Source organism: Ambystoma mexicanum, chromosome 4p (genome assembly GCF_040938575.1).
Source record: "Ambystoma mexicanum isolate Mex_15411 chromosome 4p, UKY_AmexF1_1, whole genome shotgun sequence".
Taxonomy (NCBI): domain Eukaryota; kingdom Metazoa; phylum Chordata; class Amphibia; order Caudata; family Ambystomatidae; genus Ambystoma; species Ambystoma mexicanum.
In genome coordinates this window covers 272,345,973-273,253,151 of record NC_090927.1, presented here as the reverse complement: position 1 = coordinate 273,253,151, position 907,179 = coordinate 272,345,973, and the positions used below count along the sequence as shown (strand labels likewise).

Here is a 907,179-nt window from a genome sequence, read left to right as displayed (position 1 = left end):
CGTTACCATATACAGATATAGTACATATATTAAAGTTACCTTTTCCTAGCCAATAGAATTGTATATTAACTTTTAAGTGTAACACGTCAATTCTGACGAGTTTTGAGTATAAATGTCACTGTTTATATGATGATCGGTGGAGTTTCAGCGATAAGGACGATCGCATTACTGCTGATTGCCATGACTCCCCGTTTTTTGTACTTGTCATTAAACGGACTCTCTTTGCCAACCCATTGAGTTGTCCTTAATGATTGGTGTTGGAGTAATAAAACGTGCACCCCCATCCATCTCACAGGTGCTGCTATCTCATCTTAAAGTACTTTGGAGCAAACCTTGGCTCTATGGGCCGGCCGGGGGTCTCCTGAGTACACTATATTGTAACATTAATTTTTGAAGTGAGCTTAAAAACACGTGTTGGGCCGTTCCCCTCTTTTGAAGTCCTACAATTAACAAGGACTGGGAAAGATGTGCGGGGAAGATCTGAAACTGGCTTGATGCTCGTGTTTGTGCAGCTCACATTACCCCCTGTAGTGGCGACCACAGATGAGGCTGCAAACAGGTACTGCGAGTGCTGCAAACGCTCCTCTAGGAAGAAGGTGGCTGCTGGATCTCCCTCGGCCACCTCCCAAGCCCCACACATTGCCTCCCCATCCCGTATCCTCAGTGGTAATCAGATACTTTAGCCAATGCATATCTGCGAGTGCACTACTCAGCTGGCAGCTCTCAAAGGCGCGTACGAATTTGTGAATGAAAGATGGGGCGACAATAAAACACTTTGATTTCAGCAGTCGTTGGAGTCATGGTGATAAGAGAAGAGGGTGTAGTCTAGAAGTGTATGTGTTTTGAAGGTAGGGGCAGTTGACCGGGTTATAGTCACGTCTTCTCCCACTTTTACCGCAGCGTGTGATCTTGGGGAATGTGCCTTATTGTTCCCCTTTGCGCTGTTCGAGGAAGTCTGGAGTTTAGTAAATAGGACTTTCCACATGCAGTCTTTAATCGGACTTGCAAGAAATGCATGTGCTTACGTGTGTCCACATGGAGGGTCGTGTGTGGTCAGCCAGTGCAGTGCTTGTGTGTGAGTCACCCCCGCCAGCACACACGTACTGTGCATTGATTTGCTCTGAGCTCAGAAGCAGCGCAGACACATGTTCAGCGCGCTTCGCTCCACCGCCTGCAGATAAAGCGATTCAGGGGGAAAAAAAGGATTTCTCGTCTTGCCAGTCCCAGCAGCGATGATGATTCCCTGCCAGTGTGCCACTAGAGAGGGGCCTGGGCTGTGACCGAGCGCGGAGCGTGCAGCCTGCGCGGTGGGAGCTGTGTGAGGAGGGAGGCAGTGCTGGCGCAGGGCTCTGCAGCCTCGCAGGGCAGTGGGCAGTGTGTGTGATTGCGCTGCTGCCTCGGCCGAGCCACCCTCTCGCAGGCACCGCTACGGGGATGCCCGCCCGCATCATGGAATTCGACGCCCGCACCCTGGTGGCCTGTGCGGTGGACGCCGAGGTGTTCACCCTGTCAGAAGTTCAGGTAAGGCGGGCACCTGCCCGAGGCTGGCCCGCGGGAGCGCCGCTAAAGAGCCAGAGAGACCTGCGTGTGGACGGGTGTCTCTGGGGGGCCCACTGTCCCGGGCTCCCATGTAGGGGAACCAGTGCCCTCTGGGAATTGTAGGGTTCACTTCGCTGGGAGACATGGGGCTTAAAAGCAGGTGCCACTGGTTTGTAAAAGTTACACGACGTGGGCTCATCTGGGACCCCGAACTGGGGAACACCGTCTGGCCCCATGTTGGAGGCGAATACTAAACCCGAGGGCTTTCACACCTGACAGGGGAGATGTTGGGATCCGGGTTTTTTTTTTTTTTTAAATAATACATTTAAAACGGACACTCCCTGCTCCTATTTTTTCGAGGGGCGTGCACATTGCTACACGGTATACAACAATGACCCCGAAATCGGATGCAAAATAGTGTGACTATTTTGTGTTTCAACCTTAATTAAAACGCACCCTCGGGCGCACTTTAAACCCCGGACCGAGAATGGGTAAGACGTTAGCAGCGCCACTGGACCCCGCGGAGCGCAGCATGAACCCGCCGAGCTGGGGCCCCTGCAGTTCCTGGAAAGCTCCCTTCGGTGTGGGCAGCCTGTGCCCCCTCCCCCTTTCTCTCTCTCTGCAGAGCCGCTCCTGACCTTGCTTCCTAGTAAATCTGTCTTTGAGGAGGAGGCGGCGCGCGCTTTCCAGGCTCCGTGCGCGCGGCTTGTGTGCCAGGGTGCCCGCAGTGCTGCCCAAGAGAGCTGCTGCTTCCAAAAGGGCGCCGCGCCCGCCTGCTCCTCGGAGAGGCGCCCGGCCCTCACTGAGTCGGGGACTCGGACAGTCAACGAGTAAATGCGCCTAATCAGTGGCCAAGAGTCTCTGTAAAATCGTATCCGATATTGGTTTCACTGTTATTTTATCGTTGGACGACAAGTACTGGCACATGAAGTGGCCCCTCTACCCATCATTTTACTTAAAAGCCCTGAATGTTCAGCCTATTCTGCACTGTCATTCAGAAGTTCCCAACAGTGCTGCTCGCAGGGTCGCCTGAAAAAATGTCAGTGCTGACGAGGGCCAATTTCAACATGTTTTTTCGGGGTTCGGGGCTTGGACTATAGCTGGGGAAACCGTAGCGGGGAAAGAAAGCGGCGAGGTCCTGAATAAATATAGAGGATCACAAGGGGCTGCTGAGAAACTATGCATTGCTCTTTGCCAGCAGGGTGCCACTGTGCCACTGCCCGGGAAACATGAATGAAAAGGCAACGAGATGCTAAGAATTGCCCGAAACAGCAAGAGGGGAGGTGGCAGCCTGAAGGCGTCCGCAAAGACAGCACACGTGCCCTGCGCACATTCAATGTTCCGCATTAAAGGAGTGTGTTTCTATGTGATAAGACTGCCAACACGAGGCAGCTGCTTGCCCCCCACCTCGGGGCCCATTTCAACTGAAAATGTTGAAAGGCCCCGATGCCGTTTTTCTGGATGCTCGTTCAGGTGATACGCGTTCTCGTTTTGTTGGCAGAAAAGGGGAGAAGAGGGCAACGTGTGTTGGTCCAGATCACGCAGCACACGTTGTGGTTCAGCGCTGAGGGATACGGGGTGTGGAAAAGGGGGAGGGAATGGCAGGGCAAGCAACCTCTCCTACCTCCCCAACCTCCCCAACAAGAAGGCAATTGCTTAGAAAGCATGTTTATTAATAAAGGAATTAGGGAGACTAGGGAAGCAATGAGCCTATTTATGCATTGTAATGCATTCATTCATTTCCGACATTTGTATAGCGCCTTTCAGCATGGGAATGGTCTTATTGCGCTATAGGTAGACCCTGGGAAATATCAAAGTCCTGAGTATGGGAAAGTAGGACGTGTTGAAGTGCATTTGAGCGTGTAGCCGTTAATGGTTACAAGGGGTTGCCAAGTCTTGGCTAGCCACCCATGTCTATTGGCACGTGGCTGGGCGGAGAGAGGTTGCAGCAGGCTATCCACGCCTGACACAATAGGTCTTCCTGGAGGGTTACTTGGGTGTTTATGTATCTTAGGTAGGGTGTAAAAATTGGGGATCCTCGGATGTTTATTAATGAGAAATGATTTGGTTTTGTCATTGATCCAACCCAGTTCTTCTGCTTTGTCCAATAACGTTTCAAGATTTTGAAGTATTTCTACAGTAGGGTCACCATCCAATTCTGAGTATATGTTCGTATCTCTAAACTGACTCATGCATTCATTGTGATAGTCTATACTATTCATGATCACAAGTGCTCCCCCTTTGTCTGCAGTGTCATCTTCATATAGTTCTTTCAACATCTTGAGTTCATTGGGTTTCAAATTGCGGTGTTTAGTTTGTTTGAATGAGTAATGGGATGTACGGATATATTGTATCAATTACTATATGAATAATTAAGCAACAGATTACTGTGGGAACTGTGGAAAATTGATGTTGAATGATTATCATTTAGTGCCTAAGACCCCTGATGATGGACGGAAGTCCGAAATGCATTGGCAATAATAACATATTGGGCACTGATTTGTCAGGCAAAGAATAAACAAGCTATGACATTGGAGTGACATAACATATATTACTCTTGATCTTTATTATTTTTCTGGATAAATGTAAATAAAAGTTTTGAAGAAATCGAATTATATTGTACATAAATAAAACTCCAGAAGGAGAGTTACGAGTGAGCACACCCAGGAACGGAGGATACTCCGGTCCTATTTCTTTTGATGTTTTGCTCACCCTCAAAGCCATTTAAGTTCAATACCGGCCCATTCTCAGAATTCTTACAAATTAGAGTTACCTGGGGGGGCCCATGCGTGTGTGTGTGTGTGTGTGTTTGTGTATGTGTGTGAGGGTTAGGGGGTGGCAGGGGTTTGAGATTGTGGGAGGGAAACTTCAGGTTTTGAGGGCCTTCCTGAAGGCGAGGTCATCCTCTGTGAGATGGAGGGAGAGGGGGAGGGAGTTGCAGATGGTGGGTGCTAGGACGGAAAAGGAGGAGCCTGCTAGTCTGGAGGACCTGAAGGGGGGGCTACCAGGAGGTGTGCTGCACCTGATCTGAGGGAACTGTTGCAGTGGTACTGTGAAAGTTTGGTTTTAAGGAATTCAGAGTCTTTCATGTGGAGGGCACAGTGGGTAATGCACATTGCTTTGAAAGAGGCACGTCGGCTGGTGGGCAGCCAGTGGAGACCCTGAGTGCAGGGGAGATGTGATCTCTAGGGGAGAGTGCTAGGAGGAGCCTCGCTGCAGAGTTTCGGATCCGTTGGAGTAGTCTAAGTGAGAGATGATGATGGCCATGATTTCGGAGATTCTATGAGGATATGAGCGATGGGGAAAGATCTGCTTGAGAATCTGGAGGTGGAAGTGGCAAGATCTGGAGACAGCATTAATGTGGCAAGAGATGGTCGGGTCCGAGCTAATGGTGCAGCCCAGGTTTTTGACTGAGGGTGATGAAGAGGGTGGGGGTCCTAAGGACGGCTGCCAAGGGGTAGGTTGGGGAAGGAGCAATGTTTTGCAGCAGATGGGACTTTTGGTTTTGCCAGAATTGAGGAAGTGGTGGTTGTTTGTCATTCAGCAGTCTATGTCTGCGAGGCAGGAGGCAAGGTCTGGGAGGGGTGAGGTTATGGATGTCGGAATCTTGAGAATAATCTGTGTTCCACCAACGTAGTTGTAGCAGGTGAGATTGTGGGAGTGGAAGAGAGCGGGGGGGAATAAGTAAAGGTTAAAGAGGAGGGGGGAGAGGGAATCTCCCTGAGGGACTCCATGAGGGACTGGCCTGGGGGGAGGGCAGAGGAGAACGGATGGAGGAAGGTAATTTGGGAGCTGTCGGTGAGGAAGGAGGCGATCCATCCAAGTGCAGAGTCCCTGATGCCCAGAGTTCAGCAATAGACGGTGAAATACAAAGTACCATGGCAATTCCACCAGGCTAAGAAACACATTCCATCTAATTTGGAATTTTAATTATGTGAATTTTGCATCAGATGCTTGTATATTTGTAAAACCGACTTTCTAAAAATACTAGTGGGACCTTTTTTAGATATTTTATTTTACTGGTATTTTAAATGCGGTGGGGTTTTTAAAATTGTTATACTGTCTTTGTGGTTTTATGTTGTAATACTTGCCAATGGCTAATGCCAAATAAATCTGATTTCGTCTTCTTTTCCCGAACAACATGGCTAGGACAGCATGGGCAAGTGAGTACTATTAATCTGCCCAGTGAGGTCTGTGGTGGGCTCCGGTTACTTCTTCCACTGTGGTAGCTCCCCATGTCCCACTACCACCCCCAGTCATCTCGATTTATCCAAGTCTACAGCAGGAAACCACTGTCCATAAGAGACTGAAAGCAAGTCCCCCCTTCTTTCTTCAATGCCATTGCGTGGCTGGCATTCATTCTCTCTCTCTCTCTCCTTCTCCCTCTCCCTATCCCTCTTCCTCTGACTTAATTAAAAAATAACATGAAACAACTTAATGTTACCCATTCTTCTATGGACTTCAGTTCCCATAATGCTAAAGTACTGGGACGAGGAAGAGGAGCTCAGAGGCAATAACGACTCAGAATGGTGAATATTCAAAGGTGCAATCTAGTTGCTATCTCTCAAAGCACCTGAGCGGAATATTTAAAAGCCATGATGTGGCCCAGTTGAGGAACAAAGAGAATGAAGGGGGGAAGCAGAATAAGAACGCAGAGGAACAGTGAATGGCTGTGTGGGAGTTATAGCTGGGGAAGCTGAAGCCATACAAGGTGCAGGTGCAGCCATGGAAAGAAGCTCACCAGCAGGAGTCCCCACAAGGGTGAAATCAAGCAGAACTGCAGAGTATGTGCAGTGGAAAGCGGCATACTAAGAGGAAGCCCAGCTGAGGAGGAGAAGTACTCCAGGAGCAGCGTGTGGCAGACCGGTGAGCACATAGAAGATCAATGGAGCGGTCAGCACTACCGAAGACTGACACGCAACTTACCCGAGGATCGTGGAATAGAAAGAAGACCGAATGCCGAAGGACCGCCACAAAGCCTAACAGCAAGAGGGAGCCACTGCAGAGAACCACTGAGTTGGCAGAGAGTGAATGTTGACACCGGGGCTCTCCGTACACGAAAGCTGTTACCAAGCAATCATTTTGAATATCGAACAATTAACAAATCAAAGCAAAACATATTTACTGAAAGTTGAATAGTTAAAGAAAACAAAGCTAAGTGTCAAAGAAGAACATTCCATTATAACGGACTACAAGAGGGGAACATTTATAACCACTACAACTCACAGCCAGGAGGCTGTCAAAATAATTTGGAAGAACTACCAGAGCGGAAAGCCTCTAACCAATACTACCCACAGCCAAGAGGCTACAGGCATACCATATTAAGACAACCACTGGGAAAAGCTCATAACCAGCACCACCATCAGCAAGGATATCATTTCACCAAAATGCCAGGGGTAGCGGAAATTACATCACATGACCCTTGACCTCTGATGACATCACAAGAACTGATGTCATTTGACCCCACCCCAAAGTGACATCACGGGAAGCGATACAACATGACCTTTCACCCCTTTAATGAGTCTAGCAATTATTGTATAGAAATCCAGAAAGACAAATTATTTGTTATTCCTATTCTGTTATTCCTATTCTTTCGCTGCTCAGAGTGTTACACTTGTGGAACCCTCTGATTTCTTTTAATGGTCCTCAACATAAATTCCAGTCTCTCCAGAAACAAAGAGCCACATGGCACTGGCCACAGTCCAGGAGCAGAGTTGCGACCCCTGGCGACCCCCAAATGACATCCCTGACCATCAGCCAAGAAGTTGTGAGAAATTCTTAATGAAGCAACCAAAGCATACATTCCCTTTTCAGAGATATACATTTGGAAAAGCTTGTATTTCACATTGCCAACAGCCAAGTGACTGTGACACCACCATAAGGTGACAAGGGTGCAACTCTTCCTTTTTGGAATTTCAACTGGAGGAAGCTTGTGACCCAAATTGCTATCAGTCAAAATGCTATCTAGAAGTAATTGAGAGACCCTTTGAGAATAATTATTGTACATTTCGTTCTCAGTTTAGGGAAAACTGGAACACAAGATGTCAAGAGTCAAGAGACTATAAGAAAATGCAGTTATTGGCCAAATCTCCTTCCAAGGGAGATTGGTGTGGAGATTCTTGGAGGCAATATTGCCATCAAGTTTGAAGTTAGTTGTAGGAGTTTTCTTCCTGGCGGGCGAGTATACCAGGAAAGGGTTTATAGTGGTCAGTACTGGCAGTCGAGTGGATCAGGAAAGAAGATTGAAGTGGGAGAATGGAACAAAAGGCTCCCACCAATTCCCTCACACCCCTGGCCTAGAGGATCACGGCCCAGGCACCCGCCACGAGAGGAGTTTGCCCATCTACCAGACGACCAAATACCCTGGTACAGGAACATACGGATGTGCCCACCCGCGTGCCCACCCGCCTGCCCACCAGCCTGCCCTGCCCATGCCGACACCTGCGGCATGGATGGACTCGACTGAACCATCCAACACTAAATCAACACATCGTTAGAGATGCCATGACGACCTAGCCAACGGTCAGCACACCCGTGCAAACATGCACACTGGACACTCCCACACCAATCCACACGAAGAACATACTCAGTGCTATGACGTAGGTGACGGACACACCCACTGACACGCATCTTTATTATTTTCCACATAGGCTTTTCAAAATGCAGAAACGCAAGACGCACAATGAACTCATCTAAAAAGGCTTGCTCACGCTTCTCCTAAACCCATGCATCATAAAGAGAAATATAACGAAGACACGATACTGGGGATAAAGCAATATGATACCATAACCTAAAGCGCCTGTGTATCAAACGGCTCCACCTATGCACTAGGCCCAAGTAGGCCACAAGCAAGAGCTTCCATGAACATTGAATGAGCAAGAGTACAGTTGCTGACCCTGCAGAATGAGCCCGGCGAGAGCAGACAGTCAAGGGCACAATGTTGCAAACTCGCATGCCGCAAGCCGACGCCAAGGTCACACCTGCAAATTAAGCCAGGCACACAGTGGAAAATGCAATATTAATTGTGCAGAATTCTGCCTCAACCACGGTCTCACCTCACGTGACCAAGCCGAACCTGACAGGGTGCCAGGCCCAGGAGGAGGGAGGCGCCTGGATCCCACGTTTCAAGACACAGGCAGATACAATTAAGCGACTCAATGGACATCTGCGGCGGTGGGAGTAGTCGGCCTTCCAGCATATGAATAAATCTTCACATTGTCTGCACATACCCATAGTGAAACATTGTTGCAAATGACAGGTGCACCGCGAGCTGGGAACAGCGATAGTCCCAGACTGGGGGGCTCGTGAGTGTGAGTCTTATCACTGACGCCATTAACATTGACCAATCCTCAGGGGTCTTCATGTAACAATTTTCATGTATCAAATTAAAGGGACAGCCCAAGTATACCACCTGACTAACCCTTGACCACTAATAACGCTCTCTATACGTATGCTATACTAACCCTACCACTCGAGGAACCAATCCCGAGTGGCGATAGGTTTTTTTGCTAAACTTTTCCAGGTGACGCAAGTAGCGCGTCATACTAAGGTAAAAAGGGAGAGAGTGTCAGGACGGACGCGTACGATCCTTGACCCATCCCTGCCGTTTTGTCTAATAAACAGCAGAATCACCTTGCTTCTTGCGTGTGTCTCATACTCAATTTTTTGGGATATACGGGAGGAGTTGGGGCTTCCCTGCCCGGAGGTCCGCGGACGGCCCAGCCGACCCCGGCAGAATTTCCCCCCCGACAAGTTGGAGGCACTGCTGAGATCTGTTTGAGGTCTGCTTTTATTTTATTTTTCCGAGTACTCCCGTTGCGAGGAGGCCCGGCGGCGCGGCCCCCTCTGCCGCTGCCCCCTTTTGAGGACTACAGGACCATCGCGGAACTGCGAGAAGACCGGACAGCGCAATCCGGATATTGGTCTTCGGGAGCCGGTTGAGAAGTATCCCGCCCGCGGTTGGCGAGTGTCCAGACATGGTCCAGACGAGGGGAGGTGGCGAGCCGCTTGGAGTGGTGCACGCAGTCGAGCGGCCCCGCATCAAGAGAACTTGGTGAGTATGCCACGCACAACAAGCAATGTGAAATTGTGGGGTAGGGGGGAGGAATTGAATACGGGAGGCGGGAGGTGTTGCACAGGTGCGCAGCGAAGGGTTTATAAATTAGTGTTGGCGATGAAATGAATGGTAGCCGGACAAGTGCGAGAGCAGTCCGTTACGTTACGGGAGAGAAGGGGGCGGAGCACGAAAACATCACGTGCGGCCGCTCGTAGACACTGATTGGCCTAGGTCGCGACCACGTGTAAGGGTGTGTGTGTGTGCGGTTTCCTACAATTTGGTAATTACTGATCAATGAGTAGATGAGGATCCCTATTGATCGGGGAAGAAACTCGATAGATAGATGATGTTTCCCTGTAGGCGGTAGCTAGCTGGTTGCCCAATACGGAAGATAATTGGCTGGTTAAGCCCTCCTGTCGAGGGGCGTATCACACGCGAGGCGACGCAGCGTGCGCAGTCCGATTATATTGTTGATTACCTTGTTCCAGGCATGACAGGAAGACAGCTGTGGGGTTAATGGGAGTAGATTGCAAGTGTATTTTGAACTTTTAAAAACATATGAAGAACTTACCAGTAGTCTGAAGAGATTGGTGAAGTCACCAGAGGGGCTTTCATAGGATATCTCGAGCACAAGGCATTTTTATTTTTGAGAATGGTGGGGAAGAGAGTTGTGGTAAGGGAGTGGAAACGGAGGTAAACGGTAATGAGTTGATCGGGGGAAGGTGAAAAGGGGGACGTGGCTGCGCACGGAGAACGCCGGCCACGGCAAGTGTAGAAAAGGAGGAGGAGCAGGCGAAAGTGGGACGGCTGTATAAGAACGTCACAAGGGGCAGGCAGCCGCAGGGGGCTACGTGCGTCTCGGCCGCAGGGGGCCGTAAAGGTGTTCGATAAAGGAAGAAAAGAAAGAAAAGAATATACAAATGTAAATGCTATATTTTACTAATTTTCCTTAGCGGACTATCGCAAGTCCCCAAACTTACCGGGCCAGGTAAAGATATAAGGGTGTATAGTGTAAACTGTTAGTAAGATAACCACTACCAAATAGGGGAAGGATAACAAGTGAAGCGCTACTATATCATACGGGGCAGGATCGGGAGGGTGGGGGAACACCCTCACTACCCCGCTACAGCACATATGTAAAACACTGTCACCCCATAGGGAGAAACTGATCAAGTATAGCATAGAATGGACACAGGGGACGGACAACAAAATGACGACACCATGGCCGCCTAATGGTAGCTTCGATCTATATACCCAACATTCACTATTAAACCATCTGCATAACACATACAAGGGGAAGAAGTTGACACACCACGTGGAGGTGTTTAACTTATGGAGGATGTTCCAAGGGTCCCGACCAGGACCAAACGGAATGTTTATTATGGGGGAACAACAGAGGAAGAGAAGATTAAGGAGGAAGGAGAGAATGGGGAGAAAGAGAGTGAAGGCACACAAAACACGGGGAATGGAGAAGAGGGAGGAGAGAAGAGTAACAACATAAGCGAAAAGGAAATAAAAAAGGAACAGAACGGCGATATACCCCTGGCGAAGGTAGTGAAAAAGGAGGAAGGGGGGTTATATCCGTTAACAGAACTACGAGACATGGTTCAATTAAGGGCGGCTGAGGGGTACTCGAACCCGGCATACAGCCCGCCACCATATACAGCCACAGGTAGCCACACAGGAAGGGAGCAGAGTAGCACGACGGGATCAGCTCGCACGAAAATGCCCGCAGGGGAAGGTGGGATTGGCGAGGAACAGATCGCAGGAATAGGACAGGATGAGTGGGTAGCTGCGCAGGTATTATTAAAATTAAGAGGTTCATTAACAGAAGAAGAGGAGGAGGTAGTAAGGAAAATGGACGAGGACAACACCAGGAAGAGTGAAAGGAAAGGGGAAGAGGGAAAAAGAAAGGGGGAAGAGCTGTTACGACAGAAGGAAGAGATTTTGGAAGAACGATTAGCAGAATTAAGGGATGAGCAGAATACACTGATCAAGCAACTCGAGAGAGAGGAAAGAGAGAGAGCACGGAAAAGGAAAGAAAGCAAGGATGAGTTGGACAAAATGAGGGAACGAACTGAGGAGAAAAAGAGAGAAGCAGAAAGGGTGAAGGCAGTAGCAGAGAGGGTATCCAGAGCAGCATTGCGTGACAAGAAAAGGGAAGAAGAAGAGAAAGAAAAGGAAATGGAACTATGGAGAAGGAGATTACTATCAGAAACGACAAGGAAATACGAAGAAGGAAGGATGATAGAGGGTATATTAGAGCGGGAAAGAGCGAAATGGGAAAGGAAGAAAGAAGAAGAAAGGATAATGGAAAAGATGAGTATTGAAGTAATGGAGGAATTGAAAAAGAAAAGAGAGGAAATTGGTAGAGAAATAGCAGCGAAAATTGAAGGGGAAAGAGAAGAAAGGAGAGGGGGAGTGAAGTAAGGAGGTATGTATACAGAGACACAGAAGTAGCAACAACATCAGCACAAAGGGGAGCAATTGGCAAAGAAGACAATGGAGGAACGGATTTAATAGACTTAAAAAACAGTAACGATTAGGGGGAAAAAGACAGATTGGGGGTTGCCATTAATGGAGGACTTTTGCAGTGAGGAAGGAGAAGGGATAGAGAAGGAAGGGAGAGACAGTGAAAGGGAAAGCTTAGATAAATTATACACCACCCGGACAAATGGAGAATCACCATGGATCTGCAGGAGAAAGGAAGAACTGGAGGGAAGTGAGGAGGAAGAGCAAGGAATAGCGGAAAGGCAGACACGTGCAGCCACACCGTCACCATCCCGTCCTACATGCTCCACTACCTCACGCTCATTACGTGCAACATGCCAATCTAAACTCGCGCCCTTCCCACACAAACTGACACCGTATGCAGGTAGGCTTAGAGACCTCCCTGGACGCAGGCAGGGAGAACGAATACACACGCCCACATTAAATAAAGGAAATGATAAAAGAAAGGGAAGAGATGGAGGAGAAAAAGTTACGAGCAATGTGGACTCCATTGACGACATAGAAGACAGGGACGAAGAGGAGGGGTGTACGGATTCGATTGTGTGGGACCCAAAGGGCCAACCAGGACACAACCTAATGCCACTTCTGGAGAGGGGAGGGGTTAGACCACAATACGTCCCCTGGAAGCATGCAGACAAGGAAAATATAAAGTGCAGGCTCCCATCATTAAGTGGAGGTGCGGGTAAATGGATATATGAAATGGAAAAACACACCGCATGACAGAAATTGGCAGTGGGGGATGTAAAAGGCCTTCTAATATCAATATTAGGGGATGCAGCGGATGACATCTGGAAGAGAGCGGGCTTCCCCGGGGTCACAATAACAAACACATCACACGATGGGGCACCATTCGCAAACTGCAGACATGCATTATGGCAGGCACTGAGGGTACAGTATCCAGACACATCAGACATAGGAGCAATTACCTCACGCAAGATGCGTGAGAACGAAGATCCTGTTGATTATATCCAGGAAATTCAAGAGAAGTGGCGCATGGAAACTAGAGAACAATGGGACAAGACACCAGCAATATTCTACCATATACTAGTACAAGGGCTCCCAGAAGCAGTTCAGAAACAACTGAAGAAAGTAGTGGGGATGGAAGCAAAAGCATGGCCAGAAATACAACTGACAATAGTGCATCATTGTAGGACATGGCAAGAAAAAATGAAACAAAAAGAAGAGGATAGAAAAACGGAAGAGGCTAAATTAGTACAGAAAAAACTTACTAAATACACGATGGAAGGCGCACTAATAACTACACCTGCAACAATGACTCAAAGCCCCACACAAGTAGTGGCTGCACAAGATCCCTCCCAAATACAATCATCACAGACTGTAACACAACAGCTGCCGCCACTCCAACCATACACGACTAACATGGGAGGAGGATACTCAACGCCAGGAGCTGGGTATTATAATTACAACAGGGGAAGGGGAGGAATAATGAGAGGGAGAGGATACGGATATAACACACAACAGCAGGTAGGAGGACTTAGAAATTTCTACCCCACCGGGCAACCAGTATACCAGGACAACCCAGGAAGCTTTCCATGGCAGAACAGGGAACCACCGGTGTGTTGGATTTGTGGATTAGTAGGGCACATGTCACGCACATGTAGAGTGAGACCAGGCACACCATCATGGAGCGAACAGGGACAACAAGGGCCCACACAGGAACAGCAGGGCATCCAGCAACAGCAGACATTGCAACAGGGAAATGGGCAGCAACAACTAGTAACACAACAACAGCCACAAACATATTCACTGCCACAACAACAGGTAGCGATAACACAACAACCCCAAGTACAGCAAGCACAGCAACCTGCCCAAATCCAAGACCATAACATAACCTCTACCAATACTCAACTAAAGCAAACACAACTGGGAAGGGTGACGGTCCTGGGACACAACCCTTACACAGGAAGTGGTCAATCATTATACCCTCAATAGGACAGCCCACAGACGGCCTTGGTGTGTCCCATCCTGTCGGTAACACCTAATAGTGCGGAGCAACCACTCATAGAGGTAACGATAGGTGACAAAAAATTATCATTCCTTGTTGACACCGGGGCGACCCGGTCTTGCATAAGGGAAGGTAAATTTAAGATGTCAGGTGAAGCCATGAACACCCAAGGATTCTCTGGGGCTAGGGAGTTGGTTCCCTTTACTGATAACATTCCCTTATCAATAGGGGATTATGACATGTCAGTCCCACTTTTATATTCTAGGGCCTCACCAGTAAATATACTGGGGAGAGACATAATGAGCAGGTTAAATATGACGATCTCCTTTACGGAGGACGGCATAATTTGCTCCACTCCAGGAATTAACATGCTCACTGCACGACAAATTATGCAAGCATACTGTGGACAGACAGTGATTAGGGCTGAGCCAGTAGATGGTGAACTGTTCCAGTACGGGACAGACATGGCATTTGCATGGATGCCAGGGATACAAGGAAAGATCTGGAGGAGGCCAGCAGCCTATTTGTTTAGACCAGAAACACCAGCCAATGAACCAGAAGGAAAGGTGATATCAGTGAACATAGAGAGCATTATAGCAACCGCTGATTACATTGCAGTACATGCCCAAGACGGAGAAGGAAGAGCATGGAGGGCAGTGATAGCACTAGCAGAGGGATGTAGACTCACCCAGGTGTCAGATGAGGGGCTCTTCTCAGAAGAAAAGGAAGAAGGTGAAATGGTGTTCATGATGAGTGTAGAAATATGGCTAAGAGTGACGTACAAACAAGTGGCACAGAAAATTGCAATGGCACTTGAAGCACCCACATCCACCCCAGTTCCCTTCTTTGAGGAGGATATGGCAAAAGTACCCACATCATTATGGACTACTAGTCCCTATGACGTGGGGTGCATAAAAAGCATAGGGGGAGTAAGAATAAAATTGAAAAAGGGTGCAATACTCCCCAGAGTGAAACAGTACCCACTATCAAAAGAGGCAGATGAGGGCATATATGAAACAATAACGGCCCTTATAAATAATGGCATATTGGTACCATTAGAATCACCATGCAATACAGCTGTATACCCAGTGCGCAAGGCTAAAGGGGGGTCTTGGCGCTTCATACAGGACCTCAGGCCTTTGAACACCATAGTGGAAGCAGAATACCCCATAGCAGCAAACCCAGCCACAATATTGTGCGGCATTCCAGCAGAGGCATCACGATTTACAGTGATAGACCTCAGAAATGCCTTTTTCTCAATACCCCTGCACCCAGACTCACAAGATCTGACAAGCTTCACTTACAGAAACACAAAGTGGAAACACACCAGATTGCCACAAGGGTACTGCGAGTCACCCTCAATCTTCAACAGAGTAATACAGATGGACTTGGGTAACATTGAAGTGGAAAGCACAGTGTTGCAGTATGTTGATGACATAATAATTTGCAGCACAAACGAAAGAAGATGCAGAGAGGACTCATTGAAGATGCTGACAATATTGGCTGAAAAGCGTTACAAGGTAGACAAGGAAAAGTTACAGTACTGTCAGGAACAGGTACTTTACATTGGTCAGCTCATATCCCAATACGGAAGAAAGATTGCACCACAAAGAGCACAGGCCATTTCAAAAACGCCGCTGCCCCAAACAGTGAGGGAACTGCAGCAGTTCCTGGGACTGTGCAACTACTGTAGAGCATGGGTTTTTGATTACAGCTCATACATAGGACCCCTACTTGAGGCATTAAGAGAAGCTAACAAAGGGGAGAAAAAATTGGGGTGGACAATGGAAATGAAAGAGGCTTTTGATGAACTGAAAGATGCAATATCAACCGCTCCGGTACTGGCCACCCCAGATTATGAACGACAATTTTTTATATTTTCACATTGCGACTCAGCAGTAATGAAAGCAGTGTTGGCTCAAAAAACAAGCATGGGTTACAAACCAGTAGCGTTTTACAGTGGCCACTTGGATCCTGTGATGTTAGGACACTTCCCTTGCGAACAAGGTCTCGCCGCAGCTGCCTTTGCGGTAGAGAAAGCATCAGCAATAGCTATGGGGTGCCCAACCACACTATTTGTGGAACATGCACTATTTGCAATATTGAACAAGCCTAAGTCCACACTAACCACGCAGAGGGCGTCAGGTTATGAGATCATCTTATCTAGACAAGAACTATCAATTGTTAGATGCAGCACGGTTAACCCTGCAAGGTTTATAGCAGAAGTAATTGAGGAAGGAGACTATGCACACGATTGTACGCAGACTACCGAAATGTACTCATGTACTAGAAAGGTTGAAGAGAATGCACTAGATGGAGGTGAGCTCTTGTTCATTGATGGGTCATCAACAATAGACCAAAGGGATGGGATAAGGCGAACTGGGGCAGCAGTGGTAAAAATGACAGAGGTACCAGTGTGTGTGGCGATGAAATGCGTACAATTACCACAGCATTACTCTGCTCAAGCAGCTGAATTAGTTGCACTGATCTTGGCGTTGAAGGAAAGCTTTGACAAACGAGTGACTATATATTCTGACAGCGCATATGTCACGTCTACTGTCCACTCAGGGTTGTCCAAATGGAGGAGAAGAGGGTTTAGGAGAGCTGACGGCACCCCAGTGCAACATGCTCTCTTGTTGGCTGAACTAATTGAAGTAATAAATGACCCCCAAGAGTTAGCATTGGTCAAATGCACCGCACACATTAATGGAGAAGATCATGTCTCAAAAGGAAATGCAGCAGTAGACGCACATGCAAAGTATGCTGCAAATTTTGGTGAGATATGGAACCCCCCAGAGTCAGAGAGAGGGAGAGGGAGGGGGATAGCTAAAGAGATGTTGATAAGAGAAGGGTACACCCATCTCCCAGCCACACAGATAATGGAACTACAAGCGGCTGCACCAATGGCAGAAAAAGAAACATGGGTAAAAAGAGGATGTACAATGTCACCAACTGACGCACTATGGCGCCAGGGTAACACTGGAAAGATGGTAATGCCATTGGCACTATTGAACACCGCCCTGAGACAACTACACCACCCAGCCCACACAGGCAAGGAAGTTATTGCAGCACGAATTAGGGAAGACTGGTTCTGCCCCGAGTTAAATTCCCATGTGACAAATTTTATCAGCAATTGTCTCACATGTCAACAGTTCACGGCCGGTCACACGCTGAAGGCGATAAAAGGTACTATACCCCGGCCAGAGGGACCCTTCCTACACATCCATATTGACTATGTTGATATGATCAACGTATGTCAAGGAAATAGGTATATGATTGTAGTAGTATGCCCATTCTCCAGGTGGATTGAAGCAGGACCCTGCTCACACCCAGATGCATTCAGAGCAGCTAAATTTCTAGTGAGGGAGGTCTTCCCCAGGTGGGGAGTGTGCGAGGTACTGCGGTCGGATAATGGCCCGCATTTCGCCAATGAAATGTTCCAGCACATCACATCCTTACTGAACATCAAGCATAAATTTGCATGTGCATATCACCCGCAGGCCAACAGTATATGCGAACGCCTGAATGGCCTACTGAAGGAGGCAATTGCAAAAATACAGCAAACAACAAAGAAGAGTTGGTTGTATTGCCTACGCTAGCCCTATTTGAGCTAAGGAATAGACCAGGCTCCGATCACCACCTCACCCCTCACGAGGTGGTGACCGGACGTCAAATGCGCCTTCCTCTAACGCCAACATCAAGAGCATTCACTGATTATGAAAACACTGCAACCGTTCTTGGTGATGAAATGTACCAATATGTGTCTTCTTTGATTACTAGTGTAGTGTTTGTGTCTCAACAGCTCGAGCGCACGCGGGGCGGGTCTAAGAGTGATCAACAAGAAGACGCGGATAAAAAATTGGAAAAAGAAAAACTGTGCAAAATTGCTAAAGGTGACCACGTACTACTCCGCAATTTCAACAGAAAGTGGAACAGCCCACGCTTCACTGGCCCCCACCTGGTAGAGGAAGTATCAACGAGAGCAGTAAAGCTACAGGACAAACGTGCCTGGAATCACCTACACGACGTAAAGATCTGCAAACTCCAGACCCGCCCTAGCGTCACCGACAGGGCCATTGGAAGAACGACAACAGCGTCACCCACGGAGGAAGAGACTTCTACCACAGCCAACGGCCTAAGTGTCCCCCTACCCTACCACCCCCCAGATTCCCCAGAGACAACTACTGAAATAGAGAAGGGTAATTCCCATACCGCCCACCCCATGGTCACACGATCTAAGAGTAAAGAGACTTCCGCCAGTTGAGCCCTAAAAACCCCCTGCCTATCGACGTCCCTCCCACTGCAGCAATAACCCAACTGAAGGACATTATCTTGCACATATACACATGTAAACACTTGAATGTTCCCTTTTTTTTCTCTCGTACATGCAGGTACCGTGTATTATTGTACTGCTAAGAAAACAGATAACTAACAAGGTTCACTGCTCAGGAGTAGATGCTACCCTCAGACGATAACTTCCCTGAAGAACTATCACACCAATTTGTCTATCATATACAAAGTCCAAAGTACCTGAAAAGGAGGAGGGTACGTGTCTACTACACAGCATTTCTCTTGGCCATAGAACAATCTATGCCCCATCTTCACCCATACTTGCCTGTCCTAAAAGATAGATCGCTTAGATTGGCGTGGGAACAGCTCTTCGCCTGGGCCCTGAACGACTACTTGATAGGGAGAGCTTGAAAACAACAACTAACACTAATAACAAGCATATTGAGAATTTTCAGGCGGGCAACTTTAACGTCGCAAGAATTAGCTGCCTGACTGCAGCAAGGTAAGAGCAAAATGCCGGTGAGATTAGCCTCTGTAATAAAGATGATAGGGATTTTAATGATCACCGGGTTCTTGGCTGCCTCTGTATGGCAGAACAGTTATGCTATCAGTATTTTGGCTGTACCCAAACCTAATATACCCCCACCCACGGCTGCAACAGGTGTTACGTCAGGTGGTACTAGCAAAATTCCACACAAGGGAAATAGAGTTAAACGCAGCACATACTCAGATAATAAAGGTATTGACAACTACATACAAGATTCAGCACACGTCTCGAACAGCATGTGGTACCAGCACATGACTCAAATAGGTAAGCAGACAACAGAAGACAGCTGCTACGTCTGCTCATTGATCCCATACGCCATGAGCGCTTCCCGAACTTTCGTTGCCACGGAAATAGATGAAAAGACAGCACGATGCATAATATACCTGGCACTGTTCCAAACGAAAGGGAGATTTCAAGGGAACACGGTGCACCTGGTATGGAAAACGCGAGACACATACCCGTACGAAAACAACTTCCTCAAGGTTTATTTGAGTTACCACAAGACCAGTTTGCATGCTGAAGCATTCAGATACATAACAAGTGGCCCTGAAAAAGGAGAAACAAAGAAAGTAACACTACAATACCTACCATGTGATTGGTACGCCACTGAAGTTCCTGGTAAACAAGGATGTTGGGAAAGACCACTGATAATAATAACAGGGAAGGTGTACCTGGGTAACAAATGGGACATAGGTGTGGTTGGCAGCAACATGGTAACGAGAGAGGATACTACAACTATTGCTGAACACAACAACAGATGTTGGATGACTTGGGTCAAGTACGTACCCAGGCTAACGTGGTTAGAGAAGGATGAAGACCCAATAACAATACTGCCGCTGTCTGCACCTAAGGTATGCTACCAACATAGAGGAGAAGTGGACGTGGGATACAGCACCAACTGTGAAAGCGTGACAGAGTTACCTGAGGGGGGAGCAGGAACAGCAGTGGTAATGGACCATTACTGGGCCTGCGGAGACAAGGCATACCACACACTGCCCCCTCTGTGGAATGGTATATGCACAATGGTACACGTTAATGTACCATCACTAGTGGTGCCCCAGAAACATGTGAATGTAGCGAACTTCCCCAAAATGGATGAAGGAAACAAGAGGAAGAAGAGATCTGTACAACCTCAGAAGGGGCCAGAAAACCAAAACAACGGCAACAACACTGTCCTGAATAGAAAGAAAAGACAAGGAGAACCTCTGACAGGACATTATCTATGGGGAAGGTCGGAAACAGCACTCACTTCAATCCCGCCAGAACACAGACTATTCAGCAGAGCAGCAATGTTCTTCTCCTCAATAATACATCCGGGACTACAGGCTTACGCAAATGCAAAATGGCTCCAGATAACTCGATGGGAACTAATGATGACAATTAATTCTACAGTAAATGGATTCATCGCAATAAAAGAGGAACTGCGAGCAGTGAGGATGGTAGCACTACAGAACAGATATGTACTGGACCTCCTCACAGCAATGGAAGGAGGAGTTTGCGCAAAGATAGGACAATCATGCTGCACATTCATTCCTGCTAACGATGCTGACAATGGTACATTGACAGAAGCAGTATCACAATTGGCCCAGATGCACTCCAAAATGATGGATGAAAGAAAAGGTGTAAAAAAGGATGACAGCTGGTTTTCGATATTATGGTCATGGATGCCATCTTGGCTGTCGGATGGACTGAAGATTATAGTTGGATGCATTATTTTGGCTGGAGCTGCACTGATCATAATAAGATTTTGGAAGGCCCAGAAGGCACGCACCACAGACGAGATGATCGAAATGGTTGGTATGCACCCCTTGATGCCAGCAGATGACGGCCAACACACAGGCACAATAATAAAAGAGAGAGAGAAATTGCGCAACCAGATCATCACCAACCACCTGGACCCACCATCTGTGAAGCTCGAAAACCCAAGAAACCCAAGAAGCTACATAGGGAAGTGGGTATACTGCACACCTGGAGGAACCTGTGTATATATGTATTGGTCATTTGAAGACCATGTTAACCACTATGGACATTTGGGAGGAGTAACTAAAATATGGAGAGTGAGAGGAGATAAGGAAAAGGATATGTTTGTGGTCGACAAATCGACCAGAGGGGGGACTGAAGTGGGAGAATGGAACAAAAGGCTCCCACCAATCCCCTCACACCCCTGGCCTAGAGGATCACGGCCCAGGCACCCGCCACGAGAGGAGTTTGCCCATCTACCAGATGACCAAATACCCTGGTACAGGAACATACGGATGTGCCCACCCGCCTGCCCACCAGCCTGCCCTGCCCATGCCGACACCTGCGGCATGGATGGGATCGACTGAACCATCCAACACTAAATCAACACATCGTTAGAGATGCCATGACGACCCAGCCAACGGTCAGCACACCCGTGCAAACATGCACACTGGACACTCCCACACCAATCCACACGAAGAACATACTCAGTGCTATGACGTAGGTGACGGACACACCCACTGACACGCATCTTTATTATTTTCCACATAGGCTTTTCAAAATGCAGAAACGCAAGACGCACAATGAACTCATCTAAAAAGGCTTGCTCACGCTTCTCCTAAACCCATGCATCATAAAGAGAAATATAACGAAGACACGATACTGGGGATAAAGCAATATGATACCATAACCTAAAGCGCCTGTGTATCAAACGGCTCCACCTATGCACCAGGCCCAAGTAGGCCACAAGCAAGAGCTTCCATGAACATTGAATGAGCAAGAGTACAGTTGCTGACCCTGCAGAATGACCCCGGAGAGAGCAGACAGTCAAGGGCACAATGTTGCAAACTCGCATGCCGCAAGCCGACGCCAAGGTCACACCTGCAAATTAAGCCAGTCACACAGTGGAAAATGCAATATTAATTGTGCAGAATTCTGCCTCAACCACGGTCTCACCTCACGTGACCAAGCCGAACCTGACAGGATGCCAGGCCCAGGAGGAGGGAGGTGCCTGGATCCCACGTTTCAAGACACAGGCAGATACAATTAAGCGACTCAATGGACATCTGCAGCGGTGGGAGTAGTCGGCCTTCCAGCATATGAATAAATCTTCACATTGTCAGCACATACCCATAGTGAAACATTGTTGCAAATGACAGGTGCACCGCGAGCTGGGAACAGCGATAGTCCCAGACTGGGGGGCTCGTGAGTGGACCAATCAGAACATGGGGCTCTTATCACTGACGCCATTAACATTGACCAATCCTCAGGGGTCTTCATGTAACAATTTTCATGTATCAAATTAAAGGGACAACCCAAGTATACCAGCTGACTAACCCTTGACCACTAATAACGCTCTCTATACGTATGCTATACTAACCCTACCGCTCGAGGAGCCAATCCCGAGTGGCGATAAGTTTTTTTGCTAAACTTTTCCAGGTGACGCAAGTAGCGCGTCATACTAAGGTAAAAAGGGCCTGCGAGCCCCACGATTGGGAGAGAGTGTCAGGACGGACGCGTACGATCCTTGACCCATCCCTGCCGTTTTGTCTAATAAACAGCAGAATCACCTTGCTTCTTGCGTGTGTCTCATACTCAATTTTTTGGGATATACAGGAGGAGTTGGGGCCTCCCTGCCCGGAGGTCCGCGGACTGCCCAGCCGACCCCGGCAGAATTTCCCCCCGACAAGATGGTGGTTTGATATCTTTGTGGCAGAAAGATATGTGCAAAGAACCTTTGTTGAATTAAGAGAATTCATGTACTGCATCCTTTGTTTGACAAGCAGTAGTATCACTGAGACAAGTCACTTTTTGCTATCCTGACAAAAGTGTTTTATTTCAAGAAGAAGTATTGAGAAAGATTGAAGTGCTATCTTGATTTGAAGTAATTTCTTTGAAGAAAGTGTTAAATGCTAACGGAACAATTGCATTTGGTTTTGAACCTGTGTTTGGGGAGAAAATCAATCATCCTTTCGAGAAGGATATTTGAGTTATCAACCAACTGCAGTGAAAATGACATTTGTGGTATCTCTGAGAAAGACACAGTGGTTGAAAAAGACTTTTCTTTTTTTTTTTGAATTTTTTTTTTATTGGTTTAAATTCAAACCTTTAAAATATTACACAAAACCAATCAAATCCATCAGCCCAACTGCAAAATACAAAAATACAACAATACACAATACAAAAACCCCAAACAACTCCTCCCTCCCATCCTCCATTGTCATCCTACTCCAGTCTAGTCAGCTTAAGTGACTCCCCGTGACTTGGGGTTAATGTTTGGGGTTAATCAGTCTGATGCTGAGCATCCGTGTTTAACCTCTCTTCAATTGAAGCCAAAAAAGATGTTAATGGCAAGATTAGTTTCATGTCAGTGCCGTTCCACATTCTCATCCAACATTCTTCTGCGCTCACAAACTGATGCCCATCATTCCACCGGCCCAGGTGAATTGATCGGACATCTTTTAGTTCCGGGCAGAACAACACAAGATGTTTAAGTGATTCCACTTCTTTGTCACAGCATCGGCAGGAGGGATTCACTCCTGCGTTGCAGGCCCAATGGCTGTATCGCTCTTTGCTTTTGAAGGCGTTTAGGTGAAACAGCAAAAAGAGTCTGTGGGCTTTCGGACTTGGAAATAAGTGCAGATATTTCTGTAGCACATTGTAGCCTCTTGCTTCTGCAGGTGCGTTTGTAATCGCTCTAGCGCCAAGACGCTCACTACACGTGGCTTCCCAATCTGCCGCCAGATCTTTACTTTTGCTGCCGTGGGATTTTCATGTAGGGTGTCCAGGCTAATGTTATATGCAAGTAAGAGATCTTCACAACGTTTTGACCATAAGGAGACGATATCAGTTCCACTCAAAGGCGCGTTGTGAAATATACGAAATTGCAGAATTCCTTCCTGAGCTCTGGATTTCCGATATAAGGCCAGTTGGTTCCAGGTGATCCTAGCATGCAACGAAATTAATGACAATTCGTATCTTATGCATGCTATCGAAATTCCGATTGGCAGACTTAAGGCTTTAGTCCAGAACATATGCTGGAGCGATGCCCAATGATTTGATGAGCATCCAAAAGCGTTTTCTGCTCCGTAAGTTAAGATCGGCGACACTTTGTGTACGTAGAAGTTTCTCAGAGGTTGCATCGAGAATCTGCCGAATTTTCTATGTAGCAAAAGGCCCTGACATGCTAATTGCCCACATTTCCTCTTTGATGCGCGTGTCCATGGGTCGTCACAAATGCTGGAATTTACTATCATGCCCAAGTACTTCACGCTTTTCGATAGTCGTAATTTGTCTTGCCCAAGTTTCCACACAAACTTTGTCTCCATTGATCTCAGAGTTGCACTTGAGTTATGAAATATCAGTATTCCACTCTTTGTGGCGTTGATTTTCATGTTGTTTAAATTCACGTACCTCTGTACAGCTTCTAGTTTGCATTGTAAGCCAATCGGGGTCAAATCCAAGATAACCAAATCGTCAGCATACAACATCCAATTTATTGCCGATGAATTGAGCTTAGGTGGAGACGCCCTAACTGAAGATATTGCGTCGCCAATATCTGAGATGAAAAGGCTGAAAATTGCCGCTGCCAACGGGCAACCTTGTTTAACACCCTTATGTGTCTTCTTAATCTGAGCTCATAGAGAACCTGAGTGGTCTAAACGAATAGTGATCGATATATCTGTGTGTAGTTCTTTAATAGCCTCTAATAGACCAGCAGGGCAACCCCATAGACCTAGCTTTTGCCAGAGTCGCTCACGGTCAATCATATCAAAGGCGCAGGAAAAGTCCACAAATGCGAGATAGATTTTGCTGTTTGTACGCAATGCTTCCATTTTCAATAAACTCAAGACAAGTAAGTTCAGCGAACACCCAACTTTTTTAACAAAACCTGCTTGTCTTTAATCAACCCTTTTCGCTGCTTGAGCCCAGTTGACCAGTTCTTTTTGTAACAATGTGGCGTAGATCTTACCTAAGACATCAAGCAATGCCACTGGCCGATAATTTTTAGGTGACGTTCTGTTGCCTTTTTTGAAAATTGGGAAAATTATCCCTGTTTTCCAGGAACATGGCGACTGACGGAGCCTGTTTATTCTTGCGAATAAGTCAACACATAAATCAGCCAAGAGGTCAGGAAACTGTTTAATCATAACATTCGACAATCCGTCAGGACCGGGTGCCCTAGAGTTTTTGGCTTTCTTAATAACCTCACTAAAGTCTTCTCTCGGGAATTGTAAGCCCCATGGTGTAGGATCAAGCACTGTTAGAGGCTGTAACAACGAGTTTTTGTTGTCTTATGTTGTAAAGTGCTTCACCCACTCGAGTTCGGTTACCAAACACACTTGCAAAGCTTCCTGTGGTGATTCCATACGATTAATGACACGCCAAAACTCTCCACTATTAATGGTTATTAGGGTTTTCAGCATGGCCTCTGCGTCTTGCTGATGTAATACAAATTTATGGCTTTTTAGCCAGGTTTTATAGGCTTGTTTTGTGACTCTATTTCACACTTTGCCCCTTGGTTGTTTCTCCGAATTTCGGCTCGCACCAATCTTTTGCGCTTCATCACTATTATGTCAAAACGATGTCTGTTTTGAAATGATGGATTTTTTAATCCAGTATTCTTTACTTTGAATTGACCCAGTAACGAGGCATACTCAACCTCCTCCGGACGGCTCTTAAATTGGTTACATAGCCTGGTCACCTCGGGTTCCTCCAGCCTCACTCTTAAACGGTTAGATTCAGCCACCACATTCGTTCTCCACTGTCGAGGTTGATCTACTACCACGATTTGGAATTTCAACTCTAATAATTCGTGGTCACTGTGTTCCATTGCCCGAACTTTCAAAGAATTTATCCTGCCATGCATTGAGTCCGAAATAAAGATATAATCGATGGTTGATGATTGGCCATCACAATGCCACGTAGACTTTGCCGGAGTATCCCCTTGCGTGCAACCGTTTAACATTGTTAATCCTCTTGCATTCAGTTCTTCCGACCAGTCTATCACCAGTTGTGATTTAGCTGGATTCTGAGGCTTAAAAAAGTCGATATTTAAGCCACCACATATTATCATTCCAGCCCCTCTATTTACTTCCAGAAGATTGTCAATGATTGTTGTGACTTGATCGAGGAACGGTAGGAGCCTGTCCAACGATGGTTCCAGTACAGGTTTATTATCTGGATTATATCTAGCTCCTTTCCCGCAGGATTGATTTTGCCTCAGATACTTGAATGTATGAAGTGTGATTCTTAGAGTTTAATAGCCGTTAGCCTGAGGACCGCTTAATCATTGTTAGAAGGCCAGCTATAGGCCTCCCCTTTTCGGCCCTGATGGCAGGGTTCAGTGCACATTCGAACTCTGAGATCACTGGCGTTTCTAACATCCAGGTTTCTTGGAGACACACAAGTTGCAAATTGAGAAGCCAGTCGTTATTTAACAAGTGCATGAAGCCACGCGTGTTCCATGACGCAAAAGAGCAGAACTGTACTTCCTTGTTCTTTGGGCATTAATTTGAGGTTTTGGTATTCAAGGCGGTGGCAAGCCAATTCCAGTCTCGGCTGTCTTCTTTACCCAAAGCGCTGCTTGGTAGGATGGTGGCACTGTTATCACTTAGTCTTACACTATTTAGAGTAATTTGAATGTTCTCCATTGGATTTTTACTAGGCACCACCTCTTGGCCAATGGATGTCACTCTGTGTCCTACTAAATCGGCTGAGCTTGTTTTGGGAGCCGCCTCCCTCCAACACAGTTGTCCTTTCAAAATTTGATTCATTGATGCATTTTTAAGTGACTGCTCGCTGGAGTTAGGTGTGATGTTTTGAGTAACCGAGGCACCGCCTGTTACGGCCATACCCTCCGATGTTTCACGTTGTGAGTGGTCATTTACTTTATAGATGTCAAACCCCAAAGACAAGAGGTCTCCCCCTGCTTCTAAAATTGCATTTGCAATTATGTTGGAGACCACATGTAATATGACCTTGTCATTACTAGTTTCATCACTATTTTTAAGTCTTTAGAAACTAACGCTCTTAGACGGGGTACATGATGGAGCAATCTTATTACATTTGCACGGTTCAGAATCAATTTATCACCTGACTCAATCCTCTCCAACATCAATTTAATCGTCAATGTAACCTCCAAGGGGCGAACTGTTGCCTGCCCATAATTGTTCTTCTGTCTGTTTTCCAGGTCTCCGGAATGTTGGTGCTCAGCTTTCCGTGACGAAGAGACACCAACCTTCTTCGAGTCAACCTTCGGTTCACAGCGATCTCCTTCAGGATTTAAACAGTTTATCGGGGGCTGACTCTTGCACCCATGCTCCGGATATTTTAATTCTAGAATGTCTTAAACGTTCCCTTTTTTCTTGTAAGGTTGCAAACACAGGACTTAATGTTGTCAATTCTTCATTGACGGCCGCTGCTTCAACCTGAATTAAGGAACAGGTCCTGCCCCCTGTCTCTGATGCTGTCATTTTTATTTTATTTAGGGGCTCTTGTAACCCAGTCATGTTAGGATTCAGTTGGCCTGCTTCGACATTCTGGGAAGCGCTGAATTCCACCTGTCTAGAAGGTAAAAAGACGTCCTTTGTTGTGGCTGCGGCCTCAAACGGCTGATTCCGTGAGGCCTCCTCTTCTCCAGCAATGTCCTCATCAACCGATAAATCCAGCAGCTCATCTTGGTTGGCCATTTCCACTTCACCTAGACAACCACTGGCTGTGTTCAATTTAGGTGCCGTCGCTTCTGCTAGAGCCTTTATTGGCTCCTTAGTTGATTCATTCAATTTCCGACATGTGGTTATCGCATTATCTACAAATTGTAACATATTGATGTTACGAAGAAATTTCCGGGCACCTCTTTGTTTGCTCTGCTTACGTCCTGGCATGTTTTTTTGCTTTTTACTTTGCGGAGCGTTTTTCTTTTTGATTTCCACCCTTTTTTGTAACTCAACCTCCTGCCCTCCAAAGATTGGAAACAAGCTTGCTGACTTTGCACTGACACCGTCTACCGCTTCTGGACCAGAGGTTTGACCGACAGCTGGCAATTGAGGCGTTGGGTCAGACGCACTTTGGTTGTCCAGCAATGCCAGATTAGTTGAACTTCTGGCTTGTAAAAATGCCGTATGAAAGGAGGTGTCCACAATCTCGCCATGATCAACTACTTCACCACATGAGACTCCGGTGTTGACATAGTTCTCAACATCAATTACCACTGCGGACGAGGCCTCCTTAATTTCCGTGTTGGCATTAATTTGGACAACATTGTCTATTGGGTCTCCTGTTTGTATTAAAAGTGAACCTATCTCATTGGCCGTGACTCTTTTCACCGGCTGCTGTACAACTCTTGGAAGCTCATTCGTTGGCATTTGTGTCCCGGTGCCAACTTCAATTGACTCTCCGCCTTTTGAATCAGAGTCGAATTTACGAAACAAAGACCGGGTTTCCTTTGCTACCTCAGCAAGCAGTTTTTTATCAAGCATGTCATTTCGTTTGCCATCATTGACTGATGCCAGACCTGCCATTAGCTTCTGGGTTACATCATCTTGTTTTGAACTTTGGCCGCTGTGCAATGTTTCGATATGTAAGAGTTTTGAATTCATTAAGGCCAGTAATGTTGTGACATCTTTCACATTTTCATTTAGTGTCTCGTAAAGTTTAGTGAAGGGTACTAGAGAGATGGCCATCACAGAGGTCACAGCTATTAATAGATCATTTGAGGGCAAGTGTACACAAGGGGTATGTGAGCGGCCTCTACCTTGCCTTGACCCGCCACGTGCAGCATGACTAAATGCTGACCGTTCTCTTCTAACTTTCGGAAAATCTCGCTCTACAAGCGATGAGTCTCTGGACGTAGAATCATCCATAGAATCATCACTGTTTACATTCTGCGGTATTTGAACTGGTCGACACAGAGTAATACCGTGGTTTAACTTGTGGGAATACTGGCGTTTCTGAGAATCAGCCACCTTTCCACATGGGACTGGGACGAATCATCAGAGGATCCATCCTCTAGGGTTCTCATTCTTTTGTAATTTCCAGACCCCCAAATGTCTTGATTGACATTAGTCATATTCATACACTGCCTTTTCTGCAAAATTTTTGGCGTTTCTTTAGAGACAGGAGTACTCCCGGACATCTGTTTGCAAGCACGTTCTTTATTTAGCTCAATTAACTTTTGTAATACTGTTGAAACTACCTCTAAGTAGTTTCTTCTGCCTTTAGTGGGCGTAGAATGCGCTTCTTCCTCTACCACATGTTCATCTTGCAACCTTGCTGCTTCCTTAACTGTTGTATTAGCTAACTGTGAGGCCGTTGTACATACAGCACTGCAAATGCCTTTTAGTGAACTCATAATGTGCTCATTCCCCTGCTGCTGTGAATTAAACAGGCTCATTGTGTTGCTTATGTTGGAAGTCACTTGCGCGGCAGCCTTCCCACTTACCACGCTCTCCTGCTCCCCGGCTCCGAATGTCTCAGCTGAGCCTGCGTCCTCTCCTAGGCTCCTGGCAGCAGCGGGCTGCACAACCCCAGCCGGGCCACTCAGTTGGCTGACGTGGCGCGCCTCTTCCACGTCCAGCCAACGTTGCCAAGCCGCGGTCCCCTCATCGGAGCTCCCCGCTGCCGCCGCGTCGCCGCCCCGCCCATCAATGTCATCGGGCGCGACCGCGGGGAAGCCTACCGGCAACGATGAACGAGCTTCCACAGACGGCAGACCATTGGGCCGCGGATCCTCACTGCCGCCCCAGCCTCTGCCGTGAAAGCCTCGCCAGCCACAATGGTATGGGTAAGTTTGTGTGTATTGTCTGATTTAGAATGCCCGGTCTCTCTGTTTTCCGTCTGCGCTGATGTTGATATGTCAGGTATATCAAATACCTGTAACAATTGCACAGGCGTTTCCTTCATTTGTGGATTTCACTCTGTCAAAAATGAGGTATCGGCTGTCGTGACTTCGAAAACGTCCTCTACTACAGGAGTTTCCGGTTCCTCTACTATATCTGCTGTGGAGCCACAAGAGAAATACTGGCTCATCTGTTGTTGATGATGGAGCTTGGCTGGGTATTCGTCTTGTAACACCAGGTGTTTTGATTGAGATCTAGTCCTTGAAGGTGGCATAACAGGTTCCATCCTTTTTTTGTAGGGCCCCACATCCCACGCCACTCGCCAAACAGCCAAACAAATGCTACTCGCCCTTGCTTCTGAGGGCTTATGCCGCAAGGGCGTGGGAGGCGGCCTTATGTGGGCTAATCCACTGCTGGAGGTAAAGGCACACGCACCTCCAGGCACCTCCAGGTGCCACAAATTAGAGAGTAGAAAACTCAAAAAAACAGGAGTGATTTGGAGGGAGAGAAGTTCAGACCTTGCTCACTCGCCACAGCCAAACAGATGCTCCTCGCCCTTGCTCCTGACGGCTTACGCCACAAGGGCGTGGGAGGCGGCCTTATGTGGGCTAATCCACTGCTGGAGTTAAAGGCACACGCACCTCCAGGCACCTCCGGGTGCCACAAATTGGAGAGTAGAAAACTCAAAAAAACAGGAGTGATTTGGAGGGAGAGAAGTTCAGTCCTTGCTCACTCGCCACAGCCAAACAGATGCTCCTCGCCCTTGCACCTACTTCCTTGAACAGAACGTTATTGAATCAGAACTGTAATCAAAGTACTCCTGAATTGATCCAGGGGAAGGGAATACAACCCTGGTTGCAAGGAGTGCTTTCAAGAACATTTGAGTTTGAATTACAAAACTATTTTGTGGAACCAAAAGTCAGCTATACTTAACTTGTATAATTGTATTGTATTAGTGTGAGGGCCAGAGATATTTTGTACACTAGGTCATTTTTCTTTAGTTTTAGTTTGCTAGGCAGGGACTTCTCTCGTCAGGTGAAAAACCCCTTTTTATTTTGAATAAATGGCAAACCTTGAGAAAACATTACGCTTGTGTCCGTCTCACATTTGTGACCCCTCACATAAGTCACAATCCTTCTGCACACGGCCACAAGCAACCTCAAACCACCCCAAACTGCTAGATCACAGCCCTTTTGAACGGCCCACAAGCGATCTCCAGACACCAAAAGGTAGTTCAATCCACTAGGTGACGTCCCTTCTGCACAGGATCACACGTTTAAGCAGACCTGTTTAAGCCTCATTGGGCCTCATCAGTGAGGTGGCGGGTGCCACTTTAGTCACATGGCATATGGTTTTAACCATCCTGTAATTGCACATCTTCCTGAAAATTATGAGATGGGATTCTGCCCAGAGCAATTTCTAGTTGTTAGGAAAGTAGATCCGAGCGAGAGAGACTTAAAATGTATGTACACTGAATCACGCAGCTAAGGAAAGATAAGGTAAGGTTTAGTGTTTTGACTCTACGTGCCCCACCAGAAAGTCATAAGCAAAGCCACTGGGAAATTCTCCCTTCAATGAGCTTATTCAGGAGGCCTATCATTGTCCATCAATGCTACAAGCATCTGTTATGTTGTGGCCCTGCTAACCTGCTTCTTCAAGCATCCTGTATACTGCTTTATGGGGGAGAAGGGCAGAAGAAAAATTGGCTGTTGTTGGTGGCGAATGGTGGTTCGTTACATCTGTGATCTTCCATGTATCATGTACCCCTGAGGCAGCTAGAAGAGGCAATGGCTGGCCCAGGCCAAACAATTGGCTGGACTTGAGTTTTTAGCCAGTGTTTGCCTAAAACATAAGCTGAGGCTTGGCTTCTTGCAGGAAAAAGGTTGGGATGAAAAAATAAAGTTGCAGAAAAAAGGCCAAAGACATGTGGGGACAAGTTGGCCGGGGGATATACATCCTTGTCTGACCTGCTGTCAGACTTCCTGCCAACCCCTCATGCATGGCTGGGGTGTGACAAGGAGTCTAAAGAGACTGATAGGAGAGACGCTGCCTTTTTTCCAGTAGTTCTTTCAAGCAGATTAGGTGGAAGTCCACTTTTTACCCGAAGAAGTAGCCCTTGTAATGTTTTCTGGTTTTTCTGGGTTTTGGACTTTATTATTCCTCTCTGCCAGTCTTCATCCACACCTGATGGAGAAAGTGGCTTTATTTTTGTGCTCTACCTTAAGAGTAGTTATTACTCTTAGACAGGGGTGCCCCATATTGACCCAGAGAGGGTACCCTCTCTGTTATTCATGTGGCTAGCCTGGTGGTGGCGTTCTATTTGTGCAACGTGGCTTCCACCTCATGAAAACCATTTTACTTGGCTAGGGTCATAAAATGGAGGTTGTCTTTGTTTTCCCCCAAAGTCCTCAGGGGTCCCTCTTTGTGCGTGCAGTGGGAAGTGCCCACATTTGGCCACATGATGCCTGTATCCCAGGGGTGGGTGATGTCATCTGCCTGCAACCAGTTCTGTCTCGCACATGCCTGTCTGGGATAGTGTGGATTTCCTCCTTTGTGTATATGATCTGTTTCTGAGTAGCTGGGTGTGCTTGGAGCAATGATCAACTATTGGCTCACCATCCCTTTGTTTGAATGATGCTTGGTGTGTCACTGGTTGCAGTGTTCATTCACTGATTCCCAAAAGGGATAAAAAGCAGACCCCCTTAGACACTCACCTGTGTTAAGGATTTTAAAGATGCGGCACACTCCAGACCCGGACTCTTTCTACTGGCCAGGGATGCAGCGCACACTTAAAAACACTTTTAAGTTTTTTTCCTTCAGATTCAATTTTTGAGAAGGCAGCCAACCCATCTCACACCCCCATCAACGTACACCCCATGTCGCAATGGACCATGAACCAGGCCGGTGTGTAATAATGAAATATGTACGTATTTTTAATTTTGAATAAAAATCAAACACATTCAATATAGGGGAGCAATCACCAGGGTGGTGATAATTACAGAGCGAAATGATAGAATACACTTAGTTTAACCTTCTAACATAAGATACACAATGAACAATCGAATGAAAGCAAGATTACTTTTCGGCTAGCATTTTCAGATAGCTAGGCATTCCCCTTGAAACACCCCCTCAAACCCCTGTTAACTAAGTTGTGTGTGGGTGGAGAGGAACAGCAAGGAATCAGGTATACTAGGCAAAAATCAGAATAGAAATCCGACCTACCGCCCCTGAATGGGAGGCCAGAATTGGATTGAGCTCCCTTGAAAAATTAGCAAAATGGCACTTTTGGAATTACTGAATGGTAGTTTTACATGTGCAGTTGAACGAATAAGGCAAGAATGTGTATGGCTGTATCAAAGAAGCAAGAAAACTTGCACGCTACAAGGCAATGTACTAAACAACAGGCATACAGTGTAGAAAATCGACTTTGGAAGGAACAACACAGTGCAGCAAGAATCACACGTGGCAAAATTGTAATGGCTTCTTTTCACAGTTTCAAATAGCAAAATGGCTTGGAAAATTAGCTCAACAGACATAATCGGAAATCGGTTTTAAGGCTAAGGTACAAAGGCACATAACAGGTATGATATGAAAGTGAAAGGATGACTCTGGATGGGTGACAGTAGGGATTCTTTGTAGAGAATAAATTGGATTTTCTAATGAAAGCAGTTAGGCGGGAGAAATCGGTTTCAAAAGGAAAATGACAGGTTCTACTGAAACTGTTTTTAGTGGCTAGATTATTATTAAAGAAAGACGCTGCTGCGAAAAGGTTAATTTGCAATGTTAACCCATTCACGCTGTGTGCCTCTTTATATGGGAATTAATTAATTTATTCCAAATAGTACTAAGGACTTATATAGCGGATTAAAATGATTTGCAAAGAATGGTGCTAAAACATGGAGATTAACACAGATTTTCCTCAGGGCAGGAACACAGAGGATTCTAAAAATGTTAAGAAGTTACTAGGATACTTATAAGATTTCTTATCGGGTTTCTTATAGGGTTGGACAAATGGCAAGGTAACAAAGCACTGGATGCAGCTTTTTGGTTACTGGGGAAGGGTAATACTTACAACAAGCACTTAAATGGTATAGTTTGGAAGCCAGCTGGGTCTTGGACAGCGGGACAGGGGTCTGGTCACTGTGCAGTGGCGGCTCTCCTCTAGGGACAAAGCAAGGCAACCGGGATCTGGTCTCAGTGGACAGTGGGGTGCATCAGCTGGGCAAAGCAGGTAGCGGGGCAAAGCAGTTTTGGTCACTTGGATAATCCCAAAAGGATTCAGCAGCCTTTCCCACTTTCTCCCTGAATTATTGGAATTTTTGTAGGTTTTAATTCTGGATAGTGGTTCTGCCTGGATAAGAGGTACTGCATAGATCAGGATCAGCTACTCCTAGCCTGGCACTGGAATCTGGAATCTTGCAGGGTGAATGTGGAATGTCTGGATCTCTGGATGTTGATTTATGAATGCTGGATTTTTTGAAAGGTCCTGACTCTTGAATGTCTCCTCTTTAAATAGGCGCGGATGACATCAGAGGATTTTTACTATGTGGGCAGAACTAAGCTTGACATATCTCTAAGATGGATAGGTCAGTTTGAGGAGGTCGCTGCCTCCCTGTAAGCAGATTGGACTGAAGGAAGTGACTCAGTTTTAGTGTGTGTGTTTTTATGAGGTGCTTTGTTATACCATAGTTACTTTTGCCAAAATCAGTTATGACACAAAATCCTCATATTTATCAGCGTCGCCCTTATAATAATTAGATAGGCAAATACCATATTTCGCATAATATTCCAAATCCTAAGTTTGTACGATGCTGTTTAGTCCTTCTGGCAATCTTTTGCAATTTCTATGGCAAATATTTCCCCTAAAAATCTACAAATGGGTACACTGAAGCTTATCAATATCGGACATATTTCCATTTAAGTTTCATAACAGTACCATGAACGCTTCCCCGGCAATGTAATTTTACTGGCGTTTGCGTCCCCCACATGCTAGGAGGAAACGCATTGTCTTATTTTCATGGCGCGCAAATTACATTCAAGCTCTCAAAATTGTATATTACTGCTTTAGGTTACTAAAATAAATGCTTTAATATCTTAAGCCTCTTAAATCAAATGGTCTGGCTTTGTTCCCAAAAGTGGGCAGTCTTTTCATCCCCCCAGCAGATGTCTTGCTCTGGTCAGCTTTGCACAGAGGTTACCATGGTTTTCTCCTTTGAAGTCCTTCAGTTTGAGTGCAGAGGATTTTCACACTTCTAAGGGAAGCACATGGGTTGGGGTCCCTCTTTGTTCTTGGGAGCATCTCTGACATGCAGTCTGAGGCACCCTGTAATTATGACACTTGGCAGTCCAAAGAACAGGGTTCCTGTCCTGGCAGTAGGAATTCACGGGGAAGTGCGAAATTTGGCTTTTGAGCTAAACTGGTCTAACAGGAATGCCTGCCTCAGTTATGCTGTTGAAGTTCTTTTTGTGAAGAAAAATAAAATGACACAGAGTTAAATCTACCTATATTTTTACAGATTTTCTTCCCAACATATATAATTTTGATTCTGGGCATGTTACAGTATTATTTCCATTTAGCCTCAATTATGTCCTTTCATTTCTCTGCAAGGCAAAGTAACACAGGTTCATTTTACTTTCCCTGGTAATTTACAAATACGATTTTCCTCACATCTTCATTCTGAACATTTCCATAGCCCTGGTCAATTTTTTATACACAGGGATCTGTTCAAGAAAAGGGTTCTTTGAAACTGACATAAGCAAAGGGAGACAAAGAGCTTCTTGTGAGGAATTTTGCCTGTACAGCCTGAAACTAATTTCCCTGCTCTTTCAGTTTTTACTTGACACACAATGCCTTTCAGGGAGGCATGACCCTCCTTTAAAGGTGTTCATCCTGACGATAGCTGGGCATAGCTGTTTTACTGGAGCCAACTATGTAATGTTGAAAAGATTGTCATAGCACCAGTACAAAGTAATTTTAAATACAGAACATTGTCTCTTCAGCTGGAAGTCTTGAGCTGGCAGCATAGCAGTGCTGCGCCAGGCTGCTTTTGAATTCTTCTTTTTGGTGCACATTAAGAAAATAACTGCAGCCCTTCTCGGGATGTTCTATGTTCCATCTCGCCCCATATGTTCTCCGCAGAACCAGCGCAGCCATTATTTTTAGTAACTGCTAAAAGGCAGTTTTGATGCAAGGGAATATGTGCTCAGCAGACCCAGCACAACCATTATTCTTGTAACGGCTGAAAAAACTAAATAAATGTAATCTTCATGAGAACATGGGAGTTTGTTATTCAGTGACCAGGGAAGTCCGGCCACCTGGTAGGGTCGACTTGGGGCCAGGTAATAAACCAGTGAAGAGGGGTGCTTAAAGGCAGAGTTGACAAATGATTTATGAGTTTCAATCAGGTTCTCAGAAATGAACGGGATGTCGCCAGAGGCCATGCATGCTGAAATGCTAGTCATTATAGATTAGTGTGAAATGAGAGATACCGGGGGTGACAGCAAGTCTGGGCGGATAAGATGCTTATCATAGGTTCAAAGGGTTTGTTTGTTTCTCTTCCTCCTCATATTGTTGAAGTGTCCTTGTAAAAGCCATGTGCATCACGACCGGGTTAAAGGTCCCCGACCAGAACAACCTAGGGTACAAATATGTCCCTCTGGCCATCCAACCTATTCCATCCACAAAAAGGAGGAAACCCCTTCTCACCAAACCTCTTATCGTCCTCACACGTAAGGCACAATGTGGGACTAATCTACCTCAAACCAAGCCCTCACCGTCCTAGCATGTAAAGCTAATTGCAGAACAAAACTACATCAAACCTGCTGCCCCCTGTACTACTAAGGAAGAAGGAGGCACACTTAAACCAAAGAAAGAATGCCAGATCAAAACCTCATCTCACATAATCTTCCAGACCCAAACCTCACACCACAAAATCTATTTTCTAAATCCCAAACAGCCCACCTAGTACTCGACATAGCCACAAATACTCTGTTCGCGATGGAACACAACCTTTCACCCCTGAACAAAACAGGAATAGGCATCACATAGCATTGTTCCTCAGTACAGAACACAAAATATGGTTATGATATCACCATAATGTGATATACATTTCAAACAAGAATGGATCACCATATGTATCGTTAACATTAGTGTGTATAGGCCCAGGGACGTCATTTCACCAAAATGCCAGGGGTAGCGGAAGTGAAATCACATGACCCTTGACCTCTGATGTCATCACGGGAAGTGATGTAATTTGACCCCACCCTCTAGTGACATCACGGGAAGCGATGGAACACAATCTTTCACCCCTTGACAAGCCAGGAAGTGGCATCACATAGCATTGTTCCTAAGTACACTACGATGAATATGGTTACGTTAAATTACACTCTGTAGTGGATACCAATGAATTGGTAACTGAGATTTAACATCAGGTCAGTTGATCTTCAGGTATGGTGCAAAGTTGGCCACATGTCAAGCCTGCGTGGATCTACTTTTCAGGCTTCAGAAGTTGGCAAAATACATACCATTCAGAGGGTTCATAACTGTGTATTAAAGAATTTAGAGTAGCACAGGAAAAGCAGCGCACTCAGACGGCATCCCGTACTCTGGGCATTCGTTACCTCATACATGCAAACAAACATCCTGAACAGCATGCCAGGGAGATAGGAACGATAGACACATTACAACAAGCATTCATTGTGGGACAATGAAATCAAGTGCCACTTGATGTGCTATGGTCAAACATTTCTGCACTGTACACAAGCTTTTAGGCACAAGGAGCTTGTCAAGTGACCGATGACACCGAGATGGAATGTCTGGTGATGACCGTAACAGAGACAACGGCAGAAAAAACATGCTATAACTGCAACTTGCGAAAAGCAAAATACATATCGTTTTTGTCTGCATTGTAAATTTGAGGTGTTTAAGAACAGACAAAAATCAGACTTAATCAGTGACTCACCCCAAGAATTGTGCCTAAAATAAACCTTTAATGAGTCTACCAATTATTGTATAGAATTCCAGAAAGACTATTTGTTATTCCTATTCTTTCTTGTTTAGGGTCACTGCTCAAAGGGTTACACTTCGGGAACCCCCTGTGTTTTTTTAAGTGGCCTGATCAAGAATGCCAGCCACTCCAGAAACAAAGAGCCACATAGCGCTGGCTACAGCCCAGGAGCATCCATTTAAAAAATAAAAATAAAAAAGAAACAAAATATTTTCATTTTTTTCTTTCTTTTTTAGGGGTAGCAAGGGAGACCTCTGGGGTCACAGTTGCAACCCCTGGTAACCCCCAAATCACGTCCTGCTGGGAGGATGTTGTCTGTATCCAATGTGGCTTTGAGGGTGGCCAGGGTTTCTACCAGGTTCTCTGTAGCAAGTGTCTTGAAAGTTGTCCATGGTGTGGAGATTTCCCGAGGAGGGACGTGAGGTGGGTCTGTGGATGCAGAGCTGGTGTCAATGTGCTGGCAAATCTTGCTGATTTTGTCGATGAAGAAGGTGTTGATGGTGGTGGATTTTTCGATGGAGTGTGGTATGGCAGAGTTGGAAAGCTTGTTGGCGCAGTGCTTGAAAGCTTTGAAGAGGGCTCTGCTTTTGTTGTCGGCTTCTGCTATGGGGTTCTGATAGTAAGAATCATTGGCTGTGTTGATTAGTTGTCGGCGGGCTGGTCAGAGTTCCTTGTGGAGCGCGAGGTCGGATGCGGTCCTGGAGCAGTGCCAGGTTTTCTCTTGTTTCCTGATGACTCTTTTGCTGAGGTTGAGTTCTTGCATGTACCAGGGTGCTGACGGTTTCGATCTGCAGGTGCGTTGTTTCAGAGGTTCGTGTCGGTCCATGGAGGCTGAGAGGGTGGCTTTGAGTGCTTCCAGTAGAGAGTGGCAGCTCGGTTGGGAGAGTCCGGTCCATGTGAAGTGGAGGTTGCTGAGGCCGTGAAGTTCTTGAAGGACCTGAAGGTTTGTCTGACGGGTTTATGCTAGGAGTGCTGGACTGGGGTGGTGTGCAGGATGTTGAAAGGCACGGCCAGGTTGTCAGACCAGTCAAGTGGGAGAGGAGATTTGTAGTGGAGGGAAGGCAGTGTGGTGATGATTAGGTCGAGGATGTTACCTTTCTCCTGAGTGGGTCTTTTGTGTGCTGTGTGAGGCTAAGGGTGTCAAGAAGGCAGAGGAGAGCTTCCTTCTTCGGGTTGGTGGCCTTGTTGCCTGTGAGGTTGAAGTCGCCTAGGAAAATGTTGTTTGCGTGCATGATAGTTTGATATGTATGATAGTTTGCCAATTCTTCTTATTTTTATGTGGTTGGGTGCACATAGTTGTATGCTGTGTTAGTTTGGCAAGCAAATAAATAAGTCAAATGAGTCTACAAACAATATGAAAAGGAGGAAGGCCTAAAAACACCCCTTACCCCTCCCCTAATCAGCTGGAAACTGCGTGTCCTACCATCCCTGTTACATCCCATCAAACCTTCCTTACCTTGATAGATCATTTGGACAAGTCCATTCCACAAATCACACAACCAGGATACTCTTTCAATGAAGGTCACTGTAGGCCATGGACCATCAACTTTTATTAGGTGAGAACCTTCTATTATCAGACTTGAGCCATGCCAAAGCGTTCAGTTGAGGGTGAGGAATGGTTTGACCTGATTGTCTACATCCTGGAACCATGAGGTGACCCTGTCCACATAGAATCCCCGAGCAACGCCAAGTTGCTGTTGAGCGGGAGGTGAAGGACATTTATTTTTTCTTTACTTATTTTCTGGTCATTTATAGGGCAAACCTAGCTTGAGAGCAGCAGTGAGCTTTACAATGTGGGGAAGCCAGCGTTGGGCATGGCGTTTTTGGGCAGTATCGCAGTACTATTTGCGGATGGGCAGGAAAGACGTTATTTTAGTTTCAAGTGGAGGTATTGCTGGAAGAGCCACGTTTTTAGTGTTCTGCAGAACTGGATGATGTTAGGGGCATTCCGAACTTGCAGAGGGATAAAGTTTCAGAGGATCGGGGCATAGCAGGAGAATGACTGTTTGCAAATCTTCTCTTTGCTGGATAGCTTTGATTCCAACCTTTTCATGGATTTGCTACAGGAGACGTGAGAGCCTCCAGCGTTGTGGAGTTTAGGTGCCACTAAGGATGGCCAGTAAGGGCACCACAAGGTGCCATATCATAAAAACAGAACAAGTACCAAGCTCAAACAAATGCTAGTGCTAGGAGTATGGCAAGTACTCTGTAGGACTTTGCCCTAAGAAAGAACTGCTAACAGAGCATAAATCCTGCTACTTCCACACTAGCGTTAATCAAAATAAGCGAGGAAAAACAGAAGCACAAAACCAACCATTTATACAAAAAATCTTTTTGATTCCTGTTCGTTATTGGGTGCATCCTTTCACTCAACAGGTACAACATCATAGTCTTTAAGATGCTTATTGCAAAAATACATTGGTTTTATTGTATGTGTCCAAAATCATTAACACATCCATTATATGGTTAATGCATAGTACATTGTAGTCCATCACAGCCAGTGTAATATTCACATTTAAACAACACTTAAACACTCCAACACCAGGGCTCTCTCCTCGGCTGGCGCCTCCCTCTGGAACGGCCTCCCTGTCCATCTCAGACTTGACCCGGACTTCCTCAAGTTCAGGAAACTGCTAAAAACTCTGCTCTTCTCTACCTCTTTCCCTCTTTCCCTTCCCTGTTAATCATCCCACTGCCGCTGTGACTGGGGCCCTGATCCTCATGAATCTCACAGGATTTCAGGTCCTTCTTCCCAGTCGATACCAGCACCCCCACCACCAATTGAACTGCCCTTCGGGCACTGCTTGGCGGCTCTACCTCCCACTGGTGGGAGCCGCCTGCATTTGCACTTAGCCTGAAGTTCTTTTCCCTGGCTCCCCTTAGCACTGCCCTCACAGGCCCACCACCAGAACTTGCCCATTCCTCTTGTCCCCCTCCCTTGCTATCTCCTGCACTTCTCACTGCACTTGCACAGCCAAATGCCACAAGGCCTAGTAGGACCACGACTGTATTTTACTTTTCTTGCCATTATTATTTTTCCGACGTCCCCTTCCCATTTAGCCTAGTGGCCCTTTGAAACACTATTCAGTTGTATAAAGCACCTATCAAATGCTCAATAAAATAAACAATAAACAGATCTAAAGTCCCCACAAGTTGCTCTGAAGTACCAATGACTCAGAGTATGTCTCAGGCAGTTCAGGAGTGGAAAAAAGTCCTGCCAGAAATACCTGAATAGAGACTTTCAGCCTCTCCGGAGGGGGGATCTAATCTCCATGGTTACTTCTGTACACCTTTCTCCTAGCATTTGAATATAATGTTAATTGGGTATCTGTTGTATCTCAACGTCTGCAGTTGTTTCGGTCACCTCAATTTCTTGTTCTTCATCAGGACATGTCTGAGAGATCCCACTTTTAATGACCTACGCCAATGTGTCAAAACGATCATTAAGATTCTACATATTTCTTCCCCTCACAGACTGATTCAGTAAAACGGGCAAAATCTGTCCCCAATGTCCTATCACAAGCTTTGAATACTTCACCTACACTTCAAACATACATTGTAAAACTGCATAATCATAATATGAATCTGAGCAACTTGATCGCTAGCACATTCCTATTCTCTTACTTCAGTTCTCTTACTGTATATGTACATTGCAAACTGAACATGCACACCGCCACCCTTGCCCTGAGGCCTATCTAAAACTGTGCAGAAGCCAAGGACCACAAAAGAGTGATATTAGGGGTTATTATTGTTTTTTGGGTGTTAGGTTTGCTGTAAAAGCTTTCAGTTGTTGAATTGGATGTGAAACAAAGTGCGTCACCGAGACGTGATTAAAGCAGAGTCATGTTTACATTGTTCTTTGTTTTCATTGGATAAGCTTTTCCTGTGACTTAACGGTGAAGTTCTTGATTCACTCCTGACGTCAGCAGGAAAGATATCTACACTAGCGTACCTTCCTCTTCTTCATTGCAGTCCCCAATTAGTAATCCTAGGCGAATACCTACATTTCTGTTCCTCGTCCCAGTACTGAATAGTAATCCTACCTGAACTACTACATCCCTCTTCCTCCCCCCAGTACACAGTGGTAAATTGACCTTTTACCCACATCCCTCATCCTCGTCACAGTCCTCCACTACCACCATGTCACTTTTTCCCGTCCCAGTACCCCACTACCACATGTCACTCATCCGCATCACAGTACCCCACTACCACCAATTCCCACTTCCTCTTCACAAACCCTGCTACCACAGCATCACTCTTACTTGTCACAGTACCCCATTACCACCATGTCGCTCTTCCTCATCACAGTCATCCACTATGACCACGTCACTCTTCCTCATCACAGTATCCCACTACCACCAACTCACTCTTCCTCGTCACAGTACCCCACTGCTACCAACTCACTCTTCCTCGTTACAGCCTCCCTCTACCATGTCACACCTCCTCATCACAGAACCGCACTACCAAAAATGCCCAAATCCTCTTCACAGCCCCCCACTACTGCCATGTCGCTCCTCCTCATCACAGTCCCCCCACTGCCACCATCTCACTCATCCTTGTCACAGTACACAATTAGTAATCCATTCTTATCTAGTGGACACAAAAAAGATGAAATACTTGATAAACCTGGTGTTGCATAGCTGAAGAACAGATATTGATAACGGATGATAAAACATCAATCATGTTATCAGAATAAAAGTCAGAATTACATGTGGTGGGAGGTATAGCATAACAAAACCCTTGAAGATCAGTGAAAAATCTTTAGTTGAAGCACAAATAAGGTGAAACAATCTGATGCAACAAAATCCTAGCAATTCAGTGGAAAAAAACTTTACTTGAAGTGACTTGAAGGTGCCAATTTAAAACCACGCAACGCCCGAAAAATCGACAGGAGTTGGAAGCTATGCCACCCTAACTATGAGGCCCCTAATCCGTAGGCCTTAAGCACACTGATGACATTATAAATTGCTGTCCTTCCATCCCCCATTCTATGCAAATATCCTATTTCATCTTTGTCCACAGTCTGTGCTGAACCTACCCCCATCACCAACTGGTCATTTACCAACTATCCAATGCTATTTAATTAGTTTGTAAGGTCCCCAGGACTCCACTGCTTCTGTTTGATACTCAATAAGTGTTTCTATTGAAAATGCATGTGCTCCTCAATAAATATAAGTACAGCTGTTCTCCTCAAGCTACCCGAGTAAATGGTGCTTCATAAAGTGTGAAGGTAACTTTCTTCAGCGGGCCCAACCTTTGCAGCCTTTTCCCTGGGTTCCTCTTTAGCTCTTTCTGGACCATGATCCTGGGCCACACTCTAAAGTTACAATTATGACCCTCGGGCTGATTTAAGAACATCTTTCTAATAACATCAGAGTTATTTAGCCTTTAGAATAATATTTGTATTATAATGTCTCACTTCAAATTCCTAACTGATGCTTATTCATATTCTATTCCCTAGCTGCTCCTATTTTACCTCTTAATATTTAGTAGTGTTCAAGCCAGGGTTCAACATAGCTGATTAGTAGGAGCTAGAAGCAGCTACTTGGTATTAGTTATTACCCCATAAGCGGGAGTCACTAACTCTTGTTCCTGCCCATCCGCCCAACTCTCCTCGTGCCTGCTGTCCCACTCTCGACTCCACCCAGTCTTGAGCCTGCCCATCTGTTCTTGTGCTGACCTACCTACTCTAGTGTCTGCCAGCCCATCCACGCACTATCGCACCTGCACTCTTGTGCCTGTGGACCCTCTAATTTCTCGACACCGACCAACCAACTCTCATGCCTGAACACTCATTCACTCTTATGCCTGGACCCACTCTAGTGTCTGCTCACCCAAGCACTGTTGTGCCTGGTCTCTCACCCACTCTCATGCCTGCACCTACTCTTGTGCCAGCCCACCCATCCATTTGCATGCCTGCTCAACTCTCATTCAAACCCACCCACCAGTGCAATACCCTATGCGAGCCACCCATCCTACCCCATGCATGCCCAGAATCCCATGCCTGCCCACCCAGCTTACCCCCACACCTGCCCAATACCCCATGCCTTACCATCACTCAAAACCATAACAGCTTACCTGACCCATCCACTCTACCCCTCACCTGCCTAATACCTATGACATGCCTCCACACATTACTCCATCCCTGCCTACCTACAGTACTCCATCACAGTCAAACTAAGACCACACTACCAACTCCCTATGTCTGCCCGCACCACCTACCCCTTACCTGCCTATTAAGTCATGCCTGCCTACCCCAGAACTTACTTCCTACTCACACAACCCCACACCTGGCTGTTTACCAGCCTGACCCCATGCCTAACCCCCGAATCCACACCTGCTTATCCAACCTACCCAATGGCTTCATACCTACAACCTCCCCCTACGCCTGTCTGCCTACTTATGCACTCCCTTGACCCCATGCCTATTCAACAACTACATACCCTATGCTCACTCTACACATGCATGCTACTCATTCAACCTACCACACCTACGCCTGTCTACCCCCACTGAAGCCTACTGCAACCCTGCCTGCCCCACCCACCCTACCCCCACCTAAATTTCCCGATGCGCCCTAACCCCACCCATGCCTGCCTACCACACCCGCCGTAACTCTGCCCCAAAGCCTAACAGTGTCCATCCACCCACCCACTTTAGATCACCGCAGCCAAATTCAGCCATCCTTCCTACCTCCCCCTGACACCCTCCTATTCTCACTCCCACCCGCTCTCAGACCCATATCGCAGCTCACACCGAAAATCACCACGATCACTTAAGCTGTAGCCATGCACAGTTATTATTTTAAAAGTTCCAGACATGTCTGCAATTTAGTTTTTGCAGATAAATAACTTTACTGATAGGCATAGTAATAATACTTCTATACACTGCATCGAACGTACGTCCTTCATTACGTGGATTTACCACTAATTTACAGACCTGTTTAAATTACTCGGTCAGTTGTCCCAAGCATTTAGTGCATTCATACCTGTACCGGAAAATGCAATCAACAGCTGCAAACGCCAAAACTATTGGCTTTGCCAATGCTTAATTGTGGGTGGATACTGCAAGAGAAGAGAGCCTTTAGAATTAACAGAGAGATTGCAGTGGAAATGATGTTGTATGGGAAATGGCTAGACTGTTGACGAATGGAGACGTCATTGTAAAGATGGAGATTGGGATGTATACGATCTGCGCGGACGTTCTGGACCCCCATTTTGACCGTTAATTGAAAACGGGGGGCCGAGCAATTTTTGTCCCCCACCTCCATTGTTAAGGATGCAGGGGACACCCCTGCAAACCCCGAGGCCGCAGGTACTTGAATATGAGGTGCGGAGGACATCCCCTGCTCCTCATGTTCAAGTAATAAGGTCAAAAGTAAGACCTATAATTAGGTCAAAATTACCCAATGACCAAATGTAAACGGTCAGATTGGGTAATTCCGGAACTTGCAGGGGCAATGGGAGACAGTACAGAAACCACATTGGGGGTGTAGGGTGGGGAATGGGGGATAACTGATGTCTGAAAACACATGGCATGACCCCGAAGGGGCTGCAGACGCCAAGGCATAAGATGGCGGAGGGACCGAGCCACTCCGCCCTGCCTTCTGCCCTAGTGAGAAGGCACAGGAAGGGGGCCATAAAGCATAGCCCCTATATGTAGTACCTGCGCAGGGGGAGCGCCACTTTACAGGCACCAAGGATGGGCAGCATTGCGAATGGACACTGTTTCAAAGGGGCAGGAAGTTGAGAAAGGAGGAAGAAAGGAGAATGGACAGTGAGGAAGAGATGTCGGACCTACTTAGGAGAATCAGAGCAGCTAAAAGAGAGAAAGGTGTGGACTGGCTTATAACGCAAGCCACAGTGAAGAAGGAGCAGGACGGAGTGTTGGTGCTGGAAGACACGGAGGGGGAAGAGTTCATCCGGCGAAAAGATGAGCAAGGCGATGGGGGAATATTCCGAAGTGCCAGACAGACTGGAGGCTGCCTTGAAAAGGAAAAGCACAGAAGAAGAAAATGACCCTCCAGCAGCCAAGAGGCCTCAAAGAGTGAGGAAGTTGTCTGTTAAGGCAGCAGAAGCAAAAGGTAAAAGGGAAGCACTGAAGCAGAAGCAGCAGGCATGCCCTAGAGCCAAGAAGCCGCTAGGGGCCTTAACTGCTGCATCATAGCAGGACGCTTGGGTGAGAAAATTGCAAAATGGTTGGAAATGCAGGTTGAAAAAGTGCTGAAAGGATTGCATGAAAAGTTGTGTGTCACAAATGTTAATTCCTGCAGGGACAACTATGGGTTGCAAGCAGGGACAAGTTTGGAAGGTAACGCTAATAGAGCGCTGGGGAAGAAAGGAGGGTCCCTAAAGTGGGAAATGATCTAGCAACACTGGGGAAGGGTGTGCAGGGGGAGGACAGAGAGGCATCGAATCGGGTGCCGCAGGAAAGGAGCGTAGCTCCCGTAGTGAGTGGTGTAGACCAAAAGGGAAAGGAAGTAGCCGTTTCTCTGTCAGTAGGTTTCCCTGGGGAAGCGTGGGGGCTCCAGAGGAGGGGCAACCACATGGAAGACGGGTAAGGACACATGCATGCTTTGGCAGTAGGGGTCAGAAGGGATCCAGGGTGCACACCCATGGCCACAAGAGCAGCGGGCTCAGTCTGGCCCGTGCTGTGGAGGTAAAGGAGAAAATATGGTGTATGGTGCAGGGGCAACACATTTGTCTTGGAAGCAAGCAAACACAGTGCAACACAGGCTCGAATCCCGATCCTACGCTTAGAAACCACTTGCTAGTATTAAGCGCATCATAAAAGAACAATTATTATTGATATGTTTACCTTGCTCGAGCTGGAGCAGGTTGGGTTGGACATAGTGAAAGAGGCCAAGAAGGAGGATGACGGAGAGAAGGCAGGAAGAGAGTGAGGAATGAGAAGAACTTTATGAATTGGCTTTGTGCCTTCAGGAGGTACACCTCCATAATGGTTGAGAAGTACCCGGGTGACGCTGCTGCAAATTTATGAGCACTGCATCCACGAGGCCCACAAAGAATACAGGGGTGATGCTTGGCTCAAGTACGATGAGGATTTCAGGCCAAAAGTGCTAATTTATCCCAGCATGAATTGGGATGACGAGGATGTGTCGGGTACATACACAAGATGATAGCCAGTAATGGGCTCAAGACCATCTCAGGGGGTGAGAACCAGCCTTTTAGGAAGCAGTAACCGAGTTGGAGGGGCAGAAGCTATCAAATTAATAAAGGAGGGACACAGCCCTTTGGTAGCGGGGGTGGTGCCTTGTCCAGGGGTTACGGATCAGGGAAAGAGAACACCTGCTAGAAATTTGAAAAGGGGAACTGCACTTGGGCAGCCAACTGCAAGTTCAGGCACGCATTCAGCAAATGCAGCAGAGACCACACAGCGCCCGATGTGGAACCAGGGAATAACACGTCCCGATGGAGCTATCAAAGCAGAAGGTAGGGGAACCTAGGTAGAGGGAAAAAGCCTGAACCCCGATCAAGCTTGAGAATGCTGAACTCATGTCATGACAGAGTAGCAGCTTAGACACTCTTAAAAGGTTTCTCAGAGAAGTTCAAGATACCAAGCCACAATGTTCTCAGCGGGGTGATCCCAAAAAACGAAGTCAGCAGCCATCAAAGCAGAGATAGTAGATGTAAAGATTAAAAAGGAGATAAAGCTAGGCATGATAGAGGGGCTATTCAAAGTGCTACCGTTCAATGTATTTGTAGTTTCTCCCCTAGTGGTGGTTCAAAGAAGGAAGAAGGATAATTCAGATTAATGCACCATCTCTCACACCCTAAGGGAGCGTCTGTAAATAGTGGGCTAGATCCCAACCAGTGTTCAGTGGGGTAAACGTCTTTCGAAGGGGCACTCGACCTGGTGAGGGAAGCGGGCATAGGAGCCCTGTTGGCAGAGGTGGACATTGAGTCCGCATTCCAACTATTTCCAGTCCATCCAGAGAGCTTCAGGTTCCTGTGGCTCCAGTTTCAAGATAGGCTCCATTTTGACAAATGGATGCCTATGGCCTGCACTATCTCATGCCACTATTTCGAGCTATTCAGCACCTTTATTGAGTGGGCAGTGACGGAAAGATATTCAAGGGCAAAAGTGGCACACTACCTGGACAATTTTCTGTTTGTGGGGATGAAAGGTGAAGAAGAATGCGAGGGAGCACTAAGTGCTTTTGAGCAACTGGCGTAACATTTAGGCATCCCGCTTACTAAAGATAAAACGGTTAGGCCAACAACAGACCTGAAATTTCGGGGTATCCAAATTGACACCATTTAGGGTCTGTGCATGCTCCCTGCAGAGAAACAGCAGTTTAGGAAGGCTGTGCACGACATTGCGAAGAAAGAGAAAACAACCTTAACAGAGCTGCAGAAGCTGATGGGGCAGGTTAACTTTGCAGGCAGGGTGATCCCGGCTGGCAGGGTATTTGTGAGAAAGCTTGCCCAAAAAACAGGGGGGTTGGTGCTGGCACATCACCACGTGCGACTGAAGACGGGAGGGAAGAGAGACCTCCAAGTCTGGTAGAGCTTCCTGGAATCTTTCAATTGGGTGTTGGTATGGAGGGGTCCATGGCAGTCTAGCGAGGAGATAGAGCTGTTCACAGATGCTTCAGGAGGTGTGGGATCCGAAGCATTTCTGGCAGGAAGCTGGTGCGCGAGCACATGGCCAAGGGCATGGAAGGAGGAAAGGCTGACTGGGAAAATAACCTTCCTGGAGCTGTTTCCCATTTCAGCCAGCTTCCACATCTGTCAGGGGAGGCTGGCCAATAAGAAAATCACACTGTGGTGCAATAGCCACGCAGTAGTGGAGGTGGTGAATAGCGGTGCAGTCCTGCTGTGGTTTTTGACACTTAACCGTCTGAGATAGAACACAGAGGCGAGGGCAAGACATATTCCAGGTGTGCAGAACAGCATATGTGATGCTTTGTCTCGCTTGCAGTGGCAGAGATTCAGGCAGCTCGCACTGGGGGCAGAATAGGAGATGTTGGAAATGCAGGAGTCTGGGAGATAGCGAGTATGTTCTAATAACAATTGCAGACAAGTCCGTAGCCCCTGGTACGTTACAGCGGTACAAGGGGCCTTTTTTTTATTTTTTATTTTTTATTTTAATTGTAACAATTAGTTTATATATAAACTTCAATTACAATAAAAAGCACTTCCAACTTTCACACAAACAGTTGCAAAAGCGAGAACGCTCTTGACATTAACATGAATATACGTATGGAAACCCAATTCCTGATTAAGACAGTTCCGCTCTCAGATTGGTTTCCAAAAAATCACATACTGCACATGTGAGAGGGACGTTGTTTCCAGACAGGATCCAATACCACCGTTTGTCCATGTCTTCGTCTACCGGAGCAAAGGGTCCGAGGTGGCGATTACGAGACTGTGTTAAATTTTGACATTCTGTGATCAGGTGTTTCAGTGATTCAACTGATTGTGCACAGAACCTACAGAGATTATTATCGATGTTAGGGGCTCTTTGTTTCCATTGAATTTTCTTAGTTGTGTAAGCAGTTAAACACAATCTCATGAATTGGTTGCAATGTTTTCTTGATGGAAATTTTTGAAGGTATCTTGGCAGACGATCTAAACAGTTAGATTGAGGCCCCAAATCAATCGATGAAGACAGAAGGTTTCTTTGTTCTAAGTTTTGTATCCAGTTCCATTTTCTTAGTTTCTGTTTGGCGATTTGGGGCATTGCTATCAGTGTTTCCCACTTTATATCTGCAAATTCTAGGATCATTTTTAGTCTGATGAACTAATTTTGCAGGATGCCGCGATATTGCTTTTGGCTCGCCGTTGAGAAAATGTGGTATTCCGTTGCCAAAACCGATAGTGACATCTTCCGTAGCATAGCCAACGATTTCCAAACAACTGTGTTGTACATGGATTCGATTCCCAGTTCGTATCTTATGGAAATCATTGAGACGCCTTTTGGAAGCTTGAGGATACGTCTCCAAAACAAACCTTCAAGGGTTGACCACAGATGATGGTCTAGATTCCAGCCAGCCTCGGCTCCGAAAGTTATCGACTGGATCACTTTTTGAATATAAAAAGTTAATACAGGTTTTAGAGTGAACTTCCCGTATTCAGCATGAAGCTTAGCCCCTTGCAGTGAAAAGGTCAACATACGTTAAAATCAGACATCCATTCGTGCTCTCTAATTGAGGTATTGAATAGGATGCCTAGATATCGAACAGTTGGTACGTGTTGTATCTGTACTTCTGCAAGTTTCCATCTGAGGTTTTTGGCTAATCTTTTTGAGGTGTTTCCAATTGACATTATCTTCATCTTCTCCACGTTGATTCGCAGAGAGTTATCACTTAAATACTTTTCTAAAGCCAATAGAAGTCTCTGAGGGCCAATTGGTGTTGAGTTCATTAGGACAATATCGTCCGCATATATTGTCCAACTGATACTATGACTGTTGATCTTTGGAGGAAAACATCGCGCCTGAGAAAAAGCTTCAGAAACATCTGATATAAATAATTTGAAAAGAAGGGCAGCCAGGGGGCATCCCTGTTTGACTCCCTTGTTGGTAATTATTTTCTCAGTGAGCTCACCAGCTTAGTTAATTCACACTCTGATCGAAGTATCTTTATGAAGGGCCATTATTGCCTGAAATAATTCAAGCGGACACGACCAGCTCTTCAATTTCACTCGAAACAGATGATAAATGAAGGTTGTCCAATGCTCATTATTTGCTTTGAGTAAGACGTTGGTTAGGCCGTCAGGTCCAGCTGCTCGGAAGTTTTTTAGATGCCTAATTGCTGTTGATATGTCCTCCAGGAATGCCGTCCATTCCAGGAATGGACGGCTACGGACATTTCCTCGATCTTCTGGTTTGCAATAATTCCAAAGACCTTAGCAAAGTGTTGTACCCAACTGGCCTTAGAAATACCATGATGGGTCTTTGCATTCTGGAATATGGCTATGTTGTTTATGATATTCCATAATTCCTTTGTCTGATGACAAATAATTAGCTTTAGAATTCGCTCACCTCGCTCTTGGTCTCTCATAGTTGTAAAACATTTCAACCAGTTGCGGTATTTCACCTTAAGATGTTTCATTCGCGTCGATTTATTTGGGTCTGAATCTTTTTTTAATTTTCTGATGTCACGTTGCAATTTCTTTTTTTTTTTTGGGACACAAGTGCACTAAATTCATATTTTTGTATGTACGTGCTACTGATTGGTTGGTTGAACTTTGTTTGAAAGTCTGTCAACAGAGCAGTGTAATTTAATTTGTTGAGTGGTTCCACATCTTCTGAGGACATCATGTCATTCAATCTCTTCATTTGATTATTGTTTATTTTTAGTCGGTTTCCTCGTTGGTTTACCTCAACTGGCTGAGTGAATCGATCTTCCTTCGTTGACGAAGACGCCTTTAAAGTTAGTTCGAGAAGTATGTGATCGCTAAGTGTTGATTTCAGAATCTTCAGCTGTACAATCTTATTTGACATAGTATTTGATGGCCAAAAGTAGTCGATGATTTTTTCACTGCCATCACGTTGCCATGTATAGTTCGGAGGACAATCACCTTTTGTTTGACCGTTTAACATATGACAGTTCCTGGCATTCATTGCTGACTGAAATTGATGGCCTCTACAGGTGTTAAGTGCTTTATACTTGTGTTTTATCATGGTCCTGTGGTCATCGAACCACGAGAAATTAGATCGCCACACACTATCACTTGTAGCTCAGACAGCAGTTCCATACTGTCATCGATGGATTTTGTTATCGATAGTATAAAGTGACGTGAGGAGATCATCGCTGTGTTCCAGTAAGTATTAATCAGCAGTAAATACTTAAGTGTTGCACTGGGTCCACATTTGTTTTGGAGTGTTTTTCCCTGCACAAACAGAATTGGAGAGAAAGAATGCAAAATCTCCCATCCGGAGGCGTTGTTTATCATGGTCAGTAGCCCAGAGAATGGTCGACCAAACTGATTTTTTCCGGCCGGATTCAAAACAATAGAATACCCATCTTTGGAAGGTACCTCCTGCAGCCATGTCTCCTGGAGACATACTGCAAAATTGTTTTCTAGAGAAACTTCAAAATTCTGGAACAAATGCCTAAAACCTCTAGTGTTCCATGATAGTAGCACAGTCACATCTTCCTTAATGGTTTGCAATAGCTAAGCTCTGTTGGAAACATTTTGCAAAACAGATTTAAGGGAGGCTTTTTGATTTCCAACAGTTCCTTCCTTTATGTTAAGTGGTTTCCTTAGAGCTTCTCGTCTCTGTTCGTGAGTTTGCTCTCGGTCATGTGGCACTGCTTTTGCACTTCCTTCTCTCAGTTGTTTGGCATCTAATGTCAAATCAAAACCGTACGACAGCAGTTTGTCTTTTGCTGCAAGTAAGGCATTTTCGACAGCCTGAAAGTTGATGTGCAAGTAGACCATACCCAGAGAGCCCTCAGTAATCTATTCCACAATTGCTATATCATTGGATGTTATCGTCTTAGAGATGGAAAATTGTGTAGCAACCGCATCACGTTTCTGCGATTTAGATTAACTTCGTTTGCATCAGAGAAAATATTTTCAAGTCTAATTTTCCAAAGCTTTTGTTTCAGTGCCGATTTCGAAGGCATAGTTTCTTTTGAGTTCGTTAGCTCTTGCTTTTTCAATTGAGCCGCCTTCATCTTAGGATTTAACTTTGTTGAGATCAATCTTATTTGATGGGCACCATCTTCAACCATCATCTGTTCCTGACTTTGTGAGGTCTCACAAGAGGGATTAGACTTTGCACTTATTGCTGGCTTGTTAGTATCTCTGGCTTTGGCTTTATGTGTTTGGTGAGTTTTCCACGAGCCTTCAGATATCTTTATGCCGGGACGAGCGCTTTTGTCCACCTGTACTGGCTGCTCCAGTTCCCCAGATCCAACCGAGTATGTGGAAAGATCACATAAGTCAGTAACACTTAAATCTGTCATATTTGAACCGGAGTCAGATTCAATTATTCGCCTTTTATTAGGATTTTGTATTTCCGCCACATTTGGTTTTGGATTTTCTTTCAGCGCTGATTTTCTGGGTGGCACACTTTCTGGCTCATCCTGTTGAGCGTGCAATGTGTTGCGCGAGAAGAGACCAAGCTTTTGAGGCGTCGAAAGATTCCTCACAAACTGTTTGGTTTTCGTTCGAGTTTTGCTCATATTTGTGTTCCTCTTATTCGGTAATTGTTTATTAACAGGGGCTTTTGTAGATTTTACACACGGTTTGGCTGGAACCGTGGTAATAATAGTTTTTGCAGCTCCAGTAAAGATACCAAAGGTGTTGACATTTCCTTTAGAAATAGGTACAGTAGCTTCATTTATGTTTTGATTTTTCTCCCCAACAACCACCGGGGAAATGGTGTTTCATGGTGGCACATCTGATCTGGGTTGTGCTTTACTTGGATGATTACATTCTGACTGATCTTCTATTGTAAGTACAACTTGTGGGTCAGATGTCACAGTGACCGCGTTGTTCGCTTCAGCGGTTTGAGGTGTATCAAGACTCTGATCGGGGCGTGGAATTACGTTTTTCCTTGTATTTGCATTTGTTCTTTCTGCACATTGTATAAGTCTCTCATATTGGGGACCATCACTGACCGCCGTGTTCATTGGCATAGAGTGCCGACACCACTTCATTATTTCCAAAATTGCCTCCATTTGGTCATTTTTGTCCGTATGGTCTTTCATTGCAAGATCTCCTAGCCGATTTTGCCATTGAAAGGAGATCTCAGCTTCACGTTCAACTCTAGTCAATAGATGAGTATTATTTTCTTCCAGTGATGAGACTTTATTTATTAGATTGTGCATCAAGGCGTTCTGGTCTTTTAAAGTCTCATTTAGAGTCTCGTAAAGTTTGATCAATGGGATCAAGGCTAGAGATGTGGCTGCTAGAACATTGTTATGAATCTGTATCCCAGCTGCCACCGATAAGTTCTCTTTGTTGTGAGTGTCTGACTTGGACTCTAGGATAGATGGTTCATCCTGTCTGCTTGAGCACCATGCATTTCTTGGGAATTGATGAGCTGCTTGTGTGTTACGATGAAATCGCAAGTGTTCAGTCTGCTCCTTTGAGGAGCTCAGTATAAATTTCTTGTCGAGGTAATGCCCGTATTTTGTGGGCTCTGTATATCTTTTTGATGCGGTGTGCTCGTCCATGATTTAAGCGTGACGTTTTTTGGATTATGGACGGACTTCATTCCATTCTCACTGTTGCTAGCCAGCTTTTCTTTTACAGTTGATGTACTTTGCGGAGCCATAGAAAAACTGTTGATTAGTTTGTTTTTTACAGCATGATAGTCAGCTGTCAACCGCTCCGTCAGCCGTGCTTCCCGTCCAGCCAGATCCACTCCCAGATGTTTTTTATGGCTATTAGTTGGACGGGAGGGCATGTGAGGCTGGAGTACAAGAGTCTCCAATGGACATACTGCATCTCTACTTTGCACGTCTTTCACAGTTTCAGGTACCATATTCTCGACAGCAACTCCTCTAGCTGAAGAGTCGGGGTTTGTTTCACTATTTATTGGCGGAAAAAAGGAAATGTTTGTCAGATTTCCTGACCCATTTGGTAATTTTAAAGCTAAGAGTTCTGTGTCTGTTACATCAAACGGGGATAGAAAAGACGCAGTGTCAATTTCGACCAACACAGTTGACTCTAGTATCTGAAGTCCATTATTCACATTGGAGACTGTAAGTGAATTTGATTGGGGTAGCACTATATTCAGTTACGCCGCCTTTGAAATGTCATTAGAAGCATTGGACGGCTCATTCGAGTTAGAGATCTGTGTCGAACATTCAGACGTCACAGCTTGTTCGACTACATCAATTTCACCGCAACATACGCCAGCCAACGACTGATTGGCAATATCCAAGACAACAAATGTGTCAGCTCCTTCATTCAACTTTGACGCGTTGATTACGGCCGCGCTTCCCGGCCTTGTGTGCAAATCATCGGTCAGTGTTTGGTGAAGCACTTTCTGAGCCTGCACATCGACCGCAAGCACATCAGCTGGATGTACAGTGATAATTGGTGCTTTGATTCCGCCAGCATCAGGTAGTAAGAGACCAACAGGGGGACTTACGGCCACAGATTGAGCCAGGAGGGGGAGGGAGGGAGAACAGGGACGGGCTGGGACGGGAGAGGGAGGAGGTGTGGGAGCAGGGCAAAAAGGGGACACAGGGAGGGGGAAAAGGGGAGGGGGAGTGTTGAGGGGAACTCTAGCAGCTGACATCGCAGCTTCAGATGAAAAGGAGAGTTTGCCACGATTACGAGCATTCAATGTTGTTTGCCGCATCGGTGGGCGGATATCAGGTACCATGATTGACTCTTTTCGGCTGTCAGGGGTTCATAGATCCTTAACGGCTTCAGTGGCGAAGGCGGACTGGAGGCAGACTGTACTCTGCACCGGACTCTGCGCCGCGCTCCGCGCGCTGGACGGGTATATGAAGGCAGACCCAGTAGTGATAGAAAGAGGACTGAATTCTCAGGACTCGTAGTGCAGCTCCTCAGGACAAACAGCTCACAATAGAAGCTGGAGGCAGACTGGACTCTGCACCGGACTCCGCGCCGCGCTCCGTGCGCTGGAGGGGTATATGAAGGCAGACCCAGTAGTGATAGAACGAGGACTGAATTCTCAGGACTCGTAGTGCAGCTCCTCAGGACAAACAGTTCCCAACAGATGCTGGAGGAAGATTGCACTCTGCACCGGACTCCGCGCCGCACTCCACGCGCTGGAGGGGTATATGAAGGCAGACCCAGTAGTGATAGAAAGAGGACTGAATTCTCAGGACTCGTAGTGCAGCTCCTCTGCACCGGACTCCGCGCCTTTTGATAGCTTGCAGCAACCACCTTAGCAGCGGTGGCATTCTTCTGCAGGACCAGAGGATAAAAAGACCCCACAAAAAACAAGGTTATAAGGGCAGACATTAAGGGCTGTGCGAGGATGGAAAGCAGGGAGCCAGATCAGAGGCACCCCATCACTTTACAGGATCTGCCAGGTATGATGAGCAAGACCACACTTGTATGCAAAGGTGTAAATGAGACCAAACCTTTCAGAGCAGCGTTCAGTTTAGCAGTTTTTGGGGCCTTTAGCGTCAGCAAGTTGGCTGCGGCAAACAAGGCAGGGGATGCCCCAGGGAGTGTGACATATAACTGCTTGAGCACGAGGTGGCGATATTTCTGGGAAGGTCAAAGACGGATCAGGCAGGTAAAGGGCAATGGGCCCGGCTGCACTGCATAAGAGAAAGCAGCTGCTGCTCAGTATGTCTGCTGACCAGTTTCCTGGCCGTTAAACCCAGGGGTGCAAGGAATCTGTTAGTCCACACTAACGTGCTGCCTCTAACAGTGTTTCAGTTCCAGGCAGTGTTGGGTATGGTGTTGAGAAGAGTGGTCAGGGACCCTAAGCAGTACGGCTCCCACTCTTTCAGAATAGGAGCAGCCACAACGGCAGCAGGAGCCGGGGGAAAGTGTCCAGGGGACTAAGGAGGTCAGGTGATGGAAATCTGGTGCCTATAAAAAGTACATTAGGACCGATAAGATGTAGAGCTCTGCAATGATAGTTGTATGTATTTTTCTCCCCCCATGCTAGAGGACGCCAAGTGTGACAGAAATGTAGCATTGGTGATTGGCCACTTGTTCGTAGTGAGAGCAGCAGAATGGGCGAACGTCAGGTAGAATTGAAGAAAGAGGGTCTTGAGTAAGACCGACATTCTTTGGTTTGGTAAGGAAGGAATGAAATGGGATGAACTGGAGAGAACAATGGCAGAATTGATCAAGGAGGAAGTCCCCACGACATAGTAGTAATCCATCTAGTTGGGAACGACTTGGCCCAATTGGGCAGAGGGCAACTGCTGAACGAATTGCGCCGCACATTGTGGGCATTGAGCAAGAACCTGGGGGCGAGTGAGTTGATGTGGTCAGAGATGATTCCTAGGTTTATGTAGAGAGGGGCTAATTCAAAATCAGCAATGGAGAAGTCGAGGAAAAGGCTGAACATGGCAATCGCAACATTTTGCAGGTGGGCTGGTTTCTCAACAATCAGGCATGGGCTGATTAACTTAAGAGTGCCTGGGAAAAGGAACAGGGTTCACCTGTCGGACATGGGTTGCTACCTCTTTTTGTCGAACTTGGAGGATGACCCTAAGTGGATGAGGCTGTGAATAATAAGCACAGTTTGGTGCTAGTGGGGGTGGCAAAGGGTCGAAACCCCCTTTTTCTGTGGCAATATCTCCTGATGGAGGGTAAAGAGAACAAAGAGTAAATTGACCCCTCCTAGCCTAGCAGAGCGGGGGACAGCAAGATCGACAGCTTCCAGTCTAGGCTGGTGAAAAAAGTAAAGCATAACAGCGTTCCCTGTAGCCCATCAGAGGCAACGTGAGGCTCTGGGAGGTTTGGGGAGTGAGACCTAAGTATGCAGGAAAAATAATGGATAAGGAGAACAAAAGAGCTGACTGTAAACAAAGAAAGAAATAAAGGACAAGGGGGGGTGCCAGGGAGAAAGAATAATAAACAGAAAAGGGCTGCTGATCGTCTGGGGTTGTAAAAGCTATTACATATATTAATGTTTGGTTTGAAGTGATCGTGTGAACTGTGTATGAATAAAACTGTGGCATTGTTGTACCACAATAAGAAGAGCTGGTCTGGCCTCAGTTATTTAGCCAAGGTGGGCTACAATGGGATGGTATATATATCTTGCCGTGTGGGGACGAACAGTACCCAACTTCCTATGTTAAGGCAAAGAATAGGCCTGGCAGGATAGCTCAGGGGCAACTTGCTTGTATTAGAAGCAAGACGATGCGGAGCAACACAGATTCGTTCCCCGGGTCCGTATTTAGAAACCTCTGGGTATTAAGCGTGCTATAAATAACCAATTATAATGATATAATACAGGAATAAAGGATTTTGCTTGTTTTTACCAGAAAAATGGAGATGGTGGCTTGAGGTCAGGCAATATTAGTTAGGGTGGTGTGGTCCCTCCTCCCCCCACCCCCTCACACACATTCATTGGTTTCAAAATTAGGAACAACAATGTGAACAGCTAAATTTGATGAAGAGACATAGAACCAGAATACAACGCAGACCAGTAGAGAGGAGATGAATTCAGGGGACACTTAAACCGAGAGGTTGTAGAAAATATTTAGGGAGACCGAATGATTGCAATGTAACAAGACATTGCTGGGAAATGCAGAGGTGGTTGGGAGAACACTACCTTGGCATATAGTCTGCAGGGAGTAACACTTTAGCTGTCGAGGGTCAATGCGCATCAAAGAGTATACAGGGAATGCAGACACACTCTTCCTCAACGTCATGCTCCCTTTGTTTCTGCCCTGGTAATGAACGGCATCGATTACTGTAACAGCGCTATATATGGCTCAACCTTCCCATTTAATTCATCGACTTCAGCTCTTGGAGAATATAGCTGCAAGAACTGTGCTCATCCTCCTTTTGGCACTCACATGACCCCTCTTCTACGCCAGCTACATTGGCTCCCTGTTGGAAAACGTGTGATGTTTAAATCCTTATGCATTGCGCATAGATACTTTTACAAACTGGGAGCTGAGTATCTTCAGGCTAAATTCTGTCCCTAGGTCCCCTCCAGAGCACTTCACTCTTTATCGTCTCCGACGATTCAAGTCCCCCGGATAAAATATTCCCACATAGGCAGACATGCGTTCTCCATTGCTGCAGCGAGAGCTTGGAATTCCCTTCCATTTGGCCTCCGGCTGTGGATCTCTCTTTTCGTGAAGCCCTTGAGACTCTTGTATTCTAAAATTGGGGTTCTGCTTTCTGTTGGTCACCTATGGTTCTCCTAGCGCCAAAATGCCTTCGGGCGGCTTTTATACACATAACATAACACTAGTGGAGAAAAGAGACAACATGGTGGGTTGAGTAAGTGCAAGGAAACCAGAAAATCCTAAGGATGCAGATTTGTGTGCAGATCAACCTGACCATTCTGAAGTCAACCCACTTTTAAAATAATGTGCTTTCTGCCCCAGAATAATTGTTAATTTTTATTTTTGTAATTTTTTTTATTTGTTTATGGTTTATTCAAACCTTTACAAAACAATAAAAGAAGCATATAATAAAATCCAGAGACACTAAAAAAGTGAAAAGAAAATTTCAATTCATCATCACCATTAATAGTAAATTAAAACAGAGAAAAACTATATACAATAATCAATACAACCGCACTTTTCCAATAATCGTTCAAAAAAGAAAAATAAGTCCTACTTAAAATATATAATCAAATAAAAATAAATATCCAAATCTTATGACCTTAGCCATAAACATAACACAATGCAACTTTAAAAATTAAATAAAAAAATAAAATGTTAAACCAATTAGTCAGACGACGCCCTCAGCTGACAAAATGCCACTGATTCCCCCTCCCTTTGATGGAGTTGGCTCCTTCTCGACTTGATGTGCAAGACGAGGCAAAGCACGGATAAAAGCGGACCTGAAGTGTCAATAAGAGTGTGTTATACATGGATTATGCAATGCAGGCCTGCACTTGCTCTGACAAGCTGCTCGGTACAAGTGTTGACAACTTCATATGTGTTGATGAGCATCTTTTGAAGCAGAAAGTTCCATGGGGAGTATACAAGACAGAGCTGGATCCGTCCTGACTCATTTCTCACCTGGAACGTTTTGGCTTTTGAAGTTAGTTGGTCTACAGTGGCCAGGGCTGTCAGAAGATGTGGTGAGGCCCGGGGCAAAACATTTGGTGAGGCCCCCTTACAATTTTTTGCACTCAGCCAGCTGCGGCACATCCGCAAACAGGAGACTCAAAATATCTCCCCTTGAGTTTGTGTGCAGGATCCCAAATATGGTTTATTAATACAACTCCAAATCAACTACAGCAAAGTTAGATTTCTCTACTGAAGAAAGGTTCATGCCAGACTAACTTCTTTATCATATGAATAAATATATATAGGATGGCATGAGCTCTCCACTGCGCCACCTCCAATTCTCTGAGGGTTTGTCACTTTTCCAAGCAAAGAGTTGAGGGCAGATCTCTTTCTTCGGCTGGGGCCTCCCTCTGTAAACAGCCTCCCTGCCTCCCTGAAACTTGAGGAGAACCATCTCTGGTTCCGGAAGCAACTCAAGACCTATCTCTTTGATTAAGCTTTCTCTCTTCCTCTCCCTTGCTGATCACCTGCCTGATCCATGCACTGGTCACCTGGTTAAGCTCTGAATTCGGGCCCAGGTCCCTGCCTGTCCTGTTGCAATCCCGCACTGCCTCTTGGCTCCCCTGCACTTGTGGTCTGTATCTGTAAACCTACAGTCCCCACTCTTGCTCTTATTCTCCACCCGTTGGCTGCACTTATGAGTACCCACACTTGCCACCCGTTGGCTGCACTCTTGTTTCTTCTTTGTTGCTGCACTTCTGCATCCTACCCCACCCTCGGCACTTCTCCCCTCCCCCCTTCCCTGCTCTTGCGAGATCTGAATGACACAAGGCCTAGTAAGATCTGTGTTTTGTCCTACTCTTTTGTTTCTCCCTCCTGCCTTTTCGCGCCTAGAAACACTTGTGTACAGGCACGTTATAAATGCCATATCATATCATTAAGGAGCACCCTGACCCTGTGTGCGCATTAAAACACACATCATACACAGTGACAAATGATGTGCAGTGGAGGCTGGTACATTTCTGAACTTAAGAGGCTTAAATATTTGTGCCAATTAGGCAGGATCAACAGAGCACAGTGAGGGAGCCCAGACCAAACAAGGGTTGCTTGAGGGGGGTTCTCACTCCCAAGAAAATGTTTGAAACATTGGGTTAAAAGTATGCATTTTACAGCACTTTCTTTGCAAAATTGGGTAGAAATCCATACAGTTTGCAATTGGTTTTGTATGGAAGCACATGGAAATGCCCAATAGTTGCAAATCACAAATTGTGCATAGGAACATTTTCCAATACATTTCATGCCGCCTTTCCACGCGAGATATGCTAGTTTAAAAATATAGTCATGCTGGTTGTTCTAATTATGTCGATGCAGGCTGCATCAATATATGCCATTATTACCATGTACAGACTCCCAGCCAGTAAAAATGCCATGCCACAGAAAGTATATCCAGGCTGACTGTGTACCATAAGTGTTATTACTGGCTAGATTGGCCTACATTCAATGTGGGCCAATTTAGCCAAGTAGTATGTTTGCTTTAACCTTGATGCATAGTCCTGTGCATCAAGGGTAAAGCAAAAAGAGCACTGGCAATGCTAACACTTTGGGCATTTGTGTAGGCATGGGAAAGGCACTTCTGTATTGGTATTAGCTGGCCATTGATAGTGCCAGTGCAAAATGGTTTGAGTACCTGAGCAGCTGATAGCAGTGCCTGGTAAATGCCTAATACTTGTACACAAGCCAAAACTGTTGGCTTTGCCAATGCTTATTTTTAAAAGAACTTCAGTGAAAGACACGCAGGGTGTTTTTAAATTGAGTGGCCAAAGGCAGACCTGATTAAGACATTTTTATTACACCAGTTACGTGCTTACAACTCCAATGAAGTTATGAATTCACAGAAGACTCCTTTGAGGAAACACTGTTTAAAGGTAGCTCAAGAGTTCCAGTGAGAAGGTGTTTTGGGTGGGGAAGGCAGGAACTGGGTGAGAATTGCCATAGGGATTAGCATGTCCATGAGAAGTCATTTCACTGTTAGCACCTGCATTCATATCCATACATTTTTAGGTAATTGAAATCGTGATGTGGTGTTAGCACTTGCATGCTAGGGGAGTGATTAGAAGGGAAGTGGTGACATGAGATATCTCATTCTCACAGCAGTCCTTAAGTTTGCCCCTTCCTCACAGCCTCTGACGTTAGCGCCTCTCCCAACATTTGAAGTGTTAGTCCCCTTTCCCCCTTGACATTTTAGCCTAGGTGCACCTCTGATGCCATGACTTAATGGAGTGGCCCCCAGGGCGGCTACATTTAGGGGTGGTGCTGAACACACACTCACAAAAAACACTTTCACCCATGCATTCATCCACCAGTTACACAACTCCATACATTCATGCATACATAAAACCAAACACAACATTGACACAAACAGCAACATGCATGCATGCATTCATACATACACATACTAATTTAATTTAAATACACATATACACTTTTAATTTAAAATAAAAAACACTTACCTTACCTCCATGCACCCTTAAAAAGCATCCACGCAGCCGACACGTAGACATGCTGCCTGACAAGAGAGAACTCCTCTCCCATCAGTCAGCATGATCACGCTGACAACATGAACACACTGGGTGGCAGGAGAGGAGTCCTCTCCTATCAGTCAGCGTGGTCACGCTGAGCAATGTGACCACACTGACTGACAAGAGAGAACTCCTCTCCAATCAGTCAGCGTAATCACGCTGACAACATGAACACACTGACTGACAGGAGAGAAGTCCTCTCCTGTCAGTCAGCGTGGTCATGCTGAGCAACGTGAACACACTGACTGACAAGAGAGAACTCCTCTCCCATCAGTCACTGACTGACAAGAGAGAACTCCTCTCCCTCCTCTCCCATCAGTCAGTGTGGTCACGCTGAGCAACGTGAACACACTGACTGAGAAGAGAGAACTCCTTTCCTGTCAGTCAGCGTGGTCATGCTGAGCAACGTGAACACACTGACAAGAGAGAACTCATCTCCCATCAGTCAGCGTGATCACGCTGACAACATGAACACACTGACTGACAGGAGAGGGTCCCTCTCCTGTCAGTCAGGGTGGTCATGCTGAGCAAGGTGAACACACTGACTGACAAGAGAGAACTCCTCTCCCATCAGTCAGCGTGGTCACGCTGAGCAATGTGAACACACTGACTGACAAGAGAGAACTCCTCTCCTGTCAGTCAGCGTGGTCATGCTGAGCGACGTGAACACACTGACTGACGAGAGAATTCCTCTCCCATCAGTCAGCGTGGTCACGCTGAGCAACATGAACACACTGATTGACAAGAGAGAACTCCTCTCCCATCAGTCACTGACTGACAAGAGAGAACTCCTCTCCCATCAGTCAGTGTGGTCACGCTGAGCAACGTGAACACACTGACTGAGAAGAGAGAACTCCTTTCCTGTCAGTCAGCGTGGTCATGCTGAGCAACGTGAACACACTGACAAGAGAGAACTCCTCTCCCATCAGTCATCGTGATCACGCTGACAACATGAACACACTGACTGACAGGAGAGGGCCCCTCTCCTGTCAGTCAGGGTGGTCATGCTGAGGAAGGTGAACACACTGACTGACAAGAGAGAACTCCTCTCCCATCAGTCAGCGTGGTCACGCTGAGCAATGTGAACACACTGACTGACAAGAGAGAACTCCTCTCCTGTCAGTCAGCGTGGTCATGCTGAGCGACGTGAACACACTGACTGACTAGAGAATTCCTCTCCCATCAGTCAGCGTGGTCACGCTGAGCAACATGAACACACTGATTGACAAGAGAGAACTCCTCTCCCATCAGTCACTGACTGACAAGAGAGAACTCCTCTCCCATCAGTCAGCGTGATCACACTGCCAACATGAACGCACTGACTGACAGGAGAGGAGTCCTTTCCCATCAGTCAGCATGGTCACGCTGAGCAACGTTAACACACTGATTGACAAGAGAGAACTCCTCTCCCATCAGTCACTGACTGACAAGAGAGAACTCCTCTCCCATCAGTCAGCGTGATCACACTGACAACATGAACACACTGACTGACAGGAGAGGAGTCCTTTCCCATCAGTCAGTGTGTTCACGTTGCTCAGCGTAACCACGCTGACTGATTGACGAGAGAACTCCTCTCCTGTCAGTCAGTGTGGTCACGCTGAGCACGTGAACACACTGACTGACAGGAGAGGAGACCTCTCCCATCAGTCAGCGTGGTTACGCTGAGCAACGTGAACACACTGACTGACAAGAGAGAACTCCTCTCCCATCAGTCAGTGTGATCACGCTGACAACATGAACACACTGATTGACAAGAGAGAACTCCTCTCCTGTCAGTCAGTGTGGTCACGCTGAGCAACGTGAACACACTGACTGACAGGAGAGGAGTCCTCTCTTGTCATTCAGCATGTCCAATTTTTAGATGAATGATGGGAGGCAGCAGAGCCCACTTCTGAGCCCTGCTGTCTCCCATTATTTTGCTGTTTGTTGCGGAGCCAAACGGCTTCACAAGAAACAGCAAAATCATTGCAGGGGCAGCACAGTCCCCCGTGTGAATAAAGGACACGGGAGACTGTGCTGCCTTCCACTTAGGAGAGGGGGCCGCGAGGCCCCCAGCAAGCGCGAGGCCCGGGGCAGTTCCCTCCCCCCCCCCACTCCTCTCGTGACGGCCCTGACAGTGGCTAATGGACACAAATACATTTGGTGCAGAGATACTGTGACAATTAACTCCACTGACACAAAAAGAACCTCTTTATGTTAAATGCTTCTGTTGAGTTTGTGTTGTGACATTTACTGCCTTACTATCTATATTAAGCATTGGCAAACCGATTGTTTTGGCGTCATTGCAGCAGTTTAGCAAATGGTGGTGTGGTGACTGCAATCAAGCATTTTGAGCTGGAATTGCGAAGTCGAGGCAGTTATGCATAGCGACTTAGTGGCAGCTGTAGAGACCAGAGGTCAACGTACATTACAACCGCCTGTCCGGCCTGCCAGATTGGTTACCTATTTACCACCTAGCCTCTTTGATTGGCTCTGGCCGAGCAACAAGGAAGAGGGCAGCGGGTGTCACACTGCGGGAGTAAGGAGAGGTGAAAGAATACATGCGAAGAGGTTAACTGGTGATGGTGAGATCGGTGTGGTGTCTTGGTGTGCTGGCGAGGACTTGGAGTGAATTGTGGGGGCAAGGGGTGTGAATGGACAGGTAACGACTATGCTAATCAATGCTAAAGCTCTTTGGAGTTGCCATGTGTTGTGCTCAGCACATAGAGCTTCAATTCGTACAGCCATGTTGTGTGCATTATGAGGTTACAGAGTGTTAGGGAGAATTCTCATTTCTGTGCTAATTCTCTTCAACCTTAGAGACCCCACTCTTTTGCTGGACTTTAGGACTTTTTCATTTTAACCCTGGAGTGAGTGAGACCTTTTTCTCACTGTCTCATGTGTTTTGACCTGATTTGGATTATGTGTTTTCACTGTTTTTGGAGTCTGACAAACTCCGTAGGCATCTACTTTTTGTATGGTGACACACAGCACCTTCAGGGTAGTGTCAGAGAGAAATCCTTTAGATTTCTCATAAGGTTTAAATACCTTTTCTTGTGTGAACTACTGTTCCCAAGAATAGTAAAGTGAAATTGACTTTACTTACTTTTTCTCTTTGTAGGTCCAGCACACACCATGTTATTGGGAGGATAGCTCAGGGGCAACATGCTTGCCTTGGAAGCAAGACGACACGGAGCACCACAGGTTCGATTCCTGGGCCTGCACTTAGAAACCCCTGGGTATTAAGCGTGTTATAAATAACCTATCATATCATATGTGGAGTTCTGGGGGGTTACCTAGTAGACCCTTATCCTACATTCTCATGTAACATTTTTTATGTTACCCTCACTACTTGAAATGGCTGGTGGCAGTGGTTTAATATTCCTACCGTTGTGTTTTTCTACTGCAGACTGAACCCTCAGCTGCAGTACAGCACCCATGGGTGATCATTTTGTCAAAATGGCCTCAGTCTTCTATTTTCACCATTTTCTGTTTGTGAGGTCTTTCTTGGGTTTTACTCTGTGCAAAATCAGAAGCCCTATTCAGAAGTTAAATGAAAACCGTGAATTGTCCAGATTGACCAGGGTAAAATCTGTGATGATAAAGGAAAGGGAACTGTGGGGAATGCACTTTGAGAACAGGAACCCAGGTGCTACTATCTCAGAATATGAAAATGTTAATCTTGCATACTTTAATCGGGAATTTGAGTATGCAAACGAAATAGGGTTTTCCCAATATGAGTGGTTTTCCCTCCCACCTTTGGGACTTGGGAAACCACACCTATGTCACAAGGCAGAGGTGGAGCTAGAAATTATATATGCACATAGGACATAGGACATGCATGCAAATAGAACAGGGCAATCATGGAAGATTGGGTGATGAAGACTAAGAAGCGGAACATACTGGAGATTGGAGAACCGAGCTTGACGGACTGACCCCAGGCAGATTGGAGACCACTCCATTGAGGGTATAACTAGTCTTTCTTGGAATTTGGGTTTCAGGTAAGCCACCTGAAGAGAGGGTTTGCTGAAGGAATGATTTCATTCTATTGTATGCCTGGATGACGCCCCAAAATCAGAAGCCATATTCAGAAGGTAAATGAAAACCGTAAATTGTCCAGATTGACCAGGGTAAAATCTGTGACGATAGAGGAAAGGGAACTGTGGGGAATGCACTTTGAGAACAGTAACCCAGGTGCTAATATCTCAACGCCTTGTGCTCCGCTATCTACATTGAATACAAAGTGAGATGTTGTTATTTAAAGCCTACTCTACTTTGTATTGAGAAACAAAGTTTGAATTTGAATACATTTGGTTACACTTTAATGTGGAACTGCCTTTGTAAAGTTAAGTACATAACTAGTGGCCTAAGCCGGTCCAGAGTAATTCGGGTCATGATATTGTGGCAAAATATTATTGCTTGGGGTGATACAGTGCAGTCATGTAGCCCGGGTGAATCCATAGTGCCAGATCAGATATTGGCACAACAAAAATGAGTATAAAGAATTTATTGGATTTATTAGGAATTGGGCAAAGTGCAACCCCCCTGCATTTCCTTATCTTTAATGCACAGACAAATTCCTGTGTGAGGTGATTAAAAAAGTGGATTTTTAACACTGTACTTGTTACATGGGAACAATGTATCTTCAGCTCGAAAATACATGCAGGCTGAAAACCACGCAAACACTGATGCATTAAAGTTGTGCAGACAGATTGGTTGAAAGTTGCACACAGAAGAAGCTAGAAAACAGCACATACACTCACGTAAATTTAAAGTTTCAAACTTAGCTGTATTCCAAGTCTCTCTATCTCCCTCTCTCTTTCTCTCTCACACACACACCCTCACACATGCAAGCAACACACACGTTTAGTAAATGTCACATACACACACACACGTTTAGTGAGAGTGTCCCATACATATTCAGTGAAAGTCACAAATACATATTTAGCAGAAGTCACGCTTACATGTTCAGAGAAAGCTGCACCCATGTATTTTGAGAACAAGGGAACATGTGGGTTCAGAACAGGGTAACTAAATTACTAAGAGCAATTAAGATTTTAAACCAGCAGGAGCCAAATTAAGCTTCCCATTGTCTACAGGTAAGTGACCAATACATAGCCAATGCATTCACTACCTCATGTCTGCACAGGGGAGTTGCTTGATAGTAAATGTATTCTAAATACATTGCCCAAATCCTTTTCCCCTATAGCATATATGTCTTGATACTGGAGAAAATCAAATATTTTAATCTTTCTATGTAAAATGCCAATGCAAAAGAAAAATGTTTAGAATGTCTATCTTTTAGAATAAAATATATTTATAAGAAGGCTATTTGAAGTAAGAGTGAATGCTTGCATGGACTGACAATAGTGAGTCATATAAGCAGGTAATTTGGTTTTTTAAAAGAGTTTTGGATTTGTTATACATAGACTTGTATTGATCTCCATGTTGTAAAGATGGAGACCAAGTTGTTTGAAGTTACATTATGCTTTTCAATACCTTTTGATAAAAAAAATCTCTTTATGAAGTTTTTCCATCAAAATCATGATCAGATAAAGGTCACATCTCCCAAACCTACACTACAGAAACATCCTTTGTCCTGAACATCCCTCCCAACTCACCCGACCTCCCCCTCCCTCGACCCACTCAAATAACTGCAGGCCACGTGACTTTAATAACAAGAAGAGATGGGGGTTCACTCTTCTATGCATCCTCATTTTCCCAACTATTTTGTTTCATATCAGTTTCACCACAATGTTAGGAGTCAGCAGCGTGAGTTCACAGAAGCCATTCATCAGAAGGATATACTGGACCATCCAATATTACAGCCCATTCTGTTCTACGCATTGTCGCCACTTCAGCATACATATCTTAAATCCTGGTCAGGGCCAACAGTTCAGCGTAGCCCATTTAAGCAAGTGCCGTAACCAGTCCTTTGCTGTAGGACCCGTGGAGCTATACCATATCATAGCAATCCTTTCCTAGTCTAACACCAAAGCCAGGTCGACCTTTTTTTTCAATTGTTTCACCAATTTCCTTCTGGCGAACCGACCCAGTAGACACAGCAGCATTGATCCTATTATCCAGGAGGCTCCCATATCACCAATTTTGGTTAATACGTTCCCACAAAATTTCACAGGACTCGGGCATAGCCAAATGCTATGCAGACAGTGTGCATCTTCCTCCCACATTTAGGCACCTATTCAGTCTTTCATTTTATGTATTCTCCTGGGAGTCCAATACATTCTATGAAAAATGTTATACTGAATAATCCTCAGTTGAGCATTTCTAGACACTACTTTCGTGTACGTACAAATCCTTTGCCACTTCTTCTCCTTGAGCATCAGCCCCGGGACTCTCTCCCACTCCTCCTCCACTGTCTTCTTCTTGGCTCTGTTAAGCAGCAGTAGCTGATAAGTCATGGATATAGGTCGTCCCCTTTCCCCAAGTGCATACAGGCCCCCCAACAGAGGAGAGGCTGAGGGTTCCTTCAGAAGCATATCCCACCACTTGCAAGCACTTCCCGTTATACCAGCATAGAACAGGACATGTTCCCTATTGAAGCCTAGCCCTGCACATAAATTGGGAAGTCGTTTCAAGCGTGAGTCCATTTTGATTTTTTAATACAACACTGTTCCTTGCCCAGGAATGTAGGGTGGGCTTGTATAAATGGGATGTAATGTTGGCATGCCACACCTGCGTGAGCCAATAATAAAATATTCTCCATTGTAATATCACGCTCTAAAGTAAATAGCCAGTTTCATGGTCTACTGCCAACCTTAAAGTAAATCTAGTTTTCACAGTTGGCTATTTCAAAGAAAATATTTTTTGATGATTAATTGAACTAGACAATCTTCTGACTGAAAGGAGCTCTGCTCTCAAGCAGCTATTGCAAACAGTATGCATTAGAAAACCCCATTAAAGAATAAGCTCTGAATCCTCTGAAGCACTTTGAGAGCACATCATCGGTGTGTGGGAGATGTATGGCATGAGGAAGTAGCTGACCTGATAGATGTATGAGAAATTGCAGCCTTAATGGGTTATATCCCCAATTGCCAGAAACCTGTCTTCGCTTTTAAAAGAGTCTCCTCCTTAAGGTAACATTATCCATGGTTTTATGGCTCCCCCAAGTTCAATACTTTATCCAGTAGGAAGTGATTTATGGGAAGAGAGGCACAAGGGACAATATAAACAGTTTAAATAGTTCAAGAGCTAAAGAACCACTAGTTCAGACAGGAAAACCCTCCAAAATTAAAATGAGAACCCCTGGAATACTAGAAAAATCAAGAAAAAAATCATACTTAACTGAGATGGAATGGGGTGTATGATCAATAAATGTTAAGTTACTCTCCGTAGTAACTAACATACTCTTAGTCCTTAGTCCCCTTTCCTCCATACTGCATGGGCGTCCCTTCCAAGGGACGGGAGACGGAACCTTTTTCACCAGAAAAAACCTTCTTCCCCTTTAAATTTAGAGGCGCGCTGGAGTGCGGCCCTGGGAGCAGGCGCTGCCCTGACTCCACCCTCCGGCGCTACACCTCAGTCCCCATAGACGCGTCGACAATAGCTAATATTGCCTAATGACACCAGTTTTATTAAGGGGGAGGATGGTGGGACGTATGGAGGAAAGGGGACTAAGGACTAGTCACTACGGTGAGTAACTTATAATTACTCTTACGTCCTGTCCCCTTTCCTCCATACTGCATGGGCGATTACAACTGAATGTAGCGCCAGGGTGGAGAGGAGACCCTCCTTAAGCAAATAGGTTCCTGAGAACCGCCTGTCCAAAAGCCGCATCAGATCTAGAGCTGGCATCCAAACAGTAATGCTTGCAGAAATCCAAGGGAGTGGCCCAGGTGGCCGCCCTCCTTATGATCTGGCAAGGGACATGGCACTGGAATGCGATGGCCGTTGCCTTGGCTCTGACTGCCTGGGCATGCATGTTGGCTTGTGCTGGTCCTCGTATGCTTCCTTTATGGCAAGGCCATCCAGCGGGATATGGAGGCTTTGGAGGCCTGATCGCCTGGTCTTGCGCCTCCGAAAGTGACAAACAGGGTGTCCGATTTGCAGAAGTCTTTGGTTCTGTCCAGGTAGAATTTCAGGGCACGCCTGACATTCAGGCAGTGCAGCACTCTCTGTGCTTTGTCCTTGGGATCGGCAAAGAACGTAGGAAGGACTATTTCCTCGTTCAAATGGAAAGCAGATGAAACCGTGGGCAGAAATGCTGGGTGTATCCGCAGGAATATTTTGTCCCTGTGAAACTTAGTGTATAGTTCGGAGGTGACCAGCGCCTGGATTTCGCTGACTCTGCGAGCCGAGGTGAAGCCGACTAGTAAGGCCGTCTTAATGGTGACCAGCCTGATGTCCTCGGACGCCATTGGCTCCAACGGTTTGTGTGCCAGCGCGGCCAAGACTATGTTCACATCCCACACAGCGTGCAGCCTCTTGATGGGCGGGTAGAGCCTTGCGAGCCCAGTCAAATGTTTCTTGACAATAGGATTGGAGAAGGAGAAGATCCCCTCCGCTGAGTTCCTGTAAGCCTCAATGACTGCAAGGTAAGTGCGGCAGGCGTCCACCTGCACGCCAGACTGGGCGAGGTGTGCCGAGAAGGAGAGCACATCATCCAAAGTACATGTCAGGGGGTCGATTTCCCTGGAGCTTGCCCAGTGGCAGAACCTGGTCCACTTACTTTTATACTGGGCCCTGGTAGCCTTGCTCCTTGCGCCCTGTATGATTTCCAGATTAGCCTGGGAGAGGCTGAGGGGCCTTAGCGTTACCTGCTCAGGAACCACACTGTGAGGGCTAGTTTCTGTGGCGTGGGGTGCATGACCCTGCCCCCCTGCTGCACCAGAAGATGTGCTGGACCCGTCAGGAGGGAAATCGGTGGCATCTCCGAGAGGCGGAGCAGCTCCGAGAACCATGGCCTGGCCAGCCACCATGGAGCTATAAGAATGATGTTGAGCTGGCGAGACTCCTTGATGTTGCAAATCGCTCTGTGAACCAGCGGAGTGGGTGGGAAGGCGTACGCTATCATGCCGTTCTACTGAATCCAAAATGCATCTCCCAGGGAGCTGGGGCCCTGGCCCTGCCAGGAGGCGATCTGAGGGCACTTCTTGTTGTGCCAGGAGGCAAAGATATGCACCAGGGGATGGCCCCACCTGTTGAAGCTCTCCTGAATAATGAGGTAATTTAGCTGCCACTCGTAATTGTCCGCTCCCAACCTGCTGAGCCTGTCCGCCTCCGGTTTGGATTCCCCCGGGAGGTGGACTGTCGTGAGGTAGATGTCGTTTTCCAGGGCCTACTCCCACATGCCGATTGCCAGTCTGCACAGAGGAGGGGATCTGGTGCCTCCCTGCTTGTTGACATAGTAAATGCTGGTCGAGTTGTCTGTCTGGATGAGGACAACCTTGCCCCTGAGAAGTGGGAGGAATGCTCTGAGCGCTAGCCAGATGGCGTTCAGCTCTAACCAATTGATGTGGTATTCCTGCTCCTGTCGAGTCCAGGTGCTGTGGACCGAAAGCTCTTCCACGGTGGCTCCCCAGCCCTGGAGCGAGGCATCAGTGGTGATGGTGACCTGTGGGGTGGGAGGCCGGAAGGGCTTGCCCGTCCGTAGGTTGTTGTCCCTGGACCAACATGTTAGGTCCCGGTGTAGAGATGGAGGAAAGTTGATCATCTCGGATTGAGAGCCCCGCACCTGGTTCCATGAGGCTGCGATGTGCAGCTGAATCCTTCTCATCCTCAGTCTCGTGTGTGGGACGGCTAATAGGACCACTGCCAAGAGACCCAGGAAATTCTGGTACCACCATCCCGAGGTGACTTCTCTGCTGATGAAGTGGGTGGTGGCCCTCCTGGTGGCTGAGATCTTGTCCTCGGACGGAAATAACTTCTCAGTGCACGTGTCCCAGATGAGGCCCAAGAATGTCAGAGTCTGTGTGGGCTGCAGCTGCGACTTCTTGAGGTTGAGCGAAAAGCCCAGATCGTGCAGTGTGTTCATAAGGGCATGGGAAGAGTGGTGAACCGCTTCCGGAGATGTAGCCATGATGAGCCAGTTGTCGAGGTATGGGTAGACGTGGATGCCCTGCCCTCTGAGGAGGGCAGCCACAGTATTCATTAGTCTGGTAAAGACCCCGGGGGCCTAGTTGAGGCCGAAAGGAAGGACCTTGTATTGGAAATGATAGCCCATGATCCTGAACCGTAGGAAAGAACGATGGGGCTGCCATATTGGGACATGTAGGTACACGTCCTTCAGATCCAGGGAGCACATCCAGTCTCCCTTGCACAATGTCTCCGCTATAAAAGCTGGCATGATCATCTTGAATTTATGTAGAGGTAAGGAGAGGTTGAGGGTGGAAAGGTCCAGCACAACTCTCAGGCCTGCCTGGTTCATTTTCTGGATGACGATAATCCTGAAGTAAAAGCCCAAGCCTTGCTGGGAATCTGGGACTTCCTCCACTGCCTGGCTCTCTACAAGCAACCGGATCTCTGCCAGAAGAGTTGCTGTCCCAACTTGAGGCAGTGGAGGGGAGAAGGGAGGAGAGGCTGGGATGGGTAGGTGGTACCCCGTGGATACTACGAAAAGGATTCAGGGGTCTGCGAAATTCTGGCACCAGAAATGTGTATGGAGAGAAAGCCTGCCCCCCACCCGAGACACGTGGACCCAGAGGGGCATGTCATGCCTTCTTTCCCTCGAAGGCTGTCGCAGAGGAGGGGGACTGGAAAAATTACTTACCCCCCCCCCTTTTTGTTGCTTGCGCCGATTTGGAGTCGGCGAGCGGTCAGGCTGCCTGGATCTCTCCGTTCCTGGAAGCCGAAGAACCCTCCGTACGTATTCCCCTTGTCGGAGCGCTGCTGTGACTGGGTGTACGATTTGGGCGTGGTCCTTGTCTAGATGGATAAAGACTTTGCCGTTTGTAAGCTGTTTTTCGTTTTGTCCAGCTCATCCGTGGTGGAGTGGAAGAGGTCCTCTGCCTCGAATAGCAGGTCTAATATGCGTTCCTGGACGTCCGGGTTGAAATTCATTGCACGGAGCCAGGCTGTCCTTCTCATGTCCGTGGCGATACAGATGGCACGGCCAGAGGTGTCAATATGGGCCACAGTGGATTCCATGAGGCCCTACTCCACCAGCTTGGCCTCAGCCAGTCCCGCCTTGAAACGTGATTGGCTCTGCGTAGGGACGTCCGGGAGGAAGTGTGCGATTTCCTGCCATAACCTTTGGTTAGCGGCAGCCAGCATGGCATTGGCGTTGACCTGACGAAGATGCAAGTGCGTGTTGGAATACAGCTTCTCCTCCTTGACTAGCAGCGTCACTGAGGAAGAGGCTGAGGACGACTGAGGCTTGGAGTATAGAGATGCTGCATCGATCAACGAGGATTGTGGCTGAGGATGGGCCGATAGCTAGAGTGTATCCCCCTCCATCTGCCTGTACTTGGAGTCCAGGCATCGATTGACCGGCTGGATCGAGTGGGGCTTGAGCCAACCCTTCTTGGCCAGGGAGACTACATCGGTCTGCAATGGAATTCCTGTTTTAGCCGAATGGCGTCACTTGAGGACTTCAGCAAGCACCCCCTCCACCGGTTGCTCGACCTCGAGTTGAGGTAGGCCCAGATACTTCGCCAGCCCCGCAAGACGTTCATGGAATGCCCTGGCTGAGGATGGCGTGTCAGAATCTTCCTCTTCATCTGTATCCTGTGGGTCAGGAGGAGACTGTGGGCGCCGGCGGAGGAGCCTGTGGTGCCAGTAGCTGTTAGGGAGAATTCTCATTTATGGCTAATTTCCCTTACCTAGTGAGTCCCTCAGCAGCTTTGCTGGATTTCTGGGGTTTATTTTTTTCCACCTGGTAAGAGTGTGAACCCTTTTCCCACTCTTACATGTGTTTTGCCATGTGTATTTCTACTTTTTGTGTGATCTTGGGCTCTGGAGCCACACCACTCCATGAACCCAATTTATGTGTGTGTTACATAGCACCTTCAGTGCAGTGACACAGGGTTGTCTCTAAGAATTCCCACTGACTCCATTTTCCTGGGGCTGACTACTGTCCCCCAGAAACAGATAAAGTTGCCATTGACTTTATGTAGTCATTTAAACCTACAGACCCAGTACACCCCATCTTACATGGAGTATTGGAAAGGGTTAACTCTGATCCCTTTTTGTCTGTACCTCCTGGAGCCTTGTTTCGCTCTCTTAACACTAACACTTGGCTGGTGGCAGTGGTACTTACCCTAACTTTTCTACCGCGATTATATATATAAACGTGGTACTGTTTTAGGCTATTGTGTTAGCCTCTAACATAAACCCGCTTGACCAAATATCTTTTATTTTGGCTCTGGTCAGGTTTAGTCGCCATTTCTTTGTGTTAACCTCCTTCTTGTGTTTTACTTTGCGCGGCAAACCAGGTTTGCCTTGTTTGTTCGCCGTCCTTTGGTGGGCTTCTGCAAAGAAGCCCTCCTTTGGCGTCTGGGTGTCTAGGTGGGCTGAATGTGAGGGAGGGGTTTAGTTACCCCCTGCACAGGGTCTCCTTGGAGACCCAAGTCGCACTTTGTGTTCATTGGCTGAGGTGGTTGTCCGGGCTGGACAACCCCCTGCTGTGCGATTGACAGCCAGGCTGTGTGAATTGGGGATTTTGGCATAAAAGGCAGGACTATTGGGCTGGAAGTCAGAGTCGTCACTGGAACTACAAGAACCGAAGAGAAACAGAGAAGAAGATGGCTGCTGCAACTCCCGAGTCCCGGTGAAGCCCTGCTGCAGCCCTGAGCTATCTACCCTTCAACGACAGAGAAGATCCAGTCCGGAGTCTTCCCCTGAGCCTGGTGGGATCAACCAGCTCACCTTTCTACAGCCAGAGACTCCTCTTCTGGGTCGAAATCACTGCACAGAGCTGTAGTGGTCCAGACAGCCATCAGAAGAGCCCTCTCCTGTTTTAAAGGAGCGCACCTTTTATTCACCATTGATTTGCTGCTGCTGGCCTCATCCCTGGGTAGTGTAGATCACTCCAGATGTCCTCCTTCTTGTCCCCACGACTGAAGCTTCAGGAACCGTGAGTCTGCAGGAACTACCAGGAACAACTGTCGTGGCACCAGCTTTCTTCATTCGAATAAGGTACTGTGTCCTTTGGTCGTTCTCGCCGTCTGACCTTGAGGAATCGGGGTGAACCCTTTTTCCTTGCCGAAGGCTTGTCCTTTCTTCCTTCCCTCTTATAACATTTGCCTCCTTTTGACTATACCAAGTACTCCTGTCATCGTTAGTCTCGAACTGTTCTAATCGTGTGATCCTCGACAACAAAGCCCTGCTCCATTTGACACTGGCACAGGCCTATTGACTTTATCTGGCTGTCCTCTGACTAGAGTGCCTTCACAAAAGTAGTGCCTATGATTTTTATCCCCAATTCTTTGGTTTTTATTCGATGTGCTAAATGTGTTTTGACTACGGTTACAATTCTTTCCGCGGGTACGCTTTTCTTTCGTAAGACCGAACTGTCATTACTGTCAAAAAGTGATTGTGTATCATCCCCCGGTAACGTCTTTGTTTCACAACACCTAATGTACTTACCTTGAATTGACCTGAACCAAAGGAATTGGTTGTGTGTGGTATATTTAGAGTGTGGTTTTGTTTAATAGAAGTGAAGTGTTTTGTGAACAGATGGTTTAAAAATAAATGTACTTTTTTAACCAGAAACCCTGAATCAGTGTTTGTTTGAGTCACAGTAATTGTTGTCCTTGGTGTAATCCCTATTACTGCTCATTTGCTCTTGAGATAAGTCTGGCTGCTCCGCTACTGCTACCACTATAACTGTGTAGTACAGGTTTGTTCCAAAGGTGAAATTGTACTACCACTTGTGGACTTAATTGTCTGTAGTGTTCCCTAAGGGTACTGCAGAGGATTCTGCCTAACAGTAGCATCGGAGGGAGCACGCCCCTGATCGCATCTCTGAGGATAACCCCCATCCTAGGGGACTTCATGAGCCTGAGGAACCTCTCAAAGAACCTGTCTTCACAGGCCGTCGGAGTGGTAGGGGATACAGACGGGGTAGCGGGAGGCTGCTGGAGCCACTGCATACCCTGCCCATACGGACGCAGTGGAAACTTGCCCTGCGCAAATGAAGGACAGGCTGTAGGTCAGGTTCCCGGTTGAGGCCAGTCCCACCTTGACACTCGCTCTTCTCCGAACTCCTAGAATGGCGTCGGACGGGTGCCGATGTCTGTTGTGGCAGCCATTTTGTCGAGCTGCCTGCCACGTTCCTGCGTCGAGTTGGTTGGCTCGCTGGGCCCAGCCTCCTCCAAGACTCTTGAGTGTGGATTGCGAGGCCACCCTGCTCCTAGGACCTAGACCCAGTAGGTGTGACACCCTCGGCCCGTGGGCCGGGAGAGCTGCATTTAGGCACCCCCTAGGCCGTATTACCGGAACTAGGGCGTGGCCCCCGGACATAATGCTGGTAAAGGGGCAGAGCTCCTCGGTTGGAGACCCGGTCAAAGATCCTTCCGGTCCCTCAACACTGTCACTGGGAGGATCCGAGGATCCCTTGGCCAGTAGGCCGGTAGCTGGAGCAGCCTCAGTGCACGTCCTGGTACAAGGACCTGAGTGGTCCCACCCGCACGGATGAGTCCTTGGGAAGACGTCTCCCTTGAGAGGTGCTATGGAAAATAGTGGCCCTACTTTGGGCATGGCTCGATGTTTCACAAAGTTCTCGAGGTCCTCTGGAGACGACTTCTGGACGAGCTACTTCCACCTGGCTAGTCTGTTCTTCAGTGACCTCGATGACGTGGCATTTTGCCAGCTGTACAAGCTTGCCAGCCGTGGTCTGGGCCAAGGCAACGTAGGCAGAGGGCGTGGGGGTCTGAAGTTGGGAAGAGCCTATTGCAGGATGGACTCCTGCTGAACCCTGTGGAAGTCGACATGCGCTGGGGAGGAGCGTGATGCCTGAGGACCGAGTGCCTGAATGATAAAAAAAGACAAAGAGATGAAGTATCCGTGCATGGAATTACATGACTGACGCCAAACCCAGGAGTGCTGGTGAATTCAGCCCGTTCCCATCGATGCAGAAAAGGTGACTGGGGTGTGTCACCGGAGGGCGGAGTCAGGGCAGCGCATGCTCCCAGGGCCGCAGCCCTGTGCGCCTCTAAATTTAAATGGGAAGAAGGTTTTTTCTGGTGAAAAAGTTTCCGTCTCCCGTCCCTTGGAAGGGATGCCCATGCAGTATGGAGGAAAGGGGACGGCACGTAAGAGTATGTATTTATGGTGCTATAAATATAGAATTATAGAGTGAATGCTATTACATATGGTGACATATTTCACCAAGGGGTTCTGAGTGACATCTGGTAGCCATGGAGAGTGAAGCTTGAGTTGTCAATGTCTCTTAGAATACAACCCATAGATGAAAGGTACCACTCTGTTTTTATGTTATGTGTGGTCCCTCTGTATTTATTTTCTACCCCCTACACTGTCCCCCTGCACAGTATTGCAGAGGTTATAGAGGGGAATGAAGGAACAATCTAAAATATTAAAAGTTACTAGTTTCCCTCGCTGCTGACCCTCACACCTCCCTCTGACGATTTATACAACAAATGCAAGATTGAATTAGGGGTACATGTGCAAATTATAGGTATTCTATGTGAACTAAAGACTGCATCGTCAGAAGCTGAAGAAAATCATGGACATTATATTTATCTGAAATCAGTATATCTCGGTCCACATATTAATGATGATGTCATTTTGGGAATAAAGTGTGCTTAAACAGAAACTTTCTTTATGTAAAAGTGCGAGCAGGGGCCTAAAATAAAGCGTAATGAGAAAGGCCTCTCTGGTAGAGCAAGAAAAATCATATGTACTGACCCCAGCATGTCCTGCAGGTTCCTGCCTCTTGCTTGCTATCACGATTCAAAAGGATGCCTGTCAAACTGATTAGCATGCCCACATTTTGTAGATATTGTGAACATGACTTTTGGACTGCCTTAATTTCAAAGAATTATCATGCTACATTTGAAAGATTGGCCATGAACTGAAATCTTTATTTCTCAGGGAGTGCAGCAAGCCATGGAATTAAAGCCTTCAAGAACTGGATTTTTTTATATGTCTTTATAATGCGGATAACATGTGTAAAGATGATGTACTTACAGCAAAGTTGCACTCTCAATCCAAATGTGATCAATCCATATGTAAGGTGCTCCTTTATTCTGTCATGTTAGTAATTCATTTCAAACTATAGTGTATTAAAATTTAACAATACGACTGATAATGCTTTTCAGGTTAATTTTGCTGTGTCATATATATTGAAAAGGCAGGTCAGCATTACAAAAATGGAGTAATTAAACCCAGAGGTGCTAAAATGAAAGCCCATAATCAAAATTATATTTAAGTTTCAGTTCTCACTTGCAAGGAACGCTGAAGAGCACACAGATCTCCAGTCCAGCTGCAACCTGTTAGAAGATTATTGCATGTAGTGGTCATGCCAGATGGCTTGTAGGCACCCCAGAATGCTCCTCCCTTGTATGCAAGGCAGGGTTTTGAAGGCGATAAGCATATACATTTACTTCAGGCATTCACTAATTGACACAAAGTTTCAGGTTCAAAGGCAGTTGCAACATATTCAATGTCCATTGTCCACCCGTGAACCATAAAATGGGAAGCCTTTCATATTCTGCTTGCCTCTAGTCAACAACTCAGCCAAACTGGATTCTCCCTGAAATGTGGCAAACTGATTTGGGGACTGAGCAGGCTAAAATAATTAAGCCTGAACAATCAACAAAGTTGTGATTTCATTCTTCTCATGTCCTGTTGGATGTGACTTGAATTCAAAACACTTGGGAACTGTGGTATTGCTGGTTAGCTACCACACCTGTACCCCCGCCCCACCACTTATAGATGTTTCACTTGCGGGTAAGGAATTTGCACTCGACTAAGGCTGTGAAGCCTGTAGTATGTGGATTGCAAATATCAGAAAGGAGTCATGGGCATAACTTTCATATAGCTTTATTATTAGATGACTGGTTCAGTTGCAGGTTATGCTGAGGAGACCACCCACTGGACACACCATTACTATCTGGCCCCCAGGTGCCACCAGGCACTCGGGTCATTATCTCAATATTCCCCTCTACACCATTTACCCATGTCTTCTTTTCCATTGTCACCCATTCACAGGATACACATCTACTTCCCTCATGCACAGCCACACACAGGACACAGCACTTTCTTCACAGCATAACAAGGTAGACAACACAACCTCAAACAAAACTCCAACGTATGCCACATCACCTGATTGACAGGCAATACAGACCCTTGTGTGCTGAGGCACTGTGCTGCCTGCCTCTGAACTGGTTGTCATCCCATACCACAGATCAAGAAACTTATAGAACAAGTGCTGCAGGAAGCTTTAGGACAGGACTGGATGACAGAGAATACAAAATATTTTTTAACAAACACACATCCAATTGTTCCTGTATTCAATACTATTCCCAAGGTACATACATCATTGAGGAATCCACTGGGACGACAAACAATTCAGCAATGAATGGCTAATTTGAATTTTTGTCACTATATCTGAACCAGATTCTACAGCCTTGCATTAAACCAACAAACATGTTTGAAATACACTAATGAATTTCTATTGTTATTGTCGGAAGGTCACTTCAATAAAGAGACAGACATCCTTTTTTACAATGTATGTTGTGAGCTTATATACATCAATCCCACACACCGACAGCCTAGAAGCAGTGGAACAATTCCTTCCCCAGAATCTAGTCCTAGGGGTCAATAAAGGGTTTATTCTGACTTTGTTGAAGTAAATTTTGCAGAATAATGTTTTCAGCTTTGTGTGAGAAACCTGAAGGTGTCTCACTGACTAGTCCCCGGGGATCTGTCATCCATGTGGCCAGGATACGGCCTCACCTTTGGATGCAGTTCCTGGGGGTCGACCAGTGCAGGAGGATCACCTGGATGGGGGGTGCTTGAGGAGTGGGAGTGGGACATGTGAGAAACCAGAGGGCATTCTCTCAGTAAGACCTTCAGAATCCCTTATTCAGGGGGCCAGAACACGGCCATTGCTGTTGGGTCCAGTACCTGTGGGTGGACCAGTGGGGGAGGATCATCTGGGTAGTGGAACCCGGGGTTATGCTCGAAGGAATACCCCAGGTGTGACGCGGTACCATCACAGGGAGAATGGTGAGGGGAACAAAGTCTCAGAAGCTTTTATAAGCTATTCCCGCTCATCATCACTTCCACCCATTGAATCCTCCTTACCTAAAGGTAAAGCCAACAACCCATTCACATCTGGTAAACTTGTTAAGAGCCACAACTCCCAAACTCACGCTTTTCCTGGTTCTTATCCGGATACTCCCAGACATTCTTGTCCACATTCATCTAGTTATTTTTCCCAAACACCCAATCTACTATGTCAGAACACTACTATTCCCACAATCCCCTACGTTCTGTTCTCCATCCCGGTTATTCTCGTCCATTTCACAAACCTTCCCTGTCCTGTCCCATAGGGTACTCTGAAACTCCAACCCCTACCCTTTCCAATACAAAGACTATACTTTTCGATAACACCATATCCCCATCCTACCACGTAGAACATTTACAAACTCTACCTCTTCCCTTTTCCAACACTCACACTTTTCCCCGATGTAGAAAACAATGGACTTGTAATAAGACCAGTGAGGGAGGATCACCTGGATGGGGAGTCCTCGGGGAGTGGAAGTAGGACACAGACGGGTGAGACACGGTATCTCCCTTCTTATAACACCTTTTCCACATTCTACCACGTAGGATACTCTACCTCGTCCCTTTTCCGACACAAACACTTGCGCACACCAAGCAAGACGACGGACAAACACCAGAGCTGTTTACCTGACATACCCCAACATTAGAGTCAGGCAAAGTCAGGCAATTGACCAGAATCACACACACCTGGCAGCCCTTTCCCTTCCCCACAGGGATAAAAGGTGGAGCACGAGAACACAATATGAGCAAGGCAGACCGCACGATGAGAGAGCTAACTCAGCACGGCAGTTCAAGAGTAAGAAAAAGACAGCTGGCCTGTGAAACCTCCACGGAGGGAATCGTATGACCGTGAACAATAGCAAGTGTGTGTTGCAGCAGATGGCAACAGTACACAGGGTCCTTGTCCGCGGATAACCAAGCCGGGGAGAGACGCTTGCCACTGTGGTTTCAGCCTTAACTCCAGAGACAAGAAAAACCAAGTGGTTCATCACAGCCGGTGAGTCGCACGAAGAGCCCATATGAAACCGAACTGTGTTGAACAAAAGTAGCAAACGGCTAATTGAAGAAAGTACAAAGAACTGTTAATACAAGAGGGGAAAACCAGCTACATAAGAGTCAGGCACCACGTGGGTGCTCACTCAGGAACCTCTGGCCAATTACCCTATTGTTGAAACTACCGTTATCAGAAGGCCTTGGGTGAGACGTGAGAAAGGGGTCAAAGTGGTCATATAGGGGTCTAGTCAAATCCTGTGTACAGTCTAAAGTCTTTGACAGGCAGATGATTGTAAAACTAAGGCAAGTGAATCCTGCATCGTAAGAACTGATCAAGGAATTGTGTGATTGGTAAAGTTGCCAAGAGTGAACCCATCGGAGGGATGCCGATGAAAAGGGGGCAAAGCCTAGATGGGGTGTAGAGTGAACGCAGTCTATTGTATTCTAGAATGCAAGGAATATCAGCATTTACTTTACTTGCATCAAATTTGATTAGAAATAGCCCATCAAGTGTACGTAAGCATGATAGTGCTACATAGCTCATGCCTTCTTTGAAGACTGTGCTACCAATATCTATCAACACTTTATCTAGGGTAATACCTTGTGATTTGTGAATGGTAACTGCGTATGCTAGAGTTAGTGAAAATTGTTCTCTGCGTACATAACGGTCTTTGAAAAGAAGGAAGCGGGCTGTTGAGCGTCCTATCCTTTTAACTGCTGATAGTTTTTCAAAGAGAATATTGACAAACTGAATGTTGTTGTCACGTGGGTATGTTTGAAAGCCAACAACTGTACCAAGTGCTCCATTAACTAGTCCTTGCTCCACGTCAAGGTTACGTTTAAGCATTACTCTACAGTTTAAAGATAATTTTAATATTTTCTCCAAACCAGCTGTGTTGGAGATAGAGTTTGTTTCTAAGGTATTTAGTCTTGTTGTGGCTTGTTGACACATGGGTAGTGTCATACCACGTACGTCCAGTTTATCTGTGGAGCAAATTTCAATTATTGGTTACATTTCTTTTTTCAACATTGTTTCATTGAATTTTGAACAGCTTGCAAAAGTTGGCATCAAGGACATACAATTGACATTTTTGTGTGCAAATTGTTCCATGACATCAGTAGCACATGAGTTATGGCCATAGAGTGCATGGATGTGCCTGGTTTTTAATATTGATTGTGCTTCTTGAGATAGTACACCAACTCTAATACTTATTAAAATGTTGGCGTATGTGAGGTCTGCAGACTGGCGCATGTTTTCTGTTAATTCTCTGTATTGGAAATGTTGCCAAAGGTTGACATTTCCTATGCTGCCAAGAGTTTTACAGCACAGTTTGTGCCGTAAGGTTTTAAAAATAGGTTCACCTTTCACTTGTGTCAATTGAAGAAGATCTCCGAAAAGAATAATGTGTTTTCCCCTAAAGAGTTCTTCCTAGTCTGTTTTGAGTACTTCTTGTAATCTGAGGTGAATCAAAGCCAACATTAGGTTGGAGACCATGCTCACCTCATCTATTAGCAGCATTTTCATTTGTTTTAACACTCTGCGTAGTTCCATTGCAGCTTCTGTGGAAAGTTTGTAATAGTCTAATTTGTTTTGGGGTTCTACTGGAAGGAGTAGTACTCGGTGTAAAGTGACACTGCCTATGTTGTAGGCAGCTAAACCTTTGGGGGCAGTTACAACAGCTGACAGTTTGTTGTTTGTCAATTGTTAGAGGAACTTGCTGATGATTTTGATTAAGAATGTTTTGCCTGAACCAGCTTGACCACTCACGTATAGCAGCATAGGTTTGTAGTCTTGGCAGGTACAGTTTTTATTTTCATGTTGCACACCATGATCAATTTGGTTTGTTATTTCTTGGAAAATGCTACGTTGCTCATTGTTCAGTTGTGATTTCAGTACAGCAAAGTCTTCTGTAGCTTGTTCATACTGACACATGCAGCCTCTTTATGACTTTTGAGGTAGCCATGGCTGCTTTCAAAATCGGGTCCGGGTTCCCTGAATGGGGAATTACCGGGCCATTCTGAGTTTGGAGGGCCCGGTAATTCCTCCTTCAGGGAACCTGGGCCCGGACCTTCCCCATTCCCATTCAGCCCATATAGGGCTCAATGGGAATAGGTACGGGAGCTAACAACGGGCCGATTACGACTGGCCCATTGTTAGCTCCCTGGTTCCCTCGCGGGACCCGCTCTGGATGTCTGGATAAACCAGACGTCCACATCGGGTCCCGCGAGGGAACCTCGTAATAGTGCGGAATGCGTTTAACGGCGCCGGTACCATTATCGGTGCCGTTAAACACATTCCGCAATTGTCATAATGAGGCCCATGGTGTTTTCTACTTCTGTCATGGCTAATTCTGACTCATTTGCTATTAGTGGTTGTCCAAGTGGTTCTTGGCTTCCTGTTACAGTAGGTTGACTACTGTCGGTCGTGTCCACTTCTAGTTGGGCCTGGAGTTCTTCTTCGTGTTGCTGTTCATTGTGCAACATTGTTTAGTACTGTGTAAAGTTTACGTCTATTATAGTGCTTTCATTTGCTTTGGAAGCGTCTTCATAGGAGTCATATGTATCCAGTAACTCTTCTTCTTTTCTCCATGGTTTAAAAAGTTGTAGCAGGGACATGTAATACAGTTCTTTATTTTGAGGAGTTTTTAATGACAATTTGATATGATTAATTAAGCTGCGTTTGGTAAGTTTCAGTAAACCTTCTTCACAATTTACTACTCTGTATCTACCTTTTAATCTGGTTTAATATTATCTTTGTATGTGAAGTTTTGGGCTACGTGGTAGAGACTCTTGGTTTCCAAAGTGGTACTCCTGTTTAGGTAGTATGGGCCTCATTACGACCCTGGCGCTAAGTGAAAAACAATGGCGGTAAATGGTTACCGCCATCGTTTTCCGCCAGGTCCGATCATGACCCGTGACCATTAACTACAATGCCAGTAGCGGCATCGTAGTTAACGCTGCCGCTAACTGCGCTAAGGGTGCGCGCACGTGACCGGCCACACCGTACTTAGCGCCATGGCGGAAAGGTACGCAAATGCCGACCCAAGCGGACATGCACCTAACGCCATCACCCAGCCCGTTAAGTACCTTACCGCCATGGTGCTAATTACGCGAACCAACAGTAAAGGGCCATGTAAAGTGAATGCAGCTGCCACAGGTGCACAGAAACAGCACAGGTGAAGGCAATACAGACTCAGGAAGTACAAAAAGAGCACACCCCACCCCTTCCCACACCCAGTCACACTCCACAATGATACCAATACGACTAGCAATGTTGGGGCTGGAGGACCTGATAGCAATGCATGTGCTACAACAGCAACAACAACAACAGGCAGCACAGAGGAGACGCAGGAGGAGAAGGAGGGCAAGGCAGGCCCAGCAAGCCCCACCAGCACAGCCAGTGCCACCACACAGGCAGCCCCCAATCCCACGCATCAGAGCCAATCCATTCAACCTCACTGCTGAGCAGATCCACACCCTGTACCGTTTGGACCGGGACACCATCACCGCCATCGTAGACATGATACACAACGACATTGTCAGCATGATAGAAACTCCAACCGCCACCCCCCCCCTACTGAAGGCAGTGTCTGTACTCCACTTCCTGGCCACAGGCACCTACCAGCACACAGTGGGGCACTTGCATGGCATTTCACAACCATTATTCTCACGAACACTCATCCAAGTGCTCGATGCCCTCCTCAAGCACACAGACGACCACATCTCATTACCACGGACTGCCCAGGACATTGCAAACACCAAAGTGGGTTTCCATGCACTAGCCGGCATACCCGGTTGCATTGGTGCCATCGACTGCACCCATGTGGAATTGGTGGTTCCACGTGCCATGGAGGTACCGTACCGCAACCGGAAACAGTTCCACTCAATCAAAGTGCAAATGGTCTGTGACTCCAACAAGATCATCACACATTGTTGTGCCCGATTCCCCGGATCAACCCATGATTCTATGGTCCTGAGGAACTCCACAATACCACGCTACATGGAGCGACATGCAGGCCCAAGATCCTGGCTACTCGGTGAGTCCAATGTCATGGAAGTGGGCAGGTGAATGACGTACCGATGCATACTCCACCTGGCTGAAAGGGGGGGATGATGCATACTCCACCTGGCTGATAGGGGGGGGGGAATGATGCATACTCCACCTGGCTGAAAGGGGGGGAATGATGCATACTCCACCTGGCTGAAAGGGGGGTGAATGATGCATACTCCACCTGGCTGAAAGGGGGGGGGATGATGCATACTCCACCTGGCTGATAGGGGGGGGAATGATGCATACTCCACCTGGCTGAAAGGGGGGGGAATGATGCATACTCCACCTGGCTGTGAGTAACACAGAGAACGGAGACAGAGGATGGGCACTCACAATGCACTCAACCCCTCTGCATACATTGGGTGATGGCATGCAAAACAGGCCATGGGAGCCATGAGCATATACTGGTTGCATTGTGTGAATCAATTAGTGCATGTAGAAGTGAGCCAAAGTAACAGTTGGATGCAAGCCATGGTGGCGCATCATGTTCTTGATCAGACGACATGACTGACACATACATTCTCGCCTACATACAGGTGATGCAGGCTATCCCCTGAAGAGGTGGCTCCTTACACCAGTCCGGAACCCGCAGAACCAGCACGAGGAGGACTTCAACCGTGCACATACACGTACTCGTGTGGTCATAGAGCAGACATTCGGCCTATTGAAGGCACGGTTCCGAAGCCTCAGCAGGTCTGGTGGGGCACTCCTGTACCACCATGAGAAGGTGGCAAAGATCGTCATGGCATGTGTCATGCTACACAATATGTGCGTCAGACGGAATGTGCCCCCGCCCCCTGACGCAGAACTGCAACCACCTGACGATGAGGATGAGGAGGGTGCAGATGGGGCGGCAACCCATGGAGGAGGCGACGCACAGGAGGGGCGTGCAATGCGCCAAAGTATCATCGACCACTGCTTCTAGCACACACGGCTGGTGTGAATCACATGGAGACTGCACTTGGGGCACTGTGTGTCTCTGGGACATGCACACTGTGGACTGTACACCAATAAAGCACACATACGCAATGAAAATGTCCACACATTTCATTTTGGGAAAGAAAAAAGTGTATTTAAACTATGAAACGTCGTGACACATCCCCTCCCCCCTCCCCCCTGCACACCCCAACACACCCCCTCCCCCCTCCCCCCTGCACACCCCAACACACCCCCTCCCCCCTGCACACCCCAACACACCCCCTCCCCCCTCCCCCCTGCACACCCCAACACACCCCCTCCCCCCTGTACACCCCAACACACCCCATGTAGGTGTCAACAGATGCCTGTGACAGTGGCCACAGGCTGTTACAAGCCCCCTCACCCGGCCCCCGGGGCACCCCTGGCTGTGGAGCGCAGGTTACGTCCGGAACGTCGGACGGGGCTGCTCTGTGCAGAACTGGCAGTGGAGGATGTCCCTGCCTGCCCCCGTGCATGCACGTCCTGTAGGGTGTGGGTGAGCTCAGTGAGCGCACGACGCAAGCCGGCAAGTTCAGCACAGATGTCCCTGGACATGGCCTGCATGGCATCCCTCAGGGTGGCAGTGCTCTGCGCTACTTCGGCCCTTAGGGTCTCCGTGGCCTGTTCAATGGTTGCCCTAGCCCCCACACATTCCGCGGCATGCTCAGCCAGCATCGTGGACAGTTGTTGCTGCTGTTCTGTGATGTCCTCGAGGGACTGCTGCCCCTGCTGGTACCATGGCCAGTGCTGGTGGTGTGATGGAGGGGCTGCTCCCCTCCTGTGGACTGAGGACTGGGCATGGGGTAGAAGGCCACTCCTCTACCTCTGTGTGCCCCTGTGTGTGATCCTCATGGGGGCTGGCGTCTGACAAACAAGGGGAATGTAGTAGGTCAGTGGGGCTTCTGACTTCGTGCTCCTCAATGTCTGAGTCTGAACATGCAGCTATTGCAGCTGTCTCACCCATGGTGCTGCTGGCCGCTGACCCGGTGCCTTCTGTGGCAGGCAATGTTGGTAGAGGTGGAGCAGCTGCTGCTGGCCTGCTGACTACAGGGGTGCTTGCCGGTGGGACGTCCGGTATGCTTGCAGTGGGTCCTGCTTGTTGTGGGGTCTGCCTCACTGCAGCTGAGGTTGAGGGTGCGGGGACGGTATTATTGGCCTTCTTGGCTCTCTTCGTCGCAGGGGTGTCCTGGTCCTCGGGGTGTGAATCTGTGCCTGTGGTGGAGCAAAGGAGGGAGGGCGTTATTGATGGGTCTGCGGACTTTGGAATGACAATGATAGACATTATTCTGGTCAGTAGATGAGGCAGATTTCAGGCAGGGCCATGCAGGTTGTCTCCTTTTAGTATGGAATGTGGATGCAGGTATGCGGGTGCCAGCAGTGTATACAGGGTGGTGCTCGCATGTGGCTATGGGCAGTGTGGAAATGTGTTGCATTTACACTCTAGGGCAACCTTGTGCTACACATGAATGGACTGCAGTGACTATGGCATGTCTTGTTTGAGGCACCTACCTTCATCGCCTGATGTCGGAGTTCCCCTTTCCATCCCTCCGACGCCTTCAATGGCTTCCATGCCAATCGTGGTTGCACAAATCTCCTCCCACGGTTGGAGTTTTAGTGGGAATTCCGACCCTCCACCGGTACCCAGGGCAAGGTTGCGGTTCGCAGAGATGACGGCTCTGACCCGTATGCGAAGGTCGTCCCAGCGCTTCCTGCACTGCTGTGGGGTGCGGGGTACGGTCCCCACCGCGCTGACACGCTCGGCCACCAGGGCCCAGATGGCCTTCTTTTTCCCTATCGCTGTCCTGGTCATTTCCGGGGAGAAAACGACAGCTGCGTTGGCTTGCAGGGTCTCCGCAAGCATGCAGAGTTCCTCCCGGCTGAATCTTTCCTGGCGCTGGCGGTCACATGCCTTCTTAACAGCTTAAGGCATTTTTGGGTAGTTGGATGGGTGGGTGATTGGTTGGGACAGGTGTCAGGGTTGGATCTGGTGTTGTTCGGTAGGATGGCAATGGATTGTGTTTTTAAAGATGGCCGACGTGCTGTTTCCCGTTCCGGCGCGATGACGCTATTTCCGGTTCTGCTTTTTACGGCCACCGCAAATTACGGTGGCCGCTAATTACGGTGGCCGCTAATTACGGTGACCGCTACTTACGGTGGTGGAAGTGCACCTTGCTCGCTTTACAATGCCGGTAGGGGCCTTTTCCGCCATGGCGTTAATTGCATTACCGCCATGGCGTAATGCTCGTGCGCGATGGGTCGTAATGTGGCGCTCTTTACGCCATCGGCCCACGGCGTAAACGCTGATTACGCCATGGCGGTAATGACGGAAGATTACCGCCTGGGTCGTAATGAGGCCCAATGTGTCTAGTAAATTGTTTTGCAAAATGTCTTGGCTGTTGGGATCATTTTTGGCTATTGTTTATATGTCCTCATATGATTTGAGAACTCTTTTTCTAGATTTAGCAGGGCCAAGACTTAGCCATACTATATTGTCAGATTTTCCATACAAGGCAGTACCGGTTAAACGGTCTGCAGCTTCATAGTAGCCACATTCTCTATGAGAGAGCATTTTTATGCCTAAGCTGTACAATTTCTTTGATAGTGTTTTGTCAGATGATATGTCATCCTAGAGGTCCTGAAGCTCTGTTTTCTCTGCTTTGGTTAAGTAGGCTGTAACATATCGTGCAACTGCAGTGGAATTGTCTGCATTGTACTTCACTTCTATGTTTGCATTCCATAGGAGGGCAATGATTGCATTGTAATCATTGATGTATTTTGATTCTTCTGTTCTTTTTATGTAATATGTGTTCGTAGGTGATTTACCTTTTACACTATGTCTGACTGAAGACATGAAGTTGATTACTTGACCTGTTGCTGAAACTGGTCTAGAGAAACCAAAGCGGCATTTGGTGTAGTATGTCCCTTTTTGTTTTATATTTCCGACGACAATATTTCCCACATTTGTGTCTTTGAAATTGTAAAATTTGTGCATGAAGGTCACTATGTATTGTTTGTGAAGGAATTTCACAAGTGACATATTTTTGGATGAACTGCAAAACAGTGGCATCACTGTCCTGACCAAATTCAGAAGCATCATTAATCCATAATAGCATGTGGATCTGTGGTGCTCCTCTGGCTTGGTATTCTTTTCTCCAAAAGAAGGGTTGAACTTCTCCGAGGGGAAGAACAGTCTTATTACAAATAAAGTGTAGCATAGCAATGACACGATGAAGGAAATATCTTGATACATTTACAGGATCTAGAGAGCAGAGTTCTCCTGGTGTTTTTGTATGTATGTTTGTTTTGTTTTTGTTTGCTATGCGTAGAAAATCATGTAAATCTTCCCATGCATATTCTGCACAAATTAATGCAACAAACTAAGTGGTGGGCCAAGGTTTCTTATCATACAGCGTACATTTCCGTGACGTCGGAACCAGTATTCTTTAGTACCATGCAAGTTTGCTAAAAGATTTGTAATACTTGACTGTAAAACCTCATCTTTTTCTTGCACTTTTTGTAATAATTGCGTAGCTGACATATTTAGAAAATGGGTACCTGATTTTAATGTGTGTGCAACTCCGTAGCATAGAGTTGCTAGTTCACTTTCAAAGAGAAGGTGGAATATGTATTCCACGTTTTGTCTGAATCTGGGGTTGTCAGAATACAAATGTAAAGAGCAATATTCTGATGCTGTTATCTGTGTGGGTCTATCATCGTACCTTCCTGCTTTTCCAGTAGGAAAGAGTAGAGGAAAGGCACGTGCTTCTATACTTTTTTCCCATATGCTGATTGGAGATCCTTTGGCTTGTCGCATTTGGTACGTTTCCAGTGCATCATCTATAGTGTCTTTAGAGTGTAAAGGATGAATTGTATAATGGTCTAAAATATTGGATTCTGTAGCATGATTTAGAAGTTGAAATTGACCGGTTTCTGGTGAGTCTTGAGTTATTTCAATGGTTTCTGTAAGGTTTTATTCAATATTTATTTCTTTGTAGTATTCATTGTTGTTTTTTAGATAATTCAGGGCTTGTCTAACGTTATGTAAGTCCACAAGTTGTTGCCAAATTGTTTTGTCTTTTGTAGGTACGCCATTTACTAAGACAATTAAAGATTGATCTATTGGCCTTTGCACTCCTAGAGTGTGTAAATTTCTTTGAGATCTAATGGTAAATAAACTACTGTGTCACGAATGCCTTTCACTAATTCAGAGGGAGGTAAATTTGCTGTTGTTGGCTGAAGGCATATTATTGCTTGAAATGGGTGCACTGTTTGAATTATGATGCTCTCGTATAAATTTAGTTGTTGCAGGGGTTTTGGTAGCGGGAATAATTCCAAGTTATTTGTGATAGCACGTGATAGCACGTTTGGTTGTTGTCAAGTTTTGCAGTGCAGTAATTGCAAAGTATTAAGGGGTCAGTAATTTTGTATTTGTTTTCTGCTATAAGGTAGAGAGCTAATTGGAACCAGTTGGAATCTTCATTGTCTTATATTTTGTACGTTATGTCTACAGTTTTTGTGCTACTTTTATAAAAAGTACTGTGGCAACACACACACACATGGTTTGGTACTTCAGCTGAGGTACTTTTAAACTTTAGTATTTCTTTTTTGTATGTGTTTAATAGAAGGTCTCTATTTGTACAGTAGTTGCTAGTTTGTTGTAAAGCTATTGCATTTTGTAAGTGGCTTTCACTTCCAAAATATCTTCTCTGGATATGCTCTATTTCTTCGAGTAGTTGTTTGGCTGTACCATGTAGAAGATTGTTATTTAAATTGGCTAGTGCTAAAGCAGGACTTTTAGCATAGTAGAGTTTATGGACCAGATTTCTTATAGTTGAATGATGTGTTGATATCATTTTGATATGATGGAAGGTGCTTTTGAAAATAGGTCCTGAAACGTAGGCTAATGAATGTCCTTGTAGTCCTGTGTATTTGCGCACTGGACAGGCATCCATATTTTGTAGTAGTTTCATTTTGAATTTGTCTTTGCTTTTTACATAATGATTGAGGAACTGGTGTAAAGATTTGAAAGATTTTTTGGCAATGTTACACATTGATGTGCACAGCCATTTGTAGACTGGATGTTTTGGTTCAGTAGAATGGAGAGGTGATACTGAGGTTTCTGGGGATATTTTTGTGAGCAGAGTTTCTTGTTCCATAATGGTGTTATTAAGTTTTTCATACCCTCGTCCACTGCTATGTATGGCAATTGGGTTTGTTTGCTTTTGTTTATATGCTTCTTCATTAAAATATGGTTCTGAGCTCGTGGTGTGACTCCATTCATCTCCACAGATGTTTAAGAAGCTATTTTTGTTGATATTCCGTTTATTGAGAAGTCTTTTTTTGTAGTTTAGTAGTTAGTTTTGTTAGTGGTTTCATTCTGTTTAAAACTAAAATAAATAACTTCCTTTTGAGAAGGATTGCTCTGTCGATGAGAGCTTCAGGATTACATTTCTACGATAGGTTTTAAGGGTTGTGCATGATTTCTCTCCTGTTTTGTTCTGAAGGACTCTGTGGCGGAACATTTTTTGTAAAATATTTTTTTTTTGGTATGCTTATTTGCCATTACATCAAGATTTATAGGTGCAGCGTTAGCAGTAGTGGTAGCTGAAGTCTTGTTAATCACTTTCTGTTATGTTTTACATTTTGATAGAGAAGGCAAAGTTTCTGTACTGGAAGCTTGTTTTGTTTCGCTTAATGAATGTGTTAGCTGTTTTGTTTGAACTTTTGTACAAAATCCGCTAGAAATGGATGCTTATTTTGGACAATTTTATTTTGATTTGCTCTACTTCTGCATCGCTTTCTACGGAGTTGCTTTTTGGTAGGCATTCTTTGAGGTCTGTTGGATAAAAAAAAGAAAGTGTGGGTGTCGCTGTTGTGCAGTGTATGCGTGCTTTGTGCATGAGTGTCTGAGTATGATGGTAAGGATGATTGTGGAGGACTGTGATTGTGCAATGGACAGCTACTTTAAGGGAAGGCTATTCTTGTATTTGTGTGTTACTATACTGGGTTTCAGATGACAATATAAATTATGCAACTGGTAAGCAGAAGCACTAATACTTCATCTAATGGTAGAGGGTTAATACACTTGTCTGTTCTACAATACTAAAATGTTAGTGTGTTTGAGTAACAGTTAGGATGTTATGTTAGTTATTGTACTTACTTTTTGTATGGAAAGAGTAGGTTTCTTCTAAGTTCTTGTTAATACTTCAGACACTGCTGCTTTTCAGGAGAGTGGTCTTCACTGCAATTGTAAAAGAAAGAAGTTAGTGAATATGTGTGTTTATAGCACTTTTGTTAATGTAGACATTGATTTCTTTTGTTTTTGTAGTGGTAGTGTTTTCTTATAACTGAGCACAGTATGCACATGCACTTTCCTTTGCCTATGTGCATCCTGTATATTTTACGTAGAATCTGTTAGTTGAATATGTTTTACAAATGAGTATAATAGTAAACGTATAGAGCACACTTGTTTTTTTAGGCTATGTTATTGGATGTTAAGAGATACAAGAAATAATCATATGCATTTTTAGCTATTTTTACAGGGTAAATGGCAGAGATTGTACAGAAAAGCATGCAATGCATGCTTTTGTGAAGGGGTGGGAAATAAAGCAGAAGGATTTGATATAGAGTCAGTGGTGTTGTTTCAGCTGGGAGCCTTTCTAATGATATTGTCTGTGTGTGTGCTTGAATGACGATGCATGTACTCATCCTGGCTGCGTGCAATTTTATAACACACTAGACAGCCTTTTTCATAATTATACTGTTATTTCTCACATCTTGTAACATGAAATAACATTTGTTTAGATAGCTGTGTGTGTAAACAAAAATTTGGAGAGCAGACAGGTTTGTAAGTGAGACTTCATCATAGCAGATGGGAGAAATTACAGTAAGTTATTTTTACAGTTTATACAGGGTAAGTGGCAGTTACTCTGTTTATATGTATTCCTAGAAGAGCTGTACATGTACTGTGTAGAAAATATTCATACCCGTAGTCTATGTTCAAGCATGTGGATGTGCATGAATCTGCAAGTAGAAATCTTGGGGAGTTTTATAGTAGTTGTTGCTGTTGGCCCTTTGCAGTCACAGCGCAATTGTACTGAGAGTGATCAATAGTACATCTAAAGTGCTGATCTGTGATGATGGAGTTATATGTAGAGTTCTTGGATGTGATTGGTGGATGATTGTGTGACTGCTTAACAGTAACCAATGAGGAAATGGTGCAGAGAGTAAAGTGGAAAGGGTAGAAGGGCTGCCTCAGTGTTAGGCGCTCCGCGGTCACCGCGGCTGTCTGCAGACAGGGCGTGCCACATCTGGGGTTTCTCAGCAAATGCAGCATGGAAAGGGGACTGTAGGGATCAGATGTTGAGGTTGTGGTTTGTGTTGAAAGAGGCTGTGTGTAGTGAATATGGCAGATGTGGAGAAAGTCGGGGTGTTGGTGGTTGGAGATATGTTTGTGCATGGTTTGGAGCAGTATGCTAAATGCAGGAATGTGGCAAACAATTTTGATGTTAATGGAGTGGAGGTGGTGTGGAGCACTGTGCCTGGTTTCAATGTGCAGGGAATTGTACAAGTTTGTGGAGATATGAGCAGGGTGAACAGTCCACATGTAGTTGTTTTGCACTGTGGTGCTTTGCATTTGGGCTATGTCAGTGCCCCTACTTTGTTGGCAGATTTGGAATACTTCCAAATGCCAGGTTATTTTTTCTGGTTTAGTACCTAGGGCAATATGGGATAATAGGTCTGTTTTTTATCCTCAGCAAAATATTGCTAGGTGTGCAATTAACCGAGGCATGTTTGCTTTCATGCTTAGAGCTGGTATGTTCTTTTGTAATAATGAGAACATTGATTCTGGTAATGTTGTTTATTTTAAAGAAGATGGCATGTCTTTAGCTTTTATGGGAAATGCCATGCTGTTTTGGAACATAAGGGTTGCTTTGGAGAAGCTAATGTGAAGATTTTTGGAGAAAAATAAGAAAAGAAAAACAAAAAAATACAAAATAAAAGTGTTTCTGAAGCATCTGCATAAAACCCAAAAATGGCTCTTTTCAGAGCCAACCTCAAAAGGGAAATGGGGCACACTATTTAAATTTGCATTCCCCACGCTCAGATTCTTCGATTTGTCTGCGGACAACGCGGTTGTCTGCAGACAGCGCATACTACATACAGGAATTTGGGGTTGAGAGGCATGCAAATGAGACTGAGCAGAGCAAGGGATTGGTCAATAAGCAAAACAGGGGGGGGGTCTGGGAAACTCTCTACCAGCATGAACACAGCCCATTGACTTGTTCTTGGGTGGATGGCCCCTGGGAGAGTCTCAACCAAGTCTTTAGCTCACTGTTCTTTTCACAGAGAAGAAATGTCCCCACATATCAGTCTTTGTGCTGCCCAGGGGCAATCCAGCACCAAAATGTTAGGCAATTCTCCTCTGAACAAGAGTACCACAGCAACCCCATACACCTGTTTCAACCTTTTTGGGCATCATCAGTGAGGTGAAGCTGTGTCTCTCTAAGAGCAGTGAGCAAGGGGTCCACGCCTGGAGTTCCCTGGTAACTTAGGGTGCACCCAAAGTTACTTGGTATGCAAAACAGGGGGGGTCTGGGAAACTCTCTACCAGCACGAACATAGCCTATTGACTTGTTCTTGGGTGGATGGCCCCTGGGAGAGTCTCAACCAAGTCTTTAGCTCACTGTTCTTTTCACAGAGAAGAAATGTCCCCACATATCAGTCTTTGTCCTGCCCAGGGCCAGTCCAGCACCGAAATGTGAGGCAATTCTCCTCTGAACAAGAGTACCACAGCAACCCCATACACGTGTTTCAACCTTGTTGGGCATAATCAGTGAGATGAAGCTGTGTCTCTCTAAGAGCAGTGAGCAAGAAGGACTTGCGAAAGACTTTAGTTGCTTCATTGATGTAGTACCATAGCTATACGAACCAGGCTTAGCATGACTCAGCACCATGCGGCACTGAGTGCAAATCACCTTGTTCGCATAAGCTTTTGGCTTTCCATCAAGAGTGGTAAATAACTGCCACACCCAAGACTCACGATGAGTGCTAGTAGTAGGGACTTCCACTACCTCATCATCTTCCTCCTCTTCATCCATCTCCTCTGCATCCTCACGCCTATTCCCCTCTGCAGGCCGTTGGGGATGTGGTGGTGGTGGAGGGGGTGGGAGTGCTGATGCCGAGGCAGTAGCAGCAGAAGCAATTTGGGATGCCATCTGGAAGGTTAAGAACAAACAACCAGGAACCAGGAACCGCAAATCCAAAAGCAGAATGAGGATCAGCTCTGGGGTGTGGCCTTTTATAGGGGTGCAGGTGCGCGCTCCGCAGACACCCACGCTGTCCGTGGACAGATCGAACACCAAAAAGGGCTCAAAAAGTTCCAAAAAGTATGTAGATCGGCAGGGACATTGTTTGGGACATGTGCAATGGTGAACGTTTACTGTAAAATACCCTGGATTGCTCCAAAAAGCACTTTTTAAATGTTCAAGGACCCGGACAGTGTCCGCAAATAAGGATACACGCTCAGCGTGGGTGCGGTCACATGATGACGTCACGGACACGTTCGCGAATGGGACGGCTGTCCGCAGGACATCAAATGCGCAGGAACGGTTGTGCGCATGCACACGGGTGTTCTACAGACAGTGTTCTGATCCCCGAACTAATTAAAAGTGCGACACACGTGCGGCGGACAGTTACGGACAGGCCTGATGTTCGTAGGACCCAAGGGTGTGGTGCGCATGCCCGCGGGTGTTCTACGGGCAGTGTTGAAGTCCCTGAATAAAATAAATGTGTATCACAACTTTGCGGACAGGCGGACGTGCTATGTGTTCTACAGACATATTAATCTGGTTGCGGACAATGTGAACGGGGGGGTGCTCTTAGGACACTCTAATTTGAATAGTTACGGACAGTGCAAACAGATATAGTGTTCTTAGGACACCCCCATTTTGGTTAATTGCGGACAGGCGGACATCTTGTGTGTTCTAAGGACACCTCCATTTTAATTACGAACAGTACGAACAGGTATAGTGTCCTTAGGACACCTCCATTTTGGTTAAATGCAGACAGGCAGACATCTTGTGTGTTCTAAGGACACGTCCATTTTAATTACGAACAGTACGGACAGGTATAGTGTCCTTAGGACACCCCCATTTTGGTTAATTGCAGACATAACGGACACCCATGCTGCCCGCGGACACCCTAACTGCCTTTTAAAAAAAAAAATAAGACACAGCATATACTAAGAACAAACTTAAAATGTTATTATTGTTTAACAGTATAAAAATTACGAAAGAGAGGGGGAAGCAGAAACTGAAACAAATACAGGAGAATTAGGGGTTTGGACATGATGTATGGGAGGGGAGGAAGGGATGGAAGTCTCATTGTAACGTTTTTCTTGCTGGGGAGTGTTTGGGGATAGTTGGCTGGGACATGGAGAGGGGGAACAGGTACATGTGGGACAGTGATATTTAATGTTTTCTTTAATGTGGTCCTCAACAAACTGTTTTATAAGAATTATATTTTTCATTAACATATCCATTTTTAGTTCCATTTGTTTCAGAGGATCTTCTAATGTTTCTCTTGGTATATTATACTTATTGTCTGTATGGTCTGTTAAAAAAAAAAGATGTTAAGTTCACATAAAGTAATGGTTATTAATTGGCTTATATAGAGAAATGTGTCTACCATTAGTATCCCTGTCTTCACTCATTTCAGCTCGTGAGAAATTTTCTTCCAGCCATTCCAAAGTACTGGACATTTCTGTGTAAAAAAAAAATATAGATTAGTTTTAGTGTACCTAATACAGAAAATGTAGAAATATATGAAATAAATGTAGTGTACTTACTAGTTTCTTAGAAACTTTTGGTGTTACTGCTGTGTAGGTATGCTCTTGCTTTTTGCTTTGCAGTTTCTGTGAGGTATTCTGTTGGAGGCATTTTTTTGTATATTCAATTATATATACATTTGTGATGTCCTCTTTGATTTCCTCAGTGTTAGTCATAGCAGTGCATGGGGGTGGCGTGAGTTGTGGTTGCTTAGCTTACCATAACTGGCAAATTACAAGGGTTTTTCGGTTTTACTTGGAACCATAACGTCCCTTTAGCAAAGTTTTTTTAACTGAATATATATATATATGTATAATACAGGGCCTGTGGTAGCTGCCCTGTAGTTATGGTTAAGTTGCTCAACCCATAGGAAGAACACTTTTTGGAAGGCTTATAACTTTGCCCCCCCTGAACAAAACCTCCCAAAACTTTGCAAAACAAGTATATCGCCCCATCAGATTGATTCTGCAAAGTTTGATGAGGTTTTGTTAAGGGGGTGCAAAGGTATAGGGGGGTCCCAAAATGTGTGGTTTTTCCCATAGATGCAATGGAGAAATAAATTGCTCACGCCTACAGCCCAAACCGCTGTACAGATTTTGACCAGATTTGCGGCAGGAGCATCGGTTTGGTCCCGAAAGCGTGCTTTTGTAGATTTGGTGTAAATCCATCCACAAGTTATTTTCTAAATGACCAAAAAGTAGGTAAAATAAAATGTGTGATGTATGTGTTCAGTCCCCGGACTCATTTCCCTGTTAGGTCCGCATACGGGCCTCCGATTGGTTCAGAGGGTGGCGTGATGTCCGCGGACATCAGACGTGCCTGCTGATTAGATGGTGAAAAGCGTGAGGTGCCTCATATTTTTCAGAAATGCCCCCCATATTGGATTCACGGACAGCGTCCGTTGTCCGCGACCATCGTGGTAAAAACAGATTAAAAAACACAACATTGCACTTGTGAAACTAATGAAACTATCTCTCTTCTCTTCTCAAAATCCCACTGCCATACTGTGTTAAATTCCCAGATAAACGCTTAATGAAGATCTTTATAAGAGCTCGTCTGAACCTACTTCCGACTCGTGAAGTTCTATCCATCAGACTACAGTCTAAGATTAAGGAATGTGTGCTATGCCAGAAGAAGTTGAAACTTTAAGGCATTTGCTTATGTACTGCCCGGAACTGAAACGGGAAAGGGCAACTTACCTATCTCCACTTGGCATAGATCTCTCGATCTTAGAAGACGACGTCTGGTGGAACAGGTTGATGTCTGGAGAAAACATTAAATGGACTATCGCCACGGCAAAACTATTCGACATTGCCTTCAAAATGATCAACTCCCTCCTAATCTGGAGAATTGACCACTGTCCAGTTTATGCAACTTTCAGCTCATACAGCAGCACAAAGACCAGTTTCTACCTTGTAAAAATCACAAAAGTGATTACACACAAGTAATAAACAAAATAAAAAAAATAAGAAACTATCTCTGGGGAGCTGAGGGGTGATGTGAATAATATGGGATATGGCCATAAAAAGCCACAAATCAGGTGTTTTTCTTCTCCAATGTCTGCGAACATTACGGGCAGTCCTGTGGTATTCGTCGCATCTGAGATTTTTGGGGCCATCTATGCTTATTTCTGCATTACAGGGTTGGTGCTGTTTTGTCAAGAGGGAACAAAATTAGAGGGGGTCCCAAAATATTGTAAAGGCTTATAAATGTGATGCCATATGACAAATCTGCAACACATTTTGCAAAACGATTTTAGATCCAGATATGAATGTTTTTGCAATGTTTGGTGGGATTTTGTCAAGAGGGGGAAAAATTAGAGGGGGTCCCAACATGTTTAGATGGCTTATAACTTTGTTGCCATTTGACGAATATGGACAGAAGTTGTCAGAAAGATTATTGACCCAACCTTGAATGTTTGTGCAAAGGCTGAATGGATTTTGTCAAGTTGGGGCTAAGTTATATGACTGTTATATGTACGTACATTTTGCCACTTTTTGAACAAATATAACATGGGTGAATTTGCAACAAACGTGTGTAAGGAGCATTGGCAAGGACCTGAAAGCAGGTTTTGCAAATGTATACGTGTTTTATTTTTTGAAAAGTATCATAATGTAGGTACAAAAAATAGTGATATATCTTTGGTGACTGAGGTATAGTCTGTGCCAAGGGCAGTGGCTAATGGCCATGACTATGAGGGACAAGCAATGGGGGTAAAAAAGGGGCCATGGCCACGAGGGACCAGCTATGTGGTACATTATTTTTAAAATTGGGATAGTTTTGAAAGGGAAAAGAAATGTGCTCTTGGGTTCAGGCTGAAGTACTGGATGGGATTGCAGCAAATATGCATGAGGCGTGTCAGCAAGAAATATGTCCTGTGTTGTAAAATGTAAGTACACAACACAGTGTTATAACATTGGTGTCTGGGCAATGGGCCTGGCCGTCAGCAAGGAGAAATGTGTACTGTGATTTGATTATTGGGACATGCAGCATGGCAGAAGTGGTAAGTTTGAATGGGAAAAAAATATTCTGCTTGCGTTTGCAGCCTGAAGTGTTGGACAAGACTACAACAAACTTGTTCGATGACGATTAGCAAGGACTTGAAAGCATATTTTTGGAAACATGCCTTGTGTTTTATTTTTCGAAAGTGTAAGAATGTAATTAGAAAAACTAGTGATATTAATATGGTGTCTGGGTAGTGGGCCTAGTCCTCGGCAAACACAAATGTGTACTTGGATTTTCTCCTTGGGGAATGCGGAATGGCCGAAGCCTATGCCCCATGGATTAGGAGACTGGCCATGGTTGAAAGCCATGAGCACTGGCCATTGGTTACATTATTAGGGTATAGTGGACAGTGAGATAGGATGCAGGGTAGGTGCAGTGAATAATAGGTGTTGTTTGGTTTGGCTGGGGTCATGGTGGAGCCTTTTGCCGTAGGCAATTGGACGATGATTTCCATCGCCAGCATGCGCTGCTGATAACTACAGACATAAGTATGTGTTGCAAAAATATGTTTGTTAAAGGAGGTTTATAGTTCTTTCATATATATGAAAAGAGGAATTATTAATAACTAATATATAGTGTTGTAACACCATGAAACATTTTCATTTATAAAATTATTAAATTGACAGAAAAAATGTTGTTAAAGGGATGTATGGTTAAGATGCATCCCACCCATGGGACTCCTCTGCTCCAATAGTGACCCGGTGACGTCCAATGTTGGCACACCGTGGCATTTTCCTCCTGGGTTCTCATGAGCATATGTGCATTTATAGGAGCATTGGGCCTCATTACGAGGTTGGAGGTAGCCTTGCCGGTTTTGCCGCCAAGGCTACCCCCAAACTCGCATCCGGCTCCAGCACCTGCGAAAGGGGAATCACCGAGCCATTCCGACCTCGGCGGACCCGGTAATTCAGCTTGCACGGGTGCCGCAGCTGGTACATCCCAATTCCCATTTCAGCCCACATAGGGCTCAATGGGAATGGGGAGGATGGTAGCCGCTGTACCGTTCATAACGGTACCATTTCTACCATCATGTTCTGCTCGCGGGGTCCGGGACAGCCACCTGGTAAGACCAGGTGGCTGCTAGGGCACCCGCAAGCAGAACTCCTAGTATGGCAGTACGGTAGCAATGGTGCCGGTAGCGATACCGGCACCGTTGTTGCCTTACCGCCATACTCCTAATGAGGCCCATTGTGTACAATTTATTCATATAAGTAAGGGAAATATAAATGCAAAAGATTTGTAAAAGATTGTTAAGTGGCAGTTGGTGTGTGGAAGCTTAATTTGGTCATAGGGTTATATGTACAGTTTTTGGAAGTCATTGGTGGATGGATGTGTGACTGTTTGAAAGGAGGAATTGAGGGAGTGTTACAAACATAAAATTAAAAAGGGTAGAAGAGGATGCCCTGTTCGATGGTGTGCACGTGCCATCCAGATCTTTTAATGATCCATGGCGTGGAAAGGGGACTGTGGAAACCCTGGATAGTTATAAAGGCCCATTGATTATGGTCCTTATTGTATGCTAGAGAAAAGTATTTGGGACAGAAAATGGTTTCTGTCGTTTTATATTTCTCTCTAATATACAATTGTACATTAGCACTCTGGGCGGGGGAGCCAGCCAATCAAGTGGGTAGGAATGCGAGCCTGAACTGCCGGTACAAGCTCGCATTCCAAGCCGCCTGACAGCAGGCTGTCCCTGCTGCCATCTTCCTCCACAGCCACTGTCCCATTTTTTATTCTTCATCCCCCCTACTTACTTTATTAAGGCAGCGACGGGTACCGCCGCTGCATTCGCTCCTTCTCATTGCCTCCCGCAGGCTGCCATGGAAAGGGAAGAGGGGCTCTGTATGGAGCCCCCCTTCCCTTTCCCTGGTGGCCATCTTGGAAAAGGATTTTCCTTCCTGCAGCAGGATGCCACGTGCGTCCTGCTGTAGGAAGGAACATCCTTTTTATTAGCACCCTGGGTTACCACTTTGCCAACCCGGGGTGCTAATGGCCTTTATTTTATTTATTTATTTTTTTATTTGTTGAGCACAGCAGAGCCCAAGGGCATCTGGGCGCTATTCATACAGCTACAGTAGAGAAGATACAGAGCAGGAGTATAGTAGAAATGAGCATAGATGAAGATACACATATATACAAATATACAAGGTCAACATTACAAATTAGCCAAATTTACATATGTACAGCAGGTAGTGATTGTATCCAATTAGCCTAGCACATTGAGGTCTAGCTCGTGGAGCCTTTTTCTGGAATAAGGGAAGAGATGGTTCCTCTCTTAATGATACTGGGAGTGCATTCCATTTCTTAGCCGCGAGGACTGGGAAGCTGGCTCCGCCTGTGCCTTGTATTCCTGAATAGAGGGATGGAGACGTAGTGTGACTGAGCTGTTCTAGTATGCCGAGAGGTGGTATGACGCGTGAAGGTGTTGGTGAGGTTAGTACCACACACCGTGGGTAATAATAAGCAGCGCTCAGATACCTGAGGGTTCGTAGCGCTATATAAATGCCAAATTATTATTATTATTAGTAGGGGCTTGGTTGGAAAGTCACTTGTGGGTGAGGGAGAGGGTTTTCAGATCAATCCTTTGCTTGATATTAAGCCAGTTTATTGAGTGTCTGGTCGCAGAAATGTGTTGCTTCCTGGGAATGTTGAATGCTGATCTGATAGCGTTATTTTGCATGACTTTCATTTTGTTGAGGTTTTGTTGTGAAGTACACAGGTAGAGGGCATTACAATAATCGAGCTTCGATAGGAATAATGCGCTGGCTATCGAAAATGCAGTTGGTTGTAATCAAATATGGGCATCAGGCCGTAATGAGCTTGCAGGTATGAGCTCTGGAGGATGCCAAGGCGCTAGTTGGTCTCGATAGGGTGAGCACAGAGTCAATGTAAATTCCTAGAGTTTTCACAACGTTGGCTACTTTGATTCCATTGCCATCGATGTTGAATGACGTGAAGAGCACAACCAATTTGTTCAGTTTGGCAGTGGACCCTAAGAGAAGTGTCATCGTTCAGACATAGCCCGTGCTTCGCCATCCGGGCTTGTATAATGCTGTAGATGTTGTTGAGAGTCCTGCTGTCTGCAATGGGATCACCAGTGATAGGGATGAGTATCTGGGTGTCATCAGCATAATTGGTCTCCGTGACCCCCAGATAGTCAAGTATATCAAAAAGTGGCTTAGTGAACACATTGTAGAGAGTGGGGGACACACAAGATCCTTGTGGAACCCCGCAGGTGACTGGGGTAGGTAGGGCCGCAGCTGAGGGTGCAAAGACCTTCATGGATCTGTTGTTAAGGAAGGACTCAATCCAAGCAACTGCTTGGTCAGAGAAGTGCACAGCAGATGAGTGGTGTTGGCATAAGATTTTATGATTCACCAAATCAAATGCAGCTGATAGGTCAAGTAACAGAAGCAGAGCCAATTTTCCCTTGTCTTTCAGAGTCTGGATTTGGGTCTTCAGGTCAATTAGCGCTGTCTCTGTTCCGTGTCTGGGTCTAAATCCTGATTATCTCAGACCTAGCAGATTGTTAGATTCGAGGTAATCCTTATCTGCAGATAGCATGCGCGGTCCAGGATTTTTAATAGAAAAGGCACTGTTGTGATAGGTCTGCAATTTGAAGGGTTGCTGGGGTCTGGTAAAGATTTTTTTAAAAGAGGGAGTAACCAGGCGTCTTTCAGGTTATTGGGTTGAAAGAGACATTGATGAAGGAGGTGGTGAAGGGGGCCATTTCATTGGCCGCATCCTTGATGATCGAAGCTGCACAAGAGTCTCTTGACCGATTACCATTTTAATCAGTTTGGAAATGGCTTTAATCACATACCCAACTGGAATCTTTGACATGAAAGTCACAGAAGCACTTCGTACTTGCCCAGTTTTCTTTTTGGATTTGGTTTGAATGGACTCAATATGTTCCTTTAGAGGTCTGTCATATTTACCTAGGAGCAGAAGGATTTCAAGGAAGTTGCCATGATCCAGCTCTTCGTTATCCAGCTCAAACATGGACTGATTTCCCACGAAAACTGAGCTCCCTTTTCCCAATGGCTTTTACAACATCAATGACGCGCTCCAATAGGTCTCTCCTTTTTCTGATTTGCTCACTTGGAGCTAATTTCTGTCGGTGAAAGAGTAGACTGCCTATGTCGACCCCTGAAAAGGTCAACATATATGAATCCGTGCACCTCTGATTACCTTGGCATGCCTCATGTTCTACAATGCGCTGGTAAACGCCTCCAGTTTTTTATCCTGTTGATGAAAGGACCCCTCTCTCCACGTTTAGTAAACGCTAAACATACTGTGCAAAAAAGGCCCTTTTGTATTTCAGAGTAACTTAACCAATGCCGTTTACTCCCATCTTTCCTCCAAAATGCTGACTCTGCTTTAATTTGTTTATGTTTGGGAGGTTGAATTGGATGGTGCTGAAAGAAATGGGAAAGTTGGTCTGGTTTTGGACGTTGAAACAAATAGTCTACTACCTGTAGATCATCTTTCAGTGGTCTGTGCTGCACACCCCAGTTCCCCGAGTCTTCAGTATGTAGTAAAGCAGATAAAGATTCTTCTGAATGACTAGTACCTGGCACTTCCTCTGGGGGGATGATGATGTCTCCAATTATTTCAGATACACTGGTTTCCGCCACTTCCTCCTTGGGGAATCTTCAATTGTTTGTGACAGACTGGTACCACCACCGGCTGCCACTTCCTTGAAAGGGATATCCTCAATTATTTCTGACAGACTTGTTTCTGCCACTTCCTCTGTGGGTGTATCGTTAGTGGTTTGTAAGAGAAAGGTGCCACTGGCTGCCACTTCCTCTAAAGGCATATACTCAATTCTTTATGGCAGACTTGTTTCTTACACTTCCTCCACAGGGGCACATTCAATGATTGCTGACGTTGTAGTTGCTGCTGCATCTGCCTCTGTTGAGATGTCCCTAACTGCAGAGACTCTGGCTTCTTTCACTGCTCTCGTCTCACATCTTGAGCTCTTGTTGATGGCTCCAGTGAAGAACCGGGTTTAACCCGTGTACCTGAAGAAGATGCCTGGTCACCCTCCTCCACTTTTCTCACAGCATTGCCATGTGACATTTTGATGGTCTGAACTGTAAACAGATCTTCAATTTATTTGTTTTGCTGGACTTCCTCTTCAATCTGCTTTTTCTTCTTTTCTGATAGTTTTTCTGCTCCTCCCTTTCTTTTTTAAAATCCATTTCTCTCCTAAAAAATAAAATTACCTTAAATGGGCATCGAATTCCTGCCTTTATCACAGTAGAAAGCAACCTGCTGCCAACATCCAAACTAGCATTTAATTAAGAAGTAACAAGTGCTTTCCATTAAATCAATGTCAGCATTTTCTGATTTTACTGTTCCCCAGCCTCACCGTAACCTCCCTCCCCAAAAAAGAGTACAATATCCAGCTGGGTCTATAAAATAAATGCTGAGTCTAACAGTAATCTAGCCCCATGGCATGGTAAATTAACTGGATGCATGCATGTTCTTACTGCTGGCCAATGGCCTGGACATTGTATTATGGTCTGACGTCTCTGAAAAAATAGTAGCCAAAAATAAAAGCTGCATTTTAATTAACTTATGAAAAACACAAAGGGCCATGCAGCAATATATACATATGTAGCAAGTGAATTCCTGCTGCATGCACACAAATACACACATGTGTGTAATATTTCTACCCTCCACCTTAGTGTGTGCTCTGCAAGAGGGCCTTTGAGAGAGGTGTAATCCAGGTTTTTTTGTTTGATCTGACACACATTATGCCTGGATGCAAATTCACAATAACAAAACTTGGCCAGATTGAAACAGGAGAGCGACTGATTCTCTAACTCTAATTTGGGTGTGGAGGAATAGGATAGGATTTCTGCCTGGTCACTGCTGCTTATAGACTGGACTGGAGCATAGCGTAGCCAGGCTCCTGGGGGAAGACAGAAGGTGTCCATAATAAAGGCCGGCAAATTGGTTTATGTGTGCTATACAGGACCACCTTACATTACACTGCATTGAAGATATACAATCACTAGTGGTTACTGACCCACAGTGATGGGCTCACCTGGCTGGCTGTTTGTAGCTCTGTTGAAGCCTGGCTGGAGTGGATACTTGAACAACGACCTGCCTGCAAAAACAAACAAAGTAAAGATGACGAAAACCCAATAATCACAGTATACATCAAATAAATAGAGTGCAGGGTTTGTAACAAAGATATGATGAGCACCGAAGCATCCCCCAATAGCTAGGGGCTAAACCATAGATAGTCTGTCACAAAAAAAGGAGTAGAGCATCCAGGACCATAAAAGCTGTATACAAATTGAGCTAAAAAAACAATAGAGGATGATTTGTGATGTGTTGATGTATCCGTGTTTCATTTGGAGGATGCAAATTGCTAAGAATTTCCAGATAGTAACGTGCTATTGCAGGGAACTCTGGAATTGCAGTAAACAGGTAAAGGTCATTTGAATATAAGCTTTCAAATAGACAGCAAGGGGTTGTAAAAAACAATGTGTGTGTTTATGAGAGAGAGAGAGAGAGAGAGAGAGAGAGAGAGAGAGAAACAATTGGGGCACTTTGAAACACAATTTACTTGATGTATAAGCGCCATACAAATTCACAATAAATAAACAAATAAAAGTATGGAGAAAGGAAGTTGTTAATAGCCTGGCAGAAGCAGATATAGCTCTAGATCTGCTAGTCTGCGATCCTTCCCGAGCAAAGCTAAAAATGTATCAAGCGAATTGGGCCAGGAACCTGACCCGCTGTACTCAATATAACGATTTCAATATCTGGTTGTTTGGAATGAAGCGAAATGGCTTAACAGCGCCATATTTGTTAAAGTATCCGTCTCCAAAGGTCTGGTCTGACCTTTTAAGATTCAGATTAAATTTATGGAGTACGCGTGAGGTTCTTTATATGCAGAAACTGTTGACGATTGATCAAAATTATTGCAGATATTGTCTATCGCTACAGCAAAGGGAAACACTTCAACATCTAGTGGTTGAATGTAGCACCTTAAACGAAGTGCAAGCAAGATGTTTTAATAACGTGTTTTCGCTTCACTCAGAGTTGGAGAGCGATCAAATATGGCAAATGCTGTTCGCAAATGTGCGTATGAGGGTCCAGATTGCCTTAGTGCAATTTTTACGAATAATATTACCATGTGTAAAGGAAAGGTAAATTTGATTTTGTCTGGCTTGTTTTACTTGTTCTCTTTTTGGGTTTATGCGTTTTATGATCACCAGGATAAGTAATTAACTACCGGGTGATCGGACCTTAATTTTAACCGGAAAGACTGGATCCTATTTAAGAAGATATACTTTGTGAGTTCTTCTTGTTGGTTCTCCTTTTTCTCCTTTTTCCCTTTTTTTATTTGTGTATTGTATTATATTATATTTATTGTTTGAGTAAATGTTGGAATGTATATGTATTTTGTATATCATATGAATTTTATTGGTATGAATTTTTGTACATTAATTTGAAAAGTTGCGTGCAACTAAATCAAATAAAAAAAATAAACAAATAAAATAGAGGGAATGAGAGCGGATGAAAGAGGTGTAGAGAGGGGGACGGAAAGAGAGACAGAGATAGATAGATATTAGTAGTGGGAAAGAGAAAGACAGAGTGAGAGGGAGACATAGAGGCAGATGGTAGAGAAAGAGAGAGAGAGAGAGAGAGTGGATTCATATCTGGGGGATTGTTCTGCTGATATCTGCATGCTCATTAGGTAAATAAAAAGCTTTTCAAGACCCCATGCACGCCAAGGCACAAGCTCCGATTTCCAGTACAGCAATCATCAGATTGGCTCATTGACTGCAAAGAAAATGCACAACATCTATCGGCCTAAACAATCTGTGCTTGCATTACCACTATAACACATTTTCATGCCGGCTCTTGTCCCAGTTCTGCCCCACCCATGTCACTCTACTTGCCCAAGTATTGCTGAAAGCTGCTATCCCTGCTCGAATTCCACCCCATGGCTGCCATTGTGCTGCCCCATATGAAATTGAATGGAAACGTGTTCCATTGAAACACGTGCATAACAAATACAGGCTATTACTTCTATGTATGAAACTATATGCGGATTCATATGGAGGCACTAGCTAGGGAACAATGAGGTTTTGCACAGTTTCTGGCTTGAATGATGATGCCCTTTCACCCAATCATGTAACAGTAAGCATGCAACAACCTGTCCACACAGCGCAGTAACCACTGCCCCTGTGCAGTATCCTCCATGGCCGAACCAAAAACGCAAAATGCTAGTTTGGGACACTTTTTTTGGTGAAAGTGGGACACTTTTCTGGCCAATATGGGCCAGTAACAGTTTAATGAGTTATTTCACTATGCGGCTAGTAGTTTTGACCATTGTTGCTGAATCATTATTCTTTAAATTGCACAATATGCATTACGTTTTATTAAAAAATCCCCCCTTGGGTACTATTCAAACAGTCTGTCATAAAAGGAATGAATTGCAACTGAGCCACTATTTCGTCGGTGCCCCAGACAATTGTATGCCCAGCCAGGCCAGCCCAGTCTGACCCTAGACCCCCTGTTCCTGTGTAGACGAGTCATAGTGTGTGTGACAACTCCTGAATCACCCCCAGAACCCTCGGGTTGCCGTAAAGAAACAAACACGCAGTTAATCATTTAAGTAACTTTTATATTACATGACACTTTTACGACAGAAACACAATTCTTTTTTAGAGACGTTTCAATTTAATGCATACTACAAATCCCAGAATGCATGCCTTAGTTCAATTAAAGCCCGCGACTGGGCAAATGGTGTCCAGCCAGCAAAATTCACGAGTCCCTTGTGGGGCATGAAAAACTTTCATGGAGGGAAGTTCAGGGAACCCATGGCTCTGTGGGGTCAATTACCGTTTTTATGACAGGCCTATTGGCAAAGCATGGACCTGCATCAGCAACGACTGGAAAACAGGCAAAAGCATGACAATCAGGTGACTGATCAACGCTCGTCTTGCTGTGACATTCAATGCCACATCTTCCGGCTGTTAAGGGTAGTTACAGCAAAGGAATAAACGACCCGACCATCAGTAAGATGTGACCGAAACCTTTCTCTTACTCTTTAATTTAATTACCTTTCTGGTGGGGCCACCAGTTATTAGACAAGGTTCACTGAGGGATGTTGTTGGGCAGCAGTTGCGGGACCGGATCTGGCCATGGGTGGTACCAGAGATATAGAGTGGCACATCACTAGGGCACATAGTTCTTATCGGATGGCACTGCGTAAGGCAATGTTTACAATGGATCCTTTAGGATCGGTCTGCCTGCCTCACAAGTTGTTTGACCAAAGACCACTGGTTACAAATATATGCTGTCAACTCACAAATCCAATTCTGCACAAGCAATGGAAATGACTCACAAGCGAATATCGCATCTTCTTACCCTGTCCAAATGATGAGCCCAAGGCCAAAGTGGTGGCGACTCGAGTCGACGACACAACGGCTCCTCTCCTCCACTGCTGCACTGCCTGCAGCTGAGGGCGGCTGAGCCACGCTGAGGGCAAAGTGAGAAGAACGTAGTGGCAGGCGCTGCTTGCTGCTATACTGCAGTCTGTAGACAGCTGCCTCCGTGTGTGCGCCCAAAATGCCCAGGTACAGCCAATATCCTGACACGAGAGACGTCACGTTAATTGGCCTGACCTCTCTCTCTCTCCTCAGTCTCTGGCTCCAGTCAGGCCGCAGAGTTCTCCTCCCTGAATTTCATTGGCTCGCTGTCGTTCCTCTGCCCCAGGGCACTTAGACAAAGTTGCTTTCAACTTTGCAAGTGCAACAATTTGTTGTTGTTACTTGACACCTGCAAACTTGAAAGCAACTTGCAAATGGAGTGTACTGTACTTGTGTGCAGTGTGCGAGGTCAGGCCCAGCACAGGCATGGTGTTACAATTCACAGAGGAGCATGGCCTTACTGGCGCAAGCCACGCCGTCACAGGTAAATGCCAGGCCTGAGGCCACTGACGCAGGCCAACGAGCATGGCCCCTCTTGTCTTATTATCTACTATGCATGATAAAAATCATCAAAGCAAGGTAACAACGTGTGTGTGCTACCTTGCTTTGATGAATGCTGCAGCCTGCTGCCATCCATCCAATCTGCTGCTGCGAGCTGTCTCCGGCCGCAGGCAGCCAGAAAGTAACTTACGTTATCTAAAGTAACGTAAGTTACAAACACTATATTGCACCTCAAAAAACCGGCCTGGGGTGGCTTGTTCTAAAACCGGCCCCCAGGTCCTCAAGGTTGTTCAGCTTGTGGCCGAATGACCGATAACCCCAGCCCAACCCCGGCTGCCGGGCCGTTATCCCTCCGTTCCAGGCCCTGGAATGGGGGATAAACGCTCCATTATTCCCACTAGCATAACATAACATGCTAATGGAAATGTTGGGAAATCGTATTGAGTTTATCTACTTTACTGAGAAACTTAAAGTAGATGGAGTCTATAAGATTATTTTTTTCCTCTATTTTTTAACTGTGAAAGGTGGTTCCTATAGTTTTTTTCAGTGAATTTTATAGGTTTTTATTATTGCAACTTAACCATAATGTCCCTTTAACTACGTTTTTTCAGTGAATATATATATATATATATATATATATATATATATATATATATATATATATATATATATATATATATATATGTATATATGTAGATACATATTACCTTGGCTGGCATTTCTCCAAAGAAAGAAAATAAGTAGCATGGGCAGAGCATTTTAGAGTAAGTGCATTTCACCTCCCAGTTACATGTTGTATTCCCTATCATGTATTCACATCTGTCAATTAATAATTAATATGATTTGTGGCCTATTACATTTTGTAGCGTAAACGACACTTATTTTTATTTTTTATTTTATTTAGTTGGCTGATAAATCAACCTTTCAAATATCCAATGACATTTAACTTAGGCAAAACACATTTTACAAGTTTTTAGAGATTTTACATCATTTACTCCAAAAAAGATTTTGACAAAATGGTCAACATTTACAGCATTTCAAAGTCCCACATTCACAGATTTACAAAATCACATTTACTAGTTTGGAATATTACATCAAAATATAATCATGAGAGAAAAGAATAGTAACTGTCAAATAGTATAAAATTAAATGTAAGAATTCTTTCTAACAAAGCATACTAGCTTTGCAAGTAAACTACACTTATGATTTATGAATTATTGATTAGACTAGAAGCCGTTTTGTAAATGGAAAGATTTGGTGACATACTCCAGTCATGAACTTTTCTAGTTTTTACTTACCTAATTATTCCCCCCTTCACGAAGGATTGACACTTCTTAATGAGTACTGGAGGTGCTGTGCACGGGCAATGCCTCCCTATTTGATGTTAAATCTGCATTTTTGGGACGGTCCATATCTGATAAAGTCCTGAGTATCAGACATCAATCAGTGAACAAGAGCTCGCTCTATGGAATGAGGTGCTAGCACAAAGCGTGCTGCAAACGATAGCTTTTTGTTCATCAAACATGACCCACTATGGTTTTAGACAGATGTGTCCCAAGGTTCATTTTTAACACACAGAGTCAATGTCATGTAGATATGTTTGTATGGCGCCATTTTACCTAGGGAGTGAATCGTAGCTCCTGGAAGCTGTTAGTGGCAAGCTTACCAGGCTCTTCTGGTTTTACGCAAGATCTAAATAGTTCCCAGCTTCCAGCAAGTTGTAACCATGCACCAGACCGCGGCCTAACTGGCTCCTTAGAGTGTGCGAGGAACCACTTTATAACATAGCCTGGTGATTAAACCTACGATGTGAGGCACCTCTTAATCGAGTAACGTTTTCTTGTTCCTACCTAGGCATTCATGATATTATCTTCTGCATTGCAGTCAGTGCTCCAGATAAGATTTTGAAGTTATAGGGCCTCATTACACGGATGGCGGAGAACCATGGCGCCATTAGCGCCATGGTTCATGCCTGTAAAATACCTGCACCGCCTTGGCGGAAAGGGGAATTACCGCCCCATTCCAAGGTTGGCGGGGCGGTAATTCCCCCTTCCGCCATTGCCCTTCCCCATTCCCATTTTTGCCCCATAGGGCATAATGGGAATGGGGAAGGCGCTAATTACGGTTCCGCAAATTGCGGTACCGTAATTAGCTCCATGGGTCCCTTTGCGGGTTGGTTTTTAACGCTGCAAAAAGCAGGCGTTAAATCCCCCAACCCGCAAAGGGACCTCGTAGTAAGGCGGTAAGGATTTACCGGTACCAGTATTTTACCGGTACCGGTAAATCCTTACCGCCATCCGTGTAAGAGGCCCATAGTATTTCACTCCCTATTTCTAGTTTGGGCTATTAAGTGTCACTTGCGACACCTAAAATCTGAAGCTATTGAATTGGAGTACAGATAGGGAGAATGGCACATGAAGAGGGACACACATCTTGTAGGTGTTGTTTGGTTATTTTTCCACCCATTGACTGCCCATGGCCATGCAAATCCCTATGGTCATTCCCGCCTAGTTCCTACCTCTCCCGCCCAAAACACTTCCTCGTGGGAACTATTGAGCTCGGTTTCATCAAGATCCTCCCTAGGGGCCTGGGCAAGTGGGACCTCACTGGGAGTGACTCCCCTCTTGGGGACAAGGACTCCCATTCCTGCTAGGAACTCCCTGTCCAGAACACATTATCTGCCTACATGGGAATCGGAAAAGACTGTTGTTAGCCTGTTTTGGATTTACTGAATTGTGACATTTCCTCAATCTCTTTGGCTTCAGGTAATTCTGGATTCTGTCTGAATTTTACGTCACGGAAGAACGACACACCCCTTTTGTTTGTGATGACGTACATAAAACCATGAGGAACATTTAATGGGAGAGAATAAATCCTACGCAGAGTCGAACCTCTGACGGGAAGACGTCCTGGAGGGGAAGAGCCACACTAGAATGCAGAGTCAGCGGTAGCATGGAGAGTGAACGAATCGCTCGCAAGACACCTGAAGGCTTGCGTCCTAACCGGCAAAGAAGCCAAGAGCGAAACAGAGACGGTAAAGTGACAAGCATGTCTGATTTTCAAGCTTCGCGGAGTCCTGAGAAATCGGGCGACTCTAACATTCAAGGGCGGGAAAGCCATAACCGTTACGGGAACCAAGAAAACCCAAATGGCAGACACCCCACTGAGACTGAGATAAAGTAAACCTGCTGGAGGGCCAGAGGACTTTGGGAAGTCCAAGAACCACGAAAAAGAACAAACAGAACTGGGAGAGAAAGAGAACCTGGAGGGTGAGGGTTCCAGTCCTTAGTTATGTAACAAGGCCTCCTTTTTTGGGGTTATTTTTTCCTCAGTGGAAGGCCCAGTTAGCTAATAGGATTTGGACTATTTCTTTTGGATTTTGAAAAGCACCCTTAATTTTAGTTGGTAGGCAGCAAACTTCCTTCAGAGCAGAAGGGCTAGATAGGCGTTTTCTTTTTTATTTAATTACCGCCCATCTAACACGGCACAACTTAGTCCGAGTCCTTCTTTGGGTTCGCCACAGCTCGCTTTAATCAAGCCTTATTAAACTTTGCACTCAAGTGCCTGCCAGTGTTTGTTTCAGAGCAGTCTTCTGAGAGTTAATGACTTGATTGCAGTTGTAAACCTGCTACTGGTGTAAGGCTATGGATATCATTCTGGGAACCCAGGGCGACTTCGAACTCTTGGTCCAGTCTCAATTTCTGAAGAAAGTGTGGTGCCTAAGAAGGACCTTTATACAAGAGTATTGCGACTAGCCAAGCTGTTAAGAAATCGTGAGTTTTTAAATTGGGTTTTTAAAATGTGATGCGGCCATACAAACTTGGTATGTTTTAGATTATTGATGTGGCTCTCCCACAGATTTTGTATTATGACACTGTGATGAGTTGTCCTTTTTATGTACTATATCGATGGCTTATGGTTTGAATACCAAATAAATTGGTGTTTACTACTACTACTGATGTGATAACATTTTCCAACCTGCCTTCAGCCACTCAATATATAAGCCCTCTGCATGTCCTTCTCTAAAGTCCTGTTAAAAACAAGCATTGACAAAGCCAACAGTTTTTGCTTGTGTACAGGTATTAGACATTTACAAGGCACTGCTATTAGATGCTATTAGATGACCGGGGACTCACACCATTATGCTCCTGCTACCATCAATGGGCAGTGAATACCACTACGGATGTGCCTGGCAAATGCCTTTGCCATGCCTACCCAAACTGTTGGCATTGCCAGTGCATGTTTAAAGTTGAGAGTAATCAATATTTCTTTGCACCTAGATATTCCTGCACATTAAAAGATACATCCTGACCTCTTCAGATCAGGCAGTTATTACAGTGGAGTTTAAGCCTGTGGCTTTCCATGTAATACTGGTCCAAACATATCCACAGGGCTTTGTGGGTGAAATCAGGGGCACATGCTCCTATGTGTCTATTTCCTCATTTTTTGGCTGGATTATTTGTACTCCCTCCTTTTCATTTTTTGGGAGTATTTTCCTAGTATTAAGGAGTGAAAGTGGGTGATACACCCCTTACCTGTAGAGTTGATTGCATACGCATGTGATTTATGTCCTATGTTAAGTTTTGCCATCGTGAATGATTCATGGTTCGGGGCACATCTTTGATGTTTCTGAAGATTCTCTGGGACCAAAAAAACGGTGACATTATAGAAAGCACCAATAACACTGTAAAGGTGATACAACGACTACATAACATATTCACCTGGCTCCACAAAGCCTACATATGAGTCTAGAGTTAGGGATATGGGTGATTTTAAAGGGACAATGTAGTCTATGATGGGTAATGTTAGTCAGCATAATAGATATCCAACCATATGTTACATTACTGCAATGTTACCTTAAAGGATTCTGAAAAATAAACCTTTAATCCAGAGGTTGTTTCTTTACATCAATAGAATCCTAATTCACTAGTATAATAATCAATATAACTTTCAAAACATATTTCTTATCATCTTTGTACCTGCTTGCACAAAGCTTGAGACCTTTAAACGTTGTGAGCATGTAACACACTAAAGGTTTTGATGTGATTTGCCATCTGCCATTGTCATACATATTTGCCCTTAACTGTGTAATGAACATAGATTAGGCAATTTACATGGAAAGAAAACAGCTGCTTCCCTAGAAACCCACGATATGTAAACCAATTTTGCAAGTCCCAGCATAGCTGCTGTTTGCCTTCTGAAGGCTCGTGTTGACAGTAGACCGTCAAAATGTCCAGGCAACACAGCTACAATAATCTCGAAATCTTCGAAAGAGTTCTTGCAAAATAAATGAAACGTTAGAAAGCGTTAGCTCAGTTGATGTGGTAAGGTGAGTTAGTGTGTGTAGAGTAGCTCCTGAACACAGGAGAAAGAGTGGTGCTTGATGACTCATTGAATGCATGCAGTATATGTATATTCACTAGGAAAGGAAATATTATTATTGTTCTGTGACGAATCTAGTAATATCGTCACTGATTCTCTGGAGTGAAGCTTCCCTTACGTGGCCAGGGATAGGTAGAAGCTACCTGACTCTAAACCTGGGGCTGGCTGTCTGCAGGAGGACTATGTAGGGGAAGAATAACTCCAAAGGGACAGAAGAATACTAAATCAAAATATTCTTGCAGTCACAATTCCCAGTGACACATATATGCCTCTGCAACATACATACATGGCTTATTGTGGTATAGATGAAGAAATCCCACCTTACGGCAGTCAAACACCTTATGCGCCTTCCCCACCCCCTCTTTTCGGTACTGAGATGAGGAAGAGGGATGGAGTAATGAAGATGATCAGAAGTGGCAAGGCAACGCCGCGTTCTAGTCTTTGTAAGGAGTTACCCTATGCCGAGAAGCTTAAAGTTGACACAGCTGACAGAATACGAGAACGAAGAGAGAGACGCCAGTCAGAATGCCAAGGAGAAGCAGACCGTCCGAAGCAGCGCTAAGGCTGACATGAATGGCATGCAGGAGAGGCGAACGAAAGGAAGCTTACCGCTTGAGGGCCCGAAGCAGCGCAAACCGTGCGCAGCAGATGAGGACCAAGCATACTTGCTCAAAGGAAGCGCGCTGAGCTAACGAATCGGAGAAGGCGGAGAAGAGAAGAGAAGACAAGAGGAACATGGAAGCCGCCCGGTAAGCTCAGAGAAAGCACACTGGTTACTGGAGCGCGTGCAGGTGAATGCTGTGTTTTGTTAAGTAACATCATTAAAGAAGTTGCTGCAGATGCAAGCAATATCAGAAAAGGGTTGGTGACCCAACGGTTCCAAACAGTAATTGGTGTGTGTGAGAACAGTGCTGGAAAAGGGTCGAGGACCCCAAATCTGAAGGAAGAAGTGAAAGCAGAAGCAAACTGTAATGAGAAAGGGTCGGTGACCCAATATTTAGAGCAGATTGTTTTGTGGATAACAAAGAAAGTAGTTGGAGAATGGAAAAGTCCTGGCGGGCTAGTGAACCAGGCAAATAGTAAGTCTGTGGCTCAAACCCTCAGGAGAAGTGAACTTTGTGAAACAGCGTGACATCCTGGCAGGAGAATAAACCAGGAGTTAACCTGCAGTTAGGAAAAGTATCAACCAATACATAAAAGGGAAATGAAGATGATCAAAAGTGGTAAGGCAACGCCGCGTTCTAGTCTTTGTAAGGAGTTACCCCGTGCAAGAAGCTTAAAGTTGACACAGCTGACAGAATACAAGAACAAAGAGAGAGACGCTAGTCAGAATGCCAAGGAGAAGCAGACCCTCCGAAGCAGCGCTAAGGCTGACATGAATGGCGTACAGGAGAGGCGAACGAAGGAAGCTTACCACTTGAGGGCCCGAAGCAACGCAAGCCATGCACAGCAGAGGAGGACCAAGCATACTTGCTCACAGGAAGCGTGCTGAGCTAACGAACCGGAGAAGGCGGAGAAGAGAAGACACGAGGAACATGGAAGCCTCCCGGTAAGCTCAGGGAAAGCGCACTGGTTACCGGAGCGCGTGTAGGTGAATGCTGTGTTTTGTTAAGTAACATCATTAAAGAAGTGCTGCAGATGCAAGCAATATTAGAAAAGGGTTGGTGACCCAACGGTTCCAAACAGTAATTGGTGTGTGTGAGAACAGTGCTGGAAAAGGGTTGAGGACCCCAAATCTGAAGGAAGTGAAAGCAGAAGCAAACTGTAATGAGAAAGGGTCAGTGACACAATATTTAGAACAGATTGTTTTGTGGATAACAAAGAAAGTAGTTGGAGAATGGAAAAGTCCTGGTGGGTTAGTGAACCAGGCAAATAGTAAGTCTGTGGCTCAAATCCTCAGGAGAACTGAACTTTGTGAAACAGCGTGACATCCTGGCAGGAGAATAAACCAGGAGTGAACCTGGAGTTAGGAAAAGTATCAACCAATACATAAAAGGGAAGAACTATACCTCTTTGTGGAACCAGTGAAAAAGGAGTAAAATACTCTGACAGGAGAGTATACCAGGCATATAGAGAGGAGCAATAAGTGGAGAAGGGAAAAGCAATAAAGCTAGAAAGCAAGTGGAAAATACTGAGTTTGCCGAACTGTGCTAATTAAAAGCAATTATGTATTTAAAGGGATATGCAAAGGAAGGCCAATCCCCTTGATGTTGTGAAGTAAAGAGCATCATATGCGTAAAGGAAACTCATGGGAAGATTCATATCATTTAAGATTGTGAATACTTAAAGTACTTAAAGTAAAACATTGAAGGTTGAAGGAATACAAGGGAAAAGAGGCATTAAAAAGCATGAGGGCCTAAACAAACATAGAGAAGCTCAAGGGAGAAGTTGTTCTCATTGAACTTATAAAGCGCAGCCTTAAACAGGGAAGAGAAACATGCGGAAGGAGCCCCACTTTTGTTTTAATGCTGCAGCCTGCTGCCATCCATCCAATCTGCTGCTGCGAGCTGTCTCCGGCCGCAGGCAGCCAGAAAGTAACTTACGTTATCTAAAGTAACGTAAGTTACAAACACTATATTGCACCTCAAAAAACCGGCCCGGGGTGGCTTGTTCTAAAACCGGCCCCCAGGTCCTCAAGGTTGTTCAGCTTGTGGCCGAATGACCGATAACCCCAGCCCAACCCCGGCTGCCGGGCCGTTATCCCTCCGTTCCAGGCCCTGGAATGGGGGATAAACGCTCCATTATTCCCACTAGCATAACATAAAATGCTTATGGAAATGTTGGGAAATCTTATTGAGTTTATCTACTTTACTGAGAAACTTAAAGTAGATGGAGTCTATAAGATTATTTTTTTCCTCTATTTTTTAACTGTGAAAGGTGGTTCCTATAGTTTTTTTCAGTGAATTTTATAGGTTTTTATTATTGCAACTTAACCATAATGTCCCTTTAACTAAGTTTTTTCAGTGAATATATATATATATATATATATATATATATATATATATATATATATAGATACATATTACCTTGGCTGGCATTTCTCCAAAGAAAGAAAATAAGTAGCATGGGCAGAGCATTTTAGAGTACGTGCATTTCACCTCCCAGTTACATGTTGTATTCCCTATCATGTATTCACATCTGTCAATTAATATGATTTGTGGCCTATTACATTTTGTAGCGTAAACGACACTTATTTTTATTTTTTATTTTATTTGGTTGGCTGATAAATCAACCTTTCAAATATCCAATGACATTTAACTTAGGCAAAACACAGTTTTCAAGTTTTTAGAGATTCTACATCATTTACTCCAAAAAAGATTTTGACAAAATGGTCAACATTTACAGCATTTCAAAGTCCCACATTCACAGATTTACAAAATCACATTTACTAGTTTGGAATATTACATCAAAATATACTCATGAGAGAAAAGAATAGTAACTGTCAAATAGTATAAAATTAAATGTAAGAATTCTTTCTAACAAAGCATACTAGCTTTGCAAGTAAACTACACTTATGATTTATGAATTATTGATTCGACTAGAAGCCGTTTTGTAAATGGAAAGATTTGGTGACATACTCCAGTCATGAACTTTTCTAGTTTTGACTTACCTAATTATTCCCCCCTTCACGAAGGATTGACACTTCTTAATGAGTACTGGAGGTGCTGTGCACGGGCAATGCCTCCCTATTTGATGTTAAATCTGCATTTTTGGGACGGTCCATATCTGATAAAGTCCTGAGTATCAGACATCAATCAGTGAACAAGAGCTCGCTCTATGGAATGAGGTGCTAGCACAAAGCGTGCTGCAAACGATAGCTTTTTGTTCATCAAACATGACCCACTATGGTTTTAGACAGATGTGTCCCAAGGTTCATTTTTAACACACAGAGTCACTGTCATGTAGATATGTTTGTATGGTGCCATTTTACCTAGGGAGTGAATCGTAGCTCCTGGAAGCTGTTAGTGGCAAGCTTACCAGGCTCTTCTGGTTTTACGCAAGATCTAAATAGTTCCCAGCTTCCAGCAAGTTGTAACCATGCACCAGACCGTGGCCTAACTGGCTCCTTAGAGTGTGCGAGGAACCACTTTATAACATAGCCTGGTGATTAAACCTACGATGTGAGGCACCTCTTAATCTAGTGACGTTTTCTTGTTCCTACCTAGGCATTCATGATATTATCTTCTGCATTGCAGTCAGTGCTCCAGATAACATTTTGAAGTTATAGGGCCTCATTACACGGATGGCGGAGAATACCGGTAAAATACCTGCACCGCCTTGGCGGAAAGGGGAATTACCGCCCCATTCCAAGGTTGGCGGGGCGGTAATTCCCCCTTCCGCCATTGCCCTTCCCCATTCCCATTTTTGCCCCATAGGGCATAATGGGAATGGGGAAGGCGCTAATTACGGTACCGCAAATTGCGGTACCGTAATTAGCTCCATGAGTCCCTTTGCGGGTTGGTTTTTAACGCCTGCAAAAAGCAGGCGTTAAATCCCCCAACCCGCAAAGGGACCTTGTAGTAAGGCGGTAAGGATTTACCGGTACCGGTATTTTACCGGTACCGGTAAATCCTTACCGCCATCCGTGTAATGAGGCCCATAGTATTTTACTCCCTATTTCTAGTTTGGGCTATTAAGTGTCACTTGCGACACCTAAAATCTGAAGCTATTGAATTGGAGTACAGATAGGGAGAATGGCACATGAAGAGGGACACACATCTTGTAGGTGTTGTTTGGTTATTTTTCCACCCATTGACTGCCCATGGCCATGCAAATCCCTATGGTCATTCCCGCCTAGTTCCTACCTCTCCCGCCCAAAACACTTCCTCGTGGGAACTCTTGAGCTCGGTTTCATCAAGATCCTCCCTAGGGGCCTGGGCAAGTGGGACCTCACTGGGAGTGACTCCCCTCTTGGGGACAAGGACTCCCATTCCTGCTAGGAACTCCCTGTCCAGAACGCATTATCTGCCTACATGGGAATCGGAAAAGACTGTTGTTAGCCTGTTTTGGATTTACTGAATTGTGACATTTCCTCAATCTCTTTGGCTTCAGGTAATTCTGGATTCTGTCTGAATTTTACGTCACGGAAGAACGACACACCCCTTTTGTTTGTGATGACGTACATAAAACCATGAGGAACATTTAATGGGGGAGAATAAATCCTACGCAGAGTCGAACCTCTGACGGGAAGACGTCCTGGAGGGGAAGAGCCACACTAGAATGCAGAGTCAGCGGTAGCATGGAGAGTGAACGAATCGCTCGCAAGACACCTGAAGGCTTGCGTCCTAACCGGCAAAGAAGCCAAGAGCGAAACAGAGACGGTAAAGTGACAAGCATGTCTGATTTTCAAGCTTCGCGGAGTCCTGAGAAATCGGGCGACTCTAACATTCAAGGGCGGGAAAGCCATAACCGTTACGGGAACCAAGAAAACCCAAATGGCAGACACCCCACTGAGACTGAGATAAAGTAAACCTGCTGGAGGGCCAGAGGACTTTGGGAAGTCCAAGAACCACGAAAAAGAACAAACAGAACTGGGAGAGAAAGAGAACCTGGAGGGTGAGGGTTCCAGTCCTTAGTTATGTAACAAGGCCTCCTTTTTTGGGGTTATTTTTTCCTCAGTGGAAGGCCCAGTTAGCTAATAGGATTTGGACTATTTCTTTTGGATTTTGAAAAGCACCCTTAATTTTAGTTGGTAGGCAGCAAACTTCCTTCAGAGCAGAAGGGCTAGATAGGCGTTTTCTTTTTTATTTAATTACCGCCCATCTAACACGGCACAACTTAGTCCGAGTCCTGCATTGGGTTCGCCACAGCTCGCTTTAATCAAGCCTTATCAAACTTTGCACTCAAGTGCCTGCCAGTGTTTGTTTCAGAGCAGTCTTCTGAGAGTTAATGACTTGATTGCAGTTGTAAACCTGCTACTGGTGTAAGGCTATGGATATCATTCTGGGAACCCAGGGCGACTTCGAACTCTTGGTCCGGTCTCAATTTCTGAAGAAAGTGTGGTGCCTAAGAAGGACCTTTATACAAGAGTATTGCGACTAGCCAAGCTGTTAAGAAATCGTGAGTTTTTAAATTGGGTTTTTAAAATGTGATGCGGCCATACAAACTTGGTATGTTTTAGATTATTGATGTGGCTCTCCCACAGATTTTGTATTATGACACTGTGATGAGTTGTCCTTTTTATGTACTATATCGATGGCTTATGGTTTGAATACCAAATAAATTGGTGTTTACTACTACTACTGATGTGATAACATTTTCCAACCTGCCTTCAGCCACTCAATATATAAGCCCTCTGCATGTCCTTCTCTAAAGTCCTGTTAAAAACAAGCATTGACAAAGCCAACAGTTTTTGCTTGTGTACAGGTATTAGACATTTACAAGGCACTGCTATTAGATGCTATTAGATGACCGGGGACTCACACCATTATGCTCCTGCTACCATCAATGGGCAGTGAATACCACTACGGATGTGCCTGGCAAATGCCTTTGCCATGCCTACCCAAACTGTTGGCATTGCCAGTGCATGTTTAAAGTTGAGAGTAATCAATATTTCTTTGCACCTAGATATTCCTGCACATTAAAAGATACATCCTGACCTCTTCAGATCAGGCAGTTATTACAGTGGAGTTTAAGCCTGTGGCTTTCCATGTAATACTGGTCCAAACATATACACAGGGCTTTGTGGGTGAAATCAGGGGCACATGCTTGTGTCTATTTCCTCATTTTTGGCTGGATTATTTGTACTCCCTCCTTTTCATTTTTTTGGGAGTATTTTCCTAGTATTAAGGAGTGAAAGTGGGTGATACACCCCTTACCTGTAGAGTTGATTGCATACGCATGTGATTTATGTCCTATGTTAAGTTTTGCCAACGTGAATGATTCATGGTTCGGGGCACATCTTTGATGTTTCTGAAAATTCTCTGGGACCAAAAAAACTGTGACATTATAGAAAGCACCAATAACACTGTAAAGGTGATACAACGACTACATAACATATTCACCTGGCTCCACAAAGCCTACATATGAGTCTAGAGGGACATGGGTGATTTTAAAGGGACAATGTAGTCTATGATGGGTAATGTTAGGCAGCATAATAGATATCCAACCATATGTTACATTACTGCAATGTTACCTTAAAGGATTCTGAAAAGTAAACCTTTAATCCAGAGGTTGTTTCTTTACATCAATAGAATCCTAATTCACTAGTATAATAATCAATATAACTTTCAAAACATATTTCTTATCATCTTTGTACCTGCTTGCACAAAGCTTGAGACCTTTAAACGTTGTTAGCATGTAACACACTAAAGGTTTTGATGTGATTTGCCATCTGCCATTGTCATACATATTTGCCCTTAACTGTGTAATGAACATAGATTAGGCAATTTACATGGAAAGAAAACAGCTGCTTCCCTAGAAACCCACGATATGTAAACCAATTTTGCAAGTCCCAGCATAGCTGCTGTTTGCCTTCTGAAGGCTTGTGTTGACAGTAGACCGTTAAAATGTCCAGGCAACACAGCTACAATAATCTCGAAATCTTCGAAAGAGTTCTTGCAAAACAAATGAAACGTTAGAAAGCGTTAGCTCAGTTGATGTGGTAAGGTGAGTTAGTGTGTGTAGAGTAGCTCCTGAACACAGGAAAAAGAGTGGTGCTTGATGACTCATTGAATGCATGCAGTAGATTCACTAGGAAAGGAAATATTATTATTGTTCTGTGACGAATCTAGTAATATCGTCACTGATTCTCTGGAGTGAAGCTTCCCTTACGTGGCCAGGGATAGGTAGAAGCTACCTGACTCTAAACCTGGGGCTGGCTGTCTGCAGGAGGACTATGTAGGGGAAGAATAACTCCAAAGGGACAGAAGAATACTAAATCAAAATATTCTTGCAGTCACAATTCCCAGTGACACATATATGCCTCTGCAACATACATACATGGCTTATTGTGGTATAGATGAAAAAATCCCACCTTACGGCAGTCAAACACCTTATGCGTCTTCCCCACCACCTCTTTTCGGTACTGAGATGAGGAAGAGGGATGGAGTAATGAAGATGACTAGAAGTGGCAAGGCAACGCCGCGTTCTAGTCTTTGTAAGGAGTTACCCCGTGCCGAGAAGCTTAAAGTTGACACAGCTGACAGAATACGAGAACGAAGAGAGAGACGCCAGTCAGAATGCCAAGGAGAAGCAGACCGTCCGAAGCAACGCTAAGGCTGACATGAATGGCGTGCAGGAGAGGCGAACGAAAGGAAGCTTACCGCTTGAGGGCCCGAAGCAGCGCAAGCCGTGCGCAGCAGAGGAGGACCCAGCATAATTGCTCAAAGGAAGCACGCTGAGCTAAAGAACCAGAGAAGGCGGAGAAGAGAAGACAAGAGGAACATGGAAGCCGCCCGGTAAGCTCAGAGAAAGCACACTGGTTACCGGAGCGCATGCAGGTGAATCCTGTATTTTGTTAAGTAACATCATTAAAGAAGTTGCTGCAGATGCAAGCAATATTAGAAAAGGGTTGGTGACCCAACGGTTCCAAACAGTAATTGGTGTGTGTGAGAACAGTGCTGGAAAAGGGTCGAGGACCCCAAATCTGAAGGAAGAAGTGAAAGCAGAAGCAAACTGTAATGAGAAAGGGTCGGTGACCCAATATTTAGAACAGATTGTTTTGTGGATAACAAAGAAAGTAGTTGGAGAATGGAAAAGTCCTGGCGGGCTAGTGAACCAGGCAAATAGTAAGTCTGTGGCTCAAACCCTCAGGAGAAGTGAACTTTGTGAAACAGCGTGACATCCTGGCAGGAGAATAAACCAGGAGTTAACCTGGAGTTAGGAAAAGTATCAACCAATACATAAAAGGGAAATGAAGATGATCAGAAGTAGTAAGGCAACGCCGCGTTCTAGTCTTTGTAAGGAGTTACCCCGTGCCGAGAAGCTTAAAGTTGACACAGCTAACAGAATACAAGAACAAAGAGAGAGATGCCAGTCAGAATGCCAAGGAGAAGCAGACTGTCCGAAGCAGCGCTAAGGCTGACATGAATGGCGTACAGGAGAGGCGAACGAAGGAAGCTTACCACTTGAGGGCCCGAAGCAGCGCAAGCCGTGCGCAGCAGAAGAGGACCAAGCATACTTGCTCACAGGAAGCGCGCTGAGCTAACAAACCGGAGAAGGCGGAGAAGAGAAGACACGAGGAACATGGAAGCCTCCCGGTAAGCTCAGGGAAAGCGCACTGGTTACCGGAGCGCGTGTAGGTGAATGCTGTGTTTTGTTAAGTAACATCATTAAAGAAGTGCTGCAGATGCAAGCAATATTAGAAAAGGGTTGGTGACCCAACGGTTCCAAACAGTAATTGGTGTGTATCAACCAATACATAAAAGGGAAGAACTATACATCTTTGTGGAACCAGTGAAAAAGGAGTAAAATACTCTGACAGGAGAGTATACCAGGCATATAGAGAGGAGCAATTAGTGGAGAAGGGAAAAGCAATAAAGCTAGAAAGCAAGTGGAAAATACTGAGTTTGCCGAACTGTGCTAATTAAAAGCAATTGTGTATTTAAAGGGATATGCAAAGGAAGGCCAATCCCCTTGATGTTGTGAAGTAAAGAGCATCATATGCGTAAAGGAAACTCATGGGAAGATTCATATCATTTAAGATTGTGAATACTTAAAGTAAAGCATTGAAGGTTGAAGGAATACAAGGGAAAAGAGGCATTAAAAGCATGAGGGCCTAAAGAAAGATAGAGAAGCTCAAGGGAGAAGTCGTTCTCATTGAACTTATAAAGCGGAGCCTTAAACAGGGAAGAGAAACATGCAGAAGGAGCCCCACTTTTGTTTTAATAGTGAAACTTTGTGGAACTTTATCCAGAAGGCACCGGATAGAGACAGAAGGTGTTGAATAATTACTTTCTCTGGAACTTTATTCGGAGGCACCAGATAGAGACAGAAGGAAGGATAAAAAGAAACATAGGGGTAGGGAGGATCCCTTTTTCTGGTAGAACATTTTTTCTTTCTTTGCTAAACTTTATATCTGACAGAAGGCTACAAATGCATAGTCTATAGAAATCCCCTTGTGCACATTATATTAAGTTTAGAGTGTAAGGGTCAGATTAGGGTTTTTGGACACAGGACAGAGGACGCTCTTTTGTTTAACATCCTGACTAAGACGTTCCTTAGTTTTGTTGAGGGATGGAATCCTTTTAGGATTAGGGATGGATGGGATTTTCCCCAACACTCTTGTTATTTTGAAAATAAAAGTTAAAAGTCATCTTGAAACCTATTACTGTCTCAGAGTCTTACTCTTGATCCCTTACAGTCCTTATATTGAGTTTCTTGCCAGACTCCTCCAGCTTCTAAGCACTGTAAAAACAGGTCTTGTTACTGCCCCATGTTGTTGACCTCAGAAGGTGCAATGGCTAAAATGGCTTGCTTCTGCATAGCAGTCCCACTGCCTCCGTAGGAGTCTCTCTTTGCTTTACAATCCGTCCTCTTCCTATACACGTCACAGAAACAATTTGAACGTTGTCCTTCTTTGTTGATCATGGCATTCAGGTTGTGTTCAGCATTGAGTGAGAAACCAGAAGGTGTCTCACCCGCTAGTCCCCGGGGATCTGTCATCCAGGTGGCCAGGACACGGCCATCGCTTTTGGATCCAGGTCCTGGGGGAGGACCAGTGCGGGAGGATCACCTGCTTGAGGGGTTTTCGGGGATTGGAAGTGGGACAACAGAGAGTGAGACGCGGTATCCCCTTCCCTGTAACACATTTCCCCCATCCTACCAAGTAGGATACCTAGGAACTCAACCCACCCCTCTTTCCCGACACAAACACGTTTTCATGGACAGCTCACCGTGAGCGACAATGGACTAACACCAGAATCGTATACCTGACATGTCCCAATACAATGGTCAGGCAAGGTCAGACATTTACTGATCATTGCACACACCTGACTTCCATCACACTTCGCCACACGGATAAAAGGTGGAGCGTGAAAGCACGCTCTGAGCAAGGCAAAACACACGAGGAGACAGCAGTTCCAAGGTGGCAGTTTAACACGAGGAGGAAGACGGGGAGACCAAATAGGGTTGCAAGGAGGGAAGTGCCCTTAACCTTTTCAGACCGTTACTTTTGTGAACCTCGGAAAGTAAGAAACGTAAGACCAGGAACTAAAGATGAACAAACCTACAATGTACATCAGAGGCATCCACTGCTCTCCCACGTTGATACCCGCAGCAGAGAGGAGCGATTGCTGCTGTGGTACTGTCCTTGGATGCTACAGCAAAGCAGCATCAGAAAAGACAGCACAACCGGTGAGTCAGAGAGCCTGATACCAAACCAGCTTGTGTTTGAACCAAGGTTGAAAGCAGCAACATTGTATGAAGAAATCCAGAGAGGACAATGTGTGAGAAGCATGTGATGAGCAACGCGAATATAATTGGAAACCCAAGGAGTGATTGAACTTTGCGAGAACAAGAAAGATACCATAGACAGAGTGGTCCAGTGCCATGTGGGTGCCCATTCAAAGGTCTCTGTTAGGTAGCCAACTGATGCTTTCTGTTGAAAAGGCAATCTTGAAATCGAAGTGGTCCTGCGACGGGTTAAGCTAAACCCTGTGCACATTCGAAAGTCTTCGATAGTTTAATGTGAACTTCAATTGGTCTGAGCCCGGCTGAGTGAGACTAACTGGATACGAGGAAGGATCTGAGCCCAGCTGAGTGGGATCCGGAGTGAACCATGAGTCACTTGAGAAAGGAACATTGTAAAATGGGGATCTGAGCACAGAAGAGGGGGAAACACAGTAACGATTGTTATAGAAAAGGGATCTGAGGCCAGCTGAGGGGGATCCAGGATGAATCACCCAAATTGAATATTTTGAGAAGAAAATAACTTGATATTTTGTTTTTTTTTACTTCAGGCCCTCCGAATCAAGAGACTTTTAAGAAGTAAAGAGACTTGTACGCAGAAGGTCCTGATACTGTTAATGGAACTGTATCCTCATGCTATAGAAGCCAGAGAGTGTGCTTTGCTCGAGTGAACCACCTTGCCCCATGCAGCAAAAGTGGGGAAGGGAGGTCAAAGGCCTCAACATCCTGATATATCATTTTGTGAACATTTCTTTCGTTTTCATGAACACTGCCCTACACTATTTGTAAATTTGCGGTAAGGGTTGGCAATAGGTCTTTTAGTATAGGTCCTTTTATTTTAACAAGACTCCACCAGGGCTGCATTTTTATTATTTGATGGTCGTAGCTTGCTCCCATCTGTAGATTTAGGTTTAGATAGGTGTTTATCTCACCCTTGTGAAAGTTCAATAAACACCCTTGAACTGTGGTCACTGGGTGTCTGTCTTACTGTTGATGCCATGCCTTCCTTACATGTGGTGTCAGAGTGGGATGTGACTCAATTGAAACAAATTAGGGAACCCTACAATTCCAGGAGCTTAGTTCTAAAGCCTCCAACCCCTCTGTTGCCATGAACGAATCAATAGGCTTCGATATCTCTTAGCAGTAAAGAGGCTACTATCCTTCCTTGGAAAAGAGGAATGATTCCCACAGACTTAGTTTTGATACCCCCTCCTGGGTGTTATATAAGATTGGCTCCAAAATCTGGTCTGGCTTGGAAGTTCGGTATAGACGTTCTAGCATGCATCATCGAACCCAACTTCCGGGGAGAAATATAGGTTCTCTTACAGAACCATGGTGAGATCCCATTTGAAATGCATTGTGGGGACAAAATTGCCAAAGGAATTCTTGAAAAGGCTCTATTTCCTCATTTTAAAGAAAGTCAACCAGAAGAAACAGAGAGAGGTACCTTAGGTTTTGGGGAAGCTGATGAATATCTAACTCTGAAGAGAAAAAGGGAGAAAAGCCTACCATCTTTACCCGACCTGGCCTTCGCCCAGCGAAATGACGCAGCTCTCTCTGAGGTCTTTTTACAAGCAATTCCCAAAGGATAGTGTGTAGAGAAGGGAAGTCCTTTTTTCTTCTTAAAGCAAGGATTGCTATGTAGAAAATAAACATCCACAGAAGGCTTAAGTAAAACTCAGTTAGTGATCTCCAAAAGCCATCAAAAGATCGTACAAGAGACTGCGCATTCCCATCTGACCCGGGAACTCTTAGGACAATCCAAAACCCAGGCACACATCAGTGGAAGGTTTTACTGGCCAGGTATCCATGCTGATATAAAAACCTTTATTCAGACGTGTGAGATAGGTGAAAAAAACAGTACTCATATCCCATTGCCTGCCTCTCTGAATCCTTTGCCAATCATAGAGGTCCGGTTTTCAAGAATTGGGGTGGATCTCATTGGACCTTTAGAAACATCTAGACTGGGCAACAAATATGTCCTTGTGATTATCGACTACGCAACCAGATACCCCGAGGCATTCCCTATGAGGAACAACATCACCCAGCAAAATGTAAAGAACCTCTTACCATATTTTTCCCGGGTTGGCTTTCCTGAGGAAATCCTGATGGATGAAGGTTCAAATTTTATGAGTAAGCTCATTGGTGAATTCAAGGAACTACTCCATTTTACCACATTACAAACTTCAGTTTACCATCTCCAAACAGATGGTTTGGTAGAGAGATTCAATAAAATGCTTAAAATGATCCTAAGAAAGTTGGTAGATAAAAATGGGAAGGACTGGGACTGTATGGTCCCATGGACACTATTTGCATTAAGAAAAACCCCACAGGCATCCACTGGATTCTCTCCTTTTGAACTACTCTATGGTAGAGAAGCTAGAGATGTCCTGGACATGCTCCAGGGGACCTGGGAACAACAAGAACAGGGGAATTCCCCTTTCGCAAACTGCTACCAGATTACGAGAGCATATGAGACTTTTTTGAGATCTTGGGCCTCATTCCAAGTAGGGCGGTAAGGGTTAACTGTCACTGGTAACGAGACCGGTGCCATTAAATCCTTACCGCCCTACTACGAGTTCCCTTTGTGGGTCCCGTCCTTAATGCCTGAGGTACCGTTGTTGCCGCCTTCCCCGTTCCCATTGAGCCCTATGGGGGCTCAAAAGAGAATGGGGAATGGCCCTGGTGAATGGGGAATTACCGGTCCCTCCGACCTCGGAATGGACCGGTAATTACTCCATTCACCAGACCGGAGTTTGGACGAGTTCGGAGGCAGCCATGCCGCAAATAGCGGCGTGGTTACCTCCGAACTCAGAATGAGGCCCCTAGTCTATACTCATATGGAAAAGGCCCAAATCCCAAATCCAGCAAGAATTCAGCTATGACAAAAAGGTGAGCTTAAGATCATTTTCCGTAGGACAAAACTCTGCTACCTCAGAAAACAAGCCTGTCTCTAAATGGCATGGACCATATGAAATAATGAAACGAACAGAAACCTGTACTTATAAGGTAGCACAACCTGATAGGAAACAGAAGGTCCATCTATATCATGTACATCTCCTAAAAGAGTGGAAGGAAACCCTGTATTTGTATTTGTATTTATTAGGTTTATATAGTGCTTTACACCAAAGCGCTGTACATTTTAACAACAGTATACATTTAACCAATAACAAAAAATAACAGTAACAGTAGAAGCAAATACAATTTTGAATCAGACCAACAAAGCAGTATGTAGAGCAATTAGACAGAAGGGAAGGGAGTGGGTGAGTAGAACTGGGGGGAAGAGGGAGGAATGAGAAGGAAGGAGGAGGATGAAGGAAGGGGTAACAGGAAGAGGATAGGGGAAGTGGAGGGAGATGATATGGGGTGAAAGAGGGTAAGGGATGCCATGATACTATCCTGTTTGGTGCCAGAAGAGATAGACAACTTTGAATTAATTCCTCAAGGGCTAGCTAGTCAACAACAAGAAGATGTAAAAGATTTAATTATATAGTTTCCCGATGTATTCTCAGAGACACCAGGAAGAGTGAAAGGAGCCTATCACTACATTAGAACATCTAAGGGAAAAGTGGTTCATCTGAAACCATATAGACTCCCAGAAACCCGGAAACAGATAGTGGTTGAGGAAGTAAATAAAATGTTAGGAGCAAATATTATCGAACCCTCTTCAAGGCCATGGTCCTGCCCTATCGTATTGGTCACCAAACCTGTCTATTCCTGGAGGTTTTGCATAGATTTCCACCAAGTTAATGCCATCTCCAACTTTGATGCTTATCCCATGCCACGCATAGATTACCTAATTGATAAACTCGGAAACACCACTTTTCTATCAACCCTAGACTTAACAAAAGGGTACTGGCAGGTCCCAGTGTATGGACCTGATAAGGAAAAGACAGCTTTCTCAATGCCCCTACAACTGTTCCAGTTGAAAGTTCTCCCTTTTGGCTTACATTGGGCCCAAGCCACTTTACAACGGCTTATGGACATATTAATACAGCCCTACTCTGATTTATGTGGAGCTTATATTGATGAAATGGTCATTTATAGTAAAACTTGGGAAGATCACCTTTTCCATCTCTTTACTATCATGAAAGCCCTCGTAGAAGCTGGCCTAACTGCCAATCCATCCAAATGCAGACTGATCCAATCAGCCGTGAAATACTTTTTCTTCTGTTTAGGGAATTGTAGTGTGTAACCTCATCGCAAGAAAGTGAAGGCCGTCCTAGATACCCCTACACCTAAAACTAAAAGAGATCTCAGAGCATTCCTAGGGTTAATCGGCTATTACCGTAGGTTTATCCCAAACTTCTCGGACAGGACAGCTAGGCTGACAGATAAACAAATAAACTAAAGAACGCCAAACCACAGAAAATTCTGATGATATCTGTTACAACAGCCTAAAAGAAACCTTGTGTCAGAACCCGATCCTAAAGGTAGTAGATTTCTCAAAGGAATTTAATACAGATGACATCTCCCTTTCAGGGCTAGAAGCGGTCTTATTACAAGAGAGGCACAGCTTCACCTCACTGATGAGGCCCAATAAGGCTGAACCACGTGTATGGGGTAGCTGTTGGTACTCTTGTTCAGAGAGGAATTGCCATAGTATTACGGTGCTGGACCGCCCATGTGGGTGGGACAAAGACTGATATGCAAATGGATATTTCCCATCTGTGAAAGCCACAGTGAGCAAAAAGCATGTGCTGCAAACTCTCATCTCAGAACAGTTTATCATGCCATGTTCTTTCTGGAGAGGGGCGCCTGATACCTTTTTTGAAATATTTGCAAGGATCTTGGGGTTGGTCACCCTGAGTTACCTGGGGGCAACCAGATGTGGACTCCCTGCTCACTGTGCTCAGAGAGGCACAGCTTCACCTCACTGATGAGGCCCAACAAGGCTGAAACACATGTATGGGGTTGCTGTTGGTACTCTTGTTCAGAGAGGAATTGCCATAGCATTTCAGTGCTGGACTGGCCATGTGGGCGGGACAAAGACTGATATGCAAATGGATATTTCCCATCTGTGAAAGGCACAGTGAGAAAAAAGCATGTGCTGCAAACTCTCATCTCAGAACAGGTTATCATGCCATGTTCTTTCTGGAGAGGAGCGCCTGCTACCTTTTTTTAATTATTACAAATTGTATCGATGGATTGGAACATTCCATATTGTTTATGAGTTGCAAACTTTTACAACGTGAACATTTTTTCTCTTCTGCTGGAATTAAAGGCCTTTGCCATCAAGTGGGCCATTATCTACCTTAGATACTACCTCCTAGTAAGAAAGTTCACACTTGTCACGGACCATTTTCCACATGTTTGGATTAGCTAACGAAAAGACTCCAACTCTCGAGTCATGTGATGGTTCTTAAACCTGCAACCCCACTGTTTCACTGTAGAGCACCGAAAAGGTAAAGACCAAGGGAACATGGATTTCCTCTCTTAATTCCCCTGTGAAACAGTTGCGGCTACATCGCATCGGTGAAGGGTATGTGAGAAAGTGTCTCACACGCTAGTCCCCGGGGATCTGTCATCCAGGTGGTGTGGACACGGATCCAGTTCCTGGGGGTGGACCAGTGCGGGAGTATCACCTGGATGAGAGGTTTTTCGGTGAGTGGAAGTGGGACACTGGACGATGAGACGCAGTATCCCCTTCCCTGTAATACCTTTTCCCTAGCCTACCAGGTAGGATACCTAGGAATATAATGACCCCCCCCCTTTCCCGACACAAACACTTTCTCACATACAGCTCACCGTGGGCAACAACGGACTAACACCAGAGGCGTATACCGGACACATCCCAATACAATGGTCAGGCAGTTACTGATCATTGCACACACCTGACTTTCATCACACTTCCCCACACGGATGAAAGGCGGAGCATGAAAGCACACTCTGAGCAAGGCAAAACACTAGCGGAGACAGCAGTTCCAAGATGGCAGTTTTAACACGAGGAGGAAGACAGCGAGACCAGAGAGGGTTGCAAGGAGGGAAGTGCCATTAACCTTTTCAGACTGTTGCTTTCATGAACCTCGGAAATTAAGAAACATAAGACCGAGAACTAAATCTGAACAAATCTACACTGTACATTGGCGGCATCTAGGACTCTCCCACGTTGATAACCAAGGAAGAGAGGAGCGATTGCCGCAGTGAGTCGGAGATACTGATACCAAACCAGCTTGTTTTTTAAACCAAGGTTGCAAGTGGCAACATTGTATGAAGAAATCCAAAGAGGACAGTCTGTGAGACGCATGTGATTAGCGAAGCAAATATAATTGGAAACCCAAGGAGTGATTGAACTTTGGGAGGACAAGAAAGATACTGTAGACAGAGTGGTCCGGCACCATGTGGGTGCCCATTCGAAGGTCTCTGTTAGGTATCCAACTGATGCTTTGTGCTGAAAAGGCAATCTTGAAATCAAAGTTGTCCTGCGATGGGTCAAGCTAAACCCTGTGCACATTCGAAAGTCTTCGATAGTTTAATGGAAACTGCAATTGATCCAAGCCCAGCTAAGGGAGACTAATTGGATACAAGGAAGGATCTGAGCCCGGCTGAGGGGGACCTGGGATCAACTGTGAGTCACCCGAGAAAGGAGCATTGTAAAAAGGGGATCAGAGCCCAGAAGAGGGGGATCCACAGTAACGATTGTGATAGAAGGGGGGCGTGGCTAGGAAGCCATGTGAAAGGACGTGTCTGTACGGGGGCTCCCGAAGATCCGTACATTATCCGACTGAAAACCGTGCAAGGACCGATGTAATTTGGCTGAGACTGATATGACTGCGTACATGAATCTCAGGTGAACGTGTGGACACGTTTCGATACGAGCCTGCACCGTGAGAGCGCAACGAGAAGCTAAAAGAAGACCAGGAGGCGAGAGCGCGATGAACGAGAAAATGGCCGCCACCGCCTAACGAAGGAACAAAGGGGTGCTTGATCTGGGCGCCTGACGGTCACACTGGAGCGTGGTGGTGGTGTAGGTGCATGACGCGGGTGCATCGAGGTCATTAAGGACACCTAGTCCTGCGAGGCCGACGGCGTGGACCTGGGAAGGGTGCAGGGCCTGGCCGAAGATACTGTGTAACCGGAGCGTGCGGTGTGACCGGGAACTGTGCCCCGGGCCCTTTATGGCCTAAAGTGCGCCTCAAAGGGTGAGACGCGACCTGGCTTGGCTGGATAATAGACAAGATGGCCGGGGGAGCTGGAGGACACAGGAACTTTGTGTCAGAGATGTGGCGATAACGATGGGGCACCCGAAGAGCGCACTGTGACACCCTGCCCTAGATCCGAGCGGGGATAGAAGGACGGGAGATATGTCTAACAAGCCCCTGAGAGCGAAGACCAAACAGCACACGCTCGACGAATACGCTAAAACGCCTCCCGGCCCAGACGGAGCCAAAAGCAAAGACAAAACGCAAGCCAAGGAAATGGCGGCCGGGGGTGCGAACCACGAGGTCCTCGCTGCGATCGCAGACCTGAAAGCGACCTGGGAGACCAAGCTCCAGCTCGCTGTGGCTGAACTGAAGACCGCAATGGAACTCCAGGTTGGGGCAGTGCAGGAGGACGTGAACCTCCTAAGGCAGGACGTGCGTGCTCTGGCAGAGCGCACGGAGACTTTGGAGAAAGAATTGGGCCCTACCGCGACAGACTGCGCTGCGCATAAGCGTGAACTCCATGCCCTGGTGCAACGTGTGGGCAATTTGGAGAGTAGGGCGGAGGAGGCAGAAGGACGCGCCCGGAGGAACAACATCCGTATCGTGGGCCTGCCGGTGGGAACTGAGGGCCACAATCCAACGGAATTCATCGAAAACATGCTACTGCAGGAGATCACGGGAGGCACTCTGTCGCAGGGTTTTGCGGTTGAGAGAGCGCACAGGGCCTTAACTAGGAAGCCGCCACCGGGACACCCGCCCAGGCCAGTGATAGCCAAGATCCTTAATTACCGGGACCGAGAAAGGATCCTTGAACACTTCCGCAAGGGAGGCACAATACAACGAGGAGCGGCGAATATAACGGCCTATCCCGATTACACCTTGCAGGTACAGCGCAGTCGTATGAACTTCGGATCGGTGAAGAGGAGATTGCGGGAAGCGGGGCTTAAATACATGTTGCTCTATCCGGCCAAACTGAAGGTTTTCTTTCAGGGCAAGCTGCTGTTCTTTGTCACCCCGGAGGATGCTATGGAGTGGTTGGATGCACAAAACTGCCCTCAGGAGTCAGATGCTCAGACGGCCGGTGAGAAATAAAGAGCGAGATAAGTAACGCTGTAGGCCCGGTTGGGTCATGAACATTGGGACTAGAATATAGTCATTGAACTCGCTTGAGAACATGCGCGCGTCAGGGGTTATGAAACGTGGTCCGTGCACGGACATGGTTGCGAAGAAGAGGAGCCGCCAGAAGCCGCCCTTTACACCCCTTTTTTGTGTTTAGTTTAGTCACTGTTAGTGGGGTGACACCCTGTCGGGTTCTCTATTTGGGTTTCCAAGGAGGACCGAACACAGGGATGCCTGAGATCCAGGGATGGAGCTGGGCAGTTGTTGGGGGTAGGGGTTTGGGGGGGAGTTTTAGTTTTTGTATGAGCCTGGGGGTGAAACCGGGAGCGGGTGTTCGCAAAGTGGGGAGGGATTGCCTTGGATGGGGGGAGGAAACTACTGATAGGCCATGGGAGACCTCAGGATATTAACGTGGAACGTTAGGGGGCTTAACAATTATCTTAAGCGGAATAAAGTCATGTTGTATCTTAAGAGGCAGAAGATAGACGTAGCTCTGCTACAGGAGACACATCTAAAGCGAGAGAAACTGGAGCTGGTAGGGAGGAAGTGGAAGGGAACAGTGGTAGGATCAACGTACTCCGCCTACGCCAGAGGAGTGCTGGTGTGGGTGGCGCCACACGTCCCATTCAAGCTAATTGAGGAGGTTGTGGAGGAGGATGGGAGGTTGGTTATGGTGAGGGGGCTGGTAGAGAACAAAGTAGTGTGCATTGTAAACACATACGCGCCTAACCAGGAAACGGCGACATATTTTAGGACGCTGTGCACCAAGCTCAGTGTTGGGATGGGGGGAACGGTGATATGGGGTGGCGACTTTAATTGCGTGTTGAATCCCAAAGAGGATAGGTCGGATGACAAGATGGCTAAGCCCAGTCCGGCGGCTAAGGTATTGCAGACGCTGCTGGCGGATTTTGGCCTAGTAGATGTGTGGAGAGCGAAACACCCGGGCGCGAGGCAATACTCGCACTATTCGGCTCCGCATCTACTGCACACGAGACTTGATTACTTTTTCACTACGCCAGACATAGTCGCGGAGTGCGACCATATAGACTACAGGGCGAGGGTCCTCTCTGACCACTCGCCCCTGGTCATGCGATGGCAACTGTATTCCCCACGAGCGCGTATACCAACATGGCGCCTTAGGGCGGAGGCGCTCAAAGACCCTGCCTTCAGAGAGGATATTAGGGAAGAGATAACTGCTTATTTTGAGGTGAATAAAGGGAGTGTTAAGTCGGCTGGCACCTTATGGGAGGCCTTTAAGGTCGTAATGCGGGGGATCGCCATTGCGAAGTCTAAGGGATTGATGGGGGGAGTCCTGGCGGATTTGCATAGAGCCGAGACTGAGCTGGAGGAGGAGTTGGAAGGTGGTGGGACAGATGTGGAGGCGGTCACCAAATTGCAACAGGAGTGTGCGGAACATTGGGACAGGCTCTGTAATTTGAACTATAGAAAGTATATGGAGAGATTGCATGCGGGGGGAGATAAAACGGGCCGACTCTTAGCTTGGCTGTACAAGAGTGAGACCCCACGATCCCCGATCAGATTGGTAACCAATGAAAAGGGGGAGGAGGTAGACACCCAAGAAGGCGTGAACAGGGCATTCGTGGAATACTATAAGGTCTTATACGAAGATCGCGAGGGGGGCAGCCAGGAGGAGATAGACGAAGTGCTGGAAGATGTAGGCTTGCCCAAGGTCAGCGATGAGGAGCGAGAGGAGCTGGATGCTCCGATCACCCTGGAAGAGCTGAAGGAGATTGTGAGACAGTTGCCCACTAGCAAGGCCCCAGGGGCAGATGGGTTCCCCAGTGAATTTTATAAAGTTTATGCGGAGGAAGTGCTCCCGCCCATGTTGGAAATGCTCAACGAAGCGTACGAAATGGGACGGTTGCCGGAGTCACATAGGGAGGCGATTATAATTCCGCTCCCCAAGCCAAATAAACCGGGACATGATTGTGGCTCCTACAGGCCCCTGTCGATGCTGAACCAAGATAGCAAGATCCTGACAGCTGTCCTGGCTACTAGAATGCGTAGAGTGATCGGCAAGTTGATCCACCCTGACCAGACGGGCTATGTCCCTAATAGGAACATTACTCATAACCACAGGCGCCTCCACAGAGTGGTCGAGTGGGGTTGTAGCGATGACGGCGAAATGGCGATAGTGGCATTGGACGCGGTTAAAGCGTTCGACTCCGTTCGGTGGCCTTGGCTGCTGGCGGCTCTGAGGTGGTACGGGATGGGACCAGGTTATGTTAGGTGGGCCGAGATGTTATACAGTGCACCACTAGCCAGGGTCCGCACGGGTGCAGTGGTGTCAGAGAGATGGCAGTTGGGCAGAGGCACTAGGCAGGGGTGTCCCTGGTCCCCAATGTTGTACATCCTGGCCCTAGAACCCTTAGCGATTTACCTCAGGCAGCAATATGACCCGGTCGGCATCGATGTGAGAGGAGAGTGTCACCTTATATCCCTGTATGCAGATGATATGCTGCTATACCTAAGATACCCAGAAGAAAATTTGCAGTATGTCTTAGAGGTGATGGGGAGGTATGCCTGGTTGTCCGGTATAGCTAGGGGGCTATGTGGGGACTCCGGTAGAGAGGTTGCCAGTGTTGCAGATCCCGTGGGCGACGAGATCCCTTAGATACTTGGGAATTGACGTGTATCACACGACTGTGGAAGAGCACAAGCATAACACTGAACTTGCTGTGGGGAAGATCGAGAAATGCATGAGGTTCTGGGAAAGATTGCCACTAGCGATGATGGGCCGGGGAGCTATGCTTAAAATGGTGGTACTGCCCAGGCTTCTGCATTATTTTAACAACATCCCCTACATGATTCCTAAGAAGTTTTTCGTGAGGCTACATAGTATTTGCAGAGAATTCCTGTGGCACGGCACGCGAAACAGAGTCGCACTGTGGAAGCTACAGAACTTCTATGAGAAGGGCGGAGTCAAACTGCCGAACTTTGAGGCATATTATGTGGCAGCGCAGCTACAATATGTGTCCAGGTGGCTCTCTGATGATGAGACCCCTGAACACAGGCTGTTTGGGAGGGATTGCTCCCCTTTTTATCTGCGAGAGGTGATCTGGGTGGCTAATGCATGCATGAGGGAGCGGCCTAGAATGCTAGCTTTGGGACGGAACTTGTGGAAACGGGCCTGCCGGATGATGGGTAACCCCTTGCCGTGTGTGTTGCAGTTCCCATTGGTCGCACTGGCGAAGGGAGATGGGCAGCTCAGAGCAACCATTCGGATATACTGGGAGTCAGTGGGGTTGGTCACCATGGGAGATATTTGGCAAGATGGGACCATCTTGGAGTTCGAAGAATTAGAGGCAGGGTCGGGATTGCACAGGGGTCAATATATGACATATCACAGCATAGTGCAGGAGATCCGGAATAGGTGGCCCGAAACTACCCTGGCCGATGAACCGGACGCCACGGTGGAGATACTATATGACACATCGGAGGGCGGACATGAGGTCTCTAGGTTGTACGAGATGTTGATGACGAAGGTTGGGAGCGACTTAGTTCACTTGAGACTGGAATGGGAAACGGAGATGGGGGCCCCGATGGCAGATGGGTTGTGGGAGCGAGCCCTGGGGTATCATAAAAAAGTATCGAGAAACGCCAGGTTTAAGCAAATACAGCTTTATATAACGCACAGGGCATACATGACCCCCTTGAGAATATCCAAATTTCGGGATGTTGGACGCCAGGCGTGCCCCAAGTGTCACGAGGAGAATGCAGACATGATACACATGTTCTGGGCGTGCCCAGTAATTGCAGGCTATTGGGGTGAAGTGGCGCAGAAGCTGGCAGGAAAGGGTGTCACGCTCAAAGTGGATTCAGCCTGGGCCTGCTTACTGGGGGGATATCCCAGAGCGCGCAAACTTAGACATGTCGAGAAATTGAAAGATTTGGCTTATGTGCTTGCTAAACGTAGGATTGCCATGGGATGGAAGGAGTGTCATAAGCCACGAGTGGAGGTCTGGTGGAGGGATCTCCAAAAATGGGCGGAGGCCGAGACGGCGGTGTGGCGGGATACCAGTATTGCAGGGGAGGAGGAGGAAATGTGCTCCCTCGCGGCATGGAAATTGTTGATAGCTGAACTGTTTGGAACGGGGTCGGCTCCAATTGAATCTGAGAGCGATGACGCCCCCCCGTTCACAGCGGATACCAATGGCGAACACCATACAGGCTCATAGGGGGGAGGGATGGGGATTGCAGTGCTGTTTGTTATCAAATGTGTTTATGTTGTAATGTCGTGTGGTTTATATATTAAATAAAAATATATTTAAAAAAAAAAAAAACGATTGTGATAGAAAAGGGATGTGAGCCCGGCTAAGGGGGATCCAGGGTGAATCACCCAAATTGAAAATTGTAACAAGAAAATAACTTTATATTTTGTTTTTTTAATATCAGGCCCTCTGAATTAAGAGACTTTCAAGAGGCAAAGAGACTTGTACGGAGAACGTCCTGATACTGGCGATGGAACTTTATCCTCATGCCATAGAAGCCAGAGTGTGTGCTTTGCTCTAGTGAACCACCTCGCCCCATGCTGAAAACATGTGGAAGGGAGGTCAAAGGCCTGAACATCCTGACGTATCATTTTGTGAACACTTCTTTCTTTTTGATGAACACTACCCCACACTTTTTGTAAATTAGCGGTAATGATTGGCAATAGGTCTTTTAGTATAGGCCCTTTTGTTTTAACAAGACTCCACCAGGGCTGCATTTTTATTGTTGGATGGTCGTAGCTTGCTCCCATCTGTAGAATTAGGTTTAGGTAGGTGTTTATTTCACCCTTGTGAAAGTTCAATAAACACCCTTCAACTGTGGTCACTTGTGTCTGTCTTATTCTTGATGCCACGCCTTCCTTTCAATTGCAGCCAAGAGATGTAAAGAAGGACCATAGTAAAATACTGAGGTTGCAGGAGATATACAAGTCTTTTCCATATTCATATATGCAGATCAGGTGATTTGGACGGGGAGTTTCATTGTGGAATGGTAGCCCTTGTCGCCAAGAGGGGAGTCACTCCCAGTGAGGTCCCACTTGCACAGAGCCCTAGGGAGGGTCTTTCGTAGCATGCTCGCAGCCTTAGTATCTAAGGGGGTGGCTCCCCTCTGGATAGAAGGGACGAAATTACAGATTCATCACAGGGTTCAAAGTAAACATTAAATAGCCATTGGGATAAGATGAAGCCCTGAGGGCCACTGAACTTTATGGGGAAAATTGTTGAGTTGAAGTGTCCCATTTTAACCCTCAGGGTGCAATAATCTAGGTCATTGTGATCCACTCCAGGGCAGTACCATTTATTTCCATCTGAACTATTAATCTTTGAATTAGTGTCTGGTGATTGACTGTATCGTAAGCAACTGATACATCAATGGATGTTGCCAACTGCTTTCAGAATTTTCTTTCATGAAAAGGAGACTTGTTTCTCTTCTCCTGTTTGAGCAACAATCTACCTGTTTTTCCTGACGCGGTTTCACACTTGTGGACCAGTTGGGTGTTAATTTTCTTTTTCTGAGATTTTAGCAATAAAAGGAATGCGTTTGTTATGGGTCTAGTTTTCGGGTATCTTGGAAACCGCACTCAACATTTTTAGGAGGGGTGTTATGGTGACCACCTTTATTGATATCCAGGCACTGGCTGATGTCAGTGATGTCACAACATTTTTTAAATGGTTCCACCAGGTAACCTCTTTTTGTCTTGATCAGGATGGCTTGGCCAAGGTCATGTTGTTCGGCTGCAGTGTTTAGTTGTTTGGTGATATTAATCAGCTCTTCATACGTAGTGGAGGTGAATTCCATAGATGTAGGAGCATGGCCCTGGTTTATAGTGGCTGTCCCATCTGATTTGTTTCTGGTGCTCAATGTTGACTTTAATTTTAACAGTTAAAATGGGGGGAATCTCCTAGATTTTTTAAACATTTAGGAGCAGCAGAAAATTGATCAAGTTATGGGTGGAAAACACGTGTTTTGCGATTTTGAACGTCCATGCTCCTTATTTGGTTCAGGCAGACTTTTTTCTGAAGATAGTCAGTGTATTGGAAAGCATAAGGGTGACTTTAATACAACTTTAGACAGAGCTGTGCATGCAAAAAAGGGTTTGGAGAAATGTATGTGTAAATCGGACTTGCATGATGTCTGGCGTAACATAGGTTGTAGGAAATATACCTTTCATTCTTCTCCACATGGGGCTTCATCACACATTGATATGTTTTTGGTTAGTAGGGGTTTTTGTGGTATGGTTCATAGTACTTGTGTGGGCCGTGTTGTAATCTCTGACCTATCCTACATTCGAACACATCTTTATTGTTGGACCCTGATTTTGTGAAAAAGATTGAGTCTGAGATCTCATTATTTTTACAGGACAACTTGGATTCCGTTCATAGACTATCTGTGGTTTGGGCTGCTTTGAATGCCTATTTACGTGGTAGAATTATTAGCTTTGCGTTTTATAAGAGGAAATGAGGGCTGGGGGAACTTGATAAATTGGAAAAGGCGTATAAGTTGGCAGAAGAGGTTTATAATCATCCTCCATTTGTTGTTAATATGTCTTCTATGCTTGTGCTAAGCGACCTGTTGATTCTGAGTTACATTCTACAGACCTGTTTTTTACTAGGCAGGTTTTTTGGGAGCGAGGTGAGAAATTGGGCACGTTATTGGCCAACCAGCTTAAATTCAGGGAAAAAGGAAAGCAAGTGCTATTTATTGCAGGCGATGATGGATCGATCTTGAGAAGGAATGAGGACATTTTTGGGGCTTTTCGGACGTTCTATGCTTCTCTATGTAGTGAAGAAGGGCATATTACAGATGCTGGGGTGTCTGGGATCTTGGACCGTGTTGATCTTCCGGGGCTGAAGGAACAGGACAAGCTCAGTCTCGATGCAGATGTTTCTCTTCAAGAGGGCATTGATTCTATGGAGGCGATGTCTTCTGGAAAGTGTCCAGAGCTTGATGGCCTTCCGATCGAGTTCTATAAAACCTTTAGTGGCGCTCTTTCCCCTTTTTAGGTGTGGCTATATGCAGAAATTATACAAGAGGAGGCAGTGACGGATACTATGCAGTGCGCACTGATCACTGTGATTCCTAAATCAGGCAAGAACCATTCTGTTTGTGCTCATTTTCGGCCCATATCATTGCTAAATGAAGATGTTAATCTTTTGACGAAAGTATATACAAAGAGATTTAGTAGCTTGCTGCTGAAGCTAGTCCACAAAATTCAGACAGGGTTTGTTTATGGCAGGAATAGCTATGCTAACCTGAGGGAGTTGGTTGAACGTTATCCATCTTAGGAAGGATTTCGCTGAAGCTTTTGCAGCTGTCAGTATTGATGCTGAGAAATAGTTTGAAAGGGTGAACTGGACTTATCTCCATCAAGTCCTGCTTAAAATAAACTGCGGGCATCGGTTCTTGTGTCGTTTTAATGCCTTGTATAGTGGGGCTAAGGCTGCGGTGTCCATCAATGGTCTTACCTCTGATTTCTTTGCCATTAGAAGAGGTACACGACAGGGCTGTCCTTTGTCACTTACACTTTTTGGCTTGTTCATAAAGCCGTTGGCTGCTGTGCTCAGAGCGCTTTTGATTCTGTATGGTGGTTGTGTTTCTAAGGTGCTTTTATATGCTGATGATCTACTGGTGTTAATCCCAGACCCGGAAAGTTCTTATAAGGAGTTGATGTTATCTTTGCAGATGTTTGGCGAAATCTTTGATTATAGGGTTAGCGTTGATAGGATGTTGATCTTCCCTATCTTGTCTTTGTGTCACAGGGCCCTCTTTGATGCGGGCGAAATGCTTGGGCCCCAGGTGGTTTTAGGTATTTTGGTATCCTGGTCACTAGGGACGCGAATTCACTCCTGGGCTAGAACACTGGGCTTAAGCTTGCAGAGATTGCTGTGCTATGTCTTAAGTGGGGTAGACTGAATGTGTCACTCTGGGTTAAAATCTGTACACTTAAGATGACCCTGCTCCCCAAGCTGCTGTGATATTAACAATTTAGTAATTTTCATTGGGGGGGGAGAGGGAGGGTAGCCAGCCAGGAATTCTGAAAAATATCATTTTAGAGCCGGTGCACTTGGGTGGTTTTGGTTTTCCTATAATCAGGCAATCGCACACAGCCTTCAAACCGTGTACTCTCCGTTACTGGTTACCAGACCAAGATGATTGTCCAAACTGGTCCATTATTGAAAAAGAGTCTGTTTCTCCTATCCCCCTTGACTGTCTGCTTTACATGGACAGCAGACGTCCATGTGACTCGACCACACCCTTTATTAAGCATGTATTGCAGGTCTGGAAGAAGAGTAATGTGACCCGTAGGGACAAGTTCTTGCTTTGTGCAGATTCTTGTTTGTGGAAGAGCCCAGCTGTGCAGATTAATAAAAGAACAATTTTTCTTGGGTTTACTGTCAACGGGCTGGTATTTGGAAAATAGGTCAAGCTCATGATGGTCATGCTCTTCTTGATTTTGAGTTCTGGCGTGTCAAATACAAGTTGAGGTTGTCTAAGTTTAATCGTTATTTGGCCCTACAGAACCTTTTTGGTGTAGACTCAACCCAACGCTAGTCTACATCGTTTGCCTACGATCCTGTCTCTAAGAGTACACCACTTTCAGCTTCTTTGCTCTATAAACTACTTACTCCATGCAAATACAAGTTGGCGTCTTCATGTGGCAGAGACAGCTGGGAACGAGAATTAGGCGTGAACTCTGTGATATTGAATGATTCAAGATTGACCTAGATTTGACCTAAAATTAGTTATATTGGAGGAGTTATGAGGAGGTTTCCTGCCACCCTGCAGTCCCTTCTCTCTGCACTTATGAGCCACCTGCTGGCTGCACTTATTGATTTACCTGCACTTCTCCCTTCCCCTCACCCCCAGGCACTTCTCCCCTTCCCTCTTCGCCACACGTGCGTGATCTGAATGACACAAGCCCTAGTAAGATTGTTGTTTACCCCTCCCTTTGTTGCCCCCTCCTTGTCTTGTTGAGCTTAGAAACACTTGTGTACAGTTGCGTTATAAATGCTATATCATTTCATATCATGTTTGAATTGTAAAAAGGTTGTGGGTACCACCATGAGTATGTTCTGGTATTGTCAGAAGATCCAGGCATACTAATGGGAGGTCCTCCAGCATATGGACCTCGTGCTGGGCCTTCTCTTCTTTGCGCGCCGACGTTGTGCATTTTGGGCCTATTTCCAGCTGATATTGGCTTGTCTGTTGGTAAGCTCTCTTGCATTTTTAGAGCTCTTGTGGTAGCTAAGCAACATATGTTGTTGCATTGGAAGAGTGATGCCAGGCCTACATGATGATTGATGATTGGCTTCACAGCTTATCGCTTCTTTCTGGCAGGAAGTATAAACAGTGACTTGATAATTGTGCAGCCATTTGGGGTGATTTTAATAACGTGTATGTTCAGCTGCCAACCCCCTTCCCCTTTTTTCCTTTTCTTTTCGTTTTCCTTCTTCCCATTTAAGTTTTTCCTTAAGGATTTTTCCTTTTTTGCATTTGATAATGTATGGGCCTGTTGCTGTTATACCTTTAATGTGTTTTGAATGAATTGCCTGTTATGTATAGATTGTTGATGTTTTTCTATCTGAAAATTCAATAAACAATTTTAAAAAAGAAAAGAAACTTTGTTGTGGTGTGAACGTCATAGCTGCTATACATTCTCACTTTTAGACCGTGCTCTTTGTTTTAAAAACTGGTTTGGTGGATTTGTACCCAGACTGTCCTGCCAGCCATTCGGAGTATACATGAACTTACCAACAACCATATATGACACTCCATGTCAACTTGTTGTTGGGCATCAGTAATTGGAATGCCATCACCATGTCACTCGGGATGATAGCTCAGGGGTAACATGCTCACCTTGGAAGAAAGACGACACGGAGCAACACAGGTTCGAACCCCGGGTCCGTGCTTAGAAACCCCAGGGTATTAAGCGTGTTATAAATAATTCTAATTACAATTCTAATGTTAGCAGCAGTGAGGCTAACATTTTAGAAAGTGCCACATCCCAGTTGTTCACTAAAAAGTGTAAACCTGTTTTTGGTTGGAAATCCTGCTACACATTGGAAATTACATTCCTGACTATATTAGAAAAGTAGCCTTCAAATGATGTCTTGCTGGCATGTCTAGAACCAAAGTTATTCAAAATTGCCTTTTTTGGAATAAAACTAGGAATCCCTTTAATGGTAAACAAACTGGTTTCAATATAACTAACTGTACATCCCCGGGACCGGGTGGTAGATTGGCTAAGTATAATAAAGCTATATCTGACTTGACCTAGTGACCTACAGGGAGATACTTATAAAATTTATAAAATACCTCCTATATGAAGATATTTATAATATAATCTAAAAACCATTCTGATGTCATTTTAATGTCATACTGATTTCTTGTGATTTCTGCACCTACCAGAGCTTTTGTGTATCACAGTCTGGGGCAGAGCTTCACCCACAACAAACTATTAGATCCAGCCTGAGAAACTCCCTTTATTCTCTTCTGGGAAAGAATGACACCTTCCCAAGAGGACAGGCTATATGCCAGTGCGTCAAAGGATATGCTGCCCGCTTAATTGGGTAAATTCCACCAGGGAGGTCTTAACTGAAGTCTTTTTGATGTAGTATAAACAGGGAGAAGGGGAGTTTAGAGTAGCCTAGGAAAGAAGTTAGAAAAGGAGAGGAGTTCCACCATCGTGGCGCTCCTCTACTTCCTGCAGAAAAGGCACTCCAGTAGCTAACATCAGAAATGTAACTCGTGTTACGATGGCTGGGATTGCCACCTTATAGAATGCTTGACATGGATGAATCCACAGTGACAAAATGAGTAAATAAAGGTGTGAGACGCCCCATCCCCGCTCTTAATTACCTTTGGCACTCACTGAAATTTCAACCTGCTTCGAGCTCTTGCGAGCCACCCCGACTCGAACATCGCCTGCCATCGCGAGCCAAGTGCCTTTGCCGCTTGTAGAATTGCACTGCATTGCTGAATCCTGTCGCACCCACTCGACCAACTCAAACCCAATTTTAAAGAACTGGAAAACACCCAGAAGCCCAGTTCCATTATGTCAAGACCCAGAAAGAATTTGGCGGGAGCAATTCAGGTACAAAATTACAAACATCACAGAGCAACAAGATAAACATGGTAAAATGCTTAAACCATTATAATCCAGCAATTTGTTAGTCATTCAGGGCTTTTTGGCGTTAGTCATAAATACCAGTGCATTGGAAATTGGATAGTGCAATTGCATGTTTTAACAAAACAAATCGGACAAGTCATCAAATACAAAATTGCAAACATCACAAAACACCAAGGTATGAAATGATAAAATCCTTGAAGCAAGATTATCCAGCAGTTTATTAAATTCAATCGGAATTTAGTGGAATTGGTCGTAAATAATAGTGCATTATTAATGGAAAGTGCAAATGCATATTCTAGCTAGCAGGTCTGGAGTCAACCTATATCCACAGACAATTTACTCCTTTTGTACCATGCCTGACTAATAGACATTGAAATGAAAAATACTACATTAAGATCTGTTGACTTGCAAAATTGCGTGGCTTCTCTGGTTGTTGAAATTCGATATAATTTAAACAGCAGTTTAAGATATATCCTCCTAAACTCACCAGGTCCCTGGCAAATGAGAAAAAAATTAAAAATGGTCTTTGTCTCAGCACCACATATCAGACAACTTTTGCTCTGTGTATCGTCCCAGGTAGCAGTAAGAGACCTTAACGTAAGTGAACCCAATCGAAACCTGGCGTACAGTGCACGGGCGTAAGGAGGTGTTATCACGTCCAAGTAGTCCTCATATCCCCATGTTATCTTACATTTTAAGAATTCTGACCCACTAACCAAGGACAAGCACATTACACTAGCTCTAGTTCTCCTGTACCTTGGGTAGCCATCTTAAGGGTTGGTTTAGCGTTTAGGGGGGGAGCAATCATGGACTATCCCAGTAGGTGCTCAATCCCAGTACAATAAGTCATTTCGCCACATGCAGTAACCATGGATTTGAGAACCTACCCCCTAAAGACATCACATGAAGGAGGGCATTCCGAAATATTGCCAGACTGGGACTGCCCCATACCCTTAGCCAGTAGAATACTGGTCTCATTTCAGCCTCTTCCCCATTGCAGCCTACGTCTTATTCTACCCTTACTGCTGCACTAGAAGTGTTGTGAGGCTAGCAGCAGGACACTCTTGAGGAACTTACTTTCTACTACTGTGAGTAACACCAGACTTCGGACCCAAACAGGGCTGATGCGTTCGCCTGCACTTGATAAACCACCAAAGCCGGTTTGGTTGCTCCTCCTCCATGCTCAAGGTAGTACCTTTTCCAGGCTCCATTCGTTTTTTCCAGAGATGCCTTGGCTCTTTGGAGCTGGGTCATCCAGTTGGCATTAGATGAGAATCGTACACCTAAGCATTCGTAACAATGAACCTGATCCAGGACAACACCTCAAACAGATCACCAACACCTCATCCGGCCTGCAAGTGGGCTTTCAGGCCAGATGGAGAACTGTCGGCCAGAGTTTTAGGTTGCACTTAGCCATTCAGAAGCACCTAGTAATCAACAAAACGAAACAGTACACAGTGTTCATAGACCTGAAGACAGCATTTGACAGTGTTTCCAGAAATTCACTCTTGGATGCACTTTAACTGAATCATCTTTGGACTCAAGAAGAAGTATTTTGCTGGAACTTTTCTCAGGTACAGCACAAAGTCCTTGGCCAGTGGAGTGAAGATAAAGCATTCCAAGGAGGGAGTCAGACCCTCCCTCAATCACTTCAGAGGTGCATTTGAAGTGACCTGCTGTTGGAAAAGGCCTTCCCGTTGCTGGGCACTGATACCCAGGGCTCTGCCTGCTCACATGAAAAACCCTGCAATTATCATTAGCATACTTCCTGGCTGAGAAGAGCACAAGGATTCACCTTTCGTCAGAGACACTGGACAGGGCTTCACAGCACCCTAAGTACAAAAGAAGCTGCCTGTGGAGCTCACTGAAATTTCGACCTGCTTCAAGCTCTTGCGAGGTACCCCAGCTCAACCATCACCTGCCTGTCCCAAGATGCTTTGAGCCAAGTCCATTGCCACTTGGGAATTGCACTGCGTTGTAGAATCCTGTCGCACCCACTCAACCAACTCAAACCCAATTTTGAAGAACTGGAGAGCACTCAGAACCTCAGCTCCATGATACCAAGACCTAGAAAGAAAGATATTAAGGAATCAGCATTGGTTCTGTCCACCTGGCCTTCTTATAGTGGCCCTTTTTTAAAAGCCGTATAGTTAAAGTTGTACATTGCTTACATACCTCTGTCTTCAAACTCAGAGTGCTCCTTTCAACCAAGGGCCTGCTTATTTTTTGTATTTCTTTACAAGGGTGAGTTGTTCGTGTTTGTATTAATTTGTATGTCCTTTTAGTTTGATTAAAGTCTTGTATTGTTATAGCACCTTGATTGGACATTTTTCATTTGTTCCTACTCTTGTTTTGGATGCTTTCTTACTGGATCACACTTCCCTTGAAGAGCCTGCCCTTGGCTCATGCTACCTTAAAGTGGCGAAGGCGGTATACCATTCATGTTTCACCTTTATGATTGAGATCACTGCTTGCTTAGTTGTAGTGTAGTGCTGCGTAACACTTTAGAAACCACTACTCATGTCTGTACTCCTGCAGAGCAGTAGTCATTTCGTCACAATTACCCAATCAGTGTTCAACACATTTGTGTTTGTATTTTATTGCAATTTAAATATGCTTTCACAAAGGCACTGAAAATGTTTGTCAGGCAGTACAATAAGGATCTGAAGGCGTAAAAGAATTTAAAAATCACCAAGCCGGAAGAGAAGGTACAGTTAAGGATAGAATGGAAAATGGAAAAAGTGGACAAGCAAATAGATAGAGGAGGCATGTTGCAGAGCAAGAAGAGACAAAGAACGGAAGCAAGACTGAGCCCAAGGAGGCTTATCGACAGAGGTTGGTGTAGAGATTGAGAAAGGAGAGGATGGGCGTGGGAGAGCAGTAACGTGAGAGTGGGGTGAGACCATGGATACATTTATATACTATGCAAGAAAATGAAACAGAAAACAAGAATCAACAGGTAGGAGAGAAATAGTGAGAAGAGGAATGGTAGAGGATATAGGGTTGTGGTAGGTCAGAATCTGAAAACGGACATCAACTCATGATTGTATGCCTTTTATACTTTCACAAACGTAAAAAAAAGGCCTAACGTTTCCATAAAGGTATGACTCTATGTTCTATTCTAAACGGAAATAAAGTAAAAAGGATGCTCATCAAGATGTCAAAAGGTCCAAACATAAACAAAGTCCTCTGTACAGAATTCTACTTTAACCTAGTTCTCTTCCTATAACTGAAAAGAAAACCGCAAAGACAATCAACACCTAGTCTGGATAATTGCCCAATGAAAGGGATGGCTGATGGCTTCTGACTTAAACCTCTTTGTCTCTTTAGGCCCTTGCATATCGTTACAGTACCAAATCATATAGTTTGTATAGTATTAGCGTGAAGTCCCAGACTCTAGCCAGATCCCCCTATGTCTCTCTTGCAAGTATAAGTCTCATAGTCTTTCTCCCTTCGAGGAGACTGATGTCTGTTTTACTCATACATTGTTGCTTTCCCTCAACCTCTTCCTTCCCCACTCTGGACTTGGCTCTTCTTATTCCCCACTCTGGGGTCTTCCTTTCCCCACTGTGGGGATCTCCTCCTCCTCACTCTCTCCTACTGTGGGCTTCTCAGCATTTTCCCTGCTTCTGACTTGGCCTCTTCTTCTCTGTGGCTTATCCCTTTCACTCTTCCCCACTCTTGTGCTTCTATGCGCTCTTCCCCATTCCAGGGTTAGTCTCTTCCTCTCCCCACACTCTGCAGCTTCTCATTCTCTTCCTTGCTTTGCCGCCTGCCTCCCAGACTCATGGAGCCACTGTGTACGAGCTTCTTATGAGTGGTGCTCCACTGGAGGCGTGTATAGTCTGCCACACCCTCCTCTCGATGTGTCGCTGCTTGCGCGACTCGTCAACTGGACTCCACGTCGGCAGCTGGTGGCTCTCCTCTACACCTCATTCTGTGCGGGGACTCGTTTGCAACTTCTCCTCAGGCCTTCATCTCACGCTCTGAGGCACTTCCTGCTCGCTCGTTTCCTCGAGCAGGACTCCTCCGGTTACTCGCAAACTGAGTTTTGTTGAACTCCTGCAGTGCAAGCCGGGATGCTGCGTCTGGCGTTCTCCTTCCTCTGCCGGCTCCCCTCTCCTGGATGCCTCAGCTAAACTGAGCTCTGTGGGCTTTGTAGATCTGCACTTCTAATTGGCTTCTTTGATGATGCTGCTTCCATGAAGAGTGCAGATAGTATCAGTAAGAAGTGTGGTCAGCCATGTCAAAACGGTTTATAGGGTTAACATACAGCTTACCTCCGATATATCCCATAAAGCTGTTAGTGTCGGGGGGTGTCTTGTGCCCCTCTCTGCGGTTTTACTGTTCCCCAAGGGGTGGGGGGATCACCCCCGGGATGTTAAACATTGTGGCTTCCTGACCTGGCTCTGCCCCCAGCCCCCTTGGGGAGAGGTGACTATTTTATTTATTTTTATTTATTTATTCATTTGTGAAGCACACATAGCCCAGGGGCAACTAGACGCTGATTACTACTTAAGGATTTGGTTACAGCTTTGATATCTTAGAGGCACCGTCACAAGAGGAGGAGCGAAGAGAAGACCAACAACAGAATTTAAGACACAACGAATAGGGGTAAGGTGAGATGTTGGGCGTCAGGCTAAAAGAGAAAAGTATCAGTGAAGGTGGGGGAATATAAGGGAGAAGATGAGAAGTTTAGTTGCATAAAAGGAAAGAAATGGGTGGCCTCTATGAATATTATAAAGTTTAACGCAACCGATCCAAGCCAAATTAGAAATGTAAGAAATAGGAGGGTTGAAAGAGACACCGAGAATCCGAAAATGCAACTGAGGAGCAAGTAAACAAGAGAGCAGAGAGGGGAAAAAGGGGAGTGAAGTAGCAGGGAAAAACAACACTTTGAAATTGGTAGGTAGTGAGTTGAGGATTGAATAGCAGACAATTTTATAGAGTTGTGTAGAGCGTATCGGTGAAGGAAAAGAAAAAGAGCTCTGGGCCCTCCGTATATATGATAGGGAAGGACAATGTAGAGGGGGAAAGAGTGAAAAGGGTTGGGGGATGAATAGATATTTCTGAATTTTAGCGAAACAAATCAATTTGCGGGCAGCTGTCTCTACTCTGTTTCACACCTGGAAGGGTAGCACCCAAGAAATAGAATAATAAGAACATTTTTGATGTGCTAACAAGTGATCTGCTTATAGTTAACAGATCTTAAATTTGCTGCACAACAATATGGTTGTATTCAACTGTATTAAAGACGTTTTATTTATCTGCATCCTAATTACTATTCCTCGAGAGCAATGTTCATTACGCCCTGAACTATTCTGCAGTCAATGCTAGAGTTAGTTTCAATTGTGACTAAATCAATTATAAACGCTGAAGTGGATCGGCAACATCTGTTTCGGGTTTCACCAGCGTATATGCCGACCAGAGCATGTGCTTTTTGTATCCTGTTGTATTTAACAAAATTACATTTAGTTTTTATAAACTATAATTAAACATTCAATTTTTCTTGTCTCCTAAATTATCTTCACATCAAATTAAATACGTTTTAAAGTACAAGAAGTGTTCTTTTTGTTCTTGAATGCTCAATTGTAATGTCTTTTGATATCTTAATTTTGTGGTGTTCGTTTTCTCTCTTTTATAAATAGTAATCTTGCAGCTAGTTTTCTCTTGCTAAGAGGAAAGATATTCAAATGATGTGATAGCTGTTCTGCGTTGCTCTTGTGGTAGGTTTAGTGCATAGCATCTGGGGGGCCATAGATGGAAGACCCCCTCTTGTTAAGAGACTTGTGCACCCTACCTTTTAAATGTTTTTCACAGGGATTGATTTTGGATGACTTACGCCGGTGCCGGCATCTCCACGTCTCAATGAGCCACTAGGGACTGGGTTGGCCCAGCCGCTAGCTGATTTTCATCCTAGAGGGTGTAAGTAGTGGGATCCTACAGGCTTTCCACCCCCACCATGGTACAGTATTACATCCCCAAAGCTATTTATTACCCCTCCTTCAAAGACACCCATAAATATACCGGCCGGGATATGTAAACGCACTATTTTTCTCTTATCAAGGCCAACTGAAAATCCCCAATTGGAAAAGCCTGTAAGAAAACCTTATATGAGGCCCATAACTACCTGACACCCGAGGGGGTGGCAATCCAGCACTTCCCCCAACCCCCAGTGAGAGACCTTTCTGAACAGTCTCTTAACATACTCCTATCAGACATGAACAGTGTTGCTTGATGCTTCCGCAGAGTTCAAAACATGATGAGAAAACTCCTCAAATTTACTGAAGGTAGAGATTGAGCAACTGCAAGCTCTGTGGTTAGGAGGTTATACACCAAGACATCAAGAGCCAACTACATGTAGGTGTGGAATCCAGCAAGAAGACAAACACTTGTAGGAAGAATTCCAAGATGTTGGGAGCAACACAGAATACCCATAAAAGCTCAGCAAGAACCGGCTGCGAATTGGCAACTTTGCGTAACACACTTTTTGATGTTTGTTTGCAGTTCTCCACACCGCTGGATGCACACGAAAAACGCTGATCAATAGTATAAGATTACCTCAAGTTATTTTGAGTGACGCTAAGGAATTTGGTAAAACCTATTACTAGAACTATATGCCATGTATTGCAGGTCGTCCATTATGCATTGGAAGTACCCATTTTTTTCGCCCCTCAGAAAAACTATTTGAACTAACAAAAATCATCCAAGCATTGTTCACAGACACAGCGTGACCGCCAATATTAAGGTTAGTCAATAGAAACTGTTTCTATTGGAGCTCAGGCAATTTACTGAGGTTCACATCTCACTAATGGTGACATTATGTGTTTTGCATGCAGGGTCCACTACTTACCTGTTGTCCCTATGAAGGTGAGGAGAAACACATATCTCGCCAAAACGTCAAAACGTCACTGCATACACCCCTGTAGAGGAGGGTATACTTTATCATCTGTCATTAAGTTGCTTTTCAGAGACATCGACCCCTAGAGTGACCCTTAGCACTTGATCTATAGTGTAGAATGCATATAGAATGCATATAGTGTTGCATGCTTTAAGAGAATCTGTAAATTTGCAATACTAAACTTGTATATATTTGTAATTCTTTAAATACATTTACTGCATTCTCTCCTGCCAAACTGTACACATGTTCCTTCATCGTCACACTGTAATTATGTAATGTAAAGTACAATTATGTAATGTAAAGTATAAGCAACCTGTAACCAAGCTTTGAATCACCTTGCTGCTCATGCGCCCTCATACCCTCGGGTCTGGTGTGCAATACAAATGAATAAACTAAACTAAACTAGAATAGTGAACGCAGCGACAGAAACAGTGTTCTTCACATAATTCAATTCCTGGACTCAGGGGCGTTACTAGGGGGGGGCTAAGGGAGCTATAGCCCCTGAATTTTTGGTTGTAGCCCCGGATAGAATCTCAGGAGCTACAGCCAAAAGACTAGCTAGCCCCCAGTCCCAACAGTTCCGACATCAGCTTAGCCCCGGGTCTTTTCCAGACCTAGCAACTCCCCTCATGAACTAGTGAATGTATTATTTGATGGACCTAGTTGTCCTCCTTTGCTCAGAGAATTAAATGCAAGATTTAAATAGAAGCAAAAACGAATGATTGTAGTTGACTGTGATCTAGCAGATATTGACATATTTCACATCTGCTACCGGCAGTAAATCAAAGAATCTCGAGAAAAACTTTGTGGTTATTGCATTACACTTTTTCGAATGGAAAGTCACTTGGGGGAAGTGAGCTTTATTCCTATTTTCATTCCTTTTCTTATTTCTTTATCCTTTGTTTGAGCACCATTTCATTTCATAATCAAGTACAGCTCATATACAATAAACTGGCACGTTCTATTTAAAAAAAAAATAATTGTAAATTACTTTCATACACAAAGCTTGTGTTTTGGTCTTCAATTATTTTGGAATAGGGATCGCATTTGATGCACCTCTCAGCAAGCTCCTGAGTATCTTTCCCACAGCACTCTACATGACGCTGGAAGTTAATGTGAGCAAGTAGGGAATTCAGTGTTCTGCCGGTGGCGCCTGTATATTGTTTAACAGAAAGACCAGGCGAGCAAGATCACGTTTCCGCTCGGCGACGAGTTTCAGTTAAGGAACCGGCAGGTGGAAACCAATCCAGACCCAGAAGACCAATGTTCCAAGAGCCCTACCAATCAGCAGGGTTCAGAGACTGGAAGAAACCTTATGAATACATCGAAAGCGCACAGAAGTGGCAGCAGGCAAGGCAGAGAGGAAAGCAGCAGACAGCCCATGCGATGTGGCCTGGATACACGGGAAAGCACTACCTGGGAAGAGGTAGTAGTCACATTATAGCTACAGTTAAGTAGTTACTGTGGAAAAGGGTGTGCCAGAAGTTCCACTGTCAAGAGGGTATGATGACCCGGCACAGAAAGAAGTACTATACACTTAACTCTCTAATTTAAAAGGGACCTTTTTGAAAATTGTACAAGATCTTAACTTTTGGTGATAACTGCAATCAGGGCTTTTTTATGCTAAATGTACACACACAAAGCACTAGTTAGCTACCCAAATGTGTACCTTCTTTCAAGACAATTACAATATGTCACGCAATTCGGTTTTAGAAGCCCTTATTTTCAAGGGAGCTTATTTGACACACCAAAAAGCGTTTATTTTTTTGAAGAATGTTACATTTTCCACTCATCATATATGAAGCATGTCTTTTGTTGGCACTGAATTCCAAAGCCAGATGGTGTTTTCCAAACTAATTCGTAAAAATACCAATGGAAAACAATATTTCTATTAACTACAGCTGGGAAAATATGTCTCCAGTCATGGGTTCACCACGTAAGTATAGTGTGTGCTCGCGGGCAAGTCTTTTTATCTCACTGTACCCCAAGTGTCAAAATTAGAAGTCCCCAGAAGGGATTCAGCTCACACTATCCGCTATTCCAAAAAAAGCCTCACCCACGCTATTACTCTATATAACACTACCAGTGAGCATTACATATTGGACAGCACAGAGTTCGTCTCTGAGCCTACTCCTGGCAACTTCTTTCAATTTTACTTCCCATGATCCCCTCGGGTGTTACTCATTCCGAGACATCATTTTCTCTGAGGTCCCACCATATGAAAATTAAGGGGCCCACACATATTTTGCCGACCAGGGTCCTGGTAGGCCTAGGTCCTGTCCACATTGGTGCTGTTTGAATCCCTCCTCTTTCTTATAGGTGGTTTATTTACCGAATGAGTTGAATTGTATAAGTACTGAGCGAGACAGTGATTTATTTACAACGTGCAGAATGGATGTAAATAGAACCACCTAACACCTCACTAAGTCATCCAAAATACATATTTGCAGGTTGTTTGGAGTAAACCTCGCCTAAGCCGCATACCCCCCTCGCGCCCCATACATTATACCCATTACTCTTTAGTTCACGCCCGCACCAAAGCAATGCCCCTTTGTTAGCATGCCCCCTCAATTTCTCCTCCCACTTAAAGCAACGGCAATGCCTATCATATGATGGAAATGCTTTGCAAACAATGCCGGTACCTCGGTACCTGGGGATTTAATGGAAAATGGTGCACTGGTGTTCCCCGGATGCAGCAACAAGAGGGCATCACCAAAATCGGGAATAATCTTGTCCCTCCATGGACAAACTCCAACACACTCAGTGTTTCACACAACTTACCAGGCTCTGGCCGGCAGTGCTGCTTGCCCTGTGATCTTGCACCCCTGGCCAAAGCAGTGGAGTAAAATGCTTAGTGCCTGCCAGCCCATCAGGAGGCTAGGATTTCAGCAATACATTCTGGCATTGCAAATCCTTCCTTCCCAGCCTTCTGAGGACCGTGCTGTTGCTGTCACTATGTGGTGCCCTGCTCCAGAACAACTGATCTTCTTTTGAACCACTGCCCAACACCAGTCACCTCTGCCAGCAGCGCATTTCTCACTGCTTTGCCCCCAACCGTTGCAAGGTTCATGCAGTGCTTGCATCTCCCTCACAAAGGCCATGAAATGGGACTTCTTCCTGTTAGCTGCCTCTAGAAATGCTAAAGCCAAACAATGTGGTGGTGGACAGTTACAAAGTAATCTTAACCACTGAGGCTTCTTGTGGTCTCGTTCAGAAGGGGCTGGACTGCCCCTTTTGGGGAGTAACCAAGTCTGATTTGCAAGTAGTCTTTCCGCCTTCTGTAATGGCTTGGCAGCCTGAAGAACGATGGTCTGGAGGGTTACCTAGAGCAATGTCAGTGGAACATATACTTGCACTTTTGCCGACTCCACCAGAAAAATCAAATCGTGTTCAAAGCCATTTACCCTATGTTGATATATTGATATATTAAGGGGGAGTAGCAAGGGGGTATATTCTTATTTCTACCCTATAACAGTTTGAAATAATGTCCCCAGCAATAATGCAATGACTTTGTGGGCATTGCAAATATCACTCTGCCACAGTAGCCTCTAGTGCTTCTGTTATCATTTCCAAATCTTCATGACCAGGCGAATTGTACACGTTGATAAAAAGTATGAGCCTGATCATGAGACTGGGGCTGGGTGAGAGCCACCACAACCGCCAATACATTTGAGTTCTTAATCACCAGTTCAGATTCTTCCATTTGGATATAGTTCTTGAACCCTATCACCAAGTCCCCTCGAAGGCTGACCCTTGTTAGGATGGGTTGCAAGGCTTTGTGTAATTTGGTACCCATCCAATGAGTACTCTCCCATCATCCAGCTCTCCTGTTAGAGTAATATATCTACTGCCAAAATGTAAGCCTGCACCTCAGGATTTATGGTAAATGACCTAGAACCTCTTGTGTTCCATTTCATGACCTGGATAGGGCACAGACCATCTTCCTTGTAGTTTACTGTCCTATCATTTGTTTTCTGGCTAGCTTTGCTCTCTGGGACATACTGATTTATTGTTGCTGGAATTCCTTGCGCTATATTATTCAAAATCTGTATGTCCTGTTGTTTCGAGGTAGCTTTTGCAATAGATATCTCTGGTTGTATGGGCCTTTCTTTCACAATAAACGCTCGTTCCACCCTGAAATGGGTATTTATTGGTTATGTTTACATGAGTTCATGTACCAAAGCATTTCTTTACTCCAGTAATCCACCGTCTGCCTTTTTTTATTTATCTACTCTGTTCATGTATTTCTCCAAGTTTTTATTTAGCTGCCAACGATGAATCAAGAGCACAGGAAAGACTAGAGGGCTGAGGTCCTGTGTCTTGTGTAATGTCCTACCTTCATTGTTAGCATGCGTTCAGAGGAACAGTCCTCTTTCTATTACAGTTGATAGTGGGCTGCACCCCACGTGATGGGAAAGGCGGGGTTACCGCCTGGCGAGGCAGTCTTCGTTCAATAAAAGACCTGTCAACATCGCAGTGCCTCTGCTCCTGATTTATTGCATGCGTTCAGCCCGTGATGATTATATTGAAGTACTTCATTCAGCGAGGGTCTATACTAGACAGATAACAATGGCGACGGGGTTTTCATAGACCGGTGCCGGAGCCAGACGGTCCTGCCAGCCGTCAGTCACTGACTCCAGCCGCCTGCTTTGCTGCACCGGAGCCGTTCACGACACACGCGGCGCAAGCATCGGCTCAAGTAAGAGGCCCCGACTCGTAAGCAGCATTCAGAGCAGACAATAAGTTGCCAACCCACGTGTTACGCGCGCCGCGTAACACACGTCGAAACCTGCTGCAACATTACGCGTATGCCGCTACACAGCTAAAGAACTACTTTCAGGCCCAGCACGCGCGAACCTTCATCGCGCTTTACAGAAATTCAGTAGCAACACCAGCATCAAGGGCCAACCATGTGTGTGTGCATCACAAAGCACGCGGTTTGCTCGAAACCGACACGGCAAGACATCAAGACCCAACCACGTGTGTCTCAGATAGAAGCACACGATCAATCTCAGTCCCAGTAGACTTCATTGCTGAATTACGTGCCAACAGCAGACAGACAAGGCATCGCTGGCCGTAAATAGAAAACAAATATGTCTGAAGACAACCTGGATAGTGGAATCCTAAGCCCCTCCTCCAGTTCCACACCCCGTCAAGCCACTCACAAAGACAACCGTGGCTCAGAATCGCTACAACTACTGGCTGTGCCACCATTTGACATGTCAGACACAAGCATCCTCGCCCCCAGATGGGCCAGATGGCTCAAAGAGCTGCATGTCTACATAGACGCATCAGGGGTAAGGGAGGAGCGCCGACTTAGAGGAATCCTACTCCACTCTCTAGGACCAGTAGTACGAGACATCGTCTTTGAAATGCCTGAATCTACCACAGACACTTTTCAAGGTATCATTGATGCTCTAAATGCTTATTTCGCACCTTTGCGAAATGTCGACTATGAACGACACATTTTCCACACCTCCACACAGGACAGCAGTGAAAATATGGACAGTTTTGTAATGCGCCTCAGAAAAAGAGCGAAATATTGTGATTTTGACAGATATTCAACGGAAGAAGCATTAAAGTCCCAAACCATTGCCGGCTGCGCATCTCAGGAATTCAGAAAGAAATTATTGCAAAAAAGCAGGACATTAGAAGAGATACTACAACTCGCACGAGCTGACTCTGCCCTCATGCAACAGACTGAATCACTTGATAACATCAAGATCACACAGTCGGCCTCCACGGCATCGATATGCCCCATCAGAACATCCAGAGAAGCACCACGTCCCACTGAACAAAAGAAATACTATAGGTGCGGTTTCAAATTTCCACATGTCGGTCCATGTCCTGCCATAGGCCACAACTGTGACAAGTGCGGAGGTGAAAACCACTTTCAATCTGTATGCAGAAACATAAACTTCTTCCAACCGACTGAAATGCACAGGGACACGAGGAGGTCAGACCGACTTTCAACAAGAGAAAGCCCGAGATCTCGCAGGAGACAGTCACCCACAGTATCCAGACACCAACCTCAAAGCTCATGCCGCGACACGCCACGGGAGGGGAGAAGGAGGGAAGAAAGAAGAGAACACGCGAGCAGGAGACATTCCAGACAGAAGATCAGACATCTAGAAAATTCGCCCCTCAGAAGGCGAGACTCGCGCTCGTCCTCATCCAGTGGGGACAGGAAAAGGGGATACGTGCATGCCATTGGAAACAGCATAGCCGCAGAATACAGTCCCACGTTGCTACTACAAATAAATGGGCAAAACAAAGAATTCCTGATCGACACGGGGGCAACAGTTAATGTCATAAATGACGAGACCTACAAACGACTCAACTACAAGAAGTCACTGAAGGAAGCAGACACACTAAAATATTCATACGGCTCCAGCAAGCCTCTCAACTGCCAAGGGATGTTCATGGCACACTGTCAGTACAAAGACAAGAGTCAAAAGATCAAAATATATGTCATAAAAGGCGATGTACCAGGTGGCAGCATTCTGAGTTTCAAGTCTGCGATTCAAATGGGACTCATTCAAATCATGTATCAAATAATGTCGGCATACACGACCAGCCCCAAGGACATGATAAAACAAATGTTTCCCTCCCTGTTCAAGGGGTTGGGAAAATTAAAGGACAAACAAGTAAAATTACACATCAATCCCCAAATAACCCCGACAGCGCAACACTACAGCGGTATACCACTAAACATACAAAGGCACGTGGAGGACGAGATTCAGTCATTATTGCAGCAGGACATCATAGAGCCAGCATCGGGACCAACCCCCAGGTTGTCTCCCATTGTACCCGTGCCGAAGAAAGACAACAAGGACAGCATTCGCATTTGCGTGGACATGAGGGCACCCAACGTAGCCATAGAGCGGGAACGACACTTGGCTCCAAGAATGACTGATATGATGCATCTACTGCATGGATCCAAAGTGTTTTCCAAGCTAGACCTGAATAAGGGGTACCATCAGCTGGAGTTGCACCCTACTTCAAGATATATTACCACCTTCTCAACGCACTTAGGTCTGTTCAGATACAAAAGACTCAGTTTTGGGTTATCTTCGGCTGCCGAAATCTTCCAAAACGAAATACATCAAGTGATAAAACACATCCCCAACTGTCTAAACTACTCGGACGACATTTTAATTTTCGGTACCACGCAAGAGAGCCATGACGACACACTGAGGAGAGTTTGCATGGCGCTGGAAAATGCCCACCTCACACTGAACCCGGACAAATGCGAAATCAGTAAATCCACTCTCAAATTCTTTGGACACATCTTCTCAAAAGATGGCCTGAAACCAGACCCGGAAAAGGTTCAAGCACTAGTTGAGACTCCCACACCCACGTCAGCTTCAGCAGTACGCTCATTCCTGGGAATGGCGAGCTATTGCACCCGATATATACAAGATTTCACCTCAGTGAGTACGCCCCTTCGACTACTAACCGGGAAGCATCAAGAATTCCAGTGGTCAGATACATGTGAAGAAGCATTTCAAGAAATCAAGAAAAGAATTGCAACAGCCTCATGCATGGCTTATTACGACCCTGACTTTGACACGGAACTCACAGTAGACGCAAGCCCAGTTGGACTAGGAGCAATCCTAGCACAATCCAGGCGTGGTGCATCACCTGACTCGCCAAGAAGAATCGTAGCCTACGCCAGCCGCAGCCTCTCCAAGACAGAATGCGCATACTCCCAACCCGAAAAGGAGAGCTTAGCGGTAGTGTGGGCGTGCGAGCACTATCATCTATTTCTGTATGGATGACCATTCACCATAATCACGGATCACCAGGCTCTCACCACCATCTATGGAAAACCGACAGCAAGAATGCCACCACGAATTGCCAGATGGGGTCTAAGGCTACAAGAGTAGTCATTCAAGATAATACATCGACCGGGCAAAGACAACAATCCCGCCGACTTCCTATCACGTTACCCACTGCCAGCTCAAGATGAGCGCCAATCACACAAAGCAAATCAATATCTAAGATACCTGATCAGCAGTGCGCTACCCAAATATATCACCACGGCACAACTTCTGGAAGCAACCCAAAAGGACGTACTACTCCAGACAGTACAATCTTGCCTAAAATCGAACCAATGGCAGATCAAAACAAAAGGGGCATTTTCGTTGTCCACGGAAGAGGAACAACACTTTCGCATATTCAAACTTGTCCGCCACACTCTATCCACATCACCTGAAGGACTACTATTAAAAGAAAACAGAATAGTCATTCCAGAAACCCTGCAAGATCAGGTACTAGATATCGCCCATGCAGGACACAGAGGAATAGTGTCGACCAAGAGGCAACTGAGAACAAAGGTATGGTTCCCATCCATAGACGAACGGGTAGAACAACTACTACGGAAATGCCTAGCATGTCAGGCGGTGGCACCGCGCACGTTCCCTGAGCCACTCAAAGCATCGGAGATGCCGCTGCAAGTGTGGGATGAAGTAGCAGTGGACATGTTTGGGCCGCTGGCAAACGGTAAATATGTGCTGGTGATCATTGATGAAATTTCGCGATTCCCAGAAGTACATCTGGTTCACTCGACCAGTGCACAGTCCGTGATACCTGCGCTGGACAAAACGTTTGCTGACTATGGCATCCCATCCAGAGTCAAATCGGACAATGTACCTCCCTTCACGAGCCATGACTTTGCCATGTTCGCAGAACATCTAGGTTTCCAACACCACAAAGTCACACCACTGTGGCCACAGGCGAATGGAATGGTAGAACGTTTCATGGGAAACCTCAAACGCACTCTACAAATCTGCTCCATCACAAATGGATCATTCATGCAAGCCATCTGTACCTTACTACGAGAGTATCGGAACACACCGCATAGCTCAACCGGTGAATGCCCATCAATGCTAATGTTCGGGCGTGTCATCAAAACAAGACTTCCCCACCATGTGCGAGCAAAGGATGAGTCCACGCACATAAAGAAAGCTAGAAGCAAAGATCAAGAAAGTAAGGACAAGATGAAGAAATACACAGATGCCAGAAGACGTGCCAGACCTAGCACTCTCTGCATTGGCGACCAAGCACTAGTACGACAAAAGCAGGTCACGAAGGACATGCCTGCTTTCAAACCAGATCCCAGGACAGTGACCCATATCCAAGGGTCGATGATAACTGCCACTAGCCCAAATGGCACAATCACCACAAATTCATCCTTTTTCAAGGCTTTCAACAGCACCGACACCACCGTCAACACCTCAACAACAGCGATAGATGACTCGTCGGACACAGACTCTGAATATCATGAAGAGAAAAGAGACGCGGATGACAGTGGCAGTGAAAGCGACAGCGCACCGGTAAGATCAGCCCTCCCGGTGCGCAGCCCATCCAAGAGGGTCATCCGCAGACCCATTAGATGGATTGAAGAATCCAATTGAATACTGTTGAAGTGTTTGTTTAAGGAAGGGGGAGATGTAATGTCCTACCTTCATTGTTAGCATGCGTTCAGAGGAACAGTCCTCTATCTATTACAGTTGATAGTGGGCTGCGCCCCACGTGATGCGAGAGGCGTGGTTACCGCCTGGCGAGGCAGTCTTCGTTCAATAAAAGACCTGTCAACATCGCAGTGCCTCCGCTCCTGATTTATTGCATGCGTTCAGCCCGTGATGATTATATTGAAGTACTTCATTCAGCGAGGGTCTATACTAGACAGATAACATCTTGTTTTTCATATTTCGGTTTGGTTTTGTAAGGGGATATTTTTGATGCGTTACACTTTAAGAAATGTACCAATCAGACTGTGTTGCGATATGAACTTAGTTATCTAGACCCGATCACCCATGTGCATTTTTACATGTTCTTTAGGCCACACCCATCAAGTCTTAGACCATGTCCATCATCCAAACCATGCCCCCAAATGAGGGCCCCTCTTATGTGTCCTCAGGGCCCCACACCCAATCGCCTCGGCTTCTGCCTACTCACAGCACTTGCCTAGGCACCTACTGGCCTACCCCAATGCAGGCTTGCACTTACCCACCTTATTACACCTCCACGCACTCCCCTAGCACTTACTATACACTTGCCACTTACATCTGATGCTCACCCATGAGCACAGACATTCCAACTCTTACCCCCCACTCCCTCCTCCCCTCTTCGCTCTCTGCACTTTCACTTTCTGAATACACACAAGGCCTAGTAGGTTCTCTTTATCCTCTGTTGTTTTAATCCCATGTCCACTCCCTCTTGCCATGTGGGCGCTTTGTAACGCAATGTACTTGTTGTATAAGAATGTACTTGTTGTATAAGCGCCTAATAAATGCACGATAAATGTTCTTACCCCACTTAAAGCACTGTATACACTATCACATGGCAAGCACAGAAAATATGTTCACTCTACAAAAGTCGAAAATATGACTTTTGCAATATCTTCAAGATGCGTCTTCATAACGAGATCTTGCGCCGGGAGCACTGTTTGAATTGTACTAACCTTTGTCAACATTATAACTCAAAGGCACTAGTATACGATGAAATTCTTCACTGCAATAAGATGCCTTTAGCGCACAAAACTATGACACAACGTATGAGGATAAACTCCCATCTTTCCCCGCAGAAAGGGGGAGCTTGAAATAAAATGGGTCGATCCAATCTGCAATGAATTATCACCGCATGGGACCAACGTATCTGGTTATCACTCGATGGGTTCCTGCTTCTGGTTGCAAGTGCAGGCCTCACTGTATACCGCCCAGGCAATGGCCGATCGATCAATCTTCAAGAACTGTAACTGTACCTGTGCTAATCTTGAAAACAAATGGGCAGTAGGGGGCGAGGGGTTGTGCTATCGTCTGCCTCAGTGATTCACGCTGCGGGTAAGGCAGAAGAGAGCTCGGGCCAGGCGCCGCTTCTTCGCGCCCTCCCCTCCCCCTGCCTGCACGCAGCTCGCATCTCGGTTTACCTCAGGCAGTGACGCACTTGCCTGCCGCAGGCCCAGCACCGCCGCTCATCTGGAAAGCAAAGACTCCTGCAGGACGCAATAGCCTGCTGGCCTGGCAGCGCCGAAGGGATGATTACATATCCTACCGAGGGAGTGGATCTCATTGCTATTTCACACTTATTAATGAGTTTGTGACGATGATTCTTGTTGCTGCATGTTCACATTTTGCAGCATTTTCCTGCGTGGCGGGGAGGGCGGGGGCACGGGAGCTCTATTGTTTTCAAACGTTGCACTGCATGCAGGGGTCAAGTCCTAAACATTTAAGTGGGGGGACTCATCAACAAACGCATTGGGATGTGACGTTGCCAGAAAGTAGCATATCAAGGTGAAATATGCAAATTTCTTTAAATTAGCTTTGCATAGCAACCTAATTTGAACAGGACAAATGGCATTTGCCTTTCATAAAATCAATACACACACAAAACCAAGAGAATATATTGTCTTGTAATAGTGTTTTTGAAAACTTTTAAGTGCATGTTTTAAACTCCAAGAACCAATACAAATGTTTTCCCTGGGACTTGCAGTACCAAAATGGGACATTTCACCTTTAGGTGTTAGTTATTTTTCATCAGGTTATATAGTATAGTGGTGAATTGTCTGGTCTACACATCTGCTGACCGTGGTTTGATCCCTGAGGTCGGCTTTAATTCATATATCAAAAGAGGCCATTCAATCTTTCTCATTTAAGCTGGGGGGGTACTGAGTCCACCCTCTGAATAAAGCGGGTGGACTCCGTCCCCTGGGTGTACCCTCGACTTGAGCCCTGACTACATGCATAACTACGCCGATGCCACCACCTGACCTAAGAGCCTCAGTAGACTGAAAAGATGTGGGGCTGCACATTACACTGCTAAAGTCATCTCCCATGCTTCCCACCTTCTCCCCAAGAGACTACTGGACTAAAAGAGCGAAGTTCCTATGGCGAGCAGCTCTCGGGCAGCGTCACTCATTTTTTCTGTGCTCTTTCAGTGTCTAGTGCATTGTGTTTTTATTTGTCGAGCTCTAATCCTTCGCGTTTGCTAAGGATACATTCTCTGATGTGCTAACATTGTTCATTCAATTCGGTAGCCTCTAGTTTAGTCCTGGTTTCAACTTTACATTTTGGTAGTCTCAGGTTCATAAGGGGGGAAATCCAGGACTACAAGTCTTAGAATGCAAAGTTAAAACCTGGACTGTACTTAAGTGTGTCATGGGGACCTTTGGCTTCTAAGGCAGGACCCCCCCGCCTCTTTTTTATCAGTCAAATATTCTCCATGTGGGAGGTGGCAGGTGCTTTAATTTATTTACCCCTGGGTTGAGCCTCCATGGCACCCTTTCCAAAATCCATCTATCAGTCAGAGAGCTGGACATTATATAATGCGGGAGACACTAATGTGGCGATACGTGGTCATGGCTCGCCTGCTTTGTATTTCCACAGGCAGGATGAGCCAGATCTTACCAGTGTGGCTTCGATGTTTGGAAACTTGATTGAAACCACACCCTGTGGGGTGGCCCCAGAGGCCCTCTGTAAATCGTGAATGTAGCAATCACTGTTGACTGAACGGCCACACAAATATTTGAATGGGCTGCAACCCTGTGATTGAAAACCCCAAGTCCTTCCCAAAATTCCTCATACATATGTAGGGCTTGCTCCAGTTACTTGTTGATGTACAGACACATTTACTGAGATCAGATGCCAGATGGTGAAGCTACCCCTCAGTATGTGGGAGAAGCAAACCTCCTATCTTCTAGGTTGAGAACAGGACCAGTGCTCATTTCCCTGTTTCTGTGGCGCTAAACAGCAAATTCTCAACTGCCTGGAAAAGGCATGACATGACTGCTGGGAGAGATCCGCTATGCAAACCAAGATATCTTGCAGCGGATGAAGCCAGAAACCCGCAGATGATAAGCAAACCATGGTAAAGCCAGCATATATAGCAGTGTATGGTGCTCTCCGATCCCTTACAACCTAAAAGATCCAGGTGTTACCTGGAACTTCCTCTCACTGGTGCCAAACCTCCCTGGGGAACCTACGTAACATTTCTCCAGTGCTGATAGCAGTCCATGTTTTTTCTGGTAGAACCCTCAGCAGATCTGTGCCTTTTCTATATCTGCGGGTCTGCACCATATGCCAGCAGGGTTGAAAACTCTGTCCCCCATCCTCTGCTCCACCTGTAGCATCTTTCTTTAGGCTTAGTGCTGTTACTGATCATGAAGGACACTTCCAGCAATGAAGCGTGGTGCTCCTGGAACGTGCATAATAGTACAAAATAGTCCCTTTCCCAAAACAGGTGTTTGTCAGGGCTGGAATCAGGCGCGTATCTGACATGAGGTGGTCACCCAAGCATGTGACTCCTGAGACCTGACAACTGGTGAAGGGCGATACCCACCAGGTACCATCCACATAATTATTCTGCTTATGACTTGAACTCTTTTGATTTTGCCCTTGCATATCAATTACGAGGGGACTGAAAAAACTGGACTACGAGATATGAGACAAGGTGTCCCAATGCCGTACTAGTGAGATAGCAGAACTGCCCATCCACCTATGACAGCCATATTAACCTAGCCGAGAATCGGTGACATCTCCCCCGCTTATCCAGAAATCCATTGGTGGGATTACACCCGAATTCCTAAATAGATCTGAGACCACATTTGAGATCACTGCTATTCAATGGGCGCGCGGGACAACCAGTTGAGTCTAGCTCTGATGAGTGAATCGTGACACTTTAGATGCTCGCCGTAGAATATTACCTTTCCTTGCAAATCAATCTCCTTTGTAATACATAAATAATTAATGTATTTTAGCCATGCTCCCATCACGATAAATGCCCAGAAAAGGTGTTACTTTATATCTCCTTCATACTTATGGGAGCTTTGCTTTGATTACCAGTAGGTGAGCAAAGGGTATTCTACAGAGTTCTGCGTGCCTGTTTCAGGAGTTTAGGGACTGGAGAATCATACTTTCCCCATTCTTTTTAAAACTCCTTCCCTGTAAGCAGCCTATATATTTATGGGGATTTATAAAGCACAATCCCAGCTGGGGACAATAGCGCGCGGTACAAAGGGAACGCACCGAGCGGGGGCGGCTAATCACTGAAATGGGATTCCTCTATGTTGGTTCCTCCCAACATTTTGGTATAATTCTTTGTGCACCTGTCTAATGTCTTTAGGGCTGCATCACTGGCTTCCTCTCACACATTTATTGCACATTGCCTGTTACTTATGGGTGATGTGAGAAACCTGAACGTGTCTCACTTACTAGTCCCCCGGGATCTGTCATCCAGGTGGCCAGGACATGGCCATCGCTTTTGGATCCAGTTCCTAGGGTGGACCAGTGCGGGAGGATCACCTGGATGAGCGGTCCTCAGGGAGTGGAGGTGACACACCGATGGGTGAGACGCAGTATTCCCCTTCTAATAACACTTTTTCCCATCCTACCACGTAGGATACTCAGATACTCTACCCCCTTTTTTCCGACACAAACACTTTCTTACACCATGAAAGACAACAGACTAACACTAGAGCCATTTACTGACATGTCCCAAAACAAGGGTCAGGCAATTGACCTGAACCACACACTTCTGACAGCCCGTTCCCTTCCCCACAGGGATAAAAGGTGGAGCACAAGAGCACACTACGAGCAAGGCAAACCGAACAACGAGACAGCTATCCCAGGGCAGCAGTTCAAGTGGAGGAGAAAACCATTGAGAACCAAAGGGGTGACTTCGAGAGAAGCGACCTTGCCCTTTTCGACCCAGACCCACGAAGCCTCCGTGAAAGAAATCATAAAACTGCGACAATAGCCAGCGTGTGTTACAGCAGATGTCAATGGTACACAGAGCCCTCCTACGCTGATAATCAGGGCCGAGAGAGATGCTTGCTGCCGTGGTACCGTCCTTGACTGCAGAGGCAAGAAAAGCCAAGCGGTTCATCACAGTCACTGAGTCGAAGGGAGGACCGATAAGAAACCGAACTGTGTTGAATGAAAGTTGCAAATGGCAAATTAAGGGGAACGCCAGCTGCAGAGGGATCTGGCACCACGTGGGTGCTCACTCGGCACACTCTGGTTGATTCCCCTATTAATGAAACTAGGCCCTAGGCCCTAGGAGAGCTGTTAGGAAAGATTTCCATTTATGTGTAATTTTCCCTCCAGTTGTGAACCCCTCAACTTTTTGCTGTTTTGCTGTTTTGCTGTTGTCTGAGCATCCTAGCCTGGCTTTTTCCAGTGGAGCCCAGCCTTCTGCTTTACTCCGCTGGACTTTTGCTCATTTTGTTATGGGGAGACTGACATGCCCTTAAGACAGTGAGTACTGTGAGACTTTGTTTCCCTTAGTCTTTCACTCTGGTGCTATTCTTTAGCAACATTTTATCAGTGTTCAAAGTACCTTACAGTACAGTGCGCTGCGGTCCCCTTTTCATTTTTAAGGCCCTAGGCACCCTCAAAGGATATTTCGGTGAATGTAAAAATGTGCCTTGGACAGAGCTGGTGCCAGCTGTTATTTTTCATTAATTTTTAACCCTTTTGTATGGTCCATACAGCGTTTACCATGTTTGACCCCGAACAGTGGCCAGTACCTAAAATGTCCATTTCATGAGGTCCTTTAATCTGTCCTTTGGCCATCTTGTCCCTTTGCCTTCCCCAGGTCGAGCAGACCTGGGAAATTCCTTATTTGGTTATGCAGACATCTGCGCAAACCGAAGCTTTCACAGGCTTCTGCATGCCGTGTGTGTGTGCCTCCAGGATGTGGGCTGGACTGTCTAGTTCCAATACACATCCTGGGTGCCAGGATGTCTGGTGTGCTGAGAATGACTGGGACCACCGTGGTCCATGATTGGTCCATGTCTGGGATGGCTGTATGTGAGCAGATCTCTCATTTGGTCCTCTTCGTTTTGGCGCAAAGGAGATTCTGGATAAGAGAAGGTATCTTACACCCATACCAGGTCGATCTCTTGAGTTCACACCGAACTTAGAAAAGGAGCCAAGTATCCTGAAACCAAGAAGCAGAGCAGAGGAACCGCTGGTGACCCGCTGGAAGGTTTGGCACCCTGAGCCCACTGCCGTCCCGTTGGACACCCTGTTTCTGATCAAACCTAGAAGGTCTGCAAAGGCGCTTTGACCAATTGGAATAGTGGGACTAACTATTCTTGGCACATCCAACTTAACCTGTAAGCGAGTCTTCTCGGATGTGTTCCTGGACCAACCAGTGAACTGACCAGCTTGCACGGTACCTTTGCCCTGGAACCACTGCTGTCTTGAGTTGACATTTGAGCATTTGGAGACTGTAAACTCTGGGTATAAGGCACTGTCCCGCCGGGTTTCGTACACCTAGCATTCCTAGGTCTGGAATTAGGAGAGTACACCTGAACCTGAACACTGTGTCACCTAGCTGTGGCGACTAACTTCTTGGGTGCCTTGCTGCTGTGCCCCCTTGTGCCTTCAGACTCACTGCAGTGGAATTAGCCTGATCCCTTCATCAGGAGCAGAGAAATCGCCACTGTCCCGCCACCGAATCATCCCTGGATTGCAGCCCCTGAAACCTGCAGAGCAGCACATTTGCAGGATTTGAACCTCCAACCGAAGTGGACTCGACTGCTGAAGTTTGGTCCGGAGTGCTTCGAGGGTCAATGAGTACTTGAAATCCTTACCGGTGGCCTCTGGCGCATTCATCCATTTTTACGCACAAGTGTCCCCTGAGGGCCACTCTTCTTTATCGAGGTAGCCTGTGCTACCGAGCTATTCCCAACTCTTGGATCATGTTCTGCCCTCCTGGGGAGACCCTCCTTGAATAGTAGGAACTTAATCTTCACTGCCTCACTCACCTTCCTGAGTTGCTATAGCCCCTGCAAGAGACCACATTTTGGCCCAACCGCACGTTTGCGTGCACCAGCACCGAAAGTACTTTTGAGCACAAAGCTCCACTCATCTTAGGGCTTGGACTGCCTCTCAGTTAGGGTTTGAAAAGTGAAGGACTGCCTTAGCAATATTTGCACTGTTTGCTCCTTTTCTTTATAGGTTGTGGACCCTTACTGTGTACTATTCCTTTAGGCCATTGGTGACTGTATATATGTTTAATAGTAGTGTTGTGTTGGTTTCATTATTACTCCTAAGATTTGCTTTGTGTATGATTTAAAAGGCCTTTAATAAATGCATATGTATTTTGATATATACACCTGACTGAGAGTAATTTGTAGTGTAATTTACTGTGTGTGCTCATTGTGGGCTTTCGGTTAGCCTCACCCTTCCTGAGAAACTAGTCTTGTCCGCCTCCAATGTTACCTTGATTGTTCTGACTTGTCCAGAAGCTTACCCTGTTCCAAGAAACTAGGCTGGCCTTCTGAACCTCTGCCCACCAGGTCAGAGTTCAGAAATCCATCTTAACAAGAGCCGCAAGAAGGTCAAAGTGGTCATAAAGGGGTCTAGCAAAACCCCCTGTACAGTCCAAAGTCTTTGACCAACACGTAATTGAAAAGCTCAGGGAGACGAATCCTGCATAGTGAGAAAGGAGAAGGAGCTCTGTGTTTGGCAAGAGTAAACCGGACAGAGGGATGCTGACAGAATGGAGCGTTTCATGATGCCCCATTGAACATTGAGTTGATATGAGTGAACCCGATGGAAGGATGTCCACAGTGGATTGTTTAAAAAGACATTAAGACTTGTGAATAAAAGCCGTAGTGCACGCGACAGAGGTAGGCTGCTATTAAAGAGTAAAAGCCAAAGTGAGCCCGATGGAGGGAGGCTAACATTCGCGAACGGTCTGAGCCCGGAAGAGGGAGATCCAAGGGTGAAAAGCCATCACCCAAAGACTTGTGAATACAAGATAGGCCTTGCCGGGTCTGCAGCATGATGTCCATGGCTCTGTGCCATCTCAGTAATGGCCTCCGCCATTTCCCACACCAGCATACAGTCTTTGCTAGGCTGCTCCGACCCTCAGTACTGCATGAGGATGATTGGCTGTCTTTTCCACCTTATCAACAAATCCGGGGGAGCCGGCAGACGAAGCCGGCTTCCCACGAAGGTCCACACCAAGGCCTTTGTCCTGTCTGGCCTGGAGGAGTATTGCGTGAGGTAACAGGCTGTGGGCTCTGTGGGCATCTCACCTCCATTTCCTTGCATGTTGCCCACAGCCTGCATGCATCACCCACTGCGGCTGCTGTGTACAAGGTAGGCCTTGTCTTGCCGGGTTTGGAGCATGATGTCCATGTCTCTGTGCCATCTCAGTAATGGCCGTTGCCATTTCCACCAGCATACAGCCTTTCCTAGGCTGCTCGGACCCTACGGACTGCAGGACGACTATTGGCCCCCCTTTTTCACCTTATCAACCAATTCTGGGGTTGTGGCAGGCGAAGCCGGCTCCCGACTAAACCCCACACCAAGGCCTTTGTCCTTTCTGGCCGGTCAGGCAGTGGCCGCCATGCCATCAAACCCCCTTCATTTCTCCTTCTCCCCTGTCTTCACTGTATCCGTTCCGGATTTGATCCAGCCCTTCTTCAGCTGATTGCTCCATCACCACACTGATGACCACAAGGTAAGTGCTGCAGCCATTCACCGCCTTGGCTGCGTGCCCCGCATCCTGTTGCCCCTCTACCTGTCAGCCACTCCTACGGCACCTCATGAAGCCCCCCTGCCCTCTTATCTCTCCTGCCTGTTCCACGGCTCGTCCTCCCGTGCCTTCAGTCCTCCCCTCCTGGCCCCTGCCTCTTTGTTTTCCAGGCCACTGCTTGACTGTCTTCTTTGTTCCACGTGTCTCCCTCCTTGCTCTTGGCCTTGATCCCCGGTGTCTTGGCCTCTGGATTTGTACACACACACTGTTATCTGCATCAACCTGTCACTGCTGGCGATCAACTGAACGTCATGACTCTGTGACTCTTTCAGCCTTGATGCTACTATTGGACATCTTCACCTATTCAACTGGGACACTGTTGTTCTGTGCTATAGCTTCTTACCTGCTGCTCAATTGTCCTCTATTTCTGCCATTTCTTGCTGTCACTGCCCTTCTACTTTTTGATAATGTTACTGTTTGTTGATACTTGGCACTGCTTACCTTCCTAATGATCCTGTTCATCAGCCTGACCTCTCTGTATTCTGTCCAGGGTTTTGAGTTTGATGTTTTTTGGCTGTGCATTTTCCTTCCCATCCCACTGTCTCCGCTCTTCCTACCTTGTTGTGTTGTTCTTCCCACCTGCACCATTATCCCTACTCCTTCCTGCACTCTAGCATTGTTCCATCCTCCCCTTCCCGCACCTTTCCCTCCCTCTCGCCTGCACTTTTGCACTTGCATGATCCTAGTAGGACCGTTCTTGCTTTGTTGCCCACCTTCCTTTTTCCTCCCTGACCTGCACTCACCCCTCCCCTGCTCTCCCTCCCTTGCTCACATTGCCTACCTGTTGCTGCATATTGCTGTGCCCCCCGCACCATGATGTGGCTTTCCACATCATGCTCCCCTGATGTCGCTGTTCCTCTTCTTCCGGTTAATGTATTCTTGTTAGCCCCTTTCACCTTGTGATGATGCCTTCCCAAACCCTTATGCCCCTTTCTGCTCTCTAACATTCCTGTTCTGTTTATGTGTATCATACCTGTCCACTTCATTAGTGTCCTTTTTCCTCCCGCCATCCTCAGTATTTCTCCTCCCTTCCCTTCCCCCTACTATGTTACAGCACTTGCATCATCCGAATTCTCTCTTGGCCTAGCAGGATCGCTTTGTCATTTGTTTTATTTTACTCTTCAACCCTGATCCATCCTAATCTGCACTTCCCTTCCTCCCCCTGTCCCCCTTTTTCATGCTCAGCACTTGCACGATCTGAATAGTCTCTGGACCTAGTAGAAACGCTTTTCATTGTTTTTCACTCCTTCCTCCCCTTCCTGCACTTCCCCTTCGTCCCCCTCTCTCCTGCTCTCATGCTATAGCACTTGCACGTTGTGAATGTTTTAAGACCTTTTAAGAAAGTTTTGTTTTTGTTTTATACTTTATCCTCATCACAATTCCCCCCCTTGTCTTGATGCGACTTGAAACACAATTTTTCCTGTATAGTGCTCCTCACAAATAACCGATAACTAAAATTAAATAAAATAGAAGCATATGACTCGTGACAAAGGTTACCAGTAAGTAATCTGCTTTCACCACTCATGTAGACCTCTGTGTCCCCCTCTGTCCAAGTTCATAAAGGCTTTGTAACCCCGACTCCTTAAAGTGTTCAGGCCCCCCCACCGATAATTAATTACTCATTGAACCCGACACAGCCTATGGCATGAGATCTGACATGACAAACCATAGACGGTATGCAGTCTTTATAACGAAACTGTTATAAAGAATGAACATATATCGAATATTTTATAATGAAACATTTTATGAACAATGCACTTAGGGGTGGGTTAAAGGGTTACATCTTGTGAGGAAATGGTTAGGGTGGGGTTTTAGGGGTGGGAAACAGGTTTAGAGGCCCCCCAAAAAAGCTTTGTTATAAGTGCATTCTTCATAACATGTTTCGCTATAAAGCCATGTAATCACTGTATACTAGTCCTGTTGCAACAGTGTCCTATTTTCTGATTGGTGTAAGCTGTTGATTTTTTTAAAGTCCTTTTCTTTGCACTTTGGTCTGCTATCAGGGCAGAGTCTCTAAGTCTCCTTTAACTCGTGGCAATCTTGCTGGTGAGTCCGCCACTTCCTAGATGCTAAATCTCAATGAATCCATCATATGCAAGACTTGCCTTAGTGAAAGGTTATACAACCTGTGGTTCTCTCTAGATGTTTTGGACTACAACTCCCATGATCTCTCCCCATTGCCCATGATGACTAGATTTGATGGGAACTGTAGACCAAAGGTTGCAGACCCCTGCTGGCTTAGTGGAAACCTTAGCTGGCCAGCAACAAATGGTTTATTCTAGTTCGTGTTGCCACATGGATTTTTGGATATTGTACTATGTACATACAAAGGGTAATTCTACAGGCTAAATAAAGACTAGTGGAAACTGTTAGCCCCCCTTGGACACCAATGACCAGTTCTATGGTGCAGTGGTGGACTTCTCCCTGTATAACTTGAATGGAGGTCCAAAAACACAAATCCCAGCAACGTGATCCAGTAAAAACAGGTCAATTTGAATTTCAACCTGGGAAACCTCATTAGACGGTTGTTGGCACCAGCCACCCGTGGCTGGATTATGTGTGGAAATCTTCAGAATAGTCTTCCTTGGATCCTTCAGCCTGCATGCACTTGGCCAGTTTCTTGCTATAAAATGACACAATGAAGGAGGAACCGAACACTCAAAGGCAATCATGGAAGATTTGTTGCCAGGTTCATTTTCACAAAATAATGGGGGAAGAGGAGAGGGGTAGTAAGGAAAAAAGGAAACAATATAAATCCACTCAAGCATCCTTCACTCTAGTATAGATGCTTGCACCAAAGGTAGTCCCCCTTTCAATCTGAAGTTAGATTTCCCTTGCCTCGTTTACTGAGATTGGGAATGAGGGGGGGGGTATGTTTTCCACTGATCGTGTATTTTTCCCACTTCTAAATGTAAGGGAGAGGTAGAAGTAATGGCTATGGCATTTGGAATCCACACAAGGTGGGATTTTAAAAAAAAAGGCACAGTGGGAGAGAAGTGGACGATGCTCATCTGGCGAACAACTAACCTGTAAAGACAGACTATGCTGATTCCAGTCCCGAATCTAACAAAAGCCCAGAATACTGTTCCACAGGTCACTAAATCACTTGGTTGTTTGGAGTACACCAGCAAACATCTTGGTCTTTTTATTTTTCTTGTCTATGCCCTGGATCTTGACCTCGGTCCTTGGCAGTTGTTTTGGGATATGGACCAACCCTCCCCTTGCGTCTCTACCTGGAAGGAGTGATGGCCAGCAATGTGCTGCTTCTGAAAGGAACGGCGATACCCCCCCTCTTCTATAAGGGTCTGATCATCTTCCCTTAGTAGGTATTCTACCCCCTGCTAGGGTACTTGCAGGAAGTATGTTATGCCCCAGCTGGAATCCGCACTGGAATCTTCTTTAGCTGGACTGGTGGTCTTGTAGGTTATACCGCAATCTGGCCCCAAGCTGGCGATTCGCTCAACCATCACTCAAGGTCTTGCTCCAACCAGTGTCACTGCACACGTTTTCAGCAGGCCTTTAAGATTTATTCCTGTCTAAAGCCAGCTTGTTTACTCTGTGGTGCAATTGGCTTAGCTAACTCTGGTTATAACTGTCCCAAAATATTTGGCCTATTCAACTCGGGCAAATCATGTTCATCCTTTCTCCTCCCTTTATCACTCCACTCTGTGCAGCGCCAACCTAAGACTCTGATCGCTCAGACATTTATGGCTCCTTTTTAAATAGGTGCCAATTATCAGATTGATTCAATCTCCTCACCATGGGAAGCCTGAATCGGCATTGGTCATTGCTAATTGGGTCCAGCTCCTACCCGGGTGTGCCTCCTTGCTACTTTGAAACAGGTGGAGTGGGTTACCCAATGTAAGAAATTTGTCCGAGCCTTGAAACATGAGCTCATGAAAGGCAGTCTGCCATATTGGGATCAGACATCCATGTGATGGCAGCCCTTTGTTCATTCATTGTTTCCCTGTGTTAGAGTAAGATTTCTTCTGTCTGGTCGAGTGTTCATGAACAAGAGCAAGCTTCGTAGGTGTGTAATTTCTGGAGTTTTGAATTTTGCTCTAGGCTACGGTCCACTTTCTGTTTTCTGAATCAAATACCTATACACAGAGCCAGGAGAGGGGATGCCGCGCAGGAGATCTGCACCACAGCGCATCCTGGTTTCCAGACTTAAATCTAGGACCTTTCCTTTTGCAGCCTTTGCACTGGCCTTATACTGGGACCATCAGTAAATACCTTTCTTCAGTTTTACCCACATATCTACCCTTGGCCTGACAGGGTATTCCATAAGGGTTTGGAGGTGTGGATGCCTCCTGAGGAAGGACTCAGAGATCTCTGGGGATCCTCCATGTACACTGCCTCCAGAGGTTGCTCCCAAGAGCGTGTGGCTCCTCCATTTCCCTCAAAGTTCCCCAGTCCTGCCTGAGCAGTGTTCAATTAGTGACCTTATCATATTCTTACGAGTATTTAATGAATGCAATGCATTTCAGTAATAATGACATGCTGGAGCCACTTTCCTACATGAGAGGACTTTTAAAACTTTTTTTCTTCGACAGAGCTCTGGGAAAACATACGAGCATCTGCCATATCTTTCTTCTGGCACCTCATATAATGAGTGCTCGATGCCACAGAGTAGTTATGTCCCCGGTGGGTTTCTGTGAAGGACAAGTCCAGGTGAGATGCTATATCATCCCTGGTACCAAGTAACTCCCGTCATCCGGCAGACTGACTCCTGCTACTGGGAATGCTGATTCGCCCTCTAAGTTAGGGCTGCCCTTCCTTGTGCATATTGAAAGCACTGTTCTCATGTCTACTGCCAAGTTGAGAGAGAACATTAACAGTGAACTGATGTAGCAGGCCTACTAGTCAGGATTTATTTGCTGCAAAGTTGACATTCAATCTTTGACTCTGACTGAATCCTTCTAATCAATGGAAAAAACGTAGAAGACATTTTCTGTCGACGGGAAGAGCACTGCCAGTAGACACTACCACAACACTGCTGCAACAGGCAGGCATGTATAGAGCTCAAGGGAACTGCGCCACCAATAGGAAATGCACCCCACTAAAGTGCACTTTGGGAAGTTTAACTAGGCCTTTGGTGCTGGAGCAGAGTTCGTAAATGTGATTGCTGGGCGTCAGAATCAGGGGATTTTAAAGGTAAGTATTATCGTTATCTTCTTATAATGTGTCGGAGCCCCGCAGGCACCAGGGCGCAAAAGACTGATGGAAATGAGACAGATCAGATATCAAAGTTATTAATTTCATGGGAGAAATGTGACCCACAAGAGGGTTTTTGGTGTTTGTGGTGTGGTGGAAGATTCTCATCTTGTCTTTTTTCCATCTGCTTGGATAAAGAAAGGATATTTTACGGGGGTTCACTAGCCCCCAGAGAATTCTGGCAATTTACTGATGGGCCTCTGTACCATGTGACTTTTATGTTTGGGTACTTGTAATGGAGGCACTGACACTGCAAGTCAGCTAAGAGCAAACATTTATTTCCTTATAATAAATTCAACTAGATCTCTTGTCCCCACTCTCCATCTCCTTCAACCGCCTCCATCTTCTCACACTCCCTCCACTCTAGAACCCTCAAATGCACTCTGTAATGCCACACATCTCCCTCCTTCACATGGTACAGTGCATGCAGCTCTGATGGTGATACAAGACTCACATTTTCCTATTGATATTAATGAAAGTAAAATGATAACAGTTCTGTGGTGTATGCAGATGTGGGTAAATCGGGGGATTTAGTGTGGGTGAGGATGGGGTGGAGAGAGGAATGAATGAATCTACTGATGTATACATAGTTCAAGACTTTTTAACAAGGGATAACCAAAGTTTACACACGGCAGTGTGTACGAAACTCAAATCCACATAGAATCTGAAATACCTGAGTCCATTACATCTGGGTCTGACTCTTGTTGTGGTTGGTCTTTCCTGGAACCTCTGAAGGGCTGCTTTGTCTGATAGCGCATTTCCTCCCTCTAGCTTTTTCAGTTCTGCCTGGTATAATCTTCCTCTCAGTTCTGTTTCTCTTTGTGTTTAATCTCAGGACCTCTTACGAAAGGCACAGAAACTTTGCATACACTATTGTTGTTTCAGTCCCTACCATCTGTGGTTTTAATGGTGCTACAGAATGTTTCAACTACTTTGCCAGGAATAGATAAACTTTGGCCTTATTTCTGTAACCCTGTGGGCAGTTTTGTACGCACCCAATCCCCCACTTTGTATTCGCAATTACTAACAGACTTAGGTTTATCGTACACACTTTTGTTTGTCTCCTATTTCTCCTCGATCCTATAACGAACATTTTCCAAGTTAACTTTGTCCTTTCTACCCTACCTAGGGACAGACTCTAGTGCTGGGTTTTCTTCCTCTTAGTATTTCAAAACGAGATACCTGAGTGGTCGTATTAGGAGTGCATCTATGTGCTACTGTGTCATTAACTGCCCGCTTCCCGTTTTCTCTCATGGATATGGCTTCTTGTATGCTTCTCTTTATTCCTCTGTTGAACCTTTCAGCTATGTCATTGGTAGTACAGTGTTCAAAACCATATTTCGTGAGGAAGGTTTACATTGCCATGGAAACCAGTTGAACCCCATTATCTGTCACAGGAAGTGTGGAGTAACCTTCTCTATTGAAATTTTCCTTAGGAATTTTGTCACATCACTAGCACAAATGTTTTTTACCCAAATTACTTCCACCCGTATAGATACAAGAGCTATTAGTACCACAAAGTACACTGTGTGCCTGAAATCAAATCTGACCTACAGTATCAAGTTCCCACTCTTTCTCAAGACATGTTCATGGAGATAGACCTACTAGAACAAGTATTCTCACTATGTTTACATATGGAGCAGTCTCTAACAACTTGCTCAACTTGCAAATCCATATTTTGGCAACAATAGTCTTTCCTGATTATATACTTAGTTTTGGACGTGTGACCTTCATGAACCAAATGTATAATCTTGGCCCTGGCACCTTCTGGTAAAATTATCTTACCCTTAAATACAAAACCATGTTCTGTGTGGAATTCCTCTTGGACCATCCATAAGGCTTCACACTTGAGTTTTTGGAAAAGTAATTTGCTGATGTTATTTTCTAAAGCTAATCTCACTTCACTTAAGGTCTTGTCTGACCCTGTTGCTGTGCTGTGTCCCATTCTTCATTTGACACTATGCCCTGATCTGTTTCCAGAACTTGGTCATCTTCTCTATCATCACGTGTTTCCTTGTTGTTTGTTAATCTGGATAGACAATCTGCGGCTCTATTCTTTACCCCAGAAACATATTCAATGTCAAGTTACTAATCCACTTCCATATACGAAATAGACTTTTCCAGACCTTTTGTGGTCAATATCTCCTTCAAACATTTATGGTCATATCGAAGTTTAAACAGATTACACCACAAGAATAGCCTAAATTTTTCTAAAACCCATTTGATGGCCAGGAGGTCCTTTTCAATTGTCAAATAGTTTATTCAAACTTTACACCCTACAGGCAAAAGCAATGGTATACTAATTTATTCCATCTTTTTGTGTTCCCACTACCCAAATCCATCATTGGGTGCATATGTTGTAAGAAGTCTAACAGTTCCTTAGTGAGGGGACTTGGTCCAAAGCTTCTTTGAGTTTTGAAATTCTTCTAGCATGCTTAATTCCATGTCCACAACAGTCCTTTTAGCTAGTTTCTTCATTGTATACGTTGAGCTGGCAACCTAGGTATAAACCTTTAATAAACTAGTATTCTGCCTTGCCCAAAAATGAACGCAGTTCATTATTCTTTGGATGGGGTGTGTTCTTAATAATGTTAATTAGATCCTCCCTGGGCTTATTTCCTTGAGATATCTTGTGTCCCAGTTACTGTAATTTCTCTTTTTGGAGTTTACATTTATCCTTAATCAGTGTCATACAAGCTTCATTTAATATGCCCATTGCACGCCATAAGCGTTTCTCATATTATTCAGCATTATGCCCAAAAATCAGTACAGCATCCTGGAACCACACAATGCCACCTTCTTTATGAAATCATTGATACATAACTCTTTGGAAGACTCCGGCTGCTGATACTAAGCTGAAAAGCATTCTCACACATTGAGGTAAATCCCCTGGGGTTATGAAAGCTGTGAAAATCCTTGACGAGGGGTGTAATCCCACTTGATGGTAGGCTGATTTAAATTCTGTGATGTTTGGCAAAGTATGTGTGCCAGACAAAATGAACACATTTAGTGCCCTTAAATCAATGCACAATCTTAGTTATCTATTTGATTTTTGCACCACAACTAAGAGTGAAACCCATTCTGCAGATATTATTCTTTCCATTACTCCTCTTTTTCCATTGATGGTAGTTATCATTTAACCTTGCTTATTAAGGAAAGTGGTACCATTTCTAACTCTTATGTACTACTGGAATTGACCCACTCTTTATCATTACCTGGTGCTCAAAACCCTTCTGACATCCCGCTGTTCTCTGAAGACATCATGTTGCCCTTCCAAGCCCTGCAGCACCACTGGAGGCTTTTCCAACTTGCTTCCTTCATCACATGCAAATACATATTCTTCCACATTAGGGTCTAGTTTAATTCTCAACATTTTCTGGTGTGACCAACTCAAGTGGTGCACTGCTTTTCTGGGACACCTACATCTTCCCTTTCAATATGCGATCATTGCATTTGATTGCAGTCCAGAACCATCCCATTAATTCAATGTATTTTTTACCATATGCCACTGGTTTAATATCATTATACTTGAGTGTGATCTCATTCTTGAACATCAATTCAAACATCCTGTTTGGCAGGCAGAAAAGTGTATTTCTCACTCCAGTTGTATACCATATTCGTGCTTACACCTTCTACATATGAGGGCCATGGGGATCTCTGTATCTGCATTTTTTTGTCTCCATTGGTGATATGCGATTCTCTGTGGGTAATATTTATGTTCTTGTGTCTTGAATATTGAAAGCTGATTTGTCTAATTCTTTGTACAATTCATTGACCCAGTCTGTTGAATCTGTCATGTTCCTGCAGAATTTAGCGAAATTACCTATTCGGTTGCACTTCCTGTGTATAGCTGTATTGGCAGGGCAATTTTCACTGTTGGAAAAATGAAAGGACTATCACAATGGAAACATAGGGGCTCATATGGAGTTCCCCGGTCTAGGAGTTCAGGCCCTTACCGGTAGTACCGGTGCCAGTAATTCCAGAAATCGTATCCCATGGAGTCCTACTCCATGGCATGGTAGCTTACCGGCATCTCCGCCGCTCGTAATATCCCAGTAGTACCATGATATCGGGCGGTGGAAACGATAAGGCAGGTTTGCCGGTATCCGGCCAGAAATACCAGCGGGATACAGGAAAAACTGTAATGAGGCCCATAATCATCTGTCCTCCATGTCTCCTCTTTCTGCTCAAAAGGCAATTTTTCACAAATATATATATTTTTTGTAATCCTTTCTTGTTTGCATCGATAATATGTTTGAGGGAACTTGGATTTAGTTTTTCTTATTATCAATTGCTGTCTTCTGTTCTAGTTCCTTGAAACAATAGTCTGTTCAATTTCCTTGGTTAACCTTAATACCTCTCTCAGTGATGGCTTATCTTTGGTCGATAGGGCTTCCCTCACTTTCCCATTACCGCATTAATTAGTCTGTCAGCTGTTCTGACAGATTCTGCCTCTTTTTTGCACTCTTTTGCCAAAATGGTATGGTTCCAGGACCACACTCACTTCCTTATCATAATGCCTATCAAGTATTTTTATTTACTTTTCATATTCGCTCAGTCCTTGTGATTCGCTCTAAGTACTGTAAATGATCAAATTGTTCCTGCTCATAATTTCCTAGACAATGGGCCTCATTACGATTTTGGCAGTAGCCATGCCGGTATTGGCGGCATGGCTGTCGCCAAAATTGGGTCTGGGTCCAGGTTCCCAGAATGAGGAATTACCGGGCCATTCCGAGTTCGGAGGGCCCGGTAATTCCTCCCTCTGGGAACCCGGACCCGGGCCTTCCTCATTCCCATTTCAGCCCCCATAGGGCTGAATGGGAATGGGAGAGGGAGCAAACAACGAGCCGATTACGAGCCGCCCGTTGTTTGCTCCCTCTTCCCCTCGCGGGACCCGGTCTGCACGTCTGGTAAAACCAGACGTGCAGACCGGGTCCCGCTAGGAGACCTCGTAATCAGGCGGTACGGGGTTGACGGCACCAGCACCTTTACCGGTGCTGTTAACCCCTCACCGCCTGACTTGTAATGAGGCCCAATGTATGAGAAGCAACTTCTTCTGCTCAACCTCATATTGCCTTCACGTAGTCCTCAAAACCTCTTTTCTACCATATTCAGGGTACACATACCTGTACTGTGCCCACACAAAAGCCAAAACTGTTGGTGTACCAAACATAGGCCTTTGATTGCAGTAAAGACATAATCTGATGACGTCCCAAATTAAATATTGTTTTTTTTAATGCATTTTCTTCCTGCTACAATAATAGTTTCTTCTCATAAAGTCTCTTGTTCTTTCCTTCTCCTTTTATGTCTTCTCTTTGCTGGGCCTGTTTGGGGCTAGCTATAATGTTGCAAACGTTTTCTATTTTTCTCCCTTTCTCTCGTTCTTTAATTCTTTCTTGATGTGTGGCTGCCACAATGTGCATCCTGAACCTATAAAGAGGCTCATCTGCCATCTTGGAATGAACACAAAACTCACACAGGCAGCCGTCACGCAGCACATTTGAAGCCGCAGCTCTGACAGAGATGCTGCCTTCTGGGAGACAAAGACAATTTCAAGTCATCACGGAAACATGAGAGCGAACATTGAATCCTGTACTGTGGTACAGTGAATGTGTTCACTATGAAAAAAGGGATTTAGAGACTGCTTTAGACTGAGGCAACTACGTAAGCCTCAGGAAACCCTGGGAATTACTATACTGTTGTGTAGTGAGAGAAGAATAACTGAAACCGAGGTTAACAAGCAAGTATCATGAAAATAAGAGGGAATATTGATAGGCTACTTTTGAGGAGGCAGCAAGAGTTCAGTACAAGTAAGAAAGTGATTGAAATGTTGCATTATGTCTGAGGGATTGATCAGAATCTGAGAAAAAAGCGAAGTGAGGAAATACAATCTGGAGGGGATCCAAATGGATGTATCAAAGTGCAAGGAAAAACTAAGTAAATTGTTACATTGTTGGTGATGAAGGTAATATCCCAAATCCTGATCAAGGCAGCAACTGGAGAAAGGTACCAGAGTGGGAGGAGAGGACAGACAGTTTTCCAAACCTAGATAAAGACTTTCAAACGAACGCTAACACCAACGTGACTACTTTATTGTCATTGAGAACGGTTTTGAACTTTACTTTGCTTCAGTGTACTGCTTGGGATGGTTCCATGTCTTACAATTGCGGCAAAAATGGCCGCGAATACAAATATCGCTGCAAAAATGCCCTGGTTTTTTGCACCACAATCATTTAAAGGATGCGGGGGACACCCCCTCAACCCCTGGACTCATTATACCATTTAAGGGGAGCAGGGGACATCCCCGCAACCCCCGCTTCCCTCCACAGCGATTTATTTTTACCGGTGACATTTGTGCTGCGATTTTATTACCCGATACCCTTGGGATGCCACATCACAGATTAAAAGAAGTGAAGCTGCGTGTGAATGGAAAGCTTGAAGCAAAAAGCCATGAAAAACACAATGTTCCCAGATCATAATACTTAATGACTGTATTTTTTAACCATAACTAAGGTTCCTGGACATTTCTAAGGTACTTACGGACCATTCATTAATTGGTTTTATTTATTTATGAACAGGTTGTTATTTCAAACAGAAATTACTTACAATGTAGGCAATAACGGAGAGCAGAGGAAGCCCTAAGATGGGTAAGGTGCCTTTACATAAGAGCATTGTTGAATTGAATGACGCAGACCAGTAGGCGTAGGACAAGGGTTGGAGTATAAACATAGACATAAACTGGAGGACATGGCAATATTTTAACATTCAGGGCCAGAGCCTTGTATTTCCATATTTGCAACTTAAATAGAGTAGTATTGAGGGCAGAATGCAGGCAAGGCGGTGGGGTGGTTAGTTTTGATAGGAGCATAGGGAAGTTTTGGGGTTCCTTCCAATATTTGCAGGTAGAATCTGACTCTCATTTCTTGTAGAGTTCTACTGAAAAGATGGCTTTAAAGGGCAGTGGGAGGGCATTCCAGTGGAGTTAATGAAAGGAGCGTAAGTGAGACTGGGAGGGGTGGGGACTGATAGATTGCGAAGAGACTAGGAGTGGATACTTTGAAATGGAGAGTAAAGTGAGATGCATTCACATAGGTAGTGGAGGGAGGGACCACAGATTGGTAAATTGCAGGAATTTAAAAAGAGAGAGTGAATTTGCATGGAGGGCCATCCAGCCTGGTGATTGCAGGTAGAGGTGGGGTAGGATCTTGCTAGTTTGATTTGGGTGCGTGTCGCAAAGCTGAGGACTTTGTTGAGGGGAGCCAAAAAGTACTGGGTAGACCAAAATGTAGTTTTGCACAGCACCCGAGTTTTCCGAGCACAAGAATAGAGATGAGGGTTTTAGTGAAATGGTGCATGGGTGGATATTTCTCTATTTAGGAAGCTGAGTCTGATTGCAGTGAATGTGATGAACTGGTAGAGAGTACTTTTCAAGAGAATCCCAAGGTTGCGAGCCATCAGTGAGGGCAGTGAATGGTTCATGGGGAAGGAGCTGGCAGAGGGAGCGATTGGGGCTGGCATTGTAGGCAGGGAGAAAGAAGACGACTGTCTTTGAAGAGTTTAACATGAGCCTGCAATGGGTTATCCAGTTGTTGATCATTGTTAAAAAGTTGTTTATGCATTCAGAGTTTGCAGGGCTGAAGGAGCGGAAGGGGAAAAATATCAGAGAATTGACAGTGAAGAGGTGATAGGTAAAGCCAAAGGAGGGACTTATCTAGTCTAGGGAGAAGGTGTATCCAGGGAAGTGGAGTGAGCCTATGAAGGTTATTGATGAAAGGTACAGGTGGCTGCCATTTCACGGTACATGTAACTAAACCACCTGTAATAGTTACTCTTACTAAACCCTCTGTAATATTTGCCACCTACCTATATATCGCTGTAAGCGGTGAGTGTGATATTAATGAGCACAAACTATTCACACCTGTCCGCCTAATCAGTGCTGTCCCAAGTTCTCTTTAGTGTATCTATGTTTCTTTCGGACCAGTAAATAAGCAAGAACCAAAATGTATTTTAGTGATATGTGGAAGACTATCACCCTCGCAATTTGCCAACTATTTACGTGGATCTGCATTGACGCACTCTAGTTTGAGATCAAGGAGGATTAGCACAGCCCCCACCTCCCCTTTGGCCAAAATGGCAGCACTGCATCTATAAATTGCCAAATCTTACAGTCCCTCCAGCATGCCAAAGACTTCTCTGGGAGTATCCTTCCTTATTTCCCTGAGATTCAGTGTGTCTGGCAGATCCAACAGTGTAGGAAAAAACATTTTGGCTTTAAAGTTTTCCATGCACACTGGTTACATTCATTTGTAGAGATATAGATTAAAATAAACCAAACTGGCATTGTGGAGGGGGAGGATGAAAACATGAGGAGTGTGCATAGAAAAGTGCAATATAGTAATCAACCAGTCCAGAAAGAAGCATGGCCGAAGACAAGAGATTTGGCATTTGCAGTTGTCTATTTCATTTTACATTTAATATGTAATACTGCTGTATATATATGGACTTTGCTTCCCTAATAATTCCAAACATTTCTGCAAGTTAGTATTTGCAGGCATTGATTAGTAAAAGACACAATAGAAAGACTCAATTGCGGTGTGGAAGCCTTTTTTTATGTGTGCTACTAATGTAACACAAGTGGTCTTGTAGAGTTCCCATCTGCTACTATTGGTGGCTTCACTTAGGCAATGGTGAGCTAAGGTGGGTTGGTTGATAGGAGCAGGCAGTGGGTAGATGTGAGGAATTGCCATTTGGCAAGAGTGTAGGTTCCCTGGCTTTTTTTCTTTTTATTAAATAATAAAATGATGCAGGTAATTCAGTCTCTGAAAGGGAAATCTGCTGACCACATTCCCCTTTCATAAGCTCAATGCCAAAAGCCTAGTGTGTCCTTGTGTTCTGCTGCATAAGTATCCTGAGTTGCGGTGCCTGCTATACCAATGTCACAGACAAAGCCGGCTCAGAGAATATAAAAAAGATGCAAGTTATAGAAAACAACGGCATTAGGTCAGCGTTGAACATCCCTAGATCACAACACATTTCAGAAACTAGACTTAACTTGAACTTTGTCTGTATATAAGCTGTTTGTGCTGGCCCACAAATATACCAGCCTCTAGTGGCTGGTGGTTGGTGAGTTGGTTTTTTGGAGGGTGTAAATATTTCCCACAATTATGCAATTGCGACCAATGGGTTTGGGAGGGTCAGGGGGATTCTTACCTCTCCCCTGAGAAAATGTTTTGAAAATGTTTTGAATAATGGGTAAAAACTGTGTATTACACAGCACACTTTCTGTGAAAATGTGGGTAGGGTGTAGGGTACATCATGTATAAAAGTACAATAAATGCAAGTCACCAAAGGTGCACAGAGCATTTCCCAATGCATTATCATGCCGGTCCCTGGAATATATGCCAGTATAAAATACATGTTCATGCTGGCTGTGCCCATACATTTCCATGCTGGCTCCACCAACATATGCTAGTGTTCCCATATAAGACGATACTCATTTTTGCTTTAAGATGTTTTTTTATAGTATCATTACTGGCATTGGGCACAAAACTGGCTCTGCCAATATATGCCAGTAATCCTATGTAAGAACATACCCGTTGGTTTGGCCATTAAAAGTAACATGTCACAATATGAAAACCTGTCCAAACTGGTTCCAGTGTAAGCCGGTCTAGACCCCTAAGAACACTTATCATGCTTGATTCATCATAGATGCTCAGTTAATAAAAAAGACATGCAACAATATAAAATATACAGGCCACTACACCAAAACATCAGTCTAGCGGGGTAACACTACTTAGCATGCTTGCTTTTTTAAAGATGGCGAGTAATAAATGCAATGCCACAGTAAGCAATGGCTAGACTGACTGCACCAAAATGCCAGTCTAGCCAGGTAATGACACACATGAACTTGGCTTTGCCCAAAATGCAAAGTCAATAAAGTATGTGTCAAAAATTCTCTAGTGATCCTCATTCTCCCAGGGTCTTACACACACATGCACACATGCATCCCCTTTCACCCACCGGTCACTCACCCATAGATCCTTCTCACATTCATTCACACTGCATTCACCACACAGGCACACCCACCCACACTCACTCACCCAGAACATTCAAAAACACACCATCAGTTCATACTAATTCACCCACCAGTCACTCACTCACACCTTCTCTTACATTCACTCATTGCATTATCTACACAGTGTGAGAAACCTGAAGATGTCTCACCCGCTGGTCACCGGGGATCTGTCATCCAAGTGGCCAGGACATGGCCATCGCGTTTGTATCCAGTTCCTGGGGGTGGACCAGTTTGGGAGGATCACCTGGATGAGGGGTCTTCGAGGAGTGGAAGTGGGACACCGGATGATGAGATGTGGTATCCCCTTCCCTGTAACACCTTTACCCCATCCTATTTAGGGATTCAATGCCCACTCCATTTCTGACACAAACACTTTCCCACAGACAACTCACTATGAGCGAAAACTGACTAACACCCGAGCCGTATACCTGACATGTCCCAATGCAATGGTCAGGCAGGGTCAGGCAACTACTGATCATTACACACACCTGAGTTCCATCACACTTCCCCACACGGATAAAAGGCGGAGCACGAAAACACACGAGGAAGCAGCAGTTCCAAAATGGCAGTTTAATACAAGGCGGAAGATGGCAAGATCATAGAGGATTGTGAGGAGGGAAGTGGCCTTGACCTTTTCATCAAAAGACTGCATCTTTCATGAGCCTTCGAGAATAGGAAACGTAAGACCTGGAATTAAAGCTGAAGAAACTGGCATTGTGTGTTGGGGGTACCCCAGGCTCTCCCACGTTGATAGTCAAGGCGTGGAGAAGCGATTGCCGCCATAGTACTGTCCTTGGCTCCTACAAAGCACCAGCAAAGACGGCACAGCAGGTGACTGGGGAGACTAATACCAGACCGGTCAGTGTGGAAACCAAGGTTGCAAGCAGCACCATTGTATACAGAAGATTATTAAAACAGCAGTTGAGTGAATGAACTTTGAAGCTAAGATATGATACCTTTGACAGAGTGGTCTGGCATCACGTGGGTGCTCATTCGAAAGTCGCTGTTAGGTATCCAACCGAAAGGGTGTGAATGTTTAAAGAAATAGAATTGTGAAATCAAAGTGGTCCTGCAATGGGTCAAGCCAAACCCTGTTCACATTCGAAAGACTTCGATACTTGATGTAAAATTGACATTTCTCCCAGCCCGGCTTAGGGAGACTAATTGTGTTGAAGGGATCTGAGCCCAGCTGAGGGGTATCTGGGGTGAACCGTGAGTCACCCGAAAAAGAATAATCTGCAAACATTGTGTGATAAAGTGAAAGGTGAAAGACAGGCTTGTGCCCGGCAGAGGGAAGCCTGTGCAGAACTGTATGCAAAAAGGATCTGATCCCGGCTGAGGGGGATCCAGGGTGTAGAGTGACTCACCCGATATGAATATCCAAAGAGGAAAATAACTTGTTTATTTGGTTGCTTCAGGCCCTTTGGGTGAAGAGACTTTGGGAAGCAAAGAAACTTGCTCTCCAAAGGCCCTGTTACTGATGATGGAATTGTAACCTCGTGCTAAAGAATCCAGAGACTGTGCTATGCTTGAGCGAACCACCTTATCCCGTGCTGAAAACATGGGGAAGGGAGTCCAACGGCCTGAAAGCCTGACATATCATTTTTGAACACTTCTTTCTTTTTCATAACATTATTCCCCACCCTATTTGTATTTATAGGTAAGGATTGGGAATAGTTTTTTTAGTATAGGCCCTTTTATTTTGACAAGACACCACTAGGACTGCGTTATTATTATTTGATGGTTGTAGCTTGATCCCATCTGTAGATTTAGGTTTAGATAGGCGTTTATTATACCCTTTTTGAAGTTCAATAAACACCTTTGAACTGTGGTCACTTGTGTCTGTCTTACTGTTGATGCTATGCCTTCCTTACAACAGGCACAGACACACCCACCCACAATATTCAAAACCACAGCACATTCATACTCATTCACCCACCAGTCACTCGCTCACACCTTCTCTTACATCCACTCATTGGATTCTCTACACAGGCACACATCCATCCACCCAGAACATTCAAAAAAACACATCACATCACATTCCTTCTCATTCACTCACCATTCACATACGTACATCTGACACACACTTCACACATACACAATACATATCTTTTTTTTAAGAGCCTTTTAACCTTTTTCTTGCAGCTTCGGTCCGTCCTTCCATGCCACCCTGGGCTCCGCTGTGATGCTCACAAACAGGAACCAGGAAGCTGCAAGAGCTTCCTGGTTCCTGTATATGAGCTGCGAGGAAGCCAAGGGAGAAGGGGTTGGAGCTGAACATGGCATGTGACATGTGCCACATGTCACAGCCAGCCCCAACGCCAACCCCTACTGAGTGCCTCCCCGGCCCAGCCTTCCCCCTGATGGGTGAGGATGGGCCGGGGACCCTGCAGACCTGTTGTGTCAGGGGCCCACGCTAAACCAGGAGCTTCAATTAAAAAATAAATTATATTAATGTTATTGTTTTAAATAATTGGGGACACACTGGAGTCCCCAGGGGTTGCAACTGCAATCCCTGGTGGCCCCCAAATAACATCTGTACATTGCCCCTCCTCAGCAAAAATCCCAGACAGTATGTGCTCCTGTATCAAGAAATACCATTTAGTTCAGCCAGTTCATGCCACAGCTTTGCCATGTTTCCTACCAACCAGATATTCCGGATCATGTAACCACTTTTCCTCTCATCTCTAGTAATGGAATGGCTGCTCCACCAAAACGCACCAAGACCAAAAAGAGTAAATTCTTGTACATGCTCAATTTCAGTCCATCACAGTAAACTAATATGATTTGCTTAATATTGTATGTCAGCATTGCTTTATTATAGAACGTTTCGCTTACACATTTCATCCTTTTTAGGTTTGACTATTAAGTGGTGCTAAAGTGCCACCTAGAAGTTGAAACTGTTGTGTTGGAGTACAGCTAGAAGGGAGATGCCATATAAGGAGGGGCACAAAGCTTGTGGGTGTTGTTATGTTATTTACCCACAAATCAACTTCCTATGGCCTTGCTAAACCTTATGTCCATTCCCAGTCACTACTACCCCCTCCTCGCCCAAAACGCATCCTCTGGCATCTCTTTGAGCTATCTCTGGCAAGCAGTAACCTCAAATATTGGCCTGTCAGTGTTATTTCTAAAGTAGTCTGCTGAGACTTAATGGCTTAATTGTAGCTGTACATGTGCTACTGACGGAACAAAACATTCTTAACCAAGTGTGCCTTCAGCCACTTAGTTTATATCTCTTCCTTGCACAGACATCCTGTAAAAACAAACATGGCCAAAGTCAACAGCTTTGACTTGCGTATAGTTTTAGATACGCATTTATCAGATACTGCTTTCATACGTCCAGATAATCACACCATTGTCTGGAAGTTGGAGTCTTATAGCCAGCGTGACAGGACCAGTTACATGGTATTGTCAAAAAGGGCTAGTAACTCTCTGCAGGAAGTTGTAGGGCTAAAGAGGAATTCAGAGCTAGACCCAACCCCGAAGGCAGGATCAGTCGAGAAGACTCCAATTCCTGTCTCCTCACCACTTGTGCCAGCATGTTTTGTTGCAGTCTACAATTAACTCAGACCATGCTTCCACTACAGAATACTTGCCAGTCATTCTCTTCTTCTTTTAGCGAAAAGTCATCTGACCCGGCAGACCATAAGAGGCATTATTAAGGGAAACTAAAGCCAGTGGCCTACACCATGAAAACCTGACCAGCATTCGAGCCCATCAATGAGACACAGAGCTGCAAATGAAGCCACTGACCCCACGCATACTTGTGCCACCGGCATGTGCAAGCAGCAGAGAGAGAGCAAGCCGCAGCAAAGAGCTATGCTCTTAAGTGGAAGACTGAGGTACGGCGAGGGGCCACCATGAAGCACCAGCAAGTCTGCGCAAGAACTAAAAGTTCGCCTAGACCACCAGGGAGAACAGCCTAACTCCCCAATGAACTGTAACAGGAAAATCAATACCAGGAACACCAGGAACACAAACTGTGAAGCATTGTAGAAGACGTGCACAGGGTTAGCCCCCCCCTTTTGTAATGTTTGCCGCATTCAAATCATCCTGGGTGGGGAGAGCTGGGCCAGATTAGCCAGGTAAAGAGAGCCCATCCTCAGAAAGGGTGGTATATTAAGTGGGACCACAGGAAGTGTGTTTTCTTTAGGAGAGGTTAGGGGAGGTGGATGATCAAAAGACCAGCAGGTGGGAGGAAGGAGAGTTGGAGTGTGGAGATAACTTTTGAGAAAGGTGAGGTATTGGTTGTTGAGGGGAGGTGGTATTTCTGTGGGAGTGTGGCAATTGTTTTATAGAATAGTTAAGGGCACGTAGTGATTGGGAAGCGTATGGTACTGATTAAAAGGAGTTTGTCTGAGTAGGAGGGAGACGATGGCATATTGGTGTGGAGGAGAGAGTCTTAGAGCAGAGGATGGAGTAGTCGTAGAGCAGAGGAGGGAATAGTAGAGTGGAAAGGGTGGAGTTCAATTCAAGTAAGTTACATCAGAGGGGCAGAAGAGTGGAAGGACAAGAACAAGGTGGAGTGGATGTAGGAGGAGTGTAACAAGAGTATAGAGAAGGAGAGAGTGAGCATGACCGATTACAAACGGGTGTCTGCAAGGCACATTCCCTATCCTTGTAGAGCACTAATGTTTAGAGTAGGGACAATTAGAAAGTTCCTGGGGGAGCCTAGTCAGATGATTTTAGGGAACCATTATGAGTACAAGTCAGTCCTTACACAGAGGGGGTTCAACACTCGATAGCTACTAACCTGGGGGTAAAAGATGCCTGTTTAGGGAGGAGGTTTCTAACAAGACTGGAGAGAGGGACGGCCCAAGAGCCGCTTAAAGATTCAATAAAAACCACGGAACCACCTCTGAGTTGTAGTGATTGTTGTGCCATCAGTGAAACCTGGAAGCACCATTATGACAGTGCCTTACAAACAACCATCGCATTATTACACAGAAGCCACAACTGTTGGATTTTGTAAGCTTTGCAATATGCTGCAGTGTTTTCATAGCCTTGGAGACCGCATGTTAGCAATATTAAAAACACAGAACAGACAAAAAATCTAATAATCGAATGTCCAAATGTTGTCCCTTCTACTGTGCTTGGCTTAGCTTGGCAGCATGTTATTGTGTAAAACAATGCACACTGATCAAAACAACTGACAACTTAAATAGAAGGGAAAACGAAGATATCTGATATTTCTCATTCTAGAACACGTATTTTTGTGTACCGTTCACCAGTTAAGCTTTGACTTCTACTGCTGAGTCATTATTGTATTGTTAAAATGAGCGCTTATAGACTATAATAATAGTAAAAAACACTATATAAATGACAAGTATAATACAAAACAATTTATTCTACTATTGGCTCAGTGTTTGGAGGCTCTAGTGCCAGTATGTACTATAAGGAAGGCATGGTATCAAACAGTGAAGGCAGACACAAGTGATCACAGTTCAAGTGTGTTTATTGAACTTCAATGGGTTGGTTAAACGCCTATCTAATCCTTAATCTAACGATGGGAGCAAGCTACAACCATCAAATAATAACGCAGTCCTAGTGGAGTTTGAGTCAAAATAAAAAGGGCCTATACTAATAAACCTATTGCCAATCTTTCTAATTACTAATGGTGTGGGACAATAGTGTATGCAAAAAGAAAAGTGTTGAAGAAATGATGTGTCAGGATAGTTCAGCAGTTGGCTTCCCTTGTCCACGTTTTCCGCACGGAACAAGGAGGCATGCTCGAGCTTCGCACACACTCTGGCTTCTCTGCCACGAGGATACAGTTCGAAGCATAGGTATCAGGGCCTTCCGCTCAGAGTCTTTCTTCTTCGAACAGTCTCTTATTCCAGAGGGCCTGACGTAACAAACAAGCACCAAAGTTCCTTTCTTCTCAGGAATTTCACATTCACAAGTTTCACAATTGGTCTCCCTCGTTCGGGCTCAGACCATGGATCCCCCTCCTTCGAGTTCAGCCCCCTTTTACACAATGTTACTCTTTTACTTTAGCTTCTGCCACTTCTTGGCTGGATACCTTACAGAGACCTTTCGATTGAGCCCACTCACAGTGCCGGAGCACTATGTCACTGGTATTGCATCTTTTCACTGTTAAAGTCCAAACATCCATAAGCTATTAATCTTTCCTCGCGTCTTTCATCACACGCGCTACCAATCTACGTTCTTGCGCTCTTTAGCAATGTTGCCGCTTACAACCTTGATTTCAACACATACCGGTCTTGCATCGGTTTCCCCAACTCACCAGCTGTGTTGATCTTTCTGGCGCTGCTTTGATCTTGGAGCCAAGGACGATACCACGGCAGTTGCTGCTCCTCCTTGACTCAGTTAGATGTGCAGAAGGGCCCCGGGAATATATGACACACAATGCAGGATTCTTCAGTCTGCTTTCATGGCCTTAGGCTGTTAAATCTGAAGGACTCTCGAAAGTAACTGTTTCTCGCCGGAAAGTTCAAGGGTATTTTCCTCCTTGTACACCCTTCTTGGTTTGCTATCTTTCTTCCCTCATTCAGCTGCCGTGTGAAAAATACTGTTCCTTCATGTGAAACAGAAAGAGGTTGTTTGCTTCCACTCTGCACACTCGGACATCTGAGGCTGCATAACAATTGTACAATAGCAATGCAAGAATACAAGTGGTAATTCATGCCATATAACCAGAGCACAAAACACAGCAGGGCACAATGGTGGTTTTTAGAGACCATTAATCAATCAGAAAAATTATAAATGATAGGCATCCACAACAGTGCAAATAGCATTGCACCAGAGAACCATTTCAACAAAGGATATTAGTTGGCCAATCAGAGTTGTCGAATTTCCAATACGATGTAGGTGCAATGAGTGGAAAAAGGGAAAAAGGAACAAAATAAAGGGAATGCTAGTTTAGCATATGATCCAGGCTTGGCAGGCTACCCACATCTTGCTTTTACCTGCAGCCCATCAACACACCAACTTTTAGTCAGTGCGCTGGTTCTCAATTAGTCTCTCTCTGCCACCTCTTTTCATGTGCTTTGCCTCACTCAGAGTGTGCTCTCGTGCGCTGCCTTTTATCCATGTGGGGAAGTGTACCAGTAATTGCCTGTCTTTGCCTGACCATAGTAGTGGGACATGTCAGGTACACTGCTCGGGTGTGTCTGTTTTCTCCCAGAGCAGGCTGTTTGTATGAATGTGTTCATGAAGGGAAAGGGGGTGGGGGTATATTTCCTAAATATCTTACCAGGTAAGATGGGGTAAAGGTGTTACAGGGAGGAGGAAACCGTGGGGGTCATTCCGAGGTTGGTGCTAAGGGAACAACGATGCTGGTAAAGGAATACCAGCATCGAATACCGCTACGGGCTATTCAGACCAGCCTGACCGCTATTAACGGCATCGTAAAGTACGGTGCCGCTAATAGCGGTCTAGGCGCAGGCACGCGACCCACCATGCCGACAATAGCGGCATGCCGTAAACTGGAGATCACAAGGTAAGCGGACATGCAAATAATGGCTTCATGAAGGCTTTAAAAGTGCCTACCGGCATGCCGTAAATTACGGCATCTCAGACCTACCGTAAAATGCCATGTGCAGTGATTCCAAATGCCACAGGTGCACACAATCAGCACAGGTGGAGGAAATTGAGTTTGCCCCACTACAAAATGAGCACACCCACACACCACACCTCTTACCACACCAAGATCAATACAATAGCAGCATCAACAATTCAGCTGGAGGACATGTATGCATTGCAACACCAGCAACTACACCAACAATAACAGCAGGCACCACAGAGGAGACGCAGCAGGAGAAGGAGGGTGAGACAGGCCCTGCATTCCCCACCAGTGCAGCCAGCTTAACCATGCATGCAGCCCCCAATCCCAAACACCAGAGCCAGCACAACCACACCCTGTACCATCTGGACCGTGACACCATCAACACCATTGTGGACATGATACACGACTGTCAGTCTCATTAAAATATGCACCGCCCTCCCCCCTCTATTGTAGGTAGTGTTGGTGCTCCACCTCCTTTCCACAGGCACCTACCAGCACACAGTGTGGCACATGCATGGCATATCCCCACCCCCATACACTTGCATCCTGAAACAAGTGGTGGACGCCCACCTCAAGCACACAACAGAATACATATCTCTACCACGGACTCCCTAGGAGATACTAGAAACCAACGGTGGCCTCCATGTCATGGAGACGGTTTAACGCAATCACAAACCATACCATCACAAACAGGTGGAGATGGAAGTTGACGCAAGTAAGAACTTCACACATTGTGGTGGCCATTATCCCAGATCAACCACAGGAATGCTGCATGTCACCATGGGAAAAATCACCGCAGAATGCCAAAAATTGCAGAGGCTACTGCCATCGCTCACCATCAGAAAATCCTACACAACACAACAAATCACTAAATTCACACAAACACAGCAATATGCGTACACAATGCATGAGCTACAATACGGCAGAGCCCACCGTGTATCATCTTGAAGATGCAACCTAGACCATTATTCCATGGCACAGGACACATTGAGGGCCAAAAAATAGCTTGCACACAACCAGGGACATGTGCATGTGACCAACGATAATCTGCCGGCATGTGTGACTAGTACAGCTGTCCATCATTATTCGCATGACATTTACCTTTAATTGCCTCTCATGCAGGTGATAGTGGCTATCCCTTGTAGCCATGGCTCCTCACCCCTGTCCGAAACCCACAGAACAGGCACAAGGAGGACTAAAATCGTTCCCATACCCGTACCCGTGTGGACATCGAGCAGACCTTTGGCCTGTTGAAGGCACGATTTCACTGCCTCAGCCGGTTGGGTGGGACACTCCGCTACAGGCTTGAGAAGGTGGCCAAGATAATCATGGCATGTGTCAAGCTGCACGATAAGTGCATCCTCCGGAACGTGGCTCTGCCCCCGACATAGAACTGCTACCACCTGGTGATGATGAAGGGGAGGAAGAAGATGTGGCTGGACATCATCGCGGTGGCGATGCACAGGAGGGACGTACTGTGCGCAAGTCAGTGATTGCACAATATTTGTGGCACACATGGCAGCAGAGGGTGACATTATGGTTGGACAGAGGGCACTGGGTGTGGGGGTACATCTACCCCATGCACTGTAACTGAATAAATGACACATGCGCAATGATGAATGTCCACTCAGGTCTTGTTTTTCACACAACCGGTGTATTAAATGTAACAAAGTAAACATAAGTGACAAAACCCTCAACCACCCTCACAACTCCCCCACACACCCTCACCCCCTCCCCACCCCCCACAACTCCCCCACACACCCTCGCCCCTCTCCCCCCACAACTCCCCCACACAAGTCCCATTGAGTCCCCAAAGCCTACATGAGGCTGCCATGACAATTAGTCGGCACTCCCTGGCCCAGGGGGCGGCATGTCTTGCCGGCGCTGTGTATGGGCCGACCTGCGGAGCGGGCTTGTTTGCGTGGAACTGGAGGACGACGGTGTGTCCGCCTGTTGTGGTTGTGTAGCGGGATGCCCTGCCTCCATGGCATCCGCAATGCGGCCTAACACCTGCCGGAGGGCCGAGACCTCCTCGCTGAGGCGGCTGGTGTTGTCTGAGAAAGATCTCACCATGGAGGCAGTGTTGTCCGTGATGGACCTGCCTAGTCCGTACACCACTCGTCTCTGGCCAGCCTGTTGTCCTGGACGAACTCACGCACAAGGGCAGTTAGCAGGTCAGCCCGCTGTGGCCCTGCGGGTGCACCTGTGGAGGTATTGGGATCCTGGCTGTCATGCCCAGCCTGCTCATCCTCCCTAGTCCTGAGAACTGGACTGAGGTGTCCCTCTGTGTGCTCATGATCAGACTGCTCTGGGGTGGTGGCGTTCTCTGTATCGAACGACGATAATTGGGGGGATGCCGGTGGAGTAGGGGTATGGACCACATCCGTAAGATCGTCCTCCATGGGGACCCAGATGTCCTCCTGTGTGTCATCCACAGTCAGCGGTGCCGTGGCTGCCACCTCCCCAGCCAAACTCGACTCCTCCGAATGTGGTGCCTCGCATGTGTCATCAGGCTGACCACTGGGTGGAGGTGGTGATGATGCTTTGCCCTCCACGGGCCTTGGTGGCACAGGTGCAATGGGTACCTGGGGTGGCTTGGATGCTGGTACACGGCGCCCCCTGGGTTGTCCCGTCGAGGTTGACGGCCGGTTGCTCTCATCCCGGTGTGGCCTGTGCAGGGGTTGCGTCCTGCCCATCGCTGTCATGGTCAGTGCCTGTGGGGGTGGAAGAGAGGGACGGCATCAGTGATGTTTTGATAGGCATCATACATACATTGGGACAATTGCTCATCCACACAATTGGGGGTAATAGGCATTTCTGTTTGGATGAGCACATTCTTTCATACATGGGTGGTTAATGCAGGCATACTTCGGCGTCACTCATGTTGGCCAGGAGTAGTGCTATCTGATATGCATAGTATTTTGGGCATGCATGCTGTGTGTCTCGTGGCATTTCCAAGTTTGTGTGGTATGTGTCATGTACGATATTGCCTTGCACCAGGCATCTGCATGTGTCTGTAATGCATCAGCCTACTTTGGTGGAAGTGTGTGTGTGTGGGCGGCCATAGCTTGACTCTTCGAACTGACATTATAGTTGACTTTCATCAGATTTGGCATAGCAGTGTTTACTTTGGACACTCACCTCAATCACCCAATGTTGTGGCGCCACACTCCATCTCGCCTACACCTTCGATGGCTTCCATCCCTATCATACTTGCGCATATGTCCTCCGATGGGGTGAGCTTTATCAGGGAACTGTGACCTGTTCCCATGGCTTGGCTGCGATTAACAGAGAGGATGTTGCGCACCCTTAGTCGCAGGTCGTCCCAGCGCTTGCGACAGTCTTTTACTGTGCGTGGTGTGTTGCCCACAGCACTGACCTTCTGGGCAACAAGTGCCCAGATCTCTTTCTTCCTTAGCACTGCCTCTCTCTTCATGTTGCTAGAGAAGACTGTGGCAGCATGCTCCTGCAGTGTTTCCACCAGCATCTGCAGCTCATCCTCATTGAAACGTTCTTTTCGCAGGCGGGCAGCTCCCTTCTTCAGGGCCTTAGGCATAGTGGTCTTGGAGGTGGATGTTTTTGAACAATCAGCAGTGTCCAGAGTATGGCAATGGATTGTGTTTTTAAAGATGGCCGCCGTGCTCCTTCCCGTTCCTGTGTGATGACGCTACTTCCGGTTCTGCTTATTAGCGGTGACCGTAAATAGCGGTGACCGCTAATTACGGTCACCGCTATTTACGGTCACCGCTAATGACGCATTGAACAATGTCTGTAGTGTTATCTGCGCTATGCTTGATGCCGGTAAGGGCATTTTGGGAGCCTTTTATGGCATGGCGCTAAATACCTTACCTGCATGGCGTAAAGCTTGTGCCCGCTAAGTCGTAATAGTCCTCTATTAGCAGACTGGTGACAGCACGGACACACTATTTGCGCCAAGGGACGTTACTTACCTCCAAACTCGTAATGACCCCGCGGTGTCTCGCCATCAGGTGTCCCACTCACACTCCCCAAAAGACCCCTCACCCAGGTGCCAGATGATCCTTCCGTATTGGTTCACCCCCAGGGTCTGGATCCAAAGGAGATGGCCGTGCACTGGCCACCTGAGAGAGAGATCCCCGGGGACTGGCGGGTGAGACACATTCTGGTTTCTCACACTGCCCTGAAAATTGCACAAGTTGGTAAATGCGTACTTAACGCTTAGTAATCACATGCCTTTACAAAGGAAATTTGAAAAAAAGGTGCTGACACACTGCAATAGGTCAGCATTGAGATTGATCTTTTTTTCTTTATATTGCTGCGCCTGTAAGAAACTGCATCTGGTCTTTTTACAGAAATTCCAAATTCACGACTTTAACACATTTAAATTTGTGCTGCCGCCTGGAATAAATATATATAATTTTGCAAACACATTATTTCCATCTACAATTGAGTCAACTCTTGGACTCGCTCCAGGGAATAACCAAATTGAATTCAGTCGTCAGTTGCTTTGATCATATTTTATTTTTAAAAAACAGACCAATAAGAGAACGAAACTGGAAGTAGCTTTTTTTTTTCAAGTAAAGTTTGTGTCCCATGTGATATCTCAGATAACAGATTGTCTGTTGTGCCTGTGATGAAAAGGCTAACTGTAAAAATAAAATGTAATTCCGGATTAACGCAAAATTCCCCCTGGCTTTGGTTGAATTGATCAAAGGAAATGTAAATAGTTTACAAAACCTCTGCTAGACAATTTACTTTCAACAAACTGCTTGCATTAAATGTGGTTTATGCAGTGAGCTATGCGATAGTCAACTATCTAGGTGTTGTTAGATATCGTGATAACAGCCTGGTTTGTGTTTTCACTGTGTTTCAAGCTGATAAAGGCAGCTTCAAATCTCTGATGCAATTTACTCCAAATCAGGGCAAGGCGAATGTGCTTCACGTGGCTCCATAAAGCTTTTATTATCACTGCAAGCAGCAGCTGCAGTCCTAAGTCTAGAGGGCAACAACGTATCACTTTACTAAGGTCAGGAACAATCCTTGCACCCTCTCCCTCAGTTATTTATTTGATCCACAAATGGCTAAGTCGGCATCGGCCATGTTCACTTTGTGCTTTACGGATGCAAGAACATACTTCGGAAACTATAGTAGCCCGGCTCCCCCTTACTGACCACACAGGCACCTTGTATTTAGTTATGCCTTCGCTTTCTACACCCACATGTGCAAAATGATGGGATTCTGCTGATGATGGCAGCAGGCCAGGCTCTAGGAATGTTCATCTGGTTGGGCCAGATGTGTGATCATGAAGGGGTGGGGGGTGTTAATTTCCATTGGGTGTGAGTGTAGGAGTACTCTAAACACATTGAGCCAGATTTCCTATATCCGTGATCTAGCAAAAATGTCTTCCTGGATCTGGAAAAATCCATTCACACCCTTCAATTGGTTTAATCTGGTCTGCTTTAAAAGGTGCATAAGCCTGGATTCAAATCCAGGTTGTTAGGGCTAGGGGCAATACAATTACCCATCAGACTACTCGAATGATTAATCAGGATGCTTATAAGGATTGCACCCAGTGGCAGATTTAAGGCAAACGGCTTCGGGCGCAAGATTGACAGAGGGCTCTGGGTAGGCTGGCCTCGGGTGGAGCTTAGGATGGGAGTAGTTAATAGCTGTCATAAGTGCAGCAAACGTTCCATGTTTTTTAAATATCTTTCCTGACAAAGTGATTTGCACAGGATCACTTGTTCAATTGGAAAATCTGCTCCACCCCTCCATCCGTTCACCCCTTCCAAAATCACATGCTCTACAATACCCACTCCAAAGCCTTCTGCTCTCCTCTTCCATCCGCTCCCTTGTTCCCTTCCCTAAACTCCCACAATCCTTTTACCTTCCATTTGCTGATCACTTCAGATTTCATCCACACACCCCATCTCCATGAGGAAAATGATTTTCAAAGCATAAAAAATAAAAACTGTATACTGCAGATCCCTGAACAAGAGCCTGAGAGGTCAATCCCCATTAATCATTCCCTAAGAACACATTTTATGTATCTTTTTTTTTAACATAATGCAATAGAGGAGCTATAAAAATAGTACAGAGAGAAAGAGAAGCAAGCAGAATAGTGTGGCAACATCAATTTACCTATATTCCCTTACCTTCCCATCTTCTCTCCCCTTTCTATTCTATCCACTGCTCCTTCACCTTTCACCCCCATGCACCTTCCATCAGCTCTCTCTGACCAGCATTCCCAACTACCACCACCATGCCCTCTTGGCATGGCTGGAGAGAATCGAGGATGATCCCTCCTCCTCCTCCTCTGTGAGGCAGAGCAATACAGCTCCCAGTACGTTTTCAATCTTAGATTGTGTACGCTCAATAATGTCTCCCTGCACACTGTGTCTACTCCCAGCAGGCCACCCATCGTGTTGTGAAAGACAGACACCCTCCAGAAAACTAAAGCAAGGAATAGTACATTTTATTTCCTACAAAATGACATTTTGAAGCACAAGATTGTATTATTGTTGGATTTTTGCAGCACATTTTAATTGGGTTGACGGTGTGAGGGAGTGCTAACATGCAGGAGACACAGCCAGGGCAAGCGGTGCTGGATCATGAGGAAGATGGTGCAGGTTGGGGGGTTTCTGGCCTCCTGGTATAGCTCCAGGCATAACGTGGTGGAGGCAGGGTCCAATATGTCATTGTCTGGTACATACCGTTTACAATATGCAATTGTCCATGTGTGACGTGTTTGCTTTCATTTGCTGTTGAATGTCGCAAAGATGTTCAATGCATGTAGCCTTATCTTTTGCGAAGAAAGATGTGTGTGTGTCTCATTGGTGGCCCCTAACCCCTGCCCATCTATTAAACCACAATTGAGGCTTTTTTGCAATAGATTTTACTGCAAACTGAATCTTGAATTTTGGTAAGTAAGGCACAGTGAGATTAAATGATTTGCCCAGGATCATACACTTACAGGCCGATTCATGGAATAATTAGCGTGGCGCAAGTGGGCAAAAACGTGCGAATCGCAGTGGAATAGCGAAAATCGCAGTGCAAGTGCGAAAATCTCACGAAAAGCAGCGCACGTCGATTCATGGAAGGCCGTGCGCGAGAAAACCAGCGGATGTGCGATAAAAAAGTGCGCGGCGCACGGCGCACAGGCCATCTAACAGCGTGCGCCAGGTCACAGCGAAAATCGCACAGGCCACAGCGAAATTCGCACATAGCGCGGCGCACGCAACAAAAGTAGGCGGAACACGGGCGTAACACTCGGAATGGGGAACAACTTGCCAAAACGTGGGCGTCACGGGGGAAGTACAGGGCACAAGTGCGCGGAACGCCCACACGCTCGCCTACAACACGTATTCATGGAATAGAATCGGGGAAAAAAGCGCACGCTCAAACCAGCGCACAGGCACAAACACGACCGCCACAAGAAAGCAGGCGGTAGCGTCTCTGCGGCTGTAAGAAATGTGCGCCAAAAGGTGCGCCAACAAATAGCACCTATATACTGCCATGATGAATGTCCCATACTGTGGCCCTCCAGGAAAAATGACGTGCAAAGGGGTACCCACAAACACGGACACCCGCTGACAAAAAATACGCATGCGTGTATACCGGGGTGCGCGGGAAGTCTCACACGCGATTTCAGCAGGGTACGTGCATCACAGGGGTTCGCGTGAAGTTATTCACGCGATCGGGCCTGGGGGAGCGGGCTACGTGTATTTCAGGGGTTCGCGTGAAGTTTCTCACGCGATCGGGCCTGGGGGAGCGTGCTACGTGTATTTCAGGGGTTCGCGTGAAGTTTCACACGCGATCGGGCCTGAGGGAGCGGGCTACGTGTATTACAGGGGTTCGCGTGAAGTTCCTGACGCGATCGGGACTGGGGGAGCGTGCTAAGTGTATTTCAGGGGTTCGCGTGAAGTTTCACACGCGATCGGGCCTGGGGGAGCGGGCTACGTGTATTACAGGGGTTCGCCTGAAGTTCCTCACGCGATCGGGCCTGGGGGAGCGGGCTACGTGTATTCCAGGGGTGCGTGAGAAGTTCCACACGCGAATAGCCTGGGCGCCTGTATTTCAGGGGTGCGCGGGAAGTTCCACACGCGAATAGCCTGGGCGCGTGTATTTCAGGGGTGCGCGGGAAGTTCCACACGCGAATAGCCTGGGCGCGTGTATTTCAGGGGTGCGCGGGAAGTTCCACACGCGAATAGCCTGGGCGCGTGTATTTCAGGGGTGCGCGGGAAGTTCCACACGCGAATAGCCTGGGCGCGTGTATTTCAGGGGTGCGCGGGAAGTTCCACACGCGAATAGCCTGGGCGCCAGTATTTCAGGGGTGCGCGGGAAGTTCCACACGCGAATAGCCTGGGCGCCTGTATTTGAGGGGTGCGCGGGAAGTTCCACACGCGAATAGCCTGGGCGCGTGTATTTCAGGGGTGCGCGGGAAGTTCCACACGCGAATAGCCTGGGCGCGTGTATTTCAGGGGTGCGCGGGAAGTTCCACACGCGAATAGCCTGGGCGCGTGTATTTCAGGTGTGCGCGGGAAGTTCCACACGCGAATAGCCTGGGCGCGTGTATTTCAGGGGTGCGCGGGAAGTTCCACACGCGAATAGCCTGGGCGCGTGTATTTCAGGGGTGCGCGGGAAGTTCCACACGCGAATAGCCTGGGCGCGTGCACTTCAGGGGTGCGCGGGAAGTTTTACATGCGATTTCTGCACGGTACGTGTATTTCAGGGGTGCCGGGGAGTCCCACATGTGATTTGACAGTGTGGGTCCTCCCAGGTGTACCCTGTACACCCTCCACGGCCCCTGCAGGCAGCCCACACCACAGGGGACTACCCTGCATCCCTGGTCATGTCCCGCAGGCAGCCCACCCAACATGGGCATGCCCCCCAGCAAAGGCACATGTCTCCTTGAACTAATGAACACCAACTCATGTCCCCCAGCACCCCCACCCCCCAGCACTGTGGGGCACCTGCCAGCAGGCCCCCACCCATGTCCAACTCATGTCCCCCACCACCCCCACCCCCCAGCACTGTGGGGCACCTGCCAGCAGGCCCCCACCCATGTCCAACTCATGTCCCCCACCACCCCCACCCCCCAGCACTGTGGGGCACCTGCCAGCAGGCCCCCACCCATGTCCAACTCATGTCTCCCACCACCCCCACCCCCCAGCCACCAGGGTCACCCTCCACCAGGCCCCCACTCATGTCACCCACCACCCCCACCCCCCAGCCACCAGGGTCACCCTCCACCAGGCCCCCACCCATGTCTCCCACCACCCCCACCCCCCAGCCACCAGGGTCACCCTCCACCAGGCCCCCACCCATGTCTCCCACCACCCCCACCCCCCAGCCACCAGGGTCACCCTCCACCAGGCCCCCACTCATGTCTCCCACCACCCCCACACCCCAGCCACCAGGGTCACCCTCCACCAGGCCCCCACTCATGTCTCCCACCACCCCCACACCCCAGCAGTGCAGGGGCAGCCTCCACCAGGCCCCCACTCATGTCACCCACCACCCCCCCCCCAGCCACCAGGGGCACCCTCCACCAGGCCCCCACCCATGTCTCCCACCACCCCCACACCCCAGCAGTGCAGGGGCACCCTCACCAGGCCCCCACTCATGTCTACCACCACCCCCACCCCCCCAGCCACCAGGGGCACCCTCCACCAGGCCCCCACCCATGTCTCCCACCACCCCCACCCCCCAGCCACCAGGGTCACCCTCCACCAGGCCCCCACTCATGTCTCCCACCACCCCCACCCCCCAGCCACCAGGGTCACCCTCCACCAGGCCCCCACTCATGTCTCCCACCACCCCCAGCCACCAGGGTCACCCTCCACCAGGCCCCCACTCATGTCTCCCACCACCCCCACACCCCAGCAGTGCAGGGGCACCCTCCACCAGGACCCCACTCATGTCTACCACCACCCCCACACCCCAGCAGTGCAGGGGCACCCTCCACCAGGCCCCCACTCATGTCTACCACCACCCCCCCAGCCACCAGGGGCACCCTCCACCAGGCCCCCACCCATGTCTCCCACCACCCCCAGCCACCAGGGTCACCCTCCACCAGGCCCCCACTCATGTCTCCCACCACCCCCACACCCCAGCCACCAGGGTCACCCTCCACCAGGCCCCCACTCATGTCTCCCACCACCCCCACACCCCAGCAGTGCAGGGGCACCCTCCACCAGGCCCCCACTCATGTCTACCACCACCCCCACACCCCAGCAGTGCAGGGGCACCCTCCACCAGGCCCCCACTCATGTCACCCACCACCCCCACCCCCCAGCCACCAGGGGCAGCCTCCAGCAGGCCCCCACTCATGTCACCCACCACCCCCACCCCCCAGCCACCAGGGGCACCCTCCACCAGGCCCCCACCCATGTCTCCCACCACCCCCACCCCCCAGCCACCAGGGTCACCCTCCACCAGGCCCCCACTCATGTCACCCACCACCCCCACCCCCCAGCCACCAGGGGCACCCTCCACCAGGCCCCCACTCATGTCTCCCACCACCCCCACACCCCAGCAGTGCAGGGGCAGCCTCCACCAGGCCCCCACTCATGTCTACCACCACCCCCACCCCCCAGCCACCAGGGGCACCCTCCACCAGGCCCCCACTCATGTCTCCCACCACCCCCACACCCCAGCAGTGCAGGGGCAGCCTCCACCAGGCCCCCACTCATGTCACCCACCACCCCCACCCCCCAGCCACCAGGGTCACCCTCCACCAGGCCCCCACCCATGTCTCCCACCACCCCCACCCCCCAGCCACCAGGGTCACCCTCCACCAGGCCCCCACTCATGTCTCCCACCACCCCCACACCCCAGCCACCAGGGTCACCCTCCACCAGGCCCCCACTCATGTCTCCCACCACCCCCACACCCCAGCAGTGCAGGGGCAGCCTCCACCAGGCCCCCACTCATGTCACCCACCACCCCCACCCCCCAGCCACCAGGGTCACCCTCCACCAGGCCCCCACCCATGTCTCCCACCACCCCCACACCCCAGCAGTGCAGGGGCACCCTCCACCAGGCCCCCACTCATGTCAACCACCACCCCCACCCCCCCAGCCACCAGGGGCACCCTCTACCAGGCCCCCACCCATGTCTCACACCACCCCCACCCCCCAGCCACCAGGGTCACCCTCCACCAGGCCCCCACTCATGTCTCCCACCACCCCCACCCCCCAGCCACCAGGGTCACCCTCCACCAGGCCCCCACTCATGTCTCCCACCACCCCCACCCCCCAGCCACCAGGGTCACCCTCCACCAGGCCCCCACTCATGTCTCCCACCACCCCCACCCCCCAGCAGTGCAGGGGCACCCTTCACCAGGCCCCCACTCATGTCTACCACCACCCCCACACCCCAGCAGTGCAGGGGCACCCTCCACCAGGCCCCCACTCATGTCTACCACCACCCCCACCCCCCCAGCCACCAGGGGCACCCTCCACCAGGCCCCCACCCATGTCTCCCACCACCCCCACCCCCCAGCCACCAGGGTCACCCTCCACCAGGCCCCCACTCATGTCTCCCACCACCCCCACACCCCAGCCACCAGGGTCATCCTCCACCAGGCCCCCACTCATGTCTCCCACCACCCCCACACCCCAGCAGTGCAGGGGCACCCTCCACCAGGCCCCCACTCATGTCTCCCACCACCCCCACACCCCAGCAGTGCAGGGGCACCCTCCACCAGGCCCCCACTCATGTCTACCACCACCCCCACACCCCAGCAGTGCAGGGGCACCCTCCACCAGGCCCCCACTCATGTCACCCACCACCCCCACCCCCCAGCCACCAGGGGCAGCCTCCACCAGGCCCCCACTCATGTCACCCACCACCCCCAGCCACCAGGGGCACCCTCCACCAGGCCCCCACCCATGTCTCCCACCACCCCCACCCCCCAGCCACCAGGGTCACCCTCCACCCGGCCCCCACTCATGTCACCCACCACCCCCACCCCCCAGCCACCAGGGGCACCCTCCACCAGGCCCCCACTCATGTCTCCCACCACCCCCACACCCCAGCAGTGCAGGGGCAGCCTCCACCAGGCCCCCACTCATGTCTACCACCACCCCCACCCCCCCAGCCACCAGGGGCACCCTCCACCAGGCCCCCACTCATGTCTCCCACCACCCCCACACCCCAGCAGTGCAGGGGCAGCCTCCACCAGGCCCCCACTCATGTCACCCACCACCCCCACCCCCCAGCCACCAGGGTCACCCTCCACCAGGCCCCCACCCATGTCTCCCACCACCCCCACCCCCCAGCCACCAGGGTCACCCTCCACCAGGCCCCCACTCATGTCTCCCACCACCCCCACACCCCAGCCACCAGGGTCACCCTCCACCAGGCCCCCACTCATGTCTCCCACCACCCCCACACCCCAGCAGTGCAGGGGCAGCCTCCACCAGGCCCCCACTCATGTCACCCACCACCCCCACCCCCCAGCCACCAGGGGCACCCTCCACCAGGCCCCCACCCATGTCTCTTACCACCCCCACACCCCAGCAGTGCAGGGGCACCCTCCACCAGGCCCCCAATCATGTCTACCACCACCCCCACCCCCCCAGCCACCAGGGGCACCCTCCACCAGGCCCCCACCCATGTCTCCCACCACCCCCACCCCCCAGCCACCAGGGTCACCCTCCACCAGGCCCCCACTCATGTCACCCACCACCCCCACCCCCCAGCCACCAGGGGCACCCTCCACCAGGCCCCCACCCATGTCTCCCACCACCCCCACACCCCAGCAGTGCAGGGGCACCCTCCACCAGGCCCCCACTCATGTCTACCACCACCCCCACCCCCCCAGCCACCAGGGGCACCCTCCACCAGGCCCCCACTCATGTCTCCCACCACCCCCACACCCCAGCAGTGCAGGGGCAGCCTCCACCAGGCCCCCACTCATGTCACCCACCACCCCCACCCCCCAGCCACCAGGGTCACCCTCCACCAGGCCCCCACCCATGTCTCCCACCACCCCCACCCCCCAGCCACCAGGGTCACCCTCCACCAGGCCCCCACTCATGTCTCCCACCACCCCCACACCCCAGCCACCAGGGTCACCCTCCACCAGGCCCCCACTCATGTCTCCCACCACCCCCACACCCCAGCAGTGCAGGGGCAGCCTCCACCAGGCCCCCACTCATGTCACCCACCACCCCCACCCCCCAGCCACCAGGGGCACCCTCCACCAGGCCCCCACCCATGTCTCCCACCACCCCCACACCCCAGCAGTGCAGGGGCACCCTCCACCAGGCCCCCACTCATGTCTACCACCACCCCCACCCCCCCAGCCACCAGGGGCACCCTCCACCAGGCCCCCACCCATGTCTCCCACCACCCCCACCCCCCAGCCACCAGGGTCACCCTCCACCAGGCCCCCACTCATGTCTCCCACCACCCCCACCCCCCAGCCACCAGGGTCACCCTCCACCAGGCCCCCACTCATGTCTCCCACCACCCCCACCCCCCAGCCACCAGGGTCACCCTCCACCAGGCCCCCACTCATGTCTCCCACCACCCCCACCACCCAGCCACCAGGGTCACCCTCCACCAGGCCCCCACTCATGTCTCCCACCACCCCCACACCCCAGCAGTGCAGGGGCACCCTCCACCAGGCCCCCACTCATGTCTACCACCACCCCCACACCCCAGCAGTGCAGGGGCACCCTCCACCAGGCCCCCACTCATGTCTACCACCACCCCCCCAGCCACCAGGGGCACCCTCCACCAGGCCCCCACCCATGTCTCCCACCACCCCCACCCCCCAGCCACCAGGGGCACCCTCCACCAGGCCCCCACCCATGTCTCCCACCACCCCCACCCCCCAGCCACCAGGGTCACCCTCCACCAGGCCCCCACTCATGTCACCCACCACCCCCACCCCCCAGCCACCAGGGGCACCCTCCACCAGGCCCCCACTCATGTCTCCCACCACCCCCACACCCCAGCAGTGCAGGGGCACCCTCCACCAGGCCCCCACTCATGTCTACCACCACCCCCACACCCCAGCAGTGCAGGGGCACCCTCCACCAGGCCCCCACTCATGTCACCCACCACCCCCACCCCCCAGCGAACAGGGGCAGCCTCCACCAGGCCCCCACTCATGTCACCCACCACCCCCACCCCCCAGCCACCAGGGGCACCCTCCACCAGGCCCCCACCCATGTCTCCCACCACCCCCACCCCCCAGCCACCAGGGTCACCCTCCACCAGGCCCCCACTCATGTCACCCACCACCCCCACCCCCCAGCCACCAGGGGCACCCTCCACCAGGCCCCCACTCATGTCTCCCACCACCCCCACACCCCAGCAGTGCAGGGGCAGCCTCCACCAGGCCCCCACTCATGTCTACCACCACCCCCACCCCCCCAGCCACCAGGGGCACCCTCCACCAGGCCCCCACTCATGTCTCCCACCACCCCCAGACCCCAGCAGTGCAGGGGCAGCCTCCACCAGGCCCCCACTCATGTCACCCACCACCCCCACCCCCCAGCCACCAGGGTCACCCTCCACCAGGCCCCCACCCATGTCTCCCACCACCCCCACCCCCCAGCCACCAGGGTCACCCTCCACCAGGCCCCCACTCATGTCTCCCTCCACCCCCACACCCCAGCCACCAGGGTCACCCTCCACCAGGCCCCCACTCATGTCTCCCACCACCCCCACACCCCAGCAGTGCAGGGGCAGCCTCCACCAGGCCCCCACTCATGTCACCCACCACCCCCACCCCCCAGCCACCAGGGGCACCCTCCACCAGGCCCCCACCCATGTCTCCCACCACCCCCACACCCCAGCAGTGCAGGGGCACCCTCCACCAGGCCCCCACTCATGTCTACCACCACCCCCACCCCCCAGCCACCAGGGGCACCCTCTACCAGGCCCCCACCCATGTCTCCCACCACCCCCACCCCCCAGCCACCAGGGTCACCCTCCACCAGGCCCCCACTCATGTCTCCCACCACCCCCACCCCCCAGCCACCAGGGTCACCCTCCACCAGGCCCCCACTCATGTCTCCCACCACCCCCACCCCCCAGCCACCAGGGTCACCCTCCACCAGGCCCCCACTCATGTCTCCCACCACCCCCACCCCCCAGCCACCAGGGTCACCCTCCACCAGGCCCCCACTCATGTCTCCCACCACCCCCACACCCCAGCAGTGCAGGGGCACCCTCCACCAGGCCCCCACTCATGTCTACCACCACCCCCACACCCCAGCAGTGCAGGGGCACCCTCCACCAGGCCCCCACTCATGTCTACCACCACCCCCACCCCCCCAGCCACCAGGGGCACCCTCCACCAGGCCCCCACCCATGTCTCCCACCACCCCCACCCCCCAGCCACCAGGGTCACCCTCCACCAGGCCCCCACTCATGTCTCCCACCACCCCCACACCCCAGCCACCAGGGTCACCCTCCACCAGGCCCCCACTCATGTCTCCCACCACCCCCACACCCCAGCAGTGCAGGGGCACCCTCCACCAGGCCCCCACTCATGTCTCCCACCACCCCCACACCCCAGCAGTGCAGGGGCACCCTCCACCAGGCCCCCACTCATGTCTACCACCACCCCACACCCCAGCAGTGCAGGGGCACCCTCCACCAGGCCCCCACTCATGTCACCCACCACCCCCACCCCCCAGCCACCAGGGGCAGCCTCCACCAGGCCCCCACTCATGTCACCCACCACCCCCACCCCCAGCCACCAGGGGCACCCTCCACCAGGCCCCCACCCATGTCTCCCACCACCCCCACCCCCAGCCACCAGGGTCACCCTCCACCCGGCCCCCACTCATGTCACCCACCACCCCCACCCCCCAGCCACCAGGGGCACCCTCCACCAGGCCCCCACTCATGTCTCCCACCACCCCCACACCCCAGCAGTGCAGGGGCAGCCTCCACCAGGCCCCCACTCATGTCTACCACCACCCCCCAGCCACCAGGGGCACCCTCCACCAGGCCCCCACTCATGTCTCCCACCACCCCCACACCCCAGCAGTGCAGGGGCAGCCTCCACCAGGCCCCCACTCATGTCACCCACCACCCCCACCCCCCAGCCACCAGGGTCACCCTCCACCAGGCCCCCACCCATGTCTCCCACCACCCCCACCCCCCAGCCACCAGGGTCACCCTCCACCAGGCCCCCACTCATGTCTCCCACCGCCCCCACACCCCAGCCACCAGGGTCACCCTCCACCAGGCCCCCACTCATGTCTCCCACCACCCCCACACCCCAGCAGGGCAGGGGCAGCCTCCACCAGGCCCCCACTCATGTCACCCACCACCCCCACCCCCCAGCCACCAGGGGCACCCTCCACCAGGCCCCTACCCATGTCTCCAACCACCCCCACACCCCAGCAGTGCAGGGGCACCCTCCACCATGCCCCCACTCATGTCTACCACCACCCCCACCCCCCCAGCCACCAGGGGCACGCTCCACCAGGCCCCCACCCATGTCTCCCACCACCCCCACCCCCCAGCCACCAGGGTCACCCTCCACCAGGCCCCCACTCATGTCTCCCACCACCCCCACCCCCCAGCCACCAGGGTCACCCTCCACCAGGCCCCCACTCATGTCTCCCACCACCCCCACCCCCCAGCCACCAGGGTCACCCTCCACCAGGCCCCCACTCATGTCTCCCACCACCCCCACCCCCCAGCCACCAGGGTCACCCTCCACCAGGCCCCCACTCATGTCTCCCACCACCCCCACACCCCAGCAGTGCAGGGGCACCCTCCACCAGGCCCCCACTCATGTCTACCACCACCCCACACCCCAGCAGTGCAGGGGCACCCTCCACCAGGCCCCCACTCATGTCTACCACCACCCCCACCCCCCCAGCCACCAGGGGCACCCTCCACCAGGCCCCCACCCATGTCTCCCACCACCCCCACCCCCCAGCCACCAGGGTCACCCTCCAGCAGGCCCCCACTCATGTCTCCCACCACCCCCACACCCCAGCTACCATGGTCACCCTCCTCCAGGCCCCCACTCATGTCTCCCACCACCCCCACACCCCAGCAGTGCAGGGGCACCCTCCACCAGGCCCCCACTCATGTCTACCACCACCCCCACACCCCAGCAGTGCAGGGGCACCCTCCACCAGGCCCCCACTCATGTCACCCACCACCCCCACCCCCCAGCCACCAGGGGCAGCCTCCACCAGGCCCCCACTCATGTCACCCACCACCCCCACCCCCCAGCCACCAGGGGCACCCTCCACCAGGCCCCCACCCATGTCTCCCACCACCCCCACCCCCCAGCCACCAGGGTCACCCTCCACCAGGCCCCCACTCATGTCACCCACCACCCCCACCCCCCAGCCACCAGGGGCACCCTCCACCAGGCCCCCACTCATGTCTCCCACCACCCCCACACCCCAGCAGTGCAGGGGCAGCCTCCACCAGGCCCCCACTCATGTCTCCCACCACCCCCACACCCCAGCCACCAGGGCCACCCTTCACCAGGCCCCCACTCATGTCTCCCACCACCCCCACACCCCAGCAGTGCAGGGGCAGCCTCCACCAGGCCCCCACTCATGTCACCCACCACCCCCACCCCCCAGCCACCAGGGTCACCCTCCACCAGGCCCCCACTCATGTCACCCACCACCCCCACCCCCCAGCCACCAGGGTCACCCTCCACCAGGCCCCCACTCATGTCACCCACCACCCCCACCCCCCAGCCACCAGGGTCACCCTCCAGCAGGCCCCCACTCATGTCACCCACCACCCCCACCCCCCAGCCACCAGGGTCACCCTCCACCAGGCCCCCACTCATGTCTCCCACCACCCCCACACCCCAGCAGTGCAGGGGCACCCTCCACCAGGCCCCCACTCATGTCTCCCACCACCCCCACACCCCAGCAGTGCAGGGGCACCCTCCACCAGGCCCCCACTCATGTCTACCACCACCCCCACACCCCAGCAGTGCAGGGGCACCCTCCACCAGGCCCCCACTCATGTCTACCACCACCCCCACCCCCCCAGCCACCAGGGGCACCCTCCACCAGGCCCCCACCCATGTCTCCCACCACCCCCACCCCCCAGCCACCAGGGTCACCCTCCACCAGGCCCCCACTCATGTCTCCCACCACCCCCACACCCCAGCCACCAGGGTCACCCTCCACCAGGCCCCCACTCATGTCTCCCACCACCCCCACACCCCAGCAGTGCAGGGGCACCCTCCACCAGGCCCCCACTCATGTCTACCACCACCCCCACACCCCAGCAGTGCAGGGGCACCCTCCACCAGGCCCCCACTCATGTCACCCACCACCCCCACCCCCCAGCCACCAGGGGCAGCCTCCACCAGGCCCCCACTCATGTCACCCACCACCCCCACCCCCGAGCCACCAGGGTCACCCTCCATCAGGCCCCCACTCATGTCTCCCACCACCCCCACACCCCAGCAGTGCAGGGGCACCCTCCACCAGGCCCCCACTCATGTCTCCCACCACCCCCACACCCCAGCAGTGCAGGGGCACCCTCCACCAGGCCCCCACTCATGTCACCCACCACCCCCACCCCCCAGCCACCAGGGGCAGCCTCCACCAGGCCCCCACTCATGTCACCCACCACCCCCACTCCCCAGCCACCAGGGGCACCCTCCACCAGGCCCCCACCCATGTCTCCCACCACCCCCACCCCCCAGCCACCAGGGTCACCCTCCACCAGGCCACCACTCATGTCACCCACCACCCCCACCCCCCAGCCACCAGGGGCACCCTCCACCAGGCCCCCACTCATGTCTCCCACCACCCCCACACCCCAGCAGTGCAGGGGCAGCCTCCACCAGGCCCCCACTCATGTCACCCACCACCCCCACCCCCCAGCCACCAGGGTCACCCTCCACCAGGCCCCCACCCATGTCTCCCACCACCCCCACCCCCCAGCCACCTGGGTCACCCTCCACCAGGCCCCCACTCATGTCTCCCACCACCCCCACACCCCAGCCACCAGGGTCACCCTCCACCAGGCCCCCACTCATGTCTCCCACCACCCCCACACCCCAGCAGTGCAGGGGCAGCCTCCACCAGGCCCCCACTCATGTCACCCACCACCCCCACCCCCCAGCCACCAGGGGCACCCTCCACCAGGCCCCTACCCATGTCTCCCACCACCCCCACACCCCAGCAGTGCAGGGGCACCCTCCACCAGGCCCCCACTCATGTCTACCACCACCCCCACCCCCCCAGCCACCAGGGGCACCCTCCACCAGGCCCCCACCCATGTCTCCCACCACCCCCACCCCCCAGCCACCAGGGTCACCCTCCACCAGGCCCCCACTCATGTCTCCCACCACCCCCACCCTCCAGCCACCAGGGTCACCCTCCACCAGGCCCCCACTCATGTCTCCCACCACCCCCACCCCCCAGCCACCAGGGTCACCCTCCACCAGGCCCCCACTCATGTCTCCCACCACCCCCACACCCCAGCAGTGCAGGGGCACCCTCCACCAGGCCCCCACTCATGTCTACCACCACCCCCACACCCCAGCAGTGCAGGGGCACCCTCCACCAGGCCCCCACTCATGTCTACCACCACCCCCACCCCCCCAGCCACCAGGGGCACCCTCCACCAGGCCCCCACCCATGTCTCCCACCACCCCCACCCCCCAGCCACCAGGGTCACCCTCCAGCAGGCCCCCACTCATGTCTCCCACCACCCCCACACCCCAGCAGTGCAGGGTCACCCTCCTCCAGGCCCCCACTCATGTCTCCCACCACCCCCACACCCCAGCAGTGCAGGGGCACCCTCCACCAGGCCCCCACTCATGTCTACCACCACCCCCACACCCCAGCAGTGCAGGGGCACCCTCCACCAGGCCCCCACTCATGTCACCCACCACCCCCACCCCCCCAGCCACCAGGGGCACCCTCTACCAGGCCCCCACCCATGTCTCCCACCACCCCCACCCCCCAGCCACCAGGGTCACCCTCCACCAGGCCCCCACTCATGTCTCCCACCACCCCCACCCCCCAGCCACCAGGGTCACCCTCCACCAGGCCCCCACTCATGTCTCCCACCACCCCCACCCCCCAGCCACCAGGGTCACCCTCCACCAGGCCCCCACTCATGTCTCCCACCACCCCCACCCCCCAGCCACCAGGGTCACCCTCCACCAGGCCCCCACTCATGTCTCCCACCACCCCCACACCCCAGCAGTGCAGGGGCACCCTCCACCAGGCCCCCACTCATGTCTACCACCACCCCCACACCCCAGCAGTGCAGGGGCACCCTCCACCAGGCCCCCACTCATGTCTACCACCACCCCCACCCCTCCCAGCCACCAGGGGCACCCTCCACCAGGCCCCCACCCATGTCTCCCACCACCCCCACCCCCCAGCCACCAGGGTCACCCTCCACCAGGCCCCCACTCATGTCTCCCACCACCCCCACACCCCAGCCACCAGGGTCACCCTCCACCAGGCCCCCACTCATGTCTCCCACCACCCCCACACCCCAGCAGTGCAGGGGCACCCTCCACCAGGCCCCCACTCATGTCTCCCACCACCCCCACACCCCAGCAGTGCAGGGGCACCCTCCACCAGGCCCCCACACATGTCTACCACCACCCCCACACCCCAGCAGTGCAGGGGCACCCTCCACCAGGCCCCCACTCATGTCACCCACCACCTCCACCCCCCAGCCACCAGGGGCAGCCTCCACCAGGCCCCCACTCATGTCACCCACCACCCCCACCCCCCAGCCACCAGGGGCACCCTCCACCAGGCCCCCACCCATGTCTCCCACCACCCCCACCCCCCAGCCACCAGGGTCACCCTCCACCCGGCCCCCACTCATGTCACCCACCACCCCCACCCCCCAGCCACCAGGGGCACCCTCCACCAGGCCCCCACTCATGTCTCCCACCACCCCCACACCCCAGCAGTGCAGGGGCAGCCTCCACCAGGCCCCCACTCATGTCTACCACCACCCCCCAGCCACCAGGGGCACCCTCCACCAGGCCCCCACTCATGTCTCCCACCACCCCCACACCCCAGCAGTGCAGGGGCAGCCTCCACCAGGCCCCCACTCATGTCACCCACCACCCCCACCCCCCAGCCACCAGGGTCACCCTCCACCAGGCCCCCACCCATGTCTCCCACCACCCCCACCCCCCAGCCACCAGGGTCACCCTCCACCAGGCCCCCACTCATGTCTCCCACCACCCCCACACCCCAGCCACCAGGGTCACCCTCCACCAGGCCCCCACTCATGTCTCCCACCACTCCCACACCCCAGCAGTGCAGGGGCAGCCTCCACCAGGCCCCCACTCATGTCACCCACCACCCCCACCCCCCAGCCACCAGGGGCACCCTCCACCAGGCCCCTACCCATGTCTCCCACCACCCCCACACCCCAGCAGTGCAGGGGCACCCTCCACCAGGCCCCCACTCATGTCTACCACCACCCCCACCCCCCCAGCCACCAGGGGCACCCTCCACCAGGCCCCCACCCATGTCTCCCACCACCCCCACCCCCCAGCCACCAGGGTCACCCTCCACCAGGCCCCCACTCATGTCTCCCACCACCCCCACCCCCCAGCCACCAGGGTCACCCTCCACCAGGCCCCCACTCATGTCTCCCACCACCCCCACACCCCAGCAGTGCAGGGGCACCCTCCACCAGGCCCCCACTCATGTCTACCACCACCCCCACACCCCAGCAGTGCAGGGGCACCCTCCACCAGGCCCCCACTCATATCTACCACCACTCCCACCCCCCCAGCCACCAGGGGCACCCTCCACCAGGCCCCCACCCATGTCTCCCACCACCCCCACCCCCCAGCCACCAGGGTCACCCTCCAGCAGGCCCCCACTCATGTCTCCCACCACCCCCACACCCCAGCTACCAGGGTCACCCTCCTCCAGGCCCCCACTCATGTCTCCCACCACCCCCACACCCCTGCAGTGCAGGGGCACCCTCCACCAGGCCCCCACTCATGTCTACCACCACCCCCACACCCCAGCAGTGCAGGGGCACCCTCCACCAGGCCCCCACTCATGTCACCCACCACCCCCACCCCCCAGCCACCAGGGGCAGCCTCCACCAGGCCCCCACTCATGTCACCCACCACCCCCACCCCCCAGCCACCAGGGGCACCCTCCACCAGGCCCCCACCCATGTCTCCCACCACCCCCACCCCCCAGCCACCAGGGTCACCCTCCACCAGGCCCCCACTCATGTCACCCACCACCCCCACCCCCCAGCCACCAGGGGCACCCTCCACCAGGCCCCCACTCATGTCTCCCACCACCCCCACACCCCAGCGGTGCAGGGGCAGCCTCCACCAGGCCCCCACTCATGTCTCCCACCACCCCCACACCCCAGCCACCAGGGTCACCCTTCACCAGGCCCCCACTCATGTCTCCCACCACCCCCACACCCCAGCAGTGCAGGGGCAGCCTCCACCAGGCCCCCACTCATGTCACCCACCACCCCCACCCCCCAGCCACCAGGGTCACCCTCCACCAGGCCCCCACTCATGTCACCCACCACCCCCACCCCCCAGCCACCAGGGTCACCCTCCACCAGGCCCCCACTCATGTCACCCCCACCCCCCAGCCACCAGGGTCACCCTCCAGCAGGCCCCCACTCATGTCACCCACCACCCCAACCCCCCAGCCACCAGGGTCACCCTCCACCAGGCCCCCACTCATGTCTCCCACCACCCCCACACCCCAGCAGTGCAGGGGCACCCTCCACCAGGCCCCCACTCATGTCTCCCACCACCCCCACACCCCAGCAGTGCAGGGGCACCCTCCACCAGGCCCCCACTCATGTCTACCACCACCCCCACACCCCAGCAGTGCAGGGGCACCCTCCACCAGGCCCCCACTCATGTCTACCACCACCCCCACCCCCCCAGCCACCAGGGGCACCCTCCACCAGGCCCCCACCCATGTCTCCCACCACCCCCACCCCCCAGCCACCAGGGTCACGCTCCACCAGGCCCCCACTCATGTCTCCCACCACCCCCACACCCCAGCCACCAGGGTCACCCTCCACCAGGCCCCCACTCATGTCTCCCACCACCCCCACACCCCAGCAGTGCAGGGGCACCCTCCACCAGGCCCCCACTCATGTCTACCACCACCCCCACACCCCAGCAGTGCAGGGGCACCCTCCACCAGGCCCCCACTCATGTCACCCACCACCCCCACCCCCCAGCCACCAGGGGCAGCCTCCACCATGCCCCCACTCATGTCACCCACCACCCCCACCCCCCCAGCCACCAAGGGCACCCTCCACCAGGCCCCCACCCATGTCTCCCACCACCCCCACCCCCCAGCCACCAGGGTCACCCTCCACCAGGCCCCCACTCATGTCTCCCACCACCCCCACACCCCAGCCACCAGGGTCACCCTCCACCAGGCCCCCACTCATGTCTCCCACCACCCCCACACCCCAGCAGTGCAGGGGCACCCTCCACCAGGCCCCCACTCATGTCTACCACCACCCCCACACCCCAGCAGTGCAGGGGCACCCTCCACCAGGCCCCCACTCATGTCACCCACCACCCCCACCCCCCAGCCACCAGGGGCAGCCTCCACCATGCCCCCACTCATGTCACCCACCACCCCCACCCCCGAGCCACCAGGGTCACCCTCCACCAGGCCCCCACTCATGTCTCCCACCACCCCCACACCCCAGCAGTGCAGGGGCACCCTCCACCAGGCCCCCACTCATGTCACCCACCACCCCCACACCCCAGCCACCAGGGGCAGCCTCCACCAGGCCCCCACTCATGTCACCCACCACCCCCACCCCCCAGCCACCAGGGGCACCCTCCACCAGGCCCCCACCCATGTCTCCCACCACCCCCACCCCCCAGCCACCAGGGTCACCCTCCACCCGGCCCCCACTCATGTCACCCACCACCCCCACCCCCCAGCCACCAGGGGCACCCTCCACCAGGCCCCCACTCATGTCTCCCACCACCCCCACACCCCAGCAGTGCAGGGGCAGCCTCCACCAGGCCCCCACTCATGTCTACCACCACCCCCCAGCCACCAGGGGCACCCTCCACCAGGCCCCCACTCATGTCTCCCACCACCCCCACACCCCAGCAGTGCAGGGGCAGCCTCCACCAGGCCCCCACTCATGTCACCCACCACCCCCAGCCACCAGGGTCACCCTCCACCAGGCCCCCACCCATGTCTCCCACCACCCCCACCCCCCAGCCACCAGGGTCACCCTCCACCAGGCCCCCACTCATGTCTCCCACCACCCCCACACCCCAGCCACCAGGGTCACCCTCCACCAGGCCCCCACTCATGTCTCCCACCACTCCCACACCCCAGCAGTGCAGGGGCAGCCTCCACCAGGCCCCCACTCATGTCACCCACCACCCCCACCCCCCAGCCACCAGGGGCACCCTCCACCAGGCCCCTACCCATGTCTCCCACCACCCCCACACCCCAGCAGTGCAGGGGCACCCTCCACCAGGCCCCCACTCATGTCTACCACCACCCCCACCCCCCAGCCACCAGGGGCACCCTCCACCAGGCCCCCACCCATGTCTCCCACCACCCCCACCCCCCAGCCACCAGGGTCACCCTCCACCAGGCCCCCACTCATGTCTCCCACCACCCCCACCCCCCAGCCACCAGGGTCACCCTCCACCAGGCCCCCACTCATGTCTCCCACCACCCCCACACCCCAGCAGTGCAGGGGCACCCTCCACCAGGCCCCCACTCATGTCTACCACCACCCCCACACCCCAGCAGTGCAGGGGCACCCTCCACCAGGCCCCCACTCATGTCTACCACCACTCCCACCCCCCCAGCCACCAGGGGCACCCTCCACCAGGCCCCCACCCATGTCTCCCACCACCCCCACCCCCCAGCCACCAGGGTCACCCTCCAGCAGGCCCCCACTCATGTCTCCCACCACCCCCACACCCCAGCTACCAGGGTCACCCTCCTCCAGGCCCCCACTCATGTCTCCCACCACCCCCACACCCCAGCAGTGCAGGGGCACCCTCCACCAGGCCCCCACTCATGTCTACCACCACCCCCACACCCCAGCAGTGCAGGGGCACCCTCCACCAGGCCCCCACTCATGTCACCCACCACCCCCACCCCCCAGCCACCAGGGGCAGCCTCCACCAGGCCCCCACTCATGTCACCCACCACCCCCACCCCCCAGCCACCAGGGGCACCCTCCACCAGGCCCCCACCCATGTCTCCCACCACCCCCACCCCCCAGCCACCAGGGTCACCCTCCACCAGGCCCCCACTCATGTCACCCACCACCCCCACCCCCCAGCCACCAGGGGCACCCTCCACCAGGCCCCCACTCATGTCTCCCACCACCCCCACACCCCAGCAGTGCAGGGGCACCCTCCACCAGGCCCCCACTCATGTCTCCCACCACCCCCACACCCCAGCCACCAGGGTCACCCTTCACCAGGCCCCCACTCATGTCTCCCACCACCCCCACACCCCAGCAGTGCAGGGGCAGCCTCCACCAGGCCCCCACTCATGTCACCCACCACCCCCACCCCCCAGCCACCAGGGTCACCCTCCACCAGGCACCCACTCATGTCACCCACCACCCCCACCCCCCAGCCACCAGGGTCACCCTCCACCAGGCCCCCACTCATGTCACCCCCACCCCCCAGCCACCAGGGTCACCCTCCAGCAGGCCCCCACTCATGTCACCCACCACCCCAACCCCCCAGCCACCAGGGTCACCCTCCACCAGGCCCCCACTCATGTCTCCCACCACCCCCACACCCCAGCAGTGCAGGGGCACCCTCCACCAGGCCCCCACTCATGTCTCCCACCACCCCCACACCCCAGCAGTGCAGGGGCACCCTCCACCAGGCCCCCACTCATGTCTACCACCACCCCCACACCCCAGCAGTGCAGGGGCACCCTCCACCAGGCCCCCACTCATGTCTACCACCACCCCCACCCCCCCCCAGCCACCAGGGGCACCCTCCACCAGGCCCCCACCCATGTCTCCCACCACCCCCACCCCCCAGCCACCAGTGTCACCCTCCACCAGGCCCCCACTCATGTCTCCCACCACCCCCACACCCCAGCCACCAGGGTCACCCTCCACCAGGCCCCCACTCATGTCTCCCACCACCCCCACACCCCAGCAGTGCAGGGGCACCCTCCACCAGGCCCCCACTCATGTCTACCACCACCCCCACACCCCAGCAGTGCAGGGGCACCCTCCACCAGGCCCCCACTCATGTCACCCACCACCCCCACCCCCCAGCCACCAGGGGCAGCCTCCACCATGCCCCCACTCATGTCACCCACCACCCCCACCCCCCCAGCCACCAAGGGCACCCTCCACCAGGCCCCCACCCATGTCTCCCACCACCCCCACCCCCCAGCCACCAGGGTCACCCTCCACCAGGCCCCCACTCATGTCTCCCACCACCCCCACACCCCAGCCACCAGGGTCACCCTCCACCAGGCCCCCACTCATGTCTCCCACCACCCCCACACCCCAGCAGTGCAGGGGCACCCTCCACCAGGCCCCCACTCATGTCTACCACCACCCCCACACCCCAGCAGTGCAGGGGCACCCTCCACCAGGCCCCCACTCATGTCACCCACCACCCCCAGCCACCAGGGGCAGCCTCCACCATGCCCCCACTCATGTCACCCACCACCCCCACCCCCGAGCCACCAGGGTCACCCTCCACCAGGCCCCCACTCATGTCTCCCACCACCCCCACACCCCAGCAGTGCAGGGGCACCCTCCACCAGGCCCCCACTCATGTCTCCCACCACCCCCACACACCAGCAGTGCAGGGGCACCCTCCACCAGGCCCCCACTCATGTCTACCACCACCCCCACACCCCAGCAGTGCAGGGGCACCCTCCACCAGGCCCCCACTCATGTCTACCACCACCCCCACCCCCCCAGCCACCAGGGGCACCCTCCACCAGGCCCCCACCCATGTCTCCCACCACCCCCACCCCCCAGCCACCAGGGTCACCCTCCACCAGGCCCCCACTCATGTCTCCCACCACCCCCCACACCCCAGCCACCAGGGTCACCCTCCACCAGGCCCCCACTCATGTCTCCCAACACCCCCACACCCCAGCAGTGCAGGGGCACCCTCCACCAGGCCCCCACTCATGTCTACCACCACCCCCACACCCCAGCAGTGCAGGGGCACCCTCCACCAGGCCCCCACTCATGTCACCCACCACCCCCACCCCCCAGCCACCAGGGGCAGCCTCCACCAGGCCCCCACTCATGTCACCCACCACCCCCACTCCCCAGCCACCAGGGGCACCCTCCACCAGGCCCCCACCCATGTCTCCCACCACCCCCACCCCCCAGCCACCAGGGTCACCCTCCACCAGGCCCCCACTCATGTCACCCACCACCCCCACCCCCAGCCACCAGGGGCACCCTCCACCAGGCCCCCACTCATGTCTCCCACCACCCCCACACCCCAGCAGTGCAGGGGCAGCCTCCACCAGGCCCCCACTCATGTCTCCCACCACCCCTACACCCCAGCCACCAGGGTCACCCTCCACCAGGCCCCCACTCATGTCTCCCACCACCCCCACACCCCAGCAGTGCAGGGGCAGCCTCCACCAGGCCCCCACTCATGTCACCCACCACCCCCACCCCCCAGCCACCAGGGTCACCCTCCACCAGGCCCCCACTCATGTCACCCACCACCCCCACCCCCCAGCCACCAGGGTCACCCTCCACCAGGCCCCCACTCATGTCACCCACCACCCCTACCCCCCAGCCACCAGGGTCACCCTCCAGCAGGCCCCCACTCATGTCACCCACCACCCCCACCCCCCAGCCACCAGGGTCACCCTCCACCAGGCCCCCACTCATGTCTCCCACCACCCCCACACCCCAGCAGTGCAGGGGCACCCTCCACCAGGCCCCCACTCATGTCTACCACCACCCCCACACCCCAGCAGTGCAGGGGCACCCTCCACCAGGCCCCCACTCATGTCTACCACCACCCCCACCCCCCCAGCCACCAGGGGCACCCTCCACCAGGCCCCCACCCATGTCTCCCACCACCCCCACCCCCCAGCAGTGCAGGGGCACCCTCCACCAGGCCCCCACTCATGTCTACCACCACCCCCACCCCCCAGCAGTGCAGGGGCATCCTCCACCAGGCACCCACACATGTCCCCCTGCCCCCAGGTCCTGACGATACTCAATCATGGCAGTAATGGGCAGCATACCCAGCACAAACACCCAGGCAAGGATAGCATCCACCCACATAGTGAATGCAATTACATGATACAACCCCAATGGCAAGTCTGTAAATGAACACATGTCCGTCACACACACATACACAATGGGTGCAAGTGAATGTCAAAACCCATATCATGACATGTATGAAACCAATGAGAAAATACCACAAGTGAAAGTTAAAAAAACATGTATTAAAGATGAAAAATAAGTAAACAAATAAAACATACAACAATGGGGATAACAAAATAAATGGTCCATGTCGGAGAACAAATGTAAAAATAAAAAAAACAAAGTAATCCAAAAACAAATGTTGTCCAAAGCAAAATCATGTGGAAGTAAAATAAAGAAAAACCATTTCCTCATGGTGAACACAATAATTAATAAAAAAAATGTTTCTTCAAAAAGCAAACTATATACACGAAAATTCCAGGGTCCATGAGCCCAACACCATAAATGAAACCTACTACTACCTAATGAAAATAATATATACAAAAAAGTGGCCATTGTCCGAGCGGTCCAAAAAAACAAAAATTAATAAAGGAAACCTAACACTAACTAACTAAATAACTATATACAAAGGCAGCGGGCAAGTCCTGCGGCTCACTCGGTGATGTTGCTGGCCAGGGCATCATCGAACTCCATGTCGATGTCCTGGAGGCGGGACTCTGTCCTGGCCCCGAGGTCTCGCAGGGATAACCCCATGTCCAGCTCAAACTCCCTGCGAGCTTCCTCGAGGCACTCAGCCCGCCTCAACGCCCGACGCATGGAGAACTCCGCCCTGACCATGGTGAGCCGCTCCTCTTCCGCCCGCTGCCGCTCCGCACCTATCCGCTGGACCAACTGCTCCCACACGGAAGACACCACCATCCCAGGGTTGCCCTGCCCTCCGGCCGATGCCTGCCTCTCTGATCTTGAAGGCCCGAGCCATGATGCCTCCCACGTCGAGCCTGCTGCTGCCTCCGACGCCACTGCCTCTGCCAGCACGACGGCATCCAGGCTGATGGAAACCACAGACGCCGTCGTGCACGTGCCCTGCCTGATGATGCTGTCACATCTTCCATCTGCTGGGGTCCAGTTGCTGTGTTGTCCACCCCTGCTGGACCTCCGACTCCCAACTGTGGCAGGGATGGGATCCCCACCGAGCTGGCTGCATTGGTCGGGGCAGGTCCACAGGGGGCCCTGGTGGCATCTGGGCCGGAAGACGGCAAGGAGAACGACTGGTGTATAGCCTGCACAGAGGAGGAGAGGGCCGCCAGATTGGACAACACATGCAGGAAACCCCCGAACATGGCCGATCCCAATTGGGCCACGTCGGCACGGTGCACTTCGTGATGACGTGCGTCCTCCTCCCGGGAAGCACGCACGGCATAACGAATCACAGCCGTGCGCATCGCGACCCCAATCAGGACCTTCTCCACACGGCCAGGGGTTCCCACGTCCGCAGGTGGAGGGGAGTCAGGTGACATGGACATCCCCTCTACCTGCGGACGGGCCTGGGACGGGGCATCCCTGCTGGTGCATGGTGGTGCACTCACAGGGTCAGGGACAGCGACATGCACAGGCCCCTCCACGGTGACCTGTGCTGCCTCCTGCCCCTGGCCCTGGACTGCACCACTTGCACCAGCAGGGATGCCCCCACCAGGCCCCATGTGTGCCCCAGTGGCGGCCTCCTCCTCCTCTGTGCAAACCACCAACCTGGATGGCTCCTCACCGTCTCCCACCGTAGCAGGCCCCTGTGGGGGCTCACCCACCCCTTCCGCTGCAGCCGTGGGGGCATCCCCGCCGCCTTGCTCCACAGCGCCGTCTCCGCCCTCTTCTTCACTAGCCGCTGCGTAGAGGGAGACAAAGAACACAAGCATCAGGGCACTGTACAATGGTCCCCTAGACAGGAAGCAATAGCAGATGAGCACCACTGTCAAAGTACACTTCCATCATGTCCCTCCACAACACATGGGTCAGTCCAGGCAAAACACACACAGTAACAGGCATGGTGCATGCCATGGACATTTCCATGCATGTCCAATGGACTCTTGAAACATTCAATGATATGTAACTCACATGCATCATGGCTCATGCCTATCACATGCACACACTTCACCTCAGTCACATCCATCTGGGCCCAAACACGCCAAACACAGCGGATACAAGGGTAATTTGCCTGCTTCACTGAATCTGTGCATTGTCACACACATGTGTCATGCATCCATGGCATGCACAAGTCACAGACACGCAGGTCAGGCACACAGACATGGCTACCATATATGTACCTGGCATCAGCACCCATCCCTCACCCCCACCCATGTCCAGGTACAGAGACTGGCATGCTCTCATGTTCAAAATCTGCATAGGGCTCCCCAAGCGGCATTTGAACACATGCAACAACCATGTGGGTCACACATCACTGGTCGCACATGCATTACCATGATGTCCCTGCACACATACATGAATACATGGCCTATGGCACACATACAGGAAAGTATCATAGAACCAGCACACCGCAACATGCCCTGTCTCACACAGTAATGCTTGGACACTTACCGCTCAACTCCAGACGGGCCTCCCTCTCAAGGATCTGGGCGTGGAGCGCTGGGCGTACGCGTTCCAGGACCCTCATCTGGATGGAACTCATGCGGCCCCGGCCCCCCTCCACGAGGCGCCGGGCCTTCACAAGGGTCCTGGACCTCAAGTCCTCCCAGCGCTTCTTGATCTTCAGGACGTTGCGGGTTGCCACCCCCTCCGCGTTGATGGCAACCACACAGTCGGCCCAGATCCTCTCCCGTCCTTCCTTGCTGGCGCGGGACGATCCAAAGAGGGCATCATACTGCCCCAGGACATGCTCCACCAGGACACCAACTTCGGTGTCAGTGAAGCTGGTGCCCCTCTGGCCTGGGGTTGCCACTGGTGCCAGATGTGGAAGTGCCCGACATGGCAACCCCAGAGGCAGGTGTGGGTGGGCAACTGGGTCCTGGGGCTGGGCTGTGGAGCGATGTAATCCCAGTCGGGAGTCTTCAGTTCCAGCAGGGGTGGACACAGCAACTGGACCCCTGCAGATGGCTGATGTGCAGGCACCAAATGGCAGGGCATGGTGGCAGCAGGCAGGCAGGCAGGCAGCAGCAGATGGCACGTGGGAGGCTGCTCGGGGCACTGGGGGGCAGTAACTCGGCCTTCTGGGCAGGAGCGTGGTCTTCCGTGTGTTTTCGCGTGGCCAGCTTGATACGGAGTGATTTGGCACGTGAAAATCCTGCACGTCAGCGTGAAATCCGAGGAAAGGCCCTTAGCGCGTAAGCGCGTCAGCACGCATACGCGATTCTATTGGACCAGAGCCCCTCAGCGCGTAAGCGCGTCTGTGACGTGACCCGCACGGGTGTTCCCCACTCAGCACGTGATGACGGAGCACACGTGGAAATACTGCACGTCAGAGTGTCATCGCGTGTAATTGGACAAAAGTGCGCGTACACGCGATTGGCCTATGTACGTGTATTTCAGGGGTGCGCGGGCACTTACACACGCAAGTACGTCAGCGAACCTGTATCCCGTGGTGCGTGTGAATTTCCACACGCTATTGGACTGGGAACTGGATTCCAGGGGTGCGCGGGTCACACGCTCGCCTAGAACACGCGCAAAGCATAAATTTGCGCACTTTAACAATAACAAGCTCAGACGCCAGGATGAACATACCGTTCCTAGCAGCAGTGGCAGTGGGCTACCAAAGGAGGAGGAGGAGGATAGTCAGGGCCAGAATATTCACACCCAGAACCAGCCTTTTCGGGATGCCTGATGACCAGGTGTATGGGAGGTACAGGTTTCCACCACACATTATACTGGACCTGGTGAGTGAGTGGGAGGATGACCTCACATCACCCACCCTGTGCTCCCAAGCACTCAGCCCCCTGGAGAAGGTCCTCAATGTACTGCACTTCTTAGCCACTGGATCATTTCAGCGGACAAGTGCCATAGTGGGTGGGGTGTCACAGGCCACCCAGTCACGCTGCCTACACCAGGTCTTGAACATCATCACTGCACGCCCATCAGTCCGCAGGCACATATACCTGCCCAGAACACCTGCAGAAAGGCATGCTGGCGCCCTGGATTTTTACGGTGTGGCACGATTCCCCAAAGTGCTAGGTGCCATCGACTGCACCCATGTGGCTCTACGTCCCCCCAGGGCATCTGAGCACATCTATAGGAACCACAAGCACTGGCATTCCATCAACGTGCAGGTAGCATGTAATGCCAAGGGAATCATCACCTCAGTATATGCCAACTATCCCGGCTCCACCCACGACAGCTTCATTTACCGAATGTCCACCCTAAGCCGGGACCTAGAAGCTGGGCGGCATGGAGATACATGGCTGCTTGGTGAGTATGTATGCCACTGCACATGCATGCATGTTGGATACTGAGCAAGGTCACAACCCCACCAATGATACCAATCACCACCTCCACAGGGGACAGTGCCTACCCTCTCAGCCCCCACATGATGACGCCAATTCGGAACCCCACCACGCCACCCGAGGTAAGATATAACACAGCCCAAATTACGACCCGGGGCATAGTGGAGCGCACATTCGGAGTGCTAAAGTCATGCTTTCGCTCCCTTGACCGTTCTGGCGGGCAGCTGTTATACGCTCCCCCAGTAGTGTGCAGGATCATAGTGGCAGCATGTGTCCTGCACAACGTTGCAACACGCCGGGGCCTGGCCGTGGACATGGTGGTGGCCCCACATCCCCAACCACATGCACAGCCGCTGCGCATGGGAGGGGAAAGGGCACGGGGGGAGGCAGCCCGTACACAGCTAGTGGCTAATTACTTCACATAGAAATCACACCCCTGTGGAGTGCACACTGCCCTGGCACATTCCATCTGACAATCAATGATGACTCAACCTGACACTGATCCTGAATGTCTGGAGAATGAACCGTGAATACCATATCAGCCTGAGATTGTTCACCTGGAAGTGTCACAATGTGTGCATCCCTACCCACACACACACCACCAATGCAGTTTTGTGAAGTTACACATTCAAGCAGCTGAAATGAATACCCACTTGCAAAATGCAACAAGAGGACAGTGCCATGTCAGCCAACCCAACCCCAGCACCGCCACACGACACACCGTGCCATGTCATGCTAATTGCAGGTAAACAAAGTAATCCCCACAACATGACACTAGTGTCACTATGTACAGTGTCCCTATTAGAAACCTGCAACACCTGAAATGCTCACAGCAATGCCGGACCAACAACATACTTGAGCACGTACTACCATTAATATGACATCACAAATGTTACATATTAGTAGTCTCACCACCTGGAAATGCCTGCACTCCCACCACTACCAACTGTGCAGTGTTGGCGCCATGTAGAGTTGTAGGTGCACTGCTGCCAACATGGACCCCATCTCCAGACTAGAGGTCCTTGTGTAGACATGAGGAAGGGACCTGCAAATTGGGAGGTAGACACAGAAGAAGAGTTACACATCAATGCAACATGCAGTGTACAACACAACAGCAATATGCACTAGGAATGTATACACAGTATTGACTACAGACTGCCCACACAGCTCATGGGAGTCCAACGTCACTGTGTAATTCACTGTCACTTGGGCACACCCTTTGCAAGCCCATGGAAACGGGAAGCAGGAGGGGTGTGTGTGACTCAAACCCAAGCATCTGAACCAAATACATTACAAGCCTGCATGTGCCCAGCCACAATGCAGCGTATGCCCACAGGAACCACGGAAGCCAACAAATCGTCCCAAAAAAATTGGGAATAAAATAAATCAAAATAAAAATAAAAATAAGAAACAATCAAAAATGGCCATTGATGGGCCCGGGGGGGTTGGGGAGGCCACCCAGGAGGTCCGAGGACAGGATGCACACCAGAACCCACCTGCGTGGATCCTGGGAAGATAAAACACCTCCATGGGCTCATGGCCCACACGGCTACCCTATTGTGGGAGTATCACTGCTGTCGCTATTATCACCCTGTGCAGCTGCATCCGGAGGTGGTTGCACTATGGGAGGCAGCCCACGCAAGGCCCTAGTCTGCTCCTCCATGGCTGCAAGCATGCGGGTGTGGTAGGTCTGGTTCTGGAGGATGAGTGTGCGGAGGTCCCCATGCAACAACTCACGGGATGCCCGGACCTCCGCCCTCGTTGCCTGCATCTCAGCTGAGAGCGTACGGGTGAGACGCTCCATCTGCTGTTCTGTCCTTTGGTGTGTTGAAGCCTCAAGCTCAACAAGAGTCGTCCTGAGGTGAAGGAGCTCCTGCCTCAGGGCTTCCCTGTGGCCCTGGGACTCAATGGAGATGGCCTCCTGCAGAGTCGCCAGTGCCGCCCGCCTGTCCCTGTTGGACCCCAACATGTCCTCCCTGTGTGACTGGCAGATGGAGTCGGTTGCCTGCTCTAGTCGCTCCATCAGCCTTTCTGGGGGGACAATGGAAGTGGCCACCCTATCCATGGCCTGAGCCATCATCTCGGATGATGCAGCCTGTTGGGTTGCCATACCGTAAATGGATTGCTCCCATGCGGTATTGCCAGGTGGCGTACGGCCACCACGTCGGCGGGCACCACACCTGTCTGGGGCAAGGCGAACTGCGCCTTGCTGTGCCGGCACTGCCTGAGGCTGCAGGACTGCATTCCCCCTCTGATCTGCTGGCCCAGGAACAGGATCAGATGTCGCGGAGTGTGACCCTGCATCCGTAACCACCGAAGGCGTAGCTGCCAACACTGACATCCCCATGGAGGGTTCTGACCCTGGTGCAGGTGGGTGAGACAGAACAGAATCCCTCCCTGGAACACTCACCTGCGACGGCACGTAGGTCTCATCCGAATCAACACCTGAGTACAGCTCGGGGGAGGTGCAGCCAGAGACACCCCTTGAGAGCACGACCTGCAGCACTTGTGGGTTCTCCCCCAACACCACACCACGTCCCTCACTGGTGGTTGGTCGGCCCTCGGACCCCTCCTGGGTCTGCACCATCTCCACAACCCCAGCAGTATCAGGTGCGTCTTCCCCTGCAAAGACATGAAAACAAAGAAATGGAAACAGGCATTAGCACCATGGCACACAATGAGGGCTGAGAAGCAAGAGAACCAGTACTTGATTGACACATGTCCCACATGACTAAAACACTCCCATGCATGCACCCTCACTGCGTATGAAGTGCAGGCAAATGGCACACACTGATGACACCAAGATGGAAGATGAACACATTTTCTGCATGCTGCCTGGCAGCGGCATCACACATTGGCCTGTGATTGCCAGGTGAAACACACATGCCATCACACAGATGGCATGTACCATTGCTATTGAGTGAAGATGGAGAGGAGGGCAGCACCTATTCATTCAGTCCAGTTCCCGCATGTAATCGCTTTTCTAATTCTAACAGGTCAGATTTTTCACCTGGAGCTGCCAGTCTGAAATGGTCCAATTGCACAGGGACATGTGTGTACAAATGATATCCAGGTAACAAAGTCACTCCACTTTACCATAGCCATGTCAGACATGTGACTAGTGGACAGCGACATGCCTAGTAAAAGTGGTGGAATGCAAACAAACTGACTGAATGAACAGTGAAAAATAAGCAACTATGTTGTGGCAAGGTGACACTTCAAGGGCAACTGGCATGCAGTTGGGCTAGATGTCTACTGTTGGCAGAAGGGATACTGCTATGGCCAAATGCAGCTGCGCAGGAAGTATTGCATGAAGCACATGGCTGACCCATACGACTCAGGCGCACACATTCTCACCTGGCACACAAACAGAAGCCCTCACACACACACCATGCACATGGATGACACACACATGCATGTGCACTCACCGGACAATGCCTCGTAATCAGCCAGATCTCCCACGCCTTGGATCTGTTCCTCCGTGACGTAGGTCCCAGCGACTGACTCATGTGGAGTGAGTTCCATGTCTACTACTGGAGACCCACCTCCAGTCACTAGAGTTGCGGCATGACTTGAGGCCAGCTTACTCTTTGCCCTGCGCTTTAGGTCATTCCAGCGCTTATAGCAATCATTGGCTGTGCGCCTCACGATTCCAAGGGCACTTACGATGTCCGCAACGGTCTGCCAGTGTGCCTGGCGTTGTGCAGGTGTGGTCTTGGATCCTGCAATAATGACCATCTTGTTGTCATGTCCGGACACATACTCGACAAGTGCATTCAGTTCGTCATCCGTGAAGCTGGGCTTCCTGGATGGGCCGGACTGTGTAGCCGTGTCTGGGGCATCAGCCTGTGCCGGACGAGCACTCTTCCTCTTCCGCTTGGAAGGTGGTGGTGATCCTGAGTGTCCTGCGCCGCTCTGGACACTAGGGGCAGGAGCCCTGGTGGACTCTGTATCAGGAGTGTGGGATTGCACACTCAGCATGGGAGTTGGTGCAGGCATTGGCTCTAGTGTGATGTTGTCAGGGGGAATGTCAGCAGCATGGACTAGGACCGACACTGTCCTGGCTGGGTGTGTGAGGGCTGGGGTGGATGGAGCCGCAGCTGCCCCTGCAGCCTCTCCGCCCTGCCTCCTTGGTGCAGCAGATGACCTTGCTGGCCCAGATGCACGTGGCATGGTGACATCAACGTGCACCAGCGCACGTGTCATAGGCCTGCTGACCTGGAAGTCAGCCATGGAGTCAGCCAGATCTGGTGCCACAATGGGCTGGTCCAACAAGGGCTGAGCATGGATGGTGTCAGCCACATCAGCCTCAACGGGAGGGGGGGGGGATTATGGGTGCCCTTGACTGGTCCTCCACACATGGGGGGACAGGCTCACCCTGCAAGTAACGACCACGTCCCCTACCGGATCCACCACGGCCACCACTTGTGGCTCTTCCACCTTTGCCACCCTTACGGAATCCTCGCCTCCCAGCCATGGCACTGATGTAAATGTGCGTATGGGAGTGGCTGGAAACTATTGTCCTGGGCAATTGGGGGTCAAAGGGGTTGGGTACCAGATGGTAATTGTACCCTAGTGCTCTTGCAAGGCTTATTGTAACCCCTGGGGAAAGATGACGGGTCACGCTACGCACAGGAGCCCCAAAAAAGGGAGATGACGTGCACGCAACCCCTCCTAGACCACGTGTGCAGAAAGAAAAACCTGCACTACGCTGTGGCACCCAGTAACACAAGAATGAACGTATGCGTGTCACACGCAGCCTAGAATTACCTCTGAAGGGGTAGGCTACACACGGGGCAAGCACAGATGTTAGATACGTGCGTGACTCACCGTCTGCCTGGTAAACGAGCGTGTAAAAGGAGCACGTTTGGTTGGCAACACCCTCGCCAAAAGGAGATTTGTACGCTGTCTGAGGAGACAGGACAACAGTAGAAGGGAACACTGTTTGAGGGAACAGGCCCAGGTAAACCAGTAAAAGCGAAAAAAGAGAAAAAGCTGTCAGAGGTAACAGGGAATACGAACTTGAAACGCCGTGAAGTAAATCGCGTGTGAAACGACAAGAAGTACAGAATTCACCCACTCGCTCTCCACGAAAAGCACGTACAAGGAAAACGTGTTCTACACATACCTTTTATACAGGGCCACACGTCCAGTGTCACTTACGCGGCGTGTACGCGCTAGGGCCATTTCCACCAATTACACGCTTTGTCACTTCTGCGTGTAGGGCCATTTCCACCAATTACACGCTTTGTCACTTCTGCGTGTAGGGCCATTTCCACCAATCACACGCTTTGTCACTTCTGCGTGTAGGGCCATTTCCACCAATCACACGCGATTACACTCTGACGTGCAGTCTTTCCACGTGTGCTCTGTCATCACGTGCTGTGTGGGAAACACCCGTGCGGGTCACGTCACAGACGCGCTTACGCGCTGAGGGCCTTTCCTCGGTTTTCACGCTGACGTGCAGGATTTTCACGTGCCAAATCACTCCGTACCAAGCTGGCCACGCCTACGCACACGGAATACCACGCTCCTGCCCGGAAGGCCGGACTACTGCCCCCCGAGCCCCGAGCACGCTCCCACCTGCTGCTGCCTGACTGCCTGCTGCCCCTGCACTGCTGGGGGGTGGGGGTGTTGGGAGACATGGGTGGGGGCCTGGTGGAGGGTGCCCCTGGTGGCGGGGGGGTGGGGGTGATAGGGGACATGGGTGGGGGCCTGGTGGAGGGTGCCCCTGGTGGCGGGGGGGTGGGGGTGGTGGGAGACATGGGTGGGGGCCTGGTGGAGGGTGCCCCTGGATGCTGGGGGGTGGGGGTGTTGGGAGACATGGGTGGGGGCCTGGTGGAGGGTGCCCCTGGTGGCGGGGGGGTGGGGGTGATAGGGGACATGGGTGGGGGCCTGGTGGAGGGTGCCCCTGGATGCTGGGGGGTGGGGGTGTTGGGAGACATGGGTGGGGGCCTGGTGGAGGGTGCCCCTGGTGGCTGGGGGGTGGGGGTGGTGGGAGACATGAGTGGGGGCCTGGTGGAGGGTGCCCCTGCACTGCTGGGGGGTGGGGGTGATAGGGGACATGGGTGGGGGCCTGGTGGAGGGTGCCCCTGCACTGCTGGGGGGTGGGGGTGATAGGGGACATGGGTGGGGGCCTGGTGGAGGGTGCCCCTGGATGCTGGGGGGTGGGGGTGTTGGGAGACATGGGTGGGGGCCTGGTGGAGGGTGCCCCTGGTGGCGGGGGGGTGGGGGTGATAGGGGACATGGGTGGGGGCCTGGTGGAGGGTGCCCCTGGTGGCGGGGGGGTGGGGGTGGTGGGAGACATGGGTGGGGGCCTGGTGGAGGGTGGCCCTGGTGGCGGGGGGTGGGGGTGATAGGGGACATGGGTGGGGGCCTGGTGGAGGGTGCCCCTGGTGGCGGGGGGGTGGGGGTGGTGGGAGACATGGGTGGGGGCCTGGTGGAGGGTGCCCCTGGATGCTGGGGGGTGGGGGTGTTGGGAGACATGGGTGGGGGCCTGGTGGAGGGTGCCCCTGCACTGCTGGGGGGTGGGGGTGATAGGGGACATGGGTGGGGGCCTGGTGGAGGCTGCCCCTGCACTGCTGGGGGGTGGGGGTGATAGGGGACATGGGTGGGGGCCTGGTGGAGGGTGCCCCTGGTGGCTGGGGGGTGGGGGTGGTGGGAGACATGGGTGGGGGCCTGGTGGAGGGTGCCCCTGGATGCTGGGGGGTGGGGGTGGTGGGAGACATGAGTGGGGGCCTGGTGGAGGGTGCCCCTGGTGGCGGGGGGGTGGGGGTGATAGGGGACATGGGTGGGGGCCTGGTGGAGGGTGCCCCTGGTGGCGGAGGGGTGGGGGTGGTGGGAGACATGGGTGGGGGCCTGGTGGAGGGTGCCCCTGGATGCTGGGGGGTGGGGGTGTTGGGAGACATGGGTGGGGGCATGGTGGAGGGTGCCCCTGCACTGCTGGGGGGTGGGGGTGATAGGGGACATGGGTGGGGGCCTGGTGGAGGGTGCCCCTGGATGCTGGGGGGTGGGGGTGGTGGGAGACATGAGTGGGGGCCTGGTGGAGGGTGCCCCTGGTGGCGGGGGGGTGGGGGTGATAGGGGACATGGGTGGGGGCCTGGTGGAGGGTGCCCCTGGTGGCGGAGGGGTGGGGGTGGTGGGAGACATGGGTGGGGGCCTGGTGGAGGGTGCCCCTGGATGCTGGGGGGTGGGGGTGTTGGGAGACATGGGTGGGGGCCTGGTGGAGGGTGCCCCTGCACTGCTGGGGGTGGGGGTGATAGGGGACATGGGTGGGGGCCTGGTGGAGGCTGCCCCTGCACTGCTGGGGGGTGGGGGTGATAGGGGACATGGGTGGGGGCCTGGTGGAGGGTGCCCCTGGTGGCTGGGGGGTGGGGGTGGTGGGAGACATGGGTGGGGGCCTGGTGGAGGGTGCCCCTGGTGGCGGGGGGATGGGGGTGGTGGGAGACATGGGTGGGGGCCTGGTGGAGGGTGCCCCTGGATGCTGGGGGGTGGGGGTGTTGGGAGACATGGGTGGGGGCCTGGTGGAGGGTGCCCCTGCACTGCTGGGGGGTGGGGGTGATAGGGGACATGGGTGGGGGCCTGGTGGAGGCTGCCCCTGCACTGCTGGGGGGTGGGGGTGATAGGGGACATGGGTGGGGGCCTGGTGGAGGGTGCCCCTGGTGGCTGGGGGGTGGGGGTGGTGGGAGACATGGGTGGGGGCCTGGTGGAGGGTGCCCCTGGATGCTGGGGGGTGGGGGTGGTGGGAGACATGAGTGGGGGCCTGGTGGAGGGTGCCCCTGGTGGCGGGGGGTGGGGGTGATAGGGGACATGGGTGGGGGCCTGGTGGAGGGTGCCCCTGGTGGCGGGGGGGTGGGGGTGGTGGGAGACATGGGTGGGGGCCTGGTGGAGGGTGCCCCTGGATGCTGGGGGGTGGGGGTGTTGGGAGACATGGGTGGGGGCCTGGTGGAGGGTGCCCTTGCACTGCTGGGGGGTGGGGGTGATAGGGGACATGGGTGGGGGCCTGGTGGAGGCTGCCCCTGCACTGCTGGGGGGTGGGGGTGATAGGGGACATGGGTGGGGGCCTGGTGGAGGGTGCCCCTGGTGGCTGGGGGGTGGGGGTGGTGGGAGACATGGGTGGGGGCCTGGTGGAGGGTGCCCCTGGATGCTGGGGGGTGGGGGTGGTGGGAGACATGAGTGGGGGCCTGGTGGAGGGTGCCCCTGGTGGTGGCGGGGGGGTGGGGGTGATAGGGGACATGGGTGGGGGCCTGGTGGAGGGTGCCCCTGCACTGCTGGGGGGTGGGGGTGATAGGGGACATGGGTGGGGGCCTGGTGGAGGCTGCCCCTGCACTGCTGGGGGGTGGGGGTGCAGGGGGACATGAGCAGGTTTGCAGGGTAGTCCCCTGTTTTGTGGGCTGCCTGCAGGGGCCGTGGAGGGTGTACAGGGAACACATGTGAGGACCCACCCAGCCTAATTGCGTGTGATAATTCCCGCACACCCCTGTAATACACGTACCTGGCCAAATCGCATGTGAGAATTCCCGCGCACCCCTGTAATACACGTACCCTGGCCAATCGCGTGTAGAACTTCCCACGCACCCCTGTAATACACGTACCAGGCCAAATCGCGTGTGATAATTCCTGCGCACCCCTGTAATACACGTACCTGGCCAAATCGCATGTGAGAATTCCCGCGCACCCCTGTAATACACGTACCCAGCCGAATCGCGTGTAGAACTTCCCGCACACCCCTGTAATACACGTAACCTGGCCAATCGCGTGTAGAACTTCCCACGCACCCCTGTAATACACGTACCAAGCCAAATCGCGTGTGATAATTCCCGCGCACCCCTGTAATTCACGTACCCTGGCCAATCGCGTGTAGAACTTCCCACGCACCCCTGTAATACACGTACCAGGCCAAATCGCGTGTGATAATTCCCGCGCACCCCTGTAATACACGTACCTGGCCAAATCGCATGTGAGAATTCCCGCGCACCCCTGTAATACACGTACCCAGCCGAATCGCGTGTAGAACTTCCCGCACACCCCTGTAATACACGTACCTGGCCAAATCGCATGTGAGAATTCCCGCGCACCCCTGTAATACACGTACCCTGGCCAATCGCGTGTAGAACTTCCCACGCACCCCTGTAATACACGTACCAGGCCAAATCGCGTGTGATAATTCCCGCGCACCCCTGTAATACACGTACCTGGCCAAATCGCATGTGAGAATTCCCGCGCACCCCTGTAATACACGTACCCAGCCGAATCGCGTGTAGAACTTCTCGCACACCCCTGTAATACACGTACCCTGGCCAACCGCGTGTAGAACTTCCCGCGTACCCCTGTAATACACGTACCCTGGCTAATCGCGTGTATGACTTCACGCGTACCCCTGATATGCACGTTACCCGCTTTGCGTTCCTTGTTTGGCAGCCCTGTAGACTGGTCCAGGGTTAGCGCAGCCCTTTGCGATGATTTAGCGATTTTGATGGCTTTTCCTTGCGCGAGGGCGTTCTTGGGGCGTTACTGGCGCTGCTGCAGGGTCGCTGCGATACTCTGCGCCACGGCTGGTTTGGGAGCCTGAAATCCATGAATACGCTGTGCGCGGAAATCGGTTTTAGCGCATGTGCCTGGCGCAGACAATCGCACGCGGACACTCTGCGCCAGCCGCTTGCGACACTTTTCTGCGAAATTCTATGAATTACCCTGTTAATTGGTAAAGCCAGAATTTCAGCATAACCTTAAATTTAGGTACTTGTGTTGCAGTTTGGTTTTGCATACATAAAGTAATACTCGATTTTGTGCATTTTACAAAAGAATGAACAAGTGGCATGATAAATCAACAAGACAATGTATACATCACTGTAGAAACATGTTGATGAAAAAAGAGTAAGGGGGTCATTTTGATTTGAATCCTAAATTGCATGAAGGGGACGACTCCTGTTTGCACAAGTTTGCAAAAAGGCCCCTCCATCCATTTGTAATTGTTTCCACCAAGTCCTGGAAAAGCAAATAGTAAAACACAGGCAAAATTGCCTTTGCTCTTCACTTTTCTATTACATGAATGGAAAAGTGTAAATCCCCTCCCACAATTAACGATTATTGGAGCCATCTACAATAGATTACTTTGTAATCTGGCTGCTTTTACCAGGCATAAAAGTCAGGCAGTTTTCGTAGGAATCTATTGGTTTCCACCAGCATAAAAATCCACTCTGCTATCCAACTTCACCTGCCAAACCATACACAATGACGTAGCACATAAAAGGTGGCAGTAAATGCGTTTAGTTCCACTTCTTCCACTTTCTCTGACCTGGGAAATGACCCCCTATGATTATAGCTTTATTTTCCCCATCCTGAATGGAAGCAAACAAGTTCCAGAATGCAAATTAATGAGAACTCGCAAAAAATCTCATGCAGACACAAAATTAAATTAAATGCATGATAAGGTCATTTTGTCTCACAGCTTGTTCTGTACCCCATAATTTCTAATAACCCAACAATCACACTTAAATAGCTTATTAAAACCTTATATAATTTTAGAAAAAGGTACCACAGCAATGTTCACTGCCAGTTGCATTTTCCATCTCTAATCACTTCCTGTTGCAAATAATCTTCTGCTGAGACATATTTAACGATAAGAACTCACTGGGAGGGTCTGTGCATCCTTGGCTGTTTGTTTTTCAGGGTACAGAGGCAGAGCAGGGGGACCATGAGCATTTGACCCTTGTCTGACTTTTAAATCCACCTCCTCTGATTGCACTCTGCAGGTAATATTTAAATACTGCTTTTGAGCTTTAAAAGAAGTGCTCCTTTTATACTTTAGCAGCAACATTATAGGAGACGCGCCTCTCGTGATATTTTCCAGTTATTGATGTTTAATCTTCATAGAGGCAAATGTTTATTGGGGGGTGGGAACAATCCTCTCGTCCGGCTCCTTCTCCCACATGTTACTGGTGTGGTCCCACAGTAAATAATGTCCATTTAAGGCACTGCCTATACAGCCAGCACCCAGCACATACCTTCTATGCACGACCCAGAATAATGCATTCTGATTACAAACTCTCTTAATAGTTACTCAAACAGTATGAGGTTATCAAGTCAGTATTTAGATCGAATCATGAAAAGTTCTGGCAGGGCAGGCTAAGCTTCCACAGAGACAAAGATACGTTCTATTATGGTCAGAACCCCACTGGTAAGTACACATGAGAAGAAGGTCTGAAACTGGGCCATACCTGTCATCCTAACCTTGACATGCTGAGGTAGGGAATTGGTAAGCTAAGAGTTAGGTGCAGTTTTATTCACTAAGCATAACATAGCAAGCAAGGCACCCACATCTCAACATATACACTTTCACTTACTGAAAACAACACGCATTGGCAAAACCAACAGCCTGGGCCTTTGAGTAGGCATGGGATAGGGATTTGCCAGGCACTGCCATAAGGGCACCAGCTGACAATGAGATGGAAACAGATGGAAACTGGTGTGAGTACCTGGGCGTATGATGACACTGCCTGGCAAATGTCTGTCTAATTCCTATACACAATCCAAAACTATTGGCCGTGTGATAGCTTGTTTTGGACAGGACTTCACTGCAAGAAACAGATGCACAACATACATATTACGTATAAATGAAAAGCCAACAGACACACATTGTTGTTAGGATATTTTTTTATTAAACCAGGAGCTCATTTACAGAGGCATTTAAGTCATTAAAACACTGGCAGTTCCCATACAGCACAAAAGATTGTGTTACTTTGCGATAGAGCTTGTTCAAAGAGTTGAGAGGAAGGTATGTTTCGTCAGGGAGGGTACAGGTAATTGGTGGCAATGCCATAGGGATTAACATGCTAATGGGTCGTGAATGCGTTTATAAATGACCAAACACAACCATAGGCTGTGTGCCCCACCCCACATCCCATCTCCATCCTATATGTGTTCCAGTGCACAAGTTCTGGCTTAAACCTAACAGCCAAAACTAAAATGGATGGATGTAAGTCTATGAATAAATCATAACCACTGGCATTGCTTTACTCAGCTATCCAGGCCATTGTTTGCAAATCAGACTTCGCCTTGCCACTAAGGTGAGCAGCCATGCACAAATTGCTAGACAACAAGGCCTAAAGATGCCTATGGTGGCTTGTGTTCCAGTACAGAGTGGACATGGCCTAGCAATTGAGATTGAACTGAAAGTTTGGTGTGGCAGATCCCAAAGCCCGTTTGCTAATGGATTATCCCCTTCTGTAATGGCACAAACATACCAAAGGATTGTGGCATAGAAGGCTGCCCAGAGCAATGACAGTGATAACGTTTAACTCAAAGCCTTGCATCTATCACTTTTTGAACTTACTACATTCTACCCTACAGAATTTCTTATTATCAACCTTATTTTTTCACTTATACTCAGTTAGTAAATGCAGCTTAATTTACACCTTGAATGTAATTTGTAAGGACCTTCAGTCACTTCATGCTCCTGCTACAGAAATCTGTGTGTAAGCAACATCACCTGTCATTTATTATTTAATACAGTTAACCATTTTATTAAGTATGATGGGAATAACTGATATATTCCCACAAAAAATAAACATACTTTCATTTACAGAGAGCAACTTGTGATTTTAAGTTTAAGAAAATAGCTACCTTGTAACTGAGATGTTGGAAATGTGGGTAAAATGAACAGTGCAGTTAGAAACAAAAAGCAAATCAAGATCTTGCTAGATTGTGGTAGGCAGCTTGATTGATCAATGTGCTACTTCCTTAGAGGTGTGAATGGCCCTCCGTCTCCCTGGCCATTTGTGTTTGTATGAATGTGGGGCAGAAATCATAATCCAGGGCAAGAAATAAATGTTTAGAGTGAAATCCCCCCTTGCCCAGGGTCGGACTGGGGCATAAAATCCATCCAGGCCCCAATAAGAAAAGTGGCCCACAATCACACAATACAACTCACTACTATCCAGAACAGACTGTTTGAGTACTATCAAATGGGGTGTTGTTTGTAAAATATGTTGCAAATGATGCATTTGAAAACATATTTGCTTGCATATAACATTGGTTAAAACTAGTGTATCAACTTATAAAACAGGCCTATTCTGTCAAAAAACGGGCCCATTTTAGAATCATGGCTGAAACTGCGGCCATTGCCCTATAGGTCAGTCAAATCCAGCCATTGCCTGACCCGCCTCCACCCCCTCCCAATGTTGTTTAACACCACTGCCAAGAGCTCCTTTCTGGGAGGGCCAGGGGCTGGCCTTGGGGGGGGGGGGGTTGTGGCTGGCCCCTAGCTGGAGCCGGGCCTGGATGGCAGGGTCCTGGGCCTGCACAAATGTGGACCCTCTTAGTAATTTATTCCCTTCAATATAAGGTTATAAAGAAAACGTTGTACAGTAAAATGCATGGAGTATATGGGCATTGGGGATCGGGAAATGTTGAGGTAGACAACAGTTTTAGCTTTTGTTTAGGCACGAGCTAGGCATTTGCCAGACACTGCGATAAGGGTACTATGGCAACAGCTGGAAAATGATGTTTGTGCTTGAACATATAAAGTCAGTGTTTTGAAAATATGCATCTCATATCTACACACAAGCCAACACTGATGACTTTGCCAGTGTTTGTCTCTATGGGCTATTGCCCGCGTTTCTCTTTGCAGAAGGTTTGACACATGCATTAGGTCCTTATTCGTTTGTGCTGTTTCACGTTCTTCACCGCGCGCTTCTCTCTTTTTAGCTTCATCGGGCTTTGCATTTTTTAAACCTTATTTCAACTCCACGTTCGTTTAGATTCCCCGTTGCTCGTTGTGCGTAGCGGAATAGATCATGTTAAAGTGCAGAGATAAGGAGCCGCTACTGGGAGGGTGAATCTCTCTGGAAAGAATGGCAAAGACGCTCGCAGTACTGCGGCACTCATACTGTAATGCATTGCAACGTGTTGAGGAATGAGAAACAGGACAAGAGGAATGTTATGCTAAAGGTTCTTGTCCCGTGCACTGTTGCCCCCCAAAAAGGCCCCCTGCCCCCTCGCACTGTCTGTTGGCGCTCACTGCGAAATGGCACACACTACAAAAGGATGTCAAACCTTCTACAGCAGGAAAGGCTAGCCATACCACAAACCAAAATGGATGGAATGCATGCGTCACTCCTTCTGTAATGCAAAATGCTGAAGCAGAATCCTCAGCATTCGAATTGATTTAGTTTAATGGACTAAAATTGAGCACAAACAGCAGTTATTTCCACCCACGTACGTTGTAGTCTTAATCAACACACCCAGGCAATAGAGTGCTATGAAGACCTTATGCAGCCCGGCTCATGCTAACCACTAGAGCCATAAGGCACATAGGCCACAGTAAGTTGCACATTTCCAACAACACAAACAAGCATTGGCAAAGCCAATCGTTTTGGCGTGTGCATAGGCTCTGTATACGCATTTGTCGGATATCACCATCCGCTGTTCAGCTACTTGCACCTTTTGGCACACATTGACCACATCTGTCTGATCACTCAAATGGACAGGTACACAAGTTGCTGTTATGTGTGGGCAGTGTTGTGTGTATGGGAACTTTGCGCATGTGTGATGCTGGCTAATGTGTATGGGGGGAGGCTGCATAGGGCTGTGTGTGTGTGTATTTGTGTGTGCAGTGTATGTGGTGGGGCAGAGGGTGGCTCTGTATGGGGCAGATGCTGTGTTGTGTGTAGGGAGTGTTTGGGGCAGTAGTGTGGACACTGTGTGGGGGCAGCGTGTAGCCGTTTGTGTGATGGAAAAGAGTGCATATGTGGAGACTGTGGGGATACAGTATGTGTGGGCAGGGTAGTGTGCGTCAGAGGTAAAGTGCATGGGGCAGGGTGAGCATGTGTGGTGGGGCAATGCGGTGGTGCAGTATGTGGGGTCAGTAGGTTTGTGTGAGAGAGAGCAGTCTGTGGCAGCAGTGTTTGTATTAGACAGTGGGTGCATGTTTATTTGGGCAGTGGATGTGAGGGGGCAATATGTGTCGGCGAAGTGGCAGTGTGTGTGTGGGTGGAGGCAGATAGTGTGTGTGTTGGGCAGGCAGTGTGTGAGTTTGTGAGGGGAAGTGTGTGTGTGGTGGCACTGTGTTTGGGGAGTGTGTATGGGGTAGTGTATGTGGGGGCAGTGTGGGCCAGTCAGTGAATGTGGGTGGCTGTGTAAGTGGGGTTAGTGTGTGGGAGAATTGTGTGCGTGTGGCAGCATGGCAGGTCAGTGTGTGGGGGAAGTACATTTATTGGATACGTGTGTAGGGGCAGTGAGTGGTTGAAAGCAGTGTGGGTAGGGCAGTGCATGTGTGGGGGTTGTGTGTGTGTGTGTGGGCAGTGTGTGTGTGTGTGTGTTGTGGGGCTGTGTGCGTAAGGAATGGCAGTGTGCACTGGTGGCAGGTAGTAGGTGTGGTGAGCAGTATGTGTCTTGTTTGTGAAGGCATTGTGTGCCAGTGTGTGAGAGACAGCTGTGTGTGTGGGGAGAGGGGGGGCAATCAGGGTGGATGCGGTCTGTGTGTGTATGCGTGTAGGTGTGTATATTGAAGTAGTGTGTGTATGTATGTGATACAACTTGTCAGCTCCCCATCTGTACTCTTATAGTTTACGCTTATAGGTGGCTCAAACTAAAAATGGGTTTATGATTATGACATAGAAGCTGCTTTGGGACCAATTGTCTAAATGTCCCCAGCCTGAAGTCACACGGAACTTGATAGTCATTCTTAACTATTAGTATTTTAAGTATTGGGGGAGAGTGCTCTCCTCACATTCAACAATAATACAATCTGTCTTTCAAAGATTTGCATTAATCTGCGTTCTATACAACATTTTTAAAGTCAAAAGTCTGACGATCCTAGGGTCAATTGTACTCTCTAACCATCAATTTTAATGCGTCTCATAGTTCACCTTTTAATTGATTTCTATATCAGTTATAGCCAGATTCTGTGCACTATTTGCATTTACTTATTTTATTTTAATTTCCAATGACCCAAATGCACCAAACCTCTGCTTCAACGTGCCAGGGATCACAATATGGTGAAAGGACCTGGGAGGCTGGAGCAAGAGGAGTTTACAAATGTACCTTTCAGAAGTGGTAAAAACCACAGTCCAGTAGGTATTCAAACAGATCATATACATGGACCAAACAAGAGTCTGATGCAGGTGGAGTGCAAGAAATAGTTATGTTTTTTATTGTGATTTTATACCGCGCACCATTGCCATTTTATGGTCTGTAGGTGTTCTGGCGGATCTGAAAAGGAAGGGGGTTGGGACGAGTTAGTGGGGTTTATAGGGAAAAGTGCAAGAGAGCTTTGATGTGCTGTTGGTAGCTTTGGTTTGGCAAAATCGGTCACTGTGTGCTGGTTTGTTTTTAGTTGGTCAACGTTGTGGGGTGCTTCGTGCACAGTTGTATATGGGTGGTTTATGCGCGTTTGGTTTAAAATCTTGTTTGGAGTTGTGGTGTGTCAGTAGAATGTCTGCAGCCACCGTGGTTAAATAGGTACCGAGTGATGGAGCTCAGACATCCCATTGTATGTGTAAAATGCTTGTTTAAGAAGAGGAGCCTTCAATTCCCCTTTGACTGTCTTCTAAACTTCCAATTGTTTAACATCACACGGTAGTTGTCGATCAAAAGCCCCTCTTTGTAGATAAAATGTAATCGCAGTATTTGGTTTTGGGCTACTTTCATTTGAAGACTTTTGGCCTCATTATAAGTTGGCCGGTCCGGTAATAAAGTGCTGGTATTAATGTGTACCGGCACTTTACCAGACCAGCCGACTACAGGTTTGCTGGTGGGGCACCTTTGTTACCTGCAGCTAAGAGCTGGAGGTAAGGCAGGTGCTCTACTGGCAAAAAAAGCCACCATTACTGGCACTGGTGTTGCCAGCGTCGGTAATGATGGCAAATCCGCTCATGGAGGGGGATTAACACTGTCACTCCGGCACTTGTAATCCGGTGGCCAGAAACGGTAATAATGAAGAGAGGGTCCCTGGAATAGCCCTCATGTCCCCTATGCAAATGTCAACCCGCAGAATGAAGAATGAAAGATGTAACTCGCGATTCGGTTCAGCACCAACAGCACCCTATATATGCAAAGAGATATTCTATTAGACAACCTTTCAAACCAGATCCATTTGACGCTTTCGAGGAGACAGGTGTCCCAGCAATGGACCAAGTTGACTGACTGCGATGTCCAACCATGATGACGTCACTAGTGACAACACGACATAGGAGCGTTATTCATGAAGTAAATTCGCACTTCTGCATGAAGATAGGTGGACACACACAAGTATACATGAAGAACATGCTTATACCTTCTGTAGATAGAGGACAGATGCATTTACATACTGCCAAAAGGTTTGCTTTTTCTTTAGCCAAAATACAGAAACGCAAGAAAGCCAAACATACATGGACCAAACCTGCAGCCGTTTTATTGCAACTAATCATAAGGAGCTACAGGAACATATAAGGAGCCTGTAGGACTCTATCACGACTAACCTCTAAGGAGTTATTAGAAAACATAGGGAAACAATAGAATGACTGTAGTGAAGACACATGAGACCACAGGCCTCAAATACACAGAGAGGGAGATAGGCGGTGTTCGCATCCAATGACAAGGGCAGGTGGAAAATTCCTAATTCCCGAGGCAGTGAGCCACCTGCAAGAATTCAGAATAAAATCCTCATTATTGCAGACAGGAGTGCTTTGTCTTGCGGTCTTCGCCCAATTGACCCAGCAGATCCGAACAATGGCTATTTACTCGTGGTGAGAAGAGAAGCAGTTCCCAGTGAAGCACAGAAGACTGATACGTGCATTGCCCACCAAAATCTGCAATCTGAAGGCACTCTCTCGGGCTAGTTGATCACACCAGTGGCAACAATGGTGACTCATAGGCCTTCCCATTATAGTGAAAAGGTACACTGAGCGCTGTGAACAGAACAGGGTCCCAGGCCTGGGAGGACCCGCTTTAGCCAATCCAGACACTCTTATCATGGGGTGGAGTAGAATGTTGCACAGGCCAACGGTCTTCATGTAACCCTGCAACTCTGTAATAGATAGTTTCTGGTGAAGTCTCAGGCAAAGCCACCTGAATCCTAGACCAATGAGGATTCAAATGTTTATTGGCTCTATAGGTAATAGATTTGAGCTAACCAATTGGGATACCCCTTAGGTTTCTTGGGATGGAGTTTGTGATGTCACCGGGGTACAAAATCGGGTAACAACAGCTCAGGGGCTGTGATTGCTGGAGATTTGAGATTTCCTGTATGATCCCTGTCTATTGGAGAATAAAGACTTGTAAACTTTGCCTCATGACTGGGTCTACTGTTATTGCCAGTGGAGGTTTTGATGGGCCTTAGATACTCTGCTGACTTGTGATATCTTTGATGCAAGCCCCCCAGTCCTCTGGCCTATTACAAAGTGGTAGCAGAGGACGGTTAGCTACGGTCATCAATCGCACAAAGCCGTCTCGTCCTGTCGCAACGCCTGGAGGGCTGTGAGGGCTGTGAGGTAACCCACAGATACGGAGAAAGACATGGGAGGTGCACACCGTGAAGAGGTCCTCAGGTAGCGCATTGATGAAATTCCCTCCCACTTTACGTGGGACACCCAGCAGACCGGAATGGCGGAGTGGCAGGTTGGGGGAGAGTCGGTGGCCGAGCAATGTCAGCTGATCATGGAGTGTAAGTATAGGCTCAGCCATACGGCAAACAGGGGAAGGGGCGACTTGGGGCGGATACGAAGTGGAGGTGGATGTCATTTGTTTGTGGTTAGGGAATATTAGATCTTGGGGTGATCAGTTTTGGCAGCTGGCCTAGATGATTGACTCAAGGGTACGGATGACAGTAGTTATGAAAATGGTGGATTTCCTGTGGGCTGGGCTTTTTAGCTCGAGTCATGGATGATGGTATTCCAGTGTATAGAGCCTAGTAGGTGAAGCTAGCTTGTATCACGGAAGGTGTTCTTCTGGTGAAGTCTCATTGAGGCGTTTTATCTACAAGGTAACGCTGTAGGTACAGATTGGACATGTGGAGTATTAGTTTCTCCTGTTAGGAGGCAAGAAGATGGCCATGTATATGTAGTTTGTCTTTGTTGGTGTTAGCGTGGTTAGGAAATGTTTTGGTAAACCCATTGAAGGGGCAGGTATCAGTGATTTCTCTTTTTCTCCTGTGTCGTAGTGGTGACGTCTCCAACCAGGTTATTGTATAGGATTTGCAGAGCATGAGGAATGTAGAACTTTTTGGGTGGTTGTGAACAATGAGGTTTGAGAAAGGTGTTGTGCTTTAGGAGTGGTGTGCAGAAGACGCATGCACAGAACTTTTGGTTGCACCTATGAGGCAGAGAATTGCAGAGGGGCGGTGCGCAGAGCACTCCTGGGGTATTAGGTGTGAGCCGGAGAGGCTGGTCATTTTTGTGGCTTTGAGAGCTATTTTGTGTTAAGGTGAAACAAAGCAAGTGTATTTGGTAAAGGTGGAAGTGTCAAAACCTGGGGGCAAGTGAGATTTGAGATAATGTATTCAAGTAAAGGTATGAGGGACACACCCCTACAACATATGTGTAAATCCCTCCCACACTACAAGGACATGATTTGTAAATAGAGCGCTGAATGCACACGAGGTACAGAGGGCAAACTGCCGAACCCATGGCCAAAAGAGGGGAGCTTCTCCAAATGTGCGCAGCAATCATTACATGCGTGTATAGATGAGGCTTACAGTGGGAAGAAGTTGAGCAAATGAATGGCTATATTTGAGTTATGGAAAATGTTTCAGAACGATGAGGGGGACGTGGCACAGCAACACTAGATGCTGAGCCAACAAGAGGCTGGAGACGAGAAACCCTTGGCCCCTCCTCCCCCTCCTCCCCCTTCTCTTCCTGACTGCAAAAACGAAAGCGCTGCAGCGGGGGCCCAGTGATTATATCCAGCAAGGGATTTAAGAGCAGCAGCAGGTTATACCAATCCCATATTTAGATCTCCAGGCAAAAGGGAGGGCCAAGACGAGACCGAACAAGCGAGAAGGGGAGCGCAAAGCGCAGGTGGTGAGAGCAATGAGGGCAGCGAGATTCAGACACGATTGAAAGAAAATAACATGGGGAAAGGGGGAAGCATGGAGGGACAGGATCCAATAGTTCAGAACGATTGGGTAGGCGGACAGATATTGCTTAAACTAGATGGGAAGGTAGCGGGAGAGACGGGAGCCAATAAAAAAGAAGCTGTGGGCTATAAGGACATAGTTGAGGTGAGAGAATGGAGAGCAGTAATGGAAGAAGGAGAGAGACGGGAGACAGAGGAGAAGGAAGAGAACAAAAGAGTGCATATGGAGAATCAGAAAGCAGAGGCAAGAGAGCAAGAGGAGCTGGAAGCACGGAGACAGTGAGAGCTTGAGGACATGGCCGGGAGAAGGACAGAAGAAAAGAGGGAAGGTATGTGCAAATAAAGAAGGACAAGAAAAAGTTGGAGGTAGAACGGCTTCTTAGGGAGCGACGGCTCAGAGAAGAGAAGAGGCGCGCTGTAAGAGAAGTACAACTAAAGATGGGTTGAGCACGTTTTAGTGACGACGAGAGAGAGAGATGCAAGGGAGAGGAGAGCGGGACTGAGGTGGGAAACGCAGCAGGTCTACCCTCTGGATGGATAGAGACAAGATCTTTTCCTCCATGAAGGGGGAGTGCAGAAGCACGGGCCACTTAGAAGAGAGGCAGCAGGAAGGTGCAGTGTTAAGAAGGCTTAGCTTCCAGGAGAACGTCACCAGCACCGATGGGTACACGGGATACTATAACAACTCATTGGGGAGTGAGGACGAGGGGAAGGGAGGCCCTTCCGCCGTTCCCAAGGGAAGAGCCCAGACAGAGACACCATGTGGGGAGACGATAAAAGCATGAATGGACTAAGGAAGGACAGAGGGAAAGAAGACTGCAGCGCTCTAGGGATATTTTGTGCAGCGCTGACAGCGTTACCCCATACATGCAAAAGTTTAGGGATCTTCCAGGACGGAGGAAGGGAGAAATGACCAGGGTGTTTACGGCCACCAAAGACACAGGAAGACAAAGTGGAGGGGTAGGACTGACACAGTGCCCACTATTATAGAAGGGAGGGAGTGACCGCAATATATACCATGCCAACAGATCGACAAGGATAATTTGAGGTGTAAATTACCATTGTTGACCGCAGGAACTGGCAAGTGGATATATGTGATAGAAAGGTTGACAGCAGGAATGACATTAGCGGTGGGTGACATGAATAGCTTACTTTCAGCCATTCTTGCGGAGGTTGCAGACAGTGGGACTCATTACGAGTATGGCCGTAAGGCAACAACGGTGCCGGCATCGCTACTGGCACCGTTGTTACCGTACCACCATACTAGGAGTTCTGCTTGTGGGTGCCCTTACAGCCACCAGGTTTTACAGAGTGGCCGTACCGGCACCCGCGAGCAGAACTTGATGGTATCAACGGTACCGTTAATAACGGTACCGTTGCTACCACCCCCCCCATTCCCATTGAGCCCAGGAGGGCTCAATGGGAATGGGGATCCATTTTTTCCGGCGCCCAGAAAAGGGCAATTACTGGGTCCGCCAAGGTTGTAATGACCCGTTAATTGCCCTTTTCAGGACGCCGGATAAAAATCAATACCGGCGGCAGCCGTGCCTGTACTACAGGCACGGCTACCGCCATACTCGTAATGAGGCCCAATGTCTGGAAAAGGGCCGGCTACCCAGGTGTAACCGCACAGAACATGGCGCACAATTGTTCGGCATTCAACAATTGCTGAGCAGCCGTGTGGCATGCTCTAAGGGTACAATACCCAGAAACGTCGGACATTAGTGCGATTATGGCATGCAAAACGGGAGAAGATGAAGACCGCCTTCACTATATTCAGGCTATGCAAGAGAAATGGAGATGTGAGACGCGGGAACCATGTGATAAAACAGTGGGAATAGTCTATCATATATTATTTCTGGGGTTACCTGAGCAGGTGCAAAGACAGCTCACGAAGTTAGTGGGGATGGAAGCCAAACCTTGGTCCGAAATCCAACTGACTATAGTACACTATTGTAGACTAATGCAAGAGAACGCGAGAAATAAGCGTGAGGAAAGAAAGCAGGAAGAGGTTAGTACAGAAGAAATTGTAAAAATATACTATGGAGGGGTGATGGTAACAAGCACAGAAGGAATAGGTGTGCCACATGCGCAGTACAGACAGCCACTCATGGGAGGAGGTTTAATGGGGCGGGGCGACATGCACCATGGATTCAGAGGGAGAGAAGAAGCACCTAGAGGAAGATGGTATGACATCAGATGCAGCAGGGCCAAGAGGAATTTTAGGGGGCTATCAGAGACCAATGGGAGGACCACCTCAGTGTTGAGTGTGTGGACAGATAGGGCACATCTCTCGAGCGTGTAGAAGTAGAGGGGGGATGCAACTGAATGGGGGAATGCATTACCAGCCCACATATCAGGGAGAGCAGACTGACTATTATGCCCAAGACCAAACACAGCAGCAGGTACAGACTCAAGATGGGCACACACAACCGTACCAGCCTATGACGCAGACACCCCAGGTGCAAAGGCCCGCACAGTCATACCCACTGGCGCCACCTGCATCGCATATTCAGAGTTACATGCAGTCACCACAAGTGGCGCAGCAGAATGACGGGACACTGACTCACGTTGGGGGTGGGGGGTGACTGTAGTGGGGGCAATCCATTCACAGGGAATAGAATGTCATTATACGCACAGACGTACCTGATGTGTTCTATCCTATCAATTACACCCAATCCGGCAGAAGAACCACGTATAGGGATGACGATAGGTGACAAGACATTTTCCTTTCTCGTGGATACAGGGCCGACTAGATCCTGTATCAGGGAGGGAAGATACAGGCAACACAATAAATGCACAGGGATTCTCTGGGGCAACAGAAATCGTTCCTTTTTACAGATGAACTTACACTTTCTATAGGGGAGCACGACTTAGCTCTACCACTATTATATTCCTGACAGACACCAGTGAACATAATGGAAAGAGACATCATGAGCAAACTTAACATGACCATTTCATTTACAGACCAAGGGATAGTGTGTTCCTCACCTGGGATTTACTTCCTGAACGTAAGGGAGAATATTCAGGCCTATTGCAAGCATATGGTACATAGGTGGGTGCCAGCAGATTTATAGCTATTTCAATATGGAGTGGAAGTAATGATAGCATGGCTCCCTGGGATTTAGGGAGAACTAAACTACCGTTAGATGAGCCAGAGGGAAAGCAATCTCACTAGAACTTGAGGTAATGATAGTGGGAGAAGACCGAATAACATTGCATGGGACAGATGACACAGGACGAGTTTGGAGGACAGTGATTGCAGTGGGGGAGGGTTATAGGTTGACTGACTGGACCAACAAGGAACTGTTCCAGGACACTCGTGCAGATCATGAAATGGTGTTTGACATTAGCATCTGTGAGAAACCCTAGGGTGTTCTCACTTGTAGACCTCATGGATCCTTTTTTCATTCCCTCTTGAATTCCAACCCAGGGGGCAGACGAGTGAGGGAGGATCACCTGGGCAGGGGGTACTTGGTGACTGCGGGAGGAGAGCCCTCGGGCAAGATGTAGTATCCCCTTTTTTCTGACATACCCCTACCCGACATCCCCTCTGTCTTTGTAGAATATTGTCAGCAGCGTCCCGTCACACCCCAACTCTTTACCCTAGAAAAGGGAAAGAGAAAATACCATGGGAAACCAAACCATCTTTTAACCCTTAAAATTGACATAGTCCCACGTCTTCAAAACCCAGAGGACATTTAATACATCCACCTTTTTTTTCCCTAGAGAACTACATAACCCAGAATTCTTATTTTCCAAGATATCCTTCCTTTTCTGACATATTTTCACACCAGTTACCTACAGTCACAAAAGGAAACCACACCACCCAACATTCCCTTTACCCATTATGTTGCCTATGTACTGGGGGGGCGTGTCATAGAGCCATGAGATAGGAGGTGATTCAGCAGTGCTTCTGCTGATCCTTAACAATCCGGATGAAAAGATACGTTGGAAGTTGGCTACGATGCGTATAATGTGGAGCTTCAGATGTATGAAGAAGTGAGGAACAACATGAGCATAATATTGCAGGGAACCGCAGAACGATCAGTGAAGTATGAGCTGGAGAAAGATTGCAGCGCCCCATCTGATGATGGTCAGAGGAGAACAAAGGACTGTGCTGACGAGCCATAGTAAAGCATGAAAAGTGCCAGGGATACAGTTCCAGTTCCAGTTGCTTAGACCCTGGATAGCCAAAACTGAATCGAGACAGAGTGGAAAACAGACCTGCTGATGTTTACTACGTTGACAAGCACAGAAGCCCCTGCAGTGACTGTGCAGTGGACCGGCAGAAAGCGAACTATAGAGGGCATACGCGGACAGCCCGGTGCGGCATGCCCTCGCACCAGTGCTCCTGACACAAGCGAGTGGCGAGAAACAACTTGCAGGATTGAGATCAGAAGCTCAATAATTGCAACAGACTACGAGAGCAGGGCACATGAGGGCTGGACTGGATGCACGTGCACCGGAGAACTGACGTGGCTGGCGAAATGCGACAATAGGAAGCAGCTGGAGTGTTTCGAGGTACCCAGGGTGGAGGATATATAATCTGAGACAGCAGAGGTCTACGCGGCGGAACCGTGCGGGGAACGATTGTGGAGATACATGGGCTACCTTGGTAAGATACAGTAGCCAGCAAGCAAATACGTAGACCGGGGCCTCCCGTATGGTGAAATTCACCAAGAACTGTAGCGACAAGCTCTCAGGTGCGGCGGAAGCGTAAGAAGCGCACACCACTGGGCAAAATTACTGTATGAAGGTGACGGCCACATGAGACGGTGAAGGAGGGCATGAACGCCCAGATAACAAATATTACAGAAAGCCACATGCACAGGGTGTGTGCACAAATCACGCAGGTGGACACTGCAGCTGGGGCCCAGGAGGGTATGACAGCCTGGCCCCGGTACAACGGACCGTGGTTGAACAATAAGGAGAGCGGAGGGACACTCTAGAGCAGGCCTGTGGGGCCTTGTATGAGGAAAGTCCAGATGGACAGCGGAAGGAAGGCGGACTAACAGTGCACAGCAGCAGGCGACTGAGGAGGGTGTGCGGTGATGAAAGGAAGTGACAGGACATCTGGAACATTTAAATGGATGCAGGTGGCTGACTCGAGCTGCAATTTCTATGTAGCAGGCTATGGTAGAACATAGCCCCTGAGGAGCATGGCAACGCGGCACACAGCAGTACCCGGTGCCCACCTAGCCTTGGAAGTGACCAGCAGCAACTGGTGTACCAGGTGAGCAGGGTTACAGGAGAGATGGTGCCTGTGGGGGTGACAGACAACATAGAAGCCCTGAGAAAACGTGGAAGATCCTGTAAGGGGATGTAGCAACCATAGACAGTCTGGGAAAAGCAGGCGCATGCTCAGCAGGATAGCCCAGAGGCGAATGGGATACATGGTCATAACTGCTATAAATGTAACACGAAATACCGTGCATGAATGGTGGCATCCAATGGGGAAGTCAGAAAACAGTAGCAAGTACTAGGACAGGGCGGAAAGGAGACGCAGGTGATGCAGGGAGAAACAGCGAAGATTGGAAGACCGAGCAGACCAGAACAGTACCACAGTCAACGGGACACTCACCTGGAACTCCCGTGCACATATGGGAAGGAGCCAGAAAGGGTAAACACATAATGTGCTGCAAGAACAACAGCTGAAATAACACCCCCAACACAGAACCGCGATAAACAAGTGACTGCACCGTGTGCACCCAAGCAAAAGAGGCACTGCGGAGCAGGGGGTGAAACAATGGCATTCAAACCAAATAAGAGTAAAGGGAAACAGTTGTCAATTGACACATTTACTAAACCTGCACAAATGACAGACGGCGTGAAGACAACGGTGCAAGAGGCACGTGAAGGAGAAGCCCTGGGGCAAAATGATCGTCAAATACTAGAGGCCATAACAGAGCTGAAATCGATGCAAGAATTTAAAATCGACGCAATTAGCATGATGTCAGAGCATTAACGGAGCGTAGAGGGGTGCTAGAGGAGGAGGTGAAGGCCATTACAAGCAGTTGCAATGAAAACTCCCAGGAAGTTTCCATACTGAAGCAACAGGTGCAGAATCTGGAAAATAGAGCAGAAGAGGCGCAAGAAAGTGCACAGAGGAAAAACGTACGGATTGTTGGGCTCCCAGAGGGCGACGACAGTCTGAACCCGACAAAATACATTGAGAACATGGTATTACAGAAAATAGGAGCTGGATCACTAACCCAGGGGTTTACAGTGGAAAGGGCGCATAGGGCCCTGTGAAGAAAACTGCCGCCTGGAGCTCCGCCCCGACCAGTGATTGCCAAACTACTAAATTACAAGGATAGGGATCGAATCCTAGAACACTTTCGGAAAGGAGGGATGATCAGCCGAGCATCAGCGACCATCACAGCATATCCTGATTATACTTTCTTGGTGCAAAAACAGAGGATGAGCTATGGGGCAGTTAAGAGGAGGTTTTCGCACTGCCAATCTTAAATCCATGCTGCTGTATCCGGCGAAGATGAAGGTACTATATAAAGACTGTGCTGTTTTTTCGAGACCCCGGAAGATGTGAGCAAGTGGATGGACACATTGAATATGCCGATGAAGAAACAAGAACAGACGGGAAGTGAAAGTGATAAGTGAACCTGCATTGACTGGACAATGTACTCTTGTGTTGCATAGGGGCCAACATGTATTGATCCAGCACTGACATTTAAACTGAAAAGCAAATGCGTTTCTCACTGTAAACTAAATACAGGTAGCACAGGTGCTGCTTAGTATTAAGCGATACTAAGAATCACACTATCACCCACAATAGTTTAGAGTAGCTAGGATACTAGGGGCCTCATTACGAGAGTTGCGGAATGGGTTAACGGGTGCTGCAAAAGGATGCAGACCTGTTAACACCATTCGGCCACATTACGAGGTCCCCTCGCGGGACCCGCTCTGCACGTCTGGTCTTACCAGACGTGCAGAGCGGGTTCCGCGAGGGGAAGAGGGAGCTAACAACGGGCCGGGCGTAATCGGCCCGTTGTTAGCTCCCTCCCTCATTCCCATTCAGCCCTATGGGGGCTGAAATGGGAATGGGGAAGGTCCGGGCACGGGCTCCTGGAGGGAGGAATTACCGGGCCCTCCGAACTCGGAATGGATCAGTAATTCCGCATTCTGGGAACCCGGACCCGATTTTGACGGCCAAAATCGTAATGAGGCCCTAGTAGTTCAGTATCCTCCTGCTGCACTCCGACTACCGGCATTGGGCCGGGAAAGGAGAGAGATGCAGGGATGACTGAGATCCAGATTTGGAGCTGGACAATTGTTGGGAACGCTTGGGGAGGTGGGGAGGGACAGGAGTTGGGTAGTTAGAGGGGAGTGGGCCTACGGATACGCACACGGGGGAGGAGGAGAAGATGCCAAGGGTGAGATGAAAGCAGAACCAACTAACGATTATGGGTGAACTCAAAATAGCAACATGGAATGTGAGAGGCTTGATCAGCTATATCAAAAGTAATCGGGTTATGTCGTATTTGAGACGCCAGAAAATAGACAGGAAACTCACCTGACTAAAGAGACCATACACTAGCATGGAAATGGAGGGGGGTGACCCTGGGCTCAACATACTTGGCGTATGCTAGAGGGGTTCTAATATGGGTGGCACCAACAGTCCCATTCAAGATTCTACAGATCTTCCTAGACAAAGATGGTAGGATGGTAATAGTTTGGGGATTGGTGGAAAATAAAGAAATATGTGTTATTAATATGTACGCCCCGAATCAGGATACCGCTGTTTACTTTAGACCTTTATACTCTAAGATTAGTCAATATAGAGATGGGGCGATGATATGGGGAGGAGATTTTAATTGTATGTTGGACCCGTTGAGAGATGGATCAGATAATAAATGTGTTCATCCAACCCCCTCAGTAAATGCTTTAAGCACGTTGTTGTGAACATTTAAGTTAGCAGATGTATGGAGAACAATCTACCCGCAAGACCGTGTATACTCACACTTCTCTGCCCCGCAGAATCTATACACAAGATTAGATTATGTGTTTGCAAGGGAGGAAACACTGAGTTTTATTTTATTTATTTATTTATATATTTGAAACGTGCCGAAGCTCGCAAGCATCAGAGCGCGACGAACACACGAGGACGAAGAAGTCACAGGACTACAAAAAAAGAAGAAGGAAGGACTCAAGAGAGTAAATAGGGAAGGTTAGTTTCTGATTACCTGAAAAGGATGGTTTGCAGCTGTTTTTTTTGAATGAGTGGAGGTTGCTTTCTAGCCTGAGATTGCAGGGTAGCTCATTCCAAAGAGAGATAGCTTTGGTAGGAAATGCCCTACCTAGGCCTGTGGCTTTTATTCTGGCATGGCCGGATTCAAGTAGTCCATGTTTAGCCGATCTTAAGCTGCGGCTTGGTTCATACCATTTGAATTCCTTTTTAAGGTATGCTGGAGCAGTGCCATATAAACAGCGATGGACCATTGTCAGAGATTTAAAGCTAACACGATCCTTTAAGGCGAGCCAGTAAAGGTCGATTCTGTCTTTGGTTATGTGTTCTCGTTTGGATTTCCCTGTGATGGATCTGATTGTGTTATTTTGGATTATTTGACATTGCTTGATGCAGCCATTGCTGGATCCTAATAACAGTGCGATACCATAATCCAATTGTGATAGGATGGTGGCTCTACCAATGGTGACACTTTTTTTGGTGTTCAGGAATGGCCTGATGCGGCATAGTAGCCTCTGGTAATACTGGCAGTTTCTTTTCAGGTACGCGACCTGTACCTCTGTTCCTAATGAGGATTGCAGATATATGCCGAGTGTTTTGACCTTATTAGTGACAATGATGTTGGAGTCTTTTATATTGAAAGAAGAGTAGGCTGGTCCTAGATTTTGTAAGGCTTTCTTTGTTCCAAATGTCATGAGTTCGGTTTTAGAGCCATTTAGACACATCCAGTGAATTTTCATCCAATTGTCAATGGCATTGTAAATGGCTGATAATCTGTTGTTGTCTAATGTATGGTCTCCCCATAGTTCCAAGATCAGTTGCGTTTTATCTGGGAAATTCGTAAAGTAAATCCCCAACTGTGAAAGGAGGGTGCAGAGACAGCGGATGTATAAGTTAAAGAGCAGGGGGGAGAAGCTAGCTCCCTGGGGGACGCCGGAGTTTACAGGATTAGAGCTGGTGGAGTGTCCACCCCAGGTGATTTTGGAGTTTCTATCTTCTAGGAAGGAGGATAACCATTCGATGGCTTCCTCTGAGCAATTTCCCGCTGTATTAAGGGCCTCTCTGAGCTTCCTGTGGTCTAATAAATTGAAAGTGGCCGAGAGGACTAGAAGAATCAGCAATCCTGCTTTTCCTTTGTCCAGAATACCGAGAATTTTTGGTTTGAAGGTCAAGTAGTGCAGATTCCGTGCTGTGAGCACTTCTAAAACCTGATTGTTGGGTATGTAATAGGTCGTGCTTGTCTACGTATTCCTGCAGTTGATGCGTAGCTATTTTAGCGAGGATTTTCAGCAAGAAGTTGCAATTAGTGATAGGCCTAAGGTTGGCCGGGTTTTGTTGATCTAGACCAGGCTTTTTTACCAGTGGTGTGTCTGTAACTATTTTTATGCCTGCGGGGACTTTTCGATCTCTGAATGATGAATTTGTCATACGGCATAGAAATGGTGCAAACATTTCTGCATTGTCTAGTATGAGTTTTGGGGGTAGAATGTTTTCGGCGCATGAAGTGCAGTTTATGGATGAAAGAGTTTTCAGCATGTCATCTAATGATATCGGTGAAAATTGAAATTTGGGTACTTTAGATTCCAAATTTACTTTGTTGGTGTGGTGAAAAACTCGGGTATCTGTGACATTACAGTTTATTATAGTGTCTCTGGCTTTTAAAATCTTTTGTGTGAAGGCTGTTTGGACTTTTTCACAGTCCATCACGGATGGCTGAAAAGGAGGAGAGAGAGTAGGTGGTTTTTCAAATATTTTTAAGATTTGGAACAATTTGCTGGTGGAGTTTGGAGCACCGGCGATTGGCTCATTGTAATAGTTTTTCTTTGTTTCTATTACTTTAGTTCTGTATAAGGTGTCACATTTTTTCCAGTTTTCTTTATTTAGCTCTGAGGGAGTTTTAATCCACTGTCTTGAGTGAGTTCACACAGGCTGAATATAAAGTGCGGGTCCTTTCGGACCATGCCCCACTGGTCGTTACTTGGCAGGTTCTTCCCCCCGAGCCAGGATCCCCACCTGGAGACTCAGAGTTGAAGCACTGAAAGATACAGGGTTCCAGGAACATTTGTGAGACAAGGTAAAAGAATATTTTAAGTACAACACAGGAAGCGTAAACTCAGCGGGTACGCTGTGGGAGGTCTTTAAAGTAGAGGTAAGAGGGGCAGCTAAAGCTAAATCGAAAGGGATACAAAATGTTATTTTGCGGGATCTACAAAGGACAGAAAGTCAACTAGAAAGTATAATGCGAGCAGGAAAGAGGTTGCTAGAAGAAGCCCAGGAGGTGTCCCGCCTCCAACAGGAATGTAGTGAACACCGGGAGAGGTTAGGCAAATTAAGTTATAAGAAAAACATTGAAAGACAACACGCAGAGGGAGACAAGCCGGGACGACTGCTATCCTGGTTATACAAAAGTGAGACCACATGGCAGACAATCAGGGCAGTGAAGGGGATGGATGGAAAGCTGCAGGAGACTCAAGAAGGGGTGAATACGTGTTTTTATGACTATTAGACACACCCGTACAAGGAATCCACGGAGGGGGTTGAGTTGGATATACAGGAAGCATTATCTGAGATCAGTTTTCCCAAACTGAATAAGGAGGAGAGTGACAGCCTAGAGATACGCATCATGATAGAAGTAGTAGAGAGTGTAATAAAGGAACTGCCGACTAGCAAAGTCCCAAGGCCAGATGGGCTCCCCAGAGAATTTTATAAAGAATATAAAGCTGAAATCCTTCCCCCACTAATAGCAATGCTAAACGAGGTGCTGCACAAAGGTAAACTGGCCGGGTCCCTGAGAGAGTCGATAATTATCCCCTTCCTCAAACCGAATAAGCCTGATACAGAATGCGTTTCGTATAGGCCCCTCTCGTTGCTGAATCAGGATTGGAAGATCCTTACAGCAGTCATAGCAAAGAGGCTTAGACCGGTCATAGATAAGCTCATACATCCAGACCAGACAGGATATGTCCTGCATAGAAATATCACTAACAATCTGAGGAGATTGCATCATATAATAGATTATACCCAGAAAGAGACAAAGGAAGTAGCAATAGTGTCACTGATGTTAAGACGTTTCACTGAGTCAGATGGACTTGGCTGCTAGCGGTCCTGAAGGAGTTTGGTATAGGGCCCACATACCTAAAATGGGTGCGGTTGCTATACAATGAACCGATAGCAAGGGTCAAAACGGGCTCCAGTATCTCGGAGCAGTAGCAGTTGAGTAAGGGCATGAGGCAGGGATTCCATAGTCCCTGATGCTCTTCATCTTGGCGCTGGAGCCACTGGCGGTCTATTTAACGGAAGAGTACGGTGAGACGGGTATCAGTACCTCTGGGGGGATGCATTTGTTCTCGTTATATGCAGATGACAAGCTCCTGTACCTGAAGTACCCAGAAGATAATTTACAATAAGTGCTGGACGTATTGGAACGGTATGCCACACTATCTGGTATAACCATCAACCCCCAGAAATCGAGTCTGTGCCCTTTGGGAGCGTACGTTGGGAAGCCCATACACAAACAGCCGTTGCTACCAATTAAATTGGAATTAGAGATGTTCAGGTACTTGGGGGTGGACATATACCACAACCCTAAGACAGAACATATACATAATACGGTGAAGGCAGTTAGCAAGATATTAAACTGCATATAATTCTGGAATAGGTTACCATTGACCATGATGGGGCGCTCAGCGTTATTGAAGATGGTGGTGCTGCCAAGACTCCTTCATTACTTTGTAAACATTCCGTACGCGATACCTAAAAAGTTATTTAGGAAAATACATAGCGTATGCAAGAGCTTCATATGGCATAATTCAAGGTGCAAAGTGGCCCTGTGGAAGCTCCAGAACCCATACGAACAAGGTGGAATTCAACTGCTCAATTTTCAGGTATACTTTGTGGCTAGCCAACTGCAATTTGTGGCCAAATGGCTGTCAGATGGACAGACACCTGAATCAAGGTTATTAAGAGCAGAAAGTGCTCCGGTCTTTTTGAACGAAGTTATATAGCTACCAGATTCGCGCACGACTCGTGAGCACCTTCTGTTGCACCTAAGGCGCATAATGTGGCTAGGGCCTCTCTTTTGATGGAGAACACAACACTGTATTCCCTGCAGATCCCGCTAGTGGTGTTAGAAGGAGTAGATGAACAAATAAGACTCAATGTGAGGAAGTGTTGGGAACCCATGGGGGTAGCAACGGTGGGAGATATGGTACAGGAAGGGAGGCCCAAGGAGTTTGAGGATTTGATACGAGACACAGGGGTACACCGGGGGCAACACCTTACGTTTAGTTTAGTTTAGTTTATTATTTGTATGGCGCGCCATGCCCTGGAGCATCAGGGCGCAAACAGACAAGGATATGCTCAACTTGGTTACAGTTACATAAGAATAATACGAGGGTGCAGAAATATGCTGAGCTTGGTTACAGATATGCTCAGCTAGTTGCACGTACATGAAATAAGCAGATAGTATAGGCATCGACAGTGTTACAGTAAGCAATTATGTACAAGGAGCGATCAAGGAACAGGGGAGCGGGGAGCAATCTCCTGCGTAGTCAAGGTCGCGAAATATGAATTATATACAGTTATGTACAGTGTAGCATATAGGGTCACGCGAGTTAACTTATTTGGCTGTCCTTGGCTCTTAACCACCTAGTAAGGATCAGTCTAAAGTTTGCGAAGGGCTGGGTTTCTCTGATGTCATGAGGGAGGGAGTTCCATAACTGCGCAGCCTTAACCGGGAAGCTATTTCCTCCTATGGTGGAAAGTTTGAAGCGCGGAACTTGGAGGCAATTGGCGTTGGCTGATCTAGTAGGTCTGGAAGAGGTTCTTTTGCGTAATCTGTCCATGAGGTAGGGTGGAGCTTTGTTGTTAAGGCATTTGTGAGTGAGGGAGGCGATTTTGAGATGAATTTTGTCTGCGGTGGAGAGCCATTTGTATTCTCTTCTTATAGAGGATATATGCTTGTTTCTATTCATTTTGAGTGCTGCTCTCAAGGCATTATTCTGAAGGACTTGAATTTTGTGGATGGTCTGTTTATTTGCCCCAATGTAGAGTCCATTACAATAGTCTAATTTGGAAAGTATCAAGGCTCTGGCAAGTATAATGCAACTATCTGTGGAGAGGAATTGTTTGCTCGCTCTGATAAGTTTGCATGTGTATGCAGTGGCAGAAGCTAAGGAGTTAACTTGTTTGGTAAAGTTCATGGTGGCGTCTAGGTAGAATCCAAGGGTTTTCACTTCGTTAGCTACTTTTATGTTGTTCCCGTCGATAATGAAGTTGTCATAATCGGGGCTAAGTTTGGATATGTAGGAGGTGGTGCCTAGGATGATAAGCTCAGTTTTATCATCGTTCAGGCATAAGCCGTGTGTGGCCATCCATGCCTGAACGATGCTATATATTCTGTTCACTAGGGCCAGGTCCTTGGCGTAGTCTCCCGAGAGTGGGAGGAGGATCTGGGTATCGTCTGCGTAGTTGGTGTAGGCGATACCCAGATGATTCATTTCATCGAAGAGGGGCTTTGTGAAGAAATTGTAGAGGGTGGGTGACACACAAGACCCTTGTGGTACACCGCAAGTTATGGGAATAGGATCTGCTGAGGCTGATGGAGCGAAGACTCTCATGGTCCGGTTACCTAGGAATGACTTAATCCAGATTATGGCTTCTTTAGAGAAGTGGGCTGCAGAGTCCAGGTGACTACAGAGGACTGTGTGGTCCACTAAGTCGAATGCTGCTGATAGGTCCAGAAGGAGAAGTAGGGCAGCTTGGCCATTATCTCTGCATTTGTTTATTTGGGCCTTAAGGTCTATTAGCGCTGTCTCGGTCCCATGTTGTGGGCGGAATCCTGATTGACGGGTACCAAGTAAGTGGTTAGACTCTAGGAAGTTTTGTATTTGCATGTAAGGCACTTTATCTAGAATTTTTAGAAGAAAGGGCACAGTCGTGATGGGCCTGAAATTGGTCGGAATGGCAGGGTCAAGGGTTTGTTTCTTTAGTAATGGCAGTACCCAAGATTCTTTTAAGTTGTTTGGGACTGAGCCTGAGGTAAAGGATGAGTTGATTAGTTTAGTTATAAATGGTGGTAATTCTCTTGCAGCATCCTTGATGAGTTGCGCTGGGCATTGGTCGCCTTTGCAGTTGGACGGTTTAAGTCCCAGGATGACCTTTTCTACCTCTATGGTCGATACCTTAGAAAAGCAGAATCGGGCTTCAATATTAGGCTGTGGAGGTGGCGCTGCGCTCTGAGGGATGTGGGGCGTTAGCGATGCCTTCTTGATGGCAATTTTGGTTTGTAGATTTGCTACTTTATTTGTTAGAGCATGTTGTATGCTCGAGCACCATTTTTTATCCTTAGTGCAGTTTTCTTGGGGTACAACGGGCATTTCCAGTTCTTTCAGAATGCTGAACAGTTCTTTGACACTGGATTTTGAATTAGATATTCTAGTATTGTAGGTTTCTTGTTTGGCTAATAGTATTTCTTTCTTGTATTGGGAGGAGGCTTTGGAGAGGTTGAGCTTGTTATTGACTGATGGGGAGAGTCTCCATATAGTTTCAAGTTTTCTTTTAGCCAGCCTGAGATTTTTTAAATGGGGAGTGAACCATGAATTGAGGTGTTTTTTAGGTTTGCCATTTCTAAGCTTGAGCGGGGCTATGTGATCAAGGGCTGAGGTCATGACTACATTGTAATGTTCAACTAACAGATTTGGGTCCATACTGTCTGGTAGTGAATTCAATATAGGTGTTATAACAGGCATCAGATTTTCCGCTGTCATTAGTTTTTTGTTTCTCGTGGGCAGGGGTGGGGCAGGTGAGGGCAGGGCAGTAGCCCGGCTAGTTGTCACTGTGAATAATATCAGGTGGTGGTCAGTCCAGATCTGTGGTATAGAGTCCGTAATATTTACTTCGCAATTATGTTCTGCTATCCAATGAAGGATACGACCTTTGTTATGGGTAGGTAATTCCACTTTTTGGGAGAATCCTAGCTCTTTCAAGGTCAGAGCAATCGCTGTAGATTGGGTATCATTGTTGTCATTGTAACCTAGATTAAAGTCATCTAGCACTATTGTTTGGGATGTATTTTTTAGGTTATTGGACAGGGCTGTTGAGATGTCCTCGGCAAATGTTCCGATGGGACCTGGGGGTCTATAGATGAGGATGATGTTTAGGGTTTGGGAATTGGCGATGGCTATTTTGACCGTGAGGCATTCACAGGATGGTATAGTGGTAGTGGTGATGATCCTCATGTCCAGGCTAGTTTTAGCTATGATTGCTAGACCTCCACCTCGGGAGGTGAGTCTGTCCGCTCGCAGAATTGTATAGTTATCTGGGACTGCTAGTGATAGGGCAGGGCCTGCCGCATCATGTAGCCAGGATTCTGAGATGGCCAGGAAGTCTAGGTTGTCTGTAAGAATGATATCTGATATCTCTGTAGCGTGTGCGACTAGCGACCTGGTGTTTATAAGCGCACCTTTGAGATAAGGATTATGGTCGGTGTTGTGGCTACCTTTGGTTGTCCGTTTGGTGTCGTTTATTCTAGGTCTGTTGGGCTTGGACTGTTTCTTGGTGGGTTCTGCAATACCCTTCAAGGGTAACTGTGTTTTGTTTAGAAGTTTAAGTAGTTCGACTTTCTTGGCTGGTGGCTCGTGTAGTTTGGACAGGCGAGCGCGTAGTCTCAGGTTTCTGTCTGCAATATTACATGACCTATGTAAGATGGTGTTCTCTGGATAAAGGGTCATTTTAGGTCCAGTATTGGGTTGTTGTATGTTGAGCATGAAAGGGTGGGTAAGAGGGGTGGAATATGACGTGGCGCAGGGCCTAGGAATGTGAGCTTTGGTGCTCAGAGTAAGTGATTGTACTCCTAGTGTGGTGAAGAAGGTGATATACAAGGGTAGCCAGGGTGGCCAGTAGGCACGACTCAAGGTGTACATGCTAGGTGGCTGAGTAGAGGCCAGTTGGGTTCAGTGGTGGTTAGAGAGTGGCTAAGACTCTGTAGGCTAGATGCAGGTATCAGGCTAGGTACAAATTCAATAGCAGTTTGAAGTGGCCAAAGACAGGCAGGCTAGATGCCAGTATCAGGCTAGGTACAAATTCAATAGCAGTTTGAAGTGGCCAAAGACAGGCAGGCTAGATGCAGGCATCAGGCTAGGTACAAGTTCAATAGCAGTTTGAAGTGGCCAAAGACATGCAGGCTAGATACATGTATCAGGCTAGGTACGAATTCAATAGCAGTTTGAGGTGATCAAAGTCAGGCAGGCTAGATGCAGGTAACAGGCTAGGTACGAATTCAATAGCAGTTTGAGGTGATCAAAGACAGGCAGGCTAGATGCAAGTATCAGGCTAGGTACAAATTCAATAGCAGTTTGAAGTGGCCAAAGACAGGGAGGCTAGATGCAGGTGTCAGGCTAGGTATGAATTCAATAGCAGTTTGAAGTGGCCAAAGACAGGCAGGCTAGATGCAGGTAACAGGCTAGGTACAACAACAATAGCAGTATAACATGGCCCAAAAAAAAACCTCAGTTGGGCGCAGTGTCAGATCGCATGACATAGATGGCTTAGGGCCAATTAATGGGTTCAATATGAGCAGCAATTACCAAAGGCAGGCTCATATTGACAGACATTACATTAATAATCAATGGTATACCGTCTGGTAGTCAGAAGTAAAGTGGCATGTATTGGAAAATATTAACGGATAGTTCGTGCTCATGCGAAGTAGCTGGGAGATATGGTCACTGCGAGTGGCTGTGTGATGATGCAAAGTGTAGGGCGTAGGTAGACTGTACCTTAGTTTTTTGACTTGGCATCAGGTCCGGTTGTGCAGGGGTTCGTGCAAAAGGCAAGATCAGGCAAGAACAGGCAAAGAAAGGAAGTTGCCTTTGTTCCTGCTTGCCTTTGTTCCGGATGCCGGCTCACGCCACCCGGCTCCGGATTGGCTGGATAAAGATGAAATAGGCCAATCAGGGGGTTAGTGGGCAGGCAGGCTGGAGGTGCAGAACAAAGTAAAGGCCATCAGGGAACTAGGTCGCCATCTTGGAATGGCCGTGACGTGCATTACACAGGTGCATGCAATGTGGAATTGCCTTTTAAGGCAACTTCGGTCGCTTCTCGCGGCTGGGTATGGTTTGCACGGTGTCGGCGTGCAGATCCCACGCTCGTGAGGGATGATGTCGCTGGTGCAGGTGCAGTCGGCAAAAATGGGCACAAATAAGCCCGGGGCTTACCTTGATGAAGGGAAGCTCCTGCTTCACCTTCACAAGGCGGTGCACTGCTCCAGAAGTGAGGAGGGGAGCTCCTGCTCCATACGAAGGAGGGGGTGAACGTGAATACGTATTCCCGAATCTTGGGGAGCCTAAGACGCAGATGGCCAGAAACTGAGACGTCCATACAGCCAGATGGGATTATTGAGACATTGTATGATGTGTCGGAAGGAGGACACAAAGTCTCACAGATATATGAGCTATTGATGTCCAAGGTGGGATGGGAAGTAGGACAGACGAGGCAGAAGTGGGAAGCAGACTTACAGGAGCCAGTGTCGGACGAGATGTTGAGTAGGGCTCTAGTGCATCACAAAAAGGTGTCGAGGAATGCACGACTACAACAGATCCAATTATACGTGACCCATTGAGCGTATCTGACCCTGAACAAAATATCCAAATTCAACCAAGCAGATATACAAGCACGCCCGAAGTGTGGGGAGATAAATGCAGATTTGGTGCACATGTTCTGGGCGTGCGTAGAGATTGGCAGATTTTGGGGAGAGGTAGCCCAAACATTGGCGAAAGCAGAGATTACTCTGGATGTGAGATCCTCCATGGCTTGTCTGCTAGGGGGTTTCCCAAGACCCAAACAGGCTAGACATGTAAGCAAGCTCAGAGACTTAGCATATATGCTGCCCAAATGCAGAATAGCGATGGGCTGGAAAGCACAAACGAGACCAGCAGTACAGACGTGGTGGAGAGACTTGTTAAAATAGGCTAACGAGGAGACCGTTGAGTGGCAGGAGGCGTTGGGTAGAAACACAGAACAAGGAGGGGGGGTGGAGGCGTGGAGACAATTAATAGCTGATCTGGCTGTCACAGAATGGGGTACCTAAAAAATTGAGGAAACTCTTGGACAAGAGGATACCTTAGCCAGGAGGGTTGCAGATGAATGAAGAATAGAGATAGAATAGGAGGTGCAACATAATCCTGGGATGGGTGGGGGGATTTAGAGGGAGAGGAGAAGCAATCGTATAATTTGATGTGAAATGTTTGTAATGATTAAAAAGTCTGCAAGTTGTTACGGTTATGTTTACAAAATCTATTCAAATTGTTTTTTAAAAAAGTTACCTATGTACTGAGACGAGGACGAAGCATCCAAGAATACCCATAGGAATCAATGCTCCAGGGATCCGTATGGGCAGTCGCTATTTTGTCCGGATAATGAGGCTAGGAAGAGTCAGGCAGTGCTGGGTAGCTACTCACACCTGACTTCAATTAACACTCCCTGTCAGTATGAAAGGTGGAACACACAGGCACACGCTGAGCAAGCTGGGGATGCTGGATGGAGCACAGAGGCTAGGAGGAGAGTTTGAGCTGAAGAGGCCCTGGAAGGCCTGGAGGACCAAGGACTGCCTAATTGCCAGGCCTGTGAGTATAGGGGAGGCTGCAGTGTTGCAAGGCAGTGCAAGTTTCAGGGAACCAAACCAGGGGCAGCTGGGGTGACCTGGCAGTGCCCACACCAGAGCTCCTCCCCTGGGCATACAGGCGAGCCCAGGCCATTGGGGGCAGGTGGTAAGACCCTGACCTCAACAAACATCCCCTTGTGCTCTTGCTGCTCCCAAAATGCGAGAAGGCCATTTTTGGGGAGCTAGCGGAGTAGGAGTAAAATAAAGAAAAGTGAATTCTGTGACTGGAAGTCCAAATACGTTTATTCTGTGAACTTTGAGTGGGGTCCGGGCCCGTCTGAGGGAGACTCTGAGAAGGGAGCAAAGCTACAAACCAGAAACCCTTTTGGCCAGAAAACATTGTATCCTAAAAGCTGCGAGGGTTACACAAGCCAGCCCAGCTGGGAAGAGAAAATTGCTTCAAGTGCTACCAAGTTAACAGCTGTCCTCCCGGGTGAACGGCCGAGTTGGGGAGGCACCAATACAACAAGAATAACGGCCTTGACTTCAAATCAAAAGACATGAAGGTGCCAAGCCTCCCAACGCAACCGGTGGATCGATTGAAGATATAAAGGTCCGGATTGTGTTTTGGAGTGCTTGTAACAGTTGCCAAGAGAACTGAACTTTACACGTTGTAAGGAAGGCATTGTATCAAAGTAAGACAGACACAAGTGATCATAGTTCAACGGGTGTTTATTAAACTGTAAAATGGGTGAGATAAATGCCTAATCTAAACCTAAATCTAAGATGGGAGTAGGCTACAAGCATCAAATAATAATAATACAGTCCTAGTAGAGTCTAGTCAAATAAAAAGGGTCTATACAAAAAACCTATTTCCAATCATTACTGCTATGCTACAAAAGAGTGTGGGATAATCTTCACAAGAAAAGAAAGAAGTGTTCTCAAAATGATAAGCCTGGATGTTATGGCTGGGGTCTCGCTTCCCCACTTTTGTATTATGGGACAAGGCAGGTCTCTTGAGCACAGCACACTCCTGGGCTTCTCTAGCATGAGTTTATAGTTCCTTTTCTATCTATCAGGGCCTTCCATGCCAAAGTCTCTTCTCATGCAAAGTCTCGCACTTCTGTGTGGGCCTGATATGTCATAAAAAACAAAACAAATGTTCCTTCTGTATCTCCACGTCAGGCGATCACTCTTCACCCTAGGATTCCTCTCAGCCGGGCTCTGATTCTTCTTTCAGCATCAGCCTCCCCAAGCACATGCCAATTCAAACAGAGACTTCCGAAGGGCGATCTGGTCTCTCTGGGTCACTCTTTTAGCCTATGGCAAGTGCGGGTCTCACATAATCACAGTTCGCACAGCGTTCCCCTCAGCGGGCGCAAATGCCTTTTCCAGAATTCCCTCAGTCAGGTTCATAATCGGCAAAAACCTTCTGTAACGTGTCAAGGACTTTCGATTGTACAGGGGGTTTGGCTTGACCCTTGTATGACCACCTTGACACCCCCCGCTGGCCTTTCCTATGCCCTATTGGTACTTGTGGTTTCAATATTCATTTAGTTCAACACATTCTCTTTGTTCAGGAGAGGGGTATCAACCAGAGCACCCACGTGGCACCAGACCACTCTATCTCTGGTACCAAGTTTGTTCACAAAAAATACATCTGTCTATTAATCTTCTTAATGTTGCCACTGCAACCATGAGCCTAAAACAGTTCGGTCCACTATCAGGTTCTTCCGACTCACTGGCTGTGCTGAACTCGTTGGCGTTTCTTTTGCCGCTGGAGTCAAGTACGGTACCACGATGGGAACTGTGTCTCCCCGTCCTGGCTATCATTGCGGGATGGTTCCATGTCCCATTGACACCCATCACACCATTCACCAGCTGCGATTCCTGGTCTTGTGTTTCCTTTTTCAGAGGCTTCGTGGGACTCGGTTGAAAAGGGCACTGGCAACTTCCTCCTTGATGTCCTTTCAGGTTTCACCGCCTTTCTCCTCCGTTTGAACTGCCTTCCTAGAATAGCTGTTTCTTCGTGGTGCGGCCTTGCTTAGAGTTTGCTCTCGTGTTCCGCCTTTTATCCCTATGGGGAAGGGAAAGGGCAGTCAGGTGTGTAGTTGTCAGCAATTGCCTGACTCTGCCTGCTGACCCTTGTGTTGGGACATGTCAGGAAAATGTCTCTGGTATTAGTCTGTTGCCGCTCACGGTGTGCGAAAGTGTTTGTGTTGGAAAAGGGGGGGTAGAGTTTCTAAATATCCTACTAGGCAAGATGGGGAAAAGGTGTCATAAGGAAGGGGAAACTGCGTCTCACCCTTCGGTGTCCCACTTCCACTCCCCAAAGACCCCCCATTCAGGTGATCCTCCCGCACTGATCCACCCCCAGGAACTGGATCCAATGGCATTGGCCATGTCCTGGCCTCCTGGATGACTGATCCCCTGGGATTAGGGGGTGAGACACCTTGAGCTTTCTCACAGCGTCTAGAGCTGAACCGTGAGGCAACATGAACCCATTCTTCCGAACATTTGTGTATGAATACCAAGTAGCAGAGTGGTCCGGCCAGAAGGAAGATGCCCAATCAAAAGTCTCTGCATGATTTGATCCCGGCAGAGGAATTAAAAAGGGAACTTGTGTAACATTGAGAACGCTAAATACCAGGAGGCATTGCTAAGGCAAATAGAAGTCGAAGTGGTCATGCAGAGGAAAACCAAAAGTCCTTGCAGTTTCAAAAGTATTCAACCAGGAGAAAGAGACTCGAACTCGACGGAGGAAAGTCTTAATGGTATGAGGGTAGCTAGGGGAAGGGAACCCCAATAAGTAATGTGGAAAAAAGCTTCAGCCTGAATGAGGGGAGGCTGTGCTGAACTGCGACCAGATTGGGCTACATAGTTTTGTTGAACTCTTCAGAGGACAAGGGGATTAACCTGGACTTGGCAGAAGGCAAACCCGAGAGGTTGAAGCCTCCAATTTGTGACTGGCAATTCGAGAACCCAGGAGGCTCTGGAAGGAAGAGCAGGCTGCCAAAGTATATTCACAAGCCAAGTTTGGCTGAGTGCCAAGTGTCCACCCAAACCCGCGTGCTATACAGGGTAGGAAAGAGAAGCCATAGTGATACATATTTTTGATATTCTGACATTTTTGTTAAACACTGACTTTACTTTTTGAAAACACATTTCCCTGTGCACATTTATTGTTTGTTTGTTTGTTTGTTTGTTTATTTTATTTATATCGCACACCTGACCCAAAGGTAATTGGGCATTAATGTTTACAAAGAACAGTCAAGGTAAGATTACAAGCGGTAGATATATACATGTTATACATATTATACAATCAAAAGCATTAAAGGTCATGGGAGAATTACAGGGCAGCATACATACAAATTGTGCAGTCCATCAAGGTCGGGGTATCTAGGGTAATGCGATTGTGTTTTGCTGAGTAACCAGATGATAACATGGCTTCTGAATGTGTCAAAAGCTTGAATCATTTGGATATTCTGAGGGAGGGTGTTCCATAACTGGGCAGCTAATACCGGGAAGCTGGTGCCGCCGGCTCTTTTCATATTAAATCTGGGCACCACCAGGCATAGTCTGTTGGATGATCTAGTAGTTCTTTTGGATACTTTCCAAGTGAACTTGTCTGAGAGATAGAGGGGGGCTTGGTGGTTGAGCGTTTTGTGAGTGAGGCAGATGGTTTTTAAGTCGATTTTGTCATGTATAGAGAGCCACTTGCGTTGCTTTCTAGTTTCTGGTATGTGCTCTCTTTTGGGGATATTTAACGCTACTCTGAGCGCGTTGTTTTGCATGATCTGCAATTTATTTAGAATGGCTTTATTCACACCTAGGTAGAGACTGTTACAGTAGTCCAATTTGATTGTATGAGTGCTCTCGCCAGTGTTAGGCAGCTAGTGGGGGAGAGAAAAGGTCTGCAAGCTCTAATCAGTTTGCCCGTGTAGGCAGTGGCCGATGATTTCATGTTTATCTGTTTAGTTAGATTGGATTGTGCATCGAGGTAAAAACCTAAGGTTTTCACATGTTTGGCTACGGGTATATTGTTCCCATCAATGAGGATACTTATGTAGCGGGGACTAAGTTTGAGCAGGTTGTTAGGTGAGCCAACTAAGAGTAGCTCTGTCTTATCATCATTCAGGCAGAGGCCATGTGTGGCCATCCATGCCTGAATGGTGGTGTAGACTTCGTTAATCCGTGCAACATCTATATCATAAGTACCTGATAAAGGTAGGAGTATCTGGGTGTCATCAGCATAGCTTGTGTAAGTGACACCCAGACGGTCCAGTTTATCAAATAATGGCTTTGTAAAAATGTTGTACAAAGTGGGCGAGGCGCATGATCCTTGGGGGACTCCACAGATGATGGGGATGGGATCAGCGGCTGCCGAAGGTGAGAACACATGCATTTTTCTGTTTGCGAGGAAGGATTGGATCCAGGAAAGAGCAGAACTGGAGAAGTGGGCTGCTGATGATAGGTGGTCGCAAAGTATAGCATGGTCCACCAAATCAAAAGCTGCTGAAAGGTCTAGAAGGAGTAGGATGGCCATCCTTCCATTGTCTTTCGATTCATCGATCTGGCACTTGAGATCAACAAGGGCAGTTTCTGTGCCATGTTGAGGTCTGAAGCCAGATTGGCGAGTTCCGAGTAATTTGTGAGTTTCAAGATAATCTTGTATTTGCAAGTAGGCAATTCTATCCAAGATTTTCAGTAAAAAGGGGACTGTCGTGATAGGTCTATAGTTAGTGGGTATATCTGGATCAAGGGTATGTTTCTTTAGTAGCGGTAGAACCCAGGACTGTTTAAGGTTACTTGGGACAGAGTTGCTAGCGAAGGAGGACTTTATGAGCTTAGTAATGAATGGTGCTACGTCTCTAGCTGCATCTTTTATGATCTGGGCAGGGCAGCTATCGCCCTTACAGTTAGATGGTTTGAAAGACGCAATGATTTTTTGAACTACGGGTATGGTAACTTTTTTAAATATGAAACCTGAATTAGTGTTTGAGGCGGGGGTGGATGCTGGAGTGTTAACTGTGAATTGGGATCTTTTGTTAGCTATTTTGGTCTGAAGTCCTTTAATTTTGTTGGAAAGGGCATTTTGTATACTGGTGCACCAGGCTTTATCCTTAGTGCATGTATCTTGCGTGGGGTTGGGGTTCTCAAGTTCTCTTACAATATTGAATAGTTCTTTAGTACTGGAGCTGGCTTAGGCTATTCTGTCGTTGTAGGTTTCTTTTTTGGTCTGGATTGTCTTATTTTTGTAGGTGGCGGTGATGGTGGCAAGATTTGTTTTGTTTTCAGGTGTGGGGGAGGATTTCCAGCACGATTCCAATTTTCTTTTTTCTGTACGGAGTATTTTTAACTCTGGAGTGAACCACGAGTTAAGATGGGCTATAGGTTTACTTTTGCGCAGTTTTAGCGGCGCAATTGCATCAATAGCTTTGGACATAGTCTCATTGTAGGCGGAGGTCAGGGTATTAGAATCATTGGTGTCCGGTAGGGCATTGAGTAGGGGAACTACCAAGGGAACTAAGGCTTCTACTGTGATGTTGCGTTTATTTCTTGTGAGGCAGGGGGGAGCAATGGTAGGCTTTTTTTTCCAAGTTGTTGATGTTTATTTCAAAGGTGATAAGGTGGTGGTCTGACCATACTAGAGGATTGGTGTCTAATAGGGAAGTGTTGCAATTGAGAACCGCTATCCAGTCAATTATCCTGTCCTTTTCGTGGGTGGGTTTGGAGCTAATTTGGGTATAGCCATGATCTGATAGTGCAGATGCTAGGGAGGTGACGTGTAGGTCACTGGTGTCATTATAACAAAGGTTAAAGTCACCTAAAATGATATTTTGTGCCATAGGTTTAGTGGTGTCAGCTGCTAAGGCTGTCATGTCTTCTTCGAAGGATCCAGGGAGTCCTGGGGGCCTGTAAATACTATGTAATGTGATGGTGTTGTTGGGTGAAGTTTGGAACTTGACTGAAAGGAGTTCACACGAAGATAGCAACGTAGGGGTGATGAGTCTTATATTGAGAGTGTCTTTAAAGATATGGATATTCCTCCTCCGCGAGCTGTGTGTCTGTCTGCACGGAGAATGGAATAATTGTCCGGGTGGCTAGGGCAATGGAGGGGCCAGCTGCCTCATGCAGCCAAGTTTCTGTCATTACGAGGAAGTCGAGGTTATTGTTTACAATAGTGTCAGTGATCTCTGATGCATGTGCTACAAGGGACCTGACATTCAGTAATGCTCCTTTGATAGGCTGTGCCGGTGAGCCCTTCAGAGGTGAGCTAGGAAGAATGGTGTCTGGGTTATTTAGTGCAACTGTGTGGCTTTTGTTTTTTTGCCTGCGATTATTATGGGTGGGTCCAGAGCGATCTGAGCATGTGAACTTATGGGTGTGTTCTATTACTGGGTGCCTACTAGATGGTAGTCTACTGGCAAGTCTCTCATTACGCTTAGGCGTGTCCGGAGGGGAGGCAGATGAGACTATAGGCATGGGGGTTGACTTATCCTGTGTGGTGCACGTAGTTGAACCTGGATATATATTAGGTGTCGTTGGAAGGGGAAAAGGGGGTACTGAGGGGAGGAATGGTGTAGGGCAAGGGATAGGGTGATGACGTGGACATCTCAGTCTCCCTAACCCTTCATTAATCCTGATGTAGTGCCCTTTGGTGCAGGGGGTGGCATTGGGTATTATACAGAAAGGGAACATAATTAAAGTTAGCAACACCTGCATACTTTGGGGGTGGTAGGCGGTCTAGGGTTAAGCTTGCTAATCCTATTTTGGACTGAGGATTTCCAAAGACTCGCTGGGGGGTGGGCGGCAGATAATGGATGTCAGTCTGGCGTGACACAATACGTCTAAAAAGTCTAGCGAGGTTTGACTGTAATTGCTCAGACTAAACTCTACGCAGACATAGGGTAGTGGATGCTACCTAGCGCAAGGGAGTGAGTGACATAAGATGTTAGGTATCCTAAGAGCAGTGAGTGGACAGCAGTAATACATTCGGGAGAAGTAGCAGGGCAAAGATTTCACCTAGATGTGAATGATTCTAAACGTGCCTAAAGAGCAAAGATACATTCGAAAATAATAACAGTGCAGAGTTCCACCTAAATGCGAATGGTGCTAAACGTGCCTAAAAAGCAATGAGTAGACAATGAAGCATTCGAGAATACTGATAATGCAAAAATACACTTGAAGAGCAAAGAGACATTCGAAAATAACAACAGTGCAGAGTTTCACCCAAATGCGAATGGTGCTAAACGTGCCTAAAAAGCAATGAGTAGACAATGAAGCATTCGAGAATACTAACAATGCAAAAATACATCAGAGGTGCGAAAGATGCTGTAAGGGCTTACGGGGCGGTAGGCAGGTAGAGGAGTCCCTATAAAACTGGTGTGAGATCTACAGAATGGCAGACTTCACAGTATATTTACTACAAATTCAGTTAGGCATGTGCAAGTTACAGCAAGGTAGTGGGGCACAGGGAACTGAGTCATGAGTAAGACCAGTATATTTAAGTACGCTTGCAAGCAGTTACTGATTGAATGATGTTAGTCCGATTCAGCTGGAACTGTGTAGACAGTTGAGGTAGGTGGCTGGTGAGTTTGTTAGAGTGCGGTGCGTTCATCAGGTGGATGGTATGTCTACAGCTCTCTAGTGTCAGCACACGAGATAAGAACAGTGTTTGTGCGAATTATAGATAAGTTAATTCCTTACTGTGGGCTGTGTGGTACCTAATGCGGGCGGTACTCAGACGGGGTCCACGGCTACCGGCGGGGGGGCAGAGGTTCCAGCCAATGGCCGGAAAGGCAAGGACAGGCTTTGACAGGAACTTGCCTTTGTTCCTGGGCCTTCGTGACTGTGGGCCGGCTTACGCCTGCCGGCTTCTGATAGGTGCTTAAGTTGCACACAGAGGCCAACCGGTGTATGGCTAACTGCTTGGCCGGAGTTAGGCAACATCAGAGTGGGGCTGAAGCGGGGAGGCCATCTTGGAGTGACCTGCCTCGTGGTGCTCAATGGTGGGAGCAAGGTGCAGATCCTTTGGCAAATTCAGCAAATGGACGGAATTACGTGATTAGCATGTATCTAAACGCTTTTTTAAATCACGCTCTCTGCATTACCCAATTTAGCAGTATTTCGGCCAAAAATCATTCGTGGCTGTAGGTTGCTGCAGACTGCTGCATTTTCTCACTGTGAGGGTCAGGCAGCTTAGACATCTCTTCTAAGGGGGCGGGGGGTACTGCTCCAGCAGTACTCCAGGCTCTGTTGTCTCCTCTGATGCGATACTGGAGTGTATTGTAATAGAGTGAGGGCAGGCATTAGGTTTTCTAGTTTAAATATTATGATTTTGGACACGACTGACTAGGACTGTTTATCTTTTATTTGATGGTTGAGCACACTCCCATCTTAGCTATAGGGCCAGACAGGTGTTTTTCAACCCCTTTCACTTTGAGTTAAAAAAGAATTCAACTTTGCATCTTTTGTGTTAGTGTCCTCCTTATGATACCATTATAAATAAATAAATAAACAAACAAACAAGCAAACCATGCCTCTCACACATCACATATTGGGTGAGAATACACTGCAGTGAAGTAGCACAGAGAATGGTGATGATGCTGCAAACACTGCCACCATTTCTCGAGGAAGATTTGGCAAAGGTACCCAGTGTCTTATGAACCAATGGTCCCTATGACGTGGGGCTCTTGAAAGGGACAGGGGCAGTGAAGGTAAAGCTCAAACAAGGAGCAATTTTACTGAGAACAAGGCAATATCCCCTGTCGAGAGAAGCAGATCAGGGCATTTTAGAGACAATTGCGGCATTAGTTAAACAGGGCATTCTGGTAAGATCCAAATCGCAGTGCAATACGCTGGTGTACCCTGTGAAAAATGCAACATGGGGATTGTGGCATTTTATACAGGATTTGCACCCTTTGAACCAGATTGTAGATGCTGAATTTGCATTAGTTCAAAATCCCACTGCAATCTTGTGTAGCATTCCTATGGAGGCTACCCATTTCACTATCATAGACTTAAAGCATTATTTTTTTCTCCATACCACTTCACCCAGAGTCACAGGACTTAACTTCATTTCTAAATAGAAACATACTCAGCTCCCACAAGGGTACTTTGAGTCCCCTTCCATATTCAATAGGGCCCTTCAAATGTACATAGGCAATGTACAATTGCAAAGCTCCATTATACACTGCATGGATGACATTTTCATCTGTAGTAAATCAGAAATGCACTGTAGAAATGACTCAGTGAACATGTTAATCGTACTAGCAGAAAAGGGATACAAAGTAGACAAAGACACATTACAATATTGTCAGAAAAAGGTGCTACACATTGAACAGGTGATATCGCAAGAAGGACGAAAAGTGACACCAGAAAGGGCAGAGGCAATCCACAAGACACCAAAGCCCATGAAAGTGAGACAAATGCTGCAGTTTTTAGGTCTCTGAAATTATTGCAGGGCATGGGTATTTGATTACAGAACATACACAAGGCCTTTCTTAAGTGCACTGAAAGAAGCACAAATGGGGAAGCCACACTTCAATGGACAGAAGAAATAACTGGTGCATTTGAGGAGCTGGAGCCAGCGATATGCACAGCTCCAGTGTTAGGGATCCCAGACTATCAAGACAAATGTTATTTGTTTTCGCACTCCAATGGAGTGGTAATTACTGCAGTGCTCTTACAGAAAACAATGATGGGTCATAAACCATTAGCTTACTATAGCGGGATATTAGATCCAGTAATGAGAGGGCACTTCTCTTGCGAACAGAAATTGACTGCTGCTGAATTTGCAGTAGACACGTCAGCAAGTATTATCATGGGATGCAGCACCACTCTCTTTGTGGAGCATGCCCTCTTTGCGATACTCGAACGACCCAAGAGCACATTGACCACACAAAGGGCTTTGATGTATGAAGTAATATTATCTAATCCAGCTATAAAGGTAGTGAATTGCAGGACTGTGAACCCGGCTACATTTGTTGCCAAGCCCATAGAGGAAGGGAACTATGTACACGATTGCACCACAAACATAGAAAATTGTGATGACATTCCGAGAGTGAGAGAGAAGCCACTTGAGGAAGGAGAGGTACTTTACATTGACGGTTCATCAAAGACATACCAAACCACTGGAGAAAGACATACTGGGATGGCGGTAATAAGGCTACATTAGGGTGGAACAACTGAAGTAGTAGTAAGCACACATTTCCCAGCACAGGCTGCAGAGTTCGTGGCTCTCATATTGGCATTGGAGTGGAGTGAAAACAGGGAAGTGACAGTATATTCAGATTCAGTCTATGTAACCTCTACGGTCCACTCTGGGCTGTCACGCTGGCTGAGGAGGGGCTTCCGATGTGCTGATGGCACGCCGGTGCAACACACGCTCTTATTGGGTAGACTCATAGAGGCATTCTGATTTCCAGTAGGAATAGCGGTCATGAAGTGCCTGGCCCATGTGAAGGGGGAGGATCCCATCTTGAGGGGCAACGAAGCAGCAGATGCAGAAGCGAAGCATGCAGCATACTTCAAGGATATCCTGGACATGGATACCCAATCCGAGCACGTAATTGTGCACAGACTATGATACTAAAGGAAGGGTACATTGGTTACCAGTGATACAAATAATGGATTTGCAATGGGGTGCGCCAAAGGAACAAAAAGAGTTATGGATGAAAAGGGGGTGTTCTATATCCCCCCGAGGCCCTGTGGTGACAGAAAAGCGCTGGCAATCTGGTGATGCCATTGTCTTTATTACACGCAGCACTGACACAACTACATCATCCTAGCCACATGAGGAATAATGTACTTGCTGCTCACATTGGAGAAGATTGGTTTTGCCCTAATTTGGTGGGACATGTGGTAGTATGTATGACCAATTGCATTGCCTGTAAGAGTTTCACAGCAGGGCATACATTAAGGGTAGTGAGAGGAACCATACTTTGCCCACTGAGTCCATTCCAACACCTTCACATGGTTTATGTTGACATGCTCCAAGTATGACAGGGCAACCGCTACATGATAGTGGTTGTGTGCCCATTTTCCTGCCGGATCGAAGCTGGTCCTTGTTCCCACCCTAATGCCCTATTAAGGCATTGACTGATGCATAGTCTGGGTCTAATGTATTGGTGAAAGAAATGTACGATTTCACTGCTGCCTTGATGGCTAGTGCGTCTTTTATTTCTTGTCAACTGTAGGCACAATGGGAGAGGTCCAAGAAGAACGAACAAGATAACAGTACAGACATCAGCGAGAATCACCTGAAGACGCCACAGCTCTACCCAGGGTACACAGTCCTACTCTGAAATTTTATTCAGAACTGGTACAAGCCCAGGTTTAAGGGTCCCACACTGTAGAGGAAGTGACTGGCAGAGCTGTAAAGATACGTGGAAAGAAAGCTTGGAATTTCCTCAGGGATGTGAAACCCTGTCGAGCAGAGGACTCTCCTAGAAGTGACGAGGAGGGGCCAGAAGAAGAACAAAATGCTCAGCAAAGACCGTTGCAACCCGGTGAACTTCAAGCAAGGATCATACACTCTAGAGCAAGAAAGATAGGGAAAAGACTTCCCACTCATCCAGAGTAAAGGCACACTGTCCTTTTCTTCACACATAGCTATTAATCGCGAACGTGGCGACTGTTATTCTTTGTGCTCCATGATTCCCCAACATCCCCAGCCCACTATCTATCAGGGGAAATTTGTTAATTTCATTAAAAGGTCAGAGCGAGAAAGAAGACCATCTCCCAGTTTGTTCTTTCGTGCCTTTATGATCCACTTGGCTCAAACATATCCACGCTTTGACAAGGAAGTCCTGCAGTAGTTGAAATCCTTTGTGACCCTAGAGTATGCATTGTGTGGGAACGGTTCCTTTTTATCGAACTCACACAATATAAAACCTGCAGGGCTTGAGCTAAAATGTACTAACCACGTAATTATGCATTTTTGGTGAATTTCAGGCGGGTTCATCATCACACTTGGAACTGCACAAGAGTCCGAAGCGGATTAAATTATGCCTACCATTATTAAAAGTGTAATAGTGATGGTTCCTAGAGAGGGGCCCCTGCTACGGTTTTTGTACTTTTGCAAGGAACTTGGGATTGGTCACCCTAAATTACCTGGGGATCCCCAGCCGTGGACCCCTTGCTCACTGTGCTCAGAGAGGCACAGCTCCACCTCACTGATGAAGCCCGACTAGGCTGAAACACGTCTGCGGTTGCTGTTGGCACTCTTGCTCAAAGAAGGTTTGCCAGGCATTTCAGTGCTGGACTGCCCTTGTGGGCTGGAAAAAGACTGATATGCTAATGGGTATTCCTCCTTTGTGAAAAGTACAGTGAGCAAAATGCGATGGCTGCAGACTCTCAAAGTGGGTAAAAACCACAGAACAGCTAAAAAGGAGGAACAAGGCCTTTGCAATCCAGAAATCCAGAAATAAAGTGAAGGACGGATTACATTCATCAGGAGGAAAGAGACATAATTTCACCATATAAAATGACAGCATGGACAAAGAAAGGCCTATTTCGTTTGGTGTAGATTTGAATACTGCTTCCTTATGTAACTATGGTCTATTTTGTGTGCATCAGAATGTTTCATTGTCCTCTGTTCTAATATTGTATAAAGAAAAGTGTGCATGTCTGGACAACAGGCCCTGGTGCAGCATGAAAAGTTGCAGGCACACAGTGGTTAAATGTAATCTGCTAGCCTTTCAGAATGGTAAACTGCTGCTTGTTTTCCCTCTAAGCTGAGATCCCCATTGAACTGTGAAGCGCCCAGATACCCTTGGGTGGGGTGCGCTATATAAGTAGATAAACTAAACTAAACTGAATAAGTGTGTCTGGATTCTGACCTTGCAGTCCTTTGGTTTGATTAATACTAAGGACGCAGGACCGATTTCAAATATATGTTTAAATACACAAAGGAAGAGATCAAATTTGTGGTGAATTGCTGATAACACAACCAACAGAAACGACCTTTAAGGTCAGGTTCCAAATAAAAAGTGCATTTAGTTCTGAACAAAGACCCTTTGAAATCTGAACTACAGACCTTTTGGGGTTGGGCCTACCAAGAAGAATGTCTGGTTGTCAATTAGTTTCTGATAACATGTCCTGTAGAAGTGACCTTAAGGTCAAGCTTCCCATAAACCATGGATTAAGCCCCAAGCAGGGACCTCTTTGAAGCCAAAGAGAGAAAAGGTTAAGATAAACCAGATGGCTGGTCACATGGCTTCAGAGAAATGAAACTTGCTGACACATGTTATGCCCTGCCATAGATTAAACATTGAATACAGTTTTTCTTAAATAAAAGGAGCATTGTGTATCCTATCAAGCCCACCCGGGTTCAAATTAAGCAGACGAAAAAGCCCATTGGGAACCTGTAAAAATGATATTGGAAAATTATGATTCTGTCATTTTCATACACCTGAGAAATGGGAAACTTGGCACAATTTCTAGCTATTTTGGCACAGCAGAAAACCACAGAAAATGATAGCTCCGCTCAGGAAGGGCGTGCAGAAATAAAATTAGTATGGTCTGACTCGCAGTAAAATATAGAACCCAGATATATGCACCTCATCTGTATGTGTGTTGCAAAACAAAATTCCCCATTCATTTGAAATCAGAATTACAAAGTATTGCATCTCATCTGTATGCGTCTACAAAACATAATTTCCCTTTTGGTTCCCATTTTTCTCTGACCCCAAATTACCAGGTTCTGGCTTTTATTTTCATGTGTGTTGAAAAACAATTTCCATTTGAGTCCCTTTTTCCTAACCTTGCCTTTTAAATAAAAGTTGAAAAATGATTTTCCCCACTGTATTCCTTTCCATAATATCGCATTTCTAGTAACAAGCCCAAAACGATTTTTCCCATTGATTTCCCTTCCCAAACAGCATCTTTTTAAATAAGCAGCCTAAACAATTTTTCCATTGTGCTCTCACTGCCTGCACCTTGCCTTTCAATCAAAGGGGTCATATTTAATTGAGGCCTGGAGGGCGAGGGTTGCTGGGAGAAAAGTATTGTTTCAAATTAAGTCATTCCGGTGGACCCTGTATTGTATTGTGAATGTTTTCCATTGGTTAAATCGAAATTAAATATGTTGCAAGTTGTTATTGCATTTTTCAGAATGTCATCTGTGTTGTTCGAAGAATAGAGGTATTGTTGTGATATTGGGTGTTGCCACAGCATTGGTGGCTGATGGTAGTCTGTTTGTCAAACCTTAAATAAATAAATAAATACATATTCTTACTATACACCGGCCTGGTTTCTAGTCCATTGGCGACACAAGGTATCTGTTGGGGTTTGGTGCGAGGTGGGGTGGAGGCCTCACCAAAGTTAACCTGAATCAAAATTGCTTTATTTTGCGCCACCATGCTTGGGGGGAAAGGAACTACCTGAGTTGAGAGTGACCACATAATAAACCACAACACAACAGTTAAAATCTTGCATTTCAGTTTCTTTCTCTTCCCACTGCTCTTACGGCATCAGACATTTCATAGAGACTTTCAATTGGGCAGTCTTCTTTCGCCGGACTACTCTGTTACTTTGTAACTTTAATTTACAGTCCTTTACAATGCTTTGCTTTCTCTCCCGTCTTATCGGGACATGTGCAACCTTAATTTGTCGGATGCTGTTGCCGTCAAGTTTCATTTTACACTGACCAGACTTTCATTGCTTTCATCAATTCACCGGCTGTGTTAATTAATTTTCTTCTTTCGCGGCTTTGGTCCTGAAGTCAAGGCTACTGGTGTCTTGCTACTGGTGTACAACTACTGCTGCACCTCCACAACTCTATTGTTCACCCGGGAGGGTGGCTGGTATTCTTGAAACAAAAAAGAGGTTTTCTCTTCTCTCTAGCGGGGATTCATTGCACAGCCTTCAAGGCCCTTCTGAGGTAACAATCTCTCGCCGGGGTGTCCAAGGTTTCTCTGTACCTCGGTTCCATCCCTCAACCTGTCGCTCTGCTCTGCCTGGTTTGCCATCGCGCTGGAAGAACTGCTCCTTCTTGTGCCCCACCTTGCTCTGAGTGTGTCTCAGTGTTTCACCTTTTAACCATGTGGTGAGAGCTGTTAGGTACCAGGTGAATGTAATTAAGATCAAGTGCCTGACCCTGCCTGATATTATTAGTGGGACATGTCCATTGTAATGCACTCCTTTCAGCCTCAGACCCCCTCTTCCTCAGCTCAGTGTTTGTTTAGGAAAGGGGGGTCTGGAAAGTTGGAATATCTTATAAAATAGGATGGGACAGGTGTATTTGGAAAGGGGGCATACCACGTCTCGCCATCAGGCATTCCTCCCCCAATCCCTGAGGAGCTTGCACCCAGTTCATCCTCACGCACTTGTCCACCCTCAAGGTCTGGATCCAAAGGTGATGGCTGTGCCCTGGCCACTTGAATAAGGGATCACCAGGGTCTAGGCAGTGAAACACCTTCTGGTTTTTCACAAATGCTATAAAGGAAGAGCTCCAAGCAGTGAGGTTGATTGCACTCTAGAATAAATATGTTTTGGACCTCCTTACAGCCATGGAAGGAAGAGTTTGCGCCAAGATCGGCTGCACCTTCATTCCAGCAAATGATGAAGGCAACGGGACACTCACTGAAACAGTTACCAGATTATCAAAGGTGCATGCCAAAATGGAAGCAGAGACGAATGCTACAGGAAAGCTGGCTATGATCCATTTTCTTATGGATAGCACCATGGATGGCCAATGGACTGAAGGTGTTAGTTGCAGCATTAATACTGGTATTACTGACACTGCGTCATCAGAATATGCATTGCACAATGTCGAAAAACAGCTGAAAAAGACTGGAGGGATGAAAGTACTGGTAGATACGAGTTCTGAAGATGACAAAATAGTAGTTGCTCAAGATGCCCTGAGAGCCCAGATAACAGATTGTCCTCTGTTCCCACTGGGGTAGTATTCGAGGACCCCTACTACACCAGAGACTATTGGGGGAAATGAAACTAGTTGATCGGTTCAGCACCAACTGCACCAATGTATCCTACCTATGCATAGAGATATTGTCTTAGAACACCTTTCAAACCATGATGACTTTGAGGAGACAGATGCCCTATCAATGGACCAAGTTGACTGACTGCGAAGTCCAACCGTGATGACATCACTAGTGACACCACGACATAGCAGCGTTAGACATGAAGCAAATTTGCACTCCTGCATGAAGATACACACAGGTTTACATGAGGCACATGCTTATATCTTCTGTAGATAGAATATAGATACAGTTACATACTGCCAAAAGCATTTCTTTTTCTTTAGCCAAATGCATAAACGCAAGAAAGCCAAACATACGTCGACCAAGCTTGCAGCCGCTTTATTGAAACTAATCATAAGGAGCTACGGAAACATATAAGGAGCCTGTAGGGCTCTATCATGACTAACTTCTACGAAGATATTAGAACACATAGGGGAATCATAGAATGACTGTAGTGAAAACACATGAGGCCACAGGCCTCAATACAGGGGGAAATACAGGCTCTGCTGCACGAAGCACAGAGGCAGTGTTTGCAGCCAAGGACAAGGGTGGGTGGAAAATTCCTGATTCGTGAGGCAGTGAGCCACCTGCAAGAATTCAGAATAGAATCCTCATAATTGCAGGCACGAGAGCTTCATCTTGCGGTCTTCACACGTGACCCAGCAGATCCGAACAATGGCTATTTACTCATGGTGAGAAGAGAACCAGTGCCCAGCGAAGCAGAGAAGACTGATACCTATGTTGCCCACCAAAGCCAGTGACAACAATGGGGACACATAGGCCTTCCCATTACCTTGAAAAGGTACACTGAGTGCTGTGAACAGAACAGGTTCCCAGGCCTAGAAGGACCCGATTTTAGCCAATCCTGACGCTCTGATCATGGGGTGGTGTAGAATGTTGCACAGGCCAATGTCTTTGTGCGACCCCGCAACAATGATATGATATGATATTTTATTTATATTGCGCTGTGTAACCTGATAGTATGGAGAAGCCTGGTTTGTTATCATTATGGCATCATTATGGAAGCATTACTCCATCATTATGTCTGAATAGTACTGATTAGTAGTTACATTCTGAAGTAGTGACATCATTAGACTATCCACATTATTCTGCCACATGTAAGTATGCATTTGCATTTGCTTATAGAATGAGGCCTGTTATATTTGAAGTGCCATGTAGAGACACACGATTACACATGTAGAGATATGTTGTTATGTATTATGTATGCATTGTAGAGACACGCATTGAGTGTGCACATAGAATATGCATGAAGTTGGCATTATAGATAGCGCTTGGGTTGTGAGTGAGAGAGTAAGCACTAGAGAAAGAATGAAGCCATTCCACTGAATGGAGACACAGAGAAGAGCCGCGGAGTGCAGAGAGATTGTTATGAGTTACAATGTACAAGTATTCATAAACATTTGCTTGGCAGGCAGAGATAACATGAACCTTGTCCGAGTGGAGAGGGATGCTGGCTTTATCAGCATGGCTGGCTGTGCTTCGCAGACAGAGAAAAGGTGGGGGCAGCGCCTGGCAGCAGGGAGTGCTTTTGCATGGAGAGGAGAGATGGTCTGCTCTCTGTGGATAGAGGGATTCTGAATGGAGAAATATATGAGATGGTAGGATGGTACCGCAGACAGAAGGCCATGGTATAGATAGTATGGCAAATGTCACGATGACAGAACACGGAGTGATTGAACAATTAAAGTACATGCAACACAGACATTTAGGCACTGCTCAAATATAGAATTGCTGACATTGACAGAGAGGCATATTGGCTTAGAGAGAGACATGTAACCATGGAGAAAGTGTGATGTGAATTGACACTATAACTGGAAGCCTGAAATTGAAGTAGAGAGTTTGATGAGAGAGAGACGCCTGGTTGGCATGAGATTGAGAGGCGCTGGTTCTGGCTAGTTCAAGGTGCTAGTTGTTGGAGATGGAGTTCTAAGATCGAGGGAGCTGACTCTGAGATAGAGAGAGGCGTTTGGTGTGGCAGTGATGCAGCCTTGGCAGACCAGCTTGGGAGAGATCGATGAGCTTGGCAGAGGCTTGAGACAGTTTGAGTGACCAGACTTGTCAAAGGGAGCTGGAGAGGGGTGAGATGGGACACATTTGAGATGAGACCAAGGGAAGCTTGCACATGCAAATGCGAAGTATGGTTTATGGCTTAAACTGATTGGTTAGGACAGACACTCACACAGAGCTTTGGGTTTGGAGAAGGGGAAATCAGACAGGGATTGTCTTAGAGAGAGAGAGTGAGGAATGGTGTGGACTGGAGAGGAATGCTGAATGCTGACACTTGCCATATGTATATTGCATTAGACATGATCGATCCAGCTAATCACAGGCTTGCATTAGATGCCTGTAAGGCTTATAGTTATTGAATTGCATGGTAGATTTGCACCAACAGCATAAAAGGTGCAACTTTGAGATTTGCATTATATTATTGTTTGCATCATGCCTTGCTGTGCATGAATAAAAGTGTTTCTATTGTTGAATCGATTCATGTGTTTTCTTTGTGTCTTATGTTAATGTGTCCATAGGAGTAAGATAGGAGTATGTTGTTAGGAGTAATCTAGAAGTAGCACAGTGCACAAAGGCCCTGAGATACAAGAGGTGGGGGGCATAGTGATCCACACCCCTCTAGGAGTTTGTCTAAGGCTGATGCATGGTCGCCCACGCAGGGCTAGACTAGTGTTAGGATTTGTTTGGGAATAACAGCACTTGTATACAAGTGTTTCAGAGCGCGATAGATAGTAATAGATAGTTTCTGGAGAAGTCTCAGGCAAATCTACCTGACGTGCTAGACCAATGAGGATTCAAATGTATACTGGCTCTATAGGAAATAGACTCGAGCTAACCAATTGGGATACGCCTTAGATTTTTTGGGATGTAGTTGATGTTTGTGATGTCAACGGGGTACAAAACCGGGTGACACCAGCTCAGGGGCAGTGATTGCTGGAGATTTGTGATTTTCTGTATGATTCATGTCTATTGGAGAATAAAGACAGTAAACTTTGCCCCATGGCTGAGTCTTCCATTATTGCCAGGGGAGGTTTTGATGGGCCTTAGATACTCTGCTGACTTGTGATATCACTGATGAGAGCCCCCCAGTCCTCTGGCCTTTTACAATAACATTAACTGGTATCCTGGCAGCTCTACCGCCAGGATACCGGCAGCCTTATATTGAGGCCCTTCGTGCCGTTACAGATCTCCAAAGTCTTTTCGGTTCGTAAATGGGTATTCAATTGGTAAGCTAGTGCAGGCCTGATTTCTAATGTGTGTATTATATAAATTATGTCATTAGTTAGATCCTCAGATCAATTGGGAGCCACGGGAGGGATTTAGAGCTGAGGGAGATATGATCACGGATTTAGAGCCGAGGGAAAATGATCTTTGCTGAGCTATCCATAACCAGATGATGTTGCCCGGTGAGGGATTTGGGGAGGCTAAAATAGAATAAAACAGTACTACAGTTTGCCCCCTATCAAGTGAGCACATTGTCTATTTTGTGCAAAGAAGAACTGTGAATGAAATATTACACCCAGGATGGTGTCCTTGTTTTAGGTATAAGTGGGTACCCCCAAGCGAGATGAGAAAGGTGTGCTTTTTGGTACTGATGGCCTAAGGTTAATCAGCTTGTTCTTGCAAAAATCGAAGTATATTGGTTCTTAACCAGTCAATTACTGGTGATATGCAGTCGGGATCTGCTTTGATGATTGGGGGTCATTGCTGACTCTCTCAATATTAGCTGCTCATTCTATGTATACATTTGTCAGTCAGATTGTCCAATATAGATGCCATGGGTCGCACATTTTAATTGAAAACCTGGGAATAAGGAGAATTGCCCTAGAACCCAACATGTGGGTGGGGTCAAAGTGGAGAATAACTGGCCAGCTCTTCATTTGCTAGCACATTCCATCACAAAAGTCTTGATTCAGTTGAGTGCAACATCCATAATGCCCATCACAGGGTTGTCTGTTCTCCAAAATAATGTGGTCTACAGTGTCATTTGCTGCTGTATGGCGAGTACTATTAGAACATTGGTAAATGTCCCCAGAAACTACTTGGGGTCTCTTTAATGTCAAGAAGGATTGTTTCAGTGCTCCCTCAAGGAAGGAAGACTTTTATGTCCATGGTACTTATACTTGTGTAAATGGTTTTTAATTCACAATTTTAAAGCACAAAATATTAGATGTTACCTTGAATTATGTAGTATAATGATGAGGAGATTTTGTATAACTTATATAATTGTTTCTAGAGCACTCAATAGAAGGGCATCTATTTTAAATATTGTATAAGTTATGTTAAATTGAAATATGAAGATGTATGTATTGAATTGTATTTCAGTTTTGTTGTTAATGGACAAATCCAAATCAAATAAAGAATTGATTGATTGAAGTCTGTCGCGGAACAGGTTATTAGATTCACCGTAGAGGAGAAGGTGTTTTGTTTCAAATCTTTCCAGAATCTTGGTTAGGAAAGGTTACTTGGAGATGGGGCTTAAGTTGGTGAGGCTAGTGGGGATCTGGGTTAGGACTTAAGTGGTGTGATAAGAGCTTGCTTCAGAGGCCTGGAATGGTTCCACTTTGGAAAGGAGAATTGCAAAAGTTAGTGATGTGAGGTACTAGAAAAGGTATTTTGTTTGAGGATGTCTTCTTTTTCTTCTGTAATGTATTGGAAACTTGATAATTTTCTCTAGGGGAGAGGAGGCTTGGATGAGGTGGATGGCCTCTATCTTGAGAGTGTTAAATGGCCTTTACTTTGTCTTGGAAGAAGGTTGAACGCTGAATGAGTGGGATTGACAAAGTGGGGTCAGGTAATTTGTTGGAATTAACAGTTTTTGGGAAATTCTGTGCAACTCCTTGGATATATTTGGGGCTTCAGGGATGGAAATAACAAAGGGCTATTTTTTTCTTTTTTTTTTTAAACTTCTTTTTATTGGTTTTACAACATGTATAACAGTTCCCCCCTCACCTCCCCTCCCTTTTCCCCTGGTGCAGTTGAGGGTTCCTCCAGCTCTGTAGTATATAGGTTCGCAGAGTCACTCCAAGTCCAACAGCTTGAGGCGCTGGGGGCACCACTGAACTCTGAAATCCTCCTTCAGGAAATTCATGACCTCTCCCCAGTCCCTTCCAAAGTGTTGTGCATTATTGTTCATTGCGTAGGTGACCCATTCCAAGGCCACAGTCTCACACACTTTGCGAGCCAGTCCTGAGTAGTGGGGATATTGTTACTCTTCCATCTCTGGGCGATGACGGTCATTGCGGCTAGAGTTAGGACTACTCTTGCCTTCTCTCGGTGCCTGGGTTCGTTCCACCCTCCTTGTTCTCTAACAGCCAGTAGGACGTGTTCTGGGGGCTTGTCCCCCTCCGTCCCGAATGTCTGGTGTAAATCCTGTCGTATTGCTTTCCAGAAGGGCTCTATCTTGAGGCATTTCTACCATATATGCTCCGCCGTACCCCTACCTCCACAGCCCCTCCAGCACTCTGCTGACACTGTGTTTGGGTACATGCTGTGCAGTCGGGCAGGCATATAGTGCCATCCATACAGGATTTTGTACCAAGCTTCCTGTAGTTCTGACGCTCTTATCAACTTCAGTATTTTCCCCCACAGTTTGCCCCATGCTTCCTTCTGATCTCTTGTCCTAGTATTTGCTCCCTTCTATGCATGTATGCCCATGTGGTTCTCGGGGTGGCGTCTTCTATTATTTTGTGGAGGTTGCATATCAGCCCCTTCGTTCCATTGTTCGTCAATATGAATTTCTCGAATTTTGTTGTTTTCCTGGTGGCTGCTTTCTTATTGTCTGGGTTCATCACCCAGTGTCTTAGCTGCGCGTATCTCAGCCGCTCAGCCTCTCCTACCCTAAAGTCTCATTTGCACCCCTCAAAGGTTCGGATTTCCTCCCCTTGGAACAGGTCCAATAGTGCCGTTATAGTGCTCTCGTCGAGATGTGCAGGCCTATGTTGTTTTGGAAGCCAGAGCACTTCTCTGAGATCGTGACGTGCCACTGCCCGGTCCATTCCTACCCAGAGCTTCCCCTCACCTCCCTTGAACCATTCTCTGATTACCCGTAATTTTGCGGCTTCGTAATAGAGGCAGATCTGCATCAGGGCCAGGTCCCCCTCCCTCCTCAGGGCCATGAGTAGACGCCTGTTTACCCTGGGCTTCCTCCCTTCCCAGATGAACTCAGTCACCATCTTTTCCAGCTCCCTAAACAGGCTTGCCGGGAGTGCGATCGGTATTGCTTGCAATAAATATAGGAGTCGGGGGAGAACTACCATTTTCACAGCCGCTATTCTTCCTATCCATGATATCCTCAGGTTCTTTCATCTCTGGAATTCTTTTCTAATTTCCTTCAACATTGGGGGGGTAGATTTCTATTTATTTTTAACATAGTGTAACAGCTCTATTATAGAAATTGGTGGATGAGGAAGCAGTAGAATCTTCGGGAGAATTTAGTTTGGACCGTTTTCTTTTAAGTTTCCTACCTACTCTTAAATTGAGCCAAGTGCAGATTAAACCATACTTTCAGACTCTTGATAGGCAGTCTAGGAATTTAGATGTCAACAGAAGTAAAAGGCATGCACACCATTGGGAACAGCAGTAAACAATTGGAACTTTGTATAGATTTAGAGTATGGTAAGTTAATGTTGAAGATTCCTTGACGATCGCATTATTGCAGCTCGGCCCTAAGAATTGTGGTAGGTGTTGGTTTAGAACAATCTCACTAAGAATCAGTTCATGATTGGACTAAACTTGTTTGACGCAAGTTGAGATTTTGAGAGGTGCTTTTCAGGAAAAGAGGAAATCATTTGTGTGGCCATTTACATGGGTGGGATGGTGTGCACATTCGTCAATAGTCAGCACTGTCATAATATTAATGAGTTCAATGGTGTATCTGTTTTGCCCCCCATTCAGCCAGATATTTACATCTCCCATCCCTAGGATTTTGTTAGATGAGTTCAATAGCAGGGATGTCATTTGGGGGTCGCCAGGGGTTACAGCTGTGACCCTTGAGGTCTCCCATGCTAACCCTGTGTTCTCCCTTGATACCCCTAAAACAAATAAAGACATTTTTATTTTAAAACTTTTTTAAAGTATGCTTCTTGGCTGTGGCCTGTGCTATGTGGCTCTTTGTTTCTGTCTTGTTCAGGACTCCTAAAAAAACAGGGAGTTCCACAATTTTACCACTTTGAGTAGTGACCCTAAATAAGAATGAATAGGAACAACAAATAATCTATCTTTCTGGAATTCTATTCAATAATTGCTAGACTCATTAAAGGTTTATTTCAGGCACACTTCAGGGGGTGAGACACTGATTTACTGCCTGATTCATGGACTTATTTGCGCTGAAAACGCAGATTTGCACGCCTTTCTGCCCGAAAATCCCCATACTTCAAACAGGGATTTTCAGGCAGAAAGGCGCGCAAATCTGTGTTTTCGGCGCAAATAATTCCATGAATCAGGTCGTTAGTCTTTTCTTAAACACCACAACTCAGCCTTTCATCCTTCTTAGGTTGATAAATGCATACCAACACAAGTAGTTTGATATTGTATGTATATTTGTTCTATATAAAGCACTTCAGGGCAAGCGCTATATAATAACATATCATTATCATTTGGCCTTGGACGTCTGCTTGCATTCACAGTAATTTGATAATATGGGCCTTTACACACTGATATTAATGATACATATGGTGATCCATTCTTGTATGAAATGTATATCACATTATGGAGATATCGTAACCATATTTTTCATAGTGTACTTAGGAACAATGCTATGTGCTGCAACTTCCAGTTTTGTCAAGGAATGAAAGGACGCATTCCATCGCTTTCTGTAATGCCACTTCAGGGTGGGGTCAAATGGCATCACTTCCTGTGATGTCATCAGAGGTCAAGGGTTGTGTGATTCCGCTGCCCCTGCATTTTGGTGAAATGGCGTCCCTGTTCAATAGGCTACTGGTAAGCTCCATCCATTTGTCCCTAAAAGCTCCGTAGTTTCCCTGGGACAATATGTGTTATTCTCTCACTGAGATATTTGCATCTTGGGGTACTTGTACTAAATTGCCTGCTAACGGCAAGTATTGCTTGTTTTAGAGGTTTGAGCACTTTAGAGATTCTACGTATAAAGGGCAAATTATTCTCTCATTTTAATACATTTTTTTTGTGACCGATTTTGTTTACCCTTTTGGGAGGAGGATACCCAGGAGGGTAGTGTAGTTACTGTGGAAGTATGTTTCTGTAAATTGCTGTCTGGTGACAATTGTGGTCTTAAGCCATTCTTACAGTGAATGTGGCTTTGATTCAGTAAAGTTTTCGCTAGACTCTGGGCTTATGTGTTCTCACATAAACCATGAGCAGTACGGTTCACTTATTTATGTTCTGATTGGATGGACAGTAGTAGGCATGTCGGAGATCATTCTATTTGAGAGTGGATTTAGGATAGTCGGCATGTACAACACCAATTGTCCTTCTGCCACCAATGGGCTGCATTGGGTGGCTATAGTAGTTAGGTAAGCAGTTTTAGAGTGTTGGAAAGATGCATCCCATCTCTTAAGGTTGTTTTCGGTTGCTTGGAACATTATTTTTCCATTTGTGTAAATGTTGATGGTCAATTTGGAATTGTTGCTAAATTCACTCCACTTGAGTAGTTATAAAAGTATGATGAGAGTGTTATGCTTCTAAGTCTTGGGATGATGTGGAAAGGAAGCGTAAGTCTGTTATGGGAGTGCCTATAGCAGAAGTAGCTATGCGCAAATGGGGTATGTGGCGGTTGGAATGTGGCGGTTATTTTGCACCGAGTGGTTTTGGATAGGGAGAGATGGGAGATTGCAAATTGTAGCAATTTATGGAATTAGGTATAATTTTATCTGTTTGGTATTAAGGCAGATTTAGGGAACAAATGCTTCAATTGGTAGTCAAGCAGGTACAGCTCAACTTGATTATTAAATAGAAGTCCTCAACATTTCTCTGTAAGGGCCCTTTCCTTCTCCAAAAACTGTAGCTACCAACTTCCAGCCTCAATCTCTGGGAGTTAGGTGTTCAGTGAACTGGTGCAAATGAGAATGAGGAAAGTAGCCAGTGCGGAAGTGATTTAAAAAGAGATTAGGAGCTGGCATTCCTTGACATCAACATGGCGGCTCGTAATTAATGCGATCTGGAGAGGGCCTGGCTTTCCCTAGAAGCTCAGTCTGGCATATGCGTTGGAGGGAGTTAAATCAGAGAAATGGGTAACTACCCCACCCTTACATCTGGTTACGAGCTTTCAGATGTGAGGGACTACATGAATGAAAAATGGATTGCTACTAGAGGGATGGAAAAGTAATCCGGAGCACGGCCTATACTCACACTTTGAGGGTTTAAGTATTGAGCAACGCATATGGGTAGAATGCATGTGCAGGTGATCAGAGCAGGAAGAAACCTTTACTCATCTTAGTGGTTTATGGTGGTTGGGTGCAAACACCTACTGCAGTGAGCTGATGATTATGGGTGGGCTTTGGTTCAGTAGCTTCTACCTACTATAAACGTGTAGACACTATCTTGAGGATGGCTTAATCTTTTGCCATTCGTCCTTCACCAGGGCAAGGCCGCCTTGCACTGGAGTAGATATTGGTAAAGCTGTGTCATTTAGCATTGTTCCTATCTGTGGGGCGCCAGATAGTGATGGTGGAAGTTGGGCGGGTTAACCTTGTGCCTTATGACTCCTTGTGCTCATTTATGCTCTGGATACCATCTTTGGTAAGGAGTATAGGTGGGATTTGCAATAAAGGGCATGTGAGTTTTCCAGCCCAGCGCCTTCAATGTCTGCCTTTTTCCTTGCATCCCATGATGGATGCCTGTAGTCTAAGGTGTTTCCACCAGTCTAGGGAGTCTAGTGAAGAGACACTTTATGAGTGTTAAGTTTACATTATTGTCATTTGTGTCTGGTGTATTGTTTTATGTTGTGATTTTTTTAATCTTTTTGATGTGAAGATGTATTGAGCCATGATCCGCTTTGTGATGCTATGGGTGTTTTTAATATACTTTTCTCATTATATATGAATAATAAATTGAATCAATTTGGAAATGTATACATTTTAGGAGTACTATGTCAATTTTTTCAGGACTATTGGTATTGAGAGGGACAGAGGCACATCACCTTCTATGAGAGAGTTGTGAGTATAGAGTATCTATCTCTTTTCGTACACGTAAATTTAGGTCTACCCCAGACCGTAGAGATAGGTTGACCTTTAGGCAGGAGTCAATTGATGGGGTTGTAGATTTACCTGTTTTAGGTATACAGCAGTTCAGCTACTACAAAGTAAAAAAAAAAGGTTTTCTATACGCTCTGTGTATGTTTCAGAATATCCTCTGTATTCCAAGCTGTGTTGGCTTAGTAAATGTGTGCCTAGTACTAACTCTGTACTGCACACAGTGATTGTGTCTTAGTTGCTGGTGAGGCGCATACATACCTTCCGTCACACCTTGAGAAAACTGTTCTATGAGCTTCACTCAGAGGATCCTATGTTTCCTTCTAGGTAAAATTCGAGGGCCTGTTCCGTGCGTATGATGACTGTGTAACGCTGCAGTTGTTCAAGAGCTTCCACTGCGTGCGAATAAACTTCAGCAACCCCAAGGCGGCCGCGCAAGCCAGAATAGAGCTGCACGAAACGCAGTTCAGAGGAAAGAAATTAAAACTCTACTTTGCACAGGTAAGGTCAAAGTAACCGAAGAGAACACTGAGTTGTTTGACTGTAAATGCCTACATTCTTTATATATAGATATTTCAGAATAATGGCATTTTGGCCTTCATTACAAGTTTACATGTCTGGAAAAAAGTGCCGGTAACATCAGTTACCATCACCTTTTCTGGACCGATAAACTACAAGTCTGCTGGTAGAGGCAGTGAACTACTGGCAGGCCTGACCTAGCGGTAGCTCAAGCCACTACTGGCAGATTTTTCACTGCTTCAGTGTTCCCATTCCCGTGGAATCCCATAATGGGAACTTACCATTCCTCTGCCGCCCGTAATATCGGTTGGCGGAAATGGTAAGGTGAGTCTGGCGGTAAAGGATTACTGGCAGACTCATAATGAGGGCCTTTGTCTTTTTACATATTACCAAAGCTGCAGGTAAGAGGTCTCAGGTTCAGGACACTTGGGGCTGTATTATTAATGGTCTGCCATAAGTAATTCTGCGCTTGTTGTAAAGCAGGGTTGCCCAACTCCAGGCCTCGAGGGCCAGAAACCTGACAGGTTTTCAGGATATCCCTCATTAATATTCAGGAGAATACATTTAGAATAATTGTATGCAAATTTAACTCATGAATATTAATGAGCGGTATCTTGAAATTCCAACATGTTTCTGGCCATCGAGGCCTGGAGTTGGAGAACCCTGTTGTAGAGGAAATACCCCTTGGCTTGGTGCACCTTCTCGGGCACGGCCTTGGGCACAGGTGCACTCTGCTTCCAAGTTGAGACTGGGACATAAAATAAACCTCTTCACCAATATTCGACAATACCACAATCGAAAAACATAATTTGTCACTTTTCTAAGTACTAAGTACTAACCAGCAGTTGTTTTAGGCACAGTATGTTGATAACAGTGTATTTTAAACCACATTTGGTCAGTACTATTGGTCAAAACTACCAGTTGCACAGTGCATTAATTCATGGCCCACAATCGCATGTTGGCCTGTCCTTATGGCATTGCCCTGCAGGATATGATGGTGTCGATCAGGCACTCTGGAGTAGCGATAGCTGCACGGCTCGCATGCACATACCCACATGCATCCACACACACAATATGTCACTGGGTCAAGAAAGAGGATCTTCCCGTGCACGGGCGAGAGAGCCAGAGAGATGAGCAGCTATCCCGTGTGTGTGAGTTTGGCTAGTGAAGCCTCCTGTGGCACAAGCACAATAGCTATTGCAGGACACATCAACTGGCAATGAGGGCGGGAATGCGTGTCTCACAGGATGAGGGAGCCCGTCTTGTCCCCAAACCCACTTCAAAAACAGCAGAATGAGCCATGCCAACTCCAATACCAAATCTGTTAAAAACAGTTTAATATTTCATAACTCTTGATGAAAACAGTTCATATTACAAAAAGTATTACAAAACTGGTTGACGTCCTTATGCTCAAGCATTGGGCATAACGATGTGTCCCAGTTTTTGTAATACTTTTTGTAATATGAACTGTTTTCATCAAGAGTTATGAAATATTAAACTGTATTTTTACAGATTTCTGGCAAGAGGTGCAGTGGATTCTTTCAACCATAGCACAGAGCATAGTTTAAGGCTATTAGTAGACGTGGAAAAGAGAGGTGTAGTCTGTTTCCTTTTTGCTCTAGATTATATTGTCTCTTGCCCTCACGAAACAGGCCCCCGATATCCAAACAGTGGGAAGTACCCACAGTAAATTCTACACTTCAATACCAATACATCAATTTGAGACTTTGGGGGACACATCATCCATGGGCCTGAAGTAGACGTTGTGGGTAGAACTCCCTGAGCTATTTTGCCACCACCATAGAAACAGATGATAATAGAAAAGGTCAGCAGGCTGTTCTATGCATACATAAACATGCACAAAATCTTGAAACCCCTCACCCGTGAGACAACCCCTATGGAGCAGCAAAAATGTGCCCAGATGAATACTTTAATACTCAAGTCAATGCGAATTTTGAATGCTTTCAACTCCACCAGGCAGATCAAGGTGCCCATGAACCAATTGACACAATTTATGCATGATTGTGACACCTGGCATACAGATGTACCCAGCACAGTGGCATGTCTAGACTCTTGACTTGGGTGGCCCAAGTGGGGAATTTACTTATGCAGGGGTGGCATGAAGTACGAGCGCACGCTGTGAGGAACCAAAGGGTGTCTCACTTGCTAGTCCCCGGGGATCTCTCTCTCTCAGGTGGCCAGGGCATGGCCATCGCCTTTGGATCCAGACCCTGGGGGTGGACCAGTGCGCGAGGATTACCTGGAAGAGGGAGCTTCGAGGAGTGGGGTTGAGACAGCCAGTGGTGAGACACGGTATCCCCCTTTCCCATGGCCATACCCCATCTTATTCTATAGAATTCTCTGATGTACCAACTCCCCCCCCCCCTTCTACACAAACACTGGGCCAAGTGTGAGAGACCAGAAAGTATCTCACCCACTAGTCCCCGGGGATCTGTTATCCAGGTGGCCAGGACACGGCCATCGCTTTTTGATCCAGCTTCTGGGGGTGGACCAGTGCGTGAGGATCACCTGGGTGAGGGGTCTTCAGGGAGTGGGAGTGGGACATCTGATGGTGAGACACGGGATCCCCTTCCCTGTAACACTGTTACCCCATCTTACCAGGTAGGATATTTAGGAACCCTACACCCCCTCCCCTTTACAACAAAAACACTTTCACATTGATAGCCTGCTATGAGAGAAAATAGACTAACACCTGAGCAGTATACCTGACATGTCCCAATACAATGGCCAGGCGAGGTCAGGCAATTACTGACCATCACACACCTGACTTCCATTAAGCTTCCCCACACAGATAAAAGGCGGAGCATGAGAGCACACTCTGAGCAAGGAAAAGCACACGAGGAAACAACAGTTTCGAGATGGTGGTTAAACGAGAGAAGAAAGATGGCAAAACAGATGGGAATCGCAAGAAGGGAAGTTCCCTTGACCTTTTCGTCAAGGAACCGTTACTTTTCAGAAACCGCAAGAAAAGAAAGTGTAAGATCAGGAAACCAGGCTGAAGAATACTGCATTGTGTGTCGGAGATGCATTCGGTCCTCCTGTGTCAATAATCAATGTGGGGAGAAGCAGCCGCCTCCGTGGTACCGTCCTTGGCTTCAAGAACAAAGCAGTGTCAGTGAAATGAACACAGCAGGTGAGTTGGGGAGACCAATACAAAACCAGTCTGTGTTGAGGCCAAGGTTGCAAGCAGCAAAACTGTATGGCAAGCCCCAGAATGAACATTTATAAAAGGCTTGTGATAAGAAATGCAAAGTTGAACTGCTGATGAGTGATTGAACTTTCAAAGCAAGATATAATACCTTTGAAAGAGTGATCCAGCACCGCGTGGGTGCTCAATCAAAGGTCTCTGTAAGGTATCCAGCTAAGAAGTGGCAAAATTGAAAGCGAGAAAAGGCTTATATCAAGAAGAGAATGAGTAATTGTGAATTGAAGTGGTCCTGCGACGAGTCGAGAGTCTTCGATTTTGATGAATATGGAAAATTTGGAAAAGTAGATACATTTGGTCCGAGCCCGGTGTAAGGAGGAGACCAGAAGGTTTTGTGTTAAAGTGGGTCTGAGCCCGGCAGAGGGGCACCTGGGATGAACAGTAAATCACCCAAGAAGTTGTACATGTGAAATCCTAAGAAGAATGGAACATTAATGTTTCTTGTGTTGCATCAGGCCCTCTTAAATAAGAGACTTTGAATGGTAAAGAGAGTTTGGCACAGAAGGTCCTGACGTTGAGGCTTTGAACTGCATCCTCGTACCATAGAAGCCAGAGAGTGTGCTAAACTCGGGTGTGCCGCCTTGTCCCGTGCTGAAAATGTAGGGAAGGGAAGGCAACGGCTTGAATATCCTGACGTATCATTTCTTGAACACTTTTCTTTTGCACAATATTGTTTCCCACACTATTTGTATTTAGAAGTAAGGATTGGCAATAAGTTTATTAGTATAGGCCCTTTTATTTTGATGGACTCGACTAGGACTGCCTTATTATTATATGATGGTCGTAGCTTGCTCCCATCTTTAGATTTAGGATTAGATAGGTGTTTTTCAAACCCAATTGAAGTTCAATAAACACCCATGAACTGTGATCACTTGTGTTTGTCGTACTGTTTGATACCATGCCTTCCTTACATATGGTGTCAGAGTGGGATGCAACTCAATTGAGACTAATTGGGGAACCCTAAAATTCCAGAAGCTTAGTCATAGAGCCTCAGATCCCTCTATCACCACAAAAGAATACATAGGATTTGATATCTGTAGCAGCAGAGAAGCTACTATCCCTCCAGGGAAAAGAGGAATGATTCCCACAGACGTAGTTCTAATACCCCCTCCTGGGTGTTATATAAGATTGGCTCCAAAATCTGGCCTGGCCTGGCCTGGAAGTTCTGATCCCAACTTCCGGGGAGATATAAAGGTTCTCCTACAGAAGCACAGCGAAACTCCATTTGAAGTACACCCTAGGGACAAGATTGCCCAGGGAATTTTTGAAAGGCCTATATTTCCCTGTTTTATAGAGAGTGAACCAAAAGAAACTGAGAGAGGTACCTTTGGCTTTGGGGAAGCTGATGAACCATCTACCACTGAGGCAAAGAGAGAAGAAGAACCTACCATCCTTCCCGATCTAGCCTTCGCCCAGTGAAATGATGCAGCACTCACAGAGACTTTCTTGCAGGTGATTCCAGAAGGGGAAGGATTAGAGAAGGGAAGTCACTTTTTCTTTATAAGGCAAGGATTACTGTACATAAAGGAAACCTGTAGAGAAGGCTTAAGTAAAACTCAGCAATCCCCAAAACCCATCGCAAGATTGTGCTAGAGATTGCGCATTCTCATTTGACAGGGAGACACTTAGGACAATCTAAGACCCAGGCACACAACAGTCGGAAGTTGTACTGGGCAGGTATCCATGCTGATATAAAGAACTTCATTCAGACATGTGAAATATGCCAAAAAAACAGTACTCATATTCCTTTGACTGCCCCTCTGAACCCTTTACCAATAATACCGAATTGGGATTGATATAATTGGACCGTTGGAAACCTATAGAGCGGGTAACAAATCTGTCCTCGTGATCGTTGATTATGCTACCCGATACCCAGAGGCGTTCCCTTTGTGGAACAACACAACCCAACACATTTTAAAACATCTATTGCCATATTTCTATAGGGTTAGGTTCCCTAAGGAAATTCTAATGGATCAGGGATCCAATTTTATGAGCAATCTCATGGGTGAAGTCAAGGAATTGCTCTATATTTCCACCTTAAGAACCTCAGTTTACCACCTCCAAATGGACGGATTGGTAGAAAGATATAACAAAACACTTAAGACGATTCTAAGAAAGTTTGTAGACAAGGCTGAGAAAGACTGGGATCACATGATTCCTTGGGCCCTATTTGCAGTTAGAAAGACCCCTCGGGCATCCACCGGATTCTCTCCTTTCGAGTTACTTTATGGTAGAGAAGCAAGAGATGTCATAGACATGCTTCGGGCGACCTGGGCAGAAAGAGAAGAGGCACATATTCCCTCTCACAAACAGCTACCCGATTGCAAGAGCATATGAAACTTGTTTGAAATCTAGTCTATACTCACATGGAAAAAGCGCAAGCACAACAAAAGTCCACCTACGACAAGACGGTAAACTTAAGATCTTTTTCAGTAGGACAAAAGGTATCGGTCCTCTTACCTACCTCTGAAAATAAACTTGTCTCAAAGTGACATGGGCCACATAAAGTACTTAGAGCAAACCGGGACCTATATCTATAAAATAGCCCAACCTGACAGGAAACAAAGACCCACCTCTACCACGTAAATTTCTTAGAAGGGTGGAAAGAAAATCCTTCTGCAGTCAATGCCTCAATACTGTCTTATTTGGTACCGGAGGAAATAGATAATTTTGAATGAATTCCACAAGAGCTATCTAGTCAACAACAAGAAGACTTAAATGATTTAATCATAACTTTGCCCTATATATTCTGCGAGAAACCAGTGAGAGTGCATGGCACTCATCATTATTTTAGAACTCCAAAGGGAGAAGTGGTCCATTTGAAACCATATAGACTCCCGGAAGCTCGTAGACGGATAGTGGTTGAGGAAGTGAACAAAATGCTAAGAGCAAACATTAACAAACCCTCTTCAAGCCCATGGTCCTCCCCTATTGTCTTGGTCACAAAACCTGATTGTTCCTGGAGGTTTTGCATAGACTTGTGACAGGTCAGTGTCATCTCCGACTTTGATGCATATCCTATGCCGCACATTGACGAATTGATTGATAAACTCGAAAATGCCACCTTCCTATCAACCCTAGACTTAGCCAAGGGGTACTGGCAGGTCTCAATACATGGACCTGATAAGGAAAAGACAGCTTTCTCAACGCCCCTGGCACTATTCCAGTTCAAAGCCCTCCCTTTTGACTTACACAGGGCCCCCGCCACTTTCCAATGGCTTATGGACCGGATATTACAGCCCTTCTCTGATTTCTGTGGGGGTTATATTGATGACATAGTCATTTATAGTAAGACTTGGGAAGACCATCCTTTCCATCTCTTTACTTTTATGAGAGCCTTCAGAGAAGTCGGCTTATCTGCCAATCCATCCAAATGTAAGCTGTCTCAATAAGCTGTGAAATATCTCGGCTTCTTTGTAGGGAATGGCAGTGTCCAGCCGCAACGAGAACAAGTGAAAGCCATCATAGATAGCCCCATGCCTAAGACCAAGAGAGACCTCAGAGCCTTCTTACGATTAATCGGTCATTACTGTAGGTTTATCCCTAATTTCCCAGACAGAACAGCTAGTTTGACAGACAAATTAAAGAACGCTGAACCCCAGAAGATTCATTGGACTGACAAGGATGATGTATGTTACAGCAGCTTAAAACAAACCCTGTACCAGAACCCAATCCTAAAGGTAGTAGATATTTTTAAAAGAGTTTGTGTAACAAACTGACACATCCTTTACAGGGTTAGGAGCATTTTTGTCACACTTTTGTGATGGATTAGAACATTCTATCCTTTAAACTAGTCGAAAATTCTTCCCACGTGAACAAAATGCCCTGTGTTAGAATTAGAGGACCTTGCCATCAAATGGGCCATCATCCGTCTAAGATACTATCTCATAGGTGTTAGGAAAGATTTCATAATTGTAGGTAATTTTCCTTCCATGTGGCAACCCCCAAACTTTTTGCTGTTGTTTTACACCCTGATCTAGACTTTGCCAGAGAAGCGCAGCCTTCCGCCGCACTCCTCTGGCCTTTCGCTCAATTCTTATGGAGAAACTGACATGCCCTTAAAACAGTCAGTACCGGGAGACTTCGGTTTCCCTTAGTCCTTTCCTCATGTTGCAGCTTTTGAGCAACATGAAACAAGAGTGCACCGTAACTTACATTAGTGTGCTCTTGGGTCTCTACTCATTCCAAAGGCCCTAGAAACTCTCGCTGGACTTATCATGAAATGTGCAAGTGTGTCACGGACGGGACTGGTGGCAGCTATCGTTTCATTGTGTTTTGAACCCCTTTTTGCCATGTTAACCGCGCTTCCCGCATTTGGCCCAAATGGGTGACCTGGCCTCCAAAATGGCCATGCTACGAGGTTCTTTGTCCTGTCCGCTGACCGTCTTGCCCCTTCACCTTTCCCCAGGTCAAGCCGACCCGGGGCAGTCCTTATTTGGTCATGCACTTTCCCACGAAACACAACGCTTTCGCGGGCTTCTGCATGCCTTGTGTGTGCCTCCAAGATGTGGGCAGGGATGTCTGTTCCCAACACACATCCTGGGTGCCAGAGAGTCTAGAGTGTCCTGAATGCCTGGCACCACCGTGGTCCGTGATAGGTCTATGTATGGTGTAAGTGTTTGTGAGCGGATCTCCCATTGAGCCCTCTCCGTTTTGGCACGAAGGGAATTCTGGATAAGAGGAGGCTGAAAACCTCACTACCAGGTCGATTTCCTGAGTTCTCACGAACAAAGGGTAAGCAGCCAAGTATCCTGCAACTAAGAAGCTGAGTCGAGGAATCGCTGGTGACCCCCTGAAGGATTGGCATCCTGCACTGATGTCGTCCTGCGAGACCACTCGGCCTCTGATCGAACGAGAAGGTCTGCAAAGGCGCTTCGACCCTTTAGAATAGTGGGAACAACTATTCTCGCCACCTTCACCAAATCATGTACGTATGCCTTCGGAAGCGTCACTGGGCCATCCAGTGGACTGACCAGCCTACACAGGAACCTTGCTCTGTCACTGCCGTCTGGCTTACTGCTAAATTCCGAGTCCTCGGCACTCTCACACGATTCGTACACTTGCCGTTCCCCGGTCTGAAGTGAGACGTGTGCTTTGGGACCGGAATACACGCGGTTGCCGAGTTGCTCTGCTGTGGTAACAATCTGTGCGTGTTCGCTGCTTTTGGGACACCCTCGACCCTGACTCCTGCTGTCGCGTAATCTACACGGCATCGAGACATCCTGCTGATCGCATCTGAACCTGCCAGTACCGAAACGGAACCGGAGAAGCCTGGGTCTGCCTGCATCGGGGACCGGTGAGTACTCAATACCCTAACCGGTCGCCCTCCCGCAGGAGCCTCTGGCTCTCCACCGCTGTCGTAAACAGCAACCCTTTTCCGCACTCGCGCCCTGCTTCTGCCCACAAGTGGAGGCCGCACTTGAGTAGCGGGGATCTGTTCATCATCGTTTTGTTCACCTCTCTGAACTCCCTGATTTCCCTGAAGAGACTCCCCTTTGCCCGTTGGCACCTGCGTGTGCAGGTACTTTTGAGCACAAGGCTCCACTCTTCGTAGGGCTCGGACTTCCTTCTAGTTAGGTGGCCTCTGATGTCGAACTGGGTCTAACGATTACTTGCACTGCCTGTTTTCCTCCCCATCTAGGTGGTCTGCATATTTCGTGCTTCTAATTCCTTAGACCCCTTGGTCTTGTATATATATTGTATTGCTTGTGATGTGTTGGTTTATTGGAGTTTTGCCGTGATTCTTTACTATGGTCGATGTTACAAAGGCCTTGTAATAAATGTGTCTATATTTTTAATATAACACCTGTCTGGAGTAATTTGTAAGCGTCCTTGCTTTGTGTGCTCATTGCGTGCTTTCAGTCACCCTCACCCCCCTTGAGACCTAGTCTTGACCGCCACCATCACTACCCTGATTGGTCTGGCTTGTCCAGAGGTTACCCTGTTCCAAGAAACTAGGCTGGCCTTCTGAACCTCTGCCCCTCCATGACAGAGTTCAGAAATCCATCTTAACAGTAGGAAGGAAGTTCACAGTCGTCATACATCATTCTCCATTACTGTGGATAAGGCAAACGAAAGGACTCTGACCCTCGGGTCATGCAATGGTTCCTAGACCTACAACCCTACTGTTTCACTGTGGAGCACCGAAAAGGTAAAGACAAGGGGAACATCGATTTCCTTTCTCTGTTTCCCTGTGAAACAGATGCGGCTACATCACATAGGGAAAGGACATGTGAGAAACCAGAAGTAGTCTCACCCACTAGTCCCCAGGGATCTGTCATTCAGGTGGCCAGGACATGGCCATTGCTTTTGGATCTAGTTTTTGGGGTGGACCAGTGCAGGAGGATCACCTGGGTGAGGGCTCTTTGGGGAGTGGGACACCAGATGGTGAGACGTGGTGTCCCCATCCCTAAAACACCTTTACCCCATCCTACCAGGTAGGATATTTAGGAACCCCCCCCCCTCCCTTTTACAACATGAACACTTTCACACGGACAGCCCGCTTATGAGAGAAAACAGACTAACACCCGAGCAGTATACCTGATGTGTCCCAATACGATGGTCAGGCGAGGTCAGGCAATTACTGACCATCTCCAATGTGAGCAGTTCCTCCTCTATCTTGGGTTGTAGTTGGAAATTGACCCACTGGGGCGTAAGAGCAGCCCAGATGCACAATTTCATTAATGTGAAGGTACACTTAATTTGATCCTAGGCATCTTCTTTCAACTTTTCTGATTGTGTAGTGGAACTACCCGACGGGATCTCCAGATACCACGAGGAAATAAGGTTTGAGACGCCAAACGTGATAATAGAATTACGTGCCAACACTGTTCATTACGCTCTCAATCCGAGTAGACGGCAGCCTCACGCAAAACGAAAAAATGACTGTTTGAAGTCTACATTGTAACAACGAGTTCATGCCTTATAATAAGGCTCCCCGAACCAATGCACTATGAAATATTGAAAATTGTCGCAGTGAGTTTACGACATATGATTGACACTCTCCTGTACCTTGTGAAGTGGGCATCTGGTTAAAGAAAGCTCTGTGCGGAGAACTAACTTTGACGTTATATGAATATAATCCCCTGAACAAGTTCTTTCATCTATATACAAACGTGTTAAAGAACAAAACATGTTGGTTCTTCATTACTGCAATGTTTAGCTGTCGATCTAGAAAAAGTAGACACCCCTCGATCATAAGGCTATGTACTATGTTGGCCGAAGACCAACCGTATCATGCATTTAGTATTAGAAATATATAGCCATAAGCTTGACTAAGGTGCGCCCATTTTAAAGCGACAGAAATCACCATTTTGTTTTCTCTAACGTTTGCTTTTTGCCTTTTGTTAAACTGCTTTGCTGAAATATTATTTTGCTTCACTGGTGCACAATGCAAGGCCGTGAGAGGCATGTTGAAACATAACGCAGTAACCCAGACAGAAGTGCCCGGTCTCCTCCCTCACATATCCTTGGAGAGTGAGCAGCAAGGCATTCTAATCAGTACAGCAGGTGCCAGCTATTCTCGGTAGCACAGTAGAAATGCTAGAGCGAGCATTAAATGACTTGAATTATGCTCTTCTTTGCGGCCCCCCTTTCCTAAGCCCGGTAGAGCTCTGGAGAGCAAGTTGACCCCCAGCACACGAATAGAAACTAGGAGATAGCAAGGCCTGGAATGTGTCTCTCCTCAACGCGCAGCTTTTTCGTGAAAACAGAAGCATTGTGTTCCTTTAAACAAAGACTTGTGTCTGTGGGCTTACAAAATTGCAGACTGTTACTAAATGAATGTTTGAAGGTGTCATACTCGTCACCATTGGCAGACAACTATGCAAATTTAGCTAACTGAATACTCTCTCCCTATACCTACCAGGGTGATTTTTAATACACCCTGGTAGTTTCTATGTTGTAGGGACAATTTGTATCCTGCAAGGATTGTTTTATTTCCCTAAGTGTTCCCCAACAATCCACCTTGTTATTTGATGAACATGTTGTTCTTTTGTATTTTATGTATATATGATGAATGTTATGTTTTATGTTTTTCTTAATTTTTTTCAATTGCTTTATTTAGTTTTTTGTTTAAAAAATAATTTTGAGTAACTATAAACTGTGCTCTTAATAAATAAATGTATTGCCAGTACCCCTTAGACTTCTTCTCTGGTTTACCCTTAGTGACTGTTTTTGCTAGCACTATCCTTGAATTCATTATGGAGATTTGATTTAAATATTTGACAGAATTTAGGACTGTCCACAGCGTGAGTACCCTTCTGTTGGTTCTGTTTTAGCATACTCGTCACCATTGTCAATCATCATGCTTAGTTCAAAGGAAATGTATTAGGGGCGGTATAGAATGTGTCGCTACTGATTACAAGATGCTCATTCTGTATATATGTAACTGTTGTACGATCTCTGCTGTTCTTGCATCCCCTGAGGTCTGGTAGACACACATCGTGGGGCGTGAGACCAGTTGGCCAACTGAGACTATTTGCTTTGCAATAAACCCTAGATTTTGGGAATACAACCTCGTGTCTGACGTATTAGTTTGTATGTGGTGATTGTGCCTTGTTTCCATACGCGAGGGTCCCTCAGGGGCCCCTTCAAGATGGCGCCCGAATAGGGACCCTCCCCCACTTGTTCCATCGTGTACATTGTAAAATAAGGAATGCAGAGAGAACGGCGAGGACGGGACGATCGAGCCGGGATCAAGAGGTGTTCGGGGCGCCCCTGCAAAAGCGATGAGAGATTCCTTTGCAGAGCTGCACACAACTGAACCCTGATCGACGTGCCCGGCCAGAGAACAAGGAGGCGAGGGTCCCAAAACGAGGCAGAGTGAGCCAAGATACGCAGACATGACGTCATTGGTTGCGTCAGTATACGGACGAATTGTGTCTTGAAAAGACAACTTGATTGATCAGGTGAGTCGTGCCCCGATTCAAAAGTGATCCTGAGATTGGTTGAGAGTTGATTTTGCAAAATCAAACACCCAGCGTAAGGTTGATTAGCCAAGGGTAAACTTAAAACATGCGTGGGGTATTGTCCACCCTAGCGTAATTTTTCCGCTACGGCGGTCAATCTTTGGAAACTGGCCAGGTCGCGCCACCTGTGGGAATGCCGGCGTATCAGATGTATGTGAAGTATGGTGTGGGAGCGATAATATTTTGTGAGATTTGGCATAGGCAAACCAGAAAACAGGAAGATCTTCAGTGGCCGAATCATGGGAGTTTTGAAATGACGAGAATAGATAATTTGGAGAAGGTGTTGATGAAAAAGAAAACATGCCCTGCAGCATTTGATATCCTTAGGGACTGGAGAAGGGAAGCAATGCTTTGTTGGAAAAGTAGAGAGAAACATGCGCGCAGGCATAAGTCAAAAGCAGAGAGAGCAAAAGAAAAGGAAGAGGAGGAATGGAATGATAATTTGAAAATGTCAAATGGACGCGAGCAATTGAGCATAGAAAAGATACCCGCAACGGGAGTTGCATTCATCAGACGAATTAATAGATAAAATATTAACAGATACAAAGCAAGGCCCAAGAAGAGAGACTAAAACAACCGCGTCAGTAGCAACTGCTCAGCCCCCTCCTGTTGCTCAGCCCCTCCCAACTGACCAAATACCAGCACAGCCACACCCTGCACAAACAGCGCCTCTCATTAGCCAATCAGCGCTGCAACAGTCACCTCCCAATCCTGCTGTCCCATCCGCACCTCCCTCCCTAGAGATCGTTTCTGTACCATCTGCCCCTCCTGTGATTGAATTTGAACTCACTGAAACAAGAGAAGGGGCTGGACAAAGTGGATGTGCGAGAGTGACCCGTAGTGCAATTAGCAAGGAGAGAAAGCGAGAGTTGCAAGAACAGGCTGAAATGTATATAGATGGAAACGATGCAACGTCAGCGCTGGCTTCAATGTTTGACTTCAGGAGGAGCAATGAAAGACAGGTAGTGTTGGAATGCATTGGGGAATATTTGGTGGCGAGATGGAAACAGTTGATTGGGAAGCTGCCTCCGCAACGACTGTTGGATTTGAATGCTTTGGCACGTTGTAGAGGAAGGGGTGAAGAGATAAAAGAACATGTAGACCGACTTTTTGAACTCAATAATGAACTTGATAATGAATATGCTGAAATGTTTGCCACACCAGGGTATAGGAGTAGAGATATTAGGAGAGATAGGACTGAAGCGGTAGAGCCCTATATATAGCGACGATATTCGGCGTCGTCAAGACAGACAGGCGACAGACTGAATGTATGTATACGAGAGGCGTTGAGATGGATTTCAGATCCTAGTATTCCCACAATGGAGATACATGAGATATTTGATGAGTACACCTTGCCCATGAAAAGAAAAGCACTGCAGATAATGGTTGAACATTTGATAGACAAAGATATAAATGAGAAGAAAGCCAGCCCCCCTAAGATAATAGCAGTATATAAGAGGGCATTTGAACGCGGAACAGGAGAGACAGCTTTATCACTTGATTTGGGAATACTATTGCATATGAGAGAAGGGGGAGGAACAGTGAGTGCGGTATTCCCCATGATAGAAGTCCGACCTACCTTTGTGCCAAAAGTAGAAATTCCTGCAGTTAATGGGGGTGCAGCGCAGGTAACGGCAGCCCATTATAGCGCCCAATATGTACATAAAACAGACAATTCCTGATATAAGAAAGAATCCTGCGGAATTCTATAAAGAAATAGAGTCCTGTCTGCAGTCATCCGTGCTCACTATGGGTGACATAGATTTAATACTCCCAGTGATCCTGCCAGCAGACATATGGAAGCAAATAAGAAAAGTGGATGATGAAATAGCCTATGGCGCTACGTGGGCGAATTTGGTACAAGAGGATAGAAATAAAGAAGTGGGAGGAAAACCGGGGGCAAATATGGCGGCATTACCAGCACGAATAATACAGAAATTGAAAGGAATTGTTCCAGAAAAAAGAATTCAATGGGACAAATTGACTGCATGCGTTCAGGGCAAGGATGAGTTAGCCACAGATTATTTTAATAGATTTGAGGAAGTATTTACAGATTTCAGTGGACAGGATGTAAGCACAGAAGCGGGAAAAAGGCTATTTGTTGATAAATATGTGAGAGGGTTAATACTTCCCATTCAAACCTTATTAATGACATCGGAAAGTGCATGGCAAGCAAAAACGTTGAGTGAAGTACTACATATGGCTCAATATTATGAGAACAGAGTGAACGCCGAGAAAGAGAAAGAGGTGAAGGATAGAACGAATTTGAAAACAAGGGTGCTACTCCAGCAAGTAGATAAATAGAGGAAGAGGGAATGCACAGGGCAGAGGTAATTCGAATATGCATGGAGGACCCCTGGGATTGAATCAATGTGCGTATTGCAGAGAGGAAGGTCACTGGCGAGCGCAATGTCCACACTTGCAAAATAGGAATGGGTACGGCCAGAGAAGACAGCATAGGGGGCATCCAGGAGCAAATGGGCATAATAGAAATAACATGCAGCAGCACCAAAATAGTCATGGAAATCGTACTCAAAATCAGAACCAAGCTCAGAATCAAACCTTTGCTCAGAATCAAAGCCAGCAGAACATGCAAAATGGGAATAGAGGAAGGGGCGGGAACATTTTTGACACTCAATCGGGTGCGTACTATAATAACAGCAGCGATTACACATCGGATGATGTGTTGTTTCCCCAATAGGACAGCCCAAGACAGGGGTTGGAACCGGTGTCTATTCCCGTGAATCAGAAAGGAACCTACGTAGAAATGAAAGTCGGGGATAGTGAGCACAGATTCCTCGTGGATACGGGGGCACAAAAGTGTTTGATAGACTATCATTTGGTTCCAGAAATACCACTGTCAGGGCGAACGAATATTTCAGTAGGGTTCGCAGGCACCCCAGTGATAAATCCGGTATCCCAAACAGTAGCAGTGACATTAGGCCCATTCACGGAATATTGTCCATTTCTCTTAACAGAGAATTGCGGAGAAAATCTTTTAGGGTTAAACTTGTTGAAAAAACTGAGTGCAGTTATCCACTGTACACCAGATGGAGTACTTTTGACCATTTCACCACAGAATGTACGAATATCTGAATTTGTGTCTAAACCGTTGCCCGGAGAATTGAGTGAGGTGCCAACTTGTATATGGGCAATGAATGACAATGACGTTGGATGCTCGAAAATAGAACCAGTGAAAATCGCTTTGAAAGAACATTTCAGCAGAAGGAGAGAAAGGATTGAAAAGTATTGTTTCTGATTTGGTAAAGTTGGGGGTCATTGAAGAGATTACAGGCAGTATATGTAACAGTCCCATTCTTCCAGTGTATAAGAAAGGAGGTAATGAGGTACCGTATCGTTTTATAATTGATCTGCGCGCATTAAACAAGGTGGTAGATCCACAATTTCCGTTGGTCCCAGACGTTACCACAATTTTGACCATGATTCCTGCCTCGGCTGAATATTTTAGTGTTATTGACTTGAAGAATGCATTTTTCAGCATTCCAGTACACGAGGAAAGCAGATATCTGTTCGCCTTCACGTCAGGAGGACGATCATTTACATTCATTCGCATTCCACAAGGCTACACAGAGAGTCCGAGTATTTACAGTAGACCATTGAAAGAACAACTAGGCATGCTAGAGTTACCGACAGGTTGTGTGTTGTTACAATATATAGACGATTTATTGATCACTGCAGATACAGAAGAGATTTGTAAAAAGAGTACTGTTTTATTATTAACACACTTGGCAGCGCATGGCCATAAAGCAAGTTTAAAGAAGTTCCAATATTCTCGAAAGGAGGTGGCCTATTTGGGCTACCTACTTTCGAAAGAAGGGAGACGAATGACGCCAGAAAGAATAGAGACCATTTCTGGTATGCCTATTCCAAAAACTCAGAAAGGAGTCAGAGCTATAATAGGCATGGCTTCCTATTGCCGTCAGTGGATTGTGAATTTTGCATTGATTGTGAAGCCAATGGTGGAGTTGACTAAGAAGGATGTTGTGGTGCCTTTGCAGTGGAATGAAGAATGCCAGAGAGCATTTGATCTGCTCAAAACTGCATTGTGTTCTGCTCCACTTTTGGGCACACCAAATTATGAAAAAATGTTCAGACTGTTTGTACACGAGAGTGAAGGCTGCGCGTTGGCTGTTTTGACACAGGAACAAGGTGGAAGAAATAGGCCGTGCAGCTATTTTTCTTCTGCGCTGGACCCTGTAGCGTGCGCATTACCACGATGTTTGCGAGCTTTTGCAGCGGCTGCTGCGTCAGTGAAACAAACGGAAGGGATGGTATTGGGGCACACCTTAATTTTGATGGTGCCACATGCCATAGACGTTCTACTCAATAGAACGCAGACGCAACACCTCACCTCAGCTAGATTGACTAGATATGAAATTGTCCTCTTTGCACCACATATCCAAATTATGAGGTGTAGCGCTTTGAATCCTGCAGAAGTAATGCCACTGCCCAGGGAAAAACGTGGTGGGAATGAATCACCTCCCCATGATTGTTTAATGGTTACTGAGGAAGAAACTAAGGGGAGAATTGATTTGACAGATACCCCACAAAAAGAGCCAGATGGAGAGTTGTTTTGTGACAGCTCCTGTTTTAAACTACCTGATGGCACATCAACTGCTGCCTATGCTACAACCACGTTAAAAAGTATTGTGGAGAGTAAAAGAATCCCCTACAATTCTGCACAGGCAGCGAAGATAATAGCCCTGACCAGAGCTTGTGAGATTTCTGAAAACCTGAGTGTAAACATATATACTGACAGCCAATACGCCTTTGGCGTGGTTCATAACTTTGGCCGACTCTGGGCAGAGAGAGGTTTCTTGACATCACATGGGGCCAGAATTCAACATGGCCCTTTGATTGTGCGATTGCTGTCTGCACTCATGTGTCCAAAGCGCCTAGTGATAGTGAAATGCGAGACGCACAAAAAAGTAACATGCAAAGTGGGAGAAGGAAACGAATTTGCAGACAGAATTGCGAAACAAACTGCCACTGACTTGAATACCAAAATGTTAACAGTACAGTCTGAGGAAGTTCCCTGCATGATAGAAAATGGAATTGCTACTCTCAAAGAGATGCAGGCGGACGCCACTGTTGATGAAATCAGAGGGGGAGCTAAGGGCTCTGCTGAATTAGATCTGAGGGTTGCTGGGTAGACAAGAGGAGTAGAAACTGGATGTTGCCCAATTCCTATGTAACGGCAATGGTCACGATGGCCCACAGTCCCACTCATATTTGTGGCAAAAAGATAGTCCAACATCTAGCCACATTTTGGGAGAATGCACACATAAAGAAAAATGCAGAGAGCTTGGTCCAGAACTGTATCACGTGTCTTCAACACAATGTGACAAAAGGGAACAGTGAATCCAACAGGCAGTTTTGGCCCTCCCTCTATGCCTTTTGAGGTGATCCATTTTGATTTCATAGAGATGGAGAGATGCCAAAACTTGAAGATGTTCTGGTGGTCATATGTTTATTTAGCAAATGGGTGGAAGCATATCCACTCAAGGACTGTACCGCCATAAGCACTGCAAAAGTAATGTTGATAGAGTACTTCTCCCATTTTGGTTTGCCCCGTGTCATATGGTCAGACAACGGTCTGCATTTTGTGGGCGCAGTAATATTACAGATTTGTGCAGGTCTCCAAATTGATAAGCGATTCCATTGTTCTAGACACCCCATGTCTGCCGGTCTTATTGAACGCCACAACGGCATCTTGAAATCTAAGATAAGCAAAATATGGGCAGGAAATAAGTTAACCTGGGTAGATGCATTACCACTAGCGTTACTATGCATGCGCACATCTGTGCAGACAAGAACTTGTCTCTCCCTGTACGAAATTGTAATGGGGAGACCAGCAAATATTTGGTGTGCACCTCAGCCGAAAAGGGTGAGGGAACTTGAATACTCTGTGCTCAGCATTTATTGTAATCTGTTAATCCAAAAATTGCATTTGATTCATCAGAAGGTGCAGGAGGCATTACTAATAAAATACACTGGCCCAGGACACACACTGGAGCCAGGAGACTGGGTGCTAATTAAGAATTTTGCGGGAAGACATCGTTAGCACCCAGATTGCATGGACCCTATCTGATCCTCCTAACTATGCAAACCGCAATTCGTGGGGATGGAAGGAAGGCGTGGATCCATGTGACACACGCCAAGAAGGTCCCATCACCGTCTGAAAAACGGACTGATCGGGACGACCAGAAAGAGACAGTGGTCCCAGAAACGAGAGAAACAATTGCCAGTTCTTTGCCACAAAATTTGCCTGATCCTGACACGAAGCCTGAAAAGATTGCTGTAAAAGAGGAAGGGCAAGGAGTGCCCCAACGTTGTTCAGCAGAACCTGCATCACTGCTGACAGACACTAAACGTGTACCACTTTGGCGCCCACCCTCTTTCATTGCGCCGCAGCCTGAGACGAAAGCTGCATCACCACTATGGCACCCACCATCATCTGCTATTGCGCCACAGGCTGACTCTGAGCTTGAGTCTGGAAGTGCATCTGCACTATTCATTGATCACACGATACCAGGAGCGAGGCAATATAATTTGCGGCCTCAGGAGAAGGAGTGATCAAACCTACATTTCTATTGATCTTTTTGTTGCATCTGTTTCCTATTCTCGGATGAAGTAGGAACCGGAGGCCTAGAGGAGAGCGGCATGAGGGTTGTGCAAATCGGACAGCCCAATAAACGAGGCTCCTTGGTGCTAACATAAAATCCATGTGTCCTGAACCCGTACAAAAAGAAACGGGGCGCACATGGTACGAAGGCAATTGATAACTGCTCTGGAGTTCTTTTGAGCAATGTGCAGACGCACAGAGATCTTTCCCAACGTATAGCAATTCAGGCTGTTGAGAACTGGCAGAACAAACCGTTGACATTTATCGAACGTATTGACATTCCAACGAGTGCAATGGAGAGAGAGATATTCACGACAAACACTTCTGAAGAAGAAGAGCCGTGAGAAAAAAATGCCGGAACCAGCTTTTGCCCCCTCCTGCACCCCTGCTGATAATGAATTAAACATAGAAACTGGAAAATTACACAAAAAGAGTTACCGAAAAAATTGTATGCTGATTTTAACAGTAATTATGTGTGTAATGAGTATAATAGCCCCGATAACAACAGCACTGGTATTATGGTACTTGGAAGAAATGCACCCTTTAGAAATTCTCTTGCCCGTGGAAAACATCTCCACTACTGAAAGCCCTTTTCATGTAATTACTTACACTCTGTCCCCAATGGAAGAAAGACACAGGGAAGGATATGGTAACAATACATTACTGCAAATAATGAATATGACACATTCAATTCTGAGAAAGAATAATTCTTGGGTGTGTGCCCATTTGCCACAGCATGGTGGAAAAGGAATAGGTTGGTACGTGCAGCCATTGACATTGAGTTCTGCATGCAGTGCATCTCTGAGTACATTATATTATGGGAAATGGAATAAAAGTGAAACGGGTCAACTAGATAGCACAAACATGAATGAATTTGAGGAGATAATTATGAGACCTATAGGCTGCTCTATATTTCATAGGGCACGAATGATAATGCCAAAAGTTACGCCCTAACCAATGTCACGAGATTGTTCGTGCCACATAAATCAAGTGTAATTATGTTTCATATGAGATCAGAAGGAAATACATATGCATTGCCTCCCTCCTATACAGTAAACTACAGCCCACGTTCTGTTCCTTTTTGTTTAAAAAAGAAAGGCTCTTATTCAGTAGGGAAATTCACTAGATGCATGAATATAGCAATTCTAGATAGGGAAGTAGAACCTGTATATGTATGTGATCCTGTGTATTTTATATGTGGAGAAAAAGCATATCCCTGGTTGCCTAGAAACTGGGGAGGTACTTGTTATTTAGGACTTTTGTTCCCAGGAGTGTTTCTTTTAAAAACAACAGACATAGCCAAACTATCTAGATCTAGGCCACGGAGGAGTAATGAAGACGGATTAATAGTAGAGGACGTAGCAAAATCATTTATACCCATTTATGGCCCAAGCAATAAATTCCTATAATATACGAATCTTAGAGAAAACAATAAATGGAACAACAGATATATTATATAACATGACATTAGAGGAGAAAGGGATTAGATTAATGACACTGCAAAATAGGATGGCTCTTGATGTAATCCTGGTTGATCGTGGTGGTGTTTGCAAAATCGTGGGATCAGTGTGCTGTGTATTTGTAAACGACTCCTCTCCTACGATTTTCGAAGCAATAAGAAAGTTACACGTCTTGAGCTCCGAACTCCATACCCAAGAAGGGGGTTGGGATATAGGCTCCTGGTTCTGGGAATTATTATATTTGTGGGGATGGAAACTATTTGCAATCCTAATAGCAGTACTAGGAATATTCCTGACATGTTGTTGTTGTATACACTGCTTACCTATAATATGCACTGAGATAAGTGAAGAGTGTGTACAGATGATAGAGAGAAAGAGCACTATTAAATCAAACACTCACGGTAATGATGAATCAAAGACAGTAAAAGAATTCATGTCAATTGACATTGATGACAATGAAGATGAGACCAGTAGTGTGCAAGATTCAGAATCTGAATCAGATACCGGGTCAGAAGAGGATGCACTGTACGGATGAGACGTTTGGCATACGGCCAAAAGGAGGGTTTGTCGATCTAGAAAAAGTAGACACCCTTCGATCATAGGGCTATGTACTATGTTGGCTGAAGACCAACCGTCTCATGCATTTAGTATTAGAAATATATAGCCATAAGCTTGACTAAGGTGCGGCCATTTTAAAGCGACATAAATCGCCATTTTGTTTTCTCTAACGTTTGCTTTTTGCCTTTTGTTAAACTGCTTTGCTGAAATATTATTTTGCTTCACTGGTGCACAATGCAATGCCGTGAGAGGCATGTTGAAACATAACGCAGTAACCCAGACAGAAATGCCCAGTCTCCTCCCTCATATATCCTTGGAGAGTGAGCAGCAAGGCATTCTAATCAGTACAGCAGGTGCCAGCTAGTCTCGGTAGCACAGTAGAAATACTAGAGCGAGCATTAAATGACTTGAATTATGCTCTTCTTTGCGGCCCCCCTTTCCTAAGCCCGGTAGAGCTCTGGAGAGCAAGTTGACCACCAGCACACGAATAGAAACTAGGAGATAGCAAGGCCTGGAATGTGTCTCTCCCCTACGCGCAGCTTGTTCGCGAAAACAGAAGCATTGTGTTCCTTTAAACAAAGACTTGTGTCTGTGGGCTTACAAAATTGCATACTGTTACTAAATGAATGAATGTCATACTCGTCACCATTGTCAATCATCATGCTTAGTTCAAAGGAAATGTATTAGGGGCGGTATAGAATGTGTCGCTACTGATTACAAGATGCTCATTCTGTATATATGTAACTGTTGTACGATCTCTGCTGTTCTTGCGTCCGCTGAGGTCTGGTAGACACACGTCGCGGGCCGTGAGACCAGTTGGCCAACTGAGACTATTTGCTTTGCAATAAACCCTAGATTTTGGGAATACAACCTTGTGTCTGACGTATCAGTTTGTGTGTGGTGATTGTGCCTTGTTTCCATACGCGAGGGTCCCTCAGGGGCCCTTCATAGCTGTAAAATTAATTCTGCATTTATTTCTATAAGAGCCTTGAAATAGGCTACTTCTATGCTATTTGCTCTTTATAGTAAAGTACTATTGTTTACGTGTAGGTACTTACTTTTTCTGTACTAACATTTTGGTGAGTGAATTTATCCTTACCGAAGTTCTCTTTAAAGAATTGTTTTTAAAGTCTTTTTAAATATATATTAAAATTGGTGTTATGATGCACCTGTCACTTTAGTCACTTTAAATGATTAAATGAATGTATTTTTACTCTCGTGTCCACTCATGATTGGCGGATGTGCTCTCTTAACTATCCTGACTACTGTGGACACACAATGGCCGCTGCCCAGCGAAAAGGGGCTGAGTGCACGCATACTCATCTCAGAGATTCCCATGCCTGCCCTCCTTGACACAGAGTCTGGGTCAATGTGTTGTGCAGCTCTTAATTTTCACTGTTTAAACCCTGGCATTCTATGAAACACATAAAGGTGAAGATAAAGATAAATGGGGAGGCCAATATCACTTTTCAACACAATAAAGTCAAGGTTTCAGGGAAGTTATACACACCATCAACCTTTATCAGCTGTAATACTGCAGAATAGTTAGACCTTGTACAGTTTACAGTTTGGGTCACTGAAGAAGACCTCTAATGAGAATTTGATAAGCTGTTCTATGGAATCAGATGCCTAGGATCAAATGAAGTGTACCTCCACATCAATGAAATTGTGCAGCTAGTCGGCTCTAACGCCCCAGTGCACAAATAGCAGGATGCAGGAATTATAGTGAAAGTTGAAGGACCAATGCCCTTGGTATCACCAATATTCCCGGTGAGCGAACGCAAGAAACCAGATTAAGGGTGCATACGCATTTACATGCACCTTGCATAAAGAGCAGTAAAAGCATTCAGAATTCCAGAGCTTCCTGGGCATGATTCATTATTTCAGGAGGTTTATCCCAAATCTCGTCTCAATCACAGAACCACTACAGAGGCTAACCAATGCGGCTGAGCCCTGGGATTTGGGCGAGCAGTAGGCCAAAGCATTCCAGAACATGAAAGCTGCCCATGCGGCGGCCACAATGGTGTATTTCAACCTGAAACAACAAACCGAACTCATCGCTGACAACAGTTTCCATGGCCTTGGCACTACACTGATCTTACACTCATCCACCAGTGACATTGTACAAGTGGCAGTTGCAAGCAGAACACTGACTGGGCCAGAGACTAGATACTCACAAATTGAAAAAGAAACCAATGCAGTGGTGTGGGCGTGCCACCACTTCCACCTGTATCTGTATGGCTGACCATTCAAGGTACTGACAGACCATAAACCTCGCATCTCTATCTTCAAAGGGTCTTCACAACAAACTCAACCAAGGATAGAGAAGTGGATATTGTAACTACTGGAATTCAAATTCTCCATGAAATATCTCAGGATATGGGGACCCAGGCAGACTTTGTCTTGCCCCCAACGACAAGTAAGACAAGAGCTGCACTGCACTTAAAGCAGCATGTGAACATGGTGGGCACAGGGCACATTCCCAGGGCCCTGTCCGTAGAAGATATCAAGGAAACCCATGGAAAGCAAAGGGGTCACAAAGGGGGCGCCAGCGAGTGGAAGATGGAACACATTCCTGCAAGCCCAACTGCACCGGACAGAAGCAGTACAATGCTGGTTGAAGAGCCTATTCCTCCGAAAAGATGATCTATCTCAGAGGAAGGACTCTGCTTACAAGAGTCGTGTCTTGTGATCGCAGGGCCCTGGCTACCTGGTTGGTGCACCTAGCACATGCCGGCCACTGGTTCCTGAAGGTTCAAACAAGAGGTGGAAGCAATCGTAGCAAGATGCATCCGGTGCCAAACTTGTCCCTCACCAACTGCAGCCCCTAACGTGACCATGCCCCAAGACAGCAGACCAAAGGAAAATGTTAGCACGGATTTCGGAGCTCTACCCAATGCGCAGCACATCCTGTGGACGTAGACAAACTCTCCCACTATCCTGAGGTAGAAATATTTGGATCTATGGCGGATTCTGCTTTAATACCAAAATTGGGGGAAATAGTCACCACTCATGGGCTACCAGTTTCCCTGACAAAGGACCCCTATTTCCCTTAGGGGAAATAAGGCAGATCCTGGACACCCTCAACATCTACCACTGGCGAATAAATCCATGTTGGCTGCAAGCTAATAGAGATGTTGAGCAGTTCACGTGCACTCTCACCAAGACAGAGAATATTGAGGGAGAAGAATGAGGCTTCTGAAAGAGCAATCTTCTTATTCCTTAGAGAATATCCCCCAAAGCAGAATATGTCCACAGGTGTAGTCCTGCCAGCCTGATTCTGAGGAAAGCCCCTAAGACCACCATTTGCACAGCCCCTGGGTGAATGCAGGGCAAGCTCAGTACCCGTAGATATGCAGCCCGACATGAAGATTGCAACCACAAAAAGTATACAACGGAGATCCAGCGCACCCTCGCTGGATATCAGAGACACCATGTTGGTGAAGAACTTAACGCCTCGAAGTTTCACCTATTATTTGTCCTGCACCCACTCATCATAACAGCCAATGAAGGCAGCATGTACATGGCCCACCAAGTGTTGACACAAATCAGAAATCAACTCATCCTGCACCAAGGTCCTAGCAAGAGATCCCGAATACACACATAATGTCATAGAAATTCAGAAAGCAAACTGTGAAAGAAAGTGAAGGATTTTATGATGACATTTATCTTAGTAAAAATGGTTGAAATTATGATGAAATGAAAAGAGTTTTTAGAGGATATGCATGCATTTAGAAGATGTTCTTTTGGAGGAAGTGGAGTCTTCCTTATTTTCTTTTGTATTGTATTTGAAGACAGTGGGTCTCATTACAAGAATGCCGGTCCGGTAACAACTGTGCCGGTAAGCCTACCAGCACCGTTGTTACCGGACTGGCACACTATGAGACTGCGGGCAGGTGCCGTCCCGCCCGTCAGGGTCAGACTTGGCGGGCGGAACGGCACCTGCCTGCAGACTTTCACGGAAGCTCTGGCACCGTTATTAACGGTGCCGGTGCTTCCTATTTGAGACTTATGAGACTCAAATAGGAATGGGGATTAACATTTACCGGCACCCGGCCACCGGTAATTCTAGCAAGTCAGCGCCGGTTAATATTGCAAGTCCGGTGGCAACCCGCCGGCAACACCGTCAGGTTTACCGCCGGACTTGTAATGAGGCCCAGAGGTTTGTAATAAACCAATTGTCTATAAATTAAAAATTAAAAAAATGTGAACGAAAGTGAACAAAAAAATGAGAAGTCAGAAGAGGACAAACCCCTGCCATCTGATCAATCAGGTGAGGCCGAGGTCCCAGAGACACCCCAGAGCCCCAGCATTCCACCAAGACTCTGGTACCCATAAGAAGGCAAAGGAAACCACCAGGCAAGTTCAAAGGCTTTATTTTGGGATGAGGCTGAATGAAAAACATTGTTGCATTAGTTCGCCCAGTGACTCGAGGGAACTTTATTGAAGGGAGGGGGATGTGATGGTGTCTGCTAAGACCAATCAGGCAGGGCTGAAGTAGTAAGCATATGCCTCATGCACGCATGCATCACACATGCTGTGACATCCAGAAAGGTTGCTGTGCCTATGAAGAAGATCTTCCCATGCATGGGCGGGAGATGTAGAGAGATATGCAACTATCCTATGTGTGGGTGTCTTCTTGAAGCACCTACATTGCTTTCCAGGCCCTCCTGACCTGAGGTAGTCTCCTGTGCTCCAAGCACAATATCTATTGCAGGACATAACAAAGGCCAGCCCGATCATGACTGCTTCAGAGTAATCCACTAACCCTCTGGCAATCGGTCTCATTTAAGAAGCTTTTCGGATGTTGTGAGGGTCCCCCATACGTTTATGGTGAGTGCTCTGTTGATGAAAAAAGTGCCTTGGTCACAGATGACTCAGAGTCCCATGTACAAAAGGAAACATCTTTACTCCAGTTGCAGGCTACATAGCATCAGGTTACAAATTCATTTTATAAGTACATAGAGACACATAAGGACACATCCACAGGCCAACCCCTGGGAAGGCAGGCTCTCATGAACAGTCATTCAGAGAACGCCTAGCAAAGAATATTCACACAACATTGGACTTCCAGGCACTCATGACATCACACGCATACTGAGCAGAGCAGCTAGGGAAGAATTAAGTCACAACACATCTCCCTCCTTATGCAGAATAAGAATAAACACACCAAACGAGACATACACACATCTATAGCACCAAAGTTAATTCTCATTCCAACTTCCACCATGTCTACAACTCGCTCAGTAACAAAAAACGAACACCGTCCTCGCACACCACACAAACGCACGCCCACATGGCAACAGAACAGATCAAGTCCAACTCTACCACCCCTCTTCATATTAGAGAAAAGGAGAGGTGGCACACATCGACTAATGAAAGAATACCAAACCCAACCCTCAAACTCACCCGTCCATCACCTCCACGTTTACGGTCAAGTACCACAAAAGTAGGTGTTCATCTGAATAACACCTCTGATGCACCACATTGGTGTACAACACCTCTTCTGGTTGTGATAATAGCTGTCTAGCACCTCTTCTAAATGAACCACTGGGTGTCTAACACCAGTTCATTAAACAGTGACCAACACCCCAAAATGGCACAGGTGTCCAACACCCCTAAATGGCCGGTTGTCCGACAACCCTAAAGTGTCCGGATGTACAACACCCCTAAATGACCAGGTGTCCAACAACCCGAAAGTGACCGGGTGTCTAACACCCAAAATGACACAGGTGTCCAACACCCCTACTACCCATTCCTCACTTCACCTCTCACACCACACTCATAGGTTCACATTGTACAAGTTTGTGCCCCCCAACTCTCACCAGCCAGTTACCACATTTACACTCTCTTACTATACCGGCCTCACATCGCAACTTCCCAATAACAAATGCAGCCTTAACCACCACCACTGTACTTCCTTTAATCACAAGCCTGTGTGATACCACTGCCATTATTTCCAAAGTGCCTAACATGCGCGCCGCAAAGCTCCATAAATCCAGCCCCAATGCGACAGCCAACGGGCCCCCCAACCATACCACCAAAGCTGGATCTTCCAAATGTTTCCAGGTGCCCCAGTGATTCCCAATGAGCCCAGGCTCTCTTCATTGCCTGTTCTGGCACTCAACACCCCCCCTGCCAATAGAACCTACAAGGCATGCACAAACCTTGTTGTCTTGCGCGCTGCTGATGCAGTCCAAACAGTCACTGCACATCCTATCCTTGTTGCCATTGTTGAAATGAAGTGCTTTGGTCACAGATGGTCCATGAAAACACATAGGGACACATCCACCGGCCACCCTCTCTCTAAGCCAGCCTCTCATCCACTGTCATTCAGAGCACACCTAGCAGAGACCATTCACACAACATTCCCCTTCCAGGAACACATGACATCACGCGCATACTGAGTAGAGCAAATAGGGAAAAGGTAAGTCACAACATGCTCATGATAGTTCAGAACTGCCCTGGTGCGAATCCCAACCGCATGGGTATGGCTTGTTGCCTTGATACGAGTTGATGACTCCACCCTAGGCATTTGACAGAGGACTAGGGGGAGTTTCCAGGTAAGGTTGAGTTCACGACTACACCCTTTTTCAGTATAATGTATGTATGGTTCTACGTTATTTTGCCGCATGATTTTTCGTCGCGGGACTTTTCATCGCCGTTTATTTATCGAAAAAACCTCTTTTTTTTTTTGGGGGGTTACACCCTCAACCCCCCCTTTTTTAAATTATTCCCTTTCACCCACAAATATTTATCTAACACCCCCCCCCAAAAAAAACAGCGACAAAAAATCCTGCGGCAAAAGAACTGTATACCGTATGTATTGTGCCTCTTGTGTTTTCCACATGGTGACAACATTTGTTGAAAAGAAGTATCGAAGACTTGAACATTGCTGTTTTTGTGCCACGGGCAGCTCTGCCCTTTCATGACAAAAAGTATCAGAGTAAATCTTTTGCTTCTTGCTCCGGAAACATTAGCGACCAAAAAAATCCTAAGAGATTCACCTGGTATTATCAGAAAAGCTGCTGCTGTGTTTAATTAATTAAACTAAGAGCATTCACTCAAATAGTAAGGGCTAGAAGAAAAATAAATGTGTTGGAAGCCCTGACCTATACTTAAATATATATGTTATTCCATGTTTCTGGGACTTCTTCAAGGTACAAAGTTCTGGAACAGAGGGGGACAAGCTTCATCTGTCTCCACCTCAGCCTGCCAAACCCTTTCTCATCTCACCACCCGCTTCTCCTCCAGTCGATTGGCAGAACGTCGATGAGGCCACTTCGGTCTTCAACTATGACCTTCTCTACGCCGTCGCCAAACTAGGACCAGGTTTGTGAGCCGTGTTTTATGAATATTAATTTGTAAATGTAAATAATGCTCAAAACCCACATACACAGAGATGGCAATTTCAGGGGTCACTCATAACTGTTCCCCTCTCAGCTTACTGCACAAGGGAGATCTATGTGGTTCCTATGACCCTCCACATAGACCTAGGAATGCAAGAAAGTAGGTGGATTATCACTGTGTAATGTGGCCGAAGGTTTGCAGATGTTATTGTTTTAACTGGCTCAGTTGTTTTTTCTTGGCAATAGGAAAACATAAACCTCTAGAACATTCTAGCAATGGGTGGACCACAATAGGAGACAGATTCAAAAATTGAAGAGAGTTATTAGACCAACTTTTCCAAAACTAGGTAGGATGCACGTTCTGTAGCATCATTTGTTCCAATGCAAGCTTTTTCACAGCACATTCTAGCGTATGACTATTTCCATTGGACTTGGGCCCGTTGATGAGCATTTTCCAGGGCAGTGGGGGCTTCGGCATCATTCAGGTTCCTCTCTTTTAGTTCTGGCTAGAGAGAGCTTTAGCTCTCTGCCAGAGCGTTTGAAGATACATATCTGAGATAGGCCATGGATACCAGGCTGCTGCTCTTTGATGAAGAATGTATACATCTTGGTGTAAGTTCTGTGACAGCGGCAACCATTTTGTAAGATCTTTGCTGAATGTTATCTTCTACTTATAGGTGTTAATGTTAAAGGTATTTGTACCGCGCACCATCCCTTTTCTGTCCGTTGGCCACAGTGCCTTACCATTTGGTGGGATGGGTGCAGGGGCTGCAATGGCCAGCCCTCAATGCACTGTGGCGATGAGTGCATTATTTGTCTGTGATGGACAGGCTTTGATTGGCTTCCAATGAGTGGGGGAGGCAAAGTCTGCCTATCTCTGTATTGATGCAAGTCAAGAGCTGTCTATGGTGCTCTATGTGTGTGCGTCACTAGTCTGTGTCTTTAAGGGAAAGAAAAAGAGATGGCCGGAGTTAATACAGGTCATTATTAAGCCTTCCTCATGTTTTTCCATTGCGTACAGAAATCAAGAATTTAAAGGAGGTCACTGGCTGTAAGAGAAGGGACAGAAGGCAGTGTAATAGGATTAAGGGGACTAATCAATAAAGGCAGAGAAACGGCCTGCTAGTTGCTGGGTAAAGTGTTTGGATTGCGGTCTCGTACAGAACAGATGTGACCTAGAAGCTCAGGTTTGACTGACGCTTTTGGAGTGGGAGTAAGCCTGATTTTTACAAGGTTCTCCCCCTTTCAGTAATGGCATAGCAGGTTAAAAACTGCCCAATATCCAGGTGTTACAGTGGGGTAGCCAGGATTCCCGAACAAGGTGGGTCTGCACAGTGTGCCCGTGGGACTCGGTCCGGAGTTCGTGCAGCTACAGGAGATTTCGCGGATTCATCTGGCATTTTATAGCATGCTCCCGTGGACCAGGCCAATGTTTGAACCATTATTGGCTATTGTATTGTCTTCAGTAAACAGTTAATGGACACAGTTCATCCAAATGCCCCATTCAATTGTACGCAAAGGGATGTGAACCAGAAAATACACTGCAGGGGAACTGTTGTACTTTCACAACACAGAACACAATAAAATGCATAAGGGCACCTACTAATGGTCATTGTTTGACAACGCCTTCAGCTTGTGGTTCGTGAGATAATAAAAGATTTGAGCTTCTATAAAGCAAACCAGCAAGCCAAATGAAATTTATTTTCACTAAATTCTGTACATTTTCTGTGATACCGTTACTTGAGTTCCTTACCTTAAAGGTGGAACCAATACTTATATATGCCTTGAATATTTGTCTATGCAATTTGCACAAGCAATTAGATTCTATGCAGGGCAGTTTGTTGAAAGCAGCTCTGCATTTGTCTCCTGTAATTCCGAATTGTGTTATTAGACATGAGATGGGTCTGATCTCTTTATCTACTAGATTGACTTGGCGGGCTTTATCAAACTACTGTAAAATTCTTAATTGCCCTGATAACTCCTTGTATCAAGATTTCTTTGAATTCACCAAGGGATGCTCTTCTAGTTCTATCACCGGCTATTATCAAATTATGGCCAAAATATTGAATGATTTAGGTGTGGATCAAGATGATTTATATATCCGACCTGGTTAGGTAAAACATAAACTTTTTGAGAATGACTGGTGCAAAACAGTAGATGAAAGAAAATCATTCAGAACATATAAAGACTATGTCAAATTTCCACATAAAAGAGATGGATGTTGCGGTCACTTTACTATATTCCCATGCAATTTAACCAGAATGTATTACCTGAAATTTAGACTAAATCAGTACCATACTCTGGAAAGAACAAACCACTGGGGAACCTCTAATGGTAATCATGGTGTTACTAAATGTCGATTTTTGAATTGTTTAGAACCAAATGAAACCTTAAAACATTTGATTTTAGAATGCTCATATTTTAGAGATGTAAGGTGTAAGTTATTTCTACGATTTGTAAATGTGAACTATGAAGACTGCATGGAATCTCTTTGGAATCGGCTCATGCAAGGATATGAGAGAGCGCTAATCCTTGCATTGGTTGCTTTTCTGAAAGTAATAGAAAATGAGATTTCGTTACTTTAGTGTATATTCTTTTTCTATTTCGGGTAATGTAATTGTTGATTCCGATTAATTGTTGTTTTAATCTGTTTTATTCATTTTTAAATAATAGAATTGTTTTGTATTTGATATGCGTAAATTATATGATTGATGTTCTATTTTGTGAAGGTTCACTTGAACCACAAACAAATTTAAAAAAAAAAAGAAAACCATGTTGGCATGTCCAAAAAGCTGTCATTGTGGAAACCAACTCGGCAGTTTAAAAGGAAAGGAGTTTACTTTGTGATTAAATGGGTTTTTTGGGAAAATGATATTGCTAATTGGTGTTTGCAGCGCACATTACTCTAACATTCACACTTACTGAGCGGAATTGTCAAATTCACAGGCGTAAACATCACTGCATCAAAGGGAGGACAGATAGATCTGCACACATTTTATTCATGCAAAATATGAAAGGCGGTCCTGCTAGAATTTCAACAGTAAAATGCTGAAGCTAGCCATGCAAAAAATGCTCATTGCGTTTGTAGTGCACGCCACTCTGCATTCATGTACATATGACACAAGCAGGACTGCATGCCAGAATGCACGGGCCTAAACGCAAGGGTTGGTTTATTCCTTCACGCCTGGCATGGCACAACTGGAGATCTGTGCAAGCCATCCTACGTCTTACTACTTTCCGATTTACCCACAACCCAGACGAGCCTCTGTAAGTGTCGCCGCTTTGTGGACCTTGATTGACAGATGGAAGAGTTTTGTTACTATGCATAATGTGCATAGCATATGTAAACCAGCAAATGAAGGTGGCGGTGCTCAAAACCATTGAACCAGAGTGCCAGTGAAAGCCTGTGTATTGGTTCCAAGCTGGGGAGCTGCACAGTTATGACTGGCCTGTGTGTGTTTGTTTTTAGCAGCGGTGCTTTCCTTCATATCGGAGCGCTCTGTGTGCACGAGCTCTTAATATGTATGTGCATCTCCTTTGCACACTTGGGATGAACAGCTACGACCCTACAGTAAAGAGAAGGGAAATACTGTCCGACAATATGTGTGTTTACCATTTCATGTGCTTAATCCAGTTCCACCCTGGGCTCCAATTTCCTCCACGGAAGTTCCAGATATATACAAGATACGTGTGTCATAAAATGGAGGAAACTGGCCTGCAGACAGAGCCATGGGGTTTCCGCGGCTCTGCAGGTGTGTTCCCGCCTTGTACTATCTGCGGTGCCCAGCGAGATTGTATATGAGCCTTTCCAATGTGTTGGTTTATGCACACATTATGGGCAGTATTCCTTTAACTAATATGTATAATGAGATGCTCCCTACACATTTCTATCCTCCTCAGGCTCTGAATGTTATGTGGCAGGTTGGACCTAGGGGAATAGAGGTGGGGTCTTGCCCCTCAGGCCACAGCCTGGCTTGCCGCCAGTGGTTATGAATAATTCTACGTTTTTCAAGCCATATGAAATGGACCATGTATACCCATGTCAACTCTTTCCCACTGTGCCTCAGGACTTGAGAGGGTGCCAGAGGTGGTGGTGTGGTTGTCAGTATATTGTCACTGGCTTCACATTGTCTGCCCTCCCTAATGTATATGTCTATTTCCCTATTCATCCTTGGCCACCAAAAGTTCTCAACTCTTTTATCCCTGTTATTCCTGGGTGTCCTATATGGGCAGTGGCTATTACTTGCTCTCTAATATCATATGGCGGAATGAATCTCTCCCCCTTTGGAGTATCCTGTTCTTCACTGAAATCTCTTCTGAGACTCTGGCAAACACCTTTTTTGCTTCCGCCTGATTCTTGGGAAGCGGCCACCCAGTCACTGGTTACCTGACTACCTCCTGTAACACTAAGGCCCTCATTACGACCCTGGCGGAAAGTGACTGACCGGACCGCCACAGCGTAAATAGCGTTTCCGCCATTGCACGATGGAGCAAAGTGCGGCTCATTCCGACCCATCGGGCACAACACCACGCCATGGCGGAAGTGCAAAGTCCGCGATGGCGGAAATGACCCCAAAACGGCCCACACCGCCGCCGTACGGCGCCCTAGGTGCAATACCGCCACCCATCTCAGCGGACACCGCAGTGAGCGCCAACCGGAAAGTACGGTGACCGTAAAAATACGGAAACGGAAGTAAAAGCATGGTCCCGGAACGGGAAACATCACGCCGTACACCTATAAAACCACTAAATCCACACAACCATTAAAAATACTACCCTGAGACACATCCCAACCCGTCATCCACCCTAGTGAAACCAAGAAAAATGGGAAAAGTAGCGAAGAAAGCGTGCGACCGCAAGCGGCAGGTCCACTTCTCCCGTGAGGAACTCACCGTACTCACAGAGACCCTCCAGGAGAATGCAGCCGCCGTCTTCTCCACGCAAATGACCAGGACGGCACTTGCGAACAAGAAGGCCATATGGGCCCTGGTGGCACAGCGGGTAAGTGCGGTGGGGACCGCACCCCGCAACCCACAGCAATGCAGAAAGCGATGGGACGACCTGCGGATACGCGCCCGTAGCATACTTTCTGCCAACCGCAACATTGCCACAGCCACCGGGGGAGGATCGGAATCACCCATCAAGTTGACCCCCTGGGAAGAAATCTGTGCCTCCACCATAGGAATGGAGAGCATAGAGGGAGTCGGAGGGATGGAGAAAGGAGTGCAGACATCCGAAGAATCAGGTAGGTGGCCCAAATAAAACAATGCCAAAACCACAATGTCCAATCATGTGAAGTACCACGTGCCCACATAGTGCAACAGTAACACATGTCCAGGAGAACGTCCACATACATAGGCCTGAAAGCACACTTCAAAACTCACATCAAATACATAAATAATTAAAAATCCTAAAAACACCCTCTACACGTGCAGCAGGCACACCCTAACTGCAGGCTGCCAAACAACTGCACCCTCACACCACACACAAATGAAACCACCTCCAAGGCCCCGACCCAAATCACCCTCAGGTACCACCCCAATGCATGTGATACATTGCCATTCCAATTTCCACAGACCCATTAATAACGCTCGCCCTCCTTTACTCCACCACAGGGTCCGATCCAAACGACGAGCTCCAGGACACCCCTACCAGCACACCTGCAAAGAGGGCCAAGACCAACGGCCAAAGACCCTCCACCTCAGCTGCACGCATCAAGACACGACAGCAGCACAAATCAAGTGGCAGCACAGAGGAGGGAACTCCAACAGGCACCCCAGCAGCCAGCATGCCCACACCACCACCACCACAGGTCCCCCCAATGGATGCCACAGTAGGCACTGCTTCTGGTGGCAGCAGCACCATAGGTGACACTGCATTAATGGCAGCATGCTCCGACACAGAAAACGGGGATGTCGAAGTCAGATCCATCCATGACCTGTCCCAATCCCCCTGTCTGTTCCATCCCGTACACCATGAGGATACCACGCAGGGGCACCCACAAGACGACGACTGGCCATCCTCCACAAGCCCTGCGGCAGGGCAACATGAGGCGAACAGCCACTCTGTGACACCACCGCAAATGGCCATGGCCCAGCAGAGGCAACAGTCCCTCGACCAGTTAATCGTGCAACAGCAGCAACTGGCCACGCTCCTCAAGGACCATGCCGATGAATGTGGGGGCACTAAGGCAGACATAGAAACATCAACTGAGACACTTAGGGCAGAAATGGAGAGAAGTACAGAGACACTAAGGGCACAAATGGAGAGTAGCACCGAGTGCCTGAGAGTCCAAATGGAGAGTAGCACCGAGAGCCTGAGAGTCCAAATGGAGAGAAGCACCGAGAGCCTGAGGGGGGAACTGCATGTGACGTCCAAAGACGTATGTGCCGAACTTGCCGCAGTGCGCCGTGTGCTCACTGAGCTCTCACAAACCCTTAGGGACATGCATGGACGTGAGCAGGCAGAGACATCATCCGTTGCAAGTTCCGTCCAGGGCAGCCCCCAACGTAGATCTGGGAGGAACCTGCGCTCCACAGGCAGGGGTGCCCCTGATACCCGCAGAGGGGGCTTGCAATAGCGACTGCCCACTGACAATGAGCATCTCTGGACACTGGTGTTCGGGGGGGAGGTAGGAGGGTGGAGGGGGGGTGTTGGGCTCACTTGGGTGGCGGGTCGATAGGGTGTTCAACATGATATCACATATGCCATAAACAATGCACGATCAACCAATGAGATGTGTGGACATTGATCTTTGTGTACGAGGCCATTATAGGCGTACAGTCCATATTGTGCATGTACCATACACACACAGTGCCACGAGTCCCGTGTCCATGTATCAGCCACCAGGCGTGAGTGCTAGAAGCATGCATCTATGAGATGCTGACGAATGTCACGGCCCTCCTGTGCCTCGCAGACTCCTTGAGGTGCTGCCACATCCCCACCCTCATCATGACCATCTTCAGGTGCTTGCAGTTCTGCGTCAGGGGGCATGGGCACATTTCTACGTACACACATGTTGTGTAGCATGACACATGCCATCACCATCTTCGCAACCTTCACATGGCGGTACAGGAGTGCCCCGCCAGACCTGCTGAGGCACCGGAAACAAGTCTTCAGTAGGCCGAATGCCTGTTCTATGACTACACGGGTACGTGAGTGGGCATGGTTGTAGTCCTCCTCATGCTGGTCCCGTGGGTTCCGGACTGGTGTGAGGAGCCATCTCTTCAGTGGATATCCGGCATCACCTGTATGTGGACGATAAACGAATCATGTGGAATGCCATTGCTACGTACGCACCCCCCCCCTTCCTGCCAGGTCATTGCCGCATCACATACCCCACATCATCATGCATGAAATGAGACTCACCGAGTAGCCAGGATCTGTTCCCTGCGTGTCGCTCCATGTAGCGTGGTATTGTAGAGTTCCTCAAGATCATAGAATCATGGGTTGATCCAGGGAATCGGGCACAACAATGTGTAATGATCCTGTTGGAGTCACACACCATTTGTACATTCAGAGAATGAAATTGTTTCCGGTTGCGGTACTGGGCCTCCATGGCATGTGGGACGACCAATTCCACATGGGTGCAGTCGATGGCACCAATGCAACCCGGTATGCCGGCAAGTGCATGGAATCCCACTTTTGTGTTCGTAATTTCCTGCTCCGAGCGTGGTAGAGAGATGTAGTCGTCTGCGTGCGTCAGGAGGGCATCGAGCACTTGCAATAGTGTCCGTGAGAACAGTGGCTGTGAAATGCCATGCAACTGTCCGACTGTGTGCTGGTAGGTGCCTGTGGCCAGGAAGTGGAGTACAGACACCACCTTCAGTAGGGGTGGGATGGCGGTTGGGCTATCTATCATGCTGACAAGGTCAGCCTGTGTCATGTCCACAATGGCGGTTATGGTGTCCCGGTCCAAACGGTAGAGGGTGTGGATCTGCTCATCAGTGAGGTTGAACGGATGTGCTCGGAGGCGTGGGATTGCGGGCTGCCTGCGTGGTGGTAGTGGCTGTGCTGGCGGCCCTTGCTGGCCCTGCCTTGCCCTCCTCCTCCTCCTGCGTCTCCTCCGTGCGGCCGGTTGTAGTTGGTGTTCGTCTTCTTCTTGAAGTTGGAGTACCTGCAGTGCTATCAGGTCCCCCAGGGCCAACATAGCTAGTCCTGCCGGTAGCATTTCGGAGTGGTTGTGGGAGGAGACTGGGCGTGCAATTTATGTGTTTTCAGGCTGTATGGCCTCCACCTGTGGTGATTCATTCCACCTGTGCAAGCTGCTCTCCCCTTTGGGCGAGCACGTCCCGCACACAACGCTGCAATTCGACGAATGGCATCTTGCTGTTACAATCATGTATTTGTACCCGATGGCAGTGTAACATTGGTTGATATGTTCATTCGGCTATGGTCCCATTGTTTCACATACTATCTTTGCAGTCGCGAACAGACTTGTGAAGGGTCAGTGGAACGTAGTACTCGAGTAACGGTGGACCCTCATGCATCACTGTACCGAGGTTCAACGACGGGCGGGGCGTCCCATTTGTGAGTGAAGGCAGTTGCCATTTTCACACACAGCCGCACTAGATGGATTAATTTGTGATTTCAAGCGGCCACAGATGCCTTTTCGACGTGATGTTGCAAATGAGGAATTCGAAGGGCGGCGCTTTCGGTTTTCAGCTAGCGGCGAGGAGATGCCCACAGGTCTGACTGCAAACATAACGTTCTATTGTTCAATGTCCTTGGGACAGGGGCCATGGCGAGGATGCAATGATTGATATGAATAGTTTGGGATGCGCAATGGCGAAGTGGACGATGAGGCCGGACGTTCCCAAATACATGTTACTTCACAACACTGGATTTACGGGCTGGGGCACAGTGGATTTTGCAGGCTGCATGATGCACAGACTCGATGGAAATTTCACATGTAATGTGAGTATGGAAACAGGCGTTTTCATTACGGGATGAGGGAATGATGAATGGATGCATGGACAGATGAATTGATACAGAGTTTGCCATGTACAGGGCTTCTTGGAATCTGTCCGCCTCCCCTGCGCTATGTGATGCAGGGCTGCCATAGTGGGACCATCGTCTATCTGGCCTTGTTGAGCCCTCCCTGTCTCGACGCGCCTTCAGACACTTGTGTCTATGCACGTTACCAATCCCATCTGATGGATTCTGTTTTAACAGACGCATGCACAGGTACACTCGTTTGTGATGGTGTTTTCACCTCGATATAGATAGTTATGATTCGCAAGTGGTTTTTGGGTGGTGATGATCCTTTGGAGTGGGCTAGCATGCATATGGCTGTGGATTTGGTGTGATCATTGAAGTGAGTAATTCAAATGTTGTTCTGATGGCCATACTGTTCTTTTTCATTTCATTTGGTTGACAGGTATCTCCTCCCCTTTTGCCACTGCCATCTGTATGCCACTCCTGCAGATGGATTTTACTCCCGACACCTGCTGCTTCGTGTTAATCAGTGGAGCAGCATTACGATCTTATGGGACGATCGCCAATGGGCCACATGCCCTTACGCAGTACTAGTGGCTAGGAGCAGCATTTCGGCCTTTCAGCTGGACTAGTGCCTCCCTATTGGGACGGCCCTGCGGTTCTAGGCGCTTCCATGTTGCCTTTTCGTACGAGAATGTAGCCCCTGTGTACCATGAAGGAACAGGGCGTCACACAAGAAGTAGCTGGTCATTTATTGCGGATGCAGCCCACAATGGTGAAATGTGTTTTGGGGTTCATGGCCTAATGGCTGTATGGGCTTGGTGAATTTGTTGTGCATTAAATTTCTATTCTGATATGGACCGTGTAGCGTTCTTCTTTGCAAGTGATGTGGCATATTCCTATTTGGGGAGCGATGTATTGTGAGGAGATCTGCATTGGGTTCCAGCTTCGGAGTATAGTTGCGTGGTACTGTGCTGGGCGCGTTTGCCTACGAAGCCCAGTGAGGTCAGGGATGAGGGCTGCCAATATGACTGTTTTAATGATGTCATGCTCAGGGGCGGGGGATTAGCTTTTGTGTAACAGATGCCGGTCAGCCAGGTGGATTGGTGGAATGATGTGATTTTCGGAATATTGCTGGTCACAGGTGCCTGTGTTTGCGTGCGTTTCTTGGTGGGAGACTGAGGTCATGTCCATTGGGATGGCTTCTGTATTCGTGCCATCTGTGCCCTGCAGCTCCCATTGGCCCCTCTTGAGATTCATTTGTTCGTTGGCAGGCATGGATGACTAGTACATTTCACTGGTTGCATTGTGTGACTTCATTGCACCTACGGGGAGTTGTACTATGTGGCCAGGGAGCGGTGTACAGGCACTCAGTGGGGCCGTTTACGGTTGGTTCGCGATAACGTACTTCTCACCATGGCGGAATGGTACTTTCCGCCGTGCTTGATGGCGTTAGGTGCATGTCCGCTAGGGTCAGAATTCGCGTACCGTTGCGCCATGGTGGTAATTACGGTTTGGCATGGCGCGCGCGCGCATACTTGGTGCAGTTAGCGTTGGCGTTCACTACGGTGTCGCTAATGGCATCGTACTTTGCGGTGACGGGTCATAGTCGCACCGAGCGCTATTCGATGGCGGTATTGCATTTCCGCCATCGTTTTCCGATTTCCGCCAGGGTCGTAATGAGGCCCTAAGTCATTATTGTGCGTTGATGTCCAGCCTTCTGTGGATATATGCCATCCCATGATATGACACACACATCTGCTATGAAGGTTCCAACTGGATCTTCAACATTCTGCAGTGCCCCACCATGCATTGGTAATCTGAATAAACCGGCTGCTACTTTTTTCTTCTGTCCTTCCCTGTACTCCAGTTTGTTCTCGTATTCAATGAGCCTGGAGTCAGTGCAATTCTGTCTTGGTGATGCATTTTCACCTCCACCGGCCTCGAGTATCCTTATGTATTTTATTTTATTTATTGAATTTATAAGAAGCGCCTAGACCCGGACGTATGACGGGACTAAGAAAGGGTTTATGATTATGATAATCCTAAACCCTTAGTAAGGGTTTATGATTTGTTCGAATTTTGAATAGTTCTCCAGAAACAAACTGCTGCAATGGTCAAATGCTTGTGCCTCCTTCTAAATTGCTGAGTACCTGCACTCTATCTGTGTGAGTGTTCTTGAAGCAAAGCTGATTAGGACTCTGCCTGGTCTCACATCTTCCTGAGCGAGAACCACTCCCAGACCTCTGCTGCTGGCATCTACATTGATTGTGTTCCTTTGTGTGTTAAATGGTTTAAGTGTGTGTGCTCTTATTATTCCTTATTATTCTATCATTTACCATTTCAAAGGCTATTTTCCGTTCATCCTCCCATTTGAATATCTCTCCCTTCCACAATTTTATATTCATTTTCCTTCCCAAGATAATTTATACTTTACTTCATTTCTTTGAGGTGTAGACCACACTTCTATTCAGAGCCTATTCACTATAACCTTTGCTATGTTAGGTTGGTCGGAGGGCCTTCAGGTGAATCCCATCCACGGTATTGTGGCGCTCAGATGTAGACCAAGCTTGTTGTCTTTTGTTGTGCCTGCCTTGGAGAGGGAGCTCAATGCCTAATACTTTCAAAGGGGGTCAGTGTTTGTTCTCTTTTTTTCTGCAGAGGGAAATCATGATCCTTTGTATTTGTGGGTGGCTTTAAATAGGTTTCCCCCACCTGGGCTACTCGGGTTTATTTATTTTTCTTTTCTAGAGGGAAAAGTAAATACAACAGCTTTGCAAGAGTTTTCAGTGTGTCTTCTTCATGCAGAGCTGTTGTTAAATACAGTCTGGCAATATCATTGTTCTAGTTGCAGGAAAACATTGTATTCATGCTTTTAAAGGGGCCCAGTCTCCTCCCCAGTTAAATGCCCTTTTCTCTAAAGTGTTCTTTCTGGTCTTGGGGCTCTGTGGCTCCCCAATAGGTGCTAGTAACGGTACCCTATGATAGGCACTCGACCTCAGAAGGACTGGCGTGTCAAAGTATTCTGCTTTGTCAAACATGGCTTAAGGGTGGGTTCACAGTTGAATTGGCCGGCTGCAACATGCACATGGGGTTCTCCCCATCTGTGATGCGCAGCTCAAGCTTGTACGCCTCGGGAACCCGATGAAAATGACTGTCTCCATCTGTCTGCTGGGATGATTGTTGCTATGAGTAAAGGGGATAAGAATTGGGGATATGGCCTGGGATCCTCCATATACCGCCTGTAATGACATCTCTTTAAGAAATCTAGATTTACTTTTCGGATTCGTTCTTTGATTATGGAGAAATACCTAATATCTAATCCGCCCTACTGCAACAATCCAACCCCTATCTTGGACAGAGACACTATTTGATTTCAACTTCTATGATGTGTATTTGTTTCACATAATTGTAAAGGTTTGGGTTCTTCAGGTTTTCTGATGTTTTTGGATGCTTGGACAGGAGAGCCTAACTCTCTCACTATTTTCAAGGATACAGGTTCACGCTCACCATCACTACTGCAGGTGTTATCTAAAGAGTATATTTTTCTATTACGTTGACTATGTCAGACACCAATGAAAGGACTGGTAATACCACATTTTAATTTGAGATGTAGAAAGATTTCAGAAAAGCCATATTACAATGAGCTTTAACTTTAAGCATAAATCACACTGCATATACACATTTCACTGCTTTCATCTTTTCAGTTGTATACCTTTAAGCAGGAAGCCTCCCATAATGATTTTAAATGATATCTGGCATTTCATTAGTTCTAGTGGAGAATGTCTTAATCTGGGGTTAGAGGTACTCACTTTTTGTTTGTCTTCCAAAGACCCAGGACTGGTAGGGGCACTGACTAGCATTAGGCTGCACTACCAAGAAAGCTCTCCTTTCAGTCCTTGCACCTGCTCTCAAAATCCCTCTCTGGGAACCCAAGCTTGCTTTTGGGAAACTCCCCCGGCACTCAGTCCAATCTGGAAAATGCATTTTTAAAGACATTTCCTCATCAGCTACATCCAGTTGGAATGCAGATATGCATCTCTGTCAGGTGGTCTCTGTGGCTTCTTTGTTTTCCTCAAAGGTCAGTCTTCTTCCTACGTGTTTGAGCTTAAATAACCAGCAAACTCCATCCATACAGCATCATTTGACACAGGATTCTGGACGAACTCGACAGATCCTGTAATAGGTTCTCTTTACTTTCTCACAACCAGCAGGGCCTTCGTCATTGCTTCTATTTTTCCACTGAACTTTGATGTGTCATAAAGGGGTGTGTCTGCTACAAATAAGCCCCGCTTTGAGTTTAAACCGATAATGAAGTTATATATATATATTTTAAATAACTCTACTCAAAGTGATACATTGGTTTAAGGGTATGTTAAGGGGATCTGGAGAGTTTTTCTTTACAAAAAGTTTAATATTTGGTTGTTTTGCACAACGCATACATTTTAGGTCATTGAAGTTAAACAGAATTTCAGTGATAGATGTGAAAGAGAAAAAAATGTCTAATGTGAACCATTTTTACTTATAACAATCAAACAGTAGGTAGTCCTAGGAACAAATAGGTTGCGATGTATAATATATATTCTACATTTATAAATTACTTTGCATTGTGTCATTTTATTGTATAATGACACTGAAAGAGTAAGGTTTGTGCCTTCCACATAGCAAAACTTGAATCAAATTATTATTATTTCCATAAATTGCTGCAACCATCCCGCCCCCTTTGCGTTGTATCCCAGTGGGCAAATTATATGGACAAACGGCATGCCCTGATATCTCTGATTTATGGTTTTGGGATTGCTCAAGTTCATGGAAAGATTGTGGACATCATGTTCTCTGTAATATATGCTTCAAAAGAAAATATGTTATGTTAATAGGCTTTTAGACTGCACCAAATCACCACCGTAGCTTGTCCATGGAGTGCTGTACTGTGGCCCCTGCCAGGGGCATTCAGACCATAGTCTGCTGGGAGAAAGACCGTGAGCAAGGAAATGATGAAAAGATGGGCATGAGTTTGATTTTATTTTTGTTCAGTTATTCTCCAAATTTTTCAGTTAGGTTTTTCTTGAATGTCAGCACCTTTCTATAGTCCTTCCCCCTTCTGGCAAACTCTTGAGTTTCCTTTTGGGGGATGGGTTCCTCCAAAAATACTCTCCACACGGAATTCGATCACCACATTAGAAGAATTTTCAGGTTAATCTTTTAATGTGAGAGAGGGCTAGAAAGGCTGGTTTAGTGTAAGGCACAGATACAGAGAATATATTTAATTCCTAACCTCCATTTTATTATTTTTTAAGAAATCTAATTTTAATAATACAGTCCAAGCATTCAATCTTTCACCTACACATTCTTAATCATCCTTTTTCCAATTCACTGTTCCTTCTGGACATACATAAATCTTATTCAGAGTCCACCGTGACTGTGGCTTCAGACGATTCCTCTATTTTCGTTAATACATAATCAGCATTATTCTCCCTGGTTCGCATTTCAATATGTTTATTTTGTAGGAGATGGCAGATACCGTATGTATCATTTCAAAGGCTCCTTTCCAAAGAGGCAAAAACTCCTGCTCCTTACTTTGGTTCCTTTGAAAGTTGTAGTGGTATTGTATTGTATTGTATTTATTTTGTTTATATAGCGCCTGACATCAAAGCGCTGAAAGACCTGGTCACCTACTTCATATTCCCTTTTTGAAGTGTTAGTCATAGAATGTCTTTATACTACATTTCTACAATTGTCTTGTTTAATTGCTGTAGCCCCGCAACTCTCGATACCAGGTGATAGTTGATGTGGAATTTCCTTTTTACTCATTGAAATTTCATCATCAAAATCATCACTTCACTGGTAAAATGACTAACTCTGTCAGACTCAATCCTATGAGGAAGGCCGAACGAGAAAAGATGTGGTTGATCAATACAACAGCCTCAGTCTCTGCCTAACAGTTTGGGGCTGTGTGACATTGAATCCACTCTGTAAATAGGCAAGTAACAGTTAACACTGACGTGCAGAACGAATCACGGGTCCAATGAAGCCCTTCATCTAGCAACATATGAATCACATGATTTACATTCCCATAAAACCATACACACCATCACGGTTGACACAATTTAGCACGGGTCTTCTCTGGTACCCACTTCTGACCTCATGTGTGAAACTGTCATATGGCTCATACATCCACACAAACTAACCCTCAATTTTGAAATGCTCCCTTTTTAGGTAAGATTCCAGAGAACAGTGTAATGCAGCAACTGTTTGAATACAGAGGGCTACTTAATTTGCCACATGATCACCAATCAGGGTTTTGTGTTTCCACCCTCCTCCTCCTAGATTTGTCAGATGCCTTTGAAATTCCTAATCATGCTACAATAATGGGTAGGTTGATGACCTGTTTAGGCAGTGATGGATGTGTTCTTACATGGAGCCCCCCTTTCTGTTGATGGAAATTGCAAGTACGATCAGAATCCTGCCTATCGAAGACCTTTCTCCACAACTGTGAGATTCCTTAAGGCTCAGTGCTCTCTGTGGCTCTTTTGCACCTACTTAAAATGCCTGCTGACCTCATTGATCCTGCTTCCATCTCCTTCCAAAACTACACCGCAGACACCCAAATCACTTTCAGACTTGGAGGATCCGCTCCAAATCTCCATCATGTCTTGATATGTGTTGCTCTCTCATACAAGACCAGATCATAGATAAGTCTCTGTCTTAATGCCTAGAGACGGAAATATTCTACAACACCTTGGTACATGCTTCTCTCCCATTCTTGTGGCCTTCTACCATTGGTTCCCTGCCTTTCCCTGTCCTCCTTGCTAAAGACTGTGTGGTCTCTTTGATGCACTCGTCACCGAGAACTCACAAACAATTTGCATTTCCATTTACGTAAACTCTAGCATATACTTCCTCTCCTAAACATGTCACACAAACTGGAAGAAACTAGAACAATTGAACTTTCTAGACTGGACTACTGTAATGAATATTCTTTACTTGCCCTCCATAAATGCCTTATCCACCAGATACAACTTATCCAAAATAAGGCTCATAGGATCATTTTATGGCTTAGGTCTAGTGACTACATCACACTCACTCTAAGATACCTTCACTAACTCCCTGTGTGTGAAATTACTTTCCATTAGCCACTGTGAGTTTTGGGCTCTAGACCAGGATAACCTTAAGGGAAAAATGTAAAAGTACAGTTGTACCTGAACCTTAATGTCTGCAAGGTCCAAGACCCTCGTCATTGGTGCTGTCATGGAAAAGAAGCAAGGGTGCAAAACTCTGGAGACACTGCAGGAACCTTTCTATTTACTAATATGATATATGATATGTGATTTATAACGCGCCTGTACAGAAGTGTTTCTAGGTGCGACCAGACAAGGGAGGGAAGACAGAGGGAGGACAAGACAAACAATCTTACTTGGCCTTGTGTTGTGTTATTCAGATCGTGCAAGTGCGCAAATGCCTAAGTGCAGGGGCAAGGGAGAGGGGGAAGCGCCAGGGAGAGGGAGTGTGAAGTGCAATCAGTGCGTGGTAGGCCCGGAGGCAGTGCAGAAGGGGACTGATCATGGAGAAGCCTGTTACCCAGAGCGACTCTGAGGGTAGCCAGGCAACCACTCAGCACAGCAGATGGTAGGTCAGCAGGGGAGATAGAGAGAGAATGCAGAGAAAAAAAGGAAGGTCTTGAGCTGCTTCTGGAATGTCAGGAGGTACGACTCAAATTTGAGAGGGTCAGGGAGGCCATTCCAGAAGGAGGCACCTGCAGAGGAGAGAAATATACCCTCCCCCCCCCCCCACTCTATGCCTGGTGAAGCATCTGGTACTCTGAGAGTTGGAGGTGTCTGAGCGAATGGCTGGAGAAGGAAAGTATTTTAGAAGAGAGCATTGGATATGGTGCGTGCCCAGGCCCCAGAAAGCCTTGGGAACGATACAGAGGGTCTTTAACTTTATCCTTGCAGTCACCGGGAGCCATTGAAGAGATTTCAGGGCTGGCGAAATACGGTCCCTGGGCTTGAGGCCAAGGATAAGTCTTGCAGTCCTATTCTGGATTAGTTGCAGAGGGCAGAGAGTAGAGGAAGGCAGATTGAGAAAGAGGCTTTTGCAGTAGTCCAGCCCAGAGAGAACTAGGGCTCTGGAGACATTGGGCTTCTGGGGGAATGTGAGAAAAGGAAGACTACCTCTGAGGAGGTGCAGCTGGTAGCAGGCCTTAATTGCAAGGCCTGTGATGTGAGGTGTGAAGGAGAGAGTGGAGTTGAAGATCACACCAAGGTTTTTTGCCTCACAGGAAGTTGAAGGAAGAGTGTCCAAGGAGGGCGGCCATAGTGAGAGAGGGAAAGTGGGAGCAGGGGTCACAATGAGAAGGATCTCTGTCTTACTGGCATTAAGGCAGAGATCTTTTTGAGGTGCACCAATTCCGAATCCCTGATAGACAGCCAGAAATGAGCGAGAGAGGAGAGGAGGCTGAGGGGAGCCTGAAAGAGAGCCGATTGACAGCCGCATAACACTGAATGTTAGAGGAGAAGGCAAAGAACAGGTCGGCCAAAGGGGCCAAGTAGACATTGAGGAGCCAGGGTGAGAGGATAGAGCGCTGGGGAACACCACAAGTGGAGAGAAAGGTGGTGAAGAGAAAGGACCCAATTTGGTCTTGGGAGGGTCGGTGTAGGAGGAAGAAGGTCAACCACTCCAGGGCCTGATCCATGATGCCCAGGTTCTCACATAGTCGATCGATTGATCAGGATGGCGTGATTGACTTTGTCAAAAGCAGAGGAAAGGTCAAGGAGAATGAGGACCAAAGGAAGTCTGGAGTCAAGATTAGAGAGCAGATCTTCACAGATGTTCAGGAGAGCAGTTTCCGTGCCTCTGGCTACTCTGAAGCCATGGTGATGGTCATGGAGACAACCAACAGATTCATTGTGGAGAGTAAGCTGGGAGATGCTCAGGTTTTCCAGGAGTTTACCCAGGAAAGGAGTGATAAATATCAGGCGATAGTTTGCCGGACAGGTAGGATCGGCAGCAGGCTTTTTAAGGAGAGGGTAAACAATTGTCATGATGCCTACCCCCGGGGAACCAGACCAGGTCCAGCAGCCCCGGGAGCAGGCATCACGTTCCCGGGGAAAGGCCCAGCGACCCCTGTTAGGGGCCATCTGGACACAGTCATGGCGCCTTTGGCGCAAGGCTCATATGAGACTTCAGTCCTGGCGCCATAGGTGCCAGGCTCATTAGGGGAAAACTTACCTGGACTTACCTGATGCAGACCATGCTGCAAGGGATCCAAGCCCTCAAGAGGCCTAGAAGGGACTACTTTACCTAGGGACTCTTTTGCCACTCGGGTGTGGCGGTGGAGGAATACTTACCTGGAACTACTTTGGAGGCTATTTAAACCACGTCCGAAGAGCAGCACACGCTTCGCGTTATTCTGCATCCAGCAGCGTAACGCTCACCGTGCCTGCAGCAGCATATAGACTTCAGCCACTCCCGCCTCAAACCCGGAGCACCTAGAAACAAGAGAAAGAAGGAGAAAGGTTAGAACCAGAACATTTACCAGCTTCTTACCTGATTCCAGAGCCATCGCATCGTCGAACCAAAGGAAAGACTTTATTTTTAAACACGTTGCATCGCCAGCAGCAGCGCCGCGCTGCACTCACCGTTCCTCGCAGCATCTTCACGTTTCACTGCAGCCTCCTGCATGTTCCCGCCGCATTCCAGCACCTAGAGGGAGATAAAGACAATAAGGTGAGCCAAGAGAACATATAGAGGATTACTGGTTACCACCCTAAGACCTACCTGATTTACCATCGGGGGAACCATTCCTCTCCTCGGGTCGGCGCAGCTCCCACTGCACCATCGCCGTACCCCGGCCCCTAAGGGGAAACAAAAGCACAACAGGGTGAATCAAAAGGACAATCAAGGGGAGCCACCTCCCGCCATAGACTTACCTAATTTTACCGCCGGAGGTATAACTCCTCGACTCTGGTTTTCTCTCAGCACCTGAATAAAGGAGAAGACCACAGATTACGGGATTGGATAGGAGTGGTGGTCAGGCATTTGAACTCTTACGAACTGCATACTTACGGCGTCTTGCCGGGAGAGTCAAAATAGCCCTGGAACTCACCAATTCCTTCGACCAGTGGAGCAACTGGTCCATCACGCGCCCCTGCGCTCGAAGCAGGATGGAGAGCTCACCCCTTCAAACCATAAGGTGAGACTTTAGAGGGGACATCGGAGGTGGTCAGTGGGGAGAACAACAGGGGTGGGGGGAATTTACGCTCAACTCCACGGGTAGTTAATTCCCCTTTCTCCATTCACAGAAGATTACTCCTACCGGCCAGACAAACGACACATCTCGGCCCTACGCATTACGCTGGAGGAGGCCGCAGCAGCCCAGATCAGACCGGCGCCTCTGTGGAAGTCAGGTGAGCGTAACAACAATGGAGTGCTTGAGGAGAGAGGGGAACGATCCAGTGGCGAAAGAGTGGTTGTAGAAATCCGTCAAGGCTGGAGCGAGGGTGTCAATGTGGTCCTTGATGGTTCTGGAGGAGTTTGGATGGCACTTTCATAGATCAGGCTTGTCTAGAAACATTGTTTGGTGTTGTCGGAGAGAAAGAGGAGAAAGGAGGAGAGGGAGAGGAGACCAGCAGAGGGGCGGGGGAGGTAGAGGAAGAGGAGAGTGAGGACAGGATGTCCTGAGTTGTAGTGGTGAAGTGAGAAGCCAGAGCTCTACAGAGGACCTGGGAGGGAACAGGAGAAGTGGAGACTGCAGAAGAATTGGCCAGCTCCTGGCAGATTTTAAAGAGTTTGGCCGTGCTGTTAGAGGCTGCAGAGACGCGGGCTTGGATGTGGACTAAGGTCCGCCAATCTGCCTTTGAGCTGAAGAAAGCAACCCGTTTTTAAGAGTGTAAGACCTGTTTAAAAATACCTTTGAATCCTAACTGCCACGGCCATGCAACTCTCTTGTTTTTCTGATCCTGTACTTGGAACCAAGATGAAATGTATTGGTCCTCTCATTGTGACACTTTTGGTTATTTGGAGAAACACCCCATCTTTTTATGTGAGGGGGCCAAGCCTCAGGAACTGGGTTGGTCCAGCTGCTACATGGTGCACCTCCCATGGGGTGGATGGAGCAGGATTCCCTATGCTTGCCCTCCCCTCAAGGATGCAGTATGTCCTTAATTTAGAAAGATTCATCTTTATCTGAAAAGATGATCTGGTACTACCGGTTCAAGCATGACTCAGAAGGGTCAGCCTCTAACAATAGAACACGCAGCAATTATACTTACTTCCTTAATTGTTATGGTATAACATTGAAACCCCAAAATGTAGGAATCAGTTGTTAGGATGTTAAACCAAACTCTAGCAGGGGACCATTGGAGTTAGCGAACGATAAACATGGACAAGAAAGTAATCTGTAAGAAACTGCACTGAACTCTACCTTCCAAGCAAAAACCAGAATGCTTGTGGTAAGCGGAAATGGCAAGTCCCACTCACTGCGGGTTTGCCAAACACCACGGCTGCACATCTGACAACACAGACAGATACATATTAGTGCTCGGTGCACAACACCTGTTTACCAGCTCAGAGCCAACCATTAAACAATGTATACATCAATTAAGACCCAACCAGTTCTGTAAAGGAAGTAATAAAACCAACTTTTAAGTTAAGCACCATGAGAGGAAAAACCTATCAGGGCATGTAAAACAAACCACACACTGGAAAGACCAATCCTGGGCTGGCTTAGGAAAGCCACCACTAGCCCAGCCTCATAAAAGAAGGTGGGAAATGCCAAAGGGGGACAATGACTGGGAGCAAGCTTCATGCTTTCATCCTCTCCCTGGATAGACAGGAAGGCCACTACCTGGGTAGAGGTCGTTTATTAGCAGCTATGTAGCAGTTGGTCTGGCAAAGGGAGACCTGAAGTCCTACCACAAGGACCAGTAGTGTATGGAAGGGAGGACATAGGGACAAGTCCTAATCGGGTGACTTTCTACCAGAGGGAAGGTTAGGGGAGGGTGTGAGTGGCATGATGGAGTAAGGAGGCTGACAAGGTGGTATCATTTTGGCTATAGACGTTTAGTCAAATAAAGAAGAGGACATGCCTCTCCCTATTTCTGGAGGGGTTTAACCTACCTCAACAAAGAATAACTCAGGTACTCGTCAGGATGTACGTTAAGACCAATGTACTGTCCTCTGTCCAAACCAACTACTCTATCCCTACAACTAACAAATAAACCAAGAAAGAAAAGGGGGCCAATGAACTTCCGATCCAAGCCAACAGGAGAATGGCTCCCTTCTCCTGGTAAAAAAAAGTATCCTGTCTCAGGCTGTCTTAAGAGCAGTCTCTAGCATCAGGGTCTGATTTACCAAATACACCTCGACCAAGAAAGTGACTCCCTTCTCCTGGTCTATCTGAAAGAGATTTGGAGACTGCTTCTTGATAAGTCTTTAGAAGTCTCTTTACTTCCTCCAAAGTATTTCCGAACAACAGAGTAAAATCTTTATCAACTCTTATTATTATTGCTGGTGCTTTGTCAGGACTGTTCATATGATAACTATTGGAGAGATTACTCCCTGAAATTCTTTGTCCTTTTTGTATCTTTCACATATGTTGGGTTTGCCACTGTGACGAGGGAGTTCACTACAGAGGCATTCTTGTGATTCATTGTTTCTTGTGTCACCACTGTGATGAGGGAGATCACTCCCGAGGCCTACTTGACTCTTGGTTCTCTGGTTATCACTACTGTGATGAGGGAGCTCATTCCAGAGGAATATTTGACACTTGGGTCTTTGGGCATTACTACTGTGATGAGGGATATCACTCCAGAGGAAGACTCGACTCTTGGTTCTTTGGGTATCACTACTGTGATGAAGGCGATCACTCCTGAGGAATACTTGACTCTTGGTTCTTTGGGTGTCACTACTGTGATGAGGGAGATCACTCCAGAGGAATATTTGTCTCTTCGGGCTCCCTGGACCCCACATGGCCTTCCTGCAACTCCTGTTACCTGTATATTCACCCGGAAGTGCTACCGGGTCTCAGGTCGCTATTCGTTCTGTGCGCGTTCAGATTATATTTCTTTGGTCTGCGCATCTCCACAGAGTCGTTGCTGTGGTGATCTCGGCATGTTTTATGGCCCAGCCGGTCCACCTCGGAGAGGCCACGCCATCACTGGAGTCTTCCTGCTTCTGCAGTGAGTCGGGTTTACTTCGGCTCGCGTGGTTTTCTTTAGCTTTTCCTTCCGAGACCGACTGTCTCTCAATAATTTGGGCAGCACAGGTTCGAAGTTCTCGGGCTCTGCAGGACAGACACCAGCTTCCCTTGCTGCTCTTCCTGCTCACAAACACCTCTAGTCCTTCCTCAGTCTTTACTTTATATTGCTGGGCCCCTCAGCGTAGCGTCAATGTTTGTTGTCAATAATTTTGAAGTTGTTTTCATGCCTCCTAGTGACCACCTCTTCACAGTTCTTGCCTTGTACTGTCCTATGTCCAAACCAACTACTCTATCAGTTATTTGGTTGTCACTTCTACTGTTGTTCTGTATGTTTCTTTGGTTCTTCTTCATCTCAGTCCTATCTGGCCTTACAGATGAGATGGTAGAGCCTTTGCAATAACACACAGTAGTTTCAAGTTGGGATGCAGAAGGAGTAAATTGGGCCATGTCTTTTAGGAACAATAGTTTACAGAGGTTGTTCATGGGACGGGAGTCCTTATCCCAATGAGGGAAGTATCTCCCTATGAGGTCCTCCCACTTTTTACCTCCCCTAGAGGGACTATTGCGTTGCAGCCTCACCTCCCTAGCCTCATAGCAAAGGGTTTACCCTCTGGAGAGAAGTGACGAGATCCTGTGAATCGCCACATACCATTCCCCTAATGGATTCGGCGCACCCATCTTTCTTTATGGGAAACCGAGATAGGAAGTCTGCATTCCCCTGTTCTTTACTCTTCCTATGTTCGACAACAAAACAAAAAGGGTTGGGGGTCTAAGAATCAACGCATTATGCAGAGCTTAGTATCCTTCCTCAAGCTAAGTCACATCAAGCGAAAATGGCCCTTTACCAATTTAAATTTACAACCAGTTAGATAATATCGTAAAATATATACTACGCCCCGCTTGATGGAAAGGGCATCCAGCGCGATAGTGGCATCATTCTTTTCATGAGGACATATAGAACAGAATGTTCTAACCTATCAGTTTCTTGGGAAAGAACAGCCCCAAACCCCACCTTGGACACATCCGTTTGTAATATAAATTCCTTGTTGAAATTGGGAACTTCAGTACAGGTTTACTATAGAGGATGTGTTCAAGGTGTCAAAACAGGCCTGATCTTGTTTTTCTCAACGCAATGTTTGGGGCTTGTAATATTTTAATGTATCAATTCGACAAGATGTTATAGTAGAATATCTAGGGATAAATCATCTATAATACCCTGTAAGTCCCCAAAATGCCAGAAGATCCCTTTTTGTCTCAGGGCCTGGTGCTTCTCTGACAGCTTTGACTTTCTCTAGTTGTGGTTGTATTAGGCCATTCCCCACAAAGAACCATGGATACTCTATGGCCGACTGTGCCAGATTCCACTTTTTAGGGTTGGCATTAGGCTGGCTTGTCTCAGGGCTCATTATGACCAAATGGAAAAGGTGTTCCTTCCAGGCTTTGCTGTGGATCAATATATCGTCTAGGTATGCGCCTCAGAAGTGTGAAAAGGGCTGCAATACCTTGTACATAAATCTTTTAAATATTGCCTGGGCCCTATGTAGTCCAAAAGTGAAGACTTTAAATTGGAATAATCCCCAGGGAGTGGAGAAAGCAATTTTTTCTTTGTCGGAGTGGTTCAATAAAACCTGCCCTTCATCAGATCCATTGTGGAGATATAGACAGCTGGGCCCTGTTTGTCAATTAGATCGTCAATCCTCACCAATGCAGCAACCTCACCCACATCAGCCCCAATCCCATCTTCACCTCCTCACCGTCCACAACACAGACGTTGATGCCGGCCAATGTCCGCTCAGCTATCGCCCATGCAGCAGACATCGCCAACCTCATCACTACACATGACCTTGACGCCATCTTCTTCCCCGAGACCTGGCTGACACCCACCTCCATCCACATCCTAGAAATCCTTGTCCCCGATGACTACAGCATCCAACACAGTGAGCGGCTGAACAAGACAGGCGAAGGCCTCGCTGTCATCCACAAAACCTCATGGCCCTGCACCAGACTTGACGTTGGCAACACTGGCTCCTTCAAAGTCCTCTCCTGCCACTTCCCACTCTCCCAGACGGACACAGTCACATTCCATCTCATCTACAGCCCACAAAAACCCAACACTACCTTCATCTGAGACTTCATCGACCTGGTCATCAGCATGTCCCTCACGCACAACAACAACATCTTCCTAGGCGACTTCAACCTCCCAGGCACCAAGGCCACCAAACCGATGAAGGAAGTTCACCCCCTGCCTTCTCGACACCCTCAGCCTCACATGGCACATGAAAGACCCAACATACGAGAAAGTAACATCCTCGACCTAATCATCACTCCACTGTCTTCCCTCAACTACAGCTCTCCTCTCTTGCTTGACAGATCTTACCACCTCGCCGTGCCTTTGAACATCCTGCACACCACCCCAGTCAAGTACTCCCAGCAGAAACCCATCAGTGAAACCTTCAAGTCCTTCAAGAATTTCCTGGTGGAAGCCCTCACGGAAGACCTCGCCAACCTCCACCTTACATGGACCGAACACCCCCAACTGAACTGCGACTCAGCCTTCATCGACCGACATGCACGCCTGAAACAAGACACCTGCAAACCGAAACCATCAGCACCCTGGTACACACAAGAACTACACCTCAGCAAAAGAGTCATCAGGAAACAAGAGAAACCCTGGCGCTGTTCCAGGACTGCATCTGGCCTGGCGCTCCTGAAGGAACTCTGAGCAATCCACTGAAAACTAATCAACACAGCCAAGACCTCTTACTATCAGAACACCATAGCAGTAGCTGACAACAAAAGTAGAGCCCTCTTCAAAGTGGTCAAGTACTGCATCAACCAGCTACCCGATCCTACCATACCACATTCCATTGAGAAATCCACCACCTAAATACCTTCTTCGTTGACAAAATCAGCAATATTTGCCAGCACATAGACACCAGCTCTGCATCCACTGACCCTCTTCTCGTGCCACCGCGCAAATTCTCCACACCCTGGACAACATTCAGTACACTCTCAACAGAGGACCTACTAGAAACCCTAGCCCCCCTCAAAGCCACATCTATACAGATGACATCCTCCCAGCATCCATCATCAAGACCCTCCCTGCAGAAACTCTCCTTCCCTACCGGGAGATCCTCAACAACTCCCTAACTCAATGCACCTTCCCATCAGCCCTAAAGACAGGAAAAATCCTCCCTCTATTAAGAAACCCACTCTGTATCCCAGCAACCTAGGTAACTATCGCCCCATCACCCAACTACACCTCCTAGGTAAGATCATCAAGAAATCGGTAGCCGCACAACTGCAGCAACACATTGACACCAACAATCTCCTCCAAACCTACCAATGCGGGTTCAGGCCCAGATGCAGCACGGAGACAGCCACCATACAACATCCTTGATGATGGTCACCCCTGTCTCCTGGTTCTACTGGATCTGTCAGCCGCTTTAGACACAGTAGACCACCAGGCGCTTACAGACGCCCTACATCGGTGCATGGAAATCAGCAACCTTGTCCTATGCTGGTTCAGGTCCTACCTCTCCAACCACAAGCAGTTTGTTCAGATGGACTCCTCTAAATCGGCAATGCTACACATCACCTGTGGAGTCCTGCAGGATTCCATCCTCTCCCTAGTAATCTTCAATCTATACATGGAGCTGCTGGAAGCCCCAGTAGCCGCACAAAACATCCACATCCACCAATACACCAAAGACACACAGCTATACCTCAAGTTCGACTCCATCAAAGACATCCATAGGCTCAAAACCTGTCTCTCGCTGATCCAGTCTTGGATGTCCACAAGACTGAATTCCTACTCGTCACCAACAACACGAACACCCAGATATGATATGATATGATATGGCATTTATAACGCGCCTATACACGAGTGTTTCAAGGAGCGACATACAGACCTGGCTATCAATCGTGAACTCTGAGGACTTCACACCCAAGCTCACCTCTTGCGCCAAATCCCTCGGTTCCACATCAACAAATACCTCTCCTACAAGACACACATAGCTAAGCAAATTCAGAAAGCTTGATATTAGCTCTCCCTCCTGAGGAACGTTAAGTCCTTCCTCCCTCCGGACAGCTTCAGATCCACCGTCCAAGCACTGATCCTATCCCAATGAACTCCTTGAACGCCTCCTGTTGTCCTCCCTTGTGCCCTTGAGAAGTGTCCTACACACGGCCGCCCACCTCATCAAGGGTATACGCAGATACAACCACATCACTCCGCCCTCAATGTCCTTCCGTGGCTCCCACTGCATGCACAAATCACCTTCAAGTCTTGCTTCATCATCTATAAGGCAGTCACTCAGCTACCTAGTGTAGAAACTCAATGTCTCCGGTGGACAATGCACCACCAGAAGCCAGGACACATGCAGACTTGAAATCCTGTGATGCAAAATGGAAAGGACCAGAAAACAAGCCTTCTCTGTTCACGCCTCCGACTATAGAACCTCCTCCCCATCAGTATCAGACCCCGCCCATGATCCTACAATTCAGAAAAGAACTCAAGACCCACCTCTTCAAGGAGTCTCTCCTCCTCAACACCTAAGCCATCCTGTCGCCCCTTGCACCACATGACTGGCTAGACTCTGTGTGAGGGCTCAGAAATGAAAGCCGGACACAAAGTTTCCATGTATTTGGTTAAAGACATATTGTTATTAAATAAAAATGGGTTGGGAAGACACCCCCCCTGGCCCTATTTTGAAGAGAAAATTCCCTACCTAGTGTGAGAAACCTGAGGGCGTTCTCACAGGTAATCCCGGGTTCCTTTGTTCGGGTTGCCAGGTAAGGGCCATCTCTCTTGGATCCCAACCCAGCGGGTGGACAAGTGAGAGAGGATCATCCAGCCAGGGGATCCTTGGGGAATGAGAGGAGAACGCACGAGGGTGAGACATGGTATTCCCCCTTCTTATAACCCGCTATCCGACATACCCTCAGGCTTCAAGGGTTATTACCATCTAAGTCCCATCTTACCCCAGCATTTCTCCTTAAGGAATAGATGGAAAGCATCATCCCCCCTTTCGCTGCAGATCCCAACCAATCTTCAAACCTAACACACAATCATTTGAGGTGTCAACAGGACAAAGTAAAACTCTGAGAAAGAAAAGGAAAAAAGAAAAACTATATATCCCAGTATAAACATTCCTATTCTTATCCCTATTTTGACAAGAACATCTCATCCTCACGATGTGTAAAAAACTCTACAAGATCAAAACCCTGTATAATACCAACTTCAGAATGTATGTACATGACACCCATCCCCCTTTACCCTCCCCCCACCAAACACTGGGACGAAGAAGAACAGACCAGAAAACATGAGGATTACACAGGGGAGTCAATGGATCATTTATTCCTATTGGTGTTCTCCTTTTTGTCCCCTTAACAAGACAGGCAGAGTCAGGCAATTCAGGTTGACCATCCACACACAAAATCCATTTACTATCAGGGCAGGTATAAAAGGTGTGGTTTGAAACAAGGTGGAGAGGGAACTGGAATGGCAGCTAGGACCTCGAGATCCCGGAAGCCGTAAGGAGCAGAAAAAGCTGATGCTGAGAGAATCTGGAGGAGAGCGGAGAGGCAATGCGCTGGCCTGGTACCTGTGAGTGTCTGCAGCATAGCTGAGAACCTTGTCTCCGAAGGGTCAGAGAAGGCAAACTGCATCCTGCTGCTTGTGTCCTCTGAAGTGCTTGCTTCCCCTGGGCATGTTATAGGAAGCCCAGGTATCATGGGGGCATGGAGGAAGACCCTTAATGCTGAGAGCAGTGGAACCAAACAACCTATAAGGTGGCGACCAGTGAGGTTTTGTGAAACCCGGTGCATGCATGTAAGGAATCTCAGAGAAACCCTTTTTGTCATGAATGAAGAATGGAATGTGAGCGACCCTATAGAAGTTGTCTCGGGAGGATAGCTCAGTGGCAACGTGCTCGTCTTGGAAGCAAGACGGCACAGAGCAACACAGGTTCGATCCCCGGGTCTGCGAATCCTGTGAGTATTAAGCAAATTATAAATAACCTATCATATCATATCAAAGCAAGGGAAAAGCTGTGCGAAAGTCCTGAATATAAAGTCCCATAGCCTAAGAGAAGGAGGCATTATGGGAAATGTAGTTTCAAACAAAAGTGATGAACTTTAATGAGAAAAACAAGTGTTCTAAAGATGAAAAGGGCACACAGAGAGGGCGTGAAGTAACACTTGTGATAAAGAGAATTGAATAGTGACGAAAAGGCAAGAGCAAAGCCTTATCGGACTTGTAGGCTGAAAGTGAGAGGAGAAAGATTCAATTGTTGTAAGTTTGATATAGAGTAACAGAGTGGTCCAGCAGAATCAAAACGCCTAAGAAAAGGGAGTTGTGAAATCCTCTGCAAAGTGAAATATATCAAGAGCAGGGCTCAGAACCAGGTGAGGGAAGCCTGGTGGGCCTGATATGAAATTGTTGTGAACCCAAAAGTGAAATACCGAAAGAGACCCGGTCTCAGGTGAGAGTAAACTGAGAGGTCTGGTTTGAACTTCTTAGAAATTAAGTTGTGTGAAAGGAAGTGTTGGGGAAGAAACCCCCGAGAGTTGAAGTGTTGCTAAAGCATAGGGGTTGGATACCCCGGAGAAGCCAACAGAAGTAAACTGTGATCCAATGTGTTAAGGGCAAAGAGAACCATTGAGAAATAATTGGTGCTCTAAAAGATTTCGATGAATGACGAGCTTTTGAGAAACTTGTATACGAACTGTCCCAATACAAGAGCGTATGATACATCCAGGTGGCTTCAACCTGGACAGAGGAATTGAGGGACGGCTCCAGTGGTTATTGGACGCTTTGCTGATCATCAGAGGTGCAGGGTAGCTTGAACCCGACTGAGGGAAGCTTCCCAGAAGAATTTGGTTGAATTGTGATGTGTTAGGTGGGTCGAGCCCGCCCAAGGGAAGCCTACCAGAGGTGTTTTTTTTTAACTGGGCAAACCAGCGACCTTACTAGAACTTTTGAGAACCCTGTGATTTGAATGTGGGGAAGGGAATTGCCCTTCAGATACAGAACCATCCTGACTTTAAGTTGATGCACCAGTTTTGTTTAAAACCCCATTTGCCTGCACTTATTATAATTCAGCGTGAGGGCAAGTATAGGTTTATTTAGCATAGACCATTTTGTTTTGACAGACTCCACTAGGACTGTGTTATTTATTAAGTGATGGTTGAGCGTGCTCCCATCCTAGACATAGGGCAAGAGAGGCATTCTTCAAACCCCTTTTCTAGAACAATAAAGGTTTTCAAAACATATCTTTTGTGTCTGTTTTGCTTTTGATACCATGGGTTCCTCACACTAGACACCAAAAACGAAGGAACTGTATGTGTCAGGATGTCAGTAACTGAAAAGCCGTCCTTGTGTCCAAAACGTCCTATCCCGACCCTCACACTACAAACAAAACAACAAAGAGGTGAAAGGAAATGTCTTTAACTTGATGTTGGCAAAAGTGTTCAAACCAAACGTATAGGAATAACTCTGACCAAAATGTTCTCCAAGGTAAAGACCCTTGGATCCAGAGGGTGGTCCCTTTCTTCCGGATTCTTAAAAAAGATGGCAAAATTGTCCCTTTAACTTAACAGTTCCTTTGTATCTTTACTCGACTCACAAAGTTCTTGTTTAAGCAATACGTTCAGTAACAGCCTTTCTGTAGTATTTCTTGTACTTTGCAGATCGCCTGCCAGGAATCTGTATACAATTTCAGCTGCCTGGTGTACTCACCTGCCAGAACTTCTCAGATGGTTTTTCCAGATCACCTGGAATACACCCCTGCCAGGAATCTTTATACAATTTGATCTGCGTGGTGTACTCTCCTGCCAGGACTTGTTGGTTGTGCGTTTCTCAGTTCTTTGGCTATATCACAATAGCATATACCGTGCTTGGTATATCAGTCTCTCGTAGCATTTGCTAAAACTTTTCACCCACTCTGGCATCTCATACACCTGTACTCGATTGGGGTTTGCCTTTGTACTTTACCTTGACTGCATTCAAACAAACTTTGGGTATTTTTTACCTCAGCAATCTCGTACCATTCAAACATTTGTTGGCGCGCATGTCGGAACGTCTCCGATCCTGCTTGCACCTCTGCGGTTTGGCTCCTTTACCCACTTTACTTTGGAGTGTGCAGACATTCTTCCAGTGTCCTGCACTGCTCTGCAATCACACGTCGGCTTTCCTTTTTGAACCGGACTGGTGAACGCTGTCTCTCTGAGCGGCCGTACATCTAGGAGCTCCTACGCTGCTCCCAACATCTCCACGCCCCTTCTTGCTAGCACGCTGCATGGTTCCTCCTGTTCAAGCAGCCTTCTCGATTCCACCACACCTGTCCATGTGCCTCGCGTTTGTGAGCCTCATCCTGGGTTTCAATGTCATCTAGCGCACTGCTCGATTCAATAGTGCGGTTACCATCTTTATATGTCCCATGCATTGAAGGCTTGGAAAAACAACTAGCCTGCATTTTGTACTTTGAGCTCCTGTCAGTTTGCACAAACTCCCTCATCCTCCTGCTCGTCTCAGTACCTGGGTGGTTATGGGATTTGGAGTCCATGGATGTCATTGGACTTTTAACTCTTAGATGGTCAGAGACTTCACATAAAGTCACATTAGAAACAAAAGGTGTTATCTGTGAGTTGTGGGTGTTTGGGTTAAAGTTCTGACCAGAGTACTGTACAAAAGAGGTTTCTTGACTTCCTCTAGAAGGAGGAACCGTTAGCTGACAATAGGACGGTAAGGTCTTGGATGTCAGAGGGTGTGAGGGAAAGGGGGGAATACTGTGTCTCATCCAATGAAGTCATGACATCTCCCCGGTAGTTGTCTTATCTCACGTGATCCTCCCTCATATAGCCGCCCCCAGGATCAGGTAGCGGCTGCCGTCCCTTCGCCACATGGGAGGAGGTTCCCGCAGGGGAATCTGTGATGAATCCATTGGATTCATAACAGCCGCCTTCGCCCCACAACCCTGCCACCCAGTACAGCTGTACCCCTCCTCTGTGTCTATCTGTAGTCAACCCCACGCTGTATATCTGTTCTGTTGTTACCTCTGAAAAGTACTCCATTATGTATCTGTACTGTTGTATACCTCTGTAAAGCACTCTGTTGCTTCTTGGAGCTAGATCTGCACTCAATAAATACCACAATAATAACAATAATAATAACAATAATAGAAATAATCCCCGTCATATGGTAATTGTCAAACCGGGAAATGGAGTTAAACTTTCTAAAGTCTGTACAGACCTCCATGACTGATCTGATTTAGCAACTATGACTATTGGTGAGGACCACAGGCTTTCTGATGGCTCCGTTATATCCGCCTCCTACATTTTCACCATTTCCTGAATTATTATTTCCTTTCTCACCTCAGGGATCCTATATGGTTTCAAATTAACCACTTTTCCAGGACTTGTGTGAATAAAATGCATGAAGCCACAAACTATCCCTGGCTCACTGTTAAAGACATCTGGAAATTGATCTAACAAATCCTGGATGTCTTGTTGTTTGTTGGGGTGTTAAACAGGGGAGATGAAGTTGTTCTCTGGTGCTCCCTCTGTTAGCAATCTGGCCATCAAAACTGAAGAGGTTTCTACTGGGTCCACCCTCCACTCCTTCAGCAGATGTATGTGATATACTTGGCATTTTACTTTACGGTCGGTTTGGGCTACCCGATAATTGTATGGTCTGGCCTTTACCAATATTTCGTATTGCCCATACCATTTTGAAAGCATCTTGTGTTCCGATGTGGGCAAAAGAACAAATACCTTTTGGTCTACAGAAAAGTAGCGATGGACAGCCCTCTGATCGTACTGAGCCTCCTGGCCTTCTTGGGCCCATCCCAGATGCTTATGTACTAGCTCTCTTATATGGAGAGCAGGGCCTTTTCTCTCTCTTCCCAGGTTTCCCAGAGCATGTCTAAGATGTCTCTCGGATCATATCCGTAGAAAAGCTCAGAAGGAGATAAACCTAAGGAAGCCTGGGGAGACTTTTGAATGGTGGATAGAGCCCAAGGGATCATTGTGTCCCAATTGCGCCGATCAGCTTCAACCAGCTTTTTAAGGATGTTTTTAAAATCTGGTTAAAGAGCTCCACTAAACCATCCATTTGAGGATGGTACATAGAGGTACGTAAGCTCTTTATCTGCAGCATCTCTTTAACTTCCACCATTAGCTTGGACATGAAAGTGCTGCCCTGATCCATCAAATTCTCTGTAGGAAACCCCACCGGGACAGGAAAGGAATTCAATGTTTCAGGATCTGTTGTGTAAGTGAGCGATTCTTTCAGTTTTTTTGGTAACTTAACACTGGAATGTTACATGTTCAGGTTACTTTTTTTACATTCGGATATCAACTCTCCAATGCATGAGACACCAAATTAAAAATGTTGCTTGGACAGAAAAACATCTCCAGTTATAAAGAAATACATTATTTTGCAGTTATTTTACTTCTTAACAATCTGAATTATATACATGAAGTTAAAAGTTGACAGGTAAGAGGGGATTTGTGTATGGGCGGTAATGAATGGGGTTTGGGAGGGCCCATAACAAATTGAAAGTAATTGCAAGAAGTAAATTACTCCTAAGTAATTTACCTTGTTGTAAAGCTTGGAACCAAAGACACAAGGAGATTTCTACCTGTGGCACAGTAGTTTATAGTACCAAGCTCACTGTCTCCAGAGCCCTGGTTCTTTCTAGGCTGGACTACTGCAACAGCCTCTTTCTCAACCTGCCTTCCTCAACTCTCCACCCTCTGCAACTAATTCAGAACAGGACTGCAAGACCTGTCCTTGGACTCAAGCCCAGGGACTGTATCTCTCCAGCCCTGAAATCTCTCCACTGGTTTCCGGTGGCTGCAAGGATCAATTTCAAGACCCTCTGCATCATCCACAAGGATTTCTGGGGGCCGGGGCCCACACTACAGCCAACACTCTCTTTCAAAATACCTTCCATCTCGAGCCCCTCGCTAAGCTACTTCAAACTCTGAGGGTCAGACACTTTTTCAGGCAGAGAGTGTGGGGGTAGATCTCTCTCCTCTGCAGGTGCCTTCCTCTGGAATGGCCTCCCTGCTCCTTTGAAAACTTGAGCCTGACAGCCTGAAGTTTCTGAAAGCAGCTCAAGACCTTCCTTTTCCACTCTGCTTTCTCTCTCTCTCTCTCCTGCTGACCTACCTGTCCGCTGCACCGACTGGGTGCTTGGCTACCTACAGAGTCTCACCGGGTACCAGGCTCCTCCATGATCAGTCTCCCCTGCACTGCCTCCAGGCCTACCTCGCACTTAGGGGCTGTAACTGTAACCCTGCAGTCCCCTGCCTCCTTGCACTTACCCAGAACCGTGCTGCCCTGGCTGCACTTACTCAGAGCAATGCTGCCCTGGCTGTACTTTCCTTTCCCTCACCCTGGCACTTCCCCTTCTCCTTTCCCCCTGCACTTTGCTTTGCGCTTGCATGATCTGAATGACACAAGGCCTAGTAAGATCATTTGTCATGTCCCCCCTCTGTCTTCCCTCCCTTGTCGTGTCGCGCCTAGAAATACTTGTGTACAGGCCCGTTATAAAAGGCATGTATCATATCATACACCGCACCTACCTCGAGTTGGGTGGATGCACCCTGCACTGCCATGCTTGCCAAAAGGGTGCGAGAGATGCCTGGTCCTTTCGGGACCCGATACGGATTGCTGTGGAATCTGCGGGATTCCAGACGCTGCAGCATCCCATGTCTCTTCCACGTTGCTCAAAATGTGACATATGATGTCACAATGTGTGAGGTCCTTTGCTCTTACATCCTTCACTCGCTTCCCTTTTTGGATAAAAAGCTCAACGTTACAGAGCTCGGTGTCTCGTAACAGTGAAAACCTGCGTTGCAACCGATCTGTGCATCCTGATGCCTTGTTGATTAGTTTCCTCATAGGTAATTAGGTTTAGATTTAGGATTAAGCTTAGTTAAGATAACGGGATCATTGATGCCAGGAGCTTCACTAAGAGGGTAAGAAAACTGCTGAATGCACCATATTGACATATTGGGCCTCATTACACGGTAGGCGGAGGACCAAGGTGCTTTTAGCACCTTGGTCCATGCCGGTAAGATACCGGCACCGCCTTGGTGGAAAGGGGAATTACCGCCCTATTCCAAGGTTGGTGGGGCGGTAATTCCCCCTTCCCCCATTGCCCTTCCCCATTCCCATTTTTGCCCCATAGGGCTCTATGGGAATGGGGAAGGCGCTAATTACGGTGCCGCAAATTGCGGTACAGTAATTAGCACCCTGGTCCCTTTGCGGGTTGGTTTTTAACGCCTGCTAAACAGCAGGCGTTAAAGTACATACCCGCAAAGGGACCTCGTAGTAAGGCGGTAAGGGTTTACCGGTACCAGTGCCCTTACCGGTACCGGTAAACCCTTACTGCCGTCCGTGTAATGAGGCCCATTGATGTATGTGTAGTCAGGTTGTCATACTCATACTATTGTTTTGTCATTACTGTAGCTCCTGTGTTAACCATGCCACTAGTTCCAGAGGGGGTGTGTTCAGTAGTACTCCTGCCTGGGGGACCTAGCCACACAGGCTGTTCATTAATCTGTTGGGCTTGTTCCTTTGGGGAGGTGGAGCCCAGCGTACACAACTTCCAAGGGTAAGGTCATCATGACGTGAGATCTGACATGTTGGAAGGCATTGTTTTTCAGGGGGAATGCTTCCGGATACCAGGTAGCATAGTCGAAAATGACCAATATATGTTCGATGCCCATTTTGAAGGCTCAATGGACCTACAATATCCATTCCAATTCTCGAGAAGGGAACCTCAATAATATGAAGAATTTGTAATGATGCTGTTGGTACCAAATGGGTAGCTGTCTTTTGGCACAGGGCACACGTAGTAACAAAGTTCTTAATATCGGCATGAACCCCTGGCCAGTAGAAGTGGGGAAGGATCTGACTTTGAGTTTTTATAAATTCACAAATGTCCTGATGTTAAATGGGCAAGAACGTAGCCACAGAACTATCTGTCTGTGGCTACGGGGAATCTCTGGTTGGTTTCTAGATACCCCTTTAGGCATCATATTGCCTTGATATAAGAGTCCCTGTTTGAAAAAAGAAAGGTCCCCTTTGTGCTCTACCTCTGACCTCTGAGATGGCTTTGGAAAAAGCTTCAGTCAGCATTGCTATATGCGCTTTGCAAAGGCAAAATCCAGAATGATCTCCGTTTCGTCTGCTACCGGTCTAGGTGTTTCTGAGGTAGTTGATGTCAGCTTCTGCAAAACCCTTGGTGCCCCTCTCTGTGAGTTCCCCAAAATCCCTTGTGCAATTTAATCAGCTGTTTTTACATGCTATGCTTACTTCCCATTATTATGAGGCAGGATTTGTATGTCTCCAATTTAGTCAGGGTCTGATTGACCAAATACACCTAGACCAGGAGAATGGCTCCCTTTTCCTGGTCTTTCTGGAAGAGATTTGGAGACTGTTCCTTGATAGTCCCTTTGTACAAGTCTTTAGGAGTCTCTTTACTTCCTACCATGGATTTTGCAAACAACAGAGTTAAGACTTCAACTCTTCTTCTTATTGCTGGCGCTTTGTCAGGACTTTTAATATCTTGACTATTGGGGAGATTGCTCCATTACAGTTCTTGATCCTTTTTGTATCTTTCACATATGTCGGGTTTCCCTCTCTGATTGAGGGAGTTCACTCCAGAGGAACTCTTTAGAAGGATGGTTCTCATGTCACCACTGTGACAAGGGAGATCACTCCCCAGGAATACTTGACTCTTGGTTCTTTCGGTGTCGCTGCTGTGACAAGGGAGATCACTCCCGAGGAAGACTTGACTCTTGGTTCTTTGGGTATCACTACTGTGAAGGAATATTTGACTCTTCGGGCTCCCTGGACCCCACCTGGCCTCAGTTCTATCTGGCCTTATAGATGAGATAGTAGAGACTTCACAATAACATACACTAGCAGTTTCAGGTTGGGAAGGAGGAGTCAATTGGGCCATGGCTTCTGGGTACAAGGTTTTAGGGAGGTCTTTCACAGGACAGGAGTCCTTACCCGTCTCCATCCCTATGAGGTCTTCCTGCATTTTACCACCCTTACAGGGACTATTGGGTAGCGGCTCACCTCCCTAGCCTCATAAGGAAGGGTTGCCCTCAGGGAAGAAGTGATGAGATCATGTGAATCGTCACAGGTGCTTCCTTCAAGTTTGAGAAGGAGTACACATGGCAGGAGGGTGAGAACATATTCTGCCGGAAAAATAACAGCATTAGAGTGTGGGCTGATTGTGGTCAAGGGTGTTGTGTTGAAAGAATCAGTGGCAGAGGAGAGACCTAAGAGAAGTATGAGAGACTCCAAGGTCAGGGAGGAAACTCTGAGAAGTGTGAGAGAATCTAATGCTTTGGAGAGGCCTCACGGACGTCTGAGATCCATGTTAAGCCTGAGAGAATCAGAGGTCATGTAGAGACACAAGAAGGTTGATGTGCTAAAGGAACAAGAGGCCATGAAGAGGCCGAATAAATCTGGGCTGACCAGAGATTATGTAAAAGATTCTGTAGAGCCTCAAATATAATTCAGAATCGCCCAAAGTATTGCTTCTAGCTTAACACCATTCATTAACTGACTGTTACACATGTTTGTACAGCCGTTTTAATGCTTCAGTCACTTAATACATGAGAACCTTACAACCTCAGCCACACTCCAAAGCGCAATGTCAGCCAGTGGGTTTTTACCACCTGTGTGCCAAAGTTGTTTAACACTTTCTTTGTAGCACATGGAAAGCATGGCCCTTACTAGTTTAGTTTCGTTACACAGCATGCTGCTGTGGGAGCACTCAGTGGTTTCAAAGGGCTGCCTGTGCTCATCCAAGATTGGTGGCCCCCCTGCACCGTTCACTACCAATGCTGTATCCCTGTCCTGTAAACCTCTATGTACCCTCTCCCCATGGCATTCCAAGTGTACCCTAAAGTCTATCAGACTAATTGTAGCCATATTCTTGTTCCCTATTACTATATATTATGTTAACAGGATTTGAGACTGTGTCAAATATCCACTGTAGCACTCTCAGAGAGTCTGGCTTGGCTGGCATTGTGCCCTCGCTCAGTGTATCCAGACCATAGTCTGGGAAAGGAAAAAGTAAGTAAGAGGAGGTTAAAGAGGGGGACGTATGACAGACTTAGGTGAGGAATACAGCGGTTTAAAGAGAGGGATTGTAATAGTATGGATGCTAGTGCATCCTTGGGTGGGCCATGTGTCAATTATGAAGAAGGTATAATATATTCACCTGTAGTTTGAACTCTATTACCTATGTGAGGCAGTTTCATGGGATAATGTTTATATAATGTTCTTACTGTGTTTGGTTGTATGAAGGGCCCAATAATTGTTCAAACCACCTAGGTGGACTTGTAGAGGCCTTTGCCCCTGTTGGTATCTCCTTGCTGTACTGCATCAAGTTGCTTCACAGCTATCTTTGCGCTATATATTTTTTAATATCATATTAATATTTCCATTGATATTTTCACTCGCAATAGCAGCATCGCTTTACTGTCCATTATATCTTCCATATCTTTGACAACCAGACGGATCATTGAGCATCCTCCCCTTTTTACCAAATTTTGACAGCTTTTTGGGGGCAGCCCCAGGCCATGTATACTCTTTGTTCCATCACCACACAGACATTTACGTCAGCTACCCATTGTTCCACCTGTGGCAACACATTGGATCCCCACAGTTTGGCTATGTTTCTCTTGATCAGGGCATTTACGGTTGAGAAAAACAGTTTCTCATATCTCGTCAGTTCCCCCTCACCGTCTATCCCCAGTAGCAACAACTTGGGATCTCTCAGTATCGTTTGACCCATAACCCGCGTGAGCCTGTCACAGCACTGTTGCCAATACTGGCGGATATGCGGGCATTCCCATAATATATGAAAGAAGGTACCTTCTTCTTGGCGACATCTGAGACAGTTAGGCTCTGCACTAACCCAGCGATGAAGTGATACTCTTGGAAAATATACTCTATGGAGTATCTTGAGTTGGATAGGTCGGAGTCTGGATGAAGTGGCTACTTCACGGGGATACATCAGGGCAAGCACCCATTCTTCTAGAAGAATTTCCCCTACATCCCTCTCCCATTTGAGCTTCAGGTTCGACAGCTCTGGTATCGCAAACGAGGTGATAACCCCATACATTACAGAGCTAATCCTGCCGCTCAACTTATCCTTCACAATGTTCCTTTCTATCGGGGTGCAATCTGCCATATTCACTAAGCTCGGGAGGTATTTGTGTAGCGCTTGTCTCATCTGTGTATAATGGTACCTTTCGCTTTCGGGAACGTCAAATTTCATCACAAGGTCTTCAAAGGGTATCATTCTCCCACCCGCCATCACATCTCCCACCTTTTGTATTCCTTTTGCCAGCCAGCATGACCATCTCGGTAGCTTGCACACCTCTGTCAGGTTCCCGTTTCCCCACAGCGGCTGGATTGCCGTTACCTTCTTGTCCCAGTCTATGAATTTGTGCATCTCTGCCCAAATCAGAGTGCATTGGGCCCTTAGTTTATTAGGGGTCATCAATATCGGTTTCTGATAGAGCCCTTCTAATGGGGGAGGGTTTCGCCTCATATCTACCTCGGCCCTTACATGTGGGAGTGATTTATCTCCATGTAGCATATCATTTACCACTTCCATTTGACTTGCCCAATAATAAGATTGTAGGCGCGGGAGACCTATACCTCCCTCCCAAATTGACCTCTGGAGCGTACCAAAGCGCTATTCTCGGGTGCCCGCCTCCCCATAAGAGCACGCGTAATGTGCACTCAATTTTACGGAAGATTGCCACTGGGACGTGTACTGGGGCGTTATGCAGGACATATAAAAACGGGGTACGGACATCATTTTGTACAGTGCTGCTTTACCCAGGAGGGTCAGTGGTAGGGACATCCAATGGTGTGTGTCCTCTTTGATTCGTTCCATGATTGGCTGTAAATTCCTGCCTATGTATTCATTCATGTTCTTGGTAATGCATATACCTAAATATTTGAAAAAAGTTCTCTCAACTCGGTATGGGCAGCTCCCCGGGATCGAGTCTTCTACTCTCCTGACCGGAAACAATACAGATTTGGCCCAGTTTACCTTTAATCCGCTAAAGGAACCATATTGTTGCAGGATGTCAGTCACTATGGGGCAGGCAATGATCGGATCCCTGAGGTATACCAAAAGGTCATCCGCACATTGGGAGACCTTATCCTCCCACTCTGCCGGACCTTTAAATCCCTTCCAGTTTTGAGAGTCTCTCAGCCAGCAGGCAAGGGGCTCAATGGCTAATAGCTTTGCGCTATATTAAACCTAGCACATACATGCATGCCCTTACTTTCCTCACTTTCCAACCTGTCCCAGGCCAGTGGCTTTCTCACATTAACAACCATAGATCTAGAGATTTAAGCTTGGGGTTAAACCCAGCAACGCATATGCAGGCATTGCTTGCAACTGCGAATCATCTGGGGTGGGTGACCCATAGACCAGGGGCCTCATTACGACCCTGGCTATTAGCGGCCATGGTTGCCTCCAAAACCTTACCGATTCCGCCCTGGTGAATGGAGCAATTACCGCCCCATTCCAAGGTTGGCGGGGGCGGTAATTCCCCATTCACCATGGCCCTTACCCATTCCCATTTTAGCCCCCATAGGGCTCAATGGGAATTGGGAAGGCGGTAATAACGATACTGCAAATTGCGGTACCGTTATTACCTCTAAAGTCCCTTTGCGGGTCCCGTCCTTAACGGCTGGTTTTACCAGCCGTTAAGGGAGGACCCGCAAAGGGACCTCGTAATAGGGCGGTAAGGGATTACCGGTACCGGTGCCCTTACCGGTACCGGTAATCCCTTACCGCCCGGGTCGTAATGAGGCCCCATCTGTTTGATGCTTCTGTGCAAAAAATGTTAGACTGGAATGTGCACCAATTAAGGTTCATCAGAAAAGAATTGTTTAAACCTTGAAAACCTTAGGGCCTCCATGGCATGGGGATTATGGATCCAACTTTTTTTTAAAATGTTTTTTTAATAGCTCCTCTTTTTAAATAAAATGCCACAATTAGGATTTATGGGATATTTACAACAAGGGGGACATGGGAAGTACTGCATAAGGTAAACACGTGTTTACCCACTGCAGTATTTTTATGTACTCCTTGGCCAACATATACCATGTTATCCCAGCTAATAATTCGGTGGTATTGAAAATATCGTGTTTTTTTTTTTACTGTTAACCCCACACTCCTAATGAGTGAGAAAACAAATTGCAGCAGCAAAAAGTTCCCAGGGCCTAATGTGATTCTGAAAGATAAGATGGCTCTGTAGAGAGAGGCCCGCAATGAGGCACGCTGCGGAATTATGACGCAAACTATTTTTCACGGAAGCCGGCCTAGGAGGAACAGCACTGCAAAATCTGCACGCTGCCCTATTTTTAGAGCACGGCTCGTACCCTGCAGCAAACCAACTCATGCGAATGAAGTACATTGATATTGTAAATGCGAGGGATAGGCATGTTGGCTGGCGCAGAGTGGCAAGCTGCTGCTTCCTTATCTGCTTACTAGAGCGGTAAACGCATTCACATTCACAGAGCACTTCCATTAAATGAATGTGTTCCACCTTCCTTGCTTGGGCATGCAGTGATTTGGGGTTTCTATGATATCTAATTTGCCTAGCTCTCTTGCGAAGGACCACCCGCGGTAGAATTTACAACGAAAAGTATGAAAAACATCTGGATGTGTAACCAAAAAAGGTTCATAGTAATTACATGTACAGTAATCGTTTCTTTTGTAGTGGATCATGTTTTCGAGAATTGTTCATAAAACAATTCATCCACTCCGTGTTATTAGTTCTTTACTTGAAGTTATAAAATGTGCCACGGGTGCGGGGGAGTTGAAGGGGTGGGGTAGGGGTGACAGCGAGTTCATGTCCCATTCCGAATGTCTATCGCGTTTTTGACATCAGTTTATGTTAATATGTATCGGCACCAAGAGCGACCTGCAGGTTCTTTGGGCCTCATCACAAATCCGCCGGAATACCGCCCAACGTAAATAGCATTACTGCAAATTGGTCCGCCAATATTCGCGCCGGATCACAAGTTGCAGTGGTGGGATAAGTACCAATTCTTTTGAGTCCATGGAACTCAATGGGGCATTTTCAGCGGACGTGCGCCCCAGTAATTCTACCAAAAATGGACAGAAAGTCGATGGATTCACCTTGAGCTCAAACCTGGAGGTGAATTCTTTGATGTTTGCCCAAACTCAGGATTGGACGGAGCGGTAACGTAGCGGTAATAGTGTCACAGCTGCATTTGTACCGCTCTGCCCAACTCGTGATGAGGCTCATAGTATTAACTGTGAGAAAGAACCATTATGAGGTGAGCAGTGCATACGTACTCCTTCTATGAATGGCTCGCCCTCCCCCACCTCACAACTACCCCTCTCCTTCTAAATGAATGCAGTTAAATCAGTGGAATTAAAACATTTTTATACTGAGCCTCCCCCATGCGCAAAACTTTTTTTTCCTGTCCCCACTCAAGCTATAGCTGCTTATATTTTCTATTAAAAAAAGTCACTATAATTCCTTGTTAAATAGCCTCACACCTACTATGGATATCCCTTGGAACCCCTTAGGGGGACAGCCCCACAGTTTGAAGACCACTTCTCATAGATACTCCTCAGTATTGTAAATTAACCCCCGTATTTTGCTAACAAGCATGTCCCTAAAGGGAAAACTGCAAGTGAGAGACAACTTTGGGTCGTTGCAGTTTACAGGGGACTTACACCCACCACCCCCGCCCCTAATCGAGTGCGAGCTTGAGGGTATCGAAATTGGCTTTGGAACAGGACACTAAAGAAATGTTCCCCTATTAGTTTGCACCACTCTTCGGAATGCAAGGCTATTTAGCCCTTTAGAAACATTGCTGGGGACTGTGACAAAACTGAGGATGTCTCCCTTCTCCCCTTGGGGGAGACCTTTCCCATGGGGCCAGGGCAGTGCGTCCACAGAACAATACATCCCCCTGGGGTGGTGCACCCGGGGAGGATCGTATGGGGCAGGAAGACCCTTATGGGATTAGGGAGGACCCTCCCCAGAGAACGCAGTATTCTTCCACCTTAACACACCCAGTCCCCAAAACAAATACCAAATCCCTCCCCTTCCTTTGTAAGCAGAACCAATATATTCTGTTGTAAGGTTAGTGACTCTAATATACTTGAAAAGCTTCACTCAGTAGAGAATACTGAGTCTTCTACCTCATAATAGAAAACCAGTACTGCGACTAGGAAGATCACTGAGAGGAACCAAAGTGAGCGCCTGGTCTTTTTTGCAATGTCAAGTGCCGGAATTAACACAACTGGCTGGTGCGGGAATTCAAAAGACGTTCAGCTGCGAAGTTGAGAGGGATTGATCTTCAGAGGAGGAAAAGCGGGTCGCCTGCACCGGGTGGGCAGAAAGAAGCAGAGCGGGAAGCCACGAAGCGAGGGGAAGGAAAACCTGATGAAAGTCCAAGCTGAGAGGACTGACAGGGTTGTTGCTTACCTCCAAGTGACCACGGCAACTGCAAGTCGCTTGCAAGGCAGAACGAGCAGCCGGAGAAGAAGAGACTGCTGCAGAACCGCAGCAGACCCCGCCAGTCAAAAAAGCTGGAAGAGAAGGGTCGGGGACCAAAAAGTGACTGGAAGAAAGTTGCATATTTGGCAGGAGAGTGAACCAAGGGGCAACCTGCCTGTGCGAGTCGGGAACCGCATCCAAATAAAGAAACACGAAGTGTAGGGTTGGGTACCCTGAAGTTGCATTCTTGGTAGGAGAATGAACCAAGGGGCAACAAACCCGTGAAAGTCAGGTCCTGCACCCAAATAAAGAAACAAGAAGCGTAGGGTCTGGGACCCCTGAAGTTGCATACTTGGCAGGAGCGTGAACCTTCCGGCAGCGAACCTGTGTGAGTCGGGGACCCGCAACCATATGAGAAACCACAGTCTAAAGCCAGAAGGGTCTGGGGACCAGTGGAAGAGACATTTTATAAGAACCATTTTTTGCGAGTCTGGGGCTCGCTCTCCCCTAGAAGATTGGAAACCAGGGGTGTGGTGTTGTGGTGTTGTGAAAGTGAAAACCTATACTTGGTAGAGGAGTATGCCAAGTGAGGGGAATTGAAAGACTGGTAATACAAGAGAAAGAAAAGATAATTATTTGTGTGCTAACCAGTTTCATGGAAGGATAATAAACCTAGGGAAAATCATCTCCCTAGTTTTGAAACTTGCTATTTTGGAACATTGTTTTTGCATCACTTTATTACCAGCGAGCCTGGAGACTTTTCTGTTAACCGAGAACACCAAGAACGCTGTTCATTTGAGGTTAAGACATTCCTTGCACAGTTATAGTAGTATGTTAATGCTAGGGGCAGAAGTAGGTTTTCTTTTGACATGACAGGGACAGACTCTTTTAGTTTTCTGGCTTTCACACATTTTCATTAGTTTCTTCAGAGGCAGGGAAACCACTCTTAGTTTAGGGGGCAGAGAGGTTTTTTCCCACATTTTTCCCTAAATAAAAGGCTTTACCCAAAATCATGACATCCTTGAGCCCAACTCTGACTTCTGCACCTTTACAGGACACAAACGGTGTTAACAAACTCATCATTAACAATTCCCACAATATTAATTCACATAAAAAATAATAGAATTACTGGGTTTAAAAGACCAATTTTCACACACACCAAGCTACTCCTAACTGATGAAGCCCAATGAGGCTGAAGCATGTCTGGGGATTCATGTGGTCTCGTGCAGAAGGGATGTGACCAAGCAGTTTCGGGCTGGACTGCCCCTTTTGGGGTGGGACTAAGCCTGATTTGCATATGGCTTTCCCCTTTTGGTAATGGCTAAAGAATGATGGTCCGGAGGATTGGCCAGAGCAATGCCAGATATTAAGATTAACTCTAAATCCTCCAGCCATCACCTCTTATGTTTTGAATTTGATGATAAAGACCATATTTGGCCTTTTGCAATTTAACCCCTTAACTGCCAGGCTATTATTCAAGTTTATGCAAAAAAGACGACCATACTCGTCCTTGGCACTTAACCTTTCATTGTTATGTGTAAATGTAGACTTTTCAGATGTGAATTGGTAGGATGAATGTTTCCCACATGGGTGATGTCCTACTAACTCTGGTTGGCCCCAACACCTGTCCGAAGAAGGAGTCTGTTTGCATTTTGGTACAATCGTCTAGTAAATATTTGAGGGTTTCAGCCCTTTTGAAAGCAAACACAGGTTTTTCTGATAATCCTTCCTGTTGTTGGACGAGGTTCCAGTTTTTAAGTTGGGTATTAATAATCACTGTACTCTGCTGAATGTTGTGACAGGCACAGTTATTTTGCATATCTCTTCCTTTGCATTGCTTTGTAATAACGTGCCTCTATCCCTTACATTTACTCTGTCCACCCCTTACAATTGCTCTCTTTTGGGTATTGATAATGGTACGTTTAGGGTAGCCCATTGCTTTCATTTTTGCTAGGATAGTGGGTTCCTTCTTTCAAGTCTTCGAGGTGTTGAATCTCAAAGGACAGCAGAATGTTTCTGCTTTAGATTGTGATGAACAATTGATTATTCGGACACTTGTTGCATATGTCCTTCTTAAACTTTACCAGCCTGTCAGGAATCTTAGGTCTACAGGAGTGAACTAATAGACTGTGACCAAATACAAGAGACTGCAACATACTGGTAAACGTTTAAGACCACTGTACCCAATAACTGGAATGATAAATTCAACAGAGGGCTCTAGGCATGCCTATTCTAAAAATCAATCCCAGAACTGCAGTCTTAGCCCAGGCAGATTGAGAAGGCATTTTAAACAGTCTGGAATCTGACAACCGTGGAGTTGATCTCTACCAACCCTCTAGTCGACCACACTTAACAGCTGTAGCTGAAAGGTTGACAAGCTAAGACTCTTCACAATTGCCCCATAAGTAATATCTTTTTTGTTTTTGTTAATCATAAATGCATCATATTCTGTACCATACTGTGATTGTTTTCTGCAATTCCACAATTGCCTTCCCCCTAGTATTGCCCTCCTCATCACCTCCCACACCTCCCTCTTTTCTCACCTCGCACTCTAAAATAGCTTTGTTGCAATGACACTTTAAAACCAACATCAAATAAATCCAATTTATTCTTATCCTCATTTAACAATATGTTTAGAGCTGGATGATGTCCTGTTACTGTTTATTTTACTTTGAAGTTCATTAATAAAGACTTCAGTCTTCGTTTATGATTAGATGCTTGTACTGGCCACATTTCCAAACAAACATTTCTACACCCTACAAAAGACCGATATAAGCTAGCATGTTTCAGTTCTTAACATGCCCCATTCGCTTGGACATACCTCAGGGGTAAAAAATCTTTTTTACATGTTTGGTAGTTGGGTATCCCTCTAGTTCTTTTGCTGTCATCTTGGCTCTGTATCTGACTTGAACTCTGCAACAAACTGCGAACTATTATAAGTATTGGGCTAGAGGGTCCTAGATCTTTAGAAGTTCTTGGATCCAGCAGAGCAGTGCCACAAAAAGGAACTTTAATATGAAGAGGAAGATTAAATGATGTATTGTTTGTAAGTCAAATTGCATGAATTACTAAAAGTTTTACAGCTGAAATTTATTTTTTGTCAACAAAATAATACCCCCATATGGAGTACCAATTACTTTTTTAAACCCAAAAAGGTCATTTTATCCGCAAGGCTAAAAATACGGAGTAAAATACTGCGGCTTCAAAATGTTCCCCAGAGCCCTGTTGTCAACCTTTCTGATAGAGGACAACAGATAATTGTTGCCCAGCACTCTGTCTTCTGTGGGTGTATGTGTATGAGAGAGGAGACTGTTCTTAGTCGAAAGTGTGGCTAGCGAGCAGTAATGCTACTAATAATGATGAATAAGGTACAGACTGATAAACTGAATATTATTAAAAAGGGGAGCTTCTAGTGAGCTAAACTGCTATTTGCACCCAGGGAAGGGTCAATGAGGTGGCTGGAAATGCGGGCGAGTCCACAGAGTGTACGGCCATGTTTTCACAGCCATTTATTTTGGCACCTCCCTGTAACTGCTATCCCAGATGCTCTCATTCCCCTCCCTGTCCCCCACATCACCCCCACCACTACCCTAGTCACCTGCTAGTACTTCCGGCACCTCCACTCCTTCCCTTGACAGCTACAATAGAAATGGAAGAGAGACTTGATCCCTTTTCTATTTTATATGACAGTGACCATCTTGTTTTTATATTTTACGGAAGATTGTGCTTTTACAATACATACAGAGTCTGTCTCCCATTAAAAAAACTATTCTCTAGAGTGCATATAGCAATCTACCTCGCTTAAGGGGGCCTACAGGAACTCATTTGGGCACCTCAACACCTCCGAGACGCAACACCCTTACTGGCTACCCTGGGAAGACAGGTGTGGCACAGAACAAAGTCTCTTCTCCACCTGAAGCATGAATATACTCCGGACATTCCACTCCTCTCAGACTTGTGCCAGAACAGCATTGACCTAGCAACCATCAGGTACTGGGAGAGGAAGGGAGTGTACACGTGGGTAGACTTATACAACGAGGGCTCCTTCCGAGACTTCTCCTCACTGCAATCCGAGGAAGACTATTGGGTGTCCTGACCCACGTTTGAACTATTATGCTGCAACATTTGGTGCTGTGGGCTTAGGAAATCCAAGATGGCGGAAAGCCCACATTTGCGCCAGGATCCAGGAAAACCGCGCAGTTTTTGCGCACACCAAAATGGTCGCCTGACCTACTACCCACCAGTGCGAGCGTGATGGGCCAGGAGTGCCATGAGTGGAATGCGTGCCAAAGGAAAAACAGCAGTCCCTGTTAGCTCAAAAAGTGCTTTGAAATCACCTTTGTTTCTCTGAAATGCAAGCTAAAAATGCCTATTTTAAACATTGCAAGATATTCAAAAATCTCAATGAACACCAGCAGACATTTGGCAGAATGTAGTCTTGTGTGCATACAAAATCTGGAAAGATGAAGAGCCCAAAACAATGTTTATAACAAAACTGGCTGAGCTGTGGATGTCAGCAGCTGAAGTGAAATTGTACTTAAAGCCACTAAAATCGAAATGTTTAAAATAAATGAGTGAGCTACTTTGAGTGTCACATAGGTTGCAACTGTTAAATGTCATAGTTGTGAATTTAGAATCAGCATTCTAGCTGCCTGTGTAAAAATTGTAAGTTTGATTTGAATGAAGAAAAACTGGGAACAAAAGTGACATTTGGCTGAAGCCTGGCTTGAAGAGATTGAATTCTGCCTGGCAACTACCCCCGACAGGAGTGGAAACTTGCTCAGCCACTGCATTCCCAGGCCTGGCTGCCTTCTGCTGTTCCCACCAAAAGGAGATGACACCTCCCTGCTTGAATCAGGGGAGGAGCACCTGGGAGCAGGGAAACAGAACAATGAGCCTTCCTTGGCTCAGGCAAATGTTAAATTAGGGGGGGTCGTAAATGGCTTCCTCTTGAGAGAAACGGGGAGGGGCAGTGCCTCTGTGAGCAACTTGAGTTGGAGGAAGTGGACAAACCAGAAATTCCACCATGTGCTTTGGGAAACCACACCCCTCTGGGCCAGAGTATAATTTTAAAAAGATGGATAATTCATAGTACCGACTTGTCAAAATTATATATAATTAATATCATTATTCTTGTGATTTTTCTGTGCACATTTTAAGAGGTATTAGGACTCTGTGGTATGTTCTGGGGCATAGTAGCGGAAAATAGGTTGTTACTCCAAATGTATGTAAGTTAAAAATCTGACACCTTATCATCTGATACCCATATTCCTTGTGCACATTGTGTAAAATCTGGAAAAGTTTAGAGGTCGTTATCTGGATGAAAAGGGCAGAATTCTGTCAGAAGTGGACACGACATCTTACAAAGACAGGGATCGGATGGTTTGGTGCTACAGAAAATATGTTAACTGGACATATAATATTAGAAAAAATGGTACATAGATAAATGTGTATTTGGATCAAGAATAGATTTGTGTGCACATTGACCAGGGGTGGATCCTCTGACCAATAAACTACCTCATCATGATGACACTCCATTTCCTTCCCCAATCAAGGGAGAGAGGAGGAATTGGCCAATGATAAGTTGTGAGGGGCAGGCTTAGTTATGCCACACACATACCCATTTTCTAAAGACATAAAAGGAACACCAAAACCCAGGTAGAGACATTCACTTTCCACTTTCTTGCGACGCCTTTTGCCAGACCAGACAATATCCAGAAGGACCATCTCCAGAACCAGAGACCAGACCACTCTGCAGTGCCAAGATTTTTTGCCAGAACCAGAGACCAGACCACTGTGAAGTGCAGAGCAGAGCCCACCCAGAGAGCTGTGACTTCAGAACCACCCGCCAGGAGTCCAGTCCAAACCTGATCACTCGGAAAAAGTGCAGCGATTTGCGATTTGGCTCAAATTTCTTCACTTGTCAAAATAGCAGCTTCTTGCTTTCCTTTGCTGAAATTCATTTGCAACCTGATAATCATTCATAGAGCATTGCTAAAGTGATCCTGAACTAATTTAAAGTAGCTATCACCCACCCTGAATCTCTTATAGGGAATTAAACTCATTTTTAGCATATTATTCCCTTCTTTGCATACCGCATTTAAAGTACTTTTGCCTGTGTTTAAAATCATCCCTGTTTCTCTAAGCTTGCTGGGTGGAATGGGAACTTTGAACTACATTTGATTGTATTCCTGAGAACTGTGTGCTGTCCTTTCCATCTTTTTATATTGCATAAGGGGGAGGGTGAATTGCCACAAGGGGAAAAGTGAACATATTAGCTTTTGTTGAACCCATATCAGTTTATTCCTGTGCTGCATTCTTTTCCACCATTGCTTTTCCTTGAATCCATAAAAGTATTTTCTGCTACCTTATCCTTCCTATACTAAATCCTCATTGATTGTAAAGAAGTGTGCTAGTGTCAGATTATCTCTTGTTGATCAACATCATATTCATAAGTGTGCGATCACATATTAATTTATTTATAAAAGTATAATACATATATATTGTTTAATGTTTCCAATAAATCTTTTAAATTGCAAAACAAACCTACTTCTTGGCTCAGTGAGATCAGGGGGATTCATAGAGAGGGGCGTTATATAAGGGTTCATCATCCAGAGTATAACTTGTCATAAAAATATATAAATAAGGGCTTCCCTTGGGATTCCCAGATGAGGGACTGACTTAGTGGGATTGCTTGATTGTAGTCACTTAACAAGACATACCCAGCGGCCAGTTCCTGTGGTATCTAAAGATTCGAAAGCTAGCGCGAGCCAAATGGGACACATGGCCTGAGGAGCCCGAGTCCAACTCCTTTGTAACACTACTGTACAATTTGGGAGAGGGATGGAGACCGGTGTCTCAAATATACAGTCACCTAATAGACAGGCCTAACCCCCGTAGCGCTGACCTAAAACTCAAATGGGACAGAGACCTGGGGCGAGAAATGACTGATGGAGAATGAGAAAGAGCTCTGGCGCTCCCCAAGGAGGCTTCCAGGAACTCTAGATTCAGATTGATCCAGCTGAACGTACTATACCGCTCCTACATAACACCGCATAGATTAGTCATGATCAGCAAGGAACCCCATCTCAACTGCCCATGGTGCAACAGGGACAAAGCGGATCTACTACACATGTTCTGGGAATGCACCAAGACCCAGCAGCTCTGGGCTGAGGTGCAGCACACCTGCAGGATGGCAGGCATGACCAGGTACGAGTGGACCCCTAGCGAGTGCCTCCTGGGGACTTACCCCAGATTAGCCAAAATTAAACACACTGTAAAGCTCATGGACATGGCATGTATCCTAACCAAGAGGACCATTGCAATGGCATGGAAGCGACCGGATGGCCCACGATTCCAAGCATGGCATAGTGAACTGGAACACTGGGTTGGGCGGAAACCTCAGCCTGGGAGGACAGCACCACTAAATCCCCAGAAGATGCAAGTCAGGCACTGGACGCTTGGAAGGCCCTGACATGGGCACTGTTCCACCCCTCCAACGACGAAAAGCCTCCTTGAATGATTCACCCCTTCGTTAACTGAATGGATCACCACAAAGTCACCTAAAGAGACAATCGCCAGAAACTAAACTGATCCCTCATCTTCAAGCTTCTTCCACTCCCTCGGCCCCACGACCTCCCTACCCCACCCCCTGCAGACTCTCCCAAGCTGAACTATTCATCAACCACAAGGAGACAAACACTGTTACTGTTAAACGTTTTATGTTAAAATTGTTTATTATATAACTTAACGACTGGCTTCATTATGATGAGCCCACACTATGCCGCAGTTGGCAACTACTGTCATACTGCTGTTGTACCTATAACAAATGCCAATAAAGAAATTTGAAAATAAAATTAAGGGGGGGTACAAGGCCAGTAACAGCCCTGAGCCCTTGCAGAAGCCGGGAGCCATTACCGGCCCTGTACCCCCCCTAAGCAGGGGCGATTGCTAGAGTAAAAGTGTTTGTTGTGCTTACTATGCCCCTAAGACCTTGCAGAACGGGTGAGCAGTGTGTTTTTGTTAATTTCACATTTAGGCATATCAACGCTACTTATCATTTGGGAGATATAACTATTTTTTCTGTGTTTCTTTCACAGATCTTTAAAGTTGCAAATGAAACATTTTACACGCTTTCTTATTTTGGAAGATTGTTTTAAACATGTTGATGTCATTCTTAGCTGTAGAACATGTGGTATATGACCTCTTTAATAGCTAAAACTGAGAATAACTAGTTTGAGGGTGAGCTGGGCTTTTTTGCCTGGCCTGCTGAAACTGGAGGGCACCATTTTATTGTGATGACTCCCGGGTTCAAGAACTGATAGGAAAGAGAACAAAGATGCCCACCATAGAACATTGTAAGGGGAGCAAGTCCCTTTTGGACTTCCAAGTGACCATGGCAGTGACCAAGAGAGCTTAGTGTGGGGAGACAGCCCAGGAGTTGGAGGCACCAATGGTAAGTTAAGGGCAGGGTTGCCGGTTGCGCTACTATGGAGAGAAGTGTCCAGTGAAAAGCAAATGGTGGTCCCAGGGACGAGGTGCTGGAGGACAGGGGAAAACGCGGGCAGTGATTGTGGATTCATGTACTCGTTGATGGCCTCCTGAGTGGTTGGAGCCCTTTCTCTGGGTGGAAATATTGAATTCGGTTTGGTGGATGTTTGTAAAAGGTAATTTGTGTTATGTTGATGGGATTTATACCTCTACACTCAGCCATTTGGTCAGGTGGATCTGAAAAAGGGGTGGTTAGTGGGAGGAAAGTGAGAGTGCAGAAGCGCTTTTGCTGTTGTGTTAGTAGTTTCAGTTTGGGAAAAAGGTCACTGGGTTTGCTTTTAGGTGGTATGGCTCAGTGGGCATGCGGGCACAATGAGATCTTATGGGAGGCCATGTGTGCCCGTGGTATAGGGGTGCGCTGACCGTGTTTTGATTGTGTGAGATATTACATAAGGTGTGGAGGTTTGCTGTGTGGTGTCAGTGTGGCTGTGGGGTTTTGTGGTTGCTGTGTGTGGGTGGAGTAGTTCGGTGTCTGGTGTGTTTGCAGGAGTATGGAGAGTTTTTGTAGGGTTAGTGGGGAGAAGGGGTCTATCCTCATACCAGGGAATAGTGCTAAATCATTGTTGTGCAGGTTGTTTGTTGAGTAAACTGAAACCCACTGTGCATTGTTTAACGATGTTAGGGCTTCTCCACTGGTAAGCCAATCCGCTTAGATCACTTGCACCGAGAATCCCGAGCAAAGACCTGGTACTTTGTGCTGTACCTCTTTGCATTAAATCTGTTTGCTTCTCTTCTGCCATGGTTTGTCGAGTTAGGGCGGCAAATCAAATAGCCATGTTTTTAGTGCTTTCCTGAAGGTCAGGTGTTTCTCTATAGAGCGTATTCTCTTGAGGAGGAAATTCAAGAGTTTTGTTGGGATTTTTGAAAAGGCTGATCCACCGTATTTCATTTTCAAATATTGTTTAGGTCTAGGAAGTATGTCATACATGCCAAAATTGGATCACCGCAAAGGAACATTTTGTCTAAGAAAGTGGGAGAATAAAATGTGCCCATTGAATTGGATTATTTTAGGAGGAGGAAAGTAAAAAATCGGAAGTCTCCTGCCTAAATCGGGAGGATTGGCATGTGTGGTATGTGTTCGATCCAAGGGTTCTTTTTGATCTGTAGATGGAGATTTTTTCTTGAAGGAGTTCTGTTCCTTTAACACGAATTACTCTATGAACAATGCAAAATGTTTTGAAATAGACCATTTACTTGACTGTTAACTAGTGTGATGTTTCATGTGTTTGCTCTGGCTCAGTCTTTGGAGGAGGAGTCTTGTTGCTGCATTCTGGATCCATTGTAGTTTTTGGATGAGGTAGTCAGGCATTCAAAGGTAGAAACTGTTGTCGTAGTCTATTATTGACATAATGATAGAGATGATGGCAAGTGCTCTGTGTGGGAAGGTGAGAAAAGGTAGTATTAGCTTGAAAGTGTGACTTGAGGTTCTAGTCTTAGGCCACTGTCCATCAAAATTCAGAGATGTTTTACTACTTTGGATGCTTCTGGTCTGGGTCCCATTTCAGTAGGGCATGGTACATGTAATTGTATATAGAGGTAGTTGGATCCGATCATGATTTCAGTTTCGTCTGGTTTGAGTTTCAGGCTCTAGTCTATCCATGCAGGATTTTGTGAGAGGCAGCAGATGACAAGGGTTTGGTCCATGTCCTCGTTTTAATCAATTATGTAGAATTGTGTATCATCTGCAAAGTTGTTGAAGGGTAGTGGTGAGAGGGATGAGCCCTGTGAAACCCCCAGGTGAGTGTGCATGATGTTGAGCTGAAGGGTTGTAGCCTGGTGGTTTGCAATATTTCTTCCAGGAAGGATTTCATCCACTGTAGTGGGGTGTTGGTTATCCCTGCTTCTTGTATTCTTTTGACAAGGGATGCTTGATCAAAAGACGTTGAAGGGTCTAATAATACCAGGGCATTAGTGATGTTGGAGTCCGAGTTCATTTTTAGGTCATCCCACATGGAGAGTAATGCTCCATTCTGTTTCTCCATAGACCTGAAGCCGACTTGTGCCTGGTTGGTTTCTACATGTGTCAGGATCTGCCCATAAATGTAGGTGTCTAGAGGTTTGGCCATGTAAGGGTGTTTGATATAGGCTGGTAGTTGTTGGGGTTGTCTGTGTTTCCTGAGGGATCTTTTAGAGGCGGTTTAATGTAGGCAGATTTGAAACTCGTATTGGTCCTGTTTCCAGCTAATGGTTCATGAGGTTGTGGAAATATTATACAGATGTCATTTTGCCGAATATGTTCTTGTAGATGTCTGGTGGGCAAGGGTCTAGTGGTGAGCTGGCTTTGTTGATTTCCTTTACTAGTTTAGTGAAGCCTTCTGTCAAGATCTTTGTGAAGTTGTTCAGTATTGTGGTTGCATCTGGGGTTGGGTCGTTGGTTATATTTTTGCTTATATCCTTGGGCATAGTATTTATTCCTTGTTGCTTGGGCATAGTATGTATTTCTTGTTGCATGTGTATGACTTTGTTTTTAAACTAGGTTTGCAAGGTCATCAGAATTTCTACATGCGAGTGGGGATGTTATTGCAAGATGTTTTTTTTTACCTCTTTGATGTTTGCATAGTGCTGTTTATATGCTTTTGGGATTTCTGCTTTATAAAGCTGCATCTACTTTTGGTATACAATTTTGTCCTGTTGAATGTTTGGGTTTCCTGTTGATTTTCTTTAGAGCTCTGAGGTGTGGCATAAACCATATGGCAGCCATTTTCCATAGCTAGCAAGTGAATAGTTTCTTCGGTGCTGTAGCTTTTAGAGCTTCTGTGATCCATTTTTGGAGTGTCTTATGACTTTCTTCTGGTGGAAGTGTTTTCCAAGAGAGCAGTTGGTGGTTTTGTCGATTCCAGTATGGTGTTGAGGGATTACCAGTATAATTTCTCAAGCAGAGATTTATGTGTGTGGTGTGCACTCACCTTGGAGCATGAATCACAAAAGGTATAATAAGGTGGTCACTTTAGTGAATGTGTATTGGTGTGCAATTGTAGTTTGACTTAATTTTTGTATTCAAAATGTGTTCGGATGCATGGGTGCCCTCTTCAGCAATTGTTGTAGGTGCATGGTGGATAGTTGTGAGGTCATTCATTTGGCAGAGTTGGTATTCACCTCTTCAAACCAGATGTCAAATTCTCCTAGTATGATCAGGTGGTTGTATTCTATTGTGATGCTGGCACAGCACCTACACATTTTCCTGTAATCGTCGATTTGTATGTGGGTGGTCCGTAGGGGTGTAGAAAGGATAGATTGGTTTGATGGTCCAGAACTATGTGGAAGAAGAGTGATTCACAATCTGGGATATTGAACGATGGTTCAGTTGGGATTCGTAGGTGATCTTTGTTTGTTACGGTTTGGCGCTTGCTATTTTTCCTTTGCGCATTGCCTGCCCTAGTTTTAAGTTGTTCATGAGGGATTTGTGTGCAACTACATTAAAGTGATCCATTAGCTAAGTTACTGTGGGGAAAAGCATGTCTGTTCTCCTTCCACTGAGGAACTTGTGCATATGTGTTATGCTTTGACACTGATCTAACATTGACCAGATTGCAGTGAATCTTTTTGTTTTCCGGGTCGTTATTTTGTCCTTTGGGGGTTGTGTCATTATGGCAATTGGACATTTGTTCTTCCTGTTTTTTTAAACAGTCATTACCTTTGGTGTGGAGTTTGGGGTGTGGGCCTTCTTTGATCTCCATTTAGTCCATCAGGAGAGGGGGTTAAAATGTGCTTGGATGGCTGGTTTTGAGGAGTTGTAGGTTGATAGGTTTTGCCAGAATTAGAGCGGTTTTGGTTGATATGTTACAAAAGGGCTTTCTTCTTTAGGCAGGTTTTGTCCCTGAGTATTTCGATTCCAATAAGTAGTTTGTTGCGTTGTTTGGCTTACATAGCTGGTGTTTGCATCATTGTGCCGGCTTATCTTTCTGCAATCAAAGCATTGCACTGTCGTTGGTGCAGTTGGTTTCTGGGGGGATCTGGTGCAGGCAGGCTGCCTGTATCTTGTTGGCCTTTTGATATATGTCACTTTTCTTTATGGATATTCCGATGGCAGATGATCTAGGTGGGAAAATGTCCCAGTGGCAAGGTACACCAGTGGAAGATTGAGTGGAAAGGTATCACAGTGGGAGGTTATCCAGATGGTAGAGTATTACAGTGGCCAGCAATATCCCAGCAGCAGATTATCATGATGGGCAGATATTACCTTTGCTAGTTGTTAGAATGGGAAGGTAACACAGTGGCAGGATATCATAGTGGCCATTTATCAAAGTCACAAGCTGTATGTGGCAAGATATCCAGATGGGAAGATATCGCAGTGGCAGTATCCCAGTGGCCAGGTGTCCCAGTGGCCAGGTTTTTCGAGTGACGCTGTGTCCCAGTGGTGCAGTGTCCCAGTGGCATAATTATGCCAGTAGCAACTTATCCCAGTGGTTAAGAATCAATGTGGCCAAATATCACAGCAGCAAATTGATCAAAAATACATAATTTCTCATTGGCAGGTTAGCAAAGGGGAAAAGTAACAGTGGCAGATTATTATAGTGGCACAGTATTACTGTGGCACAGTTATCCAATGAGAACATATCCCAGTGACAGAGTATCCCAGTGTCCAATTATTGAAATGGCTGGATATTGCGGTAGCAGGTTTTCAAATGACAGGGTCTTTTTTATGTAACTGTTTATTATTTTAAAATAAAACATAATAAACAAACAAATGGCAGTGCTTGGCAAAATAATTTCAATAGTACATACATGACATTAATGTGTAGCAATGGAGGCAAAAACACTGTTGGTGGCAAACCACCTGACTGCAAGGCACAGGGTGTTGGGGCAAAGGAAAAGCAATACTGGCCATATATCTCAACCCTCCCCTTCCCACTATCCCCACACCTTTTGAAATGTTTGGGGGCACCCCCTAGCATTGTATTTTCGTTTCTTGAGAGCCATGCATCTGTCAATTTCAGCCGTCCAACAACTAAACCGTGGGCAGTCCGCTGAGCCCCACATTGCAGCAATTGTCCCCTTTGCCATTCTCAATGTGACAGACAAGAACACCTTTTCGTGCCTGGTGAACCCTGTTTCCCCCTAATTCCAAATACCGCCAGTTTGGGATCACAGGGGACCCGAGATCCCAGCAATGCGTTTAACCTGTTTAATCATTTCCCCAGAACATTTGGATTTGCGTACACTCCCATAATTTATGAAAAAAGGTGCCTCCCCCATACCACACTGCAGGCATGTGTCTTGGTCAATTGACCCTCAGTGGGCCAGAGTTGTCTGTGAATAATACACTTGATTGTAATATCTTTTATTGAATCAGGCGGAGCCTGGCGGCAATTCTGACCTCCTACGCGAACATAAGCTCCTCAACCCATTCTTCTGGGTCCAGCAGTCCAACGTCTCTCTCCCACCTGACTTTAAGCCGAGACAGCTCCTAGGCCCCAATGCTGTAAATACCTGTTATAGTGTTGAGGTGGCTTTGGTGACAATGCGATCAGGGAAAATATTGGCTTCTATAGGGACGACCCCCGGGCAGGAAATTGGGATCTAATGCTGTGAGCCAGTTGCATGTGTCTATACTGTTCACTCCCCATCAACCCTAATGTTCCCTGCAATGCCTCGAATGGGATGAGCCCTCCCTCATCCCTCCTGCACCACATCGGCTAGAAATGTCCCCCCCTGTTTCTCCCAGTTTCTGAAGGGACCCATTTTGCATAATTCAGGTCCAGCGTTGGTTTCCTCCCCTACCCTATGTACTGGTGTGCATGAGCCCATACTTGCCGAGTGTGGCATATAATCAGGGGAAGAGCTCTTTCCCTAGTTCTGCCCCCGTAAAGCACTTGTTTAGGTGACCTCTCCCCCATCCATCCCCTTTCTATCGCCACATGTGGGACTTTCATGTCCCCATGTAGCCAGTTGTTCACTACACCCAGTTGCGCCGCCCAGTCATATCTCCAAAGACAGGGCAGCCCCACCCCCCTTTCCATGCGGAGCGTTGCAGCGTTCTGAGAGCAATTCATGGCTGTTTCCCTCCTCACAACAGACCTCTTACGGTGCCCTCAATCCTGCCAGAAACCGATTTGGGAACCGGAAGTGGGGCATTCTGTAGCACATAGAGAAATCTGAGGAGTGCCAGCATTTTAAAAAGTGCAGCCTTGCCCAGCAGCGTCTCTGAGGAGAATCGGTCCATTACCAGATCAAGATTAAACCGAAGGAAGTCTGTTGGGCTTGGGCTTAAATGAATGCCCAGATATTTGAATCCTGAGACCGAGATTGGGTATGGACAGTTGCAGGGGATGGCCTTGTCTCCCCCTTGCCGCAGGAAAATCACTGGCATCAGCGGGTTAACTCTAAGCCCACAAAAATCCTGGAATTCCATCAGTATTCTAGTCATTACTTGGCAGGTGTAGGGGAGGCATGGTATCACAAGCAGAGACTGACACCAAAGGAATACGTTTTCAAAAACTTTATTTAATATTTGTGCTGTTGGAAAACCCCTTACTTGCCCTAACACTAAAATGGGAGTAGTCCCTACCATCAAAATAAAGAAAACACTGTCCTAGTCAATCTTTCAGTCGAAATAAAGATGGCCTATACTAAATAACCTAATGCCTGCCCATGCACTTACATAGAATAACTGTGAAAAGGGATATGTATGTAAAAAGGAAAAATAGTATTAAAAAAATAGCTGAGCAACTTCTCTTCCCCCATATTTACATAGCACGGGGTAGGGTGGCACACTCTGGCTGGGTGACACGCTTTGGCTCTGGTTGCAAGGATACAGTTCTCAATGTGGATCAAGTCTTACTTAGCCTTCCTAATTAATGTTCCTTGTTCTACAGTTCAAACACAACTTGATTTTTTCTGGTTTGGCATTACAACAAAGTTCCCGATATTGAGGTTCACATTACCATTTTTGTTAGGTCTCCCTCCATCAGGCTCAAACCTCTAACCACAATGCTTAGGGGGTCCCTTCCCCAAGATTTTATCATCAACAAAAGTTCCTTTACGCTTTATTTCCTGTCGAAGACTTTCAAATGTGCGAGGCTTTGTCAAATACCTCTGCATGACCACTTTGACTTTCAGTCCCTTATTACTTTTAGTTCCTCTCCCAATGCCTCTTGGTACCTGTAGTTTCAAGCATAAAAAGTTCCAATTAATCTTGTATTCTTTTGGTTTCCCGCTGTCGGGATCACTTCTACTATTGTCCCATGGCTTGACACTGACTGACTCCGCTTGCTGCCTTTTAAAAGCTGCTTTCTCCTAGCCTTATGTCAAATTTTATTATATAGGTTGCACCTGTGGGTTAGGCCGGCCTGTGATTGGACAACTAGCTGACGGCATTAGGTTGGAAAGGGTACTGGCCTGAGTTTAAATCCAGGACTTCATTTTGGATTCATTCATAGTCCTGAATATGTAGGTGTTCTCCTCCCGTACGCCTTCAAATGGGGTCACCCTTTGCCTCCGGCATGTGTTTCTGAGGGCATACCACCATGTATGGAGAAGAGTTTTTGTCCTAACAAGTGTTTGTCGCATTGAAATTGCAATATTATGTCTCCTACCATGTTTTCCGGAGAACAATGCCTGCTTGTTTTAACCCTCACGTTGGTGGCAACGCATTCGTTTGTTCTCTTGAATGTGTTCTGCCAATGTACCAATATGATCGTGGGAGCTCTGCAAACCACCCAGGCCTTGCCAACTTTCCCTTCTGATCTCCCTGGCAATGGTTGCAAGGAAACACTGTAGCTGCACGCCTGCGAGGGAAGTACGAATGCTGCAAGTTTATTCCCTTGCAGGATTATTTGCCTAGCCAGGTTGAGAGGGGTCCTTGGTCCTCATGATCCTGTCACATGTGCAGTTTTCTACATTCTGGCAGTGCCAGCCGGATCGCTAGTGCCAGTCACCCTACATTTTCTTTGTTCGCCTCATGAGATTCGGAGATTTGGGTGTCCTTGCCGGAATTGTCTCGATAGGGTTCTGTGAGGGGTCAGTAATGCGATGTCGACAACAGCTTGTAGTTTTATCAGTCTTTGACATTTTATTTTAACATAGAAATGTAAACATCTAACTAAGCCTACTCTACAAGGGAATTCTCTACCTAGTCTAGAATGTAAAGGAAATCTCCTTTCATGCATATACTGGCCCTCACACTAAACAACAGAACAATCAAAACAATGTATAAACAACATAAATACAAGATTACCAAATAACAAGTGTCCTGGATGACATTTACTTGTTCTGGGTAGATATTGCTCCCCAGGAATGTCCAAAGTCAATTTCTCCCAAGGAAAAATAAAGTCGTAAATCAGTTCTTGAAAAGTTACAAACAAACATAATTTCAGGTCCTTTTTTGTTTGATAAAAAGATAGCCTTTCCAAGTTCCACAAAGAAAACAGCACCAATGGCATTCCTGGATAACCTCATTTCAGGAATGAATGGAGTTCAGAATAAAAGTACCACTTCTGCTTAATAACAACTCCTCTTCTTGTAATCTCTGCAGTGTCTTGAATACAGTTTGTCAGGATGCTTCTTATTACAGATTGCACTGTTCTTAGCAACTACCTTCTGCCAATGATACTGTGAGAGCAGGTTCCTTTGCCTCACAGTCTACTACTACTGCTTCTCCTACATTCAAATAATAATGTTCTTAGAAAATTATAGACAACCACAGTACTACTGCGTCTGCTGCAACTTGATACTTTTATTTAGGCAACTTAAACAAGACTTTTCGACATCTACAGGTTGGCAAGGCACTCTTCGTTCTTGTGTGATGAGAAAGGACTCTGGATTTACAACAGTTTCAACAACCTTAAAACAATGGTGTTCAGTTCTTAATTGGGCTGGATTCATCTTAGAAAGGCGTTGTCTACTCGCTTGGACAATGCTCGTTCTCTTTGTAACTTCAACAACTTCTATGACTTCTAAAATAAGTGTTCTGAATGTTACAAAAGGCAAGTTTCTCTGTAGAAACAAATTTAGGTACACGTAATTTCGTTTTGATGACAAACTCTATTCTGGTAGCGTTATGCTTTAATAGGAATTGTGAAACACAGTTTCATGTGTGTGACCTCTCTTTGATGTTAGATAGCCTTGTAACGCTATGGGAAAGTCAACTACTGCTTCTTAAGTGTTCACCAGCACCGTTCCCCTCCTTAATAAGAGACACGTGACCGTTTGACAACAGTACAAATATAACAATGGAGAAAAGAAAGGCTTTCTCTTCATGCGAGCACTTCAACTTCGGTGAAAAAAGATTGTGATACAATTCCCTTGTTATAGTGACTTCCCACGGCTGTGAACAACTTTACTTGCTTTTACTTACGTGCAAGCATCAATTCATCTGGTTACAGTTACCGACAAGTTATTCCTGATGATTTGGAATACAGAGCTTCATTCACGGGTTCCACAATCACAGTGGGTGCAGGCTGCTTCTACTTCCCATCTTTATTTCTTCTGCTACTACTGTTACAGACACTCATGGAACCCACACTCCTCTACAGCACGGGTGTCTCAGATCCAGCCTTGATGATGGAGAGTCTTCCTTTCTCCAGTTTTCCTCGGCTTGCAGAGGAGCAGCTACATGCCTCTGTAGGATGTCCCGCCCTCCTACCACCTGTTTGTTGGAAGCCTGAGATTGCACCATACTTGACACCAGCAGTTGTGACCAAACCACAGCCAATATTCGAATGAAGATACCCTCTGAGAAAACCCTATCAGATTTACTCTCGAAGAGATGACAATCTAATGGAGGAAATCTGCAAAGGAATATGAAAAAGAGCAAGAAAAGGAGTTGGTGACGTCACGAGAGACCAGTGTGACACCCAAAGAAGACTGGCTTAAGAGAATACATAGACCTTATAGAAACTGATGACGAAGTAAAGAGTCGAGTAAACCTTCATATACGAAAAGAAGATTGCCCATGTGAAGAGCACTGCAGAAAATGACAGCCATTCAATAACTGTACAGATGCTGTAATGCAAGTAGACCAAGTGATCTTAGAAGCTGGCTATACGTAGTGAATAGATTGCAGGCGGAGCCGCCATTGTATAGAAACTGGACATCAGTGTCACAAATTTAGTACTCTCTGACCCATGGAGAAGAAAGACTGAGAACTGTATCACAGTAAGAATTAGCTGAGATTGTCAAAATGAATGGCGAAGCTGTCTGGCCTGGTATCAAGGCTGAAGGCAGCCAAGACTGGTTATATATTCTTGAAGGTGGTGAATGTGAGAAGCCTAAACAACCCTTGTTAAGGTGCAATGAAAGAACACCAAGCATGCCACGCTTTATTAATTTAAGACATTTAAATGCTGCAAAATGTACCAAATCGTGGTCTCCTGTCACGTGAGCAAAGGATGGAAATAGAGATGACCTTGGAGTTCTAGAACAACAATAATGCATGCTTGCACTCCCTTATGTTCCCAGGGACAAGAATATGCTGCAAGGCCAGGTTCAAAAACAATCTTCATGGCAGAAGGCATGAGTGATGAGAGACGTTGGGCTAATTGGGTGAAGAGGTAGAGTCAAGTCCACCTCCTGGTACCTGGGTATGAGCTTACGTAGTACTAAGTGAGCCGAATGTTCCAGACATGGCACACGCGTGCCAACCAATTGTAGAGGGCAATATAAAGAAGGGCCTTATAGTTTGATAGCTAATGATATACTGTATATTTAATAGTATTGAAGATGACTTGCACTAGAGGTGGGCATTAGTTGTCCACCTGACATTAGACATCCAATCTCAACCCCACCTCTTATAGAAAGTATACTTAGATGTTCCCCTTGATCCTATCACAACCCTTCGTAGGTTTTTCTTATTTGCCACGTAGCATGACCTCACTTATGGCAAGTTTGATATAACAATGTGATTATTTGGAAAATCATTTGAGAGCTTGATCGAACGTCTGTTGACATCCATTGTAACTCCCTGTTTTAGACAATTGAAATGAAAACAAAAAACGTTGCCATCTTCCTGAGTTGGTTTGATTATTTGGTGTCAGTGTTAATCTGCATTCCCATCCACTGCATGTGTGTTACCCAAAGAGCTCTAAGCTCACTTGGTAGCACTGCGGATGGTTCAAAGATCCAAATTAGTTTGTCTCCAGAGTTTCGGACGATCGGGCATCCTATGCCATTAGCCAGAAGATCACAGGGTTTCCTGTGGAGAGCGCCCAAATAAAAATAATCTTGCAAGAAGAACGGAGACAGTGGGCAGGTCCCCCTTTGACGAAATCCCTGCCCGGTTTCCACGTAGCTCTGCAGACAGAAGGCGAAGTGGTCGAATTGGAGGAGGACACGATACTGAAGGCCTTGAGCCGATTAAGGAACGAATGGTGAGTAGACTAAGGGGAATGGCGAATGAAGGGGATGGGGTTGTGATAATTTTTCAGTAACGGAAATATTGGGTAAAGAGAACAATAGTGCCTAGAATCCTAGCTCAAGGGAGTTCAGAAGGAGACGTCTCAAACTCCAGTGGGAGTAGAGTGAAATATATAATGCATGAACAGGTTTCTGTAAGGTGACGTCTCAAACCCTGTACAGGGTATTAAAGTAAAGGCGAGAGAGAAAACGTTGATCAGTGTTTATTAATGTGTAAAGTCGACTAGTCTGCATGCTGTTTGTTGAGTAAAAATATCAAAGAGCGATAGAACTTGTGAGGTAATTGAGAAAAGCTGAGGAGCTATAGTGAGTATCTAGCATAGTGGTTGGTACCAATCCAAAGTTAGCGATAGATAAATAAGAAACTTGAGTTGCGGTTGATGGTGCGTGCTCATACTTGTTGTTTTAAAGGTGTTAAAAAGTGGTGATTTTAGTGAAAAATATAAAGGTTATTTTAAAAGCCTGGTAAATATTGACAGTCAATTGAGACTTGTCATTATGGGAGACATTCCTCTGATGCACTTATGCAAGACACTGCCAAAGCACATTCCCAAACTCAAACAGTATAGTGCGGAATGGGTGAAAGTCACGGCAGATAAGATATTCATGCCGTGGCCACAAGGGGGATCGCTGTCAAAAGCTGTATTGTAACACATGACCACATACTTGCACGCTGCGTACATGGGGAGAAACTAGAGAAAAGATTAGCAATTCTAGAGCTCTGGAAAATGTACCAGGAAGAGAGGGAAGATCTGCCATCTGAGGAGTGGATGCTTAGTCAGTGTAAGGAGGAAGGTGTTGAGCCCTCAGCTCCCTTACCTCGCCTGAAGAAAAAGTCCCTAACACAGAAGAAATAGGGTTGAGTCCTTTAAAGGCGACAGGGTATATTAATCCAAAATACAAACCTCCCACTTATAGCAGTGATGATAGTCCAGAAGAGAAAAGAAGAGATCTGTAAGATCATGCAAGACAAAGAAGAAACGAGTGAGCGGTCGAATATATTGACAGAAATAGAAAGGGAAATTAAGAAATGGAAAGGAGAGAAGGATAAAGCTGACAGGGTAACGCTTGTGCCGAACGAATGGATGGGAGGACAGATATTACTCAAGTTAGATGGGAAAAGCATCGAGGAAGTTAGCAAAGAGAAGATAAGGACGAACAAAATAGAAGGGATGAACAACGAGAAAAGAGATTGAAAGAAAACGAGCGGAAAAGGAAGAACAGAGAGCGACAAGAACAGATGTATCAGGAGGAGCAAGAGAAAAAAGAAGAAAGGGCAGAAAAACAAAGAAAATATGACAATAGGCAGAAAGTGATAGAAGACAGGGAAAGAAGAGAAAGAAAGAGAGAAGAGCAAGAAGCACAGAAATTAAGGGACAAAAGAATACGGTTCCATGTCTTAAAATCGAGGCAAAAATGGCTGTGTATACAAAATATTGTGGCATAAATGCTGTGGTTTTACCGCCACAATCATGTAAAGGATGTGGGGGACACCCCTGCAATCCCTGGACCCATTATACCATTTAACTGGTGCGGGGGACACCCCCGCAACCCCTGCTCCCCTTAAATGGTATAATGGGGTACATGTTTATTTTTGCCGCAATTTATTTTACCAGCAACATTTTTTCTGGGATTTAATTACCTGATACCAAGAATACAGAGACGAAGGGAATAAGAGGGAAGGAGTAAGGAGAGAAGAACGAAGGCAAGAGGAAGACAGAATTAGAAGGGAGGCGAGAAAGGGTAGGGAGCTAGATGAAGAACTAGAACGAAGGAGGATTTTAATATTAGCTTTATTCGTAAGGAACCACTAGGGCCAAGCCCAGCAATACGATGGGACAGAACAGAAGAGTTACTTCCGATAAAGGAAGCAACATCAGGGGCATCTAGAGTAGCATTGGAAGAAGAACATTTTGATCTGGTAAGCATCGGGGATAAGATCGATAAGGCCTATCAAGAACTAAAGGAAGGTAGCAATTGTGGAAGTCGAGGAAGGAGGGATTAATCCTTAGCATTTCAGTCATGAAGCGAAGAAGAAATTCCGTTCAGACATGAACATAGAGCATTGTCCTTAAGCAGACTAAACCTAGACAAAGGTGAAGGGGATGATAGTCACACTAGTTGGGGACAAGACATGTCAGATGAGGACAGAGACTCCATCCTCGAGGTAGGAGGGGGAAGCGCATACACCTCTGAAGGAAGCCTGCAATTGGATAAAGTAGTAAGATGATTGGATCTTGAGCAACCTAAAGACAGGACGCCAGATCCCAAACCATATCGAGAGCGTCCCTGAGGACGATCGTATAGTGAGAAGGGAGAATCACCGCCATATGTGAGCAGATTAAGGTCACTACCATCAAGGAGACGGACAGGGACGATCCTCCCTGCCATGGATAGACTAACGATGGGAGCCGACTTTGGGTTGGGGTTTACACAGTTTCCCTTATTAGAAAAAGGGGGAGCAAGACTACAGTATATTCCATGGCCACAGATGGACAAGGATAATTTAAGGTGTAAGCTCCCGAATTTGACTTTGTGCACTGGGAAATGCATATACAAGTTTGAAAAATGACAGGAGGTAACACACTGGCCATAGGGGACATACAATGTCCCCTGGCAGCTGTTACTGGGGAAAGAGCTGATGACATATGGAGGAGAGCAGGGTATTCAAGTGTGAGAGCACAAAATAGAGCGCATGACAGGGCGCTGTTTAATAACTGAAGAGCAGACGTACGGTGGGCTCTCAGGGTACAGTATCCCGATACATCAGATATGAGTGCAATTATGACACGTACGATGAAGCAAGATGAAGACCCTATTGCTTACATTCAGGTTATTCAAGAGAAATGGCAACTTGAAACTTGCGAGCCGTGGGAAAAAATAGCATTATTTTATGACATTTTATGCCAGGGGTTACCTTAGCCAGTACAGAGGCAGATGAAAAAGCAAGTGGGAATGGAAGCAAAACTGTGGGCTGAGATACAGCTGACGATAGTGCATCACCGTCGGCTGTTGCAAGAGAAAAATAGGAAGGAGATGAGACTAGAAAAATCAAGGAAGCAAAGTTAATTCAGTAGAAATTATCAAAATTTGCCATAGAAAGGGCGGTATTGACAAACAGAGAAGGATTGGGAATGCAGGAATCAGTGGGTACATTGCATGAGAATAAACAGCTCCCGATGGACCAAGGTGGATATGGGTTTGTTTCACAAGGCAGAGGTATGGGCTATAGAGGACGATGAGGATTTCAAAACAATCAAGGTGGGTTTCAGAATGCACAGAATGAGAACCAGAACACCCAGGGAGGGTATAACCAAGGAGGCCTTGTTAGAAGATCACCCCCAGTATGCTGGACTTGAGGGATGACAGGGCACATTGCACACATATGTGGGAGCCAAGGGAATGTACAGAATGGCCAATTTCCAAGAGGGGGGACAGCTTATCCTCCACTATATAGCAAACAAACTAGGGAAGGGTATGTCCAAGATCAGACATTGTATCAAAACACGCACCGCAAGTGCAGCAGGTACAGCAACCAGAGCGAGTGCAAATGAATATGCCGCAAGGGCAGTCGCAAAAAGCCCCCATGCAGACACAGCAGTATTTAAACACAGGACAAGTGCTGACACCCAGAATAGGAGGTGTCACTGTGGTAGGAGGAAATCCTTTCACAGGGACGGGGATGAGCATGTACCCACAATAGGACAGCTCACAGGGTGACTTGATGTGTTCAGTACTATCTGTGACACCAGACCCCCAAAAGGAACCAAGGGTTGATGTGACGATAGGAGGCAAATCTTTTTCTTTTCTAGTAGAAACTGGGGATACTCGTTCATGTATCCGAGAGGGAAAATATCCAATGTCAGGAATTGCCATTAATACTCAAGGGGTCTCTGGAGCTACGAGTCGAGGTCTTTTTACTGATGAATTACCAGTCTCTACAGGTAAGTGTGACATGTCTGTTCCTTTGTTGTATTCACGGTAGACACCAGTTACCATTTTGGGAAGAGATTTGATGACAAAACTAAACATGACGGTTTCATTTACCGATCAAGGAATAGTGTGCTCCACTCCATGAATACACTATTTAAATGTGGGCGAATTTATACTGGCATTCACAGGGCAAGTGGCTCTGCAAGGCGTTCCACTAGATCCAGAAGTTTTTCTATATAGGGTGAGCATTCTACTGACATAGCTACCTGGCTTAGTGTGAAAAATTGTGAGGATACCTGACAAGTTTTTGTTTAGACCATAAATACCTATGGACAAAGAGGGGGGACAGACTATCCTTATAGAATTAGATGCAGCCATAGTACGAAGGGAAATGGCAATGCTCAAAGGTATGAGCGATGCGGGTAGACCATGGAGGACAGCAAAAGCTCTTGAAGAAGGGTACATATTGATTGATATAACAGATGATGACATGTTTAGGGAAGACCGAACAGATGATAAAGTGGTGTCCTTTATGAGCATCACATACTGGATAAAAATAGAGAAGAGGGGAAGTTCCACAGCGAATGGCGATAATGCGGTAGCGCCCAGCATATTTTCAGGAAGACTTGGATAAGGTGCAGAGTGTCCTTTGGACCACAAGCCCTTATGACGTAGGTTTATTAAAGGGGATAGGGGAAGTCAAAATAAAGCTGAAGTCAGGAGCGATTTTACCTTAAGCAAGACAGTACCCCATGTCTCGAGAGGCTGATGAGGGTATATTTCAGACTATTTCAGCACTAATCAAACAAAGGATTCTGGTGCCATCAGGATCATCGTATAATACTGCGGTGCATCCGATCAAAACATCTAAATGAGCGTTGTGGAGATTTATACAAGACATGAGACCGATTAACCAGATTGTAGATGCAGAGTTTCCTTTAGTTCCTAATCCAGCAACGATACTATGCATTATCCCAGTGGAAGCTCAATATTTCACGGTGATCGATTTGAAGAATGTGTTTTTTTTCTCTATCCCGTTGCACAAAGACTCACAAGACTTGACTTCCTTTACGTTTCGCCAACATCGACAGAAGCATACTTGTTTGCCCCAGGGGTACTGTGAGTCCCCATCAAGTCCTGCAGATGGATTTAGGCAATATTGATTTTAAGAGTGCAGTGATACAGTACGCAGATTACATTTTAATTTGTAACACCACGGAAGATGAGTGCAGACAAGATTCTATTCAGTTGATGACTATTTTAGCAGACAAGGGATACAAGGTATACAAGGAGAAGTTACAGTACTGCCAAGAAGAAGTGCTTTACATAGGGCAGTTGATTTCACTTGAAGGAAAGAAGGTGACACCTGAAAGAGCTGAGGCGATTATGAAAACCGCAAAGCCAAATACAGTGAAACAGATGCAACAGTTTCTGGGGCTATGCAACTATGTTAGAGCCTGGGTGTTTGATTACAGTTCATACACAAGACCCCTTTTGCAAGCTTTAAAGAAGGCATAAGTGGATAAAGTAAAAATAGAATGGACTGAAGAAATGGAGGAAGGTTTCGAGGAACTGAAAAAAGCAATTTGTGCAGCCCCTGCTTTGGGAATTATGCTGAGGAATTGTATTCAATTTTGCATACAAATGGGACAGTCATGACAGCAGTGCTTACACAGAGAACTACATTGGAGTACAAGCCTTTAGCATATTACAGTGGGATTTTAGACCCAGTTATGAAAGGGCATTTTCCTTGCAAACAGTCATTGGCAGCTGCTGCATTCACAATTGAGAAGTCTACAAGTATTGTCATTGGTCGCTTTATGACCCTTTTCATGGAGCATGCTCTGTTTGCTATTTTAGAGAAACCCAAAGGTACATTGACATCCCAAAGAACTTCAGCTTATGAGGTAATGAATTCAAATCCGATGAGTAAAATTGTGAAATGCAAAATAGTGAATCCTGCCACGTTTGTAGCTGAGCCAATAGCAGATGGCAATCATATGCATGACTGCAAATTATGTTGAATTTTATGATGATATACCTTGTGTGAAAGAAAATGCTTTAGCAGGAGGGGAAATTCTCTTTATTGATGGTTCTTCAAAAATGTATCAAACTAGTGGGGAAAGGCATTCAGCCGCAACTATAGTGAGATACAAATTAAATTGAGAATTTGAAGTTATAGCAAGTGCAAGACTACCCTCTCACTTTTCAGTGCAAACAACAGAATTGGTAGCGCTTATTGTCACGCTCGAGAAACACGAAGGGCAGGAAGTGGTGTACAGTGACTCCGCCTATGTGACGTCAACTGTACATGCAGGGCTAGCACGTTGGAAAAGGAGGGGCTACCTCCGTGCGAACGGCACTACAGGACAGGCTTATTCGGGCATTACAACTCCCAGTGGCCATAGCGGTCGTTAAATGCACAGCTCACACTAAGCAAAGAGATTTTATCTCTTGCGGAAATGAAGCCGCAGACAAAGAAGCCAAAAGGGCTGCATGTTCTTTGATACTCTGAATATTAAAGAGAAAGTAGTCTCAACCATGTTGTACAAGAAGGGTTTAATAAATTATTGGTGACCCAATTAATGGAGATTCAAGGGAGTGCACCTCAGGAAGAGCAGGAATTATGGAAGCAAAGGGGGTGTTCTTTATCCCCACTGAAGCATTATGGCGACAAGACAGCACTGGAAAGCCGGTGATGCCCGTAGCGTTATTAAAAGTTGCACTTGAACAGCCGCATTACCCTGTGCATGTAACAAGGGAGAGTCTTGCTGCCACGATTGTGGACACTGGTTTGTTCCAAATTTGTTGGAACAAATGGCACTATTTAAAGTGAACTGCATCATGTGCAAAGGTTTACTGCTGGACATACACTGAGAACAATTAGAGGGGTAATACTGCGACCGAATGGTCCGTTTCAGCATTTACATATTGACTATGTCGATATGCTGCAAGTATGTAATGGATATAGGTATCTATTAGTGGTGGTGTGTCCCTTCTTCAGGTGGATCAAGGCAGGTCTGTGTACACACACTGATGCCACTTATGCAGCAATGTTTCTAGTACGCAAAGTTTTCCCGAGATGGGGTGTGTGTTAAGCACTGAGATCCGACAATGGGACACATTTTGTAAATGAAGTATTTGAAAAGATGTATGTTATCCATTTAGTACCAACGTACAGCACAATTGACACCAAAAGGCAACCTGGCACTGAAAGATTGAGCAAGCATTGTAGTAGACCAAAATAATTAGAAGTGTAAAGTTTTTAAGGCCCTTATAAATTGCAGATGAGTGGCCGTAGAGCGAAGTGCAATAGGCAAGGCATTCCACAGCCTGGCAGTCCTGACAGAAAATGTATGGCTGGGGCGCTGTTGAGCAGCCAAGCAATATGGCTGCCTAGCCAGTGAGCTCCGTTCCTGCCCACCAGAATCTGCTTTGTATCGGCGCTAATCCTTATCATCCCCTACCGCTACTGCCACGATTCTTCTGCTGCTGCTTTCCTCTCCTTGTGTCCGAAGTCTGGGGTGGAATCGGAGCCAGCATCCTGAGTATTAGGTGCCTGGGGCAGCGGCGACATCCGGCCTCCTTGCGTGACCGCTCTTGCCCGCTGCAGCGTCGGCCGCCGGGCCCCTGCCGTGTTCTATCTCTGGGCACCGTCATCTGCTGACTACCTGCGGCCCCTCTGCCTCGGCTGGATCTTCTCTCCCGCTTATGCCAGGCGAGGCGGGGCCTTGAGACACCCGCCGCCCCGGCCGTGTACGTGTGGCTGGCCTGCTCGGCGCGGCTGCTCCGACGGCTGCCTGCCGGGTGGAGTGCCGGGCCGTTCCTGCAGCCGTGGACTGGGCTGGAGCCCCGGCGCCCACTTGTATACAAGTGCGGGCCCCCCGGGCTGGAGGATCGGGGGCCGCCTGAGCTGTGTTGAGGGGCAGCGGGGTATTTGCTCGTTGGCCTGAGGACACGGAGACGCCGTGTGAGCGCAACTGCTTTCCCCACCACCCATGCAGCGGCATCTCCGGCCTGCAACGGCCGTGGGACGTGGGCGCTGCCCCCCGCGGCAATGAACAGGATTTGCCCCATTACTCCACGGAGGAGCTATCAATGCTGCCCCTCCCTGTGGCGCACCTGTGCTGGACTGTGGGACACTCAACTGCTGCACAGCCCTCGGCGGTGTGGATCGCGACATTAACCCCTGGCTGGCCGCGGTTCCCGTGCCTCATTGGCCCCAGTCCTGCGCCGAGGAACATACGGGTCTAGCCACCCTAAATGCTATAAGGTGGGTGCTGGAAGCTGTTCTATGCCCTGCTGGGGGTCCTCCACCCACCCCGCTACTGGTATTTCGCCCAGTGTGTTGAGATACAGCCCAAGGGAGACTGCCTAAACATAAGCCTGCTCCGCTCCCCCCCAACTCTCTGTGCCCACGGTGCCTGTGGGCCCCCGCGGTCCACCCGCTGTGACTTACTATCCTATCACTTCCATGGCCACCTGGAGGGGCCCTGTCTGATTGGACTCCACATATTCAAGTGCTGGGGATCTCCCACTCGGATCTGCTGGTTCCAGGGGGCTGCAGAGGGGGGAAATCATCCCACTATCTAAACGCACGTAGCTGTGAACAGTTTCACCCGTTCAGCCCTGTGGGGACACCCGGCTTGACTCACTAACGGCTCGCAGCCCTGCGGGCCCGGGCATACTCCTAGCGACACAAATCACACAGGGCTCGCCTGTCCTCCCCCGGCTCTCTCCACCTGCAGCGCCTGTGGCCGCGACGGGGCCTCAGCGTGGTCCAGCACAATACGGTGCGATCCAGGCCTCCTCCACCATCTATATCGTCGTGTTGGCCCTGACTCTTCCCCAGAAGAATGTCTAACAGATCGCGTGCCACTAGCAAAGCCGGGGCTATGGACAAGTTCGCCAGGGCGACACCCAGGGGAGACCGGGCATCGTCCGGCACAACCCAGGAGGAGGGCGACCTTCTGTCGGACCCCCCGCAGCCAGACTTGGCCACTATGATGGAATCCATGGCTAAAAACTTTGCAGCATTTCATGAAAAGCTAGATGACATTAATGCGAATGTGGCGTCATTAAGGGCTATGCTTGACCAGCACGGAGCTAGGATTACCGAAGTGGAGCAGAGGACTGGCACCACTGAAGACAATGTGCATGTTCTGCAAAACACAGTGTCAGAGCTCGTCCGAGACATGAAACAGGTCAAATCTAAATGCGATGACCTCGAATCGAGGTCGCGGAGAAATAACATTTGCATAATTGGGGTCCCCGAAACTGCACTCAAAGGGCTCATGGAACTAGCGGTGGAAAAACTCATCAGAGATCTCCTGGATGACCTTGATCTCTCGCCATTCTTCACGGTCGAAAGAGCTCACCGCTCCTTGGCACCTCGGCTGCGGCCAGGGGACTTCCCAAGACCTATCATACCAAAACTGCTCAGCTATAAGGACAGCGATCATATACTCCGCCTGGCCAGGGAGAAGGGGGAATTAAGGATGGATTCACAAGTAATCAGGATCTTCCCCGATTTTTCAGTAGGTGTGCAGATGGAGAGACGCAGATTCGCTGGGGTGAAGAAAATGCTACGTGATAGGAAGATTGAATACGCTATGCTTTTCCCCGCACGCCTTAAATTCACTCATCGTAACAAGCTCTATTTCTTCACGGTTCCGGACGAGGCTGTAAAGTTCATTGAGGCACAGATTCCACTGGCAGAGCCGCCTGAGGTCCCGATGGACAACAACTAGAACTAGCCGCTGTCCTCCCCTTATGAGTTAGTCTTGATGCCCGTTAATACATGCAACCTTGCTCTGTAACCTCATTTATGTTAGCCGAGCCTCTGATTATGTTGTTTATTCAAGATTCGTATCAATACTGGTGGGCGAAACGGCAGCGGTGGCCCCCACTGCAGCTGCAATTCCTGTAGAATCTAAATGTTTGTGTCTTCGCCCCGGTTGGGCTTTTTTTCATGCATTGCCAAGTTGGGGATGGCATCCAATAGTTCACTTTAGGGGTGGGTATTCACACACTGCTAGTTGGGACAGGGCGGTGAGGGCGGGGGGTTGGAAAGTTGGGGTAGGTTATATTCAAAATGGCGCAGGGGTTAAAACGGGTTACACACGATGGCAACGGTGCAGCATGGCAGCACTCATGGCGTTTATCAAGGGCAGTGCCTTTGCTTGGGATGTCCCGTAGGCTGCCTACATGGCGATTAAAATGATGTCATGGAATGTATGTGGCCTGACAAATTTCACGAAATCTCGTAGGATTGCGGCCTATGCACAACGGCACGGGGTCAAGGTTCTCCTACTACAAGAGACACATGCCCTTAAACACCTATCGTCGAACATTGCACAAACTTGGGGTCTTAACAGATATTTCACCCAATACTCCACCCAAGCTAGAGGGGTCCTGACTCTCATTCACAAATCTATCCATTTTACTCTCCGCTCATCGCACATTGACGCAGAAGGCAGATATGTGATCCTGCATTGCACCTTGGCTCACGAAGAATGCTTACTGGTCAACGTATACACGCCCAACATTGACTCCCCCAAGTTCTTTGACGGAGTGACGGCCATACTCATGAGATACATAGATGTCCCCATAATATGGGGGGGGCATGAACCTAACACTGGACAGTTTACTAGATAGGACGACGACCAGTCGCAGACCCACACCACGAGCGACCAAACGTCTCCTCTTACATATGGATTCTCTCAATTTACATGATGTATGGAGAACGCTCCACCCCTATGACAGAGACTATACTTTCTATTCCACTGTGCATGACAGTTCCTCGAGAATAGATCTGTTTCTACTCTCTGGCAGACTGGTGGGGAAGGTCTCAGATGTCACGATACTTGCACGCACGCTATCTGATCATTCCCCTGTACTCCTACGGATTCAACTCGGTGACGCAGTGCTGCTAAGACCCCACTGGCGCTTCAAATCCACCGCCCTATCAGACATTGTCTTTAAAGCCGAGATCCTAGCCGATATAACTACATTCTTTGAAACGAACAATACAACCGATACACCCGTAGGGATTCGGTGGGAGGCGTTCAAGGTTTATATCAGGGGGATGTGCATCTCTAGAGAAGCTGGGGTCCTGAAAGCTATAAGGCAGGCCTTAACCAACTCGGAAACCAAACTTAAAGCACTTGAACAGGACTACCTGACCACTCAGTCCCCAATGACCCTAGCTGCAATCAGATCAGAGCTGGAAAAGTTTGAGTCACACGCTATGAGGGAGGTACAATACTATACACGCCCTGTTGCGGCCCGTAGATATGGGGAGGGGGACAGACCGGGTAGAACCCTGGCCAGGCTAGTGCGTGCTGAGACTGGTGGGACCCGCATTGACAACATCATAGATGGCAGTGGAGTGAGGCACTGGTCAGATCAGTCCATACTAGACACTTTCACTAGCTTCTACGCCAATCTGTATGGTCCCCAACCAGAACACTCTGCCCAAGACCTAGACGACCTCCTTGAGAGCATCCCTATGACCCTTATCTCCCAAGACACCCAGGAAATATTAGACGCCCCATTTACCCTGGAGGAGATAGTTCAGGTGATATCGGACCTCCCCAAAAACAAGGCGCCTGGCCCGGATGGGCTCACTTCCGAGTTCTACCAGGAGCATGTGGCTATACTAGTGCCTGTGCTACACGTGGTCTGGGCCGAATCACTTCGTTTGAATTGCCTCCCCCCCTCCCTTAGAGAAGCTTTAATAACTGTCCTCCCCAAACCTGGAAAACCCCCAGACGAGTGTGGGTCTTACAGGCCCCTATCCCTTATTAATACCGACACGAAAATCTTTGCTAAGATAATTGCTAACAGGTTTCTCCCTTTCATGTCCCACATGATCCATGAGGACCAGTGCGGTTTCATCCCGGGTCGATCCACAGCGCTGAACATCCGCCGCCTGTTTAATGTGATGTCCAGAATTGACCCAGGCGCGGACGCGGTGGCGGTAACACTAGATGCCCAAAAGGCTTTTGATATGGTCTCATGGCAATATTTGTGGGCCGTGCTGGAGAAAATGAGTGTGGGTCCAAAAATGACCTCTTACATAAAACTGTTATACAAGGACCCACGAGCTAGAGTTCTTGTAAACTCTGTTCCCTCCTCTCCCTTTACGCTACACAGGGGCACTCGTCAGGCATGCCCTTTCTCTCCCCTCCTTTTTGCGTTCGCTATAGAACCTATGGCTGATCATGTAAGGGGTCGGCACGGCAATAAAGGCATACGATTAATGGATGCACCAGAGATCATCTCTCTATATGCAGATGACGTGCTCCTGTATGTCAGAAATCCTTCCACATATTTGGACCCGATCATCCGTGATATCACCAAGATAGGTATGTTCTCAGGTGTCACAATCAACTACTCTAAGTCCGAAATTTTCCCTCTTACTGTGGCAACCCAATGACCATCTTGTGAGTACCCTCTACGCTGGTCCCCGGGTGGGGTTAGGTATCTCGGGGTACAAATATCACTAGCCAAAGCCTCTCTATTGACAGACAACTACGAGGCAGCAGCCCACCTAGTCTTCTCCAAGTTCTCCAAATGGCGCAATCTACCTCTATCCCTAGCGGGCAGACTCTCTCTAATAAAGATGGTAGTGGTCCCCAAACTCCTGTATGTCTTTGCTAACGTGCCGATCTGGCCTGGGATTCAATACTCCAAGAAGCTCCACTCGGAGTGCGCACAATTTCTCTGGCATCCAGGCTCAGTCCGCAAGAAGTGGCAACACATGACGCTGCCCTATGACAAAGGGGGTTTCACGGCCCCAGACCTTCGCCTGTACTGGAATGCTGCACAGGCCCATCATGCCTCCCATTGGTACACGTTCCAGAATCCGCCCATACACGTAAAACTTGAGAAACTGGCGGGAGGTGGAACTAATATCATGTCCTTGCTACTGAACCGCGCATTCCAAACAGATGCTCATGCGGACCCGGTGGCCGCTACGCTTAGGGCCTGGAGGAGCATCCTAGGCTCTGACCAGGAACAGCGCCCATACACCAAGTGGCTTCCCCTGTGGCAGTTCCCCGGACTCCCCCCCACACATGATCCAAATCTCATACGCTACTGGGAAAACCTGGGATACCGTGCCCTTGCTGACCTCTTCCCCGATGGTGTTTTTATCACCCCCCAAACATGGCGCCCTGATCACTCCAATTCTCCACTCGAAATGCTGCAGTATTATAGGCTTAGAGCTGCAGTACGGACGATGTGGCCCTCATGCCCTATTGAACCCCCAGACTCTCCTGAAATACAATATATAGCAAATTCCGGAGGTGCCAAAAGCATAATTTCTAATTTGTACAAAATGCAACTGAATAACACTGCGGACAACTCTCTTAAACCACGCGAGGCTTGGGCTAGGGAACTTGGAGTGGAAATCACAGACGATCTCTGGGGCATAATGTGTACACACACACGAAGGGTCTCCCTAAGCGCCAGATTCCGCTGCATACAATTTAAGCTCCTTAATAGGCTCTATTACACACCGTATAGAGTTGCGTCATTCACAGGCACCCCGACCCCTGTGTGCCCCAAATGCAAATCCTGTGAGGCAGACCATGTACACATGTTCTGGGCTTGCCCCGCCCTTAACACATTGTGGACGGCCGTGACAGTGGCACTCTCCGAAATAGTTGGTTCTCCAGTGACTATGGAGTCACTTGCCATACTATTTGGTGCTTGGGAAGGTGAGAGTGTAAAGAAAATGGCAAAATTTGTAAATGTAAGTATTATGGCGGCCAAAAGATGCATATTGCAATGCTGGAAGCGCCGCAATCCTCCCACTTTTACGATGTGGCTGAAAGCCCTTACCTGGACACAAATGTGCGAAGAGGAATACATTGGATCCCTACCTCCGACATCTCGCCCCAAAAATGTCTGGTCGGAATTTTGTAGCTATTTAAATGGCAGAGATGAAGTGGAACTGACCTCATCTCCCCTACCAGGACAATCCGACATGCCACGAGTGATCTAACTTCTCCTATTGGTTTTTGCCTTTTCTTTGAGCTTCTCGACGCCTCCCCGCGATATCAGTTGTTATCAGCTCGTGATGTATAACCTAACCATGGTGTGGTGCCGATTGTACGGTTATGTTGTCAGCTCATTGCCATGTAATTTGAACTGTGCCTGTCTTGACCTTTATGCCAATAAATAAAAGTTTTTTAAAAAAAGAAAATGTATGGCTGCCAATTCCAGCTCGATGATCTAGGTACAGCAATAAGGAAGTGATCATTAGAATGCAATAAGTGGCCAGCGACATAAGGCTGAAACTTCAACTGCAGATACTCGGGTCCTACCGTGTGAAAAGCCCTGTGCACCAGACACAGAGATTTAAAATGCACATGTTTGGCCACTGGCAGCCGGTGCAAAACACTGAGAACTGGGGAAATGTGATCCCTGTAGGAGGAACCAGTGGCAAGCCGGGCAGCCGAATTCTGTAAAATTTGAAGTCGATATTGCATATAGTCAGGGAATTACAATAATCAATCCGGCTAAGGACCAAGTCAACAACCACCGGAGCACGAAGATGAAAAGGAATAAACTGCAATACCTTTCTAAGTATCTTCAGCTGAAAGTGACCAGCCTGACAAACTGAGCTGATCTGAGAAGACATATAAAGAGAAGCAGACGATTTTGCACCAAGATTCTTAACAATAGAGACAGTAGCAGGAAAATAACCAAAAGAAGAGGGCAACGTGACAGAAGCAGAGCCAACAACCATAACCTCAGACTTATCCCCATTCAATTTAAGCCAATTGTCGCTCATACAGACCTGCAGGCAGTCTCTCAGCTGCGTGGCATGGGCCAAATGGAGAAGGTCCAGCCAAACTAACATCTAAGTATCATCAGCATAAGAGTAGCATCTGAAGCCATGGGAGTGGATGAGAGCGACCAGAGGTTGGATGTAAATATTGAAGAGGGTAGGAGATAGAGTGGAACCCTGAGGAACACTACACACCAAAGCAGAAACAGCAGAAAGGAAAGGCTGCAGAGATAGCAGCTGCAAGCAATCAGAAAGAAAAGATTGAAACCGTGAGAGAACAGAACCAGATACCCCAGCAGCAGAAAGACAACTGAACAGGATGGAGTGGTCAACAGTATCAAAAGCGGCAGAAAGATCCAGCAGGATCAGTGCCGCCACTCCACCCTGATCAGCAATCAACGTCAAGTTATCTAGCACTGAGACCAAAACAGTCTTGGTACAGTCTAAAGCCCGACTGAAAGGCATCAAACAAGGACACATCGTCACAAAACTACCCAAGCAAAGGGGCGACCAGAGATTCCAACAGCTTCATAAAAAATGGCAGAAGCGATATTGGATGAAAATTAACGGGAACCAAAGGATCAAGAGAAGGTTTCTTAAGCAAAGGGATCAGCGTGGCACATTTAAGTGCGGAAGATAGGGCTTCCATTGAATATCATACACTCATTTTCCTCTACTTATCATCCACAAGCGAATAGAATATGTGAGATACTCAATGGTCTCCTTATAGAAAAGATTGCCAAGATTAAATTGACTTTAAAGAAGGGATGGCTATATTGCCTACACTTAGCTTTATATGCCCTTCGGAATCAGCCTGGTTCAGACCATCACCTCACCCCTCACGAATTAGTGACAGGGCGGCGAATCAGAATGCCTCTTACACCTCTGTCTAGAAGTAGAAGTGATGCCCACAGTGTAGCTAAAATGTTAGGTGATGAATTGAATGACTATTTGACATGTATGACCTCTAGCATCTCTCTCATTTCAGATCAACTCAAACGTCAGGGGAGTCGGTTTTAGAACACAGATGAAGACAATTCAACAGCCAGCACAACAGCGAGTTTTAGTAGGCAAAAAATGAGCTTTAGAAATACATTGACGTATCAAAGTTATGCCTAAATGTCAGTTCTAGTTCAGAAATTGATAAAGAGTTCAGTATCAAGATTCATTTCTTGGTGCGTACCTGTTCTAAGTAGTCAACCCTATGGTCATCACTGGTAGTGATGTGCATCGGCTTTTGCTTGCTGTTTTTGTATTTATCCTTAAAGCTTATTCTGCTCTTTTCAGAAGAGAGGTTGATATTCACACTTTTATAAAGGATCCTAAAAATGGCCCTGTGATCAGAAGGTTCCTCATTACAATCACTGAACAGATCTTGCAATTACAAGTGTAAAAGAGATTTGATAAATTGTAATAAGGGTGAGAAATGTGGAAGCTGGCACGGTTCTAGAGAACGAACAGATACCAAAATGTCACGAACGGTGGTTGCCTATGTTTTGGTATATAATGTTTGCCTGTACGATTACACTCTGTCTTTCTATTTCTCATCTGTCACAGTCTTTATCATACTAGTACTCCCTCTGAGGCAGAGGCCCTTATAATTCTCCCCACTGCAGCAACTGCTTTTGATTTATTTATTCCCACTGACACAGGGGCCCCTAAAGTTCTGCCCAGTAAGAGAGCTGCTTTTGATTTGCTTCATGAGTATTACACAACTTTTACATTTGGGAGACATAAGAGAAATGCAGAGGAAGACAAGGAGGGGATAAATACCTATCTAGACAATGATAAATACCTATCTAGATTTCGGTAATAACATGTGGTATCAGTACATCAAAAAAGTGGGGGAGAAAACATCTAAGGAGAGTTGTTACGTCTGCGCTCTCATACCCTATGCTATGAACGCAGTGCGAACTTTCTTCTCCAGAGAAGTTCCAGAACACAATGCCATGTGCCTCGTTCATCTTGCAGCATGTATGACCAGAGGACAATTTCAAGGAAATTGGGCTACTTTACGATGGAGATCAAAATGGTTTCTGTTATAGGATGACTATATCAGGACTTCACAGATGGAAAAGCAACCTGGATGGGAGAGCAAGATGCTTGTGTATCCTGCAGAAGGACAGGAAGAGGTGGTTGTGAAAGACATCAAGATAATGGCATGGCTTGATATAACAGAGATAGCTGGATCACCTGGATGTTGGGAACAAACTCAAGTCTTAGTATACGGACAAGTGAAGTCCAAGAAGGGATGCGAAGGAGGACTGGTGTCCTCTGTAGCTCACCTACTAAAGCCTGAATATGTGCAAGAAATATAGAGAGTAAACAATGTGTGTTTGTAGTCATGGGCTAAGCATCCCAAACTGCTGACTTGGGTAGAAGATGAATCGGGTCCAAGGGTTGTGATTCCATTGGCGAATGTGACACTGTGCTTCTGAAAAGAAGGAAAGAAGCATATGTGAGATAGCATAGGCTGCAAAACTATAGTTGACTTTTCCAGAAATGTAGCAGGGACAGCCATGCTGATGGATCTATATTGGACTTGTGGGCCTAGAGCTTACATGAAGCTGCCCAAGAGTTGGGAAGGAACGTGTTCCTTGGTGCTCCCATGTTCCAGCACTAGTGATTCCTCAGAGTGAACGGCACATTGGAGAATTTCCAAAACTAGATGCTCATTTAAGAAGGAGATGATCGCTTGAATTTCTCAATCGAACCAAGAGAAGGAATTACTTCTCAGCCAAATCAATAGATGCATATGACTCTATTCCTTATAAACACAGGTTGTTAAGCAAGACAGCTTCAGCATTCACGACTATCTTCATGCCTCGGATCCAGACACTGGCCAATGCCAAATGGTTGGAAATGACCAGATGGGAGCTTCTACAGACAATGAACACCACCATAAAGGGATTCAATGCTTTCAAGGTAGAATTGAGGGCCATACAACCGATGACCTTACAGAACAGATATGTTCTTGTCATGATCATAGCGATGGAAGGAGTAGTTTGCGCCAAAATCAGCCCATCATGTTGCACATTCACACCTTCTAATGATGGCAGGAATGGGACCTTGACAGAGGCCATAACATTGCTGATGAACCTGCATAATCAGGTGGAAGATGAGACAGAGGACATTATAGATGATAGTTGGTTTGCATCCATATTCTCATGGATCCACCAGTGGATGGCAAACATCTTCAAGTTTCTTGGAGCACTATTGCTCATGGTGATGTTTTGATTCTGTGTAATCAAGATAATAATTGCACAGTGTAATAAAACAGCAAAGAAAGCAGCAGGAATGAAGATCATGATTGATGTTGAATCAGGGTTTGGACCCAAAGATTTGATAGATGAAGATGTCAGAAAATACATAGAGGCCAGCATTGTAGCACTGGAGGGAACAAAGTTCCTGTATCCAAAGGGTCTATTGTAATCTGAATGGATAGTGTAGCTACATGACATGGAGTGTGGATGAACATGTTAAACCAGCCGGCACCCTGAGGGGGGTGATGAAGATCTGGACTACGAAGAAGCACTTCTTCAAGAGGAGGTCTCAAGATGTGGAAACTGGTGAAGGTGTGGTCGATGACTCAACCAGAGGGGGGAATGTAGAGTAGCAGCTACATGCCTCTGCAGGAAGTCCCACCCCCTTACCACCTATTTGTTGGATATGTGAGATTGTGCCATGCTTGACACCAGCAGTTGAATAATCGAAAGAAGATACACTCTGAGAAAACCCTATCAGATGTTCTCCTGAAGAGATGACAATCTAATGGAGGAAATCCCTGAAGGAATATAAAAAAGAGCAAAAAAAGGAGTTGGTGACATCAAAGAGATGAGCGTGACACCCTAAGAAGACTGGCTGATGAGAATATATAGACCTTATAGAAACTGATGACAAAGTAAAGAGTCAAGTAAACTTTCATATGCGAAAAGAAGATTGCACGTGTGAAGAGCACGACAGAAAATGCAAGCCGTTCAATAACTGGACATCAGTGTCATAAATTTAGTACGCTCTGACCCATGGAGAAGAAAGGCTGAGAAACTGTATCGCAGTAAGAATTAGCTGAGATTGTCAAAATGAATGGCGAAGCTGTCTGGCCTGGTATCAAGGCTGAAGGCAGACAAGACTGGTTATATATTCTTGAAGGTGGTGAACGTGAGTAGCTTAATCATCCCTTGTTAAGGTGCAAAGAAAGAACACCAAGCACGCCAAGTTTTATTCATTTAAGACATTTAAATGCGGTAAAATGGACCAAATCGTGGTCTCCTGTCACGTGAGCCAAGGATGGAACTAGAGTTGAGCTTGGAGTCCTAGAACAACGATAGTGTGTGCTCACATTCCCTTATATTCCCAGAGACAAGAATACACTGCAAGGCCATGTTCAAAGACTATCTTCATGGCAGAAGGCATGGGTGATGAGAGATGTTAGGCTAATTGGGTGGGGAGGTAGAGTGAAGTCCACCTCCTGGCACCTGGGTATGAGCTTACGTGCTGCTAAGTGAGCTGAATGTTCCAGGCATGGCAGGAGCGTGCCACGAGCATGCCAACCAATTGTAGAGGGCCATATAGCTAAGTGCCTTATAGTTTGAGAGCCAAGGATATACTGTGTACTTAATAGTATTGAAGATGACATGCACTAGAGGGGGGCATCAGTTGTCCACCTGACATTAGACATCCAATCACAATTCCACCCCTCATAGAAAGTACACTTAGAAGTTCCCCTTGATCCTATCACAACCCCTCATAGGTTTTTCTTATGTGCCACGTAGTATGACATCACTTATGACAGGTTTTTACTATAAAAATGTGATTTTTTTGTAAAATCATTTGAGAGCTCGAGTGAATGTCCTTTGATATCCTTTGTAACTCACTGTTTTAGACAATTGATATTAAAACAGAATCTTCCTGAGTTGGTTTGATTATTTGGTGTCTAAGTTATTCTGCATCCCCATCCACTGCATGCGTGTTACCCAAAGTGCTCTAAGCTCAGGCTTGTTTCTGCACATGGGTATTTGGTGGATGCACAACTTCACCTCTGCATTCACAACAATTAGGCACACATGGAAAGACTGCCAGTTTCTCCCAGTCTCGTCCAATGCAGCCACAGCCAAACAGGGTTTGTGAGCACAGGACCAACTCAGAGCCTGCAGGTGAAATCTGCTCTTCCTGTGCCACAGCGTCCCTTCTGTGGTCACACGTCCTAGTGAACTGCCAGCCTCATGCTCTGCTTCTTCTTCTGCTACTACTGCCGACCTTCCAGCTCCTGCTTTAGCTTCTCTCTACTGCTTCATCCCTCTGCAGCTTTTAATGCCCCTCAGGTGGGTTAATTGGCTGTAGGGGCAGACCCTTAGAGCTAAATGCCTGACCTTGCAAAAAGCTGGTAAGCCTGCCTGCCTGTCCTTGGCCTCAACATGCCTCTTCAGTCCTCTACTTTTTCACAGTCCCCGACGGACTCTGGGGCATACAGTCCAATTTCAAGAAATGTGTGTTCCTTCTGTAAAAGTATTAAGAATGATTTTTCTTCCCTTGATATTATTAGAAGAGAGATTCTAGGGTATAACCTTTTTATAGACAGATGGGACAGGGAAGGTCACATTTCCATCATTCCTCTTGTCATGCCTTTGGCCTTGGGGAGGATATGGGATTTTAGGGGTACAAAAGGCTTGTTCTTTAGGTACAATACTTTGTTGGATTACGCCTTTAGAGTTTACCCTCCCGTCCTTATTAGGAGGTTGAGATATATCAAAGTGGCAATAGGTAAGCTCCCCGTCTAATCCTGTGGCAAGAGTATTCCTCTTCAAGGAGAAATACTGCATCTCACCCTGTGTATTCTCCCCACCTCCTTGGGCCTGGTCTCCACCCAGGTGATCCTCCCGCAGTACAATACCCCCAGGATTGGAATCAGGAAGCATCTGCCCTCTCCTGGACCCCCTGGGAGGAGACTTTAGGGGGGGTTTAGTGGGGGATCCACATGATTCTCCACAGTACCGTACTTGGGCCCCTGTTCCACATATGGATCTACAAATGAGGTTTACAACCCGCACTCACCAATCAAAGGTAGGAATGAAAACGTATTTATTTTGGTGGTGAAATACACTGATTCTTAGAATCTCACCAGCCACCTCTCTATATTCCAATTAGCAGAAATACCTCCATCTCGCCCACATGAACCCTGCATCCTACTATGCTCCAGGAAGGGATTGGGGAGCTCTTGAGGTTCTCAGTCTACCACTTCAATGAGTTGCATCATGGAGCAGTTGGCTCCTCTGGACCCCCAGAGCTCTGCTGCTATTTGTTAGGACTACATAACAGGTGACCTCATCAGACCCTGGATATATAAATGATATATAAATGGCAAAACTCAGACGTTCTAAGTTCTGAGTGAATTCAGGAAATGCGTCATCTGGCACATGCAGTCCCTGTCATCACTTTCACTTTCACTTTCCATTGCAATGGGGTTGAGTTGTAACCTGTTGGCATGAGCAGTTGGATAATGCCACGTACTCTAATGTTGCAGATCAATTTTCAGTGTAGTCCCCACATTGCTGAAATTGGTGTTTAGTCCCATTTGTCCTCCTAAACAGACTAAATGGAAGTTCCTTGTTAATTCACAGATAATATTTATTTTTGTTTTCATGCTAATCAATCCCATCCCTGTTATGTTATGTGGGATTAGTACAGCGTACTGCAGTCATTTATGCAACCTCAAGGCACTGAAGATATGCTTGTGGGGCCGCTCATATGTAACCTCAAGGCACTGAAGATATGCTTGTGGGGCCGCTCAGTTTATGAGCTGTGGCGGCCAGTCATTGCCAGAAGCCTAGCAGCCCTCCCCATCACCTTCCAGGCTGGGATTTATGTCATTTTTGAGATCCAAGACGACCTTAATTGATCTCCCCATTACAAGCTCAAACCCATCTGACCAACTCTCGATAATCTCGGCTCTTTTACATCATGCATAAGACTTTCTGTGCCTTTCATCTTTTGGGAAAGTGGAGAAGTGATTTAAGTAACAGCGATCTTTCTGTACTAAGCAGTTTTTAGAAATATCCCGAAAAAGGACTGCGGGAATAAGGTGCTGAGTCAATCCTCGAGCAAAATAAATAATCTGAAACAGGAAATCCCTCTTGAATTTGCAGCATTAGTTACTGCCTGGTGGAGACAGGGGGCCTTCTGGGATTTGCCTAATGAGTCGCCAAGGCATCAGGAAAGTGTAAATGTGCGTTCCTGCTGCATGTCACAGAGAGCCGTAGAGAGTAAATCCAGTGGCGCCTCCTTAGGCGCCAGTGAGAAAAAGCAAACTGAGATCTATAATAGTTTAGAACAAATTGCTTCGATAACCACATGAAAACGCTAAATTGTCAAAAAAGGCAGTCTTATGAGTGCAAACAATATTAGAATATGTACCCACAAAAAACGATGAAGGCACTCCAGCTGTAACTTAACTATTATTTTTTTTTATTTATTGTTATATGGTTATACAATAACCTTTAACATCCTTCATTAAAACAAATCATCTTAATTACATAGCATGATTCAATTAAAACAAACCATCCTACTTACATAGTATAACTGTTCATATTACCGATCGATGTGAACAAAGCCAGCAAAATTAATTACATTTACCCAAAATCATAAAATATAGGAGAAAGAAAATAAATATCACAATCCATTTAAAAGCAGATCATTTACATTGGTGCCAAAATCTCTTTAAAGAAATATATTGCTGCCGTCAGCCAATGGTTAGTACTTTGAGAGCCCATAACTCGCTGCCAAACCACACCTACTCCTCCAATGGATGATTGTCCGACCAAATGGTCGAAATAATAATGACGCCTGTCATTTAAAGCCCCACAGTATAGCAGAAGATGCTGCAATGACTCAACCTGGCCATGCTCAGAGCAGTAGAGACAGGACCTTGACTCCCACAAGATCCTGGCTGTAGCGCCCTAAATTTCTTTTGTTGGTAATAAAGGGCCTCATTACACGGTAGGCGGTAAGGGTTTACAGGTACCGGTATTTTACTGGTACCGGTAAATCCTTACCGCCTTACTACGAGGTCCCTTTGCGGGTTGGAGAATTTAAAGCCTGCTTTTTGCAGGCGTTAAAAACCAACCCGCAAAGGGACCAGGGAGCTAATTACGGTACCGCAATTTGCGGTGCCGTAATTAGCACCTTCCCCATTCCCATTATGCCCTATGGGGCAAAAATGGGAATGGGGAAGGGCAATGGGGGAAGGGGGAATTACCGCCCCACCAACCTTGGAATAGGGCGGTAATTCCCCTTTCCACCAAGGCGGTGCCGGTATTTTACCGGCATGGACCAAGGTGCTAATAGCACCTTGGTCCACCGCCGTCCGTGTAATGAGGCTCCGTTCTGCCTATAGCGGGCTCTGGGATTTGTATATGTAGGTAGGTGGCATACCGACAGGCCTGGCATCAATGAGCATATCTTTTAAATGCTTGTATGATCTTACTTTTCCAATTGTTAGGATCTATTCTCTTTCTTTTAATTTTGTCCTAGTTTTCAAAGGGGAGTATCGGAATATGTCCATAGAGATGCCACTATCCTTCAAAATTTTGTAACATTCCTGTTCCCATTCATTGAAACAGGGACATGTTTTTGAGTTTAGGAGCAACCTCAATTCCCATCAAATAGAACCCTGTGCAGCACACTTTCAATACTGCAAGATTTTTTGGCAGAAGATGATACTTGATAGAGGGAAGGCCTAGTTCATAGTGGATCACCGCCACAGGTACACTGTTTGGAAACACCAGGACTTTCCTCCAGAAGGTGCCCTCATGCATCTGCCAGCACGTTACTACTGGAAGTCCCTGGTTTTCACCGCCATATAGCTGGTATGGGACAACCTTCGATGTATAATGTTCCAGGACAGGGGTTAGTGAAAAATACCCACATTTTTGGTTTATTGCAGCTGCCTGGGACGCCAACATTTTCACCTTTGAGGTTTAATTACTCTGGAGTTCTGCGTTGCTCTGCAGTGCCTGCAATCTAGTGCCCAGATACACAAAAGTCGGGACATTTTCCAAGGCCTCCTTATTAAGACACCAGTGGAAATTTCGGTATTTTTGTCTCTTGCCTGGCCGAAGAACCAAAACCTTTGATTTCTTCAAATTGATGGTTTATTTGTTTAGACTTGCATATGCCGCCAGTGCGTCAAGCTTCCGCTGGAAGCCAATTGGAGTATAATCAAAAAGTACCAAATTGTTGGCATAGAATAAATAGTCTAGGCTTGGCGAGAAACTTCAAATGTTTTTAAAGATATCGCTGATGTCGGAGGTAAAGAGAATAAACAGAAGAGGAGGCAGTGTGCAGCCCTGTTTTAAGCCTCTAGTGGTTTCAAAGGCTGTTGAGAGTTTACCCTGAGCATTCAGCCAGACCCTGATGGTTATGGCTAAATGAAGAGCCATGATCATGTTTAAAAGTGCATCGCGACTGCCCCATTTCTGCAATTTGGACCATAACAGGTGCCGATCCAGACTATCAAAGGCCATGGAAAAATCAATAAAAGCTGCATATACCGGCTTAGATCTTGCCATGGCCTCCCTTTTTAGCACCCCAAGCAGTAAAAGATTAGCGTTTGTCCCCACCCCCTCCGGAAACCACTCTGTAAAGGATCCAGTCTGCCAGCCCTCTTTGCCCAGCTAGTTAATTCACTTAGCAACAGAGTTGCAAATATCTTAGAGGGGATATCCAATAGTGCAATTGGCCTATAGTTAGTGGGGAGCACCCGAGGGCCCTTTTGTGAATTTGCACAATAGTCGACTCCCTTCAACTGTCGGGGAGGCGTGCTTTAGCAAGGATGTCTTTAAAAAGTGTGCTCAGTAGGCGAGCCCATAGTTTAGGGTCGGATTTTAGGACTACATTTGACAGCCCGTCAGGGCCTGGGGCCTCGGATTTTTTACTACACAAGATGATTAACTCAATTTCATCTCTCGTAAAATCCAGATACCAAGACCTCCCTCTGAGTTGCATCATCAGAGGCTTCCATACAAATCTCTGAGTAATGGGTTACCCAGTCCTGTTCACTGTATTAAATGGTACGATGTTGAACGCCCCACACTGGTTATTGCTCGCCAAAAAGCACCAATGTCGCTAGACCTGATTAATGCTAACATCTTTGCTGCATCGTTTAACATCAGCTGCTGTTTATAAGACTGTACCCAGTTCCTGTATGCATTTCTCAAAGATCTACGATTCTCATAAGAGCCGTTTTTCACAAATTGCAAAGATCTACGGAGGTCCCTTTTCTTCTGTTTAACTATGGGGTCAAAAGAATGGTTTCTGGCCCCCTGGCAGGTCATTTGTTTTGTCGGTGGCATTTCCACATAGATTCGGATCAATATCGCTTGGTAAGTAGTCGATATTAACCTAGAATCAAAGTTCCCCCTTGAAAAAGCTCTCCAAATGGCCCGTTCTGAAGGTGCCAAGAGATTCTGTTTTTCCCAGCGTAATTGTTTAATGTCGGTCTGTAGATTTCAGGTGAAGGATTCGCCATCTCCACAACTCAACTGAGAAACAGAGGATTATGGTCACTAAGGTCAGAATGTACCATTGATAAAGAGCTGGCATTTTGAAGAATGTCATCTAATGCAAAAAAAGTAGTCAATTGTACTACTGCTGGCCCCCCTGTGCCAAGTTGCATTTGCAGGAGGGAATCCTATAACATTGCCATTTAGAATGCAAAAGCCCCATGCATCCATAAGCGCAACCTATGCTGTTCCTCTGGTTAATTGGGCTTTGTTTTGCAGATTTGCATCCCCCAAGCCGGAAGGGGTGAGGCAAAATGCATTTAAATCCCCACAGATCAAGATTGAGTTTCAATTCTTCTTGGTTTGCCATGAGTATAAAATTCCTCTATGGAATCCAGGTAGAGTTCTTGCTCAATTTCGCCTGGGTTCCAATAAAGATTTAGTACCAGAGTAAATCCCCTCTCTGGGTAGAGCCGGCTATCCCACTCCAACTCGACAGCCTGTACAAAGGCGTTAGGAGGTGCATAGTCGGATGCCGAGATCTTCAAGTCGTGTCAGATACCAAAAAGCAGCCCTGAGGCCGGTCTCCCCTTCTCACCCTTGTAGGTGGAATTTATCAAGCACTCAGACCCATCGACTGAGGGGGGAGCTCTCAGGCACGTTTCTTGCAGACAAAACATATCTTTTTCGAATATGAATGAACCCCCAGGAGCGAACAGGTGGCCAAAGGCCCTGGAGTACCATGACACACACGTTATGCCATGCCAGGGGGAACTGTCCATGATAGGGATCAGCTACTTTTTCCATTCATTCAAACAGATAGCGACCCAATTCCACTCAGACCCTCAACATAGATCAATATCAGCTCCCAAATGGTTTGTTAGCAAACACCCCCCATTCCCACTAGTTTAGCGTTTTACAGTCAAGATTGGTAAAGGGTCAGAGTCTAAAGACAGACTCGATGGAGGGCTTTTATAAACCTTGTGGTTCGTGGACGTTTTTGGAGGAGAAGAAGCCGCAACCAAAAAACCCCAAGCGGTCAACTGGTCGGAGGCCAACAAGACCTGGTTTAGTACCAGGCAAGATCCGAAACGCAGTATAACATTGTCCAGTCTGATGTTATTGCAGAGCTCCACTTGGAGAATGCCTGCTGAGGTTAGGTGCTCTAGGGATGATATTCTGGTCAGCAGCTTCATTATTCGAGATCTGTTAAGGGTTAGCTGAACACTGTCCCCAAGGACCATTCGATGACCAATGATAAGGGAGAAGGCACGTCTTTGGCAAGTGATGCAACAGGCTGCGCCTTCACAAGGCTTTCACGGCATCTGTCTTCAATTGTAATAAAGCTGTCGGCTTCCTCAGGACCTGCCCCAAGAGGCGCCCTGGTTGAACCAATAGAAGGCATTGACTTAGACTCCTGTGCCAGTGGGTGAGTGGAGGACGTCTCCAGGACTGCGGGAACAGCCTGAGGGCAGGAGCGGCCAACTCGGAGGGGCTGGGCACCACAACTTCTCTCTGAAGGCTGATCAGGGGCGAGCACTCCCATGGCCTGCAGCTGCTCCCCACCATCAAGGGAACCTGAGCGAGGGGTGAGCAAACCCATCCTGGGCACTCTCTTGGCCTAGATCTGGTATGAGCTCACTCACTGGATCAACAGGAGCAGGTAATTGAAAGTGCACTGATTTCTTCTCTTTACCGCCTGTAGAATTTGATTGATGCAGGCCCATTTTTTTCAGGTGGTACAAGGCCGCTGAGTTTGTTATTTTCCCCTATTAACTGTTTGGAACTCCTCCCTGCATTTTTTAGATTTCCCATTTTATTTGCCGTCTTTTTCGGCAGTGCAGATGGAGTGATTTGGATTATCTTCTTTCCTTTTGTCTTGCAGCCATTTCTTTGCCGTCTGGGTTCCATCCGAGGGCCCAAATGATCAAAGATTGGGAAGGCCCCAACTAAATTAGCTTGGTCCTCTGGCATTTGTGGAGTTTGGGGTTAGTCACCCCTACCTTCTGCCATTAGCTCTTCTGCTACGCGAAGAACCTCCGCCTGCACAGGGGACGATGGCACAGGCGAGGCACCCTCAGAGGTTTCGAAGAAGCTGGCTGCTGCGTTGCACAGAGGGTGAAGACAACATCCTCTAGTTGGTTTAGGTGACTCTGGTGAAGCTACCCCTGAGCTAGGAGGGGGCAAGCTTGAAGAGGGGGGGGCCCTTTGTTTGGCACAAGGTTTGAGTCACTAGCTTAGACATGGCATCCAAGGAGAGAGCCCTGAGCAGATCCTCAACTGCAGCCATCTTTCCCATTAAGAGATCCAAGGTATGATTGTTAGCTCTAATAGCTGTAGATACCAATTCATTTTGATCATATAGCGCTTTAAGCTCCTGCGATGAACCCACACAGTTTACACTAGGCCCCCTTGTCACTGGTTCTTTCGGTAGCTCTGTTTGGATTTCTTTGCCCAAATTAAGTGTCAATACACTGCAAGAGTGTGGTAGGGACCTCACTGGTTCTAGTGGTAAGTCGCGTTGTAAAGGCGCAGGAGTTAAAGCAAATGAAAGTGAAGTTTGCAATGTGCCATGTAGAACTTGAAGACCAGTATGTAAAGGGAAAGAAGAGGCAGCCGACAGTGCCGATTCCCTAACAGCACACTTTGTTTGCAGTTTTGGGCACAATGAGGAAGTAGAGCCTGCCACCGGCCCCACTTCCACATCCCCTTCGCCCAAAGACAGTTGGACTGCATATGGCTGAGGGATCTTCTCAAAGCCATGGGCCAGGTCTAGGTTGGTAATTTCCTTTAAAATGTCGATGTTCTCATTCATCAGGGCCAAGAATGAGTCAACGTCTTCATCTGCATTTTCAAATGGGGGGTATGAAAGGAGCTCCACAGGCGCGTCTTCGATAATAGACTCGTCCCACACCAAATCCACAGCAGGTGGCCATGAAAAGTCTCAAATTTGTCCGTGAGAGTTCATATATGCACCACCACGACCAGTGTTTGAATCATTTTGAAAATGGGTGGTTCGGGACCTACCAAAATAGAAAACGGGGGGTTTTAGGAGCAGGACTCACTGACGCTGACTGGGGGTGCTCAGATTCATTAGGTAGGTGATGTCCAAACAGTAGTTTCGGCGTGGACGATGCAGTGCAAGCCTGGAAGCAAAGTGTTTTAAGGCAGGTGAGCAGAGAATAAAGGGGGAGGCTATTTGAATGCATTTGGGAGGAATAACTGGCAAGGCACCTGTTTGAGTTATCGATGTGGAAGCCATCTCCCTACTGTTAGACTTACTCAAATCAAATTGTAAGTTTGAAGTTTGAGCTTGAGGGAGCTCCAATGGGAGGGGGTGCAACAAGAAGGGCCCATCAGAAAGCGAGGAATGTGGCTGCTCCGCTTGTTCCAGCATAGATATACTCGTCCTAGGTTGCCTTGCTAAGGAAGGAATGAAACGTGTATGCAAAGCGTAACTAGTCATTGCTTGATCGAAGAAGTTTAAACTTGTACCCATGCCCCGCCTGTTAAAAACAATATCCATTTACCAGAGACAATAGTTTTAACGCAGAAACTGAAGCTCAAACCAGAATGCTGATTCTGAAGCAGCCTCTTCCGGGTCCCCGGAACACGAAACACACAGCAGCACACAATTGCGTTCCACTTCAAGTGGAGTTTTTATAGCTCGTGCCCTCTCAGCCTCCACTTGCAGAGACAGAAAACGGACTTCCAAGGAATTGAACAGCAAGATTAAAGGTGCTCCCCAGCAAAGCAGCAAAACGGCAAAACGAAATCAACAGCAGCACCTTAATTAACACACCAGCTGTAATTTCCAACAAAGATTATTTTAGTTTTTATTGAAGCGATGATTAGTCAGTACGAGTCTTTAAAAGTGCAAAAATGTACTAATTAAAGTGCATTTGCAAATTTAAAAAATCAAAGAGCAAAATGCTTTCTGTTCTGGGTACAAAATCTCCTAATTCAAAGATCCTTAATGTCTATATTGCTCCAATTGTCCATCATACAATGGCTGAACAAAAGTTACAAAAACACCATGGTTATCAAGCCCCAGCCCTTCCTCAGGTGAGCATGCACTGATGTAATGATGATCCTTGAATGCTGCTACATGCTTCCTTCTTTCAGCATAAGGTTGAAGAGGAGTGGTGATAGGGTTGAGCCTTGTGGGACTCCGTACTTGACAGGGGTGGGGTCTGATTGATAAGGGGGCATGGAGACAAAGTGTATCCTGTCAGTAAGAAAGGAGGAGAACTAGTCGAGTACGGTGCCAGAGAGATTCATCCTGTGGGCTAGGATGCCTAGTAGAATGGTGTGGTTGATGGTGTGGTCGATGGTGTCGAAGGCTGCAGAGAGGTTGAGGAGTATGAGTAGTGCTGAGTGTCCTTGGTCTCAGTGCTGTGTCCAGGCCGAAATCCAGATTGGAAAGGGTTGAGTAGGTTCTTTGTGGTGATTTGTTGTTGCAGTTGGGTAGTTACAAAGCGTTACATAATTCTGGCGAGGTATGGTAGGATAGTAATGCAGTGCTAGTTTTCAGGGAGCGTGAGGTCGAGAAATTGTGTTTTGAGGAGGGATGAGATTTGTTCCAATTTTAGTGCAATGGGGATAGCACCATGTGAGAGACAGGAGTTGATTATGTTGAGCCATTGATGAGTTCGGATGGTGATGCAATTGGATGCAGCTTGAGGTGGGAATGCATCATCCAGGAAGTGTGCAGGTTTTGTTTTGGCAGTTTGGGTGATGAGGACGTCAGTGTCAATGGGATGGAAGATGTACCATGTGTGGGAATGTTTGAGAGTTGGGGGGTGTGAGTGGGAGAGCTAAGGGGAGGGCTGTCCTGATGTCGTGTATTTTGGAGTTTAAGTAGTTCATGAGGGAGTTGCATACTGCAGTGGATGGTGGTGCGGATGGTGATTTATAGAAGGACTTCACGATGTTCAATTGACATCTTGCTGTCATTTCTATTGAGTGATCTTTCAGTGGCTCCACAGGGTAATGTTCCTCCTATGGACGATATGGGGCAGTCAAGTTGCTCTGAAAAGCAGCAATGAGAATTCCATATTCCCAAACCTACAGTAATACAGGAAATAAGAAACCCCATCAAACACCAGTTTTGTCTGGGTGTAATACCATAATAAGGCAATTTCCACTGGCCGGACCTCACGGTTTATTAAATTGATAATCATTTTTAGTTTTTTTTAAATGTATAATTAAGCAACAATGTTAATGGTAAAATAAATGCCCCCTAGGTATTAAGGAATGTTCTTTTTTCTTTTCTTTTCGGTTTACTTTTCTTTAAGAATTTGACAAAACTATGTCCTTTTCTTAAGTAATTTGGTGTTAAACCATTTCCATCATTTAAAAATTGTCTAAAATTAATTTTGAAATATTGGATGGTTAAGACTTCAACCCTTCATGGATTTCAGCAGGCCGTATTTCTATTTTTACTAAAGGTAAATTCAGTCTTGCTGAAATTAAACATGTGAAACACAAAGGCATTCAAGCCTCTCGATTCCTACTTTCATTCTAAGTAGATGCGTTGGAGTGAACCTACCATTGTAAACCTGATGCTGATGTACATTTCTCCATCTATAAACACTCTTGAACTACTCAGCTGTGGTGCGAAAGACCCAAAACCCATGGGGAAATGTTATTTTTTTTAAAGCAGTTCCACACACAGCAATTTTATCGGCTGCATCCTCAGAACATGTTTCTTTTCTTGTTAGTTCCAGGCGTACCCACAAACTGTGGTTGGGTTTCTTCCATAACTGGTAGTTTTGCATAGTTGCCATAAGTGGCGGTCCACACTTTGGGACCTGATTGAATTTGTTTCCAGAGCCAAAGCGCTGATAAGGACACCAGCTTAACCAGTTAGTTTGTTAACTGTAAAGGCACAGCAAACTCCCAAAGCATCATTGGATATCAATCACAAACCTGCCTTCATCTGGCATTGAAGTGGACACAATGGATGTGAATTGATCCATCCAAAGCAGCTAGATTCTGCAGGTGTGGGATTGAGCACTTATTTTCTTCATTAGACAGACATTTAGTAAAAACAGGGCTGCAACAGTGAGGCCCATAGCTGTAGATTGCAGATACCTAGGGTGGGTTCCTTAGGCTAAAAAAAAAACAATAAAGAAACCCCTTGTGCTTCTGGGACCAGATCTGCAGTCGTTAAAGCTACATCCCTTCTGCAGTCCTTACCTGGACGTGTATTGTGGAAGAAATGTTCATGATCTGGTAAACTCTCACCATCACAGGCTATTGACATGGTGGTATCCATTGAAGTAAGAGTATCACAAGTACCAGGAGTAGTGGGCAGTTTCCCATCCACTCTCCCTAAAGCAAGGAACGTTTCTCCCTTTGCTGTAGTGCAATAGCATTTCATGATACCCTGCCCACTTCTCTGCCATTTCTGTTCCCAACATGGCAGTGAAAGCTACCACGTCTTAAACTAAAAACCACAAAATTACATTTACATTGTTGACTTTTTACATTTTTGCAAAGTCCTTTTGCAAAGATAAATGTCTTGACATTTTATTAATAACATAGTCTTTGGAAACAAATGGGGCGGGCCTTTGTCCTTCACTTGGCCCATTTTTTTCTCAGCTACCACCAACTGTCATTTCAGTCCAGGGTGGGGATGGGGGTTTACCAGTTTGATTGAATGTTTATTGCCACTTCTCCACTTCACAGGTTGGTGTCCCAGACAAAAGTCTGCCAAGGTAGCAATTATCACCCATGTGTGCCCTAGAATCGACTGTGAGGGGCCTTCTGTTGCTAGCAACCCCCAAGCAGAAACCTGTTTGGGGCTGATTTCCCCCATGTAGCAAATGCAATTTAAATCCTTATTTTATTTATTTTTGTTCTGAATCAGAAGAAAGCCTGTAGAATAAAACCTCCCATATATGTTCCACAGCACAAACCCCTTTACATTGCTAGATAAGGGCAGGGCCTTATCCAACATACACTTTTAAACAAGTATTTTTCTTATTTGCAAAAGTACATTTGAAACATGTGGTGACTGCTGGCATTTTCCTTTCAAATTTGATTTTTCTCTTCCATCTGAATTCCCACATTGTTCTGTAGCCATAGTTAGTTTCTTGTATGCAGCAATTTGTTTGAAACACAGATGCACTGAAATTGACATAGGCCCAGAGAGCTGGGATTTCTTTGAGCATTGATCTTTTTGACATTTTGTGACTCAAATGTCAAGCGTTTTCTGCGGCTGAAAATGAAGTTTCTTTTGATTTTTTTTTTCAGATTTGCCTGGCACAGCCTGTCATTCGGGGATCATGCTTTGTTCTGCTGAAGCACAATGTGGATATGGATGGGCATGGCAGGGTCTTTTTGATAAAAACTGTGATGTGAAAATAGCGTCAGGGCAGCATCCTTTTCAGTGTAAAATATTCCCTTTTCAATGGGAACTTTCTGCAAGCAGCAGAGCAGCACTGCTTTGATTCGCTTCATTTGGGTGCACCCAAGAACACACTGGCACCTTTCTTGGTGTGCCCCTGTTCCAACTCGCCCAATAGGGGTTTGGCAAAATGGGCAGCCATCCTTTTGTCACTGCAAAACGCAGTTTTGATACAATGGTGCTCCAACGAGCCATTGCAGTAATTTTGCTGTTGACTGCAAAAGCACAGCTTGGTTATGAATGGGAATTCTGCTGAGTGGATCAATGTAGCCCACACAGGTTAAATCCTTAGTTTTTATTTATTTAGTGTGATACAGTTATTACAACTTTACACTCATTTCATGACGATAAAAGCAATAGAACATCATGTTATAATAAAATGTAACATTCAAAAACATTATAAAATCATATCAACAATATTCAATCTTAACAGCACAAACATCATCTTAACCACAAATACAAAAATGTCCTAATACAAATGATTGCTCACACTCTCTGACACTCCAGTAATTATATTGACAACATCTTATGTATAGACTGCTGAACCAAGACTCTCGCCACAAAATAATAAATACTCATACATGGCTGCTGGTCGTTATATTAGTCCCCACCAAAAGAATAATTAAGAGTGACCCAGGAGGGCCTCAAATTACTCATGTTCTTTTGGAAGAATGGAAGAATTATTCTTTATTTTGGGAGCGAGGCCAACTTTGCTTCCACCACAGACCTTACTCTCATAATAGACAAAACCATGGCTGTACTGTGACCTGATATACACCTCAGCCAGAAAGTCTCCCCCTGGATGTCCTCCAAAACTACAAAATGATCTCCATAATAAAGAGCATAGGTAGTTAATAAACAGAGCACCAAGTCAAAACGTGCCTGGCCATTTCCAATTTAGTGACATCTCCGCACATTTGACATGTACGTTTCTTCTTTTGTAGGCCTATCCAACCACCTCTAATTGCCAGCATGTTCAATTTATTGAATCTGATTAACATATATGTGCTTCTAAGCTTAGACGAAGGGAACAGGGAGATGTAGCGTAGGGGCGTCTTATAGGAAAGAACATTCTTGCCAATGAGCTTAGGGACTTAAGCTTGCCAAAGTGATCATAGTTAGTAGCCCATTCCAATTTTTCTACACACTTTTTGAAGGTACTCATCAGGACTCCCTTACCACACTTCCACTCAGGGGACCAGGCAATTAACTCAAAGAAATGTTCATTTGCCAACTTAAAGTCCCTCAAAGGTCGGCACGAGTCAGTCAGCAGAGCTTTGTTGAGTATAGCTAAGAAAGAATTGTCTTCCGCAGTCATAATTATAATATTTTACCTCTACTGATCTTAATAAGAACTGCCAGGGGAAAGATCCAACTCAATTTTTATCACTTCCAAAGAGGTTGCATTTGACAAACATTTAAGATTATGCCATACACAACCCTCCACCCCATTCACCTAAGAATCTATGTTGGTAAAATACATCTCTAGAGCATAAAGCATGCCTGCCAACAATGTTTGCGTGCAGATCCTTATTATACCCACAAAGCGTTATAACCTGCAGACCATTGGACAAACTGTTTAATCAAAAGCATAGTTGATATTGCCTATAACCTCCTTTTCCGTACAAGTTCTCTATCACCCTTCTTTCATTCTATGTCAGATCCTGCGTAAACATAACCATTAACCCTTTCAATCCAACTTTCCTCTGTATAAATCCTCCTACTATCCACTTTTGGCTTCCCAAAACACATTATTATTATGTATTTCATTATTATTACATGCAATTCGCCCATAAGCCCCTGTATGCTCATAAAGACAAAAAACTAGGGAAGGACCATGGAGGGAGGCAAACATTCACAAATCCAGGAGGTCAAATTACAGCAAGAAAAACACTCAGTTATTGGAATTGAAAGATGAGTTTTTTTCACCTTCTTAAAGCTGAGCACATTCGGTATAGCACGAAGAGCTGGTGGTAAATTGTTCCATGGAACAGGAGCACACACATCAAAGCTAGTTCCTCCAAAGCTTCATTTGAAAGGTGGAGGATAAAGCTTATTTTCTCCTTCAGATCTCAGTGACCATGATACCGTAGCCTCACGCAATCGATCAACAAGATATCTGGGGGCATTTTCTGAGCAACATATATCTGCGAGTGTAAGGATTTTATGATAAATTCTATAATGAGCAGGCAGCCAGTGAAGTGATCTTCTGGCTTCTGTAACATGGTCCGCCTAGCTCAATCCACTCACACCTCTTACTGCACCATATTGGATAACCTGTAGGGTCTTTACATTGTTTTTTGATTTTCCGGCAATGAGCTATTGCAATAGTCAATTTTCGAATTGACCAAGGGACTAGCGTAGAGTGTCAGGTTATTGGTAGATAGGTATTGCTTAATCTGCTTAAGCAACCTGATAGTATATGCACCTGTAGATATTAAATGTTTTATATGCTTTTTCATAGAGTCAAAAAGGACTCCCAAAGTCCTGATAGATGAAACAACTCGGAAACTACAGTTAGCAATCCTAAACTGATCATACCTCTTATCAGGTGTATTCAGATGCTTGGCTGAGCCCACAACAAGCAACTCCATCTTGCTGTCATTAAGTGTGAAGGAGTTCATAGCTATCATTGTCTGCACCAGCGAATAGGTATGATTCATAAAAGTTAAATAAAGGTAATAATTCCCAGTCAGCTGAACGATAAGCTGGCTATCGTCTGCATAGTTGGTATGTTTCACCCCAGCATTATCAAGAAGATCAAAATGTGAGTGAGTATAAATGTTAAAAAGCTTTGGGCGGAGACAAGACCCTTGAGGAACACCGCAAAGGAGTGATACTGGTGGTGCTTTGAAATCATCAACATGAACTTCAACTTCGTCTTGTTCATGTTCACTGCCAGTGCATTATTCTTGGCATATTCCTGTACAGTCTGAGTGCTCCTACTAATGCTGACAAAGGCAGCATCCAGGATCACAACATCGTCCGCATAGGCGAGCCATCCGATTTCCGAATGGCCTAGCCTAGCCTAGACGGAAACGACCTGACCAGAAACATTGCCTTACCCAGATCAGATACAAAAAGATTAAAACGGAGAGGGGAAAATACACCACCCCGCCTGACCCTCTTCTTATATCTATATGAGCAGACAATACCCCCATGCCATTAAGTCTTATTCTAGCTTTATTATCTTAATCCTTCTAGTAAGTACCAGGATGTTAGTGTTCCAGAGGGGCAGCACTGGGGTGACACATGCCCCACTGAGGTTAAATCCTTCTTAAGTAGCAGGATGTTAGTGCAAGAACTTCTGGATACTGTCGTTTATTAGAGACAGCCAGGACCCCACACACCCCAATTACTCATTCTTCACCCTCAGTGGGGAGCAGACTTACCCAACTGTATAGCAGTCCTCAGTTATTCATGGATTACCTGGATGCAGCCCCTCTGGGGTCTAAAATTCCTTCATGTTTTTTTCTTTTAAAAGGGGGTGAGCGGCACACTCTGGACTCCAGCTGCAGTCAGCCCCACAGCCCAGTGATGTTCACCTCCATGTGAGCTTTCATGCCTCAACAATCATCAGGGAGGCTGATATTGTTCAGATGTGCAAACTTAAATCCTTCTTAAGTAGCGGGATGTTAGTGATACAGAGGGGCAGCACCAGGGTGGCACATGCTCCACTGAGATGAGCCGCACTATTGGTTCACCACCATCACCCCCACTGTGAGTCTTACATTATGTAATTAGGGAGAGTTGGTTTATGGCTGCCTGCATGGACTATAGCTACCAGACGTCCTTGTAGCAACAATCTTGGATTAACCAGCAACACCTGATTTGACTACCTCCCTGATGAGTGCAAGAGGCACGAAAAAACTTGGAGAACACCGTCTGGACTGTAAGAGGCTGAATGTGCTGAATAGGTACCAGCATGTGCCCAACACACACCTTGTGTGCAAACAAATATATATATATATGCTATAAGGGTGCAGAAGTATGACTAAGTGGTGGCATGGTCGTTTGCAAAGACTTGTATTTATATAAAAAAGTAAAGAAAAAGAAAACCTATCTTGCCCTGTTTGCAAGAGGGATTGCCCTGCCTGAACAAAAAGGAATCTGTCAGGATGTCCAATAAGGTATAATGTCCACCATCCTGTGTCCAAACCTATTTTCGTCCTTTACACTCTATAGTATGATATAATATGATGTGGCATTTATAACGTGCCTGTACACAAGTGCTTCTAGGCGCAACAAGATAAGGAGGGGGAAAAGAGGGAGGACAAAGTAATGATCTTACTGGGCCTTGTGTCATTCAGATCACGCAAGTGCAGGGAAGAGGTAAAATGTGAAGTGCCAGGAGGGAGGCAGAGGGGGACGTGCAGTTAACTCACAAGTTCAGCCAGAAGGTGCCTCATAAGTGCAGAGAGAAGGGACTGTAGGGTTGCAGATACAGACCCGTAAGTGCTGGGGAGCCCGGAGGCAGTGCGGGGGCAACTGGACATGCAGGAGCCTGAGCCCGAGTTCAGATGGTGACCAGGTGACCAGTGCCCGGAGCAGTCATGTTCATCAGCAGGGGAGAGGAAGAGAAAAAGAGTAAGTGAAAAGGAAGGTCTTGGGTGGCTTCCGGTACCAGAGGTGATTCTACTCAAGTTTGAGAGAGGCAGGGAGGTTGTTCCAGAGGGAGGCCCCAGTCCAGGAGATAGATCTACCCCCAACTCTCTCCTTGGAGAAGCGTCTGACCTTCAGAGAGTTGGAAGTGGATGAGCCTAGAGCTCGAGAAGGAAGATGTTTTGGAGGAGACTGTTGGAGGTAGAGTGGTCCCAGGCCCAAAGAAAGCCTTGTGGACCATGCAGAGGGTCTTGAACTTGATCCTTTCAGCTACGGGGAGCCAGTGAAGAGATTTCAGAGCTAGAGAGATATGATGACTTAGCTTGATGCCAAGGACAAGTCTTGCAGTCCTGTTCTGGATAAGTTGTAAAGGTCGAAGAGTAGAGGCAGGAAGACTTAGAAAGAGGCTGTTGCAATAGTCCGACCTAGAGAGGACCACAGCTCTTGAGAAAGTGAGAAAAGGAAGAACACCTCTGAGGAGGTGCAGCTGATAGTTTGACTTTTTAGCGACTTCAGAGATGTGAGGAGAGAAGGAGAGGGTGAAGTCGAAGATGACACCAAGGTTCGGAGCCTCACAGGAAGGAGCAGGAAGAGGGCCCAGAGTGGGTGGCCAGAGAGAGAGAGGTAACGATGGAGCGGGTGTCCTAATGAGGAGTATCTCAGTCTTACTGGCATTAAGGCAGAGATCATTGGCGGCACAGCATTCCTGAATTGTGGCCAGACAGTCTGGCATGAGAGAAGAAGCAGAGGTGGCTGAGGGGATCCTGAAAGAGAGCTGAGTGTCATCCGCATAACATTGAAAATTGGAGCAGAAGTATTGATGCGATGGGCAAGAGGTGCCAGGTAGTGGTTGAAGAGCCAGGGAGAGAGGTTGGACCCCTGGGGAACACCTCAAGTAGAGAGAGAGATAGACGAGAGGAAAAACCCCAGTTGGAACTGAGAGGTCCGATCGGTGAGGAAGGAGGTCAACCAAGCCTAGAGCCTGATCAGTAATACAAGGGTTGTCCCGGAGACGATTGAGCAGGATGGCATGTTTGACCATTTCAAAAGCAGTGGATAGATCAAGGAGAATGAGGATAGAAGGGAGATTAGAGTCAAGATTGGAGAGCAAGTCTTCACTGGTGTTCAGAAGAGCAGTGTCCGTGTTTCTGGCAGCTCTGAAGCCAGACTGGTGGTCATGGAGGCAACCAGCAGATTCAGTATGTAGATTAAACTGGGAGATGGCCAGCTTTTCCAGGAGTTTTCCCAGGTAAGGAGTGATGGAGATTGGGCGATAGCCGGAGAGGAAGGATCGACCGAGGGCTTCTTTAGAAGGGGGTGCACAAGAGAGTGCTTAAGAGGGGAGTGGAAAGTTCCAGTGGCAAAGGAGTGATTGCAGAAATCAGCCAAAGCTGGAGCAAGGGTGTCGATGTGGTCTTTGATAGTTCTGGATGAGTAGGGGAGAACCAGCTTTGATGAGACTTTCATAGATCGGACTTGTCTAGAAACATCGTCAGGGGTGAACAAGGGAAAGGAGGAGAGACAGACTCAGACGGGCAAGGGGTGGTAGAGGAGGAGGAAGAGGAGGTAGAGGAAGAGAGGGTGGACAGGACGTCCTGAGTTTTAGTAGTGAAATGAGAGGCCAAGGCCGTGCAGAGGGCCTAGGAGGGTACAGGAGAGGTAGAGACTGCAGCAGGATTGGCCAGCTCCTTGCAGATTTTGAAAAGTTCGGCCAAGTTGTTAGATATCATAGAGATGCGGGCTTGGATGTAGGCTCTCTTCTTAGAGAGGACAGAGAGTCTGTATTGCCTTTGGAGCAAGCAGCAGGCCAGTTTGTCAGGGGGTGCGCCCAAGGCCCTCCACTTCCTCTCTGCCGCCCTACACTTGCGTTTAAGGGCAGCAAGGTTGGAATCATACCAAGAGTTGCACTTGGATTTGGGCTTCAAGAGGATCCTCATGACAGGGCAAGGGCATCCAGAGTGTTAGCGAAAGAGAGATGAAGGTTAGAGAGGGCTGCGTCAGGATGTGAGTCAGCCAAAGGTGCAGGATGAGGAGAGAAAGTAGTGGCAAAAGCCTCAACTGACACATGCTTCATGGGTCGATGACCGAGAAGGTAGGGGGCAGTGCTGGAGTCGGCTTGACCTGTGGGGAAGAGAGAGCGAGGTGGGAAAAAAGGAGAAAGTGATCACTCCAAGAGAGAGGAGTGGATAGAGGGTTAGAGAAGGGGAGGTTTGAGGAGATCAGAACATCCAGGGTGGTGCCCTGCAGAGTGAGTCAGGCCAGTGGGAAGAATAGAGAGAGAGAGAGAGAGAGAATCGCAGAGGTTGCGAAAGAGTCCTGAAGAAGGGCGGGTAGCCTCCAGGTGGATTTTCAAGTCTCAGAGGAGAGCTAAGGAAAACCAATGTGTCTTCTTGATCCGGAAGTATGGTTCCTTCATTCTGGATGCCAGTTTATTGTTCAGTTTCTGATGAGAAAACACAAAGAGTTGTTCTCCTATTCAACTCAAAAGTTCTTAAAGTTGGATACTACTCCAAACGTGTACCGAAAAGGATTGGTGGGGGAATGTCTTCCATCCCCTTTTCTTTCACATTCTTTCTTATTTCACAAAAACAGAGTTCCGAAGTATCAGGGGGAATTTCTCTCGGTATACACGCATTTCCCCGACCTATTTTTGGTCGTGGTACTTTTCATCACCGGATTTTACATCGCCAGAAACCCCGTTTTTTATTTTTTTTATTTTGGGGGGTGTTTTGTTGGGGTTGGGGTATTATTATAATAGTAAAGAGGTGGTCCGGGGGGGAACCCCCCCATAATAAAAAAAAAAAAAAACAGGGTTTCTGGCGATGTAAATTCCGGCGATGAAAAGTACCACGACCAAAAATAGGTCGGCAAAATCACGTAGAACCATTTCTCTCTACCCCTGGCCTTTATCAGGTTCACTAATGTAACAACAAGCCTGGTTGACTATCCTGCCAGACTTGTCTATAGATCTCAGTGTTCAAGAAAATGTCCCTCCTTTTTAGCAGTGGCTCCTGGATCCCTTATTGCCACTTAACAAACTTCTCCTTTTCTTGTGTGGGTCCCAGACCCGTCTTTGTGTGCTTCTCGGGACCTCCCCGACTTGCTGTAGGCCCAGTCCCTTGGTTGCATGCTTCTGTTTACTGATATGGGTCACTGGCCCTTGTGTGCTGCACTTGCAGGGCTTCTCCGTCTTCATATGGGTCCCAGACCTTCTTTCAGACTTCTAGTATGTAGCAATCAGGCCCAGTTCACTAACCTGCCAAGTACTGTTTCTCATATGTCTCTTTCTTGGCTTATTCCAAGTACTGGTACAAGGGTGATGGTGGTCTTCAGCCTTCCCCAACTGCCTACTTCCTTCTCTGTTAATCTTGACCACCCTTTACTGTAACCCATGTACCTCTTATGTCATTACTGGGTTGTTTGAGCAGCTTCCCGAAGCTGCTTCCTCTTGCTACAGGCTTCCTCAGCGTGTCCCTGCAGCCTTGCCAGGTCTGGTCTCTCTGTGTATGCTTCTCTGTCTAACCACGTGATCCGAGTCCTGGTCTCTCCCGGACCTCTGATTCTCTAGCCTGGGTAAAGTGTTTGGTGAGCCTCCATCAGTGTTTCCTGATCTCTGCTGCGAGCATCCAGCTGGCTCTTGGTTGCTCCAGGGAGGATCTGACAAGGTACATAGTCCATCTCCCCTTTTTATCTTTGGCTGTTGCTCTTGTTGACTGTACCGCGTATGTTTATTCTGCGGTAGGCTCTTTCGTCTTTGACTGTGTTCTTCATGTCATTGGTTGTATGAACTCCATCTGGGTAGCCCTCAATCTTCCTCATCTCAGTATGGTCTATGTGGAAGGGATCTTCTCCTATACACAAATATATAGGAGTGTGTGGGACCACAGAGGACTGAGTGGGGTAAGAGGAAAAAGGGGACAGAAATGTAAGGGTAGATACCACTTTCTCCCTAGATAGTCATTACTGGTCCCATCAAGGTTTCCCTCCCCATGAGATCCTCGCGGCCTCACCTCCCTGGCCTCATGGGAAGGGACTCCCCCCATGGGAGCCGTGACAATACCCTGGGATTCGTCACAATGCCTAATTCAAAAATCTTTTTTTTTATTGGATTTTCACATTGAAAAGACTTTGTGAATCAGGCCTATATATATGAGCCATTAAGTACTAAGGCTGACATTGCCTGCCATTGCTTGTTAATGCTAATTAATTGCTAATGCTAATTATTAAGTCATGGGTGAACTTTATTCTTACGATTTAACCAAATACAGACCCATGGAAACACTGGCTTCATACACACATTGGGCCTCATTTCAAGTATGGCAGTGCAGGGAAAAAAGTGGAAGTAATTCCACTAACGCCCCTTTTTTTGGAATTACTGCTGTTTTTCCACACTGCCAAATTATACTTTTTGGTGGATTGACTTATGGAGGAAAAACATGCAGTAAACCCGTCAACTTTGGAGAAAAAGTGAAGGACCCACCTCCAGCTGTTGCTGGAAGTAAATCCTCCACTTTACCATAGTCTGAGAGTGAAACCCTGCCTCTTGATGTACTGCTTATATTGGGGTGGACACCGACACTAAGGAGTTCTCTGAGAAAGGCATTCTCCATAGTCAATGGTCGACTAGGGAACTGCCAATACCCACTTTTAAAAGCTGTCTCCTTGCACTACATTTATTTAATTATTGTATATGGTGTGGTACGAAAAGCCCTGAGGCATGGAGGCGCCTAGACAAGACAAAATAACAGAACAATTAATGCCAATCATACGGAGGGTGCCGTAGTCAGAAAGATGCATAACTTAACAAGATGTGTGAAAGACAATGGACCTAGATATTGTTGTTTTTGCTGTATCTTAATACACATTTAGATGTTCATAGAGTAGTTATAGTTCCTCTCTCTTGGATCTACATATATTTCGGTCGATCTTGGACCACAATGGGTCCGCTTATTTATCCGACCTTCTTCAGGATCTAGGAACCACTCTTCAGGGTTCCCCATATAACAGGAAAAAGTGATGTCTTCTGTGATATATCTCTAAAAATAAATACATACAACAACCTATTAGACTCTAGCCTCGTCATTTTTATTAGACACAATTAACTGCTGTGTATCTCTCTTTACTGATGATACCCATCCACACTCACCTCTAACCCAAATAGTGTCCGGGGTAGTGTTGATGCCGGAAATCAATCCTCCAGGTCATTGAGTTAAGTTACATGCACCTAGAAATATAGAACAACGGATATATAAATATCCCGTCTTGACTCTACACATATATGGCTACCAGCAGGTACTGCACTTACATGTGTATTCCACTGATGTCAGGCACATGAATCGTCTCCCTTGGTGGAGCTCTATTGAATTAGGTTCCTATGGGTGGTACATCAGAAATCTACCCCGTTCGCTGCCACTGCAGAGAAAAAAAATGAATGAAATATATATATAAAGGGCGCCAGTCAGTCTACTCTCACTGGGTTAAGCTCAATGTTGCAGTGGCAACATTTACATAAATGAAAGAAGATAATAGACAAAGGTCTTTTGTGAACAACCGAGATATTAGGGTTAGAATGGTCCAGTGCAGCGTGGGCGCTCATTCGAAAGACTGTAAGGAATACCCCTCTCCTGAACAAGGGGGATATGTTAAAGTAGGAAAACTCCAAGAACCAAGAGGCCCCAGGGGAGGCCAGCAAGAGAAGTCAAAGTGGTCATACAAGGGTCGAGTCAAAACCCCTTGTACAGTCAAAAGTCTTTGACACATGGTGAATTGCATTGTGGTGACAAATGTGAACCCGACTGAGGGATGCCCACAGTGGATGGTTGGTCTAGATAGACCCAGAGCCAACAAAAAATCACTTATGACAAGAAAGTTAGCCTAAGATCGTTTTCTGTAGTACTGCTCCTCTTGCCCACTTCAGGAAACAAGCTTGTCTCTAAGTGGCATGGGCCGTACGAAATAGTTGAACTAACAGGAACCTGTACTTACAAATTAGCCCAACCGGACAGGAAACAAAAAGTCAATTTGTATCATGAAAATCTCCTAAAAAAGTGGAAAGAGAACCCGTCAGCAACCCATGCCAAAGTACTATCCTGTTAGGTTCCAGAAGAAATAGACCGCTTTGAATTAATTCCTCCAGAACTATCCAATTAACAACAAGAAGATATAAAAGATGCAGTCTACTTATTTCCTGATGCATTTTCAGAAAAACCAGAAGAATAAAAGGCACCTAGCACTATATTAGAACTCCTAAGGGAAAAGTGGTTCATGTGAAGCTGTATAGACTCCCAGAAGCCCGTAAACAGATAGTGGTGGAGGAAGTAAGCAACATTTTGAAAGCCAATATTATCGAGCCTTCTTCGAGCCCATGGTCCTCCCCTATCATATTGGTCACTAAACCTGACCACTCCTGGAGGTTTTGTATAGATTTCATTCAAGTCAATGCAATCTCTGACTTCAATGCATATCCCATGCCACGCATTGATGATCTAATTGATAAACTTGTATCCGCCACCTTTCTATCCATCCACTTTCCAATGCCTCATGGATAAAATCTTGCAGCCTTATTCCGATTTGTGTGGAGCTTATATTGACGAAATCGTCATTTATAGTAAAACCTGGGAGGACCATCTCTTCCATTTGTATACTATTATGAAAGTCCTCAGGGAGGCCGGCCTGACTGCTAATCTATCTAAATGCAGACTGGCCCAATCCGCTTCTTTGTAGGAAATGGGAACGTACAACCCCAACTTGAGAAAGTGAATGCCGTCTTAGATACACCAACACCCAAAACCAAAAGGGATCTTAGAGCCTTTCTAGAGTTAATAGGATATTACTGTAGGTTTATCCCAGATTTTTTAGACAAAACAGCTACGCTGACAGATAAACGTAAGAACGCTCAACCCCAGAAACTTCATTGGACTGACGAGGATGAAATATGCTATAACACCTTGAAACAAACCCTGTGCCAGAACCCGATCCTACAGGTAGTAGATTTCTCTAAGGATTTCATATTGCAAACAGACACCTCCCTTACAGGATTAGGAGCAGTCCAATCTCAAGTTTGCAACGGGTTAGAACACCCCATCTTGTTTACAAATCGCAAGCTTTTCCCACTTGAAAAAATTAGTCTGGGCTCGAATTGGAGGCCCTAGCCATCAAGTGGGCCATAATCCACCTTAGATACTACCTCTTAGGAAGGAAATTCACATTAGTCACAGACCATTCTCCCCTAGTTTGGATTAGCCAACGCAAAGACTCCAACCCTTGTGTCATGCGATGGCTTCTAGACGTGCAACCCTACTGTTTCACCGTGGAACACTGAAAAGAAAAAGACCAGGGGAATGTAGATTTCCTTTCTCGATTCCCCTGTGAAACTGATGCGGCTACATTGGATGGAGGAAGGGTATTTGAGAAACCTGAAGGTGTCTCACCCGCTTGTCCCCAAGGGATCTGTCATCCAGGTGGCCAGGACACGGCCATCACTATTAGATCCAGTTCCTGGAGGTGGACCAGTGCGGGAGGATCACCTGGATGGGGCGTCTTCGGGGAGTGGAAGTGGGAGACAGATGAGTGAGACATAGTACCCCGTTCCTTATAACACCTTTTCCCCATCCTACCCTGTAGGATATTCAAAGCTCTACCCCCACCCCTTTTCCTACATGAACACTTTCTCACACCGCGAAAAACAATGGACTAACACCAGAGCCGTTTATCTGACATGTCCCAACACAAGGGTCAGGTAGAGTCAGGCAATTGCTGATAACTACGCACACCTGACAGCCTTTTCCTTTCCCCACAGGGATAAAGGGTGGAGCATGAGAGCACACTTTGAGCAAGGCTAAAGCCTGAGTGAGCGGCTATTTTGGGATGGCAGTTCAAACGAAGGAGAAAGGCGGAGGAAACCGAAAGGATGACAAGGAGGGAATTACCCTTGTCCTTTTCAACCCAGATCCGTAAAGCCTTCGATAAAGGAACAGTAAGACCGGGAATTGCAGCTGGCGATTGGTGTGGCAGATGTTAACGGTATATGGGCCCTCCCTCACTGATAGTCAGGGTGGGGAAAAGAGCTTGCCGCCGTGGTACCATCCTTGACTCCAGCGGAAGAAAAGCCAACGAGTTCAGCACAGCCGGTGAGTCGGAAGAAAGTGATAGTAAACCGGTCTGGGTTAAGCTCAATGTTGAAGCAGCAACATTTAGGTAAATGAAAGAGGATATTAGACAAAGGTATTTTGTGAACAACCGAGATTTTAGGGTTACAGTGGTCCGGCGCCGCGTGGACGCTCATTCGAAAGACTCTAACAAACACCCCGTTCCTGAACAAGGAGAATATGTTAAACTAAGAAAACTCCAAGAACCAAGAGGCCCCAAGGGAGGCCAGCGAGAGAAGTCAAAGTGGTCATACAAAGGTCGAGTCAAAACCCCTGTTACAGTCGAAAGTCTTTGACACGTGGTGAATAGAAAAACTAAGTGAACTGCATTGTCGTGACAAATGTGAACCAGACTGAGGGATGCCCACAGTGGGTTGTTGGTCCGAGCCCGATTGAGGGTGTCTGACTTGTGAAAGGGTTCGAAGCCCCCTGAGGTGGGATCATCGGGTGAAGTGTAATCGACCGACTTGAAGAAACAGATGGAACTTTTGTTTGTTGTTTGTGATGTATCAGGGCCTCTGAAGCAAGAGACTTTGTATAAAGAGGCTTGGGCACAGAAGGCCTTAATATTGGAAAAGGAACTGAAAACTAGGGCAGAAGAAGCCCAGAAGTGTGCTGTGCTCAAGAGTCCTGCCTTGTCCCATGCTTCAAACGTGGGGAAGGGAGAACCGGGCTACAACATCCTGACTTATCCTTTTGAAAACACTTCGTTCTTTCTTTGTGAACATTAACCCACACTATTTTGTATTTAGAGGTAAGTATTGGCAATAGTTTATTTTTAGTGTAGGCCCTTTTTATTTGACTAAACTCCACTAGGACCGTATTATTATTATTTGATGATTGCAGCTTGCGCCCATTTTAGATTTAGGTTCGGATTAGGTGTTTATCTCACCCATATTTACAGTTTAATAAACACCCTTGAACTGTTATCACTTGTGTCTATCTTGCTTTGATGCCATGCCTTCCTTACTGCTGGCGACACACATGAGCCCTGTGGGACCCCACATGTCATTGAAAACCCCTGAGCCAGAGCCTCTCTAAAGAAAACTTTGGCTTTGCGGTCAGAGAGAAAGAATTTTAGCCACTCCGTTGCGGATGATGAAAAAGTGGCCGCATTCCATAATTTGTCCGCCAGTATGGAATGGCCCACAAGATCGAATGCTGCGGACAGATCCAGCAGCACGAGCAGTGCTGTGTTGCCTTTCTCAAAAGAGTTGAAGATGTTTGTTTTCAGGTCTAATAGTGTAGACTCGGTACTGTCTGTGTGTCTGAAACCAGATTGTTTCTGTCCAGGATTTTGTAGTTGGTAAGAAACTCCTCGATTTGTAGGTGGGCCTCCTCATTTAGAATTTTCAGTAGAAGGTCCAAGGAAGGCTTCTTAAATAGGGGAGAAATCCATGCATGCTTGATACAAGAAGGTACAGTTTCCCCTAAAAGAGGCATTCTGACATTTTGTGATGAACGAAACTAACGAGGGAGCACATGACTTCACAGTAAGTGCGGGGCAGATGTCCCCTTTGCAATTTTCTGGGCTTAAGTTTCCTTTATACTTCTGCCAATTCCTGCTCACTGTTTGAAACTCAAATTTCAGAAGGATAACCTTAGCCCACATGGGAGCTGAATTCCCTTTAGAGTTGTCTGCTGCAACACACTTGGCTGCAATGTCTGTCTTAATATTTTATAACTTTTCTGTGAAGACGTTTTGGAAAACAATACCCCAGTTATAATCTTTAATCAACTGTGATGGACAAGGCCAGGGGTCCTTCAGCTCCTTAGAATTGGAGACTGCTCCAGCAATTCTGTGGTCATAGTGTAATTTATTAGCATCACAGGTGGCTAATTTATGTGCTTTAACAGCAAGGGAATAGGTAGTTTTGTCCTCTGGGGGATTTGGTTTTTGTCCACTGTTTCGAAGCTTTGGTCTTAGCTTTTTTAAGGTTATGAATGTCGGCTGAATACCAGATTTTATTTCAGAAGGAGATTTTACAGGAGCCAAACTGTGTGGACAGCGTTCTCAAGTGTGTTGATGATGGTATGATTCTGCTGCATTATTTGAACTTTTCCTGAAACGAACGTGCGTTTGTTTTGTCATTTCCTCACCAGCACTGCGAGTCAGGAGACTCTTGCTGTTCCTAGCTCGTTCCTCAGAGGGGGCGGAGACTGCTGCCAGTCACGTGCTCATCACGTGACTCTCAACCACCTTAAAGGGCAGCCACAGTCTGCCGATCGGCGTGCTTCTGCGGCATTATTTGAACTTTTCCTGAAACGAACGTGCGTTTGTTTTGTCATTTCCTCACCAGCACTGCGAGTCAGGAGACTCTTGCTGTTCCATGCTCGTTCCCCAGAGGGGGCGGAGACTGCTGCCAGTCAAGTGCTTATCACGTGACTCTCAACCACCTTAAAGGGCATCCACAGTCTACCGAGCGGCGTGCTTCTGCTGCATTATTTGAACGTTTCCTGAAACGAACGTGCGTTTGTTTTGTCATTTCCTCACCAGCACTGCGAGTCAGGAGACTCTTGCTGTTCCACGCTCGTTCCCCAGAGGGGGCGGAGACTGCTGCCAGTCACGTGCTCATCACGTGACTCTCAACCACCTTAAAGGGCAGCCACAGTCACCCTTGCGGCGTTAAGTCCGGTAGGAGTAAAGCCCAGGGACTGTTAAGCGACTGTTTGACGCACTGGGGCTGCACCAAAAAGGTAAACAAATTCAAAGGCTACTCCATTAATTGGTATAAGCATCTGTCTTTGTTTAAGGCCCATAATGAGATTACGGAGTTCACCTCTTGAGGAAGATATGGCTGGACAGGATGGATCATATCTGGAGGCTGGGAGCGAGGCTGGGCAGGGGGCATCTACCACTCTCGACCCTGCTATAGCTCAGCCGGTATGTGCTACGAACTACACTCTCAGTAATACAGAGAGTCAGCAAACCCCTGAGGGGTCGTTCCCAAACCTCCATATCCAGAAAGGTTGGAAACGAGGGCTGGAGTATACCCTGACGACACGAAAGATTCAGAGCAGAATTAATGACCACTTCTGCAGAAAAAAAAACAAGACCTGGTTGACATTATTGATTCCATCTGGCAGCCTCCCTCCCACGACAATATGAATTTGAAAAATACTCCATCAATAGAGAGTGAAGAAAATAATCAAACACCCGTAAATACCAACCAAGACAATAGGGCGAGCTCGCCAATCAACCAAGACCAATTGGAAGATCCAACAGCAATCTTTCCCGAAAGATCCCCTCCACCAGGAGAAAGTCCCTTGGCAGCTTTGAGGTTTGTTCTAAATTCCTTGGTCTCGGTATTTGACCATCTTAAAACTGAGGTACAGACACAAGCGGGTCTCCTCTTGGAGATGTCACATGAAATCTCGAAGAATGAATCAGCACTGGTTGCCACTAACAACATCATGAATGCAATTTTGATTCCAATTCTGAAAGAAACCCAAATTGAGGGTGTCAAACAAGGGTTAGACATTGCCCAAATCCATAATCTACTGAAAGAGGGAGCAAAAAGTAATGTTACAACTCAAGAACTCTTAAAGAAGCTCCCTTCGGAAATACAAAACTCCCAAAACCAGAATGAGATTCCAACAGGGGAGGGTGAAAAAGATTGCTTTGACGACACCCCGCTTTCAGACTCTATTCTGGAAGAATTTCGAAGACTGGCAAATGTCGACATTGACATCATTGAAGACACTGGCGATAGCGCCCAAAAAACTGACGGAGATAATACACAAGATCAACTGACCGGCAGTGGGAGCCAGAGCCCAGAAGAAAAAACGGGGCAGGTCCAAAGAAACCACTCCCTTTACTTTACATGACAAAAACACAAAGATATCAAAGAACCAGAGAAACAATGTTCCTAAAAAAACAGGAAAGAACACATTTCTGAAAAATCTGACCACTCCGTCTGGTGAAAAGACAGCGGAAACCAGTACAGCTGCTCTGCCTCTTTCCAATCCCTCTCAGACCACAAATCCGCTTACTTCACAAGCCAATAAATGTGCACCGGGGGAAAAAGGGAAGAAAAAGGCAGGCCCAAATTGCAAGGAAAGTCCCAGTGTTAGCAAAATTCAAACTTCAAACTTTGGTATGCAAACGGACCCTATAACATCTCCATCTGCAGCCCTTAATAACAAAAATCAAAAATCATCCCATACAAACATCAAAGTTGCCCCAATATTTTTGAAACAAAAATTGAATAGGGGAAAAACAAATGTGGGTAAATTGGAGGGAAATCAAGTTGCTATAAAATTAGCGCCAATTTTCTTAAAACCGATGGGGAAAACATGCTTCACCTCCGCTCTCACTAGTGCTGCTCCCTTAACAGCTGTCCAAGAAGCATCTCCACCAAGAGCCACAATTATTGAAGTTGATTGTCGGAATGGATTAGGGAAATTCACAAATCTTGCAATTCCTCCTCAGGATGACAACAGAGAGAAACTGGAAAGAAAACAGTACTGCTCGCCCATAAGAAAAGAAGAAACTGTGAAGCCTAATTTTACCATTCCAAAAGTGTGGCTGAGATTAGAAAAACAAAACAAGGAAAAATCACTGAGCAGATCAGTTCTACTTTCAGAGATTAAAAAGAACTACAATTTGTTTCTATTTGCCTCAGAAGACATTGAGTATCTTTCATTTCCGATCAGAGAAGATAAATTCTTTGTGGAAATAGCCCTCACTTCTAGAAAGGCGCAACAGGCCCTCATCACTAACAAACACGATCTAGCTAAAGAAGGTCTTCGGGTATTTGAATCAGAGGAGGAAGGAAGGTATGGCAATCGCTCAGGTCCTAAACAGACAGGAGTGGAGGACGCATCCTCCTCTATGGGCACCACCAGAGCGACAAGAGAGCCCCAAAGCAAAGTTTCACCTGGGCCCAAACTAAATGAGAACCTGTTAGCAAAAATCCCAGAAATTGTCACACAAATCTTACTGAAACTAGGCGAGGAGCAGAACAGTCTTTAGACAAAGGGGTCTCAGATTAATTTCCTGGAACACCAGAGGGCCGAGTTTCCTGAGGAAAAAGCAGCTACAAAATAATCTTTTACAACAGAATGACATCATGCTGTTTCAGGAAACATGGCTGGTTAACCCCATTGAAATAGAAGGCTTCACAATACAAAATCTTAAGGCCGCACAAAAACTGAAAGGGAGACCAGCAGGAGGCCTCTTAATAGCAACCAAAAATTCTACTGTCAAAGAAATCGTTCCACTATGCAACAACATGGTGGGCATACAAGCCTGCAAAGCAGAGATAGGACCGAAGGATTCTCGGCTTACCCTAATCCTGGTTAATGTCTACTGGAACCCTGCTAGGTCAAAACTCCAAGACTTCATAGAATCCCTACACCTCCTACTGTCAACGGCTAAGAGCAAATATGAGGACAGATCATCATAGCAGGGGACCTGAATACTGACTGTATTAATTCAGGGAATGTGAGTTTTGGCCAAACTAAACAAAGTACTATACGGAAAGGGAAGCAATGGTGGGATTTTTTCCAGTCATGGGACCTGGACATGATGAATGAAAAAAGTAGGTCTGTGGAAGTGTCCGGACCAACATGGCGTCAAGGGGCACGGCAATCAACCTTAGACTACATCTTCATTTCATCATCTCTTACCCTATTTTGTCCCAGTCTTACTCTGGATTGGGAAGGGGGGAGTGACCACGCCAGGCTGGAACTCCTCTTCCCCAAAATTCAGAGAGCCCCCAACCCACATGTCACACAGGAATTGGAGGGTTACAAAGGTAGACTGAAAGTGGTTAAATACAGAAATGGGGGAAATAAGCTAAACAAACTTCTGGAGGCAGTTCCTCCTGTTATATGGGCAAATGAAATGCACCCAGAAAAATCTGGGAAATTTGTGTGGTCCACCTGCCAGCCAAGTGAAGGAAAGACCGCAGGGAAGCAGATGCACCTTCATAATTTCGATGAGGAAACATTCAACAAGAAGAGAATACTGCACCAAATATTACGCCATATAAGACAAAATAAAACAGAAGACCAGCCCAGCTGTATACAAAAGCTCAAAAAGGCTAAACAAACGTATTGGAATTGGTCAAAGAACCACAAGCATCAAAAACGTCAAGAAGACGGGGAGAGAATGCTTTTCCTCCTCAATGCAAATAATTGCAGGAACTTTTGGGCGGCATTAAACCAACTGGAAACCGGCCAAAATAGCTCACTCTGCAATTTAGTCCCCAAGCACAAGTGGGTGGAATATTTGTCCAAAAACTTTGAAGCAACTGAACTCAGAGATCATCCTCACCCAAACGTAACCTGGTCGCTGACATTCTCTGAGGAAGAAATTGAGGACCTTATCACATCCTCCTCTGTCTCTAAGGCAGCAGATCCGAATGGTCTCACTTATCAGGTGCTCAAAAACCGACCAAAGTTGTGGGCAAAATTACTCTTCCATTTATTTCAAGAAATTCTAAAGAATAAAGTCTTCCCACCATCATGGAAGAGCGCACTTATTATTCCATTTTTTAAGGGGGGTGACAGGCAAAACCCAGCGTGTTATCGACCCATCGCCCTTTTGGACATAGACAGCAAAATCTTTATGAGACTAATACTGAAGGAGCTTACTCTATGGGTAGACTCTAGACACATCCTTCCCCCTCAGCATACAGGTTTCAGGAAAGGCCTTTCTACCAGTCTTAATGGACTAATCCTGAACCTGTTGAGCGAAGGCTCATATGAGAAAGAAGGTTCTCCACTATACGGGGCGTGGGTCGACTTATCAAAAGCGTTCGACCTTGTAGACAGATCCCTCCTCTGGCAGAAACTAAATAATTGGGGGATTCCGGCACCCCTTCTTGCAATGCTTATAGAACTCCACAAGAACATTACCATCAGAGTGAGATTGGACGAACCAGGCAATTTATCTGAATCAATCAAAGTCCTGAAGGGAGTACGACAAGGTTGCTTGGGTGCACCATTATTCTTTATTCTGTTTCTTTCAGACATTGGAGACTTCCTAGCATCTGCATCATTAATCTGCCCGAGTATTAATGGAAGAAAACTCCATTGGTTAGCCTACGCAGATGACTTGGTGCTACTGGATGGTTCAGCGATAGGGTTACAACAACTCCTATCCAAACTTAATGAGTATGCCAAACTGAACGGTCTGATAATTAATCCATCTAAATCTAAGGTCCTCATCTTTAAACATGCAAAAAAAAGGGTGACCTCAAGAAACTGGGTTTTGGACAGCAAAGCAATCCCACGGGTGGACGAGTTAACATACCTGGGATATGAAATTCTTGCCCACCCCACCTTAAACAAGGTGATACACTCCATTCTGGGGAAGAAATCAAAAATTATTGCACAAATGAAAAATCTGAATGGAAGATTTTGCAAATTTTCTATAATTCCGCTCAAGAAGTTCTACATAGGCAAAGTTGTCCCGGTCCTTCTCTACGGCCTTGAGGCAAAGCCTCTTTTGTGGAACTATGATTGGAGCAAAGTTGAGGGCTCTTTGTGGAAATCTTCTCTTCATCTTCCATCGTGCACTCATCTCGCTAGTCTGAGATTTGAGTTGGGTCTGACCTCTCTGAATTGCCGTGCAGAGTGGAAGCTACTGTCCCTCTATCGTAACATAATTACAGCTAATGTATCCACCCTTTTCTTCGACGTAAATCAACATCTAAAAAAGTCAAAATCAAAAAAACTCCTCGGCTTGGAAGAAAAGATTGCCTGCATTTTACATAGGCTGGAATTAACAACAGAAACTCTCACACAAAATCCTAAGAAAGTCAAAAAAATATTAGAAATGGAGGACTGGATTAAAACGATCGAGGGAATCAGAAGGCTTAACCCCCCAAACCTATTCCTGACAGCGGACAGAAAGCTCGGCACCATCCCGCGCTACCTGGAAAAATTCCCGGACCAAAGAATCAGAAACAATTTCCTCAGACTCAGACTGAATATAGCCCACACGGGTGAAATACTGGACCAAAGAAACCAAGGTGAGAAGGCAATAAGCTTTTGCAAGATCTGTGCCTCTCCGAATTTACAATCCCTCAAACACCTGCTGCTGGAGTGCAAAGGCACATGGGCGATCAGGGTATCATCATTGGGGAGATTTGTAACTAGAGAGGAGAGCCTAGTTCAGGACGCATTTTGGGATAGACTGATCTCTGGCCAAGAAGTCATGCTAACTGCTGAGATAGTAAACATTTTGGAGAAGCTTACTATCTTAAGGAACTATCAACAGACTAGTCATGTTCTTGAACTCTCCAGTCAAGGGGATCAGTCTGTCTAGTCAAATCCCTGGTTTCTGAGCCTGTATTTTGCCTTGTTATTTTATTTTGTCACTTTACTCCTTCGCTTCCTGTATTCTTAAATACGCAGGAAACAACTGCTTTTTGTATGAAATTGGAACTTTTAATATTCTTTCTTTGTAAAGGTTTTCTCATTAACCAAAAACAAATAAAAAAAAATAAAAAAATATGATGGTAAAAAGTTAAATACCCCTCTAGGGCGTAACCTCAACAAATTCCATGGCTTAAATTGTTCCAAAATAATATTGAAACATTGGATTGAATGCAATTCAAGCCCACAAGAACAAAGGCTGTGCTGCTCTACCACAGAGTTGACAGATGTTGAACATATGAAAACCTACTGATTATTATATCAGCTGCTCCTGGTGAAGATAATTATTGCGCAGAAGCAGTCAACAGGTTAGAAAGACGATTTGGCAACACAGAAAATCAAATGAACTACAAAGTTTTACAGTTGTATGCAGAATCTGAAAGAAACTAGGAATTACTTTGTTACAAGCTTAAGAGAGCTTTCAGAGGACTGGGATTTTGGCACCAATACAGATACGTTGGTAAGGGGCATGCTAATTACGCATGGATGGTATTAAAAATACAAGTGAACATGCTAGCAGCACAGGATCCAACCTTAAAATGAGTTGTTATGAATGCAAACACAGCAGAAGAAGGTTCTGTTAGAAAGTAAATGAAAAGACCTCATAAAATGTTCATGTTCATTACATGACTACAAGACACAGAAATTCGCAAATTGGCAGAGAATCAAGAGCCAGGTATGCCTTGCAGTGACATACATACATGTTTCAGTAGCTTGGTAAAGAATCAAGAGCCAGGTATGCCTCGCAGTGACAGATATACATGTTTCAGGAGCTTGACAGAGAATAAAGAGCTAGGTATGCCCCGCAATGACATATATACATCTATTAGATGTGGTGATCCATCTCATTTGCCAAAAGAACAACTATATCCTGCAGGAGAGAACACCTGCACAAGGTGCACACAAAAAAGTTAGCACGCCAAACGATAGAACGTAACCGTATAAGACAACCAAAACACTTCAAGTAACTACGGAAAGTGAAAATTCAGAGCAAGACAATGAACTCACAGGGCCGATAGTTCGTCAGTACAAAAATTTTAATAAAATCTAAACAACATATTTACGCAGTTAATGAATTGTACATTTAATGTCTTATTCTTCTGTCGAATGGAATACAATATAAGATTAGCTCATATTGGCTGGGACACATATTTTGACTGGGGTGCACTCAGGACCCCGCGCCAAGATTGCTTCTTGAGTGCAGAGCTCCCAGGGGCACCGAAATATCCTTGCATAGAAGTCTGCCTGCAGTAGTAGAGGTTGATCCAGTGGGGTGCGAGATATAGTCAAAGCAGCACTGGGGTGTCGGTGGGAGCTGGTGGGACCTGACAAGATGGAGACAACAGCGGGAAGAATGATGAGGAGAGCTGGGCTATGTGCTGGGTGCAGGGGCACAGAGAGCAGTGAGTGAGAGCGGAGCCTCCCTGGAGCTGGCTGTGCGGCGACAAGGATGTTTTACCTGTCACCGAGGTGAGCCAGGAACCACAAAACATTGGTAAGAGCGGGACAGGAGGAGCTTGGTTGGGCACCGGATGTGGGAGGCCACCCATTAATGGAAGGGAGGTCTGTGGTGGCAGAGTGAGTCGGTGGCCGTGCTGGATGAGTCCCACCCCTACAACCCCACTCCTGCTGCACTACAATGGCATCTCCTGGAGGGAGAGTGGAGCACCTGGAGAAGAACACACATTGATTATTAGTGGCAACTAGGGGACCTTCTGGAAGCAACCTTTTACCAGGGCACGGAGGAAGGGCAACTACATTCCTTAGCGGAGAGTTTATGGTGTGCTTTAACTTTGGAGCACATCGTCCATTACAAATACAGTGTTCTAGGCAAGGAATTTTCAGCCGATGATACGGCCATCCCCAAAGTGAGGAATTGGAGAGCCATTTGGAAGGTGGTACTGATCTTCATTAGGCTGTGATATTCAACTCATGAGCACAATGGGGAAATCTGAGAAGAACCAGCACAAACTAGCTTTAGTCAACCAAAGAGACAAAGGGCTGGGTCCTCCCAGAAAGGGGTGTCTGAAATGTGTTGCAGGCTCCGCCTATGGAAAGCTTGCAAGAGTAAATTTGTCAAATGTTCTCCGAAGTCAAGTCGAGCCTGGTAGCGCTGGGAAGCAAGATTGATTCCCTGACTAGCAAAATGGACAGTATGCAGGGGAAGCTTCAACAGCATAATATCAGGTTGGAGGAGGCCGAAGACAGAATTTCAATACTGGAAGATACAAGCACGACAAGGACTAAGGATACTTCTGAAATGCAATCATTCCTTAAGGTTATAGTGGATAAGGTGGAGGAGGTAAAGGGGTACTGTAGGCGTAACAATAGCAGAAATCCTCTGGTTGCAGAAATGACAGTAATGAGGAACATATAAAACTTTGTAGAGACCCTAGTGAACACCCTTTTTGCAAAGGGATATTCTCACTGGTGGTCATCGTAGAAAGAGCCCACTGTGCGTTAATGCCAAGCCCCCCCCCCCTGTCTCCCCAGGAGACGCTCCAAGGACGATAATCACCAAAATCCTAAATTATAGAAATGGGGGTAGTATCCTGAGAGAGGCCTGGGCAAAATGAGTGCTACAATACCAGGGCAGGACCATTTTCATCTTTCTGGATTTTACCTCAGAGGTGCACTCAGCACAGAAAGCATTCTGGGCCTTCAAGCTGCAGCTGCGGAAGAGACAGATCCAATATTCCATGCTGTTTCCTGTGAACCTCAGGGTGGTGTATGATATCAAGATACACTTCTTCAGTAGCCCAGCACAGCCAGAAGAATTCTTAAAACGCCTCAAGGATCAACCTATGCGCAAGGGGAAAAGTCCTAGCAAAGAGCACAATAATCAGGAGAAATGAGGTTGACTGTTACGCATCTAATAATTAGCACCAGTTCGGGCACATGTGGAAGATGGCCTTCTATAGAAGCACCCTCTTGATTCAGCAAGAGGTCCATCATTAGACATCTGGCAGAGCAACTATGCCGGGAACGAGAGCTACATGGAAAAATACGCAGAGGTGCCCATGCGCTGAGACGTGCGGCTTGCCCCCCAGGTGTACTCCACACAACGAACTATGGTTAGTTGTTGATTTCAAGTTGGGGAAGGGGTGTTGCTGGGTGGTATAGGAAGAGTTCAGGGTCACTAACTGATTAGGCGGATAGTGGGGGAGAAGGGTGCAGGGGATGGACGTTTAACAGGGGGATATCCTTTGGGTGCAAACTAGAAGTGTGTTGGAAGGAGAATATGGGGTGTAATGTGGATATAATGACAGTGGGACAGTCTTGGACAATGAGGGAACGGCTAGCTTGATAATCGAGGCTTGGAGGGACCAGCAATGGCAGAGGCCCTTTGGCAGCATGGAATGAAGAGTCTGACCAAACAGTGGCATGGTGATTGGTACAGACATTTGTTTATGTGAAAATCAAACCTAACTATCTCTAACTAGAGGTGGTTTCCCTATCTCAAACAAACTAAAAGCAGTCAGGAAGTCTGTGTAGTCCAAATAAATGTTGATGTCCTAGTCCAAACTCCTATTCTATCCATACCACTTAAACATAAATCCTAATCTAAGAAATAATAATTCTTTATACAACCCAGAAGTATGACTCCCGTCTCCTGGGTATGAGTCTTTCAAGATGCAACATTCTCCGCTTCGGGAAATTTTCCAAGGTTCACAATCAAAGGAAACAAAGTTCCACAATATCCAGGTGAGGCTTGACGAATGACTCCCTTCTAGCTTGCTCCCCAGTCTCAACTTCTTTAATAAATCTTGTAGTTCCCTACAAGGACTGCTTCATCTCGTTACTTTCTCTAGTTTCTTTACTTTGCCCCCACTGGGATTATGAAGATGCTCCCTGAGTCCTCCTTGACTCTCCAGTACCACACCCTTGAGGAACTAGCCAGAGAATTGTGTTTCACTACTTTCTCTTCTTCTTCTACTTCCTCTGCTTTTTCATTCACAGTCTCAAACCTTCCTAGCCCCCTCCTGGACTTAATCCTGTTACCTTCTCTCAGGGAAGGCTTCACCGGTTTCACCACGGGGTGTGGGTTTGTTGTTCCGTCTTCTACTTCTCTACATAGGCCCACTGCGGCCAGGTACTGGTGGCGATCTCAGCACAAGTTCTGGACCAGACGGTCCACCCATTACAGGCCACGCCATCGCCACAGTTTCTCGTACTCACCATACATTCGCCTACGCGGTTCTGCGGTTAGCCAAAGTAGGCATCTTGGTGCAGTTCACCCAGGACATGTCACGCGACTTCCGGTGCACCAGCTCCCAGATGACTTGCTAGACGCTCTCCGGGCGTCCCGCTCCTCGTCTCTGGTACTTTACAGAATTGCTTGCTGCAGTCTCCCGAAGCCCTGTTTCAACCTTGCAGGCTTCTCGACAGCATCCTCGCTCACCAGGTTCTCCTTCCGGAATCAGAACAGAACAAAGTCCTTCTTTGCTATTTAGTTTAAATAACCGGGCCTTCCCCAGTGAAACGTCAGTTCGATTTACAACAGCTGGTTGAGCACTCTTCCTACTTGATTGGAACGTGAACAGAATCTTTTCCATCACTGTACCCATTACAGCGAAGTTGTCTGACAGTTTACAATAACATATGGTTTCAGACTGTATCATAGGTAGAAAAGGTTTGGGTATTTTTATTACCCTATGGGGTCGTGAGTTAAAGGGGCCATGTCCCGGTCTGACGTCTTTACACCCAGGAGGGGAGTTCCTCCCCATGAGGTTCTCCGGCATGTTACCATCCCATGGGGGATTATTGGTTAGCGGTTGCACCTCCCGAGCCTCATGGAAAGGGGAAGTGATGCCATCTGGAGGACGGCCAAAAATACAAAAAATAAAATGAAGAATGTGCGTTCAATGCGCATTCAGCATGGTGGAAAAATTACCATAATGTCGAACAAAGGGAGCAAGAGTTGCGTGGGGGTCCCCCGCTTCCCTTGTTCGACATTATGGGTTGCAGGGGTGTCCCCCGCTTCAATAACAAGGAATCAGGGGAAAGAGAACATTTAAAAAAATAACAGACCCTGGCCCTGAAGTTCCACCCCACAATGGAGAGGCAGAACTCACACCACAGGGAAGAAACGGACGCAGGTAAGTAAAAAAGGTAAGTGATTCTCACCTTAAATAGGAGGTTAGGGGTGGCGGTCGGGCGGCATGCTGGCAAGGGCGATCTATGTGATTATTGCGACCCGCAGTTTTCGAATTCTGAATTTTCAGAATTGAAATTTTCCACGCTGCAATAAGCATGTAGACCCCTGGAGCATTGTCTCATACCCTTCCCTTTAAGACTTCTGCTTTCCCATCCAAACCGCCACAAGAAATCAACATTTCCCTGTTCTTTCCCCTTCCTATGTTCGACGTGAAAGCAAATTGGTTGTAGTTCTAAGAACCAGCGCATAATGCAAGGGTTTGTGTCTTTGCGTAGACTGAGCCAGGTTAAGGGGGAGTTATCTGTCACTAGTTTGAATATGTGATCAGTAAGGCAATGTTGCAGATATCCTACAGCTCACTTAATGGCAACAGGCTCCAATTCTATGGTGGCACAATTTTGTTCACTCATTTTACTCATTTAAAGGACTGGGTGTTCCACCCCATCATACTCTTGCAAAAGGACTGCCCCAAGACCCACGTTAGTGACATCTGTCTGCCAAACAAATTCTTTGTTGAGATTTGGGACTTTAAGCACTGGTTTATTGCAGAGGATGTGTTTGAAGGTGTTGAAACTGGCCTGGTCTTGTTTTTCCCAGCATAGCTTCTGGGGTTCAGCATTCTTTAACTTATCAGTCAGGCAGGATGTTATACTGGAGCAATTCGTAATAAACCACTGATAATAGCAAATAAGGCCCCAAAATGTTCTCAAGTCCTTCTTGGTCTTAGGGGGAGGAATTTCACTAACAACCTTAATTTTCTCAACTTGAGGACTCCTGCCTGGGCGGCGAGGGGGGCTAGGGGAAGTGGCAAAATAGAGAAGGTACGGAAAGAAGATGGCTCATATGGGATACGGCAAGAGGTCAAAACAGAATTCTATGAGTTCTATCCTAACCTATACAAGTCTAAGTTGCCACATCCAAGGCCAGATGCTCATGCCTGGCCGGATGAAATAAGCTTATTGTGGCTGTATACAGCTCAGAGAGAGAGGCTGAATGCCCCTATAGTTGAGGGGGAAATAAGGCAGGCAATCAAGGTATTCCCCAATGGGAAGTCTTCAGGGACTGATGGGGTTCCGGGGAGTTCTATAAAACCATGTGCTTAGGAAAAGGAAAACATACAGTATTGAGAGATCCGTACTGCAAATCTTACTGTGATTGGGGGTAAGGCAGGTGAACGATGGAAGACATTCTTTCAAATGTATGGTGGCATTTTGAAAGTAAACATTTCTGAGGAACCTTGTTCTCATATCTCTCACAGACCATGAAGTACATGTGCCATTTGATGTAGAGAACCACTGTAGCAGTAACCAAGGTTTTCCCTAGGAATGGCAGATGTGATATTGTTGGATTGTGTAACAGCGATAATGTCATAAGTGGGTGGTGCGAGTGTGTTGAGGGGGGACATTTTAAAACAATGCCATTAATGGCAGGTCCTACACAGTATCCAAGAAGACTTTTTTTCTGAAGGTTACCTGCAGTTATAAACTGTGTAATTTGCATTTGTATTCAAAGTAAAACATGCTACAGCTGAAAGCCAAAAGTACCACTTGCACAACATTAAGTAAACAGTGTAAATTAACTGGGCATTAAATACAGTGAGTGTCAGCTTGCACAGCAGGGGCAACCTTGACCTCCTACACCAGCCTTCCTCACGGTGCCATTCACATGAAATATGGCTCGGATACAGGGCTGGGTGAAGCACTTCTTTATTCATCAACTTGCTAACTTGAATGCCCCAACCCCTTCCTTTCCGCCCTCCCTGTGCCTTCCGGCGCCCTCCTCGCACCAGGTGATCACACACGTGATCAAATGATTACACTACAACCTCCCCCCTTTTAAAACATAAAGTCAACTTTGATCCATTTCTTCAATCACTCTCTTTGGTTTGTTTCTGGCTCTCTGGGGTCATCCTGTGGGGTCTCCTAGGACCCCATCCGGGCTGGAACGTTCAGGAGGATTCCAGACATCACCGTCAGACTCTTCACCATCACCTTAGTAGGGTTCTTCCATTTCCCTTATCTCTGCATCATCTTTCCGTATTCCTCCTTCCAGTGTCTCTGGAAACCTCTTAAAGTGTGACTAATTTCTGGTTACTTGCCATCGCCCATCCCACGCTGTTATCAGTGATCTGTTTACTCTGGTGACGGTCAGCGGGGCACTGTTGAATGCTGCCGGTTGTTTGTGGGTGCAAGGTTGTCTCACTACTACTGTATCTCCTTCCTGGAGGTCTGCTTCCGTGGCTCTCTGTCTGATGTCGGCATGGTGCTTCATACATGCTTTGGCAAAAGCATCTTGCTCTCTCACCTCCTGGTCTTTGGGAAATTTCTCCTCGGGCAATGTGATATGTGGTAGTCGAGTTCTGACATTTCGACCAAATATAATTTCTGATGGAGACGTCCCAGTGGTGCTGTGTGGGGGATTTCTGTAGTCCCTCAGGAGTTGATAAACTACCTTTTCTACTGGTTCTCCAGTTATGTGGGCAATCTAGACTGTCCTTTTGACATTGCTCATGAAGCGTTCTACTGTCCCATTAATTTGGGGCCATAGCAGGGTAATCCTTCTATGTATGAAACCCTATATTCAGTAAAAGTCTTGAAATCTTGTCCCGTGAATCGGGGATCATTGTCAGATTTTACCCCGTGTGGCACCCCATATGCTGTGAACATCCTGTCTAGAGCCGGGGTCGTGTGATAGGCCGCTGTAGAGGCCACTATCTGCATGCCTGGATAGCAGGAATACTCGTCCATGGCCACGGTTATGTATTCACCTCCCACAATGAGTCCAAAGAAGTCATTGGCCATTACGTCCCATGCATGCTCAGGAAGCTCCGTCATTTGTAGAGGCTTACGTCTGGTGTGCGGATTCAGGATGGTGCATGTGGGGGAATCTTTGAGTAAAGTTTCAACTTGGTCATCCAGGTGGGGGAGCCAAAACTTTTGGCGCAGCAGGCGCTTTGTGAATACTATGCTTCTGTGACCTTCATGCGCTAGTTCTAACATCTTTCTCCTCAGACTTCGAGGCATTATTATCTTGGTTCCTTTCAAGACTAGGCCTTCTTCAGCCCATGTGAGTTCTTCTCTTACCAGGAGCAAACCCTCAACATCTTTTGCACCTCAGGACAGGTACCTTCCCCCAGTTGTTTGGCTTACTTCCATCTGCCTGACTGTAGGCATTGTATGATGATCTGAATAGCTGGGTCATTCCCCGACTCTTGAGCAATTTGTGTGACATCAACCCCAACCGGGGTGGCCGCCTGGACCACGTAATAAATGTATTGGTCCCCAATTGTGGATTCTGTTTTCGCTGAGGTGGCTGGGTGATGGGATAAGAAATCAGCTGGGTTCTCCTTGCCGGGCCTATGGATAATACAAAATGGGTAGTCCTGCAGTCTGAGACCCCATCTAGAAATTCAAGGAGGCATCTTGGCTTGTGGGTTTCCAAAGATAAACAGGAGAGCTTGGTGGTCAGTCACAATGGTGAATGGTTTCCCATATAAGCATAAATGAAAATGTTCACAAGCCCACACTTCAGCCAATTTTCGGCTTGTAAGTAGCCTGTTCCGTTGGGGATAAGCTTCTACTAGCATAAGATACACTGTGTCTTCTGTCTGGTTACTCCAGATCCACTTGAGCCAGGATGGCCCCCAGTCCCACAGGACTGGTGTCGACCGTGAGCTCAGTTTCCCAAGCTGTATTAAAATATGCCATATTGTCTACAGACGAATGAGCAGCCGTATTGTTTCAAATGCTTCCTGGCATGCCTCTGACCATACGAAGGGCACCTGCTTCTTAGTGAGTGTGCGTAGTGGTTCACTCACAGATGCAACATTTTGTATATATGTAGTGCAATAAGTAGCAAGCCCCAAGAATTAGGGTAAATCAGACACATTTGTGGGCGGCTCAGCATGGGTGAGTGTGGCTACCTTTTCTGGGTCTGGCCTCATTCCTTGTGCAGAGAATTCATGTCTGAAGAAATTAGGATTTCCTTTCTGAAATTCACACTTCTCCTTTTTTAGTGTGAGATTGGCTGCCTCTAGGGCCATGCATACTCTGACCAAAGGGTTTTCCTGCTGCTCTTGATCCTTTCCAAATATTAGTATATCATCACTATAGTTCAGGCAGTTGGGAATGTGCTTGATGACATTGTAAATTTCAGCCTGAAAGATTTCAGTGGCCGAGGACACTCCAAAACTCAGTCGCTATTATCTAAAAAACTGTAGGTGCGTGATGAAGATTGCGATATCTGGATTCCTCACTCAGCTCTAGCTGCTGGTATCCCTTGTTAAGGTCTAGCTTGGAGAAGATTTGCGCTCCGTTCAACAGATGGCTCATGTCCGTGATTCTTGGGGCTTGATGTCTCTCCCTCATGATTGCTTCATTGGACCTGCACATGTCAACACAGATCCTGATGTCATTGGATGCTTTTTTGGGAACCAGGACTATGCGTAAAACCCAAGGGGTGGGCCCTGTCACCAGCTCCATGATGTCTTGTTCAAGCAACTTGTGCAATTCATCTTCCACCTGCCTCTGAATGTTTACGGGGATGCCCCTTTAATGTTGGGCTACCGGGCATACTTGGGCGTAGATGTGCAGACTAATTTGCCCATTCCTCAGTTTTCCTAGTCCTTTAAACAGTTTGGGAAATAACTGTTCCATTTTGTCTGTTGTATCAATGTACTTATGTGCCATGAGACAATATGGTATTTGGATGAGGCCCATGTCTAGAGCAGCCCTGAAGCTTAGGATGCATCTGCTTTCTGCTGCAGCTTCGAGCATGTGGATAGGTAGCACCTTGGATATGCTCTATATCCATAGGGAGATATGTTTACCACTGTAGGCTTGAGTCTGGGGGCTCTTCGAATCTTGCCATACATTTCTTCGCTGATCACGTTTACGAGTGCCCCCGTATGCACTAGGAACTCCGCCAGCAGTCCTTGTATTTGTAGTAACAAAATGGGGCTATGTTCTTTGGCTGTAGGGTTTCCCAGGGCATATATGTATACTTTCCGCTTCGGTTCTTCTGGGTCTAGTTGCCTGGCTCTGTGTTTTCACCTGGCTTCTTCGACTGAGGAACAGCTGGAGCCGCTGTCTGTGGCAGATTGTTCTATGAGGCATCTAACATAGCATTTGGGCTTTTGCTGGGGCCTTGCGCTGGAAACAAGACGAGTGTGCCATTCTGGTACTGGTTTGTCGTGTGGACGACCCTCCACCACTCAGTCTTTGAAGCACCTGTGTGGGGGTTCTTATGGTGCTGGTGCCCCCATCTGGAGTGTGGCCAATCTGTATTTGATTCGGGATGTCTCCCTTGTGTGCTTTCTCCTTTTGCCTGGCTGCGGGACATTCAGCATACTGATTTGAAATGGCCCTCTCCTCTGCATGCCGTGTATTGCTGGCCCAGGGCAGGGAACACACCTTTTTGTGGAAATTCATATCCGCACCTATAGCAGAAAGAGTCACTGTTATGTTGATGTGTCAAAGACATGGTCATCTTGTGAATTAACTCTGACGGGGGGGCCTGTACTTTGATGTTGCCCATTGCTTCCACCTGTAGCTTCAGAGCGGTGTCAGACCTGGCCAGCTTCAAGATCTCATCGAGTGACTGTTGCTTTTGAAGGAGACGTTTTCGGGACACAGCGGATTCACATCCCACAATGATTTGTGATCTCAGGGCTTCTTTGTTGGAATAAATGTTGAAGTCACAGTGCTTCATCCGTATGCACAGTTGCATTACAAATGCGTCCATGGACTCACCCATGTTCTGTTTAGTCGTGTGTAACACGTAGCGCTCATAGTCCACGTTGGTGTGAGGGGTAAAGTTTTCCATAAGTGCCGCCCTGAGGCCCTTGTAGGAGTCTGTGGTGTCAGTTGGGAGCTCATGTACGATGTCCCTCACATTGGTTCCTATCGCTAGCGACAGCAGGCTGTGTTTCTTGTCATCATTCAAAGGGCCTTTGGCCCTTACGTACACGTCGACGTCTCTGACCCACCTTTTCCATCTATGACGTCAAAATGGCCTGGTAATTGCATGGCCAAGTTGTCCTGCAATCTCGACGGTAGACCTCTCTGCGGCGTATGTGGTGGTGTGGTGGGTATGGCGATGTGATTTTGATCGGACACAGTGTAGCTGCTACTGGCCCCCAATTGTCCAGTAATCTCTTGATTGGCTGTTCTGCAGCAGCTTTGCTGCCAAAACTCCCCAGGCTGTGATGCTGCTGGGCCCCCTTTTTTGTGTGATGCTGTGCACTGTTGGTCTAGTGCATTCTCCTTGCGATATATGGCACTATTCATGCTCAAATTATTCCCTTTTCACCCCTCTCTCAGTATTCAGAAGCTTTGGAGGTCTCACCATGAGGAATACAGCATGACTATCTCTCAAACGGAGCACAAGCATGTGTATCCCGGCTCCTGCACTGCTGTTATTGCCAGAGACTCGAACAGTCTTTCTTTTTCTTTGATGCGCATGTGCACTTCTACTCGTGCGCACTGTTAGTTCCCTTTATGGCCACCAAACCTCGATGCGTAGTCCGTGTTGACGGCTCCTGCTTTTCTTCCGTCGTGCACTTCCGCGCAGCCCTTAAATCAGTCAACCACACAGTGGCAGGGCTCTGGCACGTTGCTCTCTTGCACACCTCTTCTGGCGCTGTATGAGCGGGTCCCCTGCCATTCACATGAAATATGGCGCAGGCACAGGGCTGGGTGAAACACTTCTTTATTCATCAACCTGCTAACTTGAATGCCCCAACGCCTCCCTTTCCACCCACCCAGCTCCCCATGCCTTTCGGCACCCTACTCCCCACTGTTAAGATGGATTTCTGAACTCTGACCTGGTGGGTAGAGGTTCAGAAGGCCAGCCGAGTTTCTTGGAACAGGGTAACCTTCTGGACAAGCCATACCAATCAAGGTAATATTGGTGGCAGTCAAGACTAGGTCTCAGGAGGGGTGAGGGTGACTGAAGACCTCAATGAGCACACAGAGTAAAGGACACTACAAATCACTCCCAGTCAGTTGTATATATATAAAATATACATGTACATTTATCCAAGGCCTTTGAACTCAAACACAGAGCAATTATCAACAGTAATACATCAAGCCAATACAACACTACTATAACACATATATACAATACCACGTGGCCTAGTGGGTTAAAAGCACAGAATGGGTCCATATCCTAAAAGGGGAGGAAGCAAGCAGTGCAAATAGTATTTAGGCAGCTCTTCATTAAATAAACCCTATCTGAGAGGCAGTCCAGTCCCTACGAAGAGAGGAGCCTAATGCTCAATGTACTTTCAAATGCTGGTGTACGCGATAGTGCAGAAGGGTGAAAACAGGGTCGATTGCAGGGGCTGCAGCAGCTCAGGAAGGTGGGTGAGGCAATGAAGAACAAGTTCCCACTATTCGTGGAAGGTCTCCCCAAGAGGGCAGAACAAGTTTCAGGAGTTGGGAAAGGGACGGTAGCACAGGCTACCTGTGGAAAGGTGAGTGGCCTTCGGGACATTCGTGCGTAAATGTGGGTGGATGCGTTAGGGGCCACCGGTAAGGGTTGAACATACTCACCGACCCCCGGCCCAATCCGGACCAAACTTCGTCAGTCGAGTCCACTTCGGTTGCAGGATCAAATGCAGCAATTGTGCGGCTCTGCCGCTTTCATCAGCGAAGATACAGCGTTGATTCCTGGCGGGACAGTGGCGATTTGTCTGCTCCAGATGAAGGGATCGAGCCAGTTTCACTGCAGCAGGCTTCAGGGCACAGAAGAGGGGCACAGCAGCAAGGCACCTGAAAAGTTCATCACCACGGCTGGGCGACACAGTAACTGTAGGTACTCCGGTTTGGGCACTCTCTCTTTATTCCAGACCTGGGAATGTCAAGTGTACGTAATTTGGTGTGAGAGTGCCATGAACACAGAGCTTGCGATATACCAAGTTTCAAGGGTCTCCTCAAATCGGCGGCGGTTTCAGAGCAAAGGTCCTGTGCATGCTGGTCAGCCCACTGGTTGGCCAAGGGACACTTCCAAAGAGGCTTACTTGCAGGTTTAGGTGAAGGTGCCGTGAATAGTTGGTCCCACTATTCAAATGGGTCAAAGCGTCTTTGCAGACCTTCTGGTTCGATCAGATGAAGAGGGGTCCAACAGGACAACAGCGGGCTCAGGTTGCCAAATCTTCCAGCGGATCACCAGCGGTTCCTAAACTCGGCTTCTTAGTTTTAGGATACTTGGATTCTATCCTTGGTTCAGTGATACCTCAAGAGATCGACCTGGTGTGGGTGTTTGGGCCTTCTCTTATCCAGAATCTCCTTTGTGCAAAAACGAAGAGGACCCAATGGGAGATCTGCTTACATACAAGCACACCAGACTTGGACCAATCAAGGACCACAGTGGTCCCAGTCATTCACAGCACACCATACTCTCTGGCACTCAGGATGTGTATTGGAACTAGACAGTCCAGCCCACATCCTGGAGGCACACACACAAGGCATGCAGAAGCCCGCGAAAGCTTGGTGATTGATGGGAGAATGCATGCCCAAATAAGGACTGACCCAGGTCGGCTCGACCTGGGGAAGGCAAAGGGGCAAGCTGGCCAAAGGACAGGACAAATAACCTTGTGACATAGCCATTTTGGAGCCAGGCCACTTTCCTGTGCCAACCACGGTATATACAGTTTGCATGGCCAGAAAGGGTTAAAAAAAAGCAAAATGTTAAGCTGCCACCACCCTTGTCCAAGGCACATCTGCACTTCTCCTAACAAATACTTTGAGGGAGTCTATGGCCTTTGAAAATGAAAGGAAGACCCAAGTGCACTGTACTGTAAGGTACATTGTGCACTTGTAACATGTTGCAGAAAGGTTGCAACATTGGAAATGACTAAGGAAAACAAAGTCTCCCAGTCCATAGACTGTCTTTAAGGACATGTCAGTTTCCCCATAATAAAGTGAGCAAATGCTCAGTGGAGTGCAGCTGTAGGATGTGCTCCACTGGCAAAAGTCAGACAATGGTGTTTAAACAGCAGCAAAAAGTTGTGGGGTACGCAACTGGAGGGAAAATTACCCAGAAATGGGAAACCTTCCTAACACCCACATCTGGTGATCACACACGTGATCAAATGAGGACACTACAGTGACCTAAGCTAACAATACAACTTCTGTACCCCGAAGTTCGGTACTCTCAAAAAAGGTCATGACCAAAACTAGAAAAGCCTTGCAAGATGTCAGGGCTTGAAGATCCTCCCCGCTGCCCCTCCTCACCTGAGTTTTCAATGGTACTTTCGTGGGTCTCCAAGTCCTTCTTTCTCCTGGTCTTCTTAGTCTCTTTAGGCTTCTTCTCCTTGTTCTGGTGTAAATAGGGGCGAGCTCCCTCGGAGGCCACCGTGACGCGTGGAGATATCTAGGTCAGGGGGAACCCCAAGGAGCAAGCTCCCAAAAAGTCCAAGGAAAAAGCCTTTACGGTGTAAAAAACCCTGTAGAGTTCTTTGGCAGAACGTGACAGTAGACTCTGTAGCCTGTCCTTCTTGGTCTGGAAAGTTGTAGATATTGGAGCTTGACGACACTGGTTTGATGAGGTGAGGAATCCTCTTCCTCTTTGTAAATGATAGCGCAATTCTCTTGAAGGAGAAGGGCAGAACCAACAAACCGAAGGATATCACAGGAGTAGGAAGTCAGCTGGACCAAACGACTTCCAGTCGGGTCAAGGAATGTTACCTTGCGAGGATGGGGAGAGAACTGCCGGAGGTAAGGAAGCGGAAAGTCAAACCACAGAGAAACAGAACAGAACACGTACGGAGGAGGACGTAGACTAGAAAGGTATGCCTAAGTAGAACGAAACAAAGAAGCCCGAAAGGAGAGAGAGAAGGACAGAATCTGCAGTAAGCCCAAAGGCTGAAAAATGACAGATAGAGAGAAATAAGTTACCCTGGGAGGTGGTGGTAGCAAAGAAGAAATAAAAACAGAGGTAGAAATAGAACGTACCGGAGTGCGATGTCAACAACCCTCGATACTATTGACCGTGAATAAACAAGTCTAGAAACCTCATATTCCTCTGGATCCTGAGGCACCGCCGTCCTGTGCAATGGGAGCTTCTGCTTGTACGGGTCAACCACATACGGTTTGATAAGAGAAGTGTGAAACACAGGATGCACTCTCCTCAAATGACAAGGCAGTTTTAACCTGAACGCTACAGGATTAATCTTGGAGGAAACGGGGAAAGGCCCAATATAGCGGGAAGAAAACTTCCTGCAGTGCACCCAACGAGGCAATAATGTAGTGGACAAGCCTGCTTTCCAATCTGAATTGGGTCTCCTGTCACGATCCGCCGTAGCCTTGTAGGTCCTCCGGCTCACCTCAATGGATCCCAAGCCCTTCTTGTGAACAAGCCTGAGGTTGGTGAGAAGGCCTTCCACAGCCGGGGAATTGGTCGGTGTGAAGCCACCCCAGGGTAGATGTTGGGGATCGTATCCATAGGTACAAAAAAAAGAACTCATGTTGATGGCTGTGTGTCTGGTATTGTTATAGGCGAATTCCGCCATGGGAAGATATTCTGCCCATTCATCCTGTTCGAGGTTACAAAAACAGCGGCGATACTGTTGCAAATTAGCATTCAGGCGTTGTGTCTGTCCGTTCGTCTGAGGAGGGTACCCAGACGATAAGGCTCTGTGAATACCCATCTGTTCACAGAGAGAGGCACAAAATGTAGACATAAATTGTATTCCACGATCAGAAATGATCATTCGGGGGAGACTGTGTAACCTCACCACGTCCCGGAGAAAGACCATGGTGGTTTCAGGAGCAGAAGGTACAGCCTGGAGAGCCGAGAAGTGTACCAATTTACTGTATGAATCCACTGTCACCATTATAGCCGTACAATGCCTGGAAGAGGGCAAATCAACGATGAAATCCGTGCATACCTGTTCCCATGGACTGGAAGGCAGCCCTCCCTGTTGAAGGTGTCCGATTGGTCTCTGTCGGGACACCTTGTTCGAAACACAGATAGGACAGGTCCTGACATAGTTCTCAACATCCCGGCCCATTGAAGGCCACCAGAATCTCCTAGAGAGTAAGTCCAATGTGGCCGTATGACCCTAGTGGCCAGACATCGGAGAGTCATGGTACCAGTTCAATGCTAGAGTCTGTAGACGAAGGGAAGGTAAGTAGAGGGCTTGCTTATGGAACAGCAATCCGCCCTTCTGGACCCTCAAGTCACGAGGAAGGGTATCCCCTTTACAGTTCTTGGTGGCGATCTGTACTTCTTGGAGAAACCAGTATATGTGTCCGGGCATTCCCCCAGACTCCGAGACAGTGCGTCTGCTACCACATTTTTAGAGCCTGGAATGTAAGTTATGTTAAAATCAAAATGGGAACAATAGTACGCCCACCTGGCATGCCTAGAGTTCCTACATTCCATCTGTTGTAACACCTTTAGATTACGATGGTCTGTTCGGACCAAAAAAGGATGAGCTGCTCCCTGGAGAAAATGCTGCCACTCCTCGCAAGCCTGCCAAATCCTGAAAAGCTCCTTCTCCAGCACTGAATAGTTCCTTTCACTAGGAGTCAGCGTGCGACAGTAGTAGGCAATGGGATGTTCAAATCCATCCTTTTCTTGGATGTGAACAGCAGCTAGAGCTCCTCCAGAAGCATCTGCTTCGACGATGAAAGGTTGTGTTTGATCGGGTTGAAGCAGTACCGGGGCAGTGGTAAACAAGGTCTTCAGTTTCTGAAATGCAGCTTGTGCTGCAGAGGAGAATGCAAACACTGCACCCTTCTTAAGTAGAGCTGTGATAGGCAGAACTATTTCAGAGGTTAGGTGTGAAGCGCCTATAAAAGTTAGCTAGGCCCAAGAACTTCTGCACCTTCTTGCTAGTAGTTGGTTGTCTCCAGTCGAGAATGGCCTTCACCTTTTCCGGGTCCATCTTGACTCCTTTTGGGGTAAGAATGAATCTCAAGTAAGCTACTGTAGAAGCCTCGAAAATACACTACTCAGGTTTGACATACAAATGGTGCTTCTGTAGTTGTTGCAGAACCTCCTTGACCTGTCTGCGATGTTCAACCAGCGAAGAAGAGAAGATCAAAATGTCATCACGATAGACAACCATGGACAAGAATAAGAGGTCTGCAAAGATCTTGTCTGTGAATCGTTGGAAGACAGCTGGGGCGTTGACTAGCTCGAATGGCATTACTCGGTATTCGAAAAGTCCTAATGGTGTCCTAACGGCAGTCTTCCATTCATCCCCCTTCTTGATTCGTAGTAGATGGTACGTGCCTCAGAGGTCCAACTTGGTGAAGAACTTAGACCCCTATACAGCCTCCAGAATATCCCTAATAAGAGGCATAGGATAATGATCCCTGTTCATTAGTCGGTTGAGTCCTTTGGTAGTCAATACAAAGTCTTAGCTCAGAGGAACCCTTCTTGGAGACAAAAAACAAGGATGCCCCTTCGGGGACTTGGATTCCATGATGAGGCCATTCTGGAGGTTGGCCTTAAGATATTCCTTGAGAGCTTCTTTCTCAGGGATAGACAGGGGGTACATCCTTCCGAATGGGATTTGAGCGTCCTCCTGGAGATCGATACAACAGTCTTCAGGTCGATGAGGAGGTAGAAGACGGGAAAGCCTGTCTTCGAAGACTTCGGAGTAGGCCTGGTATTGGATAGGCACCGATGAGACGGTCTTCTTAGGGAGATCAGCCTGTTCACTGAGCTGGGAAGAAGATCCAGAGTAACCTAGGCAGTTCTGATTGCAATAGGTAGATGCAAAGCGCAGAGTATTAGCCTTCCAATCAATCTTGGGTTTATGGCGCCTTAACCACAGGATTCCCAATATGTCCGGGAAGTGGGCAGCTCTTATGACATCGAAGACTAGACTCGCCGTGTGGTCTCCCAGAACCACCTGAACGGGATGCATTCCAAACACAATGGGTCCTGAGGACAAAGGTGTTCCATCCACTTCTTCCACCGGAATGGGCTTCTTCTTCTCCTGAAGTGGAATCTTGCTCTCCTTAGCCCAAGAGATGTCAACAAAGTTTCCAGCCGCACCACAGTCCAACATGACAAAGGTCTTGAGAGCTAGAGCCAGAGATGCCCCAAAAAGAATTGAAAAAACTATGAGACGGCTATCTTCACCTTCCTCTATTGACTGAGTGTTGTTGCAGTGGGCTGAGTGCTCATCCCCATTACTTCCTATGCATAGGAACGGGGTTGGGCGTTTCCCTGACGCCGGAGTGGAACCTCAGACCAAGAACGAAGATGATGTTTAGGAGAACCACAGTAGGCGCACAGGCCCTTCTCTCGTCTTCTTTTCCTCTCCTCAGGTGATAAAGGTCCTCTAGTGGCTCCTATTTGCATCGGCTCGTCTGGTGTTTCTCGGTCCCTTTGGGCTTGAGGTAAGGCGGGTAACGGGATGTAGTAGCGTCCTCTTCTTCTTTTCTGTCGCCTTTCATTCAGCCTGAATTCTATCTGTAAGGTGACCGTAGCTAGTTCTTGGAAAGTGGTTGGACGGGGTGCAGCAGCTGAAAGACCAAAGAAATATCGAGGCTTAGTACCACAAAATGAAATACGCCAATCACGGGTTGAAAAGAGACAAGTATCTTTTATCTGGAGATCCTTTCTTTAAAGGGTCAACTAAACCTATTCTCATTGCAAGGTAACCAGGATTCTTCTGCATATTCTAATGATTAGCCCACCAGATTTTATTGAGCGCAACATAAAATGCTTAGGCTTTGATGGGAAGTGGCTATTTTCCTCATTGTATAAAGAGGATCGATCACTCACGTTTCCATGTTAACAGTCCTCTCCCTGTAGTTTTTGTTTGTGTTGTATCTTGTCTCCCTTCATGCTTGGAACCCAGACAGTTGGTGAAATGTATCCTGGGTGGTGGGAGGCAGTGGGCTCTCCCCTTAAGACCTCTGCTCCTTTGATTGTTAATGTGAAAACTGATTGATTTTGTAACGGAATAAATACCTAAAGACTGATCTGCTGTCTCAAGAATCCATTTTAATACACTGTTTGCACTACAACGTGCAAGCAATGCATGGAAATTTAGGAGGACATTGGTTTCTAGTGCAATGAAGATTCCCCCTGCTAATAGCGCAGGGAGCTCTTGGTTCTATTAAAGACAAGGAGGCGAGCATTAAGCTTCTTCTTCTTTATTTTCCACTCTCCAGCAGTTGCAACAAATATAAACTTTGTAAACTTTTATTTCAAATGTAACTTTTTTTTTTTTTAAACGAAAACTTCAAGTCCCATCCATCCTGTAGTCCCATAGTCTCTGGCCATGTGACCTAGTCCTTCCTGTTCCTTAGTCCTTCCTCTTCTTGACTGCTTGACTGCAATCTTTTCCCAACTGTGAAAATCAACTGGTCAACATATTCTGAACTTCCTGCTCCATGCTGGATTGGCCTCTCACACTTGAACTTGCAAGCTCGCTCCAGACAATGCGATCTTTTAGGCATTTCAGCTGTTCTTTTGCTCATCTCCTAATGCCAGGAGGAAACAAAAGGTATACGTTAGGGCGGGGAATACACCCTATTCTGGAAGGAATAATCATATTAATTACAACACTGCAACAAGTCCTCTATTTCATCATTGTATCTGCTTGTGTATTCGGGACGGGAATTTAATGCTCGCCTCCTTGTCTTTAATAGAATCAAGAGCTCCCTGCGCTATTAGCAGGGGGAATCTTCATTCTATGTCAAGACGGAGGCGAGCATTAAGCTTGTTCAAAGCTTCTTACTATTGGATCAGCTATTGTATTAATCGGTTTAAAATAGAACGTTCTAAAGGTTGAATCGCTAGCCCAATCTGCTGCTTTCATGATGTCTTGCAACGCTGCACCTTGTCCTAATGCTTTTGAGGCCATCGCTCCTCTGACTGAGTGCACCCCAAATCTGCCCATATCAATGCCTGAAAGGTTCATGATGTCTCTGACCCATCTCGCTATCGTGGCAGTAGCTACCCTCCTATGTGGTTTTCTGCACGCTATTAATAGCTGGGTTGTCCCTGCCGGCCTCACTTCTGCTGTTCTAGATCGTATTCTTTAATACATGTTGCTACCCACCACTTGGGGTGATCTTGCATATATGGGTAAATGATTGGGGAAGAGCCTGTTTTTGTCCTTCTATGTTGAATGTCACTCCTTCCGGACCGAAAGTCTTTTCTATTGATCTCCAGAGCTTTCACGTCTGCTACTCTCCTGCATGATACCATGCACAGGAGCATAGCTAGTTTTCCGGATAACCGTCCCAGAGACAGATATCTGTTGTTTGGCCAATCTGCGAGAAATCTCAGCACTATGGAACGGTCCCATAGGGTTTCATATCTTGGTTGTGGAGGTTTCCTGAATCTAATCCCTTTCAAAAGTCTGATCACTGCTATATCTTCTCCTATTGGTATTCCCTCTATCGGCAGGTGCCCTGCTGAGATTGCGGACCTATAGACTCCTATAGTCCTGTAAGCTTTACCATCTTGTAGCAGTTCCGCTAGGAAATTTAGTATTTCGACTGGAGGGGCAGAAACGGGATGAATCTTTCTCCTTCTGCACCATGTCGACCACCTATTCCAAGCTGCGTCATAGCTCATTCTGGTGGAAGGTGCCCAAGACTCGGCGATGAGGCTTGCAGTTTGCGCTGAAATTCCAGGGAGATTCTAGCGTCTCCTGCTATCCTGCACGCCATCAGCGGCAGCGTCCCTTTCACTCTCAGAGGGTGAAATGACCCAGCGGGGTCCGTGAGCAGGTTCACTCCTTGAGGTAATAGTCTCGAATAGTCTATTAGCAGTTCCATGAGCGTTGGAAACCATACTTGCGATTTCCAAATCGGAGCTACCACTATGAGGCTCGCTGCTTCTCTGCGCACTTTCGCTAATACCCTGCTCATCATTATAAATGGCGGGAAAGCGTAGAGAGTCTGCTCTCTCCAGTCTTGTAGGAAGCATCCGCCCCTGCTGCTGCTGGGTCTAACCTCCAGCTGAAGAATCTTTCTTTCTGTGCGTTCAGTCTGGACGCAAACAGATCTGTGTGAATCGGTCCTCACCGTTCTTCCAGCTGTCGGAATGTCTCCCGATCCAGCATCCAATCGCTGGAGTCCGAGAGGTATCTGGAGTTCCAGTCCGCTATCACTTTCAGCGAACCTGGAAGGTACTCGGCTACCATTGAAATCTCAGATTCCAGGCAGGTGTGCCAAAAATCCTTGGCTATTTCCGCCAGCAATCTGGATCTCGTCCCTCCTAAATTATTTATGTACTTGACTGCTGAGATGATGTCCATCTTCAGCAGAATACAGGAATTCACTTTTCCTTTCGTGAAAGCCCTGATCGCAAATAATCCGGCTAACAGTTCCAGACAGTTGATGTGCAACTGGAGTTGTTCCTCGCTCCATCTCTCACCTGTCTGGAGATTCCCGCATCGGGCTCCTCAGCCTGCTCGGCTGGCATCTGACTCTATTATCAGATCTGGACGGTCGCCGAAGATGGCTCTTCCGTTCAGTGGTCGAAGTGTAAGAAAAGAAGTAGTGGAACTATGTTCCCTGCTAGCCTGCCCCGCTCCTCACAAACCCCATGCCCTGCCCCCTCCCACACACAATACAAACCCCCAAACACATTTGCCTGCTGTTTAAGGGAATGTTCAGTGCAGTGCACTGAAAGTGCAAGCTTCAACTACTTCCTGCACTGTTATTTTGAAACAAAATCATTCAGGAATTATTTCTTTTTAAAATAAAAGTATAGGAGCTGTTAAACTAAATTTAAAAAGGTAGAGGAGCACCGCTCCCGACCGCTCCTGCTCACTTCGACCACTGCTTCCGTTCCATGCTTCCATATTCGCTAACCACCACTGTAGTTCTGCCTGATCGATCTGAACTAAGTGGTGATAATGCAGGCCCTGTTATAGATGTTTTATCTTTAGCCTTTGCAGGGCTCGATAATGAAGCGGACCTTTGGAAAGTCGCTTGTATCGAGGCTGTTAACAAGCCTACCACTCATGCTATAGTGCGGAGGGAAATCATTGTGTCGCTGAGACATGCTCTCAATTCTCTTTTTATGTCTCTTATCTTCCTGCTTGGAAGCTCTAGAGTAGCTGTCCTGGTATCCAGGATTAATCCTAGGAATTCTAACCTCCGGTTGGTTTCATTTCCGACTTCTCCTGATTCACAAGAAAACCCAGAGACGTCAGGAGCTTCACCACCCAGTTGGCTTGATAGAGGAGAGTCTCCTTGGAGCTGACCATCAGCAGGATATCGTGATTGCTGCTGCTACCGGTTTCATGAACTTCGTGAATGCCCACGGCGCTGAGGCCAGCCCGAAAGGTATCGTGGCAAATTGCCATAATTGCCCGTCCCAGTCGAATGCCAGGAAAGGGCGAAACTCTTTGTGAACCGATATCGTCAGGTATGCATCTTTCAAGTCTATCCTCGCTAGCCGATCGTCTTGTCTGAGTGTATCCCTGAGCTGATGGGTCCCTTCCATCTTGAAATGGTTGTAGACTACCCATCCGTTCATGTTTTTTTTTTTTTTTTGGTTTATCACCGGCCTTACCTTGTCTTTCCGATGGACTAAAAACATAGTGCTCACAAATTTCGGGAGCGATTCGCATTGCTCTATCGCTTTCTCTCTGCTAACATTTGTAATTCTGTGTGTAATAGACTTTTCTCTATTTGGGTCGTGGCTAGAGGACGGGGAATTTGACTCTGAATGGAAGTTTCTATGAAGTCCATGTGCATGCCTTTCACTGTCTGCAGAACCCACGCGTCGCTGGAAAACGAGTGCCAGTTCTCCCAGAATAGCGCTGTCCTTCCCCCAACCGGAGGGTATGTAGAAACTCTCACCTGTGAGGAAGTTGTGTCTTCTTCCCTGTCCTCTGCCTCTCGGCGGGGAGAATGAGTCTGAACGCCTGATAGCGACCGGTCGCTCGGCCTCTGAACCGACCGTCCCGCCAAAAAACTCTCCCAGGGAAGATCTTTTTCATTGATGTCAATTTTAAGCAGGAAGCCTCTTGTGCGTTCTGATGAGATCACGCAGTTCGCGTTGCCTAAAAGGCATACGGGCCTCTGCGCCCAGTTGGCTAGGACTCCAGGGTCCACTTCCTCACCATTGTCCTTAGCCCGTTCTGCCATGTCCATAGTTTTCACTAATGGACCAGCTATGTCCAGGACTTTTTCCTGGCAGCTCTTCCAGGAACAGTCTATGCCCTTCCTGGGATCTCTATTTGACTTGGAGACGAAAGAGAGCATCTTCGGATCGAGTTCTGGTGCTTCTGCCACCTTGCCCGGTAAATCTGGTTTCGGACACTCAGCTCTCATCCGCTGCCTGACTTCCTTCTCTAAAGCCTTACGTAACCTCTGCGTCATGTATTTAGCTACCCTCGGTGAGGGCACCCATTCGGAAGATATGTGGTTTCTTATTTCTTCTAGGTTATTCAGTTTCCTGAGTCTTTTCCTTGGAGGAGGCTGGCTCTCCTCGTCCCCTTCATTATCTGCTTCCCCCTGAGAGGAGGCTGGGTATTTCTGAGGATCCTCATCTGGGGAATCCTCCTCTCTGCTGCCCATATTGTCATCCCCTGGGTAGGGGGTCTCGAGGCTCGGCACCTGCGTTTTCCTCATGAACGCTTCCCTGAGTTTACGGAAGCGTCAGAAGCCTCTGGGGCCGTTGGTCTTGCCCCTTCCATCTGGCCCGGGGGGTCAGGAGAGTCTCCGCTCTTCCGGGCCTTGATACACTCCTTTGGACCCTTCACAGAGGTCCTACTGGACGTGCTTCCTTCGGTGCTTGTATTATTCTTGCTCAAAAAGAGCTCAATAGTCTGGAGTCTCTCCTGTAAGGGTCTAACTCCTTGAGTTACTGCCTCTGACAATGAATCTCCCAGCACTTCTTAAAACTGTGGACCAGGTCTTCGTAGCCTGCCTCATCATCAACTCAAAATTGGACATCTCTTGTGCTGACAGGTGCCTTAAAGTTACCTTAGAAAGGTGTAGTGGCACGTCCACTGGTTCACTTTATGAGGCTGCACTTTCTCTACTTCCAGTACATGACTGTGAACTTGCAGGGATTCTTCTCACTATCCCTTGGGTAGATACGCACTGAAAGAGCTTAATACTAGGAAACTAGCAAAACCAGCAAAACTACAGGTAAATTAGGAGCTAATTCCTGCTCCGTAGTGACACACGCTCGTGAATTTCCTTCAACTTCTCCTGTAACTGAGATTTTGAGCTAAGCTCCTCCCCCCCAAGGGTGGGGGCTCGTCTTGCGAGCGTTACGCTTGCATGAGCATAGAGGGAATTCCCTCTCCGAGCGAGCCGCGCTCGCTCCCCCTCCCCGCCTCCACAAGGGTGGGGGCAGGAGCTGCTCCTCTGCGCGGACGGCCGCGGAGATTCCCCTCGAATTCCGAGGGTGGGGGCCGCATGAATAGTACGTGAGCAAGGAAAGAAAAAGCTTTCCCGCTCGCGGAAAGCTCCGCCCCCCCAAGGGTGGGGGCTAGCCCGCTCCCGGCACGAGTGAAGCGCCGCGGGGCCTGTGAAGAGAAGATCTGCAGGTCCCCGAGGTGCCGGTAGTGCGGCATGGGGCCGCAGATCCCTCTCACACTAAACAAACACAGTTTCAGTAATTATCTCAAATGTAACACTGCGCTGCCGCGCGCGCGCACCTCAAAAGAGTATAAACACTTTATAAACTCTACTAAAAGCGCAAAATCATTAACAATAAACAACGAATCACGGAGCACTAAAAAAGCTGCACTTATCTTTTGGAGAGCAGAAAAAGAAGAGGAAGGACTAAGGAACAGGAAGGACTAGGTCACATGGCCAGAGACTATGGGACTACAGGATGGATGGGACTTGAAGTTTTCGTTTAAAAAAAAAAAAATTACATTTGAAATAAAAGTTTACAAAGTTTATATTTGTTGAAACTACTGGAGTGGAAAATAAAGAAGAAGCAGCTTAATGCTCGCCTCCGTCTTGTAAATGCCTCCTGCCATGTATGTGTAGGCTGGGGGGCACTTACATGGGTTCTTATGGAATCTAATCAATATGTGATATGAGAGAACAACCAATATGTGTAATACTTTTCATACACCAGTATTAAAACACTGAAATATTCATATGGGTGCTGGGGGAAAGACAACCGCTGGTACAAGGTTGTATACAGAATACACCTGAACAGCCATCACCCCTGCTCTCGCTCAAAGGTGTGTTCAATAAGAGGACTACTCAAAAATGACAAAATCTGGTTCTTAATTAGTGAGCATTTGATAACACTGATAGATGGGTAACACTTTCAAGACAGAATATATGTCCTACAAAAACATTACAATCTAACTGAATTGGTACTTTCAAATAACAAAAAAAGCTACAAGTAATTCATGTTAACTGAGTATGTAGATCCAGTTTTAAATGACGATTGTAGTCCTCGAATGTAAGGTCTTGATTATATCTCAGAGTGTTTCGAGTCAACGACTTTTCTTCAGGAGTAGACCTAAATAAAATTCACACAAATATCATTAAAAACATATTTTTTGAAATTATTACTATCAGCTAAACATGTATGCATTTGGCAAGGCCCTGCTGAGAACATATACATGTGTACAAAAGTAATTGCAAGGTCCTCACGTTCAGCTCTCTTTTTGTTACGCCGTGAGGGGCACGGGGGATGCATAGAATTGCCCCCTACCCTACTCCAGTTTTTCTGAAAAAGCTAAACGAAGTCATGTTCTAAATGGCTGTGTTGTACTGTAGCCAGTGGTGTCGTTAGGGGCGGACCCACCCCCCGCCCCCTTCTTCTTCCTCCCCCTACCTAAGGCGAAGTGACCGCGTTCTCTGTTCGTGGTTTTATTTGTGACACTAAGACAAATGTCTGCACATCACACGCGGCAAATATTTGTCTGAAAGCTAGCAGTGATCTTGGTATGCATGCTGACAACAGCATGAACATGAGCACGAGCCACTTCTCCAGTGTTCCAGCGCGGTTTCTGCCCAGAGACCTCCATAGTGTGCAGAGCAGCATGCAGCCCCTCCCATCAGAATGCAGTGCAGGAAACTGCTAACGAATGGCCATTAGTGGTTGCATTCTGATGGAAGGGGAGGTGCAGTGGGGTGTGGGTAGTTGGTGTGCACAAAAGCCTGTTTGCAGGAGTGCTTGTGACGTCACACATTACCTTTCAGAGGTGGTCACCCACTTCTATCTGTGCCCCCGCCACTTTTGTCTTTGGCCCCCTCTGTGCCCCTTGTAAATTTGATTGCTGTACACTAGCAATAAAGAAAGCCATTTTGCATATGCATTATTTTACTTGTGCTTGTAGAGCACAATAGAACACTTATGGCATATTTGAGTAGCACTGCTGGCACAGTGCATATCCCTGAGCTATAAGAGCAGCACTTTTGAAACACTACCATATATGACCAGCACCTCCATGGCATATTTGTTAAGCACCCTGACCTACTTGAGCATCACCCTGTTTGGCGGGTATGCCTAATCTGCATTGTAAATCAGTCCTATATTGCTTGTGATGGGTGAACATCCTATACTGTTTGATGGTGAACCGTTTTATTATGCCTGGTTTTGCAGGTGGGCACAGTTGTCATATTTATGCCCCCTGATTGGTTGAGAGGGGTGAGGTGTCATGATTAGACTACCGGTTACTGTGGGGGGTGAGAGGGAAGTCGGCAGCTTGTCATGCCAGTGCTTAATGGGGTTCGAATCTACAGTGGGTGGTCGTAGAGGTTATGATGCGTTACCAAATACATTAACGCTTTCTACTATTCAAAAGCTGAAAGTACAACGGTTGCTTATTATCTGACACCTATGTAAATGTGGTTGAATTCGGAGCCGCTCCTCGCTCGGGCATCAGACCCTGCTTGAAGGTGAAAGACCCTCTTCCGGGAGGCAGGCCTCGCAGGTTGTCGCCCTGTGGAGAGCCTGGGAACGTGACTGCTGCGCGCGGGGCCGCCGGGGCTTTGTGAGGGCAGCCGCCAAGCCGCCCCTGGATGACAGCGACCAATGGGCCGCCAGGGCCGCACGCAGCATTGACGTCAGCCACGGCGGAGACATTAGCTGCCTGCAGCCCGGAGCCAGGGCACGAGAGGAAAAACCAAATCATTTCCCAATATAGCACGACGACGGCGCGCTGCCTTCTTTTTGTTTTTTTTAAATCGCCTTTCTTGTAGAATCTTAGTGCTATAAGTACGGCTTCACTGAATTTAGTTGGCGGGTTAGAATTCTAAATATAGCATAGCTAAATGTCAAAACGAATGGATTCAAAGTTGTCAAACGTTATCTCTCGGGCGCCAGAGATAGGAATATATTTTTCTGTAGCTGTCCCATTGGTAAGCGATTATACTGCTTTGCCAGCCTCCCTGTTGCAGACTTGCCCTGCTGCAAGCTCGTCGCCCTTTCCTGGCGCTTTAACCTACATTTTCCAACAGTGGGCTGTGCTACTGGGCCATATAACTTAATGCGAACTCGTTTGTTTGTGCTAAGAATTGGCATACATTGGGCTGTATTTGTGCAGTGCAATGGTCACTATTTCAATGGCTTCTTGGTGCTGTAGCGACTGTTACAGAAGTGAGTGGTGTGTTCGTTTGCCAGTCCTTGGTTGCCCTCAGGAAATATTTCTCTGAGGGGGTGACGAATTGTATTTTGCCCTGCAGAAGTATAAGGATGAGTAGGGACTAAAACACCTGCTCAGCCCTCACACTTCTACAAACCAAGCGCCAACAGAATCAGAAAGGTAAAAAGGGCACAGTTAAGAGATATACCTCCTTTGCCTTTCCCAGTAATGTGTGCTGAGCGCAGGGTATACTATGTATAGTGTGGTTCAGTAGCGACCCAAACAGCAAAGTGTAACAGTTCAAAATAAAGGGAATCTCAATGCAAGCTTCTATGAAAAATAGAACTACTTTAATAAAACACACCATCTGCAAAATAACTAATTAGACAAATACTACACAAAACCCACGCCTGAGGAACGAGCAGGGAATAAGCAAAGATAGGAAAATGGAGGATTCTGGGTAATGAATAAGGGGTATAATGTAAATGAAAACCAACATTTTCTTGAAAAATAAATACGTTTCTTGGATGCAAAAAGGGAATTAGTGACCTAACCAGTCTCTAGGTCACAGAACTGGACCAAGGGGGCAGGTCAATGGTACCTTTTTGAAGTTCTTGGTGGTTCAGCAGCACCGAAACAGACTTATTGGAGGTGTGCAAGCAATTTAAAGATCGGGAAAGTGCAAAAGACAGTAATGGAGGGTCCTGGTGTGTTGAATGTGTTGAGTTGTTCTTGAGAACACGGCTCCAAGCAGTTCAACAATAAAAACAATAGAATCCCAGCTGTCTTGGTTCTCAGGGTGCTGTGAGTTCCAATCCATTGGCGCTGGTCAAGATTAGTTATTTTCTTTTGCTCCCAAACACAGGGGAGGCTGGCACACATTTACAGGTGTCCTTGTACACAATGAGGGCCTAGGTACTGCTGTAACTGGAAGTGAGGCAGGTATTGCTTCAGCAGCAGTTCACTCCTCAGGTTTCTGTGAGTCCCACTGCAGAAACAAGAGGGGTCCTTTTTCTCTGGCACCAAAGCACAGGGGAGGCTGGCACACAACTGCAGGGGTCCTTCAACCTGGTGAGGTCCTGCGGACCGCTGTGGCTGGCAGAGAGGTAGGTCTTGGTCCAGCAACAGTTCACCCACACTGCTCCCTGGGGATGGTTCGGGGATACAGCTTCTCTCTGTCTTGGACTCTGTCTTTACCTCACTGGCAGATGACTTTCGAAAGATTAACCAATGAAATCGTCCAAAAGATGACTCAAAGATGATTCAAAGAAGTGGTGGGAGACCCCTTCTTTTAAAGGTGAAAATCCACAGGTGATTGTACTAAAGATAGCCCGCCATAGTGGTCCAGTCCCTGTTCTTGAAATGAGTGGACCTTTCCCTTCTGACACACACCACCTTCCACAGCTGCGCTGGCTTCAGAGGAGCTGGCACGTGCGTGCTATTAAATTGCATGTGTCTGACCATAAGTTGTGCCATGCACCATGCCTTAAGTAAGGCATAGCTTATCTTTAGAATGTACCCTGCCACCAGCTTGTGCTATGTATGCTAATCATAGTTTTGGTACAAGGGTGCATATCTTAAATGCAGCCCCTACGCTGCATAGACTTGTCTGTCCTTGCAGCTGTCAAATGGGCAGCTGTGAGCTCTGAACCTGCTCTGTGCCACTGGTAGAGCAGGCACTGCAAATCAGGATATTGATGCAGCAGGACACAGACACACACTATGCTTTTGGCATGGAGTTTATGAAGGCGAAATCTGATCAGCAGATTACCCTTCCAGACATTGAATTACCCACATCATTTTATTATTTAATAAAAATAAAAAGGCAGGGCTTTCATACCCTTTCCACATGACAATTCATCACAAAGTGGAGCAGCTGTGCTAGCCTGACACCCGAGCATATCTTACAATTATGTCTATGCATGTGGTGGGAGGTTAAGAGAGGTCTGGTTTTCAGGCCTTCTGCCACACATGGGTGCTGTGGGTGTGTTAAAGCAGTGTATAGGAGAAAGGAGAGTAATGACCCTCCTACTCGCTCCCTACGCCATGAATATCTAGGTTCTAAATGTTGGGTGGAACTTTGGGCACTCTTAAATAAAGGTAGACTGTGAACTGTGGGATCTAGTACAGCTTGTACATGGGCAACTCGTCACAGCCTTTTCCTGCATTTCTCACTGCATTTTTCTGGGGGGTAAGCCCGCACATAGTCCCCTTCTACGCCACTCCTTTCCTAGCTCCCCAAATATATCCTTACCCTGCTCCACCCATTAAAAATGTTGCAAAAAATGTGGCAAAGCCGCTTCAATGAGTTGGCCCCCACAAATTTGGCAGGTACACATCTGTGGCTCCCCTAGTATCTTGGACATACTGCTTGGAAGTTATTCAGGCAATCTAGGAGCTTATTGGGGTGGCTATAGTGATGTGGGAGGTTGGCCTTCTCTTTAGCTAAACCAGGGTATTCTGGGAGTCGTCTGCTTAATCAACACCATTTAACCACCCCATCAAGGCTGTAGTTACCATCTCCCGTTAAGAGGGTAGCTGGGTGATATTTGGTTGTACAATCGTGTAGAGAAAGCTTATTGAAAGAAGGGGAGGTTGCTAGTTTGTGATGGACTCCTGGACAGCAAGGGCATGACCATTTTAAAAACATACATATTTTGTATATCGGTGTAAGGATATATTTGGGGATTTTATTGATAGTATGCAATATCTAAATGCAGCCATTTCAAAATAGGTGCTGAGCAGTTTTCAGTAACAGCCAGCAGGCAATTTCTCAGAGCATTTAGTAAAATGCTTTACCACAGTGTGCTGTCATTTTAGAATGAAGAGGTGCACATTTTTACAAATTGGATGTTTTCATGTGTGCAAACTGCATTAGAAATACATAATTAATTAACCTTATACTAACTGCCTTACTAATATATTAACCTCAACCCCTCTAACATTATTAATGCAGTTTTTGTGCACAATGAAATGCATTCTATGTTTTTACATGCACAGTTCAAAATTCACTTTATTTTCCATGAAGAGATGCACACTCAGTCCATGTGAGCATTTATTTCAGTGGAGAGCAGAAATATGCCACTGGAAGGAAGGAAAACAGAAACAGTTGCTTTGCAGAGCTGAAATCTTCATTGTCTTGAAAAACGAGGGCTGGTACAGGACACATTCTTTTATACTGATTGGTAGAGATTGAGGGTGGATGGGCCACGTCAATAGAGGGCTGACCTAGGGGTGATAGACAGGAGGAGTTTTCTTAAGGAATAACCAGGGGGAATAGTTCAGATCGTGCTGGGACAGAGAGACAGACAGTGCTACATAATAAATGCTGCTGGACTCCATGTGGGTGTGAGAGCTAGCTACGAACTTAAACAGCTGGGAGCTCCCCACACAAAGAGGTCAATTTACTGGCTTTGATGCCAAGGAGTCCTTAGCACTGGGTCTGCGGAACGGCAAGGTCATACAGATAAGGCCCTGACAATGAAAGTTTCAAACTTCACTGGTCTGGGTGAGTTAGTGCCAAGTGAGGAAAGAGAATGAATGGGAGATGACATAATTTGTTGGCAGTGCAGGGAGTTAGAAAAAAATATATAATACTGCATGATATTTCTCCATGTTTAAAAGTGCTGAACACAAAATTTGTTTTTGCAATATGTCTGTTGTTTTCTGTTCTCTTTTATATTTTGTAGGCTCAATGCTGTGATATCATGTGGTAAGATGTATTTCTGTTTATAATTGCTATATAATACAGAGTGTAAAAAAAAGGCTGGGATTTGGGTGTCATTCATGCGTCTGTGAATCATTTCTATACAGGGGAATCACAAGGGTTTGATGATTATACTAGAGCGGTAAAGCATTCGCTAATTTACCACTGTAACTAAAATAGCAAGCAAGGAAAAGTGAATAAATACCTGCAATGTAGGAAGGTGTGTGTAGGTGTTGTGAGTGAGTCCTTCTTTGCATGCTGAAAAGAAGGCAGTGTCAGATGAGACACATAGATTGCTGGATGTAAAAAAGCCAGTAATACCAGCCACATACAATAGGTGGTGTTCTGAATAAACACAGTGGGTTCTCTAAGGGTGTAATAGGTCTGGGGGGTTCTCTACAGGCAACCAAGAGATATTCTAATTGAGAGGAAAGATTTGTTTTATGATGGGGCTCTAGTACAAAAAGCCATGCTCACCACTATACCACAAAAATAAGGTAATTCCGAAAATACCACAAAGTAAGATACCACTAAAATTACCACCAACACAAGCTAACACTATATTATCACCAAAATAAGGTAATACTAAATTATCTCTAAATTTAAGGCCAGTTTACCACCAAAATATCACGGTAAGAAAATACCACCAAATCCCGAATTTGCCCCAATGAGATAAAACCTCCTACATCGGGCAGCTATAATTGTCATGACTTTTCAGCCTTGCATCCTTCCCAAAAGTGCAGTTGTTACACATGACAGGTGTCAAGCATACCAAGTGCAATGTTTGGATGGATGGTGCCTCAAATATATATTTGCCTCTATGCAGTGGGGAGTAGGTGTAAGGCAGAGCTGAAGGTGATTGCAAACCCGACTGAGATCTCATTGATGCAGTTAGTTTGCACTAGAGCATGCTGTGAGATGAATAATCCATGTGCTGACAGTTGCAGTGTGAACCAGGCCTCTAGTATTGGGTTGCTTGCATCCCTCTTTATGGGAGGAGCAGTACCGGCCAGAGTCCAGCCTGAGTGAAGGTGTGATGGTTAGAGTTAACTATTTATTGTATTTGCAGATGCGCCAAACACAAAATGCAATCTCCTTAGGGCACAGAAGATCACCAGTAGGAGGGTGAGAGAAGAAAAGAGTAGATATAATTGGGGGCAGGGGTAAATTGGTTCAATAACAATTGAAGTAGGTGTTCCCCTGTGAAATAGGTCTCTGGTGATGATCAGGAGTTATCTTTTATCTTGGCAATAATGCCATTTAACATAGACACTTTTAAGCCCTTTGAAGGATCCATCTTCTAAAAACATGTTTCCACTAGTCTGGAGATTTTGAGCAGGTTTTTCTCTTCTTTGAAAACCAGGGAGAACTTGTTCTCAGCCAGAGAATTTGCACTGCTATAATTTCTGCTATTCCGTTAGCGACTGGGGCACCTTGCTGATATGGTATCCCCTGTAAAGAGCCTGTAACCGCACCACAAAGGCCTCTGTACACATCAATTCGACTTATTGTTAGTTTCAGTTCTCACTACATTAAATGTCATGCATTATTACTCGGGTATTTATTGAGCACGGACCTAGCTTTGGGAAGCAACAGAGTGTTTTACAATCACTGGGGGAAGAACATGGTGAGGGAAGCAGAGAAACAAGGGAGCAGTGAGCTGATAGGGGAGGGTGGGCAGTTTGGTAGCAAGCAATCCACAGATCTCCCAATCTCGGGTAGTATGGGGAGTGAAGGGTGTGTGAATGTAGTTGTTCCAAGGTGTACATTAACCAAATAGAAAGATTGCACTTTTCGAATATATATGAATTAAGAAACCCTTGTTCTGGAAGTTAATACAGCTGTGTTACCTCTTTCCTGGCATATAGAATGTGTCTAGTGGGACAAGTCTACCAGGTGTGTGTACAGACAATGGTCATTGTTCAAAATACCAGAGAAGATGGAATCCATTCTCTCTGCTTGCATTAGATTTCCCACTTCAGCTGTCACTTGAATCAGTGTGATTTTGGATCGCTGCCATTTCAATGAAATCCAACTCAGTGCCGGCCCAACTAAATGGAGCCAGTTCAAAGCAACCCATCTCATTAAAATGTGTTTTTTGGCCATTTCGCTTAAGCTTTAACACCAAACATTAGGGTTCATGTTTTCTTTTTTGGAGTTCTATTCCTTCCAGCTTTATTGCTAAACCCGGGAGAAGTGAGCCCCCATTGCCCGCCTTTTGAATCTGCTGACCTCTCTATCCCGTTTTCATTATTATTATTTGTTATTATTATTATTATTATTATTATTATTATTATTATTATTATTATTATGATATTTACTGAGTGCAGACCTAGCTTCGAGAGGTAACAGCAGAACAGATCTACAGTGGGGGTGGGATACAGAGGGGCACAGAGGAGGGGTACAGCTGTACCGGGTGGCGGGGAGCAGAGGGTCAGGCAGCATCTAGTGAGTCAGGTGGCGTGAGCGGCGATGTGATAGCATAGGTCCTGAGGCAGAGAGATTCCTTGAAGTGGTGGGTCTTGAGTTCTTTTCTGAATTGTACGAGCGTGGGGGGAGTCTAATGCTGACGGGGAGGAGGTCCCATAGTCTTGGGGCGTAGGCAGAGAAGGCTTGTTTTCTGGTCCTTTCCTTTTTGCAGCGGCAGATTTCAAGTCTGCATGTTTCTTGGCTTCTGGTGGTGCGGTGTGTGATGGAGATTCCGAGTTTCTCTGCAAGGTAGCTGGGTGACATGAGGGCGACTACCTTATAGAGGATGCAGCAAGACTTGCAGGTCATTTGTGCATGCAGTGGGAGCCAGTGAAGGTCGATGAGGGCCGGGGTGATGTGTTCATATGTGCATAGACACTTGATGGGGCGTGCGGCCTCGTGTAGGTCACTTCTCAGGTGCACAAGGGAGGATGAAGGGAGGCCTTCAAGTAGTGCATTGCCCCCATCCAGGTGGGATAGGACCAGTGCCTGAACAGTGGATCTAAAGCTGTCCGTAGAAGGGAGAGTGGATACCAAGCTTTCTGAGTTTACTTCATTCTTCATTATTACTTGTTTTATTCCTTCTTGTTTTTCTCTTTTTTTCTTCAATATTCCCCCTTCCTTGTTATTATTATATACTTAATTAGAAGAGGTTTCTTATTAAAAAAAATGTTTTCCATCTTCAAATTTAGGCGAGTTTTGCATTTCAAGGAATATGTGCTTTTCTGGTAAAATGGTCTTCCTTTGAAATAGGCTTTCGTTTTCAATGTGTTGTTCATTGACATGGTTGCAGTGAAATAGATGGATACCCCGATTTTTCCATGATAACTGTAAAATGTTAATTGTACAAATATTGTATTAATTAGTAACGATTTTCCGATGTAGAATTGGTTTCCAAAACGCCCCTTCAATGCAAAGTTGTTTTTAAAAGCTAATTGCATTGTTCTATAATACATGTTCACAAGTATAAATCAGACATATGTCTAATCAGTTTGATTCCGAAACCATTGTCCACTGTGCACGCCTAGGCTTCATTTTTACAGCCACACTGTGCATATTGAAATGTGACTGTCATTTCAGAAACTCGATGGCTTCATAATAACTCACATGGGGCAAACACTGTGTCTCCCAACTGCACAGTGCACATTTCTCTGCTTCCGTTCACGGTGGCAGAGCACAGTCCGGTCACAGAGACAATCGTGCAATTCTCTGTATAATTGCACAGCAACCAAGAAGCATTCCAAGTGCACGCCATTAACCTGCAGCTGTGTGTATATTACTACTTACATGGACAAAGTATACAGAATTTACCAGAGAAATTTGGACATCTTTTGTTTTCATACTCAAAATAGACATTTTATCAACACATACAGCCACTATTTTGGCTTCAAAATTGCCCCGCGATATGCCCGACACAGCAGCCTGAATCACTATTTATTGCGCCTCGTTCTCATTCTACGCAAGTCGAGGCACATGCACGTGCATGCCCTGTTTCCTATAGATGTCCTTAGCTGCAGCTCCTAGCTAGAGTATTGGTGCACTTCAACACTCTTAATTATTTGACACGTTTTTTTTTACTTCAGCCATTTAACAATGACACTTCGACAGGGATGACACTCCTTCAGTCGTAGCAGCTGGCAATTTCATACAAGGGTTGGGGCAAGCAGTGAGGTTAACCCTACGCTGATATAAGGAAGTTACTACTATCAGCCGATGTCCTCTCACCTGGGGCACTACAGCAGGCGTGGCGTTCATTTATGTAGCAAAATGCACTAGGGGACTTTTAGTATTGGGGTCGCTGCAGATGACTGCAGAAACTAATACGGCCCAAACAATGCACTTATTATAATTATTTTGTGTTGTCCTCATCATTAGTAATAAATCCTAGTATTATGAGAGTATTCAAAATAAAATCTTTGCCAAGCTAAAACTCAACATCACAGATTCTATCTTTTAATTTCTTTTTTTTTAGTCTGGTGATTTAACTGCTTCATTCCCCATAACATCGGAAGCAATAAATGTACTATACAGTAGGTACTTAAAACCTGGTGCACGCATTCACACATTACATCAGTCCCGGGCCTCTGATACCGGAGTTACTGGGGCTTGAGAGTCCTTTTCCAGGAACTCCTCTGGGCTCATGTCGCAGTAATGACAATAGACGGAGATCCACTCCTGTCATCTATTTCCCCTTCCTGGGGTATCCGGGTTTCCCACCCCAACTTGGTTGTTCCCTCTTTTTGGTCCAGGTTGGCCTTGAAGTAGTCTTACTCCGCTTTGGGGTCGTTCGGCTCTCTCTCCACCTGGGGTCACTGGTTCTTACCCAACCTGGGAATTATTTTGGCTTTTACCCTCACCCGGTTGATTCTCGAGCCCGGTGCAGTCTGGTGCTTCCCCCAGCGCCACCTGGTTCTGGTTCACGCCTACGATGGTGGCGTTTGGTTGTCTCACCTCCTAAGTCTTTGACCTTGCTTCCCACCTCGCCATTTCTCTGAGCGTCCACGTATCTCTTCTTCTCAGGCGGTGCTCCTCCAGATTGGGCGTCTCGGGAAAGGGGCACGGTCTCGTTTGGTCAGGTACTTTCATCTCGGCTGGAGTAGATGCTCCCTTCCCATCAGCTCCTGGTGGGTTATTGGCGGCGACTCCACGTTGCCTCTCAGTGGCCCCAGTTCCCTCGGCTGGGCCTCCAGTGTTTTGCCTCAATGCTGTGGCCTTTTTGCCCAGCGTTCCAGGGCCTCCCCCGTTGTTCAGCACACCACACTGCATGCAAGCTTGTCTCCCCATGCCACACCTCCTAGGAGTGGGGTTCTCCAGTGTGGCTCTGTGGGTCTCTCTCTTCGCCTCCGCCGATGCGGATGGACTCTCCTCCCCTTTGACAGCAAAGGTGTGTGTTTTTGTCTCTGGGCCAGACTAGGGTTAGAAACCACACCAGCCATTAATACATTAAAACTTGCAGTGGTACCTCATAACATATGTCCATTCCCATATAACCAACAAACTTATTGTATTCTTGAGGCAAGGGAGGGTAACGCATATCCCTATGTAGGGATTGCCTGTCCTCTAAAGGGGGGGATTACCCCCAGTGGGATACTGCTTGCCTTGTGCCCTAGGTGGTCTTAAGCTTAGCAGACTCACCTTGCCAGTCCCAAAGGGGTTTGTTACTCTTTGGGGAGACCGGACGAATTCCCTGGATGTGTGTGTGTGATGTTTTGCTATGTGCCTGCACTAAGCTATATTATCTATGCCCTGCCCTGTTCTGAAGTGCTACACTGAATTAGGTTTTGTATGCTACACTGTTATGTTATGCTACACTAAGTCCTGTTTAAAGCTGTTGAAACATGCTGGGAATGTGTTACTCTGCTTGGATCAATGTGTTATGCTCCCTGAGATAGATGCACGTTAACTAGAATCTACCCGAGTACTACTGTATGTACTCATTCAATCCTTTTGGGGAGAGGGGAGAATATAATGTCAGTTTCCTTCTATTCTAGCTGGTTACTGTCGGGTTATATTCTGTTAAGGTTTCATAATAATGTCTCTCTTTCAATGTCTAATTTTCAAGCGTCTTTGAATCAGCCATAAAACCACACGTAGCAACCCTCTGAACATGCACACAAAAAACAAGGTAGGCTTGGAAATCTGATCTGTTAAGTAGGCCATACACTCCTGTTTGTGATCTAACATTTGCACGATGAACTCTATTAAGATTACACAGTAGCTCCAGCCCAGGGTGAAAAGGCCAGACAAAGGCTGGATTGTGAAAATTAACTCCAATAAGCACCCAACCTCAGCATAAGGGGATCCCTGTCTCACACACCAATATAACCATTACCTTAAAGACTCTAGCAGGACTCGGGAACCTCCAGGAAGGCCAGGCTCGGCCTTTGCCCCCAAGGAAGCCGTGGTTGAAATCCCACCCTCAGTTAACTGCCCATATTTTCTTCCATCTTTCTCATTTATAGAACTGGACCATTCAGGGCTTTGGGGAGTAAATGTAGGGGATTTGCAAATTGTGTTGTCTTGGGCATGGTTTCTGCAGGCCTTAGATCACGACGACACTGTGGAAGGCTCACATGTCTGGCCATAGACAGGCTTTGTGATCTATGATCAAGAAAGCTTTCCTTGATGTTGTGTGTCCTCAATTGGAACATCCACTAACTGTTAATTCCGTTCACATAGTTAGTGTAGATAAATTTAACAAAGCTTTATTATTCCACAAAATTTATAAAAACAGAATTGTCCATTTTTAATGTGGAGACAGAAATAAGTCCAATGAATTTTGGACTGCTCAGAGACCTTCTTCAGGGACACCATCTAAAGAAACATAGATCAAAAGGAAAAAAGAAGAGATGGAAAAACAGAAACTGTTTGCACTCATAACAGTTAGTGTTTCACTACTGTACCTGTCTCCTTTCTAATCCTCCCTCTGTATAGGAAACATTATTGTATGAGAATCGGTACATGTTCTTTCTCTTATTTTAGTTATCTTTGACAAATTACTGCCAAAACACTGTGACTCTAAAATTCGTGGAAAAGTACCTGAAAATATAAATGGTCAGAGAATTAATTATGTTGAAGATGGAAACCTAAGAAAAAGGAAGAGGAAAACGAAACAAACGAAGTAAGTATTGCCTGACTAACCGGCACAGTTTGACACAAATATAACAAAGTAGTTACAGTCACTTACTATGTCTGGCAAAATGGAGGATAAAAACGAGCCTCATATTGCTTGGAGGTATGTTCGTTGAGCATTCCTGAAGCCTTCTAGTGCAGTGTCCACTAATATACAGTATGTGTTCGCAAATTCACAGCAACTGGCATGGGTGCCTTGACGACATACATCGGAATGTGAGGACATCACATCGACATGCTGCGTCATCAGAATGTCAACAAAAACCATTGTGCCATAAATTGTATTCTCAATATCAGTTCCTTTCATGTAGGTCAATTGCAACAGCTAATTCTTTTAAAGTTAAGGACATATTATATTGAAAACAATTATTCTGAAAGTCACGGTTGCCGTGGTGTTGCATGCACTCTGTGATGACATCATAAAGACAAAAAAAGATTTTAAAAAAAATAGGGAGAGCATTATCTCTGCTTAATGTACCTACCTGTACTGGATAAGTAACAGCTCCCTAGCATGTTATCCGTATGTTAAGAAATACTTGCATCATTGTTGACTGATCTGAATGTGGTTTTGAAGTAACTCATAAAACCCAACTTGTCATATCTGTCAGTTTGTAGCAAACAGTATTCGCCATTTCACAATAAACTTAAGGTGGATATAATTAAAAAATCGTATTCTTTGTTCATTGTTAATCAATCTTGATATTGCTGACAACTTTGGAAAGTATGTCATTATTGGTGTCATTAAACAGTTATGTATAACAACCAAGTAACACAACGCAATATAATTAGTTAGTTCATAGAAAGCAAAGAAATCCTTGTTCCTCATCCTTCCTGGGTAAAAGGAGTCCAATGAGTAATTGTAATTGAGACTCTTTAAGTTTCAGTGCCATCTCTTCATCCATGTGTATCACCTTGGTATCCACAACCTCAAGGATCTGAAATTTCATTTGTGTGACATTGAAATGTCTTGAAACTGGAGACCATGCATTATTAGTTCTTACATTCAATCGATGTTCACACCTTGTTATCTCTGCCTTCCTGTTAGTCTGTCACACATACTGTACTTATAAATAAGTTCTACCGCTTTTTGGATGAAATACAACATTACCCTTGGTAACATTATTACAGTTTACACAATTTGAGCATGGGAAAGTACCTGTCACTCTGGTATTTTGACTATTTCATTTCCTTTTCTCTGTATCTGTGCAAACAATCAAGTCTTTCAAATTATTGCTACGTTGGTATGCAAAAGCAGAATATTCTTTACAAAGCTCAATAAGTTTACCATAATTTCTGAGTATATCCCAATGTTTAATGATACTTTTCTTAATCCTATTGCTTTGTGTTGAGTATTTGGAGATAAAAGCTAGTGGTTCTTGTTCTTGTGCTGTTTCTAATAACATATTTCTTGTTTTGACTTCTGCTTACTGTTTTGCTTGTTCAAGTTCAATTGTATGGTAACCTGTGGTCTCAAATTTGTTAAGTACTTCCTAAAGTTGTTGAACACTTTCATCTATGCCACTAACGATCCTCTTGGCCCTAAGGAGCTGACTGTATGAAAGGGTGCATAGTGTTGCTGGTGAGTGGAAGCTCATTCTATGTAACAAGTTGTTCCTGTCTGTGGGTTTTCTAGAAATATAAGTTGAAAATGTGCCCCTTTGTGGAGTTATTTCTATCGCCTAAAATGCACCCCTGGGAAGCCTATTGTAATAGTAAATTGCATGGGGTCATTGATATGGTTCAAATAAACAAACAAGTTTGTCAATGTTTCTGTGGTACCTCTCCACACTCCAAACACATCATCTATGTACCTCCCCAGAACAGTATGTATTTGTGCCATACTGGATGTGTGATATCATGGTCTCTCAAATATATACATGTGCTGGGGCCATTGTTGCTCTCATTGATGTACCAGAGAGCTCTAGATACATCTGTTGTATAAATCTAAAGTAAGACTTCTCAGAAATAAATGTAAGTAACAGTAGAATTAATTCTGTAGAAGCTCTGAGTTTGACCTGTTGTAACAGTAACCATTCAACCGCTTCAAGGCCGAGATTCTGCGGAATTGAGGTGTGCAAATTCTTAACATCAATAGTAAACAAAATGTCTGTCTCTTCCAAGGTCATGTTATTAATCTTCTTAAGAAAATCTGTAGTATCTTCTAATTTGTAGAAAATATTAAATGTGTCTACCTAATGGTTGTAATAGTCCATCGACCCCTGAAATTATTGGTCTTCCTGGTGGTTGTTTTATATCTTTGTGGATTTTTGGCAGCAAATAAAATGTTGGTACTTTAGGGTTTTAGTGTAAAGGTATTTCCGAGTTCTGTCATTGATCCAGCCCTTAGCCTGTGTTTATGTCTTCAGGTTAATACTCAAAATGGGACTTAAAGCATTTTTTTCCGAAATTGAAGAGCCAGACTTAATTGAATCAGAACATGATGATCATCGATGCATGAAGTTAAAGCCTAAAAGTAATTTTATATCACCTACAGTGTCATGATTCCTGCCCCTCATGTCCCCAGCCCTCCAAGACGCCAGGCTGGAGCCAGGCCACGATCACCTACATGGCTCTCAAGGGCCTCTCCATCCCTCCAAAGACCCACTTGGAGTCAGACTTGGCGCTTATGGCACCAGATTCACTCACTACCATAGGATAACATTGGGGATTGGACTTGAAGTGCATTGATTGGGACAAGATGGATGCCCCCACATATTTCGGTTCCCAGAACTGCATGTGCAGTCTAGTCTTTTGGGTGTGGTTCAGCCCAGAGACACCTTGGATACCCAGAGACTATTTAAGCCACGCCCAGGCTGAGAAACATGCTTTGTGTTTTCTGCACCTGCAGCGTGACACTCACTGTGTTCGGATCGGTCTCCAGTAGGCCTGCATCTTTCTTCTGCGCTCAGCTCCTGCAAGAACAAGAACACTGTTAGGAAAAGCCTTACCTTGCGGCGCTTCTGCGCATCATTCATCGCTCCTTCTGTTCTGCGGGCGTCTTCGGTGGTGTCATTCCCATCCCGGCACACCGCTTCCTAAGGAAAAGGGAAAAGAACAGAAAAAAGGCATTAGTAAGCATTCAGCAAATCTTTGCTTATTTTTAAAGACTGTACGAGCTTCAAACGCTTACCTGAATCCCAGCCGCTCTGGGGGAACTCTGTCTCTGGAACTTCTCATCCGTCTGCAAGAGGGAAAAGACACTCCATGTTAGCATGGAAACCTCTAGAGGTGCTGCATACCGCGCTTACTCACCGCATTTCTTCTTCATAACCGGCATCCACGCTGAAAACGTCGCGGCACCTAAATGACACAGAAAAAGAACTCAGTTCAATACAAATACGAAAGGGTCGCATCACGCATCGCGCTCTCACTCACCTTCAGCGCTACTCATCTCAGCAGCACGTCGCCATCCCCGGACGCCAACCATCATCTAAGGAAGGAAAGGAACGAAGTTAGAGAACTGTTCAAAAGACTAATTATACTTACCTGTCGGACTCTTGCCAGTGAAGTAACTAGGCAGCAACGAGACCGCATCAATCAACGCGCCCCTGCGCTGAAAGCAGGACGGAGAGCACACTTTCCAAGAAAACAAGGTGAGCTGTGGATCAAAGGGAAGGGTTGGACCCCGGGGAAGAAGGGGTTCAAGCACACAGAGACAATAGGGAGTTAAGCTCTACCAATCCTGTGTTTCAGGCCCAGTCTCCAGTCGAGTAGACTCCAGGGAAGGGTTCGAGGACATAAGAGGTCAGAACAGGCTGAGTGACGTCCCTGTGAATACCAGGTGAGCGTTACACACAGCTAACACCACGATTGACATCTTTCACAAAATGGTCCTACAAGATATTGACAGAATATCATAATAAACCGATACATAGGAACCCTAACAGAGGTGTATGGGCTTTAATCAAATCTTTATATACTGATGACACATAACTATTCGTTGGGCAGACAAAATAGGTGCATTAATCATTCAAGATGCCAGTAATTATGAGTTAGATTGTGAAAAACAACTTAGCGACAGAAATACCTACCTGGTTTAGTTACATATTTATTACATACTGCTTCTGCCGCTTTTCAAAGGCTCGAGATTAAAAACGCTTTCTAAGCCACTCTCATTCAGACGCAAGTGTTTCTCACTCACCGGATGCCTGCTTTTAACACATGAGCGGGGAAGGAGCTCTCCAGGGTCACTGCCAAGCCATAGGCTCACCGTGTAAAACGCGCGCATGCATTCTTCTCGCCGCATGCAGGACTTCTGGGTTTGTGGCATGGGCCACCTTCTCACGGAGCCTTCACTCCTGAGGCCTTCTGATGCATGCCAGCCACCAGAAACAAACTCGAGGCTCTCAGGTGCACGCCAGCCACCTGAGACAGCCTACCGGGAAGGAAAGCTTCCCTCGCCTTCTTTTCCTGCTGCTCAGTCTCTGCAGATCACATCACCAGGGTGCAAGCTTCCCTTCTAATTGTATTCCGCTGCACGATCTCTGCACTTCAGGAATCGAGCGGTACAGACCCTCTCAGAACCGAAGCTGATATCTGGCACACGCAGGTCCCAGCGTCTTCTCTCTCCTCCAGCTTCTGCCTGGAATGCCAGCTCGAGCCACGCTGCTTCTGCTTCTTCACCTTCTGTAACCTTTTTACCTGCACCTGAGAAAGCCTTTTAAGCCTCTCTGCCTCCCTTAGGTGCAGGACGTTTGCATTAATGACCTCAGTACTTCAGCATGACTGCTCTACAAAATAAGGTTTTTGGATTTGATTTTTATATTTAAACCCAAAAACATCCCTTCTAATGTTCTTTAAAGGAACATCACACAGATGTGTCATCAGATTTGATTGAACAGGGGAAGGCAGTTCTTTTAAATCATTACAATTCACAGATTTTATCTTTATCTTTGGTTATAAGGGAGGGTTTTAGTTTCACCAGTCTCTAGATTCAAAGAAGGATTTGTATTCCTTCTAAGGCCTAGGTGTGTGTGACTGTTGTCCCTCTTATTTATATGTGGATATTGTGAAACAGAAAGATGGTTATTACAACAAGCCATTCTATACTTTGGCATTGAAGAGGCATTCTCCCTAGAGGAAGACAAATACTGCGTCCCACCCCACAGAATCCTTACATTCCCTGGGCCCTTTCTTCTCCCAGGTGATCCTCTGCAGAACACCACCCCCAAGGTCAGCATCAGGAAGCGTCTGCCTTTCCCTGGCCACCTGGGAGGAGACTTTAGGCAGGGAGTTAGTGAGGAATCCGTAGGATTCATCACATATACCTGTAATTATTAACAGTGACCACAGTACTCATTTTGTCAATAACATTATCAAGACTGTTGTCCACTGTAAGGATTTAACATAATCTGCACTGTCCCTACCACCCCCAGCCAGTAGGGGCAGTAGAGAAATTGAATAGGGTATTAAAGCACAAGCTAACAAATCTGTGTCAGGAAACAGTTTTGAAGTGGCCTGAGGGTCTCACATTCGTTCTATTTAGTATGAGAAGCATCAATAATAAGAAAACTGGATTATGTCCTTATGAAGTACTTTGCGATTACCTGTGTCACCACCTGTTAAAACTGTGCCAGATAATTTGCAGCTGTCAGATGATCTTCTGTCAGTCTCATTCACAATCCGGTTCAACCTGACATATCCCGAGAACCAGCCATTCGCTGCAGTCTGGTGATAGCATCATCATGAAGGTCCATCAAAGGAAAACAGCTCTAGCCCCCAAGTGGAAAGGGTCATTCCTACTTCTACTTACTTCACATTCAGCAGCACAGCAGTAAAGGTCCAGGGGCACCCAACATGGGTGCACGTGAGCCACTGCAAGATGGTGGTAGCCCCTGCATTGTAGCTCCTGTGATTAAGGTAATCTGTTTGTGTGTGCTGGTAAGTACAAATGTAGTGGAAAGAGATCCTGACCACTGTTGTGCAAACTTTATTAGCTATCCGGAACTTATCTAACATAGTGATGTCTGTAGCTGCGAGGGCATGGCCATGGTATAAGAAACGATATATGGCACATTGGCAGGGACGGACCTGCGATTTGAGTGGTGCTTGGGAATGTGGGGTAGACCTATAGTTGGGGTTTATTCCACAGCCTATGAATGCCCATTAGGGCAGTTCTTTACCTATGTGAGGCACTTCCATATTGGACATGTGTTCAGGATTACCTCAAAGCTTTAAATGCTGAGTTTGAAGAGACCACAATGACAGCCCAAGCCAGCTTTAGAGATAGTTTTGCCTACTACTAACCCACATACTACTACAACCATTGTTAAATATTCTCAACCTTCCCATATCTCAGATCTGATTCACTATTGTTATTCCATCCTTTTCACCAGGAGGAAACCTGGACCAGAACCACAATGGTTCTATCGGGAGAGAACTTGGTGGCAATGTCAGCTTGGTATCAGACACAGTTAATCTCCCTTTAACTATGCACCAAGTAGTGGTACCTGGGTACTGTGAGCTAGAAGATCTTAGAAGAAGTTTAGAAAAAAGTGGAGAAAGGCCAATACATCTAGAATACTATATAATGAATATCTTGGACAGTCAGAATGATACCCGGATGGTGAAAGATGTTCTAATCTGACTGATGCTCAGTCATTATCTGTTTTCAGGAGACCTTGATATTAGAACATCTACCATGATTCAGCATTTGCAATTTCCAGAGATAGATATTGAGGAGTTTGAGATATATGCAGGTATATAACCAGAGGCTTTAGTACAATACAGTGTCTAAATTAGATAGGACTGGATATTGATGTTTGGTATTGAATGCAACGGTAGCTACAGTATTGTTCACTCTTCCCCCTGTCTGCTTTCCGGGTTACTACTCACTACCCAAACTGCACCAGGGGGACTGGAATTCGACTGGAACAGCAGAAAGAAGAGCTATTTGGAGAACAACAGAAAATGGAAGTAGTGGATAAAATATGTACTGTGGCTAATACCGCTCTTACAACATGGGGTGTTTACAAAGGTTCAAAATTGGACGGCCGAGTAGATTGGCTGGAAAAGGCCACTGGGCTAATATCTGGGGAAGAGCTTTCCAGCAGTAAGGCACATGTCATTGAGCTGCATGTTATAGGCACCCTCAGCCAATTAACCTGGCATGCACTCCAACGTTTGATGAATGGCATGCGGAAGCAGGCAAGAACTTCAAATGGGACATGGCATATGAAGAAGTGCAAGATTACTTGAATTCTAGACTGCTCTCCATACGAGAAGACGTCCTACATGACAGCTGCCCAAGCTTATTAAAACATGATTGGGGAAAACCAGAACATTTGTGGCTGTGGAGAAACCTCTGTAGGTACAGCGGCTGGCACTGGGAATCTGAAGAGGGCTACTTCACTGCACAAGGTCCAATCAGAGGATTGTGGGTGCTGTCAAGCCGAATACTGGCCAGTCTGTGGGCGGGAAGCAGGTAGGTGTGGGGGACCCACCTGGGTCTAGGATGTGAAGCCATCTGACTGTGCCACCCGATATTTCTTTTCTGCCCCAGAAATTGCCCCAGATTTGTGGTTTAGCCGTGGATCAAATTGTGAAATATGGCTGTTGCAGCCTCTGCAGTTGCAATGCATATCCAAGTTAAAAAGGGACAAATAATGTTGGTAGGAAATACATTGGGCCTCATTACGACTTCGGCGGTAGCTATGCCGCTATTGGCGGCATGGCTGCCGCAGAAATCGGGTCCGGGTTCCAAGAATGGGGAATTACCGGGCCCGGTAATTCCTCCCTCCTGGAACCCGGGCCCGGACCTTCCCCATTCCCATCTGATCCCCCATAGGGCTCAATGGGAATGGGAGAGGGTGCAAACAACGGGCCGATTACGAGCGGCCCGTTGTTTGCTCCCTCTCCCCCTCGCGGGACCCGGTAAGGACGCCTGGTTTGACTAGGCGTTACTTACCGGGTCCCGCGAGCGGAGCTTGTAATAAGGCGGAACGGGTTTAACGGGTCCGCCTCCTTAGGCAGAGCCCGTTAACCCGTTCCGCCTCAGTCGTAATGAGGCCCATTGTGTTGGGAAGGAGAAGGTGCCTAGTTGGAGGGTGGTTGTTCAGGACGAAGGATAGGTGTGTAGAATTTTTAGCATAACTAGAGACAGATGTGCATTTTACAGTTCATACTGAGTCGAGGCAGTTTCCCGTCTTTTGGCCGGCTACAGAGAGGAGATCAATAAAGGTGTATGTTGATTTCTTGAAAGGATGACGCCCGATTGGTGCCACACATGTTTGAAGGGCTTGAGGAGGTAAAAGAAGTGATCAGGAAAGTGTCAGATATAATGAAGAATTTTCAGGTTTTGGAGAGATCTAATGACAAAAAACATGCATTTGGAGTGGAGCATTGCTACCATATAAACTCCAGGGGATCTCTTATGTGGAGTAAACCACGAAGTGTCTGAGCAACCTTATATTACCACCACTGTGTGTTTCACTGTATTTTCCCTTATTTTATCCAGGGTTGTGTGGTGCTGTCGACGGTGCTGTACCCAAGAAAAATCTGTCGTTATTAAAACTTGATGCTCCAACCCATCTCCCCTTTGGCCGACCCCTGATACATGTGCTCCTTTTGTCCTATTGGAGATTGAGAAGGAAACAATAATGCTGCAACAAGAATTGGACAATTACTGAAGCATGGCAAAGAGGGCATAACAGACTGCTTGTATGGTGTAAAATAGCGCATTACTAATCACTAACGGACGTAGCGGTAGCTGGTTAACCAGCGCAAAAGAAAAGCAGGCTTAATCATAGATGAGGGATGGTATGTAGAATTCCCTGTTGAAAGGAAAAACAGGTGAATTGGGCATGAGAATAGTAAAGTAAAGAGTTGGGTTAGTTGTGCAATAAGCACAAAAGGAGGGGTCTATTGACTGTGGCAACCCCCGGGAGGAGGGGGAATCTATGACGTGTCTGTATGCTGGTTGGCTTCACAAGGTACAAACGTCTCTGGAGTGCAGGTGTATCAAAATAGTGGGATAAGAAAATGATTTCTACAGTTAATGCCCCGAATATTGGGTATTTGCACTGTATGCATTGTCATATAAGCCTGAGTGTTTATTTTCTTTTAAATCACAGCAGTCATTTGTGAGGGTTTCACAATCTATTGACTATAGCCACTTCCTGTTCTAAGGAGCCCTAAAAAGGACATGCACAGTGTGGAGTGTTGAGATCACCACTTTTCAGAGAATAGCAGGATTAGTGGTTGAAGCCCATCTGGCCGCCATCTTTGGATTTGGACTAGTTATAACAATGGAGCACTATAACCCTGCGTAAGTGCGTCAGGAGACGGTGGCCCGATGCCCTTTGAATGAGGACACAGAAACCAGTGGGCGGAGATCCTGAATCCAGAGAGAGAACAACACGTGATACCCCTACAGAGAACAGAGAGATCAATGAACACTGATTGAGCTTGCACATGTCTATTTTCTTTTAAATACATTATAGATATTTATTTAAATATTTAACCTTTTAATCCTACTGATTGGCCATCGTATTCTACATCAACAAACCGCCTTCACTGGAGGCGGAAGCCGGCCCTTTTTGTCAAAGGCCCGTTTTTATAAGGCCTTGTCTGACCCGGTTCGAGACGCTGTATGCTGTATGCCAGAAACACTGACTTCCTGGACTCCTTCGTCCCTTACCATCGTGACTCACCCCAGCCCATCGTTTGTTCGGATATTTCTGCCACAACAACATCTACCTCTGAATTTATAAGTTACACCACCACCGGTCATTGAGATTACTGGGTAAGCGCCTCGTACATTGACACTTTTGTGTGAAGTCAAATCGACACAGTACTTCAGACCATACTATTCATGCGACTTTGCACATCTGACTCTCACTTCAACTGCTTCGCAGAGTACGCCACTCTCTAACTTGTCTATGCTCATATAGATCGTATATATACGCATGTTTACACTTTTAATCGACCCTGTTCCAAAATGCCAAGGCTGCATTTCCTTTAACGCCTACCCCCTGTGCCTCGACACAGCAGTCCCTGTCCTATGTCATTCAATTTCCGCAGTATCTACTCAAGCAGTTAAGCGACAGTTCGCACTTAGGCCTAACTACGGTTATCTGATTCTAATTGTGCCTACAATACTATGTGAACCATACCGCCCTTGCACTAATTCTCTCTAGACAGCCACACATGCCGCTGATTCCCAACCCTCAGACTAGATCACCATACCATTGCCCATATTCCTACTCCTCAATGTGTTATTCCGACCATATGTTAATTTAACGTTGGTTAGTTCTACTTGCTATTATATCAACTGCTTAGTTCATTAACCTAGTTCCTCTGTTTATATCCTGACTACTAGCTGCTAATTAATCTTTCACAGATTGTTCCATGATTAACCATACTTCTCAATGTGATTTCTTAACTGCATGCCATACTAATGCTGATCACTGCCACCTGCGACTTTCTCAAAGTGCTAGCGCACCAACACACTGCTGCTGTTCCCAGTTTGATTGCTAAGTCGATAATTGAACTATTAATTATGTACCTGCGCCTTAATGTCAACTCCTGAGCTCTATGTACAACGCTTCCTAAACATCTTGTAGCTGCCTGACACTATAGTGCTCATCTCAGCCTACATAGTACACAACATCTCACGTTCCTGCCGCAGCCTGTTCTCACTAGCCATACCTTGCTATATTGTTTATTATCTAATCATGCACATGCTCACCATAATTATTACAAGCACTCTAAATACACTTACCCCACTATCAGTACTCACCATGGCATCATATGCTCCACCCATCCTTGCAAATGGCAATAGTAATAACTCCCAGACATTCACCTTAGCCCAATACGCATCACCTAGAACACAGAGCATAACCTTATGCATGGCCTCAAGACTACCATTATCTGATAGTATCATCCCAACTACTTTCCTACCTTCCCTATTTTAAAATGCAACTAAACCTAATTGTACTGCCAACATTACGCCAAGAGACCCCGAGCCACTCACAACAGCCCAATGGATTAATCTCTTCACAACCAGACCCACTCCTGACCAACCATGTCCAACGAAAATCAGGAATTCTAGACTAGGCTCCAGACTTTTGAGAACTAGCACCTTACAACCCAATGACAATAATAAAAACAAGATCCAACGAGTGTCAACAAGCTCTAAAGTAAGGGCGTGGCCTACTAGCAGGCAATGAAGACGTGAGCCTTGGGAGCTCCGGCGAGCGCCGAAAACAGCCTCCATAATACCCTGGTTCTTTCGTGGCAAAATAGATAAAAAAGACACGATTCGACTCCTGAGTGCCTGCTGCCCCAAGGAGCCGAGTTTGCGGCGTGTGCTCAGCTGAAATCCGGCAGAACCAACTCACCGACAGAGAACCGGGGCCCGCCGGCATGAAACTCAAAATGGCCGCCAGCACCTGAGAGCGGTGATAGAGCGGCGACCTGCACTGCTCCCACGACCCGCATCCTGGAACTTGGCGGTGTCGGTGCGGTAACACCTGGTGGGACCCCCGCGTGCCGGGGGCGGGTGCCGGTTGGGGAGCAACGCGACCCCTGTCCGATCCAGACCCCCCGGTTTACCTTGGCAGCTGGAGGCGGGCAACGGTTGAAACAACGCAGTGCCCTCCCACCACACATGACCGAGGTGCCGCGCAGCTGAGGAACGAGATCCTGTGTGGCCGGGAGACAGCGGGAGGAACCACTCCCTGGCCTGAGCCTCCGGACTACCCGCAGAACGAGACCCAGCGGGGCTGGGAACAGCGGTGAGACCCGTGCTCCAACCCGGGATACCAGATAGCCGCTGGACCAAGGCCGTGCAGGGCTGGACGTGGCGAAGAGAGCCGCGACTCAACCCGGCCAGCCCACGACCCCTGGTTGCCTGTGAGCGCCTGTGCGCGCCGGCGAGCAACCCCCCCCCCCAGGAGGGGGTCCAGACAGCCAGACAGGGATTGGAGGACCAGCGATAACCAGGCACCAAGTAAGTGTGGCCCCGGGGAGTCCACATAAGCCCACATGGTCCGCAAGACCTTACTGTCAATAAATGCGGCACACTGCCCGATCCTCCCTTTTCTCCCCCCCACCTCAGCTTTGCTGGAGCAGCGGCTCACCGTAGGACTGGCGGCGAGACCGTGACTCTGCTCTGGGGACGGAGCGGGAGCCCCGTGCCGGCGTGCGGCAGCCCCCCTCTCTCCCTGTGAATAACGTTAGTTGTGCGGCCTACGGCCAACCCTGAGTCCGCGGTCCAACCCCGTAAGGAGTGTAACATAAATCTTGCAACCCGCGGACTGAGCAGGGAGACAAAACAGAGCTGACCCAGCGCCGGCAGTGGATGGGGGCAATTTAAGTAAACAAAACGTTGCATGTGGCCTGTGCCTCCTGGGATTCGACAGCCCTCTGCGCTGCTCGGTTTTCGGCCTGGTGCAGCCCTCACCTCCCACGGGAACACTCCTGAAAGCGCCTAAGGCACTTCTTCAACAGGCAGCAGGAAGCGGGACAGACACAGAGGCACACTAGAGTGCATGAAGATTCAAACCCACCCCGCTCGACGGTGGTGTCACAATTGCCGGTCGGTGCCATTAGGGAGAGGTGGTCACACGGCACCTGGAACATTCTGGTTCGAGAACTATCCTGGCGGAGACTGCCCGAAGCGGGCTCACGGGAGGACCCTTGTGGGGCCGCGGCGGCACATGGCAGTCAGTATAACAGTCCCAAGCTAAATTCCACCCGTGAAGTCAATAAAGGTATTTAATAAGGCGGGATCCCATATACTACTCCGCCACCCCCCACGCTACAGAATGGGGAAAGATAAACCACGGAAATCAAGCATACAAAGTAGAATGGACCAGTATGCTTTCGCCACCACATCTCAACCGACGGATCAAACGCTGCAGTCAGACCCTCCGGAAGCGGGAGATGTCCTCTCACTGAAGGATGTAATGGCGGCCATCGCGAGTTCCCGCACCTCCATGGAAACGAAGATGGACAGTATGGCGGCGGACGTGCCCTTCCTTCGCCATGACCTGCAAAAACTCACGTCCCGAATGGGGGAAGCGGAGCAGCGCTTCTCAGGTACGGAGGACATCATTGTTAATATTAACCAACAACTGTCACAGACACTGCGCCGGCTGAAGACTCTGGAGCCTAGAGTGGATGAGGGTGAGGGTAGGTCTCGCCGCAACAACGTACGTATCCTCGGAATCCCGGAGGGGACGGAAGGACAGAGCATGGAATTGTTCCTGGAACAGTGGCTAGCGGACATTTACGACCCACACTCCTTTTCAAAATTCTTTTCAGTAGAACGTGCTCACAGGATACCCTCTGGCAAGCCTATTCCAGGAACGCCACCCAGAACTTTAATCGCTAAGCTCCTCAATTACTGCGACAGGGACGCGCTGCTTCAGATGGCCCATGCGAAGGGAACAGTCACTTATAACGGCTCCCGGATAGCCTTCTTCCCTGACTATATGAGAGAAGTGCAATGTGCAAGACAATCATTTGAGCCACTGAAGCGGCAGCTGTCCCTCATGAAAGTAAAATTCGGACTGCTATTTCCAGCTCAACTCAAGATTTATCATAAAGGGACGACCACACACTTCACTGACCCTCAGGAGGCCTGGAAATGGGCAGAGTCCCATATTGAGGGTGACTGGTCAGCGCGACCAAGGAGACAGGACGGTAGACCCCGACCCCGTCTGGACCGGGCCCCCCGAGAGAGGCCCCAGGCGGACATGGAACCAGTGGCTCCAGAACAAGCAGAAGAGCCCGCTTAGCATCAGCCAGGATGATGCGAATAAACATTATTAAAGGGGTTGAGGGCCACTACCTCCTAGAACGCAACCGGAACCAAAATATTGGAAGTAAAACAAACACGCCACCCTGAAACAATCTCATCCTGCATCTCATATGCTGTGTTTATGCAATACAACGGTTTCCAGTGAGCTTTTGAGTTGCTGCATGGCCAAAATGCAATCAGGACCCCAGCGGCCCCATACCTCTCGTTTTCCTTTTCGAGCACCAACAGGTCCGGGACACCGAGAGTACGGCTGTGACATCGCCCGAGAGGCACTCTCATCCTGAGCCACATATAAAAATACCACGAAACCAACATAACGACGGCGGCCGCCCGAGGCCACTTCCCAAGAACTGAGACTATGACTACGAGCAGTCAGTTTGGAAACGGAACAACCAAGTAAGACATTTAAAGACTGAGTAAAGCAGAAGCAAAGAGATTAGGGTAATGGTTATTGTTTAAGGTGTTACCTGTCCTTTTGACAAGGTGTTTGGTTGTTGGACTGGGCGACAGATGCTTCAAGTTGGGTGGAGTATAGGGTGGGGGATTCAAAGTTGTTATGTTAAAAATTGTACTATGTTTAAAAGGCCCATAACAAAAACTCCCTCGCATATGACCCGAATGGAACGAAAGAGCAAACGAATCTTCACAAAGAACCACCAGACGCACAATCTAGTTCAATCCCTCCCCAGATTGGTGGATCATGGTACACCCCTACACAATATACTGACATCACACAGGCACAAGTTACATGGCATAAAGCAACAACGTAGATAAAAGCAGAACCATCACAGTGATGACATGGGATGTTAACGGGCTCGGAAATAGTATTAAAAGACGCCTAGTCCTACAAGCACTGAACCGCCATTCACCGGATGTGGCCTTCTTAACAGAGACGCATCTGGCTGGCACAAAATGCACACTGTTCAGACGCTCAAACTACCGGCAAGCCTTCCATGCCGGATTCACCATGGGATCACGTGGGGTATTGATTCTGGTACACAAAAGACTTCCCTATAGACCCACTGTGGTCACCCAGGACCAGGGAGGCAGATATGTACATACGATGGGAACCCTGTGGGAACGCACTATCTCTATGATCGCTGTATATGCGCCGCCCAACCTACTAACCCCTCTGACTACCAACATCACGCCTCTGATTGTTGACAATACTGAAGGCCTTACGTTGATTGGGGGAGACTTTAACAAAGTCATGGACATAGAATTTGATAGGACACATGTACGATCCAGAAATCCAGATATACGCACTAAACTCGCCACATTTACCAAAGCACTGGGATTAGATGATGCATGGAGGTCCCTCCATCCAGACATAAGAGAATATTCGTATCACTTAGGTGCACACGCGTCCCTATCCAGGCTGGATTATTTCTTTTTACCAACATGCAACATACATGAGGCGTGTGAGGCGCACCTGCTTCCCAGGGGTATTTCGGATCATTCCCCACTTATGCTAACGATTAAGACCAGCAGGCCACTCCCTACACCTAATTGGAGATTGAATAGTTATTACCAGGGATTTCCCGAGTTGATAGAACACATACAAAAGGTTACTGAAACATACTTTGAAATAAATACGGACTCTGTGGACAGCCCGACAACGCTATGGGAGGCACTAAAAGCAGTATTAAGGGGCGAAATCATAGCCTGGACTGCAGCCCACAGAAAAGAACGCCTTGAAGTGATACGTGCGGCTGAAACCAAGGTACAGAACGCAGAATCTGCTTACCTGTCTCGGGACCTACCCGAGACACAACGAGCACTGCAGTTGGCACAGAGTCAATTACAACACATAGCTTTAGACAACGCAAAACAAGCGCATGCTGCTATGCGAGCGAAAATATATGAAACTGGGGACAAGGCGGGGAAAATACTGGCATGGTTAGAGAGCAGAGGCTTAGGCCTTACTCAAGTTAGGAAACTAACGATGGGAAATCCAGACCCACTAGTTACAGACCAGGACATAGCGGAGGGATTTGCCAGTTATTACGCCGAACTGTATAGTGCCACACCCACACCGCCACCGACCGATATATTAGAAGAAATTACCCTTCCTACCTTGGATGAACAACAGACGGTCCTACTACAACAAGAAAATACAGAGGAGGAAATAGCCTATGCAATGTCAGAACTCCAGTCAGGGAAGACCCGGGTCCGAACGGTTTTCCTGCTGAAATATGGAAAAAAATAGGAGCAAACATAATCTCTCCACAACTACTGCGCTTATTTCAGCACTCGCGTTCACAGGGTTGCCTTCCCCCAGACCTTAGGAAAGCTACAATAATAGTTTTGCCAAAAGCAGATAAGCCACCTGACAAGCGCAGTTCCTACAGACCCATCTTTCTTATAAATTGCGAGGTCAAAATACTCGCAAAGGTGTTAGCTAATCGGCTGCAACAAATCATACACACGCTTGTGCACCCAGACCAGTGTGGGTTTATGCCACAAAGATCCACCAGGCACAACATATACAGATTACACACAGCACTAGAAAAAACTCCTACACTACTTTTTTTTTAAATCGCCTTTCTTGTAGAATCTTAGTGCTATAAGTACGGCTTCACTGAATTTAGTTGGCGGGTTAGAATTCTAAATATAGCATAGCTAAATGTCAAAACGAATGGATTCAAAGTTGTCAAACGTTATCTCTCGGGCGCCAGAGATAGGAATATATTTTTCTGTAGCTGTCCCATTGGTAAGCGATTATACTGCTTTGCCAGCCTCACTGTTGCAGACTTGCCCTGCTGCAAGCTCGTCACCCTTCCCTGGCGCTTTAACCTACATTTTCCAACAGTGGGCTCTGCTACTGGGCCATATAACTTAATGCGAACTCGTTTGTTTGTGCTAAGAATTGGCATACATTGGGGTGTATTTGTGCAGTGCAATGTTCACTATTTCAATGGCTTCTTGGTGCTGTAGCGACTGTTACAGAAGTGAGTGGTGTGTTCGTTTGCCAGTCCTTGGTTGCCCTCAGGAAACATTTCTCTGAGGGGGTGACGAATTGTATTTTGCCCTGCAGAAGTACAAGGATGAGTAGGGACTAAAACACCTGCTCAGCCCTCACACTTCTACAAACCAAGCGCCAACAGAATCAGAAAGGTAAAAAGGGCACAGTTAAGAGATATACCTCCTTTGCCTTTCCCAGTAATGTGTGCCGAGCGCAGGGTATATGTATAGTGTGGTTCAGTAGCGACCCAAGCAGCAAAGTGTAACAGTTCAAAATAAAGGGAATCTCAATGCAAGCTTCTATGAAAAATAGAACTACTTTAATAAAACACACCATCTGCAAAATAACTAATTAGACAAATACTACACAAAACCCACGCCTGAGGAACAAGCAGAGAATAAGCAAAGATAGGAAAATGGAGGATTCTGGGTAACGAATAAGGGGTATAATGTAAATGAAAACCAACATTTTCTTGAAAAATAAATACGTTTCTTGGATGCAAAAAGGGAATTAGTGACCTAACCAGTCTCTAGGTCACAGAACTGGACCAAGGGGGCAGGTCAATAGTACCTTTTTGAAGTTCTTGGTGGTTCAGCAGCACCGAAATAGACTTATTGGAGGTGTGCAAGCAATTGAAAGATCGGGAAAGTGCAAAAGGCAGTAATGGAGGGCCCTGGTGTGTTGAATGTGTTGAGTTGTTCACGGCTGAGAACACGGCTCCAAGCAGTTCAACAATAAAAACAATAGAATCCCAGCTGTCTTGGTTCTCAGGGTGCTGTGAGTTCCAATCCATTGGCGCTGGTCAAGATTAGTTATTTTCTTTTGCTCCCAAACACAGGGGAGGCTGGCACACATTTACAGGTGTCCTTGTACACAATGAGGGCTTAGGTACTGCTGTAACTAGAAGTGAGGCAGGTATTGCTTCAGCAGCAGTTCACTCCTCAAGTTTCTGTGAGTCCCACTCCAGAAACAAGAGGGGGCCTTGTTCTCTGGCACCAAAGCACAGGGGAGGCTGGCACACAACTGCAGGGGTCCTTCAACCTGGTGAGGTCCTGCGGACCGCTGTGGCTGGCAGAGAGGTAGGTCTTGGTCCAGCAACAGTTCACCCACACTGCTCCCTGGGGATGGTTCGGGGATACAGCTTCTCTCTGTCTTGGACTCTGTCTTTACCTCACTGGCAGATGACTTTCGAAAGATTAACCAATGAAATCGTCCAAAAGATGACTCAAAGATGATTCAAAGAAGTGGTGGGAGACCCCTTCTTTTAAAGGTGAAAATCCACAGGTGATTGTACTAAAGATAGCCCACCATAGTGGTCCAGTCCCTGTTCTTGAAATGAGTGGACCTTTCCCTTCTGACACACCACCTTCTGAAGCTGCGCTGGCTTCAGAGGAGCTGGCACATGCGTGCTATTAAATTGTCTGACCATAAGTTGTGCCATGCACCATGCCTTAAGTAAGGCATAGCTTATCTTTAGAGTGTACCCTGCCACCAGCTTGTGCTATGTATGCTAATCATAGTTTTGGTACAAGGGTGCATATCTTAAATGCAGCCCCTACGCTGCATAGACTTGTCTGTCCTTGCAGCTGTCAAATGGGCAGCTCTGAACTTGCTCTGTGCCACTGGTAGAGCAGGCACTGCAAATCAGGATATTGATGCAGCAGGACACAGACACATACTATGCTTTTGGCATGGAGTTTATGAAGGCGGAATCTGATCAGCAGATTACCCTTCCAGACATTGAATTACCCACATCATTTTATTATTTAATACAAATAAAAAAGGCAGGGCTTTCATACCCTTTCCACATGACAATTCATCACAGAGTGGAGCAGCTGTGCTAGCCTGACACCCGAGCATATCTTACAATTATGTCTATGCATGTGGTGGGAGGTTAAGAGAGGTCTGGTTTTCAGGCCTTCTGCCACACATGGGTGCTGTGGGTGTGTTAAAGCAGTGTATAGGAGAAAGGAGAGTAATGACCCTCCTACTCGCTCCCTATGCCATGAATATCTAGGTTCTAAATGTTGGGTGGAACTTTGGGCACTCTTAAATAAAGGTAGACTGTGAACTGTGGGATCTAGTACAGCTTGTACATGGGCAACTCGTCACAGCCTTTTCCTGCATTTCTCACTGCATTTTTCTGGGGGGTAAGCCCGCACATAGTCCCCTTCTACGCCACTCCTTTCCTAGCTCCCCAAATATATCCTTACCCTGCTCCACCCGTTAAAAATGTTGCAAAAAATGTGGCAAAGCCGCTTCAATGAGTTGGCCCCCACAAATTTGGCAGGTACACATCTGTGGCTCCCCTAGTATCTTGGACATACTGCTTGGATGTTATTCAGGCAATCTAGGAGCTTAATGGGGTGGCTATAGTGATGTGGGAGGTTGGCCTTCTCTTTAGCTAAACCAGGGTATTCTGGGAGTTGTCTGCTTAATCAACACCATTTAACCACCCCATCAAGGCTGTAGTTACCATCTCCCGTTAAGAGGATAGCTGGGTGATATTTGGTTGTACAATCGTGTAGAGAAAGCTTATTGAAAGAAAGGGAGGTTGCTAATTTGTGATGGACTCCTGGACAGCAAGGGCATGACCATTTTAAAAACATACATATTTTGTATATCGGTGTAAGGATATATTTGGGGATTTTATTGATAGTATGCAATATCTAAATGCAGCCATTTCAAAATAGGTGCAGAGCAGTTTTCAGTAACAGCCAGCAGGCAATTTCTCAGAGCATTTAGTAAAATGCTTTACCACAGTGTGCTGTCATTTTAAAATGAAGAGGTGCACATTTTTACAAATTGGATGTTTTCATGTGTGCAAACTGCATTAGAAATACATAATTAATTAACCTTATACTAACTGCCTTACTAATATATTAACCTCAACCCCTCTAACATTATTAATGCAGTTTTTGTGCACAATGAAATGCATTCTATGTTTTTACATGCACAGTTCAAAATTCACTTTATTTTCCATGAAGAGATGCACACTCAGTCCATGTGAGCATTTATTTCAGTGGAGAGCAGAAATATGCCACTGGAAGGAAGGAAAACAGAAACAGTTGCTTTGCAGAGCTGAAATCTTCATTGTCTTGAAAAACGAGGGCTGGTACAGGACACATTCTTTTATACTGATTGGTAGAGATTGAGGGTGGATGGGCCACGTCAATAGAGGGCTGACCTAGGGGTGATAGACAGGAGGAGTTTTCTTAAGGAATAACCAGGGGGAATAGTTCAGATCGTGCTGGGACAGAGAGACAGACAGTGCTACATAATAAATGCTGCTGGACTCCATGTGGGTGTGAGAGCTAGCTACGAACTTAAACAGCTGGGAGCTCCCCACACAAAGAGGTCGATTTACTGGCTTTGATGCCAAGGAGTCCTTAGCACTGGGTCTGCGGAACGGCGAGGTCATACAGATAAGGCCCTGACAATGAAAGTTTCAAACTTCACTGGTCTGGGTGAGTTAGTGCCAAGTGAGAAAAGAGAATGAATGGGAGATGACATAATTTGTTGGCAGGGCAGGGAGTTAGAAAGAAAATATATAATACTGCATGATATTTCTCCATGTTTAAAAGTGCTGAACACAAAATTTGTTTTTGCAATGTGTCTGTTGTTTTCTGTTCTCTTTTATATTTTGTAGGCTCAATGCTGTGATATCATGTGGTAAGATGTATTTCTGTTTATAATTGCTATATAATACAGAGTGTAAAAAAAAGGCTGGGATTTGGGTGTCATTCATGCGTCTGTGAATCATTTCTATACAGGGGAATCACAAGGGTTTGATGATTATACTAGAGCGGTAAAGCATTTGCTAATTTACCACTGTAACTAAAATAGCAAGCAAGGAAAAGTGAATAAATACCTGCAATGTAGGAAGGTGTGTGTAGGTGTTGTGAGTGAGTCCTTCTTTGCAGGCTGAAAAGAAGGCAGTGTCAGATGAGACACATAGATTGCTGGATGTAAAAAAGCCAGTAATACCAGCCACATACAATAGGTGGTGTTCTGAGTAAACACAGTGGTTTCTGTAAGGGTGTAATAGGTCTGGGGGGTTCTCTACAGGCGACCAAGAGATATTCTAATAGAGAGGAAAGATTTGTTTTATGATGGGGCTGTAGTACAAAAAGCCATGCTCACCACTATACCACAAAAATAAGGTAATTCCGAAAATACCACAAAGTAAGATACTACTAAAATTACCACCAACACAAGCTAACACTATATTATCACCAAAATAAGGTAATACTAAATTATCTCTAAATTTAAGGTCAGTTTACCACCAAAATATCACGGTAAGAAAATACCGCCAAATCCCGAATTTGCCCCAATGAGATAAAACCTCCTACATCGGGCAGCTATAATTGTCATGACTTTTCAGCCTTGCATCCTTCCCAAAAGTGCAGTTGTTACACATGTTTGGATGGATGGTGCCTCAAATATATATTTGCCTCTATGCAGTGGGGAATAGGTGTAAGGCAGAGCTGAAGGTGATTGCAAAACCGACTGAGATCTCATTGATGCAGTTAGTTTCCACTAGAGCATGCTGTGAGATGAATAATGCATGTGCTGACAGTTGCAGTGTGAACCAGGCCTCTAGTATTGGGTTGCTTTCATCCCTCTTTATGGGAGGAGCAGTACCGGCCAGAGTCCAGCCTGAGTGAAGGTGTGATGGTTAGAGTTACCTATTTATTGTATTTGCAGATGCGCCAAACACAAAATGCAATCTCCTTAGGGCACAGAAGATCACCAGTAGGAGGGTGAGAGAAGAAAAGAGTAGATATAATTGGGGGCGGGGGTAAATTGGTTCAATTACAATTGAAGTAGGTGTTCCCCTGTGAAATAGGTCTCTGGTGATGATCAGGAGTTATCTTTTATCTTGGCAATAATGCCATTTAACATAGACACTTTTAAGCCCTTTGAAGGATCCATCTTCTAAAACTAGTCTGGAGATTTTGAGCAGGTTTTTCTCTTCTTTGAAAACCAGGGAGAACTTGTTCTCAGCCAGAGAATTTGCACTGCTATAATTTCTGCTATTCCGTTAGCGACTGGGGCACCTTGCTGATATGGTATCCCCTGTAAAGTGCCTGTAACCGCACTACAAAGGCCTCTGTACACATCAATTCGACTTATTGTTAGTTTCAGTTCTCACTACATTAAATGTCATGCATTATTACTCGGGTATTTATTGAGCACGGACAGAGCTTCGGGAAGCAACAGAGTGTTTTACAATCACTGGGGGAAGAACATGGTGAGGGAAATAGAGAAACAAGGGAGCAGTGAGCTGATAGGGGAGGGTGGGCAGTTTGGTAGCAAGCAATCCGCAGATCTCCCAATCTCGGGTAGTATGGGGAGTGAAGGGTGTGTGAATGTAGTTGTTCCAAGGTGTACATTAACCAAATAGAAAGATTGCACTTTTCGAATATATATGAATTAAGAAACCCTTGTTCTGGAAGTTAATACAGCTGTGTTACCTCTTTCCTGGCATATAGAATGTGCCTAGTGGGACAAGTCTACCGGGTGCTATCGTGTGTACAGACAATGGTCATTGTTCAAAATACCAGAGAAGATGGAATCCATTCTCTCTGCTTGCATTAGATTTCCCACTTCAGCTGTCACTTGAATCAGTATGATTTTGGATCGCTGCCATTTCAATGAAATCCAACTCAGTGCCGGCCCAACTAAATGGAGCCAGTTCAAAGCAACCCATCTCATTAAAATGTGTTTTTTGGCCATTTCGCTTAAGCTTTCACACCAAACATTAGGGTTCATGTTTTCTTTTTTGGAGTTCTATTCCTTCTAGCTTTATTGCTAAACCCGGGAGAAGTGAGCCCCCATAGCCCCCCTTTTGAATCTGCTGACCTCTCTATCCCGTTTTCATTATTATTATTTGTTATTATTATTATTATTATTATTATTATTATTATTATTATGATATTTACTGAGTGCAGACCTAGCTTCGAGAGGTAACAGCTGAACAGATCTTCAGTGGGGGTGGGATACAGAGGGGCACAGAGGAGGGGTACAGCTGTACCGGGTGGCGGGGAGCAGAGGGTCAGGCAGCATCTAGTGAGTCAGGTGGCGTGAGCGGCGATGTGATAGCATAGGTCCTGAGGCAGAGAGATTCCTTGAAGTGGTGGGTCTTGAGTTCTTTTCTGAATTGTACGAACGTGGGGGGAGTCTAATGCTGACAGGGAGGAGGTCCCATAGTCTTGGGGCGTAGGCAGAGAAGGCTTGTTTTCTGGTCCTTTCCTTTTTGCAGCGGCAGATTTCAAGTCTGCATGTTTCTTGGCTTCTGGTGGTGCGGTGTGTGATGGAGATTCTGAGTTTCTCTGCAAGGTAGCTGGGTGACTTGAGGGCGACTACCTTATAGAGGATGCAGCAAGACTTGAAGGTCATTCGTGCATGCAGTGGGAACCAGTGAAGGTCGATGAGGGCCGGGGTGATGTGTTCATATGTGCATAGACACTTGATGGGGCGTGCGGCCTCGTTTAGGTCACTTCTCAGGTGCACAAGGGAGGATAAAGGGAGGCCTTTGAGCAGTGCATTGCCCCCATCCAGGTGGGATAGGACCAGTGCTTGAACAGTGGATCTAAAGCTGTCCGTAGAAGGGAGAGTGGATACCAAGCTTTCTGAGTTTACTTCACTCTTCATTATTACTTGTTTTATTCCTTCTTGTTTTTCTCTTTTTTGTCTTCAATATTCCCCCTTCCTTGTTATTATCATATACTTAATTAGAAGAGGTTTCTTATAAAAAAAATGTTTTCCATCTTCAAATTTAGGCGAGTTTTGCATTTCAAGGAATATGTGCTTTTCTGGTAAGATGGTCTTCCTTTGAAATAGGCTTTCGTTTTCAATGTGTTGTTCATTGACATGGTTGCAGTGAAATAGATTTTTCCATGATAACTGTAAAATGTTAATTGTACAAATATTTTATTAATTAGTAACGATTTTCCGATGTAGAATTGCTTTCCAAAACGCCCCTTCACTGCAAAGTTGTTTTTAAAAGCTAATGGCATTGTTCTATAATATATGTTCACAAGTATAAATCAGACATATGTCTAATCAGTTTGATTCCGAAGCCATTGTCCACTGTGCACGTCTAGGCTTCCTTTTTACAGCCACACTGTGCATATTGAAATGTGACTGTCATTTCAGAAACTACATGGCTTCATAATGACTCACATGGGGCAAACACTGTGGCCCTCATTACGACCCTTGCGGATTTTTTCCGCCATCGGCGGACTTTTCCGCCATGGCGCAAAGTCCCTTTACGCCATGGCGGATGGCGGACTTACCGCCCCATTCCGAGGTCGGCGGGGCGGTAAGTCCCCATTGACCCATTTACCCTTCCCCATTCCCATTTCGGCCCCATAGGGCTCAATGGGAGTGGGGAAGGTGTTAATTACGCCACCGTACACTACGGTGGCGTAATTAACACCGAGGTCCCATAGCGCCATGGATTTTTACGCCCGCAAAAAGCGGGCGGAAAAGTGACCATGGTGCTCTGGGAACTCGTAGTTGGCGGTAAGGGGTCGGCGCAGCTAACGCTGGCGCAAACCCCTTACCGCCAGGGTCCTAATGAGGCCCTGTGTCTCCCAACTGCACAGTGCACATTTCTCTGCCTCCGTTCACGGTGGCAAGGCACAGTCCGGTCACAGAGACAATCGTGCAATTCTCTGTATAATTGCACAGCAACCAAGAAGCATTCCAAGTTCACGCCATTAACCTGCAGCTGTCTGTATATTACTACTTACATGGACAAAGTATACAGAATTTACGAGAGACATTTGGACATCTTTTGTTTTCATACTCAAAATAGACATTTTATCAACACATACAGCCACTATTTTGGCTTCAAAATTGCCCCGCGATATGCCCGACACAGCAACCTGAATCACTATTTATTGCGCCTCGTTCTCATTCTACGCAAGTCGAGGCACATGCACGTGCATGCCCTGTTTCCTATAGATGTCCTTAGCTGCAGCTCCTAGCTAGAGTATTGGTGCACTTCAACACTCTTAATTATTTGACACTTTTTTTTTACTTCAGCCATTTAACAATGATACTTCGACAGGGATGACACTCCTTTAGTCGTAGCAGCTGGCAATTTCATACAAGGGTTGGGGCAAGCAGTGAGGTTAACCCTACGCTGATAGAAGGAAGTTACTACTATCAGCCGATGTCCTCTCACCTGGGGCACTACAGCAGGCGTGGCGTTCATTTATCTAGCAAAATGCACTAGGGGACTTTTAGTATTGGGGTCGCTGCAGTTGACTGCAGAAACTAATACGGCCCAAACAATGCACTTATTATAATTATTTTGTGTTGTCCTCATCATTAGTAATAAATCCTAGTATTATGAGAGTATTCAAAATAAAATCTTTGCCAAGCTAAAACTCAACATCACAGATTCTATCTTTTAATTTCTTTTTTTTTAGTCTGGTGATTTAACTGCTTCATTCCCCATAACATCGGAAGCAATACATGTAATATACAGTAGGTACTTAAAACCTGGTGCACGCATTCACACATTACATCAGTCCCGGGCCTCTGATACCGGAGTTACTGGGGCTTGAGAGTCCTTTTCCAGGAACTCCTCTGGGCTCACGTCGCAGTAATGACAATAGACGTAGATCCACTCCTGTCATCTATTTCCCCTTCCTGGGGTATCCGGGTTTCCCACCCCAACCTGGTTGTTCCCTCTTTTTGGCCCAGCTTGGGCTTGAAGTATTCTTACTCCGCTTTGGGGTCGTACGGCTCTCTCTCCACCTGGGGTCACTTGGTTCTTACCCAACCTGGGAATTATTTTGGCTTTTACCCTCACCCGGTTGATTCTCGGGCTCGGTGCAGTCTGGTGCTTGCCCCAGCGCCATCTGGTTCTGGTTCACGCCTACCATGGTGGCGTTTGGTTGTCTCCCCTCCTAAGTCTTTGACCTTGCTTCCCACCTCGCCATTTCCCTGAGCGTCCACGTATCTCTTCTTCTCAGGCGGTGCTCCTCCGGATCGGGCGGGAAAGGGTCACGGTCTCGTTTGGTCAGGTACCTTCATCTCGGCTGGAGTAGATGCTCCCTTCCCATCAGCTCCTGGTGGGTTATTGGCGGCCACTCCACGTTGCCTCTCAGTGGCCCCAGTTCCCTCGGCTGGGCCTCCAGTGTTTTGCCTCAATGCTGTGGTCTTTTTGTCCAGCGTTCCATGGCCTCGCCCGTTGTTCAGCACACCACACTGCATGCAAGCTTGTCTCCCCATGCCACACCTCCTAGAAGTGGGGTTCTCCAGTGTGGCTCTGTGGGTCTCTCTCTTCGCCTCCGCCGATGCAGATGGACTCTCCTCCCCTTTGACAGCAAAGGTGTGTGTTTTTGTCTCCGGGCCAGACTAGGGTTAGAAACCACGCCAGCCATTAATACATTAAAACTTGCAGTGGTACCTCATTACATATGTCCATTCCCATATAACCAACAAACTTATTGTATTCTTAAGGCAAGGGAGGGTAACACATATCTCTATGTAGGGATTGCCTGTCCTCTAAAGGGGGGGGATTACCCCCAGTGGGATACTGCTTGCCTTGTGCCCTAGGTGGTCTTAAGCTTAGCAGACTCACCTTGCCAGTCCCAAAGGGGTTGGTTACTCTTTGGGGAGACCGGACGAATTCCCTGGATGTGTGTGTGTGATGTTTTGCTATGTGCCTGCACTAAACTATATTATCTATGCCCTGCCCTGTTTTGAAGTGCTACACTGAATCAGGTTTTGTATGCTACACTGTTATGTTATGCTACACTATGTCCTGTTTAAAGCTGTTGAAACATGCTGGGAATGTGTTACTCTGCTTGGATCAATGTGTTATGCTCCCTGAGATAGATGCACGTTAACTAGAATCTACCCAAGTACTACTGTATGTACTCATTCAATCCTTTTGGGGAGAGGGGAGAATATAATGTCAGTTTCCTTTTATACTAGCTGGTTACTGTCGGGTTATATTCTGTTAAGGTTTCATAATAATGTCTCTCTTTCAATGTCTAATTTTCAAGCGTCTTTGAATCAGCCATAAGACCACACGTAGCAACCCTCTGAACATGCACACAAAAAACAAGGTAGGCTTGGAAATCCTCCAGGAAGGCCAGGCTCGGCCTTTGCCCCCAAGGAAGCCGTGGTTGAAATCCCACCCTCAGTTAACTGCCCATATTTTCTTCCATCTTTCTCATTTATAGAACTGGTCCATTCAGGGCTTTGGGGAGTAAATATAGGGGATTTGCAAATTGGGTTGTCTTGGGCATGGTTTCTGCAGGCCTTAGATCACGACGACACTGTGGAAGGCTTACATGTCTGGCCATAGACAGGCTTTGTGATCTATGATCAAGAAAGCTTTCCTTGATGTTGTGTGTCCTCAAGTGGAACATCCACTAACTGTTAATTCCGTTCACATAATTAGTGTAGATAAGTTTAACAAAGCTTTATTATTCCACAAAATTTATAAAAACAGAATTGTCCATTTTTAATGTGGAGACAGAAATAAGTCCAATGAATTTTGGACTGCTCAGAGTCCTTCTTCAAGGACACCATCTAAAGAAACATAGATCAAAAGGAAAAAAGAAGAGATGGAAAAACAGAAACTGTTTGCACTCATAACAGTTAGTGTTTCACTACTGTGCCTGTCTCCTTTCTAATCCTCCCTCTGTATAGGAAACATTATTGTATGAGAATCGGTACGTGTTCTTTCTCTTATTTTAGTAATCTTTGACAAATTACTGCCAAAACACTGTGACTCTAAAATTCGTGGAAAAGTACCTGAAAATATAAATGGTCAGAGAATTAATTATGTTGAAGATGGAAACCTAAGAAAAAGGAAGAGGAAAACGAAACAAACGAAGTAAGTATTGCCTGACTAACCGGCACAGTTTGACACAAATATAACAAAGTAGTTACAGTCACTTACTACGTCTGGCAAAATGGAGGATAAAAACGAGCCTCATATTGCTTGGAGGTATGTTCGTTGAGCATTCCTGAAGCCTTCTAGTGCAGTGTCCACTAATATACAGTATGTGTTCGCAAATTCACAGCAACTGGCATGGGTGCCTTGACGACATACATCGGAATGTGAGGACATCACATCGACATGCTGCGTCATCAGAATGTCAACAAAAACCATTGTGCCATAAACTGTATTCTCAATATCAGTTCCTTTCATGTAGGTCAATTGCAACAGCTAATTCTTTTAAAGTTAAGAACATATTATATTGAAACAATTATTCTGAAAGTCACGGTTGCCGTGGCGTTGCATGCACTCTGTGATGACATCATAAAGACAAAAAAAGATTTTAAAAAAAATAGGGAGAGCATTATCTCTGCTTAATGTACCTACCTGTACTGGATAAGTAACAGCTCCCTAGCATGTAATCCGTATGTTAAGAAATACTTGCATCATTGTTGACTGATCTGAATGTGGTTTTGAAGTAACTCATAAAACCCAACTTGTCATATCTGTCAGTTTGTAGCAAACAGTATTCGCCATTTCACAATAAACTTAAGATGGATATAATTAAAAAATCGTATTCTTTGTTCATTGTTAATCAATCTTGATATTGCTGACAACTTTGGAAAGTATGTCATTATTGGTGTCATTAAACAGTTATGTATAACAACCAAGTAACACAACGCAATATAATTAGTTAGTTCATAGAAAGCAAAGAAATCCTTGTTCCTCATCCTTCCTGGGTAAAAGGAGTCCAATGAGTAATTGTAATTGTGACTCTAAGTTTCAGTGCCATCTCTTTATCCATGTGTATCATCTTGGTATCCACAACCTCAAGGATCTGAAATTTCATTTGTGTGACATTGAAATGTCTTGAAACTGGAGACCATGCATTATTAGTTCTTACATTCAATCGATGTTCACACCTTGTTATCTCTGCCTTCCTGTTAGTCTGTCACACATACTGTACTTATAAATAAGTTCTACCACTTTTTGGATGAAATACAACATTACCCTTGGTAACATTATTACAGTTTACACAATTTGAGCATGGGAAAGTATCTGTCACTCTGGTATATTGACTATTTCATTTCCTTTTCTCTGTATCTGTGCAAACAATCAAGTCTTTCAAATTATTGCTACATTGGTATGCAAAAGCAGAATATTCTTTAAATAGCTCAATAAGTTTACCATAATTTATGAGTATATCCAAATGTTTAATGATACTTTTCTTAATCCTATTGCTTTGTGTTGAGTATTTGGAGATAAAAGCTAGGGGTTCTTGTGCTGTTTCTAATAACATATTTCTTGTTTTGACTTCTGCTTACTGTTTTGCTTGTTCAAGTTCAATTGTATGGTAACCTGTGGTCTCAAATTTGTTAAGTACTTCCTAAAGTTGTTGAACACTTTCATCTATGCCACTAACGATCCTCTTGGCCCTAAGGAGCTGACTGTATGAAAGGGTGCATAGTGTTGCTGGTGAGTGGAAGCTCATTCTATGTAACAAGTTGTTCCTGTCTGTGGGTTTTCTAGAGATATAAGTTGAAAATGTGCCCCTTTGTGGAGTTATTTCTATCGCCAAAAATGCACCCCTGGGAAGCCTATTGTGATAGTAAATTGCACGGGGTCATTGATATGGTTCAAATAATCAAACAAGTTTGTCAATGTTTCTGTGGTAACTCTCCACACTCCAAACACATCATCTATGTACCACCCCAGAATAGTATGTATTTGTGCCATACTGGATGTGTGATATCATGGTCTCTCAAATATATACATGTGCTGGGGCCATTGTTGCTCTCATTGATGTACCAGAGAGCTCTAGATACATCTGTTGTTTATATCTAAAGTAAGAATTCTCAGAAATAAATGTAAGTAACAGTAGAATTAATTCTGTAGAAGCTCTGAGTTTGACCTGTTGTAACAGTAACCATTCAACCGCTTCAAGGCTGAGATTCTGCGGAATTGAGGTGTGCAAATTCTTAACATCAATAGTAAACAAAATGTCTGTCTCTTCCAAGGTCATGTTATTAATCTTCTTAAGAAAATCTGTAGTATCTTCTAATTTGTAGAAAATATTAAATGTGTCTACCTAATGGTTGTAATAGACCATCGACCCCTGAAATTATTGGTCTTCCTGGTGGTTGTTTTATATCTTTGTGGATTTTTGGCAGCAAATAAAAAGTTGGTACTTTAGGGTTTTAGTGTAAAGGTATTTCCGAGTTCTGTCATTGATCCAGCCCTTAGCCTGTGTTTATGTCTTCAGGTTAATACTCAAAATGGGACTTAAAGCATTTTTTTCTGAAATTGAAGAGCCAGACTTAATTGAATCAGAACATGATGATCATCGATGCATGAAGTTAAAGCCTAAAAGTAATTTTATATCACCTACAGTGTCATGATTCCTGCCCCTCATGTCCCTAGCCCTCCAAGACGCCAGGCTGGACCCAGGCCACGATCACCTACATGGCCCTCAAGGGCCTCTCCATCCCTCCAAAGACCCACTTGGAGTCAGACTTGGCGCTTATGGCACCAGATTCACTCACTACCATAGGATAACATTGGGGATTGGACTTGAAGTGCATTGATTGGGACAAGATGGATGCCCCCACATATTTCGGTTCCCAGAACTGCATGTGCAGTCTAGTCTTTTGGGTGTGGTTCAGCCCAGAGACACCTTGGATACCCAGAGACTATTTAAGCCACGCCCAGGCTGAGAAACATGCTTTGTGTTTTCTGCACCTGCAGCGTGACACTCACTGTGTTCGGATCGGTCTCCAGTAGGCCTGCATCTTTCTTCTGCGCTCAGCTCCTGCAAGAACAAGAACACTGTTAGGAAAAGCCTTACCTTGCGGCGCTTCTGCCCATCATTCATCGCTCCTTCTGTTCTGCGGGCATCTTCGGTGGTGTCATTCCCATCCCGGCACACCGCTTCCTAAGGAAAAGGGAAAAGAACAGAAAAAAGGCATTAGTAAGCATTCAGCAAATCTTTGCTTATTTTTAAAGACTGTACGAGCTTCAAACGCTTACCTGAACCCCAGCCGCTCTGGGGGAACTCTGTCTCTGGAACTTCTCATCAATCTGCAAGAGGGAAAAGACACTCCATGTTAGCGTGGAAACCTCTAGAGGCGCTGCATACCGCGCTTACTCACCGCATTTCTTCTTCATAACCGGCATCCACGCTGAAAACGTCGCTGCACCTAAATGACACAGAAAAAGAACTCAGTTCAATACAAATACGAAAGGGTCGCATCACGCATCGCGCTCTCACTCACCTTCAGCGCTACTCATCTCAGCAGCACGTCGCCATCCCCGGACGCCAGCCATCATCTAAGGAAGGAAAGGAACAAAGTTAGAGAACTGTTCAAAAGACTAATTATACTTACCTGTCGGACTCTTGCCAGTGAAGTAACTAGGCAGCAACGAGACCGCATCAATCAACGCGCCCCTGCGCTGAAAGCAGGACGGAGAGCACACTTTCCAAGAAAACAAGGTGAGCTGTGGATCAAAGGGAAGGGTTGGACCCCGGGGAAGAAGGGGTTCAAGCACACAGAGACAATAGGGAGTTAAGCTCTACCAATCCTGTGTTTCAGGCCCAGTCTCCAGTCGAGTAGACTCCAGGGAAGGGTTTGAGGACGTAAGAGGTCAGAACAGGCTGAGTGACGTCCCTGTGAATACCAGGTGAGCGTTACACACAGCTAACACCACGATTGACATCTTTCACAAAATGGTCCTACAAGATATTGACAGAATTTCATAATAAAACGATACATAGGAACCCTAACAGAGGTGTATGGGCTTTAATCAAATCTTTATATACTGATGACACATAACTATTCGTTGGGCAGACAAAATAGGTGCATTAATCATTCAAGATGCCAGTAATTATGAGTTAGATTGTGAAAAACAACTTAGCGACAGAAATACCTACCTGGTTTAGTTACATATTTATTACATACTGCTTCTGCCGCTTTTCAAAGGCTCGAGATTAAAAACGCTTTCTAAGCCACTCTCATTCAGACGCAAGTGTTTCTCACTCACCGGATGCCTGCTTTTAACACATGAGCGGGGAAGGAGCTCTCCAGGGTCACTGCCAAGCCATAGGCTCACCGTGTAAAACGCGCGCATGCATTCTTCTCGCCGCATGCAGGACTTCTGGGTTTGTGGCATGGGCCACCTTCTCACGGAGCCTTCACTCCTGAGGCCTTCTGATGCATGCCAGCCACCAGAAACAAACTCGAGGCTCTCAGGTGCACGCCAGCCACCTGAGACAGCCTACCGGGAAGGAAAGCTTCCCTCGCCTTCTTTTCCTGCTGCTCAGTCTCTGCAGATCACATCACCAGGGTGCAAGCTTCCCTTCTAATTGTATTCCGCTGCACGATCTCTGCACTTCAGGAATCGAGCGGTACAGACCCTCTCAGAACCGAAGCTGATATCTTGCACACGCAGGTCCCAGCGTCTTCTCTCTCCTCCAGCTTCTGCCTGGAATGCCAGCTCGAGCCACGCTGCTTCTGCTTCGTCACCTTCTGTAACCTTTTTACCTGCACCTGAGAAAGCCTTTTAAGCCTCTCTGCCTCCCTTAGGTGCAGGACGTTTGCATTAATGACCTCAGTACTTCAGCATGACTGCTCTACAAAATAAGGTTTTTGGATTTGATTTTTATATTTAAACCCAAAAACATCCCTTCTAATGTTCTTTAAAGGAACATCACACAGATGTGTCATCAGATTTGATTGAACAGGGGAAGGCAGTTCTTTTAAATCATTACAATTCACAGATTTTATCTTTATCTTTGGTTATAAGGGAGGGTTTTAGTTTCACCAGTCTCTAGATTCAAAGAAGGATTTGTATTCCTTCTAAGGCCTAGGTGTGTGTGACTGTTGTCCCTCTTATTTATATGTGGATATTGTGAAACAGAAAGATGGTTATTACAACAAGCCATTATATACTTTGGCATTGAAGAGGCATTCTCCCTAGAGGAAGACAAATACTGCGTCCCACCCAACAGAATCCTTACATTCCCTGGGCCCTTTCTTCTCCCAGGTGATCCTCTGCAGAACACCACCCCCAAGGTCAGCATCAGGAAGCGTCTGCCTTTCCCTGGCCACCTGGGAGGAGACTTTAGGCAGGGAGTTAGTGAGGAATCTGTAGGATTCATCACAGATACCTGTAATTATTAACAGTGACCACAGTACTCATTTTGTCAATAACATTATCAAGACTGTTGTCCACTGTAAGGATTTAACATAATCTGCACTGTCCCTACCACCCCCAGCCAGTAGGGGCAGTAGAGAAATTGAATAGGGTATTAAAGCACAAGCTAACAAATCTGTGTCAGGAAACAGTTTTGAAGTGGCCTGAGGGTCTCACATTCGTTCTATTTAGTATGAGAAGCATCAATAATAAGAAAACTGGATTATGTCCTTATGAAGTACTTTGCGATTACCTGTGTCACCACCTGTTAAAACTGTGCCAGATAATTTGCAGCTGTCAGATGATCTTCTGTCAGTCTCATTCACAATCCGGTTCAACCTGACATATCCCGAGAACCAGCCATTCGCTGCAGTCTGGTGATAGCATCATCATGAAGGTCCATCAAAGGAAAACAGCTCTAGCCCCCAAGTGGAAAGGGTCATTCCTACTTCTACTTACTTCACATTCAGCAGCACAGCAGTAAAGGTCCAGGGGCACCCAACATGGGTGCACGTGAGCCACTGCAAGATGGTGGTAGCCCCTGCATTGTAGCTCCTGTGATTAAGGTAATCTGTTTGTGTGTGCTGGTAAGTACAAATGTAGTGGAAAGAGATCCTGACCACTGTTGTGCAAACTTTATTAGCTATCCGGAACTTATCTAACATAGTGATGTCTGTAGCTGCGAGGGCATGGCCATGGTATAAGAAACGATATATGGCACATTGGCAGGGACGGACCTGCGATTTGAGTGGTGCTTGGGAATGTGGGGTAGACCTATGGTTGGGGTTTATTCCACAGCCTATGAATGCCCATTAGGGCAGTTCATTACCTATGTGAGGCACTTCCATATTGGACATGTGTTCAGGATTACCTCAAAGCTTTAAATGCTGAGTTTGAAGAGACCACAATAACAGCCCAAGCCAGCTTTAGAGATAGTTTTGCCTACTACTAACCCACATACTACTACAACCATTGTTAAATATTCTCAACCTTCCCATATCTCAGATCTGATTCACTATTGTTATTCCATCCTTTTCACCAGGAGGAAACCTGGACCAGAACCACAATGGTTCTATCGGGAGAGAACTTGGTGGCAATGTCAGCTTGGTATCAGACACAGTTAATCTCCCTTTAACTATGCACCAAGTAGTGGTACCTGGGTACTGTGAGCTAGAAGATCTTAGAATAAGTTTAGAAAAAAGTGGAGAAAGGCCAATACATCTAGAATACTATATAATGAATATCTTGGACAGTCAGAATGATACCCGGATGGTGAAAGATGTTCTAATCTGACTGATGCTCAGTCATTATCTGTTTTCAGGAGACCTTGATATTAGAACATCTACCATGATTCAGCATTTGCAATTTCCAGAGATAGATATTGAGGAGTTTGAGATATATGCAGGTATATAACCAGAGGCTTTAGTACAATACAGTGTCTAAATTAGATAGGACTGGATATTGATGTTTGGTATTGAATGCAATGGTAGCTACAGTATTGTTCACTCTTCCCCCTGTCTGCTTTCCGGGTTACTACTCACTACCCAAACTGCACCAGGGGGACTGGAATTCGACTGGAACAGCAGAAAGAAGAGCTATTTGGAGGACAACAGAAAATGGAAGTAGTGGATAAAATATGTACTGTGGCTAATACCGCTCTTGCAACATGGGGTGTTTACAAAGGTTCAAAATTGGACGGCCGAGTAGATTGGCTGGAAAAGGCCACTGGGCTAATATCTGGGGAAGAGCTTTCCAGCAGTAAGGCACATGTCATTGAGCTGCATGTTATAGGCACCCTCAGCCAATTAACCTGGCATGCACTCCAACGTTTGATGAATGGCATGCGGAAGCAGGCAAGAACTTCAAATGGGGCATGGCATATGAAGAAGTGCAAGATTACTTGAATTCTAGACTGCTCTCCATACGAGAAGACGTCCTACATGACAGCTGGCCAAGGTTATTAAAACATGATTGGGGAAAACCAGAACATTTGTGGCTGTGGAGAAACCTCTGTAGGTACAGCGGCTGGCACTGGGAATCTGAAGAGGGCTACTTCACTGCACAAGGTCCAATCAGAGGATTGTGGGTGCTGTCAAGCCGAATACTGGCCAGTCTGTGGGCGGGAAGCAGGTAGGTGTGGGGGACCCATCTGGGTCTAGGATGTGAAGCCATCTGACTGTGCCACCCGATATTTCTTTTCTGCCCCAGAAATTGCCCCAGATTTGTGGTTTAGCCGTGGATCAAATTGTGAAATATGGCTGTTGCAGCCTCTGCAGTTGCAATGCATATCCAAGTTAAAAAGGGACAAATAATGTTGGTAGGAAATACATTGGGCCTCATTACGACTTCGGCGGTAGCTATGCCGCTATTGGCGGCATGGCTGCCGCAGAAATCGGGTCCGGGCCCCCATAGGGCTCAATGGGAATGGGAGAGGGTGCAAACAATGGGCCGATTACGAGCGGCCCGTTGTTTGCTCCCTCTCCCCCTCGCGGGACCTGGTAAGGACGCCTGGTTTGACTAGGCGTTACTTACCGGGTCCCGCGAGCGGAGCTTGTAATAAGGCGGAACAGGTTTAACGGGTCCGCCTCCTTAGGCAGAGCCCGTTAACCCGTTCCGCCTCAGTCGTAATGAGGCCCATTGTGTTGGGAAGGAGAAGGTGCCTAGTTGGAGGGTGGTTGTTCAGGACGAAGGATAGGTGTGTAGAATTTTTAGCATAACTAGAGACAGATGTGCATTTTACAGTTCATACTGAGTCGAGGCAGTTTCCCGTCTTTTGGCCGGCTACAGAGAGGAGATCAATAAAGGTGTATGTTGATTTCTTGAAAGGATGATGCCCGATTGGTGCCACACATGTTTGAAGGGCTTGAGGAGGTAAAAGAAGTGATCAGGAAAGTGTCAGATATAATGAAGAATTTTCAGGTTTTGGAGAGATCTAATGACAAAAAACATGCATTTGGAGTGGAGCATTGCTACCATATAAACTCCAGGGGATCTCTTATGTGGAGTAAACCACGAAGTGTCTGAGCAACCTTACATTACCACCACTGTGTGTTTCACTGTATTTTCCCTTATTTTATCCAGGGTTGTGTGGTGCTGTCGACGGTGCTGTACCCAAGAAAAATCTGTCGTTATTAAAACTTGATGCTCCAACCCATCTCCCCTTTGGCCGACCCCTGATACATGTGCTCCTTTTGTCCTATTGGAGATTGAGAAGGAAACAATAATGCTGCAACAAGAATTGGACAATTACTGAAGCATGGCAAAGAGGGCATAACAGACTGCTTGTATGGTGTAAAATAGTGCATTACTAATCACTAACGGACGTAGCGGTAGCTGGTTAACCAGCGCAAAAGAAAAGCAGGCTTAATCATAGATGAGGGATGGTATGTAGAATTCCCTGTTGAAAGGAAAAACAGGTGAATTGGGCATGAGAATAGTAAAGTAAAGAGTTGGGTTAGTTGTGCAATAAGCACAAAAGGAGGGGTCTATTGACTGTGGCAACCCCCGGGAGGAGGGGGAATCTATGACGTTTCTGTATGCTGGTTGGCTTCACAAGGTACAAACGTCTCTGGAGTGCAGGTGTATCAAAATAGTGGGATCAGAAAATGATTTCTGCTGTCAGTTAATGCCCCGAATATTGGGTATTTGCACTGTATGCATTGTCATATAAGCCTGAGTGTTTATTTTCTTTTAAATCACAGCAGTCATCTGTGAGGGTTTCACAATCTATTGACTATAGCCACTTCCTGTTCTACGGAGCCCTAAAAAGGACATGCACAGTGTGGAGTGTTGAGATCACCACTTTTCAGAGAATAGCAGGATTAGTGGTTGAAGCCCATCTGGCCGCCATCTTTGGATTTGGACTAGTTATAACAATGGAGCACTATTACCCTGCGTAAGTGCGTCAGGAGACGGTGGCCCGATGCCCTTTGAATGAGGACACAGAAACCAGTGGGCTGAGATCCTGAATCCAGAGAGAGAACAACACGTGATACCCCTACAGAGATCAGAGAGATCAATGAACACTGATTGAGCTTGCACATGTCTATTTTCTTTTAAATACATTATAGTTATTTATTTAAATATTTAACCTTTTAATCCTACTGATTGGCCATCGTTTTCTACATCAACAAACCGCCTTCACTGGAGGCGGAAGCCGGCCCTTTTTGTCAAAGGCCCGTTTTTATAAGGCCTTGTCTGAGCCTGTTCGAGACGCTGTATGCTGTATGCCAGAAACACTGACTTCCTGGACTCCTTCGTCCCTTACCATCGTGACTCACCCCAGCCCATCGTTTGTTCGGATATCTCTGCCACAACAACATCTACCTCTGAATTTATAAGTTACACCACCATCGGTCATTGAGATTACTGGGTAAGCGCCTCGTACATTGACACTTTTGTGTGAAGTCAAATCGACACAGTACTTCAGACCATACTATTCATGCGACTTTGCACATCTGACTCTCACTTCAACTGCTTCGCAGAGTACGCCACTCTCTAACTTGTCTATGCTCATATAGATCGTATATATACGCATGTTTACACTTTTAATCGACCCTGTTCCAAAATGCCAAGGCTGCATTTCCTTTAACGCCTACCCCCTGTGCCTCGACACAGCAGTCCCTGTGTTATGTCATTCAATTTCCGCAGTATCTACTCAAGCAGTTAAGCGACAGTTCGCACTTAGGCCTAACTACGGTTATCTGATTCTCATTGTGCCTACAATACTATGTGAACCATACCGCCCTTGCACTAATTCTCTCTAGACAGCCACACATGCTGCTGATTCCCAACCCTCAGACTAGATCACCATACCATTGCCCATATTCCTATTCCTCAATGTGTTATTCCGACCATATGTTAATTTAACGTTGGTTAGTTCTACTTGCTATTATATCAACTGCTTAGTTCATTAACCTAGTTCCTCTGTTTATATCCTGACTACTAGCTGCTAATTAATCTTTCACAGATTGTTCCATGATTAACCATACTTCTCAATGTGATTTCTTAACTGCATGCCATACTAATGCTGATCGCTGCCACCTGCGACTTTCTCAAAGTGCTAGCGCACCAACACACTGCTGCTGTTCCCAGTTTGATTGCTAAGTCGATAATTGAACTATTAATTATGTACCTGCGCCTTAATGTCAACTCCTGAGCTCTATGTACAACGCTTCCTAAACATCTTGTAGCTGCCTGACACTATAGTGCTCATCTCAGCCTACATAGTACACAACATCTCACGTTCCTGCCGCAGCCTGTTCTCACTAGCCATAGCTTGCTATATTGTTTATTATCTAATCATGCACATGCTCACCATAATTATTACAAGCACTCTAAATACACTTACCCCACTATCAGTACTCACCATGGCATCATATGCTCCACCCATCCTTGCAAATGGCAATAGTAATAACTCCCAGACATTCACCTTAGCCCAATACGCATCACCTAGAACACAGAGCATAACCTTATCCATGGCCTCAAGACTACCATTATCCAATAGTATCATCCCAACTACTTTCCTACCTTCGCTATTTCAAAATGCAACTAAACCTAATTGTACTGCCAACATTACGCCAAGAGACCCCGAGCCACTCACAACAGCCCAATGGATTAATCTCTTCACAACCAGACCCACTCCTGACCAACCATGTCCAACGAAAATCAGGAATTCTAGACTAGGCTCCAGACTTTTGAGAACTAGCACCTTACAACCCAATGACAATAATATGATATGAGATATGAGATATGATATGGTATTTGTAACGCGCCTATACACAAGTGTTTCAAGGCGCGACGAGGCAGGGAGGGGGGGACAAGGGGAGACAGACAACGATCCTACTAGGCCAGGTGTCATTCAGATCGCGCAAGTGCAGGGGTAGGGGAGGGGGAAAAAGTGCAAGGGGAAGGGGAGGGGGAAAAGTGCAGTACAAGGTAAGTGGCGTACGTAATAAATAAATAAATAGGGCCAGCTGGTGGCAAGTGTGAGGTAAGTGCAGAACAAGTGCTGGGGGAGGGGGGGGCTGTAGGGATACAGAGACAGTCCCGCAGTGCAAAGGAGATCCAACGAGTGTCAACAAGCTCTAAAGTAAGGGCGTGGCCTACTAGCAGGCAATGAAGACGTGAGCCTTGGGAGCTCCGGCGAGCGCCGAAAACATCCTCCATAATACCCTGGTTCTTTCGTGGCAAAATAGATAAAAAAGACACGATTCGACTCCTGAGTGCCTGCTGCCCCAAGGAGCCGTGTTTGCGGCGTGTGCTCAGCTGAAATCCGGCAGAACCAACTCACCGACAGAGAACCGGGGCCCGCCGGCACGAAACTCAAAATGGCCGCCAGCACCTGAGAGCGGTGATAGAGCGGCGACCTGCACTGCTCCCACGACCCGCATCCTGGAACTTGGCGGTGTCGGTGCGGTAACACCTGGTGGGACCCCCGCGTGCCGGGGGCGGGTGCCGGTTGGGGAGCGATGCGACCCCTGTCCGATCCAGACCCCCCGGTTTACCTTGGCAGCTGGAGGCGGGCAACGGTTGAAACAACGCAGTGCCCTCCCACCACACATGACCGAGGTGCCGCGCAGCTGAGGAACGAGATCCTGTGTGGCCGGGAGACAGCGGGAGGAACCGCTCCCTGGCCCGAGCCTCCGGACTACCCACAGAACGAGACCCAGCAGGGCTGGGAACAGTGGTGAGACCCGTGCTCCAACCCGGGATACCAGATAGCCGCTGGACCAAGACCGTGCAGGGCTGGACGTGGCGAAGAGAGCCGCGACTCAACCCGGCCAGCCCACGACCCCTGCTTGCCTGTGAGCGCCTGTGCGTGCCGGCGAGCAACCCCCCCCCCCCAGGAGGGGGTCCATACAGCCAGACAGGGATTGGAGGACCAGCGATAACCGGGCACCAAGTAAGTGTGGCCCCGGGGAGTCCACATAAGCCCACATGGTCCGCAAGACCTTACTGTCAATAAATGCGGCACACTGCCCGATCCTCCCTTTTCTCCCCCCCACCTCAGCTTTGCTGGAGCAGCGGCTCACCGTAGGACTGGCGGCGAGACCGTGACTCTGCTCTGGGGACGGAGCGGGAGCCCCGTGCCGGCGTGCAGCAGCCCCCCTCTCTCCCTGTGAATAACGTTAGTCCGCGGTCCAACCCCGTAAGGAGTGTAACATAAATCTTGCAACCCGCGGACTGAGCAGGGAGACAAAACAGAGCTGACCCAGCGCCGGCAGTGGATGGGGGCAATTTAAGTAAACAAAACGTTGCACGTGGCCTGTGCCTCCTGGGATTCGACAGCCCTCTGCGCTGCTCGGTTTTCAGCCTGGTGCAGCCCTCACCTCCCACGGGAACACTCCTGAAAGCGCCTAAGGCACTTCTTCAACAGGCAGCAGGAAGTGGGACAGACACAGAGGCACACTAGAGTGCACGAAGATTCAAACCCACCCCGCTCGACGGTGGTGTCACAATTGCCGGTCGGTGCCATTAGGGAGAGGTGGTCACACGGCACCTGGAACATTCTGGTTCGAGAACTATCCTGGCAGAGACTGCCCGAAGCGGGCTCACGGGAGGACCCTTGTGGGGCCGCGGCGGCACATGGCAGTCAGTATAACAGTCCCAAGCTAAATTCCACCCGTGAAGTCAATAAAGGTATTTAATAAGGCGGGATCCCATATACTACTCCGCCACCCCCCACGCTACAGAATGGGGAAAGATAAACCACGGAAATCAAGCATACAAAGTAGAATGGACCAGTATGCTTTCGCCACCACATCTCAACCGACGGATCAAACGCTGCAGTCAGACCCTCCGGAAGCGGGAGATGTCCTCTCACTGAAGGATGTAATGGCGGCCATCGCGAGTTCCCGCACCTCCATGGAAACGAAGATGGACAGTATGGCGGCGGACGTGTCCTTCCTTCGCCATGACCTGCAAAAACTCACGTCCCGAATGGGGGAAGCGGAGCAGCGCATCTCAGGTACGGAGGACATCATTGTTAATATTAACCAACAACTGTCACAGACACTGCGCCGGTTGAAGACTCTGGAGCCTAGAGTGGATGAGGGTGAGGGTAGGTCTCGCCGCAACAACGTACGTATCCTCGGAATCCCGGAGGGGACGGAAGGACAGAGCATGGAATTGTTCCTGGAACAGTGGCTAGCGGACATTTACGACCCACACTCCTTTTCAAAATTCTTTTCAGTAGAACGTGCTCACAGGATACCCTCTGGCAAGCCTATTCCAGGAACGCCACCCAGAACTTTAATCGCTAAGCTCCTCAATTACTGCGACAGGGACGCGCTGCTTCAGATGGCCCATGCGAAGGGAACAGTCACTTATAACGGCTCCCAGATAGCCTTCTTCCCTGACTATATGAGAGAAGTGCAACGTGCGAGACAATCATTTGAGCCACTGAAGCGGCAGCTGTCCCTCATGAAAGTAAAATTCGGACTGCTATTTCCAGCTCAACTCAAGATTTATCATAAAGGGACGACCACACACTTCACTAACCCTCAGGAGGCCTGGAAATGGGCAGAGTCCCATATTGAGGGTGACTGGTCGGCGTGACCAAGGAGACAGGACGGTAGACCCCGACCCCGTCCGGACCGTGCCCCCGAGAGAGGCCCCAGGCGGACATGGAACAAGTGGCTCCAGAACAAGCAGAAGAGCCCGCTTAGCATCAGCCAGGATGATGCGAATAAACATTATTAAAGGGGTTGAGGGCCACTACCTCCTAGAACGCAACCGGAACCAAAATATTGGAAGTAAAACAAACACGCCACCCTGAAACAATCTCATCCTGCATCTCATATGCTGTGTTTATGCAATACAACGGTTTCCAGTGAGCTTTTGAGTTGCTGCATGGCCAAAATGCAATCAGGACCCCAGCGGCCCCATACCTCTCGTTTTCCTTTTCGAGCACCAACAGGTCCGGGACAACGAGAGTACGGCTGTGACATCGCCCGAGAGGCACTCTCATCCTGAGCCACATATAAAAATACCATGAAACCAACATAACGACGGCGGCCGCCCGAGGCCACTTCCCAAGAACTGAGACTGTGACTACGAGCAGTCAGTTTGGAAACGGAACAACCAAGTAAGACATTTAAAGACTGAGTAAAGCAGAAGCAAAGAGATTAGGGTAATGGTTATTGTTTAAGGTGTTACCTGTCCTTTTGACAAGGTGTTTGGTTGTTGGACTGGGCGACAGATGCTTCAAGTTCCGTGGAGTATAGGGTGGGGGTGGGGGATTCAAAGTTGTTATGTTAAAAATTGTACTATTTTTAAAAGGCCCATAACAAAAACTCCCTCGCATATGACCCGAATGGAACGAAAGAGCAAACGAATCATCACAAAGAACCAGCAGACGCACAATCTAGTTCAATCCCTCCCCAGATTGGTGGATCATGGTACACCCCTACACAATATACTGACATCACACAGGCACAAGTTACATGGCACAAAGCAACAACGTAGATAAAAGCAGAACCATCCCAGTGATGACATGGAATGTTAACGGGCTCGGAAATAGTATTAAAAGACGCCTAGTCCTACAAGCACTGAACCGCCATTCACCGGATGTGGCCTTCTTAACAGAGACGCATCTGGCTGGCACAAAATGCACACTGTTCAGACGCTCAAACTACCGGCAAGCCTTCCATGCCGGATTCACCATGGGATCACGTGGGGTATTGATTCTGGTACACAAAAGACTTCCCTATAGACCCACTGTGGTCACCCAGGACCAGGGAGGCAGATATGTACATACGATGGGAACCCTGTGGGAACGCACTATCTCTATGATCGCTGTATATGCGCCGCCCAAACTACTAACCCCTCTGACTACCAACATCACGCCTCTGATTGTTGACAATACTGAAGGCCTTACGTTGATTGGGGGAGACTTTAACAAAGTCATGGACATAGAATTTGATAGGACACATGTACGATCCAGAAATCCAGATATACGCACTAAACTCGCCACATTTACCAAAGCACTGGGATTAGATGATGCATGGAGGTCCCTCCATCCAGACATAAGAGAATATTCGTATCACTTAGGTGCACACGCGTCCCTATCCAGGCTGGATTATTTCTTTTTACCAACATGCAACATACATGAGGCGTGTGAGGCGCACCTGCTTCCCAGGGGTATTTGGGATCATTCCCCACTTATGCTAACGATTAAGACCAGCAGGCCACTCCCTACACCTAATTGGAGATTGAATAGTTATTACCTGGGATTTCCCGAGTTGATAGAACACATACAAAAGGTTACTGAAACATACTTTGAAATAAATACGGACTCTGTGGACAGCCCGACAACGCTATGGGAGGCACTAAAAGCAGTATTAAGGGACGAAATCATAGCCTGGACTGCAGCCCACAGAAAAGAACGCCTTGAAGTGATACGTGCGGCTGAAACCAAGGTACAGAACGCAGAATCTGCTTACCTGTCTCGGGACCTACCCGAGACACAACGAGCACTGCAGTTGGCACAGAGTCAATTACAACACATAGCTTTAGACAACGCAAAACAAGCGCATGCTGCTATGCGAGCGAAAATATATGAAACTGGGGACAAGGCGGGGAAAATACTGGCATGGTTAGAGAGCAGAGACTTAGGCCTTACTCAAGTTAGGAAACTAACGATGGGAAATCCAGACCCACTAGTTACAGACCAGGACATAGCGGAGGGATTTGCCAGTTATTACGCCAAACTGTATAGTGCCTCACCCACACCGCCACCAACCGATATATTAGAAGAAATTACCCTTCCTACCTTGGATGAACAACAGACGGTCCTACTACAACAAGAAATTACAGAGGAGGAAATAGCCTATGCAATGTCAGAACTCCAGTCAGGGAAGACCCGGGTCCGAACGGTTTTCCTGCTGAAATATGGAAAAAGATAGGAGCAAACATAATCTCTCCACAACTACTGCGCTTATTTCAGCACTCGCGTTCACAGGTTTGCCTTCCCCCAGACCATAGGAAAGCTACAATAATAGTTTTGCCAAAAGCAGATAAGCCACCTGACAAGTGCAGTTCCTACAGACCCATCTTTCTTATAAATTGCGAGGCCAAAATACTCGCAAAGGTGTTAGCTAATCGGCTGCAACAAATCATACACACGCTTGTGCACCCAGACCAGTGTGGGTTTATGCCACAAAGATCCACCAGGCACAACATATACAGATTACACACAGCACTAGAAAAAACTCCTACACTACAAAACTCCCTGGCCCTACTGTCCATAGACTTCGAAAAGGCATTCGACTCCGTGCACTGGGAGGCGGTTTGGGAAATTATGAGACGAATGGGCATAGGCCCTTACTTCATGAGTTGGGTTAAACTACTATACCATCTTCCAGTGGCGGTAACAAGAGTGAATGGGTACACTTCTGAACCCTTCCAGCTGGGTAGGGGCACAAGGCAAGGCTGCCCCCTATCAGCTTTGATTTTTGCGTTAGCAATTGAACCTTTAGCAATCCTATTAAAATCCACACAAACATGGAGTGGCTTCAAGTGGGCGGATGGGTGGGAAGACAGGGTGTCCTTATATGCGGATGACCTGTTAATTTACCTGGCGAACCCGCGAGTTTCCTGTCCCATTGTGTCGCTCTTACTAGAGAGATACGGTGCATTCAGTGGACTTCGCGTCAACTGGTCAAAGTCCATACTATTCCCGGTGAAGCATATAGATATGGCAATACCAGATGTGTGCCCCTAGTGCATTGAAAGGGAACAATTCAGATACCTCGGTATACAAATCACACACAAACTAACAGACTATGTGGGAAAAAAACAAAAACCAGTGGCGACCAGGTTCAAGGATGATGTTCGCCACTGGATGTCCCTATACTCACACTACTGGGACGCGCGGCGCTCTTCAAAATGATGGCCCTTCCCCGTTTTCTCTATGTACTACAGAATGCACCACTGCCGATAGCACCCAGTGAGTTCCATAAGATAGACCAAGCTCTCAGGAGGTTGTTATGGAAAGGGGGGCACCTGAGGATGGCACTTACCACTTTACAAAGATCCATATGGGAGGGTGGGATCGGGCTCCCTCGTCTACAGACCTATTATTGGGCCAGTCAAATGGCAATAGTGAATGATAAATTGCATGGGGATACCACTCTACCGCATAACATGTTACAGAACACTGATGCACAGGAAAGACCCATCATGAGCCTCCTCTACCGGAAAAAAGATCGATCTACTGCTCCATCCATGTCATCGCATATAACCCTAGTCTGGGCAGATATACATAAGTACCTAGGTTGGGATAAAAAATTAACTTTAGCACAACCACTCTGGAATAATAGACATCTTCCAGAGGTGAACAAACTCCCCAAATGGCAATCATGGGCCCAACTGGGTATTACGAAAATTGGTGATGTGGTGAAAGAAAATGGGATAATAGCATTTGTGGATCTGGCTGCCACCTTCGAACTTCCACCTAATGAACAATACCATTATATCCAGCTCAAACACGCGTTGCAGGCGCACCTCCCCGAATTACGCGACATACCTGAGTATTCTCCGCTAGAGCGCAACGTATTCCCAGAACTGCTTACACAGAAAGTCACATCGACTATGTATAGTGCCATTAACTCCTTTGCTATGAAACAGATGTCGAGCCTGCAAGCCAAGTGGGAGAGGGAGGTAGGTGACATACTCCCAGAGGAATGGGTGACTGCGTTGATGTACCCCAGGGAAACGGCTATCTCCTCCAGGCTCAGATTAATCCAATTGAAGATACTACATAGGGTGTATTACCCAAGGTTGGCACTATTCAAGTGGGGAAAGCTACGAACCCACACTGTCTGAGATGTAAGAGGGAGGAAGGCTCCTATTATCATATTCTGTGGGAATGTGCCGTTATCCAACAATACTGGCAACAGTGTTGTGATGAGCTGTCAAGAGTAATGGGAAAGAGGATACTCGTAAATCCAAAACAATTACTGCTGGGGATGGAGGGGCATATTGACCTCACGAGGTATGAGAAAGCGCTCTTATCTACCACCACAGAGGTACTTAAAAGGAATATAGCGCAATGCTGGGGCTCCGAAATGACATTGAACTTTGAACAATGGATCACGGATGTGGATATCTGCATCGCTATGGAAAAGAGAGTTTATACTGCCAAGGGGTGCCCAGAGAAAGCGCAGAAAATATGGCAAAACTGGGAAGCAGCTCATTAAAAGTAATTTATAACAATGAACCGTTACGCTATCCAAAGACTTGCAAATGAACTGGTGGATGTAATATGAAAGTGACAAAATGTTGTGATAGGTTTTGAAACTCGTTGATAAGTGACCAAAGCGGGGAGATGCTGGTGGGCGTGTATGGGAAGTTTTATTTACCCCACTGTATGGGGCTGTATGTTTTGTGTTTTCAAAAAACCAATAAAATGTGGTATTAAAAAAAAAAACTCTAAAGTAGCCAACCTGACTAACAGTAAGGTTATGAATCTGCCTTCCTTACATGAAAATACTCCTATCTCCAAAAATATCTCAGATAGTACTACCTTACTTATCAAGGGAGCGCATATAAACGCCAGATCCCTGACAGCTCATGCAATAGATATTGCAGACCTGAACATTAAGAACAACCTTGACTTCCCAGCCATAACTGAGACCTGGCTCCACACTGCTTCAGGACCCTCACTCTCACTCGCTATACCAGACGAGTATACCATCATCAGACAAGACAGAGATTCCTCTAAAGGCGGCGGCGTCGCCTTTATTGCAAAAACCTCACTAGGCCTGAGGCCCGCTCCCATCCAAACATTCCCCTCAGGCTAATTATTATCTATCAAGCTACCTATCACAGCTACTAGGACTACAACCATACACCTGATATATAGACCACCAGGACCTCTATCCTCCTTCGAGGAAGACACCTCCCTACTTCTCACAGTAACCACTAAACCAGGGTCACAAGTCATGTTGCTAGGAGACCTTAACTTAGGACTGCACAACCCAAAAGACGATAATGCCACAGCTGTCGCCAATAGTATAACAGAACTTGGCTTCACACATCGTATCTCTCAGCCAACCCATGGCAAAGGGAGAACACTAGATTGGATTGCAGACATCAACTGTGAAATTAATATCCTTCCCAATACACCCTGCGTTTGGTCCGACCACCATATCATCCTATTTACCATACAGGCAGTGATGGTCCTAATCACTGTACTCCCATCGCACCCTCCAGAGCCACCAGAAATAAATGTAACATAACAGCACAGAAACGACTCCCTCTATTACAACTTATCATCAACCCTCCCATTCCTAAGAATAACCCTTCCACCTTAGTAGACCTGTATAATGAGGCACTACTTAACGCCATCAACTCAATAGCACCACTGAAAATGAGGAAAGCCAAACCCCGCTCCGATTTAAACACCTGGTTCACACCGCACCTTAGAAATCTGCACAGAAATGAAAAAATTGCCGAAACACTATGGAAAAGTCTTCCCACAGCACCCAACAAAGACAATTTTTTAAAAGCCTCCTCTATTTAAAATGTCCATCCACCAGACCAAGAGGGACTCCTATAACGATAGAATCACCAAAGCAAGATCAAGTACCAAATAATTATCCAGTATCCTCAGAGAGTTGGAATCTCCTAAGCCTCCACCAGAGACCTGCACTAAAGACATGGAATGGTACACCAATATACAGAAAGCTCTATTAGACAAAATTGAGCTCTTACAAACTAAAATAGAGTCTAAAAAACATAGCCTTACCGCCAATTCAACCTAACTCCAGCCATTAACACCCTCACCAAACCCTCATAATCTGTTTGAGTTCTCACCTCTCTACACTAAGGATGTCGAGGGCATAATCACAAACTTGAAACCATCAAGATGTCAGGGGGACATTTGCCCAGCCAAGATAATCAAAGAGTCAGCGAAGGAGCTCGTACTCTTTAGCACCTCAATAATCAATGCCTCGTTTGAAACGAGCATAGTCCCTTCTAATCTGAAAGACGCCTGGGTCCTTCCTCTTCTAAAGAAACCTTCCCTCGACCCCAACATCCCTACAAATTACAGGCCGCTCACCATCACAGTCCCGTTCCTTCTGAAAATCCTTGATAGGCAGCCTACCTTCAGATTCAGGAACATCTGTAAAATAATAAGCTCCTGGGCCTCCGACAATCAGGCTTCAGACCCAGTCATGGTACTGAAACAGCACTAATGTATTTAAAAACACAAATGGACAACATAAAAGACTAAGGCAATCCTCGTACTACTACTTGACTTATTGGCTGCCTTTGATGTAGTAGATCAAAAAGTTTTATGCAATCACCTCTCGACTGCAGCCCACTTCTCGGACAAAGCTATCACTTGGATCCAGTCTTTCCTGGATAATAGAGCCACAAGATTATTCGCACCTACTGCGTCAGCGGAATCAGCATTAGTCACATGTGGAGTCCCCCAGGGCTCTTGCGTTTCCCAGACGCTTTACAATATTTTCACGAAGCCTCTCTTCGATGAGTTAGACCATTTGGGTGTCTCCTAAACCAACTATACGGATGACACCCAAATTCTCATCCCTATCACGGGTGATTATAACATTGACTCAAAACATCTAAATGATATATACCCAATCATACAAGCATGGATGGCAAAACACGGATTCTGTCTTAACGATGACAAGACAGAGTTACTCCTTATAGGATCCCAAATACGTTCAATATTGACGGCAACAATATAAAAGTATCTAAGGAAGTGAAAACGTTAGGCATCTACCTTGGCTCCTCACTAACATTGACTAAACAAGTTAATGCGACAGCCTCGACCACAGCCTATACCTGTAAATGAATTAATGCCCACATACCGTTCCTGTCTACGGCTAATTGCACCATGCTACCCAGAACACTTGTCTTATCCAAATTGGACTATTGCAATGCCTTATATCTTGAAACTAATCAGCGTAACCTAAAAAAGATGCAAATACTCCAAAATAATGTCCTCAGATTCTGTTGAATTTCCCTAGATCCCACCACATCGGAGTTGAGACGCAGTGTACACTGGTTATCAATCAATCAAAGAATTACGTTCAAAACCTTATCACTCACCCACAAATGTCTCTCTAACCTAGCACCGAAATACCTGAGTGAGAAATTCACACGTAACCTTTCAGACCGACCAACCAGATCCTCGCAACTACACTGCCTTAAGATCCCCAGGTTCAAGCTTAAGAAAGCAGGGGGCAGTAGCATCCCGGGTTTTAGCAGCTAAAAGGTGGAACACTTTGCCTGCAGACCTCAGAGCAGAAACATTGTACCTGAACTTCAAGAATAACGTGAAAAGGTGGCTCACCTAGCAGGAGCCGTAATAACATGTACACCTTAGGACAATTCTCTTCTCTGTACCTATCTGCTATTTGTCTTATTTAATTCCTATTGTTTTAACCGTATGTAATTTGCAACATATGTATCTGTAAAAAATGTGCCCATATACCTAAGGGTTCGGTGCGCTATATAAATAAAATAAATATCAAAATAAATATCAAATAACAATACAATATAAAACACATCAGTATTTCATTATCAATCCAATATGCAAATTAATTTTCACAATTCATATCATAGTAAATAGAAAAGATAAAAACAGTCATACAAACAAGAAATCCGTTAAGAGCTGAAATGCTAAACATGTATAAGATATCACTCTGTCAATGTGCCGGTAATTACTAATTGAGGGATTTTCGGTAATACTTCTTTCTCTACTCTATTGTTCTGAAGGTGTGGGAAAGGTGAACCGTAAGTGATGTGATAAACATGGGATAGGACAATGGTTGGTTGGCAATAAAGACATTCAGTCAGTTTCTTTGGCTTGCAAGTCAAAGTAAATGGGACTCGATTTGTCAATTACTTTACAAGCTACTTAGTCATCTCCTTTTCTTTACTTCGATAGTAAACATGACAAAAATGAGGAATCCAAAAAAGCTAAGGTTTTTTGCTTGCTTTTCAGAGAGCTTTTGCAAGCTTAGCAAATTCAGGTTTCTGACATACAGCCGCACACAAATGTTGTCAGGAGCCTAGGGAAGTAAGTGGAAGGGCTTTGCCGTCAATTTTCTTGAGCATGAATTCAACATGCCCAGGCTCACCATGCAGCAAGTGAATTCCAGACATTCCTCCCTAGCGCAGCGAACACCTTCTCTCCAGGTTTCTCATCTATTGAACCACGCCCCATGTAATACAGTTGTCCCACAATAAATTCAATCCAATTGCACCAATCCTACACCTTTTCCTTCTCATACCTTCCTGTGCGTCTAATCAATCCCTCACCTTTATCCCAGCTATCTACCTGACTTTGCTTCTCCCTAGCACACGTGGATCTTCTATCATACTCCTCCGTTGCCTCTCTGACAGGCAAAGTGTGCCAAAGCCACAATCCATGGCAGGAGGCACTATGCAAATGCAGGATAACATAACATATTTGAGCACGGCAAAGCTAGCCTTGGAGAACTGGTTGAGGCTGTATATGGACATCCATGACCTGAAATAAAACTTGTCCCCAGCTCTATTCCCACTTCGATGTCAAATGCTAGTGGGGGATCCGCATTGTAGAAGGCCATCATGAGATTTCTGGTCAACCGTTGCTCTTATGATGATGTACATTTTGGGGAAGCAATCAGCCAAATGCAACATTTCACAGTGGCCTGTTGAATCCATATGCATAAAATACTTTCTTTTATGTACGGTTCTCTGCCAAAGGGTGATTTAATTTTTTTGGTTTATGCAACTTGTACAATGAACACTTGCCCTAAATAGTGCTTGTGCTTCAGCAGGTTGGCTAACCTGTCTTCAAAAAACACCATTGCATACCTGAAACAATTTGTTGGCTTTGGCATTAACTCGATGAGGCTAGTTCATGCTAGTCTATCCAACCACCCCACCCCTACACCATGTCACCTGCATTGCATTTCAAGTGGGGAAAGTGATGAGCAGTAGCCTTAGCAGAAATTGCTGATCACCATCATGTATTTCTCTATGCATACTGGGTGGGCGTGGGGCAGCTGTTGACTTTAACATGAGCGTCCGGCAGGCATTTTGCGATTAAAGTAGGTACATATGTACCTACGCCTGTGAAGCGAGCAGAGGCAGGAGCTCTGGGTTTGATCCTACTCTCCAATTATATATTGTTTTTCTTATCCCCACAACATGGTATGTCAGAAAACCCCGGGCACCATCTTATCCTGATTCGGTTTATGAAAGGCTTTTAATCCTTAATACATTCTAATACGTGATCCACTGATTCAGTCAGGGCTTCTCCATGTCCTAGAAAATAAGACCAACAAGAAGCCTACAGGTTTCTTGTGTGGTTGAAGTTTGAAGTTTTTTATTAAAAATGCTTTGTCAGTCAGACTTTTGGTGCCTCAGAGATTGTAAAAATATACAATGATTGATATAACACTAAGTTCTGACACACTTTTCAGTGAGCATATATTGTGAGAAACTAGAAGGTATCTCAGCCACTAGTCCCCAGCGATCTGTCATCCAGTGGCCAGGACACAGCCATCGCTTTTGGATCCAGTTCCTGGGGGTGGACCAGTGCGGGAGGATCACCTGGTTGAGGGGTCTTCGGGGAGTGGGATAGCAGATGGTGAAACACGGTATCCCCTTCCCTGTAACACCTTTACCCCATCCTACCAGGTAGGATACTTAGGAAATCTACCCCCACCCCTTTACAACACAAACACTTTCACACGGACAGCCCGCTATGGGAGAAAACAGACTAACACCCGAACAGTGTACCTGACGTGTCCCAATGAATTGGTCAGGCGAGCTCACACAGTTACTCACACCCAAATCCCATTAAACCTCCCCACACAGATGAAAGGCGGAGCACGAGAGCACACGCTGAGTGAGGCAAAGCACATGTGGGAACAGCAGTTATGAGAAGACGGCAGAAGGCAGTTTAACGAGAGAAGAAAGATGGCAAAACAGAAGGAGATTGCAAGGAGGAAAGTTCCCTTGACCTTTTTCATCAAGGAACTGCTACTTTCCAGAAACCTCAAGAATAGAAAGCCTAAGACCAGGAAACCAGCACGAAGAACCCTGCATTGAGTGTCTGAGATACCCGGGGCCCTCCCGCGTCAATAATCAAGGCGGGGAGAATCAGCAGCCGCTGTGGTGCTGTCCTTGGCTCCAAGAACAAAGCAACGCCACAGTGAAATCAACACAGCTGGTGGGTTGGGGAGACTGATACAAGAATGGTCTGTGTTGAATCCATGGTTGCAAGCAGCAACATTGTATGGCAGGCGCTGGAACGAACATTGTTAAAACGCATGTCATAAAAGACGCAAGTAAAGTTGAACTGCTAATGAGTGTTTGAACTTTAAAAGGAAAAGATACAATACTTTTGACAGAGTGGTCCGGCCCTGCATGCATGCTCAATCAAAGGTCTATGTAAGGTATCCAGCGATGTGTCAAGCAAAATCCAGCGCACAGTCGAAAGGCTTCAGTTTTGATACAGTAAAGAAAGTTTGGAAAATGAGATAAATTGGTCCGTGCCCGGTGGAGGGAGACTAATTGAAAGTTTTGTGGTAAAGCGGGTCTGATCCCGGCAGAGGGGGACCCAGGGTGAAATGTGAATCACCAGAGAAGTTGTGCATATGAGAATCCCGAGGGGAAAGGAACTTTGAATGTTTGTCGCATCAGGCCCTTTGAATTAAGAGACTTTGAATGACAAGGGGATTTTGGCACAGAAGGCTCTGATACTGTCATTTAGAACTGCATTCTCATGCTAGAAAGGCCAGAGTATGTGCTAAGCTTGAGTGTACCTCTTTGTCCCGTGCTGAAAATGTGGGGAAGGAAGCGAACAGCTTAGCTATCATGACATGTAATTTCTTGAACACTTTTCTTTTGTACAACATTGTTTCCCACACCATTTGTATTTAGAATTAAGGAATGGGGATAGGTTTATTAGGATTGGACCTTTTATTTTGACAAGACACCACTAGGAATGCGTTATTATTATTTGACGGTGGTAGCTTGCTCCCATCTTTAGATTTAGGATTAGATAGGCATTTTTCAAATCCAATTGAAGTTCAGTACACACCTTTGAACTGTGATCACTTATGTCTGTCTTACCGTTTGATACCATGCCTTCCTTATAATATATACAGACAATACTATTCTATTTTCACAATAGGATAAACGTATGACTTCCAGAATAAGAAGTGTATCTATCTAAGAATATGGTACAAAATGAAGGGCGCATTCCTAGTCTCAGCCAAATTGGCTATGTGTACAGTGGATACTATGGATAATCAGCCACAATTTTCAAAATGAATGGATCATATGGCAGGTTATTACAGATTCTCAAAAAAGGGGGCAGATTGCTTTTACAGCATCCCATGACAATGCAGTCTCTGTTGCCAGTGGAACACCATTCATCAATCTATAACTTGTGTAGAAATGTAAAGTCATGCAATCTTATTCGCCCATGCCCCACTTTCTGATGCAACAAGTGTGCTATCGCACCTTGAAGCATCTCTTCTGCTTGATGGAATTACCAATAAAGATCTCAGACCAAATAACCAGACAGACTAAAAAAATATGGCAAAGTACTACTTTAGTCTCAATTTAATAAAGCAGTGTCAACTGGCAGACATCTGACGAATGCTGGCACACTCACACACAAACTTGATTACACAGAGGTCTTACACCCCAATATGCATAATCTATGACGTCATCCTATGTGGCAAACCATGAAACCTATTAGCGGGAGGAATTGGTTAGGGTAACATGTCTACTTATAGAATGTATATGGGTTAGTACTTCATTGGCTGTCTCTTATCCATGAGGCACGACTCTAAATACATATAATACTGATTGTAGCGAACAACATGGCAGCGGATTGGTCTATGAACATTGTATAGCTAGTTGGCCAAAGACCCATTGATTGGGTGGCATTCTCACTGTGAGAAACCAAAGGGTGTCTCACTGCTCAGTCCTGGGAAACTGTCATCCTGGCGGACCAGTACGGGAGGATCACCTGGATGGGGGGTCCCTGGGGAGTGGGAGTGGGGCACCCGGAGGAGAGTCACAGTATCCCTGTACCCATTGTCCTGTAGAACACCCTCATTCCATGTACTATCTAGGAATTTTATCTCCCCCTTTCCTACACACACTCTGCTGCACGAACAAAGCGCTTCAGGGAAAGACACACAACCAGTCTGTTTGACATCTCCCAACATCAGGGTCAGGCACTTAACCTTAATGACTTGCACCTGAATCCTGTTACCTTTCCCCACTGGGATAAATGGCAGAGCATGAGAGCTCCCAGAGAGCAAGGCGAGAAGGGCAACCAAAGCGAGCAAGACCAGCAGAACGGAAGGGCAGGAAATCCCAGGAAGGCGATACAAATATGGAAGCAGAGCAGACGGGACCAGGAGGCAAACAAAAGGCTGTGGTCCTAACAGCTGTGAGGTGAAAATCACTACAAAATCCAAAAGGGGCAACACCCTGCCACTGCAGAACCTCCTTCATGTATGGGTTGAGGACTTGAAAGGAGGCTAGCCATGCTAAGCCTTGATGAAACTGAAGGTTTTTGATAAACTGTATCAGCCGCTGCCGGTGAGTGAAAAGGGAGACCGGCTTGTGATGGTGAAAGGAAAGGACATGGTTGTTGAGAAACTGCAAGCGAAAGTACATTGTATCAAGAATGAAGAATGCAGAGATTGTGCATGTGAGAGAAGCTGCAAGAGAAAATAACTAAAAGGAGGCGAATAGTCAAAGTGGGTATACAAGGAGAAAGTCAAGAGCACAAGACCCCTCGTACAGTCGAATGTCTTTGACAAGTAGTGAAAGGAAAAGCAGATACTAAAGGCCTCAAGAGAGGAGGCCGGTATAAACCTTTGAACTGTATCCAGTATTGTGTGTTGCGCATGGCAGCCGTGAGAAAGAGAAGCTTGATTGTGAAAAGTAAATACACTTGCTACAATATAACAGAGTGGCCCGGCGAGACGTGATCGCCTATCGGAAGTCTCTATATCGCACTGGCAAGTACATAAAAGTGAAAGAATGAAAGAATGTAAAGAAACAATTGTGATGCTGGCGGTTTGAAGGATTGTGCCCGATCGAGGGAAGCCAGAATTGCCTACAGAGGAAGGTCTGAGCCCGGAGGAGGGGGACCTGAGTGAACCTTACAGAGGAAGGTCTGGGCCCAGAGGAGGGGGACCTGAGTGAACCATATAGAGGAAGGTCTGAGCCCAGAGGAGGGGGGCATGAGTGAACCGTACAGAGGATGGTCTGAGCCCAGAGGAGGGGGACCTGAATGTACCGGTGAAAGTGAACCAAATATGTGTTTAAAAAGACATTAAGAATTCCTGAATACTAGTAGAACTGATAAAAGTTAAGTTAATTGTGATTTGAAGGCTATAGTGAACCGAATAGAGTGATGCCAATTGAAAGCAAGGGGAAGTAAATCCTGTATTTTGATAAAGTGACTGAACTGTGGTGTAACAACAAAGGTGAACCCAATGAAGGGGTATCACGAGAAAGCCGCAGAAGAGGGGAATCCTGCATGGTGAGAGCTTGGGGAAAGTCTTGTGCTGCCAGGCAAAAGATATTGATTCAACGGATCCTGCCTTTTCTGAAGAAACAGCTTCCTCATGCCTGTAGAGTCAAGGGGTGCTCACAGGGGTGCTCACAGTCATGCCACTGTTCAGCCTTGTCCTGTGATGCAACGTGGGGAAGGGAGTGTATTAGATCAGCAGTCCTTAAATACCAAAACCCTTTTGGACATTTTAGTTTGCATTACACCCTTTTGTTATATAGAGTAAAGATTTGACAATAGGATTATTAGTATAGGCCATTTTATTTTAACACGACACCACTAGGACAGCGTTTTCTTTACTTTGATGGTCGTAGCTTGCTCCATCCTAGATCATGGTTTAGATTAGGTGTTTTTCTCACCCATATACTGTTTAATAAACACCCTTGGATTGTACACCTTTTGTCTGTCATGCTTCTGATAACCATGCCTTCCTTACACCAAACCTTGGACTTTCAGCTTGGCTAGCAGCACGTAAGCGAAAGGAAAACCAGGTGGTTGAAACATGTCAGATTACTCCCCACTTTCCCAATTAGTCCATCATCTCCCATCAATCCAGCCATGAGCCAAATATTCCCATCTGTAGTTGACCTTGTAGCCTGCTCTCTGTTCTGGAACATTCAAGGGAGTGCAAGCACATCACTATTTTCATCTGAGGATCAGTCTCTTATTACCGCTATTTGATGTAATTATACTGAGTGTCATTGCTCTTCTTGGCCTCTAGAATCTTGCTCACTCTACCTTTGTATCGATTGTATACACTTTTAATTGTCCAATATTTGGCTCTTGCAGATGTTTTCTTCTTCTTTAATCTAAGAGAAAGATGTCTTGTCCATCTGCCTCCCTTTGTGCTTTGCAGCTATTCCTTTAAAATAGAATCCTTGATCCCAAGCCTACATAGACTACTCTTTGTTTTGCACACAAAGCTGTTCTTCCAGAGACTCCTGACTCTGCAAACCTGATCTATTTCTGAGGTAGCTGAATTGAATCTTTGCATGAGCCGGCATCCATTTTCCCATTATGGCCATCGTAGCCACGTTATATATTCCTCTATAGCAAGCATCTATGTATCTCATCTAACTTGCGTTACTGCATATTTACACTTATTGGTCAGCAAGTTAACTTGTCTTCTTTTGCCTTCATGATTACTGTATTGTTTTGTACATGTTTCTCTTATCACTTCAGTTACATTGTCTCCCTTAAGTATTTTCATATCGTTTCAGTATGGCTTCATATAGCTTCTTTATGACATCACTCTGCCCTCATCAGGTTTCACTCAGTGCTCCATGATGTCCAATGGTGCTTGCTGACATCCTTCCACATGGCATCCTTCCACATTTTCAGTGCAAGGGTACATTTGGTACAGTTGTCTGAGTGCATATCGTCTCTCGTACAAGTCTATGCAGTATTGGCATAATACATGGAGTCCCCTATTGGGCCCTTCTCTTGCTGTTTCAGTATGTTGGCAGTGAAGGGGTGGGAGTTAGGGTAAATGCATCCAACTGCTCCTCCACATTCCCCCCTATGGTCACGTCCTCGACCACATTCTCCTCTTCATTCTCCTATATCATCTCTTCATACTGCTGTTTCTTTGGGACCCATATCTTTGGCACCCTCCTCAGGTGACCTGCATTCTTTATATGTTCATCCACACTCCAGGTCATGTGGCAGTAATCTCCTGATGGTGGACAGAATATCCATCCTCCTACATATTTTTTATTATCCTTAGAGTAGTAGAACTTCATTCCCGGAGGTGCAAGAGTACCTTTCTCAATATTCTCACAGGTACTTTCCTCCTTTTGCATCTGCTCAACAGTTCCAGCGTCTATATCAATCTTGATCTTCATCCCAATAGCTTTCTTGGCTGTCTTCTGGCATTGTCCCAAGATGATCTTTATTAGACAAAATCCTAGCAATACCAACACTAGTACTGCTCCAAGTAATTTGAAGGCATTTGCCAACCAAGTTGGAATCCATGAAAACAGAGACGAAAACCCACCGTCCTCCTTGGTCTTGGCTACTTTATCCATCATTTCTGTGTGCAAGATTGACAACATCATTATTGCTTCTGCCAAAGTCCCGTTCACTTCATCATGGGCAGGTTTAAATGTACAGCAAGAAGGCCCGATCATGGCTCATGCCTCTTTCCATTGCTGTAAGTAAGTCCAGGACATACCTGTTCTGGAGGGTCATGAACCTAATTGCCCTCAACTCTTCTCTGATCGCATTAAATCATGTTATTGTCATATTGATCATTTGCAGCAGCTTCCATCTGGTATCTGTAACCATCTAGATTTTACTGCAGTCTGAATTCCTGGAAGTAATATAGCTGTAAATATCACTGCTGTTGTGCTGAAAAACATATGCTTATCTGGAATGTCATAATAGGCTTCTAGTGATTTTGCTGATAAGTAATTATCTCCCCTCTGTCTGCTTTGATGAAACAATCTTTTCTTCCTCAGGTGCGTGTCAATTTTTGGGAAGTCTGTAATCTGCAGGTCACTTTGTGGTACTACTAAGGCTGGCATGCTTGTCAGTACCAATGAACAAACTCCTTCACCTTTTGGTGGCAACTTTATATATGCTCTTGATCCACAAGTCCAGTAAAGGTCCATCAAGACTGCTATTCCTTCCTTCATACCTGATACATCAAAAACGTGGCTAAGCTTGCGGTTTTCTCCCTGTCCCATTATTTCTGTAGCATAAAGACGCATTCTTCAGGGGTAGGTAGTATCTGCAATGGTCCCCCCTCATCGTTGACCCATATCAACAATCTTGTAATCTTAGGCCATTGATTTTTGCATTCCTTTTCTGCATTTGCCACAACTGGTCTGATTAATGCCGTTGCTTTGCACACAACCAATCCATCAGTCCATCCGTCAAGAGTAAGCACTGTTCCTTTAATTTGTAGTTGACCTCTTTCCCAGCATTCTCGTATTTCCTTCCCATTCTTATCCTTGCATTGTAACATCTTATTTTCTTCATTCTTGATTCCTACTCCATTTATTCCAGGCTGTTTGTATTTTATTATTTGAAGCATTGTTTCTGGCTTTTTTCTTGACTTTATGTCTTGTACATAATTGATATGAGATGATATGATAGGTTATTTATAATGCGCTTAATACGCAGAGGTTTCTAAGCGTGGAGATAGGGATCAAACCTGTAGTGCTCCCTGTCGTCTTCCTTCCAAGGCGAGCATGTTGCCCCAGAGCTATCCTCCTGAGCTATCCTTCTCTTTAGGATGCCGCTTTATTCACCCACACTATGGATGCTGTTCTGCCTTGGAACTGCAAGGCAAGGCAAAGTGCAAGGTGTGTCAGGCAATGTGCCTTTTTCACTAATACTTCTGTTGCTATGAATATTTTAGAGGTTCCCAAAGCATACGTTTTAAGGGAACACACATAGCAGCTTTCATCTGATGTTCTTGTTCCCACCTTCTTCATGTGCTGATACTATAGGTTATTCTTTAAATGAGTCGAATTATCATGATATATACTCGTATCTTCATGATCTTCCCCAACATCCCTTTTAAATCGAAATAAATGCCTAGTAAGATTATAAGAAATGCTGTTCATGATTTCATCAGGGGCAATGGTACATTTTTCATTCTCACACAACATATCTGTATTATTTCTTATAACATGTCTAAATGTCATAATAGTCAGGAGGAAAATACAAATCATTATGCAGAATGACACCACAATTATTATTCCATGAAAAATCATCAATTTTCTTGATGGCAATGAGCCTCTTATTTTCTGAAACCTTCTGATTTGTGCTCAGACTTTTAATATATAACTCTGTACATTTCTATGAATAACTCCTTTATATCAAGAACTGCAAGATTATTGCAATAATTATTCTAAAAATAATATAATTGTTCTTAGTATTTCCAAGAAACGTTATGACGTTGACATATCTTATTAGAGCTGGATAAGACTGAAATATGTAGGTAAAAACAGAATTCAAGAATGTGTGTAGTGTTATTGCAATATGTAACATCAAGATGGAGTTTGCTTTACTTCGTTTAGTTCCAGTAATTTAAATGCATTGTCTCTAATGGCCTATCTAAAAAAGTTCCAGGATAACTGCAAGTCGTTTTTACTCCTTGTCAAATGTTAAAAGATATTGGCTTTTTTAATCTAAGTTGCTGCTGTGTTCCTCATTTTCCTTGTCATTACTCTTGACCATAGAACAAGACTGTTTACGTAGAACTTCTTCTCTTGTTTCACTGTCGGTAGTTGCAGGAGTGGTCGGGATTTCCTGTTTATATGGCTTGATGTTGTGCAAATGAAGCCAGGCTCTTCGTCCTTTCAACTTGGCTGCTGTGTGTGTAACTTCTTCTACCTTGTACGGACTTTCCAAGTGGGGAGTACTCTGTGCGTACAAACCTTCGTACCTGCACCTGGTATCCTGGGTATAAAATTGGTTGTTTTAACAAATCTTCTGCTTCAATTGGTTGATTGTCTTTGTTTCTTCTCTTTGACCCCTCCCTTCGATTCTTGACCTGATGAGACATGAAAGAAATACTTGCAGTCACTGTTGTTAGGTAATCATGCATCTTGTCACCTAATGCCTTCGCTACACTATGGGCATCTGTTTTTAACCTAGTTGAATGAGCTACGGGGGTTCTCATTCAGCGTACAGTCACCAACTCATGAGGAGTTTGATGGTGCTCTGAGCCAGGCTGGTTTCCTAGGGCATATTTGGCAAGGGGTAGGCAATGTATCCATACCTTCTTCAAAGTTATTTTTATTTTTGCAATCCTTTACTTCAATAATCCATTTAATTTCTCACAGATGCCATTCACCTGTGGGTGCTAGGCAGAGGAAAACATATGCTTAATGCCTAATAAAATAACTATTTGTTCAAACAACTCATTTACAAAATGCGGTCCATTGTCTGACCACAAAATCTCACACACACCCCATCTTGGGAACACTTTGCGCACAATGAACCTGGCAGTAAACATGGCATCAGTGTGTGTGCATGGAGCTGGTGAAGATGAAAGGTGGGCACAACTGAGTAACTTCAATGTAATGTATAATATTGTCTCTGCTAGTATAAGTAGCAGACATTTTGAGGAGCTGACTGATGAAAAAGATCCAAAGACACCAGGATCTAAAATCAGTGAAACTGAAAAAACTGGGTGGGAACTACACAGTTAACTAGTCGCTCTCACTCTGTTCCCCTTATGGGGTTACTATAGAATTGTAGAAAGGTAAGTATAAGAACTGTCAATTCCGCACTGTTCCCTGAACTTTTTGTCTTCCAGTAGAATAAGATTTCAAACACCTGTCGTGTGGTTTATTTATAAAAGAATTAAGTTTTAATAAAAAAGGCAGGAGAGGCCAGCTATTACCTCATCAAAAAATATAGAGCTCTAAAGCCAATGCATTTCGGAATGATACTCCTTCATCAGGGCAGAGCCCTACAGGATGTTATTATACACAAATTCAGCGTAAATCACAAATCCGACATTCATCAACATGGGTATAAGAGGCAATAACAACCATGTGTAATGATCAAGTAAAAGTCATACATACCACAGTTTGTGCATGTAGAAACATAAGGAGAAAATTAAAATACAGGAGACAGGTAAGTATAATGCAGTGCACAGCTCTACTAACAAGTGGTGGTGAAACAGAAAAAGAAAATGTACCTTTGTATTATGACTAAGTTGTCAATCTTTATGAACTCTCATGTGAGAGACCTGTGAATCAGGTACAATCGTATCCAAGCCCTGAAATTAAACAAATAAAGTGGGTACATAAGTGCTGGTAAGATCGACACAATCGTGTATGCACGCCGTGTGCAAGTGTTGCCAGTCAGTAAGAGTTCTAAAAGTACACGCAGTGGCATGTAAAGAGAACACTTACCTTCTGCAGTGAAGTGCAGACAGTGAATGGAGGACGTGCATGGACGCGCCTTCAAACGTTATATATAGTTACTATGGAGACTGATGAGATGCACACCCACGAGTATAGCCCCACCCATGGCGTCTTGCATCCCGAATCCTCTGAGGAGAGTTTGGGGCATGTCGGTCTGCTCACAGGATCTGTGCATAAAGAGCAGAAATGCTAAATACTCCCAACAATGGTTGACGCGGAGCAGCACACTCTTGGGTGTGGCCTCGGCCACGATGCCTCACGTCCCAACCTCACCTCATGGACATGGAGAGGTCGGGACAGGTCGGCCTCAGTGAACCAATTAGATGGAAACTAACGTAATGCTTGCCGGTGCGGGAGCATGAGAGTTACACATGGAAATCATGTTGGTTCACAGAATGGACGGTCATGACTGCGTGGCAGCTGACAGTGTGCAGGATGTGCTGCACTGTGTTGCTGTGTCTATATAAAGGTCAGTACAGGAAAATGCACAAACAAAAATAAATAGGACAGTGGATAGAGATAAGTGGCAATTACAACTATAAAGAATTCACATTTTGAAACAAAGCCTTCTACATGAGGCTTCCAAATGCAGAATAAGAAACTTGTATAAAGGCATATGTCCACATATAGGAGCTGTCAGATATAGCACAAAAAGTTAATCTCTTCATTCATCCCATTGGGGTAAGTGAGCGTAAGTGATCTATCCAGTAGGTTTCCCTTCTATCCAATTTGATGTTGGTGTCCTCATGAGGATTCAATTTAGGCCGACTTCGACTATCTGGAACCTTATCTGGGATACGTTGTGTCTCTTCTCCTGCCAATGTCTGGCCACTGATGAGTTTGGGTTGGCATTCCTGATGCAGGACCTGTGCTCATTCTGACCTTTGCAGCACGTTTGGATTTACCAATGTAGTACAGCCCACATAGGCATTTGATGGCATAAATAATGTTACTACTGTCACATGTCGCAAAACGTTTGAGTTGAATTTTCTCGCCTTTGCTAGGGTGGTTTATAGTGTTGCCTTTGGTGATGAATCCACAATTAGAGCAATGCCGGCAAGGAAAATTGCCAATCCGTTTCATGATTGGTTCTTTGGTCTGCCATTTAGTGGAGACAAGTTCATCCCTCAGGTTCCTGCTTCTCTGGTATGCGAATACTGCTGGTTCCTTGTGTGCATGGACCTGCCTCGATCCATCTAGAAAAAGGACATACCACGAACAGCATATATCTGTAACTGTTCCATGTCTGCAGCATATCTACATAATCTATATGTAGGTGTTGAAATGGGCCATTGGGTCTAGGAATTGCTCCTCTCACTGTTGGCACACAATGCAATTTACAATAAACTGTGCCACATGCTCTAACAGATTTGACGAAAAACACTCTTCTGCTATTGTAGCAGCTAGATTCTCGTCACATGCGTGGGGCAGTGGAACTGCTCCAGCGCTACCCTCAATAATGCTGGAGGCATAATTGGCTTTCCAGTGCTATCCTGTCTCCAGATTGCCTCAGTGGGGGATAAAGTACACCCCCATTTATTTTTTATAAATCCTTTTCTTCTTGTGGTGATCGCCCATCTATCACAATTAACTGGACAATAGACAGCAAGCCCTCCTTTACCAACACGCATCATCCTTTTATTTGTTGAACACTTTCCATTTCAAAATTAGAAATGGTTGGGAAATAGGCTGCCTTTATGGCTTCTAAATCTGCAGTTCCGTTTCACCAAGAAGTTAAATCTGTCCTTTTAGAATGTGCTGTGCATTTTACGACTGCTAGAGTACTTCAATATGTTTATCCAATAGGGCCGGAAGTTGCATTGGAGTGCTGTCTGTGCAGAGAAAGCCGCTCCTTTTCCAGCATGACAGGCCTGCGTGTACAGTTGAAATCACATATGCAGTGTCGGAGTACACCATCACTTCCACATTTTCAAATCTCTGAAGCACAGCAATACGCGACACTAATTCTGCAGCCTGAGCTGAGCAATGCAAAGGCAATCTCGTGTTTGTCACTACTTCAAATTTACCCTCTCAGATCAGCTTTACTACCGCTGATCCAGTATGCCTTTTGCTGGTGGTTTGGTCAATTCTTGAAGAAGCATCAATAAAAAAAGTTCCCCCTCCTGAGGGCATTTTCTCTAGCTTGGGGAATTTCAGTACACTTTGTCCAATCATGTACATAATCATCCTCCCCTTCTGGTTGAGCTACGAATGTTGCTGTATTCACTGTCGTTAATCTGACAATTTTAATTGCAGGATATGATATAATTACCCTGTATCCTGATGCTCTTTGTGTGGTCGATATACTTTTGGATTCCACTAAAATTGCAAATAATGCATGCTCAACAAATAAGGTTACTGAACACCGCATTGTTATACTTGAAGCTTTTTCCATCGCAAATGCAGCAGCAGCTAAAGACTGTTCACAAGGATAATGTCCTTTCATAGCTGGATCTAAAATCCCACTTTAATAGGCCAATGGTTTGTGTCCATGTCCTAATGTCCTTTTCTGTGTAAGGACTGCTGTCATGACTTCTCCATTTGAATGGGAAAATAAATACAATTCTTCATGATAATCTGGAGTTCCCAACACAGTACTGTTCTTCAGATCCTTCCGTCATTTCATCTGTGTGTGTTATTTTACTCTTGCCCACCTGTGTTTCTTTAAGCCCTTTTAAAAGTGGTTGAATATATGTATTGTAATCGAGAACCCAGGCCCTGCAATAGTTACACAGGCCCAAATATATTTGAATTTCTCTCACTGTTTTATGTTCTGAGGTCTTCATAATTGCTTCTGTTTTTTCAGGCGTCACTTTCCTCCCCTCATGAGAAATCAACTGTCCTATATACAAGACCTCTTCCTGACAGTATTGTAGCTCCTCTTTGTCCACTTTATATCCTTTCTCTGAGAGGATAGTCATAAGCTTAATTGAATCGTTTCTACATCTTTCCTCTGTCTCACTGCACACTAAAATGTCATCCACATATTGAACTATTGCACTTTCAAGCTGAACATTGCCTAAGTCCATCTGGAGGACTCGGCTCACAGTACCCCCGAGTATGTTTCAGGTGGATTGTTCGATTCAAAAAGAAAGTCAAATCCTGTGAGTCTTCATGGAGGCGAATTGAAAAGAACACATTCTTTAAATCTGTGGGCCTCATCACGAGTTGAGCGGTAGCCCTTAAATCCGGTGGTAAAGGTATTATCACTGCATTTAAGGGCTGGCCCTATCACGAGTCTGGCAGGTTTTCCCCCAGCTCAGAGCTGTGGGTAAACACGCTGACAAAATGCCAATTTTCATCACAATTGCTGTCAACGGTATTACCGCGCAGTAATTGTGCCGAAAATTCCCCATTGGGTCATTTGGACCCATTGGAGAATGGGAATTAACAGTTAGCGCCCAACCAATGATCTGGCGGAAATGCCGCCGGACTGGTGGGCGCTAATGCTAATATAGTTGGGCGGTATTCCAGCCGGGATATCGCCCAACTCGTGATTAGGCCCTATGACTGTAAAATATTTGTCCTTAGGTGGGATGTTGCACAATATTGTAGCAGGATTTGGAACCAAAGGAAACTCAGCTTCGACTATATAGTTTAGAGGGCGAAGGTCCTGTATAATGTCCACAACCCCCCCATTGATTTTCTCACTGGATTCACGGCCGTGTTGCATGGAAAATCGGATGGTACCAATATTCCTTGATCAAAGTGGAAATGGTCTTGAATATACCTTCATCCGTCTCTCTAGACATGGGGTATGGCTTTGCATGTGGCAAAAGTGCTCCAGGTTTAAGCTTGATTTTAACTGCTCCTACTCCTTTTAATAGACCCACGTCATATGGACTTGTGGTCCATAAAATCTTTGGCATTTTCTCTAAACCTTCCTGGGAAGATAATGGTTTCTTTTTTACCAACACCATTCTATGCAGTATTTCTCTATTCCCTACTTTTATCCAATATGTAAGACGTATGAAAAATACTAATTCATCACCTGAGTACTGTAAGGAAGGCATGGTATCAAACAGCGAAGACAAATACAAGTGATCACGGTTCAAGGGTGTTTGTTGAACTTAATTGGGTTTGAAAAACGCCTATCTAATCCTAAATCTAAAGATGGGAGCAAGCTACGACCATCAAATAATAATAACGCAGTGCTAGTAGAGTCTGGTCAAAATAAAAGGGCCTATGCTAATAAAGCTAGTTCCAATCTTTACTTCTAAATACAAATTGTGTGGGAAACAATGTTATACAAAAGAAAAGTGTTCAGGAATTGATATGTCAGGTTAGTTGAGCCGTTAGCTTCCCTTCTCCACGTTTTCTTTCGCATGGGACCAGATGGCACACTCAAGCTTAGCACATACTCTGGCTTTTCTAGCATAAGGATGAGTTCAAAATATCAGTATAAGGACCTCATGTGCCAAGGTCTCTTTGCCATTCAAAGGGTCTTATTTCAGAGGCCTGGTGCGACAAACAAACATTCAAAGTTCCTTCAGAGGGTCTGATGCGACAAACAAACATTAAAATGTCCTTTCTTCTCAGGATTCTCATATGGACAACTTCTCTGGTGATTCAATGTTCATCCCGGGTCCCCCTCTGCCGGGCTCAGACCCACTTTAACACAAAACCTTCAATCAGTCTCTCTCTGCCGGACTCAGACCAAATTTATCTCATTTTCTAAACGTTCTTTACTAGATCAAAATCAAAGACTTTTCACTGTGCGCAGGATGTTGCTTGACCCGTCCCAGGACCATGTTGATTGAGAATTATTTGTTCTCTTCTTAATATAACCCTTTAACTTGTACTTCTAGCACTTCTCAGCTGGATAACTTACAGAGACCTTCGATTGAGCAGCCACGCAGTGCCGGACCACTCTGTCAAAGGTATCATATCAAAGTCTCTTCAAAGTTCAAACACTCATCAGCAGTTCAACTTTTATCTGCGTCTTCTCTCACATACCTTTTAACAATGTTCGTTCCAGTGCTCGCCATACAATGTTGCCACTTGCAACCTTGGCTTCAACACATACCAGTCTTGTATCGGACTCCCCAACTCACCAGCTGTTTTATTTCATTGATGTTGCTTTGTTCTTGGAGCCAAGGACGGTACACTGCGGCTGCTGCTTCTCCCCACCTTGATTAGTGACGCGGAAGGGCCCTGGGTATCTCCGACAGACAATGCTGGATTCTTCAGCCTGGTTTCCTGGTCTTACGCTGTTCCAATCTCGAGGGCTCATTAAAGTAACAGTCTCTTGTCAGAAAAGTCAAGGGAATTTCCCTCCTTGCGATCCCTCCTGTTTTGCCATCTTCTCTCATTCAGCTGCTGTCTCGAAACTGCTGTTTCCTCGTATGCTTTGCCTCGCTCAGAGTGCGTTTTCGTGCTCGCCTTTTATCTGTGTGGGGAAGCTTAATTGAAGTCAGGTGTGAGTGATGGTCAATAATTGCCTGACCTCGCCTGACCATTGTATTGGGACACGTCAGGTATACTGCTCAGGTGTTAGTCTGTTTTTTGTGGGCTGTCCATGTCAAAGTGTTCGTGTAGGAAAGGGGGGGTTAGAGTTCCTACATATCCTATATAATACAGTGTTACAAGGAAGGGGATACTGCATCTCACCATCCAGCTTCCCACTCCCTAAAGACCCCTAGCCCAGGTGGTCCTCCTGCACTGGTCCTCCCCCAGGAACTGGATCCAAAAGCGATGGCTGTGTCCTGGCCACCTGGATGACAGTTCCCCGGGTACTAGTGGGTGAGACACCTTCTGGTTTCTCGCAGTACTCATCCTTAAACAACTCCTAGTATGTCAAATCTGTCAGCCTATATCCTTCACTGTGGGCTATCACTGTTCTCCATCCTCATCCCTCATCATCTGTCATATGAAGAACCACTCTTTTCTCTCTGACCATGTCTGCCTCTAACTCCAAGGGGATAATAAGCCCTTCTTCACCATCCATAGGAATTTCTGGTCTGAACAAAAACTCAACAGGTATTCTTAATAGTTTACCTATCAATCTGGGTAACCACAATAATAAAACAGTCACTCCGTACAAAAATACATCTGGGTCCGAAAGGACCCCTCGTAATGCTCTCTGGCATGTAGAAGCTAATATGAACTATCTCACATTCATATAATTTATCCCTGGAGTGAAATGCACTGTTCCTTCGTCAGTAAAAGATACATTTCGTCATTAAGTCACTCCCTAATATGTTAACTGGCGTTTGCCTGAAATATAATAATGGCATAGACATGTTGTGTTCTTTTATAGCGATTGGTAATTCATCTGTAAAAGGAACTAAACTCATTGCCCCAGAGAAACCTGCATTGCAATAACTGACTTTGGATATTTCCCCTCACGGACACAGGAAGTTGCTCCAGTGTCCACAAGAAATGAAAATGTCTTCCCGCCTTTCGTCACCTTGACCCTTGGTTCCTCTTGGGGGTCTGGTGTCACTGATAGTACTGAACACATCAGGTCGCTCTGTAAGCTGTCCTATTGTGGATATAAATGCATTCCTGTACCTGTGAAAGGATTTCCTTCTACCACAGTCACACTCCATAATTTGGGTGCAGGTGCTTGCTGGACTCCTGTAGTCATATGTCATTATGGCACCATGGCCTGCTGTGTCTGTGCTTGCTGAGTTTGTACCTGTTGTGCTTGCATGGGTACTTGCTATGGTTGCCTTGTGTCCATTTCATTTGTAATGGTGCTTGCTGCATTTGCTGTGGTTGCAGCCTCATATGTCGGGACATGAATTTGATCTTGGGCATAATATTCCTGTGGTTCTTGTATTATTTTGCAGAGCATAACCTTCTGCTTCCCTGATAGGTATGAAATCCACCTCGTTGTCCTCATCAAGGCCCATTTAATCTTCCCCACGGCCAAAAATTCTACCCACTCTGATATGTCGGACACTCTGTTGATTTGCTGCACTGATTGCAGCTCCCACGTCACCCCGCCCTCATTACTTGTCAATACCGCTCCCTCTATGGCTATTTTTGACAACTTTTTCCATACTAACTTCGCTTCCTCCTGATTTCTACTCTCGGCTTTCTTCTTATTCTTCTCCTGCATCAATCGGCAGTGATGCACGATCGTCATATGTATTTCTGGCCAAGGCTTTGCTTCCGTTCCTACCTGTTACTTCATTTGCCATTGCACTGGTTTGGGCATTCCCGACAAAAACTGTGGTAAAAAAAATGCTACCGTTTTATTCCACGGTTCACACATCTCAAGGTGCCAGCGTTTTTGAATATCTTGAATATGAGCAAAAGAGTCTTCAACCTCCCCCATTTTCCAAGTCATAATCGCACCCATTTCTGACGTATCAGGGTATTGTTCTCTGAGCGCCCGCCATACAGCTGCTCTGCAATTATTAAATGGCGCTCCATCATGTGTCGTGTTTTGTGCAGTCACACCTGCGTATCCTGCTCACTTCCAAATGTCGTCATCTCTCTCCCCTATAATAGCTGCTAGCAAGGCTTTTAAGTCACTTATAGCTAACATCATCCCTGATGTAATTCTCTCTAACTCATGAATCCATTTTGTCACAAGGGAAGTTAAACTCAGTAATTTACATCTTACATTTTCTTTATTCATCTGTGGCCATGATATATAGTGTTGTCATCCTCCCCCTTTCTCTAATAATGGAAATTGTGAAAATCCTGGCCCATAATCATACCTGCATACACTTCTTGTCTTCCAGGCTTGGCTGGTCTTACCCACTTGTCTCTGTTCTGGTAGTGCTCTTAATCTGCTTACATAAGGCAGGGATAAATTCCCTAGACAGTGGGTTCGTGCTTGTGCTCGCTCAGTGTATGGTGTCGATTCTGGTGTTCTTTCTTTGGGGTCCTCAAAATCTGACCATTTTACCCCTTTTTCTACTCTCTATTCTTTTGAAAATCCACATGCGCCCTCCCTTCGCGCTCTCTCCTTTTCTTCCCTTTCTTCATCTGACATTATTATGCCCCAGCTTGCATGACTGTTATCTTTTTCTGCATCATCAAGATCTAGTCTACTTAAAGAGAGCGTTCTGTGCTCGTCTGTGATGGCGTCATCTGACCTTCCTCCAGTTTCCCTCGATAGAGATCCCTCTGCGTTCTCTTGATTATTATACCCTTGATTGTCCCTAATTTGCCTATATAAATCCCCAAGTCATTTCTCTACGCCTTCTGTATCTCGCACATGAGCCCATGTTGGTATTCTTGGTATTCCTTGTAGCTCCATGCAAGCTTTTGTGACACTCTATCTTCCTCAAATCGTTCTTGTGCTTTGATCGGCACTATGCTTCTATGACATAGATACTCTTCTCATCATCTTTTTAGTCCCCTGCTTCTGTTCCTTTCTTCTTCCCATCTCCTCATCTCTTAATTCATGTTCCTCTTGTCTTCATTGCAACCTACATTCTTTCATTCTTTGTGCTTCTACCTCCTCTCGTCTCCTCTCTTCGAGTCTCTTCTTTTCTTTCCTTGCCTCGTACCTTCTTTGTTCTTCCCTTCTCTACATTCTGCTTCTTTCTCTTCTTTATATATTCTCTCTTCTTCCTTTTCTTTCTTTTCCCGCTCTTTTCTCTTCTCTTTCTCGAACCCCATCAATGCCCTTATTATCAAGCTTAAGTAATTTTTGTCCTCCCATTCATTTGTTCTGTGCTATTGTTATTCCCTTTGCTTTGTCCTTTATTTCATTCTGTTTCATTGCTTCTTCTTATATCTCCATCTATTTATCTTGCCTGTCCTTCCTCTCATCACGCTGTTTACTTTCATTGCGTGTCGAGATATATATGCGTTCTCTGCTTTTACTCTGTTCCGTATTGTCCTCACTTTTATAAGCGGGGGCTTGAATGCCAGATTAACATACCCCGCTGCTTTTTTCAATTCCTTTAAAGAATAAAATCCCTTCTCCTCTGTGTCTATGCTCTTGTTTTCAGGAGGGGAAAGGTGAGCTGAAGGCATTTTATCCTCCCCTTTATTCTGATTAAGCATCCACTCCTTCTCCGCTGGATCTTCTTTCTCACTCTGGTACATCTTCCATAGCTCTAAAACAGCCAACCTTTTCTGTAACTTCTTTCCCTCATATGTAGCATGCTAATACATTGTCATATGTTGCAGCACTGTTTTTGACAACATAACCTCCTGAGTCCATGGAATGAGTGTCTTATTAGTTGTGCCTCAGGCCTATTCCGAATGATATTTCCTTGTTTTAGCTGTGTATCTTGGTAATGTCCGGCATAAGTTTAAATGAAGAATGTCCCCCATGGTGACAAGTCGATTTCGACTGTCTATACTTACCTGATTTTCTGTTCTTCTCTTCATGTTATCAAATGATCCACACTGATCAATTTGAGCAGGCACCATCAATTGCTGTTTAATTATCCAAAGATCAAAATATTGTATCGGATTTTTAAAACTCTACACAACAATGCTATTTTTGTTCCTTCGTTGACACTTTCTATACATTTCTCATTGTTTTATCCTTCATACTTTGAGAATCTCTTATTCATTTATTTATTATTTTTACACTCCTGATTGACATCAATCTCTTGATTAAAAATCTTAATTATCACCTTGATTATTTACTATCGTTTGATATCTACTAGTTTAAACACAACAAAAATCTTTATACTAACATATTTATAACCCCACACATGGACACTTTTTTATTTTTCTGCGTACGTCTTCCTTTACTAACTTTAGTAAATGTATCTCATCTCATTTTTGCCCCATCTTGATGCGCACTCTTCTAGTCGGCATTGTCGCAGCTATCCTTAACACCCCTATTTGTAGTCTTTTTAGTGCATTCCCTTGCTTTCCCTTGGACTTGGGAATCGAGGCATCTTCTTCTCTTCTTTATAATCCTCAAAAATCCTGTTACTTTTATATATATTATTTACAACACAGTCCCTTCCTTATTTTTGCCACTTTCAATGTTCTACTTACGTCTGTGGCTCAGCTCGAGTCCCTCGGCATCGACTCTCCCTCAACGACCAGTTTGTTTCCATCCATGGGGCACCTGCAGGGACCATACAGGAATTCTATCATAGGGGCACCAGCCAACTGTATTTTTTACACGTGTTTTGTTGCGCACCATTCTCCACAGGAAGCTCTGCGGTCTTCTTTCTAATGGCAGGAACAGCCAAAATTCAGAAGATCTGGGTCTGGGCTTAGGTCGATTAGACCTGAACCATCTGCACCACTACCAACATGTGCTCTAGCACCTTGAAGTGTCTCGTGTGCTAGATGGAATTACCAATAAATATCTCAGACCAATTAACCATACAGACTCAAAGAATATGGAAACGTACTACTTTATTCTCAATTTAATAAAGCAGAGTCAACTGGCAGACATCGGAGGGATGCTTGCACACTCACACACAAACTTGATTACACAGAGGTCTTGTACCCCAATATGCATCATCTATGACATCATCCCATATGGCAAACCATAAAACCTATTAGCGGGAGAGATTGGTTAGGGGAACATGTCTACTTATAGAATGTATATGGGTTAGTACTTCATTGGCTGTCTCTTATCTGTGAGGCATGCCTCGATCTACCTCAAAATATGTATAATACTGATTATAGCGAACAAAATGGCAGCAGATTGGTCTATGCAACATTGTATAGCAGGTTGCCCCATATACCCACTGTTTGGTTGTCATTTCCACTCAAACATGGACTTTCAACTCAGCTAGCAGCACATAAGCAAAACAAAGCCAGGTGCTTCAATCACGTCAGATTACTCCCCACATTCCCAATTAGTCGATCATATCTCATCAGTCCAGCCATGAGCCAAAGTTTCCCATCCGTAGTTGACCTTGTAGCATGCTCTCTGTTCTGGGACATTCAAGGGAGTGTAAGCACATCGCTATCTTCAACCGAGGCTTAATTAATAGCCCTTGTTTTTAGCTTCTGATTCACATGTGAAGAGCCCACAAATCTGTCAATTTCAGCCTCTTATTTACAGCTATTTGATTTAATTATACTGAGTGTTATTGCTCTTCTTGACCTCTAGAGATTTGCTCACTCTACCTTGTATAGACTTTATACACTTTTAATTGTCCAATTCTTGGCTATTACAGATGTTTTCTTCTTTAATCTAAGAGAAATATGTCTTGTCCATAGCTTATCCATCTGCCTCCCTTTGTGCTTTGCAGCTAATTCTTCAAAATAGCATCCTTGATCCCAAGGCAACATAGACTCCTCTTGGTTTTGCACAAAAAGTTGTTCTTCCAGTTTATCCTGACTCTGCAACCCTGATCGGTTTCTGAGGTAGGTAAATTGAATCTTTGCACGAGCCGGCATCTATTTTCCCATTATGGCCATCGTAGCCACGTTATATATTCCTCTATAGCAAGCTTCTATGTATCTCATCTACCTTGTGTTACTGCGTATTTACACTTATTGGTCAGCAAGTTACTTTGTCTTCTTTTGCATTCATGATTACTTTATCATTTCGTACATGTTTCTCATGTCACTTCAGTTACATCGTCTCTCTTAGGTATTTTCAAATCGTTTCAGTATGGCTTCGTATAGCTTCTTTATGACATCATTCTGTCCTTCTCAGGTTTCACTCAGCGCTCCATGATGTCCAATGATGCGTGCTGACATCCTTCCACACAGCATCCTTTCACACTTTCAGTGCAAGGGTACATTTGGTACAGTTGTCTGAGTGCATGTCGTCTCTCGTACACTCAATGCAATATAGACATAACACATGGAGTCCCATATAGTGCCCTTCTCCTGCTGTTCTAGTATGATGACGGTGAGGGGGCGGGAGTTAGTGAAAATGCATCCAGCTGCTTCTCTACACCAGGCTAGAACTTTGTTCCTTACAGCTTCTCTGGATTCATTTCTCGCCAGCGTCCCCGCATTGGTCATAATTGTATTCCTCTTATGCTTAATTAGTTCACGTATTTTGTTTGCGATCGCCGGCATTTGGGCTTTCCTTAAGCGAAGATCACTAGAAGTAAGAGTTCCTGACTTCTGATTAGTGATTCCAGGTAGATTTGCATGAGGATTGATTGGTCAACGTAATTGGCCTGCCTTATTTTGCAATACTAGTGGGGAAGATGTGAGTAGATTTTCACGTTCGCCTTGCCATTTCTCAGCAGTTTCTCCTCTAACCAAATGTTTTCCCCTTGCTGCTGTGGAGGTAGGTAAGGTAGTTTGGCACTAACTGTCCACTGTTCTCTTGGCTCTCGAGGACTGACTGACTCAAGCCATTGCTGAAAGTCCTTTAAATGTGCAGTCTGGTTGAGCTTTATAATCATACACTTCCTTAGAGATTGCCAGTCAGAGGAATCTTTCCGCTCAGATCCAGTCCTCTGCCAGGTTAAAGTGACATTGCACAGGTGGGACTGTGATGGAGTTCCTCCGGCCATCCTCATAGGGGGCTGTGGCAGGGTTTCTCTGTTGTTGGTATGGCCACTGGAACTCCCACTGCTCCTACTACAAATTCTGCCGATGTGACCGTCTTTTGGTCCATTTTTCCTAATGAACCTACCAGCATTTTCACCATAGTTTTCATGCTTCATCTTAGCTTTTCTAGATAGCTTGATAGACCTGGCTTTGGTGAGAAAAATCAGGATTAGCTCCTGAGATACTATTGCCCCTGCAGACTTTTCTGGGATGGAAATGGAAGATGGGGTTGGGGACAGGAACCACCTCCAATCTCTATCTCTTGTACCCCACAATGACCGCTTTTCACCTTTATAACCTTTCCAACATCCTCCATATCTCCCCCGCTCGTCGTCTTCTCCTCGCGCTCCTCTCCATCTCCATGACTTCTGAGGACCGACTTCATGCAGGCGACCACCCCGGTATACACCAAATTGTTTGTTTACAATTGTTCGAATTAATAATTGACCAATTTTAAAGGGTCACAATTGACCTTTTCACAATTCGGTCAAATGTGAAAAGGTCAATTGTAATTCGAAAAGTTGTAAAACAAACAATTCGTATACAACCACCACCCCTCCCCTATAGAAGCTAGTAATCTTGGGCTAATGGAAGATTTTGCTTCTGCATGAGTCATTCGGAGTGAATCGCCTCTAACGCTCATATGAGCATTTGGCCTTACAGATTACTTTAAATGATGGCAAATTGTAGTAGGCTTTCTATTCTTCTTCTCCTTCAAAGATGAAATAATGATATGAGCAAAAATGACAAACAGCCCAATAATGGAATGAACTGACAGATTTGGGTAAGGGATCAAAGATAGGAGGAGCAAAAGGCTACTTCACACATCACACATCATTCTCCACGATTACACCACATATACCTATGGGTACCTCTGCTCAACGCTCCTGTCCAAGCCTCCTGTGACTAATGATGGGGTACACCGGCGCCAGTGCGGCGCCAGTGGTGGGAGAGGGACAGCAGCTAACCATCAGACCACTCGAGGAAGGATCTCCAGGCCCCATTTCACACAGGGAGAAACGGGCCTCCTGAGAAGGGGAAGAGAAGAAGAGCCGACTGCCAGAGAGACAAATCATGCCGGACCGACAACCTCCATGTGTGCACGTGCTGCTACGTGCATGCTCTCACAACGCCTGCTTCTGCCAGCCAACATCTTGTGTGGGTGACTATATTTTGGTTAAAATGTTAACTTGTACAGCTTTGTCCATGAGCAGCTACTATTTTACAACATAATTCTGTGCATATTATTATTTTGTATTAGTCTATTCATAAAACATTTCTTAATATAACTCTGTGGCTTTGGTAGCGGAGGTGATCTCTCATTGAGAGCTCTGGGATTGGTCTTTCCATCGATCACTGGGTGTTACTGTCTGGACAAAGCTGTGAGTGTTCAGTGATTGTTTGCAAAATCACAGCCAACTGTCAAGTGATCATTTGGCATACAAAACTAAGAGAAGTTCTAAACCAGCTCCCACGGCTTCTCCCTTTGTCCTCAAAGTCCCTTTTTTTCTCCTTAGTTTAGATGTAAAGTGTTATTTTGTACAACCTGTTAGTATTGTTATTTGTTTGTTTTAACTTTTGTTTGTTTTAACTGTAAGTCACTTTAGGCCATACCCCTTCAAATGTAACAAAAAGGTATGTCATGTTTTCTGAGGTTCAAACCTAGCTGCACCCTTTGCCCAAAGCCCTGTTCTAAGTCCTATACACTACCAATGCTCTGGTAATGAAGCTCAAACAGTAGTAAAATAGTCTTAAGTACAGAAACGTATATCAAGTGCCTGGCACATGCTATCACAAATACTTCCTGAAACTAAAACAAATGAAATGCAGTGGTGGACTATTTTATGTTTAAAGTGTAAAATGGTATTTTCTACAACTGTTGAGGTTATTATTATAAATAAATGGAAAATAAAACGTACAGCACTGGTGAGCGGTTCAAAACCAGTCCTCAAGACTGCTATCTTTTTTCAAAGTTATGTCGTATCCTCTGTACTACCAATGCTCTTGTTGGAAAGCGTGTATAAGGGTACATAAGATTAAATAAAGCACAGTGAGTCACTCTGATCCCGGCCCCATATTGGAAATTCAACAGAGTGCCTAAACTGCAGGAAAATAGATGCTGCAATATGTTAGATATGGCTAATTCAGTAATTTAATTCTTCTTAGGGTACCAGGGTAGGGGTGAATTATTTTGTATTTCGTATTTATTTGTTATTTATATAGCGTTTTACTCCAAGGGGCTTCACAAAACAAATTTACAGTACAAATGAATGAACATAGTGGTACAATAGACAGGAATTAAAAACTACAATGATATAAAATACAATTTAGATTGAAGTAAGAACTTTTTCAGGCAGATCAGAAAGTGGAATAGGAGTGTATAGATCGTAAAGAGAGTGAGAGAGCATTCCGCTAAAGAGGAGCCAGTAGAGAAAAACAGTGCAACTGTGAAGATGCACATGGAGGGCGGGGTACAATTATAAGAAAGTGAGATTGAGAGTGAAGAGCACGAGAGGGAACATAAAAAGAGACAAGAGATGTGAGATAAATAGGAGCAAGTTCATAAAGGGCCCTGAACACAATATAAAAGGAAATTGAATTTCAGTTCAGAATGAAATGATAACCAACAAAGAGAAACCAGAGAGGGAGAAACAGAGTTTGAGCAGATAAAGAATACAGGAGGCGAACAGAAGAATTAAAGACAGACTTTAGAGGAGCTAGGCGAAAGATGGGGAGACCAAAGAGACAAAAGATGGAAATGATAGGAACAGGTTGTAGTAGGGATGTGATAAGCAAAAGGGAGATTAATGTCAAGATGAAGGCCGCGATTGCGTGCCGCAAGAGAGATAGGCAGGTGGGATGGAGAAAATAAGATGATGGGAGGAGCAGCGGGGAGAGGGATCATATTATCTGGGAAAAAGAGAACCTCTGTTTTTTAAGGATTGAGGACAAGAAAGTAATCAGACATCCAGGTTTTGATAGCAGAGAGACAGGCTGAGAGATCTGCGTGAATAGCGAGTGTGAAGGAGGAGAAAGATAGAAATAGTTGGGTGTCATCTTCATATAAATGATGAGACAACCCAAAACAAGAGATCATTTTAGCCAATGGAGGAGTATAAAGACAAAAAGGAAATGGGCCAAGAACAGACCCTTGTGGAACAGTGTGCGAGAGAGGAAAGGGATCGGTGCAGACAACATCCCAGACAAATCGGATTGAAACCATGCAAGGACATAGCTAGAAAACTTAAGAGGAAAGAGATTGGATCCACTGTATCGAAAGCAGCAGGTAGATCCAAAAGTATAAGAAAAGAGGTGTGTTCTACATAACAAGCAGAGAGCCGCGAGTCACAGACAGAAAGAAGATCAGTTTCAGTGGAGTGAAGAGGTCGAAACCAGATTTAAAAATAATTATACCCATATTGTTGCATGGTACCATCATGTACCTATATTTTCAGTAATATGTATTAGGTTGCCATTGATATATAGGGCTTTGCTGGAGTCACATAGCCACAGTCAAGGGAACCAGCAGCATGTATGGGTACTTTACCCAGGAGTTCATTCTGTCGGAATCAGGTTGCAGCAAACATCCCTTTCCAAGTGTCAGTCCGAGGTCCTTGTGTTTCTTAGGGACCAGTAACATTGCTACTTGTTACAGTTGTTTTTGTGGTGCATATGTTGCCCCTCACTCTATGTTCTAACTATATCAGACTTGATATTTACTTTACTGTATTCACTTTTTTCATTTTTAGTTACCTTTAGTTTTGCTCTGCAATCCATTGACAATCTTCTATAGTATTGTGAGAGCATTCCAAGTCGGAACCTCCAGTCTCAGAACACTACCAGAGGTGCTAGTTAATATGTATATAACCTGTTCAATAGCTGTTTCCATTGCAGTAGGAGGCAACTTTGGGTTGTGTAGTGGTTTAGAAATATTGGTTCATAAATTTTCATCCATCAAGTTTCGCTTTGCTATGTATTATGCGCTTTGTAAACACTGTGGCTATGAGTTCGTATTATGGTGTGACCAAATGTTTACCTGCTGTGGATCAAATTTGAATCTGTGTTTTCTGCCTTTTAGGTGAGAAGTATGAGCTTCATGCGGGAACAGAGTCAACCCCCAGTGTTGTCGTGCACGTATGCGACAGCGACCTCGAGGAAGAGGAGGATCCAAAGAATTCTGCAAAACCGAAGATTATCCAGACACGACGCCCCGGCCCGCCACCAGCCAAGTCTACCTGAACAGTCACAACCCATCCTCCTAGTCCCCTTCCATGTCCCCAAGCCTTCCTTTTCGCCTACAGCCTTCATTAGATAATTGGCATATACGGTAGTGCTTGCCTGACCATGAAAGGACTCACTTTGAATCCTTTTCTGTAACCAAGCCTCGCCAAACAAGGGCTTCCAAATGGAATGGCACACTATATCATGCTCCAAGTGAGATGCAGTGCACCAAGGATTTTCAATATTTGCTGTTCATTTTCTATACCGTGCATGTGCAGAATATTACAGTATGCAAAGTAACTGATCCCTCTAATTTCTGTACACGTTTATTTCAGTTAATGTGTCTCTCAAAGTTGTGTGACTGTTCTTAAGCCAATGATGCAGAAGCCAAGTTACTGTGAATGTGAATATGTAGCGTGCCCAGTCTAAATATTTCACAACGAGCAGAATTGTACAGACCAGCCTTCACTGATATCACACATCATCTCCAGCAGGAGATTTGAATGCTTATACTAAAACCCTTATTTGAAGCAGGGTCCCTGTATCACTTTTAGAAAAAAAAAGATTTCTTTATACAAATGAAGGAACCAATCTCAAACTTGGGCCTAAAGTATTGCCTCGTGGATGTCCTATTCCATTTGCTCCATTCTTCACCATTTCATGTGGATTTCTCCACATGGCACATTATTTCCCATGCATTCCCTAAGGTGTTCTTTCTTTGAGCTTTCAACCTTTTGCCTTTTAGTTCTATTTTGTTCGACTGCATATATTTTTTAATGAACAATGCAGTTATTTATTTATTCTTTTTTACTCTGGCCCTATGTTTTCTCTACTGTGATTGTCTACGTTTTCTTTCTATATACTTTCACTCTTAAAGAAGTTGATCTTTACTATTTAAATAGTGCCCACCTTCCGTTGGTCATGCTGTGGTCACATAATTGGCCTAGGCACTGTGTCATCTGTTCATAAAAGGTGTTCTGTCAGGGTTTAATCAGTCAAGTAAGAAAGACTCCACAGAGATTCGGAGACACTAGTCGTTCACAGAATGTTCATTATATTTTTCTCCCAAGTCTTTCCAACACTGCTCTTTCTTCTACGGGGTAAGCTGAGAATGTCCCGTTTTCCTCTGTAGAGGTTTCCGTCCTTCCCACATGGAATGGAAGTGGTGTCCGGTATCCATTCTTTGGTCCACAACCCTTACTTCAGGGGCGCTTCTTCTATCTCATTACCTTGCATCCTCCCACTATCCCTCTTGCCAGTGATGCATTGAGGTTGTCGAATTTTGTGATTAAATGTACAAGTCGGTGCTGCTGAGTTATCTACTTCATCGGTACTAAGCCAGGTTCATTCCCCATTCTGGTTAGTTGGCTGTTTTTCACTTCTCTGTCTTCCCAGATACTTTCTCTATGGATGTTCTAGGGCCCAATCTTGTGCTTTTATATCTCTACTTCTCTTCCTTGCCATGAGATCTGCATACTTAATTGTTTCTTTGCTTTGTGGATCTTTGGCTCAGGCATCATAGCCATCTATGACTGTTGTCCATTGCGGTATTTGTTTACTGCCTTATTGGCCAAACTACACCATGGTTCAACATTGTCCACTTGTGTCTTGTGGGTTGTTGTGGTATTACTTTATGACCTAGGATGGAAGCTGACCTATCAGCAAGTGTTGGCTTTCTCCATGAACCCCTATGGCTTTCTGCCACAGGAAAGGGAATTTTTTAGTCTGCAAAATGTTTGAACTCGTGACTTGAAAGGCAAGTGGTTGTCTGTTTTTACTGTGTTTGGGATAGACAATGTTTTGTTTTTTGCCGGGTATTTTAGATGCTCCAGTTGCACACAGCGTATCTACATTTCAAACTATTGGGCACTTGTTCATTGCTACAATGAGATTGCCCTAAAATCATTGGACCAAACAAATCTGTGGATACCAAATCTCAAGCTCTGGTGGGCAGCTGAGACATTGGCAGGGGTGCTGGTCGACTGTCCATGCTTTGCCATATATGACATTTTCTGAGTAAGTTGTCATGTCATCAGGATTTGGAAACCACATTCTGTGCTTTCCTTGTGGCCTCTATGGCTCTGTGGCACGTGTGCCTACCCTAGGTGTAGATTATTAAGCATTACAATCCACATGCCCAATAGAATTAAAGTTCATCGTCCAGCAGGATTTGGATTTGTGCTGTAAGCTTAACACAATCCTTCACTGGTAACAGCCTGTTTTACTTTCTTTAGTGTGCGTTCTGCATTTGTATCCTCAATCATGGTCTTCAGCGGCACTGCAGGTTGAGTATGCTTTAATGATGACATGTACATGTTTTTCTGGCATTGACTTGTGTGTTTTGTTCGTTGCGGTTGGGTATCAAGACATGTCATTTTCAGGGTTTTGGTCCTTTATTGATTTTGCATGACAATGTAGTTATGTCTTGTAGTTCAATTCCCTGGTGTTCATTTCACAGTGGCATTTTGGCATTCCAGTTTCCAAAGATTGTTTTTTAAAGTCTGGTGCTTAGTGACAATTGGTAGCGTTTGCAAGCTAGCACCACTGTCAGATACTCTTTTTGAGGCTGTGAATAGGCTTGTTCGATTTCTGATATGCCTCTGCTGGCATCCCTGATAGGTTGTTGAGGGTTTGTCTACTTCTTCTTGATGTTGAAATAGTAGGCCACCAACACCAGTGTAGCCGGCATCAAGTTTTGTTTGGATTTTATTGTGTTGGATGTCCTTTCCCATTTTGGTGACCACTTATAGCGGTCACCCTTATTTGATGACCTCACTCTTTTATGTATCATCATTACCTGTAGCTGAATATCCTGAGAAATGGCTGCACTGAGCTGACATCAGTTGGGGCTGCCATGTTTTAGTCCTGTTCCTTTGACGGGATCTGGTTACATGCACTTCTCTTAGAACCCGTTTCTGTAGAATTTAAATTTGATTTGTCAAATTTAGATTTTTCAGCATTTAGTGTTGCAATGGAGTGTCTTTATGGATTTCTCATGAGGATTAAAATACTAGATTAAATAACTGCACTTGAAATCATTTAATTCAGTCAAATGAATCTGAAAGTGGCCGTCTTGGATAAAATTCCTGTACATATTTATAAAATAACAGGCCAAGGTGTGTTGTGAATGTGATGATGTACTTGCAGAGTTACTTCAGTTCAAACTCAAGATTTCCTTTATTAAGGTTTAACTTTGCGAAAGCTCAGCCCTGGTTAGTTGCATGATCATGTCATTGTTGTGAAGTCCTGGGTGTGTCTTTCTCTCAATAGCTTTGTTTGGTTGGCTCACATTGACACAGATTCTCCTTTTTCTGCAGTCATGCTTTTTTGCACAACTCCAATTGTGGACACCCATAGTGTTGGTCACCTACGATCTTCTATCATATTCATGTCTAGTAGCTATTTAAGTTGCTCTTAGGCCTTGTGAATATATAATGTAATTTGAAATCCATTAATATTTCCTAGACCTCAGAATAGCTATGGAGCTCGTTGCATGCAAAGATTGTTGCACATGTGTATTAAGGGATTTGAATTAGACTCATCTTTTCAGATGTGGTAAAACTTTAAAAGGCATGAGCCAGCCATTTCCCTTGCAATGCATGTATCGAATTCTGCCTTTCTTGTCTTGACACTTAGTGTTGGTCCTGAAACAACCTATCTTTTACATTGGCTTGCGTGACAATCATATGTGCATGTTCACATATTCATGCTCTAGTTTGGCTTCTTCCATTTTGTCATATTAATCTATGCACATTATGTTTTAGACAGGTCCCACTGTCTATTGTCAAATGTACCCTGCTTTCCTATTTGTAAATCAAATGAAGAGCCTATTTTCGTCTTTCCACCACCTTTGAGGGTCAAATGTGTGAGAGGTCCTTTACCTAAAAAACAGTGAAGGCCAAATAACATGTTTAATGGCCTAGTACCTACTTAGGAGGATTCACAATCACAGTTTAGCTGTGTACAACACCAAAATAATATCCATGTGCATATCAGTCTGGTCCCACCCACAAGGACAGTCAAGTGCCAAAAGGCCAAGAGTTTTCCACTGAGCAAGAGCAGCAACAGCAACCACAGACACATGTTTTCACCTCGTTGTTCAAAGGAGTTCTCAAATGGATTATCCTTACTGACTCAGTGTGAGCCCTCAATTATTTCAGCATCAGCAAAATGTGTACCAACAGCAACTCTAGACGTGTTGCCCAACAAGACACTGGGCCTCATAACGGGTCCGGCGGTAACCGTGCCAGTAAAACCAGCTGGTTGCCGCCAGACCCGTAAATATTTACCGCCACCAGAATTCCCGTTAACACTGGGGGATTACAACCCTGGCGGACCGGAAAATCAGGCGCCGCCAAATTGTAACCCCTTATTCCCATAGAGTCCTATGACACTCTATGGTAATGGGGACCACGGAAGTACCGGCACTGTTGTCAACGATTCCGGTGCTTCTGTGAAAACTCTGCGGGCGGCACACTTAGAATGAGGCCCACTGCCACGTTGGGCAACTCCGGACAAGCTGTCCTACATGGCACTGCTTTGTTTGAAATCAGTACCAGGACTTAGTGATTTAAGGATGGTTAACTGAGTTTCACAACCATATTGAGTCAGGAGAAGCATGGCCCTGCAAGGGTCATCTGATGGATATCACCTAGCTGAAATGTACTCTTGGTGACCTGTAAATCAGAAGCAGAAATCAGTTTGGGTTGGAAAATAGAAAGAAGACCGCTATATTCCACAGCGCTGCAGGAGACACACTCAACACATAGAGACCCCCTCTAATAGCAAATAGTAATCCCTTTCCCTCAGAATTTCTACATCTTTTGTGGTTGTATAGATTTTTAATACAGAGACAGTGGATTGTTGCTGTGATCTCATCAAAGCCATACTTATTAATTAAGAAGACTTTGTTGTGTGTCCCATTCAAAGCCAGACATCCAAGGTCTAACCCCCAGACAGTAGAAAGATGAGCTGGCAGCTGGGTAAGGGAATTAAATCAATATGGCATTAACCCCCAATTCCAAAGGCTGGAACGGGGAGTAACGGCCCGGCAGCCCAAGTTAATGGCCCGAGCAAAGTAAGAGTGGTTAACGAGGGCTCTGGGTCGTTAACCCCCATTCCAGCCCTTGGAACGGGGGGGCCAAGGCCATTAGCACTGCAGGTTACTAGAGCGGTAACCCGGGGTGCTAGAAAAAGTATTTTCATTCATTGAACTGGACGCCATGTGCATCCCGTTTAATGAATGAAAATACTGATCCAAAATGGCCACCAAAGTTATAGTAGGCGGGGCTCTGTACAGAGCCCCTCTTCTATGACCACAGCGGCCGCAAACCGGGAAGCGGCAGGTGGCTGCTGCCACAATCAGGTAAGTGGAGATGGGGAAGGGGGTTGGGATCTTATCAAAATAAATAGAGATACGGGAGTAGGTGGAGGAAGGAAGATAGCGGCCCGCAGCAGGGAGGCAGCCTGCGGGTTCTGTGGAATGTTGGCTGAAATTATAGGTTTCAGCCCGCGATCCGTGGAACCTGATTGACTGCACCCCCTTCCCCCGGATGCTAATGGACCTTAAGCAATTCCTCACAAACTAGCAAGCCTGGTATTTGTATGAGCTGTATTACTTCTTCACCTACTTGGTTTCCCTATAGTGTGTTTTTATTTGTCATAGAAGTTTATTCTGCAACATCATTTAACCAGGACAGACCTTTTGGGAAACTTATTTTATCATGCAGACATTTCAAATATGGTGGCGGTCTAAAAAGCATTGTCTTATGATATAGATGATTTCTCTCTTAAGGTCAATTTGTTAATCCCGTGCTTGGTATGCTAACGCAACTAATTGGGTATTGTCAATATTTAATTTTCGGTATGCATTGTATTTATGTATATGGACTGCTACTGTTATAAGGCATTTGTTTAACCTTTAGTTTGTATTTGAAAAGGTCTAGTGCTGGAGGGAGGATCACAATAAGCCTAGCAGTCCGTTTGCTTGTCTGAGTTAGTGAGTTAGTTAAGCCTCCTATTGCATTGTTTTATGTTCAACCCTTCCACTTTGTAAGCGGATGTTTTCAGACTTTCTGGACTGGGCTGTAAAATGGATGTTCCTGGTCTATGACAGTTTGAAAAATGTGAACTGGATATTTCCAAGATGGCTTCCAGAAGACGCCTGCATGTTGTCATGCCCTAGCAGCACTACACATACACACTTCCTTTAGAGAGGGAGGATTCTGAGACCTCTTTTGCTTCTTTTCCAGCTCCAACCATGCTCTCCCTGCTTGCGTTACTCAAATGGCTGTGGCAGTCGGTTTGAGTAGAAGAATAGACATGATGAGAAGCAAAGCCATGGAGAGGATCTTGGTCAGTGGGCAGGTGTGTATGGGGCACTTTTCAGACACATCCACTGAGCTAAAGCAACTAATGCTCTTGAGAGGGGTACAGTAGAAGTCTGAAAATGCTCACCATATCGGGTAGCTGGTTTTTTGTTGTTGCACTTACTGTTCTGCAATCCCTCCTTAATCACCAGTTAGTCAGTTTTCCTCTGACAAGTAAGAAATACTACACAAAGAGACAAGTCATAAATAAGACATTTTTCCCCCCTCTCTAACATCAGATCATCTAATACTATCGAACTATAGGAACCTTGTCTCCTCTAATGCTTCCTGTACCCTAGCCTCCCCTAGAAATTACTGTTTTCCTCTTCCTCATTTCCTGTCCTTCCCTTTGGAGCTGAAGTAATGAACAATAGACATGCCGGAGCTTAGCACCACTGAAACAGAATCCGACAAATACTACTGAAGACATACAACGAAATACCTTTTTCACTCCACCTGGTGGCGCTTACTACCCCACTCCCAGAGGGCATTCAACTACATGGCTAGCACTGCTCACCCTCCTGTGCATTGCCCAGCCTCTGCCATCACACACATTTTTCTTTGTTTCGCATTATTATTGACCTTTTGTTACTTTGCTTTCTTGGTCGGATTCAGCCCCTCTCCCACCCGTCATCATCCGCCATAGGGATTGTATTTTGTTTGCATTTTTTTAGACCCCCGTTGACCATCTTTGCTTGGACATTGGTTTTACCTGGAGTGGTGTGATCGTCCCACTGCCATTGTTAAATTTGTATTATTAGTAACTCACCACCTCAGGCATTAGTGCCTAAGTAATGCTAATGGATGGGCATCAATGTCTTCCTGAATTCGAAATCCAAGAAGTTCTGCTACAGTTTCATCTTTTCAAAGTGTAATTGTATCTGAATACATCACAAGTTCCCCCATTCGAGGAGCAGCAGTATGCATCTTACCGATCCAGAAGGCAAAGTGCAGCACATAATCAGCTGAACACCGTTGTTCAGAAAATCGGGACATTAGCAGAATAACCAAATGTTCGACATAGATAGTATGAAGTTGAATAGTTTTATTAGCCCACTAACTAAAGGAACATATTTGAAAAGACGGTTTTAACTATTTCCTAAAAAATATAAGAGCTTCTCTTAAACCTGCAGGGAACAGATTCCACAAGAATCCATGCCAAAAAAGCCAGAGCTCTAGTCCTGGCTAGCCGGAATAGCTTCCAAATGGAGCACGGTTGGTTTTACAAAATAAGCAGCCAGATACGTCTGGTCCATCGGCTGGGACTCAGACCAAGTTGTGTCTGTCACTGCCACACCTCTGGCAACTCTGCAACATTGATCCTTATTTATGGTCATTAGAGATCTGTGTGGTCCTAGATTAGTCATCAGCCTTGGTTTTACACAGAATGGTGCGGACAGCAGGTTACTCGAAAGTTTAAAACAGCCACTGGCTCCAGGAGCATAGTCAATTCTGCCCCAGATTACGACTCAATTGAGAGGGAGAACACAAGTGAATACAATTAAATTCCTAGTCAGCAGACCTCCCAAAAGGCTTCATGTATACATTCGATCAGTTACTGCCTCCCAGCTTAAGCAGAACATGTTGGGCTGCCAACCTACTATCGACAAATAGACGACGTTGGTATCATCTGTTTGGAAGCACTCAAATGAGGCCAAGACTGCCCTTCAAGGACCTATCAGCAGCACCTCTTTGTTCATTTAGTTTTCATGATCCACCTTCACGCATGAGAATGCGCAATCTCTCGGGACTAGTAGAGCAAAACTAGTTTGTCAGTAGGGCCAAGAAGATACAGAGTATGCAGTATAGCAGTCTCAGTGCTACAGCCCGGTCTGAAACCCAACTGGGTCTTGTACTAAAACTGTATGTTTTGATAAAGGGCATATTTGTGTAACTACTTGTCTCTCAATAATTTTTTCTAAAAAGGGGAGAACCATGTTACGTCTAAAATTATACAAATCTGGATCCAGGATTGTGTTTATTTTCCTTTTGACACTACACAAAGAATGAAAGATTTTCAGCTTTCAGATAATAGTCTGGTTTCCTTAACCAATGGGTAATTCATTGATTAAGACTACAGAGAATGTATGCAAGATCTCATGCATTTTATGGCATTAGCAATTTAAGTAACAATACCAGAGTACTGATAAGGTACAAGTTGTGTTACCATAATGCCAAACGTTAAGCAATTAGCAACACATAATTGCATTGTTTGAGTGACTCAAAAGTCTCCCCAATTGGATCGCAGCGACAGTGCTACCAGCAGAGTTCCCTACACCCTAGGCCATGGCTGTTCCTTGGCTGTACTCCCGACCAATACTGAAATCTCTCATACGCTCACTTCAGTTAGAATAAGGAAGGGGTCCAAAGCTTTTGGCTCTCCAGATGTGTAGGACAATTTCTATCAGTCCTATCCAGAATAGTCAATGGTGATGGCTCATCAGAGTCATAGTCAAAAACATCCATAGAACCAAAGGTTGCAGATGCCTGCTATATGCAGAGATAGAGGAACAACATTCCGCAGCCAGGGAAAGCAATCTTGCTGCAAAGAGCCATCTATCAACAGATGAGGGACCAATACAAAGAGAAGTGAAATGTGACCGCACCATGGGAACTCGTCAAAGGTGGCCTGGAGATGTGAACTTTCTAAAATGTGCAGAGAGAAATCTTGTAAACAAACGGTTCAATATTATAATGTGCAACATTTCAGCAGTAGAGGTGACAATTGCGGACTAGATAAGAAATTCGGGCACATAAGATTCAGATTTGGCTTTCATTGGATGTCCCCAATTGGTTGGATCCTGTAGTAGACACCGACCACTTAATCCTAACTCTTCTAATCTGTATATGTGAAGAGGATCTTAAAATAGAGAATGATCTGTCCTACTAGCCGCGTAACTTCAGGAGCAGCAAATAAGATGCCTTTTTATTCTGAGGTGACGAGACTCAGTGAGATCTCTAAAAAGTAGTACCAGATTCTTTTGTGGAAAAAACAATTCAACATTACATTTACTAGATAAAGCAAGGTGATCATCAGCTTGTATGGCATCCATTAGTTAGACAAGATGACCGTCAATCAAGAGATGTACTTCCTGCAGTTACTGTTAATAGACGGTGTTGTTAAATAATGAAGGATTTTCAACTTGCTCTTCTATAGTGCATGCGGTGGGAAGTGTTCAGCAGGATTTAGGTTCCTCTGCAAAAAAAACAGTTGGGAGTTACCGTTTGTATCCTTGGCAGGTGAGCTCCTTCTCGTTGGTCTTTAGGAACATTTCCTACTGCTCTCAGTGCTTAATTTTTAGCAAGGTTGTCTGTCTTCATGATAGAGTTATTTCCCAGATGATAAATATGTCCCTGAGCTTCTCTTCTCCAAAAACATATCCTTCATAAGGATTCGTCTCATGTTACTGCATTGTACGAACAAGTCTCTCCATGGGAGATCACATGCTGGAGAAGGAAAGGTCACTCACAGGTAAAACACTGGTTCTTCAGCTTGAGTATCTTGCATAGATTAATACTGGAGGTGACCACCTGTTCTTCTGCTCGGAATGAGGTGTCAAATCAGTCTATTCCCGGGCAGAAGGGAAACTACCCTCTGCCAATGAGTTGTAACCTTTTTTGATAGAGTCTCAATTCCATGGGCCACACTTCTAATATTGGGGTCTTCATGTAAATAAACTAAACATTGCCAGTTCCTTGTGTTCCCGGGTCCTCCTCTCTGGCAATGGCGGATATTCTACCAGCATGTCACTCTAAGTATTAAGAGGCGTGGTGATGTGCCACAAAGGGGAATTTCCACGATTGCCCATTCAGGTGCCTTCATTTATCATGAGTAGTTGGTCATGTCACTGGAACACTCGGAAAGAAATGCACTCAATGTTCTTGGCATAGGCACTTGTGTAGATGGTTCTGTGGAGTGTTGAAGGTGCAGGGAATGGTGTAAGTCAGCAGAAGAAGGAGCTGGTAAGCGTAGGTCTGGGAGGAATTCTTTACAGAGTGTCTAAGAGTACCAGGTACAGAATAATTCAGCCGTTTACAAACAATTTCTTATTTAACATGCTTCCTTGTTGTAGACCTCCTCTCCAGCCCTCGCCAGGGAATAGCAGCAATGATTGTAAAGCAAAGCAGTATCAAAACAGAAGTTAGAGCAAATATTGTTTGTAGCCTTATGTGTAGCAGCAGAAAGAGATCAACACGGTACTCTTATCCATCCCAAAACCTATGTTGGTTTTCCCATTGGACAATGACAATAGAGTGCCACGGTCGTGAAATGTGGAATTGAGCACTACTTTGTTTCTTATAAAAATGACATCACAATTACCTGAAGGGTGTGAATCTATGCGCATGTGACATCAAATGACTCTATTGGGGCATCCATATTGCACATGGTAGCCGTTGATTGTCATGTTTCCCCCTTTGGTGAAAGGCCCCCTCCTTAGTACTCCACACATGTTCACCAATCATGCCCTGGGTATTTTCTAGGGGGGTAAACAAGCATGCTGTGGTTGCAGCATACTGCAGCGTGCTCTTTGGAGAGGGTTCTGAGTATTCAATGTTCACATATTTTTGTTGATCTTTACTGTTTACACGCTGGCAGTTTAGGGGTATGGCATGGCCAAGTAAATTGCTTAGGGTAGGATTAGGCAACATGCAGATTCCCATGACCTATCACCCTTGACAATACTGGCTAAGGCTAATGGGATTTATAGGCCAAAGCATCGGGGAAGTTGCAGACGCTGGCGTTGAGCGTGTGAAGTGTACAGTCTGACGCACCCCACTGAATTGTTATTACCTAGTGTACTCCCAGGGGGATCCACTCAGTTTATTAATAATAATAGTAACATGTTTTTAACAGAGAACTTCATGCCAGATTCTTCAATCCTCTAGGTGCTCTGAAGGTAAGTGTTGCTGTTAGCCAATTAAATCGTAGCCAATGTATCCAGCTGAGATGGGTGGAGGGATCAGCTGGCCTGCCAGGATTCTTACCGCTGCCCTGCAGGTTGAACACAGACCTCAAGGTCTAGCGCTTAACTCACTGAGCAATCTTGCCAGTCTATGCATTTGGCTTCACCTTTGGGATCCTAGGTGCTAAAGGAGTTGAGGCGCTTTATATGAATGCCAATAGCGTTCGATTGGTGGAAACAAATGTGGTTACCTGCAACGCCTGCATTTCCCATCATACAGCATCAATTGTGCCTAAGCAATATGTACACTAGAAAGGATTTTATGTTTTAGGAAAGTCACGTGGTCTGATGAACAGAACGCATAGTGCATCACATCAGGAACTCCAGAGCATGAAAAATAACAGGGCATAGGTATTAGGACTTACTATGCCGTGCATCACTGCTAGTACATCAGGAGGAACACTTAGTGCAGCTATAATATGAGTATGTAGTGCATTGTGTCTTGTTTTTAGAGACAACAGATAGTTTGCATCACCTCCTTAGAGGCTCCTGGCTTCAAGCACGCAGAAGCGAAGCAACATTGCATATTTCCAAAACCCATTTCTTGAGCCACAGGACCTACAGCTTTTGTGGAGCAGCATGTAGCAGTCCCAAAGCACGCCTAATGCTAGTGTTCATGCATTCTAATAGCATGCTTCACCCTACACAGACAAGTGCTATCCACAGACCTCTACCATAAGACGTGCGTGCACGCAACGCACATCTGCGGCTGTGGAGTCGTATTACCAGTGTCATTGCCATGACTAGTATGCCCACTTTCAAGGCAGTGGAAGCACCTACTCCTAGGGAAAGGCCTATTTCCCCATACCAAATGGTTATGCTGGCACACTATGGCAAAAAGAACTGTCCCTCTTCTACTATATCTCCATGGTGTGTATTCAAATACTACTTTGTACATTTGTATAAATGCATCCATTTATAACTTAGCATAAGTGCTTTTAATAATACATTCTTTTTATGTCACTGTCTAATTGGAGCTGCACAACTTAAGCTTCTTCATTAAACTGTTTAAAACCAGCTGGTGTGTAATTTCTTTTAGTTTGTAGTTTAATGATAATTCTTAAATCATTAGTCTGCTTTGTTCTTGCTGTTGCTACTTTAAAAGCATTGTAAGAATGATCCAAAATGAAGCTTAAGGAGCTTCGAAAAATGTAAGCTATGTGGCAATGGGTGATGGTAATTCTGCAATACGTGGTGCAGTTTCACAGTCTTGATGAACGCCTTTTCACCTGCATTGCATTAATTTGTAAAGTGACTTGTTTTATATAAGCAATATGAACGGTATCTTAACAATACTAATGATAATAAATTGGTGATTCATAGAGCACTTTTAGTTTCTTCCAGCTTCTAAATGCCTAATAGGTGTCACTGTTATTATCCATTCTTGCTACTCAATGTATCGATCATTCTCAACTCATTGTGGCCGTTTCAATGCATTTGGTGAAGTAACAATTTATCACATTTTTCCACTTGATTTTTATGGGTCGTCAAGGGTCAGTGGAGTATGAAAATAGGTATTATAGGGGGAGGTGTAAATGGGGTAGTAGAACAGTGTTTGGAGTCTAGCCACACATAAAAATGCAGGGTGAAATGTCTGCTGTGGTAGATTGCCACAGATCCAATTTACTGACCTGTGGTGGATAAAACGCGGAGTCAGCCTACCAGGAGTATCAAACACATCATTCTCTTGTTCACAAAGAGTGCCCATTCACCCGACTATTCCACAATGGACTGAACCCTGACCCCATAATGCCCCCACCCGAGGGGTTTATTACTATTAGCATCCAGGCATGTTTACTGGGATGCTAGTAGTTTTTTTTTTAAGTTGAGGGATGGCGCGTATGAGAGGCTCATACCTAGATATCTGTGCATGCTTCGCTAAAGCACAAGTATTTGTCATTATGGATGGCAGGCTACAACACCCTGTCGCGTGTGTGCTGGCAGGCCCTTTTAGCTGTGGCAAGAATTATTTTGTCAAAAATCTTTTAGAAATCTCCCACACCGTGACACCACGTGTCCCCGAAAATATCATTTGGTTTTACAGGTGCTAGCAACCTCTTTACAACCCCCTGCACCAGCAGTTTAAACACCTTCGGTTTGTAGAAGGTATGCCCGAGAGTCTCAACGAAGATCATTTATTACCGCCGAGCATGGTGAATATGATTATTGTGGACGATTTGATGACCAATGGGGGTCAGAATGCCGAACTAGAAAAAGCCTTTATTCAATATACCCATCACTGCAATATGAGCATATGTTATATTGTGCAAAACTTATTTAACAAGGGGAAGAGTCACAGATTGATAACACTAAATGCTAGCTATATAGTGTTATTTAAAAACCCACGGGTTAAACAACAACTAGCCGTGATAGCCCGCCAGATGTATCCGACCAAAAAGCTTTTTTTCATGGAAGCTTTTGAAGACACGACCTGTAAGCCCTACAGATATCTCCTGGTTAATTTAAAAACAACCACTCTAGAGGATTATAGATTGCGCACTGATCTATTTCCTCTGAGGTTACCCTCTGTTTATATCCCAAGAAAGACAACTAAAAAAAAACATTAAGAACAACATCGTGTCAGTACCCTGCAGCGCTTTCACCATGTCGACACGCATATGAAGAAACATTGCTCTGTTTAAAATGCTTGTATATGCCATCTCTCAACAATGTAAGGCCATTCTGGCCGCTTCCTCCAATGATCTGGTGGCCACTATTGCAGAGATTGCTCAGAATAGTTTAAAAGGACACGTCCCCTTAATACACCCTCAAATAAGAGTGTTGAAATAGAAAAAGAAGGTCATCAAGAAACTGTGCAATAAGCAAATATCGCTAAGTGCTAAAAGAAAAGTGGTCTTGCAGGCCTGTGGGTTCATAGGATCACTCATAGACATAGCCCTACTACTAATCACCAGCATGCATCTAAAATTAGAAAACCTGATGACCCCCACAGCTCTGCCAAATTAGGATATTAGAAAAGTTGCTAGCATGCGTCTCGACTCGGAAATGAAGGATGTTTTGAAAAGATCTGATTTATTGGCGCATGATAATGCGGCGGTGTATTTGAATATTCTGCACAAATACTTAAACCATAACCGAAACAGTGATGCAGAGAAAAACAAACTAACTTTATACATGCCGCCCGAAGAATCTAGCTGTGCGAGAGAACCGTCGGGGACCGATTCGGTTGTGGCTGATGTGTTAGACACGCTTAGCCAGCGCTCTAAACCTAACATGGAACTATTTCTACATAAGATTAAACTTGCAAAGGATGTGGCCGCATGGACTGATAGGGGAGAGTTTGTTTATAAAGGCAGGGCTTTAAGGGATTTGAACTTGCACGATCTAGTACGAAGTGTTACAAACCCGACAGCCCACTTCTGCAATAAATGTGGGGTAAGGTTGAAACAGTGTTACCATAGGCAAATATACAGAACACCTCAGGGTGATATGCTGCTGTGGTATAGGGAAAATAACAGTGAAACAAATAAATCCTGGTAGGCGAATACACCAGGCAGCTAACATTTTGGGAAGATACCTGGCAGTATACCAGAGGATCTGAGAAGCCAATGAAAGAAGTTCTGGCAGAAAAGTATACCGGGCACTTGAAGATTTTGACATTTGGGAAGATACCTGGCAGGAGAGTATACCAGGGGATCTAAAACAAACCCATAGAAGGATTCCTGGCAGAAGATTATACCTGGCAATCCGCAAAGGTTATAAGAAGAGCTAAATAAAGACGGTTATGGAATGTATTGGTTGAACAAGAACTTTATTAGACCAGTGAAGACACTGTTGAATAAAAGACACTTGCTATCCTACCTAAAAATCCAGGAGTAGGTATCCACCTTCCGCATGCAAAGGTCCTTCCTTGGAGAACGCTTTTGTTGGAATCATCTTTATATTTTTGGTTGTGAACACTTTTTGCTAACAAAGACATTTGCCTTGCACCCTGAGGGTCAACTTAGGGCGTTTTGTAACACAAGGACGTCTTTTAAGTTACTGACTACTTGACACAGACAGATCCTTAGTTTTAGTTTCTAGGTAGGGAAGTTCCTCTTTAGAATAGGACTAGAGAGGCGTTTTCCCAACCCATTTTTATTTAATAAAATGTCTGACTTTGAGAACACCATATCTGTGTGTTCGGCTTTCATTTCTGACCCCTCACACACTGTTCAGGATACTTTCACATTATGTTGGAATTCAAGAGAATTATGGATTCTGCAAAGCATGTGGAGCTGGTGATGGATGTTCTTTGGGGTAAATTGGAAGTGGGGATCGGGTCACCTCTTTAATCTGAAGTTACTCCCCAGATTCCTTACAATATCCGCAGGTACTGAGAGGAACATCAAGATTTTGTTTTGCTTCCGTTAAGGCAGGGGCCACTGAGAGACATTGTTATTATTAAGATGAACGTACAGATGAGGCAGTTCCCACAAAGCAAGTAGTTTTTTGGCAAAGGATACCTGCCGGAAGTCCTCCAGCCAGGGTAACTCATCAATTGAAAACAGTGCAATGCATCAGCACACACTAGTGAGAGCCCTCAAATGCCAGAGCCACATTCTAAATGGCTCAATGAAAGAAAAGTTGTGGAAAGGAGAAAAAAGAGGTTTGGACAGGGAGAAAGAATAAAAAAGGTGGTACTTAACATATCGAACAGGGAGGCAGAATGTAATTGTAATTGATTATTTATAACATGCTTAATACCGAGAGGTTTCTAAGCGCGGGGAGGGAGCCACTGCAGAGGCAAAGGTGAATCAGTTCCCTGCATCGGTAGTTAATGACCAATTTAATTTTTTCCTCTGTGACATTCCCACTGGTTATGTTTTCCCATTCATCCCTCTTCCTAGGTATTACCATTCACACGCAACACTTGAGAGATGTGCATTGCATATATATGAGCTAGAAGACTATACACCTAGAAGCACTTTACAATTTAGGCATGATTTAGCTGTATGGAGGGTTCAGTCTCAAATCTCTCGGCTGCAAAGCAGTCTCTTAACCTTTGTGCCACCACTCTTTTCCGTTAGAGAATGACTAATGCTCCATAAACTTGCTTTGACCTGCAGTGTCTCCTTACAGCCCCTCCCACTTGCAAGTTGAACCTTTTGACATATTAATGCCTTACATTTGGCAGTGCACAGCCAGCCTTGAAAACGTTGTGACCATTAGACCCCACATGGGAGGTGGGGGGGTCATACACATGTTGGGGAGCACATTTTAGCTGTTTGTTGTGGGCACCATATTGCTTATAAACTGCCCCGAGTCATGCTCTCCTTTAGGCATTGAACAACTAAGGAAACAGGGAAGAACCTGAGGGGATCCAACACATGTTCTTGTCAACTCCTACCAGCAATTACGTCTCAGCCCATGCATTATGCTGCAGGACTGACCAAGATATTCTCACCCTTAAGCCCTTGTGTAAGGAAACTGATCACCCCGACGGGTCAATCTTAGATCTGACCTACTGACTAAATATTTCATGAATGTGGCTTTGAATTACACACACCAGCCTTTAAAGCCCTTCTGGAACTGTAGGGAGGGTCCCAGGAATGCCCCGCCTCACCCCATGAACATGACAGGCCGAAGAGCCAAACAAAAAAACCGCTCGAAGTTATTGATCATTTTTCAGACAAACCCCAAATGCGCCACTGATTAGCACATACACAGAGAGGTTTCCCTCAGACAGCCATTCCGTCCATATCCAGTGCATATCCTTACAGATCCAGGGAACCCAATGGAGATCGTGGATCCGAACACTATAATGGACTGCATCGATTAAATGCAGAGAAAACACTGAGCTGACATCACTAGAAAAATGACAACGTAGCAGCATTAGACACGAAGCACGCTTGCAGCCCTGCACAGCATTAAATGAACACACATTCACATACACGAAGAACATGCCTACACGGTTCTGTAGTTAGATGACGATACATATACATACTATCAAAGCATTTATTATTTTTCTCAATAGTTAAATGCAGTAACACTAAAATGTAAGGCAACAAGAGATCCTGAGCAACCTTGAAGATGCTTATGGCAATTAACCCTACTGGACTACAGGAGTATATATGGAGCCTGGTAGGACCCCATATGACTAACATATAGGTAACATAGCCCAGTACAAGCTTGTAGAAATCACACACTAAGGAAAATTACAGAAGACCTCAAGCCACAGAACACTAGACAAGGGAAGCAGGCTCAGGCTGCACGAAGAGAAGACCGAGCTCACAGCCAAGGCCAGAGATAAACAGTCACGTTCCAAGCTCCAAACGACAAGGGACCATCTGCAGGAAAACTGACTAAATCCTCATAAATGCAGACCCAAAGAGCTCAATTTTGTGGTCCATAACCACATGATGCAGCCGATGGGCATTCACCCTCGGTGGGAAGACGAACCGTTCTCAGCAACACAGACAAGAAGAAACAAATGTTGCAATGTGGAAGCGCGCTCTGATAGGCAAAGGTGGTCTACTACCAGATACAGTTTGGACACATGGTCACTTCACATCAGCTTGAAGAGGTGCACAGAGGGCTGAGAACCGAACTGGGTCCCAGGCCTGGGGAGACCATGGGCCTCATTATGACTTTCGCGGACCGGGTTAACGGGCTGCGCTAATGGAGGCGGACCCGTTAAACCCGTCCCGTGAAATTAAGAGGTCCCCTTGCGGGACCCGGTAAGGACGCCTGGTAAAACCAGGCATCATTACCGGGTCCCGCGAGGGGAAGAGGGATCAAACAACGGGCCGGTCGTAATCGGCCCGTTGTTAGCTCCCTCTCCCATTCCCATCGAGCGCTATGGGGGCTCAAATGGGAATGGGGAAGGTCCGGGCCCGGGTTCCCAGAGGGAGGAATTACCGGGACCTCCGTACTCGGAATGGCTCGGTAATTCCCCATTCTGGGAACCCGGTAAATGAGCCCGGTTTGGCGGCAGCCATGGAGCTAATAGCTAATAGCTCCATGGCTACCGCCAAACTCGTAATGAGGCCCCATATCTAGCCAAGCAAGAGACAGAAATCCAGGGGTGGGTGGAAGAGTGCAAGGGCTAATGGTAAGTTCATAACCCTGGAACAGTGTAATAGATAGTTTCTTGGGGACAGGGTAGGGTAGCCACCTGACATGCAAGGGCCTGTAGAATAACTTCTATATGGGCGAGATATAGGTGATACCACTCTAAGCACCCAATCCATATGGAAGATTGTTTTTTGGGGAGGGCCCAGGGGATGAATCCTTTTGAGGACAACACTGTGGAGCGCGTCTAGGGGAGTGGAGAATTTGGGAGAATTGAGATTGTCCTGCATGATCCCTGCTGTTTTCTGTAATAAACAACAGTTGAAATTACCCTTGGCTGAGTCCTCCGTTATTCTAGAGAGAGGGTTGTTGGGCCCTCGAGGGATCAATACCTAGGCCTCTGGTATGCCCAGTCTCACATCAACAGAATATTGCCTTTTGCAAAAAATATTAGTATTTTCCTCCCTTCATCATAAATTCTGTAACCGTTTGGCAGTAAGGGTTCAAGAGGGTGTTGTGCAAGTGCACAGTCATCCATAAATTTTACTCCACGGGGAAAACAATGTACAGGTCTCATGTATTTAAAAAATAGGAGCCATCCTGCAGGTGTGTATACCATTTTTCTGAAGGACTGGAATTAAGTTTCTGCTCTAACTCAGAAGAAATATAAATCTGCAATCAGGAAACCCTGCGACGGAGCCCCCAGTCTCCCACACTTGCACATTTGTTAAAAAATGTCAGTGTTTGCTCATGTGGGCGGTGTGGTCAAGCAGGCAATTGATTACCCCTTATAGGTGTTGATGACTGTCTTGCCCGCGAGTCATGATCTCCAGAACTCCGCCTCTCAGACTTATTTGGGGGAGGAGATACAAATACTCTCATAGTTTGTTTGGGGACCTTCCCCAGACTCTCCTATCCAATGTCTAATTAAACAATGCTCCTTGCAGACGGTGTTTACTATTGGATGGGGTGGTTAAACGGTCTTGAAACTGGTTTCCTAATTCTGGTGTATATTCACAAGTGATAGACAAATTAGCATGTGAAAGGTATCCCTACATTCATGTCTGTGCGCCTTTGTAATCATAAACTCTGTCTATGCCGCTGTGTCTTTAGTCAGGTGGGCGCCAAAAAGATTATTGGTTTTGACCGTAGAATGTCTTCTAAATATCCTAATATATGTATATCTCAGTGTCAGCTCTGAGAGCCCTAGGAAAATTATTCTCTATATAATGACTTGCTATGTCCTATAAGTCCCCAATCCGATCACTGACTATTGCTACTGATTTTCCTTTAAAGACCTTCTGCATGTTATCAATGACTTGCTCCTTTATGGTGTTTTGCAAATATTTCAATTCCAGCACAGGGACAGAAGTATTTAAACAGATCATTTTGATACATGGATAACTGATATAGATTATGGTGAGAATCATACACTCAACTATGTGAACTATTTGACCTGGATCTGCTTTTGTCCCTCAACCAACATTGGTCTTACATTATTATACTTGAATATGAATATCTGTCACTTGGAGGAACAGAATACTCTGATTCAAAATATATTGTCCACTCAATAAAAAAGAAACCTGTGGGGAAGGTAATTGGGAATTAACAAAAGAGAATTCCCTCCTGCCAATGCTTGTCAAAACCAAACAGTAATCAACAGAATACCTCTTCAATCTCACCAATTTTCTATATGCGTTCTTTGGACTGAAGGAGCGACCCGTACATAAGTAAACCTTGTCCTCCCCCCATGTACGCCTGCTTCCGTTTTCCTTAGTTTGAGGTTCTTCAGATTCAATGTTCCTCTTCGCAAGCTTCAGAGTTCCGGTAGGTTGAGGTGAACTCCCATGGGACCTAGGCAATTTGAGCAACCAGTAAATAGAGAGCTCCCTACAACAAACTGTGTCTCGATGGAGTAAAAATAAATCACGGAACCCTCTTCGAAATATCCTAGTTTATCTCACTAGCCCTAATGCCAAGCTCATTCTCAGTGTATAGTGCTCCGCACACTCCTTCTTGGTAGGTTGGTTTCTGGCAGTTTTTGTACCCCCCCCCCCACCCTATGTACAGGAATCTGTTTCTTCCCACCTAACATTGTGTGTCAAACATCCAATGCGTACATATACTATACAGATACACAAGATCACAAATCCCACTTACAAATGTTCATGTTCATGAAGGCATCTCACCCTCCCCTCTTAAAAATTTCCCAAAAAGTGCTGGTGACCTTGATAATGATCCTTCCTCGTTTAGACTACTATAACAGCTTCTTTTTGGGTCTTCCTAAACACATCTTGCCAACCACCAATAATCCAAAGCAAGGCTGCCAGACTGCTTGTCTTCAGGCATAAAAGGCATGGCCTATCCCTCAAGCCCCTATTGCCCTGCATTTCCTCCCTGTACAAGCTCACATGGTATTAGAAACACACACTTTACAGAGTCTACTGGAGCTCTGTCCAAAATGTTCTGACCTCAAATAAGAAAGTACTGTCCTTCAAGAAACCTTGGATCCGCCTCATCACTGCCCCTTGTAGTGAGCCCCCCTATTGGGAAAAACATGAGAGAAAGACTTGTGGCTTTGTGGGTGTCTCTACCTGGAATGACCTCCCAATGATCTTGAGAGCAGAAGAAAACTATCCCGCTTCATGAAAAAGCTCAGGACCCCTCTCTTCAAAAATATCCTCCTCCTGATTGACTATTCCTCCTGATTGACTATTTCCATTTCCCCAATCAAATGAAACTCTCCTTGCACAAACTTAAAGGGTCTCCCTAGCCCCCACCTTATTTCTCAAGCCATTAAGTCTCCCTTATATTATACCTTGTTCACTCAGCACTTTGTAAAACCTAATTGCGCTTCTTGTTCTGATCACGGTTCTATGCTTGTGAATCATCAGCTGTCCTGTGCCATTTTACCTTTGCTCTGAAAGCACTGTGGAGCAGCTTTGTCTGCAGATGGCCCATATATAAATGACCAATTAATACAATCAATAAGTAAATGATGTATACCAATGCGGTCCTCCGGAAGCCTTCAGGCTGTTTCTTCCCCCCGCCCCAAGATCTATAATTCCCCCTTTTGTTATTGGGGCCTCTTCTGCAGGGCCATTTAAAAACAATTGGGGGGTGTGAAGGCCTTGTGAAGTAAGACATAGACAACAGATGCGTAGCTTCTCAAATGTTAGGGTTCCCCAACTTGTATCGGTTAAGCCGCATCGCACCTCTGACACCATTTGTGAGGCATCATGAAGCAAGACACAGGGCCTCATTACGAGTCTGGCGGTAGCTATGCCGGTAAAACCGGCAGGCTGCTGCCGGACTCGTGATTTTTTTAGGTGCCTGGCTTCAGGGAAACACCAGGGGATTACGACCCTGGTGTTCCTGGAAAAATGTGAATCCCTATTCCCATTGAGTCTGATAGGACTCAATGGGAATGGGCATGACGGTAGCACCGGCACCGTTCAGTGCTACCGTGAAAGTCTGCGAGCGGGTGCCGACCTGCCTGCCAGGTCAGACCTGGCGGGCAGGATGGCACCCGCTCGCAAACTTGGAGTGTACCGGAATGGTAACAATGGTGTAAGTTGGCTTACCGGAACCGTTGGCACCGAACTGGCACACTCGTAATGAGGCCCACAAACAACAATTTCAAAGTTCAAACAAAAATGTTCTATTAACTTAAATGTCAGGATGGCTGAATGCCTAACCTGCCCTGTGCCAAGTTGGGATTTCCCTGCCTCAAGAAACTAAGGATAGTCCAAGTCAGTAAGTTGAACTTAAAAGTCTGTCTGTGTCCAAAACCTATATTTGCCCTCACAACTAAAGCTAAACAATGTGTAGGGATGTTGGTAACAAAGGAAACAGTGTCCCAGATAACGTTCTGAGCTTCTTCCAGTTCCCGGCTTACTTTCAAGCTCCTCTTCCCAAAGTTCAAGACAGTTTCACAAAGTTTTGTGGTTCACTTCCCCGATTTCTTCTGTGCCAAAAGCTCCTGCTACAGGCATCTGACCAGTGAGGAACCCACCACTGTGGCCCTCTAACAGCCTGCCCGGGTCTCACCTGCACAGATCCTTTGGGATACTTGCCAGTGTCCTGGCTTCCCAGCAGGACCCTACATGGCCACCTCTTTCTGCACAGGATTCTCCCCTCAGAGTCACAACGCTCAGCCCGGCTTCTCTCCTGCTGGTCTCCCCATTCTCCTTGTCAACTCCACCTTTTATGAACCTGCAACCATTTGACAGGTTGCAGGTGTGAGTCCTCAGTCTCAGTTTCCCGAACCATACTTAGTGGAGTACTCTGGACATGCCTGACCCTTACAACAGTCTGCAGGCCTCTTCCTCATCTCAATACCAGAGTGGTGAAATGACATGTTAGTGTGTACCACTCCTAAATGCCTCTTCCTCGTCCCAGTACTATAATGGTATGAATGACGGGAAATGCGGGGAAATGGTTGACAACAGCCTAGGCAGGGGGAGGGTGAGGTTGATTATTACAAGAAAAAGGGGGATACCATGTCTCGCCTCTGTGCATCCGATCCCTAAGAACCCTACACCCAGGTGATCTTCTCTCGCATCGCCACCGCCAGGGTCAGGATCCAAAAGTGATGGCCTTTCCCTGGCCACCCGAGCAGAGGATCCAAGGGGAGTAGGTGTGAGGATACCCTCAGGTTTCTCACGGGGCCCTCTGTACAGAACCAAAGGAATGAAGAGATCCAGAATATCTAGTTATGGCCCCCTCATTGCGATCATGACACATAGCTTGATATGTTGCCTCGCAGCGATCAAATAGCCAAGGGTACCCTCTTTAAGTACCCACTTCATTCTGGCTGCAATCAGAATGATAAATAGTTATCATTTCAAGGCCAAGGGTACTTGCATTCTAGCATCGGTACAGGACACTTCTCACCAAAAGCAGCCACGAGGAAGGTACACAGACATGGTATAAATGCAGGACACAGATTGTATGAAAAAGGAGCACCTAATCCAGAATAGGCAGACGACTCAGAATAGCTGCCTCACAGAATGCAAAAGTGCTCATGCATGGATACAGGAGAACAATTGGAAGCAAGAAGAAAGCTACACATACCATAGCGTAGATATAGATGAAGATCCAAAGCTACCAGGAAGGTCTCTGGGCCTGATTCATGGAAGTGTTTCATAATGGCACAATCCCATAGGAAAACGTTCCATGAATCAGACCATCTGTGTGTGGGTGCGATTTCTCGCCGTCACCATAACCAGTACAATGAGGGACCCTGCAATAATTCAGACAGAAAAGAGCCAAGTAAACATTACTTTATTAATGCACAAGCATTCGCGAATGGGCTGCAAGTTCAAACGTCTCGCTAAGCAAGTCGTCGAAGTGCCGCGCCTTCCTCTACACATCATGCTCTTTTATACTTTTCTGTTTACATTGCCTTGCACATAGAACACGTCCACCCCAGGGCGGATCTCCAGTTGGAGTTTATCTGAAGTATCCAGTTGGAGTTTAACGAACAACCATTGCACATTTGTTATCGTGGTCTATCGTGGTTTCCTGTTATCCCGGTCTTCACATTCTTTCGTGCCCCTTTGTGCCCGTATCTCTGTGCTCAAGGCCATGCTTACTCATTCCTTCCCCCCACCCGTAATCTGCAGATAGTTTTAGCAGGCTCAGCATGCTTCGACATACAGTGACCAAACACAATTCTTCTGTTAAAAACAAGTTCTTGCCAGGTCAGCAGGTCTTAAACGCCGCCGTATAAAGAGAAGGCCTCTTCTTTTAACAAAAGGTACATTCTTTTAACGCATATGGTGATTAGTACAAACTCCAAGTGTGAGCACAACATTACATATGCATGCGTACCTTCAATCCACCCTTTGCTCACACTTGAGCATCAATCTAAACAGTCCTAGTATAAGCAGATGGCAGGAAAGCAACATCATTACATAATGTATGTACCATAATCTTCTCCAGGCCGCCCATGTCAAAAAATTCCTATTGTACATGGCTTTTATCCATTGGATTTAGGCGCGTTATGCTGGAAGAACACATGGAAACACAGCAAGACACACATACCGGGAAGCATTGGATGCAGAGACAAATTCCTACAACTATTACCGCTAGAACCAGTATGGGCGTAAGGAGCTGACTACTATCGAGCATACAAAAAATAAGATTTTGTTCCTTGTGGTGCAAAGTAGTGTTTTTCTCTTACCTTCTGTGTTTGGGGAGCATACATTTATCTGCTCAGGGATTAAACCAGCATATACGGGTGCAGACATAATTCAGTATGTGGCTCAATTATAGGTACGTATGCGTATCAGATGCAACCTAGCGATATAGCTGTATTCCCTATTTAAAGCACCAGTGTCCTTATTACTCTAATAGTGGTAGGTCTCACTGAAAACCTTCATCCGATCTGTCCCACGTCTCGTAGTGCCTGTCCCATGAGGGGAACGCCGGAGGCCCTTCAGGCTACAAGCCCGTTGTCTTCAGTAAGGCACAATCCTGCTAAAACCAACAAGAGAGTCCAAATGTTCATCTCCCTAATGATCAAAGTTCAAAACAGTGTCCTTACACGTTGCTTGGCACATACACGTCACGGGATCGGAGACGATGGGCACACCTACTAATGGCGTCTGGCAGTACTGTTGCAACCTAGGGTTGGTTGGTTCCCTTTTCTGGAGGAATCAGTAATGGAAGCGTCTTCTTGACGTGATTCACGTGGTACCAGTGCGATTTGCCATCAACTTTTACCGCAGTTTGTGTTGCGAGGAGCACCTGAAACGGGCCCTTCCATCTGGGTTGCAGTCCGCTGGTGCGATCGAAGGCTTTTATAACAACCCAGTCACCGGGCTGCACGTCGTGACCTTCTCCTATCAGAGGAGATGGAGCTACTGCGTTCACCTGTGCATTAATAGAAATCAGTCTATTAGTTAACCCAATACAGTACTGTTGTAATGCAGGCCATGCTTGCTCAGACAATCTCTTAAGTGATATGGGGGTCCCAATACTTGGTGGACGCCCCATAACAATTTCGAAAGGAGATAAACCATGTGTACGCTTAGGCATAGTACGCATACTCAATAATGCAATAGGCAATGCATCCGGCCATTTCAGTCCCGTTTCAGCACAAGCCTTTGCCAGTTTGTTCTTCAGTACCTTATTTGTGCCCTGTATAATCCCAGCTGATTGAGGATGAAAAACTGCATGGAAGCGTTGATCAATACCAAGGGCCTTGCAAACTTTGCATACTACTTCACCAGTAAAATGAGTCCCATTGTCAGACCATAGATATCTGGGGATTGTATACAAGGGCACCCAGTGTTTCAATATGCATTGTGCTGTGGAGGTGGCACTATTGTCCCGCAGGGGATATGCTTCCACCCATCCTGAGAACCCACATCTCATCACCAAACAGTAGGAATGTTTATTTACAGGCTCCAGCTGTATAAAGTCCATATACACCACCTCAAAAGGGCAGGTGGGTAACTTACTGTGGCCCGCCGGGGCTGGTACAGCTTTCCCCACATTGTATGGAACACATATTTCACATTGTTTTGCCCATTGACGACAATACATTCCCAATCTTTTGTTGTACCACACAGCACTCAAAACTTCTTCCATAGTCCTTGCGTTAACGTGAGTTGGACCATGAGCCACACTCACTATCACAGGTAAGTATGCATCAGGTAGTACCCAAGTATTCGTATTGGTATGTGCCCATAGCCCATCTACCGTCTCCTCGTATTGATCATCCTTGTACCAAGATAGTCTTTCTTCAATGGTTGCATCTGCTTGGATTTCCTTTACGCGCTCCTTCGTCCCTTCCATAGTCACATCCCTCCCCACTATGAGTTGTCGGGCCTCCCACCGTGTATCCCTTGTGGCAGCTAGTTTAGCCATCTGGTCGGCTAAGGAGTTTCCTTGCGTGACATAATCTAGAGTCCTTTTATGCGCTGGGCATTTCACTATGGCCACCATCTTGGGCAACGTAAGGGCTTGTAATAATTCAGCAATCAATTGGGCATGTTTAATAGTATCACCTTGGGAGGTTAAAAACCCATGCTCTCCCCAGAGTTTACCAAAACTGGAAACCACCCCATGAGCGTAGGCTGAATCAGTATAAATTGTCACTTTCATACCGCTGCTTAACACTAATGCTCTCGTTAGCGCAATCAATTCTGCGGCCTGGGCCGATTTTTCACACACTTTCCCACTCTCAATCAACCGCTCCCCTGTGGTTACAGCATACACTGCTGTTGTCTCCCCATTTGGCAGTTTGAAACAGGAACCATCACAGAATAATATACCCTCATTATCAACCAGCGGGGTGTCTTGCAGGTCTGCTCTACCCTTAGTGTGTTCTTCCATTTGAATCACACAATCATGCCTAATGTCATTAAGTGAGACGGGCAAAGGAAGCAGTGTCGCTGGATTCAAAGTGTTACATCATTCGATTTTTACATTACTGGCAAACATAATCATCTCATACTGTGTGAGTCTAGCTGTGGTCAAATGCTGTGTATGCACTCTATTCAGGAGAACGTCCACCGCATGTGGGACTTTTACTGTCACTTCGCTCCCTAGGATGATACCTGCACTTTGTTTTAGGGCTGCCGCTGCTGCGGCCAATGCTCTCATGCATGGGGGTAGGCCTCGAGCTACGGAGTCCAGAGCACTGGAGAAATATGCACATGGTCTCTGTTTACCCCCTTGTTCCTGCGTTAAGACTGACACAGCGCAACCTTCCTGTTCATCAACGAAAAGGCAAAATCTCTTGGTATAATCAGGTGTGCCTAAGGCCGGTGCGTGGCATAAAACATCTTTCATAGCTGTCAGGGCTTTTTCCATCTCAGGTGTCCATTCTAATGGTCCGTTTTCTTGTACTTCTTTTAAGGCTTTTAGCATGGGCTGTATCAATACAGAGAATTCAGGAATCCAGTGCCTACAATAGGATAAAACACCAATTATCCTTCGGAGACCTTTTGCCGTGTCGGGGCCTTTTATGGACTGTATCAAAGCAATGCGATCAGTAGACAGAGTTCGCCCCTCTTCGGACAACTCAAAGCCTAAATAATGGACCTTTTGTTTTACATACTGCATTTTGGCTAGGGCTACCTTGTGCTTATTCTCTGCTAAGTGCATTATCACCAATCTGGTCACATAATGGCATTCCTCTTCGGTGGCTGCACATAATAGCAAATCATCAACATATTGTATCAGAGCAGTGTTAGCGGGTAGGGCTAGGTTATCCATCTGTGTTTTTAGTGCTTGGCTGAATATGGCGGGACTTTCTGTATATCCCTGCGGGGCTCTAGTAAATTGGTACTGTCTATCTCAAAGAGTGAAGCTAAACAGGTACCTGCTTTCTTCGGCAATAGGAATGCTGAAGAAGGCATTTTTCAAATCAATTACCGTAAACCATTTAGCTGTTTTGGGAATTAAAGTGAGTACACTTGCAATATTAGGGACAACTGGATATCTGGGTTCTACTATTTTGTTTATCTCCCTCAAATCAATAATGAAACGATAGGGTACCGCTTCATCACCTTTCTTGTGTACTGGAAGGATCGGAGAGTTACAAGGGCTATCATTTGTTGGCTCTACCACCCCTAACCGTATCATATCCTGTACTATTTGATATAGTGCCTGCTCTCCCTCGTGTGATATGCGATATTGTTTTATCCTGGGCAACCTGGCACCGGGCTTTAGTTTGATTACTACTGGGGAAACATCCAACACCCCTACATCATTCCCATGAGTGGCCCATAGTACATTCGGGATGTCTTGGAGTTCCGGGGGCAGGGTTTGCGTTACTCCTATCATACCCATAGGTTTGCTTATAGTCATTCTCACCCCCTGAGGGGAGCAATATATTGTGGCCCCTAGTGTCTTTAATGCATCAATACCTAACAAGTTTTCTGGGCAGTGATTGGTCAATAGCCACCCATTCTCCCATTTTACCCCATGAAGTTCCGCTTCTACTATTTCACTTACAGGAGTCTTTATTGGATTTCCCCCAAATCCAACTGATACCTTGCTTTTATCCGATAATGGGACAGCGGGGACGGCTCTGATATTCACGGAACTGTTTCCAGCTCCCGTGTCTACCAGACATCTCAAGTTTCGGTGGGGGCCGATCCTAATGGAGGCATAAGGTCCCCTCTGATCAATAGGTACTTGTACCACTCCCGCTGTCTCATTTCGGCCTCCTCAGGACATATCACTTGTGTTATCCTGGAAGTCGTCATTATAGTATACCCCTTCCCCACATCCTTCGCCCTGGCATACACCTTGTACTTGTGTTGTTTGTTGTGGCTGATACAGTAGATTGGGGGGAGGCGGGGCTGGCCAGGGAACATCCCCTCTTGCTTGTCCGTCAAAGGCATTGGGTTGAGGGGGTTTAAACATTCTATTGTCTTGATTGCCGTACCCACCAGTCCTATTTCCTGGGGCAAATGTTGTCTGTAAAGGGGGCCGTACGCCCCTTCCTCTCCCACCACTCTGGGGACACTGGGATTTCCAGTGTCCGGGTCTCTTGCAGAAGGCACATACATCTTGGGGTAGCCCATCCCTCCTCCCATATAGCGCACCTCCTTGCACTGTACCTCTACCTGTCCCTTGGCCCCCTATCATGTTGCTACTATAGCCCTGTGACGGGCCATTATTATTGTAGTTATACCTGCGTTGGGGCCCTTGATGCAACTGTTGCATCAACACTTTGGTTTTTAGATCCTTCTCTTGTCGTGCCTTTTGTTGTCCCTTTACTCTTTCTCCTCTTTCATAATACCTGGCCATTTCGAGGAGATCCCGGGGGTTTCTAGTCATCCACGTACTTTCTGCCTTCCTAATGTTCTCCTGGATTGGCCCGTGGAGCCCTTCTATAAAGTTTGTGGCAAAGTACCGTTGGCCCGTCTCAGACCCTATCTCTAGCCCACTGTGTGCTTTAAATGCTGCTTCGTAACGCAGGAAGTACTGTGCTACTTCCTCACTTGCGCCCTGTATCACAGCAGACAGTTTCTCCACATTCACATCAAATGGGGGTAATGCCTTTTCTAGAGCCCTCAGGACTGCCATGCCATGCCCCCTTAGGGGTTCGGGATATTCCTCATGCAGTTTCCTATTTTTACTCGCCTCCATTACATCTTTCCATTTTATTGTATCATTGTCTTTGGCACGAAAGGGGGTCCATATCTCCTCTGGGACAATAGCTAACAATATGTTATCTACATCCTCTACAGTAAATAACCCGGGTCTGAATAGCTTTCCTACTTCTTTGTAGAATCCTGCCGGGTCTATACGGGGGTCGGGGATGGACTTGGTGATATGCATCAATTCTATTCGAGATAAGGGGACATACACATAGGTGCGCATCATGTTACCAGTAACTGCATCTATGGTGGGTTGACACTCTCTCATTGGCATTGATAGTAACTTTTCCATGTTTGTTTGTTCACTTACAAGGGCCTGCACTGGTGATGAAGCAGAGGACTGGTGACTAAGGTTTTTCTCTTTTATTTTTTTATAATCTTTTAACAGTTTCTCCACCTTAGCCATTCTCCATTCTTCCGCCCCAGAATCATCCACTCTTATATTAGGTAGCAGTTTCTTATCCAATTCCGTCTTAATCCTATTCCACTGGGACACATATCTAGGCTCCTTTTCCTCTTCTATATCATCCACCCTAATAAGAAGATATTTAATTACGTTTACTTGTATAGGCCAGCCAAGGCCCTCCATCAGACTCACCAGGGTGGACATGGACTGCGAGTGTATGGATGCTATCATACGATTAACTACGTTTTGGCCCGCCTGGTCTGCATCTTTGAGTTTAGCCTCTCTTTCCCTCACCTCTCTTTCCCATGCCCTCTTTTCCTTCTCCCATTCAACACCGCCCCTTATGACTTCCGCTATTATGTCGGACATACATCCCCATAACTGAACACTGGACGCAGTCACTGGTAATAACGCGACAGCGTCCTGATATGCTGAGGGCAGATCCGCAGTACTCTGTCCTCTCAATTTACAGTTACCCTCATGAAAGGTATATAGTTTAGTGGCCACTGTCCTAAATTCCAAAGGTGTCAAACGCCCCAATTGGTCCCGTAGGCTGTCATTGAGGGGTGTGCCATACAGCCCGGTCATAAGGATTTGCAAGTCTCCATCTCTATCCTTTTCTACAGTAGTCGTTCTCCTATGGTCTATCAACCTATCTGGGTCTCCATACTTCATTGGGAATTCCGCCCTCTCACCCTCACCTTCTCTCGGAGGAGCCGTAGCCCCTGGAAATAACAATTCAGTCGTTGTTTGTTCTGCTTCTAGTCCTATTACATCTTTATACCGAGGCGCCGGCAAGGCAGGATACATACCCCCGCTATTCTTAATCATCATACGTCTATCCAACTGGTCTAGTTTCTCATCCTTCTCTTTTATCTCTAGGTCACGTAATTTTTGATTTACTGTTCTCTTCTGCCCCTTTGCCTTTTGTTTGTTCTGAGCACTGCGCCTGCGCATTGCTTCTACCCTCCATAGTCGTATAGCCTCAAACTGTGCGGGTCTGACCCGTCTTTTTACTAATTCTATTTCTACTTTGGATATGCGGTCCACATCAAAGGACCCGGTGTCTGGCCATTTATGGTCAATTGAATCTTTTGTATATTCAGACCACTCCCTTAAGAACAATGTTGAATTCAATCCATGATTAATCAACATATCAAATGCAGGGGTTCCTTCAAGAGGGGCATAGTGTCTCTTGCCTATACCACTCTTGCTGGAAGCCGCTTGACCCATTTTGTTGGTATACCGCAATTGCCTAAAAACACTCACCTTTCCCAAATGTGCATTAATAGGCTAACATTAACAGTACATCCTCCTGACATATATCGCCATACCAATATCAATACATCACCGTTTCATCATTATTATTCCATAGACGGACATACCACTGTCCTCTTCATAAACCCTAAATCGTTATTTCCTTATTCCATCATGCATCCATCCATACCACTTACCTTAACGGTCCCGCCAGAGTGTTCCGGACCCGAAGGGCGACAGCCTGCTGTTCCACCGCCGACGGAGCCAGAAAAACAAGGATGACGCGTTGGTTGCAATCAAAGGTGCGGATTCAGTTGTTGGGGCCCCGTGATCAATTCCTTCTCCGGTTCCGCCGCGGCGTTCCTCACCCAGTGACGGACTGTCGCTCCTTCGCATCCCACTTCTGACACCAAAATTGTGGGTGCGATTTCTCGCCTTCACCATAACCAGTACAATGAGGGACCCTGCAATAATTCAGACAGAAAAGAGCCAAGTAAACATTACTTTATTAATGCACAAGCATTCGCAAATGGGCTGCAAGTTCAAACATCTCGCTAAGCAAGTCGTCGAAGTGCCGCGCCTTCCTCTACACATCATGCTCTTTTTTACTTTTCTGTTTACATTGCCTTGCACATAGAACACGTCCACCCCAGGGCGGATCTCCAGTTGGAGTTTATCTGAAGTATCCAGTTGGAGTTTAACGAACAACCATTGCACATTTGTTATCGTGGTCTATCGTGGTTTCCTGTTATCCCGGTCTTTACATTCTTTCGTGCCCCTTTGTGCCCGTATCTCTGTGCTCAAGGCCATGCTTACTCATTCCTTCCCCCCACCCGTAATCTGCAGATAGTTTTAGCAGGCTCAGCATGCTTCGACATACAGTGACCAAACACAATTCTTCTGTTAAAAACAAGTTCTTGCCAGGTCAGCAGGTCTTAAACGCCGCCGTATAAAGAGAAGGCCTCTTCTTTTAACAAAAGGTACATTCTTTTAACGCATATGGTGATTAGTACAAACTCCAAGTGTGAGCACAACATTACATATGCATGCGTACCTTCATGTGTCCAGACAGGGAGATTAGAAGGGAGACATTGTTTTCAAGCATTGTTGCCATTAGAGAGTAAAGGAACAAGTGGCTGTGGTGTGCAATATATCAGGGCTCACTATTATAATAAAGGAAGCAACATTATAGCCAGTGACACCATGAATTAAGCTTTTTGGAAGATCATAGCCTGACAATGAAATCACTCTGAAGGACTGACAATTTCGAAAAGTATAGGCACTGGTAATTTGGACAGGTTAGGCAATACAAGATTATATGAGGTGCCCAGGATTACACATTCGTTAAGAGGTGAAGCTGGGATTTGCGCTCACTCACTTTCTGCAATTTACTTCTTGCTTTTCTAGCCCATACCACAAACCCATTCCACTCAAATGGCCTACATAAAAATACAGATCAGGTAATAGGCTAAACAATGCCACTACCTTGTGAGAAGGCAACCCTTTCCAAGGAAGACAGCACAATAATGTCAGTGATATAAGATGATGTGTTCAGGATCACTGTATCATCTGCTGGCAAAGCCAGGATACAATTATGAGCGCTTTTGTTCCACAGTCTTGAATTTGGATACCGAATCACCTCTCGGATTAACACTTTACACACTGCATAGAAGGTGGCTGCCTTGGTCTCTGTCTGAACAAACCAATTTCTAGACCTTCACCATGCTATGTTCGTTTTTTTTTTTTCCAAACTTCTTTTTATTGGTTTTCTACAAGCAGACAGGCATTACGGCATTATATTACAAGCACCGAAAACAGCGCTCAGTTGCTTGTTATTCTAAAAGACAATAAACATGAACAAAAACAACAAGACTGTAAAGCCTCAGTGGGGACGACGGGGTGGGGGGAGGGAGGAGAGACGATGGGTTGAATATCAGGAGTCTGAACCAGCGAGCGCTGTTTGCACTGCAGGAGTGCATCAGGTTCGGAATGAGCCTGCATGGTAGATATGTTCGTTTTTTTTTATAGCAACCACTATGTGATGCATGTGCATTGCTGATAATAGCACCTGTTGTGCTACAAAAAAAGTACAGATACATGCAGGCTTATCAACCTCAAACATAGGAAAGGCAGAGTTGACCTTGTTGGAATGTAACATTGTAATCTTGCATATTGAATATGAACACAGGTCTCTGGGATAAGAGCTTAGCACACTGAGCTATTTTTGGAACCAGCGCGGCACCGAGATTTAGCAATATGCATTTCAACTTTGGCTATTACACATGATCAATATAATCCCCACAGAAAGGTGAGAATGCCCACAGGAGTTGTGTGGTAGTGGATAGGGCAGAGAACACAGAAAGCATTACAGGATGAATTGATCAAAGCAGAATGTACTTGACAACAACAGATTGGCAAGAGGTCCAGAGCGTCAGCAGCACACCATAAAATAACCTGACTTGTGCTATTTTTGTTTGGTAAACAATGTGAACTGACTTTTTTAGATCAGGCATTCTTTTGAGGGCCTCCAAGGTGGGTGCCTGAGGCAAGTGGCCTTTTTGCCCTCCCATAAAGACGTCTCTGCTCTTCTGGCGTGTTGCCTCTTTCTCTGGGCTACAGGGATATGCATTCTTTTTCCTACCTGTTTTTTCCAAATAGAACGGTCTGCCCCTGTGCCTGGACTCTCAATGCAAGGTACTTTAGTTTGGGCTGGTGGTGTTGTAGCTGCCATTGAGGTCTGAGCTAGAGCCTGCAGCTGGCTTAACTTTCAGGTTATGGCCCTGCGGGTGTAGCACCCTGCTTGCCTGCACTCCTTACAGGATATTGCAACGCATCTCCCTTAACCTCCTGTGGGGATATAGAGCCCAACTCACTTAAGCACCCGAAGGTGGATATAGTGTCCTGACTCACTTCACCTCCTTTACTCCCACTACCCATCTGGTCCCTGCCAGTCGCTGGGCTCAGGTTTTCGTCGGGCCTCCTATGCTAGTCTGAACCCTCAGCGTGGCCTATCTAATACAGTGGCTTTCATGGACTAGCCAGCTCCCAGTATCACTCTTCGTCTATAGATGCCCCCCTGACCCAGCCAACTCAGGTTATGCTTCGATGGTACCCCTTTGTTAAGATGCTCCCAACCCCAATTCAAGGAAAAATTAAGAACTTTCTTGTTTAGTGCACGTAAACTGGTCTCGATAGGCCTGCCTCGCCTTCCGGGAGTGCGGCAGGCAGCTGCTCAGATCACTGGGGGAACTAGACTCTCACTGGGACCTTCAACTGTAAAGGGGCTCCCAATCCTAATCCAAGCAAAAATGAAGAACTTAAAAATGCCGTGTACACTGTGCAATAAAAAACCCAGCTTTATTACACAGAACGTCCGGGAGAAGAACACAGACCGCTTCGTGGAAATGAGCTGACCACAAGCATTCTCAAATGGACACTTCTGGGATGTAAATTTTAAAGGAAAATGGCGCTCATTAAAATGTTTACAATATTGCAACAATTATTACATTCCTGGCATGGTGATTGTCTGACAGTCGGCAGTCCCTTAGAGAATACTATACATTAAGAACTCTAATTAGGGGTTTCCCTTCTCGTAGTTCTGGGCATTACCACCCCTTGATGACAACACATTTTGCAGGTTAGCAGGAAATACACCCTCGGGATTGACTGGCACCCTTCATAGAGCGTGGTGATACAACGCTCAGTGTTAATTGGACAGACATAGCTGAGATAGCTCTGGCAGTAACATCTCACAGAATGTGACCAATAGCACTCTGTGGGGCGTTTGGTGAGGTCACATACATTGTTGAATCTCCTGGGACACACAACCCCCTTCAACTGATTGGTTTGCTTTGCTCCTCACCCCCTGCACCTGCGTGTTCCCCTCGTTTGAGTTTGAGCCGACCCATGTTGCCTACTCAGGCTCCATCCTCCCAAATATCTCGATTTAATAAGCAGTTGAATATTAAAAACGCGTGCATTTGCTTCTGATCATTTATTCGGTTATCGTCTGGGACGGCACTGACTGTCTCAAGGGCAGCTTCCTTCCCATGAGAAAATACTCCCCTGCAACACTTAATTCCCCACTGTTGGCACTCCTTCCCACCATGACCTTCACTGTTGGAGCTTGCACCCATCAGCAGAAATACATTCTAAGTTAATGTCCCATGCAGCCTGTGGCTAACCCATGGTGATCCTACCAGTCTCAATCGTGGTTGGACTCAAAGATGGCCACCCACTTGCTTGCTAAATCATTAATATCTATACTCAATGAAGCAAAATATCCTTAAACACACAGCCCCCCTATATACCAATCCATAATGCCTTAAAGAAAAAGACCCTTATATGGAAGCTGCTTGTAAGATGCAGATTGGGCCATAACGTCATGTACATTTTCATCTTTTTATCTTTTGTTTTTTCCTGCAACTCCCATTTCTTAGTTTTTTCTGTAATGGATGTGTGTACTCTGTTATGTTATTTCTTATTCTGAGAGTCCTTTTCTCATTTTTTATTTTTACTTCTTTTAATTTTTGAATTTTCATTTGATTTTGATTTTGAATTTCATTTGTATTTTTCACTTTTTGTTTTTGCTCTTATCATTTTTCGTCTCAACGCGAATATTATCTGATACATATTTGTCTTTTTTTAATCAAAGGGTTATTTTTAAACTTGCTGATACTGAATTATAAGCATACTAGTATCACAGCACTGTGCAGTTTGCTCTACGTCACGTAATCAAACTGTCATGCAGCACCGTGTCACATGCACCGGCATGATGGCGACACGGTGCGCTGCGACATTTTGGCACGCCTTTTAAAGTAAAATAGCACTGCATATGTTACTGTCAACACTTCTTAATCCAATTCTCCACGTCCTTGTGGCTTGTTGCCACAGAACCACAGGTAAGAATGGGCAGCATCCCTTTTTTCTTTCAGACTTTATTTGTATTTATATTTATTAAATTTATAGAGCGCTTTACTCCAAAGGGCTTTACATTACAACAACTGGATACATGGAATAAGTGGAAGCTTAAATGTAAAACATGAGGCAAACCATCAAAACAATATACAGAACAATTAGCCTAGGTCAGGAATTGAGAAATAGAACAGAGGAAAAGAAGAGAGAGGAGAAGATGTTAACAGGACGGGGAAAGGAGAAGTTGAGATTTCAGGGAGGAAATGGAGAGATGAGGAGCGGATTGAGAGAGGTAGAGAGTTCCAGTGTAGGGGGGCGAGGAGCTGGAAGGATCGGAAGCGGGAAGGGGCGCAAGGGGGTGGGGGAACAGTAAGAAGGAAGAGATCAGCAGATCGGAGGGGGCGAGAGGGAGAGTGGAAAGAGAGGAGAGATTAAAGGTATGGAGGGGCGAGATCACAAAGAGATTTAAAGACGAGACAAAGGAAGTTGAATTTAAGTTGAGAGTGGAAAGGAAGCCAGCCAAGATGGGAGAGTGAAGAAGAAATGGCGTCATGAGGAGATTCTGTAACTCTTAAGTTCTTGATTTTTTACAGAAATGTCTGTGGTACATCATTCTGATCTTTCAGCATCTGTTCTTACATGACCACTATACTTATATATATATATGGTCTATACTTTTTTCAGAATTGTTCAGATTTGTTCTTGAGCTTTTAATGGTGGTTTTCATGCTCCTTCCTAAATGCCAGGTATGGCCATGCTCCTTGGTTTCTTCCTCAATATTCGATGATCTTTCTATCAAACATAATTTCTCTAAGGATCGTTTTTGTTCTTTAATTGATTTTTCAGACATTGCCCTGAAAAAGGACAAAATGTGGTTCCGAAATGCATTGGCTCTTGTCTGCCTTATTGGGGATTACTTTTTACCACCTCAAATGGTTGCATTGTATTTTATCTTGTTGGAGTATGTTTGAAATTGCACATAACACCTGGCATCAAATGGTGTTATTGAATATCAGAAGTATTGTCTAATTCTAGTGTGCAGCCATCACTGTGGAATTCTTTCCCGTCTTTTTGTACTGGACATTGGTCTCCGTTCATGTGCGTTGATAGTTTGTTGGCTTGCACCTAAAAAATTGGTTTCTATATAATCTTTGTTGATCCTTGTAATCCACAAAAGTGGTGCCCACCTGTTTTGACTTAAGTCACGTGTAGAGTGACACGTGGGACACTTGTCACGGTGTCAATAAAAGGTGCACACGGCCGCCCGTGCACCAGTCCACGCCATCAGACTCCTGCCTTGCGTGTCTTATTTGGCGTAGCACCAGCGCCTCACATCAAGCAAAGGGCCTCCACCACATGCCCCTGCCAACTGAATACTGGCTCCCCGGCATTCCCAAACTCTGGCACCGCTTATCCTTGTGGCCCTGGGCCCCCAAGCCTGGGGCCAGGAGCGGGTCCTAACTGGGCTTGCCGAGACAGCGCAATGTTGTTGTTGGTCCCTCTGACAGCCCAACACCACCCCTCATCTTTTTTTGCCTCTGGCAACACCCGGAAATGTTAACCTCAGCCAGTAGTGGCATGGATGTCTCCTAAATTCTCCCCATTGTTGGCGTTTGCACAGTGAATGCAGGAGCATGTTCTAGCTCTTTTCCATCTGCGTAAAAACATGTGCTTCGGGTTCTCCTCCCTTGTCTGATCCAGGTTTTGTTTTTCTAGCAAGTGCCCCTTTGAGAGTCTTGCATGATCTTTAGGCTCGAGCGCGGGACGCAAAGTGTATCCTAATACCATAATACGGCCTGTCGGGAATTCTCAAGCATGTATTTTTTCAGAGAGACGTTCCCACTGGAAGAGCTTGGGGCCCCAGGACACACCTTGCATCGTCTCCCCTGCTCAACAGAAGGCTTGATTCTCCCTCAGACAGGTCAGGGTTGCCACCCAACCTGTCTAGGCTCACATCTGGCCTCTGGACCGCGCTGCCCATGTGACCTCATCACAGAACACTATGTTGGATTGTACCTGTTGTTTACTACATTCCCTAGCAGTCCTTGCAGGGTAAGCTTGCGTTAGCCTCAGAAATTAAAGGTGAACCCCAGAGTACCTTAGAAACCATACATCTTTCCACGGTTTGGGAATACCTGAGTTTGAGTGTTGTGTAATCTTGATTAGTGCCAGTGACATGTAGCGGGCACTACAACAGGAGAGTTGATGGGTAAGGTATCACGTAAGATGGGAGATTTCTAAATAAAACAGTGGAAGGTATTAGAGGAAACACAAACTCCATGATAAGGGATTTTATTATTATTATTTAAATTTTTTTAAACTTTATTTATTGAGCTTGACAATGCAACAGAGAAAAACGAGCATTAGACAGTTGGTAAATACACATACAGTATGCATAATGGATTGTAGATTGTAGAAACAATGAAGCGTCAGTGGGAGTGAAAGTAGCCAGAGATGTAGGTAACACAATGGCAATCAGAGCATGTAGACTAAGCAGAGTTGGGATTCGGAGAGGTTAAAACGTCAGTCTCATCTTCAGTGTCAGCGGATAGGGGGGAGATATATGAGCGGAAGGGAGCCCAGATGTTTCTTGGTTTAGACACCATAGGTTGTAGGTGTATCCAATACTCTTCGATATCAGAGGCCCAGGTGACAGCCCGGCACCATTGAGCGTGCATGGGGGACCTAGGCCGCAGCCAGAGTAGTAAAATACAGCGGGTCGCAAGAAGCAGACATAGGCTCGCCAGTCTCCTGGAGTCCCGGCGCAGCCTGGGAAGTTCATGAAAAAGACATGTCAGTGGAGAAGGGATAACAGAGCAGTCCAACATTTCTAAAAGGGTTGCGCACACCTCTTCCCAGTATTGGGTCAGGCGCGGGCATGACCACAACATGTGTATGTAATGTGCGTTATCGGATTTACATCTCGGGCATGTGGGCAGATGGTCCTGTGACATGTGGTGCAGTCTGATCGGGGTGTGATCAAATCTATGAAGTACCTTGAACTGGATCAGTTTGAACCGTGAATTAAATTAAATTTGGTGGGTACGGGCACACATATGATCCCAGCACTGGTCTGATATCTCGACATTTAGATCTTTACCCCAGGAGTCTCTGAGCCTGGTAAGTGGAGAGGCCGCCTTGCTCTGGAGGGTGCTGTATAATCTAGAGACCTTCCCCTTGAAAGTCATAGTATTTATAATTTCTGACAGTATTGGATCATCTGGGCGGATTGAGGGGAAATCCAAAAGTCTCTTCTTAAGGGAGCGTCGCACGTCTGCGCAGTGCAACCAGTGGGAGGGCCTACCCCGTAGGCACTGCGGCAGATTAGACCATTCAATGAAGATGCCCTGTTCAAATGCGTCCCGGACCAAAGTCAGACCGGCCCCTGCCCAGCGATGTGTTGTTGTGGCATCAACTCGAGGAGAATCTGGAAAGAAATTCCAGAGGGGAAGGTCGCCATGGAAGGGGCGCAAGGTGCCAGCCCGTTTCCACATTTTACCTAGGGCCAGTGCTGTTTCTCCAAACGGGTGAATGGGTTCAAATTTCATTTCACAAGAGGGGAGAACTATTGAGCGAATGTCCCAGTCATCAGTAGCGCGTGCTCGAGTTTGACCTGTAGGGGGGTTCTGTGGGGACAAACCAAAATTATGCGAAGTGGGCTTGGGCAGCCACCCAGTACCCCTCGAAATTAGCAGCGCCGAATCCTCCCCTTGACATTGGAGCTGTCAGTGTGTCCAGGAGATTTTATTTTGGATGAATAAAGATCCCTTACCCAAGTTTGCATGCTACTGTATAAAATGCCAAGTCCAATGTTGGTACCCTCTTGTTGTAAAGCGCTCTGCTGCTCTCAAGCTGCGTACGCTCTATTAGCAATAAAATAAAATGAAAGACACGACTACTCTAAAGGACTTCAGGTCCAAAGTCCATCCCTAATCTATCAAAACATGGGTCCACACAGGACAGTATTCATCCAAACTGAGTCCCAGGGATTGTGTGCCCTTACAAAATTCTTTTCATGATTCTTTGTGTCTCATAGTGGCTGGGGCCTTTCTTCATCCTGTGGTTTCTATCCTGACTTGAATCCTGGAGCTGGCATCATCCAGTGATGGGCCTTCATCTCAAGGGACCAGGTGATGGACTCATGCAGCAACCTGGGAAAGACCTTACACCCCCTTACCCGTAGCATGATTTGCACTGTAGGCTTACCCACAACCCACATGGATAATTCTGGAAAGAATGAATAGGTCTTCTTCCTAGGTCTGTTCTCATTTGGTACGCCTTCCTCAATTTGCAATGTGGCCTTCCTACTTCCACCGTGCTCTGGATAATATGCCACAGCCAACTTTAATTTTCTTTCACTTCACTTGTCTTTACTCTGACACCAGTAATCATTTCTAAACTTGCAGTCTCTGAGCAACAGGCTTTTTTGCCTTGCCTGAGCACTTGTCCTGGCTATCCTTCAGCTCTGGCTTCATTGCTATAGCTTCTCCTTTCTCTTACACCAGCTTTCAAGTGGGCTCTCTTTGCACGACCTCAGCACGGGACCTTACTTCTCTGGCTACAGCACTTATCTTTCTCCTCTGTCCTCTATGTACACTCTCTGCCTGCTACTATTTTAAGGACATCCTATCTTCTTTTGGAACACCATCCAAGTGCAGTATTCCCTGCCTCCTTTTATACATGGCTACATTTAAAGATCGATTTAGCATGGGTCCTGTCTGGGTCTGTTTTCATGAATGCAATACTACTCTTGATTTGTGCTGGCAATGTAGGTCCACCTCCTCCTCATATCACATGTGGATCCTTTATATTTCAGGTTCAGAATACATAAAAAATCTGCATTGGGAGACCACCAGGGGGCGCAGACGAGATGGATGCGTAACACGTCATCTCCCCTGCCCAGCGACGTGTAATGGCTGGGAGATAACTCCTTTTCTACCTAAAAACCAAAGAGTGAGGTACCAATGGCTCCATGAAAGTACAGAGCCGCTGTGGACAGACGATCATAAGTCGCTGAAACGGGACGAGAAAGGAAGTGGCAGCGTTCTGAGAGGGGCCTAGAGGACGAGAGGAGGAATCCGTAACAGCGGGTTTGAGTGACCAGGGAGGCCAATCAGTAAAGAGCTGATGAGGCTAGCAGGCGGAGAAAGGGCAGAGTCCCAGAGAGGGATGTGACCTAGCGTCCAGAACCCAGAGGCCCAACAGTGTATGATCAAGAGGGACCGCAGCATGCATCGCTGGTTGGCCGGCTGAAAGGTGAGCCTCACAGGGTGAAGTATCAGACCCTCCGGTGGAGGTGAGGCATCCTGGCCTCGGAGACCCAAGGTGGTGAAAGGGCAGACGCTGTGCATAGGGAGGGCACTGGAGCATAACCAGACGCAATAGGCTACAAGCAGGGCATTGGATTACAGTTGCTTGGTGCCCATAAACAGGAGCCCAGTGCAGGAAGTCACTGATGGAAGCGCCCTGCAGTACCTGATATGCGCCCATGGCACAAGCTTGAGAATTCGTTAGGAGAGGCCATATTGGAGCCAGTCTGGGAGCTTGCAGCCCGTGGGTGGAGCCCATAACAACCCCCAAACAGCATGGGCATCTGGAAGGGCGCCACCCCAGCCCAACCTCACCATATGGACGATGGTGTGCCCGGTGCATTGGTTGCACTGGGAAATACCAACAGAGGCTCCCTACAAATAGATGAGTAAACGAACCCCCAGCATGAGCGGCCACAGTAGTCGGAGAAGTTATGTTCAGGGATCTAAGTGGTGCGGAGGTAGGATACCCCCATTCCTGTTTTACACTAAGGCTCACACCAACGCTCAGGGACAGGGGCCAGCGAGAGGCGCTACACTCAAGAGAAGGGTGAATAGCAAACCAAGCCCTGTTACTGCAACAACAATAAATGGGGCACTACAAAAGAGGGCACTACAGGGGGGCGCTGTTGCGCACATAGCTGGATGCAGCTCTGAGCGTGAGCTGTGGTGGCATGCTTGGGTCCAGGGCATAAAACTCATAAAAAATCATCCGGTTTCTAACAAAATTGAAGGTGAAGGTGTCTGACGACGCTGTCCAGGCACACAGGAAAAATCTCAAAAATTGGACCAGCAGATCTGAAGTTACAGCAAGTTCTTGCTGCAGCCCCATGCGGCCTCCAGAGATAAGACCCATCGTCCTCGCAGGCCCCACCTGCCATGGGCCTGCGAGATCATCCGTGCGGAGTGCAAAAATCCTGGGACTGATCCTCACACCCGGCATCAGGAAACTTGTTATCTACCATGAAGGAGAGGCCCTTGCACCAAAGGCTTAAGCGGAGCGGAGCAGAGACCAACCTGCCTATCGAATGGTGAGGCAGCCACCAGGAATGAAAATGGCGTGGGACACTGGGAAGCACACCGATAGCGGTCTACTGTGTCAAGCAAATGGAGCTGCCCGATCCCAATCCGCAGTTCCCACTAAGACAGGACGATGGAACTAGAGCAATTTACACCGGCAGCAGTGGAGCATGCAGCGGCGGTGATCCGGAGCAGTACCTTGTCTGCGGTAAGCAGGGTGCGGGGAAAACCAAGCCAGGCACGTGTGCAGAGCCAAACCAGAACGGCAACCACGAATCCCCTGGGCAGTCCGTCGCCCATAACCCACTCCTCCCGGAAAGTAGGTGAACACTGTAATCCACTATTAACTGAGCCGGAAAGGGTTTATAAGACCTTACAAGAGAGGGCCCAGTGTGGGGGGAATCGCGAGCAGCTCTGAGAAATACTGGATGTTCATGTAGGCATGATGTGCTGATACGCAGCCAACGCCGAACACAGCAAACCACATGACCTCGCCCCTACGGACAGTGACAGGAGGACATCCAAGGGAAGGGGCTCTGAGTCATCTGCCTGATAGCACGACGGCATCCCTACAGTAGGAGTAAACCCTCGCGGAGCACCGGAGACCGAGGCACTATTAAACAGGCGCATGCCATTCACGACCATAGTACGCACAGCCAAGCACTATCCACGTTCGGAGTCTAAGATACAAAGGTACTCAATAACAGTATCACAGGGTCACAGTGAAAGCGGAGACCCGCAACTGCTGGAAAGAGCACTTAAGACTTTGTGCATAAGGACACAGGAGATCCAAAGGTTGCCAAGCACACAAAACTCTGTTACTCGCCAACGGGGAGAGCTAGACTCCCAGAACAAGAAGACTCCTTGCATCGGCTACAGGAAACGATTTGGAGTCAAAAATTAAACAGTCACGCACCACGGACGGTGCTTTGTAATTCACCACATCCGCAACACACACTGAACTGCATTAGGAAAATTCTTAGGGCAGAGCACAAGTACTGCTGCTACGACATAGAGACAATCCAGCCCACAATGGTTACCAGCGGGACTGGGCCCACACACACTGTATCCTCTCACGATCCCTGCCAAGGATAGAAATCACCTTGCATGGCTGCAGGAAACTATTTGGAGTCACAAATTGCAAGGTCACTCACTACGGAGGGCGCTCCGTAACTCACCAAGTCCGCAACACACGCGGAACCGCATAAGTTACGTTCTTAGGGAAACTATTTGGAGTAAAAAATTAAACGGTCACGCACCACGGACGGTGCTTTGTAACTCACCACATCCGCAACACACACGGAACTGCATTAGGAAAATTCTTAGGGCAGAGCACAAGTACTGCCACTGCGACAGAGAGACAATCTAGCCCAAAACGGTCACCAGCGTGACTATGCCCACACACACTGTATCCTCCCACGATCCCCTGCCATGGATAGAAATCACACCTGAAAAGTGATCAGCCCAAACTCTGCGAGACAACATAAAAGCCCCCAAGGGAAGAATCACCCTTGCAGCTAAGTGCAATGCCCAAAGGGGCTACAGCTAAGAAGAAAGGAGCGATAGATAAGTTCACAAGACCAACTACTAAAGAGAACATTATGAGTGACAGCGCCTGCGGACATACCATTCCACCTCCTTCACTGGCGACGTCGGCCCCCATGGATCTACAAGGGGTCTTCAATTCCATGCAACAAAGCTTTGCTGCTCTTAATTACAAGATCGATGGCATTACGTTCGAGAAAGCCACGGGCCGTATCATTGAGGCGGAAACGAGGATCAGCACAGCCGAAGACACACTGGAAGCATTACAAACCACAGTGACCAATATGGCCAAAGATTTGGGCACAGTCAAATTGAATTGCGAAGATCTGGAGGCGAGATCACGCAGCAATAATATATGCATAGTAGGAGTCCCAGAAGATGCACTTAAAGGTACGATGGAACTTGCTGTTGAAGAACTGCTAAAAGAACTACTAGGGGATCCTGGATGGTCAGTGATGTTCATTGTTGAATGCGCACACAGATCACTTGCTGCATGTCCAAAACCGGGTGCCTATCTGAGGCCGATAATAGCAAAACGTATGAATTACAGAGACAGAGACCTGGTCTTACGGGCTGCCAGAGACAAGCAAGAGTTGCAAACTGGGATCCAGCTTAATTCGCATACTCCCTGATTACACCCTGGCGGTCCAACAAGAGAGCGAACATTCACGGGAGTAAAGAAGATGCTGAGAGAACGTATGATACCTTATGCAATGTTGTATCCGGCCAGACTGCGCATGCAGTACAAGAATAAAACTTATTTTTTCACCTTCCAGGAAGAGGCTGTTACCTTTGTTGAAAATAACATTCCGCTGTCTGACAAGCAAATGATGGAAGTGCGTGACACTCCCTAATGGGAGGATCGAAAAGATGACTCTACCTTGACTATTGTACTGATTCGGATTTGCCGTCAAAAAGTGTTCATCAGATGCTCCTGTCGGAAAGTAAACATTTTCGTGTTGATCGGCCAATACCCGGCTGATCGGAGTATGTGTACTCGTAACGTAATTAATGTTCAGAAACTGTAAGATCTAAGATGCTAGCATTACACCTGGATTCCGGCCGCCACTAAAGAGGTCCCCCCATGCAAGTGCATGAGTTAGTAAATTGGGTAGGGGGGAGTAAAGGGAAATGCATAGTTGAAGTTTGGGGAACTTTGAGGGTGAGGGTGGGGTGTGTGGAATGGTTGGAGAGTTAAAGTTACAAGAATGCATAGTCAGATAGCAATTTATTACCGCAATAAAAGCAATGGATACTGGAGTACGGAAACAAGGCGAATAGAAAAGAGAACGAATGGCTAATAAGAACCCAGTAGAGATAAAACTAATGAGCTGGAATGTTAGGGGTCTTGGTATGCCTGTAAAAGAGCGAAAGGTGATGGCTTATGTCAATAAAAGAGAAGCGCGGATAACCTTCCTTCAGGAAACGCCTTTATTGGGGCATCAAGCAAGTAAGATTGCGCCAGGTTGGGGAGACCACCGAAACTTCACGTCCTACTCAACTTGGGGAGTAATGATACTTGTACACAAAACACTACCATTTGTCCCTCTCACGACGGAGTGTGACCGGAATGGAATATATGTGATTGTGCATGGCAAACTAGGCGACGCCGACGTCCTACTGATCAACATCTACAGCCCCAATATGAACGACCCAGAGTTTTATACCAAGGTCTTCCAGAAATGTGAAAAATACCCAACAGCCCAAATAATTAATGGGGGGGACTTCAACACCATATTGGATGTGGACCTGAACCGGACAACTAGTTCCCCTAGACCCATGACTGGTGCAACATGCGTAATACATACACATATTACAGACTTGGGGCTGAAGGACGCCTGGCAGTTACTACATAGGGCACAAAGGGCATACAACTTTTACTCATCAGTTCATGATATGCACACCCCAGGATAGATTTATGGTTAGAATACTGAGGCTAGAGGCTAGAATACTGCCTAGAACACTATCAGACTACTCCCCGGTGCTGCTGTCGATGGTTTTCCCTGAGGCCATCCCACAGAGACCACCCTGGCACTTCAATGTGACCGCACTGGCTGACCCAATATATAAAACCAACCTGGTACAGAATGTTACTGAATTTTCAGAAAATAATGACAGATCTGTCGCCAGTCAGGCAGTCCTGTGGCGGGCATTTAAGGCCTATATTAGGGGTATCGCCATGTCCACAGAGTTGGGAGTACTCAGGGATATACGGAGGGAGCTGGGGAGAAGAGAAGAAGCTATAGCCAAGCTTCAAGAGTAATATGCGACTGCCCCAACGGCGCAGACGTCGACTGGCATTAAAACACAGCTGGACGAATTCTGGGCAGCGGCAGACCATGAGCTACGATACTTCGATAGACCAGCAGCAGCCTGGAGGTATGGCGAGCAAGAAAGGCCGGGCAAATTGCTGGCACAAATGGTGCATGGGGAAAGGAGAAAGGAGAAACACCAATATCCCGTGCATAACCAGAACGGACGGAGTTGTGGTCACAGGCCAGGAGGAGATTAGTAAAGTCTTTTACGACTTTTACGCTAAATTGTACTCCCCCAAAGCACAGCCACGGAAGATGAAATAGATAGCTACCTAGCCAAAATACCCACCACTCTTTTATCTGGTGAGATCAGGGACGCCCTAGATAACCCCCTGACACTGACCGAAATAAAGGAGGCCATAAAGGCCCTACCCGGCAGGAAAGCGCCTGACCCATTAGGTGTCAAATTTTACAAAGAATTCATAGAGATACTAGCACCTCGCCTCCACGCAGTGTGGACCGAGGCATTGGAACCAGGCAAACTACCGAGCACAACATGTGAAGCGGTCATACCCCTACTTCTCAAACTGGGGAAACCGCCTGAAGACTGCGGCTCATATCGCCCACTATCTCTCATAAACAATGACACAAAGGTGTTCGCAAAGATACTCGCCACCCATCTCAATCCCTTAATGCTGCACATGGTCCATGAAGACCAAGCAGGGTTTGTACAGGGCAGATTCACAGCGTCGAACATTGGCTGGTGCTATAATATACTGGCAAAGAGAGACTGAAGGGATCGCAATGGCCTTGGACATGCAAAAAGCCTTTGACACAGTCTACTGGCCCTTTCTGTTCAGGGTCCTTAACAACTAAGGGTTTGATCCCAATTCGATCAAGTGGGTCTGAATACTCTACACACAAGAGTTAGAGAATGGAAGGTAATGACAGTGCGCAGATCTTAAAGTTCTTATTGAAAAGTCCAAAATTGTAGATTTAGCTTCAAGTACAATTTATTGGTAACTTAAGAGCCGACACGTGTTTCGACCTATCCGGTCGTTCTCAAGGCGTGATTCCAATGGTGTAATGGTCAGAGTAGTATGTCAAGCAACACAGTTGCTGCTCTCCAATGGGTATGTGTCTTTGTGCTAGTACGGGTTATCTCATGCAGGTAGCTCCAAAATAGTACCGGGGTCAAATCCCCATCTCCTAGTAGAATTAGAACAAGTTAAACAACTTAACAAAGAGCATATCTTGTAATTCCAGATACCGCTTGATACATTTCAAGATATTGAATAGGGTCCACCTCACACCAGCCCGACTCAAAAGCATGTATATCGCAGCGACGGGGAAGAGCCCAAGATGTGGGAGCGATGGGGCAGGCATATTTCACATGTTGTGGTCATGCATGAAGCTCACCGGATACTGGGCTGACGTGTGTAATGAGCTTAGTGAAATGTCAGACCGAGCTATAAACTGGGAACCGGGTTTGTGTGTGATGGGCATGGTGTGCAAAATGAGCCCAAATCAGCAAAAACATTTGAAACTGGGCTTATTAATGGCAAAGCGTGCGATACTAATGCGTTGGAAAAGCAGGAAACCACCGGTGTTGGGTGACTGGGTAAAAGACATGACCTGGGCGAATGATAACAAAGAAGTATATATTAGCCTATTGCCAATGACATGTCGCCCGAAAGGTATCTGGGGCGGGTTCAGACAATACCTTGCAGACAAAAGTGCAAGAGAAGAGGAACAAGAAGATCTCTGACAATGTAAGCATGATTTACTCCAATTATATATATAACGGTATAACTGTAACAATAAGTAATGTGATTGCAAGCAATGTAATGTGGTTAAACTGTGCAAATTAAATAAAAGTTTTAAAAAAAGAATTTTTGAAAACTACATGCTGGATCTGCATACAGTGGCCATCTTACATAGCTTCAGATACACAACAAACCCCGGGAAAACCAATACCATAGAAGGCGAGCTGCATATCAGAGGGGCCGACCATGAAGCCTCCACCAAGGCAGACGTGTGTCTACTACTGGAGGAAATCAGATCAATCAAGAGCGGATTAATGACAGCTGTCTCTGAATTTAAGGCTAGAGTGGACAAAGTCGAGAAGAAAATAGAAGTCTTGGAAAGCCACCAATTATCGGTCGACTTAATGGAAATGAATTTCGAAGGGGGCTTCACAGATTTGGAACTAAGGGAGTAAGACCTTGTGACCAAAATCGATGACCAGGGAAAACCGAGAGAGGCGGACCAATATCTCCTTTATGAGCTTGAAGGAATCTGAAAGCAAATTGACTCTCTCACTAGATACGCAGGTGAAATTACTCGTAAACAGTCGTAAACAGTCTCTTCTATGACCCACCTTCACCGGCAATAACATTTGATAGAATTCATTGAGACGGGGGACCGCCCAAAAGGCTGAGGTCTGTTGCGGCAAAGTGCCATCAATACAAGCACAAAATGGACATAAGGGCCAGAGAAAAGGGGCAGATCAGATTTGAGGGCTCAAAGATCCAAATATATCAAGATATGCCAGCCCTGATGCTGTCAAAAAAGAAAAGACTGGCGCCTACCTGACACAATGGCTACAGGAGCAAAGTATACGATGCAGATGGGGATTTACATTTGCGCTGTTTTGAGTATCGAGGAGAGGAATATAGGTTCACATATACAGAAGAGATAGATTGGCTTCTTACGAGCATCTCTTCAGGGAACCACGGTACAGTTCAAGCTGAAGGGTCCTGTAAAGTTGGACCGATGGACGCTAGTAGTAAGTCCAAACCAAGACAGGGCCGTCCTACTGGTACAAGGAAGTACCGCAGATACAACACTCCATGACAAGGATCGTTGCCTCATTTGAAAAAAACAATATACATTTACTGACTTCACCTAAGCTGCTACAGCAGTCAGAGGGGACTGGCCGGGGTCTCTTTAAGCGACGAGCCTTCAGACAGGTTAATTTGGTTTCAGCAATGGCAGTTAAGTTCATTTTAGATTTGATTTTCTCTGACATTTATAAATTGCATGGTTCTTTATACGGGCAAGGGGCTCTACCTGAGTGGACCTCTTGGAGGGTGTCTCAAAGGGGGGTGACTTCTCGAATGGGAGGATGTCAAGGGGGCAGAGGGGAGAGCTTGGGGGGAAATGGGTGCTTGGGACGGACAGGACAAGTGATTTGGTTACCCAGCTACTGTGTTACCTTTTTTATGTCGTTGGGATGGAGAAACAGGGGGAAATGTTCACAGATGGGGAGGGACCGCAAACCTTAGGAATCGTCAAGACAAACAACAGGACAACATGATTTGCATTGTGGATTGCAATGTCAAATATAGGGCCTCATTACGAGTGCGGCGGTAGCCGTGCTGGTAAAACCGGCAGGCTGTCGCCGGACTTGTGATGATTCAGGGGTAGATGTACTCTTTCTACAGGAGACTAAGCTCAAAAATGGAGAGGAATACAGGCTTCATGGGAGAGATCTGGAAGGAGTCCTATGGTCATTAGGCCCCAAGAAAGAAGCAGAGGTTGAAATACTATACTGGAAATCCCTGGGACTCGAGGTCTTGGAGGTGCAGAGTGGGATGGAGGGAAGGCTATTGGCAGTTAAAGGCAAAGTCCACAATAGTGAGGTGACATTGTGTTTCATATATGCCCGGAATCAGCAACAATACTTATTTGTCAACACAGCTCTGACATTAGTAGATACAGGGAAATTGGGTCAGTTAATTTGTGGGAAATATTTCAACCTGATGATCGACCCAGCACTAGATTGGTCATCCTCAAGAGTGGGAGCGGCTCCTGCGGCGTTACATGAAAGGGAAACGTTAGAGGCAACCTATCTGAGAACTATCTTATAAACACATGGAGATTACAAAACTCACATAAGCAAGCATTCACCTTCTATTCTCCCCCACACCAGATGTTTTCTAGAATAAATTACATTTTGATAGACACTGCCCAGGAACATAACATAGACATTTCTTTCAATGAAATGAAACAGGGCAAATATCACTTCATATTATTTGGGAGGCGACCAAGGTGATTATTTCGTGGTTTGTTAATTTCTGAAGGGGCTGCACAAGGAAAAGGGAGAGACTGCTGCAGGAAAATAAACTGAAGCACGTAATCAGGGTCCAGGAAACAGCTCTACATACAGCGGCCGACCAGACAGAGGAGTTGATACGTGAGGTTAAGGATCTGAGACAGGAACTCAATGGCATCTGGAAGGTTAAATCTTTAGCTCAGCTTTGCTATCTTAAACAGAGGTACTATAAAAAGGGAAATAAGGCGCACACAATGTTAGCAGCTCGCCTGAGGGGACAGAGGGCGAAGAGAGCAATATACAAAATCAGGGATGAAGTAGGCCCGGTATTAAACCAACCACTAGACATAACTCAAAGGTTTAGCCAGTACTATACTCGATTGTATACAACTGAGGACAGCCATAGGGAAAATGGCATTCGGGCAAACCTGTCAGGGCTCAATATGCAAAAGGTAACAAGGGAGGATAATATGTTATTAGAGGCCCCAATTGATGGAGAGAAGATCCTCAAAGCGATCTCCAGACTGAAAGCAGAATACACCCCGTGTCAAGACGGATTTACATCGGCATCCTACAAAAAGTACAGCCATTCATTAACACCATTTCTGTCCAAACTGTCCAAACTGTTCAACACGATCTTAGACACAGGGGAAGCACCAGTCTTGTTCACAGAGGTGAGAATAGTGGTACTCCCTAAAGAAGGGAGAGACAAATTGGAATGTGGATCATACCATCCAATATCCCTGCTCAATGTTGATGCAAAAATCTATGCCAGTGTTCTGGCGGAGAGACTCAGTAGTGTGTTGCCCAAGTTAATACATAATGACCAGGTAGGCTTTAAAAGCGGCAGGCAGAGAGCGGACAATATTCGCAAGACCTTAAATCTCATTGTGCCAACTAGTGAGGGTGCGTCGACCCTGTCCTCATTTCTGTCACATCATGGAAGCAGTCATGCGGGAAATGGGCTTGGGTCCAATATTACTGGCTGGAGTGCTGATGTTATATAAAACCACCAGAACAAAAGTGGCTGTAAATGGGGTAGCTTTGTTGGCCTTCCGATTGAGTCGTGGAACTAGACATGGGTGCCCACTGTCTCCCCTGGTCTTTGCGCTGACCCTAGAACCACTGGCCAAGGCTATACACTCGGAAGACCAAATACAGAGAATGCAGCGATATGGCAAGGGACCAGAGACATCCATACCTGCACTTATCATGGCAATCAGGGAATATGGCAATCTGTCAGGCTTTAAAATTAACCTTGACAAAACCACAGCCTTACCATTGGCCAAAGGCCACATGCGGACTAATAGACAGTTATTGAATTATGGGATTCGTCTGCAAGCTAACGGAATTAAATATCCAGGAGTCGTTATAACTAGCAACTTAGATGATCTCTATCAGGCCAACATCCCCCCTCTGTGGGGAAGAATCAAAAAGGAGGTTAATAAATGATCTGGTATTATGTTATCCTAGGCGGCATGATTTACGGCTATAAAAATGAATGTCTACCAAGGCTTTGTTCCTGTTTCAGGCTCTCCCCTTTGTCTTGAGGGCCATGTTTTGTGCGGATCTAAAGAGAACTCTCTTTGCATGTCTATGGGCTGGGAAGAGACATCGAATAGAATGCGACACCCTTATACAACCCAAGGAGAAAGGGGGGATGGGATTCCCAGATTTCTATGAGTATTATAGAGCATCCCAGTTGCGCATACTGGTGGACCACCTAAAAATTAATAATGAGAAACAATGGCTATATTTAGAGAGCAGGCTCTTTGCACCAGTCACCTTGGCTGAATGGATGTGGGTCCCTGGAAGGCGCTGGGCATGCAAGATTAGAACTCACCCAATCCTGTCAGTACTCTGGCATTTGTGGAGGAAGACAAAGGGGCACGGAGAGGTTGCCTTTGTGGCCATCCCCTCTCGGTTGCATCTCACCTTCCCCACTCCCAATAAGAGACAAAATAGTAGACCCTGCTAGATTCCAAGCATACTTACTGAAAGTTTCTCTAACCGATCGAGACTGGGGTACAACCTGTCTCGACCCTTAACAGCATCCAAGGAAGTGCTTAATAAGCAAAAGGGGTTGAAGGCTTTCATCTCAAAGCTTTATGTATCTCTCCCAGACAGAGGCCACTTGCTCACTCCTAACTCACAAACATAATTGAAAAGGGACCATGAGATACAAGATGAATCTGGTATATGATGGAATCATTTATAAAGCGGTCTGGTCATCCACCATATCGATCCAATATAAAATGCATAATAGTAGTCTCCTGTTTAGATGGCACCTCATCCCTAAGAGGCTATCAAAAATGTATCCTAATGTGAGTCCGTATTGTTGGAGGAATGTTACTAATGTAAGTGATTCTTGGCATATGTGGTGGGATTGTCTTCTGGTGCAACAATACTGGAAAAAGGTCCTGGCTTGGATCAAAGATATCGATGGCATCTCTAGGTGTTACGCTCACCTCGTATCCATGGGGGCGCCACACGATACTGGATGGAGGCCTAAGCACTATCCCAGGCCCCTCTCTGCTTGGTTATGTGCCAGATGTTGGGTAGTGCCTTAGGTTTTTGTGTGTTGAACTCTCCGTCCTGCGTCTCTGTGCAGGGTCGCGTGGTTGGTGCGGGCGTTCCGTGGACCTACTTGCTTCACTGGTCTGTGTCCCCTTATGTCGGGTCCAGACCGGCTGTGACTCTGACTTTGCTTGCCGTCTTCCAGGTGAGTTATAATGTCTTTTCCGTCTTTATTCTGGCTCTTTCTTTCCTTCCGTTTTCTCTGTCTTCTCTGCGTCTTGCTCCACTACGCTGTTCCCTAACCATGTCTCTTTTTGTTTTCACAGGGATGGTTGCGATCTCAGAGTTGCTGCGCCGATGGGGAATACCACTGTGAGTTATTGATGCGCGGGGCGCTGCGCTGTTTATTGGTGTTAATTGCTAACCTGTGTTCTCTTCTCTTCTTTGTACAGGTTGCAGTGATGTTCCGGAGTGATGAGCGATCGAAGCGCTGCTTGCCCAGGTAAGTGCTTTGTTAATGCTGACCTTGTTCCTTCTCCCTTGCAGGTTGCGGTGAAACCCGGAGATGGGCGAGGTAAGAGAAGCGTAGGATGCTGCCAGGACTCGCTGCTTGCCCAGGTAAGAGTTGTTATTAATGCTGTCCTTGTTTCTTTACCTTTGCAGGTTGCTGCGAACTACGGAGATGTGCGAGGTAAGCGAAGCGCAGGATGGATTCAAGGCTGGTTACTTCACAGGTAAGTGTTCTTGCTCGCTAATGCTGTTCTTGCTCTTCCAGGTTATTAATGGAATCCGGATCTAGGGCTTCAGGATCGGGCTGCCCGAGAAGCAGATGAGCAGGAGCTGGACACGGTGAACGTTACGCTGCAGGAGTGCAGAATAACGGGAAGCGTGTTCTGCTGTTTGGGTGTGGTTTAAATAGCCCAGGTAAAGGTGTTCCAGGCCAAGTAGTTCCAGGCCCAGCCACACCCAAAACACTAGACCGCATGGCTTGGGTCTAAAGAACTGAGCTGTGTAATGGGCCTCCATGTTGGATTAAGGTCCAAAACTGGTATTGCTTTAATCTTGATAATGAGCCTGGCACCAAAGGCGCCAGGACTGACTCCATTTATGTTTCTGATGGAGTTTTAAGGCCCTTGGGGCCAGTGTGAAGGGATTTAGCCCCACTGCTGCCAGGGGGCTTTTATACCTGAGGGGGCCAGGGGCATGGATCGTGACACTAGGACATAGTCCCCTCTGCTAGTGTTGTTTATTCTGGAAGATCAAGGGGACTAACATGTCCTACTCTCTCACATGCCGAGGAATCTCTTTCTAGCGGCAAGAGCGTTCCTCACCAGACATTGGAAGAGGAGCAACTTGCCAACGCGAAAAGAATAGACAACCAAGGCATATGACCTATATGAGATATGAGATGGAAAGATTGACAGCCGCCCTGGTAATGGAATCTCACACCCATATTGACATGTAATGGCTCCCATTTATAGAGTAATACATACAAAGGGAAAGGAAAAGCAGGGTCAAGAAGGGGACAAATGAATCAGTGAGAGCTCTACTGAGTCCCGGTGACAGCAGTGTTATCCCCTCAACAGTCTCTGAACAAAAAAGAGAGCTGTGAGACATGATCTTAATCTCGAAAAAAAAGATCCTATGGGTACTATAATGTTAATGCAGCGAAACAATGTGTCCTTCTGAGCGTGTTAGGGTGGAAATAAGGGTGGGGCGGGGGGTGAAACTGTTGAGTTCATAGTGAACTTGCAATTTATAAGCGAGTTGAGCTCCAAGGGATGTAGCATATGAGAACAATGTAGTATGATATAATGGACAGCTTCCTCTGTGAACAGATTTGTATAGCACAATGATATATGATGTAACCGTGATGCTCCTTGGTTGAAAACTTAATAAAATAGCATTTTCACACAAAGAATCTGCATTGACCTATACTGTGGCCTTTGCAGTTTGTGCTGATGTACACTCCATCTGTCAGTTAGGAATCAGGCAGCGGAGTAATGGTAGCCCAGGGACCTAGCTCGCAAGTCTCCCCAACTTCACGCCTGTAAATTCACTCTGTTCCTGTGGTGCCGCGTGGTGTTGCCATGAATGCATGAGAATTCCACTCAGGAGTCAAGTCCTTGCCCAGCTAATACTATGTCCTCCCCGCCTAAAATTCCACTCCACCTGTACATCCATAAACAGAGTTTACAAACCACTCGCACTTGTCTATGGGCAGTGGAAATGATTACCTAGGATTCTGATTTATATTCTATAGATTCTCAGGGATGTCATTTGGGAGTTGCCAGGGGTCGTAATCCCCGTTTCTAACCCAGTAAAAAAAAATGTTGGCTATCACTACACTATAACATTTTTGACACATCATTTATTGACTGTTGCACATTTTTCTGGTATTTCCAAGGCAAAGCCAAGTTCATGTGTGTCATTACCTGCCTAGACTGGCATTTTGGCACAGCCGGTTTAGCCACTGCTTACTGTGGCATGACATTTATCACTTGCCATCTTTGATAAAGCAAGCATGATAAGTAGTATTACCTCGCTAGGCTTACGTTTTGCTATAGTGGCCGTATATCTCTTACTGTAGCATGACTTTTTATCAACGGAGCATCTATGATGAAGCAAGGATGATAAGTGTTCTTATGGGTCGAGACTGCCTAACATTGGAACGAGTTTTGACATGTTTTCTTACTGTGACATGTCACATTTAATGGCCAAACCAACAGGAGTATTTTCTTACAAAGCAATACTGGCATATATTGGCCAGCTTTGTGCCTAGTGCCAGTAATGATACCATAAAAACATCTCAAAACGAACATGAGTATGTTCTTATATCGGAATACTAGCATATGTTGGTGGAGCCAGCATGGAAATGTATGGGCATGTTTATACGGGCATATATGGAAGGGACCGGCATGACAATGCATTGGGAAATGTGCTTGTGCACTTTTGGTGACTTGCATCTATTGTACTTTTTTTTCCATGAGTTACCCTACACCCTACAAACTGTCTGGCCTTCTACCCAGATTTTCACAGAAAGTGTGCTGTGTAATGCACCATTTTTATCCATTATTCAAAACATGTTCTCATGGAAGGGGGAAAAATCCCCATGAACTCCCCCAAATCTGTTTTTGTTAGTTCGGGACGCCTCGTTATGCTCGGTCGTAATCGCATGTTTGTGGCAAATATTTACACTCTCCAATAAAACAACTCACCAGCCACCACTGGTGGCTGGTATATTTTGGGACCCGGTACCGCCTCCATCTTTCTATGCTAGGTGAAACATTTAAGCTTTGATTAAAAAACATATTTACTTCTTTCACTTGGAGTAGTGCATTCCCCTGCAGCAGTATAATCATCATGGACATTGCCCACACGTGGTGGTCTGGGCTGGCCCGGGGTGTGGCATGCCCTATGCTTTCTTAAGGAGCTTGAGTGGGCCCTCAGCATTGCTCGCTGGGGGGGCCCCAACTTTTGTGCTACGCCACTGATTTGGCTCTGCTCACTTTGAACGCATTCAAGCGTGATATGAATGGTTGAGAGGGGCCGCAAACTCGATCAGGAGCTGGCTCTGGTGCAACACTGTTTAAGAAAATAAGCATTGGACACAGAGTCTCAGAAGTGAAAGAGCCATGCAGTGACCTACCCCTCCCCAATGACATTCCTCAAATGTGTGATCATGGACAAATCGTATCTCCCTCTGTGCCTCAGTTCTTACACCTGGCTGAAATGAGAGCACCTGGAAACACGGATGTTAGACGCATCTGAGGGCCATGTGCCATCACTTCCTGTGATGTCCTGTGATGTCACTTGGGGCTGGGTTCAAATGACATCACATGCTGTGATGTTATCCGAGGTCAAGGGCTGTGTGATGTTACTTCTGCTACCCCAAGCATTTTGGTGAAATGATATCCCTGTATACTCGCTGTCTATTTCCTTGGAGTTGACACAATGGCCAGGCCACCCATCTCCCCTTGGTCTGTCCCAAAAGTACTAACCCCATATCTCCCACATGGGTCTTGTGGTCTATCCTGACACTCAGGATGCCCACCTTGAAGCTCTGGGAGAGCTCTTTGTAATCTCAATTCTGCAGAAATAAATATTATTTGGCTTTTAGTGTAAGGAAAGTAGTTGTTTACTTGTAAGGTGGGTCTTTATATATTATCACAGGTTTCCACTTGGGATCAAGAAGGACGCCAACACCATTTGTCAGTTTTTACTATCATTATTCATTCATTGCTCACAATATTGGGCCAACTTAAATTAAATTGGGTTCATCGCCAAACAAACAAAATTCAGGTTGATTCTACCTTCAGGGGGTTCGGTTTCCTGTCCTCAGAAAACCCACATCCAGTATCCCCTGCTAGATGTGGGTTTGCTGGCGTTCCTGGCCTCAGACACAAACATCACAATTTGTACAATTAGGATACCTACCGTTCTGGCATTGTGGGCATCAGGAAGACCTGAATCCTCCTATTGCTATAAATGAACTAATTGTAGGCTTTCCGGTAATCTGTACCCCGCAACGCACTCGATGGTTCAGTCTTGTGAGAAGGTGTGTCAGTGAACATAGCGAGCAGGAAGTCTGGTTTCTTTTTCCCCACCTCTCTAAACTAGGCCGAACTCTTTAAAATCTGCAAGAAGCTGGCCAATCCTGCTGCAGTCTCTACCTCTCCTGTCCCCTCCCAGGCCCTGTGCACGGCCCTCGCATCTCATTTCATCTCTAAAACCCAGGACATCCTGTCCCCCTTCTCATCCTCTCTTCCTCCTCCCTCTCCTCTCTCCTCTACCTCCCGCCCCCCCTGTGGCCATCTCTCCTCCCTCTTTCTCTTCCTTTCCTCTGTTTTCCCCTGACAAGGTTTCTAGACAAGTCTGATCTATGAAAGTCTCGTCTAAACAGGTTCTTCCAGGTTCTTCCAAAACCATCAAGGACCACATTGACACCTTCGCTCCAGCCTTGGCCGACTTCAGCAACCACTCTTTCCACTGGAACCGTCCCTTCCCCCCTTAAGCACTCTCTTGTGCACCCTCTTCTCAAGAAATCCTCAGTCGACCCCTCCTTTCCAGCTAACTATCGCCCGATCACCATCACTCCTTTCCTGGGCAAACACCTGGAAAAGCTGGCCATCTCCCAGCTTAATCTTCACACTGAATCTGTTGGTTGTCTCCATGACCATCAGTCTGGCTTCAGGGCAGCCAGAAGCATGGAAACTGCTCTCCTGAACATCCGTGAAGGCCTGCTCTCTAACCTTGATTTTAATCTCCCCTCTGTCCTCATCTTATTCGATCCCTTTTCTGCCTTTTTGAGATGGCCAACCATGCCATCCTGCTCAATTGTCTCCGTGATAACCTGAGTATCACTGATCAGGCCCTCACCTGGCTGACCTCGTTCCTCACTGATAGACACTCCCAGGTCCAACTTGGGTCCTTCCTTTCCTCTATCTCACTCTCTCCCTGTGGTGTTCCCCAGGGGTCTAACGTCTCTCCCTGGCTGTTCAACCAATACCTGGCATCTCTCGCCCACTGCATTGCCGCTCTCTGCTTCAACTTTCACTGCTATGTGGCTGACACTCAACTTGTTATCAGGCTCCCCTCTGCCACCTCTTCTCCTTCTGTTATCTATGACTGTCTGTCTGCTATCCAGGAGTGGTGTGCCTCCAACAATCTCTGCCTTAATGTCTGTAAAATGAAGATTCTTCTCATCGGTACACCTGCACTCTTCTTTCCTGTCACCCTCTGCCCGGCCTACCTTGGCCCTCTTCCTGCTCCCACCTGTGAGGCTAAGAACCTCAGGATAATCTTCGACTCCACACTCTCCTTTTCTCCTCACATCTCTGATGTCTCTAAGAAGTCAAACTACCAACTGGACCTCCTCAGAGGTATTCTTCCTTTCATCTCCTTACCCCAGAGGTTCACTGTCTCTAAAGCTGTGGTTCTCTCTAGGCTGGACTACTGCAATAGCCTCTTGCTAAATCTGCCTGCTTCTACTCTCCGCCCTCTGCAACTTATCCAGAACAGGACTGCGAGACTTGTCCTTGCCCTCAAGCCCAGGGATCATATCTCTCCAGCACTGAAATCTCTGCATTGGCTCCCAGTGGGTGCAAGGATTAAGTTCAAGACCCTCTCCATTGTCCACAAGGCCTTCTGGGGCCTGGGTCCTCAATACCTCAAACTCTCTCTTCGTAAATACCTTCCGACTCAAGCTCTTCGCTCTTTCACCTCCAACTCCCTCAGGGTCAGTCGCTTCTCCAAGCAACGAGTTGGTGTTAGATCTCTTTCTTCAGCTGGGGCCTCCCTCTGGAACAGCCTCCCTGCCCCTCTGAAATCTGAGCAGAGCCATCTCTGGTTCCAGAAGCACCTCAAAACCTTTCTCTTTGCATCTACTGTTTCTCCTCCTCTCCCCTGCTGACTTCCTGGCTGACACTGAAACTGCACTGGGTACCTGGCCACCCTCTGACCTCGGGCCCAGGTCCACTCCCCCGCCAGTCGCACTCCTACACTGCCTTCCTGGCAACCTGTGTACTTGGTGACTGTTTTCTGTATCCCTACGGTCCCACTTCTCAAAAGATGTTTGGGCGCAAGTGAAGAGATGCGCATCTCCTCATCACTTGCGCCAAAAAAGGCTGTCCATTCCCAAAGGGCATCCGAAAGCACGCCTCACACGTCATCCCTTTGCACATTTGCGCAAATAAGGGGGTGCTTCTGCACATTTTAATGCACATCCCAAATTCACATATGGATGTGCTCCCTAAATAACATAACACACGTATGACCAATTCTTTACCTCAAAAGGATGTGGGGTGTGGCGAGAGATAGAAAGAAATTGGAGGCACATTGAGAAACTTGACTCCCGTAAACTTCCTAGATTATGACCTGGCACTAAACAGTGTCCTTGCATTAAAATGGCAATGATGACATGTGTCGGGGGAGCCAGCATTATGCGTGTTATAAAATGGCAATGAAGAAATATATGGATGTCAACTGGGTCATAAAATTATTTAAAAGTGGCAATGCTGACATAGATAGAAAGACCCAGCATCATGGCATTGTTTTTAATTGCTATTATGTGATATATTAGTGGTATCAGTGTCATGAACGTGATTGATAGTGGCAATAATTACATATATTTGGGAACACCACCATCATGAAAGTGTTATGACGTGGGAATGATGAGATATATTGAGAGCACCACTGTCACTGAAGTGTTTTAAAGAGGCATAATATGAAGTGAATCATCATCATGAAAGAGTTTTGAAATGGCAATGTTGGCATATATGTGTTGCTCCAGATTCATGAATTTCATATAAGGTGGCGCTTATGGTATATAATTTGGGTCTCCAAAATCATTAACATGATTCAAAGTGGTAAGGAGAATGAATATATGTTGGGGACACCAGTGCCATGAAAGTGCTATAAAGTGTCAACACTCATATATAAGCTGGCATCAGTGTCATGATTAAAAGTGGCAAGGAGTACATACATTGGGCGCATCAGCATCATGAACAAGATTTAGAGTGACAACGATTCATTATATTGTGGGAACTATATGTGTATGGGGCATGGAAGCACCTTAAAGTGGCTTCTTAAATATATTGGTAGCACCAATTTCATGAACATGATATGGAGTGACAATGATGACCTATATTGGGTCTACAGGTCTGTGAACAGGATTCCGATAAAGTCCTCCACATGCACAGTTATGCCTGCACTGTAACCACAGCATAGCATAACCTCTAAGTTCAATGTTTTGTTTTATGACCAATGTGAATGCTCCCAAGCACAGCTATGCTTGCACTGTAACCACAGCAATGCATAACCCTTGAACTTCAATGTCCCACTGCAAATAACTGTTGTACTCTGTAACTATATTCCTATGTTATGTTCAAGATCAAGTCTGCTGTAACAGCGCCACGATGCCCCAGGGCAGTTCTGTGCGCTTTATAAATGCAAATAAATAAAAAATAAGAAATACATTTAGAGTTGCAATGACGACATGCATTGGAAGTACCACCTTTAAAAGGGCAATGATTACACCAGCATTAGGAAAACATTTTGCAATGGCAATGAGTTATAATGTGGATACCACTGTCAAACACATTTTACAGAGGAAATTATGATGTATAGTGTGGGCACCACCTTAATAAAAGCATTGTACAGTCGAAATGAGATATAGTGTGGGCACCAACATCCTCAACACAATTTCAAGTAGCAACTATAACACATACTGTGGGCACCAGTGTCATGAAAGTGTTTTGCAGTGCCAATTATGGCATACATTGTAGACACCAGCACCACCAAAATATGTTACAGTCGCAATGATGACATTTATTGAGTGCACAGGCATCCCAAACATATTCTTTACAGTTGCAGTGCTGCCATTTATTGTGGGCAGGGCAATCGTGGAAATGTGTTGTAAAGTGCTCCTGTTTACAAAATTGTATGGCTTTTTACCCGGTTTACAGCATATAAATGTGCAATACAATCACACCATTTCACCCCATTATTTTACAAATGATCTGGGGAGGGGTTGGAGGACATAAATGCCACCCCCAAACCAATACATTGGTTTGGCCTCCGTACATATTTGTGGGAAATATAAACGTCAATCCACTGTTTCAAACTGTAAAATGTAACCAGCTAGCAAGGTTCTCGTTAACATTTAGGAAAAGTGACCGTATATGTTAATGCTGGTTTATGTATATTACGACACGTTTACTTGTGGATCCGGACTACTATTTCCAGAATGGGATATTCCAATGATGAGGAAATGGCGCCCTCTAGTGCCGATTCGCGTGTATTTGTTAGAAAAATCATGTCAGAATCTACATTTGTTAGTCAATGTTCGCCCGGGAAAACCCATCAAACCTTTATGGTAACTTTGTATCAGTTCAAAAATAAAGAAAATTAAATTACCTGTGTTGCATGTATTCGTGTTACAAACAAACAAGCTATTTAGAAAATATAGGACCTTACTTAGTACGCCCATGGTATATGTTGTTCTCACAGGCAATATAGGTCTTGTTGCCCGTCTTCTAATGCCTGCCTCGATCGCCTTATGATATTACATGTTATTTATAACGCGTCTAATAAGTTTCTACGCTCGGACCCGGAGATCGAACCTGTGGTGCTCCGTATGGTCTTGCTGCCAGGCTCGGCCTTATGGGGGGGCCAGCCAGGCAACCGCCTCGGGCGCCATGCCCCCCAGGGCACTCTTTGCCACCACCACGCCAGCTCAGGGAGTCTTTCAAGTGCTCCCACGAGTTGGCGCAGCGGAAGAAGGCACGGCAGGCATGCTGTTGCTATTAAATGTGCCCGCACCTCAGCACCCCATTGCCGCCAAATGCGCCCCTCCGTCACAGGCGTCTTTAACAACAAAAGGCGCCATTAGCCCCCCACCACACCAGCTCGGGGGAGTCCTTCAAGGGCTCCCCCGAGCTGGCATATGTTATGTACCGGTGCTCTGGAGGCCCCGCACGTGGGGCTGGCACCGGTCCAGGAGGCCGCGCGGCCTGGGGCGCGGCATCGGCAGTAGCGCAGACAAAAGAGACACCCACACGCTGTGCTGGGTTTGCCCGGAACTGCCTCCCACTGTCGGGGGCGGGGCTTTTATTAAGCGGCCCTACGTCACTGCGCTGCGGGACGTAGAGCGGGTATAACATTCCTCCTTTATTTCAAATAAACTTAACAATAACACAATCAACATACTCAACTTCAAACGCCTGACACAGTTCTCTTTTCACACTGTACCAGCTCCCCCTTGTGTGGGATGCTTGGCGACGGTGTCTGCTCAGCATACATAGTCATTCAGCCTCGCGGGCAGCCTCGTGTTGGCTCTCAGACTATACCGCTTCACCTGGGGGCTGTCCCCGCTCGGCTCGTGAATCTGCTCACCTTCACTGCAGGCGTCCCCACTGCCGGCCAGGCTCTCTGGTTGCCAGCTGCGGTCCCATGCGGCTTCTTCCTCTGGGTCTTGCGCCAGCTCTTCGCTGTCTTGTTGTAAGTTGTCGTCGTCTTGAGGGCCCTCGCAGTCCGTCCAGAGAGTGCAGGGCACGGGCTTGAACCAGGAGGCATTCCTTGTCACTTTCCGACGCCCCCGGGTCACTGTTATCATGGTCCCGCGCTGGTTGCTGACAGTCCATGGCAGTTCCTCGTACCTGGTGTCTAGCTTGGACTTCGTGGGGTTTCGTAACATGATGACTTGGTCACCCACCCGATGGTCGGACGGCCTTGCTCTTCGTTTGGCACTCATGTGAGCATTGGCACGTGTTCTCCTCATCTCCATGCGGGCATTGTCGACGTCATCGGGGGTCCTGCTTGGGTGATGGGGAATCGACGATTTGATGATGGTTCCAAACATGAGGTCAGCAGGTGGTATGCCCGTGGTGCTGTGTGGGGTGACCTGATAGTTCCGCAGGAAGCGGTATAGGTCGACCTTCCACGGGCTGGCGTTTGCCCTTGACACTCGGAGCACCTTATTGATGGTCCTCATAAACCGCTCGACGTCCCCATTGGCTTGTGGCCACCTCGGCATGATGTGGTGGTATTTGATACCCAGTTCCTGTAAATATTGCTTGAACTCTTCCCCTGTGAACAGGGGTCCATTGTCACTCTTAATGGTTGTGGGCAGACCATGAGTGGCAAACATCTTTTCTATCACCGGGATGACCACTTCCGCGGCGGTGGACTCCAGTATCTCAGCCTCTGGATAGTGTGAGTGATCGTCGATTGCCACCAGTAGATGTAGACCCTCTCTGATTTTGCAAAAATCAATACTGATCGCTTCCCATCGTGCCCGGCCGCGCTCGGCCGACAGAATCGGTTCTGGATCTGGGGGCCCACCCGTTATTTGGCAGGGTAAACAGGTGTTCACTAAGCCTTCGACCCGATCATCGATGTGCGGGAACCACACCCTGTGTCTGACCCGGGCCTTTGTTCTTGCGAGACCCTGGTGTCCCTCATGCGCTAGGGCTACTATCCTGTCTTGCAAATTTGGGGGTATGATGATACGATCTCCCCTCAGCAGGAGCCCTCCTTCGGTGATTGAGAGGTCTTGTCGAACCGTGAACATGCCGGCCAGGAACTCCCTAGCCCCCTCGGTTCTGTTGCGGGTGTGCGTCATGAATTCCTTCCAGTTGCCTGACATGATGGCATCTTTTACCAGGTCGCAACAGTGGTCATTTAGGGTTTCTGTTGCAATGTCCTCAATGTTTACCGCTTTGGGCCTCATGGTGCGAACCACTTGACAAATGTGTTCCTCCGTTTCTTCGGCGATCAGAACTTCCTGCTGAGTGGCTGGACGTGGGTGTCTCGAAAGGAAGTCCGCCGGGTTGCTACTGCCCGGCTGATAGACGAGTTCGAAATCATATTGCTGGAGGTGTAGCAGCCACTTGGTGATTCTGGCTGGTGGGTGCGCCGATGACCCGTGAAAATTGGTAGTAGGGGCTTGTGGTCAGTGATTGCTGTGAACTTGCGCCCATACAGGTACATGTGGAAGTGTCGACACCCCCATAGTACGGCAATGGCCTCCTTCTCTATGTGGGAGTACCTTTGTTCTGTAGCTGTGAGTGCCCTGGATGCATATGCGATCGGTCTTTTTTCGCGCTCTTTCGTGACTTGCATCAGGATTGCTCCAAGTCCTACTGGGCTGTCATCCACAAATAGTTCTGTCGGTAGGTCCATGTCGTAGTAGGCCATCTTGGTATCAGTCGACAGGGAGTCTTTAATGCTCTCGAAAGCTTCCTGGCATTCCTGCCCCCAGACCCACTTGGTGCTGACCTTTGTAAGTTCCCGTAGCGGTTCAGATAGGGTTGCTAGGTTTCAAATGAATCTGCCACAGTAGGTGGCCATTCCCAGAAAACTGTGTACTTCGGTGGGGGTCGCTGGGGGACTAGCAGCTTGGATGTCCGCCACTTTTTGGGGATCAGGTGAGATGCCAGTGCGGTCAAACTTGTACCCGAAGAAGGTTATTTCCGATTTTAGGAACTCGCACTTCTCTCGATGGATTGTGAGTCCGGCTTCTTCCAACCTGCCCAGGAGTGTCTTCAGTCTTGTGATGTGTTCCTTGGTGTCAGGTGCATGTATTAGGATATCATTGCTCACGTTCAATACCCCTGGTATGCCTCTGATGACCTCCTGGATGGTCTGTTGAAAGACTTCCGCGGCCAAGGAGATGCCGAAACTCAGGCGCTTGTACCTCCTCAGACCTAGGTGGGTTGAGAAAGTGGTAATGTAGCGCGACTCTCTGTGGAGCTTAAGTTGGTGGTACCCCGCTTTTAAGTCTACCTTCGAGAACACACATGACCCAGTGAGGTCGGTGATGATTTCATCGATTGTTGGTGTTATGTGTCATTCCCTTTTTATGGCCGCATTGGGCAAGCGCATGTCAATACAGATCCGGACTTTTCCGGGCTGTTTGGGCTTCCTGGTGACCACTATCGGGGAGACCCACGGCGTTGGTCCCGTGACTTCTTCAATGATTCCGGCAGCTTCCAGTGACTTTAACTCTTTCTCTACCTGTTCCCTCATGTGGAACGGTGTCCTCCGGTGTCTCACCGCACGTGGTTGCACTGATTGATCAATGTGTAGTTTGATAGTCTTTCCCTTGAGACAGCCTATCTCCTTCTGTAGCTTGGGGTGTTGCCTGAGAAAGTTCTCGACTTCGGCTGCGTAGTCAATGTGGCAGATGAATCTGACCACGCCCAAGTCTTCAGCCGCATCTCCGCTCAGTAGGCTTTCGATCCCCGCCTTCACGACATATATCTTTGACCACACCTTCTGTTCGCCATGTTCAAGAGTGGTGCGGAACCTCCCGATGACTGGCAGGGGTCTCCGGCTGCCGTAGGCAAATAGACGAGTGTCTGTAGATTTGAGCTCAGGTGGTGGTGTAAGAGTTTGGAAGACACTGGTTGGCATGACGTTTACCGAGGCTCCCGTATCAATGGTCATCTGTACGTACTGGCCTTGGATGGAGACCGTGCATTTTCGTCGCCTGGCGGTTCTTTTCGGCGGTACTGGCCCCTGATTCAGTGCGGATACCAGGTATACCTTTCGGCCCTTTCCTTCGCTCTCCATGCCTGCCGTTTGCCGTAGGGCTGAGAGATCATCCCCTTCCTCTTCCGTCGAGGAGTTGACTACTGCGACCCTCCTTGCGCTGGCTTGCTTCTTTTTTTTCTGGGACCCCTTATCCTGAGTGCCTTGTGGGGGCTGCAGTGGCGTGTTCGCTGATCTGCACACTTTCGCGTAGTGATCCTTCCTGCCGCACGCTCCGCACGTGGTGCCTTGCGCCGGGCAGTTTCGCCTTCCGTGTCTTTGACCACCACACCACCCACATTCCGTGGGTCCTGGTACTCGAGGTTGCCACCTGTTCTGGGTGTGGTTGCCGCCGCTTTCACCTCTCGTAAATGGTCTGTCGGAGATCTGGGCGACCATCGCTGTTGAGAGGGACGGCTGCAGTTTCTGTAGTGTCGCTTCCATGTTGGCGGCCCTGGAGTGGGCAAGCTCCCTCTGTCGACCCAGTTCCAGGATGCGTTGTAGAGGGATGCCTTTCTCACTGAGTACGAGACGCCTCAGCTTCTCCGAATGTATGCCATTTGTGATTTGTCGTCTGATCTCCCTCTCAGTGTTCGTGAACTCACACGACATGGCCAGTTTCCTCAGCCTCGTGTGGTAGGCGTCTAGAGTCTCATCAGTGGCCTGGATAGTCGTGCAAAAAATGAAAGTCTCATAGTCTGGATTTAGTTGCGGGAGGAAATGTGCCGTTAAGGCGTCCTTCGCACTCAGGTACGCGTCTTGGCCATCATCAACATTCAGGGAGTTGAAGATGCGTAGCACCTCGTCCCCCACACTGAGGAGCAGATGAGCTTTCATCTTTCTGGATGACGTGATGTCCTTGCATTCCATGGCCATCTCGAACTTTTGTAGCCATAACTGCCATCTGGGTCCACTGGACGATGGGTCGGTGAATGGGTCGAAGGGTTGAACCAACGTCGACGAACTGCCCAGTGTGCCGGGTGGTGGCGACGCCATCGACAGGTTTGCCGCGATCCTGGACGGCGTGGAAGGTCCAGGAGTTGATGACCCAGCCGCCATGGTGTCACGTACCCTCGGTTTGTTGATTATGCTGTCGTGCTGGCCTGATGTTGTCCTGCCTCATGAGTTCGTCCGCACATTGCATTGAGGAGTGTTCTTTCACGGTGAATGTGCCCACTGGCACTTGTGCGCCGACCGATGGGAGCCTTGTAGCATGTGCGCCATGCAGGAGGAAAAGCAAACGAAGAGAGAAAAAAAAATTCTCTACCCCTTTTTGCTAGGGAATGAACGAGAAACATTTTTTTTTTTTTTGGGGTGGGGGTCACGTGGTCTCGGTGGCCCCCCACCGGGTGTCCAAAAATTCGTGCGGTACGTCCGTGGGGCATCCGCATGTGAGGTGATGTAGAGCGCGTGGTTGCTCGCTCACTTCCTCGTCGCCATTGTTATGTACCGGTGCTCTGGAGGCCCCGCACGTGGGGCTGGCACCGGTCCAGGAGGCCGCGCGGCCTGGGGCACGGCATCGGCAGTAGCACAGACAAAAGAGACACCCACACACTGTGCTGGGTTTGCCCGGAACTGCCTCCCACTGTCGGGGGCGGGGCTTTTATTAAGCGGCCCTACGTCACAGCGCTGCGGGACGTAGGGCAGCTATAACAGCATAGTGGCAGAAGGCGTGTCAGGCGCCTCATTGTTATTAAATGAGCCCGCGGCAGTGGAGCTCATCTAATAACAACAAGATTATTATCATTACCTTCTCACTGGAGTGAGGAGGTTTGAAAAAAAAATAGTGGCACTTTCTGGCCCCGCCCCCTGTTGACCAGGGGCGCGTGGGGGAAATGGGGGGGTGCCAATTTACCCAGGACGCTGCTGTCCCTATGGCCGGCCCTGCCGCTGAGCTATCCTCCCGAGACCTCCTTCGGATATACCTCTGCACAGCTCCTCGTTGTGGGTCACACCATGCCAGTGTTGATACGCTCCTTTACAAAATATCTCAGTGGAAATACTCATATGCACTGTCAGTGCAGACTGCGTATCGCATAACGGCTTTGGGATCAGTGCTTTAAGTGGGGTAAGAAATTGAGGAGGGCCTCATTTAGGGGCGTGGTTTGCGTGGTCTAAGACTTTATAGACGTGGCCTAAAAAGGACATCTAAAAATGTTCCAGGCACCTATAAGAAAGTGTCCGGCAATCAGAAATGGCAATTTGTTACTTTTCATGACAGTGTGAGTACTACCTTAGGAGACATTTTTTGTAAACTATGTTTGCAATAGCGTATTTTTTAATGCACGTTTGGTCAATAACATTGTTCAAAACTACCAGCCGCACAGTGAGTAACTCATTCAGCTGCCCTGCCAAGGCCCATAGTACCGTAACCAGACGGATGTGGGAGAATGTCACTATCAGCCAGTCCTGGATTTTCAGAGGACATCACTTTGGACTCTGGGACGTGTAGTTTCGCTTTACCTTTCTGCATTGAGACCCACAGATGCCAGCAGTATGTGAGTGAGGCTTACTAAAAAAACAAAATCAGGGTGGTTCAAGAAAACGAGTGATCATGGGTGGTCCAGTGAGATAGAGAGCTGAACTTTCGCCCAAAAACGGGACATTGTAGTTCAGATCTGGCTATCAAAGTGGTCGTAAATTTTCAAGGTCCTCTAGTGGGTATTAACCAAGGATTCGCCCAGCAGAATGCATCGGGACATTCATTTAAACCGAGGGATTATCCTGCAACCTTATTCTTAAAACCTGCTGATTTTTTTTATTTTTGATTATAACTCTTTTTATTTTATTTTTTTTTTAAATATATTTTTATTGCTTTGTTCAACCTTTAAAAAAAAAAAGTAACCAAAGCAAACAACACAAAAACAAAAAGTACATCACATGTTTCCCTTCCTCCATCCCTCCCTCCACCATTTCGTCTTAACAACTCTATTAGCACTTCCATCGTGTCCTGTTAAGGGATAGTATCATGACAGCTACCAGAGAGTTCAAGTCTTTAATTGCAGCAGATTTACTTTTTGATCGTCCAGACGTCCTTTTACTACACGGAGAAAATTTATTAGTGCAAATAGAACTGCTCTATTAGATCCCTCAAATAAAGCTGCCCACCAGTCATCAGCCGTTAGGTTTTACAAGAAAAACAATATGGATACACATTAGCAACCCAAGCAGCGGGGTCGTAAGAAAAAACAATGTAGAAACAATATAGACGATTGACACTAGAGCCATAACTGGAGCTCTGAAGTTCCCAGACTGCGGGGGGGGAGGGGGGGATCCAGTGGGCAAGAAGCGCCAGCTCACTTTAGGGCACTCTTCCGTCCTCTGAACTAAGTGTTTATTCCCCCCGTTCCCCCATATTTTCTGAAATTTTCGGGGGCTCCCCCTTGCAGTGTAGATTCGTCGTTCCAGGCAGGCACATCTGCTCATTCCGTTGGACCATCGGCCTATGCATACTTTGTCTGCAGAGCCCCAGGTAGTGGCAGTTAATCTTTTTCCTGCCCCCAGCGCCACTCCTAGGAATGCTTTTTCGTATTTGGTGAAGTCTGTTCCTCCCCACACCCCCAGCAGTATCAATTTTGGGTCTCTTGGTACTGGGGATGCCATTATCGTGGAGAGTATATTGGTGCATGCTACCTAAAGTTCTTATAATACTCTGCACTCCCAGATCATGTGGAAAAAGGTGCCTTCTGCTCTTTTACACCGGAGACATTGACCTTAATCAGCCCCTACCCATTTAGCCATCATTGTTCTGGAGCAATATGACCTGTGTAATATGCAGAGCTGTATCAATCTCAACTTGGCATCAATGCCAATTTCTCAGGGGAACATCAACGCCTCCACCCATTCTTCCGCCTCCAACGTGCCTCGGTCATGTTCCCATTTTCTTTCAGTTTCGTGACTTCCCTAGTGCCAATGATACAGAGTGGAGGTGACTTTGGAAGGAATGCGGTCCGGGAGAACATTTGTTTCTAGAGGGGAACAGGCGGGTATGTCGGCAAGATTCAGGAATTGGGTGGTGACAGCATGTGTGAGCTGTGCGTGTCTGAAGTGAGCCATAGATTGCAACTCGTGTTTTGCTTTCAGGGTTTCAAAGTCTACGAGTCGCCCACCCTGAATTATATCTGCCAGTGTGCATACCCCGTTTCCTCGCCCAGGTTCCGAAGTATCCCATCTTCTGTATTTCAGGGAGATGTGAGTTATACCATAAGGGCTGGATCAGTGTTGGCCTGCCACCCCATCCTATGTGTCGGTGTGCCTCTTCCCAGACGCAGCGGGTAGGGAGTGATCCTCTTGGTATCCCTCTCAGGCTCCTGTTGTCATCGTATAGTATCTGAAGGGTGGAAAGAGAGCTGCTAATGTTCTTTTCTAGCCGGGTGTGTGGGAGCCTTCGGTCACCATGCAGCCATTCATTTACTACCCTCGCTTGTGCAGCCCAATAGTAGATGCAGATATTCAGTAGTCCTATACCACCCTCCCATACTGAGCGTTGGAGAGTTTTGAGCGCAATGTGGGGTTGCTTCCCACCCCAGAGTAGTGTGTGCAGAGTCTTATCAATGGCTACAAAGGTTTTGATGGGGATGGGAAGTGGGGCTTTTTGGAGGACATACAGGAGCCTAGGTAGCGTCATCATCTTAAACAGTGCCACCTTCCCCAATAGCGATAGTGGGAGAGACTGCCAGTGCAAAACATTGTTTGTGAATCTTTCAACCACCGGTTTCAGGTTGAGCCTGAGGAAATCATCTAGCATTGCTGTGACCCGTATGCCCTTGTAGGTAAAGCCCAATACTGAGACAGGGTATGGACAGGATTCGGGGATCGCTGCGTCCCCCTCCTGAATAGGGAAGTATACTGTTTTCTATTTATTCACGCGGAGTCCACCAAAGTGTTGGTATTCCGTGAGAATTCGCAACACGATCGGGCAGGAGACCATTGGGTTGCTGAGGTATATTAGGAGATCGTCCACGAAGAGCGAGATTCGATCGTCTCCTCCCTTTGGCCAGGCAAACCCAGCCCAGTGTACATCTGTTCTTAGTCTAATCGCTAGGGGTTCGATTGCAAGAAGGAATAGTAGAGGTGAAAAGGGGCAACCTTGTCTGGGCCCCTGGCCCAGCGGGAACATCCTGGATGATTTCCCGTTCACCCTTACAAATGCTTAGGGGAGAACGTAGAGGAGTTTGACCCATGACATGAAGCTATACCCGAATCCCATCCGTCTCATGATTTCCCATAGAGCGTCCCACCCCACTGAATCAAAAGCCTTCTCAAAGTCGACCGCAAGGAGGGCCAACGAGTCCGGGATTTCAGCTGCTTGGTCTAGGGCAATCTGGATCCTGCATAGGTTCATTTGTGTAGATTTGCCCGGCATAAATCCGCACTGGTCTGGGTGGACTAGGGATTCGATTACCCCAAGCATTCTGTTAGCTAGTATTCGGGCCAGTATTTTTGCTTCCCCATTTATTAGTGATATGGGCCTATATGAGGTACAGCGCTCTGGGGGTTTTCCCATTTTGGGGATTACCACAATGCATATCCTCCGGAGCTCTGGGGGGAGCCTGCCCAGTTCCCTACTGCGGAGGAACATGAAGTGCATGTGTCCCGTCTGTGTCCCGCCCAATCTTTTCCATATTTCCACTGGGAAACCATTAGGGCCAGGAGTCTTCCCTGATTGCAGCTGTGTCAATGCTTCTCCCACTTCGTCTTCAGTGATTTCGGTGTCTAGCTGCTCTACCTGTTGTCTAGAGAGCCAAGGGATCGTGATCGAATCAAGGAAGTTCGGGATGATTGATGTGGGTCCTATTGCTGGCGGGGCGTACAGTTTCTCATAGTAATTGGCAAAGGCCTCCGCGATATCAGAGTCGCCTGTCAGCGTTTCCCCTTTGTAACCTGCTGATTTTTATTCGTCATAAGCAACGTTTTATTTAACTTGGGCCACATCCACATCCTTGCACGGGGTCACAAGAGGAAGTTGCAGTTTGCTTCTCCTGCAGCTGTGACTGACAGAAGTGCCAGCCATAGCGTTGCATTGGCGCTTCTTTCAGTCACAGCTGCTCCTGCCTATCTTCATTATGGTGGCAGGGCAAATGTCCTGTTGCAGCTGCGCCATGGCCGGGCTAGCTCAGCTCCACTTTTTGGAGACTGCCCAGCCTCAGCCCCGGCTAGCCCCGGCCCACTTAACGCACTGTGGGTTACACAGCGGGTGAGAGCCTCGTAGGGTGTGACTGAGTGCACAGGGTGGACATCTTTACTGACCTTTTTCACTGTGTGGGTGGCCATTGCCTGTCCCGGCCTGCAGAGCAAACAAACTTCCCGTACATTAAGTAAATATGAGGTATTATGCTGCCTGTGCTGTCTGGCAATTCTAGTAGCTGCCAACCTGCCTCGTTCCAGTATGTCACAGAAAGAGGTAACCGCCTGACTAAATTTCACCATACTTTAATTTATATATGGTCAACATTTTAAAAAAAGTGAAAAAGGGTGGTTTGTACAAAAATCAACCTGTAGTTTATCCTTGTGGTGAAATCAAACACCCCTTAGTTGGTTAAATACAGGAAAACCTACTTTGTATTATTTGAGCAAGTTCTGTAACCAACAACTAGTTGTATTCAGTGCTATTTTATTTTTAGTGCACTCAGTATAACAAACATATTTAAGAACCAAAAATACAATGTTTTCAAAAAGGCAAACAGGTTTTTAGAGCATCAGTCTCAAATTGAAAAAGGGGAACAGAGAGCAATGGTACAGTTCTTTTACCAGCATCAGCATAGTAACACTTATTTTTGGTGCACATGCAGTTTGATGAATTTATTCAACAAGTCAATTTTAGAAATTCTGTAGCATCAAATTTAGACAGAAAAAGGAAGTGAGTGTTAGTAAAGTTTTTGTGCAATTCCATCTGGAGAGGCAACACTTTTCCTCTCTTTATTATTGATGAAACCTCTGTAGTTGTGCACTTTTTGTGCAATATTATAAATGACCAATCCTCAGTCGGTCACCTGCCTCGTTCCAATCAGTCATCCTGCCTTTGTTTCCAATGCTGTGGTTGCTCCATGTGGTGCTTTCTGCCCAGGCATGCAAGCAGAAAGAGAATACTATGTGGTAAAAGCATTGCTGAAGTGAAATGTTTTGTGAAGTGAAACCTCACATGGTACAGGTAAATCATCATATGCCAACGAATATGCCCACTGTAAAGGTGCTGCCATCACGTTAAGTTCAGTCTCACCTGACCTAAGAATCCCTTGATAGGAATGATATGGCAGCGTCTGTAAGGTACAGCCTTGCAGGTGGTTGTAGTGTATGCCCCTTTAAGTACCTCATGACATGTTAGGTCATGTGGCAAAAGGAAATAAAAGGAGGCCGCCTGTGTCACGAGTTAAGTGAACACAGGGACCCATGCAGCCAGCAACATTGTCTCTGTCTTTCTTCAGGTGGATAGGCCCCACCTGGGCGAGGTCCTACCCCACCACACTGGCGACAAGGCGGTTGCCACGCTGGATCTAGTATGCATGGACGTCAACCTGCTGTCCTTCTGCCAGGTATCCCTCGCAGCGCAGGGCGTCGGTGGAGCTCCACACTCTAGGCCTGCCGTCGGCTCTGCATAAGCAGTGCCCACAAGCACGACATTGCAAGATACTTGGCCCCTGATGATTCCAGGCTGCCGGCGATGTAACAACACATTGCGAACACCCCAAGCTCTGCACGCTGGACCAACTTGATGCTTGCAAGAAAAATAAAATATATAAAGCAAGTGCGCAACGCACTTCCGGTTGCCCCGCATCCAGTGCGCGCCTACCCGGCAGAGCTGAGTGCACTCAGTTTCCATGTCTTTTTTAAAAAATAAATAAATTTGGTTTTATTGATTTTGAAACAAAAAATAAAAAGAGAAACAAAAGATTAACAGAAGATTTGAGCATTTCACTTGTTAAAACTCTGTTAGCATATGGTTACATCAAAAGAACAAAACTAGAGTCTCATTATACAATTGATCGTCCTTGTGTTTGTTTCCCATCTCTAGTAATAACAGTCAGTATAACATACCCCATACCCACCCACCTACCTCCCCATGGCTGGGCAGACATCATTGCGGCATCTTTTCTCTGTTGACATGTTCATAGCGGCTAATGTTCGGTTCACTATTGTGAGGTTTCCTTGATTCTTGGGTCATAACTGTCCTGTATTGAGAGTTTTTGAGATTCTTGGTTCAATTAAGATCCTGTAGTGTCTTCAGGTTGGGAGTCTGTCGTCTCTGAGAGGTGTTAGCCTTGAAATTCTGACCATAAGATCTTGCATTGCGATGCTTTGTTTTGTAGGGATGCCGTGATCAATTCCATTGTATAAATGTTGGTTGACAAATTGATCCATTCCTTCTTACTTGGAACCTTTTTGGATTTCCATTTTGTTACTAGCAGTGCACGGGCTGCTAGTAATAGGTGTGGGGCAAGGCCTCTGAGTCTAGTCCATTCATCATCGTCTTTTTCCATTCCGAAGAGAACCAAATGTGGATCGTCTCTTTGTATGCCGTCTATGTCTTTGATCCATGCCAGGACTTCCTCCCAGAATACCTTAATGCGTGGGCAGCTCCACCACATGTGCCAATAGTCGACTGTTTCTCCACATTCTCTCCAACATCTCGGGCTCAGAGTCTGAAACATCTTGGACAATTTGAGTGGGTCGCATTGCCATCTATGTAGGAGTTTAATGGCGTGTGATTTATATTGACTGGATAAGGATGTTTTGGATGCGTTTTTGCACATCATTTCCCATTGTTCTGGATCTATCTCCTCTCCTAAGTCTCTCCCCGTCTGCTTCTGAGATGTTCCGTGGACCCGGTGCCTGCTTCAATAGGTTCTTTGTACATAGCAGATATCAAACCCTTCATTTCAGACTTAGAATCCAAGAGTTGTTCGAATGGGGTGAGTTCTCTCTGCAGCTTTTCCTTCCATGCACATTTTGTGAGGACTCCTTTTATCTGGATGTATTGGAAGGTAGATAATGGGCCTATCCCTAGGGCTTCAGTTAGGTCTGGAAGAGTTATGAAGTTGTCCTTCTTCTGGAGTTGCCCTACCCTTTCGAGTCCCGCCTCGTACCAGGATTGGAATCTTCCTACCTCGGGTATGTGATCGTTTATGCCAGGGGACCATAAGTGGCTAAGTGGGGACGGCCAGGTGGTGATCTTGTTCATTGCTTTGCTTGGTTGCCAGATGTTCCAGATGGTACTCAGTATCGGGTGGCCCTTAATTTTCCGTTGTATTCTTTTGTGAGGGGTCCATAGCCATTCTGACACAGTGGCGGGCGAGAAGTAATGATTGTCCATGTGGACCCATTGGAGGTGGTTGTGATCACGTAGGTGTGGGATAAGGATACGTAGTTGTGAGGCTTTGTAGTATGCTCGCAGGTCGGGGAGACCTACTCCTCCTTTGTCTTTGGAAAGCGTCAGAGAGTCGTATGCAATCCTCGCCTTCTTTCCCTGCCAGAGGAACTAAAGCATACGTTTTTTGGCCTCTTCGAAAAACGCATTTGGTATCTCGATAGGGTACAGGAATCGGGGGAGGCATACCATTTTAATGGCGTTAATCCGTCCTAACCACGAGATTGTGAGTTTGTCCCACCTATTCAGATCGGCCGAGAAGCTCTGGAGGAGGGAAGGGAAGTTAGCTTCGTATAGTTCCGTTATGTATTTAGTGATCTGGATGCCTAAGTATTTAAACGCAGAGTGTTCGAGTTTGAGGCCTAAGGGCAAGAACTTGGTTTCGTTTTCCTCTTTCGTTTCTTGCAAAGAGAACAATATTTATTTAGTCTTGTTCACCTTAAACCCAGAGAGTTTGCCATATTCTTCTAATAGTTGGAGAGCATGAGGGACAGATACAGAGGGGTTGGTAATGTGTAAAAATATGTCATCAGCATAGAGAGCTATCTTATATTCTTTCGTTCCCGAACGCATGCCTTCTATTCTGGAGTCGGATCGTATCTTTTGGGCCAGGGGCTCTAGGGAGAGCGCAAAAAGTATTGCAGAGAGGGGGCACCCCTGTCTAGTACCACGTCCCATATCAAACCATCTGGAATATTCCCTATTAACAGAGATAGATGCTTTTGGGGATGTGTATACTGCTCGTATTCCTTTCCTAAATCTCGGCCCTATCCCCACCTTGCGAAGGACTGCCCTCAGGAATTCCCACTCCACTCTATCAAAAGCTTTTTCTGCATCTATTGACAGTAGGGCAGGGTCACCTGGTAGTTCTGGTGATGAGTGGATGAGATGGAGAGTTTTGCGCATGGTGTCGGCCCCTTGCCTACCCAATATAAATCCGACTTGGTCATTTTGTATGAGGTGAGGGATCAGTACTTCTAATCGGGCGGCTAGTACCCTGGTGTAAACTTTGGCATCTAAGTTGAGCAATGAAATTGGGCGGTATGAACCACAATGTTTGGGGTTCCTTCCCTCCTTTGGGATCACTGTTATGAGCGCCTTCGTAAAGGAGTCGCGGGCTGTCCCTGTTTCTAATATCTCGTTAAAGAGCTCCGTCAGGAATGGTGTTAGCTGGTCGCTGAAGGTTTTATAAAACCCAGCGGTATAGCCGTCCTCACCGGGGGATTTGCCTACAGTTAGTCTTTTAATTGACTCTTGGACCTCAGGTTCGGATAACGGGGATTCTAAGAGCTCAGTTTCGGGGTACGAGATTTTGGGCATGTCTATCTAGGAGAGATAGTGATCTGTATCTGATTGTCCTGGAGTCACTTCCGAGGTGTACAACGCCTCGTAGAAGTTTGCAAAAGTCTCTGGGATAGTGTGGAGGGTTGGGGGGGTCGTAGGGTTTTCCCCAATTATCTCTTTCACTTTCCGCTCCGCCCTTTGTTCTCTGAATATGGCTGCCAATAGTGCGTCGGCATTGTCCCCCTTCTCATAGAATTTCTGTTTGAGGAATCGAAGTTTACGCACAATTTGTTTGTGCTCCAATAGTATTAGTTCTTCCCTTTTACGTTGTGCTATGTTGATGTTGTCGCGGTCCGTGCCCAGGTGTTCCCTGTTCTCGCTTTCCAGTTGGCATATTTCAGACCTAAGTCTGTGCTCAATGATCTTTCTCTCTCTTTTTTTGGTAGATCCTTCTCGTATCAGGATGCCTCTCCAGGTGGCTTTACCCGCCTCCCATATTGTCTGCTTGGAGACTTCCCCATTGTTGTTTAGTTTGAAGTATTCCTCAATTTCAATTGCCATTTCAATTTTAAATACTGTATCTTTCAACAGGCTTTCATTACAGCGCCACTTCCCTCCTGAAACAGGTAAGTCTTCCCATCTTATATCTGACAGGACCATGTCATGGTCTGACCATGTTATCGGAATTATTTCTGATAGCGTTGTGGTGTCAAAGAGGTCCTTGGTGAGGTACAAGTAATCAATCCTGGTGAATGTTTTGTGCGGATTGGAGTAAAATGTGTAGCCTCTTTCATTAGGATGTTTAATTCTCCACACATATTGCAGGTCATATATCTCCATTATGTCGGAAAGCCCAGTGCGATCACTTCTCGTTTGGCTTCTTATCTCGGGGTTGCCTGGTTCCCAGTCTTTGGTCGGGTCTGCCCATTGATTAAAGTCTCCTCCGAGAACAACTTGGCCGGATGCTTCTAACATTATTTTGGGTATTGTCTTTTCTAGGAACTTGGCTTGTCCTGCGTTGAGAGAGTATATTACTGCGACTGTCACTTTAACCTTTGCGATTGTCCCAGATATCAGGAGGGCACGCCCGCTTACATCGGACCAGGTCTTATCTACTTCGAAATTGATTCCTTTCTTGATCAGGATTCCAACTCCTCCCTTCCTGAGTGGGCCCGAGAATTCCTTTCCCCCTCTTTTTCCTAGTATGCTTCTCTCTTCCCCCTTGGCAAACTTTGTCTCTTGTAGAAGGAGAATGTCTATTTGAGATCTACGGAATTCCCTTGCCACTAGTGATCTCTTGGTCGGCGAGTTGAGGCCTTTCACGTTAAGTGTTCCTATCCTTAGGGACTCCCTCCCTTATGCTCTTCAATTAGTGCCATTATCAGAGTATTTCGGTTGTGGATTCGTGACCCGTGTCAAGTAGATATATTCTTCATAAGGACTCACGTCGTCTTGAGTGATCCTTTGTATTGCCGATAATGCTTCATCCTCTGTACATTTCTTGTCTAAACCAGCCCCCCCACCCTCCACCCTTCCCACATTGACGTCGTCCGTGCGGACCCAGATAAAGACACTGGTCCTGCATCGAACCACCTTTAGGGACCGTCACTTCGGGTCCCCAAGATTATTATAACATCATAATCTTGATTGAGCCCCCTTTCACCTCCCTCCTTCGTTTACATGGCCCGAGTCTCTTTTGAGCCTTTACATCCTTACACAGTTCAGGCCACGGACATATGTATTAGAATATATGTCACCAGTGTTGCAGTTCATCGGTTCTCTGCCCCTGGGGGGTATTACCTCTCCGAAATGTCCTCGATCCCTTGACACGTTTCCTTCTGGGGCCCTGTTTACGCCATCCTCTTTCTTCTCGAAGTGGGTCTCCCCGATCGTGTTCCTCTGCGCTTGGTCCAAGGAGGTCAGAGATGTATGCCTTGATCTCCCCCTCTGAGCTTAGCTTGATTTTGTTTCCGATGTATTCGAAGGACAGAGAGAAAGGGTATCCCCACCTGTATCTTATGTTCTTTTCCTTCATATGTCTGGTGATAGGCCCGCACATGCGTCGGAGTGCCAGGGTCATGGATGATAGGTCCTGGTATATCGAGATTTGGGATCCTTGGAGGTTAATTGAATCGCTGCTTCTTGCTTTCTCGAGGATCCGTGTTTTGTCCTGAAAGCGGTGAAATCGAGCAAGGACAGATCTTGGTCCGCCTGGAGGCCCTCCGGCACTGTGTATCCTCTCTGTCTTAGGTTCATCAACCGCGTCATCGGCAACTAAGAGTTTGATAATGTCATGCAGGGTGTTCTTCAGATCGCTCTCCGTCTCCCCTTCTCGTTCCGGGATTCCGAAAATCCTCAAGTTGTTCCGCTTCTCCCGGTTTTCCAAGTCATCAAGCTTGAGTTTGAAGCTCTCCTCTCGTTGCTCCAGTTCGGTCATCCACTGGTCGAGTTGTGCTTCAAGGGTGTCTATGGACGCTTGATTGTTCTCGACCCCTTTGAGCCTCTCCTCCATGATATATAGGCGTTGGGTGATCTTGTCAATTTTGGAGCCAATGCTGGCACCCATATTCTTTATTTCTCCCAGCAAGGCGGCAATGTCCCCTTTGGTAGCTGCTGATTCACTCCCCGAGGTATTTTGGTTCACCATGGTATGATCACAATTTTCAGTAGGAGTCGAGACGTAGGAGAATGTAGCTAGTTTCTCCCTTATGTCCATTGGTTCTCCTGGAGTTCTGTGGTGTCACCAGTGCTGTTCGACGGGGAGATGGGGTCGGGGGCAGAGGACGCACACGCTCCTGGGTCGGGGGGCCTACCCTCTGCACTCCGACATCGGTGGTCTCAGGAAGTTCGTTAGGTGTTGGGAGGGGTGTCCGTGGTGCGTTTGTTGATATGCCCAGGGTACGGGTGGCGCAGTAATGCGTATGGGTCACCCGGGGTGCCCTTCAAGCGGTGTCCGGGTCAGCTGACGCTTTGGGGGTGTTTTCCTCTTGTGCGAGATGCGGGGGTGAACATTCAAGGCGAGAGAGGTCCGAACCGCCGCTGCGCGGTGATGGCGCACCACCCATAGTTCACGGGGTAGATGGGATGGGCCTACCGTCTCCCCGCTCAGCGCTGTCTCAAGGCCTAGTCCGATCATGCTCTTCGGAAGTTCTGCCGACTCGACCGAGGCTGTCACGTCCCCTTTGCGGCGAGGAACGTCGTCGGGGGTATGAATTCCGTGGCCGGGGTTCAGGTTCTTTCAGGCTTTCTTCGTTCGTCAGGCCCAGGGTCCGCCTCCAACCGTTGCGCAGTACCCTGCGAGCAGGCTGCAGAGCCGTTATGTGTGACGTCTTTTGGAAGGACGTATATCTCAGGTTTGCAGGGGTCATTTTCGATCGGGTTTTCGACCAACCGGAGGGGGCTCCCCAGCTGGCGGCACACCGGTGTAGAATCTTGGGGCGGCCGTCAAAGTGGGGGCTCAATCCCTTCTAGGGACCCAAAGTAGCGGAGCTCATGCGAAGTCAGACCACATCCGCGTGCCCCCTGGTGGCCAGTTCAGTTTCCATGTTTGAGGGCACATTTTGACGGTGAAAATTCCCCATCAATCAAAAAAAGAAACAAAAAAGGAGAAACTTATGCTAAATGAAAGCAGAGACATTTTATTAATACCAAAATCACCAAAAGAAGGGTTGCAGCTCCCACTAGTAGTGCTTGTGAGCCCTACATCCAATCACAAGGTGAACAACCTTACACAGTGATACGCACTGTGCCACCGAACAAGGAGATTTGGACAACACAGTCAGTTCACAAGGGTTGCAGCTCCTACACAGAGTGCTTGTGCTCTCTGCCTTCCCAGGCCAACATATGTATAGTGTAACAGATGCCAACAATCCGACCAAAGCCTAGCAGAAACCACGGCCAGGTCAGCAGTGATGTACTAGCTCACGATTACACTACGCTCAACCATTGAAGATCGCGGATGATGCTGATCAAGCGTGCAACACCCAGCCATGTGTCTCACACCCCTGCAGGAATTTGATCCCTAGGCCCCAGGTGGTCTGCCTGGGTGAAGCGTCTAGAAATGTTCTTAAGAGCGACAGGGGAGGAAAACGATAACACGAAGAAGTCGGTTATGCTCTACTCAGCTGGTCCTGCCATTTGCAACATTTTCGAGACACTACGATCTGCCGCCAGGACATTCATTGCAGCCAAGACAGCGCTTCAAGAATACTTCACACCTGTGGTGAATCTTGACTATGAGAGATCCCTCATGAGGGATACTCTGCAGAAAGAAGGTTAATCACTTGCACCTACCATTGCAGACTGCGACAGATGGCTAGGACATGTGCATGGCCAGATGTCTCGGGAGGATAGCTCAGCGGCAACGTGCTCACCTTGGAAGCAAGACAACATGGAGCAACACAGGTTCAATCGCTGGCTCCACGCTTAGAAACCTCTGGGTATTAAGCGCGTTATAAATAACCTATCATATCATATCATATCATGAGGAACATGAGAGATGCGTCAACAACTGATTCAAGGATGTTCATTTGTTAAACTAAGACGACAAATACTGCGAGAACCAGGTATAACATTGGTCCGCATCCTGGAACTTGGACGCTCCCACGAATTGGCAGATGTCGGGCGGATAAGATGTTTGCCGCCGTGTCGTACATGCTGGAAGAAGCCTGCGCCATAGGTCGACAACAATTCTGCGAGACAGACAAACGTCCATCATGGAACAAGAGGGACGGGTGAGGAAATGAGATTACACTTTGTCCCAACTGTGGCTATGACCGAATCTATGTCATTACTGCCACACCCATAACTGCAACCTTGAAAATGCTGTCTTTTTTGTTTCAACCCCTTTTACACCAGATATACATGCGGTGGAGAACCCCTGCAGCCCACTATTTGTATTATATACCAAACCCCCCTCCCACACATATATGTAGTGTAAAGGGGGTCGGAAAAAAGTCACAATTTTCGGCAGTCACAGTTATGGTGGGGCAGTAATGGTATTGTTCCACTATGACCTACCCTACTGTAATGATTGCCCGGCGAAGGGTGACACCTGCGGGAGATGTGGGATAACAAATAATTTCCCCCGCGTCTGCCATGCCCAGCACTGTGGACACACTGGTGAGGACACACTGGATCAAGACAATCACCTTGATCCGCGACAACCTGGGTATCACTGGTCAGGCCCTGGCTCTGGTCTGGTTGACCTCCTTTCTCACTGACCGACCGTCCCAGGATCAACTTGGGTCTTTCCTTTCTTCTATCTCTCTCTACTTGTGGTGTTCCCCAAGGGTCTAACCTATCTCCCTGGCTTTTCAACCAGTATCTGGTACCTCTTGCCCACCGCATTGCTACATTCTTCTCTAACCTTCAGTGTTATGCGGATGACACCCAGCTCTCCTTCAGACTCCCCTCAGCCACCTCTGCTCCTTCTCTCATACCAGACTGTCTGGCCGCAATTCAGGAATGGTGTGCCTCAATGCCAGTAATACTGAGATCCTCCTCTTTGGGACACCTGCTCTCTCCTTTCCTCTCTCTCTCTCTGACCGCCTACCCTGGGCCCTCTTCCTGCTCCTTCCTGTGAGGCTAAGAATCTTGGTGTCATCTTCAACTCCTTCCTCCCCTTCTCTCCTCACATCTCTGACGTCTCTAGGAAGTCACACTCTCAGCTGCACCTCCTTAGAGTTATTGTGCCCTTTCTCACATCCCCCAGAAGCTCATTGTCTCCAGAGCTCTCGTCCTCTCTAGGCTGGACTATTGCAACAGCCTATTTCTAAATCTGCCTGTCGCTACTCTTCGACCTTTACAACTTATTCAGAACAGGACTGCAAGACTTGTTCTTGGCCTCAAGCCAAGGCATCGTATTTCTCCAGCTCCGAAATCTCTCCACTGGCTCCCTGTGGCTGCAAGGAGGCTTTCTGGGGCCTGGGACTGCACTACCTCCAACTTTCTCTTCCTAAACACTTGCGTTCTCAAGCCCTCCGCTCATCAACCTCCAACTCTCTGAGGGTCAGACGCTTCTCCAAGCAGAGAGTGAGGGGTAGATCTCTTTCCTCGGCTGGGGCCACCTCCCTCAGGAGCAGCCTCCCTGCCTCTCTCAAACTTGAGCAGTACCACGTCCGGTTCCGGAAGCAACTAAAGACCTTCCTTTTCGCTTCTGATTTCTCTCTTGCTCTGCACACTTGTCACCTGGCCACCCACTGAAACTCAGGCCCAGGCTCCTGCTTGTCCAGTTGCCCTTGCATTGCCTCCGGGCTCCCCCAGCAGTTAAGGGTCTGTATCTGCAACACCACAGTCCCTTGTCTCTTTGGACTTATGAGCCACCCTCTCACAGATTCTTTGCCACCGAAGTGAGTAAAGTTACATTACTAGGGTGCGCCACAGTAGAAGCTTTGCACAAAGCATTGCCTTTGGAGTGATGGCATTACTGAGTTAGCTGCACTTCTCCACTTCCCTCTTCCCTGCACTTGCACAACCTTAATGACACAAGGCCTAGTAAGATCGTTGTTTTATCCTCCTTTTACCCCTCGCCCCCTTGTCTTGCTGTGCCTAGAAACACTTGGGTACAGGCGCATTATAAATCATTTATTTCATATCATATCTTAGAGACAAACATGAAAGTTTGCAGTAGTCAAACAGCGACCCCCGGACGAAGAGCAGCCTGTAGAAGAGGAGACAGTTTATGAAGAAGTGTCTTTCATTTACATCATTTCTGAGCTGAAGGCCTCAAAACAACGCCAACCAAAGTGTACAGTTCACATTTCTTTCCAGAGTGGATCCCTGCTTTTATCATTGCTATGCAGGATTACTCCTCGTTTGAATGCCTGGTCTGCAGGCTCCCTTTCTCTCCTGGCCTTTCTCTCACTGTGGCCACTATCTACCAGCCGCCCGGCCAGGTAGCCTCCTTCCTCTCTGAGTGGGCGGATCACTCCTCCTCGCCTCTACCTGTCAACTTCTCCTCCTCAGAGATCTTAACATCCACTTGAAGGCTTCTTGTCATTCTGAAGCACTCTTTCCCAACTTCTGTGACTCCCTCTGTCTCTCTATTCTTTCCTCTGGCCACCTCACGCTGCACTTGCGTGATCTCAATGTCACCTGGCCTACTAGGATCATTGTCTCTGTCTGCCACCTGTTCCCCTCCCTTGACTCATCGCGCCTTGAAACACTTGTGTATAGGCGCCTTATAAATGCCATATCATATCAAATCAGAACACATCCTAGATGTTCTGATCTCCTCAGACCTCCCCCTCTCCAGCCCTCTCACCACTCCTCTCTCCTGGAGTGACCACTTTCTCCTTTCCTCCCATCCCTGTCTCTCTACCCATCAGGCCAAGCCTACTCCAACACTACCACCTACCTTATCGGTCATCCGACCCATGAAGCGTGTGTCAGTGGAGGCTTTTGCTGCTACTTTATCTCCTCCTTCTGCATCTTTAGCTGACTCATATCCTGGCACAGCCCTTTCTAACCTCCATCTTTCTATCTCCAACACTCTTGATGTACTGGCCCCTGTCATGAGGATCCGCTTGAAGTCCAAATCCAAGTGCAACTCTTGGTACGACTCTGACCTTGTCACCTTCAAACACAAGCGCAGGGTGGCTGCGAGGGAGTGGAGGGCTACAGGTGCACCCTCTGGCAAACTGGCCTGCCTCTTGCTCCAAAGACAGTACAGACTCTATGTCCTTGACAAGAAGAGAGCACACATCCAAGCCTGTGTCTCTGCAGCATCTAACAACTCGGCTGAACTCTTCAAAATCTGCAAGGAGCTGGCCAATCCTGCTGCAGTCTCTACCTCTCTTGTTCTCTCCCAGGTCCTCTAAACGGCCTTGGCCTCTCATTTCATCACTAAAACTCAGGACATCCTGTCTACCCTCTCTTCCTCCACCTCCTCCTCCACTCCTAGCCTGCCTGTGGCCTCCTCTCCTTCTCCCTTCTCTTCCTTTCCCTTGTTCACACCAGACAATGTTTCTAGACATGTCCGATTTATGAAAGTCTCGTCAAGACAGGTTCTTCCCTGTTCTTCCAGAACCATCAAGGACACCCTTGCTCCAGCCCTTGCCGATTTCTGCAATCACTCTTTTGCCACTGGAACTTTCCGCTACCCCTGAAGCACTCCCTTGTGCACCCCCTCCTTAAGAAACCCTCTGCCGATCCTTCCTCTCCGGCTAACTATCACCCATTCTCCATCTCTCCTTTCCTGGGAAAACCCTTGGAACAGCTGGCCATCTCCCAGTTTAACCATCATACTGAATCTGTTGGTTGGCTCCATGACCATCAGTCTGGCTTCAGAAGATCCAGAAGCACAGAAACTGCTCTCCTGAACATCCGTGAAGACCTGCTCTCCAACCTTGACTGTAACCTTCCTTCTGTCCGCATTCTCCTCGATCTTTCTTCTGCTTTCGACACAGTCAACCATGCCATCCTGCTCAAGCGCCTCCATGATAACCTGGGTATCGCTGATCAGGCTCTGGCCTGGCTGACCTCCTTTCTCACTGACCAACCCTCTCAGGTCCAACTGGGGACCTTCCTATCTTCTATCTCTCTCTACCTGTGGTGTTCCCCAGGGCTCTAACCTCTCTCCCTGGCTGTTCAACAAATACCTGGCACCTCTCGCCCACTGCATCGCTGCTCTCTGCTCCAATTTTCAGTTATGCTGATGTCACCCAGCTTTCTTTCTGGCTCCCCTTGGCCACCTCTACTACTTCTCTCATTCCTGAATGTCTGTTTGCAATTCGGGAGTGTTGTGCCTCTAATGATCTCTGCAGCAATGCCAATAAAATGGAGATCCTTCACATCGGGACACCAGCTCCCTCCTTTCCTCTCTCTCTCTCTGGCCGCCCACTCTGGATCCTCTTCCTTCTTCTACCTTTGAGGCTAAGAACCTCAGGGTCATCTTCTACTCCACCCTCTCCTTCTCTCCTCAAATTTCCGACATCTCTAAGAAGTCAAACTATCAGCTGCACCTCCTCAGAGGTATTCTTCCTTTCCTCACTTTCCCCCAGAAGCTCACTGTCTCCGGAGCTCTGGTGCTCTCAAGGCTGGACTACTGCAACAGCCTCCTTCTAAATCTTCTTACCTCTCCTCCCCTCCCTATGCAACTTACCCAAAACAGGACTGCAAGACTTGTCCTTGGCCTCAAGCCTAGGGATTGTATCTCTCCAGCTCAAAACCCTCTGCATGGTCCACAAGGCTTTCTGGGGCCTGGGACCACACTACCTCCAAATTTCCCTTCCAAAGTATCTCCCTTCTCGAGCTCTCCGTTCATCCACCTCCAACTCTTTGGGGGTCAGATGCTTTTCCAAGCAGAGAGTTGGGGGCAGATCTCTTTCTTTGGCTAGGGCCTCCCTCTGGAACAGCCTCCCTGCCTCTCCCAAACTTGAGCAGAACCATCTTCGGTTCTGGAAGCAACTCAAGACCTTACACTTTCGCTTCCGCTTTCTCTCTTCATCTCCCTTGCTGATGACCCATCTGTTCCACGCACTGGTCACCAGGCCACCCCCTGAATTTGGGCCCAGGTCCTTGGCCCTCATTACGACCCTGGCGGAAATCGAAAAACGATGGCGGAAATGCAATACCGCCATCGAATAGCGCTCGGTGCGATTATGACCCGTCACCGTAAAGTACGATGCCATTAGCGACACCGTAGTGAACGCCAATGCTAACTGCACCAAGTACGCGCACGCGCGCCATGCAAAACCGTAATTACCACCATGGCGCAACGGTACGCGAATTCTGACCCTAGCGGACATGTACCTAACGCCATCAAGCATGGCGGAAAGTACCATTCCGCCATGGTGAGAAGTACGGCATCGCGAACCAACCGTAAATGGCCCTACTGAGTGCCTGTACACCACTCCCTGGCCACATTGCACAACTCCTCGTAGGTGCAATGAAGTCACACAATGCAACCAGTGAAATGTACAAGTCACCCATGCATGCCAACGAACAAATGAATGTAGGGGCTCCAAGTGCCTTGTGAGTGGCCATCCATATTTGCCATGTCACCATTGCCGTACTGATGCAGCACAGGCACGTGAAGGTTCAAGTACAGCAATATGAACTGAAATATGAGACAAAACAACAACAGGCCCCCATCGCTTGACACCAGTGTAAGGCAACATTCAAAGCAGTATCCTGAGGGAGACTGCACCAGCCCTGTACTCTTGCCAGTAAACAAACCAACCATCAGCATAAGCATGTACCACACAAGTTGGCAGAGTGACTGAGCAGCCAGGCTCATCTCAAGAGGGGCCAATGGGAGCTGCAGGGCACAGATGGCACGAATACAGAAGCTATTCCAATGGACATGACCTCAGTCTCCCTCCAAGAAACGCACGCAAACACAGGCACCTGTGACCAGCCATATTCTGATAATCACATCATTCCACCAATCCACCTGGCTGACCAGCATCTGTTACACAAAAGCTAATCCCCCGCCCCTGAGCATGACATCATTAAAACAGTCATAATGGCAGCCCCTATCCCTGACCTCACTGGGCTTCGTAGGCAAACGCGCCCAGTACAGTACCACGCAACTATACTCAGAAGCCGGAACCCAATGCAGATCTTCTCACAATACATCGCTCCACAAATAGGAATATGCTACATTACTTGCAAAGAATAACGCTACACGGTCAATATCATAATCAAAATTTAATGCACAACAAAATCACCAAGCCCATACAGCTATTAGGTCATGAACTCCAAAATATATTTCATTATTGTGGGCTGCATCCGCAATAAATGACCAGCTTCTTCTTGTGTGACGCCCTGTTCCCTCATGGTACACAGGGGCTACATTCACGTTCAAAAAGGCAACATGGAAGCGCCTAGAACCGCAGGGCCGTCCCATTAGGTAGGCACTAGTCCAGCTGAAAGGTCGATATGTTGCTCCTAGCCACTAGTACTGCGTAAGGGCATGTGGCCCATTGGCGATCGTCCCATAAGATCGTAATGGTGCTCCACTGATTAACACGAAGCAGCAGGTGTCGGGAGTAAAAGCCATCTGCAGGAGTGGCATACAGATGGCAGCGGCAAAAGGGGAGGAGATACCTGTCACCCAAATCAAATGAAAAAGAATAGTATGGGCATCAGAACTTCATTTCAATTACTCACTTCAATGATCACACTAAATCTACAGCCATATGCATGCTAGCCCACTCAAAAGGATCATTCCCACCCAAAAATCACTTGCGAATCATAACCATATAAATCGAGGTGAAAACACTATTACAAACGAGTCTTTGTGTGCATGCGTCTGTTAAAACAGAATCCATTAGATGGGATTAGTAACGTGCATAGACACAAGTGTATGAAGGCGCGTCGAGACAGGGAGGGTTCAACAAGGGCAGATAGACGATGGTCCCACTATGGCAGCTCTGCATCACATAGCGCAGGGGAAGTGGACAGATTCCAAAAAACCATGTACATGGCAAACTCTCAATTAAATCATCTGTCCATGCATCCATACATCATTCCCTCATCCCGGTATGAAAACGCCTGATTATCTACTCACATAACATGTGAAATTTCCATTGAGTCTGTGCGTAATGCAGTCTGCAAAATCCACTGTGCTCCAGCCCGGAATTCCAGTGTTGTGAAGTAACATGTATTTGGGAACGTCCTGCCTTATCGTCCACTACGCTATTGCGCATCCCATACTATTCATATCAATCATTGCATTCTCGCCATGGCCCCTGTCCGAAGGACATTAAACAATAGAACGTTATATTTGCAGTCAGACCTGTGGGCGTCTCCTCGCCGCTAGCTGAAAACCGAAAGCGCTGTCCTTCGAATTCCTCATTTACAACATCACGTCGAAAAGGCATCTGTGACCGCTTGAAATCACAAATTCATCCATGTAGTGCGGCAGTGTGTGAAAATGGCAACTGGCTTCACTCACAAATGGGACGCCCCGCCCGTCGGTGAACCTCGGTACAGTGCTGCATGAGGGTCCACCGTTAATCGAGTACTACATTCCACTGACCCTTCACAAGTTTGTTCGCGACTGCAAAGATAGTATGTGAAACAATGGGACCATAGCAGAATGAACATATGAAGCAATATTTCACTGCCATCGGGATTACATACATGATTGTAATAGCAAGATGCCATGCGTCAAATTGCAAAGCTGTGTGCGGAACGTGCTCGCCCAAAGGGGATTGCAGCTTGCACAGGTGGAATGAATCACCACAGGTGGAGGCTATACAGCATGAAAACACATACATTGCACACCCAACCCCCTCCCACAACCACACCCACTCCAAAATGCTACCGGCAGGACTAGCGATGTTGGCCCTGGGGGACCTGATAGCACTGCAAGTACTCCAACTTCAAGAAGAAGACGAACACCAACTACTACAACAACCGGCCGCACAGAGGAGACGCAGCAGGAGGAGGAGGGCAAGGCAGGGCCAGCAAGGCCCACCAGCACAGCCACTACCACCACGCAGGCAGCCCGCAATCCCACGCCTCCGAGCTCATCCGTTAAACCTCACTGATGAGCAGATCCACACCCTCTACCGTTTGGACCGGGACACCATAACCGCCATTGTGGACATGACACAGGCTGACCTTGTCAGCATGATAGATAGCCCAACCGCCATCCCACCCCTACTGAAGGTGGTGTCTGTACTCCACTTCCTGGCCACAGGCACCTACCAGCACACAGTCGGACAGTTGCATGGCATTTCACAGCCACTGTTGTCACGGACACTATTGCAAGTGCTCGATGCCCTCCTGAAGCACGCAGACGACTACATCTCTTTACCACGCTCGGAGCATGAGATTACAAACACAAAAGTGGGATTCCATGCACTTGCCGGCATACCGGGTTGCATTGGTGCCATCGACTGCACCCATGTGGAATTGGTTGTCCCACATGCCATGGAGGTCCAGTACCGCAACCGAAAACAATATCATTCTCTTAATGTACAAATGGTGTGTGACTCCAACAGGATCATTACACATTGTTGTGCCCGATTTCCTGGATCAACCCATGATTCTATGGTCTTGAGGAACTCTACAATACCACGCTACATGGAGCGACACGCAGGGAACAGATCCTGGCTACTCGGTGAGTCTCATTTCATGAATGATAATGTGGGGTATGTGATGCGGCAATGACCTGGCAGGAAGGGGGGGGATGCGTACGTAGCAATGTCATTCCACAAACATCCTTTATTGTCCACATACAGGTGATGCCGGGTATCCACTGAAGAGATGGCTCCTTACACCACTCCGGAACCCACAGAACCAGCATGAGGAGGACTACAACCATGCCCACTCACGTACCCGTGTAGTCATAGAACAGGCATTCGGCCTACTGAAGGCTCGTTTCCGCTGCCTCAGCAGGTCTGGCGGGGCACTCCTGTACCGCCATGAGAAGGTTGCAAAGATGGTCATGGCATGTGTCATGCTACACAACATGTGCGTACGTAGAAATGTGCCCATGCCCCCTGACGCAGAACTGCAAGCACCTGAAGATGGTCATGATGAGGGTGGGGATGTGGCAGCACCTCAAGGAGTCCGCGAGGCACAGGAGGGCCGTGAAATTCGTCAGGTTATCATAGATTCATGCTTCTAGCACTCACGCCTGGTGGCTGATACATGGACACGGGACTTGTGGCAGTGTGTGTGTCTGGAACATGCACAATATGGACTGTACGCCTATAAAGGCCTCGTACACAAAGATCAATGTCCACACATCTCATTGGATGATTGTGAAATGTTTATAGCATATGTGAAATTATGTTACACACCCCATCGACCCGCCACCCAAGAAAGCCCAACACACCCCCTCCACCCTCCTACCTCCCCCCCGAACACCAGTGTCCAAAGATGCTCATTGTCAGTGGGCAGACGCTATTGCAAGCCCCCTCTCCGGGTATCAGGGGCACCCCTGCCTGTGGAGCGCAGGTTCCTCCCAGATCTACGTTGGGGGCTGCCCTGGACGGAACTTGCAACGGATGATGTCTCTGCCTGCTCACATCCATGCATGTCCCTAAGGGTTTGTGAGAGCTCAGTGAGCACACGGCGCACAGCGGCAAGTTCAGCACATACGTCTTTGGACGTCGCATGCAGTTCCCCCCTCAGGCTCTCGGTGCTTCTCTCCATTTGTACCCTCAGGCTCTCGGTGCTTCTCTCCATTTGTGCCCTTAGTGTCTCTGTACTTCTCTCCATTTCTGCCCTAAGTGTCTCAGTAGATGTTTCTATGGCTGCCTTAGTACCCCCACATTCATCAGCATGCTCCTTGAGGAGCGTGGCCAGTTGCTGCTGTTGCACGATCACCTGGTCGAGGGACTGTTGCCTCTGCTGGGCCATGCCCATTTGCGGTGGTGTCAGAGAGGGGCTGATCACCTCATGTTGCCTTGCCACAGGGCTTGTGGGGGATGGCCAGTCGTCGTCTTGTGGGTGCCCCTGCGTGGTATCCTCATGGTGTACGGAATGAAACAAACAGGGGGATTGAGACAGGTCATGGATGGATCCTACATCGACAGCACCGTTTTCTGTGTCGGAGCATGCTGCCATTAATGCAGTGTCACCTATGGTGCTGCTGCCACCAGAAGCAGTGCCTTCTGTGGTATCCATTGGGGGGACCTGTGGTGCTGCTGTTGTGGGCATGCTGGCTGCTGGGGTGCCTGCTGAAGTCCCCTCCTGTGTGCTGCCACTTGATTTGTGCTGCTGCCGTGTCTTGATCCGTGCAGCTGAGGTGGAGGGTCTTTGGCCGTTGGTCTTGGCCCTCTTTGCAGGTGTGCTGGTAGGGGTGTCCTGAAGCTCGTCGTTTGTATCGGACCCTGTGTTGGAGTGAAGGAGGCCGAGCGTTATTTATGGGTCTGTGGAAATTGGAATGGCAATGTATCACATGCATTGGGGTGGTACCTGAGGGTGATTTGGGTCAGGGCCTTGGAGGTGGTTTCATTTTTGTGTGGATTGAGGATGCAGTTGTTTTGCAGCCTGCAGTTAGGGTGTGCATGCTGCACGTGTAGAGGGTGTTTTTAGGATTTTTAATTATTTATGTATTTAATGTGACTTTTAAAGTGCGCTATCAGGCCAATGTATGTGGACGTTCTCCTGGACATGTGTTTCTGTTGCACTATGTGGACACATGGTACTTCACATGATTGGACATTGTGGATTTAGCATTGTTTTATTTGGCCCACCTACCTGATTCTTCGGATGTCTGCACTCCTTTCTCCATCCCTCCGACTCCCTCTATACTCTCCATTCCAATGGTGGAGGCACAGATTTCTTCCCAGGGGGTCAACTTGATGGGTGATTCCGATCCTCCCCCGGTAGCTGTGGCAATGTTACGGTTGGCTGATAGTATGCTCCGTACGCGTATCCGCAAGTCGTCCCATCGCTTTCTGCATTGCTGTGGGTTGCGGGGTGCGGTCCCCACCGCACTTACCCGCTGTGCCACCAGGGCCCATATGGCCTTCTTGTTCGCAAGTGCCGTCCTGGTCATTTGCGTCGAGAAGATGACGGCAGCATTCTCCTGGAGGGTCTCTGTGAGCACGGTGAGTTCCTCATGGGAGAAGTGGACCTGCCGCTTGCGGTCGCACGCTTTTTTCGCAACTTTTCCCATTTTTGTTGTTTTCACTAGGGTGGCTAACGGGTTGGGATGTATCTCAGGGTGGGATTTTTGATGGTTGTGTTGGGATTCTGATTTTATAGGTGTACGGCGTGCTGTTTCCCGTTCCGGGCCCATGTTTTTACTTCCGTTTCCGTATATTTACGGTCACCGTATTTTGCGATTACCGCTCATTACGGTGACCGCTATGATGGGTGGCGGAATTGCACCTAGGGCGCCGTACGACGTCGGTGAGGGGCGTTTTGGCGACATTTCCGCCATCGCGGACTTTGCACTTCCGCCATGGCGTAGTGCTCGTGCCCGATGGGTCAGGATTAGCCGCACTTTACTCCGTCGTGCAATGGCGGAAACGCTATTTACGCTATGGCGGTCAGGTCAGTTACTTTCCGCCAGGGTCGTAATGAGGGCCCTTGTCTGTCCAGTTGAACTTTGCACTACCTCTTGGCTCGCCCAGCACGTGTGGTCTGTATCTGTAACCCTATAGGCCCCACTCTCTGCACTTATGAGCCACCCGTTGGCTGCACTTTTTGTTAACTACACTTCCCGATCCCTGCTTTTGTGCACTCCTCCCTTCCTCTTCCCCTTCCCTGCACTTGCGTGATCTGAATGACACAAGCCCTAGTAAGATCATTGTTTAGTCCTTCCTCTGTTCCCCCTCCTTGTCTTGTCACCCCTAGAAACACTTGTGTACAGGCGCGTTATAAATGCCATATTGTATCATATCATATCTGCAATTCCCAGATTCCTGTGCTGATTGACCCTGGGGCATCCGTAGGCATCATGGCGGACGAACATTGCCACATCTTGACAAATGCTTCCATTCCTACAAGAGACATAAATATGGATATATACATTTGTGGCGAAAGTTCCACTGCCCCTGGAGGGTGTCTTCATTGCACCTGTTCTACATGAGGACACCACCAACAGAGAAATATTAATTTTCACCAAAGTCAGTAAAGTTACATTACTAGGGTGTGCCACAGCAGAAGCTTTGCACATTGTAAACTTTGCCTTTGGAGTATAGTACAGGACATTCAGCCCATGGGTCTCCCCCCAATTGTAATTGCCAAAAAACCTAGACAACCAGACTCCTTCCGCATATGTGTGGATAGGCGCTTCCCAAATAGAGCAATCAAAAGAGAATGACACATCACCCCAACACTTGATGATATTCTACCTAACCTACAGGGGGTGCAATTCCTCTCCAAACTGAACTTAAGATCGCGCTATCGCTAGCTGGTGTTGGGCCAAGCGTCCTGCTACATTCCCACATTTACCGCACATCGAGAGCTGTATAGATTCAAGCGCTTCAACTTTGGCATCTCTTCAGTTGCAGAGGTGGTTCAGAACACAATCCGCGGTGCACTGGTAGAGCTAAATAGAGCAATCAATATAAGTGTCGACCACATGGTCTACTCCAGCTCAGACCAAGAACATTTGGAGAGGCTGGGAATGTACTTTTTTTTTTTAACTGAACAGATCTTTGTTGAATCAGAACTTTTTCAAGGTTATTCCTGAATTCATCCAGGGAAAGGGAGTCCAAACCTGGTCACAAGGAGTACCTTTGAAAACATCCAAGTTAGAATTTTTGCATTGTTTTGATGAACTGAAGTAAAGCCAACTATTCCTTGTACAATTGTGTTGTATGTATTAGTGTGAGGGTCAGAAACTATTGGTCATTAGGTCATCTTTCTTTAGTTTTAGTTTGCTAGGTAGGGATACTGTTGTTATGCTAGGCAAAGATAGGCGTTTGTCTCACCCCTTTTATTTTAATAAAAAGGCAAACATTGATAAAACTATACCTTTCTGTCCGTCTCGCATTGCTGACACCTCACAGACCCCAAGAGAAGAAATCCATTTTGTATCAAAATTATCAATTTTTATTATACTGCCACAACAGTGTATTTAAGGCTTCATTGAACTTCGCATTGGGAACCTCTAAAAAGATTTTCCTCTGTAACCTTTGTTCTTGTCCATGAGCGTTTACTAAATTTGGTATGCAGCCAATTTGGCCAAAAATCGAAAACAAGGTTCATGCCTAAAATGATTGATGAAAAAATCTGTTTTTTGGATGGGGATTTCCAAAGAGGTTGAAAAAAGTACTACTTATCCCACAATATCAAAATTATCTAGTTCGATTTTCAATAGTTTAGGGACATCTCTAGTACTTATGCTCAGGTAGTGCTTGCCGTAACACTGTTAAAGATTATGTTCCCTTTTGAGTCCAAAAAAGCATTGCAATTTCTGAGCATGAGCAGTAGGTGCATAGGGCTACGCAAAATAAAGTGTATGCTATTCACCACATAGCCCCACTATGTCCTGTCCACTGGATGTTGCAGCCAAGCTATTCTGCCAATCCAATGATCAAAAGACACCACTGGAGCCAATGGATTCAAGTGTCCGCAACCATCCACCAACTATTGGCCATGTCAAAAATCTAATAAACCAACATTAAAATGCACAAATGGAAGTTGCATGAAAAACCCTCAAAATGACACAGGGGGACAAAACCCATTAGAGACCTAATTACATACTGCACACAAGGAACAATTCAAACACATACGTAGATCCTGGCTGCACATTCAGAGGTTTCCTTAGTGTAAAGCAAGTTATTAAGCGGGCCACCATACTAGCAACTTTACAATTCAAAGCATGTGGTGAATACACACATCAGCAACTGAATGCCCATGCAGACAGATGCCACTCTGTAACCACACAAAGGTATCCACAGCTACAACCAAAGTCATGCCACTTTAAAGTACACAGTCGTCAAGCCTACATTTACCTTCTCTAAACAATTGTGTCACAAGCTTCATCTGCACAACTGCTCAGGATGCCACTTCTCGAGGAGCAACTACCAAATGCATGTTTTCAGTTCATACCAACTACACAGTTAAACCTAATTACATGATCATATAGAAATTATTGAAATAAAGACAACATATTTTGGCTATTTGGACATGTTAATACCATTGAAGATGCAACATGAAGGGTGCCTCCTTACTACTTCACTGTCATTGCAAAGAAAAGTGATATAATGAAAAGTTATTTTAAAATCAAAACACCAGAAGTCAAGTTATCTGTTGATGGACCAACATATTGTTTGATCACCATGAGTAACAATGGTTTAAATAAACATGTCCTCTTTTCAATGTGAAAGAAATCCCTTTGTGTAGCATTGAACTCTTGTAGACATATATGCTGTGAACTTCAATTGAACTAAAACTCATGTGCTAATTTTAAACATCCATTAGTCAGATTTCACAAGAATTTCCAGATCTCTGTTAACCTACCACTTAGATCAATGGATGGAAGATGAATGGAAAACCTGTGTTTATTTAAGACAGTAAGCCTTGAATCCAAACTACAAAAAACAAACCCCATTGCAAATAATTTGCTCTGAAAATCAAAACCACGGATGGTCTTACTTTTTAGGTACTCTGAAAGACCACCAGTTCCTTGAGTACTGAATGTCTGGCTGACAATTTAAGTTATTTTTTAGAAACAGATGCCTGGAGAGGCCCATTAAGCTATGACCTTGAAAAACATGAAAGTACAGAGAATGACCATGCACCTGTTCTATTAACCTTTAGTTAAGGTTGAATATATTACTAAAGCATACTTTTGTCAAGGTAAGAAGTGTGCTATTAATAGTGATCTGAACTCATCAGAAAAATGTGGATAAAATGTAATGAAGTACATTTAAAATGTATACTTTGTGCATAACCTGTATGCATTGAAAAGGTGACAGAAAATACATTGTAATCCTGGACTCTGGATATTTTTGCGAATTTGAATGTTATTTCCCCCAATATCACATGTTCATGTAAAGTATTATATGAAAAATGTATATTTCAGTTTAGTATTAGCCCTCACTACTGAGAGGGGGAAGGAGGGCAATTTGCAGCCGACACATCCCGCTTATGATGCATCAGACTCAATAGCCAATGCTGACAAGGATGAGGGCCCATGGGGGTGTGAGGAAATGAAGGAAACCAGTCACTGAATTCATCCAATTTCAATGCTGTGTTAAATAGTGCTATATAGGTTGGGTTTACCCAAGAGAAAAGAGAAGTTCCTATGGGAAATTGGGGAAATGGATCATTTTCTCCTGTCAACATACATCCAATTTGGATATTGGCATTCATGGAGGGGAAAGAGCACTGGGCTTAAAGGTAATTCCATCTGAGCCGGAAGGGATTCAGACCGGAGATACCCAGTACCTTTCCAGTTTTAACCAGTGGACAGCACCAAACCAAGGAGGTGTCCTGAGACATCCCGGATGTCTCAATCCTGCCCATGCAGTTTAATTCAACAAACCCAAAACATGAGTGGAATTCTGCTCTACTGTATCTAAATCTAATTCCCTTAGAAATATTACTCTGAAAAGGGTAGAGGTGTTATTTCTTTCCCGAAATTTGATTTTATAAACCTGGTGTTCAAAGAGTATACATTTCTGCAAGCTCTTTTTCCCTTTCGTAAAGAATGCACCATGATTTGAAACTTCCCCTTTCATATATTCACAACTTACACATTTAAAACCATTCCAATTTCTTTGCCCAGGTGTTTAAAACAGAAACGCTTCTGTTTCCACCAGAAAAACTAACACCAGTTGAATTTTATATTATTTTTACATTCCAATACAATTGTCTTGATATAATTTATTTTGCACAGTTTATTAGAATACTCAATTCTTTTTTTCCAGCTGCTTGATTCAGATCATATTTGCCAATGCATTCTTTTTCCATCAGTTTGATTTCCTATTTGAAAGCAGCATTAAGAGGTGAATTGTATAGTGAAATATCTGAGCCAATTTTCTAGACTATCGATTCATATTTATTTTTCTATGTTTCCGAACATGTAAAGTGAACTGGATTTTTAACGCTAAATGGAAATGTTAGTGTGCCAAAACTAGGCAGGCAGCTGTGCTTTCATTATCATTGCAGTCTGAATGCATGTGTGGTGTGTGGAAGTGTCCTCCTTGGCATTGCTAGTTATGGAATCACCTGTAATTCCCTTTTCCAACACTCTGATGACAACAGCCTGTTTCCTGCCCCAGATTGTGGGGTGGGATTTAAGCAGTGTGGAAAATAGCACTAAATTGGTGAGAGTCATCTGTAATAAACAAACCACTTAACAGCAGATGCACATTCCTTACATTCAACACAGTAACCAATTACATTAATGTATTTATTTAATGATTTATTTATAGAGCGCACCAAACCCAAAGGTATCTGGGCGCATAAACTGTTTCCAGCTTTTCTGTCAGTGAATGTGTTCCACATTGGGCCTGCTCGAAGATGTAACCTCTGACTTCCATATCAGGCTGGTAAATCCAACTTGAGCGCTAAACACCAAGCAAATATATGCAGAAACCCCAAATAATGCCAGCTCTGCTGTATGCACACCATGGAAATAGAGCACAACTCCATGGCAAAAATATCTCACAATCAACATCCTTAAAAAACAAATCGAATATAAAGACATGTTCGCAAAACACCACTCCGACCGCCTCTCAAACAAATCATATGAAAAAAACTGTCGACCCTTTGCAGCACAACACATCAAAACACTTACAGGGTAATTCATAGAATTTCGCACAAAAGTGGCGCACGCGGCTGGCGCACAGTGTGCGCGTGCAAATGTCTGCGCCAGCCGCGTGCGCTAAAATCGATTTCCGCGCACAGCGTATTCATGGATTTTAGCCTCCAAAACCAGCCGTGGCGCAGCGACCCTGCAGCAGCGCAAGTTATGCCCCCAAGAACGCCCTCGCTCAAGAAAAGCCATCAAAATTCCCAATTCAGCGCAAAGGGCTGCGCTAACCCTGGACCAGTTTACAGGGTTGCCAAACAGCAAACGCCAAGTGGGGAACGTGTATTACTGGGGTGCGCGTGAAGTTTCACACGCGAAAGGGCCTGTGCAAGTGGGGTACGTGTATTACTGGGGTTCGCGGGAAGTTTCACATGCAATTTCAGCAGGGTACGTGTATTACGGGGTTCACGGGAAGTTTCACACGCGAAAGGGCCTGTGTGAGTGGGGTACGTGTATTACGAGGATGCGCGGTAAGTTTCGCACGCGAGTGGCCTGGGTACGTGTATTTCAGGGGTGCGCGGGAAGTTTCACACGCGATTGGCCTGGGTACGTGTATTTCAGGGGTGCGCGGGAAGTTTCACACGCGATTGGGCTGGTTACGTGTATTTCAGGGGTGCGCGGGAAGTTTCACACGCGATTGGCCTCGGTACGTGTATTTCAGGGGTGCACAGGAATTTCCACATGCGATTGGCCTGGGTACGTGTATTTCAGGGGTGCGCGGGAAGTTTCACACGCGATTGGGATGGTTACGTGTATTTCAGGGGTGCGCGAGAAGTTTCACACGCGATTGGCCTGGGTACGTGTATTTCAGGGGTGCGTGGGAAGTTTCACACGCGATTGGTCTGGGTACGTGTATTTCAGGGGTGCGTGGGAAGTTTCACACGCGATTGGGCTGGATACGTGTATTTCAGGGGTGCGCGGGAAGTTTCACATGCGATTGGCCTGGGTACGTGTATTTCAGGGGTGCGCGGGAAGTGTCACACGCGATTGGCCTGGGTACGTGTATTTCAGGGGTGCGCGGGAAGTTTCACACGCGATTGGCCTGGGTACGTGTATTTCAGGGGTACACGGGAAGTTTCACACGCGATTGCCCTGGGTACGTGTATTTCAGGGGTGCGCAGGGAGTCCTACACGTGACTTGGCAGTGTGGGTCCTCCCAGGTGTCCCCTCTACCCCCTCCACGGCCCCTGCAGGCAGCCCACACCACAGGGGACTACCCTGCACCCCTGGCCATGTCCCGCAGGCAGCCCATCCACCATGGGCATGCCCCCCAGCTAAACCACATGATCACCAACTCATGTCTCCCAGCACAGCCCACCCCCCAGCAGTGCAGGGCACCTGCCAGCAGGCCCCCACTCATGTCCCACACATGTCCCCCTGCACCCCCACCCCCAGCAGTCAGGGGCACCTGCCAGCAGGCCCCCACACATGTCCCCCAGCACCCCCACCCCCCAGCAGTCAGGGGCACCTGCCAGCAGGCCCCCACACATGTCCCACTCATGTCCCCTTGCACCCCCACCCCCCAGCAGTGCGGGGCACCTGCCAGCAGGCCCCCACACATGTCCCCCAGCACCCCCACCTCCCAGCAGTCAGGGGCACCTGCCAGCAGGCCCCCACTCATGTCCCCTTGCACCCCCACCCCCCAGCAGTGCAGGTCACCTTCCAGCAGGCCCCCACTCATGTCCCACTCATGTCCCCTTGCACCCTCACCCCCCAGCAGTGGGAGGCACCTGCCAGCAGGCCCCCACTCATGTCCCACACATGTCCCCCAGCACCCCCACCCCCCAGCAGTCAGGGACACCTGCCAGCAGGCCCCCACTCATGTCCCACTCATGTCCCCCAGAACCCCCACACCCCAGCAGTTCAGGGGCACCTGCCAGCAGGCCCCCACTCATGTCCCACACATGTCCCCAGCACCCCCACCCCCCAGCAGTGCAGGGGCACCTGCCAGCAGGCCCCCACTCATGTCCCCTTGCACCCCCACCCCCAGCAGTGTGGGGCACCTGCCAGCAGGCCCCCACACATGTCCCCCAGAATCCCCACCCCCCAGCAGTCAGGGGCACCTGCCAGCAGGCCCCCACACATGTCCCACTCATGTCCCCTTGCACCCCCACCCCCCAGCAGTGCGTGGCACCTGCCAGCAGGCCCACACTCATGTCCCACTCTTGTCCCCCTGCCCCCAGGTCATGACGATCCTCAATCATGGCCCTTATGGCCAGCCTCCCCAGCCCAAAGACCCAACCAAGTATTGCATCCACACACATAGAAAAGGCAATTACATGATACAACCCCAATGGCAAGTATGTAAATGAACACATGTCCGTCACACACACACAATGGTTGCAAGTGAATGTGAAAACCCATATCATGACATGCATGAAACCAATGAGATAATACCACACATCGAAGTATGAAGAAAAAATGAATTAAACGCAACATGAATGGAATTAAGATCAAACAAACAACAATGGGAATAAAAAAAGAAAAGCTGCATGTCCGTAAAATAATGAAAAACAAGGAATCATAATCCAAAGGAAAGGTGTCCAAAGTCACAGTCCAACAAAGCAAATCCAAGGGAAGAACAAAAGTGAATACCATTGCTCCATGGGGAAACCCAAAAAAAAAGAGATGAATCCAATAGTGAACTATATACAGATGAGCAATCCAGGATCCATGATCCCAACTGAAGAAATTAAACCTATCAAAAATACTACCTAATGAAAAACTATATACAGAAACGTGGTGTCCAGTCAACTCGTCGAAAAAAAAAAACTGGTCGACTGCAATTTGGTCGACGCAATTTGGTCGAAAACCATTTCGTCGAATTTTTTTTTTTATTTATATATGTATTTTTTGGGTTTTCGTTTAGTTAAAAAAGGGGTTTTTAGAGAAAAAAAAGGGGGTTGGGGGGACCCCCCCCAAAAAAAAAAAAAAAAAAAAAAAAAAAAAGGGTTAAAATAGAAAAAAAAAATGGTTTTCGACCAATTTGCTTCGACCATTTGTCTGGTCGACCAATTTTTTTCGACGAATTGACTGGCAACCCAGAAACGTGGTGCATTGTCCAAGCGCAACCAAAATAAAGAAAAAAACCAAAGGAAACCTAACACTATCTAACTATTTACAAGGGCAGCGGGCTAGTCCGACGGCTCACTTTTGGATGTCCCAGGCCAAGGCATCATCGAACTCCTGCTCAATGTCCCGGAGGCGGTCCTCTTCCATGGCCCGAGGGTTCGCAGGGACGACGACATGTTGTTATCCAACTCCATGCGAATTGCATCGAGGCACTCGGCCTGCCTCAGGGCCCTCCGCATGGAGTTCTCCGCCCTGACCATCGTGAGCCGTGCCTCTTCTTTCCGCTGCCGCTCTGCATCTATGGCATGGCTTAACCGTTGCCACACGGAAGACACTTCCTGTCCTGGGTCCTCCTGCCCTCTGGCCGATGCCTGCCCCTCCGATGACGAAGGCCCCGAGCCATCATGGCTCCCACCTTGTTGCTGCTGCTGCTGTGCCTCTGCCCGTGCCCTGGCTCTTGCTGCCTGCACATCCTCCTCCGGCTGGGGTGCAGTTGTTGAGGTGGCCACCCCTGCTGGACGTCCGACTCCCGACTGTGGCAGGGATGTGTCCTCCACCAGCCTGGCCGCAGGGTCAGAGGCAGCTCCACAGGGCACCCAGGTGACACATGGGTGGGAAGATGGCACGGAGTACGACTGGCGCATAGAGGGTTCAGTTGAGGAGGGGGTCAGAACAAAGCCCAGCAAATGGAGGAATCCGGCCCTGGTGACCTGTCCCAGTAGGTCGACGTGGTCAACGAGCCATTCGAGACGACATGCAGTCTCCCCATGAAAAGACTGCATTTCGCCTTGCATGGCCCGTTGATGCAACGCCACACCACCCAGGACAGACTCAACCTGGTCCCGGATAGCCACGTCTGCAGGCAGAGGAAAGCCAGTTGTCGTAAGCTCATCCCCTGCCTGAAAACGGGATCTGGACGTAGGTATCCCTGCTGGTGCAGGATGATGCAGTCACAGGATCGGGGACAGGATTACACACAGGCACCTCCGCGGCGGCCTGTGCTGCCTCCTGTCCCTGCCCCTGCACTGCACCACTAGCACCAGTGGAATCCCCACCTCCAGACCCCGTCTCTGTCCCTTGCACGGCCTCCTCCTCCACCAAACCCCCCACCAACCTGGATGACTCTGTGCCATCTTCCTCCATCGGGCCCTGTGGGGTCTCAGCTGCCCCTTCGGCTGCCGAGGAGTCCAACTCCGACCTCCGCCCCTTGGACCTCCCCTCTGCAGCTGCGACCTGGGACGCGGCACCAGACTCCTCCCTCCCCGACGAGATGACAACCTGGGAGGGGAGCCGGGCCTTGCGTTTCCGGCTGGCGGTGCGATCCCTGCCGCTGTGCTCCACAGCAGCCTCTCCGCCCTCTTCATCAGTCGACGCTGCAGACAAGGAGAGATAGGACACAGGCATCAGGGCACTGTACAATGGACTCATACACACATGACAGTTGCACACGAGTGTCATTGTCAAACTTCAGACATGGCATCACAATCCCCAACACACATGTCATTTCAAATCACACACATGAGGTATTCCACAGCCATATCGCAACAGCCAGCACCATCCATACACATACAACAGCATGAGCAGACAAAGGTGAGTCAGACATCACATGAGACACAGGGAGTGCACTAGACATGCACACACGCCACCACACTTACATGCATGTGTACACCTCCACCAAATGTCGCAGTGATGAGATCGGCATCGATGTCACATCTGGCAATCAGTCTTCTACATATCAGTCTCACATGCATCCATGTTGCATGACAGTTGCACACTTGTCAGATACACATACATGCACATGTACACAGTGCAGATACGTGCAGCTGGAACCAACATCCATGTGTGACTCCACAACCTTGACAACTGACATACACAGTCATTCAAACATGTGTGCTCACACATCTGCATTTGGCCTGCATGCTTACCCACAAATACACCATCCATGTGTCTCACACATGAAAGGACTCGCATGTGTCAGCTTCACGGCCCTGTACATACACATCCATACATGGCCCTACAAAACCACATGTGCAACCTGCACACTACTGGCACACCACCAAACGCACAGCTTTCAATCAGTATGCATGTACACTTACCGCTCGACTCCAGACGGGTGTGCCTCTCAAGGACCTGGACGTGGAGCACTGGGCATACGCGTTCCAGGACCTTCATTTGGGCTTCCGACAGGTGGCCCCGGCACCCCTTAGCATCCGCTGCCGTCAAGAGGCGCCGGGCCTTGTTGAGGGTCCTGGACCTGAAGTCCTCCCAGTGCTTCTTGACATGATGCAATTCGCGGACTGCCACCCCCTCTGCGTTGATAGCAGTCACGATGTCCGTCCAGATCCTGGTCCGGCCTTCCTTGTCGGCGCGCAACTTCGGTGGCAGTGAAGCTGGTGGCCCTCTGCCTCTCTGGCTGGGGGTTGCCAGTGCCGCCAGATGATGTAGTGCTGGACATGGCAACCCCAGAGGCAGGAGTGGGTGGGCAACTGGGTCCTGGGGCTGGGCTGTAGAGCGATGGAATCCCAGTCGGGAGTCTCGGTTCCAGCCGGGGTGGTCACAGCAACAGCACCCCTGGCTGACGTGCAGGCAGCAAATGGCAGGGCACGTGGGCAGCAGGCAATCAGGCAGCAGCAGATGGCAGGTGGGAGCGTGCTCGGGGCTCTAGGGGGCAGTAATTCGGCCTTCTGGGCAGGAGCGTGGTCTTCCGTGTGTGAACGCGTGGCCAGCTTAATACGGAGTGATTTGGCACGTGAAAATCTTGCACGTTACTGTGTAACTTCGAGGAAAGGCCCTTAGCACGTAAGCGCGTCAGCGCACATACGCGATTTCATTGGACGAAAGGCCCTTAGCGCGTAAGCGGGTCTGTGACGTGACACGCGCGGGTGTTTCCCTCATAGCTCGTGATGACAGAGCACACGTGGAAAAGCTGCACGTCCGAGTGTCAGCGTGTGTAATTGGAGGAAAGGGCGCGTACACGCGTAAGTGACGTGTACGTGTGGGCCGGTTTTAAAGGTACGTGTAGGACGCCATTTCCTTGTACGTGCTTTTTGTGGAGAGCGAGTGGGTGGATTCTGTACTTCTTGTCGGTTCACACGCGATTACTTCACAGCGTTTCAAGTTCGTACTCCCTGTTACCTCTGACAGCTTTCATTTTTCTACTTTTTTTGGGCCTGTTTCCTCAAACAGTGTTCACTTCTCCTTTTGTCCTGTCTCCTCAGACAGCGTACAATTCTTCTTTTGGCGGGGTGTTACCAACGTGCACACGCACATATTTTTCACGTTCTTTTTCCAGGCAGACGGTGAGTTCTGCACGTACTTAGCAACTGTGCTTGCCCCGTGTGTGGCGTACCCCTTCAGAGGTCATTGTAGGCTGCGTGTATCACGCGTACGCTTATTTTTGTGTTTCTGGCTGCCACAGCATAGTGCGGGTTCATTTTTCCACGCACGTGGTCTACGAGGGGTTGCGTGCATGTTTATTTTTGTTTTTGGGCTGCCTGTGCGTTGCGAGACCCGTCATCTTCCCCCAGGGGTCACAGACAGCCTTGTTAGAGCACTAGGGTACGAATTCCATCTAGTACCCTACCGCTTTGACCCCTAATTGCCAAGGACAATAGTTTACTGCTCCTCCCATACGCACAACAACATCAGTGCCATGGTTGGGAGGCGACCAAGCGGTAAGGGAGGCAAAGGTGGCCGACCTTCAAAAGGTGGACGTGGTGGGCGCGGTAGGGGACGTGGCCGGGATTTGCAGGGTGCCCCTATACCCCCATGTGTGGAGGACCAATCAGGGACACCCATGCCCCCCCCATGGTTGAGGGAAACGTGGCTGAGACCATCCCAGCTCAGCCCTTGTTGGACCAGCCCATTGTGGCACCTGACCTGGCACAGGATGACTCCCTGGCTGACTTCCAGGTCAGCAAGTCTAAGCCACGTGTGGCGGTGCAGGTTGTCACCAAGCCACGTGGATCTGGGGCAGCTATGTAATCTGCTGCCCCAAGTATGCAGGGTGGTGAGGCTGCAGGGGCAGCTGCAGCTCCATCCGCCCCAGCTCTGACTCTCCCAGCCAGGACAGTGTCGGTCCTGGTCCATCATACTGATGTTCCCCCTGCCAACATCACACTTCAGACAATGCCTGCACCAAGTCCTATGATCAATGTGCATTTGCACACTCCAACAACCCAGTCCACCGGTGATTCTGCCCCTACTGACCAGAGCAGCATTAGCCACTCTGGCTCCTCTCCACCTTCTAAAAAGAGGAAGAAGGGTGCTCTGGCACGACAGGCTGAGACCCCAGGCACGGCTACACACTCCGGTACCTCAAGGAAGCCTTGCTTCAATGATTCGGAAATTGATGCACTTGTGAGCTATGTGTTGGCACATAGCCACAAAATGGTGGTGACTGCCGGGTCCAAGACCACACCTGGTCAACGTAAGGCACACTGGCAGACCATCGCCGACCACATAAGTGCCATTAGATTTGTGAGGCGCTCATCTGATGATTGCTACAAGCGGTGGAACGACCTGAAACGCAGAGCAAAGAACAAGCTGGCCTCAAGTCATGCCGCTACTGTGGTGACTGGCGGTGGGTCTCCACAAGAGGACAACAAACTCACTGAACATGAGTCTGTTGCTGGGACCTTCGTCACAGAGGAACAGATCCGAGGTGTGGGAGAACTACCCGATTACGACACATTGTCCGGTGAGTGCCCATGCGTGTGTGTGTAATGCATGTGTATGTTGTTTGGGTGACGGGTTCTGATTGAGTGGCAGGTGAGGGTGTGTGTGACTGAGTAGTATGGGTCACCCATGTGATTCATCCAAAACATTCTGCGGCCTTGAATTTGGGTGTGACACTATCCCTTCTGCCCACAGTAGTAATTTAGCGCAACATTACGGCAGTTGCCCTTGAGGTGGCATCATGCAACAACATTGTTTGTATTTTTCAGTGTTCTTTCAGGCTGATTGTTTCAATTCTCCCACTTTTGCAACACATTCCTCAGCCCTATTGTGACATATGTGACATGCTTCTGTCATTGAAGAACCCCACATTGGCCCACATGTGTCACCTTGGTAGTTGAATGATTTGACCATTCAGGCTGAATGAGTATTGTCCTGATCACATGATGTTTTTGGGCCTGTTTGAATGTGGAACATGCTAGTTGTTTCCTGTCATGTTGAAGTGCACAACCATTGATGTGTACATGGCCCTGCAATCACTTTATTTTTGTACACTAGATGTGTTGCAGTGTGTGGCACATGGCGTATCTTTTCACACAATGTGGCATTTTTCATCTCTTCATGTCCATCTCACATGGATGGGTGACAGTACTCATTCACTGACATATGGATGTACTTGTGGAATGTACCATGGCTATGGTACATGTCATCTGTGTGATGGCATGTGTCATTTATGTGTATAGGACATGCCACTCACAGGCCAATGTGTGATGGCAGTGCTACCCAGCATGCAGCAAATGTGTTGCTCTTCCATCTTGGTGTCATCAGTGCCTGACTTTTGCCTCCCCTTCCAACTCTGTGACAGTGCATGCATGGGAGGGTTATAGTCATGTGGGACATGTGTAAATCATGTACTGGTTCTGTAGCTTGTCAGGCCTATTTGAGTGCTATGGTGCTAATGCCCGTTTCCATTTTTTGTCTTTCATGTTTTTGCAGGGGATGACGCACTTGATGCTGTTGAGGTTGAGGAGATGGTGCAGACCCAGGAGGCACCTGAGGCACAACCAGCCACCAGTGGGGGACGTGGTGTGGTGGTGGGTGAGAACCCACTCTTGCTGAAGACGATTCTGTCAAGGGGTGTCTCTGGGTGCACCTCGCTAGACCTCTATTCAGGTGCTGATTCGGATGATGAGACCTATGTGGCGTTGCAGGTAAATGTTTCTGGAAGGGGTTCTGTTCTGTCCAACCCACCTGCACCAGGGGTGGAACCCTCTATGGGGATGTCAGTGTTGGTTAGTCAGCCTTTGGCGGTAACGGGTGCAGGGTCACACTCCACAACATCTGATCCTGTTCCTGGGCCAGCAGATCAGAGGGGGAATGCAGTCCTGCAGCCTCAGGCAGTGCCGGCACAGCAAGGCGCAGATCGCCTTGCCCCAAACAGGTGTGGTGCCCACCGACGTGGTGGCCGTACCCCACCAGGCAATACCGCATGGGAACAATCCATGTACGGTATGGCAACCCAACAGGCAGCATCAGTTGAGATGATGGCTCAAGTAATGGAGAGGGTGGCCACTTCCATTGTCCCTCCTGAAAGGCAGATGGAGCAACTACATCAGGCAACAAACTCCATTTGCCAATCACACAGGGAGGACATGTTGGCATCCAACAGGGGCAGACGGGCGGCACTGGAGACTCTACGCCAATCGATATCAATAGAGTCCCAGGGCCACAGGGAAGCCCTGAGGGTAGAACTCCATCACCACAAGGAGACTCTTGTTGACCTTGAGACTTCCACTAACTTGAGGACAGAACAGCAGCTGGAGCGGCTCACACGTTCGCTCTCAGCTGAGTTGCAGGCAACTCGGGAGGAGATCCGGGCATCACGTCAGGTGCTGCATGGGGATCCCCGCACTATAATCCTCCAGAACGAGACCTTCCACACCCACATGCTTGCTGCCATGGAGGACCATACCAGGGCTTTGCGTGGGCTGCCTCCCATAGCACCACCACCTGCTGTGGCAGCAGCAGAGGGTGATGAGAGCGACAGCAGAAGTTCTCCCACATTGGCATAGCCGTGCAGGCCATGAGCCCATGGAGGTGTTTTTTTTTTCCCAACATCCACACAGGCGGCTGTTGGTGCGCACCCTGTCCTCGGACCTCCTGGGTGGCCTCCTACCCCCCACCCCCTGGCCCCCACATGGCCATTTTTTATTTTTTATTTTTTTATTTTTTATTATTTTTTGACAGTGTGTTGCCTTGTGTGGCTCCCGTGGGCATCCACTGTATTCCGGCTCAGCACATGCAGGCTTGTCCTGAGTTTGGGTTCGATGCTTGGGTTCGTGAGACACACACCCCTCCTGCTTCCGGTTTCCATGGGCTTGCAAAGGGTGTGACCAAGTGACAATGATGTACACAGTGATGTTGGGCTCCCATGAGCTGTGTGGGCAGTCTGTAGTCAATACTGTGTAGATATTCCTTGTGTATATTGTTGTTGTATTGTACACTGCATGTTGGAATTATGTATGCTTCTGCTTCCATGTCTCCCTCTAAATTTGCAGGTTCATTCCTCATGTCTTCCCAAGCCCGTCTAGTTTGGAGATGGAGTTCATGTTGTATGCAGTACACAGACAAGTTTTGAAGCCTGCAAGACTACAGTCGGAAGGGGGCGATGTGGTGGCATATTCAGGTTGTAAGACTACGACTACTTTAACTTACTACTGTCATGTTTTAGTTGTGTTTGTGCTTGTGTAGCTGCATTGTATTGTTGGTAAGTATTTGGTCATGTGTGTTGTTAGTTCAACATTACTAGGAGCATATTGTGTGTGGCCAGTTTCCATTAGGGACACTGTACTTTGTGACACTTGTCTCAGGTTTTCGGGATTGCTTTGTTTGCTCTCACATAGCATGACATGCCATGGTGTGTTGGGTGGCGGTACTGGGGAGGGGTTGGGTGGCATGGCACTGTTCTCATGTTGTATTTTGCAAGGGGGTAATGCATTTAGCAGCATATGTGTCTTTTGATGACACAGCATTGGTGGTGTTTCTGTAGGTAGGGATGCACACATTGTGACACTTCCAGTTGACCAATCTCAGGCTGGTATGGTTGTGACAGTTGACTGTCCCTTATGTCATCATCATTGATTGTCAGCTGGTATGTGGCAGGGCTGTGTGCACTCCACAGGGTGTGATTCTAAGTGAAGTAATTAGCCACCAGCTATGTTCGGGCTGCCTCACCCGTGCCCTTTCCCCTCCCATGCGCAATGGGCTTGCATGTGGTTGGGGATGTGGGGGCACCACCATGTCCACCGGCAGGCCCCGTCGTGTTGCAAAGTTGTGTAGGACACATGCTGCCACTATGATCCTGCACACTACTGGGGGAGCGTATAACAGCTGCCTGCCAGAACGGTCAAGGGAGCGAAAGCGTGACTTGAGCACTCCGAATGTGCGCTCCACTATGCCCCGGGTTGCAATATGGGCTGTGTTGTATCTTACCTCCGGTGGCGTGGTGGGGTTCCGAATTGGCGTCATCATGTGGGTGCTCAGAGGGTAGGCACTGTCCCCTGGGGAGGTGGTGATAGGTATCATTAGTGGGGTTGTGACATTACTCAGTATCTGGCATGCATGCATGTGCTGTGGCATTTATACTCACCAAGCAGCCATGTATCGCCATGCCGCCCAGCTGCTAGGTCCCGGTTCAGGGTTGACATTCTGTAAATGAAACTGTCGTGGGTGGACCCTGGATAGTTGGCATATACTGAGGTGATGATTCCCTTGGCATCACATACTACCTGCACCTTGATGGAATGCCAGTGCTCGCGGTTTCTATAGATGTGCTCTGATGCCCTGGGGGGACGTAGAGCCACATGGGTGCAATCAATGGCACCTAGGACTTTGGGGAATTGTGCCACCCCGTAGAAATCCTGGACGGCAGCCTGCCTTTCTGCAGGTGTTCTGGGCAGGTATATGTGCCTGCGGACTGATGGGCGTGCAGTCATGATGGCCAAGACTTGGTGTAGGCATCGTGACTGCGTGGCCTGTGAAAACCCCTCCCACTATGGCACTTGTCCGCTGAAATGATCCGGAGGCCAAAAAGTGCAGTGCATTGAGGACCTTCTCCAGGGGGCTGAGTGCTTGGGAGCAGAGGGTGGGTGATGTGAGGTCATCCTCCCACTCACTGACCAGGTCGAGTATCATGTGAGGTGGAAACCTGTACCTCCCATACACCTGGTCATTAGGCATGCCAAAAAGGCTGGTTCTGGGTGTGAAAATTCTGGGCCTGACTATCCTCCTCCTGCGGTTTCCCATGACCACTGCTGCTAGGAATGGTATGTTCATCCTAGTGTCTGAGCTTGCTTGTTGTTTGTGCGCACTTTTAAGCTGCGCGTGTCCACGTACGCCTGCTTCCTGCTGGCGTACGTGTTTCCAGATTAGCGTGTCTTTTTTGGCGCGTGTGTGTGGGCGTTCTACGCATTTGCCTGCTGTACTTCCCCGCCCACCCCAGTAATACACGTACCCCGCTCGCCCAGGCCCAATCGTGTGTAAAACTTCCCGCGAGCCCCTGAAGTACACGTACCCCGCTCGCCCAGGCACAATCGCGTGTGAAACTTCCCGCGCATCCCCAAAATACATGCTATTTTTGACACAGCGGATGTCCGTGTTTGTCACGTACCCCTTTGCACGTCATTTGTCCTAGAGGGCCACAGTATGGAACATTCATCAGAGCTGTATATACATGCTCTTTGTTAGCGCAAATTTTTTTAATGCGCAGGGACGCTGCCGCCTTCCTTCGTGTGGCGGACATGTGTTGATGTACATAGTTGACTTTTGGTTTGTGTCATGACATCGCCATTTCACTGCTGGGGGGTGCTGGTGCAAGGGGACATGAGTGGGGGCCTGCTGGCAGGTGCCCCTCAGTGCTGGGGGTTGGAGGTGCAAGGGGACATGAGTGGGGCCTGCTGGCAGATGCCCCTCAGTGCTGGGGGGTGGGGGTGCAAGGGGACATGAGTGGGGGCCTGCTGGCAGGTGCCATGCACTGCTGGGGGGTGGGTGTGCAAGGGGACATGAGTGGGACATGAGTGGGGGCCTGCTGGCAGGTGCCCTGCACTGCTGGGGGTGGGGGTGCAAGGGGACATGAGTGGGACATGAGTGGGGGCCTGCTGGCAGGTTCCCCACACTGCTGGGGGGTGGGGGTGCAAGGGGACATGAGTGGGACATGAGTGGGGGCCTGCTGGCAGGTGCCTTGCATTGCTGGGGGGTGGGGGTACAATGGGACATGAGTGGGTCATGAGTGGGGGCCTGCTGGCAGGTGCCCCTGACTGCTGGGGAGTGGGGGTGCAAGGGAACATGAGTGGGACATGAGTGGGGGCCTGCTGGCAGGTGCCCCTCAGTGCTGGGGGGTGGGGGTGCAAGGGGACATGAGTGGGGGCCTGCTGGCAGGTGCCCTGCACTGCTGGGGGGTAGGGGTGCAAGGGGACATGAGTGGGGGCCTGCTGGCAGGTGCCCTGCACTGATGGGGGGTAGGGGTGCAAGGGGACATGAGCGGGACATGGGTGGGGGCCTGCTGGCAGGTGCCCCTCAGTGCTGGGGGGAGGGGGTGCAAGGGGACATGAGTGGGGGCCTGCTGGCAGGTGTCCCTCAGTGCTGGGGGTTGGGGGTGCAAGGGGACATGAGTGGGGGCCTGCTGGCAGGTGCCCCTCAGTGCTGTGGGGTGGGGGTTCAAGGGGACATGAGTGGGGGCCTGCTGACAGGTGCCCCTCAGTGCTGGGGGGTGGGGGTGCAAGGGGACATGAGTGGTGGCCTGCTGGCACGTGCCCCTCAGTGCTGGGGGGTGGGGGTTTAAGGGGACATGAGTGGGGGCCTGCTGGCAGGTGCCCCTCAGTGCTGGGGGTGGGGGTGCAAGGGGACATGAGTGGGACATGAGTGGGGGCCTGCTGGCAGGTGCCTTGCATTGCTGGGGGGTGGGGGTGCAATGGGACATGAGTGGGGGCCTGCTGGCAGGTGCCCCTGACTGCTGGGAAGTGGGGGTGCAAGGGAACATGAGTGGGACATGAGTGGGGGCCTGCTGGCAGGTGCCCCTCAGTGCTGGGGGGTGGGGGTGCAAGGGGACATGAGTGGGGGCCTGCTGGCAGGTGCCCTGCACTGCTGGGGGGTAGGGGTGCAAGGGGACATGAGTGGGGGCCTGCTGGCAGGTGCCCTGCACTGCTGGGGGGTAGGGGTGCAAGGGGACATGAGTGGGGGCCTGCTGGCAGGTGCCCTGCACTGATGGGGGGTGGGGGTGCAAGGGGACATGAGTGGGACATGGGTGGGGGCCTGCTGGCAGGTGCCCCTCAGTGCTGGGGGGAGGGGGTGCAAGGGGACATGAGTGGGGGCCTGCTGGCAGGTGTCCCCCAGTGCTGGGGGTTGGGGGTGCAAGGGGACATGAGTGGGGGCCTGCTGGCAGGTGCCCCTCAGTGCTGTGGGGTGGGGGTTCAAGGGGACATGAGTGGGGGCCTGCTGACAGGTGCCCCTCAGTGCTGGGGGGTGGGGGTGCAAGGGGACATGAGTGGTGGCCTGCTGGCACGTGCCCCTCAGTGCTGGGGGGTGGGGGTTTAAGGGGACATGAGTGGGGGCCTGCTGGCAGGTGCCCCTCAGTGCTGGGGGTGGGGGTGCAAGGGAACATGAGTGGGGGCATGCTGGCAGGTGCCCTGCACTGCTGGGGGGTGGGTGTGCAAGGGGACATGAGTGGGACATGAGTGGGGGCCTGCTGGCAGGTGCCCCACACTGCTGGGGGGTGGGGGTGCAAGGGGACATGAGTGGGACATGAGTGGGGGCCTGCTGGCAGGTGCCCTGCACTGCTGGGGGGTGGGGGTGCAAGGGAACATGAGTGGGGCATGAGTGGGGGCCTGCTGGCAGGTGCCCCTGACTGCTGGGGGGGGTGGGGGTGAAAGGGGACATGAGTGGGGGCCTGCTGGCAGGTGCCCCTCAGTGCTGGGGGGTGGGGGTGCAAGGGGACATGAGTGGGTGCCTGCTGGCAGGTGCCCTGCACTGCTGGGGGGTGGGGGTGCAAGGGGACATGAGTGGGGGCCTGCTGGCAGGAGCCCCTTAGTGCTGGGGGGTGGGGATTTAAGGGGACATGAGTGGGGGCCTGCTGGCAGGTGCCCCTCAGTGCTGGGGGTGGGGGTGCAAGGGAACATGAGTGGGGGCCTGCTGGCAGGTGCCCTGCACTGCTGGGGGGTGGGTGTGCAAGGGGACATGAGTGGGACATGAGTGGGGGCCTGCTGGCAGGTGCCCTGCACTGCTGGGGGGGTGGGGGTGCAAGGGGACATGAGTGGGACATGAGTGGGGGCCTGCTGGCAGGTGCCCCACACTGCTGGGGGGTGGGGGTGCAAGGGGACATGAGTGGGACATGAGTGGGGGCCTGCTGGCAGGTGCCCTGCACTGCTGGGGGGTGGGGGTGCAAGGGAACATGAGTGGGGCATGAGTGGGGGCCTGCTGGCAGGTGCCCCTGACTGCTGGGGGGGTGGGGGTGCAAGGGGACATGAGTGGGTGCCTGCTGGCAGGTGCCCTGCACTGCTGGGGGTTGGGGGTGCAAGGGGACATGAGTGGGATCCTGCTGGCAGGTGCCCCTCAGTGCTGAGGGGTGGGGGTGCAAGGGGACATGAGTGGGGGCCTGCTGGCAGGTGCCCCTCAGTGCTGGGGGGTGGGGGTGCAAGGGGACATGAGTGGGGGCCTGCTGGCAGGTGCCCTGCACTGCTGGGGGGTGGGGGTGCAAAGGGACATGAGTGGGACATGAGTGGGGGCCTGCTGGCAGGTGCCCTGCACTGCTGGGGGGTGGGGGTGCAAGGGACATGAGTGGGGACCTGCTGGCAGGTGCCCCTCAGTGCTGGGTTAGGTGGGGGTGGAGGGGGTCATGCGTTTATGATCAGTAGTGCAAGCTGACATGTGGCTTGCCTGGGGGGCATGCCCATGGTGGATGGGCTGCCTGGGGGACATGACCAGGGGTGCAGGGTAGTCCCCTGTGGTGTGGGCTGCCTGCAGGGTCCGTGGAGGGTATAGAGGGAACACCTGGGAGGACCCACACTGCCAATTCACGTGTAGGACTCCCCTGCACCCCAGATATACACGTACCCCACTCGCACAGGGCCTGTCGCGTGTGAATCTTCCTGCGCACCCCCGAAATACACGTACCCCACTCGCACAGGGCCTATCGCGTGTGAAACTTCCCGCGAACCCCAGAAATACACGTACCCTGCTGGAATCGCATGTGAAACTTCCCACGAACCCCAGAAATACACGTACCCTGCTGGAATGGCGTGTGAAACTTCCCGCGCACCCCAGAAATACACGTACCCCACTCGCCCAAGGCCAATCGCGTGTGAAACTTCCCGCAAACCCCAGATTTACACGTACCCAGGCCAATCGCGTGTGAAACTTCACGCGAACCCCAGGAATACACGCACCCCACTCGCACAGAGCCTATCGCGTGTGATACTTACCACAAACCCCAGATTTACACATACCCAGGCCAATCGCGTGTGCAACTTCTGCGAATCCCAGGAATACACGCACACCACTCGCACAGGGCCTATCGCGTGTTAAACTTCCCGCGAACCCCAGATTTACACGCACCCCGCTCGCCCAAGGCCAATCGCATGTGAAACTTCCCGCGCACCCCCGAAATAAACGCACATGCTATTTTTGACACAGCGGGTGTCCGTGTTTGTCGCGTACCCCTTTGCACGTCATTTGTCCTAGAGGGCACACAGTATGTGACAATCATCAGAGCTGTATATACGTGCTTTTTGTTAGCGCACATTTTAGCGCACATTTTTTTCATGCGCAGGGACACTACCGCCTGCCTTCGTGTGGCGGACGTGTTTAGGCCTGTGCGCGTCTTCGTCCGTGCGCTGGTTTCCCCTATTCGATTCCATGAATACGTGTTGTAGGCGAGCGTGTGGGTGTTCCGCGCACTTGCCTCCTGTACTTCCCCCCCGTGACGCCCACATTTTCACGCGTTGTTCCCCATTCCGCGTGTCACGCCCCGTGTTACGCCTACTTTTGTTATGTGCGCCGCGCTATGTGCGCTTTCGCTGTGGCCGTAGCGCACTCCGTTAGATGACCTGTGCGCCGGCGTGCGCCACGCAGATTTTCAGCGCACATCCCAGATTTTACTCGCGCACGGACTTCCATGAATCGATGTGCGCGGGTTTTGCTGCGATTTTCGCACTTGCACTGCGATTTTTGCACTTGCACTGCGATTCGCACGGTTTCGCACGCTTGCGCAGGAATTTTCAGCGCACATTAATTCCATGAATTGGGCTGATAATGGCTGTTGACATGGAATTCTTCCATGAGCTTCTGGTGAATTGTACATCATTAGCCCAAAGAGAATAAAAGGAAGAGGGACCCCCTAGCCCTTACACAGTTTGTGGTATATGTGATGTTACGTGGCAATTGACCCAGATTACATCAAAGGACATGGCTTCACTCATGCAAAAAAAACTAAAATCAGTGAGAGTTTAAATAAGTAACAAAATGATACTAAAGCAGAGAAAACGCTTTTTCGTTACCAATCATGTATTTTCTCAGGTGCTGCTTTAAAAGGCCTGGGGGACACCCAAGATAGCCCTCATATGTCAGTTTCACTGTCTTCATATGCCAGTCCAACCTCATTTGTTTAGTTTGTTTGTTTGTTTGTTTGTTTACTACCATATCATGACAATTATCACCTAACTTGCATCCTCTCGGCTATGCCTGGGCAGCAAGGGGCCCCAACCTTGCAATCAAAGCAGTGCTTGGCCCCTGTGCCAAGGAGACAGGGTAAAGCAACACATGAGAGGTGGCATAGGTTTGTTACCTGTGCTGGTTATTTGCATCATTTGTAAGGGTCTGAATAACTGTCCCAGTCCTAATTCTATGATAAGTGCTGCCTGGGAGACAATGGGCCTCATTACGACCCATGTGGCCACGGAAGAATGGTGCCAGTAAGGGACCGGCACCGTTTATTCCGGGCCGCCCTATTACGGGGTCTGCAGCAGACCCGCTAAGGAACGCCTGGTCAGACCAGGCGTCTTTAGCGGGACCCGCTAGCAGACCAGGATGCTAACAACGGGCCCGTTGTTAGCATCCTCCCCTTCCCATTCAGCCCTATGGGGGCTCAAATGGGAATGGGGACGTACCGGGTCCGGGTCCCGCGAAAAGGATTTACCGGGCCCTCCAAGGTCAGAATGGCCCAGTAAGTCCCCTTTTACGGGACCCGGACCTGAACCCGGTATGGGGGTAGCCATGCCGCTAAAAACGGCATAGCTACCTCCAAACTTGTAATGAGGCCCATTGTCTTTAATCTGTTCAGCTTCAGTATAATCCGGCAAATCCGGCATTGCCTGTGCTCTGTACCACCAGCACCTTTGCCTGATTTCTTTATGCACTTCTGCAAATCCATGAAGAGCTGCTTTAAATGTCCCTGTGGATATTTGACAGACTAAACTATTAAATAAAGCATTTTCATGTTCTGTAACTTTGGTGAACATTCACTTTCATACATATTTAAATGAAACACCTGTATCGCAAACATAAATTGTCCTGTTGCGTGTTCTGCATTAAGAATGCATAGCGCTGCATATAAAAGGTAGCAGTATGGCGTCTGATGTCCGGGATTGGGATAACACAAATACACCACACAGATTGGTAATATTCAATAAGCACTTTTATTGTGCAACATTTCCTTTCTATATCCAAATGCCTATTGGCGCCTTCCAGCATGCCCCCTCCCCTTTACTCCCACGTGTCCCTCCTCGCGTGGTCTGCTGGCTGGGCCCTTCTCTAGTTAAAGGGGCAGCATTGCCCTTTGTAACATCACCCCGTCTCATCATTCTTCCACTAGGCGCTGCAGCTTTTTGATCACCCTCTGCAGCCGTCTTCTTGTTTCCTACTGCATCACACTTTCTCGGCTAGGTTGCCCTTCCTGCTGTATCTCATTCTCTTCTTCCATGGGCATTTCCAGGTCACCCGATGGGTCGCCTTTTGTCTCCCATCCACGGAGGTCCATCTTCTCGGTATCATGCCTGAGTAAGTGTCTAAAACGTGACACATTCCTGGTGAATTCTTGGTCCCTTCTCTTGGCAGTTACCATAGAGCCTTTCTCCGCCACTACCTTGAAGGGGGTCGGGGTGTATCAGGAATTGGGTTTCCTTATGACTCTGCCATATTAGCACTTCTTCTCCTTGCCTAAACTCTTTCGGGCGTGCCCCTTTCCTACGATCAGCTTCTGCCTTCTCTTGGCGTTTCTTGGCAGCGGCCTTCTCTTTTATCTATCTGTCTCCGCGATCTGCTGACATGTTAACAAGCCTAGTGTTGACTTGGCAGGCCATCATGATCTCTGCCAGCGTTTTGCCTGTGGCCTCATGGGGCGTGTTTCGATAATCCCTTAGCATCTTGTAGAGGGCCCGGTGTCTTGACATGCCTTCCACGTGTGCTCTTTGAATGCCCTTCTTTATAGCGGAAATTAACTTCTCGGCCATTCCATTGGCCTGGGGCCACAGTGGTGTGATCTTCTGATGAACAAACCCCATGTGCTTGGCGAATCTTACAAAGTCATGCCTGTTGAATGGGGGCCCATTATCGGATTTAATGGTTTGAGGGATTCCCCATTCACTCAGTATCTCGCCCAGGACGGCTGCCGCTTCCGGGAATAACACTGTGAGTGTTCTCTTGACGATGGGATATCTTGAAAATACATCTATTAACATTAGCAAGTATTCCACTGTTTCCATTGGCCATAGAAGTCTGTGCCAGGTTTTTCCGGGGATCTCTGTATGTTGTAACAGTATTGGTGGTTTATTTTATTTATTCATTTGTATAGAGCACCGAACCCAGGGAGCTTTCCGCTTGGGTAGTGCATTGGCAGGGTATGCAGTGTCGTACCATGTTGGTTACGAGGGTATCCATGTCCGGGAACCATACATGATGGCGCAGACTCTTTTTTGTGTTTTCTGTGCCCCTGTGGCCTTCATGCGCTGTGTGAATGACTGTCCTTCTGAGTGTCGGGGGTACGACCAGTCTGCATCCTCTGAGTAAGAATTTTTGGTCTATTACCACCAGTTCTGTGTGTACCTTTGACAGCTTGCCTAGCCCAGCCTTATTTGCCATTGGGTGGAACTGGAACTGTCTGTAATAGCCTATCCATTTGTTGTGATTGGTCAACTGTATGGCCTTTGGGATTGAGGGATCTCTCAGCGACTCATGTCTGACCTTGTCCATTGTGAGTGCCAGGGGCAATGCATTGGCTGTAACATATCTGAATTACTCAGCGTCCCCTCTTTTCGTAGTTGTTTGTTGGTTGTGTGGATGTCTAGAAATGTAAACTTCCAGACTACGATGACAAATACATTTTAGAATTATTGGCACAATCAACCCTCTTTTCTGATGAAGGTGAAGGGTCGCTTGTTACAAATTTAAGCAGCTGGGATGAATGGATTGGAATTGTGTGTCGTAACATGTTAACTATCTTTAAGTAATGTTACAATGACTAATAATACCACATTATTAAGGTGTCTCGATCACCCCCTGTGGTACTGGGCCGGGCGGTCCGCAGTGATGGTTTGTCCTGAGGCGTTGGTACGGTGCCTTTAAGAAAACATCGGCTCAATAGTTATAGTGAATATTTGTAACTTGCGTAGCGATTTCCGGGCTTACTGAGTGTTATACTAGCCTTTATTTACTTTAAACAGCCTTGTGCCAATGCAAGACGAACTTAACACTTGCACTCAGGAAATGTTTCTAGGCTGATGTAGTAAAGAACGGCGTTGGTTTCACAACGCTCACTGCCTTATTTTCACGGCAGAGCCCCCTTTCTTTGTAAATCAGTTAATGGTAATTGAAGGCACGTGTGCATTCTTCACGATGCATTTAAAAAGAGGACGGCGAAGTGCTCCTCCAGCAGCATCAGGCAACTGAGATAACACGTACGCGAGCACAGGAGACGCAACGCAGAACGCCAAGCAAACTGAAAGTAAGTGTGAAGGGAAACAGTCGGTAAAGGCTTACGTTTTGGGCTTGCTGAATGTTATTGCTCTCACGAGTTGTGGGAAACGCAGCATCATTGTGTTGTTAGAATGCTGATACTTAATGGATGTTCAGCTTGTGCATTCCGTCGTGAGACACGCGGAACGTAGCGGTGCATTGTTTTCTTTGCAGCCGTTTACGGAAGGTCAATCGAGCAGTTTCTCGTACGAGTGGCAATCGGGCGGCTTAACAGAATGGGCTGTCCTGGCCACGAGATTAAGTGAACTCAGTCGACCACTTTTTCGATTAAAGTTATCATTCTATATGTAAGTGACTCCTTTTCTTAAAATATCCCATGTCCTGTGCATCACAATGTAGACAACATTGTTATACTGTCGGTAGGCTGGATATATAACTAGGGAAAGTTTCAGAGAGATAGAAAGATTAATCCTAAAAAAAAAGACAAATATGTGTCACAGGAAAAGGTGGATGGGCTGTAATAGTTCAATGTGGGTTGGGTATCTATTTTCATGTTAGGTAGGGCATGAGAATGGACATTAGCCTTCCACTGAGCTATCAAATTAAAAATCTTTCTTTTTCGCCATCACCATTAAAATTATTAATACAAAATGGACATTAAAAAATGTCTTATTGATAAATTAAAAGCAGTAGGTGTGACGTGTAGTTTGGTGAGCGGCACTTAGTTGTTTTTTCCAGAGCTGTAGAAAGACGGTGGCGCCAGTGCGCGGGCTGTTTGACTTTGGAAACAAGCCTACGATACCGTGGACTGTTTAAATCATTGAAGTTACCACGGTAAATCAACCATAGGAGATTGGGCACTCTAATGGAGAGACTATATGTCATTAAATAACAGCATTACTTATAACTGTTTTTTATGCTGTCCCCATGGGGTCACAGAGGAACATTTCAACACAAAGTTTGAGAAGACCAAGAGAACCTGGTTGTCGAATTTCCCCTGAAGAAGTTCTGTCATTTGTCTAACATTGTTATAAGAACGAAACATGTCGGGCATAACGGTTGCTCTCAGTAGGCAACATTGTGTAAAGTTTAATTAAATTAATGAGAATCTTTTATTGAAAAGGATTTGTTAAACAAGGGCACAAACGGCTGGAGGGAGCAATTCAGAATTTGGGAGCTCTCTGTTTTGTGTATTCGACAGATGTCTGCATAACTTTGTATGGTGAAGAGAGTGTGGTTCAATATTGGTATGAGAGGTATGTGAGTGGAAAGGTAGCACGTTTGCACTTTGAGAGTGTTTTGTAGCGTGCTATGAGTTTTAGGTAATTCATTGTTTATATAAAGTGTTTTTTATTATCATGAAATGTTTACACAGATTGGTCATGTGCTGTAATATGCTAATTTAGTGTTTTAGTGTATTTTTGGTTAACAAATACAGGTATTGCGATTGAATAGTGTTCTTCTTTATCCTATGGGGCATAGCATAAAGGCAACGGGATTCCCTAGTCATTTGAGTGCAAGGATTTCCAAACAGAGACAGTAGGGCCTGATGGTCAGTAACCAGTGTGAATATTTTCCCAATAATGACATTGTGGAAATGCTCACAGGCCCAGACACCTGCAAGGCTTTCTTTCTCAGCCTGGGAATATGCTTTTTCCACAGACCAGAGAGCCCTGTTGGCATAGGCCATTATGTGTTTGGGTAGGAAGTGTTCTTCCTTGGTTTGGGCAAGTAGGGTCCCCAGCCCCACTGGGCTCGCATCAATGGTGATCTCAGTGTGCTAGGTGGGATAAATGTACGCCAGTCACCTGGCCTCCGTCAGTGCATCTTTGATGTCGTCAAATTCCCTCTGGCACTCCATCGTCCATTAGAGCACGGGGTCCTTCTGCAGGAGGCATCTGAGTGTCTCTGTGTGGCGTAGTGCGGCAGGTACCTGGCGCAATAGCCTGCCATGTCGAGAAACAAACAGACATCAGCTACTTGTGTGGGCGGCGCCAGATTGGCTATGGTGCCGACTTTGTGCATATCCAGGGCCACCACTGCATCAAAGAACACGTGTCCAAAAAACTAAAGCTTACGTTTGTTGATGTTGCACTTTTCCAAATACAGCATGAGCCCTGCAGCTTGTAACGCAGCACAGACTTCTAGCAGTATCTTGTCATGTTCTTCTTGGAACGTGCCGTAGACCAGAATGTCATAATTGGAGTTGAAAGCAGATTTGACAGGCAGAAGGATCTGACCGATGGCCTCCTGGAAAATCACAGCAGCGGAGGGGATACTGAAAGTGAGGCGTTTATATCGGAAGAGCCCCTCATGCCTGGAGAATGTGGTGATGACTCTGGAATCGGAGTGCAACTCCAACTAATGATACCCCTGATTGAGGTCAAGTTTGAAGAAGGTGGTGACTTTGCTGAGTCGGACTATCATGTCGTCAATATTGGGACCAGGGTGTCGCTCCCATTGGATGGTGGTGTTGACCACCCTCATGTCGATGCACAGTCTGATGCAACCCCCGTCTTTAGGTACTATCACCAGCTGGGAAATCCACGGCCTAGGGTCTACAGCCTTCTCAATGATATCATTCTGTAGAAGTTGGCTAAGTTCCCGTGACACCGCTCTTTGGAGGTGAAAACCCACTCTATGCAGGCGTTGGGGAATTGGACATACAGAATGATCTATGTGCAATTTGATGACAACACCTTTGGGTTTGCAGAGTCCTTGGAACGGCGTGGGAATCTAGACTGAAAGGTGTCTTTGGAGAGCGGCTCTGCTGCCATTCTGAAAATATTTTCTGTGTGCTTGTGTGGGTAAGCAGTGCTCTGTATTACATCTGTATCCTGGTATTGTATATCAATGAGGCCCAAGTGTTTCGTGGTTTTATAACTGAGGAGGCATCCTTCTTTGGTAGGGCTGCGTACTACGTGTGTAGTGGTTATGCATTTGGGTGTGTTGAAATCGGCCGATGGACTGGAGTGGTTTGCTAGCACCCTACTGGAAAATTCCATGTAATTGGAGAGGATATCTCTGTTGGCCGTCTGTGGGGATTCTAACTCGCCCATTAGGAAGCAGTGTTTTTTGTCTCCAATGGCATCTTCTGCCGCATGGCTTTTATGCATTAGATTGACATATTTGTCAGGATAATCTGAGTAGTTTTGGTCATAGCTGTGCAGGTCACCCTGGTATGGGTCTGAGAAAGTTGGGAGGTAAACCTGCCATACGGGTAGCGGTTCGTCATACTCATATATGTAATGCGGGTGTGAATAGAATCATTCATAGTCTGGCATGTCAGCCATGGATCTTGCATATCTGTGTGGGCCAACGTTATATCCTAGGGTACACCTTTGGCCCTGTGAGGGTGGGTTAGGCCTGTTGCTATGGCATCATGTTGTCATGGGGCTTGCTCACATCGTTGGGAATGTCCTCCCTTTCCTACAGACTGTCTGGAAGTGTACTTCTGTCTCGCAGTAGAAACATCTCTGAGTGATCGCTGGGCACGCCCCAGTGTGCAGGGATGCAAACCCACACCCTTTGTGACCTGAGCAGCTGTCGTGCAGGTGGCAGTGGGTGACTGGGTGGTCAAGCAGTGATTTGCGACCGGTCGCCTAACATCTGGCCATCAAGCGCAGCCACCACCTCACCTTTGTCCGACTTCTTGGCTTGTTGGTTTTCCATGGAGGCCGCTTGGGTGTCAACTCTCTCGTATACCCTTGCAAGCTCTATGATATCGTTGAGGGGGAGAGACTTTTTGAGTACTTGGTTTTGAAATGTGGAGGAAATGCATCGTCCAATGATTCGTAATGAAATTAGTTGCACACACAATTTGCGCCAGTCACCAATCAGTTTATTCTAACATAGGTAACGTCTGTAAGGCGACACGTGTTTCGGCCTTGGCCATCTTCGGAGCCAGACAGATACTTCATTACAGTATCAATAAATCATGGAAAACGAAAAACGCACATCGTAACATATTATGGCACATACACTCTGATGCATGAAAATGAAATGTCCACCAAAATTACATTTGTGTGACCCAAGAAAGAGACAGATATTGAGTAGGTTGGACCAGGGTAGGATATGTTGGGTTAAGAAAAAAACAACATAATTGACAAAGTACCATGAAGAGAAAAAAAGGGAAAAACAGACAAATTAAATTCAGATCCATATTCACTAAGGTCGTGTTCAAATCACATAAATTCCTGCAAATATCCAATTCATTGTTGTTCCCTCATTTTGATAAAAAATTATGAATGAACTTGTAATGTATTCACATTTAATTAGCTGTTCCCCTTGAGTATCAATCCAATCTTGTACAATAACAATGTAATGGTAATCTTGCAGAAGTATCCCTATCCCAAATTATAACTTCACACAATTTAAGCAATGCATATAGACTAGCACTTTTGTATGTTAGATCCCAGCCATATACATCCCATATATACTGGAGGTAATTGACTATATGGGACAGTGGTTAGGGTTCCACATTAACAATCTGAAAAATGGTCATCCTAACCCGACTCTTATACCTATTCTCGAACATAACACACTTATTCCGTCCCACCTTCTTTAAACAACTGGACAGCATGATATCTGGGTTCCTGTGTACGGGGGCAGATGAAGAGTGTCCTTAGGCACGCTGCGAATGTGACAATCAGACGGGGGACTCTCCTTGACAAACTTTGAATTCAACTACATGGTCGCGCAGCTGCAACACGCAGCAAGGTGGGCCGGCCAGGCGGAAGGGACAGACAGCTCGTTGTTAGTCCTGCCCCAGGAATACCACAGCGGATTAGAGGAATTGTGGGGGATGAGGAAGGATCCCACAGCAACGGAAATCACAAACGTAGTACAACAGGTGTGGAGGAGGGTGTGTCGCCAGTTGAGAATGGGGGAGGGAAACAGCCCAGAGATACCGCTTAGGGCCCTTCCCGAACTGGGGGGGATTCTGAACAACATAGGTGCCAAAAAATGTGCGGAAGTTGTGCTTCGCACCGTGGGAGACATGTTCGAAGGGGGTAGGCTACTAAGATTCATAGATTGGGCAGAGAAGTTTCAGATGCCAAAGGGGCAATTCTTGAATTTTGCACGACTCACGAAATCCATGATAGCCACATGGGACTCTATTCCGGAGGAGCCCCTGATTTCCCCAGTACTCCACACCATTCTTCAATAGGCCTAGAAAGACGCTCAATCACTAAAATAGACAAGGCGCTACAAGAAAGCGAGAACAAAAAAACCCTCACTGTCAAAGTAAAATGAGAACGGGATTTAGACCCACATCTGGAGGAAAAAACATGGGCGAAGATTTGCATGGGAATCTCCAATGCTTCACAAAATGCTAGATTCAAGTTGATACAATTCAATTTGTACACCGGGCATACATGACACCGCAAAAATTGCACATTAGCTATCACATAAGTGCCCAAGATATGGGGGCGAGGATGCACATTTCTGGTACATGACTTGGTCTTGTCCACATGTAGCAAGATACTGGCAGGAGGTGATGCAGAGAATCAACACCCTGTTAGGAAGACAATTGGAATTCGCACCCCAGGTGTGCCTACTGGAGCTCCTCCCGGTGCAAGGGGAGGAAAAAAGACAATCCAATAAAATAGTAAAGTTTCTGATAACGTTGGCAGCCCGCTGCATGGCTGTCAAATGGAAAAATCCCACAGGGCCGCAACTGCAGCAATGGGCCCAGGACATTATTAAGTGGGCAGTGGCTGAACTGTCCATAATCAGGGAGAGCAGAATGAGCGAGGATGTAGAATCACTGGCATTACAGTGGGGCACCTTATTGGACGACCTGCACCCATGAATGATACAAGACATTGAGACTGAAACGAATTGTAAAAAATCAAGTCTGAGTCAGGAGGCCAACAAGACTTAAAGAGATTACTGTTCCTCACATGTCATCCATTTTAAAAGGTTGTACCACTGCCTGAGTTGGGGAGGACCGGGGGAACTTGGGTTGGGTTGGGTAAGTGAGTGAGTTTTAGGACAGGGGGGAAGAAAATAATTGGTGTAGTCACAACAATAATACAGAAGAAGCATACAGGGAGAGGGAGGAAGGTTGGGGGGGAAGGTGGGGCATCACGTTGTTAATGTTTTTTTTTTTTTTCCTCCCTTTTGGTCGGCATGGGGTCCCAACCACTTTCCAATAACTCATGGACAGGATATTACAGGCCTGCTCTGATTTCTGTGGGGCCTATATTGACGACATAGTCATTTATAGTAAAACTTGGGAAGACCATCTTTCTACTATTATGAGAACCCTCAGAGAGGCCGGCTTAACTGCAAATCCATCCAAATGTAAAATACCTCGGCTTCTTTGTAGGGAATGGCATTGTCCAGCCCCAACAAGAAAAAGTGAAAGCAGTTCTAGATGCCCCCAGACCCAAGACACAGCGACACCTCAAGACATTCCTAGGATTTAATGGTTATTATTGTAGGTTTATCCCAAAGGTATCAGATAGACCAGCCAGATTAACAGACAAACACAGGAATGCCGAACCCCAGAAGATTCAATGGACTGATAAGGACGATACATGTTACTACAACCTAAAACAAACCTTGTGTTGGAACACCATCCTACAAGTACTAGTCTTTTCAAAAGAATTTGTGTTACAAACTGATGCCTCTCTCACAGGTTTAGGAGGAGTGTTACCGCAAATATGCGGTGGATTAGAACACTGCATCCTATTCACTAGTCGGAAACTCTTCCCACGCAAGAAGAACTACTCTGTGTTGGAATTAAAGGCCCTTGCCATCAAATGGGCAATTGTCCATCTAAGATACTACCTTCCAGGGAGAAAATCCACACTTTTCCCTGACCACTCACCTTTAGTATGGCTAAGTCAACGGAAGGACTCTAACCCTCGAGTCAAGCAGTGGTTCTTAGACCTGCAACCCTACTGTTTCACTGTGGAACACCAAAAAGGTAAAGAACAAGGGAACGTTGATTTTCTTACATTGCATAGGGGAAGGGTATGTGAAAAACCAGAGGGTGTCTCACCCCGCTAGTCCCCGGGGATCTCTCTCTCAGGTGAGATGCAGTATTTCCCCCCCCCTTTTTTGTTTATCCACCCCATCCTACTTTGTAGGACTTTCTGAAGTCCCAACTTCACCCCCCCCCCTTCTTACACAAACACTGGGCCGAGGAAGAGGGTGACGGAGAGTACCATACTAATTCTCTCACATCGTACTGGACATGTCCTGTTAATCGGGTCAGGCACTTTACACTAAGTGCATACACCCGATACCAGTTAGCTCGACCCACACGAATAAAAGGCGACACCTAAAGACACACTCTGAGCAAGGTGGAACATGAACATGAGCAGAACTTCCGGGACAAAGGCACACCTACTGGAGCAGAGCAACGGACCAACAGACGAGAGCAGCAGGCCGAAAACCCCAAGGGTTCCCTACTGGAGGTTGTTACCTCTGTCAGGCCGCGAAAGACACATGGAAAAGGCCAGGTCCCACAAGTGAAGATTGCATTGTATTTCAAGGACGCCAGCGACCCTCCCGGGTGAACGGCAGAGATGGGGAGGCGAGGCCAATACTCTGGAACTTGTGACTTGTGAATTGGAAATAGCAAAACAAGAAAGACTCTGTGAAAGGTACATTGTTTGAGGATAAGCAAGTGAACAAACAGTACATGTGAATTAAGCAAGATTAAATGTGAACTTTGAGTCAAAGTGGTCCTGCAGTGGTCTGTAAAGAGAGCCACGCGCATTTGAAAGTCTTTGACATCCGAAAGGGGCCTGAGCCTGGCAGAGGGAGACACGAAGAACAATAAGCTTTGGGAAGGGAGCCCCTTGCAAGGTTGTGCTGAACTGTGATGTGAGAGATCTGAGCACGAAAGATGGGGACCTTTGTGAACTTTACATTGGAAAGAGACTTTAATGTGCAAGGCCAGGCGGGCCTCAATTCATGAATTGAGACCGTTAGAGTGTTGAAAGCTGAGCCAGAGTGTCATACTGCCTACGAGGACAGCCTTACTCTGTGAGGGTCAACGTGAAGGCGAGAGCTGATTCAACTACCTTTATTCTTTTGAACACTGATTTTTTTCCTTTGCATATATTTCTCTTTTTTTATACTTTTTTGTATAAGAGATAGGGCTGGCATTAGGTGTTGTTAGCATATGCAATTTTGATTAGAGGAACTCCACTAGGACTGTTTTGTTTATCATTTGATGATCGAGACTACTCACATCTTAGTCATAGGGCAAAATAGGAGTTTCTCCAAACCCAACATTTTCAATAAAGGTTTTACAAATTGTATTGAGAGAAACCTGAAGATGTCTCGCCCGCTAGTCCCTGGAGATCTGTCATCCAGGTGGCCACGACATGGCCATCGCTATTGGAACCAGTTCCTCGGGGTGGACCAGTGGGGGAGGATTACCTGCATGGCGGTCTTCTGGGAGTGAAAGTAGGACCCCTATGGGCGAGACGCAGTACCCCTTTCCTTATAACAACTTTTGCCCATCCTACCCCGTATGATATTTAGAAGCTCTACCCCCCCCCCCCTCTTCCAACATGAACATTTTCACACATCATGAAAGACAATGGACTAACACCAGAGCCGTATACCTGACCAGTCCCAATTCAAGGGTCAGCAGAGTCAGGCAATTGACAATAACTGCACACACATGACGGCCCTTTCCCTTCTCCAAAGTGATAAAAGGCACAGCACGAGCGCACACTTTGAACAAGGACAAATGCACGTGGAGGCGGCTATTCCAGAACGGCAGTTCAAACGGAGAAGAAAGGTGAACGGTCCGAAAAAGACAACAAGGAGTGAAGTGCCCTTGCCCTTATCGACCCAGACCCGCAAAGCCTCTGTGACAGGAACTACAGCTGATGTTTGGTTTAACAGATGCCAACAGTGCAAGGGACCCTCCTGTGCTGATAACCGAGGCAGGGAGATGTGCTTGTTACCGTGGTACTGTCCTTGACTCCAGAGACAAGAAATGCCATGGAATTCAGCACAGCCAGTCCATCAGAGGGAGAACCGATATTAAACCGGAATGTGTTGATTGAAGGTTGCAAACAGCAACATGATATGAATTCAAGTACTTGTATGTTACTGAACTTTTAAGAGAGCCCAGGGAAAGACCAACTGCAGAGTGGTCTAGTGCCACGTGGGCGCTCATTCGAGACTCTGGCTTTTTCCTCTTTTGTCGAAACTACAGATACCAGGAGGCCCTAGGCGAGCCGGCCGCAAGAGGTCAAAGTGGTCATACAAGGGTTGAGTAAAACCCCTTGTACAATCGAAAGTCTTTGACACGTAGTCAAGAGAAAGCTAGGGGAAGGGAGCCCCGCTTTCTGATGAACTGTGAAATTGCGAACTAAAACAAGTATGAACCCGATGGAGGAATGCTAAGAGGAAGCCTGACTGGGGGCTTAAGAGGAAGCCTGGCTGGGGGCAAAAGAGGAAGCCTTATGAGGAAGCCTGTGCTGGGGCTTAATAGAAAGTCTGACTGGGTGTGGGAAAAAGCTAAGGGAACTGAATCCCACAATGTGTTATAACTAAGTGAACTGTGTGAAACCGGCCAATGTGAACCAGGCTGAGGGATGCCCACGAATGAGAGCAAAACGTAACGCCCTCTAAACATTGTGTCGACGAGTGTGAACGGGCTGAGTGATGTCCAGTGAACAGTTGTTTGAAAGGATACTGAGATTCTTGAATACTACAGGTGATGATATTGGGAGTGAAAGGCCGTAGTGAACCAGACTGAGGGAGTCCAACGTTGCTAAAGGATCAGAGCCCAGATGAGTGAGGATCCACAGGTGAAGGGAAAATCACCTGAAGTGAAGAAAAACTGAAAGGAACTTTTGTTTTGTTGTTTATAGCACATCAGGTCTTCTCAGGCAAGATACTTTGTGTAAAAGAGACTTGGCCACAGAAAGCCCTGATATTTTGGAAACAAACTGGCAGCTTGTACTGGAGAAGCACGGGAGTGTGCTGTGCTCGAGAGTCCAGCCTTGTCCCGTGCTAATAACTCAGGGCAGACCCCAGTTAAACCATCCTGACTTATCATTTTGTGAACACTTATTTCTTTTCTGGTGAACATTATCCTGGTGAACACTATCCCACACTATTTTGTAACTTAGCGGTAAGCATTCACAACCTTTGTTTTTAGTATAGGCCCTTTTTATTTGACAAGACGCCACTAGGACTGCCTTATTATTATTTGATGGTCGTAGCTTGCTCCCATCTTAGATTTAGTTTTAGATTAGCTGTTTGGTTTTTTCACCCATTTATACAGATTATTAAACACCCTTGAACTGTGATCAGTGTTCCCTCTAAGATGTGTGCTTGCCCAGCTTCCTTCTGGGTGCCGCTCGGAAGATTTTTAGCAGCGCACACAGACAATTCTCACCTCTTCAAAAATATTTAATGCGGCACAAGCCACAGCAATTAATTGAAATTAGCTTTCTTATAAAATAAGCAACTAGTCTTGATATTCTGCTAATTTGTATTACACTACTATGCAAGGGTGACCGTAAACACCTAAAATCCCTAACAGCAAAATATACAGTAAAAAACAACTAATATAAAAAACTGGCTCCATGAACAGAAGAATCTAACCTGCACACATTAACCAAATAATGTTCCCTCCCCACCCATGACTCCTAAGCTTGATTCTACCACACTTTGACATTATGACTCCTAACGTCTGCCCCAGAACAGATCAGGATAGTACCAGACAACCTTGACTCGTCCTCCCTTGGCTCTGCGAAAGGTTAGCAGATGTGTACGTACATCCACTTGTTTTGTTTGTTGTAATATGAATAATGTTCACGTGCCAGAATTTCTGTTACTCATTGTGCCTTACCAAAAGCGTCACCCACACAATAAAATCAAACTACCAGCTAAAATATTGGATACTGACTGTAGGTAAGCAGGCTACCTGGATGTGTAACCTTATCCCATACTTCCTCTTCTTAGTACATACATCGTGCAAGTGCTTTGAAGCGGCCCCCTTGCAAGTTATTATAAAACTAAAATATTAATTTGCTCTGTAAGGATTTTGAGAAGACAAATGTGATGCTCAGTATCTCCAACATTAGCACTACTAACATTACACTATAGGTGGAGAGCAACATTGCAATATCATTTACTTTGCCTACACGGGATAATGGGTATGGACTATGCCTGGGATTACTCGTCCATAGTATCAGGTCACGGGATATTCAGACGGGAGACTGCCTTCCTTTGGGCATAGACCGTCACACATTATATGGTAACTTGCCGCTATGTAAAACAGTTTCACTGAGACTGTGTAATCCTACACAATGATATGAGGGTGGGGTATGTTGCAAACAATCCTGTATGCACTGCAAAAGAATGGCGTATATGCAGAGTCATGACATTCTTAAAATGCACATAAAATGTTGAATATTAAATGTGCCTTGCTTGCAAAGTATTGTGGGTCAGAATGGATTTGTTTTGGACCTTTAAAGCCAATGTAAAGAGCTGGCTCTTCGATAAGAAACACTAAGGGTCTGCTAACACGCTGTCAATAATGTTGTGCCTGCTCAATCTCTCTGTATGTATCTCTGTTATACTAGACTAACTTTCTTACATGTACTGTTTCAACCTCCGACCTGTCTGTAACCATCGGTCGACCTGCACTTATTGTTGTAATTGTGTTGTTGTAAATTCTACTATATGCTTGTAACACTTGCTCCAGTTCTAGCGCCCAGTTACCTCAGGGTTTGGTGCGCGGTACAAATAAACTAAACTGGGTCTGCAAATATCCCAGTCAGTGTTTACTGCTACAATCCCTCACTTTTTACAGTGCTCTATCAACTAGTATTGGAGGCAAGCACAGGGGCCAGGGAAGGGTATGGGCGGAAGAGCACAGGTCATCACTCCTTGCGGGTGATGAACAAAGCAGCAAATTTCAAAAACCAAGTCAGACGTTTCGACAGTATACTGAAGGAAATGTGTTGCTTGTTTGCTAAAGAATAGGAAATTCTAGTACCCGTCTAGACGACAGCACCTTCGTTTTCTTTTATGCTCAGCTGATGAGGGCTTTTCAATATAACCATGTGCTCTGTTTTGTCTCTAGCATCTCCCTGCATCTTATTTAACTCATAACAATAACTAAGTATTACAGAAGAGGGATCCATAGTTACAGAAGAAGGGACTCAATGGGCCTCATCACGAGTTTGGAGGCGGCCATGGTGCTGTTAGCACCATGGCCGCCTCCAAACTGGGCTCCATTACCGGCGTTCCTGCAATGAGGACTTACCGGGTCATTCCGAAATAGGAGGACCCGGTAATTCCTCATCACAGGAACCATTCCCCATTCCCATTTGAGCCCCCATAGGGATCAATGGGGAGGGAGGTAATAACGGGCACATTACAAATGGCCCATAATTACCTCCCTCTTTTCCTCGCGGGACCCGGAAAGGACGCATGGTTTTACCAGGCGTCCTTACAGGGTCCCGCAAAGGCAACCTCGTAATTGGCGCTCCTGTAATGAAGGGTGCCGGTCCCATACCAGCACCCTTCATTACGGGAGTGCCACCCTTGTAATGAGGCCCAATACGTTGTATCTCTTGAGATTTGATGCCATTAACTTAAAAGGCATATATATTTATTACACAGAGATCCACAATAAAGCTCTTGTTTAATTTGTCTAGGCTCTGGTGTGGAATGGTGACCAAACCTATAGACTATATTATGTTCCCTGTCATTTCACTTTCTATGTCAGGGTTACAAGCAAGGCTCTAATCAGATTTTGCTCCCTACATGGAGTCAAATAATTTTTCGGGGAGTAAAAAAGTAATTTGCGTTGCCACTAGGGATACTTTCTGCTTATTAAAAGATGTTCTTCCTCTTAAAATTCCTGTTGACATCAGGCATTCATATTATTAGATTCCTTCCTATGCCACTGCTCTACTGCTGCTCTCAAATTCAGGAAAAATATCAGCAGAGCTTTTTGGGTTGAAGCAACAAAATGTTCGTTGTTTCTCGTTTTTGTTGGGCACATTTTTCCTTTTTAGGGAGTAAAAATTGATGGTGTATATGTCTCTTAGCTCGAAGGCTGGTTTTATCACTACCAAAGGACAACGTAATGTGGATAGTAAGCAGAGGCACAGGAATAATTAATCATCATATTCTGAGGTACAGTTATTCTGATGCAATTATCATCCTTACACAAATTATTAGACGCATGTTCTCCTGGCCCTTGAATTACTTCATTAAAGTGGCACTTGAATTCCTATCACATTTTATTCTGACACATTGCTTTTAATTGCCACTAATCCATCGGCAAATGTTGTATTCTGTCTGAATTTCTTGACAGCCACATCCGTTTATGGCAAGAGATATTTGTGTTTTGTAGTAAACATGAGTGATTTTCCAGTGGCATAAAACGTTTGCAAGGTACTGTGTCATATGTTGAAGTCTTGGACTGGTTGATTTTTCTGTTTAATCACATATGACATTCTATTTTAGCCTATGTGTTTGGAAAAAGTGTAAGATATGTCAAGAATTGCAGTGGCTGGGAAGAGGAAATTCCTTTCCAAACTCTCTTCTGCGACAGTAGTTCACTAAATACGCATGCTCACAAAGTGGCTTACCTCATTAGTCAGTTGTGCACATGAAAAATAATGTGCGCACAACAGCAAACCAGTTCCGCACATGGAGAAAAATAATTATAGGGAACATTGACTGTGATCACTTATGTCTGTCCTTATATATGCTGTCAGAGTGGGATATGATTCAACTGATAAAAATTGAAACTCAATGCCGATAATTATCTGCCGGTCAGATAGCACAGCGAGTAGAGTGCTCGCTTTGACATCTGTGCAGAGCTTGCTGATGCAGGTTTGAATCCTGGGAGGGCCAAACTCAGCCTTTCATCCTTCTGAGGTCGATAAATGAGCACCAGACACTGTGGCTAATAATAAGCAGCGCTCAGATGCCTGAGGGTTTGTAGCGCTATATAAATGCTAAATTATTTTCATTAATTGTCATACCATCAGAAGGGAAAAATAGAATAGTTAGATTCTTGGACTCTGACAGCGTATCCACACTAAAAGAGGCATTGTTCTCCCAACGTAAGATCCCGACTGGTCAACAGGATCTGTTCTTTAAGACTCAGGTATTCTTAGACACCCTTCCTCTTTCCCATTATAATACACAACAGTGAGATCGCACACTATTCAAAGTTTGACCCGTCTTTACTTCAACCAGATCTTGAAGACGAAGATTTAGGAATTCTTTCTTGAACTTCGAACGCCTAGCTGACCAACTAGGATGGGAAGAGAACCTCAAGAGGTGCTATTTGGACCCTTTGTTGAAAGGTGAATTACAAACCTCATATCAACTACTTAATCTTGCACAGGGCACCTCCATTTTATCCATCAAAGAGGGGCTGTTAAAAAGAGTGGGACAAACCTGCAATTATTATCGGCAGAAGTTGAGAGGATTTAGAGTAAACCCAGGAGTAACCCCCTTATAAATGGGTGACCGTGTCAAGAACATGGTGGCCATGTGGATAAATAACAAATCCTTAGAAGAACTGATAGAGATGTTAACCCTAGTACAATTCACTAATTCCTTACCCTTACCCCATTTTCTTTTTTGCAGAAAGTCGTTCTACAGTTAAATTGACCTACCTTAGCCACGGCCATTGAGACTGCACAAAACCACTCAGATGCATCTAAACAATTCCAGAAGACTCACAAGCCTATCCACCAACCTAAAACTCATGGAATAGATAAACAAGGGGGGTCGTATAGAATTAAAGAAGGGTTGGCCTGAGATAAAGTAGAAGGAGAACGGATCCTAAACCCATAGATGAAGACAAAAGGGAGCAGAACACCTTCTCCCATCTGTTTTTCATGTAGAGAAACTGGACATGTTACTAGACACTGGGCTAAGAATCTAAGGGACAAACCTATGGAGATAGGCTGTTAAAAGGGGGAAGAACTAGAGTAAGAGCTAGAGGCCTTTAGTATCTGTTTATGCCCATCTTCGAATTACTTTACATACAAAACAGACTGGGTAAATGGGAGACAAGTAAGAGCCTTGATTGAGTCAGGTAGTAAACAAACTGCTATATGTGCCAATTTAGTTACTACTAAAGACCTAGAAAATGCAGCCCCAGTGAGCGTGACATGTGTACACAGAGACAATGAAGTGTATCCCAAAATACCTGTACACCTTAATCCTGTGAAATCTCGTCAGCCATAATTCCTGGACACCCCGAAGAAGTCATTCTGCGACAGGATTTCCCTACCTTTTCAATTCTCTTAAAAGAAACCCCTCCTCCATTTGGAGATTTTCTACCCCAGAGTTGGTGGCAAGCAGACTACTACTGCCAAAACTCTCCAATATGGAATTGGAAAACTCGGAGCCTAGGAGTTTTGAACCAGCCCTTGAAAACCACTTCATAGGCTACTGTAGAGGGACCAGTAAAAACAATATACCGACCACGACAAACCAAAGGAATATGCGGAAGTTCTTGGACATCTCTCGTCCCTGTTCTCTTCCAGGTCTTCAAAACGTGGAACCTGGACAAAGAACAAGCATATTCACCTTGCATAGGGGAAGTGTATGTGAGAAACATGAAGGTGTCTCACCCATTAGTCCCTGGAGATCTGTCATCCAGGTGGCCAGGACACAGCCATTTCGATTGGAACCAGTTCCTGGGGTTGGACCACCTGGATGGGGGTCTTCGGGGAGTGGAAGTGGTACAACGACGGGTGAGACGTGGTACCCCAGCTCTAGCCCCCCCCCCCCCCCTCTTCCAACACGAACACTTTCACATGTCATGAAAGACAAGAGACTAACACCAAAGCCGTTTACCTGACGTGTCCTAATACAAGGGTCAGGCAGAGTCAGGCAATTGACAATAAATGCACACACCTGACAGCCCTTTTCCTTCCCCACAGGGATAAAAGGCAGAGCACCCTTTGAGCAAGAACAAACGCACAAGCAGGCAGCTATTCCAGGACGGCAGTTTAAATGAAGAAGAAAGACGACGGGACCGAAAAGGACCCATGAAGCCTCTGTGACTGGAATCATAAGACCAAGAACTACAGCTGACGTGTGGTATAACAGATGTCAACGGTGCACGGGACCCTCCTGCACTGCTAACCGAGGGGGGGAGACACGCATTCTACCCTGGTACCGTCCTTGACTCCAGAGAGAAGAAATGCCAAGGAATTCAGCTCAGCCGGTGAGTTGGACAGAGAACCGGTAGTAAACCGGACTGTGTTATGCAAAAGTTACAAACGGCAACATGGTATGAATTCAAAGAACTTGTATGCTATTAAGATTTTAAGAAAGCCCAGGGAAGACCAGCTGCAGAGTGGTCCGGCACTACGTAGGCGCTCATTCGAAAGACTCTGGCTGTTTTCCTTTGTTGAAAATACAGATACCAGAGGCCCTAGGAGAGCCTGATGCAAGAGGTCAAAGTGGTCATACAAGGGTCAAGTCAAACCCCTTGTACAATCAATTCTTTGACACGTAGACAAGAGAAAGCTTGGTTAAGGGAGCCCTGCTTTCTGATGAACTGTGGAATTGCAAACTAAGACAAGTATGAACCCGACAGAGGGATGCTAAGAGAAAGCCAGAAGGGGGCTTAAGAGGAAGCCTGACTGTGGGATTAAGAGGAAGCTTGACTGGGGGCTTGAGAGGAAGCCTCACTGGGGCCTTAAGAGAAAGTCTGACTGGGGGTGTTATGCTCACCTGGTATCCACGGGGATGCCACCCAGCCCTGGTTGGATGATGTGCACTCTCGAACCCTCTCCCGGTTCCTTGGTAAGGCCTCGGGTAAAGATGGGTCTGCAATATAGAAGAGCTGGATTCAATACCAGATTGTCTTTGATTTCCCACCTCCCTTGGCCTCAACTCCTTCCTAACCCTTGGGCCTTCGCCTTACCTTAATATTGTAAAAGGTGGATTCTCCGTCCTGCTCCTCGTGGCAGGGGCGCGTAGATGTGGGGGGCGAGCAGCAACCAAGTTACTTCACTGCTGCAAGCCCCCCTGTGGGAATCCAGGCCTGCTGCGACTCCGTAGGTTTGCTGCTTTACAGTCTTTATATGCAGTTCTTATGTTCCTATTCGAATAATGTTGTCTTGCTTCTTTCCTTTTAGGTATGGAAAGGTATTTTGGTGTTGTCATGCAGTTTGAAGATGAGCATGGGCCGGTAGGCGAAAGCGCGGTGTGCGCGATGCTGTCCGGTAAGTAATGCTGTTTCGCCTTTTTATATTGCTAACCTGTGTCTTTTCTCTCCTTGCAGGTTGCGAAGTTCCTCGCCGAGCACTGTAATGTTCCAGCAATGATACTGACCAGTAGATGACTACCCAGGTAAGAATTGTGTGGCTTTCTTCATTCATGAGGAAACGTGAGTAAAGGCTTACTAATGCTGTCTTTCTTTTTCCTCTTTTCAGGTTCTGGTATTCCAGGATGCATGCGGTGCCGGATGATGGAGTTTTGTGCCTTCAGGTGAGTGGAACTGAAGTCAGCGATGGATTGAAGACAGGATACTGTTCCAGGTAAGTTTCGTGGTGTTCTTTCTCTCTCTGCAGGTCCTTGGTTTCAGGTAAGCTGGCATCAAAGAACTGGACACAGTGAGCGTTACGCTGCCCACAGCAGAATAATGCAAAGCATGTTCTGCTGTTTAGGTGTGGTTTAAATAGTCTCAGGTAAAGTAGTCCAGGTAAAATAGTGCCAGCCCTGCCACACCCAAAGTAGTCCCAGGCCTGCCACACCCATAAGACTAGACCACATAGCTCAGTTCCTTGTAACTGAGCTATGTGTGTGCCTCCATGTTGGCTGAACCCCCCCCCCCCCCCTCCCAAGTTAAATAGTCTCGTAAATAGTCCCATTCTAATGTTGGTCTTCATGATGGTTATGAGCCTGGCTCCAAGAGAGTCTTAGATGAGGTTTTAAGGCCTTTGACCTGGTGTAGTGATACACAAAATTGCAAATTTGCCAATCGGGGCTTTAGATGACAGCATTAGCCGCTGAAAGCCAATAGTTTATTCAAAGTATGTGCCAAAAATGCTGACAGTAGTCTGTTGTAGCACTTCCATTATGCAGTAGTGAGCTACAAGGAATATGCAGGCCTAGTAGGGGTGGTAGGTCACATTATGCATTGTAAATAAACAGGCAGGGCGAAGGCCCCAGCTCTGTAGCTAATAGACATTATTGGAGTGTTTGGAACATTATGGCACCTAGATAGCCAGTCTTAAGCGCTATGAACACTAAGCTATGAGTGCATGCCTTTTAGAGCTTGCTCACATGGGGTTAATTCATCTCGGCTTCTCTTAGAATATGCTGCCTTTGTAACGGTAGCCCTGCATGGCTTCGTAAACAAATCCTCTTTCTCTGAGAAGGCACTGATAAGACATTCCTGAGCTTTCGCGCAGATGGGCTCCAAGCAGGGAGGGGCACAGAAAAGGAGCACAGTGGAAATTCACAGAGTTGGGTTTTTCCATGAGCAAGCCTATATTTTGCACAGGGAAAGTTCTGGAACTGTGCGTCATGGACTGACAGCACGAGATGCATGCCCACATGACTCAGGTGGGAGATCGATCTGTGGACTTGGTTCGAGCAAGATTAAGTGTCCGGAATTTATGGCTCTGTCGGCACCCTGCAGCGCTGTCCTCTGAGCGGGGCTTGTTACAGCTAGCTTATGAGGGCCAGGGTCTCCCAGTGCTGATTGAAGGGGCGTAAGACTGTGTTTCTCTATGTTTGTTCTATGTTTCTCTATATTTTGCATTTCTCTAAGTTTTTGTCATGATCTCTGCTTCCAAAAGGTCAGGGTTTTCCCAACTCCCTTGGAAGCAGATCCATAACCCAGGTTCCGAGTGCAAACCAGTCCCAATTGGGACCTTTTGGACCCAGTCCTGGCGCCCGTGGCACCAGGCTCATAAATATGCCCAGTCCCAGCGCTGGAAGCGCCGGGCTCATAATGCTTGGGTGGACTTACCTGCAGCAGACCATGCTGCTTACTTGCCTGCCAGTTGAGCCTCTGATCCTCTTCTGTTTGGAACTACTTTTCCTGTTGGGTGGGGCAGGAGCCACTCCCTAGGTTCAGAACACTGGAACTCTTCTGGAAAGCAGGAACTCTTTTCTTACCTAGGCGTGGCTGTGGAAGGAGACACTTAAGCACTACAGGAGGCTAGTTAAACCACACCCGATGGATGAATCTTGCTTTGCGTTATTCTGCATCCTCTGCAGCAGAACGCTCATCGTGTCTTCTGCATCTGATCCTGGGCCTAAGGAAAAAGGCTTGCCATCCTGAATCCAGTCTTCAGCAACACCTATAAAGACAAGAAAGAACAGGTTAGCATTACGGTCTTCAGTGACAGCGCTTCACTTACCTGGTCCATTGGCTGTCACCAACGCCTCGCGCTGCATTCCGGCATCTGAAAGACAAAGGCTTACCTACTCTTCGTGCGCCCCGGAGGGCTTCGCACTGCATTCCGGCATCTGAAAGACAAAGGCTTACCTACTCTTCGCACGCTCCGGAGGCCTTCGGCGCTGCATCCCGCATCTGAAAGACAAAACAAGGTGCGTTTAAAGACATTGGGGAACTTTAATACTCACGTGCCATTACTCCTTTCCACATCCAACCCAGTGGGTATTCCGGCACCCTGCAGCCGCTCCGAACTTGTACCTGCAAAATAAAAAGACAGTTAGAGCGCATCGTGAAGCAGGCAACAAGCGCTTACTTACGTGCTTCCAGGCGCTTCTATTCATCACACGGGCTCCATCTTCAACTCATTTCAGCCCGTCATCCGCCATCGCCGGAACCCTGCAAAACAAGAGACATCATTACTAAAGACTTTTAAAGACATTAGAATTACTCGAACCTTACCGTTCGTGCAGTAAACGACGGACAGCAGTCCTCTGAAGTCAAGAGGCCTGCTCCCCTTATCCAGTGAAGAAACTGGTTACAGCACCCTGCCCCGAGGCAGATGGAGAGCACGGCGTTCACTTACCTAAGGTGAGAGCGTTAACCTTTGGGGTTCTACAGGAGAAGAGAAAGGGAAGAAGAGAGACATTCTATAACCCAGTTCATTAATCCCATATTTTCTATCAGCAGACATCTTACCCTTCGAGTCAGACATACAGTGCACAGAGGTCCAGCCCAAAGAGCCAGCCGTGTGTTACACATCCCCTTTGAAGATATGGTATACGCCCAGTCAAGACCGGCGCCTCTACGGGAATCAGGTGAGCGTTACAGTTTTGTGCTTTGTAATCTTCTCTAACTTGAATCCCAAGATGTTGCTGAAATTCACTGTTTAGAATAAAATACTAAAACTTAATGAAGGTGTCATTTGTCACTAGCATGAGTTCACTGCTCGGCACAATAGAACCTGTATTTTGGGCTGAATTGGGTAATTTTTGCTCCCAAGGGCTGGTCCCGAGGAAGATTTGCCCAATATCAAGACATTTGGTGGCAGCGGTGGGATTTGTGCAGAGCAGTGCCTTGCTGTGAAATGACAAATTGTGTGAGAGAACACAGTGCAGAGTGATGAGCAGGCTGTCGCATTTCCTTAGTGGTCTCACTGCAGCTGAGACACAAAAGACAGCAACGTTGTGCCGGCTTGCCGTGGCCGATAGCTTGTGTGGTTAAGAATCCCTTCAGTAAATCAGTCGTGGCTGACTTATTTCTTGGGAATGGTGCCAGGGAGCACATGGCGATAATCAAGCGGGAAATGGCTATTTTTAAAGCGCTCCGATAAATGGTCAAGAAAGATTTATGTTGAATTAGGAAAGAATTTTATCATGCGGTTTACCCAAGTTTAAAGTTGTAATTTGAAATGCAAAGTGAGACGGAGTTCTCAACTCTATTCTGTCATGAGGGCAGGAAAATAGTTGCGAGGATTTGACATGCAAATTGTGAATAGTAATTCTAACCATTGATTCAGCCCCAGTGTGCTAGCGAGTGGGGGGCTGTAATGTACGGAGGTGAAGGTTCGCTTTTTAAATGTATGCTTTTGAAGTGCTCACATTCCTGAAGATAACGTGGGAATGAGCCGTGTTTAGTAGAAAGAGTAACATCTGTGTTGAGAGCCGAAAGGGTTTGTTTTTCTTTTGGCAACTGTAAATTCCATGTGCTGGTGGTGCATTCTGTTTTAAGGAAACACACTAAAATGGCTACATTTCATTTTGGCTGTGCCATGCTTACAATGGGTGAGAGACTCACTTAAAAAAGAAAGTGAGTGAATGGTATTTGGATTTTCGATTTTTGTGTATTGATTTGGAATTGCAGAATCAGTTTGCAATGGTTTGGGAGGAAAAGACAATTTATATTTTTCTAAATTGCCCCTGCCCCTGGAGTATTTTTGACTGTTCCCACGCTATGCCATGGATTTGTACTGTTGCGTTATAAGTGATGTATGTTTTGGAAATAGTGACCTGTTGACTGAGGTACATGGTGAAAATGTTGTTGACACATTAACAGCCCACAAGTAATATAGAGTGTGGGTTGCTCTTGCAGAGAAAAAAAATGTACAGGGAGCTGCACTACACATGGCATGTTTTAAATGCACTGAAATAAGTGGTTATATTCTGGCAATGGTACAACAGAATGAAAAATCTGTGTGTGATAAGACAGCACAAACATTTAGTGGGTTACGGGTTCTTTTTAAAGATCGCACATTGCATTGGAGTGAGTTTGTGAAGCCAAACTACAAGGAAAAATAAAAATAAAATGTATGCCTTTAAATGGAACATTGATCAGTTTCAAAACAGGCTAAAAGACGCTTTGACATTTTGCAAAATTACATGGAGTAGAATCTGATGACAAGAAAAAGTGCCTCTTTTGAAAATAAGAGTCTTGCTGTGTAGAGCTTGTGCCTTGAAGATAACTTGCACTGTCTTGGGCGAGGTGCGCGAGGAAAAAAAAAACTGTTGGAGGAAGGCAGGAAACAGTTAATCTGGATGAACTGTCTGAAACGAGTGCCTTTCATTGAAGCCGCCCCAGTTTAAGAGTTATAGGCAAAGAGATAAGTTTGCTGCGTGCTCATGGCGCTGCCATGTGCACATGAAAGATAAACAATGACATTCCTGCATTCCATCCCCTGTGAGAGACACCGTCAGTGTGAGCAAAAACTGAGGAGGGGGGTGCAGAGACAGAATGCTGAAACAGAACTGAAGGCAATAATTGCTGTGAGTGAGAAATTGAAAAAGAGTGCAATCTACCTTACATGCTGATGTACGTATGCTTTCTAACACCGGCATGCAATAACAGAGCTGATCAGAAGTAAAGAATTAGCCCAGTATCAACACTGGAAGGAAAACAAATGCTGCATGCAGGATGGCAGACGGGCACATCGCATCTGAACATTTGGGGAACCTGTGCATCTGTGAATGTGCTAAGAAAAGACAGCTGCCCATTTCAAGAGACATTGCCGTGCAAGCTGCATCCCAGTGCTCCATGTGATGTGAACTGAAGTAAAGCGCCGTGCACTGGAGAAGAAACCTCTAGGCGCTTTGAGAAGTGAAAATACACAGCTGGCAAAATGCAAGCTACATTGCCAGGGCTGGAGTAACTGACAAAGACATTATGGTGTTCCAGATGGAATCAAACTGACAAAGGTAGCCGTTTTGCAAGAGACAACATGCAGAGCGGGGCTTTGGAGTATAACATGAACACTGTACATTAGCCATGATCCAGAAGCCTCACGGCTTAGTGAATGAATGATTTGTTGAAGCAAATAAAAGGAACTGATTCAGACTATCGCTCTCAAAGGGGTGGGCCAAGAAATCAGCAGACACCCTTTGGGAAAATGACACGTGGAAAACCAGAGGCTTGAAAGACACTAGCTGTATGGAGAAAAATAAACAAAGTTGCTTGTGCAACTAACTGCAGGCGGTATTGGACTGAAATACTTTATCTTTGAAATATGGAGTGATGCCAGCAGGGCAACCTAAATCAAAATCATGAAACACTGGAAGCAAGTTGGTGCCTGGCATTCGTGATCGCTTTGGTGAAAAAGAAAAGCATTGATCCTTTGAGAAGTGCGACCTGGGTACTTATTATATGGCTTTTGTAAAATCACAGATCAGTCTGAAGTACCATTGACCAACTAGGATCGCATTGCACAAATGAGTTTGTGATTAGGCAGTTACACCCCGTATGGTTGAGTGCAAATAAGCCCCCAGTAACATGCAGAAGGGTGACAAATAATTGTGATAGCAATGATAAAGTGTGTAGTCACCTGATGAGACTTCTGAAGGCGGGGGTGGTGTTAAGGGAAGGGGTGGATAACGCTGATATTGTAGTTTTGATGACATCCTAACGTGAATAACAATGACATTGTACTTTTGATGAAATCCTAACATTTCTGTTTGTATTTTGCCTAGGCAAAAAACCAAGACAGTTGCGTGCCATGATTGGGGTAGATGTGTGCAATTTGCGGGTGACACTGATCAGTCAAGCAGACGCATTCTCAGAGAAAGCGAGTCACTGCGAGATGATATGTGAACTTTGAACCTGTCCTGCACCGCACTCAATGCTGCTAACATGCATGACGTATGAGGACATTTGTTCTGCAACCTGCGAAAGGTGTCCAACAGAGTAATAACTTTTGCTGAACTGGCACGGTGCAGACTTGGCTAGTTATCAAATATTTGATGCTGCACATTCATATGATTCAGTTGATGGAAATAACCTGGTTGATATGTTTTGCCTTTCTTGTTTAAAGGACTGTGGACAATGGGTTGTGGACTATGACATCATGCACCACACACAGCTGTGTGACACAGCACTTGCTAACACATTGAAAAATGGTTTTTAAATGCACTTTTTGAGATGAATCTGAAAAAACGAAATGTTTTGCTCTTCCAACTGAATTGCTTTAACCAGAGATATTTTGCCTTTTCTAAAACTACTACGTTGCACGTAGGCAGGAAAATGATTTATGAATTGTGTGGGCAGCAGGATTATGCAAGCAGGAGCGTAATTTATTTTGAGATAAAATGAGTGCGCACACCAAAGTCAGCTGTGCGTTGGTTAAGGTTCTTAATTTGTAGTAATGCTGCCAAGTGTGCAAGCTCTAATTTGAGATGGTATCCTTCGAAACACTGGATACTTTTACAGCCAGCCTTAAGGCGGGTAAATGAAACCATGACTGACTTGATATTTGATTTTATGACAGTGTGTGACACGGTTTTTGTTAAACCAACCAGTTTCATGTTTTTGTGGGGACAGCTGTCTCCAGCACACTAATGCAAAGAGTCATCTTTTGATTGTAGACATTTAGAATAATTCCTTGGAAAAGCGCTACAAATGAGTATCCATATGGAATTGCTAGCGTACTGGCCTGGCACATTGTCGGGCATCTTTGGTCACTGACTCATATGACTGGTGCCTATGAAATCCTAGGCCCAAATGTTTCAGTGAATGGATCCAACGATTTGTTTAATGTGATGTTTTTTTCTGACCAAGAACTGCAGCGAGTGTTCTCGCCAAGATTTTATGGACTATAACTTGACTAAATGCATTTCACACAATGGTGTGATGAAACAGCCACTGCCGGATGGTAGTATGGTGTTTGTAGCTAAAACTAATATTGTATATGGTAGGCATCCTACTTGGAGAAGGGTATTCTCAAAGTCACACAAGGTAGAAACTGTGAACATGTTAGATTTTCCAGTAGTAAGGCAACATTTAAATTGTAGGCTGGTAATGCACACCTCTATTATTAAAGTGATACACTTAGACATAGATTTATCATGAGGCAATGTTTCCTTAGTACTACCAAGCTGCTACAAATGGAGTCCATTTCTATGGCCCATCACCAGAGTGCACGTAGCTAGGGAGCTTGATTCATTAATTGCGGGAGTAGCGGGGGGTAACAGGAGCTTTAAACGATTTTGACATAGAAACTGTGCACAATAAGCTAGCCACTATGGGTTCTGATGCCAGCTCTGCTACAAAACTTCTGGCCTAGTGGGGCCCATTGATATGCCCAACTCTGCTGCAAGTATTGGCCACCACCTCAGATGGCAGAATTTTAGGTATGAAGACATTTTTTCTTCCATAGGGCAGGTCAACAAGACTGCTAAATAAACACGATGCATTTTATGGCAAACATTGTTAAATCAGCAGGTGTTGGCTTTTCACTGAGTGGGGGCGACCATCCTCAACACACTGGCACACAGAGCTACAGTTACCAGCAAACATATGGATCAAATCCCTTGCTTTTGATTGCATGAATAACACATGCCATGCTTTAATGTAAATTAGTAGAATTGTTTTCATTTAGATAACCTGGTGCCCATGGGTTCACCTTGCTCATGAAATTAGATCGTTTTTGGTTGGGTTCCACATACATGGGGGGAAGTGATTAATCACACAGCCCATAGTCACGTTTGAATGCCCTGGGATCAGGGGGAGGGTAGGCCCTTAGAGTGAAAGGCTGCCAGATTTTAGAATTGGTAACCATACATAAATGCAATAGTGCATTGTAGATTCGACTACACCGGATTGCCTTGACATTCTAACTGCATGCTGCTTTTTAACTGACGATCAGTTATACAATAATTATTTAGGTATTTTTGTGTAGGCCAGGTTTTGGCTAGAGTAAATGTCCATGTTCACTTTGTGTAGGTATTTTTTGTGTAGGCCAGGTTTTGGCAAGGGTATATGTCACTGTTCACTTTGTGTACATTTTTGTTTAGGTAGTGTTTTTACTAACCTTGCATGCCACGCTGACTAACCGCTAGAAGATAGTTTGCTTAAACCTCTTGCAAAGCCCCAAGGTCTTTATCACTGCTCTACATACTATGTTGATGGGTATTAGTCAGCATTGTCGCACACACTTTGAATAGGGGTGGAGTGTAGTGATACACAAAATTGCAAATTTGCCAATCAGGGCTTTAGATGACAGCATTAGCCGCTGAAAGCCAATAGTTTATTCAAAGTATGTGCCAAAAATGCTGACAGTAGTCTGTTGTAGCACTTCCATTATGCAGTAGTGAGCTACAAGGAATATGCAGGCCTAGTAGGGGTGGTAGGTCACATTATGCATTGTAAATAAACAGGCAGGGCGAAGGCCCCAGCTCTGTAGCTAATAGACATTATTGGAGTGTTTGGAACATTATGGCACCTATATAGCGCTTAGATAGCCAGTCTTAAGCGCTATGAACACTAAGCTATGAGTGCATGCCTTTTAGAGCTTGCTCACATGGGGTTAATTCATCTTGGCTTCTCTTAGAATATGCTGCCTTTGTAACGGTAGCCCTGCATGGCTTCGTAAACAAATCCTCTTTCTCTGAGAAGGCACTGATAAGACATGCCTGAGCTTTCGCGCAGATGGGCTCCAAGCAGGGAGGGGCACAGAAAAGGAGCACAGTGGAAATTCAGAGTTGGGTTTTTCCATGAGCAAGCCTATATTTTGCACAGGGAAAGTTCTGGAACTGTGCGTCATGGACTGACAGCACGAGATTATAAAAATGCATGCCCACATGACTCAGGTGGGAGATCGATCTGTGGACTTGGTTCGAGCAAGATCAAGTGTCCGGAATTTATGGCTCTGTCGGCACCCTGCAGCGCTGTCCTCTGAGCGGGGCTTGTTACAGCTAGCTTATGAGGGCCAGGGTCTCCCAGTGCTGATTGAAGGGGCGTAAGACTGTGTTTCTCTAAGTTCTATGTTTCTCTATATTTTGCATTTCTCTAAGTTTTGTGCTTTGTAATCTTCTCTAACTTGAATCCCAAGATGTTGCTGAAATTCACTGTTTAGAATAAAATACTAAAACTTATTGAAGGTGTCATTTGTCACTAGCATGAGTTCACTGCTCGGCACCATAGAACCTGTATTTTGGGCTGAATTGGGTAATTTTTGCTCCCAAGGGCTGGTCCCGAGGAAGATTTGCCCAATATCAAGACACCTGGCCCTAACTGGAAGGCTGACTTGCCAGTGAGGGCCAGAGGAAAGGGTCTTGACAGCACTCCCCCCCCCCCCCTTCCCCCCCCCACCCAAGGCCCCTCTGACGGACGGTGGTACTTCTGCCTGGTCCGGCTGGGTAATTCTGATGGAACTTTTTAATTAAGCGCGGTGCATGGATGTATTCACTAGGTTCCCATGGTCTGTCATGAGGGCCGTATCCCTTCCAATCAACTAAGTAGTATAGTTTAGATCTGGTGTATTTTGAATCTAGGATATCCTTTACTTCAAACTCTGGTTCTCCATCAACTAATACTGGTTTTGGTGGTGTTGTAACCCGAGTACCGGGTTGTACCGGTTTCAGGAGTAATACGTGAAACACAGGATGAATCTGTGTAGTGGGTGGTAGGGCTAATTTAACTGCCACTAGATTTATTATGGATTCAATAGAATAAGGTCCCAGATATCAGGGATGAAAGGTCGAGTTTCTTTTATGGGCATTTATTTTGATGCTAACCAGACCTTGTCTCCATTTTGATAGTCGGGGGCTTTACTGTGATGTTGGTCAGCAAATTTCTTTTGTCTGTTCTTGGCTTGGAGTAAATGTTCTGCTGCTTCTTTGAAGGCCTGGGAAATAGTCGTGTGTAGGGTTTTAACCGCTGGCATTTCCAAAAGGGTGGGAGATCTAATTCTGAAGTAAGTGGATATCTACCATATATAGTGTAGAAAGGGGTTTGTCCAGTGCTGGTGTATAATGAATTATTATAGGCATATTCAGCTATCCATAACCAGTCCTTCCAATTTCTTTCCACTTGATGTTACATGCAACGTAAGTATTGCTCGAGGGTTTAGTTTGTTTTTTCTGTTTTGCCATCTGTTTGAGGATGGTGACTTGTGGATAGTCGAATGTCAATTTGGGCCATTGAACAGGATTTCCTCCAGAAGTTGGATACAAACTAACTACCTAGATCTGAGATCAAAACCGATGGAAAGCCATGTAGCCATACAATTTCCTCCAGGAATACTATTGCTAAATTGGATGCATTTGGAAGACCCTTAAAAGGAATAAAGTGTGCCATTTAGAGAACAAGTCTACAAATACTAAGATGGTGTTGAATCCTTGACTGGGAGGTTGATCTGTAATGAAATCAAGGGACAGTGTGTGCCATGGTGCGGGAGGAATTTCCAATGGTTGGAGAAGACCAGCTGGTTTCTGCTTTTGGGACTTGTTTTGTACACACACACACCGCAAGATTGGATAAATTGTATGATGTCTTCACGCCATGTGGGCCACCAACAGTTTCGTTTTACTTTAGCTAGAGTTTTGGCAATTCCAGGATGACCTTCAATCAGGGAGTCGTGATAACCTGAAATAACCTGCTCTTGTAAATCTTTACTTGGCAAGTATAGACGGTTCCTAAAATATGGTAACTGGTTTTTAATGGTGTAAATGTTCTCCTTGAGTACACCACTCTTGTGAGAAAGTGGGATCCATGAAGAGTTGGATCTTGGTTTGGAGTTCACCCTGTGTCAGTCTTGTCGTAAGACCCAGGGGTTTGTCTTCTGGAATGATGGCTACTGGATCTGGAGTTATGTATACCTTTTCATCAACACCCATGCGGGACAAGGCGTCAGCCTTTCCGTTTCGGACTCCTGGCCGGTAGGTGATCACATAGTCATATTCAGCGAAGAAAAGAGCCCACCGCAGTTGATGGGATTATTGAGCCTTTGCTGTTTTTAGGTATTGCAGGTTTTGATGATCAGTTATGACCGTGACAGTATGTCTAGCGCCAAGGAGATAGTGTCGCCATGCCTTGAAAGCTGATTTTATAGCCAAGAGTTCTTTGTCTGTGATAGCATAGTTGAGTTCAGGAGGTGAGAATTGTCGTGACCAGAAGGCCACAGGGTGTAACTGGCCAGTTCCTGGGTCCCTTTGTGAGAGAACAGCTCCCATAGCCATGCTAGAGGCAACTGTTTCAACAATATAAGGGAGGTCTGGGCGAGGATGTTGTAGAACTGGAGCAGAAGTGAATTTTTTTCTTAAGTTCTTGAAAGGTCTTCTCTGCTTCTTCGGTCCAGTGGAACTTTTTATTGTTTTTTCTCAATAGTGATGTAATTGGATGCACTATTTGGGAAAAATCTGGGATGAATCAGCGGTAAAAGTTTGCAAAGCCCAACATACTCTGGATTCCTTTAAATGAAGTTGGTGACGGCCAGTTAAGAATGGCATCTACCTTGTACCTATCCATTCTGATACCTTTTGGTGTGAGGATAAAACCGAGGAACTCCACTTCAGTGACATGAAAAGAGCATTTTAGTTTAGCATACAGTTTATGTTGGCAGAGTTTAGTAAGGACGGAGCGGACATGCCTGACATGGTCTTCTTTTGTAACAGAATACACTAAGATGTCATCAATGTAAACCAGGCCGCAAACGTTGATTAACTCCCGCAAAACATCATTCATAAAGTACTGGAATGCAGCAGGAGCGTTGCAGTCCAAAGGCATTACCTGGTATTCATACAAGCCGTATTTGGTACGAAAGGCGGGTTTCCATTTGTCTCTTTTCTTCACTCGAACAAGATGGTATGCCACCCCCCCCCCCCCCAAGGTCCACATTGGTATAGATTTGGGCGTCTTTGATTTGATCCAATAATTCGGTAATAAGGTGCAGTGGATAACGTTTTTTTAATGTGATCTGGTTTAATGCGCGATAGTCGATGCAAGTCCTCAAATCTCCTTCCTTCTTTGGTACGAAGAATAAGGGACTGGCTGCCGGTGATTTAGATGGGCGGATAAATCCATTTGCCAGGTACTAATCAAGATAAGATTTCAAATGGAGGTTTTCTGGTTCAGTAAGTGCATAGATTCGACCACAAGGAATTTGCGCACCAGGTATGAGGTCGATAGAGCCTGTGCGGTGGTAGAGTATTGGCTTGTTCTTTCTGGAACACGTCTTCAAAATCTTGGTAATTAATTTGGTAGAGTACTAGTCACACCTAGTACAATCGCTGCTGTACTGGAGTAGCAGATGTACATAAGTCTGTTTTCACCTTTTCTTGGTAATAACAGGTGCGAGCACAATCATTGGAAAAGACCAACTTCTTGGCACGCCAATCTATTAGAGGTTTGTGAGCTACCAACCATGGCATCCCTAAGATTAGTCGAAACTGAGGAGCTTTGATGAGATCGAATGCAATAGATTTTCGGTGTCCATCCAGGCACAGAAGGGTTAGTGCTGCTGTACATTGGGTTACTGTTCCGGAAGCTTTTTCTGTCCCACCATCAGTAGTAACTTTTTCAGTAGTCGACTTAGAGCATAAGGGAAGCCCCATCTCTGCTGCCAGATCTTGGTCTACATAATTCCCAACTGCTCCGCTGTCTATGTATGCTTCGACAGCATGCATCCGAGACGGTTGTTGTGATTGATCAAAATTACTGGTAATGCAAAGTGTGAGGTCTGTGGCTCATCCTTCTCGCTCGACAAGTGGACCTCTATGCTTGGTGTGCTTGGTAGTTTTCCGACTCCTTGTTATTATGTTCCTTCTCTGTGGCTCCAACAGTTCTTCTTGGTGGTTTCACTGGACATTCTTTGAGGAAGTAGCCTGATTTTCCACAATATAAGCATAATTGCTGTTGCCTTCTCTTGTCTCTTTCAGTTTTAGTTAAAGGGGGCCGTACACCTCTGATTTGCATGGGTTCTACCATGTTTTCCAATGTACGTGGAACATTATCCTTTGACCGGACATACACAGCTCGAGTGTCTAACCTTATCCGGTCCGCTTTTCGGTCTTGTAATCTATGATCTAATTGCACCCAAGGTTGATGAATTCTCCAATCTTTAGGTGGGTTAATCACTTGAGCAAGGACATCCTTTAGTTCCCCTCGTAGACCCCGATGAAATAGTATGGTCCTTTTTTTCCTCCGGCCACCCAGCTTCAACGACTAGTCTGTTAAATGTTGCTATATATGTAAGCAAGTCTTGACTTCCTTGACGGAGTGACAAAGGTTTGTTGTCTAATGCTTGGCCTTGGGTATGACGAGTTTTTCCATTTTCATCTGGAAACCCCCAAAGTCATGTAACAACGGGTTATCCTGACTTACCAATGGTACCGACCAATCCGCAGCACTGCCACTCAGATATGACAAGACAAAAGCAACCCGCGCTTGGTTGTTAGGAAAAGCCCCAGGTCTGCAAAGGAAATGAAGACGACACTGGTTCATGAACGTTGCGTACTTCTTGGGGTCCCCTGCAAACTGTTCAAGTGGAGCTAATTGAACTGCTCCAGGAAGGGTTATTTTTACTGGATTGGTGGAAGAAGTTGGTACAGGTGCTGGCGGAATGTTACCAGGCAATGGGGTCTGGCCTGTCTGTGATTGGTGCAATTGTCTACTTATTTCATTGGTACGATCCTTGGTAATAATCAAATACCTCCTAAGAGCGTTGGTTTCTTGCCTGGCTGAATGTACTTCAGTGTGTAATTGTCCCAACAACTGAACTAACTGGTCCGTCTCTGAAGTCTCCATGACGCGCAGGTGAATAATATTATTGAGGCTTTGCATTCTGTTACGCTCACCTGGTATCCACGGGGACGCCACCCCGCCCTGGTTGGATGATTTGCACTCTCGAACCCTCTCCCGGTCCCTTGGTAAGGCCTCTGGTTAAAGATGGGTCTGCAATATAGGAGAGCTGGATTCAATACTAGATTGTCTTTGTTTTCCCACCTCCCTTGGCCTCAACTCCTTCCTCCCCCTTGGGCCTTCTCCTTACCTTAATATTGTAAAAGGTGGATTCTCTGTCCTGCTCCTCGTGGCAGGGGCGCGTAGATGTGGGGGGAGAGCAGCGACCAAGTTACTTCACTGGTGCAAGCCCCCCCTGTGGGAATCCAGGCCTGCTGCGACTCCGTAGGTTTGCTGCTTTACAGTCTTTATATGCAGTTCTTATGTTCCTATTAGTTCGAATAATAATGTCTTGCTTCTTTCCTTTTAGGTATGGAAAGGTATTTTGGTGTTGGCATGCAGTTTGAAGATGAGCATGGGCCGGTATGCGAAAACGCGGTGTGCGCAATGCTTTCCGGAGATAATGTGCAATGCACGGCGCTGTTTCACCTTTTTATATTGCTAACCTATGTCTTTTCTCTCCTTGCAGGTTGCGATGTTCCTCGCTGAGCGCCGTAATGTTCCGGCAATGATACTGACCAGGAGATGACTACCCAGGTAAGAATTGTGTGGCTTTCTTCATTCGGGAGGAAATGTGAGTAAATGCTTACTAATGCTGGCTTTCTTTCTCCTCTTTTCAGGTTATGGTATTCCAGGATGCATGCGGTGCCGGATGATGGAGTTCGTGCCTTCAGGTGAGTGGAACTGAAGTCAGCGATGGATTGTAGACCGGATACTGTTCTAGGTAAGTTTCGTAGTGTTCGTTCTCTCTCTGCAGGTCCTTTGTTTCAGGTAAGCTGGCATCAAAGAACTGGACACAGTGAGCGTTACGCTGCCGCAGAATAATGCAAAGCATGTTCTGCTGTTTGGGTGTGGTTTAAATAGTCTCAAGTAAAGTAGTCCAGGTAAAATAGTCCCAGGCCTGCCACACCCAAAGTAGTCCAGGTAAAGTAGTCCCAGGCCTGCCACACACAAAAGACTAGACTGTATAGCTCAGTTCCTTGTAACTGAGCTATGTGTGTGCGCCTCCATGTTGGCTGAACCCTCCCCCCCCCCCAAGTTAAATAGTCCCAAGTAAATAGTCCCATTCTAATGTTGGTCTTCACCAGGACTGACTCCAAGAGAGTCTTAGATGAGGTTTTAAGGCCTTTGACCTGGCCCTTACTGGAAGGCTGACTTGCCAGTGAGGGCCAGGGGCAAGGGTCATGACAGCGGTGGGAAAAAGCTAAGGGAAGTAAATCCCGCAAGGGATGCCCATGAGTAAGAGAAAAACGTAACACCTCGTAAACATTGTGTCGACAAGCGTGAACACGGCTGAGGGATGTCCAGTGAACAGTTGTTTGAAAGGATATTGAGGGGGTAATTCATGGATTATTTGCGCAGAAAAAAACGGGATTTGTGTGCTATTCTGCTCGCAAATCCCCATTTGTTAAACAGGAATTTGCGGGCAGAATGGCGCACAAATCCGTTTTTTTCGGTACAAATAATCCATGAATTACCCCCTGAGACTCTTGAATAATACAGGTGATGATGAGTGAAAGGCCGTAGTGGACCCGACTGAGGGCGGTCGAAAATTGCAAAAGGATCAGAGCCCGGTTGAGGCGGGTCCACGGGTGAAGGGAAATCACCCGAAGTGAAGAGAAACTGAAAGGAACTTTTGTTTTGTTGTTTATAGCACATCAGGTCCTCTGAGGCAAGTGACTTTGTGTAAAAGAGACTTGGTCACAGAAGAAGGCCCTGATATTTTTTAAACAAACTGGAAGCTCGTGCTAGAGAAGCCCAGGAGTGTACTGTGCTCGAGAGTCCCACCTTTTTCTGTGCTAAAAACATGGGGAAGGGAGACCCCAGTTATACCATCGTGACTTATCATTTTGTGAACCCTTCTTTCTTTTCTGGTGAACATTATCCCACACTATTTTGTAACTTAGCGTTAAGGATTGGCAATAGTTTTCTTTAGTATAGGCCGTTTATTTAACAAGACACCACTAGGACTGCCTTATGATTATTTGATGGTCGTAACTTGCACCCATCTTAGATTTAGGTTTAGATTAGGCATTTTTCTCACCCATTTATACAGTTTAATAAACACCCTTGAACTGTGATCACTTGTCTGTCTTTACTGTTGCCACCATGAGTTCCTTACAGTATCCATTGTGTCATTGTCATACTTGTGATGCCATGCCTTCTCTACACACAGCATGTAGGAAATTGCAGAAGGGATTTGGTGTCTGTGCGATTTTGCTGTGTGTGTGGGTTTTGTGCTCTACAGTGTTGAACTACATTTCCCAACGTTCTTTGGGCTTAGGGGAGTATATATTTTTCCTTAAGCACATCAGCGCTGGTGCGCCTGGAAAGGTGCTCACACTGGTTTGTGCTGTTAGTGCACTTATGCGCAGGAAGTCTCTGTCCTTTGGTACGAATATCTTGATTAAAGGATTGGCTTTTGGTTGGTCTGTCTGTTCGCACGTGTGCCATGGAGTGTGTATGTTCTCTGTTAAATACCTGGCCTTGACTCTGTCGAATCTAGCACTGGTAAATCATATTCTTCCAATGTTTTTAATAGTAACTTGGTAACTCTGCTACCTGCTGATTCTACCAGGTGTGACAATGCTGATGAACTTCCTAGGGATCTTATTGACTTTTCGCATACCCTTACTTTTAATTCAAGTGAACATGGGGTTCAGAGTGATTTACCATTGCAGCCAACTGTTATTTGTGGCAGCTTTATTAACTCTGTTCCCAACACTACTGCGGTAAATGCATATTTGCAACAAGTGCACTGCTTCCTTTAGTAAAGCACTTGGTTGGGGTAGCTGATTTTATGCTAGATCAAAACATAGAAATTGCCTACCTAGAAGAGACTTGGCTTTCTGCATCCTGTGGTCCTTATAGATCTAGCTATACCTGATAGTTATCTTAGCCTGAATAATGATAGAAATACAGGAGTGGGTGGGCGTGTTGCGATTATATTTTGAAAATCCCTCCCCATTCATCAGGTACAGGTAGAAGTAAGATGGTAAGTTGCTAGTCAATCCCAATGTTTGTTATACTTTTGTATAAGCCACCGCACAGAACTGAATCCTTTGAGGAGCAACTTCTCGCTCTACTTTTGTCTTCATCAGCATAAATACTAGTTCTTGGGGATTTTAATCTTTGGCTGCACGATGCACAAGATAATACACACCTCTCTGATCCTTGCCATAACGGGTATATGATATGGCATTTGTAACGCGCCTATACACAAGTGTTTCAAGGCGCGACGAGGCGGGGTGGGGTGGGGGGGGGAACAAGGGGAGACAGACAACGATCCTACTAGGCCAGGTGTCATTCAGATCGTGCAAGGGGAAAGGGACAGGGGAAAGTGCAGTACAGGGTTGTAGAATACAAGATAAATAATAAGGGCCAGCTGGTGGCAAGTGCCAGGAGGAGGGGCTGTTGGGGATACAGAGACAGTCGCGCAGTGCAGGGGTTGCCAGGGAGACAGTGCAGGGAAGAGTGGCTGGGCCAAGGACTGAGATCGGTGAGTGGCCCAGTTGCAGATTCAGTGCAGGTTCAGTGATTTTTAGCAGTGGAGAGAGGGAGAGAAAGCGGAGGCAAAGAGGAAGGTTTTGAGGTGCTTCTGGAACCAGAGATGGTTCTCCTCAAGTTTCAGGGAGTCAGGAAGGCTGTTCCAGAAGGAGGCCCCTGCCGCAGAGAGAGATCTACATGGACAAACAATGAGGAATCCCAATAGGGGTGTACACACAGGTTGGACTTGCGACTACCCACAGATATAAGGGAAGCTCAATGCCTCTGTGTAAATTACTCTTACAGGCACCAGACCCTGCAAGCTCATGGAAAGGGGTGTTAAACGAGATATGATATTGTGCCTCCTTTATTGTATATATTGGCCTAAGCCCAGTCGCTCTGCGAAGAAATCCGCATAGCAAAGTTCCGATCTTAGTTCGGCTTAGCTGCCATTTTAGGTCCATCCGCCATTTTGATTTCCACTCCGAAGTAATTCTGTGTTCTAAAATGGTGGACAGTGTTTCCCGCTTGTAACTGAGCCGTCCTGACCTTTGTGCATAAGTTAATGTCTAAACTGTCCGCTGGCCGAATGTTTGTGACGAGTAAAGAGACCTTGTCCCATGCCTGACTTGTAGACAGAGGATTACCTGCGTCAACAAGTCCGATCCGCCGACATACATCAACTACAATGCTGTTTAAATACTGAACGTGGACACTTGCTGAACTACATTGTATAGGATGTTAAGGCTTATTGTTAAATCTGAGAACACACTGTTGCCATTGTGACTTGTTTGACATGTAAACTGAAGATGGTCCACATGCATATAGTTGGACAAACTAGAAGTGAACTCAGCACGAACCCTAGACCGAGTATCATTAACCTGTAGAGGGGCTGGACATTATGATTGGAAATGTATAAAATGTGTAACTGTCTAGATGTCCAATACCTCTCACACCGAAAGGGCTGGTATTCGCTGTGATGTACTGAGGGCCAGATAGCTATCTGATACTTTGTTTCTTTGTAAACTGTACAGTTATAGAATAAAGATCTGTGAATCTTTATAGCCCGTGTTTGTTGTATTTCCTTTTGGGGTACTCGGCCTCGATATTTCCTTTTGCTTTTACAGATGGCGCCTGAATAGGGACCCTCAAGATTGAGGCCATCTCGTTGAAAGTTGACGCGGCTATCAGACCGGGATCGGACGGTGTAAAAAAGGGGCCCCTTTCTTGGATGAGAAGCAACACCTCAGCAGCGCTGCATGACCCGATCCCTGGACGGTGAGCCCGCGGTCTGAGTTGGCATCTTGACGAGGGTCCATATATCGAGGCGGGCAGATTTGCCGAAATCACCAACCACGTGGGACCTTTGTTAGTACTTTGAAATCTGATCGGACCTCCTTAGGATTTGATCAGGTGAGTCGTGACCCGATTCTTAAGTATCCTGATAATTAGTTTTGGCGTATTGCACTCGTGAGTACAATTATTGACCAGGTAACACCAGTATTCTGATATGCCTGGGAAATTGTCTGCCTGCTTCAGGGCATTATTCCGCAGTGATAGACAATCTTTGGAATTTGGCCCACCGGCGCCAATGGAGGGGTCGCCGGCGTGTACTATGTACTGTAAGCACGGCATTGGTAGTATAGTGTTTAATGATATTTGGCACAGACAAGCTAGACATGCTTCCGAACTTCAGTGGCCAATCGAAAAAGGCTAGACCTGCAGCATTTGTTGTATTACGGAATTGGAAGAAAGCTGCTATGCAGCAGCTTAAGAGTAGAGAAAAGCATGCGCGCCGTCATATGATGAATGCCGAAAAAGCGTTGTATGACCAGAATAAACAGTCTGAGTCAGTTAGGAATATGGATAGGGCTTTTTCACTCGGTATCCAGAAAATGTATCCTTCTAAAGACTTTCATGTATCTGATTAGCTGATTCACAACCTTTTAAATGAACGAAGGTCTGGTGCCACTGCGCCACCTCCGTATGTGCCTCTTCCTGTTGCTTTGCCTCTTCCTGCTGTTATTCCTCTTCCCGTAGCTCCTCCTGCTCCTCCTATTGCTCCTCTTAATGTTCCTCTTCCTCCGGCTGTTGTTCCTCCTCTTGTTGTCGCCCCTCTACCTGCTCCTCCCCCTTTGCCTACTGTTGCGGGTCCGGTGGGTTTGCCTGCTGCGCCAGATATAGCACCTATGTTTCCAAATGTACAAAATGTGCCTACTCTCCCTCTTCCAAGTGGTTCTACACCACTTGTGGTAGATCGGGGAGCGGGGTTGAGGGTTGTAACTCGTAATACTGTGTCTTCAGAGAGAAAGCATGAACTGACTGCATGGGCTAAACATTGCATGTAGAGGGGTGAACAATCTGATGTTCTTGCCACACTTTATAACTTAGACAATTTTCCTGAGAAAAACGTTTTTATTGAAGGATTAGGAATTCATTTATGTATAATGTGGAACAGGCTAAATTATATAGATCTCCCACAGGGGTTAAGGGATCTGAATACTTCAGCTTTTTTTAGAGATACTGCGGAGAAAGTACATGAGCATGTCGAGAGGGTTTTGTGTATAGAAGGGAGTTGGAAAGGTTAAGGAATGAAGATGCAGATTGTGATAGTTTGGACGCTATGTTAGTACAGAAACGGTTCTTTCCTTGTGGTAAGTCGATAAATGAGGAAACACGCATTTTGTACAAAGGATGCGATTAGGTGGATCTCAGACACGTCAATCACTCCCGTTGAAGTATATGACACGTATAGTCCGTATACGCCAGAAATGCAGAGGAAAGTGATACAGGTAATGGTAAAGTACCTACAGGATGAATGTGTAAAAAGAAAGATTTGTTGTCCCGCAGAGTTATTGAGTATTTATAAGAGAGCTTTTTTGTTTGACACTTCTTCGGCTGCTTTAGCGCTCGATCTAGTAAGCGTTCGGAATTGCCTACTTCTCAGTTTCCTATGAGAGAGGTTCCTCCGACATTTGTCCCAAAAGTAGAGATTCCCGCTAATGTTGCAACGGATGCACCTGCCCAAGATATCCCTGCACATTATGTGTCACAGCTCGTTCACGTCCCGTTCTCGAGACAGGAAGTGAACACCATTAAACAATCTATTCCCAATTTTAGGGAGAATCCGACAGGGTTCTACAAAGAAATAGAGTCTGTCTTGCAATCATCAGTATTCACCTTAAGTGATATTGATTTGTTATTTCCCGTACTCCTGCCTATTGACTTGCAGATTAGGACTATAGACGATGTACCTGGGTTAGGAGATGCATGGGATAATATGGTTAGACTCGATAGAGAAAGACCACCGCAGGTAATACAATACTAACTTTGCCTGATAGAATAGTTACAAAATTGAAAGTTATAATTCCTGAAAGAAGGATTATTTGGGACAAGCTTACTGACTGTGTCCAAGGAAAGTCTGAGGGTGCTACCGAGTTCTTTAATCGGTTCAAACAAGTATTTTCAGATTTCAGTGAGCAAGACTTAAGCATAGAGTCTGGGAAATGATTATTCGTGGACACATTTGTGCGTGGATTGCTGCCTGACATCCAGTCACAAACTATGTCCTCCGAGAGCGCTTGGCAAGCGAAGTCTCAGTCAGAAGTATTGCATATGACTCAGTACTATGAGAATCATGTCAATAACGAAAAAGAAAGAGTTGAAAAGAGAAAAAGTGACTTAAAGACAAAAGTACTATTGAAGCAAACTGTTAGAGGCCCGAAAGGGGGTAATTCGCAATTTAGGGGTCAGTATGTTCCACAGGGAAATGCGCCATTGGGTCCTATAAACTTAAACCAGTGTGCTTATTGTAGACAAGAGGGTCATTGGCGTGCACAATGCCCGATCATCCAGCAGAGGTCGATTAACGCATTTGGGAATATGGGTAGACGATCCAGAGGCTGCCCTGGGGCAGGGGGTCCTGGTAGAAGCCAGTTTTCACAGCAACCTTTTTCACAGGACAATCAGGCACCAAGTGTGGATAATAGAAACATTTTTGATCATCCTTCTGCTGCTTACCTCTTTGAAGAACTTCCTTTCGATGACCTTCTGTTTCGCTAGGATTGCCCGAAGCAGGGTTTGGAACCAACGCCTATTCCCATTAATCAGAAAGGTCCCTACGTTGAGATGATAGTGGGAAATAGGAAGTATCTATTCTTGATAGATACAAGGGCACAGAAGTGTTCCATTGACCATTCACAGGTTCCAAACATTCCACTGTCAGGGCAAACTAATGTTTCTGTAGGTGTCACGATGCCTGCCCCCGGAAAGCCAGACCAGGCCCAGCAACCCCGGAAGCAGGCATCATGCCACTTGAAGCATGCCCAAAGACCCCAGTTAGGGGCTCTTTGGCTACAGTCCTGGCGCCTATTGCGCCAGGCTCATAAGAATAAAGTCAGTCCTGGCGCCATGGGCGCCAGGCTCATTACAGAAATCTTACCTGTTGCAGACCATGCTGCATACCTACCTGATGCAGACCATGCTGCACAAAGCCACAAGCCAAATGAGGCTTAAAGGGACTACTTTAACTCAGGGACTCCTTTCCTCTCGGGTGGGGCTGTGGAAGAATACTTACCTGGGACTTCTTCCAAGGCTATTTAAGCCACACCCGGACAGCCACACGTGCTTCACGTTATTCTGCTTGCTGCAGCGTAATGCTCACCGTGTCTTCAGCAGCTCCAGTCTTCAGCCACGCCCGCTTCAGCCCTGGAACACCTGGAACAAGAAAAGGAGAAGGAGAAGAGGTCAGGACAAAACCCTTACCTTAATCCTTGATCCAGCACATCGTGGATCTGCTTCTCTCTTCCAGGTGTATTGCCACGCACCTCGCAGAGCCGCGCCGAACTCACCAACCGGGGCTGCATTCCTTTACTCCATCGCGAATCCAGCATCTCCAGGCCATTCTTCAACACCTGTGGGAGACAAGAACAGATAGGTGAGCAAGCGCAATACAAACCACCCCCAAAGACTTAGCTGATTTACCACAGGGGGTACTCACCTCATCTCGGGTCGGCGTAGTCAATTCTGCATCACTGCCGCACCCCGGCTTCTAAGGGGAAAACAAGGACAATACAACCTACCCCCAAAGACTTACCTGATTTACCACAGGGGGGTACTCACCTCATTTCGGGTCGGCGCAGTTAATTCTGCAGCATCGCTGTACCCCAGCCCCAAAGGGGAGAACCACAATAGATTTACCAGGATCTTACCAATTGCCACTTGAAACTCTTCTGGTGGTTTAAATCCGCAACCTGCAAGGAATCTGGCAGAGTGAAGATCAGACTTTTGAACTCTTACGAACAATTGGACTTAGAGTCAATGCTGGAACTCACCAATTCCTCCACGCCAGTGAAGTAACTGATCGTCTACGCGCCCCTGCGCTCGACGCAGGATGGAGAGCTCATCTTTCCAAATCCAGGTGAGATTTAGAGGGAACTTCAGGAGTGTTCTGTGGGCAGACAAGGGGAGTGGGAAGGCGGGTTAACGCTCAGATTACGGGAGGTTAATTCTCTTTCTCCATTGCAGAAAGATATTAGTACGAATCCAACAAACAAAGCTAAGTGGGTCTGTCCAGTCTGTCATCTCGGCTCTACGTGTTACTCTGGTGGAAGCAACAGCGGGCCAGTCCAGATCGACGCCCCCGTGGGAATCAGGTGAGCGTAACAGAACGCGAAGCCTACCCACAAATACCCACCTGGGTGTCATGGAGACCTCGGAAACCGATCAGTTGGCCCAATTATTAGGGGAACTAAGGGCCGAAGTGCATTCCGCCTGCCAGGAAACCAATGCCCTCAGGAGGGAATTGATAGTGTCAAAAGAACGAACTGATGATTTGGCCAGACAGCTATTACAAAGCCAGGCTGGACAAACACCTCTACCTGGACTCGGGGCCAGCCCAGCTCCGGTGCCACCGAGTAACCCGGTGCAGATAAACCTTCCTGGAGCCGTTCCCTTGGCTCCGCCTGAATGCTTTGCCGGAGACCCTAAAAGGTTTGCTATATTCATGAATCAATGTTGCTTACACTTTTTATGTAGACCTGGAGCTTTCCCAAATGATCAAGCCAAGGTATCTTTTGTACTGTCATATCTCAGCGGCAGTGCAGCGGACTGGTCCATTCCGCTAGTAAATCAGGATGACCCGATTCTTCGAGATTTCCAAGGTTTTCGAACTAGCATGGAAAGACTGTTCGCCCGACATTCCCAAGGACAGGCTTTGGATAACGAACTTACGGCAAGGTAATCAGGATCTTTTATCTTACATTGCAACTTTCAATAGATTAGTTGTGGAAACCGAATGGCCTGAAGCCAAGCGAATTACATTATTCCATCGAGGGCTTCGGGGAGAACTCAAGGATGTTTTAGCCCAAGTCGCGAACCCGCCTTTAGACTGTGCTGAATATATAGATTTTGTGGTCCAGTTAGATCACAGACTTCAAACCAGACAGGCTGATCGAACCAAGTTTGAAAACAAGGTCTTGGTTAAAACCTACGTACCCTCGAAGGGGGTAGATGCCTCAGAACCCATGCAAATCGGGGGGGGTTAGAGGACCCTTAACCCAGAAGGAAAGGGAAAGAAGACGGCAACAGCAATTATGTTTATATTGCAGAGCTACTGGTCATTTCCTTCGGAACTGCCCTGTAAAATCACCCAAGAAAACTATAGGAGCAGCAGCCGAAACCACTTGAAACCTGACTCGGGAAACGATCACGCCCGGCAAGCGTAGAGGTCAGCTTGCCGAGCTTAAAGAAGGACACTCTGACCTCGCATTTCACCATAACATTGGTCCTTATAGATCCAGACCAGCCATCACGCATGCACGCGGTAAAGGCGTACGTAGATAGTGGAGCCATAGGAAACTATTTGGACTACGGATTGGCTTCCAGGATGAATCCACCTCTCACCCGAAAGACCACTACCGATGTCGTCACCACTGTTGACGGAACTGAAATTGCCTCTGGGCCCGTAACTCATTCCACTGCAGAGATGACTTTGCTGGGTCAGGATGGACATCGAGAGGTTATGGTGTTTGATTTGGTCAAGGCTCCACAGTTTCAACTGATACTGGGAATCCCTTGGTTGGAAAAACACAATCCCTGTATTGATTGGCGAGAGAAGAGACTAACCTTCCCAGAATGTGCTAATACCTGTTACCCAAAGAGAACTCTAAATTCAGTACTGGCCCCAATAATCCCAGCTGCCATACAATTACCTGCTGAATACCAAGACTTTCAGGATGTATTTCAAAAGGAGCAGGCAAACATCTTACCACCGCACAGATCGTATGATTGTCAAATAGATCTCATACCAGGAGCACAACCACCTTGCAGCAGAATCTATGCCCTCACGGAAACCTGAAAATCTCCACTTGCGCCAGTACCTAGACCAGTATCTCGCTAATGGCTTCATCCACCCGTCCAAGTCCCCTGCATCTTCCGCTTTGTTGTTCGTGCCAAAAAAGGAAGGCGACCTTAGAACATGCATTGACTACCGCGCGCTGAATCAGATAACTATCAAGAATTGGTACCCATTGCCTTTGATCCCTGAACTACTAGACCAGGTAAAGAACGCTTGTATATACACAAAACTAGACCTTCGGGGGGCATATCATCTGGTACGCGTCAAAGAGGGTGAAAAATGGAAGACTGCTTTTTGCACCAAGTACGGATTATTTGAGGTACCAGGTGATGCCTTTCGGACTGTGTAACGCACCAGCAGCCTTCCAGTTCTTCATGAACGATGTCTTCCGAGAGCTCATCGATGTTTGTGTAGTCGTTTACATCAACGATATCTTAGTATACCCCCTATCAGAATCCGATCATGTAAAGCACGTCCGAGCAGTCCTAGAAAAGTTACGCCAGTATAAGTTATACGCTAAACTGGAAAAGTGCATCTTTCACACTACGGAAGTAGAGTTTCTTGGATTTATTCTGACCCCGAAAGGAATCCGGATGGATACACGGAAGGTGGACGCAATTCTTAATTGGCCTTCGCCAAGCTCAGTCAAAGGAGTTCAAAGCATGCTCGGCTTTGCCAATTTCTACCGCAGGTTTATCCCGGACTTCTCACACATTGTACATCCCATTACAACACTATTGCAAAAGAATAAACGCTTTACATGGACAGAAGAAGCCGAGAACGCCTTCCAAGAGTTAAAAATGAAATTCATGTCCGCTCCTGTATTACGACACCCGCGCCCAGAGCTTCCCTACATAGTGGAAACATATGCATCCAGTTCAGCTATGGGAGCAGTGCTCTCCCAAAAGGATCCCGAAACTAACCAGCTGCACCCAGTGGCGTTTTGGTCAAGAAAGTTTTCGGCTCCCGAATTAAATTATGCTATAACCGACAAGGAACTGTTGGCCATCAAGTCCGCCTTCAAGGCTTGGCGGCACTATCTGCTGGGCGCCAGGCATACCATTACTGTCATCACTGTTCACCGCAACTTACAATACCTAAAGGTAGCCAAGGCCCAATCTTCACGCCAACTCTGTTGGGCATTGTTCTTCGCCGAGTTTGATTTTGTAATAACCTATCGACCAGGTTGTAAAAATGGAAAAGCTGACGCCCTGTCCCGAATAGGAATGGGAGAAACAGAAAGAGCTTTAGAACCTGTACCCATAATTCCTGAACAGAGGATCCTTGGTCTGACATCCATACACTCTCTGGAGGACATTCAAGAAAAGGTCCATCAACGCTTTGAGTCCGATCCCTTACAGGGCTGGGCAAGGAAAGGCCAAGAGTATTCTGTCACCAACAATCTACCTTTTTACCAAGGCCGGCTATTTTTGCCACTAGAGGAACTACAGAAAACTGTCATTTCTCATTACCACGACACCTTGATGGAAGGACATCCTGGCATTGCTAAAACTGAAGCCAAAATCAAGAAACAGTTTTGGTGGCCCACCTGGCGAAAAGATATCAAGTTGTTTGTCATGTCTTGTGGCATTTGCGCTCAAAATAAAGGGGAAAAGAAAAAACCCGCTGGATTATTACAACCGTTAGACATACCACCTACTCCTTGGCATACCTTGTCATTAGACTTTATCACGGATTTACCCCCGTGCAAAGGTTATAACACCATTCTAGTTATTGTAGATCTTTTTTCTAAAATGGCCCATTTCATTCCTTTAAAAGGAATACCTTCAGCTTCAATCCTGGCCAAGGAGTGCCTTGAAAATGTTGTCCGTCTACATGGCTTTCCTTCCGTGTTAATTTCAGACCGGGGAAGCCAATTTATTTCACATTTTTGGAGGAAGTGCTGCCAGCTGGCACAAATTGATGTTAGACTTTCAACCAGCCACCATCCCCAGACCGACGGTCAAACTGAGAGAACCAACCAGACTCTTGAGCAATACCTACGTTGTATGCTACATCAATCTGAGGAGGATTGGAAAGACATTCTTTGGATCGCCGAGTATGCATATAATAATTATGTACACTCAGGAACTAAACAAAGCCCTTTTTTTTACCATATATGGTCACCATCCTCGAACCTCAGACTTAGATTCTCCCCAGCATTTAGAGATGCCTGCGGTGGACCATCTCCACGCTGTTATCACACAAGCCTTTAAAGAGGCGACTGCACATTTAGAAAAAGGCTAAGGATAAATACAAGAAGGATGCTGATCAACACAGGAGTGAAGCACCGCAATACCAAGTAGGGGACCAAGTATGGTTAGCCACCAAGTACTTACCACTCAAGGGAACACAGACTTTTAACCCCAGGTACTTGGGACCTTATTCTATTAAGGCTATTATTAACCCAGTGGCCGTCAAGTTGGACCTACCTGGTCATGTGTGTGTTCATCCTGTTTTTCACGTGTCTCTTTTGAAACCTGTGCAACCAGGAACTAGACTAACCACCCCACCTGAACCTATCCTCATAGACGGGGAACCCGAATTCGAAGTCAAGAATATTTTGGACTCTAAAAGGGGTGAGATCAAAACTCTTCAATCTCATTGATTGGAAAAGGTTATGGTCCGCAAGAAAGATCTTGGGAGCCTAGTGACCATGTGCATGCACCTCAATTAGTGAAAAGGTTCCACCAAGAATTTCCAGACAAACCAAGGCCGAGAGGGAGAACAGCTTTAGGAGGGGCCTTGAGGGGGAGTGCTGTCACGATGCCTGCCCCCGGAAAGCCAGACCAGGCCCAGCAACCCCGGAAGCAGGCATCATGCCATTTGAAGCATGCCCAAAGACCCCAGTTAGGGGCTCTTTGGCTATAGTCCTGGCGCCTATGGCGCCAGGCTCATAAGAATAAAGTCAGTCCTGGCGCCATGGGCGCCAGGCTCATTACAGAAATCTTACCTGATGCAGACCATGCTGCATACCTACCTGATGCAGACCATGCTGCACAAAGCCACAAGCCACAAGCCAAATGAGGCTTAAAGGGACTACTTTACCTCAGGGACTCCTTTCCTCGGGTGGGGCTGTGGAAGAATACTTACCTGGGACTTCTTCCAAGGCTATTTAAGCCACACCCGGACAGCCACACATGCTTCGCGTTATTCTGCTTGCTGCAGCGTAACGCTCACCGTGTCTTCAGCAGCTCCAGTCTTCAGCCACGCCCGCTTCAGCCCTGGAACACCTGGAACAAGAAAAGGAGAAGAGGTCAGAACAAAACCCTTACCTGAATCCTTGATCCAGCACATCGTCGATCTGGAAGAGAGAAGCCTTCTCAGGTGTATTGCCACGCACCTCGCAGAGCCGCGCCGAACTCGCCAACCGGGGCTGCATTCCTTTACTCCATCGCGAATCCAGCATCTCCAGGCCATTCTTCAACACCTGGGGGAGACCAGAACAGATAGGTGAGCAAGGGCAATACAAACCACCCCAAAGACTTACCTGATTTACCACGGGGGGGGTACTCACCTCATCTCGGGTCGGCGTAGTCAATTCTGCATCACTGCCGCACCGCGGCCCCTAAGGGGAAAACAAGGACAATACAAATCACCCCCAAAGACTTACCTGATTACCACAGGGGGGTACTCGCCTCATTTCGGGTCGGCGCAGTTAATTCTGCATCATCGCTGTACCCCGGCCCCAAAGGGGAGAACCACAATAGATTTACCAGGATCTTACCAATTGCCACTTGGAACTCTTCTGGTGGTTTAAATCCGCAACCTGCAAGGAATCTGGCAGAGTGAAGATCAGACTTTTGAACTCTTACGAACAATTGGACTTAGAGTCAATACTGGAATTCACCAATTCCTCCACGCCAGTGAAGTAACTGGTCGTCTACGCGCCCCTGCGCTCGATGCAGGATGGAGAGCTCATCTTTCCAAATCTTCAGGTGAGATTTAGAGGGAACTTCAGGAGTGTTCTGTGGGCAGACAAGGGGAGTGGGAAGGCAGGTTAACGCTCAGATTACGGGAGGTTAATTCTCTTTCTCCATTGCAGAAAGATATTTGTACGAATCCAACAAACGAAGCTAAGTGGGTCTGTCCAGTCTGTCATCTCGGCTCTACGTGTTACTCTGGTGGAAGCAACAGTGGGCCAGTCCAGATCGACACCCCCGTGGGAATCAGGTGAGCGTAACAGTAGGGTTTTCTGGCACACCAGTTGTCTGTCCGGTTTCTTCGCCGGTACCTATTACTTTGGGCCCATTTACGGACCGCTGTCCATTCCTTTTGACTACGAATTGCGGAGAGAATTTGTTGGGGTTGAATCTCTTGAAGGAATTAAATGCAGTAATTCATTGTTCTTCTGAAGGAGTGTGTTTGACGATTTCCCCACAGCAACTTTCTGTCTCTCAATTCTTGACCAGACCTTTGCCGCCGGAATTCAGTGATGTTCCGGAGTGTTTGTGGGCAATTGACGATAATGATGTCTGTGTTTTACAAATTGAGCCCGTTAAAATTATTCTGAAACATGGAGAGAAGTTGCCACGTATTCCCCAGTATAAGATCTCGGTCGATGGTGAGCAAGCTTTGAAATGCATAGTCTCCGATTTTGTGCATCGGGGGGTGATTGAGGAAATTGCAGGTAGTTTGTGCAATAGTCCGATTTTGCCCGTGTACAAAAAAGGCGATAATGCAATTCTCTTCCGTTTCATTATTGATTTACGTGCCATCAATAAGATTGTTGCTCCACAATTTCCCATTGTGCCTGATGTGACTACAATATTAACCATGATTCCGGCTTCTGCTACTCACTTTAGCGTGGTGGATCTAAAGAATGCCTTCTTTAGTATCCCTATACATAAAGACAGTAGATATTTGTTCGTGTTCACCTTAAGGGGACGCTAGTTTACCTTCACCCATGCACAACAAGGTTACACGGTAAGTCCTAGCATCTACAGTGGGGCTTTGAAAGAGCTGCTCAACACACTCGAGTTGCCCACTACTTGTACAGTGCTTCAGTATATAGACGACCTACTATTAGCTGCTGACTCAGAGAGCGCTTGTAAGGAGGGCACCATGTTGTTGCTTATCCATCTAGCACAACATGGACCCAAAGCTTTGCTTAATAAATGTCAGTATTGTCGACAGGAGGTCGCCTATTTAGGCTATCTCCTGTCAAAGGAGGGAAGAAGGTTGACGCCTGAACGGATAAAAATAATTTCTAGCATGTCTGTCCCAAATACACAGAAGGAAGTTAGAGCCTTGATAGGAATGGCTTCTTACTGTAGGCAGTGGATCCCGAACTTCTCCTTCGTGATTAAACCAATGTTGGCTCTGACGAAGAAGGGCATTTCTTCGCCATTGCCGTAGAACTTGGAGCACCAGCAAGCATTTGATCTGCTCAAGACTGCACTGTGCTCGGCACCAGTTTTGGGCACACCAAACTATGAAAAGGCCTTTGTGTTGTATGTGCATGAATGTGATGGATGTGTTTTGGGTGTATTAACGCAGGAACATGGAGGGAAGAATAGACTGTGCGGCTACTTTTCTTCCACCCTTGATCCTGTTGCATGCTCTTTGCCAAGATGTTTGAGAGCTGTCGCTGCTGCATCCATAAAACAGAGCGAGGGAATGGTCCTAGGCCATGCTTTAACCCTGATGGTACCTCACTCTGTAGATGTTCTATTAAACAGAACACAAATGCAACACCTCACCTCTGCACGATTAACGAGATACGAATTGATCTTGTTTGCACCGCACATCCAAATAAAGAGGTGTTTTGTCCTTAATCCGACTGAACTTTTACCCTTCTCGCAAGGTACTGCTTGCAGTGACGAAGAATTACATGACTTCCTTTACACTACAGAGCAAGAGACTAAAGGCAGAATCGATCTAAAGGACACTTCTTTGAACAATCCACAAGGGGAGCTGTTTTGTGATGGCGCCTGTTTCAAACTCCCGGATGGTACATCCACGGCTGCTTATTCAATCACCACATTGAGCACGGTTGTGGAGAACAAAAGAATCACGCATTACTCTGCACAGGCCACAGAGATTATAGCTTGTGAACTTTCCAAAGGGCTTACCATGAATATAAACACTGACAGTCAGTATGCCTTTTGGGGTGGTTCACAACTTCGGAAGACTTTGGGCAGAAAGAGGTTTCTTGACCTCACATGGCACTAAAATCCAGCATGGCTCCTTGATACTACGGTTACTCTCAGTGCTTGCACTCCCTACTCAGCTAGCAATTATGAAATGCGCAGCACATCAGAAGATTATAGATAATGTAGGAAAAGGGAACGCTTTCGCTGACTAGATAGCCAAACAGACTACCGCTGATCTCTCTTCAGAAATGTATACTTCAAGGGAAGCCACAAATGCCTGTACTTTGGATGAGGATATTGAATCTGTAAGGAACATTCAAGCCGATGCCACGTTAGAGGAATCTAAGAAATGGGCTGAGGGTTTTGCAAAGTTGGATGATGACGGGTGTTGGGTGGACAAAGTTGAAGGGAATTGGTTACTGCCTGACGCGTATATTATGATGATGGTTGTTATGGCTCATGGTCCCACGCTTATTTGTGCTCGTAAAGTCACCAAAATGTTGCCAAATGTGTGGGTAAATGATAAAATCCCCAAGGAAGTTGAGCACTTCGTTCAAGAGTGTATGATTTGTTTGCAGCATAATGTGGGAAAGGGCACATCGACTCCTAGGGGTAGTTTTGGTCCACCTTCTGTCCCCTTTGAAGTAATCCATTTCGACTTCATTGAAATGGAGCATTGTAATAACTTTAAATATGTACTAGTTGTTATCTGCGCCTTTAGCAAATGGGTTGAAGCTTTTCCTGTCAAAGATGCCACCGCTATGACCACAGCGAAGACCATGCTGAAGGAATATTTTCCTAGATTTGGTCTGCCAAGAGTCATCTGGTCGGACAATGGTCCACATTTTATCGCTGCTGTAATTCTGCAGATATGCACGGGATTACGGATCGATAAACGGTTCAATTTGGCCAGACACGCACAGAGTGCTGGCTTAGCAGAAAGACACAACGGCATCATCAAGAACAAGCTCGCTAAAACGTGTGCCGGCTCCAAACTGAAATGGCCGGACGCCTTACTGATCGTGTTATTGTCCATGAGAACGACCCCTCAAACTAAGACTGGGCTCTCTCCCTTTGAGGTGGTCATGGGGAGGCCAGCTAACATTTGGAACATACCGAAACCCTGTTCTTTACGTGAGGTCGAAAATGTACTTCTTTCTGATTACTGTGGGCAGGTAACTAAAAATCTGTATTTGATTTATCACCAGGTGCGAGAGGCTTTACCTGTAAGATACGAGGGCCCCAGTCACAGCATACGGCCGGGAGACTGGGTCCTCACTAAGTCGTTTGAGCGATCTTCTTGCCTCGCACCTCGTTGGCGGGGCCCCCATCAAGTCCTCCTGGTCACACAGATGGCGGTGTGAGTGGCAGGCAAGAAGCATTGAATCCACGTGTCTCACATCAAGAGTATTCCTTACCCTTTGCCACACGCTACAGAAGATACAGAACCCCTCACCAATGCTGTAACCAATGAACACGGAGCAGCAAACCGCATCGAGAGTGCATCGGAGACTCTCCCTGAGCCCGTGGGGCCTGGGGAAACGGCCACTTCATCCCCACACTCTCCAACAGTTCCATTTTCAAAATGTGTCCGATCTCGCTTTGAATCCGCTGCTTCCATCAGGGAGTGACAACACGTTGTTCACAGATCATTCAGTACCAGGGATCACAAGGTACGATCTGCGTCTGAGGAAGTAGACTTACTGCACGGTTCGGCTGTGCTATCGAGGAAGAATCATCGAAGGGCTTGCCTTTTTGGCCCGATCATTTGTACATAAGGGGATTCTGTTGGCTAGGGTTTGCGAAAGGACTAAGAAGACGCTCGGTCTGGAGATCGACAGCAAATAATTTTGGTGTAATCGTTTGAAGAACGCAATGCCTGCAACCGCTCGTATGGAACAGATAAGAGACTGTGTGACGGGCTGTGAAAACGAACAATCGAATGCGTGGGCCCTGAAAACGTATTGTTGTCTTGTGATAATGTTAACTGGTTTCACAATAGTCATTGCCTTAGGATTCTGTATCTGGAAGAAGTACATCCACTTGAAAATGTGTTACCCACTGAAAATGTACCCACTGTTTCTACGCCTTTTGTGTATTTGCACACTCTATCTCCTAGAGACTCTCAGCACAGAGTTATCACAACAACACTCTATTACTCATTATGAATGCTACACATGCCATTTTTAACAAATCCAATTGTTGGGTTTGTTCGCTTTTACCGCAACACAGGGATAAGTGGCTGGGTTGGTATATTCATCCTTTACCTCTGACAACTGCCTGCTATGCTTCTCTAAGGGCACTATTCTTTGTAGAAATTTCAAAGGCTCATCCACCGCGGGATGAGAATGCCGATACTTCAGTACAAGTTCTAGGTGACGTAGCTAAATCCTTTGTGCCATTTTGGGGACAAATACAGAACTCTGAAGATATCAGGAGACTAGCGAGAGTACTGGAGAGGACCATCAACCGAACCACTGACATACTCTATAATATGACTTTAAAACAGAAAGCAATAAGATTAGTGGCACTTCAGAACCGGATGGCATTAGATGTCATCCTGGCTGAACGTGGGGGGGGGGGGTATATAAATTAGTGGGGTCCGCTTGCTGTGTTTTCGTGCCAGATTCCTCCCCAACTATCTTTAGGGCGATTCAAAATCTGCATGTTCTCAGTTCAGAAGTGCATGTTCCAGAGGGAAACTGGGATCTTAGTGCTTGGTTCTGGTACTTCCTATGATCTTGGGGATGGAAGCTACTTTCGGTCTTGCTGATTATTTTAGGTATTCTGTTGTTTTTCTGCTGTTGCATACAATGTCTTCCTGGTATGTGCTTGATGTTAGGAGGATGTTGTGCACAATCGATGGGTACATTAGGGCACAAGGTATACGCCCCAGAGAAAATATCCAATTAATTTGTGCTGAAGGAAATGACCTCATGGCAATTGATATCTCCGATAGTGATTCAGGATGTATAGACATTGAGACATGGAGTTACTCGTAAAGTGACTAGAAGTAGTTTAGCGCTTGGCTTAGGCCAAAAGGAGGGTTTGTTAAACGAGATATGATATTGTGCCTCCTTTATTGTATATATTGGCCTAAACCCAGTCGCTCTGCGAAGAAATCTGCGTAGCAATGTTCCGATCTTAGATCGGCTTAGCCGTCATTTTAGGTCCATCCGCCATTTTGATTTCCACTCCAAAGTAATTCTGTGTTTTAAAATGGTGGACAGTGTTTCCCACTTGTAACTGAGCTGTCCTGACCTTTGTGCATAAATTAATGTCTAAACTGTCCGTTGGCCGAATGTTTGGGACGAGTAAAGAGACCTTGTCCCATGCCTGACTTGTAGACAGAGGATTACCTGCGCCAACAAGTCCGATCCGTGGACATACATCAACTGCAATGCTGTTTAAATACTGAACATAGACACTTGCTGAACTACATTGTATAGGACGTTTGTTAAGGCTTATTGTTAAATCCGAGAACACACTGTTGCCATTGTGACTTGTTTGACATGTAAACTGAAGATGAACCACATGCATATAGTTGGACAAACTAGAAGTGAACTCGGCACGAACCCTAGACCGAGTATCATTAACCTGTAGAGGGGCTGGACATTATGATTGGAAATATATAAAATGTGTAACTGTCTAGACGTCCAGTACCTCTCACTTCTCAAGGGCTGGTATTCGCTGTGATGTACTGAGGGCCAGATAGCTATCTTATACTTTGTTTCTTTGTAAACTGCACAGTTATAGAATATAGATCTGTGAAACTTTATAGCCCATGTTTGGTGTATTTCCTTTTGGAGTACTTAGCCTCAATATTTCTTTTTTGCTTTTACAGGGGCAGCAAGAGTGGCTTCTGTATCTGGACCCTAAGGCACAAACAAGGAGTGTACTTACACAAGACAAGCCTGTGTGGGTCCAGCCTGTACATACAGTGGATGTGTTCTGTGGGAAAAGAATGCAACACACGGTTACATTAAATACACTATAGACTCCAAGTAAAACCAGACAAAGGAAGGGGCAGAGATTGCCTCTTAGGGTATTGGAGCCAAACTCTGTACAATTGAATACACAGAGGTACGGGTGCAGACACCATACAACACTTACCAGACACTAAGAGCCCCAAAAGGGAAACAAGAGTTTGTAATAGAGAGGCAGGGGAATTCTTAGCTGTCACCCCGATTACCAGGAAGAGGGTGTACTTGGGCCGCAACAAACCCTGCCGCAAGAACGGAAACTCAAACCATAGGACAAAGTTTACTGTCTTTATTATCAAACAAAATGACAGGGATCGTAATTGAACAACATAGGGTCTTCAAAGGCTCTCATCCTCCAAACCTGTGTCACACCGTTTAAATGTAAATGACGTCACAAAAACAGGTTGCATCCGCCAAAACCTATCAGGGAAGGGAATTGGTCAGATTAGGAAATCTAGATATATAATACATAGGGGTTAGTATAACCATTGGGTAGCCATATCTGGTGGTTCCCCCTACGATTACCTCTGAATGTAACAAATACAAAGTTGCAGGTTAGCAGAGAAATTATTGGCAGCTGCAACAAAATATACTTAATGTGAAAGGAAGCTAAAGATTGAACAGAACAGGTCTTCTCAGCCTTGGCACCCTGGACAACTACCAGGCTGAGTGAAACTCTCAAGGCAATGGTAACGATCACAAAGGTGCTGTATGTTCCCAACATGTTGCCACCTCTGATCGCCTAAACCATGAGAGAGTACATCCAGCTTTGAAACCTGTATAGTAATTGTATATTTCAACCTCTAGTTTGATGGGAACAGCGTTTCTCCTACCTACCTCAAATAAATAGGCTCTGTCCTGCTCTTTCAGATCATGTGTATAGGGACTAAATGGAGCTCTCCTGACTGTAATTATGAGGATTTTCGCTTATATTCTTGCAGGTGCTCTATTGTCTTGGTGAACTGGAAACGGTTCGTCTCTGCTTGTCCTTGGCGATGCTGTGCACTGGAAGCTCTGTCTGTCTGTCGCTTTCTGCATTCGGATGTTCGCCTTGCTTTCCCCATTCACTTAAATGCACCTATGGCTTCTATCTTGTTTCTTATTGCTGTTCATATTAGTCGCAATTAAGTATGAGCAAGCAAATTGTATGTATTCTCAGGCGTCTTGCTGTTTTGTGTAGCTTAAAGAGTTGCTGGTGTAAGTATGTCTGTCGTCTAACTATTATAAGTCATAAGTATTTGTTTTGTGTCTATCTACAATAAACAAAAGTGTTTGTGTAGCTTTCTGCATGGATGCCTATTAGGGGTGTCACGGTATTAGTTTTATGACGGTACGATAACCTTCTTGCCAAATGACGGTATATCATGGTTATCACGGTATAGCAGGTGGAGTTAACCAATCTTAAGAAATATTTTCTAAAAAGGTCATAAATTGTCAGATTTATCATCACAAACAAAACCAGGCACCCAGGGCCAGAATTGGGCTTTTCAACATAGTTTCCACTGAAATGCCACCCCTTGCTTCCACCAAACACAAACACACGTGTGGAGAGGAGGAGGAGGAGGGGAGGGAGCCCTGCTGCGACTGGCAAAGCAAACTGAATAACTTTTCTTAAGTGGTCATTTAGGCTTTTAGCTCCCCCACTTGCTAATGGTGAAGATGAACATGTTGCCATCTTTATAACCTGCATGCCACAAATCAATGAAGGCTGATGATAGTATACCATTGTGTGCATACACACACACAAACACGCACATGCACGCTCTCTTTACATTACAGCCTTTAGTTTACTTGAGGGCCAAAAGGTGTTTAGTAAACACGAACATCTTACCCTTTGGTATGGCAGAAGGGAATACCCACAGATGAGTGAATTTCACAGTGTGACTTATTATATGTAAATTCAATGATAGAACCACGGAAATCCCCCATTGTCATATGTTTAGCAAACATTATCCATTATAAATATATAAACCCCAAAGCCGCCAACCCAAAGTAAACCCTTTTCCTTCTTGGCACTGTGTGTATTCTTCCTATTGCTAACGTACTGATTTTGTGTCAGGCACGTGTGGTTTATGGAATGGCATTAAAAACTGCTCCACTGATACTGCTTGGCAGATGAGATGGCACATCCAAAAGTGCAAGACCAAGACTGCGCAGCACTTGCTTACTGCAGCCTTTCCAAATCAGATTGAAAAGCACACTTAACGGTATAAACGGTATACCGGTATAAACAATGTGATGGTTATTATTGTTCAATTAAGTGGTTCACGGTATCTTTAACGGTATACCGTTACATCCCTAATGCCTATATGCTTCATGTCTAACGCATCTATGTCATAATGTCAGTGATGGCGGTGATGTCAGTGATGACGTCATCAGCTCTGTTGGTTCTATAGTTTGTCAACTTGCTTGATCAATGACATCTGTATCTCTTTCATGTCGCCAATAGGGTACTTTCTGATTGGCTGTCAGAGAGCAACGTTTCTCACATCTGTGATACATCAACAATGGCGATGAAGGGCCTAGGAGTGATGTGCATCTCTTAATTTCTCTGCCTACGGGCTGAAAAGCAGGTGGGGGTCACGAGGGCCACACCAGGGCCTCCCTCTTGAAGTTCAGAACGGAAAAACAGGAACTAGGAAAGCAGAACACTATAGCACGGAATTGGCGCATGGTAAGAAAGGGAAATAGCTGGTCCAGGTAACAGAGACAAGAAGCTGATACAAGGTAACTGAGGTAAGTAGCTGGTACAGAAAACGGAGGCAAGGAGCTGGTACCAGGTAACAGAGAAAAGTAGCTAGTATAAGGTAATAGAGACAGGATACTGAAACAAGGTAACTGAGCAGGATACACACATAGGCAAGATAAACTGAGACTGACTAATGGGGAAAAGCTGAAAGCAAGGAAGTGGTAGAGCAGGGAGAGAGGTCAGGACTCAGCCTGCAAGGCAAGGCTTAAAGATATGGAGAAAGGCAGCAAAGGAGCAGGGAAGAGCTACTGAAAAAGCAGAAGGCAGAATAGTCATCAAGGCAGAGCTATTCCAAATGGGTCACAACTGTACAAAGTTCAGAATGCAATGCAAGAAAAAGGAAGCTAGAGGGTGTGCAGCTTATAAGAGTACAAAAGGGTGGGGAAAATGTCCCAGAAGCAGTAGGGATAGGGACCAAAAATTATACTATAACAAGAAAGTCCGTACTGCTGTGAATACAATTCTCAATAGGTTCAATTTGGATTGTTTCGCTAGGCGTACCACTACGGTATCACACATTTTTTTTAAAAAAACAAAGGGTTCTCTGAAAGCAATCAGGGCAGCCTCAAATTTGTCAAAATATTCTTTAGGTATTTATTTCACAAGGAAAAAAGGGTACACATGAATAGCTTATAAACAGTAAAAGACATAATACAAAAAACAAATAAATGTGATAACATATAAATTCAAAATTAGTGAAAAGTGAACTGCAATAGAAAATAAATATCAATTTCTTAGAACAAAAGAAAAAATAAAAATACTGGAGGAAACTAGACACATAGACTGCCAATAGTGGAAAGTGGCCTAATTATAAGCCCACATACATGATTTTGTGGCTTAGTAAAGGGCCACTATGGAGTTTATTTTCATAAAAGAATGGCAGAGTCTGAATTTGTTCTGTTTCCTGTATTTCATTGACAGGTCTGCCTACGTGTACGTGTCAAAAAATAATAATACTGGAACTGCAAAAGTTCAACTTGACATCATTAAACCACGTTTCGGCAAGGGTGCCACCTGTCTGGTCATGAATTCTATAACATAGTGAAAGTTGCCTTCCTCAGGGCGAGATACCTCACAACAACTGGACCCTGTGAGGAAGCAGACAATAAAAAAAAATAATGTGAAAGGGATAATCCCCCTTCTTGGAGACTACCCAGATTGCTCTAAGAGAAAATTGGGGTAAACTACCCATTGGCAACATGAATTACCTAACCGTTTGGCTGTGGATGAATAGAAAAACAGGCGCGTTGTGGGCAGGGAAGCCCAGTACTGGGCGTCTGGAAGAGTGGAACCGGGGTAATCCACGGAGTAACTACATCAAAGCAGGGGTTGCATTGGAGAACACTCTCTCTCTAAAAGTGGAGAAAATAGACATGAGAGGCGAAACTATTACTGTGGGATACAATATGATTAAATACATATGAAAGCTACCTTATAAGAGAAATGCTTGCAAAAAGGCGCTTGTCTGTTCCAAATAATGCCATTCAGCAGAGCATGTTAGAAGAGGTCCTGAGGTATGAATGTTCACATCAAAGAGTAGACCTAAAAAGTTTAAGTGTATACAAAAGATCAAGTTGAGAAAAATTTGGAAAAGAAAAACAAAGTGCTTCACGTTGTAAAAATTTTTTTTTGTAAAAGTGTATAAAAGCCTACCTCAATCGAGGTAACAAAAATAAACATCCAGCCAAATGGTCGCTTTTAGTACTGGATACGAGCGGTGAGAAAGTGACTTGCTGCCTCCAAATTTGCTGGGCGGAAGAGTGAAGTGCTGCCTCTACAAAGTGAAATAGAGGCATAGAAATTGCTAAGTAAACCTGCACGGCTCTGGTTTCATGCAGTATGAATAATAGTGGAAAATATACACGGACCTCACCCGCATGAACGGTACGAGACTAACTGTGGTGTGTTGTCGCAAGTCTTACCTCGGAGAGACTCGAGCTAACGTCTTGTCAATTGCTCCTTGCGTACAACTCTGTGAAATCTCTGATGGTGCGTGTACGTATTGAGTTGCACAGGGAACAAACTGCTGATTCAAAGGCACTCCACGCCTTCCAATAATGGTCGAGAGTGGACTGAAGCCGCACTGTGCATGTGCGCAGGCAAAGGAAATGCCGCATGCAATTTCAAATAGGTGAATCACAGGTAGTGATTGACACAACTGTTTCAGCTTATAAACAGAGCTAGCAGGGTCAGATGATATGATATGATGAGTTATTTATAAGGCGCCTGTACACAAGGGTGGAAAGCTAGGGTGTAGCTGCATGATTGGGCTGCACACAGTCACAGGTGTGGTAAAAGGGATTCTCTGGAATGGGCTTTGGGAGAGGCTCCAGTGCTGACAAACACCATGTGTTTTAGTATTGCAAAAGAAGTAAAATAATTGCCATGGCATGTTGAATGTTGCAGTCCACTGAAAGGAGTCTTCATGCTTTCTATCACAGTAAAACGAGTGACCATGCAACTCAGATTCCAAAAGAGTTTCCAGATTTGGCTGCTGAATTTTCCAGGTATCTTGCAGGTGCATTCTGGGAATTGAAGTCCATGTTTTCGCATATACGGAAATGTGAAATAATGATTTATAGTCTTCTCTGGAGATGGTAGGGAACACCCTGCAGGTCTGTAGGCAGTGCCACCCAGAGGCAGAGATGCAGATGCATGTATCCCCCTCGGTGGTCTGGTGCTTGATTGGAAAAAAGGAAAAGGGGATTCATTATTTGCCACAATGTGCAAAATAATAGAGATACCAGGCACAGCTGCAAAAACCAGCACACTCCCTCCATGTATTGCTGAAGACAGTCCTTTCAGCGGCACAAAGAGACATTCCTCTTATGCTCGGAAGCCCACACTCTTTTCTTGATAAGCCATTTGTTACCTGATGACAGAGTTGGAGTCTTCCGCTCTGCAGTCATAGGATTGGTTTTAGGTAAAGCTTTAGTGTTTTTGTAGACTGGAGAGTTCAAAACAACTGATAATTGGTGTGATTTTCCTTCCGTGGCAAAAACAGCATTTCGAAAGCAGCAGGCAACTCAGAAAGTGTTAGGGATAGGGGCAAATGTTCTTTCGTTTTAGCAATATAGTCTCTGGTTGCACTCAGTCTCATTAGAAAGGGGATCATCAATAGCAGACTCAGACAATTCCAAGCGATCAGAAGCCGGAGTTGAACGTGTTTCTTGGTCAATTGGCTCCCGCAGTGCACGGAACTGTTCATTATCTGAAAGCATAGACTTCTCATATTTAGAGCTTGCTGCAGTTTGGACTGGATTAGCAGCACACTGGAGCTTTAAAGTTGATTCATGGCATCAGCACAAGTATTTGAAGGGTGAAATACTGTCTTGTGTTGGATCAGAAATTCTTGGAGCATCACACTAATCACAGTGCGTATCAGATCTTCAAAGACTGGGCTAGCATTCAAGTCTTCCTCCATGCTTGGAGGGATAAGGTTGATTAAGCAATGGTTTTCAGTCTTTTTTGGCTGCTACATGGAAGAAACAGAAGGGCGACTGGACTGGTGAATTTCACTTCAGGTTCGAGGTTTGGCATATCAAGGACAATTCCGTCATTCAACTCTGGGCTTAAGACTGGAGCCACAGGTGAATTCAGAGGTATGCTGAGACTAGGCAGTAGGGCAGTGGTGGTTTCTGACACTAGTGAGAGAGAGACTGGAGTCCCATGTGGTGTCTGTAGCAGAGATGAGGCTATCAGTAACAAAGCAATCTTCATAACAGCTGATGGGAAGATGGTCAGGAATAGTTATGACCTGATCGGTGCTTGGAGAACGTGAAAACAGATCCCTGTTAGAGGTGGCAGAGGCAGCTAGGAATTACTTTTTGGGAGAGGCATGGCTTTTCTCAAGTTGTAGCTGTTAAGCACATGCCTTGCTCAGGCCATCCAACTGCTCTGCATGGGTTTGCATTACTCTATTTAGCTCTAGACCAGGTCTCATTTTACTAAAGGTAATAAACAGACTGTCAGGTTCTGGACACTGTGAATCTTGGTCAGGTGATAAATACCCAAGTGACAGATTTAGCAAATATAAATGAAAATATTCATCATAAAGATCTTCTGTGTTTCTTTTCGCCTGCCAGAGGTTCCCTTGTAGGTGGCCTGTGCTCATATTGTTTTCACAGTCCCAATATCTTAGGTGCTGGTTTAGCAAGGATACTAGCTGATGCAGTGGGAGCGGTAGCTGCTGGTTGGGAATGGACGCTACATCCCAATGTGTGTACTGGTCTCTTGTCCATGGGTTGCACCCATTTGTCTTTGGGAAACTGAGTGACCAGTTTGGGAAGCAGAGTTCCAGAAAAAGGCTTGGGGCATTGGACACCTAGCCAAGCAGATTCTGAGCAAACACGTTGAACCACTGGAATCCCCATTATAGTCGGTTTGTGAGCCTGCCACTATGTGCGAAAAACCTTTGGCTGCAGCACTGTTTGGACATTGTGCCTGAAGCAGAGCAGCCTGCGATAAAGTAGTACATCATTTGTGTATCGGCTGAGAGTCGAATGCAGTGTCAGAAGACCTGCTAGAAGACACATGGGTGTTCATCCTTCTTTGGGCTAACACAATCTGCAGAATATCATTATCTAGCTGCAGTTCTTTTACAGACAGGGACTGAAGATCTGAATTGCAAATGTCATAGTAATTTAACATAGGGTCAGAGAGCCAGTGACAGCAGTGCTCTGCTTGCAATTTTTGTTTTCTAGGACAAATCTGTCTTTTAAACTAGGTGTTTTGTTTGCTCTCTTTGGAAGACTTTAGATTTAGGCAGAGGTTTCTTATGCCGATAGGAAAGCATTTTAGATCTGTGTATGCCTTTCCTGCCTACAGGACATGAATGTGTAGGTTCTTGCATTCTATCAGGAGTTGCACAGGACACTCAGGTAGGTTTTGGGTGGCTGTGCTGATGTAAGGGAGCAGGCAAATGCATACAGCAGGCGGGTAAATAAGAAGGAAGAATATACAGGGTCATTCTGAACAACGGAAGAAGAAGAAAGGGCAGACCTCAATGGAGAAGAAGAATTGATGGGACCATGCAATGGACAAACAATGAGGAATCCCACAAGGGGTGTATGTCAGGTTGGACTTGAGACTACCCTCAGATATAAGGGAAGCTCAATGCCTCTGTGTAAGTTACCTTACAGGCACCAAACCCTGCATGCCCATGGAAGGGGGCAGTGAGAGTGGCTTCTGTATCTGGACCCTAAGGCACAAACAAGGAGTGTGCTTACACAGGAAGAGCCTATGTGGGTCCAGCCGGAACATACAGTGGTTGTGTTCTGTGTGAAAATAACGCAACACACTGTTGCATTAAGTACACTGTAGACTACAAGTAAAATGAGACAAAGGAAGGGGCAGAGATTGCCTTCTTGGGTATAGGAGCCAATCTCTATACAATTGAATACACAGAGGCATGGGTGCAGACACCATACAACACGTACCAGACACTGAGAGCCCCAAAAGGGAAACAAGAGTTTAGAATAGGAAAACAGGAACTAGGAAAGCAGAACACTATAGCAGTGAACTGGCGCAAGGTAACAGAGGCAAGGAGCTGGTACCAGGTAACAGAGACAGGTAGCTGGTATAACGTAACAGAGACAGGATACGGGAACAAGGTGACTAAGCAGGATACAAACATAGGCAAGATAAGCAGAGAATGACTAACGGGGAAGAGCTGAAAGCAAGGAAATGGCAAGCAGGGACGGAGATCAGGACTCAGCCTGCAAGGCAAGGCTTAACGATATGGAGAAAAGTAGCAAAGGAGCAGGGAAGAGTCAAAGGAAAAGTACAAGGCAAAATAGTCAACCAGGCAGAGGCAGCGAGATTCCAAATGGGTCACAGCTGCACGAGGTTCAGAATGTGATGCAAGAACAAGGAAGCATGAGGGTGTGGCAGCTTATAAGCAGTGCTAGCAGGGTGGAAAGCCAGGGTGGAGCTGCATGATTGGGCTGCACACAATCAGTCACAGGTGTGGTAAAAGGGAATCTCTGGAATGGATTTTGGGCAAAGACCCAGTGCTGACAAACACCAGGAGTTTTAGTATTGCAACAGAAATACAATAATTGTTGTGGCATATTGAATGTTGCAGTCCATTGAAATGAATCTTTGTGCTTCTCATCACAGTGAAACCAGTGTGCATGCAACTCGGATTCCAAAAGAGTTTCCAGATTCGGCTGTCAGGTTTCCAGGTATCTTGCAGGTGCATTATGGGAATTGAAGTCCATGGGCCTCATTACAAGGATCCCATTCTGAAAATAATGGTGCTGATCGCACCGTACTGGCACCCTTTTCCAGACTGGCATATTAAGACCCGCGATGCCGGAAACTACAATCCCGCGAACGTGACCCACAGTGCTACCGTCGCTGGCAGCACCGCAAACGTCAACAGCGGTAGCCCCCAAAGAACTACTGAGTAGTATCTAAATGAGTATCAATTAACCTTGATGCACTCTAAATATATGGTTACTGAGGCATCACAATTAGAGACATCGTTCAGCAAGGGTTTCTATATGTATATATTGTGAGGTTTAATGTTCAGCGAAGAATTAATGTTACAAGTATTCAAGAACTGTTTACATGTTGACCTGTACACTTGAGGTTAGTAGAGTACCTCATAGTAGAGATACAGTTTTCTCCTTGATGATGAATACTAAGCACTGTCTATGAAGCACTTGTCACTTTAGCTAGTTTTCTATGTTAGTTTTTATGTTTTTTTATATGATTACTATTTATATTAAAATTTGCTTTTGAAACAGAATTACTGATGAAGTCAGGTTGAATTCTCCTAAGACTTCTGTTTTTTAGGTTTGCACTGCCCCCACAGATGTGAGTATCCCACCAATACCCAGCGAATTATGTGTCTATAACCTAACTAGCGAGGTGGCCTCTCTTTTGTTGAAAGCCCCCAAAGGGCGAGCCAGAAACACTGGCACGACGGTAGTACGGCATCATTCCGACTTCCATCAACATTGAAACACTGACATATAAATGCTGATGCCACCATTAAACCACGCCGGAAACACTGGCATCGCAGAGCATGCATTAAGCAGTCTCATGTGTGCAGCAACAGGCCACAGGTGGCCATAATTAGCCCAGCTGTACACCATGAGCACATTGAATGCTCAAAAGGACCACACCCACACACCTTCCAACACAATCATGCTGGCAGCTGCAGTAGCAGTCATGGAGCTGGGAGCCCTGCATGCAGGGATCCAATATGAGCTGGAATTGGAAGAGGCAGACAGGCAGATGAGGCGGTGTGGTGCAGGAGGGAAGGAGTATGATGGCCAGCAGGTTACATCCCGCAGGCAGCCACCCATATCCTGCATAAGGGCCACACCCTGGAACCTCACTGACAGACAGATCCACACCCTGTATCGGCTGGACTGGGAGACCATAACCACCAGAGTCAACCTAATCCAGGACGACATCCGGAGCCTAATTGGCATTCAGATCAACACACTGTGGGAGAGCTGCACGGGATATCCCAGCCCTGTTTTTCAAAGGTGTTAGTCCAGGTCCTGGATGCCCTCCTGCATCATGTGTCTGATCACATTGCCCGCCCCAGAACACCGGCCCAGGTTAATGCCACAAAAGTAGGTTTTCATGCCGTGGAAGGCATGCTGAATGTGACAGGTGTGCTGGACTGCGCGCATGTTGAGCTGGTGGTCAAATATGCCAATGAGGAAGTCTACTGCACCCAGAAAATGAACCACTCATTGAACGCCTAGGTTGTGTGTCATGCAGACCTCCTAATAACCCACTGGAGTGCACGTTTCCCTGGATCCACGCACAGCTCCATGGTGCTGCGTAACTCCACGCTCCCAGGGTACATAACACGATACAACAGAGAGTGAACCTGGCTTTTGGCTGAGTGAAAATACCTACACATAGCATGTGCACTGTGTAAGGGGGTGGGTTGTCCACTGTCACTAGCGCATGTGGGTTATGCAACACTATGTACACAGATTGCATGCATGAGTGAGAGGGCATGTGGGGCATGGGCAAATGGAAGGACACACCGTCACAATGTCTGCACAGACGGACAGGCACATCACATGCACTACAGGTACCAGAAATCATTGCCCTCATGCCACCTACCTACCCCAGCATGTACACACTGTGCACATCTGCCACCACCTGTGCCACAGCCATGTCAGACAAATTTGACCTACCTCCCCACCAGCAGTGTATCTCACAGCATGAAGCCAGGTGACTTGCCTGTCACGAGCGCACATTCCCATATGCATGTAACATCTCAAGTATCTTCTCCACCAAAACCAAAGAATCCTCACAAGTATTATTACTAGGAGACTTTAACCTTGGATTCAACGTCCCATCAGACAAAAACACCCAAGCTATATCCAACTTACTTTTAGAACAGGGACTCACCCAAAGAGTTACTCAGCCAACCCATGCCAAAGGCAAGACGCTAATGCTTTAGACATCATTGCACCCATCAAATTGTGTAAAAGTAAACAGTGTGCACACTTGAATGCCTGGTTTACACCACATCTAAAAGCCCTGAGACTTGAAAAAAGAAAACTAGAAGCACTATGGCGACATACCCCTTCTGAAGGAAATAAGACTAACCTGATTAACTTCGCTGAGAACTATAAAAAAGAAATAAACCAGACAAAAAAGGACCTTTGCAAGGACAGAATTACTAAAGCCAGATCTAACACAAAGGAGTTATTCACAATTCTACGTGAAATGGAAGCTCCTATGCCTCCGGCAGACAACATTGTAAAAGACAAACTCTGGTGTACTAACATACAGAACGTGCTAGCAAATAAAATAGTGCTTCTCCAAAACAAAATTTCCAACAAGAAATCTACCTTACCAAACCAGGAAAAAGTTCTAACTCCTAATGAATTGACCAATTTACCAGACCAATTCAATTTCTCCAAGGTTTCCTTACTTGAATTTGAGAAAATGATTTCCTCCCTGAAACTATCAAAATGCCAGGGAGATAAATGCCTGGCACAGTTAATTAAAAACGCAGCCAGAGACCTTGCACCTTTCATTTCTAAACGCATCAACGCATCCTTCTCAGCAAACATTGTACCAAGTAATCTAAAAGAGTCTTGGGTCCTACCTTTGTTAAAAAAGCAAACTTTGGACCCTTCCATTCCAACTAATTACAGGCTAATTACCACAGTGCCTTTTCTACTTAAAGTACTTGACAAAGTTGCTTGCCTTCAAATACAGCAGTACCTCGAAACTAACCACCTTCTAGGCGTCCGCCAATCAGGTTTCAGGCCACAACATGGCACTGAAACAGCACTAATTGACCTAAAAACTGAAATAGAAGATCCTAAGGATAAAGGGAAAATTGCCATGCTACTCCTCCTTCACCTGTCAGCTGCCTTTGACTTGTTGGATCACAAGGTTTTGGGCAAATACCTTGCTTCAGCAGCTCACTTTTCCAAGGACGCAATAGCATGGGTCCAATCCTTCTTAAACAACAGGGCCATGACTCTTCTCCCCCTCAGCAGACCCTATACCCATAACCTGTGGAGTACCACAAGGCTATTGTGTTTCGCCTACTATGTGCAACATATTCACAAAGCCGCTATTCGTCAAATTGGACAATCTGGGTGTCACCTACACGCATTACACAGATGACACCCAGATCCTCATACCCCTTTCAGGCAACTACCTCGAGGACACTGCCCTTGGGAATACAATTTGCCTCCTCATTCAGGCATGGATGGCAACCCATGGCCTCTGCCTGAATGACGACACAACCAAGCTCTTGATCCTTGGAACCAGTGCAACTTAAAAAAAACTCAACACCGACTACTCCACGTTCAACATCGATGGAAACACTATTAAGGTTGTAAAGAAAGTCAAAACCTTAGGTTTTTATCTTGACTCTACCCTAACTTTTACCAAACAAGTAAACCGTATGGCATAGGCAACAACCTACACATGCAAATGAATCGGGGCTTGTGGGCCGTACCTCTCCAAAACTAGCTGTATCACCTTAGCCAATGCCCTCATACTTTCAAAATTGGATTACTGCAATGCCCTCTATATGGAGCGAGTAAATACATCTTAAATAAAATCCAAACTTTATAGAACAACGCCCTCAGAACGGCATTAAACATTCATAACAGAGAGCATATATCCGAGTTAATAAGACAAAATCATTGGCTGACAATAAACGATAGAATCCTGCTTAAAACAGCTTGTTTGACCTTTAAATGCCTTAATAATGCAGCACCACCCTACCTCACTGAACATATAGTCAGGAAAACCTCGAACCACCCCTCTAGGACTGCCAACTCCTTCTGCCTTAACATACCCAGATTTAACTTACCAAAATCTGTTGGTAGCAGCTTCCCAGTCAAGGCAGCTCAAACTTGGAACTCGCTTCCTCTGGCACTGAGAGTGGAACAAACTTACTTCAGTTTCAGACGTAATATTGTAAAATGGTTGAGAACTAATGACATCTTATTGTAGCAGCCCTCCTTTCCTTTTCTGCTCAGTACTAGATATTAATTCTACTGATTATACCCACCCAGCAACTTGCACCAGACTATCTAACTGTGGTAACATTCTTTTTGTATATGTATGTCCCGCATACTGTATGTATCATCCCTATGACCAAAGTCTTTGTGAATACCTACCTTGGCACTCTATACTATGTAACCTAAGCCTAAAGCTTTCTTGTACCTCTTGCGCCCAGTTACCGCCGGGTTCAGTGCGCCATATAAATAAATAAAACAAACATCAATCTGAACAATGAAGGAACACAGACTAACGAATGGGAGAGATGACCAATGTACAACATGCAAACGCAAATAAACATGGTGCACATAATAGACAATGTAGAAGCCTGTGTCGGCATAAGGGTAATGGTGTCATATGGTGCGGGGAATGTTGGTGCAACCCCTCTGCAATACAATACAACAAACACTAGGGTCATCTGTGCCATTCCCTACATCTTGCAGCGATCCCATGTGACACAGACCCACATCCAAAGATGGCTGCATTGTCACTACCACCACAATGGCTGTGCTCCCCCTTGTGTCCCTCCCATGCAGGTGATTCCAGATACCCCTTGCTGCTATGGCTCATGACCCCTGTTAGGCACCCACAAAATCAGCATGCCTACAACCATGCCACATCCGGACAAGGTGCACCATTGAGAAAACATTTGGACTCTTGAAGGCAAGGTTCCTCTGCCTAAGTAGATCTGGGGGTGCCCTGATGTACAGTCCCGTGAAAGTGGGCAAGATCGTCCTGGCCTGTGCCATGTTACATAACATGTGCATCAGGTGCAACATTCCCCTACTGTTAAAGTATATTTTGCATAATACCACTTAATAACGAACTTTGGCATAAGTGCATTCGCATCACACTGAAAATCACATTTGAATGAACCTTAATAAGGCTGACTACGCCGCCATTTTAGAATCATCCGCCATTTTGATTAACTCCTGTTACTGCCTTATGTTAAACTTTGTGTTTTCGGCTCCAGCAGAGAACAATTTACTTTGCACTGTGTCAATGCAGATAAACATGTTGTGGCTGCTGAGAATGGATTGTTTGTCCTGCACTATGAAACCTTGGAACTAAACTAGAGTTGAACTGAACAGTAATTTAGATGTTGTCTGTACCAATAGCGTCATCCTCGTTCAAACAGTGGAATAGAAGGTTGAATAGATGAAACTGTGTGCCTTTGCAGAAACCTGTGTGTACGTTCCTTGAAACTGGATAAACTTTAAGGTTGACAACAAATGTTACCATTGTGTTTTACGTATAGGAAAACATGTCTAGTGTTTGAGGAGAACATTGAACAATGTATGGTTATTTGAATCAGTATTAGTTATGTGAACGAGCTGTGAACGCTAATGAATATGTAGCTGAAAGATGGGCTAGACGATGTGTCCGGGATTATGAAAGAAAAGTATAAATATGCTAAATGTCCAGCACTCTCTTATCTCACGGTGTTCGCTACCACACATTGGGAGGTGTTGAGAGACCAGGCAGCTGTTCTGCAAAATAAATGTGTACTTGTACCATTGCACTCGTGCCTGGCGTATTTCTATTAAGTGGTATTAAGCCTCGATATTTCTTTAATCTTTTACTACCCACAGACATGGACATGCCTCGAGCGGAGGGGGACTACGGCAGTGACAGTGAGGCTGAGATGCCATTGCCCCATCGCAGGGATGACATGGACGGACGTGAGGCACACTATCAACTCATCACCAACTACTTTAAGGCACAGAACACATGCACATGGCCTAGGCCATAGACCACAATTAACGCTGTACAGTAAATAAATCAAACTTTCACAAAAAGAATGAATGTCCAGTCATGATTTGCAATGTAACACCCAGAGTATAATGAAGAATAAAATTAAATAAAAATGAACTGGTGGACCAACACCCCCTCCCCACACCACCTCCCCAACTTGTGACACAATGTCAATATGTCAGTCTCAGACACACCCATGCCACATGTTTGTCCAGGGCCTGTTTACGTGACCGCTTGCCACCTAGGCCGCCTCGGGCTGCTCTGGAGTGAACTAGCGGAGCTGGTGGATGGCATGTGAGATGACTCACTGGCCCGTCGATCCAGGGCCACCTGCAGGGCCATTGAGAGAGACTAGGCCATGGCTGACATTAATCTGTTGCCCTTGCCCTTACGGACCCTCCTGGCAGGGTGTACTATGGCCAACGTTGCATGTCAGAGGACACGTGCACTGCGACGCCCAGTGGTCTACACACTTTTGCGCATGGGCTGGGCCTCATTGCGGAGCAGGGCCGCCTCACCCCACATCAGTCGGGACTCCTCCAGGTGCTGCTGCACCAGAGCCGACAATGCTTCCTGCCTTTCCTCAATGTGGCACAGATGGCCGTCCATGTCCCTGACACCGGGGAAGGCCGGGTGTGGGGGGCAATGAAGGTTGATGGGGCTGAATTCTGCCAGCTCATATGGGGTCTGATCCGGTGTGTGTCCTGTGGTCTCACCAGTATCATTTGAAGCTTCATCGCTGGTGTCAGGTGCATATGATGGAGGCTGTAAGGGTGGGGGAAATGGCCGTCCTCCTGCTGTCACCCTTGAAGGTAAGTGCACCATTGCAGGGGCTGCAGGTGCTGCCTAGGTGGGAGGGGCAGTGGTTGTGAGCACTGCAGGAGCTGCCTGGCTGGTAGGGATAGCTGTTGTGGCCACTGCAGGAGCTGCCTGGGTGGTGGGGGCAGCAGTTGTGGCCACTGCATCAATTGAGAATCCTCCAATTTTTAAGGATGATAGTTCTAATGGCATTACTGTGTTGACAAAATGTTGAAACACACACCTACTGCTCTTGATTATTGATCCTGACTTTAGGAGAGAGAGATTCGTATATCACATATCAAGCCCTTTTCCTGGAGTGTTTAATACGTTTTATTTGGATAACCATGCTCGAGGAGTCTAATTTCCATGACGCCTGCATGTTTGTTGAAATTTATAATGTCAGTGCAATTACGGCATAAAACATACCATAGGGTAAATTGCGTAGCAGACTAGTAGGATGTTGACTGTCAAACTTCAGAGTAGTATTTCTTTCAGTCGGTTTTCTATATAGTTCAGTCTTAAGAAAACCAGATTGATTGAAAATTGACAAGCCTGAAAAAGAAATCTTAGACTTGGAATGGTCGAATGTAAAGTGTATACTTGAATCGACCTGATTGAGCCATTCAACGAACAGCAACAGGGATTCAACATTGCCTTCCCATATTAGTAGAATATCCTCGATATATCTACGATATAGTTTGATCTGCTCCATGAACGAGTTAGAGTTAACCAGGACTTTACTCTCCTCCTACAAAGCCATGAAGATAATGGCCAAGTTGGGAGCAAAGGTACAGCCCATCGCAGTGCTCTTGCTTTGTAAAAAAATATTCATCCTTAAATTTGAAAAAACTGTTGGCCAGCACTAGCTCAGCGCATTTACAAAGCTAGTCAGTAGGAACGTTGTGGGAGGAAGCCGCCTGTCTAGCATAGTTCTTAGACTATACACTGCTCTATCTTGGGGTATATTTGTATAGAGGGCCTCGGTATCCAATGTCACCAAAATGTGTTTATTGGAATCAAACGCTAGGCCCTCTACCAAATTGATGACATCACTTGAGTCTAAAAGAAAGGTTGATGTAGCCAAGGCTAAGGGTTCTATGAAGAAATCAATATACTTAGAGAGGGGCTCAAGTATCGACCCACACCCAGATATAGTCGGGCGTCCTGGTGGACTTCTAATGTCTTTATGCACTTTGGGCATAATATAGAAGAGGGGGATACGTTCTTCCGAATAGTTGATAAATTCAGATTCTTTGATGGAAAGAAAACCTTCCTGTCTGCCTTTGTCTGTTAGTTCAAGTATCTTTTTCTTAATAGCAATAGATGGATTATTGGCTATCTTGGTATAGTGGCTGGGGATGCTTAAGAGTTTGGAGACTTCTTGATCGCGGTCCAATGTCCATGCAAATTGTTGTACTTTCGTAAAACTACAAGAGAAGTTAACGTGCGCATTAATGAACATCGCTCGAAAATAAGAACTCGTCATATGAATGCTCATATGGTATTCATTTCATAGAGATGGGCCATAGTGTGGACCAACTTCTATAGTTCTGTGTGAAAAAAATTAGGGCATCCAATGCCGTACACATGATAAGCAATTTGGCATATAAGGAACAGCTATGGACCTTCAACCTTAAAACATGAACTAAAGGGCTGAATACATTGGAACCCTGGAATTCAAATATCTAAGGCCCACTCCCATTTGTGACAGAGATATAATAACATCTGGCCGTTCAGTTATAGCTCCTCTTTACTTAGTTATCACTGTTCAAATGTGGCTCTGTATTGCCTGTCTCTTTTTCCATCCTTGTCCACGAGATTTGAGACAATTTTGTTATACATGGTAGTGCCACGTGTCTCCTCTTTTGACGTATATATCCGCTGTGATTAGTCTGCATTAATTGTGTATATAAACACACAATGCACTATGTGATCTGTTTCTAGTATAAATGTAAAGCTAGGTTGATGGGTGCCCCGTATGTACCACACTATCTAGTCAGGCTGAGAACTACGAGGCATTGATTGAGCAATGGCCGCTGCCCGAGCCGTCTCGCATCAGAATACTGGTCTGGTGACATACAGCTATGCGTCATTTTATTGGCCACTTCGTAGTGAGCCGGTAAGGTGTTGGGTTTCCGGACATGTGCAGTGCTTCTTTGTAGATTATAGAAGCGTAATGGTATCCCGCAGGAGATCTCGAGATTAAACGACCGCTGAGCGTTCCTGCATTACTCCTACTACATGCGCTATATGCAGTAAGTTACTTTGGCTAAAAAAGGCCTGGTAGTGTTGGGGCTGTAACTTTTTCTTGCTCCTCCCCCCTCCGCGGCTTTTTTCTTGCAAAATGCCACACTTGACCATTAATATACAGCGAGTTTCTTCTCATACACTCTGGTTCTGTGGAGTATTTGGGCGTTCTATATACATATATATAATTTGTGATCTCTTTTTAGAAATTGCTATTCCTGTTTTGGTTCTGCCCATGCCTTGCAAGCTTCCACCAACATGGGAAGTTGTACCTTTGATGTCCAGCCACAAGGTCAGCGATGGCCCTTCTCCTTATGCATTTGGGCATTCAATGAGTGCTTGTGAATTGCTGGCTACTTTTCTGGCTACTTTCATCACTGCATGCCAGCTCTTTAGTTTCATTCTGGCTTACTCTCTCATTGCACTCCAGGGCACCAGTGTTTTTATGGTTGCACTTCCTGTTTGACGCCATAGGAAACAAGTGGTACACCTCAGAGAATGTTTTTTCCTGGGCTGCACCTCTTTTTAGTGAATCTTTGTGTCTTAATAGTGTTTAAATCGATTTTTAGATTGTGGGGGCATGCCCATTATGGACAGTCCCTTTCAGTGCTTGATGTGTCAATTTAGAGATAGGGACTCACACAAAAAGTGTGTGTTTCTCCTTCTCTATAACTGTGTTTTCCTGACGAAGATGTTTTAAGTGATCTTCATATGGCGAAACCAGTCGAGAAATTGGGGATGTGATCATGTTATACATCGTATTGATCCACTCCAGGAGTAGACCACACAGGATATCATTGTCTTGGTTTTCTACATTGAATCACTTTTCCAAAAAGAAAAATGTCAATTTTGTTTGTTAGGTTCTACCACATAAGTATTTGGCTAGTACTTTTATAGATTCTTGTATGTATGGTGGCTGTCTGTGGACGAATAAGTGTATGATTTATTGTCAATTGTATGAAATGTTCTTAATAGTCAATTCCCCTGCAATGTGAATAACTTGTTTAGTGCTGATTAAATCATGATTAATTCATTTATCTAAATAATGTATCAGGTTTAATAAAATTCCTTTTGATACTTTGTTTATAAATCAGTTTCCTTTGGTCTAATTATCTGAGCTTAACTATTATAATACCCTAGCCCAGAGTGTAGGGTCTCCTGCGTCTTTCCGCGATATACAGTGTGCATTTGACACAGTGAGGTGGCCTGTCATGTGGTTGGGAATGTGCCCGGCATAGGGGACAGGGCATGGGACTTGGTTGCCACCATTTGGACATGTTGGGGAGGGGAGGCAGGACTACTGGGTGTGATTTGGGGGCTGGGGACTGTGCAATTGTCATTTCAGTGCTGTAGCGCTACAGTGGAGAGGGCAGTGTGGGAAGGGGGGTGGTTACTGTTGGGGTGACACGTCCATTATGTTGTCCCATGAATCTCAGCAAATATGGGGGTGGTGATGGTGTGCACAGGATAGGGGCGCAATGCACTTGGCGATGTGTGTATGGGAGGTGAGCGTCACGACTTGGCATGCATATACATACTTGATAATAAAAAAGACAGCCATTAAAACATTAAAACAATCAGTTTGCTACACACTCGTCATTCCTTCGTCCATGCATTTACTAAAAAAATATGCCTGCCAATCAACAATAATCTCCCAACACACAAATCATTATTTTACCCGTGGGTCGACTGCAAAACCATACCTGCCCAAAAACAATAAATATTGTTTTTTGGAGTTGTGAATGATTTGATTTATCATTTGTAAAGTGCTCACGGCCATCAGGTATCCCCACGCTGTCAATGTAACAGAAGGGGCGGGACACAAATAAGTAGTTACTGAAATAATATGATGTTCAATGTTTTATCTTGAGGGCATAAGCCTGTAGATCTTTTAGATCCCAAGAGGCTAGAAGTATTTCTGCCTATAACTGGAACGAGCAGCCGCTGAGCATTTTGTATTCTTAGAATGTGGGACAAAAAACAAGTGTTTATTGGAAGACTGAAACTTTATGTGTGTTGAATGTCATTTAATACTTTATTTACATTGTGCTGGACCAAGACCCTGCTGTTCTTTATGTCCTAAAGTGCGAGCCTTGAGCATGATTCTTGCATGCTGCGGCAGCCAGTGGAGCCTTCCATGAACAGGTGGCCTGTGCTCATCGTATGGTGTTGCTTATGATTCTTGCTGCTGTGTTGAGTAGTATGTGGTGATGCGCCATGATGTCCTGATGTGTTCTGTGAAACAGTGCATAACTATAGTCTAGCTTTGCTCCTGGTGTTGCACGAGCAGCAGCTGTGCAATTAGCAGCTTCAGATCAGAATAAGTGAATAATATGAAGAGGCGCTTAGAGCCACCGTCACACGTGATGACATGGAGCAGAGTCCAGCAAAGCAACTAGCAACTTGAGTTGTCTCCATCTTAGTATGAGACACCACTGAGATGTGAAGATACAATGATTTTATTGTTGTCTTCAGTGTAGAGTAATAGACATTGTTTTTGATGGGTTGAGACACAGCCAATTATCTCTCATCCATGTCTCTAATATGATGAAAAGGCACTGGATACACTCTATATTCTCTTCGGCTCTACATGACAATCTCATAATGATCAGGATGTCATCTGCATAGTTGTGAGAGAGACCCCCCACCCCTTGGACAAAAAATGATGGAGTGGCTAAGTATAGATATGGACTAGCGTTGGAGCTAAATAGGAGCTTTGGGGAATGCCATATTTCAATGATACAGGATAGGATTCATAACGCTCAATCTTCATGGATGATGTTCTGTTCTCAAGAAAGGAACTGAACAAATTCATAGCCTTGCCATTAAGATTTAATTCCACCGTAATCATGCTTAGCAATATCTGTGGATCTACTGTGTCAAAAGACAGTAAAATCAAGTAGCAACAGTAAAACTGTGTCATCAGCTTCTACAATCTGTCAACTTGTCTTTATCCTGAAGCCTGATCAACGATCTCTCTAGGGATTTAATTGAACTATGTGCTCCTGCAATTGAATACACTGTTTTGTCATGGATTTCTAGCAGAAATTAACATTTTGAGATGGGATCAGAGAAGGTGTAGTCCAAGTTTTCTTTAGACCTTAGGAACACAGCCACCTCAGGAGACAGGATCACCATTTTAGTAATGAGGGGTGCTAATATCCACAGGTTGGATATGATCACAAAGCAGGTACATTTGTAGGATTGAGCTTAGATGTTATCCAGAAAATATCAGTGTAAACGTGCTAGTCTAGTTGTCGATTCTTAGAAAATTTATGAAAAGTGTTATTCATAGTAGTTAATTTTTGTATACTTCAAAAAACTAGTTCAGCATCTACCTGTCACACCTATTGTTATCTACATGTCTGTTCCCTTTTCTTTCATCTTCTATTTAGTATTTCTAATTCAAATCAAATTCCCCACACATTTGAAAACTCTTACAACTCAAATTTAATACACTGAAGTCTCTTTTGAGATTGAACATTATAGGTTTAATTTCACAAAGACATAAATGAAATATTCATCGGTATGGCAAGAGCTAAATTCACTTTTCATTGAACTATACCACAAGATACATGAATAGGTATTTACAGGTCAACAATTCTGGAACTATTTGGAGCCTTAGAGTGGTCAGTGGAGAATAAGAAGCGCAAGAAGGACAGAAATAGGAAACTGGTGGTATTGTAAATGAGTTAATTTGTATGTAATATTTTCTGGAATTTAGGGGTTTAGAGGATGTGGACCAACAAATAGCTTAGCTTGCTAAGTTTGGAGAGAATAAAAAAGAAATGTTTGCAGAATTTGGCGCAGTCACAATCTGTACGCTATAATGAGATGTTTAAGCTTTTTACTGCCTCTTTATAAAAGAGGATTTTAATAAATGTGTTAAGAATGTTTCACTTTTGTGCCATTTCCTCTCAGTAGCCCTAACCTTAGATTTGAGTGTTTGCAAGACTGCTGAGTTCCATGACATCGTATTTCTCTTTATCTTGGTATAGTGAGAGGCTTTTGGAGGTAACTTTCTTGATCCTGCCTTCTTCCATCCCTCAAGCAACGACGAGGTGTCTCTCTCCTGCCAGACACCGGGAGGGTGCTCCAGCTTCTCAGGATGCCGCATTGGGCTTCCCCTAACAGCACCCTGCAAACAAGGCACTCTCTAATATCGTGCCGACCTCTGCGCTGCCTTTTCTGGGGTCCCCTACTGTCCATCAAGCATGCTGGGAAGTAGGGCACACTGCCCAAGAGGGTGATCCATTGATTTGGCCATTTCCCTGGTGGTCCCCATGGAAAGACCAAGATGGCCACCATGTTCTGCACACCTTGAAGGAGGCCCGAGTCCACTCCCTCCACCTCTTCTGCACACCGATTGGCCTTGGAGCTGGTCAAATTGCTCTATTGGGGACCAGCAGGCTTTAGCCGACCCCCCTACTCATAGGCCCACTCTCTAAGGCCCTGCCTGTCCCCCTGTCCGTTGCCTGGCCAGGTCTGTGGGTCCCCCTTTTACCCCGACGTGCTATGGAAGCTGAGGAGAACTCCATGTTTTCCGGATACACTTTAATCAATGGAGCATCTAACATTATCTGATGGTAAGTCCCTTAACTAACCTCATTGATCCTTTTCTTCTCACCTGGGACTGTCCCTCCTCTCACTTCATCTCATCTAGACTCCCACTAATCTAGCGGTTCCCTGTTGCTGCATGTGTTTTTCACCAGCTCTGTCGAAATTCGATTTTAGCTGTGCCCATTTACTGAATGTGTTTCACTGTGTCCTGCTGAACTTTGAATGTAGCTTTGCCTGTTGCTGCATTTGTTTTCGCCAGCTCTGTTGAAATTCGATTTTAGCTGTGCCCATTTACTGAATGTGTTTCACCATGCCCTGCTGAACTCTGAATGTAGCTTTGCCAGTTGCTGCTTGTTTTTCACCGGCTCATTGAAATTCGATTTTAGCTGTTCCCATTTACTGAATGTGTTTCATTGTGTCCTGCTGAAAACCGAATTTAGTGTGCCTTGTGGCTGCCTGTGTCCTTACTAGTTGGTGTGCTTCCCTCTGTTCCCCCTCCCTTGTGCCACCACACCTGACCCTACACCCTTCTTCCACCGAGTGCATCAGTGCTTCAGACTGGTAAGTGTCTCCCCTCCCTCCACTGCAGCCAACAATGTCGCTTTCTATCTCTCCTATCCTCTCCAACTGCTTCACTATCTCCTATCCTTCTCCTATCACTACATCTGTCTGGAAGAAACTTAAGAAGGACATACTGGGCTCCAAACCAGGCCTGCCTATTGCAGACACCTATGTCACAACTATCACTGACATCCTCTTCTTCGTTAACGCACCTGACCTATGGACTTGCTACATGGTCAGCTTTCTCTCTCCTATCACCTCTTCTCCCAGTAATGGTGGCACTCGCTGGGAGGTTCTCCTTGACCTCTTCACCATTTCCAAAGTCATCATTAATGTTTATCTCAATGGAACCGTCAGGGTCCAGGGTCCTCAACCCAACATTCTTCTCTTCGACAGGCACCTCCTGGGCCTCTCCAGCCTCACCTCTCCCCCCGGGCAGACTCCCTTGCCTAAAAGCTTCCTTGCCTTCTTTGCCCTCCTCCACCTCTGTACAGGCGCCCCTGCCTTACTATACTGCCCAAGCCCCCTTGGCAGCCTTGGCTCCTTCCCCATCCTCCACTATCCCCCTGGCCCTCCTGCCACCCTCGGGGGGGGAGGGGGGAGGTGGCCTAGTCCCCTGTGCCCCCCCCTGATGAAGACCTTCAAAGATGGCAAGCTGCTCCATATTGCCACTCTCACCACTTTCTCGGCCGTCAAACACTCGTCCGACATATGCAACCTCCACCAACTCATGGATCTTGATGTGCTCGCCATCATGGAGACCTGGTTCAAGGAGAGCTCCCTCACAAGCTTTGACCCACTCCTACCTGATGGCTACATAATCCTCTCTGTCTCTAGGCCTAAGAAGACAGGTGGGGGAGTGGCGCTTACTTTTCCCAGAATGGATACCTGTATCCATCATCCCTACTCGGGCCTACTCCTCCTTTGAGTGCCTAGTTTGCAGACCCTCACTCTTCCCCTACATCTTCTCTCACTATAGCCACCTTCTATTGGCCACCAGGACAGTCCACTCTCTTCCTCTCTGAATGGGCTGACCTGGCCTCCTCTCTCTTCCTCCTCTCAACTCCTCCTGATGTGTGATCTCAACATCCATTTGGACTCTCCTGACTCCTCAGGTCCTTTCTGCAACCTATTCAACTCTTTCTCCCTATCTATCCTACCCTCTGGGCCCACACACAATGCGCGCCAAACCTTGGATGTTCTCAACTCTTCTGACATCCCTCTCTCTACCCTTCTCACTTCCTCTCTCTCTTGGACCGACCACACTCTTCTCTCAACACACCTGACACTCTCCTCTCCTCTTGCAGCAACACACCTGGCAGTACTACTTGGCTTCAAAGCCACCAGACCCAATAAAAAAGTGACAGTGGCTGCCTTTGCCTCCACCTACTCTTCTCCTCCCATTCCTATGGCTGACTCCCACCCTGACACAGCCCTCACTAACCTCAACCTCTCTATCTTCAACACACTTGACACTCTTGCCCCTGCCATGAGGGTCCGACTGAAGCCTTCCAAAAAGTGCAACCCTTGGTATGACTCCGGCCTGGCTGCCCTTAAACGCAAGTGTAGGGTAGCTGAGCAGAAATGGAACTCATCGGGCGGACCATCTGACAAACTGGCCTGCAGCCTCCTTCAAAGGCAATATCGACTCTGCATCTGCTCCAAGAAAAGAGTCTATATTCAAGCCTGCATCTCCGTGGCATCAAACAACACGGCCGAGCTGTTCAAAGTCTCCAAGGAACTGGCCAATCCTGCAGCAGCCTCTTCTTCTGTCACACCCACTCAGCACCTTTGCTCAGCCCTGGCTGCACATTTCATCTAAAAAACCCAAGACATACTTTCCTCCCTCTCTTCCCCCATCGCACAGCATACACCAACACCAGAGCCTCCCTTGGCCCCCTCCTCTTACCCTCTCCTCCCTCTCACCTGTCAAACTTGATAAGGTCACCTGTCAAGGCAAATCCTGGTCCAGCGCAGAGTCAGCACAAACTCCTACCTCACCTTGATGGTCTTGGTGCCTGGAACTATATGCACACAGGCCTTCGCAGCCCCCACAGGGAAAGAGGGTTGGGGTACACGGATTGGATAGGTAGAGGGTTGTAGGTAAACCAGAAAGAGGGTTAGGGAGAAGTTATGGGTGGGTAAGGGTATATAGGAAAGGCATGTTCCTTGGCTCTTGTCTTGGGAGCCTCTTCCAGCTGACATTGTGCTGATGAGTTCTGTTACGGTTCCATGTAATAATGTCGCCACAAAAATATCGCCATGCAAAAATATCGCCGAAAAATGGTCGTTTTTTTGTGGTGACATTATTGCATGGAACATGCTGGGGAAACCCCCGCAACCCCCAAATGTTTTTTATTTTTATTTTTTATTTATATATGGTCACCCAAATAATATCGCCACAACATTTTCCCGGCGATATTATTTACGGCGTCCATATATGTGGCGATATTAATACCTGATACCTCTGTTAGCACCTTATGTCACACATCCACATGCACTCATTCATACACTCCTGGCCCGGCATCTTACCACTCAGTTTTGTCTCATCACTGAGTTTCCTCTTGGGTGCACCTTTGACTTGCTCCCCACACACAAGATGCTTACTTCGGTCCCTTGACACAGATTCAGGAACTTAGCACCTTAACTCTGCGGCCCAATGAGAAGCGCCTTGCTGAAGCACCTACTGGTGCAACCTATCCCCTAACATGAGAAATGGATACCATATACACACTGCTGGTCTTCCAGCTAATAACACTGCTTTACTGTGATTTACAGTGACTTTCTGCACATTGGTTATACATTACATTTTTCACATTACGGTTTAGCATAAAGAAAACCAGCACTTAGCTTGGGCTTTTTTCGCGTGTTCTGAGGGTTGTCCCTGGGATCTGCGGTTGTTACGCTCACCTGGTCTCTGCGGGGGCATTGGGGCACTGTTGCAGCCCTCCCAGGGGTGTGGTTGGGTCTGGAATTGCATCTTTCCCCCTTCTGAACTTCTGGCTGCGATGACAGGAAAGTCCTTCTTAGGGCCGCTCCTGCTTTATAATGTCTGTGGGCTCTCCGTCCTGCTACCTCTGGCAGGGGCGCTTGATTGTCGAGGCCCGAGTTCCTTCACTGGTCGTATGGCTGTGGCTCTCCGTCCTGCTACTTCTGCAGGGGTGCTTGATTGTCGAGGACCGAGTTCCTTCACTGGTCTTTTGCGCGCAGACTAACCTCTCCTCTTTAGGTAAGTAAGCAATGTTCTTGTCTGTCCTCCGTATTGTTCGTTTTCTTGTTACTGTTAGTTTCCTTGTATGGTGTTCATTCTGTGTGTTATTGTCTATTCCTTCCTTAACCCTGTTCTTTTGTTCTCTCCCCGTGCAGGTGGCGGTAGCGAGCGTTGCTGCTGAGTTCGATGGCGGCAGCCGGAGTGATAAAGAACGGGGCCAGAGGTTCGATGGCGGCAGCCGGAGTGATGAAGAACAGGACCAGCGGCTGCCAGTAACAGGTAGGTTGACTAGTAGGAATGCACGTGTATTGTAAATGCAGCACGGTTTTCCGATGGTGAAATGTTCTAACCTTGTCTTTTGTCTTCCTTTGCAGCAAGCAAGTTCGTGAAAGAAGACTGCCGTGGAGCGATGTCAGAATCAGGACCTTTGGAATCCAGGGGGTGAGTATCTGCAGGATCATGCGGCGGTGAGCGTCAGGTTGCATCCAAGTGCAAGGTAACGCGAAGCACGGGCCTTGAGGACAGAGCAGCTTATATAGCTGGGCTTCTGGGCCACGCCCATTAGCCTGGCTTGCCTGCCACACCCAGCGGCTTGCACATGGAACCGGGCCTGGAATAAACGGCCTGAATGGAATAAAAGTAGTCCCTTGTTACTTCTTCACATGAGCCTGGCGCCAGAGGCACCAGGACAGTGTCCAGCGGGCCGCCTGTGTTTATTTGTCCTAAAAGGGCATAAATGGGCCATTCTTTGGTAGTGACCCATGTCACCCACTACTTGGGGGTGTTGCACCTGTGTCCTTGGGCCAGTCAACATGACAGCGGTCTCCCGAAGACATGCGAGCCGCGTCTATGGACAAATAGTTAGGGCGTGCTCTGTATCACTGAGCGTTACGTTTTTTGAAGCACATGCATTCCAAGCAGCGTCCTAGAGCGCTCGAAATGCGTTTAATGCTTCTGGTATTGCCTGTGTATTAGCCCATTCCCCCCCGTGCACGTCCCAACAACTGCATGCAGTCAGTATTTTCAGGCTATTAAAAGCATGCTCCCTTTCGTTGCGCTAATGCGCCTGATCCTTGCCACTTATCTTTAAGGCCTGCGAAGCCTGAAGGATCTGCTTAGGGCGAGGGTGTGGCCCCGCAATGTGCTTCCCCTGCCTTCCCCTGGGAGCTTCTACTGATGCGTCCGCCCGGAAGAAAAGTTGTGCGCGAACAGGCGTTGATTGTTTCCACATGCGCGCAAGTCAGGGCGTTGGTCTGGGCATTGCCCTGAATGTTTACAGGCTCTGTGTGCCTTAATACCAATGCGTGAGGGGCGTCAATGCTGCTGGAACTTGTAGTTTTTTCCCTCAATCTGCCTGGTTTTAGATTTCATGAGTTGCTTGCTAGCAGATGCTAGCCTGCACCACTTGGTGCACCTACAGGAAGGACAAAGGTGGCACCTGCTGAGTATCTGGCCCCCTGCGGTGCCTGCTACTCAGTGTTTTTTGCTTTGCTTTACGACATCACCAGACAAGTCTATGAAGGCCTCATCCAAACAGGTGGACCCCTGCCCCTCAAAAACCATTAAGGGCAATATTGACTCCCTCTGCCCAGCCTTAACTGATCTCTGCAATCTCTCCTTTTCCAGTGGAGTTCTCCCAACTGCCCTTAAGCACTCCCTTGTGCACCATTTGCTCAAGAAACCCTCGGCCGACCCCTCCAATCCGGCAAACTATCACCTTTCTTGGGCAAACTGCTGGAGAAGTTGGCTATCACTCAGCTGACCCTCCACACTGAATCTATTGGCTGCTTCCATGACCATCAGTCTGGCTTTAGAGCATCCAGAGGCACTGAAACTGCTCTTCTGAACACATGTGAAGACCTGCTCTCGACACTCCACCTGTCCTCATTCGCCTTGACCTCTCCTCTTCTTTTGACATGGTTAACCACAACATCCTGATCACAAGTCTCTGTGACACCCTGGGAATCACAGGTCAGGCTTTGGTGTGGTTAGGTTAATCTTTCTCTTCCATCACCCATCCCAGGTGGAACTCAGAGCCTTTTCTCTCGACTATTACTCTCTCAACCTGTGGCGTTCCCCAGGGATCTAACCTCTCCCTCTGGTTCTTCAAGTCTATATGGCTGCCTTGGCACGTGTGATTGCCACTTTCACCTCTAACTTCCAGTGTTACGTGGATGACACGCAACAATCTTTCAGGCTACCCTCAGCCGCCTCCTCCTCCTTGCTTATATCTGACTGTCAGTCCGCTATTCAGTCATGGTGTGCTGCAAACAACCTCTGCATCAAGGCTAGTAAGACTGAGATCGTTTTCATTGGGAGCCCTGCTCCTGCTTTCCCACTTTCTTCATTTTCTCACTTTCCCCCTGCGGCTCACTGTCTCCAGAGCCTTGGTTCTCGCTAGGCTGGACTATTGCAACAGCCTCCGTTCATCGGCCGGTACACTCTGCAACTCATCCAGAACAGAACCGCAAGACTTATCCTTGGCCTCAAGCCCAGGGACTGCATCTCTCTGGCGCTGAAATCTCTTCACTAGCTCCCCCTGGCTGCAAGGATCAAGTTCAAGACCCTCTGCATTGTCCACAAGGCTTTCTGGGGCGTGGGACGCTGCCTACCTAAATACTTTCCCTCACGAGCCCTCCACTCATCTACCTCCAACCTTCTGCGAGTGAGCCGGTTCTCCAAGCAGAGATTTGGAGGGAGATATTTATCCTCAGTAGGTGCCTCCCTGCTGCACTCTGTCTTGAGCCTGACCTTCTTAAGTTCCAGAAACTCCTCAAGACCTTCCTATTCTCCTCTTCCTTCGCTCTCCCTCTACCCCGCTAACCTAGCCCTCTCCTCTCTCCATCTCTCTCTCATCTTCCTTAAAGCTTGCTGACTGGCCGCCCGGTGTACCTCAAAGTCTCAGCGGTCCCGGGCACCCCCATCAGTTCACTCTTACACTTCCCTCTGGGCCCTAACCCCACCCACCTTCACTGCACTTAGAAAAACCCAAGAGATTGGCTCTCACTGTGTTAGGGAGAATTCTCAAAATGTGCTAATTCCTCTCTACCTTAGAGACCCCTAGCTCTTTTGCTGAACTTTGGGACTCTGTACTTTTAATTCTGTTTGTTTTCTGTGTTTGTTTCTTTTTGAATTATGGAGTCTAAACAACTCCATAGGCATCATCTTTTCATTTGTGTCACACAGCACTCACAGTGCAGTGACACGGGGAAGCCTTTTAGGCTGTCCCAAGGTTTAAATACCTTCTCCGGGATAAACTACTGTTTCCCCAAGTAAGTAAAGTGAAATTGACTTTACTAGTATTTCCAAATTCCTAGACCCAGCACACACTATCTTACAATAGAGTGCTGGAGGGGTTACCTGGTATCCCCTATGTCTAGAAACTCATGTAGCTGTCAAATGCTACCCTTTCCTCTTGAAATGGCTGGTGGCAGTGGTTTTACAACAAACTACCATGATTTTTCCTGACCGCGAACACCGGTAGCGTTAAATCGCGGGAGCCATGTTTTTCAAGATGTCTGAGCATCCTTTGTTTAAACGGGTCCCGGTCTTCTTTTCTTGCCATTTCTTTTTGGAAAGGTCCTTCTAGAGCTTGTCTCTGTGCGCCAAACCAGGTTTGGGCCCTTTGTTCCTACGTCTTTGGCGGGCTTCAGGACTGAAGACCGACTCTGGCACCCGAGTGTCTGGGGTGGGCAGGAAGTGAGGGAGGTGCCCGAAACGCCCTGTGCTTAGTCCTAGGAGACCCAAATGCACTCTGGCGTGATTGGCTGGCTGACTGTCCGTCAAGGACAGCCACCCTGCTGGGTGAGTGGCAGCTAGGCTGGAATGAGTGGGAGAAAACTGTTTAAAAGGCAAGTCTCTTGGCTTGGAAAGCAGAGTCGACCACTGGAACAAAAGAACCGAAGGGGAGCTGGAAGAGGATGGCTGCTGCAACTCCTGGACCGTTGGTTTGCCCGGTGAAGCCCTGCTGCAGGTCCGAATCGCCAAGTTCATCGTGACAGAGAAGCCCTTCAAGGACGACTTCTCCCTTTGAGTTGGTGTGACCAATTAACTTGTAAGCCACCTGGATACCATTCTCAGAGCTGGTTGTATTTTCTTCAGAGTGCTGCAGGAAACCGAATAGCCAGGGAGAAGGACACTAGTTTGTGTGCTTGACTACAGCTACCGGAATTGAAGATTTGACTTTGCCAGCTTTTTTGACCAGTCCCCGTGCAGTGCCGGAGTCCCCCGATGTCCTCCCTTTTGTTTCCACGACTGAGGCTCAGGAACAGCAAGATCTGCAGGAACTGCCAGGAACAGACGTCTTCAGCTCCATCTTTTTCTTCATTGTAAGGTACTGTGAAAACCCGACGAGAGAACTTAACTCTCACTGCGAAAGTGCACGAAACTTTGGCAACTTGCAGGCCTAGTCAGCTTGTGACCCGACAAATGAATCTTTCTTTTACAAACTACTTCTGAGAACTTTGGCAAAGACTTTTCCATTTAACTTCCAGAACTGCTTTATCCTATACAAGACTTTAGCCCATTGACTTTGGCCTAACCTATTGCATTGAATGAACTCCTCTGGTGAACTCAAACTATTTGCACTGTTTTAGAGTAACTGTAATATTTGTTTTATTAACTTATGCCTTTTTGCTCCTACTTCAAATGCTCTGAATGCCATTTTGCTCTTCCTTCAAAGTAGTTTAAATGCCCCAGAAGCTGATATTGTGAAGTACTGAAGTATATTTTTGTGTGATATAGATTTCCTCCTTCTAGTGAATGTTTTGTAAATGACTGTGAAATAAATTAATAAGTGTTTTACCAAGAAACCTTGAGTATAAGAGTCTATTTGAATACTTGTAATTATAGACCTCTGTGTAATACCCTTACAGCTCACATTCCCTCTTGAGATAAGCCTGGCTGCTCAGCAGCACTACCACAAAACTGTGTAGTACAGACTTATACCAAAGGTTGGTTTTGCTTACACCTGTAGTCCTAGTTGTGTGTAGTGGTCCCAAAGGGTACTGCACACAAACGTTGCCTAACACTCTGCACTAACCCCAGTCTCCACCGATTAGGTGCACTTGAACCTCCCCCTCCCTGTCACCCTCTATGCACTTGCACGACCAAAATTCAACATGCCTGATGATCGTCTGTCCGTTCACCCTTGTCTTCGCCCCTTAATTACACTGGTAAAACTGCAGAATCGCCGTCAGGCCTATTTGCTGTGTCTCAACTGTTAAATGTATTTCACGCACTTACTCTGCCTGTGCAGACTATTATCCTGTCACAAGGTCAAGGGCTCTGAGTGACTGTTGTTTATCCCCTTGTTCCCACCCTCCTTGAGCGCTTTAAAACACTTTCATGTGTATAGGCGCTATATAAATAAACAATACAATACAAAAAGATTTGCCCACAGACCAAAAACACAAATTTCCATTACCATCACATGTTGCATAACCCAAATGATGTACTGTTATGCAAATGTACCCAAGGCAAGCATACTCATGAGAGAGACTTGTTTTCAAGCCAAAGCGCAGAATGTCTCTTCATTTCCGGGTGAGGCAGCATGAAGCAATATGTTGTCACATTGCTCACATAGGGCCTCTCGCATTTGCCAAAACCTGTGTTGCCTATAGGCTGGGAAACGCATTGCTCTGGCACCTGCAGCCGTTTTGAGCACCATCTCTAGGCTAATGTGTTTCGGGTAGTGTTGTGTACATACACATACATTTCTGAGTAGTATGCGCCAGGAACCTGTTTTGTAGGTTTCGCTGAAGAGTGCCAGAGCTGATGTATCGGAAAAACACTGCAGAAGAGGACTCTGGCGTGCCAAATCCAGTCACCTGATGCAAGCAGAAGTTGCAGCATTTTGCATTGTTTGTTCAGTGTTTCTATTCGCAGGAAAGTGTCCTCGTGGCACGGTGGGGAACCACCCATCTCTCTCCACAGTGTCTGATCCCTCCACCCCCCTTCGCTGAATAAAGTCAGTTCCACTGGAAACTCACTGCTCAGCCTACAACGTCTCGACGTGTGGGATAATGGGTAGCACTGCAGGGGTGAAAGGTTCTCTATTTTATTAGCATATTACAATCTTCCCCCGTGTGCATTATGTAATTGATTGAAGAACAGGCCAACGCGCTCCTCGGGGCCTTTGTCTGTGGGCAGCAGAGGGTAAAATACGTTTGCAGGTCAAGACTTGAAAGTCACGGGCCCTCATTAGGACCCTGGCGGAGAGGGGTTTACGCCAGCGTAATGCATGGCGTACCTCTCCGCCAGACTACGACATTCCGTAGCGCCATGGAGATTTTTACGCCTGCTTTTTGCAGGCGGAAAAATCCATGGCGCTACGGGACTCGTTGTTAATTACGCCACCGTAATTTACGGTGGCGTAATTGACGCCTTCCCCACTCCCATTATACCCTATGGGGCAAAAATGGGAATGGGGAAGGGTAAATGGGGATTGGGGACTTACCGCCCCGCCAACCTCGGAATGGGGCGGTAAGTCCGCCAACCCCCATGGCGGTATTGGCAGCTCTGCGCCATGGTCCAAGGTGCAAATTGCACCATGGACCTCCGCCAGGGTCGTAATGAGGGCCACGGTCATTTTTCGAGAGAGAGAGAATAGTAAACAGAACAAGCTTTGGCAATGACACAAGTTTTAGCTTTTGTGTAGATATGGGAAAGGCGCTTACCAGGCACAGGCGTAGTGGTATTCACTGGCCATTGATGATAGCAGGTGCAAAATGATGCGAGTACCTGAGCATTTAATAGCAGTACCCGGAAATGCCTAATACTTAAACACAAGCCAAATCTGTTGGCTTTGCCAATACTTTTAACTGGATTTCAGTGACGGACACGCAGAGTGCTTAGAAATCGATTGGCTGTAGGCAGTCCTGATAAGACATTTCTATTACACCATCCAATTAAGTAATTAACTCTCAGAAGACTGCTTTGAAAAAACGCTGGCAGGCACTTAGAGTGCACATTTTGATTTTAAGGCTTCATTAAAGCAAGCTCAAAGAGGTCCCATGAGGAGGTGTTTTGGATGGGGAGGGGCAGGAACTGGGTGGAAAGGGCCATAGGGATTAGCATGGCCATGGACAGTCAATGGGTGGGCACATAACCAAGCAACGCCTGAAGGCTGTGTGTCCCTCCTCATTTGCCATTCCTACTATCTGTACTCTAATGCAATAGTTTTGGTGTATAGGAGTCCCCGGAGACACCTAAAAGCGAAAACTAAAAAGGACACAGGATTACAACTAAGACAACATGCTGGGCTCTGATTAGGGGTGTACAAAGAATCGTCTCATAGCTTCCCCCGATGAAGGGGGGCCCTAGCCTTTTGGTGAACTATTACAGTTCCTCACCCTGATAGCCTTTGAGAAGTAACAGCCGGTTGAACTTCTCTGTCTGGTTCCTATGGCATGAAGGAGGCAAAAATATTTTTGAGACAGTGGGCCTCATTACGAGACTGGCGGTAACTGCGGAGGTAAAACTGCCTGGTTACCGCCGGACTCGTATTACCATTCCGCCTCCGTGACTCCCGGAATTACCAGGGCATTACAGCCCCGGTGTCCCGGGAGTCATGGAGGCGGAATGGTGTTAATCCCCATTCCCATTGAGTCCTATAGGACTCAATGGGAATGGGGAAGTGGAAACACCGGCACCATCTCGTGATGGTGCCGGTGTTTCCACATCCGCCTGCAGGCGGGTGGTGTTAAACCCGCCAGGTCAGACCTGGCGGGAAGATCACCTTCCGCCTGCAGAGGTCGGGAATGGGCGGTACGAAATTAACAGTGGCGGCGGGTTTACCACCACTGTTAATTTCGGACCGCCCGACCCGTGATGAGGCCCAGTATCCTTTACGGATGCAGAAAGAATAGAGCGGTGATAGTATTGTAAGGTAAGAAAGTTCACCTGCTCGTAACATTCGAATCCAGTTTATTGTCGGACATAAGAATGGTTGACAGTGTGTAGCTGCGGTAACCTCCTCATCATTCTCCTTCTACTCCAACATTCCTAGCTCTGTCCCAACCTTCTAAGTATCCTGCATCCATGATATTCTCTCTTAGCTAGCCATTTAATTCATAACTTCCCTTCCCTCAAACATGTGTTTAACATAAACATGAGAAGATAAAGAACATTTGTGAAAGAAAGTAGAACCACACCACAGGTAGGATTATAGTGTGGATTTATTGAACAAGATACACAGCAGACAAACCCCAAACACATCCACCAGCACCTTCCTCCCACAAACTTCACTTGAAAACATAACATTCTATCTGTGCTTGGAATGCCAGATCCCATAGCACAGTTCTACACTCCAGAAGCACTGAGCACATTACAACTATTTGGGATGAAAACTATATACAATGTTGAAAGAACATCTGTGATGAGAACTATGTGCAATGTTATTAGGAGAACACCCAACAAGTCTTTTAAGTCTTCATCTCGCCTTACCACTCTCTCTTTATTACACATTTCACCACGGTTCAATCACACAGCATTGATATAATCCTTACTAAATATCCTTTCAGATGAATATCTAGAGTCACATGTTCTTCATTTCCTTGACAGCTTAATTTGTACCATGTCTCCTTCCTTCAACACCACCCTCTTGCACCCAAACCTATGTTCATACCTCACTTTGGCCATTTCTCCACTCCTCCTGATCTTGTCTATGACATCCTCAACATCACAGCCCACCATCTTTAATCTTCTCAACCATCTAGGTATCATCAATGTGTTTGGCTTGCGACCCCTCAGAATATCAAACAGTGAAACACCAATAACTTTGTGAGGAGCAATCCTATATTGGAAAACTCTTCTCGTAAACTCCTCCTGACAATTTTCATTACTACTAATTAACATTCTTATTCCATCCATGATCATCCTATTGAATCTCCCTACACATCCGTTGCTTTGAAGATGGTACAGAGCAGAGCAGTTCTGCCATGTACTATTCCGACCTCATTCAGCCACCCCTGAAATGTATGTGACACAAATTGAGGACCATTGAGGACTCAACAAATTAGACAGAAACCCTTCCCTCTAAAACACATCCTTCAAAAACATTATGTTCTTAGACGTGATCTCTCTCACCACCCCTACTTGTTGGAAAGCAAATCCATCACTGCTATAATATAAACATCCCGCGCCCCAGCAAAATTCAGCAGACCTAATTCCTCTCCCCAACAAACTGCCTGACACTCGCTGAAGCTATTATTGGCAGCAAATTGGAGTACTGCAACACCCTTTTCACAGGTACCTCTGCCAAGAACGTAGCTATGTTACAACTACTACAAAACAACATCCGAAGGGTGTCAATGGGTCTAAAACTTTCTGACCACATTTTGGACACAAGGTGCAATGCCCATTGGCTGCCAATTAAAGCACAGATCAAATTCAAAATGCTTGAGATCACACACCGCAATGTCCACAATGAAGCCCCTTCCTAACTCAATCCACACATCTCATCTAAGACCCCGAGGCGCTCCCTTCGCTTCTTCTGCAGCCTCAATGTCCAATCCCCAGATTTAAACACAAACGAGCAGGTGGCTGTGGCTTTTGCTTCACAGCCGCTACCTTGTGGAACACGCTCCCTGCCTACATCAAAAATGAACTGTATTAACCCACCTTTAGAAAACTCCTGAAAACTTTGCTGTTTGAAAAATATGACTAAGCTGTACCTTTGTTTTGTTCTGTAACCTTACTTTGTTCTGTAACCTTACTTTGCCTGTGCTCCCCTTCCTATTATGTACAAGCGCTGTGATACCTCCAGGTCTGAGCGCTAAACAAATGTAATAAATAAATAAATAAATTACCATAAAGGGCAATGGTCTCCCACTGCATCTCAGGCACTTTCACCACTACTATGGGAGGTACTTTGGTTTCCAACACTTTATTACTGCCTCGGCATTCTGTACACTCATTAACTTGATTCTCTATGAACTCAACCATTTCCGGCCACCAGAAGTCCATCCTAAATATGGCCGTAGTCTTTGAAATTCCCATATGTTCCTCATGTACTAAAGAAACTACGGTTTCTTTCATATTACAAGGGACTAACAATCTTTGTGCCCTACTCACATATTCAGACGGTACACCCAGCTCATCCTTCACACTTCTGTATTTCTTGAGTTTGCCTCTAAACCTGACACGCTCGTCTTCTCCATCTCTCCAATTATTACATGTCTTTTACTTATTGATAAACCTCATCCCGTGAACAAGCTTCTTGTAATTGGTTATTGCCAAGTCTCTTCCTTTAAACTCTGTTGTAACTAAGTTATTAATTAAATGGCTGGCTCAGTGAGAATGTCATGGAAACAGTATTCCTAGAAAGTTAGGACAGAGCTAAGCATGTTGGAGTAGAAGGAGAAGGACGAGGAAGAAGGATGAGTAGGTTACTGCAGCTACATACTATCAATCAATCTTATGTCTTACAGTAAAATGGATTACAGTGTTATGAACAGGTGAACTTTCTTACCTTACAATAATAGCGTCGAGGGCTCTGCCGTGTGGCTGCAGGGGAGTAAGCCGGGCAGATCAAACCTTGTGTGAAGCGTCAGACTGCACTCCATCAGCTGTTGCTGTGAACGCCCTGACGTACGCGTAGTGATGCGTTCGGGCGCATTCAAAGGATACGCGTCTCAGAGCATTGCCAGGCAACATGTAGTTCTTGGGCGTTACGTGGGAAAATAGCCCCTCTCACTGGATATTGGCATTATTAGTCTGCATCTCGGGAGAGGAAGAGTACTCACTGTGAAAGCAGACAGTGTGGATCAAACTTAGTATTGAAAGACAGTTGAAAGCATTTTGTTATGGATCACAAGGTGACAGCTTGTTGAAAAGAATCAGTGAATACACAAATTGAAAAAAGGAGGAAGGAGTAGCAAAGGAGGGAAACTTTCAGGAAACTCTGCACTGACTTGAGGGTAATGGTGAGTAGAAAGCCACGATAGGCACATACGACAATGTCCAACATCCCAGGACCAGCGCTATTTTTACAAAAGCATAGGGAGTCACAATACTATGGAAAGATTGGAAGGAGGATTTTCTGAAGTTTAAATTGGCAACATATCGGCCAAACTATTCGACTGAGAGAAGGGATGCTTTATTATTTCATTGTCTGGGGCAGGCTGGACAGGAGATACACAAGAGATTGCCTGAACCATTGTGTCCCGAAGGGGGAGTTGAGTTGAAAATGTTCGAGCATAGCATAGTGAAGTATGCAGACCACATTGAAGTTGAAGGTAAATAACTTCAGATTTATTTACATCAGCTGATGACCCGGCGCCCTGCACTGCAGCTCTCCAAACACCGCCGTCCTCATCGCGTCCTCATGAGAAAATTCCAAATTCCATACAGAACCACCACGAACTCTAACAGCCCTCTTGAACACTTGTACAACTTTAACAGGACGGCTGTACTTGGATTCACCTTTTCTCACATTGCGCCCTAGTTTTATTCTCACAAAATCACCTGGTGAAATTCTTGACATATCTTGCTCATTGTAAACTCTTTTTTTTCACACTCTACTGTTCTCCTGTGATTTACCCACTCAGGATTAAGCAACGTGTTTGGGACTCTCCCTCTCATCAGTTCGAATGGAGAGACCTCCATCCCTCTCTTGCCAGACATTCTCACACTCCATAGTTTCTCCTTGAGAGCCTCATCCACAGGTATATTGTCCCTTAAAGCTAATTCTACCGTCTCTACAACGATTCTATTGCACCTCTCAACTAAACCATTTGTTTGTGGGTGATATAATGCTGAAAATCTCCACTCAATTCCCAAACATCTAGCAAACTCCTTTACCTCCCTACATTTGAACTGAACACCATTATCACTAATGATCACTTTGGGAAACCCCTCTCTCCTGAAAATTTGCATCAGGAATTTGATTACTTCAATGGAATCAATTTTACTAACAGCCGTGACCTCCAACCAACCTGATCAATAGTCAACCAAAACTAATAAAAACCTCTTTTCACACATCAAATTTCCATAAGGTCCAATAATATCAATACCTACTTTGTTCCATGGTGCCTCCCCTTTAGCGATGTTGATGGGCTCAGACTTAACACTTTTGCAACTCTTGTCACTTTTATGGCATGGCCAACTATTTCTGACAAACCTTTCGATCATTAAATCTTTTCCAGGCCACCAGTATTTGGTTCTCACATTTTTTTTAGTTCCAGTGATCCCTGGATGTCCATGGTGCGCTTTTTCTATGAGTTCATTGCACAACACTTGTGGAGGGATCAATTTATCCCCCCTCACTAGGAAACCATCTTCCATGGACAACTCATCCTTTACTTCCCAGAACTTCATGCACCCGTCACAAACTAGTTTCTTTTCAGGCCAGCCTGATTCAGTGTACTTCCTGACTCTTTGCAAAACTTCATCTTTACTGAACTCATTTAACCATGTTTCTTTGGATGTTACCTCAAAAACAGTTGCACAACTTCTTCATCTACTTCTACATCTGTCTCATTATTCTTTAATGGCAACCGGGACAAATAATCAGCAATAATATTTCCCGGGACATATTTCACCACAAAATGATAGTCCTGCAGCTTGAGACTTAATCTAGCTAGTCTAGGGGAAGCCTTACACATCCCCCGCACTGTAAGAACTTCAATCAGATGTTTGTGATCAGTTTGTATTATAAACCTGCATCCCCACAGATACTTCCTAAAGTAATTTATTGCCCAGGCGCACGCTAATAACTCTTTTTCGATTACTGAACACCTACTTTCAGTGTCTGATACCGCTCTGGAGGCATGACTGATTACCTTTTCATTTCCATCCTCATTTATCTGGGATAAAACCACCCCCAATCCATTCCCACTGGCATCCAACGTAACCTTGGTTAACCTTCCAAACACAAATCCTTCTAAATATACAGTATTACAAATCTCTCCTTTTATGCACTTTACCGTTTTGTTACACTCGTCACTCCATTCAAACTTAGCATCCTTTTTCATCAGTCTTCTCAATGGTTCTGTTACACTGGCAAAATTCTTTACAAATCTATTATAATACTCACATAACCCAAGAAATGATCTAAGTTCATCCTTATTAGCGGGATTAGGTGAGTCCTTAATCGCCCTCATGGCATCCCACTTAGGTTTGTAACCCTTACCATTTACAGTGTGTCCCAAATACTCAACTTCTTCCACTCCAAACTTACATTTACATTGTTCTATCTTCAACCCAACATCCTCCAACCTTGTCAATACTTCCTTTAACCTTTTATCATGCTCCTCAGAACCCTTGCCGAAAACAATAATGTCATCTTGGTACACAAGTGTCCCGCTCAATCCCTTAAGAACATTCATCATAACTCTTTGAAATACCGCTGCCGCGGACGCTAAACCTAAAGGCATGCGCCTATACCTATACAACCCATGTGGCATAATGAACACTGTTATATCCCTACAGTCCTCCATGAGTGATATCTGATGATATGCACTTGAAAGATCCAACGTGGAATATAAATCTGCGTTCCCAATGCGATTTAACATTTCAGATATTATAGGGAGAGGAAAAGTATCAGTTATGATGTTCTTGTTGACATCTCTTAAATCCACACAAATTCTTGGTTTACCATTTTTTTTCAATGCAACAACAATGGGGCTCACCCACTCTGATGATTCAGGGCCTCATTACACGGTAGGCGGTAGGGATTTAACGTTACCGGTAATGGAATACCGGTAACGTTAAATCCCCATGCGAATTACGACCCGGCTCACCGCTATTAGCGGCACCGCTAGGTACGGTGCCACTAATAGCGGGAAGTCTGCGTGCGCGCGACCCTCCATCCCGTAAATAACGCCATGCCACAAATGGCACAGCATCACAAGGCAAGTGGACATGCCAATAGCGGCATGGTAAAGCCCCCAAAACCCCTTACCGCTATGGCGCTAATACCGCCATCGCGAACCACCCGTTAAGAGAACTGAGCAGTGTTCCCACCTTGCACAGGTGGACACAATCAGCACAGGTGGAGGCAATGGAGACTGTGGCAGCTCAAAAGGAGCACACTACACCCCTTCCCACACCCCTTCCCACACCAAGATGGTTCCAATACTTGCAGCATTACATGGGTTGGAGGACATGATTGCAGCGCAGCAGCAACAACAACAGGCAGCACAGAGGAGACGCAGGAGGGCAAGACAGACACAGCAAGCACCACCACGGCACCTAATCATACCACAGAGGCACCCACCAATCCCCAGGATCAGAGCCAGTCCATTTAACCTAACCCCAGAGCAGATACACACCCTGTACCGTCTGGACCGGGATACCATCACCAGCATTGTGGACATGATACACAACGACATTGTGAGCCTCATAGACATCCGAACTGCCATCCCCCCTCTACTCAAGGTGGTGATTGTGCTCCACGTCCTGGCCACTGGCACCTTCCAGCATACAGTGGGGCAGATGCATGGCATCTCACAACCAGTATTCTCACGCACGCTGAACCAGGTACTTGATGCCCTCCTGAAGCATGCACCTGAACACATATTCATGCCACGGACTTCCCAGGAGATTGGAAACACCAAAGTTGGCTTCTATTCACTAGCAGGCATCCCAAGTTGCATCGGGGCCATCGACTGTACCCATGTGGAATTGGTCGTCCCACATCACAATGAAGTAGTCTACCGAAACAGGAAGCAATTCCACTCCATCAATGTCCAGATGGTATGTGACGCCAACAAGATAATCACACATTGCTGTGCCCGATTTCCCGGATCAACCCATGATTCCATGGTCCTGCGGAACTCAACTATCCCACGTTACATGGAGCGACAAGCCGGACAACGTTCGTGGCTACTTGGTGAGTAGCAGGGCAAGTACATGGCAGTGTGATTGGGGGGGAGAGATACATACTCCAACTGGGTGTGATTGGGTGTTGGGGGGTACATACTCCAACTGGGTGTGATTGGGGGGAGATATACATACTCAAAATGGGTGTAGCTTGTCGTCCGTCGGACGAATGCACATACAGATGCACGCCAATGTCCATCTGGGAAGGCCGCAACGTACTTGAGATGAACGGACATGCAAGTATAAGCTACACAACATAGATGACAATCCAGGTCTAGAAACATTAAACATCCATCCACATCGCACAACATTCCATGCCACAAAATACACAAATGTCATACATGCCGTCAAGATAGTCATACAGAATTAGTCCAGCACAACATCAATAATGCAATGTGCCCTTGAAAGCATGCAAAAGGATCACTCCTAGCCATAGCATTGCACCACGCACCTATAGCACCACTGAAGTGATGCCTCTCAGCATGGGAACATCAATGTTGGAATGGCATAACACCAGCAGTGTGGTACCAAATCTGCCTGGGCCCAGGGATACCTAAGACCTGGCCTCACCCAGGACATGTCAATTACTGTTGGAGGCATTAATGGGCCATGTCTACTTGCAGGGTCGAGCTCACCTTTGCACATTGCAGTCACACAGACCATCTGCATGTATGCTGTTAATTGTGTACTTCAATCACAATGCAAAGTCAATTTGTGTGATATGAACAGGCCGCTCTTGAGGTGAAGAGTAACAGGACCCCATTCGTCCCCCCATACAGGTGATGCTGGCTATCCCCTGAAGAGGTGGCTCCTCACCCCTGCACGGAACCCACAGAACAGGCACGAAGAGGAATACAATCGTGCACATACCCGTACCCGCATTGTGATCGAGCATACGTTTGGCCTTTTGAAGATACGGTTTAGGTGCATTAGCAGGTCTGGTGGCGCTGTCCTGTATGACCATGAGAAGGTGGCCAAGATCACCATAGCATGTGTCATGCTGCACAATATGTGTATCAGACGGAATGTGCCTCTGCCCCCTGACGTTGAAATAGAAGCTCCTGATGAGGATGATGATGGTGATGAGGACGGAGGTGAAGGGGATGCAGGTCATGCAAGAGGGGATGGCCAGGAGGGACATGCTGTGAGACAGCATCTGATCAACCAAATATTCTGAGTAACATGGTTTCGTACTGTCACATGGATATGTGTAGTAATGCACTGGTGTCTGTTTTGAAGCGCACAATGGACCATGGCGTCAATAAAGTACACATACACAATGAAGAAGTCCAAGCCTGTGTTTTGTTCAAACACCAGTGTATCAAGGAACGTAAAGAAGAAAATGTGCATGTCCCTGCACATCCCACCACCCTTCCCCCCACCCCCCACAACAGTTCCATAACACCCTTCCCCCCACCCCCCACAACAGTCCCATAACACCCTTCCCCCCACAACAGTCCCATAACACCCTTCCCCCCAACCCCCACAACAGTCCCATAACACCCTTCCCTCCACCCCCCAACAGTTCCACATGTGTCTGCCACAATGTTTCCATCCAGCCATGCACACGGAGGCTTCACCAGGCACTCCCTATTGGCCATTGCCAACACCAGCATTGGGAGGCTGCGTAGACGTGCGCCTGGTGGTGCGTGAGGAGCGGCGGAAGGGGCTTGTCTGCTTCGAACTGGCGGCTGAGGAAGTGGCAGACTGTCCTGGTGGTGGTGGAGGGAATTGGCGATCCAATGCGTCCGCTATCCGTGTGAGGACCTCCCTGACTCGGATAATCTCCCCACACAGCCTCTCTGTACATGCCTCCATCCCCTCCCTGGAGTGCTTTGCTGTCTCCGTAATCTCTGCCCTGAGACGGGCAGCCTCCTCCACATGCTGCCCAACCAGCACAGTTATTTCCTGTTGCCGCTGGCTGATGCTGGCCAGGTCGAGGGCAGTGTTGGGTTCTGGTGGTGTGGTTGCTGTGCCCTGTGATGCTACCAGATCAACAGATGAAGCCACCGGGGGGCTACTAAAAGCTCCCATGTTCTCATCGCCAGTGACATTAGACCCAGGTGTATGCTGTGGTGATGGCTCGGGGGTTCCAGGGGGGGTTGGGGTGTGCATCTCCATGTGGAAGTCGGTTGTGTCCTCCACATCTGATAGTGGGGCAGTGGCTGCCGCCTCTCCTGCGGAACTAGCAGTAGCTGAGGGTGGGCCCTCTGTGGCTGGGATCGGTGGTGGTGGGTTAACCTCCGGAGGTGGGGCAGTCGTTGGTGGTGTGGCAACTTGTGTCTTGGAAGTGGCACTCCACCGATGTTTCACACTCTGCATCTGGACCCTTCTGCCTTTGCCCCTTGATATTGTGGGGGTGTCCTCTGTGTCCTGTGCCCTTGTTTTCTTATACGCAGGGGGTGCCTGAGATGCATTGCCAGCATCCTCACTGTCTGTATGTGAGCCTGTCGGGGCCAAGAAGGGGGATGTCATTGGTTACGGTTCTATGTACTTAATGCAGTATACATCAATTATGCAGTTGTGGGCATTTTGACTACATTGTAAAGGATGCAGGTGATGTGTCAGTTCAGTGGCTCATCCATGCATGGTTGTGTGTGGCACTTGTCTCTGGTGATGTGTGCATGTGTGTGTGTTTGGGTCTGACACTGACATGGCCAGGGTGTGATGCATGTGTGGATGTTTGGCCATCCATGAGGTGATTCTGGGCTCACATTTGGGGGGACTAGCAGATTAACATTGCATGCTTTCATGTGTACACTCACCTCCATCTGAAGTGGTTGCCACGCCATGCTCCATCGTCCAGAATCCCTCTATGCATTCCACTCCAATGAGGTTGGCGCAGGTCTCCTCCCATTCTTTCAGTTTTATGGGCGACCCAGATCCACCTGCTGTGGCAATGTTGTGGTTTTCTGCAAGGATGCTTCTCACCCGGAGTCTGAGGTCATCCCACCTCTTTCGGCACTCACGCACATTGCGGGTGGTGGTGCCCACAGCACTGACTTTCAATGCGACCTCAGCCCAGATTGCCTTCTTTTTGATGAGTGTCTCCCGCCGCATGTCGCTGGCAAAGACCAAGGCGGCATTGTCAGCTAGGGTCTGGGTCAGCATTAATAGCTCCTCTGAGGTAAAAAAAAAATTCCGCTGCCGGTCGGTGGTTTTTTTTAATGCCTTGGGCATGTCGAGGGTGTCCCTGTGGATTTCCTACTGCAAGCTACTCCAAACAGGTCCAGGGGGCAGAGGATGGCAATGGATTGTGTTTTTAAAGATGACCAACTCATGATAAAGTGTTCCAATGATCGTGTGTGATAAGAACTTTGGAAAGAGAAGGATCCAGATTTGGACAGGGCGATTGAAATAGCTAAATAAGTAGAACATACGGCATCTTGTATCCAGGAACTCATCAAGGAAGAAGATGAACTCACTGGGGAGAGTGATATAATAGTATATGGTGGAATGTAGTCGACTCTCTAACCAAAGAACACGCTTTGGCACCTTTTTCAAACTTTCATTGAAACAAATGGAACCAACAGAAAGATGGACTGCGATATTAAATGGATAAAATAACAAATACATCTATACAATCGCTTTATTCCTTCAAAACATCCTCGATCTCGAGAACCCGATCTATTAAGAAACCTGAATTGTCTTTATTTTGAAAAACAAAAACTCTGATTCCCAATAAATGAAAAAGTTTGCAAACCAAACTAAACCACTGAAAAAATAAATATATATATATATATATATATATATATATATATATATTAGTAAAGATGAAGGATCCAACACGTTTCAATACGTCCACGAAAAAGGAGGTTGATTGGAGAAATAAGGAACAGTGGAAGAATAATGGCAGCAGAAGAAATGTGGGACAGGATCGACAATATGGTCAAATGTTTAACAGACAGGTTAAATGGTGCTATAGATGTGGTAGCACACAACATTTTGCCATGGATAAGGAATGCACAGCATTATATTTTCAGTGTAGGTTAGGTGGTAAGAGAGGTCACTTAGCGAAATGGTGCAGATTGAGTATGTCTCGGGCAGTAGTGTCAATGAAAACTGTTTGCAAGATGAAGATGAGGTATATGAAGGATTGGAGATATTGAACTGAGTTAATGCAGTTACTAGGGTCAGTGTGAAGAAACACAGGTCAAGAGTTAAAGTAAATGGGGTGAAGATGTTGATGCTAATTGATAGTGGGGCAGACTATACACTTATAGGGAAAGAGACATGAGAATCTAACATGGGATGTTGTGTGGTACAAGAAGCCTATGGCAGAGGTATGCAAACTGTTGGGCGCGCCCCCTCCAGGGGGGCATGGCCTCATTCCCGTGGGGCATGGGGCCCCAGCCGGAAATGAATAATTTGTGTATTTATTTTTACATTATAGGAGAGAAAAAGCAGGGTAGTGGTTAGCGGCTCGTCCATGATGGGCGAGTGGGCATCGACCCAGTGGCTCCTTACCCGTTATGGAGGAGCTGAGGAGCCAGCCCAGTGAAACACTGAGAGCTCCCTCAGCTGCTTTTTTCCATCTGATGGAGTGCTACTGGCTGGCTGAACTGTGAAAGGGAAACAATGTTTCCCTTTGAAAGTTCAGTTCCCCAGCAGCACATGCTCAATGAGCCTTGCATGGCTGGGGGCGGGGGGGTTCACATCAGTAGCCTTGCACAGCTCATTGGAAATGCTGGCTGGGGAACTGCATGTCTGTATGTGTGAGGGGGAGTTCCTGCACCTCCTCGCATATACAGACAGAGCAGGCTGGAGCGGGGCGTTTCAGCACCCAAGCTCAGGCCCCTTCACGCATGTGCAGGAACTAGGAACCTCTTGCTCCCCGGTTCCTGTTCATGATGCAGGAGCTGGAGCTCTGGGGAGGAAAATTCAGGACCGGTGCAGAAGGTACTTTTATGTGGTTTATAGTGAATATGTCGAATGCAAAAATGTCAGGAAAAAAAATGTTGGAAAAAAAATTCTAATGTGTGAGTGTGTGGGGGTTGTACAACAAAGGCATTTGTTGCACAATCCCCTACCCACCTGCCAAAATCATCTCTCCTTCTTAGGCAATGTGCAGCTCAGGGGACAGGGATTGTATTTATTTACTGGACATCTATCCAGTAAAAAATACCATTCTTTTCCCCTGGGCCCTGCAGCGCCTCGCATACACACATAATCACGTTGATTGTGTGAGTGTGTTGGGTGCTGTTGGTGCTAGGGGGCAGGGATGGTATCTTTTTACTGGACATCTATGGTAGATGTTTAGTAAAAAATACCATGCCTACCCCTATGGCCCCCACCAGCACCACCTGCAAACTGTTTGGCTTTTTATCCAATTTATTTTTAAAGTATGCAACATTTTAACCCGTTATTTAAAATATAATTCACAGGGGGAGAACCCCACCAGCCCCCCCTTGATTGTTTTTTGGCACCATTGCATATCTGGGGGAAATATTTATGCCCCTCCACTGGCCCTGGGACTGTGCTGGGAGCAGGATTATGGGGAGCCATGGGATAGAGATGGGAGCAGGGTGGGGAGACTCAGAATCTGTGGCAGGGTGGGGAGGGCCCAGGGACTGGGCTAGGAGTGGGATGAGGGAGCACATAAACTGTGATGGAAGCAGGTGGGGGAGCCCAGGGACTATACTGGGAGTAGGGTGCGGTGCGGCGCGGCACACCGTAGTTCATAGCCATTTGGACTTGCTGTCCATTTGGCATTTTTGGGGGGCCCGGCCTGCCCACATTTTGGTCAGGGGGGCCCAGGCCAAAAATGTTTGAAGACCACTGGCCTACAGGGAGAAGTACATTGAAGCAGTGGGGGAAATGAAAGCCAAAGTGGAATTTCAAGGCTAATGTATCAGTAGTAGTGTTTTCATAACAAGTGTGGGAGGGAGTTTGTTGTCCTGGGGAATGTCGGGAAGCATTCGGAAAAAAAAAACATCATACCAAAATGAAACAATACGTTTATATTGAAATGGTGCTGTGTCAAATGTAATTGATCGTGAGATACCAAAGTGGGTACCATGTGTTTTTGAGAAGAAGATAATTTGTTTGAAAGAGTTCATTCATAATATTACACTTCAAAAAGGAGCAGTTTCAACAATAGCTAAATTACACACAGTTCCCCTGGCGTTAAGGAAGGTGTGTAATATCTCAACTAACTGAATGATAAGGGGGTTGCCTGGTTGGAGAGAGACATGCCTGACCCAACCATGGCAGCATGCATTCACGAGCAAGGTGGAGGAGTGACACGGGCCCTTCGCTCGGGGCGTGGAATGTGGAACGCTGGTTGAAGGGCAACAGTTTCCAGCTTCGTATGGCGCAGCTAACTCTCTCCTTTCTTTCCCGTACATTAATACTTGTTGTTATAGTTAATGTAATAGTAATAAATATCTATATAAATACATACAAACTTACCATCTGTATCATTCATACGCCAACCCCCACACTACAATTGGCGACAAGGATTTCTCAGTGATTGTTGACCAGCTGATTCACACGGAGCTGCTCCGCTCATGCCCGAGCGTTGCAGTGCCCCGGTGTGCCCTGAAGGTAACGGGCTTCTTTTTGTGCTCTCATGTTCTCTGCGGGTGTCACTATCTATTAACAGGATCACCGCTGGTGTGCCATTTAAGGTGTCGGCCGTTGCACATCTTGTTTCGTTTTATCTTCCTGTTCGTCCAGCGCGCATGCACACTCATCGTCTGCTCCGTTGTACAACCTGTGGATATTTTAAAGGCATCTACGCAAGTTTTTCGGATCGCCTGCTTTCTGCTACAATGTAATGCGAACATCCAACGGGGGATTTTACACGGCTTCAAGTGTACACTGAACTATACTTAAAGGCACAGCGCGCATTTCTTAATCACTGACACTATACCTGTAAAAAAAAAAAAAATAACATGCAAAGTTGGCACCTATAAGCCATTTGTGCAAGCTAACAAGATGAAACACAGAGATTTCATGAACTTTATGTGTACTAGGATACTGATATTCAAACCTCAGTTTACTGCCACAGCTGCTTTCGTAGTGAACTGCAAAAATTGCAAGGCAGTATCAGTTCCAACCCAGAAGCAAATATATCAAGTGCCACACCGATAGTTGTCTTATGCATCAAGGACTCTTTAAACAACATTCTACAACACATCTTTAGTGCAACATGGCTTTCAGCAGTGTGCCCCCGCCTGCGTTTTTTATGCCAAGTACTGATGAACCTAGTGTTCCGTGGAAGAGATGGATAAAGTCATTTGAGCATTATGCCAGAGTTGTTTGCGGCCAGAATTGCAGCGCAGAAAAAAGGAAGTCATTGTTGTTGCACTGCCTGGGCCCAGCTGGTCAAGAGAAATATGAACATTTGCCAGAGCTGTCAAGTGAAGAAGGTTCTGAGTTGAGTGTATATGAGTATGATGTCAAGAAGATTGACAAACATTTTGAAAAAAAGAAAAGCATTATTTTGGAAAGGTATACATTTGGAAAGAGAACACAAGAGGAGGGAGAAAGCATTGAGAAGTTTGTTACTGCCCTGAGAAAACTAGCCAAGTCATGCAATTTCAATGAGCAACTTGATGAAAGGCTTAGGGACCAGTTCAGGCTGGAATGTCGTAGTACCAAAGTGAGAGAAAAAACTTTGGTCAGAAAATGATCCATCCTTGGACACAGTACTTCGTGTAGCGAAGGAAGTGGAACATACAGAGGAATGTGTGAAGGAATTGGAAAATAAGATGATACGTATGAAACTTGAGAATTGCAACACTAAATCTGTCAGGGCGTCTGATAATGCTGCTGAAGAAGGTGACTCCATATCCATGATCAATAATATCTCTACGAGAAGGAAAATATCTAACAGACAGCATGGGTCATCGCAACCTGATAAAGGGAAACACAAGACTAGTCATAAGGGAGCCGCGAGTGATCGGAACAGAAAAGATAGTCCTGACAAGCAGTCCATAAATCTGAGGAGGAGACGCCAAGGAAGGTGTTATAGGTGTGACAGTACCAACCATTGGGCCGATGACCCAGATTGCCCAGCTTTGAAGATCATTTGCAGCAAGTGCAAAGGTAAGGGTCATTATTCAAGGTGTTGCAGGCTCCGGAATACCTCTACGAACTGGATAGGAGGTAATTCGGGTAGTAGCCATAGCAGAGCGGAAGAAAGGGAAGAATGTGTGTTTGTCATAACTGATGATGATGACGAGGAAGTTTTGGAGAGTCCCAAAGCCATAGTGTCAGTCGACGGTGTGGAGATAAATATGATGATCGATACTGGTGCCAAATATACTTTGTTGCCACTGCCCCTATGGAATAAGGAAAAACATGAGTATCTCCATGAGACTGATATCAACCCCAGGGCTTACGGTGGAGTGAAAATTAACACCATAGGGTGGTACTGGGGGAAATTGAAGTTTAAAGGTAGAAATTTACATCACAAATGTGGGCAGGACACCACTCCTAAATTGGACACATCAGAGCAAACTGCAGGTCAAATTAGACTCTACCATTGAAGACTCTGTGTTTGCTATAAGCAATTATAGGGGTGAACCAAGTAAGGATCCTGTCATGAATAAAGTGAACAGTACGGAGATGGTGCAAGCTGTTTTTCAAGATGGTGTGGGATGTCTTAAGGGCTATGTTCATGAAATGCAATTAAGGCCTAATCATAATCCTGTAGCCCAGAAATTGAGAAGTGTCCCTCTTTCCATGAGGGAAGAAGTCAGAAAGGAGATAAGGAAGATGGAGGAAATGGGAATCATCGAAAGCATTGATGCTAGCGAATGGGTTTCGCCACTCGTCATCATAAGGAAGAAATCAGGGAAACCCAGAATTTGTGTCGATATGCGTGAATTGAATAAATGTTTCATTCCTGATCGACACCCCCTTCCCAATGTACAAGAAATAATCTCCACAATTGGATCTTCGAAGTTCTTTTCCACTTTGGATCTGACTTCTGCATACCACCAGATTAAACTACACAAACAGTCCCGTAATCTTACTGCATTCATTACGCCTGATGGGCTCTATCAGTTCAAGAGAATGCCTTTTGGTTTAGTATCTGCAGCTTCGGTGTTCCAGAAAGTAATGCATAATTTATTTGAAGGTGCAGCTGATGTGATTTGCTTTCAAGATGATATTCTGGTCTATGCCGAGAATCAAGTTGTGCATGACGAGAGGCTGCAATATGTGTACGAGAAGCTGTACAGGGCGGGAATTGCTCAAGAAGAGGAGTTTTGAATGGGACGATGATTGTGAAGAGGAGTTCAATTTTGTTAAGGATGCTATAGGATCAGCTCCTGCCCTGAAGAATTTCTGCAACAACAGGAAAATAATCATCACGACTGATGCCAGCAATGTTGGGTTGGGAGCAGTTGTCACCCAAGGGGACAAGGGTCGTGAAGTAGTGATTGCTTTTGCCTCTAGGTTGCTTAAGGGAGCAGAGTTGTCGTATGCTGCAATTGAAAAAGAGGCCCTGGCGATAAAGTGGGCAGCTGAAAAGTTTAGAAGTTTTATATGGGGAAATGAGGTTGAATTTCGAACAGATCACAAACCACTGACTCATGTGTTCATGTGAAAAGGTCTGGACAGAGTTTCTAAGAGAATCAGAAGATGGGTGATGATGATGCAAGAATTCAATTATACAGTGGTATATGTTCCTGGAGTAAGAAATGTCACAGCTGATTGTCTTTCTCGTCTGACTAATGTTTCAGAAACTGTTGATGAGGAAGATGATATGGAAGTTGTTTTAAGTATTGAGGCAGCATCGATTTCAAAGTCTGAGTGGGACAGTGCTGAACAAGATGATGAGTGTCTCAAAAGTCTAAAGGGGTTACAAAATTGTCAAGGTTCCTGGAACAGGTCAAAATTTAAAGGTGAAAACTTGTTGGATTTTTGGCCTGTTGCTGATGAGCTACATATTCATGACAAATTTGTTATGAGAGGAGACAAAGTGATTCCTTCGTCAAGTCTACGCCGGAAGATCATTGAACTAGGCCACGAAGGCCATCAGGGCATTATAAAGACCAAGCAAAGAATAAGGAATGACTTCTGGTGGCCAGGATGCGATTTACAGATAGAACGACACATCAGAAATTGTATCCTTTGTCATAATAGCGAGACAAAATGTGTGGGTGTGAAACAACCGATGGTGATTACGGAAATACCTAACAGAGTATGGAAGGATGTGGGCATGGATATCTTAGGCCCAGTGTGTAGTAACGGTGTGCAAAAGTATTGTCTGGTGATTATAGATCTCCTCACTAGGTGGGTGGAAGTGCTCATAGCATCTAGTATTACGGGGAGAACAGTTACTGACTTTCTTTCCACCATATGTGAAAGGGAAGGATATCCAGGGAGCATCCTATCGGATAATGGTACCCAATTCAAGTCCAGAGAGGTAGCAGATTTCTGCCAAAGATACTCAATTGAGCATAAAACAAGCTCGATATATCAGACAAATGGAATAGTTGAAAGTTTCAACAAAGTTCTGAAAGAGACTATTAGGATGTCTTGGTCTAATGGTGTAGATTGGGAGTAAGCAGTCAGAGTTAAGGTGGTTGCTCATCATTTTACACCGCATTCCAGCACAGGTCTTTCGCCATTTGAACTCAATAGGGGTAGGAAAGCCAACACCAAATTGGCACCTGTGTGGTTAGATACCAAAGGTAATGGGGTGGAGAAGGATTTCGGTAGTGTGTGTGAGAAGATCAGAGGAGTTCAGAAGAGGAACAAATTGGCTTATGACAGGAAAAGGTGTAGTAGCAAATATGATAGGACTTCTGTTGTGGGTAAATTGGTGAGAGTTTTGCTTCCGTCCGCTCTAAGAGTGGGCCCATGTAAGTGGTCTTTGCCGATTAGGGTAGTGAAAGTGTTTAGGCATGCTGTGAGAACGGAAGATGGTCGGGTCTGGAATGTTGAGAGGATTTGGGTGTGTGAGGACAGCAACAGCAAAAGCAATGGGAATGGCAGAGAGTATGTCAGTATCGATGCGAGGGGTGTTGGTCAGGATGGTGGTGATGGATTGGATGTGAAGGACAGGAAGGATGTTTCTAGGAACAAAACTAAGCCTAAAGATACTTCCTTGTCAATCCGTCCCAGAGACAACGGTCGCAAGTCCAGATGGGGAAGACCATATCGACTGCCTAAACGGATGGAGGACTATGTGTGACCTTCATTTGGAGGACCATGTGTGACTCTCATTTTTCTTTGTTTTTTTGCCTTTTTATTTTTTTTGTTTTTTATTTTTTTTCAAGCACTTCGTTGTGAACAATATAAAGGAAAGGAGATGTGTAATATCTCAACTAACTGAATGATAGGAGGGTTGCCTGGTTGGAGAGAGACATGCCTGACCCAACCATGGCAGCATGCGTTCTGGAGCAAGGTGGAGGAGTGACCCGGGCCCTTCGCTCGGGCCGTGGAATGTGGAACGCTGGTTGAAGGGCAACAGTTTCCAGCTTCGTATGGCGCAGCTAGCTCCCTCCTTTCTTTCCCGTACATTAATACTTGTTGTTATAGTTAATGTAATAGTAATAAATATCTACATAAATACATACGAACTTACCATCTGTATCATTCATACGCCAACCCCCACACTACAAGGATGTGGAGGTTGAGCTACAACGCATGCTGAGTGAGGGTGTCATTGATGTCACTGGTGCATCTGAGTAGGTCAGGAAGGCAAAGAGTAACAGAGGGGGCATTGATGACTCGGAAAAGGAAAACTGTTAATTGGGAACAAGTTGACTGTGAACCGGTAACAAGGTCACTGAAGGCTAGGGTCGAAGTCATTAGCTACATGAGTAGAAGCATGGGTACTGGAGTATACAAGCAGGAACAAAAAAGGAAATTAAGGCCTGGAGTACGAGAGTTTGCAACAGTGTCAGCAAATACTCAATGAAAAAAGCAAGGAGTTTTTGGATTCAACCTCTTAAATAAATTACTTCGAAAGAAATTCCATGTATTGAAACAGGTTGAATGGTTGCGCCTGGAATTCCACATGAAACGGTTCCATGTGTTGAAATCGCAGCAAAAATGACTGTTTACACAAAAAATCACAACAAAAAGGCTGTGGTTAGACCCATCATACCATTTAAGAGGAGCGGGGGACACCCCCGCTCCCCTTAAATGGTATAATGGGGTACACCTTTACCGGGTCAAAGCATTTTTGCCGCGATTTTTTGTAAAGGCGACATTTTTGCCACAATTTTATTACTGCATACCCATCAAACAGGAAACATTCCTCCGTTGCCTCTGAGTCTTGGAAAGTAAAAGTAAAGCAAGCACCACGCAAGCACCATGCACGTACGTACGGGGACTGACGTTATCGCAAGGCAATATAAAGATTTCCACGTTTTCCATTGTGGGATATGTAGTCCTTGCAATCCAGCACATAATGTCCGAGGCTTTCAGAAAGGAATACAAAGGATAGGTAAGAAGACGGTTTATGGGTGACTCTGATGATGGAGTCTAATGCCCAGCTAGACCACCGTCTGATCATCCCAGTGGCCAAGTGGCAGAGTTGTGACATCATTAAGACTTTATCAACAATCTCTGTCGTTTGGGAAGGCTTTAAAATCTCCCACAATGAGCTATGCTGCTCTAATGTAAGACCTGGAACTAGAAACTATATGTTTCTCTATGTGTTAGCATTATATCCACCACCATTATGGTGATCTAATGAATACATGCAACTGGGATATGCACCTTTCAGAACTATTTCGCATACAATGCACATTGCACTATGCCTATCTATAGGGCGTCCAGGAACAGGCCTCTGCATATTTCATCACCATATCTCCCCTCATCCGTGGTGTTGGTCAACTGGAAGACCTGGAACCGGAATTCGCAGATTTTATCTTCCCTGGTAGTGTGATGCTGGATACAATGCATCCAGAAACGACTCCTCCCATGTTGCACTTTACTGAGCCGCTGTGAGGCCTGTGAGCAGACTATTCAGTTTTTAACTTTCCTGGTACTTTGATGCAGGCTACTGCACAGACAAAAACTACATCTACTAAGATGCCTCCAGTTGAGCTACTGAGGGTTATGAAGATTAATTCTGCAATTCAAAAGTCTTCCAAAATGAGGTTAAGTTGAACCCAATTAGCTAATAAGGCCAGATCGTTAGGAGGGTACTCCATATTTGACAGAAATGAGCCCTTGCAGTCTTTTAGTGGCGATTGATGACCTGATTTTTCCGCCATCCCTGACCAAAGCAGCTCTAGGATTGGATGTGCTTCATTCTTTTCTTGTGAAACTGCTGGAGGCAGTGTTCCATTCTGAACTTCTCTAGAACTGTCAAGGATGAGGGCTGCATTTTCTTTATTAATATCTAGCAACCTTGTTCCACTGTGTAGTAGCCCAGTTGCCTTGTTTCCTGTCCAGAACCTACATCTTCTGATGCAATGATTAACCCCAACAATCCCTGCCGGCTCCTTGTGATCTCCTGCTTGATTATTTGCTGTGTCCTTGGACTCTAGTAAAAACAAAACTACAAGAACCATAAGTCAAAGTCAAAACAAGGGCAGGCTGAACATTTGACATCTGACGAGAGAAAGTAGTGCTGTGATATCAACCAATTCAGTGTCAAATCTAACTGGCCAACAACAATCTTGTGTTTTCTCATGTCAAATGTGAGTAGCTCATCCAGTTTTGATTATTTTCTTTGCATTATGGAACTTGAAGTCCTGAAATTACAATGTGAAATGTAAAGCTTCAAGTCCCAAAATAGCTTGGATAAACCACTGATGCATGACATGGGACAAACTTGGTGAGATGTACCAGCAAATTGTACTAAAAAAGAAAGAAAACCATTGATGCAGGGTCCAAAAAAGGAAAATAATACTTGGAAAGTGTAAAACTTACAAGCACTGTTGGTGGGGATCCAGTGGATGTGCCACTCTCCAGGTTAACAATGACATTTTCCTCTATTGATTGGCTGGGCCTAGAATGATTGCTAAAGTTTGATTATCTGTCAGAACAGCATGTAAGCCTCGTTCACCTGTTTAGGTCCCTTTACAATGAACAAGACAGCACTCTAAAGACTGTTCTCCTGTTGATGTAAGTTTATATTATGTTGTTTAAAAGCTACATGTGTGCATGTTGTTTCGCCTACTTTTGACTTTACATTTGAACTGCCTATTAAGCTAAAATACTTGACTCCCATGTACAACCGTAGACCCCTTCTCCCCCAGCAAACCTTTGTAAATAGCACCAACAATGCAAAGATGTTTATAGATGTTTGCTTTTTTACTGGAGTCACAAAGATGAATTGCTGTTTCTATTATGTTCAGCTTGGAAACTCGCAGATTTCAGTCAAATATCTCAAGACAGCAAAGGGACAGAGAGAGATGTATCCCATACTAGTCTAGGAATGTAGTAGTTGTAGATCATGTTTTCTCGTTAACAAAGCAGGACTTCACGATTCAGCAGTCAAGTACATGTGAGCTAAAAAAAGAATGTCTCAATACCTCCTGCCTGCCAGAGGAATACTTAAGTGCTCGGGAAAGCTCCAACGCTAAGCTCAGGGATCTCAATCTGCCACATGTGGCTGGTGACCGTCTCCTCGGCTCCTGCTTTTTCTGAACATGGTAATTGGAGTTGATGAGTTAGAGGACACCACCTACCAGTTGCATACTGCAAAATAGAGGTGAGGAATGTATGAAGCATGAGAAGCTGAAACTATTCTGTCATGAAAATTATAACCTTCCACCAGTTGTCTTCCTTAAAAGCAAATTTTAATACATACAAGCGCACCTGGTCAGCCATAGTATAGTTATATATAGTTTGTAAGGCGTTCCTAAATACCAGTGAATACAAGGAAAGAGATGCTAGGAGATTACCTCATAACACAATGAAGACTATTATTTAAAGGTCTTCAAGGTGCACTGTCACATTGCATTTCAGGCTCCTTTTCCCATTCACACTAGGACTTATAGTCCCACATTTAAAATGGGAAACTCAATATTACAAGCCGCAGAATATGAATAGAAAAACAGGACTGCATGGCCAGTCATACCTGACATGGGACAAGGTGAGTGCTCTGCTCCACCTGAGCAGAGTCTTGTGGCACTGGTCTTTTCAGTACCCCTTTCACCTCTCTTTGAACCATCCCCTAGTATTTCCTTATCACCAGGCAGTTCCAGACCATGTGGTAGAAAGTGCCTCTATTTGTATTGCATTTAGGGCATATGTCATTCTCTCTTCTGGAAACAACCAAAAAGCCCGTAAATAAAAGCCTGAATGGGAGATTTGGCTGAATTTCGGCTGTTCGAAAATTCCGAACAGCAAAAAGTTTGACCAAATCCTCCATTCGGTGTTAAAGGCTGAGGGGGTGTCCCCCGCATCCTTGTTCACTATGTTGTGAGCAGGGATTGCAGGGGTGTCCCCCGCCACCGATCCCCAAAAAGAAAAAACAACAAAACAAAAAGGAAAGTACCCTGAAGCAACAGTTTCCGATCACGGAAGTCGCAGGGACACAGCGAGTCGTCGGCACACAGCGAAGTGTGGCTGGGGTTGTGGGGTGGAGGCGGGGGCCAAGTCAGAAATATTCACCGGAGAAAAGACCGAAGGTTATTTTCGGAAAAATGATCTTCGGTCTTTTCATTTCCATCACGGGATTCCAACCCCGATCCTCTCCTCTCGCCAGCTGTCTCAATCTCTCCTTAGAGTAGTAGACTCTATGTAAGTATTTACATTGTTTCAATCTCAGCCTGGCTGCTATCTCCACCTCCCTAGGGTGCTGCACTGTGTCCCTCCACTCCACCTCAACCATGTGCCCCAGATCCCTTTCCCATCTCATCTTCAAGAAACACTTGTGTATAGGCGCGTTATGAATGCCATATCATATCATATCCAGTCCACCAATTCTATGTCAAGACGGAGGCGAGCATTAAGCTTCATCTTCTTTTATTTTCCACTCTCCAGCAGTTTCAACAAATATAAACTTTGTAAACTTTTCATTTTGTTTTATTTATTTTTTTAAATTTAACAAAAACTTCAAGTCCCATGAATCCTGTAGTCCCATAGTCTCTGTCCATGTGACCTAGTCCTTCCTGTCCCTTAGTCCTTCCTCTTCTTTTTCTGCTCTCCAAAAGATAAGTACAGTTTTCTTGGTGCTCCGTAACCCAGTGTTTATAGTTTATAGTTCGACGTATTGGTAGTATTGTATAGAACGTTATGACTTATATTGTTATATAAGCGCGCAGCGTTTATTGAGAAATTGTTTGATGGCGTGTTCATTTGGTGTGAGAGGGATCCGCGGCCCCGTTCCGCACTACTGGCACCCCAGGGGCCTGCAGATCTCCTCCTCACGAGCCCCGCAGCGCTTTCACACGCGCTGGGAGCGGGCTAGCCACCACCCTTGCGGGGGCGGAGCTTGTCGCGATCGGGAAAGCTCTTCTTTCCCCGCTCGCATACTGCATAGGCGGCCCCCACCCTCGGAATTCGAGGGATTCTTCATGGAGGCCGCGCAGAGGAGCAGCTCCGGCCCCCACCCTTGTGGAGGAGGGGCCGGAGAGCGAGCGCGGCTCGCATAAAGAGGGATTCCCCTCCACATTAATACGAGCGTCTCGCCCGCATGACAGGCCCCCACCCTTGGGGTGGAGGGGCCTATTTCGAAATTATCCAGTGCGAAGGAGATTTTCGAGCGTGTAGTAATACGGAGCAAGAATTAGCTCCAAATTTACATGTATTCTGCCTAGGTTAAGCTGGTTTTCATCATACTGAGCTTTTTCAGTGAGTACTCACTCAAGGGATAGTTCAAAGAATCCCTAAAAAGATCACAGTCTCATAATGGAAATAAAGAAGTGCAGTCTCATAAAGCGAATCAGTGGACGTGCCACTACACCTTTCTAAGGTAATTTCAAGGCACCTGTCAGCACAAGAGATGTCCAATTTTGAATGGAGTGATGAGGAGTCTGGCTATGAAGACCTGGCCCACAGTTTTAAGGAAGTGCTGGGAGATTCGTTGTCAGAGGCAGTAGCTCAAGGAGTTAGACCCTTACAGGAGAGACTCCAGACTATTGAAATCCTTTTGATCAAAAATAATTCAAGCACCGAAGAAAGCACGTCCACTAGGACCTCCTCGAAAGGTCCAAAGGGGTGTATTAAGGCCGGAAGAGCGGTGACTCTTCTGACCCCCGGGGCCAGATGGAAGGGGTGGGACTAAAGGCCCCAGAGGCTCCGGACGCTTTCAGTAAGCTCAGGGAAGCGTTCATGAGGAAGACACAGGTTCCTAGCCTCGAGACCCCCTACCCAGGGGATGACAATATGGGCAGCAGAGAGGAGTACTCCCCAGAGGAGGTTCCTCAAGAATCCCCGGCCTCCTCACAGGAGGAAGCAGATAATGAAGGGGACGAGGAGAGCGAGCCTCCTCCGAGGAAAAAACTCAGGAAAATGAATAACCTGGAGGAGGAGGAAACATCAGATATGTTTCAACCAGAAGAAATAAGAAATCCCAGTTCCTCTGAATGGGTACCCTCACCGAGGGTAGCTAAATACATGACGCAGAGGTTGCGTAAGGCGCTAGAGAAGGAAGTCAGGCAGCGGATGAGAGCGGAGTGTCCCAAGCCGGATTTACAGGGCAAGGTGGCGGAAGCACCAGAACTCGATCCGAAGATGCTCTCATTTGCTCCAAGTCAGAGATTCCAGGAAGGGCATAGACCACTCTTGGAAGAGCTGCCAGGAAAAAGTCTTGGACCTGGCTGGTCCATTAGCGAAAATTATGGACATGGCAGAACGGGCCAAAGACACGGGGGAGGAAGTGGACCCCGCAATCCTAGCCAACTGGGCGCAGAGGGCCGTATGCCTCTTAGGCAACGCGAACTGTGCAATCTCATCAGAACGCCGAAGAGGCCTTCTGCTTAAAATAGACAACAAACTAGGAGACCTGTTGTCATATGAAGCAGGCGAGGCGGCGCAAGGACTCTTATTCAGCGACACATTTGGCAAGGAAACGGGGAGGTTCGTGGGAACCTTTACCTCATTAGAAAAGGCCCAGGCCTCAATGAAAAAGATCTTTCCCGGGAGAGTTTTTAGCGGGACCGGTCGGTCCAGAGGCCGAGCGACGGTCGCTATCAGGCGTTCAGAAGGCCTCAAGGAAACAAGAACACCTACTGGGAGAACAGGCAACCAGACATATTCTTCCCACCGGGAGGTCGATTCCCGAGAGGGAGGAGAGGCAGAGGACAGGGAAGAGGACACAACTTCCCCACAGGTGAGAGTCTTTGCATACCCTCCGGTTGGGGGGAGGACTCCACTATTCTGGGAGAAATGGCGCTCACTTTCCAGCGACGCCTGGGTTCTGCAGACAGTGAAAGGCATGCACATAGACTTCATATAGACCCCCGTTCAGAGTCATATCTCCCGTCCTCTAGCCACGACCCAAGTAGAAAAAAGGCTATTACACACAGAGTTGCAAAAGTTAGCGGAAAAACAAGCGATAGAGCAATGCCAATTGCCCCCGAAATTCATGAGCACTATGTTTTTAGTCCACCAGAAAGACAAAGTAAGACCGGTGATAAACCTGAAAAACATAAACGGATGGGTAGTCGACAACCATTTCAAGATGGAAGGGACCCATCAGCTCAGGGATACACTCAGACAAGACGATTGGCTGGCGAGGATAGTCTTGAAAGATGCATACCTGACAATACCAGTTCACAAAGAATTTCGCCCCTTCCTAGCGTTCGACTGGGACGGGCAATTATGGCAATTTTTCCACTATGCCTTTCGGGCTAGCCTCAGCGCCGTGGGCATTCATGAAGATCATGAAACCGGTTGCAGCGGCGATCAGGGAGAAGGGGATACCGATGATTATATATCTGGACGATATCCTACTGATGGCCAGCTGCACGGAGACTCTCTGTTATCAAGCCGACTGGGTGGTGAAGCTCCTGACGTCCCTGGGTTTTCTAGTGAATCAGGAGAAGTCGGAATTGATACCAAACAAGAGGTTAGAATTCCTAGGGTTTATCCTGAATACCAGGACAGCTACTCTAGAGCTTCCCGGCAGGAATATACGAGACATAAAAAGGGAATTGAGAGCTTGTCTCAGCAAAACAGTGATCTCCCTCCGCACTGTAGCTCAAGTGGTAGGATTATTAGCAGCCTCGATACAAGCAATTTTCCCAGGCCCGCTTCACTATCGAGCCCTGCAAAGACTGAAAATAAAACATCTACGACAGGGCCTGCATTATCATCACTTAGTTCAGATCGATTAGGAATCCAGGAAAGAACTACAGTGGTGGTTAGCGAATATGGAAGCATGGAACGGGAGAGCCATCTTCGGCGACCGTCCAGACCTGATAATAGAGTCAGTTGCCAGCCGAGCGGGATGGGGAGCCCGATGTGGGAATCTCCAGACAGGGGGGAGATGGAGCGCGGAAAAACTTCAGCTTCACATCAACTGTCTGGAATTGTTAGCCGGATCATTTGCGATCAGGGCTTTCACGAAAGGAAAAGTGAACTCCTGTATTCTGCAACATTTCAGCAGTCAGATACATAAATCATCTAGGAGGGACGAGATCCAAATTGCTGGCGGAGATAGCCAAGGATGTTTGGCACACCTGCCTGGATTCTGGGACGTCAGTGGTAGCCGAGTATCTGCCAGGCTCGCTGAATGTGATTGCGGACTGGAACTCCAGACACCTCTCGGACTCCAGCGATTGGATGCTGGATCGAGAAACATTCCGCCAGCTGGAAGACCTGTGGGGACCGATTCACACAGATCTGTTTGCGTCCAGACTGAACGCATAGAAAGAAAGTTTCTTCAGCTGGAGGTTAGACCCAGCAGCAGCTGTGGCGGTCGCTTTCCTGCAGGACTGGATAGAGCAGACACTCTACGCTTTCCCGCCATTTATAATGATGAGCAGGGTATTAGCGAAAATGCGCAGAGAAGCAGCGAGCCTCATAGTAGAAGCACCAATTTGGAAATCGCAAGTATGGTTTCCGACGCTCATGGAACTGCTCATAGACTATCCGAGACTATTACCTCAAGGAGTGAACCTGCTCACGGACCCAGCTGGGTCATTTCACCCTCTGAGAGTGAAGGGGACACTGCCGCTGATGGCGTGCAGGATAGCAGGAGATGCTGGAATCTCCCTGAAATTTCGGCACAGGCTGCAAGCCTCATCGTCGAGTCTTGGGCACCTTCCACCAGAAGGAGCTATGAAGCAGCTTGGAATAGATGGTCGACATGGTGCAGAAGGAGAAAGATTCATCCCGTTTCTGCCCCTCTAGTCGAAGTACTAAATTTCCTAGCGGAACTATTACAGGATGGTAAGGCTTACAGGACTATAGGAGTCTATAGTTCCGCAATTTCGGCAGGGCATTTACCGATAGAGGGAACCCCAATAGGAGAGAATATAGCAGTGATCAGACTGTTGAAAGGGACTAGATTTAGGAAACCTCCACAGCCAAGATACGAAACCTTATGGGACGTTTCCATAGTGCTGAGATTTCTCGCAGATTGGCCTAATAACAGATATCTGTCTCTGGGACAGTTATCTGGAAAACTAGCTATGCTCCTGTGCATGGTATCATGCAGGAGAGTAGCAGACGTGAAGGCTCTCGAGATCAATAGAAAGACTTTTGGTCCGGAAGGATTGACATTCAACATAGCTAGAAGGACAAAAACAGACTCTTCATCAATTACTTACCCGTATATGCAAGATCACCCCAAGTGGTGTGTGGCGACATGTATTAGAGAGTATGAGTCTAGAACAGCAGAAGTGAGGGCGCCAGGAATAACACAGCTTTTGATAGCGCGCAGAAAGCCACATAACGGAGTAGCTACTTCCACGATAGCGAGATGGGTTAGAGACATCATGAACCTGGCAGGCATCGATATGTCCAGATTTGGGGCGCACTCAGTTAGAGGAGCGAGGTCCTCAAAAGCATTAGGACAAGGCGCAGCGTTGCAAGACATCATGAAAGTAGCAGATTGGGCCAGTGATTCAACGTTTAGAACATTCTATTTTAGACCCATCAATACAATAGCTGATTCAGTAGTAAGAAGCTTTGAACAAGCTTAATTCTCGCCTCTGTCTTGACATAGAATGAAGATTCCCCCTGCTAATAGCGCAGGGAGCTCTTGATTCTATTAAAGACAAGGAGGCGTCCATTAAATTCCCGTCCCGAAACACAAGCAGATGCAATGAAATGAATGACTTGATGCAAGGTCTATAATTAATATGATTATTCCTTCCAGAATAGGGTGTGTATTCCCCGCCCTAATATGTACCTTTGTTTCCTCCTGACATTAGGGGATAAGCAAAAGAACATCTGAAACGTTTACAGAACCGCATTGCTGGGAGCGAGCTCGCAAGTTCAAGTGTGAGAGGCCAATCCAGCTCTGAGCAGAAGTTCGGATCAAGTTGACCAGTTGATTACACAGTTTGGGAAAAGATTGCAGTTTGAGCAGTCAAGAAGAGGAAGGACTAAGGGACAGGAAGGACTAGGTCACATGGACAGAGACTATGGGACTACAGGATTCATGGGACTTGAAGTTTTTGTTAAATTAAAAAAAAAAATGAAAAGTTTACAAAGTTTATATTTGTTGAAACTGCTGGAGAGTGGAAAATAAAAGAAGATGAAGCTTAATGCTCGCCTCCTTGTCTTTAATAGAATCAATAGCTCCCTGCGCTATTAGCAGGGGGAATCTTCATTGTCTTGTTCAGTGGAGTGTGAGTGCTCTATAGAGGGTCGATACCTGTTAGGAAGCACTTACTGCTCAGAGGTCGTGCTAGCTACCTGCTTACTGGGTGCCTTTGTAAGCCCCTCTGGACAAGGCGTTACCTCGCCAGTGTCTGTTTTTCCCCGTTTCCACATCCCGGAATGAAGTATCATAATGGGCATTGACAGGGTCAGACTGGGGCATAAAATTGTCTCGGCTCCAATGCAAAAGTGGCCCACAGTTGCACATGGCCATTCATTCCTTTTGTGCCAGAATGTTTGAAATTGCCGTTTTAAACTATTATTTTGGACATTTTCTTTGATCAGGGGTCAACTGCCAGCTCCGCCCCCTCTAAACCCTGCCTCCTTGGACACCGCTCCCCCAAATACTGCCCCCACCCTCGCCCTTGTGGGATCCCCCACCAAATGCTTTCCACTTCCACCACTGCTCGTGCTAGATAGAGTAAGGAGAAATGACCATCTGCATCCCAGCCTGGCTGCACAGAGCTTGCATTTATAAAACTGAATTCAAAAAGGTAAACATGAAAAATGTTTAGCGATGCTTCACGTTTTTCCTCTACTGTGACAACGCCCAGTCTGTGGTCTATCTATTTATTTAGACCTGCTGTATGAGCAGGGTCGGACTGGGCCGTAACATTGTCTCGGGCACCAATGGAAAAAATGTCCCACTGTTTCAAATGGCTATTCATTCCTTTTGTGACACTGTTTGAATAGTACTCAAGGGGGAGTTTTTTGATAAAATCTGATGCAAATTGTGCATTTTAAAGAATACTTATTCAACAACACTGAGCAAAACTATTAGTTGCATAGTGAAGTAACTCATCAAACTGGCCCACATTTGCCAATAAAGTGGCCCACTTTGACCCTAAAAAAGTGGTTCAAACCAGCATTGTGCGTTTTTGGTTCCGCCATGGGCCTATTGTCCAATAGGCCAGTCCAATCCTGGGCATTGATATCCTTCTCCAAGATGGCGCCACAGACAGACGAACGCAGGGCTGTAAGTGGGCTGGGGCCTGCCGGGGCTGGGCCCCGGCAGGCTCCGAAATTTTGTTTTGACGTGGGGCCCTGCCGGGGCCCACTAATCTCCCCTGGCAGCCCCGGCCACTGGTACGTTCTGGCTCCTCGCGGAGGCAGAACGTTGAAGGCCTCTGAGGTAGGCCGCAGTGGCGCAGCTCCGGCTGGAGCGAAATGAAACACGCCACATGTTGTTAGAATCTGTGCCCGGAACTGCCGCCCTTGCACGGGGGCGGAGCTTTTAATCAGACACCCTGCGTCAGCGCGTTGCGGGGCGCAGGGCGGATATAACATTCCTCCTTTATTATAAATAAACATAACAACTAAACACACCCCTATGAATATACCCATGCTTGTGAACACAACAAATACCGACACTTTTCACTTTCACAGTTTCTCGTGGTGCCACCTACCACACATAGTCCTTGAGCCGAGCTGGTGGCTGAGTGGCGGTTCTTAGTCCATATCTCCCACCCCGGGAACTGGGCTCCACCGTCTCATCTGATCTCTCACCTTCCACCTCCGGCTCACCCAATTCCGGTTCACTCCACTGCTCCCACGTCCTGTCACCTGCATTTTCTTCGCCCTGAAGATTAGCAGGTTCGTCGTCGACCAGCGGGGAGCCCTCATCTTCTTGGGGACAGTCCCCATCAGTCCAAAGGTTGCGTGGCACCACCTTGAACCACGACGCATTGCGCGTCACCTGACGGTGCCCTCTTTGCACGGTTATCATGGTCCCTTGTGTCTCGCAGAGGGTCCATGGGAGAGGCTCATCGCGGGAGTCCATCTTGGACTTTGTCGGGTTCCGTAACATGACCACCTGGTCGCCAACCTGGTAGTTAGATGGTTTTGACCTCCTCTTGGCACTCAGGTGGGCATTGGCATCTGTTCTCCTTCTTTCGGTGCGCCCATTGTCGAGCTTGTCCGGTCTTCTGCTGGGGTGATGTAGAATGGACGACTTTATGACGGTTCCGAACATGAGATCAGCTGGGGGGGACACCAGTTGTGCAGTGCGGGGTGACCCTGTAGTTTCTCAGGAATCGATAGAGGTTGACTTTCCACGGACTGGCATTTGCTTTTGATAACCTCAACACTTTATTGATTGTTCTCATGAACCGTTCCACATCCCCATTCGCTTGGGGCCACCTTGGCATGATGTGGTGATACCGGATGTTCGGATCTTGCAGGTAGTGTTTGAACTACTCCCCTTGGAAGGGTGCGCCATTGTCACTTTTGATCGTGGTGGGTAGTCCATGTGTCGCGAACATCTTCTCGATGGCCGGGATGACCACTTCCGCTGCCGTGGATCCGACCACCTCGACTTCGGGGTATCGGGAGTGGTTGTCGATGGCCACCAGGAGGTACAGGCCCTCTCGCAGTTTGCAGAAGTCAATGCTTATTGCGTCCCACCTGCCAGAGCCTCGTTCCGCCGACTGGATAGGTTCTGGATCCGGTGGGGCTCCGGTTATGAGACATGGTAGGCAGGTGTTGACCAGTTTTTCCACTTTTTCGTCTATCCGTGGAAACCACACTCGGTGTCGAATTCGAGCCTTCGTTCGAGCCATCCCTTGGTGGCCCTCCTGGGCGTGGGCCACTTTTCGGTCGTGCAGGCTGGCGGGATGACGATGCGATTTCCGCAGAGCAGCAGACCTTGCTCTGTTATCGACAGATCCTGGCGGATGGTGAACATCCCTGTGAGGAATGCCTTTGCTTCTTCCGTCCTGTTGTGCGTGTTTTTCATGAAGGACCTCCAGTCACCTGAAATGATGGCATCCTTTGCCAAGTCGCAACAGGGGTCATTGCATGTTTCTTCTGTGATGTCATCAATGCTGACAGCCTTCGACCTCATGGCCCTGTACTCACCTGGCAGATGTGCTCCTCGGTCTCTTCGGCCACCTGAATCTCCTATGGCGTCGCCGCCCGAGGGTGCCTTGAGAGGAAGTCCGCCGGGTTGCCGCTTCCCGGCTGATACGTCAACTCGAAATTATTCTGCTGGAGATGGAGCAGCCATTTGGCTATTCTGGCCGGCGGGTGCGATAAGGTGCCCATGAAGATTGGTAGGAGGGGTTTGTGATCCGTGATCGCTGTGAACCTGCGGCCGTACAGATAGAGGTGGAAATGGCGGCACCCCCACAGTACGGCGATTGCCTCCTTCTCAATGTGAGAGTATCACTGCTCCGTCGCCTTGAGAGCTCGTGACGCATAGGCGATGGGTCTCTTCTCGCCCTCTTTGGTGACCTGCATGAGGATGGCCCCCAGGCCGACAGGGCTGGCATCCACATAAATTTCAGTCGGAAGCGCTGTGTCGTAGTACGCCATTTTCGTATCCACGGAAAGCGACTCTTTGATACTTTCGAAGGCTTCCTGGCCCTCTTTCCCCCATTCCCACTTCACATTGAGCTTGGTAAGTTCTCAAAGGGGTTCCGACAGTGTGTAACACCAAACACACACCAGCTGTTGCCAGCTGATAACCCTATGATGCACTCCTGATGGGGAGACAAGTCCCCAAGGTTATTTTCAGTATCACGTGAACCCAATCCGACTCCAACAAGGAGAAGTCTTAAGTCACGAGAGACAACACTGTCAATTAAATTACAATGCAAGAAAGCCTTCACTGTACTCAAAAAATATTCATATGATAAACAAGATATAAATAGCATCTGTCTCTCTGCTTGTCTACAGAGAAGCACCACCAAGCTGAGACAAAACAGTTTTAGACAGATAAAGTATTTTTATGTATATAGGCAAATAAATTACACAAAAGGTGTGTTCCAATGTTACATCCACACTATTAACTCATAGTGTGGTAATCATTAGAAACAAAAGTAGTTATACATTTAAACAACGACAATATTCTGAGCTGAATCACAGTCCTCAAAAACATACAAATGTTCTCAAAACGTTATTCGTGAAGTAACACATTTAAATATTGAATTATTTGACACAATTGTCCATCTGGGCAGTACACTTCTTTCTGCTCAGAATCTCCTAAACACAACCATGTGTACCGACGCGTTTCAGATTACGCAACAATCCTTCTTCAGGGTGGGATGTGTTAAAGTTTCAAAAGTTGTTCATTAATTCCTACAAAAGGGAAGGACAACCTAATTAGACTTTTATGTCAGACGTGAGATTTCATAGGTCACTCTCAATGAAAAAGTAAAACTAACCTCATTCCAGTGTACGTATCAACAACCGGGATCAATCTATATGATAAAAATGTACAGAAGTGGATTGTAGAGATTTGTTCTCAAACATGATTCAATTTTTAGACTAATACTGTTGCAATTAGGTGTACTCACTCGGAAGGAAGACCAGTGCCTCTCCCCGGGTGAACACGATGGTGAAGGGCTGGGTTTTCCAGTGGGTGGTGGCTAAAGGCAAAAAGAGATCGACTGAGTTCTTGAATATGTGTTTAAATTTAATTTACTTATAACACTCTCAAGCTTGTAAAAAATGAAGTAATCACATGCTCAGTTTACTGAGGTATACTTGTTACGGTCACACATTTCAAAAATGTTCTCTTGATGTTCATTAATACATCCGACCGCCAAAATGTGCATACAACGTATTGCAGCTCACATCTGGCTTTGTTGACTATAATCATCCCCGACAAATAAACTGAGATACTGTCCATACCCCCTAAGGGATACGGTGCTCGTGTTAGTTAATGCTTAACATTAACTGAAAGACTCTCTCAGGCTCTCATGTGCTGATGTAACACGCTCATTAGTTGGAAAAATGTGCCTGGGCATGTTAAGTATGCAACACGCCCTCAGTAATAGTATACTGCCAAAAGTGTATTGGGTGCCCGTCAACCAATACACGGAACTATTACCGCTCTGGGTGTCTCGTTAAGAACACTCACTATAAACAATGCGCAACTCCCAGTACGACCGCACAGCTCGTCGCCAAGACGAACTGCTCGGGAGTATTCTGTTTATGTGGTCGTCATGGAGGCGACACGCTTTTTCGTATGGGACTCGGCGACGGCAGTCTACGACTCGCGGTACGTTGATCTCATTCTCTTTTGCTCACGGTACAGCTGGTACCAAAAGGGCATACGCTAGGGTAGTCACAGTGCCACTATTCAAAAAAATGTTAATAAGGGCAAAATACACCCTGACCAGTTCCATATTAATTGAGAATGTGGAGAAGGCAGAAAAGTCATAGGGAAGGATAAAATGTGTCAGAAACGGGGGAAGAGCGAGGGAGGGGGGCATCCGGGCAAATACCCAATGGTGCCACCACCTATCAATGATCTTATAGCTGAGATAGCTGTGAGTAAATTACTTCATGGCGGGAGAAGGGGCGAACCGCAGTAAAATACTGCTCCAAGCAAGCTTATTAGGGTGACCCATGGGAGAACGTGGAGTGACCTGGAAATCCAGTCACTCCCAATACCACTAGGGACCCTCACAGGTATAGTACAATAATCAAAATTCATACTGGGATACCTGACCTGATAACATATCTAGGCAAGAAGAGAAAAGATCTCCACGTATATGTAATTTGTTCTGCGGATTCAAGTCCGCTTACATTCTAATTTGACAGACTCTTAACTCTCTGTTGCCAGACTCAACATTGAACTCCCGGCACCTCTGCCATTCACACTCTGGAAAGCCACCCCAAAAATCACCAACAAGCAGTTTTCAAATGAATTTTAATACACCTCAACTCTTTATATCGGTCCATAATCATGAATCATGTATTCGGATGCAGCCTCAACAGTAGTGCCTAAAATACATAAAGGCACAACTGTTAACAAACACATGTCTGTTAATTTTTGTAAACAGTCTATACGCAAATGATTAAAAGCACAGCAGGAGACCTCAAAGGAAACACATAAGGTCAAATTCAATGTTCATTCCTCTTGGACTCAAACAGTCCAAAAGATCAATCCAAACAATCTACCTCTGGAGTAATCTCTTATGCACATCTCCCCCTCTTGGTCCCACCCTGACTTGTTCTAGGATCATACACTTAAACTGAGCAATACTGTGTTTTGCTTCTAGAAAGTGCATTGATACTGGGGATCTAAGACTTTTTGTCCGAATGTTGGACTTGTGCTCGGTCCAACGCAATTTCGCTTTGCTCATGGTGATCCCAACATAATAGAAGCCACACGGACATTTGAGAGCATAAGCCACATTGGAAGAATCACAGGTACAGGAATGTTTCAGTGTAATAGGTTTCCCTGTGTGTGGGTGTGAAATTATGTTGCCTGAAAGAATATTACTGCAATTCTGGCAGTTATGGCAGGGTTGAGTTCCCTTATATTGTGACTGCGCCTCCTGAGGCAAGGATAGGTCTGCTCTAACCAAACTGTTCCTTGTGGCCTTACTGTTCCTGTAGGCAAAAATCAGCAGCTGTTGAAAGAGTGTTTGTGTGGAGGGGTCCATTTGCAGCATGGGCCAATTTCTTTGAATGATGTTCCTAATTTTTTTGCTTTGAGCTGAGTATGTGGTAACATAGACCATAGAGTCACCTTTGCTCCGTTCTTTAGATTTCAATAGAGCCTCTCTCTCTATAGATGCCACCTTCTCTTCAATCTGAGTTAGGGCGGTGGGACTGTAGCATCTTTCCATAAACTTATGGCGTAAGGACGCAGATTGTCTCACAAATTCCGTATCTTCAGAAATGTTCCAGCGATACCGTAGAAATTGACTCAAGGGAACACTGTCAATTGTCCTGCAAGGATGAAAACTCGTTGCCAATAAAAGGCTATTTCTGTCAGTAGCTTTGGTAAATATACGTGTTTCCAGGTTCATCTCTTTCACATATACTTCTACATCCAAGAAATTGATCGAGGTTTTACTGATGTCCGTTGTAAACTTAATCCTCGGGTGCATTCCATTCATCATGCCAAAAAATTCTTGTAGCTCTTCATCAATGTATCTTACAAACATGGTTAGATGACGTAACCATCTTGCAGATGTTAGGACGTGTTCTGCCTCCAAGTAATACATATAAGTATTCGCATAGGCTGGGGCCATTGCGGCCCCCATACTGGTCCCTGAGCCTTGCAGAAAGAACCTGTCTTGAAATTTTAAAAAATTATTCATAAGGACCAATTTGAGCAGCGTCAACACGAATAGCTGATCACCCTGGCAGTTGTTAGAGTTTAATAATAACCATTCAACGGCTTCTAGCCCCGACTCATGTGCAATGTTTGTATAGAGGGATGTCACATCCATGGTAAACAAGGTGTCTCTTCCCTTAACAAACACTATCTCTTTTAGTTTTTTCAAGTGAGTGGTATCCTTAATGTAGGTCGGGGTTTCCTGTATGAGTGGTTGTAGAATCTTATACAGATATTTGGCCAACGGTTCCAGGATGCTGTCAGTGGCAGCTATGATAGGTCTCCCAGGAGGGTCTACAAGTCTTTTATGAATTTTAGGGAGGATGTAGATTACTGGAGTTATAGGGTGTGTCTTCTCCAAGAACGTACGTGCTTTTTCTGAGATAACTCCTCTTGTTTCAGCTTCATCCAAGACCTCTTTTATCAGATTCCTCACTAATTCGGTAGGGTTGTAATTCACTTCCTGATAAGTTTCTTGATCTGATAATTGACGTTCAATTTCTGCTATATATTTGGTCTTGTCCATGAGGACAAGGGCTCCTTCCTTGTCTGCGGGATTAAAAATGATCTCGCTACTGTCAAGTAACATTGTAAGCTTTTGTCGTTCGATCTTAATGAAGTTGCTTCTGTCCTTGGTTCTAAAAGGAATTTGCTTAAGTTGGTCTAACACCGTTCTTTCAAACACCGTCAGAACGTGATTGTTAATAGGAGGATTGAACACACTCTTAGGTGTAAGTTCCAGAAATTCTGAAGTTTCTATAGTGTCTTCATCTTCTGCAATTTCGTTGAAGAAAACTTTTAATTTTAATTTCCTCATAAGCTTGAAAAAATCAATCTTTTCTCTTAAAAGATTGGTGTTGTATTGTGGTACAAATGACAGACCTTTGTGGAGAACTCTTGATTCCATGTGTGACAATTGATATGATGAAATATTCACAACTATATCTTTTTCCCTGTCTGTTTCTTCCTCTCTGATTTTTTTCTTCCTTTGTCCCCGTCTGGTTGGTCTTTTTCTAAAAAAGGGACAGCTGTCCTCGGGACGTTCCCCTCAATATCTGAGGTCGATGGTGTTAGTAATCTTGTATCAATAGTTACTTCAAGCTCTGCACTGAATGCTGCTGACGAGGTTGCCTCTGCGTTTGAAGGTCCCGCTCTTGGGGTCCGTTGTTGAAACGGTCTAGGAGTCTTTTGACCGTAATACTCTTGCCAAGTGTAAACGATATCCAGTTTATAATCCTGGGTGTCACGTCTGAATTTACGTATCTTTTTGGTTTCAAGTTCTTGTTTATACTTAGCTAATTTTTCATTTGTTTCCTCCAGAACTTGTTTAAACTGGTCTGCTGACAGTGTGGCCAGGTTCCGGATGAATCTCCCACAGTACGTGGCTATCCCCAGGAAGCTGCGGACGTCGGTGGGTGTCATGGGCGGACTCGCGGCCTGTATGTCAGCATGCTTCTGGGGGTCCGGTGAGATGCCAGTGCTGCTAAACTTGTAGCCAAAGAACAATATCTCTGTCTTGAAAAACTCAAATTTTTTCTTATGGATGGTTAGGCCTGCATCTTCTAATCGGCCCAGAAGCATCTGTAGTCTTCTTGAGTGTTCACCTATGTCCTGGGCATGGATCAGGATGTCGGCACTCACATTCAGGACACCTGGTATGCCCCGGATGGCTTCTTGAATGGTCTGTTGGAAAACTTCCACTGCCGAAGATATCCCAAAGCTTAGCCGCTTGTACCTTCGCAGACCCAAATGTGTGGAAAATGTGGTTATGTACCGAGAGTCTTGGTGCAGCTTCAGCTGGTGGCATCCTGCTTTCAAGTCAACCTTCGAGAAGACTCTTGATCCCGTGAGGTCAGCCACAATTTCGTCGAGGGTTGGCGTGATGTGGCGCTCCCTCTTGATGGCGGTGTTCGGGAGGCGCATGTCTATGCAAATGCAGACCTTTCACAGCTGTTTAGGTTTCTTAGTGACCACCATCGGGGACACCCATGGTGTCGGCCCCGTCACCTCCTCTATAAGGCCAGCTTCTTCCAGCGCTTTAAGTTCTATCTCCACCTGTTCGCGCATGTGGAAGGGGGTCCTTCGGTGTCTGACGGCCTTTGGCTGGACCGATTTATCAATATGGAGCTTGATCGTCTTTCTTTTCAGACACCCAATCCCGTTTTGTAGGTTGAGATACTGTGCAAGGATGTTCTCGACCTCTTGGGCTTCCTTGACTTGACTGACAAACTGTACCAACCCTAGATCCTCAGCTGCATCCCCACTCAGAAGGCATTCAATCCCCGCATTCACTACGTATATTTTGGACGGTAGCCTGTTTTCACCATGGCTGAGGGTGGTGCGGAATCTGCCAACCACCAGTAACGGCTTTCTGCAGCCATATGCAAACAGGAGAGTGTCTGTGTTCTTAAGGGCTGGTCGTGGTTGCAGTGTTTGGAAGGTGCTCGTGGGCATGACGTTCACTGAGGCTCCCGTGTCTGTGGTCATCCATACCTGCTGGTTTTGGAGGGTGACCTGGCATTTGCGCCTCCGGAGCCCTTTCTTCTTCGTGGCGTGCCCACTATCCAGGGCTGACACCAGGTAGACTTTCCTCCCTTTGGTCCGCTGCTCTCTACCGGGGTCCTGTTGAGTCCCTGTGATGTCATCCCCTTCTTCCTCGGGCGACGAGTTATTCGTTTCGACTCGCCTTGTGATCGCCTGCTTCTTTTTCTTTGTTCCACTCTTCTCCTGGGGGTTCCGCGGAGGTGGTAATGGAGCGCCCGATGATCGGCACACCTTGGCATAGTGGTCCTTTCTGCCACATGCCCCACACGTTGTGCCTTGCGCCGGGCAGTTTCGCCGCCCATGACGCGATCCACCACACCATCCACACTCCGTGGGTCCCGGGATCCTTTGCTGTCATCTGGCCGGTGAGTAGTTGCCGCCAGATTCATCTCTAGTGGACTGTCTATTGGTGACATGGGCCACCATGGATGACGCGAGAGCGGGTTGTAGTTTTTGTAGAGTCATGCCCATGTTGGCGGCCCTGGCATGTGCTAGTTCCCTTTGACGACCCAGCTCCAGAATGCGTGTTAGGGAGATGCCCCTCTCACCCAACACCATCCTTCTTAGTTTCTCCGATTGGATTCCGTTAATGAGTTGTCTCCGGATTTCTTTCTCGACATCCGTGAACTCACACGACATCGCCAGCTTCCTGTGTGGTAGGCATCCAAGGTCTCCTCTTCTGCCTGAAATGTGGTGCAGAATATGAAAGTCTCATAATCAGGGTTGAGTTGCGGGAGAAAATGAGCCGTCAAAGCGTCTTTCGATATTTGGTAAATGTCCTGGCCATCCACAATGGTTAGCGAGTTGAAGATTCGTAGCACCTCGTCCCCCACATTCAATTATAGGTGCGATCGCATTTTCCTGGCGGAGGTTACGTCTTTGCACTCTATTGCCATCTCGAATTGTTGGAGCCATAGCTGCCACCGGGGGCCAACCGAAGATGGATCCGTGAATGTGTCAAATGGCTGAATCATTGTGGAGGAGCTGCTTTGTGGGCGAGCCGGCGGTTACGACATTGACAGATTTGCGCAAGTCTAGATGGCGTGCTGGGCCCGGGGGTGGATGTGCCGGTCTCCATGGTGGGGTGTCGTCATCACTTGACGGTCCCTTTTGGGGCTGACCTACGAAGTGTTGGCAGAAGGGGCCGCTGCCTCGTTCCAGGTGCCCGCTGCCGTGATCGCACGTGCGCACTGCATGTGCGGTGGGCTCACACGACCAGGTGCGGTGCCAGTGGCCCCTGGATGCCGATGGGTCATGCGTTGCAGGAGGAATGAGATGGTAGGGCGCCGAGCACGTGTGCTGGGTCCCGTTTCCTTCGTCGCGAGTGTTACGTTCTGGCTCCGCGCAGAGGCAGAACGTTGAAGGCCTCTGAGGTAGGCCGCAGTGGCGCAGCTCCGGCTGGAGCGAATTGAAACACGCCACACGTTGTTAGAGTCTGTGCCCGGAACTGCCGCCCTTGCGCGGGGGCGGGGCTTTTATTCAGACACCCTGCGTCACCGCGTTGCGGGGCGCAGGGCGGATATAACAGCCACTTCACGAAAAGGCATTTTTTTCTAAAGCCTAAAGCTCTCGCTCGTGTGCGAGAGCTTCAGGCTTCAGAAAAAAATGCCTTTTCTCCATAATGGTGGCGCCGCACCTGCGAGACCTCCCTTTAATCAGGTGATGCACGTGGGCCGGCGCCACTATTATGGAGAAAACGTGAGGCTGCTGGAAGCAGAGGCCTTGCTTTCTAAATACCGAAGCTCCCGCGGATTCGCGGGAGTTCCAGTCTTTAGGAAAAAGGCCTCTGCTTCCAGTGGCCTCGCCCTTTCAGCCTTAATGGTGACGCTGCCCTTCCCCAGCTGGTGAGGGGCAGCACCACCTTTAAGGCTGAATAGGCGCAGCGCTGTCCCCTGCCAGGCAAGCCTATATAAAATAAATGTAGAGATCAGCACCCTCTAATGCTAATCTCTACAAAAGGCTGCCTGGCAGGGGTGTCAGTAGCCCATTGAGCCGGGGCTCATGAAGGGGGCGTGGCCTAACGGGCCATCAAGACCCCTGTTGTTAGGCCACCCCCCCTCGATGAGCCCCGGCTCGATTTGTAGTGCCACTTAAGGCACTGACGTTACGTCCAACTAAGGCTCACTTCATGGCAGGCTTCCTGTGATATAAGGAAACCCATTCAAAGGCTCGGCGTCTTGCAAAGCCTCAGATGCCACGGGTCACAGAGCGTGTGGCGCTCGCCTATGGACCTTCAGAGAACCAAAATCTTGCTAATTTCGTTTTGAACAAAGTTATTTAGAATTCTTTTATTCATTTTAGTCAAAGTACTGGGCTACCGAGCCAGCTAACCCATAGCCGTGTTCGTAGCTTCAGTGGCTGAGTCTTTGCGTGCATTAACAGGACTATTTTTTACTAAGATTGCTTTTCTACGCACGGGTCCCAGGTTGGGGGGTTCATGTGTGAATACAGAAGATTTCTTTCGAATAGTTTATTTACATTCTACGAATTGTTTCTCATATAGTTGACCTGGCCTTCTATCAGCGCTGGCCCTGGTACTTCCGCCTGATGTTCCAGCACTATTCACACAGAAGGGCACTTGGGGAGGCTAGGGAATAGGAAGCCCCAGGGTATTTCTTCTTGGGGCGCCCTTTTCTTTGTCTTTCCCTAGGAGCAAGAACTCCATGGATCCTGAGAGATCAGGTTAGTGGTTCTGAGTCTGAATTCTTCTCTTTAATCTCCCCTTCTAACACATTTTGTTCCAGTGGGGAAGCCTGCGGGACTTCGTCCACTTTTCCAATGTGTGGTGCCAGGTTGTGTCTAAGTTGAAGGCATCTGTAATGGTCACGTATGTTCAGCCACAAAAAACACACACCCTGGATGTTGCCGACCAGGAGCCCAAAGCTGCACTCCTTGCGGGATAATATCCCAGGTCAAATATCTCAACTAGAACAGAAGTTAGATGGCTCCAATGAGTCACATATCCATAACAGTTGAGGCTGTAAATTTGTAATTTAGATGGCGAGCAGCATACAACTGTGCTCAATAGTTTAACACTATACGTAATCATTAAACTGTGTATTTCAATATTTCTGTCCACCTGCTGGAGTAAGACAAGGAAAAGGACCAAACTGACTCAAAACAGGTTAAAACAGAAAGTAAACATGGTTTTATATAAACAAAAGTCTCTGTCTGTTGCACTGTTAGTTTCCACAGTGCACCGTGAAGGGTGTCGTAAAAAATGCAGTACTTCAAAATACAACAATGGTACGGTTTGAGCTATAAAAAATTTGGGTAAACCAAAAAGAAGGTGAATCGAATGAGTATGACAATTTGTGTCCCAATTACATCATTGGTGATAACATGTACAGTTTCCAACATAAATCCTTTTGAAATTTTCAACATAAAAAGCACTCCTAGTTGGTATGAGGTGCCAACGCGTTTCGGATTCCATTAATCCATCTTCAGGGCCGGATGTGCTCATATTTCATAATGTATTCAAGTAGAATCTCTTTCGTTGGGTCCTAAGAATAATTCAAATGAACTCGTCAAGGGGTATAGTGTATTGTGTTTCAAAGTAACTAATAGGCTTAGTAAATACACTAACCTAGTGAGTCGAGGGAATTGGACTCAAAAAGGTGTTGTCGGGTCTGGAGAGAGTCGCCTCCCATCTAGATCGTTGGTAAATGGTGGCGGGATTCAGGTCTCATGCAGGTATCTGCAGGTAAAAGGGAAAAGCCCCCATCAGAGGTGATGGCAGATTCATACTAAAGCAATTTAGAAGTCGCACTGACAGACTGTTCTGCCGCGCAAAAACATCGCCCCGTGTACTAGCGTGATGAGCTAGTTCGAGCGCATATAGTAATAGGAGTGAGAATCTCTGACAGTCTACTGGAACCGCTAGCGAAGTATCTGGACCGCATTCTACAGCCACTCATACAAGAAACTGAGACGTATATTAAGGACACCACGAATTTTTTGAGAAAATTAAGTGAAAGTACTTTTGTCAAGGAAAGAGATATACTCTTTACCATGGATGTGACATCGCTGTACACCAACATCGCACACAAGGCTGGACTGGAGGCCGTTGAATGGCTATTGCTGAGGTCGGACAATTGCCAAGGAGACAAACTATTCGTCCTAAACCTACTCAAAATAGTACTGATGAACAATTTCTTCAAATTTCAAGATGATTTTTACCTCCAACTTTCAGGGACCGGCATAGGTGCCGCCATGGCTCCAGCTTACGCCAACACTTATATGTATTATTTGGAATCCGAAAATGTCCTCACGTCTCCGAGGTGGGCACGCCATCTTACCCTCTTTGTCAGATACATTGACGATATTTTCGGAATTTGGTCTGGCCCAGAGGATGAACTAAATAATTTCTTCTCAATGATGAACGCCATGCACCCTCGAATTAAGTTTACTACCTTAACGAGTAAATTGAAGATCAATTTCCTTGATGTGGAGGTCTGTGTTAAAGATGAGAACATTGAGACCAGGATTTTCACAAAAGCCACAGACAGAAACAGTCTACTATTAGCTACAAGCTTTCATCCACATCGAACAATAGACAGTGTTCCACTTGGCCAATTTATGCGTTATCGCAGAAACATCTCTGAAGACACGGAATACATAAGACAATCTGCCACATTACGATAAAAATTCAAAAACAGGGGATACAATCCGGCCACAATCACTGGCATTGAGGAAAAAGTATCTATCATGAAGCGGGACACTCTACTAACCTCGAAAAACCAACCAAAGGATGAACATTTGCTCTATGTAACAATATATTCGACCCAAAGCATGAAAATTAGGGACATTATCCAAAAAAACTGCCCGATGCTCCAGATGGACCCTCAAACTCAGCCTCTCATTCGACAACTACCTAACTTCGCGTATAGGAATAGCAAAGCACTTACAAACAGTTTGATCAGAGCTGAAACACCCAACGATCTACCCACGGCAAAGACATTTAAGGGGACACAACTTTGCTTTAATTGCCAACATTGCAGCAACATCTTACCTGGCAATACCATCTCACATCCACACACTGGGAAGCCAATCACACTAAAACATTCCTGTACTTGCGACTCCACAAATGTGGTCTATGCCTTAAAATGCCCTTGCGGTTTTTACTATGTAGGCATCACTATGAGAAACGCCAAGATAAGATGGACAGAGCATAAGCCAAATATAAGGACAAAGAGCCTTAAATCCCCAGTATCAGTGCATTTTCATGAAGTCTAGGCACTCGATAGATCAACTGAAATGTCTAATCTTTGAACAGGTGAAGGCTGGCCCTAGAGGAGGTGATATCCATAAAAAAACTGCTACAGAGAGAAATCATATGGATAGATCTGTTAGACTGTCTCACCCCTCGCGGTATGAACTGTGAATTTGATCTTATGTGTTTCCTTTGATGTTACAGATGTGAATTTAGAAGTTGAGGCTGTGTTCCTCCTTTACTGTTATAAATGTGGAATCGGGACTTTACATAAGCTTGAATGTACAGGGCACACTAAGATGCCATATAAACCGAATGTGCCAATATGTGTATATGCCAATCTGCCAGACATATGTGAATATGTATGTGTTACGCTCACCTGACTCCCACGGAGGCGCTGGCCTGGTTCGCGCTGCTGTGACCTCTTCTAAGGTGATGCGCAGGGTTCGGAAGACGGTCTGGACCGGGCCCCCAAATCTGGCTTGCCTGGCTAGCAGAAGTATCCTTCTGTAGGCGAAAATAGGGGATTAACTGTCTGCGGGGTAATGCAATCGGCCTCCCACTTTCCCCTCTCACCCTCCTCGAAACCCTTCTATGATTTCTCGTAGTGTCTCACCTTAGGGTCTGGAAGGACGAGCTCTCCATCCTGCTTCTGATGCAGGGGCGCGTTGGTATCCAGTTACTTCACTGGATTTTCCGATTGGTTTGAACCAAACTTGCTTGGCTTCCAGGTAAGTTTTTTGATAAGAGGTTCCCCTTGTGTCCATGCATTAATGTACTAATGCTAGTGTCTTTTTCCCCATAGGGGCCGAGGTACGGAATGCCGGGGAACAGGCACCGACCCGAGATGAGAGGTGAAATCCTGTAGAAATCAGGTAAGTCTTTAATGAGCGTTTTTTGGTAATGTCTTTTCATTCGCTCATTAACGCTGATGTCTCTTTTTCCCCTTAGGGGCTGGGGTCCGGAAATGCCAGGATGCGGCGCGGACCCGAAATGAAGAGGGAATGAATCAACAGGTAAGTCTTAACATGGAGATTTAGCTTTCCTTATTCCCTTCTCTCTCTCACCTTTTGTTCTGGTCTTTTTCTCCCTAGGCGCTGGGGCGTGACTGCGAATCCGGATGATCGCTGCTGAACATGGAGGCGCCCTGTAAAGGTGAGTGGAATGCGGCGCTGCAGCGATCGACGCGATGAGCTTTTAAATTAAAGTCTTCCTTTTCAGGATTGTCGGCGAGATGTCTCCGGGATGCGGATTTAGCAGTTAAGGACTTTTGTTCTGGTCTTTTTCTCCCTAGGCGCTGGGGCGTGACTGCGAATCCGGATGATCGCTGCTGAACATGGAGGCGCCCTGTAAAGGTGAGTGGAATGCGGCGCTGCAGCGATCGACGCGATGAGCTTTTAAATTAAAGTCTTCCTTTTCAGGATTGTCGGCGAGATGTCTCCGGGATGCGGATTTAGCAGTTAAGGACTTTTCCTTCTTCTGTTCTCTTCTTCTCTTCCTTTGCAGGTGATCCAGGATGCTGGCAGGCGTGGCAGAAGTCAGGATGCAGGAGCAGACACGGTGAGCGTCCAGCTGCTAGATGCAGAACAACGCGAAGCACGTGTGGCTGTTCGGGTGGGGTTTAAATAGCCTTGGAAGAAGTTCCAGGTATGTATCCTTCCTCCAATCAGGTATGTATCCTTCCCCGACCACGCCCGGATGGTAAATTAGTCCCACAGGTAAAGTAGTTCCTTTCAGGCCTCAAGGAGGCCGGGATCCTGCAGCATGGTCTGCATCAGGTAAGTGCACCCAAGCACTCCCATAATGAGCCTGGCGCCTATGGCGCCAGGACTGATGTCTTTTATGAGCCTGGCGCCATAGGCGCCAGGACACTGTCCAAAGGGCCCCTATATGGGGTTGCTGGGTCCTTCCTTGGGGACTGGATGTCTGCTTTCGGGGACGCAGGGCTTGAACCGGCTCCCTGGGAGCGGGCATCATGACAGTATGCCTCTAGAGAATGTGAACGGTTTGGGGACCGTCAACATGCCAATCTGCCAGATATATGTGAATATGTATGCCTCTATAGAATGTGAACGGCTTAGGGACCGTCAGCATGACAAACTCTTTGGGGTATTCCATGCAGAGAAATGCTGTAAGTACCCATGTAGATTGACCATTGATCACTTCTCTTCAGTTAGACCCAGTTTTTGATTGGAGCCGGTATGCTCGCTAGCTCCTCCCTCTGGGTCCCAGCTAACCGGAAGGAGGGGGGGCTCCCCACAGTCCGACTGGAACTGTGACGCCCCCCCTCCTGCGCCCCACTACTCAGATTAATGATGCCCCTATTTCCTGCCCTTGCAGACGTTTTTACCTACGCATACAGATGCGCAAGTTCAATTTGATTCTTCTCCTGATTGACACTATTGCAGCGCCGCTCGCAATACAGCTCTGTACGGCTTACTGCTCACACCAACATGGCGGCTTAAGTGCCAACGCGCATGCGTGGCGTCCGTGACAACCACTTTATCTAGGTTCACTTACGAGCGACTCGTCTTGGCGACGGGCCGCTCGGGTTATCCTCCCTGCAGAGATCCAGTAAGTACAATTGAATTTCAAACCAATACGATACTCCCTACGGAGAGATTCTCACTCCTATTACTATACGCGCTCGAAGTAGCTCATCACGCTAGTACACGGGGGCGATGTTTTCGCACGGCAGAACAGTCTGTCAGTGCGACTTCTAAATTGCTTTAGTATGAATCTGCCATCACCTCTGATGGGGGCTTTTCCCTTTTACCTGCAGATACCTGCATGAGACCTGAATCCCGCCACCATTTACCAACGATCTAGATGGGAGGCGACTCTCTCCAGACCCGACAACACCTTTTTGAGTCCAGTTCCCTCGACTCACTAGGTTAGTGTATTTACTAAGCCTATTAGTTACTTTGAAACACAATACACTATACCCCTTGACGAGTTCATTTGAATTATTCTTAGGACCCAACAAAAGAGATTCTACTTGAATACATTATGAAATATGAGCACATCCGGCCCTGAAGATGGATTAATGGAATCCGAAACGCGTTGGCACCTCATACCAACTATGAGTGCTTTTTTATGTTGAAAATTTCAAAAGGATTTATGTTGGAAACTGTACATGTTATCACCAATGATGTAATTGGGACACAACTTTTCATACTCATTCGGTTCACCTTCTTTTTGGTTTACCCAAATTTTGTATAGCTCAAACCATACCATTGTTGTATTTTGAATTACTGTATTTTACGACACCCTTCACGGTGCACTGTGGAAACTAACAGTGCAACAGACAGAGACTTTTGTTTATATAAAACCTGTTTACTTTCTGTTTTAACCTGTTTTGAGTCAGTTTGGTCCTTTTCCTTGTCTTACTCCAGCAGGCGGACAGAAATATTGAAATACACACTTTAATGATTACGTATTGTGTTAAACTATTGAGCACAGTTGTATGCTGCTCGCCATCTAAATTACAAATTTACAGCCTCAACTGTTATGGATATGTGACTCATTGGAGCCATCTAACTTCTGTTCTAGTTGAGATATTTGACCTGGGATATTATCCCGCAAGGAGTGCAGCTTTGGGCTCCTGGTCGGCAACGTCCAGGGTGTGTGTTTTTTGTACCTATGTATTTTGATTTTGATCTCGAGTGGCCTCGAGATTTTCCCAGCCGCACCTGAAATTTATCTTACTCTACCTGATGACACATAGTAATACACTACCCTACTTACGAGGATTATCTTCTTATTGAATTTATATTTGCCTAATTCAGTAGTGCCTCCCACCCCCCTATCTCCTCACGTATGTTCAGCCCCCATTCCTCACTCAGTTCCTGGAAGGCACTCATTTGTGAGGCCCCACCACGTCCACCCACCGTTACAATTCCCTTTCGTTTCAAGTCCCTTCCATCTCAGGTGATGTATCTCTTCGATTAATCTATTTTCTTATAGTATGGCAGACAACGTGAGCCGTTTGGCCCATCCCAAATACCTGTGCTCTTGAGTCCATGCAATCCGCACAGCCTTTGTGGTCGATGGTACTTTAAGGAACTGGGTTTTCCCATATAGAAGCTTCTCCCATTCGCTCATTCCCAACAGCACCAATTCTGTGTCCAATAAGGCGTCCTTACCCTCTCAATATACCCATTTGTTCTCTGTGGCCTGTTGTGACACTCAGTAGTATAGCCTCAGGTTCGGGAACCCCAAACCACCTTTTCAGTGGGATTTGTACAGCGTCTCTAGTTTGACTCTTGGTATTTTTTGTTCCCATACGAATTCCCATAGCGTTTTGTCTATCCTTCCAAATTCACCTGCTTTATTACCCTCAGGGAGTGCTGGATTATGTTCAACAGTCAGTGAAGGGTCACCATTGTGTACATTGCCACCCTTCTCATCAGTAAAATAGAAAGGGCCGTCCACTGTTTCGTATTCTGTTCAAATCTCTGTAGCGGCCACAGGATTGAGTGCACCAAAAAGGTTCTCGTCCTTTTGGATAAACACCCCTAAATATGTAAACCCTTTTTCCTTTGTTCTAATAGGTGGGCTACGTCTCTGGTTTCCCTCCCCTACTCCACCAGGTAATTAATGGATTTATCATAGTTGATGTGCAGCCCAGAGCACCTCCCAAATTCCTATAAAATGTGCATGGCCCTTGGATACAGTAGGAAGTCATTGGCGTTATGCGAAATTCGTTCTCCCCACGCCCCCAACCCTCCGGCCAGACATATCTCGTCAGCTCTGGGTCTCTCCTGACCCATTCCGCCAATGGCTCCAGTGCTAAAGCAAATAGAATGGAGGACAGTGAGCATCCCTGTCTGGTTCCCCGCTCCAAATTAAATGTTTCCAATAACGTATTGTTTACCTTCACTCAGGTCGCTAGACCGTTGTATAGTATTTTCACCCAGCCAATGTACCCTTCCCCAATTACTACAAACATGTACGCCCATTCAATCAAATCATATGCCTTCTGTGTGTCCAGTGGCAGTATGTCCAGTGATTCCTGTTTATCTTTCACCATACCAAGAACCAAATTCAGATGTTCATTCTTGTGGATCCATTTGGGATAAACCCACATTGGTCCTCTTTCACTATGTTTGTTATCTTTTTTTGTAGCCTGTTTGCTAGGATTTGGCCAGGATTTTGATCTCCATATTTATCGGGAAGATGGGTCTTGATGACCCATAATTCGCCCTCGGCTTCCCCTCCTTTGGTAGAAACACTATAATTGCTTCCCTTCGATCTAGCGAGAGAAAACCCTTTCTCCTACTTTCCTGCAACATATTCCTCATCGGTCCCACCATCTCCTTTTTCAGTTTTATCCATAACTCCAGAGGCAGTCCATTCAGTCCCACCATATTCCCTTTCCCCACCTGAGACATATCAGCCTCCATTTCCTCTATCTGTAAGTCTCCCTCGATTGCCCTTCTTTGTTCTGCTGAATGGTGGGCTATCAGTAATTGCTCCAGAAACCTCTGTATTTCTGTTACCAATTTGTTCAGTTGGGTCCTATAAAGCAAAGTGTCTCTCTGGTTAATTTAGCTCTCTGTGGCTCCTGATTAAAGCACAGGTCTCCCTTGAAGTTTGTGGTGAGACCAGACTTTCTGTCTCCATCAAATCACATACCTTTTCCCTCTGAAAGGGGGTCCCCCTTCAGGGGTTGCCTACTTGTCATGGGCGCTACTCCCGAGGGGCCAGGACTGGCCCAGCGCCCTCGGAAGCAGACCCGTCTTCCACTACTCCGGACCCAGCAGACCCCTACAGGGGCCCTTTGGACCGTGTCCTGGCGCCTTTGCCGCCAGGCTCATGAAGGGTTTCAGTCCCGGCGCCATAGGCGCCGGGCTCATATTGATAAACAGTGTAATAATGCTTGGGTGGACTTACCTGAGGCAGACCATGCTGCATATTTACCCAGAACAATCCAGTCTGGTTGAAGTCCCCAGCCATCAGGGCTGGGAGGAACTATTCCCTCCATTCAGGAACTCTTTTCCTACCTGGGTGGAACCGGTGGAAGAACACACACTGGAAGCACTTCTCTGCTATTTAAACCACGCCCGATGGAAAACACGTGCTTCGCGTTATTCTGCAGCAGCAGCAGGATGCTCACCGAGTCGGCTCCTGCATTCCAGGTCCAGAGTCATCTTCAGCTTCCGCGCAGCAACCTGTGGATGAAGAAAGACACAGAACAATACTTACCAGATCCCGGAATCCAGTCACCGGCAAAACCTGCAAAGAATAAACATAAGGTTAGAAAAGTGCAACTCGTTCGCAGCCGCGCCCGCTTACCTGATCCATCCGTGATTGCAACGGAGCTAACCGGGGCCTTCTCTTCGGCAGCTTCTCTGCACCTGGAAGGCAAAGGACATAATTAAAAAGGGGTTCGGGTGAAGGCAGTCGCATTCATCTTAACTTACCAGTTTTTGCACGCGCAGAAGCGGCCGCATCAACCGCAGCATCCCGGCACACCTGAAAACTAGGAAAAAGGACATTATTAGAGGTGCCATTAAAAGCGGCCAACGATCATTATACTTACGTGCATCGGCACGTGCAGTGGCAACGGATATAAAGCCCGCAGCACCCCGGCACCTGAAAACTAGAAAAAGGACATTATTAGAGGTGCCATTAAAAGCGGCCAACGAACATTATACTTACGTGCATCGGCACGTGCAGCGGCAACGGAAAACTACGCTCACAGCATCCCGAGGCCTGAAACAAAGGAAAAGGGACATTATTGAGGTGCCCATCTTTTAAAGCCTAAAGACTACAGTATACTTACAGGCATCCGCTCGTGCAGTAACGGCGGCATCGCTCTCAACACTGAACTCATCCAGTGACGTAACTGGAATCCACGCACCCCTGCACCCGACGCAGGATGGAGAGCTCAGCATTTATACGCCTAAGGTGAGAGCTCGCCGAGACAAGTAGAAAGCTAGGCTATGGGAGAAACTGGCGATTGGTGGGAGAAGGAATCCCATCAAACGGTGATTAACCCTTTTTCTTCCACTTGCAGAAAACTTACCCTGCAAGTCAGACATTCGATAAGAGGAAGCCCAGTCCTGCGAGTTGTCCGAGCTCTACGCTTCTCAATTGAAGAAACGATAGCAGCGCAGCCGGGATCAGCGCCTCCGTGGCAATCAGGTGAGCATTACAGAACGCGAAGCCCACCAATAACCTCCTACCCAGGCGCTATGGAAACTTCCGACACAGACCAACTGGCCCAGTTATTAGGGGAATTAAGAGCTGAAGTTCATGCTGCCCGCCAGGAAACGAATGCCCTTAGGAGGGAATTGATAATATCAAAAGAACGAACTGATGATCTCGCCAGACAGTTATTACAGACACAAGCGGGGCAAACCCCGCTACCTAATTCAGGAGGGAGCTATATCCCAGCGGCTTCAGCCAATCCTGTTCAAATCAACCTACCCGGAAATGTGCCATTGGCACCGCCTGAACGCTTCTCTGGTGACCCTAAAAGGTTTGCGGTGTTTATAAATCAATGCCGATTGCACTTTCTTTGTAGACCTGCAGCCTTTCCGACTGACCAGACTAAGGTAGCCTTTGTACTTTCGTATCTTAGCGGCAGTGCCGCTGATTGGTCGATCCCTCTGGTTACACAGGATGACCCGATCCTTCGTGATTTCCCGACCTTCCAGGCAAATATGGAAAGACTTTTTGCAAGGCATTCCTAGGGGCAGGCCCTGGACAACGAACTCCTTTCCCTACGACAGGGCAATCAAGATCTTTTGGCCTACATTGCATCATTCAATAGGCTAATCGGGGAAACCAGATGGCCTGAGGACAAAAGAATTACGCTTTTTCACAGGGGTTTGCGTGGCAAACTCAAAGACGTCCTTGCCCAGGTAGTGAATCCTCCTCAGGATTGTTCAGAGTACATTGATTTGGTGGTCCAATTGGATCACAGACTACAAAACAGAAAGGCGGAACGATCCAGGTTTGAAACACGAGTGTTCCCTAAGCCTCAAAGTCACACCAAAGGAGTTGAAGCCGTCGAACCTATGCAAATTGGGGTTGCAAAGGGTCCCCTAACCCAGAAAGAACGCGACAGGAGACGACAAATGCAACTATGTCTCTATTGTGGAAATTCAGGACATTTTCTTCGAGATTGCCTGGTGAAACCACCTAAGAAGACAGAGGGAGCTTCTGATAAGAGTTCTGAAAAGCCTGAGCCGGGAAACGACCTCGCCCGACAAGTGTAGAGGTCCGCTTGTCGAGCATAAAAACCAGTTCTTTGACCTCGCACTTCATAATGCCAATGGTCCTCGTAAACCCAGAGCAACCGGATCGTTTGCATGCAATTAAGGCATACATTGATAGCGGAGCAGTTGGAAATTATGTGGACCGCGAATTGGCTTCCAGGATGAACTTACCTCTTTGTCCAAAGGTGGTTAAAGACGTCATTACCACGGTGGATGGGACGGAAATCGCCTCCGGACCAGTGACCCATACCACTACTGAAGTGATGATACTAGGCCAAGACGGGCATCAGGAGGTAATTGTGTTCGACGTGATCAAGGCTCCTCAATTCCAAGTAATTCTAGGGATTCCTTGGTTGGAGAAACACAATCCTCAGATTGATTGGCGAGCAAAGACGATAAAGTTCCCAGAGTGCACACCAACTTGTTATCCACGACCCAACATTGGCCTAGCGTCAGTAACGGCTGACGGTCCACAATTACCTCTAGAGTATCGAGAGTTCCAAGATGTTTTTCAAAAGGAACAGGCTAACACCTTGCCACCCCACAGATCATACGATTGTCAGATAGATTTGCTACCCGGTGCAACTCCCCCTTGCAGTAGGATTTACGCCCTTACCGAGCCTGAGAACCTTCATCTGCGACAGTATTTAGACCAGTACCTGGCCAATGGCTTTATCCGTCCGTCGAAGTCCCCTGCATCCTCGGCTGTGTTCTTCGTACCAAAAAAAGAAGGTGACCTCAGAACCTGTATAGATTATCGTGCTCTGAACCAGATAACAGTAAAAAACCGGTACCCCTTACCTCTGATCCCGGAACTCCTTGACCAGGTAAAAAACACCTGTATTTATACTAAGCTTGATCTCCGGGGAGCTTATCACTTGGTACGGGTCAAGGAAGGAGATGAATGGAAGACAGCCTTTCGCACTAAGTATGGGCTATTTGAATACCAAGTGATGCCCTTTGGACTATGCAATGCACCGGCCGCCTTCCAATATTTTATGAATGATATCCTCAGAGAGCTCATTGATGTCTGCGTTGTCGTCTACATAGATGACATTCTTGTGTACTCATCTTCAGAAGCTGACCATCGAAATCATGTTAGGGCGGTCCTTGAAAAACTTCGCCAACATAAACTTTTTGCCTAGCTCGAAAAATGTGTTTTTCATGTCACTGAGGTCGAATTTTTGGGATTTATTCTGACACCCAAAGGAGTCCACATGGACTCGAGAAAAGTAGACGCTATCCTCAAATGGCCGTCTCCTACTTCTGTGAAAGGCGTTCAAAGCATGCTAGGCTTTGCCAATTTTTACCATAGATTTATTCCAGAGTTTTCACGAGTGGTACAACCCATCACCGCCCTCTTAAGAAAAAATAAACGCTTTGAATGGTCCGCAGAAGCAGAACAAGCCTTCCAAGAGCTAAAGGCTAAATTCACCTTGGCGCCAATACTTAAACACCCACGCCCGGACCTCCATTACATCGTTGAAACCGACGCCTCCAGCTTAGCAATGGGAGCAGTCCTATCACAAAGAGATCCAGAGACTAACCAACTGCATCCTGTGGCATTCTGGTCTCGGAAGTTCTCGGCGCCTGAGATGAACTACACCATCACAGACAAAGAGCTTCTAGCGATTAAATCAGCCTTTAAGGCATGGCGGCATTATCTCCTCGGGGCCAGACACACCGTCACAGTGATCACCGATCATCGAAATCTGCAGTATCTGAAAACCGCCAAGGCTCAATCCTCCAGACAGCTTTGCTGGGCTCTATTCTTTGCTGAATTTGACTTCGTGATCACTTATCGCCCCGGCAACAAGAACGGCAAAGCGGATGCTCTTTCCCGAATTGGAATGGGAGATAACGTTGCCAATCCAGAACCTGTACCAATAATTCCTGAACAAAGGATCGTGGGTCTGATTTCTTCACAATCCATTGAGGATATTGAAGAAAAAACTAAACAACTTGTAACCTCACCAGACTTACTGAACTGGTTACAAAAAGGAAAAGATTTCACCGTAAGCAATGACTTGCCTTATTTCCAAGGACGATTGTTCCTACCACACACCGATTTACAAAGACAGGTAATCTCCTGCTATCATGATTCATTAATTGAGGGTCACCCTGGCATTGCCAAAACCATAGAAAAGGTGAAGAGACACTTCTGGTGGCCTTCGTGGAGAAAAGACATAAAGGAATTCGTGATGTCCTGCGGTGTGTGCGCTCAAAACAAGGGTCAGAAGAAGAGGCCGGCCGGTCTTCTGCAACCATTAGACATCCCACCGTGTCCCTGGCATACCCTTTCCATGGACTTCATCACAGACTTACCCTCCTGTTCCGGGTACAACAACATTCTTGTTATTGTGGACCTGTTTTCTAAAATGGCCAACTTCATTCCGCTAAAAGGCTTACCTTCAGCATCAGTCCTAGCCAAAGTATTTCTTGAAAACATCGTCCGGCTACACGGCTTCCCGTCAGTACTAATCTCAGATAGGGGGAGCCAGTTTATTTCCCACTTTTGGCGTAGCTGTTGTCGATTAGCTCAAATCGATGTAAGACTTTCGACCAGCCATCATCCCCAGACCCACGGGCAAACCGAGAGAACAAACCAGACTCTCGAGCAATATTTTCGATGCATGCTACAACAGTCGGAGAGTAACTGCAAGGACATCCTTTGGATAGCTGAATATGCTTACAACAATTCAGTTCATTGGGGTACCGGGAAGTGTCCCTTCTACATCTTGTATGGGGTTCATCCTCGAACCTCCAACCTTGATCCACCTCAAGATCTTGGAACACCCGCCGTGGATCAATTGCACACCATTATTACCCAAGCTTTTAAGGAAGCGACTGCACATCTACAACAAGCTAAAGAGAGGTACAAAAAAGGAGCAGATCAACACCGAAGCAATGCCCCTCAATACCAGGTTGGGGATCAAGTCTGGCTGTCCACCAAACATTTATCGCTTAAAGGGCCTCGCACCTTCAACCCCAAATACCTGGGACCATATCCAATTACGGCCATAATTAATCCAGTGGCCATTAAATTAGAATTGCCAACCCATATGAGAATACATCCTGTATTTCACGTATCTCTTTTGAAACCCATGCAACCTGGAACCAGCTTGACCAATCCTCCAGAGCCCATTCAAGTGAATGGGGAGCCCGAATTTGAAGTAAAAGACATTTTGGACTCTAAAATCATCAGATCGAAGCTATTCTACCTAATCGACTGGAAAGGCTACGGACCTCAGGAAAGGTCATGGGAACCCTATGACCACGTCAATGCTCCTCGTCTAGTCCAGAAATTTCACCGAACCTTTCCCGATAAACCAAAATCCCCGGGGAGGACAAGTTTGGGAGGGGCCTTGAGGGGGGGTGCTGTCATGGACGCTACTCCCGAGGGGCCAGGACTGGCCCAGCGCCCTCAGAAGCAGACCCGTCTTCCACTACTCCGGAACCAGCAGACCCCTACAGGGGCCCTTTGGACCGTGTCCTGGCGCCTTTGGCGCCAGGCTCATGAAGGGTTTCAGTCCCGGCGCCATAGGCGCCGGGCTCATATTGATAAACAGTGTAATAATGCTTGGGTGGACTTACCTGAGGCAGACCATGCTGCATATTTACCCAGAACAATCCAGTCTGGTTGAAGTCCCCAGCCATCAGAGCTGGGAGGAACTATTCCCTCCATTCAGGAACTCTTTTCTTACCTGGGTGGAACCCGTGGAAGAACACACACTGGAAGCACTTCTCTGCTATTTAAACCACACCCGATGGAAAACACGTGCTTCGCGTTATTCTGCAGCAGCAGCAGGACGCTCACCGAGTCGGCTCCTGCATTCCAGGTCCAGAGTCATCTTCAGCTTCCGCGCAGCAACCTGTGGATGAAGAAAGACACAGAACAATACTTACCAGATCCCGGAATCCAGTCACCGGCAAAACCTGCAAAGAATAAACATAAGGTTAGAAAAGTGCAACTCGCTCGCAGCCGCGCCCGCTTACCTGATCCATCCCTGATTGCAACGGAGCTAACCGCGGCCTTCTCTTCGGCAGCTTCTCTGCACCTGAAAGGCAAAGGACATAATTAAAAAGGGGTTCGGGTGAAGGCAGTCGCATTCATCTTAACTTACCAGTTTTTGCACGCGCAGAAGCGGCCGCATCAACCGCAGCATCCCGGCACCTGAAAACTAGAAAAAGGACATTATTAGAGGTGCCATTAAAAGCGGCCAACGATCATTATACTTACGTGCATCGGCACGTGCAGTGGCAACGGATATAAAGCCCGCAGCACCCCGGCACCTGAAAACTAGAAAAAGGACATTATTAGAGGTGCCACTAAAAGCGGCCAACGAACATTATACTTACGTGCATCGGCACGTGCAGCGGCAACGGAAAACTACGCCCACAGCATCCCGAGGCCTGAAACAAAGGAAAAGGGACATTATTGAGGTGCCCATCTTTTAAAGCCTAAAGACTACAGTATACTTACAGGCATCCGCTCGTGCAGTAACGGCGGCATCGCTCTTCAGCATCCCAGCAACAGTGCCACAACTAAGGCTGCAAAAGACTTGAGCCTCAACACTGAACTCATCCAGTGACGTAACTGGAATCCACGCACCCCTGCACCAGACGCAGGATGGAGAGCTCAGCATTTATACGCCTAAGGTGAGAGCTCGCCGAGACAAGTAGAAAGCTAGGCCGTGGGAGAAACTGGCGATTGGTGGGAGAAGGAATCCCATCAAACGGTGATTAACCCTTTTTCTTCCACCTGCAGAAAACCTACCCTGCAAGTCAGACATTCGATAAGAGGAAGCCCAGTCCTGAGAGTTGTCCGATCTCTAAGCTTCTCAATTGAAGAAACGATAGCAGCCCAGCCGGGATCAGCGCCTCCATGGGAATCAGGTGAGCGTTACACTACTGTAAACAGTTGTCCCAGACAGGACATTCACTGCCCTGCATGCAGAGGGTTGGGAGCTAGCTTCAAGTTCACACATTGCATATCAAAGAGGTGTTGGTTTCTTGTCCCCTTTTGTCAGTGCTGTGATCAGGCCTCTCGCAGGCCTGTTTCAATTAACTCTCATCAGTATGTGCTGCCACCAGCAAAACCTTGACAAAAGACAGGGCAGATCCATGGAGCCATTGATATTTAATTAGGCTCGCCATGGCAGGAGGAAGGTGTGGCCTTCCCCCTTCCTGAGATGCTTTGATGTACCTGTGGCTGTCACATTCCAGCTGAACATGACAGGGGGACTTTGCCTGTAGGCTGTAGGCTGTGTCCACCCAGAGTACACGTGACTATGTGTTTGTTGTGCGGAGAGCATAGGAAAATGTATGCAGTTTAGCCCCACACATTTTCTGAGGTTGATCTCCCATCATTCAATTTCTTACAAAAATATTTAAAAAAGCCCAGGTTAGTGCACACCCGCCGTGTGGATGGTCGAATTCCTCACATGCCCCCCAGCCTCAACATGTGAACCACCACCCTACTGAGGGTCTGGTTCATCATCAAGGCAAAAGCACTGGCTGAGGCCATCTGCATTTCCATGCTGGGAGCCTGGCTTGTGCTGGAGGTCCATATCTAATTCCTGTAGGGATATGGCCCAACGCAGAAGCTTAGGGTTCTCCCTTTGCATGGCCATTAACCCTCGCAGAGGCCGGTGGTCTGTCCGGATCATTAAAAAATGTGACCCAAAGATGTAGGGTTTCAGCTTCTTTACAGCCCACAGAACCGCATACGCCTCCTTTCCTGCAACAACCCAGTTCCTTTCCATTTTGGTCAACCCCTGCTAATGTAGGCGACAGGTTGCACTACCCCTTCAGAGTTCAGCTGTGCTAACACTGCTCCAATCCCAAAATCACAGGCGTTTCTCTGGATAATGAACTCCTGACCATAGCCTGTCACTTTCAGAAGTGGGGCCCTGCACAATCCATCCTTTAAATCCTGAAAGGAGGTTTGATAGGTGGGGGTCCAAGTTACCTTCTTTGGCATCTTCTTGGAAGTTACATCATTCAGGGGCATGGCAATGGTCCCATACCGTCAATCTCTTTGGCCCCGATCACGTAGCCGTTGCAACTATTTTGGGATTAGGAAGATGATTACCCAACAGATATGGGACAGGGATGGATTCTTTCAACGCTACACAGCGCTGTGATGTTTCACCTCGCCAGCTGAACTCTACTATAGCCAAGGGGGATTTACTCTTTCAGGCCCATCAATATACTGACGTGGCTGTACCCACTGCCGGGTGACAGCTGTGATGCTAGATGCAGTGTCTCGGATCGCAGGACTTTTGTGTCCATTAATATACACATGTTCTAGATACAGTAGAGTATTATTGGGAACTGAGATCTCTTCTGGAGACCCGGTACTGTTCCCACTCAGTGTAACTAATCCACATTGGGGTACTCCCTGGCGTAGTGGGAAGTCCTCCTCTAAGAGGCCCACACTTATGATGGCCTCTTCCATGAGTTCAGCATTCACTATGGCTTGCTTGGGTAAGCTCTTGCAAGCACGATCCGCTTTCCTAAGGCCCCGGTCCTTACACACAAAACAACCTTTGGGTGGTTAGAACACAGGTGTCCCAGTGTGCGGGGGGGCCTGTGCTCTTCTTTTCAGTGTGCATGGCTGAACTAGAGTTTTGGGATTCCCCCTCGTTCTTTTGGGGACCTGACTTCGAAAACAATTGAGTTGGACCTTTGTCCTTCCCATCCTTGTTTATTTGTTTTTCTGCCGATTTCTCTTCTGGTTTGGGTGTGCTCGCCTGAGCCTTTTTCTTGACTCGACTACTCACAAACCTTTCAGAAGCCTATGCAAGCTCCCTACGGTCTGTGATAGTCTTGTCCACAAGATGCTGGTGTAGGTCAACCTCACAATTTTTCAATACATGCTCACACGCAATCAAATTGTACATCCCTTTAAATGTGTCAACTTTGCCCCCTCAGCCATAACTCAATTTCGAATAAGAAAGGAACAGTAATACATGGCTGATACAAGCACAATAACACTTCTATCATGGAATGTGCAAGGGCTGAACTCGCCACGGAAGCGAAAATCTGTAGAACACAGGCTTGGAATAAAGAGAAGGGGTACCTGTTTTAACGTCCCTAGTTCTACAGGTCAATCTAACAGAAATACCACAGGGTTTGAACTAGTAGACCAAATACAAAGATGACGGAGTACACAAGTGGTTTAAGCTCGGTTTACAGTTCCCAAGCTTATTTTCAAGTCAAGTATCAACTTTAGAGAACAAAACGCGTAAATACCCGAACAGGAAGCAAGATACTCCCTTTGGGTTGAAAATTAAAATGAAAAAAGAAAAGTGTACAAACACGAAGTAATACGACTCCATATTGAATAATTTCTAGGTAGGTGGAACATATATAATCAACCAACGGTGTTTATATATTGTTTTCAGATTCATGAACCAGAAGGAAGGTGATGAAAGAAGGGTAGCTTTGGAATTATAAGCCTCCTTTACACATATTTTGTCCATCGAACATCACGTCTCCCACGAATCCGCTTTGGAAGCTGTGGCTGTTGCTACCCTGAGTAAGTGACCTAGCCCCCCTTTTTAACTTGGGTCCGATCCACTGATGGGTACCCTTTGTGATCTGTAAAGTTACAAATATAATGTTGGCTTTTGCGATCAAGTCAAATGGAGACAGTCTTAGGTAATGGATACAATTTTCTTACCCCATAGACCAGAGGACCTTTTGCCTCCAGATTCCAACTGTCCCTCCTGACCCCATCGGATAAGAGGTGAGTTGGTTGTTGTTCTAGTGATTATAGAGCACATCATATTAACATGCAATCAAATAACTTGAAAAGGAGTGACGGGGATACACAATACTCATGGAGTGTTTTATGTATTTTTTTTAGATGGTGTGGCCCATGTCAATATATGTGCCTGAAAAATGGGTTGTTTTGTCCTGAAGAAGGTTGCCGTACAGAGAGAGTATTAATGATGATGCTCGTTGAGAGCAACTGAAACACGTGTCGACGTGAGAACTGTGGGAATAACAGAACACAGACTTGTGTGATACCCCAAATTGGTGGGGATGTTTTCACAATGAATTGTAAACATATTTAGAGATAACAGATGTTTTTACTGTTTTTTATACACAGACCATTTTTTCAAAGTATGAAGTGTAGAATGAGAGATTGATGAGGAAAGTATAAATGTGAATGAATGAATGAAGAGCATGGCCCATAGAGTTATATGAATTGTTTAATATATTTTTTGATACAGCATATTTGCTTGAATAAAAGAAAATAAGCTTGGGAACTGTAAACCGAGCTCAAACCACTTGTGTACTCCGTCATCTTTGTATTTGGTCTACTAGTTTAAACCCTGTGGTATTTCTGAACACAGGCTTGGGCAATTAGAGGGGGACATTGCGATCCTGTAGAAAACTCATTTACTCCAAGAAGACGAACACAGAGTAAAATTTGCCAGGTACCGAAGAACATATTTTGCTACTTCGGGCCAAAAGAAGAGGGGAGTGGCTATACTCCTAAGTGATAGGGTCCCCCTAACAAAAATCACCATAAAAAGAGATCCTAATGGGAGATGTCTTCTGCTCAAAGGTCTGTTCGAAGAGCTCCCGATCACAATTGCTGCAATGTACGGACCCAACTCCGACCAAGCTAACTTTATCACAAACCTAATCCCAACCATCTTGGCATTCCAGGAAGGGCATTTATTTATGGGCGGGGATTTCAATTCGATGCAGAATCCTCAGATGGACAAGACCCGCCCGCCCACTAAATCTGACTACACACGAGAAATCTCTCTAGCCAAGCTACTAAGGGAACGGAAACTGTCGACGCCTGGAGGCTCTTCAACGGGACCTCAAGGGACTACTCCCACAATTCCCAGGTACATAAAGGATTCTCAAGAATCGACCTCATTCTAATTTCAGGAGTCATTTACCCATGCTTGGAAGCAACTGAAATACACACCTGTATGATCTCGGATCATGCTCCAGTTACGGCGAAGCTAGCTATATCGGGACAAAAGCTCCCGGCACAACGACAATGGAAACTGAATGACGCTCTGCTACTAGATGTATGTATTAAGATGGAAGTTGAGAACACTATAATCAATTACTTCAAGGAAAATACCAAGGAGACTACTGCTATCAATATCATATGGGACGCTATGAAGGCGGTTGTCAGAGGCTCACTAATTAGTGCAGGAGCGGAACAACAAAGGGTTTCCAACATAACTGCATCCAAGCTTGAGGAGAAGGTGAATCAACTGGAGACAGCTTTGAAAAGGCAATACTCCAGAAAAACCGAGAGAGAACTTAGAAAGGCCAAAACAGCCTTAGAAATGCACTGCGCCGACCGCACCGCCAAGTCCCTAGCCTTTACAAGACAGTTTTATTATATTAAAGGCAATAAAGCGAACAAAGTGCTAGTGCAAAAATTGAAGCAAACCCAAAACAGAAACAACATTGTTACAATAGCTGGAGCGGATGGCAGAGCTCTCTACAGTGACGCAGATAAAATTGCGGAACTAACGAGCCCTCACTCAGAAATCATGAGTGGGCCGCCAACAGCACTAGTCAATCTACCAAAGTACTTAAAACCAATACCCAAGCAGAGATCGGTCCAGCTGGAGCACCTGGAGAGGCCTGTATCGGCAGAGGAAATTATCGAAGCTATCAAAGCGCTAAAATCCACGGCTCCTGGCCCTGATGGCCTATCCGCAGCTTTTTACAAGTCCTACGCCAGGCTCCAGGTCCCTCAGCTGGTGGAATTGTTCAACTCATTCCTTGCGTCAGGCTCTGTTACCGGATCGATGGCAGAATCGCTGACAGTCTTGCTACATAAACCAGGGAGAGCTCCTGAACTGCCCAGCTCCTACCGCCCGTTCACGCTTATGAACAATGACGGTAAGATTTTCGCTAAGGTGTTGGCGGGCAGACTGGCAATGGTTCTACCGGACTTGATTGAGAGTGACCAGACAGGATTTATACCTGGGAGAGGGACTCATGACAATATCCGGAGAACAATAGACATTATTGAACATGCCCACAGGACTGGGGATAGAATGGCAGTTCTATCATTAGATGCTCATAAAGCTTTTGATATGATGGACTGGGGGTATTTGCGGGCAGTATTGGTACATTTTAGGTTCGGTCCGAATTTCATCAAATGGGTTATGGCCAATTATCAAATTCCCACTACACAGTTACGAGTTAATGGCAGGCGATCCGAAGCAATACAGATATCAAGGGGCACCCGACAGGGGTGCCCACTATCACCTTTGATATTTGCATTATCAATGGAGCCCTTTGCAGTCAGGATCAGGCAGAATGCTAGGATTGAGGGGGTTAAAATAGGTGGCAGGGAATATAAAATCGCCCTTTACGCAGATGATGTTTTAATTACAGCCACAAACCTGGCATCATCTCTAAATTCCCTATGGAAAGAAAGAAATCGATGAATTCGGAGCACTGTCAGGGGTTTAAAATTAACTTAGACAAATCATCGGCCCTAGCGGTCAACATCCAGGATCCTGATAGAGCAGCCCTCCGCCCACTAAAGCCTATCTCATGGGCAAAAGGCACGATAGAATACCTAGGGGTACGAATCACGGAGGACCCGGCACGATTATGTGCTGAAAATTTTCCTCAATTTATCACACATTTCAAAAATGACTTAAAGACCTGGTCCTCTAGGGAATTCTCCTGGTTCGGATTACGGCCATAAAAATGAACATTGTTCCTAGATGGCTCTATACCTGCACAGCAATACCGACCCGCATTCCGACCCCAGTACTCGTAGACTTGCAAAAGAAAATGCAGGGATTTGTCTGGGGGGGAAAAAAACACGCATTGGTAAACGAATAATGATGCGGGACAAGAATCAGGGAGGGCTGGGGGTGACAGACATAGCCAGATACACCCTAGCAGCTCAGCTGTCACACGCTTTTTCCTGGGTACAAGAAGAGAACACCCCAAAATGGAAGCAGATAGAGGAATCCTGGTGCCCGGGCAGCCCCGAGGACCTCCCACACCTGCCAAAAAGAGAGGCGCAAGCAAACACAGGCCCCCTGACTGCCACAATCACGACTGCCCGTTGCTGGAAAGCAGCTGCTCGGAAATGGGGCATTAGGGGCGCACTGGGCCCGCTTTCACCTATCTGGAACAACCCGGAATTTTCACCGGGCCGCAATCCCAATAGCTTTTCAATCCTGGAGGGAGGGGGGACTACACAAAACAAGTGACTTCTTAGAGGAGGGCTCACCCATCTCATTTGAAAGATGCAAAGAGAAATTTGGGATGGGGAGAGGGAACGATTTCATTATACTCAATTGAGGCACTGGTTAACTAATAGGGTGGTTCGAGAGAAATGCACTAGAGAACTAACTGCTCTAGAAAGCACTCTCACAACCCCAATAAAAAGAGGAAAAATGTCCACAATATACCGTCTCCTGGACAGAACCGACCCCACAAAAAAAGAAAAATACATGATTGAATGGGAACAGGACCTTGGTCGGGAAATAGAGGTGGAAGAATGGGCAAAAATCTGGACCAGGCTACATAAAAGCTCACAGTGTATTACTAACAGGGAGGGTGGCTACAAACTCTGTTATAGATACTATGTAACCCCTGTACAAATCAACAAGGCTCATCCAAATCTTTCTGACCACTGCTGGAGGGGCTGTAACACCCCCGGCTCACTAATTCACATGGTGTGGGCATGCCCAAAAGCGGAAGCATACTGGAAGGAGGTGATCAAGCACATCAAAGCCATTACCGGTCTCACCATCCCCTGGGATCCGGGGATCATCTTCCTAGGGGAAACAGGGGACGGAGCACTGCCAATCTCGGGCCACATACCTCAGTTGTGCACTCATCTACTTCTTGCAGCAAAAATCGCCATGGCCCGCCTGTGGAAACATGAGGAGGGACCCTCGATACCTTTGTGGTGGTCAAAATGCTGGGACATCATGGTGGCGGAAAAGGTAACCGCAATCCGAAATAATTCCTTTACTAAATTCATGAATATCTGGGATCCCTTCATGGACTATGCTGCCAGATTCCCGGCCCTGACCAAAAGGCCACCACTCACCAGATGGCTGCAAAGCAGTCCCCTCTACTGACCAGCCTATAATCTTCAATCAGAATCACCCAGCCCATAACTGCCGATATGCACACCAAGCTCGAATATAGGATCAAAGGAGTTCTACCTAATGCCGACTAATAACTAATCTGCCATATGAATATGTATTGCTGAACGTTGAGATTGTTGATTATAATGCTGTTGTTGATGTATGACTGAAATATACAACTTAATAAAATGTTGTTATGAAAAAAAAAATGTGTCAACTTTGTTACCAGTCACCCACCCGCTCAGATATTTCACTGACAAGTGTGTGAATGCTTCAAATGTCTGCCCACTTTTCTTTCCGAGCTCTCTGAAGCTCTTGAGATACTGTTCTGCATCAGTGCCTGGTGTTGATAAGCGACTCATCAGGGCTGCACCCCACAATACCTCATCCACCTACTGTAGCTGCAAAGCCAGCTCAAGTGCTTAAAACCAGTCAAAAATATCCTTCCCCACTTCATAAGCCTGCAATAAGTCATTGGGGATGTGTCGGGGCTTATCCCAGGCACTTTGGTTTGAGGCACTACTGCTGCTTTTGCTAGAGGTGGATCTGTTGGCCTCTTTCTTCTCTTCAACCGCAAGCTTGCGCAGCTCTATGGTGACCTTGTCCCGCTGTTTCAGTTCCTCTAGCGCCAGTCTCCTCTCCTCAAGCAGGAGCTTTCTAGCCGCTACCTCATCAACAGCCGGTACAATTACTGGGCCACTTAGAGACTATGCTGAGGCCTGGGACCTGTGGGATGTCGCACTACCCCCTGACACTCTAGAGTGTTGAGAAACCACACTTGCCCCCAGGAAGATGATTGGTGAGAAACACTGCTAATGCCATTGTCCTCAATATTTTCCCCCTCTGGAAGGTATTTCCCGTTCTGGTACACGGGTCTTCTCCCCAACCATCCTTGCTTCTACCCAAGCTTGGAGGCTGGTCAGCGACTCAGGTTTATTAACCTTAGTGCTTTGGGGAAGTCCCCTTTCTTGACATACGATGCGCAGGACATTCTTGGACTTGCCTTTACAGTCTCTGTGTCAAGATCCATAACTATTACTAATACCTAGCAGTGACTAACGTTGCCTGCAACAGTACTTTTACCGTTGGGTGACTAAGCTGTGCGCATGCTCCAACTGATCCGACCGCTTGCCACCAATGTGACGAATCAACTTCCAGGGCACCAGTGTTCCAGGGATGAATATCGGTTTCTAAACCATCAATCAGCCCCACACCTCTAGTACACCAGAAGGGATCCAAACAGATTTGAAACACAAGTCAATTATAAATATCCTTGTCCAATTGTGGTAATGTGGATGGAACAGCAGGCTTATCTCTGCAAGGTTGTGAATCGTTGGTTAGTTGCAACGCAGCGAAAATACAATTATTACCCAATGATAAAAAGGGACTGTCCAGTCAAGGTTGTATAAACATATGTACTTTATTATTATCACAACAGACAGTTTTAGAGCACTACAAAATGCAACCCACCCATGTAAAGGAATACAGAGGACAGACAGTTTCAAGAAGGAAATGAGATGCCTCTGGATACTGACAAGAGGGTAGTCCGTAAAGTAATTAATCACAATGTTCAAGGATACTTGGTTTCAGCACCAAGGGAGCAATGGATCATGAAATGGCCCTACGGGCCTTCGGACAAGGTCCAGGGGGGTAGAACCACAATGTTCCTTGTGCTTGTAGAAGTTCTTGGTGCTCGACAGCGTTGAGTCAGTTTCAGGGCGCTTTGCAGCTTGTGTGACAGAGTTGAAGACAGGAGAAAGCTGCGGGTATCAGGCGGCAGGCAGTTCGGCGAGCGAGGCAGGACGGGTGGCTGCAGGCTGGCCTACACGGTGGCTCGGGGTCAGGAATTGTTGTCTCAATGCTGGTTGGTGGGTCTGAAGCACTGATCAAGGCATCTCAGACGGCTGAGCTACTGCAGCGTGACAACAGTCAGGGGTGCAGTGGGTTGCAGCTCGAGGGGTTTGACTGTCTTGTAAATGTCCTTAAAAGTGGATGCTGGTTGATGCTTGTCAGTGCATTCCTAGTTTCTTTGCTGGGCTTGTGTTATCATTTAAGGTGGACAGCCCAAAGCTGAGGAGGGTGTTGCAGTCTTCTGGTTTGGTTCAGAGACTCTCTGGCACTTCCCACCTATGAGGCTTGCTGCAGACCCTAGCAGGCATGTGCTGGCTGGGTACCGTTCTGGAGCTGCTGGAGGGTCCTCTGGATTCAGTATCTCCCTCTGTCCCCTGGGAGATGTTTAGGGGAGGGATCTTGGCTCCCTCTTGGATTTCCTGGCCTTCCTTCACTGGTGGAAGATGTAAGGCAGACTATAACTTCAGGCAGGTTCCAAATTAGCCCTTCTTGTTACTCCATGCGAGGTCTTCAGCTTATCTGCCAAATGAGAGGCTCAACCCTCTTTTAAAGCCAAATGGGCCACAGTGATTGGTGCAGTCTAAGCCTACCTTAATGAACCAATCCTGGGTCCCCACCAACAATCTTCTGTTATGCGTGAGGTCATAACCAGAATGCATTGCAAGTGGAAAGTTAAGGGGTTACAACAAGTCCCACCCATCTTCCTGTCTGTTGTGGATCAAAGTGCCTCTCTGGTTAATTGAGCTCTATGTGGCTCCTGATCAAAGTGCAGGTTTCCCTTGATGTTTGTGGTGAGAACAGACTTTCTGTCTCCATCAAATCACATACGTCTTCCCTCTGAAAGGGGGCCCCCCTGCAGGGGTTGCCTACTGTAAACAGTTGTCCCAGACATGATATTCACTGCCCTTCATACAGAGGGGTGAGCGCGAGCTTCAGGTTGACACATTGCATATCAAACAGGTGTTGGTTTTGTAAGGAAGGCATGGTATCAATAGTACGATAGACACAAGTGACCACAGTTCAAGAGTGTTTATTGAACTTTAACAAGGGTATGATAAATGCCTATCTAATCCTAAATCTACAGATGGGAGCAAGCTACGACCATCAAATAATAATAACGCAGTCCTAGTGGTGTCTTGTCAAAATAAAAGGGCCTATACTGAAAAGAAATTATTGCCAATCCTTACCTCTAAATACAAACAGCCTGTGGGATAATGTTACAAAAAGAAAGAAGTGTTCAAGATGATATGTCAGGATGTTCATGCCATTGCCCTACCTTCCTTGTGTTTTTAGCACTGGACAATGCGGTTCACTCGAGCGTAGCACAGTCTCTGGCTTCTTTAGCACGAGGATACAGTTCAATCATAACATCGGGACCTTCTGTATGTAAGTCTCTTTACTCCTCAAAGTCTCTTCAATCAGAGGGCCTGATGCAACCAAACAAAAACGTTATTTTCCACTTTGGATTTCTACATGTATTCACTTTTGGTGATTCACTATTGACCCAGATCCCCGTCAGTCAGGCTCACATCTCTTTAGTACAATGTTTGTTCCCTTTTGATCACCCTCAGTCAGGCTCAGATCTCTTTAGCACAATGTTTGCAGGATATTCTTTCAGGTGACTCATGGTTCACCCCGGATGCCCCTCGTCCGGGCTCAGATCCCCTTTCAAATACAATTAGTCTCCCTCAGACAGGCTCGGACTAATTTCAATTAAGTATCGAAGACTTTCGAATGTGCACAGGGTTTAGCTTAACCCGTTGCAGTACCGCTTCGGTTTTACAATTCCTTCTCTTTACAGAATGTGCTCTCATGCTCCGCATGTGGAAGTGTGATGGAAGTCAGGTGTGTGTAATGATCAGTAATTGCCTGACCCTGCCTGAACATCATGTTGGGACATGTCAGGTATGGTTCCCAGTGATTCCATCGACAGCCAAACCATCGACAACCATACCATTGACAAAAAAGCACCTAAAAAAACACCAAATACATTTTTTTTTTTTTAAATGGGGGGTTTCCCCCAAGCCCCCTTTTTAAAACATTAAAACACATTTTTACTAAACTAAACCCTTTACCATTTAAAAAAATGCATTCAATGTTTTCTTTCCGATACATTTTTTTCAATGGTATGGTCTGTCAATGCTTTGGATTTGTTGCAATGACCGGATACCGTCAGCAAGTGGGGGGGATCTCGCGCTTTCTGTCCTGCCGTCAGGGACAACCATTAGAAGTTGTCCTTAAAATATATTCCGCACAGACGAAAGTTGTGAGTTTATACGGAGCACCATTGTGGGGCTTCCAGTCAGTATGCGATATCCAGTTGAAGGAAAACATATTTTTCAGAAGGCTACCGGAACTCCCAGGATCCTCCCCTGTATCTCTATTCATAGGGAATTGGGAATGGAATTCTGGGAGGACCGGTGGGCTCTGGCCCCAATAATATTTTGGATCCGAATCTGGGCAAATGAGTGTGCTACCCTTTGCCACTTTATAATCAGGTCATTAATGGCCAAGGATGGTTGGAGAAAAATCCTGTGGCTTGACTATATTGATAAAGCTCTGTCCCTGTAACGCTCACCTGATTCCCGTAGAGGCGCCGGTCTTGACTGGGCGTATACCGTATCTTCAAAGGTGATGTGTAACACACGGCTGGCTCTTTGGGCTGGACCTCTGTGCACTGTATGTCTGGCTCGAAGGGTAAGATGTCTGCAGATAGAAAATGTGGGATTAATGAACTGGGTTATTGAATGTCTCTCTCTTCTTCCCTTTCTCTTCTCCTGTAGAACCCCAAAGGTTAACGCTCTCACCTTAGGTAAGTGAACGCCGTGCTCTCCATCTGCCTCGAGGCAGGGTGCTGTAACCAGTTTCTTCACTGGATAAGGGGAGCAGGCCTCTTGACTTCAGAGGACTGCTGTCCGTCGTTTACTGCACGAACGGTAAGTTTCGAGTAATTCTAATGTCTTTAAAGTCTTTAGTAATGATGTCTCTTGTTTTGCAGGGTTCCGGGGATGGCGGGCTGAAGTGAGTTGAAGATGGAGCCCGTGTGATGAATAGAAGCGCCTGGAAGCACGTAAGTAAGCGCTTGTTGCCTGCTTCACGATGCGCTCTAACTGTCTTTTTATTTTGCAGGTACAAGTTCGGGGCGGCTGCAGGGTGCCGGAATACCCACTGGGTTAGATGTGGAAAGGAGTAATGGCACGTGAGTATTAAAGTTCCCCAATGTCTTTAAACGCACCTTGTTTTGTCTTTCAGATGCGGGATGCAGCAACGAAGAGTTGGTAAGCTTTTGTCTTTCAGATGCCGGAATGCAGCGCGAGGCGTTGGTGACAGCCGATGGACCAGGTAAGTGAAGAGCTGTCACTGAAGACCGTAATGCTAACCTGTTCTTTCTTGTCTTTATAGGTGTTGCTGAAGACTGGATTCAGAATGGTAAGCCTTTTTCTTTAGGCCCAGGATCAGATGCAGAAGACACGATGAGCGTTCTGCTGCTGAGGATGCAGAATAACGCAAAGCAAGATTCATCCATCGGGTGTGGTTTAAATAGCCTCCTGTAGTGCTTAGGTGTCTCCTTCCACAGCCACGCCTAGGTAAGAAAAGAGTTCCTGCTTTCCAGAAGAGTTCCAGTGTTCTGAATCTAGGGAGTGGCTCCTGCCCCACCCAACAGGAAAAGTAGTTGCAAACAGAAGAGGATCAGAGACTCAACTGGCAGGCAAGTAAGCAGCATGGTCTGCTGCAGGTAGGTCCACCCAAGCATTATGAGCCCGGCGCTTCCAGCGCTGGGACTGGGCATATTTATGAGCCTGGTGCCACTGGCGCCAGGACTGGATCCAAAAGGTCCCAATTGGGACTGGTTGGCACTCAGAACCTGGGTTATGGATCTGCTTCCAAGGGAGTTGGGAAAACCCTGACCTTTTGGAAGCAGAGATCATGACAGTCCCATGGTAATATCTGGGTCCTCTCCCCCACAGACGCCCTGTTGACCAAGTCTCAGATGAGTTGCTATAAATGTATCATGGGAGAGGCGATTAAATCGAAAAGGGCCTTTATGGAGTTTGCAACTAATTCTGATAAAGAGCACGCAGTGATCAGCCGGGTGAAGGAGATTCAGCCCTACTTAATTTGGGGCACCACAAAGAGAGACCGCTGGCTAATCACCCGTGTGAGATTCGATTCTCTACAGCTGAGGGGTACCACAGCCAGATGGAGTGGGTACCCTGATTTGGCGGAGTTCCTAGTGTGTGGTGGTGTTAAATAGGATATGGTTCATTTGTTATTGTTTTACCCAGGCTATAACAGTATCAGACTGTCAACCTTGCTGCTGGTTCTACAGGCAACTAACATCCGTTCCTATAGGCCGGCAATTCTGTTCCTTCTGACTGCTGACTGTCTTAACAGCGTGGGCATTATTATCATTTTTGAAAAGAGCCATGCATTATAGAAAGGGGCTGTTAACATAACTGATCTAAAAAGAATAGCAAGTCATCACAAATTCAGATGCAGTATTGGCCCTAACGAACCAGGGGCATCATGTTATTCCTTCTCTCCATTAGCTATTGGTTCTTTGAATGTTTGCAATCGAACTCGCCACTATGCACTTTACCAAAATTAATTTGTATGGGATTTTATGAACTGTTTGCATTATGTTATAGCATTCTTCATTTCTTTTCTTTTTCTAACATTTATACTTGGGATTTTGGACTTCATGAATTCTTTATATCTTGCCATCATCTTTTTTCTCTAACAGTGAAATGTGTTTTGATTGGTTTTTCCAAATTAGGATTTTATTAGAGAACGGGAATGTTATCAAATATTGTGTCTTAGCATTTTGCTTGTGTTTGATGGATTATTGGATCCGAATAAACATATTTGACTGACTTAGTGGAGTTGAGCATGATCGAGTGAGATGCCGTCCAGTATTTGATGGCGGAGAGACAGTTACACATTTTTCACTGTAGCTCATCAGATGAAGAAGGAAAGGAGATGAAGTTCTGAGTGTCATCAGCAAAGATTTGATAGGAGAAGGCATAGGAGGAGATCAAGGAGTCAAGAGCAGGGGTATAGAAAGTGAAGAAAAGGGGACCCAGGACTTACCCTTGGGGAACACCAACAGTAATGGGATAAGTGGGGAGGTAAGCGCTGTTCCAGGATTCCTGGAAGTGTCTACGGGCAAGCTATGAAACAAACCAAGCACGGGCCTTGTCCCTGATGCCTAGGAGAGATAGTGTTGCAAGAAGGTCAAAATGGTTGTATCAAAGACAGCAGAGAGGTCGAGAAGAATAAGAATGGATGAACGGTTAACATGACGAGCGGAAGAGATGTAGTAGCTAACATTGAGGACAGCTGACCCAGTAGAGTGCAGAGGTCGGATGCCAGATTGAAGAGGATGCAGCAGATTGTGTTCGTCAAGAAACTCAGCAAGTCGGTAAAAATGTACATGTTATAGGATTTTGGAATAGTGAGGTAGAAGAGAGACAGGTAGAAAGCAGACAGGACAGTAAGGATCCAGGCCAGATTTCTTAAGGATGGGGATGACAGTAGCTGACTTGTAAGAGGGTGGAAAAGTGGAACTGTCAAGAGAGAGATTGATGAGGGAAGTAAGATATGGAGCAACATTCTGAGCTCTGAGTTTCACTATGTGTGGGGATAGAGGGTTGATGGGGCACATGAAGGGTTAGCCCTGAGAATGTCAGGAATCTCATCACAGTTAGTTGGGGCAAAAGAAGATATTGTAGTCAGGAGAGGAGGGTAGAGGTGGTGGAAAAAGGTGTGCATGTAGGGGGATAGATGGCAGTTTGTGGGGGTATTTTGAATGTTGGACATGTTTGAAGCAAAATAGATAGCTAGATTTTATCGTTAGGAGAAAGAGTAGAGGAGATGGAGGAGGCTTAGGATGAGAGAATTTAGTTGATAGATTTTTGGAAGAGAGGATTGAGATGAATGAGTCGACAGCAGAGGAGTAGTCAGGTAAAGTTGGAGATCCGAGGAGTGTCTAGATCTTTGCAGAGTGGAATTGTTTTTCCTCATTGTCATTTTCAGGTTTTGGGGGGTAGGTGTAATACAAGGCTGCGGAGGGGAGGTCTTGGGAGTGAATGTAGTAAGAGGGAAGGGTAAGGAAGGCATGGTATCAAAAGTACAACAGACACAATAAAATATAGTACAAGGATGTTTATTGAACTTTGCAATGGGTTTGAAAAACACCTATCTAAACCTAACTTCTAACGGTGGGAGCAAGCTACGAACATCAAATAGAAGAAAACGCTGTCCTAGTCATGACATGTGAAGTCATGTCTTCTGAAATCAAAGATGGCCTATACTAACAAACCTATTGCCAAACCTTACTCTAAAGAACAAAAAGGGTGTTGGAGTTTGGAGCACACTCTCACTTCTTGGGCACAAGGAGGCAGTCTTTAAAGCACTCCAGGGTCTTCAGAACAGAGTCTCTTTTCATCCTCAAAAGTCTCTCAGTTGGGAAGTGCCTTGGTGAACACGCAACAAAGGATCAAATTAAAGTTCTGGTTCTTTCGGTTAAGTTCACGATACAAAGTCTCGGGTAGCTCAACCGCCCCGGGTCTCCCTCAGTCAGGTTTGGACCATCTGCCTGTCAAATCACTGTAGGTCCCCCTCAATCGGGCTCAGACCTCGTCTTTCGCACATGTGTTGGCACCCCTCAGTCAGGCGCAAGCCCACGTTCATTCGTTCAGCATCACAGGTGTAGGCTCCCCTCAATCAGGCGCAAGCCCATGTTCATTCTTTCAATATGACAGGTGTAGGCTCCCCACGGTCGGGCGCAAACCTACATTCACTTTTTCAGCTTGTATATGAAATTGTAAGTTTGAAGACTTTCGACTGTGCAAAAGATTTTTCTATGACCCTTGCAGGACCACTTCGATACCTGTAAACTCAGGGTTTCACTTTAATTTCTTCCAGTGATGCTTTTCCTCGAGACCTTCGACTGGGCACACACTGGTGCCGGACCGCTCTGCAGTAGCATATCTCTGCTGTCTTTCACTTCAAAGTACAACCCGCTTTCGCAGTCCAACAACCCGCTTTCGCCGTCCGGCCTTCACCCGGGTCTCTCAATTAGACGATTCATCAAACAGTTCATCTTGCAACACTATTGCCGCTCGCAACCTTCACTTCAAATGCATACCGGTATCGCACAGTTGCCTCCAACTCACTGGTTAAGTTTCTTTATCAGCAGCTTTGTTCCTCGAGCCAAGGACGATACTCCGACAGCTGCAGCTCCTCTCTGCCTCGGTCAGGCATGCAGGAGGGTCCCGGGTATCTCGCACAAACTGTGTAGCCTTTTCTAGACTCACCTCTTGGTTTTGCTCAGGCTGCTCACCGACCTTCAAGAGTCGATCGATCATTGGGGAATGGGGTCAAGAGCTTCTGCCTCCTCGTGGCCCCTTCTCGATCTGCCACCACTCCTTCACGATTCAGCCGCCACCTTGGAAGTCCTGCTCCTTTGTGCCTTTTTCCTCGTTCACAGTGTGCTCTCATGCTATGCAAATTTATCGAATCCAAGTGATTTGACCGAATGAAAAATTATCGAGGCTGAAATATCCGAAAACAAAGTGCTCGAATGACCAAAAGTTCGAACACTTTGTTTTCGGACATTTCAGCCCCGATAATTTGTTAAAACACACATTCTCTCACACACACACACAACACACCCATAACACCCCCGCCCACCCACACCCCAGCATACCCCCACCCACACCACCAACATAAAGAAAGCCCACTTACCTTCACCTTCACGCTGGTTCCTGCAGCACCAGTTCCCTTTCACTTCTGTGATTGGGAACTGGCGCTGCAGGGTCCTTTTCTTTTTTTGTTTTTATTTTTATTTATTTTTCACGGACGGCTGCAGGGGTTTCCCCCGCAGCCCCTGCTCACTATACCAAAAAGTATAGTGAACGGGGCAATGCGGGGGACACCCCAGCAGCCCCCGTTTTTTTTTTAATGCTACCACCAGAGGATCGAACTTTTGGTGTTCGATCCTTTAGTGGTAGCATTTTTAGAACTTTTGGTCGTTTCGACCTTTTTTTCGGTCATTTCGACCTAAACCAATTTATCCCGGTGGGCAAGGGTAATGGGATTCAGGTGTGAGTCATTACTGGCAACTGCCTGACTCTACCTGACACTGATGTTGGGACATGTCAAATGAAATGGTGGGTGTGAGTCTGTCTTCCCCCAGAGCACTCTGTTCATGTAGTAGTGTTTGTTTAGCAAAGTGGGGGTAAGGTTCCCAGATAACATGTGGGACGCGAAGGGGTAATAGGAAAATAGGGAAGGGAAAACTACGTCTCTCCATCGGGTACCCCACTCACACTTCCCCGGGATCCCTCATCCAGGTGATCCTCCTGTACTGGTCCACCCCCGCGGACCATATCCAATAGTCTGAATCCCAATTACCTCTACCAAATTGCGATGCCAGTGTAAACTCAGAAGGCATAGTAAGTTTGTATATGGTGGATGCAGAGAGCGGCATGGTCTTAGATAGAAGTAGGACCGCAGGCGAGGCATGCATAACAGCATTCAGTGGCGAAAAAATATCAGCAAAAAGATCTTTCAATATGTTATAGCGGCACAGTTCTCCAGCCTTTAGCTTATATTTGAAGTGCAAGAATTCAAAGTCAAGTATGTTTTGACCATCACGGTCCTGTCCAATTCTCCAAATGCCAGCTTTCTGCCATGGAATCCAGGACAAAGCATAGTTATCCCATTGTACAGCCGGAATTTCTCCACAAACTAGAGTTCGCACAGAGCAAGTATTTTTTACAACGAATCTCATTACATCTCTTCCATTCTTTCACAACATGTTTTATAAATGGTGGAGTCGTGCTGACTGGTAATGTTTTGTCCGCAAATAGAATAACATCAAGGGGCATAGGCGAAACAGCTTCCCTCTCAATGCTAATCCAGTATGTGCAGTCAATTTGGTTACTCATAATCCAGTGATGCAAATACGTAACGCAAATGCAGTGTGATAGCGCCTTATATCAGGAACACCAGAACCACATAGATGCACCGGTCTCTGGAGAACATCTTTCGGGATCCATGCATGAACACCCTCCCCCCACAGAAACCTATTCAAGGACTTATTAATACTCAAGAGCAGTTTATTTGAAAGCAGCAGAGGAAGCATACAGAAAACATATAATAACTTGGGCGGCAGAGTCATTTTCACCATGCTAACCTTGCCCCAAAGTGTTAGCTTCAACTGCTCCCATGTGCAGCAAAGTCTATCTTCATAAGTTTTAGTCAAATGTTATTCACAAGGAACGATTCAACATCCCTGTTAACATGATTTTCCTAAATACTTAAAACCTGAGTCAGCCCATACCTCACAGCCCACATTAAATAACACCCTATGACATGAAAGGGATATTGGAAAGATCTTGGAGACATTCACTTTATAGTTACAGATACCTCCAAACTTCTGCAACGATAATAAAAGTTCCCGATATGAGTGCTCAGGATCAGGAATCAGCACCAAAAGATCATCTGCATACAAGAGGACCTTTGAAGTGTAGTTCCCACACAAAAATATGTACATCAGTGCTACTAAAAAGCCATATGAATATGTCACATGAAGAAAGTCGATTTCATCTTGCTTCATCCTCTTTCACGAACTACATTAATGAAATTGTTACTCACACATGTTGTGAGAAGAAAATTACAAAACAACCCCGCAACCATGCTCATGCCTTCAATCCGTAAAAAAAAGCCGTAAAAAACAGTTAAGATGAGACATTCGTGGGGCGGTTAACATAACACGCATAGGTGCGGAAAGAGTTAAGAAATTAAAAGGTCTTAAGCAGCAATATAAAAATTGGCTAATTTCACATAGAATAGCAAGAGATCAAATGGATGGCGAAAAAATTATTGCTGCAATCAAACGTAAAGGTATCTCAAACTTCTGGCTGATGATTAATGGGATTCAGCTAACCCAAAAAGAGATACTGCAGTCTCTGATCAGCGAACGAAGCTGGAAAGACCATTTTGCTAAGATGTATGATGGCGATTATGATAATGATACGCCTCTTCTGGTAAAAAAATCCAGATGGAATCTGGACATCTCCCCTAACAATATTACTAGAATCATTGTCAAATCCAAAAAATCGGCGGCACCAGGACCTATCCAATCAAACTCTAAAAATTAATGCTCAGTTATGGGGGAATATCTTACATGCGTTGTTTAAAGACATCCTCACAACGAAGCTCATAACGTATCCTTGGAGACCAGCTATTCTGATCCCAATCTATAAGCGCGGCCCTAAAGCCTCACCAGAAAGCTATAGGCTAATCGCTATCTCTGATCCAGACTACAAGATCTTTACTTCTATTATTCTTGAAGAACTCGAAGTCTGGATTGCTAACAAAGATATAATAGATGCCAAACAAATAGGATTTAGAAAAAATGTTGCAACCGATTGTGGAGGGCTAATTTTGAAAAGTTTGCAATCAAAAACATTGAAGAAGCCAGGCTATGTGATATTTGTTGCCTCAATTGATCTCTCAAAAGCTTTTGATCTTGTTGATAGACCGACTTTATGGTCTATTTTGAGAGATCTATTGATTCCCAGACATCTACTTGAGATGATCATTGATCTATACTCAGATACAAAGATCAAAGTTAGACTTAATTCAGCAGGCAGACTGTCCTTTGAAATACCAATCCCTAATGGCTTAAGACAAGGTTGCAAGTTAGCCGCCATTTTATTTAATCTATATGTTTCTAAAGCTGATGAAGCCATTTCAGGTAAGGGCTTAGTACCACCGAAACTAGGAGAAACCGCAATCGAATGGATGGCTTATGCAGACGACTTCTTACTGCTTGACCGCACAAAAATTGGTTTGTAAAAATTGATAAATGAATTTGTCGTCTTTATTACTGGTCTACACTTAAAAATCAATGCAGCTAAAACAATTATCATAAGAATGGGTAATCCAAAGAAAAACCAATCGTCGCTTACTTGGTACTGCGAGGGTAAACGATTAAAAAGCCAAATCGCTCTGAAATATTTAGGATATCATTTCGCAGCTAATAGTGCAACGGCAACGATTAAAAGGCAGCTAGAAGTGAAAGCTGAAATAATACAACGACAGATTGTGAAATTTGATGCCAAGTATGGCAGATTTACAGCTATACCTTTGAAACGCTTTTACACTATTTCCGGAATCCCCAAACTCATACATGGCTTAGAATTTTATGAACTTGACAGACCCTCCAGTTTATAGCGATTTTGCGATCCCGCACAATGCAGCGAAACGGCCGTTTTGCAATAAAACCTAGCAAAAACTACAATAAAAAAAAATCCTCAGGGTCCAAGATTCTCAAAACTTATCAATGCAAGAAATGAAATGCGCAAACCCATCTCATCACTTGCGCCCAAAAAAAGAGCAGCCTAATCCACAAGGGACACTTGAATGGGCACATTTTATTTAAATGTGCCCATTCAGGTGTCCCTTGTGGATTTTATATGCGCGCCCATTCAGATGGCCTTTTTCACCTCTCAGTAAATCAGGGGGCATTTCTACAAATTTAAAAGCGCATCTTAAATTTCCACGCAAGATGCACTTTTAAATGTGCAGAAATGATAGGCAACCCTACGCGCACAGGAGCTGGGGGTGCCACTGCATGACAGGGGGCCTAATTACAAGTCCAGCGGTAGGCGTGCCGGTATAAACGGCATGGCTGGCACCGGAGTCATTTCTTTTCTGGTGGTCCCTCCGGCCTGGTGCTAAGAAAAAAGAAAATCCCCATTCCCATCGAGCCCCATTGGACTCGATGGGAATGGGGAGGACGGATGCACCAGCATTGTGTGCAACAGTGCCGGTGCAACCGGCAAGGTCTGCGAGCGGGTTCCGTTCCGCCCGCCAGGTCAGACCTAGCGGTCTGAAAGGCACCTGCTCGCAGAACTCGTAGTTTGCTGGTCCGGAAACAACCGTAGCGGCAAGTTTACCAGTGCCGTTGTTTCCAGACCGGCAACCTCATAATGACCCCCAATGCATTTTTTTAAGGTATGAACCGCTGCTTTGTTGCTTGCATTTCTGTTCCTCAAACAGGATAGAAATACGTTTTTTGGGTCGCATTTTACAGTGGACGCTCTGGGAGCTTGCAGAACACTGTCAGGAGAGCGCATCTATTCAAGGTACTACCCAATTTGACCGCCAAAAATGTATCGAATGGTACAATTACTACCTATTTCACCAGTACCATTCGATCCATTTTTATAAATACCGAACATGTAGACTAGGGGTTGCGGGGGGGTCACCCGCTTTCTCAAAATTGGAGGTGGGGGTATGAAAACAAAAACAAAAAAAACCTGAAAAAAGGGACCCTGCGGCGTCAGATCCGTCCTGCGTTAGAGGGACTGATCTGACACTGAAGGGTTGGAGGGGAAGTGGCAGCGACCAAGCAGTTAACTAGGGGAGGGGGCGGGTTGGTGGGGAAAGGTACATTTTTTGGTTGTTTGGCTGAAGTGCAAATCTATTCGCGGCAAAATTGAAAAACTGTTCTGCCATGCCAGAGACATCTGGGATTCTTCCTATTAAATTAATACAAAAGATACATAATGACACCCTGACTCTTTTAGCCTTGAATTCCGCCTCTTTCCTACAATGTGGCAATCTTACACCATGCAGATAATACAAAATGTCCTGCAAAAATGCCGCAATAAAGGTTTGTGCCACAAAATTTGCCATTTCATGCCACAAAATCCTGGAAGATCTGACTTGAGAGTACGGATTTTATGAAAAAACTAGAAAAGGATATGTGGAAAGGTGTCTTGTTTTTTATCCCTAAATGTATATCAATCCAAGCAATCAGATATGAATTTGGGCTACAATCCTTAGAATCAATCCTCTTATGGAGAAAAATGATGTTGTGGAGGAAATGTTTGACAAATAACCTCTCATCTCTTTACACGATTGATGGACTTCCAATAGAGTTTTATAACACTTTTTGTTGGGTCCTGGCCCCTTTCCTTGTGCAGTTGTATCTGGAGATTGTGCATACTGAGGTGTCTGCTGATTCGCTGCAGACAGCAGTAATCATGGTTTTTCTCAAGCAAGTTAAAATTACTCGATATGTGAGAATTATCGGCCTATCTCACTTTTAAATGCTGATGTAAAGCTTTTAGCAAAAATCTATTCTAGAAGACTGAATGGCTTGCTTCCTAGACTGATTCATAGAAACCAAACTGGGTTTGAATACGGTAGGAATAGCTTTGACAATTTGCATGAATTGCTTGATGTCATTTACCTCAAGAGACATTCCACTGAATACTGCAGCGGTCAGTATTGATGCGGAAAAAGCTTTTGACAGGTTGAGTTGGGTTTTCCTTAGTCAAATCTTGCTCAAAGTAAACTGTGGACCACGTTTCCTTCAACTTTTTAGAGCTATACATAGTGGTGCAAGGGCGACTATGGCTGTTAATGGCTGCATCTCAGACTTTTTCCAAATTCAGGAAGGAACTTGTCAAGGCTGCCCCTTGTCTCTGTTGTTATTTGACTTGTTTATCGAGCCACTTGCAGTAGTGCTTAGGAATCATCCATGAATAAAAGGCATTACATTTGGGAACTTATTTATTTATTTATTTGTTTGTGGTTTGTTTAAACCTTTACAAAATAGTTCATCAGAGAACGATAAAACATTTCATACAATTATCTTCAATCACAATTCATAGAAGACATATTAAGAACATTATAAAAGTATCAAGTCGTATAAAACTATATAGAATAATACATCAAAAGGATACCTTGATTAAGAGGATCAAGTTCGATCGCAATTAATTGGAGCTTAATCTAAGCAACATTAGAATTGCTAAGTTTCAGTAGAAAGGTGCAGAACATTGTTTCTTATTGATCCAATCAGCCAAAAAAGAGGGAAAGAGATCATATTAATCGTACAGAGTCAATCACAGAATTTTCCTTTTTTCAAGAATGCCATTATTCCCTATTTTACGACTGTAGAGGTATTAAGCCTAATTATTATGTTATAAAACTCTATTGGAAGTCCATCAGGCCCAGGAAATTTACCAATTGCCGATGTCTTTATTGAGTTTTCAATTTCCTGAACTGTAATCATTGCATCAAGATCTAACCTACCCTGCTCGCCTACACTCAGCATGTCTATCGAACAAAGATAATCACTGACCTCCAATTTAGAGACGAGTCCATCATCTCTGTATAGAGAAGCATAATACTGTCTGAACTCCTCACAAATTTTTTAATTGTTTCTCAAAATTGTGCCCCCCACCATCCACAACAAAGATCACCTTTCTATTTCCCCATTTCTTCTTTAAGGCTCACCAACAATGCTCCCGACCTCTCAGCCTGCTCCCAGAAAGCTTGTCTCGAATAAAATAAATAAGTCTCTGCTTTCTGGCAGAGTTCACAGTCCAGAGCATTCTTAGCATAGGACAAAGCAAACATATTCTCCTTACTTGGACAGTCACAATAGGGTTCCGTAGCGACCATGTACTCATTCTCCAGACCGATCATAACTGTCTCTCTCTGTCGCTTTGCATATGAAGCAAAACTAATAATCATACCCCAGATTGTTGGCTTCAAAGAGTCCCAAACTACTGATATGTTGTCAACCGAATCCAGATTGTCCTGCAAGAACATAGAGATCTCCGTTTCAATTTGGCTGACAAAATCTGGATCAGCGAGTAACTGTGTATTCAATCGCCATTGTTTCTTAGTTTTCAAACCACCTGCAGATCCATCTAAAGTTAACTCACTTTATTATTTTGTTTTAGTGTGAGGGTCAGGATAGAATGTTTGAACACAAGGACGGCTTTTGATTTAAGACATCCTGAAAAAGACAGATCCTACCTTTTTGGTTCATAGGTAGGCAAACTCCTCTTTATAATAGGGTCATAGAGGCCTTTTCCCAATCCACTTAAGTTGAATAATAGTCTATTACCAAAAACATGACAACTTTGTGTCCGGCTTTCAATTCTGACATCAGACTTACCCTCACCATGCACTGCTCTTCCTATCTATTCCTTTCTCTTCTACTTCTCCTTTCCCCTCTGCTCAAAACCATTTCAACCCTCTTCAAATCCCTATCATCTATTTACCTCAACACGACCCCTCTTCTTGCTCACTTAGCCTCTATATTCACAAAATCTTCATCCCTAACTTTCATCACACTTCCTTTTCTCGCATCTACCCCCAGTGTGCCTCTACGTCTAAGATTCAACAAGAGTATGCTTCTACATCTCACTCTCTTACATTCTGACTTCTCCCTCTCTTGACCTCATTCCCCTTACAGAAACCTGGATTTCTCCCTCTGACTCTGCAACCCTTGCTGCCCTTCATGACCCTGCCAACACCTTCAGTGACTCTCCCTGCCAAACCTGTAGGGGTGCTGGTGTAAGACTGTTTGCATCTTCCAAATTTCCTAACTCTCCTATCTCCCTCCCACCAGTTCTCCCTCTTTTGAATAGACTATCTCCACAATCACTGCTCCCTATGACATTCATATTATATCTCTCTATCAGCCACCTGGTCCCGATGCTGGAGCTGTAGGAGTGATGTAGGCACCACCTTCCGTATGTTGTGGTTGTGTAGAAAAATTCAGTTGTTTTGGGATGGTGTTTTTCAAAGAGTGGATTTGGTCTTAGGCCTATCTATACCTTGAGACACACTTATTGGTGTGCTAGGCTTATTTCCCTCTGATGTTGTATTGACTAGTGGTAAACTCCTTTGGGCATATAGGACATTCTTGGTCGCTAAGAGACATTCTGAAATTCTGGAAGAGTGATACTGCCCCCTGTGTTGATGATTGGTTGCTGAGTTTGTCGCTTCTATCTAGGAGAGAGAGAGTGTCTTTCCATGCTAAATATCAGCATCATAAGTATTAGGCAATCTGGGGTGTGTTTAATGACCTCGACGCTTAGCTGTTTCCAACCGCCCCCTAAGGTTTATTAATACCCACCCACCTCTGCCTGTCGCTGTGTTTTTTAAAAATGTGTTTTTTATCTTCTTCTTTCCTTCCTTCTTTCCCCTTTCTCTTTCCACTCTTCTTCTTAAACGTGATCGCTGAGATGAATTCATGTATGTACTACACTTAAGTATTAAGAAGCAAATGTACTTTTATTGTTTGTTCATGTAACCTTTAAAACAATACACAATATTGGAAAATAAATAAATAAAGTGACAAGAGGAATGTCTATAATCTGGTATTTTGTCAAAAGTGTTCTTAAATAAAAGTAGAATAGCTCCAACGTAAATGTTCACCAAAAATGGAAAGAGATCGTAGTTCCAGACGGTTACTCCCTTTGCCTGGATTCTTTACTGGCATCACAAATGTCTCTGGGTCTAACAGTTCTGGTGTCTTTTCATGGGTTCTATGTAATTTCACCGACACCCGTCTTTACGTGTTTTTGCCCAAAAAATGAATTGAAACTTTTTGAAAATTATTATTTATTTGTTATTCCCCAGCCCCATCCCTTTATATGGCCGTGCCCACCCACCAACACATTTAGAAAAGTTTTTTCAGCAAAAACCTGACGTAAAAACACCCGTCATAAAAACCGGTGCGATGAAAGGACGTCGTACTCTTTTCGTGATCCACAACAATGCTGTTAGACAAACAACTGTTCAGACTTTTAAGTTATTCTTTAACAAAACTTCCTTCTTTAAACACAAGCTCCTGCTTTGTTTAACAAACACTGGTTCTGCTTGACACTCCTTATAGGTTTGTAATTTGCCAGGTCTGCTCCCCTGCCAGACCTCTTCATGCACTCACAACTGCCTTGTATACTCCCTTGCCAGGACTTCTCTTCTACTTTAATTGCCTGGTGTATGCTTCCAGGAATTCTTGTATATTACAGTTCCTCTTTACTTTCAAGTAGCATATATATTTCTTGGCATGGTATATCTATTTGCTTTCACAGTTCTTATATGCTTTTCCCCACATTTGCATTCACTTCTTATTGGGGGTCAAGTTGGCACACTGCCCTTTTAGTTCACAAGCAATCTTCTTAATTCAGTTTCTGCAACTTTACATCTCTTTGGCGCGGTCACCAAAACGCCCGGGATCCCTACTTTGCTCTGGCAGACTCACTGGTTCTCTGTTGTGTTTGTTGGCTTGCTCGTGCATACGCCACACCGGCTATCGCCTCCAGCTTCTGCACACCGGCCTGTGCCTCCAGCTTTTGCACACCAGCTCGTGCCTTCAGCTTCTGTCTGCTTCAAACGGAGATGCAACGTCTTCCTCCAAGCTTATCCTCACGGTTCAGTGACCATTTTTAAAGGTCCTGTGCACAGGTGTTTGCCTCCAATAACTAGCAAGTTCATTAAGCTTGACACTCTTGCTGCTCTGCATCAACCCCTTCATCCTCCTCGTCTCAGTACTTAGGTGGTTGTGGGAATTGAAGTCCATTAACTGATGACTTAGCTGGTTGTGGGAATTGAAGTTCATTTATGGTTTCTGATGCATAATACTTGGCAAGTCTTTCTCAATGACTTTGTATGGAGGATCAGTTCTACATGAAGGAAAACTAGAACTGAAAAGGGTTTTCTTGTAGTGTGTTCTCTTCAGGTTACGGATAAGAGTTTGGCCTAAAGGGTGCTGGGGAAAGGTCTTCTTTTTTCTCTATATGGGGGAACAGATGTATGGCAATAGGCCATTAGGGTATTGGGTAACAGCGGTTATTCCTCATGGGAAAAGGGGGGTTACCGCGCCTCATCCACTGAATACATTACATCTCACCAGTGGATGTCTCCTCCCATGTGATCCTCCCTCACATAGCCACCCCCAGGGTCAGTATAAGTTAGCGGCTGCCGCCCCCCGGCCAGATGTTATCACTGGGGAATCCATGATGACTCCATTGGATTCATCACACTGAGCAAAGACACAATTGGTACTCACAAGAAAGTAGCAGGAAACAGCAAAGCAATAGCTGAAAGGCAAAGAGGCAAAGAGCTGGCAATTAGCTGTTTGCCCTTTGCTGGGTCGCCCAAGCCTGATTCGTCCAAAAGAAAGGAGTCAAGTACTGGATGTGTTGAGGAGCATCCAATGGTGGGAAGGGGAGATGAGACCACCAGCCTGTGACAACAGAGCAGGAAAGGGCCAGGAGATAGAGTCCTTTCCCGGCCGCCCTGTTCGTAGCTTGATGGTGGTGCAAGTGGCTGAGGAGAGCGGGCTGGATGAAAGATGCTGCACTCAGATTAGCATCAGGAGTTGGCAGCCTCTGGCAGATGGAATGGGTGACTCTGGTGCTGTTGTTATGAGCTTTGTGTTGCTCTCATCCCAGTTGAAGCCCCTTTTGCAGGTGAAAAGACCCTTCAAAGATGGCAGTTTTGGGTTCACAGATCCTGTGAGTGGTCCGTAGATCAATCATGGATGCTTGTCGTAGGTCTCCTGATCTCTGTAGGCAGCCCAGGCAGATGGAATGAGTGTCTACAGTGCTGTTGTTATAAGCTAGGTGATGCTCTCAGCCCAGTTGAAGCCCCTTTTGGAGGCAGATGGGTTCATGGGAACAATGCGACTAAGTGCTTTAAACAATCAAATGGTGTCTTTCCTATCAAAAGTCATTGGGCCTCATTACAAGTATGGCGGTAAGGCAACAACGGTGCCGGAACGCTACCAGCACCGTTGCTACCGTACCGCCATACTAGGAGTTCTGCTTGCGGGTGCCCTTGCAGCCACCAGGTCGGACCTGGTGGCTGTACCGGCACCCGTGAGCAGAACATGATGGTAGCACCGGTACCGTCATTAACGGTACCGGTGCTACCACCCTCCCCATTCCCATTGAGCCCTATGGGGCTCAAATGAGAATGGGGATGTACCGGGCCCGGGACCCGCGAAAGGGCAATTACCAGGTCTGGTTGGCCAGAATAGCCCAGTAATTACCCATTCGCGGGTGCCAGACCCGGATCCAAGTTTGGAGGTAGCCTTGCCGGTAAAAGCGTCAAGGCTACCTTCAACCTCGTAATGAGGCCCATTGTCTTGATCCATGTCTATCTGGCCCCCTTGGCCCGCCTGATCTCTACCTTTTACTCTAACATTCAGTGTTATGCGGATGACATGCAGCTCTCTTTCAGGCTACCATCAGTCTCCTCCTCGCTCATCCCTGACTCTCTTTCCATTTTTCAGGCATGGTGCGCCGCTAATGATCGCTGCCTTAATGACGGTAAAACGGAAATCATTGGGACCCCTGCTCCTTTTTTTATTCCCTTTCACTCTGGCCGGCGTCCGTTGGCCCTGTGCCCTCACCCTCTTGTGAGGCAAACATCCTCAGGGTCATCTTCGACTCCACTCTCTCCTTATCTCCATACATCACGGACATCTCCAAAAAGTCCCATTTCCAACTGCACCTCCTGAGAGGTGTTCTACCTTTAATCACCTTACCCCAGAAGCTGACTGGCTCCAGAGCCCTGGTTCTCTCTAGGATTGACTATTTGTATTTGTATTTTATTGTATTTTATATAGCGCCTTAATCCAAATCGCTTCACATTATTACAGGGTACAGTAAAGAAATAATGATGAATAAATCCAAACATCAATTCTTACTGGTAGCAGGCAATCAGGGGCAATGAAGAAGATGAGTTTTTAAAGAAAGACGAAAGTGAGAATAGTCAGTGATAGAGCAGATGCAGAGTGGGAGAGCATTCCAGAGTAGAGGAGCGAGAAGCTGAAAAGATTGGAACCGGGACTGAGCACATTGAGGACGAAGGACACTTGGGGACCGATTCATGGAACAAATGTGCGCCCAAGAAAGTGGCACAAGCAGGCGCAAGCGTGAAAAAGGAAGCGCACGCGCACGCGTGCGATTCATGGAAGTCTCTGGGCGTGTTTTTCTCGGGATGTGCGCCAAACCCGTGCATGATGCACACGGGCGCACATGTCATTGCAACATCCCAAATGCCGTGCGCGACGCGCACAGGGAAAGCGCACAACGTCCGCGCACATACCAAAAAGCGGGCGGTACATGGGGCGTAACGCACGGAATGGGGAACAGCGCGTGAAAAAGATGGCGTAACTGGTGAAGTACTGCAGGGAAATACACGGAACGCCCACACGCACGCGAAAAACTCATATTCATGGATTTGAATACGGGAAACAAGCGCACGCTAAAAGACGCGCACGGGCATCAACACATCCGCCACAGGAAGGCAGGCGGAAGCGTCCCCGCGCACAGTATAAAAGCGCGCACAAACAACAAACACGTACATACCGCTACGATGAATGCCCCATTTGTCGCAGCACTGATCGTGGGACACCGCAGGAGGAGGAGAATAGCCAGTGCCCACATTTTTTCCCCCCGGACAAGCCTTTTTTGGGATGCCTGATGACCAGGTCTACGGCAGGTATAGGTTTCCACGTCGTATCATCCTAGACCTGGTCAGGGAGTGGGAAGATGAGCTTACATCACCCACCCTCTGCTCCCAAGCATTGAGCCCCTTGGAGAAGGTGCTCAATGTCCTGCATTTTTTGGCCACTGGGTAATTTCAGCGGACTACTCCATAGTCGGGGTGTCTCACAGGCCACGCAGTCACGCTGCCTACACCAGGTGTTGGCAATCATGACTGCGCGCCCCTCAGTCGGCAGGCACATATACATGCCCAGAACACCCGCAGAAAGGCAGGCCGTTGTCCAGGACTTTTACAGGATGGCACACTTCCCCAAAGTGCTCGGTGCCATAGATTGCACCCATGTGGCCCTACGTCCACCTAGGGCCACTGAGCACATCTACCGAAACTGCAAGCACTGGCATTCCATCAAAGTGCAGGTGGTATGTGATGCCAAGGGAATCATCACCTCTGTCTATGCAAACTACCCTGGCTCCACCCATGACAGTTTCATATACAGAATGTCCGCCCTGAGCCGGGCCCTGGAAGCTGGACAGCATGGCGACACATGGCTCCTAGGTGAGTACAAATGCCCGTGCACATGCATGTATGTCACACACAGACAAATACACAAACCCCAATAATCACAACCATTATCACCTCTCCAGGGGGCAGTGCCTACCCTCTGAGCAACCACATGATGACGCCAATCCGGAACCCCACCACAGCACCCCAGGTAAGATACAACGCTGCCCATATTGCAACCAGGGCCATAGTGGAGCGCACATTCGGAGTGCTCAAGTCACGCTTCCGCTCCCTTGACCGATCTGGCGGCCAGTTACTCTATGCACCCCCAGTAGTGTGCAGGATCATTGTGGCAGCATGTGTCCTGCACAATGTTGCAACACAGCAGGGCGTACCGGTGGACATGGTGGTGCCCCCACATCCCCAACCACAGGCACAGGCGCTGCCCATGGGAGGGGATAGGGCAAGTGGCGTGGCAGCCCGGACCCAGCTTGTGGCCACATTTTTCACCTAAACTCCCACCCCTGCGGAGTGCACACAGGCCTGGCACATACCAGGTGACAATCGATGATGACAAAGAGACAGTCAACTGTCACAACCTTACCACCCTGAGAATGTTGCCATGGAAGTGCCACATTGTGTGCATACCTAGCTACTCATACCTAACCAATCCTGTGTGACCAAAAGGTACACATGCAAGCTGTGTATCACACAGACTTGCAAAACAGGCCATGACAATAACTGGTATGTCACACAAAGCCACCAAAACCACAACATGACATGGCAAGCAATAGCAAAACACAAACACAATAACAATAATGTACACATTGACATGTGAAAAATGCAAAGTGGCGTCAGACAATGATGCCTGACATGGAATCAGATGAAATGGCTGACCAACAACCTCCCACACAAAGAAAGTCATACCCAAATGCATAACAACAGTTGTAGCTTGAACATAACAATGAATGCCTGTTCACGTGCACATTGTGCATGGCAAAATAAACACTGCATAATATGTGTGCTGTGTCCATCTCCTGCAACACACTGCTCAACACACAGCACAGTGACCAGTCATTGTGTGTGATGCACACCCTGAGCATCACATGAAAATGACAAACTAAATAAAAAAACAAATCACGCATGTACAGGATCCACAAATGGTCATAGATCATGTGCTGCAGGGACACAGTGGTCGCCAGAAGGCTAACTATGTACACATCTGGACATGGAAGGGTGGTTGTACATGTTGTGGATCATAGTGTGAGTGTGTGTGTCAGTAGGGACATGCACTCAAAACATGCATGTGCAATCAAGTGACCATCAGTGTCCACATCACATGTGAACACTGCCCATGTGTACACCCCAGCATGTCAATCCACAACTATACCCTTTTACCTGAAAGGTAAACACAACACATGAACAGCCATTGATCAGCAGAATACATCATGTACATAGGATACCACAATTACAATGTCAGGGTGCCCATCACACTGTGGGGCAATGCAACTGTCCAACAACAAAATACCCTCCCTCCCTCACATATCACCATGACCCACTGAACAACTGCGCATGGGGTATGCAGCCTTCATCCTTGAAGTTCACCTGGTCACAGGATCACCCTTCCCCTTTGTCTCCATCTTCCACCTTGCGTGTAAAAAGTGTCCAGCACCCTCAGAGGCCACCTTGACTTGCAAAAACAACAAATCAAAGAGAACTCAAAGCAGGCCAACACATAAGCCAAGCAAAAAGCCTGCAGGCAGCAAAACAAACCAGAAGAGCCTCCAGTAGATGACTTGAAGTAGCAGTACGTCACAAAGCCCAAGTACTAGCCCAATGATGGAACAACCAAGGTAGCACAGTAAAACAATGTCACAACAGGATGTGTACCATGTGTAGTACATAGTATCGAATGATGCACCACAAACTGATGTGTACTATCACAGCTCCCGTGTACAGGCGCAGGAGTGCCACGAACCAAGCACCCCCACCGTGGTCTGGGTGCCTGCAAGGTCAAACTCACACAGGCCTCTGAGACCCTGGTGGGGAAGGAGGGTCAGGGATATGCAGTCGGGACAGGCATTGGTATACTGGATAACAGGAATGAGGGGCAGGAGAGGGGAGTAGGATTGACAAGGGAAAGTAGGGAATGTACAAAAACATAATTATTACATTAACACATACACAATCAGACCAAACGTGTACATCATGCACATAGTACCAAATTACTCAAATTGAAGTCAAAGAGAAACTTATCTCTGGGATGAGTGCTGGCCTCTTGCCTGTGCACTCTCAGGTTCGGTAGCATGAGCAGCTCAAAGCTGCAAAGAGAGCCAGAGACACTAATCTGTGCGTACCCATAACACACAGACACACCACCATGCATGCCCCAAAGTAACAAGATACTCTACAAATGATCTGGTTTGGTGCTTCGTACCCATACGTAATATTCCCCCCGTGATGGTTCATACACAGTCAATGCAGTAAGTAATGCGCCGGTGGGTGCGTGGCAAATCTAAGACCAATGTGTCAAGATTCACACAACATCCAATGTTCCCTGGGTAAGCATCCAGACGCATTTAACAAGGTGTGACTTCAGTACAAGTCGTGTTCCTGCATAATCTAAATAAAGTAGGTAGTGCATGTGGCAATTCAAACCTGTAAATGAAATGCACTGCGCACGAGTCGGTCCCTCGCTGTCTGTCCCTGTGAGCTGCTTCCTTCCCTGTCTTGGCACGCTACATGGCTAATACAACTGCCTCAATGGACCATGTTGGACCGGAGGATATGTGCCACTGCCCCTGCATGTGCCCCTGACAACTTTCCCATCAACTACCCATTACCCCACCAACACATTTTAGCTGTACTGTGCACTTCAACACCAATATCTGTCCAAGCTCACCGTCAGTGGTGCTACTTAGCATGCATGTACAACTGTCCTGGTGGAGGGTTGGCTGCGGTGTGACCCCCTTGTGCTGCTCACCTTTCCTGGAGTTCCTTGAAACACGTCAGCTTCTGTATGATGTATGAGCGCAATCCATGTGGCTCTGCCTGCGCACGCATGTGCATGTCTGCACCACCGAACGTGGCCAGCTTCCAGACATCCAATGGGCCATGTCTGCTGGGAAAGGTGGTCTGGAGGCTCATCCGCCTGCAGAAAGGGCAGAAAACACATGATTAATGCATGAAATTTCCCTGTGTGTGTCTCCTCAGGCATGTCATGAGTGGACCATGTCAGAAACGTACATCTGAAATCACTCCATCAGTGCAACTTTCCCAGCCAAAATGTGTCAGCCACTGTCTACAGCATGAATTGCATGAAGCACATGTACAGCAAAGATAAGAAACACACTACACAATGTATAGCAATTAATGCACACATGAATCATGAAACCACCCATCTAGCATAGGAAGAACTGCGGTCAAAATCACCCCTATCATCCCCACTAGTGGTGTCAACACAAGTAGTACAGCAGCAGACATGCTACAGATATGATATGATATGATATGGCATTTGTAACGCGCCTATACACAAGTGTTTCAAGGTGCGACGAGGCAGGGGGGGGACAAGGGGAGAACAGATAACGATCCTACTAGGTCAGGTGTCATTCAGATCGCGCAGGTGCAAGGGTAGAGGGACTGGGAAAAGTGCAAGGGGAAGGGGAGAGGGGAAGTGCAGTACATGGTTAGTAGAATACAAGATAAGTAATAGGGCAAGCTGGTGGCAAGTGCAAGGAGAGTGCAGTACATGGTTAGTAGAATACAAGATAAATAATAGGGCCAGTTGGTGGCAAGTGCAAGGTAAGTGTCGGGAGAAGGGGCTGTAGGATACAGAGACAGTCCCGTAGTGCAGGTAGGCAGTGCAGGGAAGAGTGGCAGGGCCAAGGACCGAGATCGGTGAGTGGCCAGTTGCAGATTCAGTGCAGGTTCAGTGATTTTAGCAGGGGATGACAGTCCTAAACCCTTGTGTAATAGGCTGTTACACCGAACCATTCTTGCGAGCCCATGGATAAGGGAAGCAGGAGTGGCATATGTGAGTCAGGACCCCAAGCTGCAAACACATACACAAGACAAGCTTGAAGGGACCAGCTGGAACAGACAGTGGATGCTTTCAAAAGCCACAAAGCACCACACTGTCACATGAAAGCACAACAGACAAGCAATTTTAAACTATATTAACTAATTACACTAACTATCAAAAACCTACATTACCTAATTAAACTAACTATCAACAAGAAACTTAACTAACTAAACTAAAAGAAGAATCAAAAATGGCCACATACGACCCGGGGGGGGTCATCCAGGAGGGGGGAGGTACAGGGTGCTGCTCAACACCCACATGTGATGATGTTGAGGAAAAAAAAAACCTCCATGGGCTCAACGCCTGCACAGCCCGACCTATGTGGGAGATACCTCTTCGTCCGAGTCTGGCTCTTCCTGGAAAGGAGGACGTGTCACAGAAGCCTGACCACGCCTAGCCGCAGCTTGCCCCTCGTCGGCAGCAAGTCTGCCGACGGGTGAGCCTGGTTCTGTGCAGCGATGACACGTAGTTCTGCATGCAGAACTGCACGTGATACGCGTGCTTCCTCTTGCAAGGTAACACGTGTAACACGGAGTTCCTCCTGCAAGGTCTGGCTGGACAACTGATGCACCTCCCGGCAAGCATGTAGCTCAGCCGAGATGATACGCTCAAGCTGCACAAACCTCTCCTCTGACCGCTCCCTCTGGGACATCAGAAGGACACCCAGAGTGGATCTGAAGGAAGCATACTCCTCCCTCAGGGCCTCCATGTGTGCCTCTGTGTGAGCAGCAATTGCTTCACGCAGAGACAATATTTCAGCCTGGCGTGCCCTGTCTGAGGCCGCCATGCCCAGCCTGAGCGAGCGGGCCATGGACTGTGCCCCGTGCTGCTGGAGAGGCACCTGCCTAGCAGGGGGGAGCACGGATTGGGCCACACGCTCCATGCTCACAGCGATGTTCTCCATTGCTGCCCCCTGGTGTTCAGAATTGGCAGTCATGTCTTGCTCCCACTCAGTATACAGCGGTTGCGCACGGCGACCGCGTTGCTGGGCTTGACACTTGCGGGACCCAAGGACCGGGTGTCCTCGTTGTGTTGGCACCACCCGCGGCTGCACGACTGCATGCCCCCGTAGACGTGATGGCCCAGGCACATCAGTGACTGGTGTGGAGGGTGACCCTGCGTCCCGATCCACCACAGGCGGAGGTTCCAAGACTGTCTGACCCCTCAGTGCAGGTGTCACGGACAGACAAGTGCCCACATCAGAATCACTCACCCCTGACATATGGACCTGATGCACATCCAACTCGACATGGACGTCAGAGTGGTCATCAGGGCTGGACTCATTGCCAGCCGTAAGACAAGATGGACTGTAGCACATGTGGGTTTTCGTGGCCTACCACCCCACTACCCCCACTTGTGCCGGGTTTCTGTAGTGATAACAACCCTGTGCCTGGCATGACAACACCATCCTCTGGCTCCATTGCGTCATCATCTGAAAAGTAGAGAGAAAAAAGGTCACTACACATGTTAGAAGCACACAACACACACACACATAGACATCACACAGACACCAAACACATGAAGCAGACATGTCACATACAAAAGAGAACCTGCCATGCATGCTGGGTCTTTTTAACGGAGGGTTAGCCCCTACTGTGGGAGGACAAGAGGGCTAGTATACAGTAGAAAACAAAAAGGTTACCACCCACAGATATTGTTCATAGCACTACCTAATTCTTCTAATGCATGCTGGGTCAACTTGACATTGCTTCTGTGATTAGGCATGTAGAAGGGTGTTATATTGATCTGAAGTGGGTCGATGCAGTGCAGCACATTTGGACGTTACTCACTATCCACATGTACAAGTACTTCATGATGTGTATCAGAAAATGTGAAAGCAGTGCAAAGTCAACTTCAGCCATCACATGCAATGTGCATGCAATGGGTAGCATGGCTACAAGCAAACCACCCCTCCCCCCAAGTGCAAATGCAGGGATGCCTTGCATGGCATCAAAAGGATGACCATAGACCTGTGTATTGACAGACAGTGTTGACTAGCATCAATTGCATCATGTGAGTCAAGTGACAACACAGCAGATGATGATGGGACAGTAAGCAGGACACATGATGAAACCTCAGAAGTACACCCACGTGTGAAGAAGACACTACACCAGTTGGACAGAGTCATTGACCATGAAACAGGCTGAGGCCTGTGACCCACACAGACTGTCACACCCTAAACATGTGCGCGACACAGGACTGAGCCACAGTGGCCATGGGAAGGCTGATGAAATACCATGCAATGTAGGTCACCCTGGACACGTAATACAATGATCATCCAGTCAAGGACACATAGGGGCATGCATGGAATCCACATGGAGCATGAATGGGCACTCATGTCCCTGTGGGGCATCTGACCTCTGCACAGTCCAAGTGAGACACCCTGCATCAAGTACAAAGGAAGTACCCCACAGCATATATCTGGCAGATTGGCTGGTGGAAGTTAGCATGTACACAGGACGCATGAACAGGCAAGTGCTCAACAGCAAAATTGAAGCAGCCCAGTGCAAAGGTGAAATTGGGGTACAGAGGGGGGGTGGAGGGGCAAGGGAGCATGCCTACGTGGAGTACCCGCATGCAGGCAGAGGACACATGCACGACAGTCATGCTATGACATAGTCCCAGGGCTGAGAGGACGGTCACCCCAGGCTACATGCAGAAGGGCCAGTGAGCTGGAACATGGACCGGAGGGGCATCCTGGTGCCTGCATGTGAGCAGGGTGCAATAGTGGTGATGCGGACAGTCCCCGTCCGCTCCACATGTCCACCATCCTGCAGAGCAGCCATGCATCAGTGAAGCATTGCATTACTTGCACATCAGATCCATTTACACATGACATGTAGTGGCAGTCATGCACAACACATCACACAAGTAAAACACACATGTCCTCAACAAACACGCAGCAACACACACTGGACTGGGCATCAAAGTCCGGCATCTCTCCCACTCCTTCGACCGATTCAGGTGGTATGAACTCCGCAACGAGTGACTCGTGCGGAGTGAGGTCTTCCTCCTCAGGTGCAGGCCCACTGCCAGTCACCAGAGTCAAGTTGTAATTTGAGGCACACTTAGCCTTAGCGCTGCGTTTGAGGTCATTCCAACGCTTTTTGCACTCTTGCGCCGCGCACACCTCATGGCCGAATGCATTCACATGTTCCGCAACTTGCTTCCAGTGGGTATCACGGTGGGCAGCCGTAGTCTGACAATTAGGCCCCACTAGCATGTCACGGCTGTGGTCCCGCACGTAGTCCACGAGGAAGTCCAGTTCCTGGTTGCAGAAAGGCTTCTTCCTCGACATGCAGGAGGTCGTGGCTGTGTGTGGGGTCCCAGCCTGTGCTGCAGGTGCAACCTTCCTCCTCTCGGATTGTGGCACAGACCCTGGCTGGCAAATGCCACCCTGATCAGTGGCACCGGTTGATTGAGCCAAGGGAGTGGCAGGTGGACGGATGACCAAAGGCCTGACTTGCGTCAGTGGCAGCTGGGTGCCCTCTAATGGACCCTGCGCAGCAACATCCGCTGTGGCAGGGTCATTGACCGCGACTGTCCTGGTTGGCAGACTCACAACCGGGGTGTTGGCTGCATCTGCCCCTGCACTTGCCAACACCCGGCTGGTCGGGGCAGCAGATGACATTACTGCCCCAGGGACACGTGTCTCAGTCAGGGCAGCCCTGCGTGCACCTACGGTTTCCCTCCTGCCCTGTTGGAAATCTTCCAAGGACTCTTCAGGTGTCAACGCAGCCTGTGCTGGCAGGCCCTGAGCCTGGGTGGTGGTGTCCACAGCTGCACCTGCAGCTACCACTACCCTTGGGCCCGTGGCAGTCGATGAAACGGACTGCCGGGTCACACGGGCGCCAGTGCCAGATGCAGAAGCTGCATCTCCCAGAACCACAGGGGGTGGTGGCATGACTGCACCGACACATGGCACAACATTGTGCACAAGTGGCGCACCCCTGCCTCTTCCCCCTCTGTGGCGACCCTGGACACCCTGGAGTCCCCCTACTCCCTGGTCACCCTGGCCACTTCCCTGACCACGCCCGCAACGAGGAGGACACCCAGCTGAGGCGCCCCTTACCTTTGGTGGCCTCGCAACCATGGCACAGATGGAGTAGTGCCGGCACAGATGGAGGAGTGCCAATGGGAGGTGTACACCACAATTGTCCTGGGCAATTGGGGTGAAGGGGGTGGTATGAAAGATGTTAACAGCACCCCTGCACCTGCAAGGCTGTATGTGACCCTGGTGATGTAGTGACGGGTCACGCAACGCTCAGGCACCCCAAAACTGCAGTAAAACCGTGCACGCAACCCCTGCAGCCTACGTGTGTGGAATTAACCTCCCGCAGTACGCGGTGGCACCCAGTAACACGAAAAACGCATATGCGTGGCACACACAGGCTACTATGACCTTGAAAACGGGTACGCGATACACAAGGGCACCCGCAGTGGGATAAATAGCGTTCGCGACTCACCGTCAGACTAGCGTGATAATGAAAAACACACGTAGCCAATACCCCCGCCAAAAGAAGAGATACGTCCTTGATCCACTGTGAAGTTGTGATGGCGTGCGAAATAACACCAAGTAGCAACACACACGTCGGTCTCCACGAAAGGCACGTACAGCGAACTGCTGGACCTGCTCACCTTTAACCCGTGCTGAGGGAAACGCCCGAGCACGTTGCGTCACTTACGCACGTAGAACCTTTCCTCGGATTACATGCATTTACACGTGGACGTGCAGGTTTTTCACGCGCTGAACCACTATGCACACGTCACGAAGGAAACGCCCGTGCACGTAACGTCACAGACGCGCTTACGCGCTAAGGGCCTTTCCTCGGATTTCACGCTGACGTGCATTTTTTTCACGTGCCAAATGACTCTGTATCACGCTGGCCACGCGAAAACACAAGGAAGACGACACTCCTGCCCAGAAGTCGTGGCGCAAAGTGGCGCAGTGACCCTGCAGCAGCACCAGTTATGCCCCCATCCCCTCCCCATGAGCCATGAACAGCGCACAAATCCCGTACATGGCGCACAGGCCAGTGAACCAGCAAACAGTCCCCCAACCATGAAAATGTCCATAAAAATCCCTGCGCACCCCTTCGAATACACGTACCCCGCTGCGTGGGAAGTGTTACACGCGATTGGCCCTGTGCGAGCGGGGTACGTGTATTTCGGGGGTGCGCGGGAAGTTCTACGCGTTCTTTAACCCAGCTGCATATACCTCTCAGAATGAGAGTTCGCTGAGCATGCTGAGGCGCTTAATTTCTTCCAGCGAAAAAATCTTGTTATTCAAGAAAAATTTTCAAACAAGCTCTCCTTTATTGGTTTTGATAAATCTCCTATTAATATCTTCGGAGAGTAAATGTGGCCTTGGAGTTCAGTCTGAATTTTCTATGGTGTTTTCAGCTGATGTGTTCCCGTTTCCAACTAATCTTCAACCCCACTAATCTTCCCCCCCCCCCCCTAATCTACATGAGGAATGTCCACCAAAGCGTTTCCCTCCGTGTTCATACATCCAATCACGTTTATTAATCAATCCCTACTCAAAGGGGAGGTCCTGAAGGCACTGAAGCTCTCTTGTAGTTCCCCGCTCTTACAAAAAGGATCCTGGACACGTATCGCCCGCCCATGGCTCTGTAATGTTTTGGAGCAAATATTGATTTTGCAGCTCCAGCAGCATTTTGAAATCGACGATATTCTGCATAATGGTCAGTCTGGCTTTCAGCCGCAGACACAGAACAGAGGCCGCGCTTCTCATGGTTTGGGACAACATCAAAGCCGCAGCTGCTGTTGGCCGCTCAGCACTTAGACGGTGGGTGGCCTTCGATACAGTGGACCACGAAATGTCACTGTTCTTTCTAAACGAGATGATTGGGGTTTCAGATCACGCTCTGAGATGGTAATGTTCATTCCTAATAGTTCAGTGTAAACTAGTGAAATTGGGGCAATTTCATTAATCTTTGGTGGAAATTAATTGTGCTGTTCCTCTGGGCGCCGTTCCTGTATAACATCTATGTCCAGCCATTACTTATATATTTACAGAATATGGATTATTTCGCTCCTATGCAGATGACACAGTGTATATTACCATTGACATCACCAATTACGGTTCCACCAATCTAACAACTTGCCTTTTTGAAGTTGAAACTTGGATGCGTAAAAACCAGCTCCCGTTGAACCCCACCAAACCAAAGGCCATTCTTTTGAACCCAAAAAAGAAACATGAAAATGCAGTAGCCAGCAGCCGCCCCCTGCTTTGTGCAACCTTCCTTCTTCCTATCAGAAATGTGAGCTTTTACTGGAAAGCCAATCTTCATCTGAATTCTCAGATCAGTGAACAGCACAGCACCAGAAGCCAGGACACATGCAGACTTGAAATCAGCCACTGCAGAAAGGAAAAGACCTGAAAACAAGACTACTCTGCCCATGCACCAAAACTATGGAGCATCAGCGTCAGACTCGCCCACAGGCTCCTACAATTCAAAAAAGAACTCAAGACCCAACTCTTAAGGAATCTCTCTGCTTCAACACGTAGGCCATCACATCTCCCCCTCGCACCACCCACTTGCTAGATGCTGCCCGCCCCACTCCTCCCTGCCACCTGGTACAGCTGTACCCCTCCTCTGTGCCCCTCTATATCCTAATCCCTGCTGTATATCTGTTCTGATGTTACCTCTGAATAGCACTCGTTATGCATCTTTACTGTTGTATACCCCTGTAAAGCACTCTGTTATGTATCTGTATTTTTGTATACCTGTGTTAAGCGCTCCGTTGCTTCTCGAAGCTAGGGCCGTGCTCAATAAATACAATAATACTACTAATAATAATAATCATGGCAAAACCATCAAGTCGGCATTCTACAAACTATGCCTGCTTAAGAAAATACTCCCCTATAATGACAAGAACCATTCTCTGGCCTCAATAGGGGAGCTTTGATTACTTCTAAACTCGACTATTGCAACTCATTACTCAAGGTTCAGAATGCTATCCGCCTCAACATCAAGAACAGTTTGGATTTCATCATTCGCTTCAATGGCTTCCATTCAAGAGCAGAATTGCTTTCAAGGTGCTGAACCTGGTGTTGTAATGTGTGCACAATCTTGGGCCAAGTTATTTGGTACAAGAGATTGACAGGTACCTCAACGCTTGGTCTTCCCTCCCGAACCCACAGTCAATGCCCCTGCCTTGCACTATCAGAAATTTCGTCAGGCCTAGTACGATAATCGCTGTCTGTTCCTCTCCCTCCTCCCCCTTCCCTCCTTCCCTCATTTATTGTCAATGCTCTTGCACTATCTGAAATGTCGTCAGGCCTAGTACGATAGTTAATTTCCCATTCCTAATGTCTCAAGGCCTTGTAAGAATGTTATTGTATTTTCCCTTGCTCCCTCCCTTGCCTTGAAGCACTTTGAAACACATTGTGTATAGGTGCTATACAAATAAACTATCATATATCATAATATCATATATCTAATAAGGATCTTCTTATTTTGCATAAATCAATGTTGAAATCATTCCGATATCATAGATTTTCAGTAGAAGATCCCCATTCTGTAAATCTTTGAAAACGTTTCTCTTTTGTTACGTTACTGTTGCCGTAACTCACACATGCTTGTATGCCTTGATGCAGTTGAGCCTTTCTATGGCACAGTACAAATAAATCAGATATTCATGTTTCGCTTGACTTAGTCGATGTTGTGGGGCCCAGGGGTGCTGGGCCATGATCACAAAGGGATCTGCAGGGCAGGCTCTCTGCCTTGCATGCAGCATTGGCGCCACGCTGAAGAACGTAAACCAGGCAGGAGCCTGATGGCATTGACTGCTAAGCGGCCTCTGTCTGTCTTCTTGCTGATAGATTTTATCCATCAGCTCTGATTTTTGGATACCGAGGCTTGAGCCTCATTACTCGATCTTCTCGGGTTGAGTATGTAGTCATGGGTTAGGATTCTTCTTTGTCTGTGTGGACTTGTCACAGTAGGGCTGGTTACACAGGGTCTTGTGATGGGCCGCGGGTAGTGGTCGAAAGGGTTTGCACATATGAATGGAGTTGAGCAGGAATCAGAGAATACAGAGAGTTTACCAAAGCAAAGTCTGGTTTCCGCGTACATTTCCCAGATGTAGATGCGTGAACTAGTTGGGTCCATTATACTTGAAGTGCAAAGGAAGTCAAAGCGGTGTGAGGAGAACCGGAAAACATGATAAAAACGCAAAAACAGTTGTTAGCTAGTCAGAAAAAAAGCAAAAACACTATGGGCCTCATTAAGGGTCCGGCGGTAACCCTGCCGGTGTTACCGGTGGGTTGCAGCCGGACCCGTAATATTTTACCAGCGCCTAACTTCCCAGTGCCACCGGCTCTTTACGAGTCCGGCAGCCCGGGAAGTCAGGCGCTGGTAAATTGTAAGTCCCCATTCCCATAGACTCCTCTAGGACTCTATGGGAGTGTGGACACGGAAGCACCAGGACCGTTAGCAACGGTGCTGGTGCTTCCTTGAACAGTCTGCCTACCGTGGCTGCAACGCCTGGCAGAGTCAGAAATATCAGGCACAGCGGACATGGCAGGCAGACACAGAGTTTACCGATCTGGAAACAAGGGTGCCAGTGAGTTTACCGGCACCCTTGTTTCCGGACAGTCAAACTTGTAATGAAGCTCTATGAATTGGGTGCAGAATGGCTGATCTGGACTGCAGAAAAAGAAAAGGCACATTTTCCACTAGGCTGTCAGAGGCAAAGGTGTCGCTAGGGGAGTTTGGGGGGGCTATAGCCCCGGGTCTTTTGGTTGTAGCCCATACATGCCAACATTCCGAGGCACCTGGGAGGGAGATTTCGTCTCAGAAATCGGAAAAGATAAAGAATGAATTGGGGCTAGAATTATTTTAGGCAGGACACCATAAAAAATAGCAACATTTTTCACTGAAAAATCGTGAGTCTCCCTGCCTAAATTGGGAGGGTTGGCATGTATGGTAGCCCCGGATAGAACCTGGCACTTGTCTCCTCCCCTCCCCTGCACTGATCATTGTCTCTGTCCTCCCTCTGTTCCCCCTGTTGGTTATTAGGATTGCCCCAGGCCGCCCATCACACACACACGCACCTGCATAAGAAATACTCAGACACGTCTGAGCGGTTCAGGGTCCCGGCGTCGAATGACGCCTTTGGGTTCAACCTTTATTAAAATTAAACTCGGAACGAGGCTTGCGCATGCGTACAAACAATTAGTACGCTCTGTAACATTCCTCCTTTTCTTTAAATGACAAAACAGGACAGGAACACAACATATTGCAACGACCCAACGTCGGTCAATTTATATTACCACCACAGTTGCTCAGGCATTGGTGTCTATTACATAGTCCTGAAATCGGGTTGGACGCCCCCTCGCCTGCCTGCTCGGGTACCTCCGGCTGTCATCCTGGGCCGACGTGGCGAGTCCACTGGTGGAGGGTCCCCTCCACCGTCGTATCCTTCGGTCGTCAGGGCGAAGCCTGTTTCCCCCGGCTCGTTGGCTCCGTGGCTTCCTTTGGACGGATGGCCCTCAATCTTTTTGAAATACGACACGTTCCGTGTCACGGTTCCACGTCCATCAGCCGCAGTTATCATGGATCCCTTGACATGTGTAACACCCATGGGCTGGAGTTCATACGTAAGGGACATCTTCCCCTCTGGATGTCTGTTGCGCACCAACACCATGTCTCCTACAGAAATTTCCTTGCCTTGTAGATTTCTCCGACTGGTTTCCTTCTCATTCCGTGCCTGCCGCTCCTCTCGGACTCGGTCATTGTCGATTGTACCTGGTTCTCTTCCCTCCACCTCATGAGACCTCTGGTGCAACGCTTAAACAGTGCCTCTGCAGGTGCTACTCCGGTGGGCTGATGTGGAGTTGCCCTGTACTCCCTTAGGAATTCAAACAAGTTCTGACATAGCTCACCTCCTCCATTCAGCGAAATTCGGAACACTTTGTTTAATGTACGCATGAACCTTTCGGCTTCACCGTTGGCCCTCGACCAGAGGGGAGTCACTTTTCGATGTCGTATGCCCCGGTCCTCCATGTACTTGGCAAACTGCTGACCTTGGAATGGCGGGCCGTTGTCCGAGCATAGCTCGTATGGAAAATCATGTGTGGCAAACATTTTCTCCAGAGATAGTATGGTATGATCGCAGGCAGTAGACCCCACCAGCTCATTCTCTGGGTAACAGGACCACTGGTCCACTACTGCCAGGAAGTACGTGCTCCACTCCGTGGACCCGAAGTCCGCGTGCACAGTTCCCCATGGCTGTTCGCTCCTTTCCATAGACTGTATCGTGGGTCCCCTCTCAGCAGGGCTGGCAGCCTGTCACGGAATACATAGACGCACATATTCGTCCACGCGTCCATCTAGGTCCGGGAACCATACCATGGCTCGCAAGTGCGCCTTTGTTTTCGCCGTGCCCTGGTGCCCTTTGTGGGCTAGGTCCAGTACTTTTGCAACTAGGGTGCGAGGTATGACAATCTGCTGTCCTCTCAGCATCAGTCCCTCTTCTGACATCGAGAGATCATTCCGACCCGCCACAGTGCTTGCATGTCTTGTTGGGCCCCCATCTCTCTCCTAGTGTTATTGGCTAGTACTCCTTTCCAATCACCGCTGTCCATGGCAGCCTGAATGACTTGAAACACCTCGTCGGTTCTAGATGCTTCCACTATCTCCTAGACTGTTAATGCCGCGGGCATTGCCGCTTCCATGACATGACGGACCATTTCAACACATTCAATCACCACTAGTTTCTCTTTTGTTCGGCCAGACCCTGGGTGTCGAGACAAATAGTCTGCGGGATTTTTGGTACCTGGTCTATACTGTAGTTTCACCCCATATTCGATTAGGGACAACATCCACCGCTCTATCCGAGGGGGTGGTTTCGATGACCCGCCCGCCATGATGGTGAAAAGTGGCTTATGGTCCGTGATGACCACCACGGGCTACCCCAGAATGTATAGTCTGAAGTGCTTACATCCCCATAGGATGGCAAGTGCCTCTCTTTCAAATTGTGAATACCGTTTTTGTGTGTCAGTTAAAGCCTTGCTGGCATACGCAATTGCATGCATCTGTCCCTGGGCGTCTGCCTGTAGTAGCACCATGCCCAATCCTACCGGGCTGGCATTAACCACGATCTCTGACTCTCTAAAGTAGGCCATCGTTTCGCTGCCTGTCAGCGCTGCTTTAATGTCTTCAAACGCTTTCTGCTCTCTGGAAGTCCATTCCCAGACAACGTCATTTCTAGTGAGTGCTCTCAACGGCTCTGACAGACATGCCAGATCCCAGATGAACCGTCCACAGTAGTTCACCATCCCTAGAAAACTCCTGACCTCCGAGGGTGTTTCTGGGGCCGCTCCCACTTGTATGTCTCACACTTTTTCTGGGTCCGTGGATGTGCCCCCTGCATGGAAAATAAATCCAAAGAATTCAATTCGGTCTTTGAAAAACTCACATTTACCTTTATGCAACATGAGGCCCAGCTTTTTGATCCTGACTAATGTCTTTTCTAGTCTTTTCATAAAAACCAAAATATCGTCACTTAAATTTATGACGCCTTTCAGTCCAGCAAGGGCACCTCAGATGATGTTTTGGAAGACCTCGGCAGCTGACGAGATGCCGAACCTTAACCTTTTGAACTGATAAAGGCCCTCGTGTATTGTGAAAGTTGTTATACAGTGGGACTCAGGGTGTAGCTCCAGCTGATGGTAGCCAGAGCGGAGGTCCAGTTTAGAGAATACCCTAGCACCCTGAAGTTCATCCGCTATATCATCCAATGTCGGAGTTAAGTGACGCTCTCGTCGGATCGCCATGTTGGGCAGCCGCATATCGATACAAATGCGCATGGCCCCCAGCTGCTTGGTCTTCGCTGCTGCCACAATTGGGGAGACCCATGGAGTGGAGCCTTCGATAATGATGTTCATGTCAACGAGAGCTTGAAACTCATGTTCAACTTGCGTCCTCAGGTGGAATGGGATTCTCCTGTGCTTCAGTGCTGTTGGCCTCACTGACTCGTCGATGTGGAGGCGTATGGGTTCTCCCTTGAGCTTGCCCATGCCTCTGAAAATGTCTGCATATCGTTCCATGATGTGATCAATGTCCGTCAGATATAATGACATGGCGAAGTGAACAATGTCCAGCGCCTCTGAGGCCGCACAGCTTAGTAGTGAATGGGAGCTCACTTCTGTGACAATGAATCTGGCCTTTATGGCATTTTGGCAGTGAGTGACTGATGCCACGAATGCCCCTTTTAGTGGTAGAGGCGTGTCTCCCCCAAAGGTGTATATTCTTGCTTTGGTGCCCTCAAGCGCCGGCGGGCCTGGTAGAGCCTCATAATGTTCCACCGCTAAGACACACACTGATGCTCCCGTGTCTATTAATACCGGCGTTGGGGTTTCTCCGATGTTCACCATACATGTGGGCTGCCGTCGCTTCCTTGTGCCAGATGCTATATTCGATATGAAGAACATCTTCCTCTTCCTCCTCCTCCTCTGCGATGTCCAGTTCTTGTAGACCTTGTTCTACCACTGCACCATCCTTAGATTTTCTTGGGTTGCCAATGCCAACGCTTGCTGGGCCCCTGTTCGTAGCCACTGGTACCGCTGCTCTGCACACCCTTGCGTAATGTCCTGGGTCCCCAAAACGGCCACATACTCTTGTCTTTGCTGGACACTCGCCCGCATGTGGGAGATCATAACCACAGTATTGACGGGGATGCAGGAGATTGGGTTTCTGAAATCCTTCAGGCTTTTTCTGACTCCACTGCTGCTTTTGAGAGGCTGAGTGACCTACGGCAAAAGCCTCTTCACACTTCCCAGGGCAGACAGCTGCATCCATCCAGGCTCCTCTGCTCTCTGCCAGTTCATATGCACGCCCCATGTCCAAAATGTGCGCCAGCATCAGGCCTGGCTCACGGAGTACCTGCCTCCTCAGCTTCCCCGAGCTGCACCCTTGAATAAGTTGGTTGCGTACCATGCCTTCCTCATTCTCCCACCTGCATGTGCTCGCCAAATGTCTCAATCTACCACAGAACTGGTCCAATGTCTCATCACCAGAGTGTTTCTCCACAAACATGACAAACCTGTCATAATCCATATTTGCTAGGGGTAGAAAGTGGTTTTGTAGGGCAGTCTTGACAGCTGAATATGTCGTCGCCTGGGAGTTCAATGACTCACAGATCCGATGCACTTCCGATCCTGACAAATATAGCATGGTTGCAACCTTGCCATCATCCTCTGTCTCGCCGGTGGCCCTAAAAAGCATTTCCAGCTTCTTCACCCATAATAACCATGTGGGACCGAGCTTGGACGGGGGCCCCAATAGATCAAATTCAGGCATGGACGGCAAAGTACCTTGTTGTCTGCTTGGCACTGGCGCTGGGGCAACAGCGGCATCCGCCTGCTCGCCCATGATGTGAGACCGCACAAGCACCCCACTTTAGTGTGTGATGCCACAAATCTGTCTTCTCCTCACGATGAAGTGCACCCCAGGGATGAGTTTCCTCAATGTGCAAGGGGTGGACAGCACCTGTGGCCAGGATCTTCAATGCAGCTGGATTGTGGCACATGTGACAACAGCATATCACTTTAAGTCCATTAGTTCACAGCCATCTGGTGACAGATAGCTGTGAGATTTCCAAAAATGGGATAACAAAATCACACGAGCACCCTTTCGAGACGCAACCGTCGTGTCAAGTATGCCAAAATGGCAGCCATCCTGCCGCGTATGAATCGGCACTTCATGAGCGTATCGGATCACCTCTTTCTCATTCTAGAATGCCCTTCTGGGGATTCCGCCCACCCCACTTACCGTCTGCCTCGTCGCCAATGTCGGTTATTAGGATTGCCCCAGGCAGCCCATCCACAAACACCTGGATAAGAAATACTCGGACACGTCTGTGCAGTTCAGGGTCCCGGCGGCAAATGACACCTTCGGGGTCCTCCTTTATTAAACTTGCATACGCTAGCCGGAACAAGGCTCGAGCATGTGTACAAACAATTAGTACGCTCCGTAACACCCCCTTCCTTGCCTCGTCCTGTACCTCTTCCTTGCCTTGTCGCACCTTGAAACACTTGTGAATAGGCGCGTTACAAATGACATATCATATCATATTGTCTACGATTAAGATTAGCAGATCCTAATGCTGCTCAGAACTTGAGGTGTTTTCTTCTTCTCCTCGGCTAACTTTGTAGAAAAGCAGCCAGCTTCACTAATTATGAGCAGGGCCCAGGCAGAAACAGACGGCCTCTCTGCTTCCTTCAACTCCACCCACTGAGGAGAACAGAAACAGGTCTCAGGCATGCCTGAAACACATCTTTCAGGGAAGCTCAGAAAAACCGCCCTTCACCTGACTAGGCCCCTCAGCCTTTCTCTTCCAGAAATGTGGGCTTTCCTCTCTGGAGGCAGCTCTCCTTGTACCTTCTGTCTTCCCCAGAAGCTCCACAGTATCATCGTACTTTGACATACCAAGGCAGCCATTAGGTGGATGGCCAATCAGGTATGTAAGGGATCATTTATAAAATGGTCTTTGTTTACATGTATTTTTCTCCTGGCCCCACAACTTTATCTATGCAGGTAAGTAAAATAAGTTAACAGTGACCAACAAGTAATGTATTATGGTTAGAATCACTACATAGAGGAAACACATTACACTATAAAACAACACATTTAAAAGCACATCAGCACACATGAAAGAATTACATTTCCAAAAAATCATCCGTGTCCGTCATCATTTGTTTTCATGTAACCCACAACATAAATGCCAACATTAAAACACCATATAAATCAACATAAATAAAAAACAGAATACATTGAGCCTCATTAGGAGTATGGCGGTAAGGCAACAACAGCGCCGGTATCGCTACCGACACCGTTGCTACCGTACCGCCATACTAGGACCTCTGCTCACGGATGACCAGGTAACCATGACCCGCGAGCAGAACATGACGGTACCGCTGCCAGCATCACCCCATTCCTATTGAGCCCTATGGGGGCTCAAATGGAAATGGGGACGTACCGGCTCTGGCACCCGCGCAAGAGGAATTACCGGGTCCGCTGAGGTTGGAATTGCCCAGTGATTCCCCTTTCGCGGGTGCCACAGCCGGATGCGAGTTTGGGAGTAGCCTTGCCTGTAAAGCCGGCAAGGCTACCTCCAACCTCGTAATGGGGCCTATATACTCGCCGGTTGCGTGATTTAGCGACCCCTGAATGTATAAAGGATTACCTATGCGTTCAGGGAGAATGGCACATGGATCCCATCAACACATCCAACTACATTTGGGAATGAAACAAGGCAGTAGAATCTGTTTTGTTTTTATGGTAATCTCACGTAATTCACAGCACCTCACCCGGGTTAGCCTCCCCACCCCATTTCATGATCTTTTACAAAAAATGATCTGTTTCATTAGATCTCTGTCTGATCTGATTTGATCAAACATTTTTGATGTTAGATGTGCTACAGAACAGGAGTTATAAACCACTTTTTAGAGGGGGGCTAACCCGTAGCTAGCCCCCGTCAATTAAAAAATTGACAAAAATATATGTAATTTGTTATATATTTGTTAGATATTTGTTTCAACGTTAGATCCACTACAGAACAGGAGTTATAGGCAATTATTTAGCGGGGGGCTAACCCGTAGTAATCTAGTCACTCCTCCTCAATCAGAAACAGTACCAAAAGTAGGTCATTTACTAGATATTCGTTCGATCTGGTATGATCAGGCATTTTCAATGTTAGCTCTTCTAAAGAACAGGAGTTATAAGCAATTATTTAGAGGGGTCTAACCCGTAGTGAGCTAATTAGCCCCCCTCAGCCAAAGAATTTACAAAAGTGTATGTCATACGTTAGATTTTCCTTAGATCCAGTATGAACAGGCATTTATTTTGTTAGATCACACAAAGGTGCTGAAATGTTTGGCTGCAAAGGAGGGGGGCTGGCTCGCTTCAACGAAATTTGGGAAAACAAGTCATTCATTTCAATACATATTCGTTAGATCCGGTAAGATCAACAATTTTTAACGTTAGATCTGCTACAGAGCAGGAGTTATAAGCAATCATTTAGAGGGGGAGCTAATTCATAGCCAGCCTCCTTCAATCAAAAGATTGACAGAAATGTATGTAATTTCTTAGATATTCCGTAGATCCAGTTTGATCAACCATTTTCAACATTTGCCTCATTCTGGTCACTTGTTTTTCACCGTGTGAATCAGGGGTAAGGGAATTCGAAAAGTGAAGGCCTAAATAATGTAAATGTTTCATACTCAGTATGGGGTTGGCATTGCTTCACATTGTTGGAATTTGTATCTTCTTCTTGCAATACGTGCAAGCAGAAATGCAGATTTTACAGAATTCAGATTTAGATCTAGGCTGTTCACATATAGGGTGCATTTGTTAATTATGATTTGAAGGGCTCTTGGGTGCGGGTGATTAAGACAATGTCATCAGTATGCACTAATACTGGTACAGGTCTTTCACCTATTTTGAGAAATTGGCTTTGCATTCTAGTAATAATTCTTGGAGATTATTAATATATATTGAAAATAGCAATGGGGCCAAAACGCACCTTTGTCTAAGCCCGAGCATAACGGGAACCAGGGGGTGCAATGGCTTTCTTTGCTACTTCTCGCGCAAGCCTCATTATGTTTGTGAATTACCTTTAGCATGTCTACCAAAGATTTATGGTAATTATCGGACATATGCACATTCCAGAGTTTGTCACTGTTAACTTTAGCTGAGGTCCATGAAAGCCAAATATACTGGTTCCTTTTTGACAAATAAAGAATGGGCAGCCGCTAAGCAGAGATTTAGACCTTGTTACATCATCCCAAATGAGGGGCGGAAACCCAGTTGTAATGGTGATAATATTGCTTATAGAGTTCACCCAAATTTTCAACTTGTTTAGCCGGGACCTTCCAAAAGCTAGTATTTAAAAGGGAAATGGGTCTGTATGCTTTCTGGCTACTTCTATTACCTTTTTTACATATTGCTATAATAATCACTCTTCATGTATCTGGAATGGAATTCGTAGTTAATATTGCATTAAAAACTATTACTAATAGTGGCCCCCATAGATCTATTAAGTCCTGATAATAATTTGCTGGTATGCCATTCGGACCTGCGGACCATTACTGCTTTAGTCACCTCTTTGATAGTAAATGTTAATTGTGTTGGTGATGCAGGCACAACATTCTTAGTATCAGTATTAGACAACTGTGACATTTCCTCAAAATGTCCTATATCTTCATAGAGTTCTAGGAAAGTATCTATCCATAATTGATCAGGAATCACAACTTCCAGGCCTGATGTTTTTTGGTTATTTAACAGGCCTTTGTTGATAGCTTCCCAAAAATGTTTTGAGTTTTTTCTGTTGCTGTTGCTTCTAGTTCATTGCAGTCTGTATTATCTAGCTCCATTTTCCTATTTGTAATGGCTTTTTTGTAAATCACTCTAGCAGATTTTATTTGACTCTGCATGGAATCCCTGTTTTTTAGACAGTGTAATAAATCTTTTTTGGCCGCTTTACATTGATCATTTAACTACCCCTGATCTTTTGATTTTTTGGCATTTACTGGTTGCAAGATCATGAATATTTTAGTAATGTTTGGTAAAGGTGTCACAAAGGTACATTGAATTTTATTTGGCTCCACATCTTCGTTTAAAACAGGGTTAAACAGAGAGTAAAGTTGGGACTTATTAAATTCTCATGTATCATTGGTTTATCTATTGCTTACCATTTGAGTATTTTAGTTGTCAAGCCTTTGCATGCCAGATTGGTTAGGTGGGGTATTCTATTATTAGAGTTTCTTGGGTTTCACAGCATCCTCAGATTTAGAGCATGATAGTCAATAAAAAGGTCACGGAGGACCAGAAATCAATTAATGTTCCACCATAAATTAGCTGTAACCAGAAAAGAATCAATGGCTAAACTATCTCTTTGATCCCTAAATGTAAGGGCACCTGGGCACCTGGGCAACAATTGGGTGATTGCATCGCTTGGTCTATGAGCCAGTTACAAATTTTAAACCATCCCCTCAAACTCTGGCGTCAATTATTTGGGGTTCTGGTATTCCATCGCTATGTCTTCTGCCGGGTCAGACAGGCCTTGTAGGGGGTCCATTACACAATCTTATTTCTAGATTTCCTCCACATATAATAGTACGTTCTTTCAATGAGGGTTGCTGCTTAAGTGCGCTGTTATGCATATTTAATAAATACAAAGAATGGCCATGTGGGGGATTAATATGAAGGTTTGAATAAATGCAGCGTTATTTCTTGTGCAATGTATTACCTCACATTCTAGAGCAGTCTTAAAAAGCGGCCATTCCTCCATACTATCTCCCCGAGCATTTTTTTGCCCTTGTTTGGTAAGCAAAGTATCCATCCAACACCAAATCCTTTCCAGCCCATGTCTCCCGTAATAATATAATTGAATGTCTGTCTAGAAGTGTTATAATTGCATTGTTAGTCAGTTTACACCATGTGGCTGCTATGTTCCAGGACAAAATGGATACATTACAGGTTTGTGGTAGGTCATTTAACTCGTTATTAGTGTCATGTGTGGGATTTCGGGGGTTAAATCAAAACTCTGTTGGCCTCATTACGAGGAGGGTGGTAAGGGGTTAACGGCACCGGCAAAGGTGCCAGAGCCGTTAAACCCGTACCTCCCATTACGACGTCCCCTCGCGGGACCCGCTCTGGACGTCTCGTTTTACCAGATGTCCTTTGCGGGTCCCGCAAGGAGATAAGCATAACAACGGGCCCGTCATTAGCGGGCCCATTGTTGGCATGCTCCTCATTCCCATTAAGCCCTATGGGGGCTCCAATGGGAATGGGGATGGTCCGGGTTCCCTGAATGGGGAAATACCGGGTCCTTCAAAGCCGGAATGGCCCGGTATTTCCCCATTCAGGGACCATGGACCCGGACCCGAGTTTGGAGGCAGCCATGCCCTTATAAAGGGCATGGCTGCCTCCAAACTCGTAATGAGGCCCTGTGTATCTACTAAAACATTCATGCATTTTGTCAATTTTCATATCTTTTGGGCTGCTATAGGCAGGATACCTTTGGTATTTTTGGAGCTGCCATGTTGCTTTATCATATCCATGAAGAATTTGTTGATGGTTCTGCATTTGTCAGTGGAATGCATTACTGCAGGGTATGTCAAAGGGGTGATGCAGAGATTCATGGTTTGTAGGATTGCTCTGCTCTTGTTGGCTACTTCTATGATGTTGTTGTGCAATAGTTTGATTTAGATGAGGCAATGAGTTTCCTACATGTTGAACAGATGGTTCTCAGAGTGATGAGTTCTTCTTGTTGGTTGGATTTTCTCCCAAAATAGTCTTATGTGTGGATGTAATGACTGTCGTTGATGAATTGCTGAGTGCACTAACATGTGAAGGGCTTTTGTTTATTGAGTCAAAGTGTCAGTGGTACATGGGTGTTGGTGGGGTCAGTTAGGGAGAGGTTAAATGCACTGAGCTTGGCATTGACATTCTTTGAGGGTTCGGACGTGAAGGCCAAGGTGTTAAGATTTCTTTCTAGTGCATCCATGGGGACATTTATTAAGGAGTTATTGGGTGTCTTGGTAGGTGTGGGTTGGTCCCTGTTGGTGTAAGGAACTCATGGTGGCAACAGTAAAGACAGACACAATTGATCACAGTTCAAGGTTGTTTATTAAACTGTATAAATGGGTTGGAAAAACGGCTACTCTAAACCTAAATCTAAGATGGGTGAAGGCAATAATAAGGTAGTCCTAGTGCCGTCTTGTCAAATAAAAGAGCCTATACTGAAAAATCTGTTGCCTGTCCTTACAACTAAGTTAAAAAAGAGTGTGGGATAGTGTTCACAAGAAAAGAAAGAAGTGTTCTTAAAGGATAGGTCAGGATTTTATAGCCGGGGTTCTCCCTTGCCCACGTTTTTAGCACGGGACAAAGCAAGACCTTTGAGCAGAGCACACCCCTGGTCGTAGCCAGCAAAAGGTTACAGTTCTTTTCAACAATAGCAGGGCCTTGTGGGGCCAAGTTTCTTTCCTGCAAAGTCTCTTGCCTTAGAAGGCATGCTTAACCATAAACAATAAACAAAACAAAAGTTCCTTTGGTAATCTTTCATGCTGGGTGATTGCTCTTCGCCCCTTGAATCCCCCTCAGCCGGGCTCTGATCCTTCTTTCAACGTTAGCCACCCTCAATTGGGTTCACTACGGCCTTTCACTCAAAACGTAGCACTCGACAGTCTCACTGTCTTTTTCAACTACTATTCATTGTGGGCATCCCTCAGCCGGGTTCACACTTGTCGCCACAATGTTCAGCGGTATATCACTGTATACTCCCAATTTGCAGGCATCCCTCCATCGGGTCACATACGCCATTCTAACAGTTCACTCAGTTTTATCCAATGTGTCAAAGACTTTCGAGTGTACGAGGGGTTTTGCTCAACCCTCGTAGGACCACTTTGACATGCCACACTAGCCTCTCCTAAGGCTTCTTGGGTTTTGTAGTTTAAACAAAACCACACAACACGAAAGGGCTTCAGTCAGAGTCCTTCAAATGAGCGCCCCCGCGACACCTGACTACTCTGCTTCTGAACCTTTTACTAGGGTTTCTTAAAGTTCAATTTACACAAGTTCCTGGTTCAACAAGGTTGCCGCCTGCAACCTAGGGTCCAGCACATTTTGGTTTTACTATGTCTTCTCCGACTCACCGGCTGTGCTGCATTGTTGGAGTTTCTTGTCTTGGGAGTCAAGGACAGTACCACAGTGGCAAGTGCTTCTCCTCGATATTGACTATCGGCGCGGGAGGTCCCTGTGTGCCGTTGACACCTGTCACACCACATGCCAGCTGGACTTCCCGGTCTTATGCTTTCCCTTTCGGAGGCTTCGCGGATCTGTTGTGTAAACGGCACAAGCAATTCCCTCTTCGTCGTCCCTCCAGGTCTCTCTGCCTTTCTCCTCCACTTAAACTGCTGGTCCAAAATAGCTGCTTCCTCTTGTGTTTGGCCCTGCTCGAAGTGTGCTTTCGTGCTCTGCCTTTTATCCATGTGGGGAAGGGAAAGGGCTGTCAGGTGTGCGTAGTTATTGTTAATTGCCTGACTCTGCCTGACCCTTGTGTTGGGACATGTCAGGTAAACGGCCCTGGTGTTGGTCCGTTGTCTGTCACAGTGTTTGTGTTGGAAAAGGGAGGTGGGGTGGAACCTCTGAGTATTTTACAAGGTAGGATGGGGAAAGATGTTATAAGAAAGGGGTACCGCGTCTCAACTGCTGGTGTCCCACTTCCACTCCCCGAGGACCCCTCATCCAGGTGATTCCCCCGCACTGGTCCACCCCAGGAACTGGATCCAATAGCGATGGCCGTGTCCTGGCCACCTGGATGACAGATCCCCGGGGACTAGTCAGGGAGGCGCCTTCAGGTTTCTCACATTGGGGAGAAGTGTATGGTGGAGCAGGATGCAAAGGCCTATATTATCTGACAAAAGATAGGGGAACATATCCGATGACTGTAGAGTTGGTGAATACCAGGTTGTGTATTGCCTTTGTTGTGGGTTGTTTATGTGACTAGTTGCTTCTAGTTCCTGCTAATGAAGTGTTATAGTAGAGTCTCTCTGGCCTTCTTGGTGGCTTAACTCCCAGGCAGGTTGAGGTCACATAGAAAGATGGTAGTTGTGTTGTTGACAAAAGCTTTTGTGAAGAGGTATGCAATTTAGTTTAGGAAGGCCTTGTTGGTTTGGGATTGTCAGTATATCAGGTATGTGCCTGAGCATGTGTGATTGGGAAGTGACAAATGAGGGGTTCCAAGGATGCACATGTAATGCGCTCCTGTGGGCACATGCCCATGAGGTCTTTTGGCCAGTAGTGAGCCCTCTGCCAGTCTTCCCTCTGAGGTCCTTTAGTTGGATGATTTAGCCTGTGAGGATGAGAGTATCCAGACTATGTGTGGAGGTAGGTTTTTGCTCTGTATTCATGATAGAGTACATCTAGGTTGTGTGTGGTGATGAAGTCACCAATGTTTCCCCTAAATCATTGCCGTACACCCAGAGGTATCTGGTGTTATGCCTTAGTTGATAAATTAAGATAGCAAACAGCTCTTGCTCTTCATAGGAGGAATTTACTTGAATAACAGTCCCCTTGAAGTGTTGCATGTGGTAAGGCCCATGTTAAACATCCACTTATAGCAAAAAAAGCCTTCCTTCTGTTTTATTTAATCTTGGAGAGATCTTAAATATTCAGAGATTCCGGATATCAACATCTGTTTGCAGTTTACTTTAAATGCACATTAACATCTATTAGGTGTGTTTTGCTGGAACAGCATTATCAAACCTCCCTCCTTCAGGTCTGAAGAGGAATATCAGTTTATGGGGTGGATACCATGCTCTGTATCCAAGCCAAGGTTTTGGATGTCATGGCCACAAATGTACATAGAGTCCTTAGTACCTATTAAGCAGCATCATTTGCTTTTGTTGCCTTTGGAAGATTGTAAGTGTGACGAACATTATGCTGTCTTTTATTTTTTAAGATCATCTAATGCTTCCAAATATCCATAACCTCCCTACCCAATACATGCATCATCTGAATATGGTTGTGTACATCAATATTCCTTTCCTCCTTTCCACCCAAACAATTATATTATCAGCAGGGCTCCATCCTGCCTCAATTTTAATCATCAGTATTTGTTGAATGGTTACATTCCAGATCTTTCTCAGAATACAATTCAGATGACAAGTGTCTTCAGACATGGAAGGAGCCTCCATAATTCATCACTTCAATGCCAAACCTCTGGGTATTAAGCGTGTTATAAATAACATAGGTGTTAAACAGGGGTGCCCTCTAGGCTCAACAATGTTTAATCTGTTTATAGCCAACGTGGCCATAGCATTGGGAGATGTTCAATCTTTCCCTCCGAAAATAAATGGCAATCAGGTGAGCTGGATGCTTTACGCAGATGACATTGTTCTATTGGACGCAACCCCAATTGGTCTGCAGCGCAAACTGTCAGCTTTAAAAACATATGCTGACAACAACGGTCTAGAAATAAACGCTGCAAAAACAGAGATCCTGGTCATGAAAAACCTCAAAGGATCAAAAGGGAACTACAAAGAAAAATTCTGCTGTAAGTTAGGTCGAGGCCGGATAAAATGTGTAAAGCAGTCGCAATATCTGGGAGTTCTAATTAACTCTAATATCAACGAGCCCATGGTCCAAAAGATCCAATAAAATGCAAAGCACTAGCAGCTCATGACACAGTCATACACAGAAGGTTTGGCAAATTCACAATAAAACCCATCATCAATTTCTATAAAGCTAAAAGTAATACCGGCCTGATCCACGGTGCCGAAGAAATTCTGGGATGTCCTTATGTAACATGGTCACAGTGCAAAAATGTATTTTGGAGAAAAATCCTTCACCTCCCTAAGGGTAATTGTAAGATTGTAATGCTCTGTGTTTTGAGGACAAATCACACTGAGACTGAAAGTAGATGGTTCTGTAAAATAAACAACTTTTTATTAACTTTAGATCTCTTTTGTCTATAGGAAAAAGGATATGTCTTTTCTCTTCGGAAGATTCTGACTTGAAAGTACTTCAGCAATGCAGAGGGTTGTCTCAGGTAAGTCTTTATAGTAACACTCTATAGTGATATACAGTTCTGCTCACACTCTTTGTTAGCCTAAAACTCCTTTCGTGCTTTAACCTCTTTTGTAATTTCTTCTCGCTTCAGGTACTTTTTAATCTTTCTCTTTTATTTTACTCCTTTTGCTTAACAGTATCTTTAGTCTTTAAGTTCCAACTTGTCCTTATCTTTATAATAAACTCGTTTCTTTCCGTTGAATTATACTGGCAATTCCCTTCTCCTACGGTGGTCTCCCCTCTCTTTTCACTCTCTGTGATACATTCGGTTAACTACCACTGTGTTCCAGCATTTACATGTCTCTTCCCCCACATGAATGTCTATTCAGCTTGGGCATATGCCCGTGGTTTGGCCACCCCTGCCTTTCTCCTCAGCGATATCCCTTACCTCGTAGGCTGCGAGGGAAAAGACTCCGTCCCTTCGTTTACTAAAGCTCCGTGTCGCTGAGAGAGGCTCTGCCTCTCACCTCATCTGTCTTCTCCCAGTCAGCGGCTGCGGCTTCGGAGGACTTTGCTTCTCTGCTCAGCTGGATGTTTTCCCTTTCGTCTCGGCGTCTCCGTGTGGACTCCACCCCTCACCTCTCCTTCGGCATCAACCATACGATCTTCGGGTCAAGCGTTTTCCCCTCTCGACCTTCTCCCCGCTTTGGAAGTTGGCTCTACGCTCTTCCTCTTTGGAAACCGCCACAACGGTTTCTTTTTCCTCTCACCTCAGACGGCGGCTCGTCACCTTGGTGAATTTCACGCTCTCGGGCACCCCTTTCAGCGTTTCAGTCTGTCGCTTCACAGGCTCAATAACACACTTTGAAATAGGCGCAACGGCGCAACATAAACTTCGTTTCTTCCTAAACACTTAACTTGTTTCTTTTTAGCAGGAGCTTTTTTTTAGTAAGCCCATTCATAACCGTCATTTTCCAGCTCCCCTTCTCCGGTCTCCTAGCAACCAACAGAAAACAAAACATAAACATTACTTGAATCCCCCGCTGTGATTGGTTAGAACTCCTGTCAATTAACCTCCCCAGCTGGCAGAAACCTTTAACCCTTTGATGCACAGCTTACCCTGCTAATGCTGGTATTGCCAGAGTCAGCGCCTGACGAGGGAACCCCTGTGCACTTCAGAGCGGATTCCTCACACAGCCCCTCTTCTAGGTCCTTACGCTCGGGAGAGGCGGTGTTACGAGACAAGAAATCGGCCTGTGTCAATAATTTTCCAGGTAGATGAACCGTTTTGAAGTTGAAAGGTTTAAGGGCAAGAAACCACCTGAGGACCCTGGGATTCGTGTCCTTATTCCGAGCCAACCACACTAGGGGGGCATGATCAGTCACCAATGTGAACTCTCGACCCAGCAGGTAATATTGTAGTGCCTCTATAGCCCATTTTACCGCCAGGTATTCCTTTTCAATTGTGGCGTAATGCATCTCGTGGGGAAGTAACTTCCTACTTATAAACACGACAGGTCTTTCCGCTTCCCCTTGGTTTTGGTACAGCACTGCTCCCAGGCCTGTACCCGACGCATCCGTATGTAGATAAAATGGCGCTGAGAAGTCAAGACAATGAAGAATTGCTTTTTCGGAAAGAGCTTCCTTCAGGTTGTTAAAAGCTCTCTCAGTTTCCGTCATACGCCATTCCTTCCGTGGCGGTGCTGAGGTCTTTAAAAGATTGGTCAGAGGTGTCGCCAATGTGGAAAAATGAGGTATGAACCTCCTGCAATAGCCTAAAAAGCCCAGGAAAGCCCTCACTTGCCTGGGACTCGTGGGAAACTGTAGATTTTTTATAGCCACTCGTTTTTCCTCTTGGGGTTTTATGATGCCTTGCCCAACATAATAGCCCAAATACTTTGTATGGAAATTAGCCATGTAAGACTTCTTAGGATTTACATGAAGTCCTGAACTTTGTAGCAGTCGAAGTTCTGTTTCTAGATGCACAAGGTGATCACTCCATGATTGGCTAAAAATAATAATATCATCCAGATACGCTCCGACATAACTTTCATGCCCTCTAATAATTGAGTTCATCAACCTTTGGATCGTTGCAGGCGCTCCATGTAACCCAAAGGGCAAGACCGTAAATTGAAATAAACCATAGGGGGTGGCAAAAGCGGTCTTTTCTTTATCTTTAGGATGGAGCGCTATTTGCAAATACCCTTTCGTTAAATCTATGCTTGTAAAAAACCTGGCCTTTCCCAGTTTATCCAGTAGATCTTCAATCCTTGGCATAGGATAGGCGTTGAATTTTGAGATCTCATTCAGCTTCCAGAAATCTAAGCAAAAATGAGTTGATCCATCTGCTTTAGGAACTAAAACCACTGGCGATGACCATTCACTCCTTGAGGGATCTATGACTCCTAACTCCAACATCTCTTGGATTTCTTTGTTGATTGAATGTAGATTCGCCTCCGGAATTCTGTAAGGTCTGATCCTGACTACCTCTCCAGGCCGCGTCTCAATGCGATGGAAGGCTAATTTTGTCCTCCCTGGTAAGCTGGAAAATGTTTCTGAATATTTCTTGTTAAGTATTAAGAGTTCCATCTTTTGTTTCTCTGACAAATTTTCATTTATATTTAACGCATCCATTCCCAGGTTTCCCTTCAATTGCGGGAACTGCTCCATAGGTATTTCTTTAGTGTTTATCATTGCTATAGACATCTCTGGGTCGGACCATTTTTTAAGCAGGTTTATATGATACGTTTGAGTTGGAAATCTTCGATCGTTCTGTCTTACCCTATATGTCAAAGGTCCCAGGACTTCTTCGATCACATATGGCCCCCTCCACGCTGCCAACATTTTGTTTTCAGAGGTTGGTAATAATACCAACACCTTATCTCCTTTCTAGAAGGTTCTCAACTGAGTGTTTCGGTTGTCATAATATTCTTGCTTGATTTGATTCTTTAACAAATTTTCTCGTGCAGTCTTCTGCAAGAACTCTACTCTTTCTTTAAGCTGACAGGCATACTCTGTTAAAGAAATCTCCTGACCGGGATCTTCCTCCCAACTTTCCTTTAAAATGTCGAGTAGTGATCTCACTGGTCTCCCAAACATCAGTTCAAATGGAGAAAACCCGTGGAGGATTGGGGTGTGTTGCGCAGTGTAAGTAGTATCCATGGTAAAATCCGATCCCAACTTCTTTCCCCAGGTTCCATTGATTTGCGCAACATCTGCTTAATTGTCTGATTATATCTCTCCACGAGACCATCCGTTTGTGGATGATATACAGCCGTTTTCAAATGTTTTATCTTTAAAATCCCACAAACCTGTTCCATGACGGCGGACATAAAATTAGTTCCACGATCTGTGATGATTTCTTTTGGTATGCCCACTCGACTGAAAAAGGGTATCAATATGTCACAAATGTTCTGAGCGCTGGTTGTCCTGAGAGGGAAAGCCTCAGGATACCTAGTTGCATAATCAACAACCAACAGGATGTACTTATGACCTCTAGACGAGGGTTCTAAAGGGCCAACAATATCCAACCCGATTCTACTAAAGGGTTCTAAAACAATTGGCATGGGTTGTAGTGGAGCCTTTTTCACATTTGCTCGATTTTTCTTCTGACATTCAGGGCAAGTCTGGCAAAATCGGGTTACTTGTGCATAGATTCCTGGCCAGTAAAATCTCCCTAAAATTTTCTGTATGGTTTTCTCTGTTCCCAAATGTCCTTCGCCTAATTGTAAATGAGCCACTTCCATGACTGTCTGGTAGTACTTACTGGGGACTAATAATTGTTTAGTAATAATCCCATTCCCATCCTTACTATATCAATAGTACAAACCCTTCTCTTTGAAGAAGAAGGGACCTCTTCCTGATACTTCATCCCGTATAGTTGCTCTAGCATTGGCCAATAGCGGGTCTAAATCTTGGGCCATGCGAAAACTATCGCCACCTTCATCAATCTTCCAGTCGACCACTATCGGAAGAACATTTCTTTCCCCCCAGTCCTTCTTCAACCTTCTTATAGTAGCTTTGGTTTTCTTTTCTTTAGTTGGGGTTGTTGGAATCTCGACGTGAGCAAAAGGGGCATCTTGCAAGCAACTCTCCTCAACCTTCTTCACTATCTTGGCAAAGTTCGGTACATCTGACCCAATCAGAAGTGGCTCTGGCAATACCGGCATCACAGCAGCCCTGACCTCCATTTGTTCTCCAGCCACCTTTAAATTTATTTCTTTGGTAGGGTAAGATTTCACATCCCCGTGGACACAGCGTATAGGTATCTTTTTGCTAGAAAGCTTCACATCTCCTACTAATTCCGTACTTACTACAGTTTGTAGGCTGCCTGTATCCAGCATGGCTCTCGTGGGCTTCCCGTCGACCTCAGCCTCACAGGTATAGGAATAAGGAGATCTTGTCACTATTGCTGGCTCAAATGATTCTCCTTCCCTGGGAACCTCCATGTTCCCCACATCCATCGGTTCTGTCTTGGCTCTTTTAGGGCACATCCTCGCCAAGGCCCCCATTCTCCAAACTCGAAGCACTGTATTCCTCTGGGAACCACACTTAGTGTTCAAATTCTGGCGGGACTTTCACTACTGGGCCTTACTCTAGTAGGTTCCCAAAATGTTTTCCTGAGCATTGAGTTGGGCCATCTTGAAGCGCCTAGGCTCTTGGAAGTAGAGTTGTTGAAATTGGGGCTTGGTTTGGTGTTTGACAAATAAGTCACTGAGCGTCCCTGACCAGCTTTTTGATAAGTGGAGGCGATGTTTACGGCCTCCACCAGGCTGGGCCGATGATGTTGACGGACCCAATGCTGCAAAGGGATGGGTAGAGCCTCAATGAATTGTTCCATAACAATCTTCTCATTCATTTCCTGAACGGTGGTGTTCGGGGACTGTAACCACTTATCCCCCAGCTCTTTTACCCTATAAAAATGTTGTTGGGGCGTCTCTTCCGGTTGTAGCTTGATCTCACGGAATTTGAGTCTATAGGCCTCTTCATCGTGACCCAAACGTTCCAGAACCACTCTCTTCATTTCTATATAAGTCGTCTCTCCCGTTGGATTGGCCGCCTGCTAGGCGCTCTGCATCTCGCCTGTCATGAGAGGCGCAATATAATGGCACCAGCTTTCATTAGACCATTCCGCATTCCTCGCTACTCTTTCAAAATTAACAAGAAAATGAGCGGGATCCTCTCCAGTGATATATTTTTGAAGTACTGAAGCTGGTACTTGAGCATGTCTGCGTACGGCAGTAGCCTCTAATAATTGAGCTTGTTGGACTTGAATGGCCTGCTGGAACGTCTGTCTATCAGCTTGCGCTTGATGATTATGCAACTGCAAAGCTTGTTGGAGAAGTTGTTGTCCCTCACTGAGTGTCTTGATGAGCTCTTCCATGGCGTTTTCTCACGATCCCACTTCTGACACCAAATTGTAAGATTGTAATTCTCTGTGTTTTGAGGACAAATCACGCTGAGACTGAAAGTAGATGGTTCTGTAACATAAACAACTTTTTATTAACTTTAGATATCTTTTGTCTATAGGAAAAAGGATACGTCTTTTCTCTTCGGAAGATTCTGACTTGAAAGTACTTCGGCAATGCAGAGGGTTGTCTCAGGTAAGTCTTTATAGTAACACTCTATAGTGATATACAGTTCTGCTCAGAGTCTTTGTTAGCCCAAAACTCCTTTCTTGCATTAACCTCTTTTGTTATTTCCTCTCGCTTCAGGTACTTTTTAATCTTTCTCTTTTATTTTACTCCTTTTGCTTAACAGTATCTTTAGTCTTTAAGTTCCAACTTGTCTTTAGCTTTATAATAAACTCTTTTCCTTCTGCCGAATTATACTGGCACTTCCCTTCTCCTTCGGTGGTCTCCCCTCTCTTTTCGTTCTCTGTGATACATTCGGTTAACTACCACTGTGTTCCAGCATTTACATGTCTCTTCCCCCACATGAATGTCTATTCAGCTTGGGCATATGCTCGTGGTTTGGCCACCCCTGCCTTTCTCCTCAGCGATGTCCCTTACCTCGTCGGCTGTGAGGGAAAAGACTCCGTCCCTCCGTTCCTCTGTTTACTACAGCTCTGTGTCGCTCAGAGAGGCTCTGCCTCTCACCTCATCTGTCTTCTCCCAGTCAGCGACTGCGGCTTCGGAGGACTTTGCTTCTCCGCTCAGCTGGATTTTTCCCTTTCATCTCCGCGTCTCCGTGTGGACTCCGCCCCTCACCTCTCCTTCGGCATCAACCATACGATCTTCGGATCGAGCGTTTTCCCCTCTCAACCTTCTCCCCGTTTTGGAAGTTGGCTCTACGCTGTTCCTCTTTGGAAACCACCACAACGGTTTCTTTTTCCTCTCACCTCGGACGGCGGCTCGTCACCTCAATGAATTTCACGCTCTCGGGCACTCCCTTCAGCGTTTCAGTCCGTCGCTTCACGGGCTCAATAACACACTTTGAAATAGGCGTAACATAAACTTTGTTTCTTCCTAAACACTTAACTTGTTTCTTTTTAGCAGGAGCTTTTTTTTAGTAAGCCCATTCGTAGCCGTCATTTTCCAGCTCCCCTTCTCCGGTCTCCTAGCAACCAACAGAAAACCAAACATAAACATTACTTGAATCCCCCGCTGTGATTGGTTAGAACTCCTGTCAATTAACCTCCCCAGCTGGCAGAAACCTTTAACCCTTTGATGCACAGCTTATCCTGCTTGTGCTGGTATTGCCAGAGTCAGTGCCTGACGAGGGAACCCCTGTGCACTTCAGAGCAGATTCCTCACAGTACCCCTACCGCTTGCATACGATATGAGTTAGGCTTAACATCAATAAACGCAAGGGTCATCTGGAAATCATTGTCATTATATAGTAAAGGGAGCAGCCAGAGTTGTCTTCCGCAGTTCCAAATCTTGAATACACCAACTGTAGATAAAAATGAATCAATATTGGACAATTGGAAGCAATCTTGTGAAATGACGCTCACACAACTAAATACCAACAAAGAAGTCTTGCTAAATAATCTGAATGCTGTCAAAAAGAAATAATGGCAGCTAGACTGAATCAAAACCTCGGAACAAAGAGCACAGCATAGATGTATGCAGCAGAGTGCACCAGAATCCAGGGCCCTTAACAAGTTGCCCAAATACATGGAAAGGTTTCCCTGCAAACATCTAAGAACACTGTTCTTGAAGTTCCGTCTAAACCTTTTTCACGCAAAAGAAGTGCAGAATTTGAGAAAAGGGAAAGACACTGAGACAGACACCAGTTGTCACTTTAGTGAGGATGGAAACGAGACGCTGAAATATCTAGTGTTATTTTGTAAAGATCTAAGAACATTAAGAACTAAACACCTAGAGTCTGAATTCGCTAAAAGATCTACCTTCAGTGGTGAAGACTGGTGGTCAGCCATGTCGGAAGGATCCGATAATAAATCAACATTTGCATTGTCATTTTACATTGAACAATTGAATAAGGAGCTGACAACTGAAGGATAACTACTGAAATACACTATGACAAATTGGAACACTATGTAAAATGTACTTAATTGTACTGACAAACTGACTTTGTGTTTGGCAAAAAAGTTTTTTAAAAGTTTGTAATAAACTGTCATAAAAAAAATAAAACTAAAAGATAACCAATCATATCATATCACCCAAGAGACTCAGTGATTTCCTGATTAGTTGAGGGCTTAAGTGTGCTGGTGTTCATGGAATATGGGAATCCAACAAACAAACTAAAAGATTCAAAAAGGTCTGACGCAAGCATACACACATGCCAGTTCGATCAGTCCCAAAAATATTTCAAATTCGACTTAGCGATGGCTCTGATTGTAATCGAGCCGAGTTGGTGGATGTACGATTCAACCCATAAGCAGCTCAAACCAGCTTGATCCAGTTCACTCCAATAGGTCAATATGGTTCAAACTTGGGTGAACATTTTTAAGCAACTCTAAGGGTGCAGAAGGAGAGGACTGACACACAGGTGGCATGGTGATTTCAAAAGACTTTTATTTGAGATGAAAATAAAAGTAAACCTATCCCTCCCTTTATCTATGAGGGGTTTCCCTGCCTTAACTGAAATGCTAATGGGTATGCCAGAATGTCCATATAAATCAATGAGTCCACCGTTGTGTGTCAAAACTCTTATTCTGTCCCATGCACTTATAAACCTAGCTAAGGAAAAATGAGTGCTTCTTGGTCCAGTAGAATGTCTCCCTTCTTCTGGACTGCGGGATCACAGTTCAATTCCAGGTTCTGGATGATTCTTTCAATATTGCTTCTTCTCCTTAGATCAATATTGTGTTTCCAGAACAAAGAGGTATAAAGTCCCAATAACTCTCTTTGTTTGATCTTTAGAATGCCTTCTTTCCCCTAATCTTCTTTGCTTGCTTTCACAGTTCCCGAAACCAGGGGAAATGTTTCTCTTCCCCTGGCCTTTCTCAGACTTAATTGTGGTAACTTGCAATGCCAGGGGGAATGCCTCCCTTCCCTTGGCCTTTATTCTCTTTTCTGCTCTAGCAGTCCTGGATCACTACCCTACCAGGTACTGCCACGAAGAAGATGGTTTAAGGCTTTCTTCGTTCTTGAGTATGGTCCCAAAGCCGTATTTCCTCTTCTCTTCACTTTGGCACTTCTACCACCGAAGAGATAACCCAGGAGACTATTCATTATTGGATGTGGGTCCCAACCCCGTCTTTCATCACTCTTCAGCCCTTCCGGTGTCCCACTAACCATTCCGGCAACCCTGATACATGCAGGGCAAGTGCTTTCCGGTTGGTTTTGGGTTTCTCGACGTTCCCTCTCGGGCTTCAGGCTGCTTCTCCAGCAGCTGTGATGGCTCCACAGTGTATTATCCTTCTAGGGCTGCGCTTCTCCAGCTGACTGCAAATTCCATATCCTTCAGTCGGCTGGATGCCCGTTCTTCATCCTTTTTCGTCTGTCTGTCCATGGTGGACTAGCCAGGACCACCTCTGCTGGCAGACAATGGTCTTTGCTCCAGGTCTCCCTTCTTGTCCTCACTCGCCAGCTTTAAATCTCATGGCTTCTATAGGGGGGGCTTCTCTCCCTCTTCCATAGTCCTTCCTCTATTTCTATGTGTACTTCTCCCATCGGAGTTAGAGAACCACTAAAAGGCTCACTGGAGATTCTGGGAATAGTCAGTAGGGCTCTGCACCTCCTCCTCATCCCAGTCTGTGCCCATTGTATTTGTTCTGTGTGGTCTTTGCTCTTCTTCCTCCCAGTACGAGCCAAGGATGTTTCTGCTGGGTAGTCACTACTCTTCCTCATCCTGGTAGAAGTTAAGTACTGGGTTTCGCAGAGAAAAATGGATGCCTGTGGTATGGAGGGGAGGTGTGTGGAACTGAGGTTAGGGCTAGGGATATATGAGGATGTCGGGTGAGGGGTGTCATACTGTGTTTCGCTTAGATGGTTGTCCTTGTCCCTAGAGGGGAAGTCTCTCCCCATGAGATTCCCTCACTGAGTACCACTCCCTGGCCTCAAGAGAACGGGATCCTCCTCGGGTAGAAGTGACGACATCTAAGGATTCGTCACACAACCTATACAGATTCGAATCAGCAGATCAAACGAATATGTATTGAAATGAATAACTTTTTTCCAAAATGATGTTGAGGGGGCCCCCTCCTTTGCAGCCAAATATTTCTGCACCTGTGTGTGATCTAACAAAAGAAATCCCTAATCATACCGGATCTAACAAATGACTTACATTTTTGTACATTTGTTGGTAGGGGGGGCTAACTAGATCACTACGGATTATCCCCCCCTCTAAATAATTGTTTATAACTCGTGTGCTGTAGAGTATCTAATGTTGAAAATGGTTGATCATACCTGATCTAGCGAATATCTAACAAATGACTTACGTTTTTGTACTATTTTTGATTGGGAGGATGACTAGCTTACTACGGGTTAGCACCCTCCTCTAAATAATTGCCTATAACTCCTGTTCCGTAGCGAATATTATGTTGAAATTGGTTGATCATACCGGATATAACGAATATCTAACAAAGGACATACATTTTTGTCAATTGTGTGGCTGAGGGGGGTCTAGCTATGGGTTAGACCCCCCCTCTAAAGAATTGCTTATAACTCCTGTTCTGTAACAGATCTAATGTCAAAAATACGGGAGAATGTGGACGAAATTATCTAGTGGAACAAAAGTGGGCCATGGACAAAAACTTCACAAGAGGCAGTACTATAGTGCGTATGTTACTGGAAGGTTTGACTTTGGTGTGTATCTGTCACTGTACAGCACTTTCATTTATTCAGGGCCTGATCAACCTCATAGAGAACCATGACACTCTTGTGAGGAATATGCGCTCCTTTAGCCTTCTAGTTGATCTTCCTTGTGCTGGCTCAGGTACATTGTGCTAATTTGTAGTGCCACTGGCATGCCTTGTTCTTTTACATAATAGTTCAAAAGCAGCTACCATTGTTGCTATGATGATGACATAACATAACAGGTATATTTGTAGAGCGCATAGTCACCCCCCGGGGGGCATCTTGGTGCTATTGACAGATAACAGATGTTTATTGTTACCCAACTTAATGGTATTCATTTTATCAACCTCAGAAGGATGAAGGGCTGAGTGGCCCTGCTGGGATTCCAACCTGTGAACATGAGGTCAAACATAAGCCCCTGTAGTGGATGCATTGGTGCCCTGAGCCGCAGAACCAGCTGAGGGTTAGGATGGTGACCTGTCCTGACCTAAATAGCCCTGTACTTGTGGGTCCCTGAGGTTGATAGGTGGTAGCAGTTTAGTGTGTTCTCAGAAAAAGATCCACTTTGAACATACAACATTGGTGGAGCAGGAAATTATTTTAGTGAGACCTCTTCTGACGTTTTTCTTTCCCTGAATGATGCATTTGCAGCAAAATCATAACACTTCATATCATACATGACACCGGTTTGCTTTCGTAAATTTCCAGAGGAAAATGCACAATGATTCACATGAATGAATAACACATTTCATTTCAATGGGGCGCAAACCGCACATGTTACGGCTTCTTACACAAAAAAGCTAAACTGTGCAAACCGTAATGCAATATTAGGCACAGTGCATATTTTGCCTTTAAAACAACTTAATGATGTTAATATGCATGTCTGTGAATCACTTGCTGACATTTACAGCCTGCTAATTTGCACTGCGCACAATGAAAACATGCACATCTGCACAACCCCCAAACCGAAATCAGGGCTTAAGCCTGCATATTGCCATATCGTATACCAGTGGACTGGTCAATGTTCATATAAGATGCCAAGAAATATAAATAGGGGTGCCTAATTCGGTCTTGATCTCACAGGCTCTCATAAAAATGTTAAACAGAAAAATGATAAATACCAATTTGTACAGATCAGGACAAAACACATTTGTAAATTAGTGTATGAAACTCTTAGAACATTGAGAGTAATTAATTTATTGTTTGTTCATTTATTAAAACAATTTAAACAATTCACACATATAAAAAAGATTATCTAAACATGTCTCTATGAATACTTTCACCCTAATTCATTCGACTAAATAGATACATGCCTCTCATCCATACAAATTAATTTTGCCTAGATCCACGCCAGTAATCACGTAAATTTAACAATATTTGACAAATAGTAAAACTTTGTGTCTGTCGACACGTGTTTCAAGTGGGGCTCGTTGGCTACAGATTCATGCCAAATCCTACTCTCGCCATCATCAGGACAAGGAGTGGCTTCTCAATTGACTGCCTTCCTTTCTTAAACTTCGGTTTTCAAAGTGTGTCTATGACAAAAGCATTGAAATCTATTAAACAATCCTGTCTGTACAACAATACTTAGGAATGACTTAATCATGTATCATCAATTATGAGTCAAATTAATTATGGGACAGAGGTGCATACCTTATGTGACTTGCGTGCACTTGATTCTATTTTTGTCACAGCCTGTCTTTACTTGTGTTGGCTGTTTGTTATCTAAGTATATCTGTAGACAAAAGATACAGGGGGAGTCAGATGTCGAACTGTGTGGGAAAACAATCTGTTTGCTTCAGTCATACCCTGTACTTGAGACAAAGCTCTCTCACCTATCTTGTAATATGTTATTCCATTATGGATTAGCCCACATCAAACTTCCAAGGATTCACCATCAGGGTCTTTCCAGTATAGTCTGAGCTATCCACTGTGAAGTAAGAGAACCAGGACTTGTTAAGTCTAACAGTCGCTGGCTACAGGATTCAAAACCAGCTTACTCACATGTGCTGATATATCTTTATCTGATATATTTCTTGGAACGCCATACAGGACCAAACAGATTGTCTTCTGGCCAGGTATTCACACGTTCTGTGCCTGAAAGTAAAGGTACAGCTATTTATTGGAATACCCCTTGGCGCTTGACTGTATCATTTTAAAATGCTCTATCTGGTGCTTCAGCTATGTGGAAACGTGAAGAAAGAGGGCGGTCCGTTTGAGCAGTCCAGGTCGTGGCCGTGTGGGAAAGAAGAGACAAAATCAGCAAGAGTGTAGAGTATCCGTAAGCATAGCCAAGGTTCATTCACAAGAGTCACAAGGTCAAAAATACAGGGATAGAGACAAAGGGAATTCTGTTAGGACAAGCAAAGGGTCTGGCAGCAAAGTAACTCAAGAATTTAAACAAAAAACAAAAGACGCGATTTTCAAAATCAGAAGCAGTGGCATACAGTAGCTGTAAGCCTAAGTACCTGCTCTCATGTGTCTTTTCCTGACTCCACCCCTTGCGTGGAGCGCGTTGTACTGAACGTGCAGTGGATGCTTGAGTTGCCACTGCAACTTCCATCTGTAACACCCTTGAGCCACAATGTGTTTCTCAATAGGGAAATTAGGAGAAGCATGAGAGGACCGTACTTGAGACCCACGATATGAATGCCTGCCAGAGGGATGGGTGTTACTTGGCGCTGCAGGAAGGATAACAGAACACATCCAACGCAACTTCTGGTGCGCAACCTGTGCCACAAGCCTGACAGCATCCTCTCCCAAAGATGCCTTCACCTCCCGCGAGGACCAGAAACGTGAAAGTAGTCCATGGATATTCTTGGTTGGTTCCCACATCCTGTCCTCCAGACCATAACCCTTCCATTCCACTAAGTACATGCAGATACCCCTTCAGCCCCTTGTATCCAGAATACAATTAACCTCGTACTCATCCGAACCCTGTATGGTGATTGGGTGAGGACGGAATAGCAGCCTGCTAGAGTGGTGCAAGGGTTTAACAAGAGAAACATGGAAAACCAGATGGATCTTCCAGGAGGTAGGCAGGGCCAAACGTACGGCAACAGGATTGACAATAGCCATGACTGGGTAAGGGCCAACAAAACGAGGCAGAATTGTTCTGCGACCAGGGATTCAGAGATTTCCTCTAGATAACCAAACCTTTGAACCCACTTGATACTGGGGAGCTGTTCTGTTGACATCTGCAAAAGCTTTATCACAAGCTTTCGCCTTACGTGACTGACATGTGATTTCATCGCAAATTTTAGTCAGGTCGCGAACACAAGTATTGGGAGCAGGACTGTTGTGGGAAACCAATGGATGCAAAGGGAGAGTGTGAGGATGCCTACCATACATGTGAAAGAAGGGTGAAGACCCTTTGGAGGTATGCATGGAGTTATTATACGTGAACTGCACCATAACTAGTACTGATAGCCAGGTATATTGATGTTGAAGAGCAAGATACCGCAGGAACTGTTCAAGTGTAGCATTAAGATGCTCTGTTTGGCCGTCCGTCTGTGGGTGGTAGGCACTTGAATATCGTTCATCGATACCTAAGGAATGTGTGAGAGCCCTCCAGAAGTGAGAAGTGAATTGGGATGCCCGATCAGATATAATGATATGTGGGAGACCAAAGAATCTGAAAACATTTCTCAAAAAAAATCTGACAAGATGGGTGCTGTAGGAAGGCCCTTACAAGGGATGAATAGGGCCATCTTGGAAAACAAATCAATGACCACCCATATAGTAACCCTGTGTTTCAGGCAATTCCACAATGAAATATATTGATAACATAACCCAAGGCTGTTCATTGAAAGGAAGCCAATGCAAGAGCCCCATGGGTTAAGCAGGCATACTCTTGCTTTGAGCACAAATGGCACAGGCTGTTATGTATTTGGGAACATCCTTACTCATGGACGGCCAGCAACACCAGTGCCGTAATAGATCAAGTGTCTTTCTGCTGCCTGGGTGTGCAGCGAACATAGAATCATGACACCACTGCCAGGCGGTTCTATGAGAAGACGTGTCTGGCAGGTCGATCAGACCCTGATAATAAGGTAATCCTTGGACTATTTCCAATTTGTTATCTTTGATCTCCTGTGGATGCCCCCATACCCACTCTTGAATAGAACTACGCCAGCAAGGGTGCATGGTGCAAACACAGACCACCTGAAGAGGAAATGGAGGGGACAGTCTGTACCCGCACGAGTGATAGGGCCATGAATGTGCGATACAGCATCCGCTTTTGAATGCATTGAACCAGGACGATAAGTAATAATGAAATGGTACATTGAAAAGAATTTGTGTCAACGAGCATGTCTGGCTGTGGTACAGTTCACCGACTGCAGGGGCAAAAGATTCCGTTGATCAGTGTAAACCTGTACAGGGAGAGCCGTCCCAAGGAGATGGTGGCTCCATACAAGGAAAGCATCCCTGACTGCTAGTAATTCCCTCTCGGTGATGGTGTAGTTAACATCGTATGGTGCCAGTTTCCTGGAGTGAAAAGCCAACGGATGCAGATTGTTGGAATGTACATATTTTTGTGAGAGAATAGCCCCAATAGCAATGTCAGAAACATCCGCCTCAACAACATATGGTAGAGCAGGGTTCGAATGTAGCAAGACGGGAGCGGTTGTAAACGCAGCTTTGAGGGAATCAAAAGCCTCCTGAGCTGCCTTATCCCAAACAAAGACCTTCTTAGAACTTGTGAGAGAAGTGAGAGGTGCAGCGATGTTCGAGAATGATCTGATGAAGTGCCTATAGAAATTTGCAAAACCGTGAAAACACTGAATGTTTTCAAATTCGTAGGTACCGGCCAATATAAGACTGCCTTAACCTTGGAAGTGCTCATTTGGACACCTTTGTCAGTAATGCCATAACCTAAAAATTCCAAATTGAAAACATGAAAAATACACTTCCCTTGTTTGGCTTAAAGATGGTTGTCCCTAAGACATTGTAAGACCATAGACACATGTTTGACATGGGACTCAAATGTGGAAGAATAAATGAGAATATCATCGAGATATACAACGTGGAAACTATCGAGCACATGCCTGAAGGCATCATTAATAAAGTGCTGGAAAGTAGCAGGGGCATTACATAAACCGAATGGCATTAATCAGTATTCAAATAATCCATACCGTGTTTTAAATGTAGTTTTCCATTCGTCACCCTGACGCAAAGATTATAATCCCCCCATAATTCCAGTTTAGTGAATAACTTGGAAGAACTTAATTGATCCAAAAGAACCGATATTGGAGGTATGGGGTACTGGTTACATACAGTAACTGCTTTGAGTTCCCAGTAATCAATACAAGGGAAAAGATCCCCCTCCTTTTTAGGAACAAAAAACATCAGAGAAGCCGCGGGGGAAAGAGAAGGGCGAATGAAGCCCATACTCAAGGCCTTGTCGATGTACTCCTTCAGTATCACATCCTCCTTCAAAGTCAAGAAATAAACACGACCTGAACGTATCTTTGCCCCCAGCACCAGGTCAATAGGGCAGTCATAGGATCTATGTGGAGGCAAGGTGTCGGCTCCCTTGGCATCAAATACATCCCTGATACTCCTTAGGTAGTGAAACAGATGCGAGTCCCCCAATGGTGGGTGCTACGTCAAGCAATGGCCTGCAGGGATTCCTACAAGAGATCATCGACCCTAGACAAGTGGTTTCACAAAATACCGAAGAGAAAAACACCTCTCTGGATTTTCAATCTATGGCTGGATTGTGCAACTTCATCCAGGGTAAACCCAGTATCAGTTTAAACTGAGGAGCGGCTATTATGTCAAAACAGATCGACTCCGTATGACCAACTTCTGTGGTCATGAGCAGATCCACCGTACGTTCTGTTACAAGACTGGATAGTAGAATGGTGCCATCCACCATGTTAACCAACTCAGGCTGTTCTTTTGGAACAACAGGGATGCCATTATCAGGGGCATATTTGGTGTCAACATAATTTCCAGTAGCACCGGAGTCCAGTACAGCTTCCCCAACCCATGACAAGTTGGACAGAAACTGGAATGTCGCTTTGACTGTGAAGGGCGTTCACAGAACGGAGTCCAGGTACATGATACTCGGCAGTTGGACTCCACCTACTGCCAAGCTTTTGCATTTCCCTGTTTCTTAGGTTTCTTTATGCATGCCTTCAACAGATGTTCAAAGGAGCCAATATAGAAACATAGATTGGTTGTCCGTCGTCTTTCACATTCTTCGGGAGTTAAAGGACCTCTCCCGGTGCCAATTTGCATAGGTTCACTATTTCCAATAGTAGGGGTTGAGGGTGCTATAGAAAAAGGTACTGGACACCTTTCTTCACCCATCCTCTCTGCCCTTCGGGCATCACTCTGTAATACAAGATCCAGCAGTTTGTGGAAGGCAGTAGAAACCACAGGCACTGTAGCTACTGTATCTTTCAAAGAATCCGACAAACCTTTAAAAAACAGGGATGCCCCCTTCTCCTCAGGCCAGCCAGTCTCAGCAACCAGCTGATTGGACTTGGTCATGTATGAAAGAAGTGAGGAATCTCCTTGTTGCAAACCTAACAACTTTAACAACTCTAACTCTGTGGCTTGCGTTTTATATCGTGTATCAAAAACATGACTCATGGCACTGAGTAAAGCACTGCAATCAAACAACAAAGGACTGCCTGCTTCTAATAAAGGATTCACCCAGGCCGCAGCTTTACCTCCCAAATGGGACAAGACAAAAGCTGTTTTGTTGTGGAGTCGTGACACGCATTAGGGCGACATAAGAAATGCAATCTACACTGGTTCAAAAAAGTTCGATATACCTTAGGATCCCCACTAAATCTCTCTGGAGGGGCCAGAGGGAACGGTTAAGTCATATACAAAGGACCCGCTCCCTGTTGTGGCACAGGAGCACCTGACCCAGATGTGACAGCCGGGGTGGGTGCCGAAGTCCCTGCAGTTTGGATACCAGCCTGTAGGTCGTCTATTCGACGCTGCGTAGAGGCATAGGCTGTCGCCATATTAGCACGTAATTCTGGCACCATTTGCATTATGGTGGCCAGTGTTTCATTTGTGTCCATATAAAGGCTTCTGATTATGTCAGAATCCTAGTAGTTGAACTTGAAATGTAGCCGAAGAGTTCTCCCGACCAACGTATCCCTCTGAATGGATAAAACATGCAGAGGAATCAATTCATTGGAAGATGGAACACAGCAAAGACAAAGAACACGGTCTCTTGACTGTACTATGATTAATCATTATGGATCAAGACAGGTCATTCTAACCTGTATTGGGTTGGATTTTCCTCTAAAGTGGTGGGATAACACTGTCTGCCAACCTCCTCAATATAGAATCTACATGACAGAGTAAACTAATGTGATATGGCTTATGAGAGGAGGATGTAGTATCAGATACAATGATATGGGACTTACCGTGTGTTTATATGAAGAAAAACAAAGTATGGGAGCCGGTCAGCACGTGATTTACCTGGTGCGTCAAGTGTACACCACCAAACATAATGTCAGTAACGTAGCTTCTTGGCGCTTTTATCGATACTGTCAATTGAAGTCTCCTTAGTTGCAGCCTGACGCTCTTCGTCCACTCTGGGTAAGGTTTGTGCCACTCCAAGTCTGTAGGGCTGGCTGCGTGGGTACCTCTCAACATAATGATCGATCATTGGAGTACTGGGAATTGGTCCGAAATAGTATGGCCGATCACAGTATCTCCTGGTCTTCTTCAGTGCCATGTACCTTATAGGAGGGGGACGAGGTGGTGAATTTGCCCATCCCTCTTCACAGACCATGTCAGGTAAATGGCTCTGGTGTTAGTCTGTTGTCCTTTGTGTTGTGCAAAAGTGTGTGTGTTGGAAAACGGGAGAGGGGTGCACTGGTTTTGAATGTCCTACGTGAGAGGATGGGGAAAAGGTGTCAAAGGAAGGGGGATACCGCGTCTCACCCCACTCCCCGAGGACTCGAGTGTCCCACTCCCACAGGACCCCTCCTCCGGGTAATTCTCCCTCACTGGTCCACCCCCAGGAACTGGATCCAATAGCGATGGCCGTGTCCTGGCCACCTGGATGACAGATCCCCGGGGACTAGCTAGAGAGACACCTTCAGGTTTCTCACAGGTGCTACTGACCCACTTGCCTGTGTGGGCCATTTGTACTACACCATTCCACATCAGAATTCAGCAGGGATGGCTACATTTCACATACTTAATACACTGACAGAAGCTGCCTACTGTGTTTCAAGATGACCAAATGCCTTGGCCTCATTGCTATCACCTGCCACATATAAAGGTGACAGGAGAGGGGATCCAGTGATGAACCAATATCTAAGATGATGATCCAAGTGAGATTCCTACAACTAGTAACTGGCGTGGGTGCTCTCAAGGGCACCCTGATCAAACTACACATCAATGAAGCTATACACCAAGTACATCAACACCCAAGATGAGTAGGTTTCCACCATCAATACAAGGTAACTAAAGAACGGGATTGCCTCCTTAAAGATGACATCATCAAGCCGGCAACAGGTTCAACACCATGGGTATCCCGGTGGTTGTGATAACCAAGGAAGAGTGCGCATCAGACTCTGTGTCGACATATGGATTCCAAACATAGAAAACCAACGAGAACGCCATCCAGGCCCAAACATTGAGGATATGATCGTAAGATTGAAGAGTGCAATCAAATTCACCAAATTAGACCTTAATCAAGGCTAACACCAGCTCCTCCTCCATCCTAACTGCCGGCCCATCACTACATTTGCAACCCACAATAGGTTGTACCGTTACAAATGCCTCAACTTCGGCATATCAACAGCAAGCGAAAGCTTCCATTAAATTAGAAATCTTCCATGAAACGATAAGGAGAATCATGCTCCCATTCCCCGAATCATCTAACTTTAGCAATGACATTTTGATTATTGGCCGCACGCAAGAAGAACATGATCACACATTGCTTCAAGTGTGCCAAGCATTAATGGATGCTGGACCTATACTCAACCGAGACAAATGTATGGTATACCAAGAACAACGTTTTTCTGACACATTTTCTCCAGCAAAGGGATGAACCCTGATGCCGTTAAAGTAAAGACCATCATACAGCTCCCGCCTCCATTACAGATGGCTGAACTACGATCCTTCCATGGGATGGCTGGCTTCTGCTCCTGCTACGTTGTGGACTACGGCACTATGATGTAACCACAGCAACAGCTTCTGAAACAAGAAGTCGTATTTCAGTGGACACGCCAAGGCCAGAAAACGATCAAAGACATAAAACATCCTCTAACCGAGGAACGCCATCTGGCTTACTTTGACCTAATGAAAGATACAGAAGTCACTGTAGATACCAATGACATGGGATTGGGTGCCATCTTGGCCCAGTCTGATCAGGATCATCAAGGAAAGATGATAGTGCTTATGCCAGCAGAGCACTGTCGGCTACAGAAGAAGCATACTCGCAACCAGAGAAGGAAAGCCTTGCAGCCGTCTGAATATGCAAGCACCTCCACCACGTCCTTGTTGGCAAACGATTCACACTGGTTACAGATCACCAGGCCGTTAAACGCTGCACTTGTATTCCTGCACTTGCATTCCTGCTCGCATTGAAAGGTAGGGCGTGCGGCGGATTACTCCATCATTCATCATCCAGGGAAAGACCTGTAACGCTCACCTGGTTCCCACAGAGGCGCGGCGTCGAAGGCGCAGAACTCTGAAGATGGACAGGAAGGGCCCCTCTATTCTGGCTTCCCTGGCTTGTTGGATACCCTCCTTAGGGTTTGGAAGGATGAGCTCTCCATCCTGCTTCTGATGCAGGGGCGCGTTGAAACCCAGTTACTTCACTGGATTGAGGATTGATGGGAGTTCAGGTAAGCTTGACTGTTCAGGTAAGGCGCTGTAAAAGTTCTGTTCAAAAGTTCAAGCTTAATAATAATGTTCGTTGTCTAATTGCAGCAAGCGCTAATGCTTATGTCTTTTTCCCCTTAGGGGCCGGGGTTCGGAGTGCCGGAGATATGGCGCCAACCCGAAGTGAAACAGTTCTGGATGAGCGCTCAGGTAATGTTTTTGCATTCGCTCATTCAATGTCTTTGTCTTTTTTCCCCATAGGGGCCGGGGTCCGGAGATGCCAGGAAGCGGCAGGACCCGAAATGCAGTGGGAATAATCCAACAGGTACGACTTAAAAGGAAACTGAGCTTTCCTTATTCCTTTTCTCCCTCTCACCTTTGTTCTTGTCTTTTTTCCTCTAGGCGCCGGGGCGTAGCTGAATCCGGAAGATCGCTGCTGAAGATGGAAGCGCCTTGCAAAGGTGAGTAAAATGCAGCGCTGCAGCGATCGAAACAAAATGCCTTTAAAATGATGTCTTCCTTTTCAGGGCCGTTGGAGAAATGACTCCTGGATGCAGATTTAGCAGGTAAGGGCTTTTCTTCTCCTATTCTCTTCCTTTCTCCCCTTGCAGGTGTTCCAGGGTGCTGGCAGGCGTGGCTGAAGTCAGGATGCAGGAGATGACACGGTGAGCGTCCAGATGCTAGGTGCAGAACAACGCGAAGCACGTGTGGCTGTTCGGGTGGGGTTTAAATAGCCTTGGAAGAAGTTCCTGGTATGTATCCTTCCACCAATCAGGTATGTATCCTTCCCCGACCACACCCGGGTGGTAAAGTAGTCCTACAGGTAAAGTAGTCCCATTCAGGCCTCAAGAGGGCCTGGATGAAGCAGCAAGGTCTGCATCAGGTAAGTGTGCACCCAAGCACTTAAACACATATCCTCTTCTATGAGCCTGGCGCCTAAGGCGCCAGGACTGGGGTCCGCTATGAGCCTGGCGCCTAAGGCGCCAGGACTGAGTCCAAAGGGCCCCGACTTGGGCCCGTTGAGACTTCCCTGGGGAAAATGATGTCTGCCTCTGGGGTTGCTGGGCCCGGCCTGGCTCCTTGGAGGTAGGCATCATGACAGTACCCCCCCTCAAGGCCCCTCCCAAGGTCTTTTCCTCCGGGGGTTTTGGTTTGTGCGGGAATCTTCGATGGAATCGTTGAATTAATCGTGGTGCGTGAACATAGTTACTGGGTTCCCAAGATCTTTCCTGAGGTCCATATCCTTTCCAATCAACAAGATAGAAGAGTTTCGACTTAACTATCTTGGAATCTAAAATGTCTTTCACTTCGAATTCTAATTCTCCATCAATTTGGACAGGGCCTGGGGGCTCAGACAGTCTGGTTCCAGGTTGTACTGGTTTTAGAAGAGATGCGTGAAAAACGGGATGAATCCGCATGTTGGATGGTAAATTGAGTTTAAAGGCCACTGGGTTGATAATAGCTTTGATGGGGTAAGGCCCAATGAATCTGGGATTAAAAGTTCGCTGACCCTTGAGGGGTAGATGTTTAGTTGCTAGCCATACCTGATCTCCTACTTGGTAAGGAGGAGTTTTACTTCGGTGCAAATCAGTGTTTTCTTTATACTTTTTCTTGGCTTGCTGTAAGTGGGTTGTAGCTTCTTTGAAGGCTTGGGTTATTGTGGAATGTAGGTGATTTACTGCAGGCATCTCCAGGGTCAGAGGTGGATCTAGGTCAGAGGTCCGAGGATGGTGACCATACAGGGTATAAAAAGGAGTCTGTCCGGTTCCAGAATGCACTGAATTGTTGTATGCATATTCTGCAATCCAAAGGATGTCTTTCCAATTTAACTTGGATTGGTGTAACATGCACCGCAGATATTGCTCGAGAGTCTGATTGGCTCTCTCGGTTTGTCCGTCGGTCTGGGGGTGGTGGCTGGTGGATAACCGCACGTCTATTTGTGCTAGTTGGCAACATTTCTTCCAAAAGTGGGAGATAAATTGACTTCCACAGTCTGAGACTAATATGGAAGGGAAACCATGTAACCGCACTATATTTTCCATAAATTCCTTGGCCAAGGTGGAAGCTGACGGCAATCCTTTTAAAGGGATAAAATGGGCCATTTTGGAGAATAGATCCACTATTACGAGAATCGTGTTGTAACCACCACAAGGAGGCAGGTCAGTTATAAAGTCCATTGACAAGGTGTGCCAAGGTGCTGGTGGAATGTCCAAAGGTTGAAGTAGGCCGGCTGGCCTTTTCTTTTGACTCTTATTTTGGGCACAGATTCCGCAAGACAACACAAATGACTTTATGTCTTTTCTCCAAGAAGGCCACCAGAAGTGGCGTTTGATCTTTTCTTCTGTTTTCGCGATACCGGGGTGTCCTTCCATTAATGATTCATGATGACGGGTAATGACAAGTTCCTGCAATTCTTTACTTGGCAGAAATAACCGCTCTTGGAAGTAGGGTAAATCATCTTTAACGGTGTAGTGAGGACCCTTTTGACTCCATTCCAGTAAGGCAGAAGAGTCAAAAAGCTGTTTTACTTGAGCTTGGATGTCCTCAATGGTTTGCAATGAAGTCAAGCCCAGAATTCTTTGTTCCGGTATGATTGGCACAGGTTCTAAACTCGAATTGGGTTCTTCCATGCCTATCCGGGATAAGGCATCTGCCTTACCATTCTTGCAGCCAGGGCGATAGGTAATTACAAAATCAAATTCCGCAAAGAATAAAGCCCATCGGAGTTGTCGCGAAGATTGAGCTTTGGCCGTCTTTAAATACTGCAAATTTCTGTGGTCCGTAATTACGGTGATGGTGTGTCTTGCACCGAGAAGATAGTGACGCCAAGCCTTGAAAGCTGATTTAATAGCCAGTAGTTCTTTGTCAGTAATTGCGTAATTGAGTTCAGGTGGAGAGAATTTTATGGACCAAAAGGCTACAGGGTGTAGTTGGTTAGTTTCTGGGTCTCTTTGCGACAGGACAGCTCCCATGGCCGAACTGGATGCATCGGTTTCCACGATGTAAGGGAGATCTGGGCGCGGGTGCTTCAATACAGGTGCAGAGGTGAATTTGGTTTTCAGGTCCTTAAAGGCTTGTTCAGCCTCAAGAGTCCATTCAAAGCGTTTATTTTTCTTTAGGAGAGCTGTGATGGGTTGAACAGTTCGGGAAAATTCCGGGATGAACCTTCGATAGAAATTGGCAAAGCCAAGCATGCTTTGCACTCCCTTCACAGAGCTAGGAGATGGCCATTTGAGAATGGCGTCCACTTTCCGCGAGTCCATTCGGATTCCTTGAGGTGTCAGGATGAATCCTAGAAACTCCACTTCTGTGGTATGAAAAACGCATTTTTCGAGCTTGGCAAATAATTTTTGCTGGCGCAATTTCTCAAGAACTGCCCTAACATGGTTTCTGTGATCAGATTCTGAGGAGGAATACACCAGGATGTCGTCAATATAAACGATGACACAAACATCGATAAGTTCCCGAAGAACATCATTCATGAAGTACTGAAAGGCGGCAGGTGCGTTGCACAAACCGAAGGGCATTACTTGATATTCGAAGAGCCCAAATTTGGTGCGGAATGCAGTCTTCCACTCGTCGCCCTCTTTTATACGTACCAGGTGGTAAGCTCCTCGGAGATCTAGCTTGGTGTACACACGAGCATCTTTTACTTGGTCGATAAGCTCAGGTATCAGGGGCAAAGGGTAACGATTCTTAATCGTCATCTGATTTAGGGCGCGGTAGTCAATACAGGCCCTAAGGTCTCCTTCCTTTTTAGGTACGAAGAACAAAGCGGAAGAGACTGGTGACTTTGATGGGCGAATGAAGCCATTGGCCAGGTATTGATCCAAATACTGGCGCAAATGCAGGTTCTCAGGTTCAGTAAGAGCATAAATCCTACTACAAGGTAGTTGTGCATTGGGTACCAAGTCGATTTGGCAATCGTAAGATCGATGGGGAGGTAAGGTGTTAGCCTGCTCTTTCTGAAAAACGTCTTGGAATTCTTGGTATTCAGATGGTAGCTGTACAGGGGTGGAAGTTACAGAGGCTAGACCCATAGCTGGATTCCTTGGGTAACAGGTTGGTTCACAATCAGGAAAAGTTATCTTCTTTGCTCGCCAGTCTATTCTCGGATTATGTGTTTCTAACCAAGGGATACCAAGAAGTACTTGAAATTGTGGGGCCTTGATCACATCAAACACGATTGCTTCCCGATGTCCGTCCTGACCCACCAGAGTGATTTCAACTGTAGAATGCGTTACAGGCCCTGAGGCTATTTCGGTTCCATCAACTGTAGTAATTACATCTTGGGTTACTTTCGGGCGGAGAGGAAGCTTAATCCTGGAAGCCAATTCACGGTCTATGTAATTTCCAATAGCTCCACTGTCTATGTATGCTTTTATAGCATGCAACTGCTGAGGCTGTTTTGGGTTCACAAGCACCATTGGCATGACAAAATGCGAGGTCAAAGAGTTTGTTTTCAAGCTCGGCAAGCGGACCCCTACGCTTGTCGGGCTAGGTCGTTTCCCGAACCAGGTGTCAATAACTCGTTATCAGTGGCTCCAACCACCTTCTTGGGTGGTTTAACTGGACAACTTTGAAGAAAGTGACCGGAAGTTCCGCAATACAGACAAAGTTGCATTTGTCGCCTTCTCTCTCGTTCCTTCTGCGTTAATGGTCTTTTAACACTGCCAATTTGCATAGGTTCGGAAACGTCAGTACTCTTGGAGTTAACGTGGGTCTTAATAGGTACTCTGGTTTCATACTTGAGCCGATCTGCTTTTCTATTTTGAAGTCTGTGATCAAGTTGAACCACTAAGTCTATGTAGTCTGCGCAGGCCTGGAGTGGATCTACTATCTGAGCTATAACATCTTTAAGCTCTCCGTGCAGGCCTCGATGAAACAATGTGATCCTTTTATTTTCAGGCCATCCGGTTTCCACAACTAGTCTATTAAAGGTGGCGATATAGGACAAAAGATCCTGATTACCTTGTCGTAAGGATAGCAGTTAGTTGTCAAGGGCCTGTCCCTGCGAGTGTCGAGCGAACAATCTTTCCATGCTGGCCTGGAAGCCCTGGAAATCCCGGAGAATGGGATCATCCTGATTTACCAATGGAATAGACCAATCGGCAGCACAGCCACTGAGGTAAGATAGTACAAAGGCTACTTTGGTCTGGTCGTTGGGGAAGGCCCCGGGCCTGCATAAAAAGTGTAAACGGCATTGGTTCATAAAAACGGCATATTTCTTGGGATCCCCCGCAAAACGTTCCGGCGGGGCCAAAGGCATGTGTCCAGGTAGATTGATTTGTACCGGGTTATTCGAACCCATTGTTGTTGAAATATCTCCGGAAACAGGTAAAGGAGTGTGCTCTGCCTGGCCCTGCAATAACCTTTTGGCCAGATCATCAGTTCTTTCCTTGGATAGGATTAGTTCCCTTCTGAGAGCATTAGTCTCCTGGCAGGCTGAGTGCACTTCTGCCCGTAATTCCCCTAAAAGATGGGCCAGCTGATCTGTCTCGGAAGTCTCCATAGCGCCCAGGTGGGAAATTGTGGTAAGGCTTCGCGTTCTGTAACGCTCACCTGGTTCCCACGGAGGCGCGGCGTCGAAGGCGCAGAACTCTGAAGATGGACAGGAAGGGCCCCTCTATTCTGGCTTCCCTGACTTGTTGGATACCCTCCTTAGGGTTTGGAAGGATGAGCTCTCCATCCTGCTTCTGATGCAGGGGCGCGTTGAAACCCAGTTACTTCACTGGATTGAGGATTGATGGGAGTTCAGGTAAGCTTGACTGTTCAGGTAAGGCGCTGTAAAAGTTCTGTTCAAAAGTTCAAGCTTAATAATAATGTTCGTTGTCTAATTGCAGCAAGCGCTAATGCTTATGTCTTTTTCCCCTTAGGGGCCGGGGTTCGGAGTGCCGGAGATATGGCGCCGACCCGAAGTGAAACAGTTCTGGATGAGCGCTCAGGTAATGTTTTTGCATTCGCTCATTCAATGTCTTTATCTTTTTTCCCCATAGGGGCCGGGGTCCGGAGATGCCAGGAAGCGGCAGGACCCGAAATGCAGTGGGAATAATCCAACAGGTACGACTTAAAAGGAAACTGAGCTTTCCTTATTCCTTTTCTCCCTCTCACCTTTGTTCTTGTCTTTTTTCCTCTAGGCGCCGGGGCGTAGCTGAATCCGGAAGATCGCTGCTGAAGATGGAAGCGCCTTGCAAAGGTGAGTAAAATGCAGCGCTGCAGCGATCGAAACAAAATGCCTTTAAAATGATGTCTTCCTTTTCAGGGCCGTTGGAGAAATGACTCCTGGATGCAGATTTAGCAGGTAAGGGCTTTTCTTCTCCTATTCTCTTCCTTTCTCCCCTTGCAGGTGTTCCAGGGTGCTGGCAGGCGTGGCTGAAGTCAGGATGCAGGAGATGACACGGTGAGCGTCCAGCTGCTAGGTGCAGAACAACGCGAAGCACGTGTGGCTGTTCGGGTGGGTTTTAAATAGCCTTGGAAGAAGTTCCTGGTATGTATCCTTCCACCAATCAGGTATGTATCCTTCCCCGACCACACCCGGGTGGTGAAGTAGTCCTACAGGTAAAGTAGTCCCATTCAGGCCTCAAGAGGGCCTGGATGAAGCAGCAAGGTCTGCATCAGGTAAGTGTGCACCCAAGCACTTAAACACATATCCTCTTCTATGAGCCTGGCGCATAAGGCGCCAGGACTGAGTCCAAAGGGCCCCGACTTGGGCCCGCTGAGACTTCCCTGGGGAAAATGATGTCTGCCTCTGGGGTTGCTGGGCCCGGCCTGGCTCCTTGGAGGTAGGCAAAGAACAACAAATAATGACCCCCCAGGGTGTAAGATATAGGTGATACGGTGTACCAATTACCAGTACTCACCTCACTTTTTCTAACCTCAATAAGCAACTACTAATGTACAACACTGTAGCATACAGAAAAATTGCCACAGACTAATCAACAAGTCTAACACAAGGTTTCCCTTGAAGTATCACTCTCAATTGGACCTGCTATTATCAAGTTCCAAAGAGTGTCCTAAATGACTCTGGCTCTATGTATTTTATCTCTGGTTGGCAAGTGGTCATATCATCATTGCTATAAATTTAACACTTGAATATTGACCAGAGTCTCAGCTATAAATCTCATTATTTTAATAGAAAACATAAAACCACTTTTGGTGCAAGAGCCTCTGTGACATTTTACACAAAAATTATTATTTTTCAAAAAGATACATTAGTTTGAATATAATCTTTTGATCAAAGTGTCAGCATTTGAATTAATCATGCACGATAGAAAGCAAAATCAGTTAAGTACAAATAAAGCAAAAAGACCATACAAACATTTTTTTTGCAAAAAAAACAATAAGACAAAGTTTTCATTTGGACAAAACTATGAATAACACAAAAAATAAGAAATAAATAATAAATTCTATTCCTGTAGCAGAGGGATATTATAACATTGCTTAGTTTTCACCCTATTTTGGTTTGACATTGCTTAGTTTTCAACCTTATTTTGGTTCTGAAAATCCACCTATGTATTCACCAAGAAACCCCAGACAAAGGGAAACAAAAAGACCAATTATTGTTCCTTATGGGGTTTAAGAATAAATGACTAGTGTTAACTTTACTTATGTGTTCACACTAGACTACTGCTTCTTACAGTACTGCACAGGTCTACGTAACTGGCCTAGCTGATATAAGTCCAGTGATCAACATTGTCAGCCAAAGAAGGTCAGGCAAATGAAGATGAAATACGTTTCGGCGTAGAGATCTAGTCAGAAAACGCCTTCCTCAGGACCAAAAGTCAGATGTGCGAGAATTATAGCCCCTGCAAATGTTTTCAGAGATGAATGACAGTTTTTACGGCCAGACACCCAGAATTGAAACCACGCTATGTCTTCTAGTGATGGAACTGAATAGAAGCATCAGATTATCTGATGGACTGTGGCATACATGAGTTGTTTTCTATTTGTGACTCGAATGTTGGATCACTTGATTTTGTCGTTCGCCAAGCGTCCAACTCAGTTGGAGCTGTGCAAGACGCGAAGGGGCAAAAAGAAGAAGAACTTTGTACATGGGAAGGATTATCTCACAGCGGTGCCCGAAGCGGCAGGACCCGAAATGCAGTGGGAATAATCCAACAGGTACGACTTAAAAGGAAACTGAGCTTTCCTTATTCCTTTTCTCCCTCTCACCTTTGTTCTTGTCTTTTTTCCTCTAGGCGCCGGGGCGTAGCTGAATCCGGAAGATCGCTGCTGAAGATGGAAGCGCCTTGCAAAGGTGAGTAAAATGCAGCGCTGCAGCGATCGAAACAAAATGCCTTTAAAATGATGTCTTCCTTTTCAGGGCCGTTGGAGAAATGACTCCTGGATGCAGATTTAGCAGGTAAGGGCTTTTCTTCTCCTATTCTCTTCCTTTCTCCCCTTGCAGGTGTTCCAGGGTGCTGGCAGGCGTGGCTGAAGTCAGGATGCAGGAGACGACACGGTGAGCGTCCAGCTGCTAGGTGCAGAACAACGCGAAGCACGTGTGGCTGTTCGGGTGGGGTTTAAATAGCCTTGGAAGAAGTTCCTGGTATGTATCCTTCCACCAATCAGGTATGTATCCTTCCCCGACCACACCCGGGTGGTGAAGTAGTCCTACAGGTAAAGTAGTCCCATTCAGGCCTCAAGAGGGCCTGGATGAAGCAGCAAGGTCTGCATCAGGTAAGTGTGCACCCAAGCACTTAAACACATATCCTCTTCTATGAGCCTGGCGCCTAAGGCGCCAGGACTGAGTCCAAAGGGCCCCGACTTGGGCCCGCTGAGACTTCCCTGGGGAAAATGATGTCTGCCTCTGGGGTTGCTGGGCCCGGCCTGGCTCCTTGGAGGTAGGCATCATGACAAGACCATAATCCAGCAGACAACATTTCAAGGAACCCGATCACCCCAGATACCCACATGGTGGCGAACGCAGGAGAAGTATACATAAATTATGTAGGTAACAATGTCATACCACTGGCACTGTCGGTAACGGGCATCTCAGTATCATACAAACATGACCCCACGACAGATGGCAATCTCCCTCACCAAGTTGACCAGTGGAGGAACTACCAGCGTCACATTGCAGGGCTGGCTGGCGTTGATGAAGTTGACCAACACTGGTGGCCGGCAGTGCTTATTCAATTCTCCTTTATGGCAATCGGATGGTGATTCCGGTAAGGTTGAGAAAGACAGTGGTCAAACTGGCTTATGAGGGCCACTGAGGGTTGGTTAAAACAAAGAAACTGCTAAACCACTTTGCATGGTTTCCCCATATTGATGAGCTGGTTCACGCAAACACCGGACATTGAGAAGCATGCCAACTGACCACAGAATCTAACACACAGACTCCAATGGCAATAATGGGTCTCCCAGAAGCCATATGGCACACAGTGGCCACTGGCATTTTAGTCTCTATACAAGATGGAGCATGCATATTGGTCCCGATTGATCAATATTCCAGATTTCCAATTAGAAGGGTTGTGCAGCCAACAAACTTCAGGAGCACCACACAGGCACTCAATGAAGTGTTCAGTGAGTTGGGCATCTCGATGATTAATAAGTCAGACAACGGCCTAAAGTTCAGCAGTCATGATTTCAGCAGGCTAGCTCACCACCTTAGTTTCAAATACCAGAAAATCATACCGCTGTGGCCACAGGCCAACGGCATGGATGAGAGGTTTATGGCAATGATTAAATGCACCACCCAGAAAGCAGAGCTAGAGCATATGCCAGTGCAACAAGCCCTATGTAAAATGCTGCGACAGGATCGTACTACCTGTGAAGGGTCAGGTATGACAGTCGGACACAATTTAGACATAGTTCTGGCTAAAGACTCGAAGCAGGCGAGCAGAGCAAAGCCCAGCAAAATGGATTGGAAGGAGTAAACGAGATAGTAGAAACAAGCAATGATAAACTTCGACAGAAAACAGCGTCTTACCCAAAGATACAGAGCGGGGTTGCAATGCACAGATGCAATGCCGTGCCCTGCGTTAATAGGGGAAGATGCCATATTGGAAAATGACTAGACCAGCAACGGGAAGAATGCGGAATGCATGCCGGAACACTAGTGGCGTCGTATACGCCACCTGTTCCACAGCCTCCAAGGAGGGCGAACGTTGACAAATACGCCCCGGTGCTCCCTTCTTCGCAGCATGGACTCACCGGGTTTTCATGGCGTTTCCTGGTCTGTTTGCAGCTCGCCGATAACAGCCACGGGATTCTCTTTCCTTTGAGCAGGTCGGCTTAGGGTTTCCATGTCCCCCGTGGCTCTGGCTGTGCTTATCCTCTCCTCACGGCTCTCCGATAAGCTTCTTCTTGCAGTTTTCCACCAGTGAACACCTAGAAGCGCTGTGCTTGCTTCTGGCATTCCTGCATGGAATCTTCAGTGCGTCGTCCTTTACTGCTTATAGCATGAGCCAGTTGGCTCCAATGTTCTCTTTTCGGTTCTTCAGTAACACGGAGAGCTGCAGGCCGCTCCCACAAGCAGTCTGCCATTTCTTCTGCTGATCTTCTTTTAAATGTCCCAGGCACAGGTGTATGCTAACAACAACTAGAGCCTTGCTTGTGCATGGGGCTTCCTCTGCTCTGCATTCCACTTCCTCGTAGAAATGTGTTAAGGTGTTTCTGGGAATAGTAGTGTCTTTTTACTAACTTGCACAACATTGCAGAAATGGTTATTATAATATTCTGAGGGCAAGTCAAGGTTTGAGAATTTTTCGGAGATTTGAGAGAAATTCAGCACTCTCCCTTGGGGAAGCAGGGAAGGAACCACAATAGGCCATTAGGATGTTGGTTATGGGAGATTCATCCTGTAAGGGGAAAAAGCAATAACATGTCTCATGCGTGGATTCAACTCCCTCCCAGATGTTTTCCCTCCCCATGTGATCCTCCCTCATATAGCTGCCCCCAGGGTCAGGAGCAGGTAGTGACAGCTGTCCCCTGGCACCACGGGGGGAGATCACTGCCGGAAAGAGAGTAATGATGCCATTGGTTTCATTACATACCTCTCATGAGGCCACAGGAATGGCACCAGCTGAACTGATGATGGCAAGACGACTGAGAAAAGAATGTCTGTTAGGGAGAATTCTCTCTTTAGGCTGAATTTCCTAACCTAGTGAGTCCCCCAGCAGCTTTGCTGGATTTCTGGAGTTGTTTTTTTACTCCTGCCAAGAGTGAGACTCTTTTTCTCCCACTCTTGGACATGATTTATGGTATTCCTTTAACTGGTAATGTGTTTTATGGGCTATGGGGTCCTTTTCTCCATAGGGCCTCATGTGTTTTTCCTATGTGTGTTACCCAGCACCCTCCGTGCAGTAACACAGGGGTGTCATAGTGACACCTCACCATAGACTTCATACCCTGGGACTGACTACTGTCTTCCAGGGCATGTAAAGTCACCATTGGCTTTACTAGTCCCAAATTATTAACAGAAACCAGTATAAACCATCATATTGTGGACGTACTGGTCGGGGCAATTCGATTGCCCCGGGTTCTGTTAGTCGAGGGGGCACGTCTCCGTCCCCCCTGATCGAGTTTTGGCTGGTGGCAGTGGAAACTACTTTTTATATTTGAGCGCGAATATTTTCCTATGGGATTTTCCCATTGTTCGAGGCTACCAACTTTAATTATTTAATTCTCATAGCCTCGAACATACCGCCGGTTTATTTAATTAATATTAATTCGCCGGTTGGTATTTTTTGCCAAGACTCGATTCTAAAATGGCGTTTGTGTTCTCTTCTGTGACTCCAACCCAAGTCGAGCCCTTTGTTCCACTTTTTGGCAGGCTTCTCCACAGAAGCCTCCAAAAGTGGTGCCACTCTGTCTGGGTACCACAGGGGGTGTGGGAGGGGGTTTAGGCACCCCGGACTGAGTTACCTTGGTAACTCAAGTCGCACTCTTGTGTGATTGGCCTAAGTGGTGAGCCGGCCGGCTCACCACTTAGCATGTTTGAGTGACAGCTAGGCTGAGTGAATGGGGGTTTTCTGCATAAAAGCAGGGCTTTGGAGACTGGAACTTCAGAAGTCGCCACAGGACCTGAGAATCACAACGAGGGAGAAGCTGAGTCGACCTATCACGACGACACCACCGGTGGAGCCCTGCAGAACCGACTCACCACTTCCCGATGACAGAGAATATCTCCCGGCTGGAGAGGCTTCTTCCCCTGACTGGTGGGCACAACCAGTTTACCTTCCTTTCTTCGCACCCCATCCCTGTTTGTGGTCGAACTGCCCGTGCCAAGCACCCCGGCGGCCGGATAGCCACTCACCATTGACCCGCGAATCACAGGACTGCTACTTGTACCTGGAAAAACTGCGGCTGGTTTCTTCACTGGCAGTGCAACGGACTCCTGTCTTCCTCCACGACGAGATCCCCTCTTCCCCTGGACGAAGCACTGACTTGCACCCGCTGCCAGGAACAACTGCCCCCGCTGGAGCGTTCTCACCACTTTAAGGTACCGTGTCCGCCAGGCCTCCCTTTCTAAAGATTGCTACAAGGTAATAATAACCCCTTAACCTTCTGGACTGGGCTGGCCGCCTTGACCCACTAACTGGTCCCTTTCTTTGGTCCAACTCCTTTTTGAACCTTTACAAGACTTTTGTGCACTGCAACCGTGTGACCTTGGACACATTTCGTTTGGATCCTCCGAAAGTGGATCCGGCCGCTTGAACTCTAACTTCACGGTTTTACTTTGCCTTTCCCTCTTGTTATGTTCTGATAAAAGTGTTGGGATCTGTTTCAACTTGTTCTCTGCTCTTCTCTCCCTTTTTAAAACAAACTATTAGAGTGCCATCTACGTTAAGCGCTCACCGATGTCTGAAAATAAGTGGGGCTTTACTTAAGACTTGTCTAATATTCTTTTAAGGGAGTGTATATCTTTTAGTGACCGTGTTTTTGAATTGCTTAGTATTAGTGCCTGTGTGTTTCTCTAGATGTGGTTTTAAATAATTAATTATATCTCTTTTACACCAAGCCCTGGTCGGTGTTTACTTGTTCTACTGTGTTCTCTTGACCTATTGTGAATACCTTGTATGTATACTGCCTAACTCTTCTTGAGGGAAGTCTGACTGCTCAGCCACAGCTACCAAGTGAATCTGTGTGGTACAGACTGCTACCAAGTGGGTTTGCTGCCAAACACCTGTAGTCCTAAATCTTTTGCAGTGGTCACAGAGGGAACTGCTCAGGTTTCTGCCTAACACTGGTGTACAGCGGTGGGATTTGTATTGAGTATACACTTTAGAGTGCTTGTTGGACACTTAGGACAACTAACCACAGAGCTTAGCACTAAAAAGCTGATTTTCTAACTATGTCTGCTATGGAGAGTTATACCCTAGAATCATTGTCTGCCAAAACTGCTGATTGCTTAAAAGTATTGTGTAGACATAAGAATCTCTCTGAGAAGGGCAAGAAAATGGAACTTATAGAAAGATTGTTAGAAAACCAAAGTCTGGGTGGTACAGAGGAATCTACCCGCCCAGCAAATGTAGAAAACAGTAATGGTATTGATCTGAATCAAAGTCTTGAGAATGAGTCAGAAGAGGAAAGTGAACCTAATGAAGTTAGCCACTCTGAGCCTCTGTCTGCCTTACCTACTGTACCTAGTGGGCCCATACCAGTTCCCACATGTAAACATGCTTATTTTGAACTTGAACAAATGAAGCTTGAATTAGAGTACAAACGTTTTTTAGCTCAATCTGAAAGAAACCAAGAGCTACAGTTCTGAAGAATGAATGCCCAGGCTGAGCAGAAGCAAGCTGAGTTAAGACTCATAGAAATAGAGCTTAATCATGAATTAGAAATGAAAATGTCTGCAGAAAATGCTTCTCTCTCCTCTGGTTCCTCTAGAAGTTTCAGTCCAAAAAGAACCCGGATGCCTAAGGAATTAGTCGGTATGTATGAACCTAGATTGGATGTGTTGGATTGGTTGAAAATGTTTGAGTATAATCATGGGCTCCAGGACATCACAGGGAATGAGTTACTTCCCTGGTTGTTCTCTAGGCTTCCCCCTGTTGCAACCGATGTGGTAATGGAGTTGGGGGAGGTGGATAAGAAGGATTATGAATGTGTGAACCTAGCTTTGATAGCTAGATTCGGGAAGAGCCCTTCCCAGTACTATAAGAGGTTTAGGACCTTGGACACATTTCGTTTTGATCCTCTTAAAGCGGATCCAGCCTATTGACTCTGCATTCACGGTGCTACTTTGCCTTTCTCTCTTGTGTGTTTGTGAAAAAGTGTTGGGATCTGTTTCAATTTATTCTCTGCTCTTCTCTCCCTTTTTAAAACGAATTATTAGAGTGCCATCTACGTTAAGCGCTCACTGCTGTCTGAAAATAAGTGGGGCTTTACTTAAGACTTGTCTAATATTCTTTTAAGGGAGTTTATATCTTTTAGTGACCGTGTTTTTGAATTGCTTAGTATTAGTGCCTGTGTGTTTCTCTAGATGTGGTTTTAAATAAATAATTATATCTCTTTTACACCAAGCCCTGGTCAGTGTTTACTTGTTCTACTGTGTTCTCTTGACCTATTGTGAATACCCTGTATACTGCCTAACTCTTTTTGAGGGAAGTCTGACTGCTCAGCCACAGCTACCAAGTGAATCTGTGTGGTACACTGTACAGACTGCTACCAAGTGGGTTTACTGCCAAAAACCTGTAGTTCTAAATCTTTTGCTGCGGTCCCAGAGGGAACGGCACAGGTTTCTGCATAACAATGCCCTAACACACGTTGTTCAAACTTGACAACGATAAGGAGATCCGAGCAAGCGAAACTGATGAAAATAGCTGCAAAGGAATATACTGACCAACGCAGGAAAGCGGCTGAGAAAGACTTTGACATTGGAGACAAGATAATTAGGTAGGCCTCTATGATCAAAGCCTCATTGGGAGATTGATAAGTAACAAGGAATGCGTTGCAGTTCAGACATTTCAGAAGAGCTGAACAA

The 907,179-nt window shown here is 46.6% G+C and overlaps 1 protein-coding gene across 1 annotated transcript; it reads left to right on the top strand.

The window, feature by feature from the left end:
• Window positions 1–1,114: 1,114 nt before the first annotated feature.
• Window positions 1,115–565,359, top strand: RCAN2 (regulator of calcineurin 2). Its single transcript, XM_069605804.1, has 4 exons — window positions 1,115–1,521; window positions 291,786–291,959; window positions 319,997–320,168; window positions 552,868–565,359. The coding sequence occupies exons 1-4, from the start codon at window positions 1,435–1,437 to the stop codon at window positions 553,026–553,028; spliced, it is 594 nt and encodes a 197-aa protein (XP_069461905.1). The 5' UTR covers window positions 1,115–1,434; the 3' UTR covers window positions 553,029–565,359.
• The last annotated feature ends 341,820 nt before the right edge of the window (window positions 565,360–907,179 follow it).

What these genes read in the sequence shown, in the direction of transcription:
- RCAN2 (XM_069605804.1), top strand. Translation starts at nt 1,435, where the DNA reads ATGCCCGCCCGCATCATGGAATTCGACGCCCGCACCCTGGTGGCCTGT. An exon ending in TCACCCTGTCAGAAGTTCAG is followed by an intron (nt 1,522 to 291,785) that starts GTAAGGCGGGCA and finishes GTTTCCTTCTAG; the next exon opens with GTAAAATTCGAGGGCCTGTT. An exon ending in CGTCGCCAAACTAGGACCAG is followed by an intron (nt 320,169 to 552,867) that starts GTTTGTGAGCCG and finishes TCTGCCTTTTAG; the next exon opens with GTGAGAAGTATGAGCTTCAT.